The 998,363-nt window shown below is 40.4% G+C and overlaps 13 protein-coding genes, 1 long non-coding RNA gene, 7 other non-coding genes and 1 pseudogene across 48 annotated transcripts; 13 read left to right on the top strand and 9 right to left on the bottom strand.

The window, feature by feature from the left end:
• Nucleotides 1–25,936: 25,936 nt before the first annotated feature.
• CEP55 (centrosomal protein 55) lies at nt 25,937–48,414 on the top strand. 3 transcript variants are annotated; one of them, XM_020908471.2, is made up of 9 exons: nt 25,937–26,159; nt 27,844–28,038; nt 30,069–30,344; nt 33,127–33,195; nt 41,464–41,614; nt 42,871–43,184; nt 44,495–44,566; nt 45,226–45,351; nt 47,206–48,414. In XM_020908471.2, the coding sequence occupies exons 2-9, from the start codon at nt 27,856–27,858 to the stop codon at nt 47,401–47,403; spliced, it is 1,389 nt and encodes a 462-aa protein (XP_020764130.2). In that variant the 5' UTR covers nt 25,937–26,159; nt 27,844–27,855; the 3' UTR covers nt 47,404–48,414. The 3 variants fall into 3 exon arrangements, with proteins under 3 accessions (XP_020764130.2, XP_020764119.2, XP_020764128.2); XM_020908460.2 differs by having other exon boundaries at nt 47,203–48,414; XM_020908469.2 differs by having other exon boundaries at nt 27,830–28,038; nt 47,203–48,414.
• An 18,107-nt stretch (nt 48,415–66,521) lies between these two features.
• Nucleotides 66,522–88,640, top strand: FFAR4 (free fatty acid receptor 4). Its single transcript, XM_020908483.2, has 3 exons — nt 66,522–67,240; nt 75,296–75,424; nt 86,206–88,640. Exons 1-3 carry the CDS (start codon nt 66,674–66,676, stop codon nt 86,593–86,595), a joined length of 1,086 nt encoding a protein of 361 aa, XP_020764142.2. The 5' UTR covers nt 66,522–66,673; the 3' UTR covers nt 86,596–88,640.
• TRNAE-UUC (transfer RNA glutamic acid (anticodon UUC)) lies at nt 82,363–82,435 on the top strand. Its single transcript has one exon. It is a non-coding gene; the product is annotated as a tRNA-Glu (tRNA).
• Nucleotides 88,641–89,700: 1,060 nt separating the features above from the next.
• Nucleotides 89,701–95,917, bottom strand: RBP4 (retinol binding protein 4). Of its 2 annotated transcripts, none has more exons than XM_020908505.2 (6): nt 95,826–95,917; nt 95,490–95,627; nt 95,258–95,394; nt 94,977–95,083; nt 91,562–91,774; nt 89,701–90,029 (listed from the first exon to the last, which is right to left on the bottom strand). In XM_020908505.2, exons 2-6 carry the CDS (start codon nt 95,598–95,600, stop codon nt 89,992–89,994), a joined length of 606 nt encoding a protein of 201 aa, XP_020764164.1. In that variant the 5' UTR covers nt 95,601–95,627; nt 95,826–95,917; the 3' UTR covers nt 89,701–89,991. The 2 variants fall into 2 exon arrangements, with proteins under 2 accessions (XP_020764164.1, XP_070320216.1); XM_070464115.1 differs by having other exon boundaries at nt 95,490–95,618; nt 95,826–95,843.
• An 11,168-nt stretch (nt 95,918–107,085) lies between these two features.
• Nucleotides 107,086–157,232, top strand: PDE6C (phosphodiesterase 6C). Of its 4 annotated transcripts, XM_070464090.1 has the most exons (23): nt 107,086–107,814; nt 114,486–114,638; nt 114,743–114,832; nt 115,764–115,904; nt 116,589–116,663; nt 117,650–117,714; nt 117,817–117,883; nt 123,592–123,639; nt 128,270–128,419; nt 128,999–129,142; nt 130,423–130,491; nt 135,950–136,096; nt 136,341–136,448; nt 136,968–137,077; nt 138,712–138,799; nt 149,941–150,041; nt 151,684–151,806; nt 151,891–151,954; nt 154,154–154,228; nt 154,344–154,427; nt 154,820–154,973; nt 156,690–156,763; nt 156,958–157,030. In XM_070464090.1, exons 1-22 carry the CDS (start codon nt 107,350–107,352, stop codon nt 156,743–156,745), a joined length of 2,577 nt encoding a protein of 858 aa, XP_070320191.1. In that variant the 5' UTR covers nt 107,086–107,349; the 3' UTR covers nt 156,746–156,763; nt 156,958–157,030. The 4 variants fall into 4 exon arrangements, with proteins under 4 accessions (XP_070320191.1, XP_020764200.2, XP_020764191.2 ...); XM_020908541.2 differs by lacking the exon at nt 156,690–156,763 and having other exon boundaries at nt 107,098–107,814; nt 156,958–157,232; XM_020908532.2 differs by lacking the exon at nt 156,690–156,763 and having other exon boundaries at nt 107,101–107,814; nt 151,699–151,806; nt 156,958–157,232.
• LOC110147205 (uncharacterized) lies at nt 107,505–110,841 on the bottom strand. Its single transcript, XR_011486469.1, has 3 exons — nt 110,234–110,841; nt 108,103–108,315; nt 107,505–107,789 (listed from the first exon to the last, which is right to left on the bottom strand). It is a non-coding gene; the product is annotated as an uncharacterized lncRNA (long non-coding RNA).
• Nucleotides 113,384–113,456, top strand: TRNAG-UCC (transfer RNA glycine (anticodon UCC)). The gene has a single exon. It is a non-coding gene; the product is annotated as a tRNA-Gly (tRNA).
• Nucleotides 157,233–160,996: 3,764 nt separating the features above from the next.
• Nucleotides 160,997–232,768, bottom strand: LOC110147210 (protein FRA10AC1). 14 transcript variants are annotated; one of them, XM_020908625.2, is made up of 16 exons: nt 196,435–196,652; nt 196,060–196,129; nt 195,470–195,524; nt 194,250–194,326; nt 192,835–192,930; nt 192,684–192,729; nt 189,608–189,684; nt 188,468–188,551; nt 187,806–187,890; nt 182,947–182,992; nt 179,981–180,091; nt 178,201–178,243; nt 175,849–175,967; nt 170,952–170,990; nt 163,328–163,406; nt 160,997–161,175 (listed from the first exon to the last, which is right to left on the bottom strand). In XM_020908625.2, exons 4-16 carry the CDS (start codon nt 194,324–194,326, stop codon nt 161,133–161,135), a joined length of 945 nt encoding a protein of 314 aa, XP_020764284.2. In that variant the 5' UTR covers nt 195,470–195,524; nt 196,060–196,129; nt 196,435–196,652; the 3' UTR covers nt 160,997–161,132. The 14 variants fall into 14 exon arrangements, with proteins under 14 accessions (XP_020764284.2, XP_070320200.1, XP_020764303.2 ...); XM_070464099.1 differs by having other exon boundaries at nt 196,439–196,457; XM_020908644.2 differs by lacking the exon at nt 196,435–196,652 and adding an exon at nt 196,243–196,428.
• LOC139034000 (U6 spliceosomal RNA) lies at nt 214,806–214,911 on the top strand. Its single transcript, XR_011486476.1, has one exon. It is a non-coding gene; the product is annotated as a U6 spliceosomal RNA (small nuclear RNA).
• Nucleotides 232,769–232,815: 47 nt separating the features above from the next.
• LGI1 (leucine rich glioma inactivated 1) lies at nt 232,816–283,256 on the top strand. Of its 3 annotated transcripts, none has more exons than XM_070464092.1 (8): nt 232,816–233,400; nt 233,797–233,868; nt 254,322–254,393; nt 254,499–254,570; nt 262,838–262,909; nt 265,460–265,629; nt 265,905–266,069; nt 282,180–283,256. In XM_070464092.1, exons 1-8 carry the CDS (start codon nt 233,186–233,188, stop codon nt 282,251–282,253), a joined length of 912 nt encoding a protein of 303 aa, XP_070320193.1. In that variant the 5' UTR covers nt 232,816–233,185; the 3' UTR covers nt 282,254–283,256. The 3 variants fall into 3 exon arrangements, with proteins under 3 accessions (XP_070320193.1, XP_070320194.1, XP_070320192.1); XM_070464093.1 differs by lacking the exon at nt 282,180–283,256 and adding an exon at nt 272,008–272,639 and having other exon boundaries at nt 232,817–233,400; XM_070464091.1 differs by lacking the exon at nt 282,180–283,256 and adding an exon at nt 269,139–270,331 and having other exon boundaries at nt 232,819–233,400.
• A 74,002-nt stretch (nt 283,257–357,258) lies between these two features.
• Nucleotides 357,259–357,649, bottom strand: LOC110126497 (translation machinery-associated protein 7). Its single transcript, XM_070464123.1, has one exon. It carries the CDS (start codon nt 357,613–357,615, stop codon nt 357,421–357,423), a length of 195 nt encoding a protein of 64 aa, XP_070320224.1. The 5' UTR covers nt 357,616–357,649; the 3' UTR covers nt 357,259–357,420.
• Nucleotides 357,650–357,854: 205 nt separating this feature from the next.
• Nucleotides 357,855–358,362, top strand: LOC110126477 (mitochondrial import inner membrane translocase subunit Tim17-A pseudogene; annotated as a pseudogene).
• A 6,184-nt stretch (nt 358,363–364,546) lies between these two features.
• SLC35G1 (solute carrier family 35 member G1) lies at nt 364,547–374,664 on the top strand. The gene is made up of 3 exons (XM_020876172.2): nt 364,547–364,801; nt 369,244–369,424; nt 371,621–374,664. The coding sequence occupies exons 1-3, from the start codon at nt 364,624–364,626 to the stop codon at nt 372,357–372,359; spliced, it is 1,098 nt and encodes a 365-aa protein (XP_020731831.2). The 5' UTR covers nt 364,547–364,623; the 3' UTR covers nt 372,360–374,664.
• A 68,531-nt stretch (nt 374,665–443,195) lies between these two features.
• On the top strand, nt 443,196–796,815 carry PLCE1 (phospholipase C epsilon 1). The gene is made up of 33 exons (XM_070464116.1): nt 443,196–443,329; nt 479,868–481,424; nt 614,142–614,430; nt 647,697–648,013; nt 703,121–703,266; nt 709,673–709,931; nt 711,962–712,167; nt 723,107–723,782; nt 731,498–731,665; nt 733,260–733,377; nt 733,977–734,133; nt 738,050–738,175; nt 738,268–738,404; nt 740,515–740,753; nt 742,515–742,576; nt 743,306–743,471; nt 746,632–746,739; nt 747,845–747,961; nt 751,424–751,582; nt 758,754–758,883; nt 762,478–762,599; nt 763,515–763,632; nt 769,060–769,191; nt 770,319–770,609; nt 775,978–776,141; nt 777,440–777,701; nt 780,546–780,664; nt 782,808–782,936; nt 784,595–784,804; nt 790,759–790,917; nt 792,339–792,557; nt 792,868–793,076; nt 795,545–796,815. Exons 2-32 carry the CDS (start codon nt 480,222–480,224, stop codon nt 793,051–793,053), a joined length of 6,894 nt encoding a protein of 2,297 aa, XP_070320217.1. The 5' UTR covers nt 443,196–443,329; nt 479,868–480,221; the 3' UTR covers nt 793,054–793,076; nt 795,545–796,815.
• LOC139033999 (U6 spliceosomal RNA) lies at nt 452,615–452,721 on the top strand. Its single transcript, XR_011486475.1, has one exon. It is a non-coding gene; the product is annotated as a U6 spliceosomal RNA (small nuclear RNA).
• TRNAE-UUC (transfer RNA glutamic acid (anticodon UUC)) lies at nt 794,306–794,378 on the bottom strand. The gene has a single exon. It is a non-coding gene; the product is annotated as a tRNA-Glu (tRNA).
• A 3,996-nt stretch (nt 796,816–800,811) lies between the features above and the next one.
• Nucleotides 800,812–827,664, bottom strand: NOC3L (NOC3 like DNA replication regulator). Its single transcript, XM_020905841.2, has 21 exons — nt 827,512–827,664; nt 826,136–826,343; nt 823,239–823,371; nt 822,287–822,444; nt 821,627–821,680; nt 820,170–820,300; nt 818,956–819,117; nt 818,490–818,583; nt 816,601–816,776; nt 816,087–816,215; nt 811,826–811,957; nt 810,092–810,172; nt 809,676–809,776; nt 806,641–806,713; nt 806,491–806,554; nt 806,333–806,404; nt 805,814–805,995; nt 804,428–804,556; nt 803,697–803,794; nt 801,645–801,729; nt 800,812–801,310 (listed from the first exon to the last, which is right to left on the bottom strand). The coding sequence occupies exons 1-21, from the start codon at nt 827,518–827,520 to the stop codon at nt 801,182–801,184; spliced, it is 2,400 nt and encodes a 799-aa protein (XP_020761500.2). The 5' UTR covers nt 827,521–827,664; the 3' UTR covers nt 800,812–801,181.
• A 99-nt stretch (nt 827,665–827,763) lies between these two features.
• Nucleotides 827,764–946,938, top strand: TBC1D12 (TBC1 domain family member 12). 6 transcript variants are annotated; one of them, XM_070464121.1, is made up of 14 exons: nt 827,764–827,781; nt 890,488–890,611; nt 892,196–892,255; nt 913,533–913,648; nt 918,309–918,391; nt 920,710–920,827; nt 922,049–922,155; nt 927,435–927,515; nt 937,760–937,848; nt 939,668–939,739; nt 941,239–941,367; nt 941,632–941,741; nt 943,940–944,198; nt 945,082–946,938. In XM_070464121.1, exons 5-14 carry the CDS (start codon nt 918,367–918,369, stop codon nt 945,148–945,150), a joined length of 1,059 nt encoding a protein of 352 aa, XP_070320222.1. In that variant the 5' UTR covers nt 827,764–827,781; nt 890,488–890,611; nt 892,196–892,255; nt 913,533–913,648; nt 918,309–918,366; the 3' UTR covers nt 945,151–946,938. The 6 variants fall into 6 exon arrangements, with proteins under 6 accessions (XP_070320222.1, XP_070320218.1, XP_070320219.1 ...); XM_070464117.1 differs by lacking the exon at nt 827,764–827,781 and adding an exon at nt 850,441–851,533; XM_070464119.1 differs by lacking the exons at nt 827,764–827,781; nt 892,196–892,255 and adding exons at nt 851,414–851,533; nt 897,144–897,195.
• Nucleotides 841,177–841,279, bottom strand: LOC139033998 (U6 spliceosomal RNA). The gene has a single exon (XR_011486474.1). It is a non-coding gene; the product is annotated as a U6 spliceosomal RNA (small nuclear RNA).
• Nucleotides 879,683–880,214, bottom strand: LOC139033995 (U6 snRNA-associated Sm-like protein LSm8). Its single transcript, XM_070464100.1, has one exon. The coding sequence runs from the start codon at nt 880,148–880,150 to the stop codon at nt 879,860–879,862; it is 291 nt and encodes a 96-aa protein (XP_070320201.1). The 5' UTR covers nt 880,151–880,214; the 3' UTR covers nt 879,683–879,859.
• On the bottom strand, nt 889,226–889,298 carry TRNAM-CAU (transfer RNA methionine (anticodon CAU)). Its single transcript has one exon. It is a non-coding gene; the product is annotated as a tRNA-Met (tRNA).
• A 7,186-nt stretch (nt 946,939–954,124) lies between the features above and the next one.
• On the top strand, nt 954,125–992,520 carry HELLS (helicase, lymphoid specific). Of its 2 annotated transcripts, XM_020912867.2 has the most exons (22): nt 954,131–954,543; nt 954,992–955,113; nt 959,671–959,793; nt 962,635–962,691; nt 965,544–965,580; nt 965,670–965,734; nt 971,516–971,557; nt 974,609–974,833; nt 975,204–975,386; nt 975,989–976,132; nt 976,799–976,995; nt 978,999–979,095; nt 980,362–980,523; nt 981,578–981,717; nt 981,811–981,949; nt 983,145–983,228; nt 983,312–983,431; nt 984,000–984,116; nt 984,429–984,588; nt 987,401–987,497; nt 987,588–987,664; nt 991,980–992,520. In XM_020912867.2, exons 1-22 carry the CDS (start codon nt 954,513–954,515, stop codon nt 992,072–992,074), a joined length of 2,514 nt encoding a protein of 837 aa, XP_020768526.1. In that variant the 5' UTR covers nt 954,131–954,512; the 3' UTR covers nt 992,075–992,520. The 2 variants fall into 2 exon arrangements, with proteins under 2 accessions (XP_070320215.1, XP_020768526.1); XM_070464114.1 differs by lacking the exon at nt 954,992–955,113 and having other exon boundaries at nt 954,125–954,543.
• The last annotated feature ends 5,843 nt before the right edge of the window (nt 992,521–998,363 follow it).

Genomic DNA, 998,363 nt, shown 5'->3' with positions numbered 1-998,363 from the left:
AGCAATAACTTATAGAACAAATTGTTTTGAATCAGTTAAAGGGTGCCCCCTATCGTATGACAGAGAAATGAATGAGTTATTTCAAGCAAACTCAGCCCGAGGTCCTAATAGGGACACCAAATTGGTGTCCTGGAGGCTGATCCTTTTTAGTTGCAAAAGGGTTCGCCATAGACCTTCTTTAAAAATCGTTAAGTGGTTAGAGCTGGCGACCTAAGTTTTCCTGGTACATCAGAAGCTGCTAGTAGTGTTCATTGAAAATGGAGAATTGACTCTCCATTCTTCAGGGTCTAAACCCCAGCAGTGTTTTCCTTTTCTCTGTTAGAGGAAAAAAAAACAAACATTTGATGAGACTTGTTAAAGCGGCTCAGGAAGACTTCATTAAAGCGGAGGGGACTACTGCACTGGAATCTCTCAGTGTGAGAGAGAGTTTGGGCTCATACCGGAATAGGGCATGGACAGCTGGAATCGGGGCTTTCCTGGTGACTCTACAGTAAAGAATTGCCTGCAGTGCAGGAGACCCGGTTTGATCCCTGGATCAGGAAGATTCCCCTGGAGAAGGGAATGGCAACCCACTCCAGTATTCCTGTCTGGAGAATTCCATGGACAGAGGAGCCTGGCAGGCTATACTCCATGGGGTCATAAAGAGTCAGACAGGACTGAGTGATTCACACTTTCACTTTCAAGAGGGAATTAAAAGCCAAGGGGTGGGGGGTGGGGAGGGGAGAAGGAGGAGAGGGAGAGGGGAGAAGGAGGGGGGTGGCAGTCAGTGGATGGAAATTACCAGAAGAAAACACCAGGGATAAAGGGAATTCTGCTTTAACTGCCCTAACAGGATTCTTACTGAACATAGGTCAGGGTGATGAGACATCACCTGGGGGTGATGGAGAATGAGAAACCCCCTAAAATGCACAAAGTTGATCAGACATGGAGAGAGGGGCATTCTGGTTAAACTGACTCAGCAAGGTTCTTGTTAATACTAGATTTTATAAGGAAGTACACAGTTGAGTGTGACTAAAGTTTGGTCAAGGAAAAAAATCTTTATGGCCTAGAGGGTGTGTTGGGTGGTATAGCCTGGTGATTAGGATCACTAGAGGGGGCCTGGTGATAGTAGTCAGCCAGACCTGAATGTGGATCCCTGCTTAGTCACTCCTAAACTATGTCACCTTTATGTCTAAAACCCTCTCTTTTGCAGTTATCTGCAAAATGAAGATTGTCACCAAGGTCTTAGTGTGGGACCTTGCAAAAAACAAGGCGTAAGTTCCACACATCAGCCACCAGAAATTTATGCTTATTCAAAGCATTTCTGTTAATGCAAGTTGGGTTTAAATGAGGATTTCATTGTGTTTCAGAAGAAAAGGCTAAAATAAATCTGAGTGAAAAAAACAGAGGATTTCCTTTTGCTTTTGAATACACTGTCAAGAAGACCCATCTAAGCAAACACTTCAAGTACATGGAAAAAGTACAGTTTACCTACACGAATTCTTCTGTCTGAGTAAATTTCTCAACTGCTTATACAAAGAACCAGGGAATCCGGGACTTCCCTGAAGGAAAGTTAAGACCAAGACCAGCAGTTAAGACCAAGATCCCACATACCTCAAGGCCAGAAAAAAAAAAAAAAAAAAAGAACCAATGAACCCAATGTCATATACATTATTTAGTGGACACATAAGTAAATACAGTCCATATTTAAGTGGACTATAGACAACATTATGTTTATTTTGGGCTTGTTTCTATTTATCCTTTTTTTGGGGCAGATGTTGTTTTTTTTTAATTAATTTATTTTAGTTGGAGGATAATTGCTTTACAATATTGTGGTGGTTTTTGCCATACATCACATGAATCAGCCACGGGTGCACATGTGTTCCCCCATCCTGAACCCCTGTTCCACCTCCTTTCCCAATCCATCCCTCTGTGTTGTCCCAGAGCACCACCCAGAGTGCCCTGCTTCATGCATTCAACTTGCACTGGCCATCTATTTACATATGGTAATATACATGTTTCAATGCTATTCTCTCAAATCATCCCACCCTTGCCTTCTCCCACAGAATCCAGAAGTCTGTTTTTTACACCTGTGTCTCTTTGGTTGCCTTGCTTATAGGATTGTTGTTACCATCTTTCTAAATTCCATGTATATGTGCTAATGTACTGTATTAGTGTTTCTCTTTCTGATTTACTTCACTTTGTATAATAGGCTGCAGTTTCATCTACCTCATTAGAAATAACTCAAATGCGTTCTTTTTTTTGTGAAATATATTTACAGAAAAATACATACAACATAAATGTGACAGTTTAACAAACAAATATCCAGGTGCAGAGAGAGAATATTACCAGAACTTTGGAAGCCCCTCACATGACCCATATGTCACAAACACCTCTCTTCCATAGGTAGCCTCTATCCTGATGTTTATGGTAATAATTTCTGTGCTTTTCTTTATGGTATTTAATCACCCCAAATAGTTTAGATTTGCTTGATTATGATCATACGTTATTTTATATATCACAAACTTTATATACATATATATTTATACCTATGTGTATATACATGCATGCATACATTCACACAGTATGAATTCTTTGATATATTGTGACCTTTACAGCAGTGGAATATAAGTAAATTCTTTTGTGTTTAGCTTTCTTTTTCCCCCACATTATATTGTGAGATTGATCCATATAATTCTACTTGGTTTACTCTCATTCTCTATGGCACTCCGCTGTATGAGTGTACCATGTTTTATTAATCCACTTCATTGTTGATACACATTTGGATCATGCAGAATTTGGATCTGTTACAAACAGGTCTACTCTGAGCACGCTTGTACAAGTTCACATACAAGTGTACATGAGCAGATTTGGGATCTAACCTATGACTGGAATTGCTGGATCAAAGGGTATATGCATATTTTCAAAATTACTAGGTAATTCAAAATTGTTTTCCACAGCTGTTGGACTGTTTACACTCTCACCAGTAGTGGATAAGACTCCCCATTCATACACTTGGCAGTGTTAGGTTTTTAAATGTTTACCCATCCAGTGAATATATAGCATTATATCATTGGAGCTTTAATTTGCATTTTTCAGGTTACTAATAGGTTTTATGCCTTTTCATATTTATATTTCCTAATTTATGACACGCCTAGTCAAATATTTCATGGATTTTCCCATTGAGTATGCTATGTTTTTCTTACTAATGTGCAGGAGCTCTTTATGTACTCTGAATACTAGTCCTTTGTGGGTTGTAACTTTAATATAATTGACTTTATCAATATTTCATTTTTGATTGATATTTTTCTTTCTTCATTTTTTTTGGGCAGGGGGGGCCCACACCATATGGCTTGTGGGATTTTAGTTCCCTGACCAGGGATTGAACAAATTTGGGGCCATAGCAGTGACAATGTCAAGTCCTAACCACCGGGTCACAAGGGAACTCCCAGTTCCTTTTTCATATTAAAAAATCCTTTCTACTCTGAAATTGTGAAAATACTCCAGTATTATCTTCTAGAAATATTGTTTCATCTTATACCCTAAGATTTATATTCCATCTATAACTGATTATGTGTCATGTATGGTTAGAGATCACATTTCATTTCCATGGATATTCAATTGATCCAGTACCATTTATTGAAAAGTTTGCCCTTTTACCAAACTTAGGTCATTTATCAGGTGTGTAAATGTTTCTGTGCTCTCTCTTCTGTTTCATTGCTCTATTTGCCATTCTTTGCACCAGGATCATTCTGTCTTGATATAGCCTTATAAAAATTTCATAATAAGATTTTTATCCTCCATTCTTGTTCTTTGTCTTCAAGTATCTTGGCTTCTCTTGAATTTTAATATACATGTTAGGATCACCTTATCAAGTTTCAAATATTTAAAAAATCTGTTGAAAAAAAAAATCTGTTGGGATTCTGTTTTAAATTGCATTAACCTACAAATCAGGTTTTTAGGAATTGATGTCATTATAAGTATTTCAATCAATAATTTATTATATCACTTCATTTACCTAGATTTTCTAAACATCTGTCAGGAAAGTGTATAATTTAGAAAGGCCTTGTACATCCTTTTTTCAGATATGCTTCTTTCAGCTTTCAAATATATAAAAAATGAAAAAAAAAGTACAATTAACACCTCTATTTCCATTATCTAGATTTAATAGCTATGCACATTTTGCCATGAGTATGTTTTCTATCTAGATTTTTCAAATAAAATTATTTTTAAGTAATTACAGACATCATGAAATTTCACCCTTAAATGCTAAAAGACTGTATCGTGTAAGAGTGACATTCACCTACAATATTACAACCACACAATCACATCTGTCTGTGTATTCAAATTATCTAATTATGCTAAAAACAAATTATACTAAATATCTTTTTAATTTTTTGTATATTTTCAAGTTAAGACCCAATCAAGATTCATGAACTGCCTTTGTGCATTTAGCTGAAGAAATCTGACCAATAAGGTAACTGAGAGGGGCTTCCAAGGTGGCGCTAGTGGTAAAGAATCTGCCTGCCAATCAGGAGATGCAAGAGGTGTGGGTTCAATCCCAAGGTTGAGGCTATCCCCTGGAGTAGGAAATGGCAACTCACTCCAGTATTCTTGCCTGGAAAATTCCATGGACAGAGGAGCCTGGCGGGCTATAGTCCATGGGGTCACAAAGAGTCAGATATGACTTAATGACTGAGCATGAAGGTAACTGAGATACAGTTACCAGCTTCTATAGGTTTTCAGAGGCCCAAGAAAGTGTATGAAGCCAAAATTACAACAAACTCATATAAAATATAATGAAACTAATACATTGAGAAGTGATACCTTATCATTTGTATGGTATTCTTCCCATACATCCATAACCCGTCTAAAAAGCAAGGAATTCCCTGGTGGTCCAGTGGTTAGAACTCAGCGTGTTCACTGCTGGGCCACGGATTCAATTCCTGGTTGAGCAGCTAATATCTCACAAGCCATGGAGCATGGCAAAAAAAAGAGAGAGAGAGAGAGAATAGACAAAATCAACTGAGAGACAGTCTACAAAAATACCTGATAAGTACTCTTCAAAAGTGTCAAAGTCATAAAAATAGGGAAAGATTCAGAGACTGTCACAGATTGAAAGACACAAAGGAGACATGAGAACTAAATGTAAGATCTTATCCTGAATCTGGTCCAGGAACAGAGAAAGAACGTTAGTGGAAAAACTTGAAGAATCCCAAAGTTTGCACTTAACGGTATTGTGCCTATAATCATTTCTTAGTTCTGATAGATTTACTATGTATGTTAGGCAAAACACTCTCCGACATAAATCACAGCAGGATCCTCTATGACCCACATCCCAGAATTTCAGAAACAAAAGCAAAAATAAACAAATGGGACCTAATGAAACTTAAAAGCTTTTGCACAACAAAGGAAACTATAAGCAAGGTGAAAAGACAGCCCTCAGATTGGGAGAAAATAATAGCAAATGAAGCAACAGACAAAGGATTAATCTCAAAAATATACAAGCAACTCCTCCAGCTCAACTCCAGAAAAATAAATGACCCAATCAAAAAATGGGCCAAAGAACTCAACAGACATTTCTCCAAGGAAGACATACAGATGGCTAACAAACACATGAAAAGATGCTCAACATCACTCATTATCAGAGAAATGCAAATCAAAACCACAATGAGGTACCATTACACGCCAGTCAGGATGGCTGCTATATACCAAAAGTCTACAAGCAATAAATGCTGGAGAGGGTGTGGAGAAAAGGGAACCCTCTTACACTGTTGGTGGGAATGCAAATTAGTACAGCCACTATGGAAAACAGTGTGGAGATTTCTTAAAAAGCTGGAAATAGAACTGCCATATGACCCAGCAATCCCACTTCTGGGCATACACACCAAGGAAACCAGATCTGAAAGAGCCACATGCACCCCAATGTTCATCACAGCACTGTTTATAATAGCCAGGACATGGAAGCAACCCAGATGCCCATCAGCAGACGAATGGATGAGGAAGCTGTGGTACATATACACCATGGAATACTACTCAGCCATTAAAAAGAATTCATTTGAATCAGTTCTAATGAGATGGATGAAACTGGAGCCCATTATACAGAGCGAAGTAAGCCAGAAAGATAAAGACCACAGTATACTAACACATATATATGGACTTTAGAAAGATGGTAACGATAACCCTATATGCAAAACAGAAAAAGAGACTCAGATGTATGGAACAGACTTGTGGACTCTGGGAGAAGGAGAGGGTGGGATGTTTCAGGAGAACAGCATTGAAACATGTATATTATCTAGGGTGAAACGGATAACCAGCTCAGGTTGGGTACATGAGACAAGTGCTCGGGCCTGGTGCACTGGGAAGACCCAGAGGGATCGGGTGGAGAGGGAGGAGGGAGGGGGGACTGGGATGGGGAATACATGTAAATCCATGACTAATTCATATCAATGTATAACAAAAACTACTGTAATGATGTAAAGTAATTAGCCTCCAACTAATAAAAATTAAAAAAAAAAAAAAAGAAAAAAAAAAAAAAAGATGTTAATATGAGGGGAAGCTGAATGAAGGACAAGGTGGAAAGCTGTACTGTTTGCAACCTTTCTGTATATAAAATTATTTCAAAATAAAATGTTAATAAAATTGAAATAAATTTGTAAATATTGGCTTAGAAGTGTGAAAAAGGAGCCTCTAAAATTGAAACAATAATTATTTCATTAAAAGCGTATAGGCAGGGGAGGAGCCAAGATGGCGGAGGAATAGGACGCGGAGACCACTTTCTCCCCTACAAATTCATCGAAAGAACAATTGAACGCAGAGCAAACTTCACAAAACAACTTCTGATCACTAGCTGAGGTCATCAGGCGCATAGAAAAGCAGCCCATTGTCTTCGAAAGGAGGTAGGCAAAATATAAAAGATAAAAGAGAGACAAAAGAGCTAGGGACGGAGATCCGTCCTGGGAAGGGAGTCTTAATAGAGGAAGTTTCCAAACACCAGGAAACCCTCGCACTGGCGGGTCTGGGGGAAGTTTTTGAATCTCGGAGGGCAACCTAACTGGGAGGGGAAAAATAAATAAAACCCACAGATTACGTGCCTAAAAGCAACTCCCAGCAGAAAAGTACCCCAGATGCCCACATCCGCCACCAGCAAGTGGGGGCGGAACGGAGAGGAGCGGGCGGCATTGCTTAGGGTAAGGACCGGGCCTGAGTGCCTGAGGACAATCGGAGGGAGCTTTTGTGAGTTACTAAAACTGTGGGACAGCAAAAGAGAGAGAGAAAATTAACCGGCCCGAACACACTGCCGGCCGTTCACAGAACAAAGGGACCGAGCAAGTCCAGAGGAGCTAGCCGGCTGCGGACCGGCCCAGCCCCGCCGGAGGCAGGAGGCAGGGGGGAGGGGAAAGGGGCAGGCTCGGCCCCAAGGACCGCATCCCCTACCACACTGCAAACAGGCCTCCAGTTTCTAACCAAAGACTTCCTGAGATTCTGGATGGTCGACATCCGCCGGGAGGGTCGTGGCTAGACACAGGGCGCACGCACCCAACCGGCGCGGGCGGGGACTGGGGCTGGGGACGCGGAGGGGAGAAGGCGCGCCACACCCGGGGAGAATGCGCCCGTCAAGCTCCTGGCTGCCTGAGCTGTTTGGGCTGGGGAAGGCACAAAACGCAGGCGCAGCCGAGTCCACGCTTTTGTGGAACACCCGAGGGCTGGAACCGCGCGCAGCGCAGGGCACGCTCCATATAGAACAGCCGGGAGCCTGAGCAGCGTAGAGGGGAAAGCAGCGCCAGCCCCTCCCCGCAGCGCGACGGAACTAGCAACCTGAATAAGAGACCACCTCCGCCCGCCTGTGTCAGGGCGGAAATTAGGCACTGAAGAGACCGGCAAACAGAAGCCAAATAAACAAAGGGAACCACTTCAGAAGGGACCGGTGCAACAGAATAAAACCCCTGTAGAGAACACCGACTACACCGGAAGGGGCCTATAGATATCAAGAAGTGTAAGCTGGAATGAGGAGCTATCTGAAACTGAACCGAACCCACACTGACCGCAACAGCTCCAGAGAAATTCCTAGATATATTTTTACCTTTTTTTTTTTTAATTAAAAAAAATTTTTTTTTCTTTTCTTTTTTATTTTTTCTCTTTTATTTTCTTTTAAAATTCCCTATTACTCCCCCATTACTCCTTAACTTTCATTTTCATATATTTTTATGATTTTTTTAATTAGGAAAAAATTTTTTTTCTGTTTTTTTTTCTTTTTTTTCTTTTTTCCTTTCTTTTTTATTTTTTTTTCCTTTTCCTCTTATTTTCTTTTAAAGTCCTCTATTACTCCTCTACTACTCCTTAATTTTCATTTTCATTTCACTATAACCTTGCAAAAAAAAAAAAGAAGCCCTATTTTTAAACCGAACTTCATATATATTTCTAAAATTTTTTGTGTTTTTGTTTTTAATATTGTATTTTTAAGAGTCTAACCTCTACTCTAGATTTTTAATCTTTGTTTTTCAGTATGTGATATAAATTTTGGACATTTAAGAATCCAATATTCAGTTCCCATTTTTATTCAGGAGTGTGTTGATTACTCTCTCCCACTTTTGACTCTCCGTTTTCTACCTCAGAACACCTCTATTTCCTCCTTTCCCCTTCTCTTCCCAATCCAATTCTGTGAATCTTTGTGGGTGTCTGGGCTACAGAGAACACTCTGGGAACAGACAACTGCGTAGATCTGTCTCTCTCCTCTTGAGTCCCCCTTTTTCTCCTCCTGCTCATCTCTATCTCCCTCCTCCCTCTCCTCTTCTTCATGTAACTCTGTGAACCTCTCTGGGTGTCCCTCAACGGGGGAGAATCTTTTCACCATTAACCTAGAAGTTTTATTATCAGTGCTGTATAGTTGGAGAAGTCTTGAGACTACTGGAAGAATAAAACTGAAATCCAGAGGCAGGAGACTTAAGCCCAAAACCTGAGAACACCAGAAAACTCCTGACTACATGGAACTTTAAGTAATAAGAGACCGTCCAAAAGCCTCCATACCTACACTGAAACCAACCACCACCCAAGAGCCAGTAAGTTTCAGAGCAAGACATACCACACAAATTCTCCAGCAACACAGGAACATAGCCCTGAGCATCAACATACAGGCTGCCCAAAGTCACACCTAACACATAGACCCATCTCAAAACTCATTACTGGACACTCCATTGCACTCCAGAGAGAAGAAATCCAGTTCCACGCACCAGAACACTGATGCAAGCTTCCCTAACCAGGAAACCTTGACAAGCCAATCGTCCAACCCCACCCACTGGGTGAAACCTCCACATTAAAAAGGAGCTACAGACCACCAGAATACAGAAAGCCCACTCCAGACATAGCAATCTAAACAAGATGAAAAAGCAGAGGAATACCCAACAGGTAGAGGAACATGAAAAATGCCCACCAAGTCAAACAAAAGAGGAGGAGATAGGGAATCTACCTGAAAAAGAATTTAGAATAATGATAATAAAAATGATCCAAAATCTTGAAAACAAAATGGAGTTACAGATAAATAGCCTGGAGACAAAGATGGAGAAGATGCAAGAAATGTTTAATAAAGACCTAGAAGAAAAAAGAAAGAGTCAATTAAAAATGAATAATGCAATAAATGAGATCAAAAACACTCTGGAGGGAACCATGAGTAGAATAACAGAGACAGAAGATAGGATAAGTGAGTTAGAAGATAAAATGGTGGAAATAAATGAAGCAGAGAGGAAAAAAGAAAAAAGAATCAAAAGAAATGAGGACAACCTCAGGGACCTCTGGGACAATGTGAAACGCCCCAACATTCGAATCATAGGAGTCCCAGAAGACAAAAAGAAAGGCCATGAGAAAATACTCGAGGAGATAATAGCTGAAAACTTCCCTAAAATGGGGAAGGAAATAGCCACCCAAGTCCAAGAAACCCAAAGAGTCCCAAACAGGATAAACCCAAGGCGAAACACCCCAAGACACATAGTAATCAAATTAACAAAGATCAAACACAAAGAACAAATATTAAAAGCAGCAAGGGAGGAACAACAAATAACACACAAAGGGATTCCCATAAGGATAACAGCTGATCTATCAATAGAAACCCTCCAGACCAGAAGGGAATGGCAGGACATACTTAAAGTAATGAAAGAGAATAACCTACAACCCAGATTACTGTACCCAGCAAGGATCTCATTCAGATATGAAGGAGAATTCATAAAGCTTTACAGACAAGCAAAAGCTGAGAGAATTCAGCACCACCAAACCAGCTCTTCAACAAATGCTAAAGGATCTTCTCTAGACAGGAAACACAGAAAGGTTGTATAAACGTGAACCCAAAACAACAAAGTAAATGGCAATGGGACCACACCTATCAATAATTACCTTAAATGTAAATGGGTTGAATGCCCCAACCAAAAGACAAAGACTGGCTGAATGGATACAAAAACAAGACCCCTATATATGCTGTCTACAAGAGACCCACCTCAAAACAAGGGACACATACAGACTAAAAGTGAAGGGCTGGGAAAAAATATTTCACGCAAACGGAGACCAAAAGAAAGCAGGAGTTGCAATACTCATATCAGATAAAATAGACTTTCAAATAAAGGATGTGAAAAGAGACAAAGAAGGACACTACATAATGATCAAATGATCAATCCAAGAAGAAGATATAACAATTATAAATATATATGCACCCAACATAGGAGCACCACAATATGTAAGGCAAATGCTAATGAGTATGAAAGAGGAAATTAATAGTAACACAATAATAGTGGGAGACTTTAATACCCCACTCACAACTATGGATAGATCAACTAAACAGAAAATTAACAAGGAAACACAAACTTTAACGGACACAATGGACCAGCTAGACCTAATTGATATCTATAGGACATTTCACCCCAAAACAATCAACTTCACCTTTTTCTCAAGTGCACACGGAACCTTCTCCAGAATAGATCACATCCTGGGCCATAAGTCTAGTCTTGAAAAATTCAAAAAAATTGAAATCATTCCAATCATCTTTTCTGACCACAGTGCAGTAAGATTAGATCTCAATTACAGGGAAAAAATTGTTAAAAATTCAAACATATGGAGGCTAAATAACATGCTTCTGAATAACCAACAAATCATAGAAGAAATCAAAAAAGAAATAAAAATATGCATAGAAATGAATGAAAATGAAAACACGACAACTCAAAACCTATGGGACACTATAAAAGCAGTGCTAAGGGGAAGGTTCATAGCATTACAGGCTTACCTCAAGAAACAAGAAAAAAGTCAAATAAATAACCTAACTCTACACCTAAAGCAATTAGAGAAGGAAGAAATGAAGAACCCCAGGGTTAGTAGAAGGAAAGAAATCTTAAAAATTAGGGCAGAAATAAATGCAAAAAAACTAAAGAGACCATAGCAAAAATCAACAAAGCTAAAAGCTGGTTTTTTGAAAAAAATAAACAAAATTGACAAACCATTAGCAAAACTCATTAAGAAAGAGAGAAGAACCAAATTAACAAAATTAGAAATGTAAATGGAGAGATCATAACAGACAACACTGAAATACAAAGGATCATAAGAGACTACTACCAGCAGCTCTATGCCAATAAAATGGACAACTTGGAAGAAATGGACAAATTCTTAGAAAAGTATAACTTTCCAAAACTGAACCAGGAAGAAATAGAAGATCTTAACAGACCCATCACAAGCAGGAAATCCGAAACTGTAATCAGAAATCTTCTAGCAAACAAACGCCCAGGACCAGATGGCTTCACAGCTGAATTCTACCAAAAATTTAGAGAAGAGCTAACACCTATCTTACTCAAACTCTTCCAGAAAATTGCAGAAGAAGGTAAACTTCCAAACTCATTCTATAAAGCCACCATCACCCTAATTCCAAAACCAGACAAAGATGCCACAAAAATAGAAAACTACAGGCCAATATCACTGATGAACATAAATGCAAAAATCCTTAGTAAAATTCTAGCAAACAGAATCCAACAACATATTAAAAAAATCATACACCATGACCAAGTGGGCTTTATCCCAGGAATGCAAGGATTCTTTAATATCTGCAAATCAATCAATGTAATACACCACATTAACAAATTGAAAGATAAAAACCATATGATTATCTCAATAGATGCAGAGAAAGCCTTTGACAAAATTCAACACCCATTTATGATTAAAACTCTCCAGAAAGCAGGAATAGAAGGAACATACCTCAACATAATAAAAGCTATATATGACAAACCCACAGCAAGCATTACCCTCAGTGGTGAAAAATTGAAAGCATTTCCCCTGAAATCAGGAACAGGACAAGGGTGCCCACTCTCACCACTACTATTCAACATAGTTTTGGAAGTTTTGGCCACAGCAATCAGAGCAGAAAAAGAAGTAAAAGGAATCCAGATAGGAAAAGAAGAAGTGAAACTCTCGCTGTTTGCAGATGACATGATCCTCTACATAGAAAACCCTAAAGACTCTACCAGAAAATTACTAGAGCTAATCAACGAAAAGTTGCAGGATATAAAATTAACACACAGAAATCCCTTGCATTCCTATACACTAACAATGAGAAAACAGAAAGAGAAATTAAGGAAAAAATACCATTCACCATTGCAACAAAAAGAATAAAATATTTAGGAGTGTATCTACCTAAAGAAACAAAAGACCTATACATAGAAAACTATAAAACACTGATGAAAGAAATCAAAGAGAGAACACAAACAGATGGAGAAATATACCGTGTTCATGGATTGGAAGAATCAATATTGTCAAAATGGCTATTCTACCCAAAGCAATCTATAGATTCAATGCAATCCCTATCAAGCTACCAACGGTATTTTTCACAGAACTAGAACAAATAACTTCACAATTTGTATGGAAATACAAAAAACCTCGAATAGCCAAAGTAATCTTGAGAAAGAAGAATGAAACTGGAGGAATCAACCTGCCTGACTTCAGGCTCTACTACAAAGCCACAGTCATCAAGACAGTATGGTACTGGCACAAAGACAGAAATATAGATCAATGGAACAGAATAGAAAGCCCAGAGATAAATCCACAAACCTATGGACACCTTATCTTTGACAAAGGAGGCAAAGATATACAGTGGAAAAAAGACAACCTCTTTAACAAGTGGTGCTGGGAAAACTGGTCAACCACCTGTAAAAGAATGAAACTAGAACACTTTCTAACACCATACACAAAAATAAACTCAAAATGGATTAAAGATCTAAATGTAAGAACAGAAACTATAAAACTCCTAGAGGAAACATAGGCAAAACACTCCAACGTGAATCACAGCAGGATCCTTTATGACCCACCTCCCAGAATATTGGAAATAAAAGCAAAAATAAACAAATGGGACCTAATGAAACTTAAAAGCTTTTGCACAACAAAGGAAACTATAAGCAAGGTGAAAAGACAGCCCTCAGATTGGGAGAAAATAATAGCAAATGAAGCAACAGACAAAGGATTAATCTCAAAAATATACAAGCAACTCCTGCAGCTCAATTCCAGAAAAATAAATGACCCAATCAAAAAATGGGCCAAAGAACTAAACAGACATTTCTCCAAAGAAGATGTACAGATGGCTAACAAACACATGAAAAGATGCTCAACATCACTCATTATCAGAGAAATGCAAATCAAAACCACAATGAGGTACCATTACACGCCAGTCAGGATGGCTGCTATCCAAAAGTCTACAAGCAATGAATGCTGGAGAGGTGTGGAGAAAAGGGAACCCTCTTACACTGTTGGTGGGAATGCAAACTAGTACAGCTGCTATGGAGAACAGTGTGGAGATTTCTTGAAAAACTGGAAATAGAAGTGCCATATGACCCAGCAATCCCACTTCTGGGCATACACACCAAGGAAACCAGATCTGAAAAAGACACGTGCACCCCAATGTTCATCGAAGCACTGTTTATAATAGCCAGGACATGGAAGCAACGTAGATGCCCATCAGCAGATGAATGGATGAGGAAGCTGTGGTACATATACACCATGGAATATTACTCAGTCATTAAAAAGAATTCATTTGAATCAGTTCTAATGAGATAGATGAAACTGGAGCCCATTATACAGAGTGAAGTAAGCCAGAAAGATAAAGAACATTACAGCATACTAACATATATGTATGGAATTTAGAAAGATGGTAATGATAACCCTATATGCAAAACAGAAAAAGAGACACAGATGTACAGAACAGACCTTTTGGACTCTGTGGGAGAAGGCAAGGGTGGGATGTTTCGAAAGAACAGCATCGAAACATGTATATTATCAAGGGTGAAACAGATCACCAGCCCAGGTTGGATGCATGAGACAAGTGCTCGAGCCTGGTGCAGTGGGAAGACCCAGAGGAATCGGGTGGAGAGGGAGGTGGGAGGGGGGATCGGGATGGGGAATACATGTAACTGCATGGCTGATTCATGTCAATGTATGACAAAACCCACTGCAATGTTGTGAAGTAATTAGCCTCCGACTAATAAAAATAAATGAAAAAAAAAAAAAAAAAGCGTATAGGCAGCGACTTCCCTGATGGTCCAATGACTAATACTCTGAACGCCTAATGCAGGAGGCCTGGGTTCAATCCCTGGTCAGGGAAATAGATTCTGCATGCCACAACCAAAAATCCCTCATCCTGCAAGTAAGACCCAGTGCAGCCAAATTTAAAAAGTAAAGAAAACAAGAAAATAGATTTTTTTTTAAAGTGTATGGGCAAAACAAAATGCCTGTTTCATTAGTTGATAATTTTTAATACTCTTAAGATTTCAATTTCAGTTGAAAAGAACTTGTAGTTAGATTTTCTCACTATAAAAAAATTCCTGAGCATGCACAATAACCACCAAGAAATCATACCCTATCAGAAGTTAGTTAATCATAACTTAATTTTTAACAGTGTAATTATTAAAAATCCTTTCCAGACTTTTACAGCAAAAAATATATATTTTTAAAATGTGGCATAAGGTACCATTGAATATGTTTTTGATTTAATATATCCAAAAGCAAGGTTCTGTTAAATTGTTAAGTAAGCCCTGAAGCAGATTAATTCTCCAATCCCTAGCATTTCCTGGAGTCTTCTATTTGGCACTGATTTATATAACTTAGAATAAACACAGGCAGGAAAGAATAAGCTAACTAGTAGAAGTAGAACCTAGTAAAAGGACCAGCCCTCCTTTTAACAGCCTTGCAATTGCTTTGCAGTAGAAGCAAACACTATTGTCCTCATCCTCAGGGATAAATATTTGAGGAGAGGCAGGTTAGGATACTTGGAAAGTAGTAACTTAAAGCTAAAGGGTAGAGAAGATGGGGGCTGAGGGGTGTGACCTGGCCTCAGAGCTTCTCTCCTGATATCAAGGGGTGATGGGAGCAAAGTCATGAGCGTTGAGACTCAGATTCCAGAGACAGCCATGAGCTGTGTTTCACTGGGGAGTGAAAGGGAAGGAGGAACTTTAAGACTGAAGACCTTTAAGTGGGAGATAGAGGCAGAAGTAGGGTAGGTGGTGTCTGGAGAAGCGAGGAGGTGCTCAGAAGCTGCCAGTCAGATTGACTTTACATCAGCCTGGAGAGAGAGAGAGAGAGAGAGAGAGAGAGAGAGAGTGTGTGTGTGTGTGTGTGTGTGTGTGTTGGGTGGTGGTGATCAGTGGCAGGAACATGAACTTGTGCTTCAGAGACTGCAGAGTTTCACACAAAGGCAGTGCACGTGCTTACACGCCGTCACAATTGGCTTCCGCACCATTAAGCCTTACTCTCTTCCTGTCACCTTTGGCCCAACAACAGCCACTGGAGCCCCCATTCAGCAGGCTGCTCCTGTCTTAAGGGCTTAATTTTTACCAACTACATTGTCCCTAACAACAGCCCTATGAGGTAGATCCTGTAATAACCTCCGTTCATAGAGGTTTCCCTCCTCATAGGGAGGGAAAGGAAACTGAGACACAGAAACGTTAGGTAACTTGTTCTGGTTATAAATGGCTGAGCTGGGATCCAAACCCAGCTGTGACTTTTTCTGCCTCACTCTATTGGAATGTATTCCTTACAACATGCTTTCCAGCCTCCACACACCCTGGAGACAAGTGCACCAGTGTTGAGTCTGCTAAGATGCATCACAACCAGAGCCCTGAGACATCCCTGGTGGTCCAGTGGTTGAGAATCCACCTGCCAATGTCAGGGACACTGGTTCAATACCTGGTCCAGGAAGATTCCATATGCCATGGAGCAACTAAGTCTGCATGCCACAACCGCTGAAGCTTGGGTACCTAGAGCCTGTGCTCTGCAACAAGAGAAGCCACTGCAATGAGAAGCCCACACTCTGCAACTAGAGAAAAGCCCACTAGCAGCAATGAAGACCCAGAGCAGCCAAAAATTAATTAATTAAAATATCCCATAATCACTTATGTAAAAAAAAAAATAACAGCCCTGGATACCATCTGCTCTTAAGGACTTTATCCTCTGAGCTCTCCAGTTTCCTGCACCGGGAAGGCAGCAGCGACAGTTTCTGATGGCTGCTGGCATTATCCCTGCACCTCATGGGTGCAGTTCCTCTATCCCAGTGACCTCTGTTTGGACAATCCTTATTTTTCTTCCCGGAGACAGGAAAGAAGAAAAGGATAGGAGATTTCTCCTTAGCTTCGCTCAAATACAAAAAGTTCACAGGGCTCTTTTCCTCCTACAACTTAGTTTTAGATATAAATGTTTAAGATTCCAATCAACACTGTAAGAAAAATATTACTTAAGTAAAAATATTTCCTCCTGGAAAAATCTAGGAAGATTGAGTTAGAGTGAAGAGTAAATTCACACAGAGGGGTCAAACTTTTATTCATTAGTAATATGTTCATTTGTTCAACAAATATTTTAGAGTTTACAGGTACCATGGGTCAGCCAAAGGGCTTCAGTGGAGAATAAGCCGAAGTTCCAACATGATGGAGCTTGCAGCTAGTGGAAGCCACGTGCCAGGTTTCACATGTCTATCATCTATTGCTTTCAATAACTCTAGGAGTTTGGCTCCTGAGCTTATTTTACAGTTGATGAAAGTGAGGCTCAGAAGAATTAAAAATGTGAACTAGGATTCAAACCCAATGTCTCTGAGCCCTCCTTCCTTTCCAACTGCACCCCAGCTGAGAGCACACCTTTTGCAATTTCATGATCCTCACCATTTTCATGAAGTAAACTCATGCTCCAGTCTAGGTGAGTGGCCTTGGACCTGCCCTGGACAATGAGGCAAAAGGAATAGAGAAAGAAGAATGTTTCCATGAGAGGAGAGATTTAGCAAAACATCTAGACAGGAGGAGCAAAATAAGGGAAGGTAACGAAGAGGATTTAACAGAAGAGAAATGAAGATAGAGTCATAATATCTTATTTCAATTCCAGTTTTACAGAGTCCTAGGTATTATCAAACAGCAGTTTTCAAACTGGCACACACAGAGGGTCCATTTTCGAGATCTGTTTGCTGAAATGCTTCTTTAAGAATTATTTCAGTTGATAACTAAAGTGCTTTTTAGAACTAAAATACTATTTTTAGTGTTTAATTATAGAGTTTTACCCATGACAGATGCTATTTTTAAATAACTTAATGTATAGTGTATTTAAATATCATTCCTTTAAAAAGTGCCTGGAAGTGACTAAGTCTACTTGGTGGGGGAAAGTGGGAAGAGCAGATAAAGTATCTTATACCATTTGACATCATTATATTATCATTATTCAAGACAACTGGAGGAGCTAAATTTAAGACAGGAATGAATCTGACCTTCTCCAAGTATTTACTTACTTCAGTATATTTTCTAAAGCAAACCTAGAACAAATGGAACCATCTTAAAACTTGTGTTTACTTTTATGGAAACGACAATTTCTCATCAAAACGCTCGATAAGCAACTGCTCCCCAGGCATTCTTCTGCAACATCTTTGATTCACTCAGGCACACGTGCATTTGTTCAGTAAACACTTAACGGAATGTCTACTTGCTGCCCGGTGTGATGCGAACTACGAAGATGACTAAGGCACATTTCCTCTCTGCATGAAGCTGACAGGAAATCGCAGCACAGTGGAGAAAGTGCGATGACAGAGGAGACAGGTGTCAACAGGGAAGGATGGGCAGGTAGAATGGGTTTCTGAAGGTGCTGAGAGCTGGCCGGAGTATTAATGGTTGAATTGATGTCTATGTGTGTATGTGTGAGAGAGAGTCAGAGAGAGGGAGGAAGGGAAAGGGGTGGGGAGAGAGAAAAAGAGATCTGAAACAGAGTTAGACGAATCTGCGTGGTGAGCAGCGGCAACCTCAAACCTTTTGATGTGGGTGAGAGATCACGTGGATGGTGAGACAGTCGAGCAGGCCCCAGCCCAGAGAGCCCCGTTTGCCGTGTTAACAACAACTAACATCTACCAAGTGCTCGTAACATGCCAGATGCTATTCGAAGCATTTTATTTTGTCTCATGTAATCCTTCCACCACCCCGTATTATGAAGTAAGTACTATTTTACCATCCCCATTTTATAGACAAGAAAGTGTGTTAGGCGCTCAGTCGCATCCAAACTCTTTGTGACCTGATGGACTGTAACCCTCCAGGCTCCTCTGTCCATGGGATTTCCCAGGCAAGAATACTGGAGTGGGCAGCCATTCCCTTCTCCAGGGGATCTTCCTGACCCAGGGATTGAACCCAGGTCTCATGTATTGCAGGCAGATTCTTTACCGTGTAGGCCAGATGAGAAAACTGAGGCCTAATTTGGCTAAGTAGTTTGACCAGTTCTCACAGTACGCAGAGCTGAGATCTGAACACAGACAGTCTTCCTCTAGAGTCCATGGTGGTTTTGGCTGGGACAAGCGACTTGTGGGATGTTACTTCCAAACCAGGGATTGAACCCACACCCCTGCAGTGGAATCATGGGATCCTAACCACAGGACCACCAGGAAATTCCTAGAGTCAATGCTTTTAACTCCTTGAGCCAGGCCTCACTGGCAGTGGGAACTTATTTTGCAGCAGGGGAACAAAATGACTGAATTGCATACCAATTCTCTGAATACAAATGAAATATTTAATAACCCAATAGACTTAAATTTTATAAGGAGCTAAAACAGACAGAACAGTCAGTGCGCAGAGAGCTGCCCTCTCCAAAGAGGACATACCCTGAAGCAAGAAGTGAATTAGGAAGCATTACTGACAGACTAATGAGACTCCTCCTAACATGACATTAGGCAGTCAGAGGAAATCTGCTCCACCTGCCCCCGAACTGGCTTTCAAATGGTCACTTACTAATAGGGCTGCCATAGCCTCAGCTAGATGCTGAGAGGGTCTCTCCATTGACCAACTTAAAATGCAGCCCATCCTGGCTGGAGTCACAGGGAAGAGACCAGTGACTGAGACTGCACTATAAAATGATGTTTTTGATGCCTGTTAAGGAATATTGATAATGAAAGGAGAGTAGAGAGTTTGTTTCTTCACAGTAAGAAGAAACTGCCATCCTCTAGGGCAGAGGAGACTGCCATTCATTCATTCACTGAACAAATATTTATTAATTATTTGCATTATTATTATTATTTTTTTTTTAGCCACACTGTGCAGCTTGCAGGATCTTAGTTCCCAGACCAGGGATTGAACACAGGCCCCCAGCAGTGAAACCACGAGTCCCAACCACTGGACACCACCAGGGAATTCCCTGAACTTAATTTCCTAATTAGTTCAAGCACTGTGATGGCAGGTGCTGTGGATATGGGGGTGAGCAAAATCAGACAGATTCCTTGAGGAGTTTACAGTGAAACAAGGGAAAGGGGCACCAATGAAAGAATCACTCACAAGTCAATGTGCAACTATAACTGGGGTGAAGCCTTTGAAGAAATTTGAGGTAAAGAGAAGAAATCCCTTTCTCTGAGAGGCAGGGAAGCCTTCCCTTAGGCAGTGAGGACTGAGCTGAGATCTGGGAGACAAGCAATTGTAAGAGCATTCCAGATAGGCAGAACCTCCTGTGAAAAGATGCTGAGGCAGGAATAAGAGGTGTCTCATGTAGGGGTGTGAGACTAGGTTGAAGAGGTTAGTTTAGACCTTCAAGGCCTGAGACAACACACTGGGGATTTGGTGCTTTATGCTGAGAACAAACTGTAGGTCAATAAAATGTTTAAGGGTTTTCACTGGGGAACATGATATGATTAGATATTAATCTAATTAATATACCCTATTAATGAGATCCTGGATCATCTTCACTATTATTATTTTGGATTCTTTTTCTGGAAGGTTGCCTATCTCCACTTCATTTAGTTGTTTTTCTGGGGATTTATCTTGTTCCTTCATCTGGGACATAATCCTATTTCTTTTCATTTTGGTTAGCTTTCTGTGATTGTGGTATTAGTTCTGGAGGCTGATGGGATTGTAGTTCTTATTTCTTCTGCTCTCTGATGGATGAGACTAAGAGGCTTGTGCAAGCTTCTTGATGGGAAGGACTGGCTGTGGGGAAAACTGCGTCTTGCTCTGGTGGACAGGGCCATGATCAGTAAAACTTTAATCCAATTGTCTGCTGATGAGTGGGGCTGCCCTCCCTCCCTGGCAGTTGTTTGGCTTGATGCAACCCAGTCCTGGAGTCTACAGGCTCTTTGGTAGGGCTATTGGTGACCTCTAAGAGGACTTCTTAAGTGGCTCAGATGGTAAAAAATCTGCCTGCAATGTGGGAGACCCAGGTTTGATCCCTGGGTTAGGAAGATCCCTTGGAGTAGGAAATAGCAACCCACTCCAGTATTCTTGCTTAGAGAATTCCATGGACAGACCCACTCCAGTATTCTTGCCTAGAGAGTTCCATGGACAGAGGAGCCTGGCAGGCTACAATTCCACAGGGTCACAAAGAGTCGGGCATGACTGAGCAACTAACACATACTTCAGAGGCCTTACACTGAGAGGCAGCTCCCAAGACTGTTGCTGCCAGTGCCCCTGTCCCCGTGGTGGGCCACTGCCAACACATGCCTCTGCAGGAGACCCTCAAACACTCACAGGTAGGTCTGGCTCAGTCTCCTGTGGGGTCACTGCTCCTTTCCCCTGGGTCCTGGTGCATGCAAGATTTTGTTTGTGCCCTCCAAGAGTCTCCATTTCCTCTGTTCCTGTGGATGTTTTATAATCAAATCCCACTGGCCTTCACAGTTAAATTCCCTGGGGATTCCCAGTCCCTTAGCTGGATCCCCAGACTGGGAAGCCTGATGTGGTGCTTAGAACATTCACAATAGGTTCTAGGTCCTTCCATAATCAAGGACCTCCTATGTAGCACAGGGAGAACTTCTTTGGTATTATCGTTCTCCAGTCTGTGGGTTCCCCACCTGGCAGACATAGGATTTGATTTTATCATAATTGTGCCCTTCCTACTGTTTTGTTAGAACTTCTCTTTTGTCCTTGGAAGTGGGGTATCTTTTTTTGGTCTTCCTGTTGATGGTTGTTCAACAGCTAGTTGTGATTTTGGTGCTCTGGCAGGAGAAGATGAGTGCACATCCTTCTACTCTGCCATTTTGAACCAATCTAGATGTACACACACACACACACACACACATACACAAAAACAACTCTGAAGACTGGACTGGAAGGAGGCAAAAGTTTACCAGGTTCTTCTCTTACTGCATTTAAAGAACATTTATTGAGCACATGCCAGCACTGTCCAGTAAAAACTTAGCATTAAAAAATAACATAAGCCACATATTTTGACTTTTCTAATAGTCACAGTAAAGAAAGTAAAAAACAATAGTAAGATTGATTTTAATACATTTTATTTTACTTAATATATCTAAAATATTATCTCAACATGTAATAATATTAAAAAGCTTAATCTTTGAAATCTACTGTGTATTTCAGAGATCTTAATTGGAACACAAAATATTCATTAGAAAGACTTCATCTGTATTTATCTTTTATAAAATTTACAGTTAAAAAAAATAGGCTTACACCCCAATGTTCACTGCAGTACCATTTACAATAGCCAACACATGGAAGCAACCTAAATGTCCATCAACAGATGAATCCATAAAGAAGAGCCCAGGAGCCATAACTACTGAAACTCGCATGCCCTAGAGCCTATGCTCTCGAAAAAGAAAAGCCACAATGAGAAGCCTGCGCACTGCAACTAGGGAGTGGTCCTTACTGCGACTAGAGAAAAAGCTCACACAACAATGAAGACCCAGCACAGCCAAAAATAAAAATAAATAAATAAAATTATATAAAAAACTATCCATTTAAAATTTATTTATATTTATTTTTCTTAATATGAAGAAAATTTTTCTTTATTGACATTGACTTGCAATGTTTCAGGTGCATAGCAAGATGATTCAGTTGTATGTGTGCACATATATTATTTTTGAAATTATTTTCCATTATAGGTTATTACAAGATATTGACTGTAGTTCCCTGTGCTATACAGTAAACCTTTGTTGCTTGTTGCATATCTATTTTTTAAAATTAGAAATCTAGCATTCTATTCATACTAAGTCAAACAAGTGGAATCAAAATGTCATAAAAATTCTAATGAGATGGCTGAAACTGGAGCCCATTATACAGAGTGAAGTAAACCAGAAAGATAAAGACCAATACAGTATACTAATGCATATATATGGAATTTAGAAAGATGGTAATGATAACCCTATATGCAAAACAGAAAAAGAGGCACATATACAGAACAGACTTTTGGACTCTGTGGGAGAAGGCGAGGGTGGGATGTTTTGAGAGAACAGCATCGAAACATGTATATTATCAAGGGTGAAACAGATCACCAGCCCAGGTTGGATGCATGAGACAAGTGCTCAGGGCTGGTGCACTGGGAAGACCCAGAGGGATCGGGTGGAGAGGGAGGTGGGAGGGGGGATCGGGATGGGGAATACATGTAAATCCATGGCTGATTCATGTCAATGTATGGCAAAAACCACTACAATATTGTAAAGTAATTAGTCTCCAACTAATAAAAATAAATGGAAAAAAAAAACCAAAAAAACACACAAAATGTCATAAATTTTTTAGTTAGGCAAAAATTCATAAGTTTTCTAAAATATATACATATTATTTATATATGTGTATACAAAAGCTTTTCTACTATGCTTGATAAAGGCTTGAGAAAGAACATAAAAAAAAAGAAAGATGGAGAAATTGGAAAACATAACTAAATGAAATGAGAGTACTGAATATGAAATAGAAAAAGTGAAACCAACTAGATAAAAGTAAAAGATCATCACATAGTCCAGTTGTTGTTGTTTTTTTTTAAAGTCCAGTTGTTTTTAAACATGGCTGCTCATTAGAAACATATCTGGAGCTTTGGAGAAAAAAAAGCAATACCTGGGCATTTGTATTTTTCAAAAAATTCCAAGATAATTCTGATATGCATCTGGATTTTAAAAAGTGATTACAGGTTTTTCTATTAAATGGTAGTTTTAGTGATATAGAATTCTATTATTTTTCTGTTGACCAATCATGATACAATGGTATTAAATGAATAATAGTTACATAATCACAATAATTGGAGAAGGCAATGGCAACCCACTCCAATGTCCTTGCCTGGAGAATCTCAGGGACGGGGGAGCCTGGTGGGCTGCCATCTATGGGGTCGCACAGAGTTGGACATGACTGAAGCGACTTAGCAGCAGCAGCAGCAATCACAGTAATAAAAGATGTTTATCACTTTTCACAATTAGTAGCCAGACAAAAAATAAAAATAATTACAATTGCAAGCCATAATGGGAACATGATTAACCTAACAATATAAAATAAATTACATACAATTTGGGGGGTCAAGCAGAGTGATGTGGTAAGTGGAAGTGCATACATGCACATGTTTTCATCTGCCCAGCCAGTCTATGTCTTTTGGTTGGTGCATTTAATCCATTTACATTTAAGGTAATTATTGATATGTATGATCCTATTACCATTTTCTTAATTGTTTTGGGTTTATTTTCTGTAGGTCTTTTCCTTCTCTTGTGTTTCCTGCCTAGAGAAGTTCCTTTAGTGTTTGTTGTAAAGCTGGTTTGGTGGTGCTGAATTCTCTTAACTTTTGCTTGTCTGGAAAATTTTTGATTTCTCCATCAAATCTGAACGAGAGTCTTACTGGGTAGAATATTCTTGGCTGTAGCTTTTCCACTTTCACCACCTTAAATATACTGTGTCATTTCCTTCTGGCTTGGAGAGTTTCTGTTGAGAAATCAACTGATAGGTAGGCCAATGAGCTTCCTGCCTACTCCTCTTCCTCAGGGGTCCCCAGTCACAGGGGGAAGTTCCTGCCAGAAGAAGGGGCCCTGGGGAGCAGATGTGTAACTGTGGTGTCTGGCCCAGCAGGCTGAGGCACCAGACTTCTGTCTATCAGGTGCCACCCCTCTTCACACAGTTGCCACCACTTCCTGTCTTTTCTCTCCCCATTTGACACCAAGATGAGCAGGCAGATCTTTCTCTCATCCAAGACATTTATAAATTTCTAGGGAGACTAATTTTGCCCTTGCTGTCAACTCTAGGCAATGCATAGCATTCACAGCTTCACTAATCATTTGCCTCAACTTCCTCCCATCCTAATTCCATTTGATAGATTAATACAACAGATACGAAAGAGCCTGATTCTAATTTTTCCATCAGAAATGTGAGCTCCTTGGAAGCACAGACCAAATGTTATCTTCTTGCCTTTTCTTTTATTCTTTAAAATTCTCTCCACGGTTCTTCAGCCACTCTGTTTAACATAGGAGTTTGTTGCTTTTGGGGGCGGGGAGGGTCGGTGGAGCTTCCCAGGTATCTCAATGATAAAGAATCCACCGGCCATGCAGGAGACTAGGGTTCAATCCCTGGGTTGGGAAGATCCCCTGGAGAAGGGAACAATATCCACTCCAGTATTCTGACCTGGAGAATTCCATGGACTGTCTAGTCAATGGAGTCGTAGAGTCAGACACGACTGAATGACTTTCATTTGTTGCTTTTTATGTAATAATGGCTGACATCAGTAGAGTACTTACAAAACACCATGAACCTCACATGGATTCTCTCATTTAATGCACATGAAGTAGATATCCTATGAAGTAGATATTACTCTCATTTTACAAATCAGGAAGTTGAGGCTCGGAGAGCTTAAATAATTTATTCAAAATCACACCGCTAGTAAGAGGCAGTCAGGCTAAACTCATTTCTAATCCAGAGTTTAACCCTTGTATGACACTATCCGAGGATGGTTTGCCACTGTAGCCTTTTCTCTAGAGTTTATGCTTGGTCTGAGAACGTCAGGACCTGCCAAACGCGTTCTGAGCCTGTTTGTTTTAGCGATAGAAAGTCTTCAAAGTCCAGGTAACCATGACCCGGATGTAACCAATAGATACCAAGCCAGAGGGCAGCAATCTGGAGAAACGCCTGCCTAGCTCGCTTCCTCTAAAGCTTCTAATCTCAGCATTCAAACTGGGTGTGCCTATCAATCCGTCAACACTCCACATGGCTCCACCCTGATTTCTGGCAGGACGAAGGCTCACCCCCAGAGGAAAACAGGGAGGCTGTGCCCCCTTGTGGAGTTTTCCATTTCACAGAGGGCGAAATTGGTACTCAGAAGGGCGAATCAAGCTCAAGGACGCAGAACGAGTTAGTTCCAGTTCTCAGTCACTGGATTTATCTCTCTCAGCATTCTAATTTGCTTCAGCCCCAAAGCAGATAAACACAAATCAGTTCTTCACAAAGAAACCTTGAGTTGAAGTCTGAGACCTCAGAAAAGCATTGTCAAAGTCCCAGAAAACGTTGCGGATCCGGGAGACGCCTTCCCGGCCTGGGGACCGTCCTCTCTTCAGCCCCACCCCTCCACCCGCAGCCCAGCTACATCCCGCACTCCTTTCCCACTCAGGTTCCAGGCCCCGCCCCCGGAGGCCGCAGCCAATCGGAGAGCCTCCCCCCCGCCGGCAGTGACGTGACCCCGCAGCCGCGGGATTCAAACTCCCGGAAGCAGCTCCCGCGCCAAAGGGTGTGACTGGGCCGACGCGAGCGCAGCGCTGGTGCTGGCTGGCTGCGGGGAGGTGACCGCGGAGGGTGGCGGAGGAGGCCAGGACCCGCAGCCTTGAGGCCGGGTGTGACCGCGGGGGAGGCGGGGTCAGTGGGAGATAGCGCTGGCTGGGATTCAGTCTCTGCCTACCTTGGAGCCAGTGGCCGTTCCCTGGCACTCACTTTGTGCCTGTCCCCGGGAGACCGTCGCCGATTGGATCCCCGCTTTCAGCTCTGCCCGTGAGTATTACCATCCTCTTTCAGACAAGCGCAGGGCGTTCTGGTGACTTGGCCACGTCCTTTCCGTAGTACAGCAATTTGCGGATTAACAAGCACTTTCATGCCTATTATACAAACATCTTCACCTCAAAGGTGAGGAAAAGAGTGCCTGTTTTTGCAGTTTTCTTTGCCTCTCTTCCCACAGGAGATCTTATGTGAAGGTGTTTGTAGATTTGCCTCCACTTGTAGAAGACGTGGCCTGTAGTAGATGCTTTGTGCCTTTTGCTAGGTATCTTAATCTTTCACCTTAGAATGGACAAAAATCCAGGCAGGGCTAACCTTTTCTGGTGGCTTAGTGGTAAAGAATTCGCCTACCAATGCAGGAGACGAGGTTCGATCCCTGGGATGGGGAGATCCCCTGGAGAAGGAAATGGCAACCCACTCCAATATTCTTGCCTGGGCAATTATTCATGGACATAGGAGCATGGTGGGCTACAGTCCATGGGGTCGCAAAAGAGTGGCACGGGGACTTAGGGACTAAACAATAACATGCAGGGTGACCCTAAAGGTCATTTTCATAGAGAAGCCTTCCCCACCTCAGCGTCTAAGTCTCCCTTACTAACTTGTATCATTTATCACTGTACTTTTGTTTTACTGGATAACATTTGTTTACCAGTTTGAGGATCTATATTTGTTTCCTTGTTATTGCCTGCCTCTGTTAGATTGAAAGTTCTGTCATGTAAGGGACATGTCTCTCTTTCATTCTTGTTTTCAGCCAGTTTTTACCCAGCACCTATTATGCTGCCTGGTATATTAGGTTCTCCAATATTTTTTGAATGCATGAATAGTATCATATTCCTCTGGCTTCCTTAGTTACATTATTATTATTTTATTTTGGGATCCATAGGTGGGAAAATGCTTTTTAACCTCCCTAATTAAAGCTACTTTTATTATGTGCTCAGTATAGACTTGGGTTCGATCTTTGGGTTGGGAAGAACTCCTGAAGAAGGAAATGGCAACCCACTTCAGTATTCTTGCCTGGGAAATCCCATGCACAGAGGAGTTTGGGCAGGCTCTTAGTCCATGGGGTCGGAAAAGAGTCAGACATGACTTAGCAACAAAACTTTTCCGTACTTCTTGTTCTTAATTCCTGCCATTCCTGAATTCTTTGAATATTTGGTCTCCTTTTCCTATAAATGCCTCATACTGAATTTTTCTCACTTCTGCCCACTGTGCTTTCTGAACATTACAGTTAAGATAGAACTGAACTAGGCATATCTTCTAAAACAGAGGATGCACCATTATGTCAGGTAATGATGTTTCAATGTCCAGATATTCAGAATTATATTATTTGTCATTGGCTTTTTATTCTGGAGTAAAGTTTGTCTTTGTGATCTAACTTTCAGGTTTCATTTAACGGTTTAATTATTGGTTATCCCTCTTTTTTTAAATGAAGCGTTTCTATTGAAGTATGACACACATAAGAATCCTGCACAAACACAGACGTACAGGTTGACATATTGAATACCTCCATGCATCTACCACCCAGATTTAAAATATATATATATTGTTGTTAGCAAGCTAGAAGCCATACCCCACTGTATCACTTCTATTTACATAGAAAGGTTCTTCTGTTTAGTAAATAGGTTATTAGATCTTTTCAAACCTGACATTTGATCTTGTAAACTCAGATTTCTTTTTACAGGCACTTTAAGAGATGTCTTCCAGAAATCCCAAAGATTTAATTAAAAGTAAATGGGGACCAAAGCCTAGTAACTCCAAATCAGAAACTGCATTAGAAAAATTTAGGGGAGAAATTGAAGCTTTAAAAACATCAGTGGATGAAATAACAAGTGGAAAAGGAAAGCTGATTGATAAAGACAGACACAAACTTTTGGAGGTAAGACCTTTTAAACTGTAGTAAGCTTTACTATGGTAGATGAGAAAGTATATGATATAATCTAGTTTTTATGTTCACTAAATGTAAACAACAAATCTAATCATGTCACCTTTGGTATTTAGATTTTAGCATGAAGGTTTAAAAACCCATTTAATCATGTATTTTGGCTACTTTACAAGTAATTTTTGTTTTCAGGTTTTTTTTTTTTTTTTTTAAGGTAAAATCATTACAGATATCAGCATTTTGTGTTCTGTTAAACTATATTCCCCTAATTTACAATTTGTTATGACATAGTCTGAAAAAGACTTAGAAATATTAGAACTGGAGTGATTTAAAGTTTAATCAGTTCAATTTATTTTGCAAGAGTACTTTTATTTTTCATAGTTAGAAAACAAATGATCCGTACTAAATAATATCATTGGATTTCTTTAAATTTTACTGTATAAGGCACATCATAAAACCAAATGATTTATTATTTTTTTAAATACATATTGAGGTGAATTCTTATTCAAGCATGGAGAAATGATCTATCACCAATTCTTAGACATAAAGATTATTTTGTAATCTGGTGAAAGAATCTAGTAGCTTTCCTGAGAGCTCTCTTTCCGATTCATTTTACTTCTGACAAGCAATGGCTGTCAAAATCCCTTTATAATCAATTGAAATTAAACTTTCTATAACTTCTACCAGTTTGTTCTAGCTATGTCCATTAAAGTTACACAGAACAAATCTTTTTTTTTTTTATCCAGTTGAGAGCTTTTCAGGTGTCCAAGTCTCCCCAGATGGCGCCAGTGGTAAAGAACCCACCTGCCAATGCAGGAGATGAAGAGACGGGGTTTCAATCCCTGGGTTGGGAAGATCCCCTGGAGAAGGGCATGGACCAATCCAGTATTCTTGCCTGGAGAATCCCATGGACAAAGGAGCCAGGCAGGCTACAGTCCATAGGGTTGCCAAGAGTTGAACATAACTAAAGTGACTTAGCATGCATGCAGATATACAAGGAGATCTTGCTTCCTGTTACATATCTATAGGCCAGCCCCATATTCTTCAGCTTTACTGGCTTTTTCTCATCCTTGTCACTTTCCTGAACACTTTTCTGGTGTTCATGTCCCTCTTGAATTAATGCTTCCAGATTGCACACAGTCACAAACACAGATGGAAACAGTACTATTATTTCCCCTAATCTGGATGCTGTACTCTCTGAAATCTTAGAATTGTATTGGCTTCTTTGGTAACTGTGTCATAATACTGTCTTATCTTAAGCTGGCAGGCAACTAAAAATCCCCTCATCATTTTCACACAACCATCCAAATCTATGTCCCCGTCTCTATTTGAACAACTGTTTTTCCCACCCACCCTCAAATGTGAGTTTTTGGTTTTAAGTTTTTTCCCCTTTGTCAGCATGTAAAGCCATTTTACTTACTTTTTATATCATCTCTATATTAGTGCTTTCTCCCTTTTGCCAGCAAGAGTTTAACTAACATGCCTTCTTTAACTTTCCAATCCTTGAAAATGTTGAACACTCCCTTGAAGCTCACCTTCTAGATTTGATACCAAATCTTTTTTTTTTTTCAAATCGTTTATTAACAAAAAGCAAGTTTATGAATGTGCTTTTATACAGCTATAACATTCTGTAATATCTGAATTCTGTTGCTTCAAGTACATCAGCGAGCATGTATCTCTTTGTGTGACTCAACTTTTAGCCATTAAAATGACTAGAATTGGCATGATGGGAGAATGATTAGCAGATACTCAGGTGAGAGCCAGCTTTTCTTTAGCTTTCTAAGTGGTCTCTCCTTTCTGTGTCCATGTCCCATTCATTTTATATATATCTTAACCACAGCACTTATATTGCATAAACGTATTGGTCTAACTCTCTATGAGCTCTCTGAGCATTTTTTTGGTCCTGGTATCTGGTATAATGCTGACTTGATACATAATAAATACTTCCTACACACTTGTTGTAATGTACTGTTTATTTTTGTGTTTGACCTGGCCTTGTTCTAAGATTCTTCTTAGTTTATATCTAGAAAATTCGAGTCCTTGAAGCTGAGAGAGAGAAGAATGTTTATCGCCTCACAGAAAAGGACAAAGAAATACAGCGACTCAGAGACCAGCTAAAAGCCAAGCACAGCACTACTGCATTGCTTGAACAGCTGGAAGAGAAAACGAAGGAAGTTGAAAGAAGAGAACAGCTGTTGAAATCCTTGTCTGAAGAGACAGATGTGTTGAAGAAACAGTTGTCTGCTACAACTGCAAGGCTTGCTGAACTTGAAGGCAAAGCCAATACACTTCATTTATCACAGGTACTAATTTCTTTAAAACCTGGTTTTTTTTTTTTTGTCTTTTCTGATACAGTTTGTAATTCTTATGAAGAATGGGTTTGTTAAAACATGCTTGTCAAATGGTGAAACAGTATAGTATACTAACAGGTTTACTTTTTCTTTTTTTTAATCATAGTCTGGTTCTTCTCTATAAGCAAAAATAGGTAATATGGCTCCCTCCACTGACCATACCATTGTTTTGCCCAGGAGATTATTCAGAATACAGACTCTGCTGTGTATCTACAATAGCCAGGAAGAGTTTGTTGAATTCTTTTTTTCTTTAGTTTGTATTGTGAGAACAATGGCTTCATTTTTTGGTTATTTTTCATATTTGAGATACCCAATTAAAATAGCAAGTATGCTTTTCTCCTTTCTTGTGTTTTAGAGTCATTAGTATAGTAGGAAGAGCAGGGATTTATGGGTAGGCAGCTCTGAATTCAGATTCCACTTGCTAGCTGTGTGAGTCTAAACAAATTCCTTAACCTCTCTGGCCTTAGAAACAGTGCTAGAATTCACCAGACCCCTCTCCTAAATCTGTTTCCACATCAGTAAAATGAGGATATGAGTACTGGAGATTAAATGTTACAATATATGTGAATAACCTAGCAGAGTGCCTGGCATGTGAAGTGAAAGTCTCTCAGTTGTATCTGACTCTTTGTGATTCCATGGACTGTAGCCCACCAGGCTCCTCTGTCCGTGGGATTCTCCAGGCAAGAATACTGGAGTGGGTTGCCATTTCCTTCTCCAGGGGATCTTCCCAACCCAGGGATCTAACCCAAGTCAATAGTTTCTTATTGATCAGACCTTTGATTCTCTTGAAAATTTGGACATGTGAATAATACTAATACTACAGCTATTAACACTACCTACAAAAGAAAGGGCACTTCTCTGGTAGCTTAGATGGTAAAGAATCTGCCTACAATGCAGGAGACCTGGGTTTGATTCCTGGGTCAGGAAGATCCCCTGGAGAAGGGAATGGCAACCCACTCCAGTATTCTTGCCTGGAAAATCCCATGGACAGAGGAGCCTGGTGGGCTACAGTCCATGGGGTTGCAAAAAGTCAGACACGACTGAGTGACCAAAACTTACTTACTTACAGAAGAAAATCTATTGCTTTCAAATAAATGCTTCAGTGATGTTAAGGGTCTTTGTACTTTATCTCCCCTTTAGAGTGGGGCTTCCTACTCTAAGAGAATTTGCCTGCCAATGCAAAAGATGTGGGCTTGAGCCTTGTGTCGGGAAGATCCCCTAGAGGAAGAAATGGCAACCCACTTCACTATTGCCTGGAAAATCCCATGGACAGAGGAGCCTGGCAGGCTTCAGTCCATATGGTCGCAAAGAGTTGGACACGACTGAGCGACTTCACTTTCACTTTTACTTAAAGCTCAAGAATCAGTTTCTCTACTTTTGAAGATGGAAATATAAATCTTGGTAGAAATGATAATTTAAAAAATGTATTCATATAATTACTGTGGGATACTCACTGTTAATTTCTGTATTAGTCAGCATATCTAATCACCTGACAACCAACCTCCAAATCTCAGAGTCTTATACAAGTGATTATCTTTCCGCTCATGTCACAGCTTATTTTAGGTTGGAGTGGAGGAGGTTTTGCTCCACAGAATCATTCAGAGATCCAGGTTCCTTCCTTCTAGCACTCCCCATCTCTCAGAGTGCAGTCCTCCACCAGATCCTTTATACACAGCTGTGGGCTAGAGAGCATGTGAAGAACTGGGTTAGCCTGTGGGGTCTAGGCCTAGGATTGACATATCTCATTTCTGCTTACATTCCATTGGACATAATTCAGTCTCATGACCTCACTAACCACAGGAAAGGCTGGGAAATGTGGTTTGCAGTGTGCCCAGGATAAAAGGAAAGAAATGTGATGAACTATCTCTGTCATGGTTTCCACCTGAAGGACTAAATTGAGAGGGGGAAAGAGCATCTCTAGAGAAAAGAATATATATTTTGAGCTTTCTTGCCATCCTTTACACAAGTCTCTTTACTCAGAGCTGTTAAAAGACTGAAATGCAGCTTTTTATGAGCTTTGTTGGCTAGCTTTGGTACCTTACCACCTGGAAAATGAAAGTGTTAGTCACTCAGTTGTGTTTGACTCTTTGCGACCCCATGGACTGTAGCCTACCAGGCTCCTCCATCCATGGAATTCTCCAGGCAAGAATACTGGAGGGGGTCTTCCCAACTCAGAGATCAAATCTGGTCAAACTCGATCTGCAGGTGGATTCTTGACTGTTTGAGCCACCAACTTACCGTCTACTTCCCCTCTTTTATTGCCTCTGAAAAAATGAAGAAAAAAGAGGAGACAAATTATATTTTGAGTTCTATATGAATGAATACTAATTAATACTATTGCTAATGTTGAATATAAATATGATTCTAGAAAACAAAATTTATCTTTTATTTGACAATTTAATATTTTCCAGATTTCATTTAAATAGGCCAGTTGCTTGGTTTTGTTTCCTGGTGAAAATCAGGGCTGTTCATATCCACTGAGGGCTAGTCTGGTGATTCTGGGGTCCAGATGACCTCAGATATCAAATTAGATATGAAATCTCAGGGTGTCCAATCTGCTTAGGAGGCCTCCAGGACTCCAGGACTAATTCCGCACTGCTACTCATCACCTGGCATGTACCGGTTCTGGGTTCGGGGATGTATGTGAAATATACTGTCTTATTATGAAGGTAAGTATAATGAGGAAACTTATGTTCTTAAATTATCATGTTAACTACTATTGATTTACTTACAGACTGTGGCTACAAGTTGCTTCAATTCATCAATGAGTAATATTCATGAAATGGAAGTACAGCTGAAAGATGTAAGTTCATTTTTATTTTATTAAGTTATGGCTAAAGAGGACTAATTCCTTTATTATTAAATTTCATGGAAATTGACAACAGTAATGCTGTAGCTTGAAAAAAATCTTTTGAGGAGACGAAGAAATGAATGGTTTGAGATCATCTCTCTGGGTTACCACATTTAAGTCTCTTTCCAGACTTTTAAGAGGGCCAGTTCCTCTAAGTATGGTCTCTTTAGGCTAGAAAACCTTGGAAATCATCCATTTCTACCAAATAACTGAACAATATCCTGTTTTCACTTAAATCTAATTTGCTCAACTATTTTATTATAATAATGTAATTTAATATGGATTGTTTTTTCTTTTTGTTTACCCATGCTAGATGTCCTCTTTGGTTTGAAATTTTTCCCTTGGAAACAGTATTTGCTTTCCTAGTTTGAAAAGGAAATACATTCTTTGTGTATTTAATATTTCTTTTTCCTAGAATTGGATATGAGGTTAGCTGTATTATTCCAAACTTTTATCTGAAATGGATTGGTGGGTTGCATTGAAAATTAAATAAATTGGGGACATAGGACTAGTGGTCACAGTGTATTTTTTCAAATTTTAAGATTAGATATGCGAAGTATGAAATTCTTGATTTAATTATTGGGTCAATAGGTAGATACTGTGTTTCCAGAAATATTACTGGCATGTCTACCCTGATCTAAGTATGCTCTTAAGAGTCCTGTTTTATCTCACGTAGCAGGCATACCTTGAGGCCTATTTGATTTTCAAGAAAAGAATTTAAATTCATTAGTGTCTGTATAACTGGGTTCTAGAGTACCCTTATCAAAGTAATTTACCTAGAGGTAACTAAAATAAAAAAGAAACACAATTCTTAAAGAACTATCAAAATAAGTTTTTTTGTATGTCATATATTATCCCCAGCATTTAGATAATTGGAAAGAATGACTAGATGGAATCTGGTGAAGTTTCTTGAATTTTATAATGTCTCTTTTAGCAAAGTGCCTGAAAATAGATGCTGTTTTCTTAAACCCATGTGTAATTTTTAGGCTTCTCAGTGCTAACTGCTTCAAATATCAACTAAAGTTATTTTTATGTAATGACGATTAGTCTGGGATAGAACCTGAGAGTCTTCATTTCCAAGAAGTTTCAGGTGCTGCTGCTACTGTTGGTGGTCTGAGGACCACCATGTGAGAACCATTAACTTACACTTGAGGAGTGAGAGGTGGCCAAGCTCTGGTTATCCCTTTGGGATCTCAGCAGATCTTTCAGGCCAGGGGGAGAATTTTAGTTGGAAGAGTGAGGAGCAGGGAAAGAGAAATCTCACTCCTAAGTCTACAGGACTCAGCATTCTAGTCTTATACCCTCTGCAGAGCTCCCACAAAACTTCCTGTAGAAGTTTGCCCACCTGTTTTAAGAATCAGTGTTTGTTAGGCTAAAATAAGTCCTCAAAATATGTTTTACTTTTCTTAGGGCCAAGCCATATCATTCCTCAGCTGTCATTTAGGTCTGGCTCATATTTTGAAACAATTACATCGTGTTTTTTTTTTCCCCCACCCCAATTACATCGTGTTGATGCTGTAATCACTTTCCTGATAGCTCAGTTGGTAAAGAATCCACCTGCAATGCAGGAGACCCTGGTTCAATTCCTGGGTTGGAAAGATCCCCTGGAGAAGGGATAGGCTACCCACTCCAGTATTCTTGGGCTTCCTTGTGGCTCAGCTGGTAAAGAATCTGCCCACAATGCAGGAGACCTGGGGTTCAATCCCTGGGTTGGGAAGATCCCCTGGAGAAGGGAAAGGCTACCCACTCCAGTATCCTGGCCTGGAGAATTCCATGGACAGTCCATGGGGTCACAAAGAGTCAGACACGACTGAGTGACTTTCACTTTCAATGCTGTAATCATTATCCAGTGTCAGTAACTTTAAAACCAAATAGCTAAATGTCAGTTTTAATAGGCATTTCTTGGTCTTGATTTTAAAAATCTGATTTTTATGGAATTCCCTGGTGGTCCAGTGGTTAGGACTCTAGTCTTCCACTGCAGGGGGTATGGTTTTGATCCACCATCGGGGAACTATGATCCATAAAGCCACATGGGGCAGCCAAAAAAAAAAAAAAAAAAATCTGACTTTTAAACATAGAATTACTGAAGATAAATAATAATTATTTTTAATTTGGAAAAAATTCAAATTTACAGAGAAGTTATAAGAATGGAAAATAGTACACACATAAGTTCACATACTCTTTACCAAAATTGAACTCATTAGCATTTTATCCCATTTTATACTTTCTCTTTCAGTTCCCGCCCCATCCACACACATACACATACACACACACAAACATAATATTTTTTCTGAACCATAAAATAGTTGCATATATCTACAGCCTTTTCAGCCTGTATATTCCTAAGAATGAGGATACTGTTACATAACCACCATACTGATATCAACTTTAATAAGTTTAACATGGGCATAATACTTCTGTGTAATCTACCATCCGTATTCCAGTTTTGTCATTTGACGCACATTTTTTCTTCCTTCAATATAGGCTAACATTTCAATCTATGTTAGAGTTTTTGCCCAAGGAAATATTTAATGGATCCCTGCCAAAGCAGGAGAAAGAGCTTTCATGGCATTCCTCATGGCTTCACTTTACCTATTTCTGTATTTTTATTGATAACTTGGGTGAATATGATAAATGCATGTCTAACAAATGTGTAGAGACACAAAGCTGGAAGAGATAACTAATGTGAGGAGGACTCTAAAGATGCAAAACTCATAATATCAACATCCACTGAAAACTATCAAATCTACTTTTTGTTGATTCTATAAAGAAATGAAAGTAGATACAGTCAGTGAGATCAGGAGTAAAGAAATGTTTATTACTTTATTGAAGTAACAGCGCCATCATGTGGCCCTTTAGAATAATGTCTCATCCTCGCTTTGGCCCCACGTATACTAAAATCAGGCTTCCCTGGTGGATCAGATGGTAAAGAATCTGCAGTGTGGGAGACCTGGTTCTATCCCTGGGTTGGGAAGATCCCCTGGAGAAGGGAATGGCAACCCACTCCAGTATTTTTGTCTGGAGAATTCCATGGACAGAGGAGCCTGGCAGGCTACATACAGTCCATGGGGTCGCAAAGAGTTGGACACAACTGAGCAACTAACACACACATACACACACACACTCACACACACGTATATTTTACTTCAGTTGAGTTACACCAGGCAGCTTTTTTGTTAAGAACTTTGTGTTTATGCCATCTCTTTTCTGGCAGCCCTAAAGGATAAAAAGTCATACCTCCTGGTTGCCACACTTTAATCATTGATAATAATTAATTCTCTCAGGTCAAGGATGAATTATGACACAAAGGATACATATTATACACTTATAAGACTACAGAAATAGTTATGGTAGTTCTATGACAAAATATTTTGATTACATTTTCATGCATTACTTAGTTAATTAGTAATAGATTTTTGAAAGTGTTTTTTTCTTTTTGAATCACTAAATGTATTGTTCTACTGTGCATAAGGAACTTCTAGATTCCTTCCTGCCCTCTTGTCCCTCCTCTGAACACTCTCGAACTCCTGTCTAGGTCTACAAGGCTTTCTGGTTCTTGAAGGCATTTTCTCCACCCCATGTTGTTAACATCATTCACAAACATTTATCAGGCAGCTTCCAGGTACAGAAGCACAAATAAGGAACTGTGAAATAAAATATCTAAACAAGCCTGTGCCCAGCTGTCAGAGGGCTCAAGGTATAGTTAAGATAAGAAGTATCATCAGGAAGCAATCAAGAGTTCATGAGTATAAGATGCCAGGTAGACAATGGACACAAAAGTCACTAGTTGCTTATGAAGGGGGGAAGTTTGATGAGGAGAGTTACGGTGAGGAGCCTTGAAAGATAAGCCTGGACCCACTGGAACTTACTGTAATGTGGAATTTAAGTGGGCAGATAACATAGGAAGGGATTGTAGAGCACTCTGCACGAAGGGAAGAGGCACAGAGGGTGTGCGTTATTGTGTAGACAACAAGGAAGCAATGAAGGGGAAAGGTCAGGCTGTGATTTGAAGGGATGGGAATTGGCAGATTGTGGACAATTTTAATGTCAGCCTAAAGGACATGGAACAACAGACTGGTTCCAAATAGGAAAGTGAGTACGTCAAGGCTGTATATTGTCACCCTGCTTATTTAACTTATATGCAGAGTACATCATGAGAAATGCTGGGCTGGAAGAAGCACAGGCTGGAATCAAGATTGCCAGGAGAAATATCAATAACCTCAGATATGTCATGACAGATGACACCACCCTTATGGCAGAAAGTGAAGAGGAACTAAAAAGCCTCTTGATGAAAGTGAAAGAGGAGAGTGAAAAAGTTGGCTTAAAGCTTAACATTCAGAAAACTAAGATCATGGCATCTGGTCCCATCACTTCATGGAAGATAGATGGGGAAACAGTGGTAAACAGTGTCAGACTTAATTTTTTTGGGCTCCAAAATTTGGAAGGAAAGTTATGACCAACCTAGATAGCATATTAAAAAGCAGAGACATTACTTTGCCAACAAAGGTCCGTCTAGTCAAGGCTATGGTTTTTCCAGTGGTCATGTATGGATGTGAGAGTTGGACTGTGAAGAAAGCTGAGCACCGAAGAATTGATGCTTTTGAACTGTGGTGTTGGAGAAGACTCTTGAGAGTCCCTTGGACTGCAAGGAGATCCATCCTAAAGGAGATCAGTTCTGGGTGTTCATTGGAAGGACTGATGCTGAAGCTGAAACTCCAGTACTTTGGCCACCTCATGCGAAGAGTTGACTCATTGGAAAAGACCCTGATGCTGGGAGGGATTGGGGGCAGGAGGAGAAGGGGATGACAGAAGATGAGATGGCTGGATGGTATCACTGACTCGATGGGCATGAGTTTGAGTAAACTCTGGAAGTTGGTGATGAACAGGGAGGCCTGGCGTGCTGCGATTCATGGGGTCGCAAAGAGTCGAACACGACTGAGCAACTGAACTGAACTGAAAGGAACCTAGCTTCAGTTTCAGCGAGTGTTTCCTGAAGTGTTAAAATATTCTGTTATTAATATCATTAAAACAACTTAGCACTTCGGGGGATCGAGGAAGAGGTTGAACTGAACTTACTAGCTGTAGCTATTTTGCCTCAAAATATTCAGCGATCACTGTATTAATTGACCTAAAGCTATTGGTCATGGCCTGTGTCTCGTCTCACTGTTCTTGATGAGGAAATCAGCCTCCAAGTGAGGATTTATAAATCCCCAAATTACCAAGATCCAACAGTGAACCACTGCTCAAGCAGGTATTTCTGTGGGGGTAGATAAGTCTTGGGCTTCCCTGGTGGCTCAGACAGTAAAGAATCCGCCTGCAATGTGGGAGACCTGGGTTCGATCCCTGGGTTGGGAAGATCCCCTGGAGAAGGGAACAGCTACCCACTCCAGTATTCTTGCCTTCGGAGAATTCCATGGACAGAGGAGCCTGGCAGGCTACAATCCATGGGGTCACAAGGAGTCAGACACGACTGAGCGAGTCTCACTTTCATGTAAGTCTTGGCTTCTCTGGGGCCTCAGATGGTAAAGAGTCTGCCTGCAGTGTGGAAGACCTGGGTTCAATCCCTGGATCAGGAAGATCCCCTGGAGAAGGAAATGGCAACCCACTCCAGTATTCTTGCCTGGGGAACCCCATGGACAGAGGAGCCTGGTGGGCTACAGTCCACCGGGTCGCAGAGTTGGACATGACAGAATGACTCACACTTTCATGTTAAGCAAGTCAGCACAAGTGGCACAGGCAGAGGGCTCAGTACCAATGAGCTTGGCCATTGGTGAAGCGGTTTTAGCATCAGTGTGTGTACCTCCTTCTGGGGCCCTTAACATTTTACACCTGTGACATTAGATTTAGCTGTGCATGTTCTCTTTACACAAGTAGTCATTAAGACTTACTTCCTCAGCCTTCCAGAAACATAGAACAAAAAGGGGGCAGTCCCTGATAGCTCAGTTGGTAAAGAATCTGCCTGCAATGCAGGAGACCTCTGTTTGATTCCTGGGTCAGGAAGATCCCCTGGAGAAGGGATAGGCTACCCACTCCAGTATTCTTGGGCTTCCCTGTGGCTCAGCTGGTAAAGAATCCGCCTGCAATGTGGGAGACCTGGGTTCAATCCCTGGGTTGGGAAGATCCCCTGGAGAAGGGAAAGGCTACCCACTCCAGTATTCTGGCCTGGAGAATTCCATGGACTATATAGTCCATGGGGTCGCAAAGAGTCAGACGTGACTGAGCGACTTTCACTTTCCATGCTCTTGGATGGAAGACCTAGATTGGAAAGGAGAGAAGAGTTGTAATCTCATTGCATTTTGGTGCTAAAGTATAAGCATTTCAAGACTTTGCTTTCCTTCTACTACTCACAGGCAAATCTTCTTTGCTAGCTTTCAACTTGAATTTCTGTCCTGCTGCTACTGGCAAAACAGGGGTATGGGTGAACGGGAGGTGTTTATACAGTTGTGTACAGCCCTGGCAGGCTCCTTTGGCTTTGCCTTTGACTGAATTTCCAAGGATCCAATGGTTAAGACCAGTGAGAGGTAGAATCAGAGTATATATCAATTTGTCCCAGTTAAAAATCAAAATATCAATAGAATTTTTCACTAAAAAATTTCATAAATCTTTGGGCTTACCTGATGGCCCAGGGGTTAAGAATCCACCTTGCAATGCAAGGGACATGGGTTTGATCCCTGGTCCGGGAAGATACCACATGCTGCAGGGTGTCTAATCCCGTGAGCCTCAACTACTAATGCCTGAGAGCATAGAGCCCATGCTCCGCAACAAAAGATGCCACTGCAGTGAGACGCCCACACTCCACAACTAGAGAGTAGGCCCCACTCTCTGCAACTAGAGAAAGCCTATGCACAACAATGATGACCCAATGCAGCCAAAAATAAATAAATAAAATAAATATTACCTTTCATAAACCTATACACCCCTGTCCATATATGCTACCTTGATTTATCCACTGAAGTTAACGTAGCTTCTTCTGTGAATATTTGCTAATATCTTGCCACAGATCAGGTGGAATGAGCCACAGAAAATGTAGATGAGATTTTATAAAATTTTCCAACTTTTGCTAGGTGGCTGGTAAAGCTTAGGAAAGATGTTAACTGAAATGAAAAATTAACATGAGCAGTAATGGTAAAGTAAACCACTTTCTCTGTTACCAGCTAATTTAAATAGACATAGTTTATTTTATTAATATTGTCCATCATTCAAATAATTTCTCAACTATACATTGTATGCAAAAGCTGGGAGTCCTTTTGGAAGAACATGGTCTGCCCCTTCAAGGAACTTAATATAAAGAATCTGCCTGCAGTGCAGGAGACATAGGAGATAACGGATTCAATCCCTGGGTGAGAAAGAGCCCCTGGAGTAGGAAATGGCAACCTACTCCAGTATTCTTGCCTGGAAAATTCCATGGACAGATAAGCCTGGCAGGCTGTAGTCCATGGGGTCATGAAGAGTAGGACTCGACTGAGTGACTAAGCATGCACAATCTATTTGAAACAGCAAACACAGAAAAAAGCTAATGAGGGTTGGTAAAATAAGTTTTTAAAATATGTAGGTATGTGTTTATAACAACTGAGTTCCTAAACCCCTATACAAACTAGATGAAAGTTTCCATTTGGTGATTTTTGAGCTCTAAAAGATGAAAACTGGTGATAAAGAAAGGGGGTGGTATTTGAGTTGGTTCTCCGGGAGGCAGACACAAGATGGAGTAGTCAGCAGTGCAGTTTACTGGGGAGCCACATCTGTGAAAGGAAGAGGAAGGCCCAGGATTGAGGTGGGGGTGGGGAGGTGGCACTGTCAGAGCAGGATGCACGCCTGACAGAGTCTCTGTCCACCCCTTGGAGAGCCCCCAGGCAGAGCCCTCGGGTGGGTGGAAATACCTCTCAAAGAGTACTGAGCACTGCATCTCCACCTCTGCCACAAAGGCATTCTATTAACAGAGAATGATGTGGATACCAACACAAGGCAAACTGTATAGGAGACAGCGGACAAATGAACGTAACCCTGTGTGGACATGACTTGGCCATGTTATTTGGAATTCTGAAGGTGTGTGGCCTTGGAACATGTCTCTGTGTGGGAAGCTTTACAATGATGCCTGGAATCATTCTGTGATATGAGCCATCAAGTATTTATGTGCTGGAAAAGACTGCGTACCATGTGGTCCCTTGTCCATTTGAAGGGTTTGGGTTTTGATTATTGATTTGCTTTCATTTTCACTTTGAGGCTCTGGAGAAAAATCAGCAGTGGCTTGTGTATGATCAGCAGCGAGAGGTCTATGTGAAAGGACTTCTAGCAAAGATCTTTGAGTTGGAACAGAAAGTGGAAACAGCCCCTCAGACACTCCCGCAGCAGACAAAAAAGACTGAATCAGAAGGTACTGGTATAAAGATGTTCTTCTGGGTTGGCCTGCCTGGCATTTTCCAAAAAGAGAGATGCATCAAATTTAGATTCTTATAGATCTGTGTTATAAAGTAAAACAAGAGCAGGTCTGCTAGGCCTGAAGTAAGAAATCCCATTTTAGCCAATCTTCTGAATTCATCTCCCATTGTTTTCTGACACCAGAGGGTGAGAGGCACAGGGTGAAGGGATCTTGCAGCTCTGCAGGCACGTTAGGTTTTTTCCACCTTGCAAGTCCTTTCCCGCCTTCAAAGTCCTGCTCCAGCTTCACTTCCCCTGGTGCTAGCCTTGTCAGTGACTATCTTGTTATTCCGCTTTCCTTTAGCAGTTATTCATATCGACTCTAGGAGAAAGGTTACATTTTTATACATGATGCTTCAATCATTTGAATCTCACCCTAGAACTGAGATGAAGTTCTTATCAGTGATGCTGTCTGTTTGCCAAAGGCTTTGCAGCTTCTTTGATCTCCATTGAGTTTCACAAGAGCCTAAGAGCAAGGGCAGAAAGGATCATTATTCTCATTTTACAAATAGATTCAGCAGTTCCAGGTGATGAGCCAGGAAAAGAAAAACCTCTGTGCAAGGCACTCATTTAAATGACTGACAGCCCTACTGGTTCTGGAGCCTTGAATTACAGAAAGAGAAGGCTCATAATCCCAGAGCTTCACATTTGAATATTTAAAATGAAGCTAATGCTAAAACAGTACGAAAGGAATGTCTCTAGAGATAATTCAAAGCTGTTTATCCCTCAGGGGACAAAGTTACTACTGTACTGCCATTATAAATTTGCTACACCTTAAAGTAGGTTTTTAATTATGGGTGAAGTGTAGCTTTTTCCTTTAGTAATATGATTTTTCTTTTCTCTTTCTCTCTCTTATTTTCTCTCTCTTACTTTCTCTCTCTCTGTGTGTTTTATCAAAGTGGTATACGTGTTAATATCTCTATTTGTTTTTTTCTTGTTTTCTTTAGACATTAGTGACACATCCACCCCCAGAATAATTATATTACTGTTTCTGGCTCTTCTATCTATTCATTTTGTAACTTCAAGTAGTATAACTGAACTTCTGTTTCTTGTTCTGTCAAACATCAACCATGATCCCTGTGTCTCTTGAGTCTTCATTTTTGAGGATGAGGAAATAATGTGATCATGGATACAGAAACATAGTTACATTCATTTCTTCAGGAAAATTACCTATTTTGTAAAGTGAGTTGTGCCATGATATATTTGTCACAGGTTATCTTCAAGAAGAAAAGCAAAAATATTACAACCATCTCTTGGCAAATGCAAAAGAAGATCTTGAGGTGGAACGACAAACCATAACTCAGCTGAATTTTGAACTGAGTGAATTTCGAAGAAAATATGAAGAAACCCAAAAAGAAGTACAAGATTTAAATCAACTGTTGTGTTCCCAAAGAAAGGCAGATGTACAACATCTGGAAGATGACAGGCAGAAAACAGAGAAAATACAGAGGCTCAAGGAAGAGAATGATCTTGCCAGAGAAAAACTTGAAGAAGAGAAGAAGAGATCTGAAGAACTGTTATCTCAGGTGAGTCTAACCAGCATGGTTTTCCATGGTTCGTAAGCCAGAATTTCCATGGTACTTACTAAGTGTCAGGGGCTATTTTAACTACTTGGGAACCAGCATGGAACAACACAAGTTCCTACCCCCTCATGGGAGTTCATGCTAAGAAGGGAGACAGACCATAAGCAAGTACCTAAATAAAACAGGGTAGTATGATCGAGAGAAATTGAGGCCAGTGAAGGCCTCACTGAGGAGATAGTATTTGGACAAAGCTGATGGTGAGAAGGCACCAGCAAGGTGAGTGACTGGGAATTCCCTCCTGGTGAAGGGATCACAGACATAAAGGTTCTGAGTGAGGAAGAGGTAGGCATGTGTGAGAAGCTGAAAGAGGGGAGTGAGGAGGAGGTAGGTATGTTGGGAAGCCGAAAGAAGGGGATCCAGGTTGATTCCTAGGCTGGCATCGTGAACTGTTCTCAAGTTAATTCACTGTATACCTTCCATGTTCTCACTATGCTCATAGCCAGATCTGGAATGTCTGTCTCAGTAATGTTGGCATTACTATGTTAGATTTATTAGAATTGAGTACTATTTCAACAGAAACTTATTAAATTTTCCCCCACAACATGAAATAATGGAAAACATAATTTGAGGTCCATCCCAGGTTTCTCATTGAGGATGTGTAGCCTGAGGAAAATCAGCTAACTTCTCTGACTGACAGGTTATTTGTGTATCAAATTAATAATAATAAATCTTATAACCTCTTCTCACTTCATAGGACTTTTGTGAAGGTCAGCTGAGAGAAGGTGAAAGCACTTTGTAAATTAAAGGACTAGGTAAATGTTAGTTACTGCTACTCTTAGAATAGTGATTTCTAAAATCCTCCAAAATTTGAGAGAGGGAAAAAATGGCCTATAACATTTGCCTTCTCAGTCTTTACCATGCTCACTTCTGCCTAGAGGTGTGAGCAGTGATATTTACAAAAGATTAAGCAGAGATGATTGAAAATTTGGCTCCAACTCTGTGGCTGAGAAGGCCAAGCTCTGCCAGCTTTGTTATCCTACTCAGAAATATCAGTGAATGTTAAGACCTGCTTGTCTACTCTGACTTAGCGCTTTCTGTCTACATTCAGTCTGTGCCTCAGGGAACTCGGCCCGGTGGTACTGCTCAGCTGCTTGCACAGATAGCTGTCCAACCACAGCTGGAAGGGCTCGCCCAGAAGAGCAGGTGTTGCCCTGGTTAGAGATGTGACATTTGCAAGCCTTTCATGCATCCTGGGTCAAGGTCAAGCTATAAAAAGTTGATGTGACAGTGATGGTTCTATTTACATCCTACAGGTCCAATTTCTTTACACGTCTCTGATGAAGCAGGAGGAGGAACAAACAAGGGTAGCTCTGTTGGAACAACAGGTACTCATGAGGGTTTCTTCTAAATTCAGTTTAACTTTTGAGAAACTGGAATTTTTCCTCATGTTTACACTGTTGTATGAAGAACCATTTGTAAGTTCTATAAAATGTTTTTTTTTAAACTTTTAACAAAAGTATTGAAAGTGACGACTTACACCAGCCATATGTTCCCATTATTATCTTTAGGCTAAACCAAATTCTCTAAGGTGACATGGCAGTTTTCTTGACGGATAGATGTTTGCTTTAGCAAACTTTCTTCTTCCCTAAATGGCTGGTAGTCTGACAGGATGTTCCTAATAGAACTACTTGATAACTTCAAGTAGAACTCAAAGAGAGATCAGTTACTCTCAGACCAGAGATTTTTAGTATATTCGAAACCAGGGAACAGCCATCTCCTTCCCTTCCCCACAAAAAGGAGGATGAGGAGGACAGATTCTAACCAGCAGCTTCCTAAGCTGTTTCTCGCTCACTCAGACGTCATGCTTTGGCTTTGCTCCTTGGACTGAGTTTCTTCATTTATCAACATCTACCTGTGCTCAGAGGAGTTCTTGCTCTGATGGCACAACACGTTTTTTTCTTGTGATACTAAAGAAACATTCAGTCAGGAAAACTAGACAGTATACAGTAGCTGTCATTGTCTTATCTTGGGCACTTTTTTCCAGATGCAGGCATGTACTTTAGACTTTGAAAATGAAAAACTTGACCGTCAAAATATGCAACATCAATTGCATGTAATTCTTAAGGAACTCCGCAAAGCAAGAAATCAAATAACACAGTTGGAATCCTTGGTGAGTCTGGAATGGTTAAACAAAAACTTATTTCATCTTTCTTTTTCTGCCATCTTTCTATTTATATGTCAAAGCAGTTCCCAAAAATAGGAGGATACAGTTTAAGAATAGCTGTTTCTTAAATTAGTCAAATCAAATCCCTTGCCTCATTTGAAGCATCTGCCCTTTGAGCATCAGTTCAAAGTACTAGACAGAGGGACATTACCAGCCTCTTGGTAATGATAACATTACCAGCACCTGGGATCATCCCCACCCACTCTGGGCTCTGTAATTCTAGAGGCACTGAACAGAGCTTGGCCTGGGGGACAAAGGGAGCAAGGCAGGGCAGTTTTAGATCCTGAACTGAAGTTGTGCTTTTCTCTTTAAAAAAAAAAAGAAAGAAAAAAATTGTTGCTTTTAAGGCTAGTGGACATTTACTGTTAATACACTCGTGTAGGCATACTGATATAAGCATATTCTGTGGATTACCTTAAATACATAACCTTTTAAAACATTAACCTTTTTAATAACATTGCTTCTATGAGGAAACAGTTTTGATTTACCTATTTTCATTCTACTAATAAGCTTTGAGGGACTTCCCTGATGGCTCAGTAGTAAAGAATCCACCTACCAATGCAGGAGATCATTTGATCCTGATGGGGAAGATCCCCTGGAGAAGGAAATGGCAACCCACTCTAGTATTCTTGCTTGGGAAATCCTATGGACAGAGGAGCCTGTGGGCTACAGTCCATGGAGCTGCAGAAGAGTCAGACACAAATTGGAAGCTAAAGAACCACACAGTAAGCTCTGGACCAAACCTGTTAGGGTCTGTTCCATTAGCCCATATTTTGTATATGATCCTTGTATTGCAGAATATTTGCACAGGATGAAATGTCACAAATAGAATTCCTCAGTTTTCGAAAGAGAAAAAAGCAGTTTTTAAAATAATTTGCAATTTCTTTATGAATAAAAGACAGAAAATAAATTTTTGGCTCTGTTTATGTCACTGATTTTTACCATAATATTTAAAATTGAAATTTAGAATTCATTCTTATTTATGACTGTTTATCAAAGTACAGGAAGCCAAAGAGTGTACAAATGAATCCATAATTTTCCTGTATTTTTCTTGGTTTTCTACCATTAATTTTCACAGTATGCTGTAAAATGTTCATTTTTAGCTTTACTGACTGTTGTAAATTTCTCAGGGAAAAAAACATGAAAATGAGATATCACAAATGAATTATATAGTATCTTAGTCGTTCCTGTGTATAATCTGTTTGACCTGCTAAGATTTTTTGCTGCTCTTAATTCCATACAGTTCTTTATTGCTGAAGTTGCCCATCTTTAACCTAGCAATCTTTGTCAGTATTGCCCATAGTCCTACCTTTACATGTGACTCTAAGCATTTTAATAAAACCTGCTACGTAAACGCCTGATCCTAGTATTTCCTGGGTAATTTCAGTGATTTATAACAACCTTGTAAGGCTTCCCAGGTGATGCTAGTGGTAAAGAATCCACCCTGCCAATGCAGGAGACATAAGAGATGTGGGTTTGATCTCTGGGTAGGGAAGATCCTCTTTATAAGGGCATGGCAACCCACTCCAGTATTCTTGGCCTGGAGAATCCCATGGACAGAGGAGCCTGGTAGGCTACAGTCCGTAGGGTCACAAAGAGTTGGACACAACTCAAGCGACTTAGCATGCATGCATAACCACCTCATGGTAAGTTACCAGTGTAACACCAGTGACTGGAGAGATTCAGAAGAAAATCTAGCTAGAGGGCTGAAGCAACTGGAGTATCTATGGAGCAGTTATAGCTGCTGAATGGTAGACCATCTATACAAACCATGTTCATTTGACACTTATTTTTCAGAAGCAGATTCGCGAGTTTGCCTTCACAGAGCCATTAGTCACTTTCCAAAAGGAGACTGAAAACAGAGGAAAAGTTGCCTCACCAAAAAGTCCCACTGCTGCATTAAATGAAAGCCTGGTGGAATGTCCTAAGTGCAATATCCAATATCCAGCCACCGAACACCGAGATCTACTCGTCCACGTTGAATACTGTTCCAAGTAGCAATGTGATTATTCTTTGTTTTTGTGTCAGAAGATTCAATGCTGTATCTTATGTTAGCTAGTGGACATTTTGAATTGCTTATTTCACCTCACATCAGAAACTGCCTGTCTACCTTTAAGATGCCAGCATAGCGGTGAATCATTGTGTTTTGTTTTTGTTTTTTTTGCCTGCTTTGCATTTCCGAGCATTGAATGCTGAGACCACCAACATTTTGCACTGTTAAAGTACTTGATGAAGAAAACATAGTTCAGGTTATTGCTTGTAGGTCAAATCTATTACACCGACAAGCAAATATTTTATGTTTTTTGGATTTCTAAAAAATCAAAAGCAGTTAACCAGGGATCTTTATTGTTACTATTTTTTAATCCAAGCACTTCATAAGCCTGCCATTCTGACTTTGATGTCCTTTGTGAAGAGATGGTGATACTTTTTTCTTTTCATTTTTATTTCCTTTCTATGATAGAGCAGTTATTAGAAAAGTTGGGCATTTTCTTCATCTTTATTGCTGCTTACTGTTGAAACTGTAGACCTAGCTGAGTTTGAAGCACAAAGCAGATTCTGTTTAAGGAATACTCCTTACTCGCCACACGGTGTTTTCTGTGATATTAACTGGCTATACCTTTAACTTGAATTTCATCAGCACATGTTAGTTAGCTAAAATTGTTAAGATGAATTTTAGCAAAACCACCGAGCCCTCTCTTTTGATATGCAAATGTTTTATTTATTTATTTTTGGCACTCTTAAAAGCTGGGTGATGTAATGAGCAGATATTTGCTTATCTGAATATTTTTATACATGTGTGCATAAACCAAGATTTTTTTTAAAAATTTCTTCAGGTTTTCTAAAGTGCTTAACACTGGGCTACTGTTGGTAATGTAAAGGAGAAAAGAATAAAGAGTTATTTAATAAATTTTGCTGTGAGGAGAGTATATGTATATAGACAGGTATTTTAAGATTTCTGTCCCGAGAAGGGTGACAGAGAGTTACAGATAAACATACAGTGTGAAATGATTTCCTTTAGGATTGGTTTGTTTGATCTTCTTGCAGTCCAAGGGACCCTAAATTCTTCTTCAACACCACAGTTCGAAAACATCAGTTCTTTGGTGCTCAGCCTTCTTTGTGGTCCAAATCAGGGTTTCTGGGGGGTAGGAAGCATGAAATGTACTTTATCAATGAGTTCTCTAGATGCATTTTGGTGTATTACTGAAGACAGAACTACTGAACTAGCCCAACCTTGACTCCTTGATGATACAGAGCCCCTGAGAGGGGTGTGACTTACCCAGGTTGCTTAGCAGATTTGTAGGAACATGAGGGAGGCCCTGACTCCCAATGGGAGTGGTTGTTAGAGCCACTTCCATTTCGGCTTGTATGAAATAATTCCTGCAAAATTACTCTTTCCAAAATCCCCAGTGCTCTGCTTTCTAAGGCAAATCCAGTATTTGTTGGTCTGTTTCTCTTTATTTGCCTTATTTTTTGTGCTGTGCTCTCTGCTGTGAACCTAACATTTTTTGGCTTTGGGTGGTTGAGTGGGAAACATGAGTAAGACACTGAAGAATACAATCTATTGCATGCTGTGCTGTACTTAGTCACTCAGTCATGTCTGACTCTTTGCGACCCCATGGACTATAGCCCACCAGTCTCCTCTGTCCATGGGATTCTCCAGGCAAGAATACTGAAGTGAGTTGCCATGCCCTCCTCCAGGGGATCTTCCCAACCCAGGGATTGAACCCAGGTCTCCTGCATTGCAGGTGGATTCTTTACAAGCTGAGCTACCAGGGAAACCCCCAATCTAGTGGTGACACCCAAGGTAAAAGGTAGGTTCAAGCTAGGGTTTTGCCCAGGATCTGAAGAGATAATGGAGAAAGGGGCAGGGCAGGCTGAGCCCTAGGGCACATCCTATGGTCCACAAGTAGACAGGAGCACTCAGATTCAGAATAAAGTTGTGTCTCTCAAACCAAGCAACAGAGAAAGGAATGGCATGCACCTGTATGACAATGAATTAACACCTGACAATAACCTTCACTTTCTTGCTTGCCAGACACACTGTATTGATTTAACCCAAGGACCAACAAATCTTCCACTATGACAGTTTAACAAGTATTACAGATAAGTGTGTGTGTGTGTTAGTCGCTCAGTCATGTCCAACTCTGCGACCCCATGGACTGTAGCATGCCAGGCTCCTCTGTCCATGGAATTCTCCAGACAAGAATACTGGAGTGGGTTGCCATTTCCTTCTCCAGGGGATCTTCCTGACCCAGGGATTGAACCCCAGTCTCCTGCATTGCAGGCAGATTCTTTACTGTCTGAGCCACGAGGGAAGCCCCAAAATTGCCCTAAGGTGGTTATTTAATCGCTGAGTCATGGCCAACTCTGCAACCCCATGGACTATATAGCCTGTGAAGTTCCTCTGTCCATGGGATTTCCCAGGCAAGAATACTGGAGTGGGTTGCCATTTCCTCCTCCAGGGCATCTTCCCAACCCAGGGATCCAACCTGCGTCTCCTGCATTGGCAGGCAGGTTCTTTACCACTGAGATACCGGGGAAGCCCTTGAAGGAGTCTCACCTCTTTTAGGGGATATACCAAGCACAGGTTTCCTCACTTGGTTCAGCAAATATTTAACCCATCTGCAATGGACAAGGTGTGGTGCCAGGCACTAGAGGTGGAGAGAGGGTACAGCAGGAACCACCTTAGAAGAGCCAAGACAGGTGGACATCAAGAGTGACCAATGAATGATAGCACAAGTGAGGTCAGTGCCTCGTTAGAGATCACCCACAGGTGAGAGAGGAGAGGCTTTATGAAAGCAGCGATGACTAAGCCAGGTTCAAGGAAACATAATATTCAAGTTTTAACAGTGTTTATTCCTAGACTTATGTTGAGAGTGAATCATTCAACATTGCTTAAAGGAAAACATGGCCTGTGTTAGAGTGGTCACTTTCTGATGACAAAAGGCAGAGGTATAGATCCAGATTGTGATAAGGTGAAAGGTGTTCCTTTGTATCTTATTAACTTGATGTTGAAAGACATGTTGTGACAAACATACAGAAAGTAAACTGTTTTGAATGTTAAATATCAGAGGAGATAATAAATAAAGGTTTTAATGAAGGAGAAAGAAAAAAGTCAGCTTTGCTGTGTGATTTACAGATTTTGTAGAATGGTACTTATGCCACCTTGCATAGATTAGGAAGATGTGTATTTTCACTCAATCTTTATAAAGTGGAGATAGATGGTGGTGGGTGGAACTGAGATGAGAGGATTAACAAAAAACCTTGAGGGCTTCCCTGGTGGCTCAGTGGTAAAGAATCCAACTGCCAATGCAGGAGACGCAGGTTCAATCCCACATGCTGTGTGGCAACTAAGGCCCTATGCCACAATTATTGAAGCCTGAGTGCCCTAGAGCCTGTGTCCTGAAACAAGAAGTCACCACAAGGAGAAGGCTGCACACCACAACAAATAGTAGCTCCCACTCACTGTAACTAAAAAGCCCATGCATGAATGAAGGCCCGGCACAGCCAAAGAGAAATAAATTTTTTTAAAAAAGAAAAAACTTTTTGAGTATGTTATTTCCAGTACAAACTTAAAAGTCTCTCACATTTGCACATAATACAGTAATAACTACAGTAATTTTCACTCAATCTTTATAAAGTGGAGATAGATGGTGGTGGGTGGAACTGAGACGAGAGGATTAACAAAAAAACTTGAGGGCTTCCCTGGTGGCTCAGTGGTAAAGAATCCAACTGCCAATGCAGGAGACGCAGGTTCAATCCCACATGCTGTGTGGCAACTAAGGCCCTATGCCACAATTATTGAAGCCTGAGTGCCCTAGAGCCTGTGTCCTGAAACAAGAAGTCACTACAAGGAGAAGGCTGCACACCACAACAAATAGTAGCTCCCACTCACTGCAACTAAAAAGCCCATGCATGAATGAAGGCCCGGCACAGCCAAAGAGAAATAAATTTTTTTAAAAAAGAAAAAACTTTTTGAGTATGTTATTTCCAGTACAAACTTAAAAGTCTCTCACATTTGCACATAATACAGTAATAACTACAGTAATAACTCTCTTCTAAAGAAAATGATTCTGTTTATCGGAGATCAAAAAGGAAGCAGCTCAGAATTTAAATTTTATTTTGTATTGCTTCTTTGCAATTTCCAGGAGGCGCTAGTGGTAAATAATCCACCTGTCAGTGTAGGAGACGCAAGAGACAGGTTCAGTCCTTGGGTCAGGAAGATCCCCTGGAGTGCGAAATGGCAACTCGTTCCATTTCTGGAAAAATTCCATGGACTGAGGAGCTTGGCATGCTATAGTCCATGGGGCCACAAAGAGTCAGACACGACAGCATATTTGGCAGTTTCAAGGAAACATGTTACTATGGCAAGAGCCCTGAAATGGGAATCACTGGACTTGGGATGAAAATCTGTTTCTGAACTTGAGCAAGGTTTCATTTCATTTCAACTCTAAGACTCAGCTTCCTCCACTGTAAAATGAGAATGTTTGTGTGTGCCCCATCCATCTTTCTAGGCTATCATACAAATCAAAATACAACCTATTTTAGGGAATCCTGTATATTAAGCATTTTTAGTGTCCCACACAATATGCTTATGAACTTCCTGTGTCGTGTCATTTTCTCCTCGCAGTGACACTACCTGTGAGTTTCCAGAACTGTTCCATCATATAGATGAGGAAACCATGGTTTAGGGATTTTGTCGGTTGTCCAAGGTCACACATCAAAGAGATTGACAGAGCTAGTATCTGAACCCAAGTTTGTGTGCCTATAGAGACAGAACTGTTATCTCCTACATTATGCTGCCACTTGTATATCACATATGAGCCAGAAAATACACGTGAAAGCACATCACAGGCAAGGAAATACTGTCCAGGACTATTTTTATCTTTCAGCAATGATTATATTGTGAATGAGGATGAAGACAAGAGATGACAGTGACATTACCTACCCCCACAAACAACTGTTCATTTTATTCATCCATTATAACCACACTTCTCATTCTCTTTGTAACAAGTATGAGGGCAGGTGCATTCAGATACAAATAACAGAAAAGCCTGACACCATCAGGGCACTTATTGTTCGTTAAAAAAGAAGTCTGGAATCAAACAATCCTAGTTTAGACCAGCAATTTCACAACCTGAAGGCTCTGTGTACCCTCTCTTCCCTACTCATGCTCACATAATGGATATTGCAATTACCAGCATCACAATCTAATGAGACTTTTTTTTTTTTCCCTGCAAAACTGAGAAACCGACAGCTGGCCAGGGCAATGAATGAGCGCTCCTCATATGTTTCTCTCCTTTTCAGCAATGAAAAGAAATGTGTTGCAAGTGGAAATAGCCATGGACAGTACACTTCCCTTGGATCTCACTGACTAGAACTGGATTTCAATGTATCAGGATGAGCCAGGCTAGGATCCGGTACCAAGGAAGCCGTGAAATCTCAGTGGCTTAACAGTACAGGTTTCTTTCTTGCTCATCTCACAATTTAGGAGGGCCGGGGACCCTCCTTCGTTTTATAGTTACAGTACCTGGAACACGAGGCCTCCCATGTCAAAGAAGCGGGGTAAGAGTGATGAAAGCTACCACACCATCTCATAACTGTGCCAGACCGGAAGTGACACACTCTGCTCACATTCCTATTGGTCAGATCTTGGTTCCACTGCCCCTCCTCCTGCAAGGTGTCTGCCAAGAATGGTCCAGCAAAGCAGATGTGAAGAACAGGTTAGAACTGTGTGCCCCTTGTGGGCCTCCCAGGTGGTTCAGTGGTGAAGAATACACCTGCCAATGCAGGAGATGCAGGAATTGCAAGTTCGATCCCTGAGTGGGGAAGATCCTATGGAGAAGGAAATGGCAACCTGCTCCAGTATTCTTACCTGGAGAATCCCATGGACAGAGGAGCCTGGCAGGGCTACAGTCCATGGGGTCGCAAAGAGTTGAACACGACTGAGTGACTGCGCACACACACAAATGTGGTGAAACTGCACACCTCCAACGGGACTTGAACCCGCAGCCTTCCAATCGAAACTATGCAACTAGTTTCAGGACTTACTGAAGCTCAGGTTCTTTATGTCTCCACATGGGAAGGAATTCAGTGAGGCAAGGTGATAGGTAAGAAGTAGCCTTGTTAATATCCTCTGTAAAGAGGTTACAGGAAAATGTGGCTGGAGAGGACGGCCATGTCTCGGGTCTTGGGTGAGTTTCTGGGACAGGTGCCAAGTGAGAGTCCTTGGTTTGGCAGAGGACAGAATTCACAAGTGAGCCAGAGTAATGGGAAAGCAGGCTGACGGAGATAAACGTTCCACAGGCAGAATGCGGCCCTCTCAGGAGGGAAGAGGGGCCCCGGGGGAACACCCATCATGGAGTGCAGGCCACCTGGGGAGGTGAGAATAGGGGGTGGGGGCTGGAGGGTGGTGGGTACTTGGGGTGGTTAGTTTTTATGCGCTGCTTAATTTCATAGGCTAATGAGTGGGAAGGTTATTCCAGTTATCTTGGAGAAGGGGCAGGAATTTCCCAGAATTGGGCCACTGCCCACTTTTTGGCCTTTTCTGGTTGGCCTGGGACCTGTCATGGCACCTGTGGTACTGTTATTAGCAGATGTCAGTGTATTACAATATGCGTATAATGAGGCTTAAGGGTTGTTGGAAGCCACGTCTTCTTCCATCTTGGGCATGATCGGTTTTAACCAGTTTAATGGCTGTGTCATTTTTTTTAAAGGTTGTGCTCTGCCCCCTTTCCTCTTGTCTTATTGGCCACCCCTAGATTTTGGAGAAGAAGTGGCTGGGGAATGGCACCTGGGTGGCAGCCTGTCACTCCCTCTCACCCACCATCTCATGCCCTCACCAGGCCAGCAACCCTGGTTAAAGATAAGGTAGGAAATGTTCTCTGAGCTTCCATGATTCCTACATCACCCTCTTCCACAGTCTTTTCCTCTCAATATTATAATAATTTTCCCTTTGCCTGTCACTCTCTCCCTTCATCCATGCCACCGCCCAATAGACTATAAGCTTCTTAAGACCCAAAGATTGTCTTCACTTTTCATCTCTGGTGCCTAGGCAGGGTCTGGCACAAAGCAGGTGCTCAACAGACGTTTTTAGAGCAATTGAATGAGGGTCCATTTGAAACAGTGATTTCAGTCATATGACTGTCTTTAAGAAATACCTGGCTCTTTAGAATTTTTAATAGAGTCATTGAGGAACAAGAAGTATGATTCACCCTTTAAATAAACATGGGTGCAAAAAGAGACCATATAGCAAACTTCAGGAATGTGACCATAAAACAAGTAAATATTTGATCAGTGACATCAATGTGTATAAAACATTTCTTTAAGGAAACTCACTTTTGGAAATCCACTTAGAATATCTTAAGTCTGGCTTTGGCATTTTAACCAAAACTATATCTCCAAGAATGGGCATTTCCATGTCCAGAGGAGGTGTCAGAGTGATAATGAATGAGGCAGGAGGTAAAAAAATTTAGGGTAGTTTGATGTATAGTTTTTAAGAACTTTAATTAAAGGAGCCTTTAATTAAAGAGGCACTTAATCAGCAGGTATTTTCAGAAAAGATTTTTCTGAGTTTGCAGGAAGTAGGCAAGAGCCACTGTGACTTCTGTGCTCCCACGAGTGGATGAGCTGCCTGAAACAGAGCCAGTTCAGAGAAGAGAGTCAGGAGGCTGACAGACACCCAGATAAGTTGTTTGGGTCCCTGGATCCTGTGTGCCTAAAGCTGGATCCATGTACTGGCCTTTCTGCTTACCTGAATCAGAAAATGGCTTTTCCCTTCTCTTTCCCACCCCACATTTGGCCTCCTCTTCCTCCTTCTTCTCTTTGTTTAATTTTGAGTTGAATTTCCAACCAAGACTCCTGACAGTATATTCTCTGGTCTCAGTTCTCTTTTCTTTAAAAAAAAATTTTTAATGTATTTATTTATTTTTGGCTGTGTTGGGTGGTCTTTGCTGTGTGTGGGCTTTCTCTAGTTGTGATTCATGAGTTTCTCATTGCAGTGCCTTTTCTTGTTGCAGTAGCTGCAGTACATGGGCTTAGCTGTTCCATGGCATGTGGGATCTTTCTGGAGCAGGGATCAAACCTGTGTCCCCTGCACTGGCAGGCGTCTCAACCCCTGGGCCACCGGGGAAGTCCTGGTCTCAGTTTTCTTAGCTATAAGATGGGGACACAAATAGTAAAGTGCTGCTCACCTCCCACAAGGGATTTTCTGAGATTTACATGAGTCAATCATATCAAGTGCTTGTCAGTAAAAGCTATGATTTTTTTTTATTTTTATTATTTTTTTTAAAACTATGATTTTTTAACAATTTAGAAAAGACTGAATTCAGAAATCTCAGCTCCTCACTACCATCCCCAAAAGAAGGAAAGAGACTGCTCCATGCATAAAAGTATAGAGAATAGATTCCTAAGTTGTGAGAAAAGAGAACGCACTGTGTCAGCAACTTCAACCAGGAGCTGCTCTTTCTTAGTTCTCTGGTAGCAGGCCCCACCCCCACTTCCCTCCTCATGCACTCTCACACACCCTTACTCCCTCAGGGTCCCCTTCAATGCCAGGTGACACCAGGCCCTGGGGAAACTCTCTGTTGGCAATTGTTAGAAATAGCAGAAGTTTCAAGAGAGGAAGAAAAAGTGGAGGTGACATGGTTGGCAGGACAGAACTGGCTGATTTTGCAACACAACTTGGAGAGAGGGAAAGTAAACTAGGAGAAAGTTGGCAAGGCCTTACAGCCCTGTTCCTGCCGTGGCTGTAGAAAGGAAGGACTTGGGGCCTGCACTCAGCCAATGCTCAGGTAAGGCTGAGCATTCTCCCAGAGAGCTGGGACTCTGATGAAGCCAGGTCAGAGAGCTCTGAGATTAAGAAATAAACCTTAGTACAGGAGGAGCAAAATTCACATACAAACCTACTCTGCTGGATTAAACAGAACAGGTGTTAATGTAGCTCGCAAGATCTCTGAAGTGGGTCCAGAGAATTGGTTTTGGAGACTTCCCAGTCTGGACAGATGTCATGCTCAGCTCCCACTGTTGGTGCTGGTCACTGGGTGTTGGAACCCCCACCATAGTGCCCTAAACCCTCACTTCAGAATGAATTCTCTGCAGCCCCAGCTTCCACATGTCCTGTCCTAGAGGTCAAGTCAGTCATGGGGTGTCTGATTGGGCTCAACCTAGGATACAGTCTTGCTGCAAGGGAGCTGAGAAAGCTGGTATCAGCCTCTGACCTTGGGGAGGCAGGACCCACAATGCGGGAAATTTTCCAATTACAGGATGGGGTTCAAAAGGGCAGCCATCAGGTAGGTATATATCCCCCAACAGCATTTCCGTACTGTGTGTGTATATGTGCACATGCATATACATGTGTGAAATAGACATAAGATCTGTCTCATGGTCTCTTTTCCACAGTGTCTTCATCCTTAAAAATCCAAAGAACCATCATTCAAGCCCCTGACCACAGCAGAAGCCCAGTCTCCTCATTTGACTGAATTCAGACCACAGCTCCAAGTACTGTCTGATCCCCACTTCTCCTTGTGGTTCTGTTCCTTCAGGTCATTATTGCCCCCCACTCCCCACCTCAGATGTGGACCCAGGGCTCTCTATTCCCCCCACTCTCTGAAATGAAGAGCTGATATGCTCCTCAGAGACACACCAGGCCCCTAGGGACAGCACTTTCTCCTAATGCATCTCCTGTATCATCACTGGGCTATGATTTGTCATATCCTCTCTCCTCAGGACTCAGTTCTGGTTTCCCTCTGCAGAAGCAAGGGTCCATTAAAGCAGCCTCAGAGATGAATTCAGCTACCAAAACTAAGCTGCAAAGATGGAAGTCATTATTTTAAGCATTGGATCTTATCCCAGATGGAACCCTGTTCCGGGGGAGAGAGCTGAGGAACTGCTCTAGTGAGTTTCTCCTTTAGAAAAGCCCAGAAACCAAACTAAGATCAACACCCCAGATCAGTCCCTGCTCCACACTCCAGGTGACCGAGTCTGTTAGGAACCCACAGTTCTGGACAAAGGGAGGTGAAATGCTGGGTGGGGACTGATTCGCATGTTCCTCGACTCTTCCATGTCTACCTTCCCCCTTCAGTGACATTTATGTAGTTGCCTCACCCTCCACCCCAGTTCATTTCTGTCCTCAGTGCTTGTCTGTTGAATGACCAATCAGCTCCTGTGTGCATGCATACTGCTTGAGTCTCTTGGGAGTGCCGGCTACTAGCCCCATCTGTCTCCATGACATTCACCCAGGGGTCGGTCCCATATTTATCTATGTTTTGTAAATTCCCCACAGACTTAAGACAGGGACTGTATATAATTTGCTATGGCATCCTCAACGACTGGCAGAGTGCCTGTTAGTATTTTTGAATGGAAAGAAGAAAAGATGGATTGATGGATGGATGGACACCTGAGCTTTGAGGGACCATAGTCAGATGCCATGAGGGGGCAGTGTGGAGCAGTTTTAAAAGTATTCCCCAGCTCTGCCACCAGACCCTCGCTGGCAGCTAGGTTTCTAGAACTTGTTTTGTTTAATATTTTCATTTGTGAGACAAGAAGCTGAGTCTGTGGAAGGTGATGGCTGTGCCTGAGGGCAGGCAGCTCCTGAACTGGGCTCCTGGGTGGGTCCAGCACTCTGTCCGTTATCAGTTCAGTTGCTCAGTCGTGTCCGACTCTTTGCGACCCCATGAATCACAGCACGCCAGGCCTCCCTGTCCATCACAAACTCCCGGAGTTTACTCAAACTCATGCCCATCGAGTCGGTGATGCCATCCAGCCATCTCATCCTCTGTCGTCCCCTTCTCCTCCTGCCCCCAATCCCTCCCAGCATCAGGGTCTTTTCCAATGAGTCAGCTCTTCTCATGAGGTGGCCAAAGTATTGGAGTTTCAGCTTCAGCATCAGTCCTTCCAATGAACACCCAGGACTGATCTCCTTCAGGATGGACTGGTTGGATCTCCTTGCAGTCCAAGGGATATATCCATTATAGTGTGCCCCATAAACCAGCTCCCTAGGCTCTGGGGAGCCCCTTTCATTACCCCCTGGAGCCCTTCCTGAAAGGCTACCCATCAGCCTCAGAACCAGCATCCAGCCTGGGAGGCCGCCAGCCGTATGACCAGACATTTCCTGACAACCTTCATTACTGGGCTTTCGGCTGCTTGTGCCTAGATTCCCCAGAGTCTGCACCTCCCCAGGAGTGGCAGAAACCCCCAGGCCTGGGTTTCTGGCCACTTAAGTGGGTTGTAACTTCATGGTTCCTGGAGAGGAATTCTAGAAGATTCCATCAAGTTCGATACTGCAACTGCCTATCTCTACTCTGAGTGGGACCTGGTGTTGCCTCAAAACTCCATGGCTCCAAGAAGAGCCCGTCTAAGAGCCCGTCCAAGGTCACTGGGATGGCAGTCAGGAACCTGGGTCTGCTCCATTGGGCCTAACCAACCATAGAAGCTGGACCCTCTCCCCTTGCCCTGCTGGGCCCTGGCACTGCCTCATGTGAAAAATGAGAGACTACACTACCTGCCCTGGATAATTGTCCTTAGGAGGAGATCAGAGCATGAATACGAGAGGGTCTTTAATGCGGAGGTCTTTTCTTGGATAAATTCATGCATCCTTATTATTGTCATGGTCTGGACTGCTGAGCCTGGACTGAGTTTTCCTGGAGGCCTGGAGCAGAAGTTCCTGGTGTTTGGGACCTCAGAGGTCAGGATAATATTTTCTATTATAAATCTTAACAAGTCTCATAGGTTTTTGTTTTTGTTTTTCTTTTTTCTCCAAAGGAAGAAGTAAGTGATTTTAAATATTTAGTCCATTTAAAAAATGTATTTATTTATGTATTTTGACTGTGCTGGGTCTTCACTGCTGTGTGCAAGCTTTCTCTGGTTGTGGCGAGTGGGGGCTACTCTAGTTGCTGTGTGCAGGCTTCATGTTGCAGTGGCTTCTCTCGTCCTGGGGCCCTGTCGGCCTCTGGAGTGTGGGCTCCGTAGTTCTGGTGCACAGACTTAGTTGTCCTGAGGCATGTGGAATCTTTCCCAACCAGGGCTCGAGCCCGTCGTGTCCCCTGTATTGGCAGGAGGATTCTTAACCGCTGGACCATCAGGGAAGTCCTCATAGGATTTTTACATAGGTCAACCTTTTTACATAGGATTGTTTCTTCTAAAGGTGCTTTGTCCTAAAAGAAAAAGAAGCTTAGCATTAAAGTGAGCAGAACATAATTTTACAATTAAAAGTGGACATATTTAGCTTTGAGAAAAACTTGTTTAGTTGCTAAGTCGTGTCTGGCTCTTTTGCAACCCTATGGACTATAGCCTGCTAGGCTCCTCTGTCTATGGGATTTCCCAGGCAAGAATACTGGAGCAGGTTGCCATTTCTTTCTCCAGGGGATTTTCCCAACCCAGGGATCAAACCTGAGTCTTCTGCATTGGCAGGTGAATTCTTTATCATTGAGCTACTAGGGAAACCCCTGATGAAAAACTACATGGCCTATATTTTTCTTGTTTCACTTTAGACCAGTGGAAAGGGAAGCAAGGATGGATATCTGAGAGCCATTGCTGGAGGGTATGTGTGGTTGGGTGTGTCCCCCACCTGCAGCCAAGCTCTAGGCAGGAAGAGGTGTGTCATGGGGCAGCCATGTGCATTGGAGGAACTGAAGTATAAAGCAGGAAAATAATGTTCCAGGAAATTTTTAAAATGCATATTACAAATTCATGGATGTACCCTGACCCCCAATTTGTAAAGTACTGTATGCCTACAGTCAGCCTCAGATGCATAGAAAAAACACTGGAAATCTACACAGCAAAATTTCACAGGGTTATCTCTGAGTTATTTCTTATATTTGTTTATGTTTATTTTCTCTGAATTATTTCTTATATTTTCCAGATCTTACTGTTTTATAATCAGAAACATAGAAGGAATAAAGAAGTTTTTTGTTTTTGTTTTTTTAAAGTGATGCAAGAGGAATCTTGCAATATACTGTGTCAGACCTTGGCCAACAGTCTCCTCGGGATACACAGAATTTCAATAAAGCCACATCTTGGATTGCAGAAGGCTCTTTTGGGATGGTGATGGTATCATCCACCCCTCATCTTCACATTTCTAGAGCCTGGTCTGGTGCCTGGCATGTGGTAAGGATGGAACCACCAGTGTGTGTTAAGTGGAGCAGTTTTCTTCCTAGACCGGCCAGTGTGGCTCCTCAGGGAGAGGGGGCCCCAGAGAAAAGCTGCCACTTACGTAGAAATGGACCTTATCTGAATTGCTTTTGTTTCTGAGTACAAAAATTTGTAGTTGTGGCTTTTCCTTGGAAGAATGGAGCCGGGTGATCACCAAATTCCTTTTGTGAGTTTAAGGTCCTATCTTAGAGGCAATCTGGTTGCCATTAAAATAAAGACCACCTTTAAACAACAAGGTTTGGGGAGGGCAGATCCTCCGAGGTTAGCCGTCTTGGCGACAGCACTAGGAATTAATTCTGGCCAATTCAAGCAGGAAAGAAATGTATTGAAAAGGCTCCTGGTACCTCCCAGTTCAGACAGGAGGACTATAGCCAGCTGATAAAATGGGCAGGACCAGGAGCAGTCAATGAAGGAACCACTACTGAGGCCACTGGGCCCCGCCTCCTGGGCAAGCTTCTGTTTTCTAGTGGTTTCAAGTCTTGGCAGGTTCACCGCAGGGTGCAGAACATGGAATCTGGAGCCAGACGGGCTGGTTTCAGACCGCACTTATGAGGACCTTATTGAGCAAATTATGAGCAAATTTGCTTATGAGCAAACTTATGAGCAAATTCCATTACTTCTCTAGGCTTCTGTTTCCACATCTGTAAAATGGGCTTTTAAAAGTTCCCACTTGCATGCCTTATCTTTGCCATAATATGAAACAATTTTTTCCCAAAGTTAGTGGCTTCGAACAACAATGAACATGTATTATCTCTCAGTTTCTGTGGTTCATGGATTCAGTAGCAGCTTATCTGGGTGACTCCGCCATAAGGCTTCTCTAGAGGTTTGGTCAGATATGGGCCAGGGCCACAGTGACCTGAAGGCTCAGCTGGGGCTGGAAGCGCTGTTTCCAGAGTGACTCTCTCACCTGGCTGACACGGTGGTGCTGGATGTGGGCTGCACTTTATCCCTCAGTGGGCTGCTTGAGTGTCCTAACAACATGGTGGTTGCTTTTCCCCCAGAGCAAGTGATGCCAGAGAGAGAGCAAGACAGAGGTCATATGCTTTTAATGACCTCACTGGTGAAATAGTATTACTTCTGCTACATCCATTCATTAGGCAGAAAGTTAGTCCAACTCACATGCAAGGGGAGAAGAACTAGGTTCCACTTTTTGAAGGGAGGAGTGTCAAAAAATTTGCAGCCATATTTTATAAACACCACACTACCTCACAGGATTGTTATGAAGATTAAATGGCTTAATACAAATAAGTGCTTAAAACAGTGCCTGGGTCATGGTAGTCCCCATGTGTACATATGTGTTGATTGCTCTTAATATCGTTACTGCTTCTATTATTATTATTGTCCCCGGTCCTCCCCCGACCCCCAGCTCCGCCCCCTGCTCCTCACTGTCCTTTCTCCTCAAAGTTACCTCAGAGGTGAGGCTGACCCCTCCTGGAGTTGTTGGCTCCTAAGACGCCCTCAGGAAGCAGTGGCTTCCTCATGACTGGCCTCACCCTCTTCGTTTGCCTCAGGAAACCAAGTGTCGTCACACTAGGTTTCCAACAACAGAGGTCAGGCCGGCGCCAGCCCCTCGTTATCCGTCTCAGTCCTCACAGTTGCTACAAGGCTGGCCCCTACTCTCCTCTCTTCCTCTGCTCAGGCGAGATTCCTGCAACGGTGAGCTCGATCACAGCCCCCAGGCAACTGGTGGGCTTGATGGGACACACTCCCGTCCAGTCAGCGCCCCCAGTGTGATAGGTGTGGGGGGGCAGCTCTGAGGGCCGAAGCAGAGACCACCACCAAGTGGGAGAGTCAGGGAGACGAGCGCTTCCAGCACAAGCCTGCAACCACCAGGCTGTTCCCTGCCGAGGGCACCCCGAGGGGTGTATATGGTGGCGGAAACCCAGCCAGCCCTCCTCCCTGAGCTCCGAGCCATGGCTGTATCCACCTTGCCTCTTCCTAGTGTCTGCTCACTTTTCTAATTTTGCTACAGCATGGCATGCATTTGTTGTGGTTGGGCCACCAGGTCTGGTTGACAGATGCCTGCCCTGGGCCTTTAGTATGCAAATACTTCATGACCAGGTGCTGATCACTTGTCTCACTTGGACTTAGCTTTTCATCTTCCACATTCTACTTGGGCTTCTCTGTTTTGGCTAATAGGTATGACATGGACAGGGGTGATTACAGGCCCGAGGCACGTGAAAACTCTTAATATTTACTTGGAATGGTGTGGCTGTCATGTCCTCCACTTTGCATGTACCCAAAGGCCACTCGATGCCCTGGCTGCTTGGCAACTCATGGGCCTCCTTGAAGAAGTAGCATGAGGTGGCCTTCCCTGCACCCTACCAGCCTAGCTGGGGTGGTTACTCAGCTGTGAATGCTCAGGGCAATGGGACCTGCAGTCTAAACACCTTGGTAAGATGGGAGGATCAGAGGCAGGAGGTAAACCTTAAATCTCTACACAGGAATAAGTGCCCTTTGCCTTCTGCTCCAGAATAGATCCTAATTGTGCAAGGAGATATTCTGGACTTTGCAAGAACTTATGTTTCAAACCTGATAGACATAGGTCTATAGATAAAGAGATGATACACAGACTGGCTACGGAGAAGTTTGGGGAGGAAACTGCAGCCAGAAAGCATTTTCATGCAAACCTTATAAAGTTTTTCCAGAGGAAAATTAAGAAAACCCCCACACACAAAAAGTCCCCACCTCTTGTTTGGTTAAAAATATAAATAGGCACAGGAGTCACCCCTCAATTTGACCTTCCATTTATTTCAGAAACTAGACCACCCATATTTATATTTGGTGGATCCTCATCTCCATTCCTACCATTTTATCTAAGAGAGGAAGAAGGAAAGAAACACGATGCTAACAGTGACCCTGAGCAGTGAATACAGCTGTCACAACCAGGGCTCACCTCTCTGTGGTTTCCTACCATCTTGTCTATGAGGAATAGGTGCTGTCAGTGTGCCGGGGGGACTCTGTACCTGGCCCCCCAGAACAAGGGGGTTTTGCAGCTGTGGACACCTGAGGCCACAGCACGAAGTTGAGCCTCACCAGTGGGCTGGTGAAAGGGGTTAGAGTTCATGATGAAGCTCCTACCAGGAAAAGAATCACAATTCTGGCTTTTGCTGCAAGGTGGGACTTCACAACGGAAGCCAACAGTAAGCAGTAGAGTGTGCCGAGGCCTCAAGAGGACGCAGCCTCTGGCCCAGGGTTTCTCAGCCTCAGCGCCGTCGGTCCTTGGGGCTAGACAAGTCTTTGCTGCAGGGCTGTCCTGTGCCCTGCAGGATGTTTGGCAGCAGCCCTGGCCTCTCCCCTACCCACTGGATGCCACAACAACCCCCTAGGGTGACAAGCAAAAAATGTCTCCAGACGTTACCAAATGTCTCTGTGGCCATGTGCTTGCACGCACATAAAACCTACCTCCCGCCCTCGCCCCAGTTAAGAAGCACTGCTCTAGTGGTTAAGAGCAGGGGCCCTGGAACCAGACAACCAGATTGCTTAGATTCAAATACCAGTGCCTGCAACCCGTAGGAGCACTAAATGAGTTAAAAAATGTAACAGTGTGCTGCCACATACTTAATCTTCCAAATCAGAGCAATTTCATATTGGAAGAGGGTTCTAATAATAATCTCATGACCCGAGACTGTCCCAGCAAACAGGGATGTGTGGTCAGCCTGTAAGTCCACACAGAGTGTTGAGCAGAGCCTGACCCAGTGTCCCGTGAACATCTACTGTGCTAAGTGCATTACAGGTGGGAACTTCACTTGATTCCCCCCAAACCTATAAGATGGTACTTTTATTCTGCCATTTGGAATAAAGCTAAAATAATTTGCCCAAGGTCACACAGTAAGTAGCAGAGTCAGGATTCTGGTTCCAGCAAGCAAGTTTTCAAGCTTGTGTTCTTAACCACTGCCCATGTGTGCTTGGGGAGTCCTGGAAACACAGTACTACTCAACATTCACCGAACTCCACATGGACTACTAGCTCTGGGTTGTTCAGTTTCAACATCAAACTCATTGACAAATCTGGGTCTTTAGGGATTACTGTGATGGAAAGCAGATAGATTCAGATCAATGTGGAGCAGGAGATGAGAGTGGCAGCCTTCCATCTGATTCCCAGCTTTATAGAACTCAATAGGGTCACCCATTCTGTTAGGAAGTCATTATTTGAGAAAGAAAAGAAAACTTTTATTTTTTAATTCATGTTTATTATTTTCCCAGACAGCTACTAAGTTGTTAGGACATAAAGTCTTATTAAGTCACTTGGACCCAGCTGCTTAATAAACAAAACTGTTGGGTTTTTCTTTTGGCCAGTGAATGCCATAAAGATGATGTGAAAGTCCGGAACCTCTGTGCTGGCAAGATGCATTTTGCCACTGAGAGAACTCAGGAGGGTAAAGATGGAGGAGGCTTTCTAGTGCAGAGACTGCACTCTTGTTGGCCACTCTGGGAAAATCTCTTCCTGTCTCCATGCTGTGCATCGAGAATGTGCTCACACACACACACACACACACACACACACACACACAGAGTTCTCCTTTCCCTTCCACAGAAACTAATACACTGTGGCCCCAATCAGACAGTTACCAAATCCCACTCGAGTTCCCTTTACTTCAATCTCTTGCCCTTTTTGGTCTGTGTCAGAAAGCAAACTGCTTCCCTTTTACTACCTGAATTTAGTCCAGGTTCAAGTTGAACATTCCCACTGACATGCAATCTGCCCTTCAGTTTAGAGGCCACATTGTCAGACCCCACATGCCACAATGATAAGCAAACACAGATATGACTGCCCTCTCCCCCTCCTCCCCACCACTTTATGCTAGTGTACCAAATACTTAATAAATACACAGATGATTACAAGATGGATGGGCCTGGTAGTATGGCAATGGGGAAGAGAGTGAGGATGTGGGGGTGGTGGGACTGTGTCTGGCAGGGAAGTGGTCACTGGGTCTAGGGCCACAAGCACACTTTCATTCTCTGCCTAATTTACTATAACAGAAAACTAGACAACAGGGGTGTGACAGAAACGTCTGGGTCAGGGGCTTTATTACTAACCAGGTGCCCCTCTGGACAAGTCACTTTTTTTTTTGGTGGCTGCACCACATGGCCTGTAGGATCTTAATTCCCCAACCAGGGATTGAACCTGTGCCCCCTGCTTTAGGAGCTCGGGGTCTTAACAACTAGACTACTGGGGAAGTCCCTGGACAAGTCACTTTGTGCTGTTCCTCAGTTTCTTCATCTGTAAGGGGACTGGTTTGTTTAGTGTTTGTCAAATTGGGGTGCCAGAGGCACACTCACCACCTGTATGTGCACTTGGAGTGACTGTCTTTCCTGGGTGCCAAATTTATTCAATATATCTTTGGGCCCCACTCTTTTTACATGAAAGTATTTTATATCTTTGTTCAGAATGAAGAATTTACCTGGATTTTAATAATGGGAATTGATAATTGATAATGTTTCAGGAGCAATTACTGTGTGCCAAGTATAACTTTCTGTGATATAATTACCTAATGGGATATTATTATCTCCATTTATAGATTTTAAAAAACTAGGGCGAGAGATGAACTAACCTACCCAGTCACATGTTACTTAGCAATGATAGATGACTCCTCCCCACCCCCACAAAAAGATCTGGACCCATTGCAAGCTGCTTTGGGATTTATTCCCAGACCTGTGAGACTTCTCTGGCGAAGGCTGAAAAGCACAGGACAGAATGGTCTCCAGAATCCAGCTCAAGCACTCCTAAATCAATTTTAACTAGAACAGTGGATTAAGGTTGTCCTCCGGGTGCCCCTGGCGGATGAAAGGGGCTGGGGAGGCTTTGTGGGGTTTCTGGGGGTTCACTAGGTGGGGCTTCCGGGCCACTCGGGTGCCCCTACTTCGGCCGAGGGCGTCCTCTACCTAGACTGCCGCCTCCATCACAGCCTGGTATTTCCAGCCGGCGTCGCTGGCACTTCCTCGTTCCCGCGCGCCCCAGGCTTAGCTTGCAACGCCCAGCTCCGGCGCTGCTCAGGCGGGAGGGGGCCAGAGGGGAGATGTCGCAACCCTCTCCCTCCCTCTTTCCCCGCCTTGGCATTCAGTCACCTCCCAGATGAGCCCGCTCGCAGAAGGCTGCGGGCCGCGGGGTGCCCGGCATGTCCCCTGAGTGCGCGCAGGCGGCGGGCACTGCGCCCGTGCGCAGCCTGGAGCGGGCCAACCGCACCCGTTTCCCGTTCTTCTCCGATGTCAAGGGCGACCACCGGCTAGTGCTGAACGCCGTGGAGACCGTGGTGCTGGCACTCATCTTTGTGGTGTCGCTGCTGGGCAACGTGTGCGCCTTGGTGGTGGTAGCGCGCCGACGGCGCCGCGGCACCACCGCCAGCCTGGTGCTCAATCTTTTCTGCGCGGACCTGCTCTTCACCAGCTCCATCCCGCTCGTGCTGGTCGTGCGCTGGACAGAGGCCTGGCTCCTGGGCCCGGTTGCCTGCCACCTGCTCTTTTACATGATGACCCTGAGCGGCAGCGTCACCATCTTCACGCTGGCGGCAGTCAGCTTGGAGCGCGTGGTGTGCATCCTGCGAGTGCAGCGTGGCGCGCGGGGCCCGGGGTGGCGGGCGCGGGCCGCGCTGCTCGCTTTGATCTGGGGCTACTCGGCGATCGCGGCGCTGCCCCTCTGCATCTTCTTCCGCGTCCTCCCGCAGCGGTTACCCGGCGCTGACCAGGTGAGCGCTGCGGTGTGCGTGCCGGGCAGGTGTCCGGGAAGGGCTGGCAGGCGGGGTGCCACGGAGACGGTGATGTGGGATGATCATTAACAAAAACAACAAAACAATAACAGGCCATTTGTTGCATTTAATAGTTGTGTCACCGTGCTCGGTACTGTTAAGTTTTATCTGTTAAATTTCACTATGACCCTACGGTTTAGATTACATTAAATGCCCTCCAAAACGTTGCGAGTGGAGTCCCCAAAATGCTTGTAAAGTGCACTATTGCAAGGTTAATGGAGTAACGGGGGCTTAACGGTTAGACAGGCGGAACTTGGGAGACCTGGAATGACTGATCACATTATAGTAAATTCTGCTTTCTCTCAGTACTTATTATCACACGTAATTACAGATGAGGAAGCCAAGGTACGCAGAGAGTGAATTGCTCACAGTATCTCACCCTTAGTGCGAGGAGGAGCTGCGATCGTGCTCAGCAGATTCCGTGCGAGGTGAATGAGGGTCTTGCTTTGAGAATCACGGGCATGTGTGGATGGGCCAGAGAGAAAGGGCCTTGGAGACCCCGAGACCCCAGACCTAGTGCTGCCACTACGGGGGTTGTCACTTCCGCTCTGAAGCCTCAGTTTTTCTAACTGCCAGACGAAGGCTAAAACTAGACCGTGGGATCTTACCCTGGGAGCTTTGGATGAAGAGTGACTTCAGAGATGCCATTAGGATCTTTGTGGGATCGAACAAAGCTTTTGCTTTGTTCACGACATTGGCTCGAGCCTGCTCCAGTCCCACGATCCGTAATTGCGGGCGCAGGTCTGTTCTCCTTGCTGTCCTGCGGCGCGACTGCAGGCAGGGCTTGCGCGCGCGGAGATTCAGCGGGACACCAGACCTGGACAGAGGCCCGCGATTCTGGCTGTTATCCCGGTATTAGATTCTGTGCGCCTCTCGGGGAGCGCCAGGGACAGAGGTCTGTGAGCCCCACGGGAAGGCGCCTGGGGGGCGGCGGGGGGGCGGGGGAGTACTATTTCAGGTACACTCCTACTTGACCGGCAAATGACACTAAAAAACGAGGCACTTGCCACCTCCCAGCCAGCAACCCAGACTAAAGCTGCTTGCTGACGTGGACACAGGGGTTGTTTGAGTCAGAAGGCCTTCACACAGAAGCGGGACCTTCCGTGCCTTGCCACTCTGTATTTTACCCCAGGTATGGCACCAGCGGAGGCTGGACCCTCCACAGCCCTTCTGGAATGGCAGGGGTTTTACCATAAGATGCCTCTGTGGAGATTCGTGTTGGCGTGACCTTCCTTCATTCCCTTTTGGGGCTGGGCACACAGACCCCTCTTATTATTTTAATGCAGAAACACCACTTTGGTCTTAAGAGCCTGGAGAGGGAGAGAGTGGGCCAGAAGATTAGGGATAGGTGAACTGGCTGCGGGAGCCATGCTCCCCAAGGTGGAACTTGTGGAACTTGTGATGAAAACCTGGGACAGTCCTTTCCAGCCCTCCATCCTCTGTTGTTTTCCCTACCTACTCCACACCCCCAGCACACACATACCCACACCTCCCAACAAACAGAAAACTCCTAGTTCCTCAAGGGCTATGACCTGAACATGTAGGAAACATCTTTTTTTATAGGTGGGTCGACTGAGGCTCTGCAGTTAAAGGAATAAGTTGAGAAGAATGAGAATTGGGGTGGGGGGGAGGGAGGGGGGTAATTAAAAAAAAGAGACAGAGAAGGATCTAGTCTAGACTGAACTGAGACTCAAATTTAAAATTAGCAAAGATTTGTTTTCTCAATCCTCTACTCCCAACTTCCTGGCTCTGCCTGCCCCTCCCCACTTGGACACTAAATATGAAGGTTTTGGATGGGGGACATTTTCCTACCCAAACCACCAGCTTAGAAAACTAACTAAACCCAGGCGCAGACTGGCTCCCTCCCCTCCAGGAGAACAGGCCAGGGAGACAGTGTCTCTCAGAGTTTTCTGCTTATCTGAGCTCCACCCCTGGTCAAATCCACTCCCCAGGAACCTTTGTCCATTTGGGCAGTGAGTACCCAGCAGTCAAGGTGATTAGACTCTCGCAAACTTAGAAGAAATGGTAGACATTCTAGAAAATGATAGATAATTTGGTATTAGGAATGCAGATTTTGGAGTCGGATGATCTGAGTTTGAACCCCATCCCTGCCATTTGGGAGCTGGGAGACAGAGGCAAGTGGTCTCATCTCTCTTATACCTCACTTTCCTCATTTGCAAAATGGGCACAGTAGCAATATTACCCTTATTAACATCGTGGGGACTATGTTTAGTAAATGAACTAACGCCTGGCACACACACAGTTAAGCGCTCAAGAGTTGCCAGCTATTATTAGTTTCCTTATCTTTGGTTATAAATATTTTAAACATTTTTCAAACAGTATAATTCTTCTGATTGCTATAAAATAACAGACTGACATTTAAAAAACACCAACAAAAAAAAAAAAAAAAACACTGCCATTTTAGGAGAGTGGACACATCCTAGCAACTTAGCCATCTCAGCCAGGTCATCCCAGCCTATTCCAATAGGATTCTGTATGTGCTATGGTCCCAGTGGGGCATGACCTTCATTGGCAGGTAGGGAGGACTGCCCACCCTGGTCAGAGTGTGCTGCCCATTTATTCTGCAAACATTTACTGAGCACCCCTCCCTCCTGCCCCCACCATGAGTCACATGACCAAGACACTGTCCTTCTCTCCAAGGAGGTGCATGTAGGTCACCCAGCTTCTGGTCTCAGACCCTGGCACAGTTCAGTAACCTCACAGTAACCCCACGAGTTGGTGTTCTCATGTTTATTTTCTGAGGGAGAAGATGCCTAAAGTCACAGGATGAACAAAGGATGGAACTGGAAGTTAGCCGGGATCTGTCTGTCCCTCCAGGACCCTCTCCCGTGAGTTCACGCTTCCGGAGGAGTGCTTGGTCGCACTGCTCTCTGCCCTGTCCCTATTTCATTTCAGGCCAATAATGCCATTGTGTCTCTACTTCGTGTGGATTGACTGGGGAGACAAGTTTGCTTACCTTTGCTAATATTAAAGGATACTTTTAAGATACAGGAAAGTAAGTCCATTTCCTGCATGGGTATGTTCTTTCTTAGCTGGGAAGCTAAGAGGAGTGGAGATATATAACTAGGATGCCTAGTTTCTTAAAACAACCTTGAGGTCTTCCATCTTGTTTGAAGAGGTGGGGCAGGGAGAATTATTTCCAAAGGGGTCCCCAAGGGTGTTCCAGGAGAGTCATTAGAGAAGCTGGCAGGAAACAGCTGCAATCAGGTGGCCTCTGCAGATGAGTCAGCCGGTGGGGGGAGGGGTCGGCGCTTGAGACGTGCTTGTAGATGTGATGTCCCCCACTCTCAGGGGAGTCTTCCTGGAAAGCCATGAGTGATGTGGGGGACTGGAGGGACTGGAGGGGTGTTACAGGCAGAAGAAACAGCCCACATGTTTGCATGAGATGGAGCTGGAAAGGTTGGTGGAAGCCAACTAGAGAAGGGCCAGGTACACACCCTTTAGGGCATTGGGACTTACAAGGTGAGAGATGACTGTGTCTTGGGGGACAGTTAGAAAGAGCTTGTGGTGAGTTGGATAGCTGTTAAGGCAGAACCCGAGAGTTCCCTCTGAGTGGAGAGAGAAGAAGAAGGTGAAGGGCAGCTCTCAGGTATCTGACAGCTTGGAAAAGGGAGGCTCTGTGCCTGGAGTCTATGATGCAGGAGGTGGAATCGTTGGGGTGTGACACTGGATGCTAGGTGTGCCTGTGAAGCATCCTATAGAGATGCTCTTGGGGTGGGGAGGCCAGTCTGGGGTTCAGCAGAAGACTGGGCTGGAAAGAGTAGATGGCAGCAGCATCTGCAAAAAGCCACTGTGGAAGTGGATGAGACTGCCAGGGGGAAATGGAAATTGGGATGAAGGAGAAGCATACTTCACACCATTGTACCTGGCCTCCCATCTACATCCTTTCTGCTTGGGACATGGAGCTCCAGCCTCCTCGTTCTCTTGGCCAATGCCCCATCCTCACAGGCCCAGTTGACACTACCCCTCCCGGATGCTGCTTTCTCGGTCACGCCACAATCCCATCACCTGTAGCTCTCTGGGTACTTCTAGTTCACTGCTCTGTACTGAAGTTCCCTCCCTGCCTGCACCGCAGCCTCCTGGCCCATTCCCACTGTGGCCTCGCAGTGGCTCAGACACGGTGGCTTGAGTCAGCGAGTGGTTGGACAAATAGATTCCAGGACACCGTCACCAGCTGAGCCAGCTCCGCTTGTGTAGCTCAGTAGGAAAGTAGACCCAGCGCTTTTTTTTTTTTCAAATTTCCTTCTTAAAATCAGAAAACATTTTAAATGTGCAGAAAAATTACAGAGAATATTCTAATACTCACGCCCCAACCTTCCAGATTTCACTGACTGCCAAACTCCTTCTACAAGTTACAGCCTATGAGAATACCTAGAAGCAAAATGACTTATGTCGAATGGACTTTCCCACGGAAACAAACTTATAACACCATGTTAGGTCTTGGACTGTGGGCCTGGTGCCTGTTTTTTTTGTTTGAAATGATGATAAATACTGCGTTTAACCGATGATACCCTATAAAGCTTTCTGGAGAATATGTAATTAGTCATTTAGTTCATGCAAGCCACCCTCACTGTCTCTTAGGTCATGGATGAGGGTGCCTGGCAGAGTTCTTATCTTACTTCCTTACACACTCCTATCTGCAGTGAGAGCCACAAATCAAAAAGTCAAAGAGCATCTTCATCAGTGTCATGGAATTTGAGAGTCTTCCTGGCTTCATTGTGTTTGTTGAAAAAAATAGCTGTTTAGGTTTCTCAACTATCACGGTAATTTGTGTTTCATATTTGCTCATCATTTCCCTTAAAAATAAACTTTTACTGCCATTTTTTCCCTCTTATAAGAGTCACATAAACACATTATAGAAAATTTAGAAAATTCCGTAAGTCAAAAGAGTAAATATAACTTGAGTCCCACCTAGAAATAGACGCTGTTAATTTTCTGGAGTGTATCTTTCCAGTCTTTTTTTTTCCCTACATGCTTTTTTTAATGAGCACAAGAAAATGACAGAAGCATCATTGTGCTACAAATGCCCACTGAGTCACTCAGTGATGGGAAGCCTTTATCTGTCTTTTCTGAGCATTTCTTAAGATCTTTAACCTTCTAATCACTGAGCATCATTATTAGCAAAATATTAAAATTTACCTGGTTCTCATTTGTGCAAGAAAATCTGAAGGAAAATTTCTCAATATTTAGAATCATGGGGGTTTACATACTTGACATATACCAGACCTGTATCAAGTGTCTGTGTACTTGGCTTTTTTTGGTCTTTTTTATTTTTAATTGGATTTCCAGTCTTTTCTATGCTTCTTTGTGTGGGCGTGTGGGTAGATACCTGTACATTCACACCTATACATTTTCCTCAACAACATGAGGCTGATACACACATATTTAAAGATCTATATTTTTTCCCTAATTTAGAGGGAACACCTTGTTCTATCATTACACATTTTTCTACAAGATCTTTTTAAGCCTGGAGAAAGTAGGGCAGACATTCTGGAGAGGGTTTTTGGAAAGAGTTTGGGGTCTCTTGGGGGTTTTAAAGAAATGGTTCTGGGGTCATCTGTTTCTCTGTACGTTTTCCCATCACAAGCATAAGAGTTAAAGATTAAGTCCCACTCAGGGTTGTAATCTGTTTCTCCTGATTGCTGCTTCAGCATGTCTGCTGATATGTGTTGCCCACCGATGTACCCGGAATGAGGGGTCCCTGGTGGGTGGAGGTCTGAGTACAAGCAAAGGCTGTGTGGATTTCCCAAAGAACCATGGTCACTGCACTGCCAATATTCAGAAGATCCGTGAGAGATACAGATTTCTTTCCAATTACCAAAATGTAGACAGCTCTAATAAACTTTCTTCCATCAGGTGTACACAGTGGGGTGAGGATAGAATAACAAGTTTCTAGAATATCCAGTGCATTTGCGAGCCATCTGAATCAAATAGGATAAGGAAGCAACAGTCTCACCCCAAATGCACCCCCATCTCAAGGTACGAATTGCTAGTTACTCAGTCGTGTCCGACTCTTCGCGACCCCATGGACTGTAGCCCTCCAGGCTCCTCTGTCCATGGGACTTCCCAGGCAAGAATACTGGAGTGGGTTGCCATTTCCTTCTCCAGGGGATCTTCCCGACCCAGGGATCAAACCCGGGTCTCCTGCATGGCAGGCAGATTCTTTACCATCTGAGCCACCAGGGAAGCCCACCTTGAGGCATAAATATAAATAAATCATTCTTCCCTGCCTGACTTGCCTTAGAGTTTTCTTGGTAGATCCTTATAACCACCCAGCTCATTGGAGATGATTAAAAAGGACTATATCTTTAGTGTTTTAGACTAATATTTTAGGAGAATGTTTCTAAGCCTTAGTTCCCTCCTCTGTGTATTTGGGGAAAATGACTATGCCCTTCAAAAAAGGCTGTATTGAACATTTAATAAGATAATGTGTGTAAAGTGTTTCCTGGCCAAGAATAAATGTTCAGTGAATTTCAGACGTTACTATTTTTTGTGAATACCGAACAGGAAAAGGGGTGATTATTTGATTGCATTTTGAGTTCAACCACGCAATTTTGATACACACTAGAAAATGATAAAAATTCTGTGCCTTTGTTTAGCCTCCGTTGTTGTTCCTTAGTCACGAAATCATGTCTAACTCTTTGTGACCCCTTAGACTGTAGCCCTCCAGGCTCCTCTGTCCATGGGATTTCCCAGGCAAGAACACTGGAGTGGGCTGCCATTTCCTTCTTCAGGGGATCTTCCTGACTTGAGGACCAGTGTCTCCTGCATTGCAGGCAGCTTCTTTACCACTGAGCCACCAGGGAAACCCTTTTCTTAGAATAGCATTCAATTAATATTGGTCAAATGAGTGAATGATGCTGTGGTTGATGATACTGCTTTTGGACAGTGGTTAAGATGCCCTGTCCACCAAAAATCAATAATGTGGTCTTTTTACAGAGAATGTGTTCTTCAAAATCTGTTCTATGTGTTTGAAATTGTGTAAGGCACTTGTTTTCTAAATAGTTTTGTCCTATAGTCAAGCAGATGCTGGAGATTTGTGTTTGGGAGGATAGATAGATAGAAGTCTTTTCCTTAACCTATTTATTCGTTGGAAGAAATTATTGTAGCAGCTCTTAGTAACTATCCAGTGAGTTCCCAACAGGTTTTGGGGTTTGTAATTAGTGTCAAACATTTGAATTCAACACAACATAGTGATAGCAATAGCAGTGAGGTCACAAACCTACACACTCTTCCGTCCCATCTCAGTGGTTTTACGTCTTTAACTGATGGCTGCAGCTGCACCTTCGCTCTAAGCCTGTTGGGTGCTTCTCTGCAGGAGAGGATCACGAGCACAGGGTTCCGAGTCTGGGCTCCAGCACTGCTCTGGAGTAAACCATGGCTGCCTTGATGCAGCTTGACACAGTTCAGACATGTGAACACCCCCCAAATGAACACTTAATGCCCTAATGGAGACCGTGTTGCCTTCAGCAGTGTGACTATACTGAAATCTCGCTCCTGGTTTTATATGTTTGCGTGTAGCACATCTCTTCCAATCTATGTAAACTTTCAGGGGTCAGATTTTTCTCCTGTAAAATGAAGGATTTGGAAGAGAAGCCTCAATGGCTCTTTGCAGCTCAGTCCAAGGAAGTAGAAAGAGCACTGAATCCGGGATCATGCCTTTGGACATGATGTGTGTGATGGAGCCATGATCCAAAATCATGCCTCGGTCTCCCCAGCCTTTGGATCCTGAGGCCTATGTGCCTCCACTGGAGAATGGGAATAATAATCATGGTGATTCTTAGGGTTTGAGGCAAATGACTTGTAAGTGCGGTTGTGTGGGCAGTGGAAGGGATTTTAGGGTTTCTTGTCATACCAGTTGTGTGTCATCAAAACACAGCAGTGTAGCAGTGCCAGATAACCTCAGCTGAGCTTGAGCTAAAGGCCAAATAAGAATCCCGTGTTAAGTGACCTTCTCTTCCTTTTTGTATGTAGGAAATTCCAATTTGCACACTGGTTTGGCCCAGTATTGGCGGAGAAATCACCTGGGATGTGTCATTTGCTATTTTCAACTTCTTGGTACCAGGACTGCTTATTGTGATCAGTTACTCCAAAATTTTACAGGTACGTTTGCTTCAAGCCCAGTGGCTGAACTTCATTCGGGTTCAGATGGAATCTTAGCATTTCCAGGTCAGAAGTTACCTTAGAATTCACACCAGCCCAATCCTGGCTCACTCCTCAGATCCATCCCTTTAAGGGACAAGAGTTTGGTATTTTTAAAAAGTTTTATCTTTGTGATTGTTATAATTATTGTTTTTGCTGATCACTAAGGTAATATAACTCATTATAAAAAATTAAAGACATAGAAGTATGTAACATAGATACTAAAAATCTTGTCTACCCCCTTTGTTGGCAATTTAAAAATATTTTTTCAGGTTATATTTTATACATTTATATATATACATACTTATATGCAATTTGAATATGTATATGTACATGTATGTACATATAAACATACACACACATATATATGTGTATATATATATACTGAACCATATAAAATGGTCAACTATTAAGTATCGACTATTTCCATGGTTCAACCATTTTATTTTCCAATATGAGATAATACTTTCTACTTTGTAACTTCCTTTTTTTGATTAGGACTGTATCGTGACATCTTTCTGTATCAGTTCCTGTATCTCTGCCTCATTATTTGCAATGACTTCATGGTCCTCCATCATACAGATGTGACATAATTTATTTTATGAGCTTTTGGGTTGGGTTGTGTCTATTGTTTCCCCATCACAAACAGCGATGTGGCAATAAAGAATGTACACTTTTTAAAACTTTTATTGAAGTACAATATAAATACAGAAAGCATACACACACAGCTCCCAAGCTGACCACACTCCCAGAAGCAGCTCCCAGAAGCTGAACATCACCAGAAACCCCTCCTGTCTCCGTCCATTGCTACCCCTTCACTCCCAAGTGCACTGAAACAGGAAATGATTTCCTCCTTCAAGTGCAACTATGTACAGTAACGTAAAAAAGACCTGCCAGCCTGCTTCTTTCTTACCCCTTGAGGCAGCATATTTGCATATGAGATGCTGGCCCAGGCAAAGGTGGGATCTGCCTGTGTTCACGCTTGCTTTAGAAGGTTTAATACAAAACCTTTGAGTCCTCTCCAATGTTTACAGTTGCTGAATCTTGGTTTTATAGCATATAGTGGGTCATATGGTAAACGAGCATATTGAAGTGGGGCCCTTAGGTCCTGCTTGCTGTCTGGCCACTTTTATGGCCCTTTCTTTGTAGCTAAAGATCTGTGACCTGCTTATAAGTTTAGAACCCCAAACCAAGCCATCCTCCATCTGAATCCTGTAGTCCTTGGATTCTGTGTGAGATGACCACCATGTTCATCCCAGCGCTCTTCCCCACCAGGTGACCAGGTGACCCCACCAGGTGACCATTTAAGTGACGCCCCACCTGTGGCTTGTTCAAGGGTGTGAGGCAGATTCAAGCCTGGCATTGAGGTCTATAAGGTGCTTACAGTGGGAGTCTGGCATGTGTAAATGTTCTGTAAGCTTTAGTTACTATCATTATGTTGAAAGAAAAAAGCGAGGGAAAAAAGAGAAATGTAGGTTGAAGTTTTTTTTAAAGATGTATTTATTTATTTATTTTTGGCTGCTCTGGGTCTTTGTTGCTGCGCTCTGACTTTCTCCAGTTATGGTGAGCGGGGGCTACTGTTCGTTGTGGTGTGTGGGCGTCTCACGGAGGCAGCTTTTCTTGTTACAAAGCATGGGCTCTAGGCTTGTGGGCTTCAAAGTTGTGGAGTTTTGGCTTAGTTGCTCCATGGCACGTGGAATCTTCTGGGACCAGGGATCAAACTCGTGTCCCCTGCATTGGCAGGCGGACTCTTAACCACTAGACCACCAGGGAAGCCGTGTAGAATGAATTTATTTAAAAAAAATTTTTTTAACAAGTGGTATTTACATGTGTCAGGAACTCATCTAGTCCTAACCAGAATTACTGATGAGGAAACATAAGCACAGAGAAGTTAAGCAATTTATGAAAGCTCACATAGCTCATAAGCAGCCGTGTCATGACATAAACCTAGGCAGTCTGGTTCCAGAGTTCCAACACTTTAATTCTTCAGACATTTGTCAAGGATCTGCTGTGTGAAGTGTTGGTGGGGGGGGTAGAGATTGGTCAAGAGCAGGTCACAATCTAGAAGGAGCTTTAACACAAGAAAAGGAAGGGGGAGACACAAGAAAAGGTGTGTCCCCCTTTTCGCTGCTATTCAATGCAGTGAAACCTATGGTGAGGCTTTGTGTGAAAACACTTTGCCAATTGTTAAAAGAGAAAAAAGAGGGGAAAAAAAGGAGAAAAGCAAAAGGCTGTAAAAGGCAAAAGGATGTAAAAGAAGGAGACCTGAAAGTGTTGTTTTAGTAACCAGTCCTGAATGTGTCCCTTACTTGCTGTGTGACCTCAGCAAGTTACTTACCTTCTCCAAACCTCAGTTCCCTCGTCTGCAAAATAATGATCAAAAGCCCGATAGTTTAAGATTTTTGTGAGATACATAGGAGTTACTCATGGTGCAACTGTGGTGGTGTCACATCTGGCTGTAGCAGGGGATGAAGGAATTAATGCTGCTGTTAATTGTTAGGCAGGGCTGCTCCTTTCATCCTCTCACAGGATGCTGGGAGGAGGTACCGCTGAGATTTTTGAGAGAATGAACAGTAGGGCCCAGATTTGGGGCAAGGCACGAACTAGGATCTGGTGCTGAAGCAGGGCTGGTTGGTTGGCTAGGGGGGTGCTGGGCAGACACTGGCAGGGGCATCCACGTCTCCTGCTTGGGCGGTCCCACCCCTGAGCCCTGAAGAGGGTGAAAGGGCTCCGATCTGCCTCTTTTCACTTGTGCCTTACACTTCTCAGCCGCCTTCTGCAGAAGGATGACTTCTTCTCTGGAGTGGTTTCCCACCCCCTCCATCTTCTCCTCATGCCAGGGCTCACGTGGAAACATTCTTGAGCCCTGAGGAGTTGGGGGAGGGGTCCTCTTATCCATCCACATGTAACTGCAATTCCAGACACTGTGTGTAGAAACCCATGGCCAGCCTTCCGTTCTTCCCATCACAGATCCCAGGACAGCTCCTGGATGAATCAGATTGCCCGGTGTGACTCACAGTTATGAAACAGTGTCCCGAGCAATGAGTCAAAGATGTGATTTAGATCCCATAGCTTCCCTCACATACGCTGGAAAAGCTAAAACTCTCTGCTCAAGGCCCTTTGTGATTTGGCCCTTGCCTGCCCCTCTCACCTGTCTTCTCCCCCCATCTCCCTTGTGTCCTTGGGGCTGTTCCTCACATATGCCAACACACTCTGCCTCAGGGCCTTTGCACCTGCCATTTCCTCTCCTGAATCTCTATCCCTAGGCTTCTGTATGGGCCACTCTCCTACTTCATTTAGGTTTCTGCTCAAGAGATTCTTCTCCAGAAAGTCCCCGTCATTCTCTAATCTCTCACCCTGATTTCTTTTCAGAGCACTTCCAACCATGTCATATTCCATATGTGCATTTTTACTTGCTTGTCATCTGTCTTGTCCACTAGAATGCAAGCTCTCCAAAGGCAGAGACTTCATTTGTTTACTGCCATAGTCCTGTGCTTAAAACAGAACAACAGAGCCTGGATTATTCATTGTAGGGGATCAATAAACCCTTACTGAATGAGTAAGAAACAAACTTGGATCGCCCTGAAAGGGCCAACAGCACCTTCTTCTTTGGGGCAGTGGGAAAACCACAGGACAAAGAGTCATAAGATACCGATTCTAATCCAAGTTTTATTACTGCGTGACCTTAGAAAAGTCACTTGATGAATGTGGGCCTCAGTTTCCTCTGGAGCCAAATGGGTCCCAGTGCATTATAAGACTTTCAGAAAATTACTTTCCACTCCACTGGTAAAACTGACTATTGTCCCTTTCCCAGGAGGACTGTGACATTTGTCCTCATTTTGCACCTGTGGGTAACTTGGAAGCAGGTGAGCTTCTAGGTGGAGAACCTAGACAGAGCCTCCTAGCTTGCATCTCTCTCCCTCTGAAGATATTCATAGCTGAGAGACACTGAATCAGCCTTTTTGCTGAGCTTTTTCTGTCAAGAGTGTAACTCTGTAAAGTCATTTGAACATCAGTGTTAATTAGCTATATTTAAGAGACACAATTAGCATGTCGTTTGGAGCGACAGGACAGGTAACTTTCCCAGCAGCCCCACCTCACACCTGTCACTGCTTCTAATGCTTAACTCTAACTCAAGCACTGTCTCAAGCCTGAGAGGTGTTGCTCTTTTTTTTTTTAATTAATTAATTTGGTTGTACTGATCTTCATTGCTGTGTGGGCCTTTCTCGAGTCTCAGACAGTGGGGGCTATTCTCCCGTTGCAGTGCACAGGCTTCTCATTATGGTGGCTTCTCTTGTTGTGAGTTCTAGGATGTGTGGGCTTCAGTAGTTGTGGCTCCCAGGTTCTAGAGCACAGGCTCAGTAGTTGCGGCACATGGGCTTGGTTGCTCTGCAGCTTGTGGCATCTTCCTGGATCAGGATTGCATCTCCTGCATTGGCAAGCGGGTTCTTCCCCAGTGAACCACCAGGGAAGCCCAAGGTGCCTTTCAAATCACCCTGACTTCTATTCCTCACAAGCAGCGAGAAGTGTTCTAAAATGTTCTCTTGAACTCCATGCGATGTTAAATGTTAGAAAGGGTTCCATGATCTTAGAAAATGCTAGGTTAAGTGGGCTACTTTGCTGCAGGCCTTTTCAGAGCCTTTATTATGCTAACAAACTTTGAGAATCTCCAACTCCAGAAGAGAGTAGGCAGCACTGCTAAATCTGACTGCAGACCGCCTTTTCCCCACAGAGCTCCCTCTGGGCTGGTGCTCCCCAGACTCTCTTTTGAGAACAGCTAATTTCAAGTCCTGCTGTGGGTTGCTGGCTTGCGCTGGCTGAGCGTTGAGAGCAAGCTTCTTCCAGGTTCTTCCTTTCCGGGGCTGCTCCCACTGCTCGGGGCAATGGCCTTTTCCACCCTCTGCCTCCCTAGATTCCTCTTTCCTCCTGACTCAGGCGTGCTCTACACCTCCAGTGGCTTTTTCCAATCCACAGTTTCCCAGGGTAATAGTCTCCAGGCCACTCCCCAGTGCCTTTGATCAAGCTGACCTTGCTCACGGGTGGGGCTTGGTTTATACCGTCACCCAGTAACCATCACCATGGCAAGATGAGACGCTTCCAGGATTTGTGGGACAGCTTGTAGGTTTGTTGGTCTCCCTCTCTTCCCTCCTACACTCGTTTCACCGAACACTAGAGTGGAAGTGCAGAATGGGCCGGGCTCCCTCGCTTCTTGCTGTGTATCCAGCACCTATAAGAGGGCTGGCCACAGAGTAGGGGCTTAAAATATATGTTGAAGAGAGAGTGTTGGAAAACCTTTACCAAGCTCAGGGCTTAGAAGAGAAAGGAAATCCCTTGCCGCTACAGGTGAAGGTGTTAGGTAGTGAGCACATGGCCCTTCCTTTCCCCTCTGGCCCTCATTCCCTAGCTTGGGGGGGCCTGCTGGCCTGTGATGGAAGAAGAGGTGGGCCCTCTGGAAAGATGGAGTCTGTTGTCTAATGATCAGAAGGGTGTGGTTTGACCAAGCAACCCTCAGAGGAGACCCAAGGGACTGGAGCTGGGTCACTGGGAGTGACCGCCCCTGCACTCACCTGTCTGCAGCCGTGGTCTGGTGGGGAGAAGCTTCTCTCACTCATGGCCTTCAGATGCTCGGTGAATGTGAAGGCAGCAAGTCTCAGACAATTTAAAAGTGACTCTTCAAAGGACTGGGGGAAAACCCCAAGTCTCTTGTCCTAGATGTGTAGTTCTCATATTTTAGAGATTGAGAAGCACCTGGGGAGTTAATGAACAATGCTCATTCTTGAGGCCACTCGGACCCACAGAATCAGTGTCTGAAGGGGGACACATGTATGTGCATTGTATTAAGCGCCAGTGACCCTGATGGGGGCGGCTGTGGGCCAGGTTCCTGGGAGCTCTGTCCTCTGTTCTGGAAGCTGCAGGGTGTCCCGGGCGGTGAAGAGCATTCCCCCTGAGGTGTGCTTCTCCACCTTGACTGTGAGGCCCTGAGCAAGTCACTTCACCTCTCAGAGTCTTGTCTCTCTCCCCAAAATAACAGAACATACCTGATAGGCTTGTTTTAAGGATTACAGTTAATCCTCAGAAGTTAATCGAGCATTTAATTTGATCTAAAAGTACACCAGGCATTTAGTCCATGCCAGAGACACTTTAAACCCTGAATGAAAGTTAGTTAGTCATGTCATCTAAAGTAGGGAAGGGAGCGGGGGAAGAGCCACATTTGTTTATAATGGGCCCATTTTCCTTCTCGCTCCCTCAAAGCTGTGGGAACTGTGGATGGAAGGAAATGGGAGCATCAGTCGGTGCTAAAAAAAGAGCCAACCACATATTCACTTGGCTCATGACTCAGTCTGTTTCGCTGTCTGCTCATAGTCATTGTCAGGCCCTTGCCAGAGCCCTGGACCACAGAAGCCACAGGGCTGCCCAACCCCCAGGGAGCTGCAGCCTGTGGGACTCAGAGGTAAGAACGATGCTTCAACATCTACCTGAGAGTATGTGGCAAGTGCCACGTGAGCACCTGAAACAAAGCGCTGCAGGGTGCCAACGGGAGGTGAACCAGGATGTCCCCAGCATTAGAGCTTGGAGTTACAGGCTGGACAGAAGGAGTGCTACTGTTGGAGATATTAGAGGGTGGGAAGGAATTAGTTTAAGCATGGACAGACTGCCAAGGTTTGAAGTCCAGCTCTGCAGCTGCTTAGCTGGGTACTGTTGGGCAATCTCCTTAACCTCTTTGAGCCTCAGTTTCCTCCTCTGTAAAATGGGGATCATCAAAGTACATAAGTCACAGAATCATTGGGAGAATTTAAAGAGATAAGCCAAGTGATATGCACAGAGGCTTGGCGCATAAGAAGTGCTTAATAAAGATGAACTTTCATTTACATCATTTACTCCAAAAACTTTTAGGGAATTCCCTGGTGGTCCAGTGGTTAGGACTCTGTGCTTTCACTGCCAAGGGCCCGGGTTCAATCCCTGGTCAGGGAACTAAGATCCCACAAGCCATGTGGTGTGGCAAAAAAAAAAAAAAAAAATCTAAAAGCCACTGTACCAAGGACTCCATCCTACTTGGCAGAGCAATGTGGACAGCACTAGCAATGAGGCTGCTGCTGGAATCATCCGTGTGTGCTCACCAGGCTACACTTAGGCTATTCAGAAGTGGTACCATTTTGCCTGCAGCCCTTCCACCTGCCCTTGGGCAGCTGTCACCCTCCCAGGTCTACCATCCAAGATCTCAGATTACCCAGCTTTCACCTGAACACATCTTCTAATTTTGATTCTACACAGCACCTTCCAACTTGGATGTGCCAACATGACTTCTAGCATGTGGGTCTGAGATGGTGGGTCACGTCTCCTGAGCAACAGCCCCACTGCAGCGCACAACAGCCAGGAGGAAGGCAGCCCCGTTGGAGCCATTTATGATATCACTAATGATATCGCTAATATTCAGGTCACCTGAGCTGGATTTTCCCAGATGGTGGCTTTAGCCATTTAGCATCAGTGGAGTGAACTTCAACAAGCTACTCAAATTTCTTGAGATTCAGTTTCCTCATCTCTGAAGTGAAGATAATAATAATAGTAGTACAAATCCAAAGAGAAGTTGTGAAGATGAAATGTGATAATTTATAAAATAAATACATAGTACCATGCCTGGCACACAGAGGACCTTCCATAAAGCTTGGTGATCACAATTCCTGTTATTCATGGTGGGAAGGAAGGGGTTCTATCCATTCAGTGTCCGTTGCCCAGACCAAAACTACTGCACAGAAATAATTTCATGTAACCATAAGACAATTAAAATGGCTATCCTTTAGCTGAGGAGGGCGCCACAATCCACTCCACTGTTCTTGCCTAGAGAATCCCATGGACAGAGGAGACTGGCGGGCTATAGTCCACAGGGTTGCACAGAGTCAGACACGACTGAAGCGACTTAGCATGGCACAGCATGTTCTTTAGCTAGTTAGAAGTATTCTAAAGAGACTACTTAAAGCCATTCAGATCTTAGAGTTAATCTGGCCCCAAATTTGAATGAATCTAATTACTTTCTAATTGTTTCACTTCTTGAGAGTCAAGAATTTAGGGCAATGGTCCTAGGAGAGCCAGGGCAGAGCTAACGATAAGACTTTTGGCTATTAAAATGTCCAGACATGTAAGCTCTCTTTGTGTGGCCAGAAGACTGCTCCTGCAGGAAAAGCAGAAGGACACAGGGCCAGACTAAGCAAAGGAAAGTTAGCAAGCACCACAAATGTGGTAAGACATTCAGGGTTGGATCTCTTCCCTAGGACAGAGGTCGTAGGCTAGAACAGAGCATGTCAGGCTAGTAGGTCCAGGGCTCCACTGGACTAACTGTGTACCAGCCTACCCCTCACTCCCACCCCCAGCCTCTGTTCTCAACCCCACCTCTTGGCACCCCTAAAGCTGAGCAAGTGATAGGGGAGGGCAGGCCTCCTGCTTTCTGGCTGTACTTAGAGGACAACTAGAAGTAGGTGGAAGGGCAGGACACTGTGAGTATGCCCAGGGAAGCCTGAGCCTGAGCACTGGGCTCTTTAGAACCTCTGGGGAGGTCAGGCCAGCCCACCAGCCTGTGCCTGGAAGACGCAGTTAAACAGCAGCCCCACCTCCTCTCTCAGGGACTCAGCTTCTGTAGGGTTTTTGCTCCCTGACATGAATAGTTCCACAACCCCTGTTTTCAAAGTACTTTGGCTAAATCCTCTCTCCGGGGGCCTGTTGCCCCACCTGTAGAAAGAAGGGTTGGGTAGGCCTTGGCTACTCAGAGTGTGGTCCTTGCAAAGTCAGAATCTACATTTAAACATAGTAGTGCTGAAGGCCTCACAGGCAGAGTGAAGTCTGAGCAGTGCTACTCCAACTTTGCACAGGCCCAACTAGCTCCAATACTCTGGTTCTGAGATGTTATGAAACATTTGTCTGTTCCAAAAATACTACTTTTACATGGGACAGTGGGGTGAAAAGACATGCAGGGCTTTATTTTAATCTGGTCAGCTTGCCTTAGTTGATGGACCATTTCCACATGCAAGGCTGCCCACTGTCAACCAGTAACCAGCCTCTCTGACCGACACTGAAGCAAAACCCTCTAACTGAACAGAAAAGACTGGACAGAAAACCCAGACAGCAGTGCCTGCAAGGGCTCATGACAGAAGAGTCCATAACGCCCTTCTGAACCCATATCACCAGAGTAGCCTGCTTGTCTGCAATCCCTCTGCTCTAAAGCTGACCCTGCCCATTAGTACAAAATATTAGAGATCCTTGCAGTTCCACTCTTGGGAATTTATTTTACTGATATGTGCATCTAGGTGTGCAAAGATATGTACAAAGATTAATCCTACCTGTTGTCATCTCTCACCTGGGGGTACAAATAGGAAATGGTTTCAGTTTTTCAACACATGTCACTAGCAGTGATCTGACCAGTTCCTCTTTCTTACTGGGAGCAGGAATCTTTAAAGACACCTCAATCTGACTTCAGAACTTTCTAGTCACTTTTTTGGATATGCCTGCTTATTTCAAACAATGTATCTGAGGACCAATTTAAAGCTTCCCCATCTCTAGAGCACAGAACGGGAATTGGGGGCTGGGTGTGTGGAAGGAGAAAGGAAGGGCTGTTCTGTCAGTGACTCCCATCTCCCTCACAGACAAGGAACCTGCCTGCTTTCCCGTGTGAGGGGATTGTTTCTCTCTGCTGGCAGTTTCCTCTGGTCTCCATATAGCTGCTGGTGGTGCCAACAGACCTTCATGATTGGGAGATGGTTCTCAAACAGCTTATAACTTTGAGTACATACTGATTTTATATAATCAATTTACTTAACACTTTCAAAAAAAGAAATAACGGGAGAGATGTTTATCTGTTTGGGCTGACATAACAAAATACCACAGACTGGGTGGCTTATAAACAATTCCCCCCAAGCCCCCACCAAACCTATTTCTCCATTTCTGGAGGCTGGAAATCCAACATGGTGGGATCCTGATGAGAGCGCTCTTCTGGGTTACAGACTGAGTTCTCTCTGTCTTCACAGGGTTGAAAGGCCAAAGGAGCACTCTGGGGCCTCTCATAAGGGCACTAATCCCCTTGATGAGGGCTTCTTCCCTTAACCTAATTGGGGCAGCTCCTACTGCGGCAGCTGTTATTACAGCTCCTCATAACATATCCTTGGGGGTTAGGTTTCAACACATGGACTCGGTGGGGACACATTCAGACCACAGTAGTGTGCTTCTGTTTCACACATCTCTCTTCCAGACCCTCCCATCTGGCTTTCCTAGGTGAGGCTAGTGGTGAAGAACCTGCTTGCCAGTGCAGGAGATGTAAAAGACATAGGTTTCATCCCTGGATTGGAAAATCCCCTGGAGAAGGGCATGGCAACCCACTCCAGTATTCTTGCCTGGAGAATCTCCATGGACAGAGGAGCCTGGTGGGCTATAGTCCATGGGGTCGCAAAGAGTCAGACATGACTGAAGCAACTTAGCACAGCACACACAGTACATCAACACTATTTAAAGCATGGATTTAGTTCGGCCTTATTCTCAGGAGGCCAGCTGCCCCATTTCTCCAGTGCATCCTTAGTGTGGGAGGAGAGTCAGGCTTCTGAGGAGGGAGCCCTCTGTGCACAAAGCTCCAAAGCCAAACAGTCCCAGTGCAGCAAGGATGGCAGGTTCTAGCTCCTGGGGCTTCTCTGGTCCTCCTAGAGCAGCACCCGCTGATGTCCTGCCATAAACCGTGGCTCTGGCTCTGTTTTGTGTTCCTGCAGATCACGAAGGCATCCAGGAAGAGGCTAACGATGAGCCTGGCCTACTCAGAGAGCCACCAGCTGCGCGTGTCCCAGCAGGACGTCCGGCTCTTCCGCACCCTCTTCCTGCTCATGATATCCTTCTTCATCATGTGGAGCCCTATCATCATCACCATCCTCCTCATCCTGATCCAGAACTTCAAGCAGAATCTGGTCATCTGGCCGTCCCTCTTCTTCTGGGTGATGGCCTTCACCTTTGCCAATGCGGCCGTCAACCCCATTCTCTACAACATGTCCCTGTTTAGGAACGAGTGGAGGAGGTTTTTCCACTGCTGCTTCTTGTCGGAAAAGGGAGCCATGTTGACAGACACGTCTGTCAGGAGAAATGATCTGTCTGTTATTTCCAGCTAGTTCATTTTTCTCTACAGGCATCTATGTGTTCCCCCTCTGGCCAGCCATGGTGTGTTTTCAAAGGGAGATCGTTTCCATGACCCTTGGCTATGGTACCCGCTCTCAGAAAATGTAACCTATGCAGATGCCCATTTTCAGCACTGGTAAATTAAGAGGTGATCATTCAGTATAACAGTTTTATCCTGTATAGAAGGATTTGCTGTGGGTTCCTTTTCAATGTGAACTTCTTCGGTGTGGAATATGATTAATTGTATTAATTTTTGTTTGTGACTATTCAGCAATCTCATCTCCTATATGTAAAGCCTCGCTGTGCAGTGAGCCTGAAGTGAGGCTTGGATTCATGACTCAGTCTTCTCCTCCAAAGAGTCACAGCCACCCTCACTCCCCACCCTGGACTTGCAAGGCTGCAGGATCATTCATCAGTGTGAAGAGTGCTTGAGGAATTTCCAAGGAACAAGAATTTAATTTCCAAGGACTTAAAGGTGACTTTGTTCATCACTGATAATAGGAGAAGCTTTGTCATGAAGTCACAGAGGAGGTCGGATGACCCCAAACATTCGCAAGTCAGATCAGGAGTGACTCCCTTCCTTGATCCACCCGTCAGATGCCTCTTAAGCACGTGCTGAGGCTTAAGCCTGACCAATGACGTGGTCAGTGTTCTTGGTGGTGGGAATACAGCAGTGAACCAGACATCCACGGACCGTGTCCTCATGGAGCTCACTTACCTTCCGGACGGGGCAGAGAAACACCAAACATGTCAATAGATCATATAGTGTTACAGAGTGAATTAACATTGTGAAGAAAATGGGACAGTGATGACAATTTAGATGGAGTGTTGAAGGGCCTGGGAAGACCTTTCTGAGGGGTGATATTTGAGTCAAAAGGGCAAACCACAAGGAGGAACCAGTCATGTGAATCCGGGGAATGAGGCTTTGCAGACGGAGCAGACCCTGGTGCTGGTGCAAAGAGACTTTGTGTGCTTGTGGGACAGAAAGACCGGCATGAACAAAGCGAACTATTGACTAAGCCTCCTCTAGGCCAGGCCCTGTCCTTGAAACCAGAACAGAGGGATGCTCTGCTGGAGGCCATCAATGGAGACGAGAGGGGTTACAGGGCTGGCTTATACCGGGCTAGGGAGGCTACCATCGGAATTTGTTCTGTGTTCAGTGGGCAGCCACTGGAGATTTGCATTTGGATGCGGATATGACCTGCTATTTGTTTTTAAATATTGCTCTGGTTGCCCTGTTCAGGAAATGCTTTGTGGAGCAAGAATGAAAATGGACACCAGTTAGGCAGCTGCCAAAGTAAAGAAGGAAGATGGGGAAGTTTGAGGCGGATGACATCGCTGTTGTTGTTCAGTCATGTTCAACTCTTCACAACCCCATGGACCACAGCATGCCAGGCTACCCTGTCCCTCACCATCTTCCAGACATCAGCGGGGGATTGTGAGAAATGATCTTGGGCATACTTTGGGAAGACAGAGCAAACATGATTTATTGATTGACAGGATACAGAATGTGAGGGAAAGAGAGGATTCAACAGAGACTCTGACAGCCATAGGACGGAGGGCAGGCAGCAAAAATGGAGAAGGCTAGGAGGATGGGAGGTAAGAACCAAGAGTTTCATTTGGGGCATTTGCATGTGAAACCCCAGTGAGAACCAAATGGAGAGCCGGTAGGTGGATGCAGGGCTGTGGGGTACAGGCCTGAAGATCAGTGTTGGGAGTCATCAGATAGTGTTTGCAGATCTATGGTTTTATGAAATAGAGAGAAGAAACCAGAGCCAGAGAGAACCCAGGGACACGCCAGCACTTGGAAGCTGGGAGAATGGCTGGAACAGTAGCTAGGGGCCTGGTGCATAGTATGAGCGCAACCAATCTTTGTCACCAAGGAAGTTGGAGCCAGTAGCTGTCTTTATTGGTGGAATTTCTTGAGCAGCTCACTTTCGAAGTAAGATTTATCACAAGCTTGAGGACAAGAGGACAGGGATCCTTTGTTCATCTTTAGTTAATAAATTTGGTCCATTAAAGTTGCCTTTTGAAGCAATGTGTGACTGTCTTACAGGTCTCTGGGGTGACAGCCACTGCTGAAGAGCCCAGCTCTGGCAGCCCCTTTCTGGTGAATGACAGGCAGAGCTCTCCTGTGTGTGTTCCCCTGCCTCCTCCCCCTTTGGTGGAAGAACAAAGAACAGTGATTCAGGGCCCTGGGAGCCTCATGGCCCCTTGATACCGCAGCACCCAGGCAGAGGTCTCTGCACACATGGGAGGCTCCCCGCCTCCGGACACACCTCATCAACGTCAGCCTGGCATCCGCCAGTGTTTGCACAGCTCCTAAGTGCTCTAACTGAACCCTCACTGCAGCCCAGCAGGTGGACACTGCTTCCCCATATTTCACAAGAGGAGAGTGAGGCTCAGAGAAATCATGCAATCAGTCCCCAGTCATACAGCTAATTATAGCTGAGCTGGATTTTGATGCAAAACGAAGACTCTGGTACCAAAGCCTTGATGCCTTTTCAAGATGATAAAAGGCTCCTAGGAGCTCCTGGGAAATTGAGGCATACGACTTTGCACACAGTTATATTATAGATTAGTGTTTACAAGTGCTGCTAATGGTAGAAGACACTGGTGTCCTTCGCCAGGCCTGGCTACTTCCACCCCCATCACCCGGACACTCCAGGTAGGGGATGCCATGATCTTCCAACACACCTGGTTTCAGAGTCCCATCTCTTAATTCCCCCAGGGAAGCAGGTGCTGGACAATAAGGCCTGGGGATCTTTCCTAGAGCTCCCCTAGACCCAGGCCTCTCAGACCAGCTTCCACCCACTTCACAGGCCTTGGGCTGACTGAGGCTGGGGCTGCTGGCCTGGCCCACATTCACCTCTTTGGGCCTCAATCATCAAGGCTGTCCTGGGTTAATGGGGAAATCCCTTTTTCAGGAAGTTGAGAGAAGACATAGTCATTAATAATGGAGATTAGGTGCTAGAACAGGCCAAAGGTCAGAACTGGAAGAGAAGAACCCCTCCCAGTACATAAATGAGCGCCTACCCCACCACCAGCAGGACTTTTCACTCTTACACAGACGTGGACACAAATAAAAACCCAAATCATTGGAAATGGGTAACTATACATATTTTAATAAGTCAAAGTCTGGAATCCTAAACCTCAAACGATTCCTTAGAAAACTCCAGAGAAGACATACATTTGAGTACAAGCAGATTCACTGATCCCCATGTATGTTTTTTTACGTATACTGAAGGGGTTTTTTTTGTTTACAGAGGGGAGGCGAGGGGTGGGAGGGGTAGGTAGGGGAGGTGCAACAAACTAAACTCCTAAGGTAGAGTTGGAGGCTGAGTAAGGTTAATGGTAAGTTTCCTAATGAAAGGACACCTTCCATGTTGCTACAAAGTGTTTCGTTCTGACCTGCCATCACAGTAACCTGAAATATAGAAAACAAAGCTATTAATGACAGAAAGATGGACCCAGTATTCAATATAGTCAATATTAGGATGGCTGTAGGGCTTGGCATTGTTCAAGTGCCTCTTGTCAGGGGACAGCTAGATGTAGCTGTAATACATAAACATCTTCGAGGTTTTCTGAACCCTCTGATTTCTCTGGGGGAGAATGGGGTATGGTCTGAGAGCAAAGGATCTACCGTATAAAGTAGTGTTCTTTCTGTCTTAAATTTGCCTCATTGCATTTCAAAGAGATGAGGGTAGCTCCTCCTCATTCAGGAAGTGAGGGCTACTCTTTTAGCAATTTTATAGAATGTTCACTGTGCCCTGTCATATGTCACCAGGTGGTGACACAAGGGGCTTCAGAGTCACACGACAACCTTGGCTTGCATCTGACTCAGTTATCTACTGAATATCTTGGGCAACCTTTGTAATTTTTTCTTAGCCTCTGTTTTCTCATCTGTAGTATGTGGATCATGAGAAAACCTACTTCATAAGGTATATCCAGGGTTAGGTGAGATGAGGCAGGCAAAGGACTTGGTGGGGAGCCCAGCTGGAGTGCAATCCTTTGCCTGCCCTATATTTAGGCTACCCCCAGGTGAAGCATCAAAATCTTATTTATGTGTTTGGTCTGGGTTCATATCTGTTTGGTGTAGTGTGGGTTAGCTAGTTAGATGACCAACAGAGAAGTTCAGTTTTGTCCTCTGTTTTCTCTTACAATTTAGCATTATTCTATTTGGATTCTGGAATGCAGATTCCCATGGGAATGTCTATTCAAAATAAAATGTGCAGTCTCCTCCAAAATGCTACTGGTTTTTAAATCAAGATTAGCCAAGGGTGATATTCATAAAAAGATTCAATGGGGCTTCCCTGGTGGCTCAGACAATAAAGAATCATCTGCAATGCAGGAGACATGGGTTTGATCCCTGGGTTGGGAAGATCCCATGGAAAAGGGAACAGCTACCCACTCTGGTATTCTTGCCTGGAGAATCCCATGGACAGAGGAGCCTGGTAGGCACAGTCCATGGGGTCACAAAGAGTCAGACATCACTGAGCCACTAACCCTCTGGTCTGGTCGGGGAATCTCAAAAAACGTGAGAAAACCAGCTAGTCAACTTGCCTCTCTTTAAGTGTTTACACCAATGGCCACATTCGATGCCCAGCTCTTCACTGGGGCCACTCAATCCCCAAACAATATTAATTCGGTCAAAATGGTTTTTTGGGCAGCGCAGCCAGGAGCAAAATCATGTGACTACACAGTGGGCCTGAGGTAGCAGATAAAAAAGGAAAAGACTGTCCCCTTTACTTAACTAAAAGGGCCAGGGTTTTGGATAAAAAGGTTTGTGCCCAGTCCTTCTGCATCAGCCTCATGAAAAGGCCAGTGAAAGACCTGGTTATGAAGGACGAAGACTTGGACTCAGAGGGGCACCCAGGCTCCCCTGTTTTCTTCTGCATGCAGATGTAATGCATCTCAGGGCCTGCAGACCCGGGGAACCTGCTCCCACCCGCCACTCACCGTTGTGAGGGATCAGCCGGTACTGCCTGGCCAGGCACAGCTCCTCCTGCCTCTGCCGCACGATTCTCTGCACTTCGGGGGAAAAGCCGCTGGGGTCTCGGGCGAATACGAAAGAGTAGCTGTCAGCGCAGGTGCCATCGAGGTTCAGGAGGCGGCAGGAGTACTGCAAGGCATAGGTCTCATAGTCCGTGTCAATGATCCAGTGGTCATCGTCTGCAGGGCAGAAAGCCACGGGGCCTCTGTATCTCCTTCAGACACTCAGATGCCAGGGAAACTTAGCGCCGGGCCCCAGAAACCAGCCACTTCCCCAAACTGGGTTCAGAAGTTAGAAAGCAGGAGACCACAGGGAATTCTGACGGCAATTAGAAAATTGGGACCATGAGAGAGGAGCTTGGCCTTCACAGGAAAAAATCCTGGAGCTGGTGGCAGGGGCGGGAGGGACCACATTTGCTTTAATGACTGTTTCTCTCCCTGATGATAAATGTGATCGTATCTTTCATAAGAAGAGCTGAGAATGTGGACCCATCAAAACCACAGTCTAGACCTGGCTACTGTTGTCTTCTCCATCTACCCTCTGACAGCATCTCGTGCCTCTGTGGCTGACGTTGATGGCCACCAACACGCGCCATCCGCAACATAAGCATGCGTCCATTGCATTGATCTGTATCAGCCAGTTCCCGGCCCTCTGGCTACCCACACGGGCCTCCTGCCTCTCAGTCCACTGGGTGATCTGGTTCATGGCCTTTCTGGCTCCATCCTAATTCTGGCTCGGTGACCTGACTCACTTCTCTCTCCAGGCTGGCAAGAGGGTAGAATCTGCCTTAGGGGCATAAGATGCCCACCTTTCGACATCAGATGTTCTTCTTAGAGAACTGCTCAGAGCTCTCTTGACAGGCAGAGTTGAGCCCTTGAAGAATTTAGATTATATTTCTTCCTAAGACTGGGATGTAAGCCATGCAGAGTAAGTGTAAACAAAAGTGGTAATAAGGTCAACAAAGGCAGGATGGGAAACCACGTTCATAAGAATGCAGGTGAGAGGTTTGCCATGGAGAAAAACAATGGGGATAACACCTCTGTTATCCAAACACCTCACATTTGGTAAAATGTGTCACATCTCTACTTAACATTCTTGTTGATATATAACCATGACCAGGATTTTCTGAGCACTTAGTGTCAGCTATTGTGCTTTCTCAATTATTTTTCACGGTGACTCAAAGTGCATTCTATCATCCTCATTTTCCAGATAAGAAAACTGAGGCACAGAGAAACTAAATAATTCACCCAGGGTCACAAAGAGCAGGACAGAATTGAGCTCTGATCTGACTCTGGAGCCCCCACGCCTAACCTCTACAGCACACTGTCTCCAGGCATTAAGTAAACTGGGGGCCACAGGGGATAAGAAACAGGAGACGCTAAGCCTCTGTGTCTTCATTCCACACCCAGGTCATGAAGCAAGTGATGATCTCTGCTCTATTTCATGTCCTGTGCTGGAGGAATGCAGAGGAACCCTCAGCTCCCAGCACTGAGGGTGTAAGGGAGATCTCTAATGCTTGCCTAAGTCACTTCTGGGTGTGCCTCTTGGCTCTGAAAACCCCAGGAGTCCCTGCCAAGGAGGGGCTCAGCCTGAGACCAGGCCTTGCAGGAGAGCTGCACCAGAGTGGGTGGTGAACCCTCTCTTCATCTCACTGCAGACCCTCCACGAGGAGGACTGAGCCACTCCTGAACCCCCCACGCTTTCCCACAGGGCGTGTCAGAGGCTGTGGTGGGAAGGGCCAGACATGACCACTCAGGGGTGGCCGTGTTCATCTGTTTGATAAGATGCAGATTCTAAAAATTACTAATCTTCTGCCCCCTGGTATCGATTTTTATAGTCCATTATCAGAAGTTTATCTTTTATCCTAAATAGATCACTTTAGGAAGTTTTGCTGAGTTATTTGAAAAAACTTTTATTATCTCTAAGGATAAAAGCTTTCCCCCTTGTTGAATAGTAAGTCCTTTTATAGAGTGTACATCAATACTGGATGAGCAGTTTGATAAAAGATATAATTTCATCTAACACAACTGTAGAGGAAGGCGAGGAGCGTGTGCCCTGAGTACATGGGCTACATGAAAGGACATTTTGCCCTGGCTCACCACGCTAAGCGTCCCCCTGAACAGGCCCTGGGGCCTATTTCCCAGGAGAGCGCCAACAATATTTTGTAAAATTGTAAAAGTTGATTGTATTAGGTCCCTGCTGTTCAGGACCACCTAATTTTGACCCGGGAGCTAGAACCTCCGGCTTCGGACACTGTCTCTCACAAACTTGTTTGCATGACCTTGGACAAAGCACTATCTTTTCCCCTCTCCCCACCCCCTTTTTTTGGCCATGAGGCACGTGATATCTTAGTTCCTGGGCCAGGGATCAAATCTTCACTCCCTGCAGTGGAAGTGAGGAGTTTTAACCACTGGATCACCAGGGAAGTCCTACCACTGCATTCTCTTGACTTCAATTTATTCATCTGCATGTTGAACCCCCTTCAGAGTGGTAACTCTCCATCTTTAAGATTCCATGATGGAACTTCCCTGGTGTCTTGGGGGGGAAATTAAACAAATTAAACCCTCAGGTTTAATCCCTGCTGGGTGATCTAAGATCTCGCGTGCCATGCAGCATGGTCAAAAAAAAAAAAAAAAAGTAAGATTCCATGATATGCCCCTCTGGCCTGCATTATTCTCTAGGTACCAAGCAGACTCTGGATTGCAGCTTAGAAGAAATGAGGAAAAAGTAGAAAGAGCATGTACATGCATGTTCCCAAAAATTTGTATCAGGTTAAATTTTAGGATGCTCTTCTGAGAGTCCTTAACACTCTGCTCCCCATATGAGTTTCAGGGCTTGGGAGAAAGGGAAGAGGTCACTGTCACCCAGAACACTGTGCCCGGCTCAGACTCTCAGCACCCAGCATGGGCAGGTAGGGTACCTGGGAGTGAGCCAACCTTGTGTCCTTTGATGAGAGTCTCTGAGCCTCTGCTGTGGCGTTTAGCAGTCAAGCTGTTTCAGGGATTCAGCCCAAAGAAATGGAGGAAATGCAGCACCGCAGCACCAGGCTCAGCGGTGATGTGAGCTGGGTCTTGAGGAGGTGGGAGGTCTAAGCAAGGGGAAGGCCACACAGGCTGGCACAGGCGGGATGGGTAACCGGCAGGAGGTGGTCAGGTGACAAACCCAAGGTCCTTTTGAGCTTGGGCCAGGTTTCTGGGCTGGGAGAGGGGATGGGAGGTGGTGAAGGGGCCTAGCTACTTCCAGCCTCACCCCTCCAGCCTCCAGCCGAGCTGAGAGTTCTGGTTACTTACATTCTTCCCTAAGGTGCCCCTGGAGAAGAAACAAATGGCTATGTATGTCTTCGATCCCCCTCAAGACAGTCCTACCGATCTGACTACTCACTTCCTTTCTGGAGAAAGGACGCTACGCCCCAGTACTTCATCTTGAACTTGGCAGGGTCCTCAGTGTCTGTGAAGGTGCCCACCATGTCTGCACACACGTCCCAGTTACTGCAAAAGCCAAGGGGATTCTAAGCCAGGCCGGGCAAAGGGCTTCCTCCCCCCATCCCACCCCGGGCGCTCTCTTCCCGCCCCAGTCGGGGTTTGGCGCTCAGCCTGCGGACCCTGCTGCGCAAAGAGCGCAGCCTCCGCCCTCCCCCACCCCCGCCCCCAGAGGTCACTGACTTTAAAAGACGGACTCGGCCCTTGGCCGTGGCGCTCATGTGGCCATTCTCGTCCACGGAGAACTCGGCGACGATGTTGTCTTGCAGAAAGAGGCCCTCGGGGTCCTTCTTGGCCATGGCGTACCAGGTGCCGGCGAACTGGGGAAGAGAGGAGAGCCGGGTTCGGTGTCCGGGAGAGCGTGGCCGGCGTCTGGGAAAGGGGAACGCGGGGCACCCGGGACACCGGTACCTACGCGAGCCTTGTCGAAGTTCTCCTTGACTCGGAAGCTGCTCACCCGGCAGTCGCGCTCCGCTCGGGCGCTGCCCAGCGCCGCCAGTAGCACTAGCGCCCACACCCACTCCATCTCGCTCGGGAGTCCGCCCTGCGGGAACTGCGCGCCGTGAGCGCCTGGCGGCTGGACCACTCGGCCCTCCACCACCGGTCCCCAGGCTCCATCTTGCCCGCGAGGGGCCCTCCTCCCGCCAGCCCCCCGGGTTCTCATCCCGCCCGCCCCCAGACCCTCATCACACCCATCCCGGGCCCCCATCCCTCCCGCGCCGGCCCCCCATCCCCCCGGGCCGCCGCTCACAGTCGGGAGCTGCGCGCAAGCCTGGCCGCGGGTCCGAGCGCGCGTGGAGCCAGCAAGGCGAGCGCGCCGCGGGGGCCGCCCGGCTGCTTTATAGCTCCGGGGGGAGGGGGTCGCGCTTTCGTAACGGCGCGGGGTGAAAGACCGAGGGGGAGGCGCCGGGGCCGGCGGGCCAGCACTTGCATAACGCGCCCTGACTCACCGCCGCCCGGGCGCAGGGAGGGCGCCTTGGGGCGAGAGCCTCCCCTCCAGCGCCGCCCGGGGCTGGAGCAGCTGCCGCGCGGGGTGGCCTCGGCGGAGCCTCCGCGGCGGCGAGCCGCGGGCACCAGCCCTGGCCTAGTTACCCGGCGCCCGTGCCAGCGGCCGCCAGCTGCGGCCTGGGGTGGCCTCGGGGCCCTGTTGCTCTGGCTGGAGGCTCGGGTAGGTCTGGCGGGAAGACCAGACCGTGGCCTCCCAGAACGAGGGACATCTGCGATGCTGCCCGGGCGCGTTAGTGCTCGGGCCTGACCGTGCCAAATTGGCCCCTCGGTCCTCTGAGGACTAGCTATGCAGGAGTTTGGGACTGTTTCCGCCACATAGTTTTTCATTTTATAAAGGATGCCTTTTACTCTCTTTCAGGGGAGTTGTGGTGCCCTTGGATCAATATTTGTTCTTTAGTTTCAACATCTTTAGAAGTATTAAAACCCTCCCTGTTAAATATTCTCCAGAAACGCAACCCTGGTCAGGACAGGAAATATTTTAGCAACCTCGGTGGTCGCCTACTTAGTCTGTGGCACTTCGCTCAAACCACTTGGTAACACACCTACCAATTGTTTATGCTGCCATTTGATTTCAGAGGCAGAGTGGCATCTTGTTTTGTTTCCAAACCAGCTAAGGTGAATTGACTGTGAGCGGAGGAGAGGGGGAGGGGAACAAACGTCTGTGACGTCAATGGTCAATTAAGTCGAAATGCTGTGACTGGTTGTGTGATTTTGCCCAGTGGCACAATTCAGGGCCATGTTTTTCTCTTTCCATTCAGAGTTAGAGCTCCTCTAATCTGATCCAAGCAGTCGGAAGACGCAGCTTTGGACCGAATGAGAATTAGGGATAGGGCAAGGAGGTATCACCTTTTTGTAAGATCCCTTCCATCAGTTGTGTCCCAAATTGGAAAAGACCAAGGTGAATTTGGTCCATTTTGCTACCGCCAAACCTGAAATAAGAGAGGGTGGAGGTGCAGGAGGGTGGCAGCCATACAGAGAAATAAAGAGTTGATGGTCTTTACAGGGCACTGGGATTACTTCTGAGCCTCCTGAAAAAAAATACCTGTGGCTCCTGCCACCTTCCTGTGACCCCTTGGGCCTCTCCCTGTCTGATGGTCTGCTTTCACTTTCCACCTTCCCCTCCACTCCTGTTCTCCATTTGAGTCTGGAGATGTCTCTGGAGTGCCAACCTTGATGCAATTAACTCCTTACTGCCTCCTCCTTTCTGCTAAGAAAGCCCTGTTTCAGGCCTACCAGCTAACTAGGAGCTCTTCTGGTGAGGTCAGTTTTATCACAGGATGTATAATCCCAAACAGAACTGCACATGGAACAACGGACTGGTTCAAAATTGGGAGATGGGTGTCAAGGCTGTGTATTGTCACCCTGCTTATTTAACTTATATGCAGAGTACATCATGAGAAACGCTGGACTGGATGAAGCACAAGCTGGAATCAAGATTGCCAGGAGAAATATCAATAACCTCAGATATGCAGATGACACCACCCTTATGGCAGAAAGTGAAGAGGAACTAAAGAGCCTCTTGATGAAGGTGAAAGAGGAGAGTGAAAAAAACGCTGGCTTAAAACTCAACATTCAGAAAATTAAGATCACAGCATCCGGTCCCATCACTTCATGGCAAATAGATGGGGAAACAATGGAAACAGTGACAGACTTTATTTTCTTGGGCTCCAAAATCACTGTAGACAGTGACTGTAGCCATGAAATTAAAAGATGCTTGCTCCTTGGAAGAAAAGCTATGACAAATCTAGACAGTGTATTAAAAAGCAGAGACATTACTTTGCCAACAAAGGTCTGTATAGTCAAAGCTATGGTTTTTCCAGTAGTCATGTATGGATGTGAGAGTTGAACCGTAAAGAAGGCTGAGCACTGAAGAATTGATGCTTTTGAACTGTGGTGCTGGAAAGACTCTTGAGAGTCCCTTGGACTGCAAGGAGATCAAATCAGTCAATCATAAAGGAAATCAACTCTGAATATTCATTGAAAGGACTGATGCTGAAGCAGAAGCTCTAATACTTTGGCCACCTGATGCAAAGAGTGACTCATTGGAAAGGAACCTTGATGCTGGGAAATATAGAAGGCAGGAGGAGAAGGGGACAACAGAGGACGAGATGGTTGGATGGCATCACTGACTCAATGGACATGAGTTTGAGCAAGCTGTGGGAGATAGTGAAGGAAAACCTGGCGTGCTGCAGTCCATGGGGCTGCAGAGTCGGACATGACTGAGCAAGTGAACAACAACAACAACAACGTAATCCCAAACAGCTCCAATAAGTTCTGCTTCAGAGCCACTCCTGCAGGGATGCTGTGTGTGGCCATACATGTAGTCATTACCTATGCTCACTAGTTATAGGTAGGGTCCCTTTCTATCTCCTGTCCAAAGTGTGGTTCCCCTCCTTGACATCCCAAAATAGAGGTCTATCCACCTCTCCTCCAGTACCTCCAGTGATGGAGAGCTCCTGGCTGAGCCCAGTTGCCTTTGGACTTTTATGACTGCCAGAAAGTTCTCCTAATACTCCCAGCCCTTGACAACTGTTTCTCCCAGAATGATTCTTGTGATCCTTGCTTATGCTTATGAAAAATAAATGTAGGGGATTTCAATGCATTTTTATGGGGATTGTTTTTGCATCAGTATGTTTTAATGTATTTGTTAAATGCTTAAAAGTTGATATAACTGTTCTTCCTCCCCCACCTCTCTCTCTTTTAATGATAAATTGTAACCTTCAGTGTCCCAGATACCAGCAAAGAAAAACAGTTTATTTTGGCATTCTGTCTCAAATTTCTTCATGATTACAAACATGTGAGTAGAGGTCAACTGGTGTTTTTTAACTTTGGTGCTTTGAAAGCTATCCTCATAAAATATTTTTTTTTCAAATATGCTTATATGTGTGTATAATATCCACAGGAAAACTGTTCACAGTGATTACATGTGTGATAGGATTAGGGATATTTGAAAATTTATTGTTGATTTCTACCTTTTTAAAAATTTTCCAAATTTTCTTACAGTGAAAATATTTAAACAAATACTCTTCTTTGCAGACTTTTTTCTTCTAGAAGTAAAATTATGGTCTAAATTACATCTTGTGGACTGTATATAATATACACAAAAGTTCATTTCCTTATCTGCATCATGGAAAGACAAATCATATTTCTCTCACCTTGGTATGCATCTCACTCCCAGCTTTTCCACAGGATTTATCAAGAGACTTACACAGAGTAGATGCTTGATCAGTAGATATTGACTTAATTTGTTTTACTTAAATCAGTCACTTTAAGTAAGCTTTATAAAATATTTATTTAAAAAGACCCAATCAGAGGTCAGTCTTTCTAAAAAATAATTTCCAGGATTTATTAATTGCAGCAGGGAGGGCTAGCTGTCCGTTCACCGAAAAAGTTTTCACTCCCCTTCCATGAGGGCTGGAATTGTTGCAAAGAGACCACCCTGCTAGAAGACAACCTCCCCACCCCACCACCACCCAACTTCCTACAGTTCTGTAAGGCCACATGCCTATGTTCTGGTCAGTGGAATGTAGATGAAAGTGCTGAGTCATTCCCAGATGGGGCTTTTAAAAGCTGCCTGTCTAATAATTAGTCTTTGATGTCTGTCTTCCTTCATCTGCAGTCTGGTGAAGCCTCTCTCAGCCTGGGGATCCCACCCATGATTAACTTTATGTGAATGAGAAATAAACTTCCATTCGACTTATGCTGCTGAAATTGGAAGTTACTGTAACAGGAGCTGGTGTTACCTTAACTAATACAGCAGCAAGTCATTAACTCCTGGGAAATATTGAAAATATTTTGCTGTAGTAGAAAAAAAGGATGAATGTGAGAAATTTGTGTCCTTAGCCTCATAAGAATTAAGCATGTCCAACCAGCTCCATTTTGTGCAAACTAATGTTTACATCCATATCTTGACAGAGAAGCCAAGAGAAGTTACAAACAAGGAAGTCAGGTAGCATTTATCTTCTGACTGCATTTAAAAGATTCCAAAATAATTGGTGGGAAAAAGGAAAGATTAGTTATTCAGTCAATGTTTTCAGGTACAAAGAGTCAAACTAATTTTTTTTAATAAGGACTTTTCCCCAGTGGTTACAAAGCCATCAGTCAGTTTCATCAATTTAGTTGAAAGTAATATGGATTCCATCATATAACTTATCTGTGAGATACCTGGTCATACCCATCAATTAGGTGCAGGCAGAAACTGTCATGAGAGCAAATGTGCCAGGTGAGAGGGCCCTTGGCAGGTTGACTACTGGGATGTGCCTGAAGTCACTGCTATTAGGGGGTGTCTTTGAGTGATGAATAATGGCAGGAGCAGAGAATCTGGCTAAAGTGGAGCTAAAGAGTGGGTCCAATATAATGATTCAAAATGCACTTGGTTAATCCAGCATATTATTGTTAGTTTTATGACAGTGCTTCAACATTATATGCATGCTATTAATATTTTGGCTGTTAAATAAGCATTACCTCCTGCAGAAATAGTTAAGTGTAGGGGAAAATTTTAGCGATGATGCAATTAAATATTGTATGTGTTCATGAATGTAGTATACTATTGAAAAATGGAAATTTGTTAAGTGGAATTTTCATTTAATTCTTGTATTGGTGTTTAACATTTTATGATATAGGTGTGATATAGGTCTAGATTTTAAATTCCTTAAAGAAAAAGTCCTGTGTATTCCCCTATAGCAGCTATGGTACACTTCATGGGTGCATTTTAAAATTCATTCCTATTTGAATTCTTAGTTTGGGGTTGGTCACCATCACTAGCTATGTGACCTTGAGCAACTTTATTTCTTTATGCTTCAATTTGTCACCTGTAAAATATTATAGTATCCTCTTCATAAGATTATTGTTGTGAAGATATCCTCTTCATAAGGTTATTCTCTCCATAAGGTTATTGTTATCCTCTTCATAAGATTGTTGTTAGAATGAAATGAAATATGTAAATAAGGGTTTTAGAAAGGTATCTGGCACAGATTATTTATTATAGTGTTAGTTATTTTTATGGTCACTTTATTACTACCTGTGGCTTATCTTTCTAAAAATATTCTGTGTAAATGGAATAGAGTTTCCATACCAACCTAGTTACTGTGTCAGAGATGCTTTATTTAAACATAATTGTCAATGTCTGTACTATCTCAGATATTGGCCTTTTTTTCCTCATTCTTCCCACCAGTTAATGTTCTAGTTTTTTTTTTTTTAATTACATTTTAAACAGACTGGAAATAGTGACACAAATGGTGAAGTTTAACAAAATCAGCAATTACTTTGTAACATTAAAAATTTATTCTAAGTGCTCTGCTTGCTCATTTAAAACTATTACATTTTCTTAAATTTTATTTTTTCCAGTGCCTAGGACAGATACTCAAAAGTCTTGTCGGCACAGGCCAGAGACTATATAGGGATCAGCCCCAGAAAAAGAGCAGCAGGAATGACAGGATGCAGTGAAGGACATGGAGGAGGAGAAGGATATTTGCATGTCTACTCAAAGGTCAGCTTCCAATATTTCCTTAAAAACAACTTTGTCTTTATCAAATGTCATCCACTACTCAAAGTAGTCAGCAGGGATCCCTCTTTCTCACTTGCCTTTTCTAACTAACCCATTCCCTCATCCTGTCAATTGTTGCCTGAAATTGTCTCACATTTGTCCCTTCCTTCATTCCCAAGCACCCTCAGCTATAGCATTTGAGAATAGCCTTAAAAGCTTTGTTTGTGAATGAATTAATTTCTTTAATATCATTGTAGATACTTTAGAAAAATCAGGTAAGCAAAAGAGAAAAAAAAATTTATATTGAATTCCACCACTTTGCAATAATTACTGTTAACATTTCTTATGTACACCTCCATATATTTTTATGTGTATGTGGAATCATACTGCAATAGGATCTTGCAATTTACTGCACATCATAAATATCTGTCCATATCAGTAAATAGAGCTTTACAATAGGATTACTCATTAATATATGGTTTCCTATTTTATGACTATAATGCCATTTATTTACTCAACCTCATATTACTGAATATCTAGGCTATTTCTAATCTTTTCCTTTTATAATTGTGCTTTTGGTGAACACCCATATAACTACATTAACCATATACATCCTTAATTACTTTTATAAGATAAATTCGTAAAAGTTGAATTGCAGGGTCAAAGCTTGTACACATTTTTAGGATACTTGATAATGAGCCAAATGCAGTATAGCTTCTTAATCTGTATCCTAATGTCTAGTATTTCTTTTCTCCAATTCACCTTTTTCAGTCCAGTTCAGTCGCTCAGTCGTGTCTGACTCTTTGTGACCCCATGGACTGCAGCATGCCAAGCTTCCCTGTCCATCACCAACTCCTGGAGCTTACTCAGACTCATGTCCATCAAGTCAGTGATGCCATCCAACCATCTCATCCTCTGTCATCCCCTTCTCTTCCTGCCTCAATCTTTCCCAGCATCAGGGTCTTTTCCAATGAGTCAGTTCTTTGCATCAGGTGGCCAAAGTATTGGAGTTTCAGCTTCAGTATCAGTCCTTCCAATGAATATTCAGGACTGATTTCCTTTAGGATGGACTGGTTGGATCTCCTTGCAGTCCAAGGGACTCTCAAGAGTCTTCTCCAACACCACAGTTCAAAAACATCAATTCTTCGGCACTCAGCTTTCTTTATAGTCCAACTCTCACATCCATACATGACTACTGGAAAAACCATAGCTTTGACTAGATGGACCTTTGTTGGCAAAGTAATGTCTCTGCTTTTTAATATGCTGTCTAGGTTTGTCATAGCTTTTCTTCCAAGGAGCAAATTTCTGCAGTCACCATCTGCAGTGATTTTGGAGCCCCCCAAAATAAAATCTGTCACTGTTTCCATTGTTTCCCCATCTATTTGCCATGAAGTGATGGGACTGGATGCCATGATCTTAGTTTTCTGAATGTTGAGTTTTAAGCCAACTTTTTCACTCTCCTCTTTCACTTTCATCAAGAGGCTCTTTAGTTCTTCACTTTCTGCCATAAGGGTGGTGTCATCTGCATATCTGAGGTTATTGATATTTCTCCCAGCAATCTTGATTCCCAGCTTGTGCTTCATCCAGCCTAGCATTTCTCATGATGTACTGCTCACATAAGTTAAATAAGCAGGGTGACAATATACAGCCTTGACGTACTCTTTTCCTGATTTGGAACCAGTCTATTGTTCCATGTCCAGTTCTAACAGTTGCTTCTTGACCTGCATACAGATTTCTTAGGAGGCAGGTCAGGTGGTCTGGTATTCCCATCTCTTTAAGAATTTTCCACAGTTTGTTGTGATCCACACAGTCAAAGGCTTTGGCATAGTCAGTAAAGCAGAAGTAGATTTTTTTCTGGAATTCTCTTGCTTTTACGATGATCCAATGGGTGTTGGCAATTTGATCTCTGGTTCCTCTGCCTTTTCTAAATCCAGCTTGAACATCTGGAAGTTCACAGTTCACATACTGTTGAAACCTGGCTTGGAGAATTTTGAGCATTACTTTGCTAGCGTGTGAGATGAGTGTAATTGTGTGGTAGTTTGAACATTCTTTGGCATTGCCTTTCTTTTGGTGATGGAATGAAAATTGACCTTTTCCAGTCCTGTGGCCACTGCTGAGTTTTCCAAATTTGCTGGCATATTGAGTGCAGCACTTTCACAGCATCACCTTTTAGGATTTGAAATAGCTCAACTGGAATTCCATCACCTCCACTAGCTTTGTTTGTAGTGATGCTTCCTAAGGCCCACTTGACTTTGCATTCCAGGATGTCTGGCTCTGGGTGAGTGATCACACCATCATGGTTATCTGGGTCATGAATATCTGGGTCAAGAACTTTTTTGTATAGTTGTTCTGTATATTCTTGCTACCTCTTTTTAATATCTTCTGCTTCTGTTAGGTTCATACCATTTCTGTTCTTTATTGTGCTCATCTTTGCATGAAATGTTCCCTTGGTATCTCTAATTTTCTTGAAGAGATCTTGTGGAGATGAACTTTAACGTCATTTCTTACCACTAAGAGTTTCCAGGGTTCAGAATCCCCAGCTAGACTTTGAGGCCCCAGTAATCTGGGCCCACTCATACCTTTCTAGTTTCTCTCTCATTAGTCCCCCTGTTACTCTGTACTACATGCTGTTGCTTCTGCCGTTACCACCCACTGGCTCACACTTGGATTTCTTCTCTATTTCCATCTACTCTAAATATGATTCCATATCCATATCACATAAAGTCTCATAGTCATATGTATGTACTTCACTTCTGGCTTTTAATTCTATTATGCTCTGTGCTTCATGGTTTTCTTAAAAATTTATTTCGTTGCACCAGGTCTTAGTTTGGGCACAAGGCATCTTCGTTGCTGCACATGGAATCCTTGTTGTGGCATGCAGAATCTTTTTTAGTTGTGGTATGGGGGGGGGGGGGGGGGGGTCTAGTTTCCTGACCAGGGGTCGAACCTGGGCCCCCTGCATCAGGAGCCATTGGACCACCAGGAAAGTCCCACGTCGTAACTTTTTATGTTCTAGTCTTATCTCCTTTACTGCACCACAAGTTCTTGTAAAGCTGGAACCAAGGCTTATTTATCCCCTATATTCCCTGAAGTAGAAGTGTAACAGGATTGATTCGGTTATGCCGTGGTAACAAACAACATTCACGTCTCAAGGGCTGAACACAAGATTTATTTCTCACTCACGCTACATGTCCATCTCAGGTCAGCAGGGGGCTCTGTTCCATGACATCCTCACTGGGATCCATGAGGCCCCTCCAGCTGGATCTGGAAGGGAGCAGGGAGAAGCGGGAGCTCTTGAGCCTCACTGTGGCAATTGATTGCTCCTGCCTGGAAGAGAGGTTTAAGCTCACAACCCATAGGCCAGAATTAGTCACATGGCTCTACTGGGGGTGGAGGGCAAAGAGGAATAATCTTCCCATACAATTAGCAGGGGAGGAGAATCAGAAAAAGAGGAACATGGAGTCTTTACCATAGGAGCTAGTGTATGTCTTGCTTATCATGGGCCACCAATAGACATGTGTTGGAAGAATAAGCAAATGAATGAACCTAGATGTAGTCATCAAAACATAAGAATGCTGACTGTGATAGAATATGCTTCATTTTAAATTCATTTTCATTTTTTACAAGTAGGGGAATGTAAACATATATGAGCATTTTGTTTTTCCCATACACAGATTTATGCCTCTGAAGTATAAATCTGTGTATGGGATATGGATATGTGTTTTCTCTGTGTGTGCATGTAAAGAGGGAAGGATGGTATCAGGGAATTGTAAGCATACACATGCTTTTGAGAGAAGTAGGAACTGCAGTCATCTCATGGAACAACCAGGGAGAAAGAGTGCCCTCGCCTGTGTTACAGGAAGATGGATGGTAGTCCCATAGGAGTGACTCAGCTGACCCAACTCCTTTCTCTTAGGAAATAAACCTCTGCATTATTCTCTTTTTTGAAAAGCATACACACACACACACACACACACACATATATATCTTATAAAAATTTTTTTGGCCTCACCGTGTAGCATGTGGAATCTTAGTTCCCCAGCCAGGGATTGAACCCATGCTCCCTGCATTGGGAGCTCAGAGTCTTAACCATTGGACCACCAGGGGATTCCCCTATGTTGCTCTAATTATAAGGAGATGCTAATAGGATATTATGAAATAAATAATATTCTTAGGAGGACCATCCTGAGACTGGCCTTGGGCCTGATGGAGGGAGACGAAAGAAAGTGCTTGACAAGACCCTTTGAGGGAGCAAGTGGACTCAACCATAGGAAGTGACATGGCTCAACAAATGCCAGTGTGTATTCTGTTTGCCTGGGAAAACCATGTTCCCATCAACAGTCTCTCAGTTCATGATCTAGAAACTGCAGCCTCAGTGAATCTCTTCTTCTTTTCTATCTAATATGACCATTATCACCCTAGCAAGGTAAACTTTAAGTCTAGAAAAATAAATGAAACCATAGTCGTGCTGTTTTTGAAGTGGATTTAAATGTGGGTGTAACTAACTTTTAGAGTCACTGTAACTCTTAGATATGTTTTCATTCAAGAGAATTCTCCATATAAAGCTTGCAGTGTTATTGAAATGCTTAAAAGACCTTTGACTAAATTTGAAGTCAGCCTGTAGATAGCCAAGGAAACTGGTTCATGAAATGTGTAGTTTGGCTTATTAGTTGCATAATAGTATTTAAATATTTGGGAAAATGTGCTTAATCAATGTAAAAGCTTAGTAACCTGAACATTAAACAAAAGTAAGTAGTGGTTAAGTGTTTTTTCTATGCCAAAAGGCCCTGAGGTGTGAAAGATCCTAGCAACAGACAAGACATGTATTATCCAGTAGATTTAACTGACTGTACCTTGGAGCAAAAAGGCATGAGATCTGGTTATTACTATTGAAAACAAAATCCAAACTAATATGCTTAGCAGGAAAACCCAGTTGGCAGCTGCAGGGGTTGCCTTTTATGATCGTGTCTTTTGACAAGGATTATTGTATTAATATAAGTTGTGGCTTGATCAGGCTTAAATTGTGGGCAAATATTTTTCCATGTTCACTTCTCTAGAATAAGCCCAAGGTCTGTTCCCATAAACCATTTCTGACGTCAGGTTTTTAAATGAGGGGAACGGAGAGGTGAGGATTTTAGAAAAAGAGTAGGCCAAGCAAGCTGGCTGATTACAAGACTTTTAAGGAAAGGAAAGATTAACATTTGATTTTATGTTGTGTTATGCTAAACTCTTTGATCTCCCCTAAAGGTTCCTTAACGTTGCCATATAAATAAACAGACATTTCTGAGGTCTGAACAGTTTCATTTCATAGAGCTGTCATGAAAGAACAAGTATTGTCGATGCCTATGTAATATAATTAATGGATATCCCCCATTCTTCTTATCGCCAACAGCCACCAAGGTTCAGCTATTTTCTGGAATAGTCAGTTTGACTTGTCACTTGGCTGGCTGATCTAAGATCCTCTGCGGATTCTCTGAGGACTTATGAGCTAATAATGCTTAGGGATTTCGTGTCCTGAAGAACTCTTTAATCCCATGCTTCCCGAATCCCACTCTAAGCCAGGGCCTTCTGTCACATCTCAAGAGTTACAGGCCAGTTTGAAAGCTCGGCTAAACAACCTTTCTCCTCGGCCTCTGGGGAGCGGGGGGGGGGGGTGTCCTGCGAGGTGCCCCTTGGGGCTTCCCTGGTTTCTTTGGCCAGGATGTAACTCCTTCTTGGCACTCTGCCTCTGGTGGTGTTCTGAGGGTCTCTTCCTCTCTAGACCAGAGCAGCACGCCACGCCATGGGTGAGATCAGCCAAGAGACGGTGGAGAAATACCTGGAGGACAACCCTCAGTTCGCCAAGGAGTATTTCAACAGGAAGTTGCAGGCGGAGGCGCCCAGCGGCGGGGCACAGGCCCCGGCCAGCGCCTCCTTCCCCGGCCGGACGCTGGCGGAGGAGGCGGCCCTGTACCTGGAGCTGCTGGAGGTCTTGCTGGAGGAGGCGGGCAGCGTGGAGCTGGCGGTGCACAGGGCCCTGGGGAGGCTGGCGCAGCTGCTGCAGGCCGACCGCTGCAGCATGTTCTTGTGTCGGGCCCGCAACGGCACGCCGGAGGTGGCCTCCAAGCTGCTCGACGTCACCCCCACCTCCAAGTTTGAGGACAACCTGGTGGTCCCCGACAGGGAAGCTGTGTTTCCGTTGGACGTCGGGATAGTGGGTTGGGTTGCTCACACGAAGAAAACCTTTAATGTTCCAGATGTGAAAAAGGTGAGTGGTCTGATGGTGACCGTGGAGTGGAGAGGAGGTCTTGGTGGCCTCAGGGAGGAACATGGGAAAGAGGGGGGTGGAGGGAAAGGTGGAGGTGGGTCCAGGCCATCCTTGTGGCTGTGGTTTGGCTATAACCTGGGGAGTGGGTGGTGGAGAAGAGGAACCCCTAGGCCAAGAGTGGCTAGATTTAACAAATAAAATGACTAGATGCCCAGTTCAATCTGAATTTCAGATAAACAGTGGATAATGTTTTAGCGTTATGTCTCCGGTAATGTCGGGCAAGCTTACCTGGGCGTGGGGCAGTCCACACCTCCTCCCTCACACCTCATCTGTCCTCTGGACACTGTCCTGACCAACAGGGCAAAGCAGGCCACTCACTGGGGAGATCAGCCAACAGGCCAGATGCCAAGGCCCCTGAAATGCTCCCCACGTCTCTCACCCACAATCCTTTGAAGACTCTCAGCTCTTTGGGGTGAACTGGCTCAGGAGTGATTCTCTCACCTATAGATCAAGTATGAAAAAAGAAAAGTGACATGAAATTTCAAATGTTCCCATCTGGATCATAAAAAATACATGAATTTAGATGATGATTAAATGCAGTTGACCATCTCAACCCCTCCTAATTCAGATCTACCAAGAATTTCCAATCCTGTAAATGGGACATTTGAACCCTCCTGAAGACCAGTTGAACACTACATAAATTATTGTGTTTTAAAAAGAACGTTCTCCTTCCAACTAAATTGCTTGTTCATCTAAGAAAAACTAGGACATACAAATAAGAGGGAGGAAATGCGAATCACCCATAATCCCTGCACTCAGTAGCACCATAGGTCCCAGCCTGGAGTTTCTCCTGCCAGCCCTTTTCCTACACATGCTTCCTGTCATTTTGCTTTGCTGTTAACAAACAGGAGAGCTAGCAGATGATGGAACAGAACTGACTGGGAGCAGCCCCTGAAACGCTTACTGTGTAGAGGTTTACTTATGGAGAGGGCAGCTGGCGGCTGGAGGATAATCCCCTGCGTGCCTCCCGAAGCTGATTACAGGAGGGGGGCTGTGCGGATCCACAGGAGGTGCAGAGGTTTTCAAACATTAGCAACACTCAGCAAACAGCCCCAGGGGCAAGGGTGGCTGTTAGGCACTCGAGGGTCCTCGGTCTTTACCACCCCTCCCTGCAGTGCATTCGTCTGGTTTCAGTAGGATTCTGGGTCTGCTGCAGCTGCTTCTAGTGTATAAAGGGCCTTAAGGCAAAGTTCTTGGACCCCAGGGAGGAGGCTCTGCCTGTACATCCTGAAGTTTTCTCATGGGAATATGCTTCTTGCAAGTCTCTGACTGAGGCCATTTCCAAAATGACACGGACAGCAAACTTAAGAAAGTGACATGCGAGACTTTTTTTCAGAAGAATTTTTTTTTTTTAAGGAGAGATGGATGAAATGACTTCTGGTGTGTGTGTGTTTGTGTGAGCGTGTGTGTGTGCTCAGTCTTGTCCAACTCTTTGAGACCCCCTGGACTGTAGCCGCCAGGCTCCTCGGTCCATGGAATTTTCCAGGCAAGAATACTGGAGGGGTTGCCATGTCCTCCTCCAGGGGCTGCACTGGCAGGCAGATGCTTTACCACTGCGCCACCTGGCAAGCCCTAATTTCTGCTATGCTCCTTTATTAATGAGCCCAGTCCTGTTGACAGAATGATAGAAAGGAGCTGCTTAAGAGATCAGGGGGCCTGGGTCTGCTGCCGTCCACGATGGGCACCCCATAGTGGTTGTAAAGTGGGGGCAGGGTCACTGTGTTCTCCCTTTTACTGAGTATGTGTGAAGACAGATGCCCTCCGGCCCTCCTGAGCTCCCTCCAGAAAAGGGACAAAGACCTCATTTGCCCTCCATTTCTACTGTTTCTGAGCATTTTTTTCCCCTCCGAGAATGGTGCTTTTCAACTCTGGAAGCACATTAAAATCAAACTGGGAGCTCTTTTAAAAATACAGATGTGTGAGACTCTCACTAGACCAATTACATCAGGCTCTCAGAGACTGGGATGCAGCCAGGAGTATGGTTTAAAAGCTACCCCGGTGATTCTAATAGGCAGCCAACATTGAGAACCACTGGTCTTTTGGGTGAAGAGATGCAAGAGGAGGAACTGCATTTTAAATCAACTGTAAACAATTAGATGGAAGGGCTCCTGGACTTGTTAGTTTAAGTCTTCCCTTGTGCAGACAGGAAGTTGAGTCGTGGGGGTTGCTTCTCTCCCGGGGTCCAGAGTCTGATCGGTGATGAGAGGGACTGGAGAAGTTGCAGCCTCCTTGCTAAGTTCCCACCCTCATCCCACCCTGCAGCCCTGCAGGCTCACCACACTTAAGTTGCTGTGGTAAAATCTGCAGAGAAAGGAGTTAGAAACCCCTGTTTTAAGTGACACTTCTATCACCACTTCACCTTTTCATTGCACTTGACTCTTGATGAAGATTCCTCTTGTTCTTGATCTCACTTGATTCTGGCAAAGACCTTATGCAGAAGGCCAGGACTGTATTTTTATTTCTATCCCGTGCATGTGAGAATCTTCTCCAGGTCAGTTAGGCACAATGTGGTGGATCTAGGCTCATAATCCGGGTCTTGCAAGGCCACCCTTTTTCTCTGCCACAGCCCTGACCACACACAACTCCTGCCTGGTGGGCATTGTGGGCACAGGGAGGGAAGGCCTCCCTGCACACAGACGGAGAGGAGAACTGGATACTCCCAGCCTTGGCGGCAGAGAAGCCACATGGTGCCAGGTGAGAGCTTTGGCATCAGATGACCTGGGTACAGATCCAGGCTTGAGACTAGGTCACTGCATGAGGGACTGTGTTTCCCCACGAGAGAAATAGAGGAAACCAAATCATAAAGTGCCTGACTCCCAGGAGGTGCTCAATAAATGGCAGCTATGATCATATCATATTAATGTCCAAAGAGTTTGGGGGCTGGATGTAGGTGGCCAAAACCGGGTCAGTGATCACTGCCTGTTTTTAAAACAGGTTAAAGGCAGGGAAACTTAATAACAGGAAACTGTGACATATCCTCATCAAGTTAATCATTTCCTATTCTATTGGGAAAGCTGGTGATTAACTCTATGGGTGGTTCTCCTGGCAGTGGTTTAAAAGAAAGCCATGTGAGAATCCTAAGGTTTCAATAATTAACAGGGTGCTTATAGCTTGTGCTTATAGCTTTCCATCCTTGTCTCCTTCTGACTGGATCTCCAGATGTTTGATCAGAATTTAATAGGACCAAGATTGGATGAGGATCCAGGCAGCCCTCTGCTCTAAACATTCCCAGTTGCCTTCATTGACTTCTTTGAAGAAAAAATCATTGAGGGGAGTTTGTGAATCCAAAAGATACAGAATTTACTCAAAGAAACTTTACCAAGGATTGTTTGGACCAATGAAAACATAAAACCAGAAAACCTCACCTTACCTACCCTGAAATTTGATGGATGGTTTTATCCAAGATTTTCAGATATGATGATAAGCAAGTCTTAAGTTTTGAAACTTGTAAGTCATTTTTTCAAAATGTTCAATTGAATGTAAGAACATCTTCGTGTGTTTAGAATCTAGAATAAAATGGCATCAAGTCTTGAAGCTGCAGAGTAAAATGTGTTAGCCAAGAAATGCTGCCCAACTCCATCCCATGGTGCATGTTTTGGGCATTTTGGTTATTCCTTCAGTGCCCAGCATCACTGTGTAAATGAAAGTGATCACCTTCTATAATGGATAATAGGTTAGGAGGAAAATGGACAGCAAGCCAGCCTGGGCTATAGCAGTGGATTAAGAGAAAGAAGCTTTCAAAGTCTGGAGGTGTTACGGACTGAGTGAAGATGCTGCACGAGGCAGAGAAAGTCACAGATACAGCAGTTAGGAAAAAACATGGCTCTTGTTGGCATAGGGCAGAGAGCTAGCCCTCCAGAGCAAGCATCCTTCTAGGCATAGGAGGCCTGCATCAGCTAAGAGCATGTAATTTCTTCAGTGATTGGCATTGATTAGGAAAGCTAGAAGTAGAAGCCAAATGATGGGGCTTTCCTGGTAGCTCAGACGGTAAAGAATCTGCCTACAACGCAGGAGACCCGAGTTTGATCTCTGGGTCAGAAGATCCCCTGGAGAAGGGAATGGCAACCTATTCCAGTATTCTTACCTGGAGAATTCCATGGACAGAGGAACCTGGCAGGCTGCAGTCCGTGGAGTCACAAAGAGTCAGACACAACTGAGCAACTAACATCACATCATCATCGGAAGCCAAATGGTAATGCAAAACCTGAAGGACTTCTCATCCAGTGAAAGTAAAAGAAATGAAAGTGAAAGTCACTTAGTCATGTCTGACTCTTTGTGACCTCATGGACTATACAGTTCATGGAATTCTCTAGGCCAGAATACTGGAGCCTTTCCCTTTTCCAGGGAATCTTCCCAACCCAGGTATTGAACCCGGATCTCCCGCATTGCAGGTGGATTCTTTACCAGCTGAGTCACAAGGGAAGCCCTGTCATCCAGAGAGGCCCCCAGAGTCCCAGGTTTGGCTTCCTAGTATTTATTGAGCACCTACTATGTGTCAGACTCTTTTCTGAGTGCTCTACCCACACTATATTATACTATTTTCACATCAGGTATGATAGACAGTAGATAATATCCATTGTTCCCATTTTCCGGTTAAAAAATGAGGCTGCAGAGGGTAAGTAGCATGCCCAGAGGCTCACAGCTAGTGAATCAGGAGCTGGTTTCAGCTGAGGACATCTGACTTGAGAACCTTCTTCACCATTATGCGATGCTGCCTCCTACATGAGTAGCTGGTTTCTGGGGTTCCACTTTGGGAGGGTATAGAAGAAGTCTGGGGTCAAGGGCTACATCTGACTTCCTTAGCATCTCACATTTCTAAGGATCCTCTATGGAATCAATTCATCCACTAAAAGTGTAGATTCCTGGGGAAGACGGTTTCTACTGTAGTAGATTAGAATTCGGCAGGCTGCCATGAGGTCTGCAGATCTGCATCAGTCTGCAGGTCTTTCTGAGGTTCAGCCCAGGTCTCCTGCTCTGAGCAGGGCTGTGATTCTGTTGCCCAAGCAGTCATTGTGCCCTGGTGGAGATTCTGGCCCCAAAGTCACACACCAGCGGACTCTTCCATTTTTACTTTGGGAAACTGAACAGAGTCCAGCTACTTATAGAAGTCCAGATACTTATAGAAGCACCATCCACATGGGGAAATGAACATAATACAACTTGTGAAAGGAAGACCACATTGATTTTTGGCCATTGAATCTCAAAGTCAGGTGGAAATTTCAGTTGAAGTTTCAAATGAAGAAGACTTAAAGAGGAGCTAGTCATGACCCAGAGCGAGCAGAGTCTATACCCGACCACAGTTACTCTCAATTACAGCTAATAAGATAACTGCCATCCTTATTTGTGTGCCTCTCCAAACTCATCACTCTGCCCTCTACATGGTTAATGTATTAGAGTCGTCCTTCGCGTCTTCTACTTGAAGCTTGTATCTAGGATGATCCATTTCATTTTCCTCTAGGAAAGAAATAAAAATTACAAATGAGAGATATTGACTTGATAGAAAATGCCTTCCCTGGCGGTTCAGTGGTTAGGACTCTGCACTTCCACTGCAGGGGGCACAGGTTCGATCCCTGGTCTGGGAACTAAGATCCACATGCCATGCAGTGAGATCTACCTAAATAAATAAAATAAAAATACTTAAAAAAAAAAGAAAGAAAATGACTTTGAAAAACTGTTAAATATCTGGTGCTGTCAAGAGGGTGGTAAGAATTTCAATATTTTGTAAAAGTAGCTGGTGTAATTTAAAACTTCACGTACCTGTTGATACTGCAAAAGACATTTCCATTTGGGGACTCCATCACATAAAAATAAAAGCAAGGGTGATTAGTGCAGTATTGTTTGCAGTGGGGAAAACTCTAAACAGACTAAATCAGTAGATATTGGTTGAGCAGAACTGGAGCCCCTACACTGTGGAATAGCATGCAAGAATCTGGAAAACTAGTTCACATCCATATGCACCAGTCTGGAGGGAAGTCCATAAGATAGTGTTAAGTGATGAGTTGCATAAAATTAGGAGAGAACATTTTATTAAAAAATAAGAAGATGCTTTGTACAAGCATAGAGAAAGGCATAGAAGGAGACACACTAAGCACTGTAATACAGATTTCTTCAGGTAGGTGAGATTAGGAGGAGTTTGGGGCAGTTAATAATCTTTTCCTTATGTTATGATGGTTGTGAGATTTCAAGGGCAAATTTTACTTTTGCAATTAAAAAGAAGAGCCCTATGGAATCCCAGCTGTGCTCTCCTTCGAGCACACACTTCCTCCCTGTTATAATCCTGCATGCTTCCCTCCCTTCCCCTTAGAACCTTGCTTTCCACTTGGTCACAACATCACCTCTTTCCTCCTGGCCCAACCCTAGCCTAACCCGGATAGGCCACACCTCAGGTGGGAAAGCTCATTTGGAAATGGGCCATTTCATTCTATGCTTTATTCATTCTGTCTGCTTGCAGATGGTGGGGTGGGTGGGGACTGTTGGCTTGGGACCATTGTCCTGCAGCCCTGGTCATCTGTTGGTAGGACTTGAACTAGAGAGGATGATCTGTTGCCCTTCCTAGACCTGCACTTCATGGTTTTGTGCTGCTTTGGCAAATGTGTGAATGTATCTTTCAGAACAGCCATTTTTCTGACTTCATGGACAAACAAACCGGGTATGTCACTAGGAACCTGCTGGCAACCCCCATCGTGATGGGCAAGGAGGTTCTTGCTGTGTTTATGGCAGTTAACAAAGTAGATGCATCTGAGTTTTCCAAACAGGATGAAGAGGTAATGCTAACCCTGGGCATCCCTTCAGAGGCTCAGGAAATTTGTTTGTTGTGTAACTGAAAGAAAGATGTCACACCTAATTTGTTTTTCTCCGTCATCTGTAGGTCTTTTCCAAATACCTCAACTTTGTCTCTATCATCCTAAAGTTTCATCATACCAACTACCTGTACAATATTGAATCCCGAAGAAGTCAGGTAAAGAGAAGGTGACAGTGGCTACTTCATGCTGACCTGTTTGACAAAGGGACTCCCCAGAGGCAACAAGCACAGATCCTTCCTAACCACACCCCCTGGATCAGATCCCCAAGCTTCCATTCCCAGTGTCCTCTTATGGTCCCCTCCCCTGTCACCTTCCTACCCCTCGATCTGTAGGTACTACTGGCTTGCTTTCTTCAGTCTCTGTCCTGGGTAGCTGTAGTTTCTTCCTCTTTGAGGTGGCGATGATAATTACAGTACTTACCCCACCTGGTTGCTGTGACTATTAAATGGTCATTAGGTGAATTCGTTCACATAAAGCTCTTAGCAGAGCTGTGTATTCCTGGCACATAGTAAAGATGCTACATTGAGAAACAAATCGCTCCTCTGTTGCTTCCTTGAGCCAGAGGGATAAAGAACAACATTGGTAGCCAGGATACCTGAGTTGAACTACTCTGTGGACCTCGGTTTCTTCATCAGTACAATGGTGGGAGGGTGGTTGGGATAGAGGACTTCCAAGGCCCTGTCCCATGCTAACTGTCCAGGGCAGGTAACCTTTGACTAATGGAAGGAGTCAGCTGGCTTTCTTCCCACAAGGGCCAGCAGTAACCAGTGGGCCCCCAATGCTGGACCCTCTGCCCAGGAACTGTCTCTGCATTTGTGTTAAATTACTTGCCCATTGGAGCCAAAACATTTTGGACATGGGGATCAGTCATGGCTTTCATAAACACATGGCTTTGCAAAAGGTCTGCTCATCATCCCACTCTGAGACTCTCAGTAGTTTGTTGGACACGTACATATGCAAAAATGGAATTGCATTGTTTGCTGACATGTGTTCCTTTTATTTGATGCACCCCGTTTTCTTCTGACTAATGCTCCTCTTCATACTGTATTTCGTTCTGATTGTTTTCTTTGTAATACCTACTTTCAGATTCTTATGTGGTCAGCCAACAAAATATTTGAAGAGCTCACAGATGTTGAGCGACAGTTTCACAAAGCGCTCTACACTGTTAGAACATACCTGAACTGCGAACGATACTCCATTGGGCTGCTGGACATGACCAAGGAGAAGGTCACTCTTCCATACATTTTGTCTCCCCTACCACCACCTATAAAATGCACATCACATGAAATGCAATCCATTAAAAAATGGATATACTATGTGAACTACCGGTCATGATAGAGCGTAAGAATCAGTGCCAAGAAAGTATGGTACTTTCATCTTTTATATAAAGTCAACTTAAAAATCATCAGTTATATTTTACATGGAAAAGAAGAAGGGAAAGTGTACTTTTTGGAGTGAAAAATATCTAGACTTGGTTTTTCCACTTCCTAGCTATATGTGTCTTCAACAAGTCTTTTTTTCTTTTTAAAAAATTGATTAATAGACCATATTCTTTTAGTGTATTTTTAGGTTTATAGAAAAAAATGAGCAGGAAAAGCAGAGAGTTCCCATACATGTTCTTTTCCTTCTTCTTGCTCTCCCTCCTTCTATGTGTCAGGGTAGGTGCTCTGTATTATTCATTTAATCCACATAATGACTCTGTAATATGCATTTTGTTATTGTCTCCGTTTTACAGATTAAAAAGATTGACTTGTTTACAGTCACAAGTTCATAAACAGCATTACTGAAAAAGAGCTTTAAAATTCCAGAATTATAAATTAACATAAAATATGCAAACCAATGGCACTCATATAAGATATGGTAGGTAACAGGACAGTTTGCTTAATAGTGTTTAAATATATTTGCCTCCAGGAATTCTATGATGAGTGGCCAGTCAAGCTTGGAGAAGTCGAGCCTTACAAAGGTCCAAAGACACCAGATGGCAGAGTGAGTGCAGACGTCTTTGTTGATGATATCTGTGCCTGGTTTTAGCTACCAGGAGCTAAAACCAGAGGAAGCCATGTGTAAAGGAAAAAGTCCTGGTCCAAAAAGGACTGGGCTCTAGTCCTGGGACTTCCTGGAGGACCTTGGAGAAGTAGAAAGCACTGGACAAGGAGTTTGATGTTCAAGTTTCAGCTCTGCCCCAAACCAGCTGGGTTGTCCTTGTCTTCACTCATTTAACTTCTCAGGTGTCTTTTCTGTGAAGCTAGGGTTTGGTGGATCAGTGCTTCTTCATAAGGAGGGAGCATTAGAGCCTCCTGCATAGTTTTAAAAACACACTCTGCCCAGGCCCTTCTTCTGACGTTCTGGACTGGGATCTCCAGGCAAAGTTTGGCTTAGATTTACTTTCCCCTTTGATAGGTTTCATAGGAAGTTTCATAGGAAGCTTGTTCCACCACCGTATCCCCAGCATACAGGAAAGGGAAGGCAGGGGATGGAATTTGGTTCTTCATTTGCCCACAGAAGCAGACTAGTTCTCAAGTCCCTTCCAGCTTTGACAACGTATTCATCGAATCCTGCTTCTTAGGCACCCATTCAGAGTGCTGGAAGGGGTAAGTGCACTGTACAGCTGGGAAGGGAAAACATTGACTGAGGTTGAGAAATTCCATAATTTGTTGTATGGAAGTAAGCAGTCAGATATGTCTGGACAGTAGAAATGAAAAGAAAGCCAAAGATTCTCCTAGAAGTTATTAGGGTGTATTCAACTTTCTAAGATTAGTTCAGCAGTCTTGTTCATATGATAAGTGGCCAATGATATTTCTAGTTTTATCACGAGCTTGTAAATTAGGACATGAGTAGTTTGGTAATTTATGTTATGTGAAGAAATGTGATTGGGAAATAAAATATTTAAATTTCAAAATAAAAGTTCATTAAGGAAAAATGTTTTCTCTGGGAGGTGAGATTTTTCTCATAATCTCTCTCTTTCCTCTTAGGAAGTCATCTTTTATAAAATCATCGATTACATTTTACATGGAAAAGAAGAGATCAAAGTCATTCCGTGAGTATTGCCATGAAGCCGCTGCAGGAGTTGCCCTTTTGTGTTTGTATCCAGTGCATTTCTTTGCATAGCAATGATTTTTTTCTTCTCATCTTCCTCAAGGACACCTCCCACGGACCACTGGACTCTCGTTAGTGGGTTGCCAACATACGTTGCTGAAAATGGATTTGTAAGTTATTGAACAAATTTGAATCTTAAATAGTATTGGATGAAACTCTCATTAGCTAAGAGATAGGAACAATTGTGAAGGCAAGAATGCACCAGGTAGGGGTGAGATGGCTGCTTTGGCACAGGACACGGGAAAGAAGAATCTTGGCAGTTGGAATGTATGTGAACTAGAAACTCCTTGACTCCCCCAAAAATATTTAGTCAACACAAGAAAGACAGATCCATCTCCCAGCCTCTTATTCTGCAGCCACACAAACTTCAGACATCCTGGTAGTTCATGACTATGATTCGTGCTGGGTTTAATTTGACCTTAAATATAGTTCCCCTTGGTCACGACTTTTGAAACTCAGAAAATTACTGACAAAAAGAAAAAATATATAAGGAAAAGACTTTGCCATTGATTGCAATGCAAAATGCATTGAGCTGATAGTGGGAGTGAAGATTTTTGCCCTAGTCTCTCATGTGGGGCGGGGGTGTGGTGGGAGGGAGGAGCAGGCCAGGTCTGGCTGAGAGGTTAGGGGTAGGAAGACAACAAACAAGAGGTCTCTGGTGGGTCCCATAGGCCTTAAGGCCCACGGACCAGTAGCTTTCCCATTTGACCTTAACCACACTCTCCTTCCTTTTCATGGCTGACTTCTCTCCCCAGTTGGGCTTCTCCACCATCTGTGTCATTTTTTTTGGCCTCAAGATACCTCCCTGCAAGAATGTTCCCTGTTTTTTACGTTTCTTTGTGTTGGCATCTTTCCTTTTCCCCCTTCAAACTCAAGTTTCAAAAAAAGTATTTTTATAGCATGTATTTGCATAGTTGTTTTTTTCTTTAGTGTTATCATTGTGTTCATGCATCTTCATTATTTAGTAAATGAGCATATGAATTACAGTGACTCAGGGCTCACAGGGGAAGTAAAACAAAATTTAGGTTGTTTAATGTTTTTTTTTTTGACTGTCACAAATTTGCCTCTGCTTAGTGTGAATATTTCTGGATTCAGAATGGTGACAGAGTAAGGAAAATTCTGTTGTGACTGCAAGGTAATCTTTCTATGTAGTGATGCTTTACCCTAGGGTTTCAGGGAGGATGCCTAACTCTGGGCTTAGTTGGTTACAGGACAAAGTGGCCTCACCAAGTGACATGATCTCTTAGTGTAGAGACATGTCAAAGGGGAAGAAAAGAAAAAGGAAAGACAATCTTATGTCTTTTAAGAGTAAACAGCGATATATACTAACAAATGTTACGAAATAATTGAATTTTTTTTTTTTTGCCAAACCACACAGCTTGCCTGGATCTTAGTTCCTGATCAGAAACTGAACCTGATCCCCAACAGTGAAAGTGTGGAGTCCTAACCACTGGACCGCCAGGGAATTCCCTTTTTTTATTATATAATTGAAATATTTTTAAATGTCATTCCTGACCTGGTGGTATTGACCAAACTATTCCAATCCATTCCTAACTGAATCCGCAGATACCACAATTTTTCAGCCTCACTGAAATAGCCAAGTAGCTTGGCCCTTGGCCTCTGTCCTTTGGTTTCCTGGCAGCCCATCTATCAAACTCCATTTAGGGTTTTTATCAAGTTTGGTACTCCCAAAGTTGCCACAGCTGGTTTAAAGGAATTTATGCACCACTTAAAATTTTTTTTATTGGCGTATAATTGATTTACAATGTCTCTGCCAGACAGCAAAATGAATCAGTTATACTTGTACACACATCCATTTTTTGGATTCTTTTCCCATATAGGTCATTACAGAGTATTTGAGTAGAGTTCTCTGTGCTATATAGAGGGTCCCTGTTACCTATGTCATGTATGTGTGCTCAGTTTCTGTGTCGTGTCTGACTCTTTGCCATCCCATAGACTGTAGCCAGCCAGGCTCCTCTGTCCATGGAATTTTCCAGGCAAGAATACTAGGATGGGTTGCCATCCCTCCTCCAGGGGATCTTCCCCATCCAGGGATGGAACCCACATCTCTTGCAATTCCTGCATTAGTAGGCATTCTTTACCACAGTGCCACGCGGAAAGCCCTATTTTATACATAGTAGAATGTATATGTTAATCCCAACCCATCAATTTACCTCCACCCTGTAACCATAAGTTTGTTTTCTACATCTGTGACTCTATTTCTATTTTGTAAATAAGTTCATTTGTACTATTTTTTAGATTCCACATATAAGCAATATCATATAATATTTGTCTTTCTCTTTCTTATTTCACTTAGTATTATAATTTCCTGGTCCATCCATGTTGCTGTAAATGGCACTTTTATTTTGCCCCACTTTTTAAACATCTCTTCTCTCCTAGATGTTTCCCAGGTAAAGATTTTATTGTCCACAAATCAATTTGCAGAAAACTAATGCACCAAAAATCAATTCATTGAATAGTTCATTTGCCACCTCATCAGTTTGCCATGTAACCAACTTGCCAGAATCGATTCCCAAAGCTGTGGAGGATTTTTCCCTCCAGATTTTGTTTCTATCACAGATTCACTGCATTTGCTTTACTGCTCCCTTTCACCTCTCCGCTCCTGCCCTCGGCCCCACCCCTGATATTATATCCTTTCTGCTGGCAGCCCAAGACTGACGGCAAAATGGAGTAAATCTAGTGTAAGACATTTCTCGTCAAGTCCTTCATTAGACAAGTTAGCATTCCCAAAATGATTTTCAGAGAACTGACCTTGAGCCATTTTTGGAGACTCCAGAATTGGAGTGAACATACATCCTAGTTTGTATGGGACAACCTCCCTTTACACTGTTGTCCTTGTGAGTTTTTAAGTCTTCCCTTTCACTCCCAGATGTCGCCCTGTACTATATATTTCAAAAGGCAGGATCTGTTAAAAACATAATTTCTGTGTATTGAACAGGATTTCTCAAACTTGTGGACTCTACTGACATTGTGGGCTAGTTCTTTGTAGTGAGGAGCTGTCCTCTGCATTGTAGGGTTTTTAGCAGCCTCCCTGCCCTCTGCCCATTAGATGCTAGAAGCACCACCCTACTTGTGAGAATCCAGACGTCTCAGAAGTTGCTAAATGTCCTCAGGAGGATAATATACCCCTGACTGAGAAGCACTGGTCTAGAGGATGATATCAAACATTTCAGCAGACCCAGCCAGAGCAGTGCTATTTGTGAGGGCCTCCTGTGATATGCTGGTGGGTTCTAGTAAAGAGAGCAAACAGCCATGACTCAGGATCCCTGAATGCCATGACTCAGTCCTGCTTTGGGCAAATCCCATGGCAAATCCTTGACCTTGGGCAAATTCCTTGACCTGTCTGGGTTTTAACATCATCATCTGTAAAATGAGATTGTTGACTTATTTAAAAAATGAAATACTGAAAAATCTCTCAATTCTATTTTCTGGAAAATAAAAATGATCTGGAGTTTTAATTGTAATTATGATGTTCCTCCAAATTGCTTGAAACTTTTCCATTTAGCTTTTCAAACTTTTCCCTTGATATTTTTTTCACAAACCCCTTGTAATAAAGACAGGCTTTTGGATGAGCTGTCCCAGAGGCCTGTCTATTGGACCTCGCTGAATTTAGGGAACACATGCCCAGAGGTCTCATTAAACCAGTAAATCCCAGCTCTGAATGAGAAACATTAGACTTCATTTGACTGACTTTTTAGAGTTAAAAACATTAGAAAATGAAAATTAGTTTCTAGAATTACATTTGTAGAATTGAAGCAAGAAATGCAGGATCAAACCAAGTTAGAATCAAAATGATCTGTAAACTTAGAGAGAGAGATGGGAAGGGTAGAGAAGATTTTTGAATATTTGAATACTGAGTTAAAAAAAAGCTTGGCCTCAAGTGCCTTGATCCACCTATAGATATTCTCTAAAGGCTGAAAATCCTGGACCAAAATAGATACTGCTGATGGTAAGCTCAGAAAAGAGAATTAAGCTGCTTTTTGTCTCTTTGACACACACCTGAAGGATGCTCAGCCAATCAATTCATGTTTTTTATTCAGACTGGATCATAAAATTAATGGATAGTGATTCCTTAAATTCTTAGGCTGATATACTAACAAAAGCTTTGAAAGATAGTCACATTTGCTTTGTAAGAGTCTTTGGGTAAAGAATCCTCCTGCAATGCAGGAGACACAGGAGATGAAGGTTCAGTCCTTGGGTCGGGAAGGTTCCCTGGAGAAGGAAATGACAGCCTAGTATTCTTGCCTGGAAGATTCTATGGAGAGAAGAGGTTGGAGGGCTTCAGTCCATGGAGTCGCAGAGTTGGACATGACTGAGTGACTAAGCACAGCACTTCAGCTTTCTAAGAGTAAGGGGGAAAAAATGGTTGACATGGCTCAGCCACTCCCAGACAGCACTTCCCTTAGGCGGAGGGGCCGGTAGAGTTAGTAGATAGATGGAGAAGCTGGCTCCTACTTTCCATTTTCAGGAATTTGGTGAGCAACCTGTTAATCCCAGGTCAGTTTGAAACCCCCCATGGTGGGTGTATTTACAACATGGAAATTGGTGAATGATGCAAATTAGGGCTCCCCACCCCCAACACCAGGAGAGGTGATTCCAACAGCACCCTCACTGGAAAGCTCAGTTCTCCTGTTATCCCATTAAAAAAAATCACTTAACCTCTTTGGGCTTCTGTTTCCCACCTTTGGAAAGAAAAGCTTAAACAATTATTAAAGTGCCTTCTAACTTTAAAATGCTATGATTTAAAGTATCTGATTTAATTTTGGTGAGAAGAAAGATACTGTGTTTTATTAAGACCCATTTGTGGGTCTGACCTGATAGAAGAATAATTCAAAATGAACAAAAATGGAGTGACTCCTTGTCCTTATGGATATGAGCAATCGTCTCTGAATTTAGTACTTAAAGCCATGTCTCGTAGTGAATATTTACTCTGGTGTACCTAAAAGGCTGTCTGGTTTTTTCCTCCAGCCCTTAACCACCACCTTCCAACCTGGATCCCACATCAGAAAAGAAAAAAAAAAAGGAGAGAAAATAGAGTCTTCCCAGAATTGCTGCCACACCTGCCAGGCCTTTCTGCTAAGCTTCCTCCTCTCCCTGGTCTGAACAGCTAGTTGCTTTGAATTTGGAAGTAGATTCCTTAGAGGCAGAAAGAGTAGGGAGGGTCAGAGATGGGGCTAAACATCATCCAATGGCTTTCTTAGTAGAAGAGAAGCCAACGGTTACCCACGCAGGTTCTCCGGCTCTTTAATCAATCGCAATTGGTCAGAGGCCAGAGGAGGACTTCAGGCAAGGCTTTATTGGCACTCTTGTTGCAGGCAGGAGGGAGCAAAAACAAGAAACAGGTTGCTCCCTGGGTGGGGCAAGCTGGTGCCTTAACTAGGGAGAGGTTGGGGCGGGTTGGTGGGTTGGGCCGGAGGGTCCGCCCACCCCCTTGGCTCTGCTGTGTGCCCAGTCAGTGATTTTGCTCCCCACACCTCAGAAATGGCCACTGGTTTGTGACGTTTTTTGTATCTTACTGTTTACATTTTGCCCCAACTGGGTGTGCATGCAGTTATTTTTAGTCCCTTAGAGTTGCTCTGTATCCTGTTGCTGGAGGAGATGTTTTCTCAGACGTAAGCACTCTGGTTAAGGGCCGGTGCCCATCTGTCTTAACTTCAGTGTGTTGTTAGCTCATTTAGTCTCGCCAGGCCCGGAGTGAATAATGTGCTTGCGAGCGCTGGAGGCCTAGGGAGGAATCTTTCGCTCCCACGTCCTTTCTCCTTCTGGTCTGGGTTTAATGGCTCTGTTTGCTTTCCAGATCTGCAACATGCTGAACGCCCCAGCCGATGAATACTTCACGTTTCAGGTAACCGCCCTTTGCCGCGCCTCCCCCCACCCCCGTCAGTGCAGGGAGCTGGGGTGGCCCTGCCCCCCGCCCCCCATCCCAGAGTCTGTCTGGTGCTCAGGGGGGACCAAGAAGCACGCACAGGGCTTATGTCCTGCTCACCCTGGCTGGCCACCACGTAGCCCATTCCTCAGGGGAAAAAAGAAGAAGGGGGAGAAGAGAAAGGGGGATGAGAGAAGCAGGTAGGGTGTTTGTCACTCTGGCATTGGCGGGGAGAATGTCACGTCTCGTTCTCTCCCATCCCTGGTCGTCTCGTGCCTAAAACAGTCTGGGCACAGCACAGGCGCTCAGTCAATGGCGCTCAGCCTGAGTGATTGGCTGAAAACATCGTACCACCTGGATTCAGCCTTCCACAGGTTTCGCAGACCCTTTCCAGCGGCTTATCACTGCTGTTAGGGGGAGAAGCTTCCTGTTGGGTTCTTGGGGGCTCCCCATGCTATCAGACTCTTGGTTTTAATTTTTCCTCCTTCAGCATCTAGAGGTGCCCATCCCTACCTGTCCCCTCTCTCACCCCTCCCCACCTGACCATTGGGACAACCTGGCCTTTGGCCCCGCAGCCTCTCCTATTCTGTCTTTTAGCCCCTGCTGTTCTGTGTCCTGTTTTAACAAGCGTGTCTGGTTGGAGACCTGTCTAGTCAGGAATAGAGACAGCCTTCCCAGTGGGGACCACTAGCGGCTGTCTTCCTATCTACACAGACATGCCCACAGAGCCCCCTCTCTGCCCACACCAGGGTGAAGGCGGCCTGGGGTGGGGGGCAGAGAGTGAGGGGTGTTTCCTCAGGCCGGAAGAACCTGCGGCCACTTGCTCAGTTTCAGGGCAGGTTTCCCTCTGTTCTCCCCACTCATTCTTCTCCTCGATGACATGGAAACACGCGGACACCACACGCAGGCCACCATGCAGCTGTGAAAGAGTTAGCAGGGCCGAAGAGGATTCCTAGGACCCGTGGTGCTGGTTGGAGGAGTCTGGCGCCTCCCAGGAACTGGCCTGTGTTAGTATCCCAGGGCCAGAAGTGGAGTCTCCAGCCTAACAGTGGATTTCTGAGCCCAGCAGCCATTGGACGGTCATCCTTCCCACAATCAGAGGCCTGAGAAGTGTGTTTTTACAGGCACTGCACTGATGTTTCTTGTGGAAGCTGGGAAATTCCTATGGGCTGGAGGTTTACCCTAGGAGAGTGCCCAGCCTCCTCTGAACCATCAGAGTCATTGTTCCAGCTCCTTCCTCCTTGTAGTTGAAGGCCTGAGTGTGACCACACTGTGCCCACCCCTGGCCCCTCTTTATGGTAATTGCATGCCAGGAAAGGGTGCACAGGCAGGAAGAAGGGGACATGGACTCTGTAAGGTGCCTGAACTTTAAGCAGTCTTTGTCTGGACAGGGAGGGCAGGAGCTGGCCCAGAAGAACCAAGCTGCGCTCTGAGGTTTGAGGGCCTGTGCTTTCTGGTGGGCCTCATGTGGCTTCCATGGGAGCAGCCATACAAGGCTCTGATGGTTCAGAGGAAGTTGGGTACTCACCTGGGGTAAACCTGCAGCCCATAGGAATTTCCCAGCTTCCACAAGAAACATCTCAGGCCTTTGACTGTGGGAAGGATGACCGTCCAATGGCTGCTGGGCCCAGAAATCCACTGTTAGGCCAGAGGCTCCACTTCCAGGACCTGGGATACTAACACAGGCCTGTTCCTGGGAGACACCAGAGTTCTCCGACTAGGACCATGGGTCCTAGGAATCCCCTTCAGCCCTGCAAACTCTTTCAGAACTGCGCGGTGGCCTAAGACACTCCCGCCCAGCCCTCCATCCATCCCTCTGTCCTTGGACTGGGGTCAGGACTACATCTTGGAGGGCTCTCAACCTCCCTCTCCATTTCCCCATTTTTGGATCATCCCAAAGGGCAGACTCAGGATAGGGTGCCCCTCCTCCCCAAGCCTCTACCCTGCTCGGCCTCCCCTTCTCTCTCCATCTGCTCACACCCACCTCCATTCTCAGTGGTCTCTCTTGCACCTGAGAAGTGTAATGGAAAAACCAATGATTCAAAGTGAACTATGGTCAGAGCAAACCTGCAAATGCAGTGGTTCTCAAACTATGTTCCTTGGTGGCATGAGGTATTAGCTTCCTGTTGCTGCCATAACAATGACTGCTCAGTGACTTAAAGTGACACAACTGAGTTATCTTACAGTTCTGGAGTCAGAGGTCTAATATGGGTCACACTGGGCAAAATTCAAGGTATTGTCAGGAATGATTTCCTTTCTAAGGATGTGGGGGAGAACCTGCCTCCTTGTCTTTCCCAGCTCCTAGAGGCAGCCTCGGAGAAGGAAATGGCAACCCACTGCAATATTCTTGCCTGGAGAATTCCATGGACGGAGGAGCCTGGTGGGCTGCTGTCTATGGGGTTGCACAGAGTCGGACACGACTGAAGGGATTTAGCAGCAGAGGCAGCCTTGGCCCCGTGGTGTCCTTCCACCTTTAAAACCAGCATCACGTTGCCCTGACCTTGCCACTATTGTCATATGTCCTTCTCTGATTTTTGACCCTGACTCTCTTTTCTACTTGTAAGGATCCTTGTGATTACATTGTGTCCATTTTGTATCCTGGAAAATCCAGGATAATTTCCCTATTTTAAAATCAGCTGACTAATAACCTTAATTCCATCTGCTAGTTTAATACTCCTTCCACATAAAGTAACTTGTTCACAGATTCCAGGCATTGGCAAGTAGACATCTTTGAGGTGTTCCTTGAAGTGAAATAGGGGCTTCTTCCTTTAACATCAATTAAAGTGATCCCAATTCACAGAAGAAAAAGTACATAGAATTTTCTCAGTCTCAAGTTTTTGTCGTACTTTTCTTAAGTGTTAAGTTCCTCTGATCACTTTTCTGTGAACAAGCTCTAACTTAATAGCAAAACACATGAACATGAACAGGTAATGAATAAGTACTGAAAAACAGAGGTAGTCAGTAAAGCTTATTTTGGAAGCTTTTAAAAATATGTGTACACCCAGGTGCTTATGGTTGTGAGGTTATTTTGCACACAGGTAATACTTTCTGTTATTGATTTTGTCTCTCATCCGTGTGAAGGTATAATTATATAAATGTTTCATAGTATTTTCCAAAACTTAAGACTTTGAGAACGACAGTGCACTACTTTTTTCCTCCAGAACTTCGACCATTAGGAAGCATCAATTGAGGCTTGGTTTCTTTGCTTTTCATTCCAAGTATAAGAGAAGCTCTTCAACTAATAAGCAGTTGTTTATTGAGCATCCCTTATATGCCCAGCACTGTCCCGTTACTTAGGTAAAATTCAACAGTTTATGGAACTGCTCTTTGGTAAGATTAGAAAATAGCCTCAGAGACAAAAACCAACAGTTCAAAGCATTTGGAAAGTACTTACATTGTATGATCCAGGCTAAATGTGCTGATGGAATTCTGAAAAAGGAAAGTTCCACGTGGGTGAAAAGCTAGAGAAGCCTTTCTGGGAGAGGCAAGACTTAACCTGCATCTCTGAGGATGAGTAAAGAAGCTGAGAGCTGGCAGAAGAAGGAGCAGTGTGGTGTGTTGGGGAGTTGGCTGTCTTTGCCTTGTTGCGTACTGTGGAGGTGCCACACGATGGTTTTCAGATTTTGGAGGACTTTAGAATCACCTGGGGAGCTTATTTAAGACATGCTCCTGGAAATTTGTGAAAAAGGCTAAAAAAGAAAAATCTGTTGCCCTTGATTCTTGGCCGACACTTTGAGAAGCACTCCTGAACTTCTGTGTGTGTGCATCCCCTAACAAACTGTTATCTCGAGGTTGGAAACTGTGACTTCTTCATCTCTGCACCTCAGCAGCTAACCCAGGTCCTGAAACATCACGGGACTTGACAGATGTTTACTAAATGGAACCACACTACAGAACAAAGGACGATCTTGGTAGATCAGTCAGGAAAACAGAAACCGCATTAGGTGTTTCAACAGAATTTAAGGAATTAGCTAGATAGGTATTGGAGGACAGAAAAAGTGAACAGGGAACACTGAGGTAATAGAAGTAAATGCTTCCCATCCTAGGGCTGGGAAGGGGATCAAAGAGAAGAGGGTAGGGTTGTCACAATACAGACACTTGGTTCTAGGATACTTAGTCAAATGTACAAGAGTGCTTTTATGACTGTATACTTCTAGCCATGTTCTGTCACAGCATAGGAATTGTGCATCTAACACCCCCAAATTATTCTTTGTCTAAATTGAAAGCAACCTAAGTGGGGGATAGCAAGGGTATGGCTATAATGGGGTAGTGCAAGTGATCCCAGTAGTGATGGATTAATTCTCTCAATTCCAGGAACATTGTACATAGCTACATATGTGATGAATTTGCATAAAAACAGCCCTCCACACCCCCACACATGCACAAATACATATAAATCTGGTTAAATCTGAATAAGCTCCATTTATCATACCAATATGTATTCCCTGGTTTTGCTAGTGTACCTTAGTGGCACAAGATGATACCATGAAGAAAACTGGGTAAAGGGCACATGGGATTTCTCTGTACATTTCTCTTGCCACATCCTGTGGATATATAGTAATTTCAAAATAAAAAGTTGAAAAATAACCTGTGTCTTTTTTGTTTGTAGAAAGGACCTGTAGATGAAACTGGTTGGGTCATTAAAAATGTCTTGTCCCTGCCTATTGTCAACAAAAAAGAAGACATCGTGGGTGTAGCTACATTTTACAACAGGAAGGATGGAAAGCCTTTTGATGAATATGATGAGCACATTGCTGAGGTGAGTGCAATTATAAAATAATGGAGGGAGATGAAATTCATGAATAGAGGATGCATAATTGCTATTCTGGAAAGATGTTTCCAAAGGGTAATTAAGACGTGAGTCACACACGGTTGCTGTCAATATGTTGTTATTGTGTCATTTCTGTTTCCTGATTTCCATAAAACTGCACTGTTTTCTACCAAAGTGTGAATGTTTGACTTAATCAAAATTCTTTGCAGTACTAGGAAACTGGGGAAAAGGTTTCTATCTCTCTTTCTCCCACTCCCCCCCTTTCCCCCCTCTCCTCCTTGCTGTCACCCCCAGCCCTCTCTGATTCAAGTCATGCTTTATCTGATTGGATTTTGGTCATCCCCTCCTCTAATAAAGTATTCATGGTGCATGAAGCACTTTGAAAACAAGGGCTTAGCCAATTTTATTGTCTGACGCTGACTATTAGTATTTTTTTCTTAGATTAAAACAGCTGGGTTTTTTTAATGGGGGAAGAGAGATTAATGGATAGGAAAGCATGCAGACTGTTGCCTCCAAATCAATTTTCCTTTAATTTTAGAGAATTGAATGACGTTTTATCAATTTCAGACTCTCACACAGTTTCTTGGATGGTCTCTTTTAAATACTGACACCTATGAGAAAATGAATAAGCTGGAGAACAGAAAGGATATAGCCCAAGAAATGCTCATGAACCACACCAAGGCTACGCCTGATGAAATCAAGTCTATTTTGGTAAGTGAGGAATTCAGTCCTATGGACATTAGATACTGTTTAACCATGGCTTCTGGAATTTACCTAAGTACCCAGAGGTCTGACAAAGGAGAATAAGTTTAGTCCTGGACTGAGGACGGTGATTCAGAGAAGGAGGGGTCAGGGAGAATTTGGGTGGTTCACAGTACACAGACCCTTACCCAATGTCCAGGCTGCTTGGCTGGAACAGCTCTTTGTTAAAAATAACTCTGTAGGAGCTGGAATAGTTAGGTCTAGATTGGAATATTAGCACAGAAAAAAATATTTGCAGGGAGGGAAATGTCAGCTGTTGGCCATGTAATACTGTATAACAACCATTTTCTCTCAGCTGTATGTGACAATAAGCATCTATTTCTCATGCATTTGTGGGTTGACCAGGCTTCAACAGATCTTGGTTGGGCTGTAAGCTGTGCATTTGATTGGCTCTCTGCATCTGTCATCCTCGATCAGCAGCTACCTGATAGATGTTCTTCTCATGGTGATGACAAGTGCCAGACTGCAAGCCCAGCTGTGCAAGTTCATTTCCAGTCTTCCCTCATATCACACTCACTAAAATTTTCAGTGTACAAACATGACCAAATCAACATCATGGATGATTGGGGAACCAGTAGATACTTGCTGCTGTTGCTAAGTCGCTTCAGTCATGTCCGACTCTGTGCGACCCCATAGATGGCAGCCCACCAGGCTCCGCCGTCCCTGGGATTCTCCAGGCAAGAACACTGGAGTGGGTTGCCATTTCCTTCTCTAAGATACTTGCTAGAAGTGTACTAATCACCACCAAACAAAGGGGAAATATCACACACCCATGATCTCTATTCCTTTATTTCCCTAGCTTTCAGAGTATGTGTGGTATAGTTTTCCTGGGGTGTTTTTGTTTGTTTTTGCTGGGTTGTTTGAGATGTAAAAGAAATTTAATTTGAGAATTCAATATGTTGAAGATGAAAATGTCTGGGGAGATACAGGGAAATTGCTATAAACTAATAGAAAAACAGATGTAAGCCACTCATTTTTCTCGCCTATGTGTGAACTATCAATGTCTCCCTCCCTCTTCTCTTTGAGACAGCTGCTATTACATTTTGGAGGATAAGAAAGATTGTTTTTTAGAGAAAATTCTACATAATCAAGTGCTGTAGGCCTTTGTATGGCACTTTGTCATGGAACTCATTACAGCATGCTTTATTTTAACTGATTTTAAGAGTAAAGTAATCACATAGACATCGACTTTATAGGAATTTCACACTTCCTTTGCTTTTACATTTTAGAAATTTAAAGAGAAGTTAAATATAGATGTAATTGAAGACTGTGAAGAAAAACAGCTTGTCACAATTTTGGTAAGTGTTTTACTTCTATCCTTAATGCCTTTTAAATAAAATATGGTTCCCTGCTTTTCTTCCTCTTTGTCCCCCACAGTGCAATCCACAAAGGTAAATTAGAATCACAGCTAATCTAGACCACTGCACAGGAGAGTTCAGGCACAGACTCTAGGGGATAGCATGGCCTGGTTTATTTTAATAGCTTTGGATTACACCGTGGCCATACTTGAAGACATGGCAGAATTACAGATAGACCCTTAAAGGCACCATTATTATTTCTGCCATCTTGAGCTTCTCTTCTGGATCCTGGAGGAATTATTTCTTTCCTCTTGTTGCCATTGGGTCACCCCTATTATATCTAGTTGAAATAACTTCTCTTCCAGTCACTAATCCTGTATTTTGTATCTACTATTTAAACTCACCCAAATTTTCTTCAGTCAACTGTTAAACCCATGAGGTTAAGTTTTTAATTTCAGAGCTTCTCTTGTTCAGTTCTAGGATGTATATTTAACTTTTTTTTTTTTCAAAGATTTCAACTCTATGCTGAAACTTTGTCATTTTATCTACTTTATCTCTCTTTTCGTCAATCTTCTTAAATTTATTCATCATAATGATTTTAAATTCTCAATACCTGAATCACCTATATATCTGGTTCTACTGTCTATTTTTACTCTTGAGTTTTCAGTTCAGTCACTCAGTTGTGCCCAACTCTTTGCAACCCCATGAACCGCAGCATGCCAGGCCTCCCTGTCCATCACCAACTCCCGGAGTTTACTCAAACTCATGTCCATCGAGTCGGTGATGCCATCCAGCCATCTCATCCTCTGTCATCCCCTTCTCCTCCTGTCCTCAATCTTTCCCAGCATCAGGGTCTTTTCAAATGAGTCAGCTCTTCGCATCAGGTGGCCAAAGTATTGGAGTTTCAGCTTCAACATCAGTCCTTCCAATGAACACCCAGGACTGATCTCCTTTAGGATAGACTGGTTGGATCTCCTTGCAGTCCAAGGGACTCTCAAGAGTCTTCTCCAACACCACAGTTCAAAAGCATCAATTCTTCGGCACTCAGCTTTCTTTATAGTCCAACTCTCACATCCATACATGATTACTGGAAAAACCATAGCTTTGAGTTTTAGTCATTTGATCATTTTAAGGCATACTTCATAATTTTTTCATTGAGAACCAGACATTGTGGATAGAAACTTGGAGGGGCCCTGGGTGATGTTATCTTTGTCTTCAGAGGGTTAAGTTTTCTTCTGGCAGGTAAAGGAGCTGGCTTTAGAGTTTGTTAGGGATGGTCTGTCTTAAGTTTGCCCTTGCTACTCGGGTAGAATCTTTATTTCTAGAGGGTGGCCCTCTGGGATCCCAACTAAAAGCCTGGGATATTTACCAAGGCCCCTATACCTTTGAATTTCAGAGGCTTGAATACAATCTTTTTGAAACTGAAGTAATGTCACATTTGTTTGCCTCCCTAACTACCCTATCCTGTTTTCCACGGCCCCTTTCCGATCTGTGTTCTTTTTTTCTGAGCTAAGATATACTGAATATCTCACCTTCCCCATCCCCATCTTTTATGAGCTCTGTCTTCCCATCCTGGCCCTTGGCTGTTACCACCACAGAGCCAGTGGCCTTTGACCTCTATGTTTTGACCCCTTGCATATTCTCGTGTCACCTGATGCTCTTCCTCCTTCTCTCACTCTCTTTGACTTGATTTCTGAGCACTCTCCTGTCACGTGTAGTCCAGAAGATGACCTTTCCTTCTGCTGACAAAACTCATCTTCTTTGTAAAACAAAGCTTTAATTGATATTCATGACATGTTAGAAATTTTCTAGTTCTCTGTTTAGAGGAGGGAAGGGCCTTATGATGGAAAAGCACTAAAATGGGCAAAGAATCAGTAGCTTTACAACAAAATGGCTTATTTTGAATATAAGATATGTTCTAAAGCTCATCCTAAATCATTACTGCCTGTAACAAGAAACAAATACATATTTCAGAGGGGTTCTCTGAAACTATCTTGGCATAATTTCCAAGTGGCATAAATATATATATGTATCTTTGCTGCCCCATGGACTATACAGTCCATGGAATTCTCCAGGCCAGAATATTGGAGTGGGTAGCCTTTCCCTTCTCCAGGGTATCCTCCCAACCCAGGGATCAAACCCAGGTCTCCCGCATTGCAGGCAGATTCTTTACCAGCTGAGCCACAAGGGAAGCCCAAGAATACTGGAGTGGGTAGCCTATCCCTTCTCCAGCAGATCTTCCCAACCCAGGAATTGAACTGGGGTCTCCTGCATTGCAGGTGGATTCTTTACCAGCTGAGCTATCAGGGAAGCCCAACTTGAGAAACAAACATGTATTTCAGAGGGGTATTCTCAAACTATCTCGGCATAATTTCCAAGCGGCATAAATATATATGCATCTTCACACCATGATTTTCTCCAGGGATGCACTTTAATTCTTGGTTCAGGGAAGGCGTGGCCCTCTTTTATAGGTGTAACAGCAGGCGTGTGTGGCTGTGCTGGTAAGGACTGAGGAGGCAGCACTGCTACTCGGGCAGAAGAAGTGGGGAAAGTTGTCTCCCTTCTTCCCCCTGCTTCCTGAGACTTTTCAGGTCACTCACAGATGCCCTGCAGCTCCTGTTTACCAGATAATTATTGAGATGCACGATGATACAAGAAACTGTTAAGTCCCAAGGGCAAAAGATAATGTGGTCTGGTTCTTACCTGGCTCAAGAAACCCCTTGTTTATTAGAGAGACAAAAAGTACAAGCAATGACACTGCCTTGAACGGGTGGGTTCATAGGGCTTGAGCACCACGGACCCTGGGGAGGCCAAGGGCCTGATTCTCCTCCCAGAAGCTGATAGAGTGTGAGATGAAGGCCGTGGCATGTAGGCCTGAAGGGGAAACAGGAGCTGGCTGGGCAGAGAGTGATGATGGCGGCTTGGAGATGAGAAGGGAAAGCAGGACAGTCCAGGCCAGGGTAGGGGGACACAGTACATTAGGGAGACCAAAGCCAGCTGGTGTGGCCAGAGCCCCAGCGAGTGGAGAGGCGAGCAGCCCGTGAGGCCTGGCGGGGAGATGGGGCAAGACCATGCAAGGCAGCCTGGCACGCTGGGACCCGGGACGTGGCCCGGTCAGGTGGTCAGGGGTCTCTCTGGAGCAGAGGGGCGAGCTAGCCTGGATGCAGGAGGCCGGCGGGGCCGTGTTACACACACACAGTTACTGAGAGGGTGGCTTCCCTCAGTCTCTTGTGCTCTCCGCCTCTTATGCTCAGTCTCAGCTGTGGGCTCCATCAAAGAGAAAACCAGCCTTTGGAGCTTGAGTTCCTACTTCTCAGACCACGCAAACGCCTTTATTTCTATCAACCTCTCTGTATCACTGTTGTGTGACTGCTGTTCTTCAAAACCTGTGATTTCTGTATTAGAGTATTATTATATTGGTTTGCCTATAACTGCAAATTGGGCTTGGGAGTCCTAATTCTGAGAGTATCTTTGTTTCCTGCTAAAAATGCACACTTATACGTTAGTGTGACTGACCCTGTAATGCTTTAAAAAATGTTTTCACATTTGATCTTTACATAATACTCTGAGAACAGCAGGGCAGAGGGGACATCCAGCAGGGAGGTTCTGTGGCATGGGGCACCCCTCACCACACCCCATAGTGGTCTGATTTTTACGTGTGCTTATTTTCCATTTCTCCCCACAAGAATGTGCATTTCAGTGAGTAGTGACATTGTTTTATCTGTAATGCCTACAAAACAAATAGGAACCAATAAATGTCTGTTGAATGATTAAAAATGAACCAAAGGCATAAAGAGCCCCCATGGGCAAGGAATCTGGGAGTTCTGGACAGAGAGAAAGTGATGAGAAGAAGGAACAGTGGAGGACGTGAGAGGCCCTGTGAGGAAGGAGCTTTGGGAAGTGTTACTAGGGGCTTCCCTTGTGGCTCAGCTGGTAAAGAATCTGCCTGCAATGCAGGAGACCTGGGTTCACTCCCTGGGTTGGGAAGATCCCCTGGAAAAGGGAAAGGCTACCCACTCCAGTATTCTGGTCTGGAGAATTCCATGGACTGTATAGTCCATGGGGTCACAAAGAATCAGACATGACTGAGCGACTTTCACTTTCCCTAGGGGTCGTGTGATGAATCCCCTCTAATTGTCTTTGACACATGAGAATAAAATTGGTACTGCTTTTTCATTAAAACAACGGACAAAAATGTTACTATTGTTACCCGCATTTCACAGATGAGAACACTGGTGTAGCTAACCCCAACCCAGAACTGAACACTAGTTTCCTGGCTCAAAACCATTGCTTTGCAGGAGAGAGATCTCTGCCCAAAGTGACCGTCTAAGAGTGGCCTTGGGGAGAAGGGGGTTCTTCTTCCTTGAGAATCAGGAAGACCCTGCAAAGAAAGGCAAGGGTATGAGGGCCAGCTCTGACTTGGGGATTAGGTGAACAGATACCATAATTGTATTTAAAAGAGCCGTATTCCATTATGTGTTGAAATTTGTACAAATAGAACATGGATCATCCTCTGGGCCAAGCCTGAACTTTCTGAGGGATGTGACCTTAGCACAGTATTAAGGATTTACTATGGGCTCCCTGAACACCCACTGAACTGAACTGCTCCTGCACGTCTGTCTGCTGGGCCACACAGCTGACTGTGTGATGCTTGCTTGCTTTCTTCTTTCCTCGCCTGCTTCTTTCTTCTTGTGGGGTTGTCTCTGCCCTGCTGTCTATCACATCAGCCCTCCAGAATCTCACCTTTCACTGTCTGTATTTTTAATCATTTCAGTAAGTTAAGTCCTTAAAGGCAAGATCCACATTTTTGTTTCCCAAGCCATGTCCATGTGACTAATTCAAATGTTTTTTCACCTAGTCCTAAATCCTGACAAGGGGTGGGTTAAATGAGATGTCTGCGTGTGTACCAGGACACTGGGGGGCATTCATTCATTCATTCAATGAACATTAACCAGCACCTCTGTGGGACAAGCTCTCAGGTTCTGTTACCACAGCAGGTAACACACCATGATCCCATCCTTAGGGAACCCACAGACTAGTGGGAAAGCATCACTGAATAGGTAAAGAAAATACGATAGAACTGAATCAAGCCATCATTTACTGTTTACTAAATATTTCTAGAAGAGGAAAAAAGAGAAGTTGGGTATTGAAAATGGGTTAGGCTGCTATAATTCAACATTTTATTTTGCATCAGAGAAAGAAAGTAGCCTCTGGGGTCTGCTTTGGAATTGAATGCAGTCACTTAGAAAGCTTCTCAGGATAACTGAGCCTCAGTTTAAGCATCTGGAAACTGAGGGTCATTGTGCAGGTTTGTTGTGAGGATAATAGGGGCATAACCCAGTACTGGGTATGTAGAGGCTCCGGGGAGTGCATGTGGCATCACTGCATTGTAATTTTGTGTATGACTAAAGGGATAAAAAAGAATATAAACTGGAACCTTTGGTCCTTGTTTCAACAGAAGGAGGACCTGCCGGACCCACGGACCGCAGACCTGTATGAATTCCGCTTCAGCGACTTGCCCATCACAGAGCACGAACTGATTAAGTGTGGACTTCGGCTGTTTTTTGAAATAAATGTGGTGGAGAAATTCAAAGTACCCGTAGAGGTTAGATGGTGTTTCATTTAAAATATGGTGTGATTCTGTGGCAGTTCTCCACTACGTAAAATTACCTGTGGTTCAAAAAGATTCCCTGCAGGGTGGATCTTAAATTATCATTAACTTTGTCAATATATCCGCTTAAACCCTGTAAACAAGGCCATCCTATCTTTTCAGATAAGGTTGTCACAGACCTTCTAACCTTTAGAATTCTGTTCCAAAGTCTGAGTGGTGTTGTCTTCTTTGGCGGCAGGTTCTCACCAGATGGATGTACATGGTGAGGAAGGGGTACCAGGCCGTCACGTACCACAACTGGAGACACGGGTTTAATGTGGGGCAGACCATGTTCACTTTGCTGATGGTAGGTATGGAGCGCAGCAACTGGTGAAAACCTGCGTGCCTCCCTCCTGAACGTGCTGAGAATAGATACAGGCTATCACTTTAGATCTGTAATTTTGTAATTCATGGATACAATCCCATAAATCCCCAAATCCTCTGGAGATGATGCTAGGGCATGTGGGTATCCCTGGGCGCTTGACTGGATTATAACTCTGACACTCACGTACTTAGGTCTTTAAAGGAAAAAAGTTCAGTTCCCTGCTAGGTTTGTAACTGCCCAGAATGAGCTACAAGAAATAAAACCAGTTTGGGACTTCCCTGGTGGTTCAGTGGTAAAGACTCCATGCTTCCAATGCAGGGGCCAGGTTTGATCCCTGATCAGGGAACTAAGATCCCATATGCCACGTGGTGTGACCAAAAAGGAAAGAAAGTCAGCTTGCTCTAAAAACACAGCAGACCCCCTTCTCCATCAGAGGCAAGCCTCACTGCACATGCTGCATAGTGTATTAATGTAAGTGAATATATGTCTATTTTCGTTTAGACAGGAAGACTGAAGAAATACTACACAGACCTTGAAGCCTTTGCCATGCTTGCTGCTGCCTTCTGCCATGACATTGACCACAGAGGCACCAATAATTTGTATCAGATGAAGTAAGTGAACATATGCTGCCACATCGATAGTTCTGGTGCCCCTGCCTTATTTGTAAATGCCTTCACTCTTTTTTCAACTTCGTTTCATCAAAGTATTGAATTCATACCTGTAGGTGCATTGATCTTCGACTTGCAGTTGTACGCCCTTGGGTGACACCCCCAACTCAAGCTAGAGAACATTTCTTCCTGGGTTCGCTACCTCTCATGTCCCTCGGCCTTGTGCCTCCACCAGCTGACCTTGCATCTTAACATCATCACCACCTTCCCCTCTTGCCCAAGAAGTGCAGCCTCTCAGCTCAGACAGATTTGTATTCACTGAGTTCACAAATTATTTAAACTTTCTAAGCTTTGAGTTCCTCATTGGGAAAATAAGAATTGTAATAATGCTACCTAACACTTAAAGTCATTGTAAAAATTAAATAAGGCTATACATACAAAGCAGTCCGCTCACGGTTGGTGCTTGGTGGTTAATAATTATCAGGTATTACTATTATTACTGTTATTATGTCATTGGCACTTTCAAAATTTGTCAGCAGTGCCATGGCCAACCTAGCTCCTTGATAGGACATTTAAGCTCTACCTGCCTTGGCCGCACTATATCCTCATCTCCTACACATAACCCACTACCCTACAAGGTACCAGAGGAAGTGAGACATTTTAGAGAGAATGAGCTTTGGGATCTGGGTCTGTGGGATCCAGACACTTCCTGGTTGAGTGATCTTGGGTAAATCACTTAATGTATTTGAGATTCAGTTTCTTAACTGTTAAATGGGTACAATTTTGACCTCTCAAAGACTGCTGTGAGAATCACGTGAAATTGTATGTCTGAAATTACATAGTAGATGCTCAAGAAATTTACTCAATGAAGTAAGCAGGGACTTTTCACCTTCAGCAACTCTACCAATCAGGCTTTGCTCTGAAGAGGGGATTCCCAGTCTGGGTTGGGGCAAGCCACATCTTCCTCTAAGAGCTCCAGTTCCGCATTCCTGAATGCAGGTTTCCTGACAATGACTGAGCTTCCTTCCGCCCTCCTAACTGCTTCAGCCAATTCAGTTTCAAAGGCATGAATGTTTATTGAGCACTTGTGTACTGGGAGACCAGCTGAGAACTTGATACCTATGGCCTTTTTGAATCCTTGTAGCCCTCCCACGTGGGAGGTACCACTATTCCCCTCTTACTGATGAAGAAACAAGTCCCAGTCAAATCTAACTTGCCGTAGATAAAAAGAGAGTAGCCAAATGGGATGTGGCATCTCGTCTCCAGGTTTGCAGAAAAGATGAGACCACATCCCACACTTCTGCCTTGGCCTGGTGTTGGGAGACCACGTGAGTCCCATCAGCGATGGGCGAGCTGACCTTCTTCCTTTCCTGTGAGAGAAACTTTGTAGTTCAAGCGATTAAATCACTTTATGCATTTGACAAATTAGGGTTTTTCTTAAAAAGATTTTTTTTAAAAGAGCATATTCTTCTGTTCTAAATCTAAAAATTCTTTTCCAATATGTTACTTTCAACTGTTTCACAGTCATTAGGAGAGAGGGAAGACATGAAAAAAAAAATCCTCAGATTGCAAAGATTCTGTATTGTGTGATCTTATGTGTCATCTTTAAATAGCTAAAATGACCCTTTTCCTCCTAGGTCCACTTCTCCGCTCGCAAGGCTTCACGGCTCTTCCATCTTGGAGAGGCACCACCTGGAGTACAGTAAGACGCTCCTGCAGGATGAGGTACATGGGTGTCTCTCTAGGGCAGCTCACAAGCTCTGGATCAAAGCGCTGACCCACAGAAAATGCTTAGAAAGAGGATGATCCTGAATGCTGGTGGCTGACAGTGTATATACCCTTATTGAAGTCAATTGATAGAAATTGATATATTGCGATAGTTTTTGAACAATCAAATTGGAAGTAGCTGAGATAGAGGAGGAAAGAGCTATGAAAAGTCACAGAATCTCTGTGGGTCTGTAGAGTAAGAAGAAAAAGTTCATGATGAACATGAGAGGGCTCTGTGTACCTTCGGTATGTATGAATGTAAAAAGAGGAGGCTACACAGCCACTGCTTTTCTTATTCATAGGGCATGTACTGTTAAGGTATTGTCTGTATCTTTGAGAGAGTCAGGTGTTGGTAGTTTGGGGGTAGGCATGAAAATCAGGCTGTAAGATCAGACAGCTGCCATCAGAGGCACTGAGTGAATGAGGGACATGTCCCATTCAGGAGTGGGTGAGGCATAGGAGAGAAGAGGCCTGGGATCAGGGAGCTTTTCACAGGAAGTGGCTTAAGCTTGGTCCTGAATTCATTGTGATTTATACAATATCATGTACTACTAACTTTCAATAAAAAGATTCTTCTTTTTATCGATTTTATTTAAAGAGTATATAGGCTTGTTGGGAAAGTTTTGAATATAACCTAGTTATGCTTGAGAACAAATCTGAGAAGATTCTAACCCAGAATGAATCATTGTTAGATTGAAGGGAACATTCTTCTGTCTGCACAGAGAAATTGTCTAGAATCACACAAACTCATTAGGATAAATAAGCCCTCGGGACAGTGGAGCTTTTTTCACTTTTGATAGTAATCATTTATTAAAGGCTCAGGGGAAGGGGTACAAGGAAATATGTCCAAGTTTCGAGATAATATTACATTCTTCTAGGTAATCAAAAGCCAAGTGGGAAAATTTGTAAGGGCAATTAGGCAGAAAAGTAGAAAAAGAAAACAGACATATGATTTAAATGTTTTTAATAGCCTGTGATTGATGCAGCATCCAGACAGGGAGACACAGACCAACTGCACTAAATTATCGGTTTCACAGGGCAGAGGTGGGCAGGCGGTTAAAAACACATCCTGGGCTTCATCTCCCACTTACCAGGCTCCCTGGGGATTGGACCTAGGAGTCTGATTTTTAATAAGAATTTTCATAACTCTCGTGTAGCTAGGACCTGTTCCTGCAGTAGTATCATAAAAAGAATGAAGATATCTATTCTATGAGAGTTGGAAAAAATAGAATTGAAAGTAGTTCATGAATATAATAGTGACTTGTTACCTACCCAATTTGTTAAGGGTCTTGCTTTACTGGTTGGGATGGTTTTATATTTTTTGAGTAAGGACCTTCCATATATCCAGCTGATTACATATACCACAGGCAGGTAGTATCAAAAATAATTTATTTAATTTTACATTTACCTACTAATGCAAAATATATTCTAAAACCTTTATAGCCAAATGTTTAAATGCTTAACTTTGGAAGGGCTCCTAGTAGCTCATATGTTTTTACTTTCTGGGATTTGAGAGTTTAAAATAGAGTTGTTGTTTCCCATCTTAATTTTTTAATGTTATTTACTCTGTAGTCTGAACTGGTTTTCATGGCTAGATAAAGGCTTATTCTTTTTAAAAAGGAATAGTGCATCCTAGTAATCCATGCCACCTTGGCAAGGACCTATCTACAATGCTATTTGACTTGCTAATTGCAGACTTTTAGGGTTGTAAATAGAGTCACTAGGCAATAAATGCAATCACAGAGCTTTTTATGAGCAGGCAAACTGAATGCTGAAAAAATGAAATTTTAACATCAGATGTTGTTTTCACATTTTTGGAAGACAGTACAGTTCTTCTATTTATTTGTTGTATAGAGGAAATATTTATATTTAAAGCTTTAATTTTTTTACATAAGGCAAATCCTTATCTAGCAATTTTGCCATGTTGTAGGCATTACTCATTGTGTTTTGTATATTATCAAGCTTTATGTCCCAGTAGAGTTGGATTCCCTGCTTTGAGGACAGAACCGTCTGTATTCTAAACTAGTCAGAAATCCACCCTTTAACCTAATGATTAGGGGTTAAAACCCTTGTTAGCCAAATTTCTCAGAATATAAACTTTAATACAACAATGTACTGTCAGAATGACAAAATGCATTATTTAGAATAAATAACAGAATACTTTTATTATTCAGAACACCTCTTCATAAAATTTATAACTTTATGCCTTTTCATACTGACTTCATGTTATACAAAGAAGGAATGAAGAAGAAATTAAGTATCTTGTGTATGATCACCAGCCAGCCACAAACATGTTGCAGTCTTCCCTTGGGGTGTAGCATGTACCACATTGAAGACTAGAACTCACCTTCCTGAGAGTCCTCATCAGGATGAATTGGAGCCATTTCTATTTTGGTGTGCTACACCGAATTTAGATATGTAGTGCCATTTTCATAGCAATAAGAGAACAAAAATGGCCTGTTAATGGTAGAGAGCAATGTTAGACTCTGTGGGCAGGTGAGCCCTGCTGAACAGGTGGGGGCCCAGTTGGAGTGGGGCTGGCTGGGATGGAGGCCTCCTCTCTTGTTCTGTGTACCTGTCTCTACATAACATTTCCAGCACAATTCCCTGGAAGCACAAATGGAATATTATAGACTCATATATAGATATCTTAAATTAATGACAGTAGTGGTTGTAAAAATTACATGCATATACCTGCTATGAAAATTCAAGCAATAGGAAACATTCTAAAGATAAATATTTAAAAATTGCTTTAAATCCTACCACTCAGAAATAGGACATTTCATTAACATTTAATGAACTTCATTGTAGCCCACTGTGACTATATATAGGCAGGATGGTTAGAAACAATGTTAGAAAAGTGGGATCTCACTATCGGAACTATTTTTGTTGTTGTTGTTGTTAGAGTTATCTATTTAACTGAGTTTATTGAAGTGTAATGTTTGAACAATAAGCAGCATCCCTAAATTCTATGAATTCTATCCCTACACTTGGATAGATTTTATCCCAACACACTCAGGATACAGAACACTTCAGTCATCTCCTTTGGGATGACAAAGGAGACTGCTCCCTGGTAGTCTATCGCTGGATACAGAACACTTCAGTTCTGTAGTAGTCTATGCTAGCAGTCCCCCGGTAGTCTATGCTTCTCTCCCCTCCCAGCCCAAAGCAAGCAATGAAATGTTTTTAGTCACTACAGATTAGTTTGAATCTTTTAGATTTTTATATAAATGCAGTCATCCAATAATTACTCTTTTGTGACGATGACTTTCATTCAGAACAATAATTTTGTGATTTGTTAATTTTGAGCGAATGAGTCAGCAGTGATTCATTCCTTTTCACTGCTTGTGCCTTGTATTTATCTTAAATGAAGATTTTAATTTTACTTCAGTTTAATGGAAGAAACATTTTTTAAGGGAAGGAATTACAGAACTTCAGAGAACTGTGTCCTTAATCACAAGAGATATTAGTTCTTAGAGAACACTAAAATCAATAACTAGTGGTTATGTGTTACCTTTTCACCATCTCTGACTCCCTGCTGTAAAACATGAGAAATTCGAATACTTACACTGCTTCCCACATCTCTACTTCTGTTTTGTAAGCTATTATCAGTATTTTTTTTATTGCTATCAGGATTTATAAAATTAACTTATAATTTCCTTAAGTGTCTTTTTTTTTTAACCAGAGCATTTATTGCATGACTAATGGTCGAAATCCTTAAGATGAACTGGATGCTGCCCCAGCGGCTCTCTTGGGTTAGGTGTTCTCCCAGAATCCACGCCTGAGTCTTCCGTGTACCATTTGTAGGTGCCTTGCTCACCTGGCCTAGGTGGTGTTCCAACTGTAGCCTTGGCAACTCCAGTCACATTTCCTCTCCTGCCTGGCGGTGTTGCCACAGTGGTCATAGGTCAGCTTCTGAAGGTCGGAGGCCTTGGAACCACAGTCTTACTTCCAGATGACAGTGTTCCCTTTGTCATCTCTCTTCTATGGTTAAGACCAAAGAGGCACAATTGTTTATTCCAACTTCTACTTTTCTACGGGCCTGATACGTAGCCTCAGACTTTTTTTTTAATGTTTTATTTTTTTTTTTCCATTTATTTTTATTAGTTGGAGGCTAATTACAATATTGTAGTGGTTTTTGTCATACATTGACATGAATCAGCCATGGATTTACATGTGTTCCCCATCCCGATCCCCCCTCCCACCTCCCTCCCCATCCCATCCCTCTGGGTCTTCCCAGTGCACCAGCCCTGAGCACTTGTCTCATGCATCCAGCCTGGGCTGGTGATCTGTTTCACCCTAGATAATATACATGTTTCGATGCTGTTCTCTCAAAACATCCCACCCTCGCCTTCTCCCACAGAGTCCAAAATTCTGTTCTGTACATCTGTGTCTCTTTCTGTTTTGCATATAGGATTATCGTTACCATCTTTCTAAATTCCATATATATGTGTTAGTATACTGTATTGGTCTTTATCTTTCTGGCTTACTTCGCTCTGTATAATGGGCTCCAGTTTCATCCATCTCATTAGAACTGATTCAAATGAATTCTTTTTAACGGCTGAGTAATATTCCATGGTGTATATGTACCACAGCTTCCTCATCCATTCGTCTTGCTGATGGGCATCTAGGTTGCTTCCATGTCCTGGCTATTATAAACAGTGCTGCGATGAACATTGGGGTCTCTTTCAGGTCTGGTTTCCTCGGTGTGTATGCCCAGAAGTGGGATTGCTGGATCATATGGCAGTTCTAATTCCAGTTTTTTAAGAAATCTCCACACTGTTCTCCATAGTGGCTGTACTAGTTTGCATTCCCACCAACAGTGTAAGAGGGTTCCCTTTTCTCTACACCCTCTCCAGCATTTATTGCTTGTAGACTTTTGGATAGCAGCCATCCTGACTGGCGTGTAATGGTACCTCACTGTGGTTTTGATTTGCATTTCTCTGATAATGAGTGATGTTGAGCATCTTTTTATGTGTTAGCCATCTGTATGTCTTCTTTGGAGAAATGTCTGTTTAGTTCTTTGGCTCATTTTTTGATTGGGTCATTTATTTTTCTGGAATTGAGCTGCAGGAGTTGTTTGTATATTTTTGAGATTAATCCTTTGTCTGTTGCTTCGTTTGCTATTATTTTCTCCCATTTTGAGGGCTGTCTTTTCACCTTGCTTATAGTTTCCTTTGTTGTGCAAAAGCTTTTAATTAGGTCCCATTTGTTTATTTTTGCTTTTATTTCCAATATTTTGGGAGGTAGGTTATAGAGGATCCTGCTGTGATTTATGTCGGAGAGTGTTTTGCCTATGTTCTCCTCTAGGAGTTTTATAGTCTCTGGTCTTACATTTAGATCTTTAATCCATTTTGAGTTTATTTTTTGTGTATGGTGTTAGAAAGTGTTCTAGTTTCATTCTTTTACAAGTGGTTGACCAGTTTTCCCAGCACCACTTGTTAAAGAGGTTGTCTTTTTTCCATTGTATATCCTTGCCTCCTTTGTCGAAGATAAGGTGTCCACAGGTTCGTGGATTTATCTCAGCCTCAGATTTTTTATCTTGGCTTGTCCATTCCTGTGTATTTTATTTTGACTCATATCTTGATTAGCTAGATTTTTGTCATCTGGTAGTTTTTCACAGTCTCTAAGCTAAGTGCACACCTACGAAGATCTGTTTGTTACATTTTTGAAAGTCAGTTTGGAAGAATATAAAAGTTGTTGGGTCATTAATTTCTTCTCAGAAATTGGAGGACATTGCCTCAGTGTTTTTTGGTGTTAAAGAGATATAAATGGCTGATTTGATTTTCTCCCTTGCAGGTGACTTTGTTTTTCTGCATAGATGTTCATATAATTCTTAATTCTTCATATTTTAGTAACTTTGACTGTCTGGGTGATTCTGCATCTATTTTTTTCCTTGATATAGGTTACACATATCCATAGAATCCATTGTCTTTTTTTAAAAAATTTTCAGGAAAGCTTTTTTTCCATTGTATCTTTGAACATTTTTCTAATACATTGGGAATACCAATTATGTATATGTCCAATGTCTTTGTCATTTATATTCTTTATATTTTTAATAGATTTATTTTTTCCTTTTTGCTTTAATTTCCTCAAGACTGTGGACTGTCCCTTGCTTATTCCATTTGAGTAGCTTTACTGTGGATTATATTGCTTTTATATTCAATTCCATTCTTCTCATTCTACTGCTAGTTTTGCTAGTTTAATTTTACTGTTGTCTTACAATCTCCTTTGAATTCTTGTGGTTTTGAAACTATAGTTATTATTAGTATGAATTTTTCATGTTCCGTTGGGTATTTCCTTTGATGTATTTTTCATTTGCCTTGTGTTCCTTTCTTCCATTGTTATTTTCTTAGTTCAGTGTGTGTGTGTGCAGTCACGCACTGTATTTACATGTTCAGTCAACTACTACAAGAAGACCTTTGTGTGACTTCTGATTCAGAGTTGTTACATGTGGTGTGCTGTGACTCTCGAGTGCGTCTTTTTGTGAACACATGGGTGTATTTGTTTGGTATGTACCTGGAAATAGAACTGCTTGGCCATAGGGTGAGCATATGTTCAACCTCAGTGGATGCTGACAAGCTCTTTTTCAAAATGGTTGTATTAATACACATTTTTACCAACAGTTCCAGTGGCTCTCCATTGTTTCCAACACTTGACACTTTCCATCTTTCTCGTTTTAGTCACTTGGGGGATGCACTGATTTGTGTCAAATTAAATAGCATCAATTTACACACATAAACTACAATTTTTTATATTAACCTTTTGAAATTGTTTTGGGACTACCTTTGTTCTCAATTTGATTTGTAGGAATTCTTTATTCTGGTTTATGTCTCTTTCATCATAAGTATGTATTACAAATATTTTCTCCCTGTGAATTGCCTTTTTATTCTCTTAATATTGGATTTGGGTGAAAATAAGCTCAATTTTAATGTAGTCCATCTGATCAGTTTTTTAAAGATTAATTCTTTAGTTGTATAGTATTGTCTTTTGCCAATTCAAGGTTATGAAGGTATTTTATTGTTATACCTTTCTCATTTAGATCCACAATCATTTTACAACTTATCTTTATATATGGTTTGATGTAGAGATCAAGATACTTTTTCTGTCCATGTGAAAATCCAGTTGACTCAGCACCATTTATTGACCCACTTCATTTCAGTGATACCTTGGTCCTAAACCAGGTAACTGATTATAATGGACTGGTTCTGCATTCTCTATTCTATTCCACTAGTCAGTTTGTGTCTCTTTTGTCAATATGTCATCTTAGTTACTATAGCTTTGTAATAAAGTCTTCCTTCCAGTATAAACTCTCCAGTTTTGTTCTATTTGAAGATTGCTTTGGCTTTTATTAAACCTTTGTATTTTCATAGAAATTTTGTCAAATTTACATACACACATCCACAAACTTGGTTATTTTGGTTAGAATCGCATTGAATCCATAGGCTATTTTGTGTTCTTGTGGTCTTTATGCAGAGGTTTTACACTTGTTTTCCTCTGAAAACTATTCATTCCTTCATGGACCTTGCCATCTGCTGTGAGGGGAGGGCAGGAATGCACTGAGGACAGCCGCAGCTTTCTATTTATTCAAACTCTGTCTCACCAATTCCCTCTCTTTGGTCTGGAGAACTCACCTCTTTGATTTGGGTTTTCCAGAAGTTGAGAAGGCTTATGTTAAGCAAGTCTGTGAAGCTACAGGGTCTGTGTTAGGATCTGATCATTGCTGCCAGCCTCCCTGCCTTCACTGCTTTTGACCCAAAGCATTCTCTTTGGCACAGATGATGAATAGAAGTCAGTGCAAATGTATGTGAGAATAGTCTCCCCTCAGCAGCTCATCCTCTGCGGCTGTTGTGTGTGTCAGATTGGATTTTTGAGGGACATCCTTCCTTCTTCTGTGCCCTGTCTACATTCTAAGACCTCTTGCTCCAATGAAGAGATTACTGGCTCTGCCTTTGCTTACTTAAAAACAACTGCATGCATGTATATATGTTTAATCCTCAACTTGTTCCAAAAAGTTTTTAATGGAGCTCCCCAAAATACATGTAACATTAAAGAAAAAATGAAGGCTAACGGGAAAATAAAAATAAGACGAAGTATGGGGCAGGCCCACAATGTGTACAGTCAGAGGTATTTATTATACATGGGCCACAGATTTGGTCAAGGGATTTCTAGTAACTAATACAAAACAGAAACAGGATCTTTTATGTGAATCTACATCCATGGCTGAAAAAGAAACTGCTTACAAGCTCTTCTTTTAAGAACTTTTGCTAGGAGAGAAGGAAAAGAGAAAATAAAAAATAATACTGAATTAAGAAAGGATTTTTCAATTAGAGACTTGTACAGTAAAAATGAGGGGAAAAGTGAAAATCAGGAATATTGTGCTATCAACAAAGGAAGCAGTACTGGATAGTTGAATGTACACCCTTTTTTCTTAAGTATAGTAATTTTAAAAGTGTGTCATCTTTTTTAAAAAATGCAACACTCATTTACTTTGTGAAGTCAAAGAATGTTTGCCATTCTCTCTGCTTTAATAGAGCTGTTTTATTGTTCTGGATTAAAAAAAGGTATGACTTAAATGGAGTACAACAGTATTATTTTTCTTTCTATATACAGCTTTTTTCTCACACACATATATTTAGCAAAGTATCCAGGTTTTAAAATAAAATCAACATGTAGTAAAAGTAATTGGTGCATAAAAAATATTGATAATTTTGGTTGATGGTTGTGTGGTCTGTACAGTTTGGCACTTGGTAGAGACAAAGTCTATCCTAAGGGATTGTTTATTTCAATTTGGCAGCCTGCCTTTTGTGTCCCCTCTCCACATTCTGTTTTTATTTGGCTTTTTCTGACTTTTTTAGTTTAAAAAAATTACATGTTTAATGTGTACATGATGTTGTGATGTATGGATATACAGTAAAATCATTACTACAGTCAAGTGAATCAACATAGTACCTTTTTGTGTGTGGTGAGAACACCTGAGATCCACTATTTTAGATTTTTTCAGTATATAATAAGGATTAAAATGACTTATATAAAGTGATTAAAGTGTGCTACTAATAATTTGCCTAAAAACTTAGGGCATTTCCACACATGATCCCCTTTTTTCTCCTGAGTACAGCAGTCAAGAATGACTTTAAGTGCTACTGGATCTACAAAGTATGTGTTGGAATTATATACTACACGATACTTTGGGAAACATATAACGTGTATCAGTGAACAGATAAGGGCAATGACTCACTGATGTAAATATGCCACAGGGTCACCACCAATTCAAAGGCAGGCCACCAGTGTACCCAAATCAGGGAAGGTTAAGTGGGATTTAAATGCCAAACGGCCCACTTACTTTGCCCTCTTCCTGGTCAATCCAGACCAGTTAAAAATAACCTATATCCAGAAGATTTGGAGCAGAGATTACACCCAACGTGCTGCTGAGGACTTTCTCTTTCAAGCAAGACATGGGTTTTTATCTAGATAAGTTTTCTTTTGTTTATTGTAGTTTGTAGTAGTCAATTGCTATGTCTTCTATCAATTAAAAAAGTCTAGCTGTAGTTGCTATTATGAACTCATTATTACTGCTGTGTAAAATGCCATTTTTCTTGACTTGGAAGTTATAAAAAGATGACCTAAGTGGAGGCTGTATTATGCACACATAATTCTAGTCCATTTCTTGCTTTCTAGTATTTCAGTCTCCTGGAATGACAGAGCTATATTTGGTCTTGGGTTTTGCAATTCTATTTTAAACTGGGAATAACCTCAAAACTTACCAGTAATGATATAGCAATAATTAAATTCTGTAACAATTTACTGTTCTTAAATGCATTCCCAGTTATCTCATCTGCATCAACATTCCACAAATATTTACTGATCACAGGTTGAGTGCCAGGCAGTTAGCAGGGCAGCTGATATTATCCCCATTTGAGAAAACAAATACTTAAGAGATGTTAAATGAGGTGTCCAGGACGCTACAACTACCACGTGGGGAAGCTGGGAACTGAACCCGGGCTGCTGACTGAGTTGGTGTACTGCCCTGCTATCCTGGCTCTACTGTGTGCTAGCTGTTTACCCTTGAGCAAGTTTCCTAACCTCTATATGCTGTCGTTTGTTGTGAGACTAAAGAGTTTTCATAGAGCACTTAGGACAGTGCCTGGGGAGTGGGAAGCATTAGGTGTCTGCTGTTATTATTTGGTGCTTGACCCAGTGTTCTTTTCTACATTATGCTGCCTCTGTCTCTATACAGGTGAATAGACTATTTCCTCCTTTCCAGTGGGATTTTCCTGTATTTAACTGTTGACTTCATTTGTCACTGCACATCTGTCTTTGGCCTGTATTCCTAAAAATGTTCTTTTTGGAATATCTTATCTTTTAAAAACCACTCCCAGATTAACACTCTTGGTTTCTGGAACACTAAAAATTGAGGGTGATCCATGTATGAGGGGACTGTTAGCGGGAAACTCTTTGAAGAAAGGTAGAAATAAGTCATTGTAAAATAGAATTGCAAGACTTCATTTTAAAAACAACTTGGAAGATTTGCTTTTTTCTATGTGTGAGTACTGTTGTAATCTGCAGCTTCTGAAAGCTCTCCCATAGTTTCTATAATCACTCTGAAATTATCTGGTAAATAATTCAACATGTCTAACAATTGGACAAATACCAGATATTCTTTTATTTTTTGTGGCTTGGAGAATAAATTTTATTTATTTATTTTTATTAGTTGGGGAATACATGTAAATCCATGGCTGATTCATGTCAATGTATGGCAAAAACCACTACAAAAAACAGGTATTCTTTATTAAAGTTTCTCAATTACTACAGAAAAATTTAAATCTATTGTTTTTATTGAAATGGTCCTGGAAGAAAACTTATATACCGATTACATGAATATTTGCTAATAATCTGTTTTAAGAGTTTAAATTATCTTACTCAAAGTGTAAGTAGAGAGGTAACTTAATTCTAGACAGAAAACTGAAAGCAAGAAAAGTAAGACTTAGTTTATCTTCTTTCTATAATAAGATGCTCTTATTAAGCATCATAGGGTGGTTTTTTTGTTGAATCAAAGGCAAATTAATGATGGCACTTTATTTTGAATTTTCATCTTACAGAGTTTAAACATCTTCCAGAACCTAAATAAACGCCAGTATGAAACAGTTATTCATTTGTTTGAAGTTGCAATAATAGCAACTGACCTGGCTTTATATTTCAAGTAAGTACAGAACTCCCTTATACTCTGTGTGATTCTGCCTTCCATGGTCCACTGCCTTAAAGTTAGAAGACATTTATTTAGAGACACATTTCTTCATTTTCTTTTTGGATTACCAATAAATACCCTTAAGATGCCTGATGGTGGATTTACTGGACATTTGGAACATATTTTAAAAAGCTAAGCCCCTAATATTAGTTTGTTATCTGAAGAAACTGCATCAAGGTAGATGACTGCCAGAACAGTGATGCTATAAAACCTTACACAGTGCCTTTTGATCTGGGGAATTCATAGTTCGCAGTCTGGTATTTAGAGTTGCAGGCTCAGACATTTGATCCTGTCAGAGTCCGAGAGCTGAAAAATCTTAGTGATACTGATGCACATTAACAAACTAAAAAAATTTCTGAGTTACATACAGCAGAGGCATTAGCCTATTTATGATGATGATGATTACCTAGGAGACCAGATACTCCAAGCTTCTCTACATTTTCTTGTCAGTGAACTATAAAGTTTAAAATGCATTAGGACAAAGTGAACTAGTTACAGGGTCTAAATAGTTAACAACTTGGGCAGTATTAAATTGTGCCTCTCCAATCCTTCATTAAAAATTCAGTTATTAAATAGTTCAAACATGAAAGCAGATACTTAGGTAAGTGATATCCAAATAGCTATGGCCCAGATTCAACAAATGCTAAGATTTTCTTAGATCTCTTTTTTCAAGGAAAGTGGTATAATCAAGGCATTCTGTACTCACTCGATCATGAATGCCACCCCCCTTCTCCTTCACAAATACCACTGTCTTGGTATTGTTACGTATTCATCCTTACCATTCATGTTTTCTATGGCATTATTAAGTGTTTAAAATTTTTCCATAAATAGTATCATACTGTATATACCTTTCTGCAACTTGTTTTTAAACAATACTTTGAAGATTTAGCTTGGTGGTAAATTGAGATCCAGGTCATTCTTTTTAAATGTATATTCAACTGTGTAATTTTTATCATAATTAATTTAGCCATTCTTCTATTCATGGACATTTATATTATTTCCAATTTTTCATCACTGCCAACATTGTATATGTTTGTGTATATAAGTTTCTGTAAAGTACATATGGGAATTGCTGGAAGGTTTGCATATCTTCAATTTTATACCACATGGCAAAACTCCTACACTCCTTAGTAGGTACGCCAATTTAAACTCCTTCCAGCAGTGTTACAAGAGTTCCTATTATTCCATATCTGGACTCTTCTTGATCTGGGCATATTTAAATATATTTGTTAATTTGAGTGTGAGACAGATTATTATTCACACTTATAATTTCATACCTTTTCATGTATTTTAGGTTCTAATATTTGGTTTTATACTTTACAATGTCTCATCATAGCCTGTGGCCTTTGTTATGATCTCTTTTTGTCACATGTAGCTCTTAGTTTTAATGTATTTAAATTTACTAATTTTTTTTCCTTTCTGACTTGTGATATTTCTGTCTTAAACCCTTTGTGTATCAAGGTTACACAGCCATTCCCTGGTCTCCTCCCTAGGTCCACAATGTGGACAACTAATGCAAAGTGGAAACATGAAACCTGAAAGGACATATTAAAGACACTTTAAACCTCTGGTCTTATATGCTAAAATTGTTGCACAGTTGTCTCTTTTTTAGGAAGAGAACCATGTTTCAAAAAATTGTTGATGCCTGTGAAAAAATGGAAACTGAAGAAGAGGCCATCAAATATGTAACCATTGATCCAACCAAAAAAGAGATTATCATGTGAGAAAACAAATTTTATTTTGCTTTTGGCAAAAATAACTTGTTTTATATTTCTATTTAAACATGTTTTGTTTTCTTTCACAGGGCGATGATGATGACTGCGTGTGATCTGTCAGCTATAACCAAGCCCTGGGAGGTACAAAGTCAGGTGAGTGGTTCCCATTTTCTGTCAGGCCCTCGGGCTTTGCCTAGGCACCATGAGACAGTGAATGTGAAGGTATCTGGCAACCTCAGAATTTAATTATAACCAATTATATGACTATATATTTTAAAAGCAATTACCTTCATTACCCTGGACCTGTCCTCTGAAACCATCAGTTTATAATTTACAAAGAAGAAAAAGGAAGTTAAGAAGTTAAGACAAGAAAGTACAATGTTCCCTGCTGGGTTTCTGTTAGAAAAGAAAAGTAAACAGCTTTCAAGAGCTGACAGATGTCAGTAGGTCATCTGGTTAGGCCCAGGACAAGGGAAACAGAAGGAACCTAGAAAGAAAATGCTTTCTGGAAGGAATTCCTGTTATCACTGGACAGGCTGTAAGAAGTTTACATAAAATTATTCATGGAGTGTCTGGGTTTTCAGTAGAGGAGATAAAGCATGACAGGCGAGGAGGAATCACTAGTGCCTTCATCCCTCAAGGGTGGTTTCGCTCCTCGTCTCTCCGGTGTGCTGTCAGTCATGAGACGGCACTATCTGCAGGTTCAGTTTAAGGGCGTCTTCTAAGGAAGGTCTTCCTCACCCTTGGGGAGTGTGGGGAATGAGCGGGAGCCATCTGCTTACCACTTGGTTTCTTACTAATCGATGAAAGAATTCTCCCTCAGTTAATTCATAGGGAAAACCCTAAGCAGAAGAGGCCGGAATTCCCTGGGTTCAACTGTAAATGTGGATTGTATCTGTTAAGATAGAATAGCTGGGCTCCAAACCAGATACCTGTGCTCCCTCCTCACCGACTGCCTGCTCTTCCTCCTCAATTCTTTATCTACATAGTCACCCAAGCCAAAAACCTGGGCTCATGCTTGAGTCCATCTCCCTCATTTCAAAACCATTTCTGTCCATCACTCTTGCCACCCTCTTAGTTCTTACTTCCCTCTGTCATCAGAACTATGGTGGCAGCCTCCTAAGTGATCCTCTCTTAGGATGAACTCTCCAACCTTTCTCTGAGTTGCTGCTGGAATGCTTATAAATAGAGCTCTGCTTCGCTACTGCTTTGCTTAAGAAGCCTTCTAAACTCCCCACTGCTGGAGGTTTTCAACCTTTTTTAGAGAAAAAAGCAATATCTATTTTCCTTGCACAAAAAGTTGTACATGATCACTTTTTATAAGAGGAAAAAGCAAAGTTACTGTACTTTATAATCTCTCTTGGCATCCACTTTTGTACCACTTGTGCACTTTGGAGGGACCGTACAGCTCAAAGAAAAAGAACTACTGGCCCAGAGAATCAAGTTAAACTTCCGAGTGAAGCATACATGGTTTGTTGTTACCTGTCCTTAACTCACACTCCCCAACTTATTTCTCTTATTTCCCATGTTACTGCCTCACACTTTTAAGCTCCTACTCACACAAGCTCTAAACATTCAACTTTATCTGCACAAAGTCTTCCCTTTCTTCTTTACTGGTAAACTGCTAGTCTTCTTTGATGATACAGCATAAATGCAACCTCCCTTATCTTTCTCCTTGATCCACAGCAGTTGACAGAGTTGATATGATAGAACTTTCCACATTCTTTACATGACTGACTTCATTAGATTGTAAGCATCTTAAAGATCAAGGTCACATCTTAACTCCTCTTGGTAAGCCTGGATCATGTCAATGTAAGGCAGCTAGAAGGTGTTCAACAAACTTGATAAATATGGTTTTTAAAAAACCATTATAAATTAACTCTCAATATCCCCACAACATATCAGGTGAAGTTGTGTTCTAAGCTGTGCATGTATGTGCATAAACACACAGGCAGATACATGCTAGATGCTGGCAGATGATAAGCAGGACAAGAGGAGAATCTGGGAAGCTTTGGAGCTTGAATCATAATGAAATGGAATTAGACATCCTCCCTTCTCCCCTTTTTATTGTTGAGAGGTGATGGCAATAGCAGCTAGGAGATCGGCACACCCAGAATGAGTCTATCACACTGAAGTAGGAAGAGAAATCCCCCTTGCCCATTTCAATATAATCTGTAAATAACATCATTTAAAAGCCAAAGAACATATGGTATAACAATACCTCAAGCATTAATTATAAATTCTGTTCTTAAATGTTACTCATTTAAGGATAAAATGTTATGATAAAATGCAAATTCTCTGTTAATAAGTCTGAACCATGACTTTCATGAATCATGTCCTCCTTCTTTGCAGGTAGCACTCCTGGTTGCAAATGAATTTTGGGAACAAGGAGATCTGGAGAGAACAGTGCTGCAGCAACAACCCATTGTAAAACCCTTGACATAAAAATGCACTACTGATTAAAAATTATCGATACAAATCAGTCTGTTTTGTCCACTGGATCTTAGAAAATTATCTTTAAAGAATTTATTTCTTTTTCTAGCCTATGATGGACAGAAACAAAAAAGATGAACTACCTAAACTTCAAGTTGGATTTATTGACTTTGTCTGTACTTTTGTATATAAGGTAAGTAAATAGATTATTTGAGTGAAATATATCATTTTCTGGATGAGAATTTTTCTTTCAAACTGTAACTAAAATCAAAGTCACTCTCATCCCTCATGGAAAGTCACTAAGGGTGTCATCATTTCTCCAAGATAGTTTGAGGTATTACCCTTATCTTTCCTTCAAGGATGCAATGAAAGGTGAGAGAACTCAGGTGTAAGCAAATTGAATAAACTTACTTAGGTGAGCAGGAAAGACAAGAGCTACCTTTCCCACTTTCAAGGTACTGAATTAATCTCATCCTAACAGCTCTGAGCACTGTAATAATTCCTTAGGGCTCCTTCTCTGCATATGAAAGGTACTGAAAATGAACCAAATGATTTAAGTAGTTTCTGACCCAAATTTCTCTCTAGGAGTTCTCACGGTTTCACAAAGAAATCACACCTATGCTGAATGGTCTTCAAAACAACAGAGTGGAATGGAAATCCCTAGCTGATGAGTATGATGAAAAGATGAAGGTAATTGAAGAGATGAAAAAGCAGGAAGAAGGAAACACGACTGAAAAAGGTTAGATGGAATCTGTTTTGGCTTCTTGTAAAGTAGCTGTAAGTCCAGCAGAGCTTAATCTCACATGACAAAAGCATAAAAAGTAAATGCAAACAGGAAATTTGCTTTACTGCCCACAGACTGAGAATTATAAGAAGCTGATTAGTGGTTTTCAGGGTTTTTATCCCCTTGAACAAGATCTTATTTTATAATTCCCGATGGAATTGCTTGGTCCAGTTGAAGTTGGGGTTAGGGCTAGGTTTCTTCATCCACTCAATAAAGTGGCTCCTGAGGTACCTCTGCAGAATACTGAATTTTAAGAAATAATATGAAAACCATAGGATTAGTGTGATCAATCAGGTTTAGGTGAGAAAATAATTTTAGTCCTAACATTCTGTATTAGCTGTAAGACTTTGGGCATCTTGCTTAGCCTCTCTGAGCTTAATATTCCTCTCCTTATAATGAGAAAGCTTTACAGATCTCCAGCCTCATTTCCAGATCTAAGGAAGCCCTAGATGTAAAGCTGGCCAGCAGAGTGGGGTGACTTGAAGGTACCCTAAGACTTTGTGCCTCAGATGTTTCTCCGTAGTGCTATTTATCCTGATGAAATTTCTACTCCTAAAGTCACTCAGTTAGGTTTAACATAATCTTCAGAAAGCCTCTGTTAAGATGCTTACATCACCTATTAGTTCATCAGATGACTCATATGTCATCTTGAAAGTGGAATATTAATGTCATCATTTCATATTTTGTCTCATGAGCTCCAGTCTTAGAAGGTTTTGTAAGAAATTCTTATTGTTTAATAGACCATCTCTGTCTGGAAAGGCCTTGTTAAAAGAAAAAAAAAAGCAACATTCTTTTTAGATGGTTCATGTGTTTAGTGATATTTTAAAGAATTCAGAGGGAGAAAGCATTTTGCTTAAAGGGTTAAGGATATCCTTCAACAGAATAAAAACAGGAGTTCCTGACTCTGGGATATACGTTCACTTAAATGTTTAGTGGCTGTGTATTCTGTCAAGGCCCTGTGTTAGGCAGGCCCTGGGAAAAGATGGCGTCCTTATCTCATAGAGCTTACCACATGGTAGGGGAGCACCAAGTGAAAAATCGATTATTTAATTATCAGAAGAAGCATACCTGGGGCATCAGGGAAGTCATTCCTGAAGGATGTTTATGCTACACTGAAGACAGGCTTTTTCTAAGCAAAGAAAGGAGGAAGAGTTTTAAAGGAAAGGAGAGGAAAGAACAGAATATGCACAAAGGCCGTGAAGTGGAAATAAGCTTGGTGCACTTGAAGAACTTGAAAACTGGTGTAGCTGGAGTCTAGAGAGCAAACAGAGTAAAATACCAGATGAAGCCAGGAATGCAGGCAGCTCTGCCAGATGGGTGTGTTACCCTGAAGGCCTTCTTATGGATCTGTCCTCTAGAGAGCAACAGGAAGTCCTAAGAGGGATGGATTTCAACATGAAAGCAGTAAGATCTGAGCTGAGCTTCAAAAAGATAACAAAAATGGTTATTTTTACTGAGCAAGTGAAAAGCAAAAAGTTATTTCTTAGTACAGTTAATCTTTATCCCAATTTTACAATGAGCAGTATATCATTCCTGACTTTTTTTTAGATTTAGTATTTGGTATATTGGATATGGATCTCTATACTTTATTTGCATAAAAAATTACTTCTGAATTTTCTTCCTACTACACTGAGAAGTCTCTGTTAACTAAGACTATTACTTTGTCTCCAGGCAACACAAAGCAACAACTCAGATTCCCAGACTGGATAGTTCAGTGGTTCTTTTGAGAACTGAGACATTAACTGGTTAGTCATTTATTAGATTTAATTTTCTAAATGGACTAATTCTGAATATGAAGTCAAGTTTTAAAATGGTCAAACTCTTAGTACTTGATATAGGTTAAAACTATGAATTAGGCTATATAGTTACTCTAATATTAGGAGAAAACTACTATATATCCACTGACTCCCAATAATATTGCTTTTCTCCTTTTTACTAGCTGTAGAAGATTCAGGAGGTGGTGGTGATGACAAGAAGTCCAAAACATGTCTAATGTTGTAAGACAATCCAACTGGTCTAAATTACAAATATTGTTTCTACATTTGAAGAAAACATTAAAAAAGAACATCAGCAAATTTCATTCATCAAACCATCAACTAACAGAGACTCTTCAGGAAAGCTATCCTGTGACTAGCATAAGAAAATACACGGCTAGCCTGAAAGCCATGAGGGTAAAATAAAGTTCAAAAAAAGTGCAAAATAAGACAAAGATAAGTGCATTTTTGGTGCCAATTTGTTTTAAATTAAAAATAATATAATCCTGAAACTAGTCACCAATTCTTTTTTTTTAAAGTTCTTATTAATTGTATTCATTTACTAGGGTTACTATAACAAAAAACCTGCCCCATACTGGGTGTCTTAAACAAAAGAAATTTATTCTCTTGCAGTTTTGGAGACCAGAAGGCCAAGATTAAGGTGTTGGCAGGGCTGGTTTCTCGAGAGGCCTCTCTCCTTGACTTGTCAATGGCCGTCTTCACCTGGTCTTCCATCTTCTCTCTTGTGTGTCTGTGTCCTATTCTCCTCTTTTAAGGACACCAGTCATACTGGATTAGGACCTACTCATATGACCTCATTTTACCTTATTAGCTTCAGATACAGCCACATTCTAAGGTACTGGGAATCGGGGTTTCAACAGGAATTCAGCTGAGACACAATTCAGCCCATAACATGATTCATACCTCACATCCTTTTCTGAACCAGAAATCTTTACTCAACATGTCTTAATGTAAGAGCAAATACAGTACAGAATGTATAATGTATGTAAGTACTATATAAGGAACAAAGAAAAAGGATATTAAATGTCATTCCACCTGAAATGCTTATCTCTTTCCTCCACTTTTTACTCTTGATAATGGAACAGTAAAGACCACTTCACTTCCAGCAGCTTACAAGTATGTCATCCTATGCCCATCCTTTCTCCCAAGCCTGAAATCAATTATTTTATGTGTAACTAATATATTATTACATTCAGAACTATTCTTCTCATTGATAGAATTATCAATTTATAAGACATGACCTATATAATCCTAATGAAAGTTAAATCAGCTAATAAATATTATGCATTATTAAGCAGCATGTGATTTGACTATACAAAAGCTTTACTATGAAAAACAGTTTAAAGGGACTTCAACAGAGGTGACTTTAAAAAAAGTGATTACTAGAAGTATCTATTAGGCATTCTAAATATTGATTGTCAAGAAAACTAAACAGGACTTCCCTGGTGGTCCAGTAGTTAAGAATCTGCCTTGCAATGCAGGGGATGTGGGTTCAATCCCTGGTCAGGGAACTAAGATCCCACATGTTTTGGAGCAACTAAGCCTGTGCCACAACTACTGAACCTGCATGCTCTGGAGCCTGTGCTCCACAACTAGAGAGTGTGCACCACATACAAAGATCCCACATGCCACAGCTAAGACCCAATGCAGCCAAATAAATTTTTTAATAAAGGAAACTAAAGACAATCAACTACTTCTACTACATGTACACACCTGTACATAAGGGAAGATTTCTTTCTTATCTATAATGACATACCAAATTATAAAATAGACCAAATATTAATTATACCATTGACCTTTTTTTGTAAAACATCTAAATTATAATGAATTGCTCTATCAACCTCAAACGTTGTTATAAAGCAGATAATGTTAAATTTTAAGCAGCTGAGATATCACCATTTGTTATATTTTTACAAGTTAGGTACTTAGGATCATAAGAGTCTTCCTCTCACATTAGAATGTAAGGTCCATGAGAGGATATATTTTTGTCTATTTTGTTTGCAGCTCTGCTCACACTTAGAGAAGTGCTTGGCACAAGGCAAGCACTCAGTAAACATGAATGAATGATATTTTGCATAAATATCACGACAAACAGGTATAAATGAACAGTGCCTGGAGGTTAATACTGTTATGGAGAAAAAATATATATATACCCAAATGAGTGTTGTCTATATAAGTCATGTTGGGTGATAGATGTACATCTTATTTTCACTGCTTAAAATAATCCTGAAACTCCATTTAGGATTATTTTAGAAACTGTGTAAGAAACCCTCTTCCTTTAGCCTTATAAAATTTTGGACCCCTCAAATATCAGTCAGCTCAAACTATTTCCTCATTCAGTAGAAACTCAGGCACAGAGATGAGCCACCACTGAAGGTCTGCAAAAACAGGCACTTTGCTTAAGAGCAAGTATAAGAAAGCATAATTTATCTCAAGCCAATGGTTTGCTGAACTCCCCTGACTATACTACAGCAAAGTTTAAGATAGGTCTGTTGGAGAATTATCTTGAAAATCTAGATAATAGATAATCAATAAGGACCTACTGTGTAACACAAAGAAATCTACTTAATATTTTGTAACAACCTATATGTGAAAAGCATCTGATAAAACAGTGGATATAACTGAATCATTTAGCTGTACACCTGAAACTAACAATGCTATAAATCAACTATGCTCCAATAAAAGATAAAAATTCAATTAAAAAAATTTAAAACATCTTGAGGCCTTCTCAAGACTCCTTTAAATATGACTCCAATTATCTGTCACTGTGTATGAATGGATTAAACATCATGATTACATTTAATGATTTAAATTTATAAATGAACTTGATGTCCATAAACCATACTTGCAATACCAAATATATGAATCCATTTTAAAAGGGCCTTTGAATATTCTTCCTAGTCATTGTTTAGTTTTGCAGTTGTTTTATGTTCTGATGACTACTAATTTTTATCATAAAAATGTTTTGGCTTCATATATTCTATTAATAACATCAGTTTTCCTGCTGATATTTCAATACTTTTTCCTCCAAATCAAGATTCTTTTTCACTAAAAGTAGTGTGAAGAAAAAGACAAAACAAACTATTTATTTGTTGGTTATCAACACTGATTTACTGTTTTCTGATGCTTTAGAAATGACCATTTCCTAGCTACTTCCTTGGTAGCAATGTCTAGCACAGTGTCTCATGTATAACACTGATCTAATAATGAATAATAACTTTAATAAAAGGAAAATCTGATACTATTTAAAAATAAGATACTATAATTACCTGTTGTACAGTTTAATGCTAATAATTCCATGTTTAAATGTCATTTAATTTTCAACAAAATACCTGTTTTCTATAGGTCCTCTCTTACTCACCAAATCATGCATCTTTTCCACTCTTCACCTCTTTGCTGTTTATAAAAATGGGTCTGACCTTTTGGAAAAAAATCAGTAAATCCTTTTGAAAATTTGATGAAATCTATGGATCCTTTCCCCCTAAAACACACACAATCATGAAAGTTTGCACATCGACTGTAGGCATGTTTAGATCTCTTGAAGCACATCCATTGACTCCTGGGCATATGAACACCAAATTAAGTTACATTTTATAATATATCTCTGCATATATCCATTATGTATGACTGTATCTGAGACAAGCTCTAGGCACACAGCATTGTTCAGTTAAATTATATCACTGCATAATCTTTACTGGAGAGTCAACTTACATGAACACACGCTGCTTTAGACTACTGGGATCTCATTTGGCCTCCTGTGCTACTAATTTACTTTATAATAAATTACCCATACACTGGGGAATTAATATCATATTATAACAAACTCCCTTATGTGGCAGAGGCAAGAAGGAAGAGAAATGTAAGGAAAAAAAGAAAAGGTAGCTAATGAAAAAAACAGGTTCTCAAGAGGGGTGCCATGTGTCAAAGGAAAGTAAAGAAGTTGAAGACATAATTAATCTACCTTATAATTTTGTAAGACCCCAATAACCCTAAAAGTTTAAATATACTAATTGAGGCAAGGGAAAATAAATGTGAAATCAGTGGGGAAAAAATAAAAACCCATAAAAATAGGAAAAATGGATCTCTGTGAAGTGTACTAGGTCCATCCTTGAGCTACAGATGGAACACAGTTGTAGGTAAGAAGCTGAAAAAATATATGAGATAGGGAAAAGTATCTCCAAAAGAACTGAAAATACTTCCAAAGCATCTGACAATCCATCCTAGATGGATTTTTTATTTCCAAAGACAAACCACTGATGTTGCAACTTGTAGACAAAACTTTTGTGAAGAATTTCAAAGTACACTTTGCATTAAGGAATGCAGGCATCCCTCTTTCATCTCACAAAAATAAATCTTGAAAATATTCATCAAATTCTTCTTCCCTATTTAAAAGAAAAAGTATACATATTGATTAAAATCAACAGAGAAAAAAATTACTAGGTGACACATTATATGAAATTAAGGTAATTCAAACCAGCATACTTGCTGGTTCTTTTATATATATATTTATATATTTCATGATTCAGCTATCAAGTAATTCTTGGCTTCTGAAATAATCGTAACTATGCTCAGACTGATTAAAGTGTTTTATGTGGTGGCATGTATCCCTACACATATTTATACCTAAGATTTTACTCTGAAGTACTTCGTGTTATATCATGCTTCTCTTTATGTTCTTGGTTGACTTTATTACTTACTCCGTTCTTGGTTGACTTTATTACTCTGTTCATTCTCATTTCAAATTAATGAAAAAACTATTTTAAGGAAAAATACAAGTCCTAAGAATAGGGACGATCTGCTTAGGCTGCAGGTTTTATTACTCTGAGAAGAGTAAATATGTATTTGTAGCAGTGAAGATTATATCTAAAAGAACAGAACTCTGAAAGGAATACTAAACTATAATATATTAAAATATGAAAATTAAAGTACTAAATAAATATTAGTGGTAAGAGCCCAGAGCAGTACAATGAAAACAGCACAGGTTTTCGAGTCAAGACAGTATTTAAGTCCAGGCTCTGTCAGCTACTAGCTAGGTAAGCAAGTTATTTAACTTCTCTGGGCTCAGTTTCTTTATTTATATAATAAAGAACATTACATTTCCTCAAAGAGCTGTTGTGAAGATTAAGTGTATGTACAGTTGCTTTTCTTCCTTCTGGGAACAGAGAATCAAGCTACACAAATTCTGCCTACCAATCTCTTTAGAAAATGTTTTTTTAGATTAGAAATTCACAATGAGACTCCATCATTTTCAGTGACTGTGACGGGGGGAAAAAAAAAGTGACTGTGACGGATAAAACCCCCACAGCCATGTTCATATTAAAAAAAAAAATTAACTACAGAATCAGATACAGTTGATTTAAGAATTACCTACAATTTGGTATTCTCCATACTACTGTCCCTTTTCCCAAGCATGTGACAGCAAAATGCAGCTGAATTTTTAAAACTGTAATAAGAACTTAGATGTATGAAATTAGCTGAACCTCTGTGTGTACTCAGATGTTACTACATGATGTCAAGTTTTTATAAGGTCACAAAAGAGCTCTGGATTATGGAACCCCTCTTAGGCTTTACTTATGGATCTTTACTGCCATAAGGGTGAGTGGACTCTTGAGACCTATTCTTTCATTTTCAGCTCTTCAAGGGGAAATTCTATGATCAAAAGTTCAGTTAATAGTTTGACTAGGACAGCAATACCTTTTGAGAAATCTGATCTATAATGACCACTCATATTGGAATTCTTATTTGGCAAGAAAAAAAAAAAGATCATAGAAAACAATCTTTTTTTTTTAAAGGCCCCTTTCCAACATACTTGAATTCTATTACACTGAGAACATATTATACAATTAGCAAGATGTTTTATCATCAACTTAAGTTAGCGAATTATGACTGATTCAAATCTCTTATTATGAACTAATAAGACTGGATTAACAAAATGGGACTAAAATTTATTGAGCACTTATATTCACAGGTATTGTACCAGGTGCTTTATATTCTTAATTATATTAAATTTTCACAATAAACTATGTAGTCGGTATTATTTTATCCTCTTTCAACAGATAAAGCTCAAGTGGTGAACATCCCAGTATATAAGAGCTGATAATATTCCAGCCTATATTCCAACAGCTCTTCCAACCAATAACAGAGAACAATGTATGTGTTGTCTGTCTTTGGGGGCAAGAAAACTCTGACACCTGTATATATCTCTGAGGAATTCTCCTGTACAGGTTTATGATAATCAGAACATCATGGATAGGCTGTAGAAGCTAGTAAACAGAACCTAAGCGAAGTCTAGGGGGTCATCTGTTAAGGGGAGATGAGGAAAGAATTACTCACCAAGAGGGAGCTGGGTAAGTTGGCTATTTGTGGCCATAAACAATCACTGGGAATAAACTCTGATCTCATGGTCCTTGGCTTTAAATCAACATTCATGATGCTAAATTTTTCATTAAGTTATCAAAAATGGCAGTGGTCATAGCTTTCTAGACTGATTGTAGAAGGCATGCAATATTGTTTTCTATTAACATCAGGACTTACTGTGATTTTTCATCTGTCTCTGGTAGTGGGCCCTTCCAAAGTTCAGACTCTGAAGCACTTTCTTCCTCATCAGAGTTTCCTGTTTATTTAAAACAGATTTTAAAAAAATGTGCATATTAAATTTAAAACACATTTTTAACTATCCACCAATAATGCAATTAACTTTGGATTTAACTGTGGTTTAGCTTCAATTTTTATGGCTCTCTGAAAATTTAATTCACTTTTCCAGAGTAATAAATTCTTTTGAAAAAGAGTAAGCTGAGATATACCAAAGAGCCTCAGCAAACAGACCAAGGATTTAAAGTCTCATGGGAAACTTCTCTAAGTTATAGTGAGTTAAAGTAACAATTCCAATATTAACTCTATATTGTAAAGGGATATAGAGTTAAGTTATATTACCTCTTGCATATCGGTTGTCTTTAACTTAGTTTTTTCCTTTTCTTGATCATACAAAAGACATACAGGTTAAGATTTTTGTAGAGATATATTTACATTAGGATCAAGACCTCAAGAACTGAACTAGTAGTATACTAGTAGCTAGTTTTACTAGCTAGTAAAATTATGAAAAAAAAATTTGTCAGATTTAAAAAAAAATTAATGCTGATTACATTAACTAGAAGTCCAATTCAATGAAGAAACAGATGTTCTCATACACTGTTATGTGTACGAGAGGAAATATCCTTTCCTTGAGGAAAATCTGGAAATATAGATCACTTTAAACCCTTGACTGGCAATGCTGCTTTAAGAAATTTATTAGAATAAACAAGCTCCTCAAAAATATATATATGTATATATGAAGATGTTCATTGTATAACAGCAACAACAAAAGACAGAAACTTAAATCCCACCAATTAGGGATTTTGGATTTGGTTAAATAAATACTATACGGCTGTTTAAAAAAAAAAAAAAAACCCTTAAAAAAAACCAAAACCATTAGTATATCTGTGATAGAGCAAATATGTATATCAAAATTTGTAAAAGTTACAGAAAGCATGTATAGTATAATACAATATGTATTAAAACATTATATCTACATACATATATATATTATATATATAATATATATAAATAATAAGTTTGTAAGGAATAACCAAACTTAACAGTGATTATATTACATGTGGACCTGGGATATTTTTACTCTCTAGGCACTTCCAAATTTTTTTATTATTATTTTAAACAATAACCATGCATTACCTTTAAAGATCAGTAAAAACAATAAAGATACTTGTATTTTTTAAATACAACAAAACAGATGTTTCAAATGAACCACCTTATACTAATCAACTAAAAATTATCAAATACTGCAACACATATCATGAGACAATAAAATTATATGCCACAAAGTAATTATGCTAGTAAATAATTCCTCTCCAATAATGACCATTAGTCTGGAAAAGAACTGACACCAATTTGTCTTGTCAATATATAATGTCCTTTAGTTAAACTCAACACAAAAATAAAGCAGCATTGATTTGCCATGGTGATTCTAGCTTTTTACCTGTTAGACTTTGATCCTTGAATCAACATGTGTGTCTGAACTTTGGTCCTAACTGATTCTAGCACAAATTCTAACAAAAACAGGGGAAAAAAGAAAAAAAAAAAGGTAGGGGGAGGGGTCATACTTCTAATGATCTACACACAAAGATGATAAAATTATAAAGCTTTGGGAGTAAGCTTTGTCACTTCCTACTCCAGGAGATCTTCCCGACCCAGGGATCGAACCCTAGTCTCTTGCATCTCCTGCACTGGCAGGAGGATTCTTTACCACTAGTGCAATCTATTAGTTAGATATTATAGATTCATATGTCTCTTGCATTGGCAGGCAGTTTCTTTAACACTAGCACCACCAACTCAATGACAGTCAGCACTGGAACTGCCAATGTCCCAAAACAATATTTGAAAAAGACAAAAGTCTCCTGCTCTTTATTTTTATGAAAATTCACTAACTAAGCTAACAAAAAAGATCTTCACAACCCAGATAATCACGATGGTGTAATCACTCACCTAGAGCCAGACATCCTGGAATGTGAAGTCAAGTGGGCCTTAGGAAGCATCACTACGAACAAAGCTAGTGGAGGTGATGGAATTCCAGTTGAGCTATTTCAAATCCTAAAAGATGATGCTGTGAAAGTGCTGCACTCAATATGCCAGCAAATTTGGAAAACTCAGCAGTGGCCACAGGACTGAAAAAGGTCAGTTTTCATTCCAATCCCAAAGAAAGGCAATGCCAAAGAATGCTCAAACTACCGCACATTTGCACTCATCTCACACACTAGTAAAGTGATGCTTACAAATTTTCCAAGCCAGGCTTCAGCAATACGTGAACTGAGAACTTCCAGATGTTCAAGCTGGTTTTAGAAAAGGCAGAGGAACCAGAGATCAAATTGCCAACATCCGCTGGATCATCGAAAAAGCAAGAGAGTTCCAAAAAAACATCTATTTCTGCTTTATTGACTATGCCAAAGCCTTTGACTGTGTGGATCACAATAAACTGTGGAAAATTCTGAAAGAGATGGGAATACCAGAACACCTGACCTGCCTCTTGAGAAACCTGTATGCAGGTCAGGAAGCAACAGTTAGAACTGGACATGGAACAACAGACTGGTTCCAAATAGGAAAAGGAGTACGTCGAGGCTGTCTATTGTCACCCTGCTTATTTAACTTCTATGCAGAGTACATCATGAGAAATGCTGGGCTGGAGGAAGCACAAGCTGGAATCAAGATTGCCGGGAGAAATATCAATAACCTCAGATATGCAGATGACACCACCCTTATGGCAGAAAGTAAAGATAGAACTAAAGAGCCTCTTGATGAAAGTGAAAGAGAGTGAAAAAGTTGGCTTACAGCTCAACATTCAGAAAACTAAGATTATGGCATCCAGTCCCATCACTTCATGGCAAATAGATGGGGAAACAGTGGAAACAGTGACTGACTTTATTTTTCTAAGCTCCAAAATCACTGCGGATGGTGATTGCAGCCATGAAATTAAAAGACACTTACTCCTTGGAAGGGAAGTTATGACCAACCTAGACAGCATATTAAAAAGCAGAGACATTACTTTGTCAACAAAGGTCCATCTAGTCAAGGCTATGGTTTTTCCAGTGGTCATGTACAGATGTGAGAGTTGGACTATAAAGAAAGCTGAGCACTGAAGAATTGATGCTTCTGAACTGTGGTGTTGGAGAAGACTCTTGAGAGTCCCTTGGACTGCAAGGAGATCCAACCAGTCCATCCTAAAGGAGATCAGTCCTGGGTGTACACTGGAAGAACTGATGTTGAAGCTGAAACTCCAATACTTTGGCCACCTGATGTGAAGAGCTGACTCATTTGAAAAGACCTTGATGCTGGGAAAGATTGAGGGCAGGAGGAGAAGGGGATGACAGAGGATAAGATGGTTGGATGGCATCACCAACTCAATGGACATGGGTTTGGGTGGACTCCGGGAGTTGGTGATGGACAGGGAGGCCTGGTGTGCTGCAGTTCATGGGGTCGCAGAGAGTCGGACATGACTGAGCAATTGAACTGAAACTGAGCTAACAAAAGCACAGAAAAACTAATTAGGTTATCACCATGGTGTTATCCTGTTAAAGATGTCAGAGAACAAACCTACCAGGCTTTTGAAAGTGGACAGCTAATTTCAAAAGGCCTTACCACCAGCTGTTCTCGTTTCCTCTTAAGAGTACTTATCATATGCAAGCTTTCCTAAACCAGCTTTCTGCTATCAGACAATCCAGTTTTACTAAAAAAATACAATCGGTTTAGGATAACATTATAAAATAACTCTCTTTGATAGAGGAGATGCTGAAAAGTGATCAAATATTCTTATAGAATCAAACTCTACAAGACTGACGGTCCCTTTTAGCCCTATGAGGGCTTCCCAGGTGGTGCTAGTGGTAAAGAAACTGCCTGCCAATGCAGGAGACATACGAATCTATAATAATATAACTGCTAGGTTGCACTAGTGGTAAAGAATCCTCCTGCCAATGCAGGAGATGCAAGAGACTCAGGTTTGATCCCTGGGTCAGGAAGATCCCCTGGAGTAGGAAATGGCAACCCACTCCAGTATTTTTGCCTGGAAAATTCCATGGACAGAGGAACCTGGAGGGCTACAGCCCATGGGGTTGCAAAGAGTTGGACACGATTGAGCACATGTGCATGTACACACACACACACACACATGAATCTAAAATACCTAGTTCCCTGAGGGTGACAGAAACTACAAATCACTTCTTTGATAACTGCTACAACCTGCCAGAGGTGGGAATGATATTGATAAGGAAATAACAATTAGAAGACTGGGCAACATAAAACAGATGCTTGCATTTGCGTCAGCATCAAATCTACACAGTAATTATTGGCAACTGGCGATCAGAATTTAAGTCACTGATTCTGTGTTGGAAGGGGAGCTTGGAGGTCCACCTCTTAACCAATGAATGAACATCTTACTGTAATGACTGCAGTAACAAGTGGCTGATTAATCTACACTTAAACACCTCACTGCTTCCTGATGCAGCCCATTCCTCCATTCCATTCTTCAGATAATTCTAATTGACAAATTTTTCCTTAAATTAAGGCAAAAATCTGTCCATGGGCTATTTTTATCCAGACTCTAGTTCTGCCAAGCAGCCACCAAAAATAAGTCTCCTACATAGTAGCAGTCTTGCAAATATCTACAGTTTCTATGTCTACCTCCTTACCCCTTTCCTCTTCACTTTTTTCTAAGCTAAACATCTAAGGCTCCTTCAACCTTCTTCCTATAAAAACATTTCAAGTTCTGGCAACACTGGTTATTCTATTCTTGACCTGCTTTAAGTTTTCAATGTTCCTTTTAGAATGTAATGTAAACTGCATATAATTTTCCCTACATGCTTTGAATATAAAAGCAGGTCTATCATCTTGGTTTTTCTGGATATTATGATAGCTAAATAACTTAGCCTACTGAAGAAGTGGCAAGTCTCTAACTATGAAAACAATAGACAGATCAGACTTTTTACAGACTTTTTATCCGACCTATTGCAGAAAACAAACACAAAATCTAATGTCTAGTATTTTCTTTTTCTCTGGTATAACAATAACTACAAGTTATCAAAGACTTACTTCATATTAGAACATGCTTTACATGTCTATTATTTCACTTGACTCTGATAATAATCCAGTCACGTCAAGCCTCTTTACATCCATTTTACAGATAGAACTGAGACACAGACCAAATCTTCTAACGTGAATTTGTATAATATATGTGTCAAAACTGGGCTGTAAGAGTGGACTCATTTCACTGATGAAAGTTTCTGATGATACAGCTAAAAGGACATACACTTTGGTGTTATAAACCTGTGTTTAATCATAGCTCTGCCATTAATCAGCTATCTGACCTCAGGCAATTTATGTAAATTCTCTGGGTCTTGCTTTTATCTACAAAATGGGATATTATGTGTCCATTACTAAAATTAAATGTGGTACACAACTAAACCACTTGTGATTAAGACAATTAAAAGCAGGTTACAATTTTTTCCCCATAGCAACTGGGCTTTTCTTTTTAGACTTGGTTTTAACAAGGGGGTAAAAGGGTAACTGAATATTACCCAAATGGAAATGAAATACAGAAACAGCAAAATTTGAGTTCTAAAATTGACAAGACCACCTAAGACAGGTCACTGACAACCTGAGAAGATTCTGGGTTTGACAAACCCTAACAAGGTACCTGTCTCCTACTTGAAATGGTACTACTTCAAGAACCAAGATAATGCAGATATTGTTCAGATTGACTACAGTATTCTCCCCTCCCTACAACAGAAGTCTGACCTAGCCGAGGAGAGTTAACAGACTTAAGGCTATTCCTGGGAAATGAGGGAGGATTGAGAGAGCTGGGTGGTGGGGGGGAGAAGGACAGTGGGAGGGAGAAGGAATTAAGACAAAATGAAAGAATGAATATAAATGAATATAAATGAATATAAATGGCAAGTAAAGACCTTTCCCCCAAAGATTATTTTAATAATGAAAAACTGGAATTGGAAAAGGACAATCTTTTTTTCTACATTAAATTGGACTTCACACCTCTAACTGCAATGTATAGTTGGAAATAGGCAAAAACTATAAATTTTCCCATTTTAACTTGTTATGCTTTCTAAAAATATATATACTTACTACTCCATCCTCAGATAGCTTAACATGCCTGGCTATGTTCTATACATTGTCAGGAAACTTAACCTAATTTAGAAGCAGCAGCTACTGATATGTTAGGACTGACATGAGAAGAAGGGAAGTATCATTGCTTTATGACACTTCAAAAATGTTGAAAACAAAATGGTGTGAGGAAAATAATTTATAAAGAATATGTTGTATTCCTAAACTAGAGCAATGCCTCCATTGATATCTCCCTCTTCAGTAAATTTTTAAACAATGAATATCTTAAAAATTTTGTTTTAAAAAAATTTCTGATTACTGAACACTTAAAAATTCCCATTAAGAATTATATACTAAAATGCTAATACTTAATTTGAAAGGTGGGATTTAGAGTAATTACTTCCTGAGTTTGCCACATAGACATATTCCTTGCAAATCAGAAAAAAAAAACTTCTTAAAGTTTAAAAATTTACAAGTAAGCTGAGAAGTCTCAAATCTCTGAATTTCTATACGTCTAGGTACTATCAAATAAATTAAGTATTCTATTAAAGTACATTTTACTTTTAGACCCTAAGCCTATTTACTGTAAGGTCTTAAAGAAATTTGAGACTGTATTACTGTTGAGATGCAAGATTACTGTTTGTTATATCACAAATGGATGCCCCCCTTTTATGAAGCCACAGGAGATTCTGCTTTCAAAACTGCCTGGAAAAAGCTGAACACCCGGTGAGTTCTCTTTAATATTGGATGGGTACAATTAATCATTCTACTGTCCTTTCTTTGGTTTGGTTGTTAGGAAGAACAGTGACAAATTTGTGATCTACCTTTGCAATTATGCAAGACTTTTTGGTAAACATTTCTCTGTATTAAATTTACCTCTAGCTTTACTTTCCTACGCTACCTTATTTTTCCATTATTTTGATTTCACCTTTAAAAAAATATTATTTTATTGCAAACCATTGTGAATACTTTTTGGAATGCTGCAGGGAAAAAAACAATAAGATTTGTAGCAAATATTCTATGAAATCCAATCTGGTGAAAACTGTAGGACTTATTAGAAAGTTGACCAGTAATAACCAGTTGCTAACATTCTGCTTTCTATGCACAAAACAGAGATATTTGATTAATCAAAATCACCAAATGACAGATCACTCATTCTTGTACAATATAAGCAACATTTCTTAAATATGAATCCATCTCCCCAATTCTTTTTCTATCCCAATCTTATCCCTTTGGTTCTCTTCCTTCACACTCTATAATGTGAAATCAAAATGTGTATCCACTCTACTTACTGGAAAAAAAAAATTGTGCTCTTCTATACTTGAAATCAGAAACTTTTAAATGCTTTAATTTGGGGAAGAAATACACTTTTGGGTTTTTTCCTATGATTTTTCTCACACAGTAGAAAAAAAATTACAGGACAAGTCACAGTTTATGGGAAACACAAATTGCAAATAACTTGAATCTATATATTTTTATTAAATAAAAACCTGATACTTACTGTTGACAGAACTTTCTGATTTCACTGAGGATGAATGCGCTGGGGAAAACAAAAAATGAACGTGATTAAAACAAAAAAACCCAGCACTATTTCATCAAGAATCACTTCGCAGTGGTATAACAGCCATAGCTATAACCAGAATTCTTCCAAGTAGTCTAGTTTACTTTCTAGTCAACTTTATAGTCTAGTAAACTTTACTTTATAGTCTTTCAGGAAAGCACTTCAAAGTCTTCTAATCTTCCCTGTTCCTTTGACTTATCTCCCTAATTAAAATGTTAGGTCCTTTTAGGCAGGGGTATTTTATGCTCTTGTACAGGCTGGAATACCTAGCACAAAACTTAAAAAATAATACACACCTATAAAAAATATCTCATGCTGCTACTGGGGAAAAAAGCTCATAGATTACCTACAATATAACCAACATTTTATCTACAGATTTTCAACATTCAAGAGCAGTTTACAAATAAATAGTTTTTCATAATACTTTTTTGAAGATCATATACAGGTAAGAATTCACAGTAACTGAAAATCACAGAAAAAATTATGTCATAAAACATTTGAGTTCCACAATGGTTACCCAGTAACAGAAACTGAAAAGTACTAAAGACGTATTAATTTAAAAAAAAAACTTATATATAGTGTCCTGCTGAAAGACCTCAGGGGAAATATTTCTGAAGCCTGCTAAGTCAGAAAAGAACATAACAGATGGAGTACCAATTCCTCCAACCTCCCTGGATGAAAGTGAAAGTCATTCAGCCGTGTCTGATTCTTTGCAACCCCATGGCCTATACAGTCCATGGAATTCTCCAGGCCAGAATATTGGAGGGGGTAGCCTTTCCCTTCTCCAGAGGATCTTCCCATCCCAGGGATCGAACCCAGGTCTCCTGCATTGAGGGCGAATTCTTTACCAGCTGAGCCACAAGGGAAGCCCAAGAATACTGGAGTGGGTAGCCCATCCCTTCTCCAGCAGATCTTCCTGACCCAGGAATTGAACTGGAGTCTCCTGAATTGCAGGTGGATTCTTTATCAACTGAGCTTTTAGGGAAGCCCACCTCTCTGGGTAGATCTCTTAACTAGTCCAAGTTGTCACAAGAATGATCCCTTAAGGCCAGACAAGAGGGTGTGAGAGGCACAGGATAAAGATTCCAAAGAAAAGCAAGACCTGGACTGCGCCAAGTGCTTTATGTTATTGTTTCTTTACTCCTACTTATTTTCCAGCCATCAGAGAGCAAATAAAAACATGGTTAGCCCTCCTGTAGCAAAAGAAACATGCTCCTCTATGTCATGTAAGGAACATGATACCTGTTTCCAAGTGTCTATTATCTTAAAAAAGGCACACAGTTGGAACCAAAAGGAAGAAGTTGTAGGTTTGGATTAAATATTAAGAAAAACCTGCTAGCAATTACAACTATCTGAAATGTAAAGGAGTATTTTGGATAATGGGTTCTTTTTCTCTGGAGGTGTTAAAGCTAAGGCAGAACAAGTACATGATAAAGAGCAGAGCATCTCAGACTTTATTGTGCATATGAGTCATCCTGGGAACCTGAAGTCAACTGTAATTCAGGAGATCTGCAAGAGTCTGAGGTTATACATTTCTAACAAGCTCCCAAGCGATGATAATGCAGAGGACCATATTTTCAAAGGCTAAACCATAGAATATCTTTTCAATCATGATTTCCAGGGCTCATTACTGATGTTCCTTGCAACAAAGAAATTGGCTGACTTCACTGACTCACTCACCTAACATTTACTGAATACTTACTGTGGGGAGCAAGCACTGTGCTTACGAACTGGGGATAAAGAATTAAACAAGTCACACAGTCCTTTCCTTAACAGAAAATAAATTATTCCAAGAGTGGTATGTATTTCTAACGGAGAGTGCAGGGTGCTATCAGAATGTGCTAACAGGGAACTAGCCTTGCCTGGAAAAGCAGAGTGAAAGGAATCAGACAAGGCCTACTCAAGGAGCTGATCTTGGGGGCAGGATGGAGGTGGAGGAATAAGATCTTGAACTTTCTGCCAAGACAGTTTACCTAAATATCCCTTTGTGTTCATACCTGCCAAAGGAGACTGGTCCTCAAAGTCCAGTTATTGATCTTTCTTACATTTTCTCAATCTGTTGGTTCAGCTATCTAGCCATCCAATTATCTACCCATCTACCTATTTAACATTCTGTATAATGGTAACCTGAGTGATGGGAGTTGTCAGGATCACACAGGGAGAACAGAGAGAAAAAAGGTCTGTAAGAGCCCTGAGCAATTCCAACACCTAAGGGTAAGACTGAGGAGAAACTATAGTCTAAAATGGCTGCAGAGAGATCAAAAAGATAGGAAGAAAAGTCAAGAAAGTAGGTTGCTTTGAGGAATGTCAGCAGTCCAAAGGCAGCTGAGATATTGAGCATTTATTAATTACTATTCAAGTTTGGGACACATTAAGGTGGCCTGGCAGGTATCACATCAAGATGAACCTAGTTACAGATGATCAATCACAAATATCAATAAAAAGATATTAAAGAGGTTTATATGGTCCTCCTAAAGTCTGATAAAATGTTGTCATTTTCTGCTTCATACCAAAGCTGAAAAAGAAAGAACTATAGCCAATACTCTCTATCAAAGATGCTCCAAATAAAGAGTAAATAAGAAAGATGTCTCAATTCCACTTTGCTTGGGTCTTCTGTCTCTGAAATTTTCTTATTCTTTATTATTTATGCCTAACATGTGCTAGTGGGGTGCTGGGGACAGAGCAATGAACACAGCAGACAGAATTCCTGCTCTATTTGTGCTTTTATATAATTGTCATATGTGTAATGAGAGAAAAGTTCTAGAGTTGTGACAGCATTATAAATGGGAGTCCTAATTTAGATTCGTGGTCAGAGAAGGATCCCTGAGGAAGTGACATTTAAGCTTAGAACTGAAGCATGAGTTAGGATGGGCCTGGAGGTTTTAGAGAGAAGCAGCAGCATCTATGCAGTCCTTAAATGTACAGAAGTTTGGCATTTTCTAGAAATTGAAAGGCTATGTGGGTGGAGTGTGAAAGTAACATGAAGAGTAGTGAGAAACAAGCCCTGTATGCTGGATCATTTAGACCCTTTGGGCTTTGTCCAGACGTTGGTTACATATTAAGAACAACAGGAAATCACTCTAGATGGAGAATGGATTAAGAGAAGGGAGGTGGGATGACAAGACAGTGGTGGAAAGAGTAAGGATAATATAGTAGTAGCCTAGATGAGAACACATGGTTAGTTTGAACGAGAGCAGAGAAAACTTGAGAAATACGTAACCTGGGGTAAAACTGATGGGATTTACATAAACATGGAAAGAGGAGTCTGGCAGGCTAGAGTCTGTGGGGTCGCAAATAGATGGACACAACTGAGCAACTGACACACACAAGGATAATTTCCAGACTTCCGATGTTAGCTTTTAGGTTGACAGACGTATCAGCTACTGAAATACAGAACACTAAAGGAAAAACATCTTCTAAGGAAGATCACACGAATATATAACTTGAGGGATGCAACCTCATCGTTAGTCATGAGTATCCAGCTACCTAATTACCTATTTTGGAGGTACTGGATAAACTTTACATTGTAGGGATTAATTCTTTAATTTGGAATATGCAATGACTAACATGATGTCATATTATGACATAAATATATAACAGTGAATGTTACAAAATCTTCAAATATAATACATTAAATATTTTACTAGCACATGAGGATAAATAAAAAACTTTTAAATCTCAAATGAGATTCTCACATTTATTAATTAAAATTTATTTTGAAGTTTAGAACATGATTTATAGACAAAAAAGACATTCTGTTTCAATACCATTTCTCAATAAACAGTAGAATACCAGTATTTTTCTTCTCATTATCCATCAATTTTACCAAGTCTAAAACTTGGCAATACTGTATGTTTGAATGTATCATGACATGCTGGAAGGAAAAGATGTACATAATATAACATGTCTAATGACCATAGCTGGAGCAAGGGAGCCCTCTCCTGTTCAAGTATTATGTTAACACTAGCCAGATCTAATTCAATCTACCATTACCTACCTAATTTAGTCCAATTCACTCTAAGTTACAGTTGATTTGACTCTATTACGGACTGAAAAAAACAACCCACAGCAACCCTCATTAAAACTATGTACCAAGTACTATGCAAATGGCTTACATACATTATCTGAGCTAAGGTACAATTATCATGACCACTGTCTAAACTAAGGCACAGCTTAAGGACTGCTGAGGAACAAGTAAGCAGTTGACTTGGATTTGAATTTAATAATTACTTACTAACTGTATGTGCACAATACCATGTTAGGTTCTGAGGACACATACATATCAATCTCTATCATTTTGAGAAGCCCATTAGCTAGGGAGAAAAATCAAACAGACCATGATCATTGAAATCACAATGCTATAATTTTATACTGTAGATAAAATTAAAATAAAACTGTATAATTTTATACTATAGGTTATGTACTGATGTACAGTGCTCAAAGTGCCTTTCACGTTCTTATTTGACTCTCCACCATAAGCACCAGCAGTACAAAAACCAGGCAGTCACATCATCACTATGTAGGTGTATGGGGAAAGTAAAACTCAAGAAATTCAGTGACTTGCTTAATGTAACATGTCTATAACTAACAAATCCAGAAATCCGAGTGCTGTTACAATATTACACCATTTGCAAAAATGAATCAAAACTGACCTTGTTCTTGCAACTTCTATAAATTACTATAAAATTTGTCTCTAAATTCTCCAGTTTCCTTTCAAATACTATAAAACAGAATTGTAAATGCATTTACTAATTAAACTCTTAATTTGAGACATATGGCAGACTATCCTTTATGTTCAGAAATATGAGTTAAATATTATATTTTAATTCCCATTTACCTTTATCCTTTTTCTTAGAGGTCTCTTTTACAGAAGATAATCTGGATTTTTTATGTGTTGACTCTTCAGAATCTTTTTTGGCTTTATCCTTTCTTTTTTTTGACTTGACTTCTTTTCTCCTTTATGTTGAACAATATAAAATTAAAAATAACTTTTTCAACTAAGCTTTACAAAAAATAAAAATCAATGGGCAAACAAAGTTAAATTAGTTGAAATATTCATTTAAAATGTAATTTACATAACAAGAAATGCTTAAATGAGTGTAAATATTGCAGGTTAGTATATTACTTTAGCCACTTCTATAAGATTACGAAGACTGAGACAAAAATAAGGTAATTAGCACTTGGAGACAAAACTATTTTTTATAAGTTTTATATAAAACCTTGGTTAATGTAATCATTGTTTTATTCATTTCCTTTTTAGATTCTATCATTTTGTTGTTGTTCAGTCACCCAGTCGTGTCTGACTCTGTGACCCTATCATTTAGCAATTCTAAAAAATTACAAAAACAAATCTCATTTCCCTCCACATAATTCATTATCTACCTACACTTTGAAAACACATAGAATAAAAGAAGCCACTGTACAGATCTAAACCAGTAAATAGAAAATCATTCTCTTAATAATAAAGGAGAATAAAATAGAGGTATAATGGAATGAGAACAGAAGGGCTTACTGTTAACTCACACGTCTACTTTATACCACTTATCTTTTCACTGCTACAACTTTACCTTTTTTTGTTGTTCACTAAGTTTTGTCCCACTCTTCTGTGACTTCATGGGCTGTGGCCTGCCAGGCTCCTTGTCCATGAGATTTCCCAGGCAAGAATACCGGAGTGGGTTGCCATTTCTCACTCCAGAGGATCTTCCAGACCCAGGGATCAACCCCGTGTCTCCTGCACTGGCAGGTGTGTTCTTGACCACTGAACCACCTTGGAAACCCCTTATTTTTTTTAGGCCAGGTTTATAAGGCTGTCAGTACCATAGTTGGCAAGTGATTGATTTTAATTGCAGAGGATAAGGCAGTTGGATGGCATCACCGACTCAAAGGATGTGAGTTTGAGCAAACACTGGGAGACGGTGAAGGACAGGGAAGCCTGGCGTGCTGCAGTCCACAGGGTCACAAAGAATTGGACATGACTGAGAGACTGAACGACAAAGAAAAGAAACATGAAATAGGAAAAGGTGATAAGGCTGAAACTGAGACTGGGAAAAAGGATGAAGAGACAACAGAGAGGATTACTTTCAAGAAAGCTGTTTATCAAAACTTTCAAATTAAGATACTTATACCAAATACTACAATACTGTTTAAGACAGTAATAACTTTTTGTCTCTTATAAGAATAATTCAATTTTGAAATAAAGTTCGAAACTCAAGGTCAAAAGTACATCTTTGGTATCTTTCAGAATCATTGATGGAAAAGAGAAATCATGTAATCTGAAAAACACTGCTAATTTTAAGAATTAAAAAAATTTTAATTATTTTTAACAGCTAAATACTAGATAAGGGTCATTCACAACACAGCTGATTATAAATATATATACATTTTATAAAGTTGCAGAATCTTATGTTAAGACTTTCAAGCATTATTCAGAACATGAAACCCAACCACCACAATCATGCCAGGTCATACAGATTTTGCTTGAGCATCTTCAATGCCTGGGATTTCATTAGGCTCTGTTTACCATATGCCAGACACTGTGTCAAGCATTTTATATGTATTTTCATTTAATCCCCACAATAAGCTTAGTATCCTCATTTTTAGAGATAATAAATTTGAGTCTTATAAAGGTTAAGTAGTTTGCCCAAGGATATGACTAGTAAGTGGAGCAGCTGAGAGGAATATACAGGGGTGTGATTTCAAAGCCCATGATCTATATATGCTGCACGTTGCAGAGCACTGATCCTCCTCCCCTATTCAATATGGCAGACAGTCTAGCTCATTCAGTAGGAGCCTGGCTTTAAACACTGAAATGATTATAGAGGTATAATCCTTTTTAAGAATGATAAACTCTAAAACACTGTTTAAAGGAGATGTAGGAATCACATTATAAAGACCTGATTACAACATAGTTTCTAAGAATATTTCAGTATCTGAACACTGATTTCAAAACAAAAGTTCTAGCATCTGCCTGCTACTCTGCATAGGCCTTCACATTTAACACTGCTTAGCTAGAGTTAGGTATGATGAACATTCAGTTCCCTGGTTTATGTGGTCAAATGGCAATGCTGGATTGTGTATATACTCAAGTAATGAACATCAACCACTCAAGTTGACTTTAGACAGCTAGTGCAGGGAATGACTACATCCAAGACTACTAAATTAACAACCACATTTTAAAAGATCATATTACCTGTGATGAAAATTTAATTTAAAGGAACATTCTTGGCATAATCCTAAAAAAAAAGGGAAAAAAAAGTAACACCACTGGACTGCTAAATTTTTTATCACTGCACTGCTACTTTACTTTTAATATCATAAACTGTCATGTTTCTTTACATTCTTTCATTGTAACGGGAAAAAAATAAACTGAAGAAAACAATCTGATTCTCTTCCACCTCAAAAAATATATATATAAAATAAAAACTGTATTAGGATGCTTGAGAAATTGAAAATATTCTGCCACTGCTTTAGAAAACTATGCTGTCAATTTATTCTAAAAGCAAACTGTTTCATTCATAGGAAGCATTAATGTATATCTCAAATCAAAGACATCCAGTAACAGTAGTGTGGGTATAGTCATCTCCTCTGAAGTACTCTAAGAGTTTTCAAATGGAAAAGAGCTTTTTGAAAAAGTTCCACAATTGTTGTTTCTTTTTTACTTTAATCTCAATTCATACTAGGTGACTCTTCCTCATAAGCACTTATAGGAGGAACTCAGAAACCAGTCTGCATTGGAGTGTACTACGTAGCATATGAAATTAAAAGATACTTATTCCTTGGAAGGAAAGTTATGACCAATCTAGACAGCATATATAAAAAGCAGAGACGTTACTTTGCCAACAAAAGTCTGTCTAGTCAAGGCTATGGTTTTTCCAGTAGTTATGTATGGATGTGAGAGTTGGACTATAAAGAAGGCTGAACACCGAAGAATTGATGCTTTTGAGCTGTGGTGTTGGAGAAGACTCTTGAGAGTCCCTTGGACTGCAAGGAGATCCAACCAGTCCATCCTAAAGGAAATCAGTCCTGAATATTCATTGGAAGGACTGATGTTGAAGCTGAATTCCAATACTTTGGCCACCTGATGAGGAGAACTGACTCATTTGAAAAAGACCCTGATGCTGGGAAAGATTGAAGGTGGGAAGAGAAGGGAATGACAGATGATGAGATGGTTGGATGGCATCACCGACTCAATGGGCATGAGTTTGGGTAAACTCTGGAAGTTGGTGATGGACAGGGAGGGAGGCCTGCCTGGCGTGCTGCAGTCCATGGGGTCACAAAGAGTCGGACACAACTGTGCAACTGAACTGAACTGAAGTAGCATATGGGGAAAACCTTGATCTCTACCTGGAGGGAGCAGAACACTCTTATAGCACATTTATTTAGGAACCAGAGAAAGTTGTTAACATGATGCAGAGAAGACACTGACACAAAAGACTAGCTCAGGAAAAAAAAAAAAGAATGAGCAACAGATTCTAAAATATGCATAATAAGAGAAAATGCTGTATTCTGGGTTATAATCTTAAGCATTTAAGACAGATATCGAGAACAATTTGCCCTCTTAAATTTTTTTCTTTATTGCCACAAAGAGAGCAGATTTATTATCTACACCATAACAATATGGCTATTAACTAATGTGAGATTTTACAGTGCCATTTCTGATATCACTCTGACTCCCACTTGGCATCTCAGGCTACACTGACATTCTCAAATTAACAGACAGAGGTCTTCACTTTACAAATTACTGGTTTACATTTGGCATTAGAACTATTTCATCTAAATGTCACAGAAATGCTGAGAAAAAAGTTTCAGGCTCAAAAGTTCTTTGCAACTTTAGCAAGCTCTGAGAAAAAAAGAGTTTCCAAGAAGATACCTTAAGCATTTTAAATTGAATCTTAAATTGCTTATATATTTTCAAACTAAATTACTAAACTTTGAAGGAATCAATCACAACCCATCTAAAGTCAACTTACTTAATTTAACAAGTGCATTTCTTTTTTTACCATGCTCAGTATAACCAAAATTAACTTCCCAACTCTTTAAGCCTTCTTTTTCATCACATTTATTTCCACAGCAAAACTGGCCTGCAAATAAAGGAAGGAATATTAGCTATGGTGGTTGGTGACAATATTTATTTACAATCAGGCATTATCTCTGAAATTCACTCAACATACATAACATACACAACATAAATTCTTAGTTTATAAAGTCAGCGTCAAAAAACTGACCACAATAATTATGGTATGTTCAACAATCAAATCAAGTTGCTGAATGCACTGTTTTTAAAAAAAAAATCAGTTCCGAGAATTAACTTGATAATAGTTTACTATCAAGCTGACTGTTTATATTTAAATACAGAGTCTTAGTGACTCCGAGTGAAGGAATCTCACACTTTGGAAAATGGAAGCACTAAAAAAGTGTACTCACTAATGCCTTAAAAGAAAAAATGTATTTTTCTTTCTTTTTTTTTCTGATGGAAATTTTACATAGTTCTTTTAATGATGAAAAAGGAAAAATGAAAATGGGAAGGAAACCATAAATTAGACCTCTAAAATATATCTGAAATTGGTTGCTTTCTTATTCATCACTGGCCCCAGGTTGGCTTACATCATTGTTGGCTTACACCATGTCAATAATATTTCATCTCCCTTTCACTCTTATTTCCTTTAATCAATTCTCGACAGATTAAATAGAAATTTTTTTTTTCAAAAATGCCAATCATTTGCTTCAGCAGACCAAAATTAAAATCGCCAATTAATTTAAAGCACCTCTTAGCACTTATAATGAAACTGGAGTCCTTACCCATGATTCTCAGCTGCTTATTCAGCATAGAGTTGGCTGTCCCTCACTATCCTTGGGGGATTGTCTCTAGAACACCCTCTTCTGCACCAAAATCCCTGGATGCTTGAGTCCTTAATATAAAATGGCATGGTGGGGGTTCGTGCCTGCTCACTTGTGTCTGACTCTGTGATCCCATGGAATGTGGCCCATCTGGCTGCTTTCTCATTGGGAAATCAGTGGGATTTTTTTATGGCAAGAATACTGGAGTGGGGTGCCATTTATTCCTCCAGGGATCTTCCCAACCTGGAGATCTTCCCAACCCAGGGATCAAACCCGTGTCTCCTGCATTGCAGGCAGATCCTTTGCCACTGAGCCACCTGGAGCCCCATAAAATAGCACCATATTTGCCTAACCTTTGCAACATTCTCCCATATACTTTAAATCATTGCTAGATAACCTATAATACATAATGTAAGTGAAGTTGCTCAGTCATGTCTGACTCTTTGTGACCCTGTGGACTATAGCCCACCAGGCTCTTCCATCCGTTGGGTTCTCCAGGCAAGAATACTGGAGTGGGTTGCCATTTCCTTCTCCAAAAAAATGTATTTTTCAAAGTACACACACTGTACCTGGGTCAACCTTTTTCAATATTATTAAAATTGATACTGTAAGGTATTAATATATGGTACTTTAAGCACCAGGATAAAATGACATTTAAAGCACATTTTAAAGTGCTACAGCATTTTGAGATTAAGTAGAGTAAGTAATCAAACTCGATGTTCTAAACTTTAGAATCACGTGACACTAAAATCAACATTATCATACTCACTGTATATTAAAAGATCTGTAAAAAAGGACTAATATTGATGATCCAAGAGGAAAAAAAAAAAAACTACTCAATAATTATTGACTTTAACAGAAAAAGACAAGATCAAACTTATTTGTACAACCTGAAAAAAAAGCACTTATTTCTTAATAAATTGTACCAATAGGAACAAGTCTGAACTTTTCATAAAAAGAGATTAACAAAATGAATTTTTAAAATTATCAGTTTAAAGGCTGATAACTTTTCTAAACTGGCATTGTTTTACTCATTCCAAATGAATACTTCATTAAATCTGTATACACTGAGCAACTAGTCTATCATTAACACAAGATTATAACTTCATGAATCACAGCAAATGGCTTTCTTTACCATTCTCAATGAAAACTTTTTTCAATTATATGAATTTGGAGACTGTCCAATTTTTTTTAAAAGGCAGCATTACTTACCATGACTTAAAAATTCCACTCAATAAAACTACAGAAATTTAAAATTGTGATAGACATTTCAATTAGGTAAAAGCACAAACTAAAATGTAGTGCTAACAAAAGTTAAAAAATAGCTTTAAAATTATTCTTTTTCCTTCTCCTCTAGAGTACCTTTTGGGCTGATTATAATTTATGGAACATGTATATAAACACACTGATGGCATAAATGTTTATCATTTAAAAATGAAACCTTTATTTTTAGTTTAAGAGATTTTAAAGTTACTAGCTTATTTTCTTAATCAATGTTCCTATATAGTTTTCAGAAGCATTAACAGTTAAAATGCAATGCCCAATAAAGACTTAATTTTATAACATGAGACAGTATAGAGATACTACATTTTCAGAAAAATTTCATGAATAGATTACAATGCATAGAAAATGTTACTGATTGTCTACAAAATGTTTGTTCTTTTGTTCTAAGACTAAATATTTAGACTCAAATTCAGTGACTCCTCAAAATAAACTAGCCTGTCTAAAAATTCTATAAGGGTCAAAGTAATATTTAATTTCTACTTGCGAAATATAGATTTGACTAGAATACAGTAATACCAACTCATTACTCCAAAAATAAAGATGTTCATCTACTGAGTTTCCTTGCAATGAAGCTTTTAGCTTTTAAACATTTTCTACTTATCTGCAACTTAATATCCTAAAAGCAAAAATTCTAAAGGTAAAAACCACCAAAGGATTATATTTTGACCTTTGTCAGCAATATATCTTTAACACACCTTCTCTACTTTTACTTTGTATCTTGCAGACAATCACATTAGGAATAACCTTACCCAATGACTTCGATTCAGTAACAAAATAACTGTATCCTATTAAAAACTGAAATTAAAAAAGTTACCTTTTCCTGAAATTACTTCTTTTTCTATTCGCCACCTAAATCCAAACTGATGAGGAAAAAAAAAATACATGTATGCCAGAGTAAACTTAAACATTATTTAAACCACATGTAAATCTTAACATGGAGCCAACAACTGACAATATTTTACTACTATCTAAAAGTAAACCTAATTCCCATCACAATAGTTTTTTCTTTCCTTATAGGATTCCAGGTACTTAAAAATACATCTGAATAATTATCAACCTGTTAAGAAACAATCTTCTTTACTTTTAAACTTCCCACTGAAAGTTATAGGTGCTAGGCACAAGGTACATAAATGAATAAAAAATAGATACTGTTCTATAACACTGATAGGAAAAAAAGAATGACAGTACAATAAAGAAACAGTATACTAAAATACAAGAGAGTAGAGTCTTTGGAGTCAGATTGTTTGGGTTTCTGTCTTAGTTCTACCACTTGGGATTCCCTTGTGGCTCAGAGGGTAAAGAGTCTGCCCACAATGCGGGAGACCTGAGTTCGATCCCTGGGTCAGGAAGATCTTCCTGAAGGGGAAGAAAATGGTAGCCCACTCCAGTATTCTTGCCTGGAAAATCCCATGGATGGAGAAGCCTGGCAGGCTACAGTCCATAGGGTCACAAAGAGTTAGACATGATCGAGTGACTTCATTTTCTTTTCTTTCTTTCTTTCTACCACTTGGACTCGATTTGGCTGTTTGGAGAAGCCTGAAGGGCCTGGAGGGTGACCCAGGCCAAAACTGGGGGTGTGCACATAAAAGAGCATGGTTCTGCCATGATTACATGCAGGGACTTCCCTGGTGGTCCAGAGGTTAAGAATTCACGTTCCAGCAGAGGGGACATGGGCTTGATCCCTGGTCTGGGAAGATTCCACATGCCACAGGGCAACTTAGGCCTGTGCATCACAACTTCTGAGCCTGTGTACCAAAGCCCATGAGCTGCAACTGCTGAGCTCATGCCCAACTCCTGAAGCCCATGTACCCTAGAGCCCATGCTGTGCAACAAGACAGGTCACTGCAATTAAGAAGCCCATGCACTCCAACCAGAAAAGCCACTGAAATGAGAAGCCTGTGCACAACTAGAGAATGCCTGTGTGTAGCAACAAAAGACCCATCAGAATCAAGATTAAAATGAATAAATTAAAAAATGCCTGCAGTATAATTTTAAAAAATGATTACATGGAGACTAAAAACCAATGGATCAACAACGAAATTAAAGAGGAAATAAAAAAAATATCGAGATTAACAACAATGAAAATATAACCATACAAAATCTATGGGATGCAATAAAGGCAATTCTTAGAGGGAAGTTCACAGTGATACAGACTTTCCTCAAAAAACAAGAAAAATCTCAATTTTTTAAAAATTATTTTCTTCCTAATGTCAGCAGAAGGAAGGAAATAATAAAGATTAGAGAGGAAATAAAATAGAGATTAAAAAACAGCAGAAAAATCAGGAAAACCAAGACCTGGTTTTTGAAAGGAAAACAAATTGACAAACCTCTGGCCAGGCTCACCAAGAAGAAAAGACAGAGGACCCAAATAAATAAAATAAGAAATGAAAAAGGAGAAATAATAACTGATACCATAGAAATAAAGAAAAATCAAGTAAGATATAATGAACAACTACATACAAACAAAATGGACTACCTAGAAGAAATGGACAAGTTTCTAGAAATAGACTGCAAAAACTGAATCAAGAAGAAATAGGCCAATCACTACAAGTGAAATATAATCTGTAATTTAAAAAACTCTTTGCAAACAGAAGTCCAGGACTGGATGGCTTCTTTGGGGAATTTCACCAAACATATAGAGAAGAACTTACACCAATCCTTCTCAAACTCTTCCAAAAGACTGAAGAGGAAGGAACACTCCCAAAGCCATTCTATGAAGCCACCATCACCCTGATACCAAAACCAGACAAAGACACTAACAAAAAAGAAAATTACAGGACGGTATCTTTTATGAACATATATATATATATAAATGTGCAAAATTCCTCAACAAAGTATTAGCAAACTGAATCCAACTACACATAAAAAGGATCACGCACCATAATCAAGTTAGATTCATTTCAGGGTCACAAGGACAGTTCAACCTATGTGAATTGATCAAGCTGATACATTAACAAAAAAGACAAAAACCACATGATCATCTCAACAGATGCAGAAAAAGTATCTGATACAGTTTAACATCAATTCATGATAAAAACTCACCAAAGTGAGTATAGTGGGAAGATACATCAACATAATAAAAGTCATTTGTGACAAACCCACAGCCAATATAATACTAAATGATGAAAAGCTGAAAGCTTTCTTGCTAAAGCTGGAACACGACAAGGATGTACACACTCATCACTTCTACTGAACACAGAACTGGAACTCCTAGTCACAGCAATCAGACAAGGAAAAGAAATAAAATGTATCCAAATCAGAAGGGAAGAGGTAAAATTGTCATTCTGTGCAGATAACATGATACTCTATACAGAAAACCCTAGACTATACAAAAACTATTAAAACTGATAAATGAATTCAACAAGGCAGCAGGATACAAGATTAACATACATAACTCTGCTGTATTTCTTCATACGAATAATGAAATAACAGAAACAGAAAGTAAAAAACAATTTCACTTAAAATCACATCCAAAAACAAACTATGAATAAACAATCAAGAAAGTGAACAGATTTATATGCTGAGAACTATACATTAAAAAATAGATGATGATTCAATAAAAATGGAAAAATATCCCCCACTTTTGGATTGGAAGAATTAATATAGATAAAATGGCCATACTATCCAAAGCAACATACAGATTAATGCAATGCCTATCAAATTACCCACATTTTTCACAGAACTACAACAAATAATCCTAAAACTTATATGGAACCACAAAAGACCCAGAATTGCCAAAGTAATCCTGAGAAAACAAACCCACACACCTGTGGTCAATTAATCTTTGACAAAGCAGGCAAGAATATACAATGGAGAAAACACAGTCTCTTTAGCAAGAAGTATTGGGAAAACTGGATAGCTGCATGTAAATCAATGAGGGTAGAACAGTCCTTCATACCACCCACAAAAACCAAATTCAAAATGGCTTAAAGACTTAAATACAGATGATGTACCAAAAAAATTCCTAGAAGAGAACATAGGCAAAACATTCTTTGAAATAAATTTTAACAAATTTTTCTTAGGTTAGTCTTACAAGGAAAAAGAAAAACAAAAATAAACATGAGACCTAATTAAACTTAAAAATTTTACAAAGTAAAGGAATCCATAATCAAAATGAAAAGACAATGTATGGAATGGGAGAAAATATTTGCAACGATGAGACCAACAAGAGCTTAATTTCCAAAACATACAAACAGCTCATATAACTCAAACAAAAACAAAAAACCCAATCAAAAAATTGGCAGAAGACCTAAACAGACATTCTCCAAAGATATACAGATGGCCAGCAGGCACATGAATCAACATCACTAATTATCAGAGAAATGCAAATCAAAACTACAATTAGGTATCACTTCACATCAGTCACGAAGGCTATCATAAAAAAATATACAAATTATAAATGCTGGAGAGGCTGTGGAGAAAGGGGAACTCTCCTACACTGTTGGCAGGAATGCCAATTGGTGCAGTCACTATGGAAAAAATAAAGAAGTTCCTTAAAAATCTAAAAATTGAGCTACTACATGATCCAGCAATCTCACTCCTGGGCATTATCCAGAAAAAACAAAAACTCTAATTCAAAAAAATACATGCACCCCAATGTTCATAGCAGCACTATTTACAACAGCTAAGACATGGAAGCAACCTAAGTGTCAACAAGTTGAATGGATAAAAAAGATGTGGTGTGTACACATACACATACACACACAGAATGGAATACTAGTCAGCCATTAAAAGAATGAAGGAATGTCATTTGCAGCAACAGAGATGGATATTATCCAACTATTAACCTAGATATTATCATACTAAGTAAAATAGACAAATACATCATTTTCATGTGAAATCTAAAAAATAGTACACATGAATTTATTTACAATACAGAAACAGACTCATACAGAAGAACAAATTTATGGTTACTAAAGGGGAATGTGGGGAAGGGATAGATTAGTAGTATAAAATTATAGATACACACCATCATATATAAAATAAACAGATTTATTGTATAGCACAGGGAACTATATTCAATATATTATAATAACCTATCACACAAAAGAATTAATATATATATAACCAAGTCAATTTGCTATATATTAGAAATACAGTATTGTACATCAAATGTACTTCAATTTTTAAAAAACTACTTTAATATTAACTAAAATAAAATATAAAGCAGGAAGGGCAATTTGTCATTACTGACAATGATGAGAGCTAGTTTTACTAGAATAGACAAAGACATGTTAATATAAAAGAATATGTGCTTCTGCTGCTTTTTTTTTTTTTTTTTTTTCTGCTGCTTTATAAACAGTGATCAGTTTGAAAAATAAAGCCTACCAATTTCAAACATCATTTGTGAAACAAGACAATACTGTGCACTGTCAAATCATTCATTATAATCACTAAGGGCTCTGGATTAGAGTCAGGATAAAACAAGATCCAGTAGCCACTTGTGTTTAATTTTAGACTTTTCATGTTTCAGCTCACATAGAGGCACCCTTTGACTTAGAGGCCCTTTGTAAATTCCCTAGGTATACAGGTTAAACGGTCCAACTGATATTTCATAGATGCAGAACAACCTAGACTTGAATTAGCATCTTAAAATAATAATATGGGGCATAACAGTATATTAAAAATAATACTGTATATGAATAAAAACCTATAAATATGTGGAAGGCATACCTTATTTTCTTTGTATCTGCTGAGATCTGCTATGCAGTATTCCTTGAATAATTTATCATAGTATTTCTTTGCAAGTCTCTTCTCCCTAGATTCATTAAAAAAATATAAATCTTATATATTTAGAAATTCAACCACTGTTCACTACTTGGAAGCAATGTCAAAAAAGGCATATGATAAAAACATTAATGTCTTAAAAGAGGTCTATTATTTACATGTGCATAGAATATCTGAATATTAACTATTAGTAGTGGGTCACTAGGGAGGGAAACTGGAAGGCTGATAGTCAAAGTTGAAAAGGAGACTTAATCTTTATTTTTTATCCTCTGTAATGTTTGAATTTTTAAAACCATTTTTAGGTTTTACAGTTTCCCAAAATATTTTTAAAATTTTAAAAGAAGCATATTACAACAAATAATATTGTAAAAGTGTTATAAATTATTTTTTAAAGACAAAGTCAATGAGAAGCTAAAATTGTTAACAATTACCCAAAGAATCAAACCAAATTCAATAACTGGAGTCATGGTTTTATGTCCTCGATTCAAAACTGTTCCATTCAGGGGCCAAATGTTTTGCACAGGTGGACAAAGTAAGAAAACACTCAGGGAGCAGGAGAGACAGGACTATAGCATTTGATGTATTATGTCTCACATGGCTACAATTACCAATTCATGTCCATTTCATCCTCCTCATTCCATAGGAATCTATGATTTTCTCGTATAACATCCATGTCTGTCTTGTCATTTTCCCTGAAAAACCAATTTCAATGTGAACACAAAATTAGTCAAATTTAAGTTAAATTTAAAGTTTAAAGTTGTGTAAAGTTTTGAGCACCTGAGTAAAAATAAGATACATAAAGACAGTTTTATATGAAGCATATATATGTATATATTTACTAAAAGTATGTCAGTATTTTCAAAAGGCAGTTATAAAAAATGTGCTGCTACACGAACAACTTGAATGGATAAGGAACCCACCCATTTCGAGTGCTGATTCAATTATACAAAGGGTGGTAAATTACCAAAGCTAGAATGAAAAATCTGAATAAACACTAAATGGAAAATAAAAATGAATGAAAATTTAAGTTTCAAACTCTGAAATCAGTCAGCAACACCATCCTATTGGGATCTAATGTTTAAAATACATGAAGAACTTTTGCACACCTCATTTTACTACAGCTTCTTAGAAAGACTGAGTAAAGGAGGAAGAGATCTGAAGATGATTTTTTAAGATGACAGCAGTTTAGGGGTAGAAAAAGGGATTGCTGGAGAACATAGCCTAAATTGAGAGAAAAGTTTGGGATAGATGAGCTGGTATGGAGTTTTTTAGGGCTTTACCAACTCAGAAAATCATTAAACCAAGAGAGTAAAATCCACACAAAACTAAGTGGCTCTGATAGAAGAGCCTCAGATATAAGAAGGAATTTCATGTGTGGGAAATATAAGAGTGAGGCCTCTTGTTTGCCTTACCTTTTAAAAAGCAATCCAAGCCTGAGGTTTAAAAAGTTCATTATTTCAAAAATCCTTGTGGAAAACAAAAACCACTGAAAATCAGGCACATGAGTATTCCTCACATATGCTGTTATTGCCCGATCAGATCTGGCTCAACAGGCCAGATCTGGCCCAAGGCATGTTGCCAGAGAAATTAGTTCTCAAGGAGCTGGTTGGCTAGAAGCTACGTACGGCCTCTCCACTGATGATATAACAACAAAACCAGAATGGAAAGCAGGAGAAAATGAGAAGACACAGTAGCTGAATCTTCATACCCATCTCCTCCCATTGTAAAATACACTTCATGACACTTACCCCAATCGTCTGAAGTCTTCTTTTTTGCCACCATAATATAAAATATAGTCATTTACAAACTTTGTATGCCTTTGATACTGAAATGCAAAAAATTAAGGATTTTATTTGCTCAAGAGTAGTTCTGTGTCAATGACATATTAGTGAGTAGGGGGAAAAAGCATAATGAGTCCACTTAGTTTTTTTAAAATATGCATACTATAGATGGTTATAAATAAAAAAAAAATCTAAAAGGGTAAAATAAATATTAAATTGCTAAGAGTGAACACTAGAGTAGAGGGACTTTTACTTTCTATTGAATACTCTTTATATTGCTTTGAACGTTTTCAGGCAATAACTCTAGGGAGAAGGACAGTTTCCTATTCTATTGCTGAACTGCATGCAGCCTCACACCACCATTCACTTCAATCATCATGATATGAAAAATAAATTATAGTTTCTAAAGTTAAAGGCAAGGAGTAGAATTTAACTTCCATTATTATAAAATATAATTTAGCTATTTTGGTAACAATAAAGACTCCAAAATGGAAGATATAATTTTTATAATATTAAGTCCTGAGGCTTTCAAAAAGAATATAAGAAATTAGATGTTATTTTTTATGCTCTTTTTTAATATCCAATAAGCTACAGTCATGTTTGTTTTCAATGCAATATAATAAGATATACGAGCATTTTACTTGTTTTAAAAAGCTCAATGATATTCTCTCTAGAGCTGAACACACACACAACAGAACTGACATGTAGTCTGTGACTACATCCTATTATGTTTGCTTTCCTAGTAGCTCAGCAGTAAAGAATCCACCTGCATTGCAGGAGACGTGGGTTCCATCCCTGGATCAGGAAGATTCCCCTGGAGAAGGAAATGGCAACTCATTCCAGTATTCTTGTCTGGGAAATCCCATGGACAGAGGGCCCTGGCAGGCTACAGTCCATGGGGCCACAAAAGAATAAGGTGAGTGAGTGACTGAGTGACTAACATTTTCACTTTCACACCCAATTATACTAAAGATAAACAGTGATTTAACTGATCACAATGTGTTCTAATAGAATAGCGAATCAAAACATAATTCCAAAATGGGCAACAAAGCAATTAACATTTCAGAAAAGAAAAACCAGATACCCAGAGATCTGGGTTCTAGTTCTCAGTTTAATCACTAACTGGTCATATGACACTGGCAAGTCACTAAATCATTCAGGACTCGGGTCAGCAAACTTTTTCTGTAAATAGCAAAATATGCAGGCCATATGGTCTCTGTCAAAACTACTCAGCTCTGCCATTTTAGCATGAAAGTAAGCACAGATAATATCTAAATGAATGAACATAGCTGTGTTCCAAAAAAAATTTTTATTTACAAGAACAAGTGGTAGGCGGGACTTTGCTTCCAGGAAGATGGAGCCATGATGTATAATTAACCCTTAAACAGGACAGATAGAGGTATCTACCTCTGCTAGGTCCGAAATCTGCATATAACGTACAGCCAGCCTTCTGTATTTGTAGATTCAACTAAGTGCAGATCATTAGTATCACAGTAAAATAAATACCCTTACTTACACCAGTAACATAGTAAAACAAAAATCCTTATATAAGTGGACCCACACAGTTCAAACCCTGTGTTGTTCAAGGGTCAATTGCACTTCCTCCTATTCCTCTGAGAACTAAATACCTTGGAAATTATATATAAAACAAACATAAGAAGACTCTGAAAGGTAAAGAGAAGGCAGGCCTTCAGGATTCATGGTATGACATGGTAGTGAGTTCCCCAGGTTTTCTTTTGGCTTAGTAAATCCTAGACCTGGAGGCAAAGAAGCTGGCAACATGGAAAGAGGAAAAAAAAAAAAAAAATCCAACAAAAGGCTGTTCCCTCTAACAAAACAACCAGGAGAGAGGCAGCCTAACAAGATAATTTGTAGGCAGTAACTACTCTATCCTAGCAAACATTTCAGAAAATGTATAACCCCGACCTCCACCTACTCCAAAAAACGGGATCCGGACTTTCACACTATCAGACAGTAACTAGATGCCCCAACACCTCCAACTGAATGGTGTGTAATAGAAGGCACAGCAGATGTTGAAAGTTAAAGGAACAAGGGGCAGATGACATCCATGGGAAAGCTAACTTACTGGGTTAGGAGATAAGTGGAATAAATAAATTGGTGACAAGAACTTCTATAACTTAAACGATCAGGAAAAATAAAGTGAAACTGGTATCTACAGAATAGCAATTATATCTAATTGCCACCTTCTCCTTATCTCTATGCTGACCATAGTTATAAATACCCCAAAATATTTTCACTTTCTAATATTTCCAAGGTAATATGGATGTCCAGTGGTAGAAGCTAGTGTAACTAAACCCACAGCCTTACCAAAAAGTTAGGCTAAGACATGGCTATAACAGGGAAACAAGGTATAGCTTAAAGACAGCCCTAAGTTATGCCTGAAACTTGAAGCCACAACAGGCCTGAGATAGTTCACAAACAGATCTATTATTAAATACCAGTTTTATAAGAACTTAAAGAGCTAAGAACCAGGTCAGAAAAAGAGTAACAGTAAAGACGAGACTAAAGGTAATAGTAAAAAAAGAGAAACGTTGATAGCTTGGCAAAAACAGGTTGGAAAAATATATGCAAATTCATGGACTTTGTAAACCTATTTATAGGAAATTAGTAATATATTTGATTATTTTTTGTTTCTAAATCTTTCTTACATATTAGTAAAAAGAGAACTGTACTCAAAAGTATAAAAGGCAAAATTCCACATCAATAAACACTTATCTTATAAAATTTACATCTAACTTCACAAGATTTTATGAAATAAGTAAAGTATTAGTTGCTCAGTCGTGTCCAACTCTGTGCAACCCTGCGGGCTGTAGCCCTCGAGGCTTCTCTGTCCAAGAGATTCTCCAGGCAAGAATACTGGAGTGGGCAGCCATTTCCTTCTCCAGAGGATCTTCCTGACCCAGTGATCGAACCCAGGTCTCTCCTACATTGCAGGCAGATTCTTTACCATCTGAGCTACCTGGAAGGCAGCAGACTTTAAAAACTGTATTAGTCATAAAATCGAGGAATATAAAAAGGATACAGCATCCATAGCTATGAGATGAAACCTTCTATTTCTTGCTTCTTCCCTGTTAAGAAAAATTTTAAACAAATTCAAATGTCTGTATTTAATTAATATAATCAAACAACCAACATCTTAAAGGAAAAAAAAAAAGTAATTTGAAGTATCATACCTATCCAGCAATTCTGCTGCAACTTGTTTATGAACCACCTTTCCATGTTTCTCTTTCTGAAATGGCTTTTTGAGTAGTAAATCATCTTCAACTGTCCTGATTTGTTAAGAAGAAATATTATTAGAAAAGTTCATTCTTCGCAAAGGGTGTTTCCTGTTTATTATTTTCCTAATTGGAACATGTTTTAAAGAATTCAACTCTTATTAAAGATTCATTGATCTTTAATGAGACATTTTATGTCTTCTTCAACAGTTTAATTAATATCTTAACTTAAATATTTAATACCTATAAAATGGAGAAGATGAGACTAACAAATGCATGTGCTCTGGTGCCATACCATCTAGGGTCCTTGGTTCAAATTTTGGCTCTGTCATTTACTATTTTAAAATACTTAAATCTCTGTGTGCCACAATTTCCTTGTTTGCAAAGTAGAGATAATAAAGCTTTCAATAATTGATAACATGAAAAAAGAAGGGCTAATTATAGATGATATACATTATAGGTGTTCAGCCCTAGTTAGGTAAACAGGTATAATCCTAGAGTACACAAGACTATCCAATTAATTTGCTCAAATTCTATCCTAACAAAACAATATTTCTCAATGAAAAATTTTGAAAATGCAAAGCATTTTCATTACATAAATATTAATTTATCACATAATTATTTCTATTCTTTTGGTTATCCATGAAGACTGAGTACCCAACAAAAGTGTCCAGTCCCAATTAGTTGCTTAATATATTGCTTGAGTGTGAAATAATAAACCAATTTTTGTTAAGTTTGGTTAACATGAATCAGTCAACCACTCCTAAGCTAACAAGTAAAATTACTATCCATTAAGCACTGAAAGCTGAACACAATACCCCTAAACACAGCTACTCCACCAAGACATGGCCTCTTTTTAAGGCTCAGGCTTTATCTGCTATCAGTTTTTATCCCTTTCATTCAATAAAAACTTCCATGCACTCCTTCTTCTGGCCACTTAGTCTGCTCATTCACAGAATCTTAAGAATCGCACTGCATCACAATCTCATCCTCCACACTAAACTCATTTTGAAGTCAAGTACTAAAAAAGGGACCACCAACCAAGCGCCTTCTTAGCTATGACAGTCACAAGTAGAGGCCTTGACAGTTGAATGAAAAATACATGCAATAGAGAAAGTTTAAAGCTTTAATTGATTTCCTTTGTTTCCCTTTCCACAAATCCCTTCACAACATAAATATTATTTTATCTTTCACACAACTGTTCTCAAATTTTGGAGTCAATTCATTATAGTTTAATGAACAAAAATTCATTCAGTAGAGAGCGCTGTTGTCTTCACATGTAAACATAATCCAAAAACTTGAAATATTATTTATTTATATCTCATCTCAATCTAGAAAGGACGGGCAATATAGATCAATAAAAAATTACTTACCTTTTTTTCCTTTTGCTAGATTCTCCACAGTGTTCATCATCACTAAAATCAGAGTCATAGCCTCCGTGACCATGCATCTATAAAGTAGTACAGTCAGTTACTTAGAACTTAAGTTAGCCATAGTTTTGGAAACAGAAAAGTTCAAATATGTTATCCTTAAAAGCCACAATAGTTTTAAAGGATTGTGGTAGGTATATCAAGGACTATCTAGCCATCTAAATAAAACTCTCATTCACTTTGAAATAACAGCTTACCCTTCAGAAAATGAATCAATATTTTTCACCTTAATAGGAACAAGGGAAGCTACTCTTTTACCTTTCCATTTAAAACCAGGTCTAGAAGCTGCCAAGTCACTACATACAAGGTTCAGCAATGTATTACTTCTATTTGATTCAGAGTAACAGTTGCTGTGCATTTATCAACTTTGTTCCAGACATTATACTAGTTTCTTTACAAACACTGCTACTAATTCTGCAAGTTAGGAACTATAAACTCCATTTTACAGATGAAGAAATCAAGGACAAAGTTAAGCAAATCAATTATACAGAGGAAATACATGGCATGGCTAAGGTAATCTACTTGATCCTTAATCCTATGACCTCAACTATTACAAACTGCCTGTCTGGAATATTCTAACATTTTGATTACTACATTCCATTAGACTTACTCTATTTGTGAACAGTACATGAGCAATTGATAAAAAAAACTCCCCAACTTCTTTCATGAATTCCTTTTTCTTTTAAACCTAGTTTCTTCAAGGTAAACCACTTTGTCCTTTGCTCTTTCTCTTGTTTCTATTCATTTTTAAATAAAAATTCTTAGGAATACTAAAAGATCTCAATTGTCACTCAGATATGTTAGAAGCAGCTCCTGGTCTCAGCATTACATTGAATTTGGAACGTAAATTAATAGGGGAGGAACGGATTATTTGACTATTTGTCATAAATACCAATCATACAGATATGAGGAACCAGTCCAGATCAAATGATATGTCAAATTTTAAAAATTCTAATATTCACTACAGCAAGTACAGCAGAAAAAGGAAAGAACTTCCTAAACTTCATTGCACTAGATCCAAGACAAAAAGTATGTTTCTAGTTATAGCTTCCTTAAATAAATTACTGCATCTCTTTGGGCTTCATCTGCTAAATAAGGTGGCTGCATCAAACAATCTTTAAATCCTTTGAGTGTGATCTTTATTATTCCATTTTCAAACTTACCTGTATGGGTGTATATTTCTCTTCCCTGTCCCACAGAACTCTAGAGAGGAAGGCCCTAGCCAAGGTTGAGATGGTTTAGGGCAGTTTCCACTTTACTCTTGCTTACATATAAGACACATCGAGATCTCACACACCTTTTATCATGTAAACTACTTGCTTCAGCTGTTTTATCACACAGACTCAAACCATACCAGCCTCTCATTCCTTATGTCCTCACTTTCTTCACAGGGGTAGAAATCTCGTAAGGAGCTTAGAGGTTCTAGGGTCACCCTGCCAGAACGCAAATCCTGTCTTTGCACTTTTCATATCTTTCTTTGGGCATGCTCCTTAATCTCTGGGAACCTGTTTCCTCCCCTATAAAGTGAGGCTAGTAAAAGTACCAGTCTCATAGGGCTAGTCAATAAATGAGCTACCACATATAACGAATTTTAGAACAGTGTCAGGTACAGTAAAACCTTATTAATGTTAATTACTATTACCATCATCACCTTGTTCCCACACCCTCCTACCCTTGCACCCCGTCTCGTCTTTTATTCTCATCCATCGCACACCCATCTCAATTCATTGACTGCATTAAAAAGCTCACTCACTTCAGGCTACGAGTCAACTGACAAGGACCGAGAGAAATTCGAGAAGGGAGACGCGGGGTGTCTCCAAAATCTGCCATTAAAGAAAAAACAACAACAAAAACAACAATCAACTAGTAGCATACGAGGCACAAGTTTCGAAGTCCTTCTCCCCGATCCCAATAATACACTCAAGGCCCGCCTCACCCACTCCTTCCCCTCCTCCCGCTCTGCCAAGTGCACTCGCTGAGTCGTCGTTCCCTCTTTTGCCCACGTCTGCAGCGACAACCCACGGCCTGAGCGAGCCGCTGCAGCACCAGCCGCGTCGCCCCTGCCGTGAAGCCTCTCCACAACACCACAACGGTTAGCGCCACCGCCGCCGCCGCTCCCCGCCTCTACCTACGGGTCCCGACTGGTCGCTGCTTCCGGTTCGACGCGGCTGCGTGTTTCACTTAAATGACACCGTACCCGGGAGCGCAGACCTTGTGCTACAAGTTAGGACAGCCCCGGGAAACAAAGGCACCGGAAGAAGAGGGCCGGGAGGGAAGTCAGAGGCTTCCGGCTTCCCCGAAGTCGCAGAATTCGTTTTATTTTTTCTCCTGGGCCTCCTTTCATTTCCCTCTCGGGAGCCCAGCATCTAATATCGCGTGGCACTGCTCATACTAAGCCCCCGCCCCTAGTTTGAAAATTTGTTTCGTTGTAGGAAAAAACTCTTCCTGAATATCACCTGCCGTCCTCTTTCTAGTAACCTTAGTAACGCCTCTTCTCAGCACGCTCGCTGAGCGTCTCAGTCTCCGACCTGCCTCCTCCGCCACCCCCGCCCCCCACAAAACAGTTCTCATAATTAGAACAAAAATAGCTTTTCATCGCTTCACCACCCACACAGTAGATGCCATTCCAAATGTAGTCCTGATGGCACAGGAGCTCATCGAATATGCCAGGAGAGGAAGAAGAAAGAGTGGGTAAGGGCCGACTTCACAGGCTCGCAAATTCTCTTCAGAGAAGTGACTTGGCACAGGTGAAAAGGGATCTAAATAATTACTTTAAAAAGAAAGAAAAGAAAAAAATGCAGACGGGAAACATTTTAAGCTCTGCCGTGTTTTCTCTTTTCTAAATTATGATGCCCCATTCTGTTTTGCAGTTAGCTACTGAGTTCGTGTCTTATCCCCGCTCCGGCTCCTGTTATTCCTCTTTGCTTCCTCCTTGGTTCCCAACACGGTTCCTTGGAAATTACGCGCGTCAGTTAGATATTTGTTGAAAACTGAACTGGCATGCCACTGACTTTCACGAGAGGCTCATTATAGTAAAAACCTTAGCACGTAACACTCACCACTTTACATCTTTTGAACGAAATGGTAGATAACTATCTCTATCCGTTCAAGCCACATCTATCCCTGACAGTAATTACAGATTCATCCTGCTTTACACATGCAATGAATATGATCTTTAAAAATCTGTAAGTTAAATTATTGTAAATTCAATTTCAAAATGCAATCGGATTAAACTTCAATAAAACGTTTATTAAAATATTTAAAGCAGTACGGCAGAAACCAATAAATGTAAAGCAATTATCCTCCAATTAAAAATATATTTTAAAATATTTGAAGCAGCAGGAAGCTTCATGATTTAACATTATATTGAATTATTTTGTCAAGAAGTTCCTTTTTTAGTAAATATCTGAAATATCTACTCAGTTCTTTTATTTATTATTGATAAAACCAAACACACCTGTGTGAGCTTGCTAAGTTGTTTCAGTGGGGTTGGTCTCTGTGCAACCCTATGGATTGTAGACCCCTGGGCTCCTCTGTCCATGGGCAAGAATTCTACGGGCAAGAATACTGGAGTGGGTTGCATGCCCTCCTCCAGGAGATCTTCCAGACCCAGAAATGTGGAACCCATATTTCTTATGTCTCCTGCATTGGCAGGTAGGTTTTTTTTTACCACTAGCACCACCTGGTATTCAATTTACTTTCTACCAATATTTGATCTTTAATAGCATTTTCTACCATTCTTAGTATTTTTTTGTCTGTTGCTTCATTTTACTCTTAAAACAGCCTGTGCTGCATGCAGTATTATTAGCCCCATTTTGCACCTAAGAAATAGAAGCACAAAACTCAGAGCCACAGGCCTGGTGAGGGGTTAGAACTGGGAATACTTATTTCTCTACAAGACTCAGTTTTCTTTCTGTCTCTCTCTCAAAATTCTTTCTCTTTCTTTCTTTTTTAACTCACTAATTGTATGAGAAATAGCTTCTGGTTCTAACATTTGAAGAATTTCAGATCTGTTGTTACCAGATCATTCAGCCAAAGATTTGTATTTCTCTGTTTGAGGCAGCAGTTATTGAAAGAGAGAAAATAGAAAATGTATGCCAGGGATAGATCACATAATCTGAACTAAAACCATTAATACAGGAGAAATAACCTACCTGATCAGGAAATCTCAAGTTAGCAATTACAACTCAACAACTAAAAAAATAACAAATATTTATCAGGTGTCTGCTTTGGACAGAGCACTGTCCTAGTCATCAGGGTTACAAATATGTAAAAGTCACTCCTTACTCTCCAAGTATGACTAATGACAAAGAAAGAATATATAGAAAAATAACAACAAAATAGTCTGTCAATATGAAGTACCTGGTAAATGGCATGAACCTATGGTTTCCAATCTATAAAATGTGCTGTTTTAATGAATATGAAAATTTATATGGACACCAATGTTGTATAACTCAAAGCAAAAAATCCTACAATAGGTATGTGGTGGGGGTGAGGGAAGTTGGTCCCCACTCCACTCCATCACCCTTCTCCCCTACACACACACCCTTATTCCCTGCCACTCCCATTGCCTGACAGTGGGATGGGGTGGGGGGAATGTTGCTTTGAGAAACAGTATAGTAAAGAACTCCACTTCAAAGTCAGCCAGACCCACAATCAAGTCAGGCTTCTGTCACTTACTAGCCAGGAAATCTTGGTTGTTGCTGTTGTTTAGTTGCTCAGTCGTGTCCGACTCTTTTGTGACCCATGGACTGTAGCCCACCAGGCTCCTCTGTTCATGGGATTTCCCAGGCAAGAATACTGGAGTGGGTTGCCATTTCCTTCTCCAGGAGATCTTCCCAACTCAAGAATCAAATACGCATCTCCTGCATTTGCAGGCGGATTCTTTTACCACTTGTCCACCAGGGAGGCCCAGGAGATCTTGGGCAAGTTTTTAATTAAGTCTTAATTTCCTCACCTATAAAATGAAAATACTAGTACTGCCTATCTCATAGTGGGTTATGAGGTTTGAAACAAAACAATGCAGCTAAAATACCTAGAATGATGCATGCTTCATATTAAGAATATAATATATGCTTTACTTGAGGAAAGTAGCATTTATTGAGGAAATTATTATTTTTTTTAACTTATTGGCTGCATGTGGGATCTTAGTTCCCTGAAGTGAAGTGAAAGTCACTCAGTCGTATCCAACTCTTTGCGACCCATGGACTGTATAGTCCATGGAATTCTCCAGGCCAGAATACTGGAAAGGGTAGCCATTCCCTTCTCCAGTGGATCTTCCCAAACCCAGGGATCAAACCCAGGTCTCCCACACTGCAGTTGTATTCTTTACCAGCTGAGCTATCAGGAAAGCCGGCGATCAAATTCGCCCCCTGCATTGGAAGCATGTAGTCTTAACCACTGGACCACCAGGGAAGTTCCTGAGGAAATTCTTGCAATTTAACAATTAACTGCTTCTTGAGTATGGCCTAGAAACAGATCCACATTTATATAATATCATGATTAATGGCATAGGTTTAAGTATGGACTTCTTAGTAAATAGTTCTGAGCAAATTTAATATTATGGTTAAAAAAAAAACGCTCATTCCTAAATTGATTCACACCACACATATTAGTCACCTTCAAAAATAACATGAAAACCTCTTCATGATATTCCAGGATCTCTTCCTTAGGGCAGGAGAAATTTTCTTACATAAGATATACAAAGGGCTAACCACAAAGTACAAAAATAAAGTGCAGGTTTCTATTCATTTAAAACACTTTATTAAAAGGTGAAAAGTTAAGTCACAGAGTGGAAGAATATATTGCAGTAGACAAACTGTCAGATTATATGAAGGACTTTAAAACTAAGGGGAAAAAAACAATAGAAAAGCTAGCTAAAGGCTTGAACAGACAGTTCAAGATGTCTGAATTGCCAATGCACATAAAATGAAGCTCTCGTTCTCACTAGTGATCAGAGAAATGAAAATTAAGAACACAGTGCACATCGTTATGCACCTAAGAGAATAACTAACTGGCGAAGACATATCTAGTACTGATGGAGATATAGTATGACTATAATAATTTTATGCTGTTGTGGGAATGTAAATTGGTACAATCACCTTGGAAAATATGTTCAATAGTACCTACTGATGCCAAATATATATGTCTTATGTCTCATATGTTCTACTCCTCAGTGTACTTTCAACAGAAAAGTGTATTTATATTCATCAAAGCACCTGACTTAGAAAGCACTAGCACTATTTATAAGTAAAAAACTGTAAGCAACCCAAACGGTCAGCAGAATTAGAATAATTAAATAAATTGCGACTTATTCACACCTTGGAATACTATACAGCAATAAAAACAAGTAAATGACAACTGTATGCAGCAGCATAGATGAATCTCATCAATGTGATGCTGAACAAAAGAAGCTTTGTGTATGCAAAAGAAAACATATCACACAATCCTATTCATATAAAAAATAAGAACAAAAGTAATCTATCTGTTCCAGGTTAGGATAATGATTCCCCTGGTGGGCATACAAGAGGTGTCTGGAAGCAGGCACAAGGCAGTAGTTGGAGGGGACTTTTGGGGAAATGGCAATATTAACATTCTGTTTCTTGACCCTGGCATTCACTGCATGAGTGGTTAATTTCTACCTATGACTTGTGTACTTTTATGTTTGCATGTTATGCTTTAATAAAGAGTTTATATTTACAAAATTTAACTGTTCTTAGAGGTTTGTAAAACTTTAATTGGTCAATGGAAGTTTTGGCAATTAAAGTGATTTCAGGCATGGCAGAACAGGCTGGGGAGTAGATAGATGGGATTTCCTGGGGTCTCAGAATTCACACCACGTAAATGCTTGCATAGTCAGAGATGAATTTCCTGTAGGCACAGAGATGGAGACAGACAGGGGGCTCTGTAAGTGCTGAGAAAGACTCTAGTCAGCACCCAAAGGACTGAGAGTGCCCAGGCCTTGAACACTTGGCACAGTCAGCTGTACTTCCTGTACATTTATAAGCCAGGATCTGGCAGAAGACAACTCTGCAACCTCCGACGTACAGCTCAGCCCATGAACTGAGACCCAATCTAATACTTACCTTTCGCAATACAGTCAAAGGTCAGCCACTCACTTGTGAAAGTGCCTGGAAGAGGCAACCGGAGCACGAATACTGTGGCTAGATGGACAATGGGAAGCAGAGTGGAGAGGCAGCAACATACCGCTTAGCCAAATGAATTGATTGTCATTTTTAGGCCTGCTCCCAGGAGGCAAGAACAGAGACAGGATGTCTGCAAAACCCCTCTCCGAGGTAGTGGTGGATAAGGAGCCTTCTGATTAAGAGATAGGGAGACACTTACCAAGTCAATGGGATGAGAAGCAGAGACCAGAAATATTAATGTCACTGGAAAACTGATGCATTTATGTTTTGTCATATAATATCTGTTGGTATCAGATATTTCAGGTCTCATTTAGGAAATTGCAAAGTGGGGAGACTCATTATAATAATGAAAGTTGATGGCTGCTGTAACTCTGGATCCTTCTTCAAGGGCTGACTGGGGCTACAATCATGGGAAACATAATCCCACCACCCACGGAGGCTATAGAGAGGGAAAGAAAACCTCTACCCTTGTAAGTTCTTCTGGCTGGCATAAACATTAAATTGATGAGATAGATTACCAGGAAAAAGTTATATTTAAGTACGTATGTACAGGGTTTCATAAGAATATATATCACATGATTTCACAATTCATGAACACAAGTTAAATGTGTACAGAGCATGTTGTATAGTCAAGTGAAACATCCAGGAAAGTACATCTGTTGTGTATTTAAGGATACACACTATTATTATTATGTGGTCAGGCAACTGGATGTAAATAGTAAGCAATTTCCCTAAATAATGCTTTAATTAACATATTTTCTGAAAGTAAATCCCCTTTTACTTTTAGATGTCCTGATACCGAAGGTGATAATTGGTTGTAGAAATGGAAATACTTATAGACAGAGAGATAACCTAAATGACTGAATAGGTTCTGAGAAACAGTGGTAAACAGGAGATGGGGGGGCTCATGCCTCTCTTTATTTGGGCCATATAAAAAGCAAGAGCTCTCAAAGTAATGCGGGGATCTATAAATAGAACTTTCTCAATGGCACACTTTATGGTTAGGAATTTTGTTCAATAGTATAGGAAGCATAAAATAGAAATGTAGGCCAGAATTGCTAGAGCAATCCATTTTTCTAGAGAAGTTAGCAAGCTGAATTTTTAGATTCAGTATTCTGAGTTTTAACACTGGCATCTAACTCATGTTTAAAAATCAAAGCAAACACACTTTGGACCAAAGCACTTCTGTGAGCTGAATGCAGCCCATGGGATGCAGATTTCCAAGGACTAATCCATAGACCTGAGGACTGCATTTTGGAGGTGGTAGTTTGGAAGCAGAGGTTCTGAGTCCTTCTTGGATGAATCTCTTGGTAACAAAACAGGCTCCTGGTAAGTCATGCATGGACACTCCTTCAAGAAAGGAATCAAAAGCCTTTGGAACACTTTGGAAAGGACGCTCACAGCCTAGTCACACCAAGGGGTGATCTATATATCCCTGGGCAGAAACATATACACCAACTGAGAGGCCCTGGGTGTCACCCAGACTGGGCATGTGGAACTCACATCCCAGTGCTTAGTGATGATGCTGAATTTTGCCTGAGCACTTTGCTCCTGGAAAACAGTGCCAGTTAAAGGAATCCCCCAGTTTTTGTGATATGGAAAACAACTTGCTGCACAGAACCACTCTTTCCCATATGATAAGGCTTAGATGCCCCCTGTTTAACCTATGACAAAGCTACATACAGACACTCCAAATTCCCATTCTTTGTCTCATAAATGATGAGTTGAACTGCTCATCCCCATTGATCAACTGGATCAAGATGCTTGTTAACCAAACTTCGGTTCAGCTTCTTTCCTTCCTCCAAGCCCCTGAACTTTGGCCCACCCTCAGTCTGAGGCAGCACACAGAGAACAGACTGGCTTCAGCATAAAATTTTCTCTGATCTAATGTCTGATCATGGCACCCTTCCACTCCAGTTTCCCACATTTGCTTCTTTCTAGCCCTGTTCATGCCCCTCTATTAAAATAAGACCAAGTGCTTCCCTATCACAATAGTCCCTTTCCTGCCTGGCAAAATTTTTTTGAATAAAAGTTTCTCCCACCTAAGTCCAGATTTGTTTTTGTTTGACCATGTCATTATGCATCCTATGTTATCTTGCACAATTTTTTTTTTGCATTTTTCTTTTTTCCATTTATCTTCACTAGTTGGAGGTTAATCTATCTTGCACAATTTTTGACAATAAAGTGTGCTGTTGAAAATGTTGTTTATGAACAGAAGTACTATCTAGTGCATAATGTCCTCTCACAGGACAGGAATTAAGCAGTCACTGAAGTGACCCCAAGTCACTGGACAGTGAGCTGCTAGACATCAGGAGTAAGGCTGCTGTCTTGGTTTCCATGATACCACACTCAAGTTTTCCTTCTTTCTCATTCTATGTTTTCTCAGGATCTGATTTTCTGCAGGGTTGGGGCTGCGTGTTCTTTTCTCCTTGTGCTATCAGTCATTTCCATGGCTCAGAGGACCATCTACATGCCCATGTGCCCCAGTTTATTGCTTTTTAATGGCTTAATAATATTCATCATTATCTATCGCTCTATATCACATTTTGTTTATCCATTCATCTGTTGGCAGGCACACACTTTGGCTATTGTGAATAATGCTATAAACACTGGAATACAAATATTTGTTTGAGTCCCTGTTTGAATCTTTTGATATATATCTAAGAGCAGAATTGTTGGGTCATATGGGAATTCTAGTTTAATCTTTGAGAAATCACCATCTGTTTTCCACAATAGCTACCATTTAATATTCCTACCTTCTCCACATCCTCACCAACACTTGTTATTTCCCCTTTTTCTTCTTTTCTTTTTTATTTATAGCCATCCTAGTAGGTGTGAAGTGGTATCTCATTATAGTTCTGATTTGATCTCCCTAATGACTAATAATATTGAGCATCGTTTCATGTGCATTCATCATTCTATGTCTTCTTTGGAAAACCGTCTATTCAAGGGCATTGTCTATTTTTGAATTTGGTTTTTTTTTGTTGTTGTTATTGCTGAGTTTCAGTTCTTTATAGATTCTAGATATTCATCTTTTTTCAGATAAATGATATGAAAATATTCTCTCCCATCATATAGGTTGTTTTTCACTTTCTTGATAGCATTTTTGATGCCTGATAATTCTTGCTTTTCATAAAATTAAATTGAAAAAATATTTTTAAAGGCTAAAATCATGACTCTTGTACAAATATAAAGTGAACACACATCAGAGATTTTACTTACCTAAGTAATAAGGCAATAAGCAAAATGTTACTCCTCAGATCAAAGGAGAATGCAAAGAACACATATATAGGCAATCAGGAAAATTAATATAAATTTACACACAGATGCAAACCTGATCAGTATCCACAGGGCAATAATCAATTTACCTCCACCAGACAAAATTCATTTGCATCACTACTGACAGGAATCATTTGTACTACTGTCAGTTTTATATGACTTTAAAAGTTGTATAAAATAGCTCAAAGACATTGAAAGTCTCATAACTTGATTGGGTGCTAGACAGGATACCTAGTAATTCATTTTGCCTTTTTCAAAGTCTTTCATAAATTTTCCTAATGCCACCTCCAGGCCACCCCGTATTGTTATCCCAGCGGTGAGGTGAACCAGCTGTTCTCCAACCGTCTCAAATCTTTCAGCGCTGGGATAGCTACTGGGGGCAGTTAGCTCAGGTAAAGAACTAATCACTAAGTGCCAGGTGGCGGAGGTGTCGCTATTCAGCCACTCTGGCTACAAACACTGAATATTTACTGTGAGCCTGCATTATGCTACAAGCGTAGTGAGGAACAAGGCCAACTGGTCTCTATCCTCTTGAGGTTTACTGTCCAAATGGGGACAGGAAGAGCAAGTAAATAAATAAGTACAATAATTACAAACTGTGATAAATGCAATGAAAGGAAACAGCTGGCAACACAGAGAATCGCCCAGAAGGGCCTGTGTAAGTACGGAGGGAGTCGGGACTAGTTTCTCAGAAGAGAATATTTAAGCTGAGACTTGAAAGATGAAGAGAAGTCAGCCATTCCGAGTGTGGAGCGTAGCAGGAAGCCAGCCAAACACCCTCCGCTCTTCTAGGGACAGGTCTGCAGCAGCTGCAATTACTGTTCACCCCGTGGGCTTCCCTGTGGCTCAGCTGGTGAAGAATCCGCCTGCAGTGCGGGAGACCTGGGTTCCGTCCCTGGGTTGGAAAGATCCCCTGGAGAAGGGAAAGGCTACCCACTCCATTATTTCTGGCCTAGAGAATTCCATGGACTGTATAGTCCATGGGGTCACAAAGAGTCGGACACGACTGAGTGACTTTCACTTTCACCTGCCCAGGTACACAGGAGGCAAGAAGGACAAGGCTTGCCATTCCAGTGGTGTTTTCAGCTGCCTTTGAGTCTCAGGTTCAAACAATTTCAAGGGAAAGAGAAGGGGCCCTCCTCCCTTCCTCTTAGGTCCCAGTTTCTGTCTAAATCCCCCCCCATCTGCTAAGTGAAGCTTGAAATGTCTTCAACATGCAAACAACAGTTAAACCCAACTTAAACAAAAAGAGAAAAAAATGCAAATGAGTGGGAGAATTAAAACATTAGTGTAACTGTGTAAAGTAATCAGCTCTTTTGCTGAACTGGTTTGATTAGAAAGATATAAAGGGTAGGGATCTTCGAGGCCAGAAGAAAGAGCAAGGGTGATGTGGGGTGATGCGGCACCATAGTCAATGTCACCTGCCTCACCCGTTTGTCCACGGTCTGTGCAACAGTTCATCATGTTCCAAAATCATGTCCTGCTGCTCTATGACTCTCTCCAGGATGCTGGCACGAGAAGGGCAAGGCTGGGAACCATCTGCCTGAGTTGAGTGCTGCGAGTGGACGGGCTCACAGGGACAGTCAGGAGAGGGAGGAGAAGGCGGAGGGCAGAGCTGGGGCATTGATCTGGGCAGGAGAGGAAGCAGGAGACAGAGAAAGCCAGACTCAAGAGCTCACAGAGCCAGAGAAAAATGTTGTATCATAGCAACTGAGGGAAGTGTTTAAAGAAAGGAAGTGGCCAATTATGTCAATATAGAGGGACTGCATCTCAAAATGTATCTGTCACTGGGAACACCCACCTCAGAACCATGTGGGGTGGGTGGGGCAGGGGGGTGGTGTTATTACAAATTCAGATTCCTAGGCCTCAGCCATACCTGGTTTGGAACCTCTGTCACTGGAGCTAGTAATTGTCATTTTTTTAGCTGCTCGGAGATTCTGATGTATTTTCCAGGGCCATGTTTAAGCACATCGGATGTTGGAATTAGAGCTGGGTCTTATTCTGGTTCTTTCGCTTAAACTGTTGGGCAAATTATTTAACTTCTATGAGCTGTAACTTTTTAAAATCTCTAATAATACCTTCTACATAGAATTTATATAGGATAATCTTCACATGAGATTATATACCTGTATATACATATGTGTGTGTGTATATATATATGTATATATATATATATGCAGTGCTTAGTACAATGCCTGGAACACAGGTGGAAGTCAATGAACGTTAACTGCTATTATTACTTAATAAAGAAAGGTCACTTGATTTGGGAAGAAAGGTAAGTTTTAAATTTCCAGATAGCTTCTGTAGAGCAGCTTGGGAAATTTCTGGGAATTAGAAAGGAAATACACAGATAAGAAGTAGAAGCAATGAATGAAGATCAAGTTCAAGCTCAGGAAAATTTGCAACAGGAGGAAAGACATCTGGACTGCTAGTTAGAACTGGGTAATGGTAAGAGAAAGGTATTACTAAAATAGCAGTGATGGGAGGATTCTTAAAGGATGGAGTAAGGGAAGTTTCAATGGTGCAGATTGAAGGCACTAGAAGAAAAGAGATTGAGAGTAGGAGCTAGTCCGGGAGAAGATGGGAAGATGGTTCAGAGAGCAGGTAGTCGGGGAGGGTGGGGTGGGAGGCAGGGAATACAAGTTGGAGAAACTAACCCATTTCCCCTGAAACATGAGGAAAGAATCCAAGCAGGAGTTTACTGAGTGTGGACCACGGTCCAGCAACATCAGGACCACCACAGTGTATTAGAAATGCAACTTTCCCTCTCCCTCCACACAGACCTACTGTGTCAGAAACTCGGGGGGGGGGGGGGCAGCAATCTGTGTCTTTATAAGTCTTCTAGGCAATTCATTGCACCTGGAGTTTGAGAACCACTGAATCAGGGAATAGCTGAAAAGTCAGAGATGTCTGAGACAGAACTTAGGCAAGACCACTTGCTGAGCGGTAAGGGTGGTGGGAGGAGTAAGTGGAGGTGAAGGCACAGAGAAGGAGGTCTGGGACACCTGATGTAGGTGAATGCACAAGAGCCAGACATACATACAAAGACTGCAAAACTACAAGACGCCACAAAGAAGTTTATGTTTTACAATGGCAATGCATCTGAGTGGACTAGGAAAATAAGACAAAGTATTCAAAAAGCAGGATGTATGGACAGAGGAGCCTGGCAGGCTACAGTCCATAGGGTTGCAAAGAGTTGGGCACGACCGAAGCACACACGCATGCACATACTGAGATATTTATGATATTGAAAGACTAAGCATTTAATTGCCCAACAATAATAGGGGAAAAGCTAGCAGAGTCCCAAGGCATTCATTAACACCTTGTGAAGACTATGAGACAAGGAGAGAAAAGATCTATGATACAATGCTGAATGGCTGCACGATGACAATTATGTTTGAAAAAAGGCACTCTTGGGGGAATGACTGGAAGTTTTAAATCCACAGATTACCAAAGGCCACTGAGGCCATGGCTATGGCTATCAGACTTGCCCTCATGGAAAGGAGGGGCTATTGTTGTTAGATGTAGGTACCCTTGAGGGGTATCTGGATTAGCTGCTGGGCTTTAATCTGGAAATTGACTGCTGTGAGGTAGTGTAGTGGACCACGAGCAGCTTTCCGGCGGTGGCAGTGGCACAGAGCCAGAGCAGACAGGATGGAAACATTTGGGCTTATTCAGAGCTCCTGAGACCACAGACTTGTTTGGAGCAGAGAAATGCTATGGAGAATACCAGAAGATGGCCCTGAAAACCAGCATGATGACATCTCCCAAACCAAAACCTGGGACCCAAGACCTGCCAAGATTATAGATGCCTCTAGGACTGTGGGCCAACATATTAGAATCTGGGCACTCCAAGGTAGTGTGAGACCAGGGCTGTCATGTTAGATCAGCAGTTCCAAGAGTTCATTTACAGTTGGAAACCTTAGTCCCCAGTCATCTTAGAGATAAGGAAAATAAAAGCAAGGGAAGTTTAACATGTTATGAAAAACCAGGGCTTCCCTGTGGCTCAGTGGTAAAGAATTCACCTGCCAATGCAGGAGATGCAGGTTTGATCCCTGGGTCAGGAAGATCCCCTGGAGAAGGAAATGGCAACCCACTCCAGTATTCTTGCCTGGGAAATCCCATGGACAGAGGAGCCTGGTGGGCTGTAGTCTATACGGTCACAAGAGAGTTGGACAAAACTTAAGAGATTAAACCACAACAATAATCGCACAGCTTTAATGCTGCAAAGGCTAAGGCGAGGTAACCTGTTTTAATACCATGCTTCCTGGATGAAGGACCCAGAACCCCAGGCTGAGATGAGATGCTACAGGTAACAGGGACTCGTAATAAATCACCATACAGGGTGAGTGGAGTGTTTGAGGGAGGACAGTGATGTGTGAACTGGACAGGAAGAGTCTGAAGGGAGAAGGTTGTTGGGGAGCCGGCAGCAACCTCTGTGCGTGGGGCTGATTAGGGCCTGGGCCCAATTCCTGGCTGTGAAATGAGACAGGAGAGAAACACGGAGAGATGTGCCATCCCCCATGCCACACTTTCCCCAGTTTCCTTCTGTCTGTTCCTCAGAACTTACTTCATTGCCTTCAAGGCTTATCTGTGGACCTCACTCAGCACAAACTTCCGCCAGCGTGTCAGTCTTTTAGACATGTTTTTGCTCTGCCATGCTCTACACTCTTCAGGGTCAGTGCTATACCCATTGGAAACTAACCATGTTTCCTGTAAACAGTGAGTGGCTCTGAATTTAACGGCTTTCTACAAATGATGTGGCATGTAAATAGGAAGCTGAGAGGCCGAGGTGTCTCACCCAAATACCACTCTTTCTGTCTCAATTCCAGCACCTCTGATACACCCTCAGGCCTCCAGTATCCTTTGCTCCCATCAGCATGGGGTGGGAGGCATCACATGTAGACCATTTAGACTGAAAGGGACCTTGGGGGTCACCTGGGCTAAGCCCCCAGGGACCTGGGAACACAGGTGAGCCAGGTGGAAACAAGACCGGAACCCAGGGGTCCTGATGCCCTCCCTGAACTACAGCTTTTCTCTTCTCTTTCATTCCTACTTCCTGAAACACAATCTGAAATAAAGTTCCAAAAATTAAAAAAAAATTTCAGTTCAAAATTGTACTATATATCTTTCTGTATACACACACACAAATAACATGTGTCTGCATGCATGCTAAGTCACTTTAGTCATGTCCGACTCTTTGTGACCCTATAAACTATAGCCCGCCAGGATCCTCTGTCCATGGGATTCTCCAGGCAAGAATACTGGAGGAGGTTGCCATGCCCTCCTCCAGGGGATCTTCCTGACCCAGGGATCAAACCCGTGTCTCTGCACTCCTGCATTGGCAGGCAGGTTCTTTATCACTAGCACCACCTGGGAAGCCTCCAAAGTAAGTAAGTAAAGTCGCTCAGTCGTGTCTGACTCTTTGCGACCCCATGGACTATAGCCTACCAGGCTCCTCTGTCCATGGGATTTTCCAGGCAAGAGTACTGGAGTGGGTTGCCATTTCCTTCTCCAGGGGATCTTCCTGACCCAGGGATCAAACCCGGTCTCCAGCATTGCAGATAGATGCTTTACCGTCTGAGCCACCAGGAAGCCTCCAAGTGATCTCTTAATCTAGTGCTATTTTGTGCGCTAAATGGCTGCAGTCTCGATAGACTCTTTGTGACACCTGGACTGTAGCCTTCCATGCATATCTGTCCATGGAATTCTCCAGGCAAGAATATTGGAGTAGGTTGCCATGCTCACGCCCAGGGGATCTTCCTGACCCAGGGATCGAAATTGTGTCTCTTATGTCTCTTGCATTGGCAGGTGGGTTCTTGACCACTAGCACCATTTGGCAAGCCATGTATATATACAATTATATATATATATATATATATATTCACACACAGATTAGAATCAATAGAAGGAGATAAAGGGTAAAGGTCAGGCAAATGCATAGAAATCAAATATCACCTTGAATACAGTAATCGAACCACATCTACTAAGTTAAATTACCTTAAGGCGCGAGAATGAAGACCTTTGTCCTTTATGCTATATCTGCCATCAGAAGTGATAGATCCCTGTGCTTTTCTTAATTGCATTGTTGTTCCTCCCCTCAGAGCTGCATTGTGTTGCTCCTTGTCCTTGTCTCACTTTTCTTAGGGACCAAAACTGCTGAAAGGAAAAGACCTTAGAGTATTTATCTTTGCATGCCTCATGGTTCTTGGCATTGTTTGGGGCAACAATTGTTTGTTCTTCATAAGGTTCTGACACAGTGCTCACTCTTCATAAACATTTTTTCTAATTTATTATTTAGTGTGGTTGTGCTTGGTCTTTGTTGCTGCGAGAGCTTTTCTCAAGTTGTGGTGAGCAGGGGCTAGTTGTGGTGCATGGGCTTCTCATTGAGGTGGCTTCATGTATTGCAGAACCCAGGCTCTAGGGCATGCAGGCTTCAGTACTGGCAGCATGTGGGCTCAGTAGTTGCAGCCAGCTCTAGGGCACAGGCTCAGTAGTTGTGGCGCACAGTCATAGTTGCATGTGGGATCTTCCCGGACCAGGGATCAAACCCATGTCTCTTGCGTTGGCAGGTGGATTCTTTCCCACTCAGTCTCCAGGGAGGCCCTTTCATAAACATTTGTGGAATGACAGGGCATCAAATAACTTGCATTTAATATTTTTGCAATATTTCCCTTCCTCACCTAAAGAAGAAAAGTCCAGTAGTAAAAGGGGTGTGCCACCTCAACTGGTGACTTTAACAACCTACTTTTTAAAAGAAAACACCTAAGGAAGCTATGGGCTCAGACCTACAATTCTAAAATCTAAATCACACAGATGAGTCTGAAAGGTTGAGTCAAGTCTTGGGAAACAAATTAAAAATTCAACCCATGGCAATTTGGGCAGAATCAAATAACATGTTAATTTGCCCAATCTCTCTTTCCATAATCTACGAGTCATTTTGAGGCAAAAACAAAACAAACAAAAACACCTCAGGATTGTGTTCACTTAGAATATTTGTCAGAAAACTGCCTGTACACGTAAGAGAGGCAGAGCAGTTCCTAGACTCTTCTCAGATGCTTCAGCTAAAAAGTAAAGTAAGCACCAGTGCCAATAATTGGAAATGAGGAGAAAAATTATGCCAAATACTTGGCACCAGCTGCAGCAATTAAGTAAGCACCTGCTTTATGCTTCATCTGCTGTCACTCCCTCCCTGCTTTATTTAGGTTGGATTCTGGATTTTTTTAGAATAAATGCACCTCATTGCACAAGCACACAAACCTCTTTTTTCCTTCTTATTTTTCTTTCTTTCTTTCTCTCTGGCTGTCACTAACTGGGGCAAACTGGAAGGAAGATCCCAACAAGGACAGGGTAGTAAAGACAATTAAATTTCTAAAATCTAGGGAGCAGATGTAACCAGGGCAATTGGCTCTGGAAGGTGAGGACCAATGTGCATTGCTGTACCGATCACACCCTCCCAGGGAGACCCTGTAAATGAAAATGTGGATTCGATTTCTGAAAGCAAGATTTCTATTGGTTTCATCCTGAACCTTAGCTATGGCAACCAAAGCAAGCTGCTCTGCAGAGATTTAGGCTAAAAAAAAAAAAAGATGCCATCAAATAGTTCTCGACCATTATCAGTACAGGATAGCATGAGCATCAGATGACATGTGAACGAGATGACAGTGCTTTGAAAAGTTGAAAGGATTATGCAAATGTGAAGTAGGTATTAATATTAAAAAAATTTATTGAACGCCATCAAATAGAAACTAGACAGTAAGTGTATTCATCCCCTGGAAGTGCTTTAGCACTTTCAGAGCCCTGAGTGAACATTTCCTTGTTCCCTTTTATCTTGTCTGAAAACACTGGCTAATGATGCTACATCAGAGGCAACTGAGAGGCTTACATGAGGCTAAATGAGATAATGCATGTGAAGCCCCTTGTTCCATGCCACTTTCATAAAAGACACTTAATAAACATGAATTGATCTCAAGGGGGAAAATCAAGCACATTATCCTGAGAAGTCTTTGTACTATCAGCCCACCAATAGATGCTTCACATTACATTACAGGTTTCCGAGACAGAAAAATGGAAAGGCTCAACAGTACGTGATCAGTGAAGCTGACTGCTTCTCACATGTGAAAAATAGATGTGAAACAAAGATAGCCATCCTTCCATTTGTAGGTTTCAAAGTAGCAATTTCCTTCTTTCCATACTGATTTCTGCTGTTCTGTTCAGGGAGAAATGTTAAACTGCTTTTGAATTCCCTCTCACACAGCCAGATACCCACAAAGGAGAGATTCTGAGACCGGAATAAGAAGAACAAGAGCTCCAGGAGAACAGAGTCCAAAGTGCTTAACCTATTAACTGTTAATTAGTTAATGTTGCCTGACAGAAGAAGAAACCAGAAAGTCGGGTCAGCGTACCAAGGGGCTCTGCTGTCTGCACTGCTTTACATTAATGCAGAGGAAGTAAAGGTCAGTTGTCTAGAACGAGCATCTGTTCCTTTTGGATATTGATACAACACCAAAACAGACAACTACTGACATCCCTAAGAGATGCTTAGGGACCGTCGAGAGATGGTGCCGCTTTCTCTGGGTCCGCGCCCACCCTTGCAACCTCTGCACCAAACAGACCTGTGCTTCTGGTGTTACAGCACGCATGTGGTACAGAGCTGTCAGTTTACACACACTCATACACACTTTCAGAGCAACCTTGTCCCTAAGGCACGTCCACAGTGCCTAGTGATTGGATCAGCAGGACCAGCATCAGCTTTATACTTTTTCCAGAACGCTTTCCTGAGTCTCTTCTCCCTGGAGAGCCTAAAATCTCCAAGCTTGAGTTCAAGGAGATAACACGTGAACAGAACCCCAAGGATGGGGAGGAGGAAGTGGAGATGGACATACTAGGAAAACAAATAGTATCACTAAAGACAGACTAGGTGTTTGTCCCCAGGTTTCTGGCATGTTGAATGCACAGGTCTCAAAAAACAACAGCAAGAGAAAGGTGAATAAAATAAAAATGGGGTCAGGGAAGAGGGTTATGGGTACACATAGGGAGGGGCTGATGGATGGTCAGAACCTGGGGCAGGGGTGTGTCCTTCCTTGGGCATCACATCTTATACAACCCATAGTCCTCCACAGGGAAGTCTCCTTCTGTCACAATGAATGGCTTGACAAAGATGCCATACTTGGCCTGCCATTCAAAGTATTATTTCCCATTCTGTCATCATTTTCCTCTAGTGGCTCCTCATGGTGGACACCAATCCAGCAGCCAGCCCTGAAATCTGTGAGTCCAACATACATGATGATTCCCCAATGAGGGGGCTGCCCAGGCATCTACCCCTCACATTGCTGCCCATTAGCACATCACCAGCCTGAGCCTTCTCCTCAGTGAGATACTGGGTAATCTTGGCCTCAAGCAACCATCATTCAGCTGGACATTTCATGAAGCAAATTTCATTCAACTAAGAAATTTCCATGGAATTTATTCAGGAGCAGGGAGCTGGGGATGTCATAGAAAGGCAAGGCCATTTTGGGTGGGTCTAAAATTGATGAATATAGGGGAATACAGAGGGGTCAACATTTTTAAAAGTAGCCATTCTTTCTTTGGGATATAAAGATACCCTGGAAAGATGCCATTTGTACCACATTTTAGACTTAGGGCAAGAAATCAAAATTTATCACCACCACTTCTGTGGTCTTGCAGAACAGCAGTCATGTTCTTGGGATCTACCAAGAATGTATCATACCAAGAACTTATCCAGGTTCTACCGCTCACTTGCTATGTGCTATCAGGCAAGTTACTTCACTTGTCCCAAACTCAGTTTCATCTGTAAAATGGGAGCAATGAGTTGTTACAGAAGAGACTATGTGTTCACCAAGCCTCGTTTCCTTTTCCTCTTGGCTGGATGCCTAGGGGACATTTCCCAGCCTCCCTTGCAGTTAGGTAGGGCCATCTGACTAAGCTCTGGTTGATGGAATGCAGGCAGAAGTGATACATTCTATACCCAGGACCATAAGAACCTTCCCATGGGATCCTCCCCTTGTACACCCTCTCCCTCTCTCCTCACCTGCTGGAGGATACAGAACTCCACGTGCTCACTTTGGCAGCACATATACTAACACGGGAATGATACAGAGAAGATTAGCGTGGCCCTGCACAATGATGGTATGCAAATCCGGGAAACATTCCATATTTTTAAGAATACAATTTGCTTTCTTGAAGACTGTTCTTTCCTTTTTTTCTTATATAAAAACTGATTTTAAAAAAACCCCATCTTGATCGAAATGCGTCTGTCTAAAGAGATCTGCTAATATTTGCTTTTTAAAAGCTGTCCTCTATTTATTTGGGGGGAAAGTGAAGCCAGTAACTGAATTATGCGTAAAAATAAAATTTTAGACCTGCGGATTGGGAATTATTTTCAAAAATTAGCTATCAATCTGGTATCAGAAAATGGTGGTTTTTCTCTCAGTATGTTGTTGCTGTTCAGTTGCCAGGTTGTGTCCGACTTTTTGTGACTCCATGGACTGCAGCACACCAGGCTTCTTTGTCCTTCACCATCTCTCTGAGTTTGTTCAAATTCAGGTCCCCTGAGTCAGCCATGCCATCTAACCATCTCATCCTCGGCCGCTCTCTTCTCCTTTTGCCATCTCTTAGTACATAAGTAAATAAGATGCAAAGTAAGAATGTAAGCAGTTGTGATTCATTACAAGCAGTTGGAGATAACTAAATCCTAGGGATAATCATTTGTATCCTATTCCAAAGTCTTATTTTATAGTTTGAAAAGCGCTTTGCACACAGTTCTTGTATATACAAGTAAAGATGTAATTATAGGATGTAGTGTTACTGCTTTGTTTAACAAGAACCTCATTTAAAATTTAAGATCGACAGCTATGGTATTTGTTTAATGATTTATTTCTTTTCTGTTTCTTTACTATAAAACTAAGTTAAAAATAAGAGGTTAACGAGGAAAAAAAAGGACTCCAAGGTCCTGGGGAGGATGAGGACAAGAGTTATCAATTTGCCTTTACCTTATTAAGTCACTGAGATTTGGAGATTATTTGCTGTGGCAGTTAGCCTACCCTGACTAATAGGGCAATTGTGAGGATCAAACTAGATAATTTATTTATAAGCACAGTGTCAGGAACATAGTAATGTTTAGCAAGTAACAGCTATTTATTATTGTGTGATATCAGTCCTACTTTAGGTACATAGACTACTTTCCCATCTTTCTGATGGTACTTTTTCCCTTTCATCCAGTGACCAAGGCATCTCTAGATGTCCATCTCTGCTTTTTTTGTATTTAAGCCTGATCGCAGTGTTAATGGGCTGCTTCTCTCTGGACCTTGCTCTACTAATAGCATTCCCTTATAAAAAATATGGGGATAAAGGGGATGCTTCTATTGACATGATAATGGTTCTGAAATGAGTCAGAAGTACAAGGCAGTCCAGTTGGCACCATTCATCACAGCTCCATTTTTGCTTTCCCTGTCTTCCTGTACGAAGGCTACAGGGCTGAGAGTTAAATTTGTTTGAGAACTGACTCGGATGAGCAGCACAATCTGCTCCACTGGAGGAAACATTTCATAAAAACTGCTCCTGTCGAGTTTTCATGAAACTTCCAAATTTCAATTAGAAACTGGAAAATCAGATGGGTGCAAAAGAAATTTAAGGTAATGAAGAAGAAAGTGCTCATACACTAAAGTTAAAATCAATAACCATATGACTAAGCGGCCACCTATTATAATTAGCATGATTTGAGGAGTTCTAGGGGCCCCTCCTGTGATCCCCAAACATTTCTGTTGCATGTTGGCAATGCTTGAAAAGCTGTTCATAGCAACCCTTCACAATCACACATCACTTTATGTGATCTCTCTTATCACACAATTCTCTTGCAAGGTAGGTTTATAAAAATGAACCTCAAGACTCTGTGAAATCATCTGTACAAGATTATACCGGTGGTAAAGGGCAAAGCAAAGACTTATCATGTGTCCTGGCTTCAGGACTCTTTCCACAACACCATGATTGCCTCTGCCATTATTAACACTTCATTTCTTTGGATTAAATACATCTCCTAAGAAATTGATCATTCAAATGAAACCTTACCTGAATCTCAGCGTATAAATGGAGTTGTTCTGGCTGAAGGGTGTTTATGGGGAGGAGAAGCAGGGAGAGGCAGAGTTTAGAGAAGTCCGTGATAAGCCTAAGAACTACAGTCCAAAATCCACTAGGTTAAAGCTCTATCACCTATTTCGAAACAATTGGTCTTGGAAGAATCTCTTGCTATCATTCACATTTTGTATCCTATCAGACATTTCCTACCATCTGAAACAAAGAGCTGGAATAATAAGTTCAGATTAAAGGTCTCTGTCAGTCAGTTATGACAACGCGGGAAGGTGAGAAGGAGTAAATAAAAGGTGAAATCCAATCTGACATTTGGCTTCAGATTTGTTCTGCCCAAATGAGGGAATCAAATTCTTCTGTAACCAACAGATTAATGTGCTTCTTGAACCTTTGTGCTTTAAAACTGCTCATATGGAAACAGATAAAACCTATAAATAAAAAAGCAAATTACAATCCAAGAAGGCCTTATATACCTTAAAGTATGATCTTTATATTCTAGAAATACTAGAATTCTTTGTACTTGTCAAAGTATACTCTTCTATAAGTCAAAAATATGACTCTTAAACATAGAATGAACACATGTTGGAGATTTACTAAATTCATTAGTGAAGGGTAGTAAAACTGATTCCAAAAAGAATGAGAGGAATTGCAATTATATAGCATTGAAGAAAGACTGTTGACATAAAATGGTTGGATTAGATACAAAATTGCTTGCCCTACAAGCAATAGAACCATAATTTGAGGATTATCCTTTCTACCTTTCAGAATTCATTTATATCTCTGCTGGATACAACTATAGGTTCTATTGTAACTTCAAAGTGGCCTTTGGCTAATAGTAAACAGAAACTCAAGCAAAGGTCCTCTTTTCAGCCTAGATCATTCAATAGTTCTTGGTAGGCCTTGTAGAGTGTTTCATTCTGACACTGAGAAGACAGACTGCCCTCCCTTTGCCTTCTTTCCAAGTTTTGAGTCCTAGTGGCTCAAATTGGGCTCAAGTAGGTCAAGCAGGGATGGGAAGAATTAGGAGATTGGGGTTGACACATATACACTATTGATACTAAGTATAAAATAGATAGTATCTATAGGGCCTCCTGGGTAGCTCAAATGGTAAACAATCTGTGGGCCATGAAGGAGATCCTGGTTCGATCCCTGGGTCAGAAAGATCCCCTGGAGAAGGCACAGCAACCCACTCCAGTATTCTTGCCTGGAGAATCCATGGACAGAGGAGCCTGGTGGGCTACAGTCCATGGGGTCACAAAGAGTTGGACATGACTGAGCAACTAACACACACACACATAAAATAGATGCCTAATAAGAACCTACTGTGTAGTCCAGGGAACTCTACTCAATGTACTGTGATGGCTTGAAGGGGAAGGGAGCCCCAAATGGAGGGGATATATGTATATGTGTGGCTGATTCATTTTGCTGTATAGTAGAAACTAACACAACATTGTAAAGCAACTATACTCCAATAAAAATTAATTAAAAAAAACAACAACAAAGAGTTCCGTCATTCCCTTCTCATTTTCTGGGGTCAAATTCCAACCTTCTTGGGTCATCATTTCTACTGAAACAAATGAGTATAATATAGGCCACAAGTCACAGGCAGCAATGTAAAGCTCTTAGTTCTTCCAGAATGAGAGTATAAAGCCAAGTAAAACTGAGCCTTTCAAAAGGGATAAGACAAAACCAATAAGCCTGAAATCCAACATCATGAAGTTTAAGCTTCCAGCATGAGCAGCTGAGTTACATGCTTTTTCTCTTAATTTCAGAATCATAAAGCAAAACAAACAAAAAAAGCAGTCAATAGTCTTGAAAGAATGAAAGAGTGTCTCTTTTAAGAAAAAAATAGCTACTAATAAGTATTTGGGGAATAATTCAGATATAAAGTAGAAGAAGAAGAAGAAGAAGAATCATATTTTCAACTTTACATTCTAATAAACAAGTCCCTGTTTGGGCAACACCTCTCGGACTCACTGCCTTCTGGCCCAATTATATTCACCTTGCCTGAAACATAGAATTAGGCTTGTTTCATGTCCTAACATCCTTTTTTTTTTTAAAGCCAGTAGGAAGGGTGCCCTACCATGGTTTTGTATGCACTTTTGTTGTTTGGTTCTGAAAAATTCAAATATATCTCCAGAGGACATGCTAAATAGTTAAAATCATACTTTATCAAAAATCTTCTGGGATCATTTGCTTCTATATACTTTTTTTTAATTGAGAAATAATCGACATATAAAGTTGTATGGTTTCAGGTGTATAACATGATTCCATATTTGTATATACTGCAAAATGACCACCACAAGAAGCCTAGTTAACATCTGTCACTATACATAGTTACAAAAATGTTTTTCCTGTGATAAGAACTGAAAAGATCTACTCTCTTAGAACCTTCCAAATGCACAACACAGTGTTATTAACTATAGTTGGTACAGTCAATAAAGTATGCAACTGCATATTTCATATTTAAACTTTGCCATATGCATTTTGGTTAATCGCAGTATGGTATCTACCATACACAAAATGAGAATAACAAAGGCTTTCCAAACCTTGATTTTTACAAGGTGTTTCTCCTTTCTGATGAGAGGAATTAGGAAGTTATAGAAAGTTAGTGCTATAAGGATGGAGAAAATGAGGACCGAGGAAATGAAATGCCTTGTCCAAGGCCAAGCAGCCTCTCCAGAGTTCTTACCAGAGGCTATCTGTCAGTTTGTTCTGGATTCTGTGTGAAGAGCATTCAGCTTCCCTGAGTTAATGGATTATTGATTAATGTTCAGAAAAATGCACAAAGAAGTTTTTTATGTTCCCCACTCTGAGAACTTCTTTTATTCTTCCTCAGTGGGAATGCTCCAAGCATTCTGGCCTGGACAATTCTTCCTTGTGTGTGTGGTGGAGGTCCCAAGAGTTTCAGGATGTTAGCGTTTCCAGTCCAACAACCACAGCCAGGGTGAGAGCAGAAATGCCCTTCTCCATTTCCAAACACTTCCTAAGAGGGCAGAACCGTCTTTAGTCAATATCCACTGTTGTATTCTGAGACCAAAACAATGGAAAGTCCTCCCTCTTTACCCTGCTCTCCTCAGTGTCTCCTGTAATATTTTTCTCATTAAATACTTATTCCTTTCTTCTTTTCAGGTTTTCTGAGCATCTACAAATAACTGTGAGTGACGTTATCCATTCGCCAGCTGCAGGCATATGGTGCAACATAAAACAGGAGGCAACTAAGCGCTAGTTTCCTCAGGGCACCCAACTAGGGCTTCCCAAGTGGCCCAGTGTAAAGAATATGCCTGCCAATCCAGGAGACGCAGGAGATGCAGGTTTGAGGCAATCCACTCCAGTATTCTTGCCGGGGAAATCCCACAGACAGAGGAGCCTGGTAGGCTGCAGCCCATGTGGTCACAAAGAATTGGACATGACTGAGCCACTGAGCAGGCACGCAGGGCACCCAAACAGCTATTATCTACTCATGTTTGGATGTTCAAGAACCTGCTCAACACTCTCCTTGCCTTTCCAATAATCTACCCTCCAATAGCATTTCTGGCAGAGGCAGTTGACATGGACGGGACCCTTAAAGATCATCATACCCAACAGCTTCCTTTGAAAACAAGAAGATGTCAAGAGCTGTGCCCAAGGACATACAACTCACCCATGGCAGACCAGATCTTAGCCCATTTTTCTTCCTTCCATGCCCCAGAGACAAACTTTCCATATGCCACAGCTCTTCCAAGGATCAACCCCGGTTACACACCCAGGCTAGCACAAAGGCTCAATACACATCACCCCACTGGGATTCTGTACTTACGCAGCTCTTGCCCGCAATGGTGTGAATAAGCTGAGACCATCTTTGTTTGAAGAAACCACTCTGAAGGAAGGAGACAGTGCTGTGGAGTGATTAAGAGCATGGAATGCCTTAGTTTAGAGTCAGATTAATCTCTTAATCTTGGAGGTTGGCTGCCTAGCCTCTGTGCTTTAGGTAACTCATTTATAAACTGGGAATCAATAATAGCCAAACTATGTATGTTATGATTAAATGGAGTAATGGTTCTAAAGCACCTACAACAGAGACTGGCACATTATAAATGTGTTAAGTCATCATCAATGTTAGTTATCATCATCATCATCACCATCATCATCAATTACACCTTTTTGCCTCCCCTGAAAATTTAACCAGGGAAAGAAAGCATGGCTGGTTCAATTTCTTACACCAGCATGAGCCAGAAGGGGCTCTTCCTTTGGGGACATAAGCAATGCTCTCCAATCCACAGCTAATTCTGTTTCTGCTAAAAACTGAAGACTATTATGAAAATGTGTAAGTTCAGTATACTTAAATTTGGGAATAAAAATTCAGCAAAATTAAGTTGTTGTTTTTTTTAAGAAGTAAAGAAAAGTACCAGTCCACAGTTCTCTTTTCTCTTTCATAAGGCCATTTTAGCTACTTTTCCTATTGAATGATTATTCAACCAAGAAAATAAAAAAATAAATCGTGGGTCCTGCCTTCAAGGAGGTTTTCATAAGCAGTGTAGTTTGCTGCCTTTCATCCTGTTTACTTAGGTTTCACTCTGTGATGGGCTTGAAATCTTGGTAAACTAGGTAGTGCCTGGGCTGAAATTCCATTGGGTTCACTGACCCTCCTTCTCTCTTCCTTGCAGACCACCACTCCTAATGGGGTGGTTACCCAGCAGCTTCCATGCTGCTCCCGGTTCTCTTAGAGCCCAGTCAGTTGCTTCCTATTGAGGAGTGGCTAGAAAGGGGTATTAAGTATGTCTTTTTATTTTCTTTATTCTGATAGTTTGACATTCGGGCCCTTGATGACTTTGGAGGGACTGCCCCTCCCAGGGTTAGCCAATTCCTAGAGATTGTAACTGACTCACCTGTGAACAAATCTTTCACAAGCAAACCAATCAATGCAGAGTCTGTATTTCCAACAACCTCCTCTACTGGGCTCTCACATCCCAGACCACTAATCAACTCAGGGGCAGGTGCCAGATTATTAGAGACAGCTCTGATGCCCCAAAGCCCACTGAGATTATTCAAACTAGTGCAGTAAAGCTCTTGTCCACATTTTTCTTCACCTCCTCTGCCTCCTGACCGACCCCAGTGCTTCCCCATCCAGCCCCTCTGCATGGTGCACCGTGCCTCCTGTTTTATACTTCAGGAAACTGAGTATCACAACTTCCTTTATGATGGTCATTTCCATGTCTGCATATCTTTTTAATTGGAGAATAATTGCTTTACAAAGTTGTGTTGTTTTCTGTTGTACAACAAGTTGAATCAGTCATAGTTTTATATATATATATATATATATATATATATCCTTCCATCTTGAGCTTGCCTCCCCCTCCCATGTGCCTGCATGTCTTACCACACCTAATTAAAACAAATTTTGGGTACCCTTACAACAAAGGGAAAAAAAACAGGGAGGAAGAATCAGAGACAAGAGCCAGCTGGGGAGGGAGGGTAGAATTCAACTCAGTAAATAAGATCACAACCCCTCATACTTATTTGATAACTTACACATCTCAAATGCTTTCATTGACAGAATTTCACCCAGCCTTTGACAAAAGCCTGTGAGGTCAGCGTTATTAATCTCATTTTACACAGAAAAAAATTGAGACCCAGAGAAAGTAAGTGATTTGACCAAGACCCACAGCCAGGAGTGGCAATGTTGGGATTGGAACTCAGATCTATCAGATTCCACAATCCTATGGCAGCCTGCCAAATAAACAGAGAAAGAATAAGAAGGGACTACGGCTGTCTGCGGAGAAGGCAATGGCACCCCACTCCAGTACTCTTGCCTGGAAAATCCCATGGATGGAGGAGCCTGGTAGGCTGCAGTCCATGGGGTCGCTAAGAGTCAGACACGACTGAGCGACTTCACTTTCACTTTTCACTTTCATGCATTGGAGAAGGAAATGGCAACCCACTCCAGTGTTCTTGCCTGGAGAATCCCAGGGACAGGGGAGCCTGGCGGGCTGCCATCTATGGGGTCGCATAGAGTCAGACACGACTGAAGTGACTTAGCAGCAGCAGCATCAGTGGCTGTCTGTGATCTTTAAAAAGTTTTTCAAAAACATTTATTTATTTATCTGGCTGTGCCAGGTTTTAGTTGTGGCATGCAAAATCTTTGTTGCAGCATGTGGGATCGAGTTCCCTGATCAGGGATCCAATCCAGGCGCCCCACATTGGGAGCACAGAGTCTTAGTAAGTCGCTCAGTCGTGTCTGACTCTTCTCGACCCCGTGGACTGTAGCTCATCAAGCTCCTCTGTCCATGGGATTCTCCAGGCAAGAATACTGGAGTGGGTTGCCATGCCCTCCTCCAGGGGATCTTCCTGACCCAGAGATTGAACCTGGGTCTCTTATGTCTCCTGCATTGGCAGGCAGATTCTTTACCACTAGTGCCACCTGGGAAGTTCCTTAGACAGTGGACCATAAGGGAAGTTCCTGTCTGCGATCTTGTAATCCAAGTATTCATTCCATTTGCTTCCAGCTCATGGGTTTACAGAACTCTTTGAAGACAGAGACTTTGTCTTGTGTTACCTGGCCTTCCCCACTGCTTGGTGCATAGTATTGTATTCACAAGTACACGCTGAACTAAGGAATGAATGAAGAGAAATCAAAAGGGGGCAGGTAAATAATTCCAAGCCCCTTAGGAGCCCACTGACTTCCCCTCCCTTGTACTTGGCTCTGATGCACCAAGGAAGGGTTGGCACATTGAATTGATAGAGGAAATTGTGAGATGCTTCCTACACAAGACACTGAAGCTTATGTCACAACAATTTTAGAAGAAGTGGTCAAAAAAAAACCTTTCTGTAGTCTTGAAGAGCTTCAGGCCAGAAAAGCTCTTCTGGTCTGACTTGCATCTGGCCTGTCTTTTCTTAACTCTGCTTAAGTAGCGCACTTCTGGGATTGAGAATTTGGGGCTAAGTTTCTCAGAATGCCTAAGTATCTAACTACTCTTCATTACAAATGACTGGGCTTAAGATTAACTACTAGTTTCCTTTGTTTTACCAAATAGATGTGATCTACCATCACATCTACATTTAGCTGTAATATGCGGTCTATTTTCCCATTGACCTCTATCCTAAAATTGGAGATGCATTCCTGTGCTAAAAAGAGCACATTTTATTTGCAATCAATGGCAGGTAGTAACTCTTCTCTGTTATCACCTTTCAAAATTGAGCTACTCACAGTTTTTCTGAATAGGTTGTCCCTACTGTGGGCTTAAAAGCTTAAATTTGGGAATCAGACAAATATGGGTTGAGTCAGAATTAATAGTAGCTATATGACTTTCATTTCCTAATCTGTAAAATGGGATGATAATAATACTTACCCTACAAACTTGTTAAGAAGAAGCAAAATATTATTCAAATACACAATTACATAATATTATATATGTCATTTATATATTATGATATATAATATATATTATTGTTATATTATATATAATATATTATATATTATATTGTTATATATAATATTGTCAGTGAACACTAAGATAGGGAAAATGCTTTATCTATATGCCTGGCACATAATCAGTATTCAATATGTGGTAGCTAGAGTTAACACCTTTGGGAAACCTCTTACACTGTTGGTGGGATTGGTGCAGCACTATAGAGGTTCCTCAAAAAACTAAAAATAGAGTTGTCATATGATCCAGCAATCCCACTCCTGGGCATATATCCAGAGAAAACTGTAATTTGAAAAGATACATGCATCCCAGTGATCATAGTGGCATTATTCACAACAGCCAAGACGTGGAAACCACCTGAATGTCCGCTGACAGATAAACAGATAAAGAAGATGTGGTTCATACATATGATGGGATATTACTCAGTCATAGAAAGAATGAATGAAATAATGCCATTTACAGCAACATGGATGGACCTAGAGATTATCGTACTAAGTGAAGTAAGTCAGAAAGAGAAAAGCAAATACCATATGATATCACTTACATATGGAATCTAAAGTATGGCACAAATAAATTTATCTATGAAACAGAAACATACTTACAGACCTAGAGAACAGATTCATGGTTGCCAGTGGGGAAGAGGCTTGGGGGAATGGATGGATTGGGAGTTTAGGATTAGAAGATGCAAACTATTACATATAGGATGGATAAACAACAAGGTCCTTCTATATAGCACAGGGAACTCTATTCAATGTCTTGTGGTAACATAAAATGGCAAAGAATCTGAAAAAGAATATATATATTTTAAAATTTATGTACGTGGTAACTGAATCACTTTGTTTTACACCTGAAGCTAACACAATATTGTAAATTAATGATACTTCAATAAAATACAATTTTTAAAAGAGAGTGAGTACCTGTAATTGTTCTATTCTTGGCTGGGCATTGTGAACGTTTGCTGTCTGGGCGTTAGGACAGCATCATCGGCATCTGGTCAAAATTCCCTTCTTAGCCACCCTCTTCATCAGCTGGATAGTATATTCCTTCTTTCTGTACAGCTCCTGGTTTTCCCTCCTTGATAAAGGAGAGATACGTTCCAGCTCCATGTCCCTATAGCACTTTCACCCATTAGTTCAGCAACTATTTACTGAGCAGTGTTTCTTTTTTTTTTTTTTTTCTGTTGCTGCATTAACAAACCACCCCAAACTTACGGTTTCAAACAGCAATCATTTTATTTGCTCACAGTTCTTCAATCCAGTCTGGGCTCAGTTGGAAGTTTCTTCTGGTCTTGCCAGAGGTCACTCACTCTGTGGCCGCATTCACCTGGTGGATCTATTTGGGGCTGAACTCAGCCCGGAGGCTAAGGAGACAGGATCTCTCTTTACAGACGCAGGATTTCTAACTCTCTATATGGCCTTTTCACAAGGAGCCCGACATCTTACATCGCACCTCAGGGTTCCTAAAGCCCCCAAAGCAGGAGCTGTTGTGTCTTCTTAGAACTCTGGCCTGGCACTGGAACAGTATCACTTCTGCCACATTTTGTTGGTTAAGGAGAACCAGCCTGGCTTCCAGGGGAGGGGGCACAGTGCATGGACACTGGGAGGTGTAGTTCATTGAGCGCCATTAACCTAACAGACTGAAAAAGCACATTCTAACACTTTGCTAGACTTGCTTGTGAGCATGTCAAATCAGGTTCCGGCCTGGAGTCTACCCAAGGCAAGGGTTCTCAAAACTTGAAAGTGTATCAGAATCACCCAGAAGCCTTGTAAAAACACAGATTGCTGGGCCCCACCCCCAGAAACCCAAGAATTTGTTTCTCTAACCAGTTTCTGGGTGATGCTGGTGCTGCTGATCTGAGAACACACTTTGAGAACCACTGTTCTGGGGCTGCTTCAGCACTACAATAAATCCCCAGAGATTTTAATTCAATTGGTCTGGGGTTAGATATCTGTATTAAAAAACAAAACAAAAAACAACTATTTCCTAAGTGATCCGAATGTACAGCCAGGGCTGAGAACCACCGCTTTTAGAGTCTAGTCTGTCTCCCTCATTTTTCTTAAAGCTTCCTTGAGCTAGTCACAATTTGATTCATCTTTATGACCACATCTGAATATTTCCCTTCGAAAACAGTTCTCAAATTTTGCTGTACTTTAGAAGTTAATGTGATTTTTAAAGTCTCAAGGTCCAGGTTACACTTCAGACTAATCGTATCAGAACCTCTAGGAATGTAACCTAAGCATTAAGTATCTTTTTTAACTCTCTAGGTGATTCCAAAGTGCAGCTGAGTTTGAGAATGGGTGCTTTAAACAACCTTATTGCCATTTTCCCGGTACACATTTCTAAATTAAAAACAGCCCTTCCCATGATAATCTCCAATGTTTTCCTTCAAACACTAAAAACTGTAGAGGATATTTTAACCTAGAATCTTACCCTCTCCTCTATCAACTCCCACTGATTTCTGCATTCATGCTTCCATTGCATAATCATGATTTAGGAAAACCGGATTTCACCACATTTGCCATTAAAAAACTTTTTACCCAAGACTGTGAGGAACTTTCAGTGAGGAAAGGGTTAAGAAGGTAGACCTGTTGCATGCTGGGAACTGTAGTTCAATAGCACTGCCCGGTCAGTGAGGCAGCTGTGGGCTTGAGTGCTTAGTCCCTTCAGTCGTGTCCGACTCTTTGCGATCCCATGGACTGTAGACCACCAGGCTCCTCTGTCCATGGGATTCTCCAGGCAAGAATTTTGGAGTGGGTTGCCATGCCTTTCTCCAGGGGATCTTCCTGACCCAGGGATCGAATCCGTGTCTCTTATGTCTCCTTGCATGGGCAGGCAGGTTCTTTACCACTGGCGCCACCAGTGAGGTGCTAGAATTTGCTAAAGCAACACCCAGTAACCCACATGTCCTTTAGAGAGGCAGTGTCCAGGAGTGACCAATACCTTGGGCATCAGAGTCAGAATGCCTGGGTTAGATTCTATTGCCACTCCTCACCACCGCTAGTGGTAAAGAACTCACCTGCCAATGCGGGAAATGTTGGGAAGATCCCCTGGAGGAGGGCATGGAAACCGCACCAGTATTCTTGCCTGGAGAATCCCATGGACAGAGAAGCCTGGTGGGTTACAGTCCATGGAGTCGAAAAGAATTCGACACAACTGAAGTGGCTTAGCACACATGCATGCAGAGGAAATAGATCCCATAGGACTTGGGGCATGGCCAAAAAAATAAAATAAAACAGATAAGCAACACAAATTTACTGCAAAAAAAAGTCTTACTTCCATTTTACCAGTGTGGAAAATGAGGCACAGAGAAGTTAAGCAACTTGCCCCAGGTCACACAGCTAGTAAATAACGGAGATGATGCAATAGGCCTGATTGCTGCTCTCAATCGGTAAGTGAAATTTACTGGAATTGAGATCAACCTTTCTCTGCCATTTCACAGACTCCTGGAATGGGTGAAGATCTTTAACATCCTGTATGGTAGTATTTTGTTTTTCTCTCTTCTTTTTTTTAGAGAGGGAGGTCATAAACCAAGTGTACAAAATATCTTTTACATTACAGCCTTGTGCACACACACACACGTGTGCGAGCGCGCACATGCACACATATACATACCCAAAGAATGGAAACTAAAACTTCACAAGGTAATAGCTACTCTTTTTTTTTTTTTAATTGATGTGTGCCAGGTCTTAGCTGCAGAATGGGGATCTAGTTCCCTAACCAGGGATCGAATCCAGGTCCCCTGCATTGGGAGCACAGACTCTCAGCCCACTGAACCACCAGTGAAATCCCAACAGCTACTCTTATAGGTGTAATAAAGTCCAATTTTAGATTCAAAACTATTTTATTCTTTAAAATTCTGTTTTCACCTACTAGACTGATTTTGCAACCCACTAATGCAGCTGACTTGCCGCTTCAAAAACCCTGCTCTATTGAGAAAGCCACTTAAACTGACACCAGTTTGCAAGTCTGAGTGTAAAAGGAGGCAGGGCCAAGCTGGATCTTTTAAGGCTCATAATAATGATTTGTTTACTTGCACAATGTGTGTTTCCTAGGTCACACCAGCCTGAGGGGAAAACTGGGATCAGAACCACGGCACAGGCTGTTCTCACTCTCTCTGCTTTCATCAGTTCTCTCAGAATTGCCAGCCCCTCCTCAAAGACCCTTTCCAGTTCCTGAGGATGCCAGGGAACATTGCACATGCGCTCTCAAACATCCTCATTTTCCTTTCTTTTGCTAAGGCTCCCTGCTGGGATCATTTGCCACTTCCTATGTCTGTGGGCCTCTCAGTACTGTGGGACGCCAAGCATGAGTTGCTCCTGGTGGAAAATCCAGTGATTTGGGTGATGTCTGAGCCATGGGCCTGGATGGGGACACGGTTGGTCTCATTTCTCTATAGCAGCTCTGGGTGCCAGAACACAGTGTTTAGTCTCATAGCGCCCATAAGCAACACCATGATACCCACCAAACTAGAGAAAACACCCTCTGTTACAGGGATCCCAGGGTAGGTTCTTCTTGTACATGTATGCTCAGGCGTGTCTGATTCTTTGTGACCCTATGGACTGCAGCCCGCCAGGCTCCTCTGTCCATGGAATTTTCCAGGCAAGAATACTGGAGTGGGTTGCTATTTCCTACTCCAGGGGATCTGCACTGGCAGATGAATTCTTTACCACTGCTCCACCTGGGAAGCCCAGATTCTTCTTACACCCTCATAATTACACATGTTCAAGGGCAATGGGTTAAAGAAAAAAAAAATCAAACCCATCCAACGTTCATTCATAACCACCTTCTTTTTGTCCAGCCCTCGCTCTTACCCTTGGACCAAGCCTGATGCTCCCTAGCTGGAAGAGAGTTCTTTCTTCCCGAGGAGGCTTCTTGGTTCCCTCACATGTAGAAGCTCTTGGCAAGACCACAGTCTGTCATCCTGCCCGGAAGTGCCTGCTTCCTAGAGTGAACATATACTTAAGATAAACTCATTTCATTTGAGAGCTTGGCTTTCCACATATCGGAAGTCACAGGTTCAGAATTCAAGTCCCACTGCAACGACGACAGTGATGATGGCGATGACAGATCATCCCCATATATCAGACCCCATGCTGAGCACTTTAAACACATTATTGTCTCTCATTCTCTCCACAACTTTACCTGTGGGACTTCCCTGGTGGTCTAGTGGCTCTACGCTCCCAGTGCAGGGGACCTGGGTTCCATCACTGGTCAGGGAACTAGATCCTGCATGCTACAACTAAAGATCCCGAGTGCCACAATTAAGACCTGGTGCAGCCAAATAAATAAATTAAATATATTTTTTAAAAAACCAACTTTATATGATATGCAGTATTAAATACACCCCCCCCCCCCATTTTACTGGGGAGTAAAACTGGCCTAGAAAGCTGAAATAGCTAGCCCATGGTCACGTGGCTGGCCAAGTGCAGAGCCAGCCCCGGAGTCCCTCAGCCTCTGCTCCAGAGCCGGGACTGGGCAGGGAGCCGGCCTTGGCCAGGCCTCCCCCACCTTCCTGGGCCTCCTTCCAGCTCTGCTTTCATCCTTTCTAGGCACCTCTCCCAAGGCGCCCCCGTCATGCACAGGTGGGCTGCCAAAACTTATATAAACTTCCAAGCTGGAGGAAACCCCTCTTGGGGAGGGAAGCATCTACCCTCCCACTTCCCATCCCCTCTCAGTGTCCTACCAAGGCTTCCCGGAGGAGGGCAGGGAAGCTTGGTCAGCAGTAGGAGCTCCCCCCCAGGCCCCTCAAGACGTCACTCTTGCAACAACCTGCCCTCCTCTCACTAGTTCCCTGTAAGGAGGGAACCAATTCTGGTGCCTGGAATGGTTCCTCCTCCCTAAAAATACCAGTTATCTGTATTACACAGTTCAATTGGTGCCTCTTCTTGGTGGGTGTTTTAATTGAATGGGGAATTCAAGTCTGAGCTTTAAATGCCATACAAAAAGAAAAAGTTACTGTCTTTTCAGAATGCCCATTGTCATTTGTCCTTAGAACACCCCCCTCACCCCCCGCTATGGTCCTTTTTCCACTTGAACTGACAAACTGAACTGCCAGATAAATACAGCTGTGAAGTGAAGTTATGGCAATGCTTTCTTTCCCTCATTCATGCCCTCCCGGCTTAACCAAGTCAGACATGAAAGACTGCTCATCCTTTCACATCTACAGAGAACAGAGCCAGGGACTGATCAAGCCATCTTGATAGTTTGATACACTTGAAAGTGAAACGGAGGGAGGGAAGGATCCTGTTTCGCCACAAAAGAAAGAAAGAAAGTGTAGTCGTTCAGTCGTGTCTGACTCTTTGTGACCCTATGGACTTTTCAGCCTGCCAGGCTCCTCTATCCATGGAATTCTCCAGGCAAGAATACTGGAGTGGGTTCCCATTTCCTCCTCCAGGGGATTTTCCCAACCCAGGGATTGAACCTGGGTCTCCTGCATTGCAGGCAGATTCTTTACCATCTGAGCCATGCCTACAGGGATCAGTTTAACTAAATATCTGCCAGAGGGTCACCCCACACAGAGTGGTGTTCCTACCACTCATCGTCCTTGTGACCCCTCAGGACCTCAATCTCCCCATGCAGGGATTGGAGCTAAGAACTCTGAGGTCCCGGAAAGTTCTCAGGGTCTTTATTGCTACCAAATGCATCACTTACAAGTCAGAGAACTTAGGGTGTAGGTGATTGTTTGACTAAAAACCATCTTTCATAACAATTTTTGCCACATAATTATTCCACGCAGCAAGTTTCCACTCTGCACTTAAAGCAGGATTCAGTCTACAAAAATCTGACTTGCAGCCAACTTTTCAGTGACACTTTTACTGTTTCCAGTGGGGCTTGTCCCCTGGGTCACCGTTTTTAAAATCACTGTGATAAACTCCCCCTCTCCATGGAGCCTGGACAGGGAAGCAAGAGTAAGATGCATTCCAAAATCATTACTTCTAATTGACTTGGTTTTTTCTTTTCTTGTTTTGTGGAAAGAAAAAAAACAAAAAACCATATTTACATGTTCCCCTCCACCACCCCCATCACCCCCCCCAAACTGGTTTAATGAAAGCAACCTACAGGTCCTTTAGAAACACAAACCAGATTCTATCCCTTGTCTGCCTAGAACTCTGCAGAGGCATCCGCGGTCCTCTGGGTGGTGGCCAGGCCTTCGCAGATGCTGCCTGCTCACCTGGGATGCTCCCGCCAACACTCTCCATCATCCCCCTTACCCTGCAACTCAGCTCCATCATTGCCTTGGGAGTTGTCCCTGACCTCCTTCATGATAACTCTGAGGAGTCATTTGGAATTTCTTGGGATGAGCATGTCTCAACCATGGGGAACCTCCATGCTCTCTGGCTGTTCATGAGGGCACGTTGGTTGTACATGGAGGTGTGCACGGATTCCCTCCTGTATCTCTCCCTTCATGGAGCCTGCAGTCTTCTGGGTAAACAGACAGCAGTCAAATAGGGGAATGACCATGACTGCCACCGCCCTCCCTTCACAGAGCTTACAGAGAAGTAAATGAGGGATTTGTGCTCTCTACGATGAGAAGGAACGGGTGGACTGTCAATGACTCAAGCTCTGTGTAGGATGAGTTGAGGTCATGATTGCACCTTGGCTTACACAGTCCATGTACTCCTTTCAGTCTGAAAAGCTGAGACAAAAAGGATGGTGGACTGACATCCCTGACCAGCTATGACAGCTTAAGGGATGATTGCCCACCACGTGGAAGGAAGCCCAAGCATCTATTCCTTACCCTAAGTACCTCCCCGGGCACAAAGATAATACCTCCCTGCCCCAGAGCCTGGGCTCTTGTTTAAATGAATTTCCTTCTCCAAGGGTGCCTCCTCTTTCCCATCACGTGGGACAGTGGCATCCTATCATTTGGATTTAATGTTTGCAATATATATGGAACATCTGTACTGTCACGCCCATTGTACAGATCCAGAGACACCATCAGCTAGTTCACAGCAGGATTGGACCCTCAAAAGCTGGGTCTTTGGCTTGTCGGCTGGCATTTTCCCCACCCTGTCTCAGCCTCCCAGGCTCAGCCAGACCTTTTCCAGAGCCCTGGAAGCCCAAGTTGGCTGCCTCCTGCTGGCAGGGACTTCCTTCCAGGCTTCTGGTTCTAGTGCTGAAGAAGGGGGGGATGAGAGGTGAGGAGGGGGTGTTAAGACACAGAGGCAGTCAGTGTTTCTGTCTCCCTCCTTCACACGGGAGGAGGGAATGGCTCACGTGGGGGAGGGTGGATTATGAAAATCAATAATTTATGACAGTGAAGTGTCAGAAAAGTATTTACTCACATTCATTCCCTGAAAGTCACATTCTCCATGTGTTGTTTGTCTTTCAGCGATGGCATCAGTCAGGTGGACTCAGCAAGAAATACCAAGGTTTTTAGCCAAAGGTTGCAGAGGGAGAGTTTCATTTCACTTCATTTTTCCAGCCAGGGCTGGCTCCGAAGCTGGTTTTTCTTACTAGGTTGTTTGCCACACGGAAAAGCAAATTCCCAGAGGTTTCCGAGATTGCTGAGATCCCAGGCAAGATGACTGCTCCCACCCACCCGCCCACCCACCCACTAATAAGACATAATGCCGTCCTATTTTTGGTAACAATTAAAGGGCCTCCCGGTGCAAGCAGAAAGCTGTTTATTCTCTGTTACATCACTTCGCTTTGCCTTCGAAGGCTGGTCTGTGCTCTGTGTTTTCGTGGTGATGCAAGTCTGCTCTCTCCTCCAGCCGTTGGGTCCCTCCCATCTCGCAGCACCTCACAGGTCTCTTCCCCAGCAGTGCCTCGCTGGAGCCAGGAGCGGCTCACGAATCAGCTGCAGGTCCCTGTTTTGAAAAGCAGAGAGACAGAGGCAAAGGAAAAGGGTGGACTCTTATGTGACCTGATCTTAGAGCAAGACAATCACCATCTGAATTCCAGAAGCCCTGTTCATGTTTGGGGATATTTTTCCGACTGCATGGAATCAGAGAGAAGCCAAAGGATGGGAAATGCCTGCATCCCCCTGAAAAGAATTGCTTATTGCCTATGTCTCTTATCTGCGCTTCTGCTGACTGAGGGGAAGAAACCAGCAAAGCCAAAATGCCCTGCCGTGTGTACTTGTACCAAAGATAATGCCTTATGTGAGAATGCCAGATCCATTCCACGCACCGTTCCTCCTGACGTTATCTCACTGTAAGGCCCGTAAGCATTTTGATATCTAATTTACGATTTTAAAATTCCAGCCGATGTATTTGGGGCTTTGTATGTATTGGTAAAAGGGCATGGGGAGAGAGATTCCTCTGGCACGCCTGGCTGTTTGACAGAGCTAACATTTTGCTGCATTTAGAAATTTTGATTCTTATTAGCTGCTACAGAACATGCTTAGATATCTTCCACTCCCCGAACATTATTATGAGAAACCTGCAGCAGATTCATGTCTCCTACTTCAGCTGGCAAGGCACAGTATCATACTTCATAAAATAGTGTCAAATAGTGACTGTTTTGCTAAACCGGATTAACATAAGGTTTGTTCTGTGTTCTGTGTGTGTCTCTTTGTGTGTGTCTGTTTGTTGTTTTGTTTTCTTTCAGATCCTTTGTGAGATCTGGTTTTACTGAAATCTCCGAAGGGAGTTTTTTATTCACACCATCGCTGCAGCTCTTGTGAGAAATATTTATATCATGACTATTTTTAATATAGCATATATTTAGATAAGCCCTCTAGTGAAATTATCTCAATATTAATTTTGTCAAATGTGATTATATTTCTGGAGAGGAAAAGAATTATCAGTAAAGTGAGAGGTAGATGGGCTTGTTTGCGACCTGACACCAACGGTGCAGGTTGATGCTTGCAATGGTAAATTTGCTAACCTGTAATGCCGGCTACTCTCATGGCTATTTGTGAAGTTGTTGGAATGTTGTAACAGTGATCCTCACTTCATTCTCCCCTTTTACTTTCATTTTTGACTTGGGAACTTTGGTTATTTTACCCTGGAGTTTCTGAATTAGTCAATACAGAACTCAGCATAACATATGCACTCAAGATGTTGTCCTGGGGGACCTGGGGCAGGCTGCTACTCTGTATGATTTACCATGTGGGGAAGAAAAATCTCAATTCTTTCTAGGTAATTCCTTAAAATATTCATTCTTGAGTGACTGCTTTCTAATCTCACCTGATTTATAACTCATCTCCTTATAAGGAGGGAAAGAAAATATTAATATAGGATAGTGCAAAGAATTAGTCTTTGCTGTGTGTTTTGAGATAGCCATGAGGGAACCACATATTCAATCTATGTCTGAAAAGAGTCAAAAAATAATATTTGACTAAGAAATCAGATCTTTCCACAGGCATAATGTAACATGGATAACTTGTTCTCATATGTAATGTTTGGCAATTGGAGTACTAGTTCTCAGAGCAGGACTGCACAGGGGACAAGAGGTCCCCTGATGCTCAGGTGTCAGGCCACAGAGTGGCTTGTCATTACCGGTTCCGGGGGGGCGGGGTGGGGAATCAGCCAATTGTCCATCAACTGAGTTGTGGTTATCTTAACTGTATGATCCAGGACTCAAGTTTTTTTGCTTGTTTGTTTTAGGGTTTTTGTTTTCTTACCTTACTTGGCCATTTTGGCTATTTGAAGTTTTACATACAGAGAGGCAAATAGCATGGATTTGAAATGAGAGAGACCTGTATGTAAATCTCACTCCACCACTCCCTAGAAGCTAGACATGTAATTGTGTGCAAATGACTAAATCTCTCTGAGCCTCAGTCTTCTCATCTGTAAAATGGAGGTGTTGACACTTTGAAAGGTTGTTATCAGAAATACATGAGATTTCAGTAGATAAAATGCTTGGCGTAGGATATGACAAGTGGTTACACATTTTATAAATGGTAGGGTTTTAACTTTTTACATGAAACTAAAAAAGCTAGAAAAATCACTTAATCTATTGTTTTGTCTATATGAAATCCCCAAACTGATTTGATTATTCAAGTGTTTTGACATTATGTAATAATGTTAACTAATGTCCTTCTTCTAGCTAATGTCTTTGAATGATTAACAATTGAGTAGAATATTCCTAAGTGATTTATCTGTTTGACTGACAGCTAATAGTTGATTAGGGCAACGAACAAATTAGTTTGTTTAGTACATCAAACAAATTCAAAAAGGAGGCAAAGTCATCAATGCTGGGATCCTTTCATAGGCTAGATAAGAACTGGTTGTATGTGAGAAAGTGATCAATTGTGACTATGTTATTATTTGTCAAATACATATAAGGCTCATTTTAAAAGCATCCTTTTGATGGACTAAGGCACTTCTCTCTCCCCAGGATAATTAAATAGATCAGTCCTTAAAATTCAAGAAGTGTCATTTGACACACACTACTAACATTGGACGGTTGTTAGTTGTGCCACAGAACACCTGGATTGACCAGCCCCATCAGTTAGCATCTCTCCACTTTGTTTCCCCTGGGTGGACCCAGCCTCAGCAAGCACAGATGCTGGACAATGTTATAGAAATAGTTACCGGCTGCTGCAGGGTAATGTGATGACACGTATTTAGAATCACAGAGGGAAGCCAGGGAACTGGTTTTTAAATAGCCCGCACCGAGTGTGTGTGCCATGCCCCTGCGTTCCATGCTTCGAGTTCCTATGGAACATTCCAACCCTTATTTCTAAAAGCAGCTCAGGTTTCAGAAATAACAAAAGGGCGAGTAATTCTTGCCCTGGATGTCCTTACTTAACTCACATTGGCTAAACTCAACATGGCAGGGGTCAAAGTTTGTCTCTAATCGCCAGGACTCTGTTTCCTAGAGATTTTGCTCCCCATTCTTTTTTTTTTTTTTTTCCCATTTATTTTTATTAGTTGGAGGCTAATTACTTTACATTATTGCAGTGGTTTTTGTCATACATTGAAATTAATTAGCCATGGATTTACATGTATTCCCCATCCCGGTCCCCCCTCCCACCTCCCTCTCCACCCGATTCCTCTGGGTCTTCCCAGTGCACCAGGCCCGAGCACTTGTCTCAGGCACCCAACCTGGGCTGGTGATCTGTTTCACCCTAGATAATATACATGTTTCGATGCTGTTCTCTTGAAACATCCCACCCTCGCCTTCTCCCAGAGTCCACAAGTCTATTCTGTACATCTGAGTCTCTTTATCTGTTTTGCATATAGGGTTATCGTTACCATCTTTCTAAATTCCATATATATGTGTTAGTATACTGTAATGGTTTTTATCTTTCTGGCTTACTTCGCTCTGTATAATGGGCTCCAGTTTCATCGATCTCATTAGAACTGATTCAAATGAATTCTTTTTAATGGCTGAGTAATACTCCATGGTGTATATGTACCACAGCTTCCTCATCCATTCGTCTGCTGATGGGCATCTAGGTTGCTTCCATGTCCTGGCTATTATAAACAGTGCTGCGATGAACATTGGGGTGCACGTGTCTCTTTCAGATCTGGTTTCCTCGGTGTGTATGCCCAGAAGTGGGATTGCTGGGTCATATGGCAGTTCTATTTCCAGCTTTTAAAGAAATCTCCACACTGTTTTCCATAGTGGCTGTACTAATTTGCATTCCCACCAACAGTGTAAGAGGGTTCCCTTTTCTCCACACCCTCTCCAGCATTTATTGCTTGTAGACTTTTGGATAGCAGCCATCCTGACTGCTCTCCATTCTTCCTGTCCAATGTTCTCTGTTTCCTCCTGTCCTTGGGAAAGGGCCTAATAAGTGCATTTTCACTGAGGAGGAAATAAATGAAAAGGCTCCAAGTATGAATAATGCCATAATCATAACAGTGGTGGGAATGCATACTTCACAGACATAAAGAGTTCTTTTGTGGGATGGCGCCATCCAGTGCCCTGAAAACTCCCCACTGGAACACGAAGACCCAGGGGTCTGATTTGCCTTTGCATGACCTTTGCCATCAGACCAGACCTGGATCACACCAGCCATTGCTTGGGGTTTGCATTGGATTCTAATAGCATTTGCGACCGTAGATTACAAAACAGACCTGTCATAGTTTGTGAAAAGATAAGCTTCTGAATCAATTCTGCTCCATTGGTGTCCAAAGGCAGTTGGTTTCATGCTCAGTTGTGGAAAAAGAAAAAGAAAAGGCCCATTCCCATCACCTACCCTAAAAGTCTGACAATTTCATTATGGCCCCAAATGCTTTTTCAGACCTTCTGCAGAAGTCATGATGAAAAGTACTTTGTGAAATGTCAGCCTGGGGTACTGAGGGAAACAGACGTAATGCCTCCTTAAGTTACATGTTCTGGGGGAGAAGATCCTGGTAGGCTGTGGCTGGCAATGTGTGTCAGAGAACAAGAAAAACAAAAGCCCACACTCTGTAGAGAGGAGAGAAAGAATAAAATTATCCAATGAAATTTCATCAGATTAATTATATGAGCCTATTTTTAAAAACACCTATGGTTTTAAACAACAGCAAAGAAAAAAAAATCTTTCCCCAGCAAATGTAATTTCATTCATGTTATCCATAGGCCTGCTGTGAAACTTAACCAATGGGAATGATTATTCATTCTAGTTTGCTTTCAGTGAGAGGGAGTGGTACTTGTAGTGAATGGAATTTACAGAAATGTGTTTTCACACTGGACAGCCCTGTTCTTCTCAACCACAGACTAAAATCCCCAATGATATGGGCTCATTACAGAAGTAAAATTCAAATTTAAAAGTATAAAATGTGGACACATTGCCATTTATTCATAAAAGTTTTGATAAACTAAAGCTATCTAGTAGAACTCTTCAGAGAGTTCTATTTGCAGGGAGTAACAGGGTTCGGTTAGTATCACGCACACACACAAAATCTTGATATAAGAATTCAGGGTAGCTGGAAAAATTTCTATTTATTCCAATGAGGTCTGATCTTGTTTGAAGCAATAGAACTGATCCCTTGGCAGGGGCGGGGAGGGGGGAGGATATAATCATTTCTTTTATTAATCTACAATCAACACATAAATATATAGTTCATAAGAAATCAAAGACCAAAAAACCGAGAAGTAAACAGCATGAACAAGACAGATAAGAAGTCCATCCTTGCTATAATTTTATCAGTTAGTTCTTCAAAATATTATTTGTCCAGGGGAAAATATCCATAGCCTATATCACCTTCACAGTGATTGACCTCTTTATTTATTCCATGACAAGCGTTAAGAAACATTTTGTGACCTTCAATGACTACTCAAGCCAAACCTATCAGCTAAGAGGGCTTCTAGAGGAATTACTTACTGCTTGTGGATGAGTATGTTTTGGTTTGTGCCCAGGTGATGGCCTACAATGGACCAAGAAGTAAACATTTCAATCATCTGGGCTGTTTTGTCTACAGTCCGACCAGTGACCCATAGCTCTGATTTTTAACTTCTTAAGGAATTGTTGTGACTGTGCACACAGCCCTGTATAACAAATGTTTTCTCTGAAAGTGTATTTCATCTTCTCAGTTATTCAACCAGGAAAGTTAGGAGTTACCTCTTCAGGTCCACTTTCAACAGGAAATGTCCCCCCATCAAACCGCATAAGAATCTGCCATCTCCTCTTGACCCCAGGGCCATGATCCTAACTGAGGCTGCAGTCACTGTTCCACAGGCTGCTAGGGGAGGTTTTCCACTGGTCCCCCTGCTTCTGGATCCCATTCCTCCCCACCTCCATTAGCATTACCTTCCTGAAGTGCAGATCTCATCCTGATACCCTCATGCTTGGGAGCCTTTAATGGTTCCCTAGAAACAGAGAAACATCTGAACATCTGAGTTGGTATTAACAGAATTTGGCTATTTGTCTAGGGTCATCTCTCATAGTAGCAATAGCACACACACACATGTGCACACACACACATACACCACAAGCTCCATCCATGCCAGCCTGAAGTACCTCATTCCCTGACCTCTGTTTTCTCAAGTTCTATAGACTTTTCTCATGTTTCTAATTCTTCCCATCATTTTTAGAGCTATTTGTATCTGCCCTTGTCTCTAACAGAGGGTTCTCAATAGCCATGGTCCTAGAAAGGATGTTATAAGCTTAGATTAAGATTTTGCTTACTATGTATTTGTTGAATTCAATCCATATTTTCATAGATTTTATACTAGAGACTTCTGTCTTCCTATCAGTAGTTTCAGTCATGTTCACACTTCCTTTTGTTTGATATACGCGATCTGATTTCACACGAGCCAATAGTGTGGAGGTCTGGAATGTGCGCTGAACCAAAAGAAAGTGTGAAGAGGTTTTTGCTCATGACCTTATGATGTCAAACTTCTTCAACAGATGTTTCCAGTGTACCAGAATTTAAAAGGCAAAGCATCCAGAATCTTTCTTTAGACCCACTGCCTGGATCCCTTTTGTCTCCCTCTGATTTCCTCTAGGTCTTTGACAAGCACAAACTCTTATTTGCCACTCCAGTTATCTCTCAGGTTTGACTAGCCTCTCTCCTGTGAAAGGTCAGACTCCCCCTTTATCCAGTCTGACAGGACATCCAAAGAAAGATGCTAATTAAGCATTATTAAGATGGAAACCAAATTTGTGAACACAAATTTGTGAACACAGTGGCTTAGCTAAAACAAGTATTTATTCATTGTGTAGCTGCAAGCAGTAACAAAATGAAAGCACAAGCCTCCCATTTCAGCAAAAACTTTTGGGATTCTACTGTGCAGCAGGCTCAGCCCTGGGCTTTGTGGGAGACAGACAGATGAGTGACAGCTCTCCCTCCCTGCTTTGACATGGCAGCTCCAAGTTGGAGGTGAGCCCTAAAAAGGTAAACTCTATTTTGCCTGTATTCCAAGGTATGAGAAAGTAGTCTTGATAAGCTCTCTCATTTTGTTCAAAATGGTACTCAGTTGATTGGTGATGATGGTGACTCTTGCCCACTGTTGAGTTTATGGCTAATAGAGGCTACATTACCTGCATCTATTAATACAAAGTGGGCAATAACCACCGTACCTGTTATACAGGATTATAGTCAGGATTAAATGAAGTAATACATGTAAAGCACTTGGGACAGTTCCTACAACTCAATAAACATTAGCTTTTATTATTTGTTCTGAAAATCACTTTAATTTGAATGACCATACATCAGATTAGCATCTGATTGTATAGACTGGGTTTGCCTATGATGCTAGCTTTAAGATGTCATTGTTCTACACATAGGTCTGCATCAGAACTTGCTAAGAAATCTTCCTTCAAATACTTCTCACAAGAAAGGTGAACTATTTACTTTTCCCAGGGTGGGAGGGGAAAGAGGAAGCAGAGCCCTCTCATTCATGAAAAAAACAACTGGCACCATATTTTGTAAACATGTCAGGTTTTATGAAAAATAATTAACACTGGCCAGTCTTAAGATGAGTAGTTCTGTGATAAGATGGAGAGAAGCCTGAAGTAGAGATCAGGAGACATGGTTTTGAAATCCAGTTCAGACAGCAATGGACTGTGTGACCAAGTATCCCTGGATTTCAGATTTTATATGTATAAAATACCAGAGATAGATTAAAACATGGTTCTCAAACTCAAATGCCCAATGGGGGTTGGGATGATAAGGTCAATGAAAGAAACAGTTGAGTATAAGACAATAGTGAGTGGTAGTGACTGGGGTAAACCAGAGAAGACATGTCTTACCTAAAAATGAATCTTCACTTCCAACTGATTATTGCTGATGAGAACGTGCTACTGAAGATGGATCATATTTTTTTAATTTTTAGAAGAAGGCAGAAATCTGGAGGCAGATTTTTAAACAGAATAAAGGCCAAACAAAACACACATAACTGGCATTTTTGAGACCTTCATGTTCAATTAACTTAGGTTTCTTTCTGCTTAAAAATGCTATTGTATTCTGTTCTACAAATAGGGTACTTTAATACAGACAATGGCCTTGTTAAGGAAATAGACAAAATTTATTGTATCAGTTCTAATAAACCAGTAAATTAGATTGTTTAATGAAAGAGCCTCACATTATGAAATTGGCTATTATAAAGTTATTATTAGAATAATAATGTAGTTCCCAATTTCCCAAGCAGGTCCATTGGGACTTTATCAGAACCTCCCATGGTGGCTGTGACAAAACAGTGTTTCAATATCCCTCCCACAGGGCAACGACTGGAAAGGAATTGTTGAGGCCATTTAAATGGCAAGATGACAGGTGTTTACCTGTGTAAAATGTGATTAAAAAGCAGTGAGCCTTTACGGGGGACTTCCCTGGCAGTCCAGTGGTTAAGACTTCACCTTCCAATGCAGGGGGTGTGGGTTCAATCCCTGGTTGGGGAGCTAAGATCCCACATGCCTTGTGGCCAAAAAAACCAAAACATAAAACAGAAGCAATATTGTAACAAATTCAGTAAAGACGTTAAAAAAGGTCCACATAAAAGAAAATCTTAAAAAAAAAAAAAAACCTGAGCCTTTAAAAAATAAAGAGATGAATACATGTAAATCCATGGCAAATTTATTTCAATGCATGACAAAAACTACTGCAATGATGTAAAGTAATTAGCCTCCAACTAATAAAAATAAATGGAAAAAAAAATAAAGAGACTAGAATTTAAATATACAAGTAACTTTTGACTTTTAGAGAATTCCTTATGGGAGATCAGAGATTCTTCCTAACTTTGCTTCTATAGCTAAACATTTCTAGATCTTTGAGAATTGTCTTCATTGCCAGTTTACAAGTCATACAATAAAATCAGGCAAAGTTTTGTTAGGGGACATTGTCATTTGTATTGCTTGGTGCTAAGCACTTTATCTGTCTCATTTTTCAATCATTATCACAGTAACCCTGTGAGGAAGTATGATTATGTCCATTTTGCAGATGAAGCACTGAGTCCTAGAAGAGTTAGGTAACCTCTGTGATGTCACACCCCACATAAGAGGTAAAGTCGGAGTTTAAACCACATCCTCACTTTTAACTACATCTGTCTACTTTCTCTTGAACATGAATAACTGGGCTTAACTTTGCACAGTTTTGTTCCCCAAATCAAACCCCCTCTCAGAGGGTCAACCTTTGCCACTAAGGAGGATATTCGGAGGACTGTGTCCTGATCCCTGGAGACAATCACTGAAAAAGAATTTCAAAAGCCCTTTGAAAGGGTGGCAGCGTTGCTGGCAAGAACATCGAGTAGCCCTAGGATTCAGCTCTCATTGGTATGTGTAGGCTCTAGTCTCCCAGCGTTAAAAAAGAGAGGGACAGAGACACAGAAGAGGGCAAATGACAAAGAACTTATATACTTTAAAGTTATACCTTAGATCAATGTTTTCTCATCTTGTGTCCTGTGGAACACGTGTCCTGAAAAAAAAAAAAAAAAGAGTTCTGTGCTCAAATAAATTTGGGAAACTGCCCATTCTATTCATGCTTGCCTACTCACAATGCACCTTGGCTTAGAAAACCTCTGGAATTTCTTTATGTTGTTTTCCTTTTCTTAACCTCCAATAGGATACTAGGAATCTACACCTTTGGTGTTCATTTTATTTATTAATTATGAATCCCTTCCCTTGCTCTTGAGAGGCTTGCCAGCAGAGCTTACACAGGTAGAAAGAATTTCATCTTAAAGGATACGTTAAACCATCTGTCTCCATATAGGAGTGACTCAGGCAGCTTTGTTAGTGTGCATTCATTGGGTGTGATTATCTTTGAACGTGCCTCACTGCCAAGCTCTCCACCTGATCAAGCAGTGTGTATGGCACACACGGCTTCTTTGGGGATGTCCCAATGGATGTTCCATCTTTCAGAGTAAGTGCATTATTACTTGCAGCCCATTCAACAGGGAAAAAGCCCTGGAAGCTTGAATTTATGCTCTCACTAATTTTGTTTTAAGAGGGCTTCCTCAAGTTATTTCTCAGATGGCTAGTCCAGCATTTTCCTGGGTATATTCATTGTACATAAAACGCAATGATAAAAGGGTCCCATTATCAATAAGATAGGGAAACTGTATTTAAATCCTTTTTGAAGAGACTCAGTTTACTTGCAGATAGGCAGATTCCTGTAATTAGGAACTTCAGTTAACTTCACTTACCCAATTTACATGAATTTGATTTTTCCTCTCTTGTTGCTCATGTAAAACCTTCCAATCGCATGAAGGCCTTGTGTTCCCTGAACTCTGGGAACTACAAGGCAAGGCTAACCTAGATTTGTAGCAGATCTGGGATCTGCTGGGACTAAAAAGAGGAAGCAAAGCCTTGCCCCTGACCATTACCAGTCAGGGGAGATCATGACTGAGCACAGAATCCCAGCTCTGCCAGTTACAAGCTTCAAAGTACCTTACCGCTCGCACCTCAGGTTTCTTTGTATTTTAGATGGAGACTATAAAGCCTACATTATAGTGTTCACTGGAGGATTTAAATGAGTTCCTAGATAGCAATCTGATAAAGATGAGGTTTGGCATATAATAGCTTTAAATAAAATTGAAGTCCCTTCTTCTTTGTTTTTTAGGAGCAGGGAAATACAGACCAAATATATAAACTGCATCAGGAGGGTGGGCTGTGACTAGTTTTGCCATCTCCTAGAAAGGAAAACTTTTGATATTCTGGGATGAAAGGTAATGAACTATAAAACCAGAGAGGTGGATCTATGCTCAAATCAAATCCATGCTCAAATGTGCAGGCTAAGAATGTTCCCCCAGGGAATCCTTGCAAATCTAAAATCTACATTTTAAACCTGGCCCTGTTGCTGTCAAAAGTTGTGACTTTGAGTAAGTCACTCACTTTGTGGTCCTTGCTTTCCTCACCTGTAAATCAAAGAATTGAATCACATATCTCTCTAGGCTGCCCCCCACCCTTCAGACTTACATGGAGCAAAATTAGGGTTATTTTCCATCAATCCAGATAGAAGAGGTCTACCTAAGGGTCCTCTGAGTTACATTGAAAATGTTTCCCAAGGATGAGAGTCAAAAAGAACATAATGTGCTCATATGTGATGCTTCCCATTTTAATGCTTTCCTATTTAAGAGCCTATTTTAATATATTCAAATGTAAAATTATTCACGTGGCACATGCACTTAGAATGTGTGCATTCAACTGAAGTGAATCATCAGCCTGTTATTAATTATCATTCAACCAGCCCTGTTCTTTTGAATAAAGGAGAATGTTAGTAACAACTAGAAGGTATGAATCATTTAAGCAGAGGCAGTTCTAAAAGTTGGCCAGCCCTTCCAGCTGTGCCCTCAAATCTCTAACAACTGTAACGTCTGCATCTTGCTCTCTGTCATTTCATGTATATGCACATATAAACATCAGGCACACATATATACACAAAATGTGCTTGCACACACTGCCCAAGGCTGCCTAATTCCCTAGATGAGGCTCATAACAGTTCTCTTAGGCAGATGACAGTCTCACTGGACCTCAGTTTCCCTCTCCGCATAACTAATGTTCTTCACTAGATCTAGCAGCTCTTCCAGCTCTGCTCTTTTATGTCTGGGCTGTTTGCTGAGATACTGTTTGGCAGAAGCATTGATGAGATACTCTTATATATTATCTCACATAATTCTCAGAATCTTCCAGCAAGTCTCTGTTATTATCATTCCTCTTTTAATGGATGAAGAAATAGATTTACCTGCTTGATGTATCATGTACATAATAAAAGTAGCAGCTACAAGCTTAGAAACCAGATTTTCTATTCTATATCTAATCGATGCCATCTCTAAACAATAGCCTGAGGCTGGCTGCTCACTCTTCTTCATCCAGAGTAGCCCTTACAGAGTGCTGATTGTATGGGAAAGCCCCCTCCACAGTCGAAAGACTCTGCTTTGAGCTGTAAGACAAGATGCAGGCCACTTGTGGCCAATGTCAGTTCTGATGGGAGTTAAGATGTCACAGGTGACTGAAGGGAGTCTGAAGAAGTGTCATTAGAGCCAGGGGGCCAGTCTGGCTTGAGACAAGGGGAGATGTTCCCAGCAAGGTTACTCCTCCCATTCAACCATCTGTAGACCTGCCTACCCAAGACTCCCACTCCTCATGCAGAGCCCATGCCTATTCCTCCATGAATGAAGCCTGCAGCTCTACAAGCCCTGTCTCACACATCTTTCTGGTTATCTAGTTCAGATCCCTCATTTGACAACATAGAGAGCAGAAGTGATGTGCTCAAGGCCACACGGAGGATTTATGGCCAAGTGGGAATTAAGACTCAGGCTTTGTGATTCCCTCTTCAGGGTGCTCCTTCCTGGTCTCTAGAAGAGGTGTGAAGCCAGGGCAGGAAACTGCTTTAGCAGTCCTTCAGTCTTGGCATCGACACATGTCCCTATCTAATCATTTCACTCTTGCGGACCCCCAGCTAGACATTGGGCAGCCTCAGCCTTGACCTCCTTCTAATGTAGTTAGATCCTCATTCTGTGATCCTCTGCTTCTTCCTTTTCTCCTCTACTGCTGACCTCAGCACGCCAAGTTCCATGCTAACCCTATCACACACTTCTCTGCTCCTTTTGAATTAAGTGCTTCTGATCCTAGCTTTTCAACCAAGAACCTCCTAATAACCTGATGGCCTTGGTGTTCATTTATTGCTTATAGAGAGATGTGACCCACACCTACAGACAGGTGAATGTGAGTAGTCAGAAGAGAAACTGGAGCTCAGGGTTAGCAGGCATTTTACAGATCTCATCCTCCTTGGTCCCAGGGCAATGTTAATTTTAACTCATGAAAATATTTTTTAAATATCATCAACAGGGAATTTTAAGAATATTATTCTAAATACTTGTTGAAATAAAACATGCAATTTTAAGAGACCACTTGTTAAAACTTACTGGATGCTTTACATAGAGGCAAAGTCATATTTCTAAATACTTTCATTTTAAATCAGAAAGAATAAAAATATATGAATTGAACATGAAACAATACATCTTCTAAGGAACTCAAGAGAAAATAAATAATTAGCATATAAAATAATAAATTAGGAAACAGTAGGAATAGTAAGTAAATTCAAGCTTTCATCTTTGGAAAAACCCTATAAAATAGCAGATTTTTGAAGGAAGTAATATGTACACTTTGTCTATCAGATCTAGTCCCTTAAATCTATTTCTCACTTCCACTGTGTGGATCACATTAACTGGAAAATTCTGAAAGAGATGGGAATACCAGACCACCTGACCTACCTCTTGAGAAATCTATATGCAGCTTCCCTGGTCCCTAGAAGCAACAGTTAGAACTGGACATGGAACAATAGGCTGGTTCCAAATAGGGAAAGGAGTACACCAAGGCTGTATATTGTCACCCTGCTTATTTAACTCATATGCAGAGTACATCATGAGAAACGCTGGGATGGATGAAGCACAAACTGGAATCAAGATTGCAGGGAGAAATACAAATAACCTCAGATATGCAGATGACACCACCCTTATGGCAGAAAGTGAAGAGGAACTAAAAAGCCTCTTAAAAAAAAAAAAGCCTCTTGATGAAAGTGAAAGAGGAGAGTGAAAAAGTTGGCTTAAAGCTCAACATTCAGAAAACTAAGATCATGGCATCTGGTCCCATCACTTCATGGCAAATAGATGGGGAAACAGTGTCAGACTTTATTTTGGGGGGCTCCAAAATCACTGCAGATGGTGATTGCAGCCATGAAATTAAAATATGTTTACTCCTTGGAAGGAAAGTTATAACCAACCTAGATAGCATATTAAAAAGCAGAGACATTACTTTGTCAACAAAGTTCCATCTAGTCAAGGCTATGGTTTTTCCAGCAGTCATGTATGGATGTGAGAGTTGGACTATAAAGAAAGCTGAGCACCAAAGAATTGATGCTTTTGAACTGTGGTGTTGGAGAAGACTCTTGAGAGTCCCTTGGACTGCAAGGATATCCAACCAGTCCATCCTAAAGGAGATCAGTCCTGAGTGTTCATTGGAAGGACTGATGCTGAAGCTGAAACTCCAATACTTTGGCCACCTGATGGGAAAAACTGACTCATTTGAAAAGACCCTGATGTTGGGAAAGATTGAAGGCAGGAAGAGAAGGGGATGATAGAGGATGAGATGGTTGGATGGCATCACTGACTCAATGGAGATGAGTTTGAGTAAACTCCAGGAGATGGTGATGGACAGGGAGGCCTGGCATGCTGTGGTCCATGGGGTCGCAAAGAGTCGGACACGACCGAGTGACTGAACTGACTGAACTGATTATGTACACACAAGTGGGAAGGGCATTAATTATTCAATGACAGGCTTTGGCAAATTTGAGTAAATACCTAGGAAGGAATCAAGGCAGTGTCTCACCTCACATCATAGATAAAAGCAAGCTCCAAATAAATTAGAGTAAAAAAAGAAAAGTTATAGAGTGAGGGGTAAGTATTATTTCATTAATATCAAGGTAGGAAGAAACATTTTAAGAATTACGGCAAAGAAAGAATATGTAATAGATGTTGATATATTTTGTTAGAAATGTAAAATGTCTATATGCTAAAAATCATGATTCAAAAGGCAAATCATAATCAGCAGGGAAACATTCAGCATCAGATAAGAAAGGAAAAGAATAGGTAATATCCTTAATAAATAAAAGGTGCTTAAAATGCAACAAAAATGGTCAAAGGACATGATTTCCTAGAAAAAGAAGCAAAAGTGATAATACTAACTATTGGTAAGGATGTGATAAATAGGCATTTCTATATTCAGATTGAATAGGTAGTGTGATACAAGTTAGTAATAAATAGAGACATAAAAACCATGTACAATCCAATAATGCTACCTTAAAAAATCTACCCTAAGTCTACTCAAAGGAAAGAATTAGGGATATGGAAAAATACTTGCATGTGAGAGTAGTCATGGTAGTGTTTATAACAGTGAAAATTGGAATCAACAATTAAAAAGTTAAATCCTGAAATATGTATAATACAAGACTTATTCATCTGTCAAACTTTTATATTGAATTTTTGTCATAAGAAATTGTTCTTGAAAAAATAAGTACATGAAAAGGAGGACACAGAACAATACAAATTATTATTCTAATTTTATAAATTTTATAAATATATACATGCATATATCATACAGATATTATATACACATATATTCATATCTTTGTAGTATGGTGACAGTCATTTTTATTGTCTTCTTTAAGCTTTTCTGAGTTTTCCAGAATTTTTACACTGAGCCGATAGTATCTTAAACAGAATACACCAAACTGCATTCTTATTTTTTAAATTCTTTTTTTTAACTTGGAGTATAATTGCTTGACAATGTTGTGATAGTTTAGATTTTTTTTAAATTCTTGACTTAAAAAAACATAAGTTGACATGATCTTAATGTGACTTTTAGGATACTTAGTTTGATTAATTAATTCCTTTTAAAAAAGGAATTATAATTTAAAGAGATTTCTTAAATCCGCATAAGGTGAGTAGTGTTATAGTTGTCTGTCAGAATGTGAATGTTGTGTCATTATGTGATCAGGCTCCTATACTGAGAGACCACCCAAGGCGTGGAAAGGGGAGTAGACCAGGACTCTTGGGTCTTATGACCTTGGTCAAAGCTTTTAGCAGCCCTCTGGGCCACAGTTTCCTCCTGTCAAACAGCTATTAACATCTACTCTACCACTTTCACAGACTTGTTTCAAAGCCCGGATAAGAAAATGCAGCAGCATTTTATGAAATACAGGTTATTGTGGAGGCAACAATGATGATTTAAAGAATGAGCTATTGCCTGCACGGAACTGATAGCTGATGTGTATGGTCTTAAATCTGTTTCTTGGTAAGGAAACATACCAGGTGTCACTAGTGGTAAAGAATAGACCTGCCGATGCAGGAGACACAAGATATGCAGGTTTGGTCTCTGGGTCAGGAAGATCCCTTAGAGTAGGAAATGGCAACCCACTCCAGTATTCTTGCCTGGAAAATTCCACAGACAGAGGAGCCTGGCAGGTTACAGTCCATGGAGTTGCAAAAGAGTCAAACACAACTGAGCAATCGATTGATCTATGTATGGTCTTAAATCTTTCTTGGTAAGGAAACATACATTCCCTTGGTTGCAGAGGAAAACAATCCTTCCCACCCTTCCTACACTCCCTTGTTTTCACACTGAATTCATGAGACTGATGGCTAAGATACAGAAAGGTCAAGGTGCAGCCCTGTGTCCACCTCCACCAAGATTCTAGGGAACATGACTGCCTTTTCCCCTTCCTAAGAAGAAAGTGTCAGAGACCTCAAATGTTCCCACAGGCCCAGGGGCAGAGGACACATTCTACATTATCCCTGTACAAACCCACAGGATGGCTGTTTGGCAAATCTAGGGGGTGAGGTCTCTGATTTGGAGCTCAGGGTAAGGAGTTTGTTTAGACAATACATTGAGCCCCACCCACTCCTCCATGTGCTGCAATTGTGAGGACAGTCGTCAAATCTGAGTCACGGTATTATGGACTTTTGCTACCTGTAGTTAGGGACATGGGACAATCTACAGCATCTCTGTGTATCAGAGCTCCTGTTCCAGCCACACCTGCTACAAGGAGCAGAGGTCCCCTTGGTCGCCACAGGTAGAGGAAGGCTATTGTAACTGACAAGAAATTTACCATATGCAGCCCTGGCTGCGTGTGAGAGACACCTGGGGAGTTTTTAAACATCCCATGCTCAGGCCACATCACAGGTACAGAATTTAACCAGATTAACCAGAATCCTTGAGGGTGAGAACATGGTAGCAGTATTTATAAAGCTCTCCAGGTGATTCCAAGTGAAGCTAAGATTGAGAAGCACAGGTCTAGGATCAAACACAGATCTGGGCATCTCCCTGATCCAGCCTCATACACACAGTCCTTTATGAGATCTCCTCCACATTCCACTCTCTTCTGAGTTCACCCTGCACACAGTTTTCCTGCCATGGAGCTGACTCAACCCTAAGGCATCTTTCCTCCTTCAGCTCCTCTGCTGGCTGGCTCCATCTCTGTTTGTGATTCCAAATTCTCAAGAAGGGATTCATCTTTAGCCCAACTCACCTTTTTGAACCAGACTAGTTGGACCATGGGATGCTGACCGACCTTAGGATCAGCTATTCTTCATGAGAAAAGGAGTCCTTCTTGTTCTAATAATTTAAGAAAAGGGATAGAAGTCATGAGATATAAAACATGGCCACACTAGTCTGCCCCAGGTCTGTTGTACATCAAGATGAGGTGGGGTGACATGGTTTCCTTTAACAAGGACTACAGGATTCTTTAACATATCTGGCTCAATAACAAATTATGATACTGAAATCAAACTTTCTAAAGGAACCTATAAAAATTAAAGATGGGCATTTACCCTCTTTATAGAACAGGATCTTTTAAAGTCTTAAGTATACTCAGGATCGGAGAAGGCAATGGCACCCCACTCCAGTACTCTTGCCTGGAAAATCCCATGGACGGAGGAGCCTGGTAGGCTGCAGTCCATGGGGTTGCTAAGAGTCGGACACGACTGAGCGACTTCACTTTCATTTTTCACTTTCATGCATTGGAGAAGGAAATGGCAAACCACTCCAGTATTCTTGCCTGGAGAATCCCAGGGACAGGGGAACCTGGTGGGCTGTTGTCTATGGGGTTGCACAGAGTCGGACACGACTGAAGTGACTTAGCAGTAGCATACACAGGATAATAAAATGGATAGCCTGTGCGATCAACTATGTTTAGAATGTATGTATACATTACAAATCTTTGCCCATGGAATCCTTGTCCACAGAAAATTACAATTGAATTTAGAATCCAGGGACTAAGATATTCAATATTATCTTAGCCAGAGGGATTTGTTTTAGCTTTTATAAGAAAAGTTTTTATTAAAATAAAATTTACATAAAGAAAAGTGTGCATATCCTTTTTTTTTTAAGTGTGCATATCTTAAGTGTACATCTTGAGAGTTTAAATTAAGACTTAATTTTTTAGAGCAGTTTTAGGTTCACAGCAAAATAGAAGAGAAGGCACAGAATTTCCCATAGACTCCCTACCCTGACACATCCCCTATCCCCCACATCTTCCACCATGGGAGTATCTCTGTTACAACTGATGAACTTACTAGATCAGCCAGAGTCTACATTAGGGTTCAGTCTTGGTACTGTGCATCCTATGAGTTCAGGAAAATGTATAGAGACATGTATCCATCATTATGGTATCATACAGAATATTTTCATTGCCCTAAAACTCCTCTATGCTCTGCCTCTTTATCACCCCTACCCCTTTCCTCATGACTTTTTATAAAGTGAACACTCTTATAACCAGCACCCAGGTCATCATTACCCCCAAAGACTTCCTCTGTGCCCTCTTCTCATCTCCAAGATGTAAATGTTATCTTGACTTCTGCCAGCATAGATTAGTTTTGCTGGCTTTTCTTCTTTATATAAGAGCAATTATAAAGGATGTACTTTATTGCATTTTGGCTTCTTTCCCTGGATTTAGGTTTATGAGATTCACCCGCATTTTCGCATATCGTTGTACTTTTAGCCAGAAGTTTTGATCTTTAAAAACTAGTTCAGAAAACAGCTTTCAGCCAGGAACTGTGCTCAGGACTGAGGACACAAAAATCAATAAGGCTAAGTCCTTGCTATAAGGAACATTAAATCTAGTAATATAGTAATGACCAGAATTTAATGTAAAGTAAATTCCTCTCTAACAAATATTTATTCAGTGTCACAGCAACAGCACTATGGGAGAGGCACTATTACAGGTGCTAGGGATAAGCAATGAATGAGCAGATAAAAATTTTAGCAAAAACCCTATTTTATTTCCCTGACATGTGTGGGCTAATTCTGCCTGCTTATATGCATATCGTATCCTGTTTTGCATCTGATTCAATTTAAGGAGAATGAGTGTTAGAAGTCATTTCTTGCAGTGACTTGAAGTGAGTGATTTTGAAGTCCCTGGGACAGTTTGCAAGCCAGTGAACATGGGAGGTATTTCTCTGTATCTATTTCTGCCTTATTTCATCCTCCCCCTTCTTGATGCTGCCTATACAGAATGAATAAAGAAATAAAGAATAAAGAATTAAAAATAAATAAATTTTATTAAATTTAATAAATTAAAAAGAATTTAATAAATAATAAATAAATTTTAAATTTTTTAAAAAATAAAAAATTAAATAAAAAGAACAAAGAATTAAAAAATAAAAGAATAAAGAAAGCTGAACACTGAAGAACTGATGCTTTTGAACTGTGATGTTGGAGAAGACTCTTGAGAGTCCCTTGGATTGCAAGGAGATCCAACCAGTCCATCCTAAAGGAAATCAGTCCTGAATATTCATTGGAAAGACTGATGCTGAAGCTGAAACTCCAACACTTAGGCTGCCTGATGCAAAGAACTGACTCATCTGAAAAGACTCTGATGCTGGGCAAGATTAAAGGAAGGAGTAGAAGGGGATGACAGAGGATGAGATGGTTGGATGGCATCACCGGACTCGATAGACATGAGTTTGAGCAACTCCAGAGATGGTGATGGACAGGCAAGCCCGGTGTGCTGCAGTCCATGGGGTCGCAGAGTCGGACACAACTGAGCAACTTAACTGAACTGATACAGAATGAAACGAAAATCTGTAACCTAAGGAAGACTTTGGATGGTAGCTTACCTTGGAGTAAGGCTGAGCAATCTTCTTGTTTCCCAGAACCATGACATAAGAAGAGACAATTGCCAAAGTTGTGACTGAAATAATAAAAATTTGAATTTTTTGAAAAACTGGGCATCTAATATGTATGACTTATTCGATAATGTTGACTTCACAGTCTAGCGAATCATTTGAGAGTAAAGCTGTAACGTTGGAAGGAGAAGGGATAGAAGAGAATCCAACATCATTCCAGGGCTTATAGCTTAGAAAGAAATGCAAGACATCATCTGGTTTTATTTGGTTTACTTTCTCTCCCTCCCCATTTTTACAGAAAATTTCAAACATATATAAAAGTAGAAATAATAGTAAAAATCAGCTTCCAGCTTCAAAAATGACCTTTTTGTGCTCAATTTGTCTCTAACCCACTGTTATCCCTTTCTCTCATCATTTTTAAGCAATCTCAGATGTCAAATAAGTTATTTACAACTGTTCAGAAGGTGAGATCTCATAGTTTTAATCCCCTTGGTTAACAGGTTCAGAGAGGGTAAGTCATTAAGTTGGTTAGTGCAGCTATTTTTAACCCTACACCTCAAAAGTAAAAGTCAAGAAGTTTGCTAACAGAGAATACTGGACTTAGCATAGTGCAATTAAACAGTATGTATAAGACATGAATTGTCAAACCTCCCACCTGTCCCATGATCGTGGCCACATTTTGGGCACTAGTTACAAGTGAAAAATGAGGTTTCCCCATATAAGAACCTTAACATATAGCCTGAATGTCACTTGAACCCATTATAAGTTGTCATCAGTACATGTAAAAAACTTTATTTTCAGTTTATGTCAACACTTTATCTAATGAATTCCATAAATTAATACTCATTCTAAACAGATAACTTTGTATTATTTGGCTTGTAATCACCTCTGTTAAGCCTCTGATTCAGAAAAAAAAAAAAAAAAAGAAATTCTTCGAGGAATTACGCAGGATGTGGGGACTGCTGATTAATGTTTCTTTTCATCAGTTATTTCAAAACCAAATTCCTGTGGATAATGAAATTGCAAATAAATTTGTCCAAGTAAAGGTGTTCTTTTTCAACTACTTAGAAATAAAATGGGTCTGAGACTCTTCCTAAGCCTCATTGTTTCCCATCTTCAGCCTGCTCTACTTTCAAGGAAGGTTAGTTGATTTTTATTGAACCAGTGTCAATGGCTTACCTACTGTGAATAACATGCACAACTAGACATGGAGCTAGTTTCCTAGGTCTGTCAGGTTAGTGACTATGATACCACTATTTGGGCTGGTCAGAATGTTCCAGAAGTTTCAGAGCAGGAGGGAAAGATTCTGCTAGTGTCTTTGTCATGGAAACCTGCAACATGTTGATTTGGCTGCTTTGACTGTCATACTTGCCTGATTGTGTCCCAAAATGTTACCCAGGGCATGTGACACTCATCCCTATGAGGAGTGGGGTACAAGGCACCCCCTCATTGAGCGTTTGATGAGATAATTGATGGTTAAAAAAAGCTACAAAAATTACCTGAATAAATAACACTGTAAAAGGCAGACATCCAGACATTTTTCTGTGCACTACTCCCACTCATTTCTCTGAGAGATAAAAGCAGCAAAGATTGACAATCTGTCAGTTCAACCATTTTCACTGTGTACTTTTTCTGGGCAGGTTATTCACATCGAACTCCTTTGATGTGATCAGTGATGATGCTTTCATTGGTCTCCCACATCTAGAGTATTTGTAAGTAAAATAACCTTTTTTTTTTTTTTTTTAACGTAATGATACAGGACAAGGGCTCTGAGGTTCCTACAGCTGTTTGACCAAAAATATTATAACCTATTGCAGATTTATAGAAAACAACAACATCAAGTCCATTTCAAGACATACTTTCCGAGGACTAAAATCTTTAATTCACCTGTAAGTATGAACGTTGCTATTACACTTTAAGCTTGCCAATGGACAATGCAGTTTGATAATCTGTGGTTAATGTTTATCATAGATAACCTACTTTATGGGTATCTATGAAAATTTAAGAAACCCAAATGATTTCTCTCGAGGCACACTTGCCTTTTCTCCCTGTCTTCAGCCAGTGTGTCCAAGAAACCCATTCCTATTAATATTAGCCCAACCAACAATAAATAGGAAAATATCCTAATGCAAGGAAATTATGTGAATGAAATAATGTTCTTATTAACTGTATCATTACTTAACTTCATGAATTGACTATATAGTTTTTGCTGTTTCTCTTTTTCTGTATAAGCCCTGATTTCATATACATTTAAACATATGCTAGAACCACAGGCCACATCTACACAGCACCTGAATGACGTTTTTATGAGTAAAATATTTAATTATTCAGTGGGTGATTAGAGCTCCATCAATTGTTCTGAACAGGAAATAATTTTACCTTCCAGGGAACGGAGACATGTTTGGTCATCACAACTAGGGATGTAACTGGGATTTAGTGAGTGGAGAATAGCAGTGCTGCTGAACATCCTGCAATGCATAGGAGAGCCTCTCACCAGCTTAGAATGGTACAGTGCTGTGCCTGAGAAACCAAATATGAACTGAATAACTCATCTCTCTTACTTTCAACTACACCCCCCCCCCCCCACACACATGTATTTTTAATGAAAACAGAAGGACATGGGAAGAAACAGCACCAACATTTGTTGTGTGTCTACTACTACAATGGTCAGTACTCTTTACATGCATTTTCATTTAATTATCTCAACAATCCTGCCAGATAGGCACAATAACCCCCATTTTATTTTTTAACCCCCACTTTAGAAATGAGGAAACAGAAGCTTGGAGGGGATATATGACAAGTAAACTGACTAGTTAGGGAATTATGATAACATCAACTCCGTAGCTGAACTGCCGTGGCTACTCATCCATTCAACAACTATTTCTCAAGTTCCTAATGTGTATCTCATTAGTGTTAGATAAAGAGGCAAGCCATCTAAGCATCACAGTCATTCTGTCCATTTTAACCTGTTGCCTTACAGTAGCTCATTTCTAGCTCTGTTCTAGACCCCAGGAGCTACCAGGTAATGAAGCAGGTAAAAATGCCTGCCCTTTGAGTCTTTATTCTAGGGTGTCCACATGGTCTCATGCTGTCTCTACTAGTTCCTATCTCTACTGTTACTTGGATTTGCAGCAACAGGGAACTGATGGCCCTATGTATTTTACAAAATCACTACACCTTTCAAGGCTTCTGTATATAGTCATTATAAAAGGATGAGGAAAATATTATCTATAAAATAAAGAGCAACACTGCTTTTCACATCAATGTTGTAAGTGCTGCAAAATTGGCTGTGCATGGTGGGAATGCTGTGCTATTTGATTATAGAGCCAAACGCCACCAAGCCTGATATTTCAGACTAAAACAGATAAATGGAAGCTCATGACTTCAACCTGAGATCTACTTGACTCACCTAAATCCATTCAACATGGCCTGTGATTAATGGCTGAGCATCACGAGGGGCTGAAGGAAGAACCTAAGACCCCACGGTTCTCTCTGGAAACCTGGACAGAGCCTTGCTATGACCCTTAGTTCACTCAAGTGTGTCTTCTCTCTAGCCTAAAGGCCTACCTCATCTGGAGGGAAGAATGGAAAGAATGGGAGGGAAGGATGAAAGAGAGAAAAAGGAAGGGAAAAGGAGAGGAAGGTTAAGGAAGGCAGGAAAGGGAGGAAGAAAAAAATTTATACAACACTCTGGCGAAGAACATCCATTTTGTTTGACTAGAGCTCACTATGTCCATCAAATGAAATGGAAATATAAATTTGGGTCATTATGAGGCCCCTTCTTTAGAAGTGTGAAGAATATAAGAAGGAGGCATTGGTACAGCATGTACTTATGTCTAGAAATTTTCAGGCTCAAGGGAAAGCATAATGCAGCCCTCAAAGAAAGAGGCATGAATCTTAAGGATCAAACAACAAAAGGGAAGTCCCACTTAAATAATGTGGGACCAGGTGCTGGAGGTAGGAGGGAGGTGTTAGGAGGGAACGGGTTAAAGTTGATTGAATATGACCCTTAGATTTCTTGCATTTTTATCAAATAGTTAGGTTGATTCAGTGACTGTGCCAATAAGAGACTGTTTTTGAGCTACAAAAATGGCATTGCCATATGGTTCATCCTAAATAGTCTCTAGGATGTGCCACACAAAAATGAAGAAAATCCAGCTCCAACCTGGAAGAGCTCAGTCTAGCAAGAGGAATTAGACAAACAAATATTTTCTCACTGAGTGCCTAGTCCCCACATCATGTCCTCCTTTCTAATTATGCTGTTCTTCCAGGGGTACTTCCTTCCTTCCTTTTTTCTTTTCTCCTTACCTTTTTTTTTTTCCTTTCAAAAAGAGCTAATAGGGAAGATTTAAAGCCCTAATGTCACTCTGACTGTTCAGCACATCAAGTTCATTTTCCATTATTAACCACTTATACAAACATTTGACATTTCTTTGAGCCATTGATTTTCTTTTTAAGATTTTAGGTTTCAAAGTGCACTTTTCTCCTCCTCAGACCAATTCTTCTCAATTAAAGGCAATCATTCAAGTAGCAAATAATTATCACCCTGCCCTCTAACCCACAGGAGGAGTTTACAAAGCTTTTCATATTCTAGACCTCATTACAGTCTCTTGATGACCTTATGAAAGAGAGAAGGTGGAGGGTTATGGAGAAAGTAGCAGAGACATATTTACACTAACATGTGTAAAGCGGATAGCCGGTGAGAAGTCGCTATATAACACAGGGAGCCCAGCCAGGTGCTCTGTAATAATCTAGAAGGGCGAGAAGGCGGGAGGGGAGGGAGGCTTGAGAGGGAGGTGATATACATATAATTATGACTGATTTGCATTGTTGTATGGCAGAAACCATCACAACATTGTAAAGCAATTTTCCTCCAATTAAAAATAAATTAAAAAAAAAAGAAACAGGGCGGACACTATCCCTATTGGCAAATGAGAATTCAGAGGTGTGCACTGAGTTTAAGCTGCTCCCCAGTGAGTAGTGGTAAAAGCCAGAAGTTTTCCAAGATCTTTAATGAGACCTCTAGTGCCGTCTCCACCATGTCAATTATAGAAGGACCAGAGAGCTTTATGGATGGCTAGGTCCTTGCACAGGACATGATCTGAGAAGCAAACACAAATGGGGAAGGAAGAGAAGATCCTGAAGACAGGAGCCCTACCCTCACTCTTTGGTCTCCAAATGCAATTAGTTGGAATTAGACACATACTTTTTTTTGCTGGCTTTTTAAAAAATAAATATTTTGTATTGGAGTATAGCTGATTAACAATGTTGTGATAGTTCCAGGTGGACAGCAACAACTCTCAGCCATACCTATACATATATCCATTCTTCCCCAAACTCTTATTCCGTCCAGGCTGCCGCGTAACATACTCTCAATGGTATGTAGAATACGTATGTACTTTTGTAGTATATACAATAGTAGACATACACTTTTAGATCCAACTAGTTCCCACTCTGGCTTAACATTAAAGCTGCTCCAAGGGAACTTAGGAGCACTGATATAAATTCAGTTCATTCCTAAAGAAGAAATGAACTTACCTCACCTTCTTATACATCTGTCTCAGATTTGCCTTCTAAAGAGACATTTTTAGATAACTTAAAATTTACTATACAGACTCCCCTCCCCATCAGACCAACCCCTCCCCCAAAAGGGAATTCCTTATATTTAAGTCCTTACAAATCCTGTCAAATTCCGAGAGCCTCTCTTGATTATTCTAAATGACTATCCTAATAGTATACTTGATTAACTTAAGTGTTTGAATAGTTCATATATTTCAGAAAGGTTTGAATTTTCCTGATAACCATGTATTACTTCTGAAGTCAGGGGGAAAATGAATTAAAAAATAGTTTATGGTCAATGATGACAAAATTTTTAAACATTTTGTATTGGTTTCTGTTAACACCCACAATGTTTTAGTAATGATTCCCTTGGGCATCACATAAGTGTCATGGTGGCTAAGGTCCAGTGGAGGCAGGATTGTTTGCACGTATGTATAAAAACATTTGGGGGAAATTATCATCGATCTATACGTGTCATGAAGCACCTACTGGTTGTTCTGCAATGCGGAGGTACAAAAGATATATATGCAGTCCCCAAACTCAGGGCATCCATGTGTCCCCAGTTAATCAGGCAGGATGTCCTCACTTAAGCCTTCACAATGACAAGCATGTATAGAGGGCAGTGGGATATAGTGGCTGAGGAGGTTGTCTCTGCTATCAGACTGTGTGTGTTCAAAGCCAGGCTTTACCCATTAATAGCTCTGGGACATCAGGCAGGTCACTAAGCTTCCCGGTGCTTCCAATTTCTTTTGTGTAAAACAGAAGTGATAACACTCATCTGTAAAAATAGGGGTGGAAAATAATAAGATACTTAGGAACACCTAGATTCTAAGACTGACAGGAGATTAGACCAGTTACTCTACGTAAAGTACCTAGAACAGAGAATGGTATGCAGCAAACACCATCATGTAGGAAAAAACTAAGCCTTGCCGCCTAACCTCTACTGATTCTGGATCAGGACTCCAAATGCTGCAGTGTATTTATCCCCTTTAAACATTTTGTATGAAATTAAAATAACTGCACTTGAAGTACTGCAAATTCAGTGAGACACCAACTCAAGCTGAGAATCTGCACTGCAGGGAGGCTGGGAGCACCCCAGATGGCCGTGGGCGAAGCTTTCTTAGCAGCAGAGCCCAGTGGCACTGAAACAAACGTGCTGTCTGAGCCAGTCTGGTCTGCCTTAGCAAGAAGACTTTCCAGTAGGTTCCATGCTCTATAATTAGAGGTTTTCTCAGGTAAACCATGAAAACACCAAAGTGGAGTGAAAGTGAAAGTCAGTCAGTCGTGTGTGCAACTCTTTGCAACCCTATGGGCTATACAGTCCATGGGATTCTCCAGGCCAGAATACTGGAGTGGGTAGCCATTCCCTTCTCCAGGGGATCTTCCTAACCCAGGGATTGAACCCAGGTCTCCTGCATTGCAGGTGGATTCTTTACCAGCTGAACCACCAGGGAAGCCCAAAGTGGAGGGAATGGTCATCATTTCCATTGGGAAGGAAAGCCTGCCTGCCATTAAGAATGCTTGACCCTTCTCAGCCAGTCTCAAGGCAGCTAGGTGTTCAGTTGGACAGTTTCCCAGGTATTTTAAAGGATGTTTCTTAGGTAGATTCTGAATCAGGGCCTAGAGAATGGAGCTTAGTTGTAGACACACTTTCAAAAACCCTCCTAGGAGAACTTTCCTGGTGGTCCAGCGACTAAGAGGCCAAGCTTCCAGTGTAAAGAGTCTGGGTTCAGTTCCTGGTTGGGAAACTAAGTCCCACATGTCACAAATAAGTGTTCACATGCTGTAATTAAATGACCCCTGATGGTGCAACTAAGGCCTGGTGCAGCCAAGTTAAAAAAAAAATTAAAGGAAGCCTCCTAGGGAATTCCCTGGCGGTCCAGTGGTGAGGACTTGGCCCTTTCACAGCAGGGTTTGAACCCTGGCCAGGAACTAGGATCCCAGGCTCAGAGGAGGGAGGGAACTTTGTGAGCATCAGGAGCACGTGATGTCAGGGTAAGGCAATGGTAATTCACAGGGCTTTGCAGTTTCTCCCTAACTCAGTGTCTTGGTGTATGGGGCCTGAGACGCATTCTCTGCCCTTTTTTCTGTCTCGATTGGTGCCCTTTCTCTTATCCATTCAAGCCTGTCCCATTCATCCACTCATTCATTCAATCATTTATTCATTTAAAAGCAGCTGTTGAGGACTTACATTATGTCAGGCACTGGGGATATAGTGATAAGACAAACATCCTTCCAGTACTCGATGCGGAGTAATCCTAGAAAACAATTAACATCAGTGAAATGTCTCACTTCCCTGTCTTCACTCCACTTCCAACCAATTCTACCCCTCATCAGCTACCCAAATACAGTGCATTCTTACCCCTTAATAAAACCTGTAGTGAAGCGCATTGACTCTTTTTTTTAATTTTGGAATTTTAAAATCTTTTTTTTTTAGACCAAAACAAACAAAATGCAGTTCACCCATTTCTCCCACCCCTTAACCTCACCTCCAGCAGGCACCAATTTGTTCTCTGTATCTATGAAGTTCATTGTTAACACCCTGGCTATGTGAGGTCTACAGCTTTATTCTTCAGGGAGAAAGTGGAACTCTCAGTTCACCGGCTGTTTCAAAGAACTGCGTTGGGCAGCAAGGAAAACAGGTGTCTCTTCCTTGGTAAACTTAATGGCTGCAGTAATTCAGGACTAGACTGTTTTATCATTTCCCTCCCACTGTTCTAAAACCCAGCCTACTCCAAGCATGCATCCTGCAGCCAGTTTACTTTGTGCTGGTGTCTGGGAGAGGGACATCCACTTAGGAGAAGTTAGCATAAGGACTGTAGGACACAACTGTGCCAGCAAATATATTGATATGCATAACTTGAGAGTGACTCTAGACTGGTCCAAGACACCAAGAAATTTCTTCATTCAACCACCAGTCAGTAAAAGGAATTGTGGAGATGTTCTCTTGCAAAATCTTCTAGCAGCATTTTCTTAATACTATGTAGGTAGACAATCACAGCAGTTCACTTGTATGGTCAGTTTTCTAAATGATGTTTTGGGGCAATGATCACACGAAAGCCCTTCTCTTTCCAGTCCCCTCCTCCCAAATGCCCTTTATTGAAAGCAGTCCACATACCAGCTACCATCCTGAGTTACTGCATTTTTTAAAAACACTCTTATGAGGTATTATACCTCCACTTAAAAATGAAAAAAACTGAGTTGCAGAGAAGGTACATAACCAAAGTCACACAGCCAGTAAATAGTGGAGTCAGGATTCAAACAGCTCAGAATGACTCCAAAGCCATGCCCTTCATCACAAAATGGACTGTCACTGAGACCGAAACCTTCTGATTCAGTTCCCTTTCTTCTGTGCCAAGGTTCATTGAAAAAGTTTTCTAATCTAGTCTAGTGGTAATTTCCAAAACTCAGAAAAACAACATAATTAACTTAAAAATAGGTTTTAAGTGTCCTTAATGCACTTGAGAAATCCCGTACTAATTAGAAGACATAGAAACAGAAGACTTCTGAGAGTGTTTTAAGATGAATTTGAGAGAATTTTCAAGAGCTTTGGAGGCCGACAGCATAGGCTCCTTTGTTTTAATTTTCCATTTTTATTGTGAAAATTAAAACTGCTTCTAAGTATATAACATGTATACGTATGTATGCATGTTCAGTCGCTTCAGTTCAACTCTGTGACCCTATAAACTGTAGCCCGACAGGCTCCTCTGTCCATGGGATTCTCAGGCAAGAATACTAGAGTGGGTTGCCATGCCCTCCTCCAGGGGATCTTCCCGACCCAGGGATTGAACCTGAGTCTCCTGCATTGGCAGGTGGGTTACTTTACCCACTGAGCCACCTGGGAAATGCAAGTATATGTATAGTACTGATGAAAGACAAATCACCAGTACCTAGTCACCCTTCCCGGTCATACAGTATCTGCTCCCGGTTACGTGCACAATTCTGCAGTGTGGACACATGACCTTTTCCTTGATACTATCAGGACTGTTTCCTGCTCATTACTCTTGACTAGAATCAGAATCATTTTAGCAATACGTGAAAGAACAAATAGAGAAGGAGAAAACAATTCCTGTGATAATAGGGCAAGAACTGGAAGAAGGGAAAAAAGGAGACGATTAAACAGGATGAATGGATAATTGGATAGATGGATATTTATGAGGAAGCTATTTTCTAAGGAGGGATGAATGAATGGAGCTAAAAAGGAAAAACACGTAGAAAAAGAACAGGAAAAAAGAGTGTGCTGGAGTGGGAGTAGTTAGATAGGCCTCCAAGTTTGAGAGCTGTGGGTTCTAAGAGCTGGTGGTTGAGCTGCTCCTGGAGCCAGTGGGGGGAGGGAAGGAGGAGAAGGGCTGCCTGAGTGTGAGGGGGCAGCGCATGGAGACGACAGACACGGGAAGACAACCTTTAGTTGTCTGAGAGTGTAATGCTCTATTCGGTGCTAAATAAATAGAAAGACCCATGCCCAGGCATTGTTTTGTTACTGGTATTTTGGAGTGTTTCCTTGTTCATTTTGTTTAATACCATAATACAAAAAGGGCCATAAATGCATGTATTTTGTTTATGACTACAGTTTACGTTACTCTTTTTTTTTTTCCAGGAGCCTTGCAAACAACAATCTCCAGACTCTCCCAAAAGATATTTTCAAAGGCCTGGATTCTTTAACAAATGTGTAAGAGGACCTAAGAAATCACTGATTAATTAACTAATTTGCGGTAGTTAACAAAGAAGTCTGGTGTTGATTATTAAAATTTTTAATTGGCTTTAAATTAAATGAGAAATTTAAAATTTTAATTTGTCTTAAATTTTGAATTTAGTTGGACTACTGTTTGAGTCTCCTAGGGTTTCTTCCACTATAGTTTGAAAACGTAACCCTAAGCTTTCCTTTGATAAAGTGTGTGTCTGTATGGGAGGGACTGATGATGAGCGACTTGGGGGGAGACAGGGGAAGAGGAGAGCTAGATAGAAATTTCAAGAAGCCTTTTTTTTTTCTCATGGGGTTCAGGAAATGGGGCTACAAAGGAAAAACACAAAGAAGTCTGGGTAACTGACAGAATAAAGATGAAAGGTTACACCCATGGGTTGGTCAGTCAACAGAGAAACGGAGCAGGAAGTGGGGGAAGGGAGAAAAGTTTGCCTTTTCTCTCATTACTCTGAACAACAACCCTAGGCTTAATCCCCAGGAATTTGGCTTAAGCCCCAGGAAGGGAATGAACTTAATTATTTTTGACCCTTTTTCAAACAAAAGAGCTTTCAAACTTTGACTTTTAAGCCTCAGAGTGAAAGATCTTTGGAAGGAATTTGTATATTTTGCAGTAAGCAAAGCAAGTAATGTATGCCTAACCGTCTCAAAAGCAATTTAGCTTCAATAAGTGCCTTCCAAAACATTAGAAAGGTATTTAAATGCCACAAGGTAGAACATAGGAACAAATGAAAGATGTGTGAAAACAACCATATTTATCAGGTCCTTTGCTATAGAATATATATTCAAAACAACTTTTCTCCAACAAAATTTGAGTCAAGTATCCTCGCCTAAACCCAGTATTTAACATCAAATCAGCTAGCTAGTGAAAAACTTTCTTTGTTCCTTGTAGTACTCCCCCAGCCCCTCCTCCATGCCTACTACCCCAATTCCTGAAAGATGGTTTATTTCCAAGAGAGTGTCAGAATCAGGACACTTCCAAAGAGTCTTGGACAGACCACAGTTATCCACTCTGGTTTGCAATAGATTAGAAAAGTTGACACTCATTATTTCTGGGTCAGAGTAATCTTGGGATATGAAGTCCGTCTTACGAACGTCTTGCAAGTTAGATAACTCCATGGCAGACTTGGGGATATAGCTTGTTTGCAGACCCTTTGGCCCAACATTATGTCAGTCTAAACCGCATGCTAGCAAAAGAAAAATCACTTGAAAAGGGCTCAGTTTCTCCAAGGAATCCTATCATGGGTTTGGCCTACCTTGATACGCCCAAATCAAGAATTGTTTAAGCAGTACAAGGATCCATGCCAATGTGCCTTTTAGTAGATTTCTTGGTTTTCTTTATTCCTTAAAACACATTTTTAAGTGATCCAACACTTAAAAATTATTCTTGTGCTGTGTGAAAAGTAGACAATACCTATCTTAGGAATTCTATGTGACAGAGACGAGTTTTAGGAAAGAGATTGGGTTTCTGAGCAGAAACAATGCAAATAAACAGAGAACTGATGAGTTGGGATCATATGTGGAAATTTAAACTATCTGTGCTGTGCAGTTTATTATGGGCATGAGCTATTGTATGTCTGCATTAACTCGGTTGTATCGAAGTCATTTCCTATTAAAATTGAATTTGAAGACCATGGAATAGGATCAGGATTAATTACATCTGTGAGGAAGAAGAAAAGCAAATAGCTCACTTGATTTAATTAAATATGGCCCAACAGTCACTACATTCTGTGTTTTAGAACCCATGTTGCCCAATATGGTAGCCGCACATGTGATCACAGAACACTTAAAATGTGTTCCTAGTGTGACTGAGAAACTGAACTTTAAATTTTACTTAGTTTTTTAAAAAAAAATCAAATAAAAAACTAAATTTAAGAACTGATTTTTCTGTTCAATTATTGGAAAACTTTTAAGTATGCTTGGAACAAATTGGGTGTATGAATCTTTTTTTTTCAACTGTGAATTTTATTAAATCTAAACACAAATCAGGAACTTCTGCTGAAATTTTATTATCCAAATTGAGATATACTGTAAGCATAAAATACACATTGGACTCCACAGAGACTTACTATAGAAAAAGCATGCAAAATATCTCATAAGTAATTTTCATATTACTATATGTCAAAATGATAAAATTCTGTGTGTTTTGGGTTACATAACATATGATATTAAAAATAATTTCATCTGTTTCTTTTTACTTTTTTAATGTGTCTATAGAAAATTTTTAAACTACATATATGGTTCACATTGTATTCCTATGGACAGCACAGCTCTAGACTGAACTACCTTTGAATCCAAGAGGGAGTAAGTTATGAGGTTCCATTGACTGGGGTGGCTTGCAAGGGTGCACTGTGGTCCTCTCTGAGCCCAAATTGAATGATCAGACAGGTTCAAGGTAGATTATGAGGCATGATATAAAACCAGGTGAGGGCATCCTGCTCATGTAATTGCTATGGTAAGAGTCATGCCTGTGAAGGAAGGACCCTTGTATATCAAAAGCAGCTGAAGTTTGTCTTTCAGTGACCTGAGAGGTAATTCATTTAATTGTGACTGTAAACTGAAGTGGCTGGTGGAATGGCTAAGCCACACCAATGCAACTGTCGAAGACATCTATTGTGAAGGCCCTCCGGAATACAAGAAGCGCAAAATCAATAGTCTTTCCTCTAAGGATTTTGATTGCATCATTACAGGTAATGTATTCCAAATTATTCCATCTCATAAAATTAAACTAAGGGTTACATTTTTTTTTTTTACATATGCAGGAACTGATATTTTTTATACATTAAAAACCAACTGAGCAATTTAAAGATATTATGAACCATTAAAACTTCATGTGTTTAAAAGCAAAGTAAAATGACCATTTTACTGTTTCTCTAGAATAAATGTATTTCTTATGGACATTTTAGATCTAGCCAACAAATGAGGCATTAGCACAGCTACTAATCATCATTTTCAATTTTTGTAGAGTTTGCAAAGTCTCAAGACCTGCCTTATCAATCACTGTCCATAGATACTTTTTCTTATATGAACGATGAGTATGTCGTCATCGCTCAGCCTTTTACTGGAAAGTGCATTTTCCTTGAATGGGACCATGTAGAAAAGACCTTCCGGAATTATGACAACATCACAGGTATGAAAAGGCTGACTGTATTTTGAATGGAAAGTTAAACTGCTTGGGTCAAGGGCAAAAAGAAAAGATGAATGATATCAGGGAATGCTTTCGGCAAGTTTGTAGTTTAGTCGCTAAATCGTGTCCAACTCCTGCGACCCCATGGACTGTAGCCCACCAGGCTCCTCTGTCCATAGGATTTTCCAAGCAAGAATACTGGTGTGGGTTGCCATTTCCTTCTGCAGGAGATCTTCCCAATCTAGGGATCAAACCTGGGTCTCTAGAACAGTAGGCAGTTCTTTACCAATTGAGCTACCAGGTTTAGAATCATTTGAATCCTAAATCTACCATTTGAGATTGTTCCCTAAAGCTAATTTCCTCAGTTGTAAAATGGTAATACTAATATCTAACTTGCAGGGCTCTTATAAAATAATGAGAGCACATGTTCAAGAAACTTAGCATAGGACCTATCTTAGTAAATATGCAATAAAAAGTGGGTTATTTTTCTTAAGAGAAAAAGTACTGGACTAAGAATTATGAGTTCTATCTAGGTTCTGCCACAAACAAACTAGTTAAGCCACACTCTCACTGGGTCCATTTTTTTAACTACAGAATGAGTTCATTTTAGATCGATGAATCTCAAATTTTATTGCAAAAACATTACTTCTGCAAAATGTTCATGTATGACTTGTGACATAAGGGTTTTATGGTCCAGTAAATTTGGGACCCATATCTCCCTCTTGGAGATTCATAATAACACACATTAGAGGCTCTGAGAAATCCTGCAGTGAGGACACAAACCTCTTTCTAGTATTTTTTGCATTTAATTTGATGATGGAAATCTTTTTTTTTTCCATGAAAACTTTTACTTAGGTCACCTCTTAAGTTTCTTCCTCATTTCAAAAACTTTTAAGTGTTAAGTCATAAATTAGAACGAGGCTCCCTCTGAAATCACCTTCACATCAGCGTTAGCTTCTAACACCCTTAAACTTGCTTCTGAGAGCACTCCCACATTCCCATAGAGGGTCACCCACTTGACAAGGCTGGGATGGTTATAACTAGATTTTGTTGGCAGTCATCAACCCTATTGCTCAGAGGATCAGGACAAGTTTTGGTCTTACCTAAGACGGAGGTGCCCAGATAACTGAATCCCCTCCAAACTGAGACCCTCCTAGAATCCTCTTTCCTTCTCAAGGAGGAAGGCTATGCTTCCCTTTCTCCTGAAGCCCCCTCAGTTCTCCAGTGGATTGCAGCAGGTCTTTGTGCAATCTAAACCAGCTTCTTCTTTCTTACATGCGTACAGTCTCTCAATTGCTATGAATGAATCTTTAGATGAACACTTGAAAGAAAAATGAATCATATATTTGCAGACTTCCAGATGACATCATCTAGTCCAGGATGATGAATATATGTCATATATGCAGTCACTATCCCCTCCCTCACCCCATATAGACACTGTTAATCTATCATGATGTTCTTTCTTGCAGAGGACAGAATCCTTCTTAATACAGTTCCCCAGGCAGTCCCAATCAATCAATCAATATTGGTACATGATTGAAAACTAGTAGCCATCTCTAATCTAGTTCCAACTTTCACTGTATAGAAGGGAAAACTGAATCCCAGAGAAGAGATTTTCTTAAGGTCACAGAATCAGCTGAGTCTTGAAAAGGGTCATAAATAGAATAATTTTGTCTATGCATGCAGTCAATTAATAGAAAGAGTCGTTGTGGAACTTACTACCTCAAAGCCCTTAGAGCTGCAGTTAGAAAAAGCCTGGGGCTAGATTTGCCTTGCTCTCTTTGGGTTTCAGAGAACCAACCTCCCTCTAGAAGATCAGAATCTATTGATAACATAAACTCTTAACAAAGGATACTGAGCTAGGCTTCTGACAGACCCCCATGTAGTTTTCTGAGATTTCCCAAAGTAACTTTCAGGAGCATCGCCCATGACTGTACCCCTCTTTCACTTTTCTTAAGGATTCTTCCTTCTTCTCTTTTGCTACTAGTGACCTAAAGCTTCAGAAAAATCCCAAGTGACATCTCTCTTTTCTTAAGGGAAAGTCGGTGGATTCTAGAGCTAGAAACCATTCATTACAGAGAATACAGCAATTGAAGATAGAGCTGTGGGCTACCCAGGCCACTGCTCAAGACTTGGTGAGGTTGTCCTAGGACCTTGTGGAATCCAAGCCCAAGTTGGAAGCCCCATTACAGCTAACTCCTCGCCCTGGGTTAAGTTAAAAGCATAGGGACTCTGGTAGCCTTGGGCTTGAATCCCAACTCTGCCTTCTAGCAGCATCGAACCTCTCTGACTTTCAGCCTGCTCACCTGCAAAAGGAAGGGTAATAATAAAAGTTATCTCTTAAGATTGGTGGGAAATTTAATGAGATGATCTGGCAAAGCGTAAAGTAGGTGCTCAATAAATGGCAGTTTCCACTAGAATTACTGTGACTAACTCATTGATACATCAGGGAAAGCAATGATTCTTTTCTATAAGAAGTGAGAGGAGAGGGAGCTCCTTGATGGTCCAGTAGTTAGTACTCAATGCTTTCCCTGTTCAATTTCTGGTTGAGGGAACTAGATCCATGTGTGGCTTGGCCAAAAAAAAAAAAAAAAAAAGACAAAGAAGAGGGACTTCCATGGCCATCTTCCAGGGTCTTCCACTGGCAGTTCAGTGGTTAAGACTCTGCACTTCCAATGAAGGGGGCGCAGGTTCAGTCCCTGGTTGGGGAACTAAGCTCCCACATGCCACATGGTGCAGCCAAAAAAAAATTTTTTTTTTAAATTAAAGACAATGAAGAAGAAGAAGTGAGAGGGAAAACTCAGGCTGTAGCCATGTGTCCTGAATGTCAACTACACACTGGATGTGACAAGACAACTCTACTGTTGGTAAGAAGGCTCCATGAGGCAAAAAGGCACAGTCTTGTTGCCACTGGATCTGATTAGGAAACTGGCTTTGCCTAATCAAACAAAGAAATCTCTTATTTCAGGCTGAAACAAGATTTTGATGGCAGCTGCATGGTTTCAGCCTGTGTATTAACATGCTCCAAGAGAAGGATGGCCATCCTCCTAATCTCTCATTTGTCTTTCCCAGGCACGTCCACTGTAGTGTGCAAGCCTATAGTCATTGAAACTCAGCTCTATGTCATTGTGGCCCAGCTGTTTGGCGGCTCTCACATCTATAAGCGAGACAGTTTTGCAAATAAATTCATAAAAATCCAGGATATTGAAATCCTCAAAATCCGAAAACCCAATGACATTGAAACATTCAAGATTGAAAACAACTGGTACTTCGTTGTTGCTGACAGTTCAAAAGCTGGTTTCACTACCATTTATAAGTGGAACGGAAATGGTTTCTACTCCCATCAATCTTTACATGCATGGTACAGGGATACTGATGTGGAATATCTAGAAATAGCCAGAACACCTCAGACTCTCAGAACGCCTCATTTAATACTGTCCAGCAGCTCCCAGCGTCCTGTCATTTACCAGTGGAACAAAGCAATACAATTATTCACTAACCAAACTGACATCCCCAACATGGAGGATGTATATGCCGTTAAGCACTTCTCAGTGAAAGGCGATGTGTACATCTGCTTGACAAGATTCATTGGTGATTCCAAAGTAATGAAATGGGGAGGGTCCTCATTTCAGGATATTCAGAGGATGCCATCACGAGGATCCATGGTGTTCCAGCCTCTTCAGATAAATAACTACCAATATGCAATTCTTGGAAGTGATTATTCCTTTACTCAAGTGTATAACTGGGATGCAGAGAAAGCCAAATTTGTGAAATTTCAGGAATTAAATGTTCAGGCACCAAGATCATTCACGCATGTGTCCATTAATAAACGCAATTTTCTTTTTGCTTCCAGTTTTAAGGGAAACACACAGATTTACAAACATGTCATAGTTGACTTAAGCGCATGACACACCAAATTCTGTGGCTGCCATCAGTAACTTTCTACAGTACATGATCCGGATGAACTCAAATGCATGACGACTCTTCTTTTCACACTTGCAAATGAATGCCTTTCAAACATTGAGACTGCTAGAACCAAGCACTACCCATATCTCCATCTTTACCTGTCCAGTCCAGTGGTGTGGGAAGTTACCTTTTATAAGACAAAACTGAATTGTGTAACTGTTCTTTGCAGTGAAGATGTGTAAATAAGCGTTTAATGGTATCTGTTACTCCAAAAAGAAATATGAATATGTACTTTTCCATTTATTTATTCATGTGTTCAGAAACAACTGCCAAATAAAATGTTTACATTTTCTTTCATATCCCAAAGGTAATTATTCACAGGAGTTATTTTATTCTTGGTAATAGTATGTTGAGTAAAGAGTTTTATACAATGGGGTTATATTTGGGTTGAGAATTTATGTAGTAAATAATGAGTGAAGATGAACATTCAGATTGATTGCCTATCATTTATTATCAGGTTGATCAGCTGAGTTTGAATATTCAAAGGTGTTTCTAAAGGGCATGGTTTTGGGGAACACTTTGGGGTGAAATAGTGACAAATGGAAGAAGAGTAGAGAAACTTGCCTGTTACAAGATGGCTAATTAGACAGTTAGGCCCATCCTTTCCTATGTGATAGCTCCAGCTAAAAACATCATTTGGGGAATTTATAGAAGCTAAATTCAAGATCTTGGATTTTTAAAGCCTTCTTCAGGGACTTCTAAATGTCTGACTCTCAAATCATCTGACAGCTGACAAGAGATTTTAACCTTACAGCACTTGCATCAGATGTATCCAATACGAAGGCCTCAATCTGACCAAGGATGCTTTGCTTCTAGACATCAGTTCTGACATGTTACTGACATACTGCTGAGTGCCCACAAGGCTCAGATCTGACTTTCTAAATTCCCGCTCCTGGATCACATGGTATGTCAGCACCTAGCACAATGCCTTTGATAGAGTCGGTTCTCAAAAACTACTTTTGAAGATGCACATTTTATAAACTTAAAAATAAACTTCACAAGGCCCTTTGATCTAATCAGTCATATTTACTGAGTACCTACTAATGGGGTATCTTTTCTGTGGTTTGGGGAGGAAAACAGGAATAGAGCGTAGTCCTTGACCTGTGGGGCCTTAGAAGACTAACAGGGTGATTAGGACACAAAAAACTACAGAATAAGCTGTGAGTGCCAAATGTCACCTAAACATTCTGATTTTAAGTATCATAGGAGTGTCCAAGATGAGTTCCTGGAAGAAGTGGTCCTTGTTCGAACATAAAGGGAAGAGATGATTTCAAAAGGGAATCAGGGCAGAGGAGATATTCTTGGCATGATTTGGTTCTGTGTGCTGCCTTCATGGAGGGGATCAGAGCTTCCTCAGGCTTACTGTTACTCAGACACTTTTGCTGAATGACTAGGGGGGCAGGTGGGACAGACAGCAACTCTGGCAGCATGTATCTGGCAAACTTGAGGCATTAAAGGTACACATAATAGTTACATAGTCTCTGGGAAGCAACACCTTGGGGAGCTATTCAGAGGAACCAGATTCCTTTACCACATGGGGAAGATATCAACTCTGACATCAGGGTTATGGGGGGACGAGAAGACTCACCCACTCCCAATCCTGCACATAGGGAGATCTGGCCTTTGAATGTCTGACTTTCTTCGTTCCTTTGTCCAATAAGTAGCCCATGTGTGTTAGAGGGGGGCTTCCCTGGTGGTGCTTGTGGTAAAGAACATGCCTGTCAGTGCAGTAGACTTAAGACTCGCAGATTCGATCCCTGAGTCAGGAAGATTCACTGGGGAGGGCATGGCAACCCACTCCAGTATTCTTGCCTAGAGAATCCCATGGACAGAGGAGCCTGGCAGGCTACAGTCCATGGGTTGCAAAGAGTTGGACACAACTGAAGCAACTTAGCATGCACCTCTGTTAGAGAACACCTGCTTGATACAGATTGGGTTTAAGTCCTGTCCTGTCATGTACTGGCTTTGTCCACAGGCAAGTTACATGACCTTGCTGAGCCTCAGTTTCTTCATCTGTAAGGACAACGATGCCTACTCCAAGGACAACAGAAGGATTAAATGAAACAAGGCACACACGGTGAATTGAATTTTACAAATATGGCCACAACGATATTTCCCATCCTATATGCTCTATGAGAACCTTGCTCTAACCCCATCAAGACATGATGCCTAATTTCTTGATCCTTCCATCTGGATGGCCTGGTGACTGATAAAATGTAGTGGAAATGATGCAGTTTGACTTTTGAAGTGAAGTCATAAAAACAATGAAGCTTCTGCCTTGTGAAACTGGGAGGATCTCTTTTGGAGGCCTGAGCCGCTGCATACAAAGTGCTATTATTAGCCCAAGCCACCACTCTGAGGAAGCCCAAGCTTTGGACAACAGCCCCAGATGAGGTCTCAGCCAACCGCCACATCAGCCACCATTTTTGTGAGCGAAGATGCCTCCAGATGATTTCAGCTCTCAGCTGTCAAGTCACCACAGACTGGCAAATATTCCCAACTGAAGATCCAGAAATCATGGAGCAGAGACAAGCCATTCCTAAGATGCCCTGTCCAAATTCCTGACCCACAGTATCTATGAGCATAATAAAATCATTATTTTAAAAGGCCAAGTTTTGGGGTGACTTTTTAACAGCAATAATCAGAATAGCACATGGCGTGCTTAGCAGAGAACAGCACAAAGTGGTAACGAATCCACCTGCAATGCAGGAGATGCGGGAGACGAGGGTTCGATCCCTGGGTTGGGAAAATTCCCTGGAACAGGAAATGGCAACCCATTCCAGTATTCTTGCCTGGGAAATCTCCTGGACAGAGGAACCTGGCAGGCTACAGTCCACAGAGTTGCAAAGAGTCGGACACGACTGAAGCAACTGAGCATGCAAGTACCAGTTATTACTAGTGGGCCCCACACCCAGAATATTGTATGCTTTGGGGTCATGTTCTACCTTATTGCCTTGATGTAATTCACTGTCATTTCATTTCTAAAGGCTACCTCCTGTTTTCTATATGTTAATGGTGTTCAGACTCTGTGCCAGGCACTCTGCTGACTTCAGAGATGCAGAGATTTTGGATCTAGATTCTGGCCATTTGCTTTAATAGAGGCATTGACTATTTAAGTCAGCAAACAAACTGTCTAATTTACCTCGAAACTGAGACCCACAGATGTGAAGCAATTTACAACCCAGGCCTCCTGACACTCAGCCCATTCCTTTCTCCATTACATGGTGCTACCTTTCAAAATCGAACCCTCTGATTGGAACCTGGGGTTGCAGATGGGGAGAGAGGTGAGGAATGAGGAGGCTGGCTGAGATGATAAATTCAAGAAAGACTGAGAAGGAGGACATGTGGTCAGGTCCATTCTTGCAGGAATCGACTTTTCTGAGAGTTGCCCTCTCTCTCTGTACCCCTCATCTGCCCTGTATTATGCAACTGGGTCATTTATACCCAGCCGTAAATGACTGAACACCTAAACCCCAATCTAAGAAGCTGGGCTGGCTCAGCCTGAGCCAATCCATCCTCCTTCCTGGATATTTGGAACTAGAGCAGCAGAATCTGAGTCAATTGGTCCCAGGCACAACACCTGTAAGGGGATGATCTTAAATCATGTTCCCTTGAAGCAGCGGGATTTACTGAAGGAGTGCTCTTAGGTAAGTAAGGGACAGGGAGGAGCACGGAGCGGGGAAGATGTAAAGATGTACTTTCAGGAGAAGTCTAGCTTCAGCCTGAATCCAAGGGGAATCTCTAAAGCAGGAATGAATTGTACTACAGTGTGTGTTCTGCCTTGAAGCAAGGAGGGTGTACATTTATATCCCCCATCTGATGATCGGTGACCAAAGAATGTGGGGCATAACCTCGCAGGCATCTCCAGCTGAGAAGGTTCTAGTTGGCTAAGGGCAACCTTCCAGAGACAGGAACCAATGTGAGCAGCCATGCCGCAGGATGAGTTCACCAACCTAGCAAACGGCATCTGGGTGGATAACCAAAAGCATATGCTACAATGATGGTGTCTGAGGCACCACTCCAGTTTGGAGCAGCCACGGGGGTCTACAAACCAGAAGAGCAGAGGAGAAGAGAATGAAGCTGAAGCACAGAAAGAAGCAGGGGTGAGAAACTACACAGTCTGAAGGAGAGAGGGAGGGAGAGGAAAAAGAAGGGAAGAAGAGAGAGAAGGGGTAACAAAAGGGAAAGGGAAAAGCGGAGAGTAGAAAGGGAGGGAGGGGACTTTCCTGGTGGTCCAGTGGTGAGGAATCTGCCTTGCAATGCAGGAAACACGGGTTCAATCCCTGGTTGGAGAACTAAGATCCCACATGCCACTTTGAGCGACAAGCCCGTGGGCTGCAATCACTGAGCTCAAGCACTCTGGAGCCCCCGTGCCACAACTAGAGAGTCCGTGTGCCCAATGGAAGGTCCTGCAGGATGCAATAAAGATCCCGTATGCTGCATCTAAGATCCAACAGAGTCAAATAAATTAAAAGGAAGGACAGAGAGAGAATGGGAAGAAGACTGGGAGGCTTGGAGTCCCAGCTTGGGTCACCTGAGAACCAGACTCTGAGAAGTTAAGTGTTAGGTAGTACCTTTCAGACCAAACCCTGGAAGGGAGAAGGAATTAGGATTTGGCAAAGAGAGCAGCTGAATTGTGATGCAGTTCTAATATAAGCAACCCTGTAGGAAGCTCTAGAGCTGAGATGTCCTTTCTCAGTTTTCCCAAGTTGGACCAAGGGGATCAGACCTTTATACCTCTATCAGAGGTGTGCTGTCCCTGGAAGAAAGCATGGCCTTAGTAAGGCTGTTTTTTTCAACCAAGGCAATCCCCAAAGAGGGCAAACAAGTAGATACCCATCTTCTGGAAGTAGTCCCAGAAGCTGGGGAAATAAGTAATTTATTCCTGAATGAGGCAGCACAACTCAGCATCCAGCCCAGAGGAAGACAGATAAGGAAGAAGGCTGTGGGAGAGGGGAGGGGGTGAGTCACCCTTATTCCTAGTGATTGCCCATTTTCCACTCCATCCCTCATGAGATCCAATGGTGTTGTTCCCTGCTGTTGAATTCCTTGAGATACTTCTGTAGCCTTCTATTAACAAGTCACTACATACATACACACACATACACATTTTGTTTTATATTACTTTGTGTGGCTTTCTGTACTTGTCACAAAATTATTTTCAACTAAGTCAGAACACTTAGGCACAATGTACTATAATGTAGATATGATGGCAAGTACTAGATATTTCTGTCTCCTTTTTTTCTGCTACTCCAACTGTATACCTACACCTATGGACACAGAAAGTTCAATTTCATTGAAAAAGTTTATTGACCACCTACTATGTGCAAAACACTATGGTATACAACTCAAAGGAAAATGAGCAAGAAATTGTCCCTACACTTAAAAGATTTGCATACCACTGGGGCTTATTTCTAAAAGGCAGCAGGCAGAAAAATTAAAGAGGCAAAAATAAGTCTTATATGAGAAGTGAAATGTGACTCATATTTTCCCCTTTTTGCCTGTAGGTCTATCCTGATGGTGCCCATGTCAATTTTCTCTTTAGGGCAGTAGACAGAGTAGTTAACGCCATGTATTTTAGACTCAAATAGACCAAGTTTGCATCTCAGTGTGGCCATTTATTAGTTCCGTGACCCTTGGTAAGTTAATCTTGTCTGTAAAATGTGAATAATGATCAAATAGAGTCAGTTTGTTGTGATATGTACTGTTGTTTTTTAAGGTGTACAGTATGTTTTTTCCTAAGATAGAATCGGGTTCAGAGGGGTTTATTGTATTGAGGCTGTGTGATGTTGGCCAAGTTTCCTCAGCTAGCAGGAAGTCATTCTCAACTACTAGTGGTCTAGTGAAGAAAAGCCTAATCCCATCTCCTGTCTCCAAACCGTGTCCACACTTAATGAGTATTTAAGAATTATAATCTGTAAATTCCCAAATACACATGACCGTTTTGCAACCCCAGTTTCTGATCCCTGAGGAGACACAGTGGTCAGGATTCTTTTGGTTTTCAGTTGCTGAAATCCAGCTGAACTAGTTTAAACATCAAAATGCATCTAGTTTCAGAAAAACCTGGGCTGGATATGAAGATGATATTATCATTCATCTGTCTTTCTCTGACTCTTGGTCCTATTTTCCTCCATGTTGACTTCTTCCTAAAGCAGTCTCTCCATTCTTGGCAGAAAGACACCCCCAGCAGCTCCGATGTTGCCTCTTACCAGTTTTGTTGTTGTTGTTCAGTCACTAAGTCATGTCTGACTCTTTGCAACCCCATGGACTGCAGCACGCCAGGCTCCCCTGTCCTTCACTATCTCCTGGAGTTTGCTCAGATTCATGTCCATTGAGTCAGTGATGCTATCTAACCATCTCATCCTCTGCCACCCCCTTCTCCTTTTGCCTTCAATCTTTCCCAGCATCAGGGTCTTTTCCAATGAGTCAGCTCTTTGCATCAGGTGGTCAAAGTATTGGAGCTTCAGCTTCAGCATCAGTCCTTCCAATGAATATTCAGGATTGATTTCCTTTAGGATTGACTGGGTTTGATCTCCTTGCTGTCCAAGGGACTCTCAAGAGTCTTCTCCAGCACCACAATTTGAAAGCATCAATTCTTTGGTGCTCAGCCTTCTTTATGGTCCAATTCTCACATCCATACATGACTACTGGAAAAATCATAGCTTTGACTATACAGACTTTGTCAGCAAAGTGATGTCTCTGCTTTTTAATACACTGTCTAGGTTTGTCATAACTTTCCTTCCAAGGAGCAAACGTCTTTTAATTTCATGGCTGCAGTCACCATCCACAGTGATTTTGGAGCCCAAGAAAATAAAATCTGTCACTGCTTCCACTTTCCCCCCCTTCTATGGCCAGTTTAGCCATGCCTATATCCTCTTTCTTAGTAGTTCTAGCAAAGGTTGGGGGCTGATGCTCATTGGCCAAGTGCCCATCCCTGAAGCAGTTGCTTTGGTTAAGGATAGAGTGCTCTGATTGGCCAAGCTTGGGTCAGGTGCCCACTCCTGGACCCCATGGATGAGAACCATGTGGAATGACAGTAAGGTAAGAGCAGTTCGCTATAGTAAAACTGTGTGTGTGTCAGTCGCTCAGTCGTGCCTGACTCTTTGTGACCCCATGGACTACAGCCCACCAGGCTCCTCTGTCCATGAGATTTTCCAGGCAAGAATACTGGAGTGGGTCGCCATTTCCTTCTCCAGGGGATCTTCCCAACCCAGGGATCCAACCTGAATCTCCTGCACTGCAGGCAGATTCTTTACCGACTGAGCTATAAGGGAAGAAGGAAAGGATGCTATACAGGTAAAATGGCAAAAGTCATCAGCAAGAGGTGTGATCTCTATTGAGATCCTCTACTTAGAGAAAAACTTATCAGAGGAGAAGCCACACCCTCAGATGTGTTTAGAATCCTTTCACTAAAAGGTTTCAGAGAGCCCTTTCAGTTCTTATTTTGTGAAACTTGAAAAAACAGAACCTCCTAGCTTTGTCTATTATTCATGATGATTTATTGTTACAATTTCTATAGACATTTAAAAATGGTGTTTGCTCAAATATTCTGTTTTAAAATATTTAAACGGATAACCTTTATTTTAAAAGGATGTTTTCCCAAGAGAAGTCAAGCTGCCAATTCTGATTTAGTGGCCACCCGTGCCTGGGAGATGAGACCGAGTGTTCTACATCCCTTTCAGTTCTCCTGGATGTGTTTCCATTTCAGATCAATCTCCATCTGGCGAGGGAAGCTCTCTCCTGGCTCTAATTACCTTGAGGTTGGCTTTGCAGATTAAAATCTTACAGGCTCCTTGGTGGCCCAGGACTTTCCCTGACTAAGCTTTCCCATAGGTATCTCATCATCTGCTGGAAATGATCATAGGTCAGGCTCAGCAGAAAACAGAACATAAAGCACTGATTTCTGTTAATAATGGTCCTTCAGAATCAGCTAGAAAGCAAACTAACTATACGGATTAACTAACAAACTAACTAGCCACACAGATTCTGGGGACCTCACCTCAGATTCACTAAAACTGAATCTTCAAAGACTGGGATCCAGGAATTTTTATTGTTAAACATCACTAAGGTGATTCTAATGTTGATAGCTCATTTCCAGTCCATTAACTGGAATCTTGGGGCCCCTACTCTAAATAACCACATTGGACTGACCACTGACATATCAAGAGCACCAAGCCTGTGATTACAAAAGTTGGCCCAACACTCTAGAACGTGCTGGCTTCAAGAACTGCCTGGGGTGAAACATTTTAAATTTCTTTTGGCCTCAGTCTTCTCTATAACTTATTGGAACTGGATCAGGTCCTTCCAGTTCTGAAAGTTCTGTATCTCTGTGTTATTATGGGGGGAAATTAGCTTGGATGTTTGGAGATCTTGGCCCAGTACGGTCACTTTTATATTTTTGTGACCTTGAGAAGTCATTTTTATCCTTGGGCCACAACTTCCTTTCTTTAAAAGTGAGTTTGGTGGAGAAGGAAATGGCAACCCACTCCAATATTCTTGCCTGGAAAAGTCCATGGACAGAGGAGCCTGATGGGCTGAAGTCATGGGATTACATGACTGAGCATGTGTGCACGAGGGTGGAGGGAGATGGGTTGGTAGCAATAAAGTGGTAGAACTAAAAAAAAAACTGAGTTTGGGGGTTTCTCTGGTGGCTCAGTGGTAAAGAACCTGCCTGCTAATGCAGGAGACATGAGTTTGATCCTGGATTTGGGAAGATTCCACATGCTGCGGAGCAACTAAGCCTGTGCACCACAATTACTGAGTCTGGGCTCTAGAGCCCAGGAGCCCCGGCTGCTGGAGCCCACACGCCCTAGAGCCCATGCTCTGCAACAAGAGAGCAGCCCCTGCTTGCTGCAACTAGAGAAAAGCCCACATAGCAACAAAGACCCAGGACAGTCAACAATAAATAAAATTATAAAAGTGAATTTGTTGGAGTACATGAGTTCTTTCTTTTTATAATTTAAAAGATTAAGATAACAATGAAGCCTTAGATAATCCTTCAGAATTATCTGCTGAGATGCACAGCATGAAGAAGATGAGGATGAGCACAATATCCTGTTGATTTGAATTTGCTGGGCTGAGGCTCTGCACGCAGCATTTGGTATGTTGGTGTTTAATGGATATGACATTTCACTGCACCAAATGGGAATAGAGTATTTTTAGCACAGAATTCATCAAGGTTTAGTAAAAAAAGACTTGTTCTCTGAATGGAGTGTGAAGAAGCAGAGATACTATTTTGAAAGACCAAACACAAAGGCCCCTTCCTCTCCACTATCACAAAATAGTCATATGTGCACTTATTTTCACCACAAAGCTTGAAGAACTTACTCCTTTCTATATCTCCTAAAAGGCGGTACTCCATCTAATGCAATAGCTCTGCCAGCTCACACACATTCCTTCTGTATTTATATTACCTGTGAGTGCGTGCTCAGTCACTTCAATAGTGTCCGAGTCTGTGACCCCATGAACTGTAGGCCACCAGGCTCCTCTGTCCATGGGATTCTCCAGGCAGGAATACTGGAGTGGGTTGCCATGCCCTCCTCCAGGGGATCTTTCCCACTCAGGGATCAAACCTGCATCTCTTTTTTTTTTTTTTTTTTTTAAACCTGCATCTCTTATGTCTCCTTCATTGGCAGGTGGTTCTTTACCACTAGCTCCACCCGGGAATCCCCGTATTACCTGTGAACTTGTGTTAAATAGGTTAAAAACACTGTTAATCATCAAAAGCTACCACTTACTGAGCATTTATTCTGTGCAGAACATGTATTGAATGTTTTACTTTTATTTAGTAATCCAAGCATTGCAAAAATCCCATGATTATCACTATTTTCTAGAGAAGGACATGAAGTTCAGAAAGTTTCAGAAGTCTGTCTAAGGCATATAGCTAGGAGACAGCAGGACCCAGACTCTAATCCAGGTCTGTATTTCACAGACAAAGAAAATGAATTTGTGGTTACCAAAGGGGAGAGGTAAGGGAGGAGGGACAAATGAAGGGTATGGGATTAACAGATACAAGCTGCTATACATCAAATAGATAAATAACAGTGATATACTGTATAGTACATAATAACCTATAATGGAATATAATCTGCAAAAATACTGAATCACTATGCTGTACAACTGAAGCTAATGCAATATTATAAAGAAAATATACTTCAATTAAAAAGGACTTCCCTTGTGGCTCAGCTGGTAAAGAATTCACCTGCAATGCAGGAGACCTGGGTTCGATCCCTGAGTTGGGAAGATCCCCTGGAGAAGGGAAAGGCTACCCACTTCAGTATTCTGGCCTGGAGAACTGTATAGTCCATGGGGTCGCAGAGAGTCGGACACGACTGAGTGACTTTCACTTTCTTTCAATTAAAAACAAACAAACAAACAAATCCATCTTAAATCAGAGCCCTAGTGATTGACCACTGTACTTGCATCGACTGTATCAGGCAAAATAGGCTGGGGTATATGGTAGTCCTTTGGAAGAACTCAAATATTACTGGCTTAAAATTATAAAGGTTTCTATCTTCTTCATGCTATTGAGAGCACTGCTCCAAGTCATTATAATCTTCATAGATTAATACATGTTTTGATGGAATAACTACTACATGGACATTACTCTGTATCAGAGGTGAAAAGAGCCTTGACAAAGTGTGCACTGGCTGCTACTACTGTTTTTATTGCAAATCTATTTGATTTTTTAGAAATTTATTTTCATATAATACTTAAAAAACTTTTTAAAAGGAAAGTTTCCCAAAAACGGAGATTCAAGGGGACTAAGTTCCCTCACTGCCCCACCCCAGCCGTCTCTTAGAAATGTCACTATTGGTTTGATGAGGATTTTGCTGTCTCATCCCCCTAATCTAAGGTCAATATGCCCTGTAGTCATCAGTGATATGAACCAGATGTTCATGCTTACAATATTTACACTGGTGTGGGGGCAGAGCACAGACCACTTCTAAATGCACTCATCTGCTAAAATGCTCTCTTAGGACAAACAAAAACGGCTACGCTTAGGTGGATCCTCCCAGAAGTTCATCCCAGTTATCTCACTGCCAGCCTGAATCAGTGTGCTGGAAAGGATTAGAGGGACCAGCCCAAGACTCTGAAGAAGTTTACATTATAAAATAAGATTTAACATGTATTAATGGTCCCTGATAACCCAGTATGTTGGGGTATCTAAACCTAGTCTCCTTTATTTCCAGGTACCAAATTTTACCGCCATTAGTATCTTTCCAAATCTTTTCCCCTTTGCTTTCTGTTTAAAGGGTCAACCTGATGCTGATATCTGAAATTTCTGCAGTGCTCAGATACCACTTCAAGGATGCTGTAGCAGATAAAGCATAACAGTAACAACTATTATTACGCTGTAGTGAGTGACTTTGTGTTTAGAGGCCCCCAAATAGGAACTATCACAAAACGTGGGGGCAAGGTCAAGAGATATTATCACCTGACAACAAATCGAATGAAAGGCAGGGCAGAGTTGATGAGCTCAGACATTTTCTGGTCATATTTCAGGGTCCTTCCCAGAAATAACCCATTATCCTTTATAATGGGAGCCAGAATCACTCACCAATCATGTGAGATAAACTCTACCTGGAAGCTGCAACATGGCTTCCTGCCATGCTCCTTAATAACAAGAGGGCTTGGTATCTGTTAAGGACTGCTGAGGAAGGAGAGTTTGGAGGATAAGAATTGCAGTTTTTGTGGTGAGGGGGGGATGCGACCCAACGGTTAACAGGCAGAACAAGCCCACTGTGGTCTGCAGAGGGCAGCAGAACCAGACTCCCCCTGCAGGTGGCCCCAGAGACTGTGTGCAGCTGCCTTGGACATCTGAGTTCCAGCAGATCAGGCCCACAAAGGGTGGTCCCTGGAAAAAGTACAACTGAAGTGGGAAACAAGGTTTGGGGAAAGAGATTTCCTTTCCTGAGACTGTTCTGGAAATTCCAAGAACAGAGTCCAGGGGCTACCAGGGTTCAAGAACTAGAATAATAATTAAAATTTTGCAGAATAAATTTTGCCAAGGTCTTGCTTCAGCCTGTTGAAGAAGGCAGGGGCGGGGATGGGTGGGGGGAGTGGGTGGGGCAGAGAAAGAATCTGAAACTGAGGAAAGATATTTAAATAGTATCTTGCTTTAGTATTATAAACATATTTTCTCAGGGGGAAAGCAACACCCCGGAAGGTCTGTCCTTGAAGCCGATGTTCTGAAATCGATCTGCTGGTGCGCCTCCTGAGAGACTGGATAAATCCTCCAAAGCCTGGTCATCCCAAGAGGAGCCATCAGAACAGCAAATTGGATCATGCAGACCTGAAGGCTAGAACATAAACTCCTAATGATTCAGCCAAGATATAAGCAATTAATTAAATTCAGTCTGAAACAGCCATCCATCCTACCCTGCAGGCCTTAGCAGATTCATCTTTGCTTCACCTGGGTCACCAATGTCCACCAGCCTCACAACGAAGAGAGATAAATAACATCTTCCCAATAGATCTCCTACCCTCCATCCTATTCTCCAGAGGGTAGTGTTCTCATTCAGGTGATGCTGAGCACAGTTAGGGTCATACAGTCAGAGAGAGGGTCTACGTGGTTGCCTCCCTTTCTTCTTTGGTTAAGCTAGAGATGACTATATGTAATTGAATTTTACTGCCCTTAAATATAGAGAGAAACATCGAGCCTTGTGTGTGTTGGGTCAGTTACCAAGTATCACTCACAGTTATTGCTAGCTGAGATGAGCTTCCTAATGGGTCAGAGCAGTAAAGGAAATTTTAAAAAATATTTATTGATTGACTTGGCTGCCCTGAGTCACAGTTGCAACAGCAATGGGATCTCTGATCTTCATTGTGGCATGCAGAATCTTTAGCTGTGGCATGCAAACTCTTAGTTGCCATATGTGGGATCTAGTTCCCTGACCAGACCCCCTGCATTGGCAGCACAGAGTCTTAGCCACTGGACCACCAGGGCAGTCCCAAAGGAAATTATTTTGATGACACTTTGTTACTCTAACTAGGCAAAACTGTTGCTGTCAAGTCCTGGCTCTAAAGCTAAAGAAAATTCTGCCTCCTTCTCCTCAATTTCTTCCCCTCCCCAAGTCCTCTCAACAGAGTCCTATTTTGGGGACTCTTCTCTAGCAGAACTGGAGGAGAATAACACAGAAACTGACAGATTAGGCTGAAGGAGCATGTCCGAACTGTTTTGGAAGAGAGAGACCCAGAAGCAGCTGTGTTAAGGGCAGTGGGTGGGAGAGGACATGGGAAATCTATGAAGTGTTTCTGTCAGTTACAGCCCTTTCCTGACATTAAAAAACAATGTTGCTTGACTGTGTTCACTTGAAACAAGTCTTCTTTGATAATGGTCCCTATGAATCATAGTTTCCATAGAATTACAGGAGAAACTGACATAATTTGGCCTCATCCTTTGAACAAGCATTTGCATAATCAGAGTAGGTTAACCTAAATCTGATGAGGAATGTGGAAAATAATCCAATTTACAGGATCTCAAGTTACCCCCAAATAAAGCAAATGGGAAGCCAAATACTTATCAAAATCCTGCTGTTTCTGATCTCTTCCATGTTATCAAACCTAAAGCTTTCTAGAGTTATCTTTGCGGCTTTAAAGCTGTTGGAGACATTTTGACTCCATCTCACTTGGAAAGTTTCTTCTTCCGGGGCCTTTGGCTTTGACATCTCCTGGTTGGGCTCTGGTTGCCCTTTAAAACCTCTCACTATGGCCCAGGCTGGCCAGGCTGTGGTTTTCTATTTTGATGTCTCCCCCACAGGACAGGACAGGAAATTCCTTTTTCCATCCTAAGTGGACCCTTCTAGTTTGCAGAATTGGAGACATTTAAAGAAGAAAACAGTTGTTAACTGTAATTACAGCCACGAGATCCAAAGGCATGTAGTTAACCAAGTGTTAAAAGTGGATTTAGGTTTTACACCTATATGAAGCATGGGATGGGGAGTGGCTTTTCCTACTAAAGAAGGAAAACAGAAAGAAGAGGTAACATCAGCTAGAGAAAGTCTTCTGGTTACAGATAGGAAAAACAAATGATATTGGAGATGCTGGGGTTCTTTCTTCCACCATCTCCCTCTCTGTCTTTCTTCATGGAAGGAGGATTAGGGCAGCGATAACCAGGAAGAGTTGGAATTCACTGGGGAAATTATCTCAGAAGCAGGCTCTGGAAGACAGCACCAGAGAAACAGGTCCCTGTGTAACCATGGTGATGAGCTGAGGCAGGAAGGGGTGCGGAGAGATGGAGCCAAGATCCAGTGCAGACAGAGGGCAGGGGGGTATGCAGGGAGGGGAGGGGCACCCAGGTCACAGGGGAGTATGACAGGAACTGAGTCTTTTCAGCTAAATTCAGGTTTTTAAAAGAAGAAAGAATTCACTTATGACTGTAATTCATTGAGAAGGCAGGATGAATATTGTATCATGGGTTCTTTTTACATTTGGAAAGGCTTTTAAATGTTTCTTTGGATGTTAGCTATTGCAACAAAGCAAGATTAGGAGTGAACAGTGAAAAGTTGTAGCTAAGTGGTGGGGGATGGGGGTGTCAGGAGGGTTGAAGAGGAATGCAGACAAACTCAAAGTGACCTACAAGCCCAGAGACCGACCATATGTCGTCTTGCCTGAGCACAGCACCCGTCTGCCTCCTAGTGGCTAGAGATCAGCTCCCTGAGGCTGAAGCAGCAAAACCAAAGCCATCAGTCCAGGATGGCCAGGTTTAGCAAAAAAAAAATTATAGACTGCCCAGTTAATTTTGCAAGGTCAAACCAGTGAATTCCAAAAGAAATCAACCCTGAATATTCATTGGATGGACTGAAACTGATGCCGAAGCTCCAATACTTTGGCCACCTAACGCAAACAGCCGACTCATTGGAAAAGACCCTGATGCTGGGAAAGAATGAGGGTAAAAGGAGAAGAGCACAGCAGATGACAGATGATTAGACAGCATCACCAACTCAGTGGACATGGATTTGAGCAAACTCTGGGAGATAGTGAAGGAGGACAGGGAAGCTTGATGTGCTGCAGTCCATGGGGTCACAAAGAGCTGGACACGACTTAGCAACTGAACAACAACAGTTAATTTTGAATGTCAGATAAACAGCAAATGATATTTTAGTATTTTTGACAGCCCTAATAAGGGTGGCACACACTGATTAAATATCTCTTCTTGATCTCTCATCCTTATCTATTTATAGAAGAAAGGAGGAGAGGAAGGAAGGGTAGAAGGAAGGGAGAGAAATTATGAGCCCCAAATGGTTAGTTTCTAATTGCCTATCCATACTCCATCACTTCTTGTGCCTCTACCCTTTCAGTATCACAGGATATTTCTTAACTATCCCCCACAATATGTCTTCAAAAAGTCAAATCAGAACAAAGCCACACACAATCAAACCAAACCTCTCCAGTTTCCACGACCTCAGATTGTCTTTGGGCGCTAATAGTGTATTTCAACATGACTTCCAGCATCCCTCGTGAGCCCCTGCACTGACTTCACTTCTTAACTTTCTTGCAGCAGCCATATCTGCACCTGCCAGTTGACCCCACCTCTGAGCTCCCTGTTCGTACTTCTCTCAGACCTCTATTAGGGCACAGTTCTTAAGGTGTCTGCTAATTAAGTGACAGGTGTCAATAAGGCCTGTCACAGTAACATTTCAAAGAGGTGTTTCATAAAACAGATCAATGTCTGTGGTTCAGGACATGGTGGGTGGTCATGATGCTCTTTGATGGATTTTTTTCTCACACATCCCACCTCAGCTCCCAGCTCCCATACCCTGTTGCCAGCCCTAAACTAACACCACCATAGAAAACACCAGAAACAAGACAAGAAATTGGCTCACAAATCATCTTAAAACTTCAGCCAGATCATGTAACTCTAAAACCCTCCATTGCTCTCTCATTACACTGAGAATAAAACAGAAAATGTTCACAGTGGCCTGTAAATTCTGTAGGACTTTCCTTCCGCCCACACATCTCGCTCTATTCCAAGCCCCCTGCCGGCCAGTCACATGGAAACACTTGCTGTTCCTGGAAAATGCCAGGTCCTTCCCTGCCACGGGATCTTGCATTTTCTTTCCCTTTTGCCTGGAATGCTTCCCTCTGCCCAGCTCTTTGGTGGGATAAATCATTCTGATCCTTTAGGATGCTGTTTTGGGGTGCTAAGAATATTCTGTGTATGTCTCCAGATTTGTATGCTTTGCTGTATGGACGTCAGGCCTCAGAAAAAGGTAAAATATAAAGTGGACCACCTAGAATAGTTCACTTCCACAGCACGCTCTTTATTTACTTGTCAATGATCACAATCTGATATTCATGTTGATGTGTTTGCTTACTGTCTGTCTTCCCCCTAGATCAGGCGTTGGCTAAATGATGGCCCACGACCAAATCCAGTCACCATCTGTTTTTGTAAATTAAGTTTTATTGGAACCCAGCCATTCCCATTCATTTCATGTCATCTACGATGGCTTTCGCATTATAGCAGCAGAGCTGAGTAGTCCTGACAAAGATTGCATGGCCCCACGAAACCTAAAATGTTTACTATTGGTGCTTTCCTCCTAAAAGTTTGACAACTCCTGCTCTAGACTGTAAATTTCATGAAGGCAAGAACTATATCAGTTTTCTCTATCTGTATTTTCATTGTCCAAACAGTGCCTGGAACAAACTCAACAAACGTCGGCTCCTGCTATGCCTCCTTCCAGCTGACCCCCAGTGTCAGCTCCTAGTTTGCCCTCTTTCTTATCGGAGCCTGGCTCCTGGCCAGGTGCCCACAGGTCGTAGGTTCCTGCCATCTGCCATCCCCTCCTAGTCCTGCCTCCTTGCTCTGTATCTCCAATCTGATGCTACCTGTGCCCTTATGCTGAAAAGTGATCTGATCATAACAAATAATCCCATAACCCAAAAGCTTCCTCAGCTCTTTGGGGTCCATCAGACCATGGTTTGTTATCAGCCACTTTGTGGTGTTCCAATCCATTCTCTATAATCACAGAAAGCATGCCTATTTAAAATTTCACTCTTCTATTATTCATCTTTTGGAGCAACATATTTACTTAGGTCTTTTTCTATTATAAAAATGATCCATCTACATAACATAAAATTTGGAAATATAGAAAATAAAAGGAGAAAAATCACCAAGAGACAACCATTTTTAACACGTTAGTAGCATTTCTTCCCATTCTTCTTTCTATCTTTTTATGTTTTTTTTTTTTAGCACACTTGTATGAAACAATAAAAAAAGGCTAAAGGCAATTCTCCCTCTTGTATTATAACAAGTATTTTTTACATTGTATATTCTCTGTAAATTACTATTTTTAGAAGCTGCACAGAACTATATTGAGTATATATTTATGAAATATTTCCCTATTGTTGGGAAATACTTATAATATATCCAGATTTTTATAACCAAAAATAATTATGAACATCCTTGTGCATGAAGCTTTTTCCTTCCTTTTGGATAAGTTCCTCAAGTAAATTTCCAAAAGCAGAAATACTGAATCAAAGGACATATATATTTTTTGGGTTCAGATACATGTTGTCCTTCTCATTTTTTAAAAAGGCATGAAAATCTCTGGATAAATGTCTCAAAGTAAGTGCACTTATGATCCTACTCCCTGTGCTCCAAATCCATAAGAATAAGAGGTAAGAGGTCAAAATATATGCTTATATGCTTCTCCCAAAATGTTGATACAAGAGGAAAATTCAAGCAGCTTAATACTGAAGTAAAACTTAAACAATAAGCAACATGTAAAACCACAGGTGTAAGTAAGCAGTTGGAGCCAGGCAAGCCAGACTGGAGTTGAACACCTCCCCAGAAAGGCCTAAACACACCTCTGCAATAGGAATCTGAGCTGGGCTTGCCACCTGAGAACAGTGGGTGATATAGCTCCACTCAGGCATGGAGAATTATAGTAGAAATACACTACTTGCTTAGGGCCAGTGTCCACAGCAGAGTCCCCTCTGTTCTGTGCCATGTGAACTGCAGAGAGCTGTCACTCCGGAAATGGGGAGCTCTGAGCTGGGTTGAGTCTGGCTAACTCATGAGACCAAGGCTAAGGCAGCTAAGAAACTGCCTCACAGACAAGGGCTATGCGGGAGAAAATTCCCTTGCAAAATGTGCTTTCTGGGAAAGGTTACAAGACACATTCAGCACAATGAGAGGTAGTCACAAAGGAGAGGTTTATACTCTGAGGTGACAGAGATACAAGAAGAATCTGAAAAGAACTTTGAAATGAATCTATCTAAAATCTTCAAAAATAATAAAAGATAACATTAGTAAAATCAGAATAGGAGACTGTGAAACTGGAATAGGTAAATAATTTAAAAGAACATTTAAACATTATCCACCTCTCAACTTAAAAATAAACCCACCCCTTAAAGGAACTGTACTTCACGACATTAACAGAAGAGGGTGATCTTGAACCAAGAATGGCAAATTACTCCAAATCCATAATGAAGCAGCCTAAGCCCACACAAAGCTACTGTAAGGGGTTAAAAATGAGATTAAAAAAAAATCCCAACTGGAGAAAATTCTTACCAAAAAGACACAAAATTTCAGATGGATTAACATCTTTTTTTTTTTTTAATTGTAGTGGATTTGCCATACATTGACATGAATCAGCCATGGTGGATTAACATCTTTAAACAAGCATTTGGAAATATGAAAAGCCACTTTAAATAAAAAATTCAAAAATTTCACACCACAACTAGAAAGAGCCTTTGTGTCACAGTGAAGACCCAGGGCAGCCAAAGAAAAAAATTCAAATTCAAGAACTAAAACAGACAAAATGATAGATAGATAGGTAGATAAAGTGACTGAACAATCAGTTGACTGAACTTGGGAAAGAAAAGGCAAAATTATGTTAAGCATGAAGGCTAGGTTATAAGTTTCCAACGGAGAATAGATTCAAATGCAATTTTAATGAAGAGTATTGAGGAGAGGCAGAAAAAAAAAAAAAAACAAGAGAATAGAAATGATATAAAGAAGTGAAAGGATTCGGACAGAAAGTAGTTAAAACAAGACAAAATTAAGGATACAAATCTTTGGAACTCCTGAAGCATACATGCAAAACAATGGAATGCAATTTATATTTAATCCTATCATCCGAAATGGAGATTTCTGTCCTGTTCACATACTGGAAGACTCAATATTGTTAAGATGTTATTTCTCCCCAGACTGAACTGTAGACTTGTCTGTGGAAAACCCCCTGAGTCTCCTTTACTCTCACACAGCACTTCTGCCATGGTATGTGCGGGTTTATCTCACAACCACCAGTTTTCCATTACTAGTTGGGTGTCCTGCAGTTCAGTTCATTTCAGACACTATGTGCCTAGAGTGAGTGTCAGATCCCCTAAGTTAACGGCTCAGTTCCCCATGTGCCCACTTTAGATGCCAATCGCAACGCTCAGGTGGTGCCTGGTACTTCTGACTAAGCAGCAATAAATCAAAGTTCCCACAACCACCTCTGCAGGTTTGCTAGACCACATCACAGAACTCAGGGAAACGCTATGCTTACTAGTTTATTATATAGTACAGGACATGATAAAGGATACAGATGAACAGCCTGGTAAAGAGAAGCATATGGCAAGGTCTGGAAGCATCCCAAGCACAGGAGCTGGGTGCACATTCTTCCTGGCACAGGGATGTGTTCACTGACCCAGAAGCTCTCTGAATCCTACACTTTGGGGATTTTTATGAGGACTATAGCCACCTGATGTGAAGAGCTGACTCATTGGAAAAGACCCTGATGCTGGGAAAGATTGAGGGCAGGAAGAGAAGGGGACAACAGAGGATGAGATGGTTGGATGGCATCACTGACTTGATGGACATGGGTTTGGGTGGACTCTGGGAGTTGGTGATGGACAGGGAGGCCTGGCGTGCTGTGGTTCATGGGATCGCAAAGAGTTGGACTAAGTGACTGAATTGAACTGATTGAATATGCATGGTTGATTATTAACTCAATCTCCAGTCCCTCTCCCTAGCATGGTGAGTCCCTACCTCTCTCAGGGAATTCTACCACATTCCTACACAGTACTAACAGGATAGAGTGCAGAAAATCCCATGTCACACCATCAGCCAACTCTATGTGCGTGTGTTTACTCTCATATACTGTTTAGCTTTTAAATGTTTTAAGCTTTTTTTTTTTTTAAATTTGAAAGACCTGGTGATTCTATCACAAACAGTTTTCTGGAGATTCTTCTGGCCTAGATGAGCTGTTAATCTTTGAAGTTGCTATGGGAACTAGTGTATTTTTTTTCTTAATTATTGGTGTAGAGGAAAGAAAAGCTGTGATGATTATCTCAAGGAAAAACAAATGAAGCACTGCAAAATATGAAAAAAGTAAAAAACCTAAACATAACCAAGTAAAAATAGCCCTTCCACCTTTACTCATATTGTACCAATAGAAAGCTCTCAGAAATTCTGCCATTTGGGAAATAACAGCCTTATCTATGGATAAGGTCAACTGGTACCTGTTGAATGGATGAATGAATGATTGAATGAATGGAGAATGGGAGACAAGGTAACCCTGGGATGGTGTTGGGTAAATAGGTCATGCTTCACTGTTCCCATGGATTCTAGGAATTAAAGAGGTTTATCATCCAATGATTAGCCACTGATTCCAGTTTTTCATCATCTCTGTTTCTTAAAGCCTGAGAAATTTCACTATGAATCTCTCATTCATTTCTCAGAACTCTGTTTTCTGGACTGAGGGAATTTGAAAGCTAGGCTCCTATAGTGGACACAGGGATGGTGAAGTCACAGGTCCCCATTCAGGGAAGGACTTGCCTGGCTTCTGGGAGTGCTATCCCCAGAGAACCTCCATCTCTCAGCTCCTTGGGTCCGCCTTGCCTACCGAAAGCTCCTTAGCCTAAGGTTACACCCTTCCAGAGACAGTTTATACCCAATGATGGATGGAAGCAGGGCTATGTAGTCCCAGCCATTTCAGCCCAACATGGGACAACTCAGATGCTTTCGGTTGCCTGTAGGGTTGGTGGAGGCTGTCGGGCCTACATCTTAGTTCTCCTTCTCTCTCAGCTCCGTCCAGCTTCCTTCTCATCCCTTCCACATGTGTTGATCTCAAGGGTGATTCCTATAAACATCTGCACGCTGGACTTCATCTCGGCGTGTGCCTGTGGAAGACCCAAGCTGCAACAACTCCTACTGCCACCTAGCATGGCCAGATAAGACACAGAACACCCAGTTAAATGGGAATTTCAGATTAACAATAAATAACTTTTCAGTACAATCTTCCTCAACTTAAAATGGAGTTACATCTAGATAAACCTATCAGAAGCTGAAAATGTCATAAGTCAAAAATACGTTTAATACACCTAACTTACCAAACATCATAGATTTAGCCTAGTCTATCTTAAATGTGCTCAGAACACTTACATTAGCTGAAAGTTGAGCAAAATCATCTAACACACAGCCTATTTTATAACAAAGTGTTGAATAGCTTGGGACGTCCCTGGCAGTTTAGCCGTTGAGACTCTGCACTTCCACTGTAGAGGGTGCGGTTCTGATGCTTGGCTGGAGAACTAATATCTTACATGCCATGCAGCCAAAAATTAAAAAAAAAAAACAAACTTTAAGTGTTGAATATCTCATGCAATTAAACTGTACTGAAAGTGACAAACAGAATGATTTTAAGTGTACTGATGGTTCACCCTCATGGCTGCCTGGGAGCTGTCACTAGCAAGCATCACTAGATGCAATCAATACTGCATATTGCGAGTACAAGAAAAAGTCAAAATTCTAAGCACAGTTTTTACTGAATGCAAATTGCTTTCTCACCATTGTAAAGACAAAACATCGTAAGTTGAACCATTCTTAATCAGGGACCTTCTGTGTGAGTATGTCTCAAATATTGTTATAGCTCAACTCCTTACACCTAATACGGTGCTTGGCTTAGGTAAATGTTTGTTGGATGAATGAGAATGTTAGGATCTTATAATAGAGTACCATATTACACAAAGAAGGTAGAGGTGGATATTGGTTTCCTACTTTCCATTATGCAAATATTTCTCAAAATGTCTTCAGATAAGCAACATTCCAGTTATCTGAGGATGCTGGTTGCAAATGCAGATTCCCAGGCCTCAGCAGCTTTAGTGAACAAGGACCTCTGGAGCCTATCCTTAGAAATCTGCATTTGTAATAAGCTACCTGGAAGTTTCTCCTGCTCCCTAAGGTCTGAGAGTCTTCTACACTGATAACAGTGGCCTTGAACTAAAAAAAGCCAGTTTTACCCAAATTGAGAGGGCCTCTCTGCGTGGTCACCAAAGAACTCTAGAGAGTGGGGGACAAGCCCTGTCTCTTTCCTTTTCCTCTTCAATCTCCTTTGGATGGAAAGCATGTTCTTAGACCAGGCTGACTGTTGTAATCTTTGGAAGAAGAGTTGTACAAGAATTCAGATGTACTAAGTCAGAGGTTCCGAGTGTAATATGATGAGCATGGCAGGGTCTCAGAGTAGCCTTAGTGGCTGGGAATGATATTAGGGAAGAGATACTTTGAATTAGGCAGGGTTGCATGGGCAGATTGGAAAGTTCTGAGTATTCCAGAGTTAGAGACTCTGCAGGCTTAGCCGAGGAAGCATGGTGTAGGGGGTATGGGGGGAGGCACTCTCTGTTAGATGGATCCTAAATTTCTGTGACACGTTGCTTCAGGGTCTGGGTGGCAGCTTCAGGAACATTCTTCCCTAGCTCCAAAACATGTCGCTTTTTAATTTTTTACCTGTTTTCTATCTTTGCCCTCATGATAGTACAAATTCCATGAGAACTGGGTCTATGTCAGTTTTGTTCACAGCTGCAATCCCTCACCTAGCATTATTCCTAACATTCCTTAAGTACACTATACAATGGTTGGTAAATGAATAAGTGAACTTTCATTTTTTTTCACTGAATATCAAGAACATTGTTAATCCATAAGAGAAACATAAACACAAACGCTATGATGATAGAAGCACCTAAGCCACAGGGGCCTTTAGTGTTCTCTGTTCCTTGAAATTAATGTGGACCATTTTGTGAATTCTGAACTGCATTTGAAAAGCCACTGACAAGTTCTGTGGAGGAAAAGACAAAAGTTGAGCATGTGCAAAAAATTTTTAAATATTGAGCATTTGCAAAATATTTATCAAATTGTTGCACAGGGTTTTATGATTTGACATTTAGGGGAAAATCAGCAAGTCAGTCTATATCCAACATAAATTCAAGATGTGACAGGTAATAATTATTCATGAATATTACATTTGAAATGTTCAAATAAAAAAATCTTTAGACAGATGTGTGTATTTCTCTTGTGTTTTTATCTCAGAAAAAATAGACTTAAATGAATCTTTCTAATGAATAAAAACTCATTTTTAAAACTAAATAAAACTTTCCACAATCTGTATGTCCAATGAAGCATTTGTCAAAATTTATGTGGAAAAGGATTCAAATTCAATTAATCACTAAAAAGTCAAGAGTTTAGTCAAGGATAAAAGACCTGGAAAATAGGGTGCAAAAAGCTCCCACATGTCAATACCACTTTATAACATTTAAGATTATAATATTTAAAATTTTGGTTATCTGCATCTCTAGGTTTAATTCTCCTATGTTTTGAATGTCACAAAAGGTCATCTCTTTGAATCTGCAAAGAGAATTTTTCTAAAAATAGGCAAATAGGACCTGTACATCCTTTACTCTTATGAAGTCTATGCATCTATAATTAGGCCTTGCTCTTTAAAAAAAAAAAAATTAGGCCTTGCTTTTAAGAAAAAGGAAGCTAAATTATCTGTGCCTTTTAAAGAAATGTTTAGGAATTTGGTTAAGGTTGTCAAACTTATAAGATGATTAACAAGCTTAAAGCAGGCTATTTAGGCCTCTATTATTGATGTTGAAATGTTTGCTTTTGTCTTCTATTTTTTCATCCCTTTCCTTCTAACCTTATGAGTTATGGGTTTGCTCATGACTAGATAATGCCTCAGTTTCAGAGCCACTGAGTTACTTACAAAACTCAGCACAACTCATTCATTCAACAAATATTTTTAAGTGCCTGCTATGATCTAAAGTTTACTCCAGAAATAGCACTAAACAAAGACACCTGGCTTCTTAGAGCTTGTATTTTAGTGATGAAGACAATGAATAAGATAAATAAGTAAAATATGTCCTCTTGCTAGAATGTGATGAGTGCTAAGGAGAAGAGTAAGCAGGGAACGGTACATAGGAAATCTGTGCCTTGGGGGATTGAGGCTGGAAAAGGCCTCAAGGAGAGATGCCATCTGAGTAAATGTGAGAAGTAGGTCACAGAGTCAGCCACAATTGAGCAACTGAGCACACACTCACGAGTAGATAGGGGCAGGCCAGGAAGATAGAAAGCACTCATACATATTGAGTAACTGTACCATGGTCTATGAGTTTCTCAGCTCTCATTCTGTTTGCGATATCTCTTCCATTTGGGGGAATGATGTGTTTACTCTGTAGAAGTCTTGTCTCTTCGCATAACTCTTGAATGATGTTTTTATTCACAGCCCAAAATAGCAATCCCAAATCAGCTGATGTACATATTTACGTCCCCAAGAATAAATGACTCTGCACTGTCAAAAAATGGCTGGATATGCAGCCTGCATTGGAGGAAGGGAAGCATCACCACCTGCAGCTGCATGGATGTGGCACAGTATGAAATGGAAGGAATCACAGAATTCCTAAGACAGAGCAGAAGACAGATATCTTGCTATTGGGAGTTAAGGGTTTACACACAAAAATAAAGTCAGGGAGGGAGAAATCTCCCCCTCAATCGCTCTTGAGTTCTCCTGGCTGAGCTAATAAAATTGATACAGACAGATGAGCAGGAAAAAAACAAAACAAAACAGACTTTAACCTTATGCCAAAGGGCGTCATAGAAATGAACCTAAGGGGACTTCCCTGGTGGTCCAGTGGCTAAGACTCCGTGCTCCCAATGCAGGGGGCCCAGGTTTGATTCCTGGTCAGGGAACTAGATCCCAAATGCTACAAGTGAGACCTAGAGCAAACAAATAAAATAATTTAAAAAAGAAAAGAAATGGACCTAAGAAGTACCCAAGGCAGGCAGCTTTTATAGTTTTTAGACAAAGAAACAAATTTATGAGGAATTGACAAGACAAAGAAATTTGGGTCTTGGGTGCCCAAACAGTGAAGAATCTAAACAGAGTTTGGGCTTGGGGTAATGAATTAAAGTAACACAGTTTGTTTATCTGGCCTTCTCAGCCCCAAATTCCTTCAGGGTGTCCTTCTACTTCCATGGGCAGGAAGTGCACCTTTCACATGAGAGATTTATTTCCTGCATTTAGGGCAACAGAGTGGGAGGAGCAGAGTGTCCTTTTGGCATGGGCCATTTCTTAAGTAACTTTCCTTCGAAATAATCAATATGCCATTGAGGCACATTTTGGGGTGGCTGACCTGGGTCCCCACAATACCAATAAAACCCTGAACTGTAAACTAGCATTCAGCTCTGGCACGTACATCTGTGGACTTTTCTCCAGCGTTATCTCGTATGCGTACCCCACCAGCACGCTGTTCTTGGCACAAACTACCATCACAAGGACTGAATGTTCTCCTAGCTCTTTGCGCCTTTGCATGTGCTCTGTGCTTCCGACCTTGTGCATCCTATTTGTTCTTCCAAGACTCAACTCAAAATTTCACCTTCTCTATCAAAACCCATTGAACTATAACTCTCAAACTTGGTGCACATCACACTGTAGGTGAATTATATCTCAAAAAAATAAAAGCGAAAGAAAGAACTTCACCTCCTCCAAGAAACTTTCCTGGCACAGCCTCCCCTCCCGCTCCCCCATCCTCCCCCAGAAGGTTTGGCCATGGAGCCTGGCAGTTCCAGAGTCTGGGAGTGAGCTTCCCACAAGCCCAGGAGCCAAAGGGAGGGCTGTTAGTGCCTCTGGTTATAATCCAGATGGATTATTCCCTCCTTTGCCTACTCCACATTCTTCCTCCTGTATTCTTTCATGCAGACATAATTTCAGCCTCCTGGGGGTTTTGTTCACTACTGAATTACTATGAGTAAGGAGGCATTTTTAATATTTCTCCCATTTTTGCTAACTTCTAGGAACACTAATTCAAACTTTGCATTATAATTCACACATGTCCCATCCATTCATCCATCCACGTATCCACCCAACCACCCATCCACTCAGCCATCCACCCCTCTCTTATCAGTAAATAGCACAAGCTGTGAGTCCCACAGACTAGGTTGAAATTATGGCTTTTTCACTTAACTGAGTAACTTTGAACAAGTTACTTAATTTTTCTGAGCCTCTGATACTCCTCAATAAAGTGGGATAGTAATAGTCTTTATTTCTGAGAGTTACTGGAAGAATTAAATGAGTTAATGCATTAAAGGAGTTAGTACATATAAATGCCCAGCACATAGTGAGAACTCAGCAATTCGTGGTAAATTCACTAATCATTCCCTGTATATCATATATCAGAATTGAATTTGACACTACGGAAAAAACAAACAAACAATAAGACAGGGATCCTGACCTCAAGAGCCAAGTTTACATGTAAAGGTTCACAGAGAGACAGACAAATACAAAGAGTGGATTGATGCTGTGATGGGGCAAGCCCCCAGTGCATCCCCACCTCTCATGGGAAGATGAGTCAGTGAGACCTCCCAGAGGTGGAGACAGCTGAACCAAGTCCTATAATTCTGGCCTCTTCTATTTGTTCCCTCAATTTCAGCATCATATTGATCTCCATACTTGACATTCTTATTCCTGGTCAGTGTCCTGAATTCTCTATGCCGGAATACCCAAGCCTTTCCCCCCAAGATTAGGCAAATAAGAACAGCAATAGTCATATCAATACAGTGATGACAAATGTTCTAGTTCCTATTTCATTTCAAAGTAAAAGCAAAAGTCTTTGTAAAGCCTTCTAAATCCCCTACCATCTGGTCCTCATAATTTCTCTGACCTCTCCTATCATGTTCTTCCATCTGTTGACAAAAAATTAGTCAGTTGATCTAAGAAAGGAATGGAAAATTGTATTCAAACCAAATTAAAGATTATAACCCAGGAACAGCCTCTCAGAAAGTTTCAAGAACTGTTCGTCCTGTCAGACGTCAAAGCATAGTTTTACAGATTTTTGAAACAGAGAGCTGTATGTTAAATGACAGAGATAGTTTGCACAACTCAGATCTGGGAGTACAAAATGGTGGGACATTTATAAGATCAGTTCAGTTCAGTTCAGTTGCTCAGTCATGTCCAACTCTTTGCGACTCCATGGACTGCAGCATGCCAGGCTTCCCTGTCCATCACCAACTCCCAGAGCTTGCTCAAACTCATGTCCATCAAGTCAGTGATGCCATCCAACCATCTTATCCTCTGTCGTCCCCTTCTCCTGCCTTCAATCTTTCCCAGCATCAGGGTCTTTTCCAATGAGTCAGTTCTTCACATCAGGTGGCCAAAGTATTGGAGTTTCAGCTTCAGCATCAGTCCTTCCAATGAATATTCAGGACTGATTTCCTTTAGAATTGACTGGTTGATCTCCTTGCTGTCCAAGGAACTCATGGATTCTTTACCAGCTGAGCTACCAGGGAAGTCCTCAATGGCCTTTAGCTCAAAACAATCCATACCCTAAAGAGACATTTTGGAATGGCATGTTCTGTTACCTTTTACTGCAGGGCTTGATCCCCCATCAAATAGTAATTCTCTGAAAGTGCAGTACCCGAAGAATTATTCAAAGTACCCTATGTCTGCCCAGATTAATACATTTTAAACTGATTTAAATCTTCACCCATTTCCCTTTTGCTTTCATTTTATTAGGATAAAGGCAGCTCCAGAGATGTTTTAAAATAGAACTCATTTAAAATTCCTTCTGTATATTTGAGCCTAACTACCTGGAGTCCTAACTACTGTAACTAGCAAGGAATACTTCAGAAATTCAGACATCAAATATAGTTATACCTCTGCACTTTTCTAATGATTTTTTTAGGGCCCCTGCTGCCTTACTAGCAAGAAGCACAGTATCTCGTACCTGAAATTATCTAAGAACCATGAGGGGAGAGTAGTAAGTAGGGGTTAGGGCATCTCACTTAAGCCTAAAAGGAACTCAGTGCAGCTTCCACACTCCTGCTGTAGGAAGGAGTGTGTATGTGTTAGTCGCTCAGTCATGTCCAACTCTTCGTGACCCATGGACTGTAGCCTGCCAGGCTCCTCTGTCCATGGAATTCTCCAGGCAAGAATACTGGAGTGGGTTGCCATTCCCTTCTTCAGAGGATCTTCCCGACCCAGGGATCGAACCTGGGTCTCCTGCATTTCAGGCAGATTCTTTACCACCTGAGCCAGCAGGTAGCAAGGAGTACTTGTATGAATCATACATTTTAAAATTTTCTTCCTTTTCAATGCTTTGACATCTTGGAACCTTTCTGACCCTGGACGACTGCCCCTCCAAGGGTTAGCAAAGTCCTAGAGATAGTAAAGACTAGGGGTATTAGTGCTTTTCATATGCAAACTAATCAATCCAGAGCCCACTCCTCTATCAGGCTCTCACACTTAAGGCCTCTATTCCTCTGCCTTAATCACTCCAGGGCCAGTACTAGACAACTAGAGACAGTTCCTACACCCAGAGGCCATTGAAATTATTCAGCTAGCCAATCCTTGCCTATTTCTTCCAGCACAAACCACAATAAACTATGTTTTTCTCGAGTTCCTTTTGCTTCTAACAAACACTGGTATTTCCCCACTGCTATGGTAAGCCATTCCCCACTTCTCTTGGGAACTGTAACAGTCAAATCTTTTCATCAAAAATCATCTCCTGATCAATTGGACTCCTCCTTCCTGAACAACAATAAAATTTATATTTTAAAATCCCACAATCTAGTGAGTCCAGCAAGCTATGGCTTTTCACTGTCCAGGACATTAGGGTTAAAAATAGGTCTTAGAAAGTCCAAGAGGTCATGCTGGTCTCCCACTGACAAGACGTCAGTGTGTTCCAGATCTCAACTAAGATGGCAAAGAGTCCTGGAGACACAGCCCAGCTGAGCCAGGATGCCCCACACCTGGGCTTCTAAGAGGGCAATGCTCAGTGCTTTCAGCTCACAGATCCAGGCACCTCCTGGGGTCAAGTCCAACCTGTGAAAACCTGGGATCTGGCATCAGACATTCTGGGGACCCATAGCTATCTTGTGAAAATGCTGCATTCAGATGATACACTGATATAATCCAGTGATTTATCTGGAGGAGAGTAGGAAAGTGAAGTCGCTCAGTCGTGTCCGACTCTGCGACGCCATGGACAGTAGCCTACCAGGCTCTGCCGTCCATGGGATTTTCCAGGCAAGAATACTGGAGTGGGCTGCCATTTCCTTCTCCAGGGGATCTTCCCAACCCAGGGATCGAACCCGGGTCTCCTGCATTGCAGACAGACGCTTTACCATCTGAGCCACCAGGGAAGCCCAGGAGAGTAGGAAAGTTACTGTCAACTCTTTTGCTGTAAAAAAGAGACCCCCCCACGGCCCCCCCCCCCCCCCACAAAACACGCCAATTTTATTTAAGCTTTTCACAACTTCTCAGATCACCTAATTTATGAAGGAATAACTTGTAATAGAATAACCTTTGTCCCTCCTCCATCACTGGTTTCCTGTGGCCTCATCACTGGACTCTTCCCATCCTTGAGAACTCCCCTTCATTGTACCCACCATCCATTATCTTCTAGTCTTCCCCTAAGCCTCCTATTGATGCCCCAATCTTGGCTCCTCCATCAGCCTCCTTCTCCTTTCCTCCACCCTGGCTCATTTGAAGTTCCCTAAGACCTCAAGGCTTAGCTTTCAGAAAGGCTTTGGAACCAGGGTCAGGCCCAACACTCAAGTTTTAGGGGCCTGGGCTGCTTTAGGGACTGTGTTGGGGAGAGAAAAAAATTTTCTTCCACCCTTTCTAGGTTCTTCTGGCTGGTCTAAGAATTGCCACAAGATAGAATAACAGGAGAAAATAAAATTCCATCACACATGTATGAGGGCCTCCACACACAAAAAATGAGACCACGGACATGTTAGGCAATTGAGGTCTATATGCCATAGTGAGGAGAAAATCAGAGTGGGGTTGGTATCATTAAGAGCTCTCTACAACCGAGCAGGGAGCTACTGCAGTTCGACCTGTGCACCTGTCTCAGTCTGGGAGGAATCTGAACTTTTGGCCACTTATTATCCCAATGAAAGTATCCAGAATATCTCCCAGAAAGCCAAGATACCTATGAGACCCTTATCCTAAAATAACTGTGACAGTCTATTTACTTATCTGACCCCTACATTAAACGACTTGTGATTACTGAAGGATAGATATTTTCTGAATTGTAATTCTCACCAGGCAAATTTAACAGCCTCGTGGTTTTTTGTCTTTTTAAGCCCCATGCTCATTCTCTTCCTGACTCTTTTTTTGTGATAGGGAAGAACAAATCTGACTCTATATTGGATCTGTGAAATCCAATATAGATCTCTTTTACTTTAACCTTTTACTTTTACTTTAACCTTTCTATTTTATTGCTTTTGCTACAAGTCAGTCACTAAAGGGATGTTGCCTATAGCTTAAAGTATACATAAATGCTCCATCTCCAAGAATCCTGCCCCCCATGCCTGAGTTTAAGCTAAATAAAATATCTTCGTTTAGTTTACAGAAAACATCCTAACCAGGCCTCCTGTGAATGGCTGAAAGAAAGAAGAATTTAACACATCCTTTCCTGAGTCTGGCTGGAACCAGGAAACACTTCCAGCAACTTATTGCCTTTTTACTTAACCTCCTGTCTCCCACTCTTTGTTCCATAAAAGAAGCTAGCATCCAAACCTGGACATCCAAACTGACATCCCAGAGGACCGTCTAGTTTTGCCATCTTCTCGGTCTGTTGGTTTTCTCGATAACGTCGCTATTTCTCACCCCACTAGCTTGTCTCTCAGTTGACTGGCATGTTGTTGGGCCAGCAGTGCAAGCTTGGACTCACTCAGTAACATTTGGGGGGTTACCTGGATCTATGTTTCCTGAATTGCAGTCCTTCAGACCCTAAATAAACTCTTTTCTTATTTGCAGCCTCCTGCATTAGTTTTTGATTGACACCATCTGAAAGAAGCAGTAGGTAAGATTTGGGGACTTCAAAGGTGAGGAAGGCAATTAACATAGAGCTGGAAAAACAAATGTTTGGTAAACAAAGGACTGCTCTGCCATGCAGAGAATGGATACAGGGAATATTTTTGTAAGTCCTCCAAGATTTCCCACCAGACCTGGCCCACATTCTTTGCAGATATCTCTAATGATAGTGCTCTTCCTAGACCAAGTTTATCTAAATTAATTTAGACAGCTAACAGGGAGGTACAAGAATGGACTTCTTGAGCCTTCTGTTGCTTAAAAATAACCAGCCTAAAATAATCCTCACGCTAAAGAGACACATATCGGGGTGGCAAATTTTGCTCTCCTGCAATATTAACAGTCACATGGGTTTTTAATGGGCCCGAGAACCAAGTCAACATTTAAACAAGGAGAAAATGTGTCCCAGGGTCCAAACAGGGACACACAAATGACGTTTCAGAGCATCCCAACTCTGACACTCATCTCTTCCATAAAGACTGAGATAGTTCATCAATAGAACGGGCATACCACCTCTATGATCTTCCTTGGCAGACTTGAGGAGAATGGACCAGGCTGTGTCTTACAGTTTCAACAATGATACAGGATTAAAGCTGAACTCAAGAAAGGTTCATCTCCTGCAGTGAAGAATTTCTCATTGAATGATTTATGCAAAGTTTTGGGAGTAGGGGTGGTTTGACACTGATTTAAAGGATCCTTGCTAACTCAAGGGTCACAGTAGAGAGGAGAATTTGGAGAGGGAGGTTGGCCAAGGGCTTGGTTGGCCTGGAGAACCCGAGGAACACAAAGGAATCACATGGTGACTAATTTATTTCTTCCTTCAGCATTTCCTTTTTCTCAAATCCAGACCCTATTGCATCTCAATAGTCTCAAAGTGGCCAAATGCCTTCTTCCAAAGAGCAGTGGTTTGCCACCTGCTGGTTTGTATAAACATAAACTCTGCAGCCAGTTTCTTGTTTAAAGCCTCTCTGTAGGGTTCAGCTTAAGAAAGGAGGAATTAATTAACTGAATTAGCTGACTTTCTGCTCCAAGTACTGTTAAAGGGAACTAATCTTGGAAGGGTCTGTAAACAGTTCATTTACACAATTTTTTTTTTTCCTATTGCGCAGCTTGTAGGATTTTACTTCTCTGATTAGAGACAGCAGTGAAAGCAGAGTCTTAATCACTGAACTACCAGGACATTTCTAATTTTTTTCATCTTAAAGGATTCAGTGAGCTTTTAGATCCAAAGGCCTTAGTTTAGTACCGTTTGCCCTGAGTGAAATGTTAAACTTTGACACCAATGCACAGCTCCCTCTCCCCTGCTTATTACCAACATTCAACCAACCACACTCATTATTCTTTCAGGGACATTAAATGACTAAATGCCAAGGCTTATTTTCACATTTCTGTTTTCATTTTGCTAATTATCTCTTCACAGCTTTTGTAACTAGCCTTTATCAACCAGTGGGCAATGAAGCAGATTTTAAAAAGAACTTTTGTTTCTACAAATCACTGGACTCGAGTCCACTCAGTGGCCTTGGCAAAGGAATGGCGGTGGGAGAGACAGTGACTGGGGAGCCTGGGATTAACAAAACCTGGTAAAGAGAGCCTCGGTGCTCATGGAACTCAGATGTTATCTGTTCAAGACCCAGCTGGGTGGGATAATATAGCCAGATGATTTATTGTTCAAACCAGGGCACATATGAGAGTAAAGGGGACTGCTAGCTGGGGGGTGTCAGGACAAAAGAACTGAGACAGTCTTAGGAAAATCAGGATGCATAGTCACCATGCTGTTATCTGAAAAACAGTGCTTGTCTCTTGGTGAGTGTGGAACCAAGGCACAATCAAGTCAAAGAGCCAGAGAAGAGAGGACTTGGTACTTGGCAGCAAGTAAGGAGAGCACTGGAGATCTTTCCCAAATCAGTGGCTTCCTGAATAGCAAAACTGGGGAAGCTTCAAGCTAAGAGTACATCATATTAATAAAGGGACTCGGGTGGTCAACAGAGTCCAAACTTTCAGTTCAGTTCAGTTCAGTTCAGTCGCTCAGTCGTGTCTGACTCTTTGCGACCCCATGGACTGCAGCACTCCAGGCTTCCTTGTCCATCACCAACTCCCAGAGCTTGCTCAAACTCATGTCCATCAAGTCAGTGATGCCATCCAACCATCTCATCCTCTGTCACCCCCTTCTCCTCCCACCTTCAATCCTTCCCAGCATCAGGGTCTTTTCAAATGAGTCAGTTCTTCACATCAGGTGGTCAAAGGATTGGAGTTTCAGCTTCAGCATCAGTTCAGTTCAGCTCAGTCGCTCAGTTGTGTCCGACTCTTTGCAACCCCATGGACCGCAGCATGCCAGGCCTTCCTGTCCATCACCAGCTCCTGGAGTTTACTCAAACTCATGCCCATTGAGTCAATGATGCCATCCAACCATCTAATCCTCTGTCTTCCCCTTCTCCTCTTGCCCCCAATCCCTCCCAGCATCAGGGTCTTTTCCAATGAGTCAACTCTTCGCATGAGGTGGCCAAAGTATTGGAGTTTCAGCTTCAGCATCAGTCCTTCCAATGAACACCCAGGACTGATCTCCTTTAGGATGGACTGGTTGGATCTCTTTGCAGTCCAAGGGACTCTCAAGAGTCTTCTCCAATACCACAGTTCAAAAGCATCAATTTTTCAGCACTCAGCTTTCTTCACAGTCCAACTCTCACATCCATACATGACCACTGGAAAAAACATAGCCTTGACCAGATGGACCTTTGTTGGCAATGTAATGTCTCTGCTTTTTAATATGCCATCTAGGTTGGTCATAACTTTCCTTCCAAGGAGTAAGCATCTTTTAATTTCATGGCTGCAGTCACCATCTGCAGTGATTTTGGAGCCCCCAAAAATAGTCTGACACTGTTTCCACTGTCTCCCTATCTATTTCCCATGAAGTGATGGGACCAGAATGCCATGATCTGCCGGGGTCCAGCCTCGGCAGGATCCAGGGGGTACCCTCGGGATGAACGGCGTCGGCGAGAGAAGACACGTGAGACCAGCCTTGATAGGGCCAAGTCTCAGGATGAACGGCGAGAGAGAGAGAGAGAAAGAGAGAGAGAGAGAGAGTGACCAGACGGGGGTGTTTGCAGGGTCTGGCAATGCTTTATTTTTTACCGTAGCTTTTATACCCTAAGTTAGTACATTTCTAAGGGGAAGATAGTTTAACATTACATCAGCTTGTTCTTCACGAAACCAGGGTGTTTTCTGCATACTTTGTTTATGAGGGTTTTGTACATTATCTTCTGGCCTTGGGGCCTATTAACATTTTATGCAAGTCAGGTGAATGTAAACCTATTTTTCTGTTTCTATGGTGACCTTAACTGAAAGGTAGCAGTCTCACAGGGCAACAGTACAGAGTAGAAGTATAACCTTGTTAACACAAAAATTAATCCTTCTGCAGAAGTTGTCAGTTGCGTTTATCTAAGAAGTTTACCCCACACAGACTCTGCGGCTTCAGTGAGGCAGCCTCTGCCTAGCACTCCTGGCTAACAATTAACAACCGTCTCATTGTTACCACACTAGGGCTAAGCTCTTATTTTTCTAGATCTATAACTATATTAACAATGGTTTCCACTGCACAACCTTAGCACATTAAGAGTAAAAACACAGCAAGCAAAACACAGCAAGCAAACGTCAACCCAATAACCACCTTTAGAATAATTTTTCTTATGTTTTCTAATAGGACTCCTTCACCCCCCAAAAAGGCTCTATGTCTATTAGGGCCTTTATATGATCAGGTTCTTTATGCTGTTTTATGATTAGGGTATTATGAGCAGTCATGCATATTAGTACCAAGGGCATAAATGCATTTGCCAAACAAACTAAAATACCAGCAAAGGAGTTTAAATTAAACACTCCTTTCACCCTGGATAATCTCATAAAATACCACCACCTGGGAAACTTATTGATTAAAGTTCTAAATTGATTCTTATTTGGAAAGAGATCGGGGAAGGCCTTCTGCCTGTGTCACAGAAATTAGGGAGTAGTCTATTGAAGCAAGCATCAGAAAGACAGATATCATCTTTAAGGTGAGCGCCGGGGGCAGCTTTTCGGAATCCCTGAAAACCTGATCCGCCTTGCCTGTCAGGTTTTCTCCTCATGACCTTGTCATGGGTGGGATCTCGTGAGCTGGCCTTTTCGAAATCCCTGAAAACCTGATCCGCCTTGCCTGTCAGGTTTTCTCCCTCATGACCTTGTCATGGGTGGGATCTCGTGTGCTCCCAGCAATGATCTTAGTTTTCTGAATGTTAAGCTTCAAGCCAACTTTTTCACACTCCTCTTTCACTTTCATCAAGAGGCTTTTTAGTTCCTCTTCATTTTCTGCCATAAAGGTGGTGTCATCTGCATATCTGAGGTTATTGACATTTCTCCCGGCAATCTTGATTCCAGCTTGTGCTTCTTCCAGCCCAGCGTTTCTCATGATGTACTCTGCATGTAAGTTAAATAAGCAGGGTGACAATATACAGCCTTGATGTACTCCTTTTCCTATTTGGAACCAGTCTATTGTTCCATGTCCAGTTCTAACTGTTGCTTCCTGACCTGCATACAGGTTTCTCAAGAGGCAGGTCAGGTGGTCTGGTATTCCCATCTCTTTCAGAATTTTCCACAGTTTATTGTGATCCACACAGTCAAAGGCTTTGGCATAGTCAATAAGGCAGAAATAGATGTTTTTCTGGAACTCTCTTACTTTTTCGATGATCCAGCGGATATTGGCAATTTGATCTCTGGTTCCTCTGCCTTTTCTAAAACCAGCTTGAACATCTGGAAGTTCAAGGTTCACGTATTGCCGAAACCTGGCTTGGAGAATTTTGAGCATTACTTTATTAGCATGTGAGATGAGTGCAATTGTATGGTAGTTTGAACATTCTTTGGCATTGCCTTTCTTTGGGATTGGAATGAAAACTGACCCTTTTCCAGTCCTGTGGCCACTGCTGAGTTTTCCAAATTTGCTGGCATATTGAGTGCAGCACTTTAACAGAATCATCTTTCAGGATTTGAAATAGCTCAACTGGAATTCCATCACATCCACTAGCTTTGTTGGTAGTGATGCTTTCTAAGGCACACTTGACTTCACATTCCAGAATGTCTAGCTTAGGCCAAAAATGGCTTCTCTTAAGTCATGAAAGATGGGCACAATAAAGGATAAAAATGTAGAGACCTAGTAGATGCTGAAGAGATCAAGAAGAGATGGAAAGAATACATGGAAGAACTGTATAAAAAAGATCTTAATGAACTGGATTACTATGATGATATGGTTAGTCATTCAGAGCCAGAGATTCTGGAGTGCGAAGTCAAGCAGGACTTAAGAAGCACCGCCATCAATAAAGCTAGTGGATGCAATGAAATTCCAGCAGAACTATTCAAATCCCTAAAGGAGGATGCCATCAAGGTTTTGCATTCATTATGTCAGCAAATCTGGAAGACCCAGCAGTGGCCACAGGACTGGAAAAGGTCAGTCCTCATCCCAATTCCCAAGAAGGGTAGTACCAAAGAATGTGCTAACCATCGGACAATTGCCAAATGGGACTCATTTCCCAAATTGGACTCAATGGACTCAGTTGACAAATGGGACTCATCTCCCATGCTAGTAAGGTCATGCTTAAAATCTTGCATGCTAGGCTTCAGCATTATGTGAACCAAGAACTTCCAGATGTCCAAGTTGGGTTTAGAAAAGGAAGAGGAACTAGAGATCAAATTGCCAACATTCACTGGATTATAGAGAAAGCAAGGGAATTTCAGAAAAACATCTATCTCTGTTTCATCAACTACGCTAAAGCCTTTGACTGTGTGGATCATGACAAACTGTGGAAAGCTCTTAGAGAGATGGGAATACCAGACCATCTTACCTGTCTCCTGAGAAACCTGTATGCGGGTCAAGAAGCAACAGTTAGAACCCTGTATGGAACAACTGATTGGTTCAAGATTGAGAAAGTGCCAGGGTCCAGCCTCGGCAGGATCCAGGGGTACCCTCAGGATGAATGGCGTCGGTGAGAAGACACGTGAGACCAGCCTTGATAGGGCCAAGTCTGCGAGGGAGAGAGAGAGAAAGAGAGAGAGAGAGAGAGAGACCAGACGGGGGGTGCAGCAGAGTCTGGCAAATCTTTATTTTTTACCGTAGCTTTTATATTCTAAGTTAGTACATTTTTAAGGGGAAGATAGTTTAATGTTACATCAGCTTGTCCTACACAAAACCAGGGTGTTTTCTGCATACTTCATTGTGAGAGTCTTGTACATTATCTTCTGGCCTTGGGGCCTATTGACATTTTATGACCTAGGTGAATGCAAAGCTGTTTTCGGTAATCTATTATTTAATGAACACAAGGTCAGTCCTTTTGCAGAAGTTACCAGTTAAATTTATCTAAAAGGTTTACCACACAAAGACTCTGCAGCTCCCGTGAGGCAGCCCCTGTTTAGCATTCCTGGTTAAAATTAACAATTCTAAACTCTTATTTTTCTAAATCTTTAACTATAACCACTTTTAGAATAAATTTTTATGTTCTCTAATAGGGCTTCCTCACCTTCCGAAGGGCTCTGTGCCTATTAGGGCCTTTATGTGATCAGGTTCTTTATGCTGTTTACGATTAAGGTGTTGTGAACAGTCACGTGCATTAGTACGCATTTGCCAAGCAGGCTAGAATGCCAGCAAAGGGATCTAAATTGAAACACTCCTTTCATCCTGGATAATCTTATAGGATACCACCGTCCGGGGGACATACTGATTAAAGTTCTAAGTTGATTCTGTTTGGAGAGAGATCGGGGAAGGCCTTCTGCCTGTGTCACAGAAATTAGAGAGTAGTCTAATACAGCAAGCATCAGAAAGACAGAGATCATCTTTAAGGTGAGCGCCAGGGGCAGCTTTTCGAAATCCCTGAAGTCCTGATCTGCCTTGCCTGTCAGGTCTTCTCCTCATGACCTTGTCATGGGTGGGATCTCGTGTGCTGGCTCCCGGCAAGAAAGAAGTATGACAGGGCTTGTCTGCTGTCACCCTGTTTGTTTAACCTATATGCGGAGCACATCATGAGAAATGCTGCTGGATGAGTTACAATCTGGAATCAAGATAGGTGGGAGAAACATCAACTGCAGATATGCAGATGATACCACTCTAATGGCAGAAAGCAAAGAGGAACTAAAGAGCCTCTTGATGAGGGTGAAGGAAGAGAGTGAAAGAGCTGGCTTAAGATTAAATATTAAAAAAACGAAGGTCACAGCATCCAGCTCCATTACTCGATGGTAAATAGAAGGGGAAAAGGTGGAAGTAGTGACAGATTTCCTCTTCTTGGGCTCCAATTTTAGTATATGTGCTGCCGAAGTGAGCACATCTTCTTGGGCTCCAAAATCACTGCAGATAGTGACTGCAGCCATGAAATCAGAAGATGATTGCTTCTTGGCAGGAAAGTGATGACAAACCTAGACAGTGTGTTGAAAAGTAGAGACATCACTCTGCTGACAAAGGTCTGTAGAGTCAAGGCTATTGTCTTCCCTGGTGGCTCAGATGGTAAAGAATCTGCCTGCAATGTGGGAGACCTGGGTTCAATCCCTGGGTTGGGAAGATCCCCTGGAGGAGGGCATGGCAACCCACTCCAGTATTCTTGCCTGGAGAATCCCCATGGACAGAGGAGCCTGGCAGGCTACAGTCCATGGGGTTGCAAAGAGTCGGACACAACTGAGCAACTAAGCACAAACAGTCTTCCCAGTGGTCATGTACGGTTGTGAGAGCTGGACCATAAAGAAGGCAGAACGCCAAAGAATTGATGCCTTCAAACTGTGGTGCTGGAGAAGACTCCTGAGAGTCTTGGACAGCAAGGAGATCAAACCAGTCAATCTTAAGGGAGATCAACCCTGAATATTCACTGGAAGACTGATGCTGAAGCTGAAGCTCCAGTATTTTGGTCATCTGATGCAAACAGACGACTCATTGGAAAAGTCCCTGATGCTGGGAAAGATTGAGGGCAGAAGGAGAAGAGGGCATCAGAGGATGAGATGGCTGAATGGCATCACTGATGCAATGGACATGAACTTGGGCAAACTCCAGGAGATGGTGAGGGACAGGGAGGCCTGGGTGCTGCAGTCCAGGGGATCACAAAGAGTAGGACACAACTGAGCGGCTGAACAACAACGTGTCAAGAAAGCCACGCCTGGTTTTCTTTCTGGGAACTCTATACTGTCTGCTGACAGTGCTACTAGTCTCTTTAGCAGCAGCTTTGTGATTGTGGAAAGTCATCTGACATTTCTGAGCCCATTTCTCAATTTTACAATGAAGATAACTTTGTCCTACAGACCTTTCACACGCATTAGTCTTGGAGATACACATTAACAAACTTTAAAATGCGCAAAAACATGATACAAATATGAGGTACTACCATATTTGATAAAGCCAAAACAAGATTACTGCTTGCTACTGAGGGGCCAAATATACAGACAGCAGCCTGACCGTGTATAAAAATAGAACAATCTGTGGCAACCTGCTCAGGAAACCAACTCCTTATCTACAATAAGCATTGTAAGAGGCCAGTCTGCTATAAGGCAGACTCGCAAGAAGTCAGCTTGCTTTCTCTAATGAGAATCCAGGAAATTAAAGAATAACCTCTGTCATAATCAGCCCCAAATGGCCAGAACTTGATTTTAATAACTGCAGCTTTCCTAATTTTTATCAAATTAGATAGATTCCAATTTAGGATCTATCAGAGAAAACCAAGTACCTACCCTTACCTAGTCACACAGGATGTTCTGTTTAGGTTTAGGAAGTCTACAGCTCCCTCATGTCAACATCCTTCAACTGGCATATATATGAAGTCTTCCTTTTTTCCCCCTGAAAAGCCTTGGCACTCCTCTGCCTGTCTTTGAGTCTCTGCCAAAATACAAGTGATAACGGTTGACTCCCTTAATACAGCAAGTTCTGACTAAAGAGCCTTTGTTTTTCTCATGAAGTTGGTCTTTATTTCCACATCTGATATTTGCATATGGGGCCTCAGGTCATAAGATATTGAATGGAACACTCCGTGTTGTCTTGAAATTGTCAACAAAGCCCTAAAGCTAAGGGAAACAGGAAATATTCCCAGAGTATTAGAATTACCCTACAGGAGGGATGCTGCAGCTTCTCAAGCAAGGGTATTTGTATTTCCTGTGAGGCATCTGATTCCACAAATTTAGCAGAGCTTAAACCTTCTCAGTAGTACTCTTAGTAGGCAGCTGCCTGCCAGTGAGAGGACCCACAGCCTTAGGGTAAAGGTCAGAAAATGTGACGCCTGAAAATATCATCTAAACTTGGGTGTATGGTCATTCGGAATAGAGATTGCATTTTCCATCCTCCCCTGCACCTAGAAGGGCTACGTTCTGGTGGATATGATGTGCAGCATCTATGCAGTATAGAGGCTTTCATTTTCTCTCTGTCGTTCCTCCTCTGCCTTCTCCAGTTCCAGTGGATGCAAAGCAGAGTTGGAAGGAGTAAGAGTAGTTTTTCAAGGAGAAAGAAATGACTCCCTACCCATTAAGTTTCTTCTGGCTGGTCAGTTTGAGCAAACTCTGGGAGATAGTGAAGGACAGGGAAGCCTGGCATGCTGCAGTCCATGGGGTTGCAAAGAGTTGGGCACAACTAAACGACGAACAACAAGATTAACAGGAGAAAATCGAACAAGTTTAATAACTTGTACACATGGGAGAGACCCAGAAAAACTGAGTAACTCACCAAAATGGATGAGACCTTCAGCTAAAGACAAAAGGGGATATTGTGGGTAGTGCTTTGGGACTTCAAAGGGGAGGAAGGCAATTGACATGAAGATGGAAAAACAAGTGTTCGTTTAAAAAATATTTGCTTGAAAAAAAAGCTTTTAATTAAAAAAAAATGTGTTTGGCCATGCAGAGAGAGTGGGACATAGACAGGAATGTTAACAGACTCTGCTATGTTCCTCCCTATCTACCACCACAGTTCATACTATAAATATCTCACGCCTAGTTCATACTGTAATGATCTATAGTAGTGATGGCTAACTCCCTAAAACAGGTCCCTATCTAAATTCTTTGGGCAGTTAGGGAGAAGATCAAAGCATTTGTGTGTGTGTGTGGTTTTTTGTTTGTTTTTGTTTTGTTTTTAGTTGTTTGGGCCTTGATTGTTTTCAGCTCAAAATAATCTGCCTGCCAAAGAGACACACTTTGGGATGGCAAATTTTCCTTCCCTGCAGTAGACGTGTCCCTCTATCCCATGCAAGCCCCCTTGGTCATTCAAGCTGGGGAGGAGGGACAGAGCATTGAGTTGATGTGAAACTGAAGCTTTTTATTGGGCTGGACTCAGCTTGGCTTTTTAATACCTAAGTGTGATTAGGAAGCTTTGCTATCCACCCAAGGTGTTATTAAGGAACAGAAAATAGGTGCTTAATGAATATTTTAGTCCACTAGTCCAGATTCTCATATGCTCCATTTTCTTAAAATAGGACACTCTTGTAAGTTGTACAAAATACTTATAGATTGGGGCAGGCGCAAACAGAACTAAGGCCAACTTCTACCAAAAAGGGCACAAGTAGCCAAAATACATCATTTTAAACTTCAGTATGCTATAGCTTGCAGGATCCTGGGCTACAAGACTCTTGGTTTCTTCTTTATCATTGAATACACAGATTACAGTAGTCAAATAAATGGCTGATGGATCAATGAATGCATGATCCTGTATGAAAATTATTTTCTTAATCTTTTCATTAAGCAGGCAGCTTTTCTCTTCAAACTTCTCCCTATATTTTTTAATGTTTAAAAGGCAATTTCTGTACATACTTCCAGCAAAACAGAAGTCTGGAAATGGAATTACAGATTTCTAAGCACTAATAAAGTAGATTAAAAACTGATTTGTTTTACACAATTTAAATCTTTGAGTTTAAATGTAAAGATGACTTCAGCAATCACTCATTTTTTGTGTGTGATAGATGCTGACACCTACTGGCCAAATTTGATATTAAATGCTTGAAATGTTTTCATCCCCCTCAGCCCCTCCTGGAAATAAATGTCCCCTGTCGAAGGGGGAAGTTTGGTGGAGGAAGTATTACCAAGCCAAACTTGGGTCCACTCTCCTGCGCACAGTAAAGCAAACCTACTGACACCAAGTTGTGAAGGAAAGTGCCCTGCACCAAACACGGAGTCCAGAGCAATTGGTCCTCAAAACCCTCGAACTCCTCAATCAGTTTCAGGAAAGCGTTTTTAAAAGCCCAGTGAGGAAGTGGAGTCATAGGGTTTGTGATCAGCTCATGGACAGTTCTCTGATTGGCTGGAGGTGACTCCTTAGGCTCAAGTGTGCTCATGGTCATCATTTGGTGGGGTTTTTCCCTTGTGGCTCAGCTGGTAAAGAATCTGCCTGCAATGAGGGAAACCTGGGTTTGATCCCTGGGTTGGGAAGATCCCCTGGAGAAGGGAAAGGCTACCCACTCCAGTATTCTGGCCTAGAGAATTCCATGGACTGCATAGTCCATGGAGTCACAAAGAGTGGGACACGACTGAGCGATTTTCACTTTCACTTAGCATCTGTAAAACAATTCAGGATGTGTGCATCAGATACTGTTCTCTAGGTACTTCAGAGGGGAGCTAAAGCATAGGACATGGGGACAGGGGTCTGTCTTGGGAAAACTGCATAGGGTCCTGCTCCCTTACAGAAGGGGAAAAAAACCGTGGCTCCAAAGAGATGGAAGTACAACCACTGGGAAACAGAAACCCAAGAATGGGAAAAGAATGAAGGAACAGAATCTTGGGGAGTCTTCTGAAATGTCATCCGATTGACCCCACAACTCCTGATCCCCTGTCGTAAACCCTTTCTATCCCTGAGTTTTTCACTTGAGGTTCCAAGTGCACAGTTTCATTTTTAAACTAGACTTTGGAAAAGAACCACCCTCCAAGCCACCAAATAGACATGCCCCTGGATCCTTTTCTGCATATTCCCGTGGCACCTGATCGTCAGCATCCACACTTTGCTGAGACGTTCTGGATGCCTCCCCTGTGCTACCGTACTAGCTGCTTTATAAGTAGACCCTGGAGTCAGGCTAGCAGGAGTCCAGGACTGGTTCTGCTATTTACAAATTCTGTGACTTTAGCCAGGGGACTTAATCTCTCTCTCCTTGTCTCTAAAATGGAGATCACAATAGAGCCTATAGCCTACAGTGCTTGTGAGGTTTTAAAGGGTTTACATATGTAAAGTGCTCAAAACAGTGCCTGCTATGTCCCAAGTGCTATACAAATGTTAATTATTGTTACTTTGCTTTTTCTTTACAATAACAGTCTGAAATAAATACTGTTATTTTCAAAATTAGGAAATTTTTTGGGGGGGGCGTGGCAGTGTAAAGAGGCTTGATAGGGAGGGGATATTTGTATGCATACAGTTGATTCAAACCAGTCAATCTTAAGGGAAAATCAACCCTGAAGAACTGATGCTGAAGCTGGAGCTCCAGTATTTTGGTCTTCTGATGTGAACAACCGACTCACTGGAAAAGTCCCTGGGACTTTGGTCACTGGGAAAGATTGAGGGCAGGAGAAGGGGGCATCAGAGGATGAGATGACTGGATGGCATCACTGATGCAATGGACATGAACTTGGGCAAACTTCAGGAGATGGTGAGGGACAGGGAGGCCTGGCCTGCTGCAGTCCATGGGGTCACAAAGAATCAGAAAACGATTGGGCGACTGAACAACAACAACAACACAGCTAATTCACTTTGTTGTACAGCAGAAATTAACACAACATTGTAAAGCAACTATACTCCAATTTAAAAAAAAATAAGAAAATTAGAAAACTGAGGCTTGGTTGTATGAGTTAGAAATGCTTTCAGCCCCTCTCCTACTGATAACCACTAACATCATTCCTTCCCTCCCATCTTCAGGCTTACGAGTAGTACTGGCTTTCTACTACCAAGAGTCCCTTCTTGATTTTCTTAACCCTGACATCACAAATTATTATATTCCATCTATTACTTGCCAGAGCCCTGGCAAACACCTTATATTTACATAGTCTCCCATAATATTGCTTTATGTATAGCTTCAGTTCAGTTCAGTTCAGTCACTCAGTCATATCCAACTCTTCACGACCCATGGACCACAGCATGCCAGGCCTCCCTGTTCATCACCAACTCCCGGAGTCTACTCAAACTCATCTCCATTGAGTCGGTGATGCCATCCAACCATCTCATCCTCTGTCATCCCCTTCTCCTCCTGCCTTCAATCTTTCCCAGCATCAGGGTCTTTTCAAATGAGTCAGCTCTTCATATCAGGTGGCCAAAGTATTAAGAGGTCTTATTCGGTGGAGATTTCAACCTATAGCTTTGTCCCCATATATCCTTATGGTACCCCAGGTGCCCATAATGGTGTGTTCCATCAGCATATGCACAGCAACTTTGCTGTAGAATGAGAACGTCTTAGTTCCATGAGGCACGCAAGAAAGAATTAGTTACATGCTTCCTTCACTAGTAGTCCAACCAAACATGGTTGTAACTTTTATGGCTGTATCTATCCAATCTTGTCCTGCTTAATCTGAGTCCCAGACCTTGTCCTGTCTTCCTAAGGAATCCAGCTTCTCTATGCTATCTTTTATCTTGCATCCTTTGTATCTAAGAATTTTGCCCCAGTATAAATAACTCTTTGTTTCTCTGTCTGGGCTAAATTCCCCTCAGTTCAATTTAGTTCAGTTGCTCAGTCACTTCCAACTCTTTGTGATCCCGTGGACTGTAGCACGCCAGGCTTCCCTGTCTTTCACCATCTCCTGGAGTTTGCTCAAACTCATGTCCATTGAGTCAGTGATACCATCCAACCATCTCGTCCTCTGTCGTCCCCTTCTCCTCCTGCCTTCAATCTTTGCCAACATCAGGTTTTTTTCCAATAAGTGCCATAGCAGCTCCCATTCTTAGCCATTTCACCTCTTCCTTTTCCCTCCTTTCTCTAGTCCAATCTTCTTTCCCTGTTTTCCTGGCTTACATGTGGAACAAAGTACCACTAAAAACCCACTTTCCCAGGTCTAGTATCCCATTGTTTGTCAGTCATTTGCAGACCTTCCCTGGTGGTTCAGTTGGTAAAGAATCCACCTGCAATGCAGGAGACCTGGGTTTGATCCCTGGATTGGGAAGATCCCCTGGAGAAGGGCATGGCAACCCACTCCAGTATTCTTGCCTGGAGAATCCCATGGACAGAGGAGCCTGGCAGGCTACAGTCCATGGGGTCAGAAAGAGTTGGACACAACTGAAGCAACTCAGCACACAGCATATGCATATAAAAAACTAGCAAACAGTTTGATGATGTTTTGTAAAAACGTTCACTCTATCACTCCATAGTTTGAGCGGAATATGAATAAGGCATATATTCTTGGAGGTTCTGGAGCAAATAACAGTCCAAAGCAGTGTTTTCAGACATTCAACTTTATGACTTTATGAAGGATAAATTCATAGCATGTGGTACTGGCAAGGCCCTCAGAGGCAAGGAAAAGAAGTCTTGGAGGTTTCACAGCTTGATAATGAACAGTATTGTTAACAGAAATAGAGAAGTCAGGAGAGGAGAAGCAGCTGCTCAGGATTTTGATTGCAAGTGACAGAAATGAAATTTGAACTTCTATGGACAAAAATGGAAACTTTATTGGTTCACGAAACCAAACTGCAGAAAAAGCAGATGTGACACGGAGTCTCAAAAACATTTGGCAGCAGGAACCAGAAGTTTATCCCATTCTCCATCTGCATCTCTGTTTCTCCTGTCTGGGTTCAGGTCATTCGTGAAGCTGGAATACAACTGCCAGCATTTCCCAGGCTCACATTCTCCCCACTCTCACACCAGAGACAACAGTTCCAATAGAAAAACCCCTGGAACACTCTGATGGATCCGTAGGGTCAACATGCCTACTTTAGTCGGAGGGAAGAGGCAGAGCACTCTGCTTAGCAGCACCCACTAAAATCACAAGACTGGTGGGTAGAGCAGTCCCTCAAAACAAAGGGAGGAAACATTTGCAATAGAGGAATACATGCTAGATAAATAACGCAACTGGTGTTTACCATAGGGGACAGGCAGATAGTATTGTGTTTGCTTCTTTTGACATTTAAAATTAGGTAAACTAGCATAAACCCCAAGATCACAGAGTCACATAATCTCAGGGTCCCATAAAAGTCATCTGATCCCACATCCTCTCTAATGTAGTCATCGTTTTGGTAATTTTCTGGACAATCGATCTTCCAGCAGGCACTCAAACAATTCATCCCCTCCTTAAGCTCTCTGGCCATTGTAAAATGTTTCTGGTTGTTACAAAGTTGTTCCTTATAGTCAGATGAAAATCTATTACTTTATTATCTATTACTCTACCTGGGAGTCAATGGCAACTCCTTCCCTTGGTGGTAACCATAATGAATCACTTCTGTTGTGCAGGTTTGAAGAGAGTTCTCATTTTCCCTAATGAGCCTTTTCTTCCCAGGCTAAGTATCAATTTACTCCAATTATTTCTCATGTGGCATGAAGAGTAAGTCCCTTTGGACCTTTGTTCAGTGAACTCTTTCAACATTCAACAAATGATTAATCATGCACTTGCTTGTGTAAAGCAGTAAACTAGACCTTGAGAATAAGGTGATGAGAAATGCATTACATTCTTCTTCTAAGGAAGTTTACAATCTAGGAGGAGAGAAAAGTATTGTGTATATAGTCACACCAAAAAGTGAACAATAAAAGGTATTATAAAGAAAAAATATTATGTTTCAGTGCTCGGAATCATACAAAATGCTTCATGTATGGTCTTGCCAGTGGTGATAGGGAGTGGATTAAATATATCCACAAATTCTTTGCCGCTGTCTTCAAAAGGTTGCCTTGAGTATGAGCTGAACTTGTGACTTGCTTCTAATGAATAGAAGAAAAGCAGAAGTGACAGAATGCCACTCCAGTGATTAGCTCATAAAAGGCATTGTTAGTTTTCTGCTTGCTCTTTTTTGGATCACTCCCTCTGGGGAAAGCCAGCTTCTATGTCTTGAGAAAACCCCAAAAGCCCTAATAAAAAACCTATGGTGAGGAATTGAGGCCTCCAGACAACAGCCAAGTATGCAATTATAGAAGGTTTCTTCCAGCCTCAGACAAGCCTTCAAATGACCACAGCCCAGCCAAAAGTTTCATTGCAACCTTGTGAGAGACACTGAACCAGAAACACCCAGCAAACCAGTCCTAAATTGCTGACCCACAGAAACTGAGATAACAAATACTTGGCTTTAAGCTGCTACTTCTGGTAGACGGAGTGCCTGAAGACCTGTGGACTGAGGTTCGTGACATTATACAGGAGGCAGTGATCAAAACCATCCTCAAGAAAAGAAATGCAAAAAGGCAAAATGGTTGTCTGAGGAGGCCTTACAAATAGCTGAGAAAAGAAGAGAAGTGAAAGGCAAAGGAGAAAAGGAAAGATATACCCATTTGAATGCAGAGTTCCAGAGAATAGCAAGGAGAGACAAGAAAGCCTTCCTCAGTGATCAGTGCAAAGAAATAGAGGAAAACAATAGAATGGGAAAGACTAGAGATCTCTTCAAGAAAATTAGAGATACCAAGGGAACATTTCATGCAAAGATGGGCACAATAAAGGACAGAAATGGTATGGACCTAACAGAAGCAGAAGATGTTAAGAAGTGGCAAGAATACACAGAAGAACTATACAAAAAAGATCTTCATGACCCAGATAATCACGATGGTATGATCACTCACCTAGAGCCAGACATCCTGGAATAAGAAGTCAGGTGGGCCTTAGGAAGCATTACTACGAACAAAGCTAGTGGAGGTGATGGAATTCCAGTTGAGCTATTTCAAATCCTGAAAGATGATGCTGTGAAAGTGCTGCACTCAATATGCCAGCAAATTTGAAAAACTCAGCAGTGGCCACAGGACTGGAAAAGGTCAGTTTTCATTCCAATCCCAAAGAAAGGCAATGCCAAAGAATGTGTATCAAACTACCATACAATTGCACTCATCTCACATGCTAGCAAAGTAATGCTCAAAATTCTCCAAGCCAGGCTTCAACAGTATATGAACTGTGAACTTCCAGATGTTCAAACTGGATTTAGAAAAGGCAGAAGAACCAGAGATCAAATTGCCAACATCCGTTGGATCATCAAAAAAGCAAGAGAGTTCCAGAAAAACATCTACTTCTGCTTTATTGACTATGCCAAAGCCTTTGACTGTGTGGATAATTCTTCAAGAGATGGAAATACCAGACCACCTGACCTGCCTCTTGAGAAATCTGTATGCAGGTCAGGAAGCAACAGTTAGAACTGGACATGAAACAACAGAAACACTGAGCTGGATGAAGCACAAACTGGAATCAAGATTGCTGGGAGAAATATCAATAACCTCAGATATGCAGATGACACCACCCTTACAGCAGAAAGTGAAGAAGAACTAAAGAGCTTCTTGATGAAAATGAAAGAGGAGAGTGAAAAAGTTGGGCTTAAAACTCAGTGTTCAAAAAACTAAGATCATGGCATCTGGTCCCATCACTTCATGGCAAATAAATGGGGAAACAATGGAAACAGTGACAGACTTTATTTTGGGGGTTCCAAAATCACTGCAGATGGTGACTGCAGCCATGAAATTAAAAGATGCTTACTCCTTGGAAGAAAAATTATGACCAACCTAGACAACATATTAAAAAGCAGAGACATTACTTTGCCAACAAAGGTCCATCTAGTCAAAGCTATGGTTTTTCCAGTAGTCATGTATGGATGTGAGAGTTGGACTATAAAGAAAGCTGAGTGCCAAAGAATTGATGCTTTTGAACTGTGGTGTTGGAGAAGACCCTTGAGAGTCCCTTGGACTGCAAGGAGATCCAACCAGCTCATCCTAAAGAACGTCAGTCCTGAGTGTTCATTGGAAGGACTGATGCTGAAGCTGAAACTCCAATACTTTGGCTACCTGATGTGAAGAACTGACTCATTTGAAAAAAGACCCCTGATGCTGGGAAAGATTGAAGGCAGGAGGAGAAGGGGATGACAGAGGATGAGATGGTTGGATGGCATCACCGACTCAATGGACATGAGTTTGAGTAAACTCTGGGAGATGGTGAAGGACAGGGCAGCCTGGTGTGCTGCAGTCCACGGAGTCACAAAGAGTCGGACACGACTGAATGACTGAATTGAATTGAACTGAACTGAAGCTGCTACCTCTGGAGCATAATTGATTATGCCCCACTACCAACTGTTAATATAATCAAAGTGTAACAACTGTACATCCACCCCAGGAAATAAAATTCATATTTTATGGACAGACAAGAAAAACTTAAACATAAAAAGTTCTCTGCCCTTTGGCCTCCCCTCTCTCCGCACTGTGCATTATGCATCCACCAAACCTCTCCCATTGGCAGGAATACCTGCTCAGCCATAAAGAGCAACATTCTCCTAGCATAGGGCTTCTCTAGTGGCTCAGATGGTAAAGAATCTGCCTGCAATGTGGGATACCTGGGTTCGAAGCCGGGGCTCGGAAGATCCCATGGAGGAGGGCATGGAAGATCCTTCTTAATCTTGTAAGGGGTCACATGACCTACTAGGATGACACTTAGATCTGGATTATGTAAACTGTCAATAATACATCACTTGACGTACAGCCCTTTGTCTCAAAAAAACTTATAGAGCTGTGCCTTGACATCTAGCAGGCAAAATAGTTTTCAGAGCTTTATGAGATGCTCTTCCCAGGTTGTAATCTTCAAATGAATAAAACTCTCCATTTATTTCTTAGGTCAACTGATGAATTTTTCATCGATAATCTCACACTGACCATTTTGACTGTCACGTTACCCTATTGATTCATGTTGATTTTACGGTCATAGAATATTTCTGTTATATTTTCTCTCACATTCTGCTAACTTAGCACATTGTTCTAGCCTGTCAAAATCCTCCGGGAGTTTAATTTTCTTTCAGGATGACAATTATCCCTACTGCTTTGTGCCACTTCATGGAAGGAGCAGGACAATAACATCAAAATCCAAGAACCAGGTAGTAGGCCCAGAGTTGCCACTAGGCACTTGAGTGACAAGGAGAAAATCTCCCAATGTCCTTCAGCCTCAGTTTCTTCATGTGCAAACTGAATATAGTAATGCTGGTTTCAGGAGATGGAAGTGAGGAAGGCAAGACAGGGGTAAGAGGTTAAGAGGTACAAGCTACTAGGTATAAAATAAATAGGATATATTGTACAGCACATGGAATACAGCCAATAGTTTTTCTACAAGTGGAGCTTAATCTTTAAAAATTGTGAATCAGTATGCTATACATCTGAAGCTTGTATAATACTGTAAATCAATTACACCTTAAATGCATACATACATATATATTCAAAGCAAGCTGATTTCATGGGCCTCTGAGGACAAACCTGAGACCTGTTCCTAGATCTAGGACTTATGAGCTAAAATGGACATTTTTCACTGCCAAGCTTTTACTCAAACTTTGTCCCCTTCTTCTGAAAACAGTACTAGAATTTCTGGGGGAATCCCCCCTCCTACACTCTCAGTCCATATGGTTTAGCAAGCTTGATACCACCTCCCCAGCCCTAGGAATAGTGTTCAGTTATAATGCAAGGGAAAACTCAATTACAAGTGACTTTCAACTATAGAAATGTTTATAGCATAGTTGTAGAAGATTTCTACAAACCTAGACAGCGTATTAAAAAGCAGAGACATCACTTTGCCAACAAAGGTCCGTATAGTCAAAGCTATGGTTTTTCCAGTAGTCATGTATGGATGTGAGAGTTGGACTATAAAGAAGGCTGAGTGCCGAAGAATTGATGCTTTCAAACTGTGGTGTTGGAGAAGACTCTTGAGTCCCTTGGACTGCAAGGAGATCCAACCAGTCAATCCTAAAGGAAATCAACCCTGAATATTCATTGGAAGGACTGATGCTGAAATTGAAGCTCCAATACTTTGGCCACCTGATGTGAAGAGCCGACTCATTGGAAAAAACCCTGATGCTGGGAAAGATTGAAGGCAGGAGGAGAAGGGGACAATAGAGGACGAAATGGTTGGATTCAATGATTCACTGATTCCTCTGACTTCACTGATTCCACTGATTCAATGGACATGAGTTTGAGCAAGCTCCAGGAGATGCTGAAGGACAGGGAAGCCTGGCATGCTGCAGTCCATGGGGTCACAAAGAGTTGGGCATGACTGAGCTACTGAACAACAACAAAAGAAGGTTTCTGATTAGTTGAACAATGCCAGACTCTAAGCCTGCATATCTGAGATTCTCTTGGCCTTCTCCTCATTGTCATGCTCCAGCCTTTTTATCATGACAAATTAATGTCAAAGTAGGAAGTTGCTGGGTGGGGTGTGGTTTATACACAAAGGAAGACTAGTTTCTCATTTAATAAGGGAAGAAGATTGTTATGACTTTGTTAAATTGATATTTATTAAGTAGACCCCCGGAATGCTGCCAAAAGAGCACAAGAGGAAATAGAGGTCAGTTTCATATATAAATAAGTAGAGGTTTATTCCCTCCACAAGTACTGGAGGAAGTACACTGCACTCTTTGATGCACCACACAGGGAAGTTAAGGCAGGGTGCAAGCAAAAAGAGAGACAGGACCTGGGGTACATGCATTTATCAGGCTCTGTGGGTGGAGTGCTATGGAGTACTCAGGCTAAGGCTGAAATGGTCCATTCAAAAGAGCAGGGTTTATTTTTAAAATGGATAACCAACAAGGACCTACTGTATAGCACATGGAACTCTGCTCAATGTTATGTGGCAGCCTGGATGGGAGGGGAGTTTGGGAGAGAATGGATACATGTATATATGGCTGAGTCCCTTTGCTATTCACCTGAAACTATCACACAATATTGTTAACTGACTATACCCCAATACAAAATAAAAAGTCAAAAACTAAAAAGTAAAAAGATCAGGGCTTTGGAAAGCACCAACAGGGGTCTTATCTAACAGGGGAGGGCACAGTGGGAAGACCCTGCAAGGTAGGAGGGACTGTTTATCACAGAGGCTATTGGGGAAATCATAGCAGTTACTGACATTTACTTGTGACTCTGCAGGCTATTTATGATTTAGAGTATGAGCTTGCATGACAGGGCTAGTGATAGTTTAAATCTCCCACAGGTCACTTTGCCAAACAATGGAGATGCTGAGGCAGCAGCACCATGAAGTAGCTAAACTCTCAGTAAAAATTTTCCCTGGAAGTCTGAAAGATTACCTCAATGGCCAGACTCAAACACATGAACATCCTTAGCTGTAAGGGAAGCAGAGAAATTGAGTATTTGGCTTTTTCAGACTCTCACTAAATGGAGAAGAGGGCTGGGAAATGCTGCTGGGTAGGCAGTTAATCAACAACATATGCCATAGGTAAGCACATGTCCCAGACAAGCCAATCAGCACATTCCATCCTCCCAGTCACAGGACAGGTGCTTGGATGTTTGGATACATGATTCTCCTTGGATCCTTGCAAGTCAGAAATACTGTGGCTATCTTGCCACCAGCATCAAGGAGTCTGCCTGAGACTGGTGTCAACACAGAGGGAACAGAGGTGAAAGGCAAAGAGAAGCATATTCATGTTGACCTCATCTGAGTGCTTTGTTACTGGCATTCCTGAGTTAGCCACATTTCTCGGACCTGATGTAAATGTGAGCCAGTAAATCCCAAGCCCAATGTGTTACTTTAGTAACCGCAATGAACTGTGTTTCCCAGTATTCATACCTTGTATGGTCTCTCACCTTGAATCTGTGCCAGCCTTCTGCCTTACTTTAACCAATAAATTATGGTAAAAGTGACATTGTGTAAGTTCTGGGCCTAAAGCCTTAAGATTACAGCTATTGCACTCTTGGAAACCGGCCCCTGTAAAACAAGTCTACCCTGTGCTGTGAAGAAGCCTAAGCTAATCATGAGGAAGAGCTATATGGAATAGAACTGAGGAACCTAGCTGTATTAATAAGCCAGGGTTCTCCAGAGAAACAGAACTAATAGGATAAACATATATAGAGAGATTTTTAAAGTAATTATTTACCTGTTTATTTGGCTGTGTTATGTCTTAGTTGTGGCATGTGGGATCTAGTTCCCTAACTGGGGATCAAACCCAGTGTCCCTGCACTGGGAGCATGGAGTCCTAATCTCTGGACCACGAGGGACGTCCCTAGAGATTTATTATAAGGGATTGGCTCACATGACTGTGGAGGCTCAGAAGTCCCATGATTTGCCATCTATAAGCTGGAGGCCCAGGAAAGCTGATGTTTTGTTCCAGCTCAAGCCCAAAGGCTTGAGAACAAACAAAGCCAATGTCATAAGTTCCTGCCAGAGTCTAGTGCCCCAAGAACCAGGAGTGTCAATATCCAAGGAGAGCAGATGGATATCACAATTCAAACATAAAGAGCAAACTTACCTTTCCTCTGCCTTTCGTTCTATTCAGGCCTTCAGGGGATTGCATGAAGCCCACACACACTGGTGAGGTTGATTTTTACTCAGTCAACCAATTCGAATGCTAATCTCTTCCAGGCACACCCCTCACAGACATACCCAGAAATAATATTTTACCAGTTATCTGAGAGCATGCCTTAGCCCAGTCATGTTGTCATAGAAAGTTAACTGTCCTTCTAGCTGAGAGCAAGAACTGAGGCTCCCAACTGACAGTCAGCACAGACTCACAGACCATGTGAAAGAGCCACTGCGGAACTGGATGTTCCACCCCCAACTGATAAGCTTTCCCCCTGAGCCCCGTCCACACTGCGAATAAATAAAATGATTGTTGTTTTAAGTTACTAAGTTGTGGAGTAGTATATTACATAGCACTAGACAACTGACACTTGATATATGCTTTTCTTCCACTCATTGAGTTATTTTTAGGATTAAGTGAAATATCATATGTAAAAGTACCTATTAATGCTAAAGATTCTTACCAACTCCCAGTGACCACTGCTTTCCCACCTGCCTTGCAGAAATCTGGGAACACCACCTCCAGCATATCCTTGATTTTGAAGCTTTGCAAATCATCAAAAAATAAAAATAAGGTTAACTTAACTAGTAAATTCTCATTGACTCTCAGTGATCACTGCTTTCCTAAGTGGGTAAAGGATTCATTAAGTGGAGCTTTCTATAATCTTGCCACGTATAAAGAAAGGCAAAGAAAGCCATTTGAAACTCAGTTTTGTCCACTCCTACATTTGTTTCTTGTTTATTTCTCTTCCCTTCTTTCTCCTATCCCACTCCTCCTCTACCTGCCATCTCCAGATTAGACAAAGTTTCTCTGACATTGGCTTGGGAGTAGACTGGTTCTACTTGGCTCTAAGAGAGGAACATTTACCAGTGCTTCTCCCATGGGCTGCCTGGGCATGGTGGAGGTTCCCCTCCAGGACTGAGATCCTGGATAGGTTTTGAAGTTTTAATGTGAAGGGAACCTAAACGGCCTCTCTTCAGTAAAGTCCCAGTGGTACAAAACAGCAGACACTGTAAATAAGATTGGGGTTCTGAGCTGAGTGGGGAGAGGACCGGAGGTAAGACCTCAGACTAAAAATGGCTGTAGTGGTGTGGGCAAGTGGGCCCAAGAAATGTTTCCTGAGGATCTCAGCACCCATGTATGTATGGGGACAGAAACAATTTCCCTAAATTCAATGCAGGCATGGTAAAGGGCAGCAACAATGCTATGGGGTTCATGTGGGCCTGGTATGATGTTGGAAACCAGGAGCTTAGTGCTCCTGAGAAGGCACCCAGTGAGCCAAGGTGGGAATGATGACTAGGACTTCTGTGGATTAACAACTAAAGCCCAGGTGAAAATGGGGACTTCCTAGCACATGCCAGCAAACAGAAACCAGGCATTTGACTTGGCCCCATCCCCACCATTCTCTCTAGTAGTTAAACACTCAATTCCAGTGTTTGGTGTAACACTGGGAAAGTGGTCTGGCAATCACTCAAATCCAGACAAGGCCTTATAACAGAAATCAAGTTCATTCGTGGAAAGCTAAGTGTTCATATCTTGCATACCTGAGCTTGTTAATCAAACATATTCTCCAGGATTCCGGTAAAATAGTTTGCAGGTATACTGCCGGTATTCAGATCTGACCTCTGCAGGTGCTATCACGCCATGCCACCATGACATGGGCACTTGGCATGGCCCAATTGATTCAGATCATGAAGGTGAAAGAGCTCACAGCCAGCGAAGTGGCACTGACCGGTAGTCAAGTAGCTTCCCAAGTCCAAGATCAAGTTCTCACTGGCCCCTTGGGTGCTGCCCAGCACAAGCCACACTTATCAAGAAGCCCAACACCTCCTTTTAGATGCAAGGCCCTCCCCATCCCTGATCAAGCCAAATAAATTCCTTGGGGGGGGGGGGAACAAAACATGCTCTTCACCTGGGGAATATGTAAAAGAGAGATCTGAAAGGTGGGTAGGCACTAGTTGAATGTATAAGGAGGGATGAAAGTTCCAGGCAAAGTGGGGAGCATGTGTTCTCTTGCTTTCAGAGAACTGTGTAGTTCATTTTGAATGATGTCCCGTCCAAAAGAAGTTTTATTTGTGTGTTCTTCAATGCCATTAAAGGGACAATTTTCAAAAGTCACACAAAGGCAGTGGTTTCTGGTTCATTAAAATGTTTTCTTCTCTCTGTAATATTATTGTCTTACCCAATCTTGCAGAATACTGTAGACCACTTTGAATGATATTGTTTTAACAGAAGCCTAATGGAGTACCCGCCCATTTCTCAGTGAACCCGTTCAGAGTGAACTGCTCAACCATGAAAGTAGACTCCTGGCAACCTGGTTTGTGATAGATGATCCTGGGCAACTATAAACCAGATCCAGTGAGACAGCTGGCTCAATTTGAACCAATCAGATTCTCTCCTGAAAATTAAGTTTGGCAGCTAAGGAGCTGCTCGTTATTCTCAGGGTACAGCTGGAACGGAGGGACACTTAACCACAGAAGCTGAGAGACTTTTCTTGCATTAAACAGAGAAATGAAGAAAGAGAAGAAGCAGCAGAAGGGCAAGGAGGTCCAGGGTCAAGGAAGCATCTAGCTCCAGAGAGAAAGAGAGAGGTCAAAGGGTGCCTTAGTTCCTGATGGGAGCCGGGCAGCGAACTCAGCTGTGTTCCTGCCCTTGGGTTCTGAGACACAGCAAGGCTATCCTTATATATTCTCTGTTCTCCCACCAGACCATTCTGAAGTGAATTTAAATGAATCTCATTACAAGCAAAAAAGGGTTCAAAGACAAGATAATGAATGTGTGCCTTTGTTCCCTAGAGGGTCAGTTGGTAGCTACATCATGCTCAAGCAGCAATGTTACAAGACCTCAAATTAAGATTATTCCCTGCTCAAAATGCATGCTTGCATGCTTATGACTTGGCAAACTTTCTTCTGAATCTCTGTAAAGTCCTGGTAAATCTCAGTCAGCTGCTGCCTGCTCCTTGTTCCCCAGTAGGTTAGGTCGGCAACTTTTGCATCCTCATACTATCCTGCTCAAAGCACAACAGGTAAGTAAGACCTCCAACACATGTGGATGCAGTGGTGCACAATATGGACCGGGTCTCTACCTACCTAGAGCATTCAGCTATTGGGCATCCACACATGCAGTGTTCAGTCAGGTCTGACTCTTTGCAATGCTATGTACTGTAGCTCACCAGACTCTTCTGTCTGTGGGATTTTCCAGGCAAGAATACTGGAGTGGATTGCCATTTCCTCCTCCTGGGGATCTTCCTGACCCAGGGACTGAATCTGCATCTCCTGTGTCTCCTACATTGTGGGCAGATTCTTTACCACTTGAGCCATCAGGGAAGTTTCCAGCTATTGGGGGACACAGGTAATTCAACAGAAAATTAAACTGTAATTCCAATTAAGCGCTGTGTAGCCATCGGAAAGTACAGCTTGCCAGAGAAGCGCACAACAGGGATACCTAATGCAGTCAGGGAGGGGTGGAAGAAAAGTGATTTGTCAAGATAGAACATGATTCCAAAACAATCAAAGGTTTTGCTTACACAGGGCTACTGTGTACCGTACATCTTCCTAAACACTGTTAATGTGTATGAGCTCATTTAATCATCACAAGTCTATGTGGTAAATATTATTAGTGCCATTTTATAGATGATTCAAATACACCATAGGGAGATTAGTAAGTACGCCTAAGGACATACATTTAGTGGTGGAGACAAGATTCAAACCCAGGCAGTTTGAATAATGAATGTTAACTTATTGATTGAACAGCTACAAACTAGACAAAGTATAATGCTTATCCCCCCATCCCCTCCATTACCGCCCCTGATGGTCATTCTTATTTTTAAAATGTAAATACCCTTAGGCTTTGAAATGTGCATCTAGTGTGACCCATCTGTATATGCAGAGTCAACATCAAGATTTTAAAAAAAGAGCATTTCAAGGCAATTCTGCCCGGGTTATCACACTCCAGATAATACTGAATAGCAACCACATTGTAACCAGCAGTGACCTCTACACATCAGGGAGCAGGAAAACAAATCTGATAGTTTCAAGGTTGCACCAGCTGCCAGCTGAAACCACCCCATTGGAGGGAACTCTAAAGGGCAGCTGCTGGGTGACAGAAGAAGCTTGTTGACATGCAGTGCTCCTTTTCAGGAAAATCCTCCCATGCGGATTTTTATTTCTACATTTTTTTCAGATTGATTTTGTAGCTTCATCAGAAAATGATTGTTCAGTTATTTTACTAACAAAATGTACTGCAGCAGTTACTTGTGAAGCTGCTGAGGGCTGAACCAACTCCAGTATGAAAGTGAAATTGCCATAGTTTGAGTGATTTCTAGCTACACTATATTGTATTAAAAAGAAGAGGTTTATTTTTTTTTTCAAAGATACAAAATGTGTTTATAATTAATTAACAAAACTAAGAATTCTTTGGAAATTCTTTTGTTTCTGTTCTTCTTTCCTTCTGGCTTTTATTCTCCCCTCCTCTTCTACCTCATTCTATACCACTCTTGGGCCTCTGGTGGCTCAGTCGGTAAAGAATCTGCCTGCAATGTAGGAGACCCAGGTTTGATCCCTGGGTGGGGAAGATCCCCTGGAGAAGGAAATGGCAACCCACTCCAGTATTCCTGCCTGGGAAATCCCATGGACAGAGGAGCCTGGCGGGCTACAGTCCATGGGGTCACAAAGAGTCAGACACGGCTGAGCAACTAACTCACCACCACACCACTCTCAGCAATTCTCTGTTCATCTTCCTTCTGGAAACTTTATAATATTTAAGTAACAGATACTGGCCTGATTTGTGCATATGAACTTGCAGAGAAATGATGGGGCTGTTTTGAGCTAATCTCTCATTTCCCTTGGTATTAACTCTGTGACATCATTAGGAATATTCACAAACATCTCAGTGCTCCCATTTCTTGAACATGGGAGGACTGCACCTCCGTCCACAGAATTTTCCTGGCAAGAACACTGGCAAGAACACAGGGGATCTTCCCAACCCAGGGATTGAACCCAAGTCTCCTGCTTGCAGATTCTTTACCACTGAGCCACCAGGGAAACCCATAATGGTATTATTCAGTCATAAACAGGAATGAAGCACTGATACATGTCACAACATAAATGAAAATTGAAAACAGTGTGCTAAATGAAAGAAACCAGACAAAAAAGGCCACATATTATATGATTCCGATTATATGAAACACACAAAATAGGCAAATAAAGAAAGCAGATTATGATTGCAAGGTGCTGCAGTGAGAGTTGATGGAGTAGGGAATGAAGAGTGACTGCTAAATGGATGTGTGAATTCCATTTGGGTTAATGAAAATTTCTGGAATTAGATAGCAGTGATGGTTTCACAACATTGTAAATATACTTAAGGCCACTACATTGTACACTCTGATTAAAATGCTGAATTTTATGTTATGTGCATTACATCATAATTTAAATATACATATGTTATATATATTTATAAATTATACACACATAGGAGTTTACATATGGAATATCCATCAACCTGAATGATTACAACAAGACAGAAAAATAAACTTTTGTTGTGTTAAGTCATTTGTTGTAGCAGCATAACCTAGCCCATCCTGACTGATGTAAACTAGTTCATTGCATTTGGTTCACCTAATCTTTTCTTAAGCCTCCTGTGTGTCAAGCACTAGGAAAGCAAAGATGAAAAGTCTCAGATCAGCAAGGGAGATAAACATACTAACCAAAAGATGCTCTTCAGTATGATAATCCCATAATAGAGGTGGATTAGGAATTACAGTGGAAGCACAAAGGCTGAAATGGCCATTTCATCCTGGAAACTCAGAGAAGACTACCCATGAAGGAGAAGTTTGAATTACATTTTAAAAGATGTGTAGATATTTGCCAGATAGAGACAGGGAGAGGTTCATCCCAAGTTTGATGGATGAATTTACCCTCTGTACAATGATATAGATATGAAACAGCTTTGCACATGGCAGGAAATGGCACTGATTTGATAATAAGATATGAAGCAGTGAGTACTAGAGATGAGAGGGAGAACTTGGCAAGTGGCTGGAGTTTGAACCTAATATTATAGCCAGTCCTTCCTTACCATACCACTCATGACATAAATGGAAAATGAATACACATATGGACACCAGGGTAAAATATTAAGGCTGCTTGTGGCTGTCTGGCCACATACATAGCCATGTCTGGCATGTCTTAATTCATTGCAGCACACATCTTTTAGAAGCTCTACTATGGGCAATGGAGTATCACTGAAGATTTTTTAGCCAGGAAGCAATATGATAAGATTTGCATTCTGAATCATGACATGGAAGATGGGTTAATATGAAGAATAAGACCGAAGTCAGGGCCAGTGTGCAGTAAGAGGTAACCTGACTAGTGGTAGAGGTGCTCCTCTGGTTCTGTGGCTTATGCTTTGGTACTAGAGACCGAGACTGTTCTGGTGACGGGGACCTCTGTGGCGATGGCTGAGATTCTTGCAAGAGTAGCAGAGGACGGTCTGGAGGAGAGGATTCTAGTTAACCCAGGCAGCTGGAAGGTGAACGCAACAGACACAGAATATACTGTAGGGGGAGCTTTTCAAGATCAAGCTCTGAGCCTTTGGAGTGGGAGCACTGACTCCAAGACCCTAGACTACCAGAGAACTAACCCTCAGTTCAGTTCAGCTCAGTTCAGTTCAGTTCAGTCACTCAGTCATGTCTGACTCTTTGCGACCCCATGAATCGCAGCATGCCAGGCCTCCCTGTCCATCACCAACTCCCGGAGTTTACTCAAACTCATGTCCATTGAGTCAGTGATGCCATCCAGCCATCTCATCCTCTGTCGTCCCCTTCTCCTCCTGCCCCCAATCCCTCCCAGCATCAGGGTCTTTTCCAATGAGTCAACTCTTTGCATGAGGTGGCCAAAGTATTGGAGTTTCAGCTTCAGCATCAGTCCTTCCAATGAACACCCAGGACTGATCTCCTTTAGGATGGACTGGTTGGATCTTGCAGTCCAAGGGACTCTCAAGAGTCTTCTCCAACACCACAGTTCAAAAGCATCAATTCTTCGGTGCTCAGCTTTCTTCACAGTCCAACTCTCACATCCATACATGACCACTGGAAAAACCATAGCCTTGACTAGACAGACCTTTGTTGGCAAAGTAATGTCTCTGCTTTCTAATATGCTATCTAGGTTGGTCACAACTTTCCTTCCAAGGAGTAAGCGTCTTTTAACTTTATGGCTGCAATCACTGTCAGGAAGCATTTAACAAGAGGCTTCCTGTGTGCTGTTTTGGATCTGTCAGGAACCCTCTGGCCCTTACTGATTCCTGAATATTCAGGAATTAAGAGGAGAGGCACGCCTTTCCCGGGGCTGAGGAATCCAGGCATTTCTCATTACAGTGATAAGTACCCTCTTCCTTTTTATGAGCCAAATGGTAAAAGGTGATTGTTTGCAACTCTCTCTCTTTGATAGGGATCATCTTATGTTTTGTAAGTCTGGAATTTTAATCTTTGTCTTTGCTGAGAATAACCACCTTGTAAGACAGTATATATGCCCACGCCATGTTGATTAAAACACCTTTGCTCCATCAGAGCTTTGGTCCCCGTGTCTTTCTTTCTTTCTCTCTCTCTCTCTCTCTCTCTATTTCTGGCTAATTCCTTGGAGCGCGGAGGCCCGCTGAGCTCACTTTCTTGCCCGGGCTTCTAAGACCCTCTCGAGAAGGCGCGCTGTGCCTTCACCCACTCGAGAGGGCGCCTGGTGCCTACATGCAGCAGCGCGAGCCCTAAGAACAGGACTCTATTGGCTTTCCACGTAAACCAGGGGATATCAGCCTCTTTCTCTCTCTCTTACTCTCCAGGCCACCAGGTTCCGGTCCATTAAAGGACCAACAAGCGCTATCAGCCTCTTTCTCTCTCTTACTTTCTTATCGTCGACTCTGGACCACCAGGTTCTGGTCCATTAAAAGACCAACAAAAGGCCATATATGATAAACTTACAGCAAACATTATTCTCAATGGTGAAAAACTGAAATCATTCCCTCAAAGAGCAGTAACAAGACAAGGGTGTCCACTTCTGCCACTATTCAACATAGTTCTGGAAGTCCTAGCTACAGCAATCAGAGAAGAAAAATAAATAAAAAGAATCCAGATTGAAAAAGAAGTAAAGCTCTTATTGTTTGCAGGTGACATGATACTGTACATAGAAAACCTTAGAGATAGTATCAGAAAATTACTAGAGCTAGTCAGTAAATTTAGCAGTTGTAGGATACAAAATCAATACACAGAAATCACTTGCACTTCTATATACTAACAATGAAAAATCAGAAAGAGAAATTAAGAAATCAATCCCATTCACCACTGCAACAAAAAGAATTAAATATCTAGGAATAAACTTACCTAAGGAGACAAAAGAACTGTACACAGAAAATTATAAGACACTAATGAAAGAAATCAAAGATGACATAAACAGATGGAGAGATATTCCATGTTCCTGGATAGGAAGAATCAATATTGTGAAAATGACTGTACTACCAAATGCAATCTACAGATTCAATGCAATCCCTATCAAATTACCAATGGCATTTTTCACAGAACTAGAACAAAAAATTTCACAATTCATATGGAAACACAAAAGACCCTGAATAGCCAAAGCAGTCTTGAGAAAGAAGAATGGAGCTGGAGAAATCAACTTTCCTGACTTCAGATTATACTACAAAGCTACAGTCATCAAGACAGTATGGTACTGACAAAGAAAGAAACCTCAGAAATATAGACCAATGGAACAAGATAGAAAGCCCAGAAATAAACCCATGTACCTATGGGTACCTTATTTTTGACAAAGGAGGCAAGAATATACAATGGGGCAAAGACAGCCTCTTCAATAAATGGTGCTGGGAAAACTGGACAGCTATATGTAAAAGAATGAAATTAGAATACTTCCTAACACCATACACAAAGATAAACTCAAAATGGATTAAAGACCTAAATGTAAGACCAGAAACTATAAAACTCTTAGAGGAAAACATAGGCAGAACACTCGATGACATAAATCAAAGCAAGATCCTTCTATGACCCACCTCCTAGAGTAATGGAAATAAAAACAAAAGTAAACAAGTGGGACCTGATTAAACTTAAAAGCTTTTGCACAGCAAAGGAAACTATAAACAAGATGAAAAGACAACCCTCAGAATGGGAGAAAATAATAGCAAATGAAACAACTGACAAAGGATTAATTTCCAAAATATACAAGTGGCTCATACAACTCAATGCCAGAGGAAGAAACAACCCAATGAAGAAGCGGAAAAAGACCTAAACAGACATTTCTCCAAAGAAGACATACAGATGGCTAACAAACACATGAAAAGATGCTCAACATCACTCATTATTAGAGAAATGCAGATCAAAACTACAATGAGATATCACCTCACACTGGTCAGAATGGCCATCATCAAAAAGTCTACAAACAATAAATGCTGGAGAGGGTGTGGAGAAAAGGGAATGATCTTGCACTGTTGGTGGGAATGTAAACTGATGAAGCCACTATGGAAGACGGTATGGAGATTCCTTAAAAAACTAGGAATAAAACCACCATATGACCCTGCAATCCCACTTCTAGGCATATACCCTGAGGAAACCAAAATTGAAAAAGACACATGTATCCCATTGTTCATTGCAGCACTATTTATAATACCTAGAACAAGGAAGCAACCTCAATGTCCATGGACAGATGAATGGATAAAGAAGTTGTGGCACATATACACAATGGAATATTACTCAGCCATGAAAAGGAATGCCTTTGAGTCAGTTCTAATGAGGTGGATGAACCTAGAACCTATTATACAGAGTGAAGTAAGTCAGAAAGAGAAAGATAAATATCATATTCTAACACATACATATGGAATCTAGAAAAATGGTACTGAAGAATTTATTTACAGGGCAACAATAGAGAAATAGCCATAGACAGTAGACTTATGGACATGGGGAGAGGAGAGAAGAGGGTGAAGATGTATGGAAAGAGTAACATGGAAACTTACATTACCATATGTAAAATAGATGGCCAACGGGAATTTGCTGTATGGCTCAGGAAACTCAAACAGGGGCTCTGTATCAACCTAGAGGGGTGGGGTGGGGAGGGAGATGGGAGGGAGGTTCAAAAGGGAGGGGATATATGTATATCTATGGCTGATTCATGTTGAGGTTTGACAGAAAACAGCAAAATTCTGTAAAGCAATTATCCTTCAATAAAAAATAAATTAATTAAAAAAAAAAAATTAAATAATAGGGTAGTTAATTATGGGCTCAGAGAGAAGACTGGAGTAGGGCTAAAGATGTAGTGGTCATGGACAGGTACCCGTGTTAATTAAAGCCAGGGGATAGATAAACTGGTTGAAACAGGTCATAAGTGAAAAATGAAAAGGGCTGAGGTCATTAAAACAGAACATAGAGGAAGGAAAGCCTATGTGAATGAAGCTGGCATTTCTTTGATGCATAATAGGATCATTTCAATTGACTGAACACTGAAACCCTTTGAAAAGGATGACTCTCTTTAATCTTTCTAAATCTGTCTAAATTAAATGTAAAGGTGCCTCTGGGAATTCCAGAAGATGTCCACTAATAAAGGCTGAAGACTTTTGTGAAAATTGAATGTCTAAAAAATATATATCATATAAAGTAATTTTAATTAAGTCATAGGTATGGCTCTCTCTAACATATTACAACACTATGTTATGCTTTTGTTGTAGTTGTTTAGTGGCCAAGTCAGGTCCAACTCTTTGTAGCCCCAAAGACTGCAGCCTGCCACGCTCCTCTGTCCATGGAATTTTTCAGGCAAGAATACTGGAGTGGGTTGCCATTTCCTTCTTCAGTATGTGGGGGGAACTGGGGAGGGAGCGCTTGGTCATTTGGTACCAAAATAAGTCCTGAGACTAAGACATGCAATGACCTATGGCATGGCTATTTGAAGCGTGGCCTAAGCAGGGGCGGTATTACCAACACCTGCTAGAATCAGACAGGCAGAATCTCAGGCCCCACTCCAGAGCTGCTGGACCAGAATCTGCATTTTAACAAGGTCCCCAGGGATGCATATGCATATTGACGTATAAGAAACACTGCCTTGAAGCACATACACACACTCACCAATACAAATCTAGTGCGTCAGCCGATCTGCACTTTCATCAAATCATCGAGAGGTGTGATAATTCTTCACCACAAAGGCTGCCCTCAATTGTGGCTGCCTCCAAACTTTTTCAGAGAATAGAGCTCACAGGGAACAGACACAGAGGATGTGCCCCAGTCTTCACCTTCACTCTGCACAGGCAGGTGATTAAACATTAATTCTTTGGGGCATATCACTGGTTATGGAGTCAGAAGCAACCAAAAAGACCACACAAGGGAGAAAATATACTTAAAATGTGGTTTGGCCAAGTATCAGTTCAGTTCAGTCGCTCAGTCGTGTCCGACTCTTTGCGACCCCATGAATCGCAGCACGCCAGGCCTCCCTGTCCATCATCAACTCCCGGAGTTTACTCAAACTCATGTCCATCGAGTCGGTGATGCCATCCAGCCATCTCATCTTCTGTCATCCCCTTCTCCTCCTGCCCCCAATCCCTCCCAGCATCAGGGTCTTTTCCAATGAGTCAGCTCTTTGCATGAGGTGGCCAAAGTATTGGAGTTTCAGCTTCAGCATCAGTCCTTCCAATGAACACCCAGGACTGATCTCCTTTAGGATGGACTGGTTGGATCTCCTTGCAGTCCAAGGGACTCTCAAGAGTCTTCTCCAACACCACAGTTCAAAAGCATCAATTCTTCGGTGCTCAGCTTTCTTCACAGTCCAACTCTCACATCCATACATGACCACTGGAAAAACCATAGCCTTGACTAGACAGACCTTTGTTGGCAAAGTAATGTCTCTGCTTTTTAATATGCTATCTAGGTTGGTCATAACTTTCCTTCCAAGGAGTAAGCATCTTTTAATTTCATGGCTGCAATCACCATCTGCAGTGATTCTGGAGTTCAAAAAAAATAAAGTCTGACACTGTTTCCACTGTCTCTCCATCTATCTCCCATGAAGTGATGGGACCAGATGCCATGATCTTAGTTTTCTGAATGTTGAGCTTTAAGCCAACTTTTTCACTCTCTTCTTTCACTTTCATCAAGTGGCTTTTTAGTTTCTCTTCACTTTCTGCCATAAGGGTGCTGTCATCTGCATATCTGAGGTTATTGATATTTCTCCTGGCAATCTTGATTCCAGCTTGTGCTTCTTCTAGCCCAGGCGTTTCTCATGATGTACTCTGCATGTAAGTTAAATAAGCAGGGTGACAGTATACAGCCTTGACATACTCCTTTTCCTATTTGGAACCAGTCTGTTGTTCCATGTCCAGTTCTAACTGTTGCTTCCTGACCTGCATACAGGTTTCTCAAGAGGCAGGTCAGGTGTTCTGGTATTCCCATCCCTTTCAGAATTTTCCACAGTTTATTGTGATCCACACAGTCAAAGGCTTTGGCATAGTCAATAAAGCAGAAATAGATGTTTTTCTGGAACTCTCTTGCTTTTTTGATGATCCAGCAGGTGTTGGCAATTTGACCTCTGATTCCTCTGCCTTTTCTAAAACCAGCTTGAACATCTGGAAGTTCACGGTTCACATATTGCTGAAGCCTGGCTTGGAGAATTTTGAGCATTACTTTACTAGCATGTGAGATGAGTGCAACTGTGCGGTAGTTTGAGCATTCTTTGGGATTGGAATGAAAACTGACCTTTTTGGCCAAGTAAAAGCATGACCAATCACTGCCACTTGTAAAAACTGTTTACCAAATGTGCCCATGACCTTGCAAGACAAACTTTGGATTTCTGCCTTCAAATCTCCAGGACAAAAATGTAAATAGGTTCCCTACTTTGAACTTAGAAAAAGTGGAAAAAGCTTTTTACTCTTAAATCTAACCTGTAGTTTTGGTAAAAGAGAGAGAACTGGTCTTTAAGCACCGAGGGATTTCAAAGGCGCTTACTGTGGGCTCCAGACTCTACTTATCTTTCTAGGTTTGACTGAAGTGTCCCATCCTTTGAGAAGTTTTCCCCCAAAATCAACTTGCCAGGGTTCAGCCTCGGCAGGATCCAGGGGGTACCCTCAGGATGAACGGCGTCAGCGAGAGAAGACACATGAGACCAGCCTTGATAGGGCCAAGTCTGCGAGGGAGAGAGAGAGAAAGAGAGAGAGAGAGAGTGACCAGACGGGGGTGCAGCAGAGTCTGGCAGGGTCTGGCAATGCTTTATTTTTTACCGTAGCTTTTATACCCTAAGTTAGTACATTTCTAAGGGGAAGATAGTTTAACATTACATCAGCTTGTTCTTCATGAAACCAGGGTGTTTTCTGCATACTTCTTTGTTTATGAGGGTCTTGTACATTATCTTCTGGCCTTGGGGCCTATTAACATTTTATGCAAATCAGGTGAATGTAAACCAATTTTCTGTTTCTATGGTGACCTTAACTGAAAGGTAGCAGTCTCATAGGGCAACAGTACAGAGTAGAAGCATAACCTTGTTAACACAAAAATTAATCCTTCTGCAGAAGTTGTCAGTTGTGTTTATCTAAGAAGTTTACCCCACACTGACTCTGACTTTGGTGAGGCAGCCCCTGCCTAGCACTCCTGGCTAATAATTAACAACCGTTTCATTGTTACCACACTAGGGCTAAGCTCTTATTTTTCTAGATCTATAACTATATTAACAATGGTTTCTATAACACAACCTTAGCACATTAAGAGCAAAAACACAGCAAGCAAATGTTAACCCAATAACCACCTTTAGAATAATTTTTCTTATGTTTTCTAATAGGATTCCTTCACCCCCCAGAAAGGCTCTATGTCTATTAGGGCCTTTATATGATCAGGTTCTTTATGCTGTTTTATGATTAGGGTAAATTGATTCTTATTTGGAAAGAGATCAGGGAAGGCCTTCTGCCTGTGTCACAGAAATTAGGGAGTAGTCTATTGAAGCAAGCATCAGAAAGACAGATATCATCTTTAAGGTGAGCACTGGGGGCAGCTTTTCAGAATCCCTGAAAACCTGATCTGCCTTGCCTGTCAGGTTTTCTCCTCGTGACCTTGTCATGGGTGGGATCTCGTGAACTGGCTTTTTCAGAATCCCTGAAAACCGGATCCGCCTTGCCTGTCAGGTTTTCTCCCTCATGACCTTGTCATGGGTGGGATCTCATGTGCCAGCTCCCAGCAGACTGAAGTGTCCCATCCTTTGAGATGTCTTCCCCCAAAATCACCACTCCTTATTCTGGTTCTCATGGGATTTTCCTTAGACTTCTAGAATGGTAGGATAACTTATTTATTAGGAAGCCAGGCTTTGCTGCCCAACTGTATGACTCTAAATTCCCTCCTTTGTCTATTAATTACTAGCTGGGTGACCTTGGCCAGGTAACTTCCCTCCACAGCTGTCAGATGGAGAAATCTGTATCATAGGAGGTTTTTGTGACGATTACATGAGACAATGCGTATAAAAATGACAGTGACTGGCATATAACAAATAACCAATGTTAGCTACGATTATTTGCAGAGTCTGGCTTCAATTAGAGTTGGTTGTATGTATGTCTGCCTTCCTTGCTAGACTGTGAGCAAATTGTTTACACCCCACATCTGCCACAGGGACTTACAAATGGAAGATACAATAATTTGTCAAATGGGTTTGAAGGTATGCCAGGAAGAGGAAAGGGAGGGTGCTGGAAACAAGTTTAATGTACTTTATGATTTTATCCAGTTCAGGGGTTAATAGTCAGCCGCCTGTTGCTCTGGCTAAGCCATGAGAAAATCACCATGGGAAAAGAATAAAAGCAAAATATAGCAATACAGCATAACCCAAATAAAAGTACATCGGGTTGATCAGTTGAGGTTGTCATGCCCTGCTAAGCTAAGGAAAAACATAGTGTGGACCTTGGAATGCCAGGTCAGTGCAAGTTCAGAACACTGCTTGTGCACACACTAAGATGTTTTCCCAAGGCATATGCAGGTCTATGACCTCCAGCTAGGTGATAGCCCTTGTACAAGAAAATAACAAAGATAGTTTAAAGTAATCAATAAAATGGGAGACGTGACCGGGGACACAGGAGGCTGACTTCATCATAGCACAACAGATACTTTCTGCTTGCCAAGACACTAAATAAAAGTGATGTGGCTCCGAGGAACAGGGCTCTTGACCCAAGAGGTCTTGAGTCCCCCGGTCCCATCTTTAAAACTTTAATTCTGTCTCTAGTTTCTTTTTCCCAAACTGTGTGTCGACCACTTTCGATCCCTACCTGCTGTGCTGGCTGCAGCAAGTGGCGCCCAATGTGGGGCTCTTGAAAGTTAAGGATAGCCCTGAGCCAAACTGAAGCTGAAATATCAGTGCAGGGTCCTGAAGAAGAGTCGGGTGAGGCCTCTGAAAATCCCCCTTTAAGGTAAATAACACTCTCAGGCATTAAAACCAGGGTTAAATATAGGAAATTCAGAAAACTCGGAACAATACCGGCTGTATTGTTATGGGGCCGGGGCCCAGGCAGGGCGGTGAACGACAAAAAAAATTAGTGAGGGCCGGCTATTGGAGCTTTTACAAACCATTGAAAAACATTGCCCATGGTTCCCTTCTTTCAGTACTTTAGATTTAGAAACTTGGGAGTAGGTAGGTAGTAAATTAGAGAGGCTTTTTGCAAGGGAGAGCCCTTGCCTGTATCTATCTGATCAATTTGGACACTGATAAAATCAATTTTAGAATCTCTTTAGACTCCAGAAAGCTCAGAAGGGAGTGAGGATGAAGGTAAAACCCAGTCAAAGGGAGAACCTGAATACACAAAGCCCGAGGGGGTAGAATAAAAAACGCAGGAGACTCTTAAAGCTACAGTCCCTTCTGTACCTTCCTTTGGGGAGGACGAATTTTCTTTATCTCCTCTTCCTCCTGCTCCTATCTTAACAGCTGGAGTGACTCAAGCTTTTCTTTCCTTGTCATGGACAGCAGTTCTGTCACCCCTCCAGAAAGGTATTTGTCAGACTCGACAGGAGGGTGACTTGGAGGCTATGACTATGACATTTCCAATGACAATACATGAACGAGTAGCTCCTGGGAAAGATCCTAATAATCCTAATGGGGTGTATGAGGCTGTATACAAACAGATTCCCTTCAAAATACTAAAGGAACTTAAGCAAGCTGTTCAAAATTATGGAGTAAATTCTCCTTTTACCTTGGAAATAGTGCAGGGACTAGCTGAGGGTTCCCATTTGATTATGGTGGCTCATGACCAAGCCAGACAGATCCCCATCTCTTTAGATCAATTGATAGGCAGTGGAAATTGGGGGAGAACTCAAGATCAAGTGCTTATGGAAGATCAGGCTATAGAACAGGTGAGGCAATACTGCATAAGAGCCTGGGAGAAAATAGAGGTTAAAGGACAGGTTTTCTTTAAGCGAAGACCTCACCTGTTCAGAGAGATAATCTCTGCTGGGACAGCTTCTTATCAGTCTGTCCGCCCCTGTCATCAGAGCCAATTTGAACATTCTCTGGTTTAATTTTTAACTATGAAACTATGACTACAAAAAGAGAGATGACATTTTTGACACTGAATGGCCATGATATTCTTTAGACTCCAGAGAAAACTGGTTAAAATGAAGTCTTTTTGAAATTGCAAAACCGGTTCTTTTTGCACGTGCAATTAGGAAAAAGCTGGCTTGTTAAAATACTTTTTTGGAGCTCCAATTCTGCCTGAGAAACAAAAACAGGCCTGGGAAAAAAAACCTAAGTTAACTCTTATCATGTCCTTGGGATACACAGCCCACTCTATCTGGGACTCCAGCCATGAACAAATTGGTAGAACTCAAACCAAGAAAAAAAGAAGGGGCAAAGAGACATTTTAAATATCAAGCAGAAAAAAAGAGACATTTTAAATATCAAGCAGAAAACTATGAGATCTCTGTCTATATGTCTGTCTAAATTTATGTGTGTCTCAGTGTGTGTCTTCGTCCTTGGACAAAATTGCTAAAGGCTGATTGGTCAATGAGCTCTATTTAATTGGCCTAAAGAGAAGTAAGTGCTTATGAATCAAACAATTCTAAATTCAAAAAATTAAACTAAAATGAATTTCAGGCTTGTGTGAACTGGGAAATATTCACTATTGAATTGATACCTGGTATTAATGTTTATTTATTGACTTTGTGAAGATACTTTTGCAAATGACATAGCTTTGGGTGATTTATATTTACCAATCTACAGAATGATGATATAAAGTACAGTTCATGGTTGCTAAAGGAAAGTAAGATGTGTTTTTAATAAAAAGGTATAAGGAATGGAATTACATTCTATTAAGGAAAAAGGAAGTAAATCTGAACTTACAGGTGGCTGTTCTCTGAATGGGCAAATAGAGTGATGAATACAGAAGTGTAAAAAAGGTTTGTGGCAAGTGGAAGAGAGTTTTGTGCATGATACAAGTTTCTTAAGACATTAAACTGCCTTTGAAATCTTTTATTGTTACTTTGACTAAGTGAATAACTATTGTTTCACAATGAATATAAGCTGGTACCAATCTGGAATTTGATTTTCTCTTCCTGTTAAAAAAAAACAAAGTCTTCTTGGAATATGGCTTTTGATAACAGACTATGTAAATTTCTTTGTCTTTAAGTGATTCATACTTGCTTTTAAAATCTTTTGTTACTTTGATAAAATGAATGAGTGTTATTTCACAATGATCTATGGAGACTATGACACACATAGACAAAGCTCATTCTGCTTCTACAAAATTAACCCCTCATCAGGAAATTTAAAATGGATAAAATGGCTATAAACCAAACAGTTGGGGCTATGGGAAATCCAAGATGGCCACTTGGCTTTTCCTGGCTCCCTGACAAACCTCACTTTTATTTGATAGGATAAAGCCTTTCCTGGCTGTAGGGTTAATATCTCACAATGGAAAAAAAAATGGTTAAAATACATTTTCTGCAATCTCCAGTGATCAGGGCACCCACTTTGCTGGACAGGTCGTACAGACACTGGCAAAAATTTCATGAGCTTCTTGGAGACTATCACTTTCACTGACGTCCTTTGTCGTCAGGCAAGGACCACAAAACAAAAGGATTGGTTACATGAGATTGAACAGACTGCTAAATATGACTACAATTTTCATGACTTTTTTGTCTGACATATTACTGGCTTCATATTACTGGCTTCTAATCTTTGTTTTCAGATATAAAAAACTCTTCTCCTCAAGTCACTGATGGTTTAAAACAATTTAGTGATTTACACCTGTGGGTAAAATTAAAACATTTTTCTTTTCTCTCTGCCTCATCCCTCCAGAAATTGGAGACATTTGGGTTCTGAACAGCCTCATCAAGGTAAAAAAAAGACTGTCTCCAGACATACACAAAAATCTCAGAGTATACTGGGGAGCCCAAACTCATATAGATGAGGAGATTAACAACAGGTTGGTGGATTTAGAAAATGCAGTGCTACTCTTAGGAGAAGAAGTACAAAATCTTAAATTACAAATACATTTAAAGTGTGACTGGAACATTACTACTTTTTGTGTGACCCCCCCAGGAATATAACCAATCTAAACACTCCTGGGAAAAAGTTAGATGGCACTTGCAGGGCCATATGGCTGACAACCTTACTCTAGATATTAAAAAGCTACAAGCAAAAATCATTGGCAAGTAGCATGCTTCTCTTAGACTATTACCAGGTACAGATACACTTCAAGGAATAGCAGAGGGCCTTAACTCATTGAGTCCTCTCGAGTGGATCAAAGGTATCGGAGGTGGTCTCATTGAACACTAGCTATGTTTTGCTGTTTCACTATAATCTTCTGTTTAGTCCTCAGATGCACACGAAAAACCCTCCAAGAACTAATGAAGAAAGAAGTTGCGAGATCAACATATCTTCTGCTACAAAAACAAAAAGGGGGATATGCAGGGGTTAATAGTCAGCTGCCTGTTGCTCTGGCTAAGCCATGAGAAAATCACCATGGGAAAAGAATAAAAGCAAAATATAGCAATACAGCATAACCCAAATAAAAGTACATCAGGTTGATCAGTTGGGGTTGTCATGCCCTGCTAAGCTAAGGAAAAACATAGTGTGGACCTTGGAACGCCAGGTCAGCGCAAGTTCAGAACACTGCTTGTGCACACACTAAGATGTTTTCCCAAGGCATATGTGGGTCTATGACCTCCAGCTAGGTGATAGCCCTTGTACAAGAAAATAACAAAGATAGTTTAAAGTAATCAATAAAATGGGAGATGTGACCAGGGACACAGGAGGCTGACTTCATCGTAACACAACAGATACTTTCTGCTTGCCAAGACACTAAATAAAAGTGATGTGGCTCTGAGGAACAGGGCTCTTGACCCAAGAGGTCTTGAGTCCCCTGTCCCATCTTTAAAACTTTAATTCTGTCTCTAGTTTCTTTTCCCCAAACTGTACATCAACCACTTTCGATTCCTACCTGCTTTGCTGGCCGCAGCAATCCAGGACCAACCTCTGTGGTGCTTGTTTTTCTTCCATTTCCAGAGCACATTGTCTCATATGAGGTTGGTTGCTGTGAACTGGGGCTGGCAGGACACTATTTCTTCAACCAGATGTTCTGTTCAGCAATATGAGGTTGTGCTATGAGGCATCTGAAATCTCCAGTTTGGTCCTGGGCTGGAAGGGGAGTGGAGGGCTGAAGTTCAGCCAGAGCTGGACTGGCTAAACTGGGCACCCTAGCTAGCATAGGGCCACATCAGCTCTGAGCATCTCAGTGTATTCACTTAGAGGGAGGTCTTTACATACTGCACAAAAGAGCTGTTTGTACCAGCAGGACTCCCCTGCAAACTCAGAGGTCCCCTTGAAAACCAGCCTACTGACACTTGGATGAATATCAACTAAAATAATGTCACTTGCTTACTAAATATTTATTGAGCACCCATTATGTGCTAAACACTGTGCCTGACACTGCAGATCCAAAGGTGAATAAAGAAATTATAGTCAGGGAAGGTTGGGAAGTGATGCAGAAAGCAGGAATATGGACAGGTATGACAAGTGCCACCTTAGGTGTGAGGGCGAAGGTGGTAGAAACATCCAACAGATGGCTAATATAAGGCTCAAAGGGTTGGAGGAGGCTTCGACCAGGGACTCACCACCAAGATGATGAAGTGATCATCACTGAAGGAGTGATCACAACAGCTAACATTTATTAAGCACATACTGTATACATCCATCCAGCCCTGTACAGAGAGCCCTGCATGAGAACCCTCATTTAGTTCTTACAACACCCTATGAAGTAGATAACATTATTCTCTCCATTTTACAGATGAGGAAACATAGGCTCACAGTAAATGGTGGAGCTGGATTCAAATCAGAGCAGCTTGGTTCCAGACTAAAGGGGGAGGAAAGAGCCAAATCAGCCTTCAAGGCAAGGGCAAGTGCTGTGCAACAGCACAGAGGGAGGAAAGATGCTCCCCAAGTCCTTTGAGGAGCTCAAAGTGTCTGGAGGTGGGAACAGGAGTTCTGAGATAACACAGCTCCATCTGCAGGTTAGAAGGGAAACCAGAGGCAGGGGACAGTCTGCTGTGGACTGTCGATAATTAACTGTGTGACTCCTGTCATCTAACCCCTCCTGGCTTCAGTCTCTCCCTTTTGCAAAAGACAGTAATAACAATACCTGGGCTCTACTACAGAGAACAGCTATGGGTGTCAAATGGGAAAAATGCATGTAAACTTGATAGAAAAATGCAAATTCCTTCCCAGACTTGAGATTTCATCAGTATCATTTCCCCAGTAGCTTCAAAGATTTGCAAACCCTAATTAACAGCGTCAGGGCAGTAGCAAGAGACTTTGAAGTAGAGCAACAGGGTGGGGAAATAGACCCTCATCCTGTGTCCATCACTTAAATCCAAATTCACCACTTACTGTGTGATGCCAAGCAAGCTACTCTCTCACCATCTCAACTCCATCATCTGGGCAATCGGGCTGATGATAGCATTCACCTTATAAGTTGCTGGGAGGAATAAATAGCACTTGTAATATGCTTAGGACAGCTCCCAGCACAGAGGAAAGACAAAAACGTTAACAGCTATCATTTTTAACATCATTAAGAACTCTATTGGCTACTCACCCCATTCCTCCACATTCTATGTGATAAAAACACATGCAGATATTAGAAACCAGAGCTGATGAAAGTTTGCAATCCTACACAAGTGCACTGCTCTGGACATTCTTCCTGTCTCCCACAGGCTGCCAAGCAGCTGGCTCTCCATGCTGTCTGTCCTGGAAGAAAATGCCCCAAAGAGGTAAAACACAGAGATCAAACACCATTTGTACAAACCAGGCTGCTCTCCTCATTTTTAGACAGAATCTAAACATCTACTTTTGTATCTATTCCTCATTAGATGATGAAATTCTCAAAGGTGTCCTGGTGTCTAGCCTGGAACCGGCATGTAGTACACAGTTGATAGATGCATGTGAATTCATCTGAATTTGAGCTTTAAAGCTCAGTATATAGAGAGTATGATAACATTTTTTGAAACTCCAGTCTAATAATATCTCCAGGGTTTTGCAATGGAAATATATTAAATGGGCAAAAGATACTATAGTTCTAAATGTGGCAGTGTTCCCTTGTAATAGTCAATAGTGATAATTATACATCATATATTCATATAATGTTATACAAAGAACGAAATGAGCCAATAAAACTACGCTAACAAGGATGAATTTCACAAACATGATACTGAATAAGAAGCCACACAAAAACAAGTGCATACTGTATAATTCCAATCATATGAAGTTTAAAAAGAAGCAAAATTAATGTATAGCTTTAAAAGTCTGGGTATTGATTATCTTTGGAAGGGGTGTGCTGATGGGGAGGAGGTACAAGAGAGACTTTTGAAGAACTGGTTACATTTCTTTCTTTTTAAAAATAAATGTACTTTTTAATTTTGTCAAGTACATTTTTCTTTTTCCTTTTATTATTTATTTATTTTAGCTGTGCCTCATGGCATGTGGGATCTTAGTTCCCTGACCAGGAATCAAACCCATGCCCTCTGCAGTGGAAGCACAGAGTCTTAACCATTGAACCATTAGGGAAGTCTCACATTTCTTGACCTGAGTATTATTTTCATGGGCACATTAAATTTGTGATCATTCTTTGAGCCATACACTTATGATTTGTGCATTTTTTCCTGTATGATAGTTATACTTCAATAAAATATGACTTTACAAAAATAATTATAGCACATGATAACTAATCACATTAAAAAAATCATCTCCCCAAGTAAGAACAGGGTATTCAAAAAGTAGCTGAACCCACACTAATCAACCAATAAGAAATGACAGTGAAAGGTAAAACCTGACGGATTTCAGAAGGTGTATAGACTTGGTTGGTATATTGGCTGAAGCTTCAAGGTGTTGTTAACTATATATCTGCATGGGAACAAAACACAAAGTGGCCGTGCAGTTTGATAAGACTATCTCAATTTCTAAGCTTTTAGTATAACCATCAGCAAATGGACCTTCATTTTATTAGATTAAAACTCTGAGGATAGAGGACTTCAACTTCAGCCTGTGATGCACTAACTGATACTATCCCCTGCCATAAATAAAATACGGATAAATACAGACAAATCAATAACCTCAGATATACAAATGACACCACCCTTATGGCAGAAAGTGAAGAAGAACAAAGGAGCCTCTTCATGAAAGTGAACGAGAAGAGAGTGAAAAAGTTGGTTTAAAGCTCAATATTCAGAAAACTAAGATCATGGCATCTGGTCCCATCACTTCATGGCAACTAGATGGGGAAACAGTGGACACAGTGGCTGACTTTATTTTTTTGGGCTCCAAAATCACTGCAGATGGTGATTGTAGCCATGAAATTAAAACACACTTGCTCCTTGGCAGGAAAGTTATGACCAGCTTAGACAGCATATTAAAAAGCAGAGACATTACTTTGCCAACAAAGGTCCGTCTAGTCAAGGCTATGGTTTTTCCAGTGGTCATGTATGGATGTGAGAGTTGCACTATAAAGAAAGCTGAGTGCAGAAGAATTGGTGCTTTTGAACTGTGGTGTTGGAGAAGACTCTTGACAGTCCCTTGGGCTGCAAGAAGATCCAACCAGTCCATCCTAAAGGATGGGCGTTCACTGGAGGACTGATGTTGAAGCTGAAACTCCAATACTTTGGCCACCTGATGCAAAGAGCTGACTCATTTGAAAAGACCCTGATGTTGGGAAAGATTGAAGGCAGGAGGAGAAGGGGATGACAGAGGATGAGATGGTTGGATGGCATCACCGACTCAACAGGACATGGGTTTGGGTGGACTCTGGGAGTTGGTGATGGACAGGGAGGCCTGGTGTGCTGTGGTTCATGGGATCACAAAGAGTCAGACATGACTGAGCAACTGAACTGACAGGCAAATATTTAAAACATCTATTTTTAGATACTGAACAACAAGCTTCACAAGACCGTAATCTCTGAAGGAGGGAAACAAATGAGGTAAGTCCTGCAAATGCCCCAGCTTTAAAGGCATTTAGATCCTGGCATAGAGGAGGAGAATCCAAAACAGAAACAGACTCACAGATGTAGAAAACAAACTTATGGTTACCAAAGGTGAAAGGGAAGGGGGAGGAACTACATTATAAGATTAACCGATACAAAATGCCATACACAAAAGAGATAAGTAACAAGGATTTACTGGATAGCTCAGGGCATGATATTCAATAACTTACAATAATTTATAATGGAAAATAATCTGAACATACACACACACATATATATAACTGGATCAATTTGCTGTACACCAAAATCTAACACAATATAGTAAATCAGTTCAGTTCAGTTCAGTTGCTCAGTCATGTCCGACTCTTTGTGACCCCATGAACCACAGCACGCCAGGCCTTCCTGTCCATCACCAACTCCCGGAGTTTACCCAAACTCATGTCCATTGAGTCGGTGATGCCATCTAACCATCTCATCCTCTGTTGTCCCCTTCTCCTCCTGCCTTCAATCTTTCCCAGCATCAGGGTCTTTTCAAATGAGTCAGCTCTTTGCATCAGGTGGCCAAAATATTGGAGTTTCAGCTTCAACATCAGTCCTTCCAATGAACACCCAGGACTGATCTCCTTTAGGATGGACTGGTTGGATCTCCTTGCAGTCCAAGGGACTCTCAAGAGTCTTCTCCAACACCACAGTTCAAAAGCATCAATTCTTCTGTGCTCAGCTTTCTTTATAATCCATCTCTCACATCCATATATGACTACTGGAAAAACTATAACCTATACTTCAATTTAAAAAATGAATAGGGAAACAGCGATTTGTGAAACAAAATGAAGCAGTCTAACATTTGCATAAATGTAGTCTCAAAGATTAGGGAGGTAGTGTAGTGGTAGGGAGGATGGCCTGAGAAAATATTTGAAAAAATAATGGTTGCTAATTTTTCTATATTTGACGAAAATATCAACCTAAAGATCCAAGAAGCTCAATGATCCTCAAGCAGGATAAATACAGAGAAAGCTACAAATTACACAAATGAATACTGATGAAAATCAATAATAAAAAGTTAACAGGGAAAACAAGGGCACAGAGATAAGAAAATCACTGATGTCTCATCAAAGAAAATACAAACCAAAAGCAAATAGAATAAGATCTTCAAAGGGTGCAAAGAAAAAAAAGCAGCCAACATATAATTATATATTTAACAAAAATACCCCTTAAAAGACATGTTGCAGACAAAGAATAAGAGACTTAGTTGCCAGCAGATATGTTCCTCATTTTTTTTAAATTGAAGTATAGTTGATTTATAATATCATATTATTCATATGATGAATATCATCATATTCAGGGGTACATAGAGTGATTCAAAATATTATAGATTATACTCTATTTAAGGTTATTATAAAATATTGGTTATATTTCTGTGCTGTAAGTATATCCTTGTAGCTTATTTTACACATAGTAGTTTATATTGGAGAAAGGAATGGCAACCCACTCCAGTATTCCTGCCTGGAGAATTCCATGGACAGAGGAGCCTGTGGGCTACAGTCCATGGGGTCAGAAAGAGTCAGACACTACTGAGTGACTAACACTACACTAGTAGTCACTAACACTATGCTAGTAGTTTGTACCTCTTAATCATCTACCTCTGTCTTGCCCCTCGCCTTTCCCTCTCTCCACTGGTAACCACTCAGTTCAGTTCAGTCGCTCAGTCGTGTCCGACTCTTTGCGACCCCGTGAATTTTGCGACCCCATGAATTTTGTGACCCCAACTCCCAGGGCTTACCCAAACTCATGTCCATCGAGTTGGTGATGCCATCCAGCCATCTCATCCTCTGTCATCCCCTTCTCCTCCTGCCCCCAATCCCTCCCAGCATCAGGGTCTTTTCCAACGAGTCAACTGTTCCCACGAGGTGGCCAAAGTATTGTAACACTAGTTTGTTCTTTGTATCTGTGAGTCTGTTTCTGTTTTGTTATATTCATTCATTTGCTTTATTTTTAAAATTACACATATAAGTGATATCATACAGTATTTATGCTTCTCTGCTTGACTTATTTTACTAAGCGACAGAGGATGAGATTGTTGGATGGCATCATCGACTCAGTGGTCATGGTTTGAACAAAGTCCTGGGGGTAAGTGAAGGACAGGAAAGCCTGGCATGCTGTAGTCCATGGGGTCACAAAGAGTTGGATGAGTGACTGAACAACAACAACAAGATTCATAAAGTCTGAGTCAATCAATCCACTATTATGTCAATCATTTCCAATACCTTCATGTCCATCTATGTTGTTGCAAATGCCAAAATTTCATTTTTTTAAGGCTGAGTATCATATCTCTCTTTCTATATATATGGAGGGTTATATCTATCTATCTATCTATCTATAGATAGATAGGATTACTATATAGATATATCAGTATACTATGAACACTGGGGTACATATATCTATATCTATATATATCTTCTACTTAGTATTTTCATTTTCTTTTGATAGATACCCAGGAGTGGAATTGTTAGACCATATAGTAGCTCTGTTTTTAGTTTTTTGAGGAACTTCTGTACTGTTTTCCATAGTGGCTGCACCAATTGACATTCCCACCAACAGTGTACAAGGGTTCCTTTTTCTAAACATATTGCAAACATTTGTTATTTTTGTTCTTTTTGATGACAGCCACTCTGACAGGTGTGTGGTGATACTTCTTTGTGGTTCTGATTTGTATTTTTCATGATTAGCTATGCTGCACATTTCATGTATCTGTTGGCCATCTCTATATCTTCTTTGGAGAAATGCCTATTCAGATGTTCACTCCATTTTTGAATTGGGCTGCTTTCTTTCTTTTTCTTTTTTTTTTTTTGAGTTGTATGAGTTGGTTTTGTATTTTGGATATTAACCTCTTGCTGGTCACATCATTTGCAAATATTTTCTCCCATTCAGTAGGGTATTTTTTTTGTTTTGTTGATGGTTTCCTTTGCTGTGCAAAAGCTTAAGTTTAATTAGGTTCCATATGGAGAAGGAAATGGCAATCCACTCCAGTATTCTTGCCTGGAGAATCCCGTGGACAGGGGAGCCTGGTGGGCTGCTGTCCATGGGGTCGCACAGAGTCGGACACGACTGAAGCAACTTAGCATGCATGTATTGGAGAAGGAAATGGCAACCCACTCCAGTGTTCTTGCCTGGAGAATCCCAGGGACACAGGAGCCTGGGTGGGCTGCCATTTGTGGGGTCGCACAGAGTCAGACACGACTGATGTGACTTAGCAGCAGCAGCAGCAGCAGGCTCCATATTTTTGCTTTCATTTATTTTGCCTTAGGAGATAGATCCAATAATATAGTGCTATGATTTATGTCAAAGAGGGTGGGCTTATCATATATGATCTCTATTATGCTGAAGTATGTTTCTTTTATACCCACTTCATTGATTCAACATCATATATGGATGTCAAATTTTGTCAAAAGATTTTTTCTGTATTTATTAACATGATCATATGATTTTTATTATTCAATTTGTTAATATGTGGATATTGACCTATCCTGGCATACTGACCTATTCAGGAATCCTTGGGATAAATTTCACTTGATTACAGTGAATAATCTTTCTAACATATTTTTGAATTCTATTTGTTAATACTTTGTTGAGGATTTTTGCATCTATGTTCATCAGTGACACTGACTTGTATTTTTCGTTTTTTGTTATATATTTGTCTGATTTGGTACCATGTTTTGGTTTTTAGTTTTATTGACTTTTTTATTGCTTTTTAATCTCTATTTCATTTAATTTCTGCTCTGATCTTTATGAATTATTTCCCTCTACTGAGTTTTGTTTTCTTTTTTCTAGTTCCTTTAGGTGTAAAGTTGTGTTGTTTAAGATTTTTCTTTTTTCCTGAGGTAGGCTTGTTTTACTACAAACTTCCCTCTTAAAACATCCCAGAGATTTTGGATTGTTGTGTTTTCATTTTCATTTTCTCCAAGTATTTTAAAATTTCATCTCTAATTTCCTCAGTGATCCATTGGTTGTTTAGTAGTATATTGTTTAGCCTCCACATATTTGTGGTTTTTGCAGTTTTATTCTTGCTACCATCAGCACCAGTGTCCAAGTGGTAGAATGAGTTCTCAAGAATTGTTGCCACCAGTGTCTGTGTCCCCAGGGGGAGCTCCAGCTGCCTCCTGACTCTCTGGGAGACTCTCCAAGATCAGCAGGTGGATCTCACCCAGCTCCTTTCAAATTACTACTTCTGTTCAAGATATTGGAGCATGTGAGATTTTGTGTGCTCCCTTTAAGAGTAGAGTCTACTTCCCATGGCGCTCTGAGCCTCCCAAAAGTGAGCCTAGCTGGTCTTCAAAGCCAAACCTTCTAGTGGCTTTTCCTCCCAGTATAAGACCCCTGGGCTGAGGAACCCAGTGTGGGGTTCAGACCCCTTGATCCTTGAGGAGACCCTAAGCAACTGTAATTATCCTCCCCTTTGTGGGTGACCACCTGGGGTATGGGTCTTGACTATATGATGACTTTGCCCCTCTAATCAGTTTGTTGTGGTTCCTTCTTTATATCTTTTGTTGTCTTTCAGTTGTTCAGTCCCTAAGTCGTGTCCAATTCTTTGCAACCCCATGGACTGCAGCATGTGAGGCTTCCCTGTTCTTCACTATCTCCCAGAGTTTGTTCAAACTTGTGTCCATTGAGTCGGTGATGCCATCCAATCATCTCATCCTCTGTCGCCCCCTTCTCCTCTTGCCCTCAATCTTTCCCAACATCAGGGTCTTTTCCAATGAGTCAGCTCTTCACATCAGGTGGCCAAAAGTATTGAAGCTTCAGCTTCAGCATCAGTCCTTCCAATGAATATTCAGGGTTGATTTCTTTAGGATTGACTGGTTTGATATCCTTGCTGTCCAAGTGACTCTCAAGAGTCTTCTCCAACATCACAGTTCAAAAGCATCAATTCTTCAGCATTCCACCTTCTTTTAAGGGCCAACTCTCATGTCCATACATGACTACTGGAAAAACCATCGCTTTGACTAGATGGACCTCTGTGGACAAAATGTCTCTGCTTTTTAATATGCTGTTTAGGTTTGTCATAGCTTTTTTCCAAGGAGCAAGCGTGTTTTAATTTCATGGCTGCAGTCACCATTTGCAATGATTTTGGAGCCCAAGAAAAGAAAATCTGTCACTGTTTCCACTTTCTCCCCATCTATTTGCCATGAAGTGATGTGATCAGATGCCATGATCTTCTTCTTTTGAATGTTGAGTTTTAAGCCAGTTTTTTCACTCTCCTCTTTCACCTTCATCAAGAGGCTCTCTGTTAGTTCCTCTTTGCTTTCTGCCATTAAAGTGGTATCATCTGCATATCTGAGGTTGTTGATATTTCTCCCAGCAATCTTGATTCCAGCTTGTGAGTCATCCAGCCCAGCATTTCACATGATGTACTCTGCATATAAGTTAAATAAGCAGGGTGACAATATACAGCCTTGATGTACTCTTTTTCCAATTTTGAACAAATCAGTTGTTTCATGTCTAGTTCTGTTGCTTCTTGTTCTGCATACAGGTTTCTCAGGAGACAGGTAAGGTGGTCTGGTATTCCTATCTCTTTAAGAATTTTCCAGTTTGTTGTGATCCACACAGTCAAAGGCTTTAGCGTAGTCAATGAAGCAGAAATAGATTTTTTTTGGAACTCCCTTGCTTTTTCATGATCCAACAGATGTTGGCAATTTGATCTCTGGTTCCTCTGCCTTTTGCAAACCCAGTTTTGTACATCTGAAAGTTCTCGGTTCATGTACTGCTGAAGCCTAGCTTGAAGGATTTTGAGCATAATCTTGCTAGCATGTGAAATGAGTGCAATTGTATGGTAATTTGAACATTCTTTGGCATTGCCTTTCTTTGAGCTTGGAATGAAAACTGACTGGCCTCTTCCAGTCCTGTGGCCACTTCAGAATTTTTCAAATTTGCTGATGTATTGAGTGCAGCACTTTAACAGCATCATCTTTAGGATTTGCAATAGCTCAGCTGGAATTCCATCTCCTCCACTGGCTTTGTTTGTGGTAATGCTACCTAAGTCCCACTTGACTTCACACTCCAGGATGTCTGGCTCTAGGTGAGTGACCACACCATTGGGGTTATCCGGGTCTTTGAGACCTTTTTTGTACAGTTTTTCTGCGTATTCTTGCCACCTCTTCTTAATCTCTTCTGCATCTCTTGGGTCTTTGTGGTTTATGTTCTTTTTCATGCCCATTTTGCATGAAAATTTTCCCTTGGTATCTTTAATTTTCTTGAAAAGATCTCTAGTCTTTCCCATTCTACTGCTTTCCTCTATTTCTTTGCACTGTTCACTTAAGAAGGCCTTCTTATCTCTCCTTGCTATTCTCTGGAACCCTGCATTCATGTGGGTATATCTTTCTCTGTATCTTTAGTTGTAGAAATCTTTTTCTATTAGATTCCAGTCTTTCCAATTAACAGTTGCTCATAAGTGGTTGTAATTTTTGTGAGAGGAGGTGAGTTCTGGATCTTTCTACACCATTATCTTATTTCCAGAAATTTTCCCCAAGAAATGTTTTTTAAAAGTTCCTCAGGCTAAAGGAAAATAATACCATATAGAAACTTAGATCTTCAAAAAAGGCAAGAAGAGTGTCAGAAATGGTAAATATTTGAGTACATATAAAAGACCTTTTCCTCCTTTTATTATCTTTAGAAGATAATTTACTGTCATCCACAAAATAATAATGTATCCCTATATGAAGAAACTTATGACCATCTATCTTTCCCTCCCCCACCCTTTTAAATATCTGTCATAGATTTTATTTCTACTTTATAAATGTGGATACTCATGAACATGTGCATGCACACACATACACTTATGCATACATAACTTGCAGAACAAAGGAACAAGGTGAATATACCTTGGCAGAACTAGACTAGCCTTAAAGCATTTGTTTTTGTAGGTCAGTAATGTTTAAGTGGACTTGGTTGTTAGAGAGTCAAGGCTAAGTCTAAACTCCACCAGTCTTAACTATAGAACTCTGAGCAAGAAACATAACTAGCCAAAACCTAAATTTACTTATCTGTAAAAGGTGGGTACTGCCTCTCGAATAGCATGGGTCTGAAGATTAACTAAATTACCATATATAAATTGTTAGCATATTGCCTGCCTGGCAATATGCTAACAGAGACTTGACAAAGGGCAACCCTTATTATCCTAAAGTCAAATATATCCCCACCGTGCCAGATGCCAACTTGGTCAGAGAGCAATTGATCAAAAAGATACAATGAAACAAGGGAAAGTAGGAGGTGGTAAAATACACTGAAATTTTTCATCTTCCAAAGCAGAAAAAAAGAAATCATCTAAAGTTAATAAATCAGTAACAGAGAACTAAGAATGTATAAGAGTATAACGGTGATCACTATAGGAATTAGAAACTACATGAGGGGAGGATAAGATTCCTTTATACTAAGTGTGATACTGTGATACTTTTAGCACTAAAGCAGAGCTAGTTGTTTTTTCCTAGTTTCATGTTGGCTTATTTTAACAGATGGAAGTAGTTACGTTTGTTGTAAGGTGTGTATGTAACCTGTGTTAACTTTGTGGTCTGAAGTGTTTAGCTATCAAGCGGATTCTTTAGTAGACCAAAATTTTCTGTCACTGAAGTGTTCTGAAGTATATACCGTGATGTTTAAAAGAAACACTTGTTAAAGCAAGTTTTCATCTTCTGGGATATACTTTTTAAAACTTCCATCCCCTGTAGTTATGACTGCATGTGCCAGGCCTCTAGAAGTTAGTGTGTTAAGCTGAACCAACTTGATTGGAGTCGCTGTCCATACATAGGGCTTGTTTTCCAAAGAAAAATATTGTTTAGAGTAGCAAACTTATAAGCCTGCTCAGGCATGTTGTAAAGCCGCTGGAAAAGTAACTTGGAGCAAGTTTTGTGAATGGAAATGTAGTGCTCAAGTCACATTCTGCTTTAAAAAGTTGTAACAAATACAGATGACTTAAAAAAAAAAAAAAAGAATTAGAAACAGAGACTGTTTACAGGGATTGCCTTTGAGAAGTGCGACTGAGGGCAGAGAGAAAAGTTTTTGTCCTTCATAATGTTTCCTTTTATACTGTTAAAATTTTTAGCCTGTATTAAGTACTGCATAAAACCTAGTTTTATAATTTAGAAGGTACATATGGAGCAAGGAGAGAGGTTAAACAAATATACCAGGATTTGTGTAAAAATGGAACTTCTTGAGTGTTTCCTATCCTTGCACCGCTGAAGGGGAAACTACTGCTGCTCCAGAAAGCCAGGGCTGGCCTCTGTTACATTGCAGTTGCCAAGAATTGTGTGTGTGCGTGCATGTGTATGTGTGTGTGTCCATACATCTGTTTGTAAAGTAAATAACATTTTATGATTAAACCCTTTGCCTAATTCTTCCTCCCTTGAGGACTTGTACTATTAAAAATTAAAATGCTAAGAAGCAAAGAAAAGCAATTTTTATAATATTAACTAAAGCCAGCCTATTTTCTCTTCTATAATGATAACCTCATTATCACACTCCAGTATCCACATCTCTGAGTTCTTCCTAACTTACTTCTGTCGTCCAAAGCTGGGGTCTTGGCTAGGACCCTCAGGAAAGGAGTAGCTGGTGTTCATAGGCAATATGTAAAGATCCCTACAAATAACACAGATCTCATTTTAGTCCGTTCATGAATCCTCTGCTTTGTCTGGGCACTCTACTATTTTCCCTCTGAAGAAGGAATTCATAGGGCCTGGACTCCATCTCAGGCCTGTCCATGCTGGTCGTGTGTGGCCACCTTTCCAGTGGACTCCGAACTCTGTGCTTAGCGCCTATGGGAATGACAATGGAAGGATAAGACCCCCTCTGGGCAGGGGAATCTTGAAGATCACATCCAGGTTACTCATTGCCTAAGAGGAAACATACCGTAATCACCCCTGCCTCCGGACAGGTCATAAATTTTTTCCATATCTATCGGGATGTAATCACAGGCTTATCGATTATTAACTGGTTGGAATGTAACCACAGGCTTATTGATTATTAACTGTTTGAACACATAACACGTGAATGATGGGGTTATTGTAGTTGTATTTACCCTTCCTTTGTTTATGTAAGTTTCAAGGAATTTGGGGTGGTGGGTTTGGACACGTACACATGGGGTATAAAAGATTTTCACAAATGCTGGTCGGGGTCCTTGGCTAAGAGGAGACTCTGCCTTGGGCCTGCCGGTGTAATAAACTGCACTCCACTATCTGCATTGTCCTTCTGAGTGAGTTTGTTTCCCAGAACGCGTGGCTATAACACCTCCATTTTCTTGCTCATCTAATCTATTTCTCTTGGCCCAATAAATCTCATTATTGGTAAAGTTAAGATGCTACAAAGACACTATAAACTAGAGAGACAAGACACACAGCATCATCGTAGTGTAGAATGTAGTCATGGAATGCTGCCATAGTAAGAGCCTTAAGGTCCAAGCCAGGATATAAAGTGGAAGCAATCTCTCTAATGAGGTTTTCTTGGAAGCTAGCAATCCTGGTAATTAAGTCTTCTGGATGAGTAGTCACTGGACCATGGACTTCAGCTTCTGATGGCACTGGGTTCTAATCATACCTCTGTCCTTCCCCACCACTGTGACTCTGGCAAGTTGTTCAATATCTCTGAGTCTCAATTTTCTCATCTGGAAAATGAAGGTAATAATACACACATCTTTTTAAAAGAGAACTTGCTCTCTGGTATTCTACATGTTATTAACTCAAGTCATTCTGACAGCAGTTGGGTACTTTTTTTTTTTTTTTTATTATTACTATATATATTTATAAATAACATGGATAGTAATATGATGCAACAATAGTTAATTTTTTTTTTTTTTCTTGGAGGCTAATTACTTTACATCATTACAGTAGTTTTTGTTATACATTGATATGAATTAGCCATGGATTTACATGTATTCCCCATCCCAGTCCCCCCTCCCACCTCCCTCTCCACCCGATCCCTCTGGGTCTTCCCAGTGCACCAGGCCCGAGCAAGTTGGGTACTTTTATTATCCCTTTCTATAGACGTGTAAACCGAGGCTCAGAGGGAGGCTAAGTAACTTGTCTGAAGTCACACAGCTGTTAAGTAAGGCAGACAGGAGAGTATCCAGCCAGTCTGCCTCCAGACCCCAGCTTTCAGCCATTACGCTAAACTGTCTGATAAAGTTCACCTGAGGATTAAATGAAACGATGCATTTAATAGCACTTGGCATATTTTAAGCATTTAATAAAGAGCAATTATTATAATGAGAGCTGGGTGGAATCCAAATCCCAAATTATAACAAACTTGGGGGTAAGGTGGATTATGCTGTACTTTTTTTTTTTTTTTACAAAAGTTTATTCTTAAATGTACAATAGGTTCCAAGACAACACTTCATTCTAGCTATAGGCGGCAACAGATATCATGGCAGGGAATCCAGGTGTTTAAACAGGAATGGAACTAAGGGTCATCATTGCCTCAGGCACAAGGAACAGCTTACTTTTTGCCAGATTTCTTAATTCCACCAGTGGCCAGGGGGCCTTTCCCCGCGGCCTTTGCTTTTAGCTCCTCGAGTTTCTTCTGCTCCTCCTTCTGCTTCTGCTTGAATGCCTTATCTTCCTCGTCCATCTCCTTGGCTTGCTTCTTGGGCTGCTTCAGGGGCTTCTTCTTGCCACCTTCGCGGCCCGACATGGCGCCTGCCGCCCCTTCCCCAGACCCTGCCACCTATGCTATACTTCTATCATATGAAGCCAAGTCTACAGTTCAGACATCCTCATTCTCAGATCATCTGTAAACAGAAAGCAAGCTCCCACAGGAGCAAACAGGTTCCCTGGGGCCCCAGAAATCATTTTTTAGGAGCTGTCTGTTGCCTGGTGGGCACAGAGGAGAGTACTAACGCAAGGGCCTGACTGAGAAGCAGTGGACTGAAGATGGAGCAGGAGGCACGCCAGCCCTGCCCCGGGCGCATGACGGATGGCTGCAGTGCCGGCCTTTAGGATGGGAACCATGAATAGTGGGATCTCTCAAGTAATCAAAAGTTCCCACAATTCTCTGGTAGGAGTAAACCACAGACAACGAGGGAACTTGATAGCTACCAGGGTTCTGCAGTTGGGAGGTTAACTTTGCAGTCTGGAGAGGTCTGTTTTCCGAGACTGACTGCAGTATGGTTCAAGTCTGAGCCAAAGAAGACACCTGGAACTCCATCACGAGTGAAGCCTTAACAGGAGCCATTCTGGGAGCAAGAAAGGGACCAGAATCCATGTTGGATAAGCCTCAGTGGGTGGCATTCTCCTGGCTCTCATCGAAGGAACTGGTATTTTATTGACAAGATTTGCCTCGGTCCAGTTTCCCAAGGGTCCTCCTTTTGCTGAAAACCCCTTCTAGCTGCCATCAGCCCAGTTACCATCCTCACCTTTTGGAGACTATTGACAATACTAGTAGGACTTCTCTCTCAGGATTTCTTCAACAGAATGAGCTGTAGGTTTAGGAAGGATTTCAGAAGATCAAGTTCAGTCTGTTTTTAAAACTGTAGGTGGGCCAACTATGGCCAAATAGGCTATGAAGAAACATTCAGAACCTTTTTCTGTTTAAAGGAACATGGCGGGGGTGGGGGATGGGCAGGGGGTTAGGTATGTTCTTAAAAGATAATACATTTATTTATTCACACTTGGATTGCATTTGTGATCAAAATAAATGTCTAAAATCTCTAAAAGGAAATACAGTAAGTACTTATAAGTACTTAGAAGATGAAGGGCCACAGAATAAACAGTCATGAAGCATGACTTTCCTCGGGGACTTCTCTGACTGGTTTTGTTTTCTTAGTCAAACAACAAAAAATGCCTGGAGATTGCTCTTTCTTTAAAAAAATAAATAAATGAAGCAAGGAGTTGCTGGAGAAAGTTCCGGCCATGGTAAGGCCTGCAGGGCTCTGCTCTGCCCAACAGTGACTGCTTGGGGATCCAGTCCTGTGACTTCTGAGCTGAGGAAAGAGAGATGAAGAGAGCCCAATGGATGCATTCAGACTCGCACAACCACACAGAACACTGTTCTAACCCCCAGGCGAGTGTGTCAAACTGGGAAGGTGCAGGAAGTGAAACAAAACTCACATGGTTCTGAACGATTTTGCATGATGCTAGGTCATGTTAGCATCCTTTTTTTTTTCTCCATCATCCCCTACCACATCTCTATGAGAAATGCAGACTTATCTCTTTTGTTCCTCACTCTACCCCTGTTAGGAATTGTGAATGGTCAGGCATATGCACTCAAACAGCATCAGCTGAATGAGTTACATGGCAGAATTATACTAAGATCAACATAAATATATTAGGGAATAGAATGGAAAACTGACAAATTTTGAAGCTGGGACACCGAACTTCAAAGAAACCAAACTTACCATTTCTGATGAGGGCTTTAAACTCTGTCTCCAGAAATTAGAGTTCAAAGCTCACACTTCTTAGCTGTGAAGGACACTTGGATGGAAAAGTTTCAGAAGCCTGGAACATGCAATACCATGCTGCCGCTCTTCCTCCTGTTATTTCTTTCTTTAAAAAGACTTATTTATTCATTATTTTCAGCCACGCTGGGTCTTCGTTGCCGCATGCTGGCTTTCTCTAGTTGTGGCTACTCTCTATGCTGTGCACGGACTTCTCATTGTGGTGGCTTCTTGTTGCGGAGCACAGGCACTTCAGTAGTTGTGGTGCACGGGCTTAGCTGCCCTGCAGCATGTGGGGATCTGCCCTGACCAGGGATGGAACCGATGTCCCCTGCACTGGCAGGTGGATAAACACTGGACCAACAGGGAAGTTCTATTATTTCCTTTTTTTTAAAAAATGCATTATTATCTCTGTATAACTATGAGCCAGAACTTAAGAGAGGAGATGGCCATGTTGGGGAAAATATCTTTGCATGCCTCAGTTTGTATGTAGACCTAGATTTGCTTTGACTTTGGATTTACATTGCTGGTTTTTTTAGCTGTCTATTGCACACTCTCAGAAGGGTTTTTCCTGTCATATTTTAAACTTTCTAAAATAGTGGTAAATATACATAATATAAAATTTATCATTTTAACCATTTTTAAGTATACAGTTCAGTGGCTTTAAGTGAATTCACATTGCTGTACAACAACCACCGTGATCGGTGGGACTCTTTCATCATCCCAAACTGACACTCTGTACCCATTAAATCATAACTCCCCATTCCCTCCTCCTCTCAGTTTCTGGCAACTACCATTCTATTTTATGTGTCAATAAATTTGACTATTCTATGTCCCGAATATAAGTGGAATTATACAGTAGTTTCCCTTTTAGGCTTGACTTATTTCAATTAGCATAATGTTTTCAAGGTTCATCCATGTAGCATGGAAAGAATCCCCTTCCTTTTTTAAGCCTGAATAATATCCCATTTTATGGATATACCATGTTTTCTTTATCCATTCATTCACTGATGATCTGTGGGTTGTTTCCCTCTTTGGCTATTATGAATAACACTGTTATGAACATTGGTGTACAAATATCCATTCGATACCTTGCTTTCAATTCTTCTGAGTATATACAAATCAGTACCAAGATACCAGTCTGGTGTGCATCAGCTAGACATACCAGGAAAGAGCTCCTGACTTACATATGTCTCACTTAAGAACATCCCTGACATGCAAAACATAGTGGAATTGAGGAGTTGATCTTCTGCAGTTCCTGGAGGTCTCTGTTTGCCACCACTGGAATCATGAGGATTGTGGACTTTAACTTGTTATTAATAATGGGACAACTAGAACTCACCTCTCTTCTACGTTCATCTTCCTTCTTTTTCTTGACACCAAAACTATATGTGTGCCACGGTCACTGTGACTAGCTGGCATCGTGTCAAGAGCTCCTGTTTTCACTAGAGGATTGAATTTCTTCAGAAGCAGAGGAATTGCAGTTGGAACACTGCATGACTCTGCAAATGGAAGCAATGCTCTTTCACATCTGTTCAACTAATCCTGTCCATTCCATCTTTTAGCTAACTCAAAATCAACCCTTCCTCCTTGCCTCCTCTGCCTTGAGGTCAAAAATCTCCCTGAGACCACTGCAAAAATGGGCTGAGTCAGTTTCCCCTACAGTCAGGATTTCTGCCCCACCCTTCATATTATAGGGGAAATCCATCTTTGCCCAGCTTAATGTTAGTGTCACAGAGCCTTGAAATAACAATGTTCAAAGAAGAACTTAACCATTCCAAGCCTCTGCTGGGTGGGACTGCAACAGAGCCATGCCTTCTTATTTCTAGTCTGGTCTATACGTTTCTTACCAGTAGCTTTTTAAGTTTGTATGGCTCTGTTTATTCAACAAATGACTGTACTGATATCATACATGTATCAAGGTCAGCAGCAGAAGGAAAGCAAGTTAAATGAATAAACTCCAAGATCAAAATCATTCCAGTACCCTTTCATTACCTTAGTCAACACTGGTGTGACACATATTTTCTTTTTTTTCTCTCTTCTCCTCACTCTTTTTTTTTAAATGCACTGGTTTCTCATTGCAGTGGCTTCTCTTGTTGCAGAGCCCAGGCTCTAGGGCTTGCAGGCTTCAGTAGTTGTGGCTCCTGGGCTCTAGAGCACAGGTTCAGTAGTTGTGGTACATGGGTTTAGTTGCCCCATGGCATTGAGATCTTCCTGGACCAGGGATCAAATCCACTGCATTGGCAGGTGAACTCTTAACCACTGGACCACCAGGGAAGCCCTTTCTCTTCTCTTTTTTTGAGGATGGTGATCAAAGTGAAGTAGTTGAGGTACTTCTTGCTCAACTCATCCAGTTCTTTCTTCCTTCTGCTTCTTAACCACCATCTTCACAATTTTCAGAGGATGACTAAATGGGTTCCTGGACCCAATGCTGCAGTGGTTCACAGTTCTCTAGACACCAGCTTGGTGTCTTACAATTTAACTCAATTCTAAGTTGGCTCCATGGTAAAGAATCCACCTGCCAATGCAGGAGACTCAAGAGACATGGGTTTGATCCCTGGGTTGGGAAGATCCCCTGGAGGAGGAAATGGCAACCCACTCCAGTATTCTTGCCTGGAGAATCCTATGGACAGAGGAGCCTGACAGGCTACAGTCAGTGGGGTCGTAGAGTCAGACACAACTGAAGCAACAAAACACCAACACAACACTGTAAACCTGAAGACAGCACAGGTTAATTTCGCAGGTAAAAGACTTTATCCTAAAGACAGCCCCCATGCCTTCAGATGCCAATCACAAGCCCACATGATCACCTGTGCTTCTGACCAACCTGCTACAAACTAGAGGTTCTAAAGTCCCCCTTTCTTGGATTTCAGATGCTAGTTTTAAGTCCATATTGTTACCTGTTCCTCTGACCAACTGGCTATAAATCAGAGATTTCCACCACCCCCTTCTCAGGTTTGATTAATTTGCTAGAGCAGTTCACAAAACCAAGAGAAACTTTTTACTTACTGGATCACCAGTTTATTATAAAAAGATATAACCAGTAACAATCAGGTAGAATAGATGCTCAGGGCAAGGGACAGGGAAAGGATGCTGAGTGTCCATGCCCTCTCTGCCCACATCACTGTTCCAGCATCTCCACATATTCACCCATGCAGAAGCTCTCTGAATCCCTCCTCTTGGGTTTTTATGAGGGCTTCATTATAGGCTTAATTGATGAAAATCACTGGCCATTGATGACTGAACTCAATCTCTAGCTGCTCCTACCCACCTCCCTGGAGGTGGAGAGTGAAGGGTGAGGGTAGGACCAAAAGTGTTAATCCTTTAATCTCAGGGTTGATTCCCTCGGTAACAAGCCCCCATCCTTAGGTGCTTAAAAAAAAAAAAAATTAATACAAACCCAGGAGTGGTGGAAAGAAGCGTGTTCTGAATGACAAGGCATCTGTTTCACCTCTAAGGCACAGAAGCTGTTTTAAGAAGTGAGGACAAGAGAACAAATACTATAACAAAAGATGCTCCTATTGCTCTTACTGCTCAGGAAATTCCAAGGATTTTGAGAACTATGAGCCAGGAACTCAGGTTGAAGATCACATACATGTGAGAAATACATTTTGGTCATCTGAATGTGGCCAAATACATATTTCTCGTTAAGTCACAATATCTCAAGGGCTATTCACATGTTCTGCACATTTAAATCTCAGAATGCAACTGTGATACTGCACTTGATTTGTGCATGTTTGGAGAAGCTTCTTGGTTCTTCCTTCCTAATCATGAACTACCATTCTCATCACCCTTCCCTATAATTTCCCCACCAAAATACCTTCCACCACCATCAATAAATCAGTTGCACATATATATTTGTAAGCAGTCTTGAATTATTCTTTGGAACAAGGAAAAAGTATATGTTAATTTAGAATTCACATGGTCATTTGTCCCAGTTTGCCTAGGGCATTACCAGTTTATGCCTACTGTCCTGCATAATTTTTAAATAAGCTCCCCTTTTTACTCTAAAAAAAAGTCCCAGTTTGGAGGATAAACTATGTTTGCCCTATTTAAAAATACACCTTGCTTTCCCAGTAAAATGCTTTTTGGGTGACATGGTACTTTTGTCCACATCACTGCACAACAACTCTGCAAAGTCGGAAGGGAAATATTTTATCTCTGTTAATTAAATGAAGTAACCGAGGCTGACTTCAGGTAGCACAGTAGTGACTGTACGAGGTCACACATTCAGTGATAGAATCAGGATTCCTGCTGATTTCAAGTCCAATATTGTTCAGCGGTGGACCACTTTGTGCAAATATCTAAGTAAAGACAAACCTCTTTCTCTTGTTTAGTAACCTGCTTGCGCTTGGACCTAGAACAGTTTAGACAGGTCCATCCTTGCCCAGAGACTCTCTTTTTCACATCTGAAGCAAGCAAAGAGATGAAAAAAAGAATTATGGAAACATACAGAGGCTATTAGTGAATCCAGGGGCCAAATGACATAAATCTCTGATTTTACCAGGTGCAGTTAAATCAAGGTGTTGGAATTTTTTCCCCTAACCACATGACAATAGGAAGGAAAGAAAGGAGGGAGGATGGAGAAAATGAACAAGGAAGAGAAATGGACGGAAAGACAAAGACAATGAAGATCAACAGTGAATGCCTACAGTTACAAAAAGCAACAACATAAATGGGTTCCGCCCCAGTCTTACATTTCCCCCATAGTTACGTGCTAAATTTTTTTTTAACCCCAAACCAGTAAAATTCGACTTTCCTTGGGTAAGCGGCAAAGACAGATACAAAAGAGAAAAAACCCACGATCCTTCAAAGACAGGCATAGTGCTTTCAAGGTCTTCAGGGTGTGCTACAGATGCTGAATGCCGCGCCACACGGATAAATAAATGCACCCTATTCTAACCTCCCCACCGGCCGCCCCAAGAGAAGGTTACAGGACCCGCGGGGGTCCAAGCCTCCCTTCGCAATGACAGAAAGGGGTCCAGTGTCCGTCGGAAGCATGACTCCACGTCGCTGGCCAGTCTAGCGGGACCGCAGCAGAGGGGTGGACGCCTGCGGCTCTGTCCCGGCTAACCTGCAGGCAGTCGGCCTCGCGCTAGAGAAGCTGAAAGTGAGAGGGCAGCGGAGGACGAGCTCGGCTCCCGGGCGGGGGGGTGGGGGGCGCATGCGCAGCATCCGGACTGCCGCGGGCCGGAAGAGCAGAACAGCAGAGCCGCGGCGGCAGGCTCCAGACGCCGCGGTGGCCGCGGGGAGAGCGCGGGCCGGGGATGCGGCCCCTGGATGATACTGGGGCCGCCAAGCGGCAGGAGTCCGGGCTGCCGCTGATGGACATCCCGTCTCCGGGCTCCAGGCTGGAGCCGGCGGCTGCGGAGGTAGTGGAGACGCCCGGCCCCGGAGGGTACTGGCAGTGCCCTTCCTCGCCGTGCGGCTCGCGTGCCAAGCAGGGTGAGTGCGGGGCGCGGACCCTGGCGTGGGTCTCGCCTATGGGGGAACCAGGAGGGCGCCAGTGGGTGGGAGCCCCCGCAGCGGCAGGCGGGGGGCTGCGCATGGTGGACCGCGCCTCTCCTTCCCACCCTGCTGGAAGCTCCTGAACACCCTCGCGCTGTCACCTGCGGGCGGAGTGGGGGAGGCGGGCGGGGTGCGGGCTGGGAAGAAGAAGCCCCCTGCGTCCCAGTCGGCGGAAAGACCGGAGAAAGTTTCTGATTGCTTTGGAATCCATTTGGGATTCTGAAACTGTTCCTATAATTAAAGTGTTGCTGGCAGGATCGTGGAGTCCGATTGTCGTTCGGTGCGCCCTGCCGGAGGTTGGGGGTCAGCGAGAAAGGCCATCACGAAGCGGGCTGAGGTTGGGAGGAAGCTAACCAAGAACTGATATCAATGGTAAACGGTGTTCCTCGAAGAGGAAGTTGAAAAGCATCAAGTCTAGAAAAATGTTTGTCTCAGTCTTAAGACTCTTGGGAAAGCAAAGTTGAGTGGGACCACTGGTTCTTAACCTTTTTTGAGTTACAAGGAATTTTTAGCAACTGAGGCAAAACGAGACAGAAGCACAATCTTACATACATGGGTAAGAGGTTCACGGACCCACCTCCAAGACCAGGGACACTTTATTTTGTTCAATGTCTTCCTTCCACAAATGATGAAATTAAGGCCCCGGAAAGTAAGGGCTTTGGCAAGATTTTGTTTGATTGGCATGTTTGGAAAAGACACTCCACAGGTCTGGGCAGCACCAGGCATAGGATCCCAGTTTGCTACAGACCCAGCCCAGGGCCCTTTCTCCCAGCCTCAGGCACATTCCTCCTTCAACTTCACCACCCACTTGAAGCGGCTTCCTCCAAGAAAGAGAAACAGGCAGATCTCCTTTCAAGACAAAGTTACAGTCTGCACCACCTCATCCTCTAGGTCACCTCCCCTAGTGTGACCTGGGATTTCTATGCTGTTTAGCCAACCCCACTGTTCCCTATCTGTAAGAGTCACAAAGTTCACATACTTTATAGAGAGACAAACCCCAGGGAGATGGTTCTTGCTCCATTTTCATCCTAAATGCTAAGAGAAATGATCAGGCTTCTGATTATTTATTTAGGGGTTACCTTCAGCTGAGGGCTTCCCTGGTGGCTCAGAGGTTAAAACGTCTGCCTGCAATGTGGGAGACCTGGGTTCAACCCCTGGGTCAGGAAGATCCCCTGGAGAAGGAAATGGCAACCCACTCCAGTATTCTTGCCTGGAGAATCCCATGGACAGAGGAGCCTGGTGGGCTACAGTCCTCGGGGTCGCAGAATCGGACATGACTGAGCGACTTCACTTCACTTTCAGCTGAGTGGACCAGAGGTGCAGCTTTGAAGAGGTCAGATTCTTGTCTTAATATCCTAGGCCTGAATGTTCTGATGGACTGCTGAGTTAGTCCTTGCAAGCTTTTAAGTGATTTCCCTGTTTGTGAATCAAAGAGGAATATTTCAGGCAGAACGTGGCAAAACCTATGTAAGCAATTGCACCCAAGAATCTTGAGGGGGTCTTTTAATTTCAAAGAAAGTTGCTAATAATAAGACTTAGAAATACTTATTATAAGGTAACTAGGTAATAGTCCAAAAAAGGGAGTGCCACAGAAACACTTTAAACCTCTGTACTGTGGTCACTGAACTTTGTGACAGTATCATTTTAGCCTCTTAACCCAACTGCTTATCTCAAGAAAGTTCATTTTCAAGTTCAGGCTGAAACTTGTTACCCATTTTTCTTACATTCTTGGATAACCTTCACAGACAGCATATAGCTATCTAAGACATCTGTTTATTTTCATGAGGGACAGTGTGAGTCTTAGACTGAAGCAAGGAGAAGTTGTCTTAAGTCTGTGCCTCTCATTCTCCTGGAAGGAGTGAGTTCCTTAGGGTAGCAATGGCCCTGAAACCAGCAGAGCTTTTTACAGTGACCAAGATCCTGTTTCAGTGGGTCTAGGGTAGGGCTGAGATGGAAGTTTTAAAAGTTCCTAAGTTGATTCTAATTCCCAACTGGGTAGTGAATCACCAGTTTAAAGGAGAGGATAGAGAAACCGAGCAACTTTTCAGTTTTCTTTTGACTCAGGAAATTACACTGTTGCCACTTAAGTTGAATTATTTAGAGTTACCGGATTATTAGATATGCTTGCATGGAGTATGATCGTGGAAGCGTATATATAAGCAAATGCCTCTTTGGATTATTCTATTCTCATTCATTTCCTTTGACAGGACTAAAATTATTGTTCTGTAAGAGACTGAAGTTTGCCAGTCCTCAGCCTCAGAACAAATAATCAAGTTCAGCCAGACCTTGAAACGTAAAGTTTTAAAAGAGTTAAAATATCATAAGTTAAAATATTCCTTGAGAAAAATTTAAAAGTTTAGGTTGGAGAAGATCCTTGAAATACAGACCAAGATGTTTTTTGTCCTTGATCTTCCCATTCTGTTCTGTTCTGTCTGAGGGTGTAGGTTCTATGTAACGATTAGGTTTCTTCTAAGAAAAACTATTTTATTTGGACCTGAATTCTGAAATTTCAGAAGCTGACGTCTAAGGTTGACCACAACCAAGACATGTACTTTGTGGTGCTTAACCTTCTAAAGCTTCCTTCTCATGGACTGAGTGGGTATGTACAGTTTGGTTCCTGCAGTATCTGAGCACATAGATACAGACGAGAATGGAGGATTCTGGTACTTATAACAGATAACCTATTACATGGCGACTGCTAACTCCAGGTCATTCCCTTCAGCTGTACACCTTGAACAGGAAAAGGTGGAGGCCTCTGGCCAGAATGGCATCTTTTACTACAAAGGTCAGGCTGTAGTGTACGCCCAGGAGGATTGTGCATCATCATAGTTTGGTCCCACTTTGCAAATTGTTTATCACTGTGGGCAAAAGTATCTAGTTAACATGTGGATGTTGAAATGTATTAGCTGATGTTTGTGTTTATCAGAAAAGGGCATTAAGACAAACAAACATTGTACAATACTGGTTTATGGCTGAGTAACCCACTGTAAATTCCTAGATTGGAATTATAATCTTGCTTTACTACAAATTGCATGTGCCTACACATCCTTCACCTCTGCTATGCTCATAACTAACAAGGGCCGTACTGTATTTCCATCCTATTCTCTCCTTGGTTTTTTGTGTGTGAGTATTTAAAAAAACTATTCCTCAGTGTGTGGCCTATCTTTTAAGGAGTTCTCTGCTTACCCTTTTGCATTTTGCTCTCCTCTGAATGACCAGGATGAGACTGAAAGCACGCTCTACTCCTCTCTTAGACAGCTGTGTAAGACAGAGGCAGTGGCTGCTCCTATAGACCTTCATTAATGGACTGAATACTTGATGCCCTGGAGAGAACAGAAGTTTCCCGATTAAGATCAAGCCAAGAATTAGATGGTAGTTCTTTTTTAAAAAATTTTAAGCACTTTGGGGTCAGAGGGATAGATAACCTAGCTCCTGCCCTCAAAAAGTTGTGTTCTAAATGGAAGATAAGTTGTAAACCATGAAAACCTAAATATCTGCTTGCATGTGTGCTAAGTCGCTTCAGTCATGACTGACTCTTTGTGACCCTATGGACTGTAGCCCACAGACTCCTCTGTCCATGGGATTCTCCAGGCAAGAATACTGGAGTGGGTTGCCATGCCCTCCTCCAGAGATCTTCCTGACCCAGGGATCGAACCCTTGTCTCTTATGTCTCCTGCACTGGCAGGCAGATTCTTTACCACTAGCACCAGCTGTTCAAAATAACTAAACAGAGAGCCTTCTCAGTATGCTTTTGCCTGTGGTGTTAGACTATGCATCTTATATTATTTTAAAAAACCCGCCAGGCTTTCTCACATTATTTCCTTTAGCAAATTTTTATTCAGCGTCTTCCATGGGCCAGGCCTGAATAGCTCAGCTGAGTTCTCAGCCCTAGAGGAGCTCACAGGCTTGTGGGGGAAGCCAGATAATCAACAAGTAGCCACATCACACAGTTTGGACCTGTTTTCCAGAAAAGAACACGTTCTGTCTAAAGCTGAGTTCACCAAGTAGGTGATATAAAATGTCACTTGGAAGCATTTTTCTCTCGCCATCTTGATAAATATTTCTTAAAGATTTCTTTCACCATCTTGGCAAACTTGTACTTTTTTTTGACTTACGAGTGAGGGAAGAGTCTTCAGTGAGCCAAAGAAATCCATTTTATAGCGTGAACTGCAGTTTAAAAATGTAGGCTTAAGTTGTTGCCCTTTGCCTGTGTTCTCTATTCTTGGTGGGGAAAATGGTTCAGGTCCAGAGAATGGATATTAATCAGGAGGTAATATTTGTATTCTGTTAGTCATCAGTGTCATTCCATTTTTCTCAGTATCTAAGTAAAAGTGATAAAACATGGAAGCAAGGACTAACCAGAATTTAATCTTTTTCAGAAGCTGAGAAGAAAGCACCCTGTCCTGGACTTGGCTTGTTTTACACATTATTGTCTGCGTTCCTTTTCTCAGTGGGCTCCTTATTTGTTAAAAAAGTGCAAGACATCCATGCTGTAGAAATTAGTGCATTCCGATGTGTGTTCCAAATGCTAATCATCATCCCTTGCTTAATATACAGAAAGTAAGTATTTCTTACGTGCCAAGTAGAAGGTATTAATAAATGTTTGTAAATCTTTTGACCTGCTTAAATCATCTACTTTCCAGCATCTGCTTTATCCCTCTCATAGATTTACCAATCCTCATACCCTTTGGCTCAGATTAATGAAAAGTCACAAGGATCCACCCATAGAAGTTGCTCTCATAAGCACAAACCACATGCCCAACAAAGGAGGGGAAAGAGTTCAGTTATTCACCAGCCCCTATTTTGAGAACAACGCTTTCCTTGTACAATTCCCCCCATCTTGTACCACCCTCCCTCTTTCCTTTGGCATAACAAGTATTTGGAAGAGAAAAGTAAACAAGAGGAAATAGTAGTGTCTCCTGGTGTCAGAGGTTTCTTTAAGTATAACAGGCTGTTCTCCGACCAGGGCAGACAGAAAGGTACAGTAATAAAATTTCAATCTTCCCACTAGGGTGCTGTGGGAAAGATGTAAGGAGATCTTAAGAAAGGCCTTTTGTAAAAAAAATTTAAATAATTACTTTATTGTCAAACAATGCTGACCATCATCTGAGCCTTCAGCCAGTCCAAGTCTTCACTGGTGAAGGGTCTTCCTTCATGTTGATGACTGCTGACTGCGCGGGGTGGTGGTTGCTGAAGGTTAAGGTGACTGTGGCAATTTCTTAAAATAAGACAGCAGTGAAGTTTGCCACATCAGCTGACTCTCTGAGAAAGGCCCTTTTAACTCCTTTCTTGTTCAGTGTCCTCATCTGCAAACTGGAGGGAATGATACACTTTGTCCTCTACCCTATATGAAAACTGTATTCACCATCCTTACTGTCTTCTCCCCGGCCAGCCTCTCTTCCTCTTGCACGTGGACCCCATCCCCACACCCTCCCCAGGTCAAAATTATGCCTCCCCCGCACTGTTATAACCTCTACACACCCCTGTGTATTTAGACACCTGTGAGGAGGGACTGTTGGGTTCCTGGTGGCAGTTTGGCTCTTTGTCTCTTTGGGTAAAGATGTTTTGACTCCAAATGAAAAGCTTCAGTCACTTGCTACCAAAGTCTCCTTGTATCTATAACTCAGCACAGATTTCCTTAGAATTGTTTCACTCCTTATCCCAAGCTTTTGGTGAAAAAGGTGAAAATACAGGAAGAGCAAAAATATTGTCAGAAATTCCTGTGTAGGTGTGGACAAGTCACAGTATTTTAGGAAAGGATGGTGGGTAAGACTTAAGAAATGTTGAAGAGTGCCAACAGACCATTGATGTGAACACAGTCATTCTCTCCATTTTGGAATAAAAGTACTGGCAGTAAGGCACTTAGAAAAATTTTCTTACATTGTTGGCACTAATCTGTTTTGACCCATTTTACGTTTCACTATCATGGAAAAAACTCAGCTTCTCAAAGTATGGACCAAAGGTGACCACACTTTCATTTCTAACTTCAGAGACCCAGGGGTCCCTATATCAAGCCTAGATGCTGTTCTAAAAAGGTCAGCTTTGTAACAGACCAGTGAGCCTCACCTAGGCAGGAACTTACACAGTGCCCTGCCTTGTAAATATTTAATTAAAAAGCATTTGAACAGCAATTACTATACTTATCCAGATGCTACAGTTTCTTTTCCAGTGTATTTTAACTCATTTCCTAAGGAGAACAGTGAAAAGTTGTCTCATACTCAGTGGCTAAAATAAACTTTAGCATTGCTTCAACTTTAACAGAAGAAACTCATTAAGACTGAAAATGCACACTTGCATTCCCAAGTTTTCTTATATAGGGCAGCTAAATAATGAAATTGTACCTATTATAAAAATAACACTTTTTCATTATAGAAAGTTTAGAGAAAATAAATATAAAGAAGAGAAATTACCTATGAGTCTGCCTGTATAAGGTATAACCACAATGAACATTTCAGTATATTTTCCTTTTGTCTTTTTTTTTTTACAAGCATATATCAATACATAGGGAAAATACTATCTCTATTTGCTGAATTATAATTATACTATTTATGTCTTATTTTTGCTTGTACTGTGAACACTTTAATGTCATTAGTTATACTTAGGAAACACTTTGTAAAAGGTATAATAGTTGTAGACATAATTAATTTACCATTTCCTATTTTTGAAAGTTAAGACTTTTAAGATAATGTTTAAGAATGTAATTTGAAAACAAATGCCAAGTCCATTTAATATGCATTCGTTCCTTTGAATTTACAGAACTGGGTTTATAGGCCCCAAAGGTCAACGAATCTACCTGCTCCTCAGAGGAGTCCTTGGTTCTAACGCCATGATCCTTTTGTACTATGCCTACCAGCTGACGTCTCTCGCAGATGCCACGGTTATCTCCTTTAGCTGCCCGGTGTTCACCTCTATAATTGCTTGCATATTTCTCAAGGAAAAATACAGCCCCTGGGACGCCCTCTTCACTGCCTTCACCATCACTGGAGTAATACTGATCGTGAGGCCACCATTTTTGTTCGGTTCCGAAGTCGCGGAGACGGATAAAGACTATTCAGTTCACGTGAAGGGCGCATTGGTGGCCCTTGCGCATGCTGTGTTTGCTGCCATGACTCTGGTTATCCTCAGAAAAATAGGGACATCTGTGGACTACATGTTGAGCATTTGGTATTATGTCATCATTGGCCTCATCGAGTGCGTCATTGTCCTTTCTATTTTAGGAGAATGGCGTCTTCCACACTGTGGGTTGGACAGGCTGTTTCTCATACTAATTGGGATGTTTGGTTTGGGAGGTCAGATGTTTCTGGCAAAAGCCCTTCAGATAGAAAAGGCAGGGCCGGTAGCATTAATGAAGACCATGGATGTGGTCTTTGCTTTTATCTTTCAGATTATTTTCTTTAATGACATGCCGTCATGGTGGACAGTGGGTGGCTCCCTATGCGTAATAGCCAGTAGCACTGGAGCAGCCATTCGTAAATGGTGCCATAGTACCAAATAAAGCATCACTGCCAAAATGTGTATTTTTTTTAAAGTACACCGTCACCCAGTTCAGACACACAGTGGACACACACACACCTGGAAAATCTGCATTTACTTCATTGATTATATTTAATACATTTCATAAAGTATCATCTTTAGTTGAGAATAAGCCAGTCAGTTGGGTGTAGCAGTGATTTATTTAGTCAATTATTTTTTGGTTTTGGATTTTTGTTGTTGTTGGGGTGGCATTGGTAGGTGTTGGTAAGAGGATAGATCATTCTTTGAAGAAAAACTGCACAATTTTTGACTCTAAGTATAAATATATGTAATTTTTAGAAGTGTATTTTTGGTACTGATGGGATATAGATGGGAGGAAATTTTAGATTCTCTTTCAGCAGTGTAGAGGCTGAAAAACTTACTGATAATAATGCTGCTATATAGTTAGTGTTATGCTGAGAATTCATTTGAAATGTAATCCCATTTAGGAGGCCAAAGCTGAAACTTGGAGTAGGTGCCTACTTAATGATATTAATAAAACAAATGAATTAGCCTTATTTTCAAGGCTTTTATAGACAATTGTCATTCTTTTAACCCGTATTTGTGCCTTTTCACTTTAATGCTAAAACTTTTATGCATGAACTTAAAAAAAAGAAAATCTTTCCATCACCACATCTGGCTAATAGTTTTCTGTTTTAGTGGCATTAGCAACTGTAGCTACATTCTGTAATTCTAATTGTCCTCTTTTTTTTTTTTGAAACACCCCTAAATTTTTCTTAACCTTCTAAGATTTTAGGTGTTTAAAAATCATAAGAAAGAAATCTTGGCATAAGCAGTATGCACATTTCCATTCTGAAGTGTTTTCCCCATAATAGAAATGTGATTTTCTATAAATTTTATTTGAATTTATGGTGTGATGCCAAATAAAATTTTCTCAGGGTTTTATTCACTTTAACCATAAGAAACTGATGAGATTTTACCTTTTCAACTTACAAAAATCATAGTTCCTTATGGTTCACCCTATTAAGATACCTCTCTTACCTTCTAAACCAAATACTTAAGGGACTTTGGAGTATATTTTTTAAATTACTTTTTAAAATACAGTAATCCTAGTAAACTTATTTTTGTAGTCTTTTTCCCTTATGGGATTTTATATAATAATGCTTCATGTTATATATTAAATGTAAAGACCTGTGAATCCACAATTGATTTTTGTAATTTCTTGAAAAAAAAGAATCACTGTTAAATTCTAGTGTATCAGTATGATCTTAAGTGTCAGTGCTGAACCATGATACTAACCTCATGAGTTCAAACAACACATTTTTATATCTGGAATTTTCTTCAGGCCAGTACTCTGTAGTTAAAGAGAGAATGTAATATTTAGGAGAACTTGAGAGGTTAATCAGGAAATAGAGAGTACATACTAATGGCTCTTTGTCACAGTGAACCCTTTATTGGTAGGGCTTCAGCTCTTAACTGTATCAGACCTAGCATCTGTGATTTTAAGCCTACAGATTTGAACGCTTATAGGCTCTTTCCCATTGTTTCATCACAAATCTGCCAAAGTAAGAAAGAACTTGGCTTCCAAGGTTTATGCCTTGGTGAGAAACGATCCTTTCCAGTAGTTCCCAGAGGAAATTTTTGGCTTGCTGATCTTCCCAAGTGCTTCCCACCAGACAAATCCTAAATGAAGTCTATTTAGGAGAGTCACACTATTATTATAACTTTAGCCTACTCTGCAGTATTCAAGTTTAGAGTTGCAGAACCATCATTTTGCAGCTATGTTAGATAATTATAGACTTGGAGCTTCCTAGGGCTCAAAGGTTAGAGATCCTCTTGTAGGAGATATACTCCATGGTTAGGGATGCTAGGGAGGGGACCTACCTAAGATGGGTTTCCATGGTCTTATTTATCCCTCCTTTAGTTCCAAGGTAAAGTATGGAAAGTAAACCACTGCTTGAGATATCTAAGGTTAATTAACTCTCAGGGATGCCTCTCCTGGTTCTCTACCTTGCACAATAAAAGAACCAAATGGGACCTTGGAAGTTACATCCCTCTGGGCCTGTACATTTCAACAAAGTGGTTTAAGTACTTGAATGTCACAACATATGACCAAAGTTGGAGAAAATGTTTCTTCTCCTGACTTTTACAGGGTGTGATTCTTAAAAGCTTTTATAATGTCCAAGTTATATACAAGGATGTGTATTGTAACAATTGTGGGTGTGTATATTTTGCAAAGACTTCAGTTCCTATATCTTGAAAAGGAAACTATTTTCATAAACTGCTTCTATTTTATAATTACTAATAAAATTAATATGAAAGAAAAACTATATTTTGGTTTTAATGATTGTAGCATATGCTTAGTTAATATAACTTGTTTCTTTTTTTAATCCATGTGCATCAAAATGTATTTATTAAAGAGACTGACCTCTAGCCAGTTGTGATATAGTCTTAAGTTTCAAACTGTTTATCTCTCTGATACTGTCACATCAAATCTAATGTCTCAAAAATAATCTTATGTTCCAGTGAGGCCTTCATTGTTCTAGTTCCTCAGATGTTGAAGCAGTTTCTGTTCCAATAGCTAATCTGTTTGTTACTAAGTCTTAGAGGGTCTTGTCTTCTTAGTGTCTCATGAATTCTTCATCCTTTGCACTGCTGCTGTCTTAGTCCAAGACTTATCCCCTCACACCTGAATTACCACAACAGTTATCTTGGATCTCTAGATCCAAGACTTCTAGACTCTTTGTTCCACTCAGATTCTTGTTCTACTGCCAGCTTAATCTGCCTAAGGCCCTGCTTTCATTGTTACTCTAGTTTGCATGAAGGCATAACAATGCTTTCTTATACACCACATCACATTCAAATTATTCATCTGATCCTATTCCTACTTCTCCAGCTTGATTTCCCACGTCCCAAGACAAATTCCATACTCGTGTCAGTCTCCCCACCAACTCCCACACTTGCCAAGAGATTCCTTCCTCTGTGTTTTGCGTGCTTCCTTTGCCTTCTAAAGCCTTTTAGCGTCCAATGGCTCACCTGAGCCATTGTTTCTTCCACTGTCTCCAGCTTCTCCCACTCATACTCGTCCATCTTGGAAGAGTGGATAAAGCACTGGATTAGCCATCTGAAGATCTGGGGGTGGTGTGATCCCTTTCCATCTAGGCCCTTCCAGTTAGTGTCCTTGAGCCTGTTTTCCTCATTTGCTTCAATTATTAAGTCCAAAAATATTACCTGCTCCAACTGATGTTACAAATAAGTGTCATAGAAGACTTGTAGACCACAAAGGAGGATAAAAACACTTAAGTACTGAACTGTGGTTACTATAGCAGAGTTAAGTATTCACTTCCTATTCAAAATGATGCCTAGCCCTAGGTCCTTCCCCCCTGAGCAGCCTCACCAGGAATGGTATGAACAGTCTTCTTGCTCACAAACCTTATTTGGCCCTCTCTTGCTGGCACAGAATTCTACTGTTGGAGAGCTCTGATTTCCTGGGTGACATGCCCAGGAAGGGGTGCCAAGGGTCACCAGCCTTTTAATCTTATCCATAGGTGTTTTCACCTTTCCAGTTCTGGCTTTAGCTCTGTGAATATTGCACTTGGCTTTGACTGGGGCTGGGGAGGGCGTTGGTGAGCCTGATTCTCTGTGTGTTTCACATGTAGTATTCATCAAACACAGCATAGCTCTTCTAGCCTCTTATCTTTTCACCCAGTAGGCATAATTAGTCTACTGAGGGTAATTTAGTGGGAAGAGAGCCAGACCTCTTTGATAACATGCTGGCCTCCAGTGTAGGTGTATGGCACCATGGTCAGGACTGGACGTGAGGATTTGGTAATTACAGTGTAGGCTGGTCAGCCTGAGCACTACTCTAAGCACACTGTTATATGATCCCTTTGGTTCCTTATATAAAACCTAATACTGCTACCGTATTCACTTAAGAGTTCTGCAAGACGCCCATCAGGGACCCTCTGGGATCCATAAAGACCATTCAAGTTTTAGCCTATTTGAACACCAGGCCTGGAAAACCAGTTCATAGAGAGCCCATGGACCTTGGCACTGCCCATCATTTCCTGGAAATTGGAGGATTTATGGCAGGCGGGTAAGGAGCAGACATATTTGGTGTCAAGGTAAGGCAGAAAATGTTATATCATAGAAGTCCAGTCCACAAGAAAATGTTCCAATGGGTTCCACTAGGTACTACGCTAGCTGTCATCTATTGAGCCAGATTTGCAACAATATGAAACATGCTATTTTTATCACTAAAAATATAGTTACTTTTCATAAGAATGTTGTTGTTGTTTAATCACTAAGTCACGTCCAAGTCTTTTGCAACCCCATGGACTGTAGCCCGCCAGGCTCTGCTGTTCATGGAATTTCCCAGGCAAAAATACTGGAGTAGGTTGCCATTTCTTTCTCCAGGGGATCTTCCCAACCCAGGGACTGAACCTACATCTCCTGCATTGGCAGATGGATTCTTTACCACTGAGCCATCAGGGAAGCAAGAAAGTTATTTATATTAACATACAATGGAATTATTTTAAGTAAATAAATTCAAACATTTTAGCTTTGCTTTTAAATATTATTATATATATATATATATATATATGTATGTATGTATATATATTTATCTCCCACATAAACCTGAAGCTCTTTGGAGTCCTCAGAAATGTTTAAGAGAGTAAAGGGGTGCAGCACCAAAAATTTTTTGGCCCATGGTCATTGGTAGTGGTGGTGGTGGCTTAATTGCTAAATCCTGGTCAATGCTTTGGACCCCACGGACTGTAGCCCACCAGGCTTCTCTGTCCAAGGGATTTTCCAAGCAAGAACACTGGAGTGAGTTGTCATTTCCTTCTCCAGGGGATCTTCCTGACCCAGGGATCTAACCCCCACGGATATTGCAGGTAGATTCTTTACTGACTGAGCACTAGCACCATTAGCAAACTGTCTCTGTTACTTCCTGTATATGTACTTTGGCTTCTTTGTATGTGCACTTTAGAAAAGTCCGAAGACTTTGATACTCTGTGGCGTAGTACTTGCATCCATGCAACTTCTAGAAAGGGCAATTTGACAACATCAATTAATTTACAGATGCATGTTATTTCTTCACCCAGAAATTCCATTTCAGGAATTTGAATTACATATACTTATAATTACAGGAATTGCAGATATACTTTCTTACTGTAAAATGACATATGCAAGATTATTTATTACAACATTAAAGTGGTGGCTCAGACGGTAAAGCATCTGTCTGCAATGCTGGAGACCTGGGTTCAATCCTGGGTCGGGAAGATCCCCTGGAGAAGGAAATGGCAACCCACTCCAGTACTCTTGCCTGGAAAATCCCATGGACAGAGGAGCCTGGTAGGCTATAGTCCATAGGGTCGCAAAAGAGTCAGACAAGACTGAGCGACTTTACTATTACAACATTACTTAAAAGCAAAAAACAGAACTAGCCTGAATGTTTCTCAATAGGGTACTGGTTAAATAAGCAATGGTACATACACAAAATAAAATGCCATTGAAAATAAATTAAGGGAGAGCAAGGGAGCTTTACATGCATAGATGCTAGATGTGGGATAATTTTCAAGATTAAGTGAAAAGGCAAGATTCAGATAGTAGTAGAGTATGAGAGCAATTGTATAAAAAGAAGGTAAATAATATTTCAGGAAGAGATACACAAATTTGGTAACACTGGTTGCCTTTAGGGAGAAGAAACTGGTGGCTGAAGAACAGGGTGGAAATGAGACTTTTCATTGCATCTCCTTTTATACCTTTTGAATTTTGAGCTATGTGAATATATAATGTAGTACACAAATAAAATAGAAAATAAAGCTGGTAGAACAAAACCAAAAAGATGACATGACATAAAGGACAGGAGAATAGAAAGGAGGGAATGATAAAAATAGAGATATACATATATGCATGCATATATGCATGCATGCATACATTTGTAGAGAAACGTTTACTGTTTTAATCTGATTTATCACCTGGTCATTATTACTGACTTCCTTTTGCTTTCTCCTCTTTTCCTTATCTAGCTTGCAAGCTAGACTTTAATTTCCACATGTTCCACAACTGAAGAAAATACAAAAGGAAAATCTGAATTTCCCTTAGATTCAAAAAAACACTGTCCAGCCCAGAGCCAAATATCTGCCTTTCCACAGCACCAAAATTATTTTTACATGGAAAGGAAACTAGTATTTATTAAACATGTCCCATCCAGGCCAAGAGCTTCTTGATCTTTGCCTCATTCAATCCTTGCCAACTCTGGGAGATGGGTTGGTTGGGAAATTAGGGTTCAAAGAGGTTGAAGGGGATCACCTACTAGTAAACTCCAGTGCTCTCACTAGTAAATGATGGAACTGAGTCACTGCCCTAGGTCAGCCTGATCCCAAAGCCTTGACCTTTCCAATCCCCACATTACCTAACTAGCTGGGGCAGAACCAGGACAGAAACACTGTGGTGTTTACCACCACAGTGAAAGGACTACTTCTTGACTTTGGGATTTGGAGGTATATATACCCTTCTCCTACCTCCTCTTCTCTGACATAGCAAGAGCCAGATGTGAGAGTATAGAAGGTGGTGACAACACTGCATATATTTTAGTTTTGTTTCTTTCAACCCATTAATCAATAGTTATTGAGCAGTAGCCATATACAATCACAAAACAAGGAAACATCAAATGTTGCTAAGCCCTCAAAATGGTCAAGATGACATGCAAACATGACATATATACATACTGTGTAATCAGTGCACCTGGGCTATAGCAAGATACTGCCCAAGGACCTGGAAATGCGGTAGCCTCCCAAGGTCTCAAAGCAGGGAAGAACAGAGCTGAACCTCGGGCCAGCCACGTTTAGCTGTAACTTCCCTAGAGATACTCAGAACATTTTTTAGGGTGTAACATACCAATCAGAAGGGCTGACCAGCGTCAGAAACAGGAAAGGAAGGTTGCTGTGGCAGGCATGTTCACATAGTAGAGATGGGACACACCATCTTGGTGTGTCCCAGTTTTTCTCCCTAAAGTACCCCTAATAGCTGACAAGAGTCTGGAGGCATAGCTATAATCACAGCAACAATAACCATTACCCTTTATTTTGTCTTTCATGTGTAAGCTTCTGTCCTGCTTTTTTTAAGAAATTTATTTATTTGGCTCTGTTGGGGCTTAGCCACAGCATGTGGGGTCTTTAGTTGTTGCATGGGATCGCTGAGTTGCAGCATATGGGATCTAGTTCCCTGACCAGGGATCAAACCTGGGCCCCTGCACTGGGAGCACAGAATCTTAGCCACTGGACCACCAGGGAAGTCCCCTAACTGGCTGATTGAGTCTTGCAACTCTGTGGGGAAGGCTATTTATTGTCATCACTTAATTGTTGAGGAAACAGAAGCTAGGAAAAGTTAAACGACTTGCCCAAGGGCATGTAGCTAATAAGTGGCAGAGCCTGGGTCTTAAAACCCTCCTCTGTCAAACCCCAACCCTCTGTTCTTGACTCTGCTACTCTACTGCTCACCCTAAGACTGAAGCTGCCCATCTCAAGCTCAAAAGTTCTTTGAGGCTTCATGCTTTTTAAAAAATTTATGCAATTTTTGGCATCTTAATTAATAATATACCTGAGTGTTTTGGTATAAGGATATTATTTTAAATTACCAATTTGGTCATTTAACTTTTTATTGCCCAAATCTTTGGTTATGAAGATGGGACCTCTATTACAGTATTGCTGTCCTTCTAAGAAGAGGAAGAACCATAGCCCCCTCTCTCTACCATGTAGGGATACAGCAAGAAGGCAGCTGTCTACAGACCAGGAAGAAGGTCCTCTGTTAAGAACCAAATCTACCAACACTTTTATCTTGGATTTCCCAGTCTCCAGAACTGTGAGAAGCCACCTCCATCTATGGTATTTTTTGTTAGAGCAGTCTGAGATGATGAAGATAATATGTAATTTAAAATTTTCTGGTGGCCTTATTAAACAATGTACAAAATAGGAAAAATTAATTTTAACAGTACATTTTATTTAACCCCTATGTATCCAAAATATTACCATTTCAACATGTCATCATTATAAAAATTATTCATGAGGTATTGTATTAATACATTTTATTTGTCATCCATAGACTTTAAAGTCTGGTGTATATTTTACATGTATAGTGCAACTCAGCTGAGATTAGCCACATTTCAAATTCTCAATAGCTACATGTAACTAGTGGTTACCATCTTTAACAGCACAATTCTAGACAGTGCTGGGAGGAAAGCAGGGTTACAGTAACAACTACTATTGTTACTATAGCTGCCATGTGCCAGCACATATCAAAGCTCCTTGATACATTTCTCCCACTGATCCTTGGAATAACCTTACAAGATTCATGTTCTCTTCCCTATTTTATAGACTTAGAGTGTTTAAGAGACTTGTGTGAGGTCACATAACTAGCAAAGGACAGAGATTTGACCCAAAGCACTTCCTAATTCATCTTATGCTTCCCATTTACAGATACGAGAAGATGAATTGCTCTGGACTTCACCCTTCAGGCTGTGAAGCAGTGCAGGTCCTCAACAGAGCTCAAAGGAAGGGCACTAACATCACCAGTAAGTTGTGTAACCAAACAGGCCATTCCCTCTGAAGGCAAAGAGGTACCTACTATCAGATTAGAAGCAGAAGCAAGGTGCTGATAAACTTCCTCAGCAAAAACAAAACAAAACAAAAAATTCTTTGAGAAGCAAAGGTGAGGGAATGAACAAAGTGAAAAGAAAAAGGAAAGCTATGCTAACCGGAAAGCGGTAAGTGAGTTTGAACATTAACCAAGGGCAAAAGTTGGGGATATGATAATGATCACAACCTTGGTAGATAAACATGCCATTAAAGCAAGTGGAAGTGGATGCCACAGGTCTGACCTGTAAAGTTGCTCTTGGGAAGAGGAGGACCCAAAGCCTGGAGCCATGTGAAGGGTTATCATGATTGACTGTGGAAAGCAAGTCACAGCAAGAGTCAAGGTCACAACAGACAAGGATGTGCAACCATCCAGGGTGTGCTGCTAAAAAACCCCATTCTGCCAGGCTCCGCACCAGCCACCAACACAGCTGCTTGTATGTGCTCAGCTAGGACTAATGCCCAAAGCAGGAATCCATATAAACAGTCCTCAGTGAAAAGAGAACATCATACTAAATTCATTAAATCCTTACCTTTGCCTTTTCTATATTTAGAGTTTAAATGTCTTTTATTTATGAAATGATGGTAAGGGTGGGTTCCCAATGTTTGGATGGCCTCATTTTTATGTCTTACCTGGCAAATGTAGGAGTTGACAATTTTATGTCGGCCCTCCAGTTTAATCATTTAAAACATTTTTGTGGTATATAAAATAAAAAAAGTACTGCTTAAGATTCCATCCTTTCTCATGTGTACCAGATTTTGTTTTTCTCTGGTATAATTTCAACTACTCCTTCTACCCTAGCTCCATCCCCTCAGAGCAAAAATATGCTTGAATTTCTTCCAAGTAAACCAAATTAAATGAAACCTTCCTTAAACTATTCTCCCTTCCTCTCTGGATACACCTGAGCACTAGTTTCTTCTTTAACTACCGTTCTTTCCTCAACTCCCTCCCACAACTGTTTATCCCTCCATTTTTTCACACTGGCAACTGAATGTTTAAAAACTATGCAATAAAAACTGTGTGCTATTTCTCCACCAAAATAAAGATTAACTAAAATCAGTTTTAATACTTTCCCTTCTGGTTGAGTCACTATTAAAACAGTATTGCCTTCTTCCTACTTAACCACCTTCTGACGGCCCAGGATTACATTAAACAGTCCTTTGTCAGTTTACCTTGGGAACTTAGCCAAGTTCATAAGCTTTTGTACAAAAGAAAGGTCATGTTCCAAACCAGGTTTCAAATACATTTTGTTTTTCTTTTATCTTTTTATTTTGACATAATAATTGCAGAGTTACAGAAATGCTACAAGAATTCCCACTACCTTTTTGCTCAGATTCCCCAAGAGTGAACATTTTTGGGAGTAAGTTGTAGACATGATGCCATTTACCCCTTGCATTGTTTGGGATTCTCCAGAGAAACAAACTAACAGGAGATACACACATATCTTGAGAGAGAGAGAAGTTGGGCAGCAGGAGGGGGTGGGGGGGCGGAGCGTAGATTAAGGAACTGGTTCATGCAACTGTGAGGGCTGACAAACCACACATGTAGGGCAGTCTAGCAGGCTTGAAATTCAGGTAGGAGTTGATGTTGCATTCTTGAGTCTGAATTCCACAGCACAATAGGACAAAAATCAGGCAGACTGTCTATGTCTTAAGAAGAATTTCTTCCTTGGGAAACCTAAGCTGTTGCTCTTTAAGGCCTTCAAATGATAGGATGATGCCCTCCCACATTATGTAGTATAATCTAGTTTACTCAAAATCTGATGATTTAAATGTTAATCATATCTTAAGAATACCTTCACACCAAAATATAGATAGTTGTCTGACCAAGCAATTGGACATCATAGCCAAGCCACGTTAACACATAAAATTAGCCATCATATCCCTAAAGTTCTGCACTACCCAGTTCCTTCAAAAAGCATATCCTCTCAATAACCACTGTAAAATTTGCAAAATCAGGAATTTAACATAGATATAATGCTAATATCTAATATACTGATGTTATTAGACAGCTAGTCATTAATCCCCATAGAATTCAAAGTAATAAAAAATTATTTAAAAACTTTATTTTACAATTTTTAAACATCCTAAGTATTTACTAGGACTTCCCAAGTGATGCAGTGGTAAAGAATCTGCCTGCCAATGCAGGAGACACGGGAGACATGGGTTCCAGCCCTTGGTTGGGAAGATTCCTAGAAGAGGAAATGGTAACTCACTCCAGTATTATTGCCTGGGAAATCCCACGGACAGAGGGGCCTGGCAGGCTAGTCCATGAATGCTCAGTCCCTGAGTGGTGCACTACTCTGCGACCCCACGGACAGTAGCTCGCCAGGCTCCTCTGTCCATGGGATTCTCCAGGCAAGAATACTGGAGAGGGTTGCCATGCCTTCCTCCAGGGGAGGGGATCTTCCTGACCTAGGGATTGAACCTGCATGTCTTAAGTCTCCTGCATTGGCAGGCATGTTCTTTACCACTAGCACCACCTGTATGGGTCCTTTCAAAAGGCAGCTCAGCAACTTGGCCTATGATTTTTTTTTAATTTATTTATTTTAATTGGAGGCTAATTACTTTATAATATTGTAGTGGTTTTTGCCATACATTGACATGAATCAGCCATGGGTGTACATGTGTCCCCCATCCTGAACCCCCCTCCACCTCCCTCCCCACCCCATCCCTCAGGGTCATCCCAGTGCATCGGCCCTGAGCGCCCTGTCTCATGCATCGAACCTGGACTGGCGATCTATTTCACATATGGTAATGATTTTTCAGCAAAGATAGCAGAAGTATTTTAAACAGGAAGGCTTTTAAGATTCTGAAATCATTTATAGAAAATCATTTAGTGAAGTGGCTTAGTAGTTCTTATTATCAAAGAATGTTGATTTGAATGTTTGCCTGGACTACACATTAGGGATAAAAGAATGGTTAAAATACCTTTGAGGCTACACACACAGGATCCCCTTGGTTTAGAGCTCAGTTTTACCAGTAGATGTCACTATAGTCAGGCATATTGTGCCTTGAAATCTTTGTGACCTAGTATGTGGACAGGACTGTCAAGAGGCAAAGCTTTAGAATTTGCAACATAAAAATGATCTCTAAGATATAAGCAGACAAGTTTAGAAGAAATCAACTTGTCTAGAGTCTATTCGTGAGATGGGGCATGAGAATTCAAGCAACTCACCTTTGCAGATGTTAAATATATCCACCCTTGTCAGCAATGAGCAAGGCTCTACTGGAAACAGCAGGAGAGGAGACATGGTACCTAGGGCTCCCTAGGAAAGTGAAGCAGTGGCCATTTGTTTTGTCCTCCATCTGGGAAAGGGGTAGGGGCAGGTTTTCCTGGCACCTGAGACAGACACAAGTTCTCAAATCTGGAAGGAGAGTCTAAGAAACAATTTTCACTAGCTCATTCAACACCCATTTTCCCTTTTTCAGCTGAGGTTGGCCTGCATATGACATAAAGACATCACAAAGACAGTTTACAAAACTGTCATATAATTCAGAGGTTTGATACTGAATATATATACAGTATTTATTATATTCATTTTGAGTGCTTGCTAAGGGGCACACTCTGTACCAAGTCCCTTATCTGATTTAATCCTCCCCAAAGTTATATGAGGCAGGCGTTTTAAATTATCCTCTTTTAGAGATGAAGTATCTGAAAAACAAGGGGCTGGGGAATTGAGTGGTTAAACACTTATCCCAGATCACCTAGTTAAAGAATGGTAAAACAAGATTTAAACCTAGCCCTGTGTGAAGCACTCTGTTATGCTCTTTCTTAGTTCATTATTCCAAGGCAACAGCATCTATAAGTGTCTGACCAGATAAAATCTAGGGTCACATTGTTCAAGTTGACTTTACTCCTTGCCTAGAAATAAAGGCATGCATATATAGTCAATAAATTTACCATAAAGAAGCCAAGAATATACACTAGAGAAAGGACAGGCTTATCAATAAATGGTATTGGAAAACTGGATATCTGCATGCAAAAGGGTAAAACTGGATTGCTACCTTACATACCACATACAAAAAGTAATTAAAAATGGATAAAGACACCAACATAAGACTTGAAGCCATAAAACTCTTGAAAGAAAACTGGTGGCAAGCATTTTGACATCATTTTTTTTTTTATTTGACAATAGAAACAAAGGCAATACAAGTAAAAATAAACAAATGAGACTATAGAAAACTAAAAAGCTTCTGCACAGCAAAGAAAACCATCAACAAAATGAAAAGGCAACCTAGGGAAGAGAAGAAAACATTTGCTAATCGCATATGTGATAAGAGGTTAATATCCAAAATATATAAAAAGCTCATACAACTCAATAGCAAAAAAAAGCAAACAATCCAATGAAAAAAAAAGGCAGAGGATCTGAATTTTTCCTCAGACGTACAGATGACCAATAGGTACATGAAAATATGCTTAACATTCCTAATTATCAGAGAAATGCAAATCATTTCTGAGATACTGCCTCACTTCTGTTAGAATGGCTATTATTACAAAGACAAGAAATCACAAGTGTTGATAAGGATGTGGAGAAAAGGGAATCCTTGTACACTGTTGGTGGGAATGTAAGTTGGTGCAACCACTATGGAAAACAGTATGGAGGTTCCTCAAAAAGTTAAAAATAGAACTACAGACATGACTGAAATGACTTAGCACGCACGCATGCACCATGTGATCCAATAGTTTCACTCCTTGGTGTTCATCCAAAGGAAACAAAAACAAAGTATATATATACTGTAAAAAAAGAAGGAGATCTTGCCATTTGTAACAACATGGATGGACCTTGAAGGCATTATGCTAAGTGAAATGAGTCAGACAATACTGTATGATCTTACTTATATGTGGACTCTAAAAAATAATTAAAAGAAAAAAAAACTCTGAACTCATAGATACAGAGAACAGATTGTTAGTTACCAGAGGTGGAAGGTGAAGGGTGGGTCAAATGGGTGAATGTGATCAAAAAGTACAACTGAAGTTGTAAAATAAGTGAGTCATGGAGATACAATGTATAGAAAGATGACTACAGTCAATAATCTTTATTTTATTTTTGGAAGTTGCCAAGAGAGTAGATCTTCAAAGTTTTCATCACAAGAAGAAACATTGTAGCTATATGTAGTGATGGATTTTAACTAGATCTATTGTGATCATTTCACAGTATATACAAATATGAAATCATTATGTTGCATGTGCTCTGCTTAGTCACTCAGTCGTGTCCAACTGTTTGCAACCCCATGGACTATAGCCTATGTGGCTCCTCTGTCCATGGGGATTCTCGAGGCAAGAATACTATAGTGGGTTGCCATGCCCTCCTCCAGGGGATCTTCCCAACCCAGGGATCAAACTGGGGTCTCTGGCATTGCAGGCAGATTCCTTACCAACTGATCTAAACAAATACAATGTTATTTCAATCATATCTCAATTTTTAAAAAACTTGACTTTACCTGAATCATTCATTTAAAAACATCTCAATTATTGAGCCATGCCTATGAACAGGCATTCTGCTGTGTGCTAGGAGAAAGAGAATATAAAGCAGTGAAAGCCAAGTGCTGTAAAAGAAGCTGACACTGAGCACGAGTAAAGATGGGGTGTGTGGAGAAGAGGGGTAAGTTGAATGAGGATGGTCACCCAGCCTTTGTTCTCTCTGCACAGCTCAGGAGGATCTGGGAGAAAGTGGAAAAGATTTGGAGCAGCTGCTTGTGAGAAAAGTGTGAGGTTCAACATGTCTGGGAGAAGCAAGGAGCATTTCAGGACCCTTCCTTCTGCTCATCAGAATTAACAGCCTATATTCTCAGATTTTCCAAAATAAGGTTCACCTTTGGCTACAGCTGAAGCTTAAAGAATTTCAGTACAGAATTTAGTCTTGTCTCTTGAAAATTGGTCAGCACTTAAAATTTTTCAGCGTGAAAATATATAATTGATCATACTATGTTAAGGAGAAGGAGGCCAAAATGTTTACATGACTTTCAGTGTTGATTATCTATCCAACTTACTATTTCTTATTTTTACCTCACTTATGAAATAAAAAAACAACCAAGTAAGAAACATTTTCAAAGCCACAAGCTGAAGTTTTAACAAACCTCACATGAAGGGACATTTGTGTTTGTATTTTCAAGGTACATGGGCTTATTGCCCTAATCCTTGCATTTGGAACAATGTCATCTACTTGCTTTGGGTTTCTTCATAAATAGGTAGACATTTCTTAGCTCCATCAGGTTGTTTTCAGTTCTGCTCTGTTTCACTTAAATATTTTGTTAAATTATTTCATTGCATTTTATATTTTGAAACCCTCTCTTTGAGACATTCCACCTTGCTTCTGGCAAGGGAGGTAAATCTTGTTGAATGTTAATCATTAAATGGAATTTCTTCAGATTCACATCTTCCCCCACCCACTTTGCCTCAGAGCAGGTAGAAAATGTTGCTCTGGAAAAATTACAGGATAAATACCTCTATATCAAGGGCTTAATAACCAAGTCCCTAAACAGTGTGTTTTTCCAGACTGACTTTCAAAAACCATACATAAATTCATTATTAAAGCTATAAACAGAGGGAAAACCTCCCAAAATAGGAAAAACAAATGGTTAATAAATATAAGAAAAAAATCTCAATCTTATTACAAATAAAGAAAAACACCTTAACAAAGCAATGAGTTCTTTTAAGTTAAAGCTTGTTTTTTGCTTTTTATTTTTTTAATGACAGTACTCAAAACTGGCAAGAGAGTGCAAGGGTTCAAATTGCCAGATGGCACTATGGTTGGGGGTATAAACTGGTAAAATCTTTTTGAAAATAAATCCAGGGACTTCCCTGGTGGTCCAGTAGTTAAGACTTCCTGGCTTCCACTGCACAAGGTGCAGATTTGATCTCTGGTCAGGGGATTAGATCCTGCATGCCTTGAGGTGTGGTCAAAAATCTTAAAAATAAAAAATCTGCAACATGTATTAAACCCTGCGGCCTGGTAACTCTATTTCTAGGACTCTTCCCTAAGAAAACAATCTGACTACAGGGGAAAAAATTTTTTTACATGAAGATACTTCATTTACAATTTATAATAGTTCAGTTCAGTCGCTCAGTCATGTCCGACTCTTTGTGACCCCATGAATCGCAGCACACCAGGCCTCCCTGTCCATCACCAACTGCCGGAGTCTACCCAAACCCATGTCCATTGAGTCGGTGATGCCATCCAACCATCTCATCCTCTGTCGTCCCCTTCTCCTCCTGCCCTCAATCTTTCCCAGCATCAGGGTCTTTTCAAATGAGCCAGCTCTTTGCATCAGGTGGCCAAAGTATTGGAGTTTCAGCTTCAACATCAGTCCTTCCAATGAACACCCAGGACTGATCTCCTTTAGGATGGACTGGTTGGATCTCCTTGCAGTCCAAGGGACTCTCAAGAGTCTTCTCCAACACCACAGTTCAAAACATCAATTCTTCGGTGCTCAACTTTCTTTATAGTCCAGCTCTCACATCCATACATGACTACTGGAAAAACCATAGCCTTGACTAGACGGATCTTTGTTGACAAAGTAATGTCTCTGCTTTTTAATATGCTGTCTAGGTTGGTTATAGCTTTCCTTCCAAGGAGTAAGCGTCTTTTAATTTCATGGCTGCAGTCACCATCTGCAGTGATTTTGGAGCATCCTATCAGAAGTTGAAAGTGAAATTCTGGAATAAATAAGCAGACCATGGTCAAGAGGGCTAGCAGGCCCAGAGGGATTGTTGGTTTTTTTGTTTACCCCTTACCTCAGCCACCCTGGAATCCCAGGGAAGAGCCAAGCAGAGGACTATCATAAACTGGACCAATGATTGCAAATGATCCAAGAAGCAAGACTTGGAAACCAAACTAGGAACCAGATTTCTTCCCATCAAAATGATGCAGTTGGGATGGTGACAGAATGAACCTGACCCTGAATGGTCCAGACCTGGCTCCCAGACAGACCCCTTGAGAAAAAAGATATAAACGAGTCCATCTGGTGAGATGAAGGATTCCCCTGGCCAAGTCAGTCACCTGCAAACTGGGAATAAGACATTACTCTGCTCTTCTCCTCAGATATGCCAGCCAACTTGTGGCTAACCTAGCAGGAATTTGGAAACTGATTAAGGAATGAAAGCAGTCCAAATTTATTTCATTATGGTCACATGCCAACAAAATAAATCTAGATTATTATTGTTTTTATTTGTACAAAGGGAACAACTTGGCATGGATCACAAATTATTTAATTCTAATTTAGACATGGCATGACAGTCAATGTTTTGTTTAACTATGGCCTTATTTATTGACATGCCAACTTGACCACAGAAAGTTCTACCTGTCCTTCACTGATCTCCTGTATTGTTAGGAAAAATAACAATTAGCTGTACAGGAAAGGATTCACTTTCATAAGTAGCTTGCATGTGCTATTTATTACAAGAACAGTGAAACCAGAGCAGGAAAAGAGCATCTCCTTAGACACACACGCTCTTGGAAGCTTCTCTGCTTTCTCAAAGGCTCTTATCCCTATCCCCAAGTTACCCTTTCAGACTCAGCCTTCTTTTAAGTCTTTCACTTCCCAGTTAGAATGAGTTTCTCCTTTTCTACTTCTGGAGTGGCCTATTCTTATGTATGAGCGATGTATTCTAATTACTAGTTTGACTGTCTGTCTCTCCTACTAGTCAATGAGCTCATCAGAGGGCAAAAAACTGTAAGAAATCGCTCTGCTTGTTATGGCACACCACACAGGGCAGTACTATGCTGCAGGCAAAGAGAATAAGGAATCAGCAGGCATCAGGGATGTGAAGATCAAAGCTACAGGGTGATACCACTTTATATCCACTGGGAGAGCTGTCGTCAAAAAGTCAGACGATAGCAAGTGTTGACAAGAACTTGGAGGAATTGGGACCCTCATACATTACTTGTGGGATTGTAAAATGGTGCAACCACTGTGGAAAGTCTGGTGGTTCCTTAAAAATAAAACATAGAGTTATCATATGATTCAGCAATTGCACTCTTAGGTACATGGCCAAGAGAATTGAAAGCATTAGTCCACACAAACCTTGTACATCAATATTCATAAAGGCCAGAAAAAGAAAACAACTCAAGTGTCCATCAACTGAAGAAAGGAGCAACAAAACTGTGGTATTTTGATACAATGAAATATTATTTGGCAACAAAAAGAAACAAAGTGCTGACACATGGTACAACACAGATGAACCTTGAAAACATTGTGATAAGCAAAAGAGGCCAGTTTCAAAGGATTACAGATTATATGGTTCCATTTACAGGAAAGAATCAGCAAAACTATAGAGACAGAAAATAGATTGCTGCTTTATTAGGGTTAGTGTAATTGGGGGGAATGGTGAGTGACTGCTAAAGAGTACAGGGTTACTTTTTGGGGTGATGGAATGTTCTAAAATGGAATATATTAATGGTCACACAACTTTGTGAATATAGTAAAAACCATTGAGTTGTACCCTTTGAGTGGGTGAACTGTATGGTATGTAAATTATATCTCTATAAAACTGTTACTAAAAAAATAAGGAGACGTTCTTTAATATTAAAAGGTATAATTCTAGTATGAAAAGTTTAAAAAGCAAAGGGCAATTCAATAATACACTGTGAGAAGAAACAAGGTAAAACTGTGCATGCACCAGTTTATTTTTTCAAAAAGAATCACAAGAAGGATAAACTAGAAGTTAATGATAATATATCCTAGACAGGGAGAATGGAAAAGAGGGAATGGGGAGGGGAACTACTGATGTTTTTCTGAGTAAATCTTTTTGTATCATTTTGACTTTTGGAAAAATGTTAGTGTTTTCACATATTAAAAAGTTAAATTAATACCATTTTCTTAAGTTTGCCTTATTTCAAAAATTAAAAGATTCCACGAGTCTATACTTAAAATAAAAATAGACAGACAAAAATAAAGGAATACAGAGAGAAAGTTCTTATTTACAGGCGAATGCTAGCTGAAAAAATACATGAGAAAAAACAGAATTTTAAAAATCATTACTTTTCAACCACCATCTTAAATTGACTCAGGCAAGCATCATCAATAGTTGCTAAACTCACTGGGGAAAAATTTGTTGGGAACTAAAATACATGTATAGGCTCAAAGCATTTCCTTGCAGATTACTTATTAATTACAAAAGAAGAAATGATATCTTTACAGAAATATGTCAGATAATACTTTAGCCAAGTGATCAAAATTAACATCACCCAAGATGGAATGAACCACATCAGATGATTCTTGCTGTGATGCAGTGAAAGAAACATAATATTGTTGTCATATTCCTGCCAAGAATACATAATCAAAACCAAGTCATAATAAGGCACTCAGACACACCTAAAATGAGGGGCATTCTGTAAAACAACAGGCAAACACACTTTATTTTTTATTTATTTATTTTTATTTTTTTATTATTTTTTTCATTTATTTTTATTAGTTGGAGGCTAATTACTTTACAATATTGTAGTGGGTTTTGTCATAAATTGACATGAATCAGCCATGGAGTTACATGTATTCCCCATCCCGATCCCCCCTCCCACCTCCCTCTCTACTCAATCCCTCTGGGTCTTCCCAGTGCACCAGGCCCGAGCACTTGTCTCATGCATCCAACCTGGGCTGGTGATCTGTTTCACTATAGATAATATACATGTTTCGATGCTGTTCTCTCGAAACATCCACCCTCGCCTTCTCCCACAGAGTCCAAAAGTCTGTTTCTGTACATGTGTGTCTCTTTTTCTGTTTTGCATATAGGGTTATCATTACCATCTTTCCAAATTCCATATATATGGCAAACACACTTTAAAAATGTTAATGTCACCAAAAAAAAAAAAAAAAAACAGTGAAAAGCTGACAGATCCTTGCAGATTATAGGAGACTAAAGAGAAATGGAAACTAGAATGCAGTGTGTGCTGATGGTGGGAATGCAAACTAGTGCAGCCGCTGTGGAGAACAGTGTGGAGTTTCCTTAAAAAACTGGAAATAGAACTGCCGTATGACCCAGCAATCCCACTCCTGGGCATACACACCGAGGAAACCAGATCTGAAAGAGACACATGCACCCCAATGTTCATCGCAGCACTGTTTATAATAGCCAGGACATGGAAGCAACCTAGATGCCCATCAGCAGATGAATGGATAAGGAAGCTGTGGTACATATACACCATGGAATATTACTCAGCCATTAAAAAGAATTCATTTGAGTTCTAATGAGATGGATGAAACTGGAGCCCATTATACAGAGTGAAGTAAGCCAGAAAGGAAAGCACCAATACAGTATACTAACACATATATATGGAATTTAAAAAGATAGTAACAAAAAAAAAATAAAAATAAAAAGATAGTAGTGATAACCCTATATGCAAAACAGAAAAACAGACACAGGTGTATAGAACAAACTTTTGGACTCTGTGGGAGAAGGCAAGGGTGGGATGTCATGAGAGAATAGCATTGAAACAAGTATCAAGGGTGAAACAAATCACCAGCCCAGGTTGGATGCATGAAACAAGTGCTCAGAGCTGGTGAACTGGGAAGACCCAGAGGGATGGGATGGGGAGGGAGGTGGGAGGGGGATCAGGATGGGGGACACATATAAATCCATGACTGATTCATGTCAATGTATGGCAAAAACCACTACAATAGTGTAAAGTAATTAGCCTCCAACTAATTAAAAAAAACCAAAAACAAACAAACAAAAAACCCAAACTCCCCTCCCAAAAAAGAACATACACCAGACAAAAATATAAAAACAAATATATATAAAGGCAAAAATATGCCAGAAACAAATTCAAAGAAAGTGAAAGCAGAGATTACCCTACTTACAGACAATTGGGTTGAATTAATCAGTTTTTTGTCAAAAACTCATTTGGGGGGACTTCCCTGGTAGTCCTGTGGTTAAGACTTCACCTTTCAACGCAGAGGGTACAGGTTCCATCCCTGGTAGGGGAACTAAGATACCACATGCCTTGGAGTCAAAAACCAAAACATAAAACAGAAACAATATTGTAACAAATTCAATAAATACTTAAAAAAAAAAATGCAGTGTGTGGTCCTGGATTAAATCCTGCACAAGTGAAGACAAATGTTGTTCTATTCAATATTGGGAAAGTCAGTCCCATTTAATATAGACTGTATACTAGATAAAATACTGGATCAATATTGCATTTCCTAAATTTGATAATTGGGGACTGCCCTAATTCTAAGGAGATACACATTTTAGTAGTAAAGGGCCCTGCTCTCTTCAACTTACTCTCAAGTGTTTAATTAAAAAAAAGAAGAGTGTACATGTTTATGTGTATATGTTTATGTGAGAGAGAGGGAAATTGCAAATAAAAGGTGAAGTTTTCAAATTTTTAATTGATAAAGAGAAGAAATTTTCTCATTCCAACTCTGTATCCCCAGCACTTCCTAGCAAAATAATATCTGCAACACAGTAGATGCCCAATAAATGTTTAGTAAATGCTTAAATTAAAGGACAAAGTCCAGCCAGGAGTCACTCAATTGCAAATGATAAAATCCAGTTCAAATTGCCTACATGACAAAGGAAGTCAGAGAATTTAACTGTAAAGTCAAATGGTATACTTGTTTCAGGTATAGCTGCATCCAGAGATTCAATCCATATCATCAGGATCTTCTATCTCTCTCTGTCTCTCTCTCTCCCCTATTTTCCTCTAGCATGACTTTATTTTCTCCCTTGAGATGACTCTCCTTAGGATGGACCCACATAATTCTCTAATCCAGCAAAAATAAAGATAGTTTAAATCTCACAGAACTGACTTAAGCAGTCAGAGAGGATGAAAAATGCTGATGAGCAAATATGAAGCTTGTGTTCTCAAGTGTGACCTACATGCTTTGTGAAATGAGCAGCCTCAAATCCTCCAAAGCACAAAAAGACATGCAGAGTCTTGGAACGTTATCCCTGAGATGAGACATGCACCCAGGCTCTCCCTTCTGCTGTTGACTCCATTGATTAGCTTCTCTTCTCATGGCACAAAGCTGACAGATACCACAAAGTCCTTACAGTGGATCTCCAAAGCGCAGGCTGTTTACCCCCTGAAGTTAATTAACCCATGCTTCAAAATGAAATGTCACAATATGGGGACTTCCCTGGTGGTCCAGTGGCTAAGACGCCACACTCCCAATGCAGGGGGCCTGGGTTTGATCCCTGGTCAGGGAACTAGATCCCACATGCTGCAACTAAGAGTTCCCAAGCCTTAACTAACAGTTCACATGCCACAGCTAAAGATCCTGCATGCCACAACTATGAAGACCCAGTGAAGCCAAAATACATAAATAAATATTTAAAATAAAATGTCATAATAGGAAACTCAAAGTAAAGAAAGCTTCATTAATCTCGTTTGAAGAACAGTGATAAGAAGTGATGTCTTACTCTAACATGCTCCATTCCATTAGTTATGATGAAATCTGTTTAATCAACCCAACAGTGGGTGTTTTTAGGCATTTGGTTTAAGATAATTTGGGGGAGATAAGGTGGTGCTAGTGGTAAAGAAGCCACCTGCCAATGCAGGAGATGTAAGAGACATGAGTTCGATCCCTGGGTCGGGAAGATCCCCTGGAGGAGGGCAAGGCAACCCACTCCAGTATTCTTGCCTGGAGAATCCCATGGACAGAGGAGCCTGGTGGGCTGGAGGCCATGGGGTTGCAAAGAGTCAGATACTGAAGTGACTGAGCACACAGACATGCTTGTGAAACTCCAAGAAGCAGAAAACGTGGTCTCTGCTGTCAAGAAGCTCCCGTTTTAGTCAGGGATAGAGATTTGTGTTGGAGACTTTCCCTGGGGATCTGTCCTAGCCTGTAGGTGCCAGATGTGTGACAGAACGTCAAGTTCCCTGCAAGTTCTGTGGATTCAGAGGCAAAGAGCCATTAAGGGAGATTACAATGGGAGTTCACCACAGGCAGGGTGTCTGGCCTGTCCAATTCACTGATATGTGCCCCTGCCACGAAGAGCGCCAGACACATAATAAGCAGCAATAAAGATGAGTTCAATGAAAGCCCGGCTGAGAAAGCCCAGAAAGGCCATCAGAGAAGGTGGGAGAGAGAGTGACAACTAAGCCGTAACGAGGAGTGATAGTGGCAGGGAGGGTATTCAGGGAGGACAGGGACACACTCCCGGCCTGGGAAGACATGGGGTAGCTGCAGGATGGGCCAAGCCAGGCCATGCTGGAGACACTGGCACGGAAGGGGTGCCCAGCGAGCCACAGATGGGAGAGAGCGCGAGGGTCACCAACAGCAGCCCACGGCTACAGAAGCTGGCAGACGTGCTTTCTTTGACTTTCCCAGGGTTTAAAAAATTGGGACATCCTAGATAGCATCCAGATTTCTGGCTTGTCCTGAAAGCTCGGGCGGTTTGACAACACTGAACTCACACTCTCACACGGTGACACTGGCTGGAGCTGAGAGCATGTCCTCCACAGTTCACTGTGGCCCTCTTGGCTGTCTCACACCCGGGCCACGTCTATCGTTTACGTGATGGTGGGCTCCACAGCATCTGTGTGAGTGTGTGTTAGTTGCTCAGTTGCGTCTGACTCTTTGTGACCTCATGGACTGCAAACTGCCAGGCTCCCCTGGCCATGGGATTCTCCAGGCAAGAATACTGGAGTGGATAGCCATTGCCTTCTCCAGGGGATCTTCCCGACCCAGGGATCGAACCCAGGTCTCCTGCACTGCAGGCAGATTCTTTGCTGTCTGAGCCACCACCTATGACAAGTACAGGTGGGTTTCCCAGGTGGCGCTAGTGGTAAAGAACTGCCTGCCAGTGCAGGAGACATGAAGAGACACAGGTTCAATCTCTGGGTCAGGAAGATTCCCTGGAGGAGGGCATGGCAACCCACTCCAGTATTCTTGCCTGGAGAATCTCATGGACAGAGGAGCTTGGCAGGCTATAATCCACAGGGTTGCAAAGAGTAGAACATGACTTAAGTGACTTATCACAGCACAGTACAAGTACAGGTTGGCTGTGAATTCCCTGAAGTTACCTCTGAAAACCCTCGTGGCGCCTTCACCTTCCTCTTCGAATCTTTCTGTATTGTATTCTGTCCTCAGAAAATTTTTAAGTAAAATTTTAAGTATTTTAGAAACAAGTCACTCAGAAGTCTGGCAAAACTAAGCTTATGCTTGAAAACTATAAAATAAAAAGATGTAAACAAATGTTTTGCCACCATTTGCTTCAAGGAATCTCCATAGTCCTGCACTAATGAGAAGACTTTAGCAGTAAAAGCCATTGCTATTCCCACCTCCACCCCTTCCTCCCCACCAGCAATGTCCTAGCACTCCGATCTCTTTAAGGACATTGGTATGAGCATTTCTGCCATCTTCCTTCTCTAGTATTTTCAGAAACTTAACACATGCTGGACATGGCAGGTGCAATTCTAATTTTAATATGGGTGGGAGTCCGCCTAGCCTGCTATCCCAGAAGGGCTTTGGGAACTGTATTAGAGCATCAAGCTGGTTGGAGCATTGTGCTGTCTGAACAACAGCCCACGTGGGCATAAGTCTACTGAATGTGGGCCTTCCTTTAGCCAGTTAAACCCCTGTGAGCTAGGAGTGATTAAAAAAGAAAAAAAAAATCAGCACCTGTTCCAGCTTTGACAAGAACCCTAAAATAGAGCAACCATTTCTCATAAAAGCTGCATGTCAGTATTTGCAGCTGCTTGCTTCCTTATCAAAAATCAATTTGTCTATTATATCAGATACATAAATAGGATGGCCTTTCCCCCCTTCTGGTTCACCACTTTTGTTCTTGATCAGAGGAAGTTTTTTGAGCACTTTTGTATAGATTTGGAGTCAGTGGGAAGGTTTTCTCTTTTTTATCAAAATCTACTGACCCACTAAAAAGGAATCTACTTAAACCTTTTCCTAAGTGTAAAAAGTAGAGATTATGGTTACTGATCTATTTTGTTTCTCATGCAACCTACAAAAGAATGAATGAAGAAACAAACTCAAGAACATAAAACTTCTCTACTTATTGTACATCAATCATTAAAAAAAGGTTTCAGTTTAGTATAATAATACACGTGGAGAGAGACAGCAAAAATGAGATGGTAGGAAATGGGCAAAAGGAAAAGGAAAGAGGACTAGAGAGGTTGTGAGAGAAGTGTACTCAGAGGTGGGGGGTGGGAACCAAAGGCTGATTCCTTATTCAGTAAGGCTCCCAACAAGCTTACTTCACAAACTCATCTTACATGCTAACTGTACCAATGCCACAGCTGCTAACCCTGGCTCTAGGAGCCTCTGGAATAGCTTAGTCTATTCAGTTTGGTCCCTGAAGCAATGTATCCAACCCCTGAGATCCCCTGTTAAAACCAGTTATAGCATCCTCTTTTCCCAATCTTATCTCAAGCCCCTCAAGAATAATGAGCACACTCAAGGTAGAAACCTGACAATGGACTATTGGCCTTAATGATCCAGATCATTTTCTAGAGTACATGATTTTATTGGTTGCATTTCAAACAGCTCAGTTTTAGGAGCCAATAAAAAAAAAATACATAGCTAGCACTTTATAATTCATCCACTCAACTAGCATTTCCTGATATCTTGTTGATTATCATCTGTGATGCTAAAAACAACTGACTCCAGGGTGCTTTCTCACCTCCTATAACATAATTCTCTAGTATCCAGACAACTCACTATTCTCTCAAAACGTGTTGTATGCAGCCACATGACTTTTTTCATTTGAGCAAATGAAAGTTGCAAGTTGTCAACAGTGAAATTACTTAAGCAGAGTGAAAAAGAGGGGGAAAAAATCTGTTCCTTAAACCTCAACAGAAATAGGATATATTAGAGTGTGCATTTAAAAAAAACAGTTTGATTTGAAATGTTGAGGAAGAAAGTAAATAAATAACTCATTCTGGATAACAATAGGCAGTTATTTCATCATTAAAGAAAATAAATGTCATCACTTCCTTCCTCCCACCACCCCTTCTCACCCTCACTGATTCTTTAGTGTCTCTTGGTAAAAAGCACTGGCAGAGTGAACAGAGGTCAGGGACAGACAAATGGATTGTAAAATCTGTGAAACTCAGTCACTTATCTTCCCCCCATCTACCCTTTGACTTAGGCAAGGACTCAGAAGTCAGCTTCTGTTGCTCATCTCTACCACTGGCCTTGAGTTACACCAGATAGAACCTTCCACTTGTATTAGATCATCCTTTTTTTTTTTTTTTCTTTTTTTTTAGATCATCCTTTTATGGCCTGGCATTCTTACTATCAAACACAGTTACTGGTTAATCTGATGGCTGTCTCTTTTCATAAGGAAAAGTTTTTTATAAGACCAGATGGAGTTACATCAGCTCTAGCCTCAGAATTCCAAACTTCTCCCTAACTTCTAGCTCTGACAGTGCAAACTAAGTTAGGTTCTCAGCAGGCTTGGGTGAGAGACCCCCACCCATGGCTCCACTTATGTTTTGAACTCTAAGCCTAGAAGTAAAGCTAGAAGTTCCTTTGATTACTGTTGTGAGTTAATTTTCTGATCTATGATAAGGGCGTGTGTGTGTGTGTGTGTGTGTGTGTGTGTGCGCGCGCACGCGCACACATGCGCTCAGTCGCTCAGTGTCTGATTCTGTGACCCCATGGACCATGGCCCACCAGGCTCCTCTGTCTGCAATTTTCCAGGCAAGAATACTGGAGCGGGTTGCCATTCCCTTCTCCAGCATGATTTGTCTAGAAATCATGTCATGCCACTACTCAAAAGCCTCCAGTATCTGCCCATTTCACCCAGAGAAAAGCCACAGTTCTTCAGAGGTGAAGTCCCACCAGCACTTCGCTACTCCATCCTGTTAACCATCTACCCTTCTCTTCTATGGTCTCCCTTTGCTCTCCCCAACTGCTGCGTGATGTTCCACTGACGTCTCAATCTTCTACTCACCACAGGGCCTCTGCACCTGCTGTCCCCTCTGCCTGAGACGTTCCTCCCTCAGATATCCACAGACTCTTCCTCAGTTCCTTGAGGTCTCTCTCCACTCAAATGTCACATCATCAATGAGACCTTCCTTGACCCACATCCCTAAAACAGCAGCACTGTTTTAGGGTGTGAGCCCATTCTCACTCTTGTACTTTCCATATTTTTTAAAAAAGGCTTTATTGAGATATGACTCACCTCGTACACAACTCACCCATTTAAATGCACAATTCAATCACTTTTAGTATATTCACAGACTTATGTAACACCATCACTATCAACTCTAGAATATTTTCCTTGCTTTCCCAAAGAAATTCTGCATATTTTATCCATCACTTCTCAATCACCCCAAACCTCCAGACCTAAAGTGAAAGTGAAAGTCACTCAGTCGTGTCTGACTCTTTGCGACCCCATGGAATTCTCCAGGCCAGAATACTGGAGTGGGTAGACTTTCCCTTCTCCAGGGGGTCTTCCCAACCCAGGGGTTAAACCTAGGTCTCCTGCATTGCAGGCAGATTCTTTACCAGCTAAGCTACAGGGGAAGCCCAAGAATACTGGAGTGGGTAGCCTATCCCTTCTCCAGCAGATCTTCCTGACTCAGGAATCAAACCGGGGTCTCCTGCATTGCAGGCAGATTCTTTACCAATTGAGCTATTAGGGAAGCTCCAGACCTAAGCAACCACTAAACTATTTTCTCTCTTGAATTATTTGCTTATTCTGGACTTTTCACATAACTTGAATTATATAGCATGTAGTCCTTTGTGACTAGTCTCAGCATATTTTTTTTTGTTTGTTTTTACTGAAGTGTTGCTGATTTATAATATTGTGTTAGCAGCATAATGTTTTTGAAGTTCATCCACATTGTACTATGTATCAGTACTTCATTTCTTTTTTATTGCCAGATAATATTCCATTGTATGGATATGTGAAAGTCACTCAATCATGTCCAACTCTTTGCGACCCCATGGACTATACAGTCCATGGAATTCTCCAGGCCAGAATACTGGAGTGGGTAGCCTTTCTCTTCTCCAGGGGATCTTCCCAATCCAGGGATTGAACCCAGGTCTCCTGCATTGCAGGCAGATTCTTTACCAGCTGAGCCACAAGGGAAGCCCAAGAATACTGGAGTGGGTAGCCTATTCCTTTTCCAGCAGATCTTCCAGACCCAGGAATTGAACTGGGGTCTCCTGCATTGCAGGTGGATTCTTTACCAACTGCACTATCAGGGAAGCCTTCCTTACTTACTTTATTATCTGCCTTTCTCCCACTAGACTATTAGCTCCCTAAAGGAGGATTTTGGTTTGTTTTGTTCACTTCTTATAACAGTGCCATAGTAAAATACAATAAATATATGTTGTGTGAATGAAAGAATGCTAAATTATTGGGGCAAACTGATGGGGGAAACTATTATGTCAGTACGCTGATTGTGTACACATTAAAAGTCAGTTTGTGGGAAGGTTTGCCATGACAGCTTCCAGGGAAATAAGAAAATTTCCAGAGTTGCCACAAGCCTGTGCCTTAGTCAAGTGACCTTTTTTGAGGTCGGTTCCTCCCCTGTAAACTGTCAGGATTGAACCAGTGTTTCTGGCTCCTTCTAGCCCCATATGCCATAATATAACATAAAAATGAGCAAATGATTTGCTCATACAAATATTTATCTTTCATTCATTCATTTCTTTATTAAGTGTCTTCATGAGCCAGACACTATTCAGATGCCTTATTTGACATATCAACATTTACAATCTATTTGGATAATAATAATAATCTATTTGGATTACAATCTATTACACCCTTGCTGATTTAAATTTTTCTTCTTTTCTTTCTCACTTATTTGTTTCCAAAAATACAGCTGAGTTGGGCTTTAAAAAATGAAAGTTCAGTTCAGTCACTCAGTCGTGTCTGACTCTTTGCAACCCCAAGGACTGCAGCACGCCAGGCTTCCCTGTCCATCACCAACTCCCGGAGTTTACTCAAACTCATGTTCATTGAGTCAGTGATGCCATCCAACCATCTCATCCTCTGTCGTCCCCTTCTCCTCCCACCTTCAATCTTTCCCAGCATTCTTTCCTTTCAAATGAATCAGTTCTTCACATCAGGTGGCCAAAGTATTGGAGTTTCAGCTTCAGCATCAGTCCTTCCAATGAATATTCAGTACTGATTTCCTTTAGGATGGACTGGTTGGATCTCCTTGCAGTCCAAGGGACTCTCAAGAGTCTTCTCCAGTTCAAAAGCATCCATTCTTCTGCGCTCAGCTTTCTCTATAGTCTAACTCTCACATCCATACATGACTACTGGAAAAACCACAGCTTTGACTAGATGGACCTTCACCGGCAAAGTAATGTCTCTGCCTTTAAAAAAATGAAAACCATCTCTTAATTATTTTGTTCCTACAACACAGGCAGGAACTAAAAGACCAAAAAAAAAAAAAAAATCAATATTAGTAAACATTTATTATTATTTCTTATTCTAGTGTTTTCCAATTTTACACAGATACAAAATTCATCTATTATCAGAAATAGAGGATGAGTGGGCTGGATTGGCTGGGCTGTAGCTTTTGTGTATAGGACTACAGTCTGCATTCCAAGCCATCCCCATCAGCACTTCCTACCTCTTTTCCTGCTTTACAAGTGTTCACAGACTCAAGGTTTGCCTGACATGAATAAGCTTCTCTATTATTTATTTATACAGTTTATTCCTTGAGTTAGCACAGTTTCTCAAATATTGGCGGACAGAGAGAATAAGATAGTTATTCTGTTTTTTCACTCCTATTAACATTGGGTTCATGTGCAAGCCACACATTCTGTCTCCCTTGTATCTGTTTTCTCCTTAGTAAGATAATAGGTTTTGAGTTTACACTCTGGCCTTTTCCAGGTTAAATTTGAGCATACACAGAAGTAGAGCAATCCAAAGTAGTCAAGAAAGGAATAAGAGGTTCTATTGTACACATGTCTTATTTTTGCAAGTAAGATATGCTTACAGAATCATTGGCTATGTTCCTAGACCAAATACCTCAAAATGTACTTTGTCAGGAATATTTTCTATGATTAGGTCCCAGGGACAGTTTTATATCATCTGCCTACTGTATAATGTTAAGAAAGCATTTTGGGAAAGCAAAGTGGACCTTGGAAGAAATACACAAATACTTCATTCAACAAATGCTTGTTTGCCTACGATATGCCAGCCTGAAAGCTGTTCTTCTGCAACCTGTCCTGGGTCTCCATGAAACAGATATTCCTGGCACACTCTGCTTTATAAATGAGGAACCTGAGGCCCTGAGATGTAAAACAATTACCCTGGCTAGGATGATACAGTGATACACAGATGCTACACAGATACAGAGTCTGTGGGCTCCCAAAAACTTGACACTCTTTTTACCCTGTAAAAACCACTTCAGTTGCTTATTTTACATTCATGATGGATCTTGAATGTTATTTTTGCATATGGAGTGTACAAGACATATTGGAGATAATAGATGATAGTGATTATAACAATTTCTTTCTGAACCAAAAAAGAGGACATTTTATCTTTCTGTAATCAGAAACTTTTGCGGCTACTTGAAAAGTTTGGCCAAATTCCATTATTTTCCATTACCAAATAGCAATCATAAGGTATCTCTCTCTCTTTTTTTTTAGAAGTTTCTTTTTTTGAGAAGTTCCACCTTTAGAAGTTTATCCTGATAGTTACATATTCACACAGAGATTCATGTACAAGAACATACATTATTATGTCAATAATAACCAAAAAAAGAGATCAATTAAATGTCTAGTAATAGTAATTATGAAGTATTACTAACCTCTAGCAATAGCTATAGAATGGAATACTGGAAAATTATTAAAAATCATGAGGTAGAAGAATATTTAAATAAAAAAACATTCAGTGACCAGGCATCACTTTAAAAGAAAAGGACTGTAGTGAATTTCGAACCTCTGAGATGTTGTTTCCAAGAAAATTTAGGTGAATAAATTATTCACATTTCATTGGGACATCTCTAAATGTTAAATAAATGTCCCCCTATACCCGTATGGGCTTCCCTTGTAGCTCAGTTGGTAAAGAATCTGCTTGCAATGCAGGAGACCCAGGTTTGATCCCTGGGTCAGGAAGATCTCCTGGAGAAGGAAATGGCAACCCACTCCAGTATTCTTGCCTGGGAAATCCCATGGACAGAGGAGCCTGGCAGGCTACAGTCCATGGGGTCGCAAGAGTCAGACACGACTTAGCAACTAAACCACAATCACCACCATACCTATATAGTTAAAGCTATGGTTTTTCCAGTAGTCATGTATGGATGTGAGAGTTGGACTATAAAGAAGGCTGAGCACCAAAGAATTGATGCTTTTGAACTGTGGTACTGGGAGAAGACTCTTGAGAGTCCCTTGGACTGCAAGGAGATCAAACCAGTCAATCCTAAAGGAAATCAGTCCTGAATATTCATTGGAAGGACTGATACTGAAGCTGAAGCTCCAATACTTTGGCCACCTGATGTGAAGAACTGACTCATTTGAAAAGACCCTGATGCTGGGAAAGATTGAAGGCAGGAAGAGAAGAGATGACAGAGGACAAGTTAGTTGGATGGCATCACCGACTCAACAGACATGAGTTTGAGCAAGCTCCGGGAGATGGTGAAAGACAGGAAAGCCTGGCATGTTGCACTCAATGGAGTAGAAAGTCAGACACAACTGAGTGACTGAACAACACAACAATACCCTCCATAGAAGTGATTAATAGATAATCTCCCTGATATAAAGTCAGCAAGTAGATGATCAGGGCACTGCATGTTCCCTCAGTTCCTAAAGTCTCATCTGCATGATGTGAGGACTATATCGGAATATCTGTAATCTAATCTGATCTAATGGAATCTGATGTACAGCCCTTTAATGCGATCCTATATACAAATCACCCTTTCAAAATACTTCTATCAAATCATAGAAAAAGAAAAAAGTTGGCTGTAAACTAGCTGTAACTATTGGTCACAAACAACAGAACCAATTTTTTTGTTTTGTTGTTGTTCAGTCACCAAGTCATGTCCGACTCTTTGCAACCCCATGGACTGCAGTAAGAACCAATTCTTATTATTATAAAAAAATAATCATAATAATTAAGGAACTTGGGAATCGAAGGAAAAGCTTTAAAATGAAGCTTAGATAACGGCAGGAACTAGAGAGGAGCGGCTCAAGATTGCAAAAATAAAAAAGCACTACCTAATAGATAAGTAGTTTTGACTCTTCAGGGCCTTTGTAAAGCTTTTGTTGTTCTGCTCCATTCAGAGAGCATCTGAAGGATTTAGTTTGTGATCCCACTCATACCTTAGCCAAAGGGGAAAGACACTTTACACACAAGATGGATCTATGCTATTTCTGATGGGAGATGAGTGCAGATTCCCCTAAGTCAAAGTTGGGTGCTGTTACCAGAAGAATGGAGTGGAGGCTGAGCAGGCAAAAACAGATGCCCATGAACCTGAAGTCAGGAATTTAGCCTCTCCATCCCCTTGGAGGGATCTGTGATATGGGTTTGAGGCTAGAGACAGATCCAAACCACAAATAGACATGAGGATAAATCCTGGATCAAAGCTACAGCCCAGGCCAGGAAGGGGCACGCTGGAGCCGGGGAAGGCAGATGACAGGAGAGGGCACTTGGAGTTCTCAGGGCTGAGCAGCTGTATTTTCTGATACACACTTCATCCGGCTGCCTGCACTGAGAATGTACCACATGGTCAGTAGAAAGGAATGCAGGGCAGACACCAGCCCCTCTGAAGCTCACAGAAACCTGATACAATGGCTTTAGCCTAATGCATGTCCAGGCATTTTTCTCTTATTTAATTCCAGCTCTAGGCAATGTCCAGCAAAATAAAGATGGATGCTGGATCAGAAGGTCAGACTAGCCAAGCCAGAGTGGTCAGGCCCAAACTACATATTTAGGTGAGATGAGGGACATTAGCTGAAGCAGGAGAAATGGCCCCATCCCCTTTCTGACACTGAGGCTCATCCAGCTGGCATGAGAGAGGGGTCCTGGTTTGGATTGGAAGGTGCTGGTTCCAGACAGGGTAGAGGAGGCTCCTAGGATGATGCATGGGGTGCAGTTCCATTTAGGGCAAGACCCAAGCCAAAGGAGCAGAATTAGCTGCTAAATCCAAGAGGTCAGTTTGAGACTGTGGTCAAGAAAGAGGCAAGAGATGAGACAAGTGCTCGGGCCTGGTGCACTGGGATGACCCAGAGGGATGGGATGCGGAGGGAGGTGGGAGGGGGGTTCAGGATGGGGATCATATGTAAATCCATGTCTGATTCATGTCAATGTATGGCAAAAACCACTACAATATTGTAAAGTAATTAGCCTCCAACTAATAAAAATAAATGAATGTAAAAAAAAAGAAAGAGGCAAGAGACCAGGAGCTGAGATCAGAAACAGGTCTGGAAACACAGTGCGAAGTAGGATGACTCAAGAAAGTTCAGGATAATCCTGCACAGCCCCAGAGACCAAAGCCTTTCTGATTGGATGCTGGTCACATAGGTGGAAAGAAAAATGAGAAAATACCATAGGTGGACATGGGCATCTGGCCCATAGCAGGCAGGAGATAGGGGGTCTAAAGGCTGGAATCCAGGGTCCCAGAGGTGAGAAAAGCCAGCCAGGTGGGCACCAGTAGTTCATTCATATTGCAAAGATGCTATGAACATTTTTAATACCAGTTTTTTTTTTTGTGGGTATGTACTTTCATTCCTTTGGGTGAAGCAATATTTTCATTGAAAAAAGGACTTCATATGTAAACAAGTCTGGGAAGTAATGCTGCATGTGTGTGTGAGAATGAAGTTGTTGATCAAAGAGGTTGCAGTAGACTCTGACATACTTTAGATAGAACTGTTTTCAATTAGGCTTAGAACCATGATATTCAAAACATGGAAAACTATCAAATGTCAACTAGCCCTTTGAAAACAAGCTTCTGGTCAATAACTTAACTGCCCTCTTTGTGAGTTCCTGGGGACAAGTCCTTGCCCTGTTTATCTCTTTCTCTCAGCACCTAAAATAGTTCTGGGCATATTAAATTCTCAATATATATTTTCAATTGATGTACAAAAATTCTTAAAGGGTAAACAACAAAATGCTGTTTTTCTTTTGGTGGTTGGACTACAGGTGACTTATGTCTTCATTTAAAAAAAAAATCTCAATTTTTGTAGTTTCTGAACATGAGTTACTTTTAAAAATTAAAAAATAGATATTTAAATTAAAAAATATATATTTAAGATATTCATTGTGCAAGACTACTAAGTCTCCATTAGGAGAAAAAAAGGAATGCTTAATTTTATCACTGCTTAAACATTTTCCAAATAAGTAGCTTACTTTAACATTAATACTGAGACCTCAAAGATTCTATTTGACTCTGAGAAGTTAATAACTGATGGGACTAAGTAACTAGGAGCTATGGTGGGGTATATACATTTTGCTATGTAGGCAGCAATCCCCTTCAAGGATCACAGCCTTGTTATGGCAAAGGGTCTTGAATAACTCAATGAAGCTATGAGCCTAGCTGCACCACCCAAGACAGGTCATGGTGAAGAATTCTGACAAAACATGGTCCACTGGAAGAGGAAATGGCAAACTTCTTAAATGAACAATGCAAAGAAATAGAGGAAAACAATAGAATGGGAAAGACTAGAGATCTCTTCAAGAAAATTGGAGATATCAAGGGAACATTTCATGCAAGGATGGGCACAATAAAGGACAGAAATGGCAAGGACCTAACAGAAGCAGAAGAGATTAAGAAGAGGTGGCAAGAATACACAGAACTGTACAAAAAAGGTCTTAATGACCTGGATAACCATGATGGTGTGGTCACTCACCTAGAGCCAGATATCCTGGAGTGTGAAGTCAAGTGGGCCTTAGGAAGCATTACTACAAACAAAGCTAGTGGAAGTGATGGAATTCCAGCTGAATGATTTAAAATCCTAAAAGATGATGCTGTTAAAGTGCTGCACTTAATATGCCAGCAAGTTTGGAAAACTCAGTAGTGGCAACAAGACTAGAAAAGGTCGGTTTTCATTTCAATCCCAAAGAAAGTCAATGCCAAAGAATGTTCAAGCTATTGGACAAACACGCTTATATCACAGGCCAGTAAGTTTATGCTCAAAATCCTTCAAGCTAGGCTTCAGCAGTATGTGAATCAAGAACTTCCAGATGTACAAGCTGGGTTTAGAAAAGGCAGAGGAACCAGAGATCAAATTGCCAACATTCGCTGGATCATAGAGAAAGCAAGGGAATTCCAGAAAAACATCTACTTCTACTTCATTGACTACACTAAAATCTTTGACTGTGTGGATCACAACAAACTGTGGAAAATTCTTAAAGTGATGGGAATACCAGACCACCTTACCTGTCTCCTGAGAAACCTGTATGCAAGTCAAGAAACAACAGTTAGAACTGGACATGAAACAACTGACTGGTTCAGAATTGGGAAAGGAGTACATCAAGGCTGTATATTGTCACCCTGCTTATTTAACTTATATGCAGAGTACATCATGAGAAATGCCAGGCTGGATGAATCACAAGCTGGAATCAAGATTGCCAGGAGAAATATCAACAACCTCAGATATGCAGATGATACCACTCTAATGGCAGAAAGTGAAGAGGAACTAAAGAGTCTCTTGATGAGGGTGAAAGAGGAGAGTGAAAAAGCTGGCTTGAAACTCAACATTCAAAAAACTAAGATCATAGCATTTGGTCCCATCACTTCATGGCAAGTAGATGGGGGAAAAGTGGAAACAGTGACAAATTTTATTTTTCTTGGGCTCCAAAATTACAGCAGATGGTGACTGCAACCATGAAATTCAAAGACATCTTCTCCTTGGAAGGAAGGGTATGACAGCACATTAAAAAGCAAAGACATCACTTTGCTGACAGAAGTCATATAGTCAAAGCTAGAGTTTTTCCATTACTCATGTACAGATGTGATGGTTGGACCATAAAGAAGGATGAGCACTGAAGAATTGATGCTTTTGAATTGTGGTGCTGAGAAGACTCTTGAGACTCCCTTGGACTGCAAGGAAATCAAACTGAGTCAATCCTAAAGGAAACCAACCCTGAATATTCATTGGAAGGACTGATGCTGAAGCTGAAACTCTAATACTTTGGCCACCAGGTATGAAGAGTCGACTCATAGGAAAAGACCCCCATGCTGGGAAAGACTGAAGGCAAAAGGAGAAGGGGACGAGGATGAGATGGTTAGATAGTCTCATCAAGTCAACGGACATAAACTTGGTCAAACTCCAGGAGAGAGTGAAAGACAGGGGAGCCTGGCATGCTTCAGGGGTGGCAAAGGGTCAGAGGTGACTTAGCCACTGAACAACAATAGGCAGCAACAGTAAGTAACGAACTATATAACTTGGTGCTTTACAAAATTGGTCTGTGGTACAGATTTCTGCTAGGTAACATTAAAACATTTGTTCTACTGCTTTAGTATCTAATTTACCTTCAAACATCCAGCTGATGGTTACAGAATACTAATAGAGTTATCATATTGAGATTCCTCTACTTCAAGGAATTCCTAAAAGAAAAAGCTGGGTGTTTTGTTTGTTTGTTTGCTTGTTTGCTTGCTTTTTGTTTTTCAAATCATCTGTAGTGGCTCCAACCAAAGAATAACCAAATCTTGAAGTGAAAGTTGCTCAGTCATGTCCGACTCTTTGTGACCCCATGGACCATAAAGTCCATGGAATTCTCCAGGCCAGGATATTGGAATGGTTTAGCCCTTTCTCTTCTCCATCAGATCTTCCTGACCCAGGAATTGAACTGGGGTCTCCTGCACTGCAGGAGGATTCTTTACCAACTGAGCTATGAGGGAAGCCCCAACCAAACCTTGAGCCAGAGTATTTACTGTGTTTAATCTGCCACTGGAAGAGTTGTTATCTTGTAAAGTGTTTCAAATATTTTTATATTTGTGTTTGCCTTTTTAAAAAAGCAGGTCATACTCTACTTGCATTAACTACAAAACCCTGCACTGTTGACTATGGAATCTAGAGAGGGTGTCCATAGTAAAGCTTTGGATAAGGTTGTTCTCATACAAAACAATTCGTCATCATAAATGAAAATTTTATAGCCATATGTGAGAGGTTCTCTTTTCTCCTCAGATGGTAAACAGTCTTCCCTACTTATTCTTTTATAACTAAAGCATATTTTTAAAGCTAAAAAGGAAAAAAACAATCTGAAATGCAGTAAACTGATACGCTTTTACCCATTGTTCTATTTGTAGACTATACGTAGTGCAAGCATTGTTGGAATACCTAAGTGATGGCTGTTTATTTTTTTCTGATTAACATGAAAAATGAAAAGAGGGAATACTTTTAGATCTGAAAGAAGTACTGCAGATGATAGACTTCAGTAATTGCTCCAGCAGACCACAAAGTATTAGTGTTACAGCAAGAAACTTGGGGTAACCTGGCTAAATATTTCATTCATGTGACTGAGCGGGTTGGGGGTGGGAGGGTAGGGAATTTGCTTAGCAGTGTGGGTGACTGCGGCTTGGCTTGGAGTACAGTTAATTTCCCACTCATAGCCTCAGACTGTGCAGAATGGCCTGCTCATGCTATGTGCTCCAGTGTGAATCTGTGGCCTGGCCCCTCAGGTTGAATCTATCTTCACTGCTGGCAAGAAGAGCGCTAGTACTAGAGCCAGCTATTTTAGAGGAGGAGGGCTGGGTGGCGCAGGCCCCTGGGAATACAAGGGATGCTGATGTTCTGTCTTGCCAAGTCTGGATCCTTGCAAATATCATTTTCATAAATACCCTGCATTTTGCCAACATTTCCTTCTTTCACCCAACAGAGTGGGTGCAGGGAAGTAGAGAATCAGGAAGAAATGAGAATACTAAGGACTTAGAGAGTGAGGGAGGCTTCAGCACAGGATATAATTTCTCTGGATCCCAGCTGAGTTCTCCTTTGGGTTCAAATAAGGAATCAGAGCTTCTTCCACATTCATTTGAATACTTTTTCAATGATGGAACATTTGTGCTTTCAGTGGTTACATCTAAGTTTTGGAAACAGCAAAGTCCATTCACTTCTAATAAAGCTGGGCCAATAATAACTTACACTAGGAGAATGGGTTTCATTTCACAAGGTGGTGTAATGCCTTGTTTCATTTAATCTTCAGGACAACCCTTGCTGTAGATACTTTTATTCTCCAATTGCAGAAGAAGAAAGCGAGTTTAAGAAAATTTAAGGAATATGCAAAGTCACAAAACAGAGGTTGGACTTGAATTCAGACCAGATTTCAAATCCATTGCTTTTTACTCAACATCAGAGGTTCTTTTTTTTTTTTGAAACATACGAAGTAGTGCAACAGGGTAACCTAACTAACTTTCATGCATACCTCATAATCTTGTGCCAAAGACAATTAAAAAAGAGGATTTCCAAAACACTTTGAGCAATGGCATCCTTGACAGAATGAGTGTATGGTTTTCCAGGAGATAAATTCACAGTTTTCTTATCTTTCCAAACTGATGGTTGGATTTTAAAGTGCCACTCTTTTATTGTCACTACTGGTAAGACTTTAAAATGCTTACTATATTTGCATCCATAAAGATCATTATGCAGAAAAAAAATACTGGAGATATAAGCTATTTAACATCTGTGAACAGGAAAATTGCAAAGAACGTTTAATGATACATAAAACCAGACTTGTGAACTACTATATTTTTATCTGGGAGAAGAAAAAAATGCTAGCATAATAATATTTATCCTATACACCTACAAAGGGATCTCATTATACTCAAAGGTTATATTCTAGAAACTCCAAGTTAATAAAGAAATATGAGAGGGATGTTCTGATTCAGGTTTTTCCTCCCAGTTTTGGACTTTGGTCATTTGTTCCATTATACCTGCCTTTCTTTTAGGTGCAGTGACCACATGTAGGAAATCAGATTGAAATGTCTTATAGGCACCATAACTGATCATTGATTGACTTAACTCTCAAGCACTTTAGCAGCTCAGAGCTGATCATTAAATAACTGAGAATTTTGTGAGCTAATTGTTAAACTGTTGATACTTGAAACTGACCACAGTGGTAGTATTTACACTTAGAAATTGACAAACTACAAACCAGGGCTCCCTACTCACCATAGTCCAAGCCTAGTTTACCAGCACAGTGCTGAACCTCCAGGGAATCAGGGAGGGAGGTTGCTGTTTAACACCTCACAAACTGGAAGCCACAAACTGAGTCTTCTCCATACCAGCAGACAAAAACAATGCGCCATCTCATTCAGTGACTTTGGATTTGACTTACAGGGTTTTACTAAAGCTGGTAGAGTAGGGCTGCATTTAAGAACATTTCTGCTAAAGCCAATCAAACATTTGGGGCTACAAAAGTAATTCAATATGCTTACAGAGGGTTGTTTGATTTACCCTCTAGTTAAAATAATGTAAGATGGCCACTACATATTGTTAAATGTTATAAACAACATATATACAATCCCGTGTTAGTAAAGCAAATTTGGTTTAGATATGGATATTCTAGAAAAACACACTTCAAACTGATGGGGCGGGAGATTAAATGTTTACTTTTTTAAAATTTCTGAGTTGTTCTTTGCTGCTTCCTTTTCTAAAATCAGCATTAACTTTTCCTGTAACTAAATAGTAATTTTAATAGAAAAAGAACCAAACAATGTCAGGTAAATCTGGTCATGCTGACAATTTGACAATGGACTGTTCAAAGCATAAAACTGATCCGACCAATCCTTTTATCCCATTCTATAATCTCAGCCTGTTTTCCCTTTTTAACTGTCTCAACTTTTCAAGTTACTGTTTTAAAAAATGAAAGCATTTATATCTTATTGGACTCTGAATTTTCAGATTTTACACCTGCTTAAAATCAGTTCCTGCATTGCACTGAAAGATACAAACTCTACTCTAGGAGTTGGTTAGATCTTGAAAGCCCACCACCATGTTCATGTGTTTGCAAGTCCCAGGGAACTCCTAAATTCAACTGCTGGCAGAAGGCAGAGCTGATAACATTGTGTTCTAACAAATCACTTTTCTCTTGTTAAGGAAAGTTTGTAAATTAAAGTTTCTTAGTCTAGGAGCGTCTCAAGAACTCTAGCATCAGGGGAGCCATATATTCTATTTCTGGTGAGGCCATATAATCAACCATGTCACTTTGTATTAACATTTCTTAAAATTAAAATTTCATCTGAAAATAGGGATCATAGATATCATGTTTCTGAGACTCTTAAGATATAACTTTCCTCTTACATTTTACTATTTCTGAAATAGGATGAGTCTGAATTCAATTACAGTGTTCCAGGCGATTCTGATGTTTGGGATTCACCCTTAGAAAAGAGAACAAAATACTAATACCTGCATCTCTCCCCCTCCCGGAGATGCTCACGTGTTGATCTGAGCTGTGAGGTCTCTCATGTGCAACTAAGATTGAGAAATTGCTAACAATGCACATTAGAATCACTGGGGAAACTTTAGTAATACTTCAAGTGCCTGGTGCATGAGTGTGTGCTAAGTTGCTTCAGTCGTGTCTGACTCTTTGTGACCCTATGGACTGTAGCCTGCCAGGCTCTCCTGTCCATGGGATTCTCCAGGAAAGAATACTGGAGTGGGTTGCCATGCCCTCCTCCAGGAGATCTTCCTGACCCAGGGATCAAACTCGTGTCTCCTACTTTGGCAGGCAGGTTTTTACCACCAGTGCCACCTGGGAAGCCCCAAACGCCTGGGCTCAACCCCTAAAGGTTCTAATTTAATTTGCCTGGATCTCAAGACTGATATTTTTCAAAATCTCACCAGGTAATTCTGAGGTGAGGAGGGCAAGATAGGAGAATGGGATTAAGAAGTTCAAACTGCTGCTGCTGCTGCTGCTAAGTCACTTCAGTCGTGTCCGACTCTGTGTGACCCCATAGACGGCAGCCCACTAGGCTCCTCTGTCCCTGGGATTCTCCAGGCAAGAACACTGGAGTGGGGTGCCATTGCCTTCTCCAGTGCATGAATGTGAAAAGTGAAAGTGAAGTCGCTCAGTCGTGCTCGACTCTTAGAAACCCCATGGACTGCAGCCCACCAGGCTCCTCCATCCATGGGATTTTCCAGGCAAGAGTACTGGAGTGGGGTGCCATTGACTTCTCTGGAAGTTCAAACTACTATATATAAAATGAATAAGCTGCAAGGATATACTGTACAGCACAGGAATTATAGTCAATATTTTAAAATAACTTTAAATGGAATATACTCTATAAAAATTTTGAATCATTATGTTGTACACTTTAAACTAATAATGTAAATCAACTATACTTCAATAAAAATGAAAAGAAATAAAATAATAAAGTCCCTCTGACTCCAACATGGGGAGGCCTGGGTCATTGGTCTACTGTGGGACATCTGTTGTTTCCTCTGCTGAAAGCAGCATTCTGTCCACCTCTTCTGGGAAGTTTTCAGCTACCCATGTAACTTTACATGGGCTTGCCAGTCTTCTTACAGAAGACATCCCCCATACCTCTGTAACTGGTCTAAGGTTGCATAACTTACCCAAATTGGGCCAACTGGAGTCATTCCATAGCAGTTTTGCACTTTAGGCCAGAGAACCAAAGACTCTGATCCTTCTAGTGACAAAACAGAAGTTGCCTGTCTGGTTGACAAGATACCTGTTCCCTACCACAGGAGAGGGAATGAAGGTGATGTTCAGAAAAGACAAGATGACAGGTAGAGATAATGTGGCCCACTTGGAATCCTGAACTCCAAGGTCTATAGCATTCCTGTGGTTTGGTTATGTGAATCAGGAAAGTCTCAAGTTAGGTTTCTATTTCTTGCAGCCAAAACACAAAGAACAACCACAACGAAACCCTCTCAACTAATATAACTGATCCTCACTAAAAATGACACTTTTTGTTTTACAAAGGTTTTCTATGTACCTCCTAACAATAGCCCGGTTAAGTAGCACAGTAATTTCTTTAAAAATTGAGACATAATTCACACACCATAAAATTCACCATTTTAAGGTGCACAATGCAATGGTTATTAATATATTTGCAAGATGTACAACCATCACCACCAACTAATCCCAGAACATTTCATTATCCCAGAAAAACAACTCCAATCCTATTAGAAGTCATCCCTATACCTTCCTCTCCCTTGCCCTTAGCAACCACCAAGCTATTCTCAGCAGAGGTGCTTTCATGCTCATTTAAAGGCAAAGAAAAGGAGGCCTGGATATTCTGGTGGTTTTCTTAAGAGGTTGGAGCCAGGATTAGAACCTGTTAAACTACTCTGCCTCCCTTTTGTGAACATATTTATGCCCAAGTCATTATATTTATTTGCCACTGTAAAATGGAAGAGCAGGTTAAAACAATCACTTGTAAATTATTGCAGTCATTTAGAAATAGCGTTGGTTTGTTCTGAAAGGTCAATTGATTTTGACATTGCTTGCTTTGCTTTTGTTAATGTTATGCTTTCCTAATGAAAGAGATTGTTTTTGTTTACTTCTTGGCAACTGAAACCCACTTGACACCCCCATGAAAGAAAAAAAAAAAGGCTATTGAAGTTAAGTCAATTGAGCTGAAATTGCCTTTTGTGTACATCTAAGGAAGAAAACAAGTTTTAGTTCCTTTCTCAGTCATATATCTTAAGTACAGTAATTACATTTTAGCCTATTAAGCTTCTGATGAGGGCAAATAAACCTTATACAAAATTTAGACCTAGTTCAACAGGATTAGAAACGGGAGGTCAGAGAGAAGATGTGGATATTACATGTTGAATCATTTGGAGTTCAAACCAACTTGGAGCCTTTCTTTTTGGCAGATATTATTTTAATAAGAGTCATTGCCTACAGACTGCTTTAATCTAATTCTAGAAACCAATAAATTGCAATCTAATTGTGAAATGATGAAAGACAGTGATTTGAAGAAATGAATGTGTTTACATGCAGTTTAGCCCACGCTCAGTTTTGCAAAAAGGAGTCTGAAATATCTAATCTCTACTTTAGGGGTAAAAATGCATTTAGGGGGCCACACCCATATAGCCGGATATGTTTCTCCCTTTGTGTGCCTTGCCTTCCATGCCTGGGAGTCTATTTCTGTCGAATCAGATACCACCAGGCCTGTACATCCCCGTCTCCAGAGCCCCTCGGGGTAAAGAGCTGGGGAACAGTAAGTCCCCAGAACAATTGGGGAGCCTGTTCACAGTTTTGGCTGCCTGTTCTGCTACTCTGCCAGTCTGTCTGAAGCACTTGGGGAACACCCAGTCTTTGCAAAAGTTTGAACATGGTGCTAGGGAACAAAAATGAATAAACAATAAAATTTCCCCCAAGCTGAGAACAAGGACCTCACTCTCCTGTCTGATTTCCTGCCATTGAGCCAGATCTGTATCAGAAGATCCAGTGCACATATGTGCTGGAGTAGGGAGAACACAGACTCCTTCCCAGCCCACCTGAATGTGCTGGGTCTATCAGTTTCTCCAGTCGGATCAACTGCTAAAATATAGTCAACTGGTTTATTTCACAAAGCAATGGTCATCCTCATGCCTTTGTCCTTGCTTATACTGTCACTCTACTGGAACATCCACACCTCTCTTCTCCCAAGACTGACTCCCCCTGGAACCTCCCTGGTGGTCCAGTGGCTAAGATTCTGAGCTCCCAATGCAGGGGGCCCAGGTTCCATCCCTGGTCAGGGAACTACATCCCACATGCCGCAACTAAGAGTTAACGTGCTGCAGTGAAGTTTGAAGAGTCTGTGTGCTACAACTAAGACCTGGCATAGCTAGATAATTAAATAAATCACTCCCTTTGAAAAAAAAAAGAATAAAAAGACTGACTCCCTGCTTGTCCTTCTAGGCTCAGCTGTGCTGTTTTCCTGGGAAGCCTTTCCTAACCTCCATCTGCAGTTAAGTCCCTCCTCAATGTTCCTCCAGTGTCCACCCAGTTTCATTTTGGATCCTCCTATTGTGATGACTATTGTAGTTCTTTTCTATCTTTTCTTTAAAAATCTGTCTTTCCCATTAGATGGTTTCTACAAAATCTGGCCTATCAAATTTATCTCTGTATCCTAAAGACCTGATATCATACATGGCTTTCAGCAGGCATTGAATTCATTCAAAAATATGTGTTGGGATTCTTCTGTGTGCTACATACTATGTGTGCTATGTTGGATGCTGCAGCTGATCATCACTTGTGCTTGCTGAATGAATAGTCTCCCATCCTTTGGTTCTTTGCCATCTTTTGCACTGCAGTGGAAAAGAAACCTTGCCTGGTGGGTTAGTTACCAAGACTTGAATGCAAAGGGTGAGAGAGATCTCCCTTTGGATTCTTATTTATATGTATTGATTGCTCACTCTGCCATGGAGCAGCAAGCAGCTATGTGTTCTCATCCATTTAGTGGGCAGTGGAGCATGGTGGATAAGAACCCAACATGAACTACATTCTGCCCATGAGCCCTACTTCTATAATGTCCTAACTCTAGGACTTTTGTGAGTTCCTTAACCTCTGTTTCCTCATCTGTAAAATGGGGAGAGAGACTGGAAGAGGGTGATCAACCATCCCAGCTTGCCAGGGACTACCCCAGTTTTAGCTGAAAGTCCTGCATCCTAGAAAACCCATCAATTCCAGGCAAACCAGGATGTCTGGTCACTCTAAGCTAACTTTCTTGCCTCAGCACTCATGGTCTATAAGAGGCCCATTCGAGCTGAGTAGTATGAAGCACAGCTATTGAACAATCTCCCGCTGCAGCTCTCACACTTTAACCTACATCAGAATCACTTATAGAGTTTGTTAAACACAGACTGCTGAACCCTACCCCAGAGTTTCTGATTCAGTAAGTCAGAGGTAAGGCCGGAAAAGTGGTTTAACAAGTTTCCAAGTGATGCTGCTGCTACTGGTCTCAGAACCATACTTGGAGAATTACTGGTCTGTGCATTTAAATTGATATGTTATCAGCTGAGAAACAAAATTGCTCTTGACCTAAGCTGGCTGATCTCTCCCCAAAAATTGGAATTATAAGCTAAAAGACAATGTTAGAAAAACTTTGGAGCATCTATCAATGGCATAGCTCTAATGAGAAGGTCTTTGTGTCTCAATTTGTGTCAAATGGGGCAAACAATAGGATCTATATCATATAGCTCATGTAAGTACTGAATAAGTTAATACATGTGGAGTTCTCAGGGCAATGACCAATGCATGGTGAGAACTTCCTGTGATTGCTTATTTTCTTAAAAATAATTTTATTTCTTTATTTTTGGCTGTGCTAGGTGTTCATTCCTACACAGGATTTTTTTCTAGTTGTGGCAAGAGGAGGCTACTCTATAGATGCAGTGCATGGGCTTCTCCTTGTGGTGGCTTCTCTTGTTGGGGGAGCACAGGCTCCAGGGCACACAGGCTTCAGTAGTTACAGCATGTGGGCTCAGTAGTTGCAGCTCCCAGGCTCTAGAGCACAGGCTTGATAGTTGTGGCACATGGCTTAGTTGCTCTGCAGCATGTGGGATCTTCTCGGATCAGGGATCAAACCCATGTCTCCTGCACTGACAGGTGAATTCTTTACCACTGAGCCACCAGGGAAGACTTGTGATTGTTTATTAATGTTGTTATTAATTATGGATGCTCATGTCTCTAGAGATGACGAGGCTTCTGCCCTCCTTAAATCTCCATGGTTTAACTTCTACTCTACTTTCATGAGATAATATAGTGTCCTTCCAAAACATTCCTCTATGGCATGTGGCATGTGCCAAGCAGAATAACAGCCTCCCAAATACATTCACATTCTCATCTCTGGAACCTACATGGTAAAAGAGACTTTGCCGATGTGATTTTAACAAAGAGAGATATCAGAATGGGCCCAATGAAGTCATGTGGGTCCTTAAAAGGGAAAGAGGGAGACAAGAGCATCACAGAAGAAAGGCAATGATGGGAGCAGAGTTGGAGAGATTTTAAGATCTAACACTGCTGGCTTTGAAGATGGGGGAGGGGAAACAAGCAAAAGAATGTAGGCAGCTTCTAGAAAAGACAAGAGAATGGAGTTTCCCATGCACATTCCCAATACCATACTGTTAGCTCACTGAGGGCTGTTTTGGACTTCAGACATTCACAACTATAAGAAAATTATATTTTAAGCCACTAAATTAGTGATAATTTGGTACAGTAGCAATAGGAAACAAATACATGGCATAAGCTAACCAAAGCTAAAGTTAGATTCCATTGCTCACAACAAATAAACAGTTTGGCAACAGCTCCTAGAGAAGGGAAAGGCTACCCATTCCAGTATTCTGGCCTGGAGAATTCCATGGACAGTCCATGGCGTTGCAAAGAGTCGGAACTGACTAAGCAACTTTCACTTCACTCAGTACAGTCACTAGGAGAGTCTAAAGAATGGGCAGGTCTCTGCTGGGTGGTTGTTCAAGTCCTTATGGCAACTATTGGGATCACCGGGGGGCATTCTATTTGTCGCTGAATTGGTCTTGGGGGGAGGTGAATTTTAAGTTGACTTTACTCATTTGTCTGGCACATTAACAAGGATAGTTTGAAGGCTAAGCCTTTCTCAATCTCCTTGTGATCTCAGGGATTGTCCACATGATCCTTCCAGCAGTATTGCCAGACTTCATATATGGGAGCTCTGAGTTCCAAGACTGAGGGTTCCAAGAGAACCAGGCAAAGGTTCTAAGGCTTCTTTTCAATTTTTTATTTTTAATTGATTGATGATTGGTTTACAATCCTGGATTGGTTTCTGTCATACAACATGAATCAACCATAAGGGTACATATCAGCTCAGTTCAGTTGCTCAGTCATGTCAGACTCTTTGCAACCCCATGGACTGCAGCACGTCAGGCCTCCCTGTCCATCACCAACTCCGGAGTTTACTCAAACTCATGTCCATTGAGTTGGTGATGCCATCCAACCATCTCATCCTCTGTTGTCCCCTTCTCCTCCCACCTTCAATCTTTCCCAGCATCAGGGTCTTTTCAAATGAGTCAGTTCTTTGCATCAGGTGGCCAAAGTATTGGAGCTTCAGCTTCAGCATCAGTCCTTCCAATGAATATTCAGGACTGATTTCCTTTAGGATGGATTGGTTGGATCTCCTTGCAGTCCAAGGGACTCTCAAGAGTCTTCTCCAACACCACAGTTCAAAAGCATCAGTTCTTCGGTGCTCAGCTTTCTTTACAGTCCAACTCTCACATCCATACATGACTATTGGAAAAACCATAGCTTTGACTAGATGGACATTTGTTGGCAAAGTAATGTCTCTGCTTTTTAATATGCTGTCTAGGTTGGTCATAACTTTTCTTTCAAGGAGTAAGCATCTTTTAATTTCATGGCTGCAGTCACCATCTGCAGTGATTTTGGAGCCCAAAAAAATAGTCTGACACTGTTTCCCCACCTATTTGCCATAAAGTGATGGGACTGGATGCCATGATCTTAGTTTTCTGAATGTTGAGCTTTAAGCCAACTTTTTTACTCTCCTCTTTCACTTTCATCAAGAGGCTCTTTAGTTCTTCTTCACTTTCTGTCATAAGGGTGGTGTCATCTGCATATCTGAAGTTACTGATATTTCTCCTGGCAATCTTGATTCCAGCTGTGCTTCATCCAGCCCAGTATTTCTCATGATGTACTCTGCATAGAAGTTAAATAAGCAGGGTGACAATATACAGCCTTGACATACTCCTTTCCCTATTCAGAACCAGTCTGTTGTCCCATGTCCAGTTCTAATTGCTACTTCCTGACCTGCATACAGATTTCTCAAGAGGCAGGTCAGGTAGTCTGGTATTCCCATCTCTTGAAGAATTTTCCACAGTTTGTTGTGATCCACACAGTCAAAGGCTTTGGCATAGTCAATAAAGCAGAAGTAGATGTTTTTTTGGAACTCTTTTGCTTTTTTGATGATCCAATGGATGTTGACAATTTGATCTCTCGGTTCCTCTGCCTTTTCTAAATCCAGCTTGAACATCTGGAAGTTCACAGTTCACGTACTGTTGAAGCCTGGCTTGGAGAATTTTGAGCATTACTTTACTAGCGTGTGAGATGAGTGCAATTGTGCGGTAGTTTGAGCATTCTTTGGCATTGCCTTTCTTTGGGATTAGAATGAAAACTGACCTTTTCCAGTCCTGTGCCCACTACTGTACATATATTCCCTCCCTTTTGAATCTCCCTCCTACCTCCCACCCATTCCCACCCCTCTAGGTTATTACAGAGCCCCCATTTGAGTTCCCTGAGTCCTACAGCAAATTCCCATTGGCTATCTATTTACATATGTTAGTGTATATGCATCCATGCTACTCTCTCCATTTATCTCACCCTCTCCCTTTTCTCCCCCACCCTTGTCCATAAGTCTGTTCTCTATGTCTGCATCTCCACTGCTGCTTTGTGAGCAGATTCATCAGTATCATCCTTCCAGATTCTATATATATGCACTAATATACAATATTTGTTTTTCTTTTTCTGATTTACTTTATTCTGTATCATAGGCTCTAGGTTTATCCACCTCATTAGAATTGACTCAAACGTGCTCCTTTTTACAGCTGAGTAGTATTTCATTGTATATATGTACCACAGCTTCTTTATCCATTCATCTGTCGATGGACATCTAGGTTGCTTCCATGTCCTAGCTATTGTAAATAGTGCTGCAGTGAACACTGGGGTACATGTGTCTTTTTCAGTTTTGGTTTCTTCAGGGTATATGCCTAGAAGTGGTATTGCTGGGTCATATGGTGATTTTATTCCTAGTTTTTTAAAGAATCTCCATATGGTCCTCTATAGTGACTTCATTAATTTACATTCCCACCAGCAGTGCAGGAGGGTTCCCTTTTCTCCACCTGCTCTCCAGCACTTGTTGTTTTTGGATTTTTTGATTATGGCCATTCTGTCTGGGGTGAAGTGATACCTCATTGTAGTTTTGATTTGTATTTCTCTAATAACGAGTGATGTTGAGCATCTCTTCATTTGTTTATTAGCCATCTTATGAGCTAGTTTTTATTGCTTAAGAAGTAGCACATAAAGTTAGCTATACACACACACACACACACACACACACACAAAGCACATGGCTAAGAATTGAGGAGTAGTAGTGCCCCTAGAGCAAGATTTGAGGCACTGTTACTGGTGGAGGGAGAAAGGATGCTAGAACCAAAACCACAGGACTCTTCTAATAAAGACACAGAAGGCAGCCAGTTGAAAGGTAAGAGAAAAGCAACCCCCATAGCCAACCTACTTTAAAACCCCTACTTTAAAGAATGACTCTATAGCTTAAAAGACATCAAATATGTAAAATAAGTATTAAATAATAAGCAAAATAAGTAAAAAATAATGTCATTTAACACTTATTGGGTTTCATTATTTGTTTCTTTTTTAAATTCTTTTTTAATTATACTGATAAAATAACAATATTAAGAGAAAATGAAAACATTCAGAATCTCACCATACTGGCACACAGTTTTGAGTTTTTTCTCTCCTTCCAGTCCATATATCCTTGGTCTCCATATTTTTGAAGGTTAACTAATTTGTTATTTGATCTTTAGAATACCCACACAACCAGGATTCACTAAAGTATGGTGTCTTTATTTACCAATTCATGAAAGTTTATAAGAAATAAATCTAACTTCATTGAGATTATTTTTTCTTTACTGCATAAACTGCAATTGTTTTAAGTTAAAGAAAAGCTCATCTATAATTCTGACACTATAGTACAGTGAATTAAATGTTTGTATATTACCTGTTAATTTTCATTCATATTCAATCATGCTCTTTTCCCCTAAAGTTGGAATCTACTTCTATTTTTCCAACTATTTACTTAAAATTTTTTTAATTTACAGAGAAGATGCAACAATAATATCTTCATATCCCCTATACATAGATCCACCAATTGTGACTATTTTGCCACATTTGCTTTTGCTCTTTTTCTCTGTCTCTCATTCACACTCCTCCACACAACACACACATACACGATTTCCTTTTGCTGAACCATCTGAAAGTTCTATATATCATAATAACTGATGCCTGAATACTCAATCATGTGTCTTCTACATAACCAAAATACCACTGCCATACACAAAAAATTTGACACTTATATAACAGTATCTAATATACAGTACATAAGCATATCTTCTAATGTTGCTTTTTAAAATTTGGGATTCAATCAAGGTTCACGCATTACCTCTTTGTCACAGCTCTTAGCTTTCTTTTGGTCTAGAAAAGTGCCCTGTCATAGTTTTAACTCTTTCAGAGACTGACTTTTATTTGAAGAGTCCTGACCAATTGTTTCATTGTATATCTCACATTTTAGATTTGCCACATTGTATTCCCATGATTAAATTCAGGTCAAACATTTTGCTCAAGAGCACTATGTATGTGATGCTGTACATGTGCTTGTTGCTGCATCCCAAGAGGAAGCACATGATGTCAGGCTGTCCAGTTACTGGTCATTCTAAGCTTCACCCCTTAAAGTTCTGTCTGTTGTGAAAGCACCTTTTCCCTTTGTAGTTAATAATTAATCTATGGAGGTGACACTCAGAGACTGTGACTATCTCATTTCCCAACATCATTTTACCCAGAGGATTGGGATCCCTTGACAATGCTTCCTAATTACTACACTGGTGGCTACAAATGTCATTGTTAATTCAATCACTGTTCCTGTTTACAGATTTAGCTGACACACTTCTGTATAAATGAGCTCTATTCCTCCCCTTTGAAACATCAATATAAACTCTGTTTTCCATGCCTGTGTGGTCTTCTCTCACACTGACACTAGACTTGGTCATGTGACTTGCTTTGGTCATGGGGACCCTAGCAAACAAGACCAAGTAGAAGCTTGATTAGCTCTTGCATTAGAACTTGTCTCCTGGGAACATTCTTTTGTAAAAACAAGCCCTCGAGCTGTAACAAAGTCCAGGTTATCCTGTTGGAGATGGAGACCACATAGAAAGACCTAGGAGAGTAAGACACCATGTGAAGAATGAGGCCAAAACTTAAGACAGCCATAGGAATGGTTCCCATCGACAGCTCGTGGAGCAAAAGAACCACCCTCAAATCATGAGAAGTTACAAACTGTCATTGTTTTAAGCCACTAAGTTTGGGGCATTACATTTTATTAGATAACTAAAATAAAACACACACTCAGAGAAGTCTTAATGGTAATGTTGCATAAAAAACTACCCCCAAACTTAAAAATGTCAACCAAGAATTTATTATTATTTCTCATGATTAAGTAGGTCAAAATTCAGAAAAGGAACAGCAGGGGAGACTTGATACTGCTCTACAATGTCTGAGACCTCCGTAAGGATGATGTGAATGTGGGAGGCTGGAACAACTGGGAGCTGTCTGGTACTTCCCCCATATGTATCTGGCTTATCCGCATGACTAGCTTAGGCTTCCGAGCAATATGGCAACCCCATAGTAACTGTTTCTCACATGGCATTTCAGGGCTCCTAAGAGCCAGTGTTCCCAGAGACAGGAAGAGGAAGCTCTTTCTTAAGATCCAAGTCTGCACACTGGCATAGTTACTTCTTCCACTGAATTCTATTGGTCAAAACAGCATCCGAACCTGCCTACAGTCAATCAGGAACACAGAATCTACCTCTTGATAGGAAGAAGTCAAAAACTACAGTATCTTGAATCTGCCAGACATCTCTTCTTTTTCATTCTATTCTCTCCTTCTCCTATAGGAAACTGTTTTAATTGTGTGTGTGTGTGTGTGTGTGTGTGTGTACATGCATGCACGTTTTCAAAAATAGGTTAAAAAACCCGTAAGTTTTCTTTTTCCTTTCTTTTAATACAATAGGTAGCAATATTTAAATGTTCTGTTGTACATTGCTTTCTTCCTAGGTAGCTTTATTGAGGTATTAATACTATATAATAAATTTCACATATCTAAAGTGCATAATTTCATAAATTTTGACCTATGAACCACCAATACAAGTAAGATAGTGAACAAGCCCATCACCTCTCTCTCATTTTCTTTGGTCACACCAAGAGGCTTGCAGGATGTTAGTTCACCCACCAGTAAAAGCACAGAGTGTCCTAATCACTGGACTACCAAGGAATTCCCAACCCCTGTCTCATTATAATCCTTCCCTCCTGACACTCTCTCCCACCCTGTCCCCAGACAACCATTGATCTGCTTTCATTCATTACAGATTAGCTTGCATTTTATAGAATTACATATAAATAGAATAATATATCTTTCTTTTATGTTCTTCTAAAACTTTGACTTCTTTCACAAGGCATAATTATTTTGAATTCTTCCATATTGTAGCATGTATCAGCAGTCTTTTTTAAATTGATGAGTACTATCTAATTATATAGCTATATCACAACTTGTTTATCCATTCATCTGTTGATAGGTATTTAGGTTGTTTCTAGTTCAAGGCTTGTTGTATTCTGCTCAAACTGCTGTAATAAAATACCATAGACTGGGTGACTCAAACAATAGACATTTGTTTCTCATAGTTCTGTGGACTCTGAAGTCCAAGATCAAGGTGCCAGCTGATTCAGCTCCTGATAAGGGCCCTCCTCATGACTCACAGACAACTACCTTCTTGCTATGTCTTTACATGGTAGAGAGGGAGCAAGCTCTGGTCTTTCTTCCCCTTCTTATATGAACACTACTCCCCACCAGGCAGTGAATACTGTTATTATCAGCATTTTACAGAGAACGAAACTGAGTCACAGGTAAATGAACTTGCCTAAGTTCCCACAGCAATAAAGAACAGAGTCAGATTGAGGTCAAGGTCATCTAAATCCAGGCTGCACCTTAACCATGGTTCTATATCTGCTTATTGAGCACCTTCTATGCACCTGGTACTATTCTTGGCACTATCCTAGGATATCAGCTAACAAGCAAAACCCCTGACCTCATGGAGCCTTCAATGGGGAGGCAGACATTAATCACATTAATAAATCAATCTACAATATGCCTGCTGGAGATATAAGATATGGAGAAAAATAAAATAGGGTAAGGAGGATAAAGAACGCTGGGGTGTGCAGGCAGTAGGGGTTGCTGTTTTGCTGTTTAGATTTGTCAGGAAAAAGTATACTGATTAGGCCACATTTGAGCAAGAACACGAAGGAAGTGAGGATGAAACCATAGAAAACATTTAAGGAAAATAAATATAAAGTCCCTGAAGTAGAAAAATGCCCATCATGTTAAAAAACAATAAGAAGGTAAGCAGGATGGAGAGGAAAAGTGGAAAGGGAGAAAGAGAGAAGTTAGGGATACCAGGTCATGCAGGGCCTTAAAGGCCAAGGAGGGACTTCTGAGTGACGTGGGAGCACATGAAGGGTTCCGAATAGAAGACAGATGTGATTCAGTCATGAAATGTGACTGACTCACATTGTGTAAGAATTATTCTAGCTGTACTATGGAGAAAAGTATGGAGATTCCTTTAAAAACTAGGAATAAAACTATCATATGATCCAGCAATCCCAGTACTGGGCATATACCCTGAGGAAACCATAACTGAGAAAGATACATGTACCCCAAAGTTCATAGCAGCACTATTTACAATAGCTAGTACATGGAAGCAACCTAGATATCTACCAACGGATGAGCAGATTTCAAAGAAGTTAAGGTACATATATACAATGGAATACTATTTAGCCATAAAAGAACGAATTTGAGTCAGTTGTAGTGAGGTGGATGAACCTAGACCTATAGAGTAAAGTAAATCAGAAAGAGAAAAGCAAGTATCATATATTAATGCTTATATATGGAATCTTGAAAAACGGTATTGATGAACCTATTTGTAGGGAAGGAACGGAGAGATAGATGTCAAGAATGGACTTGTGGACACAGTCGGGGAAGAAGAAAGTGGGATGAATGGAGAAAGTGCGTGCTGAGTCACTTCAGTCATGTCTGACTCTCTGTGACCCTATGGACCATAGCCCACCAGGCTCCTCTGTCCATGGGATTCTCCAGGCAAGATATACTGGAGTGGGTTGCCATTTCCTTCTCCAGTGATAAAGTATGAAGTGAGTGAAGTGAAGTCGCTCAGTCGTGTCCGACTCTTTGTGACCCCATGGACTGTAGCCTACCAGGCTCCTCCATCCATGGGATTCTCCAGGCAAGAGTACTGGAGTGGGTTGCCATTGCCTTCTCCTATGGAGAAAGTAGCATCAATATACACAAACTACCATGTGCAAAATGGATAGCTGGTGAGAAATTGCTGTATAGCACAGGGAGCCCAGCATGGTGATCTGTGATGACCCAGAAGAGTGGGATATGGGGAGGGAGGTGACATACATGTAATTATGGCTGAATTGCACTGTTGCATGGCAGAAACCAACACATCATTGTAAAGCAATTTGCCTCCAATTAAAGAATAAATAATAACAACAAAGATAAAAAGAATTATTCTGGCTGTGGTATGGAAAGTAGATGGTAGATGGCAACAGCAGGAGCAGACAGACCAGACCGGAGGCTGTTGGCAAGGGTGCAGGTAAAAGGTGATGGCGGCTCTGGCCAAAGCAGGTGGTGAGAAATGAACACTATCTTTGGGGCACATAGCAGCCTCATTGCTTGTTTCCTGGGGGCTCTTGCTTCTCAGAAACTCATCACTGACCTATGGGCTCATCCACAGACTACTTGAAGCCTATCTAAGAGTTTACTGAGTATCCAGGGTCTTCTGGGTTAAGGAAAGTGTCTTTAATCAGAACAGCAGCTCTGTGTTGTCTGACATCATGTAATGTGTTTAGCTTAATATAGATGAATAATGAAAATCTTTAATGAACTATGGCAGAGCCTGCAGCCTCTGATAAATCTGAGCATTACTGCTCTTCCGACAGTAGAATTATGCTCAGGGTTCAGACAAAATTGCATTAACTGTTGCTTCTATGTACTCAATAAAAAGCAGAAGCATGAGTCACATCCCCAATTCTAAAAGTAATACTTTTGAATACTGTGGTAAAGTCTGCAGAAATGCATCCAGCTGGATGTCAAGGACCGATCCTTTGTGGAGTTACCTCGGTTAAGGGCTGGTCCTTGGCTTTGAGGGGTCAGAGATCTAATTTGGTTGTTGATCCAAAGCTGCTCAAAGGCTGAAGGCAGCTTCTGGCCTGCCTGAAGGTATATGTGGCCCAAAGCAGAGGTCATGCTGGCATCTCCATGTAGGATCCAGAGTCTGAGGAAGATGTCGTGAGATGTCAGATGGTTTAACTGAGATGCCACTCTCAGCACTGGGGCACTCAGGAGGAAGCTGGGTCATCAGAGATCAGGACAACATAATCATTAACTCTAGGGAACAACTGCCTGGGTTCAAATCCTGATTCTGCCTCTTAAATTGCTTAATCTTCCTGAATCTACACTCAGTGAGTTAAAATGTAAGAGGAACATAAACTAGCACCTGGCATATTGTGTTTTTACATGATAATATCACAGTTAATAGTAGAACAAAGATAAGGTAAATCAGAACAGCTACCAAGGGATCAGACTGAAAAAGAACCTATGTTTTACAAGGTGAAGCCCCAATACTAACTCTCCCTGGTTAAGATCTGCCTGAACAGTGGACCTCCAACAATATCTATCTCCCAATCCCCCAGAACCTAGGAACATGCTACCTTACATGGCAACAAGGGACTGTGCAGATATAATTATGCTAAGGATCCTGAGATGGGTAATTTATCTTGGATTATCTAGGCAAGCCCAAGATCTTCCCATGGACCCTTGTAAAAGGGAGACAGGAAGATCAGAGGAATACATGTGACAACAGAAGCAAAGATCAGAGTGACAGAAGGCGTGAACCAAGATACCATATTATAACAGTTGAAGAGAGAAAATAAAATTGTATGAAAAACTGCAAAAAAAAGCAGTTATAAAGAAACTATCAATAAAATAGGATGATGTGGTAAAAACTCATTACTCACTGGGATTCCCTGGTGGCTCAATGATAAAGAATCCTCCTGCCGATGCAGGAGATACAGGTTCGATCCCTGTTCTAAGAAGATCCCACATACCGTAAAGCAACTAAGCCTGAGCACCACAACTATCAAGCCTGTGCTCTAGAGCCTGGGAACCACAACTACTGAAGCCCATGCACCCTAGAGCCCATGCTCCACAACAAGAGAAGCCACTGCAATGAGAGCCCGGGCACTGCAACCAAGAGTAGCCCCTGCTTGCCACAACTAGAAAAAGCCCACACAGCAATGAAGACCCAGCACAGCCAAAAATAAATAAATACATAAATAAATAAAATTCTAAAACAACAACAAAACTCATTATTGATTGCCTTATAGAATGATCACCTTCCATGCAGGGAAAGTAGTCTTGAGAAATACCTTTCCAACTGGGAAGCACTGGCATAGCTCAAAAGAGAGGACCTGGAGTTTTTTCCCTCCTGTAATTCAGAAGATTAACTTGTTTGTTCTTTCTAGGGCAAAAGAGGAGAGAATGTGTTAAAAGACCCTCATGCAGTAGATACAGGATAAATGTACTATTATTATTCATTATTTGTCAATGCCCAGTCTTCCATGGTTCTGAGTTCACTGGTAAGTAAAGTTACAAATACACAGCAAGTGGTCTCACTTACTAGGGCAATGGTCTGTCTAAAATATTTACATTTAGAGGGCGGATGATAGAAAGGTCATCTGAATCCCACACTGAGGTCCACTGCAATGACAAATTGGCAGTGTTTGCTCTTCAAAGGAATGTGGCTGTACACCATTACCTGCCTGCCTCAGGGTGAGTGCCTGGCATGTGCAAGCTGCTTGGCAGAAAAGGCATCCAGTGTTATCCGAGCAAGGCCCACCAGAGACACTGCCCCATGACTGCTGATGACCTTCAAGTCCCTTGTCCCCAAGGACAAGCAAAGAGCTTCCCACGTGTGAGCTTGCTGGCTGCTGCCTTAACTCTGAATCTTCCCCTGACTGCTTACTTTTCCATTTTGATTCCTGTCTTCACTGTTAACCTTCAGGACCATTTCCCCACCAGTCGACCTTGGATCTTTCAGTATCAATTCTTGTTCTCCATCCCAACTGTGCTGCTGCCTCACACCAGATCACATAAGCCCCATTCCAAGTGTACTTCAACCCTCCAAGGCAGCTTTTCCCCCAGCGCTACCCATGTGAACCATCCCCCAGCCCTCAGACTTTCCCCAGGGCATTTCATGAACTTGAAACTAAGCAGTCAGAGTGTCTTTCAGGGATATTGGTTTTGATGCAGTGTAGTAATTGGAGTTAACCAAGTATGTTACAGAAAAACACTGCCTGGCTTTGAAAAGTAGATCTTTCACCTACTAGCTACGCAAACTTGGACAAATTACACCCCTATGTTTCAACTTTTTCATCTGTAAAATGGGGCTAATGATTCAATGAGGCAATGCCTGTAAAAAGTTAGCTCGGGGCCTGATAAACAGCAAATAACCATTAGCTACTACTGGTGTCACTCTTGTTCCTTATTAACTCAGTGGCATCATAGTAACCTTAAAGTACTGAAGATTGCTTAACTTTCCACCAATGCATAATACAACATAAAAGCACGTACTTTATAAATCTTAGTTTTAAGAATGGGTCCTCCTTCTCTGAAATCAAAATAGGAAAATGTGTGGCTCTGTGGTTCATGTAAAAGATGACACGATGATTCTCTGGAGGATTTTTACCCAGTAGATATGACAGTATATCTGTGGCAGAAACCGTCTGATCCGAGGCTTAAACACAGAGCATCCTGAGAAAATAGTGTAGAAAGATTATAAGTCTGTGGCTGGATGAAAAAAGTACAGAATAAGGCTGACAAGACAGGAAGGTGATGGTGATGGAGGGCCTTGAATGCCAAGTTGAACAGTAAATGAATTGCAAGGCCATAGGATTTAGAGACCCATAGCCTGGGTGTGAATATTTGGCCTCATACTAAGTAAATAGTGACATTCAAATTTTTCTAAATATGACACACAGTAAGAAAAATGGTTTATGTTTTGTTCCAGCACAAACACACACACTCACTCACTCACACACGTGCTCATATACATATACTCTTGAATCAAAGGTTAATGAAACAAGTCTGTTTTCTATGTCTATGTCTCTATTTCTACCCTACAAATAGGTTCATCAGTACCATTTTTCTGGATTCCATTATATGTGTTAACATACAAATATTTGTTTTTTTCTTTCTGACTTACTTCACTCTGTATAACAGGCTCTAGGTTCATCCACCTCACTAGAACTGACTCAAATGTATTCCTTTTCACAGTTGAGTGATATTCCATATTGTATATATGTAACCATAACCTATTTATCTATCCATCTGTTGACGGACATCTAGGTTGCTTCCATGTCCAAGCTTAAATAGTGCTACAATGAACACTGGGATACATGCATCTTTTTCAATTACGGTTTTGTTAGGATATATGTGCAGTAGTGGGATTGCTAAGCCACATGGTAGAGACATAGACATAGAAAACAGAATTGTGGACACAGTTGGCAAAGGAGAGGGTAGGACAAATTAAGACAGCAGCACTGAAACATATTTCTTACCATATGTAGAATAGATAGCTAGTAAGAAGTTGCTGTATAACACAGGGAACTCAACTCAGTACTCTGTAACAACCTAGAGGGGTGGGATGGGGTGGAAGGTGGGAAGAGGGAGAGGACATGTGTATACACGCGACTGACTCACGTTGTTGTATGACAGAAACCTACACAGAATTATGAGGCAATTATCCTTCAATTAAAAATAAATTTTATCGTTGCCATCTTTCTAAATTCCATATATATGTGTTAGTATACTGTAATGGTCTTTATCTTTCTGGCTTACTTCGCTCTGTATAATGGGCTCCAGTTTCATCCATCTCAATAGAACTGATTCAAATGAATTCTTTTTAATGGCTGAGTAATATTCCATGGTGTATATGTACCACAGCTTCCTCATCCATTCGTCTGCTGATGGGCATCTAGGTTGCTTCCATGTCCTGGCTATTATAAACAGTGCTGTGATGAACATTGGGGTGCACGTGTCTCTTTCAGATCTGGTTTCCTTGGTGTGTATGCCCAGAAGTGGATGCAAAACAGAAAAAGAGACTCAGATGTATAGAACAGACTTGTGGACTCTGGGAGAAGGTGAGGGTGGGAATGCTTCAAGAGAACAGCATTGAAACATGTATACTATCTAAAGTGAAACAGATCACCAGCCCAGGTTGGGTGCATGAGACAAGTGCTTGGGCCTGGTGCACTGGGAAGACCCAGAGGGATCGGGTGGAGAGGGAGGTGGGAGGGGGGACTGGGATGGGGAATACATGTAAATCCATGGCTAATTCATTTCAATGTATGACAAAAACCACTGCAATGATGTAAAGTAATTAGTCTCCAACTAATAAAAATAAAAGGAAAAAAAATAAATTTTAAAAATGTTAAATCACAAGGCTAATGAAACAGCTCCTACCCTTAATATGCATGATGTAGTCTGATGTTTTCTCTTCTATTTTATCTCATTTCTTAAAGCTGCTAGCCATGACCATTAAATTGATCTCATGACCCATTGATGAGCTGCATCCTACAGCTGAACTAGAGAAAAATTACTTCATATCTCTGAACTTTAGATACTTACTATGAAGAGATGATGCCAATATTATAGAGTTGGGGATTAAAAAAGACATAGTATGTAAAGCACCTAATATGGTGATTGATACATAGCACATACTCAATAAGTAGCAGTTGATATTTTTGCAATTAATTGATGGAGGTGGAGAGAAATATTTTTAGGAGTTAAAGATTTCTGGAAATTTTAAGCCTAGTGACCAGGAAAAATTGTGCAGTGACATCAGTTGGGGAAGAAGATGGTATAAGGCTGATGGGGAGATACCTAAGGTTTTGTTGCATGGCTTCATTATTGCTTTCATTTCTGACTATAAAAATCATACCTGATCAATATACAGTTTGGTCTTTGTATTTTGCTTATAATACTTTAATTCTCAAAAGTCTAAAATATTTATGTATTTTAAATGTTCACTAAAATTCCTTTCAATGCTTTTAGACTTAGAAAGCATTTTCCCACAATTGGACAAGCAAAATATTCACCTCCACTTTATTTTACTTCCCTATGTTAATGATTTCACTTTAACATTGTTATTAATTCTCCTGAAATGTACTTGATATGTATATGAGGTGAGGTTCTTGATAGTTTTAGCCAGTCAATTTTCCTAAGGCATTGTTTAATAAACCATCCCTTTCATACTGACATTGCATTTATCTTAATGTTTATTATACCTATGTATATTATATATATGCATGTATGTCTTTTGGGGTTATTTTCAAATCCATCTTTTCTATCATTTTGTTCAGTTTATACTTGTGCTCATACTATTCATTTTTTCTATTGGTATTGAGAAATTTTTCTAGCTCAGGAAGTACAGAAAGTAATAAACACTATGTAACCACCTTTCAGAATCAACAAATATTATATTTGCTTCATATATTTTTTAAACTAATAAATTTTATTTTTTAGAGCAATTTTAGGTTCACAGCAAAACTGAACAGGAAGTACAGAGGGTTCCCCTAAACACCCTGTCCTCACACATGCTGCCTCAGAGGAGTACATTTGTTAATTGATGACTCATATTGATACATCATTATTGCTCAAAGTCCACAGTTTACATTAGGGTTCACCTTTGGTACTGTACATTCTGTGTGTCTTGATAAACATACCAGGCCATGTATTCACCACTGTAGTATCATGTGGAACAGTTCAGCTGCCCTAAAAGCCCTCTGTGCCCCAACTATTCATCCCTTCCTCCCACCTAACCTCTGGCAAACACTGATCTTGTTACTGCCTTCACAACTTGCCTTCTGCAGAATGCCATATATTAACAGCTGGAATCACACAGCAGGTAGTCTTTTCAGATTGACTTCTTTCACTTAGTAATGTGCATTGAAGGTTCCTCCAGATCTTTTCATGGCTTGAAAGTTCATTTCTTTTTAGCACTAAAACACATCTCTTTGTCTGACTATACCACAGGTTATTTATTCATTCACTTATTGAAAATGTCTTGGCTATTATCAAGCTTTCTTAACTACGAATAAAGATTCTATAAACATCGAGGTGCAGGTTTTTATGTGAACATAAGTCCTCATTTTATTTTGGTATACACCAGGGAGTCCAGTGAGCTTCCCTGGTGGCTCAGTGGTAAAAAATCCACCTGCCAACGCAGGAGATGCAGGTTCCATCCCTGGGTTGGGAAGATCCCCTGGAGGAAGGAAATGGCAACCCACTCCAGTATTCTTGCCTGGGAAATTCTATGGACAGAGGACCTGGTGGGCTATATATAGTCCATGGGGTTGCAAAAGAGTTGGACATGACTGAGCAACTAGGCAACAACAGGAAGTACAGTTGCTGGATTATATAAGAGGTATGTTTAGTTTTATAAGTGCACCCCAATGTTCATCGCAGCACTGTTTATAATAGCCAGGACATGGAAGCAACCTAGATGCCCATCAGCAGATGAATGGATAAGGAAGCTGTGGTACATATACACCATGGAATATTACTCAGCCAATAAAAAGAATTCATTTGAACCAGTTCTAATGAGATGGATGAAACTGGAGCCCATTATACAGAGTGAAGAAAGCCAGAAAGATAAAGACCATTACAGTATACTAACACATATATATGGAATTTAGAAAGATGGTAATGATAACCCTATATGCAAAACAGAAAAGAGACTCAGATGTACAGAACAGACTTTTGGACTCTGTGGGAGAAGGCGAGGGTGGGATGTTTCGAGAGAACAGCATCGAAACATGTATATTATCTATGGTGAAACAGATCACCAGCCCAGGTTGGATGCATGAGACAAGTGCTCGGGCCTGGTGCACTGGGAAGACCCAGAGGGATCAGGTAGAGAGGGAGGTGGGAGGGGGGATCGGGATGGGGAACACATGTAAATCCATGGCTGATTCATGTCAATGTATGACAAAAACCACTACAATATTGTAAAGTAATTAGCCTCTCCAACTAATAAAAATAAATGGAAAAAAAAAAAAAAGAACTTCCAAACTATCTTCCAAAGTGGCTATACTATTTTGCATTTCTAGTAGCAGTGTTTGAGAGTTTCTGTTGCTCCACATACTCACCAACATTTGATACTGTCAATGTTTTGGGTTTTGGCCACTCTAATAGGTGTGTAGTGGTGTTTCATTGTTTTAATTTGTAATTCCCTAACAATATATGATGTTGAACATCTTTTCATACAGTTACTTGCCAACTGTATTTCTTCTTTGGCAAGGTATCTGTTCAGGCCTTTTGCCCATTTTTCAATTGGGTTGTTCATTTCTTATTGCTGCGTTTTCTTTTATTTTTATAAAATATCTTTATCTATTTATCTGGCTGCACCAGGTCTTTGTTGCAGTCTGCTGGATCTCTGGTTGCAGCACTGAACTCTTACTTGTGGCATGTGGGATCTAGTTTCCCTGACCAGGGATTGAACCCAGATCCCCTGTGTTGGGAGCATGGAGTCTTAGCCACTGGACCACCAGTTCAGTTCAGTTTAGTTCAGTCGCTCAGTCATGTCTGACTCTTTGCCACCCCATGGACTGCAGCATGCCAGGCCTCCCTGTCCATCACCAACTCTCAACTTGCTCAAACTCATGTACATCGAGTTGGTGATGCCATCCAACCATCTTATCCTCTGTCATCCCCTTCTCCTGCCTTCAGTCTTTCCCAGCATCAGGGTCTTTTCCAATGAGTCAGCTCTTGCATCAGGTGGCCAAAGTATTAGAGCTTCAGCTTCAGCTTTAGCTTCAGTCCTTCCAATGAATATTCAGGACTGATTTCCTTTAAGGGACCACCAGGGAAGTCCCTTAGTGAGTTTTAAAAACTCTTTGTATATTTTGGATAATATTCCTTTAGCAAATGTGTCTTTTGCAAATATTTTCTCCCAATTTGTGGATGTCTTCTCATAATTTTGACAGTGTGTTCTGCAGAGAAGTTTTTAATTTTAATAAAGTCCAGTTCCAGATATTTTCAGAAATCAAAAACATTACAGTTATAATTGAAATGATTTTTATACTCTTCTCTTTTAGCTCCTTACCTGTCTAGAGGCAAATCCCTATCATGAAGTTAATGTGCACACATCTTATCCATGTTTTCAATACTTGCATTTCACATATGCCCATAAACCAGATATTATCTTATTTAGTTTTTCAAATTTACAGCAATGCTATCATACTGTAAAAGTCATTCTGCAATTTTTCTTTTTCACTCAAAATTATATTTTTGAGATATATCCATGTTTAAACTCACAAGTCTAGTTTATTCACATAAGCTATTGTACAGCATTTGGTCATGAGTAAACAAAGGCAAACGTGTTAGTGTATTCACCAACAAACATTCATATATTCAGGCTTGTTCCAATTAATTTTGGTAATTAACAACAAGCTGCAAAGAAATTATAGTATGTCTCTTTATGTATATATGCAGAACTTTCTCTGTATAGACACAGATGTGGAACTGGAGTAGATGTTGTCTAATGACTCTTAAAAGAGGTGGTACTCATTTATATTCTCAGCAACAGTATAATTCTAACATTTATTCTTGCCGGACTTTAAAACTTTTTCAGTCAAGTAGCTGAGATAGCTTTTTTATGTAAAAAGTATCTCATTTTAAAATGTTTTTATTTTTTCCAGATTATAAATAAGGTTTATATTTTCTATAAATTACCTGTTCATATCATTTGCCCATTTTCTATTTTTCCTTCTGATTTCAAGACAGTCTTTAAAAGACACTAATGATTTATTGGTTATTATGTTGCAACTTTTTTCTTTCAATCTTTAGATTTTGTTTTACCTTTGTTAAAGACGCCTGTGGTTATATGTATGGGCATCCCTTGTAGCTCAGTGGTAAAGAATCCTCCTGTAATGCAGGAGACACAGGAGATGTGGGTTCGATCCCTGGGTCGAGAAGATCCCCTGGAGAAGGAAATGGCAACCCATTCCAGTATTCTTGCCTGGGAGAATCCCATGGACAGAGGAGCTTGGAGGGCTACAATTCATATGAACACAGAGTTGAACACGACTGAAGCGACTTAGCACATAGTTATACAGGTTATACGATTAAAGCCAAATTTACCGATTTTCTCTTCTTGACTTTTTAAAGAACCTCATCAAAGAACTCCTTTTCTACTCAGAACACAGAGAACTTATCCTATAATTTTGTCTAAAAGTTTCTATATTTGGTAGAGTACATCCCTTTCCTTTACTGTTTCAGAGTCATCTTGACTATTGCATAGTCCTTTAGATACCCAGGAAAATGATCACATCATCTAAAAGAGGAAGTAAACTAGGATTGGCCTCACGCATGAGGCTACATGAAGCAGGCATGCATGCTCTGTCACTAAGTCGTGTTTGACTCTTTTTCGACTCTTTTTAATGAACTGTAACCTGCCAGGCTCCTCTGTCCGTGGGATTTCCCAGGCAAAAATACTGGAGTGGGTTGCTGTTTCCTTCTCCAGGGGCTCTTCCTTTCCCAGGGATGCAACTCGAACCTCCTGCATTGGCAGGCAGATTCTTTTCCACTGAGTCACAAGGGGAGCCCTCATCTCTGGATTAAACAGAGTTACAAGGTTATTTATTTGGGATTTCTCATAATTTTTAATATGTCACTGTGAATTGTAAACCTCCAGCATTTTAAAATATATTTGCCCACAGAGACTTTTTATATTGATTAAATAGTAGCAGGTGAAAATACTTTGAAAATACCATACTAAAACTTTTTTTGTATAAGGATTCATTGATAAGTACTCCATTAAATTATAAGCTTTATGAAGGCAGAGATTATGTCAATCCTTCCCAGTCAGTTGTTTTCCTAGTACTTTACACAATTCCTACACTAAAAGTCACTCAGTAAACATTTAATCAAATAATTACCTACTTTCATATTTTTTTCAATGATTATTGTGTTAGTATTCTCAGTTACAAGTAACAGAAACTAACTTAGGCAAGAAAGCAATTTACCAAAAGGAATTTGAGTAACTTGCAGAATTGTTGAGAGCTGGAGAGTCAGCCTCAAAACTAGGCTTCCAAGAATAATGCCCCAAATAATTTCCCAGGCACTGGAAGCTATAAGTTAGCACCACTGCCAGGAACTCAACTTTTCGGGAATTCCATCTGCTACCAGCACTGAAGCCACCTTGGCACCAATTTTCCAGTTTTATAGATGCCCCCAAAAGTTTAGTTTGCTTGCTCTCATTGTTGCCAGCAAAATGTATTCTGTATAGAATTTCTGTCTTCAAATTGATCACTTTTGAATATAAGTCTCTCACACATATGCCTGACTGATGATGCCAGGTAACTGGTCACTGCCCCAGCTGCAATGGAGGCTGGAGAAAACATGGTTTATAGTTAATAACTTGGGAAACCAAGAATTGTAAGGAAGAAATCTCTGAACCCAGCAATTGCATTCCAAAGGAAACAAAGACTTTTCTACTTCTTCGATTAATTGTGGTGATGTAATTTCTCAGAATATTATCAATTTAAGGCAGATTTAAAAAAATTGGTTAGCTTAAACTTTATCATGGTCTTCCCAGGTAGCACTAGTGGTAAAGAATCCACCTGCCAATGCAGGAGATGCAAGAGATGGGGGTTCAATCCCTGGAGCAGGAGATGGCAACCCACTCCAGTATTCTTGCTTGGAGAATTCCACGGACAGAGGAGCCTGGTGGGCTACAGCCCATAGGTTGCAGAGGCAGATACAACTGGGCACAGCATAGCAACAGCAACAAACTTTATCATGGTATTCTTTCATAATTGAAAGTGTCACATATCTATTATAGTGTTCTGTTTCCCTTTTATAATTTTGTTAGTGTTTTTATTCTTGATTATGTTTTACAGAAGTGTTACTTTGTTTTTAATGCTCCCCTCAAAGGAATTTTATATTTTCCAAAGAACCAGCTCTTAGATTTAACTTCTAGTTGGTTAGGTTTTCATTTTTACTTTCTTTTTTTTTTTTTAATTTTATTTTTCTTGGAATTGTTTTTGGCATTTTTTTTTCTTACATTTGAATTCTCAGTTCATATATTTTTATACTTTCTTGTTTAATAATAAAAACATTTAAAGATGCACATTTGCCTTTAATTACTGATTTAGCCACATCTCATAAATTTAGATTATGTAATATTCTCATTTTTGTCATATTCCCAGAAATCTACAATTTTCATTTATATTTCTTATGTGACCCAATCATTATTTAGAAGAACATGGTTTAACTGTTGAGCAGTTGATGTTTTTGGTTAAAAATATCTAATATTAACTTCTAGTTTTCTTGCATTTTACTCAGAGAATATAGCTCATAAATTTCCTGGAATTTCTTGGAGATTTTCTTGGCCCATTCTTATAAATACCCATGGAATTCAGAAGAGAAGATATCTATTCTCTATGTGCAGGTTGTAAATGTTGTTAAAGATAATTTAGACTCTGTTTTCCCAACTTTCTTCATTATATTAGTAAAATCTATACCTAAGTAATGAATAAAATAAGGCCTAGAGAACTGTTATAAAAACAAGTCACACGAACAAGCCATGTTAGTGGGAGAGACAGTGTTTTAGAGAAAAGAGAAGAGATCGAAAGGATACGGGAAGGGCTGGGAAACAGAAGGAAAGGTAGGCAGAGGAGAAAGGAAGAGTCAGAAGAGCAACTCGGACTTCTGAGAAAGTACAGTTGCCCAGGAGGGCAAGTGTGGAGCACATTTTATACACACAGAGCTATGGCTGATGGAGACGTTCTTTCAAACACTGCTTGCAACGTCTTTGTCAGGTTGGGAAGCTGCCCCTAGAACATAAGAATGAAGATAAAAAAAAAAAAGAATGAAGATAAAGAAGTGCCAGCCTAAGAGAAACAAGTGGAGGATGGATGCTAGAGGGAAATAAGCAGTGTCTTCCACCCTCCCTCACTTCCTATACTTCCTTTACTCACTTCCTTTTCTCCAGTGTTACCTCTCAAAGAAGTCTTTCCTGAGACATTCTATTTAAAATTGCAATCCTCTCCAAGACCTGCAGCACTCTGTCTTTTATCCTTGCTTTACTTTTCTCAAGCATTCATTACCTTTTACTATACTACATGCTTTACTTTTTACACAGTTCATTGTCTATGGATACCAGAATATAAGCACCATGAAGGCCGGGACTTTGCTGACTATTGTGTTCACTGTTTGTATCTCTGGTATACAATGCTTGACCAATAGTAGGTGCTCCATACATTTGAATATTGCAAATGCATATTGCATATCAAAATATATTGATATTTTTGCATAAAAGAATCAAAGAAGAGCACAAAGGTAAACAATTGGAGCCGCTTGTTATCATTATTATAATTTCTGGCAGAAGGAGTGATTGAGCATGATGATTGTTAATAAAAGGATCTGGGAGAGCTGGCAGATAGTAACATGCTAACATTAATGCAGGAGGCGTGCAGAGAAACCAAAGAATGAGCTTGCAGAGGGGCTTGCACAGCTAATCAGCATCAAGATACCAGTTGGAGAATCAGTGAACAAATTAATAGCCAGTGAAAACCTGCTCCATGTCATCTACTCTTCACAGGTGACCAGTCTGATGATCTATGGACAATTCACAGCACTTGGGATCACCCAGGAGCCATGGTCATTTTCCTAGTGACTTACTTCAATTAAGTTTGTAGAAAAGATGATTTTTTCAAAAGACTATTATCTTCCTTTGAATTCCACAACCATACCAGAGTTGTCTTCAACATTGTGGCCAGTTAGAATGATACGAAACTTAAAAACCTACCTCTTGAGAAGTCTCTTGCCCCAAAGTCTATGCTTCGGGATTCCAGGACAGTTAAATTGTTTTTTTAAATTGTGCTTCTATAATTTTTAGCTATGGCTCCTTGAGATGATTTGAGCTACCTCTGCCTTTTACGGATAGCAACTGGACCAGATATTACAATGAGATTCCAGAATATTTCAAGGGAACAAAAAAAGGATGGACTTTCTGTCAAAACACCAAGACATCTGCAATATTCAAAGGAGATCACAGTTTTTAAATACCATACATATAAATGAAAATTAAGTTCTGAGTTTTATTTCTTTAATCTAAGTGCTTCACATAGAGTAACTCACTTAAGCCCTCACAGCTACTGTGAAGGGCAGGTATAGTTTGCAGAAGAGGAAAATGAGGCACAAAGAGAGGTAAGAAACTTGCTCAAGGGCTCACTCACACCTGGGAAGTGGATTAAGGTTATCAACTCAAGTGGACTCACACAGGTCTGTGCCCCTAATATTGGCCATGGTGGGAGATAGATCTCCTCCACTCTCACTCCTATCACCCCACAGAAGTAGAGCTACCTATTGCTCTAACATGCTGGTATTTCCACTAACCTCGAACAGCTTTAGTACTTCTACCCTCACATATGAGAAAACTCCCAAAAACTTGTTTTGGGCTCTGTGTCCACTCTCTGAACTCACCAGCCTATTTGCAGACAGCTGGTAAACCCCATACAGTCTGATGCATAGACTTAGAATGAGAGGAAAGGGCGAGTCCTAAACTCGGGGCCGCCTTGTTCCTTCAGTTCTTCCTTGGCTTCCAAAGCTGACCCAAAAGTCTGTTGGCAAATTCCTCTGCTTAGCAATTAGCTACTGTTGAACAAAGATCAATACATTTGTCAATTGTGCTTGTGCTGACTACTCAGTTCCCAACCTTAAGGTTTGTTTATAAATGGGTTAACTGATGGCTGGCTTGTTGAGTGTGGCAAAGGGCCAATCTTTTCTTCTGTAATATGTGCAGTAGGGGGACTGCGGCCTCCCACTGGCAGCAACAACCATGAAGTCAGAGACACTCCCCCCCCCCCACATAAAAAATTACAGGATGTGAGAGGAAGAAAGTGGGGACATGATTCCATTTCTTAAAATGATTTTACAACTTAAATTCCCTAGCCCAACATTTACAGCTTAAATCAATTTCCATCAAATGGAGACCATTATGCAACAAGTTCAAAAGAGATGTGTGCTTTCTTCTGGAATTTCAAACAAAGATGCACTACATTTAAATAGCTTCCACAGCATTATTTCTTGGGGCTTTTGTTTTTGTTGTTGTTTTTGACTATGCAAAATGGCCTGTATACAAAGATGCATAACTCAGTTTATTGAAACTGAATTTTCCATGGAAACCGTCCAGTGTTCCCCCAATTCACAAGCACTTTATCTGACCGTCTTTCTTCCTCCAGATAATGGCTGGCAGCAACCCACAGTGTGGAGGTTATACACTGTACTTTAGAAAAAGTCTTGAATGGAGCCATTGTTCCCCTGAGATGGTCTGTGTGTTTCACTGAACAGAGAGCAGGGTGTAAAAAAGGCACCTTGTGTGCAACTGTTGGCGAGGTTGGGGAGTGAATTAAAATCTCCAGAAAGTCTGGGCAGTGCTGTTCAGAGGAGCAATGAACCCTCTGGAAGCACTGTTAGCTCAGACATTCCAATGCGGTGAGGCAGCCTCAGGGACATGGCTCCCTCCAGTCTCATTTAGAGAGGGATGGAGGGGGCGAGCAAAGGACATTGATCTGGACCTGATCTCTTTGCAAAAAATTGGGGAAGGCCTTTTCCAGGAATGGGGGGTTATTGATTATCACACTCAGATAACTTTTCTGTCTAACAGACCTAACTTTCCTTGGTTACTAATAGTGAAGTGACTCATTTGGTGGATTCATGTTAACTGCTTGTGCATCTATCAGTTTGCAACAATCTAATTCCTGTGTGCCTTTTTTTTTCTTTTTTTTTAAACAGACAAGCCTTTGAGGGCTCCAGGTGATTAATGATGTTTGATATTACTAATTCATTAAATGCATTATAAAACCACAATCCAAAACTGTATATTGAATAAAGAGCCTACCTTGTGTATTGTCAATAATGCTTCCTTTTTCCTGGAGCCTGAAGCCTCATTCACCTCCTCAGAACATGCAGGCACAGGGCTTGGGGTCAGTGACTACTTCCTATTCCTCTAGTACTAAGATCTCAAGCTTTTCACGAACAAAAAGTTTCCTCCGTCTTCTGCAGAGGTCTTTCCACAACCAGCTCTCAAGGAAGGAGGTAATGTTGATTTTCATTAAAATCCTAGTGGTGAGAAAACAGCAAAACAGTGTAAGGACCCAGGCTGACATACTTTTCTTAAAGGCAGAATTCTTCGGTGCACCCTCCTGTGCATTCTTTGCTCCAACCCCTCCTGTGCCTGGAAGCTCAAAGGATGGGAGGCCACTTTTAACAGTGACCTGAAAGAAGGGGTCAAACTTGAGCAGCAGGAAAATGTGTGGGAGGAGGTGGGACCCTTCCAGGTAGAGGTTCAGAGTGGGAGAAACACCATGTCGGGTTCCTCCAGTCACGGGGAGTTAGTCTGGAAGGCAGTAGGGAGCTGATGAAGGTTTCTGCACAGATTAAAGCTGCAGAAGAGGAAGGACAACATGGTTGCGGTGTGAGGGAGTACAAGGAGTGGACAAGTGACTGAATGTAGGAGGAGAGGTCATACCTATGGAACGGGTTGGTCCATTAAAGTAGGTGAAGAGGGAGAGGGATTTAGGGGAGGGAGCAGGGTGTGATAATTCGATTTTTCTCCAGGTCTCTGGCTCTCTTGACTGCTAGTTGGGTATAAAAACCACCTCAACGGCCAGGGAGAGCTTGGTGCAGAGGCCGCAGTTTCTGGCAGCGCTGAACACCTCCTGCTTGCCTCAGCAACGAAAGACACTAGATTTGGAGTCCACAGACCTGGAGGCCACTATTTGGATGGTCACTACACTCCGCAGCCTGGCGCAGCACCGGGCACTGTGGTGCTCAATAATAAATCGCTGTTGGATGAGTGACGGAACACATTGGAGACTCGGTGCTGCCCTTACCAGAGTAACCTTGGTTCAAGTAATTTAACCTTCAAGAGCCTCAGTTTCCGTGTGTGTGTCGAGAAGGTACTGTGCCTGGCGGAAGGTGTGAGACGATAAATTCCCGCGGCCTGAGTTGGACGAAGTTTCGGCTCTCCGGCCAGAGCCGGGCGACCCCGCCGCACTCTCTCCAGGTCCCACTGTGGCCCGGACGCCGGGCGGCCCTGGGAAGCCAGGCGGGGGTCGCCGGGCCGACGTCCAGGGCCAGGGTGGCGGCGGGGTCCGCCCCTCGCGCCCGCCTTCTCCGCGCGGCCCGCGGCCCGGGGGCGGGCCCGTCTCAGGCCTCTCCCCTCGGCCGCCCGGCGGCCCGCGGCAGCGCTCGCGGCCTCTCACCCGGGGCGGGCGAGTTCTGGGAAAGCCCGGCCCAGGGCGGGGGCCCCGCTGCCGCCCGCGCCGCCGTCAGGGCAGCGCGCAGAGCTCGGCGGGCGCGGAGCGAGGTAGCGGCGCCGGGCGGGGGCGCACGGGGCGGCGCGGGGCCGGACGGGCGGCGGGGGCGGCAGACCCCAGAGCGGGAGCGGCGGCGGCGCGCCCCGGCTCTGCCTCCCGGGCTCTGCCTCCCGGGCACTTGCCCGGCTCCGCCGCTGACACACGGTAGCGGGGACACCCGACGCCGCTAGCGACAGGCACGTTCCAGAAGGACGCTGCAACTTGGGGACTCCGGCGCGCCCGGCCAGCAGAGGAAAGGTGAGGAGGAGACTCTGGAGCTCGGTTCCCGAGGCGTGGAGAAGGGGAGAGAGGGGCTTGTAATCTCTGAATCAGTCAGCAGAGCCGCCGAGGGCAGCCAACCTCACCCAGTTGTACCTGGCGGGAGGGTGTCCCTCCTCCGCCGCATCCCCAGGGGAAAACTGAGGCAGGCGGCTCCCGAGGGAACGAGAGCCAGCCTCACATGGGCTGGCGGACGCCCTGGTGGGGCTTCCTTCGCCCCTTCAGATGTTTGCCTTGGGTCTCCACTGCATTTTGTGTGTGCAGTTCGAAGATGAAAAATATAAACTCTTTCTGAGGCGGTCCCTAGTGACAGTATTTCAAGGAAAAGTGCTCAAGAGAGTGTTCCTGGAGAGATTAGCTACATCAAGTCCTAGAAAATACAATATTGGACCTGGGTCTCACTTTCACTGGCCACTAGAAGAATGGCTGTGTCTTTTTTCTTAAAGTCCTCTAGTGCTGTGATAATGAATAACCTAGAAGGAAAAGTCCTCCATTGTGGCTGATGTTAAATGCACAGTGTAAATTTATGGTCCCCCACCCCTGCCCCCCTTGCCTTGTATTTAAGTCATGAGACACTTGGTACAACTGACTCAACTAATTATTGAATGTAAGAGAGATCCATCATTCAAAGATTTAGCAGCGTCATTTTAAAGAGGGAGCACCCTCAATAGATGTTAAGTAGGAGTCACTTGATGGAAAAGTTTTATTTCCACATGGTTTTTAATTTGGGTTGCATCATGCAAAATTTGCCACTAGGTCATTTAGATCCCTGCAGGATTAGTGCATTTTTCTTGTGTTTCTGCTAAGAACCCAGGGTTGGGATAGGGTGGGGTCCCTGTCAGAATGGGCACAGCCAAGGCCTGGGGTGCTGCAACCCACCAGGAAGAATTTTTGAGAGCCTGTCTTGGGAGGTGGATTTAGGTGACCCCTTTTAGATGCACTTACAGGGCCCAGCTGGCCCTGGGGGAAGGGGTGGTCGACTATCTCTGGATGCTGTGTCCAGCCACATCTTCACAGATGCTTTCTGAAGAATGCCTGGGGTGCTGTCGTCTAGAACATCCTTTGCTCTTCCTGCGTGCCCTTCTGCTCCATTTCATTACTCTAAATCCTAACCAGTTTTGTTGCTGCCATAAGACCTTCCCTCATACCCCAGTCCCATATAGTCAACTTTCTCAGGCTTTGATGCCTGCAGCATTTTACCTTCCTGGCTTTTCTCCTCTCAGCATTCTTTGAGAAGTATTTATGTAGATGTTTCATTTTCCCCACTGAAGGACTTCACTGTGGCTTTCTTGGCACAGTGTTCGCACCTAGAAGCCTCTCTGGAAATAGTGCTATGGCTTTGGTTCTTCAATACAAATCTCTGTTTTGGAGAAGAGGATTCAGAGAAGAGCATAATGTTTACCATTCGAATTGTCCTCCACTTACAACCCCACAGGGGAAATTTTCCTTATAGCCAGGAGTCATGCATAATAATCATTTTTGGTCTAAGCCTGGGGACCAAGTAAGAGCTGGAGGGGACTGTCTTCCAGTCCTTCTAGTAAAATAAGCTCCTTGGATATGCGCCAAGGTTGACCTGTGTCATTAAAAATTCCATGCTCCAGTGGGCTGTGGTGAAGCTAGATTCCAATGAAGGTGGTTGGTTTTCTTTTGCTATTTGCAACTATTCTAAGTTACAGTCTTCTGGGCTTTTGTTGTATACTTTAAACAATTTATTTAATGTACAATTTGTTACCTGCAAATTTTTTAATGAATAATGGAAAGTTGAAAAGAATCGTGCTTGCTGTCTTCTCAAGCAGAGAGCAGGGAATGTTTCCCATGCCTCGGCAAGAGGGGATATCTGCACAGAGTGAGGCTGCTCTGCACTTGTGTATTGGCAGTCCCTGGGTGGCAATCAGCCTGTATAGGATAGCAGTTGCTTCAGCCTGGGCTCCTGCTTTCTTTGCCTGGTCTCACTGTGCTTGAGGGAAGAAGGGTCTGGGGGAGCACAACAATACAGAGCTTTGAGTTTGAAAGAGTAGCATAGCAGAGAAGAGGAGAGAAAAAGCAGTAACAGCTTAGAGTGTGAACTGGTATGATCCAGGTGCTTTCCTTTAGATGCTTGGTTAAGATCTTGGCACTTAGCAGGTGGAAATTTGGTTGGGGAGAGCGAGGACAGGTGACTGGGGAGCCTGGTACTCCTGGAGAAGGCTGAGGGGTATTGATGGAGGCTTAGGGAAGCGTGTGGGCCAATTATGTGGGGTTTCCCATGAGGAGAGCTGGAGATGGGGAAGTGGGGAGTCTAGAAGGAAGAAGAAGATATCAAAGATACACTTTGTGAATGGCCAGCTACAGGATCTAGAAAGGAAGAGAAAACCCTTTTCAGCATCCTGTGGTCTTCTCTTCTCCCAGGGTGCAGGACTCAGGCTTGTTTTTTGTTTTGTTTTTTTAAGTCAGCACTGTAATTCATCTATATAGGTTTTCATGAGCCAGGTTGGAACCCAGGCCTCTACAACTGTGCTGTCCAGTCAGGGTGACTACAAGTCACATAGGGCTATTTACATTTAACTTTGAGTAAGTTAGAATTAAATGACATTAGTCACATTTCAAGCACTTAATTGTCACATGTTGCTAGTTGCTACCATACTGGAGCATGAAGATATATAATATGTCCATCATCTTAGATATCTGCCCTGGGATATTCATAATGACTATTAATCTCCAAAGTACTAATTTCCAAGTCAAATTTAGTCATAAATTAAAAATTTCCTATTCTTAGTCCCCTACTAAGTCTATTTAGATAAAAATAATAGTAGTAGTTGTTGTTGCTAACACTGCATTCTAAGTACTTTATATCTCTCAATTCATTTAATCCTAACAACAGCATTAGGTGCTAAATGCCAGAGACCTGTTATCCCTTACCTGCAATTCCAAAATTTAAAAAAAGAAACTCTCAAAACTGGTTTTTATGTTTGGCCACAAAATTTGGTCTGAATTTACATGATGTTCTTATGGTCTTAATTTTTCTCACTGATAAGAAGTATATATATACATTTTTTTATTCTGGAAATGATGGACATGTTTGCTATAGATTGTAGACTTCCGTGGTAGCTCAGATGGTAAAGCATCTGTCTACAATGCGGGAGACCCAGGTTTGATCCCTGGGTTGGGAAGATCCTCTGGAGAAGGAAATGGCAACCCACTTCAGTACTCTTGCCTGGAAAATCCCATGGACGGAGGAGCGTGGTAGGCTACAGTCCATGGGGTCGCAAAGAGTCGGACATGACTGAGCGACTTCACTTTCACTTTGCTATAGATCTCACCTACAGCATTATTTAATATATGACATGTGTACTGTTTTGCCATTACCAAAGCCAAAAATCTTCTGATTTTGTGTAAGGACATATAGACTTCTATTTATATGCCCCCTTTGAAGACAGGAAAACTGAGGAACTAAAAGGTTAGGTAACATACATGAAGTCAGAGCAAGAAAGTGCCAGGGCCAGGATTCAGTCAGAGCTGGCTGGCTCCAGACTCTGTTCCCTTGATCACTGTGCTTTCCTGTATCAACCCTTAGATTCATCACCGAAAACAAACAACTGGCTCTTTTTTGGTGGGGTGAAACCAAATAACTTGAACTTGGCTCATTAGAAAATTACAGATAGGGCTATGGCTAAATTGTTTAGCAACTGAGGTTTTGGAATGCTGTGGCTAGTTAAACCACCATAATTGGCATGCTTAGCAAGTGTTTAGCTTACCCTTTTCCACCTTAGCTAATCACAGTTTGTTTAGAGCCATTCTCTGTGAAAAGAACTGATAGGAAAAGAAGTTGCTCATTGTAGCTGTTGGTAAAACTGCTGGACCCTTGATGAAACCTGTGGCACATGGTTCTCATAACAGTTGTGGAACAGAAGGTAGGGCATGGTTTGGTCCTGGTGTATACTGACTGTTGTGCTGTGGGTGGGACCATTCTGGTGGCCAGCCGGGGTTCTGAAACTTCCTGGTAGGGCGTTGGAGGATCTGAGTCAATCTGACTTGGTTGGAAGTCTCTCCCGGAGAGACTGTGAGGTTCTCTCTTCTTTGGGGAGGTTTGACTAGAATCACAGGGTTGGCCTGGGGTCAGGAACAGACTTTTCACTTTCCCTCTTTAGCTGGTCCCTTTGTGGCTTTTTTGTTCAAGTCTGCGTTTGAAGAAACTCTTCAGTAACCCCAAGCTTTATCCTGTGAGTATAGGAAAATGTTCTGAAGCTCTACCATCTGTGGACCTTATAGCCCAGGGTCTGCAGGACCCCTGTCTCTCTGTGTCCTGGGTGCATGTGTACCTCTCATGGCATAGCCTTCAACGTTCTAGTGGTCGTGGTACCTCCAGTTATAATAGCTTAAGGTATAGAGGCAAGGCACTCTTGGTCCAATACAAGGGCTCTAGAATCAAATTTACCTGGTTTTACAGAAGCTTTGCCATCTACTAGCTGTACAGCTAGATAAGAAGTTAACCTTTCTGTAAGATAGTAATTTTACGGAGTTGCTCAGAGACCTAGGGCTTCCCTGACGGCTCAGCAGGAAAGAATCTGACTGCAGTGCAGGAGACGCAGGAGACACAGGTTCGATCCCTGGGTTGGGAAGATCCTCTGGAGGAGGACATGGCCACCCACTCTAGTATTCTTGCCTGGAAAATCCCATGGACAGAGGAGCCTGGCGGGCTACAGGCCATAGAGTCACACAGAGTTGGATACAATTGAACACTCACACATCACGCATTTGAGACCTTAGTAAGATTATGTACCTAAAGTGCTTTGCATAGTGCCAGGCACATAGTCAGTGTTCAAAACATTAGTTACTAATGTTACTGTCTTTTCCCTCTGGGTCTTCCTAAGTCTTCCCAGTCTGCAACTTTAGGCTTAGGAAAAATATGTCTAGTACGTTGAATAATGCCAGTGATCCTGTAAATTGTCCAAGTCTTAATCCCCATAACCTGTACACGTATTTCCTAACAGGACAAAAGGAACTTTGCTGATGTTTTTAAAAATTTTGAGATGAGGGGATTATGCTAGATTACCTGAGTGGGCTCAACCTAGTCAAGAGGGTTCTTATAAGAGGGAGGCCAGAGGATCACAGAGTCCCTCATAAAAGGTCCGACTCAAGTAAGAAAAGCGTCAGGAGCCAAGGGATTTAGGCTGCCTTGAGATGCTGGGCCTCCAGAAGGAAAACAGCCCTGTCAACCCACCTGAGACTTCTGGCCTCCAGAGCTGAAGATGACAAATCTGTATTGTTTACACCACATTTGAGGCCATTTGTCACAGTAGTTATAGGAAACTCACAAGAATGTAGAAGAGAAAAAAGAAAGTAGTCAAGAGGGAAATGAAAGCTGTCAAAGTAAGAGAGTAATAAGAGCCAGGATTTAGTTTGAACTTTGCTAGGGACTTGTTCTGACTACCTTATGTGTATTAACCTGTCATCCTCACTACAACTTTCTGAGGTAGGTACTTTTATTATCTGTATATCATGGAAGGAGATGCTCAGGCACTGAGAAGATAGGTAACTTACCCAAGTGTACACAGCTAGTATGGGGTGGTGGTTTAGTCACTAAGTCGTGTCTGATTCTTGTGACCCCATGGACTGTAGCCTGCCAGGCTCGTCTGTCCATGGGATTTCCCAGGCAAAGAATACTGGAGTGGGTTGCCATTTCCTTCTCCAGGGGTTCTTCCCGACCCAGGGATGGAACCCAGGTCTCTTGCACTGCAGGCAGATTCTTTACCAACTGAGCTATCAGGGAAGCCCTAGTACGGGGTAGAGCTGGGATCAAATCCACAGTCTGGTACTCTCTTTATTTTGTTGGGGACATAATTGCTTTATAATGTTGTGCTAGTTTCTGCTGCACAATGAAGTGAATCCACTATATATATATTCATAGATCCCCTCCTTCTTTGACCTGTCTCCCACTGCCCCCATTCCCTGTCTCCCGCCCATTCCATCTATCTAGGATTCCCCAAAGCAGGCATTTCTGTGTCTGCTAAGGCTGACAGTGCCAGCCACTGAGTGGTATGTTACTGTAAGGAAGGAAAAAGTGATATTTGAATGGGGAAAAGGAGTGTGTTATAGCCCTACCGCACCGAAAAAAAAAAAAGAAAAGAAACATGGGTATCAAAGCCCTTGGTAAGTTCTTGCCCTTTCTGTGTCTTGTAATGTGTGTGGACAGCTTGAAGCCGGAGGACGCCGGCGCTGGGAGCAGTCCCTGTGCTGGCCTCCCTCTCGGCTTCCCACCTCTGTTCCTCCGGCAGCCCCGCTCTCTCACCACAGACCGCTGGCCCTGGCGCCCAGCTGGCTCGGCTTCCCACCTCTGCCTGTTTATTGGATTTGCCTCATTCCTGACTCTCCGCTCCAGCCCTGAATTCCACCTTTTCCTGGCCCCTCAAATGCTCAAACTTGAGATGGTTCGTGTCAGATGGTGAGGTACCTCTGGGACTGCTGGGGCGGGTGCGTGGTAGTGATTTCTTCCTTTTCCTTTGGGTTAGTTGCCTATTGCTGAGTTTCTTTCTAGCTGTGCTTCTTTTGCCTCTCAAGCTCATAATGCAGAGTGATACTGGTTTTCCAGTTGTGTCACAGGAGGGTTGGAGCCTCTGCCAGGTGAGGGAGATGGTGGAAGAGGAAGGCCTCAACCCTTCATCCCATTTTGCCCACAGCCCCACTCTTATTCATTTTATTTATATAGTGAGGTCCTGCCTCAATTTGGCATGTAAGCAGACCTCTGCTAGAGAGACAGAAGTTTGAGAAGACCTAAACCCCGCATTAAGGCACACTAGATATGACCTTAACCCAGAGACTTGGATGTGCAGGAAATAGAACTCTGCTGTGTTTTCTTTAATTGTCTTTTACAAGATGAGGATCTGGAGCCAGGGTGCTTAGATTTGTTTACCTGGCTCCACTATTTATATGCAATCTGTGTGATCTTGTGCAAAATACTTGTTCTGCTGGGGCCTAAACTTCCTCATTCACTAAATGGGAGGGGTGACGGATCTGGGCCTCGCTGGTGGCCCAGTCATAATGAATCTGCCTGCCAATGCAGGAGACTCAGGTTCGATCCCTGGGTTGGGAAGATCCCTTGGAGAAGGAAATGGCAACTCATTCCAGTATTCTTGCCTGGGAAATCCTATGGACAGAGGAGCCTGGAGGGCCACAGTTCATGAGGTCACAAATCAGTCCGATAAGACTTAGCGACTAAACAGTGACAACAAAACAGTAACACCTACTGAATGAGACTGTTCATGTAAAGGGCTTAGGACAGTGTCTGATAGACAATAAGAATTCAACACATATTGGCTCTTAGGCTCATTTTCATGCTAATGGAGTCTCCATGGTGCTCTCCCCTGGTGCGGCCGGGGGTCTTACTTCCATTACTCGTCTCTCTCCTAATTGCCACTGTTCACTGTCCCTGACCACAGGTGACTTCAGGTGCATGAGGCTGCTTCTCATGGTGCCACAGCCGCCCCCCCCGAGGTCTCTGAGGTCTTCCTGCCTCTTCCAGGAAGAGGGTCCCTTCAGCTCTGAGAAACTGCGGGATGTTTGTTCTTTTCTCTCCTGCCTGCCAGCTGTGGGGCCTGAGATGAGAGGGACAGGGTGGAGCTCCAGTCTTCTCCCTGCTTTTTCTCCATGACATTGGGTCTATAAGACAGACTTCATACTCTTGCATCCTTTCCCCTCGCCCCTTAAGGCATAAAATAAAATAATAATAAACAGAGTGGCTAGGCCTGCCAGGGTTGTTGGTTAAACAGGGCTGGCCAGTACTGTTATCTATGTAGTGGTGGTGTTGCTGCTGGCTCTGTGGAGTGATCTGCTGTGGGGCAACCCCACAGAAATATGCTCTGTGTCTAAAAACACTGGAATGTCTCCTTCAGGAGGGCTGGTTACTTTTGCACACGAGTTCAGAGCTATAACAAAATGCAGTTAGCATTTATGAAATTTATTGCTTTGTAGAAGCAGCCACATTTTGATAACAAAACAGTAAGGGTGCTCCATTCAGAATTAAGGAAGAGGCAGAAGCAAGGAGAGACTATTTTGATGACTTCATTTTAGGTTTAAACTATATAATATCACTGACTATGGAAAATCCAGAGAATGGAAAAAAAATCGCTGGGAAAAACACATGTGACCAAGTGCATACTAGACACATCTGGGATTAAAATATCATATAACACAGTTTAATTTGGATATCACTGGAGTTAGTTCAAGTTACTGTCATTCCTAAAGAAAGCTTCAATTCATTTGTTATTATTAACAACACGAACTCAGATTTCATTGATGAACATATTTTTGCCTATGATCCACTTGCCTGGAGGAGTTGAAGCACTCTCTAATAGTCTGGTTTGTCCATCTCAGGGAGGTGGATAAAATTCACAGAAGTTAAATGCTTTTGGCATGAGATTGTATTCCTTTTCCCCCGCAAAGGCAGAATGAATTTGGATGACAGAGTCTAGCGTGAGCCTCACTGGGTCTGCAGTTTTGCTAACTGCTGGGGTCTGAGTAAATTCAGATTCACTTCTCTGCCGCTCAGCAGGCTAATTAGTCCCTAACTCAGCTTGGTTTACTGTGCCAGAGGTTATTCTTTCATGGTGCCTCCGGCAGGGTCCTAAAATTCACGGTGGGACGGATTGGTCAAGCTCCAGGCAGTTGTGAAAGAAATATGCTCAGTTATTATTTGAATCTCAGAGAGGACGGCAAGAGCTTCTTGACTTATGCATAGAAACTACATAAATTTTTAAAAAGAACTCCAAAAAGTGACTTTCCTGTGCCATCAGTGTAACAGCAGTCAGATAGCCTTGCAGGTTCTTTCAGGGCACCTCTTCGATCTAGGATTTTTACTAAGTACCCTTTACTGATTGAGAGCTTCTTGAATGCCAAGTCATGGGATGGCTGACAACAGGTGAAGTGTGTTCCTGACTCAGGCAGGCAAGCCCAGATCAAATTAGCTACAGAGGATCAGAGAGCATGCTTACTTCTAGCCACGTGATCTATCTCTGATGAATTGTCACTATCTAAGCAGTCAGGAAGGTCTCAAGTATGTCTCTTGTTTAGATTATTAGTTTAAAAAAATAATTTTTAGATAAACACTGTATGTTTTCACATATATGTGAAATCTAAAAATCAAAACAAACATACAAATATAACAAAACAGAAACAGACTCACAGATACAGAGAACAAACTAGTGGTTACCAGAGGGGAGAGGAGTACAGGTTAGGGCAAATAGGTGAAGGGAGTTAAGAGGTACAAATTAGCAGTTATAAAATAAGTCAGTGCTAGCTTCGGCAGCACATATACTAAAATTGGAATGATACAGAGGAGATCAACATGTCTCCTGCACAAGGATGACACGCAAATTCATGAAGCAGTCCATACTTATTTTAAAAAGTACTAAAAAAAAAAGTCACAGGGATGTAATGTATAGCACAGGGAATATAGTCGATATTTGATCATAACTTTGTATGATATATAATCTCTAAAAATATTGAGTCATTATGTTGTACATCCGAAACTAACACTGTAAGTCAACTATACTTAAATAAAAAATTAATTAAAAAAGAATTTTGAATCCAAAGCCATTTTAACAACTAAAATCCTATCTTTTAATTATTAATGCAGATGTTATGCATCTATTTATGATTTGTTTCTTTTTTATTATATGCTGTGTCTTGCAACAGTGAAAATTGAGAAATCCAAATGTTCCCCTCTCACTTTTAAGAGTTGGAGAAACGTCTTCTCAGAGACAAAGATTTGACCAAGTCACCTGGCTGGGGATCTGTAGAACTGGAATTTTTGTTTATTTCAAGCAAAATTAAGACCATAGTATAGATACCTAATTGGAGAAGGAAATGGCAACCCACTCCAGTATTCTTGCCTGGAGAATCCCATGGATAGAGGAGCCCAGCAGGCTACAGTCCTTGGGGTTGCAAAGAGTCGGACACGACTGAAGCAACTTAGCAGGCAGCATAGATACCTAATACACAATTTTCAATTGTGTTTCTTTGCCTAACATTCTATCATTAAGATGTTTCCACTCCATTAAATGTTTTTAAATCTTGATTTCAATGTCTGAATCTCATCTGTCATGTTGTCCCATGAAGGGTTTACTGATTCCCCTCTTTTTGGGCATTCAGTCGTTGATCCCCAATTTTTTCTATTTAAGTAACTCTTCATTGCCTAGGTCTCTAATTCTTTAGCACAGAGTCCTAGAAGTGAAATTACTAGGTCAAAGAGAAGAACTTTCTTAAAGGCTCCAGATACATACTGGCAAAATGCTTTCCAAAAAGGTTGCAATAGTTTGCACTTCAACTAATGATGTGCTAGAGTAGTCTTTCTGGTGGGATGTCAATGAGAGATATCAGACTTGGTACTTCATAGTTTGAATGTGCATTTCTTTGATCACTAGAGATGAAAAACATTGATATCTCATCAATGTGCTTCCTCTTGGTTAATTATTTAATCACATACTTTGTCCATTTATTTGAGACATCTTAATGAATTAAGACTGTAACGTATCATTGTCATTTGATGCTGTTTTTTTCAACTAGCATTTTTTCCTGATTATAATACAATGCAAGTTAATTTTGGCTAATTTGGGAAAATAGAGAAAGGCACAGCAAAGAAGTCCAAAATCACCTGCATTCCTATCATTTAGAGTTCTTACTAACGTTTGGTTCATGGCTTTCTGGGTTTATTTTTTTTTTCCAACTTGAGATCATGTTTTCACATTTTATAGCTTTTCACCTAACTTTATAAATCATAATTAGGCAAATTATGTTTATCCTACTATGGGATACTCTGTATATATATTAATGAAGTATCATATTTTTGAAATGTTTATCGTGTGTCCTAATGTGCAGAAAGTTTTCCATATGGCCAGATAGGTCTCTGTTCTCCCTGGAGATTACTTCCACAGCTTTTCAATTTGTACTCTTTATTCCTTTCTGTGATTAACTGTTTTTTTTTCCCCTTAGGTTTTTAGGCTTTTACTTACGCTCAGTTTTTTATTTGAAATTAGTTTTTTTTGTTGTTCATATTATGAGTTTAAGACCTATCTGTTTTCTAAATACTTAATTTTCCTTCATAATATATTTATTTCCTCAAATTTATATTTCATATAATTTTCTTAAATAGTATACCTATTTGATTATCCTAGATTATTCCTAATCTTATTTGGTATATTCTAAAGTCAACTTTGGAGAAGGAAATGGCAACCCACTCCAGTGTTCTTGCCTGGAGGATCCCAGGGACGGTGGAGCCTGGTGGGCTACTGTCTTTGGGGTCGCACAGAGTCGGACACGACTGAAGCGACTTAGCAGCAAAGTCAATTTCAGGCCTAAGATATCTATTTGTAAATTCTTTAATGAGTACCACACTGTTTTGGTTAGTTAATATTTTAGCCTTATAGCATTAATTACACACTGGATTCTCATTATAATTATTAAAATTTTTCTTATTTTCCTTGCTTATTCTTATAAATTAAGCTTGAAACACTTTGTCAGAATGTCAAATATCTGTTGATATTCTGATTAGGATTATAATAAACCTATATATTGGGCTTCCCAGGTGGTGCTGGTAGTAAAGAACCCACCTGCCAATGCAGGAGACATAAGAGATGCGGGTTCAGTCCCTGGGTCAGAAAGATCCCCTGGAGGAGGGCATGGCAACCCACTCCAGTATTCTTGCCTGGAGAATCCCATGGACAGAGGAGCCTGGCGGGCTATGGTCCATAGAGTCACAAAGAGTTGGACATGACTTAGCAGACAGGCAATCATATATTAATTTAGGAAGAATTAATATGTTTATGTATTTAGTCTTTCCATACTCATATGTTTCTTAATTTACTCAAATGTTTTTATATCTCTTACTGAAGCTTGTAGTAACCGTCATGTAAATCATAAATGTATGCATGTATGCTCAGTCCTGTCCAACTCTTGCAACCCAGTGGACTATAGCCCACCAGGTTCCTCTGTCCACAGAATTTTCTAGTCAAGAATTCTGGAGTGAGTTGCCATTTCCTACTCCAGTGAATCATATATTTCTTACTTATTTTAAAATAAGTTTTATATTTTTATTTAATCAGCTTAATTTTTTAGCTGATTTTCCTGAACTTTCTAGGTAGAGAATTGTGTTGTCTACAAATAATAATTGTTTCTTTTAAATCAGAAATTTGAACATAAATTACTAAAAGGGAGGATGATAGACCTTTTAATTTTATTCCTGATTTTAATAGAAATGTTTTTCATATTCACTAGTAATCATGATGTTGCTTTTGGTTAAAAATAGTTTGAGAAGGGAGTTTTATATTCATAGATTTTTTTTTTTAGTGAAAGGGAGTTGAATTTATCAAAAGTCAAAAGGTCATCTTTGAGATGACTGTGTGCTTTTTTTTCACATTTGACCTACTGGTATGTTATATTAACAAGTTTCCCATCATTAAACCATGTTTTCAATCTTGTTGTGGCAGTTAATTATCATTGTGTTAATGAATTCTATCTGTAGAGATTCATCTAGGGCCTATTTAGATTTTACTTTGCTGGGGTGTTTTTTAGATTTATTTTAGCTATGGTTGTCAAAGGCTGACATTAAAATTAGCATTCTGCCGCTGAGTGTGCATAGATCGAATTCCTGGAGACCTCCTGTGCTGTCCTGAGAGTGACAGGGCCAGCTTAAAAAATGGTGAGGAGCTGGAGGCCCTGTTGCTGTGGGAGAGAGTAAGGACAATGAAGCGTTACAGTAGCTTGGTTCCTTGGGGCTTTCCTGTGAAGTGAAAATGCAGTGTCTTTTTTTTTAAACTGGGACACTCTTGTTTCTTTGCACTCATCATAGAATAGGCAGAATTGAAACTACCACTAGAGGGTTAGGCACTGTTCATAATGATTCCAGACATCAAATGTGGACCTCAGTCTCCTTTTCTAAATTGATACAGGATTTTAAGTAGCAAAGCAGCAAACCTGAAAGACAAGCGTAGAGTCTAGTAGGAGTCAAATTGAATGTCAAGTCTTCGTTTAGGTGAAAAGTTAAAGAAAAAAAAATGTTCCTAAGGCATACAGAAGGGAAGAGAGAAAGTGGTTACAAAAGAAAAATATTAAATGATGAGTACTGTCAATGTGCATTTGACAGTTTTAGGACTGAGAAACTGACCCAACGATTTAGCTGCTGTATGCATATCTTTGTGGAGAAGTTGAGGAGACTCTGAGCCTAAGATGTAAGAAGGTGGTTGGTTGTTTCTTCAACTCAGTCTTCTTCACACTCTTCTTACTTCTGTATCGCCCTCATTCTCTGTCTCATTTTTCTACAGTTTTGTGTTTTCCCAGTCTTATTGTCTCATCCACTCAACGTTGTCTCATCCATTCATCAGTCCTTCTGAGTCACTCCCATGTGTGAAGCACTGTACTGGCTGATGGGGGATGCTGGTGAGCAAGACCCCCATGGCTACTGCCTATCTGAGCTTACCTGAGCCAGGTGTTGATGAAGGTGAGAATCTGATAATCTCTTAATTTATGAAACAAGATGTTACTAACTCCCCCTTACTCAGTATCTCAGACATTTGCTTATTATAGAAGGATATTATAAAACATCATGAATGAGGAATCATTTCTAAATTGTAAAATTAGGCAGTTTGTTGTTGTTGTTCAGTCGCTCAGTTGTGTCCTACTCTTTGCAACCCCATGGACTGCAGCACATCAGGCTTCCCTGTCCTTCACCATCTCCTGGAGCTTGCTCAGAGGCATGTCTGTCAAGTCAGTGATTCCATCCAACCATCTTATCCTCTATTGTCCCCTTCTCCTCCTGCATTTAATCTTGCCCAGCATCAGGGTCTTTTCCAGTGAGTTTGCTCTTTGCATCAGGTGGCCAAAGTATTGGAGCTTCAGCTTCAGCATCAGTCCTTCCAATGAATATTCAGGATTGATTTCCTTTAGGGTTGACTGGTTTGATCTCCTTGCAGTCCAGGGGACTCTCAAGAGTCTTCTCCAGCACCACATTTCCAAAGCATCAATTCTTTGGCGCTCAGACTTCTTTATGGTCCAACTCTCACACCCATACATGACTACTGGAAAGACTATATCTTTGACTAGATGGATTTTTGTGGGTAGAGTAATGTCTCTGCTTTTTAGTACACTGTCTAGGTTTGTCACAGCTTTTCTTCCAAGGAACAAGCATCTTTTAATTTTAGACAATATTTTGTTTTAAGGGGCTTGGTTAAACTCCGTGACTTGACTTATGGGAAGGAGGCTTCTGTTGCTGCTCCTTGATGTTTTCTCAAGCAAAATATCTTCATCCTTGTTTCTTCCTTTCTGAAGAAATTTGTTTTCAAACTGGAAAGGTTCTGGAAGCAAGGGCTGCTGGGACTGAAGAAGGAGCACATTCTAAGGCATAAACTAGAAGGACCAAGGAGAGGCGGGTGTGCTCACCTTGACCAGCTCTGTTCGGTGCAGAGGCTCAGGTGGAAGCTTGGGAGAGTGCCCAGAATGTGGTTGCTGCTGTATCGAGAAAGCCATTCAGGTTCATCTGGAGAAACTAGTTCACATAAATGCTCTGCTATTGCTTGATTATGCTTTTTAAATTGGTTCTGTAAAGAGCATATTGACTGCATTCCTAATGTTATCAAAAATCTTAGCCATCAAAGATCTTTCAGTCCAGTCAGGGAGAGAGGGCACGAATACCTGAAATTTTCTACGTCCTCACCAAGAAATGGCTGAGTCCCTGGCCAGCTGTTAAATGGCTTGAGTCCAGGAGAGGGAGCTCTGGGCTGGAATTTTCTGGAGCAGAGACAGGGCTGAAGGAAGCTGGGTATGGCTTGATGAAAAGGATGGAAAGGTGTTTCTGCTTGGGAAGAGATAAAACCATCCTTAGAAGTCTGGTTCACGGGAGTGTGCTAGTTGGCCAGGTGAGCAGCGTCTCCTCTGCTCTTCCGTCTTTTTCCTTGTTTGCCTTACATGCATGTTGAATATATCCACCTCCATGAGTTTCATCAATGATTCCAGATCTTTCTGTGATCCATGCCCCACTCCTAAGCTCCAGACCTGCACATCCAGCTGCCTGTGAGACATCTCCCCAAAACCCATGTCTCAAATTGAACTCAGTCTTTTCCCAAACCTATTTCTTCCACATTCCTCATCACAGTGGATGGAATCTTTATGGATTCAGTTAACAAGACTGGAAACCTCAGCTCTCCAAGCACAACCCCCCCACCCCCACCTTCTGAGCTTCTCCCTCCCAGTATTCACTACACTCTGCTACCTTCCGTTTCCATGCCTATCTTTCCCAATAAATCATGTGCTCCATGAAGGCAGAGTCTTCCCAGCTGGCACTAATGGTAAAGAACTCTCCTGCCAATGCAGGAGATGTAAGAGACCCATGTTTGATCCCTGGGTGGGGAAGATCCCCTGGAGGAGGGCATGACAACCCACTCCAGTATTCTTGCCTGGAGAATCCCATGAACAGAGGAGTCTGGTGGGCTACAGTCCATGGGGTTGCAAAGAATCAGACATGATTGAAGAGACTGAGCATTCATGAAGCCAGAGGCAGGGTTCACTTCTTTTGATCTCTGGCTCCAGCACAATATTCAGCCTGTGACAAAAGTGCTCCATAAATACTTGTAGATTGATGGTATGAATTGAACTTCCTGTCCATTCTACCTCCTAAGTATTTCTCTAGTCAGGCAGACCCTAGTTTGAAATCTAGCTTTGCTGTTTACTAGCTGGGTAACTTTAATAGATCTATTTTTTTAAATTGAGTTAGTTTTTAATTTATAGATTAAGCTATTTTTAATCTCACTATGCATCAGCTTCTGAATCAGTAAAATGGACCTAATTGTTGTGCCTACCTCATAGGTTTGACATGAATTAAATGAAATAAAGCATATAAACTATTATATGCATAATAAATAAATTATGCATAAATCAAGCATATAACACATTATACCATGTGTTTGACACATGGTATAGTCTTTACTGTTACAAAGGTAGGTTTGAAGCTAGACTGTGAAAGTCCCAAGTAGGTTAAGAGGTGTGTGCTGTATCTTTTAGAAGGGGAGGATCCATGAAAAGTTCAAACTGTGTGGCAGAAAAACCATAATCTGTGCAATCAACTCAAATTTGTGTAAAAATCAAAACTCTATCACTTAATAGCTGTAAGCTTTTCACAAAAGTACCTAGCCATTCTTGACCTCAGTTTTAAACCTCTAAAGTAGAGAGGGAGGTGGGAGGGGGGATCGGGATGGGGAATACATGTAAATCCATGGCTAATTCATGTCAATGTATGACAAAAACCACTACAATATTGTAACGTAATTAGCCTGCAACTAATAAAAATAAATGAAAAAAAAATGTAAAAAAAATAAAATAAAATTAAGATAATAATGCTCAGTATCAGGATTTGTTGTAAGGTTTAAATGAGATGGTATATGAAAGGTGTCTGAGACTATTTTTTTTATAAGTTGCTGTCTTTCTTCCAGTGATAAGTTCTGGGTTCCCTTGGAAAGATATGTGTAGTGCAGAGGGTTTTCTTTGGCTCAACCTCATTAACATTTTTGTCAGACTTGGATGAAGGCAAAAAACCTTATTTCCAAATTTGCAGATGACTCAAAGTTGGCAAAATAGCTAATACAATAGGTGATGGAATGGAGGCTCAAAATGACCTCAACAATCTGGAATGCTAGGCCTTCACCAAATGGGAAGTTGGACATCTAGCAGATGGATCAAAGTAGTCAGGGACAAGGAGACCATTTATTTACTTTAAAATTTTTGTGGGAGTATAATTGACTTACAATATTATGTTAATTTTAGGTATACAGTGAAGTGAATCAGTTATACATATACATGTATCCACTCCTTTCAGATTCTTTTCCCATATAGATCATTACAGAATATTGGGTAGAGTTCCCTGTGCTATAAGTAGGTCCTTATTGATTATTTATTTTATATATAGTAGTGTGTATGCATCGGTCTCAGTCCCCTAATTTATAAGGAGACCATTTAGAAGGAGATTCCACTAGTCCAGCTGATGAATGGAAAGGGTCTGACCAGGGGGTGGTGTCAGTGGCTAACAGTTTGGAAAAAAATTTTAGAAAAATCACCAGAATATGACAAATAACTAGGTGGGTGTGTGGACGAAGAGAACTAGTGATAACTGGGAAATTTCCTTTCCGAATTCCTGGGAAGTAGGAGATGCCAGTTAATAGGAAGGAGGAAGTTAGGCAGAAGAATTGAGTTAAGGAGAGAAGGCAGGACAGGAATCTGGTTTTGTACTTGGGGTGTTGGCTGTATCCAACAGGAAGTTGGAAAGTCAGGACTGTAGCTGGTGGGAGCGGCTGTGTCTAGAAAGAGGCATTTGGGAATCATCCACTTAGAGGTGATAGTTGAAGCCGTGGGTGGGAGGGGTTGGGATGGCCAAGGAGTGGCCAGTGCTATTCAGAATCATTAGCGTTGTTGGCTCTAACTAGAGATAAGCAGGATAAACAAACCCATGCCCAAGTGGGAACTAGTTCTACTGCCTTCCAGGAGTTCTTTAATGCATTAAAGCAAACTTTCACAGGATGAAAAAAATCTCATATAATAATTTCAGATTTTCAAAAAGTTATTTTTCATTACATAATACGTAAATTCTTAGTTGTAAAGAATGCGAACATTGTAGATTAAGTAAAAGCCCCTATAACCCCTCTCTAAGTCTGCTTTTTCTTTTTCAGTGGTAATCACTGTTCTGAGTTGAGCAGGTGCTGTTCAGACGTTTTGCTATGCATTTATACAGTTGTATGTACACATACACATAATGATACACTTTGTGCATTTTGTTTTATCAGGCGCTCCTAACATGTTTTGTTCTTTGATTTATTTTTACCTTAAGAAAATGAAACAATACACCCTGGAATCCTTTCTAGGTAAATGTATCTAGAGCTAAGTTATAAAAACAACAAAAAACTTGTTCTCCTGGATATGAATGTACTATATTTTATTTAATCATTCCCTTGTAGATGGAATATACCTTCTCTCCAACTTTTGCCATCTGCTCATTCTGCAAGACTCAGTGCAATCCCCCCTGTGTTTTGGGAAAATCCCCTGGAGTAGGAAATGGCAACCCACTCCAGTATTCTTGCCTGGAGAATCCCATGGACAGAGGAGCCTGGAGGGCTATAGTCCATGGGGTCACAAAGAGTCAGACATGACTGAAGCGATTTAGCGTACACACACCCAATGTGTAGGAGACTGCCCAGGAGAAACTGGGATACGTCAATAATAGTAAGCCAGGAGTTGGCAGACTATTGGGGCAATGAGAAACACATAAAGAAGAGGACAGGCAGAAAATGCTGCTTCTTTTTTTTTTTTTTGGTAATAACTTTGTATTTTGTATAATCTATAAAAATACGGAATCACTATTTTGTACACCTGAAACTAATATAACATTGGAAATTAACTCTACTTCAATTAAAAAGAAAGACAATTCAATAAATCACTTAAAAAGAAGGCAAAAGATATATAGACACATTAAGGGGTATACCAAAGGTATTTAATAAGATAAAGTAAATTCAAGTAATAGAAAATGCTGCTTCTTAAGATTGCCTCACACCGTGGTGGCTTCAGGGAAGGAGACCCTGTTTGTTGTGGAGCTGCAGAAGGAGATGAGAGAGGCTGAACTCTTTGTGTTTTAGATGGAGACGTGGATGGACAATGGAGGTGTAATCTATTGCCCTAGTTCTTGGTGCCCTAGTTCTCCCTACCTCACCAAGGGATCAATTACTAATGTGTTACGAACCTTAGGACAGGGAATTTCTGTGTCAGGCTCAGCTACCTGCTGTGTTTAACCTTGTCAGGATCCTTTCTCTGCCTTAAGCTGGAGGAGCTGGAAGTAGTGAGGAGAAAGGGAAGAGGAGGATGTATGCTAATGAGATAGGGACTTTCATCTGGATCACCAGGTCCAAGCCAAAGTTGGAGTGATTGATTTGGGGAGGGGTGGGTTGGGTTTGAAAACATTTTTCTTCTTACAGATACCATCAAAATGAATACATAAAATTTTCAATTCCCGCTGGGAGCTCCTGAAAATATATCATATACCCCAGTGAGACACTGGTATATTGTTTCCTTTTTCTTTTCTTTTTTTTTAAATTTAGTTGGAGGATAATTGCTTTACAATGTTGTGTTGGTTTCTGCCACACAACAATGTGAATCAGCTGTAAGTATACATATGCCCCCTTCCTCCTGGGCCTCCCACCCCCCATCCCATCCCACCCCTCTAGGTTGTCACTCACCGAGTTGAGCTCCTTTGTATTATACAACAACTTCCCGCTAGCCATCTATTTTGCATATGGTAATGTATATGTTTTGATGTTACCCTCTCAGTCCGTCCACAGTCTCCTTCCCCACTGTGACTCTGTTCCTGCTCTGCAAATAGCTTCATCGGTACCGTTTTTCTAGATTCCATGCTGCTGCTGCTGCTGCTGCTAAGTCGCTTCAGTCGTGTCCAACTGTGTGTGACCCCATAGACAGCAGCCCACCAGGCTCCTCTGTCTCTGGGATTCTCCAGGCAAGAATACTGGAGTGGGTTGCTATTTCCTTCTCCACTAGATTCCATATATATGCATTAATATACAATATTTGTTTTTCTCTTTCTAACTTACTTCACTCTGTATAACAGGCTCTAGATTCATCCACCTCACTAGAACTGACGCTCCCATTTTTTCTTGAACGTGTGGGATTTCTTGAGTGTAAGGACTCAAGAAGGAAAAGGAAGGACAACCTTTTCTGTACTTGCTTTGTCCCACCCCAGTCATTCTCTCTCTCTCTTTCTCCATCCACCTCTCTTTCTCTTTCTGGTTTTTCTGCCTTTGATGCTTTGAATCATATTATGTCATAAGCAAATTTGGGACTTGAGTATTTTATGCAAAATACCAGGGACCTCCTTTTCCTTCTCTTCCTTGCTGCTGCCTTCATTCAGGGCTCAGGAGATTCTCCTTTGGCTCAGTCTCAGGAAATCACACTGGTTCTTCTTTCTACCCTTCCCTCTGTTCAGAACTGACTCACCCGCTGCGAAGCTCTGCCAGGCAGTTAGGAAGCTGCACCATCCCAGGTCGAGATGGCCGAGAGCTGGGCTCCACAGCAGTCCCAAATCAGCTACATAGGCAGCCCATGTTCTCCAGCACGTGTGGGAAGAATTTTCCCTTGGGGTCTCTGTCTAGTTCCCCAAGCCTAGCTCCTCCCGATTCACATCCTCCCTGCTTGCAGCACAGTGAGGTTTAGTTGACTTTTTGTGTTTCTCCCGTTTCTGCTTCCAGGCAAGCCCGGCCCTCTGAGGTCCAGGAGCTGGGCTCACTCCCCAGTGAGTGGGTTCATCTCTACAAGGCCTCCACAGGCCTGTGTTTGAAATGGTTCTGATCTGCTACTTGTGAGAGAGTGACCACCACCCACCTCTCTAGGTACATATCCCAACCCTTCTGCCCCGACTCGTCCCCTGACACACCGGATACTCCAGCAGTAAATACCCGATGCGTTCACTACTTGGAGCTCCCTGAACACAGCACATGGTCTTTCCATTCTGTGCTTCACCCTGGGCCGCCCACTGGTCTCCAGCTCTCTTCCTTCTGTCCTTTAGGTTCAGTTTAGGTGTCAATCGCTCTACAAAGTCTTCCCTGACTGCCTTCATGCTAGATTGACTTCACTGACTTTGGGTTTTCAATTTTGCATCTGTGTCCACCCCTCTACTGTGATGGTCTCCTTTACCTCTCTGTCCCTAGGGCTGAGCTCAGGACCTGGAATATTGCAGGCACTCAGTTCATGCTCGTTGAACCCCACTAGCTTAGGGCAGGGAATATCTTTGTAGTTTTTCTTCTGGGTTTGCCCTCCTGGTGGATCGCTTCCTTCCTAAGTAGCATCTTGTTATTTGAGTCCCACTAGTATCATCTTCGGAGGAGGCAATGGCACCCCACTCCAGTACTCTTGCCTGGAAAATCCCATGGATGGAGGAGCCTGGTGGGCTGCAGTCCATGGGGTTGCTAAGAGTCAGACACGACTGAGCGACTTCACTTTCACTTTTCACTTTCATGCATTGGAGAAGGAAATGGCAACCCACTCCAGTGTTCTTGCCTGGAGAATCCCAGGGATGGGGGGAGCCTGGTGGGCTGCCATCTATGGGGTCACATAGAGTCGCATAGACATGACTGAAGTGACTTAGCAGCAGCAGCAGTAGCAGTATCATCTTATTTTGAGGCTCACCGAGAGGCCTCGCCTTATAATAAATTATTAAGTTGCGTTCTGTTTGGATGGTTTGCCAGGTGGAGTGGCATTTTTAGATTCCAGACAAGTCTCTGTCTAGGAGGAGTGGAGAAACGAGGAGGGGCACATACTGTGTAGGGTCAGGAAGGAGGCCGCTTGAGGTGCTCAGGGCTTCATGAGCCACCTTTCCATGCATGATAACCACATCCTATGTGGAGTCTTTCCTCTTAAAGCACCTTGGCATACCTGGTCTCATTTGAGCTTTCCTACAAATCACCTTCGGAAGTAGAAGGCAGTAGGTATACACAGTGAAACAGATAAGGCGGATTCTTTTATTTATTCTGTATAGATTTATTGAGTTCCCATTCCTTTGCTGGGAACACAACAATGAACAAAACCAGCATGTTCCCAGCTGTCAGAAAGTTCTGGTTCTAGTCAGGCGATGCCAACAAGTGACTAGTGTACAAATAAGTAATACATAGAATTTCCAGTGACAGTAAGTGCTCAAAAGACAATCAGGCCGGGTAATATTACAGAAAGTGATGATGGGAGGGGTGAAGGGACTGCCCTAGAGCAGCTAAGCCTTTCTGAGGAGATGACATATGAGCTGAAGTCTGAAAGGTGAGAAGAAAAGGGCCAGGTGATATGCTGAGAGTCCGAAAGTGGAGCTGGCCCTGGAGCCCCAAAGCATTTCCTTTAGCTGTTCTGTTACTGCAGGAAAGCAACCAAGCCATCAGTCAGGACAGGAAAAAAATGTGTGTGTGTGTGTGTGTGTGTGTATATATATATATATATATACACAGAAAAAAGATATATATATAATATATATATGTAAATACATATATCAGTTCAGTTCAGTTGCTTAGTCATGTCTGACTCTCTGTGACCACATGAACTGCAGCACCCCAGACCTTCCTTGTCCATCACCAACTCCTGGAGTCCACCCAAACCCATGTCCATCAAGTCAGTGATGCCATCCAACCATCTCATTCTCTGTCATCCCCTTCTCCTCCTGCCCTCAATCTTTCCCAGCATCAGGATCTTTTCCAATGAGTCAGCTCTTCGAATCAGGTGGCCAAAGTATTGGAGTTTCAGCTTCAACATCAGTCCCTCCAGTGAACACCCAGGACTGATCTCCTTTAGGATGGACTGATTGGATCTCCTTGCAGTCCAAGGGACTCTCCAGCACCACAGTTCAAAAGCATCAATTCTTCTGTGCTCAGCTTTCTTTATAGTCCAACTCTCACATCCATACATGACCACTGGAAAAACCATAGCCTTGACTAGATGGACCTTTGTTGGCAAAGTAATGTCTCTGCTTTTTAATATGCTGTCTAGGTTGGTCATAACTTTCCTTCCAAGGAGTAAGCATCTTTTAATTTCATGGTTGCAATCACCATCTGCAGTGATTTTGGAGCCCAAAAAAATAAAGTCTGACACTGCTTCCACTGTCTCCCCATCTATTTCCCATGAAGTGATGGGACCAGATGCCATGATCTTAGTTTTCTGAATGTTGAGCTTTAAGCCAACTTTTTTACTCTCCTCTTTCACTTTCATCAAGAGTCTCTTTAGTTCCTCTTCCCTTTCTGCCATAAGGGTGGTGTCACCTGCATATCTGAGGTTATTGATATTTCTCCCGGCAATCTTGATTCCAGCTTGTGCTTCCTCCAGCCCAGCATTTCAGCTTCCCCTCAAACTTGGCTCTGTTTGGCCTAGTTAAATATCATAAAATGTCACTTAAACCTAGCAAATGTCCCTTTAATAAATTTCAACTAAACCCATCAGTTTTATAGACCATTTAACTTAGGGCCTACAAAAGGATTTGGCACAAAGTAGGTGTTCAGAAAATAATTTGTTAAATGGGTGAATGAATTAATCCTACCCTTTGGTTGAATCCCATGGACAGAGGAGCCTGGCAGGCTACAGTCCATAGGGTCACAAAGAGCTGGACACAACTGAAGCAACTTAGCACACATGCACACACCCTTTGGTTGACCAGTTCTTGGAAGCAAGATTGAGCAATCTGGAATTTATTGTACTCGAAGAATAGGGCAGTGTTTACAAGTATATCAAACAGGTGAGATGACGCATGATTTCAGGGGGGCACAGCCTGTGATTTCTCTAGATCTTCTCCTTTTTAAAATAAGGTTTAGAATGTTAGGATAGAGATTGTTAAAGTTGATATAGATTTTATTATGTCCCAAAGTTTCTTTTAGAGAATATAATATTAAACAAGAGAAGCAGGACAAGAATGGTACAAACAGTATAATTTCAGTTCTATTAAAAAGTCTATATTCGTGGGGGAAAAACTGGAAAGAAGTTATAACAAAACTGGGACTTCCCCAATGATCTTACCTTATCTTTTCTACTTACCAGACTTTTTCCAAATTTTCTACAGTAAGTGTGTATTACTTTTATCATCAGAAAAATATAACATGTGATTTGTTAAACAGTTAGTATAGAATGTGGTATGACATCCCTGCCAAAGTCTGCTTTTTTTTTTAATCCCTGGCATTCATCATAAAAATCACAGCTGATATTTCAAATAATGACATTATGGTAGCAAAAGTGAACTGCACCTTAGGAGATGTACTCCTGCCTGTGTCATGTGACACAGTTGATCTGCTGAGGAGCCTACAGCATCCAGATGCTGAGATTGGCCATATCATGGCTCCTTGCCTCTACCTGCGCATCCCTCAGCTTCCCTGGGTACTTGCTTCCACCCCCATTACCTGTCAGAGGCTCAGGAATGGCTGGGAAGCTGGTAGTGCAGGTCAGAGCTGCCCTGCTTGCTTCTGATTGTGGACTCAGCAAACAACTCTGTAATTTGGATTATATTGACTGCCCTGAAAAATAGCAAATGTGCCAGGGTGTTGTTCTGTAGACTAAACAAATTAAAAAAAAATAAAAGCAGCCAAACCCTGAAAACTTATTCACTTCATTTTTTCAATCAGGTGAAAAGTATGAATAATATTGCTTCTCCCTTTTGGATGATGACATCTCAGTGGTAAATCGAGACATTGCTTAAGTGAACTTCGAGTTTTAACAAGATCTTCTACTTGCGTTTTTGACTTTACCAAAAACAAGTGCCATTAGAATGATATCAATTGTTTGAGTCAGTTGTTGGCTTGGGCCTCCACCCAGAATTTGATGTCATTGATGGGCATCCATGAGGAACAGGAATAATTTTGAAACTTTTGACCAGAGGACTTCTGCAGACCTTCATTAGTGCTAGTGTTAAATATAATACAAATGTAAACATGAAAATGGCCATCTTATGCACTAAGTATGTGGATTTAAAATGCTTTCTATCTGCTAGGGCTTTGCATGGGAACCTCTATGAAACTGGAGAGTTACTGAGTCTGGAAAATGTTTCACTCAGTGCGATGATGAAATGTAGACTAGGTATCAGATGTGGGGGACCCAGGATGGAGGGAGAGAAGGAAACACAGCCATGAGGAATACAGTTTGCAGGACTTGAATCATATCTTATTTTGATTAAATCAGGATCGGTTTACTGAGAGCCTGTAATGTGAGAATGTGCTAGAGTAGTAGAGGGGTTCTATTATGGTTATCTTACTCAAGAGTGAGTTCATTTTCATCACATGTATTTTTAATTCTTTGGAAAGACAATTACATTAATTGAGGAATGACATGTAGAATACCAGTTTGAAAAAAACATTTAGCGAATGGGGGTACTGATGTTGCCTAACAATTAATTAAAAGTAGCTTGTAACATGAGCTCTAGGTATCCCATCTAAAGGGTGGCAGTAGGCTGCTTGGGGAAGCCTATTATATTTTTGATTCATTGATTGGGTAAAACAAGATTTTCAAGGAAGAGGCTCCAGGTTATTCCCACTTTTCTCTTTTCATAGCACAGCTTCCAAAAACGTGCTGCTTTGACCTAGTATGAGAACTTTCCAACTCCAGGATGAATTGTCCAAGATGGTTCTACTGCTTCTACTGCAGTTAGCCTTAGTGAAGGCAGAGTAGTCTCCAGGTGCCAGCCAACCCATGACCTTCCATCTCTCTCCAAAATGAGACTCCTCCCTCTCTCCTCCACTTTCTCCCTGGCCTCACTTCCCTGGACAGAGTCCTCTTTTAAAGACTGTGACATTCTCTAGGAAGTATTGGTCAGAGATGAAGTTAGAAAAAATAAACTGAGACTAAATCATAGAGGGTTAAATGCCATCTTCTGCTGTCCGCTTTTCTCTCTTCTCATTATCTTACCAAAAACATAAATCTTTTTGTGCATGCATCTTGTGAGTGTCTATACCATAATCCTGTCCACCTCCACTCTTGACTTAAAGCTATATTCTACTATGTCTAATATCTCCATATTTCTGGGACAGCAACAAGGAGAGAAGGGGTGATTTGCAAGCTGATTGGAGAATGTGTTTTTCAGTGACATTTTCCTTTCCTTGTGAGTTTTATAATTGAAAATTAACCTGTGTGGACAAACTTTTTTTATGATCTTGCATGTTACTGTATTGTCAGCCTTATCAGTATATTCATTTGGAATTACTTATTTGGGTAACTTTCTCATCTACTTATCAGTAGATTCCTGATGTCTAATATACATAGAGTATAAAGATAAGATCTCTTTGGGTTTCTGAGTCATAAGTCTAGAATCAAGCTCTGAAACTTTTCTAATAGAGTAGAAGTCACAAAGGGTTAAGTCTTTGGGGTCTTGGGAAAGGATCTAGATGGGTACACCAGTGCCTTTGGGGAGTGCTTTTGAATTTTTGCTTCTTTGTGAATTATGGAATTTTTGTCATCATAGTTCAGAGAAAGGAGGTCAGGGGGATGTGGAACAGCAGACATTCGGTGGAGAAGAAAGACTCCACTGAAGACTGATTCATATCATGCAGAGTTTGGGTGTGATTATGTGCATACACCAACAACTGTGCACTCCATGTCCCTGTTGTAGGAAGAAGGGGAGGAGAGGGTTTTGCAGACATAATATTTTCTTTAATCTCTTTGCAGAGTGGACTTTGGAGAAGAGCAAGCCTAAGAAAACAACCTGGCATAGTTGTTTGTCATACACATGATACTCAGAAAGACTCTATGAAATCCTTTCTTTAAGTTAAGAAGCAAATAGAATTATTTGGTTACCAGCATTGATGATTACTCCAATGTTTCTTTTCCATGATGGTGAAATTCCTGAGCAGTTTTCACTTTCTGTGATTAGTTGAAATGTTCTCCTACAAGCTTGAAATGAACTCATGGTTATGCATTGTATTTTCTTTATCTTTCTTTACACTGCTCATCCTATGTGAATATGGGTAAAGTGATTGCTACCTCTTTGTAAAGTTCCACACCAGACCCCACTCCAGCAGAACTTTACTGATCCCCTGGTGCTTGGCCATCTTGCTTTCTTAACTCTGTAGAATATAATCAGTACTTAATAAATAATTGAGAGCCGTCTGATAGATTAGTTTTTGTTGTTGCTGTTAAGTCCCACCTCCTTCTAACACCTACAGTTAGAAAAGACAGTATGCTTGTATTTCATATTTTTCTAATTTTACTATTCTTTATGATACAAAGCACCCCTTCTGGTTTAAGAGCATAAAATTGGAAACATCATAGAAATTAGGGAATATAACTTCCCCTCCAATTCAGGAATTTTCTATATAGCTTCCTTGTACATTAGTCTGTTGTCTTAGATAAGTCATTCAAGTGCTTTGAGCCATATTCATAAAATGAGGGTGACAATAGTACTCACCTTTGTTAGCAACGTATCTGGATGCCAGTGACAGAAAACCTAAAATAGTGGTGTCTTAAGGTAGATAGCATATTATTTTCCTCTCTCCCACATCCAGGAACAGGCACAGTGACTTCTATCTTAATTATTTGCTATGCACAGCATCTAGTTTCATGTTCACCTTGCAGTCTAATATGGCTGCTCCAGCTCCAGCCATCATGCCTTCCTTGCCAGCAGAAAGGAGAAAGAGGAGAAAGAAAAGGGCATACTCTCTCTCTTCAAGGACACTGTCCACAAGTAACAAACCATTCTGCTTATATCTAATTAGCACTAACTTAGTCACCTTGCTGCATGTAGCTATAAGGGAGGCTGATAAAGAGATGGCCTTGTACTTGGCTGAAATTCAGAGTTTATATTACTGAGGGATATGGGAACAGATATGGAGGACAATTAGCAGTCTCTGCCACCCTACTGTTAATTTTATGAAATAAAAAATGATGAAATGAGATAATATGTACAGTGTGCTTCAGGCATGTGCTTCATGCCTGACATATAATACATGCTCAGCTAATATGTAAGTATTAGCCATTGTTTTTATGGCTAAACATTATAGGCAGTCATTCATTCACTGTATTATTTGTTCAACAGACATTGAATACCTACTGTGCTGAATACTATACCTCTCCTGTTTAAATCCTTCTATCAACAATCTGAAGGAGACTACTGTCCAAAATAGCTTATTTTTGATGGGATAACTCTAAAAGTTCCATAGCTTATTTATCAGAGTAAGTCAAAGCATGCTTCCCAAATAATTCAGTCTTACCCTTTGAAACCATAGAACAAGCCTGTTTCTTCCATTCAGTTTGTCAAATATATGAAGGTGGTTAATAAGCCTCACATTTGGTTTTCTGACCCTAAGCAGGCATTTTTGTTAGCTCATTTATTTAGTATGTGGTTGGCAAACTTTTTCTGTAAAGGGCTAGATGGTAACTATTTCCGGCTTCTCAGGTCACATGTCCTCTGTCACAATTTCTCAACTCTAGCATTGTAATGGGAAAGCAGCCTTAGACGTTTTATAAGTGAATGGCTATGGCTATGTTCCTATAAAATTTGTTGTTGTTGTTTAGTCTCTCAGTTCTGTCCAACCCTTGCAACTCCATGGACTGTAGCTCACTAGCCTCCCCTGTCCAGTGGATTTCCCAGGCAAGAATACTGGAGTGGGTTGCCGTTTCCTCTTCCAGGGAATCTTCCAGACCCAGGGATCAAACCCACGTTCCTGTGTCTCCTGTTTTGCCAGGTGGATTCTTTATCACTGAACCACTGGGGAAGGCAGTTTCTATAAAATATTATTTACAAAAACAGATAGTAGGCCAGATTTTGGCCTCATGCTGTGGTTTGCCAGCCCTGTGATTTAGCCCATGCTGCTGCTGCTGCTGCTAAGTTGCTTCAATCCATAGAAACTTATAAATAAGGTTATTTGTGACTGATATTCCCCTTGTCTGAAGCTGAAAACTTTCTTTGTGTCACTCCTGGTTTTTCTTATACATTTCATTTCTTTTTCTTGTCTTATTACTTTGGTTAAGATTTTCAGCACCCCTTGCATCTCCATAGCATTACTTGCTGGCCAATTATTTCCCCAGATATGTTATCCATCATTTCTAGCTTGGAAATGCTCTTTAACGAATCTTCTCTTGTTCTACCACACATTGTTTGACCTCCCCCAGGCTGACTCTACTCCAGTCATCTCACAAATCTGTCCACATTAAGAAAATAAGAATCCTTTTTCCATCCCTTTCTTCTTCAAACCTGTTAGACTTAGATTTTCCTTTGGTGGTGCTTCAGCTTTTCTTCACTGAGCAGTCTAATACTAACTATAACCTAATCCAACTTCCCTTAAAGACAATTTAGAGGAGGCATGTAGAAAATTAACATTTACTGATGGACCAGGCACTGCTGACATTTACAATATGTGTGTTTCATTTGAATGTTATAGACATGGTAAGTGCAAGTTGAGATAGGTCATATCACCAGCTGTGGTCATGCAGCTGAAATACAAGGAGTCATTCCCAGTTACAGAATAGAAATTCAAATCTGACTGGACTGGGGGATTTAAGTGTGTGCATCTGGCAAAAGTAATTCAAAACCATTCACAAATACAGCATAGTTGCTATACTTTGGTTGTCCTCTCTCATCAAGACATTTGTAAAGCAGAGAATAGCAAACATTTGTGCTGAACTTTTGGTTTTCAGAACATTTACTTCATAATTTTATAGAGTAGGTGATTTTATTTCAATTTTGCAGGAAAGGAAATCAAACCACAAAATGATTAAAATGTTTGCTGGAATTTCCAGCCACCTGCTTCTAGGAGAGTCCACAATTGCTCTTCTCAGAAAAGTTCATCGCACCTCTTTTCTAGCTACCTCCTTATTGTCTTTCAGACCTCAGCTCAGTCATCATCTTCTTCAGGAAACACTTTCTGCAGTCACCTCCACCTTGTGCCCACCATCTGATTTAGATGCTCTTTCTACATCTTAAACAAGATCATCACCCTCTTTGCACTGAACCTTAACTGATGTTGTATTAGCTTGTAAGGAAACCAAGGGCACATCCCTGCCTCATTTAACTTTGTACTCAATAAATATTTGTCAAGTAAAGGAATGCCCTGAGATGGAGCCAAGTCAGTGCTGCAGGGAGCACTGAGAAACTGATGTTTCTCAGTTCTGATTATACCTGGAGGCAAAACAGAAACCTCAACCTTCCAGAGACAAACAAAAGAGGATCCTCCCAGAAGCCATTGATCTCTGCAGCCAGGGAACATCAGAAATTCAAATCTATGGGGTTTCAGACTAGAAAGCAAAGAAAGCAGCCTAACTATGGTGAAGTGCACAGGTTCTAAAGTCAGTCTTCTTAGATTTGAATCCTGACTTCACTATTTTCCAGCTGTGTGATCTTTGGCAAGTGACTTAGCTTTTCTATGCTTGGGTTTTTGTCAAACGAGGATAATGATGGAACTTTGGTATATTAGTTATCTATGGCTGTGCCACAAATTACCCCCAAACTGAGTGACTCATAACAATAGACATTTATTATCTCACAGTTTCTGTGGGTCAGGAATTTGGAAGAGGCTCAGGTGAGTGCTTCTGTCTCAGGGTTGCTCATTAGGTGACAGTCAAGATGTCGATTGAGGTTCCTGTCATGTGGAACCTTGACTGAGGCTGATGGATCACCTTCCAAGATGGCTGACTCAAGTAGCTTCTGGCAGGAGGCCATAGTTCTTCCCACCAGCAACTCTCATTATGGGATAGTAATTGATTTCCCCCAGAGAAAGCAAGAGAGGAAGCCCCAGGGAGAAACGCCAGTGACTTTTATGACCTATTTTTAGAATGTACACTGTTACTTCCACCACATTCTCTATGCTAGAAGGCAGTCACTAAGGTGGCCCATGTTCAAAGAAAGGGGAATTAGGCTCCACCTTTTGAAAGGAGTATCATAGAATTTGTGGACATATTTTAAAACCACACACTATCTTATAGAGTTGAGTGAGAATTCCATGAGATAAGAATTATAAAGTGCTTAATAGGACTTAAGCAGCATCTACCTTGAATTACTTTCCTCATAGATTAGAAAGGACAAATGAACTCTCAGTCTGAAGGCTTTGACTTGAAAAATTACTCTATAAAATGGAGCGAAGATAACAGAATTAACTGATGCCATAAGCAATTAAAGTATTCAGTATAGTTCTTGGCATGAAAAGTTGTTCATGTTTTGAATTTTAAAAAGCGAGTAAAAACAGCATGTACAGTGTGATCTGGTGTTTGTGTGATTATATACATATATCTCTGTATGTTGATACTTAAGGGAGCATTCAATTTTTTTTTCCATTTATTTTTATTAGTTGGAGGCTAATTACTTTACAATATTGTGGTGGTTTTTGCCATACATTGACATGAATCAGCCATGGATTTACATGTGTTCCCCATCCCGATCCCCCCTCCCGCCTCCCTCTCCATCCCATCCCTCTGGGTCTTCCCAGTGCACCAGCCCTGAGCACTTGTCTCATGCATCCAACCTGGGCTGGTGATCTGTTTCACCCTTGATAGTATACTTGTTTCAATGCTGTTCTCTCTGAACATCCCACCCTTGCCTTCTCCCACAGAGTCTAAAAGTCTGTTCTGTACATCTGTGTCTCTTTTTCTGTTTTGCATATAGGGTTATCATTACCATCTTTTAAAATTCCATATATATGCATTAGTATACTGTATTGGTCTTTATCTTTCTGGCTTACTTCACTCTGTATAATGGGCTCCAGTTTCATCCATCTCATTAGAACTGATTCAAATGAATTATTTTTAATGGCTGAGTAATATTCCATAGTGTATATGTACCACAGCTTCCTTATCCATTCATCTGCTGATGGGCATCTAGGTTGCTTCCATGTCCTGGCTATTATAAACAGTGCTGCGATGAACATTGGGGTGCATGTGTCTCAGATCTGGTTTCCTCAGTGTGTATGCCCAGAAGTGGGATTGCTGGGTCATATGGCAGTTCTATTTCCAGTTTTTTAAGGAATCTCCACACTGTTCTCCATAGTGGCTGTACTAGTTCACATTCCCACCAACAGTGTAAGAGGGTTCCCTTTTCTCCACACCCTCTCCAGCATTTATTGCTTGTAGACTTTTGGATAGCAGCCATCCTGACTGGTGTGTAATGGTACCTCATTGAGGTTTTGATTTGCATTTCTCTGATAATGAGTAATGTTGAGCATCTTTTCATGTGTTTGTTAGCCATCTGTATGTCTTCTTTGGAGAAATATCTGTTTAGATCTTTGGCCCATTTTTTGATTGGGTCATTTATTTTTCTGGAATTGAGCTGCAGGAGTTGCTTGTATATTTTTGAGATTAATCCTTTGTCTGTTTCTTCATTTGCTATTATTTTCTCCCATTCTGAAGGCTGTCTTTTCACCTTTGCTTATAGTTTCCTTTGTTGTGCAAAAGCTTTTAAGTTTAATTAGGTCCCATTTGTTTATTTTTGCTTTTATTTCCAATATTCTGGGAGGTGGGTCATAGAGGATCTTGCTGTGATTTCTGCTGGAGAGTGTTTTGCCTATGTTCTCCTCTAGGAGTTTTATAGTTTTTGTTCTTACATTTAGATCTTTAATCCATTTTGAGTTTATTTTTGTGTATGGTGTTAGAAAGTGTTCTAGTTTCATTCTTTTACAAGTGGTTGACCAGTTTTCCCAGCACCACTTGTTAAAGAGGTTGTCTTTTTTTCCATTGTATATTCTTGCCTCCTTTGTCGAAGATAAGGTGTCCGTAGGTACGTGGATTTATCTCTGGGCTTTCTATTCTGTTCCATTGATCTATATTTCTGTCTTTGTGCCAGTACCATACTGTCTTGATGACTGTGGCTTTGTAGTAGAGCCTGAAGTCAGGCAGGTTGATTCCTCCAGTTCCATTCTTCTTTCTCAAGATTGCTTTGGCTATTCAAGGTTTTTTGTATTTCCATACAAATTGTGAAATTATTTGTTCTAGTTCTGTGAAGAATACCATTGGTAGCTTGATAGGGATTGCATTGAATCTATAGATTGCTTTGGGTAGTATAGCCATTTTGACAATATTGATTCTTCCAATCCATGAACACGGTATATTTCTCCATCTGTTTGTGTCCTCTTTGATTTCTTTCATCAGTGTTTTATAGTTTTCTATGTATAGGTCTTTTGTTTCCTTAGGTAGATATACTCCTAAGTTTTATTCTTTTTGTTGCAATGGTGAATGGTATTGTTTCCTTAATTTCTCTTTCTGTTTTCTCATTGTTAATGTATAGGATTAACAAGGGATTTCTGTGTGTTAATTTTATATCCTGCAACTTTACTATATTCATTGATTAGCTCTAGTAATTTTCTGGTAGAGTCTTTAGGGTTTTCTATGTAGAGGATCATGTCATCTGCAAACAGTGAGAGTTTCACTACTTCTTCTTTTCCTATCTGGATTCCTTTTATTTCTTTTTCTGCTCTGATTGCTGTGGCCAAAACTTCTAAAACTATGTTGAATAGTAGTGGTGAGAGTGGGCACCCTTGTCTTGTTCCTGATTTTAGGGGAAATGCTTTCAATTTTTCACCATTGAGGATAGTGTTTGCTGTAGGTTTGTCATATGTAACTTTTATTATGTTGAGGTATGTTCCATCTATTCCTTCTTTCTGGAGACTTTTTATCATAAATGGATGGTGAATTTTGTCAAAGGCTTTTTCTGCATCTATTGAGATAATCATATGGTTTTTATCTTTCAATTTGTTAATGTGGTGTATTACATTGATTGATTTATGGATATTAAAGAATCCTTGCATTCCTGGATAAAGCCCACTTGGTCATGATGTATGATCTTTTTAATATGTTGTTGGATTCTGTTTGCTAGAATTTTGTTAAGGATTTTTGCATCTATGTTCATCAGTGATATTGGCCTGTAGTTTTCTTTTTTTGTGGCATCTTTGTCTGGTTTTGGAATTAGGGTGATGGTGGCCTCATAGAATGAGTTTGGAAGTTTACCTTCTTCTGCAATTTTCTGGAAGAGTTTGAGTAAGATAGGTGTTAGCTCTTCTCTAAATTTTTGGTAGAATTCCACTGTGAAGCCATCTGGTCCTGGGCTTTTGTTTGCTGGAAGATTTCTGATTACAGTTTCGATTTCCTTGCTTGTGATGGGTCTGTTAAGATCTTTTATTTCTTCCTGGTTCAGTTTTGGAAAGTTGTACTTTTCTAGGAATTTGTCCATTTCTTCCAGGTTGTCCATTTTATTGGCATAGAGCTGCTGGTAGTAATCTCTTATCATCCTTTGTACTTCAGTGTTGTCTGTTGTGATCTCTCATAAGGGAGCATTCTAGAATGAGGTTCCTCATAGTATTAATCATGGTTATCTCTGGGTGGTAGAATTTGTGTTAAGGTAAACAAAAATTTGTGTTTTTATGCATTGTTTAAATTGTTTTACACTGAGCATAAATCTACAAAAATAAGGGTGGCATTTTCCAAAGAAAATAAAAAAGAAACTAAGTTGGAAAGAAGACATGAAAGGTGGAAAGGTTTAGCATGTTGAGCCAGGATTTTGCTTCTCTAAGTGGACTAGTTTATTCCCTGTGATGTATCTGATTGATAGGATATCCTCTGATCCTTCAAGTTTGTTGTGAAGACTTGTATGTGCTGGATCAGGTGAGAGTTTGTGACTGTGTTTTGCTTGAGGGGACATATATTAAGAGAAGAAGGGGAAAGTATGGAGAAGCAAGGAGAAGAGGGACATCTGTGTGGCAAAGAGCAAAGACAGAACAAATCTGGTGTTGACAGCAAACCCTGCATGCTCATAAGTTGTCTTGGGAAGAACAACTTTATCCATAAAAGAACAATATACTTGTGATGGGCACTCACTCTGTCAGCCCAGAGTGCCTTAAATATCTTCTATAATTGCACTTGCCACATTGAACTGAAATCTGTTCAGTTCTCCCTCCCTCTTAACAGACTTCCAAGCAGGTCCTGGCTATCTAGCTCATTACATTGGCTATCTAACTCCCAACATATAGCAGGGTTTAATAATCTGAAGAATAAAATAGCTTAAATTATTTTTTAAACTAGTGTCATTCACAATTGAAAATATTTATGCCTCCTAACATTCAACTGAGTAATTTATTCAAATGAAAGAGGGAATTAAAAATGTGTATATTTTATGGAAAAAATTGGAGAAACTGCCCAAAGATGCTTTTTGAAAGGTTTAAATCTATCATTTGTTTCCCATTTGTCACATCTGTTCTTTGTTCACCTTTTCCTTTTTTCTGCCTTTTTTTTTTTTTTAATTACTTGAAAAAAATTTCTAAGATTCTAATGTTTTTACTTACTTTCTGTATTTTTGGTTAAAGTGATTGCATTGGGGCTTATAGTATACATCTTAAGCTTATGACAACCTGACAATATTACTTTAAGTAATATTACTGGGCTTCCCTGATAGCTCAGTTGGTAAAGAATCCACCTGCAGTGCAGGAGACCCTGGTTTGATTCCTGGGTCAGGAAGATCCCCTGGAGAAGGGATAGGCTACCCACTCCAGTATTCTTGGGCTTCCCTGGTGGCTCAGCTGGTAAAGAATCTGCCTGTAATGTGGGAGACCTGGGTTCGATCTCTGGGTTGGGAAGATCCCCTGGAGAAGAGAAAGGCTACCCACTCCAGTATTCTGGCCTGAAGAATTCCATGGACTGTATAGTCCATGGGGTTGCAAAGAGTTGGACACAACTTTCACTTCACCCTAATTCATGTAGAAAATAGTCTTATATTAATATATTTCCATTTCTTCTCTTTTGACCTTTGTGCTGTTATTGTCATATATTTTACTTCTAGATTTGTTAGTAACTGTATAGTCATTGTTATTATGTTTGCTTTAAATGGTCAATTAGTTATTTAAAATGTAAGAAAAATTGTATTTATCTACATATTTAACATTTTTAATACTCTATTTCTTTTTGTAGATCCAGATTTCTATCAGATTTCTATCTCTTCTACCTAAAGGACTTTCTTTACCATTTCTTATTTTCGTGAGCCTTTTTCTTTTCCTTTCTTTTTGACTGCATGGCTTGTGGGATCTTAATTCCCCAACCAGGGATTGAACCCATGCCCCCTGCAGTGGAAAGATGGAGTCCTAATCATTGGACCTTCAGGAAAGTCCCTCTTTATCTTTCTTATATGTAAGTTCACCCTTGATGAATTCTTTCAGCTTTCGTATGTCTAAAAGTCTTTATTTCATTTTTTTTAAAATTTTTTTTACACTTTGCTTTATTTATTTATTTATTTTTTTCCACTTATTATTATTAGTTGGAGGCTAATTACTTTACATCATTACAGTAGTTTTTATCATACATTGAAATGAATTAGCCATGGATTTACATGTATTCCCCATCCAAGTCCCCCCTCCCACCTCCCTCTCCACCCCATCCCTCTGATGTATAGAACAGACTTGTGGCCTCTGTGGGAGAAGGCGAGGGTGGGATGTTTCAAGAGAACAGCATCGAAACATGTATATCTAGGGTGAAACAGATCACCAGGCCAGGTTGGATGCAATAAACTATTCTGCATTGTTCTTAATGAGAAGCCTGCTAGCGTCCCTATCTTTTTTCCACTCTACTCTATGTGTCTTCCTTCTCTAATTTCCTTGGCTTTATTGAAGTCTCAACTTCTCTTTAAATTAGACACACTGTTTGGTTTCATCTGAGCCCCTTCTCCCTCCCCAGTATCCGAAAAACTCAAAAGGCATAAGCTAGGGCATTTATAGAACTCACCTTATTTATTTATTCTTCTTTCTGGAATTACTATTCTATGTTGCCTGTTATTCAATATCTCAAAGCAATTATTTCATTATTTTTTCTGACTTTTTTCAGTTGTTTAAGGAAGAAGCATAAACCTGATCTCTGTTAATCTGTACTGGCTGGAAACAGAAGTTTGAAATATTGAATCAAAAAAATAAATACCTAAAACCAACTTCTTATTGCAAAACTTCTCCTCAAAATGGATTCACATTTTGCAGTAGCTTAGAATTATGAGGTCATTTTTAAAAATTTGTTTAGTGTTTGACATTATCTCTTTTTCTTACAGGATACATTCAACTGGATTTTTAAATCATTGTAAGCCAGTGATGGATCAGAAGTTACAGAATGCAATGCCGAATAAAAGTCTTCGAAAGAATTGCTTCAAAGAACCAAAAACAGAAAATTGATCTACTTCCTTAATACCTTGATCTAGAAAAACATACTGCACATGGTAGGAAGTGATAACTGGGAAAGTTTATTTGGGTCTTAATATACCTAAGTGATAGGAACTGTCACTTTGTTTCTCAGAGGGCTTATACACCTGGGGTTATGTTAAAAACCAGTAGTTTTATTAACATCTTGACATGATCACAAGAGAGGAGAAACAGAGGGCTAGCTGAAACCCTGCACCTTGGTCAAGATGACTTCTGAAGAAATGGCAGGTTCTGTTCTCAGACCTGTGAGTCAGAGAAAAGTGATCTCTGCTCAGTCAACTGTAGATGAAAGTAATGATAAGGTCTCAGACATCAATGTTCCAAAGTCTCATCCTGTCAGGCAGAGTGGGGAGACTTCTCATACCATCTCGCAACTGACCAAACTTACAGAAGAATCTTCTGGAAGCAACGTGCCCCAGATTTTCTCAGTAGCAAGGGAGAAAATAACCAGTGATGAGAACAGTAATGAAAATTGCTGGGAGAAAAGCATGCCAGATTCTGTGAAAAACCTTAACATTAACTGCAACAGCATATTGAAAAACCATCAGCATGGCCCTCCTCAGAGCCAGTTTTATGAAACGTGCAATTCTATCACAGAGGAAGGTCTGTGTTTGGAAACTGGAATCCCTTCTTCACTGGAAGGAAAGGTGTTCCCTGGAATTCAACTGGAAATAGACAGACCTCCCATGGGCATTAGTCCATTAGGAACTCAGTCAGCCATCATAGAGACAAGCAGGGCACACCCTGAAAGCAACATGGCAGTATTTCACTTGCATTACGAGGTTGACAGAAGAATGTCAGACAGTTTCTGTCCCCTATCAGATAACTTGATTTTGGATGATTGTGGAAACTGTGTACTACCTGCTGTTGGTGAGGAACAAGAGAAAAATTACATGGCATATACTTGCAAACTGATGGAATTGACAAGTAACTGTGACAATAAGAATAGGCAGCTGCGGTGTGATCATTGTGACCCCTTGAATGACAAATACTTGTGCTTTGAAGGCTCTTGCCCAAAGGCCGATGTGGTATGTTCAAGTGACAGCTTTTGCAGGGAGGATTTTACTGACAGTCCACCTGCCAAGACCTTTCTGAGCCATTTTGAGGACTTCCCTGATAATTGTGAAGATGTAGAAGAAGATTTGTTTAAAAATAAAAAGGAGCGGTCTGCTTGGTTAGTGAGGAGATTTTGCAAAAATGACAAGGAAGTTAAGAAATCTGTGTTTACTGGGACAAGGGCAATTGTGAGAACTTTGCCTTCTGGTCACATTGGACTGGAGGCTTTGAGTTATATTGATCAGAAGAAAAATGGCCTCTTATTGCCTCCTGGGAGAGTCATGGAACGGCTGTCAACAGTGGTGGTTAGGCAAGATGGTTCCCAAGGTCTGTCAGAAGCCCAGTGGTATCCGGTAAGAGTTAAAGTTTCTTTTAATCCATTTTTCAAAGTTGGTTTTTTAAAACTCCAAACCTCCATTGTCTTAATTCATGGGAAATGTTCAGTTCTGGCCGATGATTCTTAGGGGAAGCATTTATAGTTACTGGAAATTAGTAGACCTAATAGATAACTGGAATTGATAGCTGTCAAGACTGAGTTAATTCCACAGCAACATAAGTCACAAAATACACATAAATATGTGCTCAGAAAAATTAGGGAGAGTCCCTGATTACTGTATGCGGGCTTATAAAACAGAAACTCCTGGGAGTGGGAAAATGGTTCTGCCAACTGATTATTCAGCTCTATCCTTCAGAGATATGCCTGTCCCCTTCTGCCATGGAGTTCATCATTGTTTTTAGGTTGCAAAGCTTAAGAGAACTTAAATCTCATTTTCTTTTTTTTTTTCTTTTTATTTATTTATTTTTCATTTATTTTTATTAGTTGGAGGCTAATTACAATATTGTAGTGGTTTTTGCCATACACTGACATGAATCAGCCATGGACTTACATGTGTTCCCCATCCCGATCCTCCCCCCCCCACTTCCCTCCCCATCCCATCCCTCTGGGCCTTCCCAGTGCACCAGCCCTGAGCACTTGTCTCATGCATCCAACCTGGGCTGGTGATCTGTTTCACACTTGATAGTATACTTGTTTTAAATCTCATTTTCTCTGTTCAATTCCTCTAGCCAGTGCTTCCTGTTTCTTCCCTCTTAACCCTTTTTATGCCATGGCCCTCTTTGGTTATTTGGTGAAGTCTTTAGGTTGAGAAGAACCCTTTTAAATGCATCAAATGAAATACAAAGGATTATAAAGGACACAGATTATGTGGATAGACATATATCAAAATATTTTTGAAATTGTAATATAGCAGGGTACTTCTTTATTAACACACTAAATAATGGCAGCTGATGATGTGATAACTACCATAACTTCAAGGTAGTGAAGAATGTTAGTAGGGAATGGTTTACCTGGGACTTTGCCAGTTTTAGCAGTGCAAGTCCCATATTCTGGGAAGCCACTCAGTTTTGGACAAACCAAGTCAAGCTAATTAATTAGTTACCTTAATTATAAATACTATTTTAGAGTCTCTTCCATGACTATAATATATGGCAATATCTGTGATTTCTATAGGTGACAAAAATCACAGTTACTGCTAGTGTTACTGAAGTTTGTTGCTTACATTCATAATGGAAGGAAATGCTAAACTTCTGTTTGAGGTTAATAAAAGAATTTTTTCTCATCCAAATTTCTGGACTCTCTGAGTTCTATCCATAGTTCTCCCTCTTTAAGATTCCTGCTCTGGAAATGCACTCAATTAGCTGCGCACTCTTAGACCTGATCTTTGCATCAGAAGCCAGCACCATGTATTCTCTTGTTTTTTTGTTTTTTGTTTTTCTTCTGTGGCTAAGTAGCCCTATTTTCTTCAACTGATCTTAGTGGAGAAGCTGTTTCTATAACTTTTGCATTCCAGTTTTACACAATTCCTTAAAACCTGGCCCTGAAAATAAACCCAATCTAAAAGAACATCCTTTTATTGATCTATGACTAGTATATTTTTATTTTCATCATCATCAATTGTGGGAACTAATATTTATTGTGAATTTAAATATGCCAGTCACTGGACTGAATAACTTACACACTTCATTTCATGAAATCATCTCAACTACTTTCTGGTGTGGTCTGATTATTCACCCCATTGTATCATTAAGAAAACAGAGTCTAAAGGAAATTCTATACCTTCAGTTCAGTTCAGTGCAGTTGCTTAGTTGTGTCTGACTCTGTGCGACCCCATGGATTGCAGCATGCCAGGCTTCCCTATCCATCACCAACTCCTGGAGCTTGTTCAAACTCATGTCCATTGAGTCGGTGATGCCATACAACCATCTCATCCTCTGTCTTCCCCTTCTCCTCCCACCTTCAATCTTTCCCAGCATCAGGGTCTTTTCTAAAGAGTCAGTTCTTTGCATCATGTGGGAGTTTCAGCTTTAGCATCAGTCCTTTCAGTGAATATTCAGGACTGATTTCCTTTAGGATGGACTGGTTGGATCTCCTTGCAGTCCAAAGGAGAACTCTCGAGTCTTCTCCACTATCATAGTTCAAAAGCATCAATTCTTCAGCATTCGGTTTTCTTTATAGTCCAACTCTCACATCCATACATGACTACTGGAGAAACCATAGCTTTGACTAGACAGACCTTTGTTGGCAAAGTAATGTCTCTGATTTTTAATATGCTGTCTAGGTTGTTCATAGCTTTTCTTCCAAGGAGCAAGCATCTTTTAATTTCATGGCTGCAATCACCAACTGCAGTGATTTTGGAGCCCAAGAAAATAAAGTCAGCCACTGTTTCCCCATCTATTTGCCAGGGACTGGATGCCATGATCTTCATTTTTTGAATGTTGAGTTTTAAGCCAGCTTTTTCACTCTCCTCTTTCACTTTCATCAAGAGACTCTTTAGTTCCTCTTTGCTTTCTGCCATAAGGGTGGTGTCATCTGCATATCTGAAGTTATTGATATTTCTCCCGGCAGTGAACCTATGTGTAATGATGATGACAAACCCAGTGAAAACCAAATCATCTATCACTAGCATTCATGCCCACTAGAATTCAAAATGGAAAAATAGAGCTGTGCAGAAGAACAAGGGAGTTCAATATATACTGATCAAGAAAGATGTTCAAGAAAATAACAAATGAAAAAAATATAAAGCACAAGTTTCCAACCATCTTCTATTGAGGTATAATGTACACATCATTTTAAAGTATACAAATCCATGCTTTTTAGTACATTCACAAGGTGGTGCACCTATCACAACTATCTAGTTCCAAAATAATTTAACACCTCAAAAAGAAACTCTTGGGGCTTTCCTGATGGTTCAGTCATAAACAATCTGCCTGCCAATGAAGGAGACATGGGTTCAATCCCTGATCCAGGAAGATCCCACATATGGAGAGCAGCTAAGCCCATGCACTGCAATTATTGAGCCTGTGCCCTAGAGCCCAGGAACTGCAACTACTGAAGCCCCCACACCCTAGAGTCTGTGCTGCATAACAAGAGAAGCCACTGCAATGACAGGCCTGCATACCACAGCTACAGAGTAGCCCCTGCTGGCCACAATTAGAAAAAAAGCCCAAGCAGCAATGCAGAGCCAGCTCAGCAAAAAAGAAAAATAAATAAGTAAATAAATAAGAAACTCCTTAACCATTAGTGACCACTCTCTATTCCTCCCCTTCCCCTGGCAACCACTAATCTGCTTTTGGTCCCTGTGGATTTGCCAATTCTGGACATTTCCTACAAGATCTGACTTCTTGTGACTGGCTTCTTTCACTTAGCATCATGTTTTCCAGGTTCATCCATGTCATAACATATATCAGAACTGTATTCTTTTTTATGACTGAATAATATTCTACTATATGGATGTACCAGATTTACTCATCCATTCATCAGCTAAAGGACAAAAATGGGTTGTTTCCACTTTGGGGCTGTTATCAATAATGCTGCTATGAATGTTCCTGGACAAGTTTTAGAGTGAACATATGTTTTCATTCCTCCTGGTAAGATACGAGTGGGATTATTGGGTCATATGGTAACGCCATGTTTAACATCTTCAGGAAGGAACAAAATGTTTTCCAAAACCACTGGTCCATTTTATATTCTCACCAGTAATACATGAGAATTTCAATGTCTCCACATCCTCAACAACACTTGTTACTATTCATTTCATTTATGAAAGCTATCTTATGTTGGTGTGACCTGGTAATTCATTGTGGATTCAGTATGCATTTCCTTAATAACTAGTGATGTTGAAAAGTTTTCCATTTCCTTGTTGGCCATTTATATATCATCTTTGGAGAAATATCAATTCAAATCCTTTCCCCATTTAAACAAATGGGTTTTTTTTTTTTTGCCTATTTATTGTTGCATTGCAAGGCTTCTTCATATATTCTTACCAGATATGTGATTTGCAGATATACTCTGTTGATGGGCTTTCACCTTTTTGATACTGTGCACTGATGCTCAGAACACTTTAATTCTAATGAAGTAAACAGTTTATCTACTTTTTTCCCTTTGGTAGCTTGTGCTTTTAGTGTCATATGTAAGAAATGATTTCCTAATTCATGAAGACTTACGCCTATGTTTCCTTCCCATATTTTAATAGTCTTTGCTGTTGTTGCTGTTTAGTCATTGTGTCTGACTCTTGGTGACCCCATGGACTGCAGCACACCAGGCTTCCCTGTCCTTCGCTCCCTCTCCCAGAGTTTGCTCAAACTCATGCCCATTGAGTCAGTGATGCCATCCAACCATGTCATCCTCTGTCATCCCCTTCTCCTACCCTCAATCTTTTCCAGCATCAGGGTCTTTTCCAATGAGTCAGCTCTTTGCATCAGGTGGCCAAAGTATTGGAGCTTTAGCTTCAGCATCAGTCCTTTCAGTGAATATTCAGGGTTGATTTCCTTTAGCATTGACTGGTTTGATCTTCTTGCTTTCCAGGGGACTCTCAAGAGTACTCCAGCACCACAGTTCAAAAGCATCAATTCTTTGGCGTTCAGACTTCTTTATGTTCCAACTCTCACATCCGTACATGACTACTGGAAAAACCATAGCTTTGACTGTATGAACCTTTGTTGGCAAAGTGACGTCTCTGCTTTTTAATGCAAAGTCTAGGTTTGTCATAGCTTTTCTTCTAAGGAGGCAAGTGTCTTTTAATTTCATGGCTGTAGTCACTGTCCACAGTGATTTTGAAACCCAAGAAAATAAAATCTGCCATTGTTTCCACTTTGATTTCCCCATTATTTGCCATGAAGTGATGGGACCAGATGCCATGATCTTAGTTTTTTGAATGTTGAGTTTTAAGCCAGCTTTTTCATTCTCCTCTTTACCCTCATCAAGAGGCTCTTTAGTTCCTCTTCACTTTCTGCCATTAGAGTGGTATCATCTGCATATCTGAGGTTGTTGATATTTCTCCCATAGTCTTGATTCCAGCTTGTGATTCATCCAGCCCGGCATTTCACGTGATGTACTCTGCATAGAAGTTAAACAAGCATAGTGACAGTATACAGCTTTGATGTACTCCTTTCCGAAATTTAACCAGTCTGTTGTTCCATGTCCAGTTCTAACTGTTGCTTCTTGACCTGCATACAGTTTTCTCAGGAGGCAGGCAAGGTGGTCTGGTATTCCATCTCTTTAAGAATTTTCCAGTTTGTTGTGATCCACACAGTCAATGGAGCAGAAGTAGATGATTTCCTGCAATTGTCTTGCTTTTTCTATGATCCAATGGATGTTGGCAATTTGATCTCTGGTTCCTCTGCCTTTTCTAAATCCAGCTTGTACATCTGGAAGTTCTCAGTTCACGTACTGTTGAAGCCTAGCTTGAAGGATTTTGAGCATTTCTTTGCTACCATGTGAAATGAGCACGGTTGTATGGTAGTTTGAACATTCTTTGGCATTGCCTTTCTTTGGGATTGGGATGAAAACTGATGTTTTCCAGTCCTGTGGCAATTGCTGGGTTTTCCAAGTTTGCTGGCATATTGATTGCAGCACATTAACAGCACTATTTTTTAGGATTTGAACTAGCTCAGCGGGAATTCCATCACCTCCACTAGGTTTGTTTGTAGTAATGCTTCCTAAGGCCCACTTTACTTCACACTCCAAGGTGTCCAGCTGTAGGTGAGTGACCACACCATCGTGGTTATCCTGGTCACTCAGACCTTTTTTTATATAGTTCTTCCATGTGTTCTTGCCTCCTTTTCTTAGTATCTCCTGCTTGTGTTATGTCCTTGCCATTTCTGTCCTTTATTGTGCCCATCTTTGCATGAAATGTTCCCTTGATTACTCTGATTTTCTTGAAGAGATCTCTAGTCTTTCCCATTATATTGTTTTCCTCTATTTGCATTGTTCACTTAAGAAGACTTTCTTATCTCTCCTTGCTATTCTTTGGAACTCTGCATTCAGATTGGGTGTATCTTTCCCTTTCTTCTTTGCCTTTCACTTCTCTTCTTTTCTCAGCTATTTGTAAGGCCTCCTCAGACAACCATTTTGACTTCTTGCATTTCTTTTTCTCTGGGATGTTTTTGGTCACCACCTCCTGTACAATGTTACAAACCTCTGTCTGTAGTTCTTCAGGCACTGTGTCTATCAGATCTAATCTCTTGAATCTCTTTGTCACTTCCATGGTATAATTATGAGGGTTTTGATTTAGGTCACATCTGAGTGGCCTACTGGCTTTCCCTACTTTCTTCAATATAAGTCTGAATTTGGCAATAAGGAGCTCATGATCTGAGCCACAGTCAGCTCCGGGTCTTGTTTTTGCTGACTGTAGAGAGCATCTCCATCTTCAGCCACAAAGAATATAATCAGTCTGATTTTGGTGGACCATCTGGTGACCTCCATGTGTAGAGTCGTGTCTTGTGTTGCTGGCAGAGGATGTTTGCTATGACCAGTGTGGTCTCTTGGCAAAGCTCTGTTAGCCTTTTCCCTGCTTCATTTTGTACTCCAAGGCCAAACTTGCCTGTTACTCCAGGTATCTCTTGACTTCCTACTTTTGCATTCCAGTCCCCTATGATGAAAAGGACATTTTTTTTTTTTTTTTTGGTGTTAGTTCTAGAAGGTCTTGTAGGTCTTCATAGAACTGTTCAACTTCATTTTCCTCGTCATTAGTGGCTGAGACATAGACTTGGGTTACTGTGATGTTTAATGGTTTTCTTTGGAAATGAACCGAGATCATTCTGTCACATTTGAGATTGCTCCCAAGTACTGCATTTTGGACTCTTTTGTTGACTATGAGGGCTACTCCATTTCTTCTAAGGGATTCTTGCCCATAGTCTTAATGTCTTACTTTCAGATCTTTGATCCATTTTCAGTCTATGTTTCTACGTGGTGTGTGAGTCAGGGGTCAAAATTCATTGGTTTGCTTGTGGATACCTTCTTGCTCCAGCAGCATGTGTTGAAAAGACTAGTATTTCCCCACCAGATTTTTTCAGCACTCTGTTTGGTTGATAATCAGTTAACTATTAATGTGAGGGCTTATTTGTGGACTCTCAGTTATTTTCCACTGATTCCTATAGTATCCACATGCCAGTACCACCTAGTCTTGATTACTGTGGCTTTGTAGCAAGTGTTGAAATTGGGAAATGTGAGTCCTCTAACACTATTCTTCTCTTTCAAGGCTGTCTTGGCACACTTCCCTACAAAGGTTAGGATAACCTTGTCAGTTTTTTCAGAGAAGGATTCTGATAGGGACTGCGTTGAACCTAGTTTGCTGTGGGTGGTATTCAGTTCACTTCGGTTGCTCAGTTGTGTCTGACTCTTTGCGACCCCATGGATTTCAGCACGCCAGCCTTCTCTCTGTTCATCAGCAACTCCCAGAGTTTACTCAAACTCATGTCAATTGAATTGGTCATGCCACCCAAAACTCTCATCCTCTATCATCCCCTTCTCCTCCAAACTTCAATCTTTTACAGAATCAGGATCTTTTCAAATGAGTTAGTTCTTTGTATCAGGTGGCCAAAGTACTGGAGTTTCAGCTTCAACAACAGTCCTTCCAGTGAACACTCAGGACTGATCTCCTTTAGGATGGACTGGTTGGATCTCCTTGCAGTCCAAGGGACTCTCAAGAGTTTTCTCCAACACCACAATTCAAAAGCATAATTTTTTGGCACTCAGCTTTCTTTATATTCCAACTCTCACATCCATACATGACTACTGGAAAAACCATAGTTTTGACTAGAGGGAACTTTGTTGACAAAGTAATGTCTCTGCTTTTTAATATGCTGTTCAGGTTGGTCATAACTTTTCTTCCAAGAGCAAGCGTCTTTTAATTTCATGGCTGCAATCACCATCTGCAGTGATTTTGGAGCCCCCCAAAATAAAATCTTTCACTGTTTCCATTGTTTCCCCATCTATTTGCCATGAAGTGATGGGACCAGATGCCATGATCTTAGTTTTCTGAATGTTGAGTTTTAAGCCAACTTTTTTCACTCTCCTCTTTCACTTTCATCAAGAGGCTCTTTAGTTCTTCTTTGCTTTCTGCCATAAGTGGGGTGTCATCTACCTATCTGAAGTTATGGATATTTCTCAGGGCAGTCTTGATTCCAGCTTGTGCTTCATCCAGCCCAGCATTTTGCATGATGTACTCTGCATATAAGTTAAATAAGCAGAGTGACAATATACAGTCTTGATGTACTCCTTTCCCAATTTGGAACCAGTCCATTGTTCCATGTCCAGTTCTAACTGTTGCTTCAGAGTCTCAAGGAAATTCTGTACCTAACCAAAACTTACTAAGCTAGTAATTGGTATACCTAGGATTGCAATCCAGGCAATTAACACTCTTAGTTTCTCAAGATCTAGAAAAATATAAAATTTGATTAAGCTTTTAAAGTAACAAAATAATTTTGTTCTTTTCTGTGTCTGTTGATTTGAGTGGCTCCACTCACTGATGCATATGATATCTCACATATGCATCAGAGTTGTGTGTTCAATAGAGTGGCTCTAACCCTGCTTATGTTTTAGAATCAGTGTCCAGGCTCCACCCCAGACTCTCTGAAGCAGAACCACTGGGGTAGGGCACAGCATCAATATTTTTTCCAAGTTTTCTCCAGCTTGTTCTATGATTCTATGGAGTTGAGAACCACTGACCAGGAGCTTAAACTGAGCTTTTTGTGTTTTGGTCAGGACATTTCAGGAATATTTGCTCTTCCCTAAATTCCCTGGTGACTCAGTGACAAAGAACTCACCTGCCAAATGCAGGAGACGCAGGTTCAATCCTTGGGTCAGGAAAATCCCCTAGAGAAGGAAATGGCAATCCACTCCAGTATTCTTGCCTGGGAAATCCCATGGACAGAAGAGCTTGGCGGGCATGGGGTAGCAACAGAGTCGGACACGACTTAGCGACTGAACAACAACAAACTCCTTGACCTGGCTTCAGCTCTCAGGAGTGTCAGGGCTGTCCTGGGGGCCTGCCTGAACAATGCCAGCCTGGAGGCCCTTCTGTTTGTACATTTAAAGGGCAGCAAGTGTCAGGGAATTTGGTTTTGAATCTTCACCTGGTTCCTCAAGAAACCTGAATCAGGAAGTGGTGTCAAGTACCCACATGCTCACCAGTGATTCTGGGGGATTTTGTCCACACAAAAGAAAATAGCTTGTCCCAGGCACATGTATCCTGCCAGCACCATAGTGACTTGTCCACTGCTTGCCATAAAACCGCTGCTGAGGGCAGCATGTTGTCTCACTAAAATAATGCATTGCTTTTAAAATCCATGTACACTTGAAATTGAACATTAAGAACACAACAGAAATTTAAATACAGCAAAGTAAATGGAGGTAGATTACTTGAAACCATTATCAGAGTCCCCTGGACACTTATATAAGCGTGAGAGTCATGAATGGGTTATCAGTTTCAGAATACTCTTTGGGATTCCTGTACTCATTCCTCCTGTTTCTGGAGCCCTGCCACTTCTTCTGAGAATGTTCACTGGTCCCTAGCTCAAACCTGTCCCTTTCTGTCCATCCCAGAGGCCTTGGGATGGGTAATTTCCAATGAAAAAACCCAAAAAGATGATGCAAATCATCTCTTCCCTGCTTCTTAGTCTCTGGAGGCTGGGAGAGGCTGCCATGCCTCCTGCAGAGTAAACCTCAGGAACTTCTCTCTCCTTCTCTCTCTCTGGGCTTCCAGGAGGCTGTGGGCATTTTTATTAACCCTTAAGCTGAAGCTGGGGGATGGACTGGTTGTCTTCCTGGTCTTTCTTTTTTTGGAGTTAATTTACAATGTTGTATTAATTTCTGGTGCACAGCAAAGTGATCACTATATATTATTTTCATATTCTTTTCCATTATAGTTTATTTTAAGATATTGAATATAGTTCCCTGTGCTATACAGTAAGACCTTATTGCTTGTCCTCCTGTCATCTCATAAGGGTGATTTCTGAAAGGGAGAGCCTTTTCTGAACATTCAAACATGGCCGGGATGAATCAATATTTTCTAAAATATGGTATTGTCTCTGCGTTTCCTTTTTTAGAGTCTAAGCTAAAGAAATCCTTATCCTTGCAGTGTTTAAGAACACATGGATAAATAAATCTCAGCCCCTTTCTGTAAATTGCTTTCTCCACCTAAAAAGATACAGACTCCCACGGTTGTGCTCTTGTTCCTGTTCATTGATTATTTTACATACTGGCTCTCCAGTCAGATTCTAAGTTTACTAAGGGAAAGAAGGGGCCTTGTCTTTTTGTTATACTCTACATAATGTAAGCACGATGCCAAGTATTAAGAAAACAGGACAACACCATGCTTAGAAACATGGTCTCTGGAGTCAGTTGGCCTGAATTGAAATTGTGACTTTGACTTCATCACCTGCTGGCTCTGTGACCTTGGAGAAGTTGTTTAGTCTCCTTGTCCCTAGATATCTTATAGGTAAACTGGGAATAATGATTCTTGAGGGGTTAAATGAAATGCCAGCAGGGAGAATTACTCTCCTCACCTGGGACCGTTTATCTCTTGCTTGCTGTGAACTGTCCCCACCTCCTTCCACTCCTTGGTGCTTCTCACACAGGGGTGTTTACAATGGTGCATTTGAATGTATGTTCCTTGATGGATGATGTAGTAGCTTCCATAGTCCTTCCTAAGCATTTAGAGAACGTGTTATTTATCTAATTACTACCTCTGCCAACATTAGAATTTTTTTCTTGTATGCCTTCATCAAAATGACCCAATTAGTTTATGTTTGCACAGCTGTGGAGAGAAGAATGGATTTGAATGGGAGACGTTAGTGAGGATTAATGCTTGCTGACTGACTAACCATGATGGTATCCTCCTCCTCCTTCTGCCTGTTAAAAAATTAAAACCTACCCCTTATCCAGTTACACCTCCCCTCGCCTGCTCCCAATTTATTGAGAGCAGATGACATATTTTAGCAAGTTGCAAAAGTCTTCAGGTTAAAAGTTGATAAAGGGTACTTTTCCTTTAAAAAAAAATACTCTCCTTGCCCAAATTTTGGGGACTTTAAGTACCTAAAGTTATCCTGAATATGAAGTACAAGAAGTTCCTGCTTCTGCTGGAGTCACTCATGTAACTCTATGCATGCACTGGATGATGGAACACAGAGACAGCAGGGGGCAGGGCAGACAGCCCACCAGGTCCTGTCTTATTGCCTCATTTATCTCCCTGCCTTGATCCCCAAGAGGACTTACTGTGCAAGAATATGTACAGCAAAATAGAAGAAAGTCAAGTTTTATTATTTAGAATTGGACTCTAAAACTAAATTTAAAACCAGCTTCTACATTGCTAGTTCCTATCCTACTTTTTTTCCTTCTAAAATGTGTCTTTCTTCTTCATGTTTTATTTTACTCTCCAGAGAAAATTTAACTTAAGAGGCAGTGAAGAATATTTGAGTGTTTAACATAAATATCTTTGTCAGTATACATGTCTTGGATTCTTTATTTTCTCTATTATGTGTAAAGGGACCAACAAGTACTAAATTCATCTTCTAAGTTGTAGCTGTTATAGATGATCAAATATCCATTGAGCCCTGCTGTCCAGTGTTGTAATAGATGGCAGTTGAAATAGCAACATGTCTTGTTTTCTTGTCTGGAAATTTGGTCTCTCTGCAACTTGGATACAGTTTGGATCTTGAAATAATTAGAATTTCACAGGGTGCACAGGGTAAACTGAAAAGCTGTGCTTGGGAACATGCCAGACCTCCTCTTCTATTACGAAAGGTTATGTTGAGGTCATGACATGGGTATAGGACAGTACCGGCCCCTTCCTGCTGAACAGGGTGAAAGGGATCCAGCTCTCGGCCAAGCCCTGTGCAGTTTAGTCCCGTCTAGAGCATCAGTGGAAAATGTGACGGGCTGTCAGAGGCCAGCGCTGTGATGGTAGGACAACTCTCTCAGTAGCTGCTTTGGGACAGTTTAGATGAAGTTACTTTCACATTACTGTAGTTCCACCAGCTCTTTGGCTAGGATTTGACCCCTTCCCCCACCCCACCCCACCCCACCCCCCAAAACAAAAGAGGAAAAGGAAAAGACTAACACTGACCCTGGACCCTAGTTTAAGGTGAATGTATTCATGGCCATTGTTATTCTTATGCTAGCTTTGGAACATGATCAGATTAGGATTTTTTTTTTTTTTTTTCCATTTTCTGCAGATGTTCTGCTTAGTAAGAATTAACAGCTGTAGAGGCCTGGACCATCCCTGGAAATGGGTTCTGGTTAAGATGAGGCCTAAAAAGAATCAGAATCCATAGGCAAAGATAGAGCATTAGATGGAGGCTGGATCTAACCCACGCTGTGCATTTTTACACAGGAGAAACTCAGGCTTCCCATAGAATGACTTCCCTATTGTCATGAGTGGTGAAGTGGCCCTCTCCCCCCATCCCTTCCCTAGATGCTGACTCAAGTACAACAGGCCTCTCAGGGCTAAAGGCCTCCTAGAATGATGCAGATTCAACATCCAAGGATTGAAGCATCATTAGCAACGGGGGCAGAGTGTTGGGGACAGAGACATTCCCAGACCCTCCATGACTAGACTAACTCAGGGCTCAGGCAAAGCCCTGCCTGAAAAGCTGTCCCCAGACAATGGTACTGGGGTCATTTTCTGACCCTAAAGGGCCCCATCCAGTAGTTTTTGTCCTTGTAGCTGGCCTGGATACATTCAGAGCCTCAGCTTAAACATGGGGTTACAGAACTTAGTTGTCAAAACCGCAACCGCTTCCCTCTCATTTAGGTCATCACCCCTTAAACCCTCAGAAAGAACTCAGCAACACAAAGACACAATGATTTTTAAGGAGAGCCCATACTTTGAAACCCAATGGCAGATCTCCTTAGAAGAAGAAATGCTTTGACTTTTTTTTTCTTTTCAAAATAGTTTTATTGAGATGCAATTCTCATATGTTACAGTTTACCTGTTTACAGTGTATAATCCAGTCATTTGGAGCATATTCACAAATGTGTGCAAACATCTCCACAATTTTAGAACATTTTTATCACCTTATAAAGAAACCCTGTACCCATTAGCTGTCATCCTCCATTCTCTCCGCCCCTCTACCCCTCCCTTAGCCCTAAGCATCCACTAAGCTACTTTTCATGTCCATGTTGTTGTTGTTGCTCAGTCACCTAGTCGTGCGTAACTCTTTGTGACCCCATGAATTGTAGCACACCAGGCCTTCCTGTCCCTCACCGTCTCCTGGAGTTTGCCCAAGTTCATGTTCATTGCATCAGTGATGCCATCCAGCCATCTCATCCTCTGACACCCTCTTCTCCTTCTGCCCTTGATCTTTCCCAAGCATCAGGGACTTTTCCAATGAGTCATCTGTTCACATCAGATGACCAAAATACTGGAGCTTCAGCTTCAGCATCAGTCCTTCCAGTGAATATTCAGGGTTGATCTCCTTTAAGATTGACTGGTTTGATCTCCTTGCTGTCCAAGGGACTCTCAAGAGTCTTCTCCAGCACCACAGTTTGAAGGCATCAATTCTTTGGCATTCTGCCTTCTTTATGGTCCAGCTCTCACAACCATATGTGACCACTGGGAAGACCATAGCCTTGACCTTTGTTGGCAGAGTAATGTCTCTGCTTTTCAACACACTGTCTAGGTTTGTCATCGCTTTCCTGCCAAGAAGCAATTGTCTTCTGATTTCATGGCTGCAGTCACTGTCTGCAGTGATTTTGGAGCCCAAGAAGAGGAAATCTGTCACTACTTCCACCTTTTCCCCTTCTATTTGCCATGCAGTAATGGGGCTGGATGCCATGATCTTAGTTTTTTTTTTTTTTTAATATTTAGTCCATAATCCAGCTCTTGCACTCTCCTCCTTCACCCTCATCAAGAGGCTCTTTAGTTCCTCTTCTCTTTCTGCCATTAGAGTGGTATCATCTGCATCTGAGGTTGTTGATGTTTCTCCCACCTATCTTGATTCCAGCTTGTAACTCATCCAGCCCAGCATTTCTCATGATGTGCTCAGTGTATAGGTTAAACAAACAGGGTGACAGCAGACAGCCCTGTCATACTCCTTTCTCAATCTTGAACCAATCAGTTGTTCCATACAGGGTTCTAACTGTTGCTTCTTGACCTGCATACAGGTTTCTCAGGAGACAGGTAAGATGGTCTGGTATTCCCATCTCCCTGAGAGCTTTCCACAGTTTGTTGTGATCTACACAAAGGCTTTAGCGTAATTGATGAAACAGACATAGATATTTTCCTGAAATTCCCTTGCTTTCTCTATAATCCAGTGAATGTTGGCAATTTGATCTCTGGTTCCTCTTCCTTTTCTAAACCCAGCTTGGACATCTGGAAGTTCTTGGTTCACATAATGCTGAAGCCTAGCATGCAAGATTTTAAGCATGGGAGATGAGTGCAATTGTCCAATGGTTAGCACATTCTTTGGTACTACCCTTCTTGGGAATTGGGATGAGGATTGACCTTTTCCAGTCCTGTGGCCACTGCTGGGTCTTCCAGATTTGCTGACATAATGAATGCAAAACCTTGATGGCATCATCCTTTAGGGATTTGAATAGTTCTGCTGGAATTTCATTGCATCCACTAGCTTTATTAACAGCAGTGCTTCTTAAGGCACACTTGACTTTGCATTCCACAGTGTCTGGCTCGGGGTGACTAATCACACGATAGTAGTAATTGAGTTCATTAAGACCTTTTTTGTACAGTTCTTCATATATTCTTTCCATCTCTTCTTAATCTCTTTGGCATCTACTAGATACCTACCATTTTTATCTTTTATTGTGCCCATTTGGGGACAGAATGCTTCCTTGATGTTTCCAATTTCCCTGAAGAGATCTCTAGTCTTTCCCCTTTTATTGTTTTCTTCTATTATTAAACACTGTTCATTGAAGAAGGCCTTCTTGTCTCTTCTAGCTATTCTTTGAAACTCTGTGTTTAATTGGATGTACCTTTCCCTCTCTCCCTTGCTTTTCACTTTTCTTCATTCTTCCACTGTTCATAAAGCCTCCTCAGATAACCACTTTGCCTTCTTGTTTTTCTTTTTCTTTGGGATGGTTTTGTTCACTGCCTCCTGTACAATATTACAGAACCTCTGTCCATAGTTCTTCAGGCACACTGTTATCTAGATCTAGTCCCTTGAATCTATTTGTTACCTCTACTGTGAATTCATATGGGATTTGATTTAAGTCATACCTGGCTGGCCTAGTGTTTTTCCCAGTTTTCTTTAGTTTAAGCCTGAATTTTGCTATGAGAAGCTGATGATCTGAGCCACAGTCAGCTCCAGGTCTTGTTTTTGCTGACTGTATACAGCTTCTCCATCTTCGGCTACAAAGAATGTAATCAGTTTGATTTCAGTATTGACCATTTGGTGATGTCCATGTGTAAAGTCATCTCTTGTGTTGTTGAAAAAGAGTATTTGCTATGACTAGTGCATTCTCTTGGCAGAATTCAGTTAGCCTTTGCCCTGCTTCATTTTGTTCTCCAAGGCCAAACTTGCCTGTTACTCCAGGTATATCTTGACTTCCTACTTTTGCATTCCAATCCCTGATGATGAATAGAACATCTTTTTTAGGTGTTAGTTCTAGGAGGTCTTCTAGGTCTTCATAGAACTGATCAACTTCAGCTTCTTCAGCATCAGTGGTAGGGGCATAGACTTGGATTACTGTGATGTTGAATGGCTTGCCTTGGAAACGAACTGAGATCATTCTGTCATTTTTGAGGTTGCACCCAAGTACTGTATTTCAGACTCTTGTTGATTATGAGGGCTACTCTGTTTCTTCTATGGGATTCTTGCCCATAGTAGTAGATATAATGGTCATTGAATTAAATTTTCCCATTCCTGTCCCATTTTAGTTCACTGATTCCTAGGATGTCGATGTTTATTCTTACCATCTCCTGCTTGACCACATCCAATTTTCCTTGATTCATGGACCTAACATTCCAGGTTCCTATACAATACTGTTCTTTGCAGCATCAGATTTTACTTTCATCACCAGACACATCCACAACTGAGCATCATATCTGCTTTGGCCCAGCTGCTTCATTCATTCTGGGGCTATTGGTAATTCTCCTCCACTCTTCCCCAGTAGCATATTGGACACCTTCAGACCTGGGGGACTCATCTTTCAGTGTCATATCTTTTTGGCCTTTTATACAGTTCATGAGGTTCTCACAGCAAGTATACTGGGGTGGTTTGCCATTCCCTCCTCCAGTGGATCACGTTTTGTCAGAACTCTCTGCTATGACCTGTCCATCTTGGGTGGCCCTGCATGGCATGGCTCATAGCTTCATTGAGTTACACAAGCCCCTTTGCCATGACAAGGCAGTGATCCATGAAGGGGATCCATGTCTATAGATTTCCCTATTCTGGACTTTCATATGAATGGACTCACATAGTATGTGGCTTTTGTGACTGGCTTTGTTCACTCAGTATAATATTTTCAGGGTTCAAGTTTTATTTATATTTTTATCATATACTGGTAGTATTAGTATGTCACTTTTTACTGCTGAATAATATTCCATGGTATGAATGTACCACATTTTCTTTATCCATCATCAGTTGGACATTGGTTTTTTTCTATTCTTTGGGTATTATGAATAATGCTACTGTGGACTTTCATGTACAGGTTTTTGTGTGGACAATGTTTTCTTAAGTGTATACCTAGAAGTGGAATTGCTGGCTCCTATGATTGTGTTTAACTGTTTTGAGGATCTGCCAGACTGTTTTCCAAAGAAGCTGCAGTTTTTTACATTCCCACCAGTGATGTGTAAGAGTTCTAATTTCTCCATATTCTGACCAACATTTCTTAGTGTTCATCTTTTTGCTCATGGCCATCCTGGTAGGTATGGAGTGATATCTCATTGTAGTTTTGATGTGCATTCTCTTGATGACTAATGTTATTGAACATCTCTTCATGTGCTTATCGACCATGTGTGCATCTTTGAAGAAATGCCTGTTCAAATCCTGTGCCCATTTTTAACTTGTTTTTTTAAATTATTGAGTTCTTTATATATTCTAGATATGTCTATATCTAGAAAGTAGGGAAAACCACTAGGCCATTCGGGTATGACTTAAGTCAAATCCTTTACAATTATACAGTGGAGGTGACAAATAGATTCAAGGGATTAGATCTGATAGACAGAGTGCCTGAAGAACTATGGACAGAGGTTCATAACACTGTACAGGAGGCAGTGACCAAAACCATCCCCAAGAAAAAGAAATGCAAGAAAGCAAAATGGTTGTCTGAGGAGGCCTTACAAATAGCTGAGAAAAGAAGAGAAGCAAAAGGCAAAGGAGAAAAGGAAAGATATATCCATCTGAATGCAGAGTTCCAAAGAATAGCAAGGAGAGATAAGAAAGCCTTCCTAAGTGAACAATGCAAAGAAATAGAGGAAAACAATAGAATGGGAAAGACTAGAGATCTCTTCAAGAAAATTAAAGATACCAAGGGAACATTTCATGCAAAGATAGGTACAATAAAGGACAGAAACAGTATGAACCTAACAGAAGCAGAAGATATTAAGAAGAGGTGGCAAGAATACACAGAAGAACTATACAAAAAAGATCTTCATGACCTAGATAACCATGATGGTGTGATCATTCACCTAGAACCAGACATCCTGGAATGTGAAGTCAAGTGGGCCTTAGGAAGCATCACTACGAACAAAGCTAGTGGAGGTAATGGAATTCCAGCTGAGCTATTTCAAATCCTAAAAGATGATGCTGTGAAAGTGCTGCACTCAATATGCCAGCAAATTTGGAAAACTCAGCAGTGGCCACAGGACTGGAAAAGGCCAGTTTTCATTCCAATCCCAAAGAAAGGCAGTGCCAAAGAATGCTCAAACTACCGCACAATTGCACGCATTTCACACGCTAGCAAAGTTAATGCTCAAAATTCTCTGAGCTAGACTTCAACAGTTGGTGAACTGAGAACTTCCAGATGTTCAAGTGGGATTTAGAAAAAGCAGAGGATCCAGAGATTAAATTGTCAACATCTGTTGGATCATAGAAAAAGCAAGAGAATTCCAGAAAAACATCTGCTTCATTGACTATGCTAAAGCCTTTGACTGTGTGGATCACAACAAACTGTGGAAAATTCTTAAAGAGATGGGAATACCAGACCACCTTACTTGCCTCCTGAGAAATCTGTATGCAGGTCAAGAAGTAACAGTTAGAACTGGACATGGAACAACAGACTGGTTCCAAATTGGGAAAGGAGTACATCAAGGCTGTATATTGTCACCCTGCTTATTTAACTTATATGCAGAGTAAATCATGCAAAATGCCAGGCTGTATGAAGCACAAGCTGGAATCAAGATTGCCAGGAGAAATATCAATAACCTTCAGATATGCAGATGACACCACCCTTATGGCAGAAAGCGAAGAGGAACTGAAGAGCCTCTTGATGAAAGTGAAAGAGGAGAGTGAAAAAGCTGGCTTAAAACTCAGCATTCAAAAAACAAAGATTGTGGCATCATCACTTCATGGCAAATAGATGGGGAAACAATGGAAACAGTGAGAGACTTTATTTTCTTGGACTCCAAAATCACTGCAGATGGTGACTGCAGCCACAAAATTAAAAGGTACCTGGCCCTTGGAAGAAAAGTTATGACCAATCTAGACAGCGTATTAAAAAGCAGAGACATTACTTTGCCAACAAAGGTTCGTCTAGTCAAAACTATGGTTTTTCCAGTAGTCATGTATGGATGTGAGAGTTGGACCGTAAAGAAGGCTGAGTGCTGGAAATTGATGCTTTTGAACTGAGAAGACTGTTGAGAGTCCCTTGGACTGCAACGAGATCAAACCAGTCAATTCAGGAAATCAAACCAGGAAATCAGTCCTGAATATTCATTGGAAGGACTGATTTTAAAGCTGAAGCTCTAATACTTTGGCCACCTCATGCAAAGAACTGACTCTTTAGAAAAGACCCTGATGCTGGGAAAGATTGAAGGCAGGAGAGAAGGGGACAACAGAGGACAAGATGATTGGATGGCATCACCGACTCAATGGACATGAGTTTGAGCAAGCTCTGGGAGACGGTGAAGGACAGGGAAGCCTGGCATGCTGCAGTCCATAGTGTCACAGAATCAGACACGATTGAGAGACCAAACAGTAAGTCTATTATCAGATGTATGATTTGAATTTATATCTTGAGAGAGGTATATATATAATGAGTGAGAGTCAGGAGAGTAGCCAAGAAGGCTTACAGTTTTCATGCACAGTGAAGCTTGTTAAACCTTTCCTTTGAATATTGATCTCGTTCTTTGTCTCACACTACCACACTGGCAATGACTTTCAAGTAAAACTTTCTGTCTTCCTTCTCCCCACAGTCCTTTCCAGACCCCAGTCTGCATGGTTTCTCCCCCATTTTCTGCCTCTGCCTAAGCTTTTTATCATGAATGTAAAAAAAAAAAAAAATTTTCAAATTATCCAAGTTCTGTTCCCCGGAACTGTGCCTGGGATCCCGATTGTCACCTGCAGACTGGTGCATCACAAGGAAGGCATTTGAGTCTGTGATGATTGAGGAGGAGGTCACCCACCAGTTCATAGTAACATCCTCCTTCATGCACAGGTGCAGCAGGGCCAGGCCTGGGCTGAGAAAAGCAGATGCCTACGGTGTAAGATTGGGTCTTACTTGTAAGACAGGGTCTTGCAAGTGCCAGCCCTGTACTTATTAGTGAATTATGTCTAATTCTTAAATTTTGTCTTCTTAAATTTTGAGCCCTGGGTAGCTTACATATCTCACCCTAGTTCCAGCCCTGGGTATGAGAGTCTAGGGTTATCTGTGGTTGCATGGGAATGTGTGCATGCTCAGTTGTGTCTGACACTTTGCAACGCCACGTACTTGGGTCTGCTAGGCTTCTCTGTCCTTGGGATTCTCCAGACAAGAATACTGGAGTGGGTTGCCATTTCCTACTCCAGGGGATCTTCCCAACCCAGGGATCAAACCCGTGTCTCTTGAGTCTCCTGCATTGGCAGGCAGATTCTTTACCACTGCGCCACCTCAGAAACTCCATGTGTGGCTTGGAAATGTGTCTTATCTTCCTAGTTCCAGAATGGCCTTGAGTAAAACCCCATATACCTTAATACAGACATTCTTAAAATATAAGCTAAGAATGGCTCCTCCTCATTAAAGGGTCCAAAAAAATCACAAGAAGGATAATATTTTATAACGGGAAAGTCATAAGAAATTCAAATTTCACTCTTCACCAATGAAAGTTGCTGGAACACAGCCACACCCATCCCTTTATGCGTTTATAACTAATTTGTGCTTGTTTATAGTTAGTTAGTTTATAGTTTATAAACTATAGTTTATAGTTAGTTAGTTTATAGTTATAAACTATAGTTTATAGTTAGTTTATAACTAACTCAGCAGAGTTGAATAGCTGCAATCCAGACTGAATTGCCTGCAGAGACTGAAATATTTATTATCTGGTCCTCTACAGCAAATCTGTCTTCCCCTGGCTTAGAACACCCCTTGCTGCCTGGCTAATTCCTACCCATCCTTCCTTCCTGAGCCTGGATTTCACATTCTCTCCATGGTCTTTACTACCAGTCCCCTCCCCCTACCACGGATCCCAGTCTAGCATTCTTCTGATAGTCAGTACTCAATACATATTTCTTGAATGACTCCCTGAATTAGAAATGAATAAAGGCAGTTTCCACCCACTTTTGATGTTTTCTCTCCTTTCCCAAACTCAGTGCAACTTTTTAGTTGTCCTTCCCCTGACCCTCGGAGCTTGGAACCAGTTCCTCTGTGCAATACCTAGGACAGAATCAGAATTTTCCATTGATATTCAAAAGGATCTTTTTTAATCCCGTGAACCCAGAGATACATGCTTGTCACCTCCACAGACTTGGCCGTAACAGACAAAGAAGGGACGTGTTTGGACTCCCTTGTTCCTAGTCCCCCATTTCTACTGGCTGCAAAAAAAAAAAAAAAAACCTTGGGGAAGTTTTCAAACATTTTGAGTTGATAAGGGAGCCCCTGGTCCTGCTGTGATCCACAGGGGTCCAGGGAGGAAAGAGACCCCTCCTCTCATAATCCAGGAGCTCTGTGTCTGCCCTTCAGAACCCCCAGTCCATACAGGCAGATTTCCATTGTGGACCAGAGGGGATCTGGCTTCTGTTTCTCAGCTGTGGTCAGGGATGAGGTTGGTGGTAAAGAGGAGAGCATGCCAATGTCAATAACAGACCTGAGGTAGCACTTCCCCACCCCCAAGAAAAGACCTAAGTACCAATTCCAGCTCTACTGTTAACTGGTTGTGTGACTTTAAGCATGTCACTTTAGGACCTGGGATTTTAGTTCCTTTGGATATAAAGAAAAGTGAGGGCCAATGTGTACTCATGACCTGCTATGTGTCAGCCACTGTGTATGTAATTTACATGTATTAACTTAATGACTGTTTCCTCTTAACTCTAAAAGCCCCAACAGTCTATGACTTCCTGATTTAAGTCCCAACCCTGTATTTTGGGTTGAGTGAATGTTCTCTCTCCTCCAGCAGTGCCTCCTGGAGGTTTGATTTGGAGAGAAACTTGGGAGAGATGCTTCTTCATCACTGAGCTGCATGGATCCGCACATGAGTGAGCCCTTCCTGGGTTCTCGCAGAGTACTGGGTCCTGGGCTTCCCAGAAGTCTTTGCCCTTTTCACTCCCTTTCATCCTCACAGTAAGAGCTGTAAGAGGCCGATAGTATGAACATTCTCATTTCATGCTCATGATAAGTAATGAGACCAAGTTCACACAGTGTCAGGATTTGAACCCTGTGTCTGACTACCTCCAAAGCCCACCCTCATAGTGGCTTCTCAGAAGTTTCCCTGGAAGATTCTGATGTAACTCACCCCGGTAACTTGGCAGAGGTTCTGCTCTCTTATTAAATGGCTAATGTTGAGCTGGATGAAGCCTTGAGCTGTTTCTTTCTTCAAATGTGAGCTGGGTGTGACCTTTGGATGAAATGGGAGACATGGGGGAACAATACCAGTTCTTAATGTGAGGGGCGTGTTGGCTATTGAAATGGCTAAGATTTATTTTTTATGACTCAGCCTGCAAGGGGGAGGAAACCAAGCCCAAAGGTTTGAATTTTTCACTCAATTGCTGTAATTTAGAAGGACATTTTAAAAGTTTTATAAGTAAGTAAGCAAGAACACAGTCCAAAGCAAACTGCACACATCTGACTCACAATCTATAGCTTATTCATGATCACGCTGAAATAACCCAAACTAGGGGGGACATAATTCAGTATTTTTCCATATTAATTTCAAGTTTTCTCTCATCCCTTAAAGATTCTGACCAAGTGACTTGAGTATGAAAAACATTACTCAGTAACATTTCTTTCTGCAGTCACACCTTTATAAAGTGAAGTTTTCACCTATTTCACAGCGTTTTGAGGCTGTAGGAAAAAAAAATGAGCTTGTTGTGTATTCAAGTGTTCGGCCAGTGTTATAAAATCTCCCTGAAATTGTAACTTTTCTCAGTCCGTGCTGAGGATGCAGAGTGAGGTACTTGGCGGGGAAAGGAACTCAAAAGCTACTGCAGAGGCAGCATAACAAAACTAGAGTCGGCTGTATCCTTTCAGAAACATCGCACATCGAGGGGTACCTGCTTACTGAAATCTGACCCTTTAGTTTCTCTTTAGTGTGCCTGCCTAGTTTTAATAACCTTGTCTTCAGCTTGAGACTAGTTAACTTTTATCACCAAAACCTAGTTGGTATTACCCCTATGTTTTGATAGAATAAGGAGTCAATGTTTTCAGTAGACCATGCTGAGTAGCCTAGCTTCAGAGAGATTTAGCACCAAATTATAAATGGTGACACTTTAATAGTGAGTGTGGATGTGTCTGAGAGCCAGCATGTGGGAGTTTGGCAGTGGGAAAGCCCCATGGCTTCAGTTTTTCCAGATCGTGTACCCTTCCATCAAAGAGTAATTTCTTAGCCTTAAAAATCTTTCTTCTACAAGGGGGAAGTTCATTTGAGTTCTAAATTGGTGAATCCAAAACATGTTTAGTAGCAAATGCATTATTTTTCTCTTTAATGAGGGAAAGAAAATAGTCTCAGTCCTTGAATGGACCAGCCAGTTGTTTTGATGGCCACAAACCAAACATGGGCACCATGAAGATGGTGTGATTGGCATGACTGATATTTTGTGAAGGTAATGCCACTATTGTGGCAACCATATTTTCCAAATAAAAAGTTGAGAACTTTTTATTGAGAGGAGAAAGGCACAGACTATTTGAAATTGAGACTGACCCAGGAAATCCAGAATTATGGGACTTGGTAGTTATGGATCACAGTTTAAAAGAAAAACACTATGAGTGACCTAGAGCAAATCTAATATGCTGCTAGAAAAATCAGGAGCCTCAAGATGAATGACTAGATAATGATGGTAAAGAATTGTCCACATGTAAAGATAACCATTAAAAGCCTAGAATGGGATCCAGCAAGTATTTTTCCTAAAGTTTTTGTTTTTCTGTATTTTGGCAAGTATTTGGTAGTTATCATGCTTTGAAATTGTGAAAGTAATTAAATAGGTTTATTTTAAACCCCAGGACACGCTCAGCTAAGTATTTGTCCCTTTCTGAGGTGTCACCTTGAAAGCTCTCTCTGCTTTCCATTCATGCTGCCATTATGCAAGATTTCTTAACCCTTTGAGCTTGGATTGAGATTTTCAAAACAGTCCATATTGACATCCTGGCTAATGGTAGTTTAGGTCATAGTGATGTATAACTATGAAGGCTTGGTCTTTTTTATATTTATTTATTTACTTTTAATTGGAGGGTACTTTACAATATTGTCTTGGTTTCTGCCATACATCAGCATGAATCAGCCATAGGTATACATATGTCCCCTTCCTCTTGAACCTCCTTCCCACCTCCCACCCCATCCCACCCATCTAGGTTGTCACAGAGCACCAGTTTGAGCTCCCTGCATCATATGGCAAATTCCCACTGGCTATCTGTTTTATTAGTACGTATGGTAAATGTATGTTTCCATGCTACTCTCTCAATTCATCCCACCTCCTCTTTCCTCCACTGCATTGTCAAGTCTGTGCCTCCACAGACCTGCAGCTAGGTTCATCAGTATCATCTTTTCTAGATCCCATTTATATGCTTTAATATATGATATTAGTTTTTCTCTTTCTGACTTACTTCACTCTGTATAATAGGCTCTAGGTTCATCCACCTCATTAGAACTGACTCAAATGCATTCTTTTTTATGGCTGAGTAATACTCCACTTTATATATGTACCACAGTTTCTTTACCCATTCATCTTTTGATGGACTTCTTGGTTGCTCCCACATCCTAGCTATTGTAACTAGTGCTGCAATGAACACTGGGGTATGTATGTCTTTTTCAATTATGGTTTCCTCAGGATGAATGCTCAGTTGTGGGATTGTTTGGTCATACAGTAGTTTTATGTCTAGTTTTTTTTAAGGAATCTCCATACTGTTCTCCACAGTGGCTGTATCAATTTACATTCCCACCAACAATGCAAGAGGGTTCCCTTTTCTCCATACCCTCTCCAGCATTTATTGTTTGTAGATTTTTTTGATGATGGCCATTCTGACCAGTGCAAGGTGATACTCACTGTAGTTTTGATTTGCATTTCTCTAATAATGAGCAGTGTTGAGCATTTTTTCATGTGTTTATTAGCCATCTGTATGTCTTCTTTGGAGAAATGTCTGTTTAGGTCTTCTGCCCACTTTTTGATTGGGTTGTTTGTTTTTTGGTGTTGAGTTGCATGAGCTGCTTGTATATTTTGAAGATTAATCCTTTGTCAGTTGTTTCATTTGCTATTATTTTCTCCCATTCTGAGGGTTGTCTTTTCACTTTGTTTATAGTTTCCTTTGCTGTGCAAAAACTTTTAAGTTTAATTAGGTCCCACTTGTTTATTTTTGTTTTTATTTTCATTACTCTAGAAGGTGGGTCATAGAGGATCTTAGGGCTTCCCAGGTAGTGCTAGTGGTAAAGAACCTGCCTGCCAATGCAAAAGATGTAAGAGATGCAGGTTCAACCCCTGGGTTGGGAAGATCCCTTGGAGGAGGGCATGGCAACCACTCCAGTATTCTTGCCTGGAGAATCCCATGGACAGAAGAACCAGGTGGGCTATGGTCCATAGTGTTGCAGGGTCTAACACAACTGAAGCAACTTAGCATGCATGCATGCACAAATGACGTTACTGTGATTTATGTCAAAGGGTGTTCTGCCTATGTTTTCCTCTAAGGATTTTATAGTTTCTGGTTCTACATTTAAGTCTTTAATCCATTTTGAGGGCAGGAGGAGAAGGGGACGACAGAGGATGAGATGGCTGGATGGCATCACCAACTCAATGGACATGGGTTTGGAGTGGACTCTGGGAGTTGGTGATGGACAGGGAGGCCTGGTGTGCTGCAGTTCATGGGGTCACAAAGAGTCAGACACAACTGAGGGACTGAACTGAACTGAACTGAACTGAATCCATTTTGAGTTTATCTTTGTGTATGGTGTTAGAAAGTGTTCTAATTTCACTCTTTTACATGTAACTGTCCAGTTTTCCCAGCAGCACTTATTGAAGAGACTATCTTTTTTCCATTGTATATTCTTGCCTCCTTTGTCAAAGATAAGGTGCCCATAGGTGCATGGGTTTATCTCTGGGCTTTCTGTCTTGTTCCATTGGTCTGTATTTCTGTTTTTGTGCCAGTACCATACTGTCTTGATGACTGTAGCTTTGTAGTATAGTCTGAAGTCAGGCAGGTTGATTCTTCTAACTCCATTCTTCTTTCTCAAGATTGCTTTGACTATTCAGGGTCTTTGTGTTTCCATAAAAATTTTTTTGTTCTATTTCCATAATTTGATAGGGATTGCATTGAATCTGTAGATTGCTTTTGGTAGTATAGTGATTTTCACAGTATTGATTCTTCCAATCCAGGAACATGGTATATCTTCATCTGTTTATGTCATCCTTGATTTCTTTCATCAGTGTCTTATAGTTTTCTGTATACAGCTCTTTTGTCTCCTTAGGTAGGTTTATTCTTAGATATTTTATTCTTTTTGTTGCAATGGTAAATGGGATTGATTCCTTAATTTTTCTTTCTGATTTTTCATTGTTAGTGTCTAAGAATACAAGTGATTTCTGTGTATTGATTTTGTGTCCTGTGACTTTACTAAATTCACTGATTAGCTCTAGTAATTTTCTGATAGTATCTTTAGGGTTTTCTATGTATAGTATCATGTCATCTGCAAACAGTGAGAGTTTTACTTCTTCTTTTCCAATCTGGATTCCTTTTATTTCTTTTTCTTCTCTGATTGCCATGGCTAGGACTTCCAAAACTATGTTGAATAATAGTGGCAAGAGTGGGCACCCTTGTCTTGTTCCTGATCTTAGAGGAAATGCTTTCAATTTTTCACCATTGAGAATAATGTTTGCTGTGGGTTTATCATATATGGCCTTTATTATGTTGAGATAGGTTCCTTTCATGCCCATTTTCTGAAGTTTTTTATCATAAATAGGTGCTGAATTTTGTCAAAAGTTTTTCTGCATCTATTGAGATTTTCAAATGATTTTTGTGTTTTAGTTTGTTAATGTGGTGTAACACATTGATTGATTTGCATATATTGAAGAATCCTTGCATCCCTGGAATAAACCAATTTGATAATGGTGTGTGATCCCTTTAATGTGTTGTTGGATTCTATTTGCTAAAATTTTGTTGATAAATTTTTGTTGCATCTGTGTTCATCAGTGGTGTTGGCTTGCAATTTTCTTTTTTTGTGTGATGTCTTTACCTGGTTTTGGTATCAGAGTGATGGTGGCTTCATAGAATAAGTTTGAAAGTGTTCCTTCCTCTGCAATTTTTTGGAAGAGTTTGAGAAGGATAGGCATTAGCTCTTCTCTAAATGTTTGATAGAATTTACCTGTGAAGCCATCTGGTCATGGCTTTTGTTTTTTGGAAGATTTTAATCACAGTTTTAATTTCAGTGCTTGTGATTGGCTTGTTCATGATTTCTATTTCTTCCTCATTCAGTCCTATAAGGTTGAACTTTTCTAAGAATCTGTCTGTGTCTTCCAGGTTATCTACCTTATTGGCATATAGTTGTTCATAATAGTCTCTTATGATCTTTTGTATTTCTGCATTGTCTGTTTTTTTTTTTTTTTGCATTGTCTGTTCTAACCTATCCTTTTTCATTTCTAATTTTGTTGATTTGAGCTTTCTCCCTTTTTTTCTTGATGAGTCTGGCTAATGGTTTATCAATTTTGTTTATCTTCTCAAAGAACTAGCTTTTAGTTTTACTAATCTTTACTATTGTTTCCTTCATTTCTTCATATACTTGTGCTCTGATCTTAATGATTTGTTTCCTTCTACTAGCTGGGGTTTTTTTCCTCTTCTTTTTCCAGTTGTTTTAGATGTAAAGTTAGGTTGTCTATTTGATGTTTTTCTTGTTTCTTGAGATAGGATTGTATTGCTATAAACTTCCCTCTCAGAACTGCTTTTGCTGAATCCCATAGGTTTTGAGTCATCATGTTTTAATTATTGTTTATTTCTAGTTTTTTGATTTCCCCTTTTATTTCTTCAGTAACCTATTGGTTACTTAGAAATGTATTTTTTATTGTTTAATCTCCATACGTTTGTGTTTTTTGCAGTATTTTTTTTCTTTCTGTAATTGATGTCTAGTTTCATAGTGTTGTGGTCAGAAAAGAGACTTGATACAATTTCAATTTTCTTAAATTTACTGAAGCTTGATTTGTGACCCAACATATGGTCTATCCTGGAGAATGTTTCATGTGCACTTAAGAAGAAAGTGTATTCTTCTGCATTTGGATGGAATGTCCTGAAGATATGAGTTAGGTCCATCTGATCTAATGTGTCACAGAAGGCTTGTGTTTCCTTATTTTCTGTTTTGATGATCTGTCCATTACGTAAGTGGAGTGTTAAAGTCCTCTACTACTGTTGTGTTACTGTCAATATCTCCTCTTATGTCTGTTAGTATTTGCCTTCTGATTGAGGTGCTCTGATGTTGGGTGCATAAATATTTACAGTTGTTATGTCTTCTTGGATTGATCCCTTGGTCATTATGTAGTGTCCTTCCTTATATCTTGTAATACTCTTTATTTTAAGGTCTATTTTGTCTGATATGAAAATTGCCAATCTGGCTTTCTTTTGATTTCCATTTGCATGGAATATCTTTTTCCATCCTCTCACTTTCAGTCTGTATGTGTCTCTAGGTCTGAAGTGGGTCTCTTGTAGACAGCATATATATGGGTCTTGTTTTTGTATCCATTCAGCCAGTCTGTGTCTTTTGGTTGGAACATTTAATTCATTTATATTTAAAGTAATTATTGATATATGTGTTCCTATTGGCATTTTCTTAATTGTGTTAGGCTTGTTTTTGTAAGCCTTTTCATTCTCTTCTGTTTCCTGCTTAGAGAAGTCCTCTTAACATTTTTTGTAGAGCTGATTTGGTGGTGCTAAATACTCTTAACTTTTGCTTGGCTGTAAAGCTTTTTATTTCACCATCAATTTTGAATGAGATCCTTACTGGGTAGAGTAATCTGGTTTGTAGGATTTTCCCTTTCAGTACTTTAAACATAGCCTGCCATTCCCTTCTGACCTGCAGGGTTTCTTCTGAAAGATCAAATGTTAAATTTTATGGGGTTTCCCTTGTATGTTAGTAATTGCTTTTCCCTTGCTGCTTTTAATATTTTTTCTTTGTGTTCAGTCTTTGTTAGTATGATTAATACATGTCTCAGTGTGTTTCTCTTTGGGTTCATCCTGTATAGGTGTCTCTGCACTTCTTAGACTTGATTGACTATTTCCTTTCCCGGGTTAGGGAAGTTTTTGACTATAATCTCTTTAGAAATTTTCTCAGACCCTTTATTTTTCTCATCTTCTTGTGGGCCGCTTATAATTTGAATGTTGGTGCATTTAATACTGTCCCAGAGGTCTCTGAGACTATCTTCAATTCGTTTCATACATTTTTTTTTCTTTATTCTGCTCTTCAGCAGTTATTTTGACTATACTCTCTTCCAGCTCACTTAGGCCTGTTCTTTGGCCTCAAATATTTTGCTATTGATTCCTTCTAGAGCATTTTTAATTTCAGTAATTGTGTTGTTTATCTCTCATCTCTGTTTGTTTATTCTTTATTTCTTCTAAAAGTGAAGTGAAAGTGTTAGTCACTCAGTTGTGTCTGGCTCCTTATGACCCCATCAACTGTAGCCTGCCAGGCTGGTCTGTCGATGGAATTTGCTAGGCAAGAATACTGGAGTGGGTTGCCATTCCCTTCTCCAGGGGTCTTTCCAAACCGGGAGGATCTTCCCTACCCGGGATTGAACCTGGGTCTCCTGCGTTGCAGACAGATTCTTTACCATCTGAGCCATTGATCCTTGTTAAATGTGTTAACTCTTGCATTTTCTCCATTCTGTTTTCAAGATCTTTACTATTATTTTGGACCATCTTTACTATCATTTCTCTGAATTCTTTTTCTTGTAGTTTGCCTATTTCTTCTTCATTTGTTTGGGCTTGTGAGTTTTTAACTTGTTCCTTCATTTGCACAATATTTCTCTGTCTTTTCATTTTACCTATCTTGCTGTGTTTGAGGTCTCTTTTCTCTAGGCTATACGATCATAGTTCTTTTTGGTCTCTGCTCTCATGTGTGAGGTTGGTCCAGTGGTTTGTGTAGGCTTTGTGTTGGGAGGAACTGATGTTTGCATTCTACTGGGAGGCGGTGAGTTTATTCCTCTCTGATGGGCAGGGCTATGTGAGGTGGTGTGTTTGGAGTGTCTATGGGAAGCCTGTTTGCTGATGTTTTTGTCTTGCTCATTCTTTGGGTGAGGCATCCTTCACTGGGTGCTGCCTGCAGTTGGGTGATGCTGGTTCTTTTATATAGGTGGAGGTCTTCATGGGAGTCCTCACTAATTAACATGCCCTGAGGTCAGGAGTTCTTTGGCAGTGTCCTGGACTCAGCACTCCCACCCCAGAGGCTCAGGCCTGATCTCTCTCCATAGAACCAAGACCTCACAAGCCATTTGTTATGGCATTAAAAGGGATTCAAACAAACACACAAAAACAAAATGTGAAATAAGAAACAAAAAATGAACCCCAAATAGGAAATGCAAAATCAGACAAATACTAAAACAAAGGACCATTCACACAAACACACACACACAAAACCAAGAGCAGTCCAAAGAAAATAAAGCACAAGGGAGTGACTGAGTGAACAAAGGAAACCAAAAATTATATTGACCAATTAAAAACAAAACTAAAACACAAACCAGAAAATAAGACCAAAGCAGAGTGCCAACTTTGGAATAAAGCAAGGAAAACAAAGAAAAGTAATAAACATGATGAAATAAAGAAACAAAAGGAAGAAAAGGAAAAAAATAGAAAAGCATGTTAAATAGAAGTATATAAAAAAGATTTGCTTGTATTAAAGAATAACGACAGCAGGAGAAGAACCATAGGAAAAACAAACAAAAACAAAAACAAAAAATTTTTAAGAAAAAAAAAAAAACCCCACCGAACCACAAAAAAAGCCAATGTAGAGGTAGAAGCTTAGAGTTAATAATAATAACTACTACAGCACAATGAAAAAAACAAAAGAGAAGAAAAGAAATCCAGAACCAACTATAGACTGAATCAAAATATAAGAATAGTAAATGTTTTTCTTGGGTTTCAGCTGTCCACGTCCTTTTCCCCTCTGTGATTCATAGCCCACCTCTGCCTCTCTAGGAGACCTTCCAATACTGGGTGAGCTGGTTTCTGGACCTGCTTTGGGGACAGCTCAGACTCTAATTGGGCCCTACTCCTGCGTGTTCTTGCCTCCAGTGTCCCTAGCTGCCAGTGCTCGGGCACTTTCTTTTATGGGAACACTCATTGTCCTTTTATATATTCCATAGACACAGAGTCTACCTAGTTGATCATGTGGATTTAATCTGCAGTTTGTACAGCTGGTGGAAAGGTTTTCAATTATCTTAGCCACATTGCCTGTGGAGTTCAGTCATGGTTTTATCCCCGCCTCTGCTGTGGGTTATCTACAGGAGTTTGCTCCTGAGGCTGTCCCGGAGAACTTGGGTCTGCCGCAGTGAGGACCAGGCTTGGAGGTGGCACAGCTGTTTGGATTTCGGTGATCCTGGCAGTTTCAGATGCTCAGGGATGCTGGCGACCACAGGTGCAGGAGCCATGGCACTATTAGGATCTTTTTCTAACCTATGACAACAGGCGCTCAAAGGGTCCCCCTGGCTGGCATCCTGCTCTCCTGCTTGGCACATCAGTCATTCAATGGTCAGCCTCTCTGTGTTCTTTCTCTGTTGGTCAGCTGCCAGCGCTGGCGTGCGGGGAGAGAGAGGCTTCAGTGTGGCTCCACCCTCTGCGTGTGACTCAGCAGCATGGCCCAGCCTCCGTGGCTTCCTGGCTTTCCTCCAAAGGCATTCCCTGCCACGATCTCCCTTATGTCCCCTTGGGCGTGGCAGCAGCGGTCTTCACCCTGCGTTCCAGTCCCTGTGTTCCAGCTCCCAGCCACTGAATGTTCCAGGGGACTTGAGCCCCTGTCCGGGGTGTGTAGGGCTGCGGCATGGATTGTCTGTGTGGTTCTCACTCCGTTCAGAGTGTCACAGACCAGCTGCTTCGCTCTCTGACAGTGTCAAATGCTGCCCCTCTGTCCCAAACAATTTCCCCGATATGGGCATCTTGCCCCTGCTTCAGTTCCCCCAACCCCCAGGTGCAGGCCCAGTCTCGCTCACTCTCCTCTTTTTCTCTTCCTTCCTTCATCCTACCAAGTTTTGCATGGATTTGTATATTCCTATCCAGTGGTCAGGGACTCCTGCCTGCTGTCAGCTGGTGTTCTGTGAGATCTTCTGCATCTGAAGATGTATTCCTGATGCATCTGTGGAGAGAGATGTACTCTACATCCACCTACTTTTTCACCATCTTGTCTTCCCTGAAGATTGGTTTTATTTAGGGTCTTATAAGCAGATTGGACTTGAAAGGAGGTGTCTGGAAATGTTTTGAGCAAAGGTAAAATGACAAGCCCTACGTATGAAGCAACTTGAATGCAAACTTGACCATAGCTTTACTGTCTGGCTTCCCCTTCAGCATCGATAGATATTTCAAAGGCACCCATGATCCTGTAATGCACCTTTGGTTTGGATCCAGCCTCAGGAGCACCAACCTCATGCCAGAGGGCAGGTTGAAATTTGGCCCCATCTCCTTCACCCATCTTGGCCAGGTGCTCTTGTACAGGGCACGACACTCTCAACTGTAAGTGATAATTCTGGGTAATACCACGTGGAAGAGAATCAGAAGAGCTACTGAAATCCAAAGCTACAATTGTTTTTTTTCTTAGATTCATATATTATGTGCTCAGCACAGTGGAGTCTATTAAATCCCAGTGGTTGGAAATATAAACAAATTGGTCCAGTGTGAATGATTTTCTAGGCGAATATAAAATAAGTATTTGGTAACTTTATGAATTACAGAATTCTTGAGCTGGAAGGCTCATCTTCTATAACTTTACTCAGCCTCTGTTTTATGGATAAATTAATCAAGGCCCTGGGCTTGTGAAGTTATTTGACCACGTTTACGTAGCTACTGATGGAAGCCACAGAATTAGGATCTCTGTCTCTTCATCTCTAAAACAGGATAAAAATATGTGAAACAGCCTGTCACACAGTAGGTGCTCTGTTAGTTGGCTGATTCTGAACCTAATGTCTTTAAGGTTCCTGGGGTGTATGGATTCCTGGTACAGCACCTGCCCTAGAATAGTTCATGGTGGGATAGTTCAGACTGACAAACCCATTCTAGCTTTTATTTATTCTGTCATTTTCCCAGATTGTAAACAACCTTAGTTGGTGCATAGTTTATCACGTATCTCCTGTGTTCCCTGGTCCATTCAAATTTTCAGGCTTATCCTATCTTCAGTTCTTTAAGAAGCTGGCTCATCTTGTTGCAATAACATTGTCAGTTCTTTAAGTACTCAGAGATGCCCTTTAAGTTTGAATGTAGCCAAGTTTTGTGAGTTCATTTCTCCCCTTAGTCCATGTTTCTTTCCATCCTTCACTTGGCAGGTAGCTCCCTCTGGTTAATGACTGTAAGTTCTTCAAAGCATCCAGAGCAGCCGTGGGATCCCTCCCAGTCTCTCAGGAGGATATTTCCCCTTGTTCTTTTTCTCTTATTTACGGGAAGCAGAGCCAAATGTGAGACACTGGGCCCAGCAGGAGGGGCCAGACCTGGCCCGGGAAGAGCCTGTATGGCCTGAGCTGCAAGGAATCCAGCCAGGAATCCCAGGCTCATAAAACGTTAGCACTGGAAGGGCCATGGAGACCATCACGCCCAACCTGTCATTTTACAGAGAAGGAAACTGAGGCTTAAAGGAAGACAGGGGCCTTGCCCAGGTCTGGTCAGACATTGATTTCAGGTCTCTCAAGCCAGCTCTCCTCCCCTGTGCCACTTGCCAGATACTATTCCTGACCCATAGGCATGGGACTGAATTGACTGAACTATGATAGTGAAGTTATTGAAGCCTTAAGGCTCCAGGGTGGTTAAGTGAGCTCAGGAGCTAGAACACCTGGGTTAAAATTCTGACTACACTTAAAACTAGCTTTGTTACCTAATGAAAGTTGCTTAAGCTCTTTGTGCCTCTGTTTCCTCATCTCTAAAGTGGGGGTAATAATTTGACCTACTTCTTTGGGTTGTAAAGATTAATAGGTGGTTAGCTGTTAAATGGTAACATATGTTAACAAAAATAGTCTTACTTTTAAAGCATCTAAAAAGTACCTGGCACTATCATTGTTGTTTCTCAAGTCTCAATTTTTAACCAAAATTCTATGTTATCTCCCTATAAACACATTTCCCTAGGTTCCTTGACAAAATAAATCTAAATTGTGGGATGTACTGTCTGCCATAAGACTGGGAAGAAAATTTGTGTAGCCTAAGAAGGTTTCCTGATGGAGGTGGGGTATCTGCTCAGTCCTGTCAGGTTTGGGATTGCTTGTCTTCCTGTAGTGAGAAAATTCGTGTAGCCTAAGAAGGCTTCCTGGAGGAGGTGGGGTATCTGCTCAGTCCTGTCAGGTTTGGGATTGCTCATCTTCCTGTAGTGAGAAAATTTATGTAGCCTAAGAAGGCTTCCTGGAGGAGGTGGGTATCTGCTCAGTCCTGTCAGGTTTGGGATTGCTCATCTTCCTGCAATGAGAAAGCGAATTATCCATCATAAGAAGACTGACCACTTTTCTCACTTGCAGGAGTCCATGTGACTTATTCCAAGTTGTTGATTTTAGAGGCCGTTTGCCATTTTGCCTTACCCATTTTTTCCACCAAAGAAATTATTTTGCATAAAACTTAAAGTGATTTATTTTCTGTCATTAGAAAAGGAATTTTCCTGTTTTATTGTCAAGGCATCAATTGTGAAAATTACCATCTACACTTTGCAAAATTTGTTAACAACATCTGTTGATGTAAGGAAGCAGGGGATCAGTTTGTTTATTTGTTTATTTATGTAATTGGTCATTTTCACTAATGAAATAAGCACTCATAAACTTATCAGCTGAAAGTAAAGCTGAGGCCTTGACATACTCTGTATCGAGCCATAGAGTCTCCTCTTTTGGCCATCTCACACCTTGCCTTTCTCCTCTCCCTCTTCTCCCCCCACCCAAAAATACCATCATCGTCAATCCTTTCTATTGCTCCCTTACTTTTCTTTTTATACATTGTTATTGAATCTATATGCATTCTTAAGAATTATACTTTTTTTTTAACTAAATGCCACTGAACTGTACACTTTAAAATGGTTAGTTAATTGTGTTTTGTGAATTTCACCTCAATTAAAAAGCTATACATTTCAAATTTCAATTGTTTTACTTTACATGAAGGCATGCCTATGTGTAATCTTTTGAGACCTTTTAAATATAACATTATATTTCTCAGTTGCATTGATACTATTGTATATTGCTATAGTTCATTTGCTTTGATTGCTGTAAATATTACTCCAAATATGTCATAGTTTACTCATGTTTTCTCCAGTTGATGGACATTTAGATTATTTCATGTTTTTTTTAAACTATTTTAAACTGACTTTGCATGATCATTTTTATATGTGTTGCTTGTTTTAATGTCCAAAATATACAGTTGATCCTTGAACAACGAGAGTTTGAGTCACACAGGTCCACTTATGTGGGATTTTTTAAAAATAAATCCATACTAAAGTAGTACACATCTTTTGGGTCGGTTGATTCCAAAGATGCAGAACCTTGGATTTGGAGAAACTTTTAAAGTTACACACGGATGTTTCAACCACACAGCGTTAGTGGGGGTGCTGTGTAGTGCTCCAACAGCCTTGTTGTCCAGCGGTCAACTGTATACCTAGGAACAGAATTGCTGGAGCATAGAGTATGTGAATATTCAATTTGGGAAACAGTGGCTGTTTTCAAAAGTGGCTATACCAGTTTTGACTTAATGCCCACCCTAATGAAATAAAAAATTCTCTGAATCTATATCCTTTCTAATACTTGATGTTTTTCAACTTGTTTTTGCCAATCAGGCAAGTTTATAAGTATTTCTCTGTGATTAATTTTGCATTTTTCTGACTACTAGTGATACTAACTGTATCTTCATATTGTCATTGTGTTTCTTTTTTCTATGAAATACCTCAGATCTTTTGCCCACTTTTATTGGGTTGCTTGTGCTCCTGATTGATTTGTAGGAGGGTTTTATTTTATATACATTCCTGATATTATCCCTTTTTGTTTGTGTGTGTTATTAATACTTTCCTCCTATTGTAAATGGTCTTCTCTTTTTTGTAATATTTCCTTTGGAAAATAAAATTCTTAGTTTTCATAGTAAAATTTAGTGAAGTTTTATTTTGTAGTCAGTACTTTTTTAAAGAAAAATTTTCACTACTTGAAGTCTAAAAGATACACTTGTATTTTCTACTAGGAGTTATGAAGTTTTATGGTTGACATTTAATTCCCTAATCCATTTAAATCTTTGATTTTGTGTGTGATGTGAGACAGGGATCCCATTTTAATCTATTTCCATGTAGATATCCATTTTCCAGCTCTAATCTGACATGCCATCCCTGTCATATATCAAAATCCTACATATGCCTTGCTCTTCTCTGAGCCATCAATATAATTCATATGTCACTGTGCCAATAAATTAGGAAATCATAACAACTTCTTTTCAGAAATGTCCTTACTATTCTTAGTTCTTTGCTCTTTATTATTATTATTACTGAAGTATAACATACCTGCAGAGAAATATACAGACCATACAAACTGTACCAATGAACAAAACCCAGATTCCCCCACAGCCAGTCCCTCCCACCAGGAAGCTTCCACAAGCCTCTTATCCTTATCCATCAGAGGGCAGACAGAATGAAAACCACAATCACAGAAAACTAACCAAACTGATCACATGGATCACAGCCTTGTCTAACTCAATGAAACTATGAGCCATGCCATGTAGGGCCACCCAAGACAGACGGGTCATGGTGGAGAGTTCTGACAAAATGTGGTCCACTGGAGAAGGGAATAGCAAACCACTTCAGTATTCTTGCCTTGAGAACCCCATGAACAGTATGAAAAGGCAAAAAAACATGACACTGAAAGATGAACTCCCCAGGTTGGTAGGTGCCCAATATGCTACTGGAGAAAAGTGAAGAAATAACTCCAGAAAGAATGAAGAGACAGAGCCAAAGTGAAAACAACACCCCGTTGTGGATGTGACTGGTGATGGAAGTAAGTCCGATGCTATAAGAACAATATTGCATAGGAACCTGGAATGTTAGGTCCATGAATCAAGGCAAATTGGAAGTGGTCAAACAGGAGATAGCAAGAGTGAACATCGACATTTTAGGAATCAGTGAATTAAAATGAACTGGAATGGGCAAATTTAATTCAGATGACCATTATATCTACTACTGTGGGCAAGAATCCCTTAGAAGAAATGGAGTAGCCCTCATAGTCAACAAAAGAGTCCAAAATGCAGTACTTGGGTGCAATCTCAAAAATGACAGAATGATCTCTGTTCATTTCCAAGGCAAATCATTCAATATCACAGTAATCCAAGTCTATGCCCCAATCCATAATGCCAAAGAAGCTGAACGGTTTTATGATGACCTACAAGACCTTATAGAACTACCACCAAAAATAGATATCCTTTTCATCATAGGGAACTAAAGTGCAAAACTAGGAAGTCAAGAGATATCTGGAGTAACCGGCAAGTTTGTCCTTGGAGTACAAAATGAAGTAGGGCAAAGACTAAATAACTGAGTCTTGTCAAGAGAATGCACTGGTCATAACAAATATCCTTTTCTAACAATGCTAGAGAAGACTCTACATATGGGCATGGCCAAATGGTCAATACCAAAATCAGATTGATTATATTCCTTGTGGCCAAAGATGGAGAAGCTCTATACAGTCAGCAAAAACAGGTCAGGGAGCTGACTGTGGCTCAGATTATGAACTCCTTATTGCTAAACTCAGACTTAAATTGAAGAAAGTAGGGAAAATAACTAGACCATTTAGGTATGAGTTAAATCAAGTCCCTTATGATTATACAAATGGAAGTGACAAATAGATTCAAGAGATTAGATCTGATAGAGTGCCTGAAGAACTATGGGAGGTTCGTGACATTGTACAGGAGGCAGTGACCAAAACCATCCCCAAGAAAAAGAAATGCAGAAAGGCAAAATGGTTGTCTGAGGAGGCCTTACAAATAGCTGAGAAAAGAAGAGAAGTGAAAGGCAAAGGAGAAAAGGGAAAGATACACACATTTGAATACAGAGTTCCAAAGAATAGCAAGGAGAGATAAGAGAGCGATCCTAAGTGATCAAAGAAATAGTGCAAAACAATAGAATGGGAAAGATTAGAGATCTCTTCAAGAAAATTAGTGATACCTAAGGGAATATTTCATGCAAAGATGGGCACAATAAAGAACAGAGATGGTATGAACCTAACAGAAGTAGAAGATATTAAGAAGAGGTGTCAAGAATACACAGAAGAACTGTACAAAAAAGATCTTAATGATCCAGATAGCCATGATGGTATGATTACTCACCTAGAGTCAGACATCCTGAAATGCGAAGTCAAGTAGACCTTAGGAAGCATCACTACGAACAAAGCTAGTGGAGGTGATGGAATTCCAGTTGAGCTATTTCAAATTTTAAATGATGATGCTGTGAAAGTGCTGTACTCAATATGCCAGCAAATTTGGAAAACTCAACAGTGGCCACAGGACTGAAAAGGTCAGTTTTCATTCCAATCCCAAAGAAAGGCAATGCCAAAGAATGTTCAAACTACTGCACAATTGCACTCATCTCACATGCTAGCAAAGTAATGCTCAAAATTCTCCAAGCCAGGCTTCAACAGTACATGAACCATGAACTGTCCAGATGTTCAAGCTGGATTTAGAAAACACAGAACCAGAGTTAAATTGCCACCATCCACTGGATCCTAGAAAAAGCAAGGGAATTCCAGAAGAACTTCTGCTTTATTGACTGTGCCAAAGCCTTTGACTGTGTGGATCACAACAAACTGGAAAATTCTTAGAGATGGGAATACCAGACCACCTTACTTGCCTCCTGAGAAATCTGTATGCAGGTCAAGAAGCAACAGTTAGAACTGGACATGGAACAATGGACTGGTTCCAAATTGGGAAAGGAGTACATCAAGGCTGTATATTGTCATCCTGCTTATTTAACTTATATGCAGAGTACATCATGTGAAATGCCAGGCTGGATGAAGCACAAGCTGGAATCAAGATTGCCAGAAGAAATATCAATAACCTCAGATATGCAGATGACACCACCCTTATGGCAGAAAGCAAAGAAAAACTAAAGAGCCTCTTGATGAAAGTGGAAGAGAGTGAAAAAGTTCGGTTTCAACTCAATATTCAGAAAACTAAGATCATGGCATCTGGTCTCATCATATGGGCAAATAGATGGGGAAACAATGGAAACAGTGACAGACTTTATTTTGGGGGGCTCCAAAATCACTGCAGATGGTGACTACAGCCATGAAATTAAAAGACACTTGCTCCTTGGAAGAAAAGCTGAGATTGAAGGCAGGAGGAGAAGAGACAACAGAGGATAAGATGGTTGGATGGCATCACCAACTCGATGGACATGAGTTTGAGCAAGCTCTGGGAGTTGGTGATGGACAGGGAAGCCTGGCATGCTGCAGTCCATGGGGCTGCAAAGAGTTGGACATGACTGAGCAACTGAACTGAACTGAATACAAAGTGTACAACTCACTGTATTTCACAAAGTGAATGCAGTGATGTAACCAGCACTGAAATCAACAAATAGACCATTAGCCACCCCAGAAACCTTCCTTGTGTCCTCTTCCAGTCTCTTTCTGCCTCCTTCCAAAGTCATCAATCCTATCTTCTGACACCATAGATTCATCTGACCTATTTTTTAAGTTTATGTAAATGAACTCATAATAGGTACTATTTTTGTAGGTCTTCTTTTACCTAACATTTTATCTGTAAGATTTATTCATGCTATTCCATATGGTTGTAATTTCTGCATTTTCACTTCAAGTTAGTACATACTCTTTTCCATTTCAAGAATATACCACTTTTCACCCATTCTACTCCATTCTTAGTTTGAAGCTATTATGAATAATGCTGTTCTGTTCCCTATCTGCCTCTAGCCTTTGCCTGAACTGGTTCCCTCTTCATGTCATGTCCTCCTTACTTCAGTACTTAAGATTCTGGCCATTTTATAAAGCCTTATTAAGTACATTCCATCTCGGTGTGAACCTTTCTTAGGCTTCCACAATATACCAACTTATTCTTTGTCAGGGCATATAACCTTATAGTTTATGAGTTGAACCCTAAGTGCAATACTGAGAAGAATTTTGCCCAAAAAGTTTTACAAAGTAATTATCTCTAGCAAATATGTACTAATAGGGCCTAACTTTTTTGCCATACCAAAATTTGACAAGTTTTTCCTAAACATGTAAACACTGAGTTCCTGTGTGGTCATATGCAAGACAAGGAGGGAGTAAGAAGTGTCCAGAAGTTTATGTAAGTCAAAGAAATGGTTGGGATGACCAGCCTCCATTTTATTCTTCTTTAGGAGAAAGTCTTCAGCGGGCTCCTGGTATGATGTGATGGAGAAAGTGCTCAGCGTTGTTAATGACATATGTGCTTTTTCTCTTAACCGTTGCCAGTTTATGGGATGGGATACATGGAAGAAGTTGAAGCAAAATGTTAATATTTAGTATATTTTAATGTTGTCAGATGGCTAGGAAATGGAAACTTGTGGAAAAGTTCTCCTCAACTACTTTTTAAGATTAAGGATACTTGGGGACCAAAAGGTTCTGTAAATTAGTAGTAAGTGGTTTGAAATTCATCATTTTCTTACTAATGGGACAGGACATCTGAATATGCTGAGTCAAAAGATACTAAGGTAAAAGCAAAATACAAACCAAACAAGTAAAAGTAAACATAATCATGACTTGCTCAAACAAGATATTCAAAGTCAAAGTGGACATATTATTTGAACATTGATTGATTGATTGATTCATGCAACAGTTATTTATTGAGCACCTACTACTCTGTGCTAGTTTCTATTAACGAGTTAGAGAAACAGTGAACAAAACAGAAATGCCCCTGCCCTCTTGTAGTGTGTTAGTTGGGATGGGAGTTCTGTTGTCTTTAACAGTGATGAAAAATAAAAGTGGCTTAAATAAGATAAAAGTATTTCTTTGTCACTTAAGAGTGGTCTGTGGTTATTTTGAAATTCTGCCCTACCACATTATCCAGGGACCCAGGCTCCATCTGGTTTATTTCTCTCATTCACATGGTCCTAGATGGCTCAACATTCCATCTATGTCCTCAACAGTAGGAAGAACAGCAGGAAAAGATGGCACACCCAGTCCTTCTAAAGGAATGGATTGTCCAGAGTTTGTCTACATCACTTTTCAAAACATTTGATTGGCCAGAATTTTGTTATATGGTCACTGCATAGCTCCAGGGGAAGCTGGGAAATACAGTATTAATTCTGAAAGATCATATATGCAGATAAATTCAAGGGCTCTGTGTCCAGGGGAGAGTGGGTAATGCAGGACAATCAGTAGTCTGTTATGTAGTAGAGGGAAAAATACCATCGGCAAGACACAAATAGATACTGCATAGTCAGATGGTTATATGTGACAAAGCAGGTACATAAATAGAGACTAAAGGGGAAAGAGATGCTATCTTAATAAGAGAAATAAGAGAGGAATTCTCTGATTAGGTGGTATTTTATCAGGTGCATATGGGGAATGTATAACTCTACTATGTATACATGTTCTTAAGCTTGTAGTCTTCCAGAGCTACTTAGGAGAAACTGAAATCATAATTGCAGAAGAGATTCACAGCCTTTCATGAGTAAAAATATGCTTTAAGATTTTTCCAGCTGTGTTGGTGTATCTGAGTGATCAAACATCTTCTTTGCCATTGGCAGCTCATTTTAAGAGAAACTCATCCATCTGAAAGGAAACTATGCTCATCAAAAGAATATATCATTCCATAAATTTTGGAGCATCAGTTCAGTTCAGTTCAGTCGGCTCAGTCGTGTCCGACTCTTTGCGACCCCATGAATCGCAGCACACCAGGCCTCCCTGTCCATCACCAACTCCTGGAGTTTACTCAAACTCATGCCCATCGAGTCAGTGATGCCATCCAGCCATCTCATCCTCTGTCGTCCCCTTCTCCTCCTGCCCCCAGTCCCTCCCAGCATCAGGGTCTTTTCCAATGAGTCAACTCTTCGCATGAGGTGGCCAAAGTATTGGAGTTTCAGCTTCAGCATCAGTCCTTCACATCCTAGAACTAACCAGAAATTTCTGATAATGTGACCAAAACACAGGGCAATGTTGGAGACCTAGAGTACATTCTTTATCATAAGGGTGCTAAAAGTGAAACTTAAAAATCACAGCAAAATAAACCTGGATTCAGAATTGAAATGTGCTGAGACTGAATATAGTCCATAATGCTTGAAAATAGTTAGGCTTGCTAAATATCCATATTCTTGTTACCAAAACTCAGGTTCAGCTGCTCACTGCTTGAAAACCAATATTCGAGGGGCAGATGTTAAATAGAAAGGAAAGTTCTCTATTCCAGAGGCTGGCAACCAAGGGAGAGGGTGGACTCAGGTCCAAAGCCCAACTCTTCCTGTCGACAAAATGAACGAAGCTTTTATTTTATTTTTTTTTTATTTTTATTTTTTTTAGTAGTTGAAATATTTTATTTCTTTCAGACAAAATTAGCATTATACTTTTTACATACTTTCTAGTATTGTTTATGCAAAGCTATATGTATGAAGATACACATATGGATATATATACACATTATATATATAATACACATAGATGTGTGAATATGCAGCATTATATATGCACATATATGAAAATACATGTAAGTATACATATGACATATATAAATATAAGTACATGTTCTTCACACAAGTTTGTGTTCCTCATTAAAGCACTGTCAAAATCATTTTCTCACTGTTTTAAAATTTACAAAACCAACATTTTATTTTTTTTTTAGCAAAACCAATATCTTAAAGATACAGTATATTTCCTCATATAATTTATGTACACCCTTTTTCTAGGGATCTAGATATTATTTAGTGTGCAATTGATATACAAGAAAATTGTAGAGAAGAAAAAATGTATTGGGTAGAGAATAGAATAACAATGATGAGTTTGGTTAACAATTTAAATAAAAGTGATATCTTCTTTATTATTGCTCTTAAAATTATTCTTTTAAAATATTTATGCTTTTATAGTTTGTTATTTAGCTAAGTACTTGGGCCCAGAAGCAATTCACTGAAGAAAATCTTTTTTAAAAAATTAAATAAACAGAAATAAAGTCTGAAGATGATGCCCTGCTGCTTTTTATTTCTGAAAAATCATAAAATAAAAGGAGGACCACAGAGGGTTTTAAATAAATCCCAGAATGAGGTATAAATAAAATGAAGAAAATAGCTTCCTTGACCTATTTAAAACATGTTTTTTCAAACTTTTTTCTTTATTCCTATAGCTTTCTCAATCAGGGACTTAGTATAACTCAGTAGGTGCAGTAGGTTGGTAAAATTTAATACCAATTTTGCATGAACTAGAACTGTTCCTCAGTTGAACTTGAGAACAATGTGAATTCAGTGTGAAAGACCACATAAAAATATACTAAATTTTATTTGGATTTATGGTACTAGGATAGCAAAAAGTATCTTTTCTTCATGTACATTTATTTATCTTCAGACTGAATTATTCATGGTGAATATCTTAGTGAAAATCTAGTCCATCTTCCAGAAACCAATCATTTTAGCCTGAATTTTGGGAAGAGATGAATTAAGTCTATTCAAACAGCATTCAGTCCCGCTTTAAAATAAACAGTTGAACAGTCATCTAATGATATTTCCTTGTGTTGGGAGTTGACAATCTAAAACATCTACATCCATTATACACTGGACTTTGAGGGGAGAGTCCTCAAAATATTCTCCAACTTGACATGATTGCAAGAATCATTTCTGATAGAGTTTTAGGGTCCTTAGGTTAGCCCAGATGTCAGTGTTTCTGCATGTTTGAGTTGGTACCTGCAATAACTTGGAGAGAGGCCAACCCTGAATCACTAGCTAACTAAAGAGAAATCTTAGAAAGTGATGTCTTTGGAGAAGTAATTCACATAAGCATAGTAAAATTCCTGTGTTCAAGTTTTGATTTGGAAGTAAGAGAGTGAGAAGACCATAGAGACAGAACAAAATAAGGGAACTTAGGAAACATGTTTTTACCCAAAGTAGACATTCTTTACGGATGTAAAGATGGCAACGTGAGGTTTTATTTTCTTTACTATTATGATATATTTGTGATTATTTTTTTCATCTAGGCAGGCCTAACTATGTGAAGTCTAGATCAGTGGTTATTATATGCACAAGTGCCAAGTAAGCACCACCACCATACCTCCTCCCCACCCCACCCCACCAAGAATCATGCTGCTTCTGCTGCTGCTAAGTCGCTTCAGTCGTGTCCGACTTTGTGCGACCCCAAAGACGGCAGCCCCATCAGACTTCGCGGTTCCTGGGATTCTCCAGGCAAGAACACTGGAGTGGGTTGCCATTTCCTTCTCCAATGCATGAAGGTGAAAAGTGAAAGTGAAGTCACTCAGTTGTGTCCGACTCTTAGCGACCCCATGGACTGCAGCCTACTAGGCTTCTCTGTCCATGGGATTTTCCAGGCAAGAGTACTGAGTGGGGTGCCATTGCCTTCTCCATGAACGAAGCTTTTAAAGGAGAGTTTCAGGGATGCACAGGTGGAGGGAGGGGACTTCATACAGAAAAACTCAGTCAGCTCTGACAGTCATCTTGAAATTGGCCATGCAGTGGTCTGATCTGGTCTTCTTGATGGTTTAAGTACAGTTACTTTTCAGTTCCAGGGTCAGTTTATTCTCATTTCTTTGAGGCCAGTTCTTGGTATTGTGGCAGCTTGGGTGTGTTAGTCGCTCAGTTGTGCCCGACTCTTTGTAACCCCATGGATTGCAGCCCACCAGGCTCCTCTGTCCATGAGATTTTCCAANGGCAAGGATACTGGAGTGGGTTGCCATTTCCTTCTCCAGGGGATCTTCCCAACCCAGGGATTGAACCCGGGTCTCCTGCACTGCAGGCAGATTCTTTACCAACTGAGCTACAAGGGAAGCCCATTGTGGCAGCTTAGGTTATGGCTAGTCTTGTCATCATATTATAGTTAACTTCTTCCACCTGGTGGGGGTTTCAGTATCTACAAGACAGCTCACAGGATATGGCTCAGAATATTACCCATAGCTTTTGAGGAGGAACTTATAAAGGTACTTGACTTTGTTTAATGACTAAACTATTATTATTTAGTCCTGTTTGACTGCTTTCCTTTGCTTTTGCATTTTCTCACTTCCCTGATTAAATTTATTCTTTGACTGAAGTTTTTCTACAGACAAAGGCAGGCAGAGGACATGGGTAGGGTGGGTCTGTCCTGGGAAGACTCCATAGATCTTGCTCCATTTTATTCTTATCAACATGATTAAAAGTGAACGGTGACAAGCAAACCCATCTATAGACCTGTGGGTAGGTTTTTGGTCATTTGACTCACTTCTTGGGTGTCTTTGTATTTTTATATATTATCTCCCTTGGTGGTAATGGTTTAGTTGCTAGTCGTGTCTGACTTTGCAACCCCATGGACTGTGGTGGCCTGCCAGGCTCCTCTGTCCATGGGATTTCCCAGGCAAGAATTCTGGAGTGGATTGCCATTTCCTTCTCTAGGGGATCTTCCCAATCCCAGGGATCAAACTTGTGTCTCCTGCTTGGCAGGCAGATTCTTTACCACTGAGCCACCTAGGAAGCCATTATCTCCTTTACTAGTCTTTAAATTAAAAAAAAAAAAAAAAAGATACAAAAGCAATGCACATTCCTTGAAAGAAAAAATGGTGTATAAAAATTTACAAATGATTGATTCTTCCTTGCCTAATCTCCCCCCACCCTTATCTCAACCCCATGTTAACAGTATCCTGATTCTGGTACCGGATCTTTTCCTGTGAATTCTAATAGGTTTCAAGCTTTTGGAGGCCATGGCTTTCTTATTGAACTTTGTAACCCTTTATACCTAGAACAGTGCTTTGCCTAAGACAAGTTCTCCGTATCTGTTTATTTGATGAATGATTTTTTAAAAATCTTTATTTATTTGGCTGCATCAGGTCTTAGTTGTGGCATACTCGATCTTAGTTATGGCATGTGAGATCTCATTCCCTGACCAAGGGATTGAACCCAGGCTTCCTGCATTGGGAGCTCAGAGTCTTATCCACTGGACCACCAGGGAAATCCCTTGATGAATGATTGATTGAACACAGATTGGAGGGAGAAGTCCCAAATGGAAAACATTTATGATAAACCAAAAGCAGTCTTCAAAGTTCAATTCAGTTGTATCTGACAAGATATATTAGTAATAACCTTTAAAGAGCACTCGGAGAGGTATTTTTCTACTTCTTCCTTGTCCCATAATACCAAATTATGAAGAGATAATGAACAAAAACTTGAGAAAAGATGGATGTCTCTCTGCTGTCTCCTCCTTCTTAGAGAGTGAAGGACACTTAGAAAGGAGAGGTTTGGGGGATTGAGAGGGGCCCTAGCAGTAGATAAATCTCTTACTTTGTATTACCAGACTCAAATTTGCTGTGGAGTATTTTTATGGGTAATTTCTTTTACAGATGTGTTTGGAGAAGATTGAAATTATCTTGGTAAAAGCACATCTAGATTCTGCATTGCAACTTAAACATATTGTATTTTATTTCCTTCAGCACAAGGGCAGAGAACTCATTTTTTCCTCCCTCCTTCTTTTAATTAAAAAAAAAAAAAAGAACAAAGGAAGTCCAAAATGTCTTTTCCTACTTGGAATGAAAAATTAATGGTTGCTTTGGGCATAGAGGTAGTGAGCATCAAGTCTTGATCCGAGTTAATCAGGAGTCGCCTTTAAATATAAAGAGCCCTGACTCTGGAAGGCTAGAAAAATATAGTCTGAAGGTGTGATTCATATTATTTCCCCAAGGTTTCATTTTTATTTTATTATTCTTCAGCTCCATGACTAAACGTTTATTTGGTGCTAGCAAATTGAAAAAGTCTGGACTGCAATAAGCCGTTTGCCGTTGCTGATTAATTGCCATGGGCATGCTTTTGAATCCTCCTGGTGAACCTGAATTGTACTGTCCCGAGGAGTGCTTTCCGAAGGGAAAAGTTCTGGAAGGATCTTCATTTCTTTGAGTTTTCATAATAGTGGAATGTGTTACACAGGCAGCAGAGCGAGCAGTTAAGAGTTGGACTCTGGAAGAAGTCCCGGCTCCACCGTTAACTCACAGTGGAGCCTTTAGCAATTTTCTTGATGTTTCTTAAGTCTCCACTTTTCTCACCTGTAAAATGAGAATAATGAAAATAACACCTAATGCAGAGAGTCACGAAGATTGGATATCTGAAAAAGCACTAAACATAGCACATGGCAGTCATTCCAGTAAATTGGAACTGCTGCTGTTGTGATTAAGATCTCTATGACTACTATGAATAATGAAATGGGAAGTTCTGTCAGAGGACTGTGCTTTCCACATCTGAGCAAATATTGTACACTTCAGTATCTTATAATATCTTATTATAGTACCTTATTTAGTGTGCATGATGGTTTTACTCTGCTAAATGGTAGTTGTGTAGAGGCTGTGCCCCCTACTAGATTGTACACCCCCTGACTTGCTCTTATATAGTAGCCTTTGCATCTGCCAAGGTGGCTTGCCTACAGCAGGGCCTCAAGAAGGGCTTCTTGGATTGCATTGGGAAATTATAGGCAGAGGGCTGGGTTCCAGCTTTCTCCAGAGTGAGGGCTGTGTGTTAGAAATATCCCCCTGGTTGTTGAATGAAGGCCGGGGATAGGGATTTGGCGTTCCAAATAGGAACTGGGGCTGCCAAGGTCCTAGTCACCATGGTAGGAGCCAGCCATCCAGTCTCTGAATGAAGTTGAAGAGTTGAGCAGATTTGGAAAACAGAAGTTAGTTTGTTTTACAGCGTGGCCACATTAGTTTCTTTCTTTTTCTCCCTAGTAAGTATTTTAAGTTACAAAAAGTAAGTGGTCAGAACCTGAGATTCAGATTTGTAAATTGTCAGAATCTGGGTTGAAGAAACTGGCAGTGAAAGTGTCAGCACAAATGATCAAATCATCAAGGGAAAAAAGGCAACTTTGCGTGTCTCAGGAGGTAGTTAAGAAAGTCTTACCATGTGAGGGAAGGGGATAGACAGCTGTGAATGAAGTCAGCCTTGCTGATCTTTTCAGCCTAGGATAAAATCAATCCTGAGCAAACAGAAAAAATACTAATTCTCTATACAGTTTGTAAATGAAGGGGTGACAGATCCTGCCTGCTGAGCAGGTGGACTCCAGGAAGTTTGGGGAAAGAGAGAGACCAGTGTTAAATCCAACTCCGCAGTTGTTCCCTTTTGTTATCTTTACTCCCACTCCAGTTTTCTTGCCTGGAGAATCCCCATGGACAGAGTAGCCTAGATCCCATGCGGTTGCAAAGAATTGGACATGACTGAGCGACTTTGATCATCATCTTTACTCCAGTTCATCTTCACTAAACTCTCAATTTCCTTCTTCCTCTCACACCTCTGTTTATATGAGATTTCAGATAAGGATTCCAAAATGTCCCCGTTGTCATTCTAAGACATAGCATAACTGTTTAATAATGATGACTACATACCTTATGTGTGCCCAGTGATGTATAGGAGGGCTGTTTGATGATGATTTCCACTCAATTAATGATGCACTTGTATTTTCGAACTCCTTCCCTATTACCATATATACCGTTTTCTTGTATAGCTTTTGCTTTATGTATTTAAAGAGATTTTTATGACTTTAGGTTTTTAAAATAGTTAATTGCTTGGTTCCTGTGAAGTTAGCTGTTTTAAATTTCTACATGATCATGTAAAATGAACTTGCAGTTAACTAATCGACAGGATGCTAGCGTTTGAGGAAATTTCACTTATTAATCTTTATATTGTAGGCTTCTCTTTCATATTTTAGTCAATGAATGATTTCTTCAAGCTTAATCATTTTTTTTACAGACTCTTAACACATTTGTTAGCATAGGCTTACTATGATGAACAAAACAAAACAGACTGAGTTTCTATCCTTGAGTTTATAGTCTGGTGGGGCTTTTTCTCTGTCGTAGAAATTAAAGACACCCCACTAGGTGAAACAAGAGATCATGTGGAAGGGGAGAGTCATCCCCCATTTCTGCACAATCTCTCAGAGTATCAAAAGATGAAAAGGTGCAATTGTGGTGGTCTGTTCTGTGAAGGAGGTTGGTTAACTGTTACTAAACCTATTTCCCTTCCTCGTCAGCTCACAGCTAGACCAGACTCCCTTGCAGTCTGATGTGTTTGTGTGCCTGTGTTTTTGGAGTGTGGACTGAAGTGAGGTAAACCATGAGGTCTAGGAGGTCCCGGGAGGGGTGGAGGGCAGGACGCAAGGAACCTGGTTCCTAAATCACCACTTGGAAATCTTCCTGCTGAGTGCCTGCAGCTGACTGTGTGAGCAGGAAATAAACTACTCTGTGAAGCTCCTGAGAGTTCAGGGTTTCTTTCTTACAGTATTCAGAATTACCTGAGCCATTAATAACATTCCCTTCTAGTGCTTTTAGTCAACTGGGGCAAACAGGCAAAAATTAAACGACCACTCAAATTATATGTGACACTAAAATGCCCTGGTCCATCAGAGAAGGCAAGGGCAAGTCTGTGTAGATTACAGAGTCATTTTGGAAGAGTTGAAATTTGAGAGCTGTGATCTGAAACAGGAATATGATTCATTTTATAATGAAAGAAGGCAGTATAATAATGAGGATAATAGTTGATCCTCTATCATAGGATTGTTCTAAGGATTAAATTAATGATGCATTATAAATAAGCTAATAATCACATGCATAAATGAATAAAACATAGAACGTTGCCTAAATCATAGTAAATGTTTATTGGGGTTTTTTTTTTCCGGATAAAATAGACTTTTTTTTTTCCATTTTCCCTTTTTTATTTATTTATTTTTTTACTTTACAACATTGTATTGGTTTTGCCATACAATGACTTTTTTGTCTTACTTTTGAGTTATACTTCCTGGGTTCAAATCTCAGCTCTGCCTCTTTCTTGTTGTAACCTGGGATTTGTTTAACCTCGCTGAGTTTCAGTGTCCCCACCTGAGGCTGCCAACAATGCATACCTCGTAGAGTTATTGTGAGGAGTAATGAGGCAGTTTATGGATCTCTTCCTAGTGCCTCATGCAGTGCATGACAAATTCATGGTCTTTCTCTTCAAGCTGTTTCAGAGCATCTCTTACCTTGAGCTAGCCCTTTTAGATTCCATGGGGATTCTCTGTGATTCTGCTTAGAGATTCTGCTATCATTTGAGAAGGCAGGATGTGCACACAGAATTAAATAACCATTCAAAGCATTGTATGATTTCATGTGAATTTGACTAGTTGTATCACTGTCGTGGCCACAGACCAGTTTGATTATTAGAGGACCTTTCAACCCATCCTGAGACATTGCCCATCTCAGTACTATCCAGTAGATTTCTGTAGCTTAGCTAGTCTTTGGATATCTGTACAGAAAAATTATACATATGTGTGTGTGTGTGTGTGTGTGTGTGTGTGTGTGTGTGTATAGGCAAACTCTTTGCTACCTCAGTAGATATGAATTTTCTGAAAGCTAAAGATACATTTTTTTTCCTGTTCCTTTCTTTCTTTTTTTTTTTCCTTCCTTTCATTTTGAAAAGCAGTACCATATGCTTAAATTTATACTACTCACTCTTGGATTTTATCAACATTAAAAAGAGAGGGTTGAAAAAAAAGAGATTAGAAGGTCAGACTAGATTAGTGGTTTTTAAATGTGGTTGGAAGATCACCCAGAATTTATGATTTGCTTTTCAAAAGCCATAAATTATATTTTATGAAATATTAAATAAGTAAGAATAGCAATTATATACTAAAGTAAATACTTTCTTATTTTAGATTCTGGTATAGACTGTGGTAAACAGTATTAAAATTGTTTAAAGTAACTGATTTTTCAAACTTGAATATTTGTTCTAAAAAGTTGAGAATACAAAAAAGAGAAAAAGAAAAAAAAAATTTTTGTAATTGAACCACCAAAGAACGACCAGTAAATTTCCTTTCAATCTTTATTCTATGCTTATATGTTTTTTCACAAATTTTGACACATATACAGTGTTTTGTTTCTTAGTCTTTTTTAAAGGTATAATTTACCTTAGCATAAAATTAAAAACATAAAAATTCCTTTTAAAATGTACAATTCAGTGGTTTTTAGTATATTCACAAAGTTGTTCAGCTATCACTATAATCAATTTTAAAATATGTTCATCACTCCAAAGAGAAACTCTTGTACCTGTTAGCAGTTACTCCTCCAGACCTTGGAAGCTACTGGACTGCTTTGTGTCTCTGCTTATCCTGAAGGTCTCATATAAATGGAATAAAAATATGTGGACTTCTGTAGCTGACTTTTTCACTGAGCATTATGTACCCAAGGTTTGTCCATGAGTAGCACATGTTCATACTTCATTTCTTTTTTGGTTGAATAAAATTCTTTTGTATGGATATACCACTTTTCACGTATCCATTCAGTAGTTAATAGACATTTAGATTGTTTCTACTTTTTTGGCTATTATGAATAATACTGCTGTGAATATGTATGCCAGTTTTATTTGTGAATATATTTTCAGTTTCCTTGAAAATGTTCATTGCTCAGTCATGTCCAACTGTCTGCAATCCCATGGAGGACCCCTCCAGACTCCTCTGTCCATGGAATTTTCCAGGCAAGATACTGGAGTGGGTAGCTGTTGCCTTCTGCAGGGGATCTTCTCAACCCAGGGATCAAACCTGGATCTTCTGCATTGCGGGCAGATTCTTTACCATCTGAGCCACATTCCCTTGGGTTATATGATAATTCTATGTTTAAAATTTTGAGGTATCTTCAAACTATTTTCCAGAATGACAGCACCATTTTCATACTGTTTTACAAGCTGCTTTTTTCTTTTTGGAAGAGAGGAAGAAGGAAGTGATAAATGCATTTCTCACATCAAATTTTACTTGCTAAAGCATTTAGATTCTTACTCTCTAATGTCTTTTACTGTTTGCCACTTCAAAGGCAGTATTCTAGTTCACATCCTCTTTATTTTTATTATTTTTATTTTTTATTAAGATGTAGTTGATTTAAAATATTACTTTCAGGTATATAACATAGTGATTCAAAATTTTTATAGATTATACTCACTTAAAACTATATAAGATATTGGCTATATTCCCTGTGATGTACGATGTATCCTTAAAGCTTTTCTATTTTATACATAGTAGTTTGTACCTCTCAATCCTCTACCCCCATCTTATCCTTCCTTCCTTCCCTCTCTCTGCTATGAATATTGGGGTGCACATGTCTTTTTGAATTAGTGTTTTCATTTGCTCTGGATATATACTTGGAAATGAATTGCTGGATCATATGACAAGTGTATTTTTAGTTTTTTGAGGACCCTCCATAATGTTTTCCACTGTGGCTGTACCAATTTACATTCCTACCAATGGTGTACAAGGTTTCCCTTTTCTCCATATCCTTGTCAAAATTTGTTATTTGTAGCCTGTTGATGATAGCCATTCTGACAGGTATGAGGCAATATCTCATTATGGTTTTGATTTGCATTTCTCTCATGATTAGCCGTGTTGAGCATCTAATGATGTGGCTGTTGGCCATCTGTATATCTTCTTTGGAGAAATGTTTATTCAGGTTTTCTGCTCATTTTTTAATCAAGTTGTTTGTTGGTTGGTTGGTTGTTTGATACTGAGTTGTATGAGCTATTTGTATATTTTGGATATTAACCCCTTATCAGTCATATCATTTGCAAATATTTTCTCCCATTCAGTGGGTTGTCTTTTCATTTTGTCAGTGATTTCCTTTGCTGTGCAAAAGCTTTTAAGTTTAATTAGGTCTCATTTGTTTATTTTTGCTTTTGTTTCCTTTGCCTTAGGAAGACAGATCCAAAAATATATTGCTATGATTTATGTCAGAGTGTTCTGCCTGTGTTTTCTTCTAGGAGTTTTGTGGTTTTGTTCTTACATTTAGGTCTTTAATTCATTCTGTGTTTATTTTTGTATATGGTATGAGAAAATGTTCTAATTTCATTCTTTTACATATAGTTGTTCAGCTTTCCCTGCACCAATTACTAAAGATTTAGTAACATATACTAAATATACAATTATATATACAATATACAATTTCTCCATTGTATATTCTTGCCTTCTCTGTTGTAGGTTAATCGACTGTAAGTATAGCTTTTACTTCTGGGATGTCTATTCTTTTTCCTTTTTAAGTCTTTATTGAACTTGTTTACAGTGTTGCTTCTGTTTTATGTTTGGGGTTTTATTTTGGCAGCAAGGCATATAGGATCTTAGCTCTCTGACCAGGGATTAAATCCAAACCCCCTGCATTGGAAAGTGAAATCTAAACCACTGAACCACCAGGGACATCCCCTGGGCTCTCTATTCTTTTCCATTGATCTATATGTCTGTTTTTTTGTGCCAGTACTATACTGTTATCATGAGTGTAACTTTGTAGCATAGTCTGAAGTCATAGAGCGTGATACCTCCAGCTCTGTTCTTCTCAAGATTGCTTTGGCTATTCAGGATCTTTTGTGTTCCTATGCAAATTTTAGAATTATTTCTTCCAGTTTTGAACTTCCAGTTTGTGTATGTCTTTAGATCTGAAATGAATTGCTTGTAGGAGCATATTTCTGAGTCTTGGTTTTGTATCCAGAGCACGTGAGACTTTGTGTGAGCCATATTCCCACTGCTTTCTGGGTCTCCCAAAAGTAAGCCTCACTGGCCTTCAAAGCCAAATTTCCTGGAGGTCATATTCCTTGTGCAGGACCCTAGGGCTGCAGAGCCTATGTGGGGTTCAGATCATTTACCCCTTGCAGAGATCCTTTCCAATTGTAGTTATTCTCTCGATTGTGGGTCACCCAGTCAGGGGTATGAGTCTTGACCATACTGCCACTCTGCTCATCCTACCTGTCTCATTGTGGTCTCTTCTTCATACTTTAATTGTGGGAGAGATTTTCTGATAGATTCTGGTCTTTCTAATCAATAGCTGTTCTGTGAGCAGCTGTAATTTTGGTGTGCCCTTGAGAGGAGGTGAACTCAGGGTCTTCCTACTCTACCGTCTTGGTCAAGCTCCCAGGGTACTTTTTCATCTATCATTATATCACAGTCATTTGCATAAGTGACTACATTTTCTTTGAAAATGTTATTTTTAGTAGCTGATCTACACTCCATCATGTGGTTTGCACAATAACTAAGTCAACCATTTTCCTAATATTGGCTCTTTTGTTGTTGTTATTATTATAAATAATTATGCAGTGATATTGTATGCATCTGTATTTCTTCTAGAGTAAATTCCTGGAGGTGGAGTGACTGAGTCAATGGGAATAGACATATTTAAGGCCCTTAACACTTAGTGTAACATTTTCCTCTAAGAAGGATTAACAATATAGATTTCCAGCAAATAGTGTGCATGGCACTTGTCATGTCCTTTGCCCATTTTTCTAATGAGGACCTAGCAAAAAAATGTATTAGTTTTCTCTGGCTACACAGCAAATTATCACAAATGTAGTGCTTTTAAACACCATGAACTTATCGTCTCAGTTTCTATACAATAGAAATCTTGTGTGGTCGGATTGTATTCTCAGCTCACATTTTCACATTTCAACATCAAGTGGTCTACCAGGGACCCCTGCCTTGTCTGGAACTCAAGGTCTTCTCCAAAGCTCACTGGATGTAGGTAGAATTCATTTCCTTCTCACCTTTTCTATTCATTATATTTCTTTCTTTTTCTTTGAATTAGGAAGTTACTCACTTTTAGTAGTTGCGTACCCATATTCTGCAGATATGAAGTTTGAGAATCAGTGGATGAGATTAACTTTAAGACCCTTCTAATTAGAATATTTTATAATTTATTAGTTATTTGGCCATCTTTCAGCAACAAAAACCTAGCTGTAGTTAAATTGGTGTAACAGGGAGACCCCCTTCAATTAGCAGAGACTTTTTAAAATGGAGAGTTAATGCTTCTTTTGTTTGTTAAAATGCTTTTTTAATGTCAAGTCTACATACATATTAGCTGATATTATTGTTATTGGTATGTAAATTTGGAGGAAGCTCAGAGCAGTCTCTCAGTGCTCTTCCTTTTCAGGACTGGGCCTGTCTTTGGAATCAGAAACAGCCTTTTTCACAAATGTGTTCACAGAACTCCGGTCTTGCAAAGTATTCTTTTGAGTCAAGGATTTTGTGATAACCAAGTTTGAGATAACCTTACATTCTGTATTTTTACTCCTCCTTTTGTGCTTTCCTGGGAAGTCAGTAAAGAACTTGTTTAAATTGCTAGATCATGTTTTCCTTGGCTAAGGAATGAGCGCGCTATGGCAGTGCTGCTTCCTGTGTCTCCTGTCTCCATTAGTCAGGCTAAGCAGAGCTGAGCAGGCCTCCTAAAACTTGGGTGATGACCAGGAGCCTGAAAGGGTAAGTTTTGGGGATCAGAACAAATCACCTAACCTGTCTGGGTGTTAATTCTTGGTAAAATGAGGATGGGAGATGAATTACACTTTAAATTCTCAGTTTCAATGTTATAGGATTCTGTCATTTACTTTATTATGAAAGTGTAAAGAAAAGTGTTTCATAAACACAGCTTTGCCAAAAATAAAATAATAACAAACCACACCAAAACAAAACACACAAAAATTATTAAAGTCATCTGCTGGACCTCTGAGAAACAATTAGATCATGGAAATCGTTCCTCATGAATTTTTGAGTAGTCCCATAGTGTGAACTGTGAACTATGGTGCTGGAGAAGACTCTTGAGAGTCCCTTGGACAGCAAGGAGATCAAACCAGTCAATCCTAAAGGAAATCAACCCTGAATATTCATTGGAAGGACTGATGAAGCTGAAGCTCCAATACTTTGGCTACCTGATGGCTGAAGAACTGACTCATTGGAAAAGACCCTGATGCTGGAAAAACTTGAGGGCAAGAGGAGAAGGGGACAACAGAGAATGAGATGGTTGGATGACATCACCGACTCAATGGACATGAGTTTTTTTTTTTCATTTATTTTTATTCATTGGAGGCTAATTATTTTACAGTATTGTAGTGGTTTTTGCCATACATTGACATGAATCAGCCATGGATTTACATGTGTTCCCCATCCCAATCCCCCCTCCCACCTCCCTCTCCATCCCATCCCTCTGGGTCTTCCCAGTGCACCAGCCCTGAGCACCTATCTCATGCATCCAACCTGGGCTGGTGATCTGTTTCACCCTTGATAGTATACTTGTTTCAATGCTGTTCTCTCTGAACATCCCACCCTCGCCTTCTCCCATAGAGTCTAAAAGTCTGTTCTGTACATCTGTGTCTCTTTTTCTGTTTTGCATATAGGGTTATCGTTACCATCTTTCTAAATTCCATATATATGCATTAATATACTCTACTGATCTTTATCTTTCTGTCTTACTTCACTCTGTATAATGGGCTCCAGTTTCATCCATCTCATTAGAACTGATTCAAATGAATTCTTTTTAATGGCTGAGTAATATTCCAAGGTGTATATGTACCACAGCTTCCTTATCCATTCATCTGCTGATGGGCATCTAGATTGCTTCCATGTCCTGGCTGTTGTAAACAGTGCTGCGATGAACATTGGGGTGCACGTGTCTCTTTCAGATCTGGTTTCCTTGGTGTGTATGCTCAGGAATACAAAGGATCATAAGAGATGACTACCAGTAGCTCTATGCCAATAAAATGGACAACTTGGAAGAAATGGACAAATTCCTAGAAAAGTATAACTTTCCAAACTGAACCAGGAAGAAATAAAAGATCTTAACAGACCCATCACAAGCACGGAAATCGAAACTGTAATCAGAAATCTTCCAGCAAACAAAAGCCCAGGACCAGATGGCTTCACAGCTGAATTCTACCAAAAATTTAGAGAAGAGCTAACACCTATCTTACTCAAACTCTTCCAGAAAATTGCAGAAGAAGGTAAACTTCCAAACTCATTCTATGAGGCCACCATCACCCTAATTCCAAAACCAGACAACAATGCCACAAGGAAAGAAAACTACAGGCCAATATCACTGATGAACATAGATGCAAAAATCCTTAACAAAATTCTAGCAGACAGAATCCAACAACATATTAAAAAGATCATACATCATGACCAAGTGGGCTTTATCCAGGATGCAAGGATTCTTTAATATCCACAAATCAATCAATGTGATACACCACATTAACAAATTGAAAGATAAAAACCATCTGATTATCTCAATAGATGCAGAAAAAGCCTTTGACAAAATTCAACATCCATTTATGATGGACATGAGTTTGAGCAAACTCCAGGAGATAATGAAGGACGGGGAAGCGTGGCATGCTGCAGTCCATGGACTGCAGACACCACTTAGCCACTAAACAACAACAACATAGTATGAACATGTATATGTTCATAATAGAGCTTGTGCTGATTTAATGGCCTAAGTGACAAATTCAGGTGTACACTTCCTTATATCAGACCCACAGAGTCATGACAGTTTGAAAGGGAAAGGAAGAAAAGAAATCTGGCTGGACAGACACAGTCATGGTGGAAAGCAGGAAGATCAGATGTGTGTAAAGGAATGCACTTCGGACCTTAAATGATGTGGGGCTAATAGGTAGCCCCCGGTAGTCCCTGAGTACAGAAATAACACTGTAAGGTATGGTTTAGCCAGATTGCTTGGGCTGTGATGCTAAGACAGATCAGAAGGGAGAATTTCTGCAAAGACCAAGCCTAAGGCTTTGGCAGCAACTTGGTGGGCAAAGGTGGGGCTGTGCCAGGTTGATGCGAAAAGCAACGTAGAAGAAGGGTTGTTGGAATGTGGTGACTCATTGAGGTCTGACTGATGAGGGAGGAGGAGGAACTGGCAGTCACTCCAGGGTAGAGATCTCGGAAAAGGAAGTGGTGCCATTGGTGATGATAGGGAATGTGGGCAGAAGTAGTGATGTAGAGGTAAAATGATGTTCTTCGCTAGATAGTTGAGATTTGGAGATGCAGCTAGGTAGTCCAGTGCAACTGGCCAGTGAACAGGGCAGGTGAACACATTGGGAAGTGGGACTGAGAGAAAGTAACTCTGTTGCTCTGAGTATCAGCAATATTTGTGTTCCATGCTAATCTTATTTACTCATGTACTATTGCACTGGGAAGGTACCTTGTACTCCATTTTACACACCTTCTACCTAGTTTGAAGGTGAATTTAATGCATTGCTTTAACACATTTGACATATAAACTGCTTTTTGAACTTTATTTTATCTCTATGTTTTCATGAATGTAATGAGTGGTCCCTGTTTCAATTCAAGCATTCAGCATTCCCTTCCTTCTGATAGATTTTTTTTGGTTTGTTTATTTTCATTGTGGCTTTTGAAGAATTGCCTGGGTTTGATTAAACTTGGCACACTGTTAAATTACATCAGGTTACAGTGGAAGGTCTATTTGCATTTTTTGTTTGCCTTTTTAAAATAAAAAAAAGGCAGTTAGAAACAATATCCATATGGGCACTTCTTTAAGATTCATGATTTTAATGCCATGTGGTATGTAGGTCAGGGCTCGGGTGGTGTGAGAGAAGTGTGGCTTTGAAATGAAGGCTTACTTTATGCTGAGTTTTGGACAAGTTCCTTTTCCTCTCTAAGCTTCAACTTTCTCAACTGTAAAATGGAGATATTCATACTACTTATTTCCTATTGTGGTTGTGAGAGTCCAGTGAATTGATATGTATAAAGGCTTAGGATGGTGCCTGGCAACTATTAAAGTACCCAATAAATAGAGCCTACCATTATAATTATTATTATCATCATTACTACTATTATTTTTATTAGCAATGGAAATATGTGAGGTCTACAGATAGAACTGGTCAGGAAATTTAATTATACATACAGAAAAGAATAAAGGCATATAACAATCAAGGAGAAAATGGGGAATAAGATTAGCTTGCTTTAAATGTCTGTTTCTTAGTTTTGTGAGCTTGGCAAGACTTTACTTCCCTGTGCCTTGAAGAAATGAGTACTCTGTGGCTGGCCTTACAAGAAAATTACAAGGATTAGTGCATTTATATTGAACTCCTGGACTCTGATTGCAAAGTAGGAAATATTTTTTGCAGCTGTGATGCATTAATGTTAGCATGAACTGAGGCACAATTATGGGACTTAGATTTTTTTTCTGCCCGCTTTCAACTTTTATGAAACCTTTCTATGTTTCTCAGTTGTGAGACTAAGAAAATGGCAGAGAATGTGCCTCCCATATTCAGCGAGGTGGAAGCCATGGGACGGGGCACTGGATGCTCAGCGTGACAAGCTTCAGGCAAAATCTGTTTTGCTTTTTTCTGATCTGAGCAAACTTTCCACAAAATGTGTTTCTAACTGAGTTAAGCTGGAGAAACCAGTTGTGTAGGAAGATTATAACAGGTTGTGGTTGTGGTGGAAATGAAGCTCTTCACTGGAGATCAAAAGATTAGCTTAAGCAGGTGATCTCTAAATGGTCATTCTCCTCAAGTCCATGGAAATGGAAAAGACCAAACCAACATCACATGTCTGTGGACCGAGATTGAAGAGTACTAAAGACCAGGCCCTTAGCGAAGATATGAAGGACAAATGAAAATCACACAAAACAGTAGCTGAGTTTTTTTGCCATTAGACAAAGAGAAATTTCCTTTTTACTTTTATTATAAAGAAACGATCCCCCTGATTTTCTGTTTTTCAGACAAGAGAGTGGAAGTTTAACTGACGGTTGCTAAATTGTAGCACAATGAAGCTCAAGTACAAAGGCTAGTTTTTGTTTTCTCATGCCTTCAATGATGCCATTTGGAGGGACCATTCATGTGCAGAGCCAGCACAGTGATGGAGAGCAGACTCTTGAGCCTGACCGCCTGAGATTCAATCCAGGCTTCACCTCTTCACAGCTGTGTGCCTTCAGGAAAGTTCCTTGGCCTGTTTGTCCCTCAGCTTCCTCACATTTACAATGTCAGAATAGTAGTAGCTACCTTGGAGTTGTAAGAAGGAAAAGAATTGATAAGTATATAATGCTAAGAACAGTACATGGCATATAGAATGAGCACTAGATATGGGTTAGCCCTTACGGTCTTGATAGTTTGGTGGTTAAGAGTGTGGGCTCTGAACTAACATGGCTTGAATTTTGTGTTCCTACTTGGCAGCTGACTTTAGGCAAGTTACTGACTTCTCAGAATCTTTATATTTGCTAAATGATTGTATCTATTTTGTATGACTGAAAAGTGAAAAGTGAAAGTGAATCACTCAGTCTTGTCTGACTCTTTGCGACTCCATGGACTGTAGCCTACCAGGCTCCTCAGTCCATGGAATTTTCCAGGCAAGAATACTGGAGTGGGTTTCCATTTCCTTCTCCAGGGGATCTTCCTGACCCAGGGATCGAACCCAGGTCTCCTGCATTTCAGGTAGACGCTTTACCGTCTGTTTGACTGATGTGACAAATTTACAAAACACTTCATGATTCACACAGTCCCCAGCATAAGGTAAACCCTCAGTACATGTTAGTTATTGCTTTCTTGATTTTTCCTGTGTTCAGATTTCAGAGACAACATTATGAGCCCTCAAGCAGAAAACTGGAAAATCTGAGGATGACAGCTCTGAGGGCTTATCTCTACCTTCCGTTGCTGGAATAGCCTTCCCAGATTTTATGTTGGCCCCTGAACAGCATAGTCAATTGTTGTCTTTCTGATTTTCCAGGCCCACAGTGTTCTATAGCCAATCTTGGCAATACATCAGGTTCTAGGAAAGTACATGAATCATCATGGGACTCTTGACTGCCCTTCTGAACTTCATAAAAACATGTGATTCTATGAGCTGATTTCCTAAGTATCCTTCTTCCCTGATGTGCTCACTTCCTTTCATCTACTTATGTCACCCACTGGCAGCCCCTTCCATGGCTTTCTCGTCCCTGGTTTCACACCCACCATTTGTGCCCCCTCCCCTCCTGCTGCGTTTATACCAATCCCCAAAACATATCTTGCACTCTCCCTCCTGTCCTTTCCTTTATAGCGGTTTTCTTTTTTCTTTGACTGTGCTGGGTCTTCATTGCAGTGCCCTGCCTTTCTCTAGTTGTGGAGAGCAGCGGCTGCTCTCTAGTTGTGATACATGGGCTTCTCATTGTGTGACTTCTCTTGTTGTGGAGCACGAGCTCTAGGGTGCATAGGCTTTAGTAGTTGTGGCACATGGATTTATTTGCCCTGCTGCATGTGGGATCTTCCTGGGTCAGGGATCGAACCAGTGTCCCCTGCATTGCAAGGTGGATTCTTAATCACTGGACCACCAGGGAAGCCCAGAAGTTTTGTTCTTAATGAAGATATCATGTACTCTGCCCTCTTCACAAATGAAAGCCTCACCTTATTTGTGGGGAAGGAGTGGATTTGGCTTTCCCATTGCCCTGTACTGGGAGTAGACAATGAACTGCCACCTTCTCCCTGACTCTCACAGGATGTCCTTGTCACCAGTCTGAGGTCTTTGCTATAGTATTACTACATTCCCTTTCTATAATCCCTGCCTGAACATCTAGAATAGACCCTGGCACATAGTAGGCCTTCTAATCTCTGTTGAGTGAACAGAATCAATGAATAAATCTTTCTCAGGAGTATTATCAAAATTATCAACCTTCATGTTTTTTGCCTACCTGGACCCCATTTTTAATCATTGTTTGTGCATTCACTCAATAGATATTTATAAAGATGCCAGGGGTGGTTCACCACTGGTCTTCTCTTCTAGAGACATCTCATTTAGTAAGAGAAATATATATTGCTTAAATAAATTAATCAGTGTTGTGAGATGTGTGTGAAGGAAAAACGCAGGGCTCTGTGGGGCCTAACCTAGTGGAGAATGAGATGGTCAGTGAGGGCTTTTGTAAGGAATTAAGGCTCCATGCTGTACTAGGAGGAGGAATGGTGACTGGTTAGGTCAAGGTGTCTGGGAGGTGTGGGACAGAGTGTTCCAGGCAGAAGGAGTCATGTGTGCAGAGGTGTGAAGGGAAGAAGCACAACATGCTTTGAAGAATCCAGAGGAGGTGCAGGAGCCAGGGTGGGAGGGAGCTGAAGATTGTGAGAGGTGGGCAAAGGCAAGATCTGGGGACTTCAGTATTTATTTTGATAACCCTTGATATTCCTTAACATCATAGCCGTCAACTCTGGACAGGTGCTTCTTTGCCTGGCATGCTTCTACACATTGTTTTTATCCCTATAACTACTCTTTTTACTTTGTTTTCAACCCAGTGAGATCACAGTGATGAGACCTGGAGCAGATCATTGGTAAGGGAGGCTAATTGGATGATTAAGAGAATGAGCCTTGCAATCAGGCCGAGCTACAGTTCAAATACTAGTTTCATCACCTAGTTGGGTGGTCTTGGGAAAGTTCGCTAAACCTCTCTGAGCTTCCATTCTCTCATCTGAAAAAAAGAGGATGCTAATATTTATCATGTGAGATTTGATAAAGATTAAATAAGCCAATGGAGTGAAAGTGCTGAGCACAGAATTTGGGTCCTAATTGCTCATTATATGGCTGTGCTTGTTGAGAGTTGGGAAGTGTTTAGAGGCTCTGTGCTGTAGGAAGCAGAGGAACCCAGCCTTTTTTCTGCTGCATCTTGACCTTTCTTGGGGGAGCCCTGACCAATAACTGGCATCAGAGTTAAATTTTTTTGTGTTTTGTTCTGCAACAGCTTTCTTGGAATATGAGCCAGAGACTTTTTTCTTTCCTTGTTCTGCTTTCAAGAGCATCTAACATCCATGTTTAATCCTGACCTCTGGTTCTCACTCAGCAGCCCTTAAGGAAGCTGTCTGTTCTAAGGTCTTCTACTTGCCTGTCTCTGTCACTCTCCATGTTTATATTTCCCACCCCAGCTGCTCACTTAAACTCTGCCTCTCCCTATTCTGAACTCTTGTCTGCCCTGGACATTGAGATCTGGTTGTTTTTGTTTTGACGATCCAGTAATATGGTCCCAGACTCTAAGATTGCCCTGGATGGGTGATGTTATGTATTCCTTTACCTCCTCTTGACCTACTGGCTCAGGAGCCAAGACTAGCCTCTGACACCTGCTAGCTGGGGAAACTTACACCCTGTTTTCCAATTCTAACCCAGACTTGTGTTCAGCTTCTTGGCATTACTCCCTATATGTAAAACTTCACGCTGTTGCTACCTTTATTTCATCTTAGATAAGAGACACAACCTTTGGATTCCCACAACCAGCTCTGAGTCAACCCAGTGAAAACAGAATTCACCTCTGTATGCCTCATTCTCTCTGTACTTTGGTCAGGTTCCAGGCCTAGAACTTATTATATCATATTCACCATGAAATTATGAAGTCTCCAAGGACAGCAATTGTCCTTAATTATTTCTGTGTTCCTAGTATTTAGTTCAAGCCCTGGAAAATCAAAGAAGACCTTTAATTGAAGATTTTCAAAATTAATTAGAAATTGTCACCCTGCCAGGGAAGTTAGGGTCAACCTGTACCATTGGGAAGGAATAGAGCCCTTGTCTATTAGAGGACAGAAGGGCCTTGGAACAGTTCAAGAGATGGTCAACTTCAAATTATTTTGGGGAAATTTCCATGATCAGCTGATAGTGATGTGTCCTCCCTCTCTGCTTGGGGAAGATTTTCTTGAAACCGGTATGGCACAAAAATTAGCGTATTGATGTTTGCAGCACACTGTGCTCCTCTAGCCTGCAAAGAATAACTCTGTCTATTTGCTCTCTCTTCCTAAAGAGATAGTATACTGTCTGGCTGAAAGAGAAGCTAAGTTTATCAGCAAACTAATGGATACCCAGGGAAAAGTGGGAGAAGAACAGAAATCAAAGATCTGTCTGGGGAGAGAGTGAACTTGGGGGAGGTCATTTTACAGAAAGCACTCTGTAGCTGCTGAAAGGTGAAAAGGAATTAAAGAGGAAAGAGAAGCAAGAAATGGGCCCCTCTGGTATCTTTAAGAAAAGCAATAAAAGATTTGACTTGGGAATAAACTCTCTCTGCATTTTTTACTGTTGTATCCCTTATATCCAACACAATGTCTGGAACATATAACATTTTCAATAATTGTTGGTTGAATTAATTTCTTTAAATATTGGAACTGAATCTTCAACAAATGTTATTACTCAGACAGTAGGCCCTGTATTCACACCATTCACAGTATTGTGGGGCTTGGAATCAGATCCATTGACACCATGAGTCTAGTATGGCAAGGTGTTGTGGAGAAGCAGGGGAACATGTACCAACCCATCCCCAACTTCACAGAGTAAAGACAATGGCCTCATGTGCAATGGTACTTCAGGACCAAGGACAGCATCTGCTGGACACTCCCCCCTCATGTTTTCCTGCTGGGACTTCCCTTTTGTGTGTGACTTCAGCATCCTAGGTCCCTTATCTTTCCATTACACCTGCTCTGCAACCCTCCCAGTTAGGACCAATCCAATTACTGCCTTCTCCATTTGTAGACATGGCCTAGGACTGTTGGAGAAAAATGACAAAACTGATCCCTTGGATGACACACAAGTACACATTCTTCTGTCTCAGCTCCACCAAGCAGCCCTAGAGTGTTGCTAGTCATCACTCTCTCCTCCATGCTCCACAGTGGCTATTCTAAGCCTGCGTCACCCTAGCTCCTCATACTTTTGCCTGTCCTTCCAGTCTCAGGATGACTGTTCCTCTAACTTCCATGAGAAATTGAAGGTACAGGGTGAGAACTCTGTTAATTTCCTTTTCATGCTCACTTTGTTTGCCCTCAAAAGGAAAGGTGTTCTCTGGCCTTCTCAAAACAAATCCCCTGCCTTTGCTTCTGAATTCCTCTCCCCATCTCCCCAGGTCCTCCAGGTCCAGACCTTGTTCCGTCAGCTGTCCTCCCCTCTCCTCTGGATCTCTACTAGATTCTGCCCAACATACTAGTCAGTGTTGCTGGACAATTGTGAGGTTCTGTCATATTCACATAGAGTCATTATTTAAAGAAATAGATTTGGAGACTCTACCCTAGGTCTCCTGAATCAGGAGATGGTGTCCTATATTTAAAGCAAGTATTCCTGGTTTGCAAAATACTGTTAAAAACTCTGCCTTTATTATTGTTGCCCCCAAACCATTTTTCACCCAAAAGCCAGAAATACCTCTCAGAAATGCAAATCTGATCACATCATTCCCTGTTAAAAGCCCCTTGAGAGTTTTCTAATAAGTTGGGGTCAAAGCAGGATGCACAAAGCACATTCAAAATGGGTAATTTAAAGAGAATTTAATCTAAGTGCTATTCACAAAGGTGTTCCGGAGGTGAGACAGACAGGAGGGCCACTGCAGTGCCCCAGGGCCAGCAACAGGAGCTCTAAAAGGGTTAGACGAGGGAGGGATTCCTTGCCTAGGAACAGAGGACTGCCTGATCTGAACTGTAATTAGTGGAAAGATGCATCCAGCCTGGGACAGCGATAGAACAAATGAAAATAAATCCTTTCTCCTTCCTTCCCTCTGAATTCGTGCCCATGTTCTCCATTGAATGAGGGAAGGGAAGCCAGGGGGTGCAATTTATATTGGGCAGCCTTCAAGGTAGGGAGCATGGTGGAGACGGGAGGATAGTGGGATTTGGGGAGGTAAGGGAGAGGTGGGGCTCTCAAGCCATAGTTACCTACCTGTAGGATAAGGGCTGGAGCCTCAGGGTGGCTGTGACACATGATGTCCTCTCCCCATGAGGCTCCTCCCTCCTGCTTCTATCCTCCCTACAGCGTCTGTAGATGGCATGGGCTCGGGGAAGCCCCAGGTTGTTCCTTTGCTCATGTAACCTCCTTTGCCTGAAATGCTCACTCTGTTATGTCCACTGAACACTTGCCACACTTTCTGCAAAATTAAACTTGAGTGACACCATTTCTGTGAAGCCTTTCTTTAGCTTCCTCACCAAGTAGAATTGGCTACTCCTTTTGTGTTCCCATCATTGTAATAACAGGTAACATGGATGGAGTGCTTACCCTGTGCCAGACACTAAGAAGTTTGCATGTGTTTACTAATTAAATCCTCATAACACATCTATTACCCCCATTTTACAGGTGAATAAACTGAGGCATAGAGTGGTTAAGTAAAATTGCACTAGCCAATGGGCTTCCCTGGTCATTCAGGTGGCAAAGAATCCACCTGCAACGTGGGAGACCTGGGTTCAATCCCTGGATTGGGAAGATCCCCTGGAGGAGGGCATGGCAACCCACTTCAGTATTCTTGTCTGGAGAATCCCATGGATAGAGGAGTCTGGTGAGCTACAGTCCATGACGTTGCAAAAAATCAGACACGACTAAGTGATTAAGCACACAGAATCCAGCTAATAATTGGTTTATCAGGATTTGAAGCTAGGCAGTCTGTCTCTAACTGCTTAATGACTTTGTCATAGAGCCTCATGATTCTATGTATTACCACTTGACTGCATTAATGTATTTATATGTCTGTCTTTCTCTATCAAACCACAAACTCACCAAGGGTAAGATGGTGTTTTATTGATCATTTCCTCACTAACCCCTTGCCTTGCCCCATTGCATAGCACAGAGCTTGGCAAAATGGAGATATTTGATGAATGAAAAAAATGAATGAGGAAGGAAGGAAAGCAGTCTTTTGTAAATATACCCTCTTCACAGTTGAGACTACTACACTGTAATAGCCTATGCTATAATTTCAACCCAGATCTGCCTGACTACAGAACCCCTACCCCTGTCCTCCGTCTATCAGGTTGCTTTCAAGAGGAGTTCAAAACTTTAATGCTATACAACTGTTTCCAAACAGAAACTTGGCAAGCTACCAGGCATAACTCAGACAACTCATTGGAGATTGAATGTCATTTAAGATTAAGACTTAGCAGCCAATGGTACGTTTTCCAGTCAAAAAAATAAATCATGCCCCCCCCCCTCCAAAAAAAAGATTAAGACCTAAAGCAGAAACTCTATTCAGGAATAATGAACTAGAACTAGGGGCTAGAGATGGGGAAATGGAACAAGGAAAAAGTTCTAGGTCAGAATTCAACATAGTATCCAAAGAGTTGAAATTTAAGACCCATAAGTCTAGAAACAGGACAGGCACCTGACCAGTCCTGTCTCTTCTTTTGAAGCCATGACTTAAGTAAACAGACAGAGAGTGAATGTGATTTAAGGAATATGTCTTCCAAGGAGTTGGGTGAGGTTTGACCCAAGCCATGTCCACAGGGTAGCCCTCTAGAGGCTCTAGTTCTATAAGGGTTACTGACATATTAACAGAAAATATTGAGAATAATGTGTCAGTTAATTTAACTTTCCACAATCAACTCTTAAAATGACCTGGGAAGCAGGAGGTCACCTTCCATCAAGTAAAACATGTTTTGAAGCATCCCCACCAGTGCTGGTCACTCTTCAAGCAGTGAACGAGTGTGTAGGCCGTACCTTCAGCCAGAAGCATCAGTCTCAACCCAGCTAGAGTCAGCTGTCATCAGCAGGTACCATCAACCATACCTGGTATTGAGTAATGCACAGCATGATAGTGACCTATTTAAATTTTGAACAGTTAAAATGTGTAGCTTAGAAAAAAAATGCATGCCATCAATAAGTGTAATAACATTCTCTTTTTAAAACATAAAGAATTAGGTATACATTTACTTATGAAAAGAGAATTGATTTTTGCTCTTGTTCCAATGAATAAATGTTGAGCAGATATGTTAAGAACATCAGTGTAAGGGATGCCTAAATGTCTGATACTCCTCTCTGAACCCACATGCTCTGTTAATGCTTCATCCTAAAAGAAGACAGCATCCCACACTTTAGCAGGAGCATTGATCTCCCAGTGCCAGCTGTTTCATTCTCCTCTCAGTCTGCCCCTCATCTCCCTCCTCTTTATCCAGGCTCAGTTCTAGTTGCCCAGTTACTAGATCAGTTGCTTCCAAGATATTTTAACATTCCAAGATTGTTCCTTGGCATGGAGATATGCTTTTTTTGAGCAAAACTTCCAGGCTTTTCCACAATCCAGTGCCCCTCCATAGTAAACATTTTTCCTTACTATTCCTGCTACCCTCTTTTACTGGGAAAATTTCCACCTTAGTCCTCACAGATAGAACATGTGGGCTCATTGTTGCATCTGTGCCTTCAGTACTGCCTCCTCAATTCCCATCATCCTCCGTCCCTCCCCAGTCTCAATTCTCTTTTTTCTGGAAATCATACCCACTTTTTTGTTGTTGTTCAGTTACTCAGTCATGTCTAGCTCTTTGCGATCCCATGGACTACAACATGCCAGGCTTCCCTGTCCATCACCAACTCCCGGAGCTTACTCAAACTCATGTCCATCAAGTCGGTGATGCCATCCAACCATCTCATCCTCTGTTGTCCCCTTCTCCTCCTGCCTTCAATCTTTCCCAGCATCAGGGTCTTTTCCAGTGAGTTAGCTCTTCGCATCAGGTGGCCAACAAGTACTGGAGTTTCAGCTTCAACATCAGTCCTTCCAATGAATATTCAGGACTGATTTCCTTTAGGATTGACTAGTTTGATCTTCTTGCAGTCCAAGGGACTCTCAAGAGTCTTCTCCAACACCACAGTTCAAAAGCATCAATTCTTCAGCACTCAGCCTTCTTTATGGTCCAACTCTCACATCTGTACATGACTACTGGAAAAACCATAGCTTTGACTATATAGATCTTTGTCAGCAAAGTCATGTCTCTGCTTTTTAACATGCTGTCTAGTTTGGTCATAGCTATTCTTCCAAGGAGAAGGCATCTTTTAATTTCATGGATGCAATCATGCTCCACAGTGATTTTTAACCCAAAAAAATAAAGTCTGTCACTGCTTCCACTGTTTCCCCATCTATTTGCCATGAAGTGATGGGATAGGATGCCATGATCTTTATTTTTGAATGTTGAGTTTCAAGCTAGCTTTTTCACTCTCCTCTTTCACCTTCATCAATAGGCTCTTTAGTTCCTCTTCACTTTCTGCCATAAGGGTGGTGTCATCTGCATATCTGAGGTTATTGATATTTCTCCCGGCAATCTTGATTCCAACTTGTGCTTCATTCAAGTGGGCATTTTGCATGATGTACTCTGCATAAAGTTAAATAAGCAGGGTGACAACATACAGCCTTGATGTACTCTTTTCCCAATTTGGAACTAGTCCGTTGCTCCGTGTCTGGTTCTAACTCTTGCTTCTTGACCTGTATACAGATTTCTCAGGAGGCACGTAGGGAGGTCTGGTATTCCCATCTTTTTCAGAATTTTCCACAGTTTATTGTGATCCATACAAAGGCTTTGGTAGAGTCAATGAAGCAGAAGTAGATGTTTTTCTGGAATTCTCTTGCTTTTTCTGTGATCCAGCAGATGTTGGCAATTTGATCTCTGGTTCCTTTGCCTTTTCTAAGACCATCTTGTACATCTGAAAGTTCTTGGTTCATGTACTATTGAAGCCTAGCTTGGAGAATTTTGACCATTACCTTGCTAGTGTATGAAATAAGTGCAATTATGCAGTAGTTTGAACATTCTTTGACATGGCCCTTCTTTGGAATTGGAAGAACAGTAACGTTTTCCAGTCCTGTGGCCACTGCTGAGTTTTGCAAATTTGCTGGCATATTGAGTGCAGCACTTTAACAGCATCATCATTTAGGATTTGAATAGCTCAGCTGGAATTCCATCACCTCCACTAGCTTTGTTTGTAATGATGCTTCCTAAGGCCCACTTGACTTCACACTCCAAAATGTCTGGCTCTAGGTGAGTAATCACACTGTGCTTATCCAGGTCATTAAGATCTTGTTTTTGTATAGTTCTTGTGTGTATTCTTGCCATCTCTTCCAAATGTCTTCTGCTTCTGTTGGGTCTATACTGTTTGTTTCTGTCCTTCATTGCATCCATCTTTGCATGAAATGTTCCCTTTGTATCTAATTTTCTTGAAGAGATCTCCATTCTTTCCCTTTCTATTATTTTACTCTATTTCTTTGCATTGTTCACTTAGGAAGGCTTTCTTATCTCTCCTTGCTATTCTTTGGAATTCTGCATTCAAATGGCTATATATAGGTCCTTCTTTCTCCATAAAGCCTTTCTTGATGGTACTGACCATTGTTAATCCTTTCCTCTGATATGACCTTGTACATTTCACACATGGTGCTAAGTATTTTACTCCCATCCGCACACTTAAAAAAGCAGAGACATTACTTTGCCAACAGAGGTCCATCTAGTCAGGCTATGGTTTTTTCAGTGGTCATGTATGGATGTGAGAGCTGGGCTATAAAGACAGTTGAGCGCCTAAGAATTAATGCTTTCAAACTGTGGTGTTGGAGAAAACTCTTGAGAGTCCATTGGACTGCAAGGAGATCCAACCAGTCCATCCTAAAGGAAATCAGTCCTGAATATTCATTGGAAGGACTGATGCTGAAGCTGAAACTCCAATACTTTGGCCACCTGATGTGAAGAGCTGACTCACTGTGGAAAAAAGACTGATGCTGGGAAAGATTGAAGGCAGGAGGAGAAGGGGACGACAGAGGATGAGATGGTTGGATGGCATCACCAACTTGATGGACATGAGTTTGAGTAAGCTCCGGGAGTTGGTGATGGACAGGGAAGCCTGGCATGCTGTAGTCCATGGGATCACAAACTCAGACATGGCTGAGTGACTGAACTGAACTGAACTCATGCAGCTCAGGGTAAGGTAGCTAGTAAGTGCTGGAGCTGGAATTCAAGACCCATTCTTGGACTTGCTGTGAATTCCATGAAAATAACACCTTTTCTTTAAGGGCAAGGCCATTCTGTTTTGGCATGTCCCACACAGAGTCTAAGGGCTGGGAGGATATCTGTAGTCATGTACTGCTTCCCTGCTCCTCTCACCCCAAGGCTATCCTGGCTTGGAAGACTCTCCTTTGTGCTGGTGGCACCACCTTGATCCTGGTGCCTGACTTCTTTCTTCCTCCTCTGGGAAAAGGCATCTATTACACTATCCTTTTCTCTTCCACTCCAACCTCAGCTGCCCTTCCTGTGGTGAATACAGAGACAACAGGGCTCACCTCTTTGGTTCAGGAGTCTGTCACCCAAATGACAATTAAGTCCTTTTTATTTTAAGAAATCAGAAGAAAAGGAAGCCCTACCTCTGAAGCTCAGCTGGTGGGAAGTAGGGTGTGCAGCTGAGAGTTCTAGAGCTACAGGACCCCAAAGACAGGGCTGATCCCTGGGACTTCTTATAAGCCTCCTTCCCTGTCTTGAAAACCCTTTGTCTGTTTACAGCAGAAAGTCTACTTCTTTCTTTGCTACCTCATTATTCCCCTTCCTCTCTGTTGGTTCTCACTCCTATTTTTGTGTTTTCTCTCTCCTTGATATTAACTCTTATCCTCCTATTTCTGTTCCCTCTTTTACCTCTCTTTCTCTTCCATCCACTTCATTCCATTGAGGAGCTAAGGAATACCTGGATGGTGACTGATTAAGAGGGCTGTGCTCCAGGGTACTATTTAGGGTGATGGAAATCGTTCTGCGTGGATTCGGCTTCCAGCGCTACCACCTCCTTACCTTCGATGCATGGCTGACTGTCTCTTCTTCAGTTTTTTCATCTGTTAAATGGGCATGAGAGAAGTTACTGAGGCTGAAATGCAGTGTGTGTTTGTGTTCTCAGTCACTGAATTGTGTCCAACTCTTTACGACACCATGGACTGTAGCCTGCCAGACTCCTCTGTGTCCATGGGATTTCCCAGGCAAGAATACTGGAGTGGGTTGCCATTTCCTTCTCCAGGGGATCCTCCCACCCAGGGATCAAACCTGCATCTCCTGCATTGGCAGGTGCATTCTTTACCACTGAGCCATCTGGGAAGCTTGTACTTCTTTGTTATTTGGCTGTTATTATCATTATTATTTGGATTTAAATTTTAATTTGAATGTTCTTAGGTGCGGCCCACTGTCCTTACCTTTTACCTGCCCTGTTTCTACAGCTTGGCCCATGTTACCCATGTCATTTGTCTGCTTGTCTCCTGTAGGTATTTGAGCTGGTGATGAGCCCAGACTAAAGCTTGGAAACTACTCAAAATGTCTTCATTTATTTTTTTATTCCCCTACAAATAAATCATTTTTCTCTCAAGCATCAACAGTGACATTTGTCGAGTTTGTTATTATTATGTTTAATTCCTAGAACTACAGTAAGAGTTTTCTGTTCTCATTTTTGTAAGTCACGATGTGGGTTAGGTGGATGTCCCCAGATGCCGTCTGGTGGCCCTTTCTCTAACCTCTCCTTGCAGAAGCAGGCTTACTACATCACCTTCACCTCAGCAAAAACTCAGACCCCTCCCCGAGCACCTTTGACTGCAAAGCTTCCTTTGCCAGGCAGGACCAGGCATTCTTTTTGTTTCTCTCCCCACCCAGGAGTACCCAGCTCTCTGGCTGCCATCTTCATCCTTCCACAGCCAACTTCCCGCCCCAGACTTTGGGCATTTTCTTGGTGTGTAAACCCTCCTCTTTCTCCCCCTACTATCCATCTCAAGCAGCTCATCACAGTTATTTATTTAGAGAAAGACAGACTGCCACAGGCACTGCCTCATTTGCATGCACCTGGAGTCTTGGGAGCTTGATTACCCTATGTTGTCCTACAAATAGACATTGAGAGCTTATTTGGAGGTTCTAGCAGGGGAATGGAGAAGGCAATGGCAACCCACTCCAGTACTCTTGCCTGAAAAATCCCATGGGCAGAGGAACCTGGTAGGCTGCAGTCCATGGGGTCACGAAGAGTCGGACACAACTGAGTGACTTCACTTTCACTTTTCACTTTCATGCATTGGAGAAGGAAATGGCAGCTGGCTCCAGTTTTCTTGCCTGGAGAATCCCAGGGATGGTGGAGCTTGGTGGGCTGCTGTCTGTGGGGTCACACAGAGTCGGAAATGACTGACGCCACTTAGCAGCAGCAGCAGCAGCAGGGGAATGCTACTACTTGTATACCCTTGACTGAAGAATGGTCCTCCTCCTCCTCCTTCTCATGTGCTTCAACCAAGCACATGACTTCAGGAGGGATGTACATGAAGCAGTGAGGGAGGAAGGGGACACCCACTCATCCAGCCAGATCAGCCGAATTAACCCTGGCGATCAGTGGGTGACAGATGTTGCAGTTCAACTGCCTTCACACTCTAGTTTGCCTTTAAATGAACATTCTGATAAATATTTTCCCTTGTCATAACTTATTTTTATAGAGTGGCTTAGGATGCTAATCAACAACCTTTTCTATGGGTGAACACGTTCTGAATTTCTAATAACTGACTTAAAACTTTGTAACTGATATGTCTAAAGTCATGTGGAACTTAGTGAGGCCTGAAAATCATCAGGAATAGCTTCATGGGAGGTGCATCTGGAGTTGGACCATAAGGAATGTGTAGATTTCAGTCTTGCATTGATCTATTTTCTAGAGCATGGTATTGATTTTTTAAGAAAAACTCTTCTAACACCAGGTGGGATATCTATATGAATAAGTTCTGCTTGCCCTGCTGCCACTGCTTAGTCGCTCAGTTGTGTCTGACTCTTTGTGACCCCATGAACTGTAGCCCGCCAGGCTCCTCTGTCCATGGGGATTCTCCAGGCAAGAATACTGGAGTGGGTTGCCATGCCCTCCTTCAGGGGATCTTCCCAACCCAGGGATCAAACCCAGGTCTCCTGCACTGCAGGTGGATTCTTTACCATCTGAGCCACAAGGGAAGCCCAAGAACACTGGGGTGAGGGGAGGCAGGTAGCCTATCCCTTCTCCAGGGGATCCTCCCAACCCAGGAATCAAATTGGGGTCTCCTGCATTGCAGGCTGATTCTTTACCAGCTGAGCTGCCAGGGAAGACCATGAATAAGTTCTACTCCTCTCTTATCAAATAAGCAAGGGCTTCCCAGTTGATGCTAGTGGTAAAGAACTGGTCTGCCGATGCAGAAGACATAACAGGTGTGGCTTCCATCCCTAGGTCAGGAAGATCCCCTGGAGTAAGGGCATAGCAACCCACTCCAGTATTCTTGCCTGGAGAATCCCATGGACAGAGGAGCCTGCAGGGCTACAGTCCATGGGGTCGCAAAGAGTTGGACATGAATGAAGGGACTGTGCATGCATGCACACCTAGACAATACAGGGTCTACACCTATTGTTTTCCATAAGGACAGGAGGATTTCAAGTGCCTGTGCTTCCCTTCATTCCCTTCCTTCCCCTTCTCCTTATGCTAAATTTTTATCTTTCATGAAGTGGTTCAAGAATCATCTTTCCTGTGAGATCTTTCCTAAACCTCTGTGTCCTCTATCAGTTAGTCTCTTTCTTCCTGCTCTGGAGCACTTTGTTTTTGCTCCATTAGCGGAATAGCTGGGAACATGTCCATGTCACCAGCTGGACCTGGAGCTCTTTGAGGGAAGCCTTGTGCCTCACCTTCCTCTCCCCATCACTCAGCACAGTGTAAGCCCCGGATGCATCCTCCAGTTTTGTTTACAGCAATAACACATCACTTAAAAATAGTAGGCTAGGGCCTTTCCTGGTGGTCCAGTGGTTAAGACTCCAGGCTTTCACTGCAGAGGGTGCAGGTTCAATCCCTGGTCAGGGAACTAAGATTGCTCATACCAAGCAGCATGACCAGAAAGCTAAAAAAAAAAAGTCTAGCAGAAATTTCACTTGAATGTATTCACATTCATTCTGATTTACCTGAGAAAGCAAAATTGGTGTAAAATTAGGTGACAAATCCATGAATGTGGATTTCAGGAGTCATTTGTCTTGGAGGACTGAGTTGTTGTTTTTATTAACTAAGCTGCTAACATTCTGTTTTTTACATTAAAAGTTCCATGGGGTGAAAGCATTGCCTGAGTCTGTCTGTCTCAGGCAGAGCCTATCTTCCTTTGAGTGAAGGGGGTGTGTTTGAATCCTGTGGCTGGAAACATACACGTCATGAGATAAATACGCGGGCATTTGTGTTAGGACAACAGATGGTATCCTCTTCCTGAGTGAAACGGGAAAAGCAGGGCTTCTAGGGAGGCCTGCACCATGACCTGGGTGAGGGAGTAGTATCCAGAATGTGTCCCGCTTCAGTGTTCCCTTCTCCTTATCATTCTTTGCCTCAGTTTTGCAGATGGGAAATGGGTGGAAGTCAGTGGAATTCTTGTGTCATAAAAAATAACTAACACTTATTTCCTGTGAGTCAGGTAGTGTGTTGAATGCATGAGCTCCTTTAATCTAAGATGAGGGCCCTATGAGATGATAACATTAGGATTCCTGCTTCATGGGAAAAGGAAACAGCAGCTTAAACAGGTTAAGTGACCGGTTGACCGCAAGTAAATGAAAGAATCTATGACTTAAATCCAAGTCTCTATGACCATAGATGGAGAAGGAAATGGCAACCCGCTCCATTATTCTTGCCTGGAGAATCCATGGACAGGGGAGCCTGGCCAGCTATGGTCCATGGGGTTGCAAGAGTCGGACACGATTTAGCGACTGAACCACCATGACCATAGAGCTTGTCCTTTTAGCTCTGCCCTGCGTGCATGTGTGCTCAGTCATGTCCAATTCTTTGCAACCCCATGGACTGTAGCCCACCAGGCTCTGTCCATGGAATTCTCCAGGCAAAAATACTGGAGTGGGTTGCCATTTCCTTCTCCAGGGGATCTTCCTAACCCAGGTATCAAACTCACGTCTCCTGCATTGGCAAGCATGTTCTTTATCACTGAACCACCTGGGAAGCCTCTGTGCTCAGCTGCCTCAATGGGAGCTCCGGAGAGCCTGATAAAAAAGCCAAATAGATAGAAGGGGTCAGATATCTTTATTAGAGTGTGTGTTCAGTAAAAAGGTAATGAAAATAATGTTAAGTATTTTCTTGAGAGAGCTCTCAGTCCAGAGAAAAGACAGATGCTATAAAGCTGCACAGTGGTTGATTTAATCAATAACTTGATTTTTTTGCATCCAGTTAAGCTGATATGACTGTCAGGTGATTTCTAAGACCTGTAAGACCTCCATTGCAGTAGGAGTTCAGAGGATAAAGGTCTTTATTAGGGCTGGAAGGGGGCAGTGTGAATGTTTGAGAGGTGTACTGCCTTTTCTGAATTGTGCATTGTTGTCTTTTTTCCTACCAGTAGGTGGAAATAGAACTGAATCTTTCAGCTGAGTCCTAGCAGGATTCCTTTCATTTCTGCCTCAAAAGAACAACAACCCAAAAAAGCCCTCAGGAGAAGTTTGAAGCATGCAGTTAAAAGATTGCTATTCTGCAGTTGGACTGGAATATTTCCAATCTGATGGTCAGATAATGTTTTTATCCTCTTACAAGGCCAGGGTGCTCGAAGGAGGCGCTGGCAACCCTGGCTCTCCTGTGAACCTTGCTGGACACCCACTTTGAGTCGTTTTTTTTTTTTTTCTCTCTCTTTCCTGACTATGCGTCCTTTTCTAAGGCTTTTATCTCCAGTTTTAAAACCTTTGTACTTACTGTCAAATTGTGTATGATGGTGTTTTTTTCATGAACTACATTTCTGAAATTAAAATTTACCCAAATTAAAACAGTCCATAGTGGATAAAGTAGGTGAGGAAAGTCTCCCTTGCCCTCCCCACCTTCACCTGCGTTCACCACCAGATACATGTATCTCCATTTAAATAAAAGGGGGATCATGTAATATGTGTTACACTGCATCTTGCTCTTGCCACGTATTGAGGTTTTGGGGTTGCCTGTATATGTGACTGTCTCTAGAGCGGTTCTCACCTGGGGCCAGTTTTGCCCCCTGGCGGACACCTGGCAATGATTGGAAGCATCTTTGGTTGTTAGAACTGGGGTGGATGGTGGTGCTACTGGCATCTAATGGGTGGAGGACAGGGACGCTGCTAGACATCTCCAGTGCACAGGACAAGACCCCACTGCAGAGAATAATCTGGTCCCCAAAGTCAGTAGTGCCGAGGTCAAGAAACCCTTTTCCAGAGAACCTCATTCTTTGTAATGGGTACATAGTATTCACAGTCTCGAGTTCTGTCTTGTATTAATCCATCTTCCTACTAGCAGTCTTTTTTTTTTTTTTTTTTGAGGTATAGTTGATATACAACGACATTATATAAGTTTCAAGGGAACAACATAGTGGTTCACAATTTTAAAAGTTATACTCCACTTATAGTTATAAAATATTGGCTGTATTCCCTGTGTTGTATAATATATCCTTGTAGCTTATTTATTTTATACATAGTAGTTTGTACCTCTTAATCCCCTACCCCTACCTTGCCCTCCCCACTTTCCTCTCTCCACTGGCAACCACTAGTTTGTTCTCTGTGAGTCCGTTTCTTTTTTGTCACATTCAGTAGTTTGTTTTATTTTTTTAGATTCCACATGTAAGTGATAACATACAGTATTTGTCTTTCTCTGACTTATTTCACTAAGCATAATATCCTCCAGGTTCCATCCATATTGCTGCAAATGAAGCAAGATTTTTTTCATCTTTATGGCTGAGTGGTATTCCATTGTATATATAACACATTTCTATCCATTCATCTGTTGAAGGACACTTAGGTTGCTTCCATACCTACTAGCAGTCATTTAAAGCTGTTTCTAACCCTTTGCTATTAAAAGCAATGTTGCAATAGTCATTTTTTTACATATTTATGCACTGTGAGATTTTATTTCTATAAGATAAGGACATAGAAGTAAAATGTGTGAATATAGGGACTTTATTTTAAAAGTAAAAGACCTACAGACTGAAAGTATTTTGTTTTAGTTACACAGCAAGTTTACTTGATGGCAAAACCTAATATGAAGGCATGAGGGCTAGTTACAATCTTTATTCTGTATGCTGTATTTAGACATTTTGTAATTATGGAATACTGCCTTAGTCCCTGCTGGGGATGTTACATAATATATGGCATAAGTACCTCATTCATTTTAAAAAATTTTTATTTAAATTTTTATAAATTTTTACTGAAATATAGTTGATTTATAATGTTGTATTAGTTTCAAGTATATAGCAAACACTGGAGTGTGTTACTGTACCCTCCTTCAGAGTATCTTCCCAACCCAGGAATCAAACCTGCATTTCTGATGTCTCCTGCATTGGCAGGTGGGTTCTTTAACACTATTGCCACCAGAGAAACCCATCAAGTGTATATATATGTGTATATATATGTATATATGTGTGTGTATATATATATATTTTTACATTGTCTTCCATTATAGGTTATTATAAGACCTCATTGGTTTTTTTAGTCTGAAAATAATTGAATCTCAATGCTCTCTTAATTAACTCTTTGATGCTGCAGTGATGTACCACATTTAGTTCCTATAATATTCTTGTGTTGCAATAAGCAGACAGCAATGACTGATGATTTTGTGTTCTGCATCTAAGCCACCCCCGCAAAGGTGATTTTGGTTCTATAAAGAAAAGCTGTATATGTTCAGTTTATTTCTTGCCAGTGTCTCGTGGTTTTCCATGCAAATTAACTTATCAGAAAACATCAAGCATGACCCTGAGAAGCACTTGTTGCCGTGATAGTTATGAATCTCATAAAAAATATTAGCAATATTAGCAACAATTGAGTGCTTACTGTGCTTCATGCCTAATCAACATTACCAAGTCAGACTTTTACGATAATACCACAAGGACTTTTTAGCTTCCTTTATACTTAAGGGAGAATCCCATGAACAGAATAGCCTGGCGGGCTATAGCCTGTGGGGTTGCAAAGAGTTGGACATGACTGAGCGACCTAACACATACTTAAGGGAACAGGTTTTAGGAGTTGAGATCTTGGGTAAAGTAACATATCTGGGGAGAAGCAGAACCCAAGCTTGCAGTGCAATGTGCTATATCCTTTGCCACTGTTATTCCAGTTCACTTTCCCTCATGGGGACAGAGTTTTAATATTTTTACATCAGTGGTCATTAAAATTTTTTTGAGAAAAAATTAGTCCCAAGTTGGTTTTTTTCTCAAAGGGCTGCACTTGGATTTGAGGGCAAATAGGCAAATGTTGCTCAAGTCAAGTGAATATTTTCATCACAATGTTAAGAGAAAGTCATTGGAACAAATCTGAGGTCACACGCTCTCCCACCGATGAACTCTAGCCCTGAGCGTTGTTTGAAATGAGAAAATGTTAATGTCCTCCCTGGAGCCTGTATTTGATATAATATTAGGGGAAAGCTTTCAGTTATATTTATTTCTCTTGGTGTAATCCCAAGAAGATGTCAGTTTCCATTATGAAAATTGCAGGTGTAAAAAATATTATCTTCTGTTTGCTACAGCAGAGCCAATCCAAGAACCCTTTGGAGAAATTCATGCCCCAAGCCAACTGGAATTTCTGATGCCTAAATTTTTTGTGTGTGACCAGCCTAGGCTGAAGTGGTGTCCAAGAAGGATGCTCCTAGGTTAGTTTTTTTAGCTGCCATTGGCATAATCCACTTTGCTACCTCCTGGCTCTGAGAGTTCCTCCAAAACTCAGCATGCAAGGAGCCTTCCCATTCCTCGGCAGATTCCCACTTCTTAATGCCTTTTTCCCATCGTGTCCTCTGCAGCTCAATCTCCTGTTTTATTAAAGTTTCTCAAGTTTATCATTGATTTTTACTTCAATGAAAGGGAATAATCTGACCCGCACAGTTTTTATTGTTGCTTTTAGATGTCTTTAGCTTATTACTCATGGTCTTTCACCCTGGGTGAATTCTCTGTGGTTTCTTGGGACTTTGAGAAGACATAGGTACATTCCCCTTGACCATGACAACAGTGCCCTTCCTTAGAACTGCAGAACCTTTCATGGAGGTTTCTGTAGATTATGCACTAACACCTCTCAGGCCTGGGCTCCTTTCTGCCTCAGGGCTTTTGCACATGCTGGGTTCCTCTGCCTGGGGCATACTCTTCTACCTACTACATCTTGGTACCCGGTAGTTGATTTCAGTTCATGTCCTCAAGGAAGCCTTCCTCAAAACACACCCATTCTCCTGCCCATATCAACCATGAGTTTATTTCATAAATCTGTCTCTACCATAAGACTGGACATAGTATTGGGCCAGAGACCACATATTTCAGTGCTATAAGTATTTGTGCAGTGAGTGGACAAACAAAGGCTGTACATATTCTGGATTTCAAGAGAAGTAGCTCCTCTGATTTTAAACTTTATTTCTGGGCCAATATTTTTTCTAAAATGTGCATCTTTCTTCACATCACTCATCTGCCTTTTCACTGTGCTGATCTACTGGCCCTCACACTGGGCCTCTGCAAGGCATTCTGGTTCCCATTCTGGGCCCAGCCAACCCTCTCGAAAACTGACTTAAACAGATACTTTTATTTTCTGTTGTTCCTTCTCAGTATCAATAAGATTGTTTTAGATATGGTTTATTTGCTTGTGTTTGTTTACATTTCAAGCACACAGAAAAGCACAGAGAAGCTGATGGCAAACAGCCATGTACCCATTGCCCAGAGTTGCAAATGTCAACTTTTGTAGTGTTTGCCTCAAATTTTTTTAAAAGAAACAAAATGTTACAGAGACCAGTACAGGCCCTATTCCCCACTCTCTCCTCCTTCTTCAGAGGTAACACTGTGTGCACAGTTGTCAGTCCAGTCATTTGAAAATCTGTAAGTGGACTAGACAACTTGACATTTTGGCTAGGCTTATGAATGGTAAATATTATCTTATTCTCGTTTTCAGTAATATTTCCCTGATTATGGGTAAGGTTGAACATTTTTCATATTTACTAGCTGCATCTAAGAACAGTTCCTTCCATTTATCTGTTTGGTTGTTCCATTTATCTTTTTCCTGTTGGTTTGTAAGTTTTCTTGTGTAGTTAGATTACTCCTTTGCCTATTATATATGTTACACTTACCTTCTTCTAGCCCATAACTTGTCTTTTATCTTTGTTTACATTATCATGCATTTTATAGAAATTTTAGATTTTAATATGATTCAGCTAACATTTCCTGTATGTTTTCTACTTTTTTTAAATTAAGAAACCATTTTCTACTCTGTGACTGTAAAGGTATTCTCCTCAAAATGTTTTTAATGCTTTGCTTTTCACAATTGGAACTTTCATTCATCTGGATTTTACTATTGTTGTAATTAGCTAGAAATGTAATTTATTTTTACCAAGCCTTCACATACAGCTGGGTATACTTCTTCTGGGAGGGGAGGAGAAGGAAAGATTTATTACTTGTAGCAAGTAAGGAGAATACTGGGGAATCTTTCCTAAAATAGTGTCTCTTATAATGGCACATTTCTTCCTTTGCCATTTTTATTCTTCTTATTTACTTTTCTTGTCTCATTACACTGCCTAGTACTTCTAGTTCATTATTAAAGGGATCTGTCATTAGCCCTATACTAAATTTCATTTAATTTGACTACACTAGTAGTCATTAATGTAGGTCTTATCTCATCTGTGTAGATGAAGGAATTGGAGCAGACAAGTAACCTTTCCAGAATCATACAGCTAGTAAGGAAATAATAGAGTCAGAGTTGAGACCCAGGTTTGAGCAACTACAAAGCTGAACTACTTATACTACCTTTTGCTCACAAATGACTTAGGAAAAAGATAGCCCCTTTTACCTTCCCTGCCCTTGCCCTGAACCTCTATGTCCAATGAGGAAAGAACATTTTATTGAAGTGATGCCATAAAAGCACTTCTCTTGTGTCTGAACAAAACCAATAGACTTTGTTTAGTTTAGACCTGCCAAAAGCAGATTAAAGAACCATATATGTATGAAACAGTTCTTATTCCAGATGGTATAAACATTCACTCAGGTAATAAAATCACATCTTGATGGAACTTCAGAAATGAGAAGTAGATCTTCATAGTAAGTTAACATTTTCAGGAATATTGTCAAGTAACTCAAGTTTCCTTCCTCCCTTCCTTTCTCCTTTCCTTCCTCCCTTCCTTCCCAGCTTCCATCCATGAAAGATCTGAGGCAACTTAGAAAGATCTACCCAAAACAAAATAAAATTAAAAGATAAGGAAGTCAGAGCCAAGAGGAAATAGATACAGCAAAATAAAAATGAGTCCTAGCCTTGGTGTCATTTGCTGGAGTGTGGCCACAACATAGCCCAAAGCTTCCTAGCAACTAAAATAAAGAAAACCTATCCGGCTACACTATTCACAGGGGGCATGGGATCAAAATAGAATCATTGCCAAAAGGATACACAGTTTTTCCTAATTCAGAGAGAGGGGAGCTTCTGCCATGACCTTCACATAGGGTCCCTGTGTGGTGTTATGAGCAGTGCTTACCAGCATCTTCTTGGTAATGAGAAAGTGCACCTCACTTGGACCTGGTTCCCATACTTGACCCTGAGCCCCTTGAAAGGGCAGGGACCATATTTATTTTATTCTACATTATATAACAGAGTCCAGACCCCACCTGTTATGTAGTAGGTGCTCATAAAATATTTTTTCATTGAGTGAATATTACTTGTTCAGTTCAGTTCAGTCGCTCAGTCATGTCCGACTCTTTGTGACCCCATGGACTGCAGCATGCCAGGCCTCCCTGTCCATCACCAATTCCCGGAGTTTACTCAAACTCATGTCAATTGAGTCAGTGATGCCATCCAGCCATCTCATCCTCTGTCATCCCCTTCTCCTCCTGCCCCCCAATCCCTCCCAGCATCAGGGTCTTTTCCAATGAGTCAACTCTTCGCATGAGGTGGCCAAAGTATTGGAGTTTCAGCTTCAACATCAGTCCTTCCAATGAATATTCAGGACTGATTTCCTTTAGGATGGACTGGTTGGATCTCCTTGCAGTCCAAGGAACTCTCAAGAGTCTTCTCCAACACCACAGTTCAAAAGCATCAATTCTTCTGCACTCAGCTTTCTTTATAGTCCAACTCTCACATTCATACATAACTACTGGAAAAACCATAGCTTTGACTAGACAGACCTTTGTTGGCAAAGTAATGTCTCTGCTTTTTAATATGCTGTCTAGGTTGGTCACAGCTTTTCTTCCAAGGAGCAAGCATCTTTTAATTTCATGGCTGCAGTCACTATCTGCAGTGATTTTGGAGCCCAAGAAAAGAAAGTCTCTCACTGTTTCCATGGTTTCCCCATCTATTTGCCATGAAGTGATGGGACTGGATGCCATGATCTTAGTTTTCTGAATGTTGAGTTTGAAGCCAACTTTTTCACTCTCCTCTTTCACTTTCATCAAGAGGCTCTTTAGTTCTTCGCTTTCTGCCATAAGGGTGGTGTCATCTGCATATCTGAGGTTATTGATATTTCTCCCGGCAATCTTGATTCCAGCTTGTGCTTCATCCAGTCCAGCATTTCGCATGATGTACTCTGCATATAAGTTAAATAAGCAGGGTGAAAATATACAGCCTTGACGTACTCCTTTCTCAATTTGGAACCAGTCTGTTGTTCCATGTCCACTTCTAACAATTGCTTCTTGACCTGCATACATATTTCTTAGGAGGCAGGTTGGGTGGTCTGGTATTCCCATCACTTTAAGAATTTTCCACAGTTTGTTGTGATTCATACAGTTATAGGCTTTGACATAGTCAATAAGGCAGAAGTAGATGTTTTTCTGGAAACTCTCTTGCTTTTTTGATCCACAGATGTTGGCAATTTGATCTCTGGCTCCTCTGCCTTTTCTAAATCCAGCTTGAACATCTGGAAGTTCATGGTTCATGTACTGTTGAAGCCTGGCTTGGAGAATTTTGAGCATTACTTTGCTAGTGTGTGAGATGAGTGCAATTGTGCGGTAGTTTGAGCATTCTTTGGCATTGCCTTTCTTTGGGATTGGAATGAAAACTGGAATATTATTTGTAATATTTATCAATAAAAGCAAATAGCTCAATACAAAAATCAGTTGTATTTCTTTACACTAGCAATGAACAATTCCAAAATGAAGTTAATAAGAACTTGATGTTCTTAAAGAGAAGTTAAGAACAATTCCCGTTACAATATCACCCAAAAGAATAAAATGCTTAGGAATAAATTTAACAAAAGAAGTATAAGACTTAGACACTGATGAGACAAGTGCTCGGACTTGGTGCACTGGGAAGACGCAGGGGGATGGGGCGGAGAGAGAGGTGGGAGGGGGGACCGGGATGGGGAATACATGTAAATCCATGGCTAATTCATTTCAATGTATGACAAAAACCACTGCAATGATGTAAAGTAATTAGCCTCCAACTAATAAAAATAAATGGAAAAAAAAAAAGACTTAGACACTGAAAACTGCAGAAAATCATTGAAAAGCCAAAGGCAAAACATTGGAGAAAATTTATAAAAAGCAATTTTATGAGAAGTAAAAATATTTATATTTTAGGTATGTAGCTTTCTGATGATTTGATTTGATCAAAGACTATAATTTAAAATTTTAAGAGGAATAGGTGAGCTGAACATACTTTTGGTGATTCTTCATGATTACTTTTTGCATCCAAGCTCCTAGTAAGAAGGAATAGCAGAGAACTAGAGTTTACTTCGTGGTCAAGATCTGAAAGTAAATGTGATATATTGTCAATAAAAGATGCTGGTAAGAACTTCAATGTCGTTTAGTTGCTGAGTCATGTCTGACTTTTTTGTGATTCCCATGGACTGTAGCCTGCCAGCCTCCTCTGTCCATGGGATTTCCCAGGCAAGAATACTGGAGTGTGTTGCCATTCTCTCCTCCAGAGTATCTTTGCAGTCCAGGGATTGAACCCATTTCTCCTGCATTGGCAGGCAGATTCTTTATCATTGAGCCATCAGGGAAGCCCACTAAGAACATAGATGAACTCATAATACATATATGGTACCATAATTGTTTTGTAAATTGGAAAAGTTTGTATTAGGTAAAATCAAATCAGGATGTACAGAGAAAGTGGGAAACTGCCTCAAATGTTTAGCATCTAATTTATATTGAGGACATTTATATTACTAATTTCAATTAGTAATCTGTGTGTATATATACACACACACACATATATATATATATGTATGTTTTAAAACACACATCTGCTGTCATTAGTAATTATCACTGAGCCCATAATGTGTACCTGGCACTTTTGTAAACAGCTTTCTTGACATTATCTCATGTAATGACCATGACTCTATAAAGGAGACTCCAGTGTAATGTCTCCTGTTATAGAAGAGGAAATGGAGATCTAGAGAGGTTAGGCCACTTGCTTGGGTCACATAAAAGCATGTGACAGTCCCGGTAACCACACCAAAACCTGTGCCCCCAGCCACCCTGCCATATTGCCCTGCTTATTCCTTGCTCAATGATAGCAAACACCAGTTTCCTGTGGTTGGCTAGAAGTGAATGTCCCTTTCAGGTGTAGCCTGTGGTTGTACCCTGGGGATCTTGTTTTTCTGTTGTCCTCAGGATGCTACAATTAAAGAATTGTCCAGATTTTAAGACTGTCTTTCCAAAGAGTCTCTTGGAATTTTAGGATACCAACTACAGTTTATATGACATTTGCCAAGTTTTGGGCTCAGAAATTTCATTGTACATTGTAAAGTAATTATACTCCAATAAAAAATTAAAAATAAAAGAAAAAAGAAATTTCATTGCTCAAACAGAGGCCTGGACATAAACATGATTGCCAAACTTTGTTCCTGCCTCACAAGGATAAGTTTGTAGATAAGACCTTGGGCTCTAGTCAACAGGATCAGTTCATGTTCTGTTTCAACAATAGAAACTTCCACATGGTGTTGCTGAAAGTAAGGCTGTCACTTAGGGCACTTAGCACACCTTGGGGCACCTAGAAAGCTTTTAAGAATGGTAGCTGCGAAAACACACAGCCTTTTAAGAGGACTTCGGTGTGAGCAGTGCATCTCAGCAACCAGCAGACCCAGCCTGCACTTTAGAGCCGAGAGCGGCTCTGGACTGCAGACTTCTAAGGCCACCTGGAAACTGGCCAGCCCGGACTTTGAAAATTTAAACATTTTCAAATTTATTTTTAACCAAACTTAAAGAAAAGGGATTCCCACAGTGTGAAGGAGGCTGCTGCAGCTTTGCCATTTCCCACAGGGAAAGGGACCCAGGGAGACTTCCTTTTGTTGGTGAAAGAAATGGAGGGGAGGGTGAGAGTTCGAGGTCAGGAAGAAGCCGTGGACTGGGAGCTTGAATCTGGGTTCTCAGCCAGCTGTCCCTGGAGCTCCCCAACTGCTCTTTCTGTGGCTATAAAAGCAGCGGGCTGGACTGTGGGCCCTTCCAGTGTTGACATTCTGTGAAACCATAAACGCCTCTTTGGAGCTACAATTTAATGGGAGCCCTCAGCTTTTATGGTGGGGTCCTTGTAAGTTGGGGCCCTTGGAAAGATGTCTCTGTATCGCTCAGTCGAGTCCTAGGGAAGGCATTGTCCTTTTTGTTACCCAGTGCCCTATATCCCAGCTTGTAAATTCCTCTGGAAATTTGGAGCCAGAAAAAAGGTTGTCTCTCGGCTTAAACTCTTACAGTTTTTTCTGATTGGATGACATCTGTGATACCCCCTCAGTGTGTTTCTCTTATTGTTCTGTTTGCCAAGAAGCTCAGAGCTAAAGGCAGTATGTTAGCAATAGTGGCTTCCCTCAGACAGCTCAGGCCTCTGAATCCTTCTTAGAACTGATACTGTTGTTGTTGCTTAATTTTATTTAAAAAGCCCACCAGATCCTTTTGTGGCATCAAACAGGGCATAAAACGTTAGTGTAGGATGACACAGTGAATCGAAATACATGACTACTTTTCCCCACCTCCAGCTGTGTCCATCAGCTGCTCCCATCCCCAATCTCAGCAAGTCGGAAACAGCAACAACTGACACATAATAGAACCTACCCGGGACCTCGAATTCTTCTAAGTCCTTTGTGTGTATTTTCTCATTCAACAACCTTGTGTTTGGGGATACTGTTATTTTCTTTATTTAAAGATGAGGGGAGTGAGGGGACTTCCCTGGCAGTCCAGTGGTTAAGATTCTGTGATGCCAGTGCAGGGGCCATGGTTTCAATCCCTAGTTGGAAGACTGAGATACCACAGGCCGTGTGGCCTATAAAAATAAATAAGAAAGAAAGAAAAAAGATGAAAAAAGTGAGCCACTGAAAGGTTAAATATCCAGGCGAGGTCTTGCCATCCCTTTCCTTCACTAGTGATGGATAGTCAGGCCAAGGGGTCACATTAGACCCAAAAAATTCCTCTGGCCCTGAGAGTCCCAGTGGCCTAGAGGCCTTGGCTTGTTTATGTGGATAATTAGTAAGCTAATTATAGACAGCAGAAAGGGAGAATTGAAACCTGGGGAAACCTCTCTCATTTCCAACTTCCCTGAGGTCTATTCCAAACTCCAGTTGGTCCTCTTTATTTGATGAACTCCATGGAGTCTCAGAGATGTCAACCCACTTTTCGGAGTGTGTATGGAGTTGGGCTGTGGTTGGGTGATGGTTCCTTGGACATTCCAGTTTCCCCCAAACTTAGATCTGGTAGGAGGCCAGCATGGCTGTTGGGCACAGAGGTTCACTGCCTCCCCTAACGGGGCGGTAATGCCTTCCCTAGTGTTGCCAGACTTCCAGAGTGGGCACTCAGTCAGGGCATGTGGCCACAGGCCCTGAGCAGGTCCTGCAGGGAGGCTTCTTTAGTACCTGCTTCTCACTCCTCTTCACACTGAATGCAGGAAAAGCTATGGGTAGGGACAGGGTGGGAAATTGGGGCTTCCTTGGTGACCCAATTGGTAAAGAATCTGCTTGCAATGCTGGAGACTAGGGTTTGATCCCTGGGTTGGGAAGATCCCCTGGAGTAGGAAGTAGCAACCCCACTATCGTATTCTTGCCTGGAGAATCCCATGAACAAAGGAGCCTAGCAGGCTACAGTCCATGCAGTTGTGAGAGTTGAGTGACTAAACCACCACAGTTGGGCCAGGCTTACCATCTAGGACCTGGCATGGTAGACAGACTAGGTAAGAACAGTCTTAGTTTGGCCATTGAGCTCAGTTTGGGAATGTGTCCACAGTCAATATGTGGATTTCTAAGTGTGACCAAATAATAAAACAGTTTTTAGAAGTAAATAATCCAGACTTTGTACATTCAAATGCGTCTCTCATTTAGTCAGCCTACAAACATTGCTTGAGCCTACCCCTGTGCCAAGTGCTCTGTCAGATGCTGGGACACGGCACAGACAAGCTCTTCTGGGCTGCTGGTGGGGATCAAATGATTCTGCAGGCTGTGCCTCTGCTGTGGTTACGTTCTCTGTTCCGGAAGCCTTGTCTTCTGGAACCACTTTGGGCAGCTCTGCCTTTAATCTGGAGATGGTATCATTGCTCGAAACATTTTTGGAACTCCCCTTTAGGAATTGCCTTCCGAGCTAGTCGGGGCCACACAGGAAAATCCATCTCACTATTTTATAGCCACACCTAGCTTGTGACCAAAAAAGGTATTACCCAGCTTGATGACCCACTTATTCCCCAGACTTGGCTCTGATTGACTTGTCTGTGAGCCAAAATTGCATCCACCCTCTAAGGATGGATATTTACCACCACTGAACATATTAGCAGTAATTTGGGTAATTTTGAAATAACACCTCACTTGCCCCAAACTCCTGTGGTCCTGTGCCTCAGTTGTAACACTTAGCCCGGTCACCCTTGTGGTGGAACAACCTTCTGCCTCTACTTCCCCCATCAGGCTGGGAGATTTGGAGGGCAGAATCATATGTCTATAACCTCTGCAGTGTCCAGCATGCGTTTTGATGTTCAAAACTGTATATTTACTAAAATGCAGCATACAGGTTCTGACGGAAGTTTCCAAAAAAGCGTTCCAGAATTGCTGCAAGTGACAAGAGTGCTGTTGGATCAATGGGCAGTGTAGTGTAATGGAATACATAGGCTCTGGAATCTATCAAGCCTGACTCCAATCCCTACTTGTCCCCTTTACCAGCAGTGTGGCTTGCCCCACACAAATTCATTCCCTCTGAGCCTCTATTTCTGCAGCTGTGGAATGGGGATAATGATACTGCCTTCTAGGGGCTTTCATCAGGACAAGTGAGAATGTTCATGTAATGCTCTAAGCATAATGCCTCTTGTGTAGTACACTAATTCAATAAATGAGAGTGGTTCTTTTATGATTATTATTGCTGTATCATTGTGTTGGATTGAATTCTCATTTGGATGCATAAATTCTGATTTTTTAAAAAATAATGTCTCACTTAGCACTCCCATTCTTTAAAATTGTATGTCGTAGAGATTTCATGCTGAAATGTAGTTGCTAGAACCCAACTAAGTCCAAGCTCCTAATTTTTCAGAGTTCAGAAAGGGAAGTGGGTTGACTGAGGTCACCCTGGTTCATGGCAGAACTGGATCAGGCCAGAGATCCTTTTATGTGACATTTGATTCTTGCCCCTCCATTTGGAGGTTTTCCACCTTCCTTCCAAGGGTCTGGCAAGCAGGCTAGGAGCTCTGGGGCCTGGCATTCTTGTGCGGCAGCAGCCAAGGATTTGGCTTATACCTTTGGGGAACTGCAAACACATGCTTCTCATGCATTTGTATAGTAACACTTTGTCACTTTGCAGAGCACAGAGCATGCTTGTGATGGTGTGGTTGTGTAGCTGGTGAAGCCAGCAGGAGCAGTGGGCTGGTAGTCAAGGAGCACATCAGACAGACCTGGTGCCATCACTTAGGTACCAGGTTTGAGCTTCAGCTTCTTCATCTGCAGAACCTGAATGGTAATAGTATCTGCCACATAGTGTTGTTGTGAGGGTTCAATGAGGTTTGCTTGTAATGTGCTTAGCACAGTTGTGTGGCACATGATAATTACTTTTAAAATTTCACATTATGATCGGTTAAACACATCCAAAATGAAACAGTCTACCTCTGGCATCCCCACCAGTCACAAGCCAATCTCTGATCAGTCTTGAAACCTTACCTGGGCTGTCTTGCAAGTGGGCTCTATTGACAAACCACTTCGCCTCCCCTTTCCCCCTTTCATCCAGCATCGCACCTCTCAAACCTTCCCATCCTAGCCTGGTCAGGGAAGACCATAAGATGCTGAAGTAACCAATAGCAGTTGTCCATCAGGAATGGTGTTGGGAACCCCTGAACTTTCTTGTTCACCAGAAGTCATGAGACTTCCCTGGAGGTCCAGTGGTTAGCTTCCAATGCAAGAGGCTCAGGTTTGATCCCTGGCCGAGGAACTGAGTCCATGTGCTGCACACTGTGGCCAAAAACATAATTTTTAAAAAATTATGGGAAAAAAATGGACTTCTGGCTTAAATAAACAGTACTTTTCTTGAAAGATGCCTTTCCTTTGAATGCATTTGCACCTGTGAGAAGCTTTGGTCTCCTGCAGCATGGCAGGCTTCCACATCCCTGGATTGATGCCTTCTACCATTGCCACCTTGATACCAGGTTCTTTGCAACAAATGCACTGGGTTCTGTCTGCTCCCTTTTTCTTTTTTTCCTTTTTTTTTTTTTTCAACTAAAACTTTAAGTAATTGAAAAGTTCTGAATTTCTGTTTGGAAAGCACGATGATACTCAGTAAGACCAGAACAATCCAAATAATCCTAAATTTATGGAGACTAGATTCATAAAACCCCAGGGTAATTTTTTTTTCCCCCATCTAGAAAAATTGTATTTGATAGCAGTTCTTACAATGCCCTGACTCTGGATGGGGGCCCTCCCTTGATTCTAGATATTACATCATTTCATTTTGGCTAATGTAAACACTCATCACCCCGCATGTAACAGGATTTTTAGTACAGTTTGAGATTGAGCTTCACTCGGTGGGTCGTTGCAATGATTAATGGTTTCAGAAGGAAGTGCAGCAGGAAGAAGCTTTGCGGGAATGGAAGAGGTGAGGGAGCTCCATGTGAGATTCTGCAAAAGGATTAAGATTTGGCACCGGGCTTGGTTTCTGTGCAGCCTCTTAGGCAGAGAGCCTCAGGAGAGGGAAGCAGGCTGTCAGCTGGGGCTTTGCACGCTCTCAGCCTGCCTTGAGGGTTGCTTGGTTCTTCCCTCTCTCTGCAACCCAATTTTACCTTATTAAAGGATGAATGTGGATGCTGAAGCCTTAAAGAAGACCAGGTAAGGGTTCATGTTGTCCATGAAGTCCCCCGACGTTCTTAATGCATGAAATCTGGGGACTGTTCCTTTTCTCACACCGCTGTGCAGTGTTAGCCAAAACACAATTCCTCTGAGACATTTCACAGAGAGGATCAGGGAAGTTTCTTCCCTAGTTAAAGACGTTTCTAAAATGTTTTAACCCAAAATACTGAACAGTTAGAGATGCAAGTTTCTCTTCCTTTGAAGACATAGCTTTAAGATTATCACTGTGCATTTTAATTTACAAGATTTTGAAAGGAATCCTGAGGGTGTATTAGATATTTGTTTTCCTTCCTTTTATAATGGCCTGTGGTGTGTTATGTCTGTATCAACATCTAGTTTAATGAAAACTGATTCATGATATTCTTCAGAATACTAGCTTTTGAATAAGTTGATCTTCCTTTTGCAGATTTGATTTTCTTTTTAATCTTTTGGCTTTTGTGAATACGATTGTGGTAAGGAATAGACTTAGTATAACTAATTTTAAAGTATACTTAAGAGTTCAGTGCAGTCATGTTTGATAGCATCCCTGGTTGAAATGAGCTACATGTTTTTTAATGCTTTAAATATACCTTATTGAAAATGTTTTTCCATGTCAGTGTCCATAGTTTATCCGTGTGGTTAAGCTGTTTATTCACCAACATTGAGAACATGTTGGACCTTTGATAAGATTAGTTCAAGAAATAACCGAAAGTGTAGATTCCTGCTCACCACCAACTCAATTCCAAATTCTGTTCCTTTTCTTTAAAAAAAAAAAAAAAAATTCTGGAGTTAAAAATAACCCAGAATAAAACTTGAAAACTGTTTTGTTTCTCTGTATTTGGCTAACTTCATTGCAAAGTACTGTGTTTAAGGAATTCAAGCTATGAAGACTACTCTTGAAATGGCTCACATAACTCTATCTCTGAATTTCTACAACCCCTTTCAAGAGCATATGATGTTTTATGAGTGTTATTGGGATTCAAGTTTTCAATTAAGTTGTTATGCTTTCTACACCCCTTGTAGATGGATGAAAATAACATGAGAAATCATGTCAGTTTCCTGACACAAGCTCATTTTTCTTGCGTCCAAAGTAGCGTAGAGTTGTCAGAGTGAGAATAGGGGGCATTTGACACTCCTCTTTACCATAAGAGTGTGGGCGTCTTCATAGGAGGGAATGCCTGGTGCTTGTTGTGGCAGAAACATAGACACAGGGACTGTTTTTTAAAAATATTTATTTTAGGTTGAGGTATAGTTGATGTATAATGTTATGTTAGTTTCAGCTGTACAGTAAAGTGATTCGCTTATATACACTCTTCTTCAAATTATTTTTCCACGTGCGTTGTTACAAAATATTGACTATAGGAACTCCTGGTCTCTATGATTTATTGAAAATAAAATGTTTTTGTTCAATGTAAAGGACTCTGACCCTGTAGCAAGGAGGTCTCTATACCCAATTGTTCCTGCCCTTTTTGCTTGATGAGCCCTTTTAGTTCACGTAGTCCCTGTTTCTTTCTTTGGGAGACAGACTGGCAGGAGAATCTAGCATTTTGTATTGCTTTAACCGAGCACTGCATCCACTGTGCTTCTCTTAGTGGGATGGCTAATAATAAAGCAGGTTTATGGCTCAATTTGAGAAGGTGTGAGAGCAGCTGTAATCTTTAGGAAAAAAAGAATCATGCCAAGGATTAAACACACACTCTTTAATTGTATTGTGTTCTTTCTCTTCTGGTTATTAGAGAATCTAGACATGCTATTGTTACAAATACTTTTCATAATTGAGTTTAAAAAAAAATCATGCTGTATAGTTGGAAATGGTTAACCCTGATGTTGTCCTGACTTGACTTATGGTCATATTGCTGTCTTCTTAAGGGATAACTTTAGTCCTCTAATATTTTTAGAAATCTTAAACAAAATATATTTTGTTACATTTTTGTCAAGAAACAAAATATAATTTTGTCAATGTATTACTTTATCATCATTCTACCTTCTTCCTCCTTATCTGTCATGTAGTATAGAGGAGAAATTGTCCAGGTAAACACTTGGGGAATAATTACTAGGAACCTCCTAGGATGTTGCCATGAATTGTCCTTTCCATCCTGGTGTGCTGTTGATAAAGGTTCCATTTATTTGTTGTTTTTTTATTTTTATTGAAATAGTAAGACATTCTCATGAAAAAATGTAAGCAATACCAAAAAAACAATAAAAAGTCTCCGCCGTGGACCCCAGACTCCCATTTCTCCTCTAGGCCATGTTGAGAATTCTTTAAAGCAGCCAACAGTGCTTTCAAGCCATGCTTCTCAAAACACCTGCAGTGTTGCTGCCGGATAAACCACAGCTTCCTGGGCTCCACCCCGGAGATGCTGAATCTAGGAGACTAGAGTTGGTCCCCCAAATGTGCATTTCTAGCCATTTCCCAGGTGATGCTGCCACCTGCCAAGACAGCACTTTGATGTGTGCTGGCTTCAAGTGAAGGTCTCCTTCTGTGTCCATTTTTCACTTTCTCTTTTCTAGTTTTCAGAATGGTTGCAGTTGCAATGAATAGCCCACACAATCCCTTTGGGAAGGAACCATGGTGGCAGATAAAATCACATACCTGTAATCAGCATTGGGGTAGAGAGAAGGGTAGTGATAGCGGCAGATATTCTGTGTGAATGGCTGCGGTGTGTGAAGGGCATTGCTCTGTGGGTGGGCTGCTGTGAGTTCCAGGCTCCATTACAATCTGAAACAATCATCAGTTAAAGTGAGCACAGCAGCCGCCACCAAAAATCTCTTTTTATTGGTTGTGATTTTGAAAACATTCACTGTAATTACACACACACACACACACACACACACACCCTCGAAAAATGACCCATCTCTGCCCCTGCTCATCTCTGCTTCCCTACAAGTATTGCCACATCTGTCTGTCCTCTGGCATGTGCTGCAGGTGGCCCTGTTCGACACAGAAGAATCCAGGTCACACTTTGGTGTTGGGCAGAGTGTTTCCCGTGACACTAGCCCGGGTTATAAACAGGTTTGTTCTCATTGATGTATTGGCTCAAGCCATTTTACTGGGGACCTTTTGTGCCACACACTTCCGGGCTCTGAGATACAGTGAGCTGGACAGACAGTCCCTGCCTTTTTGAGGCTTTAGATATTGTAGAGATTCTTGGGGAAGAAGGTGAGTAACCCGGATGGAGATGGAGAAGGGGAGAAAGGGAAGACTATAACATGTAGGTGCTTAGTGATAACTGGGTATACGGATGGAGCCCTTCCAATTCATGTTCAGTTGGCTTAGATGGTTTCTTGGTGCAGGTCGTAGTATTAGGAGGACCAGAAGATACCCTGGAGGGAGAAATATAGTTCTTGCCCTCAAAGAGTTTGCTGTTCAAGGTGATACAACTCTAACAGTCCAGTGTGGTACACTGATAAAGAGCTTTCCCATACATGGGGACCCACCCCCCACAGACAGTGTTATGTGGTTGGATAATTAAATATAAGCAGTTGTCTCTGGCGCCCACTTCTGCCATTTCTTAAAGGAGCTATTGCTACAAGAACAAAAAGGTAAAACACCTACTGTGTTTCATTTCATGTTCATTTCACACCCTAACTTGCTTGGCCACTGGGTGCCAATTGAATTCAAAGTGCTGAGACATGGAATACTAATAACTTCCACATGCTTACCTGCAACATGAAGATATACAGAGAAGCATCAGGTATATGTGTGTGTGCTGGAGAGGGTAGGGAAACTGTGTCTGTTCAATGATTTCTCCATTGAGGTAGCTAGCTAGCTTAGGAATCCAGTGGGGTCTGCAGATCACATCCATGAGGAAAGAACTGTGGCAACCACTGCAGGCTTAGGCAGGTGCAAGACACAGGGAAGCCTTGGGGCATTCCGGAACTATTTAGCAATGGTTGGCAAATGGAGTCATGGTCCCTGGCACAAATCGAGTGAAGACCATCTGGTGAAAATGATGAAATAGAGATAGGAAATCAGTTGGCTGGAAGCTGTCCCATGCATGCCCTGTGAGTTACATGCCAAACTCTCCTTTTTGGTTCCAGCACCATAACTTGAAACCATACAACAGCGAGGTTCTAAAGTCTAATTTGGGAAGCTGAAGATCAGAAACTTTTGTGATCATTGCTGAGCCATAGTCATAGATAGATAGATAAATAGATAGACAGATAGCTGTAGTACAGACCATCCATGAAACAGGTGGATTTTGAAGGTCCTAATAAGAGCAGAATGCAGGGCTGTTGAATTTCTTAGAAACCAAAGGCTCTCATGAGACATCTGGCAAAGAAGGGTAGGAAACTAGGGTCATGAAACAGATTTTCAGAGCAGTGGAGAAATCCAAGGAGCCTTAGCATAAAAATGCCATCAGGAAATGCCTAGTGGGTGGAAATAGCCAGCAGTTAATGAAAATATGGCAGTAGAAAGGAGTTATGGGCCACCTGACAAGGATAATGAGATTGAGCTGGAGACTGGAGTAGGACTGGCCGAGCTAAAAAAAATTGGGCCAATTAGTAATAATGAGGGTGTTTACTTGCTTGTAGATTGGCAAAATACCTCCCTGGGATGAATTAGGACAAATGATCATTTCCTGTGCTAATGATTTTACAGAAGAAAAGGAAGACAAGCACCGTAGAAGGTGCAGGAAGCATCTGTGTGTGAACACTGTGATTCAATGATCCTAACAAGTTTAAGATTAAGGGCCTGGTGCAAGGATGGAAAACCAAGATAATATATAAGTAAAAGGAGAAATGAGAAAAATGTGAATAGTGATTATGAAAATATATCTTAAATCTCAAGAATCTTGCCAACTAATTTTTTAAAAACATTGCCACCACCTATGGGGAAGCACAAAGTATGATAAGATTCATAAAACCATTTAGTAGGTTGAGTTGAGAACTAGCTTCCTTTTCTTACCTCACCTTCTTTGACGAAGACAATAAGAATAAATAACCATTTGCTAAACACTTATTGTGTGCCAGGCATCGGGCAAAACTCTGCGTACCTTCCTGCATTTGACTCACAGCCCTCCTTGTGTGTGCTAGGTCGCTTCGATCATGTCTCTTTGTGACACTATGGACTGTAGCCTGCCAGGCTCCTCTATCTATCCATGGGATTCTCTAGGCAAGAATACTGGAGTGGGTTGCCACTTCCTTCTCCAGGGGATCTTTCTGACCCAGGGATCGAACCCATGTCTCTTACGTCTCCTGCATTGGCAGGTGGTTCTTTACCACCAGCACCATCTGGGAAACTGGCCCCCCGCCACCAATAGGCCTAGGGGTTGGAATAATAACCTCTATTTATAGATGCAGCTCAGAGGGGATTGCTCAAGGCAAGACATAGTCCTAAGAAATAGGTATATTCAGGAAAAATAGGAAGTTGATTGAAAGAACAGAGAAACCCACCTGGGAAACCCATGAAAAAGATCCACCTGTAATTAAAGGGGCATCTGTAAGAAACAGACATTAAAGCAAAAATAAGAAGGCCTTTTAAAGTAACTGGAGTGAAGGAGCCAGCCAGAGAACCGGTAGAACCTTTGTAGATTACCGGAAAACTCCTTCGGATGTATGAAAGGAAGCCAGCAGGCATAATAAATTATTTGCCTTGATCTTTTCAGAAAAAATATATCAAACTGAATAACACTCTTAAATCGTCTTTAGAAGCAGAGGTACTAGATCAAGTAGTGGTGGATGCACAGAATGTTCTAGACCAGTTGACAAACTGTATGTGGATAAATAACCAAGACAACTCGGCATTCATGCAAGAGTTCTAAAGGAATTCAAAGGTGAAATTATGGGGCTGATGGTTAAAGCAACTAATCTTTAGCTTCAAAAACCCAGCAATCCCCTAAGCCTTTGTTGTCCGGAAAAGATGTCTGGCTCTCCTACTTCATTTGAAAATAAATTATCATAGATATATGTAAAATATGAAATATGATAAATCAAATCAGAAAATAAAGACAGCAGTGGTTTTTGAATTCCCAAACCCTGATGTCACAGTCCTGAAAGCTTTGTGAACATTTCATTCTTGAAATTGCCAGAATTACCCAGCCCCTTACGATCATGTAAAATAAGCTTATAATTATTCATGTGAACTCAGTAGCTAAAGCAGAAAGAAACAAATGGGCAGTGACTCAGGGTTTTGAGAAAGTATTCATCATACAGTTCTGCTTCATTTAAGGGGGAGAAGATTCCTGCAGCCTCGGAAACGGACGCTCACTGTCCATTAATTAAATAGAAGGCATTCACTGGATTTGGAAACTAATCAGCTTTTGAGCCCCTAACTTCTCAGTCCAGCTGCCCGATTTGCCTGGTGGTCTGGCCCTGCTCCCAGCTGGCTCAGGCCTTCTCCCCTTTTTCACGGTCTTGACTTTGTCTAGCGTTGCTCACTGAGAAGTCCAGACGCCCTGTTCTTTGCTGTGCTGCAGGTATTATAGCTCTAGTTTTCTAGGGTATGTGCTAAATTGCTTCAGTCGTGTCCAACTCTGCAACCCTATGGACTGTAGCCTGCCAGGCTCCTCTGTCCATGGGATTCTCCAGGCAAGAATACTGAAATGGGTTGCCATTTCCTTCTCCAGGGGATTTTCTGACCCAGGGATCAAACCCGAGTCTCTTGCATCTCCTGCATTGGCAGGCAAGTTCTTTACCACTAGCGCCACCTGGGAACCCTCTCTAATGTATAGAGCGGGAGTAAAATGGGCCTGGTGCGGGGAGGGGCCTGGCCAGAGTCAAAACATAGTCAGAAGTTGTCCTAGGTTAGAAGTTGTACTAGGTGAGGCCCATACAGGGAGTTGATCAGGGTCAAAGCAAGCAGCAGTAAACAAGAGATGGAAGCTGAGGTGAAAGTCATTTAGTCATTTAACAGGTCTTTTTTGAGTACAATGTGCCAGGCATGGTACTGAGGATTTGAATGAGACAACCACGGTGAGAAAGATAATCAAGTAAACAGTCACACTAGAGCAGAGCAGGGTCTCTCAACCTTGGCACGGGTGACATTTGGGGCTGGACAGTTCTTTGTTGGGAGGATGGTCCTGTGCATTGCAGGATGCTTAGCAGCATTAGATGCCAGAAGCATCTGGTCACACGCACAGTCTTAACCAGAGTGGTTTGCAGATATTGCCACATGTCCTCTGGGAGGTGGAATCATCCCTGCTGAGGATCTATGCAGTAAGGTAGGATAAGGAAGAACAGTGATCTCAGCAACTCCTGCTCAGTCCCCTTAGCCCAGACCTGGCGGGGAGGGAGGTTTCCTGGAGGAAATCGTATCAGGAGGAGACTTGGCAGGGTGAGTAGCCCTCAGGTGAAGGTTTGGAGAAGTAGGGTCAGGAAGGGGAGAGCTGCAGGCTGAGGGGAAAGCCAGTTCTGGAGTCCAGAGGGAGGAAGTCCTAGGCCAGCTGAGAGATTATTCACAGGTGGCGGTGGCTGTTGTTCGGTGCTAAGTCATGTCCAACTCTTTGCAAGCGACTCTTTGTGACCCCATGGACTGCAGCACGCTAGGCTTCCCTGTCCTTCACCATTTCCTGGAGCTTGCTCAAACTCATGTCCATTGAGTCAGTGATGCCATTCAACCATCTCATCCTCTGTCACCCCTTTCTCCTCCTGCCCTCAATCTTTCCCAGCATCAGGGTCTTTTCCAGTGAGTTGGCTCTTCACATCAGGTGGCCAAAGTATTGGAGCTTCAGCTTCAGCATCAGTCCTTCCAGTGAATACCAGAGGGAGGAAGTCCTAGGTCAGTTAGGTGGTTACTCATGGGCGGTGGACACTCCTTTTAGTGCATTTATCATTGCCCAAGAGGCAGCGTTTCACATGCCAGGTCCATCAGCAGGGCTGTGCTGTGGCCCAGCTCGCGTGCCATTAATACAGGCTGATCAGGGTCTTCTTAGGCTGCAAGGCAGATCTGGAACTTGAGGGATCTCCAGGTCAAAAAGTGAGGCTGTCATCTTGAACTGTTCTCAGGGGCTTCCTGTGATTCAGATTCATCCTTATTCAGACCATCACGTCATTGCTTCAGTCAGAGATTGCTAGCTCTCTTCACTCTCCCAGCTGTCTTGGCTATTGCTCCTATGGGCAACATGCTGAAGAGGCCAGGACCAGAATTAAGGAGACCTACATTCTAAGTACCTTTGTCTTTCACTTGCTGTTTGACCTTCATTGTGCTGCTTATCCAGCTGACTCATTTGCAAAATGATGTTCCTAGAGACAACCTAGCTGGCTGTCTCTACTGGTTGCCCTGGGTTTGGAATAACAATGTCTGTAAAGGCAGACTGAAAAGTTGCCTAATCTACTACTGTCAAAAGGTACTGTGTCAGCACTAGGAGGAACAAATTATCATTGAGTTGACTCATATTAATAATAGGAACTTAAGGTGTGAGTATTGGACAAGGGAATGAAAGAAACTCCCATCAGGAGGTGAGTTCAGAGAAGAACTTCATATCAGCAAGTCTGGTTTCCCTGTCAGGCAAACAGCTGCGACATATAATAAAGAGGACTCTCTCTGAACACTCAGCTAACACAGCGTGTCAGGCACAAAGCATTATGGCTTCTATATAAGAAAGTATAGAATATATATATAGTATAGAATATACACTATTCTATATAGAGAGAGTATACTATATATACTATACTATAGAATATATAGTAAAGTATAGAATATATAATAAAGTATACTGAGAAGATTACACCTGACCAGATCCCACTGATGACCCAGCTACCTCCCCACTGGAGAGATGATGAAGATCAGAAGCATTGGTGACCAGATAAAATTTACATGTAGGCAGAGGTAAAGCTCAGACTGTTCGACTCTTCAAAGTCTGTTTACACTGTGTATGTGGGAAAAGGGAAACCCTAGAATACTCTTTATTTGGTTATGCAAATAAGGTCTCCCAACAAAGATTCTTGAAGGATTAGTTATTATGGACTTGGGGAATACTATATATATATATATATATGTATATATATAAACATATACTTATTTAAATATATATGTATATATATAAACATATATTTATTTAAATATATATAAATAAATTTATGCCATTTGTTTTTTTTATTTTTATTTTTTGCCATGCCATGTGGCATGTGGGATCTTAGTTTCCAGACCAGGGATCAAACCCATGCCCCCTGTGGTGAGAGCATAAAGTTCCCAGACCAGGGATCAAACCCATGTCCCCTGTGTGAAAGCGTAAGGCCCTAACCATTGGACCACCAGGGAAATCCTGGGGGATACTGTATTGACAAGATGAGGACCTCTGCTGAGGAGAGTACTTAATGTATGGTGGAAACAGTGACATCAATGATGTTTTTCACTGTATTTGTTCATTAATGAGTCCATTCATTCAACCAGTATTTACTGAGTACTCACAACTGTGTGCCAAGCACTGGGCTAAGTGGTAGACCAACAAGCCCCTGCCTGATGGAGCTTCCAGGCTTCCTATAACCAGACTTATTCTGAAACAGCTGGAGAAGGCATACAGAGAGCTGTTCGAGGCCGTAAGATGGAGCTCAGCCATAAGAACTCCTGAGAGAGCTATGTCCACTAACATAGACAAGGGTGTAACGGATGAGTTTCAAAATGCCATTTCTGAGAGCTTCAAGCTTGGCAGCCTAGAATTTTAGAAAATTCAGCTGTTTGCACAGAAGGAAGAAGGGTCAGAGAAAGGAGGCCTGCCAGGAGGTTGCTGCAACAATCCAAGTGTGAGGTGTCTAAAGCCAGGGCTAAAGCAGTCAGAGGGAGAAGAAGGGTGTCTGTCTGAGTCATGTTCCAAAGTATCACTGGCTGCCTGGTTTAGGGAGGAAGAAAGGGAAAGAGGCAAAGGTGACGCTGAGGTTTCTAGCCAGAACAGTGACATATCTCTTGTGTGACCGTGAACCAAATTCATTTGGGCCTGGTTACTTTGCTCTCCTTACTTGCTTGAGTAAGAAGTTTATTCTCAGTATGTGGAAGAATTGAGAGTAGGGCCACTTGGTCTAAAATTGTGAAGTCAGTTTTCCTTGGGCTTTAGACTGCCCTGGGGACTCTCCCACTTCCAGTGCTCAGCGCCTGGGTCCCTGCAGGTGGGGAGGTTGTAAAGGTCACTAACATGTTGGTGTGAGTTAATCACGTCTGCTCTGCCCTCAAGCTGCATGCACGCCTCCAGGCAAGGTAACTATCGGTTTCAAGACTGGTGCTCGACAGTTAGCTTAGAGGGAGGGTGTCCAGGGCACTGGTGGGGACACTGCATGTGGGAGAGTTCCTCATCTGGAGGTTCAGGTGGACTTCCTGGAGGAAGCACCTAGAGAATGAACGTTGACTTGGCCAGAGTTACCAGGAAGAGGAAATAGCGTTTACAAAACCCTGGAAGTAAGAGAGAGGAATGAATGGGTGATAAGACTTGGGACGCCTGGAAGGAGCTGTTTCTGCTGAGTGCCCAGGCTCCTCCCTTCTTTCCAGAGAGAAATGCAGGCCCAGGCCTCATTTACCAAGGAGAGGTGGTCTGTGACAGGCTGGGGGGTAGAAGGAGCTCTTCCTCGGAGGCTGTGGTCTGCTTCCTATCTCCTGAGTGACTGTGTGACCCCCACAGAGGGGGTCTCGGGGCCCTCAGTGCTTTCATGAATGAAGTGAGGACTCCTGAGTGCCTGTCAGTGCCTCAGTTCTGAGGCCCTCTGAAATTATTTTTAAAGCTGAGGAAAAAAAAAAAAATCAAGCAACTACTGAAAACAGATTTCAGTCCTTATTAGGTTGCAGAATGGGAACAGAAACATAACCTGGTATTGAGAAAGAATTCAAAGAACCATTTGAGAAGAAGCATCTTTGATATTGAGTAGATAAAGGCTCTGTGGCAATTCAAGTCAATCCTGAACTTGAATTACCAAAAAGCAAGAGATGAATCACAGGAGAAATCTGAGGAAGGAGAGAAAAATGCTCCTCAGAAACAAGTGGGCATTTGAGAAAAGGGACTGAGCACCTCCTCCCCACCGCCGCCAGGTGGGGTGAGTTTCTTGGTAAATATGGTGGCCATGGGCTGGCACAGAAGATGTGCAGGGTGACGAGGGCCACAGACCTGCGTCAGAGAGCTTGAGCTCCCAGGAGGGGCCGCCCATATCTGCCTGGAAGCTGTGGGGCACAGGGCGGTCATTAGATGCTAGACGGGCAGGGCCTTCGAGACCAGAGGCTTTGTGGAACTGGGTGCCAGCTGAGCTGGGCAGATCCAGCATCTGACATGTAGTGGTGTGTTTGTGGTAGGGTGTGTTTGTGGGGGTGTGTGCTTGGAGTTGCCCGGGGACCTCTGAGGCCACGGGTCAGAATCCCTGAGGAAACTGGACAAGTGGGCCCGGCAGCTGACCATTTATCTGAGAAGTCCCATTCTGACAAGGAGTCCAGCGAAGAAAAGGAGAATAGGTTTCTTCTACAACAGCATCAAAATATGAGCCAGGTAGAGTCAGGCGTCCTCATAATCATTTCTTCAACTTCATCTTCACAACAGCAGCAGCAGCCGTAATGTGCCGAACATTAACCTAAGTTCGTTATCGACATTAGTTTCAAGCCTCACAACAACCCAGCAAATAGGTCTTATTTTTATCATCCCCATTTTATCCATTTTTCCTCCAGTGAGGCAATGGAACCTCAAGGAGGTTGAGCCTCAAAACTAGTGATTTGCAGACATGAGAATTCACATACATTTTCGTCCTTCTGTGAGACACAATATGAATTTTTTCCAGTCCCAATCAGTTGTACCAATGTGCCATGTTCCCAGGAAAGAAATAATAATAAGCAAGGTTGTTTTTAGATTTTGTTTTAATAATTTAAAAAAATGATGTTTGCATTCCTATAATTTGCATCTCTTTGATAATCAGTGAAGAGTACAATGTTTATACTATTTATCCTCCTGAGAGAATTGTCTTCCCCTTTTTTTTTTAGTCCGTTGTGAGATCTCTCATATAAAAGATGAAGACAGCATAACCTGGAGAGTTTAAGTGACCTGTCCAAGGTCACACAGCTAGTTATTGGAATGCCCAAGGCCAGAACTTACCCATGGGCTCTCTTGACTGCTCTCTGCCCCATTGCCCTGGGCTGAGCTCCCAGGGCCCCCATCCTGCCGCCTCAGTGGGGGAGGGTACTTGAAAGCTCACTCTTTGCAGGGGCTGTCCCAGGGGGAGAGAGAACAGGAAGATACCTCCTTGAAAATAGCATCCTGACATGAAGTCCTTTCTACAAAGAGCCCTGGAATCTCTTCTGATGAGCAATAGGCCGACCTCTCAGACATTAAAGGCTAGTTTGTTTTGGAAAAAAAAAAGGTACAAAGAAGAAAAACAGTGGAGGAGGTAGATAGCACATATTTAAAGAATTCTCACTGGAGATTTTAAAAGCAAATATAAAAACCAGCTAATAAACTGCCCATCACAACCAAAAGATGAACCCACCTGAGATCTCCCTGAGGCAGCTGGGACAAGAACAGCTACTCTGTGAAACCTGCTGTTTAAAGAGCACTGGCTGCCAGGCACCATGCTGAGTGCTTCCCGAGGATTCTCACTTATGCCTCATGAGCACGTGATAAGATAGATACTGGTATTATTATTACTGCCATTTTATAGATAGGCAAACAGGCTTTGAGAGGTTCAGATTTTTTTTCAAGGTCACACGATAAGAAGTGGCGAAGTTGGGGCTTGTACTGCGGCCTGAATCCAAGGTTTGTTCTTAATTGCTTATGCTACCAGATACCCTGAGGTCATGTCTTAACCAGTGAGTGGCAGCAGTCCTCCGGCTGGCATGCATGGGGACAGTCCTTATGAAGACAAATTATCCCAACCACTTTGAATAATAGTCTAGAAAAAACAGCACCCTAAAGACCAGGTTTTCAAGACCGTTACTCAGTTTCAGTAATGGAGGCTCAAGACATTTCATTGTAGGTAACAGCTCGAAGTGTTGGAGCTGAAATGACCCAGACTCAAGCATTGAGGCATCTTGTCTCACCTGAGCTCTTAAAGTGAAGTGAAGTCGCTCAGTCATGTCCGACTCTTTGTGACCCCGTGGACTGTAGCCTACCAGGCTCCTCCGTCCATGGGATTCTCCAGGCAAGAATACTGGAGTGGGCTTACCATTTCCTTTCCCAGGGGATCTTCCCAACTCAGGGATCGAACCCAGGTCTCCTGCATTGGAGGCAGACGCTTTAACCTCTGAGCCACCAGGGCTCTTACCCTTCCCCCATCGTGTGTGTGTGTGTGTGTGTGTGTGTGTACACACACGTACACATGCACTCACACAGTCACTTACACACCAGAACAGCTAAGAATAAATAGGTTCAAATAGCTCAAGCAAACAGTTGGCTGAAATGACTCTGAAGCTGACAGGCACTATGCCAAGGCATTCTAATTTCATCTCTACAACAAACTCATATCTCTTTTTGAAAGAGATGTGTCATTTTGATTTCAGCAGTTGAGGCAGGAGGTTTTTCAATGTGAATTCCTCCCAGCCCTTCCTAAATAACATGAAGAACAGCTGAGCCTTGTCTTGTCTAATGTATGGCTTTCCATGGTACTTTTATGAGTGAGTAGCGTAAGCAGAGAGGAAGTAGCCTTTAAGAGAATCTGTGCCGCTGCTCTCAGCTGCCTAGTGTTGTCTCCAGCAATGAAGATTTATTTTATAAACACATACACAGTGCTTACTGTACAACAGGTGCTGTTCCAAACAATGTAGCAATGGTAACATCCTCATCACAACGCTGTGAGGGGGAAACTGAGGCAGGACGAAACCTAGTAGTTGTTCAGCTGTTCCCCACCAGGGACCAGTTTCGTGGAAGACAATTTTTCCATGGACTGGGGAGGGGGGATGGTTTGGGGATGATTCAAGCACATTACATTTATTGTGCACTTTATTTCTATTATTATTACATCAGCTCCACCTCAGATCATCAGGCATTAGATCCCGGAGGTTGGGGCCCTCTGGTTTACCTGAAATCACTTAGCTGGGGAATTGGTGGAGCTGAACTCAAAGCTCAGGTAGCCTGGCTTCAGTACCGGTTACTCATGGGTAGTTGAAAATTACATTTTCTTCTAACATCAAGTCAATTATCCTCATGCAGGACTTTTCTCACACAGAGAGTAAGCCTGAAGTTCATGCATTCCGTGACCCTGGAGGGGAAAAGAACTAAACTCCAACAAGCAATGGGAAATGAGTCAGAGTCTGTTTATTTTGGTGATTTATTTTGTGAGAGCAATCTGTTGAATGAATGAACAAGGGAAGCGTGAGCTTTTCACAGCTTCTGTGTGGCTACTCCAATATTTAATAACTCATTTCTTTTGATCTTCTAAGCCATCTAATTGAAATATCCCCAAGTTCAGATATTACGGTTTATAATTGGCCTTCAGCCCCTGTCTGCATCTGGCATGGTGGACTCAACTACATCTCACCCCTTGTGCGTTTGACCTCTTACTCTAAAAATAAGGGCCAGATGAATGCTTATATTCTTTATAGAACAGATGATGGTTTTACTGGATGAGTGTGGTTTATACTTTAGAACAGCTGCATGCATGGAAAGAAATTATTTGAGTAACCTGTTTTCAGACCTTGACATATACATTTGGCTTTAAATTCAATATGCACTTTCTCAAAAAGGATAAAAATGTAAACAGTCTTCTCATACTTTATCCTGCACATCTGAATCCTGTGTTTTAATGGTTTCTCTTGTGACTCTGGTGTATAATACACTGGTAATAGGAAAGGAAGTCCCATTCATTTGCCTCTTTGGAATGACATGAAAATTGTAGAATGTTAGAGTTGACAGGGGACTTGGAGATCATCAGAGGTGACCCTCACCACTTTCTTTATATGAGGATTCAGAGACCCACAGAAGTTTGATTCTCCAGGGCCCCTCTAGTCAATGGTGGTAAACATGAGGCTGGAACCAGGTTGCCTGACTGCAGGCCAACAGCGTTGGCCGAAGCTGAGATAAACTTTAAAAAGCTGGCCTCCAGAGGTTTTCTGGCCACCACTCCCTGCCTGACAGTGCCAGCCTCAGTCCCTTGCCAACACGAGGGATTGGCTATCTGTCCTCTGAGCCCTCAGATACCTCTTCCAGGTTTCAGACCAGGAGTCATCCCTTTTGTGTATCAGGCCCTCGTTGCCTGAATGCTGCGTTGGCCTCCTCACTGACAGCCCTGGTGTTCCTGATCACCTCCTCTCAAAACACATAAAACATTTTTAAGATATGTAACTCTCATACCCAAAGGCCAGTCTTGATGACATCAGACCTTTTCTAAAATACTGTTGTCCGTTTCATTCACTGATGTGTCCCAACCATCTGGAACAGAATCTGGCACATAAAAGGCACATAGTAAATATTTGTTTAATGAATAAATGACCTCATTTCCTATTGAATAAATGAATTCTTACTCCTTAGCCTAGTGTTTGAGGCCTTTTATCACCTGGCACTCATCTTTTCCCACCTTTCCCCATTTATCCTCTGTTAATTTAAAACGGCAACATAAAAGATATTCTTTTAGGCTAACGATTTATGGAGTGTTAAGTGTCAGGCCTCTTTATGTCCATCAACTCATTTAATTGGCACAAAAACTCTATAATGTGAGTGTACTATTATTAATGACATTCTACAGATGAGGAGAATAAGTCACAGAGAGGTTAAATTACTAAGGATGAGGCACAGCTGGGATTCAAATTTGGGTAGCATGGCTTCAGACCCATGTACATAACCGCTGTGCTATAGTTAGCTCTCCTGTTTATTTTATTTTTTAAAAGAATTTTTTAATGTGGGCCATTTTTAAAGTCTTTTACTGAATTTGTTGCAATATTACACTGTCTCTCTTCTGTTTTTGGTTTTTTGACCACAAGGCCTATGGGATCCTAGCTCCCTGACCAGGGATCGAACCCACACCCCCTTGCACTGGAAGGTGAAGTTCTAATCACTGAACCACCAGGAAAGTCCCCTGTTTAGTTTATTTTTTAATTACAAATTCCAACAATCTATAAATATAAAAAATAAAAAGTGACAATTGTCCTTCTCTCCAAAAAATTGAGATAATCCACATGTATCCTTTTAGATGGCTTTCTTGTGTTTCAATGAATAGTTATATTATTTTAAAACTAAAATGGTTGATATTATACATATTGCAACTTGTCTTTTTCCTTTATTATATTTTTGAGATTTTTTTTTCTTCTTACTACACATATTGCTACCTCTCTCTTTTTCACTGTTACCTACTATTCCACTGTATGGATATACCATGATTTATTTTATCAGTCATTGATGATGAACATGAACACTTCCTTAAAAAAAGGAACAGAGCTGCAATGAACATCACTGTACTTTCATCTGTACAATGTTAATATCTCTATAAGTTTAGATTCCTAAAAATGTGGTTGCTGGATCTTAGGCTATATACACTTAAAACTATGATGGATATTGATAAGTGGCCCTCTGGAAATTTTGTGCCAATTTATTCTCCTGCTAATGGTGTCTTGAAGTTTTTGTGATTTTCCTTACTTCCGTGTACAAGTTCAGGAAGTAAGCCCTAGCTCCCTTCCTAACAGTTCCCATCCTGAGAACTCCTGTTTTCTGATCTTTATGCCTCTCTTTCTGTAGAAAAGTTATTTGTCTTCCTACACTGTTTGGCTATAATCAAATCCTTCCTGACCCCTCTTTTCTTACCTGTGTGAACTCTGTCTTTCTCTGTCTCTCTTTCTCTCTCCCCCCCACCCCGCTTGGTTATGCAACAACAAAATAGAGCTCCTCATTCAGGCCTTGATTTATTGGTTACAACTTTCCTATCAGGGAACCTGAAGATTACATAGAGAAGAGTGAACTTGAACTCTGTGTTCCTGACTGTGATGATGAGTCATGTGGTGCTGGTTGGAGCTGATGCTCCCAATCTGGCAGTATCAGTGTTTGGCTGTGTAGGTAAAGATGTCATTGTCATCTCAACCAACCTTATTTGGAACACATCCATGTTTATGATTAAGCCAGGAACAGAGGGTTACAGTGATAGGCAAGACTGGAGAAGTCTTTTAACTGATGAAGGGGATGGAAAAGGAGAGATAAAGGCATGATGCTTGCTGGACCCTTCCTTTGTGCCACCCCCCTTGCTTGGTGCTTTCAATACATTATTGAATTTAATCCTCCAGTGAGAATAGACTAAACAGCTTAGGAATGTTCTGTCTGGAAAGAGGAGGAGGAGGAGGATGTGAACAGTGTCTAAAGTCATAATAGACTTCCTAGCATAACTACTAGGAAGAAGCAAAGATAGCCCTTGGAGCTAGAGCAGAACAAGTCTAGGACAAGACAAAGGTACTTCTGAAATTGGCAAGTAAGTGGTGCACTCTGTAGCCACAAGTGTGGTGCAGATGGAAACATAGATTTGTTTTTTAAAGGTTTTAGGAAACTACATAGTAATGGATTGCTACTGGCTTTCTAAAGAAAGTTAGAATTTTGGGGGTCCATACCATTCCTTGATGTTAAGGAGTCCAAACATGCTTTTGGCTCTAGTGTTCCTGAAAGTGTTAGTGGTTAGTGGTTAGTGGAAAGGTTAGTGGTGGGTAGAAGGAAGGCATTCTGGACTTTCTTCATCTCACTTTAAACCAGAATTGCTCTACTTCTCATCTTTTATAATTTCTCTGCTTCTCCATGAGATTTCACTTGAAAATATTTTTTGTTACAAAAAAGAAATCATAAGTCATTTCATTTGATTTCACTGGAGATGGGCTAACCCACCATGACAGATCTTACCTGTGCATCAAGACTCCACCGTTGCTTCTCTCCATAGCACAGGCTGGGGCCTGCTGGCCTTGTAGTCCATTCCTGATCCCAGTCATGGAAGGGGAAGAAAGAGAAGGCCCATGCAGCAGTAGGAACTGTTCCCTATTACTGGAGGAACAAACCCAGTCTCTTTGTAAGCCCTCCCAGTCCCCACCCGACTGCCCCAGGCAAGGTGTGAGCTCAGCTGCAGTTGTAGCGCCTCCAGGACTACAAACTGCAAACGTGCTGTTTGCCCAGGAGGAGTCTGGGAGGCTTTGGCCTCAGCCTGACTCATAGGTTCGTGCCTCCCCTGTGCTGTTCCCCAGTTCCTGGTTTAAGTCCTACTCTTGCCTGATGGTTCCCTTGAGCTCTGAGTCAGAAGACAAGGGTTGAAATCTCTGCTTGGCCGTTTTGCAGCTGTAAGGTTTTATTTTATTCTGAACCTCTCTTTAAGCCTGTCTCGTGTATGTTTCTCTCGTGTATTCCTGTTGGGCCATTATGAGGATTGATTGAAATATGGCAAGTAAAGCACTTCGCAGAGTGCCTACGGTGAGGTAAACCCTGAAATGGGGGTGTCAGTGGTCAGAGTTGCTGCTGATGTATGTTATTTTTATGCCTCTCATCATCATTGCTAATATCCTGTGACAGACCTGTGACTTGGAGGAGACTTTGATTCCTGCCATGAGACCTGATTCTGAACCACTGATTCTCCCCCTGGACACCTTCCTGCTTCTTTCCAGTCCCACAGCTCACCTGATCAACAGTGACTGTTCTCTCCTTGTCTGTACTTGGGTTGATATCATAAAGGACAATACACAGGAATACACAATAACTACCCTCTTTGTGCTGTTGTTGCATTTAGAGAAGTACACTGTATCTCCAAAACACTTCACATAAATGGTTTCATATTTGATAGGTTTCCTTTTTTGAAACTGAACCTTTCAAATGTCAATGACAGAGCCAGGGACTGGCTAGTGGCATAGAGAAGTAGAAACACAGGTCCTCTGGTTGCCAACTTCATACCATTCCCTGCCATCATTGAGTTTACACATCAAGACATACTGCTTTGCTTTCTATTAATATATACTTGTAAATTTTCCTTTGAGTCTGGGAGCAGGAAGAGCGTGAGAGTTCAATTCTGCTTCTCTGTAGTAGTGGTAGCGGTTTAGTCACTAAGTTGTTTCCTACTCTTTGCAACCCCATGGACTGTAGCCTGTCCCTGGGATTTCACAGGCAAGAATACTGGAATGGAATGCCATTTCCTTCTCCAGGGGATCTTCCCGACACAGGGATTGAATCCAGGTCTCCAGCATTGCAGGCAAATTCTTTACCAACTGAGCCACCAAGGAAGCTCTATATTCTAATCAGCTGTTAAAACTGAGGAAAATAGGTCTTTATGGGAAAAGAAACTTTTTATCTTTGATCTATTCTTGTTCCAGAATGTTCTGGATTTATCCCAACAACAGCTGTAAAGATGTCTGTCAAGATTTTGCATTCCCAAAGGCCTGAATACCTGAGACAAAGAGAAAATACAGTCAAAAAATAAATAAAAATAAAATACGTAAACTGCTTTAATAAATAGAAAATATGCTTATAAGACAGACTTTCTAATTAAAATCATTTTGCCTCTGTAACCAGTAGATCTTGCCATCTTAAGGGCATATTATGTCTCTTTGTGCCAAAAATCACAAGACCTTTCGTTCTTGTCCTTATGATCCACTGCAGTGCTCAGAGATTCAGAGTTGTGGGATGGAGCCTTTTTTTTTGCTACTCGTTTGAAGTTCCTCAAATGGAGACACTTTCGGTTGCAGGTTTGCAGTATGTTTTCAAACCAGTGTAGAGCCAGGATCTAGGAGAACTTTTCACATGACTTTGGATGTTTTGGATAGACTCCTTTGACAAATCCTGTTTGCATTGCAAAAATTGTGGAAGGAGTATAGACCCCTTCTAAAATGCATCCAGGAAGTAACCACCCATGTAGAGAAAATTTTATGCATAAATGTATATATCACAACAGCTTATATAATAGTGGGAAACAGGAAAACAACTGAAATTTACACTAATAAGAGAAGGTTGCATTACACTGTGGTTTGTTCTTGGGAAGAATCGTACAATGAAAGTGATGTCTTTTAGTATTACAGAGAGCAGTTTGATTGTTATGTAGAAAAAGAAGAAAAATAAATTGTATTTAATACAGTCACAATTAGGCAAAAATATATAGTGATGTGGTATCACATGTAATCTTTTACTTTATTCTAATTTTTCTATATTCAGTATGAATTTTTATAATTGGGGGGGAAGTTTTTTAAAACTGAAAACAGAAGCATTATCCTTCTTTGTTGGTAATCTTGTGTTTGTAGTGCTGCAAAGGCATCTTTGATTTTTCTAGAACAGTATTTCTCAACTTCAGCCAGTTTGGGGTTGGATAAGTTTTTGTGGCAGGAGCTGCCCTGTGCCTTCCATGTAGCAGGATCATTGGCCTCTACCCATTAGATGCCAATAGCATGTCCTCAGTTGTGACAACCAAGAAATGTCTCCACATTTTCCCAAATGTCCCCTAGGGGCAAAATAACTGAGAACTGCTGTTCTATAACTGTGTACTGATACTCCCTAAATTCCCACCCCCTATTCGGGAAAAAAGAGACCAGAGGGATGAGGGGCAGGAAAGAAAATGTCTGGAGATTGATTTGGACGGTTTTGGTAAGGGAGTTATGCCAGAAACTTGTAAAGCATTAGGTCAGTGTGGTCAGGAAGAAGGGGTAGAGAGAGAAGGGGCTCCTGGAGACCCTTGGAAAGGGAGGCAGCTGCTGGGCAAAGCCACACAGGCTGAGCTGGCCTCCACAGCACACAGTTTTCAACAAGGAGGACATAGTGTCTGGCAGTCCCAGGGCCACCCGCGTCAGGGAGACCTACCAAGACATAGCAGTGTCCGTTCAGTTGTGCACAATGATGGAGAAATCTAGGGATTCATTCATTCATGAAACACTTCTTTGTGGCAATAAGTAGCAAGATTTCTTCCAGTTACACGGTAGGATTCTAGGAGAGGACCTCAGCCCCTTGTAGGAAGAAATGGAATGAGGATAGAGTCCGAGCAGACTTGGAAGAACTAAGATTCCTGCAGGTCTGGTCACAGGAAGGAGGGAGAAAACTGACTTCCCACTAGGGTGAAAACAGATGCACTGAACTGGAGACTGTGGCGGCTGCACCAAAGAGCTAACACTCCTTAAATCTCCCTTGACTTGGAGCAGGGTTGTCCTCATAAGTAGGGCAGCACAGTGCTCTCGAGTACATTAGGAGGAGCACAGCCTCAGATAAAGAGGAGGACTAGGCGAGATCGCTGAGGGCACTGGTGAGTCAGAAATGAGGTTGTGCAGGGTTGATTCTAGACTGAGAGCCTTTTTTTTTTCTTTCTTTTCATATTAAAAAAATTATTTTATATTACAGCATAGTTGATTAACAATGTTGTATTTCAGACATAAAGAACAGACTTTTGGACTTAGTGGGAGGAGAGAGTGGGATGATTTGAGAGACTAGCATGGAAATGTATACATACATACACAAAACAATGTTGTGTTAGTTTTAGGTGTATAGCAGAGTGATTCAGTTATACATATACATGTATCTATTCTTTTTCAAATTCTTTTCCCATTTAGGTTATTACAGAATATTGAGCAGAGTTCCCTATGCTATACAGTAGGTCCTTGTTGGTTACCTATTGTAAACATCCTAGTGTGTACATGACAGTCCTAAACTCCTGATCTCTCCATCCCACATCTTCCCCCTGGTAATCATAATTTCCTTCTCTTAAATCTGTGGGGCTGTTTTTGTCTTATAAATAAGTTCATTTGTATCCTTTTTTTTAGATTCCACATATAAGTGATACCATGTGATACTTGTCTTTCTTTGTCTGATTTACTTCACTTCACATAATAATCACTAGATCCATCCATGTTGTTGCAAATGGCATTATTTCATTCTTTTTAATGGCTGAGTAATATTCCATTGTACATATGTACCACATCTTCTTTATCCATTCTTCTGTTGATGGACATTTAGGTTGCTTCCATGTCTTGGCTATTGTAAAAGTGCTGCAGTGAACATTGGAGTGCATGTATCCTTTTGAACCATGTTTTTCTCCAGATGTATACCTAGGAGTAGAATTGCTAGATCATATAGTAGCTCTATTTTTAGTTTTTTAAGGAACCTCCATACTATTCTCCATAGTGGCTGTACCAGTTTACATTCCCACCAACAGTGTAGGAGGGTTCCCTTTTCTCCATACTCTCTCCAGCATTTATTGTTTGTAGATTTTTTGATGATGGCCATTCTGACTGGTGTGAGGTGATATCTCATTGTAGTTTTGATTTGCACTTCTCTAATAATTAGTGATATTGAACATCTTTTCATGTGCCTTTTAGCCACCTGTGTTAGACTGGGACCTTTTTACTTGGTGCTGTAAGTGGAGAAAAGATAAGGCCAGGTTTTCTATAGGAAGGCTCACTAGAAGCAGATCAAAGAATATGCACTTTTTGTATTTTGATGGGTAGTGCTAAATTACCTTTCACAATAATGTATAATAATGAATGGGTGAAATACAATTGTGGTATTTTATGGTGCTTGAATAAAAGATTTATTATTTTAGAAGTTTATAAAGGTTTATAGATGTTGCAACTTTGTTTTTGTGGCTTGTTGTGGATCATGTCTCTGATTTATGTGATGTCCTGTCTGGAACACAATCCCTAATCATAAGATATTTTCCTATGGAAAAATAACTTGCTTTATGACAATCTGCTTTATGACATGCTTTCCAGAAATAATGCATGACAAAAAGTAAAGGTTGTCTATAAAGTTGGTGTTTGTTTTACCTGTTTGTGAGTTATTGTGCTTTTGTTTTCCGTAATGGCTGATTTATTTTCCACCCTCTACTACCATAAATATATATTTAATAAAGCTTGAAATACTCTTTTTTAAAAGTTTATGAAGCACAGGGAAGATGCATAGATGGATTTGTAAGTCGACAGTTCGGATTGAATACTGTATGTATCTTCTATGTCATGAAATAAATGCATTCAATTAGTTTGAAAAGTATGAAATTTCCATTTTGTAGCTCAGAACAATCAAGAATCATCGGTTTCATATAGTTCAGTCTAATAGTAATGTTGGCTATAAAGAAAATTTTAGTGAAATGAATATTGTGGTTTTTATTGCTTTCTTTAAAATTTAGATTTATTTCCCTGAAGACAGGGTTGAAAACTTGGATTGTGTATCATTCTGGGCATGGCTGGAATTCAACCAATTATTCTTGCTTAGAGTGATTGTTCCCATTGGAATGAGAGTTCTCAACCCTGGCTGTTCATAGAATCATATTTAAAAGATACTGAAGTGCCCCACGGTAGCCTGATAAATAAGAACCTTGTGGGGTGGGGTGGAGATGGGCAGGGCTCATTGCCTTTTTGTTTCTCAGGTGACACTAAGCTACAGCCAGGTTTGAGAACCACTGCACTAGAATTTCACTTTACGGAGACTCAGCAAAGCTTTTCTATGCCTTAGATAAACAAAAACACAACACCACTGCTCCTGATTTATTTCCCCAACTTGCTTTTGGACCAACAAGGTCCAAAAAGAAACTTTGGGGCGGGGGAAATGTGTTTACATCAAACTTGTTTTGATTTTCATTCAGCTTTTGGTTTTCATTCAACAGAACATTTATTGGATGCCTAGCATGAGCCTGGTCCTATGGCTGGGTATTTTGAGGAAATAAATTAATGATGAGTGAAAGAAGAGTTTGGGCCCTTTAAAAAGCAGGAAGGGGACTTCCCTGGCTGTCCAGTGGTTAAAACTCTGCACTTCCACTGCAGGGGCATGGGTTCGATCACTGGTCCAGGGAATTAAGATCCCACATGCCACATGGGCAAAAAAAAATCAATAAACAAAGAGGGAAGGTTAAAAACAAAAACCAGATGATTATATAAAATGTCCAGAATAGGCAAATTTGTAGAGATAGAAGGTATGTTAGTGGTTACCTAGGCCTGGAGAGGTTAAAGAAGAAATGAGGAGTGACTGCTCATGGGAGTGGGGTTTCTCTTTGCAGTAATGAAAATGTTCTAAAATTAGAAAGTAGTATTGAGCTTCCCAGATGGCACTAGTGGTAAAGAACCTGCCTGCCAATGCAGGAGACCTAAGAGACTAGGGTTCGATCCCTGAGTCGGGAAGATCCTCTGGAGAAGGAAATGGCTACTCACTCCAGTATTCTTGCCTGGAGAATCCTATGGATAGAGGAGCCTGGTGGGCTACAGTCCATAGGGTCACAAAGTCGGACATGACTGAAGCAACTTAGCATGATGTTTGCACAACTCTGTGACTATACCAAAATTCATTGTTGGTACACTTCCAATGGGTGAATCTCAATAAAACTGCTGTTGAAAAAACTGAAAAGCCACAGCTATGCTTCACTAAGAGGACTTCACACTAAGTGAATTAGGAACAGCAGAGAAGAAACTTTGCTATCCACCCATTCCTTTCATATTTGACAGAGCTTAAAATGGGGACAGTAAGAGAGCAAAATGATGCAGAGCCTGCTTGGAGGCATTTAGTTCTCACCTGTATTCCAGGTAGCATCTGAGTGTACAGGGGAAGATGGGCCAGAAGCTGTGCAGATGTCCTGGGACATCCAGTGGGTGAAAAAAGACCAAAACTCACTGAGTCCCAGACAATGTTCTTTATGCTTTATGTATATGATTAATCACCACCCAATATTCCCATTTTACTTCAGTGAAACTTGGGTGTAGAGAGGGTAACCGTCCCAAGGTCATACAGTTATTTCTAGAAGCAGCCTTAAGACTGCCTTAAGGAGTGCGTAGGTTTCCATTAGGAATGTGATGCTAGAGGTATCGAGTGACAGTAGAACTGAAGGCTGTGGTGTGCTGAGCGGGATGGAGAATAAGCAGCTCATTTTGGCAGGAGCGGTGGGTTTGGGTAGGGTGATCATGGAAAATGATGCTAGAAGGATGTAAGGAGAGAGGTTATTGGGTGCTCTCATGACCATGCTAAGGCACCACCATTGAACATCATCAAAGCAAGGCCAAGTGGAGTCTTCTTGGTGCACAGGTGCGTGTGTATCTGAATGGGTGTTTCTCTGCATCTACTTACAAGCAGCTGTGAGCGTATTGCCTGGCACAGCACCTTGTTCCTTGCATGACTCCAGGTCTGTGATGGGCACACCACAGGACCCAGAAGCCCATCTGGCCCCCTGATGGTCCCTGGGGAGCAGCCACCAAAATCAAAGTCATAGTGATCTGGGAGAATGGAAAGCTACCATAGGACCTGCCTTTAGAGCATAGATTCTTTGCTGTGATAGCAAAGTCTCAGCCCAGGGGACCTCCTCAAGCCCAGAATGTTCAGGATGTTTAGCATCAAGTCTCCTGGACTAAGAGGTAAACTCTCCAAAGGGAAAGAAGGGTCTGTTTTCAACTGACCCCCTCACTGTCCACAAAATGGCAGCAAGTTGGGTTTCCCAGCCTTTGTCTCCCTTCCCTCTGGGATGCACGGGGACCAGCAGTGATGTGGCCACAGCAGCAGAGGAGGGATGGACATTCAGCCTTTCAGGCTGACAGTCTGTTCCTCAACCCAGATCCACGCTTCAGAGCCAGAAGCTTTTTGTGCCCAAGAACACATTCCTCTCTGCCGTCCTAGCTCAGATCTGTCCATCTTGGGACTTAGTTCCTTTGTGAATGTTTTTTCATGATCTCTCCCTGGTCTGACTTCAGTCATACTTGGGTTTTTATACCAAGTCTTGTAACACCTCACTCGCAGGTATCTTTACTAGTATGGTAATCTCCACATCCCCTCAGATACTCAAGGTGATCGCAGTGCAGCTCTTTTCTTATTTCTTCATCCTCAGACCTTAGAGTAGGTTAATTCTGGTGTGCTCTGATTTTTTGCCCTCACATGATTCTAGGCACGTGGTGGCCACCCACATCCCAGTGAAATCAGCCTGTTCCCAAGTACTTGAGCCTCTCTCTTCTCACTTATTATCTCTTGTCTCATCCTATTAATTAACTTTCTCTATTGCCTGCCCTGCTTTCACGGTTATCCCTGGTCATGTAGGAGACACTCGATGAAGCAAAGGTGAGTCATTGATTAATCAGTAAGCACTTCACAGAGGAGTGACAAAGAGCAATAATTGTTCTGACATCCAAAACCAGGTTGAACCATGGAACATGCTCATCTCAGACACACCATCCTTGCTTCTTTTCTTCCTGCTCCTCCTTCCTCTCTGCATCTCCAACTTCAAAATTTTCTTCATGATTCTCTCCTTACCAAATTCGTACCATACCTACAGACACCCCAATTTATTTTTTAATTTTTATTGGAGTATAGTTGCTTTACAATATTGTGCTAGTTTCTGCTGTATAGTGGAGTGAATCAGCCATAGTGAAAGTGAGGTCGCTCAGTCGTGTCCAACTTGTAGCAACCCCATGGACTGCAGCCTACCAGGCTCCTCCGTCCATGGGATTTTCCAGGCAAGAGTACTAGAGTAGGGTACCATTGCCTTCTCCAGAATCAGCCATAGGTGTGCACATACCCCCCTCTTTTTTGGATTTCCTAACTGTTCACTGTGTGGATCATTTGCTATCTATGTTCTACATACCACTCGACTTTTCCTATTTCTCTGTCTTGTGTCTGAAAATACTATGATTCTTTTAAACTTGTGTGTGTGGCCTTTGATTGACTTTGGATGTGGGGAAAGGATCCATGGCTTTGGCAGGAAAAGGTTGCCAAGTCTTCCTTAAGAATTCTTAGGAACATGTGCAGGGCAAAATGTGAAAGAGCAGATGACAGAACCTGCTGGAAGGGATAAATGGAAACCAGAGTTAACCTGGCCAGGGACAGCCATGCTGAATATGCTCCACCTCGTAAAAGAGATCGCCTTAGTTTCTTCATGGCTGCAAGGGGAAGAGCTGACAAGGAGAAGGAGGTTTTGGTTTGGAGGGAGGGCATTGAAAGAAAAGAAAGAGCTTCTGATATCATCTCCATACCCTGACTCTCTAGAGCCTGTTCCCGAGCCTGTTCCTGAGCCTGTTCCCTCTGTGTCCCCCATGCCTAGCACATCCTGCTCACTATTGGAACCACACAAGTAGGTGTTGAGAGGATCCTCTGTGGCCTGGTGCCAGGTCCCCATATGTGGTCCTTCTCCTCCCATCACGAACACAACGAATAGAACTCCTTCTCTCTTTCACACACATAAAAGTGAATGGCTGAACATGGTTTGGGTTCTTGTAGTGAGGGCACAAGATTTTGAGAGAGGAACACAGGGATTGAGCCTCTCAAGGAACAAAAGGTGGCCATGGATCATAGAACCCTCCAGTTGAAGCCTCATTTGCCTCTGAAAAGCACGCACCCACTGATCATCTAAGTAAGCTACAGAAATGTCTAGGATTTACCTGGAGTACGACCCCACAAAGTCCCCTTCCTCCACTCAGCCCTGCATTCACATTTTTCAATTCACATTCCATCAGCTCCTACCTGCTCGCCTGGAAGTAAGCCTCAGTGTCCTCACCCTCCTCCAGCATACCTGGCCATAGACTCATGCCAAACGCTAGCCGCATCATCTTTATTTGCCCCTGCCTTAACATACTGGTAATGTCCAGTAAACACAAGAGCCAGTTTCAGCCAAGAGCCAGTTGAAATCAACTCAAGGAATAGTTCATGAATTTCAACTGTATGCAATACAACATACCCTAAATCATTGTAATCATGGAGGGTACAAAAGAGAGAGACTCTTGGGACACCCCACAGTTGATCCCAGGGGGGTTGGTTATAGCTATGGCTAGTATTTACACTGTTGTTGACATTGTCTTTGGTTAGGTACAGTCACATCTGCATGGTGTCCTTTACAAAGTCTTAGAGAATCACAACTGCATCCAGTTGTTTAGGGCTCTCTCAAATTGAAGGACAGTAGTATTTTAGATTGTTGTAAGAAGCCCAGAGACTCTGGAGACAGAGAAAACTCTTTAGTCTACTTTTTGCACAATAGAGCTTCATAACATTATTCTGTATATCATCTTTTTACCAAAACACTGTCACCTGTTTCTGTCAACAAAAGACCTCTTTGTTTTGATAGCCAAGGAAAACCTTAAGCTCAGTAGAGACAACAGAACAGGCTTTTTAAATGACAAAATGTAAGGGCTAAAATGCCTTATTTTTGGAATGTAAATTAGAAACTTTTTTTTCTTTAATGTGACTGTCACCCTCAGTTTTGATCAACTTTAGGTTTGTTTTGTTTTGTTTTTAGTGATATCCATGGAGTTCTTTGGAATGCTGCTCAGGATAACCACAGCTTTTTTATCTGACTACAGAGTAGTCATACAAGGGAGGTGGGAGATGGTGACTTTCCCACACCCTTGAGCCCTCTGAAATGTTGTTTTTGACCTTCAGTTTCTCTGCGTAATCCTATCCCTGAACATATGTGCTCCGACACACATGTAGCTGACAGCCTCTGTAACAGGGCAGAAGTTCTCTATCTGGGGATGAGACAGAGTGCTCTTGACTCTTCTCCGTGAGCTGGAGTACAATTCTAATGCATTCGCCTGTTTATGTCTCTGTAGCTCTTAATATTTTGGAACCTTCTCAGAGGCTTTTTTTCCCTCTGCTATCTTCCAGAGGTAGAGAGGAAGGTCACGTTTCCTTCAGAGCCTGCCCGTTTCCATCTGGCTCCACACCTCCTACTAGACAGGAAAAGTCTTAACCTGCAGCCCGTCCCGTGGGGTGCCTCTGTCCGTGTTACACTCTGGGATGAATGAAGCCCATGGTCTCTCTTAGTCCAGCTTGGCCGGTATGTTGGGCACTTCATTCCTTCCCTTTGGTTTTTGTTAATAACAAGAAAACTACCACATTTAGGAAATCTTAGACGTGATCGTCTCTATCCCCTTGGTGAGTTAAGATGAGATTGGGTCTTGTTTGATGTTGCATCCTGAGTGTTTCGCATGACACCCTGAAGAGGTGATAGGTGTCCTCAGGCATAGGAAATATAACCCTCTAGCTGTAAACCTTTTTTTTTTTTTTTCTATTGAAGGCAGTTCCATGGTAGTTAGCTTAAAAAATACGTTTGAGAGGAAACAGTTCTGGGCTCAAATGACATCCACTTGTAAAGACTCAGAAGGACTCTGCTTATCTTCCCAGATTCCTTGCCCATTCTCTTAGCTCCAATAGGGAGCCACTTTGTGCATGGTACTCCTTCTGTCTAAAACATTTTCGTCCCTCTTATCTTACTCTGCCCTCACCTTTGCCTGGCTAGCTCTCTGTCTTTAGGTTATGTGTGGATGTCATGTTCTAGGAGAAGCCTTCCATGGTCTTCTAAGACCTTCCTCTGTGTACTTGAAGCACATTGTATTCACACTGTTGCAGAATTGCTTGCCATCAGAGAATTGCCTACATTCTGGCCTACTTCCCCTGATGCTTGGAAACTTTTCTTGAGAATAAAAATGGTTTTATTCATCATTTTGTCTCTAGTTTCTGGAATGCTATTTGGCACAAAGTAGGCAGCCAGTAAATATTTGTTGAGCAAATGAATGATTGGTGTCCAAATAAGGAAGTTATTCATAGGCATAAATACCTTCCCCTTCAGAAATTTAAGTGCAGCCAGAGACTTTGTGTCTGCCCTGGCTGCCAGTTCAAGCTTCTCAGAGGATTCCCTTGGGTGAGCGCCCCTGCCTGAGGCCTGAGTTGTTGCAGACCCTTCAGGCTGCCTTCTGACCTGACTGGGCTCTTAGTGGCTCCAGCTCCTAGAGACCCGGTGGTCTCTATCCACCCACTGCTGCCTAGTCCGCTTGCTCTACCTGAGGTATGCTCCCTAACTGGCTGTTAAGCCAGATTCTACCCTCAGATGAAACCCGAGAGTCTATACAGCTTGTTATAAACAGCTCTTAAGTCTACTTGGTATCATGAGGCTCTGAAGTCAGTGTCATCGTGCCTGCAACCAGCTCAGCTAGTCAAGGCCAGCTTACATTGGGTCCTGTTGCTGAGGGTAGGTCCAGTGTTGGCTCAACCACTGAGTTCCTATTCCTTGGCAATGCAGGGGAGGAGTGTCCCTCGCTTCTCTCCACTGACCATTCACTTGGCTCCCATCACAGGAGAGACTTTCAGGAATTAAAGCCCTACAGTTTTCTGGTAGAAGAAACACATGCATTCAATAATGACAAACAATTGGCCACTCACAACTAGAGGAGGGTCTCGGTTTGCAGATCATACTAGTCAGTACTGCTCCCTTATTCCCACCTTCTTCTTTTGCCCACGGATTGAAGCTCAAAGGACCCAGATCAAAAGGGGAGAAAAGAAATAAGAGTGGAGGAGAGAGATGAGAAAAGGAGAACAAGTGAAGAGGATGGGAAGACAGAGCACGGAAAAACGGGATACGAGTCAATAGGAATAACAATAAGAAATAAAGCATAAAAAAGCAAAACAGGGGACATGAACTTGGGGAGGAATAAAAAATTGTGGAGTGAAGAAACTTTGGGGTCCCAGAGAGAGCTGGAGAAGACACCTCCAGGAAAGACTTGGAGGGAAAGAAGAGAGCAGAGAAGTGAGAGGAAGGAAGGAATCTGGGGGGAGAGAGGACTCATGCTGTAGCTCCCATGTTACCAAGAGGATTATTAAGAAGTTCCCACTTATTGAATGCCACCTATGTAACCAGGCACTGTGATAAGACTTTGCATTTATAGCGTTGCAGGTGCACTTGCCCATAACTGAGCTCAGAGTCTGATTATTCATGGAGCTGTGGACCAGAAAATGCTCAGACATCTCCGCATGAGTTCACACTGAGGAAGCTCGGCAAACTTACTCCTGAGCATAGAAGAGGCTCCATTGCCTTGGGAGCACCAGTGAATAACAAGGAGGGGTAGGGCAAGGGGTGATAGGTGTTCAGTGTGGGAAGTTGTTTCTGGTCTTGGAGTCAAGCAGGCATGACCTTAGAGCTCTAGAGTTTCAGGCATGGATGCTATTCTGAGCACTTGGATCCTCCAGGGCTATGTAGTTGGAGAACCCATAACTATCTTATCTCAGTTAATCCTGGTTTATAACAACCTGTGATAACCTCCTTTAAAGAAACACAAGTTACTTGCCCACTGCTACTAGGTGGTGGCACTGGAAGTCCAACAGGATCACAGGATGTGAAGACCAGGCTCTTTCTCTCCATCCTAAGGCTCTTTGTCCCACCCCTGGTGGTCAGAGCAGTGTGTTCCAGGAGGTCAGCCTCAGGCCGTCTTCAGGCAAAGAGGAGAAGGAGGAAAGGTAGTGTTGGTTGGTCCAGAAGCAATGACCCGGGCAGAAAGGGGCCTCTTGGAGCCATCACGATAGATGGTGCCACTGATCCTTTTGATCACAACAAATTGTGGAAAATTCTTAAAGAGATGGGAATACCAGACCACCTGACCTGCCTCCTGAGAAATCTGTATGCAGGTCAAGAAGCAACAGTTAAAACTGGACATGGAACAACAGACTGGTTCCAAATAGGGAAAGGAGTACATCAAGGCTGTATATTGTCACCCTGGTTATTTAACTTATATGCAGAATACATCATGAGAAATGCTGTACTGTATGAAGCACAAACTGGAATCAAGATTGCTGGGAGAAATATCAATAACCTCAGATATGCAGATGACACTACCCTTATGGCAGAAAGCAAGGAAGAACTAAAGCAGCCTCTTGATGAAAGTGAAAGAGGAGAGTGAAAAAGTTGGCTTAAAACTCAACATTCAGAAAACTAAGATCATGGCATCCTGTCCCATCACTTCATGGCAAATAGATGGGGAAATGGTGGAAACAGTGACAGACTTTATTTTTTGGGGTTCCAAAATCACTGCAGATGGTGACTGAAGCCATGAAATTAAAAGATGGTTGCTCTTGGAACCTAGATAGCATATTAAAAAGCAGAGACATTACTTTGCCAGCAAAGGTCTGTCTAGTCAAAGCTATGGTTTTTCCAGTAGTCATGTATGGATGTGAGAGTTGGACTATAAAGAAAACTGAGTGCTGAAGAACTGATGCTTTTGAACTGTGGTGTTGGAAAAGACTCTTGAGAGTTCCTTGAACTGCAAGGAGATCCAACCAGTCCATCCTAAAGGAAATAGTCCTGAATATTCATTGGAAGGACTGATGCTGAAGCTCCAATTCTTTGGCCACCTGATGTGAAGAACCAACTCATTGAAAAGACCCTGATGCTGGGAAAGGTTGAAAGCAGGAGAAGGGGACAACAGAGGATGAGATGGTTGGGTGGCATCACTGACTCAATGGACATGAGTTTGAGTAAACTCCGGGAGTTGGTGATGAACAGGGAGGCCTGGCATGCTGCAGTCCATGGGGTCATAAAGAGTTGGACATCTGAGCGACTGAACTGAACTGAACTGATCCTTTTGAGTTGGGCAGAGGAAGGGAAGTTAGAAGCTTGGTGAGTAGGGATTCACTTGGGGCTCAGGAAGCAAACAACCTAGCCCTGCAGATTGACCTTGGTTTCATCCACCTGTTGTGGACACAGCAGCCTGGAGCCACAGGACTTCAGGAACTTTCTTTCCCTCATAGCTTCCCATGTGCATAGCTGAGCAAGAACGCTGCCCCAAGCCTCTGAGCCAGGGCAACACAATCTAGAGGATTTGTGAAAGTTTGTTTTTGTCTTGCAGGGGCTTTGTCCCCATGTGATTCATTAACTGACCCGCTGCTCCTTGGAGCTGCAGGGAGCCTGGTAGTTCAGGGCTTTAAATCCCTTCTGTCGACCTAATTCACAGCCTGACATCACAAGCCTCCCAACATAATCCATTTGTACTGATTCGATTTTTTTTTTTTTTCCAAGAGGCTTCCTTGGCAGCCAGGTTTTCTCATTACGAATATGATTCATCTGTATGGTAATTCCCAGTAGAATTAGTATCTCAGACATGATTCATCTTGGGAAATATTAAGCCAGAAGCATCATTTCAGAAAGGCCTGGTACATGCATAGCTGCAGGGAACTTCTGCAAGAGATGCTTCTTCATGAAAATAGCGTTTGTCAAGTTGGCCCTGTGCTGGACTCTGAGGTAGGGGCTTTGGGGAAACAGAGAGACATGAGCACTTCACCCCTGCCCTCAGGAGCTCACATTCTAGAAGGCAGATGGCATGGATGTGCATGTTTATGGGATAGATAACATGAGAAGTGCAGTCAGAAATGAAAGGTAATGTGGTCTCATAAAATATCAGGTTCTCAAACTCTAGCAGGAATTAGAATCACCCAGAGGGCTTGTTACAATGCAGATTTCTGGGCCCCAACCCTAGAGTTTTGGGTTTAGTAGGTCTGAGGTGGGGCCCAAGAATATGTATTTCTAACAAGTTCCCAGGTGATGCTGCTGTTGTTCTGGGCACCACACTTTGAGCACCTGCTGTAAAGATTTCAGTGCTTTCACCCCTATTCCCTCTCTTCACTGCTTGCAAGGTGTTAGGCAGTGTGCCTCCTGCTGGGGACAAAATGTGGAGCAAAACTTGACTGCCGTCCCCACCTGGGGAACTCAGAGCCTAGAAGGGGAGTAAACAGCGACTTCCCCAGTCTACAGAAAGTACCACTATAGAGTTTTGTATGGGGGCAGCTGGAACTCAAAAAAATGATGTTTGCTGAAGCTGGGGGAAGGCTGCATGGAGGAGGCAAAATCTGAACGCAAGTGTAAAATGTGGATGGAAAGAAGATATGTGGAAGGGCATTCATTCCCAGCCTTTACCTTCTCAGATTATCAAGTGTCCTGGGACATCCCCTCACACTCCTTCTTAGACATTTCCTGCAGTCACAAAATTTTGACTTCCTACAGAAGCGGGTGGCATAGCTCTGGTTAATTGGCCTGGCCTTAGCAAAGTCTTTATTTTTGGCTCTGTGGAGCTCTGTTTGGTCAGTGTCTCGTGCATGGTCTGAATATTCTCAGTAGAATGGAATTCTCTGCACAGGCACTTGAATGGAATGTAGAATGAAGAGCAAAGGAAGCAACGGGCTTGCTACCAAATTCCTTCTCCCCATCCCTGCCACTCCGGTCTCCAGGCTACCTCAGCCACCACCCTCCAACCCATAATGGCCTCACTGTTTTTGTTGACTCTTCAGGAAACTTGGTGGTTTTTATGTCATTGCATTTTGTGTAGACACACACATCCATCAGAAATCAAGCTTCCAGTATCTCAACCTTCTAGAACACTGCTTCTGGATTCCAGAATTTAGGAAAGGGGCCCATGAGACCAGTAAAAGGGCTTTCCAAACCACAACTCTCACACTTGATTCCTTGAGGAAGGCTCCGGCATTGTTCCCCAGCCTATTAACTCTCAGTTTGCACAGTTCAGATGACCATGGTTATTTGTTTTTCCAGCTCAGGCTACTTTAAGTATCACATTATGGGGATTTTAAGGGTGCTGTTAGAAGTGGATATATAGTCGCTAGTGAGAAATGACAGATGATATTGAAGGAGAACCCTGATGAGTGAGATACTGACTATACACTGTATTCAAAAATGATGATGATCTAAAAAAGAATGAAATGGTGCCATCTGCAGTGACATGGATGGACCTAGAGATTGTCATACTGAGTGAAGTAAGTCAGAGAAAGACAAATATCATATGATATCACTTGTATGTGGAATCTAGGAAAAATGGTGCAAATGAGCCTATTTCCAAAACAGAGTCACAGATGCAGAAAACAAACATGGTTACCAAGGGGGAAGGTGGGGAGAGAGAAATTGGGAGATTGGGATTGACATATACATACTACTATATATAAAATAGATAACTAATAAGAACCTACTGTATAGCACAGGGAACTCTACTGAATACTTCATAATGACCTATATGGGAATAGAATCTACAAAAAGTGTATGTGTGTATATGTATATATGATTTACTTTGCTATGCAGCAGAAACTAAGGTAACATTATAAATCAATTATACTCAAAAAATTAATTTTAAAAGTATCATGATCAAAATTATCATTAAAATTAAGGTTAACTAATATCCTTTGTCCTCCATTTAAGAAAGCTGAGATGTATTGGTCATCAAACAGTAACACTAAGAGGGATGTAGGATAATGTGAGTTGACCCCTTCATGTTAAATGTAGAAAACTGTGGTAGGGGGTGGGTTTTGACCATATGACGGAGTTTGTCTTTTTTTTTTTTTTTTTTTAATCATTGTCCTCATGCATCTACCATAGTCTCTGTAACTGCAACTCAGCATTTGTTGAATCTGGAAAGTCCATATTGAATCCATATCTGTTTTCTTTAAGCCCCATGATTCTTTTAAATCATCATTTTCATGAAAACTCAGGATAGAGACTAGATCTGATTCAGCATTCTCAACTCTTAGGAAAATCAGCAAATGATAATGGGATAATGTTATACTATTGGTGAATTTCTCAGAACAGATCACATTTGTGTGCGTGCTCAGTCACACAGTTGTGTCCGACTCTTTGTGACCCCATGGACTGTAGCCCACCAGGAATTTAATCCATGGAATGGAATTTAACGGAATTAAATTCCACCATGGAATTTAACCCATGGAATTCCATCTAATCCATTGAATTTTCCAGGCAAGAATACTGGAGTGGTTGCCATTTCCTCCTCCAAAGGATCTTCCCAACCCAGGAACTGAACCCATGTCTTCTCTGTCTCTTTCATTGGCAGGCAGATTCTTTACCAGTGAGCCACCTGGGGAGCCCCTCAGATCACATTTGGTTAGTAGTAATTAGAGCCTCATCTGGTTGCAGCTTTTCTGAATGCTTTGTAAAGATTTGGTGCTGTTTCATGTGACTTCTGTATCTGATGTTCAGCACGTACAGGTGACAATACAATGTCACTGGTGGTTTAGATGAATCCAATAAGGTCATGACCAAAAAACTATCATGACCAAAAAACTAAAGGATTCTAGCCAATTTCTTGGTGAAGATATAAAAGACCTTCATTAATTCTATCAAGAACTATTTATTGAGAAGCTGTAATGCCAAAACTTCCAGACCCTGGCGATTGAGCAGTGAAAAAGGAAATAAGATCCTCTTGAGGTTTTATTCTAGAGGGAGAAAACAGACCATAAAGAGAGGTGGCAGGATTGCTATTACAATACAGTAATCTCAGTTCCCTTTTCAGATTTTGAAAGTATGATTCCACTGTCTAATGGTCAATACCATTGTTGTTTCGAATTCAGCTGTTGGTAAAATTATCATTACTTTGCATCTGCTCTACCTTTCTTTCTAGCTTTTTTTTAAATTGGAGTATAATTACTTTACCATTTGTGTTAGTTTCTGCTGTATAACAACATGAATTAGCTATATGTATACATATATGCCCTCTCTCTTTTGTCTCCCCTCCCACCCACCCCATCCCACCCCTCTAGGTCATCACAGAGCACTGAGCTGAGGTCCCTGTGCTATACAGGAGTTTCCTACTAGCCATCTACCCCTCTCTAAAAAGAGCTTTCTTGGACAACTGCAGTATAGGATTCTCTAGCTGTTTGGTTTGGTGGCTCGCAGTACTGGCTTAGAGATGCAGAGTCCTGATGCTGAGTCAGGTGTATGCACATTAGTTCCTTGTTTTTATGTGATGGTAATAGTAGGACCTCTTTCTCGAGCTATTCTGGAGTTTCAGTGAAGTCATGCCTCAGTGCTCAGGGCCTACTTCATTTTAAACATTCATTAAATGTTGCAGTGATTACAAGTATTATTGTGTATGTGTGTGCTCATCATTTAGTCGTGTCCAACTCTTTGAGATCCCATGGACTGTAGCCTGCCAGGCTCCTCTGTCCTTGGGATTTCCAGTGTAAGAATACTGCAGTGGGTAATCATTCCCTTCTCCAGAGGTCCTCCTGACCCAGGTACTGAACCCAGGTCTCCTGCCTTGGCAGGCAGATTCTTTACTGTCCCAACCACCAGGGGAGCCCACAAGTATTACTGTTAAGGGTCAATGGACACCTAAGTAACAAGCCTCCCTCTTGTTGAAAGATTTCAGGAGATATGCTAGCAGATCTTAGAACATTGTGATTTTCCATAGCTCTGACCCTAGAAAGAAAGCTTTTGGAACAGAGCAAGTACAAAATTGACTCCCCTTGTCAAACACTCTCTTGGACCCCAGGAGAAGTCAAGATAAGACAAAGCCCTTTCTGGCTGTACAGAAGAAGGAGCTTTCCTTCTGGGTGATTGCTATGGACCCGATGTGCCTGGCTGCTTTATGCCTTTCAGTGCTCTCAAGTCTTTGATTTCATCTCCGTCTGAATTACCCAGCCTTGGATGTTTGTTTTATTTGGGTTTGGATCTGAACTCCATGTCCCAGTGTTGGTTTCTTGAGTCACAAGGAACTTCAAATGTTTCCTTAAGTATTGTCTAAGGACTGCTCGCTTTTATGCAAGTAACTTCGTAATGGTGAGGTCATGCTTCTCAAAGGCAGCACCTGCCATCGTAGAAGTAGTGTAATTCCATGGAGAGGACCCACTCACAGTTCACAGTAGTAGGTAAACATAGGTGCTATGGAGGGCAACATTGATCTATAGCTCTTTATGTAAATCTTTTTTATTGAAGTATAGTTGATTTACAATATTTATATTAATTTATGTTTATGTTATGCAAATGTATATATAAAGACAAATGCTTTATATTTATCTCAAAGACAAATATGTTATCATTTCTACATGGAATCTAAAAAATATATATAGATATTAAAAGTTCTAAGAACTCCACAATGGCCAACTATAAAAATCTTGACTCCTTTCCTTCCTTCATTCCCAGTGACTTTATTTTTTTTTCTTTTTAATTTTTTTTTCATTTATTTTTATTAGTTGGAGGCTAATTACTTTACATCATTGCAGTGGTTTTTGTCATACATTGAAATGAATTAGCCATGGATTTACATGTATTCCCCATCCCAGTCCCTCCTCCCACCTCCCTCTCCACCCGATCCCTCTGGGTCTTCCCAGTGCACCAGGCCCGAGCACTTGTCTCATGCACCCAACCTGGGCTGGTGATCTGTTTCACCCTAGATAATATACATGTAGCAAGTCCTGTAGAGTCCATATCTGAAATGTATCTTGACTATTTATAATAGCCTGCAATTGCTAGCTAACTTATTTGATTTACTTGTTTACTGTCTGCCTTCCTCCAGTAAAAGTTCTTTTTGCATGTTTGCAAAGTTCTTTTTTGTATGTTTTCAATAAATAAAAATCAATCATTGGATGAATGGATAGACACATAACTTTTTACCAAGATTGGATGCCCTGTTGTAAGGTACTGATTTTATATCAAAAAAGATATTGACCCATATAAGGCAGTAGTCTAATTTTCAGCACCTTCTATTACCACATTAATCAAGTGAGATAAAGTTTATATATTTTTTCACCTTGTAATTCAAACTACAAATCTCCATAAAAAGGAAACATATTTGCTCATTCATTAGTCATAACTTGACTGTTTTCCAAAGTACTTTAGGGTGACCATGAAAGGAATTATCATGAATAAAAACTATAACAACTGCAATGTTAACATCACTTAACACTCTTGCCAAATAACAACATTTTCTTGAATCCCGTTGTTTGGGTTTTGGGTGTTACCATGTTTAGTGCAATGGATAAAAGGGAACCACAGAGCTGGACAAACCCAATTTCAGTCTTGGCTCAGTCTCTTACTAGTTGTGTAAACTTGACTGTCTCACTCTGTCTCTCTAGGCTCACTGTCCCCATCTGCAAAATGAATCAACCTCGTAGGGCTAGTGTGGGGATTCAGATATCATGCAAGGAAATACTTATCATTGCATCTACCACATCATCATTGTGTAAGTTGACTTTTGCCATGTGCCAAGGCATTCCGAATGCTTCTTGGTTTATACAGCAGTCATTTATGTAGCTCGTGTACCTGTAAATTGTCTGGATGGTTCTCCTAGTCTGGATGAGCTGATCTTTGCTGGGCTCTCTCATGTGTCTGTGATGGCAGGTGGACTAGCCATTGGATGATCTAGGAGGGATTCACTATGTGTCTTCCTGTTGGCAAAGTGAAAGAAAGTGAAGTTGCTCAGTTGTGTCTGACTCTTTGCGACCCCATGGACTGTAGCCTGCCAGGTTCCTCCATCCATGGGATTTTCCAGGCAAGAATACTGGAGTGGGTTGCCATTTCCTTCTCCAGGGGATCTTCCCAACCCAGGGATTGAACCCAGGTCTCCCACATTGCAGGTAGACTCTTTACCATCTGAGCCACCAAGGAATCTGCCTATTGGCAGGCTATTGGCAAAGGTGACAGGAATGACTCAGCTGTGGTCTGTCATCCTCCAATAAGCTAGTTCTGGCTCCTTCACTTGGTAGTTGTTTCAGAATTCCCAAAAGTGGCAAGAGAAAGCAAGCTCCAACACTGAAGACTTCACTGGCAATACATTTACTGAATTCCCACTGATTAAGCAAATCCCAAGACTGGCCTGAAATCTGTGGAGGAATAATGTATGGTCATTTTTGTAGTCTATTGCAATCAGCCTTGTCACCATCATCTTTATAAAAGCCAATATTTGTTGAACGTTTATTAAGTAGCTGTTCCAGTCCTAGTAATGTGTTTATCAAAGCTTGTAATTCTTACTACAACTTTATAGGACAGATAATATGTATTATATCTCTATATTGGAGAAAGGGAGCCTGAGACACAGAATGGCAAAGCAGCTTAGACAAAGTCATACAGCTGGGAAGCAGAGAAGCTCAGACTCAAACCAACACTTCAGAGCAACACTCATAATTACTGTTTTATACTGCCTCCTTCTCCCATTCTATTATAGGTAGAATTTTCAGTAGTTGCTTTTTTTTTTTTTTAATGGATGACCTAGTAAGGGGTTATTGCCTATATTTTAACATGTACCCTAAGCACTTCCATATCTTTGAATTCAGCTTATCAAGTATTGGTATGAATGACATGTGTTAGTCCAGATCATGGTAGGACCTGTAGGTATCTTTCTGATCCTTTGTGGATGGGGTGTTAGCAGTAGTGACAGCAGCTCAGGGATGTATTTTTAGAACTCTTCATTTCTTCTTTCTTCAGACAAGTTGGAGGGCTTGGAAGCAGCTGGTAGCAAGGCTGAATAATTACTTAATATATCCAAGTGTATGCATGCATACTCAGTCATTTCTGGCTCTTTGCGACCTCATGGACTGTAGCCTGCCAGGCTCCTCTGTCCATGGGATGTCCCTGGCAAGAATACTGGAATGGGTTGCCATGCTCTCCTCCAGGGGATCTTCTCAACCCAGGGATTGAACCTGCGTCTGCACTGCAGGCAGATTCTTTACCACTGAACCACTGGGCCTTTCTTGCGGCATTCTTCTGCTGAAAACAAACAAATAGACTAAAAAAAGTGAAGGGCTACTCATCTCTGATAGATTAAACCTCTTTTCTTGACTTTCAAGGCTTTCCTTTGTCAGGCCAACTGATTTTGATTTCCCCAGTGATTTCCCTACACTCTCTGCTCTTAACACCTGCTCTACTGACTGTCCCCAGGACACACTGTTTTCCAGCCCCTTCACCCTTACTTGCCATGTGACTTGCCTCCCTCAGCTGCCCCAGTTAGAGCCATGCTGCTTTCTTTATCTTTAGCTCTCCAGTCTCACAGTGGGTTCTCTTCTCTGAACATCCGGATTGTTTACTTCTGAAGGACTCTTTTGAGACTTAGTATGTTGGAGACTGCCCGTATGATTTGGAGCTGGGAGAAGAAAAGCATGTTCTGAGCTCTGCAGCTCTCTGCCCGTTTGTCCTCACAATACACCCAAATAAGGTTAGGATGACATTATCCAGCACGTAAGAGCAAGGATATAACTCCATCACAGTGAATTTCATAGACTGTGCTCTGTGCTCTGTTGTTATACAATCACCTGATGACTGTTTAGAGCAGGGTCCATTCTCTTCTTGCTCAGTGCCAATGGGTACCGTTTCTAGATCCCAGACCGAGCACTTTGTATGTATCGTCAGGGGGGAATCCCAGAACATCTCTAAGAATGGGCATTAGTATCCTCTCTGGCTGGTCAAGGCAGAGCTGGGTGTGCAACCCCACAAACCTGATCCCAAAACCTGGGCTCCTTCTGTCCCAGCACACCATCTCTGTGGCCACCAGAAATTTAATGACAGAATTAAAGTTGAAGATTCCACACTCTGTCTTCAAATGGAAAGTATATACCAGAAAGCAGAGGAAGGCAGAGTAGAAATCTAGTCAGGGTGTCATCACAGACTAGTTCAATAAGGGTCCTTTTGAGTACCCTGGCATGCTAGTTAAGGTGAGTTTTGGAGTGTGCAGCTTCCCAAGGTTGCGTGCAGTGTCTGAAGGGCATGCGAGGTTCTTCCCTTCCCTCGCCACTCATCGCTGTCACCTCCACCCTACCCTGAACTTTTTATCTGTTCACCCTCCTTGTTAGACTGTGAACTCTTGGAGAGGAGAAGCTGTTGTATTTACCAAGGCCTAACACATAACTGGTATATAAACACAGAAGAACAAATTTTTAATTTGATGCATCAGTTGTCAACCAAGGCATAGTGCTCAAGGTAGCATGATGCAGACAACACAATATAGTAAACATTTATTCCACTGTCAGAAAACTAGATTAACTCATCCTGTGTTATCTTTCTTCTCTGGCATTTATACATTGCCAAGAAGGCTGTGGCTTCCCAGAGACCTTGACAAAACCCCATACCTCCCGGATATAATGTCAAACCTCATAACTTTCAGGTCTCATTTTCTAAATCAGATTGTGAAGTCCTACAGCACAAGAGGTGTCTGTTAATCTTCGTAAACACCTCACATCTTTCAATGCAGTGCCTTGCACAGAGAAGATCTACATAAACGCATGTTGAACAATTGCACTGAAATGGATTGTAATTATGGCTGGGAAAATGTAATAATCCAATCTCTTTGAGATAATTCTTGGTGAATTCAGGTGATGAAGGAAAGAGGAAATCAGGATAGTGGCAGAAGCAGAAGGAAGAAAGGAAGGAAGGAGAAGTGGGCAGGATCTGTCATCTCATTGGATGTCGGGGTGAGGGAGGAAGAGGGGGGGAAAAGGATTCAAAGGCTTTGATCTAAGCTGATGGATTGAAAGCTTATAACCAAAAAGGGAATATAGAAGTTCTCCTGCCCCTTAACCCACTCACCCTTATTTCATTCTGAGCAAGAAAGGAGGATTCCTCATGAATGTCAGTCTGAAGGGTTCCTTGAAGATAGACAGGTCTGGGGGAGTCACTCAAGAGAGTCCAGAGCGACAAATAGGAAAGGTATGCCCTTGTCCCGCTATAGACGAGCTTTGCTCTGATAAAGAGAAGGAGGAGAAATTTGAGCTGAATATATTTTTGGTTGGTACAAGTCGTAAGTGCTCTGTTTGATAGCAGGGCTGTTTGAAGGACCTATTTCATAACTGCACATAGCTTTCCCAAATAAATGGTGTCTGTAGAATGTTCAGGTTAATGTATGAGCCCAGTGTTCACAAGTGTTTGTGCTTAGAGCGACTGAGACTTCTTTCTTAATAAGTCATCTTGGCATTTTGTCAACAAGTTAATTTGCTTTTCTAAGAAACTAGATTAATACTTCCTGTACTTTGTGCTATTCACAGATCTACAGTGCAGTGAGAAGGGGAGAAGCCACAGAAGAAACAATTAGATCTCTTCTCCATTTCTTCGCCAAGCTCCCAGCCTCCGAGACAGCCCATGAAAGGATCAGTGTCAGTCCGTACTTAAAGCAATGTGTCCGAGACACAGTGTGTGAGTATCGTGCCACCCTGCAAAGGACTTCCATATCTCAGTACATCACCGGCTCTCTCCTGGAAGCCACCACATCTTTAGGAGCAAGAAGCAGCCTCCTCAATTCTTTTGGAGGATCCACGGGACGAATGATGCTGAAAGGTACTGTCTGAAATTTCACTTTTAACTCTTCACCAGCGAATGCAGAAAAGAATCTGAGTTAACATTTATGCATCTCCTCATGGAAAATTGAGTCCACTTATCAACAACTTTCAGAAAAGGTAGCTGCTTTAAAAGAATATAAAATGATAGTCCTTTACCAAAATCCCTTAAGGTGTAAGCATTCTGAATAATGAACATTAAGATTTTGAAATTTATTTTTCAAGAGAAGTAAATGACTAAAAGGCTGTGTTTAATTTTTTTAAGTTATACTAATAGATGATTTCTCCTAGTGGTGGTCTATGACAGATGTCAATTACTGTAAAAAAAATAAAAGTAAAAAAGCTCATAAAAAAGTGTAGTCATGTGGTCACAGTGAAAACCAACTGTTTCACTCAAAACAGAGTGGAATAGAGTTCTCTTGCCTACACAGAATTAATAGGTTCATGTTGACCAGAGAAGCTAAAGGCCATCTTCCAACGACCCCCATCTTAAAAGACAAGATAGTCAGAAATACTGCTAAGAAATTAAAACTAATGGAGAATGGGGTCTCTGCATCAGAACTTCCCAGCTACTTCCCACAAGTGGCAGACAGGCAGGTCAGAAATGACTGTGCACCAATGGAGATTTGTGCACTGCACAGCTGTCACCACCCACTTGGCATCCTTCCCTGGCAGGAAGCTGCCAACCAGACGGGGACCACGCAGAGCAGCGTTCCACTGCTCAGGAGCTGCCAAGAATTCTCTCTGACATCCTGCCACTTCTCTCAAGGAGAGCCCCTCTCATCCCTCCACAGCAAGCCCCAGACCTACGATTATCACACCAGTGGTCTTCCTCCTTGACCCTCAACCTCCTGTACCCCGCCCCCCCCCAACACCTCTTGGGAAGACCCTAGAGGAGGTCCACACCTGTCTGTGTACCATGTGGGTGCCATGCTGATTTGTTTTCTAGTGTCACCTTAACTTTTGTGGATTGGTTATAAATCATGAATGAAGAAAAACACAAGATGGGGACCACTAATCCCAGAGACTAAAGAGGAGAAACTTAGATTCATATGTTTCATTCATTCAGCATATGTTTTTTGAGCCCCTGGGTGCTGGTTTGGGGACAAAACATAGCCCTTACCCCCATGGAAATTGTTGAGACGATCCCCTGGAGAAAGGAAAGGCTACCCACTCCAGTATTCTGGCCTGGAGAATTCCATGGACTGTATAGTCCATGGGGTTGCAAAGAGTCGGATACAACTGAGTGACTTTCACTTTCACTTTTTCACCCATGGAACTTGTAGTCTCTAGGTAGTAAAGGTTTCCCCTATCCACAGGATTCAAGATTTCTCTATTCTGATGTGGCTCCTGGTGACTGCCAAGCTTGCATTCTCCATCAGTGATCTTCCTGGGAATTCGAGTCGAAACTGACATATAGAGTTGGCAGAGCTTCAGTGCTTGTGACTCTATGTGAGGAACTTATCCGTGTGTTAATCGTGCTTTTGTATCAGATACCCCTCTGTGCCAAGCAGTGTGTAGGCCTTATGGGAGATCCTAATAACATACAAGTCAGTTTTCTTGCCTTTAAATTTTTATGATCCTAGTGAGGCAGCCAGATTTGCATGCACCAACTATTCAAAGAAAAGACTGCAGAGAGTTAAATGCCAAATAATGTGGAAGTGACTCTAAGAGTTCAAAGCATTTGAAAGTAGAGTTAATGGTCCATGTGACAAATGGTTTGGCTGCAAATAAACAAAGTCAATAAAAGCCACTTTGTTTCTTCTCTATTAATTGCAAAAGGACAGATTTCCAGGCTCCCGAAATGTTGTGTTTTAGTTCCCAGGCAGGCTGCCTCCAGTCTTACACAGACTTTTGGGGAGAAAAAAGGAGACCATTAGTTAAGGTGTCTGTTGCCCTGATAATAAGTAAGTTGATCTCCATTGCTATTTGCACTTTTCCTGTTCATATCAGAGCTCTGAGATCAGCATTCCTATCTCTGGGACTTGTTGGATCATCAGCTAATGAGTGATCATTGAAGTGGGTTTTATGCAAGAGTTGGGAGTTTCTTTTAACTTTCTGTTTTGCACCTCTTTAATGGTTTCTGATATCCATCTGCAAGTAGTTTCTGCTGAATAATATAATTAGCAGGTTGGCTTCAGCTCCAAGCTAATTTCTGTATCTCTACCTTGCTCTCTTGGAAATCTTTTTCAACTTCAGTGCTTCCTCCCATGGGGTTTTCAAAATCTGTATGTGCTATAGTGAAACATATGGTTCCTCAACATGCAGTGGAATATAATACATCTTAAAAAACCATACATGGCTGTTCAAAATCATGGAGTGTTTAGAGAACCTATAGGTTCAGCATATTGAGTAGCTGGGTCTTGAGCTCTATTGGCCTCATACTCCAGCAGGGGGTCTGAACAATATGCTTGGCTGCTATGCCACGTTTGTCTGCTTGTCTTATTGTTCACCATGTGTCCTGTGGCATTGAGCAGGCCAACAACTTTCAGCTCTGTGTCACTAATGAAAATCTATGGGAAGTGTGTAACATACTCAGTCTCCAGGTTATAAACGGCTCATGTTCCAGAGTTCATTTCTCAGGAGCTGTGTGGAACTCAGAATGCTTTCTGGAGAAGCAGTATTAAACATTGTGATTTGGTTCCAGATTTTAGTCCTCAAAAACCTCTTTAACCCACAACACAGTTGTAATCTACACACTTCCCATGAAATAGAGAGAAAAACACAATTATTAGAATACTGAGCATCAGCCTCCAGGAAAGAAAGCGATACAAATGAGTTAAAAGGCATTTGTTGTTGAGGGGAAATCATTTTAATTAAGATGAGTAGAGTTAAAGTAAAACATCATGGAGATTTTGTAAAGAACTTTGGGCCATTTCAGAGATTTTAGATGTTGGCATCTATAGTTCTGTCATTATGGTTAATTATATTTTGAAACTCATATCTAATGTGAGAGATTTAGAAAATTATTATTCCAATAACTTTCTTTTCTTTTAATGAGAGGCTTATAAATGGAATGAAGAAGGGAAGAGGGAGGCAGGACAAAGTTTGAAATTTTTTCCCAGAGGGAAAAGGTAAGGACAAGGGTCAAAAAGAATGACCTTTTCCATGAGAGAGATCACACTTAAAGTGGATTAAATCGAGTTGGAAAATGTAGGGGTAAAAAAATGAGGAGGGTGAAAAACAAATGCTATATGATTCCTTTTGTGTGGTGGGATGCTTAGAATAGTCCAAATCATCAGAGACAGAAAGTAGAATTGTGGTTGTAGGGGCTGGTGGAGGGCGGGTTTGGATGCGGAGTTACTGTTAATGGGTACAGAGTTTCATTTTGTAAGATGAAGAATTCTGAGGATAGATCATGGTGATAATTATGTAACAATATGAATTTACTCAATACAACTCAGCTGCATTAAAAATGGTTAAGACGCTAAATTTTGTTATATATGTTTTTACACCAATGAACACACACTCACAAATCAAAGGATTTAAACAGGAGGAACACATTATGCAGGTCTTTAGTGCCAGGCCCATTAAGATGTTAGAAAGAACCAAGTTTGTGAAAAAGAAATGTGAAGACAAATTTCCAGGTGACCTGCAGGTGCCCCAAGTCAACTTGTCTCCTAGAAGTGGTTATGATTTCAAAACGAGGGTTGGAGCTGCCTCTAGTAGGTGAGAATAGGAAGGGAAAATGTCCAACCAATTCCTTCACTACACACAGGGCATTCCCAAGTCAGGACTTGATAATGTCAGGGTTGATTGGCCAGAATTCTGCAGCTTTGCAGCATTACCACAGTCTACAAGATTCTCCTAACTCTCCAACATCTTCATCAGTTTGCACCCCTCCAGTGGTACGAGTAGCTCTGAAAAATCAGCCGACAGTCAGTTCATTCCTGGTTTTCTGCCTTCAGGACCAGTGAGGATGGTCTGTCTGCTCAATGGAAAGTTTGCCAAATAATGAGAAACATTTTCTGATATGAAGCATCGATCAGCAAGGGTACACTGTGTCAAAAAATGGAAAATGGAGAACTTACTCCATCCTATCCGGGACTTCCACTAGTTGAGTACAGTCAAGATCTTTCCGCTTCCCATCTAATTCCCCTCTTCCTCCTCCCCATTAACCTTTCTAGAATCCCAGGACCAGCTCTGTAGAGCAGTGGCAGCCAAGAGTTCTTGACTTCAGTAATCAGGAAGACGTTTTCTAAATCCATTGCCTACTTTTCTTTTTTTCCAATGTACTCCCTACTAAAAATTACAAAAGCAAGATAAAGACAAAAGGGAGAGAAAGGAATGAGGTAATTGATAGTAATGTAAAGCACTGAAATAGCAAAAGTAAAAAAAAAAAAATAGCGATAAGGAAGAGGATTTTTCAATATAAGGCGGCTGTTTTCAAGTCTACATTTTGTATCAGCTTGTTCCTAAGTTTGTTAATCAAAAGGTTAAATATTTACATGTAACTTGGACAAAGCAGAGTCACCCATATTTAAATTATGTAGTAGGAAATGCTCATTTTTTAACCAGTTTGGGTGTGTGTATGTATAGAATAGTTATTAATAAATAAAGTTATTCATTATAGATAGACTATAAGTAGAATATTAATATGAAAAGAGGGGGTTTCCCTGGTGGCTCAGACAGTAAAAAATCTGCCTGCAGTGCAGGAGACCTGGGTTCAGTCCCTGGGTTGGGAAGGTCCCCTGGAAGAGGGCATGGTAACCCACTCCAGTATTCTTGCCTGGAGAATTCCATGGACAGAGGAGCCTGGCAGGCTATAGTCCATGGGGTCACAGAGTTGGACGTGACTGAGCAACTAACACTTTCACTTTCACATGAAAAGAAAAACTGCCCTGCAGATGTAATATTCTTATTTGAAAATGGGGAATATTGTGTTTCTGATAGAAAGGTCTAATAATTTTCAGCTTATTTTCTTCTACTGCAAGAAGTATATTCTATTTTTCTTTTTCTAAAGTTAATAACTTTGAGTATAAAAATAGGAAGACCTAATAGGAATATACACACACTCATTTGAACTATGTGATTGTACCTTATAAATAATTTAGTTTATGAAGGCTGTCTTGGTTGACTTCCTCATAATCAAAACAATTACCCTTTACATGCCTACCAGGCAAGGGAAGACGTCTCCATGGTTCTAATTCCAAGATTTAAGTGTATTTAAATCTGACTTACTAGTTTTGTGACCTTGAAATTATTTTCTTGATGTTAAAGTATGCTTTAATGCAACTTGGGGTATGTTTTTATACCAGTTAATCAACTGAGAAGTATTTATTCAGTGCCCACTATTGTCTAGGGTGGTGTCACCTCAGAGAAGAGTGGAAAACTCACATCTAGAAGCCTTCAACTTGTAAGATAATATTTCTCACTCCAGTGAAAATGTAATAATAGGTTTCAGGTTTAATGAAGTAGCCCTTACTGCCACCCTAAAAAGATTCACAAAGTTCAAGGCTAGTCAGTTGAAGGTGGGGTCTGTAGCTCATGGGGCCAGAAAGCTTGGTGGGTGCAGGACGAAAGCCCTCTGCCTTGGGATACATGTGGCCAGGCATGATCCAGGAGTGTGACTTCATGTCTAGATGTGACCTAAACCTGTGCAGGTGTTTCTGATGAGTGTGACTCCATACCCCTGCTTATAACCAGGGGGAACATCTCCAAGGCTCCAGGGCAGCACGAAGTCATCAACCTCAAATAGTACCAGAGATATGATGCTTCTTGAGTCAAAACAATCAAGTGTATTTTGGGGGAGGAGGAGGGTCAAGCAGAGGAACTAACTTTTTAAGAAAACTTTTCCAAGCTGACATCCTTATTACTATTATCTCTGAAGTTGTAAACTCTCCCATCTGTAAAGAGAAAGTTGGGCATAGGGAAGGATTGGAATTAGAATCATAGTAATCGTTGTGAATATTTTTTTAGTTCTTGCTGGGTGCCAGGTATTTCTCTGGATGCTTCACTTAATTGAAAACCATTCAGTGAGAGAAAACCAAACCAATGAGAGAGGTACTATTTACTAATGAGGAAACTGAGGCCCAGAGATAAGAAGAAACTTGCTTAAGAGTGCATGGGTAGTCTATGATAAAGTCTGTGCTTGAACTCAGGCAGCTTGTTGAGTCCTTATTGTGTTTCAGACAATGCACCAAGTCCTTTATTTGCATTATTTCATGTAGTCCTTTTGGGTTGACTTGTGTCCCTTGAAAGAGATACGTTGAAGTTCAAACCCCAGATCCTATGATAGGACTTTATTGGCAGTAATATCTTTGCAGATGTAATCACATTAAGATGAGGTTGTTTTCTGTTAGAATGGGCCCTAAACCCAGTGAATGGTTTTCCTTATCAGAAGAAGAAACAGGCAGACAGACCATGTTGGGATGAACACCATGTGATACGAGAGGCAGACATCAGAGTGATGCCTGCAAACCAAGGAATGCCAAGGACTGCCAGCCAGCAGCAGCCACTAGAAAGAGACAGGAAAAAATTCTTACCAGCGTGTAAGAGGGAGCATGGCCCTGCCAACACCTTGCTTTTGGACTTCTAGCCTGTAGAACTGAAAACAAAGTTCTGTTGTTTTAAACCATCCAGTGGTGGTATTTTGTTAGGGTAGCTCTAGGAAACTACAGCAGTCCTTTTTTGGCAATCCTGTAAGGAAGAAATTATTAGTGCTAGGAGACTAAAGCTCACAGAGGTTAAATGACTTGCCCAAGGTCATACAACTAGTCAGTGTGTGTAGCCAACTCAGATCAAGCTTCTCCAGGGCCTCTGGTCATAGCTGTGCTGCAGAAATGTTTGCAGCTCTCCGATGGCACTGTTCATTTCTGCTTTGTTTTCATTGGTTATGGATTTTTCTGGTCTCAGTCTCTAATATTCATCCTCCTCTCCCATGAGCATCTTGCCTGACACAGGACCAGGCACAGAGCAGACAGTCCATAAACTTTCATGGATTCCAGGGGCAGATGTGTTCATAGAATCAAGGAACATGTGATCATTGCTCTTTATCACACTTAATTGAATGAGATAATTTTAGAACCAAAGAAAGCAAGCATTAATTTTCACTGTAGGCTGCACTAACCTGTCAGACTCATACGAAATGCAGATACATTCAGTAAGTTTCCAAGCTGGTACAAAAGTTATTTTCAGTGTCTCAGAAGGTACTATCAGCACAAGGTCCTGGAATAGTTACAGAGCTATCTCCAGGGCCTTCCTTGCTCCCTGCCTGAACTCTTCTCCCTTCTTCCTCAGACACCTCTTGCCTCTGGGGGTCCAGAGCCCCCTTGACTGTATCAGCCCATTTACTCCTTACTTGCTACCCCATAAAAACACAATTTCCTTTTCTTTCTGTAGTGGATCCTAGCCGGACTTTGTGAAGAGAGGGATCTGGTGGGTTGGAATAGAGACCTGGGGTGTTTACTGATGAAGAAAACTCCCCTGCGAGTATCAGGGACAGATAGAGGAGCCAGTGGTAACTGGTAGAGGAAACAGAGCACCCAGGTATAAAGGCATGAGACAGGAAAAGGCACAATGTGTTCAGGGGCTGCTGGTCTACCCTGCTGTTATGGCCAAAGTTTGAGGTGCACTGGAAGTAAATAGGAAGGTATGGGGCAAGAAAATAGGTCTCCAGGGGACTGTAATTCATGATAAATAGCTTGGATCCTACCTTGTAAGTAGGAGAGACACAGAAGGGTTCTAAGGAAGGATGTGATGTGATCAGATCCTTTAGAAAGATCCATCTGGCTGCAGTGTGGAGTGGGGCTGCTCAAAGCATCATCTTTAGCCCACCTGCATCAGAATCGCCCAGCCTGAGTGTCCACAAAATAGCTTTCCTTGACTTCATCCCAAACCTACCAAATCAAGAGTCTCTGATCAGGAATTCCCTGGCAGTTCAGTGGTTAGGACTCCATGATTTCATTTCCCAGGGCACAGGCTCAATCTCTGGCTGAGAAACTAAGATCCTATAAGCTATGAGGCATGACCAAAGTGGGGGGTGGGGGGGCATGGCCAAAGGGGGAGGGGGAAGAGCTAGAATCTCTGATACTTCAGGTGAGAATGCCTGATGTGGAAGGTGGATGGAAGGAAAGACTGTGAGAATTGGAGGCATTTAGGAGGAGGCATTGCTAAGGCTCCTGAGAGTCCTTTGGACAGCAAGGAGATCAAACCAGTCAATCTTAAGGGAAATCAACCCTGAATATTCATTGGAAGGACTGATGCTGAAGCTGAAACTCCAGTATTTTGGTCATCTGATGCGAACAGCTGACTCATTGGAAAAGTCCCTGATGCTGGGAAAGATTGAGGGCAGAAGGAGAAGAAGTGTCAGAGGATGAGATGGCTGGATGGCATCACTGATGCAATGGACATGAACTTGGGTAAACTCTGGGAGATGGTGAGGGACAGAGAGGCCTGGCGTGCTGCAGTCCATGGGGTCAAAAAGAGTCGGACATAACTGAGCAACTGAACAACAGCATTGCTAAGGCAGTGTCAGGTACTGCTGGCCCATTGTAATCTGTAAAAATTACAAAAAGACCCCCTCTTCACTCTCTCCAGGGTGATGCCGCCTCATCCCCACATACATCATTTAGTGCACAGCATGTAGACTCAAATCTCTCTTCCACTTGGGTACAGACCTTTGTACAGTGCACAAAGTTGTCCCCTATTGTTACCATTAGTAATACATCCTTCCAATGTTGCTAAAAGTTAATTGAATTGTTGGATCATATGCCCATCTATCCTTCCCATTGCATCAAGAAATCAAAAAGTTAAGGTTTGGTTAAATCCTAATATTAAATTCAGAAAGATGACTGGTGAGGACAGCAACCCCAGTCAGTCACTTGGATTTCCCATATTTGTTCAGTTCAGTCGCTCAGTCGTGTCCGACTCTTTGCAACCCCATGGACTGCAGCATGCCAGGCTTCCCTGTCCATCACCAACTCCCGGAGCTTGATCAAACTTATGTCCATTGAGTTGGTAATGCCATCCAACCATCTCATCCCCATATTTGAACTGATCATAAAAATTACAAGTCCTAGTTCCAGAAACTCTGAGTGGGCCATGTTTCAGAAAACCATTTGCAAGATAGTTATTTGAAACTCTGTACCCAAAAAAACAACAACTAGATTCCAGTCCTTTCCTCCAAAGCTTGTTTATTGCATATAACACTGAACTCATAACTCTTTTAAATCAAGAAGTCTTAAAATATGACTTTTCAATGTCAGTAAGTAAATGTTCCTCCCAGTCAACCTGGCATAAGAAATCATTGCATTGATCTTGAAAAAGGAAGGTTTAGAGAAGGAGAAAGAGCAGTCGGTTAACCTTGGGGGAGTTAGGAAATACATTTAAATTGAAATATAAAGAGAGAAAATTAAGAATAGTATTTAAATCAATTAAAAATAAATAAATTTTTTAAAAAAGAAAGCACAGGAAGAATAGTATTTAAAGCTGAAACAATACAGTTATCAACAGAAAAATAAAACTAAAAAGATGTCATTTGCAGTGATGAAGAGAATGGGCCAAATTTCTCATCTTCCATCGAGGTGATTGAATACACTATTCTTGAAAGGGAAGGGAATATTTTTTTTCAAATGAGATGCAAATATTTTCTTTTCATCCTTAAATTGTACATTTATTGTTTATTTATTTTTGGCTGGGTTGGGTCTTTGTTGCTGCATGCAGGTTTCTCTAGTTGTGGAGATATTATAGTTGCAGTGCATGCTCGGGCTTCTCACTGCAGTGATTTCTTTTGTTGTGGAGCACGGACTCTAGGGCATTCGGGCTTCAGTAGTTAGAGGGCATGAGACTTAGTTGCCCTGAGGCATGTGGAATCTTAGTTCGCAGACCAGGTGTGGAACCCATGTCCCCTGCATTGGCAGGTGGATTCTTAAACACTGGACCATCAGGGAAATCCCCAAAATCTTTTTTACAGTTAAAAGATAACTGTCAAAGAATAGGCACAGAATCATGCAAAAATGATTGCCTCCAAGAGAGGCCTTTTACTTGTCACCTCCTACCCACTTATACTGTTTGAATGTTGATATTCTTGTCCGTACCATGTGACTAATGGTTAAAAAGAGGCATTTGGAGCCTGTGTGCAAACTTTGATGGATTCGAGTCCCTTGTCTCCAATGATACTGTTTTCTGAAGCCATTTGGGGCTCACATTCAGATGAGAAGGGGGACAGAGGCTTTGTTAAAGTAAGTGGGGAGAAGGGCTTAGAATGAATAAGAAAAGTATTACTGGGGCTCTCTTTGTCCTGTTAATTGCTTCATGGTTAAAAGAAATTGACTGGGAACATCATTCTGTCTTGGGTTTGAGTCTCGATTTCAACACTATGCCATCTTGAATAGATGACTTTACTTTCTAGGCTTTAGTGTCTGCCACCGTAAATCAGGAATAAAAGTGACAACTTCACAGAGGTATTCTGAGGACTAAATGAGATAATGTATATAAAGAACTGAGCAAAGTATCTGGCATCTCTCTTCGGTAAATGTTAGGTTGATGATGTGATGCTGAGGATGATGTGGGTAGCAATGATGATTGCCGCCACCCTTACCAGCCCCTTGAAATGCCAGCCTTCCACTGTTCTTAATTCGGGTGCTCTGCTCTTAGCTCAGTCTTAGATGCACACAAACCTCCAGGTTTCCCTGGCTCTGGACTCAGAGAAGTAGTATCTTACAGGACACTTGAGAGCTTGTTTGGAGGTTTTAGTAGGGGAGCGCAGCTACTCGTATACCCTTGACCGAAGACCGGTCCTCCTCTATCGGGGATGGTCGTCCTCTTCGACCGAGCGCGCAGCTTCGGGAGGGACGCACATGGAGCGGTGAGGGAGGAAGGGGACACCCGCCTAGCCAGCCAGATCAGCCGAATCAACCCTGGCGATCAATGGGGTGACAGATGTCGCAACCAGATCGCCCTCACATCCTTACAGGACACTTGAAAGGAGGTATCTAGAGGCTGGATTCTGCCCCTTTATAAGGTTTTCCTTAGGATTCATGCATCAGATCATTCATTAATTCATTTAACAAACATTTGTTGAGCATCTTCTATGTGACAAGCACTGTGCTAGGCCCTGAGGATAAAACAGTGAATAAGACAAAGTCTTAACTTTCAAGGAAGTCACCTGATAGTGCAGGAGATGGACAAATATCCCTGCAATTTTCAGATGGTAATAAATGTTATAGTTGAGATAAAAACAGGATATAGGGGCTCAGAGGGTCCCTGTACCAACTTGAGGTTTCTAAAATCACTTAAGAGCCTGGAGAAATGTGAACACCTTATGTAACTAAGGAAAACAAGCTCTCACCTCTGTTATGATGCTTCTGTTGTTTTAGTTCCGTTTTTTTGCTGGTATCATCTCTGTTCCCTCCAGAGTAGAAAAGATGCTAAGCATTTATTCCTGGGATTGGGTACCATGTCTGCTAAGCTTGCTATAAAATTTAGTGTTCAAGTTAGAACTTGTACATTTTATGAAGATGCATTACTCTTTACAATAAAATTAAATGTTTCAATACATGTAACTAATCCTTTTGAGTGTTTTTAAATTGTTTACCTTTTTAAAGGACAAAAACCTCACTTAAATGAGCTATGAAAATTCTTGTCCATGGGAACATTTATAGAACATAGTGGAATATACTTATAATTTGTTTATAATAACATGTGGGTCAGTAGCAAATATTTAAGAGGAAAAAAAGAGAAGATCTCAGGACAGTCTGAGTCATTATTTAAACTTCTGTCGGAATTGAGTCTTAAAACCAAGAAATTACTAGTACAGTTAAAGTTGTAAGTGGACATTTTAAGAGTGTTTGGTTTTCAATGGACTAAACTCTAACAGAAGATGTTACCATCTTCTGGAAAGTATAAAATGTTTTGCCAACTGGAAATATGTACATATTTGGCATTTTAAGCCTTTTTACTCTCTATTTCATTGTAATAACAAACGATTCTATGATGGCCTGAACAAATGGTTGCTTCAGCCCCTCTGAGGCTCTTCTTGTGAATTTTACAGTCACCAGAAACACCATTGCTAACAGTCATGGGTATTTTACCCTGATTCATACCCAGAATCATTCAACTTCTGCATTAGTAAGCAGACTCGTCTAAAATCCATTTCAAGCAGATATTTTGGGGGATGATCTGGAAACATGGAGGGGAACCGACAGTATAAAAAGTTTCAGAGACTCTGGCAATGCACAGGATCTGAGCTTATGGGCTACCAAGTCTAGAACTAAAACCTTTAACTGGGCTTAAAGGGGCAAAGCCTACGTTTGGTCTCCAAGTCTCTCTGATCCCCAACCCAAGTTCTTAACCACCAGGAAATCCTAGTTTTAACTCCCACTCACATTTCACCCTTATTGACCTTGTGTGTGTTTGTGTGTGTGTGTGTGCACGCGCACGTGTACGTACATAAATGTAACATAGAAGCCCCAATTTGATTGCAAGTTCATCCAGACTACAAAACTGATCTCTTCTCTGTGTACCTGCTGCCTCCTTGCCCTGTACTCCTCCCAGGACTTCTAAGACATCTCCAGTATTCTTTGTTATGCGAACCTGTAGGGGTGGATGGAAGGATCTTCCCATCTATGGCTGAGTAGTCATAGCACAGAATCAACCAAATGGAAGAGGATGTCTCAGAAAATATTTGTTGAGTGAAAAAATAAGTAAATGAATACATACATACAACTCAAGATAACATACAATTCCCTGTACTAAAACCAGGAAAGAAGTTTGAAGCCATCTGGTTCGAACCTGTGAGCATCACCATCCGGGGTTAACTTACCAGCAATGACTATTTTTCAAGCATCATTTACAAAACTCACTTGGGCTGGTCCCCGTCCTGCTCAACCTGTGACTGGAGGTACAGGGCAGAAGTCAGACCGTCTGAGAGCCATACAAGGAATATTTAAGCCTTTGATCTTCCTTGGCTTCTGAGTGTGAGAGTCCTGCCCTGGTCCATATTGAGGTAGACGGCCATGGAATGACTTCTCTCTGGTCTGTTTCTGTCACTGCTCAATGTGTTCTTGTACCCCTGAGCCAATTGACAAGTGCACTTGAGGGTCTTATCTCTGCAAAGTGGACCTACACTGTTGTTGAGAAAAAAAGAAAAGAGTGACCCCAATCTTTGCATTAACCCTGCTTTGAAGGGTCTGGAGTCTCTTTCCTGAGCAAAGAGATGAAGGCACCTCCGTTCCACAGCCCTCACACTGAGAGAGGAGTCCATGTTCCCTCTCTGTCTCTGGGGGAATGCCCTCTTCTCAATGGTCATCATACCCCTGACACATGCCAAGGACAGGCCGCTGGTGGTGGAAATTCATTTATCTTGCAAATATTATTAAACACCTTCACTGCCAGGTACCAGGAATAGAACAGACATTGTACCTACCCACATGGAACTTAAAGACCAGTAGGGAATCAAGTAATTACAAAAATAAATGACAAGTTGTGGCCGTCGTACATGCTACCAGGGAAAGGGCCGTGCACATGTGATCCTCTAAAAGGGGGATTTGACCCAAGCAGAGAAGGCTTCCATGTAAGGCTACAGGCTCTCCTTAGCCTGTAGCTAAGGGAAGGGGAGCAAGAAGAATGTTCTAGACAGAAGTAATCATTTGCCAAGGCCCCATGGCAGCCAGGAGTATGGCAAGTTTGAAGTTTGAGTGGACAGTTGAGATCTGGAGGGTTCCCTCTCAAGAAAGTCTGGAGAACTCAGAATGACAAAGGCTAACAGGTGTTGGGTGCTCACGGTGAGCCAGACACTCTGACAAGTTTTTTTTTTTTTTTCCGGTATTATCTAATTTAAAACTCATATTTTTACATGAGAAGAAGCTGAGCCACAGAAAAGTAAAGCAAGCTGCCAGATAGTACAGACTCTAGTTAAGGGCTCCTGTCTGTATCCTTGGGAGCCATGGAAAACCAAGTTTCAAACAGAAGAAGGGACACAATAGGATTTCTCTTTCAAAAGAATGATTCAGACAAAAATCAGCTTGAGATGACTCCAGCCCTCTTTATACCCAGATAAAAATGTTAGCATTTAAAACCACTGAAGATATTGAATCAGAGAATAAAGGATAATCTGAGAGAAAGCTACAGCTCAGATGAACCTTAGTACTCTGTGGTTGTTCTGAGGAGGCAGGCAAAGGACAAATAACCTAGTAACCCAGCTCTCTATACTTCCTGGGAACTGTATTCCAAGAAGTTTAGAAGAAAGGTTTGTGGTGTGGACTAGAAAGGAGGATTGATGACACCCCACCCACTACCACCACCCGCCCCCCCGCAGGCCCAGGGGGACTGTTAACACTCCCCCACCCCAGGCCAGACTCTCTGAGTACTGAGTCATAACAGTGTCTTGCTTTAACTAGGGAAGCAAAAGCTCCCTGGCAGGCCAAATCCAGGCCATGTGGCTTTTTCCTTGACAGCTTCGTATTTTTTTAAATTAGGAAATTTTGCGTTAAAATGTAGAGTTCTATCTTTTCTGGCACCCCTGGGCCCCCATTTTCCCCTGGCCCCTTGCGCTGGCCCTGATCCATACACTTGCTTCCAAGCAAGATGCACCAGTTCAACTCACCCTCCCATACCTACCCACCTGGACCCCACCACTGGGTTATCTCCCTCCCATCTCGGGTCTCATTTTCTCACCTGCCCGACCCTGCAGACATCTTCTTTTGTGTGCCCTGGGTGGTATGCCAGGGAAAGTTTTAGTTCTTGAGTTTAGAAGGCTGGGCTGGAAGCAGGGAAGTCTTCTGTGAACCACCTTCTGCTTGGAAGTGGGGGAGTAGGGTCTCATTCCAGGCAAGAAAAATACTTGAGATAAAGTAAAGGGTAAGTGTGAGAAAGTGATTCTCAGCCAAGATCTCATGGGGGGAATACAAGGAGGCATAAGGCTAAGTTGGTAGATCCGGTCACAATTTGGAGAAAACAAGGGGAAAATTTGGACCTAAAGCATTAGAGAGCCATCACAGGCTCTTAAAACAGGTTGAATTTTAGGAAGGAAAGACCAACAAAGGTCAAGAGTCTGGACGTAGGACACCCTCCGAAGGAGGGAGAGTCGTAATCACAAACCTACAAGGATATTCCCGGATCAGGAATAGTGTGCTCAAAATAAAGGGCCAGAAGCCAGTGTGAACACATGTAGTTTATGTTGGCCCAGGGCAGTGCTTACAGGAAAAAAGATTGGACTTGAAAATTTAGCATCACAGGGAGAAAAATGAAAAGGTAATAAAAATTACGGTTGGTTAAGAATGGAGGCATTTTTACTGTGACACAGCAACATTGTGAAAATCCCCACGTTCGTGCCAAGGGATATATGCTGCTAAACTTCTCTCAGAGTTTGGGCTTTTGACTGGTCTTGATGCAGACTGCTCAGCCCGAGGGGCTGGGAGCAGGGCCTCGTTGGACTTCCATAAAGCATAGATCTTGCCCAAATGTGGAAAACCTTTAGGGACATGAAAACCATTAGGGATCTGTAGCCCTGACTTGAACCAAGCAGAATAAACAAACCCCTGCCCAAATTGGAACTCACTGAATGCCTTTCAGAGTTATCCAAGGGGAAAGGCTGGAGGCCTCAAGGGTCTTCAAGTGGGTTAATGTCCTGTTTCACTGCTTCACTCCAGTCTAATTTAACTGCGTGCTCTTCAGTCTTTGCCCTTTTTTGAAGTGTCTCAACACCTCAGTTGCAAACCCAGAAATAGACTGTGTTCTGAACCTAAAACATATACAGTATTCCCCTTTTTTTTTCTGCTAATGAGATGTTAAAGTCCAAGTTAGATCTTCTGGAAGTGTGTTACATATTCAGAAACTGGGCTGGAAAAGTTCCAGAGAGCATTCACATTTTCCATAGACAGGGTCTTGGTAAGTTCCCAACCTTGATTTCTATTTTCAATATCCTTTGTCACTCTTTCCAGTCTCATTGTTTAGTTTTCTGTATGCATAACATAGTGTAATTGTCTCTCTCTCTCCCCATAACAGTTATGTGGCATGTTTTCTTTTTTATTCCATTTTTTTAAAATGGGGAGGCAGATGTATAGAGAATTGTGAACAATCATTCATTCACTGAATAGTCAACTTGATGCCTAGTGGCTGGACACTCAAGTTAGATGCTGTTTGGAGACAGTGAAAGGGGTAGATTGAAGAAGAATTAACACTACTCCTCTCTCCCTGATGTTCACAGTCTAGTCAAAGATGGAGATGGACATAGAGGTAGGAAACCAAGACTCAGAGCAGTTAAGGACCAAGCCCCAGATGGTCATGAATCCAAAGGTCACAGAAGCCTGATTTGAACTAACCTCAACCTAGACTTGGGGCTTCCCTGGTGGCTCAGATGGTAAAGAATCTACTGCAATGTGGGAGACCTGGGTTCAGTCCTTGGGTTGGGAAGATCCCCTGGAGGAGGACATGGCAACTCACTCCAGTATTCTTGCCTGGAGAATCCCCATGGACAGAGGAGCCTGGTGGGCTACAGTCCATGGGGTTGCAAAGAGTCGGACACGACTGAGCGACTAAGCACAGCACAGCACAACCTGGACCTGAGCTCTTAGCCTGTCTCTAGTCCACCTCTAGGAAACGAAATGTAACACACTGTGAAAACGTTTGCTGAGTGCTAGCTATGGCTTTGTCCTAACCAGGGAAAACAATGAAAAGAAAGCATATTCTTCATCTCTAGGAGTCAGTGATTTAGTTGATAGAAAGACTGACGTTTGAATATGTGCTTACACCATACTGTGACATACGAAACAAAGATTAGTGATTAAAAGTGTGCACTTTGGCAACAGACAGACCTAAATCCCAGCTCTACATCAGACAAGCTTTGTGACCTAGAGCAAATTGCTTAACCTTTCTGTTCCTAAGTTTCATCATGTTTTCTATAAAATGAGGACAATGTAGATACTTGCCTCACAAAGTTATAATGGGATAAAATCAATGAACTTAGTGATTCTAAAGCATACCGTGCAAAACAAACAACAGAAAAAGGTGGATGTAGAGCAAAGAAGACATTCCAGAAATAGTAAGAACAAAGGCTTAGATCAGAATGGCTCTTAGAAGGGGTTCAGGTTTGGGTCTAGCAAGGGGTCAGGTTTGGCAGAATGGAGAGAGCATGGGGGGGGGACTGTGGAAATGGAGCTGCGTAGTGTGTCCTCATCTGGAGGCTGCCTGGAGCTGCAGGTGGACTCTGGGGGTCAGTGCCCCCAGGAAACAGAGCTTTCCCCAGCTCTTGACCTCAGAGCTCATTTCTCCCATCCACACCCACCCTTCTCACAATTCCAGGCCACATCAGCCACCAACAGCAACTCACCTGCCTGGAAGTTCTCTCTCCTCTTCTTGGCTATTAATAATTCAGGTGAATAATGCACATATAAATTTTCTTTTCTCTTTTTCTGCCTCAGACATGAGAAAATTGGAATTTTTTGTGCAAACTCTTTCTCTTAGAAGAAAAAGAGAAAAAGGATAGAAGGAAATGAGGGAGGTAAAAGAGATAGAAGAAGGGAAAGGGAGGGAAATGCCTAGAGATGGGATGGACATACAGGTTCATGATAACAGATGTGTTCAGCAAAGCACAGACTTACTATCCCATTTATCAAAAACAGGTCACACAAATCACTCTTCCCAATGGATTCCATTGGAAGGACTTCCTGTTCTTCTCTTCCCTGCTCTGTCTGAATGTCTGGACTTAGAGAAATTACACTAGCTATTTGAGGAAGAGTTTGCTTTCTGACATGGATGCCAATCCCTTCCAGAACCTTCTGATCTCTCCACAGTAGGGGGAGCAGGGAGCCCAGGTCTTAGATTCCTTTGGTTCTGGACTGTGTCACATTCCCTCGTGTTTATCAGTCTCTCCATCCGTTCATTCAGTGACACTTACTAACCTCTTCTCTCTGCAGGCACCCTGCCAAGAGTTGGAGATAGCAACATAAGCTATAGGAGGTCCAAACAATAGTACTACAGACTCTGAAAACAACACTGAAAAACGACCAGGGCTACCCAGAGCACCTTTGTATGATTTACAGTGCCCAGAGGTGACTGCTTAGTGCTTAACTTGGACCTGAATTCTTGTGCTTTTACTTAAAAAAAAAAAAAAAAAATCATTTCTGTACCTTTATTACTTTGGACTTAAAAGCAAAAAGCCTGCATTGCTTTAAAAATATTGTTTTTAATATTGTATTAAGATCTTAATATTTTAAGATCAAAATATTGATCTTTTCTACTGTTCGATTTAGTACAAGTTAATGAGAAACCATGTACTTATAAAGGGACCTGTAGTAGAATAAAATAGCTTTAATTTAGGCTTCTATGTTGAAGATCAATTTTTGAGGTATAGTTTCAAAGAGTCATTTTAGGGGGACCTCATATTTGATCATTCAATCTCTCTGAGCCTTAGTTTTCTGTATCCACAAAGTGGAAATAATAGGCTTAGTCTATAAATCAAAGGAATGTAGAAGCATTCAATTTTTTTTACTCTAAGCCATTATACATATGTAAACTGCTTCTGTAACTGTTGCACATAATTGTGATGATAAGTAATGACTATAGTTGAGGTCCTGCCTGTGGGTTTGTGAAACCAGTGGGCTTATTCTCTGCTATATCTGGATGCTTCTTTTCCTGTGGCCACTGCACTTGTAAAGAAACTCCGTCAAAGCAGTGCTTGTCAATTAGTAATGTGCATATGAGTCTCCTGGGGACTTTGTTGAAATGCAAATTTCAATAAATTTGGATTTGTTAGGATTTAGACCTGGTAAATTTGGATTTACTAAGTCTGGGTAAGGACTGAGATTCTGAATTTTTCAGGGATTCCTAAATGATGCACTTGCTGATGGCCAAGACCCTCATGTTGAGCAACAAAACTCTAGATTATCTCTGGAAGCCTCTTCAAGGGACCTTTCTGTATCTCATGGCTTCTGTGTCACCCACCTTTGCCTAAGGAGACCGAACTCCTCCTCTGAGGTTCAAGAGTTTCACTCCAGCCTGTGCCTGGTCTTAGAATAGGAAGCCCGCCTGCTGCACACAGAACAAGAGCCCCGTCCTGCTGCAGCACCCTTTGGTTGCTGCCACACACAGGAGGCAGCTTTAAAAAAAATATTCTCCTGTATCTTTGTTCCCCTTTTCCTTGAGCTCGAATCCTTAGTTCTGAAGGCATCTTCAAAGTTTGTTGTGGTCAGTTCACCAGCCCATTTTAATTCATCTTTGATTCCTGAGGCACTGGTCTGAGCCAATCAAGTCCATGGAAAATGGACTTCTAAACCCAAATGCACCTGCCCAGTTTCTAAGAGCTACATACAACTCAGCCAGTGCGAGTAATAGAAACAATAATGTCTATCATTTGTTGAATCAGAAACTACATACCATAAACTATTCTAAGTGCTTCAGCAACATCAACCCTCTTGCAACTCTAAGTATGGTCCCAGAAACAACAGAAATCTTAGACCCCACCTGGGACCTAATGAATCAGAGTCTGCATTATTTTTTCAATACAATTCGTAGGTAAAAATCCTGGGTTCAGTCCTAGCTATCCTACTCAATAACTGTACAAAAATCTTTTCTCTTTTGCCCTCTATCTTCATTCCCTTGGTCTCATTCAACTTCAGGGTCTTCTTGGAAAGATCCCAGGTCTTTTTCATTGACAAAGATTGTTTGAGCATTCTCTTTGGTGCATAGGATTGGCGGTCAACAACCGTAAGGCTCAGAGTGGCCAGAGAGGATTCTTCCTTTAGAGAGAGCAAGAATCAGCCAGTTGGGTCCCTTCAGCTGAAGAGCTTATAGAGTAATTAGATATGATCCCCCCCCCCACCCCAGCTGTTAGTAAATAGAATCTGCTTGTATTATTTATATTTATATCTGTAACTATAGATAAAAAGGAAGTCACCCTGAAAGAAATAACAGACCAGTGAGCAATTGGTCCTTCAACAGAATGAGAAGTTACATGTCTTATGTGTATTAATGAGCTGTTCCCTCCCTTTGCCAACTCTCATGTGCTTATAAACAAGTAAATAATAACACACTTCTAGGGCATATGACCACCTCCCCAGAGTTTATGTGGAAATATTCAGGTCTTCTGTGAATGGCCCAACCACCATGCTGAGTGTTTTATGTACATCTCATGTGATTTCCAAAGCAACCTTGTAAGGTAGGCTCATGATTCCCACTTCAAAGATAAGAAAACTGAGACTTAAGGACCATAAATTGGTGCCCCTACTTAAGAAGAGCTTGAGAAGGGGGAGGATAGCTGGTGGCTTCACCCTCTATTGTCCTGAGCTATTCCCTTCTGGCCCCCAACTTGCCTGCCCCAGTCCACAAACTCAAACCTCTGTCATTAGGCTAAGTGGGTGTCTCTGTTTTAAAAGACACTTCAAGAGCCTCATGATGGTCCCACCCCCATCCACCTTCAGAGGTATGCCAGTGTTTGTCCCAACCACAGATGATATTCCACTTCTAAGGAGTTGAAGAAAACTGATTTTCCCCATCTTCTTGTTTCTTTAGTGGTGGTTTGTTCGCCTTCCAGCTGGGAGTTCACAGGAAGCTGAACAGATGGCCTGTTAAATTAAAGAGATTAATTACAGGGTTAAGCAACTAAAGGGGGGGTGAGCAGGATTTGAACTTAGTTCCATCCCATTTCAGAGCCCGGGCACCTGATCAGTCTCCCGAATTGCATGTGCAGCCCAGGGCTCCTTCTTTACCACCTCCTTATCACATGCCTCTGGTGGGAGACATGAGATTGAAGGTGCCCAAGGTACCCAGGCATGAAGCCCTGGATTGCACAGCCACAGCTGGCAGCAGTCTGGCTCAGGATCACGGATACCAGAGGCTTTGCATGTACTCATGTCCAGGAACGGGCACCAGCACTTCTTTTGTGTCTGCTGCTCCGAGAGAGGATGACAGCTGTTATTCCAGGTCTTATGACTGTTTTATACCAAATCAAAGAGGAGCTGGCCTCAGGAAGAAAGCGTGAGGTCTCTCTTAGACATCTTGAAACCCGTATGTGTTTTCTTTACACATTTTATTGAACTGGCTCCCTTCTCCCACGTCCCACTGCCATCATGGACATCATGTCACAGAATCAAATGGCCTTGCTAACCCCCTAGACTTTGGCCTAAGAAAGGTCTTGTGAGGATTCTTTTGAACATCTTATAGTGGAGGACAGTCAAGAGGTTGATGCAGACATCCATGCGGGTAGACTGAGAGAAAGCAATGAAAATGGGATGGAAGCGACTAATTCTGGAAATAACTAGTAGATGCAAACTCAGCCCAGGAGGTGGATGAGTAACAAAGTCCCCAAGAATTTGGACCTAAGGAAGTGAAGGTGACACCCTAAATAGAAGTTCAACTTGCCTAACTTCACTCTAAGATGCTGGTTGTTTGAGTAGACCCTCCCAACAGAAGCATCAGGATTGGAGCTAAGTGAGAGGTCAGAACTGGAATTACACATTTACAAAGTCATCTGCTTAGCTGTGATGGTTGCAGCTTGAGATGAACATTTCTAGGAAAGAGAGAGGTGAGAGAATGAGACTGTAGAGTTCAGGCTCAGGAGCTGCAAGAAGACTCAGAAACCAGTGTCATTTCTGGAGAGTAAAGAGGAAAGCCAAGATCATGTAGTGTCCTGAGGCCAGACTCAGGGAAGGTCCACGGTGTTAGGCTTAGACTTACAGATTACCAGGCTCCTGCTCCATGACATTCGCATGGTAATTTTAATGCACCAAATCATAATTTCCTCCAATCTATCACTAGCCACTTTGGCATGGCCCCTCTTAAAGGTGGCTTTAACTTTGTCAGTAAAGATCTTCTACTCAAATGATATTGCATAATTAAATACAAAATAGTTTCTACACAGTCGTGTCCACTATTAGATAAGGTACATCCAATAGGCTGAATTCACATGGTAAGTACTTCCTGAGGATTTGAGTTGAAATAACATTTGGTCAACAAGTGACACAATGTGAATCCTTACGCCTTCAGGTTTTGGTCTTATTTTAGTTGAAAAGGGGAAATGAACAGTTTTGAATTTGTGTGTAACTTTAACTGTGGTACCCAAAGTACAAGAAATGGTGAAGAGAATGGACTTTGAAGTCAAATGAGTCTGAGTCAAATTCCTGGCATCACTACTCACTACCTGTGAGTATTTAGGCAAGTTACTTAACCTTTGGCATTTCCTCAGCTATAAAATGAAATATTTAATCATACTTGGGGGCTTCCCTGGTGGCTCAGACGGCCAAGTATCTGCCTACAATGCAGGTGATCCAGGTTTGATCCTGGGTCAGGAAGATCCCCCTGGAGAAGGGAGTGGCAACTCACTCCAGTATTCTTGCCTGGAGAAGTCCATGGACAGAGGAGCCTGGTGGGCTACTGTCCATGGGGGTCACAAAGAGTTGGACATGACTGATTGACTAACATTTAATCATACTTAGACCAGAGTCATTGGTAGGACTAAAGGAGTTACTTAAATAAAATGTTAGCAAGTAATGCTGTCAGTACAATTAGTACTGCCTTTTATGGGCAAAAAGAAATAAATAAATTCCAGGTCGACGTGTGTTTTTCTTATTAAGTGACTTTGAGCTACCCAAAGTCTGGTACAGGTCAGTTCTAAAACAATATGTTTTAAATCAGAAATAACATGCACCAGTTTTCTTTTAAGTCATAGAGCTATTTTAATTGATACTCATATCACCATGGGTTGAAAATGTGATTATAATAACAAACAACAATTTTCAACATGCATTTTTAAAATATACATTTCCTTTCTTTAAAACAAACATAATTTTTAAAAATATCAGAGTGTTTGTGGTTTGAAGTCATGGTTACAGTCACGTCCCAGTTTGCCATCTGTTCTTGTCCAATGTACAGGTCCAAGTTAAGGTCAGAACTGCAAATAAACAATAAACGTCTGCTGGTCTCATACAAGGCTTTTCTCAGTTAGGCTGTACTTGAATATGTGATATATTAATATAAAATAAATATGCAGTTAAACATGAAAATTAAACTAATGCACCATATTAATAGAATAATGGATAACAACCACATGATCATCTCAATAGATGCAGAAAAATCATTTGACAAAATCCAATACCCTTTTACAATAAAAGCATTAAACAAAATAGGAATAGAAGGGAGCTTCTCTAACCTGATAAAGTGCATCTATGAAAAACCTACAGCTAATATAATGTGTTACAGTGGAAGACTGAGAATTTTTCACCCGAGATCAGGAACCGGACAAAGATATCTATTCTCACTGCTTTTGTTCCACATTTGTTGGAGGGTCTTGCTAGGGAAATTAGGTAAGAAAAAGAAACAAAAGGTGTTCCAACTGGAAACAAAGAAGTAAAACTATCTCTGTTATCAGATAACCTGATCTCATATATAGAAAATGATAAGGAATCCACTAAGCTCCTATTAGAATTATTAACTGAATCCAGCAGGCTTGCAAGACAGAAACTCAGTCATACTTTTGCACACTGGCCATGAACAATATGATAGTGAAGTTACAAAAACTGCTTCATTTACAGCAGCATCAAAAATAATAAAATACTCAGGAATAAATTTAACAGAAGAAATTCAAGACTTGTACACTAAAAACTATAAAGCATTGTTGAAAGAACAAGACAGCAAAAGAGACACAGATGTATTGAACAGTCTTTTGGACTCTGGGAGAGGGCGAGGGTGGGATGATATGGGAGAATGGCATTGAAACATGTAAATTATCATATGTGAAACGAATCGCCAGTCCAGGTTCGATGCATGAGACAGGGTGCTCAGGGCTGGTGCACTGGGATGACCCAGAGGGATGGGATGGGGAGGGAGGTGGGAGGGGGGTTCAGGATGGGGAACACATGTACACCCATGGAGGATTCAAGTCAATGTATGGCAAAACCAATACAATATTGTAAAGTAAAAAAAAATTAATTAATTAATTTGAAAAAAAAGAATTTTAAAAGACTTCAATAAGTGGAAAGACCTCCTGTGGTCATGAATTTAAAACTAATATTGTTAAACTGGCCTTACTCCCCAAAGTAATCTACTGATTCAGTGCAATCCCTACCAAATCTACCTGCTGTTTTGGGGGAATTAACATGCTGATTCTAAAATTCACATGGACTTTCAGGGTCCCAAAATAGCCAAAATAACTTTTTAAAATAAACATTAAAAGTGAAAAAAATTGGAAGACTCACACGTTCAATTTCTAAATTTACTACAAAGCTACAGTAATCATACCAAAAGTATGGAATAGAGATCCCAGAAGTAAACCCTTGCATATATGATCAAATAATTTTCAACAAAGATCATTCAGTGGGGAAGGTTTTTTCCAAAAATGATGCTGGGAAAATTGGATACACATGTACAAAAATGAATTTGGACCCTTGCCTTACACTGTATATAGAAATTAACCTAAAACAAATCAAAGAACTAAATATAAAACCTAAAGCTATGAAACATAGGGGGAAAGCATCATGACATTGTATATGGCAATGAATTTTGGATATGACACCAAAAGCACAGTCAACAGAAGAAACATGGAAAATAGGACTTTATCAAAATTAAAAATTTCGTGATATCTAATGTCTTATAATTTATTATTAAAGATAATCTGAAAAAAATATATATATGTAACTGAATCACTTTGCTGTACACCTGAAACTAACACAATATTGTAAATCAACTATATTGCCATTTTTTTTAAAAAAATTGTTTGTCAAAGAACACTATCAGTAAAGCTAAAAGATAGCACACAGAATGGGATAAAATATTTGCAAATAACATAAATGATAAGAAGTTAATATCCAGAATATATATAAAACTCAACAACAACAACAAAACAACCCAATTCAAAGTTGGGCAAAGGACTTAAGTCAGTATTTTTCAAAAGAAGTATACAGATGACCAGTAAGCACACGAAAACATGTTCAACATTGTTAGTGACTAGGAATATGCAAATCAAAACCATGAGATACCACTTCACATTCACTAGGATGGCTATAATTTTAAAAAAAATTTAAGGAAAACAAATGTTGACCTGGATGTGAAGAAATTGGAGCCCTGTACATTGCTGAGGGAATGTAAATTGGTGCAGTCCCTGAGGAGAACAGTTTGAGCATTCTTCAATAACTGCTAAACACAGAGTTATCATACGATCCATCAATCCCGTTCCTAGGTATTTACCCACACAGAAGATTTTACACAAATATTTGTAATAGCACTATTCATGATCATCAAAAGGTGGAAACAGCACAAATGTTCATTACCTGATGAATGGATAGACAAAATTTGGTATATATGTAAGATGGAATCTTATTTAGCCAAAATAAGAAATGAAGTACTGATCCATGCTATAACATTGATTTACCTTGAAAATATTATAACTGAAAGAAGCCATACACAAAAGGCCACATACTGTATGATTCAGTTTTAGAGAATGTACAAATCCATAGAGACAGGGTAGTGGTTATCGGGGGCTGATATGAGTTGGGCCAGGAGGAATGACTGATGATGTGTGTGCATATATTCTAATATTATCGCTCAGTTGTGTCTGACTCTTTGTGACCCCGCGGACTGTAGCCTGCCAGGATCCTCTGTCCATGGGATTGTCCAGGCAAGAGCACTAGAGTGGATTGCAATTTCCTTCTCCAGGGGATCTTCCTGATGTGGGATCGAACCCGCGTCTCCTGTGTCTTCTGCACTGCAGGTGGATTTTTTACTTGCTGAGCCTTAAAGGAAGTAGCAGTGATAAAAAAAATGTTCTAAAACTAACTATGACAACAATTCAACTCCATGAACATACTGAAAAATCGCTGAATTGTATACTTTCAAAAATGAGTTTTATGGTATGTGAATTATATCTCAATTAAAAAAAAAAGAATGGACATAAATAACTCAGCAGTATTTTACATGAAAGGATTTAACTCTGAGACTATTCTGACTTTTCAATGAGGTTTGCTGATGATGCCAAACTAGAAGGGATGTGACTCTTCATAGAGGGGACAGCTGCCAAGTTAAGAACAGCAAATTTGGGGTGGGGAGGGGATAACTTTTTTTTAAGTGGGGAATCTATTACTGAAATGTATGGCAAAATGTGGTGGATATTTTCCTATGAATAAATGAGGATCTCTAAAAAATGCTTGATTATGGTGGGCACCATACCAGAGGGTACAAGTTGCAGGTTATAAAAACAAAGCAAAAGTTTCCATACCCTGAAATGGTTTGATATATGACTAAGTCTCTCCATCTGACTTCCAAGATGAAAGGCCCCAAGATTCCTTCCTCTTTCAAAGGATAAATTCACTACAATAAAAAAAACAGTTAACTACTGAGAGCTGAATATGTGCTAAACGTTTTTGCATGCATTTTCTCATTTTAATTTCCCCATCATCATTGTGACATGGTTGTAGAGAACTTACCCAAGGTCAGTCAGCAAGTCAGGGCCTGAACTGGGCTGCAGCCCCACTCCTGCGTGACCGCCAGGACTCCACTCGTAACCACTGGATTATACTCTCCATTACCTTGTTTTCTTCCTCTGGGGGAGATTCCCCCCAGGAGTGTACAAACCTGAGGTTCTACCCACACTAAGTAGGGGAGACAGTAGAGTAGAGAGGGAGTTCTCGACTGGGAGTCGGAGACCAGCTTTGCCGATAATCAGCTCCATGACCTTGGGCAAGAAGCTTGATCTCTTAGAGGCGCTGTTTCCTGATTTGTAAGGTGTGGAAAGTTTGTCCTAGCTGTTCCTGAATGAGGTCCTTCCAGCTCGATCATTTGGTCTGAGTCCCACCTCATTTACCTACTACTAGGAGACCAGCTGTATAGAGACACTAAGAGGAACAAATCCTTCCAGCCAGAGAGGGTGCTGATTTGGGGAGCCTGGACTTGGGTGTCAGACTGATGTGGCACGGCTTCCGTCGCTAATCTCAGGATGATACTGAATAAGTTCTGTAACTTCAGTCCCTGTATGCTAAAATGAGTATAATAATAGGAGAGGGTATAAATAAAATGAGTATAATAATAAAATGAGTATATAATAATATAAAATGAGTATAATAATAATAAAACTTTCCTGGTTTTCTAGTGACTAAGATTCTGTGCTCCCAATGCAGGGGACCCGTGTTTAATCTCTGGTCAGGGAACTACATCCCTCATGCCTCAGGTAAAAGCTGGTACTCCCAAATAAATAAATAATTTTTAAAAATAAGCTTTGAAAAAGTAATAGCATAGGGTGCTATGGCTTAAAGTGCTTGTGAGGACTGAGTGAGACCTCTTTAGGGAGCTTACAGCAATTCTTAGCATACTGTAAGTAGTGATTATTATACATTATTTAATGATATTATAATTTATTTAGTATTATTATTGATGATTATCATTATAAAATAGAAGCACAGAATCCCTTAAGGGTAAATAGTATAGGTTTAAGAGGCTCAGCCAGATCAGACTCTGGTGTTCAGGTGACCTGCTTGGGCTCTGCTCTAGAAATATTCACATCTACTGGGTTGGCCATCAGGAATGGCCTGCTGGGTACAAGGGCATTAGATTGTCACTGGCACCCTAAAGTTTCCCTCCTGTTAACTTTGAGCCAGTAATGCCACTTTCCTCTGTAAGCACGGCATCTTATTATAGTTTACTATATGAATTTTGGCTCAATTAATTTTGTTTACCCAAAATAATCAGAAACAATAGGTGATCAATGAGAAATACGGCTAAAATATTTGACTAATGTGTGCTGTGAAAAGAAATTGCTGCTCCCTGGAAATTTCCCAGTGTGGGTGGGGAATTTTTCTCTGTTTCAATGTTATTGGAAAATATAATAAGCACATATAATTATATATTTAAAAACTCTATCACAGTGTTATTTATAGACATAAATGGTAAACATAACATTGACTACTAAAGAGTTATTAAGATCAAATATTAGAAAACTAGTTTTAAAGTTGGGGAAATGTATACTGTAGAATAAGTTGGGTTTTTTGTTTGTTTGTTTGCTTCGAAAAAAAAAGCATGTGTTCTGATCCTAATTTTGTAAATGCTATGTACATTTGTAGAAAAAATATGAAATGCTACAACAAAAGTATTAGCAGAGATTATCTGTGGGTGTAGGATTATTGATTGTTTTAATTTTCTTCTTTATACTTCTCTAATTTTTTACACTTTCATGGTGGGCTCATGTCTCTCTAGAAGTCAGTGTGAGCACAGAAGTTATTTTTTACTAATAGGAATACTGTCGTATTTTCTTCCTCTATGAGGCTCTTCCATCACTTATAAAGTATTTTATCTGACTATGGTTTAATTCTCAATCTATGCATATTGGTTTTTTCCCTTTTTTTTAAAAAAAAGTATGACTTAGAAATAATATGCTTCATTGATTTGTGAACTCATAAAATCATGCAGTATTGAGGACCAGACACAGTTGTTGCAAGATTGATTGTTACTCCAAAAACCAATAACAGATAATGAGAAAGTATCACCAACTAGCTGACCTTTCTCCATCTAAATCTATTACTTCCCTGTTGAAAAACAATTTTCAACTCTGCCTGAGATTTAGTGTCTGCAAGTCAACTTTGAATCTTAAATAAAAGAAAGAAATCAACATCCTTCCTCTCCTGTCTTATTTTATATGATTGGAATCACACCACTCAAAGACTACTAACCTAAGTGTGAGGTTGATGAATCCAGGGCTTCAGTTAAAAAAATAAAGTATTGTCTACAAAATGAATTCAGATCAAAGACAAATTGGTAGAGTAGATATAATAAAAGTTTTTTCTTCACTCTTCCCTAATTGCAATTTCAACTAATTTTTCAAAAACAGTACTGCAATATTTGGAAAAATCTGAACTGCTCAAATACCAAACCAGTTTGTGCCCATGAGATTAGAATTTTGTTCTCTGGCTGAATTTTTCAGATAACATTTTGATATATCTTTTTAATACTGTAAAACTACATTAGAAAAAAGTTCAATGAAATAGTAGACAGTCCCTGGGAGTAGAAGTTTATAGGCAAGATCAGGGCTTTCTGGTCCTAGGAAGGAAGGAACCAAGGGTTAAGTGGATGTCTGTCACCACAGCATCCCTCAAGGGAAGACTTGGCCCAGGTTCTCCTCCTTCAAGGTCGGGTGATTGTATAGGTCCACCCAGAGACCCCAAAGTTTAAGATGTACATTTCTTCACATGTATGTTTGGATTCTTCTATCACCCCCATTGATCCTTCATGAGCCACACCTGTTCTGTAGTGCCTTCTAGAAAATAAAGCTGCCTTCATTTTCTACACGGATGCTTCATCTGTGTTAATATGTACTACAGCCTTGGGCAATGACTTGCAGTTTCCTAAATAAGCAATGTTCTCTCTCACCCTTGGATCTTTACATAGACCTGTATATATTGTCTTTGGCAATATGGCAGGCCAAGCTTCTTTGGAACCACTAACCTCACAAGTACCCAAGGCCCTATTTCCCCCAGTTGACAAAAGTTTTGAGGAAACTATAATTTCCATGTAAATGATATAGAGATAGATAGCAAAACTGAGGATAGCTACTGTGTGCTATGATAGTTTTTCCCCTAATGGGAATTATTAAAGGCTGTGAGAAGTCCTGCAGTTAAAATAGAAAAAAGAAAGTTTGTTTAACTTTGTTTAACCCAGTATGTCTCTAAATTAGTAACCAAGGAACCATGTTTTGCATAAATTCAGTGTAATACACTTTCAAAAATGTTGGTTTCAAGCATGGGAACTTTCATATGAATTTGTAAGAAGGAAAGGAGAAGGCACTTTTTCGCTAGTGTTTGCTACATTTTAATGTAATTGTAATGTTGTGATTGACATGATGGTTCCAGGCTGACCAAAGAATGGAACTGTCACCTCTTATTTTTTTTTTTTTTTTTTTGAAACTGTCACCTCTTTAGAGTCAAATCCTTACCTTTGGAGTTTGAAGAGTTCATCTCATCAGACCACTGCAAGTAAGCAAGCACAGGAAGTTGACTTAATACTAACATAAATCACTTGCGATGCATCTAAAATCCATAATGCCAATGTGATATTCTGTTGCTACATAAGGTCATATGCTGAGTGATCAAGAACACAAACTCTGAGGTCAAAAAGACCCTAATTCAAATCCCAACTTCCCAGCTGACCACTTATGTTACCTTATGTGAATATCACATAATAATACTATCTACCTCCTGAATTAATCCAACCATCTCATCCTCTGTCACTCCCTTCTCCACTTGCCCTCAATTTTCTCCAGCATGAGGGTCTTTTTCAGCGGGTCAGCTCTTTGCATCAGGTGGCCAAAGTATTGGAGCTTCAGCTTTAGCATCAGTCTTTCCAGTGAATATTCAGGGTTGATTTCCTTTAGGATTGACTGGTTTGATCTCCTTGCTGTCTAAGGGACTCTCAAGAGTCTTCTCCAGCACCACAATTCAAAAGCATCAATTCTTCAGTGCTCAGCCTTCTTTATGGTCCAACTCTCACATCCATACATGACTGTTGGAAAAACCATAGCTTTGACTAGACAGACCTTTGTCGGCAAAGTAATGTCTCTGATTTTTAATATGCTGTCTAGATTTGTCATAGCTTTCCTTCTGAAGAGTGAGTGTCTTTTAATTTCATGGCTGCAGTCACCATCCACAGTGATTTTGGAGCCCAAGAAAATAAAATCTGTCACTGTTTCCACTTTTTCCCCTTCTATTTGCCATGAAGTGATGGGACTGGATGCCATGATCTTCATTTTTTGAATACTGAGTTTTAAGCCAGCTTTTTCACTCTCCTCTTTCACCTTCATCAAGAGGCTCTTAGTTTCTCTTTGCGTTCTCCCTTTAGGGTCATATCATCTGGATATCTGAGGTTATTGATATTCTCCTGGCAATCTTGATTCCAGCTTGTGGTTTTTTTCACATGATGTACTCTGCATGTAAGTTAAATAAGCAGCTGTTTCATAAGATTAGGGAGTTATTTTTATTTCCTTCACAGAATGCTATACTTTGAAATCATGTCTTAAACCTGGTTACTTCTGGGAAGATTTACTATATATGGCTAGTTCTACTGTACCTAAATTATCAGCATCAGAAACTGAAATCTGCCTCCGTCATCATTCAGGCCATATTCTGGCTCAGTTTGGGGGAAATCTGGTTACTTTCTCAACCATTCAGCAAGTTGGAGAATGGGGTCTTGTAGGCTTGATTGAGTACCTGCCTTATTTTAATTATTTTCAAATATGAGCTTAGAGAGAACCAGATATAATTTGGTATTCCACATCAACACTGTCATCTAAGACAGACCTGGTTTCCACTTTTCTGTTCCATCCACATCCTTATTGATTTATTAATTTGAACAGACTGCATGGCTTGAGTTTCGGATCAGAAGATATAGTCACCATACTCATAGAGGAAGGAATCAAGGAAAGTAGACTACCCTTTAGAGAAGGTAGGTAATGCAGGGTAAGGCTAGTTGGAGTTTAAGGGAGAAGGGATATTTTACTGGTTTGTGTTTAAGGATAAAGGTAATTAACATCTCTCTAGGCAAAGAAGAGTCAGTGGAAAGGAAGAGGTGGAAGGTGGAGATATCCACTGTGGCAAACTGAACATGTGCTAAGGGAATAATTTTGAGTCTATGAATGAATGCCTTTGGGACTTCTATCTAATGTACTTGCTACCTTCCTTCCTGCTACCACCTTCTTATTATCAGTTGTGAAGCAGGAAATAAACTTTATTTTATTTATTTTTATACATCTCCTTATTACCTATTTCTCCCTTACTTGTATAGGTTGTTCTGTCCCTGTAAGGAAAGTAAAGTGTTTGTCGCTCAGTTGTATCCGACTCTTTGCAACCCTATGGACTATAGACCACTAGGCTCCTCTGTCTATGGGATTCTCCAGGCAAGAATATTAGAGTCGGTTACCCTTTCCTTCTCCAGGAAATCTTCACAACCCAGGGATTGAACCTGGGTTTCTTGCATGACTGGCAGATTCTTTACTGTCTGAGCCATCAAGGAAGCCCTCTGCCCCTGCAAACCCCCAGATAAATCTCAGTGGAACTGGCATCTTTGAGGGCGGGATATTGGCAGGGTAGACTGTCAAGTTTTGAAATCTGGTGTGCGGAGGGTCCCTAGGTCTCTGGTATGTTCGCACACAGGGTGCACATCCCTATACGTGTATAGGCCTCCTCCCCCTACAGCCTTCTTTCCTCTTCCATTTCAGTTGCTTTGCCCGTGCCCACCCTCATTCCTTTGCAGACTGATGGTTAGCCCTGGAGGATGAGGAAGCAGATAGTACATTCTCCTTCACTAATACTCTGCAGAGTGTCACAGTGAACTGGTTAGGGGATGGTGTGCTAGATCACTTCTGCTTCTGAAAATGGGAAAGCAAAGAGTGGGAGGGGGGCAAGACAGATATCAGAAAGGTCTCCATAACAGGAGAGATAGTATAGACTCTTCACCAAGCAGAAACTTTGGTTGATAAACCTATAAGATTTTTTTAAATTTTATTTTTAATTAGAAGATAATTGCTTTATAATACTCTGTTGGTTTCTGCCATACAATGACATGAATCAGCCATAAGTATACAAACATCCCTCCGTCTTGAACCTCCCTCCCACCCCCCACCCGATCCCACCCCTCTAGGTTGTCACAGAGCACCAGGGTTGAGCTTCCTGTGTTATATAGCAACTTCCCATTAGCTATCTGTTTTACATATGGTAATGTATATGTTTTAATGGTTTGTCTCACCCTCTCCTCACCCTCTACCACTGTGTCCACAAGTCTGTTCTCTACATCTGTGTCTCTATTCCTGCCCTGCAAATAGGTTCATCAGTACCATTTTTCTAGATTTCATATATATGTGTTAATATACATTATTTGTTTTTCTCTTTCTGACTTACTTCACTCTGTATAACAGGCTCTAGATTCATCCACCTCAGTTCAACTGACTCAAATTTGTTCCTTTCATGAGCTGAGTAATATTCCATTGTATATATGTACCAGAACTTCTTTATCCCTTCATCTGTCAATGTACATCTAGGGAGAAAGCTGTAAGATTCTGAATGGCTCTCAAGTAAATATCTTGTGCATGTGTGCATGCCAGGTCGTTTCAATCATGTCCAGCTCTTTGCGACCCTATGGACTGTAGCCAGCCAGGCTCCTCTGTCCATGGGATTCTCCAGGCAAGGATACTGGAGTGGGTTGCCATGCCCTCCTCCAGGGGATCTTCCCAAACCAGGGATCAAACCCGTGTCTCTTACATCTCCTGGTTCTTTAGCGTGCTCTAGCACCACCTGGGAAGCCCAAATATCTGTGGTAGGGGATACCAATCACAGTGTAACCATGGCTTCTGTTGCTTTATTTCAGAACGCCAACCAGGCACGTCTATGGCCAATTCCAGTGCCCTTCCTTCAAGTTCAGCTGGGATCAGCAAAGAACTGATTGATCTGAAGCCCCTCATCCAATTCCCAGAGGAAGTCGCCAGCATCCTGATGGAGCAGGAGCAAAATATTTACCGAAGGGTCTTGCCAGTTGACTATCTTTTCTTCTTGACCCGGGGCTTGGGCACCACAGAACGCCAGAGGTCCCTGCCCTCCCTCAAAGCATCCATCTCAGCATCCATTCTTACCTCCCAGAATGGAGAGCACAACGCCCTCGAAGATCTTGTGATGAGATTTAATGAGGTAAGAAGCCACTCTCAGATTTGTTGTGATTGAATCACTAGTGATTTTTTTCATTTTTAGTTAATTTTTAATTAAAATATAATTGATTATAATGTTGTATCAGTTTTTGCTGTATAGCAAAGTGAATAAGCTATACATATACATATGCCTTTTTAGATTCTTTTCCTTGATAGGACATTACAGAATATTAAGTAGAGTCCCCTGTGCTATGCAATAGGTCCTTATTAATTATCTGTTTTATATATAGTAGTGTATGTATGTCCCTCCCAATCACCTAATTTGTCCCTCCCGCGCTTTCCTCCTGGTAACCATAAGCTTGTTTTCTGCATCTGTGACCCTACTTCTGTTTTGTGAATAAGTTCATTTGTACCATTTTTTTATATTCCACACATAAACAATGTCATATGATGTTTGTCTTTGTCTAACTGCTAGTAAGTGACCTTTAGGCATTTCTCCTTTTAGGTTTGTTTGTTACTGCTATCTCATCTGCCTATCTGTCTTGACGCTTCCATGATGACTGTTTTCTTTTCAGGCAATGAGATAGACACACTGTCATCCTCCCTTTCACTCCACTTCACCCTTCAACCTAATTGAGCCCATCTCCATCCCATAGCATAACCGCGTTCTGCAAGCTTTCACCCTTTGAACAACCAGAACCCCTCATTTTCTGTATGCCTTTGCCAAAATGTTCTCCCCGGGCTCATTGTCAAATTGTCTTCTCCTTTCCTCTTTGTAAGCTTGTAAGCCCAGGTGTCTTAATTTGGAGTTTGATGACATGATCCCTTGCCCATGGGGTCCTTCTAGCCCACTCCATCTGCTATTGTCAGTTTTCCCCTGAAGAAATTAAACACTAATAACCTGGGTAAGGAGTGCTGGGAGGAACATGGTCTTGAAGGACAATGAATTGCCTCATTCCTGACCTCTGTATACCATCAATTTCTCAGCCCAAGAAAGTCCCTCCAAGGCCTCCGAGACCTTGCCAGAAGCAACTTCTAAAAAGGACAGATGTGACCAGATTCTGGGAACACCTAGATGGGAGGTATTGTAAGAGGTCTAGGAGCTTGCTGGGAGCTTGCTGGACACCCTGTGACCTTGGACCAAGGATGAAGGACAGGATAGAGAGGCAGGTCTCTATGAAGTGCTAGGGTCAGGGGATGCTGTGCTCTTGGACTTACAGAATACTTTCACTCCATAGCCTAACCCCACACCCAGAGCTTTCTGTTCTATATTTTATTTCTTTTAGAGTTCATTTCCTTGTCTTGAATATTAAAACATAGAATTTCAGTCTGGGTGTTTGGTGGTTGTTGGTTGGTTGAATTCCACAAATACAGTAGTTTCCTCGTCATTTAGTAAACTACCTAAATGCTAACAGAATATCCTAGGTCTCATATATCTCTGATTTGCAGAGGATCAATCAATCTTTGTTACTTAAGCACTTTCCAACCATAGCAGCTCACCTTGAAGCCTCCATAGCCAGTCAATCATGACCCTGATGATGGTTATATCATGACAGTGAGGCCCAGTGGATGAAGAGAGTGTTAGAGGCTGATCTCAAACAGCTCTATGTTCCAGAGATACTGTGAGCATCATTCCTCAAAGGGAGATGGTGATTCATAGGAATTGCTAGTAGTCATCTAGCATTGTCATGCTGATAATTTAACATGTGCCACTTATTTGTTCCTCACAACCAACCTTGGGAGACAGATTCTTGTCATTAACCCCATTTTACCAAAGGGGAAACAGACACGAGGAGATGAAATTCTTTTCAAAAGTTCCCATTAGTAGTAGGTGGCAACAGCGATACTGAAACCCACAGAGTCAGGTCTCAGAGCCTGGGCTTTGAACCACAACATGAGAAAAAAATCAGACAATCCCAAATTGAAGGCCATTCTACTCTTCAAATGTGTCAGGGTCATGAATGGTAATTGTCAAAAACTAGAGGAGACCAGGAATTTTGAGCTCAACTAAATATAGTTTGGGGCCCTATTATATCCTGGACTAGAAGAAGGATATTGATGGGAAACTGGTGAAATTCTAATAATGCATGTAGTTTAATTTGTATGAATGTATCAATGTTAACTTCCTTGTTGTGATAGTGGGACTATGGTTATGAAAGATGCTAACACTGGAAGAAGTTGGGTGAACTATGTACAAGAACTCTCTGTATTTTTGTAACTTTCCTGTAAATCTAAAATTACTTCAAAATTAAAAGGTTTTTTTAAAAAATAGTGAAGCTCAGAGAGGTTGAGTCACTTGTCCAAGGTCACACAGTGGCTGAGTGATGTCAGGATCCAGATGTCTGTCTTTAAAGTATATTTTCTTCTCAACCAATTGCCTTGCCTCTCTACTTGTTGAATTACCAAGTTAAAGTTTGTAGTAAAATAAGCATTTCTGACTTAGAGTTTAATTAGCCCAAGGTCTCCTTTAACTTCTTGTGCATCTACTCTTTTTCTACTCCTACCATTTCTATTTTTATCCAGTTTCCTATTACCATTCATTCATTCATTCACTCACTCAAGATTTATTTATTGAGCACCTACTATTCTGTAAACTTCTCTTTTTTAAATTGGTGTGCCAAACATCTATTTTAAATAAGAAATTAGCATCACTGACTCAATGGACATGAGTTTGAACAAACTCCAGGAGTTAGTAAAGGACAGGGAAGCCTGGTGGGCTGCAGTCCAGGGGATCTCAGAGAATCAGACACAACTTAGCGACTAAACAACATATGATGAAAATTTACAACATTATTATCCCATGCTTTGGTTCTTTCAGAATTGGATATACAAAATAAATGCACTTTCCTCAATGGAAGTAAAATATATTTTTCTTCAACATGGGAGAATCTCAAAGACAAGAGAGAGAATACTAGCTTCATTGCTAGTCACTGAAGAGAAAGGCAAATGCATTTGTTCACGCATTTGACCTTTCAGTTGACTTGTTTTCTGTACTTCTCAGAAGCAGGAGACCATAGTGGAAAAGCACTAAGGAAAGTAAGTAACAGTCTGTGGCTGTCAGAAGCTACCAGTCTTAGATTGTAGTCAGGCTGGGGCACAAATCTATACCAAAAAAGACAGAAATTACGTGCTGTGTGACACAGATGGTGGGAGCCGAAGTATACAGGTGGGCGATCAGACTCTGCCTCACGCTAGTGTTTGCGGCCAGGCCTTGAGGGGTGGTTGGGATAGAGGGGGACCATCTCAGGAAATGGGAGGAGGCCATTCTGGGCAAGAATACAATATGACCAGTTCTTGTCATGAGCAGGAAAGCCTCATGGTCATGGTCTGAGGAAACTTGCTCCTAATTGTCAGGAGAATGTGATCATGAGCTAGAAGTTTCCCAAATCCTAACAACTCTTTACATAAGGACTTAACTGTAATATTGGGGAAAGGGAAGAATATCCCTGATGCCTCTCAGGCAGTGTTACATAACATTAATTCTTAGGAAAATATGGTGAAAATGCAACTCCAAGCACAGTCATGAAATAACTGAAACGGGTTTGGCTTATGTTAAGGAAGGCCAGGAGATAAATCATTTAAAATCCATTTAGATTGTGGCTTAGAAGCAAAATTTCTCCCCATTTCCCCTTCTCCTGCCCGATGTCAAGACTGGTACTTGCTAGTGACTTTTCTTTATCCTTGTAAGTAAGCAGAAGCAGGCACAAGGAGCCAGCCCCCAAACCAGTGGTAGTCAAGGGGGTCCTAGTGAAAAGTAAAAAGTGTTAGTCCCTTAGTCATGTCCAACTCTTTGCCACCCCGTGGACTGTAGCCCACCAGGCTCCTCCATCCATGGGATTTTCCAGGCAAGAATACTGGAGTGGGTTGCCATTTCCTTCTCCAGAGGATCTTCCCAACCCAGGGATCAAACCCAGGTCTCACCTGCATTGCAGGCAGATTCTTTACCATCTGAGCCACTAGGGGGTCCTAGGGGTGGGCTCAATCCTGCTCCCCTTGGTTTGGAAGGCAGGGTTTGCTAAACCCTTTTGACCCAGACACCTCTCTGTAGTCATATTCTTGTGCTGAAGCTCTGAGAAGCCAGTATTCTCTCTTGCTCCTCTCAGGCTCAGCAGGCTCACTTCCTGGCCACCCACAGTGTCTCTTGCTCTGACAGTCTCAAATCATATTTTTCTTTTCCCCACTCTTTCTTCCTTTCTCCCACCTCTACTTCTAGTCCACATTCTTTTCCATCTTCCTGTTTTTAGTTTCTCTTCGAATTAATTCCAGAGCCAATTATCTCTACGAAAAGGAGATAGGCATTTTTTGGTAGATAATTTTCCTAAAAAGATGACTTACTTTATCACGTGCCTTTGAGAAGAGATGAAAGGCAAATACAGATTGACCATAAATCTGAGCTAGCTCTGAGTTCACGCCCTTTTCTTGCGAAGGGCTGTGATGGAACATGATTAGGGGAAGCGGTGTATGAGTCACTAGTTCTCAAACCTTATGCCTCCTCAGTATGGCCTCTGCTTTTGTCTGGTTGTCCACCCACTGATGGGCTTTGGGTTCAGAATTTATCATCCTATGCCCTGAGAGAGCAGTTTTTCTTTTTGAGTAGGTCTTAGCAAGACCATTCTCAGAGCTCCTCTCTTGAACCAGCGATCCAAGGGCAGGCGGTGAGCCCAAGACTGAGCCCCTAGTTAGACTGAGACCCCAGAAGGCTCAGGAGAGATTCCCGCTGGCCCTTTACCCCAGGTGACCTTACCCCACCCTCCTGTGTTTGGTCAGCCTAAGCCATCATCAACCTGCTACTCTAGACACATAAATGTAGGCAGCCCAGAGTGACACTCAGGTGCTGCCTGTCCCTTCCGTCTGGTGAGTTTCACCAAATGTCAGTTCAACAGTGTAAAGGTCATCCCCTCTATAAAGAGTGCCAAGGTGCAGCTTAACTCTCTAGGAAAGAGCATAAGAATAAATAAACCATCTGACCAGAGAAAGACTATTTGGGCCTGAGTCCTTTCAGCCAGAATCTCCTTGCTGTTTCATTGCTCTGTCATGTCTGACTCTTTGTGACCCCATGGACTGCAGCCCGCCATGCTTCCCTGTCATTCACCATCTCCCGGATTGTGCTCAAACTCATGTCCATTGAGTCAGTGATGCCATACATCCATCTGTCCTCTGTCATCTCCTTCACCTCCTGCCTTCAATCTCTCTCTCCCAGCATCAGGATCTTTTCCAGTGAGTCGGCTCTTTGCTTCATGTGGCCAAAGGATTGGAGTTTCAGCTTCAGCATCAGTCCTTCCAATGAATATTCAGGGTTGATTTCCTTTAGGATTGACTGGTTTGATCTCCTTGCAGTCCAAGTGACTCTCAAGAGTCTTCTCCAACACCACAGTTCAAAGGCATCAATTCTTCAATGTTCAGCCTTCTTTGTGGTCCAACTTCTCACATCCATACATGACTACTGAGAAAAATCGTAGCTTTGACTATATGGACTTTGGTCAGGAAAGTAATGAGTCTGCTTTTTAATATGTTGTCTAGGTCAGTCATAGATTTTCTTCCAAGGAGCAAGCAACTTTTAATTTCATGGTTGCAGTCACCATCTGCAGTGATTTTGGAGCCCAAGAATATAAAGTCTCTCACTGTTTCCACTGTTTCCCCATCTATTTGCCATGAACTGATGGGACCAGATGCCGTGATCTTAGTCATTGAATGTTGAGTTTTAAGTCAGCTTTTACACTTTCCTCTTTCACCTTCAAGAGGCTCTTTAGTTCCTGTTTGCTTTCTGCCATAAGGGTGGTGTCATTTGCATATCTGAGGTTATTGATATTTCTCCCAGCAATCTTGATTCCAACTTGTGCTTCATCCAGCCCAGCATTTCATATGATGTACTCTGCATTTAAGTTAAATAAGCAAGGTGACAATATACAGCCTTGATGTACTCCTTTCCCAATTTTGAACCAGTCTGTTGTTCCATGTCCGGTTCTAACTGTTGCTTCCTGACCTGCATACAGGTTTCTCAGGAGGCAGGTAAGGTGGTCTGGTATTCCTCTCTCTAAGAATTTTCCACAGTTTGTTGTGATCCACACAGTCAAAGGCTTTAGTGTAGTCAATGAAGCAGAAGTAGATGTTTTTCTGGAATTCTCTTGCTTTTTCTATGATCCAACAGATGTTGGCAATTTGATCTCTGGTTCCTCTGCCTTTTCTAAATCCAGCTTGAACATCTGGAAATTCTTGGTTCACATACTATTGGATTCTCACTTGGATTAATTTGAGCATTACTTTGCTAGTGTGTGAGATGAGTGCAATTGTGCAGTAGTTTGAACATTCTTTGGCATTGCCTTTCTTTGGGACTGGAAAGAAAACTGACTTTTCCAGTTCTGTGACCACTGCTGAGTTTTCCAAATTTGCTGGCATATTGAATGCAGCACTTTCACAGCATCATCTTTAAGGATTTGAAATAGCTCAGCTGGAATTCCATCACCTCCACTTGCTTTGTTTGTAGTGATGCTTCCTAAGGCCCCCTTGACTTTGCACTTCAGGATGTCTGGCTCTAGGTGAGTGATCACACCATTGTGGTTATCTGGGTCATGAAGATCTTTTTTGTACAGTTCTTCTATGTATTCTTGCCACCTCTTCTTAATATCTTCTGCTTCTGTTAGGTCCATACCATTTCTGTCCTTTATTGAGCCCATCTTTGCATGAAATGTTCCCTTGGTATCTAATTTTCTTGAAGAGATCTCTAGTCTTTCCCATTCTATTGATTTCCTCTATTTCTTTGCATTGTCCACTTAGAAGGCTTTCTTATCTCTCCTTGCTATTCTTTGGAACTCTGCATTCATATGGGTATAGCTTTCCTTTTGTCCTTTGTCTTTCACTTCTCCCCATTTCTCAGCTATTTGTAAGGATTCCTCAGACAACCATTTTGCCTTATTGCATTTTTTTTTCTTGGGGATGGTTTTGATCACCACCTCCTGTACAATGTTATGAACCTCCATCCATAGTTCTTCAGGCACTCTGTCTATCAGATCTAATCCCTTGAATCTATTTGTCACTTCCACTGTATAATTGTAAGGGATTTGATTTAGGTCATATCTGAATGGCCTAGTGGTTTTCCCTACTTTCTTCAATTTAAGTCTGAATTTGGCAATAAGGAGTTCATGATCTGAGCCACAGTCAGCTCCTGGTCTTGTTTTTGCTGACTGTATAGAGCTTTTCCATCTTCAGCTGCAATGAATGTAATCTTAAGGGATCATGATCACTTTGACAAATTCCAACATCCAGAAGTCTCTCTGTTCATAGCCCAGGAAATACCATTTTAGCATAGTAAGAAAAAAGCATAACGTATCATCATGATCAATGGGAACTTCCCTGTGGTTCAGTTGGTAAAGAATTTGTCTGCAATGTATAAGACCACCTGTAATGCATGAGACCAGGGTTTGATCCCTGGCTCCCTGGCTTGGGTCAGGAAGGTCCACTGGAGGAGGAAATGGCAACCACTCCAGTATTCTTGCCTGGGTAATTCCACAGACAGAGGGACCTGGAGAACTACAGTCCACAGGGTTGCAAAGAGTTGAACACGTCTTAGTGACTAAACCAACAGCAATGACCAAATGTGTTCATTCACTGAAATATTTTTTAAAAAAATATTGGTTTTGAATTTGTACACTCAGCCTTGTTAGGAAAGTTTCCTATCAAAGCTTCCTGTCCCCCACACTCATACTCTTTCATGCAGAAAGCCAAACAAATCCTCTGCTCAGGACTGCTGTACAAACTATTTTCCCTCATATTGGAACTCATGAGGTAAGTAATAAAGCTCTCTCAGGGTAAGGGAAATTTCAGCCTCTTTGGAAAACCAGATTTTTCCTTGGGAAAGCACTTCTCCCTAGAGGCATACCTCTGAGAGCAGAAATGGTATTCATTTCCCTGGAAATTTCATGCCACATTCCCCAGGGAACAGAAATTTTAGTTCAGAAGTTTTTGGACTAAAGAAATACGTGCGTGCTAAGTCGCTCCGGTCTTGTCCAACTGATTTATGAATATAGGACACTTGTGAGAGATGCAAGCAGGAAGGCATCCTTTATAACCAAAGGAAAGTCAGGGAGGGGGGAAAGACACCTTCTTTAAGTAGGTATCAGGCTTAGATCTCTGGCTCCTCCCTATATCAGGCAGGAGAGTGTCTGACCCTATGAGGTCAAACTAGGATTATCATAGCACTTACTCAAACCAGTAGACACGGGTGGTGACATTTTGCTTTCACCTAATGGCCTAGAGTATATCTCGTGCATTTATTTATGCCTTTATAGAAGCAAGCCTGCTTTGGGGAGTTTTGATAGCTTTCTTGAGTAATCATTAACTTACAGTGGTCTTCCAAAATATCCTAGGTTTCCCTATCTACAGTGGCCTGCCTGGGTTCTAATGCATCATTTCTCACTGCGGAACCTCAAGCCAAGTACCTAATCCCTCATCTTTCGATGGGGATATTAATAGTACCTACTTCACATGGTTGATATAAGCCAGAGAGTTGACATGGGTAAAGCACTTAGTGAAGACCCAAGACACAGTCCTGGGTTCAATGTCAGTTACAAATAAAACTAAAATAGCTGCATTTTCACAATAACTAATTATAAGAGATCCCACTTATTATTCTTATCCCCTCACTTAACAGATGATAAAATGGAAGCACAGAGAGGCTAAGTAAATGACCCATGGTTTCAGAGTTAGTGTTTGAACTCAGGTGGTCTGACTTCTGAAGCCAGTATTCTTGACTCGTTAACCTGGTGCCATTGAATCAGAAGCCATAAGAGCCCTTTTTCCTCACCTTGGTCTTTTATTCTGAATTAAACTGTTTACTTCACAACAATATTCAAATATTCTTTATTATTTCAACATGTATAACACTGTTGACCTCCTTTTGACTCTATGATATTGAAAATGTGGCATCTCCTCTGAATTGGCAGACTGTGGAGCTGGAAATGGGTAGGACAGTGGTATTGCACAATGTCTGAGAACATTGTCCTAGAAGAGTAATAGGATAAACTGTCATTTCCCAGTACCAGGCAGAAACGGGATTTAAGGTCTTTGGCTTTTAAAGTTTCCTTTTTGGTTTTGAAATCTCCTTAGGTACTGGGTACTTGAGAATGTAGGCTGCCAAAAAAAGAATGAAATAAAAATTTTACTTTAGGGACTTGCCTCATCCAGTGGTTAAGATTCCAGGCTCCCGATGCAGGGGGTGCGGGTTTGATCCCTGGTCAGGGGACTAAGATCCCACATGCTGCACAGTGCAGCCAAAAAAAATTTTTTTTCTTTGTTTCTTTATCCTCCTTCCTTGATCGCACCACATCTGCAAATCTTTTTCCTCCTCTTTTTCTGTATTTCAATTTTGCATGAAACTTATACTCCCAACAGACATGGCTTTTGAAATTCAAAATCTTTAGTTGTGCCTGTACTCCTTGAAAGACTGGGAGTACAGTTATTTTGTGGATTTTTTTTTTGGCTGTTCTCTAGTTGTGCTCCAATTTGGGGCAGCAGGAGAAGGCTTTGGAGAGGACCTGCTCAGTATCTTGTGAATTAGTCCCTCCACGCCTGAGTTCATGCTTTAAACATCAAACATGATTTCCTTTAACAGTGGCTTTCGTTGATCAGCAGAATGAAAGCAATGGGCATCTGAATATATTTTAAATACACACATGCCTGGAGCTAGTCCACAGGAGATTCTGGCTGTATGAATCCATGGTGGGCCTGCGGATCTGTATTTTTAAAAAGCTCCACTATATATTACTGATGCCACTAATGGTTGAGAATCATGACTCTAGACCATCAGGAGCACAGGTTTTCAAAGAGAAGAATAAAGCTGTATCCCAAAACAAATAGGGGGGAAATGACTCCAGTCTTTAGAGACAGGTAATAGTTGAAAATTGTCAAAATAGATAAATGAACAATAAATGTTAAATGTGATGGTTTGCTTATTTGCCTATTTGCTCTTTCCTTCCTTTCTTCCTTCTTTCTTTCTGTATTTTTTTAGTCGTTTGGTCCTAGAGCACTTGGTTTTGAAGTCTTCAATATTCAAACTTTTATTACTATGACAGGATATTTTTATTCTTATTTACCCTGCTTAAGGCTCACATCATCCCTTTAGTGTTTAGCCATTCTAGAAAGAGAACTGCCAAAGCCATAGATTCATTGGAGGCCTGTTTTATTCTGTTGAAAGTAAGCATCAAGTTACTACTTCAATCCCTGGACTGATAAAAATAAGAATGCGTCCAGTGGAAATTAGCAAAAAGACAAATGCGATTTTGACGTACATGAGAAGTATTTATTTTTAACTAGAAACAGTTAACATGACTCAGAGAAACACTCCAGCAACTTCTCAAGACCCCCATATTCTTTGCCATCAGGCGTGTCACTGAGTGACATGGAGTGCTGTGGGAAAGAGACTGGGCTTTTGAGACTCTCCCCAGGACTGCCTTAACTGACCCTGTTAGGATGTTTAATTCAACTCTGAAAAACCACTCTCTCAGAGGTCTTTACTGCACATGTAGGAGCCAAGGTGGAAAATTTATGCTTTGCCAAGAATCTGCATTCACCAAAGAGATTTAAACATTCATAAATCCAGTTGCCTTCTTGATGCCCCACCTTGGCTTTTATCATTCAACAGATTTTTACTAAGGTATGTCTTGTATTCTAGGTACTGTTTTGTGTGCTGGGGATACAGCAAAGAACCAAGACAGAGCCCCTCCATGCCTAGAGCTTACATTCTACTGTCTAAAGGGCATCTCAAATATGACCAGAACAGAACTACTGCCTTCTCTCTACCCTGTGCACATACCACATAGAGTTTTCCCCATTTATCTCCTTCCTCTCATTTCAGCATCTACCTGGGTGCTCAATCTAACAAGCTAGGAGTCCCTCTTGATTTACTCTCTCTACCCAGACTGCCAACACCCAAACCATCAGCAAGTCGCATTTGCTCGGCTTACAAAATACACCTGGAATTGAATCACTCCTTAGCATTTCCCCTAGGAGCTTCCCTGGTGGCTCAGAGGGTAAAGAATCTTCCTGCAGTGTGGGAGATGTGGGTTCGATCCCTCGGTCAGGAGGATCACCTGGAGAGGAGAATGGCTACCCACTCCAGTATTCTTATCTGGAGAGTTCCATGGGCAGAGGAGCCTGGCGGGTTACAGTCCATGGAGTCACAAAGAGTCGGACACAACTGAGCGACTAACACTTTCCCTCTTTTCACTTTAGCATTCCCCCTGCCACCACCTTGGAGCCAGTCACCATTGCACTCACTTCCAGTACTACTTTGATGCTTGCATATCCTATAACCCTTTTCTCCACCCAGTGGCCAGCGTGGCATTTTATAAATATGAAGTGGATCAGATCACTGCTGTTGTTTAATTGCTAAGTCATGTCCAACTCTTTGCAGCCCCATGGACTGTAGCCTCCACGAGGCTCCTCTGTCCATGGGATTTGCTGGGCAAGAACCTGGAGTGGGTTGCCATTTCCTTCTTCAGGGGATCTTCCCACCAGGGATCGAACCTGTGTCTCCTGCATTGCAGGCAGATTCTTTACTGCTGAACCACTTCCTAAAAATTCTACTAGGTATTCCCTTTGCATTTGGAATGAAATCCAAAATGGCAAGACCCTGCATGATTTTGCCCCGTCAGCTTCTCCAGCCATCTTTGTACCTGACTCTATTCCAGCCACACTGGACTTCATTCTGTTCCTGAAGACGCTGAACTCGTTCTTCCCACGCATCCTTTGCACTTGTTCCCTCGACCAGACTGTCTCCCCCACTGATGGTGTCTGCTTTTTCTTGATCATGTCTCAGTTCAAAAGTCAGGGAAGCCATTGACTTGTTTACTTTTTTGTCAGAAACCTGCTTACCCTGTTCATTGCTATAGGTCTGGTTCTTTGCCAAGTGCCATTTGAGTTCAGTTCAGTTCAGTTCAGTTGCTCAGTCCTGTCTGACTCTTTGTGACCCCATGGACTGCAGCATGCCAGGCTTCCCTGTCTATCACCAACTCCCGGAGCCTACTCAAACTCATGTCCATCATGTTGGTGATGCCATCCAACCATCTCATCCTCTGTCATCCCCTTCTCCTCCCACCTTCAATCTTTCCCAGCATCAGGGTCTTTTCCAATGAGTCGGTTCTTTGCATCAGGTGGCCAAAGTTATCCAGAACTGTTTTCCTTTAGGATGGACTGGTTGGATCTCTTTGCAGTCCAAGGGACTCTCAAGAGTCTTCTCCAACACCACAGTTCAAAAGCATCCCTTCTTCGGTGCTCAGTTTTCTTTGTAGTCCAGCTGTAACATCTATACATGACTATTGGAACAACCATAGCTTTGAGTATATGGACCTTTGTTGGTAATGTCTCTGCTTTTTAATATGCTATCTAGGTTGGTCATAGCTTTTCTTCCAAGGAGCAAGTGTCTTTTAAAATTTCATGACTGCAGTCACCATCTGCAGTGATTTTGGAGCCCAAAAAATGAAGTCTGTCACTGTTTCCATTGTTTCCCCATCTATTTGCCATGAAGTGATGGGACAGATGCCATGATCTTAGTTTTCTGAATGTTAAGTACTAGATGCTTAATACATATTTAATAAATCAGTTCAGTTTAGTCACTCAGTCATGTCTGACTCTTTGCGACCCCTTGGACTGCAACACACCAGACTTCCCTGTCCATCATCAACTCCCAGATCTTGCTCAATCTCATGTCCATTAAGTTGGCGATGCCATCCACCCTTCTCATCCTCTATTGTCCCCTTATCCTCCTGCCTTCAATCTTTTCCAGCGTCAAGGTCTTTTCCAGTGAGTCGGTTCTTTGCATCAGGTGGCCAAAGTATTGGCGTTTCAGCTTCAGCATCAGTCTTTCCAGTGAATATTCGGGACTAATTTCCTTTAGGATTGATTGGTTGAATTTCCTTGCAGTCCAGTGGAGTCTCAGGAGTTTTCTCCAACACCACAGTTCAAAAGCATCAATTCTTCAGTGCTCAACTTTCTTTATAGCTTTCATATATAGTTAATAAATGAATAATGCTAATTGGTATTAGCACTTGTTTCTTGAAATAGATGTTGTTGGACATAATTAGCAAGACATGTCCTTTTGTTGTAATTTACAGTCAAGTTTCAGATACATAAGACATAAAATATTAAGTAAATACACATATTTAGAAAAAAGGCGTGCAAAGCATCACCTGTCACAGGAGAGACGGTGGTTGGAGAGGTGCCATAGGTAGTGGAAAGAGTATGATTCTGTTTCAAAGTCTGGTTTTGCATCCAGGTTCCGCCCTTACTCACTATGGGACTCTAGACAAGTAAGTGATCACATTACTCGATAATCAGCTTCATATTTCCCACCTGTGAAGTGGGTTTAATTTTATAAAATTCACATAATTATTGGGACATTTAAGCAAGCTAATGTGTATAAGATCTCCCAGGACAGGATAGGTACTCAATAAATAGTAACTAGGGGGATTCCTGCCACATGGGACATAGGATTGTGAGAGTGGAGGAGAGTCACACAGGTACATCTCTCTCGAGCGTGGCCAAGGGCTTCAGAGCCTCAGACGCTGGGAAGGCTTTTATCAGACACAATTATAAACTTTATCACTGATGAAGTTTCAGAGATTATGGTATGTTCTCCTATCTCCACCAACTGTAGGAATCTCTCCCTTGCATAGTCTGACCCAGCTTTTGCTAAAAACTTCCAAAGACAGAGTTCATTCCATTTTAATGAGCCTGTTATGTTGATGGAAGTCAATTTGTTTTAAAATTTTTACTTAAACTGAAATCTGCCTCTTCATAAATTCTACCTGTTCCTCCCAGGGGGCTAATAGAAATTGTCTTCCTTGGTTTGGTTCTCTCGAGATTGGGCATTCCTCACACTGTCCAAACTTGTATTAATTTTTGAACATCCCTCTTAAGAAATGAGGCTCCCTTGATTCATGGGGTCGCAAAGAGTCAGACACGACTGAGCGACTGAACTGAACTGAACTGAATCTGCTTTGAATAGTGAGACTCTTCTTTCTTGCAACTGGGTCATTCTTCTGCTCTTTACTTTTTCTAATTATTAGCCCACTGATGATCAACTAAAACCCCTAGACTTGTATCATACAGAGACCATGCTCAAATTTTTTCTGTGCTTAAGTTGTTTTGTTTGTTGTTTCCTTTTTTGAAAATATTTATTTATTTAGCTGTGCTGGGTCTTAGTTGTAGCATGTAGGATCTTTAGTTTTGGCTTGCAGGATCTAGTTCCCTGACCAGGGATCCAACCTGGGCCTCCTGGATTGGGAGCATGGAGTCTTAGCCATGGGATCTCTAGGAAGTCCCTGTTTTTTGTTTTCTTATATGGAGGTAGTATTTGATATTTAAGTCTACTAAGTGTTTTCTTTTGGCACATTAAAACCTGTCAAAAATTTTTTGAATATTAATTTAGTTATGTATTAGCTTCCACTCCCCATATATATATATTTTTATATTCAGGCTTGATACACATGTCTCATGTTTTTAAATGCAAATTTTTGGTAAACATGTCAAACCAAATAAGAATTAATAGGAAACCTTTTGGCACATCATTAGACTGCTCATCAGGTTGCCCTGAACCACATATCTCCTCTTTATGTAGTATTTTTAAGCTAGATGTAAATTTCCATAATGTAGTCATCTGACAGATGTTCCTCATTTTGTTTCTGGGTGTAGCTTGAGATACTCTGTGAAATGATTTCTTAAAGCCAGTAAACATGCTTGATATGCAAGTCAAATTATCCTCTAAAAAGGAAAGAAAAAATTTGGTTAATTTGACAAAGAGCTGTTGGAGGATGTCTAATTGTTATTCCATTTACTTAAATAATGATGATGATGATAATGATGATGACAGAGAAATTAATAATGTAACCACTGTTAATTCTGTGCCTTGCACTGGGCACCATGCCAAGCACTTTATAATCACTTTTAGTTTCCACACAACTCTGAAAGATGGGAATCACTGCTTTATTTTGCAAATAAGAAAACTGAGATTCAGAAAGGCTACATAATTTGTCCAGTATCACACAGCTAGAGAGTGACTAAACTAAGATGAAATTCATGACCCCAGAGCCCAAACTCTGTTTTATTGCTATATGTGTAGCACTATGTATCTAATTACACAATAAATACTTGTCCCAGGAAATACCATGAATAAAGAAATGAGGGCAGGGCTTCCCTGGTGGCTCAGGGGTAAAGAATCTGCCTGCCAGGCAGTGCAGGAGACACAGGTTCAGTCCCTGGTCTGGGAAGATCCCACATGCTACAGAGCAACTAAGCCCGCACACCATAACTGTTGCTTGTGCCCTGGAGCCTGGGAGCTACAACAACTGAGCCCATGTGCTGCAGCTGCTGAGCTCACATTACAACAACGGAGCTGCCACAGCTACTAAGCCGGCGCACTCTAGAGCCCGTGCTCCGCAACAGGGAAAGGCACCGCAGTGAGAAGCCCACACACTCTAACAAAGCATAGCCCCTGCTTACCGCAGCTAGAGAAAAGCCCACACCACAACAGAGACCCAGACAGTCAAAAATAAACAAATAAATTATTTTTTTTTTAAAGAAATGAGGCCAGAAAATGCTGGTTTATTTGAGGGATTTGACTGGACTAGAGCGGCATCTCCTAAAGTGAGTTGTGTAGGAAGTCAGTATCACTCATGTGGCATATGCATATGCCACAGCCTGGGCAAACGATAACTTTTTCTTTTCTCATTGCAGGACTTCTCAGGTCATTTATTGTGCTCATGTACATTGGAACTCTCATAGAAGGCAATATTTCATAAACATACTTGAGTATTGCATAGCAGTAGGCCTGGTACCTATTATAAAACATGCTTTAAGAAACTCTGCCACATGGGAAAAGTAGGTGGGTCTGTCATATAAAGGAGAAGGTGGGTTTTGGCTTAATGCCTTAGCCTCTCTAAACTACATGGCTAAAGATCCTTTGAGAGCTGGAGACAGAGCAGGGAAGGAAGTGAGGCTTCAACTCCAGTCAAAGCAGGGCGGATTCTGTGGAAGGTGAGGTCTTGGTCCTTCCTGCTCTGGCACATGGGCCTGAGCCACATGAATTTACATGGTGAGACCCTAATCTCGTGATTCAGGTTTCATAAGCCTCACACAAATACAAGTTTCATTCCTTTATCACTATACCTCCCACCTTAAAAGCTGTATAGACACTAAAATTGTATAAAAGTCACTAGGGTAGAAAACATGAAGGATAAACCCTGGGGAAAATGCAGCCAAGAAGGTTGCTGGCCTTTCCAACCACCACATCCATCTCTTCTATTCTCTCTCCCTCCTACCCCTTCCCTAGGTACCTACAGCTACCATGATGCAAGGGTTTAATATGAACTTCAGTTCAGTTCAGTTCAGTCACTCAGTCGTGTCCAACTCTTTGAGACCCCAGCTGGACTGCAGCATGCCAGGCTTCCCTGTCCATCACCAACTCCCAGAGCTTGCTCAAACTCATGTCCATCGAGTCAGTGATGCCATCCAACCATCTCATCCTCTGTCACCCCCTTCTCCTCCCACCTTCAATCTTTCCCAGCATCAGGGTCTTTTCTAATGAGTCAGTTCTTTGCATCAGGTGGCCAAAGTATTGGAGCTTCAGCTTCAGCATCAGTCCTTCCAGTGAATATTCAGGGTTGGTTTCCTTTAGGATTGACTGGTTTGATCTCCTTGCAGTCCAAGGGACTCTCAAGAGTCTTCTCCAACACCACAGTTCAGAAGCATCAATTCTTTGGCACTCAGCTTTCTTTATGGTCCAACTCTCATATCCACATGTGACTATTGGAAAAACCATAGCTTTGATTATACAGACTTCTTGTCAGCAAACTTATGTCTCTGCTTTTTAATAAGCTGTCTAGATTTGTCATAGCTTTTCTTTCAAGAGCAAGCGTCTTTTAATTTAATGGCTGCAGTCACCATCTACAGTGATTTTGGAGCCCCCCAAAATAAGTCTATCACTGTTTCCATTGTTTCCCCATCTATTTGCCATGATGGGATGGCACCAGATGCCACAATCTTAGTTTATTTAATGTTTAGTTCAATTCATATTAAAGTTGCCTTATCTTTTTGTTATGAATCCTTCCGTAATTTGTAAAATGCTATTCTCTTCAATGAAAAGTAAAATCACCATATGTTTGTGGCAGTTCTTTATTTGGATCAGTTGAATACATAAATGGAACATCTACTCCCTGGAAGTGGAGGAAATAAAAATCTGTATGTTTATGGAACTTCTCTGGTAGTCCAGTGGTTAAGACTCCATGCTTCCAACATATGGAGCCCAGATTTGATCCCTGGTCAGGGAACTGGATCCCATGTGCTGCAACTCAGACCCAGTGCCACCAAATAAATAAATAAAATTAGAATTGTTTATTTTTTTTTAATCGTCTTATAAAAGATTAAAAAAAAACTATAAAGTTTTTTCTAGTTCTGGGCTTTCCTAGTGGCTCAGATGGTAAAGAATCTGCCTGCAACACAGGAGACCCGGGTTCAGTCCCTGGGTTGGGAAGATCTTCTGGAGAAGGGAATGGCAACCCACTGCAGTATTCTTGCCTGGAGAATTCCATGGACAGAGGAGCCTTGCAGGCTACAGTCCATGGGGTCACAAAGAGTCTTACGCAACCGACCAACACACATTTATAGTTCTATCTAATACTGTCTTAAAAGTTTCCTATTGTTTTATAAGATATTATTATTTTTGTTGTTGTTGTTAATCTTTAACTGGAGAAACCAACAGTCAATCTTGGGGGGGAAATTCTAAGGTATACTTAAAACCCCAAATCATATAGTGACCCATTTATACTGTGTTTTATACTGACACAGAGCTCATCACATGAGTTATCTCATCTCATCCTTACAGGGCCACTCTGATTTTGGTTCTGGGTATCCAGTCTGTCCTTCTGTGTCCACGTCCAGAGCTCTTCCCCTCATCATTGCTGCCTTTCACTCCCACTGCAAACCTAGCATTTTGATAGACATTCTGAGAGTAGCTTTTCCTAAAAATTGTGCTGCAGAATCCTGGTTTCTCAGCCTGCTCTGGAGGAGAAAATAAGATAAAATAAAAGATTCATGGTTCAGTACCTTCCAGAAACATCTTTGCAGCTTCTTTCTTGTGTATTGATATTCCCAATGCACATTAGTGTATTGAAGACCTGAGAAGTCCATCAATAAAGACACTTATAGTTAGTTCATCAGCATTTCCCAAATGTATCTCACTTCCAACTTTATTTACTTGGTCTTTCTCTAGTTTCGCCAAACACACTGCTCTTGAAACAACCAAGGATAAAAAATAGTAAGGAACAAAAAGTACCCATCTGAAATATTTAAATTGCATGATAGTTGATGTATGTTCTAGCCTTCCTCCTCTCCTCCCACCAGGATGAGGGCTGCAGGTCAGTTAGAGCTGAACAGTCCCAAGATAGGTTAAATGAATGGCAATGAGCAACAGCTGAAGAAACTTGGACTGTTTTGACAAAATGGGAGACTCCTGATGTGGGCAAGATAGGTGCATTTCAATATTTGAAAGGTTACCATGAATTTGAAACTGAGTTATTCTTTGTGACTTTAGGGTTAGGGTCAGGCAAAACTAGGGCCCATCATTTTATGTTGGCCTTGGAATAGACTGCCTTTGGAGGTAGTGAGCTTTCTACAGCTGGAGAAATTTCACAAAGGGCCTGGCTGGCTCTCTGCGAAACCGGGAAGAAACTCATGGTTTGGGTTGGGAGGTTGTCCAAGATCAAGCTGTGGCCTGTGGGCCAAATCTATGCCACCACTTGTTTTTGTATTGCCTGTGAAATATGAATAATTTTTGCATGTTTAAATGATTTTTAAAAGTCAAAAGAAGAGTAAAATTTTGTGATGGTTGAAAATGATATGAAGTTCAAATATCAGTGTCCATACAAAAAATTGCACCAGAACACAGCCAGGCTTATTGGTTTACATATTGGTTTGCATATTGCTCTATGGTTGCTTTCTCTCTGCAAAGCCGGTTGCAACAAAGATTGAATGGCTCACAAAGTCTAAAATATTTATAATCTGGTCTTTTAGAGAAAAAGTTTGCCAAAAAGTTTGAGATCATCCAATTGCCTTTTTTTTCCATCTGGGAGATTCTGTGAGGGAGAAAAGTTTTTGCCTTAGATTTGGGTAGAAGGTCCTGGGTCACTTGGAGACCACTGGTATAATAACCTGCAGGGATGGAAAACCAGGGTGCAGTGGTGAGAAAATGTAGGTGATGGGGCAGGAAAACTTGTTTGAGAAGGAAGTCAGAACACAAAGGTGAGAGTCTGGACGGTGCTCATCAGATCAACACAGTACAAGGAAGGTATTTTTCTGGCAATAGGGAGACATGTATAAATTTGTGTCAGAAGAGAGACATAAAACCTTTTCCTGTGCTTGATGAACTTAACAGTGTTCTTAATATCTGCTTTATTTTACGGCACAGTTAAATATATCTGTTGTAATATCTCTCAGCAAGAGGGGATTTTCTAAATGTTCTTGTTTATAAATGTGCAGAAAATTTTTGCACAGAGAGTCATGCTTTTGTTGGCCAAAGAAAGTGAACACTTGCTGATTTTCTGGCAATCCTCACAAAAATACTGAAGTGTATTTATACTCTGGGGGCCAAAATGAATTTCAAGATGACAGCGCTCAGATACATAATCAGCCCAGCTTTCCTCTTCTGCCTCCACTGGGTTTAACAACTCTGTCAAATCCCTTCCTCTGAAATCCACTTCTGCAAGTGAGCTGAAACTAATTTTCTCTACAGCCACATAAACATAAGACAGGCTTCCCTGCTGGGCTCTCAAAAGCTTGGTCCCCAACCAGGGGGTGAGATAAGCATGCTATGTTCACCGAAAGTGTGGTGCAAAACTGTCTTTATTAAAAAGCAACGTTTTTACTGATTTTTACAGAGTGATTTCCTTATTAACATCTCATAACTATCACAAAAAAAAAATGTTTACTTCACATTGTTTTGAAGTATTATGATATTCCAGAATTTCAAACCAAGCTTAGTTACTGTTCTTATTTCAATCAGGGCAGGATACCTATTATGCAATACAATACTGTATGTGTGTTCTCAGTTGTGTCCAACTCTGCGACCTCATGGACTGTAGCCCACTAGGCTCCTCTGTCCATGGGATTTCCCAGGCAAGAGTACTGGAGTGGGTTGCCATTTCCTACTCCAGGGGAATCTTCCTGACCCAGGGATTGAACCCACGTCTCTTGTGTCTCCTTCATTGGCAGGCAGATCCTTTTACCACTGCGTCACCTGGAAAGCCCTTCAGTACTGAAAAGTAACTATTATCTCTTCCAATGAAGGAATATTCTATTGATAAAAATCCACACAGAACCAAACATCCTACTTTGGCTAACAGTTTTGCCATCCTTTCCCAGGAGAATTAAGTGACAGAGTATTTAACAGGACTCATTCATTCATTTGGTTGTTGCATTTATTCCCTGTCCCTGTGGCAATAACAGGAACTAACTCTCTGCTCGTCCTTCTCCCGTAGCTTCCTATCACTGACCAAAGAGTGTTCAGGCCTTTTAGCTGCATTCAAGCATCTCTCCAACGGACCTGTCCAGTTTTTTCCCTGAGTAATCCCTCATGCACCTTTCATAAGAATCAGCCTCAAGGATTCACTGTTGTGCTCTGTTGGGAGTGGCAGGGCCCTACAAAGTTCCAGAAGGCAGCATTCACCTAGTGCCCCAAACAGCAGCTCTGGAGGAGAATGCTGGCCCTGGGGCTTGAATTTAAATCCCAGTTCCAACAGTGAGTGTGGGACCCAAGGCAAGTTTCCTAACCATCTATACCCCAGTCTCGTCATCCATGAAATGGTACTAATAACACCCATGTAACATGTAGGCTTGTTGCAAGAATTATGAAACTGTTTGGGGGCAATATATTCGCCACAGTGATCAACGTTGATTCAAGAACTCAATAAATATCAACTAAGGAAGATCTCCTGGAAGAGGGCATGGCAACCCATTCTAGTATTCTTGCCTGGAGAATCTCTTGGACAGAGGAGAGCCTGGTGGGCTATAGTCCATGGGATAGCAAAGAATTGGACACAGCTGAAAAGACTTAGCATACCCACACACAATGTTGAAGATAATGATTCTAGGAAAACTAGTAACAATCACTTCTTTTAGAATGGATAAAAAAAAATGTTTCCAATACTATAATATTTTAAGATTTCTATTTACAAGCTATCAGGAGGTTTGGGAAAATGGAGGTCCCCATTTTGAACAGTTGAACATGCCTATGCAGGCTCTTTGAATGACTGCGAAAGTGACAGATAGAGATACTGATATTAGGAGTGATTCTACTGTCTGTATCTGGATTCATAAAATAGAGAAACTGCATTTAAGGTATAGTGTTATAACATTTTTAACTCATGCCCTTTTTTCAGAATTAAAAAACTTTCATATCCACATTTAATGTGATTTGAAATTTTAAAATATAATTGATAGCATGAGTAAAAGCATTTAATAAAGTGCAAAATATACATTTAAAAATATCATGTGTTCTCCTCTCCCCTACCTGCCCTACCCCAACTGGGCAACACGACTGCCTTCACCCTTAACAGGTGGTAGGATGGTCCAGATTCCACATGACCTCTTCCAGCCCTGAGAGTTTATGATTTGGCAACTCAGTGTTAAAACCCTAGAGATCCAAGTCCTCCTATTAACAGGAAAGAAGTCCCTGTGTAAAAGGACACAATGAGATGACAAAGAAGTATTCCTAAGAATTGGAAGCTTGCTTTCTTTCTTTTCTATTTTTTGGAAGAGGAGGTGACATGACTGGACATCTTTGAGGAGAGTAATGCCACACCAGTGATTCCCTTTCTCCTGGGAAGATGAGAGTAGTGAGAAGAAAATCACACATACAAAAAGACATTCTGTCAACTCCCTGAAGAATTTTGAAAACTTCTTTCTTAGAAATCCTGAAGAAAACAATACATACTCATCTGCCTGGACTTAAGTTACATGACTCTGGACTAGCTGTGAGATCCTGACTTCAGGGGATTTCTTGCCATCTCTGTACCATGAATCTAAAAAAAAGGCCAAGGGTGCTTTTAACAAGGTGATGAGTCTGGATTCTTCCTTTCGCCTCTAGCCAGCCACATGATGCTGAGCAACTCCTTTAACCCCTGGACATTAGTTTCTGCCCTGTAAGACAAAGATTGAGAATAAGCGATCTCTAGCACCCCTTAGAATTTGACCTCTGGAGTCTGATCTCCCCAAGTTTGAATCCTAGCTGCATTGTTTATGTGACCGACATTACTAAGCTTCTCTTTCCCCCTCTGTCAAATACCCTCTAGATGCCCCCATCAATTCTGTTATGATCAATTTTTTTGTTCAGTCACTGAATTGTGTACAACTCTTTGCAACCCCATGGACTGCAGCATGCCAGGCTTCCCTATCCTTCACTATCTCCTGGAGCTTGCTCAAACTCACGTCCATTGAGTCGGTGATGCCATCCAACCATCTCATCCTCTGTCACCCCCTTCTCCTGCCTTCCATCTTTCCCAGGATCAGGATCTTTTCCAATGTCAGCTCTTCGCATCAGGTGGCCAAAGTATTGGAGCTTCAGCTTCAGCATCAGTCCTTCCGATGAATATTCAGGACTGATTTCCTTTAGGCTCAATAAATGCCATCTATTATTATAGTCCTCTGATGCTTAATACATAAGATGAATTGAATGTAATACCAAATCCACAATACCCAGTATGTGCTATACACTCGCTATACCCCTATTTTCAGGGAAAGAAGGGGCAGGAACTGAGTCTGCCAGTCAACAGCCATGGCCCTGGGCTCAGTGGCTTGGTTTCTATGGGGTGGGGTGACAGCAAGGGTTCTGTGACTGCTGCATCCTATATATTTTAGCATGGTGTGCTCTTCATTTCTTTGAGGTAATAACTTCTTATCTGATCCACCCTCAGCCTGGTTATTACAGTTGAGCAGAGCCCACAGGAGAAACAGCTACACCCCCCGCTGAATCTTCTTTGGATGAGAGAGGAGGCTCAATAGCCTGTCTTCCATGGGAGAAATTGAGGGAGAAAGGGCCTCACTTAAACCTAATGAGGGGGGACTGCCCAGCTCTGCATGCCTCATCCTCCTTCTGGTGTGTTTTCTCTACTGCTGGCAGGACTTCTTTTTTTGTTTATTATATTCAGTATTTGTCATTTTGTAACAGCTTTATTGAGATACAGTTTATGTGTAATAAAACAGATTTAAATTATATATTTCAGTGACTTTTTAGTATATTCAGAAGAGTTGTACAGATAAAACCACAATCGATCTTATTTTATTTCATTTTGATATTTTATTTATTTATTTGGCTGTGCCAGGTCTTAGTTGCAGCATTTGGGATCTTTAGTTGCAGCATGCAAACTCTTAGTTGCGGCATGTGGGATCTAGTTCCCTGACCAGGGATCGAACCTGGGCCCCCTGCATTGGGAGTGCAGAGTTTTAGCCACAGGACCACCAGAGAAGTCCCACCACAATCAATTTTAGAACATGCTCATTGCCCACAAAAGAAACCCCCTACCCACTGGCAATCACTCCCTATTCCTCTCTAACCCTAGTTCCTGGAAACCACGAATCTATCTCCTTTTACTCTCTATGAATTTGCATATTCGGGACATTTCACACAAATGAAATCATACAATGTGTGGTCTTTTTGTGTGACTTCTTTCACTTAGCATAATGTTTTCAATGGGGGCTTCCCTGGTAGCTCAGTGGTAAAGAATCTGCCTGCAGTGCAGGAGACTCAGGTTTGATCCCTGGGTCAGGAAGATCCCCTAAAGAAGGAAATGGCAACCCACTCTAGTATTCTTGCCTGGGAAATCCTATGGACAGAGGAACCTGGTGGGCTGCAGTCCATGGGATCGAGAAAGAGGTCAGACATGACTTAGCGACCAAACAAGAATGTTTTCAAGGTTCATTCACGTTGAATTATAGTACATATCAGTGCTTCACTTTTTTATTGTTGAGTAATATTCCATTGTATGGATATAGCTCATGTTGTTTACCTGTTCATCAGTTGATGGACGGTTGGGTTGTTTCACTTTTTGATTATTACAAATAATGCTGCTGTGAATATTCATGTATAAGTTTGTATGTGGATATATGTTTTGAATTCTCTTGAGTATTTATATGCCTAGAAGTGAAATCACTGGGTTATATATTAACTCAATTTTTAACATTTTGAGGAACTGTCAAACTGTGTTCCAAAGTGCCTGTACCATTCTACATTCCCACCAGCAAAATAAGAGGATTCTGATTTCTCTACATCCTTGTCAAAATCTTTTCTATTATAGCCATCCTAGCAGAAGTGATGTGGTAGCTCATTATGGTTTTGACTTAATTTCCCTAAATGGCTAATGATGTTGAGTATCTTTTCATGTACTTATGTTTTTATATCTTCTTTGGAGAAATTTTCATTCAAATCTTTACAACATTTCTGACAATGCTGCTATGCACATTCATGTGTAAATCTTAATAAAATGCTTCACTAAGATATGGTCTCATCCTTTATAGATTGGCTATTGTCATTCTGAATCCTTAAGTAGGAATATGTATCCTGGGCGGGAAAAGTGAGCTCTACTTCCAAGTGTGGACAAGAAGAAAGGGATCAGCACTTAAGACTCTCACTCTAACTGGGGTTTGTGTCTATAAGCAGGAAAGACAGAAAATCGGTTGTTTTCTAGACAAGTGTCCATTCTCAATAGAAAAACTCTGGGCTTGAAGGTAGAAGACCTGGTTTCAATTCCTGGTTCTGCTTGGTAACTATGAATAGGTTGCTCAGTGGCTAACTTAGCTTATTTAAACTTTCCTTTCCACCATCAGCCCCCTCCACTTTTAAGGAAGAGTTAAACCTCTTACTTAAAAAAAATTATTTAATTATTTGACTGTACCAGGTCTTAGTTGCCACACTCAGGATCTTCAGTCGAGCATGTGGGATCTTTAGTTGCAGCATGTGAAGCATTTGTTATGCCCTGTGAACTCTTAGTTGCACATGTGGGATCTAGTTTCCTGACCAGGGATCGAACCCAGGCTCCCTGCATTGGGAATCTGGAGTCTTAGCCACTAGACCACCAGGGAAGTCCCTCCACTACCACTTTTAAATGATCCGATTCTCTTTTTTGAATTGAAGTATAATTTATACACTGTAGAGTTCACCTTTTTGGTGTACAACTTGTATTTTTTGACAAATGTGTAGATTTCTATAATGACCACCACAAAGAAATATTTCCCTCATTTCCAAAGTTCCCTTTGTGGTCAGTCTCCTCCCCATCTTCAAACCTGTGGGAATTAATTATCTGATTTCTCTCTTTATCCTTTTGCCTTATCCAGAATGTCATGTAAATAGAATCTTACAGTCTTTTGAGGTTGGCTTTTTTTCATTAAGCATAGTGCATTGAAATTCATTATTGTTATTGTGCATGTCAGTACTTTGTTCTGAGTAGTATTCATTGTATATACGTCTATTATGGTTTTATTAATTCATCAACTGAAGGACTTTTGGATCATTTTCACTCTTTTTGCAATTATGAATTAAACCACTAAACATTCTCAAATAGGTAAAGATAGGTTTTAATTTCCCTGAGTAAACCTAAACTATTTTGCAAAGCATTGTGCAAGGTGTCTATATCATTTGCCATTGTCTGTATCTATATCATTTGCCATTCCCAGTGTGACCATTCCGGTTGCTCTGTGTCCTCACCAGTACTTACTGTCACAAACCTCAGTTTTTTAAGTCTGTAAATGGAACACCAGTCTGTCTTCCCCTCTCAGGATTGTCATATAGAAGTAAAAATGAAATAGCTTAAGCAGAAGTGTTTTATAATCTGTTAAGTGCCACACCCAAGTAAGACATGCTCCCATGTCCGATGATAATGATCATACCCATACCCACTTATATGCAAAACTTGCTTCCCACATGAACTAAATGTCTTGTTTTTTTCCCCTACGTCTTGGCAGACAGAGTGAGTTATAGCAAGTCTAAAGCAACAAGAGGTTTTGCCTTAGATGCATTCTGAAGTTTGTTTTGGCTTCAGATTTTGAACTTTTCACAGAAGCAGATAAATGGTCAAGATGTAAATCATCAAGTGTGAGTCAGTTTTGTAAAGAAACATGACCCTCTGTGATGGAAGTCAGCAGGAGTGGAATCCGCAGAACAGGCAGTATGACGTGCTCTGGGAGAAATAACGGCAGGGCTAACCAGGCAGTGTCCCCAGGGTAAGGCATTCATACGACTGTGGCAGATAAGAGGACTGGCTGCCTTATATGCCCCATCAGGGTGGGGTGGAAGGGGTGGAGAAGAAAACTGAACAGAAAAGTAATAATTTTAGCTTATTCTTTGGTTGTTGTTTTTGTTCTTTTTTTTAAATCAAAAGCTTTTTATTTTGTATTGGGGTATAGCTGATTAACAAACAATGTTATGATAGTTTCAGGTAAACAGTGAAGGGACTCAGCCATATATACATGTATCCATTCTCCCCCAAACCCCCTCCTATCCAGATTGCCATACATTGGTTGTATGTATCATACATTGGTACATAACATTGAGCAGAGTTCCGTGTGCTGTATACAGTAGGTCATTGTTGGTTGTCCATTTTAAATATATCATTAACTTAGTCTTTTCAACTTTGAGGTTTACTTTTGAGTTAAAAACAGAAGTGTGTGAGAAACAAATTGGCAGATGCTTTTTAATTGACATTGTTATGGACTAATGATTAGCATAATGTACAAGTATACATGTAGTACATAATGAACATAATGTACATGTAGAAATGTTGGTAGGTATGTATGAATTCATAGGTCAATATACACACTTGTATTTCCTTGCTCTGACTTCTGAGGGCCTAGAAGCAACTGACACCCCAGTAGCAATGAGCACACCTTCTTCCCAGCTCTTGGTTTCTAATTCCATTCTTCAGTAAAAGGAACCAGGGCTCCTTGGATAAATGTCTGATTCTGGACTAGGGCAAACAATATACAAGATGAACCTGGAGCATCTAGTAGGGCTAGGATATAAGTCAGAGGCCAAAAATCCATAGTGATGGTATGTTAAAGAGGCACAGGAGTCAACTAAAAGAGCTCCCAGTGGCCAAAGCTGGAGCAATTAGAGCAACAAAATAAAAGTGCTACAGGTACCTCTGGCTCTTTGAAAAGTTCACTTTACTGCATTTCAGTTTTACAAAAGATCTGCACTAGTACCTGTTTTTGCTCACCAAAGGAAATCCAAAAAGGATTTCCATTTTTACAAACAAACAAACAAACAAACAAAAAACGGCCAAAAGCAAGAAAAAATAGCATTAAGCACAGGTTTTTGGTTTTTTTTTTAATTGTAGTGGTTTTTGTCATACATTGACATGAATCAGCCATGGATTTACATGTATTTCCCATCCCGATCCCCCCTCCCACCTCCCTCTCTACCCATCCCTCTGGGTCTTCCCAGTGCACCAGGCCCGAGCACTTGTCTCATGCATCCAACCTGGGCTGGTGATCTGTTTCACCCTAGATAATATATATGTTTTGATGCTGTTCTCTCGAAACATCCCACCCTCGCCTTCTCCCACAGAGTCCAAAAGTCTGTTCTGTACATCTGTGTCTCCTTTCTGTTTTGCATATAGGGTTATCGTTACCATCTTTCTAAATTCCACATATATGTTTAGTATACTGTAATGATCTTTATCTTTCTCAGCCATTAAAAAGAATTCATTTGAATCAGTTCTAATGAGATGGATGAAACTAAGAACAGGTTTTACAGTGAGCGGTTATAGAGGCAGCATGCATCATGGCCAGCAGTAAAGTGGCAACACCATTCTCCTTCCCGGAGAGCTACACTAAACGTCTCAGTGCCATAGCTCTGAGTTGTGTCTGTGAACATCTGTGCTTTCTATCAGTTTATCTTGTGGTAGCAAGATGTGTCCTAAGGTAATCACTTATTCTCTCTACTACACCAATTTGGTTTACAAAATGTTTCATAGGAACACTCTACTTTCAGATGGCAGGGAAAACCCATTTTAGAGTATATAGCCTGTCACAGCTTTTTATAATGAGCATTTGTTAAGTGGAATGTCTGGTGTCAGATGGTTCTACAAAGACTGTTTGGTGTCTTTGTACCTGCAGGCACACTTAGAGGGGCCGCATGGAGAAGTCAAGACATGTGCAGGTAGTGAGAAAGGCAGGACCTGGGGTATGTGCCTTTTTTAGGATCCGTGAGTGGAATGCTTTGGAATTTCTGGGATAAAGCCAGATTGGTCAATTCAAAACAAAAAGAGCAGGGTTTTGATAAGCTCCACGGAGGTCTTGTCTAAGATGCACAAGGCCTCAAGCAGAGCACTGGGGAAGAGTGCTCATCCAGAGAGTCTGTGAGGGAGTCCTTATCCTAAACCTGTATTTACTTGTGATTCTGCAGCCAGGAGGAAGGGGCTAGTGTCAGTTTAACACTTGGCCACACAGAATGGCTATCAAGGCAACAATATCCCAAAGAGCTGAGCTCTCAACCTAGCCCAACGTGTAAGTCTTCATGGATCTGTACTGATATAAGTAAATGATTGAGTCAATAAATAAGAAACATAGGCACGTATCCTATGGAAAAGAATTCAAAAGATCTCATTCTAGAAACTGCCCTCTAAAAGGTGGAGCATGACTCCCTACTGCTTCAGAGTGAGCTTCACCTAGTGACTTACTTCTGAAGAGAACCATGTGGAAAGGGGGGGGAAAATGAGTAACTTTTCAGAATAAGGACATTAAGTAAAAGCTGAGGGAAATTATGGAATTTAGTTAATAATAATATACCAATATTGTTTTATTGTGACAAATGTACCATACTAACGTAAGACGTTAAAAAAAAGGGGGAAATTGGGTTTGTGAGAATTCTCTGTATTACTCTTGCTGTTTTTCGGTAAGTCTAAAAATACTATAAAATTAAGTTTACTTTTAAAAAACTTGTCGCAAAATAAGAATTGAGCTAAAATTTCATTTGTATATGTAAGTATATATAGGACATTTTGCCCCACTGAAAAATGTTCTCTGAAGGATTTCAGTTTTAATCTTGATGAAATCTTAAACAAGATAATTTTTAAGGTTATGTGACATGAATTATGTAAACTTCAAATAAAATTTTTTTGATTTTTTTGTTGTTGTTCACTTAGAAACCCAAAGAAAAGGATGACTATAGATATTTGGGGTAGAGGGCAGTTTTGTTCTAAAATTTAAATATGGAGACATGTTTGGTAAAAAATAAATAAATAAATAAAACCCAGAAGATAATTATTTAGACTATCACACACAAAATCATAGGCCACTTTTTATGCCAAGTCAAAAACAAAATTCAGCTTGTCTAACTTCATTTCTATTTGTCCTCTAAAACTTAAAAAAAATTTTTTATATATAATTTTTGTTATTTTTTTTTTTTGCCACATCACATGGCCTGCAGGAATTGTACCCAGACCTCCTGCAATGGAAGCACAATGCCTTAACCATTGGACCACCAGGGAAATCCCTGTAAACTATTATTTTGTTTTGCTTCTCAAGTTAACAAATAAGAGCAAGTATACAAATAAGATCAATTTACAGATGCTATAGTATAGAACCCAGTATTTTATAATGTGACCATGGGATGGCCAGTATGTGTCCATATCCAAACATCTGGACCGTCTAGGTCAATCAATCAAGATGTTTTATGCCAAGAGGAAATTTCCATTTTCCTTTTATCAGATTAATTTATTCATGACCACAGTACCCTGACCCCCTTCCCTGAGATAATAGTGATGCCTTTAAAGGACATGTAGCAGCTTAACCTTCCATTGCTTTCTAGTGAGCTTCCTGTTACAGAAAGTTTCTAGCAGGATGTCTCACGTTCAGATCCAATTCACTGTGATGAAACTGAGCCAAGAACTTCATGCCCAGGCCCTACAGGAACTGACACTCCAGTCTCACCTCCCAAGACTCAGGGCTGCCAATCACTCAGTTTTTGAGGGTCTTTTCTCTGTGGGCTCTGACCTTAGGACTGTAGTCTTGGCCTATTATTACTCTTCAGGGGACACTTTGGCCCATTCTGTGCTCAGCTGGTCGTTTATGACTTGATCACAATGTGGGGAAACCTTGGCCCTTTGGCTACAAGATATATAAGTCCAACAGAGTTAGGCAGTTACCTAGGTATGAAGTTTATTGATTGGTTTGATTTATCCTAATGTAAGTCTGGCTCATCACAGTTTTAGTCTGAAAACATCTTTGCAGCTATGTCCACCCCTGAGAGGAAAGTATGACCTCAGTTAAGCATACCCAACACTTCTTCAGTACCTTCTGTGTACTGAAGGTTTTTCTTTGTGATTTTTGGCTAGTTGTTTAAGTAACTTAGTTACTGACTGGATACTGTGATTTCTCTAACCTGACTTAGAAGTGGTGCTAGCTATGATTACTTGAGCACTTAAAGTCTACACTGTGGGGTTCGTCCAGGGGGACTTATTAAATCCCCTGCACAGTCTTGTGTTTTAGATGGGCACACCAAAGTTCAAAGAACTTAGAACACATTTCAGAGTTCACACAGCTGGTACCTGGGAGAACTGGGATTCCAAAACAGTTCATGTGCCCCTAAAACCCCTACCCGTAGTGGCACTCCAGTCAGATCTGGGCTCTGCCATACTCTCTGCTCGCCCTAGCTGTAACCCCTTCCTCTATGGCACTTAGGGGCACCTGTCAGTCTGCCCTGACAACTCAGCACTCCTAGGTCCATCTTTATACTTATCCTATTTTCCCACACGCGCATGCTCAGTTGCTTCCATTGTGTCCAGCTCTTTGTGACCCCATGGACTGTAGCCCACCAGGCTCCTCTGTCCATGGAATTGTCTAGGCAAGAATACTGAAGTGGGCTGCCATGCCCTCCTCCAGGGGATCTCCCCAACCCAGAGATCGAACCAGCGTCTCCTGCATTGCAGACGTGTTCTTTACTAGTGAGCCACCTGGGAAGCCCCCACAAGGAAACCTTAAAGTACAAATAAGAGTGTTTACTTCATATTGATGTTTTAGGGGGAAATTATTTTAAATACAGTCAATTTGGGGCTTCCCTCATAGCTCAGTTGGTAAAGAATCTACCTGAAATGCAGGAGACCCTGGTTTGATTCCTGGGTCGGGAAGATCCCTGGAGAAGGGATAGGCTACCCACTCCAGTATTCTTGGGCTTCCCTTGTGGCTCAGCTGGTAAAGAATCCTCCTGCAATGTGGGAGACCTGGGTTCAATCCCTGGGTTGGGAAGATCCCTTGGAGAAGGGAAAGGCTACCCACTCCAGTATTCTGGCCTGGAGAATTCCATGGACTGTGTAGTCCATGGGGTCGCAAAGAGTAAGACACAACTGAGCAACTTTCACTTTCACATACTTGCTTTGGGAGCATAAACTACCATATTTCGAACTTCAAAATATGGAGTTCTTCAGCTTGCATTAAGCTCATAGTTTCCCTCTTTTTGGTGACCCCATAGTCCACAACAAAAATGTCATACTTAGAAGTACCTTGTTTCCTAAATATATTTTGTCCATATCCCCATTATTATGTCAGAGTGAATATTCACAATATCTGAAGACAGAAGAAATACAGTCTTTAATTTGAAATAATATATAGGGCAGTGAGAGAGTGGGAACCCTCAGGTTTTAATCTGAAGGCTTCTGCTAACTAGCTTTTTGTGACTCAGCAAAGGCAACCTCTCTGAGCCCTATTTTCCTTCCTTGTAAATTATAAAATGTCAGTGTTGGACTCTTATTGTTTTTTACATCTCCTTCTTCTTGCAAAAAAAAAATAGAAAAAATTCAATAAGATTTTTAGAAATGGTGGAGTAGAAAGGCTGGACTCATGCCAAGAAGGGATAAAACAGAGCAAGAAAGAACACGTAGGCCAAGGGAAACTGATACCATTGATTTAAAAGTTGGGCCAAGCTTCCTGGTAGCCTAAGCAAAAAGAGAGAGGTGATTACACAGTATTATTCTTTTTATCTGAAAAAGAAAGTTTAGAGAGAGGGGAGAGAAGATGAATGAGAGGAGGAAGGCGAAGAAGCAGCAGCATACCAGATTGTCTGAAAATCCAAGCTAAGTTCAGGGAGGAATTTTTTCTGCGTCCTACAGAAGGTGGATAGTCTCTAAGAACTGTTTGGGGGACAAAAACATTTACAGAAACCATCTCTCTCCAGTCATATTTTATATTGACCCTCAATAAAAGGAAATGATTTAAAAGCATAGCTCTCTAAAGATATGTGCATAGAGAGCTGAGATAAATCTAGTCCAGGTGTATTGCTCACTGAGAGTCACTTGGCACAGGGATAAAGCTCAGAAAATCTCAGGAATGAGTGCCTGGTATGACCCTTAGAATGTCTTTTGCAAATACCAGTCACCTCAGCCAAGCTTTTGACAAGCATGATATAGAACAGACAGTTGAAAGTTGAGATTCCTGGCAAGTTCCTTTGTATATAAAAGTCAAGTTTGTGGAAGTTCTCTCCCCTTTCATCACCTTTCTATTCCCCCAGGAATCTTACCTGTCTACCTGAAGAGAGAGCTAATAAATGTTATTATTAGAATGACCCATAATGAGGGAGGGAATTTCATTTTCTACTGCATGGAAAGCTATGTTCTTGGATTTTCTTTTTACAACAAACATGTATTGCCTAAAATAATGAAGTTGAAACTAAGGACCTTATGAGTGGTGGGAGAGAGAGAGGGGAGGGAGGTTGGGAAGGTGGAGAAACAAAGAATGAAAAAAAGTGCAGTTGCATGCAAATAAATTTGATAAAGTCTGCTTAACTAAAAGAAGAAGGTTATGCACATGAAGCCCTAGTGCTGTCTGTCCTTCCACTTAGACAGGACAAGTATTTATTGAATGACTAAGTACATAGAACACAGAGGAGAAGACCGGCCTGCAGGAGCCTGAGGGCAGGCTCTGTTGGCCACCTTGACTAGGAAACAAGTGTACTTCAGCTCTTTAAAAACACTTTGTTGTGAGTGAGGCAGCATCCTAACTCCCTTTCCGGAGTGGACAGCTCCAAAATGCACTCTCCTCACCCTCAGATGCCTAAATGGATCACCAAATGGATTTATCTGTCAACCAGAATTATATGTCAGAGGCAGGCTGCCAAAAGCAACTCTTTGCATCCAGCGGAGCTGGAAATGAGCTCTTCCTCCTGTTGTCAGACAGCTAGCATTTTTGTTTGCTTCTTGAGGCCACGCTTGAAGAGCTTTCATTTGTTCATTCAGTCATTCATGCAGAAATATTGATTGAGTGTCTATGATATGCCAGGCACTGTTCTAGGCTCTGGAGATCCTGCAGTGGAAAAAAAAATGATAAAAATATCTACTGATAGATAAGTAGAGCATACGGCATGATAAGTGCTAGAGAGAAAATAAAGCAGGGGAGAGGGTTGAGGAGTGGCTCTTTTAATATTTATTTAACTTTATTTATTTGGCTGCTCCGGTCTTAGTTGGAGCATGCAGTATCTTTGATCTTCATTGCAGCATGCAGGGTCTTTAATTGTGGCACATGAGATCTAGTTCCCTGACCAGGGATCAAAACCAGGGCCCCTGCATTGGAAGCACAGAAACTTAGCCACTGGTCCACCAGGGAAGTCCCAAGAGTGACTATTGTAACCTTAAGTAGGGAGGTGAGGGAAGACCTCACTGAGAGGCTAATATTTGAGTAAAGACAGGAAGTGGGGGAGAAAGTGATCGATCTGGACTTCTGAAGGAAGCTGTCCAGGCAGAGGAAATAGTAAGTGCAAAGACCCTGCGGAGATGTGGAGGGGGCGGGGGTGGGTTCACATGCCTGACACATTCAAAGCATAGTAAGGAAGCCAGTGTGGCTGTGAAGGATGGAAGAGAACAGTAGGAGGTGAGGTCAAATAACTTGATGGTATAGAGTTTTGTAAAACATTTCAATTTTATCCAGAAGCATATGGGAAATTTATAGAAAGTTTTGACCAAATTGTGGGTATTCTTTCCTGACTTGTTCTTTTACTCAATTTTGTATTTGAAGTTCATCCATGTTGAAATGTGTGGCTATGGTTGATTCATTTTCATTGCTCTCTATTGTTCCACTGAATACTCTTTACCCTTCTACCATTGGAAGACAGTTGTTTCTCTCTTTTTTTGGTCATCATGTGGATGCCTCTTTATATTTACAGTTGTGGGGAGTGGAAGCAGGTATATCCTATTCTCCTCAATGCCATATTGAAATAATTTGGGGATAAGTTAAGAGTTATGGATCTAGGCCATTCTTTCTCTTATGAACAGCTGGAATTTATGCCATCAATGGAAAAATCCTATATAATACAATCTCCTAAAATTCCTTCAAGTATCCAGAAGGAATGTTAAGATCCAGAAGAATGTAAGAATCCTGAAATCCTGAAAGGAGTGTTGAGATACATGGCTTGGCCCCATAGGTAGTTCCTGGACATGTATCAACAGTGGACAATGGTCAAATCTATGTGGCTGAGTTGTTAGCAAATAGCAAAGTGGTCGGTTAAGCCTGCCTTCTCCTTGTTTGGACTTTGAGAGGTTGGATGAGACTGGTAGTGTTGAAATGATGTTCTGAGGAGCTCTAGGGAATATTCCTTGAAGAGAGACTACTCTCATCTAGCCTGTCTTCATCAGAGCAGCTCTGCTTTCAATGTTGTGTCCTAGGCATCAGCATAAAATCCTGGGGACTCTAGTTAAAACCATTTGACTAAGTGACCTTTGAAGTTCTTTACAACTTTAAAGTTAGTTGCCACACACACACACACAGTTTTTAAATTATCTTGCATGCTAAGTCACTTAAGTCGTGTCCAACTCTACGCGACACTACAGACTATAGCCTCCCAGGCTCCTCTATCAGTGGGATTTTCCAGGTGAGACTACTGGAGTGGGTTGCCATTTCCTTTTCCAGGGGATCTGCCTGACCCAGGAATTGAAACCATGTCTCTTATTTCTCCTGCAATTGGCAGGTGGGTTCTTTACCACTAGCACTACCTGGGAAGCTCCTTAAGTTATCTTAGTATTTACTTTTTATTAGAGAGTGTTTTAACAAAAAAGTCAAATTTACTTTCACAATTATGAATTTACTAACCATTGTAGCTTAAACACAAGACACTATTGATTCATTTACAAAGAATGAATAGCCTTCTCTTTCTTTCCCAGCATGGAACAGTTAGGAGCAGTTCTGCCTTATTGAAGTGAGGGGTGTGGGAGCCACACAGGTACATCAATTGCATGCCAGAGAATGTAGGGTGGTGATGGGGCACGTAGGTGATGGTTGGAAGAGAAGGGCTGGATGGTTGGCATACCAGTTACTCTAAGCAAATAACCCAATCAATTGAATAGATAAGTACTAAATATATTAAGGAAAAATATATGAAAGCCAGGTTCATCACTGTTGGAAAAGATGCAAACTTGGAAAGAAGAGAGAACCTCAAGGTATTATAATGGAAATGTAGATTTCATTATGAACTTATGTTTTTAAATACATATAGATATAGAGATAAATATGGGAGTAAAGGGTGTGTGTGTGTTTGTGTGTATTTTCTAGTGCTGTGTAACTAAGGGACCTAGAAGAAATGACATTCCAGTAGCATGAGCACACCGAACACACAAATACCAGATTCTAAATATCACCCTTCACTTAAAGGAAACCAAGGGTTTCTTGGAGAAGTGGCTGATTCTGTGGGTGGAGCAGGAAAAATTAAAGAGAAGTCTGAAATGTCTTGTTATGCTAGAATGTAAGGGAATGCTCAAATGATGATGGTGTATGTCAAGAAGACCCAGAATTTGAGCTTCTGCAACAATTTGAGCTCCATTATGATAGTCATGGATTCCAGTGTAGTAGGAAGTTTAGCAATCTATTAGTCTTTGCTGATTTAAGTTAATGAATAAATAAATAAATGGGGGGGGGGGCTTCCCAGGTGGCACAGTGGTAAAGAATCTGCCTGCCAATGCAGGAGATGCGGGTTTGATCCCTGTGTTGGGAGGGGAAGATCCCCTGAGGGAGGAAATGGCAATACCCTCCAGTATTCTTGCCTGGAAAATGCCATGGACAGAGGAGCCTGGCAGGCTACAGTCCACAGGGTCTCAAAGAGCTGGACACAACTGAGTGACTGAATACACTCATGTACAAAGAAAGGAAAGCTCATCCTTACCAAGGAATGCAATTAATAAAAATAGAAGGAATAGTGGAAATATAAATCATCATTTGGCAACTCTCATAGGGGTGGGTGGTTGATCCAGGTGGTAGTCATCTGTTGAAAGCGGGTGGACAGAGGGTTGATGAGGAGCAAGATTTCAGTGTGTTCAGTGAATGACCTCCACATAAACACTGATCAGTTATGAGGACAAATGGTGATGTTATGGTACAGAGATCTGGTCACATGATCAAGATCTATATGACCACATGGTGTCATCCTGTACCTTCTGTTGTGATGCACTGAGACGAACCCAGTTTCATTCTGGGGCATTCCTGCTGAAACAGTGAAACTGAAGTCCAGTCATGAGGAAGTATCCCATGAACCTAGGCAAAGGGCTATCCTACAGAATGGAAGCCTGCAATCTTTGAAATTGTAGAGGACATGAAAGAGAGATATGGAGAAATCATTCCTGATAGAAAAAGACTGAAGAGACCTGAGAACAAAATGCAGACTCTCCCCACTCAACCCCAATCTCAACTCAGACCTACTGAATCAGAACCTACATTTTAACAAAATCCCCCCAAATTCCTGTGCATACTGAAATTTGAAACAGCCAGAGCCCTAGCTCAGCAGTTCCTAGGCTTAATCTGTATCATCTAGAAGGACTTTTTAATAGGATTCTTCTGCTGGCTCAGATGGTAAAGAGTCCACCTACAATGCAGGAGACCTGGGTTTGACCCCTGGGTTGGGAAGATCCCCTGGAGAAGGGAATGGCAACCCACTCTAGTGTTCTTGCCTGGAGAATTCCATGGACAGAGGAGCCTGGTGGGCTACAGTCCATGGGGTCACAAAGAGTCGGACATGACTGAAGTGACTAACACTTAGTTACTTGATTTAATAGGACAGACTCCTCCCCTCTCCGTCCCCAGATCTATAGAATTAGACACTAAATGGCCAATTCTCACAGGTGGTTCTGATACTAAGCTACCGGTTCTAAATGGTATTGTCTTCTGTATGTGACCAAAGTGGGATTCATTCCATTCAGACCTGGAAATAGATTGGAGAATCAAACTAATCATCACCTTGATTCTTACTCTAAGCACAAAGACATGACCCCAAACTAATATTCCAATGCAGGGATGGAATGTAAATAAATATTGCTGGCTCACATTTCAGGAGTTTTCCAGGACATTTAAGTGGATTTGAAAAATACTTTTTAAAAGATTGTTTGTACAAACATCATACTCTTTCCAGTCCTTGTTTGGCATAGAGTTTAATCAGATTTAAAATGGTAAGTGTTCTTTGTAAGGTTGTATGTTTCTTTTCTTCCAGGGCATGTAAAACAAGACATCTGGGTTTTATCATTAAAATACTAAAACATGTCCAGCATTTTTAGGAAATCTGGGCCTGAGTTTATATGCTGCAGGTGTTGAACAGATTTGATAGAAGGCTCTAGTCTATTCATTTACAGTTAAAAGGAAAAAAAATTATGTATACCGACTTTGTTTCAGAAAAATATTTGACTAAAACATCTGAGGTTTTGACTGTATCTTAGAAAACTAAGAGAAAATAGAAATCATTTAGTCAATCTTATATGGAAATGGTGTCAGATAGTCTTAGTTTTATATTGTACACTGAACTCTCATCCACTCATAGCAGAATTTGCTTTTGCTCTCTTATTAACATCTGTCAGTTTACCTGTGGACATAAATAGCTCATGGAGCAGAGGCCAGTGAGGGAGCGGTGAGAGATACATATTAAGACATTAAACTAGGTCTTCAGTGGTAAAGAATCCGCCTGCCAATGCAAGAGATGTGGTTCAATCCCTGGTCCAGGAAGATCCCACACTCTGCAGAGCAACTAAGTCAGCACACCACAACCACTGAAGCCCTCACACCCTAGAGCCCCTGCTCTGCAACAGGGGAGCCACCACAATGAGAAGCCCACACACCACAGCTGGGGAGTAGCCCCCACTCACCACAGCTAGAGAAAAGCCCAAGCAGCAATGAAGACCCAGGTCAGCCAGTAAAGAAATAAGTAAATAAATTTTTTAAAGACATTCCTTAAATATTTTAATTTCTAAAGTTAACTGAAATGCCACATTAAATGTAGGTGCCTCACAAAACCAAATGCCATATCTGGAAATCATTGAATATGTGCCCATTAATATTGGTAAACTTGGCTAGCCTTTCTACTGTGCTTATAAGCACTCTCACCTTGTTTCACATAACCCACCATTCTGTAAGGTAGGTGTTGCTGACATGCTTGCTTTAAATTGAAGGAATAGAAGAGAGTAAGTAGTTGGCCCAGTATCACAGTTAGTAAATGTTAGAGCTGAGACGTGAACCTAGCACTTCTGACTTTGAGCACTTCCTACCCTGGCTCCACTGCATCCAGGAAAGAATATTTGTCCAGTCAGCACCTCAGAAGCATGGTCTTGCTTTGTTTTGATTTGGTTTGGGCTTTTGTCTTGTTTCGTCTAGTTTTGGTATAAGATATGCCACTTTCTAATACTTTAAGCGGCATTTTTTATTTTTCAGTCTCTGTCACCTGTACCCAAGGCACTTTCAGAGTAAATATTTCTCTGAAGAGATTTCTTGAGCCAGATGTAAAGCATGTCTTTAACCCCTCTGAAGTGAAAGCTCACCCTCCCCCGACAGAAGAAGAAAAGCTGGTGTTTAGCCCCCACTGCCTCCGGCCCTGGCTTCAGGGAACCCTTAAATTACCAGACCCCAGACAGGTCAGTCACTTTTAGAGAAACTGTCAACACACCCTCAGAAACTGTCAACACCCGCCCAAACTTCTTTGACTCTCCTGAAGAAAACAAGCAGAACTTTAGTCCACATAAGATCACTCTGAAGTCCTGCCAGCCACGTGGCATGGCCCCAGTCTCCAAAGTAAATCCCCTCTTCTGCTGGCCTGAAGCTCCCTCCAGCCGCTCCAAGTTTTGAATTTCTGCAGCTCCTGTCCTTGGGTTTATGCCCATGCACTATTCATTGGGGTCGCCAACCCATAATCGTCCATACCAACACTGGTGAGCAGCCATTGTCTCCCTTCCCAGAACACACATTCTAGCAGGATCTTCCTGGAAGACTTCTTCCCACCTGCCTTCCTCCTCCCAGAACAAGAAGAAGCTTTTTTTTTTTTTTTTGGCTGCACCACCTGGCATGCGGGATCTTAGTTTCCTGACCAGGGGTTGAACTTGTGTCCCCTGCATTGGAAGCATGGAGTCTTAACCACTGCACCCCAGGCAAGTCCCTTTCCTAGGTCTTTTTGTTTGCTTGTTTGTTTTTTCAGAGATTTCCTGACTCTTCCTCAGACCTCTCCTGCCATCACTGAAGACAGTGATGTTGTAGCAACTCTACAAAATATAGTTTCTCCTTATCTTTCTTCCAGCCTCCCTTCTAGAATCCTGCCCCAAATCTCTGTGGGCAGGCGGCTGCCCACTGAGAGCCTCTCATTGCCCTGACTCTTCTTCCTTTTGTACCTTGGGTTTTGCCCAGCTAGGACCTGCTGCCACTGTCTCTTAGGTTCCCTGAGCTAGTGTGTTCAGCACTTCCTCCAGTTCCCCTCCTCCTCCTCTCCATCAGACCAGGTTAGCTCCTTGCTGGCATGTGCTGCTTCTTCACCTGGGAAGTCTGCCTCTGCAGACTCATGGGTGGAGGGAGTGAGAGAGGGAGGAGGCAGTGCATCAGATCCTCTTCTCAGAGATAGTGGAAACCCAGCAGATTGTGACAGTAGGATGTCCTGAGGTCAGAGACCTGAGGTCTAGCCCCAGCAGTATCACTGACCAGCTGGATAACCTTGGGTAAGTCACCTGACCTCTCTGGTTCTCTTGGGTTTCTTCATCTATGAAATACAGAAAGTGATCTGAATAACCTCTAAGGTCCTTTGATGTAGCCGTTGTCATGTTGTATAGTGGAACCACAGCTAAAAGCTGGTCTGCTCAGCTCTTTCTTCTGACCACCTTGGCTATGAAATAATAATTGTCTGCATGCCTTAATCTCATTATGGATTATAAAAAAAATCTTATTTGTGTATTGGTTTTAGAATTCCTACAACAATATATTGATTCTGAGTTTTTGACACCTGTCACAAAACCACAGGCTGCCATTTCTGGCTCTTTCTACCCCCTGATGTCTACTCACACCTTGCAGCTTCTAGAGGTGAAAGGACATGTTCTGAGGTTGAGCAGACGCAGGCCAGGGTCTTCAGAATTGCCAGTGTAGATGAGGCTATGAGGGCTCCAGGCTGTAGGAGCTCAAAGAGATCCAATGCCAATATTCCAGGATTCCTTTAGGGAAAAATGACATGGTAAAAAGAATTTCAGGCTTCCCAGGTGCTGCTAGTGGTAAAGAACCTGCCTGCCCATACAGGAGATGCAGGCTCGATTCCTGAGTCGATCCCCGAGTCAGGAAGATCCCCTGGAGGAGGGCATAGCAATCCACTCCAGTATTCTTGCCTGGAGAATCCCATGGACAGAGGAGCCTGGTAAGCTACAGTCCATAGGTCGCAAAGAGTCAGATATGACTGAAGTGACTTAATACCGATAAAGAATTTGGGAAACTCTGAATATTAGCCCCTTAGAGATTTACCATGCATGTTAGCATATTTAAAGATCTAAGAAATCCTGTCAGTGAAGAAATCTTAATTGTTCCCAGCACTTCCCAAACCTGAATGGCCCCAGACACTTTCTTCACAAAATAGCTAATATCTGATAGAACATGTCCCCAGAACACAGGCGGGGACCCATTACCACAGAACCTGGCTGACCTGTCTCTCCCTGGGCCTTCCAAGCAGAAAGAGAAAACTACAGTTATTGAAATATTTACTAAGCACCTACTGTATGAGGAACAGCTCAAAACTGGCCCAGAGTCTGCCTGCCAAATCTTTCATGCAAACTAAAGCTGCATAGGGGTAGGCAGATGTGAAGAAGCATGCCAGCTGGCACACAGGGCAAAGTTCAGGTACCATGTGGAAGCGCTGCAGCCAGGCCCTGGGGCAGTGGTTTGCTTCCTGAAGTGAATTTCCACGCACTCAGCTGTCAGACTCAAGTTCTCAGCTTTGTGCCACAGGGTTGTTACCATTCACCCAGTTACATGACCTCATCACAGGACAGTCATTGTTTGCTTTCACAGATTAAGGGGTTGGAGAGACACACCAAGTACTTTTATTTTGTGCTGGCATCCTGGAATTTCTGCCTTATGTGTACAGCTCTGTTGCATTTTATTTGGAATTAGGATCTATTCTTTCCCAAGAAAAGATGACCTCCTTCCCACAAAGTGAGAAAGGTATTGAACTGGCCAGCGTCCCTTGCTGCTGTTTAGCCCTACTCTGAATCAAGTGTCACTACTGACCAGCGCACCTCGTGTTTCCTGGACAAAGGAGCCAGGGCTCTCAAGGCGGCTGCCCTTATAGAACCTAGCTGTGACTCACTGCTGTTTCCTAAGCACTTCCCCTCCCACCAAAGCGCATCCACATGTCCCCACTTCCTCAGACAGCCCTCACCACACCCGCCCTCCTCATCTCCTGTGTCCCATCCATCCCTGCTGACTGTCCTTAGACTTTTGTTGATCTGGTTTTTTTCGGGGGGAGGGTCTCAATTTTTTCTTACTCCCTTTCTGCCTTTGCTATGTCTTTCCTTTTTGGTCTCTTTAAAGGAAGCAAAGGATCTTTCCTTCTGAGGGTTTGATCTGTGGGAAGTCTCTCTCTGCTAAACAAAACAGAGAGGCTGGCACTGTAATTAAAAGGCCAACATGATTTCCTCAAAGAAACATCTTTGAAGAAGGAGCTGCTTACTTTTTTCATTATCAGTATTACTTGACATTTATTGAGTATGTATTCTGCTCCAACCACTAGAGCCCTTTATATATATTTATTGTCTATTAGTTACCACACGCCCCTCTTATGGCAGGACATTTTATGGGTGAAAAATTGAGTCTCAGGGAAGGTAAGAAACTTGTTCAAGGTAACAGAAATAGTGAAAAGTAGTGCCAAGATGTGAACCTACATTTCTTTGGCTCCGAATTCTATGTTTTCCCTTCTTTCTCTCACCTCCCATTAAAACAGGGAAGCTAAAATGACAGAATTCTGGTTTTCATCACATTTATTCCTTAGCAAGTTTCATTCACAGACGCTCACCCCTACGCACATGTACAGCACAGACAGCAGATTCCATTACCTCCCTCTTAATGATCTATTATATCTACCAGGGCCCAGCAGGGAGGATGTAATGGATCTTGGTGGGATACTAATATCCTTTGTTTCTTCACACAGATTTGTCTTTTGAGGAACATAGGCGAACACATGCAGATGATTTTATTCCCTTACAATCTCTCCTTCCTGCTTGATCACTGGTATCTGTTTAACTGTTGATCTCCTGTTACCCACTTACCATCCACCTTGCAGTCAGCAAACATTTGCCATGGGGTGAAACAGTAACTTGTGGGGCTCATTCTTCCTTTCCTGTGACAGGAATCCACCTGTTCTGGGGTCCAGAGGGATTCGCAGCAGGTTACCGAGCCTCTGGCCCTGCTCAGTGGCCCTAGGAGACTACCTTCTCTCTCCCTTCTCCAAGCAGTGTGGCCTGTGGCCAGTGAGTTTCCCACTGGCAGACTTAGGTAACCGGGGAGGCCATTTCCTGTCCAGCACTCAGAGCACCTCAGGATGGAGCCGCTCCTGGGTCGGCAGCAGCTCAGGGGAGGTTTCTCAGGGCGTCTCCTGACACTTCCTCAGACCTCTGCCCCGGACACCTCGCTGCCCCCAGGAGTGAGCCCAGGGATGGACTCTTTCGCAGGGCTTCTCTCACACTCTCCCTCCACTTCCAGACTCAAATTCATGCTTGTCAGAGAAAACTTAGAACTTCACACAGGTGACAGAGCAGGAACACTGGGGGACAGCTGGCAAGCCCCCGCACCACATTCTCTGTGACCTATCAGGACGCCAACGTCCTATTTCTACAGGAGATGAGACTCAGCTGCTCAAAAGCAGAGCTCCGCACAGTCTGTGTGAAGGCATTTCTTTGCTCAGTAGATCAGGGCCCTCATCAGGAGTAAAAGTTGGCCCTCTTTGCTCAAGAGAAAATGGAAAAGAATAAAGCACATAGTTTAAAAGCACAGGCTTTTGATTTGTCTTGTTCCTAGTTTACAGGTTGTGTCACCTTGGACAGGCTAGCTCAGTCACTTTGAACCTCAGTTTCCCCATCTGTAAAATGGGAACGCTGTTAGTACCAGCTGTGTAGGGCTGAGGGGATTAAATGGAATAAGCAATGTCCCTCTCATAGCACACGACCAATACTTTGAAGCTATTGTTACTCTAAGTATTATTATTAAAATCATGCAAGGAGGAAAAGAAATTGATTCATAAGTGATCCTGCAATAAGATCAGGATAGTGTGGAGCTGGCAACTCATGTCAAGATGTTTTATGTAAACTGCTAGCCATGTTTTTTTTTTAATTAATTGACTTATTTGGCTGCACTGGGCCTTAGTTGTGCATGCAGGATCATCCCTGTTATGTGGGATCTTTCACTGTGACGCACAGACTCTCTAGTTGTGGCCTGTGGGCTCCAGAGCGAGTGGGCTTCAGTAGTTGCAGAGCACGGGCTTAATTGCTCCACGATGTGTGGGATCTTAGTTCCCTGACCAGGTATCAAACCTGCATCCCCTGCATTGGAAAGTGGATTCTTAACCACTGGACCACCAGGGAAGTCCCTAGTGGTGAGTGTTAATCCCATTATTAAAATGGGGTGAAATTAAAAAGACCCTGTTCCAGGACAACGATAATACTTTTACAAAAGGAGAGAATATGCATAAAATGAGGCTTGTTCTTGAATAGTTTTTAAAAAATGATTTCAGAATGAATGGTCCATTCAGTTGTGGTAAGAGAGAAGAGGGTAACACAGCCTGCGTAGCTGTTGTAATTCTCTGTAGGCCATTTAAATAGAAATGGCATTTGTATCTTTAAGTCAAAGTATGTTCAACGGTGGATTTTAAAATAGTAAATATCCATACAAAGGAATGAAATCTTGTCATTTGTGGAGAATGTGAAGGGACCCCAAGGGTGTCATGCTAAGTGAAATAAATCAGAGGAAGAGAACTACCTTGTGGTTTCACTTATATGTGGGATTTAAATCACACAAAACAAAACAAGAAAAAATGAAGCTCATAGATGCAGAGAACAGTTTGGTGGTTGCCAGAGGCCAGTGAGGGGTGGGAGGGGAATGAGTGAAGGGGTCAAAATGTACAAATTTACAGTTATAAAATAATGAAGTCATGAGGATATTTTCCTATATATGTATATGTACATATTTATATATAAAATGATAGTCAACATGTTATCATTAATAACACCGTATTTCATTTTTAAAAGTTGCTAAGAGAAGAGATCTTAAAAGTCCTCATTACAAGAAAAAAAATTGTGTATTTGTGGTAATGGATGCTAACTAGACTTGTTCTGGTGATTGTTTCATAATAGATACAAATATTGAATTGTTATATTGTACACCTGAAACTAATATATGTCAATTATACTTCAATATTTAAAAGTAATGTAATGCCACAAAGAATGGAACAGCAAAGCATTTTAAAAACTTATAATAACTGTATGCTTTATACAAAAAGGCAGTTTAAGTATGTCATGTAAAACTGAGGACTTGTCAAAGTTTCTAGAGTTCACATCCTAGGAATATTCACATGTAACTTATGATACAAGCTTTTAGTTAAATGGAAGAAGAATAAACAAAAAGTGTGTTTTAAAAACAGTAGATAATTCTAGTGAATTTAGAATCTAATTTCTGAGTATATAAGGAATTTTTAGTTGAATAATTTGAGAATAAACAGTTATCTTTTGCAAACTACAGGGAAGACATTCTGCAAACAATAGAAAGATGGCTGAGTGATATGGTCCCTATTTTTAAGGAGCTGACTATTTAGAGAACATGGACATATATATAGTTGACATCATTGCAATGCAGAGCATGCTAACTTACTTTTCTCATACTTGATCCAACCTCTCCTGCCCTCACGCCTAGCATGTTCCTGGCAAGTTCACAGGCATGCAGTAACTGCTTGTGAAGAATAAGCACTGTATAGAGATATAAATAAAGTGCTTTGGGGGGTTGACTGGGACCAAGGAGTGGTAAAAAGATCAGACTTCCTTTTGGACTTCCAAAGATGGTAGCATATAAATGGGTAAAGTTGGCCTTGTACTTACCTAATCATGATATCAACCACACTATTATTTAATTCCTTGTTTATATTATTTTCCCCCATGAGGCTCCAAGCTCCCCACGGGAGGTTCCATATTTGTCTTTTTTGCTAGTATCCTACATGGTGCACTTTGTAGTAAATACTCAGTAAGTGTTTGTTGGAAGAATGAGGGTCATCTGATAAAGGGAATTAAGAATTTTCCTTTCCAGTTACAAGTTAACAGCAGCAGCAACCTGCTCAAACAAAATAAGGGAATTTGTTCATTTATTAAATGAAATATTCTCCGGGCTTCAAGTACGGCTGGATCTAGGAATCTGACCAATAGCCTCAGGAATCTATTTTCATCTTTCATTTGTGTTGGCTTCATTCTGGAGCAGGCTTTCCTGATATTGTGGCAAAGGTGGCTGTTGATAGCTCCAGGCTCATATCTTTGAAGTTTATGATTCTGATGAAAAGATTGTGTCTTTTTTCCTAACAGTTTCAGCTGAAGACTCAAGGAGACTTCTGGTTGGCCTGACTTGGCTCCTATACCCATCTTTGAACAAATCACTGAGGCCAGGCCTAAAGGCGGGGGGTATGGGTGCAGCTTCATGTACTATGTATAGATTGAGGTGGAGAAAAGGCAGTTCAGCTAAGAAATGTTGGACAGGCAAAGGGAAACATGCACGTGTGCACAGCGCAAGGAGAAGACGGAACAACGCCATAGAGACAGGAGGAACAGGCCGAGAAGAGGAAATGGCATGAAATATAGTAGGATTGGAATGTCAGACAGATGAGCAGTGGGAAAGAGTCAAAATTAATGCTGGAGATGTAAATTTAGATCAGATGGTACCAGGACTGAGAGCCAGAAAAAAGAGGTGGGGAGTTTGTTCTGTAGACACTTGTGCTGCAGTTTGAGGGGGGTATAATCCAGGATGTGTTTAGGGCTTTTCCAGAAGCCACCTTCAAGTGTCTCCTTTTTTCCGAGTCTCTCCTAAACAAAGTTATGGTGAAAGCATGCCAGGCAGAACAGGAGTTTCTTCTGCACTCACTTCATATCCTCAGGGAGGATGCTATCAATCCACCTATTAATCACATAGATAAATCTACATATATATATGAATTGGGCAATTTAAATAGGAAAAATGATATTTTATTCCTAATGAGGAGTCAGAGAAGCCTTCAGAGAACAGGAAATAGGTGAGCTATCCTTTTAGGACAGGTTTGCATTTGAGGGACAAACCCTTCTTTTTTTTTTTCATTTATTTTTATTAGTTGGAAGCTAATTACTTTACAATATTGTAGTGGTTTTTGTCATATATTGACAAGAATCAGCCATGGATTTACATGTATTCCCCATCCCGATCCCCCCTCCCCCCGGAGTTTACTCAAACTCATATCCATCAAGTCGGTGATGCCATCCAGCCATCTCATCCTCTGTGGGACAAACCCTTCTTAAGGCTACTACAGGTTCTTCCTGATCCAGCCTTGGGCTCTTTCCTTCCATGGAGTTAGGAACTGAGACTTAGAGACTCCTCTCTCTGGATTTCTGCACTCTGCTTCCTGGAACTTAGATAGCAGTACTAATAGTGGTTATAGAAGCAGCAGGTGGCCGCAGTGATCCACTTCTGTTGAGCCCTTAACTACATACTGAGCACCACGTTGAGGTCTTAGATATAGTCTGCAGGTTCATCCTGATGACAATTTTATGGGGTAAATATTATTATTCCCCTTTTACTGGAACAGAAATGGAATCTCCAAGAGGGTAGATCACTTGCCTCAGGGACCTGCACAGAGTAACAGTGGAGCTGGGAGTTGAAGACAGATCTACTCCGAGGCCCATGCTCCTCACCACTGTGCCATGCCATCTCCTGCTGGCTCCAAGTTGTGAGTTCCAAATGGGTCAGAGCTCCAGCCTCAGGTGCAGTTACAGAGGTGGTGACTTAGAGTACTGGACAGGTACTACAGAAGTGATGCTTCCTGACTCGAGGCTCAGGGGCCCAGAAAGGGACACTGAATCTCAGGGAAAGCTCTCAAGTGCATTTGAGAATACAGATTCGTGGTCTGCAGATCTAGAGAGTCTGGTTTCTAGGTCTGAGTGGGGCCTTGTAATCTGTATTTGAATAAACAGCCTAAAGATTCTGATGCAGATGTGCCATGTTGTGAGGAGTGCTGCCTAGGCAGGGACGTGTGTGTGTGTGTGTGTGTGTGTGTGTGTGTTGCCTGCATGTGCATGCCAATTACCCTAGTTCAAGGGTTGTTCTAATAAAGCTCTGTAGAGGGTGGATAAAGATATGCACCACACACAACCCACTTCAGAGGAGCTTTTCTACTCAGACTTCATGGCCTTCTTTAGATTTTACCATTTGAGCCTAGACTTTGCAGTGAGGGTGACCAGATACCCACTACAAAGGATCATCTTTCTATGAAAACTTCTGTTCAGGATATTCAAAAAAACTTTTTGGCAGGAAGTCATCGGTCCCCCTTTTCTGGACCTGGGAACAGCAGTAGGAAGTGTTCAAGCCTTTTCCCAAATATAATCTCTGACCATTTGAAGGCTGAGAATCCTCTCTGCCCACGGCCTCCTGGGACTCTGAGTGGCCTGCCTGCCGGTCAGGGGCACCGAACATCCCCACACTGGGGATGTGGGAAAGATGGTCTCTGCCCTGGAGGTCTGGGTGGGGGTGCGGGGGGAGACAGAAGAGACCCATGTGAAAGAGTCAGGCACACAAATATAACAAAAATAAGCCAGAGGCAAACGCGTGCTGCTGTGAGAATCCAAGTGCAGACGTGACACTAGGCTCAAGGTCCAACATCCAGTGAAAGAGAAGCCGAAGGAGGCTGTGTGTGAGATGCTAGGTGAGCCGTTGGAGCAGCCTTCCCAGGGAGGTCACACACATTCACATGTGACTCCCCTTGAGCATCTGGTGTGAGCTGTGCTGCTGGTGAGTGCGGCAGCCCCCAAGTCAGCCTTTTGGGGAACACAGTGCTGATGGCACAAGGGGTCTGGGGCACCACCTAGCACAGAGCGTGTGGACCCTGCCCCCGTGGGAAGTCAGGGTGAGCCTCCCCAAGGTAGTGAGGCCTTCATCAGCTTCCTGAACACAGCCCTGCCCCTGACTTTAGGGGTGTCGGGATGAAGTACAAAAAGAGGCCCCCAGACCCCAGCCTGTGGCCTGCCCACCTCCTCCTTCCACCTGGCTCATATGCCTGTATCATGTGGATACCTCCAGCCCCAAGTGTAAACTCCGTCCATATACTACCCACCCTTGGCCAGCCTTCAGGCCTATTGTTGTGACTGACCCTCAGGAGGATTGATCGAGATATCAGGCCCTTGCCATCCTAGAAGTGGGGTGCTTGAACAGGGGATTGGGATACTGGTCTACAGGGGTGAGTGATCTGGCGGTGGGCTGACATGTTCCCTCTTGCCCACAGGCTTCTTATTCTTGGAGGAAAGTGGGGGACACAGCTGAATGAGGGCCAACGTGGGCCTCTATAGCTTGGGGCATGGGCAGGGTGCCTGGCTACAGGCCTAATTATGGTTCTGCCTGAAGGATGTGTCAATGTTAGCTAAAGCAGAGGTGGAGGGCTGGGAATGGGGTACCTTCCCATAGAAGGAACAACCAGTACAAGCTCCATAAGATGGGAAAAGCCTGGTTCACCTCCCTAAAAGGAGCAGTGTGGGGAGAGCCAAGGTGAGACTGAAGGACAAACAGGGGCCTCCAGGGCCAAGGTAAGGACTCAGCTTTACAAAGGACATAGTCAAGGTGTGGTGGACCAGGGAAAGGTCACGTTGAATGGAGCAAGAACATTCCTCTCAAACTGAGCTTATATGATTCCAGTAAGGTGTTTGATGTAGGGACAGAGAGAGCAACTTGTTCAGTCCGTGGGCCTCAGAGTACTGAGAAAGGCCTGAGAAGGAAGGAAAAGAAAACAGTTATGGAGGAGCAGTAGCCATGTAGAAAGGGGTCAGGATTGTCAGGGTAAGCACAGAGCCTCTGGGAGGAACACTGAAGGAACGGGGCTAGGGCCCAGACTCTCTGTCTGTGCTTTGCTGACCATTGCAGTGAGGCAAAATAATCTGACACATATAACACCTTTCTGCTTTAGGATGTTCCCTGTGTTTGAGTCATAGTACTATACACGTGCGATTCTTTTGTGTTTTTCTGTGTGGTTTCCTGAAAGTCTTTATGGATTGGCAGCACATTCCTTCATCCACTTAGTGAATATGACCATGTTTATGCTGTGGTCTACATTTTACAGTCGTCACTGAATCCTTATTTTCTTTTTGCGTCATTTTAGAGTTTGCGTTATTTTAGAGTTTGCGTTATTTAGGATTAGTGGCGGCACTCCTGTTACTTAATGCTTGTGGAATTAGTACATTAGGCCACAGTAAGAATTGTTCCCAAAGTCTGTAGGCAGATATTATGTATGTGTGTGTGTATCTGTGTGTGCATGTGTTTATGATAGCAGTGCTTACATAATCTCAATAACCAAGCCCTAGGGACTCACACTTGGAGATGGAACAGTTGGTTTAAATTAGGTTTCCATGTGAAATATGGTATCACTATTTTTTTTCCTAGCATTGTGGGAAAGTATATGGAAAATAATTTCACTGATAGGAAATAAATCTGGATGTGTGGTCAGGACTGAGGCACAAACCTCATGATGGTCAGTGCCTGCTCTCTGAAGCAGGTCTCTCCAGGGGAAGATGTGTTAACCCTTTCAGGTCACAGCATTGACAAGTCACTGTGTGGTACCAAAATAGCCTGAAAGATCAGTGACTTTGCATAAACACTAATTTTCATCCATTTCAACAGCTAAGGAGCTAAAGCCATACAAAAAATATAGCCAGAGGCCTCAAGAATTAATGCGTTGGGTGTCTTTGAAGAACAACTTTAAATTTTTAAGTATTTCATCTTTATTTTAAGGAGATGGTTTCAAATGTCTAGCTCAAAGAGTCAGTGATGTTGTGATTCTGAGTGTTTTCTGATGACTTCTTTTGGCAGGATTGATGTTGCTCAGTCACTCAGTCATGTCCAACTCTTTTTGACCTCATGGTCTGCATCACGCCAGGCTTCCCTGACCTTCACTATCTCCCAGAGTTTGCTCAAACTCACATCCATTGAGTTGATGATGCCATCCAACCATCTCATCCTCTGTCACCCCCTTCTCCTCCTGGCTGCAATCTTTCCCAGCATCAGGGTCTTTGAGTCAGCTCTTCACATCAGGTGGATAGGGCTTATCAAAAGCTGATCGCACCAACAGAAGAATTGGCTGAAAACTTTAACAACACTCAGTCTCTATTGGCAATATAATGGCTTGGTCTAGAGAGCCAGAGTTCCACAAAAGTGACTGGTAACTGGGTAAGCAGGTGAAGGGACAAGGCCGAGAAGCAGTGAGCCAGGGATTGCTCACAGCTGCAGGAGAGGGGTTGGCTCTGGGAATCCCAGAGGTCTCCTGGGGCTCCCAGAGGAGTCCCAGGAGACCAAACGAAAGGTTATCTGTTTCCCAAGAGGATCTTCATTCTTTGCAGGATGGTCTGGACTCTGGATCATCCCAGGGGTCTGATTCCAGATCTCTTCCCTGACGTCTCATGAGAGCTCAGCTAAGTCCGAGCAGGTGGAGAGTGCTGGTGCTGGCTGAGAGCCCATTGGGCTGGGGCTGGGCTCAGGGCTACAAGGTGGCCCATCACTTTTTGCTTCAGCCAATTTCAGAAAAGAAGAGACAGATTATTACTGCAGTGCTCCTGACTGGCACCAGATTATAACCCTGTGCTAGCATGGAATCTCTCTGTTGCTGTCTCCTACTTGTTTGTGTATAGGGAAAGGAAAGGTGTGTTCAGCACTGATCTTTTCTGTTCTGCTTTTTTCATTTTCTAAATCATGTTTCAATACTCTTCTTGGTAGCTTCTCCTTTGATTCCATCTCTGTCTTCAAGTATGCATCTCTTATTGAGTGCTTAGAAGGACCTACCGGTGCCAAGTTTACCAAAACTAGCTTCCTTTCATCAGAGGAAAAAACACCAGCCTGGGAGTCCTAGTTTTGACATCCATAAGAATTGTGACGTTGGCAAGTCAACTTCTCCCACGAGCCTTGAATTCTTGATCTGGAAGAAAGAGGCTGGGCCGCCCTCTGTGGTTGCTGCCAGCACTAAATGCCATTCATTCCTCTCATTTTATTTGGAGGAAAGGAGGCAGAGAAGTGTTCCCTTAGACCTTGAACTTATCCCCCTGTAACATTCTCTGTTCAGGCTTCACTCTCACTCAAGCCAGAGAAATGAGTTGCTCCCCAGGTTTCAGCACTGTTGCTGAACCAAGTAAAACTCGTGGGCCATGGCAGGGGTGGGGGTGGGGGATCAAGGTCAAGACCAAGGCTTTGATCTACTAACAACTGAACTTTCAGCCCAGACCTTAAGCAGGATGGAGAAAGTAACTTAAGTGAACATTAGTATCAAGGCACCAAAGTATAGATTGCAGCAAAATAATCTTAGAGATTAAGCAAAGGATTTTGAGGCTGTATACCATAAAGCGGGGACTTTAATAGTAGATTATTATTAAGTATTATACTCCAGTTGCACTGGTCATAGCAAATACCCTCTTCCAACAACACAAGAGAAGACTCTACACATGGACATCACCAAATGGTCAATACTGAAATTGGATTGATTATATTCTTTGCAGCCAAAGATGGAGAAGCTCTATACAGTCAGCAAAAACAAGACCAGGAGCTGACTGTGGCTCAGATTATGAACTCCTTATTGCCAAATTCAGACTTAAGTTGAAGAAAGTAGGGAAAACCACTAGACCATTCAGGTATGATCTAAATCAAATCCCTTATGATTATACAGTGGAAGTGACAAATAGATTCAAAGGATTAGATCTGATAGACAGAGTGCCTGAAGAACTATGGACGGAGGTTCATGACATTGTACAGGAGGCAGTGATCAAGATCATCCCCAAGAAAAATAAGTGCAAAAAGACAAAGTGGTTGTATGAGGAGGTCTTACAAATAGCTGAGAAAAGAGGAGAAGTTAGAGGCAAAGGAGAATGCAGAGTTCCCAAGAATAGCAAGGAGAGATAAGAAAGCCTACCTCAGTGATCAGTGCAAAGAAATAGAGGAAAACAATAGAACGGGAAAGACTAGAGATCTCTTCAAGAAAATTAGAGATACTGAAGGGAACACTTCATGCAAAGATGGACTCAATAAAGGACAGAAATGGTATGGACCTAACAGAAACAGAAGATGTGAAAAGAAGTGGCAAGAATACACAGAAGAACTGTATGAAAAACATCTTCATGACCCAGATAACCACAATGGTGTGATCACTCACCTAGAGCCAGACCTCCTGGAATGTGAAGTCAAAAGGGCCTTAGGAAGCATCACTACGAACAAAGCTAGTGGAGGTGATGGAATTCCAGTTGAGCTATTTCAAATCCTAAAAGATAATGCTGTGAAAGTGCTGCACTCGATATGCCAGCAAATTTGGAAAACTCAACAGTGGCCACAGGACTAGAAAAGGTCAGTTTTCATTCCAATCCCAAAGAAAGGCAATACCAAAGAATGTTCAAACTACTGTACAATTGCTCACATGCTAGCAAAGTAATGCTCAAAATTCTCCAAGCCAGGCTTCAACAGTACGTGAACCATGAACTTTCAGATGTTCAAGCTGGGTTTAGAAAAGGCAGAGGAACCAGAGATCAAATTGCCAACATCCGTTGGATCATCGAAAAAGCAAGAGAGTTCCAGAAAAACATCTACTTCTGCTTTATTGATTACACCAAAGCCTTTGACTGTGTAGATCACAACAAACTGTGGAAAATTCTTAAAGAGATGGGAATACCAGACCACCTTACCTGTCTCCTGAGAAATCTGTATGCAGGTCAAAAAAACAACAGTTGGAACTAGACATGGAACAATAGGCTGGTTCCAACTCAGGAAATGAGTACATCAAGGCTGTATATTGTCACCTTGCTTATTTAACTTATATGCAAAGTACATCATATGAAATGCTGAGCTGGATGAAGCACAAACTGGAATCAAGATTGCTGGGAGAAATGTTAATAACCTCAGATATGCAGATGGCACCACCTTTATGGCAGAAAGTGAAGAAGAACTGAAGAGCCTCTTGATGAAAGTGAAAGAGGAGAGTGAAAAAGTTGGCTTAAAGCTCAACATTCAGAAAACTAAGATCATGGCATCTGGTCCTATCACTTCATGGCAAATAGATGGGGAAATAATGGAAACAGTGAGAGACTTTATTTTCTTGGGCTCCAAAATCACTGCAGATGGTGATTGCAGCCATGAAATTAAAAGACTCTTGTTCCTTGGAAGAAAAGCTATGACCAACCTAGACAGCATATTAAAAAGCAGAGACTACTTTGCTGACAAATGTCCATCTAGTCAAAGCTATGGTTTTTCCAGTAGTCGTACATGGATGTAAGAGTTAGACTCTAAAGAGAGCTGAGTGCAGAAGAATTGATTCCTTTGAACTTTGTTGTTGGAGAAGACTCTTGAGAGTCTCTTGGACTGCAAGGAGATCAAACCAGTCAATCCTAGATGAAATCATTCCTGAATATTCATTGGAAGGACTGATGCTGAATCTGAAACTCCAGTACTTTGGCCACCTGATGTGAAGAACTGACTCATTGGAAAAGATTCTGATGCTGGGAAAAATTGAAGGCAGGAGGAGAAAGGGACAACAGAGGATGAAATGGTTGGATGGCATCACTGACTGGATGGACATGAGTATGAGTGAGCTCTGGGAGTTGGTGAAGGACAGGGAAGCTTGGCGTGCTGCAGTCCATAGGGTCGCAAAAACTCAGACAGAGCTACTGAACTGAACTGAACTGATACTCTGGTCTGTATAGTAGAAAGGCAAATCACATTAGACTAAATTTAAGCCTAAGGGAGAACAGTATCTACATTAGGTGTTTAGTGAGTAGTTAATAGTAACACCTCAGGGACACACATTTCATTTTTCATGTGTACGTGCTCAGTTGTGTTCAACCCTTTGCTACCCCATAGACTGTAGCCTGCCAGGCTCCTCTCTCGGTGTGATTTTTCAGGCAAGAATACTGGAGTGGATTACCATTTCCTCAGGGGATCTTCCCGTAACCTGCGTCTCCTGCATCTCCTGGTTGGCTAAGGACGGATTCTTTACCTCTGAGCCACCAGGGGCACACAGCTCAGTTCAGTTTCAGCTTTGCTACCTATTGGTTGGGAACTTTGAGCAAGTCTCTTAGGCCCTCTGTCCTTCAGTTTCTTCATCTATAAAATGAGCATAATTATGGTTCCTGACTCAGGACTGTTGTAAGAGATCCATGCGTTAACATATATGAAGTGCTTAGAACAGTAACATAAGTGCTATGTTCTATTATTTAGTCATTTGAGGAGCATATATAGATAATGCATTTGTGTAAGATAGTTCAAAAAGTTTTTTGTTTTTTCATTTAATATTATGCATTGTACTCTTTGACAAATGGACTTTTGTTCATGTGCTAAGTGCATTGATTGCATTTATTCTTGCTCCATCAGTCAAATACATTTAAATAATCTTACCTTTAGGCCTTGTTTTCCTATGGAATTACCTTTCAGCCTCATTTTAAAGGTGAGAAGATTAACAGAGTGGTTAATCCCATTGCAAAGTAGTGATGGAGCTAGAGCTTCAATTCAGTCTCTTGACAGGGTCCTTCATTTCCTAATACTAAACTGACTTAAAAACAACAATATTTTTCTCATGAGAAAATATATGTCAAGCTTCCCCGGCCTGGTTTCAGTGGATGCCCCTCTCTGCATTCTACAGGTGAGCTCCTGGGTGACGTGGCTGATCCTCGCGGCAGGCTCCATGGAAGAGAAGCGGGAAGTCTTCTCGTACTTGGTTCATGTGGCCAAATGCTGTTGGAACATGGGCAACTACAATGCCGTCATGGAGTTCTTGGCCGGCCTCAGGTATGGGCAGTGGAATATAGTTATCTGGGGTTTCCTCCTAACAGCTGAATAGCACTGAATTAATTGTCTGGGTAACCATATTTACCCAAACTAGGCAATTGGTACTGATTTTTTGGGGGAAATATATTACCCTCTGTTAGTGCCACAATCCCTGTTCCTCAGAGGTGCTACAGAATTAAGCAGGCGTGGTCCTACTCCACTGTGTCTGCCCTGATCCCTTGCTCTTGGGCAGGCTGAGTGTCTGATTGTTTAACTCATTCAACGCCATCACTGACCTCCTTTTCCCCTTCCTGGCCTGTGTGCCCCACTGTTACCTATCTCTTCCCAGATCTACCTTACAAATTACCTAGCACTGTAAGCTGCCAACCACTGACTGCCCTCACCAATAACAGTGGCTTATGTTGATAATAAGCACTGAATAATCTTAGCTGTCATTTTTATTGAATACTTACTACATGTCAAGAATTGAACTAAGCATGTTCTGTGCATTAAAACTTTTGATTGTTGGAACAATTTTTTGAGGTAGATACGATTATTATTTCCATACCGGATGAAAGAAGAAACGTCTAAGATAAGAAGAAATAAAATCACTCACACAAGGTCACCTGGTGTGGCCAGGATGTGAATGCAGGCCACCTTGATTTCAGAGCCTGTGCCCTTAACTTCAGTGATATCTTCCTCTTACACCTTCTCTGTCAAGCTGATAATAAGATCAGCATTCTGTCATTAAAGCCTCCAGCTGTATTCCCTTTAAGCATCAGTTACCTTGCTAAAATAGCTGTTCCTCTCTCTTGTGGGTGGCAGTGTGGTATGAGGAAGAAGAGGATAAATGGTGGAATTAGAATAACAGGGAATCAAATCCTGGCTCCCCTGTGGAACAGCTGTGTAATCTAGTTACTTGACCTCATTGAGCTTCAGTTTCTTCATCTGCAAATGGCGGCAATAATAAAAAGCACCTACCCTTTGCATAGGATTTAATGAGACAAGTAAAGTGTGAGTATGTGTGTCTGGCATGTAGTAAGGCTCAAGAAGAGAACTTGTCATTGCTGTTGTTGTTGTTGTCTAAGATTTGTCTTCCCAACGAAGATCTATAAATAGATCTTGCTTCATAACATTTCAAGGTTTTTCTTTGATTCTCCAGGCCTGACATAGGGGTTCAGGATTGGGGGTGGAGAGGAAAATTCTTAGTTGGAAATTTTTTCGTCCTTTTGAACTTTCTCAACTAAGAATAAACTCACATGATCATGTCGTTGGCATTTAAAATGGTCATACAAATGCACTAAGCATGGCTTGAAAGAAGGAAAAATAGAAAAGTACTGGGTGAAGAAAAGGCTATATCCAGATGATTTGATTCTCTTTGTGATAAATTTTCTACAAAGAATCTGTGCTACTTTTCTTTTTTAATATTTATTTATTTATTTGGCTGCACAAGATCTTAGTTGTAGCATGCAGGATCTTTCCTTGTGGTTTGCTGGCTTCTCTCTAGTTGCAATATGGAGGCTTAGTTGCCCCACAGTATGTGGAATCTTAGTTCCCCAAGCAGGGATCAAACCCACATCCTCTGCATTGGAAGGCAGATTCTTAACTGCTGGACCACCAGGGAAGTCCCTGCATTATTTTCCTGTAAAAAAATAGAGATCATATTATGATAAAATAGTCCTGTTTTAATGGTGCTTGGGCTTCCCTGGTGGCTCAGCGGTAAAGAATCCACCTGCAATGCAGGAGATGCAAGAGATCCCCGGGTGTGGAAGATCCCCTGGAAGAGGAGATGACAACCCACTCCAGTGGGAAAATCCCATGGATGAAAGAACCTGGTAGACTACAGACCTCCTGGTGGGCTAGGGTTGCAAAGAGTCGGACATGACTGAGCAGCTAAGGACACACATACAATGGTGCTGATCCGTGTTTGACTAGCAAACTGGTGCTGACTGTTGTCTGGGGACCTCGCTTCCTCTCTTATGGATGTCACCATCCTCACAGCATGGCAGCTGGCTCCCTCCAAAGTGAACAATCCAAAAGAACAAGGCAGGGACTTCCCTCATGGTCCAGGGGTTAAGAACCTGCCTGCCAAGGCAGGGGACATGGGTTTGATCCTTGGTCTGGGAACTAAGATCCTGCATGCCAGTGGGCAACTGAGCCTGTGCACCACATCTGTTGAACCCTTGTACTCTGGAGCCCGGGCACCACAACTACTGAACCCCTGAGCCCCAATTACTGAAACCCATTGCCTAGAGCCTGTGCTCTGCAACAAGACAAACCACTGCAATGAGAAGCCTGCACATCACAACTAGAGAGTAGCCTCCGCTTGCCACAACTAGAGAAAGCTGCACACAGCAACAAAGACCCCATGCTGCCAAAATAAATAAATAGATAAATAAATAAATGGAAAGAGCAAGGCAGAAGCTGCGGTGCTTTTTATGTCCTGGCCTCAGGAGTCACACACTGTCCACTTCTGCCATGTTGTACTGATCATGAAGACCAGCCCTGGCTCACTGTGAGTGGGGACCACACCGCAGCAGGAAGTGTGGATCTTTGGAGGCCATCTTGGAGGTTGGCTGCCACGTACCATGTATTAGAGAGTCCCTTGATGCAAAGCATAGCCTCATAATGCCCAATGGAGGCCTTGGGGAAATGTGACTTTTAGACCCAACTTAATTTGAATTCAAAATCCAAGAAGTCCATGTGAAAGTGAAAGTTGCTCAGTCAATTGTCTGACTCTTTGCAACCCCATGAGCTATAGTCCATGGAATTCTCAATGCCAAAATACTAGAGTAGGTAGACTTTCCCTTCTCCAGGAGATCTTCCCAATGCAGGGATTGAACCCAGGTCTCCTGCCTTGCAGGCAGATTCTTTACCAGCTGAGCCACAAGGGAAGTCTATAGAGCTAGGTAATTCTTTCTGAGATGAGAAATAATGTCAAAGCAGCTAAACCTTACCATTGATTCCTGGCCACCCCAGACCCACTGCTACCTAGTTTCACACTCCTATATTTGGCTTAAGGCTGAATTAGTCTTTACAAATAGATGGGTAAAACTACCAGGTTTAATAGTTCGTCAGCCAGAACAGTAGATACAGGAGGTAAGTTGCTGGATGTCCTTATGATGGAATGATAATGGAGGAAGAGCTCACATGTGCACTTTCAAGTTTGAAAGCATTTAGATTACAAGTAATTGAACTGCATCAAGATAACTGATTTTTTTCATTTTTAAAACAATTAGAGGGGAAGGGGGCACAATCTAATTGTTAAGTGACAGCTTTTCTGTCACCTTTGTACATTTTGCTTTCTCAAACTAAATTCTCAGCTGTTTACAGGAAATGAGTAGAAGTACAAAGATTTACATGCATCAATATTTACTCAATTTTAGTGTCAATATAAAATAACCCAAATGTCAATGACACCTTGGTTTTAAAATAATAAAATAAAATAAACCAAATGAACAATAACAGCAAAATGAAGGAAATAACATGATGCATCCACACAATGGAATATTATTTAATCACTAAAAACAATGTTTATAATAATTTTAATATCATAGGACATCAAGTAACATACAATATATAAAACTATCTGGGAACAAAGCTGTCCATACTTAATAACCTCAGCAATATTTATACAACAAAATGTATAAAATATTTAGACCAGACGGACACAAATAGGATAAGTACTGAAAGGAAATATATCTACTGTTTTCTGTGGTTGGAAGAACTGTGAGTGAATTTTCTATATTTTTGGTATTTTTGAGATTGTCTACAATGGGCATACCTTTTTAATCATGAAAAGAAATAAAGTTTCTTTTTAAAAAGTGTCAGTCCTCAGTCTAACAAAAAACCATTGCTATTTGCTAAGATTTGTCTCTTGCCCCACCCACATATCATGACTCATGAAAAAAAGGATGATCAGATAATGAGAACCAAGTCTCATTCATGTGCTCACTTCATTTATTTAAACCTCCATTCCATGCCCCCAAATGAATTCTCCCCACCTTATAAGGAACTGGTTGTAGGACAAGTTGAACCCAGTGGGGGGAAATCAGGAGACAGTTTTATTTTTCTGACCTCACTGTCTTTCAAACCTGCCAATTGGCTCTTCTTCCCCTGAACTCTGGAATGTACCTTGGGCCCCCTGTGTCTTTCCCCGTCACTTGTGTGGTTAATAAGCCATCTCCTTCACCTATGTCCTTGAGCGCTAGTGAACCCCAGAATCATATGGCAGTGCCATAAAAGCAGGTCGCCTACAGCGTGACACCATTTGTATAAAGTTTAAAAATGCACAAACAGTTGTACAAACTGCTTAGCAATATCTGCCCGAGTTGAGAAAGTATGAGGAATTGTCAGGGGAGGAGTGCAGTAAAATTGCAGTCGTGGTCCCTTGTGAGGAAGGGAGGGGGGTTTCTTCACAGAGGAGTTCTCTGGGGCCTCAGCCATATTATGAATGCTTTAATTTTTTAAACTGAGAGGTTGATGCATGAGTGTTTGTCATGTTGTACTTCTTGATGTCTTTTGGATGTCTTAGATATTACCTAATGATTTTTTAATTCAGTCTGGTATAAATCAGAGCTTCAAGTTTTCATTTAAAACTTCAATAAAAGGAGTAAAGGGACTTCTCTGATGGCCCAGTGGTTAACACTCCACACTCTACTGCATGGGACATGGGTTCAATCCCTGGTCAGGAAACTGAGATCCTGTATGTCACACTGCTGCTGCTGCTAAGTCGCTTCAGTTGTGTCTGACTCTTTGTGACCCCATGGACTATAGCCTGCCAGGCTCCTCTGTCCATGAGATTCTCCAGGCAAGAATACTGGAGTGAATTGCCATGCCCTCCTCCAGGGGATCTTCCCAGCCCAGGGATCAAACCTGTGTCTCTTATGTCTCCTGCACTGGCAGGAAGGTTCTTTACCACTAGCGCCACCTGGGAAGGTTCTTTACCACTAGTGCCACCTGGGAAGAAAAAAAAAAAGAAGAAAAGCTTCACCTTTTCCCCAATTTCACAGCCCTACCAGTCTCAGAAAGCTGCAGTAAAAAAGAAAAAAGAAAAAAAGCTGCAGTAGGTGGGAAGATATAATTTATCTTTTCTCTCCCTCTGTCTCCAGCTCAGGGTTCCTGCAGAAAACATGGGCAGGACAGAAGAAGGGAGGAGGGGTAAAGGGAGCCAGTCTAACTTGACTGGGGCCGCTGTGGTCCAGCCTTGGTGACCCCACAGAGAGCCATGTGGGGTGTTTTCAGGGTCACTTCCTACTTACCTGCCCTAACTCACCCTAGTTCCCGTCTGGAAGCAACCCCCTGTACCCTCACCTGGAGAGGGGTGGTACACCCCCAGCCTGGCCCACCACTCAGTCCTCCCCCACAGCATCTAGTTCTGGAAGGCCTACCCTTCCAGACTCTTTCCACTAGGGCCCCCTTATTTGGAGGGAAGCCTTTCAAGATAACTCAAGCCCTGCTGCCTCTCAGGATCCATTCCAGACTCACAGAAAACCCCACCACTTTGCCCACCCAGGCTCTGCAGACGCAAAGCATGCCCACCGGATCCTTCTCCTTCACATAGCCATCCCGTGGCCCCAGGCAGCCTCTCGTCCTTACACTTTTCCAGGAAGTCACACACCAGGCAGCCCACATGATCAACAAGCTGCCAGGACATGGGCCAGCCTCTCCATGAAGTTCCCCGAAGCCCCTGAACTTGGGGAGATATCCTCCTTCTCACTTACCATGTCCTGACAGCCCTCTGCAAAGAAGTCCCCGCTTAGCTGCTCAGACCCAGCTCTCTGCTGATGGAGGGTGGGAGACCTCTGCGGGAGAACACTTTGAGTCTCCTGGTGACAACACGCTGCCTTACTTTAGAAGATGGAGTTCAATGTCAGCTGTTATTCTTAGCAGCAATTTAAACATAGGAAGACTCTCATTTAACATCCTGTTCTGCAAATGATACTTTAAGATCCTCAAGACAGGCCAGTGACTTAATGTCAGTTGAAGCAGTTTAATAGAAGAGGCCAAAACAGGCTTTGCGGGCATCACTGCAGGACTGTCCTCATCCAGTTATGTTTAAAAGATCAAGAGGAGTAAATGGAACACATTTTCTGTGAGTGATCCTCCATGAATATTTGTAAAAACCATATTGCCCATCAGATTTCCCTTTTGGGAAACCAGAAAAACTCAAGGTTCAGTGCCCACCTTCCAAAATTAACTCCCCCCAACGTGTGTTTTTGTATATATCTCTGTTTAATTTTGTGTTTCAATTTATTAAAGTAATATTCACATCATTTGGGGAAGTAGGTGGCAATGTGAATCCTCAATAAATATTAAAACAGAAAGAAAACATAAGCAAATGAATTTCGTACAGAATTTAAGCTGTCTACTGTAAACGATATTATTTCTCCTTTGGTCTAAAGACAATGTCCCTGGCTTGCCGTAGGTCACGGAAAGTTTTAAAAATGTGGCAGTTCATGGACCAGTCTGACCTGGAGACCATGAGGAGCCTGAAGGACGCCATGGCCCAGCACGAGTCTTCCTGTGAATATAGGAAGGTGGTGACGCGGGCGCTGCACATCCCCGGCTGCAAGGTGGTTCCGTTCTGCGGGGTGTTCCTGAAGGAGCTCTGTGAGGTGCTGGACGGGGCCTCCGGCCTCATGAAGCTTTGCCCGAGGTACAATTCACAGGAAGAAACTTTAGAGGTGAGACCTTTCAAAACTCTCATCATCTGGAGAGTCGTTGCTGCCTCCTGGCTTGTCACGCACTGAAGCCAGAAGAGAGACACCTCTGAGCCTGGGGCTGTCCATTGTCACCGTTGTGCTGACCAACAGTTAGATCCTTGGGGGCTTCCCTGGTGGCTCAGATGGTAAAGAATCTGCCTGCAATGCAGGAGACCTGGGTTCGATTCCTGGGTCAGGAAGATCCCCTAGAGAAGGGAATGGCAACCCACTCTAGTATTCTTGCTGGAGAATTTCATGGACAGGAGCCTGGCAGGCTACAACCCATGGGGTCACAAAGAGTCAGACATGACTGAGCAGCTGACAGTTTCACTTTCACTAGATCCTTGAACATTCCAAAGAAAAGAAGGCCAACTAGCACTGCTGGAGCTTTATATTAAGTTAGCTTTAATGGGGCAATGTACAAATGGTGCTGTTTTTCTGGGTGTTTTTTCTTAAGGTTGATGGGATTTTCCTCTCTTGTTAGGTGCAAATGGGTGAAGGGGATATAAGAAGTCAGATGAGAGTAGTAACTTTCTGGGGTCAGTGGAAGAAAGGATGAGGGGAAGTCAGTGCTGCCTTCTTTTCCTCCACTCTGGGAATTTGGCGTGTCCTCTGAGGATGTGCTCTGGGCTCCTGATCTTGCTGTCCGCAGCCCATTGGTGCTCATTCCCAACCCCCAGCACGGGAAGAACCACATGAGCTTGGACTCAGAGTATTGGGCAGTGCAGAGAAGAGGCACTGAGAAACAGAATATACAGATACCTCTCTATATGGTGTTTAGAAATGAAAGAAGGGATTGAAAGGTGGGGGACTTTACGGAGAAATTTGAGGAGTCCCATGCCCAGAAGTCCCATACCTAAATCTAGAGTCATTCTCACCATGGTGCCAGCACGCACTGTTGACCTTACACACACACACTCTCCCCCTCTCTCCTTCTCTCTGTCTCTCTCTTTCTCACCCTCATTCACACCCCTTCTTGGTAACAGTGGGAAGACTCTCCTAAAACCGCAGCCTCTTCCAGGTCCCCTGGGAGCAAAAGAATTACCTGGTATCAGGGAGACTTAGAGCCCCTGACAGGTGCTGGCAGCATTACTGGCTTCTATCTCCCTGACTTGTGAAAGGGGGCATAAAGTGCAAGAAGATACTTCCCCAGTGGTTCAGCAGTAAAGAATCTGCCTGCAGTGCAGGAGACGCAAATTCAACCCCTGGGTTGGGAAGATCCCCTGGAGGAGGAAGTAGCTACACACTCCAATGTTCTTGCCTGAAAAAATCCCATGAACAGAAGAGCCTGGCAGGCTACAGCCCATGAGTCAAAAAGAGTCAGACACAACTTAATGACTAAATAACAACAACAAAAAAAAGTGCAAGAAATGAAGGAGAAAGCTTAAAGCAAGCCCCCCAAGCTGTACCCGAACCGGCTCCCTCACATCTCAGCAGTAGGGAACTCCATATCTCATGGCCTAGCCATCCCTCTGACCTCTGATGGGAGATACTTCCCTGATTACAAATACAGACAATAAGAGCTTATAAATCACCAGGAAGCCTCTGTGTTACTGTTAAGATACATGGGAAATAAAGCAAAATGTCCCCCTCCCTTGATCATTTCCTTGGGCCCCAGTAATTTTATCTGGTTCCATAGAATAATAGATTTCTGTCATGGTTTTTCTCAATTCTCACTACAGGAATAAAATAACTCTATCCTTCCTCTGTAAAGTGGCTAATCTTCTCCCTAGGGAACCTTGAAATAATATTGCTTTTTGTGTTATAAACTTGAAGTGGAGTGTTGATTCCTAGAGGGACTGAAGTTGTCTTAGTGGAAACAAGAGTAAGTTTTGGTATTTCATGTGGTGAAAGGAAAAAATGTTTTTCCTGGAGGTTGGTTTTCCCCCCAATAAAATAGGTACAAATGCCGTTATTTATGATTGTTATGATTTCGTTTCTCTAGCCAAGTAGGTTATTGAGATGTAGTATGTGAAGCTGTGATAACAAATCCTCAATATATTTCTCTGTAGTTTGTAGCCGATTATAGTGGACAAGATAATTTCTTACAACGAGTGGGACAGAATGGCTTAAAGAATTCAGAAAAGGAGTCCACTGTCAACAGCATCTTTCAGATCATCAGGAGCTGCAGTCGAAGTCTGGAGACAGAGGAGGAGGACAGCCCCAGTGATGGGAACAGCTCAAGGAAAAATTCCCTGAAGGATAAAGCCCGATGGCAGTGAGTTTTACATGGGATGTTTTACATGGGATTTAAAAATTGGGATTCTCGTTTCTTCTTTTTCCTGCTCCAATTTGGTTTCAGTTGTAAATAGCATCCATGTATGTGTTAGTTGCTCAGTCGTGTGCAATTCTTTGCAGCCCCATAGACTGTAGCCCGGCTTCCCTGGTGGCTCAGATGGTAAAGCATCTGCCTGCAATGCGGGAGACCCAGATTCGATCCCTGGGTCAGGAAGATCCCCTGGAGAAGGAAATGGCAACCCACTCCAGTACTTTTGCCTGGAAAATGCCATGGACGGAGGAGCCTGACAGGCTACAGTCCATGGGGTCGCAGATAGTCGCACACAACTGAGCGACTTCACTTGCACTTTCAGACTGTAGTCCACCAGGCTCCACTGTCCATGGAATTTCCCAGGCAAGAATACTGGAGTGGGTTGCCATTCCCTTCTCCAATAGTATCCAGAGTATACATTATAAATCAACTATACTTTGATGTGTTTGTGTATGTGTGTTAGTTGCTCACTTGTGTCTGACTCTTTGCAACCCCATGGACTGTAGCCCACCAGGCTTCTCTGTTCATGGAATTTTCCAGGCAGAAATACTGGAGTAGGTTGCCATTTTCTCCTGCAGGGGATCTTCCCGACCCAGGGATTGAACTGACATCTCCTGTAATTCTTGCCCTGGCAGGCTAATTTTACCATTGTGTCACCTGGGAAGCCCCTATACTTCAATTAAAAAACTAATTTTTAAAAAAGGGTTTATTAGTTACTGGGTAAGTCATGGGGCAAATATTAACATTTTTAAATCAAATATACTGATTTAGTAGGATTAACAGAGAAGACAATGGCAACCCACTCCAGTACTCTTGCCTGGAAAATCCCATGGACAGAGAAGCCTGGTAGGCTGCAGTCCATGGGGTCTCTAAGAGTCAGACACGACTGAGCGACTTCACTTTCACTTTTCACTTTCATGCATTGGAGAAGGAAATGGCAACCCACTCCAGTCTTCTTACCTGGAGAATCCCAGAGACGGGGGAGCCTGGTGGGCTGCCGTCTATGGGGTCGCACAGAGTTGGACACGACTGAAGTGACTTAGCAGCAGCAGCAGCAGTAGGATTGGAGTCAGTCATATCCAGAAATCAGCACTGTTGCAGCTCCCCGCAACTTCTGATTCTAAGGCAGCTCATCACTGATTGACAAGCATTGCAGTGCTTCCAGGATATCACTTTCAGGTGGCATCTGCAGCATTGTGATTGCCTGGCTATTCCGATTACTGTTTATTGACAAGCATTGCAATCTACCCATGACATGCTTGCTTAACCCAAGACCAAATGAGAAGTTCAGAAATCAATGGTCTTAGGGTAGCCATTGCATCTCTTCAAGGCCATTTACTCATGGTCATGCCCAACTCAAAGCGGAGTCTGGTCCACCTCAAAGAATCCTTGAGCATGACCCAAAAGCAGAACATCTGCTGGCTTTGACATCTTGGCCACAAAAGGTTCTGTTTGTGTGGCATGCTCATGAGTCATACCTGGCAGTTGTCTCCCAGTCCTTGTAAAACATCGCTGTTTGTTTTGCAAAGTCTTTCCTGGATGACTGTGTGTGCATGAGCCTACATTGGGAAGAGACAGTGTTTCTGGAAAATAATTCCTTTAGAATTGTAGTGCTGGATCCTCAGGATCAGTTGTGAACACAGAAATGAACACCTTGTGCCTGAATCCCAAGTATTGTTATTAAAGAGATGAAACTATATACCCAGTTTTTCCAAAGCCTTTGAGCTTTTTTCCAAACCTCATCTCCTAGCTCATTCCCCCATAGGGGATCCAGGTGCTCAAAGATGAACCAATACTGCCCTTATCACAATGTCACATCCCTAAAGCTCAGATTTCACAAGTAGCTGCTACCGATTGTTCTTTTTAAGTTGGTTGTGAGTCAAAGATTATTTGAAAGTTTCTCACTAATTTTTGCTGATATTGGTGCCACCATATATAAATAGAGAGAGGACCATCTACAAATAAGCACAGAGGCCTCTTATAGCCCTTAGCTCCTTAATCTACATCTATCTACCTGTCTCTATACATAGGTATATTTGTATATATCTACATCCTCCCACAAAATATTTTGTAGATGCTTATAAGAATAAGTGTAAGTAATTGAAGATATAAAGGGAAAAGGAAAGCAGGATAGGAAAAAATAAAACATACAGAAATGTATACTATATTGTCTTTACAGTGACTAAATTTTGTTCTGAGATAGTGACCATAAAAAAGAGGGAATCAGGAGTCACAGTCTTTGTAAGAAAAATCAAACAGATGTTTGGGAGAAGCATACCTGTTCTTCATATTGAGATCTGGCTGAAATTCCTCCCTTAAATCCTCCAATAAAGGATATGTCATCTCTGAGTAGATAAAATTTCATATGATTTTTTTTATAATAACCTTCACTTGGGGCTGTGTGTGTGTGTAGGTGTATATGTTACTTATAGGTGTTAGTCTTTCTAAAAATACTTTTAGGAACGCTTGTGACTCAGCTGGTAAAGAATCTGCCTGCAGTGTGGGAGACCTGGGTTCAATCCCTGGGTTGGGAAGATCCCCTGGAGAAGGGAACAGCTACCCACTCTAGTATTCTGGCCTGGAGAATTCCATGGACTGTATAGTCCATGGGGTCGCAAAGAGTCAGGACATGACTGAGTGACTTTCACTTCACTTCACTTCACTTTTGGTTGAGACTCAGAGACCAGGCCTCTGAGTTTTTCTTTACCATCTTTTTCCTTTTGACTAGGTTTCCTTCAAGTAATAAATTTCATACCTCATACCATCACCTCTTTTGAAATCATTATTTCCAATTCTCTGCTTGTTCCTTTGTCCCCTCCCTAATCATTTTATCATCTACATTCTAAGATCACTGCTTTTCTATTTCCCGTTTTCTAGACTCCACTTGTAAGCACTCTTAGAAGGGGAAAAGAATCACAAAATTGCAAATATTTCTTTTACAAAACCCAAGAAGTCAGGTTGAAATCCTCACGTTGAAATTTATGTACTTCAGTACTGGTAAATTTTCTTACCCCACATGATGGCTATTTTGAAAAGAACCACTGAACACGCTAGATGAGGGTGGGGGTGTTTAATAGAATTCACTGAAACCAGATCAGTAAGCACTGTTTCTGGAACCATCTGCCAGGACTTGGGAATCCATTTCTGATCCGGAGTCCTGCATTAAAATACCCAGTACAGGGCTGTGTGTGAAAAAGGGATTTCCAGATCTCAAAACCCATGGGAACTGTGCTTTGTTGTTGATTTTGCTGAAACAAAGACTCTGTAAACAGTAACCTCCAGCCCCTTTCCTATGGCAGCCACCAACCCTGTGAAAATTACATCAGAGAAAGAAGGGATGACCTCATGGTCATTTGGTTCACCCAACCTGTAGGGTGTCTAATAATTCTTCTCAAACATCTCAGCTACTCCTGCCAGAACACCCACTCAAAACATTGACAGAAACCCCAGAAAGATGGTCATAAGAAATTCAAGACCTCAGCAGGAAAGGAACAGGGTTGAAATAATCTCAAAATGTCAGGGAGATCTTAAGGGCATCAACTTATCATCTCTGTGTACAGTTGAGAAAGTGGTGCCTAGAGAGGTGAAGTCACTTCCCTAAGTGGTGCCTAGCAGAGCTGGGTTGTGAGCCTGACCACGTGATTAACTGCAGGGCAGGATCTTTCCTCCTGCAGTGTTGAAGGCATTTCTTGTCACTGTGGAACCCTCAACTTCTTTTTATTCCTAGTTCCTATAGATTAGGAACATCTAAATTCTAAAAGTAGCCCAGTTACATTTCATATGACCTATAAAGCTCATTAATAACGACTTTTCAAATTTACCAGTATGAAGAATAAATAAGTTTTGCTTGTGTGAGTGTAAGTCATGAAGGCATAAGAGTAGCGTATGGCACCATTGTAGGAAAATGGAAATTAAGAATATTTAGGTGTATAGAGAAGAGTGTTGGGTGATATAGGAGTCACAAGTTCTTATTACCAACATTGTCCACCCTCTCTAAAATACTTCTTAAAAAAGGATTATTCCATTTGGAGAAGTTGGATATAAGCAGATAACAAGTTCAGGCAGAACCTTAGAAGGGAGACTGTTTGGGATGATTCGGAACTCAAAGCTTGCAGTCACATTGTCTAGGACTGAATGTTGCCCCAACCACTTACTATTTGTGTCACCTGGGTAGGTGACTTAATCTTGCTCTTGTGCTGTGCTTAGTCGCTCAGTCGAGTCTGATTCTTTGCAACCCCATGGACTGTAGCTCACCAGGCTCCTCTGTCCACGGGATTCTCCAGGCAAGAATACTGGAGTGGGTTGCCATGCCCTCCTCCAGGGGATCTTCCCAACCCAGGGATCAAACCCAGGTCTCCTGCATTGCAGGCAGATTCTTTACCTTCTGAGCCACCAGGGAAGCCTACTAAGCCTCAATTTTATAATCTGTAAAACGGGAATGATTATAATGTTTTATTTATAAGGTTGTTGTAAAGATTATGTGAGAGGATACATGTAAAATAAGGAATTTTGCATTATAAAGGCATATAAATGGTGGCTATTGTAATTAACGCTTACCATCACAAATAGCGGAGACCTTAAGGTATGGGCACCTGTGGCAACAGTCACCATTTGAGAAGCAGCCCTCAGTCACCCTGCCCTTCTTCATGGGAGAACACAGAGCATACGCTGCTCTGCCATCCCAACAACCTCAGACACTTCCCTGAAAGATGATCCCACAAGGATAGAAATAAGAAAGCTAAACGTGCGTTCGTTTGCTCTGCACCTGAAACTATCACAACATTGTTAATCAACTATACTCCAATACAAAACAAAAGTTTTTTAAAAAGCTAAGCATAAGGGAGTAGAGTATCTGAGAAAAGATCATAGATACTAGGACTTGCCACACATACACACGCACACTTATGTGCACACATGAAATAATAAAATGATAGGAAACCAGTCACTGAATCTCCATGAAGGATGGTGCAGTGTTATAAACACCAACCTCACAACATCCTTTAGGGACACCTGACTGCCTCCATCCAGCCAAGAGCTCAACACGATCTCCTCCCACCCCATGGCTGACTCTGTTAGGGGCTTCTGGGACTGGGGATACCCAGGACCCCTTCTCTTTCTCTTTTTCCCTGTCTGCTTGCCAGTACACAAGACTCAGTCCTGCTTCTATTACCGTAACAAAGAAAGCCATTTCCCCGGTCTGCACAACATTCAAGGGCTTCCCAGGTGGCTCAGTGGTAAAGAAGCCGCCTGACAGACAATACAGGAGACAGGGGTTTGATCCCCGGGTTGGAAGATCCCCTGGAGGAAGAAATGGCAACTCACTCTGGTATTCTTGCCAGAGTGTCTATTAATTCCATAGACAGAGGAGCCTGGCAGGCTATAGTCCGTGGGCTCAGAAAGAGACAGAATGGAGTAACTGAGCATGCATGCACAACATTCAGTTTAAGCTTGTTTATCACTTGAATCCTAGCATGAAACTTGGACACCATTTTTACAAAGAAGCAGTGTTTGTTTGGGTGGCTGTGTTTTAGGATATTGACTTTGCACACAAACTGGGCCATGATAATACTACTAGTATTTGACATGCTATTATTTATCAAGAACCTACTTTTAAACGAACACTGTTTTAAATACTTTACATTTAAATTAGTTAATCCTCACAGCAATTCTATTTTGCTCAAGATCTCACATTTAGCAGGGCCAGAATTTAACCTCAGGCAGGCTGGCTTTAAAGTCCTTGCATTATGCAGCTATAATTTAGAAGCTGCCTATGGCTGAAGAAAGTGCTAAGTTAATTAAAAGCAAGAATTTGCCAGAAGCAAAGTTAAAACTCTCAATTTTATTACAGGGTACAGCTACAGCAGTCCTTTGGAAAAAGTGCACCTTTTCATGTCTTACAAAATTAAAATAGGCTTATCACTTGATGAATCATGTTTATGTAATCCATTTAACTCTGCAGGAGTAACAAAATGCTATGAAAAAAAATTAGTGCCAAGTCGCTTCAGTCATGTCTGACTCTTTGCAACCCTGTGGACTATAGCCCACCAGATTCCTCTGTCCATGGGATTCCCCAGACAAGAATACTGGAGTGGGTTGCCGTGCCCTCCTCCAGGGGATCTTCCTGAGTCTCTTGTGTCTCCTGCATTGGCAGATGAGTTCTTTACCACTAGTGCCACCTGGGAAGCCTGGTAAGTAGTCCACTTTTCCCCTCATGTAAGATCTTCAGGGATTTCCCTGGTGGTCCAGTGGCTAAGACTCCACGCTCCCAGTGCAGGGGGCCAGGTTCAATCCCTGGTCAGAGAACTAGATCCACATGCTGCATCTAAGAGTTCAAATGCCACAACTGAAAGATCCCTCATGCCACAATGAAGATCAAAGGTCCCATGTCCCCAACTAAGACCCAGTGCAGCCAAGTAAATAAATATTTTTAAAAATAAATATTTTTAAAAATGAGTTATATTTTTGAACAGATTTTCATCATGGAACAGTAGAAAGGTGTTTACCTGTCAATTTATAGTTTCTAACTGAAGGATGCTTCAGAACCTCTTCAGGAGTTGAATATAAACTTTCCTTCTCATTTTACTTCTTGGTCGTCTCCTTAAGGCATATGACCTAAATTTGACTAGGTAGGTTTTTTTTGGCAGTGCCATATCTTTGATGCCACTTGGTTCCTGAGTAGCTCTTTAAGTCCCACCTAATTCCTTCTCGTAAACCCACAGAAACTTGTCTCCTGAGAGAATCAGGCACAGAAGTGCATAAAATTCACTATATGATGTAAGAGACAAAGCTACTAGTTTCCTTCTTAAAGTGATCTTATTTTATTACAACTACCAATTTTATCTTGGACGTTAGTCCCTAGAAGACTGCCTTTTAGAGGAATTATTAACACCTAACATTAGTTCTTTTGTGTCTAAAATAAAACTGGTGCTAAGAAAGATAGTGTCCATTCTCTCCCGGTTTACATCATAGCTGAGCAGTTGAAACAGGCTCCAGAAAAGCCTCATAATTTTTCTTTTCCAGATACGACTTTTCACAATGCCTATAGTTTTTTACTGGAAAATATTTGATTTAGCTCAGAACTCAAATTAAATGGAATATGGAAAACACCATTTCTCCTGCTAAATTAAAACCAGAAGTTCTATGTCCAAATTAACATATGTTACATTTCATGGGTATTGATACTCTCCAATTGAATCCTTTTTGCTCTTAGGGGGAAAAAAAAACCCACCAGCAAGCAGTGTGACAGGGAGAACGTGGAAATGGTCCCAGAGAAAGGAAATAAAAAGATTAAAGAACTTGGATGTGGCCCTGAGGAAAGCCCCTCTAGAGGAACAGCTGGACTGATTTAGCCTAGAGAAAAGGAAGTGGGAAGGAGAAGAGGCAGGATAAAACCTTGATCTTTTTTATGTTTAATTATAGTCATGTACTTTACTGAGCCAGAGTCTGTGCTGAATCACTTACCAGTATTATCTTATTTGAGCTTCACCACTACTCTCTGAAAGTGGGTATTGTCTTTTTGCCATTAGCAGATGAGTAAAGTGAGGGTCAGAGAGGTTGAGTGATTTGACTAGATCACACAGTGAAGAGGTAGTAGAGTCTAACATTAAACCCAAAGTGAAGAGAGGCTGTGCCCCTAACCACCTTGCTACATATATGTGTAGAATGGACAGAAGTATTATGTAAGAGAAGCTGAGTATTGGTTTCCCATTGTTACTGAGAGAAATTTCAGAGAGACTGTGATAATTTAAATACAAAAGATTTTCTTCCTTTCTCATTCTTTCTTCACTTTTTATCTTGAGATGTAACATTAAGAAAAGTGCATTAAAAAGAATGGATTTGCACCTAGAACTCAGATCTTAATTTCTAATAAGCCTTCAGTAAAAGAAAGCAAAGCTCCTTGGAGAGATGACTGCTTCTAGGACTGGGGCAGGAAATATTCAAGATGAGCCTGGAGTATCTTGTGCCAGAAAAAGTAAATAAGTGCTGAGGAAAAAAAACTAAAACAATAATGAGGTTATATCAAAGATGCACAAGAGCCAACGGAAAGTTATATTCTGTTGGCCAAAGCTGGAGCAATTTAAGTAACAAAATAAAATAGTATTAGATTGTAACCCAAGTAAGTAAGTGAAAATCACTCAGTCGTGTCCGACTCTGCAACCCCATGGACTGTAGCCTGCCAGTTTCCTCTGTCCATGGAATTCTCCAGGCAAGAATACTGGAGTGGGTAGCCATTCTTTTCTCCAGGGAATCTTCCCAACTCAGGGATCAAACCCAAGTCTCCTGCAATGAAGGCAGATTCTTTACCGTCTGAACTACCAGAGAAGCTTTGATTATAACCGAAAGTATTACATAAATATTCACAAGTCCATGTATGTAAGTGATAACTAAGCAAACACATCGGGGAGAAGAGACAAATTTCTCACGCAGAATTCCAAATAACTTGTGTGGATACTCTGACCTCTAGAAGGTAGAGTAGACTCACCTTTCCTTATGTGTGGGCTGCACACAGTGACTTCCTTCCAAAGGGGACAATGTAGAAAGGAGGTTGTTTTTTTTTAAGTAACTTTAAGTGGACACTGTAAAGTGGACACTGACTAGCACTGCCTCAGCCAGGTCAGCATCAATAGCATAAGCCCTGTTGATACTATGTTCCCTGGACATGATGTGACAAGAATGGCACTTTGCGTCTGTGGTCTTCCTCCCCAGAACCCAGAGCACCAGAATAATTATGAGAAAATTATCAGGCAAATTCTAATTGTTGGTCATTCTACAAAATGCCTGACCACTGTTCCTCAAAACTGTCAAAATCATAAAATCAAGAAAAGTCTGAGAAACCATGACATAAAGAAATATGAAGGTTAAATATAATATGGGCTCCTGGATGGAATCCTGCAAGAGAAAAGGGAAATGGGTAAAAAACTAAAGAAATCTAAACAAAGTATGTGCTGCACTGTGTTAAGTCACTCAGTCATGTCCGACTCTTCGCAACCCCATGGACTGCAGCCCACCAGGCTTCTCTGTCCTTGGGGATTCTCTAGGCAAGAATACTGGAGTGGGTGGCCATGCCCTCCTCCAGGGGATATTCCCAACCCAGGGTTCCGACTCAGGTCTCCCCCATTGCAGGTGGCTTCTTTACTGTCTGAGGAACACAGAGAAGGGCAGCCTTGGGTGGGCTTGAACCACCAATCTTCCAGTTAACAGGCAAAGGTGATAATGCCACCGATCACACCACAAAGACTAATACAAATACTAAACAAAGTATAAGACCAATACTAATACTAAGCAAAGTATGGGCTTTAATACATAGTAGTGTTTTGTGGTATTGGTTCATGAATTGTGTCAAATACACCACCCTAATGTAAGATGTTAATATAATAGGAAAAACGATATATGGGATATGCTATCTTTGCAATTTCTCTCCTAATCGAAAACTACTCTGAAAAATTTTTTTAAACTAATGTTTTTGAATAGTTTCAAGTGAGTGTATGTGCAGCTACCATCCATTATCAGTACCCGTAAACCCCTTTTTTCTTGTCTGTTATGTCACTACCTTTCCCTGTAAAGAAAAATGCACTGCTGTGAATTTTGTGATAATACATTCTGTTTTTCTTTATAATTTTACCACTTTATGCCTCTCTAAACAATATAGTATTATTTTTCCTTTTTTGAAATTTACATTAATGTAATCACACAACATCTATGTCTGTATGTCCTGCTTAAGATTTGTCTGTGTTGTTGCAGGTGGCTAACCATTGCATGTTTACTTTCGTGGCTGTGCAGGCTGGTATTATATGAATACATCAAATTTTATTTATATATTTGATTGTTGCTGGACGTTTGGGTGGTTTCCAGTGTTTCCAGTGTGGATTATTTGAAAAGGATCTTCTGATCATCAGATTTGTGAGATTTCTTGTGGATTTCTTTTCTTTCTTAAGAATATCTGTTTATGTGAGGCATGAAAGAAGAACATTTTCCTGTTTGAAAGCAGGAGTGGAATCTTGCTCAGGGACCAGGATCTAGACCGAGAGTCTGAGAAGCCCAAGGCCGCTTCTCAGACCTTGCCAAGAGGCTGTCAGCTGCCCAAGTGTCTCGAGGTGATGGGAATATCCCTTCCCAGGGATGTATGGACCAATTCCTCAATTTTACCCACCCCTTTGCTAGTGATTTCTGTGGATCAAGCAGTGAAAAGCCTTGATCTTAGTAACAGTTTCTCATGCTTTGAAGAGAATGAGCCTTTCTTAAGCACATTCCTACCAAAGTAGCCAAATAGAAGAAAGAGAGTCAGGCAGACCAAATTCCTGCCTTGGGTACGTCTCTTCTGAGCTGGGTAACCTGGAGCCAGTTACTCACCCCTCCTGAACCTCAGTTCCCCCATAGATTAAAAAAAATATGTATACTTGTGGCTGATTCATGTTGATATATTGCAGGAGCCAACACAATATTATAAAACAATTATCCTCCAGTTTAAAAAAATTTTAAAAATAATAATAAAACTTACTTTGCAAGTAGGTCATATTAATTGCAAAAATGGATGTATTTAACACAAGAGGAAAGACTAATAAATAATGAAAATTATTGTTTACATTAAAAATACAAGAATATAGTAGTTCCTTTATTCAACCTGCTCCAGTACTCTTGCTTGGAAAATTCCATGGACAGAGGAGCCTGGCAGGCTACAGTCCATGGGGCCTCAAAGCCTATGGTCAGATATGTTGTTAAATATAAGGTTTTAGAAGACCGCTATACAAAATCACTCCAACTTGTAGCATTTTATATTTCCTATGTTAATTTGAATTTATAATGGAATGAAAAATGATGCCAGTGTCAGTGAAAGATTTTTGTTGTCCTTCTGATTATGACAGATCAAATTTGTAATTCTTTCTATCAGGTTTATAATTGGAGATTTGTTGGATTCCGAAAATGACATCTTTGAGCAGCCCAAAGAATGGGACTCTCATGGATCGGAAGAGCCACAGAAAGCCTTTGACCATGGGACAGAGCTCATCCCATGGTACGTGCTGTCCATCCAAGCTGATGTGCACCAGTTCCTGTTGCAGGGGGCCACAGTCATCCACTATGATCAGGACACGCACCTCTCTGCCCGCTGCTTCCTCCAGCTTCAGCCTGACAATAGCACCTTGACCTGGATAAAACCCACCACTGCTTCCCCAGCCAGTGCTAAAGCAAAACTTGGTGTGCTCAGTTACACGTCTGAGCCTGGCAAATTCCCGTTACTGGGCAATGCTGGATTAAGTGGCCTGGTGGAGGGGATCTTGGATCTGTTTGCAGCAAAGGCTGTGTACATGGGACACCCTAACATTGATATACACACTGTGTGTGTTCAGAACAAACTGAGTAACATGTCTCTCTCAGAGACTGGTGTGACACTGCTCTATGGGCTGCAGACCACGGACAATAGATTATTGCACTTTGTGGCACCAAAGCACACAGCTAAAATGCTCTTCAGTGGATTGTTGGAGCTCACTAGAGCTGTGAGGAAGATGAGGAAGTTCCCTGACCAAAGACAGCAGTGGCTGCGGAAACAGTACGTCAGCCTCTACCAGGTAAGGGGAAAGGGATGCAGCCTTCCCTGTTTCCTCGGTAGTATAATTCTCCAGACTTATCTTGTAAAAACACACTGGACAACTAGACCACCAAGGTTCATTTTGCCAGCCCTGTCAACTTTCTGCCTGAGTGATGTTGAACAGCTTTTACTTAACCTCTCTGTGCCTTAGTTTCTTATCTATAAAGTGAGAAAAATAATGATATTATTCATATTGTCCAAAGGGTGACCATGAGGCTTAACTGAGTTAATATGTGTAAAGCCATAATGTAAATTCATATGTATAAAGCATAGTGTCTGGCTCAAAGTAGGTCCTATTATTATTTTGTATGAAAATAGTGACTTCTCACATCTGGAAAGAAACAAGTTAATATAAGCATTTTCACTTAAAGTGAAAATGGAAAGCATTGTAATCTGAATGCTTTTATACTAGTTAGGGACTAGCTGATGTGTTGGAAATCTTTACTTTGGAAACCGAAATCCTATTTCATCTTCTAATGTGCTCCATGACTCTCAGAGAGTTATTTAATTTACTGTGTATTGCTGCCAAACTGTAGAACTTGTAAGATTAAAAGAAACATTCCCAAATGTGAGATAGTCATAACTAGAGTTCTTCCAAACTTCATTTGTAGTGGCAACAGCCCTTAGGAGGCAGCTTAAACTGAGTGATTTTTTTGTTAACCCTAAAGTATCAGGATCCCTGGGTTGGGAAGATCCCCTAGAGAAGGAAGTGGCAACCCATTCCAGTATTTGCCTGGAAAATTTCATGGACAAAGGAAGCTGGCATGCTATACAATTCCATGGGGTCACAAAAAGTCAGACATGGCTGAGCAACTGAGCACACACACACGCATCAGGTACTTTGACCCTCCAGCCAAAGGTCCACCAGCACTGGGTTGGATGAGATGTTGAGAAGAGACACAGGTGTAACTAGAGCCACATGCTTATGGAGGAAGGAGGGCAGAGACTGCTTGGAAATTGAGCCATAAACCCCACTACAAGGTGACACTATTGGTGGGATTGTCAAACGAGTTGTATAGAATATTCAGTTTTTCTTTGCTATGTTTTTGTGTCTTGAGTGAGTGAAAGTCGCTCAGATTGTGTCCGACTCTTTGAGACCCCATGGACTATACAGTCCATGGAATTCTCTAGGCCAGAATACTGGAGTGGGTAGCCTTTCTCTTCTCCAGGGGATCTTCCCAACCCAGGGATCGAACCCAGGTCTCCCACATTGCAGGCAGATTCTTTACTAGCTGAGCCACAAGGGAAACCCTTTTCTATCTTATGGGGGACGAATTATCTTTTGTAGTGTCACAGAACAAATACCACTGTGACTTAAATTACTCAAAGGATTGATTTTCGTGTACTTTTCATAGTTCTAACATGTTTCTGACAATTTAAAACATGTTCTGCTCTGGAATGTTAGTAGAGTCACATGTATAAAACCCCTTCTTTCCCCTTTCCCCACATCCATACAGTACTTAATGAGTAGAGATCATATCCTGAAGAACTCAATTAATTAATAAGCACTTAGGCCTTATATACATGATTATGCTGCACTGCACAAAGCCAGTTTTAGTTAACTCATCTAAAATGGAAATCGAGGGACCTCTCTGGTGGTCCAGTGGCTAAGACGCCTTGCTCCCAATGCAGGGGGCCCAGGTTCTATCCCTGGTCACAGAACTAGATCCCACATTCCACAACTAAAGATCCCACATGATGCAACTAAGACCCGGCACAGCCAAATAAATAAATATTTTTTGAAATAAAATGGGAACCAAAATGCTTGCTTCCTGTCTACTGCACAGGGAGCTCTCAGTGGTGCTGGCTGCTTGGAAGGAAGGTCTCCAGGAGCTATTATGAGTATTGGTTTTCAATTGCAGTCATTCCTCAGCCTTCTACAGTCATGAAAATGCATTCAGTCTGGTCATGAACCAAAGTCTTTGGGCTCAATTACAGTCACTGTCGCAAAACCTATGTGGTTTATTTGCTCCATGTGTTTCCTTCCCAATCTTACAAAGTAACTGAATTAACATGTAAAGTCTACTTAGTTTCTCATTACTAAGTTCACAGTACTGTACTGTGGCTCAGATGGTAAAGAATCTGCCTGCAATGCAGGAGACCCTGGTTTGATCCCTGGGTCAGGAAGATCCACTGGAGAAGGGAATGGCTACCCACTCCAGTATAGGAGCCTAGGGGGCTATAGTCCATGGGTTCGCAAAGAGTCGGATACAACTGAGCAACCAACACACAGCGCGAAGTTTCTCATTTACACTGGCAACCTTCAGTTTATGCTGAGGGGTCACCAGATGAGACCACAGACAGTGGGTGAGAAAAGGTGCCGCTGGAGCTGAGACAGAGGAAGTGACATGGAGCTGACTTGGTCTTAAGTTATAACCACAGCTATATCCCTCCCTTTCTCTCCACCCCCATCCTTCCACCCCTGTGAGGAGCCAAGCTGTCACAGTGTAAGGGCAAAAAGCCTCCATATACCTCAGTCACTTCTGAAAACATGGATGGCATTCATCCTCAAAACAATGTACTACACAAGCTGCCTAAGACAGACAACAGTCTTAGACACTCAAGATTTCTTTCTTTCTTTCTTTTTTTTAAGTGAGAAAGGTCAACGGACTACTCATTTTTCCATCATATAGACCAGTTCCCAAATTGTTTCAGGGAATATTAAAAAGATGCTAATTTGGCACTTGGAGAACAAAAGGTCAAATAGGTATCATTCTAAATGCCCCCTTGGTGATTTATAATACAGCTTAGCACACTTAAAACCCTGAGAAGTCCCAAAGTACAAAAAAAATTTTTAAACGTATCTACAAACTAAAGAAACGTATGGAAGATCTTGATTTCTTCCAAACTTCCACTAACAGCCATATGAGAATATTTCTTTATCCCCAATTTAGGAAGAGCTTATATAGAAAATAATCTTCCTAACATCCGAGTCCTCTTCTGTGATAAATATTTGCAGTGTTACTTTCAAATACAAGTATTTTAGCGCTAGTGAATATAAACTAAGCTAATGAAAATAGTAGTAAGAGATAAAGCAAAAGACAAGAAAAAATAGTGACTTCTGTTTTTGTTTGGTTGGTTTTTGGGAGGGCTCTGCTCTGAGTCTTTGTTGCAGTGCATGGGCTTCTCTTGTTTCCAAGCATGAGCTCTAGAGCCCGTGAGCTCAGTAGTTGTGGCATGGACTTCGTTCCCCCAAGGCATGTGGGATCTTAGTTTCCTGGCCAGGGCTTGAACCCGAGTCCTCTGCATTGAAAGACAGATTCTTAACCCCTAGACCACCAGGGAATTCCCAATAGTGATATTTGTAACAAAGCCTAGGAATACAAGAAATTTTTAAAAAGCAAACTGTGCAGAAATTTGATATGGGATGTGGAAGAAAGGTTGGTATCATGCGCTTTGGCTCAAAGTTATGGGCAGAGCTTAAGAACTCATATTTGGAAAGATCTCTGGGAAGCTAAGGAGGTTATACACAGGATTATCAGGAAACTTCTTTGTAAGCAACAGAAACAGATTCTGGCTATCTCCAAGGAAAAAAATGGGGCATCTATTTAAAGAGTTAGATTGTTTTAAGAGTCTTTAAGGTATCATATGCAAAGATATGCCAAGTTAAAAGTACATGAATTTTTAAAAAAAATATGTATTTAGTTAGCTCCATGGGTCTTAGTTGTGGCACTCAGGATCTTAGATCTTTGTTGCTGCATGCTGGATCCTTAGTCTTGAGATGCAGGATCTTTTCATTGTGGCATGCAAACTCTTAGTTACAGCATGTGGGATCTAGTTCCCTGACCAGGGACTGAACCCAGGCCCCCTGCATTGGGAGTGTGGAGTCTTAACCAATGGACCACCAGGGAAGTCCCAAAACATGCATATTTTTTAAGGAGTCAATTTCCTAATTCTCAGTGTTCACATGAACCATTTTCTAAAACTGAGAATGTACCTTCACTTGCTATAGCCCAAATTTAAAATAGAAGGTATATCTTTCATCCATCCCAAACAAGTTTATTGCTTTGTGTAAAACAAAAGGAAGATTCAAAGTACATTTTAGTTCCCAGAAAGTCTCCTTTAAAGATTAAACAAAGGCATCCTGCCTTTTACAGGCCTAAAATATTTCCATTAATAGTAAAGCTTGGCCCATGTTAGGATGTTCTGAATTTAGGAAAACCAAAGCAGTAGAGGCTGATTCTTTTATATGTACATGGTAATGGGTCTATTAAATTTTATTAAAGATTTTATTTTTTAGAGCATTTTTAGGTTTATTATAAAATTGAAAGGAAAGTACACAGATTTCCCATAAACCTCCTGTCCCCACACATACAGAGCTCCCCCATTATCAACATCACTAACAAGAATGGTACATTTTTTACAAAGGATCAGTTCAGTTCAGTTCAGTCACTCAGTTGTATCTGACTCTTTGCAACCCCATGGACTGCAGCATGCCAGGCCTCCCTGTCCATCACCAACTCCCAGAGCTTACTCAAACTCATATCCATTGAGTCAGTGATGCCATCTAACCATCTCATCCTCTGTCGTCCCTTTCTCCTCCCACTTTCAATCTTTCCCAGCATCAGGGTCTTTTCCAAGGAGTCAGTTCTTCACATCAGGTGGCCAAAGCTTCAGCATCAGTCCTTCCAATGAATGCTCCAGACTGATTTCCTTTAGGATTGACTGGTTGGATCTCCTTGCAGTCCAAGGGACTCTCAAGAGTCTTCTCCAACACCACAGTTCAGAAGCATCAATTCTTTGGTGCTCAGCTTTCTTTATGGTCCAACTCTCACATCCATACATGACTACTGGAAAAACCATAGCTTTGACTAGACATCCTTTTACAAAGGATGAACCTACGTTAACATGTTGTAATTTCCCAAAGTCCATAGTTTACCTTAGAGTTCACTCTTGGTGCTGTACATTCTATGGGCTTGTACAAATATAATATACTGACATATATCCCTCACTACAATACCATATGGAGCATTTTTGCTGCCCTAAATATCCTGTGTGCTCTGCCTGTTCATCTTGCTCCCACTCTATCCCACTCTCTCCTAGCCCCTGCAACCACTGATCTTTTTATTGTCTCCATAGTTTTGCCTTTTCCAGATGTTATTGGAATCAGAATATGTAGCCTTCTCAGATCGGTTTCTTTCACTTAGTCATATGCATTTAAGTTTTCCCCCATGTCTGCTTGTGGCTCGATAGTTCATTTCTTTTTATTACTGAGTGAAATTTGATTGTCTTAGTGAACCACAGTTTATTCATTCATTCACCTACTAAAAGATTTCTTGGTTGCTTCTAAGTTTTGGCAATTATGAATGAAGCAAGTGTAAGTATCCATGTTCAGGTTTTGTTATAGACACATGTTTCCAACTCACTTGAGTAAATGTCAAGGAGTGTGATTGCTGAATCATGCAGTAAAAGTGTGTTTAGTTTTGTAAGAAACTGCCTTCTAATGTGGCTGTAACATTTTTCATTCACACCAGCAGCAAATGAGAATCCCTATTGCTCTGCATCCTCACCAGCATTTGGTGTTGTCAGTGTTCTGGATTTTGGCCATTCTAATAGGTGTGCAGTTGTACCTCGTCTTATTTCACATTTCTCTGATGACATATGACGTGGAACATCTTTTCATATGCTTATTTTCCATCTGCATATCTTCTTTGGTGAGGTGTCTATCAAATTCTTTGACCTATTTTTTGATTGAGTCATTTGTTTTCTTATTGTTGAGTTTTAAATTTTTTTTGTACATTTTGGATAACAGACCTTTATCAGACGTTTCTTCTCAAATATTTTCTCCCAGCCTGTGGCTTGTCTTCTAACTTTCTTGACCATGTCTTTTGCAGAGAAGAGCTTTTAAATTTTAATGAAGTGGTCTACTCTGTTTAAGCATCAGGTTTAATGTTTAAAGATGTATTAGTTAAAACCCATAGATAAAATTTTACAGAATTTTTTTGTAATCAGAGTATGTTATGCAATAAGGTAGTTAAAAATCAGCTTATGAAATTGTGTCACTTTGCAGTCAGTTTGGTGACTTGTTAGCAGGAACTCTCTCCAGCAGATCTGCACCAGGTGGAATCATCTCCAGCCATGTTCATTCTTTGCATCACTCCATTCAAGATTCATTTTCTGGGGGTGGAGGTTTTTTTAACTTTTTATTTTGTATTGGGATATAGCCAATTAAAACAATGTTGTGACAGTTTCAGGTGAACAGCAAAGGGACTCAGCCATACATATACATGTATCCATCCTCCCCCAAATTCCCCTCCCATTCAGGCTGCCACATAACATTGAGCTGTACTGTAGGACCTTGTTGATCATTATTCATTTTAAATATAGTAGTGAGTACATGTCAGGGATGGTGAGTTTGATTGGCTTATTTGGGTCCTATACCAACCATTGGTCAAGGGAGGATGTTGCCCATTGACTGATAGACCCAAGACTGTATCCAGTGACAAGAGATAAAGTAAACTTGGGTATGGTTAAAGAAAAGAAAAATGACCCACAGACAGGCATAAATCACAGATATTCAGGACAGAAGGTCACCAAAATGTTTCATCACATATCATTCAAAAGATCACCAAGTATCCAATTCACTAAGCATCCTGGGATCCGTAATGGGATTCAGGAAGTAGGAGGTCACAACTCAAGTCATCAAATCAGATAGTCATTGAACATTAGGAACAAGCACAGACATGAAGGCACAAACACACACATACACATGCACACACATTTGCGCACAAAGTCGCTTTATTATTTGCATATTATCTACAACAAAGCCAAAATCTATTTATAAGCACATCTTTGCATTTGCAAAGGAGGACTAACCTTAAAAGCTTGTAGAAAGTAAAGATAGTAAATAGAAATAGATTGAAAAGGTGCTTTTTCTATGACTTGTGAAATATCAATATTGTCTTTAATTCACATGTGACTTTTTGTAGTTTTATTAACTTTCCTGACTTACAAGAAGAATTGTTGAACACTGTTTAATTACTCCATCCCTTCTGATACTCAATGCATGTTACATAGAGCTGCCTTACAAGAAGCAGCTATTGTAAACCATCATGTACCCACTGAGGATGTTTTCACTGCTCAAGGCATCATAATATGCATGGTATTCTGAGTCCCCTGGGCTCTCTGTCTTTGGATATCAGTCACTGAAGGAGAAGGCAGCTCAACTACTTGAGGTGCCCCCAGAGCCCTTCAAAATGAATTTCATGTACTCCACCTACTCTGACTTCAAGTCAGACTGTCCCAAGCATCAAGCTAGGTGAAAATATAGCTAGAGTGATGAAATAACAAATAGAACTTGATTTTACTTCAATAGAGTCATACACACATATACACCCTCCAAGTCCTTCAAAGCCCAGATTTACAAAGTACATCTTAATGAATTTGCCTGCAGTGATGATGCTGAAACATAACTTCTGAAAGTGGAAAGGGAAATTTTTTTGTTAATCCCAATTGAACGTGACTGTATTAAAGCACAATACTAGAACTCAGCTGGATTTGACCAGGACCACATAGGACTTGATGAAATCACCAACAGAAAGTCCAGGCAGTTAGAGACACTTGGGTGGCCAGATCATTATTTTTGGTGACAGCCTGTGCTCCTCTGCTTCTGGGAATTTCCAGAAGGCCTTTGATACGTTTACTCCCCCTTTACTCATTCTTCCCTTATGGGTTCAGAATGTGTCTCTTTTACAGGAGGATGGACGATATGAAGGCCCAACTTTGGCTCAAGCTGTGGAGCTGTTTGGTGGCAGACGATGGAGTACTCGAAACCCCAGCCCTGGGACATCAGCAAAGAGCGCCGAGAAGCCCAACACCTTAAGTATAAGCAACGCCAAGAAAAAGAAGAAAATCCTTATGAGGGTAGAGTGTTACTTGGTTATTAAGCATCCAACCCAATCATCTGGGACCACTGTATAATCTACATAACCATAAACTATTTTAGGTCATTTGGATTGGGGACAGGGTGAGATGTAAAACATATAAAATACAAGAGCTTACCAAGTGCCCACTGGATGCCAAGCCCAGTACTAGGAACTGAGTCACCACCAGCAAAAAGTCAGGGTCCATAGAGGGACACAGAGATGCTAACAAACACAGTGAGATCTAAGTAAGAGTCCCTGTCACGTGGTCTGCAGAGTGCTGTGGGGTAGAGAGAAGGAAAATAGAAGACTGGGAGTCAGGCAGGGATGGCTCCACAGAGAAGGTGAGAGGTGGGTCTTAAAGGACAGATAGGATTCACCAGGCAGACAATGCAGGGGACCGCCTTTCTGGCACGGGGGCCCTGGATTCAGGCTTCAAGTTGGAGCATGGGCTCTGTGGTGGGCAAAGAAAGGATAGTAAGGAACAAGGATCATATTAGGAAGGTTTTGGAGGGTCAAAAGGCTAGAACTCAATTTAAAATATATTAACAAGAGAATCAAATGTCCATCCACCAATGAAGGATAAAGAAAAGGTAACATGTACATACAATGGGGATAAAAAGAGGGAAATCCTGTCATGTGCTGCAATGCAGATGACCTTAAGGACATTATGCTAAGTGAAATAAGTCAGTCACAAAAGGACAAATACTGCATGATTCCAGTTACAGGTATGAGATACCTAGAGTGGTCCAACTCTTAGAAACAGAAAATAGAATGGTGGTTGCAGGGACTAAGGTGAAGGGGAAAGGGGGAGTTGTTTAATGAGTATAGAGTATCAGTTTTGCAAAAGTGAAAAAGTTCTAGAAATACCTTGCACAACAAAATACAAATAGTTAGCACCATTTTCTCTATGGTACACTTAAAAATGGTCGTGTGTGTGTTAGTTGCTCAGTTGTGTCTGACTCTTTGCAACCCCATGGACTGTAGCCTGCCAGACTCTTCTGTCCATGGGATTCTCCAGGCAAGAATACTGGAGTGGGTTGCCAGTTCCTTCTCCAGGGGATCTTCCCGACTCAGGGATTGAACCCAGGTCTCCCACATTGCAGGCAGATTTCTTTACCATCTGAGCCACAAGGGAAGCATTAAAAATGGTTAAGATGGTAAATTCTGTGTTTTGTTTTTTAGCATGATAGATATATATATATGTATCACTCTATATTATATATTACATTATTTATATTGTCACTATAGTGTGATACATTTTCTTCATGGTTAAATGGAAGAAGTTCCACTCTTTGCACTTGGGAGGCTGTTGATGCCTAGGTTGAACTTTATCTGCTTCATAATTTTGTCTCTGCACAGACTCCAGGGATCTTATGCCTTCTCTTGTCACCCTTTCCCCCAAGGAGTACTGCATTATCATGAAGAACACGTGGGATAAACAGAACAAGGGAGCACTTGGTCAGCCTTCACATAGGTCTTTACTGGTTTCACCAGGGGAGGTGGTACTGATGGTGGATCAGTGAAAAAAATAGGGACCCACCTGAGCTAAGCAGAGATGGAAAGGATAAATATGGTGAGTTTTCTGTTCCCAGGGTGAGAGTGGAGAGGTGACGGATGATGAGATGGCCACCCGCAAGGCCAAAACACACAAAGAGAGTCGGAGTCGGAGTGGTTCTGATCCTCAAGATGTCAATGAACAAGAAGAATCAGGTAAAAAGCAGCATCTTCATATCTGAGGATTTTTAAATGGGAAAACGTGCATTTGGTTTTAAATTGAGATATACACTTATATCTCAACACAGGCCTTCTTAACTAAACTCTTTATCTTATTAAATATACTTACCTTTGTTTTTAACTGGATGATGGAACCTAAGAGGTATTTCTGCAAACACAAGTTTGCAGACGTAAGCTGTACTTAGAAGAAAATACTAACTAGTTAACTTGCCATTATTGACAAGGAATATTAGATTTGAAAGATAGAATCAAATCACTGGATTAGACCAGTGATTCTTACCTCCTGGCTGGATATCAGAGCTTTTTAAAGACTCTCTGCATGCTCTAGCCACACCCCAGCCCAACCGATTCAGACTCTGTGTGAGTCCAGGATATCTATGCACTATTTAAGTTCCCCAGATGATTCTGATGTGTAGCCAGGATTGAGAACTCACCAGAATATTTTAATGCTTCTTATACAGTAATTGCCTGTATATATTGATTTCCTTAGACATTCAGAAACATCTTTTCTATCTGATTTGTGAGGGAAAGTTTAATCAGAGTCACTGTCTTTTTTCTGTCTTCCACTCTCGCAGAGGCAAATGCCATCATGAACCCTCCCAACCCTCTCCCTTCCAGAAGAGCCCACTCCTTGACCACGACTGGGCCGCCTACCTTGGCTGCCGGGACATCATCTCCCATCAGGCCAGTGTCCTCCCCTGTGCTGCCTGCTTCCAACAAGAGCCCGACCAGGTGGGGCCTTAACATGATAAAAAGAAGGACCCTTTACAACATTCGGGTTGTGTAGAAGGGCATCCTCTTTTAGCGCTCTGTCGAAAGATGGTCTCTAACAATCACTTTAAAACTGAAAACCCCCAAATTTTAAAAGCTATTAATTTTCTTGACTGCATTTTCCTACTTTCTCACATTACTACCATTCACACTACTTTGCAATCCCATAGACTGTAGCCCGTGAGGCTCCTCTGTCCATTGGAATTCTCCAGGCAAGAATACTGGAGAATACATGCATCATTTCCTTCTTCAGGGGGTCTTCCCAACCCAGGGATTGAACCCAGGTCTTCTGCTTTGCTGGCAGATTCTTTACCATCTGTGCCACCAGAGAAGCCCCTCACATTACTATAGTGGCTTCTAATTTTTTTTGACAAACAAATCCTTCAAAGGCCAGTAACAGTAACAAAACCTTAGCAGTCAGTCTCTAAATCTGCATTGTCTGGTCTAGCAGCCACTAGCCACAGGAAAGGACTTCCCCAGTGACGCAGCAATAAACAATCTGTCTACAATGTGGGAGTCACAGGATCCCTAGGTCAAGAATATCCCCTGGCGGAGGGCACAGCAACCCACTCCAGTACTCTTGCCTGGAGAATCCCATGGACAGAGGAGCCTGGCAGGCTGCAGTCCATGGGGTCGCAAAGAGTCAGACATGACTGAAACTACTTAGCACAGCACAGCAGCCACAAGAAAACAAACAAAAAAAGTCAACTGGCTATTTATATTCAAATTTAATTAAAATAAAATTTCCAATTCAATTCCTCAGTCACACTAGCCACATTAAAAGTATTGCATAGCTACCACTGGCTGGTGGCTACTGTATGTACTCAGCAGTGCAGATAAAGAACATTTCTATCATTGCAGAAAGTTCTATTGGATAGCACTGCTCTAAATGAAGAATAAATGTTTTCATGTAAGCAACTTGATCCTTTGCTAATGGGTGAAATATATTTAACACTCTTCTCATGTATAAGATGTACGTGTCTGGAGAAATGAACGTCTTACAGCCAGTTGTAGAGGTTTAGATATAATCCTAAAGCTGGTATTACTGTAAATAATTTTTTAAGGTCCATGCCAATTAAAGATTTGGAACAACAGCTACCCTCTTAAAAAAAATATTAAAATGAAAGTCTTTCAGAGGAATCAGAATGCCATACCATCTCTCTCAACCCCACACTAAAGTTTAAGAAATGTTGAGATTCCAGACAGAACCATGATAAAAAAAACAAGCAGACATTCTATTACTTTGTCAGAGAAGTGGGAGGAGGATATGGGTCTGTATAGGTACTGGTTTGGAAACATTTCTATACACACACACTTAACACACATGCATCACCCACCCTCTTCTCTCCTTCTCTTCCTCCCCGCATCTCCCTCCTCCTCATGTCTCTTTTTCTCTTTCTCTCTTGTCTCTGTCTGTCTCTCTGGGTGTCTCTCTCTACCTCTCTCTTTCTGTCTCTCTTGGAAGCTTGCTATAGAGAAAAACCCTACAGTAAATCCTCTTTTAAAGGGAAACATCCTTTCATAGTGTGAATAATGTACATAATTTCTGCATTTGGCTTGACTGGGTCACAGGTACCTGGAAATTCTTTTTACCACTTTTGCAAGGTTTGTAGGTTTGTAACAAAATTAAAGCTACAAAGAATCAGAATTATATTTCAGCCTAAACAGTCTCTTGATGAAAGTGAAAGAGGAGAGTGAAAAAGTTGGCTTAAAGCTCAACATTCAGAAAACTAAGATCATGGCACCTGGTCCCATCACTTCATGGCAAATAGATGGGGAAACAGTGGAAACAGTGTCAGACTTTATTTTTGGGGGCTCCAAAATCACTGCAGATGAAATTAAAAGACGCTTACTCCTTGGAAGGAAAGTTATGACCAACTTAGATAGCATATTAAAAAGCAGAGACATTACTTTGCCAACAAAGTTCTGTCTAGTCAAGGCTATGGTTTTTCCAGTGGTCATGTATGGATGTGAGAGTTAGACTGTGAAGAAAGCTGAGCAGAGAAGAATTGATGCTTTTGAACTGTGGTGTTGGAAAAGACTCTTAAGAGTCCCTTGGACTGCAAGGAGATCCAACCAGTCTATCCTAAAGGAGATCAGTCCTGGGTGTTCATTGGAAGGACTGATGCTGAAGCTGAAACTCCAGTACTTTGGCCACCTCATGCGAAGAGTTGACTCATTGGAAAAGACCCTGGATGCTGGGAGGGATTGGGGGCAGGAGGAGAAGGGGACGACAGAGGATGAGATGGTTGGATGGCATCACCGACTCGATGGACATGAGTTTGAGTAAACTCTGGGAGTTGGTGATGGACAGGGAGGCCTGGCATGCTGCAATTCATGGGGTCACAAAGAGTTGGACACGACTGAGTGACTGAACTGACTAACTGAACTGAAACAGTACCCTGGGAAAATAAAACAGCCACATAAGTACAATTAAGTGGCCTTTCCCTTTATTTCCATCACTCGTAAGCAGGAAAAGGAAAGACAAAGTAAACGAGGAGAATGTTTTCAAAGAGGTATAAATAGAGAGACTATCATGCCAGATGCAAAATGAGAGGACCCCGCCATCGGAGGACAGGGGGCCAGTAAGAGAAGACAAGCAGGAAAAGAGAAGTCAGCCTGAATACTCTTCAAGAAGAAAGCAAAATTGAGCCCTAGGAAGGAACCGAGTAGAAGAATAGAGGTTCCTAAAGTAAGAGGGAGTTGGGTGCCTATAGACAGTGGCTGGTCGGGGAACCAGAGGAAGGAAGGCATCAAACATACATGTTTAAATTCAAATGAAAAACCACTTTGTTATCAGACCTTTGTCCTCTTCTTCAAGATCTACCCTCTGTTTCCCACACTGTACTTGGGAATCAACAATCCAGGCCTACAAAGTATAATGCCATAAATCTATCCATTTGTAAAACTCTTCCATTAATGGAGGTGACCTTCAGATGTCAACACAAAATAATTTTCCATAAATAAACACTGTTGAAAGGATCAAGAACAAGCTAGCTATTCATTACAATATTCTCTCCATTTTCTTATATATTTGAAATATTTTAAAAATGAAAAATTAAAGACAAAAACAAAAATGAAAAAAAAAAAGAAAGATCCTACTGATTGATTTGACCAAAAATCAGCCAGAACATTTCTCATACTCTCCTCTCAAGGAACCAGCATAGGAAATAAAAAAATATTGTGAAAGAGCTAGACTGCATTTTTGACCCAGATGACTGATATTTTTATATTACATAGATACAGCCTTGGCAGGTGCAAATATAATTCTAGGCAAGAGTTGGCTTCTTTCCACCCTTCATATTTTTGTGACTCACATTTTCCATTAGCATTAAAAACCCTTCCTTGTTTTCATCTAAAAACTGGTAAAGAAAAGAGAAAGGGAAGACATTAATACATTAAAGATTTTCTTCTTAAATGTGTTTCTATGATTTAAAATATATGAAAGCACATGAATAATTTTCCATAAGTTATAATTGCACAATGTGGGGCTCTTTTTTGAAATGACTTTTCTTCAAAACCACTGAATTTATGGGGTTTTTTTTTCCCCTCTCATTGACCTGTGATTTCAAAGACCTGTTTTGAATATTGAATTTGTAGAGGAATATTAACTCAGCTTTGTGCCCTTTTTAAATAGGCTGTAAACATGAAGTGGTTTCAATATATAATGTTTTATTTCCTCTGATGCAATATAGATGAATTTGGAGAGAAATGAAAAGATGTAATAATTAAAGCAATGCTTAGAAAGAAAAGAGCCTCAACTTCAGTGGCTTGCAGTCCATCTTTCTGTTCATGTTGCTAATCCAAGAACGTCTCTTAGGGCAGAGTGACAGAACCGGTCCCAGTTCTGCCCATCAAGGCCGTGTCTTTGTTGCAGTGCTTGGAACAGCAGCAGCTGCTGGCCAGGGAAGATCAAAGGAGGGATGCAGGGCTTTCAGAGCTTCATGGTTTCAGACAGCAGCATGAGTTTTGTGGAATTTGTTGAGCTGTTCAAATCATTCAGGTATGGGCGGCTTTCTTCTCAGCCTTTCCTCCTCTTCCCCTTCCCTTGTTGAAACGAAGCTAAAGATGAGGTGCTCTCCATCCTGTGCCCAGTGTGAGGAGCCGCAAGGACCTAAAGGATCTCTTTGACATCTACGCTGTACCCTGTGACCGAGCTGGCTCTGAGGCAGCCCCCCTCTATACCAACCTGACCATTGATGAAAATATCAGCGGTCTTCAGCCTGACCTAGGTTTGTGTGACAATTTAATATTTCCCCTTGAGACCTTTCTACCTAAAAATAGTTAGAGACCCATCATGCAAACCTTCAGCCTGTCCCACATGTCACACTACCTCCAGGAGCATGGTGAAATGCTTAGAGAATCATTTCTCTAATGGGAGTGTCATGGGGGTGGTATTATTAGCATTTTGGACTAGGAAATTCATCATTGTATGGGTCTGTCCTTAGAGTCAGGATATATTTAACCAATAGAGCCTTCCAGTCTGTGACAACTAAAAATCCTTTTCCACTTATTTCCAAATGTCCACGAAGTTTGTGGCATGTCCCAGTTGGGAACTGCATTTCTTCCCTACCTCCAGGTGGGTGGGTGCTCCACCCAGCGTTGTGAGCGGTCTGCCCTTTGACAGGAGGGTCTTGCCTGACCTCAGCAAAGTACTCCTGCCTGAACATTCAGGACATTCTTCCTAATACATAAACCAGAATTCCTTGATCCCACTCATTGCCACCACCATTACCATCACCACCCATGTATTTTAGGCCTATTGTTTTTCTCTTCTGTTCTTGCTGGAAACCATAAACCTTTCTAAAAAGCAAAAAACAAAATTAACTTAGTCCTCTTTCCTGAATTTTCTTTTTTAATTATTTAAAAACATATTGCCCTTAAGTTAAGAATACTAACCTTTTTCAACCTTATAAGCATTCAGTTATAAATGTACATAACTGTAGATTTGTCAAGTAGTTATAGTTTTCAAAAAAAAAGGACTATTTTTTAAGGACAGTTAAGTTTACAGAAAAATGAGCCAAGAGTACAGAGAGTTCCTGTATGCTCTCCCCCAGTACATACAGTTCCCCCCTTAGTAATTTTTTGCATTAGTGTGGTATATTTGTTACAGTTGAGCCAATATTGATATATTTGAAGTCCATAATTTACATTAATGTTCACTGTCTGTGTTTTCTATGGGTTTTCACAGAAGTATAATGACCATGTATTTGCCATTACGATAGTATACAACATAAATAGTTCCACTGTCCTAAAGACTGGTTATGCTCCGTCTTGTCATTCTCCCACTCTCCTCTGAACCCCTGGCAAATACTGATCTTTTTCCTGTCTCCATAGCTTTGCTTTTCCCAGAATGTCATATAGTTGGGATCATATAGTATGTATGTAGCCTTTTCAGACTAGCTCCTTTCACTGGGTAATATGTGTTTAAGGTTTCTTGATGTCTTCTCATGGTTTGACAGCCCATTTCTTTATATTGCTGAGTAGTATTTTGTTATGTGTATGCTTGCCCATTCACCTGTTGAAAGACATCTTGGTTTTAGCAATGAGTTTTAGCAATTATGTTGAAAACTGCTATAAATATTTGGTATGCAGGTTTTTTTGTGGACATAAGTTTTCAACTCACTTGGGTAAACACCTAGGAATGGAGTTGCTGGATCCTATGGTGAGCCTGTATTTAGCTCTGCAAGAAACTGCCACCCTGTTCTCCGTGGTGGTTAGAATGAAAATGACTGGCCATACCAAAGTGGGTGCAAATGTGGGGCAACTAGGGCATTGCTCGTGGCAGTGTAAAACAGTACAGCCAGCTCAGAAGAGAATTTGGCTGTTTTCTTACAAAATAGAATGTACTCTTACCATATAATCCCGCAATTCTACTCCTTGGTATTTACCCAAATGAGTTGAAAACATATGTTCACACAGGCACCTGCACACAAATGTTTACAGTTACACTTTTAAAGTACAAAAAAAACTGTAATCTTAAGGGTACGTCTTCCATGCGTGTTCAGTCATAGAAGTGGTTATTCTCAAAAACCAAAGTCTGAATTCAGCCTAAAATCTCCAACTGAATTTACATGAGTTTGTATCTGATACTGAAGTTTATGAGCTTTTAGGATCATTGACCTATCTCTCTTCATTTCTTTTATTTATTCACTAATTTGTTTTTTTATTCCTTCAACTATGTGAAGCCAGGAAGAAGCACTAAGCTTGATAGCTTGTTTAGACAGATTAGTGAAGAGTTACTACTGCTTAATATTTCCACAACACCATTATCTCCAAAAATGGGCTTTATGAAAGATGCTGGCTAGCCCGTCCATGTCCTGTTGGATGGTTCTGTTTCAGATTTGTTGACCAGAAATGTCTCAGATTTGGGGTTATTCATCAAGAGTAAACAGCAGCTGTCTGACAACCAGAGGCAGATATCGGATGCCATTGCTGCTGCAAGTATTGTGACAAATGGCACCGGAGTGGAGAGCACATCTCTGGGTGTGTTTGGAGTTGGCATCCTCCAGCTCAATGACTTCCTAGTGAATTGCCAAGGAGAACACTATACTTATGATGAAATCCTCAGCATCATCCAGGTTTGTATCTTTTTTGTGTGCAAGCACGTGTGTAAAGCTTCTAACTATTCTAATTATTTTCTGCTGAACATTTACTCTTTTTATATTTCCTTCCAATGGCTTTAAAGTCTGGAGGAGAAATAGAAGGTTTTTTTTTTTTTTAAAATACCAAATATGTGAGTGTTCTTATTTAACATGCAGTTAACATAGGTCCTAAATGTTTATCTTTTGCTGTTGTTTAGTTGCTAAGTCACGTCCGACTCTTTCTCGATCCCATGGACTATATAGCGCACCAGGCTCCTCTGTCCATTGGTGCTTCCCTGGTGTCTCAGTGGTAAAGAATCTGCCTGCCAGTGCAGGAGACTCAGGTTTGATCCCTGGGTTGGGAAGATTCTCTGGAGAAGGAAATGGTAACCCACTCCAGTTTTCTTGCCTGGGAAATCTCACGGACAGAAGAGCCTGGCGGGCTACATTCCATGGCATTGCAATAGTCAGATACAACTTAGTGACTAAACAACAAGTCTTCTTTTACCCAGTGGCTACTGTAAGGAATCAGTACATGATTGTTTTTTGTTGTTCCAGTACATGCAATGAAATTGGTCGTTAGGTCATCAGCTATTTTGATTGTCTGACAAATGTTTATCAGCTTCTACTCTGGGCCTGGAAATATAGTATTTAAGATCAAGTTCAGACCTTCATAGCAGTTTGCATTCTAGTGGGTGAGGCAAACTATAAATGAATAAAGATATCATGTAATTTCAGATAATAATGGGCTCTGCAAAAAACCTGAGCAGAGTAAGGGAATGGAAGGTTGAGAGGAGTAGGCCAAGGCCACTCGAGCGAGGTGACACCTGGCTTGAGTCTTGAATGATTAAGCCTTGTGAAGGTCTAAGGAGAGAGCTTTCCAGACAGAGAGTAGCAAGAACAAGCCAGCTTGGAGTTTGTGAGGAATAACAAAAGCCAGAGGGACTGTAGCAGACTTGATTTCCGACAGGTGGGCAGGGGCCAAACCATCCAAGCATCTTAGGCCATGGTAAGGAGTCCATGGGAGGTGGGAAGCTATTGGAAATTTTTGAGCAGGGGAAGATAATTTAAGTTTCTAAGAGGTCACTCTGGCCCCAGTGAAGTGTAAACTCTGCTAGGGAAGGAGCGAAGACCAGAGAAACTGGGAAGGAAGCTGTCAGTGTAACCCAGAGGAGGTGGTCATGGCTTCCTCTAGGGGCTGAGAGGAGAGAGGGGACCAGATGGTTCCCTGTGGCTGCGCCACATGCATCAGAATTAGTCTAGGCTTTTAGCCTCCCTTGTCAATTGATTAGGAATCAGTGGATTAGCTGGCCAGCAACTGGACTTGATCACTGGCGATGCTAAAAATGTAAGATTATGATCACATGACTGTGCACTAAGATATGATGGAGTGTGACCACTGTCCTGAGTGGACCTTCACATTTCACCTCCCACCACCTCTGTAGTAGCTGCTGTTCTGATTCCCGTCTTCACCTGGATAAACTGATACTGTTTGTTTCCATATAAATCAGCTTTATTCTTTTCTCCCTTTTTTTTTTTCCTCTCAAATAAATATGCTTCCTATAATAAACTCACACATAATAAATGTTTTCTTTTGGACTGAAAAACTACATTTTAACACTCCATAACTAAATTAGTCCAAATATTTGGCTTAGATATTTCCTGATGAAAACAGAACAGTTTTAAAAAATGATGTGGTGGTTTTTTTTCCCTTTAGTTTTCTTTACCTAAATAATACTCCTTTTGTATCCCTTGCAGAAGTTCGAGCCTAGCGTTAGTATGTGTCATCAAGGCCTAATGTCATTTGAAGGATTTGCAAGGTAACTTTTAAAATATTTTTGCCCATCATTTAAGCATGTATATTTTTCAAATAGACTTATAGATACAGAGAACAAACTAGCTGTTACTAGTGGAGAGAGGACTTGGGAGAGGGACAAGATAGGGGAAGGGGGACTTCCCCAGTGGTCCAGGGGTTGAGACTCTACATTTCCAACACAGGGGGCACAGGTTCAATCCCTGGTCGGGAAACCTTAGTTCTGCCGTGTGGTGCAGCCCAAAAAATAAAATAATTTTTTTAAAAAGATAGGGGAAAGGGATTAAAAGATGTATCATTAAAAATAATACATATGATAAATACAGGATTAATGTATAGTACAAGGAATATAGCCAATGTTTTATAATAGCTTTATGGAGTATAATCTATAAAAATACTGAATCACTATGTTGTATACCTGAAACTGGGCTTCCCGGGTGGTGCTAGTGGTAAAGAATCCGCCTACCAATGCAGGAGATGTAAGAGATGCGGGTTCAATCCCTGGGTCGGGAAGATCCCCTGGAGGAGGACACAGCAACCCACTCTAGTATTCTTGCCTGGAGAATCCCATGGACAGAGGAGCCTGGCAGGCTACAGTCCATGGGGTCGCACAGAGTTGGACACAACTGAAGCAACTTAGCATGCATACCTGAAACTAATATTTTAAGTCAAGTATACTTCAGAAAAGAGAGTATATAGTTTTCCTATACAAGTCTGAGAAAATTGTTTCCCCTAGGTTTCTAATGGATAAAGATAATTTTGCCTCGAAAAATGATGAGTCACAGGAGAACGTTAAAGAGATGCAGCTGCCCCTCTCCTACTATTACATTGAATCTTCACACAACACCTACCTCACGGGCCATCAGCTCAAAGGAGAATCCTCAGTAGAACTCTACAGCCAGGTACCGAGAATTTCACTGGGAATGTGGTTTTCATTAACCTTATTTACGTAAACCCCAGTCACAGAAAGTTGACCCCAGGCTCCTTTGATGAGCTTATATGCTGTTAATTGTGAAATGTGAGGAAATATGATGTGTGGGAAGCTGCCGATATATACGGCTGTTATCTTTGCTTCTTTTCTTTCCATTCCACCCCCCACCCCCCATCTATACTTAACCTTTATTCTAGGCAAAAATAAATAAATAAATAAGTAGTAGTTTGAGACTCATAGCTTTTAGATCTTGGTTAGTTTGACCTACTCCTACTAAAATTAGATTTTCCCATGAGAAAACTATCTAATCGCTTGCCTAGATGCTAAATAAATCAATATATTGTAGTGGGAAAGCATAGGAGAAAATGCAACTGTTTATGAAGTTATTCCCAGAATATTGTTTATTTTGTTTTGCAACTTTTTAGAAAATTAATCCAACATTATGACAACCAACATACCAAAAAAAAAAAAAATATACAAAATGTAGGTACTATCCTTACACACTTAAATTGATGGGAATGTTCTTGAAAACTCAGAAGGGCCTCTGGACTAGAAAAAGCACATCCTTTTCGCCTAAACATCCAGCTCTCAATTATCTGTATGGCTGTTGCTTCTGTTGTATTTTCTGCAACACCTTTGTCTATGCTCCCTGTTTTCTGAACTCCCACAAGACCAGTTAATTGTGGGAGGATCTAGCTAGGTCCTGTGTGTGTGTGTGAGTGTCCATGTCTGTGTGTTGGGGGAAGGGGTCTAAGTGTAAAAATTATTACTGTATTGTATACATAAACACAGCATACTTGAGCTTCCTTTTTTCCTCAGATTACTCTAGATATTTCTCAAAGCATGGGTTAAACTTCTGTCCCAAAGCTTATTGGGTATGGAATATGTCTTTTAAACTCTAAAATTTAAAGAGTTTTTATTATGAAATGAAGATGTGTTCTTAGAGTGATGATTTTCAAAATATGTGTCTGTCAAGGGACCTCAGCTGCTGACACAGAAGAGCTAACATTGGAGGGTCCCATGCCCTGCTTCCCCTGCAGCTGAAGATTTGCTCTTTTATGTGTTTTCTATATTGACCCTCTGTTTGCACTGAGAATTCCAAGGTTAAAAGAAGTTTCAAATCTATTGTTCTAAGGGAAAGAAATGAAATGTGTGTGTGTGTGTGTGTGTGTGTGTGTGTGTGTGTGTGTTTATTCCAGGAAAATAAGCAGGGACTGGTGTCCTAGCTTTAATTCCTACTACACTTACCTATTTGACATCAGGGAGGTTTTCTTTTTTAATTTTTTTTTTCAGGGACATTTTCTTTTTAAACTCCTTCACATTACACCCCAAGCCTTTGAGTAAAGCACAGTAACTCCTCAAATAGATTCATGAATGTGATTAAACCTTAAATGTGAGGCTCCCTTTTATTTCATTTCTTACCACTCTGCTGTCCTTCAACTCCTCCAATTACCTCCTAACATTCGTTACTTATGGGTTGTTGAGAAGTGAGAGAAAGCCTTGTTCTCACCTGGAATTTCCAGCCCTGGTTCTATTCTAGTGGTATGTGGAACCTTTAAAGTTATGTGGACTTGAATACAGACCTTTAGTCTTTTCATGCTGAAAACCCATCTGGTCTGCTGCCGGTCAGTGAATGTTCTTCCCAGTGTGGCTCACGGCAGAGAGCCTCACATCTCAGCTGTCATGTTACACAATAGTTTCAGCCCAAAGCAACTCACCCCTAGATACTCTGATGCTAAAAAATGCTGAGGGCCTTAGGATTCTTTACCACAGAATCAGTTCCCTGTGGGATGAGAGGTTGCCTAGGAAAATTGGGTTCTCTATGGTGTGCAATGGGAAGAATCTAGCAAGTATCTCATATAAAAGCATTAAGGGGGATTCAACTATCTAAGTTATGTTGTAGCAACTATAGTGGCCACTGGCCCCCAGTTACTGGATTGCTGTTACATGGAAATAGGTATGTGGATTCTTAAATCAGAGAGTTGGCTCATTCACAGATACATACACCTCTTAGCTTGGTTGACCCTTTTGAATATCATCATCATCTTTAAGATGGTCCACACATAGTCTATGGAAGAAGAAGTTGATCCAAGCTAACATTACAGAGATGCCACCCAAACACATGGGTCTGGAGCTCTGCTTCCAGCTTTAGATTCAGGAAAGCAAATAGGTATCATCTCATCTAATTCATTGGTAATGTTTCCTGGGGTTCTTTGCTGACGAGGTCATGAGACAATGCATCAGAGCTTTGGGGGCAAATGTGTTATGATTGATTACTAATGACTGCTCTGGGTATGGAAAAGGGGAGTTTATGGACTTATTTGCCGTCTCTGCTGTGGATGCTGTTCTAGGATTAGACAGCAAACAAATTCCTGATAACTTCTTGCTTCTACCCTTTTCACATGCTACATGTTCACAACAAAGGTATTAGTTTTGGGCCTAAATAGAAGAGCTTTGGGCTTCCCAGGTGGCACTAGTGGTAAGGAACCTGTCTGCCAGTTCAGGAGACATGAGACACAGGTATAGTCCCTGGGTGAGGAAGATCATCCCCTGGAGGAGGGCTTGGCAACCCACTCCAGCTTTCTTGCCTGGAGAATCCCGTAGCCAGAGGAACCTGGCAGGCAACAGTCCATAGGGTCACAAAGAGTCAGACACGACTGAAGCAACTTAGCACCACACACAGAGGAACTTTTATCCTGATTAGATTCATATAAATATTTCAGTTCATTAAAGAATCAGTGTCCTCATTTCCTCATCAGCACCTGTGTCATCTCCTCTGACATCTGCCCAGATAGAGCTCTAGCCTGGCTTTTTCATTTCAGGATATACAGTATGTAGGTCACTTGAAGGACCAAAGTTGATGGGAAAATGATCATGTTATTGCTATCAAATTTTACCTTCCACTAGTATTAGATCTGGTCAGCACTCTTTCCACCTTAATCTGTTCTATCCCTTCCCCACCTGTGATAAATTGTGGCCTTTGGCCAACATGCAATGTTTCTTTTCAATCTTAGGCCCTTCTGTTTTAGCCTGGAGCGTGAACACTGATATGTGGAAGCCTGTGCTGGGTTTAATTTGAGGCTTTATCTCCATTTGCTCATCTGGGGTGGATTCACTCATTGATCCCACAGGTCCTCCTGCAAGGCTGTAGGAGTGTAGAGTTGGACTGCTGGGACGGAGATGATGGAATGCCCATCATTTATCATGGACACACCCTGACAACCAAGATCCCCTTCAAGGTAATGCTTCATAACTTTCTTTAGATCAGATCACAGAGAGTCATTATCTTTATTCATCACTTAAATAGTGACTCTTCCAAGTTATACCTTAGGTTGGGGGGTCCTTATCCTGGGGCTTAAGACCTCCAAATTGTGGGGATGTGCACATGTTCATTTTTGGAGAGTTGATCTAAAACTCTTCTTATATTCCCATTCAGCCAAAGTTTAGTAACCATTACCTTAAATTAGTTATCATGTAATAATGTTATTGTAATTTCTGTATCATAAAATGATACATAAAAGGCAGGAGTTGTTCTCTTGCTATAAGAATTAAAGATCATTTTTCCTGGTGTTCTGCTGACAAAGGCCAACATCATGTGTCAAGAGAGGATGAAATAGCATTATAAAGTAATGAGAACTGATTCCACCTCGGGAGACTCATCACCCAGGAAGACTGGTCTCATTGTATTATGATGTCAGTTTCTAGGTAGTTTATTTGTTCATTGTGCAATTATAAACCTCAATCTGAGGGTCTTTGGCTGTGGCATCATTTTTTTTTTCTGAACTATAACTGGACTGAGAAGGAATATTACTATTTCTGTCTTGTATGTGAAGATAATGGCTAAAGTATATTTTCTATTCAACTCATTTTCCTATTCAGTCTTCTTTAAACTTTTTTTGCCTTATGCTGAGGAAAGGAGGGATTGATAACTGTATTATGTGCATACATAAATATAGGTGATATATGTCATATTACCCCAAGTAGATTTGATTGTAAACTCCTTGAAAGCAGGAAAGTATCTTATGCATCATTATTTTTGATACTGTAACTAAAACAATGTATCTTACCTATAATATACTCAATATATATATGTTGATATTTGACGATACTGATAACTGTTTCTCATAGTATGTGAACAATACTTAATATGAATAGTTTAATGTCTTTATAGAAAATAACCTATTGTATTGCTCAACTTGCAAATATATTTAAAAAGATAGAAACCATTTTGGCCAGAGTCTTCTGCATACACCAAGTTAGATGCCTTCTGTGGCTATTAGTACCTTGCTTCTTGACACCCTGGACAGATATCTGAGCTCTGATGAGACTTTTTGGCCCTCACAGGAAGTGGTTGAAGCCATCGATCGCAGTGCCTTCATCAACTCTGACCTGCCCATCATCATATCGATTGAGAACCACTGTTCATTGCCTCAGCAACGAAAAATGGCAGAAATTTTCAAGGTAAGGTATCAGCTAAGTGACAGGATGGTGTCTTGGTCTTTGTCTTGTTTGACTATTGTTGAGCTTAATTTGGGGCAACCATGGACCACACCACAGCTGGACCTCAGCTGTGAAACATGTATAGTTAAATCCCTCAGACTTGAGAAATGGGGATGCCCCTATGAGCTTGGGGCTCTCTCTTGAGTGGTTCATCTTTTCAGCTAGTGATTGAAGCATTCTTCTGTAGTCTTCTGGCACTTTCTAGAAAGCCTTCAGAGGTAAAAGAAGACCAACTCTCCAACACTTTTGGAATCACAAATCAGGGGTGCCAGGGTGTCATCTGCTGGTTATATATAGAAAAGCTGAAAATATTTAAGGGCAAAGAAGTCAAATCTTCTTGTGGCCCAACTTCAGATATAGAGATCCATGTTGGCAAAGAGGTTAGACTGGCCACAACAATTGCTGTTAGCACCCAGCTCTTCCTTATGCAAAGAAACTATAATACAAACAGATTTAAAGGCAAATACTCCAGTATACTTCCCCCTTCCTCCACTAGTAGAGGCATTTATGGGAATATGGCTCTCAGTGGGAGGGAGGGGCATGGAGAGAAGAAAATGTTCCCAAATACAAAACTAATGCCAACAAAACTAATTAGCCTTTCATATTGCCTTTTCTTTGCCATCATTTAGAATGATGGTCTCTAAACTTTTTTTTTAATAATGTTATTTATTTATTTTGTGTGCCAGTTTTTCTCCAGTCACAGCGAGTGGGGTCTACTGTCCAGTTGCAGTGCGTGGGCTTCTCATTGTGGTGGCTTTGCTTTTTGCAGAGCGCAGGCTCTAGGGCGCAAGGGCATCAGTAGGTAAGGCCTGTGGGCTCACTAATTTCGGCTCCCAGGCTCTAGAGCGTGACTCAATAATTGTGGCATATGGGGTTAGTTTCTCTGAGGAATGTGGGGTCTTCCTGACCCAGGAAGCAAACTCACATCTACATTGCAGGTGGATTCTTTACCACTGAGCCACCAGAGAAACCCTCTAACTTTTTTGATTGCATACTGAGCCACCAGAGAAACCCTCAAATTTTTTGATTGCATACCTCTATCAGTAAAATATGCATGTATTCCTATTGTATATATTGACTTATTCATAAATTATATACATATCCTACTTACTAACATATTTCATATATTAATTAAAACATGCAAGAATAAAATATAAAAGAGGGTAACAGAAAGGATGAAAGTAAAGAATAGCATTTTAATGCTATTTATTAATGATACAAAAACCTTTTGCTATCATAAAAAAATTAGGACTATTTATTTATTATCTAAATTTTTAGTGGGAACAATGTGATTGAATACGCCTCATTATTTTTGAAACTTTTGTGATTGCTGACTTGCATGTCTGTTTTTAAGTTTAGTTTCTTATTTCAGTATTTGTCTTTAATAGCTATAGTAGCTGATAAAGATGCCTTACAAAGATACCTATATCTAGATGGAAAAGAGTTGTCATTAACTGCACTTGTTAAATCACGGTACTCATTTCTCAATTCCATTAATGAGGCAAAGGTTCTTGTTGGAATTTGGCTAGAGAGTTTGTATGTAAATGTCTTGCCTTTATATACTTTTATATTTTGGGGCTTCCCTGGTGGCTCAGATAGCAAAGAATCTGCCTGCAATGCAGGAGATGAGAGTTCAATCCCTGGGTCAGGAAGATCCCCTGGAGAAAGGAATGGTGACCCACTCCAATATTCTTTCCTGGAGAAGTCATGGACAGAGGAGCCTGGCAGGCTACAGTCCATGGGGTTGCAAGAAGTCAGACACAACTAAGCGACTAACACTTTCACTTTTATGTTTTTAACAGATGAGTTCAAACTCCACTAAAATCCTTCATTTAGAGGATTTTGTAACCATTAGAAAATCTGTTTCCAAGTTTTTTGACTGTGCCTACATGAGTGTTTATGTTAAAATACATTGTTTCCTGTAACAAAATCACATCACAATAAAAATATCTTTAGACAGTTGTCTTTACTCTTTCCAGAACACAAATTTTATCTAAAAAGCAACTGCTTTCTCAATCAGTGTTAAAATGTTACACTTATCACATAGGAACAGACTAATAGTGATTTTATAATCATCATCATTTAGTAACAAAGTGCAGCACAGAAAAAGTCAGAAATTTTAGGATACTTTTTTTTAAAGAAAATTGCATAATTTAGAATACTCCTTTGACTAACTAAGTGGGCTTCACTGGTGGCTCAGATGGTAAAGAGACTGCCTGCAGACCCAAGTTTGATCCCTGGGTCAGGAATATCCCCTGGAGAAGGAAATGACAACCCCCTCCAGTATCCTTGCCTGGAAAATTCCATGGACGGAGCCTGGCCAGCTACAGTCCATGGGGTTGCAAAGAGTCAGACACGACTGAGCGACTTTACTTTCTTTGACTAAGTGCATTTTCCTTGAATAAAGTGTGAGCTTCTGTATGTTTGTAAAGGATTTTCATAATCACTTTTCATCTAATTACAAAATATTTTAAAGAAAAACCTTTTTTCGAAATTAACCACAGTGGTCACCATGGCACCCAAATTGTGGTCATCTCAATAAGCTGGTACCAAACAAAGATGTGAGGAACACACCTTTGGTCCCTCTGCGTCAGTGGAGACCCCTTGCCAGCCCTGCAGGGACCTTTATGAACAGCCTCTGACATACATTGAGGGTTCCAGTTTCAGTCTGTACATTAAGCACTAATAATCTTCCATTTTTGTTCTGTTTTCATTTAAAAAAAAAAAAGACAACTAGAAATAGAAACTGCCATATTTTCTACCCTCACTCCAGGGGGTCATCCTGTACTTTTCCCCACACCCACTCCTTGGGGGACACAAATGTCCCTTTGGAGACCAGTGCTCAGGAAACCTTTGTGAGAATGGCATCTGCGGTTCTTTATACCAAATGGTGACAAATTCTCCCTGTTATTTTTCATTTTGTCCCAACTCCCCACGTTCTTCAAGGTTTGTAGCCTGTGACCTCCTGCCCACATCTGGAACAGTCCATATTCTACAAACCACAGCTCTGACTGAATCTCTTTTTCTTCTTTTGTACATCAGACCCCAGAGTGTTTTCCTAAACAGTTAGAGCTGCCCTCTGGTTCAGTTCAGTTCAGTTCAGTCGCTTAGTTGTGTCTGACTCTTTGCAACCCCATGAACCACAGCACACCAGGCCTCCCTGTCCATCACCAACTTCCCAAGTCCACCCAAACCCATGTCTATCGAGTCGGTGATGCCCTAAAGCCCTCCTCCTGGTTTCTCACTACCTCCCTTCTTTCCACTAAGAAACTATGCAGGGGGGTGGGGACACATGGATACAACTTCTTTCCTAGTTCCTCTTCTTGGGATTTTTAGAAGAATTCCATTGGGCTGAAATACCTAGCCAAATGATTTAAGTATAGACAAAAGTCATTGATGATGTGTTTTCCTTTACTGTTTTAGACTGTGTTTGGAGAAAAACTGGTGGCTAAATTCTTATTTGAGAGTGATTTCTCGGATGATCCAATGCTCCCCTCGCCTGACCAACTCAGAAGGAAAGTGCTTCTCAAAAATAAGAAATTAAAAGCCCATCAGACACCAGTGGATATCTTAAAGCAAAAGGTACGCTCTTGTTAAAGAGGTTACAGGGATGCTGCATGCCCAGAACAAAGAAATTGATGTCATTCTAAACTTTCAGCCAGGTAACCAGTTTTTGGAGAGTCCCTTTCCTTGAGTGATATATTTGAGTTTTGGCTTTTGTTTTAATAGACTGATAAATACTCTCTTCCCGCTCACCTAAGATTTTATTTTGAAAAATTGATATAGCATATACCTCATTATTTAATTTATTCTGGGCAGAATAATGTGCGACATTTATCTCTGGACCTGGGCTTCACAATTCTCAATGCCTCAGTGGTCACTGGAGTCCCCTTTAGAGTCCCTGCCCCTGTGGAGCCCTTGAACATGGGGTTGTGACCCCTGAGGTCAGCTGTAGACCCCCAGTAGCAGCAGCTCTGTGGTCCTAGCCCTGTGGAAGCTGGCATGGTGTATCACTGTGGTATGTGGACCCCAAGGCACTTCTGTATCTGCCTCACTCATGACATCTATACTCAGAGCACCCCAACTTGCCTGCATAGGAGGGCCCTCTGCCCGAGGATATGTGAAAAAGTTCAGGTCCAGGACCAGTGAGTCCATATGCCAGGTTGCACTTACTCATTGCACAGAACGACAGCTGCCAAAACTATTTGCCCTGTTTAGGAGGGCACTGTTGGCCCTGAAACACCACTTTTGAAACTTACCACAGCCAAGAGTTGCTGCATAAACCTCAGTCCCCAGCAGGAGGAGAATAGTATTTATTTTGTATAAATATATAATAGATAACATAAATTATATACAAATGTAACATACAAAAACAGTACTTGTCAAATAAATCAGCCCAGTCAGACTTACATTTGATCAAAAAAGGTCTGACTTTATTTTTTTATTCACATAAACATTGTATTATCATCCCTCTGATGCACATCTCACTTCTAAAGTTTAATTCCAAGGTAGATGGATAGACAGACAGAGGAAAGGAAGGGAAGAAGGGAGAGATAGGTAGATAGATAGATAGATAGATACAGATAGATGATAGACAAGACATAAAATCTTGAATGTATTTACTGCCTGGATGAAGTAAGATGCCCCCTTCTTTCATTTCTTAAGACTCTCTCAGGAGCTCTGCATCCTCAAATGTTCTTTTTACTGCCTGAAACAAGTGATACTTGAAAGTGATACCTGAAAAAGTGATACTGCCTGAAAAGGTGATACTGCCTGAAAAAGTGATACTCCTGTATCACTGTAAGATTGTTGCTTAATCAGTGAGAGTTCTGCTTGTTTTTTTATAAAGTGAGAAGAACAATCATGAAGAGAAGGTGGAAAGGGGAAATTAGCCAACCACAAGCTTGTTCTCAGGCAAGCCTGTTTTAAAAAGAGTGCCCAAACATGATGAAAAATCTTGAGTCTGGAGATTGATTTCTTTTAAAGATCCAAACCTGCATATTCCTAGAAGTCTTCGTGTACCCTGGAGATACACATTGCCCAATTCAACCATCATGCACAGCTCTGGGCCAAGAGTTGCAAAAGCAGCCACCTTCAGGGGCCAACCAGGAAACATAAACATAAGAGCCAGCTGGATATATAACAGCTGGGAAGTGGCGAGGAGGGCAAGGGAGTGCACATGGCTTCATGAATGAGCAACCCTAATTAAAAATTCTTAAAACACTGCATCAGCCAAACAAGTCTGGTCTGGAGGTGAAGTCAGCGCTAAGTGCCACCAGTTTGAGACCTCTGCTAGGTCTGCCTTTGTGCAGATCTGCACTCCCCAAAGCTGCTGCATTTACTTGGGTTCCAGAAGCCATGAGACCTATGCAGACGGGCTTTGTTATGAAGCCGTTTGACCAAAATGTTAGCATGTATATGCTGATACCTGGCCTCCTCAAATTCTGCCACAGAAACTGACTCCCCCACATAAAAGGCACTTTTTCTTTGGCAGCACTGTTCCTACACTCTGCTCTCTTTATCCAGAAACTACTGCCCACATCTCAGTGCCAAGCAGATCCAGCTGCCCTCTGCTCTATGGTCTTCAAGACATAGTTGGATGTTCTTGTAGCTGCTGCCTTTGTTCTTTGCACATTTGCAGTGACTTACACAGTGTCCATTCCACTAATGAATAGATCTTGTTGTTGCAAAAGTCTTCTGTATGTGGAGCCTGAATCTTCCTTCCTGTTCCTCCTACTCTTTGGCACAACTTTCCTCTGCAGCTGCACAGGCTAACTGCATATCTTGAAAGCCAGCATGTCTCTTCTCACCAGCTTTTCTCTTCTCCAAGCTAAACGTTCCTGTCATGTCAACAGTGCCTCACAGGATATGACTCTTCCATTAAGACTATTTTGATATTCTTACGTTTGTGGATATGTTTGAATTTGTCCATCTTAAAACATGATTTCCAGAACTAAGTCCATGCTTAGGGTCTGTCAACTCATGAACAGTGTAAGCATCACCTCTCTTAATCTGAACTTTATACCTCAGTTAAAACAACCCCAGACTGTTCTTGCTATTTAAATTCTTTAACACCTACCAGGCCCATGTTGAGTTTGTGGAAAACAAAGAGTTCAGTTGTTTTCACAGGACTAAACTTATGTCTTGTCTCCCCATATTTCCAGGTTTACAATTAATGTTAACCTTCCGCATAAAAGGAGCCTCACATTTATCGCTCTTGAATTTCCTCTTCTTGGTTTGAGTATGTTATTACAGCATGTAAGGTTCGCTGTGGGTTTTAACATTAGTCATTCAATGTATTTATTAGCAGTTTTCCAAACTGTGCCTTCGCCCAGATTGCCCTTGAGCCGGATGGCCCATTGGAGAGCCCTGTGGCCCTTCTTGCAGGACCTCCCTGGAGTTTAGGTGATTATGCCTCCTGTCTGGTTCTCTGTTCACTGAAGCCCACATTTCTGCAGAATCTGGTTCAATGTCTTTCTTTATAGAATAGAAATTGAGGTCTAGCCATCTATGGGACTTTCTCCAAGTCTCCCAGCTCATAGTGGCAGAGGCAGGATTCTGATTCTGGTCTTTAGGAAAGACCTTATCCAAGGCAGTCCAGAAGTCAGGATACATTGATAAGAACTACTGGGGCAGGGACTTCCCCGGTGGTCTAGTTGCTAAGCCTCTGCACTCCCAATGCAGGAGGACTGAGTAGTTCAATCCCTGGTCAGGGAACTAGATCCCATATGCCACAACTAAAGATCCTGCATGCTGCAGCTAAGACCCAGTGCAGCCAAATAAAGAAAGAAAGAATCACTGGGGCACTTTCAAAGACACAGAGTCTTAGGTCCCAAGTCTGCCTAACTAAATCAGAATTGCCATAAGGAAGTCCTGGTAATCTGTTTACTTAAAAATAATTTTTACCATCCTGAAAGTTGGAAAATGCTGCTTATCTGTTATTTCCCACAAAGTGAGTTACCTTACCCAAAAGGTCTAAACAGGTTTCTGTATGGGAGATTTTTTCTTAGTAAACTCGTTCTACTTCTTTCTAGTCACCTCTTTATTTTCTGTGTTCTCACAACCAAATAATCCATTCTAAGACTTTGTCAGGTATCACCTTGACATTTCCTACCATTTGACTTCCACAACTTACTTCTTCCTACTTTCGGAAAAATGGGACAATGTAATCCCACTATTAGTGTTTTATTTTTTATTTATTTTTATTTATTTATTTTTTCCATTTATTTTTATTAGTTGGAGGCTAATTACTTTACAATATTGTAGTGGTTTTTGCCATACATTGACATGAATCAGCCATGGATTTACATGTGTTCCCCATCCCGATCCCCCCTCCCACCTCCCTCCCCATCCCATCCCTCTGGGTCTTCCCAGTGCACCAGCCCTGAGCACTTGTCTCATGCATCCAACCTGGGCTGGTGATCTGTTTCACCCTTGATAGTATATCAGTGTTTTAAGCACAGTTCCAGACCCCCGTGATTTTCCAGGGAGTTCCCTGGTGGCTCAGATGGTAAAGAACCTGCCTGCAATGCAGGAGACCCAGGTTCAATCCCTGGTTTGGAAGATCCCTGGAGAAGGGAATGGCTACCCATTCCAGTATTCTTGCCTGGAGAATTCCATGGACAGAGGAGCCTGGCGAGCTATAGTCCATGGGGTTGCAAAGAGTTGGACATGACTGAGCTACTAACATGCTGCTGACAGTCATATTGTCAAGGCTTTTCAGTTGCCTGACAGGTTGTGGGTCCAGACCTGGTGATCTGAGTTCACAGGGGGCTGAGTGATGCATGCCTAGAGCTCCAGTGTGCTCAGACCCATCCCTAACTTACAGCATCTGGGTCCTTTCTATTCAAAGAACTCACCCTCAGCAAGGATAGACTGACTCACAGCCTGATTTCTGAACCCTTGGTCTTCTGAACTCCAACCTGCTAGACTCAGTTTATTCTCAGTGCCAGGTGCTGTGCTAGTTCACCTGATCCCTACCTCTGACCCTCTGACCTATATCTGAATTGCTTTTATCAAGGGCTGAGATCCTGTTCTTCTGTCCTAAAATAAGTAGGATATTATGAGAAAGTCAGCTCTTGACTGTCATTGGGTCACCCATCCCATATTTCCTGCACTGGGGGAAGTACCTGCAAGTTGATGGGGCCTTGACACTCTGCTTTCTGATACCTGGTGGTAGAACTTTGACTGGCAGCTCTCCCCTTCCTGGTTCCCTCAACTTTCTGCCCGGGGCGGGGTGGGGGGGGGAAGAGAGGGCGGGCTTCCCAGCTCTTGGCATCGCAGTTCATGATACTTGGCTCCACCCTGTGTGTTTACTGTTTGGAGGTTATTTGCTTATCCAGGACAGATAGACTTGCTTCTGTGGCTCACTTGTGCCTGGAGCATATTTCCCAAAGTTCGAAAGAACGCTAATCCTATGAGACACTCTGGGAAAAAAAAAAAATTCCCAGTTAAATAAGCGTGGGAAATGCTGCACTGGAGATCTTTAAAGAACCGTGATGTCCTTTAGCATATTTAATGAAGGCTCTGAGAAACTCTGTAGTAGGAATGTGTTTTAGTTTCTGTAAGATGTTGTTTTTAAACTTCCATTGTGTTGTATGGTTACTGTAATTGTCATTTTTTTTTATGTAACAGTTGTTAACACCCATGGAGCTAGTGTTCCATAAAAATTTTGAGCTTAGGCCATGTTCAGTTATCTGGAGTGGACTGCATTGTAAAAGATTTATCTGGGTATCGACATAGCCTAAATCCTATCTTCCTTATGTATATATTTTATTACAAATGCAATATAATCACATTTCAGGAAGCTTAAGAGAGAATTATTATAAAATACACTTAGTTCCAAAGCCAAACACAACCTATATCACAGGGATTCTTAACCCTAATAGAATCTATGGATAGAATTCAGGAGGCCTATGAAGTTAGATGAAAAAAAAGTACATCTTTTTTCTTTTTTGGCCACACCACGCAGCTTGCAGGATCTTAGTTCCCCAACCAGGGATTGAACCCATGCTCCTTGCAGTGGAAGCACAGAGTCCTAATCACTTGGGCCTCCAGAGAATTCCTGAGAAAAAAAAAAATTACATCTTAATTTTCACTAACCTGTAGCTAAAATTTAGCCTTTCCTCTGATTATAAATATAAGAAACACACCAGAATAAAATTGGCAGTATATGTCTTTGTCATCAATAGAAATCACAGGTTTTTCATATTATATCAGAGTTGCTGCCATTATCTCCAAGAATTATTTATGCTCATCACTATTTCACAAGCATTACACGACCTGCCATTATATATTTTTCACTGTGTTAATAAAGAAACATATATCCCTATAGCATGATTTGTCTTTTTAACATTTGATAACTGTAGTCAACATTCCTTTTTTCCTTTGTAATCTTGTATATTTTATTCTATGCATTTAAAATATTCTGAGAAGGATCTTATCTCACTAGACTGCCCAAGGGATCTGTGCCTGCCTGTATTAATATTTAAAATCTAGCCTTTTATGCATGTCATTTTGTATAATCATTATATAGAGGCATAAAGGTCTTAACGTATAGTTATCAAACAAAGGATATAGAATGATATATATTTGCATAGGTGTATATATATGTATATACTCACATGGATGTGTACACGTACACTTATGAGTCTACATGTGTATACACTCACCTGGATGTGTACACGTACACTTATGAGTCTACATGTGTATACACTCACATGGATGTGTACATGTACACTTACGAGTCTACATGTGTATACACTCACATGGATGTGTACACGTACACTTGCGAGTCTACATGTGTATACACTCACATGGATGTGTACACGTACACTTACGAGTCTACATGTGTATACACTCACATGGATGTGTACACGTACACTTGCGAGTCTACATATGTATATACTCACATGGATGTGTACACATACACTCACAAGTGTATATATGTATATACTTGCGTGACTTAGTTCCTCTGTTGTTGGACTTTTAGGTTGTTTCCTGTTTTTAATTCACGCAAATAACTTTGCCTGTGTTTTGGACTATTTCCTTATGCTAGGCTCCCAGATTTATATTTATTCTTGTGTCCTGTGTTATTCCCTCACAGTAATTCTACTCAAATGTAGAGGCACATGACCTTTCTGATAGCACACATCAAGTTTCCAGAAGCTTCTAAGCCTAATTTGTTAATCTGACTGATGGTTCAGATAAACACTTTTTTTGAAAAGTTGATAAAACTTTTTTTGTTGAAAAAACCTTATATTGTTCAAAGAATTTTATTTAAATCAACTATTCTTTTTTCCCATCCATAGGAATTCTAACATTTCTCTCAATGTCAAAGACCTTTAGATAGTATTTTAAGAAGTGGGGGACAGTTTTTTAGCACAGATTTTCTTTTTCAAAATGAATGGGCTGACTTACTTCCTCATCATTCAGGATTGATGATTCTCTGAAGCACCCAGGTTTCTTCTGGGAAGGAGGGAAGTAGTCCTAGGGGACCTGGATTCCAATTCCTTGTGATAGTTTTCTAGAAGTTCCTGGATTCCTCCTGCAAAGATGTTAACATTTGCCTAAGTATTGATGTTGTATTTTAAGTGAATGTAGAGTTTTGGGTTTTTTTTTTTTCCCCTAGATAATCAAAATAGGTTAAGCCACTTTTTAGGACTATGGTAAGCATTGGGTAGTCCTTTTGAAAACCATTAATGAAAGTTTAATAGCTGGGTATCTACAGTCTTTAATTATTGATATCTTACAGGCTCATCAGCTAGCATCCATGCAAGCTCAGGCTTATAACGGTAGCAATGCCAACTCCCCACCTGCTAATAATGAGGAAGAGGAAGATGAAGAGGATGAATATGATTATGATTATGAATCCCTCTCTGATGGTAAGAGAGCCAACATGATGATGTACTCAGGGAATCACACTTGGATAGTTTTTCTACTGGGTTTTTTGGTGTCTTTCTTTTTTTTTTTTTCTCCAAAATAAGTCTGGCAATCTATAGACTAACAGTACAGATTGTTGTAATATTATCTAAGAGTTTCTGGAATCCTGTCACTTAGCAAGGAGGACCAAGCAAGGAAGGGGATTCTGTCAGCCACGAGAGCCATTATTAAAGGCAAGAGGAGGATGTGGAAAGCAGCACAGGAGTTGTTCCTAAATTGGTTTCTAGAGAAAGAGGTAGAATTACAGCAGAGAGACCACATTCTTACCCTTTCAGTATCTGGCATGTCTGATGCTCTTGGTGGAACTTGTAGACTGTGGTTAAATCTTTTCTATCTCCTGAACCACCTGCAGGGAGCAGCATCGAGTTCCCATACTCTGCTTCTCCTTCACTGCTTTCACTCTTGCTTTGCAAGAGCATGGAAAAAAATGAAGCATCATTCCCCTTCTGCACCCGCCCCCCTACCCTGGTTCTCACATTACTAAGCCAGCCAGACATTTCCTTCTGGCCCCACCAAAAAGAGAAAACAACATGGGTGAAGACTAATGGTGCACTACAAAAAAGTCATAGGAATGATATTACCTACCCCTGTTTTACAGGTGAAGGGGTCTTCTTACAAGAGAATTAGGTTTCAGGTGTATTTCATCTGGATGAAATTTCATATCTCTGCTAGGGATTACAAAATGCTTCCTCAGGTACCACTGCTGATGATAGATTGTTTTAATTTTGGCAGCATCTGAAAGATAAATATGTAGTCATTAAAAAAATGCCAAAGTTCCTGTTTACTTAAACATTTAAATGTAGACTATATTACTTCTCATTGTTTTGTTAATGTGTAGATATACCCAGACCAGCAACCATTTACCACTTGCATTAAGACTGCAGCCAGGAGACGTCCATGGAAGTCCAGTAGCTGGAACTTTGTCTTCCATTGCAGGGCATGCAGGTGCCATCCCTGGTCAGGAAGCTGGGATCCCACATGCCTCACAGCCAAAAAGCCAAGACATGGAATAGAGGCAGTGCTGTATCAAATTTACTAAAGACTTTGAAAATGGCCTATATAAAAAAAAAACTAAAAAAAAAAAAAGAAGACAGCCAAGCCTCCTCCAAATATCCACTTCTCATGCAGTGTGATTATCTAGTCATGTTTCCATGAGCCTCCATCATGGCCAGCAGCTACAGTCTAATCTGTTTCTGCCCCCAGATATAATACTAGTCTCTGTCCATTTAATAATTGTCCTTAGTAGTAGTTGATTGCTTCATGTGCTTAGTCATGTCTGGCTCTTTGTGATCCCAAGAACTGTAGCCAGCCAGGCTCCCCTGTCCATGGTGATTCTCCAGCCAAGAATACTGGAGTGGGTTACCATGCCCTCCTCCAGAGCACCTTCCTAACCCAGGGATGGAGCCTAAGTCTTTGGGTGGATTCTTTACCATCTGAACCACCAGGGAAGCCCAAGAATACTGGAGTGGGTAGCCTATCCCTTCTCCAGGGGAACTTCCTGACCCAGGAATTGAACTGGGGTCTCTTGCATTGCAGGCAGATTCTTTACCAGCTGAGCTACCTGGGATGCCCTGACTGCTTCATACCATCAACTAAAAACTGACCTGAAATCCTGTCAGTTAACACAAGGGGCATATTCTCTAATTGGGAGACTGAAAAAGCGTGATAACAGGAAGGAGTCAAGATCATTTCTTATAGCCTATTCCTCAAAAGCTGTGGGAAGATCCTCTGGAGAAGAGAATGGTAACCCACTCCAGTATTCTTGCCTGGACAATTCCATGGACAGAGGAGCCTGGCGGGCTATAGTCTATAGCATCACAAAGAGTCAGACACAACTGAGTGGCTAACACCTTCACTTTCACTTTTCTGAATCCATTGAAAGCAAGTCAGGCTGAAAACTCACCTAGGTAGCCCAGTTTATCTCTTTGACAACTCTAGTCCTCAGTTTTCACATATATAAAATGAGCAAATTTCTCTAAAACCTTTTTTTGGCTATAAAACTGTGATAGTTCCTGGGAACTATCTGAAAATTACTTCCAGAAGTTGCAAGTGAGGCTCGTTTATTTCAGGAAGTACTACTCTGCCTTTTGGCCAGTAAGTTCTTAATGAGTATTTATTCAATTAAATTTTATTTAAGCAATATCAATTAATTTTTCCTCAACCTTGCTGTACATCTTAACTAGAGTTGAACATGCACTATAGATTTGAATATACAACTTTATATAGATATTCTGTGACTTCATATATATGAAGTCTAATGATTGCATGATTCTAACAAATTAATCAATTTCTATCCATTCAACATGAAGTGTTTTGCAGACTATTAGGACCATCAGTAACTGAAGATAGGTAGTGTGAATGTGGCAGCATGATTAATGTTAACAATGTTTGCACTTCTTTTATTGCTAGTCTTTGCATCCCTTAATAGTCAAACTATTAAATCAGTGGAAGAGTTCTTATTTCATTTATGTTGTAATTTAAGCTGTTGTTATTTATGCTTTACTTCATACCTTAATTTAATTTATCTGGCTTTTTGCCTTAATTTTCCTTACTTTTATCCCCTTTCTGATTCTATTTTTCTGTAGCAGATGTCCTTACTGCTTCTCCTGCTCCTAACAGTCAGGAAGGTAAAGCCATTTGAACCTGGCATTTTAACTGCATGAATGTCAGCATTCTGTTTCCTATTGTTTAGGTCTGATTCGCATGTGACACTTATAAGAATAAAAATGTCATTAACTGATTGATCTAATTTATTTCTTGGCAGCCTGCATGACCCTGATTTGGTATAAGGATATTTTGGTCTAAGCATTTGTGGTCTGATGAGATTGTAAATTGTGGGTGAGAAATGAGCTTTCTTGTTTGTCATTTTAAAAGAACATAATCATGTTTATTTTCCTAAAACCTTTACAGTCATTTTGAATAGAAATACCAAAGTAAGAGCAAAGTGTAAGATTATCTGTCATACTTTGGAAATGTTTAAATCTATCTTGATTCCTTATCTTAAGATTTTCCCTTCATAAATTGATAGGCAATTATGAAAATTTTACTTTCCAATTAAGTATATTTGTGAAAACTGCATGGCAAATAACAATGCCTTTTTCCCCTCTGGCTTTGACATTTCTAGAGGTAAAAGAAACTAATAGCTTCGTTTTAAAGTGAGAGTGATTAAATCATGTCTGTACCATCAAAAAGTGATTCAACCACTCAACCTTTCCCAAACTTGTGTGCTGAGAACTTCTTGACAGGGTATCTTCCATAATCTGTGCACAGTTCTAATTATACGAAAATGAGTTTCCTCATTTAGATTATGTCTATATGGTACCAAAACTAACTGGTAAGTTAGTCCATTCAATTAAAATGAATATATCATTTAACAAAATTTAAAAATTTAAGCCATTATTTTGGTAACATGTAGTCAGCACCTCAGTCTTACAGATAAGCACAAGAACCTGGATATTCTTGCAGTGATGTATAGACACAACCTTAAAGTAAAACATTCAGTTCTTATTCACTAAAGCCTGCCAACTCATTTTCAGACAACATTCTAGAAGACAGACCTGAAAATAAATCATGTAATGACAAACTTCAGTTTGAGTATAATGAAGAAATCCCCAAGAGGATAAAGAAAGCGGATAACTCTGCTTGCAACAAAGGAAAGGTAGGTGAATGGTTTCTGTTCGATTGCACTTGGACATGGTATTCTTGTCAGTTTCAGATAGGATTTCACTCCCTCCCTATCCCTTCCCTTCACCTTGCCCCTCACTTTCTCTTGAATGCCAAAGCCCATATAGTGATGATATGGGCCCCCTTCTATCATTTATAGAAAGTTAGTCATTTATTCATCCAGCCAGTACCTACTGGAGGTGTAGCATGTGGTAGGCACTAAGCTAACACAGGGGGTGATTTAGCAACAGAAGTAAACATGTCAACAGTGCTTGGAAATAATTACAAAGAGGAGTGATTACACATTGTTATCAGATCATCTGGAAGATGAAGTTGAGAAGCAGATTAAAACAGGGCATTCAGAGCAGGAGGACAACCTGGTATGTTTAGTGAATTGCCGGAAGTTTTAAAGTTGTTTGGGATGACCAAGAAGATAAACGGGGCTGATTGGGAAGTGTTAGCAGAGGGAGGACACTAAGAATGGAAAAATAAATGAGACACCTGGACCCAGTCCTCAAGTGCCTTACAGTGTTAGACTTTGAGCAAATTGATAGTTGCAGTGACATTGTTGGAGAACAAAATAACAAAATGTGCCAAGAATTTGAGCCACAGAAGATACATACTTCATCATCTATTTGTTCAACAAATATGCATTGAATGTTCTACATTTTAGACCCTGAACTATATGCCCTGGGGGAAGATGAAAAATATTAGACTCAGCAATTGCTCTCAGAAAGCTTTTCTCTAGGGAAGGTATATGTGTATATGGATAAGAATGTGTATATGGATAAGATAGAGCAAGTGAAACACACTGATGACAAAAGAAAGGAACAAAGAGCTTTGGGAAGTCAGAGGTAAGTGATCTGATCAGTACCTTCTCTGTAAACCAGTATCATTGTTCCCTTAATAGGTTTATGACATGGAACTGGGAGAAGAATTTTATCTTCCTCAGAATAAAAAGGAAAGCAGACAGATTGCACCAGAGCTTTCTGACCTTGTCATCTATTGCCAAGCAGTAAAATTCCCAGGTAAGAGTAGACAGTATCATTTATAGCATTTAAAGATACCAAGAGATACAAATATGCTATTTAATCAGGTATTGTGAATGGTCTCAAAATAACTAAACTGTGTTGCAGAAATCACTGTTACAGTACCTTCTAAATATTTATTATTATTATTATTTGCTTTGATGCTGATGTGGATAATACCGTAATATTATCATTTTTTCAGACCATACCATTTCTCTTCATAATAGTTAATAATAATCATAATATTCACAACAACTAATAGCTAAAATTTATTAAGCATTTAATTTTAAGTACCAGGATTTGTATTAAATATTTTACATACATCATCTTAAATGACTTCATAATAATTCTGTGAGTAGGCAGATTTATCCCTATTTTTACATAAAACAATCTGAGAGAGATGAAATAATGGCCCACGGTTTCAGAGCATATCAGTTAAGACTTTTCTTTGAAAGTGGCAGAAATTGGCATAAGCAAAGAAGAAATGTATTGACTCGTGTGTTGAAAAATGAAGAGATAAACAAGTTTCAGATACATCTCTATCCAGGGCTTTCCTCTCACTTCATAGGATCACCCCATTGACTCTCACTGGGTCACCACTGTGTGGGTAACCACTGTGTTGGCCCTTTTTCCTTCATGGTGGCAAGGCAGCTGCAGCAGGCCAGCACCGCATACTTCTAGATTCAGCTTCAGGATGAGTCTCTTTCAGAACTTTCAGCAGCAGTTTCATTGTTTTTTATTGGGTTTTTGCCCATCCCCAAACCAGTCACTGTGATCAAGGACATGCAATGCTCTGATAGTCTAGGGCAGTGGTCCCCAATCTTTTTTGGCAACAGGAGCTGGTTTCCTGGAAGACATTTTTTCCACAGATGGCATGGGGGAAGGGGTGGGAGAGGAGGGCAGAGGAAGGCTTCATGATGATTCAGGAGTGTTACATTCATTATACTGCTGCTGATCTTATAGGAGTTGGAATGGGAAAGGGTTGTAAATACGGATGAAGCTTTGCTCACTCACTCACCTGCCCCTCACCTCCTGCTTTGGGGCCCTGTTCCTAACAAGTTACTGACCACTACTAGTCTATGTCCTGGGGATTGGGGACCCCTGGTCTAGGACTTATGTCATGTGCCCCATCCCTGAGCTAGGTAGTGAGTCTCCACCCAAAATGCAAAGATCAAGGACAAAATTTCAGTGGAGGTTTCCCCAGTTGGCCATTTTTAGAAGTACAAGTGAACTTACGCTGATAAACCATTGCCCCCAAAATTGTGCATTTCAGTTAATAAAGGATAGAATTCTGATTCTGAAGCTCGTCTGCCTCCAAAGTCCTGCTCTTAACCCTAGGACTACCCTCCTGTCTTGTGTGCTGCTAGTGAGCTCATCCAAATGGAGCAGCAGGAGGCAGAGGGCAAACAGGAAATCCATAAATATCTGGAAGTCAGAAAAATTCATCTCCTCTTATTAAGAAGAAAGATTCCCTTGTACAAGATTTCTGAGGACAGGAAGGCAGCTGGCATTGGGGCACCCATCTAAATGTTAGTAAGCAGCTTGGATGAATTTGACCTTGAGAGGGAAATTAATACACCAACCCTCATTTTTTTCAAGGTGGTCTGGATGTAGATCCTGCTTCCAGAGGCTTTATCTTAAGACCCAGTTCTCACACTCTGCCCTGCAAAGGGGACAGAGGTCTTAGACTATTAAAAAATTAGATAACCAGTGGTCCCTTCATACACCAGAGGAGGATAAAAATCATAGAACTTTCTCAATTTTAGATTTTCTCTTATAAACTGTTTTTATTTTTAATTTTTTAATTTTTAATTTATTTTTATTAGTTGGAGGCTAATTACTTTACAATATTGTAGTGGTTTTTGCCATACATTGACATTAATCAGCCATGGATTTACATGTGTTCCCCATCCCGATCCCGCCTCCCGCCTCCCTCCCCATCCCATCCCTCTGGGTCTTCCCAGTGCACCAGCCCTGAGCACTTGTCTCATGCATCCAACCTGGGCTGGTGATCTGTTTCACCCTTGATAGTATACTTGTTTCAATGCTATTCTCTCAGAACATCCCACCCTCGCCTTCTCCCACAGAGTCCCAAAGTCTGTTCTGTACATCTGTGTCTCTTTTTCTGTTTTGCATATAGGGTTATCATTACCATCTTTTAAAATATATAAATATAAACTGTTTTTAAACTTTTGGCAGCTGCTACTGCCTATCTGCTAGCAAATTCTGTTGAGGAGGATAAGAGTGAATAAGTAGCCAGCAATGGCAACCCACTCCAGTAATCTTGCCTGGGAAATCCCATGGACAGAGGAGCCTGGCGGGCTACATATTCAGGGGGTCGCGAAAGAGTCGGACACGACTTAGAGACTAAACAACAACAACAGATTTCAAAGAAACGAAAGAACCTGGCCATGTAGGTTTAGTTTCACAGATCCGGACTTTCTGTCTCATGAGTACACCATATCTATAGTTAGTGAAATTGTTCTTATCATGGGATAAAATTCTTTCACTGTCAATGAGCCTCATGGCCTGCATGTCCCTCATCTCAGGAACAAATGTGAAGACCACTCCATCCAAGAACCATACTGACTGCATCTCTTATTCTTTATAAATTTAGTTGCCACTGCACCCAAAACGTTCCTCTGGCTTTGTCTTTTCCTCTCAAGCACTGAGTCAACAAAGAGCACAAGTTCCCAGAGATATTTGAAGTCACCATGAAAGATTACATTTCTCTACTGATAGAGGATCGTGGAAGGGTCAAAGGTCATTTGGTACAGTTTCTGACAAGAGACAGAGGCAGAACATGGGGTTGTTTGGCTTGTTTTTAAAATTCCAAGTGTGCTGTTTTTTAAAGTGTTTAAAAAGCACACATCCTTTATAAGTATGCTATATTCTAATCCCCCCCTTTTTAACCTTTCTTTTAGTAATTGAAGTTTCTCACATTTTTTCCCCCAAATTTACTTCCTTTCTCATAATGACTAAATTGCATTGCCAGAATCATTGTCGTAATAGCTTCTAAATATTTATTGTCATTATGATTTGTTTGAATAATTTAGGAGGAAAATACCTTACAGTGTCCATTTCTTTGAGACACAACTTAAAAACTTACATGAATATAATAATTTTTAAAAGTGTTCACTTTGCTCTACTCTTGGTTTAATTTTGCTACGTCATCCATTTCTATGCATCTCACCTTTCACCATCCCAAGTCCCTTCCCAAGGAGCCACCATGCAAAAAGTTCTTCAGAGCAGGGAAGCACCATGAAGACCATGGGTGCGTCCTTCCCCAGATCATGGACCTGCTTCACTGGCAGGGCTCCACTCCTCAGTGACTTGGCCAGGGCAGTTCTATAACTTCTCTGCACTTTGGGTTCTCTACTGGTGAAAGAGGCATAACTTGCAAGGTTTTTGTATAAACAGTCCTAACTTGCAAGGTTATTATATAAATTGGCAATAAGGCGCACAGTGTGACCAGCACACTGTCTAGAAAATCATTGGCTCATTGGAAATGGTTGTTGTCCTTGTCATTGGTGAAGGGACCAACCAGGCAGATTAAGGGTCTTTATTGCTCTTTCAATAACGTCTTTGGGCCTCTCCAGATTCTTTCCCTTTTCTTGATCACTCAGCACTTGTTTTCTTGCTTGCTCACCCCACCCCAGAGAACACCCAGGCTCCTCAAAGGGGGATCATGTACCCTTGGGGGATGTCAGCATGTTCCAGGGTGTGTGCAAAAACCCCAGAATGAATGCAGCCCCTCACTCTGACCCTTCATCGGTTTTACTAGGGAGAAAATCCACTGTTACATCATTGTGTAGAGGGCAAAATTCACAAAAAAAGTTTTAAGATAAAGAATTCACTTGTTCAAGTTTGTGCATCTTCGCAGTTTCAGATACTTCAGAGGAAAAAAAAAAGATATAGAAGCCCCATAGCTACTTTGCACTGAACATTTTCTCTGAACAGGACACCCTACTAAGTATGCAGATATACATTATCTCATGTAATCCTAACCAGGATTCTCTTAGAGATGAGGAATAAGTGGTGAGAGAGGTTAAGTAATTTGTGTGAGGTCGCTCCGCAGGGAACAGGGTTTAAATTCCAGAGTCTACACTCTTATTGAGCTCAGTTGTGTCCGACTTTTTGCAGCCCTATGGACTGTAGCCCGCCAGACTCCTCTGTCAATGGGATTTTCCAGGCAGGAATATTGGAGTGGTTTGCCATCTCCTCCTTCAGGGGATTGTCTCAATCCAGATATCGAACCCGCTTCTCCTGGGTCTCCTGCATTGGCAGACAAAATCTTTACCACTGAGCCACCTGGGAAGCCCACACTCTTATTAAACACTACTTACTCCTGTCTTCTCACATGGTATTCTCGGAAAGTTTATTTTCATCTTAAAGTGGCCTTCCTGAATACTGCTTCAGCTAAAGGAATTACTCTCTAATGGTACAATTGTAGAGAGTGGGACCAGTTTGAAGGCAACTCTGGTTTCACTGTTGCCTTTACATCCTGCCCAGGCGCCAGGTTTGTTTGGTGTGAATTTGTTTCCTCATTCAGCAAATACCTGTGAAGTTCCTGATGTGCCCTAGCACTGGCCAGACAGGAAGGATCCAAAGAGTGGCTGGACCAGGAGTGAGGAAGAGAAGCTCTGAAACATAGTTATCAGCATAATCTGTTTCCCATTTAATCCTCAGGTTAACCCTGTGAATGAGTTCCTATCACTGCACCCATTTTGCAGATAAGGCAACTGAGGAACCAAGAAGGTAGATGTTAAATGAAGGTTTCTATGGGCAGGAATTGATCCTAGACAGTTATGATATGGGCTTCCCAGGTGGTGTTAGTGGTAAAGAAACTGCCGCGAATGGGCAGGAGACTTAGAGGACTGTGGGTTCGATCCCTGGGTTAGGAAGATTCCCTGGAGGAGGGTATGACAACCCACTCCAGTATTTTTGCCTGGAGAATTCTATGGACAGAGGTTCCTGGCAGGCTAGAATCCATAGGGTCGCAGAGAGTCGAACAGGACTAAAGCGACTTAGCACACAATTATATGACAGCTCAGGCCTTTGGCCATTCTTTCATCTCTCCAAACTACACTAATTAGGTTCTAGAGTCTTAATCCTTTAGGCTCTAAAAGATTTTTTTCTTGCAGTTTTTCAAAATCTTTCTGTTGCATAACCCAATAGGTATGGGTGTGATTTTGTGGTCATCTTGTAATAATCCTGAAGGTCTTGTCCCATTTGCCTACAGAGATAAAAACTTCACTGTCATTACTTGCAATGCTATTATTAATCGTGCTAAAAATGCTAGTAGATCTTCTGAACTGGGTTAGAAGGGAGTAGCAGGACTTCAAAATAAACATTAGCAGGGATGGAAAATGTTGAGTTCCCTTGCTTGTAGTTTTTGGCTTATTTATTTTCATTTTATGGGAACAGGCCTGTCAACTCTAAATGCATCTGGCTCTAGCAGAGGAAAAGAAAGGAAAAGCAGGAAGTCCATTTTTGGCAACAATCCGGGCAGAATGAGCCCCGGGGAGACAGCACCATTTAACAAAACATCTGGAAAAAGTAAAGTCACCTTCTGACAATATCTTTGTCTGATTCTGCATGCTGGAGAATTCTGAGATTTCACTAAGCACTTCCCTGGAAATTTTTAATCTTTTTTTTATAGTCATGATTATTCATATTATCTAAGTGTGGTGTAAATATATTTTTAATTACAAAATTATCCTCTTAGCTTCCTAAAAAATAGTCTTTCACTGAAGATGTTTTAAAAGTGTTTGCCTCAAAAGTAAAAATTGGAGCCACCTTGGAAGCTTCTCATGGTTCTTGGAACTGTACTCTTCCCCATTATAATTCCAGAAGATATATCCAGTTTATGTCTAATTACTTTTTATTGTCAAAGTCATAAATTCTCATAGTTAAAAAACTCAAACTATAGAGTATTATTAAAGTTTCTTTCCACTCGCAACGTCCCAGTTCTACTCCCCAGAGGTAACCACTATTAAGTTTATTGTGTTTAGTTCAAGAAAAATAAGATTCTTTTTAAGATAATCCAAATGGGATATAACTGAAAATGTATAACTCTTATATGCACTATAGCTTTCTGCATAGCTTTTTGTACATATAATCTACCTTACGCTCCTTCATGTCCCTATGGTATTCTGTTGTGTGGATATATTGCCATTTATTTAACCATTTCTCACTGGTAGAACTTCTGGGTTGCTTCCTGGGTTTTTATTACTTCGTGTGTGTGTGTGTGTGTGTGTGTGTGTGTGTGTGTGCTGTAAAAAAATACTGCTGGAGTGAATACCTTGCATATACATTGTTTTATATCTGTGCAAATATATCCACAAGAAAGATGAGGTACTGAGGCAAAGGACGTTAGGGCTTTTAATTTAAATTGGTGTTACACTTACTTTCAAACTCTATAACTGTTCCTTTTGGGGGGAAGATCTAGTTGGCTTTATTATTTATTGACTGGTGAACGGGTAGCATTCCATCTAGCAGGTAGAAAGGCACACCCTTAACGGCTGTCCTTTAGTCTCAAAGTGGGGGCTAACTCACGGGTAACACTCTAGGCGCACGCCGATGTGTCCTGTGCTGTGATTGTAGCCTGCAGTGTCCAGGTTTCTCTTTCTAAAATACCTCAAGTGTTCTGCACTAATCTGAGGCTAATCTTTGGGGGGGTTTAGGTTCCTGTGAAGGAATGCGACAGGCCTGGGAGGACTCTCCTTTCTCCGTCAACCCAACCACGTCCCTCAGCGCTATCATTAGAACTCCCAAATGCTACCATATCTCCTCGCTGAATGAAAATGCCGCCAAACGTCTGTGTCGCAGGTATTCTCAGAAACTGATCCAGCACACCGCCTGCCAGCTGCTGAGGACGTACCCAGCTGCCACTCGCATTGACTCTTCCAACCCCAACCCCCTCCTGTTCTGGCTCCATGGGATACAGCTCGTGGCACTCAACTACCAGACAGATGGTAATGGGCCTGCTTCTCCCAGAGGACTGCCTTCTCCCCTCGCTCCTTTGCATCTTACATCTCAACAAAAAACATGTTTTCAAGGGGACAAGAGTCCCAACTAGGGTCTGTGTGAGGGTAAAAATACAGAAGACAGAAAAGAGAAGAGAATTAGACACTGGATTGTACTCTTGACTTTTCAGAGTTAAGGCGATAGGGGAAAAAAAACCTCAAGGAGTCCTGAATAGTCTCTTGTTCCTGCTCCATTTTTAAAGCACTTTTTAGAATTTTTATTATTATTATTTGTTAATTAATTTATTTTAATTGGAAAGAAAGAAAGAAAGTGAAGTCGCTCAGTCATGCCCGACTCTTTGTGACCCCATGGACTGTAGCCTACCAGGCTCCTCCATCCATGGGATTTTCCAGGCAAGAATACTGGAGTGGGTTGCCATTTCCTTCTCCAGGGGATCTTCCCGACCCAGGGATCAAACCTGGGTCTCCCACATTGTAGGCAGATGCTTTTACCGTCTGAGCCACTAGGAAAGCTTCATGCAAAAGTCTCTGCCTTAATTGGAGGATAATTACATTTTGATGGTTTTTTGCCATGCATCAACATAAATCGACCACAGGTATAGATACATGTGTCCCCCCCATCCTGAACCCCCCTCCCACCTTCCTCCCCACCCCATCCCTCCAGGGTGCCCTGCTTCATGTATCAAACTTGCACTGGTCATCTATTTTATATATGGTAAAGTACATGTTTCCAATGCTATTCTCTCAAATCATCCCACCCTTTCCTTCTCCCACTGAGTCCAAAAGTCTATTCTTTACATCTGTCTCCTTTGCTGCCCTGCATGTAGGATCATTGGTACCATCTTTCTAAATTCCATATATATGCATTAATATACAGTATTTGTCTTTCTTTCTGATTTACTTCACTCTGTATAATAGCCTCCAGAATCATCCACCTCATTAGAACTGACTCACATGCATTCCTTTTTAATTAACATTAAATAATATTTCATTGTGTATATGCATCACAACTTCCTTATCCACCCAACTGCAGTTGGACATCTAGGTTGTTAAAGCACTTTTTAAAAATAGGACTGCTATTGATAGAGCTGTGTCCAATTTGTTTTTAAAGACCTGACAGGGTAAAGATTTCTTAACATTCTTTAGTAACTGTCTTGCTCATTTTTTCTTCTTGCAGTTAAAAAGTAGGGTCTTTCCAAACACTTTGCAAGTTAATACCATTTTAGCTTCTTCTCATCCCTTTGAGATTGAAATGGAGATGAATGGTCAGTGCTCAGCGAGCAGCTAATGCAAAGGAAACAAGTCTGTGAATTATATGGACAGAGAAAGTAGTGTTTGGACTTCTCTGTCCATGAGATGCTCCTGGGGGATAACGGGTGAGGCCGAAAACTCCCGAGTACAAGCTAGCTTTTACTGCAGACGGCTCCCTGTGCACTGGGCTTCCCTGGTAGCTCAGGTGGTAAAGAATCTGCCTACAATGTGGGAGACCCAGGTTCGATCCCTGGGTCGGGAAGATCCCCTGGAGAAGGGAATGGCAACCCACTCCAGTATTCTTGCCTGGAAAAGAGCAATTAAGTTGCTCACAGTCACAGAATGACTTATAAATTCAAGGACTCTCAGAGCTTAGAGGATAAAGCGCTCTGGTTCCACTTAGATGTGGGGGGAGGTGGGGAGCTACAGCAGATGAAGAAAGAGCAGATGAGGAATGTTTCCTCAAAGCTCTTTCAAAAATCAGATTCTTCTCTTTGAACAGTCAAGCAGCCTGCGCCTTTGTCTCACGTGCACTGAATCAGATCCTAACCAATCGTGCTGACCCATCCACCACGGCGTAACCCTGTCTCCTGCCAAGGTCAAACCACAGCGATAGCTCTGGGATCAGCCAGCCACCTGGCACTGGCGCCACCAGAGCCCATTTGTGGCCAACCCTGGTTAGAGACATCAGTCATATTTTCTCGCCCTTGTTATATTTGCTCCTTTCAGTTGAAATTAAATAAGATAATGCAGGTGAAATACCATACTTAGCATAGTGCCTGGAGTGCAGACAGCATTCCACAAACATTAGCTCTCATTAAGTATTTTTGATAAGTAATGAAAACAGTACATTTTGGACTCGCAAGTGGAAATAATAGTGAAATATTTTCAAAGCTGTAAAAATTTCTTTTCAGTCTGTCCCAAGTGGCTTGTGGGTTTATATCTCTGGCCCTGTGTGTCCACTGGCGCCCTTGGTTGAGATGATACGGAAATATTTTAAGTGAACTGAAATAACTAGCTAAATGGTTTTCTCAAGGAAATGGAAATGCACTTGGTTTGGGACGTGTCCTTCCTCCTGAAGTGCTGAGGCTGGTGCAGACACACTGGCTCCACTGATGGCAGAGGGAGCCACAGCTGAAGGGGACACAGGAATGGGGCCCTCCTCAAGCCTCCTTGTGGTCTGGAAGCACACACGGAGGCTGCAGCTTGGCCTCCACTCACCCCTGGAGGCTCAGCCTCTTTCCCAAATCTAGCTGGGTGTGTGTTCCAGCTGCCCCACTCAGGTTTCTCTGTGTCATCCTCAAGTTTCTCTATGTCATCTTCCAACCCAGGAGGGAGTGCTGCCATAGATCCTCTTTTGAGTCAATGCAGCCAGTAATGATGAAGCCTCTTCCATGCTGAACAAAGCTCACACTGTGTCCAGTTTCAGTCTATCTGTGAAAAAGGTCTTCATTCTCGCACACTGGGGGTAGAGCCTAGTTCAATCCCTTGCACACAGTAGGTGCTCAATAAATGCATGTTGTGCTGAGCCAACACTGTCTTGATGAGCTTCAGCAGAACCTATCATTCTTGATTTTTGGTCTAGATCCCTTCTAGGTATTGCCAGGTGAATTTCAAGTCCAAACAGACAGATAAGTGTCAACATTGGAATCACTATATTTTAATTTTTGGAAAAAAAAAATTCATGGGTTAGGGAATGCTTGATTTTCCATGAAATATCCCAACCAAATAACAAATAACCCCTTCCCCATACCCCTTGTAATAATCCAAATATGTTCCATGGGTTGTTTGCCTTAAGTTTCCTGAATTTCAGGGGACCCTGGTGCCCCAAAGGCATGCCCATGGACTTAGGGTCACTTCTTCCCAAGATTTCTAATGGCTCCATCAACTCCAAGAAGGGCTGCAGTGATCTGAAACCAGGAGTATCCCAGGTCTACACTCAGTAAAACAAACTCTTAAGTTTGGAAACTGACCTGATCCTGATAGGCAGACCCTGGTTATTATAGGCAACAGCCCCTGAAAGTTCTTTCCATTTGGGTCAGAATGATTCTTCCCTCATGTCCCAGGACCTACAAGTATGTAGAAATGCAGCCCCAAGTCAAAAGAAAAACTTCTATTAATATTTATTATGCTTTTCTGAATAATCGTCATACACTTTCTGATGACTTTTCCAGCCCCCAAATAAGCGTAATGGTTATGAAAATGTGTCAACTTCACACAGGGTTTTTAATGACTAGAAGGACACAAAGGTAAAGGATATGCTTAATCTGCCATCCCATGCATTGACTGAGAGGGTTGATGGAGTTACATACATCTGTGCACATTCATTCTTGGTTAAAACAGGTTTTAAAACTATAGCCCTAGTTGAAGTTTGGGGACCACCCTAGGGGGCAGTAGGAGGGCTAGATTGAAGCCCCATCTTTATTCTAACTGAGCAGCTGCACGTAGATCTGTTTTACATACCAAATCACCAAGTGAGATTTTAGTTAGGAAAGGCGCTTTGAAGTTTTGCAGAGCTACAAAGATAGACACAATGCCAATGAAATCAGACTTCAAACCTAAATGAGCGTGGCCAGTATAATCATGACTTGATACCTACTGTTTATCGAGCACCTTCTATGTGCCAAAGGCTGGGGTAGGGATTTTTGCACATTATCTCGCTTATCTTTATGACACCCTTGCGAGATGCATATTATATGGCCCAGTACTTAAGATTAGGAACTGTGAGTCAAGCTGCCTGTGTTCAAACCTTATCATTCACTTCTTACTAGCTAGATGCCTTGGACTTTTTCACTTTTCATGCCTCAGTTTCTTCATCTATAAAAATGAGAAATATGAAAAGAATCTACCTCGTGGGTTATTGGGAGGCACTAGTACACACAAGTTCTTAGAATGGGGCTTAATCACCTGACCCATCCTTGCCCACGTCTGTGTTCCTCTGTAACAGGATAGCCTGTTTTCTACCAGGAAGAGAGTTTTTTCCTGTTGCAGGCAATTGTCCCCAATGAATCAGGCACATTGGGGCTCGTAGCATCCAATGCACTAATTTTATTGATAAGGGAGACAGAGGCTCAAGGAGCTTTGATGTGTGTGTAAGACATCTGACCCCAGAAATGCCTGCACATAATCCCGGCCAACACCACTTATGGGGAAATTTTTTTACTCACAAGACAAGGAGAGAGGCCAACTTCTCATTGCTCTGCGGGGCTTACTTGCCACACTTTTCCTTGATGTTGGTCCAGGTAGCAGAGTTCATTCTGCACATGGAAGGAATCTGTCAGAGGGGACATTTGTCAGGTGTATCTCATAAACTTCTTGCTCACTTGGAAAGCAGCTTTTCTACAGACTTCTGCCATCAGATGAGCATTTGGGTGTGTACGAGCCCCAAACCATGCAGAGATCCAACCATTCATCAGACAACTCTGCCAAATAAAACCTGGCCACAGAAGACTGGAAGCCGTTGTGAGGGTTCCCAGGGGAGTGTATTATGGAGGGGATTGTGGACATAATGTGAATCACATGTGATAATGATTGTTTTTTCATACCTAACTACAATTTAAAAATAGAGGTAGAAATACTGTAATTTATGAGTTGAAATTGAGATTTCAAGGAAAAGATATGTTTCTTTGGCTCTTTTCCTGGTCTTTCTTGGATTCTTAAGATTTCATCTTACGTTTGAAAAGGCAAGAATTCGTTGTATGATTGTCTGCATGGTTTGGTGTTTGGGGATAAGAAAATGCCATTATGCCTTTCTAAAATTCAGTATAAAATGAAGTATTTCAAAGATTAGTTTTTGAAAGGATGTTGCAAATTTTAATTTGCAGAAGGGGTTTTAAGTGGCAGGAGTTTTTTTGAATGGCTCCTGGGTTGGAGCAGGAAACGAGGCATATCCCATAGACAGTGAGCTCCATGAAGACTGTGGGTATCTTGCGTCTTGGTCCACACTGTATCTCTGGTGCCCAAGAGCTGACACATAGTAGGCACTCAATCTATGGAGTGAATGGATAGTTCTCTCTTCTTCCTGTTTAAGTTTGGAGAAAATCGGTAAAGTCTATTTGTAAGATGACACTTAAGCAGCCAAATAACAAGTGATGCTATTTTACAGATCTCTCTTTACATTTGAATGCTGCCATGTTTGAGGCCAATGGTGGCTGCGGTTATGTTCTGAAACCCCCAGTTCTGTGGGACAAGAACTGTTCCATGTATCAGAAGTTCTCCCCCTTGGAAAGAGACCTGGACAACATGGAGCCTGCCGTCTATTCTTTAACTGTAAGTCTGGCCCCTGTGGTCCCAAGAGAATATAAGAAGGTGTTTAAGCCCTACTGAATATGAACTGCTTTTGACTTCAAGGCATGGCCAAACTCTCATGTCACAATTTTGTTGGTGCAGATTTAGTTCCTAAAAGAATTTCTTTACTTCTCAGAAGGCAGCAGCTGAGGTTTAGGTGCACAGTCACCAGGTACTGTACTTGCCAGAGCCCAGAGGCAGAGTTGCTGACCCCCTCCCCTGCTTCCGCCTCCGTACTGGTGGTAGTAGTTCTGTCTTCCAGGGCCCTCAGAATCATAACTCTCAGTGCACCCCGGAAAAGCTGAGGTGCTTGTTAGAGCAAGGCATCTTACACTCTAATAGGCTCTTAAGAAAAGTAAAACAGGCATCAATATGCAAATCAATTAAACATCTTCCCTCCTTATAGTCCTTCCTGGCCTCTCCTTATTCCTTTTATTGTCTAATTAACTAATTGTTAGAACTCCACAGACTGCCCTTAACATCAGAGTCCTCGTAGCTCATTACTCAATTTTATTTCCAGCTTCTCTCACTCCCTCTTAGCTGAGGGGAAAAAAAAAAAAACAAAAAAAACACAAAACTGAACGGGTGCTAGAAAAGACAGGGAGTGATGAAGTTATCCTTCTGTCCATCTTTAGATCTCGTCTGTTTCCCTCCTAAGGAGGAATGCCAAGCAGTGTCTGCTCACAATACCTCACACCCCTGGGAAACCCCAACTCACAGATTATCCTACCACCAAACTGCATTTCCTCTTTCCCTAAGACAGGAGAGCAGTAGCTCCTTTCCTGTGTGACCATTTCTGCTAGACTTGATTATAGCGTCATGTTGATAGAAGGCTATAAATTTTTAACAGCATTCCTTGTGACTTGATCCAGACCTTAACTATTTAAGAAAAACATTTTGGAGTTATAAAAGATACACCTAAAACACTTTGAAGAGAATGTTAGTAACACATTTGTGGCTTCACAATTAAGGTCTTTTTTTCTCAACTTCTTGACAAACAATTTCATCTTAATTGTGTGGCTTTTTGAAGATATTTAAGTATATTGACAGTTGAAAGGTTATAGTTAGGTGAATGCTGTTGACAAAATAGACTCTCCCATGATTCCAGTGATGCAATTTCCCATGATTCCAGTCTCTTTTTTTTAGCAGCCTTATTAATCATTTACTTGGTTCATTCCAGAAGGTTCTTTGTCTTTCTTTGCAGAGGGAAGCAGTGAGGCTCAGTGGTGACATCTGTTTCTTTTGCAACCCCAGTGACTTTGACCCTTTCTTCCCCTCAGATTGTCTCTGGGCAGAACGTGTGCCCGAGTAATAGCACGGGGAGCCCATGTATTGAGGTCGATGTCCTGGGCATGGCCTTGGACAGCTGCCACTTCCGCACGAAGCCCATCCACCGCAATACTCTGAACCCCATGTGGAATGAACAGTTCCTCTTCCGGGTTCACTTCGAAGATCTCATATTTGTTCGTTTTGCTGTCGTGGAGAACAACAGCTCGGTGGTCACTGCTCAGAGAATCATCTCCCTCAAGGCTCTAAAGCGAGGTAGAATCACTGTCAAAAGTTCGTGATCATTGTAGCTGAGTGATGGGTGCCTGGAGTCCATTACATGCCTCTCTCTACTTTTGTGTATGTTTGAAATTTTCATATTAAAAGGTAAAATAAGAGGCAGAAGAAGATAATGCAAATTTGAACCCTGAGCATGCCTCAAAAGGCATTTTTCTTTTACATTATTCTAAAATCCAAGGTTATTGCCAACATCTCTTATAAAATATGGCCTCTGCCACCTCTGCCTGTTTTGGGAGCAGTGGTCCTTGTGTTCTTATTCCCATATATCCCTCCCCAGGAGTTCCCACTGCACCCCTGGCATGTTTAAAGCTGGAACTGTTGTAAGGAGAGGAAACCAAGAGCAGGGAGGGTTGGGTTGTGCTGGTGGCACCAGTGGGCTGAGGCTGGAGTCGAGGTCTGGTGGGAGGCCGTTGTGGAAGGAAATTGTGGGAAGCCAAGGGTGGGTTTGGGTGCAGAGCAGGGAAGGTGGAGAATCCTGAGCAAAGGTTAGAGCTGTTGCTTTGCTGTCTGTTGGCTTTGCCATGGCCCTCGGGGAAACGTCAGCTTGTCACACTTGTCCAGAATGTTCATGCACTGCTTCTCAAAATTGATGTGCAATCAAGTCACCTGGGCTCTGGGTAATAAAATGCAGATCCTGATACAGTGGGTTTGGGGCTTGAGATTATTTATGCCTTTCTAACAAGCTCTGCAAGGAGATCCAACCAGTCCATCCTAAAGGAGATCAGTCCTGGGTGTTCACTGGAAGGACTGATGCTGAAGGTGAAACTCCAGTACTTTGGCCACCTCATGCGAAGAGTTGACTCATTGGAAAAGACCCTGATGCTGGGAGGGATTGGGGGCAGGAGGAGAAGGGGACGACAGAGGATGAGATGGCTGGATGGCATCACCGACTCGATGGACATGAGTTTGAGTAAACTCTGGGAGTTGGTGATGGACAGGGAGGCCTGGCGTGCTGCAGCATTCATGGGGTCGCAAAGAGTCAGACACGACTGAGCGACTGAACTGACTGACTGACTGACTGAACTGAACGTCTGCCTTCCAATTTCCTCTTCTTATAAGGACCGTTGGTCATGTTGGATTAGGCCCCACCCTAATGACCCAACATCACCTCTTTATTTTTTTATTTTTTCCATTTATTTTTATTAGTTGGAGGCTAATTACTTTACAACATTGCGGTGGTTTTTGTCATACATTGAAATGAATTAGCCATGGATTTACTTGTATTCCCCATCCCGGTCCCCCCTCCCACCTCCCTCTCCACCCGATCCCTCTGGGTCTTCCCAGTGCACCAGACCCGAGCACTTGTCTCATGCACCCAACCTGGGCTGGTGATCTGTTTCACCCTAGATAATATACATGTTTTGATGCTGTTCTCTTGAGACATCCCACCCTCGCCTTCTCCCACAGAGTCCACAAGTCTGTTCTATACATCTGAGTCTCTTTTTCTGTTTTGCATATAGGGTTATCGTTACCATCTTTCTAAATTCCATATATATGTGTTAGTATACTGTAATGGTCTTTATCTTTCTGGCTTACTTCGCTCTGTATAATGGGCTCCAGTTTCATCCATCTCATTAGAACTGATTCAAATGAATTCTTTTTAATGGCTGAGTCATATTCCATGGTGTATATGTACCACAGCTTCCTTATCCATTCGTCTGCTGATGGGCATCTAGGTTGCTTCCATGTCCTGGCTGTTATAAACAGTGCTGCGATGAACATTGGGGTGCACGTGTCTCTTTCAGATCTGGTTTCCTTGGTGTGTATGCCCAGAAGTGGGATTGCTGGGTCATATGGCAGTTCTATTTCCAGCTTTTTAAGAAATCTCCACACTGTTTTCCATAGTGGCTGTACTAATTTGCATTCCCACCAACAGTGTAAGAGGGTTCCCTTTTCTCCACACCCTCTCCAGCATTTATTGCTTGTAGACTTTTGGATAGCAGCCATCCTGACTGGCGTGTAATGGTACCTCATTGTGGTTTTGATTTGCATTTCTCTGATAATGAGTGACCAACATCACCTCTTTAAACCCTATTTCCAGACACAGTCGTATTCTGAGGTACTGGGAGTTAGAGCTTCAACACACAAATTTTAGGAGGACACCATTCAGTTCCTAACAGTTATTATAGAAATATGATGAAGTACAGAAGAACAAAAACAATTTTTAAAAACAACTAACCATCTTTCTATTTCTTCAAGATAGTTACTTTTGGTGTAGATATTTTTTGCAGGCTTTATTTCTCTGCCCATGTGTATAAATATTAACAAGTAAGCTTCCTACTAACCTTAATGTTTTGTGACTTACTGATTTTCACTAACATATGTAGTGAACAACTTATCAGGTAAATAGATATACATCTTCGTTACCACTTTACAGAGTTGCATATTATTCCATTTTATATTTGTACAAACACTCACACTGTAACTTCTTTAACCAACTCTCTGTTGTTGGAATACTTTATTATCACTAAAACTGTTCTAAGAGGAAATATTTATAGAACAGTGACTCTAGATGACTTGATACAAAAATGATCAGATTTTCCTACTGTATGTTGTTTAAGTTTAAAATTTTCATTTTGAGTCTAAGTTTAAAAACAGCACTTGGACAAGGTAACTACAACCACTAGGTGGCCCCAAACTGTCCCCGGGGGGGGGGGCAGCACTCAGAGAAAAGGCATCTGTCGGTCACCTGCCTTTTGTCACCCTGCCCATCTGAAGGTCTTATTTCTCCCTGTCATTACTGACCTCCCTGGGGCAGCTTCTCTGCAGAGCTCTGCAATGCATGGCTAACAAGCTTTTCCCAATTCTGCATTGTTCCAGGATATCGACATCTTCAGCTGCGAAATCTCCACAATGAAGTCTTGGAAATCTCTAGTTTATTCATAAACAGCAGGAGGATGGAAGAAAATTCCTCGGGCAATACTGTGCCGGCCTCTCTGGTAATTAAGTTCTATTTCATTCAGCATATTTGTGGGAATTGCGACACCAGAGGCAGGCTTTCTTGTGGTCCAGGAATGTGGTCCATTCGAGTCATACATTAGGTGGCTATGGATATAATTATAACAACTGTGGCTGATACCTGACACATTCTAAGCACTTTACACATATATTGACTCATTTGATCCTCACTAACTTCATGACATAACTATTAGTATCATCTCCATGTTACAAAGGAAGGGGAGTGCTAAGTACACCTGAGGTCACACAGCTATAAACCCAAGTTCATCGTCTAGTGCCAAAGTACTTGCCAGGGAAGTGAGCCAAAATTAACAACACAGGGAAAAGGCTAATTACGCAAAGCCTGCTAGGAAGCATCTTGATACTTCTAGAAGATTTAGGTTAGACCAGGAAAATCCTTTGCTTCTTCAGTAGTGCAGGGGCAGATGTCACAGGCGAGCAGGATTGGGTGAGCAGCCAGGCGCTGCTGGCGACACGTAACTCTGCAAGCCTAGCAGTACCCTGGCACCTGAGGAGACTCAGCACCTGCACTCTCGGGAATGGGAGAGGATCACTGCAAAAAGGGCCACCATTGCAGAAGCTGGGTTTTAACAAGTTCCCCATTGGTTAAGGTCCATCGGTAAAGTTTGAGAACTGATGGTGAGGTCCATTGGTTAAAGTTTGAAAACCGTTGGACCAACGCTCCCCCCAGTAACGCAGGGTTGTTCACCTCGACAAGGAACTCTGCTTTGATTAACTGGTTGATTCCACTATGCTTGCTCTTGAAAAATTAAAGGGTGTCCATCCATTGCCTCTTTACATCTTTAGTAATCTATTCATAGCCACACTGATTTTTTTAAAATTTATTTTGGCGGGGGTGCGGCTGCAGTGGGTCTTCGTTGCTGCACACCGGCTTTCTCAAGTTGCAGCAAGCAGGGTCTGCTCTTTGCTGCAGTGCTTGGGCTCCTTGCTGCAGTGCCTTCTCTTGTTGGGGAGCGAAGGCTCTACGCGGACGGGCTTCAGTAGTTGCGGTGCTCGGGTTTAGGTGCTCTGCCGTATGCGTGATCTTAGTTCCCGGACCAGGGACCGAAACTGTGTCCCTGCGTTGGCAGGTGGATTCTTAACTTCTAGACCGCCAGAGAAGTCTGGTTGCATCCAGCTTATACTTCAGTGTGGTCCTAACAACCTTTGAAAAGCTGCCTTCTGTGCTCACAGTGGCGCCGACTTGACCACTGCCTCCATCACCTCTGAGCAGCCCTTTCTCCTCTGCTTCTCCTTCCCTCACCTCCCTCTCTCTCTGTCCCTCAGCTTGTTTTCTTGGGCTCTCCTCATTCTCCCTTCAGCAAGTGATCAAGGTTGAGTATAGCATGTTGGCCCACAGAGAGAGGTGTTGCCTCTGCCTGGTGCCTGCCTGTTAGTCTGCCTGCCTGGGAAGCAGGGACGATCTGCCTGGTACCTGAGAGCAAGAATTAGATGGTAGTGTCCCATTCTGGGTGTGTCTACTTATTCTTCTAGCTGTTCTATTCTAGAAGCCCCCAACCTTGAAGCCAGGGATGTCTTATTTCTCCCTGAAACCCCAGAGCCATCATTGTCAGCCTTCCATAAATTATTTTGTATTTTATGAATGAATCTATCTCAGTACACAAACTGCTCAAAGACTTGAGAGTTACACACCTCCCCAACTCTTCCTAACAAAAATACTTTTTATATCACAATTATTTGTGTGCCTGGACAGCAAGCTCCCAGAGGCCAGAATATTTTACTTATCATTTTACCATCAAAATTCTAGCCCAGTGCCCTGAAGAGAGATGGAACTCAGTAGACACTGTTGAATGTCACTTCATAAGTAAGGGCTGACATACACTTCAGACAATATCAGTCCCCTAATTATGATGGAAAGAAACATTGTTATTTAAAATAAATTGTTACTTTGGTGGTATGCTGCTAAATATTCTTACTAGACTATTAAGGAACATGCACTATTGCCTAAAACCACAAAAAGATGCATCTGGTTATAAAAGGTTGGCCTTATTTTGCATTTATGTGTCCCTGCGTGTACTTCTAAGAACCAGCACTTCTGTATTGATGTAGCCTAGAAACAGGAGAATGAAAATGAATGAGAAACCATATGATCTTCCTTGACAGATGTTTAATACAGAAGAAAGAAAATGTTTGCAGACTCACAGAGTCACAGTGCATGGCGTCCCAGGTCCAGAGCCCTTTACTGTTTTCTCTATAAACGGAGCCACTAAGGCAAAGCAGCTTCTCCAACAAGTAAGTTCACTGAGTCTATAGTTAAGAAACAGTTCTTTGAGAGGCATCTCTAGGTTAACATCTTTTCCAACATTTTACAACTGACTCAAAGTCAGAGCAGCTCAAGTGTCAAATTTCATAGATTATAAAACAGTAGCTACTACCAAGGGGTTTGGGCTGTTTTGTTTTTGAACTTTGGTGTCTACTCTCACAAAGCACTGTTTGGGTTTTGGAGACAGTGTAAAATATAATGATGAAAAGTAAGGAAGCATTTCCATGGACCACCCATAAAAAGCAGCACATTACTGTCCACATGAGTAATCCCAGGGCTGTGGAGTAGACTGGAGAGGGAGTGATGCTGGCCATCTCATGGAGGTGACAGTGTCAACTGACCTGCTCCTGGAAGCTTCATGCCCTTAGTTGTTGCTGTAGTGGTAGCTGCCTTGCCTCACAAAATCCACAGTCCAGCATCAACCTGAGACCAAGGTCTGCAGTGAAGGGAGCAGAGTCTTCCTGAGAATCTTCTATCCCACCTCCAGCCCATCCCCAGGTCCTTCTGCTTCTCTGAGTGAGACCAATCAATCACCAAGTGCTGATTCTGGTCATTGCATGCTTGCATGGTCGTGTGGATGGATGCCTGAGGAGAAGGATGTTTGCTTACTACATGCCAGAAGTTGGCAGCCTTCTCTGGTCACTCAAAGTTCAGCTTTTGCCAGTAATCTGGATAATAGAAAACCATGTGAAAGAATACATCAGTAAGAGTAGCTATCATAATGTTTACCGGGGCTGCCCTGGTGGCTCAGACAGTAAAGAATCTGCCTGGAATGCAGGAGACCTGATTTGATCCCTGGGTCCGGAAGATCCCCTGGAGAATAAACCCACTCCAGTATTCTTGCCTGGGGAACCCATGGAGAGAGGAGCCTGGCAGGCTTTAAGTTATCCTGATGCACCTGGGTTACATTTTACAGTCAGTGCCTCAGTCATAAAAGGAAACAAAATTAAGAGACAGAATTGCTCCTCTTACTGTTTCCACTGTATAGATGAGGACACTGAGCCTCCACGGGGTCAGATATCTTGGCCAGAACCTCACAGCTAGTAAGTACTAAACGCAGGCCTCAGACCAGAGTCTGTTTGGCTCCCCAGCCTGGTCTCAGCCACTTCAACTGTCAGGGTCAGTAGCCAATAGAGAAAACAGGCCTCTAGGCACACTGTCAAGACTTTATTGAAAGGGGAATTCCCAGGAACTTAGATCAGATGAGATTAGAAGATGATTGAGTATTTCTAACATGAGAATGGGAGATTATCTTGGTAAAAGCTGGACTGGGTTCTTTGCCTTTGGTCTTGTGTTGCAAGATTACAAAGAGCTAAGTTCACAGATTGAAAAACCTAAAGTTTTTAATTCAGTAAGAGCTCTTATTCCATCAGTGGGAAAAACTGTTTTGCTGGCTGGTGATTATGAATAAATTGTTTCATTGCCCAGAATGAACATAAACAATTCTTTTTGGACGTAAGAGAATTCTAAGATCTTCCAGAAAGAGTTATGCAACACTGCAGGGTAGATTTCATTTATAAATTGCAAACCAAACTTATCCGAACCCTGAGAAAATAGACTTGTTTGGGTTTAAAGTTTTTGCCACTCTTCAGAAGTGTGCCTTAATCAGCCTTTGCTTTTTCTTTAGATTCTCGTTATGGATCAAGATACCAAACCTATTGCCACAGACTATTTTTTAATGGAGGAAAAATATTTCATATCTAAAGAGAAGAATGAATGTAGGAAACAACCATTCCAGAGAGCCATTGGTCCAGAAGAAGAGATTGTGCAAATTTTAAGCAGCTGGTTTCCAGAAGAGGGATACGTTGGCAGGATTGTCTTAAAAACCCAGCAGGAAGTAAGTGTGTCCTGGGGCAGCCTACACAGTGACAGCTTATATGTAACTCACTACCTCACCACTGGCCGCCTCCCTCCAATTCAGAACTTCTTATCACTGCAACTTGCTTTATAGTCTTTTTTTAAGTAAATGTGGAGAATCAATTTTATTCTTCTGCACATATTCAGAGGGTTAACTCTAAGTTATAGAAATTTGGTTTAAAAATCATCCCTTAGGAAACAAAGGGAGAAAGAACTCAAAGGATTCCTTAAGCATGTCATGAGTGTAGTGTCCAGTGTTTTACCTGAATGTGTGAAGACCTGGCTGTGAGGGTCACTGCTGTGTAATGGAAGGTCTGTAGGCATTTGCATTTGGGGGTTGGTTGCCCTCCCATTGCTGCTGCTGCTGCTAAGTCGCTTCAGTCATGTCCAACTCTGTGCGACCCCATAGATGGCAGCCCACCAGGCTCTCCCCCGTCCCTGGGATTCTCCAGGCAAGAACACTGGAGTGGGTTGCCATTTCCTTCTCCAGTGCATGAAAGTGAAAAGTGAAAGTGAAGTCTCTCAGTCATGTCTGACTCTTAGCGACCCCATGGACTGCAGCCTACCAGGCTCCTCCGTCCATGGGATTTTCCAGGCAAGAGCACTGGAGTGGGTTGCCGTTGCCTTCTCCGGTCCTCCTGTTAGTGCCTGTTCAAGTTTTAGCTAATAAAAGGTTTTTTGCTAATTCATGAAACAACAGCATTTCTTTGAAAATATTCCATAAGATTACACAAAGTAAGAATAACCTCTCAGCTTTGGTCTGAATTTGTAGCAGATTATATTATGATCCCTAATATTCCCATGATCATTCTGATAATGGAAACAGTACTGTCTGTTGACTCCAGATTGGGGGACTCCTGATGGGATTTGCTGATGGAGCACTTTTCTTTTTAATAGACTTATATTAGCCCACTGATTGACTGCCATTTTTAAAAATGACATATAAGGTCATTACACAGATAATAATGCCTTATGATAGATCAACAAGAAAGCAGTTGAAGCAGTTCAACAATCTGATTAAACAAATATTTATTGAGCACTTAATTGTGCCAGGCCCTGTTCTAGGCACATGATCTGCCTTTTTGGGGCATGAAATGGAGATGGACTGGTAAAATGCCCATTGCTGGTCCATGCTTGCTAGAACATAGAGATGATAAAGAGCCCATTTCAGCATCGTGTGTTATTTTTCGCTCTCTGTGTAACTATGAACATGGCCTGCAGCCTCACCACACTCCTGCTTCTCTAGGAACCAGATCCTCTGCATTTCCTCCTAACCTTGTCTTAGATCATAAAAGGACACTTCCTGTAAGCCAAGAAATGTAATTATCTCCCTAGCGTCTTCTCCCCATCAGACATGTACAAAGTACTAAGATCGCAGAGAAGCAATTCTAATCATAAAAGCTGTAGAAGAAAATATCAGAGGGCTCACCTGGGCTTTTGAAGCCATCTTTAATTTCTCTCTAATTTTTTTTCCTATTTCTAATTGTCTTTGTCACATGTAAATAAGTACACTAGGGACCTCCCTGGCAGTCCAGTGGTTAAGACTCTGTGCTCCCAATGCAGGGGGCACCGATTCGATCCCTGGTCCAGGAACTATTAATAAAATCCCTCCTGCCACATGGCCTAGCCAAAAAAACCGAAAAGTATCCTAGAAGTGACAATTTCAGTGAAGTGAATTTTTTAACCATATATTGCATCATGACTTACAGTGTTTAATGCTCTCAAGCACCCAATATTTTGAATCATCTTAAGATATAATGGAAACCATTCTACACAAAGGAAACAGGTTCAGTGAGGTTAGATTATGACAGGGTGAGAAGTAGAAAGAACTGAAGTCTTACGGCTTCCGGTCAGTATTCATTCCACCACCCCATGCTGCCCAGGCTGGAGCTGAGTCAGTGCTCGTGGCTCCTCCATGCCCAGCACCATGGGAGGCAGGAGGAAGTAGTGAGCAGCAAGGGGCAGACTGCTGAGTGTCACGATGGGTCTTCATCACAGGGTTGGAAGGACTGGGAAACCAGGGCTGCCCCATATGCAATTAAAATGTATATGACAATAAGCAGTAGAGATGTCAGGAATAAATGTTTGATCAAGGCTGGTGGAACAGAAGCATTTTGCAAAAAGAAAGATATAGTAGAGGGGAAGGCTAACAAGCATTTTCTGATGAGTATAATATAGCAAGTTCTTCTTTATATGCCTTGTTAAGAGGAAAGTTTTGAAATGACTGAAATATGTCTCAAAAGATAACAAATCATATTTCATGTATCTAGGCTTACCAGCTGCACAGTGACCACAATACAAATTTACTGATTGACCAAATGAATTCAGCACTTACTGAATGGAAGCAGACACTGGCATAGTTGATTGATTTGGGCTATAAGTATTTCCACTTAGTCTACTCTGTGAAACTAGGAAGCTATGTAGGCAGTTTGTCCATATGTTAAAAGTTCCAAAGCTGCTGTCTTTGACCTTTGATCCTGCCTGTCTACTTTGTATAATTTTCTTGTTTCCTGGACTCTCAAGCTGTTAGGTATCTTTCTAAGGTCAATATGCTCTCCTCTGACACCTGCTGGATTTGAAATGAGACAAACTCCACTCTGACACAAATTAGATAGATGACTTTCAAACGATCATCTGAATTCTGTAAACTTCTGTGTCCATATTTGTAAAGTCTATGATAGAAACTGGGCTTCCCCTGTGGCTCAGCGGTAAAGAATCCAACTACAATGCAGAAGTCGCTGGAGACACAGATTAGGTTCCTAGGTTGAGAAGATCCCCTGGAGGAGGGCATGGCAACCCACTCCAGTATTTTTGCCTGGAGAATCCCATGGACAGAGGAGACTGGCAGGCTACAGTCCATAGGGTCACAAAGAGTCGGACATGACTGAAGCAACTTAGCACGCACACCTGATAGAAACTACCCTGCTTGGCTCAAAAAATTATTAGGAGACTCAAGTCAAATATGTAGATAAAATGTAGAAAAATGCTTAGTAAACTATAAAGGAAAATGCAAATGAGGATTATTGTTACGGTCATAATCTATGGCTCCTAATGTGACTGAAAACAGCTTAAAAATCAATAAGCTCTGAGTAAGGCTCTAAGGAGTGCTCTTAGAAATAATTCCTAGTGCATGGTCATTGTGTTATTTTATATGGCAACTTCGAACTTTTCTGTCTTGCTTACTTACATCCCGGCTTTCAGGATTATAAATTATGTCATGTGAATTACCACCCAACCCCACTCTCCAATTGGTTAAATATATTGTAATCAATGCAGAGACATACTATGGAAAATCTTTAGAAACAGACATGAAATGATAATCACAGTCTTTTTTTAAAAGGTATTTCTGATGTGGACCATTTTTAAAAGTCTTTATTGAATTTGCTACAATATTGCTTCTGTTTTATGTTTTGGTTTTTTGGCCCTGAGGTATGTGGGATCTTAGCTCCCTGACCAGGGATCAGACCGGTACTTGCTGTGTTGGAAGGTGAAGTCTCAACCACCGGACCATGAGGGAAGCAGTCCCTGATCACAGCCTTTTAAGTAGAGAGAAAATGAGTTGTAGAACAGTATATATACTACAGTCTCATTTTATGTAATAAAAATAGAGAATAGCTCTCTCCCCCTCACGCATGATTTGATGAGTGGAATCCAAACACTTCAGCTGTATGTAACTCGTAGGGGTCACAACTGTAGAAACAATGAAATGATTGGAGCGAGGCTGTGCAGCTGATGGGTGAGAAGCCCCAGGAGCCAGTCCGTTTTGGTCCTGGCTACAGTTTGGCGCCACCTGGTGGCAGTTACCCATTTTGACCTTACGGAGGGCCCGGTAGGCTACAGTCCTTGGGGTCGCAGAGTCGGACACGACTGAGTGACTTCACTTCACGTCACAGTTTGGCGCCACCTGGTGGCACTTACCCATTTTGACCTTAATATCAACAGGGACAATTCTGGTTCCTAGGGCTGGTTGGAATTTCCAGGACAATGAGAGTGATTCTTGTATTCTTCTGGTTAGTTAGCACCGTTTCTGTGGGATGTTATGAGATTAAGCTAGAAGCATGCTGGGGACTGGAGGGCCTTCCTGCCAAATCCTCCCATCCTGAGGTGGGATTGCCTACTGTTTACTTGCCTCACCTCCCCATCGTCTCCATGCTGCTCCCTTGTGGAAGATAACTTTATACGACCCTCCTTTGAAAACGGCTCTAGCAAAGAACAGGAGCCATTTGACAATGAGGTAATATTTAAGTTCACGTAATTCCAGGATTTCTTTTTGTTTATTTATTTCTGGTTGTGTTGGGTCTTCGTTGCTGTGCAGGCTTGGTCTAGTTGTGGCGGGTGGGGGGCTAGTCTTCAGTGTGGTTCACAGGCTTCTCCCTGTGGTGGCTTCTCTTGCGCAGCAGAGGCTTCAGTAGTTGCGGCTTGTGGGCTCAGTTGCAGCTCGAGGGCCCTAGAGCGCAGGCTCAGGAGTTGTGGCACAAGGGCTTTAGTTGCCCACGGCATGTGGAACCTTCCCAGACCAGGGACTGAACCGTGTCCCTTGCACTGGCAGGTAGATTCTTCTCCACTGTACCACTATAGAAGTCCAGGGTTTCTTTGTATATATTTATTCACATACACAAAAATACATTTTTATATCCATAGCAGATGGTTCAAAGGATATACAACCTAACAACAGTGGTTTTTTAATGGCGAATGAGATGGGAGAGGTGGAAGAAAGAAAGTAGAAATGGGAAGTTTGCCTTTATATTGATATATTTCCTTACTGCTTGAAAATTTTTGATAAGATACCTATGTCTATATTGGATGAGGCATTAATACCATTTCTATGATTGTCTAAAAATAAAAAAACAATTAAAAGATACATGGCTGTAGATACGGTAAAGAATCTGCCTGCAATGTGGGAGACCTGGGTTCTATCCCTGGGTCGGGAAGATCCCCTGGAGAAGGGACTGGCAACCCACTCCAGTATTCTTGCCTGGAGAATTCCATGGACAGAGGAGCCTGGCAGGCTACAGTCCATGGAGTCGCAAAGAGTCGGACACGACTGAGTGACTAACACTTTCACTTTCAACTATGTATTTAAAACACATAATTATAAATGTAAAATTCACTGAAAGTCAACCCACCAAAAACCATCTAACCTGATGACCAATTCTCATAATTATTGAGAATTTTGTCAATATTCATTTCGATGTGACTTACCTCCAGTCATTGTTTTAGCCTTTCCACTGTGAGTTTTGTTCATTCAGCCTGCCGGAATGTCAATCTTGCATGTTTCACATTTCAGATGTCTAGCATTTCTTAAATGCTCAAGTTTTGCTGGGGAATGGATGGGATTTTTCTTAAATGTACTTACTGTATTCTTACTTGGCTTTTGCGTGTGTGCTAAGTCGCTTTAGTCATGTCTGACTCTGTGACCCTATGGGCTGTAGCCCACCAGGCTCCTCTGTCCATGGGATTCTCCAGGCAAAAATACTGGAGTGGGTTGCCATGCCCTCCTCCAGGGGATCCTCCCGACCCAGGGATCGAACCCATGCATCTCTTATGTCTCCTGCATTGGCAGGTGGGTTCTTACCATGAGCACCACCAGGGAAGCCCATTTGAATTTTAGTAACTGGAAAAATGGCATATTGTCTTTTTACAAATTTATCTCTAGCTTTTTTGTGGACTCAAAATCCACAGCAAACACGAGCAGATCTACTGGCTTGTTCGGGACCAGACCTTATCAGGGTGTCAACATTAGCAGAAACTTACAGTACTTTCCTCCTCTAAGATGACATGTATATCCTTCTAGGATAGTTTGTGAAACAGTAGTGTATGGGATATCAAGCTAAGAAGTTTCCATGTTACCAAGATCCAACTCAAATTTTTACTTAATTTTTCTTTCCTTATTCTATGTTATCATTTACTCAGACTTTCCTTTTCTTAACATAGAACCTGGAGGAGAGGAACATTGCACAAGATGACAAGGAGGTGCTCCTGAGCTCAGAGGAGGACAGCTTCTTTGTCCAGGTGCATGACGTTTCCCCCGAGCAACCGCGCACGGTCATCAAAGCGCCGCGTGTCAGCACCGCGCAGGACGTCATTCAGCAGGTGAAGGCCTCCCCGCCCTCCCCCAGCCCTGTCCTCAATGTCAACTGCTGGACCCAGCTCCCTCTGGGGATGAGGTTCTGGAACAAAGGGGACATGACAAGGCAGCATGTGCCTGGTAAGGCTGGGAAGTATCCGGTCCTTCAACGGTACTTGCCCAGTATGTGCTGAGTCAGGCTCTCTCGGAAGCCTTGACAGCTGAGCCAGGTGGTTCTGCAGAGCAGGAGTGTCATCGTCTATCACCTAGTGACCATCTCTCCGGGATCCTTCAGACGACATGCAGGAGGACTCTGACCCTCTCCCCTTCTGTGTATGTGGCTTCAGAGAACTCTGCTGCCTTCATTCCAAGCCCTGTAGTGGTTTGTGTTTATTAAACACTTGCTTGAGAAGTTAGCATAATGGTTCACAGCACAGACTCTAGATCAGGTTGCTCCAGATGTAAACCCTGGCTCTACATTTTACTAGCTCGGAGAGCTTGGGCAAGTCATTTAACCATCTGTGCGTAAGTTACATGGGTGTGCTGGTAAATTGGCTCTCTTTAAAAAAAAAAAGACCCTGATTTGTAGCATTTGTAGTTTCTATCTTGTACATTCCTCACACATCAGATTCCAATGGGCTCCAGCACAATGCCGTGTGCCAAGCTACCACACAGGAAAACATGAAGATAGTATAACAGTACTTTCTTTATAGTTATTGTGAACATTAAGTAAATATATGTAATGGACATTTGCCTAGTATAACACCTAACATGGCAAGCACTATTTAAGTGCTATTTGCTACACTGATTGCACAATAATTTGGTTAATGTTAGTCTCCTTAATAGGGGAGACTTTGAACTCCCCAGACTATATACAGTGTCTGGAACATAGTAAATTTTTGATGAGTGAATACATGCATAAATGAAAGTCTTGATAGAAGATAAAAGAGAAGCAAGACCAGGTAAGTCTTAAAATGCCTTCAACATCCAAGACCAAGAGATGCAGAAGCAGTGTCGTGGGCCAGAGAGGCTCTGGAAGGTCAGGATTCTGTCCCTCACTGTCTGGGTGACTTTCAGGTCCATGAACTTTGGTGGATGCAAAAAATCTGGCTCAAGTCCTTTTTGTGTTGCTTACTAAGCTGTTCATCCTCTGGAATCTGCCTGACCTCTTAAGTTTAAGCTTCCTGGTCTGAAAAATGGGGATTAGAACGTCTAAATCATGGATGGGTGCTGTGAAGCTAAATGAGGCAATATGGGCAAGTTTGTATAAGCTACAACTGTGAAAATGTAAAATGAGAAGTGGGATGACACAATCTGAAAAGGATCCTCCAACCCCCACCCCTGTCTAAAAGTCTGTGACATTTTTCCACCTTAAAGTCTCATTTACAGGGAAGCAAGTGTTGGAGACACTGTGTCTTTATTCTGTTGATCATAACTTACCTTTCAGACCTTATGCAAAGCCAAATATTCCTATAGCATCCTGAGCAACCCCAACCCGAGTGACTATGTGCTTTTGGAAGAGGTGGTGAAAGACACCGCCAACAGGAAGTCTTCCACCCCAAAGGCCTCCCAGCGTGTCCTTTTGGATCAGGAGTGTGTGTTTCAAGCTCAAAGCAAGTGGAAAGGTGCAGGAAAATTCATCCTTAAGCTAAAGGAACAGGTGCAGGTAAAGTTCAAGGTTATTTTGCTCTAGCTGATTTTCATAACTACAGTATAATCAAATTCAGGAGCTAGTGAAAGCCAAAGGAAGTTCCTGAGTCAAAGACACTAGTGGGAAGAATTTTGCTTGGCTCTATTTTCCCCGTGTGGAAAGAAACGTCTTTCCCTCTGGGTGTAAGCAGTCCTGAGGTGGCAGGGGGGTGGGGGGTCCCCTCCGCCCTGCTTTCCAAAGCTCTGCCTACTAGAGAGAGAACAAGAAAGGGCTCTGATACAGTCTCTTTAACCTAATACCAAGGGAAGGTTCTTATTTTCCACAGGCATCTCGAGAAGATAAAAAAAAAGGCATCTCTTTTGCAAGCGAACTCAAGAAGCTCACCAAGACTAAACAGCCCCGAGGACCCACATCACCTTCTCAGGTCTTGGCCTCAGAAAATATCCAAAATAAGGAAGAGAAACCTATGGGTGGCATGCCTTCCAGTGACGCCACAGACTACCGACAGTGAGCAAGATAGCACAGTTTACCCAGGTATCCTGAGTCAGTGACTCAACTGCAGCATTCTAAATGGGGGTCAACTATACTACTTTGTAAGACATAAGTTTGTGCACTGTCTTTTGTCTTTTCCTAGAGGAGGAAGTCCGAGGCAGGTAGGGATGGAACCCTACAGAAAAGGGGCTCTGAAGATACACACGACTTCAGCACTGATGATTTCAGACCTCCTTCTTTTGTAGATAACCAGAGGCCCCAAGAGGACAATAAACTTGCCCAAACTACAGTAGCTTTATTTCATCAGACATAGAACTGTCTTAATTACTGGTAATTCATATGAACATTCTCAGAGGACTACTATGGGTCATTCTGTTTTCATTCTTTGGATTTTTAGTTTGCTGTTCTTCTAATTTAGGTCTGATTTAGCCTCAACAACCTCCATTTCGTCTGACTCAATGGAAAAATTAAAATCTGCCATGCAGGTTGTGATGATTAAAAAGAAAGCAAAATGACATAACAGCCTGAAGTAAATCATGCCTTTGGTTGCCAGCTCACTGCTTGGTATTCACGTACAGAGTAAATTTCATTCTGTTTTAAACTATTTAAATGGATCTGTGTGAGGAAACCAAACATAGATCTCTTCTTTCACTTAGTTCCTTAATGAACTCAAGGGATTATTAAAGCCCTCTTTTCACCTGTTCCATCATAGAGTTCTAAGATTTAAAATCCTTGAGAGACCAACAGCATGGTGAAGGCATTCTTGCTTATATTACACAGCTGCATCATCTGTCTGCATCACAATCAGGTATTTCTTATATAAAACTGTAGCTCACAATTAAAAGAATTTATTGATACCTCTTGATGGGGCCAAATCTGACTTACAAGAGCCCACATTGAGCCAATGTTTCAGAAGCAACTCCTAAAACAACTGGTGCCCCGGATACACTTACAAAGAAACCTCTTTCAAAACAGACATAGTGAAATACAGGAAATCACCTTCTCCAGAGCTTCTGCACACCCCACTATTCCGAGTCAGGGCTGTTTAGGTTCTGTATGCAAAGACTCACCAGAAAGAAATCTCAGCACCGTGGCAGCAGTCCACATCATACAGCATCAGATAATACTGAATCTGCAAAGAATAGTGAAACCCTGGGCTGTTCCAGACTCTGAGAAGGCTCAGCACCCATTTTCTGTTGTGGTACATCTGGTATTTCACACCCTCCCCCCTTTTTTATAGTTATCTTTATTATCACCTTCCTTCCTCTTAGTTCCCTGACCAGGAATTGAACCTGGGTCCTCGGCAGTGAAAGTGCAAAGTCCTAACCACTGGACCACCAGAGAATTTCCTGGTATCTTGTTTTTAAAGTTCCAGACTCAACTTACTTTCCTTCTCAGTGACAGTGTCACTGAAATAGTGCCTTCTCCAAGAACTAAGTGAGCTTTAGGATTAAGCACCATGTTGAGCCTCTCCAGCCAGCTTTTGGAAAATGACTCATCATGGTAGTGGGTCTGTGAGCACACAGTAAAGACAGTGATCAGAATTTCAAATATTGTTCTCCATATTAAGAACTTAGCATCAAATAAATCATAGGTGTGATAATGTTATGCACACCTCTCACTTCTCTGTTATAACCTCTGTTAATGATGGAGTGAAATTACACTTGGCAGAGGAAGAGCCCTGGGTGTGCCATAAGATTAATAAGTACATAATACAACTCCATTAGAAACCTGACTTCAAAATGTGCTTGCTCTAATGAGCATTACTGATTGCTTATATTTTATGAGAATAGGGAAGGTGGTAGTGATTTAGATGATTGCCTTTGGATTCAATTTTCCTATCATAAGCAGAAATTCATAATCAGTCAGTTGACCTCTTTCCCTAAATTTGGGGAAGGTTCTCTTTAACAGTCATTGAAAGAATAATAGCCATTGGTGCATAGATGTATATATGGTAATATATGTCCCATGTTATTAACTTTACAAAGAGTGTCTCCAAGAAAGAGCACTTGTGAAAAAAGAAGGGCCTTTCTGTATATGCTCATAAGAAAACAAGTTCAGTATTTTTATTGCTTTCTGAGCAACATAATATTTCATGTTATTTGTTCTGAAATATTCACCTCTAAAGTTTCAAGAGTTACCCCCTAATAATAACCTAAGAATTTCTAAACAAGTTATTATTTACCTTATCTTAAGTAATATATTTAACCAGTTGAAAGAAGTCCACCTTTTTAAAAAAAAAAAAAAAGCTGAACAGTTTAATTGTGGTTAAATAACTTTCTAAAGAATGTGGTGTTCCAGGGCAGAAATAGCCTAATGTTCCACCTCCCAGGAACATCATGTTCTAACACTAAGAATTTATAGGAAATACTCTCTGCCCCAAACCCAGCCACCAGAGCTGTGGGTTTCTGTTGGTTGAACAACCCTGAACCTTGCTACACTGTGAATTGTTTCTGCTGCTTCACTTTGAAGATATTAATACTAACAAGCCTATGTATACAACTTTACAGGTGAAGATCTTTTGGCAAGAAGTTAAAACCAAGAACGAACATAATGGAGACAAATATAAGTCCCTTATTTTCATAAACTAAACTGGAAACTTAACGATTTCTGAACTCTTGATACGAGGTCCACGCTGAGGTCAAGCAAAATGGTACAGGCCTTGCTATCAACTGGTTTCCTACTGAATGAAGCAAAGAAGCCCAGCAGACTGCCATTTTACATGTCAACAGTTGGAAAAACCACCGCTAAGCTTGCAATAATTGACTTAGAACAGGAGTCAGCAAACTTTTGTAAAGGGCTAGTCAGTAAATATCTTCGTTCTTATGGGCCAAATGGTCTCTGTTGCAGTGACTCAGCTTAGCGCAAAAGCAGCCATAGACAATACATACATGATTGAATGTGGTGGCTGTGATCCAAGGAAACTATTTAAAGACATTGGAATTGGAATTGTATATCATTTTCCCATGGCATAAATATTCCTCTTTGGATTTTTTTAAAAAATCACTTTAAAATGTAAACTATTCTTAGTTCAACAGCCACACAAAAGCAGGTGGCAGGCTGGATTTGGCTCAAGGGCCACAGTTTGCTGACCTGACTTAGAAAACTGGGAACAAGATGCACAGAGGTAAGAAAACAAGCAGGCTAGTTTAGTCATACCTATTATGGCTAAGAATTGGAAGCTTTGGGGCATTGCACATGTAAATATGTCCTTTAGGACTCATTAAAAAATAATTCAACCTACTCTCTGTATTGTGTACCATCGTGAACTCTCCTTTAGTGTTTCTTTTTACATATAGAATGATGTTGGGTTTTTTATGTTTATCACTTATATTCACAGACTTTTTGGTTTCTACAAAATGAATTTAGAATAATGTTATCTACTGAGTTGTGGCATCTTAGTAAGAAACTTAACCATGTTTCTAACGCAGAAGTAGACTGAGTTGGTGTTTATTTATTTTACGAGGTTTGTACTGACACTGTACCTATGTATTTATTATACATAGCTTTCTTGATATTGCTTGCAGATTAGAAGCATTAATGGTTCTATTTCACTATTTGAAAACAAATCTCCTTAAAAGAAAATGTATGCCCTGAATACCTGAAATAGGCCAGAATTTCATGTATCTTGCCATTTAATGTAAATTATTTTTAAAACCTTGATGTATAAGACTATCATGTAAGTGGTAAAGGATTCATCTTGTTCTTGGCACGAAGCAAATTGTGACTCTTCACATGAAATGTGTTCCTCTAAAGTAAAATCCAAATTTTATCTTTCTAATGACCTTCAAATTTGATGTTTTTCTTCAAATTATAAAACATACTAAAATCTCTAATCTCTGCTTTGAGACATTTTCACCATAAAAAAAAAATGAATAAAACAATTCCCTTTCTTTGTGTACTCTAACAGAAGTATCAAAAACACAACACAGCTTTCATGTTATTGGAAGTTCTGACTAAGTCAAAGCCTTGTTGCTAACTAAAAGAATCACCGTTCGCTTGTCAACAGCATTCAGGCTATTTCAATTTGATGCTGTTTGTATAGTACTACAGGTTTCTTTTTAAATGAAATAATCAGTCTACAACAAATGCACAATGCTGCCTTCACTTTAAAAATTCTTCCAGAAATCTCAACTAATGGGCATTTTTGCCATCTGTTTGGGCTTTCCTGTGCTTAGTCACTCAGCCATGTCCCACTCTTTGCGACTCCATAGACTGCAGCCCACGTCTCCTCTGTCCATGGGGATTCTCCAGGCAAGAATACTGGAGTGGGTTGCCATATCCTGCTCCAGGGGAGTTTCCCAACCCAGGGATCAAACCCAGGCCTCCCGCATTGCAGGCAGATTCTTGACTGAAGGAGCCACCAGAGAAGCTCTGGGTTACTGTGCCATAAAAATCGAGTCACAAGTCTAACTGGCTAGAGTCAAGATGAGGACTGTGCAGAGCAGTGAGGTGGAAAGCAAGACTGGTCTCACTAGGTTTTATCAACTGGTCTTGACTCTAAGCCCTCCATCCCACCCCAGGGTCCTTAGCATAAAATCTGGAACTTACCTTGAGACTGGTTTTAGCAAGTGGGTGAACCCAGCCTTCTGCCTATGTTGCAACCCATCTTGGTTGTTCATCCCATTGTGAGGTAAAAGTACATACTCTAAGGTATTTGAGTCCTAGGGATTTTAGGAGGGACACATTGCTCAAAAATGTAGAGGGTTTACTCTATTATTACAACTAACCAACACAACCTGGTGTTTGCCAAAAGTAAGAAATTTTGATTTAAAGTTTCTCTGAATTATACAGCTGTATTAGTATACCAAATGAAAGAAATTGTCCTACTGTTTAGAATGCATCTAAAATAGCCACCCAGGCTTATACCCATTACCATTTCATTTCAGACTACTAAAAACCTGGGTAGCAAACTTTCATCAGTAAAGTTGATATGGGAAAGAATCTAAATATGTAAGCTGGGTTTATTGCAAGATTTTGAGGAAAAATATTTTAAGATGCTTCACTGAAAACAGAAAGAAAGGAGCATGAATTCTGTCCCTCTGCTGGGTGATTCCAACTTTTAAGATTACGAGAGCTGGCAGGAAAGGATTTAGACTGGGAATCCAATGTGATGTGTGACGCCAGAAGAAACAGAGTAACTTCCTATCACCTCATCTGGAATTTACTGTTTTGCCAACTAATGTAAGATCACATAAGGGTGTGAAGGAGTTGAGAATAAGTCTGAGGATAAACTTGTAGGAAGTAACAACATTATTTGGGCAGAAAGTACCCTCCTGAAGGAACACCTCCTTTCATGTCATCTTTAGCAAGTAAAAGTTATATATAAATTCTCCAGTTGGGGGGAAATACGGAGTCCAGACTCAACAAAAGCGAGTCAAAAATCAAATTTACTTTTCAACAAAGGTCTCCCATCTTGATGGATCTGGAGACAGTGGAGGCTCATTAATGACAGCTGGCCTCCCCAGTGGCTCCGTATGTTCTTTTCTTAAAAACCACATCTTTCCTTTCCTCTGTTCTCTCCCTTTCCAATATCTCTGTAGACCTCTCCTCCTCTGCCAGACACCCACAGGCCTTGCTTAATTCCAAAAAGTAATAAGACCTTGTGTACTGGTCTGGTAAAACAGAATTAACTAACGCATAAAACTCCACAACTCTGCTCCCATGCCACTAAGGAGGATTTTCCTAGCTGGTGTCTGATCTTAAACATGGCACAGTGAGAGGCTGCCTACAGCGAAAGAAATCTCTAGATGGCAGCCTTGAACCCCTCCAGTTGTTTCTCTCACATCAGCAGCAAGACAACAGGGCAATCCCTGGGCCCTCCAAAAAGTTACTAGAAAAGGAGACTGCCTCTTACACCAAGCCCACACCTCGGTCAACATTTCCATGATACGGTACATTGTTAACAACTTAAATGTTCTCTGTCATTGCTACCTATCAACTTCCTAAGGCCTGATGGCTAAGGATTTTGACAGGAACTCCTGAATGTCTTTGAGATACTGAATCGTCAAGATTACCAAGCTGTTTGTATACATCTCTTAGATCCAAAACATGCTATGCTGAAGTCTGCCATTAAGCAGGCCTCTGAAACCTTCCCTATTTCAGATGATACAGGTCTCTGAACTTCAACAACTTACTTTGACACTCAACTGGGTAATGCCTCATTCAAACAAAAATGATCTGACTCAGCATACAAGGGCATGGAAGACTGAGGCTATATCATATGTCTGTTGTTAACCCAGTTCACTTTGAAGTGCCTAGCACAGTGCTAAGCACATAGTAGGTGTTCAATATTTATCTAGTTAAAGAAACAGATATTAAGACTAGTTTATAATAGCCTCGGGCTGTATGTCTGTGTGTTATCATTAATGAGTACAATATTTAGCTCTGAAAATGAAACCCATCAGTACAAGACTGTAGAAGTTAAATGCATAAGTATGTTTCATCCTCAATTCAATGGCAACCCACTCCAGTACTCTTGCCTGGAAAATCCCATGGACAGAGGAGCCTGGTGGGCTGCGGTCCATGGGGTCGCTAAGAGTCGGACATGACTGAGTGACTTCACTTTCACTTTTCACTTTCATGCATTGGAGAAGGAAGTGACAACCCACTCCAGTGTTGTTGCCTGGAGAATCCCAGGGATGGGGGAGCCTGGTGGGCTGCCGTCTATGGGGTTGCACAGAGTCAGACATGATTGAAGCAACTTAGCAGCAGCAGCAGCAATTCATACAGGATATTCAAATACAAGATGTATAATTTTATGGTCCCACTGTGATTCTCTGCATATGTAACAAGAAGGTTAAAAGCATAGTGCAACTGTGGAATAGTTGATGAACTTCTATTTTAAAATTGATCTTTCATTTAAAGTACAGTTTCTGCTGCCAAAGTGAAATATAAATGTATTTATATATGTTTGGAAAAATAAATGATTTGTGACATGTAGTGGTCACTTGTGTTCCAATGGGGAAAGACCCCTTGGTCATCTAAATATATATTCATAACACTTCTGGCTTTTAATATCTAAAAAGTGGGTTAGAAGCAAATATTTATATGTTGAATCATACATTTCTCACCATTAAATAATCAAGCCTAAAAACTGATTTTAGAAACTAGTTGGACTGCTGTGCTTTTTTTTAATTCTCAAAAGAACAGAAAAAGGCAGCTGTTTTACTCAACTATTCACAGTAAAGAATATTTATAAACTGGTAATTAAAACACTTTTTCATAGGCCATTCCTAGATTATGTTAACAGTCACATAAAATACTACTTTTTTACCTATATTCCTAAGAATAGGCATTTCATTCATTTAAAAAAAAGGGACGGGGGGGAATAAAATCAAAGGCCCCCGTGCTGCATGCACGCTAAGCTGCTTAAATAGTGTCCAACTCTTTGCAATCCCACGTAGCCTTCCTACTTCCTCTGTCTGTGTGATTCTTCAGGCAGGAATACTGGCGTGGGCTGCCATGACCTCCTCCAGGGGATCTTCTGACCCAGGGATCAAAACCACATCTCTCACATCTCTTGCACTGGCAGGTGGGGTCTGTACCACTAGTGCCACCTGGAAAGCCTAAATGACCCTCATTGGATATCTTTTATCCTTAAGACAGAATGGTAAAGTCTCAAAACTTCTTTTTTCCACCTGGAAGGGATTTTTCCCCTTTCACCCTCCAGAGCATGTCAGAAAATATGAAGGACTTCAAACAGACTAGAATCACACTCAAACTTTCTGCAAAAGCAACCATGATGAGCAATCATTTTTTTCCCCCATATACCAAATTAGGTTACTTCTTGAAGTTTATTGTCCAGTAAGAGCCAAAGAACCTGGTATCCAATTGCAAGCTATTTTCCCTTTTCTCAGAAATTTTCATAAAAATATATTCACTCAAATTTAGACTGTTTCTCACTTCCGTCATGGTGGTGCAATAAAAATAGATTTATTTGGTTATAAAGAGTAACTGACTGGTAAAAAGCAATCTCACAGTCTTGATTTTCCTGTGCGTATTTTTAGGATTGGGGCCGAACCCTGTGCCACGCAAAAGATAATTCTTTCTCCTCAAGAGAAAGTCCTAAATTAACAATATATCTTTATGTGCACCTGCACAAACACACAAATATACATGAAGTCCACTGACTCCTCATTCTTCTACTACCGTAGTGATGTTTCCAAACATTTGGTGAAATCCAGAGGCAACTGAGTAGCAACTTGACTGCAATGTCTTTTGATCAGTTGACTTAACTCTTCATTCAAAAATGAATCCCCTTGTAAAACTTTATCCTGAAAAAATATTAGAAGTATGAGTTCAAAGTCTGCTTATGCTGTAAGCAAAGCTAAAAATGGCAACAGCTGACATCAAACCATCACGTGAAACATAACGATGACAGGGGCTGTGTCAGGTCTTGGACATGTCAGCTAGTCTACACTGAATAAAAAGAGTCTCCTATCTCCATAGGATTCCAATCCCAGAAATTCACCCTACCATCAACTCCTAAACATGAAAAAAAACAACAACAACCCACCTAGAAAACAATTTAGCAAGTTGAAATCAGCTACTAAGAGACATTTAGTTTTTATTTCATCTTTTAAAAAAATAATGAAAACTATCACATACCTTCCTTTTGGAGTTTAAAGATTCAACAGGAGGATTGAAGGTCATTGCTGCCATGCTGTAAGCCTCAAAAAGTTCTGCAGCAGATCTATAATAACAAACATAAGAAATGTAAAGACACCAACCCATCTGTATAACCTGAAAAGTTAGATTGTACCCAAAGAATTAGATCGTACCCAGAGAAAATAATTTGTACTCAATGTATACTTCTTAATCTCCCTCACCTATTTCTCTCCTCCTTCTAACCCCCTCCTTTCCGGCACCACCTCACTGTTCTCTGTATCCATGACTGTTTCTGTTTTGTTGGTTCATTTATTCTGAGAGTGAAATCATAGAGTATTTGTCCTTCTCTGACTTATTTCACCTAGCATAATACCTTCTATGCCCATCCATGTTGTTACAAAGGGCAAGCTTTAATACTTTTTTTCATGGCTGAGTAACATTCCAGTCATATATACCTCATTTTCTTTATCCATTCATCTATTGATGGGCATTTAGGTTGCTTCCATATCTTGGCTATTGTAAATAATGCTGTGATGAACAAAGGATGCATATATCTTTTCTAATTAGTGCTTTTGTTTTCTTTGAAAACCAGCAAAACACACATACAAAATAAGTCCTAAATCCCTATGTTATACTTTCGTTATCCAACTAAATCCACCTCAGATAGGTCTGGTATACACTGATAAATGTAAATATAAGCCTGAACAAAAAGAAGGCTGAGCAAAAGACCTCAAATTTAATGTGATCAAATCCCAACTCAATCAGTTACGTGAACAATATGCAACTAAGCGTTAAGTTAATCATGAGAACACAAGGCATGGAGTTATCTTCCACGGATTTCCAACAGCATAATTCTTCAGTTGTTTGCTTGGATTGGAAGCAAGCAGAGGCCAATCAGGACAGAATAAATGTCCTTGCATGTAAATGAGTCCTTAATGATCTGAGACTGAAGAAGGGCAAAGGTTATCTCTATCCTACCCAGAATGAAATGGGTTTATAGGAAATTACAATTTATACCTCATTAAGAGAGGTGGGTAGCTGACTATTATGATGTAAAAATACAGATCTGTTTTGTCATCTCTCCCAGTATTTCCAGCAAAGCTGGAAATGTGATTTTTGGATGAATTCCCCCAAATTTGACAATTTAGCAACTAATCAGACTTTTGTTCAAACACTGAAGAGGCCAGAAAATCTTGTCTTCAGGCCACCTGTCTGTGGTCTCTGATTAAAGAAATCGGAAAAAAAAAATAATAATAATAAAGAAACCAATGGGGCTGTAATGGAAGGGGAAAATCTAAAGCACAATATTAATTCTGAATGGTGGAACTATCACAAAGGTGTCTTCTTTTCTGTAGAATGAAGTATTTCCTAATTGATCTTGTGTGGGGGTGGGGGGGAGAAAAAGATGAATTACTACTCTTTCAACTTCTTTGTACTTTTTGAAATTTTTCAGAATAAAAAGTTGTGGGTAAAGAAACTTCTTTTAGGAGGACCCCCTTTTCCGCATCTGAAAGAGTGTAAGATGAACAATGTAACTGCCAGTCCAGATTCTGACTGGTCAGGGGGCACAAAAAGATAGTTGTGAGGGCTGAGAAGAGAAAGTGCTGCCTTCTCGATGGCAGGGTTCAAAGCACTTCTTCTCTCTGCCTCCTCACTTCTCCCCTTCTGGTCCTAGCAGAACCATTCAGAGGGGAGGGGAAAAGGGAGTCTGGTTAGACTCAGGGATCTTCACATAAAGCAAATATGGCATCATCTTATTACATGTTGAACCTAAATAATAAGCACCTGGGGATTCACTATTCTTTCTACTTATCTGTACGTGAGAAACTTTTTATAACTAAAAAAAAAGTAATTATGCAAAACAAACCAAATCTCAGTCAGTAATGTTTTCTCCTTGGAATAACTCAAGAATATGAAGTGGACCAAATCCAGATGACCAACTGCCACTTTCCATTTTGAAATCTATTACTTTGTAAAAAACAGATTTCTCATAGTCAAAACAGCTATCAGCTGAAATCTGCAGTTCTATGATAAGGCAATGCTAAATACTACCTTCGGCTCAATTCTGGTTTGAGCGCTTCCGAGCCTTCCGAAGGGGCTCCGGCGATGAGGTGAACAGCGAACTTCTGCACTATGGGATGGTAATGTCGCTGAAGGGGAAAGAGGACAACCACATTTTGTGCAGGTCAGTATTTTATAAGACACGAGCCACAGTTTAATAAACACCACTTTTTCTAAAAACCACAAATGCATATCTAATTCATTAGAACCACCTACCCACAGAAAAAAACAGTATATTTGCTCACAAGTTGCTTTAACAGTATGAAAAGGAAAAGCAAAAGGCAATTTCTCTTTCAGAGTAAAAAAGTTAGTTTATAACAGGTTTCCTGAAATGTATTTCCACTCGAATGCTACTGTTCACACTATAGGGTCACAACATAGGTGAAACCCTCTTGAAACTGGCAGGCTTCCGAAAGTCTCCCTGGATAGGACCCAATACAAATATTCCTGATAACGAATCTTCTATTTTAAATAGTGTCAAGGAAAGATTTCAGGAAATCTCACCCTACAATACACTGTCACCATTTTCTGCTTCCTTAGAAAATGCATCTCAGCATCTTAGTAGCAAGAGCAAAGTGAGATGTGGACTATTAAGACAGGAATCATAGGAAATGCAGTCCCCAAACAAAATACATTAAGCTCTCTGGCAATTATAACTACTTGGGCAAAAACTGAAAAATATTTTTCACAAAAAGGAAAGGGTTGGGGGGGGGACCTCTTACCCGAAGTGCATGCAGTTCCCAAAGAGCGGTGTTCTGAGCATTGCAGTACTCGGGTTCATCCAGCTCAGGAAGGAAAACCCCACTTCCCTGAGACTCATTGTCAAGCAACAAGTCTGTTTTAGGGAAAGTCTGCAAAAATGTCACATTAAAAGAAGGACTATTAAAGCAATATTATTAATTTTAAGGATGCTATTGGATTCTGTACTTTTACTTCCATTTAAACATAATTTGGTTCTACAGTTACATAAGAGATATAAGTATATGTACTTTATACCTAGTTTTAATTTCTGCAATTTAAGTTTGTTCCATAACAGAACAAAAATTGCAAAAGAATATTTATTAGCTTGCTTTGAAAATAATTCATTTCATCTTACAAAAGAAAACAGATATTCTTTCACTCAGCAACCCCACTTTTAGGAATCTTTTTTAGAGAAATAATTACATTAGATACACATATAAGAATATTCACTATAGCATCCTTTATAAAAGCAAAGAAGCAAACAACTTATGTCCATCAAAAGAAAAATGCAAAGTGTAAAAGCCAGATTGCTTAAATTTTAATTTCAACTCTGCCACTTGCTAGAAGTGTCACTTTAGGCAAGTTTCTTTCTCTGGACCTCACGTTTTTCCTATCTATAAATGAGAAAAATAGTAGCTACTTCAGAGTTGCTATGAAAATTAAGTGAATTAATTTTTGCAAAGCATTGTAACAGTGCTTTCACACAGTAAGAACCATGTTAAACCAGCAGTCATTAACAAGACAAAGTAGCTTTATTTGTACTGACATAAAAATGTGTTTGCCATCAGTAAGTGTTAAAAAGAATAGTTGTAGAGCAGAAATGTATATCATAATTCCCTCTCTGTTAAAAGAAAAAAATTCTGTTGTTTGTGTGTGTTGAGGACTTCCCTGTAGCTCAAATGGTAAAGAATCTGCCTGCAATGCAGGAGACCAGGGTTCAATCCCTGGGTCGGGAAGATCCTCTGGAGAAGGGAATGGCAATCCACTCCAGTATTCTTGCCTGGAGAATCCCATGGAAAGGAGCCTGGTGGGCTACAGTCCATAGGGTCGCAAAGAGTTGGACATGACTGAGTGATTACTACTTGTGTGTATTTAGCATAAACATTTATTTATATATGAATTTTTTTAAGTTTTCTGGACGGATACACACCAACTGGTAAAAACGGTTATTTCTGGAGAGTGTCAGTAGGGGTGGAATGTTTTCTTTTCATAATTTTATGTACTTCTTTTATTACCTAATCTTATCACAAATATGAATTACTTTTATAATTAAAATAATAATGTAAATGGGGGAAAAGACATACATCAAACAAAATACCACTGTTACATAGCAAGAACTATGCTCTATTTGTTTGCACCCTACTTACATGCATTAATATTCTGTTAGTTGCTAAAATGCCAATGCTCGAATTTGGAAGCACGTGAAGAGCAAGGGTACAAAGGCGCTTGATGAAGGCAAGGGCCCGCTGTTGAGAAACTTGCTTTCTGCGTTTAGTCAGCATGACATCAAGACACTGGAGGACGGTCTCAACACCTTCATTTGTAGCACCTAAAACAGCAGAGAAGACCCTTCAGGGCTGGTCTCATCCCTTTTTCACTATGCAACTTTACTGAACTAGAAAAATCCCAGATGAACCTGTCGTGCCTGTCCCACATCATTTCCCTAATTGATGAAGCAGTGCTCCCCTGCCCATGTATTGCTCTGAGTTGGAACTCATCTCCAGTCAACTCCAAAAGTTTTCTGAAATACAGATGTGTGGCACTGGCAGGCCAGCATTTTATATACTAGCTCCTGTTTCTCAATTCTCATTGACTAGAACTGCAATCACAACATAATCTTAAAAGATAAAGATTTATTAAAGATACATTATCTAAAACATACATACCAGCATGTAATTTGAACAGTGTTTTGTAAAGATGAGTATAGAATTTCATTGGATCAATATTCAGAACATCACCTTTGAAATGAGAACAAACATCAATTAGGTATGTTACAGCCTTCACAGGCTAAGACAAACAGAACTTGGTCAAGAAACTATCTTACCTTGCCCAGAAAGAATATGAAAAGCAGTCTGGACACAGTGAAGACTTTCTTGATAGCTTAAGTCCTTCGAAAGACAAAAGACAAAAAAAGGATATTAAGAATAACTACAATTTATATCTTAAGAAGTAATTCATTAGTAGAGTTACTTACACCAGACTCAATGAGAGAATGTAGAACTACTAATAAATCATCAAAAAACTCCACATTTATAAGGTGAGCAAACCTAGAATCAAACAAAATTTGGTTAAAAGTAATGTAAAAATAGATATAGAGAACTTAAAAATTAAACTTGACTTTAAAACCATGTTTTTAATATTACTTGTTTCAAAATGTTAGCTAGGCTAGAGATGATAGTGATTATATTTTTCATTAATTCATACTGGCCTCTTGGACAATTCATCCACAGCTAGACACTATACTCCGCAGGAGGATATGAGGCACTAAACAAATTAAATATATTTCAAAAATACTCCTGCTCAGAGAAAGAAGGTGCTGAGAGCAAACTACTTCTCTGAGACAAGCTGACTAAGTGCCCAAGCGATGTTCTAAGTAACAAAAGAGTCATCAGTTACAGCTTCCAGGGAAACAGGGCAGAAGAAGGAAGAGAGGAAAGATTTTGCTATTAATAAGAAAACGGACCCTAGGAAAGCTTAAAAAAAATAAATGCTGGACCGAGTGCCCAGCTCAGGCTCTCCAATTAATTACCTACGTAATCCTAAATTCTGGCCTTTTATTTCTAGAAATAACTGAGATCACTCAATGGAGTTAAAGAATCATGTGAGCTACTAAATGTCATAGCACTCTGTACACTATAAAATGTTAGGCACTGAAGTAGTTCAAGTCAGGATATCTCTTCAGTATTAGTGCAAGAGCTTTTGACACAAAGTAAATATTAGAAGGAAAGACCTTAGAGGTCATAGATTTCCTGTGCACTGGTACAACCTTTTGGAGAAGTAATACAGCAATAATTATCAAAATTTAAAATGAACATACTCTTTGACCTAGCAATATATGCACACAAGTACATTGAAGCTATTTCCAGTGTAGCACTGGGGACTGATCAAATAAAGTATTACATATCCATAAAATGGAGTATCATGAACTTAAAAGAGGGTCTGTATGTACTAACAAGGAAGGATACCCAGAATAACTGTTTGTCAAAAAAAGAAAAGTTACAGAACAGTATACATTTGTGTGAAAGATTCAATCTATACGAAAGAAGGTAGGTAGGCAGATTTACATGAGTTTGAGTAATCTCCAGGAGTTGGTGATGGACAGGGAGGCCTGGCATGCTGCGATTCATGCGGATACAAAGAGTCAGACACAACTGAGCGACTGAACTGAACTGACTGAATGGGAAAGAAGGGACCTTATGATCTTTTAATTTTTAATTGCATTATTTGAATTTGTATTAATAAATGACTATTATTAAGAATTTGTGTAAATAAATAAATTGGTCACTGAAAAAACAAACAGGTCCTCCTTAATGTAATAATACCTTCTCTTTGAATCTCTCACTAACCTCTCTTTCAATGACAAGAACCACACTATCTTATGAGGCAAACTATTTCATCACCAAACAACTCTAGTCATTAGGAAGTAATTTCTTCTATATTGAACCGAATCTGCCTTTTCTCTATCATTCAGACATTAGTCCTATCTCTAAAGCTGGGCTGCCAAACAATGGTAGCCACTGGCCATCAGGCATTTGAAATGCAGCTTGTCCAAACTGAGATGATGTGCTACAATGTAAAATATATGCCATTTCCTGAAGACACATTATGAAAAAAGGAATGTCAAATATCTCATTAATGTTTAACACTGACCCTTATGGCAGAAAGTGAAGATGAACTAAAAAGACTCTTGATGAAAGTGAAAGAGGAGAGTGAAAAAGTTGGCTTAAAGCTCAACATTCAGAAAACTAAGATCACGACATCTGGTCCCATCACTTCATGGGAAATAGATGGGGAGACAGTACAGTGTCAGACTTTATTTTTGGGGGCTCCAAATTCACTGCAGATGGTGATTGCAGCCATGAAATTAAAAGACGCTTACTCCTTGGAAGGAAAGTTATGACCAACCTAGGTAGCATATTAAAAAGCAGAGACATTACTTTGCCAACAAAGGTCTGCCTAGTCAAGGCTATGGTTTTTCCAGTGGTCATGTATGGATGTGAGAGTTGGATTGTGAAGAAAGCTGAGTGCCGAAAAATTGATGCTTTTGAACTATGGTATTGGAGAAGACTCTTGAGAGTCCCTTGGACTGCAAGGAGATCCAACCAGTCCATCCTAAAGGAGATCAGTCCTGGGTGTTCATTGAAGGACTGATGCTGAAGCTGAAACTCCAATATTTTGGCCACCTCATGCAAAGAGTTGACTCATTGGAAAAGACCCTGATGCTGGGAGGGATTGGGGGCAGGAGAAGGGGACGACAGAGGATGAGATGGCTGGATGGCATCACCGACTCGATGGGCATGAGTTTGAGTAAACTCTGGGAGTTTGTGATGGACAGGGAGGCCTGGCGTGCTGTGATTCATGGGGTCGCAAAGAGTTGGACATGACTGAGTGACTGAACTGAACTGAACATGTCAAAATAATATTTTAGATAAAATAAATTCAGTAAAATATACTTAAATTGATTTCACTGTTTCTTTTTCCTTTTCAATGTGGTTAAAAGAAAATTTAAAATTACATATGTAGTTCACACCATATTTCTATTAGATAGCACTGTTCTATGGGACAATATCTCAAATAATTGTAGAAAACTATCATGACAATCATAACTCTGACTCATATCCCCCAATAGGTTCATCAGGGTTCACAGAAAAACACAAAAAGACCTATCTTAAGAGGAACAGATTATAGAAGACTGAAAACTGACTACAGAGCAGAAGGAAACCAGAACTAAGGGATCAATCTTAGGGAAAGCGAGAACTGAGTAAGCAGGAAGAAAGAGTTAGTGAAGGATATTAAAAAAATTAAAGGTTTGAGATGAGAAAACCAAAAAATGTGTAGTGTTACAGTTTCAAGGAAAGGCTGGTAACAAATAGAAAAGGAATGAGTTCTCAAATGAGAACTGAGAAGGACATGAAGTAATCATTAGTGAGCCCTGTTTAAAATTAATGATTACTTCAGTCTTATTTATTTAGAAAGAATTTAAAAGATTTCAACCTACACAGCCCTTACTTGGCAAGACCTTCCAAAACCGCTGGCAACAGAGGTGACCTCTGGGCCTTTTTCAGTATTCTGAAGTAGGTTACAAACACGATGTTCAGAGTCTCCGTGTGCTGAGAACAGACAAAATGACTTCAGTATAACCTAGTATACTTTCTCCCAAGTTACCAAAACTATCACTTTTGAAAGCTCAGTCTTTTCCCATCCCTCCCTCGCTATTCAACCTTAAGAGTTTCAACAAAACAGAATGAAGATACACATACTGTTATTTCCTAAAACTACCATCATCACTCAGATTAACATTTCCTGCATATCATACACCCAAGCCCCATGAAGTAAACCAAACTTATGGTTGAAACAGGAAGTCTCTAGTTAAGATCACTTAACAACAGTTTTAAAAGCATAAGAGAATGTGTGAAACTGCCTACCAGTTTAAGTTTTTTCTCGGTACTCTCTGAAGCTTCTGCCTCCCGAAGTTCTCTCTCTAATTTCTCTTCTGCTTTCTTCCACTGAAAATAGATTTTAAAAAAGGGTGTACCACTGAGTGAAGAAGATAGTTTCAGAGACGCATTATATGTCAGTATTATGAAACACATACAATAATACCATAGACTGTCTACAGATACCAATACAAGTAAAAACAGAAAATCATGGATAAAAAACATATACAAACCAAAGTTATGACAGTGGCTGCCTCCAAGGAGGAAGGCAGAAGAATGGGATTGGAAAGCGGAACAAAGGGACTCCATCACCAGTGTTTTCTTTCTTTTCAAGGAAAAAAACTGAAATGTATTAATACTTGCTCTTCAGAATAGTAAATACATGGGATATGTTATACTACTCTCTGTAACTTAAATTCTATTGCTATTCTCTGTACTTAAATTTTCTACAACCTAAATTCTTTCAAAAGGAAAAAAAAAGGACACGCTCAGCCCAGAAAAAATTCTTCTTGTGAAATCATGTATAACGTGGAAACCAGTCATCAACAATACTTCCCAAACTTATTTACATACAATGCATAAAACTAGATACTATACATACAGAAATTCAACAAAAAAACAATTCTTTCCCACTCCCTCCTGCTGTAAGAGCAGTAAACAATCGTTGCCACACTGCCTGAGATACAGACGACTGACTGAGGAATAGTTTCCTTCCCTCACATGAAGTTGTTGAAGATCTGCTAAGAATCTCTGATTCCCCACTGTAGGCACATACATGCTGTTCCTAACAGGCATGTCCAGCCTACGTTAGGAGAGTGTAGTATAAATAATTTAAATATTAACCTTCATTTGTTAACAATCACCAAGTCTATTTTGATATTTCTGTCTTTCTAAAAAATTTATTTATTTTTTAATTGAAGGATAATTGCTTTACAGAATTCTGTTGTTTTCTGTCAAACATCAACAAGAATCAGCCATAGGTATACACGTGTCCCCTCCTTCTGATATTTGTCTTGGTTTCAAAAGTTATTAGACCCATTCACAGATGGCTATTCCTGGAAATTACTTTTTATTTTGTTCTTAATAACCCATTTGGATAACCTAATAAACTGTTTAGAAATGTTTTGAGAAGAGATCATAATGACGATGGTGGTGGTACTAACCAACGTTTATATAGTACACCCAGTGCTGTACACTCCATTAAGTGGTTTTCCTATGTTATTCTATTTAAACTGAACAGTGACCCCTGCAAGGCAGTGCTATTATTAGTTCTATTTCTCAAAATACTAAAAAAAAAAAAAAAAAGTTTACAAAATCCCATAGCAAATAAATAAAAGTCTGGAATTTCAACCTGGGTTTCAAATTCAAAGCAATAGAAAAACAAGATTCAATTAAAACCTATTTTGTTGCCAACTTCACATGAATATACTCTTTCTTTTAAGGAAGGAATCTGTGTTACCACAACAAATCTAAGACGATCTTAAAAGCCAGCATCGCAAGAAAAAGCCAAAGGATAAAAGACAACATGGCAAGAAAACCTCTTCACCTGTTGTTCTCTTTGCTAATGAATTGTCAGTTAAAGTTGATTTCATAAAACATTTCTTTGCAATAACTGGGGAAAATAAAATCCTCTAAATATCAGATTTTAAAATATTTATATTTACGATTTAACTATGATTTTACTCTAAAATCAATTAAAACCAAAAAGGAAATCAATCAAACCTTTCTCTGCATTCTTGATAGAGTTTTTCTCTTTTCCTTAAAAGTCATGAACTTTTTTGGTTTATTAATATCCTCTGTATCTTTTTTCACTTCTACTTCTTTGATTCTTAGGCACAAGAATGTTTTTAACATCTGTTATTGGAGAAAACACAAATACACAGCTTAATATTTATATTGCTCTCAAATACTTTACACAGAATAAGCATTAAACAATGTTATTTCCTTTCTTCAAGCTAAAAAAAAAAAAAATCCAAAAAACAAAAAAACTTTGCAACATCTTTTGTCACATTTTATACAAAGTTCTATTAGCTTTTTGTTAAACATATTCAGTAATTTTTGTCTATGATTGGACACTAGCATTTGTCTAAATATACATAATATTACTTTGCAATGAAAATAAGAACAAGAAGAAGAGAACATAATGTGGCACTGGTAGATAGGACGACAAGAGCAGACAGGCCAGAAAAGTTTGGACCAGCATGTGAGGCGAGGATATTTTAGATATTTCTAAACCAGCTTTCATTTCCCAAATCAGATTCAATTCTGCAGTTAACAGTTCTAATCTTTTTTTCTCAATAAAAAAATAATATGAAGACTAGCATTATTTATTTTAAAACAATTTCTTTAAGCCAGTGGTTCTCCAGCTTGACCAGATATCACACTCACTCAGAGGGCTTGTTAAAACACAAACAGCTAGACCCCATCCCCAAAGTCTATGCTTCAGCAGGTCTGTAATAGGGGCCCAGCTGATGCTGGTCCAGGAGGGTCCACGTGTACTACTGCCTTAAGTCATTAAAAAAAAAACAATCAGAAACTGATTCAGAAATTGATGTATTGTGTGCTACAGTGGCCATCCAAACACAAACACAAAGGGGCTTAAAATCCTACATTTTCTGGGGAAGAAACCACTCTACCGACCTGCAGTTACAGCCGCATTCTCTGTGTGTGTGTGTTTGGGGGGGAGCGGGGGAGAACTACAGGTTTATATTATTTTGAAGTTCCTATATGTACATTTTGAAGAAAGCTGAGAATTTCATTTAAAGTGTGGAATGGAAACCAGGAAGAATGAAAAGCATAAATACTGCACCTGAAGTCATTCTAGGCATCAGAAGATTTTAGTATTTTGTAGGTATTCCTTGTGCTCCTAAAATATCCCCGGGGTATCTTCCCAGCCCAGGGATCGAACCAGTGGCTCCTGTGTCTCCTGCACTGCAGGCAGACTGTTCACCTGCTGAGCCATCAGGGAAGCTCCCTCCCCAAATAAATAACTCCAAATCAAAGAAGGCAGCACACGGCCCCTTACTCATCTTTGGTAAAGGAACCAGGAGAGCACAGCAGGAGAAGGACAGTCTCTGCAACAACTGGTGCTAGGAAAAATGGATATCCACACAGAGCTGTGAAACTGGACCCTTATCTCACCAGGCATAAACATGAATTCAAAATGGATTCATAAAGACTTAAGTGTAAGACCCCAAACCATAAAACCCCTATAAGAGAAAATGCAGGGGCAAAGCTCCTTGACACTGGTCTGAACATTAATTTTTCAGATACGATACCAAAAGCACAGGCAACAAAAGCAAAGCAAACAAGTGAGACTATGTTAAACCGCAAACCTTTCACGCGCAAAGGAGACCACTGACAAGACGCAATGGCAACCTGCTGAATGGGAGAAAATATTTTCAAATCATGTATCTGTAAGGGGCAATATCCAAAATAATAAGGAACTCAACTCACAGAAAAAAAAAATAACCTGACTTAAACAAGAACAAAGAACCTAAATACATGTTTTCCAAAGAAGACAAACAACAAATGACCAATAGACAAAGGAAAAGATGCTCAGCAGCACTACTCATCATGGAAATGAAAATAAATACGGCAGTGAAATACCACCTCACATCTGTTAGAATGGCTATGGTGGCTCAGCCGGTAAAGAATCCACCTGCAATGCAGGAGATCTGGGTTTGATTCCTGGGTCAGGAAGATTCCCCTGGAGAGGGGAATGGCAACCCACTCCAGTATTCTTGCCTGGAGAATCCCATGGACAGAGGAGCCTGGCAGGATACAGTCCATAGGGTTGCAGAAGTCAGACATGACTGAACAACTAAGCACTCAAGCTTGCACACAGTGCAGTAAGAAAGAAAAGGAAAGCCTAGTACACTGTCGGTGGGAATGTCAACTGATACAGCCACTATGGAACAGTATGGAGCCTCCTCAAGAAAATGAAAAATACAATTATCATATGATCTAGCAATCCCTCTTCTGGGTACATATCCAAAAGAAATGAAATCAGTATCTCAAAGAGATACCTGTACACCCATGTCCACTGCAGCACTGTTCACAAAAGGCAAAGATATGGAAACGATCTACATGTCTGCTGGACAGATGAATGAATAAAGCAAATGTGGTGAATACATATAATACAAAGGAATATTATTCAGCCATTAAAAAGATCCTGTCATTTGTGATAACATGGATGAGCCTGGAGGACATTATGCCAAGAGAAATAAGCCAGACACAGAAAGACCAATACTGTATGATCTCAAGGTACACACAGAACCAGAGAGTAGAATGGTGGTTGCCAGGGGGTGAAGGAAATGAGGAAACTGGTCAAAGGATACAAACTTTCAGTTATGAGGTGAGTAAGTTCTGGGTATCAAATGCACAGCATGGGGACTAAAGTTAATAATATTCCATCATACACTTGCAATTTCCTAAGAGAATAGATCTTAAGTACTCTCACCTCACAAAAAAAGGTAATTATGAGAGGTAATGGACGTGCTAACCTGACTGTGGTAATCATTTCACAATGTATACATACATTAAATCATCATATTGTACACCTAAAAAAAAAAAACCACTGTAAAAATTATAAATATACAAAACAAACAAATACCAAGAAAGAAAGCAGTTTATATTCTAGCATCAATAAAAGTGTTTCCTCACATCCAGTTTTGTGTTCAAGCCCTATTATCTGCTTACTCTAAAATTCTGAGTAATATTTAAGCCCAATATTTGTAATTTTAGCAGTTCAGCTAAAATGGTCAGCTTCAGGGGATGAAAAGGGTTTGATGACAAAGGAAGACTTCAAAGTTATAAAATAAAACAGTAAAAAATTAAATTAACAAAAATATCTAAGGCCCAAAAGAAGAAAACTATAAAACTTCACTTAAGAACATAAAGATACTTCATATTCTTGATTACAAAAAAAATCAATTCCATAAAACAATTAAAATGCAAAACTTCTATGAAGCAAAAAGATAATACAAGATTAAAAGCAACAAGTAAATATTTGCGATTTATATAGCAAAGATTTAATATGCTTACTATGTAATGTAAGCTCAACAAACACAGACCTTTGTTTCTTTTGTTCTCTACTTTATCCCTAGGACCTAGAATAGTGCCTAGTACATAGATTTTATTGAAATAAATTAGTATTTTAAAAATTATTAACATATCATTAAGAAAGACAAATACCTGAGGGAAAAAAACTGACAATACAAACAGGTAAAACATTCAAATGACTAATAAATGTATGAAAGGAAGCAAAACCTTACTAAGAAAAATGTGTAAACAAAATAAACAATCTATTAATATATAATTTTTTTACCCAACAGACTAACAAAGATTAAAGAGTGAAAATACTCAACATCGGGTAGATTGCAGGGAAATGACACTCCTATCACTGGTGGGAACACAAATGTTCAAATGTTTTTGGAGGACAATTTGGCTTTTATCTCTCAAATATTTAAATGTGTATACTGTTGGACACAGAATCGACACTTAAGAAATTTAACTCACAGATTATTCACACAAGTGTGAAAAAATAACGTGGCCAAGATGTTCTTTTCTATGCTGACTGTAGTAACAAAAATCTAGAAACAACTCAGCTGTTCCTCAAGCAGGGACTACATATTCACATAACGGAACACTAAGGCAGACGTTCAAAAGAATGGGATAGCCCTTTACATAAATCCACAATCCATAAAAACAGCTCCAGAATAGTTTCCATCGTATAAACCCATTTTTTATTTTAAAATATAAACACAGCATGTCTCTATCTGTATACATAAGTGTCTGTTATATCTGTATACATAAATGATAGAAGGATACATGCCAAATTGTTATGAGTGGTTACTTTGGGGGAGTACTTTCACTTTATAGTTTATACACTTCTACAAAAAATAAATGCTTCATAACAACTGAAAATTAACTTTGTACTTTAAAACCAAACACAATGCGAGGTGAGAAAAGAAAGGCTTACCTCTGGCCGAACTTCGTAATTTCTGCCCTTCACAAAACCAGATATCACTTTAATTACACCCAGGGAAGCTTGACCTAATTTATCTTGTTTAAATAGCTTCTTTACTGCTTCACAACACATTTCAGATATCTGAAAAATAAAATGCTATACTAAACCAGTGTTTCTCAACTTCAGCAGTACTGCTATTTTGGGCCAGGTGATTCTTTGTTGTGGGGGCCCATCCTATATGGTGTTTAGAAGCCTCTCTGACCTTTGATCCAGCAGCAACAATCCCCTCCTCCCGCCACCACAGTTGTGAAAACCAAATGTGTACAGACACAAGCCTGATGTTCCTGGAGTTTTGCTGCTACTCAGAACCGCCACAACAAACTTATTTTCAAACAATTTTCTTGAAGAGACAGTATTTAATGGACCCCACTTTGGCAATAAACAAGAGCTCCAAAAGAATTTTGAAAGGAAAAAAATAATCACATGGTCTTGGATTTTCTGTTAAGGAAAAGCAAAAGCAACCCACCGATTTTGACATGTCATTCATGAGAGGGACAATCAATACAATGATGTTGTTGTGAAAGTTGAAATGAGGCAGGGCCACCAGCAGCTCACACAGGCTCTTCACAGCCACCTCTGCCAGTCCCTTGTAGGCCTTTAAGGAAACCACATTACTTTTCTTCAGCTTCCGTTGCTTCCAGTCTAATCAAAAGATAACTGGGGTTACTTTACTCACTGGTTAAAATTTCAATTAATTAGTTTCTTTTACACTAATAGGCAATCATATGAAAAATCAACATGCCATCTGAATTCTTAAATATGAGTTGTCTACACTTAAGACACAAGTACAAATGTTATCACTAACACTTACCTACCATCATTCATCTTCTGACTCTTCCCACAATTACAAGAATCTTGGATCTTACATCATTTCCCCAGGCTTAGTGCTAATGCTCATTGTGGTATCTTTATCCAAGAGGTCCAGAAGAGGTTTAACTTCTTCAAAATAACTGATGATTCACAGTACCTTTTTTCTAGAAATATCTACACACATACTCTGTAATGTACTGTAACACAGTATCTTGAATATGAGCATACGAAAATATGCTGATTTTTTTTCTAAAGTAGGTTCAACATCTCTCTCTTCATCATACACAGCCAGAGATAAGACAGTGACTTTTTACATTTTAATTAATTAATTAATTTTTTGGCTGTGCCACGAAGCATACAGCAACTTAGTTCCCCTACCAGGAATTGAATCCGTGCCCCCTGCGGAGGAAGCACAGATTCCTAACCACTGGACCACCAGGGAATTCCTTAAGTGCCTTTGTTTTGAACTTGCTTCTCATAAATGTGATTTTCCCTCAGACAGACTGCATTCACCATAATTAAGAACAATATTTTCTATTTACTTAAAACTGACAAGACTTCATAACGGATGGATGAATGGATAAACAAAATGTAGTGTGTACATACAATGGGATATTATTCAGCCTTAAAAAGGGAGGAAAATATTGACACACGCTACAACATGGAAAGACTCTTGAAGACATTATGATAGATAAATAAATGCTAGTATGCAGGTTCCAGCTGGGATGACAGAGCACAGAAGCAATATCCACGCTACCCACCCCACTCCCTGTCCTTACTGGGCCAAAAGATTCAGCTCTGTTGCCGCTGAGATGGCACCTGGATCCTTAGACCCAGCACCGAGTAAAGGAGCCCAACTGAGTCAGGTGAAAGCTCCTTGCCTTGGCAAGAAATCTCTTCCCCATTCATGTCAGAATGATCCCTATTGCCCTTTTTCCTCTGAACGAAGAGAAAGCAAACAGCGTTTGACAAAAAAGTTTATCATCCTGAAAATGTTAAATCCATTTTCAAGGCACTCATTACATCCACTCACATTATCTTTCTCTCCAGAGAAAGATATCTTTCTCTTCCTACTCCTTCCAAATAAAAAACAGTAGAATAAATTCCAACCATTCATAAATTCAAGAAACATACAACTATTTACTATGTACAGGACTACAGCAATGCTAATGCTAATATTGATAGCTGATAAGGCATAGTATCTAGTACAGGCACTATAATCCTACTTTATACCTATAAATTAATTCACTTCTCACAACAATCCTGTAAGATTGGGTTGTTCCTATTAAAGAAAAGCATCAAAATACTATTAAAGAATAGTACTTTAACCATTCTTATTCCCATTTTATAGACAGAAAAACTGCAGCACAGAGAGGTTTGCCCATCACAAGTCTTAAGAGGTGAACCAGAACTTGAACTCAGAAGTCTGACTGCAGACTCTGTTCCTGATCATACACTAAACTGACTCAACACACAGGACAGAATACAGAATTCACCTTCCTGAGAGGTCAATGCACTACACACTCTTAGGATACTTTAATATACCTTTGATCATTTGCTCCAGGTTTTCCAAATAAAATTTGTATTGGCTAACCAGGCCTTCTTCAAATTCTCTTAATTTCTGGGTTTCTTTGCGGATCTAAAAAGATCAAAAAGATCATTTTTCTTAAATCAAAATATTAAAATCCATTTTTAAATTAGTGCAAAATATGAGTACCCCCACTATTTCTCCCACCTCTGCATGCTCAGTTGCTAAAGTCGTGTCTGACTCTTTGTGATCCTATGGACTGTAGCCCGCCAGGCTTCTCTGTCCATGGGGTTTTCCAGCAAGAATACTGGAGGGAGTTGCCATTTCCTCCTCCAGGGGATCTTCTTGACCCAGGGATTGAACCCACATCTCCTGCACTGTGGGCAGATTCTTTACTACTGAGGTATCAGGGAAGCCCTTCTCCTGTCTCTAGCAAAGCAAAGTTTTCAGCTTATTTTGTGTAGTAGTTATATCCAGCGTTACCTTGTTGGATTTTTCTGCCTCTGTTAGGGGTCGTATTTTATATGAAGGAGTAATGTCTTTAAATAACTCCATCAAAGAAACTATCACCAGCTTTCGAACAGTAACAGCCACATCAGGATCCTGCTCCATCAGCATAGAACGTAATTCTTTCAATTTTTTAATCTATTAAAGAAACAACATATAAGGCTAGAGACATGGCAAGATAATTATGAACAAAAGAAAACCACCACACATCTAGCATGATAAGTGGAATTCACACAATGGCTCACAGTCTAGTCCAGCCACATACAACTCCAGACACTGCTCACATTAACAACACATAAATCACTAAAGTTCTACATTCATCAAATTTTTGTTAAAAAAGCAGTTAGGAAAAATATACTTTAAAAAGTTTACATTTATTAATCTACTTATTTTTAGAAGTTCTTTTTTTGAGTTTTCTCTTTTTAATGATGCTACCTTTTTTTTTGATGCTACCTTTTAAAAAATTGAAATATGGTTGATTTACAATGATTCATGTGTACAGCAGAGTGATTCAGTTATACAAATACAGATACATATGTATTCTTTTTCAGATTCTTTTCCATTATAGGTTATTACAAAATACTGAATATAGTTCCCTCTGCTATACAGTAGTTCTTTGTTACTGATCTGTATCTGAATCCCAAATTCCTAATTTATCCTCCTCCACCCCTTTCCCCTTTGGTAACTGTAAATTTGTTTTCTATAACTGTGAGTCTCTTTCTGCTTTTAAAATAAGGTGATTTGTATCATTTATTGAGATTCTACACATAAGTGATATCATATGATATTTGTCTTTCTCTGACATTATTTACTCAGTCTGCTAATCTCTAGATCCATCCATATTGCCACAAATGGCACTGAGTTTTCTTAAACCAGGTGTGTCCTATTTCCCTAAAAACACTTTCTGAAACACAGTTACATACATCAATCAAGTATAGTCCAATATCTTCATTTAGAGACAAAGAAAATAAGACTCAGAACTTTCAAGTAACTTTTCTAAGATCAAAGAAGAAACAAAGTTCAGATTTGGATTAGGCTAAGGTTCTATGTACTCTTATTTTAACTCAGTTACTACCATCGTGTTAATGCCCTTCCTCTCCGTGTGTGCTTACAGCTAGGAAGAGAATCTTAAAAGATCAGACTATCACACCACATAATATGAAGATCCTAAGGAAATTAATTATACTTACATTACTTTCTGGATCTGATAATATGGCTGATGCCAAGGCTGCAATATGCATTTTCCTCTCCTGCAGTTTCTTCTTCCTCTCAATTAAATGTTCTTCTAATGTCAGCTCCTTAATGGGCTTCTCAATTATCTCTGAAACAGATTAGGTTTCACCTCTTAAACATTTCTTTATTTACAAGAATCCAAGAATCTTAATGATTAAAATAATTTTCTTGTAGTAACAAACAACCATAATGATAGCTAACTTTTACCAAGTACTTGCTATGGGCCAAGATTACTATTAATACATACAAATCTCTCACTAATCACTTGAGCCAAATACTACTGTCATTAGCCTCATTTTGTAGATAAACTGAGGCAAAGAGAAAGTAACTTGCCTAAGCTCGGATATCTGGCAGAAATGGGATTTAAATCCAGGTAGTCCGATTAAGAGTTCTTATTCATAAGTACTATGCTAACTGTTACTGTTGTTTAGTCACTAAGTCAAGTCCATCCAACTCTATGTGACCCCATGGACTGTAGTCCACCAGGCCCCTCTGTCTGTGGGATTTGCCAGGCAAGAATACTGGAGTGGGTAGCCATTCCCTTCTCCAGAGGATTTTCTGACCCAGGGATCAAACCTACGTTTCCTGCATTGGTAGAGGTTCCATGCCACTGAGCTATAAGGGAAGCCCACTATGCTAATAAATCCACAATAATTCATACAAATTAAGAGAAAGAACAATCTGATTTAGTTTTTAAAAAGTACAAAACATGCTCCTCTGTTTTCAGCTCTATGAAAAATACATCTAAAGAAATTTACATGGAACTAGATTTAACAAACACACAAGCGTATCTGGTATAAGCCTATGAAGAATGACCAAAAACAGTTAAAATACTTTCCCTGTAATCTCATTTACACTAATAAGGTTTGCTAAGACAAAGTAAAATTTAACTAGCTTGTTTTATCACAAATTCCAAACCAATATAGCTTCAAACAATAAAGTATGTTCTTTCAGTTTAACTGTGATTGGAACTGGTCCAACTATTAGAACCCACATTTAGTTATGTTAAACAGACATACATAAAGTATAACTGCTCTAAGAAAGAGCCAAAATAATTTTGTACCAGAGTCATTTTTATCCTTTAGGCTAAAAAGTTAATAGTTATTTGTAGGCAGGTCCTTACATTATGATTAAAAAGAATTCAAAATAGTAATGATTTATCAGACTCTCCACGCATGCCTAGACATCACAAACATAACTGCATAAAATCTTCCATAGGAAAGGCAACAAACAATCAAATTACACAAGGTAAGATTTTCAAAGTGTGGGAAAATGTTCAAAAGGACCTTGAAATGACCAGTACTCCAAAATGCACATTCCAGATTACATCTAAAACTAATTCACTATTAAGTAAAAAAAAAAAAATGTAATTCTCAATTAACAATTTACTAACTAGAAAGATACATCCCATTACCTTCCTCAGGTTCCATCTCCTCTTGATCCTCTTCGTCTTGGTTACTGTCAATAACTACACAGAAAATATACATATTAAAAATGTGATAATATATGTAAGTTGTAAAACCACAAGGAAAACCAAGGAAGTGATTACCATAAAACTCAGGAAAACAGTTACTTTTGTTTGGAGGGAGCAATTAGTGATTAAGGGGAGCAGAAGGGATGTTTCTGAGTGCTGGCAGTATTTCTTTCTTGCCCAGATGGTAGTTTTACAGGCAGAATTTTTTTTTTTATAAACCATATAATTTCACATCTTTGATTCCCAGACTTTTGTGTTTTATTTCACAAAAATACATGTATGGGAAAAAAAAAAGGCTAAAAAAGGATGACTAGTATGTTTCTAATTTTAGAAACAAAAAAATGAAATACTCTGAAAAGAATCACCTTAACCTTGCAGCTTCAGCTGTACTCATAGTACAATGGGCATAACTGAACTATGAGATAATCATTTGTATTTCCGGCCAGAACGGTCAACTTTGCTCTATGACTAACTGTAGCTATCCTGTTTTGTAGATATGAGTAAAAGTCAAAATAAAACAAATTTTGAATGAGAAAATTTTGAATGTGATATTAGTAAGGGCCCAAATTTTAACCTAATACACAGGCTAAGCAGATTCACCTGGTTTCTCTCTGGTCTGTGGGATTATACCACTTTTATCTTTGATAGGAAGTAAGTGAATCAGTTCCTTCTCTGGCGCAGTTTGCAGAGTTCTTGGTATTTTTTCATATTTATCTATAACACTCTCATGCTTCCGTTTCTTGACGTGAACAGGCTCACTGCAAGAAAAAATTTTAATATATATAAAAAAGAACTCAGAGACTTATTATTTTAAAAGTACATAAAAATAAATCACTAACCAAATTCAATTGGCATAAAGATATTAGCACTTAATCAGGAACATAAGAGGCATTTGTATAGTAAATGAATCATATGGCCTACCATATAAAGCCATTAAACTACGGTTTACATTTAGCTTTCCCTTTAGCAGCAAAACAGAGGTGAAGTTACAGATTTTTTTTTGAAGAATATTCTACACAGCCAACGTGGACATCATGCCAAAGGTTTCACTTTCCCCAAAACCTTCAGAACATAGCATGGACTTTGGACTTCACCTAAGTTTAAATTTCAGATGCATTATTTGTGACTATGGGAAACAGTTTCCTTTCTGTGAAACAGAATAATACCTACCTGATATGGTAACATGGAATAGGAAATGGCAACCTATTCCAGTATCTTGCCTGGAAAATTCTATGGACAGAGGAGCTTGGCAGGCTGTGGTCTATGGGGTCACAAAGAGTAAGACACAACTGAGCAACTAAGCATGACTGAGACACGCGTAACACGGCCATAAGGAACCCGGGACTGTTTTGCCTCAGAGGAGAGCATACTTCACTCTGCTTCACTATTCAGACTCAAAAGAAATAAAGATATATACTAATAGGGTTTACAGTTTACAAATTCCAGTGTTCAGAGATGAGCAGCATCTTGCACTAACCACCTGAGTAAAATTCAGAACCAAGTTTTTAACATTGAAAGGATGTGAATGACTATAATCTAAAAGAAATATTACCTGGAAGAAATATCTCTCGTTAGAAAAGATGCTCTTTGTCCTAAATCTTTCATTAACTGTAAGTCATCTTCATCCATCATATCTAAAGGAAGGGCTTCCTCCTCTTCTTCCTCTTCCCTCTCAATCCTTTTACCTGTTCCAACAAACAACAAAAAAAATAAGGAATTAGAGACATAGAACCCTGTGTTTTTGTATCTACGATAGGAAAAGCTTATGTTTTTCAACCACCTTAGCCCAATGTTTCTAAACGTGAGCACTACTGACATGCTGGGCAGGACAATTCTTTGCTGTACTTGGGTGTCCTATAAAGGAAGCCCCTTAGAGTTTCCATATTTTTGCCATAATTAACCATAATAATTGCCATATATGCCATAATAATTGCCATAAATTAACACTGTATGCAGGGCAGGAAGCAACAGTTAGAACTGGACATGGAACAACAGACTGCTTCCAAATAGGAAAAGGGAGTACGTCAAGGCTGTATATTGTCACCCTGCTTATTTAACATATATGCAGAGTACATCATGAGAAATGCTGGGCTGGATGAAGCACAAGCTGGAATCAAGATTGCAGGGAGAAATATCAATAACCTCAGATATGCAAATGACACCACCCTTATGGCAGAAAGCGAAGAACTAAAGAGCCTCTTGGTGAAAGTGAAAGGGGAGAGTGAAAAAGTTGGCTTAACGCTCAACATTCAGAAAACTAAGATCATGGCATTCGGTCCCATCACTTCATGGCAAATAAACGGGGAAACAGAGGAAACAGTGGCTGACTTTATTTTTTGGGCTCCAAAATCACCGCAGATGGTGACTGCAGCCATGAAATTAAAAGACGCTTACTCCTTGGAAGGAAAGTTATGACCAACCTAGATAGCATATTAAAAAGCAGAGACATTACTTTGTCAACAAAGGTCCATCTAGTCAAGGCTATGGTTTTTCCAGTAGTCATGTATGGATGTGAGAGTTGGACTATAAAGAAAGCTGAGCGCCAAAGAATTGATGCTTTTGAACTGTGGTGTTGGAGAAGACTCTTGAGAATCCCTTGGACTGCAAGGAGATCAAACCAGTCAATCCTAAAGGAAATCAGTCCTGGGTGTTCATTGGAAGGACTGATGTTGAAGCTGAAACTCCAATATTTTGGCCACCTGATGTGAAGAGCTGACTCATTTGAAAAGACCCTGATGTTGGGAAGGATTGAGGGCAGGAGAAAGGGACGACAGAGGATGAGATGGTTAGATGGCATCCCCAACACAATGGACATGAGTTTGGGTAAACTCCAGGGGTTGGTGATGGACAGAGAGGCCTGGCGTGCTGTGGTTCATGAGGTTGCAAACAGTTGGACATAACTGAGCGACTGAACTGAAGTGAACAGTGTTGCAACGAACACGCTTGGGCATATATACTCTTGGAAAATATTTTCAAATAATCATAGGATACATTCCTAGCAGTGAGATCTCTGGGTCAAAGGAAAGTCTATTGCTTTTTTCTTTTAATTCTTACTGTGATAGTTCACATTTGAGTTTATGGGTACATACATATTTTTCTCCTTTTTACTCAACTGGTGTAAGCCCATCTTACAAGTGGTGATAACCTATAATTTCAAGTGGGTAGAAGCTCCAATATACACTACTTTTCATCTTGCTTTTTAAAATTAAAATTCATCTTATAGACTATTTCATGTTAGAACATAAAAAGTTTCTTTCTTTCTTGAAACACGTTTCTTTCAATTTCTAAGACATACACAATTTAAGTTTTCTTCCTAATTCTCTGGCTCCACCTCAAACCACATTACAGGTTTCTCTATTTTAAATGCTGGCATTTCTTAAAATTATTTTCTGGGTTCTCTTATTTTCATGTTACACCGTCTCTATGGTGATTTTACTCAAGTCAAAGGCTTTGATTACCATCTATATAGTAATACTTTGCAAAACTGTTCTCTCTAACCCAGGTCTTCCACTTGAACATTATACCTATACCCAACTCCCTAAGAGACTTAATTTAGATGTTCAACATGTAAGAAGAAAGACATTTTTTGCTTTTATTTTTAAAATATAATACCTAACATATCATGCTTTTTAAATTCTCCTGAAATTTAGATAGATATTAAAAATATCTAACTCAAGCAAGGCCTTTTTTTTAAAAAATAAATGAAGTACCTGGAGATTAAGTGACAGACTAAGGCCACACCACTAGTAAGAAACAAAATCAAGAGAAAAGCTCAGGCATCCTGACTTCCAGTCCCATGCCCTTTTATACATCACAACAGCACGGTTGCCAATGGATCAAATTAAATAGGTCACAGTAAGAGAATGAGATGTGCACAGGAAGAAAGAAAAGTCAGATATAGTCAAATATTAATACCCTGAAAGTACCACTTCTGCACTAGCAAAACAGGTCTGAGTCAGAATGATAATATTCCTTAACTGTTTTGAGTACTTGGGAGTTTTTGAACAGGTTGACAAAAGAATAACCTTGATGATTACAGCTCAATTTCATTCCCAGTGAAAAGAAAGCCAGAGTTTAGAAAACTAAGTGATACTTGGCAACACTGTAAAGAATGCAGCAGAGAAAAGCAACTCTTTTCTTAGCTAACTGTCAGTGAAATGGGAAAGTGGTAGCACTGAAATGCCCACAAGTTATTTACATGGTTATTCTGAGTTTGTTTTCCCAAGTATGCACTGAAAATCTTCAGATCTGCTTTCTAAACAAACTAAAAGCAGAGGCTGGGTCTCTTTCACCGTGAATACTGCATTAAAATGTTTTCTCATAGTGACTGAAACACATAGGACTACGATCCTTCTCTAGGAGTGATGACTAAAAAGCTAAGTTATTGCATGAAGTATGTTTTAGAACAAAGCAATAGAAACTGGAACACTGGAATGTTTTCACAGTTACCTGGTCGTTTTTCCTTTGGGTCCTCCAATGGAATGGGTTTCTTAGACACGGCATCTTTTACAGCTTGCCTTAGTTTCCTCTGCTCTTTACGGTACTTCTTGAGAGTGCTTTGTTGTTTAAACTGTTTGTTTTTTAGTTTGTTTTCAAGTTTGACTTTACTAGTTTTCAACAACTTCCGAAAGCTTGGAACCTGTTTTTTATTTCTTCTCTAGAAAACAACAGAAGGGGCACTGAATATCCAGAAAAATAAATTATTTTTTTCCTTTATTTTTTATTAGTTGGAGGCTAATTATAATATTGTAGTGGTTTTTGCCATACATTGACATGAATCAGCCATGGATTTACATGTGTTCCCCATCCTGAGCCCCCCTCCCACCTCCCTCCCCATCCCATCCCTCTGGGTCATCTCAGTGCACCAGCCCTGAGCACTTGTCTCATGCAACCAACCTGGACTGGTGATCTGTTTCACACTTGATAATATACATGAATATGTTATTTTTAAAATCAGGTTAAAAAGAACTGATTATAAAATTTCATTAGACCAATTCCACAATTTTAATGTCTCACAGTCACGGGTCTTGCATATAAGAGCTAAAACCACACTATGGCATTAATCCTACAGAACAGCACTAGATCAGGAGTTACTCAACGGGAGGTTCTTCCCGCGACCAGAACCCACAGCTGCTCAAAAGGGTCTAAGACTCAAAAAAAATGTGAAAAACCACTGAGTTACTGGTAAATGGTTATTCGAGGCTAGTTTAACACTCGTGGTTTGGCATACTAAGATTAAAATATTGGCTATCTTTAGCAATTACAAGTGACATTTACATATCGCTTAACTGTTTACAAAGTGCTCTAACATACTACCTCCAACAGCCTAGAAGTAGTGATTGCTGTTATCCTTGTATTACTGATGAAGCTACAGCTTAGAGAGATCAGGACAAAGACCCTTAAAAGTGAGGAAAACAAAGCTGAACTCGGATGTGGATTACAATTTGCTTTTCTATATCCTTACCTTTAGGAGGAAAAAAAAAAAAAGGCCCCAAGAATCATAAACTTATTGAAAGCAGGACCGACCGTTTCTTATCTGTAAAATAACGGGTTCAAAAGATGGTCTTGAAGAACTCTTCAAGTCTGACATCTTATGAACTCGAACTCAAGACTTCGTGCTTATGTCAATGCGGCCCGCTGAAGTAAAGCGTGCACAGTGGGTGAAAAAGAAGGAGCCAGGTCTAAGGGAGAGGAAGCTGACAGCGCGGAGAGCCAGGAGGGAGCCCCTCATCTAGGCCGCCGCCGCCGCCCCGCATACAACGGCAGCGACTCTGTGACCCAAAAAGGTCCTAAGCCGCGGGGACCGGGCTTCTGAGGACACTCACGGCCTTCATCCTTAAGTGTGCAGGGTACCCCGGCTGGACAAATTCACCGGGACAGTGGTAATGCAGGAATCCTGAACCAGCAGCACACGTGGGAAATCAGCAACACTGAGCCAGCCGGAAACTGCCACGAGCCTCTCCCCATCCTCCGCCGCCGGAAATGGGGGCGGGACTTCCGTAGACAGGGGCTGTCGTGCGCCCTCTCGCGGCCGTGGGCCGACGGCGCCCAGGCGTGCACGCGCATGGCCGCGCAAGCACCGTGAATCACCAAAGGTGGGTAATTAGTGGTCACTCTACAGGGTCTCTGAATCTTTGACTCCTGCTCAATTTCCTTGCAGTTCTTCAGGATATCGGGCTTCTTTTCTCAGAACGAGAGCATCTGAGTTTTTCAATCATCTTCCTGTATGTTGTACCTCTCATGTTTAGCTTGTTATAGGATATAGCTCGTCTCATCTTTCTATTGTGAATACTGATTTTTGTGGGACAGAGAAGAGCTTATTCCATTTGTGAAATACCTGCCCCTTGACAGGTTCTCTGGACGAGTTGTGGAATGGCTAATGATTTCTCATGAGTTCCGGCACTCAAAAGTCTATGATTCTTAATGTTTTATTTTGAAACCCTTTTTGCCTTAATTTAACCACTGCTTCATAAACAGTTGTATCAGTGAGATTCATCTGCCTTTCAGTTTTTTATAACTATAACTTTTCTGTAAATTCTTCTGTCTCGTTAGTAATTCCTCCGAAGTCATTAGTTTTAACAGGAAGACTTATGCATTGCAAGAATAACTGTTTTTCAAAATGATTGTCTTTAAAGACTTTTTCTTCATGAATAAATTTAAGAATTCTGCTTTAGTTTTTTTTTCCTGTTTGTTTTTGTTTTTAAAATCTGCGATTCTGAGAACATCCGGACTGTCTGGCCTAGCAGTCCTGAGCTAGTGGGAAAAGGCCAGTAGACGCTCCAAAGAGTCTGAGTTTCCTTGTAGGTGCTGGTCTTATAGAGACTGAGAAGAAACCTTTCAGTTTCTGGATCCCACTTTAGAGACCAAGAATCCCATTCTATCCAGAACTCTTCTTTCCCTTTCTTTCAACTTCCTCAATTTCCCCACTGCTGTCCTTTACACACATTCTCAGAGACAGCAGAACCTGTCCCACTGGAGTATTACTTCATCAAACAAATTGAAAACATTAGCTTGTGCTCGTCCCAAGTGTCTGAATTCCTTCTCAAACATAATGATTTATCTGTGGTCACTCCTGTCCTTTCAGCCTCTTGTCCAGTCTCTCCGAGGATGAGGCATATCTGTTTCCGTTCGAAATGAACTTCTCCCAGCTTCATCACACTCCATGTATCACTAACTATCCCTGCTCTCTATTTCCCTCCCTAGTGCATCTCTCCCCGTGGGCAATTAATATTTGCAAATCTCTTCCATCCTTCATTTTTTTTCTAATGACTTCTCCTTTTAATTGCTGTTTTATTTCCCTCATTCTCTGGTTGTCTTTACTTCAAGAAAAAAAAGGAAAGAAAGAAAAAAACTATATTACTCTTGGTATTTCGACTTCATCTTCTCTATTATCACAGCCCAAGCCTGTGCTAGCTTTTTAAAGAATTAAGTCATACTCTTGGCACATTTTAAGTTTATAATCAACTAGAAATCTTTGGATCATTTTTAAGCACTTGTTGCCAAGCTAATCTTTCCCATCTTGATTTTGAGCAATCTGTCATTTAAACACAAACTTAACAAATGGAAGTTTACGTGATTCCTACTAATGAAATCTGGTTTCTCAGTTATGTCATCACCAGCTTCATGTCATTTCCCATTCACTCAGTCCACACGAAGCTCAGTTTGGGCTAGATCTTCTTGGATCTTCCATAGCTTTCCTGAATACCTGGACTAAGAGGGTCACGGGGCTACCCCATACTAACTTCACAGGGACTGTACCCAGAGGTTCCTGTGAACCCTTTTGAGACCCTGCCCATAATAGTCCACTGTAACTGCTCTCAATAAGATCACCAAGAATCTCCAAGTAATGTGAATTTTTTAAAGTGTGCATTGAATTACATTCTTTCTTTCTTTTTTTTTTTTTAGCCTCACTAGATCTCTCTGCTGCAATTTTCCTTTCTCACATTAGAATTTTTATTCCCTTGGCTCCCTGAACAGCCTTTTTACCAGCTTCTCCTCCTACGTTCTTTCCTTCATCCTCCTGCCTCTTCAATGTAGGTTACTCTCAGGGTCCCACTCCTGACCCACCTTTCTACTTCTCTTTTTGTTCTACTTGCTCTTCTGGTGTGATCTCATCCATCTACCTAATGGAAAGAGATTCCTAAACCTTATGTCTGTGACACCTATATGAAAAGATAATGATTGGACTCACTGTGTACAGCAGGTAAAGTAAAATGTCTGCCTCTCAAAAGATGTTTCTTTATGACTCCACTTAATAGATTCTATATGGGCTGAATGTACCTGTGCACATATGTGGTATATAAAACTTAACTGTGCTGAAGATTATTCTTATCATTAAAAATATTGTTTACTCTTCTTAAAAATTTTTTTTCTAAGCTAGGTCACACAGAGCAAATAATTTATATTGTGGGTCATTAGGAAATGAGGCTAAAATAGCTAATAATAATAATTATAACTAATGACTAATTATTCAATTTGAAATTATTAACCCAAAAATCTAAATAACAAAAAATAATAGTATAGCAGATACTGTCATCCCATTGACATCCTCTCAGCACTTTCCATTCAATACATACAACTTTTGACCTGAGGAGTTTTTCTCAACCCCTACAGGGCAGTCAAGAAGCACCAAGGACCCTAAGAGCAGTCTTCAACCAATGACAATTGGAAGCTGAAGGGTAAATACATATGCCAAGTGTGGTAGGCTAAAGAATGTCCTCTGAAGATATCAGGCCCTGAAACTGGTGAATTTTATGTTTTAGAGCCAAAGGTATGATTAAGGATCTTGAGATAGGGAGATGATTCTGGACTGTCCAGGTAGGCCCTAAATGCAATCACATGTGTTCTTAGGGGAGCCAGGCAAAGGGAAATTTTACACAGATGGAAGTGGAGACCTTGTGGCCACAGAAGCGGAGAGTGCAGTGATGTAACCACAGGTCAAGGAGGGCTAGCAGCCACCAGAAGCAGGAAGAGGCAAGGAGCAGACTCTCCTGTGGAGCCTCTGGAGGCAGGATGGCCCTGCTGACTGCATGATTTCAAGGATACTGATTTCGAACTTCTGGCCTCTAGACCTGTGAGAGAATAACTTGTCATTGTTTTCAGCTACCAAATTTGTGGTAATTGTCACAGTGGCCACAGAACACTAATGTACCAATATTTTTACCCATAAGTACACCAATGTCCTCACTTCTCAAAAGCAGAACAACTGAGGCATCTTCCATTGTCTCCAAGAGTCTGCAGAAGAGTTGAGCCCTACCTGCAGGGTTACCCACCCATCAGCCTACTCTGTTACTGACTTTCTCTTCTCAGTCTCGCTGGCTTATTCTTCCATCAGAGGTTCCAGGTCTCTCCTTCAAGATAAACCACATACTTTCAAATCCTTCTATATTAGTTTCCTGGAGTTGCTGTAACAAAGTACCATAAACTGTGTGGCTTGAAACAAAAACATTTATTCTCTCACATTTCTGGAGGCCATAAGTTGGAAATACAGTAAAGGTGTTAGTTCAGTTGGTTCCTCTTCAGGGCTCTGAGGAGAAGTCTGTTTCATGCTTCTCTCCTAGCTTCTGGTGATGGCTGGCAATTCATGGCGTTCTATGGTTTATAAATGCATCTCTCCTATCTCTGCCTCCATCGTTACATAGCATTCTCCCCCATCTCTGTGTCTTCACGTGGCCATCTTCCCCTCATATAAGAAACACTAGTTTCTTATATAAGAACTCCAGTTTCATGACATTATCACAACTTGGTAACATCTGTAAAGATCCTATTCCCAAATAAAGTCACATTTCTACATTCTGGGGAAAAGAATTATAACATCTTTTGTAAGGCACATACTTCAACTCAACACCTTGACTCAGGGTCAAATTTAGGGACCCCTAACCTAAGACAATTATCGCTTAATAAACATTGTTAATAAGCACTTTTATTAAGCATTTTTATTTCCTAAGCATAAGCATTTTTATTTCCCTAAATATAATTATTTTTCCTCAGTAATCTTATGATATTGTGTCCATTTCAAAGTTAATAAATCTGAGGATTTGATATTATGGTGTAGTCAAGTCTGTGTTTTACCAGGCGGGAAATGTAATAAGATGCCAGTTCTACCTGTGGGAATGGTTTTCAGCAAAAGAGATCAAATACCTTAAGCTCTTTTTTTCCCCCTCATCTGCAATATTATAGATCAGGAAACAAAGAGGGATTTTCCTAGGGTTGTGATAATCTTTTCTGTTTGAGATTTTGTTGATAAATTTAATTTCTCAGACCTGATGTTTCCTCTTTCTTTACTTGCATTGTCTGTTCAGAGCCACTTTGTTTATTCATTGCTTTCCAGAATCTTTGGCAAAGGGGGAATAGATTCCACACACAAAGTCATGTCCAGTTTCTGATAATCCCTTTGGCAGCAATAGTTGCTCCCTCTCTCTCTGTACCAGACTCTGCTAGGAGCTCTCTGTGAAAGAGTGTTCTGTAAAACAAGGACACATTGTCTCTGCCTCTGTTCTGAAGCTGCTGGTAAGTACCCTACACAGGCAAGAGACCATAAAATGAAACTAACATCTTAGGTACCTTGTATATCACAATGTGTCCTGGCTTATTCTAATATTCTCTACTTCATCTTTCACCAAAGCCCAAGTCCTTCCTCTGGTTACAAGTTTGGAAATACTTCCACTTATGGGCTTATCCGCATATAGTCCTAGAACCTGCTTAGGTGGCATTTATGCTTCTGATTGTTTCCCCTCATTTTCTAAGCTGATACTACTGTTTATTATTTTTTTAATTGTTTATTTATTTATTTGGCTGTACCCAGTCTTGTGGGCTTCCCAGGTGGCACTACTGGTAAAGAATTTGCCTGCCAGTGCCTGAGACTCAAGAGACCTGCATTCTATTCCTGGGTCAGGAAGATCCCCCGGAGAGGGAAATGGCAACCCACTCTAGTATTCTTGCCTAGAAAATTCCATGGACAGAGGATCCTGGTGGGCTACAGTCCATGGGGTCGTGAAGAGTTGGACACAACTGAGCACACACATACATTCTATATACCCAGTCTTAGTTGCAGCAGGTGGCAGCTTCTATCTTCGTTGCAGCATGTGGGATCTTTAGTTGATTAGTTGTGGCATTCGAACTCTTAGTTGTGACATATTGGGATCTAGTTCCCTGACCAGGGATCAAACTCAGGCCCCCTGCATTGAAAGCATGGAGTCTTAGCCACTGAACCACCAGGGAAGTCCGTGTTGCTAATAATTAAAATCCTCTCAGGTGAATAAATGGATGCATAAGTGAAATAAGTAGATATTTATGAATAGATTGATGAGAGATCTTGATGATCCAAAATGTCTCCTCCAACATCTGTCACACCTCAAGAAAGATATAGTCTGCCCCTAAGGAATCCCTCTCTTGGGCTTGTTAAGAACAAAAGAACTTTTTAATATCCAGAAATTATGGGAATGAATGGCGTCTGGAGGTGGCAAAGATGGGAAGTGGAGGAGGAGTAGAAGGTAAGTGAAAGAGGTGCCAAAACAGCTAGGTTTTAAACACCAGGTGCATGTATGTCATAACATCATGATAATTTCAGTAGGCATATGAGTTATCTATTTCTGCTTAACAAATTACTCTAAAAGCTATCAACGTAAAGCAATAATAAACATTTATTATTTCACATAATCTCTGTGCATCTGGAGTTTAGGAGCAGTTTAGCAGGATGACTCTGCTTCTGGAAGTTGCAATCTTAACTGTTGGTCAAGGCTACAGTCATCCTAAGACTTTACTGAGGCTCAAGGATTAACTTTTTTTTTTCTTTTTTAAAATTTATTTTTAATCAGAGGATAATGGTTTTACAATATTATGTTGGCTTCTGCCATACAACAATGCAAATCAGCCATAAGTTTACATATGTCCTCTCCCTCTTAAATCTCCCCAGAAGGATTACCTTCTAAAATGGCTCACTCATATGGCTCTTGGCAGGACGTATCATTCCTTACTTACTGGCTGTTGGCAGGAAGCTTCAGTTTCTCACTACATGAACTTCTCCATAGGGCTGCTTGAGTGTCTTCATGGTACAGCAGCTGGCTTTCCCCAGAGCAAGTTATCCAAGAGAGAGCAAGGGGAAAACTCTAATGCCTCTTAAAGCTCTTAGTCATGGAAGTCATCACTTCCATATTCAGTTTGTTAAAAATGAGTCACCTTATTTCAGACCACTCCCAATGATAGGGGAATTAGAGTATACTTTTTTGAAGAGAAAATATCAGAATTTGTGGGCATATTTTAAAAACATCAGTTTTGGATTCAGTGAACATTTACTGAGCATCTTTACTGGGACCTGAGTAGGCACTGGATTTCAAACACAGATTATTTTCCTATTAGCCAATGCTAAAGAAATCAGAATTTTATATAGATGAGATAATTTTAGAATATAAGACGTTACATGACTATGATAGGTTTAAAGTTGAATTGATGTGTAGGTGAGATTTAAATCATGGACAGCATGAGAGACTGATTTTCTACTGAGAAGATAAGAAAAATTATTTTGTAACCTGTGTGACTGCCCATTCATTAAACCTTGTAAGTCCTGAACTGAGAACTAATACCAAAGTACAGGAGTCATAACTAATTCCATCTTTTAACCTGAGACACCTCTGTCATTACTCTGTATTTATAAACAATAAATATTTACTGTTTTTTGGATTATATTTAACTGATGAATTGAGGTGAATCCTAGGTATAAGTTTATGTACCCCCCTTGCTTGTTGTAGATTTTGATTATTCTGGGTGTTTTCTGTTACTTATTTCTTTGACACGGTCAGCTCTTTGAGATTTAGAACAGTCACAGGGGCACAGACTTGAGGCTCATGGCCAGATTCTGCCAGAGGAATAGTTTTGTTTGGTTAAAATTGTGTGTGTGTGATACTTTTCATTGATTTTTTAAATACCTTTGAGTGGACCATATACTCACTCGGTATTTAGTCTCTAGTTCCCCCACCAGCCCCAGTACTTCCTGTTGTCTATTATCCATCAGCCTTATTGGTCCCTAAAGATGCTTGAGTATGAGACATGCATCTTTTTTTTTTTTTTGAGACATGCATCTTGATTATTTTAAATCTCAGGATTGCATGGCATAATAGTAGTTCAGCCTATTCTTACTCACAATCCCAAAGGTGAACTGTTTTCAGTAGATCAATCACTTTAGGTCAAAAGTATTGTTTTGGTTGTTGTTTAGTTGCAAAGTTTTGCGACCCCCTGAACTGTAGCCCACCAGGCTCCTCTGTCCATGTGATTTCCCAGGCAAGAATACTGGAGTGGGTTGGTAACTATCTCCTTTTGAGCTTAGTCAGTATCCATTTGCATTCTGCTAAACCCTTGTTTTCTCTCCAGTTCTTTTTTCCTTTCCCTTCTTTTCATCATTCTTGGTGAATATTCCCCTCTTCTAGTGTCTCTCAATTGCCACATCCCAAATGGTATATGGAAAAAAGCTTGAGGATAACAGTGCCTACCAGTGAGTGAGATGGTATACAGCACCTGGCTGCAAAAGGCATGGTAAACTTAAGAAACAGTCCCTCCTCCTTTCTGGCAAATAATTTCAAGACCTTCTATGAGGCTCTTTTCATAGCTCTCCCACTTTGGTTCTCTTTTCCAATCTTTATTGTTAGTTCATTAATTTATCCTTTTATTAATTCACCCATGTAACAGATATTAACTGGCCACTTAACTATCAGCCAGTGTCCGGGCATGAGAACAAGAAAATGATACCATCCCTGTGCTTGTACGGAGAAGGCAATGGCACCCCACTCCAGTACTCTTGCCTGGAAAATCCCATGGATGGAGGAGCCTGGTAGGCTGCAGTCCATGGGGTTGCTAAGAGTCAGACATGACTGAGCGACTTCACTTTCACTTTTCACTTTCATGCATTGGAGAAGGAAATGGCAACCCACTCCAGTGTTCTTGCCTGGAGAATCCCAGGGATGGGGGAGCCTGGTGGGCTGCCGTCTATGGGGTCGCACAGAGTCAGACACGACTGAAGTGACTTAGCAGCTGTGCTTGTAGGGCTTTGATCTACTGGTGGGAAGCAGATATTAGTCAAACAAACCACCCAGATAGATGTAAAGTTTTCTAATTCTAAAACGTTTGGTTGTAATTAGTGCCGGAAAAGAGAGGATATGGTGTTAAGACCTATTATGATAAGGGACTATGGCCTCATCAGAGAGGTCATACGAGGCTTTTACTAAAGAACTGATGGCTGAGCTGAGATCTAAAGGAAAGAGGAGTTAACTGTGTGTAAGTGTGGGTGGTGGCAGCGGCGGTGGTGATGGTCATCGTTGTCTCAGAATTTTTAGCAGGTGGAACAACATATGCAAAGCCCTGTGATCAAAGGGAGCAGAAGCTGATTGCCCATCACTTCGCTGCTCTCTTGCTTTTTCTTTCTTAACTTCTGTCCTTTCTTTTCCTTACTTCCTCCCCTTGTTTCTTTCTTTTTCCTTGAATGCAGAGTTAACACCTTCCTCAGTTCTTGACACATTAGCATTATTCATCCATGCAGAGACTCTGTTACTTTCTTATTTATCAGTATACTCAGTTTTATCCCTTTTTAGCAATTCCTTCCTCTCTCTTCCATATTCAGCCATTATTTATATAGATTTTTAAAATTTATTGATGTTCTTGAGAAAGGCATATTTGTTTTGTATATATGTATTATTCATCTATGTAAATGATTTTGTTTTCTTATTCTCATTTCTTTTTTTCACTTGGCACTGGTTTTAATATAGTTATTCTGTGTATATCTGTGTATCCTAAACTTGCTCTGTGTATATCTTATCTGTTGTTGCTAATTGTTCATAGTTCTTCATCTTGTTTATTACACATTTATGTCAATTCAGAATTGTCTCGAATTCTTTTCCACCTCACACAAGAACAACAACACGCCTTAATGCACACTTTAATGATTATCTTCTAATATTTCTCTTAAGGACCTGTGAGAAATTTCCTTTGAAGGATATAATCAGGAGAGGAATTGCTGGGTCACAGGTTATGCATATACTTGATTTGACTAAGTCATGCCAGCTGGATCACCAGAATAACTCAGCTATCAGAGGTTTTCTGTTATATGGTTACCTCATCCCTACTGCCCTCCAACAGAGCACCCTAGAATCTTCTATTCATTTTTTTTCCCTCCTGTATTCTGTTTATCCTTCACGCATCCATTGTGAGCAAGCCACAGGGGTTCTCTTCTCTCCCCAGTGGCCTAAATCCAGAGCCAGTTTATCACAGCCCCTTCAGGGATTTACAATACCCAGTTGTATACTAAAGATAATCACCAGCTCCTAAAGGAGGTTTCTGTTGTCCATTTTGTTAAACATTTAAAACCACATGAGATGGCCTATAATTTGTATACTTCTCCATGGTGTCCTTTCAACTCACAAATATTTATCAGGATTATCTCATCACTAAGGTGGACTAGAAGCAGGTTGAACCAAATAAATTTTTTACTTAATCTCAAAAGAAGAAATGTAAATGACTTAAGTAATATGGTTGTGGGGTGGGCTGGGATGGAGAAGGAGGTAGGTCCACCTTCATTAGTAGTACTTTTCAAAGAAAAGTATAATAGTTTGAAACAATTAAAGACAGTCCTCTTGTAAAGTTGCAAAGTTTTTTTTGAGATAGGATCTAGCTTGGTGTGGGTTTAGGATGATGGGCATTTTCACACAGTGCTGGTAGGAAATGTAAAATTGTACAACCTTTTCACAAAACAATTTGAAAATGTGTATCAAAGGACAAAACCGTGACACTGGACAGTGCAGAAAACTGGAAGGCATCATCTTGACTAAGTTATTAAAGTTAGCATTACAAGTGTTGGGAATAAACTAGTATTCTGTACCTCCTGCTACTAGGCCTGAGGACACAACATCACTTCAGTGGTATTCTTACCAAAAATTCATAACCTGGATTGAATTATGAAGAAACAATTAAGCCAAACCTAAACTGAGGGATCTTATAAACAGCCAGCCAATCTTTTTCAAAACTATCAAGGTCATTCAGAATCAACTACTTAATTTACAGAGCCCTGATCAAATTAAAATGTGAAAATTTCAAAATTTCCTTGAAAATGATGAAGAATTTCAAGACAACAATGACAGAGCATTAAATCAGATGTGCAGGGCAGGACATGTGCAACTGGAGAGATAACCCAGAGGTCATGAAAGACAAAGAAAGACAGAAACTGTCCTGGATTGCAGGGGTAGAAGGAGACATGAAAACTAAAAGGAATGCTTGATCCTATACCGGATCAGTCACATTAGCAGGACAAACTGAACAATTTAAATGAGGTCTGTTTCTTAGTTCAGTTCAGTTCAGTCGCTCAGTCATGTCTGACTCTTTGTGACCCCATGGACTGCAGCACACCAGGCCTCCCTGTCCATCACCAACTCCCAGAGCCTACTCAAACTCATGTCCATCGCATCAGTGATGCCATCCAACCATCTCATCCTCTGTTGTCCCCTTCTCCTCCTGCCTTCAATCTTTCCCAGCATCAGGGTCTTTTCCAATGAGTCAGTTCTTAAGTATTGGAGTCTTCAGCTTCAGCGTCAGTCCTTCCAATGAATATTCAGGACTGATTTCCTTTAGGAGGAACTGGTTGGATCTCCTTGTAGTCCAAGGGACTCTTTTATTTGCTTCTTCACAATTCATAGTTATGATATGTGTTTGGAAATGCATTTCAGACTATTCTTTTAAAGAATTGCTATTTAATCCATTTTAAGATATCATAAAGGGGCTTCCCTGGTGGCTCAGTGGTAAAGAATCCGCCTGCCAGTGCAGGAAACATGGGTTTGATCCCTGGTCTGGGAAGATCCCACGTGCCGAGGAGCAACTAATCCTGTGCACCACAAACTACGGAGCCCACACTCTAGAGCCTGTGAACTGCAACTACTGAGCCCATATGCTCCAGCTACTGAAGTCCATGTGCCCTAGAGTCTGTGTGCCACAAGAGAAGCCACCACCATGATAGGCCAGTACCCTGCTATTGGAGAGCAGCCCCTGCTTGCCACAACCAGAGAGAAGCCCACACAACACTGAAGACCCAGCACAGGCAATAAATAAATGCACAAATAAATAGAAATATTTTAAAAATAAAATATCATAGAAAGGGAAAGTATATATATAAAAAAAAACCCTCCATCATTCTCTTTTCATATCTATCCTTTTTAATTTTTATCAAACTGGAGATGCTGGTTTTATGCATCATCATAGTTATGATATACAATTATGTTTCTCTACCTTTTATCTAATATTGTTTTGTAAAATGGCCCCATACTTCTATATTTTATCATTTTAATCAACTTTGTAATATTTCATAGATAAACCTAGTTTTTTGTACACTTTCTGTATTATTGACAATTTAAGTGATTTCTCACTTTTAACTATTAAGGCATTTTGTTACAGGCCTTTTTGTGTAGCTTTTATTTTATTATTTTGAATTATTTTCTTATGACACATTCCCAGGAGTAGGATTACGGTGCCTCTTGATATGTGGCATCAGTTTGCTTCCCCAAAGGATCAGTATTCATTTCTAGAGCATCTTATCTCTCTCTTGGTTTGTGGCTGTCCTGCTGTGGTTTACCAAACGGCAGTTGCTTTGTGATCTTACTATCATTCATTTCCCACATGTGTCTCACCCTTGTGGTTAATCTGCAATACACATCTTCTCAATACTTGTATTCTAACTATAATCCGTAACCTTAGTCCTAGCCACTTCTTTTACTAGCTAAGGCTTTACTAGGCATGCGTGGAATTTAAATCATTTCTGGAAGTTGAGGATGATTCAACGAAGAGGAACTCAGAAGAGTACTTAGAAGAAACAGCCAAAATGTAGGAGGAAAAAAATGGAGACAATAGAGAAATGAGACCTAAGGAAGAAGTGTTTCTTTTAAACTCCTGAAAGGTTAACATGAAGGTGACTAAAAGAGCAAGGCAGTGATCAGATATGGGTTTATTAGAAAGTGCTTTGGTTGCAGCATGGGGAAATGTTTGAATGTGGCCCCAAGGGAATGTGGAGAAACTGGTTGGAGGTTACTTATGTCACCCAGGGAAGAGATGATGGTGACTTAGTCTGGTTGGGTAGGTATTGTGAAGTGAGTACATTTAGAGGATATTTACATTAAATCCTTAGACCTTATCCATCTTATAGCTGAAAGTTTGTAAGGATCTCAGCTATCTACTTTCAGAGGATCTAATGTAAAACATGGTGAACTACAGTTAGTAACATTGTTTTATATAATTTAAAAAAACACAGATATTCAGGAGGGTAACACAGACAGACCTTAGTGACTACTTGGCATTGTTGTTGCGCTCTCTCAGTCGTGTCCAACTGTTTTGCGGCCCCATGGACTGTAGCCTGCCAGGCTCCTCTCCATGGGATTTTCCAGGCAAGAATACTGGAGTGGGTTGCCATTTCCTCCTTCAGGGGATCTTCCCAACTCAGGGACTGAACCTTTGTCTCCTGCATTGGCAGGCAGATTCTTTTACCACCTAGCTACCTAGGGAGCCCAGACTAGGTATATTAGCCTCCTAAGGCCGTGATAACTAATTACCACAGATTTAGTGCTTTAAAACAACAGGAATTTATTCTCTCACAATTCTGGAGACCAGAAATCTGAAATCAAGATGCTGGCAAGGGGACTACTCTGGTGGCTGTGGTGAAGAATCCACCTGCCAATGCAGGAAACACGGGTTTCCCAGGTCCAGGGAAGATCCCACATGCTTCAGAGCGACTAAGCCCATGTGCCACAACTACTGAGCTGATGCTTTAGAACCGGGAACTGCAAGTGTTGAGCCCACGCACTACAGCTACTGTAGCCTGCATGCCCTAAAGCCTGTGTTCTGCCGCAGGAGAAGACACTCACTGCAATGAGAAGCCTGTGCGCTGCAACTAGAGAGTAGCCCCTGCTTGCTGCAACTAAAGAAAGCCCATGGGCAGCAACAAAGACCCAGCACAGTAAAATATAATAAATAAATAACATTAAAAAAAATTATGTTGGCAGAGTTGGTTTCTTCTGAAGGCTCTGAGAGAGAATGCACTTCATGCCTCTCTCCTAATTGATGGTGTTGCCAGCAATCCTTCGTGTTCCTTTGGCCTATAGATTCATCATTCAAATCCCTGCCTCCATCTTCACATGGTCTTCTTCCCAGAGTCTCCATGTGCCTTCTCTTTTTTTGCCACTCATTACTATTCAAATTTTTTTAATTTAACTTTTATTTTATATTGGCATATAGGTGGTTAACAATGTTGTGCTAGTTTCAGGTATATAGCTAAGTGATTTAGTTATACATACATATATATATGTGTGTGTGTTTATACATATATATTCATTCTTTTTCAGATTCTTTCCCCATATAGGTTATTACAAGATTGAGTAGAGTTTCCTGTGCTATACAGTAGGTCCTTGATTATCTGTTTTATATATAGTAGTGTGTATATGTTAATCCCGAACTGTTAATTTATCCCTCCCCCAGATATGGAATACTTCGTGAATTTGTGAGTCATCCTTGCACAGGGACCATGCTAATCTTCTCTGTATTGTTCCAGTTTTAGTATATGTGCTGCAAAAGCAAGCCCTTCTCTTTTTTCTTTTATAAGGACACGCATCACAGCTACTTATTAGCTCTATGAGGAAGGAGGAAGCACAGCTGGAATCAAGATTGCCAGGAGAAATATCAATAACCTCAGATATGCAGATGACACCACCCTTATGGCAGAAAGTGAAGAAGAACTAAAGAGCCTCCTGATGAAAGTGAAAGAGAAGAGTGAAAAAGTTGGCTTAAAGCTCAACATTCAGAAAATGAAGATCATGGCATCCAGTCCCATCACTTCATGGCAAATAGATGGGGAAACAGTGGAAACAGTGGCTGACTTTATTTTTCTGGGCTCCAAAATCACTGCAGATGGTGATTGCAGCCATGAAATTAAAAGATGCTTACTCCTTGGAAAGAAAGTTATGACCAACCTAGATAGCATATTAAAAAGCAGAGACATTACTTTGCCAACAAAGGTCCGTCTAGTCAAGGCTATGGTTTTTCCCAGTAGTCATGTATGGATGTGAGAGTTGGACTATAAAGAAAGTTGAGCACTGAAGAACTGATGTTTTTGAACTGTGGTGTTGGAGAAGACTCTTGAGAGTCCCTTGGACTGCAAGGAGATCCAACCAGTCCATCCTAAAGGAGATCAGTCCTGAGTGTTCATTGGAAGGACTGATGTTGAAGCTGAAACTCCAATACTTTGGCCACCTGATGCAAAGAGCTGACTCATTTGAAAAGACCCTGATGCTGGGAAAGATTGAGGGTGGGAGGAGAAGGGGACGACAGAGGATGAGATGGTTGGATGGCATCATTGACTCGATGGACATGGGTTTGGGTGGACTCTGGGAGTTGGTGATGGACAGGGAGGCCTGGTGTGCTGCAGTTCATGGGGTCGCAAAGAGTCGGACATGACTGAGTGACTGAACTGAGAACTGATGAGGAAGGGAGTATGTCTAATCCAGGATTATCTCATTTTGGGAACCTTATCTTAATTATATCTGCAAAGACTCTTTTCTAATAAAGTCACATTTATAAGTCCTTGGAGTTAGGACTTGGACATATCTTTTCCAGAGATAAATTCAACCCACTACACTTGGCTAATTGGATAAGAAAGAGGGTGGTATAAGACGGAGAATGACTCTTGGATTTTAGGTGTGAGCAACTAAAATATTGTCATTTGGTGAGATATGGAATATTATAATAGGAGCAGATTTGGAGAAGGCAATTATGAGTTTAGACTTGGAGGTACTGGGATGGAGGTGACTTTAAGACCACCAGGTAGAGATACTGGGTATACAGTTGGCATATAGGATTTGGAGAAACTGAGTGAATGGTGGTGGTATGTATTAAGATGGAGAATGCTGGAAGAAAACTAGGAGACTCATTTAATCATATTTATTATGTCTGTTATTGTTGTTCAGTCACTAAGTCATGTCTGACTCTCTGCAACCCCACGGACTGCAGCATGCCAGGCTTCTCTGTCCTCACTATCTCCCAGAGTTTGCTCAAATTCATGTCCATTGAGTTGGTCATGGTACCTAATCATCCCTTCCTCTGCCATCTTTTCCTGCCCTCAATCTTTCTCAGCATCACAGTCTTTTCCAATCAGTTGTCTGTTTGCATCAGGTGGCCAAAGTATTGGAGCTTCAGCATCAGTCCTTCCAGTGAATATTCCGGGTTGATTTCCTTTAGGATGGATGGTTTGATCTCCTTGCAGTCTATAGGACTCTCAGGAGTCTTCTCTATCACAACAATTCAAAAGCATCAATTCATCAGTGTTCAGGCTTCTTTATGGTCCAACTCTCATATCCATAAATGACTAAAAATATCTATATGTAAATATCAAAAAGGCATTTGGATGATAATGTTGGAGCTGTTGATACAAACTCTAGAGTCTTCAGTTGATAGATTATCATCTAAATACTGAGACTACCTGGGTTAAAGAGGGTTGAATAAGAAGAAAAGAGGGTTCAGAGCTATTCCTTTAAGAAATTTCAGTTAAGAGGGAAGAAATTCTTCTTGCCTTGAGGAAATTAAGAAGTAGTAGCCGTAGAGGTAGAGGGGAAACTGAGAGAGTATGGCAACAATGGAGTAATGCAAACTGAGAGGAGCAAAAGTGTTTCTTTTAAAAGTTTGAAAGTCAGATGCATGAGTATTTAAAAATGGAGGGGTGATCAACGAATGAATGCTGTTGAGAGATTAAGCAAGATGGAGGCTGGAATTTCTCTCTTAAATTAGGGACAGGGAAGTCATTAATGAGAGTGGACACCACAAGCTAGAATTGTGGATACAAGCTAGAATGGAGTAAATTGGGGGGAAGAGAGGAGTGAGAAAATAGAGACTAGAGACATCTTTAAAATGTTATTCTTTGGAAATAAACTTACAGAAAGTTACAAACATAAAAATAATACAAGAAACACTCAGATCATTCCCAGATTTGCCTAGTGTAACATTCTTAAAAATTTTTTTGAAGTATGGTTTACAATATCATGTTAATTTCTGCTATATAGCAAAGTGACTCATACACACACATACACACACAGACACATATTCTTTTCTGGTTTAGTTTATCACAGGGCATTGAAATAGGTACCTGTGCTATGCAATAGGACCTTGTTTATCCCACTGTTAATATTTTATCCTATTTGCTTTATCCCTTATTCTGTGTATATGTGTGTGCATGTGTATTTTTTTAAGCCTTTGAGGGTAAATTACATATATCATGGCCTTTTATCCTAAATACTCCAGTGTATGTTTCCTAAGAATAGAAATTTTTTCTTATAGAACATAGCAATTGTTAATTATAAATATCAAAATATTTATATTGACACCTTTATTTAATCCACTACGCATAAGACAGCTGTGTTGGCTGATCTAACACAGTCCTTCATAGAATATTTTCTTTTTCTCTACCTAATACAAAGTCCAGTTTAGGGGCAGGTATTACATGTAATTGTCATATTGTTTTAATATTCTTTAATCTCAAACATGTCACAGTTTTTCTTTGCCTTTTATAATTTTACCATTTTTTTAAAATTTTTGAAGACTAGAGTACACCCCCCACCACCATTACATTTTTTAAAAGAGAATTTTCCTCATTTTGAGTTCATCTGATGCTATTGTGTGATTATACTGAGGATGTACATCCTTGGACACATTGTATCCTTCTCAGGGTATCACCTCTAGAGATGCACAATTTGTGAACATCCTTTTAAAGAAGCTTTAGCTTAGGGAAGCAGAGAGATAAGGTTGTAGTTACTAAGGCAGTATTCCTCAGCCTTGGTTATAAATTAGATTTACTCAAGTGGCTTTTAATACCAGTGTAAGGGCTCCTCCTCCAGAGATATTGACTTAATTCTTCTTGGGTGTGGCCCAGTCATCAGGGTTTAAGAAAAAAAAAAAATTCCCTAAATGTTTCTGCTAATGTGCAGCTAAGTGAGAAATATCACTTAACATCGATAAGCGTGGTGATGGTGGTGATTTAACATGATAGAAGGTAAATGGATGTTTGGATGCTGTTTGGAAATTCAGTATAACAAGAAAAAATTGATGATTAAAAAAAGATACAAGGAGTTTTGAGGCCTTTTTTGGAGGTCTTTGTACTCTCCTTGAGTATAATTATAGCAAAATAATAATATTGGATAACGGTACCATACTTCACCCTTCAATAATGAAGATTGGGTCACACATAGAATATGACTAATTATATATTTCAAAAATTTCTGTGAAAGTCAAATTTTCCTGGAAATATAAGAATCCAAGTATACCAGTAGTTTTTCATATTTCGTTTTCATGTTGTTTAGTCACCCAGTCATGCATGTCCAGTTCTTTGCGACCCCATGGACTACAGCACGCCAGGCCTCCCTGTCCCTCACCATCTCTCAGAGTTTGCCCAAGTTCACGTCCACTGCATCGGTGATGCCATCCAACCATCTCATCCTCTGTTGCCCTCTTCTCCTTCTGCTTTCAATCTTTCCCAGCATCAGGGTCTTTTCCAATGAGTTGGCTGTTCGCATCAGGTGACCAAAGTATTGGAGCTTCATATTTTAACTAGGGTAATATTTTATGGCAGAGATTGAGAATATCCTTTCTCATCATAATGATTTCATCAGATTTATAGGAATGTTCAAGGATGTATTATTTATGCCTAGAGTGGTAGTAATGTAGTAATGTAGTGTGTGTAATGTAATGTAGTGGTGTCAAAAGTTCTATGTCAACACTTAATGACCACAAAAAAGAATATGCTACACCTTGAAAGTAGATTTTGTACTTCTTTGTAAGATAGCTTATGATATTACTTATCAGATAAGACAAAATTTTATTGTTGAAAGTGGGAAGTATAACCACTAATCACTAACAAGAATTACTAATGTTATTAATTATGCAGTACTATTATTGTAGACAGTTACAAAATATAAATGTGTGTCAATTTTGAAGTCTGCAATGAGAAAACAGAAGGGTTGTATGGGCTATTATGGTTCATAAAAGCTTCTTGTATTGACCATGAGGAAGGAAGGAAATGAGCTAAATAAACAACTTGAAGAAACTTGATTTTAAAAATAGTATGATGTTCATAGAGGGAGAAGTAGAGTGGTTGCTAGAAAAAATAACAAGTTAGGGAAGTTTGACAGCAGGAAGAAAATTGCAGAGATAAATTCTCTAGGAAGAGAAGAAAAAAGATGAAAAGAGAAAAGATTGAAATTAAATTCTCTTAGCTACCCTTATCTTTACCATTTTACTGTACAACTATACTTATGTCTAGATATCTCCTACATTAACTTTTTTATTGAGGTGAAATTCACATAAAGTAAAGCCATTTAAAAATGTGCAATTCAGTAGCATTTAGTACATTCACAATGTCGTGCAACAACCACCTGTATCAGGTTCCAAAACATGTTCATCACCCCCAAAGGAAAACCCTTTATCTATAAGACATTCCTGCCCTATTTTTCCCCTGTCCCAGCCATTGACAATCACCAATCTGCTTTCTCTATGGATTTACCTGTTCTGGACAGTTCATATAAATGGAATTACACAACATGTGATCTTTTGTGTCAAGCTTCTTTCGCTTAGCTTAATATTTTTTTGATATTCATTTACTTTGTAGCATTACCAATACTTAATTCCTTTTTATGGCTGAATAATAGTCCACTGTGTGTATATGTCACATTCTGTTTACCAAGTCCTCTACTGATGGACATTTGGGTTGCTTCCATCTTTTGGTTTTTATGAATAGTGCAGCTCTAAACATTCACGTACAAGGTTTTGTTTGAGCATCTGTTTTCAATTCTTTGGGGTATATACCTAGGAGTAGAATTGCTTAGTGGTAAAGAACTGCTTAGTGGTAAAGAACCTGCCTGCCAGTGTAGGAGACATAAGAGACTTGGGTTCGATCCCTGGGTCAGGAAGATCCCCTGGAAGAGGGCATGGCAACCCACTCCTGTATTCTTGCCTGGAGAATCCCATGGACAGAGGAGCCTGGAGGGCTACAGTCCATGGAGCCACAGAGTTGGACACAACTGAGTGACTAAGCACAGCCCAGCACAGTGGGTGTGAGTGCTATCTTTGAGGTTTTGATTTGCATATCCCTAGAGATTATGGTGACCATCATTTTATATGCTTATTAACAGCTATTAGCATATCTTCTTCAGAGAAATATCTGTTCAACTCCTTTACTCATTTGTAAATTGGGCTTCTTGTAATTCAGTTCTTCATATATTCTGGATACTGGGCCTTTATCAGATATATGAATTACAAATATTTTCTGTCTTCCTATATTAACTTTTCCACCTGTATCTTGGAGGTCATTTCTTCTTCTGAAAAATCTTGATAATAAGTTTATTGCTAGGGACTTCCCTGGTAGACCAGTGGTTAAGACTCTCATGTTTCCACTGCAGGGGGCATGGGTTCAATCCTTGGTCAGGGAACTAAGATCCTGCACTAAGATTTGGACTCTCAGTCAAAAAAGGAAAAAAAAAAACAAAAAACAATGTATTGCCAACTATGCCCTTGGCACTTTACTTAGGACCTTGAGAAATGCTCACTATAAAAGACATGATGTTTCTTAAACTGGGTGCTAGGCACATGGATAGCCATTTTATTTATGCATTTTATTACTTATATATAGGTTATATTCACTTTTTTGTGAGTATGTATTTTTTTTTAAAGGCTTGACAATGCTGCTTCCTCTAATTCTCCATTCTCCTACTGCTATCCTTTCATTGACATACTTCTAGAATGAGTGGTCTATATCTGCCACTTCATTTTGTCCACAACTAGTGTCTCTTTAGTCCCTTGCAATATGATTTCTTTGTCCACCCTTAAATAATTTTTGAGACACCTTTGAGTCTCTGCCCCACATTCATCTTTAGTCTTTCTTCCCAGGTGAAGTTACCAGTGACTCACCTAGTTGTATTATGCAAATACCTCTTCAATCTGCCTCTTTAAACTGAAGCCCTAACCGAAGTTTTAGAACTCTCAATGCTGGATATTTTACTTTCCCAGCTATATTTCCCCTATTAATCAAGTTCTTTCCAATCCACAACTATTTTTGCAAACCACATCAGCTTCATTCTCAAGAGTTTTGTAGTGATTTGCTGGTTCCTCCTGTAACAGAGTGCAGTGAGCTCAGCTTTTAGCACAGCAGTCTCAGATATGCAGATGACACCACCCTTATGGCAGAAAGTGAAGAAGAACTAAAGAGCCTCTTGATGAAAGTGAAAGAGGAGAGTGAAAAAGTTGGCTTAAAACTCAACATTCAGAAAATGAAGATCATGGCATCCAGTCCCATCACTTCATGGCAAATAGATGGGGAAACAGTGGAAACAGTGGCTGACTTTATTTTTCTGGGCTCCAAAATCACTGCAGATGGTGATTGCAGCCATGAAATTAAAAGATGCTTACTCCTTGGAAGGAAAGTTATGACCAACTTAGATAGCATATTAAAAAGCAGAGACATTACTTTGCCAACAAAGGTCCGTCTAGTCAAGGCTATGGTTTTTCCAGTAGTCATGTATGGATGTGAGAGTTGGACTATAAAGAAAGCTGAGCGCCAAAGAACTGATGCTTTTGAACTGTGGTGTTGGAGAAGACTCTTGAGAGTCTCTTGGACTGCAAGGAGATCCAACCAGTCCATCCTAAAGGAGATCAGTCCTGAATATTTGTTGGAAGGACTGATGTTGAAGCTGAAACTCCAATACTTTGGCCACCTGATGCAAAGAGCTGACTCATTTGAAAAGACCCTGATGCTGGGAAAGATTGAGGGTGGGAGGAAAAGGGGATGACAGAGGATGAGATGGTTGGATGGCATCACCGACTCGATGGACATGGGTTTGGGTGGACTCTGGGAGTTGGTGATGGACAGGGAGGCCTGGTGTGCTGTGGTTCATGGGGTCGCAAAGAGTCGGACACGACTGAGTGACTGAACTGAACTGAATTGCTATGTGCCATTACTCAGCACCCTGTTACCAGGAAATGGGTCCTGCTCATCCGTTGGTCCATTCGTCAGAGGTCCCCCACCCACTGGCAACCAATTGTCAATGAGCAACCCCGATGACCCTGCTCAGATATTGGACAGCTCAGCAGTGGGCCCCACCCACAAGCAACCAGCTGTTAAGGACAGTTAGTGAGGGGATTCAGCCAACAGTGCGTGGGGGAAGAGTGAGGTAAAAGGTGGATCCTGGCCTTCTCCCTGGGGCCCTCCAGTTCATTTGGCCTTTGGTCAGTGAGTGAGCTTGGGCACCAAGAGAAAAGGCTTGGGGCTATGTTCTGGAGGACTTCAGAGCCCTCATCAAGGCCCTCCACTAGCCTTGGCCCAGGTCTTGAGGCAGCGGTGAACCTCTCCCCCATCCTTGTCTCTGGGACCTAATAGTAGTGGTGGTCGGCCTGGGTCACAGTGTGTGGGACGTGGTGTCCCGCTTTGGGTGACCTGAGAAGCCTGATGGCCAGATAAGTTGGGTGCCTGGCTCCCTCAGTGATGACAGTTGGTCAGGGTCTGGGGAACCTGATGCTGAGGGAACCGCCAGCTGAGCTCTGCTTCCTCTTAGCCAGGACCTGGACCTTGGAGGGTGAAAGTTGTGCCTTGGGACCTTGCCCTTTCTTGTCAGGACAGAGAATAACATTCATTTGGTAGAGATTTACAGGAACATTGTTACCTGACCATGACCTGACCTCAAGAACAAAGGATCTGACACCAAGAAGTTGCAACTAACCATAAAGTGCTTTGAAGAAAGCTTTCAGTAACTTTGGGGTTAAGGTATGAGCCGCCCATCTCCTTGCATGGTGCTGTAATAAACGTTTCTCTGATCCAAACTCCAATATTTTAGCATTGTTTTGGCCTATCTGTTGGGCACACGGACTTCGTGATGTCCGGTAACACTCTCTTCAATCCTTCTGTCTGAACAGTTATCACATCTTGGGATTTCTACCTTAAATACAGTTCTTGGTTATTCATTGGTTATCACCCCATTTTAATCCATTTTCATGGGGTGCTGCAATTATTTCAATAGCCCTCTCTGCCTGACTCTACTTCTATCTCCTCAAGTGATAATGTAAATCTATAAGAGTGATGTGATGAAACATTGTCCTAGATGGGAAACATAACTTTGCTAATATTGGGAAAGATGAAGTGGAGAAGGAAGCGTGTTAACTTGAGATGAAAACAGCCCTGAATAGTGGGGATGGAGCGGTGGATATAAACTAAGAGGTGGAAGGACTTATTCTAAATCCTGTATTCTATTCCCATGAATTGTGTTAGTCGCTCATTGGTGTCCAACTCTTTGTGACTCCATGAACTGTAGCCTGCCAGGCTCCTCTGTCCATGGAATTCTCCAGGCAAGAATACTGGAGAGGATTGCCATTTCCTTCTCCAGAGAATCTTCCTGACCCAGGGATGGAACCCAGGTCTCCTGTATTGCAGGCGGATTCTTTACCATCTGAGCCACCAGAGAAGCCCGATATAAGTACATCAAGTGAATTTTTGCTAAGGGAGGCATACCCGTGCTTCCCTAATGGTCGTCCTGTTCGGAGTGGGCCAACCAGCCTCCACTGTCCAGAGGGCTGATCCCAGATTGCCGGTCGCAGTGTCACGGAGTGGGTCTCTCTAGCTACCGTCTCTATGGTTCGCGGAATCTCCAGGTCGGAGCTTGACCGGTCTGACTTTTGCGCGTGCGCGAGCTCAGGCGCGTGCCCGCCCTCCTGCAACTGCCCGAATTCCCGGGAGGGAGGGGTGGGTCTGGGAACGTTGCGGCGGTAGCCGCCGCGGCTCCAGCATTCAGGGCTCTTCCCCGGCCAAGCCTGTGCTGGGGACCTTCCACTGCCTCCTCCGGCGGCGCTCACCCGGCCCCAGATGGTGGGTCCGGAGGATGCCGGAGGCTGCTCGGCAAGAAACCCCAAGTTGCTCCCTTTGCCGACGCCCGATTCCGCGGGCCTGGACGGGAAAATGATTCGGGCCACAGGCGGCTTTGGCGGAGGCGTAGGCGCTGTGGAGCCTCCCGAAGAGGAGGAGGAGGAGGAGGAGGAGGAGGAGGAGACGCCGCCGCCTCAGCAGCTCCTTCGGCGTTACCTCGCGGCGGCCGGGGCACAGCTGGAGCCCGGTCTGTGCTACTGTCCGCTCCCCGCCGGCCACTCTTGTGGTCCGCCGCCCTCGGCAGCCCCGCGCTCGGACGCCTGCCAGCCGGACGCCGGCTCCAAGCACCGCGACGCGGAGGCGGTGGATGCTGGCTCGGCGCGACACGGTGGCATGACCAACGGGGACTCGGGCTTTCTGCTGGGTCAGGACACTCGCGACCTGGCCCGCGTCGGCAGCCGGGAGCCGCGCCACCGCCGCCTTGGTCCGGACGGGCCTGGCGACGAGGGCGCGGACGGCGCGGGCATCCTGTCTGACTGGGCCGCGCCGCTCGAGGACCCACTGCGGAGCTGCTGCCTGGAGGCGGCGGACGCCGAGGAGCCCGAGGGCGCGGGCAGCGGCGCGAGGGACAGTTCGACCAGCGACGGCAGCGGCAGCGAGGACTTGGAGCGGCCGGGAGCCGGAGCCGGGGGTTCCGAGGAGGGCACGTCGCCCATCACCTCGGCTGAGAGGACTAGTGGGGGCTCCGGCGCCAAGTCGCGCGTCGATTTCTCTGACGTTCACTTGAACTCTCGGAATACGTTCGAGGTGAGCCGCTGCCAAAGCGCCCGCGACCACCTGCCGCCGGCGGGGGCGCCGGTGTCCTTGCCGGCCGCGGAACAGGGCCCTAGCGGGCCCTCGACTCGGGCTCGACGGAGCGGCGGCTTCGCCGACTTCTTCGCCAGGTACAGCTCAGGCTACGCCGGGGATCGGGGCGGGCTCGGGGCCGGGAGCGGGCGGAGAGCGACGTGAGTGCAGCCTCAGCGTGGCTCTCGCTGGCATCAGGATTGAGCTTTGATTTGTTACAGGAGGGACCAGGAACTAGGTCTGCATTGTGTTGTGCGTCTGGATCGGAGAAGTTGTGAGCCAGTCTTGGTGTTTCCCTGGGCTGGACGCTGTACCTGCCATTCACATCTGGTTTCTGTGAATTTAGGCCAGCGTGCTAGTGCCATATCTACAGTTTTGCCTCTTCCGGAGAAATAGCCTTCTTCGTTCGCGTGTACTATACTGTTGGGATTTAGGGGCGGGTGGCGGTGTGGTGCGGGGTGTGTGTGTACCGGTGCGGTTGTGAAAGAGAAAGGGAAGTCTCTGCGTGGAGTCTAAACCCATTCGAGTAGTTTGGGAATTATTGAAATTAGACGTGGTTGAGTTTCGTTTAACAGCCTGTTTCAGTGGCCTTTATTAAAATACCGTCAGTTTAGTGTTTAAAATTTGATCCAGCCTTTAAAACCAAATTACTATGGCACTTTATCTAGAAAATTCCTTTTCCCCACTTTTGCCAGATAGACCTATACTTTTTTTCGGCAACTTCTGTTAAATTTTTATGGTGTTGTATATGTGATTTGTCCTGCTAGTCTTCAAGTTAAATTGTGGTGCTGGACATTGCAGTTTCTCAGTGGGACGTTGACAGGGATAAATATGTCGTTAGAAAATACTCATCTTAATTCACCTTAGTGAAAAAGCAGTTTCCTGTGAGTCAGATTTTGACACGCTTTTTTTTTAAGTCTCTAGACAAATAGGAAAGTATTCCCAACTTGGAAAACCTTCCCTTTCAAAGTTCTTTCTCCTTTCTTCTGTGTTTTTGTTCCCTTTTCAGGGATCATGACAAAACCCGGAAAGACACAAAGTAATGAGTCTCAGGTTTGAGAGGATATACAATTAGTGTGCATATCTGTAGACTCACAGAGTTTTCTGATTGAAATTAGTATTTCTTATTCCCATTTCTACTCTAGTAACTTTTATTTTTTCCTGTTCGTGTACATTTACAAATAAATTATGAAGTTGTTTAAATCAAGATTGGGGAAATCCTAATTATGTTTTAGTCATGTGTGTGTTTAGTTGTTCAGTGGTGTCCAGCTCTTTGTGACCACAGACAGTAGCCCACCAGGCTCCTCTGTCCATGGCGGATTCTCCAGGCAAGAATACTGGAGTGGGTTGCCATGCCCTCCTTCAGGGGATCTTTCCACCCAGGGATCAAACCCAGATCTCCTGCATTGCAGGCAGAATCTTTACCAGCTGAGCTACCAGAGAAGCTCTGTTTTACTCATAGGACAACATATATAGTAGTGAAATGTGTATTTGTGCCTCAAATTGTGCAAAGATATGTTCAAAGAGACATACTTAAAGCTAGTAGTGGCAATATTTTTAAAGCTCTTAAGGTGTGTGAAGCTTGTAGGTATTTTGTTGGTTTTTTTTTTTTTTTGACTTTTTTTTTGAGGAACTTGTGGGTATTTATTGGTCATGTTTTGATGTCAGGTATCAGGCAGTTTTAGACTTGAACAGGGCTTTGGAGAACATAGCTAGTTGACATTCATATGGCTTAGTTAATATTCATATGATATACTTTTCATGTGTATCAGAGCACTGAGTGTAAAGTCAGTAAACTTAGGTCCCCTGAAGTTAATTTCTCTAAGATTCATTTCTGAGATATGAATGTCAAGATTCTAAGCATCGTTGCTTCCTTCATATAACATTCTTGGGAAAGGACAGAATCAGACATTAGGACTGTTTTTCTGTTAGCCTTTAGTCAAAACCTTAACTGGATGCTGAACACCTTCAAGGCAAAGACTATGACCTTCATTTCTGAATCTAAAATATCTAGTGTTGTATGAAGAATCCCATTCAGATTGTGTTGAAGTGACAACTTTCATGGACTGTCCCTCTTTTACTGTTCTCTAGGTAGTGTAATTTTGAACAAATCTATTTCCAAAAAGAATAATCAGAAATTTCTCTTCTCCCTACAACCTCAGAGTGTTTTTCTTCCCCTACACGGTTGTCAGCTAATGGCAGAGCTGGGTTAGAAACCAGGGTTCCTGATTTTCAGTCCAGGAATTCAATCATAACTTATGTTTACCTGTGACTCTTCTCTTTCCCACCTGATTATCTAAATCTTTCCCTTCTCCTTTCCATTTCCTCTCTTTCTCTTATCTGGGTCAAAAAATCTATAACAAGAAATACTTTAAAAGACTGGTTTCATGTTTGTTTTAACCTTTTACAAGTAAAGAGAGTGGACCATTTTATGGCTCTGTTTATCTGTTACTACAGAAATTTGTTCAATCAAGGCACATCATTTACAAAAGCCTCACTGAGTAGGATAGAAATCATGTAGGAGAAAAAGGAATTTGGTCCAAGATGGGACAGTTCTCATTATCTCCTTCCTGCTTGCCCTTCCTTCTAGATGAAGTGAGTTCTAGTTCAGACTCTGTTGGGAGCTTGCCTCAGCTGCCCATGGGCATCTGTGTTAATAGTGACTTGGTTACGGGAGCCCTAGAAGTAACATTCAGGAGAAGGAAATGGCAACCCACTCCAGTATTCTTGCCTGGAGAATCCTGTGGACAGGGGAGCCTGGTGGGCTGCTGTCCATGGGGTCGCACAGAGTCGGACACAACTGAAGCGACTTAGCAGCAGCAGCAGCATGCATTGGAGAAGGAAGTGGCAACCCACTCCAGCATTCTTGCCTGGAGAATCCCAGGGACGGGGGAGCCTGGTGGGCTGCCGTCTATGGGGTCACACAGAGTTGGACACGACTGAAGCGACTTAGCAGCAGCAGCAGCGGCAGAAGTAACATTCCCCCGGGTCTTTGGCCTTTTCCTATCTCTAGAAGTTTTGAAGTGCTAGGTACATAACACTGCTGCCACTCTCACGAACTTAGCAGTGAGAAGATGAAAGCTAAAAGACAGATTCCTTGTGTTTGTAGGCTAGCCTTTGTTTCTCAAGGGTATGTTTATTATTCTGTTCTGAAAGTGAAGTAACTTTAAACCATTTTTATGGGTCCTTTAAGCAAATCCATGTCTTGTTTTCAAACTAGACTGGTTTGTTTTTTAGGTTATACACTCCTTTTTGTTTGTTTTTTATGTATGCTCTTAATAGGTGTATTTTAAAAGACATTTAATATTTTTGAGTATTAATACTCAAATTGAATACTTTTGTTCTGATTACACTGGCAAAGTCACTGTTGTTTAGAAACACACAAGTATGTATCTGTGTCTCCTGATAGTGTTAATATTTTTTTTTTAAATACAAAATCTGCATGATAAATCACAAGAATTTAGTAACTTAAAAGGGCATGACTAAGGTAGGGAAAAAATACTAAAGATTTTTTTTCCTTCTATCTGAAAGATAAACTTTATAGATTCTGGAATTTATACAAATCTTTATAGATTGATTTTATAGATTCTGGAACATAGAGATTCATGTAGCTTACCCTGTAGTTACCAACTCTGAAACTTCCTAAATGTTGCACAAATTATTTTTGTGGATCTCTTTGTATTATGGGTAGCTGAATAGGGAAGACGAGCAATGGTAGGCTCATTTAGTGGTTTCTTTTCACATATTAGGCGTCCCTTGTGGCTCAGCTGGTGAAGAACCCGCCTGCGGTTTGGGAGACCTGGGTTCAGTCCCTGAGCTGGGAAGATCCCCTGGAGAAGTGAAAGGCTACCCATTCCAGTATTCTGGCCTGGAGAATTCCATGGACTGTATAGTCCATGGGGTCGCAGAGTCAGACATGACTGAGCGACTTTCACTTTCATATATAGGCAGTCTCCAATCTCCCCACTATGAATATTGTTAAGAATATACTTTTTGTTATGATATTGAGAATTTTTAAAATTTCTGTTATAATTTTTCTTAGTTTAAGATTCTTAGAAACAACAAAATCAACCATATTTTCACTACTACTCAAAATTTAGTTGATGTACACTATTTGATGAAATCATTATTCACCGGACTGAGCCATCATTGACCTTCATCAGATAGGACTCGCTTATTTGTCCTACAGTGTGTATTCTTCCCAGTCAACTAAAATAAAAGCCACCGTTTCAGGACCAGTTTCTCAAAAAAAAAAAAAAAATCCTTTCTTTAACATTTCAATAAAGAAAAGGTAAAATATCAAACCTCTGATAAGTTTTAAAAGATTTTTATAGCTCCCCAAAGCAAACAGTTCTTTATAACAGGTGTGGTATGATTATTTAAAAGGAGAATTAAGATATATCTTGCTCTAAACATTAATTTTTTGTTAGTACAATACTATAAAAATATTCATTAATGTGTCACTAAGGAAATTCTGTTGGACATTACCTTTATATTAATATAATTAAAATGTGTAAAATTTTAGAAAAACTGAAAAGAATGTCTAATTAGTTGCTTTAGAATAAAAATGAGTCTTTTAAGATTTTAGAGTGTTGTGAAGCTACCCATTATAATATTAGATTGGGGAGCTAATGGCTGAAGAGTGTTTTTTTCCCTTTTCTTATGTCTAACCCTCTCCCCCAGCTCAGATCCAATAATTTCTTAAAAAAAAAAAAAAAACAACTAACTGCAAAGCATTAGTTACCTATACCAAACCATTAGAAACCCAACATTGATTCAAGGAGTTCATGGTTAGAGATGTAATTATCTGAATATAAATTCAGTAGAAAGTATTGCTACTGCTAAGTCACTTCATTTGTGTCCGACTCTGTGCGACCCCATCCCTGGGATTCTCCAGGCAAGGACACTGGAGTGGGTTGCCATTTCCTTCTCCAATGCATAAAAGTGAAAGTGAAGTCGCTCAGCCATGTCTGACTCTTCGGAGACCCCATGGACTGCAGCCTACCAGGCTCCTCCGTCCATGGGATTTTCCAGGCGAGAGTACTGGAGTGGGGTGCCATTGCCTTCTCCATAGAAAGTATTGGGAAACTCTAATTTTTGTGGGACTTAGTTAATTTTAATCACTCAAACATTATTTCGAAGTGCTAGACTAAACTAACATTTTAACACTAAGCCCCAGTAAGCAAAGCAGACTCTAATATTAACTTGGAATTGGGACTTCCCTGGTGGTCCATTGGTTAAGAATCCAGGCTTCCGTGGTAGGACACAAAGATTTACTTTTTTATTTTATTTTTTGAGACTTTTTATTTTTTAAGATACTTTTTTAAGAATAGTTTTATGTTTATAGAAAAGTTGCAAAGGTACTATAGAAAGTTCTGATATATCCCTCATCCAGTTCTCCTGTTGACAGTATCACATAACTGTGGTACATTTGTCACAACTAAGAATCCATCATTTGTACGTTATTACTAGTTAAACTCCACGCTTTGTTTGGCATAGAGTTATTGACTAAAAGAGCCTTCCCAGGTGGCTCAGTGGTAAAGAATCTGCCTGCCAATGCAAGAGAGACAGGAGACTGGGTTTGATCCCTGGGTTGGGAAGATCCCCTGGAGAAGGAAATACAATCCGCTCCAGTATTCTTACTTGGAAGAGTCCATGGACAGAGGAGCCTGACTGCCTACAGTCCATGGGTCACAGAGTTGGGCACAACTGAGCACGCGTGCACCACACTTCACTGTTGGCTGTAAGACTTTTATTTGGGAAACTATTGTGTCTTACTGTAAAATCAGAACTGTTTAAAGTAGAAGGAATTTTAGGACTCACTTTATTCATTCTTTAATACTCAATGGAAAATCAGGGTTAGCTTCTATTTGCTAGTCATCACTTAGTAAGATGGTATTAATTTAGTATTGGAAATGAACTAGAGATGGTAATGAGTTCAGGTGATCTAAAGCAATTTTTTTTTAAAAAGCAATGTTTTTTAAAGCTTTTCAGTTCAGATTATTTGGACTTAACAACCAGTACCCATTTGCCTCTAGAAAAAAAAAGTCAAGTATATTTTAATTTTACATAATTTCATATTTTTACACAATTATTTTAATATGTTTTTCCTTCTATAATTTTTTTGATTCCTGAAATATTCCTGTGACCTAAGAAAGGTAGGATTTATTTTTATTTTATAGTTATTTGCCCAGAGACAGTTAATTAAAAAAAATATCAGAACTAGGGATTCCTGGGGTTTGAAGCTAATACATTGATTTCTGTGAATTATAAGAAGTGTAGTGAAAATACTGTTGGCTTGAGAAATAAGAAACTTGACTTTTGTCCTGGGTAGTTTCTTTTCTTGTATCATTAAATAATTTATGTGATCTTGGGAAAATCACTAAATTTCTTCACTTCGCTTTCCTCATCTGTGAAATTTGGAGATTCAGAGTGCCTTTCAGCTCCAATACACTGTTGTAAACCTCAAATATTTGTTGGCTAAATACTACAAGTGTGAATTGAATTGAGTTAAAGAAAATGCTTTAAAAAAAAAATAGCATGTTTTTTCATCTATAAAATGAAAAAGTTGCCAGGGATAGAAATACCCCTTCAACTCTGAATTCTACCTTGAACATTTTTTTGGTAAAGGCCTAACTCTACCTGAGAGTAATCATGCTAAACATCAGTCTAAACATCAGTGATCTTTGTTTATTTTATTTTTTTTTTCAGTGATCTTTGTTTAGTGTCTCATAAGCAGGCAGTCTCATAAACAGACCAACAGCTCTCTCTTTTTTTTTCTTTAGCAATTCTAGATTTTTTTTCTTTATAATTTCTTTGGAGTAGGAAAGAGAGAGAGTAAGATAATAAGTAAATTCTAGTTAATCAGTGAATTGGAGTTGGATACTTTAACTTCCAGACCATGAGTTTTTCCTGTTTGCCAGTGTGCCGCTTTGGGGAACTGATCACTTAGTACAATAGTCCCTAGCCTTGTTACACTGCAAAATAACCTCAAAGCACATTAAAAAAATGAGATGCTTCATAATCCACAACCCTTAGTTGAATTCAGGGGACTTGTCCTTGGCAGGTGGAATCTTTAAGCTATAGGATGGATATGGAAGTGAAGTAAAGTGAAGCAAAAGTTGCTTGGTCGTGTCTGACTCTGCAACCCCAGTCTATGCAACTATACAGTCCATGGAATTTTCCAGGCCAGAATACTGGAGTCGGTAGCCTTTCCCTTCTCCAAGGGATCTTCCCAACCCACAGATTGAACTCAGGTCTCCCTCATTGCAGGCGGATTCTTTACCAGCAGAGCCACAAGGGAAGCCCTGGATTGTTATAGTGTACTGCTTAAAGATGCTGATTGTGGAGTTAGACTGCTTGAATTAGCTTGTTGTTGTTTTTTAGTCACTACGTTGTGTCCGACTGTTTGTGACCCCATGCACTGCAGCACACCAGGCTCCTTTGTCCTCCACTATCTCCCAGAGTTTGTTTAAATTCATGTCCATTCATTTGATGATACTATCTAACCGTCTCATGACAACCTACTCCAGTGTTCTTGCCTGGAGAATCCCATGGACAGAGGAGGCTACAGTCCATGGGGTCGCACAGAGTCTGACATGACTGAAGTGACTGAGCACAGGCACAGCACATGCCCATCGAGTCATGTCTAACCATCTCATCCTCTGCTGCCCTCTTCTCCTTTTGCCTTCAATCTTTCCTAGCATCAGGGTCTTTTCCAGTGAGTTGGCTCTTCCATCAGGTGGCCAAAGTATTAGAGCTTCAGCTTCAGCATCAGTCCTTCCAATGAATATTTAGGTTGATTTCCTTTAGGATTGACTGGTTTGATCTCCTTGCAGTCCAAGGAACTCTTGGGAGTCTTTAGCACTGCAGTTCAAAAGCATCAATTCTTGGGCACTCAGCCTTCTTTATGGTCCAACTCTCACACCTGTACATGACTACTGGAAAAACCATAGCTTTGACTATACAGACCTTTGTCAGCAAAGTGATGTCTTTGCTTTTTAATATACTGTCTAGGTTTGTCATAGTTTTCCTTCCAAGAAGCAAGCATCTTTTAATTTCATGGCTGTAGTCACCATCTGCAGTGATTTTTGGAGCCCAAGAAAATAAAATCTATCACTGATTCAACTTTTTCCCCAAATGTTTGCCATGAAGTAATGGGACCAGATGCCATGATCTTAGTTTTTTTAATGTTGAGTTTCAAGCCAGCTTTTTCACTCTCCTCTTTCACCCTTATCAAGAGGCTCTTTAGTTCTCTTCACTTTCTGCCATTAGAGTGGTATCATCTGCATATCTGAGGTTGTTGATATTTCTCCTGGCAGTCTTGATTCCAGCTTGTGATTCATCCAGTCTGGCATTTTGTATGATGTGCTCTGCATATAAGTTAAATAAGCCGGGTGAAAATATACTGCCTTGTCATACTCCTTTCCATTTTGAACCAGTTAGTTGTTCTGCATCTGGTTCTAACTGTTTCTTCTTGACCCACATAGGAGTTTCTCAGGAGACAGGTAAGGTGATCTGGTATTCTCATCTCTTTAAGAATTTTTCACAGTTTGTTGTGATCCACACAGGCAAAGGTTTTCTGGTAGTCAGTGAAGGAGAAGTAGATGTTTTTTGAATTCCCTTGCTTTCTCCATGTTGGCAGTTTGATCTCTGGTTCCTGCCTCTTCTAAACAGAGTTTTTACATTTGAAAGTTGTTCATGTACTGCTGAAACTTAGCTTGAAGAACTTTGAGCATAACCCTGCTAGCATGTGAAATGAGCTCAATTGAATGATAGTTTGAACATTCTTTGGCATTGGCCTTCTTTGGGATTGGAATGAAAATTAGCTTACTAGCTGTGTACTTACAGATAGGTAACTTGACCTCTCTGGATCTTAGACAACTCATCCATAAAATGTGGGTAATAACGATAGCTATCTCATGGGATTATCATGAGCGTTAAATGAGATAATATGGTAAATGCCTTGTATTTATTATGTGGTGTATAGCGAGGACCCACATCTTATTATTCAGACTACAGAAGACAGCCACAATCCCTTTCCCAACTCCCTCACTAAAATCATTGGTTTAAAAAAAGGGAGAGCCTGGGATGAATTTTTTGTGTACTCACTAAAGAAGCATTGCACAATTTATATAGTAGATTTTAAAACAGTTTGTATTTGGGATTGGATGGGTGTTAAAATGGACTCTGGTGTAATGATACAGCATTTCTAGAAGTCTTGAAGCTTTGCCTAAAAAGCAAATCTGAGAAGGAACTGAAAGGAGAGAATGTTGAGAAAGATTAAAATATTTGTATCTTTTATTGTTTTAAGGACCTTACATAGACAGGGAAAGACACTTTTTAAGTTTAAATTCATGAGCTGTTTAACTTGGCTTACTCATATATTTTATACTTAGTATGTTGTGGTAGGAAAACTATGGGGAAACGTGGAAACATTGGGAGATTTTGAAGTGATACATTTGTTACACATCTCCAAATGTATTATTCAGAAAGGGAAAGCCAAACCTTTTTGATGTGGCTTATTCCTATTCCTAGGAACCCTATTGGCTACATTAAAGTTGTCCCCAGGGAGTTCTGATTGCTTGTTGCTTAGACCCTACTACAGTAGTTTTAAACATCAAACTGGGCTTTCCAGGCAGCTCTAGTGGTAAAGAACGTGCCTGCCAGTGCAGGAGATATCAGATACCCAGGTTCAGTCCCTCGGTCAGGAAGATCCCCTAGAGGAGGCATGGCAGTCCACTCCAGTATTCTTGCCTGGAGAATCCCATGGACAGAGCTGTCTATAGGGGACACAACTGAAGTGACTTAGTAGCAGCAGCAGCAGCAGCAGTGTTTAAAATTACCTGTGGTAGGGGATGGGGTGGGATGTGAATTCCTTGAGTACTCTTTTTGATTTTGTAGATCTTGGGTGGGGTCCAGTAGGAATCCAAATGTTTAACAGAATTTCTCAAGTGATTCTGATGAAAGTGGTTCAGTTCAGTTCAGTCGCTCAGTTGTGTCTGACTCTTTGCGACCCCATGAATTGCAGCATGCCAGGCCTCCCTGTCCATCACCAACTCCTGGAGTTTACTCAAACTCATGTCCATCGAGTCGGTGATGCCATCCAACCATCTCATCCTCTGTCGTCCCTTCTCTTCCTGCCCCCAATCCCTCCCAGCATTCAGGGTCTTTTCCAGTGAGTCAACTCTTTGCATGAGGTGGCCAAAGTACTGGAATTTCAGCTTCAGCATTGGTCCTTCCAATGAATACCCAGGACTGATCTCCTTTAGGATGGACTGGTTGGATCTCCTTGCAGTCCAAGGGACTCTCAAGAGTCTTCTCCAGCACCACAGTTCAAAAGCATCAATTCTTTGGTGCTCAGCTTTCTTCACAGTCCAACTCTCACATCCATACATGACCACTGGAAAAACCATGAAAATGGTTACCACACTATAATTCGTGAAATACAGTTGACTGTTTTCAAACAGGAGTTTGAACTGCCTGGGTCCACTTATATGTGGATTTTTTTCAATAATAAATACTACAGTCCTACACCATCCTCTGTTGATTGAATTCTGGGTGCAGTGGAAAAGGGGATGACAGAGGATGAGATGATTGGATGGCATCACCGACTTGATGGACGTGAGTTTAAACAAGAGTTGGTGATAGACAGGAGTTGGTGATAGACAGGGAAGCCTGGCATGCTGCAGTCCATGGGATCGCAAAGAGTTGGGACATGACTGAGAGACTGAACTGAGCTGCAGATAAGAGCGGACTGTAAGATTATACTGGGATTTTTGACTATGTTAGGTCCGCCTAGTCCTTGAGTTGTTCAGGTGTCAGCTGAAGTTATTGATAGGCAGAGCTCTCCAGGTGGTAACTAAAAGAAGGTTCAACATACATTTAAAGCTTAGATTGCTTTATTGACTTAAAATTAAAATTGGGTCATATTGAGGTACTATGTAATGGATGAGTATGAATAGAGATACAGAAGAGAACAGATATAAGTACAAATATAGAAGTATTTTACTAACTCACTAGATTGAGAAGCTATCTCTGCATAATTAGAATCCTGTTTTCCTTTTTATTAGTGGGAAAGTTCTTTTACTTTCACTTTATGTGGTTTTAGATAGCCATACTTATGTGTTCTGTGATAAACTTTAACTCAAAAACCTTTTCTCAACATGGAGTCAGAACTTCTTCTTATTTATAGTTTATCAAAAAGGGCATTAATTTCCCTTCCTTCTGCTGAGTAGTTGTAATTCTTTTCCATGCCTTTAAGAAAAAATTCTGCATGTTGCACGTGGCTTATTCCCCTCCAGAATTTGCTGCTTCAGCCTTTCTTGCACTTCTTATTTCTGTAGCCAAAACAAGAAAGAGAGGGGAACCCATGTGACTGTCTGGCTTTTCAGCAGGCTCTTTCCTGCGATTAAGAGAAGTTTACCTAGGAAAACAAGCCACAAGTTATATTCCTACTTAGGGCTAGTTTAAGGGTTAACTTGGTAATGTGTTTAATTTTTAATTTACCTTTGAATTTGCTTTTCACTTTCTTTTTAATTTAAATTTGATTTTGGGTTACATTTCTTGGTTAAAAAAATACTTGCTTCTGTCTCTCTCTAACCTCACACTGAAAACATTTTAAATTTGGAAATGAACATGACAGTTTTGAAATCAAATTCTGTGCTGTGTTCTCATATTTTCCCCAATATACAACTACATTATTTAGAATTTCCAAATCTGGTTTTCATCTAGACTGTTTGTAGTCATTTTCTAGTCAAGTAGGCAAAATGCTTTTCTTTTGCTGTCCCAGAAAAGTTATTCAAAGACCACAACACTGTATGGGTTTTTGTTGTTGTTAGAAAAACATAAAATGCTCATTTACCTCCTTTCTAAAAACAGCACGGGGAGTACAAAATACACTATAGATAAATACTTTGTTTTCACGCATTCCAGTTCAGATAGTGAGAAAGGAGACAAAATTGGGAAGATGTGGGGGTTTCCTTAGAGACGAGAGAAACTGTTAGAATGAGTCTGAAGAGGTTCGTGCAGAGAAAAATTGCTGGAGAGAGTAAGCGTTAGCTGCAAGTTAGCTCGGTACTTTGGTCTGTGCGCTTACCACGGGTTATTTACATATTTATTTTTCTATTCTGCTTATATCAATGCCCTGGGATGCTTCTGGCAACTTCTTAAAGATCGTTGCTGTGCCTCTTCCTCTTAACTTCCCTAATATCCCCATCCTGGGGCTTCCCAGGTGGTTCAGTGGTAAGGAATCCACCTGCCTATGCAGGAGCCACAGGAGATACAGATTCAGACCCTGGGTTGGGAAGATCCTTAGGAAGAGGAAATTGCAATTCACTCCAGTGTTCCTGCCTAAAATTCCAACAGAGGAGCCTGGTGGGTTACAATCCATAGGGTCACAGTCAGACACAACTGAACAACTAAGCACCTTCATGGCTTCTTAACAGGTTATGTCTTGCAAAAGAAATATTTTGTAATGACAGATTGTATCAGTTCAGTTCAGTTGTTCAGTCGTGTCTGACTCTTTGCGACCCCATGGACTGCAGCACGCCAGACCTCCCTGTCCATCACCAACTCCCAGAGTTTACTCAAACTCATGTCCATTGAGTCAGTGATGCCATCCAACCTTATCCTCTGTCATCCCCTTCTCCCGCCTTCAATCTTTCCCAACATCAGGGTCTTTTCAAATGAGTCAGCTCTTCGCATCAGGTGGCCAAAGTATTGGAGTTTCAGCTTCAACATCAGTCCTTCCAATGAATATTCAGGACTGATTTCCTTTAGGATGGACTGGTTGGATCTCCTTGTAGTCCAATGGGACTCTCAAGAGTCTTCTCCAACACCACAGTTCAAAAGCATTGATTCTTCGGCATTCAGCTTTCTTTCTGGTCCAACTCTCACGTCCATACATGACTACTGGAAAAACCATAGCTTTGACTAGACAGACCTTTGTTGGTAAAGTAATGTCTCTGCTTTTAATATGCTGTCTAGGTTGGTCATAACTTTTCTTCCAAGGAGTAAGCGTCTTATAATTTCATGGCTGCAGTCACCATCTGCAGTGATTTTGGAGCCCAGAAAAATTAAGTCTGTCACTGTTTCCATTGTTTCCCCATCTATTTGCCATGAAGTGATGGGGCCAGATGCCATGATCTTAGTTTTCTGAATGTTGAGCTTTAAGCCAACTTTTTCACTCTCCTCTTTCACTTTCATCAAGAGGCTCTTTAGTTCTTCTTCACTTTCTGCCATAAGGGTGGTGTCTTCTGCATATCTGAGGTTATTGATATTTCTCCCGGCAATCTTGATTCCAGCTTGTGCTTCCTCCAGCCCAGCATTTCTCATGATGTACTCTGCATATAAGTTAAATAAGCAGGGTGACAGTACACAGCTTTGACGTACTCCTTTTCCTGTTTGGAACCAGTCTGTCTTTCCATGTCCAGTTCTAACTGTTACTTCCTGACCTGCATACAGATTTCTCAAGAGGCAGGTCAGGTGGTCTGGTATTCCCATCTCTTTCAGAATTTTCCACAGTTTATTGTGATCCACACAGTCAAAGGCTTTGGCATAGTCAATAAAGCAGAAATAGATGTTTTTCTGAAACTTTCTTGCTTTTTCAATGATCCAACAGATGTTGGCAATTTGATCTCTGGTTCCTCTGCCTTTTCGAAAACCTATATATAAGGTTTAATTTAGACTTTAAAAGTTTAGGTTGTTAGTATGACAGATTCATATATTACAGTTTACATATATCAAAATATAAGATAAATGCAATATACAGTTTTACAAAATGTAGTCTTACTTGAGCTCCATTGCTAAAAGGTAAGTTTCTCCTACAAGGACCATGGTAAAATTAGCGAACAATTTAAATCTGCCACCCATAAGAAACTTATTCATTATCAGGAAGGTATGTTATGTATAAATTTAAGTTTTGAAGTAAGTTATTGAAGTTTTAAATCGTTAAAAGTCTTAATTGACTAGGTAGTTTCTGTGTTGTGAAGAGTGATAAAATTTGAGTTGCTTTTTCGGTTACATAGCCCTTTACACTCCTTACCTCACCCATGTTGAACTGACTTTTCAGTACACCAAGAGTTAAAGAGCTTGGGTGTTGTTTGGAAAACAAAAGATTTGTTGTAATTCATAATTGGGTGTTGAATATACAAAATTTGTTGTCTAAAGATTAAAAAATATAGCTTTTGATAAAAATGATATGAGGTAACCAGCACAGTAATTGAACGTATAACCAGAGAGTTATGCCCATCTTTGTGATATACTTCCAGAAGCACAAGAATGCCATACTAGGACTGTGATTACCTTTCAAAATAAGTTATACTGTTAGCACAAGTGAGAATTATACTGCGTGAAGAAAAAAAATTAGAAGCTAACCACTATAAAATGTTTTTGATTAAAATAATAACTAGCTACACATTGTAATGAAGAGATAAGATTGTTTTGCTGTTGTGTGAGACCGTCAAAATCTTTTGATTTTGATGGAAATGTCATAACATCAAGTGGAATAAAAGACAGGTGCCTTGGTCAGTAGAGATATTTCAACTGTGCTCCTGGAAGACGGGTTCAATTCAGAAAGTGCTTCTAGGTCAGATGAGCAAAGTGTCAACTAAACAACAACCCCCAGAGCTAAGTGTCAGCCTCTCTATTGTGAGAGAGTTTAGGCACCTGATAGATGTGGTTTGGCCTCTGCTTGAATTCTTTCACTACCAAGCAACTCTATTTCCTCAATGCAGCCCATTGAGGGTATTAATTGTTAGAAGGTTCTTTATGTCAAAGAACAGTGTATCTCTTTGTAATGTTCCTGGTCCTCATTTGCCCTTTAGAGCCACAAAGAACAAGTGAGTTCTTTTACTTAATTGCTGTTCAGAAATTTAAAGATAGCTACTGAATCTGTTTTTGACCCTGCTAGCTAAGCATATACAATTCTTATGAATTAGCTTGATATTTTCTTACCATTTATTCATTCAGCAAATGCTATCAAGCTCTATTATATATATGAGGTACTAAGGAAATTAGAGAAAAAATATTCTATTAACAAACTTAAGATGGGCGAATCATATAAATCAGTACTTACAATACAAACCTGATTAGTGTTATAAAAGAAAATACAAGGGTGCATCAGTGGCACTGAAGAAGTGATTAACTTCGGTCATGAGACATTAGGGAACTTTTCACATTAGATGAAACATGAATGCATAATTTTTCTGTTTTGTTTTGCTTTTACTGATGAGGAGGAGGGTTTGGATTGGAATGAGGCTGAAGCCAGTACAGGCACACAACAGCATATGCAGAATTATACATGAAATAGCACAGCACTTTTGAAACTGTAGAGACTTATTAGTATGACCTCACCTTAGGATGCAGGGCTTCCTTGGTGGCTCAGTGTTAGTAAAAAGTCCGCCTGCCAGTGCAGGAGATGCAGGTTCAATCCCTGGGTTGTGGCGATCCCTTGGAGAAGGAAATGGCAATCCACTCCAGTACTCTTGCCTGGGAAATCCCATGGACAGAGGAGCCTGGCAGGCTACAGTCCACGTGATCACAAAAGAGTCAGATGTGACTTAGCAACTAAACAATAGCAACAATAGAACAACACCTTAGGTCAAGTGAGGTAAAGTGTCAAAAATGGAGACAGAAAGGTTGGGGCTAAATTATCAATGAGTTTGTGTGACAGAACTACACAGTTTTAATTGATTCCATGAGGGGTGGCAGCATACCAGACCTTTGATGGGTTTTCAAAACAAGGGCAACATGCTTAAGATTGTGTTTTAGAACAGTGACTCTGGTAGCAGCATCGCAGATGATTTGGGACTTGAGAAAGTGGGACTTGGATAGTTTATCTGTAGTGGTAGTTTATCTGTACTTGTCAGTCTCTTTATTAAAGTGTGATATCCAAGTCATTGATGTAAATTCAGTCTCTATCAGAATAGCTGACTAACAAATTCAGTGATACATGCTTACCTTGGGCTTCCCGGGTGGCTCAGATGGTAAAGAATCTGCCTGGAATGCGGGAGGCCCAAGTTTGATCCCTGGGTCCAGAACATGCCCTGGAGGAAGAAATGGTGATCCACTCCAGTATTGTTGCCTAGAGAACCTGGGGCAACCTGGGGCTGCAAAGAGTTGGGACACAACTGAGCAACTAACATACACACATGCCTACACAGTAGCCATTTTGTGAAACTTTAATGAAGGTAAACTTTGATTTTTGTTTTGAGGGAGGTGGGATGATGTGAAATTGGAGAGTCATGTGAAAAATTATGTCTACCATGTTTTATAAGGAATTTGATGAGGAGGGGCGAAGAGCCAGGATAGTTATTAGGCCAACTTTAAATTCAATTACAGTTGATTTACAATATTATACTAATTACAGGTATATAACCTGGTGGTCTGATATTTTATGGGTTATACTCCATTTAAAGTTATTACAGGGATGTCCCTGGTGGTCCAGTGGCTAAGACTCTATGTTCCCAATGCCGTGGTCCAGATTCAATTCCTAGTCAGGGAACTAGATTCCGCATGCCACAGCTAAGACCTGGTACAGCCAAAGAAAAAGCAATTAAAAATAAATTTAAAAAATAAAATTATTATAAAGTATTAGCTATATTCCATGTACTATACATGATATCCTTCTAATTTGTTTTATACCTAGTAGTTTGTAATTGTTGTGGAACAGAAGGGAAACAATTTCAGAGGAAATCCTGTGAGAGTAAAGTAGTAAAATCATGTCTTTATATCCAATGCACAAGTTCTGTATATTGCTTCATAAAAGTGGATGGTGGACATGTACCCATCACCTGCTTTTGAGGACTGAATGAGGTAAAGACAAAGTGTTGAGACTTTCATCATTACTTGTAGGTGTATGTTTCTCTTCTACTAAAATGAAAACTCCCTGCAGATATGAAACATATCTTTTTTGTCTTTGTAAAGAGACATAGAGCCATGTATATATGAACACAAAGATTTATTGGATTAAAAACTTTTTAAAAAGTACCAGGGCTTAATAATTAAATGATTGGAACCTTTGGAATGGTCACTCTGGGAGTAATAGTATCATTTCTCAAAGTATGTTTGATTCCTTTCTCTGGGAGATGTTTCTGTAGGAGAGAAATCAGTTGGGCCCATGTAAGATAAGACTGAAGAATTGAACGTGGAGGAGAGTCATAGTTGAAATACATTAGGAAGCCAACTAAGCAAGTTCAGTTATATATTAACTATAGTAATTACTCTAATATTCTAGATATAATAGATTCATCCCCAGGCAAATAGTGAGACATAATATGTAAATGGTTGAAATTTATATAAACAAGCATAAATTATTTCACCTCTGGTACTCTTCTTCCCCTCCCCTCCAGTACTCTTCTGAAGGATTAAATAAATTCAGTGACTTGGGGGTCTGCCACCCTTGAATTTGGTCATCTTTGGGTGGTTAGAGCTATATCAGTTTAATTTTGGTGAAGCCTACAACTCCTGTTAACAGGGTATTTGCAAAACAGTCTGTATTTAAAGGACTCACTTACATAGTTTGTGGTAAAATCCATAATACAGCATCTGTAACTGATACTGTTATAATGTAAAAGAAATATACTGAACTTTGTAAGTATTGCCTTTATGCTGTTGCCAGTTTTGAAGTATCCTTTATACTTTTCTACTTGTGAGGTAAATATTTTCTTTCACTTTTCTAATTAGCGAAACAAATTACATATTTTCTCCTGTTTTGTGGTTTGCCTTTATACTTTCTTGATAGTTTCATTTGATGCACAAAAGTAGAAATGTTTTAAATTTGATATATTACAGTTCTAAGTATGTGTAACCAATTTAGTTTGTACTGTAAAAGGTAAGATATTTATGTAGCTATCCAGAGTACAGAGGCAAGAAATTGAAGAATGTGTGAAAAAGAGTACAGTTAGAGTTATTTAGTTTAAGGAATATAAGCTAACTTAAGCTACTTAAATGCAGGAGAGTTTGTTGTAGGCTTGTAATAGGAATCTTGTGCACATTCTGAAGACAGAAAATAAAATATACCTGGGCTATAGAGTACCTGGAATAATGGTTTTTCTGTTTTCCAGGGAATGCTTGGCTTTTCTCGTCTCTTTTCTGCCTCTTGGTTGTTCAGTGCATGGTTTTTACCTGCAGAAGCTGTTTCAACTGTATCTGATTTATCAGTTTGAGCTTTTATTGTCATTTGACTCAATCTCTAAGTCTTCTATTTAAAAATCCTGGAAATCTGATTGTCTTAGCCTGCATATGAATTTATCCATGTTTTATCAGCAGTCCAACTTAATCAGTGCTGACTGAGGGGCAAGACCATGAAACACAAATATGGCCATTTTGGGCTACTGCTTCAGTCAGGGTTGGGACAAAGATACTGTCAAAGAAGTGGGAGTAGGTTGTAGGTATTCTAAAGTTGCATATATTTCTCCTAGTTGTAAAAAGGGTAGTAGAAAATAATGTAAAAATAATTTGAGTCCAAATTGTCAAGAATGCTCAGTTAACAAAAATTAAAACTTTTCCATAGATATTAGAGAGGGTTGAGGATTTGGGGCAAGAAATGAAATTCTCTATTCTTTTCTGCTTGTACTTTGAAGTTTATTCTAGCCAGAATGAGTTAATATGTTATTCTCTCCCTTTAATTTCTGTTTGTCTGAATCCTCCCTTGTTAATTCAGCAGACATATTTGAGTACAGAATGTATAGCAGGAAAAGAAGGAGCTAGAATAAAACCTTTCTGGTAAAGCCAGTAATGATCACATTGCAAACATAAATTGAAATGCTTATGACGTTGGTACTACCAGGGAGTGTGAGATGAGGGGAAGCAATATTAATCCTCTAGCACTAAATCTGGCTTATAAGTCCATCTTTGTGCTCATTTCAGTGCTTTACAGGGATTGGGAGGGGTAACTACAAAGAGGTAACATGATTGAGTTTTTTGGGGATGATGCAAATGGTTATTACCTCTACTGAGGTAATAGTTACACATATCTCTGTGTGTGTATGCTTAGTCGTTACTGAGCAGTTTGACTGACTCTTTGTGACCTCATGAACTGTAGCCCACCAGGCTCCTCTGTCCATGGGATTTCCCAGGCAACCCACTCGTTGCTATTTTCTTCAGGGAATCTTCCCCAGCCAGGAATCAAAACTGCATCTCCTGCACTGGTAGGTGGATTCTTTACCATTAAGCCACCTGGCAAATGAATCTTTACATGTGGTAAAAGTTGTAGAACTGTATGCCAAAAGAAAGACAGTCAATTTTTATTGTTAGTTTTAAAAATGAAAATCTCCTGGGTGTTTAAATACCTTACGTGCAGGTTATTGTGGAAATAGCGCAAGTCTACTTCTCCATGCATTTAGAGTTTAAAAGTAGCATTCAGATTATTATATAAGATAGAAAGTAAAATAAGGAGAGAGTGGTTTATAGAAGAAATGGCTCATGGGGAGAAAGTTTCATAGAAATAATAGTTCCCCAGACTGCACTTCTCCGTTAGACTAGTGTTACAGACTGAATGTGTCACCTCTAAAATTCGTATGTTGGTACCTAATCCCCATTGTGACACTGTTTGCTGGTGGGGCCTTTGGCATGTGGTTAGTGTGGAGCCCTCATGAATGGGATTAGTGCCCTTATGAAAGAGGCCCAGAGAGCTCTCTTGTGCCTTCTGCCTTGTGAGGACACAGTGAGAAGACGACAGTCTATGAACCAGGAAGTCAGCTCTCATCAGACACTGAATCTGCCAGTGCCTTGATCTTATATTTCCCCAGCCTCCATAACTGGAGAGAAGAAGCGTCTTTTGTTTATAAACCAGCAAGTGTTTATTTTTGTTGTTGTTGTAGCAACCATGAATGGATAAGACAGCTAATTTGAGGATAGCAGTTATTTTTTTCTCTGCAGCCTTCAATTAGCAGACTGATTTATGTGTGTAAGCACAGCACTAGGGTACAATGGTCAACACGGAACTCACAGTCTAATGAGGTGGCAACATCCATAAAGCTCACATTCTAATGCAGAAAATGACAACTAATTAAATTTTCAAAATCGCTTTGGCTATTCTGCTTCCTTTGCCTTTCCACATCAATTTTAGAATCCGCTTATCTATATTTACAGATACTCTTTGTTAATTAACTTGGGGAGAATTAACATCTTTACTATGTTGAATTTTCCATTCCTGGAACACAGTATATTTCTTTGTTTATAATTTTGGTCTTATGAACTTCTTTTATCAGAGTTTTGTAGCTTTCAGCATACACATTCTGCTTATGTTTTCTTCAGTTCAGTCACTCAGTTGTGTCTGATTCTTTGTGACCCCATGGACTGCAGCATGCTAGGCTTTTCTGTCCATCACCAACTCCTGGCGCTTACTCAAACTCATGTGCAACAAGTCTCTGATGCCATGCAACCATCTTTTCCTCTGTTGTTCCCTTCTCCTCCTGCCCTCAATCTTTCCCAGCATCAGGGTCTTTTCCAATGAGTCAGTTCTTCATATCAGGTGGCCAAAGTATTGGAGCTTCAGCATCAGTCCTTCCAGTGAATATTCAGGACTGATTTCCTTTAGGATTGACTGGTTTGATCTCCTTGCAGTCCAAGGACTCTCAAGAGTCTTCTCCAACACCACAGTTCAAAAGCATCAGTTCTTCAGTGCTCAGCTTTCTTTATGGTTCAACTCTCACATCCACACATGACTACTGGAAAAGTCATAGCTTTGAATAGACGGACCTTTGTTGGTAAAGTAATGTCTCTGCTTTTTAATATACTGTCTAGATTGGTCATAACTTTTCTTCCAAGGAGCAAGCGTATTTAATTTCATGGCTATAGTCACCATCTGCAGTGATTTTAGAGCCCAAGAAAATAAAGTCTGTCACTGTTTCCATTTTTCCCCCATCTATTTGCCATGAAGTGATGGGACCAGATGCCATGATCTTAGTTTTTTCAATGTTGAGTTTTAAACCAGCTTTTTCACTCTCTCTTTCACTTTCATCAAGAGGCTCTTCAGTTCCTCTTCACTTTCTGCCATAAGAGTGGTGTCATCTGCAAATCTGAAGTTATTGATATGTCTCCCGGCAGTCTTAATTCCAGCTTGTGCTTCATCCAATCTGGCATTTGCATGATGTACTCTGCATATAAGTTAAATAAGCAGGGTGACAGTATACAGCCTTGACATACTCCTTTCCCAATTTGGAACCAGTCCGTTGTTCCATGTCCAGTTCTAACTGCTGCTTCTTGACCTGCAAACAGATTTCTCAGGAGGTAGGCCAGGTGATCTGGTATTCCCATCTCTTTAAGAATTTTCAACGGTTTTTTGTGATCACACAGTCAAAGGCTTTGGCGTAGTCAATAAAGCAGAAATAGATGTTTTTCTGGAACTCTCTTGCTTTTTCAATGATCCAACAGATGTTGACAATTTGATCTCTGGTTCCTCTGCCTTTTCTAAATCCAGCTTGAACATCTGGAAGTTCTTGGTTCACGTACTATTGAAGCCTGGCTTGGAGAATTTTGAGCATTACTTTGCTACGTGTGAGATGAGTGCAATTGTGTGGTAGTTTGAATATTCTTTGGCATTGCCTTTCTTTGGGATTGTAATGAAAACTGACCTTTTCCAGCCCTGTGGCCACTGCTGAGTTTCCCAAATTTGCTGGCATATTGAGTGAAGCACTTCAACAGCATCATCTTTTAGGACTTGAAATAGCTCAGCTGGAATTCCATCACCTCCACTATCTTTTCTTAGATTTATGTCATGTTTTCTTAGTGTCAAATATTTAATATTTTTGAGCTATTACCAGTTTAGTTCAGTCGCTCAGTTGTGTCCAACTCTTTGCAACAACATGGACTTGAACTGTTATAGATTATGTATTTTTAACATTTCAGTTCCTAAATATTCACTGCTATACTATATAGAAATATGATTGATTTTTGTTTGCTTTCTATCCTATAACCCTGGTAAATTATTAGTTCTAGAAGCTTTTCTGCAACACTTATTTTTCTTGCCTTAGTGTCCTGACGAGGATTTTACATTTTTTTTGAGGGGAGTCATGGGAGTGGACGACCTTACCTTGTTACCAATCTCCAAAACATTTGGTCTTTTACATTGAAGGATGATGTTCTTGTTGTTCAGTTGCTAAGTCATGTCTGACTCTGCAACCCCATGGACTGCAGCATGCTAGGCTTCCCTGTCCTTCACTATCTCCCTGAGTTTGCTCAAATTCATCTGCCTGCAACACAGGACATGCTGGAGTTGCGGGTTTGATCCCTGAGTTGGCAAGATTCCCTGGAGGAGGGCATGGCAACCCACTCCAGTATTCTTTCTGGAGAATCTCATGGACAGAGGAGCCTGGCAAGCTACAGTCTATGGGGTCGCAAAGAGCCAGACATGACTGAAGAGACTGAGCACAGGCATAGCACATGTCCATTGAGTTGGTGATGCTAACCATCTCATCCTCTGCCACCCTCTTCTCCTTTTGCTTTCAGTCTTTCCTAGCATCAGGGTCTTTTCCAGCGAGTTGGCTCTTCCCATCCGGTGCCCAGAGTATTGGATCTTCTGTCAGCATCAGTCCTTCCAATGAGTATTTAGGGTTGATTTCCTTAGAATTGACTGGTTTGATCTCCTTGCAGTCCAAGGAACTCTCAAAAGTCTTCTCTAGCACCACAGTTTGAAAGCATCAATTCTTGGGCACTCAGCCTTCTTTATGGTCCAACTCTCACATCCGTACATGACTATGTAAAAACCATTGCCCATTGCTTTGACTATACAGACCTTTGTCAACAAAGTGATGTCTTTGCTTTTTAATATATTGTCTAGGTTTGTCATAGTTTTCCTTATAAGAAGCAAGCATCTTTTAATCTCATGGCTGTAGTCACCATCTGCAGTGATTTTGGAGCCCAAGAAAATAAAATCTGTCACTGATTCGACCTTTTCCCCATCTATTTGCCATGATGTTAGTTTTCTAATGTTGATTTTCAGGCCAGCTCTCCACTCTCCTGCTCTCAAAGAGGCTCTTTAGTTCCTCTTCACTTTCTGCCATTAGAGTGGTATCATCTGCATATCTGAGGTTGTTGATATTTCTCCTGGCAATCTTGATTCCAGCTTGTGATTCATCCAGCCTGGCATTTTGCATGATGTACTCTGCATAGAAGTTAAATAAGCAGGGTGACAGCATACAGCCTTTTCATACTCCTTTCCCAGTTTCAAACCAGTCATTTGTTCTGTGTCTGGTTCTAACTGTTGCTTCTTGACCCACATACAGGTATCTCAGGAGACACGTAGGGTGATTTGTTATTCCCATCTCTTCAAAAATTTTCCAGTTTGTTGTGATCCACAGTCAAGGTTTTCCTGTAGTCAGTGAAGCAGAAGTAGATGTTTTTCTGAATTCCTTTGCTTTCTGTGATCCAGTAGATGTTGGCAATTTGATCTCTGGTTCCTCTGCCTTTTCTAAATCCAGCTTGTACATCTGAAAGTTCTCAGTTCAGATACTGCTAAAACCTAGTTTGAAGGATTTTGAGAGTAACTTTTCTAGCATGTGAACTGAGTGCAATTCGGTGGTGGTTTGAATATTCTTTGGCCTTGCCCTTCTTTGATTTGGAATGGAAACTTACATTTTCCAACCTGTGGCCACTGCTGAGTTTTCCAAATTTGTGGACATATTGAGTGAAGCACTTTTAACAGCATCTTCTTTTCAGATTCTAAATAGTTCAACTGGAATTCCATCAGCTCCACTAGCTTTGTTCATAGGAATGCTTCCAAAGTACTTGACTTCACACTCCAGGATGTCTGGCTCTAGGTGAGTGATTACACCATTCTGGTTACTCTGATCATTAAGACCTTTTTTGTGTAGTTCTTCTGTGTATTTTTGCAGAATCTTTTTACTGTTTCTGTCCTTTATTGTGCCTGTTCTTGCGTGAAATGTTCCCGTGCTATCTCCATTTTTGTTGAGTAGATCCCTAGTCTTTCCCATTCTGTTGTTTTCCTCTCCATCTTTGCATTGTTCATTGAAGAAGGCCTTCTTATCTCTCCTTGTTATTCTCTGGAACTCTGCATTCAGTTGGTATATCTTTCCTTTCTCCCTTGTCTTTCACATCTTTTCTTTCCTCAACTATTTGTAAAGCCTCCTCAGACAACCAGGAAGTTTACCATCTTGCATTTCCCTTTTTTTTTTGAGATGGTTTTGGTCACTGCCTCCTGTACAGTGTTGGGAACCTCCACCTACAGTTCTTTTTCAGACACTCTGTCTACCAGATCTCATCCTTTAAATCTGTTCATTACCTCCACTGTATAATCATAAGGAATTTGATTTAGGTCATACCTGAATGGCCTAGTGGTTTTCCCCTACTTTTTTCAATTTAAGCCTGAATTTTGCAATAAGGAGCTGATGATCTGAGCCACAGTCAGCTCCAGGTCTTGTTTTTGCTGACTATATAGAGCTTCTCCATCTTCAGCTGCAAAGAATATAATCAATCTGATTTCAGTATTGACCATTTGGTGATGTCCATGTGTGGAGTCATCTCTTGTGTTGTTGGAAAAGGATGTTTCCTTGGACTAATGTGTTTTCTTGACAAAACTCTGTTAGTCTTTGCCCTGCTTCATTTTGTACTCCAAGGCCAAACTTGCCTGTTACTCCAGGTATCTCTTGACTTCCTACTTTTGCATTTCAGTCCCCTGTGATGAAAAGGATATCTTTTTTTGGTGTTAGTTCTAGAAGGTCTTGTAGGTCTTCATAGAACTGGTCAACTTCAGTTTCTTTGGCATCAGGTTAGGACATAGATTTGGATTATTGTGATGTTGAATGGTTTGCCTTGAAAATGAACCGAGATCATTTTATCATTTTTGAGATTGTACCCAAGTACTGCATTTTGGACTGTTTTGTTAACTATGAGGGCTACTCCATTTCTTCTAAGGGATTCTTGCCCATAGCAGTAGATATAATGGTCATCTGAGTTAAATTTGCCCATTCCCGTTCATTTTAGTTCACTGATTCCCAAGATGTAGATGTTTACTCTTGCTATCTCCTGCTTGACCATGTCTTAATTTATCTTGATTCATGGACCTAACATTCCAGGTTCCTATGCAATATTGTTCTTTACAGCATCAGACTTTCACCACCAGACACATCCACAACTGAGCATTGTTTCCACTTTGGCTCAGCAGCTTCATTCTTTCTGGAGCTGTTAGTAATTGCCCTCTGCTCTTCCCCAGTAGCATATTGGACACCTTCCAACCTGGGGGCTCATCTTCTGGTGTCATATCTTTTTGCCTTTTCATACTGTTCATGGGTTCTTAGAGCAAGAATTCTGGAGTGGTTTGCCGTATCCTTCTCCAATGGACCACGTTTTGTCAGAACTCTCCTCTATGACCTGTCCATTTTGGGTAGCCCCGCACGACATGGCTTATAGCTTCATTGAGTTATAAAGCCCCTTCTCCAAGACAAGGCTGTGATCCATGATGTGTGATGTGTGATGTTAGCTGTAGGTTATTTTTACAGATGCTCTTAACCATGCTAGGTAACTTCTGTTTTATTCATAGTTTTCTGTTTACTTTTTAAAATCTAGACTAGATTCAGGATATTTTCAAGTGCATAAATTGATATGGATCATGTTTTTTCTTCTTTATATTGTTAAGATGGTGAATTACATTGATTGACTATTGACTACTGAATGAACATTGCATTCTTGGAATACATCCCACTTGGTCTTATTTTCTTTTTACCTGTTGTCACTTTTGATTTTTTTTTTATTTGAAAATATAATAGTTTTATTGAGATATAATTCACATGCCATATAATGCATCCGTTCAAAGTGTACTCAGCTCAGTGATATTTACTCGGTTCACAGTTGTGCTATAATCACCATAATTTTAGAACATTTTTATCCCCACCAAACTGTGTATTAATGATGAAGATTAAATATTAATACATGAAAAGATATTTTACTTTTATGGTAAACAACACTAGCATAGTTTTATTTATGTAAGAGACATTAATGGATAAGTATTCACACGTGGTTAGTTTTATTCATCATTATCAGACTTTATCTTGCCTTTCTCTCCCAACTTTCTCTTTTTTTCCTTTGGCTGAGCTGCATGGCTTGTGGGATTTTATTCTTCCAGCAGGGATTCCCTGACAGTGAGAGTGCTGAATCCTAACCACTGGACCACCAGGGAAGACCCCCCAAATTTCTCTTAGAGGTTTAAAGATATCTTACCTCCTGATGACTGAAATGTTTTTGCTTATATTTTACTAATGTTGTTCCTTGTTACTGCTCAGGTTCTTCTCCTAAAAGTTCTTTCCTGTATCCTTCCTCTTTTCTTCTAGTGGTTTCTGTCTTTTCTCTGAATGTCTTAGGTACTACACTAGGCTTAATGCAACAGTTTCTCTTCATGAAACTTTGATACATGATGTAATTAGTATGTAGCACAAAAGCAAGAATATTTTATAATTATTTTTCCCTTCCTTAGTTGTATTCAATTGTGTTTTCTCCCTGCAGAGTGAAAGTTGCTCAGTTGTGTCCAACTCTTTGCGACCCCATGGACTATACAGTCCATGGAATTCTCCAGGCCAGAATACTGGAGTGGGTAGTCTTTCCCTTCTCCAGGGGATCTTCCCAACCCAGGGATTGAACCCAGGTCTCCTGCATTGCAGGCGGATTCTTTATCAGCTGAGCCACAAGGGAAGCCCAAGAATATTGGAGTGGGTAGCCTATCCCTTTTCCAGGGGATCTTCCTGACCAAGGAATCTAACTGGGGTCTCCTGCATTGCAGGAGGATTGTTTACCAACTGAGCTCTCAGGGAAGTAAAAGAATTAAAAGATCTCTATCAGTAAAAATATTGCCTGAAACTTATTTACTAAAAGAAATAACACATACTATAAGATGACTTGCTGACATGAAAACAGGAGAAAGAAGAAAATAATTTATGTATTTGTATTGTTTAAATGAGTATCAGGAAGCATTTTGGCAATGTGTAGGATGAAAGCGAATAGGCATAGTTGGAAGCTCTTATGTTGTGACTGTGCTATGGAGGATGTGAACAAGATGAGTGTGATTAGAAAGAAGAGGAATTGTGTGAGAGACCTGGCTTCAGCATTTACTATTGATGTGACCTTGGGAAATGGCTCGTGAAACTTTCTTGGGGGTGGTAGGGTGCCACATTGAATACTTGGAACATTTGATGAAAGCTGTAGATAGCTGCCCAAGAAAAATGTTTATGAGTACATTATTTACTTTAAATTGTACATACAGTTTGAGGAGGCTCATGGACCTCCTCTAGTCTGTTCATGTAGGTGCACTGATTCTTGATCAAGGACCTTTGACCTGGTTTCTGTCTGAGGTCCCTAGCAGCTCTGAAATACTTTTAAAAAAGAATTACAACCTTTACTTTCAGCATCGAAATTCTGTTTTTGTTTTTTTACAAAAAATAAATGATACTGAATTCTGTACTTTTCTGATAGTCCTGATCTGTGGCAGTATTTAGGTTAGTTAAACTGTGTAGTAAGTAAAATTATCTATTATTTTTTTATTTTTAGGATTTGTAATAATGACAAAGACAAGATGCAGAAACAGCCTGAAAAAGAAAATTCTTGAAATTCAAAAAGCCTGTTATTTAGCAAAAAAAAAAAAAACCAAACAAACTTTTTTGCATCTAGTCAGCTGAAAGTCTTTTTCAAGTGAAAAATGATTGAGGTTTGGAAAGAATGTAAGTAATCTTCATGCCAGATCTTTAATCCAAAATACTCAAGGGTAGCCAAAGAACTGTGTTTTAAAGAGACAGTACTTATACTACTTTGAATAAATTATGTAGTCAACTGTAGCATTCCATGTTCACTAGATAATGTTTTCTTTTTGGCCTTCTATTATACTTTAGGGAAACTTAAGTACAAAGTCCAGGAAGTTGCTGTGTGTTCAGAAGTCCAAGTTCTGCTGAGACAGAATTTGAAGATCAGGTCATGATTTCCAGTTTTTTAAGCTGATTTTTCTCTCTTGATTAAAGTTGAATTTTTTCCTGTTTTGAAAAGTATTCTAGCCCCTTTTTAATGTATAACTACTTTTAAATGATGATTAGAAATTATTTAATGAATCTAAAAAGTGTAAAAAAGTCATATATATGTAAATATTAGGCAAAAACAGTGTTGTTTTGCTAGAACTGATGATATTGTTGGTGGTAAGAAGGTTCAGGATTATGTAGTCACAGTTTCCTATAACTGTTGGATTTCATAGTCTGAGAAAATATGGAATTTATATGATTTTTTCTCAGATATATAAGTGGGTTTGCCAATTCTTTTTTTTTTTTTCAAGAAAATGTAGAAACATTTTAATTTACATATCATATTACAATGAATCAACATGGAGTCAAAAATCCACATTACACATTCCTAAAAATTCTGACCATCAATCTCAGAATAATCAGTTTCTGTACAAAGATTTACAGCTGTCCGATAAATGTAGTTTTTCCTCAGTGTGCTACAGAGTTCAAAGGTTCTGCTCGAATATTCCCCAAATCAAGTGCAGAATCTGTCTCTTCATCAATTTCTCCAATGACTGCAACATTGTCACCTCTTACGATGTATAACCCTAGTACCACTTGTTCTACTCCCTGTGAAGAGCTGAACACTCGTTCATGGCTTTCATCCAGTATCAAATTAATGGTCTGGTCAAAACCTTTCAATGTTCCCACAATCATTCTCCCATCAGAAGTAATGACAGCAACAGTTCGGTTGATGTAATTCTCTAAGGCGGACGTCATGATACGCGACCTGGCAACTGGAAACACAACAGCCCCGGCGACCAAATGAGCTAAAAAGCGGGTTTGCCAATTCTTAAAGACCCAAATACTGGAGATTCTACTTTAGAAATCATGAGCAGAGAACTTACATGATGTGAATAACTTGTGGCCCTTTTTGGTTAGCTATATTCCTTAATAAGGAGTAGTAGGCAAATGATCTCTTTTATATAATCTTTAACTATTTTAGTGTGGTGAAAGAAGTGAAGAAATCTTAGAAAAATGAAACATATGTGAAGCAGGTATTAACAGGTATTAACAAGTAAGAGCCATTCATCAGCCTTTATTATAAAAACCACTTAAAAGAAAAAACTTGGCCTTTTAAAATTTTCTTCCTCTTCTTATCCCCACATCTGTTATTTCGTTGTTGTTGGTGGTGGTGTGTCTCTTTTCTTTTTCTTTACATTTTCAGCAATATAGAAACATTGATCTGATATTTCTTCAGTTGGTGCTGTTTCTTAACTGTTGCTACAGATTTTCTCAGTTTCTTTTTGTTATGAAGACTGGATGTAAGTAGTGCAGAGAATAGAAGATGGTGTGTTTGTATCTCTGGTGTGTAGGTTGTTGTGTATGTGAACATAGTGTTGATTGGAGTGGAGAGTGATTTTAATGGAAAGATGAATTACTACTGCCTCTCCTTGTTTGCTATATACACTGACAAAATATGTCATAGAATGAAGAGCAAACACAAAAAAACCCCGAACTAGAAAACATAGTTTTAATGTTTCCAGTGTATCTCAAGCAGTAAGATACCCAATCTGTAAAGACTTGACAGTTGGAGTTGAGGGAGAACAGCTGTTTGTCAGCGCATCTGGGTTTGTTATTAGAAGAGAAAAAGACATGGACACATACAAATAGGACCTCACAACATCAGCTTTAATACTCATAAAATCTGGGTTGAAAGATAGCCTTTGTACCTCCTAACTCTAAATGTATCCAGCTAGCTACTAGCACAGCAGGCCTTTCCTGTAGAGATGGGGGTAGAGAAAACAACCTGCATATTACAAAAGTAGAACAAACAGTATCTTCTCTGCTGATTGGTAACAATGTCTGTCAGCAAAATTTTATCTCCTCAGTTGGAGATGTATAAGGGAGAAAAGAGATGCTAGGCGTGTCCCTCTGCCCTGTCACTCCCCTGAAACATGAAGCAGTCAGAATGAATGACTTCTGTCCCCCAACACCAATGTATAAATCTCATTCATACAGTCAGGCTTTACCTCCAATTCAGAGTGAAAGAATTGTCCCCTTTTAAGTATGGGTGCTTGAACACATTTAGCAGTTTTGTTCTGCTAAGAAACCTTTAGTGTTGCTTTAAAGTCAGGAACTTTGAATGTCTTGGGAGGTGGGAAAAAGGTGAGGGTAAGAGACAGACAAGGACAGTTTGTCTTTAGTTTGAAAAGCTGGTGAGGAGGAACCTGTGCCCACATGTTTATTTGCATTGGGACCTCCACTTTCTCAGTCTCCTGATGGTGGATTGGGGCAGGCAGGGGGCAAGGGAATGGGCATGAGAAGAACAACAGAGTATGGGTTGTTTTTTAGTCTATTTTTGTAACTTTTAATTATGTTTTCCCCTTAAGGTTTGATAAACTGGTATTTTTCTTCCTAAGCTAGCAAGTAGAAGCCCATTAGTCTGTAATGTCGTTTTAATATCATTGTGTATATTTGTAGCAATGTTTTAAAATTATTTTTCATTGCAGATGTATCTCATTTAGCTACGTTATAATTTTTTCATTGCAAGGGATAACCTGAAAACCCAATCCAAAACTTAGTGGCATAAGAAATTATTGTGAAACATTATCTGATGGCCTTTCTTTGCAGTTGGATACCTGTGGGTTCATATTTATTTTATGACAATCTCTTAGAGTAACCAAATTTTACTGGATATATAAATATAAGATATTTGGCTTTGGTTTGTTTTTATGATTTAATGGGAATTTAGACTTCATTCTGGTCTTATTATAATATTGTACTATAATACATATTATAAGCAGACTTTTTATTGTGGGAGCTATCTATTTATTTTCTTTTTTTTTCCTTTGTATCCATTAAGATTAAGAAATTGCATCGATTGGAAGACCAACTGTTGTTTGGTTTAAAAAAGTAGTATTCTTTGACTTTAATTTTGGAGTTAAAAATATTCTTTTAAATTAATTTTGCATATAAACAACATATATATACATGCATAACTTTCTTTTCCATTTATTTTTATTAGTTGGAGGCTAATTACAATATTGTAGTGGTTTTTGCCATACATTGACATGAATCAGCCATGGATTTACATGTGTTTCCCATCCCGATTCCCCCCTCCCGCCTCCTCCCCCTCCCAACCCTCTGGGTCTTCCCAGTGCACCAGCCCTGAGCACTTATCTCATGCATCCAACCTGGGCTGGTGATCTATTTCACCCTTGATGCATAACATTTTTTAATGATTCAGAATAATTTCTGACAATATTTATTCAAAACTTTGTGTATATGTGGCATTTTGTGATTTGTAAAGTGTTCTGTAACTTATAGAGATCTAATGTACAGTGTTGATAGGTATAGCCTCTAGTTTTTCACATGAGAATGTGTTTGGTTGTAATTACAGTATCTAATTATAGGTAAAGGTTATAGAGACAACCACTCCCAAAAACTCCTTGTAAAACTCTGCACATGAGTTTTCTTATGTCATTATCACTGTTCTTTGGTATAATTGCTTCTTACATTTGTGGTCTTCTCATTCTTTTGCTCTGTCTATATTCTCAGACAGGTGACATTCTTTGAAGCTGTGCTTCACTGAATGAAAAAATAATGCTTATGTTCTTTTACTTTATGGCGCTTTAATTAATTATATATGTAACCCTGCAATTCTAGAGAATGAAAAGCTTTTTTTTCACCTTACAGGCACTGCCTTGTTCATGCATTGTTGTGAGGAGAAAAGCAGTTTATAGATTTTTAGATCTGAAACTGTTAAAGTTGTAGTTAAAAGATTTCGTTCTTGTCAGTGATTGGAGTTGATGGTATCAATTGCTGTGAAAAACAGCGCCCCTCGACCCCCGGAAGAGCTAATTATCAGTGTGAAGGCTCCTGACTAAATAATTACCTCAATATGATGGACAAATTTATATATGAATGTAAATTGACTCTAAGAGGAATGCTTACAGTCTGAAATGTTTATCAACTCAGGCCCAAAGAAGTATGTCTAAACTTGCAACAAAAGTGGATGCCTAAAACTGTAGGCAAAGGCTAACTTTATAACTCCTTAGTGATAGACTACAAATATGAAATCTTTTAATTGGTTTAGTTAGTGCTCTCTAGTTACAAGGGAGTTCCAGTTGGTACATTAGATTTATATAGCTTAATAAAAACTAGTGATTTTTTTTTTGACACATACAAAAGAAAATACATATGTAGCAGATATGTGAATTATGATGCCTGGTATACATTGTTAAACCCTTTGTCCAATCTCAGAAACAGAACATTACCAACACTACTGTTGAAAATATATTACCTTGTGAGTGCCTTTTCATCCTGCTCACCCCTAAGAGGTAGCAGCTATCCTGAATTTCCTTGATGTTTTAGGGAATAATTTTTGCCCCAAGTTTTTCTTATTATTTTTATCATTTTTAAGCTTTATAAAAATGATACACTGTGTGAACTCTGTATCTTGCCCCACCCCCTGTCTTTCTTTTTAAACTCAGCGTTGTTTTTAAGATTCATCCATGTTGATAGATGTTTCTTTGGCTCATTCTCACGGTGGAATAATACTGTGTTTACTGATTAGCATAACTTAAGTTTTCTATTCATCTGTCAGTGGATCTTTGAATTGTTAAAAGGTTTTTGCTCTCTTGAACGTGTTGCCTTGAATGTTCTTTATATGTCTTCTAGTACATGTGTCCATAACATTCTCTGGAGTAGGTAGCTAGAAGTATAATGCTCGATGGTAGTGTAGTGTGTGCAGCTGGAACAAATGTGATTACACCAACGTAAATTCCTCACAGTGTTTCTTTCCCTCTACATTTGGTGTCATCAGGTTTCTTAGTTTCTGCCAGTCCAGTATAAAATATTATTCTAGTTTTAGATTCCAGAAAATCAAGCAAAACTTTAATAATATGTACACATGGAAAGACCTAGGAAAACTGAGTAATGTTGTGCCTCTTCACTTTTTTAGAAGAATTTGAGAAAGATTGGTATTCTTTAAATATTTGTTAGATTTTTCACCAGTGAAGCCATCTGTTCTTAAAGCTCTTCTTTGTTAGGTTTTTGACTATTGAGTCAATCTCCTTACTTATAAATCAGTTCAGATTTTCTGTTTCTTAAGTCAGTTTTGGTAGTGTGTGTATTTCTAGGAATTTTTCCATCTAAGTTATTTGATTTGTTTGTGAACAGTTGTTCATAGTATTCATATATACTCCTTATTGTTAGTAATATCCCCCTTTCACTTCTGCTTTTCATAATTTTAATCTTCTCCTTTTTTCTTAGTCTAGCTAGGAATTTGTCAACTTTGTTGATCTTTCCATCGAACTTGCTTAAAATTTTTTTCTATTGTTTTTCAATTCTCTTTTTCATTTTATCCACTCTAATCCTTATTATTTCCTTCCTTCTGCTAGCTTTGGGTTTAGTTTGCTCTTCTTTTTCTAGTTTTTTTTTTTTTTTCAGGTTTGCAGTCATATTATTGATATGAGGTATGGTTCTTTTTAAATATAGGTGTTTACAACTATAAACTTTCCTCTTATCATTGCCTTTGCTATATACCATAAGTTTTGATATGCTGTATTTCTGTTTCAGTCCATCTTAGGTGTTTCCTAATTTATAATTTCTTGACTGATTTATTCACTTACTGGTTATTTAAGACTGTGTTGTTTAGTTTCCATATATTTGTGAATTTTCCAGTTTTCTTCCTGTTACTTTATATATGTGTGTGTGTGTGTGTGTGTATTTCTTTGACACACTCATTTATTTGGCGGGCATGGGTCTCAGCTGTGGCACACAGGATCTCCGCTGTGCCATGTAAGATGCCATGTGAGATCTTTCATTGGGGCGCAGAGACTCTCTAGTTGTGGCACAGGGGCTCCAGAGCATGAGGGCTCAGTTGTGTGGTGCTCAGGCTCAGTTACTTCATGGCATGTGGGATCCCAACCAGGGATTGAACCTGAGTCCCCTGCGTTGCAAGATGAATTCTTAACCACTGCACCACTAGAGAAGTTCCTCTTCCTGTTACTGATTTATAATTGCATCTTATTCTGATTGGAAAAGATACTTTGTATGTTTCTAATCTTTTAAAACTTATTAAAGCATTTATGCATTAACATATAGTTAATTCTGGAAACTATTCCATTTACCCTTAAGAATGTGTATCTTACTGTTGTTGAGTGGGATGCTCTGTATATGCCTATTAGGTATAACTTACTTAATATTTAAGTCTTCGATTTCCTTTTTGACCTGTCTGATTGTTTTTTTATTAAAACTATGGTACTGTAGTCTCCAGTTATTGTAGAACTGCCTATTCCTTCAGTATTGTCAATTTTTATTCATGTATTTTTCTTCTGTTGTTAGGTGTGTGTATGTTTATAATTGGGCTTCCCTGGTGACTCAGTGGTAAAAGAATCCACCTGCTAATGCAGGAGATGTGGGTTCATCCCTGGGTTGGGAAGATCCCCTGGAGAAGGAAATGGCAACCCACTCAGTATTCTTGCCTGGGAAATCCCATGGACACAGGAGCCTGGTGGGTTACAGTCTGTGGGGTTACCAAAGGGTTGGGCACAACTTAGCTACTTAACAACAACAAAAATGTTTATAGTAGTTATATCTTCTTGCTGGATTAAACTTTTTTCCCCAACACATAATGTTCTCTTTTGCCTCTTATAACCTTTTTGACTTAACATCTGTTTTATGTGACAATAATATAGTCACTGCCATTCTCTTTTGGTTACTATTTGCTTTCAATGTAATTTTCCATCTTTTTACTTTTAATCTCTTTGTATTTTTTTATCTAAAGTGAATATCTCATAGAAAACATGTGCCTGCTGCTAAGTCACTTCAGTTGTGTCTGACTTTTTGTGCCCGAATGAACCATAGCCTACCAGGCTTCTCTGTCCATGGGATTCTCCAGATAAGAATACTGGAGTGGGTTGCCATGCCCTCCTCCAGGGGATCTTCCCAACCCAGTGATCAAACCCTTGTCTCTTCTGTCTCCTGCATTGGCAGGCAGGTTCTTCACCACTGTGCCACCCAGGTAGACAACATACATAGTATTTTTAATCTAGTGTTCCAGTCACTCTCCTTTTAATAAAAGAGTGTAATCAACTTATATTTAAATTCATTGTTGATGAGGAAGGATTTCTGTCATTTAGCTGTTTATTTTCTGTATGTCTTATATATATATATTTGTTCCTCAGTTCCTCCTTACCACTTTTTATATTTAGTTGAATTTTTAGTGTACCATTTTGATTCTCTTATGTTTATTTTAAAGTTATTTTCTAGTGGTAACTTTGGGGATTACAACTGACATCATGAACTTAAAGCAACCTGGTTTGAATTATACCAAATTAATTTCATTAGCATATAAACCAGTTTCATTAGTGTACTAATACTGTGCTAACTATGTACATCTCTGTACCTCCTCATTTATATTGTTATTGTCAGAGATTACATGTTTGTATGGTGTATGCCCAATAACATAAATTTGTAAATATTATTTTATGCATTTACCTTTTAAATCACATAAGAAAAATGTGGAGTTATAAACAGAAAAGTACAATAAAACTGGTTTTGACATTTACCTGTGTAATTAATTTTACCAGTCTTATCTCTTCTCATGGTTTTGAGCTACTTTTCACTTCATTCTGAAGAATTCTTGACACTTCTTGTAGGGCAGATCTGTTAGGAATGAGCACCCTTAACTTGCTTATCTAGAAATATCTTCATTTTCCCTTCATTGTTGAAGGATAGATTTTTGCTGCATATAGAATTCTCAGTTGATAGGTTTTTTTCCCCCCCCAGAACTCTGAATTATGTCAACCTGACATTTTATGGCCCACAAGATGTCATTAGAGAAATCAGATGTTAATCTTATTGAAGATAGATTGTTTGTGATAGTTGCTTCTCTCTTGATGCTTGCAAAATTCTCTCTTTGTCTTTTGACAGTTTGACTATAATGTCTCTCCATGTATATCTACTTGAATTTATTCTGCTTGGAGTTTGTTGAGCTTCTTGGATGTGTAGGTTTGTGTCTTTCATCATATTTGAAAAATTGTTAGCCATTCTTCAAATATTGTTTCTGCCGCCCCCCTTTTTCTTTCCTCTTCTGCTTCTGGAACTCTTATAGTACGCATGCTAGTATACTCCACAGTGTTGCACAAATTTCCCAGGCTCTGCTCATTTTTATTCATTTTTTTTTCTTTGTGCTCTTGAGACTGAATAAGTTCAATTGTCTTATCATGTTACATGCTGATATTTTCTTCTGCTTGCTGTAATCTGATGTTGAACTATTTTAATGAATTTTTAATTTTATTCTACTTTTCAGTTCCAGAATTTGTTTGGTTCCTATTTTAATTTATTTATTTAATTTGTTTTGTTCCTATTTAATTGTCTCTTTAATGATATTCTCACTTTGTTCCCTGGTTGATTTCCTTTAATTCTTTGTTCATAGTTTTGGTTAGCTCATTGGGTATATTTATGACAGTTAATGTAACATGCTGGACTAGTAATCTCATTGTCTCAGCTTCCTTAGGAATGGTTTTTGCCAAATTCTTTCTCCTGTGAATGGTCTATACTTTGCTGTGTCTTTGTATGTATTATAATTCTTTTCTTGTTGAGACTTGGACATTCTGAGTATTATTATGTTGAAATTGTGTAAATCTGTTTTCTCAATTCTCAGTGACTGCAGATTTTTGTTCATTGAAGGCTAGAGCCATCTGTTTGTGTTATTTCCAAACTGTTTTTGCAAAGTGTGTAATCCTTTTTGTGTGTGGTTACAAGTTTCTGTTCTGTTATTTCCTGCAGTTAGCTGGTGGCCTGACAAAGATTTCCTTAAATATCTGGGTCAAAAAAAGTACCCTTTTTTAAATGTTCTGATAGATACCATCAATGGAAGCTGCTGCTGCTGCCTGTTCTAGAAACTATTCCTCCTGGAGCCAGCTGGTTGCTATCTCTACTGCTGCAGGAGGGAGGGGCTGAGGAACAGTTGATGGTAGTTGGTTCACCCATGCTCTTCACTTAGGGAAGATCAGCAGTCTCTCCTTTCATGCACTCCCTTGGTGGTTATAAATTTCTGATAAGGTTCTATAGTTCTAAAATGATTGATTCCAATTGTTCTTTCTGGCTCAATTTTTACTTTGGTGGAGGGACTGATTTCTAGATCCTTCTATTCATTTTGCATCAGTGATGTCTTTTGAAGTGCAAATGTTTCAATTTAAGCTTGGTTCATCAGTTTTTCTTTTATAGATCATGCTTTTGATGTCTCATACAAGAATTCTTTGTATAAACCTTGGTGTCAAAGGTCCTTCCCCTGTGTTTAACATGGTGGGTTGTGAAACCTTGGTTGGAAGGTGTGTAGGCAGGCCACATGGAGGCTTGTGGGGGAAGCATAGCTTGATGAGAACTTTCTGGGGAGTACGAGTGAGCTGTGTGGGGCTTACAGAGAGAATTAGTGCTTCAGTGCTGGCAGGAAGCCTTTGGGGTGCCAGTTTAAATGTTAAGAGGACTACAGGAAAGCCATCTGCCAGCTGAGTTGCTGAGGCTGTAAGTTTGCTGAGGGACTTGGGCACATGACTGAGCAGAATTCTATTGGATATCCTCACACCAAACCACTGACCCACTCTGATTCAGCTGGAAACCACAGGAGAGCAGAGCCCCTTTCTCCTGCAGTGTCCCTTCAGTTCTCTCTTCTGAGAAAGTGTAACAGCTTCATGTTTATTTATTATTATTTTTTTAATCTTTTTTAAAAAAATATTTATTTATTTATTTATTTGGCTGCACTAGGTCTTAATTGTAGCATGTGGGATCTTCAGTCTTCATTGCAGCATACAGGATTTTTTAGTTGCAGCATGTGGGATCTATTTCCCTGACCAGGGCTCGAACCGGGGCCCCCTGCATTATGAGTGCAGAGTCTTAGCCACTGGACCACCAGGGAAGTCCCCATGTTTATTTTAAAAGGAGAAATGCTCAAAGGAATTCCATGTTGTCACAGAGCGTATACTGCAGGGTTCATAATGGAGCTACGAGGCAATAAATTGATGAGCAACACACAAGGTATAAAATAGTATTTAAATTAATAGGCCATCCTTTGAGGCATGAAACTTTATTGTAAATATACCAGTCCTTCATGTAATCATTATTGAAAATTTAGATATTTTATGAAATAGAAAACTGGGTATCTATATATGGTCTCAGATGAAACTTCTAGAGTATTCTAAGTAAGAATTAGTCTAAATTGTCATCAAAAGTCATCAATTCACTTCCACTGCACACCCAGGAAAATGAGACTATTTCTTTATTATTGATTAACCCATATTTTGTAGGAGTCTGTTGATATCTTTCTAAACTTGAAGAATAGCCTTAACATTATGCATTAAAAATTTATCCCATTCTTATCACAATAATGTACTTTTCAGAACAGATGTATGTATGTATTTTGAGTATAGATTAACCAAGTTATTTGAGATTTCAAATACTTTGTGACTGTATGTAAAAATTGTAAATTTTCTTAGTGAATATTTATATCACAGCTTATGTGAAGTGTTTATATTCAGTTGGATTCATTGTACCTTTCTGATTAGTCTGTGGTACCCTGGCATGCCATATTGATGTATACATACTTTGAATATCATTCCTGCTTACGTGTACAATATATACTTAATTTGGTTGGTAAGGGCATGGTGATTATAGGTAAAATCCTTGTTCCTTATGCAGATTTTTTTAAGACTGTCAATGAGAAATAACTTTCTTACTAGGTTACATGTAAGCTTTTCTTGTGCATACTTGACTAGGAAAAACAATTTGCATATACATATATTATAGGAATAGGCTCAGTAGATACTCTTTTATTTCAAACACTAACAAATTGTTACAGAGAATAATTAAGTAGTATTTTCCCACAAAAATTGTATGGCTTAATCCTTACCTATTTTATACAAGTTCTCTTTAACTTTTTTGTTTTTAGATTTTTGGCTTTTACTGTCAGGTATAATACATGTATAGTCAATTCTAGTACACTTTGTAGCTAATTCAAAGCAAATATTTACATTTTATTTACATCTCTCATTTTTCAAGTAGTTCCCTGGTTACCAGAAGCACCATTCATGTAATTTTTCTTGTTTCAGAAACCTTTTCCCAAAAAGGACAAAAGAACTCAAATCAGTTGTACATAGTGCTCCTGGCTGGAAATTATTTGGTAAAGTCCCTCCCAGAGAGAATCTTCAGAAAACTTCCAAAATCATTCAGCAGGTAAGTACTAATATAGCCATATGGTTTGTCTTGCTTTTCAAATATTCTCTTCTAGATAATCAACCATATTCTACTTTCATTCATTTTTTTAACATACAAAATTTTGTGACTATAGACATTTGTAGTAATGTTAAGTTTTTTTTAAAAGCATGACGTATATTTTCAATTATATTTTATGGTTGTGAAAATTCTTTATAGTAACAGAACATTGATTTTCTTTCCTAGTTATTCCTTGGAGAGTGTCTTTTTTCTTTCTTTTTAAAAATTTTCTCAGTAAACCATTCTCACCACATACTGTGACTTCTAATTGAACATGGTAGCGTTTGCAGTGGCACAGATTTTATGTATGATAGGTAGTTGTGAACTGATGAAGCAGTATAAAGTGAAAACTGAGTAGATTTTTGAGGTTGAAAATTTTCCTTGGTCATTTTCTGGTTTTCGACCAAGGACTTTGTGAGGTGGGTGGGTATATATTCTATTTCTAGTAATTTAGAAGCCAACTTCTTGAGTTGGCTTAATACCCATCTTCTTGAGTTCTTAAGAACTTCATGTCATATTTGACTTCTTAGCTTGTGCTTCTCAGTAATCGGAGGTCAGTGAGACTGGACAACAGTGAGACTCTTTTATCAGTTTGTGGTATTTTTTAAGTTTAGAGAAGTTACTTCTCAGAAGGAGATAGAATGATAAATTTCTTATTTATCTCCTTCCAGTTGTAGTTTATCAAATTTAGCACATCCAGCATATATAAAAATAATCACCATGAAAACAGTAATCATCATTTAAATTGGAAAAATATTTTCCTTTAAGGATTTAATAGTGTTCTTTTTATTGCTGAAAAGAAAAACTGGTTTCTGAAGTAAATGAGAACATAATTTTTAGATCTTTAATAGTATTTGTGATAGTTAATTTCATTTGCAGGTAGTTAAAATATCAACTAGCTTATATGCTGCTCAGACTTAATACTAAAGTGCTATGATTCCCAAGCTGTGTGTCTAGGGCACCCCATGTGCTGCAGCTGCTAACGCTGATGGGAACCATGGCAAACTCAGTAATACTCTTCCACCGTTTGTTGGATACGGTGCAGCCTGATAGCTTGAGGTGGTACACAGTTTTAACATAAAATGGCAATGTATTACTTTCTGTGACATTGTGTCTTTGTGAATCTGGTTTTTCTGAGTTTGCTGTGGTGAAAATCAGATACTCTGCAAAAATCAGTGTGGAACAGGAAATGAAGGTGATGGTGTCCAGTCTTATTTCAAGATATGTGAAATTGTACACTGCACAAAAGGCGCACATGCCCAATTAGTGATTAATTGTGGTTATTTAAGAATGCAATAAGGCTTTCTTTTAATTTCTGTGTATTTTTTCAAATGGCTACTAAGTACTGGGACATAACTACTCATTAAACAGAATAATTGAGTATTTCTGTTGGTTTAGGGGGTGCCAATAATAATTACTGAGACACTAAGGTTGCTGTTAATCCAGTAAAGTTTGGGACTCTTTGCTATCTGGACATCTTAAATTTTAACTCTTTTTTTTTTTTTTTTTTTTGTAAAATCTAAAAGTAACCTCTCTTGTCTATAGAGTTTTTCAGAAGACCAAGTTCGCCCTCTAGAGGCAAAAACAGTGGTCTTGCTATTGAAGGTTTGTATTCTTGACTTTATGGTAGTTTACCTGAAATATGCATGTGCATATAGTACTTTAATATCTTTATGTAAGCTAACATTCTGTGATATTTTATTACTGTAGGTCTCTAATTACTAGTGGATAATTATCTGTTTACTGATGTGCCATTGCCTTTAATCTGCTGTTTTCATTTTGGAGTGCCAAGGCCTCACATTTTCTTTCCTTTATATATATATATATATATATTTGTTGCTTGAAAATTTGATGAGTGGTCAGGAAAAGAACAAGTCTTATTTTCATATGGGAAGAAAGAGTGGAATTGAAATGCAGTTTCTATCTTCTACAGTCCCTTTCTGGCTGTTTACACTTGTTGATTTCTCCCAGCTGCTGCTTTTAATTTTTGAGTGTTCTGGTGTGTGTAGGGACTAGTGTGTATTTTGGTGCCTTTTTCATGCTTCTGTTTGTTTTCTGGGGGCCGTGATGGATAGCAAAGTCATTGTTCCTCTGACCGTTTTCCACCCTCAAAAATATGTGTCTGTTTCACCATGTGATGGAATATGTCTCTACTTTCTCTTTTACTACAGTTTGTGTCCTATACCCGACCCCCCATTTGTCTCATTTTGCTGTTCTTTCCTGCAATTGTCATTTTAAAAGTGGGCATGATTTTCTTTTATTAGTAATAGCAAAGCTACAATTTTCTGTTTCTACTTGAAAACAGTTTTTTTATAGTCCTAATTTCTCAACTCTGTAAAACATTATCAGCATAAAACTACATTTGAGATCTTTGACTGTGTTCACATGTAAAATGTGTGTTGTGTTTAGAGTCAGAAATTTAAAATAATGTAAGAGTAAAATCATGAAGAGTGTTCAGACACATCTGTCATGTTTTAGGATAAGGTTTTAAGCTGTTACGGCTATAGAAAATGAAGGTAGCTAGTATTCCACTGTAAAACTGCTTGAAAAAGTGAGGCAGTGCTAGAAGTACTAAGGCAAAAATAGATTCCTTTGATCTTTCTGAGGATGCATCAGTTGCTTCAAGAAGGGCAAAACTGTAAAATTTGTTAGAATATTAGAGTGGTAGTAGTATTTTATAGGATAATTATTTCATTAAGCAGATATCCAGAAAGGAGTTGCCATATTCTTAAGGATGAGTATATGTTTGGGGGCTATAATTTTTTTCTAATGGAAAGACACTTATAAGATTATAAACTTAACTAAACTACTTTGAATTACAACCTTTTTCTCTATTAATTATTAATTGCACAAATAGCACATGATTATATTCTCTATAAAATATAAAACATTATAGGAAGGCATACCTCATTTTACTTTTCCCTTCACCAGTTTTAGGCCTTTTAAAATTCAATTTTTGTGTAGAAAATACAGTTATTTTCATGTGTTTATATTTTTACATTATATTTTTTTCCCCAAGAACAAAATGTTACTGTATATACAATTTTTTGCCTTGTTTTAAGTATTTTGTATCTATAGTTTTTCAGAGATACATGAAGTTCAAAAGTGAAAGATACTTGTAGGATAAATATTTTTAAAAGTTATTAAAGATTTGATCGATTTTAGTACTTTCCATGTTAATAGTAAAGAAGTATAAAGATCATTTTAGGATAATAGCAAAGTCAGACTGACTCAAGTTTGGCATTTAACTTGACAATCAGTCCCCAAATTACACGAATATTCATAATATTATTTTATGAGGATTATCACATGTGTTCTCTTGCAGGTGTGAAATTCCTGCTTGTGGCCATCTGAACCAGTTGGTGAGCCATGTTAAAAATCGCATCTATTTTTATAAATAGTATTTCAGTTATATTGTAGTTCAATTGACCTAAGTTTTTGGTTTTTCTAAATTAATAGGCTGAAGTTGGAATACAGCTACATAGTTTTGTCTTATGACCTCCAAACTGCAAGTGAGAATTATTTCAAATGCGCCATGTTATGTGTAACTGTAACATGATTGCATACTAGATCAAATATAGTCTATGTCAAACTCAGTCTTTCAGTAGAAAGTAATTTTTTGCTTGGCACTATTTTTATATTGGCATCTTTTTTATTATGAATAGGTGAAATTATAGTACTTAGAAGATGTTTCATGTTTTTTATCACTCATGTCTTTTTCTGAGTGGTGTTATAGTTGAGTGTTTGAATTACGTTCAGCTATCTTTTGACAAGCAAGGAAAAATGTTTTAGACTCAGTTTCTTAATCTGAGCATTTCAAATTGTCTAAAATAGAATAGGTCATGGACTTACCTGGCAGTCCAGTGGTTAATACCTCACTTCCATTGCAAGGAGTGCACGTTTGTCCCCTGGTTGGGGAATTAAGATCCCACATGCCTCACAGCGTGACCAAAAAATAGAAGAACTAAAGGAGAATAGGTCACTCTCCTTAATTAAGCCTTTGACTTTAGGAACAGTAAGTAGCATTGTGGAAAGGACTAGAATACAAATGCTTTGTGAGCACTAATTATGTTACAGTTTGTAAGGGTAGAGCATAGTTTTCTGGTTACTAACTTTATTGGTTTATGTAGTTAGGATACTTGAAAAGTTTGTTATTTTTAGTTATGCTTAAATATAGATACCTTCAGTGTAAAATTTGAGTGAGCGCTGCAATAAATGAACTCCTTCATTGTTGTTAAATTGTGGAGGGTCTGAATATGTTCAGAATTTGTTTTTGATAAGTCCTTAAAACTGTTACACACTTGCATGTTCTTTCATCTTTATTTACCTAATGTATTGTCACCTTGAAAAGGAAGTGAATAATTACCTTTCTTGCCACATGTGTGTTCCGTATTTAAAGTTAATGATAAATTGCTGTGTCTTTCCTATGTGTGAATAATTTTTGATTTCATAAATGTTGATTTCTGTGGCCCTAAAGATTGAGAGAGGACTTTGTGCCAGCCCTGGGCCTGTGCTCCTGGGAGAGGGAAGTATGAACCTTAAGAAAGAAGGTTAAATTAGTTAAAGAAATGAAAAGAATAACAATAAGTTATCACAAATTGAACAGGGCAGAATTTGGGGGAAATTTTTTTTTTTATTTGTTAGAGACAGAGACTTGGAAAAGACTTGCAATTTGAAAATACTCTTACTTGTTATATGATTCCAAACATGTAATTCTAGTATCAAAGTAGAAGTTATATTTGTTCTGTCATGTGTCAGACTTATAATTATGTTAGGCTTCAAATTACACTAAAACAAACAAAATTGTATTAATAGCTTTACCAAAATGAAGTTTATTAAGACACTGCTGTATACCAGAAGATGATGAAATGCTTTTCCCTAGGTTTCAGTTAAACTTAAATTATGGGATGCATTTTATTTCTTGTAATTCACAGATCCTAGAATCAACCAGTAAAGGTATCCTAATTGGCTATCCCCTCTACTGGGGATTTCCCTGGCTTTTGGATCAAACTGTGTAAAATTGTCTTTATCTTGGGTAGACATGTTCTTAAGGTGATAGAGATGTACACATGGGGAGTTTCTTCCATTTCTGAAACTTTATTCTGGCTGTCTATAAATGGCTGCCGTAATATAGAAACATGAGGGTTTACCTACTGGCACAGATTTAACACTAACCCCTTTAGGAATAGTGTTCTCACTGTACGCTGAAACTCAAAAGTCAAGTCAGTGTATATGCATCAAGCTTATTTTGGCTTTCACATTGTCTTTAAAGGAGAAGTTCCTATTTTATTCTTCCTTCTCCCCAGACCTCATATCTTACTTCAAGAAGTTGGTCAAAGACTCCTGCCACCCTCCCTTTGAACCCATAGACTTATCTTTTTTCATATCCCCCTCCTGGTATGTTCTTTTTCTGGTGAGTCCTTTAGATATGGAGCCTAAGACATCACAATGTTGTAGGATACCATTCTGTGACCAGCTTTATTGTGTGACTTCATATTAGCAAGTTCTAAACCTTTTCTCTGGTAGAATTTGAAGGACAAAATTCTTTAATTGATCCTAGATTCTTTAAGTTTGTCTGGCTTTCATTTTAATGAATGTGTAATTTATTCAACAGACATTGACTATACGATGAAATAGGCATGGTTTAGGTTCTTGAGAAATAGATTAATATGAGTTCTAGCTTTTCTGTTATTCTAGTATAACTGTGGGAAGGAGGGGAAAGATTCATATATGGTTCTTATATAGTATAGTGAGTGCTGTAGTTGTGCACAAAGTACAGGAGTAGAGATGAAAGAGTGGTTACTTCTACTCAGGATTACATGCAGTTTGTGTTCTGAAATATACTAGCAGGAGTTCACCAGGTAGACAAGATGGGGAAAGCCATTCCAGATAGAGAAAATTGAATGAGCAAGCAGGAATGCACTCAGTATTAGGTCAGAAAGAATCTGCCTTCAATGCAGGAGACCCGGGTTCAATCCCTGGGTGGGGAAGATCCCCTGGAGAAGGAAATGACAACCCACTGCAGTATTCTTGCCTAGAAAATCCCATGGACAGAGAAGCCTGGTGGGCTGCAGTCCATGTGGTTGCAAAGAGTTGGACACCACTGAGTGACTGAGCAGGGTAGAGGTGAAGCTCATTAGCCACAGGTTAGAAAGTTGGTCTTAACCAAAATACTTTCAGCGCTGAGACATCAAATTCATATATTGGAAAAATTCTGGAAGCTTTATAGAAACTAGAAAAGAGTGAGACTGCAAAGGACTTTAAAATTTATTGTAGTAGTCTATGATTCTTGTTCTTAACCACAGTGGATTACCTATGGAATGAGTTAAAAATACAGTTTCTTCAACCCCATACTTTGACGAGATCGGGCGCGTTCAGGGTGGTATGGCCATAGACAACCCCATACTTTGAGTTCTTAATGTCAATTTTGTGTTTTTCAATTCTTGTGTTTCTAGTTGTTTCTTTTTCAAATCTGCTATATCACTTTTTGCAGTTTACAGTTCCCTGCTGAGATTTCAAGCTTGGCCTTTATCTCCTTAAACATAGTAAGTATAGTTTTATATAGCCTGTGTCTGATAATTTCAATGTCTGGAAATTCTATAGGTCTGTTTATATTGAATATTGATTCTACTAGTTTTTGTTAGTGGATGCTATTTCATTTCTGTGTGTGTTTTGTTACCTTTGCTTGGGTGCTGGATGTAATATTTGAAATATTTTATGTAGAAAGCAATTTGAAGTACATCTCGTTTGCTTCCAAGTTTTAGCAATAGTGAATAAAGCTGCTATAAACATCTGTGTGTTAAGTACTTTTGTGGGTGTAAGTTTTCATTTCTTTTGGGTAAATACCAAGGAGCCTGGTTGCTGAATCATATGGTATTTTAGTTTTATAAGAAACAGCCAAACTGTCTTCCAAAGTAACTGTACCATTTTGCATTCCTACCAAGCAATGAATGAGCATTTCTTTTGATCCACATCCTCACCAGTATTTGGTGGTATCAGTGTTTTGAATTTTGACCATTCTAATAGGTGTGTAGTTGGTATCTGAATGTTATTTTAATTTGTAATTTGCAATTGACATATGAATTAGAACATATTACTTGTCATCTGCATATCTTATTTAGTGAGGTGTCTTTTCTGATCATTTTTGATTGGATTGTTCATTTTCTTATAATAATAAAAACAACTCAGCAGAATTTTAAGAGTTCTTTATGTATTTCATATAGCAGTCCTTCATCAGATGTATCTTTTGTAAGTATTTCCTCCAGTCTATGTCTTCTCATTCTTTTGACAGTGTCTTTCACAGAGCAGAGGTTTTAAATTTTTATCAAGTCCTGCTTCTCAATTTTTATTTTCATGGATTGTGCCGTTGGTGTTATATCTAAATAAAGTCATCACCATACCAAAAGTAATCTAGGTTTTCTCCTGTCTTATCATCTGGTAGTTTTATAGTATTTTGTTTTATATTTAGGTCTATAATCCATTTTGGGTTAATATCTCTGAAGAGTGTAATTTCTATGTCTAAATCCTTTTTTCTTGCATGTGGATGTCCACTTGTTCCACACCATTTGTTGAAAAGACTACCTTTGCTGCATTTTATTGCCGCTGCTCCTTTGTCAAAGAATTATGTTTATGTGGAATTGTTTTCGACTGTCTATTCTGTTCCATTGTCTTGTCCTTTGTCAATGCTGCATTGTATTGATTATTGTAGTTTTACATTAAGTCCTGAAGTCAGGTAATGTTAGTCCTCCAACTTTCTTTTTCTTCGATATTGAGTTTGGTATTCTGGGTCTTTTGCCTCTACATATAAACATTTTTTTTTTTTTTACTGTTCTTTCAGATTTTATATATAGACTAGATCATGGCATCTGCAAGCAAAAGCAGTTTTATTGCTTTCTTTTCCAGTTGGTATACCTTGTATATCCTTGTCTTGTTGCATTAGCCAGGACTTTTCATACAATGTTGACAAGCAGTGGTGGGAGGAGACATCCCTTGCCTTGTTCTTAGTGGGAAAACTTCAAATTTCTATTAGATATAGTGTTAGCTTTGGGTTGTTTTGTAGATGTTCTTTATCAAGAAAGGAATGACCCTTTTATTCCTACTTTAATGAGAATTTTTGTTATGAATGAGTTGAATTTTCCCACTTGATCTTGGCATATAATCCTTTTTATACATTATTTGATTCGATTTGCTAATATTTCATTGAGGATATTTGCGTCTGTGTTTCTGAGATGTATTGATGAGGGTTTTCTTTTAATGTCTTTGCCTGTTTTAATATTAGGGTAATGCTGGCCTCAGTTATTAAATTAGGAAGTATTCTCTCTGCTTCTATATTCTGGAAGAGATCATAGGGAATTGGTATAATTTGTTCCTTAAATGTTTCTTAAAAATTTGCCCATGAACTCATCTGAGCCAGGAGCTTTCTCTTTTGGAAAGTAATTATCAATGCATTTTTCTTTGTCCTTCCTTCTTTCCCTCCTTCACTCCTTCCCTTTCTCCCTTACTTTTCTTTTCATTTTTCCCAGCTTTTTTGAGAGTATAATTGTTGACTGAATTTTTTAAATAGATAGCAAGACTGTTCAGATCATCTCTTTCTTCTTCTGTGAGTTTTAACAGATTATGTCTTTAGGGAATTTATCCATTTCATCTAACTTATCAAATTTATGGGCATATGATTGTTCTTAATATTTCTTTAACATACATCAAATCTGTATCAAAATGTATCAAATCTGATACCCCTCTTTCATTTATGATATTTGTAGTTTGTATCTGCTTTTTCTCTCTCCCTTCCTTCCTCCCTTTATCCTAGAGTTTGCAATATGCATTTACAGTTAATATAAACCCATTTAAAAATATTGTTTACCACTTCACCGTGCTGCAAGTACTTCATAACAACAAAATATTCCTAATTGTTTCCTTCCATCCTTTGTATGTTTGCTGTCATTCCTTTCATTTACTCATGAGCATGCTCACATACACATACACACAACCATATGTAACTGAATGTACCATTATTATTTTGAACAAGCTGTTATCTGTTGGATTAGTTAAGGATAGTAAAAATAGAATTTTTGTTTTACTTTCATGTATTTCTTTCTGATACTGTTTCTTTTATATAGATAAAAATTTCTGAGGTATCCCTTTCCCTCTCTCTGAAGAGCTTCTCTCAACATTTCTTGCAAGGCAGATGTCTGTTGGCAACAAATTCTCTCAATTTTTGTTAGTTTGGAAAAGTCTTGTTCTTTTTTTTTTTGAAGGATAATTTCATACAGTGCAGAACTTCTTCATAAATTGTTATCTTTGCTTTTGTGTAGAGAGGTTTTTTCACTTCTGGCTTCTTTCAAGATTTTTTAAAATCTTTGATTTTCCACAATTGGCCACCCACTCCAGTATTCTTGCCTGGGAACTCCAGTGGACAGAGGAGTCCATGGGGTCTCATAGAGTCAGACACGACTGAGCGATTGTCACACTAACACACTTTCTGCAATTTATATATGATTTGCCTCGGTGTAGTTATTTGGGCATTTATACCACTTTGTGTTCTGAGCTTTCTGATCTGTAGTTTGGTGTTGACATTAATTTATAGAAATTCCTGGTTATCGTTCCTTCAAATATTGCTTCTGTTCCATTTTCTCTCTCTTCTTTTGGTAGTCCCATTACACGTATATTACATCTTTTGTAGTTGTCCCACAGTACTTGGATATTCTGTTCTGTGTTTCTCAGTCTTTGTTCTCTTTTTCAGTTTTGGAGGTTTCTAATGAGGGATCCTCTAGTTTAAGGTTTCTTTCCTCAACTGTTTGCCTCTAGTCCATCAGAGGCATTCTCCGTTTCTGTTTTAGTTAGTTTTTTTTTTTTTTAAAATCTGTAGCATTTCTTTTTCATTCTTTCTTAGAACTGCCATTTTTCTACTTCCATTATTCATCAATTCTTGCATGTTGTCTACTTTTCCCATTAAAGCTCTTAGCACACTAATAGTATTCAAAAATTCCTTGTTTACTAAGTTCAACATTGTTATCATATTGACTATGGTTCTGATGTGTTCAATCTCCTTGAACTGTGTTTTTTGCTTTTTAGTATGTCTTAGAATTTTTTGCTGAAGAGTGGATATGGTGGGCTCAATAAAGAACTTTAGTAAATAGACCTGAGTAATGTAGTGGTAAGGTGTAGCGGGAGGGAATGGGTTGCACACTCCTGTGATTAGTTCTCAGTCTTTTGGTGATCCTGTGCCTTCCGACTGTGCACTTCGCCAGTGCACAGGCACTTCTCAGTCCCTCTACCCACTTAGGTGGAAGAGGTGGGCTGGAGTTGGACATGTTCTTTTCCCCAGATAGGTTAGGCTCTAATAAGACTGCAGTAAGTTAGGTTCTGGTGAAATAGTTTTTCCTGAGAGCAAGCTTTGTTAAGAACAGATTGCTGTAATGTATTTCAAAATAGTTCCTTTTCCCCTCCTACTGCCGCAAGCACAAGGGCATTTTTCTCTGTCATTCTCTGTGAGGACCTGATAGAGTTCCTGGAGGTAAAATTTGCTGAAGTATGTGGGGCTGGGATCTCTCAGAGTCTTAGCTTTCGGACATCCGCATTAAGCCTCTAGCAATTTGTCGGTTACAATTTAGGTTTTCCTATCCTGGCATTGGTTCCCACAGAGGTTTCTTCAGGAGTTTCTACCCTGGTAAATTGTGATCCTCGACATCTATCTACCTGTCTGTTTCTCTAATTTTGTGGCAGCAGTTTGCCCTGTGACCTCATTTCTCTGAGGAATTTAAGAAGAGTTGTTGATTTTTTTTATTTGTTCAGCTTTTTACTGACTAGAATGGGTAGGCAACTTTTAAGCTTCTTACGTACTGGAGCAGAAAAACAAAGTTGAAATACTAATATTTTGTCAAGAATTTTTGCTTCTATTTTAATTTGAGATATTGGTCTATAATTTTCTTTTACTATTTTTGTCTGATTTTGGTATTGGGATAATGCTGGAATTATTGAATAAATTGAGAGCTGTTTCTTTTTTCTCTCTATTCTAAAAGAATTTGTGTAGAATTAATATTTTTTCTTCCTTAAATGTTTGATGGAACTTGGCAGTGAGATTATCTAAAGCAAGGTTTCTCACCTTTAGCACTATTGGCATTTTAGGCCTTGTCATTTTTGTTCTTGGGGACCTTTCCTGTGCAGTGGAGAATTAGCAGCATCTTTGGCCTCTGCCCGGTAGATGCCAGTAGCATTCCCTCACAGTTGCGGCAACCAAAAATGTCTCTTGATGTTGTCAAACATTCCCTCGGGCCAGAGTCAACCCCAATTGAGAATTAGTGACATAAACGAAGTATACTGGGATTGTTGTTGTTGTTACAGTAAGTACCTTACATGCAAACCTTTAAGTTGCATGCTTTTAAAAATGTGAAAGTGCATTCTGTCAGCGTCAGGCTGGAGTGAAACTGCAGTTTGTCCTCAGTCTTCTTGCCTGTTCACTCAGTGCCAGCCCCTGTATGCCAACTACTGTACTGTCATACTGTACTTTTCAAGGTACTGTACTGTAAGATTAAAAATGTTTTCTTTTTTTGTGTTTGTTTTTTATGTATTATTTGTGTGAAAAGGTATTATAAACCTATTACAGTACAGTACTATATAGCTGATTGTGTTAGTTGGGTACCTAGGCTAACTTTGTTGGACTTAAAACAAATTGGACTTATGAACACACTCAGAATAGAAGTTTTTCATGTGTAGGGGACTTACTGTATTGTTGGATAGCTTTTTAATTTTAAATTTAAATTTTAATGGATATGAGGTATGTTGTTTTCTGTTTTTTCTTGAGTCAGTTTTGGTTAACTTGTATCTTTCAAGAGATTTTTATGTTTCATCTCTGCTGTAGGATTTATTGGAATAAAATTGTTAATAATATTCTCTTATCCTTTTAATATCTACCCATTATGTCATAAACATAGAGATGATCTCTCACACATTCCTGAAATTAGTAATTTGTGTCTTCTTTTTTTATTGATCAATATTACCAGAAGTTTATCAGCTTTATTGACCTTTTAAAAATATACCCCTTTTGTTTCATTGATTTTTACCTCTCTCTCTATCTCATTTATTTTTGCTCTTTATTATTGCTTTCCTCTTACTTTGGATTTTTCTAGTTTTTTAAAGTGGATCATTGATTTTAGACCATTTATCTTTTTAATATTTGTTAAGCTGTACATTTCCTCCTGACTGTGCTTTAGCTGTATTTAACAGGTATCAGAATTTTCATTTTTACTCAATTGAAAATGTTTTATGATTATTTAGAAGTGTGTTGTTTTAACTTTCAAATATTTTAGAATCTTCCCGGATAGGTTTTTGTAAATAACTTCTAATTTTATTCCATTATGCTCACGCAATATACGTTATGCAATTTCAGTCTTTTTCAATATTTGAAAGTTGTTTTATGTCCCAGATATAAGATGTTTTAGAGAATATTCCTTGTGCATTGGAAAAGAATGTATGTATTCTTCTGATGTTAGGTCAGTGTTTTATAAATCTCAGTTGGGTCGTTAGATGATAGTATTGTTTAAGTGTTGTATAATTTTGCTGATTTTTTGTTCTATGAATTACCGAGAGAGGAATAATGAAATATCCACCATAATCTACTTGACTATTTCTCCTTTTCTCTTTTTTCTTCTGTTTTTGTTTTGAAGCTTTGTTTTTATGTCTTTTTGGTGAATTGACCTCTTTACCATTAATGTAATGTCTTTTTTGCCCTGGTAGTGGTTCTTATTATGAAGTTTTTGTCCAATTTATCCACTATAGCTTGCTTTCAGTTAGTGTTTACATGTTAATTGTTCTGTTCATTTGCTTTTTTCCATCTTTGTATTTAAAGTGTTGTTTTTTTTTTTTGTATATAGCATATATTTGGGTCTTTGTAGGCCGTCTAAATACCGTCTTCTTTTTAAATGGAGTGTCATTTACTGTCATTTATTGGTATGACTGAATTTAAATTTACCATCTTGCTACTTCTTTTCAGATTGTCCCATCTGATCTTTGTTAATTTTTATCTCATTTCCTGCCCTCTTTTGGATTAAATGAGTGTTTTTAGTACTCCATTTTATCTCCACTATTAACTTATTAGCTATACGTTTGTTTTAGTTTTTCAGTTGTTGCTCTTGGCCATCAGTTTTCAAATGTTTTATATTTACAACTGCTTTGGATTCTGGCTATTAAGGATCTCAAAGAGTTTCTTGTTTTTGTTTTTTCCAAAGAGTTTTTGTTCATGGGAATTGTCTATGAGTAACTGCTGTACCCAGAATTAATACTGACAGGTTGAAATATTTATTAATTCACTTAAAAATAGCAATAATAAAGTCATTACATGATAACATAAATAATATATATTTTAAAAACTGTTTTAAAAAGCCAACTGATGGGAAGACTAGCATTGTTTTACATTTTTACACATCTCTTAATGTCTGGCTTAATATTATGAAAGGAGGTTGGATTATCATTTCTACTCCTGCATTCAGTTTCTGCTTGTCTATTGTTTTGGTTTAAGTGTGTGAAGAAAATATGGCCTTATACTAATATCTAGATAGTAAAGGAAAGAGTATTTTCGTATAGTTGTGTGTTTTCTTTTTGATGAAGAAGGAAATGGCAACCCACTCCAGTACTCTTGCCTGGAGAATTCTGTGGACAGAGGAGCCTGGTGGGCTGCTGTCCATGGGGTTGCAAAGAGTTGGACACGACTGAAGCGACTTAGCATGCATGCATGCATTGGAGAAGGAAATGGCAACCCACTCCAGTATTCTTGTCTGGAGAATCCCAGGGACAGAGGAGCCTGGTGGGCTGCCGTCTATGGGGTTGCACAGAGTTGGACATGACTAAAGTGACTTAGTATGCATGCATACATTCTTTTTGATATGCACAAGGAATCAAAGGAGGAATATTGGTCAGATATTTTCCAAAATGGTCCTTAAAAGAAAAACTACTAATTTTTTCCTGCCCTCAATACTTCTGACACCAATTATGTAGGCTGTGTAGGGTTTTTCTTCACATTGACCAATTCTTCCACCCCAGTTGAGTGTCCTACAGTTCAATTCAATTCTTATGCTCTTTATCTAGAGTTACTGTTAACCCCCAGGTTAAGAGTCCTACAAGACTGCCTCTGATTTTAGATGCTTAATACAAGTCAGGCTTCTAGTACTTCTTTTCTACAAATCAGTTAAGAGTCCTACAAGACTGCTTCTGATTTTAGATGCTTAATACAAGTCAGGCTTCTAGTACTTCTTTTTTTTTTTTCTGGCCATGCTGTGCAGCAGTTTATTACATAAACAGCCAGATGGAAGAGATACATAGGGCAAGGTATAAGGGAAGGAACATAGAACTTCCAAGTACACTATGGGTTCACTACCCTTTTAGCCCCACAGAGTGCTCACCAACCCAAAAGAACTCCAAATTACTTCAGGTAGAATTTTTTATGGAGGCCTTACTATAATAAATAGGCACAATTGATTAAATCATTGCTTACTGGTGGTTAATTCAGACTCCAGGACCTCTTCCCTCTCCAGAGGTCAAGGGGTAGAGCTGAAAGTTCTGATTCTGAAAGTATATAGTTGGTACCCTTGGCAACGAGCCTCCATTCTGAAAATGTCTAGGAACCTTCAACTACCAGTCATCTCATTAGCATACAAAAAGACACATGTCAGTGATTTCAAAGGTTTCAAGAACTGTGTGGCAGGAAATGGAAAGAGACAAATAAATATTTCTTATTATATCACATCCTCAATTTTGGGTTGTCTGATGATTTCCTCATGACTGGACTGGGGCTATGTTTTCTGGTTTAGATAGTAAAGAATCTGCCTGCAATGCAGGAGACCCAGGTTCAATTCCTGGGTCAGGAAGATCCACTGGAGAAGGGATAGGCTACCCACTCCAGTGTTCTTGGGCTTTCCTGGTGGCTCAGCTGGTAAAGAATCCGTCTGCAATGTGGGAGACCTGGGTTTGATCCCTGGGTTGGGAAGATCCCCTGGAGAAGGGAAAGGCTACCTACTCCAGTATTCTGGCCTGGAGAATTCCATGGACTGTATAGTCCATGGGTTGCAAAGAGTCAGACATAACTGAGCAACTTTCACTTTCACTTTTCATGTTATTGCTTTGATTGTGCTAGGGGATCTGTTTTGCTTTAGCAAAATTGTCAACATACTGACAAACTATTAGCATTATTAGGACTATAGCTTTGACTTTGTAGACCTCATGAAACCATCTCTGGGACACTGTTATGATATATATCTGTAATATAATCTATCTGCAAATAACATTATGCCACTTTGAATACAATGTAATAATTTTACAACAGTATACTGCCATTAGGACTATAGCTTTGACTTTGTAGACCTCATGAAACCATCTCTGGGACACTGTTATGATATATATCTGTAATACAATCTATCTCCAAATAACATTATACCACTTTGAGTACAATGTAATAATTTTACAACAGTATACTGCCATTGTGTCCCTTCTGATTTTGTGCTGTAAACCCCCTCAATACTCTGGTATTATTTTTGCATTTAGTCAGATATCCTTTGAAAAATTACTTTTATATTTTTGTCTTTTAGTTGTGTCTTTTCTAAAATGTCTTTCCATATTTACTATTTTTGGTGCTTTTATTTCTTGTGTTTTCATGTAATATATTCTTTCTTTCTGCCTGAAAGATCTCCTTTAAAGAGCAGGTCTACTGACAACAGATTCTTTCAGGTTTTGTTTGTCTGAAAACATTCTTATTGTGCTTTTATTTTTCAAGTGTGTGTGTGTAGAATCCTAAGTCAACAAGTTTGTTCCCTGTTTTTAATTATTTCTTTTCTTTCAGCAACTTAAAGATTTTCCCATTGTCTTCTGACTTTCATAGTTTCAGATCAGTCTGAATAATCAGGTCTCTTCTGAATATTCTGTGTATTCAGTGATGACTTTCATATCTGGTTAGGTTTAGTAGGAATGTGAATACTTCTCAGTCATAGGTGAGCTGTGGGAACTCTTTTACTTACCACTCCATAGTAATTGTTCTTTCCCAGAAGTTTTTTTTTTCTTTTCCCAGTCTTATAATGTTTTGCCCTACACACATCCATTTAGTATTCAGCTAAATAGTACCTCCAGAGGACTTCTATGCAGATTCCTAGAGCTCTTTCTCAGAATGCTTCCTCTTCTGGTGCTGTGGCCCACAAATTCTGCCCCCTACTGCCCCTGACCATTCCACCTAACAGTTGGGACGTTCTTCCAGTTCTCCCTTGTGCACTAGATATCCAGAACTGCCCCCATGCATAAATTTTTTTTTGTAGGTATTAACATTTTATTTTTTAATTTATTTATTTTAATTGGAGGCTAGTTACTTTACAGTATTGTAGTGGTTTTTGCCATACATTGACATGAATCAGCCATGGGTGTACATGTGTTCCCCATCCTGAACCCCCTCCCACCTCCCTCCCCATCCCATCCTTCAGTGTCATCCCAGTGCACCAGCCTTGAGCACCCCGTCTCATGCATTGAACCTGGACTGGTGATCTGTTTCACATATGATAATACACGTGTTTCAATGCTATTCTCCCAAATCATCCCACCCTCGCCTTCTCCCACAGAGTCCAAAAATCTGTTCTTTACATCTGTGTCTCTTTTGCTATCTCGCATATAGGTCATCATTACCATCTTTCTAAATTCCATATATATTGTGTTAATATACTGTATTGGTGTTTTTCTTTCTGACGTACTTCACTTTTTATAATAGGCTCCAGTTTCATCCACCTCAGAACTGATTCAAATGCATTCTTTTTTAATAGCTGAGTAATATTCCATTGTGTATATGTACCACAGCTTTCTTATCCATTTGTCTGCCAGTGGACATCTAGGTTGCTTCCATGTCCTGGCTACTGTAAACAGTGCTGCAGTGAACATTGGGGTACACATGTCTCTTTCAATTCTGGTTTCCTTGGCATGTATGCCCAGCAGTGGGATTGCTGGGTCATATCAGAACTGCCCCCATGCATAGTAATAGAATGATCAATAGGCTCACCTTGTTTGTTTCCCCTTTGGGAACAAAGAAGTTATTTACAGAGAGACAGTATGAATTACCTCTTCCTTGACCACCAAGTGGGAATCTACCTATCTTTCTGAAGAATTTTTTTGTCCAACATGTATATATAACTTTTAGAAATGTATAATAGATGAAAATCAAATACTTACTTGTTTCTAATTGCATATTCAATTTGCATATATAATAGTATATTAAGAAATAGTACCTTTTTATTCAGATCTGTTTGCATACATCTTCGATGTCAGTATATTCAGCATCATTGAACATTTTTGTGGTCTTTTGCCCCAGAACAGTGCATCTTCATTTTTGTCAAAGTTTGTAGGAGGTACAGTGCCTTTTAAGTGTACTATCTTGTTACTAGAAATTTTGTCTCAAGCCACAAACTTCCAGATGCTTTATATTTTTTCTTTTATTTGTTCTATAAGTATAAAATTATGATCTCTATGACCTAGTCTCTTACTATATTGCTCTTTACAGTAATGTTTTAAAGACTCTTCATGAGTGTTTGCAATTGAATGGTTACACCTCCAGGAATTGAGAATCCTTCATTACTTCATGTCCATTTTCTTCCTTTCCTACTCCAATTAAACAAAGCCACAACAAAAAAAATTGGACAAAAAATCACCTTCTAAGATTTTCCTGTGGTCCAGTGGTTAAGACCCCGCACTTCTCCTATAGTGGGCAGGGGTTTGATCCCTGGTCAGAGAAGTTCCACATTCCACAGCAAAAAAATAAATAAATAAAATAAATCACCTTCCAAACTAGATTCAGTATTGATTGAGATAATTTCAGGATGACGCACCTCCTCCAAATAGTGCCTTGCCATTCAAACTAATAGAGAAATCACCCATAATATGAGAGATGTTAAGCAAATATGTTCTCTTTTCTAAGAGATTATTTTGAGGAAAAACATCTTTTTCGTTTATGTGAATCTAGTATTTCTTTGCCTTGGAATAATAAGTAATTTTTTCTACTCTGTGCTTATGGAGATGATATCAGTTACTTACCATCTTTTGACCAGACTTAGAATTAATTGCCTATTTGCCTCCAATTTTCTTAAAATAGAAGTGAGTGAAGTCGCTCAGTCATGTCCAACTCTTTGCGACCCAGGTTCCTCCATCCATGGATTTTCCAGGCAAGAGTACTGAAGTCAGCTGCCATTTCTTCTCCAGGGGATTCCCAACCCAGGGATTGAACCCAGGTCTCCCACACTGTAGACAGATGCTTTACCATCTGAGCCACCAATAGCTAGAATAAATTATCCTACAGATATTGCTAGCCTGCCTCTAGGATTGTTTTCATCTTCTATTCTAGTTATCCAATTAAGTAGCTTTCATAGAAAAATAGTTGAGTGAAAGATGAAAAATAAGTTAAATTGACAAAATAAACAAGCTTCGTTGCAATATCTCATAGAAAGATATTTCCTAAGAGAAAAACTAGATGCTTCTTATCTTGCCATTGGTAGGTAGCTCCAACAACTCAAAATAAATCAGTTAAAACTGACCTTGGAAATTCCTTGGAAGTCTGTGGATAGGACTCTGTTTTCACTGCTGGGGGCCCTGGTCCAATCCTTGGTCCCTGGGGGGAACTAAGATCCTACAAATTGCATAGTGTGGCAGAAAAAAAAAATTAACCTTTGTTGTTAGGAAATGAGGAGATTGATGTGGTATTTTCAGATAGTGAGTGTTCTGTAGCTAGCATTATATACTGATATCCTTGGACTATGATATTTCCAGTCATTTTTTAATATTGTAAGACTTCTTTATGACTTATAAAATTATCAATATTTTGTTCATTATTAAACTTCTTTTTTTTTTTTTTTAGTTCTACCACTTTATTGCTACCAACCCATCTCCCTCCACCCTCGTGCACACATGCTCAGTCATGTAATCCCATGGACTTCAGCCCGCCAGGCTCCTCTGTCCATGGACTTTTCCAGGCAAGAATACTGGAGTGGGTTGCCATTTCCTTCTCCACATTATTAAACTTCTATGGAAGGAATATACAGGGGATTTTTATGACATGACACACATGGATTTAAAGTGAAAATGGCTTCAGGAATCTCCCCATGATGTACTATTTGGTTGTATTTTTAAATGATGTCTTGTGGATATCAACTACATATCAATAACTTGAACACTATTCTCTCTCTCTGTTGTCCTCGAATTGAGTGATTTAAGAATTATGTGATTTTCCTCAGCTACAGCAATAGGCCCTGATTAACTTTAATTCACTGATAAAGCTTATTTCTTAGGTCATTGTGATTGCATGTTGAATGAAGTGTTTACTGGGACCTTCCAGGAAGGGTACTTTGTTTTTCTTTTGTGAAAGTTGCTGTTAGAAGAACAGCTAGAGGATCTTTGAAAGTTGTGCTCTAAGGATGTGACAGTTGGCATTGCTACAGTCATTTCTCTGATCAACAAGCCAGTCTCCAGATGAAGCCCACACATGGAGAAAGGTGTAGCTAAGAGAGTGGTGGAGCAGGTTAGTCTCTGACTGGTACTCTTGGTCAAACAGAAACCAAAGTTATAGAGAATTGTTGTTATAGAGATGTAAATATACGGAATATTAGTCCTGTGGTCTAATTCATTTGCTTAAATGTATTTGATATCACTTTGTGATTACTTTTGAAAGTACTGATATTTGATATTTTACTATTTCTTATACAATTTGTACTTTTAATCATGTTAGACTAGCACCTTTATTTGGCAAATATTTGCATCATTAAAAATGTATAAATCTATCCTATTTTCAGATGAGGATGGATTAATACCATGTTTTAAGCTTTTAAAAAAAATCACCCTCTAGAAATTTAAAGCATTTTTATACTAAACATCTGTGATAGGAAGTACTCAAATATAAATTCTTTCTTCTTCTCATGTGAAAAATATCTGAGTGACAATTCTGTATAAAGCTCCTTTGTAAGGTGAATACATAAATGATATTGGTGAACTTGCTTTTGTGTTGCCTTTTATATTAAACATGTACTTAGTTAATTTTTAATAAAAGATTTCACCTTTTGTTCTGTCTTTAGTGGCTTTCCAGTTTGCTCAGCATGAATTCCAAGTATTTTTGCCAGTGAAAGGCCCTGTAATTTAGTCTATACATTATTTCCCATCCTTTTTCATATTCATTGAGATTAATATTTCCCTAATCCACACTTTTGCTTGTTCCCCCTCACCTGTTCTTTCCAAGTCTTTCTGTCTAATTAATGCCTATCATTTTTGCCTAAGTTCTGATCCCAGCTCTTAAGTAAAATCTTTGTCAGTGATCCACAGTAACTTTATACAAAATGGCCTCTCATAAATAAGCTACTTTATTTCTTGTAAGAAAAGTCAGACAACACTGAGTAAAGTAAGACAAGTGCCCTTCTAGTCCAACCCTCCAGAGGGAAACTTAATTGTTCAAATTCCTTGATGTTTTTCTATGTATATTTGACCATAATATGACTTATTTGGTTATCATGTCTTTTGACTACCATATTGGAGAGTACAGTTCTAGGGACTTAATCATATTTGTTTGATTTTTCTTTTGGCAAGAATACTTCAAGAATGATGATATGTACTTCACATTGCATCAGGAAACGCATACTGTCTGGTGGTCTTTTAAAATAATGTGTAGATGGATTGGTGACTGAGGTATTGTTAGCTTCAGCCTCCCATTTTAAAGTTCCCTGTTAGCCTCTCACTAAATGATTTCATTTATCTCATCATTTTAAATTATTATAGATAGCTACTTGACTGTCTGCTAATATCATCTTTGTGCCTCAGTTTCCTCTGCTGTGAGTTAGGTGCCTCACAAGGTTGTTTCAAGAATTAAATGTGTTAAGTGTTTAAAACACTGTGTGGTATGTTGTCAGTGTCAGTAAATGCTAGTTGTTATTTTTAATATGTTGACTTAGGAGTTTTATTTTACTGTCTGTGTACTGGCATTTGTTTGCATGGAACATGCTTTATTGGGTAGTATTCATTGCATTCTGTCTGGCAGTGAGTCCAGGTCACATTGTAGGAAAACAAAGTGCCATGTAAGTGATAACAAACCTCATATGTATTAGCATGTATGGTTTTTAATAAGAAAAACATTAGCAGAAAAGGGGATTACACTTGAGTTTGTAATGAAGAAAAGAAATGTTGATCATAATAACATGTATATCCTAGATATTAGAAAATTTTGAAAACAAAAAAGAAATGAGTGACTCCATTGTTTTTGACACTGAAAGGCTGTACAGTTCTTTGAGATGGGAGTTAGTAAAAATGAACATACAAAGTTCTAAATAATTTGAGAAAGAAGTCTCTAAAAATCCAATGCAGTCATGCAAAGGAACTCTCAGACTAACAGCTTAGATTTGGTGGAAGGAAGAGGAGATGTAGAATTAAAGACAGTTATAAAAGAATAGTTTAGGGACTTCCTTGTCAGTCCAGTGGCTAAGGCTTCGCCTTACAAGGCAAGGAGTGCAGGTTCAATCCCTGGTCTGGGAGGTAAGATACCATTTGCCTGGTGGCCAAAAAACCCAAACATAAAACAGAAACAGTATTGTAATGAATTCAGTATAAAATGGTGCACATTAAAAAAAAGTGTTAAAAAAAAAAAGAATAGTACAAACCATTGTAAACAGTGGCAGAAACCAGAAGTAAAGCTTGAAGTTTATAGAAAATGATTGACATCATAAATTGTTTTTTAAAGTAATATCAAATAAGATGAAGCTTCAACAAGATTATCAGATTTTTAAGAGGGATGGAACCATCGTTTGTACTTTGCAGCCATCAGATTCAGTAGTGAGAATCAGTTTTCGAGTTAGAAAAAATAGTAATTTAAAAGAATTATATGCCATGGTAGGAAAACAGCTAGTTAATAAGAGAAACACTTGATCACTTTAAGTGCATTTCATTTTCTTCATTTGAGTTAATGTCTTTATCTGACAGTGAACTTGAAGATATACTCATAAGTAACCATTGAAAATACCATGAAAAATATATTTATTATCTGGAGATGATCAAATACTAGATTTCTTTTTGTTTTAGAAAGGGAATAATGTGGGTTCTGGAAATTATGAGTCACAATTTTGGTATTGATCTGAAACTTTCTAGAAATTTTAGCAGAAGCTTGTGAACATTTATGAAAAAATGCTCAAATGTAGAAATTTAAATATGTCCAACAAAAACATATCATGTTAAACCAACTTCATTTCTTTTAAGAGAATTATCAATTCAGTTGAATGAGAAAATACCATAGTAACAGTTTTTAAAATTTTAGTGAAATATTTGAGTCTTTGGCCTTTTTTTGGGTAAGATATGTTGGTGAATTGTTGTTTCAGTTTAAAATAAGTGGGTAGATTTATAGTAGTGAGATTCAGAGTATGTTGAAATCCAAAACCAGTATGATTAGGGGTTCAGTGTCACACTTGAAAGAGATCTTCAGAGCATTAAAACAGGATTATCTGTTTCTTGTGTCAATATTTTTATCATTGATCTGGCTGAAAGTTTAGAAAGTAGGCTTATCTGATGTAGATTATTCAAAGCTGGACTTTGAATAATGAAAGTGATATCATAGACTTGGAAACTGGAAACTGATACCATAGAATGCAAACAAGAAAATCTTCCTAAACCTTACCTAATTAGTACATTGTACCTTCCCCTCTTTTAACATACTTTCATACTTTATATATTGCATAAATTAATTGTTTAGATTGCTTCAGGGCAAAAAAGTGACTTTTTTGCTTATCTGATATTTTTACCAAATTAATGTATGAATTGTATGTATTCCTTACTATAGCGTAATATCTTAAATGATACAGATTTAATTGGAAAAGTCACTGCATATGTATATTTTTATCTACTCTAGGAATATGAAGCAAGGACAGGGAGAGCCTATAAACCACCACCTCAGTCTTCAAGGCGAAAGAATTTTGAATTTGAGCCACTTTCTACCACTGCCCTGATTCTTGAGGATCGACCATCGTAAGTATTTCTCATCAGGCACACTGTTTGTATTTTGACCTTAAATTTAATTTTTCTTATTAGTATTTCATTTAAAATGTATCAATAAACTAAAGAAATTGGTTTTTAAAAGTTCTTTTTAATCCCAGTGATGAATCCTAACATAAACAAGGAAGAATTGTTCATCTCCAAGATTTATGCATGTTTTCTATAAGTCTCTATGAGCCAGTGTATGAAATATAAAATATATATAACATAATATATCTGTTACTGTGTCAGCCTTCCTCTGCCTTATCTTTTTTTTAATTGAAATATAGCTGATGTACAGTGTTATATTTCAGATGTACTGCATAATGGTTTGACACTTTTATATATGTTATGAAATGATCCAGAGAACAATAACCATCCATCATCCTGATACAAAGTTATTGCAGTATTATTGACATATTTCTTATGTTATATCCCTGTGAATTATTTATTATATAACTAGAGATTTGTATTTCTTTTTTTTTTTAAGTTCTACCAGTTTATTGCTACCAACCCATCTCCCTCCACCCTCATGCATGTGTGCTCAGTCATGTAAGCCCATGGACTATAGCCTGCCAGGCTTTTCTGTCCATGGACTTTTTCAGGCAAGAATACTGGAGTGGGTTGCCATTTCCTTCTCCAGAGATTTGTGCTTCTTAATCCCCTTCACTTATTTTGCCCACCCCTGCTCTGTCTTGCCTTCACATGATAGAGCAGTTAGTTTTTGTTTCTTTACATTTAATATGCACTTAAGATATATTTGTCTTTTTTGCCATGCAATTACTATCAACCAATTGGTTTACTGTTATTAAGAGTATATTTTTGAGACTTTAGTGGTCCAGTAGTTAAGACTGCCCACCGCTGCAGAGGATGTGGGTTTGATCCCTGGTCAAGAAGCTAAGATCCCACACGCTCTATGATGCGACCAAAAAAAAAGGAAAAAAAAAAAAACCCAAATATATATATATATATCCTTAATACCCAGGAAAAAATCTTGAATTCTTCCCATTTCCATTTTTGTCCTTCCCGTCTTAGCTTTCTACAAAGCTGCTGTTCTTCAAAATAAAGTCTCTGATTTGTTATCAGACAAAGCACACCATCCCTAAACCAAGACTACTTGGTCCTTAACCCCTTTTTTTCCTTCTTAGGCTCTCTGGACCTAAACTTTTCTTCTAGATTTCTCTTTCCTTCCAGTATACAAACTCCTAACTTTATTTAAAGTTACATTCCTAGTCTGCAGTTTTTTCCACCCATTATCCTGATGAGTGTAATAAAAAATCTGGAACTAAACAGGTAGAGGTTGAACATGTTTTTAGATAATATGAGAGGAGAAAAGCTGAACATATAAGTACATTATTTTTTTATTCTTGTTACATTTCTTCATACTAAAGATTGTGATCCCAGTACTCTTTTTTTTTTTTTTTAAGGCTTTGGTAAATATGTCCATATTCATTGTTCATTAGTATTAAAAAAAGTTTTTGGTTATGAGTCCATGTCAAAGTTTTATTAATATTTCAGTCTTGCTGCCAGGTGAATGAACAAGGCCAATTCAGAGAGTGCTTAGATAAGCAAGGAAAGAATACCTGGCTAGGTAAAGAATACTGACTAAAGACCTTTAGACTCTTGACTGACTGACAGCTGGGTAGGTAATAGCCAAATTCCCAGACCTTTCTTAAACTTTTAAAAATTCATCCAAAATAGATTAAGATTTTAACCAAGAATGGTAACTTCCTTCTAGAAGAAGTTTATAAAAATACAATGCAAAAGGTTTTGTTCTAAACAGTGTTTGGGATAAATATTTCTTTACACCTTACTCTTTTATAATTAAACTTTTCTTTTAAGCCATGTCTTCTCATTATTACCCTCATTTGGAATGCAGTTATCCTATTTCTCCTTCTCACCTGCCTCATCCTTTAAGTGATCCTTAAAGGCTTTTTCATTTCTTTCAAGTCTGTTGACTTTTTCAGCCTGCAGTGAATTCTTTTACTTCTGAATGCGTTTAAAAAAGACTTTGTTCTGTGTGATTTTCATGAATTAGATTATGGAATGCTTTGGTGTGGTTTTCTTCATGTTCTACCTGTTTGGGATTTATTGAGCTTAATGTATCTCTGCATTTATAGTTTTCTATTGATTTTGGTAAAATTTTAGTCTATTTCTTCAACAGCTTTTTGTTCTGCTCTCCCTCCTTTCTTCTGAGATGTACATTAAACATATGTTACTTGATATTTTTCCATGTCCCATAGCTCATTTATGTTTGGGTTTTTTTGAGGGGGTGGGGTTTCTTCTCTCTCTGTACAGTTTTATATTGCTACATCTTTAAGTTCACTTACTTTTTCTTCTGTAGTATATAATTTTCTGTTAGTCCTATCTTTTGAATTTATCATTCTAGAAATTTTCATCTGTAGACATTGGATTTGGATCTTGAATTTCTCTTATCATGTTACTTTCTTCTTCTTCTTGAGTATGTTTATAACAGGTTTATCATCCTTGAGTTCTAATCTTGTTATCTGACATTTTTGCCCTATTTCAGCTGATTGATTTTTCTTCTTAATATGGCTTTTATTTTCCTGATTCTTTACATCCCTGATAATTTTTATTGGATACCAGATATTGTGTTTTTACATGGTTGGGTATTGGACTTGTTTGTATTCCTTTAAATAAATATGTTTTGGTGTGGTATGGAATTGCTTTGATCCTTTTGATCTAATCATTGTTAGAGTGCTTCCAGAACAGCCATTGGTGTAAGGCTGATTTATAATTTATCCTTACTACTGAGGCAGTGCCCTAAGGATTCTATTGAATACCCTATTAGGAGATCTCTCTACTTTGATGGCCCAGTCCAGTGTGATTTTGAAAATGTTCTACCTATTTCTTTCTGGTGTTTCTTTCTCTGGCCACTATAGTTTAATCACACACATACATAGTTCAGTGTTCAGCCAAAGCCTCCCCAGCTGCCTTCTCTCTGGTACACAGTTACTCAAATTCTGTCTGATACTCTAAGTTTTCTCACTCAGCAAGACTGGTGGGCCCTGTTTTGGCACTTCCTCCCAGCACTGAGACCTGGAAACTCCAGGGAGTAAGGTCAGGCATCTGCAGGGTTACCTTGTTTCCTTTTTCATAAGGAGTATGGTCTTGTGCTGCCTATGGTCCAGCATCTTAAACTGTAGTTTAATGTATTTTATTTGTTTTTCTAATTAATTAAGGCAAGAAGATAAACCTGATCTCTCTTATTCCATTATGGTCTGAAGCAGAAATCTTAACTTTTATTCCTTCTTGCTACAACATAGGAGAAGGCAATGGCACCCCACTCCAGTACTCTTGCCTGGAAAATCCAATGGATGGAGGAGCCTGGTAGGCTGTGGTCCATGGGGTCGCGAAGAGTTGGACATGACTGAGCGACTTCACTTTCACTTTTCACTTTCACGCATTGGAGAAGGAAATGGCAACCCACTCCAGTGTTCTTGCCTGAAGAATCCCAGGGACAGGGGAGCCTGGTGGGCTGCTGTCTGTGGGGTCGCACAGAGTCAGACACGACTGAAGTGACTTAGCAGCAGCAGCAGCTACAACATATCTAAGGAATCTTAACCTGAGATGGCAAGAAGTAGAATATATAATTTGAAAGTTTGTCACATACCTTTCCCCACCTAGCCTGTTGAAAATCATTTAAAAAACTGGTTCTAAAAACTGGACATTATTATGACATATTTGGATATGTGGTAATACTCAAATATATTTCATTTTGTGTAGTCATATATCTAAATCATGCCTCTGTGAAGCCATTGATTTTATAAACCAAAATATAATATATGCAAGTGAGTAATGGATTATCAAAATTTTATTTAGAATGTTATGTTAAATCTCTAATAAAGTGGAAAGCATATAAATACTCCTACTTATTTGCCAAGAGAAATGAATGCAGATAGCCACACTTGAATATTTATAGTAGCTTTTATTCATAGTAGCCCCTAACTGGAAACAGTCTAAATGTCCATCCACATGGGTAAATGGAACAGTACTCACCAATTAAAAGAAATCATTACTAATACACAGGACAAAGTGGATGAATATCAAAAATACGCTGAGCAAAAGAAGCCAGGCACAAAAGAATCTATACGAAATTCTTTATTAGAGACTAATTAATCTATAGTGATCGAATCAGATATGTGATTGCTTAAGGTAGGAGTTTGGTAAGTATTAAGTGTAAAGGGGTCAAAAACTAACTGTGGATTTATGGGAACATTCTATATCTTGATTGATGCATTTTTTGCACAGATATATACATCTGTCAAAACTCATCAAACAGTAGTCTTAAAATATGTATGTCCATTTTGTTGGGTGAAATTATACCTCAAAAAAGTTGACTAAAAAATAAACTATAGTGAGTTTAACAAATAAGCTAGAGTTATTGGCTAAAACCAAACATGTTTAAATGACATATAAACAAATATATATGATATTTGATATATATAACAAATATTAGCAACCTGGATTCTGATTCTTCTCTAAAATGCAGAGTTCTGACCTTATACTTTCTTATTGTATGAAATGTGAAAATTAAGTTAGAAATTCTTTTGTATCTGGCTATATAAAGAAAGTAGATCAGTAAACTTAAGTTAGTCTTTAAAAAATTAACTTAAATTTTGTTTTTCCTCAGAAATCTTCCTGCCAAATCTGTGGAAGAGGCTTTACGTCACCGACAAGAATATGATGAGATGGTGGCTGAGGCTAAAAAACGAGGTATAAAATTTAACTCCAGGTGATATATTTTATTTATTGATGTTAGTACGAAATTCATTTCCTAGTAAATTCATTTCAACAGGATGGCAAATGGTGAAATTGACCAAATCTGTCTTTAAGATGATGCTGACTAAATTTGTTTAAAGAGAAATAAAATGTCATACAAGAATCATAGTTTTTTTAAATACTTTTACAAAACTAGTATGAGGAGAAAGGCCGCAGACTATCTATCTATGAGAGACATAATTGCATCATAAACCTGGGACTACTAGTACTTTAATTTATAAATGAAGGTTTATATATTTATTATACATATATATTTTATATATATTTATATATTTATTCATGAATCCATTCATGAAATTTGTTTTTTCACTAGGCTTTTGATATTTTATAATTTAAGAATTTTGACATTTTGCAGTAACTTTCTATAGGTTATGGGAATATGATTTGGAAGTAAAAAGTGACTTATGAAGTTTCATGACTTATGAAGTTTCTCTCAAGTCCCAGTTATGTCATTTTGACAGGCACAGAAGTGTATATTCTTATGTGTATAAATTCACATATTTATTCATTTTCTCTTCCAACCAAAAATAAAACATAAGGATGATTTAGCAATACTTACTTACCTAAGTATTGTTAGTTCAGGGTACATTTTTAGAAAATATTACACAGTTGGCTATATTTTTTGGCATAAGCTTTATTAACAACTGATATTTTTTCCTTTGACTTAAGTGAATCAAATATTATAATAATATACACTTCTGCTTTGTGGCACAATCTTTTTAGAAGGCATAATTATGTAAACATTGGTTACGTTTATTTTACTATACAATTTAAAATACTTCTAGTATACCCAACAAATTTTAATCGACTCTTAACATTGACATTACTATTTGATTAATGTTTAAGATGATTATTGATAAATTAGATGAACCTAACAATATGATCGGAGAAGGCAATGGCACCCCACTCCAGTACTCTTGCCTGGAAAATCCCATGGATGGAGGAACCTGGTAGGCTGCAGTCCATGGGGTCGCTAAGAGTTGGACATGACTGAGCGACTTCCCTTTCACTTTTCCCTTTCATGCATTGGAGAAGGAAATGGCAACCCACTCCAGTATTCTTGCCCGGAGAATCCCAGGGATGGGGGAGCCTGGTGGGCTTCCGTCTATGGGGTCACACAGAGTCGACACGACTGAAGTGTCTTAGCACCAGCCATATGATATGATAGAAGTAACATTGAATTGGGAAGTCAAAAGGTCAAAGCTTTAATCTTGTTTTATGCTTCCTGGATGTGATACTCTAAATAAATCTTAATTTTCCTCATCTGTGAAATGTTTGTGTGTGTTGGGGAAGAAGGGTGGAGGAGGGGGCAGTTGACTACATCTGGGTTTTTCATGCCCTTCAGTCAACACTTAGAATCTGAATACATAAATAAAAAAACGTGGAGCTATTTACTTGCCCCCTTAAGATGGTTTGTGAGTCATGTGTGAAACACAATTAGAAAACAGTTTAGCCAGCTAACCTCTGAAGTCCTACTGGTTCTAAACTTCATTCATTCTTCGTGTAATGTACTTCTCTATTTGGGGGGCATCTCTTATTCCAGAATTGTGACTCCGGATCTTCAGAGTGGTATTAGGTGTATGTATGTGTGTTAGGAGGATTTTAAAATTTCCATGTAATTAGTAAACTGAAACATCATAGTAAAAGAAAGGGTCACTGTAATAGTACCATGGCAATATCATTTTTCAATGTCATGTGGGTTTTTATTTTTGTTTTCTGTGCCACATGGCAAGTGAGATCTCAGTTCCCTGACTGGGGATCAAACCCACACCTTGTGCATTGGAAGTTCAGAGTCTTAACCACTGAATCAACAGGGAAGTCGCTGTCATGTTGTTTTATGTGAAGAAATTCATAAACCCGTTGTATGAAAAAATGGTATTGGTTAGTTGCTCACAGTTGTTTATTTTTACATAGTTAATTCATGAGAAATTTTACTTCATTGATTAAGTATAAGTAGACTATGTGATATAGTAATCTATTTAAATTATTTTTTTTTGAGCTTTGTTCCATCCATTTTTGTAGAAGAAGCTATTTTTAACTTATGTTAATCAAGTTCATGTTTTTCTCTTTTCCCTCTTTCCCTCCTTTCCTCTTTCTCCTTTTTCCTTTCTTCCCTTCTTCATTTCCATTCTTCCTTCCTTTTACCAGAGTATTCTTTATGTGAAGGTCTCTTTTGTAGACTTCGGTAGAAAGAGAAGGGCATTTTGATTTGGCTGTTTTATGTTGAAATAATTTTTACTTGTTTAAAACAGAAATTAAAGAAGCACATAAAAGGAAAAAAATAATGAAAGAAAGGTTTAAACAGGAAGAAAGTATTGCAAGTGCAATGGTAATTTGGATCAATGAAATACTACCCAATTGGGAAGTAATGTAAGTAAGCAGACTTTTCCTGAATTTCAGTCTGTCTCCAAAGATCTCATGTTTCCAATTTTATATTTTGATGACTTCTAGCATGTATTATATGTTTTGGCTAAATTATACTGTTAACCAGAGTTTGAAAATTTTCATGCTTATATCTGCTCTTTGCTTTTGTAAATCCCTCAATCTCTAATGCCTGCTTCCCTTACTGACCACCCTCTATGCATATCAGAATTTTATCTATCATTTGAATTGTATCTGAATACTTGTTGATCCATGAAATTTCTAATTTCCTGTTACCTTATTTTCTTAATTATAATGTACTATCTATATTGCTACATGTACTGTTGATGTAATAGGATTTTTGGCAAAGAAAATATTAAACATATACATTCATTGTAATATGCATTTATTAAATGGTAAATATTAAAGTGATTTTAATATGCTTCTCATAATCAAGATAATATGTTATATATGATCTTTCCCTTCTGTAATGTCCCATTATACTTTGAGACTAATACACTTCTTGCGTTACTTTGCCTTTTATTTTTTGATAATATTTTTATACATGCATTATTTTTCCTCTGGACTGGTGGGAGATGATTTCTGCAATGCCAAGTATAGGATGTGCTTTGGGAATGTATTGAATATTGGCATAATGTGATAGATATTATATTAGGCTCTTTACACAAGTAATCACATTTGATTCTCACAACCTTTATTCCCTTTTATCTTATAGGGATTCTCAAAGTCAGAGAGGTTAAGTGATTTGCCCAAGGTTGTACAATTAATGAATGGTTAACTAGATTTGAACTCAAGTCTATCTGATTTTAAAGCCCACACTTCTTTCAGTAGACTGTGCTGCCTCCCAATGACTAAAGCTTTACCCGTAGTAAATACTTCGTGATTTTGTTTTTGGTACTGTATTGACAATGCATTTTTATATTCTTTTTATGATGATTTTTCATAATTTTCCTATATTTCTTATTCTCTCATTGTACTCTTAGTGTAAGTGGCAGTTATGGAAGACAATTCCCTTTAAATTGCTGTATATTTTTTAGGCATTTTTTACCTACATGCATGAACCCAAGGAAAGAATGCATCACATACTTAAGTCTCCATGTTCTAAAAAACCATTCAGTCATTTGGCCGTAGACTAGGTAAACCATCATGGAACTAGTATTTTTGGTATAAAAAGTAACTTTCTCCTTTTTTCTCCCCCTTCAATTCTAGGCGTAGTACGAGAAGAGTTCGAGAATTGTGGTGGCAGGGATTGCCCCCTAGTGTTCGTGGGAAAGTTTGGAGTCTAGCTGTAGGAAATGAACTAAATATCACTCCTGGTTTGTATTCTATATTCAGTTACTCCCACACATGTTAATAGCCATCTTCAGAGATACAAAACAGATTAATAGATTGGTTATTTAAAAAGGCAGTACCATATATATCATTTTAAGAGCATACTTCATTCCCCACGCCCTCTAAAACCTGATACAATTTAATAGGTTACTGTATTTCATATTATGTATATAAAATTTGTGTGTTTTCCTTTAGTTTACAACCATCAATAATAATCTTGACATCCAAATTAAACTGTGGATAATAACTTCAAGAACTTCTGGGTGTACGTAGCAGTAGATGAATAAAGATATACAAGGAAAAATAAAATAGTCTAGTTGTGGACAAGTTTCCTCTTTATTAAAAAAAAATATTATGGGAAGGATAGACATTTCTTTTCCTGTCTCTACACAGACCAGTCGTTTTGAATGTTTTTATTTAAAAACTTGAAAAAAACAGAAGTAAGATTCTCATTGCTTTTATTTTTTTAAGTTTCTTAAAACCTTGAAGCATAGAAGTAAAATGTAGATAGGAATAAAATGTAGTGTAATTTTGATGAACTAAAAAAATTAAATAAAATAAAGATAGTATCACATAGAGTAAAATAATAATATTAAAAATGGTCTGAATGATGATGATAATGCCAGACAGAGGCACCACAAAAAGACTTTTAGGGATTCTAGTATAATAATATAAATAATATATTGTTACTTAAAATTTTTATTTACATATTATTGAAAAAAATTCAATAGTAAAGTACAAACTGCATGTCTGTCCCCCTCTTTCACCCAAACATCTTCTCTTAATCCTACTATGTATTAGTTAACAATTTGGTATATGTTCTTTCAGATCTTTTTTCTATGCACATAAAAAAGGGTACATCTACTTATGATACTTTTTAAACCTTCTCATTTTCTTTATTTTTTTTCCAAAAACCATCTGAACATCCCTCCATGTCAGCACAAACAGGTGTATTTATACTTACTATAGCTGCAATGTATTTCATGGTTTGGCTGTACTATAACTTATTTAACTATTTTCCTAGTGATTACTAAATCAGAGACATTTGTGTCAAAACAATATCAAGGTGCTGTTTTTTTACTCCTCAAAAGTGAGTAAAATGAATGAATATTACCCACATAGAGGAAAATAATTTAGAAATATTTACAAAAGCTTCAAAAAATGTAACCTCTAACCCATTTATTCTAGTTCTAACACTTTAAGTAAATAAACAGAATTACAAAAGCTTTTCTACAAGGATATTCATTACAGCAGTCAGCATTATATATAGTTGTTGTTTAGTCATGAAGTCATGTTCGATTCTTTGCGACCTCATCAACTATAGCACACCAGTCTCCTCAGTCCTCCACTATCCTGGAGTTTGCTCAAATTCATGTCCATTGAGTCAGTGATGCTATCCAACCATCTCATCCTCTGCCACCCTTCTCCTTTTGTCTTCAGTCTTTCCCAGCATCAGGGTCTTTTCCAATGAGTCGGCTCTTTGCATCAGGTGGCCAAAGTACTGGAGCTTCAACTTCAGCATCAGTCCTTCCAATGAATATTCAGGGTCGATTTTCTGTAGAATTGATTGCTTTGATCTCCTTGCAGTCCAAGGGACCTTCAAGAGTCTTCTCCAGGAGTTTTGCAGAATTTATAACAAAGACCTAAATGTCTGTCTTCAGTCTTAAAAGTGATGCCAAAAAATTTTTTTTTTTTTTAATCAAAAACTCTGAAGAACATCTTTATGACAGCATGGGATAAGATCCTTCTGTAACAGCCTAGATTGGTAAATAGGATTACAAAAAAATACACATATTTTGTACAATAAAAGCACTGTGATTAGTTGTGAAAATATGCAAACTCTGGAATTAATCAGGCTTTTCATAATTTCTCGTGGTGAGAAATTGATCAATTCATGAGATAATGTATTGTAAAATATGCTTTTCAAAGACTATCTTTAATGAATTAATTTATATGCTTCTCCCTTCTGCCTTTATGGAAGTATTGAAAAACCCATACCTAATTGAATTGTGTTTATTTGATTTCTTAAAACATGACAAGTAGTGAATCTTAACTGTAGAAATATAGCCCATTGTGTTAAAATAAATCTGGCTAAGAAAACATAGCAAAAAAAAAAGTGATGCCAACTTTGAGTAACATGATCATATATGGTTTATAAAATTGATTTTCACAGATATCCTATAATAAACGTCATTTTAATGACTTTTTTTCCAATTAAAAATAGAATTTAAGGGAAGTATTGAGAATTAAATTAAGCTTAGCAAAGTATTGTATTGGTTTAAAGTTTTAAGAATCAGTTTGCATACAGGTAAGATGATGAAGTATTGGTGGCTATGTTTTATTTGCAGTTTTGTTGAGAACTTTAGCTTTACAGTATTAGGTATATATAACTTAGACATTAAAATATTGATTAAGTTGGTGTTAATCTTTTGCACTACTCTAATCAAAAAGTTTTTTTTTTAAGCTCAAAATTTACAAGGCTTATAAAGTAACTGGGTCATTAATTTTCAAAGTAATTTTAGCTTCTTTCTATTAAACAGTTATGTATTCAGGAGTGAATGAGATTCAGTTCAGTTGATCAGTCATGTCTGACTCTTTGCGACCCCATGGACTGCAGCACATCAGGCTTCCCTGTCCAGGAGGCTTCCCCTCCTGGAACTTACTCAAACTCATGTCCATTGAGTTGGTGATGCCATCCAACCATCTCATCCTCTGTCATCCCCTTCTCCTCCCACTTTCAATCTTTCCCAGCATCAGGGTCTTTGAGTCATTTCTTCCCATCAGGTGGCCAAAGTATTGGAATTTCAGCTTCAGCATCAGTCCTTCCAATGAATATTCAGGGCTGATTTCCTTTAGGATGGACTGGTTGGATCTCCTTGCAGTCCAAGGGACTCTCAAGAGTCTTCTCCAACACCACAGTTCAAAAGCATCAATTCTTTGGCACTCAGCTTTCTTTATAGTCCAACTCTCACATCCATACATGACTACTGGAAAACCATAGCTTTGACTAGATGGACCTTTGTTGGTAAAGTAATGTCTCTGCTTTTTAATATGCTGTCTAGGTTGGTCATAGCTTTTCTTCCAAGGAGTAAGTGTCTTTTAATTTCATGGCTGCAGTCACCATCTGCAGTGATTTTGGAGGTACTCATTCTCCTTTTTTTTGTTAGTGGTGGTAAGAAAGCTAAATTTCAATGGAAGTAAATTTACTTTTGATAACTTTGTTTAGTTTCTGGGGCTCTAATAGTTTGACTTTTTTTCTTGTTGTATTTGTTTTAATCATGAAATCTATAACCATTAGAGAATAGTAACTCTGAATAGAGGTTCTAAAGTCGGTCACATGTAGTTCAAATCTTAGTTCCACTATATATTAGGTTTGTGACTTTGGGCAAATTACTTAACATCTAGAGGTCTTAGTTTTCTTTAAGTGGGGACGAGATAACTAGCTATCTCAAAGGAGTGTTCTAACAGTTATTTGTGATGATAAATATATAGTGAAAATAAAATTTACTGAGAGTGTATACGGTATCATTATTGTCAGAAAATCAGAAAGTGAAACGTACACTGATTTCAAAGTATTCTCTGTTCAAGTCCAAGATACCTCTTTAAGTCTGCTTCAAGCTCTACACTTGTAGATACAGAATAAAATGTGTGACATGTGCAGTCAAGCATGGAATCGAACTGAGATGCAAGTCATCTTATTATAGATAAGCACTATAACTCTTCCTGGGAGAGATATCCTTTGATGTTTGGAAATGCAGTGCTACATTTTTATTATTGGGTTAATTTTGTGACTTCCAAAGGTGATGTAGTTATTTGGCAAGCCTCTCTTCTTCCAGGACAGTTTTGACATTTGAGAAGAATAGTGAAACTTTCAGACTTAGCTTGGAATTAGTTTGAAATCAGAAAAGTGCAAGTTAGTTTGATAACTGCAAAAAAATTATGTCTAAATTTTAAGGTTATATCTACATCTTATATGAAGACTTGTGCCCACTGATGGAGTGTGGCACAAATAATAGAAATTTTAAGTTTTTCCTTCTTTTAAAATTTCTTCTTTCCAAACTATAAGTAGTAAGTACATTAAAAAAATATTAATTGAAGCAAAATATGTTCTTGGTATATTGGGCAGTATTATATAAATTTTGATATTTGGGCATGAAATACTTTCTGCTGTTTTGTCATTGAAATTTACTATTTTTATGTAAATTTTAAAATATTTGTAGTGGTTAGAAAGTAGAAACAATTAAAATTTGAGAATTGAGAAAAATTTTCAATTTCTTTTGTTCTTGAAATTTTAATGACAATCCTGTATATGAAAGCACAGAGTAATAGTCTCAAAAAGTGATTGGGCAATTGAAGTAAAAACACGGGGGTTGAGATTTTTGTATGTAGGCCTTCTGGCAAAATCTGTGAAGTTTGGTAGCTTTGAATAGTTTGGTTAGCCTTATCATAATGTCATAATAGAGATATCATATCATAGCAATATCATAATAGAGAAAACAATTTTAAGAGAAGGTAAGCAAGAACCAGGATTCTTGCTATTTATTAAGGATCTATATGGTGTTAGGAGTTTAATGTAAATTACCTTACTTAATCATGGGCTTTCTGGATGGCTTAGCAGGTGAAGAACCCACCTGCAATGCAGGAGACTCAGGAGACTCAGATTTGATCCCTGAGTGGGGAAGATCCCTGGAGGAGAGCATGGCAACCCACTGCAGTATTCTTGCCAGGAAAATCCCATGGACAGAGGAGCCTGATTGGCTGTGGTCCATGGGGTCGCAGCGTCAGACACAACTGAAGCGTTGGAGCACACATACACAACCCCATGAGTGGGTGTTACTTTTCTCCAGTTTACCGACGAAGACAGCCTAGTTCCACAGTGATCAAGTACCTTTCTTGAAGTCTCACAGGTCGTAAGTGGCAGAGCTGGAATTTGAATCTAGGTCTGACTGACTCTAAGAAAATCATGTTTCTGCTATTCCACAGTGATACTCCTTTAGCAGAAGCATCTTTTCCAGCCTCTTAACATTCTTTCTTTATTGTAGCTATTTGGATGACCTTTCTGCAGTATTTTGTCTTTCTGGTTGTGTATTGAATAGTTTTGGTAGAATCAAGTACTTCCGTTTACCATGTTTTTGATACCTGCCACATAAGAGAAATCTGACAATATAGTAAGATTTTTATCTTTATTTTTAAGAGTTAAAATAGAAATATGTGGATAAATTTCTGTTATTATTTATGAATTTTTATTCTTGTCTTTCCCCAGAACTTTATGAAATCTTCCTCTCAAGAGCAAAGGAACGGTGGAAAAGTTTCAGTGAAACAAGTTCAGAGAATGATGTAGAAGGTGGGCTATTTTTGTTGTTGTTACTAGAAATTCCTCAAAATCCAGGTGCTGAGATATGAGTGTGAATTTTACCATATGTCAGGAACTGCAATAATTCTTTACATATATTATCTCCTTTAATGTTAATAACCCTTTAAATAGATGTTATTATACTGAATGATATAAGAGGAAATTGAGGCTCAGAATAGTTAACTTGTGAACAGCGAAGCTGTGATGTAAACCCAGGTTGTTGGACTCCAGAGTCCAGTTTTTAATCACAACAGTAAAAGTAATGGGGTGCAGTATTTTTAGGCCACCTCTTACTTAAAAGATAGATGATCTTCACAGCTCGCTTGTGACCTCCCCTGCAGAGGAAGCATGCTCTTTTCTCTTATGCTGTTGGATTATCACTTCAATTCAGTCAGTACCTGAGCTAGGTTGGCCAGGATTGCAGCTTTAGATAGACTTATTAGCTCATCTTGGGTTTCAAATTTGTTGATGGAAAGAACCACAGGCTCCCTGCTTTAATGAGACATTCTTCCATAGGGCAATGCCTATGGGTGATTTCATATGTCTTTCCAGCCTGGCCTTCTGCACTACACTGGAACCCAGCAAAAGTCCCACAGAGGAAAACCAGATATACTTTCAGGCTCCTCCAAATCAGTCTTATTGGGCCATGAAAAGCTCTTCTGCTTTCTCTTTCCTCAAGCAGAGTACCTTCGTCTCTGGCAAGCTCAGTCCTGGGCCCATTCCCACACTTGGCAGGTGCCCCTAGGAATAAAAATGGCCACTGGTATCCACTTACCTCGGAAAGGAAAGGAAAGGCTCTACTCTTTCTGAGATTTAAACCCTTTAGAACAACTCTCTGTGCTCACAATTCTCTTATGCCTTTTTTCTTTCTTTCTTTTCTGGCCACACCACATGGCTTGTGGGATTTTAGTTCCTTGACCAGAGACAGAACCCAGGTCCTCAGCAATGAGAGTACAGAATCCTAACCACTGGATCACCAGGGAATTTCCTCTTATGCCTTTTAAAAAAATATATGGTATTTGAAATCTGTTTTTTCCTAATTGTTATTGCAAGAGCAGTAGTCTTTCCCCTACCTTTTATAAAACCTAGAAACAGAAATCTTTCACCATAAAACTTTGTGATAAGTGTATAGATTCTTTCTTCATATTCAGTTCAGTTCAGTCACTCAGTCGTGTCTGACTCTTTGCGACCCCATGAACCGCAGCACGCCAGGGACCTCCCTGTCCATCACCAACTCCCAGAGTCTACCCAAACCCATGTCCATTGAGTCAGTGATGCCATCCAATCATCTCATCCTCTGTCATCCCCTTCTCCTCCCGCCCTCAATCTTTCCCAGCATCAGGGTCTTTTCAAATGAGTCAGCTCTTCGCATCAGGTGGCCAAAGTATTGGAGTTTCAGCTTCAACATCAGTCCTTCCAATGAACACTCAGGACTGATCTCCTTTAGGATGGACTAGTTGGATCTCCTTGCAGTCCAAGGGACTCTCAAGAGTCTTCTCCAACACCACAGTTCAAAAGCATCAATTCTTCTGCGCTCAGCTTTCTTTATAGTCCAACTCTCACATCCATATATGACTACTGGAAAAACCATAGCTTTGATTAGACGGACCTTTGTTGCAAAGTAACGTCTCTGCTTTTTAATATGCTGTCTAGATTGGTCATAACTTTCCTTCCAAGGAGTAAGCATCTTTTAATTTCATGGCTGCAGTCACCAGTCTGCAGTGATTTTGGAGCCCAGAAAAATAAAGTCTGCCACTGTTTCCATTGTTTCCCCTTCTATTTGCCATGAAGTGATGGGACCAGATGCCATGATCTTAGTTTTCTGAATGTTGAGCTTTAAGCCAACTTTTTCACTCTCCTCTTTCACTTTCATCAAGAGGCTCTTTATTTTTTTTTTCCATTTATTTTTATTAGTTGGAGGCTAATTATTTTACAACATTGCAGTGGTTTTTGTCATACATTGAAATGAATTAGCCATGGATTTACATGTATTCCCCATCCCGGTCTCCCCTCCCACCTCCCTCTCCACCCGATCCCTCTGGGTCTTCCCAGTGCACCAGGCCCGAGCACTTGTCTCATGTACCCAGCCTGGGCTGGTGATCTGTTTCACCCTAGATAATATACATGTTTCGATGCTGTTCTCACAAAACATCCCACCCTCGCCTTCTCCCACAGAGTCCACAAGTCTGTTCTATATATCTGAGTCTCTTTTTCTGTTTTGCATATAGGGTTATCGTTACCATCTTTCTAAATTCCATATATATGTGTTAGTATACTGTAATGGTCTTTATCTTTCTGGCTTACTTCGCTCTGTATAATGGGCTCCAGTTTAATCCATCTCATTAGAACTGATTCAAATGAATTCTTTTTAATGGCTGAGTAATATTCCATTGTGTATATGTACCACAGCTTCCTCATCCATTCGTCTGCTGATGGGCATCTAGGTTGCTTCCATGTCCTGGCTATTATAAACAGTGCTGCGATGAACATTGGGGTGCACGTGTCTGTCTCTTTCAGATCTGGTTTCCTCGGTGTGTATGCCCAGAAGTGGGATTGCTGGGTCATATGGCAGTTCTATTTCCAGCGTTTTAAGAAATCTCCACACTGTTTTCCATAGCAGCTATACTAATTTGCATTCCCACCAACAGTGTAAGAGGGTTCCCTTTTCTCCACACCCTCTCCAGCATTTATTGCTTGTAGACTTTTGGATAGCAGCCATCCTGACTGGCGTATAATGGTACCTCATTGTGGTTTTGATTTGCATTTCTCTGATAATGAGTGATGTTGAGCATCCTTTCACGTGTTTTTTAGCCATCTGTATGTCTTCCTTGGAGAAATGTCTGTTTAGTTCTTTGGCCCATTTTTTGATTGGGTCATTTATTTTTCTGGAATTGAGCTGCAGGAGTTGCTTGTATATTTTTGAGATTAATCCTTTGTCTGTTTCTTCATTTGCTATTATTTTCTCCCAATCTGAGGGCTGTCTTTTCACCTTGCTTATAGTTTCCTTTGTTGTGCAAAAACTTTTAAGTTTCATTAGGTCCCATTTGTTTATTTTTGCTTTTGTTTCTAAAATTCTGGGATGTGGGTCATAGAGGATCCTGCTGTGATTTATGTCGGAGAGTGTTTTGCCTATGTTCTCCTCTAGGAGTTTTATAGTTTCTGGTCTTACATTTAGATCTTTAATCCATTTTGAGTTTATTTTTGTGTATGGTGTTTGAGAAAGTGTTCTAGTTTCATTCTTTTACAGGTGGTTGACCAGTTTTCCCAGCACCACTTGTTAAAGAGGTTGTCTTTTTTCCATTGTATATCCTTGCCTCCTTTGTAGAAGATAAGGTGACCATAGGTTCGTGGATTTATCTCTGGGCTTTCTATTCTGTTCCATTGATCTATATTTCTGTCTTTGTGCCAGTACCATACTGTCTTGATGACTGTGGCTTTGTAGTATAGTCTGAAGTCAGGCAGGTTGATTCCTCCAGTTCCATTCTTCTTTCTCAAGGTTACTTTGGCTATTCGAGGTTTTTTGTATTTCCATACAAATTGTGAAATTATTTGTTCTCGTTCTGTGAAAAATACCGTTGGTAGCTTGATAGGGATTGCATTGAATCTATAGATTGCTTTGGGTAGTATAGCCATTTTGACAATATTGATTCTTCCAATCCATGAACACGGTATATTTCTCCATCTGTTTGTGTCCTCTTTGATTTCTTTCATCAGTGTTTTATAGTTTTCTATGTATAGGTCTTTTGTTTCTTTAGGTAGATATACTCCTAAGTATCTTATTCTTTTTGTTGCAATGGTGAATGGTATCGTTTCCTTAATTTCTCTTTCTGTTTTCTCATTGTTAGTGTATAGGAATGCAAGAGATTTCTGTGTGTTAATTTTATATCCTGCAACTTTACTGTATTCGTTGATTAGCTCTAGTAATTTTCTGGTAGAGTCTTTAGGGTTTTCTATGTAGAGGATCATGTCATCTGCAAACAGAGTTTCACTTCTTCTTTTCCTATCTGGATTCCTTTTACTTCTTTTTCTGCCCTGATTGCTGTGGCCAACACTTCCAAAACTATGTTGAATAGTAGTGGTGAGAGTGGGCACCCTTGTCTTGTTCCTGATTTCAGGGGAAATGCTTTCAATTTTTCACCATTGAGGGTGATGCTTGCTGTGGGTTTGTCATATATAGCTTTTATTATGTTGAGGTATGTTCCTTCTATTCCTGCTTTCTGGAGAGTTTTAATCATAAATGGATGTTGAATTTTGTCAAAGGCTTTTTCTGCATCTATTGAGATAATCATATGGTTTTTATCTTTCAATTTGTTAATGTGGTGTATTACATTGATTGATTTGCGGATGTTAAAGAATCCTTGCATTCCTGGGATAAAGCCCACTTGGTCATGATGTATGATTTTTTTGATATGTTGTTGGATTCTGTTTGCTAGAATTTTGTTAAGGATTTTTGCATCTATGTTCATCAGTGATATTGGCCTGTAGTTTTCTTTTTTTGTGGCATCTTTGTCTGGTTTTGGAATTAGGGTGATGGTGGCCTCATAGAATGAGTTTGGAAGTTTACCTTCTTCTGCAATTTTCTGGAAGAATTTGAGTAAGATAGGTGTTAGCTCTTCTCTAAATTTTTGGTAGAATTCAGCTGTGAAGCCATCTGGTCCTGTGCTTTTGTTTGCTGGAAGATTTCTGATTACAGTTTCGATTTCCTTGCTTGTGATGGGTTTGTTAAGATCTTCTATTTCTTCCTGGTTCAGTTTTGGAAAGTTATACTTCTCTACGAACTTGTCCATTTCTTCCAAGTTGTCCATTTTATTGGCATAGAGCTGCTGGTAGTAGTCTCTTACGATCCTTTGTATTTCAGTGTTGTCTGTTGTGATCTCTCCATTTTCATTTCTAATTTTGTTAATTTGGTTCTTTTCCCTTTGTTTCTTAATGAGTCTTGCTAATGGTTTGTCAATTTTGTTTATTTTTTCAAAAAACCAGCTTTTAGCTTTGTTGATTTTTGCTATGGTCTCTTTAGTTTCTTTTGCATTTATTTCTGCCCTAATTTTTAAGATTTCTTTCCTTCTACTAACCCTGGGGTTCTTCATTTCTTCCTTCTCTAGTTGCTTTAGGTGTAGAGTTAGGTTATTTATTTGACTTTTTTCTTGTTTCTTGAGGTAGGCCTGTAATGCTATAAATCTTCCCCTTAGCACTGCTTTTACAGTGTCCCATAGGTTTTGGGTTGTTGTGTTTTCATTTTCATTCATTTCTATGCATATTTTGATTTCTTTTTTGATTTCTTCTATGATTTGTTTGTTAGTCAGAAGCATGTTGTTTAGCCTCCATACGTTTGAATTTTTAATAATTTTTTTCCTGTAATTGAGATCTAATCTTACTGCACTGTGGTCAGAAAAGATGACTGGAATGATTTCAATTTTTTTGAATTTACCAAGACTAGATTTATGGCCCAGGATGTGATCTATTCTGGAGAAGGTTCCGTGTGCACTTGAGAAAAAGGTGAAGTTGATTGTTTTGGGGTGAAATGTCCTATAGATGTCAATTAGGTCTAGGTGGTCCATTGTGTCCTTTAAAGTTTGTGTTTCCTTGTTCATTTTCTGTTTAGTTGATCTATCCATAGTTGTGAGTGGGGTATTAAAGTCTCCTACTATTATTGTGTTACTATTAATTTCCTCTTTCATACTCATTAGCATTTGCCTTACATATTGTGGTGCTCCTATGTTGGGTGCATATATATTTATAATTGTTATATATTCTTCTTGGATTGATCCTTTGATCATTATGTAGTGTCCATCTTTGTCTCTTTTCACACCCTTTATTTGAAAGTCTATTTTATCTGATAAGAGTATTGCGACTTCTGCTTTCTTTTGGTCTCCGTTTGCGTGGAATATTTTTTTCCAGCCCTTCACTTTTAGTCTGTATGTGTCCCTTGTTTTGAGGTGGGTCTCTTGTAGACAGCATGTATAGGGGTCTTGCTTTTGTATCCATTCAGCCAGCCTTTGTCTTTTGGTTGGGGCATTCAACCCATTTACATTTAAGATAATTATTGATAGGCATGGCCCCATTGCCATTTATTTTGTTTTTTGGGGTTCACGTTTATACCACCTTTCTGTGTTTCCTGTCTAGAGAAGATCCTTTAGTATTTGTTGAAGAGCTGGTTTGGTGGTGCTGAATTCTCTCAGCTTTTGCTTGTCTGTAAAGCTTTTGAGTTCTCCTTCATATCTGAATGAGATCCTTGCTGGGTAGAGTAATCTAGGTTGTAGGTTATTCTCTTTCATTACTTTAAGTATGTCCTGCCATTCCCATCTGGCTGAAGGGTTTCTATTGATAGATCAGCTGTTATCCTTATGGGAATCCCTTTGTGTGTTATTTGTTGTTTCTCCCTTGCTGCTTTTAATATTCGTTCTTTGTGTTTGATCTTTGTTAATTTGATTAATATGTATCTTGGGGTATTTCGCCTTGGGTTTATCCTGTTTGGGACTCTCTGGGTTTCTTGGACTTGGGTGGCTATTTCCTTCCCCATTTTAGGGAAGTTTTCAGCTATTATCTCCTCGAGTATCTTCTCATGGCCTTTCTTTTTGTCTTCTTCTTCTGGGACTCCTATGATTCGAATGTTGGGGCGTTTCACATTGTCCCAGAGGTCCCTGAGGTTGTCCTCATTTCTTTTGATTCTTTTTTCTTTTTTCCTCTCTGCTTCATTTATTTCCACCATTTTATCTTCTAACTCACTTATCCTATCTTCTGTCTCTGTTATTCTACTCCCGGTTCCCTCCAGAGTGTTTTTGATCTCATTTATTTCATTACTCACTTTTAATTGACTTTTCTCACTTTTAATTGACTTTTGTTTATTTCTTCTAGGTCCTTGTTAAACATTTCTTGCATCTTCTCAATCTTTGTCTCCAGGCTATTTATTTGTAACTCCATTTTGTTTTCAAGATTTTGGATCATTTTTATTATCATTATTCTAAATTCTTTTTCAGGTAGATTCCCTATTTCCTCCTCTTTTGTTTGACTTGGTGGGCTTTTTTCATGTTCCTTTACCTGTTGGGTATTTCTCTGCCTTTTCATCATGTTTAGATTGCTGTGTCTGGAGTGGGCTTTCTATATTCTTGTGGTCTGTGGTTCCTTTTTATTGTGGAGGTTTCACCCAGTGGGTGGGGTTGGATGATTGGTTTGTCAAGGTTTCCTGGTTAGGGAAGCTTGTGTCAGCGTTCTGGTGCATGGAATTGGATTTCTTCCCTCTGGAGTGCAATGGAGTGTCCAGTAATGAGTTTTGCGATGGGTCTATGTGTTAGGTGTGACTTTGGACAGCCTGTATGTTGACATTCAGGTCTATGTTCCTGCGTTGCTAAAGAATTTGCGTGGTATGTCTTGTACTGGAGCTTATTGGCTCTTGGGTGGTGGTTGGTTTTGGTGTAGGTATGGAGGCTTTTGGATGGTCTCTTATTCCTTAATGTTCCGTGTAGTCAGGAGTTTTCTGGTTTTCTCAGGTTTTGGGCTTAAGTCTCCTGCCTCTGGATTTCAGTTTTATTCTTCCAATAGACTCAAGACTTCTCCAACTATACAGCACTGATAATAAAACTTCTAGGTTAATGGTGAAAAGATTCTCCACCGTGAGAGACAACCAGAGAGGTTCACAAGAGTTACATGAAGAATAGGAGAGGGAGGAAGGAGATAGAGGTGAGCAGGAGGAGAAAAAGAGAACTCAAGAGGAGAGAGACAGATCTACGCAGTTATCTGTTCCCAAAGTGTTCTCCATAGCCCAGACACCCACAAAGATTCACAGAATTGGATTGGGAAGAGAAGCAGAAAGGAGGAAATAGAGGTGTTCTGAGGTAGAAAACAGAGAGTCAAAAGTGGGAGAGTAATCACCACACTCTTGAATAGAAATGTGAACTGAATATTGGATTCTTAAATGTCCAAAATTTATATCACATACTGAAAAAGATTAAAAATCTAGTGTAGAGGTTAGTCTCTTTGAAATACAATATTTAACAACAAAAACAAAAACACAAAAAAAATTTAGAAGTGTATATGAAGTTTGGTTTAAAAATAGGGTTTCTCTCTCTCTCTCTTTTTTTTTGGGCAAGGTTATAGTGAAATGAAAATGAAAATTAAGGAATAATAGAGGAGTATTAGAGGACTTTAAAAGAAAATAAGAGAAAAAGAAAAAAAAAGAAAAAAAATTTTTTTTCCCTAATTAAAAAAATCGTAAAAATATATGAAAATGAAAGTTGAGGAGTAATGGGGGAGTAATAGGGAATTTTAAAAGAAAATAAAAGAGAAAAAATTTAAAAAAAGGAAAAAAAAATTTTTTTTAATTAAAAAAATATATATACATATATATCTAGGAATTTCTCTGGAGTTGTTGCAGTCAGTGTAGGTTCAGTTCAATTTCAGATAGCTCCTCTTTCCAGCTTACACTTCTCGATATCTATAGGCCCCTTCCGGTGTAGTCGGTGTTACTTACCTTCAGGGATTTTAATCTGTTGCACCGGTCCTTTCTGAAGCGGTTCCCTTTGTTTATTTGGCTTCTCTGTGCCGTCTCTTCGGTGTCTAATTTCCGCCCTGACACAGGCGGGCGGAGGTGATCTCTTATTTAGGTTCGCTAGTTTAGTTCAGTCCTGCTACGGGGAGGGCGGAGCGCTGCAGACAGATACAGCTCTGTGTGGATAGCACTCACCGTGTTCTGGCCACACTGCGTTTGCCCCGCTCACGGGTGTCAGTGCTTTCCCCGTCTACACTGCTCAGGCTCCCGGCTGCTCTATATGGAGCGGGCCGTGCGTTGAGTGCGGTTCCAGTTTTCGGGTGCTCCACAAAAGCGCGGATTCGGTTGCGCCTGCGTTTTGTGCCTTTTCCTGGCCTGAGCAGTTCAGGCAGCCAGGGGCTTGGGCGTACTCTCCGCGGGTGCAGCTCGCCTTTTCCCTTTTCCCTCCGCGTCGAGCGGCCCAGGCAGCCAGAGGCTTGGGCGCACTCTCCCTGGATGCGGCGCGCCTTTTCCCTCCGCGGCGAGCGGCTCAGGCAGCCAGAGGCTTGGGCGCACTCTCCCCGGGTACGGCGCGCTTTTTCCCTCCGCGGCCCCAGCGCGCGCCGCCGGTCGGGTCTCAGGAAGTCTTTAGATAGGAACCGGGGGCCTGTTTGCAGTGTGGGAGGGGGTGGCTTCTCAGGGGCTGAGTTTGCCCTTTTCCCCTCCCCCCTGCCTCCTACCTCCAGCGGGGATGGGCCGGCTCTTCTCTGGAGTTTCTCAGTCCCTTTGTTTTGCGAACCGCCGGCAGTGTGTTCCGGCCGGTTAATTTTGTCCCTTGCTATCCCACAGTTTAAAAAAGCTCCCTCCGATTGCTCTCAGGGTCTTTGGGCCGGTCCTTACCCTAAGCAATGCCGCCCGCTCCTCTCCGTTCCGCCCCCGCTTGTTGCTGGCGGGTGTGGGCGTCTGGGGTACTTTTCTGCTGGGAGTTGCTTTTAGGCACGTAATCTGTGGGCCTTATTTAATTTTTCCTTCCAGTTAGATTGCCAAAAACTTCCCCCAGTCCCACCAGCGCGAGGGTTTCCTGGTGATTGGAAACTTCCTCTATTATGACTCCCTTCCCGGGACGGGTCTCCGTCCGCAGCTCTTTTGTCTCCTTTTTATCTTTTATATTTTGTCCTACCTCCCTTCAAAGACAATGGGCTGCTTTTCTGGGCGCCTGATGTCCTCTGCTAGCGATCAGAAGTTGTTTTGGTGAAATTTGCTCAGCGTTCAAATGTTCTTTTGATGAATTTGTAGGGGAGAAAGTGGTCTCCCCGTCCTATTCCTCCGCCATCTTGGCTCCTCCCTCTCAAGAGGCTCTTTAGTTCTTTACTTTCTGCCGTAAGGGTGGTGTTATCTGCATATGAGGTTAATGATATTTCTCTCCTGGCAATCTTGATTCCATCTTGTGCTTCCTCCAGCCCAGCGTTTCTCATGATGTACTCTGCATCTTAAATAAGCAGGGTGACAATATACAGCCTTGACGTACTCCTTTACCTATTTGGAACCAGTCTGTTGTTTCATGCCCAGTTCTAACTGTTGCTTCCTGACCTGCATACAGGTTTAAGGCTATAAGTTCCAGGAAAAGCTGTGATGTTTCTTTCAAGTTACTGATTATTCAGCTTTTAACTTTCCTTAAGTAACATACATGCTGTGTCATCATTCTGTGTTTACAAGACTGAACTTGGTATAACGAGTAATCATTTCAGTTTTATCTACCTGACAAATGCAGGTGTATCTGTTGCTGATCGAGAGGCCAGTCTAGAATTAATTAAATTGGACATATCCCGTACATTTCCGTCTCTCTACATCTTTCAGAAGGTAAGGGTATCTCAACTAACTTGTAGCAACTATTTTTTTTTTTAATCCAAAGGAATAAATTCTCTAAATGCATAGCTATTATTTTTTAAAAGCATAACTATAAAAATTGAAGGCCTTTATATAAAAAAGGCAAAACTAGTAGGAAAATAGTAAAGGCACTTCTGTTATTTTATTCCACTGACTGAATGCATTGCAGTTAGATAACACGGAAAGGTACCTGATGAGTTTTCCCTGAAGTGAATTTCTTTGTCTAGTTTCTCTTCTGTAAAATATCTGAATTTTAACATTTTTGCCTAGTAATTTGGTAAACTATAAGGAAGTTTGCTCCAAAACTTAATTTTTTTTCAGAATTATTATTGTAATTGGAAGGTTTGTTTTTTGTGCAGAGATTATGAAATTGCTTATGTTTTATGAGGAGAGTAATGATTATATTTTATACATATATATGACAAGTCTTTATTCATTGAATTCTTCTCTATGTTGATAAAGTGAGATAGAAAGTTTCACCATTAAGATTAAAATTTGTAATTATTAATAAACTTAATTTTGTGTCTTCTTGGTTTTCTTTTGCTGAAATTGTATTATATCAAATGAAAGAATCTGTTTTCATTGTAAATTTATTGTGCCAACTTTAGATGTCTTTGTTTTAATTTTTTTAACTTTGATGATATTTTAATTTTTTTCCTTTTTAATTAATTAATTATTTTACTTTACAATATTGTATTGGTTTTGCCATACATTGACTTGAATCAGCCATGGGTGTACATGTGTTCCCCATCCTGAACCCCCCTCCCACCTCCCTCCCCATCCCATCCCTCTGGGTCATCCCAGTGCACCAGCCCTGAGCACCCTGTCTCATGCATCGAACCTGGACTGGCGATTCATTTCACATATGATAATTTACATGTTTCAATGCCATTCTCCCATATCATCCCGCCCTCGCCCTCTCCCAGAGTCCAAAAGACTGTTCAATACATCTGTGTCTCTTTTGCTGTCTCGCATACAGGGTTATCGTTACCATTTTTCTAAATTCCATATATATGCGTTAGTATACTGTATTGGTGTTTTTCTTTCTGACTTACTTCACTCTGTATAATAGGCTCTAGTTTCATCCACCTCATTAGAACTGATTCAAATGTATTCTTTTTAATGGCTGAATAATATTCCATTGTGTATATGTACCACAGCTTTCTTATCCATTCATCTGCTGATGGACATCTAGGTTGCTTCAATGTCCTGGCTATTATAAACAGTGCTGCAATGAACATTGGGGTGCATGTGTCTCTTTCAGATCTGGTTTCCTCGGTGTGTATGCCCAGAAGTGGTATTGCTGGGTCATATGGCAGTTCTATTTCCAGTTTTTTTAAGGAATCTCCACACTGTTCTCCATAGTGGCTGTACTAGTTTGCATTCCCACCAACAGTGTAAGAGGGTTCCCTTTTCTCCACACCCTCTCCAGCATTTATTGCTTGTAGACTTTTGGATAGCAGCCATTCTGACTGGCGTGAAGTGTGGTACCTCATTGTGGTTTTGATTCACATTTCTCTGATAATGAATGATGTTGAGCATTTAGATGTCTTTAAAATTGCATACAACTCTAGTTTGTATCCATCCATCAAGTAAGTTTATTTGACTTTTTTGGTTTTCCACAATTACATATTTTTTATCCATACTTTAGAACATATCTTTGCAGAGTGATTAAGTATAGTGACCAAAACTAGTCATTTAGGAAATATAAAGTTAATTAACATGTTTTTTGAGAATTAACTTAGAAACAATTATTTGTATAGTTTGACATTTCATTTTTCTCTTCTCTAAGGGTGGCCCATATCATGATGTCTTACATAGTATATTAGGGGCATATACATGTTACCGACCGGATGTTGGTTATGTAAGTATTTGTTTCAATCTGTCTTTTGAATATAAACATTCTCTCTTATCTCATAGTAGCTTATGTTGTATTAGCTCTCAAATGTCTGTATTTCTATAGTTTTCTTCTTGCTTCTGTCAGCTTACTCTGAGAGGAATTTTCCCTTTCCTGACAGAGGCTTGTGAAACTGATTGCCAGCTTTCTTGGAGAGCAGCTAGGGATTTGACCATTCAGTTTGTAAACTTTTATTTATTATCCCTCCTGTGTTGCCTTCTCCCCTTCTCCCTAACTCTCCTTTTCCTGATTGTCTGTTTAGAGATAAACCTCTTATGTTCATCTGGGTTGAGGAAAAGGTAGGTACCTGTACATACAGAGTAGAGGAGGGGACTTGCTCCTTTCACAAATTTTTAACCAATCCAAGTTTTAGTCCTTCCTCTCAATTTTAGAGGTGCCTGATAACTTCAGTTCTTGAGCCTTCCAGAATTTGTGGCTGAATTGGCTTGCTGCTGACTGGCTTTCTCCTCAGCACATATTTTAGTCTCAATATTCCCTGTACAGTTAAATTAAAATTTCTAAAATGCTATTGACATCTTTTATCTACTGTCTATATTATTTTCCATTTTCTTTTTTGTTCTTCTAGGTTAACTCTTATCTTTTTATTTACTGTTATCTTAGTTGGATTTAGGAGGGAAGGGGACAAAGAAAAATGTGTTCAACTTCTCATGTTTTACTGGAAATCATAAAACTTTCATTTTCTTGCCTTTGTCTTAAAATGGAAAAATTTTAGAGATTTCACAATAGGGTGGCTGTCTGATACAACTTACCCTATTTTGTTGCATGTTCATTTGTACATTTGTTTATTCATCCATTCACTCAACAAATAGTTCTTGTGTGCTTATGGCTATATGCCAGGCTTTGTTCTAGGCATTTTATTTGGCTCTGTGAACAAAAGAATGATTCCTCCCTTTTGTCTTTTATAATTTAGAAGGAGACAGACAATAAACAACAACAAGTAAATCACACGTTTATTAAAAGGTGATGTGTTATAGAAAAAGCATGGCATGGGTTGGGGGGAAAGTGAAGTTTGGGCATGGGGCAGGTTGTAGTATTAAAGATGTCCTTATGAAGAAAGTAAATTTAACAGAGAATCTCTTTTGCTCATGTGTTCTATAGTAGAGTCGTAAAAACATTACATAACCCCTTCACATTTTTAAGTTGACATTCATTTAAATTTTTTCATTATAAGTTTCATCATAAAGGATTTAACTTTTAGCACTTATTAAATATTGATATTTTAAAATAAAACTTTTATTTTAAAACTGTATGTGCTCAGTTGCTCAGTTGTGTCTGACTCTTTGGAACCCCATGGATTGTAGCCCGCCAGGCTCCTCTGTCCCTGGAACTTTTCAGACAGGCATTCTGGAGTAAGTTGCCATTTCCTACTCCAGGTGATCTTCCCGACTCAGAGATTGAACCTGTGTCTCTTGCGTCTCCTGCATTAATTTCTCTTCCCTTTGAAGGTCCAAGGGATGTCCTTCATAGCAGCAGTTCTCATTCTCAACTTGGAAGAAGCAGATGCCTTCATTGCATTTGCAAATCTCCTGAATAAGCCATGCCAGTTAGCCTTTTTTCGTGTGGATCACAGCATGGTATGGACATTTAGAATGAATTGTGTTTTTCTTTGACTGTCAGTTTCTATAGGCTGATTGCCCTTACAGAGTAAAATACAGTAATTAGAAGACCAAGGTGATCTAAAATAAGCCTTTCATTGAATTACAGTTTTATGAATGCTTGATGAAAAGACTCAGAAAGAGGTGCTCAGCAAGATTTTCTATTAACTTATGAGTAAGGATTTAATTTCTCAATTTCTTGAGTATACTCTTAAATAATTTTGTTGAAATTTCTATCTTTAGATGTTGAAATATTTTGCAACGTTTGAAGTATTTTTTGAAGAAAATCTCTCCAAACTATTTCTTCATTTCAAATCTTATAGTCTTACACCAGATATATACTTGATAGACTGGTAAGTCATAACATACGTAGAATATAGTAATTAAAAGGAAACAGTAAAACTTTTTGCCTAAAGTAAATCTGATGCACAGGATCATACATATAAGAAAAACTCTTCTCTTAGGTATAAAGAAACCCTCACATTTTTGTTGGGAGGGATTTGATTAAGAGCATGAACTCTGGGTTGAAATCAGAATCCCTGTTTGTATATCAATTTCCAAACTATAAAATGCAAGTAATAATATCTCTTATCTTTAGTTGTAGTGAGAGTGTTTTGCATGGATTATCTCACTCAATGCCAGATACATACTAAGCTCTGAGAAAGAATTAGTTGCTATTCCTTTAATATTCTTAACATACAAGGGCTTATGATAGTTATGATAGGTTTTCTTTACTGAGAGCTTTGTTTTTTCCAAGGCCTTATCCAGTTTTCTGACCAAGTATTGATGCCTTATTTAGGTGCTACTGCCTTTTTTTAACTTTATAATTCTAGCTCTTCTATTCTAACTTGGAAGGTTTGCCTAGGACTCTGCTGAGCAGTAGCAGTAGATATTTAGAGGGGTGTGAATTTTGCCCAAGAGATAGAGCAATTGATCTTAAGATAGATTGTTAAGAGTACATATGAAATATTTAAATCTTAAATCCTAATCATTAAAAATCAGTGGCTTTCATATAAGTGATAATAAGTTTTAATATAGACAATGGCATTGATCAGCTATCTTTATGGTGGTTTGAGGTTTCTTCTATTTAGACTTAAAAAAAAAAACTAAGTTATTTTTCAACGTATTCTCCTGTTCCCATTAGGAACATTAGAGTTCCTTTGGGTAGGAGCTAAGATCATGGGGAGAAGGGTTTTATATTATGGGACCTGAAGGACCAAGATCAAGTACTAAATCTGTAAAGAATGGGGGTAAAACTGCTCAACTGTCCATCTTAAGAACTGTGAACATGAGGCAAAACAGGATCACAACTGATAAAGGGAGCAGGATGAAATTAATACCGAGTGAGTACTGTATACTAGAAACTGCCTCAGCACTACTAATACCCTTTCACATTTTGAACAGTGAGTTGGTATTCTCTGTACTACCAAGAGTATGCTTTAGGTTTTCTGGAGGTTTTTTTTTTTTTTTTTTGGCTGGGCCTTACAGCTTTTGGGATATTAGTTCCCTGACTAGGGATAGAACCCAAGCCCTCTGCAGTGGAAACCAGACTCCTAACCACTGGACTGCCAGGGAATTCCCTCTGCTTTTTGTTATGCAATTAAATATGTGTTTATAATTTAAGAAGTAGACATGGATTTTTGTTTCACTCCATTGAGCTTGTAACATACAAAGCCCAGAACCAATGGTGCAAGAAAAAAGAAGTGGCAGTGCTAATGAGGATTTATTTCATTTTTTGGTGGGAGAGCCTTTAGTTGACTTGCTCACATTTCATCAACAGTATCTCAGCTAAAGTCTGTGTAAAAAATGTGTACCTTCTCTGCCAAGGTAACATCAAGAGAAGTTCTCTAGCATCTACTCTCCCTACTTCCTCAACTGCAGTGCTACTCCAAAGTACTACTGAATAAAGACACCATCAAACATTATCAGAAAAGATGGGAAAAACCTTTGGTGATTCTATTGGAGGGTATACATGCTCCAAAAGAAGTAGTAAGTAAAGTTTGGTGACCGGAAAACAAAACAGTAGGTGTTTGTGAAGAAGAAAAAAAAGGAGAGAAGTCAGGCTTTATGGTTTTATATTTAGGTTAATATAAGGTACTTGTCCTCATACAATAATAAGAAGTAACTTTTATTTCTTATGTGCCATTCACTATTTCAAACACTTTACATTTAGGTAATTTTATTATCTTTGTTTACTAATGAGCAAACTGAGGCACAGCAAGTTTAAGTATCTTACTCAGGGAACATAATCAATAAATTGCAAATCTAAGGTTCAAACTCAGGTACGCTGGTTTCAGAGTCCATACCCTTAACCATGAGGTTATTCTGCCACTGTAGTTTGTATTAGGCTGTACTGCTGCATAAGATTATAAATTCACATACTTCTGTCATTTATTACTTAATTTTCCACTACTCAAGTTGAGGGAAGGAGCCATATCTTATTTGCCTTTTCAGCCCTAATTTAAGCACTTCTTTTTATATAGAGATGCTTAATGAGTGAATGAATAAATGAATGAAAAATTTCAATGACTTTTTCCCCCCCTAATTTTAGGATCTTCACACTATATAGCAAATCACTACCACTTGATCTGGCCTGTCGAGTATGGGATGTATTTTGCAGAGATGGGGAGGAATTTTTATTTAGGACTGGATTAGGAATCCTCCGATTATATGAAGATATTCTTCTACAGATGGACTTTATTCACATAGCACAGTTTCTGACTAAATTGCCGGAAGATATCACATCAGAAAAACTGTTCAGCTGTATTGCAGCCATTCAGATGCAGAATAGTACCAAAAAATGGACTCAGGTAGAGTGCCATTTTCCTACTTCTAACAGATGTATTAAAAGTTTTTTTTTTTAATGTAAAAAAAAAGTTAAGTATTTCACAAATGTTAGTGCTTAAGTTTAAAAAAAAAAGCTTTAAAAATAATTTTTGACTTTCAAAAAAATATTGCTTCTCTTTCACCTCTCCAGACCTATGGCTTTATTTTTATGTAAGTCCAGTAATATTTTGAGTTTAGTGAAGTACAGCCTACAATAGGCATGAATTTGCCAGGGTAATTATATAAGCACCTTGGTATTTCAAATAGACAACAATTGTATTAAATACCTGAATGTGTACTAAGGGTTTGCAATAAAAAGAATGTAATGTATGATTCTGACTTTTTAGATGCTTAATGTTGTTAGGGAAGCAAATATATTGACAGTCTAAAGTTATATGACATAAAAAATAGTGCTAACACTTGCTTCATGAATGATGGACAGTAGGCATAAGTTCACAGTTTTATTGCTTATGAAAATAAAAATATAAGAATATTGGTCCAGTCAGTGTATGGCAAAAACCACTACAATATTGTAAAGTAATTAGCTTCCAATTAAAATAAGTAAATTAATTTAAAAAATAAACATTGGGAAAATGCAGAAAAAAACAAACGAATGAATATTGGTCCAGGAAATGTTTTGTTACCTAATAGTAATTTTATAATATTGGCAAGTGATGAAAACTGGAATCTAACTGTATATCATAAAATTGGGTTCAAACAAACAAGGATTTGAGAATGACACTCTTTCAGAGAGCAAAGTTATGTATGCTAAAGCTTTTTCATGTTAATAAACTATAGATTTTAAAATCTCTTTAATCTGCATGGTTGTTGTTTTTAGCATTAATGTTTACTTTATATAATTTCCAGGTCTTTGCATCTATGATGAAGGATATTAAAGAAGGAGACAAGAATAATAGTCCAGCTCTGAAAAGCTAACCTTCAAAATTAACAAAATAATTGCAATATAACAAATGTTTTTTGATAAAAGTTTTTGTTTCCTATGTAAAAAGCATGGTAGAAAATGCTGAAGAAAGCTAAAAGAATCAAGACATGGAAAACTACTGATTTTGAATTCCATGGCTGAAGTAAATGAGTAACCCATTGACAGTATTAATTTAAAAAGTATTTTATAGGGAGAGCCATTTTACAAAGGAGAAAATTTAAATGGCTAGTTCATACTTCATAATATGGAGTGAATAGTTTAATGCAATAAATTTTTTAATAGCTTTGGATATAGTTCAAAATTTTTACATCTTTTCTTTTTTTAACTATTAGCATAAAGGCACTTTGGACATCAGAACAGGCTATTTAAATACTACTTTAACTCCTAAAATACTATTTGAAATAAACACCTTAGTACAGATATTATCCCCAGTTCCAAACATCTGAAGATATTATAGACCAATAATAGGCAACTTTGATTGTAAAGTGTTTATGTCACTGATGTTTATATTCACTCCCAGGTTGGGGCAAATTTGGGTTATTTGGGAACTGGAAATATTGGTAGGAGATTGTTTAGCACTTATGTAAGTGTTTTCCACAGTATCATGTCTGTTTTTGAAAGGAAATTGTTTCTTTTTCTCAAGGAATTCCTGTCACTCAGAGGAATTTAGCTTTTCTGTTTCTAGTCTAAGAATTGTTCATCTAGTAATTTAAGAAAACTAACTGGTAGAAGAAAATTTCTTTGCACTTTAATGGACTGAAGACTTTTTGGAGGGAGTAAGTCCATAAATATAAATGAGGTTTTTCACTGGTAAGAATAAAAAGTAATGAATTCTGAGAGTTCTTAAATAGCATGCTACTTGGCAAGACTTTAAGTTTGTTAGTTAAAATTCTTTCACTGTCTGTAGAAACAAAATTTGGTAATTCCAGTTTGAATTTTGAAACATGTAGCAAAGTCCATGACTTGTAAAACCCTGTGTATAATTTTCTAATCAATGGAAATGAGAGTAAAAGAAAGTTAAAATTTAATTTTTTTCTAATGAGTTTAACTTTGATGATATAGTGGATAAAGGAATGATTAATTATTGGTAACCTGACATTAAATTTATTATGTTTGATTCTTGAGCTTAAAATAAATCACTTTATTATTATTGATATCTATATAACATGGTATTTGGTTAATAATTAGACTTATAGTGTGCTTTTATGTTGCACTTTGGTTTGAAACAACACTTAAGCACACTATTTCTGTTAGCGGTATATAGTCTTCAAACTAACAAGTCTGAGAACCTTGTTAGTATAGTGACTGCCTCTTTAGGAATATGGGACCAGATGGTATCCATGTATTTTTACCCCATGGGTCATTCTAGCCTAGGGACCACTAATGGAGCCCTCAGAAGTTAACTCCTGTCATAGGAGCTTTCTTAGTGGAAACTAGTAGTGTAATAAAATATTGAGGGAGTACTCAGGGTCTTAATAGGTTTTAGAATGACATATTAACTCTGGTAACTACTTCCTTGGTATTGGTGGCCCTGATAGAGGGAACGAAACCCCTGGCAGTAATCTCATTGAGGTTGTACTACCTGCCAAAATTTAATCTTACTTTTGTGTATTTGTTTCCTAAGTTGGGCCTAAGTTACTGTATTTCTTTTTCTCATTTTTATTATTGTACAGTTTCTTTACCTTTCAAGTATAAATGTGTATATAAAATGTAAATACAAGGAATTTACTAAAACCCACTATTAACAATTACTGTGTAAATAAAACTTATAAGCAGAGTAATTACTTGAAATGAGTCTTCATTATTTAACTTCATGGGGGATATTTAACTACATGTGGAGATAAAAAGGGAATAAACTTTTCTGCCAGATTTCTCTTCCTGAGGATGACTGGGCCTTTTGGCTTTTGAGACTGACAGTACTGGTAGTGAGAAAGTTGTATCTTCCTTAAACCTCTTATACAGGCATTATAGAGTTACTCATTATTCACATGGTCAGTGTATGGCAGTTTTTTGGGTAAAGTATATTTTCAATAAAAAAATAACTTGCCTGGGAGAGAGGTGGAAGGGAGGTTTTAAAGGGAGGGGACATATGTATACCTGTGGCTGATTCATGTTGATGTATGGCAGAAACCATCACAATATTGTAAAGTAATTATCTTCCAATTAAAAATAAAATTAAAAAAATAACTTTCCTAAAAACCTCAAGATAATGTTAAATTGAATATGATGTTTTGTCTGTCTAATCAATATTTCTCACTCATTGTCCTTTTAGCCCTGGTCTGAATTATATTTTTAAATGCTACTGGAAGACTCCAGTAACTAGCATAGCTTTCTAAAGTCAGAACACATAGTTTTTGCTGATTTCTTTTGCAGTGACGACCTTCATAGAATGTTACTGATTTGAGTATACACACACACATATATATAAGCAGAGTATGTATATGTATATATGTATACTTTAATTGAGGTATAGTTGATATACAGTGTTGTGTTAGTTTCTAGCATACAACAAAGTGATTCAATTCAATTATATATATATTCTTGCTTTCTGTTGAAGAACTAAGAAGGATTGAGGGAAATTTCTTCCCCTCTGACACTACCCAGGAAAACTAACTCACCAAAATGACTGAAACCCTCACCTTAAATACTGTCTTCAGCTGAAAACCAAAGATGTTAGGGGTGTGGTTTGAGACTTCAAAGGGGAAGCAATTCACATGGAGATGAAAAGCAAATGTTTGATAAACAGATGTTTGCTGGGCCTTGCAGGACAGTGAGTGGACTCTGATCTTTCACCCCTGCAGAGTTTTCCCCACCTCACCTAGTCTATATTCTTAGTTCTATTACAGAATAGACCCTCTATCAAAATTCTTTTTGGCAGATAAGGGGACAGTAACAAGAAAAACTTACTGAGTCTTCTGTTTCTTAAAAATAATTACCTTAATTTAACCTTCACACCAAAAAGACACATTTTGGGGTGACAAATTTTGCTTTCCTACAATGCTGGTGGCTCAGCTGTAAAGAATTCACCTGTGGTACAGGGGCTGCAGGAGACATGGGTTTGATCCTTGGGTCAGGAAGATTCCCTGGAGGAGGGCATGGCAACCCACTCCAACATTCCTCCTTACAAAAGCCTGGCAGGCTACAGTGCATAGGGTAGCAAAGTTGGACACAACCAACTGAACATGCATGCACGCACAGTGGTAAAACCATTTATTTGGACTTCACTGTTTCACAACATGTGAAAGTGAAAGTTGCCCGGTCATGTACGACTCTTTGCGATCCCATGGACTATAGAGTCCATGGAATTCTCCAGGTCAGAATACTGGAGTGGGTAGCCTTTCCCTTCTCCAGGGGATCTTCCCAACCCAGGGATCAAACCCAGGTCTCCCACACTGCAGGCAGATTCTTTACCAGCTGAGCCACCAGGGAAGCCCAAGAACAGGAGTGGGGAGCCTATCCCTTCTCCAGTGGATCTTCTTAACCCAGGAATTGAACTGGGGTCTCCTGCAATGCAGGTGGATTCTTTACCAACTGAGCTATCACAATATGTAAAGATGAAAATTATATCATGTTTTTAAATGATTAAAGACTTTCTTTTTTTAATTTCAGGGAAATTAGCCCCTTCAGAGAGAGAAGAAAGCCTTGCCCTTTAAAAAAACTGTTTGCTAGAAATGCAAATCAAAACTGCAATGAGGTGTGAATGGCCATTATCACAAAGTCTACAAATAATAAATCTGGAGAGGATATGGGTAAAGGGTACCCTCTTACACTGTTGATGAGAAAGTAAACTGGTATAGCCATTACAGAGAAGAGTATAGAGGTCCCTTGAAAAACTAAGACTCTACACATGGACATCACCAGATGGTTAACACTCAAATCAGATTGATTATATTCTTTTCAGCCAAAGATGGAGAAGCTCTATACAGTCAGCAAAAACAAGACAGGGAGCTGACTGTGGCTCAGATCATGAATTCCTTATTGCCAAATTCAGACTTAAATTGAAGAAAGTAGGGAAAACCACTAGACCATTCAGGTATGACCTAAATCAAATCCCTTATGATTATATACAGTGGAAGTGAGAAATAGATTTAAGGGACTAGATCTGATAGACAGAGTGCCTGATGAACTATGGACAGAGGTTCGTGACACTGTACAGGAGACAGGGATCAAGACCATCCCCATGGAAAAGAAATGCAAAAAAGCAAAATGGCTGTCAGAGGAGGCCTTAAAAATAGCTGTGAAGAGAAGTGAAAAGCAAAAGAGAAAAGGAAAGATATTCCCATCTGAATCAGAATTCCAAAGAACAGCAAGGAGAGGTAAGAGCCTTCCTCAGCGATCAGTGCAAAGAAATAGAGGGAAACAACAGAATGGGAAAGACTAGAGATCTCTTCAAGAAAATTAGAGATACCAAGGGAACATTTCATGCAAAGATGGGCTTGATAAAGGACAGAAATGGTATGGACCTAACAGAAGCAGAAGATATTAAGAAGAGGTGGCAAGAATACACAGAAGAACTGTACAAAAAAGATCTTCACGACCCAGATAATCACGATGGTGTGATCACTCACCTAGAGCCAGACATCCTGGGAATGTGAAGTCAAGTGGGCCTTAGAAAGCATCACTATGAACAAAGCTAGTGGAGGTGATGGAATTCCAGTTGAGCTATTTCAAATCCTGAAAGATGATGCTGTGAAAGTGCTGCACTCAATATGCCAGCAAATTTGGAAAACTCAACAGTGGCCACAGGACTGGAAAAGGTCAGTTTTCATTCCAATCCCAAAGAAAGGCAATCCCAAAGAATGCTCAAACTACTGCACAATTGCACTCATCTCACACGCTAGTAAAGTAATGCTCAAAATTCTCCAAGCCAGGCTTCAGCAATACGTGAACCGAGAACTTCCAGATGTTCAAGCTGGTTTTAGAAAAGGCAGAGGAACCAGAGATCAAATTGCCAATATCTGCTGGATCATCGAAAAAGCAAGAGAGTTCCAGAAAAACATCTATTTCTGCTTTATTGACTATGCCAAAGCCTTTGTGTGGATCACAATAAACTGTGGAAAATTCTGAAAGAGATGGGAATACTAGACCACCTGACCTGCCTCTTGAGAAACCTGTATGCAGGTCAGGAAGCAACAGTTAGAACTGGACATGGAACAACAGACTGGTTCCAAATAGGGAAAGGAGTACGTCAAGGCTGTATACTGTCACCCTGCTTATTTAACTTATATGCAGAGTACATCATGAGAAATGCTGGGCTGGAAGAAGCACAAGCTGGAATCAAGATTGCCGGAAGAAATATCAATAACCTCAGATATGCAGATGACACCACCCTTGTGGCAGAAAGTGAAGAAGAACTAAAGAGCCTCTTGATGAAAGTGAAAGAAGAGAGTGAAAAAGTTGGCTTAAAGCTCAACATTCAGAAAACTAAGATCATGGCATCTGGTCCCATCACTTCATGGCAAATAGACGGGGAAACAGTAGAAACAGCATCAGACTTTATTTTGGGGGGCTCTGAAATCACTGCAGATGGTGATTGCAGCCATGAAATTAAAAGACGCTTACTCCTTGGAAGGAAAGTTATGACCAATCCTAGATAGCATATTAAAAAGCAGAGACATTACTTTTCCAACAAAGGTCCATCTAGTCAAGGCTATGGTTTTTCCAGTAGTCATGTATGGATGTGAGAGTTGGACTGTGAAGAAAGCTGAGCACTGAAAAATTGATGCTTTGAACTGTGATGTTGGAGAAGACTCTTGAGAAGTCCCTTGGACTACAAGGAGATCCAACCAGTCCATCCTAAAGGAGTTCAGTCCTGGGTGTTCATTGGAAGGACTGATACTGAAGCTGAAACTCCAATACTTTGGCCTTATGAAGAGTTGACTCATTGGAAAAGACCCTAATGCTGGGAAGGATTGGGGGCAGGAGGAGAAGGGGACGACAGAGGATGAGATGGTTGGATGGCATCACTGACTTGATGGACATGGGTTTGGGTAGACTCCGGGAGTTGGTGATGGACAGGGAGGCCTGGCGTGCTGCGATTCATGGGGTCGCAAAGAGTTGGACATGACTGAGTGACTGAACTGAAGTGAAAAACTAAAAATAGAGTTACCATGTGATCCAGTAACCCCACTCCTGGGCATATATTCAGAAAAGATGCAAAGTCAAATTTGAGAAGATATATGCACCCCAGTGTTCATAGCAACACTGTTTACACCAGGCGAGACATGGAAGCAATCTGTGTCTGTTGACAGATGAATGGATAAAGAGGATGTGTTATGCATGCACACACACACACACACACACACACACACACACACACATCACCTATGAAAAAGAATGAATGCCATTAGCAGTGTTGACTTAAACTGCACCACCTGAGAATTGTGAGTTAAGTTCTATTTGGGGCAAAATGAGGACTGGAGCCTGCGAGACAGCACCTTAGCAGATAGCTCTGAGAAACTGCTTCATAAAGGCGGGGAGTGGGGGGGGGAGGTCAGTATACATATATTTGATGAAGAGAGTATATATGCAATCAAGCACATATTTTTCCAGAAGGTTTCTACAATCTCATGAAGCCTTTCCTAGTCAAAAGGAACAGTCATCACCATGAAGGATTTTAATGTTTTTCTGGATATGAGGAGAATTGGGCTCATAAACTCAGCTCTTAGAATATCTATCTGAAGACTGTCCTGCCAGTTTTTTCCTGAGTACAGAGTGCATTTCTGTTCTCCACTCTGAGCTCCTTCAATGGGTGTTGAAAGCAGCTACAGCAGCACATGATTTCATCCTTTGTAGAGGCAGATGGCAAGCAACCATGGAAAGTGCCAATTTGTAGTTGACAGCATCAAGATGCATGGACCTAGAGATTATCATACTCAGTGAAGGAGGTCAGAAGACAAATACATGATACCACTTATTTGTGGAATCTAAAAAATGATGCAAATGAAGTTACTTACAAAACAAATAGAATCAGACATAGAAAGCAAACTTAAAGTTACCAAAGGGGGAAGAGGAGTTTGAGATTAACAGATAAACACTACTATATATAAAATAGAAAACCCACACAATTTCATGGCTGTGGTCACCATCTGTAGTGATTTTGGAGCCCAAGAAAATAAAATCTGTTGCTGCTTCCACTTTTTCCCCATCTATTTGCCATGAAGTGATGGGACTGGATGCCATGATCTTAGTTTTTTGAATGTTGAGTTTTAAGCCAGCTTTTTCACTCTCCTTTTTCACCCTCATCAAGAGGCTCTTTAGTTCCTCTTCACTTTCTGCCATTAGAGTGGTCTAATGGTTGTTGATATTTCTCCCGACAATCTTGATTCCAGCTTGTGATTCATCCAGCTGGGCATTTCACACAATGTACTCTGCATAGAAGTTAAATAAGCAGGGTGACAATATACAGCCTTGTTGTATTCCTTTCCCAATTTTGAACCAGTCCATTGTTCCATGTAAGGTTCTAACTGTTGCTTCTTGACCTGCATACAGGTTTCTCAGGAGACAGGTAAGGTGGTCTGGTATTTCCATCTCTTTAAGAATTTTCCACAGTTTTTTGTGATCCACACAGTCAAAGGCTTTAGCATAGTCAATGAAGCAGAAGTGTTTTTCTGGAATTCCCTTGCTTTCTCTATGATCCAATGAATGTTGGCAATTTGATCTCTGGTTCCTCTGCCTTTTCTAAACCCAGCTTGTACATCTGGAAGTTTGCAGCACAGTGGCAAACGTGTCAGGAGATATACCAGTTCAAACGCTGTCAGGTGTGGGGCCAGATACTAGATGAAATTTCTGTTTTTCGAGAATCAGATGAAATTGTTTGAATTCCATCCTATTTGTGTTTGGATAAATCTTCCCCATTTGATCTCTGAGGAATTAGAAGGGAAGTTATTGGTCTTGAGTTGATCATTGAAGCTTGCAGAGCAGAGACTACAAGGAACAAAGTAGAGAAGAGCAACAGATGGAGGAAAGTTTTGGGTAGGCTGGCCACAATTGAGTTCAAAAGAGAGAACAAGAAAAGATTCTCAGTAGATTAGGGGAAAGCCTTGTAAAAAGTAGTGTTTCAAAAGTCAGGAAAAGAAATTTTGGAATCGATTTTAGGTTAAAAATCTTAGTAACATGACACTGATAGCTATTGTCCTTGATTAGAAAGAGGTAGGATTTAAGAGTAATTATTAATGGAGGTTATAATTTATCTTAATGCAATCTGAACTGGCTTTCAAAAGACCTGGGTTTGGCTACTATTTTAATCACAAAATGACTGTAGGCTTCTGGCTAAGTAAATTTATTCTCTGTGAGCATCAGTTTTCTCACCTATAATGTAGGAATGAAAACAATCTTCTCTGCTAATCTCAGTGTTACAAAGGTTGCTGAAGATGGTTGTGGTGCATTGTAAACCCTTAAGTTTTGTATTACAATTAGTAAAGCAGTTGGGAGTCAGAAATGAAGGAAACAGATGGTTACATGGCAGGTATACCGTAAATTCTGAGGCTGGGGCGGGGGTGGTACAAGAACTTGTTAGAACGGACTGCAGGCAAGAAACTGTGGGACTTTAGACTGAAGTGAAAACCAGGGGCCAGAAGAGCCCAGCTCCTCCCTTCAGGCACTTTCTCTAATTACTGAACCTCTATTGAATTCCTGAACCTTCTGTCTTTTCTACTGGCCACTCCGCTAGGTTTATCACTGGATTAAATTCTCCCTTATCCTGAAACAACGTTTTAAAAAGAACTCTACCATAATACTATCTCTCCTATTCCAGCCACAAAAGAGCCCTCTTTTGGGTCACTTCGGGGAATTTTCACTCAAAATGTTAACTGCGGATGGTAGCCAAAGTTGGCAATGTGTATTTCTCACATCTTCACCTGGATACTCTTTCTACCTAAAAGATCATCCGTGGGCGGGGTTTAAATCACGTCAGCCAGTGTGTGTGAAGGTGCCTTTCAAACTGTTCAGAGTGTTGCTTAAGTCTGCATAGTGAGGCATTATTATTAGTTACGTAATGGAACAGGGCCGTTCGCTAGGCAAACTCGCCCAGCATCACAGAGCTAAAAGCTAACTTCTGCAGCAGAATCCACCTACCCCAAGCCCGAGGTCCCCATAAAACGCTTACCGTCGCCGAAGTGGATTCTGAGGAAAACCGAACTCCGCCAAATCTCGCGCCTCTGGGACTCGGGGGCGGAGTGGGGAGCACGAAGCATCGCGAGATGACGGCGTTTTCCCGCGAAGGAGAAGCGCGCGTTTTTCTTTGGTTGGACGCTTGACCGAGAGACTGGGACCGCCGAGCGGCGAGTGAGGATTTAGCGTGCGGCATTGCAGGCACTCTGAGGAGGACACCGGTTTCCGGAGTGTGTGTCCAGCCATGCCGGCGCAACGCCCCGCGAACAGCGGCGGTAAGTGAGGAGAACCTGCCTCCTAGCGCGGGCTGTGGCGTCCGGGGCGGGGGTGGGGGAGCAGCATGGAGACTGCAGCCGAACTTTTGCGGGGAGAGCCGACCCCGGTCAGAGATTGAGGAGGAAAAGAGGTTTCCCCTTTCTGTGGGGAGGGGTAGGGGACACGCGAAATTGCGTGTATTTGCATAGTACAGGAGATTTTACACAGGATACCTGCGTTTTCCTGAACATCCCCAGTTGTACACTGGGGTCCGGGCTACTACTAGTTGACATAGTGAAGACCTAGGAGGTCTCTGAGAGGTGATGCTGGCGTCCCCCCTGGGTCTTCAACTTTTGCGTCAAATGCATCTCGGAAGGCGACAAGGGTTGTTTAATTCGGACATCGAGTAATTGGTCATTTTTTAAAACTGCAATTTAAAAGCTCTGTCCCCCCCGCCTCCCCCGCTAGGGCCCCTAGCTCCAGATGTGGTTGAACAGCCGGAGACTGCCGTGATTACCCCAGTCATGCTAGAGGAGGAAGAACAGCTTGAGGCTGCTGGGCTAGAGAGAGAGCGGAAGATGCTAGAAAAGGTAATTTAGGCATCAAGTTCATCGTCGTTAAGTAGTAACCTGATGCGTCCTTGGGGGTGTGGTTTGTGTGCTTAAGTTTACTAGTCTGTTTTTTTTTTTTTTTAATCAACTTTTAAACGGACTGCCTTATTTATCTATCTTTACCGATGCTACTTTTGGGAAAGCTTTGCACGAGCTTGGAATGATGCTTCTATCAGTTATAGTCTTGGTCTGGAAAGTGACCTCATCTCTCTTAAGTTAACATTTCAAATTGCTTGTTCAGCCATTATAATAATTCTTCCAAAGTCGGTAGTTAATTTTTTCAGTGTTCTTTTTCCACCTAAGTAATCAACTTGCTTTTTGTTTTTTCATTGTACTTTTTCAGTGACATTGTCCTTGAGGTTTTCTTATTTTGAAGACTACTAAAAGCAGTTTTTAACCTCTTGAAAAGCTTCAGTTTTTAAATATATTTAACTCCAGTACTGTCCCACCCCGTTGCTTACCTGCCAACTCTTAATGTGCTCCCTACTAAGTAATTTCTTGTAGTAATTTATTTAGCCCTCCCAGTATTATGATTATATCGATACTTTTGATATTCCCAGTTACATATAGTGAAGCTGAGGCAACTGGGGCTCGTGTCACACACTAATGAACTCAAATTTGACTACTTCCAGAGTTTTTTTAACATTATACCTCTCTAAGGACATTAATACTGAATTAACATTCTGTAATTATAAAACTACTTAAATTGGGGAGTAATGTACTCCAAAGGCAAGTAATACATTAGTTGGTTCCCTCCTATTTTTTATCAGTAATGATTCTTTTGTTAGCCTTGTTAACACCTCGTGATCATTTACTGTCAGTCACTGTTCTAAATGCTGTACATGTATTTTACTCATTGAATTCTCAACTATTCTATCATGTAGATACTACTGCTAACTCATTATTACTATTATTAAACTTAATAGTTTAATTATTAGTATAAATTATTTTATTATTCTATAAAGTAGGTTCTATTTTCACTCTGTGTTACAGATGAGGAAACTGAGGCACCTAGAGGTTGCCTGGGGTCCCACAGCTAGTAAATGGCAGAGCAAAGATGGTAATGTAGGCCCTGTGGTTTCAGAATTCACACTTTTTAACCAGGTTGCTATACTTTCACTCCAGTAAATTCTAGTTCTGTTGTTACTCATCATCTGTAGCTGTATTGGTTAAGGTAATACGTTAATAAATTTTAATAGAATTGGGAGGTCAACCGTAAACCACTTTTACTCATTCTGTGAATTCCCATAGTACTCTGTTACACAGTATTATCATTACTTACTTTCTCACTTTGTTTCTTGAGGGCACATCACATTTTTTTTGTAGACTGTGCACTTGGCAAATAGTAGGCAGATAATAGGATAATAAATGTTAAATTTCTAACTAAAGTAAAAGAATATTTTATAATATATTACATAACATATATGACTATATAACTAAAATAAACTTTGTGGCTATTTGTAGCAAGGTGAATTGTAAAGGATGGATCCTGGAGCACAGTCCAGAGTAGAATCAACTTCAGAGATTGTAAGAACTATAAACCCTTAATTTTGAGTAGTGTAGTTCAGTTTTATAACCCATGAAGATTGTTGGATAAGGAAATGCTATTCGAAGAAAGACAGGTATAATAAGAATACATTTCAAAAATGCTTTAATAGGGACTTCCCTGGTGGTCCAGTGATTAAGACTCACACTTTCAATGTAGGGGGCGTGGGTTCAATCCTAAATTGGGAACTAAATTTCCACAGGCCCTGCAGTGCGGCCAAAATTTTTTTTTAAATAAAAAACAATTTTAAAAAGATTTGTCAAAATTTGTAGAACCATAAGTATCTGCTGATTAAACTGGGAGTTCATTTCTCCTTTTAGTGAAATTTTTAAACTTTTGAACAAACACTTTGTCATTCGAAGATTTTTTTGGAATTGTTAACACTTGAGGGATAGGTATGGTACAACTAGCTTTTCTTCAGCAGTTATGTATCATAGAACTTAAAATAGCAATTTTTAATTGATTTTTCAGATTTTCCATGAATAAAGCTCTTTTCAATCCCATTGGTACAAGGGTGAAAGACTGTGGTTCATTGTTATTACCTGTCTTTTTATGAACAGGTATTGAAAGAATTTTGTTACTTTTTGTCCTTGACATAAATTACTCTTACCTCAGTTACTGTCGAGAAAATTCCAGTAAGTCTCTTGTAGGTCTTTGGAGCTAAAAAAAATTCATCATACAAAAGTAATGATCCCTTTTAGGAGAATACAGTATTTATGGGCATATATTTAGAAGTACTTAAGAGAGGAAGAGCTAGCTTAAGTTCTTAATGAGAAGCATTTGCTTTGGTTTAGGAGATTGTAAGGTTTGTGGAGAGCCTGGAGAATGATTTTTACATTCATTTGCTACAGTTATTTTCTTTGACTTTTCACCTGCATTTCCTTTTGAAAGAAGTCATTGTTAGTCTAGAAGTCTTTAGAGTAGCCTTAATGTCTGTGTAGTGGGGGGAAGGGAAAGGTAAGAGTTGTGAGGGTTCTTGGAAAGGTAAAAGGAAAACAGCTCATATTGTGTACACTGAAGTAGAACTCCCTCTGCAAAAAGAAAAGAAAAAAAAAAAAAAAATTCTGGGCTTGGGAGAGGTGATGGGATAGACAATAAAGAATTTATACTCATGGTATCCATTGGCATACTCTTTTACCCATGAAGAGAAACTTACCACCAGGCATTCAGTACTTTCCACAGATGAAGTTATGATTTGCTTTAGTATAACAAATAACAAAATTAAGAAAGAGGAATGATAGATGAGAAGATCTACTACAAAATTATTTTGAAATATGGAAGACTGGGTTTAAAGGTTAACCATTGACATAGTCTGTTATAAATTATTGTTCCATGATGGCATGTTAAAGGTTTAATTATTTTTAAAATGTATGCTAATTTATTCTGAACAAGACTTAAAGCAGCAGATAAATTAAGCCCAAAGGATTTTAACTAAAATATAAAAATAAAGTTAAATATAGTTATTTTTATAAAAGTCAAGTAATTTCATTTCATTTATAATGTCCATTGCATTCAGTGACTGACTGTTGGAATCATAGTAGCATATTGGTAATAGTAAAAGAAAGGCCATCCTAAAATAACTGAAAATAATTTTATGAGATACTAACAGATTATTTGCTTGGAGAAGCAAATGGATGATTTTTAAAGAATTTTAATTTTCTTGTAATCCACATATATTACTTTCATTAGATTTATTCTTTGATGTCTTATTGTCACTGCTTTTGTAATAGAAAATAAATAATTTGTTTTGAAAGAAAAGTTAGATGACGTAACATCTGAGAAATACAAGCCAGTGTATAATGGTGTCTGGTTTATAAGGTCAAGCCTTAACCACTGAATTAAATTTACTTCACACACACACACACACACACACACATGCAGGAGTGGGATTGCTGTTTAGTAAGATTTGCACATATTCAACTCTTTCTTGATTTTAGCCCACTTAGTGCTTTTCTTTTGAGTTCAGATTACAGTATTTAGTTGGCCACTTATAAACTGGCTTTGGCCTCTGCCTGTTTATGTAAATAAGGTTTTATTGGAACACAACTTTGGTTTATATATTTATTGTCTGTAACTGTTCAAAGGCAGATTTAAGTATTCGCAGTACAAACCATATCATGCTGAAATATTTAAATATTTGCCCTTTTACCAAAAAAAATTTGTGGACCATTGAACTATGCTGTTTGTTTGTTGCTTTTGTTTTCTCTCTTGTGCCTTCTGTTTACTTTTATTGTGACTTGAGAGATCCTCCTTAGCCACTAGAATGTTGCATACTTTTATAAATGAAAAATAGTGTGTGACAGCAATATGAAAAGCAGAGGTTTGTAGATAGAAGTTGTACAGAGGTCAAAGATAAAGCTAAGAGTATGAGAGTAAAAGGAACCTAAAAGGTAAGGGCAGATCTTGGGTAACACAATACTGAGGAGAAAAGAAGCTTAAAAGAAATTAACAGTAGATTTAGCTTGTTGAAATATTTTAACAATATTGCATTTAAATTCTAAAACCAGATGTTCTAGTCCTTAGCCAATGAGGTTATCTTCTACTTCAAGTGCTCTTTCACATAAAACTGGTGTATAAAATTTTTCTTTTTCTGAAATCATTTAGTTTTTTAAAAACTTAATTTCAACTTGAATTAAATATTTACTTTCTAATTGTAATTTCAGATATTTTGAAAACGGGCCTTCAGTTTTGTAGATGCCAAAAACCATGTTTTCAGTGTCTGAAATTTCAATATTTTGGTAGTCAAGCTATTAACATATTTTACCAGATTGCCTGTTGAACCCCAGAATCATATTTTTTTAAGCTATTCTAGTTTTTTGTTTGAAGATAGGCATTTTTAGTAAGTGAATTTAATATTATAAAAATATTTTATTATAGGAAATATATTAAACCTAAAGTGCAGTTCTTTAGTCATCTTTGTTACACATTGTGCAGAAAGATCAATGTATGTCGGCAAACTTAATACTTATGGAAACTTTCTCTTTGGATAGGCTCGCATGTCTTGGGATAGAGAGTCCATGGACATTCGATATCGTAGACTTCAACATTTGCTTGAAAAAAGCAATATTTACTCCAAATTTTTATTGACTAAAATGGAACAGCAGCAGTTAGAGGTATGTATGTGTGATTGATTATAGTTAACAGCTTAATTTTTTTAAAAAAAGCTTTATTGAGATAAAAATTATATGAAATATAATGCACACATTTTAAAATTTAGAGTTAGGTGAGTTTTGACCTGTGTAACCATCACTACAGTCAAGATAAAGAACATTTCCATTACCCACAGAAGTTCTCTTCTCTCAGTGATCTCTGCTTCTGGCTCTGGGCAAACACTGATCTCTGTTTGCTATAATTATAAATTGGTATTGATTTTTCTAGAATATTATATGGATGGAATCATAGGAAAAACATTCTTTTGGTGTTTCGCTTCTTTAGCTCAGCATATTTTTAAGATTCACTTGTGTGTATTTATTTAATAGATCATTTTTATTCCTAAGAAGCATTCCATTGTATGAATATACTAACATTTTTTAAATTCACCTTTTGACTGATATTGTATTCTGTCCAGTGATTTTTTTTTTTTTTTTGGATGCTAGAAATTTTGTATTTTATTTTGCTCAGTCCTTTTTTTTTTTTAATGCTTTATTGAAATGTAATTGATACACACAAAACTGTACATATTTAAAATGTATACCCATGAAGCCACCCCAACCGTGATAATGAACATAACCATTAATTCCCCAAAATTCTTTCTGTCTCCTTTTTAATGAGATATGACATAGAGCGTTATATTAGTTTCAGGTGTAATGATACAGTATTGCTGTATATTTCAAAATGATCACCCCAGTAAGTCTAGTGAATGTCACCATACCTATTTAAAAAAATTTTTTTTCCTTACAATGCACATTTTTAAGATTTACTCTCAGCAGCTTTCAAATATGCAGTAAGTATGGTGGCACACTGGTAAAGAATCTGCCTGCCAGTGCAGAGATGCAGGAGATGCAGGTTTACCTCTGGGTTGCAAAGATCCCCTGGTAGGAAATGGCAACCCACTCCAGTATTATTGCCTGGAAAATTCCATGAACAGAGGAGTCTGGTGGGCTATATTCCATGGAGTCACAGAGAGTCGGACACTATCGAGCATGCAGCACACACATTATTCACTGTGGTCACCATGCTGTATAGTACATCCCCTTGACTTGTTTATTTTATAACTGGAAATTTCTACCTTTTGACCCTCCCGACCCTCCAACACTAATTTGTTCTCTGTATCTGAGCTTTTTTTTTTTTTTAAGATTCCACATGTGAGATTATATAATATTTATCTTTCTCTTTAATTTTACTTAGTATAAGGCCCTCAGATCCATCCATATTGTCACAGATAGCAAAATTAGATTCTTTTTTTATGGCTGAATTCTGCCCCCTTTTTAATTCCCTGCCATCCCTCACTTCCTGGCTTTCCTCATTTCCTGTCTTCTGATCTGCTTTCTGTAATTATAGGTTTGTCTTCATTTTCTGTTGGTGACAGTTTCTTTTAGCTTTTATGTTTGAAAAAGTCTTCATTTACCTTCATTTTTAAAAGATTATCTACAGGATGAAGAATGTGTTTTTCTTTAGTGCTTCCCCCACCCCCCCTCATGCAGTATTTTAATTATATTTCACTGCTTTCTAGCTTTCACTGTTTCTAAGAAAGCCCAAGTCCTTATGATGGCCAGAAGACCATAAGCAGTCTGGTTGCCTCTCTCAACCCCATTACCTTTCAAACCTTGTTCCAGGTGTGTTTCCTGCTTGGAACCCTCTTCTCAATAGATTCCTGCCTGGCTTACTTCATTATCATCGTCAAGCTTTGGCTTAAATATTTTTCCAATGAGACCTGCCCTGACAACCTTAAATAAAGTTACCTAGCACCTCTTCCTTCATCTTGTTTACCTTGTTTTGTTCTTCCCATTGCATTTATCATCTAAGACACTGTATTGTTTATTTCTAAGTCTACTATAATAGATGAAGATTTTAAAACTTGGGCTAATGTTAACACTACAATAAATCCTTTTGTCCCCATCATTGACCGTTAATGGTTATCAATGAAGATTTTGCTACATTTGCTAAATTTTCTTTTTTCTTTGTTGGAGCCCTTTTCAAAACACTATGATAAAATGAAATAGAAAAACAGATACCAAGTTTAATGACTCCTAAGGCAAATACCCTTAACCACCTCTTGGAAATAATTTGAATCGTTTTATGTCCTGCTTTTAAAACTTTGTTAGGGGGCTTTGGAACAGCTTCTAGTCTAAGAATAACTTGGTCCCTCTTCTGAAAGTCTTTCTTGATGCCCTGTGTGTTAAGAGGCCTTTCGGGTTTGGCTGACAGGAATATGAACTCTTCCTGATCCCTTGTCAGTACAGAGATTGTTCTGCCTGCTTTCTAGTTGCTCTTTTCCTGGCCCTCATTTTCTATACTCACACACTGATCAATATTCAGCCTGAGAGTGCCCCTGCAGATCTTCAGAGCTTCTTTTGTATGTTGCTTTCTCCCCTTTGGTACTTTGACCGTGGTTTGCCAGCTCCTCTGAGTTTTGCACTTTGTCTTCTCAACTCAGACTGCAGAGCTCTACTTGGGTTTCCCTCCATTATTTGCACTTGGATGTTGCCTCTAGGCAGGAAGCTTAGTAGGCGGAAGATTCACCTTGTTTGTTTCCCTTTTGTCAGTGTTCAGTGTCCTTTGCTGCGTGATGAAAAGTTGCTGAAAACCGTTGGTATGTTTTATCTGGATTTTAGTTGCTTAAGGCAGGAGGGTAAATCTGTTCCCATTTACTTCATAAAGGCTTGAAGCTCAAGTTTGTTTTTTTTTTTTAATTTTTGTATACAGTTTCTTCGTTGTGATCTTAAGTTATTTGAGATATGTGTTTCATACTTTGCATTTTCCAATTTTGACACTAAGAAAAAATTATCTTGTAGGAGCAGAAGAAGAAAGAGAAATTGGAGAGAAAAAAGGAATCTTTGAAAGTTACAAAGGTAATAAATAGTAAGCTAGAATATTTTATATACATTACCTTAGATATTGAAGACATTCTCTTGTATTCTTTTGACTCTTGATCATCTTTTTAATTTTAACCTTCTTTATCTGATAACCTTTCTTTGTTGGTTGCATAGAAACATGTAAAATCTGTTTCTCAGCATCTTAGATATGGAAGGAGAGCTAAACTGTGACCTTTAGTTTCTTATCCTGTGGACTGTATTTCATAGTAGCAAAATTTCACTTTATAATCTCAGGAAAAATCTACAAATATTTTATTCCTCAAGGCATTTTATAAGTGACCAACTCTTTTGGAGCCTGTAATGATTGCTTTTCTTCATGCCTCTAACTATACCAATAATCTAAATTTGTATCTTGTACATAGCTGTAGCAGTGGAACCAAAACTGGAGTAGATAGCATGTGTGGTAATAGCATTTCAGATAGAGCATCCATTTAGGGATAGCCTGAATTTTAGATATGATCTTTTGGAGGAATATGTTTTCATTTTTTTTAACATGAGGCTTTGTGTGCCATATTGATAGGAATTGTACAGATAACACTTGTGCTAGTGAAAAGAGAAATAATATGGGTAACAATTATTGAGTGCTTACTGTGTGCCAGGTGTTGTTCTAAACTTTACATGTCTTTACTTAATTCTCAAAGTAGCTCTTTTAGGTAGAGATACTGTTACCCACATTTTATGTATAAAGAAGCTGATGCAAAGAGATAGAGTACAGTCCATCCTCATTATTCATAGATTCCATATTTTCCAATTAGCCTACTTGTAATAATCTGTTACCCCAAAATCAATACCCTTGTTTTTGTGGCCATTCACAGACATGTGCATGTGTGGAATGGCAAAAAATTTGAGTCTCTCCATAAGTAACATTCCCAGCTGAGGTCAAAGCTATCTGCCTTATTTAAGCTGTCACAGTGTCAACTTTTGTTGACACAAAAGTGTCCTTTTTGTGTCTATGTAATGCCATGATTTTTGTATTTTTGTGGTTTTGGTGATTTTGTTTGCTGTTTAAAAGACTGTCAGTCACATCGTGCTGCAGTGCTAATTCTAATGTTTCTTATGCAAGAAGACTGTGATGTGCCTTATGGAGAAAATATATCTGTTAGATAAGCTTCCTTCATGTGTGAGTAAATTGCTCTTGGCTTTGAGTTCAGTGTTAATCAGCATATGTTTTAAATGAGCTGTCTTGAAGCAGTACTGTATGTTTATGTACATAAACAGGGTTATGTATTGATCAGTTAATGAAGATGTGCTTGCAGGAACCTAAACTTGTGTTTCTTCTAGATGCACTGATTCAGTGTTCACTAATTCAGTATTCATGATGACTTTATAGAACTTAGCTATTGTGAATGAGAATTGATTAAGTTTGAAGGTCACATAGCTAATAAATTGTAAGCTAGAATTTGATACTAGGATTAATTTCAGACTCCACACTTAATTTCTACCCCAAACTGCCTTTGTTAGAAAATATCAAAATGCCAATAAGAAAAATAGGGAGTGTATCTAAATCCAGTTACTTGATTTTTAGTGTAGTTAGTGGTGATGTTAAAGTACATAACAGGTAACTGTACAACAAAAGCAATTGTGGAAAACTGATACTTGACTCAATTGCTAATTCCAGGGACTTTGGGTTTTTGAAGAATGTACTTATAATTTTACTGGCTTAACCAACCATTTACTCTGTACTCTTCAACCTGTTGCTTAACTGGAGCCCATTATACAGAGCGAAGTAAGCCAGAAAGATAAAGACCATTACAGTATACTAACACATATATATGGAATTTAGAAAGATGGTAACGATAACCCTATATGCAAAACAGAAAAAGAGACTCAGATGTATAGAACAGACTTGTGGACTCTGGGAGAAGGTGAGGGTGGAATGTTTCAAGAGAACAGCATTGAAACATGTATATTATCTAGGGTGAAACAGATCACCAGCCCAGGTTGGGTGCATGAGACAAGTGCTCGGGCCTGGTGCACTGGGAAGACCCAGAGGGATCGGGTGGAGAGGGAGGTGGGAGGGGAGGGGGGACCGGGATGGGGAATACATGTAAATCCATGGCTAATTCATTTCAATGTATGACAAAAACTACTGTAATGATGTAAAGTAATTAGCCTCCAACTAATAAAAATAAATGGAAATAAAAAAATAAAACGGTCTTTACTTTCACCAAGCTAACTTTTTATACCAGGTTTTGGGGTTTTTTTCCTTTTCTAAAGGTGTCAGCCATCATATTCTGTCTATTCCATTTCACTGTTCTCTTGGTATTTTCTTTTTTAGTCCTTTAAATTTTTTACTTCATTTTTATATTTACCTTCTTTGTCATTTTTATTTTTCATGCATGTTGTCTTCCTATTCTTTTCCAGCTCTCATTTTGGGACTGTTTTTGAATGTCTCTTCCTTTCTTTCATCTCCTTCACTAGTATTTTTTCCATTGGTTTTCTCTTTGATAATCTACTCTCAGTTGTATTTAACTTACAAATTATACTGAAATGAGTACTCCTTCCATACCATAACCATTGAGTATCTTCAGCATAAACATAGTTAGAGAAGAGATGTACATGATAGTTACAAAATAAAAATGCCTCTGTTTAATTTTGAAATTTGTCTTACATGGAAGAAAATGGAGGAAAGTAGAGTCTATGGGAAAAAGTAGAGAGTTACAAACAAGTTATAGTAAGGAAATATAGGAAAAGGTTACCTTTTAATAAGCATAATAGTGAAGAATTCTGAATTTGGTTCAACTGCAAGGAAAGCTTAATCAGTGCCTTAAAACTTGTAATACCGTGGAAGTTTTGGGAAAGTAATAGTATAAATCCTTGTTTTGTAGGATAAAAATTCCATTGATGCAAGTGAGGAGAATGCAGGTAAATTTCTTTGTTATAGTTTTGAAGAATATGTGTTTATATTTTTTGCTTAAATTACTTTAAAAACTAAAATGGTGTTGTTTTTATAGTCATGAAAAAGAAGAGAGGAAGAGAAGATGAATCATATAATATTTCAGAGATTATGTCAAAAGAGGTAAAAATAAAGGGGGAAGGGCACATAAGGTTTTATGTTGTGTATAACCTATGTGATATTGATAACTATTACTTAAAGGTGTACTGATTACTGATAATTACCTGTCTTTTCAGCCAGTTAAGTGTTTTAGGGAAGAAGATGGTACTGTCTTCCTGTCTGTTAAAAGATCATGAGCTTGACCTAGTGAGAAATTATTATAACTTCTTATAACCTCAAAATTGTATCTTAAGAAAATTGTTAGAGAGCTAAAACCATAAACTAATTTCTAAAGCCATTTCTGTTTTTACCTTCTCACTTAGTACCTCATTAAATAAAAATTAATTAAAGAGTAGCTTTAATTACAACAAACCCTAAATACTCCTTAAGCATAATATATCACATTCTTAATATTAACAAAAATTCTAAGTTTATTATCTGCTCTACTTTTCTTTTATCTGAAATTATAACTCTTCACATCTTCATAAAGTATAAAGTTTAACATAATACTTCTTTTTTAAAAAGTTAATTTATTTATTTTGGCTGTGTTGGGTGTTTGTTGTTGTGCAGGTTTTTCTATAGTTTCTGTGTGTGGGCTTCTCATTGCAGTGGCTTCTCTTGTGGGACACCGGCTCTAGGTGTGTGGGCTTCAGTAATTGCAGTTCCCAGGCTCTAGAGCGCAGGCTCAGTAGTTGTGATGATTGCTCTGCAGCATGTGGCATCTTCCTGGACCAGGGATTGAACCTGTGTCTCCTGCATTGGCAGGCAGATTCTTTACCACTGAGCCACAGGGAAGCCCCTTAGTACTTGTCTTTACTCTCTGGATATACTCTCTATTTTCCCTTCTTTCCCCATTTAAAAATAATATTCAAAAAAAAAATAATATTCAGGACCCTCTTGATTTGTTGTGGAACACACTGAGACTGCAGTGAAAAACACTTATTAATTAATAATAGTGAAAACACTATTAATGAGGTTTATTCAAGTTTAGCTAGTCACACAGCTGTTATTTTAATTCATCAAATGTTGGTGGCATATTTGCTATGAGCAAGCTTTGTGCTAAGTGGATAAGGTCAATTAGTAAAGAAAGGTTATTGTAATAGGGAGGATTCTATTATAGGTTAATCATTAAAGGGATGTTGCCTATAAGTTTAAATTATATATAATGGCCCATCTCTGGGAACTCTGCTTCCCAGGTAATGAGCATTAAGCTAAATATCTTTGTTTAGCTCACAGGAAACATCCTGACCAGGCCCACCTGTGAATGACTGCAGGGAGGAAGAAATTAACACATCTCCTGATGTGAACTGGGCTTCCCTTGTGGTTCAGCGGTGAGGAATCCACCTGCAAGTGCAGAAGCTGCGAGTTCGATCTCTGGGTCGGGAAGATCCCCGTGGGAAAGGAAATGGCAACCCATTCCAGTATTCTTGTCTGGAAAAATCCCATGGACAGAGGAGCCTGGCGGGCTACAGTCCACAGGGTTGCCAAAGAGTCAGACACAACTTAGTTACTAAACAATAGCATTGATGTGAACCAGGAAATGTTTGACTTTACTCCCTCCACTTTTAGTATAAAAGGAGCCTGAATTCTAACTCAGGCAAGATGGTTCTTTTGGGGCAGGAGCCCACCATCGTCCTGGTTTGCTGGCTTTATGAATAAAGTTGTTATTCCTTGCCCCAACAGCTCTTCTCTCAATTATTGACCTGTTGTGCAGCAAGCAGTATGAACTTAGACTCAGTAACATCATCACTCTTTTTGCCTCAGCATTTATACAGTGAGAAATATTTGGAAGGAAGTAGTCAAATATACTCTTGAGAGTCCCTTGGACTGCAAGGAGATCCAACCAGTTCATCCTAAAGGAGATCAGTCCTGGGTGTTCATTGGAAGGACTGATGTTGAAGCTGAAACTCCAATACTTTGGCCACCTCATGCGAAGAGTTGACTCATTGGAAAAGACCCTGATGCTGGGAAGGATTGGGGGCAGGAGGAGAAGGGGACGACAGAGGATGAGATGGCTGGATGGCATCACTGACTCGATGGACATGGGTTTGGGTAGACTCCGGGAGTTGGTGATGGACAGGGAGGCCTGGCATGCTGTGATTCATGGGGTCGCAAAGAGTCGGACACGACTGAGCGACTGAACTGAACTGACTCAAATATAATTGGAAAATGCTATTGAGCATATAGAGGGGTACATAACTCAAGCCTGAGTTTCATAAATGTTTCATCTAGGAAGTTGAGACTTGAGGGATAAAAATTAAATCATATAAGGGTGGTGGGTGCAGGTTAATAGAAATAATAAGATATAGGGAAGATGCTGGGTTTGTGTTACAGGAATGATAATCTTTGACAAATGTCCAGAGGCAGAAGAGTTCCTGGAAAATTTAAAAAATTTAAAAAGAAATTATATTTGGCTCCAGTTTATAAACAGAAGAGAGGTATAGGATGAAGCTGTAGAGGTAAGCGGCATCAGTTTAGGAAGTTTAATTTCTAACAAGAATACTTAATAGTTGCTATTGTTTTGATTCATTCACAAATTGTTCTGCAAAAAGATTAATCTCAGCTAGGCATTTAAAAAGACAACTCTTCTACCTATTCTCTATATAAAATCTCTTTAGCCTTAGAATATGAATATCTGTATTTATATGATACTTTACATACACACATGTATGTATGTGTGTGCTGTCAGCCACTTACATGTCCTTTTATTCTCCTGCGTATCTCAAATTTGAGATATGCTTAAAATTTCTTGAATGTATTTTACTGTTTTATCCACTTTAGCCTCTGTACATGCTATCCTAAAATTTAATTCTGTCTTTAATTATTGTGCCCTGATGACAATTTTTTCAGAAAATTTGATATAATGTTCTCCTAAGTCACTAGGGTCATTGTCTCCATTCCCTTAGCATCTAGTAGGTAATTCAAAATCAGAACACTTTTATGCTTTATTTTTGATGTATTTGTCTTTGCCTCTTGCTCAGGATTGCATATTCAGGTCTCTAATCCTGAGAGAGGCCTAAAGTGGCCTGGAGTTGGGATTTTAATACATTTGGAAGTGAATCCTTGAATAATGGTGGTAACCACAGCTTGACTCTAGAGCAGGGTTTTGAAAACTTTTTCTGTCAAGGGCTAGATAATAAACATTTTATGACTGAATAGTTTTGTGGGTAACTCGCCCTGAACTTTGCCGTTGTATCCAGAAAATAGTCACAGACAAATTGTAAACCAATGAGCCTGACTTTTTTTTCTAATTAAACTTTCAGTTCAGTTCAGTTCAGTCACTCAGTCGTGTCTGACTCTCTGCGACCCCATGAATCGCAGCACGCCAGGCCTCCCTGTCCATCACAAACTCCCGGAGTTTACTCAGACTCATGCCCATCGAGTCGGTGATGCCATCCAGCCATCTCATTCTCTGTCGTTCCCATCTCCTCCTGCCCCCAACCCCTCCAAACATCGGGGTCTTTTCCAATGAGTCAACTCTTCTCATGAGGTGGCCAAAGTATTGGAGTTTCAGTTTCAGCATCAGTCCCTTCCAATGAACACCCAGGACTTATCTACTTCAGATGGACTGGTTGGATTTCCTTGCAGTCCAAGGGACTCTCAAGAGTCTTCTCCAACACCACAGTTCAAAAGCATCAATCTTTCGGTGCTCAGCTTTCTTCACAGTCCAACTCTCACATCCATACATGACCACTGGAAAAACCATAGCCTTGACCAGACAGACCTTTGTTGACAAAGTAATGTCTCTGCTTTCTAATATGCTATCTAGGTTGGTCATCACTTTCCTTCCAAGGAGTAAGCGTCTTTTAATTTCATGGCTGCAGTCACCATCTGGGGTGATTTTAGAGCCCCCCAAAATAAAGTCTGACACTGTTTCCACTGTCTACCCATCTCTTTGCCATGAAGTGATGGGACCAGATGCCATGATCTTAGTTTTCTGAATGTTGAGCTTTAAGCCAACTTTTTCACTCTCCTCTTTCACTTTCATCAAGAAGCTTTTTAGTTCTTCTTCACTTTCTGCCATAAGGCTGGTGTCATCTGCATATCTAAGGTTATTGATATTTTTCCCAGCAATCTTGATTTCAGCTTGTGTTTCATCCAGCCCAGCATTTCTCATGATGTACTCTGCATATAGGTTAAAAAAGCAGGGCGACAATATACAGCCTTGACGTACTCCTTTTCCTATTTGGAACCAGTCTTTTGTTCCATGTCCAGTTCTAACCATTGCTTCCTGACCTGCATACAGGTTTCTCAAGAGGCAGGTCGGGTGGTCTGGTATTCCCTTCTTCAGAATTTTCCACAGTTTATTGTGATCCACACAGTCCAAGGCTTTGGCATAGTCAATAAAGCAGAAATAGATGTTTTTCTGGAACTCTCTTGCTTTTTTGATGATCCAGCGGATATTGGCAATTTGATCTCTGCTTCTTCTGCCTTTTCTAAAACCAGCTTGAACATCTGGAAGTTCTTGGTTCACGTATTGCTGAAGCCTGGCTTGGAGAATTTTGAGCATTGTTTTACTAGCGTGTGAGATGAGTGCAATTGTGCAATAGTTTGAGCATTCTTTGGGATTGCCTTTCTTAGGGATTGAAATGAAAACTGACCTTTTCCCGTCCTGTGGCCACTGCTGAGTTTTCCAAATTGCTGACATATTGAGTGCAGCACTTTCACAGCATCATCTTTCAGGGTTTGAAATAGCTCAACTGGAATTCCATCACCTCCACTAGCTTTGTTCATAGTGATGCTTTCTAAGGCCCACTTGACTTCACATTCCAGGATGTCTGGCTCTAGGTGAGTGATCACACCATTGTGATTATCTGGGTCATGAAGATCTTTTTTGTACAGTTCTTCTGTGTATTCTTGCCACCTCTTCTTAATATCTTCTGCTTCTGTTAGGTCCATACCATTTCTGTCCTTTATTGAGCCCATTTTTGCATGAAATGTTCCCTTGGTATCTCTAATTTTCTTGAAGACATCTCTAGTCTTTCCCATTCTGTTGTTTTCCTCTATTTCTTTGCATTGATCGCTGAGGAAAGCTTTCTTATCTCTTCTGGCTATTATTTGGAACTATGCATTCTTTCCTTTTCTCCTTTGATTTTTGCTTCTCTTCTTTTCACAGCTATTTGTAAGGCCTCCTCAGACAACCATTTTGCCCTTTTGCATTTCTTTTCCATGGGGATGGTCTTGATCCCTGTCTCCTGTACAGTGTTACAAACCTCCGTCCATAGTTCATCAGGCTCTCTGTTTATCAGATCTAGTCCCTTAAATCTATTTTTCACTTCCACTGTATATTCATAAGGGATTTGATTTAGGACATACCTGAAAGGTCTAGTGGTTATCCTTACTCTCTTCAGTTTAAGTCTGAATTTGGCAATAAGGAGTTCATGATCTGAGCCACAGTCAGCTCCAGGTCTTGTTTTTGCTGACTGTATAGAACTTCTCCATCTTTAACTTTAGACATTTATAAAAACAAGTTGCTGGCTAGAGTTGGTCCATGGGTAGTAGTTTGCCTTTTTACTAGAGGACTGTGAATTTGGACTTAAGATAAACTTCAACTAAGAAAAAAAACAAACTGGAAAATTTGGGAGTAAATATTCCAGTTTTAAGTGCTGCTTATGAATTCAGGATTTTATAAGATGCCATGGGCCTAATTTTGTCTCATGTTTGATTCCTCTGTATGTTAGTTACTTTGCGAGCCTTATCCCCATTTCCTGGCAGAAAATCAGAACAAGAATAAATGTTTGTTGAATAAATAAATGAATGGACCACAATCTTTGTTATTTTGTTTCTGTTTTCTCAATGTTTTAGGAAATTTTGTCTGTGGCCAAGAAAAATAAAAAGGAGAATGAGGTAAGAGATTTATAAGAGATAATAAATTTAGGAGTCATATTTGTGTTCCTGATCATTAGTTCTTTTTTCTCTTAATCACCAGTGTACATTTTTTCTCACTAGTTATCCTATAGCATTCTTCTTTCTTATCTATCAACTTTAAGTATAATCTATTATATGTTCCTTAATGTGTAAATATTAATTTTTGAGTCTTTGAGAGTCTGGCAAACATGCAGGTAACTGTAACTATATGCATATGTACATTCCACATGTATATATTCCACAGCTTGTGGAAGTCCCTTGGGATACTTCTGTCTTGTTTCTGGCCTTCCAAAATTTTCTTTGCTTTTGTTTGAGAAGGCTTGTTTCTGTCCCCACCCTCAACCCTTCATTTTATGTAGAGAGATGCCTTGTGACCTGGATATTTACTATCCAAGGCTCTATAATTACAGGATTTTTTTCTTTCTTCAGTATAAGGTTTGGTTTATGATGCAGTTACAGCCCAACTATGTTAAATGTAAATAAGATTAAGCATATTTTTTTTATAAATCTTAGATGTATTTTAAAAGATAAAGTCCAATCTAATCTTCTATCACAATTTACTGTGAAATTGACCGCACTTTGTAATATATAATAAGTAACATACTGATCTTGTGTTCATTCTGATAAGTTTTGTTAAGTGTATATATCTGTGTAACCATCATCCAAATCAAGATTTTAGCACCTTTTCATTATGGTATAAGGATCTCTGGTGTCCTTGCCAGTCATTTGCCCACCCCTATTTTCTGTTCCTTTTCATTCACTGTGGCTGATAATCATTGATGTTATTTTGTTACTAGTAGGTTCTTTTATTGCTGAGTAGTATTCTATTACATATTATAATGTCTTTATTCATTCTCTTCATGAGCATTTGGGTTGTTTCCACTTTGTAACTATTCTGAATGAGGCTGCTATGATAATTTCTGTAAAGATCTGTGTGGACCTGTTTTCATATTTTTTTGATATATACCTAGGAATGGAATTGCTGGATCATATGGTAAATGAGGTTCAGCTTCATAAGAAAGTAGAGCTATTTTCTGAAAGTGAACCCACCGTTTTACTCTCACTCATTTCAGTCGCACAGTCGTGTTCGAGTCTTTGTGACCCCATGAACTGCAGCACGCCAGGCCTCCCTGTCCATCACCAACTCCCGGAGTCTACCCAAACTCCATGTCCATCGAGTCAGTGATGCCATCCAACCATCTCATCCTCTGTCATCCCCTTCTCCTCCTGCCCTCAATCTTTCCCAGCATCAGGGTCTTTTCAAATGAGTCAGCTCTTCACATCAGGTGGCCAAAGTATTGGAGTTTCAGCTTCAACATCAGTCCTTCCAACAAATATTCAGGACTGATCTCCTTTAGGATGGACTGGTTGGATCTCCTTGCAGTCCAAGGGACTCTCAAGAGTCTTCTCCAACACCACAGTTCAAAAGCATCAATACTTTGGCACTCAGCTTTCTTTATAGTCTAGCTCTCACATCCATACATGACCACTGGAAAAACCATAGCCTTGACTAGATGAACCTTTGTTGACAAAGTAATGTCTCTGCTTTTTAATATGCTGTCTAGGTTGGTCATAACTTTCCTTCCAAGGAGTAAGCATCTTTTAATTTCATGGCTGCAATCACCATCTGCAGTGATTTTGGAGACCAAAAAAATAAAGTCTGACACTGTTTCCACTGTTTCCCCATCTATTTTGCATGAAGTGATGGAACCAGATGCCGTGATCTTAGTTTTCTGAATGTTGAGCTTTAAGCCAACTTTTTCACTCTCCTCTTTCACTTTCATCAAGAGGCTCTTTAGTTCTTCTTTACTTTCTGCCATAAGGGTGGTGTCATCTGCATATCTGAGATTATTGGTATTTCTCCCGGCAATCTTGATTCCAGCTTGTGCTTCTTCCAGCCCAGCATTTCTCATGATGTACTCTGCATGTAAGTTAAATAAGCAAGGTGACAATATACAGCCTTGACATACTCCTTTTCCTATTTGGAACCAGTCTGTTGTTCCATGTCCAGTTCTAACTGTTGCTTCCTGACTCTCCACTAGTAGTGTATAAAAGTTTGAATTCATATCATTGCCAGCATTTCATGTCATTAGTCTTTTTAACCTTAGCTGTGAAATGAATCGTATGTAGTTTTATTTTGTTAATTACTAATGTAGAGTTAATTTTTGTGTTTGTAATGACTGTTAATGTGTTTTCTTTTGTAAAGTTTCTGTTTATATCTTTTGCCCAGTTATTGTGTTATTTGTATTTTTGTTGATACATGAGTTCTGATCGTTGTCAGATATATATACTGTATTTTCTTTCTGTTCCTGGCTTGCCTACTTAGTTTCTTAATGATATCTTTTTTTAGTGATATCTTTCAATAAGCAGAAAATTTTAAATTTTGTAATAGTCCAAATCATTACTTTTTTTCTTTTGGTGGTTAGTGCTCTTTTTATCTTATATAAGAAGTATTTGTCTATCACACGGTTATCAAGGTTTGTGATAACCTTGTGAAAATTTATCACAAAGTTATTCTCTGTTTTCTTCTGAAAGCTTTATGGTCCTTGGTTTGATGTTTAGGTATATCATTTAATCACAGATTTTAATGTATGGAGTGGTGAAACTCATGTTCCCTATATTTCCAGTTGAATATTCAGTTGTTGGCATCAATTATAGGACTTCATTTGAATTGACTTAATCCTTGTTTTCATATTCTTAAAATTGAATTTGGGCATAGCTAACCAATGAAGTCTACCTTTGGTCAAAAGTTGGTGCTGTGTCACAGATAAATTGACACTCTTTAAGTTTGATAGAGTTTTAAACTATGTGTACTTTGTCCCTTTTCCTGTAGTGAAGGTAATTACTTATAGAAAGTAAATAATTTTTATATTCTAGAACAGAACTAACTATAGATTTTTATTCAACATGTGAAGTGATCTTTACTGTGATTATGTGACTGCAAATTTTGATTAGTAGTTACATTTTCTGATTAAGAGGGTAGCAGCATAATTATGTATTAAACTTTTATCTGAACTTTTTTCTTTACAGGATGAGAGCTCCTCTTCTAATATGTGTGTAGAAGATCTTCAGAAAAATAAAGATTCAAATAGTAAAATTAAAGATAGATTATCTCAAACGGTTAGGCAAAATACGAAATTCTTTTTTGACCCAGTTCGGAAATGTAATGGACAGCCAGTACCCTTTCAGCAACCAAAACACTTCACAGGAGGAGTGATGCGGTGGTACCAAGTGGAAGGCATGGAATGGCTTAGGGTAATACGTCCTCAATTTTGATACAAGATACTGTTTCATTTCTATACAATAACCTATTATTATGATATAACACAACTTGAGCTGTTCCTTCTGTGTGTCACTATTATATATAAGACATATATTTCTGTGTAAATACTTATTTTCTAATTTATTTACCCAGAGTAAGTTTTTGAAAGTGAAAATTTATCTTATTCAAGGCTACCAACATTTTTATGGCTTTGGAAACTGAGTTCACACAGTGTTTTTATAACTTAATGTGAATATGTCAGTCTTAGCATAATTATCCTCTTTGGATTAAAGGAAGAAATAAACTGCTGATTCAATAGATGTTTATATCAGCATTCAAATAGAGTGTATATTTTTTGTCCAGATGCTTTGGGAAAATGGAATTAACGGTATTTTAGCAGATGAAATGGGATTGGGGAAGACAGTTCAGTGCATTGCCACAATTGCATTGATGATTCAGAGAGGTGTACCTGGACCTTTTCTCGTCTGTGGCCCTCTGTCAACACTTCCTAACTGGATGGCTGAATTCAAAAGATTTACACCAGAAGTAAGACATGCTTCCTTCTGTTAAATATATTAACATTACACATATTTTATTGTTTTGTTGCCTGAATTAAGTTATAGATGTCTTATTATAATTCTGTTGATTTCTATGTAGCATTGCATCTTATTTAACTTATCTTTCAATATCAGCAATACCTTCTGTAAGTTTATGTAGACTACGTATTAGTCATCTCAGAAATCTTGCCTGTAACATCCCTGGGTGACTTTTAGTGTATTGAATACTTTGACCCACCTGAGACAGACCTCAGTAGAATTTATTTTTTAATTCTATTCATCCTTATTATGATGTTTTCCTTCCATATGTGTTTTAGCCACATCCTTGCCTTATGAGAGGTACACATTCCAGAAATAACTTTGCCATCTCTCTCACCTTACACTTGATTTGTTTTTGTGGATCTTTCTATCCTCCCACTGTAGCCCAGCAATTAAAATTGATTGACTCATTTTATTATGGAAAGATAGAAGTAAAGTTAAGTTAAATTATATTTTTTTTCTCAGAAATGTTTAACTTCATATTTTCCAAATTGTTGTTATTTATATTTTGTTCTAAAGTTTGTTACCAATCAATCTAATAAAATCTTTTAGATTCCTACTATGTTATATCATGGGGCCCAGCAAGAGCGTCGAATTTTGGTGAAGCACATTCATGAACGGAAAGGGACACTCCAGATTCATCCTGTGGTGATCACTTCATTTGAGATAGCCATGAGAGACCGAAGTACATTACAGGTACGAATGGTATTATAGGAGTCTTTGTAATCCATAAATCACATTTCTGAAAATTTATATCACCTTCCAGTAGCATTTGTTTATTTTTTTTTTTTTGATGGAATAGATTGCATTGGGTATATTCCTTTAGAACCTGGAGGTTTATATTAACCAAAAGATTGAGATGAAGATTGTAGTCTGTAACAAGAAAATTAAAGCCTTTGGCACTTAAATCTTGGTAGCCACAACACCATTTAAATAATTTTTTTCTCTTTTCCTGGTTTTTTTTTCTTTTTTAATTTTATTTTTCTGGCTATGATGAAAATTCTAATGCTATTTAATGTCTCAGAGCATATAGAACTAACAAAGTCAGTTCCTTTTTTAGGACTGACTACTTTGCCTAAAGAATGTGAATGGAGATTCTTAAATATATAACAGCAGGTGCACTTTATTAGTTTAAGACCAAGTGAGGACTGTTTTAGGAGTACAAGTATATATCAGTTTCAGAAAATCTAACTTACTCTCTTAGTAGATCAGAGGAAAACATGATTATCTCAATAGATAGACAGATACCATTCAATAAAATTGGACATTCATCCCTAATAAAGTGGTTTTGTTTTTAGAATTGCTTTTAGGAGAAATTGTGAAACCATCATATAAAATGTCTCCCCTGAATTCCTTTTCTAGAATTGCTATTGGAAATACTTAATAGTAGATGAAGGACACAGAATTAAGAACATGAAGTGCCGCCTAATTAGGGAGTTAAAACGATTCAATGCGGATAACAAACTTCTTTTGACTGGTACTCCTTTGCAGAACAATTTATCAGAGCTTTGGTCATTGCTAAACTTTTTGCTGCCAGATGTATTTGATGACTTGAAAAGGTAGGTAAGCCAGTTATTTAATGATTACCTATGTTTTTCTAAATGTCTCAAAATCTGTGCTCATAGATTAATTTCTACTAGGTAGCTGGACTTCAATCATAGCTTTTGGCTAGTTCTTTGTAGTATATATGTTCTCTATTTTTTTCTAGTTTTATTGAAAAATAATTGATATGCATTACTGTGTAAGTTTAAGATGTACAGTATGATGGTTTGATTTACATATATTGTGAAATGATTACCACAGTAGGTTTAGTTAACATCCATCATCTCAAATGGATACAATAAAAAGAAAAAGTTTTCCTCCTTGTGATGAGATTTGTTCTCTTAACGACTTTACTATGTATCATTAAGCCGTGTTAGCTATGGTTGTCATGTTGTACATCATATCCCTAGTGTTTGTTTTATAACTGGAAGTTTGTACTTTTTAACCACCTTCCTCCAAATCCCCCTCCCCTAGTAAGTTCTACTTTTGACACAAATTATGAGAAGAGATAAAAGTGATTTTTAAGTTTTTATTGTATTTATTAAAGGAAAACTTTTATACTGCTTAGCTTTTATTTTTATTTTTTTTGACTATGGCACATGATTTGTGAGATCTTAATACCCCATCCAGGGATTGAACCTGCAACCATGGCAGTGAACGCTCCCAATATCTTAACCACTGGACCCTGGGAATTCTCTACCTTAAAATAATTTTATAAAGTTCCTTATTGTCTTAACTTTCACTTTCATATGGATTTTTCTCATTATATTCTTAAAAACAAGGGATAGAGGTTGACTCCGTCTGCTATCTCACATAAGAAAACTCAAGTGTCAAATTATTAAAAATATAACTAGATAATGCCAGACTCAAAAATATAACCAAGGTCTCTCAGTTTCACCCTCAAGTTTTTTATTCTAGAAGCTGTATTTGAAGCATATATCATAAAGAACAAAATATAAACATAGTTTTTAGAAAATCAATGTGCTCAGAATGGAAAAGTAATGTCTACCAGACATTAAAAATAGTAAAAATAATTGGTTTATACTTTGGCATCGGCGAAGTAAGAAAGTTAATTTTATATGGGAAAGTAACTTTTAATGTTTTTGAGAATGTGTTCCTTCTCGAGTAACAGGATGTTAGCCCAAGGCCAGGCTGTCTTAGGGAACATTTATTGAAAGAGATTTCCAGGTCCTGTGCATTTCTACTGAGTTAGGAAGTAGGAGCTGGGAATCTGAATTCATAAAACGTGCCTCAGGTGATGAAATTTTGGGAATATCTGGTCTATCTACTGTTATTACCATTTTCCCTAATTGTATGTACTGACAATATTAGTGCAGACATGCTTATATTTAATAGTTCATGTTAATATGGCTTTGTTTTGTTTTGTTTTACATTGTGAAGACCTTAAGGATATTAATAGAAATCATTATCGGCCTTCATGTATGTTGAATACTAAAACATTGTAGTGGGTCACATTTTTACCAAAAGAAAGAGAGTCATATGCCCTTGATTTTCAGAGACAGTTTTTATTTCTATAACTTTATTAAAATGTTTCATAAAATGTGTATCTTAGGATGTGAGGGTGATGTGGCTGTGACATCTGTTATCCCACTGATAGCTAAGGTGGCTTTGACTATCGAGGCCAGTGTCCCTTTCCTCCCATGAATGAGCTATGTGCATTCTTCCTGAAGTGCATATTTGGTGGAAGAGGGTGTTTCCCAATAGAGGTGGACCTGTCTCAAGATCCATTTGTAGGAGAACATGGGGTAGGCAAGCTTCCAGAACTCTAGACATATCCAAATGAAGTCTGCCTTTAAAGAAAGAGGGGAAAAAATGTACCTTAATGTTTATTTGGTGTTTATACTATCGTAAGATAATATATTTATAAATCAGAAAAAATGTTCCCTTTGGAAAAATGCTGCTTCATAATATACAGATTAATATAAAGTTTAAAATGTAAAAATGTATTAATGTAATTGATTTATATTGATAGGTTAACTTATAATTTTTTCTTTTACAGCTTTGAATCTTGGTTTGATATCACTAGTCTTTCTGAAACTGCTGAAGATATTATTGCTAAAGAGAGAGAACAGAATGTATTACATATGCTGCATCAGGTTTTTTGATTTTCTTATTCTGCTTACTATAGACTCACAGAATAAAAAAGACACCTTAGAAATTACCTATACAGCCTGTTGTAGATTTTGAAAAATGAGCTTCCTGCACCCCTGTTTAACTTATTCTCCTGTCCTTTCCCCTCCTCCAGAGGTCTCATGGTATGATAGCAGAACTAAAGTGATTTTTCAAACTTTTGTCCTTTCCACATATACTCATTTTATCTGTAATGGTTATATACATGTTTGTCAGCCAAAAATAAAAATAAGTGATTTTTATGCAGTGTTTGCCAATAATAGTTGCATAATTTACTTATAAACTGTGTGATCCATTCTGCCATTTTATACAGATTCTATCTATCCTATCTGTCTTTAAACAAATACAGTTTTTCAAAAGTTTCTTATGTGGGCCTGAATTTCTTCTCAATTGTGCTTTGACAATTTTATTCAAAATCTTTCTGAAAAAGTTTTTTTGGCTTTTCAAGTTTTTTGACTTTGAAGTGAGACAGTACAGAAATCAAGGTAAAAATAATATCTCAAATCATATGAATGTTTTTTTCTGATAATTGCATCTAGGTGTATTTGTTTCTGGACTGCTGCCTACAGATACTTTTTTCTTAACCTGCTGGTAATGTTCTGTTTCTGGCTAAATTAAAGTCTTACTGTGCTTCGCTCTATACCTGTGAAATACTTAAGTACAGAGCCCTAAAAATGAACTTTCTATATGTAAATTTTAAGATAAGGCTGTAAAGGTGTCTTTTAAACCCCAGAACAGTTTGATAATGGTATAATTATTGCTTCTCTGTTGTTTTTAAAATGTGGAAATATCTTGTCATCACAGCTGATGAAAGAATAATTTTTAAGTCTGAAGTTTTAAAACTTACTGAAGGAGACTTTTCATGTCTACTTTTCTGGGTCAGTTGTTTTTGGTTTTTTTACTAATTCAAAACCTCACTTTTAAAAAATATGGGCTACAACTTTATCCCTAAGAAGTATATATACCATCTTCTTATTTTTGCTTTTTAAAATATTCAAGTTATACTAGAATTTTTGTAAAATTAATAAGTTGTGAACACAGTTAAACACTGTGAGTTTATCATGTGGTCTGGTCCAGAAAATTTCATGGAGATATTTTATATCACTTTTTGAGATGTGATAGGTTCATATAGGAAGAAAAGAAGAAGGGATAAAATGGTATTTGGGAGAATATTCCTTGAAAATACAGAAATGTTTAATGTTTACATGTATTTATTCATGTTTAAATTTTAGATTTTAACACCTTTCTTACTGAGAAGACTAAAATCTGATGTTGCCCTTGAAGTTCCTCCTAAACGAGAAGTAGTTGTTTATGCACCACTTTCAAAGAAACAAGAGATCTTTTACACAGCCATTGTGAACCGTACAATTGCAAACATGTTTGGATCCAGTGAGGTAGAGTGTGGACTTGAAATAACCTGTAAATGACAGTTGGCATAGAAAATTTTCATGGTTCATTTCAGTCTTAAAAGGCTCATCGCCTGTTTTCATGAATTTTTATAATAAGGCTCATTACCTGTTTTCATGACTTGTTGAGGTTGAATTTCTAATTGGAGTATAAGGCATCAGGCCAATAGCAAAAACTGTCTAAAGTTCAAGTGATGGTCTCTGCAATAACTGCTTTATAGTCATCTGAAATACTGTGTGGGGGTCAACTTAAAAATAAATTTGAGCAAGCACACAGTATACTAAGGCTTGCCAACTAGACCAGTCACCTCAAATATATAATCCCTTTACAGGAGGGTGTTGGTAGCCAAAAACTTAAATAAAATCCTCTCTCTGAAAGAAGCATCTCTTTTAGTCTCCCATCATATTATAAGAAATTGAATTGGAATGTGATTATCTTACAACTGGAGATCAGGAGACCCTTAAATTTTGTTGAGATGTCCAGATTTTTGACTGTTTGCCATGTACCTTTGTGTTTCTTTTCAAAGTACTCATGGTTATGCATCTTTGTTTTGTACAATCATTAGACCATTTTTATTTTAATTAAAGGAATCTCTGACTTTTTAGCTGTTAGAAAATTAAAAGTTGTCTTTTGGGAGGAATTTCATTGCTGTATTATACCAATCCAAAGAAATACCCTCTGTAATGATACACAGGGTCTTATTTTAGCCCAAAGCTATTAAATTCCTTTATATAAATTCAGAAGTTATATTTATCATTTTTTTCCACTGTGATATGAATGCATTAACTCTGAAACTAGATATGGGCATCAGTGTTAAAATAATGAAATTTCACAGGAAAACGTTTGCATTTGGCTATAGTTTATGGATCCTTGTTTTGCACCTTTGAAAATTATGAAATTCAGTGATGAAAGACAAAAGTTTTTTAATATCTTAAAACACTTTGTACATAAAAATATTATGCCCTACTTTATATATATGTATGTATAGAATTTAAGGGTATGCTTTTTAAACAGATATTCCTTTAATTTGTTCTGTTACAGAAAGAAACAGTTGAGCTGAGTCCCACTGGACGACCAAAACGCCGAACTAGAAAGTCAGTAGATTACAGCAAAATAGATGATTTCCCTAATGAATTAGAAAAATTGATCAGCCAAATACAGCCAGAGGCAGACCGAGAAAGGTGTGAGTTTAAAAATAGATATTTTAAAAGTATTCTTTAAACTGTATTTTTTTTTTTATTTCTTGTATTCATGGATTATACATTTTTGGGCAGAACTGTTGTGGAAACAAATGTCCCTATAGAATCTGAAGTTAATCTGAAGTTGCAGAATATAATGATGCTACTTCGAAAATGCTGTAACCATCCATATTTGATTGAGTACCCTATAGATCCAGTTACACAAGAGTTTAAGGTAAATACTATTTAATAATATACTATTTTGATTTCTGTGACTTTTTTATGTCATTTGAAAGTGTCATTTTGTTATTATTTGCAGTAAATACTTTGCTGTTTGTCATGAAGATTGTAATCTTTTTAGTAAGTAGAGATGATAGTCTTCTCCCCCCAGATAAAGGTTGTTTTCTATATGTAAGCTAACTAATATTTTATTTATATGTTTTGTATAAATAGCTAAGAATCCTCCTAAATTTAGAGTGACATTAGAAATGTAAGTTTTTTTAGTAACCAGTTGGCTTCCACTCCATGTTTTACTTAGTGTCTGTTTTAGAGATTGTTGTCACCTTTTCAGTATTCCTTTAGTTAGTATTCAGCTTGTCAAAGGCAATATGACTGCTCATTGCTTAAATTTCAATGAATAGCCACAGAACAGAACAAAAAGTTGATGTTGAGTTGCAGGCTCCCAGATTAAATTTTAGAGTAGGTTCCTCATCCTTGGCATATTGACATTTAGGACCAGATAATTCTTGGTTAAGGAGATACAGGCTTTTGGGCTATAGCCCAGTTGTCCAGCATCCGTAGCCTCTAGCCACCAGATGCCACAGTAATTCCCCTCCCCCCAGCTGTGTCAACCTAAAGTATATCTCAGGCACTGCCCAGTATACCCTGGGGGTGGAGGACAAATTTGCCCCAATTAAGAAGACTGCTTTAAAGCTTTTCATTGAACAAGGAAGAAGATAATCTCTGGCAGTGATTGATAATTCATCAGAAGATTAATTTCATCTTTGATATTTAGGTTACTTATAAGCTCTTACACTTTCTTTCATTTCTACTAAGAATTTTGGCAGTAATTTTCATACACATTTGGTTGAAAGTGTACTCAGTTATAAAGAATAAACCTCAACATTAAGTTGAACTTAATGTTTTATTATATAGTTTTGGGGTGAGGGGTGGGGAGGATAGATTAAGTATACACTTAAACTATAGTTTATATTTTGTGAGATCATTGATTTTAAATTCTATAGTATATCTTTCCTTGAGAACTATCTCCTGATAAAAAAGGTCAAATAACAAAGTTAGTTTAAAAGGTGGGACTTATTTGTCATTGAAAACTTAAACCTGTAAACATGGTTTTTATTTTGACAAAAACAGATTATTATTTGTTCTATTTTTTCTTTTTTTTTTTTTAATTTTTCCTTTCTCTGCTCAAGGTTGATGAAGAGTTAGTAACAAATTCTGGGAAATTCTTAATTTTGGATCGAATGCTGCCAGAACTAAAAACCAGAGGTCACAAGGTTTGGTACTTTTGATTGGTCTTTTGGCTATATAATTATTTTTTGTTAGTAAGTATAGATACTAAGGTATATTTAAATTTCAGGTGCTGCTTTTTTCACAAATGACAGGAATGTTGGACATTTTGATGGATTACTGTCACTTTAGAAATTTCAGCTTTAGCAGGCTTGATGGATCCATGTCATATTCAGAGAGAGAAAAAAATGTAAGACTGCTTATGTCATACATACTTAATTCTTTGTAACTCTTTTCTTGATTTCTTAAGTAATGTTCAATAGACGTAGGGACTCCCTGGTGGTCCAGTGGTTAAGACTCTGTGTTTCCACTACAGAGGGTACAAAGTTGGGTCTCTGGCTGAGCAACTGGGATCCCACACGCCCTGTGGCACAACCAAAAAATAAAAAGACTTACATCCTAGGGCCTCTGGTTTATTGCCACAACCTGGGCAATAGGCATGATTATTTTGTTTCATGGGAGATGAATCTGATAGTTTTATCTCTTTTCCACCAAATTGGTCTTTTCTACTTTACGGCTTCTGGGGCTGTCAGTATTTATTTATCCCACATCAGAAGTTCTATAGATGCTTGAGAACTATACCCAGCTTGAAGAATGCTGGCTTATGTGTCCCATGGCACACCACTGCCTTCCCCCTCCTTTGCTGATAAACAGATGGTGATAAGATAGCTACTGCTACTTACTAGTCAGTTTTTTATCCACATTCCAGGAAGGAACAGTTTCTTAATTCCTTATGTTTACATCCCTTTTGCTTTTAGATACACAACTTCAACACAGATCCAGATGTGTTTATCTTTTTAGTGAGTACCCGAGCTGGTGGCCTGGGCATTAATTTGACTGCAGCAGATACTGTTATCATTTATGATAGTGATTGGGTAAGTAGGAAGTATAGCAATACACAGATTATATTTCCATTCTAATCTTTCATTGTATATTTTGCAATTTCATTTACCTGTTTTGAAAACATATCCACTATAAGATGAGAATCATTTCTTTGTCAAGTGTTTTGTGTGTAAAGACTTAAAAATGTATTTTTATCTCTGAAGTAATGCTTAGAAGCCTAAATTGAGTTAAGGCACTGTTTAAAAGATTCTGGTTGGATCATCCTATTTGACACTACCCACATAGTATGAGTTTAACTAATTTTAACCTTCAACTGTGAAATGTTTTTCTTTTTAACTTTTAAGAACCCCCAGTCTGATCTTCAGGCCCAGGATAGATGTCATAGAATTGGTCAGACAAGGCCAGTTGTCGTATATCGTCTTGTTACAGCAAATACTATTGATCAGAAAATTGTGGAAAGAGCAGCTGCTAAAAGAAAACTGGAAAAGTTGATCATCCACAAAAGTAAATAATATTTTGTAGTACTTTGTTGCTTCAGTTGTCTGTTGTGTGTTGTGAGTTTTGTTATTGTTGTTACTTTCTTTATAAAAGAAATCAGTGCAAGATTTAAATAGGCAGTGGGGAATTTGAAGCTATGTGTACATTTTTTTTTCCATTTATTCTTATTAGTTGGAGGCTAATTACTTTACAATATTGTAGTGGTTTTTGTGTACTTTTAAAGTATCTTAAAGTCTGAAGTCTGTCATGGTGCTTTGACATGATGTAATTGATTATTCTCTATTTTCATTAAAAAAAGTTTTATTGAAGTATAGTTGATTTCTAATATGCTAGTTTCAGGTATACAGCATAGTAATTCACAACTTTTATATACTTTACTCCATTTAAAGCAATTGAAAAATAATGACTTTAATGCCCCTTCCCTCCTCCCCACTAACCACTGGTTCTCTATATCTGTGAGTCTGTTTTCTTGTTTGATTTTTTTGGATTCCACATATAAGTTTTAGCATACAGTATTTGTCTTTCTGTCCTTTTTCACTAATCATAATACCTTGTAGGTTCATCCATGTTTCGAATGGCAGAATTTCTTTTTTTTTATGATGACTAATACTCCATTTTGTACTCTTCCTTATCCATTCATCAGTTGAACACTTAGGTTGCTTCCATATCTTGGCTATCATAAATAATGCTTCTATGAACATTGGGATGCATGCATCTTTTCAAATTAGTGTTTTTGTTTTCTTCAGATATATACCCAAGAATAGAATTGCTGGATCATATGGTATTGGGTTGGCCAAAGAGTTCATTCTGGTTTTTCTGTAACTATCTTACAGGGTGGGATGGATTAAGAGATTGGGACGGACATATATACACTATTATGTATATATATATAGGTAACTAATGAGAACTGACCGTCTAACTCGGGAAACTCTACTTAGTGCTCTGTGGTGACCTAAATGGGAAGGAAATCCAAAAAAGAGGGGATATATGTATACATACAGCTGATTCACTTCACTGTACAGCAGAAACTAACACAACATTGTAAAGCAACTACAGTTTAAAAAAAGAAGATTAAAGGTATATTGAAGTAGTGCTACAATAAAAGTACTTACTTTGCTGAGCCCCCACTATTTAAAATATACTTGGTTCCAGTATACCCTTTTTATAGTTTCAGTAATACAATATTAAAAATACAGCGTTTTTTTATCTAGAAAAGATTCTGAGAAATAGGGAAAGTGATGTGGGTGAGGCATTGGCATTTTATATTCTGTTCCCTGAGAATCCTTGGAGTTCTGCTTTTGTTTATTCGATATAAAATTCTGTTGGGGAAATGACTTGATGGCTGCCTTACAAAAAAACTGAAAATCATCTTCTGTACATTTTGAAGCGTAGAGAAATCATAATAATGTTGAATATCACTAACAATTTATGCTGCTTTTCTACTCACAAAAACTTTCTCCAGTGTATTTGATTTTGAGAGAAATAATGGATTAGGTTTTAGACATCTTTAATTTGACTTGATGCAGCATTCAGATTGTAGTTAGAATTTCCGTTGAAGGAAAAAGGTGCTTGGTCCAAGTAAGATTTTGTGCAGATTAAAGTTTTTTCACCTGTGCTGCTTTTAGGGATTTGAATGATGAAATACATTATATTTTGTTTATTGAATTTGGTTTAAATTGTGTGTGCTGTGTGCTTAGTTGCTCAGTTGTGTCCAATTTTTTGTGACCCCATGGACTGTAGCCCGCTAGGTTCCTCTGTCCATGGGGATTCTTCAGGCAAGAAAACTGGAGTGGGTTCCCACACCCTCCTCCAGGGGACCTTCCCAACCCAGGGATCGAACCCAGGTCTCCCTCATTGCAGGTGGATTCTTTACCAACTGAGCCACCAGGGAAGCCCAAGAGTACTGGAGTGGGTAGCCTATCCCTTCTCCAGGGGAACTTCCCAACCCAGGAATCAAACCGGGGTCTCCTGCATTGCAGGTGGATTCTTTACCAGCTGAGCTACCAGGGGATTTTAAATTAGGTACAGTCTTTATAGTTTTATTTTCCCAAGTTTTATTTTTAGTTATTTTAGAGATTAATTTCAGAGAACAAGTTGAAAATAATTTTTTAAATGCCGGCAATATTTTATTGAGGTGTAATACACATACAGTAAAATTCCAAGCTAAGCTAAGTGTATGGCTTGATGCCTCTAACAAGTTATACTCAAATAATTGTCATCCATATCAAGGTAACATTTCTGTTTTCCAAGAAAGTTTCCCTTTCCAGTATTTCCCAGACTCTCTTGCTTCTTACTAGAAGGCAATCACTATTCCAGTTTGTGTCACATGGGTTAGTTTTTCCTTTAACTTCACACTTGGATTCATTTGTACATACATATTCTTCTTTAGCCTAGCTACTTATATTTGACGTATTTTGAGATTCATTTCTGTTGTTATGTTAGGAGTTTGTGATTTTTTTTTTAAATTGTGAAATAATTCATCCATTCTTTCATTGATTGATGTTTGGTTTACAGATTTTGGTTCTTACGAATAAGGTCCTCTTGTTACAAGTATTAATGAACATATGTATTTATTTGTCCTTGTCTTAGGGTGGGTATATGTTTACCTATAGAACACTACCAAACTTTTCCCAAGTGGACATACCATTTTACTCCCACCTGCAAAGTATGAGAACTGCAGTTGCTTTTCTTTTTTACCAACACTGGGTTTGTCTGTCCTTTTTATTTAATGTAGGGTATTCTGATTGGTTTGTAATGTGTTATATTTTGGTTTTAAAAGCAATTTTGAATGTTTTTATTTTTTGTAAATTTTTTCCAGATCATTTCAAAGGTGGTCGATCTGGATTAAATCAATCTAAGAACTTTTTAGACCCTAAGGAATTAATGGAATTATTAAAATCAAGAGATTATGAAAGGTAAGATTGTTAAGATTGTTTTTACTTTAGAAAAATATAATTCATAGTTTTGATTTATCCTATAGATCTGAGTATTTTGTTTTCTTATAGGGAAGTAAAAGGATCAAGAGAGAAAGTCATTAGTGATAAAGATCTGGAGTTGCTGTTAGATCGAAGTGATCTTCTTGGTAAGTATCTCTTACAGTTTTACTTACTATTTTTATGGAAACTTTGAAACATATGCATAAGTAGAGAGAAGTATAATACACCCCTGTGTACAACTCATTCCGCCCTAATAATTTACAACATTTAGCCAATTTTGTTTCATTGCCATTTTCTTCAATCAGAATGTTAAATTCATGCCATACCCACTTTTAGGCATCATTTATTGAGAAAAACGTGTTTTTAAATATCATCACTATGTCATTATTACATTTGAGAGAGTTGGCCCTAAAGCTTTAATAGCAGCTAATACCCAGTTCATATCCAAATTTTTCCACTTGGCCCAGTCTTTTTACAGTTTGAATCAGGATCCAAATTCCATTGTTCTTGCTATCTTTTTTCTTCTCTATCACTTTCCTCCTCACTTTTGTCATTCCATGCTGTCGATTTGTTGGAGAAACTGGGTTATTTGTCCAGTGAAATGACCTGCATTCCAGAATTGGCCAACTTCTCCCTACCATTGTTCTTTGACTTGTTCCTCAATCTACTTATTTTCTGTGAAGTGGTAAATAGCTGTGAAAATAGCTCTACTGGCTTAATAAGATCCAAGTTCCGTATTCTAGGAATACCAGTGCTTTGTTCTCATTTTAAATCATATAAAGAGATGTATCATGTCTGAGTTTCTTATTTTTAGTTAGCTAAGTTTAAGATTAATCAGCTGATTCAGGCTGATCTTCATTTACTATTCTGTTCTTCTATTTAACCTGACTTTTTCTTAGCACTTATTTGTTGTGGTTTAGAACCATTATTTTTTTGAGCATTACAAAATGCTGATTTTCTTATTCTGTAATTCCTTTATTAGCTGGAATTTGTCTATTATAACTTTCCTGTATAAATTATTTGGTTACTTTGAGATACAATTTGTAAGCAAGATAGGGCTTCCCTAGTAAGTCAGTTGATAAAGAATCTGCCTGTAGTACAGGAGACCAAGGTTTGATCCCTGGGTCAGGAAGGTCCCCTGGAGAAGGAAATAGCAGCCCACTCTAGTATCTTGCCTGGAAAATCCTGTGGAGGAGCCTGGTGGACTATAGTCCATGGGTCTGCAAGATAAATCGCTGCTTTTATGTATAAATTGTAAGAATAATGAGTTGATGCCTACAAATGGTGATTATAAGTTATTTTGAATACAAATAAATATTTAAAACTCATCCTTTCCTACTCATTCTGTAACATGGATATCTATGCTCTTGATTATTTATGTATATTGTATCTCCAGAGTGGAAATAAATAATGGTATCTTTTCCTAATTGTGTTCAGCAGTGTTACATTAGTAGCTTGGTGATGGCAGGCATAGAAATGGGAAAAAGATAAACTACAGCCCTTTTTGGGGAATAGGGAGTCTGTTGTTAAACACCAGCACATCACTGGGTATAGCGTCATGATATCTTCAACTTAGTTTCAAATAGCTCTTCTAAAATTTCTCATCTTATTGAGTGGAGAGAATTCTTTATATATTCTGGACACAAATCCTTTATCAGATACATGTTTTGCAAATATTTTCTCCCAGTCTGTGGTTTATCTTTGTACTTCATGTCTCTTAAAGAGCAGAAGGAAAAATTTTGATGAAGCTACATTTATCCTTTTGTTATTATTACTCACAATTTTGGTGTTGTATCTAATCTTTGCCTAGCAAAGTTGTGATCTTTTTTTTTTTCTCTTCTTTTTAACTAAAAAAAATTTTTTGGCCACACCACATGGCATGTGGGATCTTAGTTTCCTGACTGGCAACTAAACCACACCCCTTGAACTGGTAGCGTGGAATCTTAACCACTGGACCACTAGGGAAATTTGATGTTTTAAGAGTTTTATAGGCTCATATTTGAGTTAATTTTTGTGTAGGGTATAAGGTAAGGGTCTTGATTCAGTTTTTTGCTTGTTGTTCAATTGTCTCATTACAATTTACTGAAGATTATTCTTTCCCTTTTGAATTGCCTTGGCACCCTTGTTGGAGATCTGTTGGTCATATATATGAGGGCTTTTTCTGTACTCTCAGTTCTCTCCTATTCTTGTTAATCTGTTTGTTAATCCTGTGCCAGTACTACACTGTCTTGATTATTGTTTTATGGTGAGTTTTGAAATTGTGAAGAGTGAATCCTCCAATTTTGTTCTTCTTTTTCAAGTTGGTTTTAGCTGTTCTGAGTTCTTTGCATGTTTATGTGAATTTTAATTTTCATATAGTACAGGAAAAAAATGAGATAAAGATACACCATTATGGCCAAATCTTAAATATATTATCAAATAAACAGCAGCAGCATAGAAAGCATAAAAGGATAAGGTAACATCTGAAAATATTAATTGACATTAACTGAATAAAAAAGAACTAGATTCTGAAAACCCACTTGACATACCATCATAATCAACCTCGTAATTCTTAAATATGACAAAGAAAATGTTCTTAATCTGAAAAAATGCATTCATTTAGTAAATTACTATGAAAATCAAGAACAGTTGAGTGTAACAGCTGTCATTCCCACTATACATTATAAAACATAATGCAATATACAGGAAATCCTTAACTAATGCTATAAGATAATAAAAATAGGAATAATTAGTTTCATTATACTGCTTTTGCAGGTGGTATAATTATCTCCATAGAAAATCTAGGGAATCTAAAAGTTAGAATTCATATAGTTTGCTATAAATTAATAGTATGTGTATTAGCAGTAATTATTTAGAAAATTGGATGTTTACAACAGCTACTAAACTGTAACATACCTAGAATTAAATATAATAATTTCTTTAAGACCTTTATAGAGAAGCTATGAAACATCCAAGGACAATAAGAGAAGGACTGAATACATGACAAATTTAACTGTATTCATGGCTACAATTAACTTGTATTCCTTACATTAATCTTCTAGTTAAAATCCACAATATTATGGTTCTTTTAAGAGCTTTGACAGGCTGTTTTTAAAATTAGTATGGAATGGTAAAGGACCAAGAGCCAAGACAATTTTGAAGAACAACAAAATACTTTATATCAGGTACTAAGATTCAATTTAAAAATCATAATAATTAAGACTGTTGATTTAACATATAAGATAAATTGACTGCTGATATGGCAAATCCAGAAAGTCATCCAGACTTCTATGGAAAGATCAATAGATGATAAATGTCATTTCAAACCAGAGAGGGGAAATTCCTATTATTCCTTGCAGATACTGCAGGCTGGATTCCAGAGCACTGAAATAAGCAAATCACACGTTAAAAAAAATTTTTTTTCAGTGCTTATAAAAGTTATGTTTACACTATAAAGTAGTCTGTGTGAAATAAATGTGAAATAACATTGTCTAAAAAAAATATATACGTACTTTAAAAATACTTTATTGCTAAAAAATGCTAACCATTATCTGAGCCTTCAGCAAGTCATAATCTTTTTGGTGGAGGGTTTAAAATATTGTGAGAATTAACCAAAATTCAAGACAGACATGAAGTGAGCAAAAAATGATTCCGATATATTTGCTCAACACAGGGTTGCAACAAACCTTCAATTTGTAAAAAATGTAACATGTGCAAAGCACAGTAAAGCATGGTTTGCCAGTTTGTATCAACAGTGGTAAATCTCTTCATATTCAAGAATAAATTCTAGATAAATTAAGTCATCAAAACTTTAAAAGCAAAACATTTAACTTAAAAAATAGGGAAATATCTATAGGGTTTTAGGATAGGAAAAGAATTCTTAAATAGGATACAGAACTCTCAAACTAAATGAACAGATTAATAGATTTTATTAAAGACTTCTGTAAAAACAATACCATATACAGGTAAATGACAAACCACAAATATCTGTAGTACATAGCACACAGGAAATGATTATCATATATAAATAAATATCAACAAGAAAACTGAATAATTACCAGGAGTGAAAGAAACAACCATTGAACATAAAAAGATGCTTCAGTCTCTCTAGAAATCCAAGCATGCAGATTAAAACCAGAAGTAATTTCATTTCAATAGCTATCATATTGACAAAAATATAAAAGATTTCAAATTAGCTGTGGAGTATAAAGATATATTTTCATGGTGTTTTGCGTTCCTGCTTTTAAACTAACCATAATTGGGCTTTAAAAAAATTACACGTATATATATATCTGAGAATATAATTCACATTGGCGGTGTTTATTGCTAGGTATATCTTAAATTCAGCAGAAGTGATTTTGATTAGCAAACGTGTTTTAGTTTGTTCCCTGGAGGCCAGTTCTCGTTTTAATAAGAGGAGATTTCTTTGTAAGTTCTTACACTTTTTTTTTAAAAATACCTGTTTATATATTTTTCTCTTAGATCAAATGAATGCCTCAGGACCAGTTAAAGAGAAGATGGGGATTTTCAAGATACTAGAAAATTCTGAAGATTCTAGTTCTGAATGTTTGTTTTAATAGAATGTCTTCAAAAAATTCTTGTTCACATCTAGTGATCTGTATTGGTGTTAAAATCCACATTTTTCACTCTACTTTGATTATATCGGTTTACATAATATAACTGTACCATTGCATAATTTTTGAACCTTATTAAGAGCAAATACATATATTAAGAGTAAATTTAGATTTTCAGTTAATTTTTCAGGTTCGGTAGTACTCTTGGGTACAGGCTGATGTGTACTAACCACTGCCAGATTTATACAGTCTTCCTGTGGAAGTTTAATGTTTTTCCCCCACCCTCCTTTTTAGCAGTACAGTTTATGGGGTTTTGGTACTTCAGTTATGGAGTAGATTTTGGATGGGGGAAAGACTGGGATGATACTGTCCATTGTTTAAATAAGAAACGGTTTGATTGTTAGGGTCTATTTCTATAAAATGGTTTGCCAAATAAATATTTGTTACAAGATGATCTCATCAGATTATTTTTTCAGATAAATAAGGGCTCAGGTGAAATAACGTCAAAAGTCTTGACTGCCATTTTGATTTATCAGTACTTTACACATATGTCATATATATAAAGATTTCCACTGGGCACTGGGTCAATGCAGAGACGGCTTTGGAAGAAATTACAGGTTCTTGACAAAAGAAATTGGTTCTAGAAATTGGAAGTGGCAGGGTACCATGCAAAACAGGGACAGAAAAAGAGAGAAGAGACCCTGAAATTATAACAGGGAGGGGTTAAAATAAGACTTAGGAATATAAGTAACACAGGATCCATAACAGAGGAGCATAGAGGGCAAGCTGGGAATCATTTAGGCCCTAAATGAAACTGAAGAAGAGAAATACTTAATGCTGCCTGAAGCACACATTTCTGTGTAGGTTGTTACTTTTGGTGCCATGTATATTCCAATGTAGATCAGATGCTCTTTGCTTTAGGGCAATGGAAGCTAGGTAGGACTCAGAAGAAAAACTGTTTTGAGAGACTATTCAGCCAAAGTAAAGAACAGACAACAGTGGATTTTCTTTAAAGTGGAAATGTTCACCAGGCTCTGACAAATTATCATCATAGCATTGGTTGGTTGCTTCTTACTCCATTCTCTTAACATTCATCTCAAATGATTATTTCATTTGAGTTTGTCTCTGTCCTCATATTTCTGATACTTCCTCCCTCTGGTCTTGCTCCCTTGTTCTCACAGAAAAAAACAATCGGAAAAGAACTAAAAGTTGGCACCATTGCATCTGTAAACCTACCAGCACCTGTGCCCATGTATCCTTTCCCTTCATGGGTGTAGTGTGTCCTAGCTAGAGCCAACAGAAATGCCCCATTTCTTGTTTTACAGCAAACTGCTTGAAAAGTCTATATTCACTGTTGACTTGTTTCACTTCCATTTTTTTTCCTGAATCCATTTAGTTCAGATTTTTTGTCTCCAGTGACCTCTGAGTCATTTTGAGTCTGACCTCAAAGATCATTTACTTGATCTTTCAGAAACATTTCATATAGATGTTTAATTTCCACTAACCAGTTTCTGTGGTTTCCAAGTTTTTAGCAGACACATTTGTCTGGTTCTTCCTACTTCTCTGGCTCTTTCTCAGTCTTCTTTGCTATTTATTTGACTCATTAGAATCTCCCGAGAGAACTTGGGACTCCCTTGATGCCTTGTTGCTTTAAATCCCAGCTATGTATTAAATAGGGTTTCCCTGGTGGGCCTGCAATGTGGGAGACCTGGTTTCAATCCCTGGGTTGAGAATATCTCCTGGAGGGGGACATGGCAACCCACTCCAGTATTCTTCCCTGGAGCATCACCATATACAGAAGCAGGCTATAGTCCATGAGATCATAAAGAGTTGAACACAACTAAGTGACTAAGCACAGCACATGTATTAAATACCAACTTTGTAGTGGTGACTCAGATTTATATCTCCAGCCAGAATCTTTATCCTGAACTCGCTTCCAGCTGCCTACTTCACATTTTTACTTGGTTGCCTGATAAACTATCCCAATCTGAATTTCATGAACTTGTTATCCACCCTCTTAAGAATATTACCATTCATGTGGTTATTTTTCAGCTACTGAAACCGTGTGTTATTTCCTGTGTTCTCTATTTTGAGATTTTAATGACTTTAATCATTTTACTGTTACTTTAGTTTCCAGATTTTAGTTTATGGGGCAAGGGTAACAGATGTATTCATTCTGTGATATTGAAACATGTTCCCTGCTTCATCTGTATGAAAAGGTATTCTCAAACCAGGACTTGTCTTCCGTCACTTGGTCAAATTGCCATGAAAAATAGTTCATTAGCTTTATTATTCAGTGAGTCATTCTGTATTATGAGACAGATCCTGAATGTATTGGGAGGTATAGTGAAAGTGGTCACTTGAACATTTCCAGGCAAACATGTTTGATGGAATTTTTCAGTAATGTCTTAGCAATTTGATTTGTTTAGTCTTAGAACTTTGAAGTAATACATTATGAAAAGCCTGAAATGCAATATTTATATTCAAAACATTAAATAAGTGCTTCTAGTTTTAAATTCTATACTCTTTATTTCAAAACTTAGTTTTGGTTTTGAGCTTTTTAACTTAATGCTACTTAAGTTTTTATGATTCTGTTTGCCGTATTAGTACATCTTCACAAATAACATACTATGTATTAATACTTTACTGTCAATTGTGGCTATAAAAATCAAGCCCAAGGAATCCTATTTATGAGTAAAATTAAAGATATCTTTTTGGCTTTATTTCTTTGGAATCACTGTTATCACTGGTTTATAATTGCTACATTCAGAGAAGAGGTAACAAATTAGGGAAACTTGTCTGTTACATTTTACATCCCTATAAATATTTAGGTAATGATTTTAATTCTAAATGGATTTGATCAAAAGATAAATTTTTAAAGTGAATTATAAAACAAATTTTTACTTTTTCTCAGAATTTTCAAATGAAAAGATGCCAATTATTGGAAAAGTGCAAATCAAAAGTACAATGAGGTACCTCCTCACACCAGTCAGAATGACCGTCATTAGAAAGTCTACAAATAAATAACAAATGCTGGAGAGGATATGGAGAAAAGGGAACCCTCCTACACTGTTGGTGGGAATGTAAGTTGGTGCAGCCACTTTGGAAAACAGTATGGAGTTTCCTCAGAAAACTAAAAATAGAATTACCATATGATCCAGTAATGCTGGACAAAACTCAGCATTACCAGCATTACCCAGACAAAACTCATTCTCCAAAAAGATACATACACCTCTGTTCATAGCAGCACTATTCACAATAGCCAAGACATGGGAACAACCTAAATGTCCATCAACAGATGAATGGATAAAGAAGATGTGGTATATACACACACACGGACTACTACTCAGCCATAAAAAAACAAAATAATGCCATTTGTAGCAACGTGGATGAACCTACAGATTATCATATTAAGTGAAGTAAATCAGAAAGAGAAATATAATATCACTTTTATGTAGAATCTAAAATATGACAGGGAATTCGCTGGCAGTCCAGTGGTGAGAACTCTGCACTCCCACTGCAGGGGACATGGGTTCAATTCCTGGTTGGGGAACAAAGATCCTGCAAGCTGTGTGGTGCAGCTGGAAAAAAAAAAGACAAATGAATCTATTTATGAATCAGAAACAGACTCAAGGACATAGAGGACAGACTTGTGATTGCCAAGGGGGAAGGGATTGGAAGAGGGACAGACTGAGAGGTTGGGGTTAGCAGATGTAAGTTAATATACATGGAATGGATAAAACAGCAAGGTCCTACTGTATAGTACAGAGAACTATATTCAATATCCTATGATTAAACCATAATGGAAAAGTATATAAAAAGAGCATTATGTATATATATATATATGTATATATGTACACACATATATATAACTGAATCACTTTGCTGTATAGCAGAAATTAACACAACACTGTAAATCAACTATATTTCAATAAAAAATTTAAAAATAGCTGTACACACTGCTTTATTTAAAATAAATAACCAACAAGGAAAAGAAAACATAGCCCTCACCCCTTGTATGATGTAGATCTGTGGCCCTGATTTCTCCCAGGTGACGTTTTTCTCCCTGCCCAAGGCAGTGACTGAACCAAGGACTTGACTTTGCCCAAGGACTGACAGTGAACTTCTGCACTTCCCTACATTGGTGGATGGAGCTCTTTTAATCCTTTATTAATAAAATGAAGTAGTCTTGTAGACACCTAGGTTTTATGTAGTTGTTTCAAAACTTAATGCCCCATTTTGAGGCTATAATTCTGTCCTGTCCTTGGGCTTCGGAGAAGGCAATGGCACCCCACTCCAGTACTCTTGCCTGGAAAATCCAGTGGATGGACGGGCCTGGTGGGCTGCAGTCCATGGGGTCGCTGAGTCAGACACGACTGAGCAACTTCACTTTCACTTTTCACTTTCATGCACTGGAGAAGGAAATGGCAACCCACTCTAGTGTTCTTGCTTGGAGAATCCCAGGGATGGGGGAGCCTGGTGGGCTCCCATCTATGGGGTCGCGCAGAGTTGGACACGACTGAAGCGACTCAGCAGCAGCAGCAGCAGCAGTCCTTCGGCTTACAGGCCAATTCTGTATTCCACTCTTTATCTCTTGGATCCTGGAAGCTGCATATTTGTCTATCTTCCCTTAGAGTTTGTATAAAAGTATTTTTGTAATATTTTATGCAGCATGTATATGTGTTTATATTACAGTTGATGGGTAACTATTCACATCAGTTCTGTCTACCATATTTCTTTGGGTTTATCTTGGCATTCTTATTTTCTGATTGTTGAAGTTGGTTGTTAGTCACTCAGTTGTGTCCAACTCTGCAACCCCATGGACTATAGCCTGCCAGGCTCCTCTGTTCATGGAATTCTCCAGGCAAGAATACTGGAGTGAGTTGCCATTCCTTCTCCAGGGGATCTTCCCAACCCAGGGATCGAACCTGGTCTCCTACAATGCAGGCAGATTCTTTACCATCTGAGCTACCAGGGAAGACCTGAAGTTGGTTAGTGAGTTTATTTCTTTTCTTGCTTATAATTCAGTGATTACATGCAAAACAACAATTTATATACTGATAAATATCGGGCATTTATTGAGATTCATTTGCAAATAGTTGGGATTTTAATTTTAGAATCTTATCACACATAATTATTTAGAAGGTGTTTTTTGAACAGTACTATCAACTGGTGGGTAGATTTAAAAATTTTTTTTGGTTAAATTTAAAAAAATGAATTCTGACTTCATTGCATCGTGATCAGTGGATGTTGCCTGAATAACAATTTTGCTTTTGGTGGTCAATTAACATATTCTTTGTGGCCTAGTAAGTGGTTAATTTTTGAGAGTTCTACTCTCAGCTTTCTCCTGGAGCTGATGCGAGGTCAACTACATCAAATGCTTTCAAGTTTGGATTTGCTGTTCCATTCTTTAATGAGGAGGTTGACTGTGCCCTATAAATTCTGCCTAACTACCCCCATTCTACTTGCATCACATATAATTTCTCATCAGCCAAAGAAAACCACTGGGGCAAGCCCAAAATCACAGGGTGCGGGGGAGGGCACTGTAAAGTTACATAGCAAAGGAGTGGGAACAAGGACAGCTGAGGCATTTAAGAAAACTGCCATTGAGAATTATTTCTTACTCTCAAATTCAAGACCAGTTGGAGATAGTTGAAATTGTTTTTGGAAGCCTTGTGATATTTAGTTGGCTCTGCCCAGTCTTCAAAGCTTAGTTCAAATATCAACTTTTCCATTAATTTTTCTTGATTCTCATAACAGGGTATTTTTTATCCCTTTCAGATTTCTACAGATCTTTCTACCATTTTTAGGATACTCATTATTCAGTATCATACAACTCTCTGAGAATATGCATTTTATTCTTGACTAGAGAATAATGTCCTGATGACCTTTTTTTTTTCCTGAAAATTTTCCTTAATTCCTAGTTCAGACCCTGGTGTATGCAGTAATTGTCCAATAAATATTTACTGAATAAAACACAAGGATGAACAAATGAAAGAAAGTTTAAATAAACCTTCAGAGAGGGTTTTTGTACCTAAGAAAATCCCTTAAATCCTGTAAGACATCCTTGTATGTTCTATTTATTATTGTTTTTTATTCTTACAAGGAAAATGCTCAATTTCCTATAATATTAATTTAAACTTGATCTTATTTGAAGTGTTTCCTTAAAGAGAAACAGATGCAAGCCACACCCAGACTTCCAAGTGACCATTTATTTCTCCTAAAGAGGTATAATATCATATTGTATATAAACATATATGATATTTGAATTATGAAACTAATTTCACAGTAC

This window comes from Odocoileus virginianus, unplaced genomic scaffold, assembly GCF_023699985.2.
Source record: "Odocoileus virginianus isolate 20LAN1187 ecotype Illinois unplaced genomic scaffold, Ovbor_1.2 Unplaced_Contig_15, whole genome shotgun sequence".
Lineage (NCBI taxonomy): Eukaryota > Metazoa > Chordata > Mammalia > Artiodactyla > Cervidae > Odocoileus > Odocoileus virginianus.
Note: the sequence above shows the minus strand (reverse complement) of the source record. Positions and strands in the feature narration are given on the sequence as shown.

Excerpts from the sequence above, each read along its gene's own strand:
- NOC3L (XM_020905841.2), bottom strand. Across the intron at positions 819,118-820,169 it reads TATCAGATCCAGAAAGTAAT|ATTAAAAAATTGAAAGAATT; the intron begins GTAAGTATAATT and ends TTTCTTTAATAG. Across the intron at positions 818,584-818,955 it reads AGGCAGAAAAATCCAACAAG|ATCCGCAAAGAAACCCAGAA; the intron begins GTAACGCTGGAT and ends TGATCTTTTTAG.
- LOC110147210 (XM_070464094.1), bottom strand. Across the intron at positions 175,968-178,200 it reads AAATTAAATTTTCATCACAG|GAGAAAAGAAGTCAAGTCAA; the intron begins GTAATATGATCT and ends TTCAACATAAAG. Across the intron at positions 161,176-163,327 it reads GAGACAGATGAAAAATCACA|GGAAGAAGAATTTGATGAAT; the intron begins GTAAGTCCTGAT and ends TCTTTTAAATAG.
- FFAR4 (XM_020908483.2), top strand. The coding sequence starts at position 66,674 with ATGTCCCCTGAGTGCGCGCAGGCGGCGGGCACTGCGCCCGTGCGCAGC. Across the intron at positions 67,241-75,295 it reads GGTTACCCGGCGCTGACCAG|GAAATTCCAATTTGCACACT; the intron begins GTGAGCGCTGCG and ends TTTTGTATGTAG. Across the intron at positions 75,425-86,205 it reads GTTACTCCAAAATTTTACAG|ATCACGAAGGCATCCAGGAA; the intron begins GTACGTTTGCTT and ends GTGTTCCTGCAG.
- RBP4 (XM_020908505.2), bottom strand. The coding sequence starts at position 95,600 with ATGGAGTGGGTGTGGGCGCTAGTGCTACTGGCGGCGCTGGGCAGCGCC. Across the intron at positions 91,775-94,976 it reads GTCCTTTCTCCAGAAAGGAA|ACGATGACCACTGGATCATT; the intron begins GTGAGTAGTCAG and ends TCTGCCCTGCAG. Across the intron at positions 90,030-91,561 it reads CCGGCTGATCCCTCACAACG|GTTACTGTGATGGCAGGTCA; the intron begins GTGAGTGGCGGG and ends TCTATATTTCAG.
- PDE6C (XM_020908541.2), top strand. The coding sequence starts at position 107,350 with ATGGGTGAGATCAGCCAAGAGACGGTGGAGAAATACCTGGAGGACAAC. Across the intron at positions 128,420-128,998 it reads ATGATGAGCACATTGCTGAG|ACTCTCACACAGTTTCTTGG; the intron begins GTGAGTGCAATT and ends TATCAATTTCAG. Across the intron at positions 154,229-154,343 it reads TGCTGCAGCAACAACCCATT|CCTATGATGGACAGAAACAA; the intron begins GTAAAACCCTTG and ends TTCTTTTTCTAG.
- HELLS (XM_020912867.2), top strand. The coding sequence starts at position 954,513 with ATGCCGGCGCAACGCCCCGCGAACAGCGGCG. Across the intron at positions 965,581-965,669 it reads TGCAAGTGAGGAGAATGCAG|TCATGAAAAAGAAGAGAGGA; the intron begins GTAAATTTCTTT and ends TTGTTTTTATAG. Across the intron at positions 980,524-981,577 it reads ACATGTTTGGATCCAGTGAG|AAAGAAACAGTTGAGCTGAG; the intron begins GTAGAGTGTGGA and ends GTTCTGTTACAG.
- TBC1D12 (XM_070464117.1), top strand. The coding sequence starts at position 850,590 with ATGGTGGGTCCGGAGGATGCCGGAGGCTGCTCGGCAAGAAACCCCAAG. Across the intron at positions 941,368-941,631 it reads TTCGTGTGGATCACAGCATG|ATGTTGAAATATTTTGCAAC; the intron begins GTATGGACATTT and ends TTCTATCTTTAG. Across the intron at positions 944,199-945,081 it reads GTACCAAAAAATGGACTCAG|GTCTTTGCATCTATGATGAA; the intron begins GTAGAGTGCCAT and ends TATAATTTCCAG.
- SLC35G1 (XM_020876172.2), top strand. The coding sequence starts at position 364,624 with ATGCGGCCCCTGGATGATACTGGGGCCGCCAAGCGGCAGGAGTCCGGG. Across the intron at positions 364,802-369,243 it reads CGGCTCGCGTGCCAAGCAGG|AAGCTGAGAAGAAAGCACCC; the intron begins GTGAGTGCGGGG and ends AATCTTTTTCAG. Across the intron at positions 369,425-371,620 it reads CCTTGCTTAATATACAGAAA|AACTGGGTTTATAGGCCCCA; the intron begins GTAAGTATTTCT and ends TTGAATTTACAG.
- LGI1 (XM_070464091.1), top strand. The coding sequence starts at position 233,186 with ATGGAATCAGAGAGAAGCCAAAGGATGGGAAATGCCTGCATCCCCCTG. Across the intron at positions 254,571-262,837 it reads CTAAAATCTTTAATTCACCT|GAGCCTTGCAAACAACAATC; the intron begins GTAAGTATGAAC and ends TTTTTTTTCCAG. Across the intron at positions 262,910-265,459 it reads CTGGATTCTTTAACAAATGT|TGACCTGAGAGGTAATTCAT; the intron begins GTAAGAGGACCT and ends TTTGTCTTTCAG.
- CEP55 (XM_020908460.2), top strand. The coding sequence starts at position 27,856 with ATGTCTTCCAGAAATCCCAAAGATTTAATTAAAAGTAAATGGGGACCA. Across the intron at positions 41,615-42,870 it reads AAAAAAGACTGAATCAGAAG|GTTATCTTCAAGAAGAAAAG; the intron begins GTACTGGTATAA and ends TATTTGTCACAG. Across the intron at positions 45,352-47,202 it reads TAACACAGTTGGAATCCTTG|AAGCAGATTCGCGAGTTTGC; the intron begins GTGAGTCTGGAA and ends CTTATTTTTCAG.
- LOC110126497 (XM_070464123.1), bottom strand. The coding sequence starts at position 357,615 with ATGTCGGGCCGCGAAGGTGGCAAGAAGAAGCCCCTGAAGCAGCCCAAG.
- PLCE1 (XM_070464116.1), top strand. The coding sequence starts at position 480,222 with ATGACTTCTGAAGAAATGGCAGGTTCTGTTCTCAGACCTGTGAGTCAG. Across the intron at positions 614,431-647,696 it reads GGGACGAATGATGCTGAAAG|AACGCCAACCAGGCACGTCT; the intron begins GTACTGTCTGAA and ends GCTTTATTTCAG. Across the intron at positions 770,610-775,977 it reads ACTCAACTACCAGACAGATG|ATCTCTCTTTACATTTGAAT; the intron begins GTAATGGGCCTG and ends GCTATTTTACAG.
- LOC139033995 (XM_070464100.1), bottom strand. The coding sequence starts at position 880,150 with ATGACGTCCGCCTTAGAGAATTACATCAACCGAACTGTTGCTGTCATT.